This window comes from Engystomops pustulosus, chromosome 4, assembly GCF_040894005.1.
Source record: "Engystomops pustulosus chromosome 4, aEngPut4.maternal, whole genome shotgun sequence".
Taxonomy (NCBI): Eukaryota; Metazoa; Chordata; class Amphibia; order Anura; family Leptodactylidae; genus Engystomops; species Engystomops pustulosus.
Window position 1 is genome coordinate 149,847,218 of NC_092414.1, and position 1,153,433 is coordinate 151,000,650.

Below are 1,153,433 nucleotides of genomic sequence, written 5' to 3' on the forward strand. Positions count from 1 at the left end.
AGGCACTGTAATTATTTACCCCTAATGTCTCCTCCACATCAAGTCAGCGCAAAAGGAGGTGCAGTGGAGAAGGGAGTTCCTGCCCAGAACACTCCCTATTGCCTGCGTCCATTCAAACCTGAACAGTGTCTGGTTAATAGCACAGTTTTACACCAGCGCCTCCTTATGTATCCGGCAGTGCCTGAGCTTTCAGCATATGTGCAGTTTGATAAATGCCATTGTGTTTGAGAACTGCCCTTGAATACTACCATGTGCTTTCATATAAAACTTGCAGACAGCACTGATTTTGCTGGAAGGGTGAAGACACACATGGCGTTTTTGGGCCGTTTTTACTAAGTGCGTTTTCAGATCGTTAAAAACGCATGCGTTAAAAAACGCATCAGTTTTTTTAAAAACGCATGCGTTTTTGTCCGTTTTTCTGAAATTGCGCAATGAAAAACTGACAAAAACGCATGCGTTTTCAAAAAACGCATGCGTTTTTAAAAAACGGATGCATTTTTTAACGATCTGAAAACGCACTTAGTAAAAACGGCCCAAAAACGCCATGTGTGTCTTCACCCGAAGGCAGTCAGATTACAATATATATACACATGTTGAATAAGTTAGAAAACCACAATTTAAGTGTAAATTGCCTTGGCTTCCCAACACGTTTCACAGGGGGGGGGGGAAACACATTGGGGGGGGGTCACCAATATCATCAAATATTCTGTGGGTAGATATTTCAACAAAGCATGTTAATAGGCCATAAAAAAATGCCCCTAAGGTCTATTTTGCAGGAGGTCAGGGTGCAGCCCAACCCCTTAGCGCTCTGCGCCGTAGCTGTACTGCGCTGAGTCCCGCGAATAGCGCTCAGCGCAGTACAGTTACTGCGCAGAGACGATGCCGGTTCAGCGCTGTATAGCAGCCGAACCGGCATCGTTAGCCGCGGGATTTCAACGGTAATCTACCGTTGACATCCCCGGCTAACACCCGCGGTCGGAGTGGGCTCCGATCGCGGGTGTTTAACCCGTTAAATGCCGCGGTCAACGCGACCGCGGCATTTAACATGCCTTCTGGGGGTCTTTACATCACAATCGCCCCCCCCGCACCGTTTTCGGGGGGGGGGGGGCGATTGCTGTTTTGGCACCTCTGGGGTCCGATCGGGACCCCAGAGAAGCCTGGAGGGTTTACCTTTAAGATGGCGTCTGTGACGTCATCTTAAAGGCAAAGTGTCAGCCTATGCATCTGCATAGGCTGGCACTGATAATACCCTGCAATACATTAGTTACATCTGATTGCTTGTTCATATCCCATGGTGGATCATGTAAAAAATGTAAAAAAAAATGTTTTTCAATAAAAAATTACTTTATAAATCACTAAAAATGCCCATAAGCCCCAAAACATATAAAGAGACATATAACACTCAAAAAAGTCTAAATCATAACACAAACCCCACATATATATTATCATCGCGTCCGTAACAATCCATAGAATAAAACTAAATAACTATTGAACCCATATGATGAACGCCGTAAAAAAAAAACGTTAAAAACCCGCCAAAAATTATGATTTTTACCTATTATATCCCACTAAAAATGCAATAAAAAGTGATCAACAAAACATATGTACTCCAGAATGATATTGTTGCAAAGAACAACATGTCCCGCAAAAAACAAGCCATCAACCAGCTCTGTAGCCAAAAACGTAACAATGTTATGCCACTTGGAAGACGGCGATGCAAAAATGATAGATTTTTCCCCACATTAGGGTTTTATTTGGCAAATTTAGTAAAACATAGGAAAAAATATTCATGTCTGGTATCCCCGTAATCGTATCGACCCATAGAATAAAGATAACAGGATTATTAGGCTAAACGGTGAACACGAAAAAAAAAAAAAAGTAAAAAATCCAGTACATGCTTTTCTACTCATGACCTCAAAAAAAAGTTCCAAAATTTTCAACAATAGGTGATACCAACCCCAAAATGGTAACACTGGAAAAAGCATCTCGTCCCGCAAAAAAAATGCTGTCACATGGCCCAAATAACGGAAAAGCGAAAATGTTATAGCCTTCAAAAGGGGGCAACCAGAAAACTAAAATCCTGGCAGCTGCAGGGTGCTCCTTCCCTTCAGCGCCTTGCTGTGCCCCATAACACAAGTAATGTCCACATGTGGGGGGTCGCTGCACTCAGGAGAAATTGTAGAACAAATTTTATGGTGAGTTTTCTCTTTTTATCTTTTGGAAATGTGTAAATTTTAGGGCTAGATGAACGTATAACCGACAAAATTTGACCATTCTAAATTTCACCGCCATTTTGATTCAATTACTATGAAGATCTCAAGGGGTTAACAATCTTTGTAAATGCTGTTTCTGATAGTTTGAGGGGTGCAGATTTGAAAATGGGTTGGTTATATAGGGGGTTTTGTTGCTAAATATGTAAAATTTGATTTCAAACAGTATTTATCCCCAAAATAGTCAATTCCGAAAATACGGAAAATCGCTATTCGATTTGTAGGCCGCGTGACGTCAAAATAAATTATCCAAACATTTCAAAAATTATGAAAATGTAAAGTAGACAAATGGGAAATGTTATTCTGCAAGTTATTTAGGTGGTAAATCGATCTGCCTGAAAACGCGGTGGTTTTGAATTTCGAAAATGGCAAATTTTTCTAAAAATTCATCATTTTTTTCTTTTTTTTGTAAATAAACGCAAAACGTATCAGCCAAAATTTACCACTAAAATGAAGTACAACATGTGGGGAAAAAACAATATCAGAATCGCTTTGATAAGTAACAGTGTTCAAAAGTTATAACCATATAAAGAGACGCAGGTCAAATTTCAAAAAAAAGTTGCGAGCCTTAACCTGCAAACAGGCTGCGTCCTTAAGGGGTTAATCTTCCCCAAACTAGAGCTCATTAACATAACAGCACAACTACAGTATCTAACTATGCACTTACACAAACATATTAGTGGAAAAATGAAAGTCTTCAAGACCTGTAAAAGGCTGCAGGCTCTCTCTACCTTTCTGTTGGGTATAATTTAGGTTTCTCATGCAGTGTTTGAAGCAAAAACCAGGTGTGGATTCTAATGGAAGATAATGTACAGTGTATAGAACACAACGACAGTCAGGGCACAAGACTATTTGTGTTCTCAGGCTGCATTCAGAGGATTTAAGTATGTGCCAAGAACTGACCGAGAACGCACTGTGACACCATCCTAAGGCCGGTGGCACACGTGGCAATTTGAACCTGGTTTTGGGCTGCATTTAAGCAGTCAGTTAAAAATACATGCGTTAAAAAATGGATCCGTTTTTTGAAACGCATCCATTGGTTTTACCAATTATCTTAATTAAAATGGGTCAAAAATACTTGCGTTTTTTAACGGACTGCTTAAAAACAGCCCAAAACCGGGTTCAAAACACCACGTGTGCCACCGGCTTTAGGGTGGTGTAACACTTGGCATTTTGAACCCGTTTTTAAGCAGTCTCAAAAAAACGCATGCATTTAAAAAAAAAACAAATAAAAAAACATCAGTTTGTCAATTTTTCCCAATTATCTTAAGATAATTGGGAAAACGGTAAAAACCGTTGAGTTTTCAAAAAAGCATGTGATTTTTAACGGACTGCTTAAAAACAACTAAAAACGGGTTCAAAATGCCATATTTGACAGCACTCTTAGGCCTATTACCAACAAGCTAGTTTAAGGTGTGCAACTCATGTGCTTGCTGGAATCTCTGGGCCAAATGTTCATACGTGTGTCAGTTGAGTTCTAGTGTGAGCATTCGGGTCAGGCATCAAACTCGCTCGTGGGCAATAGGATAAGTTAATACATCTCATGGTGCTGGATACTGATCGCATGTTGTTTCAGTGGAAACTCCGGTGTGATCAGGCCTGCTGCGTTTCAATTGCATTTCAAAATACTTTTCATATGCAGTGTGTAAACGCAGCCCAGATGCATGTTGAAGTTAAGAGTTTTGCTGGAATTCTAGAAAACCCTATGGAGCCTTGGACAAGTGTGGAAATAAAATTGTTTAGTCCACTCCTGATCCAGTGTCAGTGCCCATTTACCTGACTGCCAGCCGTGTGCCCTAGTGATGTAGAACAAGTGTCATCACAGGGGTTGCCGGATGGCTCTGCCCTCATTGGATCTCAAACCACTGACAGCTCTGACCAAGCCTGCCAAGTTTCTCTACAAAAGGCAGAAGAGACACTAGAAGCAGGAGATTCCCACACCAGAGCAAACTCAAATTCAGAATCTTTACTGTGTTCTACAAAGGTTCTGTGCTACAACAACATATTGGTTGTAATGTGATAACAAATTTTCTGGAAAATATTCTGTCCCGAATATCCACTGACACCGCCTTTTCAGGGGGATCCTTAGTCATAAATGCCAAGATTCTTGGCAATGGATCTGCCCCATGGTGAATAAACTCAGCATTCTTAAAAGTAGATTAATATTCACATGAATCTGAAAGAAATCTATGAGCATGACATGTAATATCTTTTTGTATGTGGTGATTGCCTAGAATGCAGCATGAGGTCAGAGTGGGATACAGTATAATGTTTTCTATGTGCAGTCCTGTTTATTCTTGGTAGACACTTAGCATTATGGTCTCTACCTGATACAGAAGCCATAGTATGATTTACACTGAAGTGTCTGTACACACACGGAGTATATAGTAATATACTCCCAAAAGCTCAAAACTAAGCCTGGAATTGTGGTGGTGAAGGTATACATCTCCATATCCGGCACTTTCTCCCTCTATCTCCAGTTCCACTTTAATTCAATTTTCTGATATTTATCTTATACTTTCACCTCTGGAGGGTATCCCTTGGTGACTTGTCTGCTACCCAACACATTTATTGAGTGACGCAAAGGATTAGCGCAACAAGGGTTAGCTTGTAGAGGAAGTGCAGGGGTGCGGACATTCACTATGGTTAGATCCCACCACTTTGGCCGGAAATTGAGGTTGTGTGGCTACATGACTGTTCACCACTTGTCGAAGTTTGGAACTATATACCCGCTTCATGTATGACATTCATTTCTTGGTTTAATGAGATTTACGAGAAGTGTCCGAGGTAAAACTGTTCTAGTTGCTCATGGCAACTAATCAGAGCTCCGATTTAATTTAATAAACAGCTGTGGGAAAATGAAAGATGAGCTCTGATTGGTTGCCATGGGCAAGTAGAACAGTTTTACATCAGACACTTCTGATAAATCTCCCCCAATATTATTTTCTTTGGTAGCCAAAAATTATAAGACAAACACTTGAATGCTTACGGAAGTTCATTTAATTCACAGCACGGAAAATATACATTCTTTATACACATCTGTCTTTGGAAGTGTACATTGAGAATCGCAGAAAGACTGACAAAATCCTATTGGATAACCTAATTGCCAATGGGTTTTGGAGATTATGCAACCTGTTGCGTTCCTGGCCTTAATATATTCAGGTAAGCGTTGATGAATAGCAATTGCTTCAGATACCCAGTAAGATTGACATGGAAATTAAAAGGATTTAACAAAAACTAAAGAAAGAGAAAAAAGAAAAGGAAAAAAGTCAAATAAAAATATAATGCAGCATAACTGCTGCCACTGTACAAAGTATGTGTACCCATGAAAAATCAGATAAAAAATAATAAATACAGACTTCTTATCAGTCTTTGTAGAAATCCATTTCTTTCCAGGTAGAAGCTTTTCCAGCCCTGGAATACTGGAGGTTCCTCATGCACCATCTTGCATACAAGGGACTTCAGTACTAGTAGCTGGTGTTGACAAGTAGAATTGCAAGTCCCATAAGGTTATATGGAATTCATAGATTCTGCACAAGCTTATTCCTTTCTGTTCCATTATGAAAACCCTTTGTACCGTCAGGACCTCTTGGTAGCCTCAGGACACCAGGCGGCAGCCCATCTGCATTCTGGATCTTCCTCCCAAGCATTGGACTACAGGCTGGACTCTTTTCCTGTGTGACTGTTTGGGCCTGCCTTCTTCTCTGGACCCATGGGCTACTTGATGGTGTGATGCTGCTGTCTGAGGAGTACTCTGTAGACCTCCGCGAAACTTCAGGGCTCATGCCATCAGCAAGAGGGGAATGCTTGACACCTTTACGCTGGCCACAAGGACTACTCCAAGGGCTATTTCTAGGGGAGGCATTTGGACTCAGGTGATTATTTGGGTAGGCAGATGGGCTCAGCTTATTGGTTGATGGAATCTTTCGGCCTACCATTGGCGAGTTGGGATTGCTATCTGGCTCTGAAGTGCTATAACCTGTAGACTCATCACCTATATACTGTAGCTCTTCCACCCTTTTATTCAGAGACTTGTTTTTGCGAACATTTTTTGAGTCTTCTTCTTTGCTTCGGTCTTTCTGAATCTTTTTCTTTGGTGGCTTCATGCCTATTAGAACAACCTTAATCCCGTCATCCGTGTCACTTTCAGCACTGAGGGTTTCGTGTGCCTTTATTGCTGCCTCCACTTCCTCAAACTCAACTATTGCACAATCCTTGGTCCCAACCTGAGTGTAACGACTGCTAAATCTCTTCACATCTGATGGAAGATCTCTGCCAGGTTTTAGAATGCGTATGGAGGAGATACTTCCAAAAGCTCCAAAACTCTTTAGAAGTTGCTCCATTATCTTTTCCTGCATTCCGCCATTTTCTTGCTCTTTATTTAAACATTGGAGCTCCGGAATGAAGTGAAGGTCATAGACCAAGAGCATTTTGCTAGGGAGGTTCTCACTAGGAAAGACTGGAACTGGAGTTTTCCGTCTTACTTTCCTGTTGTCTTCATTTAATTCAAGTATATCAGAATACCTTAAAGCATAGGCAGTGGTCCTCCAGTCACGGGTGAGATGCTTTACCTGAAAAGAACACAACATTATCAATTCTTCAATTAATGTAGAAATTTTAGCAAAGCATAAAACAAAAGGCCAAGAATATTCCTATCCAGGATTTTGCCTAGATGGCTGCAATGATGATCTGTCCATACACCTCACATGACTGCTGCTGAAGCTGAGTGAGATTTACGGACACATTGCTGCAACCCAATGAGCATAACCAATGCCGCAGTGCTGGATGGGATGGGTGAATATGCCACCTATTTCATTACAATTGCTGGATAAAGAATGGTAAAACAGAAAATCAGACTTATCCAACCTTGGAACAGCTGTTACAGGGGTGGCAGATGGGGAGTCCTTGCATCATATTCTTGTATGATGCAAGGACACACCTACTTTACTTGATACATGGGATCTGTCCAATTTCACGGACTAAACACTCAGCCGGCCTAACATTCACATGCCTGGGTTTAATCAATGAGATACTGCACATATTTTGCAGACTGTTCTAATGACTGACATAAAATTCACAGCAGAAATCCATGCAAATTTCAAAGCACAATCTGGACAAAAGCATGTAAAAACTGCGTGTGCTACGAGCATATTGACCACAGATTTACTGCAAGTCGGGTGAGCATCTGCACCTATGTACACTTAACATTCCAGCTACATCCAAGTCCTATTCTGTATAATTTGTCAATATGAACACACAGGACAAAAAAAAAAAAAAAAAAGTAAACTTACCTTTTTGAAAGAGGTAAGTAGTTTTACACTGACAAATCCCATCTTGTTTCTCCTGACATGTTTCAATAGAAAGGCATCTTTCTCCAAGTTCTCATCCGAGAGGTAGTACTCGATCTGTACAACAAGTTTCTGGATAAGTTCTGGGTCTGGGGGCTTCCAGTCCTGGTCAAGTTCATCTCCGTCATTCTCACCCCCACTTGTGGCTGCTCCACTGCAAGACATCAGGAAAGAAATTGATTATAGTGTAGTGTTGGTCATATTAGATTTCCTGTTGAGATGCAGCCAATAATCCAATGTGTCAGATTTTATAGTGGATCTAAGCCTTTCCACAAGTGGTTCAAAATTGTAATATACAGTATCTGTCTAATATAAAAGATAGGGCATTTATATAGACAAAGATACACTATGGGCTCATCAGCCAAGAAGGAATTTCACGTGCAGCTATTACATGAATAATCTTGAAGCTACCATTGTATAATATATTACATGGCCCTCCGCTTCCCTGCCTCATGTATAATACTATCCCTTTTATAGGATACAAGAGCCACCTCTGCCATGCTCTTGACTCAAACTACTCTGTAAACCTGCCTATGTGTTCCCATTCATCATCTCTTCTAGCAGTATACAGACATACGTTTATGGCAGCCTGCATCGCCAACTGTATTCAATACATTAACAGGTTTTATCCATTAGCACAATTGGGATACGTCCATATGTTCAATTTTTTAGATGCAGTTTTCAATGTCAAAACCAGGAGTATACTGAAAAAAATGGGACGGGCAGCACATGTCAATTATTTGGTCTCACTTGTTATTATCCACAGCTGCTTTTGGCTTGGAAAACTGCATCTCAAAAACTGAATGTGTAATTGCACCCTTTATAAGTGTGCGGTCACACAGTGCGTTATTGGTCCGTTCTTGGACCGCTTTTAAACGGACGGAAAGCGCATGCGTTTTTGGATGTTTACTATGTGCTTGGATGGTTTGAATTCTGTATCCTTTGGATATGCATGCAATCCGTAACCAGCACCCGGTGTCCTGTATTGTTTAAATGCATAAACAGAGTCAAAGCGGTACATGTGACTGCGGCCTTAGTAGTTTTAGTAGGCTCCTAAAAAATCCCATTGTTATATCCGGCAACATAAGCAAAAAACAAGGGGATCAGAAGTCCCCATACGTCTGGATTCAGAAGAGATCCAGTACATTATAGAACCACTAGAGATCCAGCTGGGAGACATTTACTAAAGCAAACAGGGGAAGGGAAGTAGAGGAGGAAACGTACACCTTAAAGCTAGGAAGAAAACTATTTTATTTCCCAACATTTTAAGATTCAGTCCTTCCCCCACAAAACTATTGCTAAAATACAATACACCAGAACTGCCCTGTCTGACAAGGGGAGAAGGACAAGCTTAGGGGCAGCAGATAGGAGATTCTGTCTATACCAGTCCTTACTGTGCACATTCCATGTTACAACTTGTCTGGCGCAAGGATTATGTACTTCACATTCCTGTAACAGTTCTTCAATTTCTGTGAAATCTTCTGAACATATTGTAACTTGGAGAGAATACAATGCTGAGTCTTGTAAACAATATTTCATCCCAAAAAAGTATTAGAAATCTCTGAAATCTCACAGAACGTTACTTTATATTGAACTGCAAAATAAAGCGGAAACTATAGATGAATGTATTACACATGTGCTGCAAGTCTACTGGAGCAGGAGCCCCCCTTACATAGGACCCAATCTATGAAAGGTCTAAGGACCGGCCATCATTAGGGGCGTAACTACAGTGGTAGAATGCATAGTAGGCGCTATGGGACCTGCAGTGTCTGGGGGCCCCATCTGACCTGACACTGAATGATACACATGTACAGCAGAATATATATAACATATGTGACATATATAAGGAAAGACCCCATCAGGCACACTGACCACATACTGGAAAACCCCTTTTCACAGGAAACCACATAAACTATCTACTAGAATAAAGACAACATCCTGACCTAAATGCACAAAACAAGTAAAAAAAAGTAACCATTTTGCTGCCAGGCTTCCTGCTTTTTGTACAAATAAAATTATTGCATATACTCGGAATGAGATGATAAAGCGCTTATAGACCCCCCTATATATGACAACCAACAAACATGGTCACCAACTGATAGAGCTTTAGGGCGCGGTCACATGGTGCGTTTTGAAGCACATTACAACAGCTGATGAGAGGTGATTTACCCAATGACAGTACTGTTAACATTTGAGTTTACAAAACACATGGTTAACGCATGTGTTAATGAGGTGTTTGTTTTAACACATGTGTTAACATTGCGTGTACACTGCATTTTGTAAACACAAATGTTAACAGTAGTGTGAGTAGGTAAATCACCTCTCCTCAGCTGTTGTAATGCGTTTCAAAACGCAAGGAAAACGCAACCAAAAAGGACCAATAACAAAAGCAGAATGGGACCAGGCTACTTCCTACTACGACAAGCAGGACCCGCATAGAACTGCAGCACAGCCGGCCGCAGCCACCTGATAGATCTGTACTGCAGGAGGGGCGAGGTGAGGAAATTTTATCAAAAGAGTTTCATGGCAACAAATGAGAGAAGCTTTCACAGTCCCACAGTAGTTTGTAAAATGAAGCGGAGGTCAGAGCAAAACGGTTCCAGTTGCTCCGGGCAACCAGACAGTTCTGATAAGAGAAGACCAAAACTCTTGCAATTCAGAACAAGCCTATGTTTAGGCCTAAACACATCTGCAATTGGGACAAACTATAGAGTTTACAGAGTTTTCTTTGGTAGGCACAACAGAACCCAAAATGTTTGCAATTAAAGCCACAGTTGGGAGTTGGAGCTGTATATGTCTTTACAATGGGTGAACATGTACTTTTCCCACTTGAATAGTTCAGACCCCATCATGTACACATGTTGCATCTCAAGTGTAAAGACATATGCGATCATATTAAATCTAACTGCTATGTGCGATTGATCTCAAGGCACTGGATTCTCCTGCCAGACACTCCTATTGAATGTAATGCACTGCACTGTATGACTTACATGCTGGTTATTCAGTGAACCTCACACACCACTATCTGCTGGATCGCACAAGCTGTTGGTTCCCAGGTAATTTGTCTTACATGTGATCCAAAAGCCAGCGCCAGGAATGAATGTAATAAACATTGAGACACTTTTTATAAGACTACAGTCCCCACCTCACCATTTCTCCTCAAAATTTCCACAACCGCTGCTTACAGTTTGCATAGGGGGGCAGATAAATGGGAACAAAGGCCTCCTGTGATCAGGTCAACCTCCTGCCCACCGCTTCAGACACTGATACGTTGTGTTTACATTATGTTTTCTTGTGTTTATGTAAATACAATGGGGGAGATTTATCAATTTGTCCACACCAGAATTCTGGAATAATTTGCACACTAGCCCTCGGGGGCAAGCCTCTTCCCGAATTGCGATATGCGTTTTCGATGAAACGCATGCGATCATTAAACAGCACCCGGTGTCTTGCATTTAACCCCTTCAAGCCACAACATAAGGTTACCCAAAGTTATGGTGCGGCAGCGGGTGCATGAAGAGGGCTCACAGGCCTCTTCATACTCGCTGGGTGTTTGCTGCATAGTGTGTCAAAAGCCCACCACTAACACCCACAATCTGCAATTGATCATGGATGTTTACCATTGAAATCCCATCGGGAGCACTTAAATGCCTTTGGAGCGTGGGCGCTGGCATTCTGGGCCAGATCAGGTGGTGTGGCGTTCCGTTGATATGACAGCTGGGAGTCTATGTGAGACTATCGGGGCGCGTTCACACTAGGGTTTTGACCTGCGTTTTCATTGCGTTTGAAAAGCATATACAACAGCTGAGGAGAGGTGATTTGCCTAATTACATCACTGTTAACATTTCCGTTTACAAAATGCATCGTAAACACAATGTTGACGCACGCATTAACAAAGCGTTAACGCATGCGTTAACATTGCATTAACAAATGTAAACGCTAATGTAATTAGGCAAATTACCTCTCATCAGCTGTTGTATATGCGTTTCAAACGCAATGAAAACGCAACCAAAATGCAACGTGTGAACGCGCCCTCAGGGTGATGGCACACGTAACGTTTTGAACCCGTTTTTGGCCAGTTTTTGACAGGTTTGAATTAAGATAATTGGTCAAACTTGTCAAAAATTGATGCGTTTTCAAAAAACGCACGCGGTTTTTTAACGCATACATTTATTGACAGACCGCTTAAAAACGTGCCAAAAATGCGTTCAAAACACCACCTGTGCCATCACCCTTAGGCATTTCAATGAGCACAATCTCTAACAACTGTGCCATATTGTCATAGATCAGCAGGAAAATCCCCATATACTACAATACAGTAATATTGCAGTATATGGCAGGATCCATCAAGTTCCCTAAGGGGTCTAAAATTGCAGTAAAAAAAAAAAACCCCAAAAGCACAAGTCACTCCCCTGAACAATGTCCGATTTAAATATAAAAATGGTTATTCCCGTTGGTGAACCCCTTAATGGCAAATAGCGCCAAAAATATCCAAATCACCACTAACATTTTGCAACACAATTTTAATAAAAATAAATTTAAATTTTTCAAGTGGAGTACAAAAATGGAAATGCAAAAACAAAAAAGGTCTGTGTCCTTAAAGGGTTAAACAATACAATACTGATCCCATGTATTTCACTAGAAATGCATATGCCATCCCCCAGGGTGGTAGCATTGTGTTTGTGTACATGTCCCATCTATAACCACTCAGCTTTCTAAGCAGAGGGGAGTGGTAAGGGCATTCTCCCCTCTTCTGCACCCGGCCGGGTGCTCGCTCAGGGCGCATTCTAACCTTCCGCTAGGGTCGCATTCATAACGGGAAACGCATTCAATTGATAACCCCGAGCCCTGCCGCCTGTGCGCTATTGTTGTGCTACAAACTAGCAGATCCATGCCAGTAGCCTAAGGCCATCAGCACACGTGGTATTTTGAACTTGTTTTTGGCCCGTTTTTAAGCAGTCCGTTAAAAAACGCATTCAATTAGGGTAATTGGAAGAACCGGTCAAAAATGGATATTTTTTTTAACGCATGTGTTTTTTAACGGACTGCTTAAAAGCTCCCCAAAAAGTGGTTCAAAACGCCAAGTGTGCTGCCGGCCTAAATGGAGGGTTTGAGAGCAATTCTGTCATAAACTAGACCAACTAATTGCTAAACTACTCCAGATACATCACCCAACATGATTTATCTAGTGCTAAATAAGACTGGAGTCTGACTCTGCACTGGTCTATTCACCAACACTATTCTACAAATTTTAGCACAGTGTTAGATAAAGGGGGATATAACAAAGCTTTATGACTCTTTGGATGGAGATGTGCTAAATATTGTGACAGTTTATATTACATCCCTTACTAAACTTTGGAATAGTAGGATAATCAGCACAAAATCTGTCACCTCAGATTAAATGTGACCTTTGATAGTTGTATGTGCTATAAGGTGACCCTCATATTACATCTCCCCCATCATGTTCTAAAAAGACGTGTAGAATACCTGGCCTTCTCATGTCTGCCGTAGTCCTCGTCACTGCAACTTCCTCCTTCTGTGACTCCATTCTCCTGGTCACCAGTATCTGGACCTGTATTTATTATAATTCGACCTAAGTGATTCCCAATTCCATAGCATTCCATTCCTGAGAACGTGCCAAACCCTAAACCAACATTGAGAGCTCCTTTCCCAGACTGAGCTTGTGACCACCTCGCAGATCCAGAAACCATTTCCTCAGTGGGTTCTAATGGAAGCCACACATCCGAGTCAATGGACTTACTAAAATTCAGAGGAGAGTCCACTGAATCTTCTAGGTATCCAAATATACTATTCAGTTCCTCATCAGTCTGACACTGCCCAACAGCTAAGGGGGAACAACCTTCTGGTTCAAAAACACTCAGCAAGTCTTCTTCAAAGCTTTGGTCTATATCTATTCCAGAACACACAGCAGAGTCCAATAGAATTCCAGGGCTGAACTCAAATTCATCTATCAAAAATTGGTCTGCTTCATGCTCAGGCACTTTTGTTCCCAAACTACTCTCAAAATGATCACCCTCTAATTTTGGAAGAGGCTCAAATCCCTCTTTAACTTCTGAAAACTCAATGGTAGAGTCTACTGTAGTCGAGAATCCAAACCCCATTTCAGCATTAGAGCAATGATTGTCCATCGCACTTTCATCTGCCTGCATTATGACATCAGAACAATTAAACGGTTTTGGGAAACCTAGGCTCTTCTGTAAGGTCTGCGACAAAAACGGAGAACAAAAGTGCCAGTCCACAGATTGCCAGATTGCCCAGAACCAAGTACTTATTCCGCAGAGAAAGGCAACTGGGCCAACATGTGAAACACAAGCCGCATCTGGTCCACTGGCAGCCGGATCCGCCTGATCAGAACAGTACAGCGACCCCTTTTTCCTTCCACACAGACAACCAAACCACTTTCTGTCACTCCTCTGGCCCGGGCAGATCACATCCTGAACAGGGAAAGGCAAGTGAGTTAAAAAGCAGCGGGCAAATGTATTCATCAACTGATACATGTTGAGTGCGGCCCTATCTAATATAACCCCTGGTCTGGTTATATGAAAGGGCTCTGCCCTCTATCAGCTCTGCTTTATATAACCTAGGATCTTTAACCCTTACTCAGCCAGACAAGTGAGGTGGCTTGTTTAATCACAGGTGAGGTCCTCCTGCATTCATCACCCTGTCCTGCAGAGCCAGGGGAATACTGCTCCTTCCGCAGGTAAGTGAGTCTTTGTTGATTGCAGTTGTAGTGCACGTTGAGGGCGCGTTCACACGTTGCGTTGTGTTTTTGCGCATTCCACTGGCTTCAGGCTTGATTACATGCTAAGATTACATTGCGTTTCCACTGCATCTGCTAAAACGCAATGTAACCTTATCATGTAATTAAGGCTCAAGCCAGTGGAATGCGTCAAAAACTCAACGCGACGCATCGTGGGAATGCGCCCTGAGGGTGCAGTCACATGTGGCGTTTGCATTGCGTTTACAAATGCCCAGGGCTCGGCCTGAATGAATGAGGCCGGAAACCAGAACCCAGAGCTTTGCATTGTTTCAATACAACTTGGCTAAATGCGATGGAAACGCACTGATACATCAACGTGTGACCACAGTTGGAGCCTTGGATTGCATTTAAAATGCATGTGAACGCGGCCTTGTTCTCATGTGGTGTTTACATTGTGTTTTGAAACGCAATACAACAACTGAGGACAGAATATTTGCCTAATTATATGTTTACAAAACACAATGTTAACACATGCAGTCATATTGGGTTTTGTAAACACAATGTTAACAGCAATGTAGGTAGGCAAATCTCCTCTCCTCAGCTGCCGCATTGCTTTTCAATGTAAACGCCCTGTGTGAACGCAGTCACACGTTCCGCTAGGCGTCCGTTCATAACACTACGCTAGTGCACGGGGGACGGTCCTCGGCCCGAACGCACATGCGTTTCCAGGGAAACGTATGCGATCGGCTTATCAATCGAAAACACATGTGCGTTCGGGCCCAGAACCCCCCCCCCCTGTGTGCTAGGGTCGCGGTATGAACGGACGTCTAGCGGAACGCGTGACTGCGGACTTGCTCAAAAACCATATCCACTTATAGTAAAACTGTGGCTGTATTCACACATGCCGTTTTTGGATGCTTTTTTTAATTGTAGTTTTGGATGCATTTGAAATGCTGCCATTTTTATTACCATGTAAACGGCATGTAAATTTTCACAAACGTATCAAAAAACGCCAAATGTGAATGTAGCTTTACTGAGGGTGAGGTCGTAGGGTGCATTTCGGTTGCGTTTTCATTGTGTTTTGAAAAGCACTACAACAGCTGAGATGAGGCGATTTGCCTAATTACATTACTGTTAACATTTGCGTTTACAAAATGCTGTGAAATGCATGTGTTAACAATTATTTTACATTGTGTTAACACTTTGTAAATGCAAATGTTAACTGTAATGTAATTAGGCAAATCTCTTCATCTCAGCTGTTGTTTTAGCAGATGCAGTGGAAACACATTGTAACCTTAGCATGTAATCAAGACTGAAGCACAATGCGACGCAACGAATCGTGTGAATGCGCCTGAAGCCAGGAAAAAAAAAATCTGTATGTATCCAAAATGGCTTCAGTGAAAAAACAATGTTGTGAATAAAAAAAACGCCAATGTGAATCCATCTTAATATTGCACTTTTGTACCAGATGGATAGAGATTATCTAAAACATGAGGAAAACTAGCCATGGTTCAGGGCGCGTTCACACGTTTTGACCTGCGTTTTCATTGCGTTTGAAACGCATATACAACAGCTGAGGAGAGGTGATTTGCCTAATTACATCACTGTAAGGGCGCTGTCCCACATTGCGTTTGCAGGCGCAGACCAAACCACGCCCACTGGGGCGGTCCGCGGTCCAATCGCATCGGCGTTTCTCTATGTTTCTATGGAAATCGCCGATGCGATCGGACCGCCCCAGTGGGCGTGGTTTGGTCTGCGTCTGCAAACGCAACGTGGGACAGCGCCCTAAGGGTGAAGACACACATGGCGTTTTTGGGCCGTTTTTACTAAGTGCGTTTTCAGATCGTTAAAAACGCATGCGTTAAAAAACGCATCCGTTTTTTAAAAACGCATGCGTTTTTTGAAAACGCATCCGTTTTTGTCAGTTTTTCCAAAATTGCGCAATGAAAAACGGACAAAAACGCATGCGTTTTTAACGATCTGAAAACGCACTTAGTAAAAACGGCCCAAAAACGCCATGTGTGTCTTCACCCTAAACGTTTCCGTTTACAAAACGCATCGTAAACACGATGTTAACGCATGCGTTAACATTGCGTTTACAAACGTAAACGGTAATGTAATTAGGCAAATTACCTCACATCAGCTGTTGTATATGCGTTTCAGACGCAATGAAAACACAACCAAAACGCAACGTGTGAACGCGCCCACACGTACTGTGGTCACACGTACTGCTAGGCGTCTGTCCATAACGTGGCGCTAGCGCAGAGGGTGTGGTCCTTGACCCGAACGCACATGCGTTTCCAGAGAAACGCATGCGAACGGCTTATCAATCGCATGGGTTTCCCTGGAAACGCATACGCGTTCAGGCTGAGGACCCCCCCCCTGTGCTCTAGCGTCGTGTTATGTCAGGCGGTAGTGTGACCGTGGCCTTAGCTTGCGGTTATATGGCAAATCCACAATTGATCTGATTCTGAGAAACTCACAGGTCATGATTATCATATTTACTACTATGTGACAAATGTCCTTTGACTCATTTTAATAACCAAATCTATAGCACCTATAGCCTTTAAATACCCATGCCATGGTTGTGTCACACAAAACATGGAGTGTTTTTGCCGTGTTTTTAAACGCATACAAAACGCAAGTGGGAGGGAGTTTGGCTAAAATGCAATTCTTTGCGTTCTGATGCAAACGCATATGCGTTTGATCAAGCCCCCTCACCCTTTGTTTTGGATGCGTTTAAAAATGCGATGAAAACTGCACGTGGGAAACTGGCCTCAGGCTGCGTTCACACATGGCTTTTACATTGTGTTTTGAAACACAAGACAACAGCTAAGGAGAGGAGATTTGTCTAATTATATTGCTGTTAACATTTGTGTTTACAAAATGAAATTGTTAACCCCTTAAAGACCACCTTCAAAAATCTATAACTTTTTAATTTTTCCGTGTAAGGGGCTATGTGTGGGCTGTTATCGGTGTAACAAATTGCACTTCATAGTGGTGGTATTTAATATTCCATGCCCCTTAGGAGAAAAAATGCATTTGTACATTTTATTGTCGATTTGGTTTTTATGACTCCTTTATTCTTTGGGTTGGTACAATCACGTGAATACTATTTTTTTTATAGGTTTACTATGTTTTAATAGATTTAGAAAAAATTAAAAACTTCTGTACAAAAAATGTCTTTGTTCCGCCATCTTCTGAGGCTAATAATTTTTTTATACTTGTGTGAGGTTTTTTTTTTTTTTTTTTTGCGGGATGAGTGTTTTCTTTGCTACCATTTTGGGGACTTACGATCATTTGATCACTTTGTATACATTTTTTACAAAAAGTGTCATTTCAGACATTTGGATGTTAGGTTCCATTGCAGGGTTCAACACCAGGAATAACCGTTATTATATTTTTAAGATATCTTAGGTTGCGGGGGAGGTTATTAGATATCATCAGTAAAATTGCTATATACTGCAATACAGTACTATTGCAGTATATAGCATAAGCAATCATAGTTTGAGGAGTCAGACTCTGCTGTGTTAACGTATTTTAGAGTCTGAAATAATAATAAAAAATTTTTAAAAATTTTTTTTTAAATCACCCCCCTTTCCCTAGAACACATGTAAAAATCATAAACACGTTGGGTAGCGCCGCACCCCAAAATAGCCATTATATCAAAATATAGAGAGACCGGCTGTGACCACAATAACAGAAAATAGTGCCAAAATTTGCCATTTTCCCAATCGGGAATATTTGAATTAAAAAAATTATCAGATAGGTCCCACATTGATATAAATTAAAACACAAGCATGTACCGCTGAAAATGACACCTTGCACCTTTATACCAAAGGGTGAAAAAAGTTATTGGCCTTGGAATTTGACAAAACGGAAATTTAAAAAAAAATAAACTAAAACCTATATAAATTTGGTATCCCTGTGATCGTATCGACCCAAAGAATAAAGAGAAAGCATCATTTGGAGCTTATCAAGAAAGCAATAAAAACGCTGCAAATGTTTTTTGTTTGTTTTTGTTTTTTTTTTTGTCAATTTCACACTTGGAATTTTTTCCAAGCTTTCCAGTGCATTGCATGGCTTATTAAATGGCACCACTAAACAGTACAATTTGTCCAGCAGATAAAAAAAACCCTCACACATCTCTGTAAACATAATAATATAAAAGATGAGGGGAGTACAAAACGGAAACGCAAAAATCCTGTAAGGGTTAACATCACAGTAACATTGTGTTTTGTAAACGCAAACTCTAACAGCAATGTAATGCGACAAATCTCCTCTCCTCAGTTGTTGTATTGCATTTCAAAATACAATGTACGCCATGTTTGAACGCAGCCTTAGGCCCCTTCTACACTAGCGAGTGTGATGCGATGAACTCGCATCACACTCGCAACGCAAGCTGCCGGGAACGCACGGCCCGAACGCTGCACCGTGGGAGTGAACTCAGCATGTCAGTTCACTCCCGCGGTGCAGCGTTCGGCCCGTGAGTTCCCGGCAGCTTGCGTTGCGAGTGTGATGCGAGTTCATCGCATCACACTCGCTAGTGTAGAAGGGGCCTAAGTGTGGCCAGGTTTGAAATGGAATGAAGGGGAGCTTGGATGGGTGGTAGATGTGTTTCCACTAAAGCTTGTTAGCTAGAACGAAGACCATGTGTATTGTATGTAAACCTTGCAAAACATCTGTAGCTCATTACAGAACTTATGTATTTCAAAACGCAATGTAAATGCCACGTGTGTACATAGCTTTAGATATAGAAAATATTTTTTATTTTATTGGACAATATTCATGTATATTTCTATATCCCTTTTTTAAATGTATGTGTATGTTTGTTTTTTTACTTTATGTGTCCAATGTGGTCATTAAAGACCCCTGGGACATTTTTAGTTGTGTTTTTGTTTTTTTATTATTTTTTCCTTACATGTTTTCCACTGTATAACTGGCTGTCAGGATCCAGTTAAGATACCTGTGTGAAGGGTTATCTCTAATACAAAGAAAAAGGGATAACAATCTGATTGACAAGGGTCTGACTACAGAAATCTTCACTGATCGCAATCTAAGGGCAGGTGCACACAAACACCTTGGTCCGTGGGAACTGTGCCATGAGAAGCTGACTCCTACAATATTGGATGGAGTGGCAGGGCACATGCTTGCACAGCAGCTCCAACCATTAGTGACCCCATTCTTCACATCTCTTCCCAATGTTCTAGTAATTGTTGGTTGACGCGGCAGTTGGACACTCACCGATCAGCTTTCCTTTAAAAGGGTTGGAGGTAGGAAAACACTGCTGCTTCCTCCAAAAACAGCTCCTCTCCTGACCATGGGTAGTGAGAGTGCAGGGGTATGATTGATACCCCACTGAAATTCATGGTCTTCTCTGACTCCTGTTTTCTCTGACTGTCTTTGTCCATAGGGGGATTTATCAGAGGTGTTTGAGAGCAGAACTGCTCCAGTTGCTCATCGCAACCAATCAAAGCTCAAGTTTCATATATAGCTCAACTTTATATATTAGATGTGTCCATAAAATAATCCCATAGTATGTTACTTTTGTCTGCCAAATGCTTTGTGTGTACTAATGGTTATAACCCATATGTATGAGGAAACTGACCTATATAAAAGTCACGAGTCCAGCAGATGTACACAACTGAAAAGTAAAGTAACCCATTCCTGATTATAAAGAGAGTATCCTGGGTTGTGAAAGCAAAATCATTCAGACTTGCTTAGACTCGAGCTCTCCTTCTGCTGTCAAGCGAAGTGTATAGAAGTTACATACCATTCTGTAAGTGGTTTGGCCTGTTTTACATCTGCTCTTTTTTTAGTCAATTTCTTAAAGCTTTACTAGTGCAGGTCAAAATAGTAAACTTTTATAATACACTTAATTAAAGAAACAGTAGCTTTGCTTTCCCTGCAATGAGCAGTGTATCTGAAAACAGTTCTAAAGTCTAAATTTAGCAGACATTTAAGGAGAGAAGGCTAAAGCATAACTCCTTACGCTCTTGGAGAATATATTTGACTTGACATTTCAACTCTATAAGGAGATAAGTCTAAGAAGTCACTGTCGGCAAGAAAATGTATCATTTGAAACTTTAAAGGGGTTGGCCACTAAAATTTTTTCACTGGGGTAAATACACAAGACCTTAATAGGGTCTCCCATATAGTACTTACCCCTGTAAAGTTTCTATGTTCCTGAGAGGAGAAGTAAATGTATGTCCTGTAAGCTTGTAAAGTGCACTACCCCATGCGTGGGTGATTTGGGAACTGGCAGATGCCTTTTCATAGCTTTCCTTAGCTATCTGCTGTATATGTGAGTATGGAGATGCGCTGCATGCCATTCAGGAGGCTGCTATAATATGGCACAAATAGGATGCCAGGCATCAATCAATAGCTTTCACACAGAATAAAACCTGGTTGGCAAAACTGTTCCCTAAACAATTTTTTTTTTTGAGTTTCTAAATGTTTGATACATAAATCCAACCAAAATGAACTTCTATTTATGGGAACTTCTGAAATTCCTTACAAAAATTTCCTGTTTAATATTCACTATCAAACTACATGCATTTATAACATAATCTACTGCAAGAAGACCTCTACCCAATGTTAGATGTACTGTGGATGCAGCCACATATTACGATCCTAAGCATGCTATCTAATGATCTTCTCTGAACCTACTGCCCCTTAAAGAGGACTGTCGCCCTCAAAAAAGGCACTAGGAACTGCACAGTGTTACAATGCTAGCGTTATTGGATTGTACACTGCACTGTATTCGTGAGGGGGCAGGATTAGGGGCGGCAGTCAACTCTGGCCTATAGAGTTTGATAACGCTAGCATTGTACTACTTTAGTAAGCAGATCCTAGTGCCATTTTTGAGGGTGACAGGTCCTCTTTAAAGGGCTATTCCCACGAAGACAAGATTCTTAAATATACTCAGGATAACAAAATAACACATTCTCCAATTCACTGTTATTAACAAAAATACAGCAATTCTCAGATATAATTCCAACTTGTCTCTATCAGTCCTGGTATATACAATTTCGGTTGCCCGTGGACCCACCCCTCAATCTTCTGACTTTAGGGTCAGGGAGGACATATTTTCCTGTCTGATGCTGCCAGGGCTGCTCTCTGCAGTGGGCCCACCCTTGCATTCCAGACTTCCTGCCGGCAAACAACACATCACATCGTGAGGAGAGTAAATCTATAAGCTACAGGCAGATACGGTCTTTATCCAGGGGAGGGAGCCATATAGCAGAGCGATGTGTTTGTTATGGCTGTAATAGAAGAGCTAAGAATGTCATGTGTAACATGCATCCCTTGGATCTCATCATCTCTGAACTTTCAATTCTCTTTTTCTGTGTAACAGATACTAGTATACTGGTAAGTAGCTAAATGAACGTGTAGATAAACCTGTACCCTGATACTCTAAGCACATTGTTAGCACACAGCATCTCATAGCACAGATGAATCATTAAGTGTCTCCTTTGTTATAGGAGCTAAAACACCAATAAAACTGAGTAAAATTGTAAAGAAAGTGGGTTAAAATAATCTTTATTGTGTAAAATTCACTAGGGGATTAAAATTTGAGATTTCTCTTTCATGGGCAAACCCCTTTATAGTCCTTAGGACAAAGGGGTCTATGGCAATAATGGATTCCTTTTGTACCCTATTTGTATAATAATGATATTTATCATGGATGAATACTCAGTTATGTGACTAATGGATGTCAGACGTTGAGATGTTGGTCCTTCTGGTATTTTACGTTATAGGCCAACTAATCTGCATCTGACGTCTTCGCTGCCACATATTCCAATAGTATAAATCTATAGTGAAGTAAAGTGAGTTACACTAGAACAACGTCTGCTTTGGCACATTACCTGAAGACACTGTGTGATGAGAGGCTTCTGAACATCTGGTCCCCCGACATTACACTGATCAGAAAGCAGTAAATCCTCTGTACATTGTCTGCGGAGCACTGGCTGCCTTCATTTAATTAGACCGCTTTACTCAACCCATTATGTCAATATGACTTTGCATTTCTGCGCCAGACTATTCTGCCAGAGATTATGATCAGCGTGCAGGAGAGACACTAATCTGATTATCAGTTCCCTAGCAACAGATTCCACTTCATCTGCAGTGTTGTTTCTAGTCCCCAGCATCATCCCTCCAGATATTTAATTTCCTAAATCATAGGTGTCTATTTATCACAGACCACCAGCTGTACAACTGGGCAAAACACAAGCACTGGTAGATGTGCCGTCATATGGGCAAATCACATTCTTCTCTATAAAATGCAGCTTATTCAGTAACGTTACTCATCATTCTAAAAAAAAACTTTTTTTTAGAACTTGTAAAAAAAAAATCCATAACCTTTGCACATTTAAGAAAAAAAAAAAAACTCTATACCTACCTTCTGACACTGACAGCCATGAGCTAACAACTACTGATATAGTTCCATGGCAAAGAAATTCGCTAAGAGGAGGAATTCACTTGCAGATTTTGATCCTTCAGTCATTAACAGGTAAGCAAGAAGCCCCTTCCTCCATGCAAAACGGTTGTACCACTATGATGCAAGGAATCTGGTCCTCTGCACTGTGGTCAGTCCGAGAAATCCGGCCAGCACATGGTCTGTGATTCATGGACGGTCCGCAGCCATGTGTTAGGCTTCACCCTACCAGTTTCCTTACCCAACCCTTGTGCTTTCATGGGCCACAAACAAGGTATCAGCTGTTGGTCTGTTGGTTGTGGCGTGTGTATCATTGGCATGTGTTGTCCAGTAGCATGCTAATCACAGTATAAAAGACTGTCTGTGCCACAAACACAGCCAGAAATCGGACCTGCTCTAAGGTTTGTGGCTTGGATGGTCAACACCATCCAAAAGACCATGCAAGTTCAAGGAGCCTTAAGCTGCCCACCTAAGTGCACCCTTAGAAACAAACTGGACTGAAAGGCACACTGGGCGAGTTACAAATTTGAGGGCCACAGTGGAGAGAGTCGTCTAGTGTCCATTTATACATCCCCCGGTGAATTGGGCAGTGGGTCACAAGGAAAGATGATGAAGCAACCACCTCCCCATGCACTAGAAATCTAGAGATTTCCACCTCTGGATGCAAGCAAATGAGCATGTAGCACTTTACATAAACTTGTCATGTATCTCGCCAAAATTGTATAAATTTAATTTTTATGTATATTTTTTTTTGAAAACTAAATAAAATGTTGTCATAAAAAAAGAAACAAACTGGAAGCATTGCAATGGGTTGTGTGTATTTGGATGAGTGTCTTGCACAGGAACTAAAATATAGCAGACACTTTGCCTTTTTTTGATGAGAAAACTGTATGAGGCGCTCTGGTATGATATTGAGATGAAAAACGCTCCTTTATCTCTAGAGCATGTGGGATCCACTATGTGTTGTGGAAGCCTTAACCTAAGGGCATGATTCAGATATTTTGCACTTGATTTTTAACCAAAATTAGAAACATTCCTCTTTTAATAGTAATTTTTTTTAAGTGAAGCTTTTGCCAGAGGAGTACGTGACTCATTTAATGTTTCTGTGGAGCTGGCTACGTGAAGCTTGATCTCCGTTTTATAACTGGAAAACGGAAATATAAAAAAAAAACGAAAAAAGAATCAACATACACTGCATCAAATCAACATACACTGCTCAAAAAGTGTACACTTAAGCAGCACGATGTAACACCAAGTCTGGTAAATCAATCTGTCAATTTAAAGGTAGCATGAGACACTGTCTACACAATATCCACAACATGGAGCAGATACTAAAATATGTGGGGGGGGGGGGGGCATAGGAGGGCAACAACCTACCTGCAGAACCGCTAACTCTTCCTTTGTGCATGGAAGAAACAGGAGGAACAGTGCCAGAGCCCTGTAAACAGACCTCCATCAGGCCTCTAATATCCATGTGTCTGCTCAAACTGTCAGACGCTGGCACCCTGTACTCTTCACGGATGACAGCAGGTTCACACAGAGCAGGTTCAGCACTGTATAAATGTAGGACACTCTTTATGGCCTATGAATATATTTAGGGAACCAAAATCTAAATGTCTGAAAAAGATATGAGCAAATATCCAGGTCCCTGATAAAGCCATAGACACTACACTACCACTGTAATCCTTTTAGCTACAATATCATTTTAAATGTAATATGATTTGTTTAACCCCTTAATCACCAATGATGCCTTTTTAAGTTGGTTACTAATTGGTCTTATTTTAAGAGTGCTTTATATTTAGTGCAATTTTAAAAATCTGCATGCAAGATTGTCCATCTGTGGGTTAGATGTCCTACTGTTGGTGTTAGCTGGGTACTCACAAAGAGTAAACATAGAAAGTGCAAAATAACGTTAACAATTGGATTGGGAAATAATGCCCTGAATACATCCAGGGATGTAGAGGACGCCATTGCTATGGCTTGTGTTATGAATGTATCTTTGTCTTTAGTCCGTTTTCTTTCAGATGGCAGCGACTTAATCTGTTCTCCCACAACTTGTCCTCGCTGGGGATATTAATGATAAATAAAAGCATTTTCAGCAGGAAAACTCAATCCCCCTAAACACGAATAAAACAAGTTTTTACAAAGAAATTATAAGCATTTGTAAAACCACAATTTAAGAATGTCACTTGTTAATCCCTGGTAACCCAATATCTGGGGACATGAGTCATTCTAGGAGACTAATTACTGCCTCCCTGCAGGTTTACTGTACACTTCAGGGAATATTACAGCCGGAACAGATGATCCCCGCGGGAATGATCTGCGATATATGGCTACCTGTATGCACACACATCTAATAGTAGGAATATGTATTGTTTGGAGACTATATTTAATTGGCATTCGGTCATATGTTTTAGAATTCATGTACATGCTGTGACTTGGTGTTAAATTAAAATCAAGGTTTGTGTAGAAATGAAATACTTTTCCAGGAAAAGTGAGAACAGATTTCAAGGCTAAATGATAACAGGGAGAAGGAAAATGTAACACAAGTAAGTGGAAAGCCAAGATGTAACATTTTTGTATCTTTTTGTGAATAATCATAGTAAAAATAATTATATACAGTGTGTATATATGTGAGAAACTCTACATATGTGGAAAGCTCCGATCACTGCGGCTTTATTCATAAATGTTCTATTTTTTCAACACTAAAATGTACAAATAAAATAAGACATTACAAAGTCATAACAGTCATATGGAACAATAGGAGTGAGGGCCATGAGCTTACATTCTAAGATTATGAGGGGGTGACACGAGGTATAAAAGCTTGTATAATGGTCCGGCCATTCTTTATAAGGGAACGGAATAAAAATTATTTAATAAAATATTCTACTGCTTGAACCAGTCATCAGCCGTCATCTTATATACAAAATTACTGTTAGATCAAAGGGCACAAGTTGGGAGATAACTGTGCCCTGGCATAAGGAGACGGACAACCAGTGCAGTGACTGACATAGACTGGAGGAACCTGTGTAGCGCCTGGTCTGAAAGACCAGCCTGGCTGCTGCACTAAGAATAGTTTGTAGAGGAGAGAGTTTAGTGAGTGGAAGCCCGATTAGTAGGATCCTGGAGTTCAGCTATAGCAATGAGCAGAAATCAGCAGCAAAATCCATATATAATGCTGCAGATTTTGATGCAGATGACCATTTATCCGCTTCATATGTGAGGAGAAAGAAACACCAGTGGCCCAGCTGTCCGTAAAGGCAATCTAAATGGATTATATGAATGGACTCCCCTGGGACCCTCAAATGGAAATCTTGTTACTAGGAAATGGCTTTTCTATGTACGTAGCCACGTGCAGACAAATTATAATGTTGTCAGAGGTTGCACTAACCTTTTTCCAGAAGGGTAATGATTTTTGAGGAGTATTTTTAGCTGAGGAGGAGTATGACATTTTCAGTAATACAAATATATAACTCCAAGAAAATTGTTACAGCCCCTATTTTCTGTACTTAAATAGCCAATTGAAACTATTATAAGAGTACATCTTGTATTAAAGTGGTACATAACTTTTTGGTCCATGAAATCCGTCCACTACATTTGTTCATGGACCGACCATAGCCACGTGCCACTTGTCCAAGAGTAAGTACCATATATACTCGAGTATAAGCCTAGTTTTTCAGCACAAAAAAATATGCTGAAAACCCAAGCTTGGCTTATACTTGAGGAAAAAAAATAGGTTTTACCAGGTTTTTGTGGTAAAATTAGGGGCCTCAGCTTATACTTGAGTATATATGGTAATTGGAAATAGTTATAAATCGATGTGGGTCCAAAATCCATAGCCTGCACTGATCTGCTAATATTATCAGAGTGTACAGAGACAGAAGCAGACAACTTGTAGTAGTGCTGCCAGGTCAATACATATGATACACCAGTTGTAAGATCCCTTCACTCAATGTGAATGAAAAATTTGACCCAAAATCTGCAATACAGATTTTGGAGCAGATTGGATGGCAGGTACCAAGGTAATTCAGATTTCCTTGAGTTAGCTGACACCCTGTGTATGCCGATGCCAGCCCAACTCCAATTTTGAACTGAAGAGCCAACAGCTCAGCCTCGGATATATCTGCTGATGAGCGGCAAGGGGTTTAAAACACAGCTCCCAAACAATTAATAGACCCCCAGCCTTCACCCTCTGAGAGCAGCTTTCACATATGGCAAAGAAAGATTTCTGAGCTAGAGAACTATGACTTGCATAACTGGCAAACCATGGTTTATAGTGCCTGGGAACAGTTGGTCCAAATTAAATGGCTGCATAGAATATATCTGACCCCATCCAATGCGCAGACTTCCCTCAGATTTGTGTACTAAATGCGGGGACTGGAACCTTTTTCCACATGCCAATGTCCATCCATTCAGGTTTTTCTTCTGGGTCTAGTCACAATGTTTTTCAGGCCAAATTTGAGAGAGTTCTCTTTTGTTTACTAATGTTCTATGATGGGAAGGTGATCTTGTTAAACTGGAAACCTGCCTAACTACCCATTTGCTAAATGGATCTCGCTGATCAACGTGGATCTTCCGGTTCACAAATTCGCTTATGCTGCTATAGGCATCCCAGATCGATTCTCTCTGATATGGCATGTTTGTATTACTAGTCAAACTGCTTCATATGTGGAGGAGAATTGGCTTCTATCTTTGTGTATGTGGCTTTTTTTGCAACATTTTGTCAAATGTCTCAAGCTACTGCAAAATGTTGCATTTTTCCAAAAGGGTAATGATTTTCCCCTCATCATTTTTGATAAATATTTTTAACCGAGGAGGAGTATGTAATTTTCAGTAATAAAGAAGTCTCCAGTATGCAAGGGCAAAAAAAATTAAAACAAGAGTTAGATGTGAGAAACATCAACCATTCTGCACACCTACATAAAATGACAATGCTACAAACAGTCCATGCTCCATAGACAAACCTCAAGGACGGATTCCCATTGCATCCAGAATGCAAGTGGGAGGGGGTTTGGCCAAAAAAAGCATGTGCATTTCATGGGAAAAGCATATGCCAGCAGTACCGCCAATGTTCCTGAATATGCAGAGCATTTAGTAACCTATTCGCTACATTTTTAATAACCTTTTAGCAACAACCAGTCATAGCCGGGTGAAAGTAAAATCACTAAATATTTCCAATGGAGCATGGACATAATAAAAGTGAATGATCTTGTCTTGTTCATCATTGGGAATGTGGTATTAGCTATTATCACTGCTGTGTAGTATTTATCATTCCCTGTGCTATATCCTATATCTTCCCTGATCCATCAGCCAGAGCTGAGCTGCTTCTTCTCCACCAGACACATCTCCTGGAGCTTGTGCACGACGTGATCAGATGACAATACCAGAGATACAGCAGGTATGGCTCTCTGTAAATGAGAAAGGGCTGGCAATTAAGATAATCTGGTCTATCTGCAGCCATCCACGGCCATTGATTAGTGTAAAAGCCAGATCTCACATAAAGGACGGATCAATAATTCCCTGTTGCTGGCGGCTTGACAAAAGGCAGTTTGTGATAAGTCCTGGGGATCCCTGTAGTGTTTATCCTGAGAAGATACTAGTTATACATGCAAATTACATAGATGGCATCACATGAATGAAGCCGCTGTTCCGTCTGATCCTCTTTATACTATGTATTGCTGTATACATCAAACCTACCCTGAAATCTTCCAGGTTACAGCTAGAGAATGGAGAACTGCTGTGTCAGATTACATTAAAGGGGCTTTCCTCATAAAATATTGCTGTAAAAGTGTCAGGGATTTCAATTTACAATTTCAATTTTATTATTTCAGGTAAGGGTTAATGTCTGCAAATTGCCTAGTTAAATAAACCTGTTCGCCTGGACATGATCAGGGCAGGAATTGCAGAAGTAAAATATGTTCTTATTACTGTAAGTCTATACTCAAATTTGAAGATTTTTCTGGGCCAAATTCCAACTCAAAAATTCCCCAAAATGTCCTGTTAATTTCAGTGGGATTTAGTAAGCAACCTTTTACCCAGCTGGCTTAAAAATTGCCCTGATCTGCCATGCCATGTTTAAAGGGGTTGTCTGGTGGTTGACAAAATATATTCTCTTCCTAAAACAGCTCCTCTCCTTATCGTGGGTAGTTTGTGGTATTGCAAACAAGCTCGATTCAATACTATACAGCTGAGCTGCAATACCAGTAATCACCACAGTTCGGCATGGCACGTTTTTAGAAGAAAACTCCCATGTATTCTGATCTTCGGACTACCCCTAGGTGTTGGATAACAGGCTAAAATCGTAATGGGTGGTCATTTACCTGCTGCGGATAGTCACAGCAGGTAACTGAGCAGAAATCAGAGATTTGGATTTTTGCAATAGGATCTAGAGCAAAAATACACAAATTTTCAAATATGTATTTTTTGCCATGTAAACGGTTTCTTGTAAAAAAAAAATATAAATATAAGTGGGAATATTTAGTAAATATCTAAAAGAAAACCGTTATTGCCCATGGCAACCAGTCACAGTGTTGTGATTGGCCGTGTTTCCTTTTAGACAGTAGAACTATTCTCTCACAATTTGACATCCCAAACTGTAAATTCTCTCCCCCCCCCTCCCTGCATCCCCACAAATTCATAATGTTTGTTGCTGGTAGTCCAGCATTGATGCCCAGATTAATACAGTCACATCTGACACTAGAAAACTTACTACTAGTTACCGTACTTACTTACTTACTACCCACAACCTGTCCCTTTCCAGGGATGTGAAGAAGCAGTTTAAAGGAAACCTACCATCACGGACCTACCTAGTAGGGTAGATCTGGTGGCAGGTTTACCTATTGTAACGCAGCCCAATCTGTATTTTAACTAATCATGCATATTTATATGATAAAATATATTATTATTTTATGGGGCTACTTGGGTGTAGTGAAGTCACGCCGTGGAGCGGGAGCTATGAGTACACCATGCCCCAGTAGCCTCTCCGAATCCCTCCTCCCCTCCTGTCTTTAGCAGCATGCGCAGAACTCTGGCTTCTCTGACGAGAAGGAGGGATTCAGAGGCCACTGGGCCATGTAGGAGTGGTAGCTCCCACTCCACGGCGCGGCTACTCCACATCCCAGGAGCCTAAAAAACAGATAGTCCTGCCACCAGATCTACCTTATTAGGTAGGTTTCCTTGAAAGGGGTTGTCCGAGACTTCTTAAAAAAACAAAAGGTGGCTGGGAGGGGGCTTCTTAAAAAAATAAAGATTTACTTACCTTCCAGCGCCCTCCAGGTGTCCCACGCTGCTGTCGCTTTGGTCCGCGCGCCATGTCAACAAACATGGCCGAAGCAGCAGTGGTGGACTCAGCTTCTGGCCCACCATGGCCAACCATGCCCACCCGTGCCTATTCATAGCATTGTATATATGGGACGGATAGTTGTCCGGTCCAGCACTGCTCCCGAGCCATGTTTGTTTACATGGCGCGTGGACCGGAGGAACAGTAGCATGGGACACCTGGAGGGCGCCGGAAGGTAAGTGCATCTTTATTTTTTAAGCAACCCCCTCGAGCCACCTTTTTGTTTTTTTTAAAAAGTCTTGGGACAACCCCTTTAAAGGGTTTTTTTTTTAGAGATTGAAACTCATGGGTGGGTTTCTTTCAAAAACAGCTTCCCTGCTGACCATGGATCATGTGCGGTATCGCAACCAAGCTCTATTCATCTCTATACAGCTGAGCTGCAATACTGGCACAGACCATAGTCAGGTGTGGCACTGTGTATAGGGAGAAAGAAGCCATGTTTTTTTACCCTCTCCGGACAACCTTAAAATTTACAGTGTGGGATTCTGGTTTATGTATGATAATAAGGAATATTATGTAAGCTAATAACCCAGTCCTTGAGAGTAACACTCAGCCATCTATCAGTCACTCTTTCTATGCCATCTACCAGTTCAAGTAAAATTGTGCCAACTTTTGAAACTTTTTGAGAATTCCCCCCTGTAGAGTTCTGGGACCGTCTTAGGTGCTTTCTGAGAATCCCTGCTAATGAGAGTGCTTTCTAAACGCTGTGTTCAGCAGTTTACCAAACTTCCTTAGATATTGAATGGAGCATCGCCATCACTAAGAGAGAATGGGACACCTCCCCCTTTCTTCTTTTTGTGACCATTGGGGGTGCGGAGAAATAAAGATGAGCCATAAGTTGGCTAATCAAGTTTTACCACTTTTTTTGGTCCTGCAAGATATTTGCTGTGAGCGTGTAAGAGGCCTTTGTAGCTCCAACTGCGTAAGTGGATAGGTTATATATAGCTCTTACAGCAAACTCTTTACATTCCTAATGTACTGCTTGAGTTATGTCTCATTTATAGGATTGTAGCAGGAGGAGGGGCATTAGTATATTTTTAATGTCACATTCATATACATTGGACACCTACATAGATGACATGGCTGTCTCTCTAGATGTGTGTCCATGTAGGAACCACATTATACAGAGGGACATTACAATGAAACCATTGGCACTAGTCAAGGGGTGGAATATATTAAGCAGAAAGGGATCAATCAGTGCATCGATCATGAAAAATGGACAAGCTGATAAGGGAAGGTGACTATAGGACAATATACAGAACACCACTAGTCCTCCTCCTGTCACCAACATGAATGACCTCTGCCACAATCTCCCATGGGCTTTCCAATTTAACAGGAAAACGCCTTTAAGATGACTGTGACAAAGGCTACAAGTGATGGCTGGGTGACAAGGACATTGGATGGGTAGAGAAAGGTTCAGATCTACCTAAAGTGGTCCAATACAAGGACTGTACAGGTGAACTATCGGCAAGGTCATGGGGTGTTACATGTCACCACAGGACACCTCATATTGTACCGTAGCCACAGGCTGGCCAAAGTGCCAATCTTTCAGTGCCCTTTGTATGCCACACTGTGAAGATAGGATGGGCTCAAGGAACGTGATGGAGAATGTCAATGTGAAGAAGAATTTGTGGGATGCCCATGGAGACTCCTCTCACTGCAAGGACCTTTATGAGGTCTCCACGCCAGGTCTGGATGGGTCAGCACTAGGGGTACAAGAGCCGGTCTAACTCAGCCTATAGATCTATAACATAACAGCCTTTGCCCTCTGTGTACTTGGCATGATGATGACAGCTCCTGTAAGAGGCTGGCATGGCTGACCCCTGTGCACGCAGCATTGTTATTCTGTGGGCATTGTCAGCTGCTCCCTGCGTCACTGCTGGAGGATGGGCACACACTGACATTATGGGAGGGGGTGGGGCTGCTCCAGACCATCACTGGAGGTCATCACGATAGGAATCGCATGCGATCTGTGTCTGATGCAACAATGTTGCTGATGCGAGGGTTGTACGTGCCTGGCGCAACACGTGTAAGATTGGCTGGGATTTAACCCCTTCCCTGGCATTAACCCTTGGCGGTCCGTGGAGAATACCTGTATCTGTCGCCGCGGCTGTAGTCGTCCTCGCTGCAGCTCCCTCCTTCATGGCCACCTCTATAATCCACAGTGTCCGGCTCGTCATCCTCCGCCGCTTCTATGGCCACCCTGATCTGCACCTGCGTGCCCAGGTCCCATCCGCTGCCCACTGCCCCCGATGCCATGTCCAAGCAGGGCACGGGCAGGGACAGGAGCTCGGTGGCTGGCACAGCCTGAGACATTGGTTCCCCCGTAGTGTCAGATGATGGGCAGGGAAGGCGTCAATGCAGAGCCTGCCAGACCCTTCCGAGGAGCGGGCGCTGGCACTGCCGCACACTGCAGAGCCCCCTCCAGCTGCTGAGAAGACAGCTCCGGTCACCCCCTCCTCCCAGCCGCCCTCCTCCTCCTCTCACACTGACAACCATCCGCAGACACTTCTTCTCAGGGACGGGCAGCAGCAGCCAGGAAAATAGGCGGCGCGAGGAGGCGGACACCACAATATCCAGCCCCGGCATCCTCCACATACACGGCGGCTGCACACAGCCACATATGTGCGGGGGACGGGCGCCGCCTTCAGGACAATCAGCAGACTGCACCGCATACACACAAGTAGGGGAGAGCGAGGGCGCTACATGTATATACAGACTGCTAGACAAATAATGGGAACACTAAGACCTATCCTCTTCCTATCCTCTATCCCCCTCTTGTTCTCCAGCCTACTCCACCTGTCACCCAGCCTCCTCCTATCCTCCAGCCCCCCTGTCCTCTATCCCCTTCCTGGGTCTGATGCTCTGCAGCTCTAATGTACGGGACCAGGAGGAGGCAGGACAAACCGGGGAAGACAGTGGGAACCCGGGACATTCGCCAGGCCGCCCTTGACCTCAAGAGAGAGCCCAAAAACCGGGACTCTCCCACAGAATCCAGGACATTTGGGAGGTATGCAGACCCATTGCCAAACCAGTCATGAGGACATCAGAATGTTCTCCATGGCTTCTCCAGACTCATGTGTGTCACAAGTGCTCAATGTGAACTTGCTTTAATCCGTGAAGAGCACTGTGTGCCAATGTCAAATCTACCAATTGCCCTGCACGGTGTTGGGCTGTTAGGACAATACCGACTTGTAGAAGTAGGAGCCTCATTCCACCCTAATGAAGGCTGTTTGTGCCCACCAACAGTTCCTTCTCATTTTGTGGCCCAACGGCACCCCTACTTTGTTTGTTACTACTTAACAAAAAAATGATAAACACCAGATACTGACCACACTGTGCTCCCCAGCAACAGTCCTATGCTGCTGCCGTTCTGAAGCTACCATGCGGGGTGACGTCATCACATAAAGCAGAGAGCTGTCAGCCTAACAGGCGCAATCACTGTATTCAAGTCAATCGGTGTCTGGAGGACTTATCTCCCACCACCTGGGACATAGCCAAAAATCTGGAACTGTGCTGCCAAATCCAGATTTGTTGGAAGCAGGGTCAGACTGGCCCACTGGTGGACCAGCGGATCCACCGGTGGGCCCCAACACCTGGAGCTATTGCAGGATCTCCGTCTCCATAAACGCGGCTTCTCGAGTGCTATTCATAAGAGTAGAGCATCCAAATACCAGATGCAGATGTCATTGATACGCTGGGCATTGCGGCCGGAGCCTTCCTAAAATGTGTCACACTCTGACCCTATATGTGCGGCCACACATCCTGTTTCCCACCGTCACGATTTCTGCCGCAGGGAGAAGGGAAGTGGAAGCAGGGCCGCCATCATGGGGGGGTCTGTTGGGACTATGTTCAAGGGCCCCTTGTTTTCCTATCAAAAGGGGGGCCCGAGGGGCTCACAGTACCCACTAAGAGCCCAATATGAGAAAAAAAAAAGTCACGAGGTCACGTGACTTCATATTGTATGCGCCACACAGGCCCTTACACTAGGACATCCCAGGGTCACAACACTGCTGCGTCATAGTGATGCGCCCAGGCCGAAAGAGCAGAAAACGAAGCCGTGAGGAGAAGACAGAGCCGTGGGGCCGGGGAGAAGAAGATGAAAGATGAGTATAGATTTTATTTCATTTTTTCAACACGAGGGGGGCGGCATATGGCAGGACATTTCATTAAAGGGGACATCTAGAAGGACATTTCATCAAAAATCTTCCAGTCTGGGGCCCCAAAATTCCTAGTGGTGGCCCTGGGTGGAAGACACGAGACATCACTTACCTGTGCAGGACTTTTTTTCCCCTATAGCCCAAGATGGGTGTGGGGCAGCATATTTAACAAGAATGAAGGCCTGCAATATATACAAAATCAGGTGGGATATATTTGTAATGACAGAAGGAGTGGCTGTATTTATAAAATGAAGGTCGTTTATATGAAATGAAAGAAGGGGGCTGTATGTATAAATGAAAGGAGTGGGGTTATATATAAAATGGAAGAAAGGGCCTGTATATATAAAATTAAATGAGAATGGGGGTTATATAAAAAATGAAGGAAGGGGGCTGTATAAATAAAATGATAGGAGAAAGGGGGATGAATATATACAAAATTAAAGGAGGGGGTATATATAAACTGAAATAGGTGGCATATGTATATGCATAATAAAAGGAAATGTATAAAAGGCAATATACAGTATTTAAAATGAAAGGAGGAGGGGGTGTATGTAAAATGCAAGCGGGAGGCAGTGTATGCGCATTTTAATAATTTGAGGCAGATCTTATACATTTAGGATGCAGCTACACTGGTGGGGCTCGGCCCGATCACATATGCATTTACATTGCAGCACATGCATTCGTTAACAAGCACCTGGTGTTTAGAATTGTTTACATGCAAAACCCAAGGTGCTTGTTACTGATCACATGCATTTTAATGGAAACACATTGGGGCACATTTACTAAGGGTCCACAGCCACGAATCCGTCGGGTTTTTCCCGAATATTTCCGCTTTGCGCTGTATTTCACGGGATTGTGGCGCACGCGATCGATTTTTGGCGCAATTGCGCCGACTTTCACACGACAGAAATCGGGGGCGTGGCCACCGGACAACCCGAAGGATTCGGAAAAACCACGGAATTTAAAAAGCCATTTGTGTCGCAAGATCAAGCACTCACATACACCAGAAAAAAGCAGGTGAACTCCGGCGGACCTCGGCGCAGCAGCGACACCTGGTGAATATCGGCGCACGGACCTTAGTGAATCCCGGCAGAACCCGAATCGGCGTCGGAGAACCCCCCGCTGGATCGCGACTGGACCGGGTAAATAAATCTGCCCCATTGTGCCTAGCCCCACCCCTGGGTGTTTGCATTGTGTTTCTAAACGCAATATAAACTCCATGGGTAACTGCACCCTTAGCAATTAAAGGGTACTGTATGCAAAATAATAACTCGGACTGGATTGTATGTATTATAATTATTAGGGCACATTTAGGACATTTTGTAAAAAAAATATTAATTTGGCAGCACTGTGTATAATGCAATAAGGGCACAGAATTGTTAATTTAGAAAAAGGTTGACCTTTTTCGGTCCGAGGGCCGCAATGTCATACCGATACCCTTCAGGGGGTCACTTGGCACATAGACATACATGACAATTCAGGGATACTACACCTTGGATAGGGTCAAGTGTGGGACTGTCCTTATCAGGGCATTAGCGAGGGTGGGTCTGTATCGACAAGGCTTTTGACCCATTATCCCGTTCCCTAGTGCTCCCCTCAAAATGGCTCCTGGTAAGAGCTATCCAATTTTTAAACCTTTGTAAAATTATGTATGTGCTGACATATACCTTTGATGGTGTTTGATGTACATGTTGATTCTATTAAACTATGTATGATAGGTTACTTTACTTTAATTACATTTACTTTAGTTTCTGCCATAAAACCGGTGGAGACCAAGTGCAGACATCTTCTACAGGTCCAAACTGGGTGAGTTTGTGCCAGCATTTACCAAGAGGCTGGAACTTTTTAGTAGATAGGAGTGTTGGATATGAGCAAACAAGTACAAGTCTTTGCATTATACCTCTGTATGGTTGGTGGAAAGATCTGCCCCTGTTCTGTGTGTTCACCCATTCCTGGTTTTGACTGATGCACATAACCCAAGACCATAACCAAAGAACTGGACCTATCTAGAAGCCTTCTACAAATCTTAGTCATAGCAGGAGCGAAGGGCCTTGCTGTGAGACCTCACGTAGGATTGCAACACAGTGTACCAAGTCCAGCTTCAATCCTGGAATATAGATGCATTTTTCACAGTTCTGCTGCTGCGATATTACCAACATACAAAGGTATGGCTACACATATCTCCACTGCCTCCAGCTTTACATGGTCAAAACTACTTGTAGATTTCCTGTAATGTGGTTTTCCAAGTTCCTGGGAGGTCAGACAAAATTGCACGTTCCCACAGCATGGTATGGCTTAACACTTCTAGTTGTGCATCCAGCCCCATGGATGTCCTTGCAAAAAATCAGTCATGAAAAGTAAAACTTGCTGTGAGCTGAGACTTGCCTTTCAATTTTGTGCCGGACTTGTAGGCAATGGAAGTACATGGATGACATTTCTTTGTCTAAAAGGTTATTTGCCTAAGAAGCACCAGCAGCAGCCGAGTGCTTATTCTGTTTAGTGTGTTAGAAGTAAAATGTGTACACAGCATTAGTCACCTCTGAGCACATAGCATTTTAGTGCTTGGAGCATCTGTTTTATCTTACTGTGCATCAGTGTGCTTGGTCCAGCTATCTACTCGCCATCAATTACCATGGTGAACTGGAAGAAGTCGGAAATGTGTAGCTTATATTTGTGTGATAAAGTGCTTAATGCGTGGAATGACGGCATATTCACAATCAGACGTAAAAAGAGCTACGGTGTCAAGTATATATAATGTTCACTGAGCTAACAATTTAGGTACATAGTGCTGTAGCCATATATCAGGAGTATTTGGCATTTGAGACATCTTTTCCTGTTTGATCATACAGATTACACTAAGGAAAAATTTTGGGGCACATTTACTAAGGTCCTTGCGCCAGTTTTCTATCAGACTTTGCACTTTCATTCATGTTCAAACTGCTTGCACATATATCAAATAAGTGTCTGCATCACCCTTTTGTGTCACGGCTCTACTATTCTTCATGCAAAACAAATTCTGCCATTACACAGTCGGACTGTGCGCCACATTTAACATGCAGAGTCTGACAGAAGTGTTGGTGCACTCTGCCAGAGCAGTGCAGGGTGCGCCAGAATTATGAAGAATGTGCACCACCATTCATGAATCTGTTGCCCTCTGCACACTACACAGTAAAACTGCACATAGTTCAGTCTGCACTGTTTTTAGTAAATGGGCCCCACTGTCTAAGGCTACATTCACACTAACATATGGAGGACGTATATACGGCCGACGTATATATACGGCCGATATACATCCTCCATACACGTCAATGGGCGCCCGGCGCCCTACGGGAGCGGTACGGTGCCTGGAAAAAGATAGGATCTGTCCTATCTTTTGCCGTAATACGGCGCCGTGCCCCATTACTTCCTATGGAGAGGGGCGGGGGTGAGCTGCGCTCACCTCCTCCTCCTCTCCCCGTGCACTGCCGTTGCCCGCTACGGTACGGTACGGGCAGGCAACGGCAGTGTGAATATAGCCTAAGATCTATTAAATTTATCAAATTTGCCCTATGAAGAGGAAGCATATTATAGCTGCAGGTCTGTCCTGTGAATGACTGCTTACAGGAAACTTAGCGCCTATAAAATGCAGCGTAACCTGCATGCAGCACATTATAGAGCAGGAAAAGCTAAAAACTATATCTCTGTTATTTCAGACGACCATGGTCGTCAAGGACTCTCAGTTTAAAAGGTATGTATGATACAAGGAATCCTTTCTTTCCTGCAAAACAGCAGAATCAGACTGTAATCATGATATCAGCAGGGAAGAAGAGACGAGTTCTGTCCGCTGCACTCTGATCCATCTGTGAAAGAGGACACTGCATGATCCGAGATTTACTGACCGAACATGGTAAACTTAAACCACCCTTACTTGTTATTTAGGCCAGCTGCACACAAATGATTTTCTTGTACAAGTGCCTCGCACATGTCAGATGTTTTTTACAGTCCGACGATTTGATCCCATCAGAGAAAAGTGCAGCATATATTCCTCTGATCCGAGCCATGTGTGTGAAGCCAATGGTGGTTACTTATCCTTGCAATAGTTCTATGGCTTCATTTAGATCTCTGCTGCCAATCGTATTTATTAAAGTACAAGTGAAGGGTTTTTTTTTAATCCCCACAAATCAATAGCTCTTGGGATGTAGAACTTTGCTTACTATCTTTGTTACCTACAGTACAGACCAAAAATTTGGACACACCTTCTTATCCAACGAGTTTTCTGTATTTTTATGACTATAAAAAGTGTAGAGTCACATCAAAACTATGAAATAACACATGTGGGATTATTTTATTAACAAACAAAGATTGAAATAAATGAAAATCTGTCTTATTTTCTAGGTTCTTCAAAATAGCCACCTTTTGCGTTGATTACTGCTTTGCACACTCTTGGCATTCTCTTAATAAGCTTCAAGATGTAGTCACCAGAAAAGGTTTTCACATCACAGGTGCCCTGTTAGGTTTAATAAGTGGGATTTCTTGCCTTATAAATGGGGTTGGGACCATCAGTTGTGTTGTGCAGAAGTGCAGAATATGGATAAACAGCTGATAGTCCTACTGAATAGACTGTTAGAATTTGGATTATGGCTAGAAAAACAGCAGCTAAGTAAAGAAAAACGAGTGGTCATCATTACTTTAACAAATGAAGGTCAGTCTGGAAAATTGGGAAAACTTGGAAAGTGTCCCAAAGAGCAGTTGTAAAAACCATCAAGCGCTACAAAGAAACTAGCTCACATGAGGACCACCCCAGAAAAGGAAGACCAAGGGTCACCTCTGCTGCGGAGGATAAGTCCAACCGAGTCACCAGCCTCAGAAATCGCAGGGTAACAGCAGCTCAGATTAGAGACCAGGTCAATGCCGCACAGAGATCTAGCAGCAGACACATCTCTACAACAACTGTTATGAAGAGACTGTGTGCAGCACAGGACAGGCAACAAGCAAAAGAGACTTGTTTGGGCTAAAGAACACAAGGAATGGACATCAGACCAGTGCAAATCTGTGCTTTGGTCTGATGAGTCCAAATTTGAGATCTTTGGTATCAACCACCGTGTCTTTGTGCAACGCTGAAAAGGTCAACGAATAGACTCTTCTTGCCTGGTTCCCACCGTGAAGCATGGAGGAGGAGGTGTGATGCCATGGGGGTGTTTTGCTGGTGACACTGTTGGGGACTTATTCATAATTGAAGGCATACTGAACCAGCATGGTTACCACAGCATCTTGCAGTGGCAAGCTATTCCACCCGGTTTGCGTTTAGTTGCACCATCATTTATTTTTCAACAGGACAATGACCCCAAACACACCTCCAGGCTGTGTAAGGGCTAATTGACCAAGAAGAAGAGTGATGGGGTGCTGCGCAAAATGCCCTGTCGTCCGCAGTCACCAGACCTAAACCAAATCGAGGTGGTTTGGGTTGTGATGGACCGCAAAGTGAAGGCAAAAGGAGCCAACAAGTGCTAAGCATCTCTTGGAACTCCTTTAAGACTGTTAGAAGATCATTTCAGGTGACTACCTCTTGAAGCACATGAAGAGAATGCCAAGAGTGTGCAAAGCAGTAATCAAAGCAAAAGGTGGCTACTCTAACCCCTTCACGCTCCGTGGCAGCGAATATATATCGATTGACCCGAGGCTGCATGGTTTCTGCATATTCATTACAGTTGTATTGCAGTATATGGTAGGATCGATTGGATCATCTTGGGTTAATGTACCCTAGATGGTCTTAGAAATAGTGAAAAAAAGAAAAAAAAAGTTAAAAAAATTTATAAAATATTAAAAGTTCAAATCACCCCCCTTTCCCTAGAACTGATATAAAACATAATAAACAGTAAAAATCACAGACACATTAGGTATCGCCGCGTCCCAAAATGCCCGATCTATCAAAATATAAAAAATGTAAAAAAAAATTATCAAAATGTCGCTCAGTCCTCAAAATGGTAGCAATGCAAACGTCGGCTCATTTCGCAAAAAATGACAGCGTCAGAAGATGGCAATTTGTTTTTCTTTTTTGTACACATTCGTTTAATTTTTGAAAATGTATTAAAACGCCATAAAACCTGTATAAGTTAGGTATCACCACGATCATACCGAACCAAAGAATGGGTAGTAATAAGTAATATTACTAATAATAAGTAATAAGTAGGCGTGTTATTTGGAGCAAAGAGTGAAAGTCGTAAAAACTGAGCCCACAAGAACGTGACGCACACATGTAATAAATAACATCACGGGAAAGTAAAATTTGTTACGCACAAAATAAGCCCTCACACAGCTCTGTAAACGGAAAAATGAAAAAGTTATGGATTTTTGAAGATGGAGAGCGAGAAATGAGCGAAAATACCCTGCATCCTTAAAGGGTATTTTCACAAATACAGGTAGTGACAGGTTCCTATAGAGCTCTAGTAACTATCTGATACCTTGCTTGTAGCTAAAATTATTCCCCTGGGATTCCCATATATTCAACTTTATAGTTTTACCTGGTAACTAAGCATGGCTACAGCGAGTCCAGGTGGGCGTGGCCTCCTCGGGCTGAGTCCAGCAGCTCCTCTCCATATGCTACTATAATGTCATGTGACCAGGGTGACATCATCGCAGGTCCTATAGCTTTTGTAGCATTATGAACTGTATACTAAGCATATATGTCATGAAATCCCAGCATATTTTATCACATGAAATCACAGCAGGCTGCATGGAGAGGAGTAGAAGTCCATGGAGGCTGGTGTGACTGTTTTATGTGGTCAGATATGTACATGGGGTATAGTTTTCATATTGAGTAGCTTATGGACCTTTGATGATGTCACCCTGGTCACATGACATTAGGCCACGCCCTCTTGACTCGCTCCAAAGCTGCATAGATACCAGGCAAGATTATAACTCTGATTTTATGGGGATCTGAGGGAAACTACTTTTAGCTACAAGAAGGGTGTCAGATAGTTACTAGGGCTCTATAGGAACCTGCCACTACCTGTATTTGTGAAAATAGTGGTGACGCGTTCCCTTTAAGGGATTAAAGAAACTAGAATATAGGACTCCGCCGCCCGATACAATTGGTTTAAAAGTGGAGTGGTGTGACTGACTGGCCAGGAAGCCAGAAGAGCCTCACTAAGACGAGCCGTAATTTCCATCATTACAAGACACTGGGTTCCGGTTACTGATCACATGATTTCCATAGAAATGCCCACCCCCGTTCTCATACCCTTAAAGGGGCTATGTAAAGTTTGATTGGGGCTTATCATTAACACACTAGTAGGAATGGTGGAGATGACTGAGCGCTGTGCTAAGCAATTTCCAACACTCTCATAGTATTTGAGTGTTGGAAACGCAGTGATAGCGCTACAAGTGAATGCGCCCCATAACAGAATGTAGAAGTGATTTGTAACTACCCTGTTGATCGAATGTGGGGGAATAACCCCCATAACCATCTGCAGTGGTTGGTCGCCTGGTTCCATGACAAGTGCATCATTGTTTTGTGCTTCTATAACCCATGGCGATGTATCACACACAAGTCAGAAGCTTCCAGATCTCAGGTGGTTTTCAAACTATTGCTGTGATAATTCCAGAGAAGTTGTACAATGTAAACAATCCCTGTATATAAGGAAAGAACAGCCCCCACTCCCCACTCCCCACTCTACTAATATACAGCGTGCACCTACATAACCTCACTGCACAGCACACGCTTCCAACGCGCAGGCGCGGATAAAGTGAGGCGCATGCGCACATCGCCTGTAGCAACACACGATCACCATGGAGACCGACAAGCGGCGGAGTCATTGGCGTTGAGCGTGTAGGGGGACTGGAGGCGGGCGGCACCTGACAGCGATGTGGAAGAGACCATCTTCGTATTGTTTGTGAGGGGTCATACCACTGTCATCCATCAGTCAGGGGGAGTCATTGTTTCCCAGCAGCTATGTACTAGCGGGAGTAATCATGCTGCCCGGCAAATACCGAGGGCGGCTGGTGTCCAGTGTGAGTACACGGCTGTGTGTCTGCTCCATGTGTATGTGGGGATCAGTGGCTGCTGCCTGTGTCTTATCTATGGCCTATTCTCTCATCACCGGCTCTTTCTATAGCGCCATCATATTCCGCAGCGCTGTACCTGGGACATATATAGACATAGAGAAGCCATTGCAGAGTATGCTTAGAGATATTCTAACATATCCTTCATTGTGGAGGAAATGTTAGAGAGTATGGTTAGATGTAACAAGGCCCTGCTCACAAGAGCTTACAATCTATCCTAGTAGATAAGGTTGGAAATAGATGTAGATCCATTATGTGATCTATATTCTAGTAGTATATAGCATGTTATATACACTGCCGCCTGGTGTGCTCCATACACAGGAGGAATCGGACATTACTGAGGTCTGTGACACAAGATCATCCATGCAGGGAGCCGCTTTCTTGTATCTTCCATTGCATTCTACTTTATACTGCATGTCACAATGTGATGTGGAAATGTGGCACAGTCACTATGGGTGGTTTAGTCTGTCATGTAAGAACATGTATGGTGGAACAGATCTGATGCCAGATCACTGCCCCATTGTATGATGGAGTATAATATCCATCAGATGTGATTGAACAGTTCTGTATTCTATATCGGAACGTATGATATGTGTCTGTGATAGCAGAATGCACTCAGGCCTCATGCACATGTCCGTATGATGGAAGCCGGGAGCTATCCACAAAAGCGGCAGCTAGCTCACAGCTGCCATAGATGTGCATTGCATATGGGCACATTTGTCTGACCACACCGTATCTGAGCCGGGCGGCCGCACTGCACGAAATAGAGCAGGTTGTTTTTCCTGTCCGGATTATGGAGTGGCCCATCAGTTTCCCTATGGAGAGGGGAAGGGTGAGAAGCAATCACCCCCTCCTTCTCCAGCTGGCTTGCGGCTCACAGCACACATCTGCTGGAACATAAAGCGTAGTACATGTGCAGCCTCTTCTCCTCTGCAGCAGGACATATAGTCAGGTCCGTACAGATTTAACATTTGTCTCCCTCGACATTTATTATCTGAGATGCTGATACATATTATGCTGTGCAATGGACACTGCGGGCCCCATAGCAGCTGTGATGGCTACTACCGCTGTAGTTACGCCCCTGACAATGTATATACAGTATATCCGAGGACACATTTAGCATATACACCGGAAGCTTTCAAAAATAAGAGTTGAACATAGCCTTATTCCAAGATTTTTTTTTACAGCAGTAACTCACAATGATGGAAATTGAGCAGTACATCCATCTTGTGTTGCCCCAGCCTAAAAGAGCCTGTAGTGTTAATGATAAGCCCCAGCTGCTGCCCTGCCCAATTTCTTTATAATGAATGTATATAAGAATTATGCAGAGTACTGCTATCTTGTAATCGTAGATAATAGAAATATATTTCCCTTCTGCAGGTCAATAACTGTGGCCTCCATTTGGTCTTACAAGCTGCGCCTGTAACTGATAAAAATAAACAGGTAAATCATGCAACAAAGTAATGCTCTAATCTTTATTCCTCCTTGTTCTTTCTATATACAGCAGCAGTATTCATTTACTTTAACCAATCAGAAACAATGTTATCTATATTTTGTGTAAACATCACCAGGGGATTAAAATTTGAGAACCTTTAATGATCGGAAGTTCATAAAACACATTATAATCTACGGATATTCAGATTCCTGACTTTCCACTGCAAAAGGAGTGACAACTATTGTCCAGTTGTCAGATGAGTTTCATTCGTTCATTCAGCCAGCCTGCAAGTGGACAATCCACAGGATAGGGCCTAACTTGCTGATCAATGGGGGTCTTGGTGATGGGACCCCCACAGATCACTAGAACGAGGGCTCCAGTGTGATCCAATGTACCCCAGTTGGACCCCTCGTCGCTCCCCGAGATGAGCAGAGCAGAAGGACAATCATTTCAGGGCTGCCCTGTTCATTAGAAGATTACCAACAATCTCTGTCAGCTCCATAGAGATGAGTGGAGCAGAACGGATATGCATGGCCGTCTTCTCCGCTCATCTAGGGGAGCAACGAGGGGTCCTGTGGATAGGGCCTAACTTGTATTGTGGTAAACCCGTTTTAAGTACTAGGAGACTTTTTGCTAAACTAATTAAATTTACATTTTCTTCGAACTGAATCTACCCCCAGGGTTGCAAATTTATCTCTGAAAAGCTAATGTACATATCCATAGCAATAAGTAGCCGTGGTTGCCATTGTCCTTCATATATGGTTCCAGCACCAATCACCTCATCCGTTTCCCATTCAGTGTACATGTATTATGTGTAAGTGTCATAGATGCAACTTCTTGTAACTTCTTGTCATATCCTATACGTGTGACCAGCTTATTTCGGAGCACTAGAGAAGCAGTAATCCAATATGTTCATATTTAGTGTTCCCCCTGCTAGTGGCTACATGTGGTTCTAATCTCAACCCTTCTGTGTGTTGCAGTTTGACTTCAGGTTAAGTAAGGACACTGCTCCTCTCAACAACAGACTGTCACAATATGACCTTGAGAAGAACATAACTGGAAGGCAAGGTACGCAGATCCTAATGAATACAGTATATGTGTGTATAAACATGTTCCAGAAACTCAAATTGCGTGTGACCCGAGGCCAGGCCAAAATGTTTGTAACGCTGCAAATGATTGAACTACAGCTGCAGTTTTTATCAAGGCAATATTAGGAATATATTTGGCTTTCTGCACAAAAAAGAGGTGTAAAACTGGTTGTTGCTTTTCGAAGAGTCATAAAAAGTCACTGGATGCAAAGAAACACCATGACAAAAAAAATCAATACTTCTACTCATTAGCAGAAGGAATCACAAAATATCTATAGGCATACTGTAGTTTGGTTAAAGAAAATCTACCTTCAAAATATGATAAACCAGTGTCACTTAATCATAGAACCAGGCACCATGACTGTGACGATCTTCTTATATATTTTATCAAATACCTCCTTCCTTCTAAAATCAACTTTTAAAATTACACTTATGAGCCTGAGGGGCTCTGGTAGGTGTTTCCAGAGATCCTCAGTGATGTATTTTAACTGATGTTACAATGAGCAGAGCAGGTCTCCCTTCCACTTCCTGCTGCTGCTAGATTACACAGGCAGAGGGAGAAGGGAGAGGGGGAGACATGTTCTGCTGATTGTAACTGCAGCACTGAGGGGCTCTTGAAACTCCCACCAAAGTCCCTGAGGCTTATTAGCATAAATGTAAAAGTTTATTTTTGAAGGATGGATAACAAATATAGCCATCCTCAGTAATGATATGGCCTATGCAGCTCTCCCCCAGTAATGATATGGCCTATGCAGCTCTCCCCCAGTAATGATGTGGGACACATGCAGCTCTCCCCCAATAATGATGTGGGACACATGCAGCTCTCCCCCAGTAATGATGTGGGACACATGCAGCTCTCCCCTAGTAATGATGTGCGGGCACATGCGGCTCTCCCCCAGTAATGATGTGCGGGCACATGCGGCTCTCCCCCAGTAATGATGTGCGGGCACATGCGGCTCTCCCCCAGTAATGATGTGCGGGCACATGCGGCTCTCCCCCAGTAATGATGTGCGGGCACATGCGGCTCTCCCCCAGTAATGATGTGCGGGCACATGCGGCTCTCCCCCAGTAATGATGTGCGGGCACATGCGGCTCTCCCCCAGTAATGATGTGCGGGCACATGCGGCTCTCCCCCAGTAATGATGTGCGGGCACATGCGGCTCTCCCCCAGTAATGATGTGCGGGCACATGCGGCTCTCCCCCAGTAATGATGTGCGGGCACATGCGGCTCTCCCCCAGTAATGATGTGCGGGCACATGCGGCTCTCCCCCAGTAATGATGTGCGGGCACATGCGGCTCTCCCCCAGTAATGATGTGCGGGCACATGCGGCTCTCCCCCAGTAATGATGTGCGGGCACATGCGGCTCTCCCCCAGTAATGATGTGCGGGCACATGCGGCTCTCCCCCAGTAATGATGTGCGGGCACATGCGGCTCTCCCCCAGTAATGATGTGCGGGCACATGCGGCTCTCCCCCAGTAATGATGTGCGGGCACATGCGGCTCTCCCCCAGTAATGATGTGCGGGCACATGCGGCTCTCCCCCAGTAATGATGTGCGGGCACATGCGGCTCTCCCCCAGTAATGATGTGCGGGCACATGCGGCTCTCCCCCAGTAATGATGTGCGGGCACATGCGGCTCTCCCCCAGTAATGATGTGCGGGCACATGCGGCTCTCCCCCAGTAATGATGTGCGGGCACATGCGGCGACACCGCCACTTCATAATGTGTGGGCGGAGAGCATAGATGCGCCTCTTCCTGTACTACCTGAAAGACACCTGAGCCGTGAGGAAATCTCCTTAAACATTACTCTTTATGTTTTATATATAACGTTATCTGAATGACCTGTCATTGTTGTTCATTTCTGACGACTTGTATACTGCTCTTTTCATACTAGATGGAAGGCATTCTAGTCCCCTCAGTCGGAATAAGCAGCCTTATATTCCTTTGACTTCTAATACCACGGAGGTGTTTAGCTCTGCCACAAGATATGGCAGGGACACTGCGTCACTGGGAGCATTTGGAGAGCTACCAGGCAATATATCCAAAAAAAGCAGATCCAGATCTGTTCCCCATTGTCCCAGCCCAAATAACAACAATGAGGATGTGCATCAATCTAAAGGTAAGTGAAGCATATAAGTCACATAGACCTGGTTCTTCCAGAGAAACGGTAGACATTCTACAATAGAAACTGTTCTTATGGGGAATTGTGATCCCATTCTCCTCATGTAGAGTTTTATAAAGTGGAAGGGAAACCCATCATAGTTGTCACTAATTCATCCTCAAGTGTATAGGGCACTTTTTACACTTTCCAGATATATTTGACTGTTTTTCAGCAGTTTCTTGTTTTAGAGATAATTAGAACTTCATCTTTATGCAAATTATCTTCATGCATAAGCTGAAGATCCATGTACCGCCTGGCACCATCCCATGCTTCCTTTTACATGATGACGGACATTCCTTGCATAAAAAAAAATAACAAAAGGACATACAAATCCCCGTAATAATAATAACTTTATTTATATAGCGCACACAGATTACGCAGCGCTGCACAGAACCTGCCAAATCAGTCTCTGTCCCCAATGGGGCTCTCAATCTAATCAATATACCACTATGTTTTGGAGTGTGGGGGGAAACAGGAGGAAACCCATGCAAACACAGAGAGAGCATACAAGCTCTTTGCAGATGTTGACCTGGGACTTGAACCCCGTACTCCAGCGCTGCAAGGCTGTTGTGCTAACCACTAAGCCATCGTGCTGCCCTCACTCCAGCTGTCATGACCCCTCCCCTGGTGCACTGAGAAGTGCTTCTACATAAAGATAAAAATAAAATTTTCTCTAAAAGGACAGATAAAGTGTCCTTCATAATAGTGTATTTTCATGAAGCAAATTTAGAAGGCGGTAGAATCCCTTTAGGAACATATTTTCTTCTGTTAACCTGTCCCTCAAGTTTGAACTGCTGCAAAAAATAAAAGACTACAGTAATTGAATATAGTGTTGAGTTTCAGATTTGTCATCTCTTTCTTTTTTGACTAATATTGGTTTCTACCATTTGAACCATTTATTCCATAGAATTAGGTTTAGGAAATGCATAAGGCCATGTTTTATACTTCTTCTTCTATGTTATTACTACAATATTGCAGTGTGAAAATAAAAAGTAAAAATGTATACAGATCCATTTATTCAATTAGAAATGTCTTTTTCTGTTTAAGGGCTGATTCAGCAAATATTATTTATTATATGTATAATGAAACGTTATACTTCCAATATACCGTATATACTCGAGTATAAGCCGATCCGAGTATAAGCCGAGACCCCTAATTTCAACACAAAAAACTGGGAAAACCTATTGACTCGAGTATAAGTCGAGGGTGGGAAATGCATTGGTTACAGCCTCCCAGTATATAGTCTGCCAGCCCCTGTAGCATACAGCCTGCCCAACCCCTGTAGTAGAAAAATAACACTGTAATCATCTTTCCGACGTCCCCCATAGGTCCTCTTCTGTCTCAGACTGTCTCAGACAGAAGAGGACCTACGGGTCACGTCAGAAAGGTGAGTTTTGTCTTTATTTTTTTAGTTGACTCGAGTATAAGCCGAGTTAGGGTTTTTGAGCACAAATTTTGTGCTGAAAAACTAGGCTTATACTCGAGTATATAAGGTACTTTATGTATCAATTCCTGAGGGTGCGTTCACACGTTGCAGTTAAAACTGCATCGCAATTAGTTTTGAGGTGGTTTTAGGTGCAGTTTTGTCAATTTCACAGGTGAAAGACATGAACTGAATGGGTGAATTTGATTTTGAAGGAGAAAACTGTTCCACAAATTTCATTCACCTGTTGATTTGATGTCTTTCACTTGTTAAAATCACCTAAAACCAACCCAAAACTAATTGCGATGCAGTTTTAACTGCAACGTGTGACTGCACCCTCACTCTCTGCTTGCTGATATTTTATTGGAGGCTATATTGTTTAAAAACCGGTCCCTGGTCATGTAATGTCACACAGGTGCACAGCTCCTTAGTATCAGAGAGAGTAATCAGAGCTGCGTGATATAACGAGCTGTGCGCCTGTGTGACATCACATGACCAAGGACTGCTTTTTATGCACAGTGAAGCTTCCTATAGAATAACAACAAGCAGAGATCTAGAAAACTGAAAGGAATTAATACAGACAGTATATTGGAAAACTGTATAACTTTTCATTATACAAACAATATTATTTATCCTCTGAAACGAAAACATCCATTTAACCCCTTAACGCTCTGCGCCGTAGCTCTACGGCGCAGAGGTATAAGGGAAGTATGAAGAGGGCTCACGGGCTGAGTCCTCTTCATACAGAGGTGGGGGTTTTTGCATTTTGCACAAAACCCCCACCGCTAATAACCGCGGTCGGTGCTTGCACCGATCGCGGCTATTAACCCTCTAAACGCCGCCCGCAAAGTCGCGGGCGGCGTTTAAAAGACGGCGGCGCGCGGGCGCCGCCATCTTTTTTTCGATCGCCACGCCCCCGAACGTCATCGGGGGGCGGCGATCGGTTACCATGGTAGCCTCGGGTCTTCTCTTGACACGAGGCTACATGGTTTATGCAGGTTCGTTACAATGAGCCAGTGGCTCATTGTAATGTAAGACCTGCAAAAACGCCATATATTGCAATACTGTAGTATTGCAGTATATGGTAGGAGCGATCTGATCATCTAGGGTTATTGTACCCTAGATGGTCTAAAAAATAGTGAAAAAAAAAAGAAAAAAAAAAGTTAAAAAAATAAAAAAAATTAATAAAATATTAAAAGTTCAAATCACCCCCCTTTCCCTAGAACGGATATAAAACATAACAAACAGTAAAAATCACAGACATATTAGGTATCGCCGCGTCCCAAAATGCCCGATCTATCAAAATATAAAAACGGTTACGGCCGGCGGTGACCTCCGAGGCGGGAAATGGCGCCCAAATGTCCGAAATGCGACTTTTACACCTTTTTACATAACATAAAAAATGAAATAAAAAATGATCAAAATGTCGCACAGACCTCAAAATGGTAGCAATGAAAACGTCGCCTCATTTCGCAAAAAATGACCCCTCACACATTTCTGTGCGCCAAAGTATGAAAAAGTTATTAGCGTCAGAAGATGGCAAAAATTTTTTTTCTTTTTTGTACACATTCGTTTAATTTTTGAAAATGTATTAAAACACAATAAAACCTATATAAATTTGGTATCACCGCGATCGCACCGAACCAAAGAATAAAGTAGGCGTGTTATTTGGAGCGAAGAGTGAAAGTCGTAAAAACTGAGCCCACAAGAACGTGACGCACGTGCGGTTTTTTTTCAATTTTTCCACATTTGGAATTTTTTTTCAGCTTCGCAGTACACGGCATGTTAAAATAAATAACATTACGGGAAAGTAAAATTTGTTACGCACAAAATAAGCCCTCACACAGGTCTGTACACGTAAAAATGAAAAAGTTATGGATTTTTGAAGTTGGAGAGCGAGAAATTAGCCGGAAAACCCTAATTAAATATGTTCTGAGCAAGCATTGCAATGTTAGAGGTCAGATAGCAGTGAAACGACTATATATTATATTCTTGCCATAGACATGCTGAATTTCATACTTTGCCTGCAGCATTTTTACATGCCTGTTAGACTGCCTTCCCTCACTGAGATGCACAGAAGCTTCTGGAGAATGTCCTAGCTACGGAGCTGTACACATCCAGCTGTAGGAGCCGATGAATATTAATAACTGAAATAAATCAATTCACACATATGCGTCATCTGTGATATCAGTACCAACGTCACATATACGGCTTGGTCCTAGAAAAGGAACATTTATATTTTACAAATTCTTTGAAATCTTTTAAAACATGATGTAAGGTTATCTATAAAAAAGAAAAAACACACAGAAAAGCATATTTCTGTTTTTGTTCATGAAAGGAGCCTGGATAGTTCTTTAGTCTTTCATTCGTATAGAAAGTGTGCATATACAGTGCTGGGTACAATATTTGCCTCCTTCTGAGGCGTATTACTCATTTGTCACACTGAATGGTTTCTTTAAACAAATATTAGTCAGAGGGAACCTGAGTAAACCTGCAGCAAAGGTTATGAACTATTACTGCATGTTTTTAAAGGACATCTACCACCAGGATAAAGGATTGTAAACCAAGCCCACTGATGTACTGGTGTGGCCCCCTCTGGCAGGAAATGCGCTTCTTTTAGCTTCCTATGCCCTCATTTTTACAAAATGAGGCTTTACCAATTATGCAAATGAACCTCAGGGGCTCCAGAGGCAATTAACAGCTATGGAGGCTGGAGCCCCTCGGGCTCATTTGCATTCTTTTCAAAGCCTTTTTTTTTTTTTTTAAACCAGGGTATAAGAACCTAAAAGAAGAGCAGATAATGCCAGAGGGGGCACACACCAGTATGTCAGTGTGCTTGGTTTACAAAAAATGTTTCATTGCCAATATTAGCCAATTATAAAGGAACATCGGGATGGGTGTACAGTAAATGATCATTTGAAGCTAGGCAAATTTGTCTTTAATGCTATTTTATATGTTTTCTATGCTAAAGGAAATTATTTTCTTAAAGGGGTTGTGCTGTGAGCAAGTTATCCCCTATCCACAGGATGTTGTATAGCAAGTTAATAAGTGATGGTCCAAATACTGAGACCCCCGCGCATTATGGGAACAGGTCCTCAGCAATCCAGAGAACAGGGGTCCTGTTCTTATTAATGGGACCCCGTTCCCACTCGTGTTAACAGGAATTTAATTAGGCAATTCTCTTTCTACAGCTGTTGCATTGCGTTTTAAACACCACATGTGACCGCACCCTGAAATGTAGCATCCCTTTAACCTCTTCCTGAATCATTGGTGTTCAGGTCAATTTTTGCAGTTCTGTTATGCAAAAGATCTTTGGAACTGCTTTACATATCATGACAATTTTTACTTTGTATTTTTTTCATGACACAGGAGAATTTAACTTGATAAACACAATCTGATATATCCACTGTAAAATTTACAATTGAGATCTTTTACTTTAGCAGAGGATGTCACCGGTTTTGTTTCACTTAGAAAAACAATCCTGATATTATATTAAAGGGGAGATTCTCCTCTTTAATAGGACTCAGACATGTCTTTGTAGGTCCCATGGTTCCTGCAATATAACATTTTAAAATGTGGCACTGCAATGATTTGTATATATACACATGATATCTGCATAGGGCATGTGCAAATAAGACATGTACCGCTATATGGCAGTCGTGAAGGGTATGTGTCAGTGTTTTATAATGTTTGATTATTGTTTGTATTGACGCTGTGCTGTTCCTTTTTCTTCAGTAAATCATTTTCGTGGTTTGAAAACTCTATCAAGATCAGAACTTGGATGCCCCATTGTACATCGCACTGAAGAGGAGAAATCAGTCAGTCCAGACAAACTTAATTTAGAAAGGCAAGTGCCAAACAATGACCGCATCTACTAATCCTGCACGGAGAATGGTGACCAGATGTGGGAGAAATAGCGTCTGATAAAGGATAGCTTTTTGTAGGAAGGTTACACTACAGACATTTTTTACAATGCTGGGGCTTTGGCTACTTTAAAGAGGACCTGTCACTCATAAATTTGCACTAGGAGTTGCTTACTAAAGTGAGCAGCTCCTAGTGCTTAAACAAAGGCAACATTGTTAGAGTGATAGCATTATTGGAGGTTTCCGGTAACGCTATCTAACACTGCGGCGGAGTACAATGTAAATGCCGGATAAATAAGCAGCTCCTAGTGCCAAATTTATGGGTGACAGGTCCTCTTTAACCCCATAGCGCAATAAGACGTACCCTTACGTCTTGCTGCGCATGGGGAAGTATGAAGAGGGCTCACGGGCTGAGCCCTCTTTATACTCACCGGGCATTTGCTTCATGATGAAGCAAATGCCCGTTGCTAACACCCGCGATCGGTGCTTGCACCGATCGCGGGTGTTAACCCTTTGATTGCCGCTGGCAAAGCTGCCGGCGGCATTAAAGAGCCGGCGGCGCGTGGGCGCCGCCATCTTGGCTCCGATCGTCACTCCCCGTGAGGTCACCGGGGAGCGGCGATCCGTTGCCATGACAGCCTGGGATCACATAAAGATCCGAGGCTGTCATGATCGAGGCTATCTATTACAATGTGCGATCTGCACATTGTAATAGATAGTATGCAAAATCCCCATATACTGCCATACTGTAGTATGGCAGTATATGATAGGATCAATCAGACAACCTAGGGTTAAAGTACCCTAGGGAGTCTGAAAAATAGTAAAAAAAATAAATAAAAAAAAGTAAAAAAAAAAAAATTATATTAAAAAAACATAAAAATTCAAATCACCCCCCTTTCCCTAGAACTGATATAAATAAACAGTAAAAATCCTAAACACATTAGGTATCGCCGCATCCGAAAATGCCCGATCTATCAAAATATAATAACCGTTTTTCACTGCGTTTTACGCCGTAGCGGAAAATAGCGCCCGAAGTCGCAAATTGCATTTTTTTGCCATTTTGAAAAATAGAAAAAATTCTATAAAAAGTGATCTAAAGGTCGCACAGTCCTAAAAATAAAAGCGTTGAAAACGTCATCAGAAGTCGCAAAAAATGACACCACCCACAGCTCTGTACACTAAAGTATGAAAAAGTTATTAGCGCAAGAACACTGTAAAATGAAGAATTTTTTTCTGTACAGGAGGTTTTCATTTTTGTAAATGTATGAAAACATTATAAAACCTATACAAATTTGGTATCCCCGCGATCGTATTGACCCAATGAATGAAATAGACCTGTCATTTGGGGTGCACAGTGAAAGCTGTACAAACCAAGCCCACAAGAAATGGCGCAAATGTGTTTTTTCATCATTTTCACTGCATTTAGAATTTTTTTCCCGCTTCCCAGTACACAGCATGGAATATTTAATACCATTACTACGAAGTGCTATTTGTTACGCAGAAAATAAGACATGACACAGCTCTGTACATGGAAAAATAAAAAAGTTATAGATTTTTGAAGGTGGGGAGTGAAAAATAAAAACGCAAAAACGAAAAAGGGCCTGGTCCTTAAGGGGTTAATGCTGGGTCTGAAGCCACGTCCTCTTGTGGTGACCATTGCTTGTGCACTGTTCCCTGCATCAAAGTGCGGCTAATTGAAACACATTGGGGCAGATTTATCAAGCTGTCTGAAAGTCAGAATATTTCTAGTTGCCCATGGCAACCAATCACAACTCAGCTTTCATTTTACCAGCGCTCATGAATATTTTAAAGGGGAGCTGTGATTGGTTGCCATTGTGGGGGGTCTGCCCCATTGTGTGCATGGCCGTGTCTTCTTTCACAGCAGCAACTGGGGGTTGCAAAAATACCTTTTTTACACACTGATCTTTTTTAAATCAAATACTTTAAAATTTTAACAACAAATACACAGACAAAATCTACCCCCCCCCCCCCCCCCCCGCACCCCAGATGAACACCAATGTCCATTTCTTGTGTTAGCAGCACGACAATCAACCATTGGATAGTATTTTGGGTCCAGATTCTCAAATAAAGCAGTTCCACCCAATAAGGTTATAGAGAGCAAAATAACCCCAGTAGTTAACAATCATAGGCATAGCAATGCACTATAACAAGTAACAGTCCAGGCCAATTCACTATTAGAGAGCTACAGATTAACACACTCTGCGATAAAAATGTACCCCTACCAATATCCACAGAGCCAGCACTGGGTGGTCTAACCAGGGGCTCCAAAAAGCCTCAAATTTCGAGGTAGCATTGAGTTTAGTTCATTGGTATACAAACTAATATTTAAAGGGGTATTCCAGGAATAAGCATAATTCATATACAAATGGGTACTCAAAATATAAGATAATGTGTAATTAGTTGTTAGATAAAATTTTGCTCCCCTTAGCAGAAAATGCTGGTGACATACAATGTAATGGAGAATTAAAATGCTACCGGCCCTTTAATCAGTCCGTTAATTTCCTCCGTGTGGTCCGTTAATCATTTTATTGATTTTTGTCCCTGTGGAGGAGACACAGGACAGAAGATGTCACATGTCCACATCACATGTCCTGCAGCTGCCTGGGCAGGTCATGTGATCACCACTATGTTTGGCTGTAGTTGGTTGGTTGCAGTGCATCCAGAATGGACAGTGTTGTGGTGATGGCAGTTAAACATCATTACTATGGTAACAGAGCAAGAAAGAGGTAGGAGGAGTTACTGAGAACTAAAGGATGATGGAACTTGTAGTCTCCAGTGGTGGCCATCTTAGTGATAACTCCACCTACTTTAGAGAGGGCATACATTTTGTAAATCATAAAATCAAACTATTTAAGCTCAGTTTTATGACGAATGACATTGAGTATTGTTGTATTCATTTATTTATATCATCATGGGTTTTTGTGTCAGACGTTCATATTCCCGGAATACCCCTTTAAATATAATTTCCTTTTCTTTTTGTAATTTTGGTACAGAAAATACACAATACACCTTTTATGAACAAGGCTTAAAGCTTGGACTATGGAGTTATATTATGGAATTGTATAAAGGACTTGTAATATTGAGGTCCTTCCTTATATGAGTAGAGGTTTACTGTATAGGATTAGTATAGGATATAGTATGTGAAACAAATGAAAATCGCAATTCTGTGAACTCTGTACAGGCAGTCCCAACTTACAGACGAGCCCTAGTTCTGTGGCCACTATGACCTCTGGTGAAGCTCTCTGGATGCTTTACTTTAGTTCCAGGCTCCAATAGCCTGTCTGTAATGAAGTTTTATTTATAATCCTTGTTCACATGACAACAACATTTTTTTTATATTAATTATCACAGGGACAAAAAGTTACAATTATAAAGTATACCAGTTCCGACTTGCATACGAATTGAACTTAAGTACTGTCTGTATTTGTCTTTTTACTTCTGCTATGAAATCTTGCAGAACAAAAAAAATAAATCTATATTTTCCCTTTTTTTTGAAGGCAAAACTTGAGAGCCTTTCCTGTGATAGAAGGTGAAGAGACGCTCCGACTGCTGTATTTACAACATAACTTTATAACTAGAATACAGAATCTTTCAAGCCTTCAGCGTCTGATATTTATTGACCTGTATGATAACCAGATAGAAGAAATAAGCGGCCTTTCTTCTCTGAGATCTTTGCGTGTTCTTATGCTTGGCAAAAACAGGTAGGTGTGTAAAATTATTTACACTTTGGGTACTAAGAATTGTGTGAAAACTATTGTGTTTTCCCATTCACAACTATGCAATCACAACTGAGCTGATTATTAAGAACTATAGAATCTGTATGTATTGAACTCATCTTAGTGACAGCTTAAAGGAACCTCTCGCCAGGTTTTACCACATCAAACTAACAGTCCCCTCAGGGTATGAAATTATATTTCTAGAATTCCCTCTGTTATGTGAAATCTCACCCATCTACCTATAAAAAAAATCTCTTCCACAGTCCTATGAAAATAAGCAGAGAAGAGCCATATTTGCCTATGATAAATATCATCTTTCAGATTGCACCAGGCTTGTATTTCTGGGAACAACAGAATCCGAGATACAAGCAATTAAAGGCATAGCTGTAAATGTGAAATGGAGATAAAGATTCAGTTCCTGCCTTTTTACTTGCCTGGTTCTGTAGATCACATAACTACAAGTCTGCTGCAATCGAAAATATGAGATTCTTATCTTCAGTATGACAAAGCATGTTTCTAGGTGATATAGAACTGAAGATGGGGTTGACTGAAGTCACACCGACCCTGCAGCCTCTAAACTTGACTAACCTCTTGCAATACATGACTCGTCTCTGCTCATTTTCACATGACTTCAAATGAAGGAGGGGCATAACATACAACGTTTCGAAAAATATATTGTCTAGAATGCCCTAAAAGTTAAATATTATACAATTTTTCATAAAAGTCAGGCATGCACAGCTTGATACATCCTCCCCCCCCCCCCCCCCAGTATATTCTTGCTTCTAGCTATCATTATGCAAACCCGAACTTATGATTTATTAGCTGTTCATATTTTTTCAGACTGTAATGCATACTGGTTGTTTATTAATAAGAGGAAATTCTGTTTGTATTGCTACTAGCTATGCAGCCTGAAATGTAAAAAATGTGTATAAGATCACACTAGTTCATACATGAAAAATGTTTAGTGTGCGTGTCTGTATCTTTCAGGATTCAGAAAATATCAAACCTGGAAAACCTTAAAAATCTTGATGTTTTAGATCTTCACGGCAATCAGGTAATTGTCTCTATGTTCTGTACATGCATATCTACATTACATTGTTACATGGACATAGTGGGGTTTCACTTTCATAGCAATACACAATAAAGTATCACCAGTAGTGTTTGCAGTTTAATAATAGCCAAAGTTATTTCCTAATTGTTAAAGTGAGTTATTTTTGTAATTAATGAAATATAAAGATTGCATTAGGTACTGTTCACAGACCCCACCAAAAAACCTGAATTCAAATACATTTTACTCTGTTTGAAATGCACGAGAGACTGGGTTGGCTCTCATTTCATAAGTATGAGATCGCTTTTTATTTGATGTGATGATAAGACTAGCGTGTTACAAGGACGGGATTTGCCATTGTACATATTACAGAATGTAAAGCCTTAGGGTCAGGGCAGGTGCCAGTGCTGGGCATACCTGGGCAAGTGCCGGGGCCCACAGCTGCTGGGGGGGCCACATAAGACTGTATTTAAGGAATCCATAGGGAATGAGTGGGGCTTTCTATAAAATAACCATGAGGGGGCTGTACATAAAATAACCATGAGGGGACTGTACAGCGTATATGTCTATAAATGTGAAGTCCAATGCCTTAGAATAGCTGGACAAAATCTCTACCATTTTTTTGCATTTTTAGATTTGACTGTTTGTCCACAGTATCGCCTTACATGCAGAATTGTCGCGTTGTGTACTTGTCTTATTAAACTTTTGTTTGTATATCTGTATTGTATTAAAGGGGTTTTTCAGGAATAAGCATATTTCATATTCAAATTGGTAATTTAAAATATAAGCTTATATGTAATTAGTTGTTGTAGACATACGCTATAATGAAGAATAAAAATGTTAATAGCCCTTTAATCATTTTATTGATTTTTGTCCCTGTGGAGGAGACACAGGACAGAAGATGTCACATGTCCACATCACATGTCCTGCACCTGTCTGGGCAGGTCATGTGATCAGCATTATGGTAGGCTGTAGTCGGTTGGTTGCTGTGCATCCAGTCTGGCCAGTCTTGTGGTGAGACATCATCTAAGTGAGGTAATGTGCAGTGATGGCAGCTACACATCATTACTATGGTAATAGAGCAGGACCGTCTGTTACATCATCACTGGGAGCAGAGCATAAGAGGAAGGAGGAGTTACCGAGAACTGAGGGATCATGGAATTTTTAGTATCCTATGGTGGCCATCTTGGATGTAACTTTGCTAACTTTAGAAAGCCCATAAAATTTTGTGAATCATAAAAGAAAACTATTTAAGCTCCATTCTGTGAATAATGACATCATGTTTTGTTGTATTCAGTTATTTATAACTTTATGGGTTTTTGTATCAGACATTCGTATTCCCGGAATATCCCTTTAAGTGTTTCTGAGACATTACTCATTCGGTTTCTATTTCTAAAAGGGGATTTTAATTTTTTTACTGGTGTTTATTGGGGGGGCATCTATCACCATTTCTAAGCCATAATTCTGTTTTACAAGCCATGAAAATAAATCCCAATTCCTGGTGCACGGCCAGGGCTTACAATTCCTCCCTACACCACGGAGGGGTGCACATTAAAAATAGCCTGTGGCAGGTTCCTGTTCTACATCAGGCAGGCATAATATTAAAAGTGGACGCTATTTTGTATGTCACTGATATGAAACCATATGGCCCACATTTACTAAAACAGTGCAGTCTGTACTATGTACACAATGTGTGTCGTCTGTTCTTCATGAAAGTGACCTCTGCACTGCTCCGACAGTGTGTACCTTAACATGGGGCATGCAACAGACTTCTGTTGGACTCTGCATGATAAATGTGGTGCACGGTCCGACTATGCACCGGAACGCACATATCATGTGAAGAATAGTGCAGGCGCCCAACATATGTAGCGTGGACACTTCTTAAATACATGTGCACCAAAAAGAACGTGCAAAATCTGACAGATAACTTTAGTTAATGTGGGCCATCTGTTCAAATAAAGCTTTTATCTTCAGAGTTGACAAGGCTTCTTGAAGATCTGTAATTCTGTGGAATCCCCTGCCTAGTAATCTGAAATCTCTTCTGAAGTTGCTGTGAGTCTATAAAAAAATAAACTTGCATGCTCCATGCGGCTCTTCTGTCTTCTCTCTGCTGCATTAGCCGTCAGAGACACGCACACTATGGCGTAATCAACAGCGACACCGGTGCATCATAGTGTGCCTCTAATACAGCAGAGAGAAGAAAGAAGAGGAGCCACTGTCGCCGCTGATTACACCATAGTGTGCGCGTCTCTGCTGGCTAATGCAGCAGAGAGAAGACAAAAGAGGAGACGCGGGGACAGGAGCATCAGGGAGCCGTGTCCAGCATCGAGGACCACCGGAAGGTGAGCAGGTAGGTTTATTTATTTATTTTTTTTGTGCTGGGCAAAATGGGCTGGCTGTATACTACTCTGGGCTGGCCAGCTGTATTTTACAGCTGACACCCGCCAGTTAGTGCCACGGTCGGTGCTGGCAGTTAACCTGTTAAGGTCGAATGTGACCTTGGAACCTAACATAGCTACCGACGGGCACCGACATCTTGGACGTCATCGCAGGGTGGCCATCGGTTGCCAAGGCAGCCTACCGTCGCATGTATAAAGATCTCCAATAGCCGGTAAATGACGGCCTATTTGAGATCATCTGTAAAATTGCTATATACTGCAATACAGTACTATGCAGTATATAGTATGAACAGTCAGACCCTGCAGTGTTAAAATACCCTAGAGGGTCTGAAATTATAGAAAAAAAAAGGAAACATTTAAATCGCCCCCTTTCCCTATAACACATATAAAAATAAACTGTAAAAATCATAAACATGCTGGGTATCGCTGCATGCCAAAATGCCTGTTTTATCAAAATATATAGATTATTTCTTTTATATACTGTGAACACCGTAAAGGAAAATAGCGTTCAAATGTCCGAAATGTCGACACTTTTTTTGCCATTTTTCCCATCCATGAACATTGAATGAAAAACGGTCATATATATCCCAAATTGATGTAAATTGAAACATTAGCACGGTCTGCAAAAAAAAAAAATGACACCTTGCATAGGTCTGTACACTGAAGTGTGAAAAACTTTAACTCTACTAAAACCTAAACCCCTATATAAATAGTGGGGGTCATCATTATGTGGTCTCCATTGACAGCAGGGAACTCTCTGTTTTTATGTATGAATTATCTAGGTTTTCCTTAAAGATATGCTGCATGTGCACTGTTTTGCTTAGCAATGACAGGTAAGGGGCTTGCCTCTCTTAATCCTATTAATATGGGTGAGGATTTCTGGTACCATAAGTATTATACGTAAGTACTAGGTTTTCAGTAATAAATATATTTATTATGTTTATATACATCTGATCACAGCTGATGACTTCATTGGTTCCTTGTGTGTTAATAATCTACTTTTATCTGTTGTTCCGTTTCCTTACAGATATCCCAAATAGCGAATATTGGTCACCTGCGAGACTTACGAGTATTAAACCTTGCTAGAAATCAAATTTGCCAAGTGGAAAATCTAAATGGCTTGGACTCGCTGACAGAGCTCAACCTGAGGCATAACAATATCAGTGTTGTGGTGAGAAATGACTTATTATATATAAGTGAATTTGTGCATTATATTATCTGCATAATCCAGGTAAAGTGCTCACAAATGACCAGTGTAAGATTCATTAGTGTTTCATTAAATCAAGGTAGACAAATGCCTTTATACAATTAGACAAGTCTAACAAGTTGCTCAATAAGTAGACAATAAGGAATAATCATAATCAAAATAATATAAGATGGTAATATAAAATATATTCAAATGGATACGAAGAGTTTTTGTAGACCTGCTGTAATAATTGTGCCACCCCAATTGAGCTCATATCATGGTCATCCTTTCATTTAAATTGCTGCAGATGTATTACATGGCTCCAAAGTCAGCTCTTCTCTATTCATTTCACACCACCAATTGGGAACATTTTTATGCAAATGGAGTTATCGTACCATAATGCATTATTGTAATATAGCGGTACAACTATTCTTTATCTTATGAAGAGATGTTGAATGGATGCAGCACTTGTATATACTCGAGTATTACCGACCCAAGTATAAGCCGAGGCCCCTAATTTTACCACAAACCCGGGGAAAACTATTGACTCGAGTATAAGCCGAGGGTGGGGAAATGCATTGGTCACAGCCTCCCCAGTATATAGCCTGCCGGACCCTGCCCCCCAGTATATAGCTTGCCAGCCCATATCCCCCAGTATATAGCCAGCCCCCTGCCCCAGTATATAGCCAGCATCGGGCAAGGCCGGAAAGGTGAGTTTTGATATATATATTTTTTTAGTCGAGTATAAGCCGAGTTTGAGGTTTCAGCACTTTTTTTTGTGCTGAAAAACTAGGCTTATACTCGAGTATATATGGTAATTTAAAACTTCATATTCTTTATTTTAATCCATAGCAATACAAAAAAGAAAAAACCAAGTGCATCACATATGCTGAGCAATGATGCTCACTGATAAAAATAACGCGGCAGACCTAAGCGTTTTGGACATAAACTGGCATGTTGTCCTCAATCATGGTCTCTCCTTTATCTTGATTCCTTTATAAGATTAAAAAGAATACTTATTAACTGTGAATTACTGACTGATTTCACGTTCACCGGCTTCATACACCATGCCCTGAAATGACAACTTATGTCTGAAATAATCAATGTAAAATTCTGTGTGTGACACACAGACCACAAACTATCCAGTATTGAGGTCAGTAGGAGGGTTTCTACATACATTCCCATGTTAGAAAGCAATGGCAGAAGGACATCTCAATGCATAAGAATCCTTGAAGGCATAGCCTGTCAGTTGTGTGGCTACAACACCGCATCTGGGAAATACCATTTCTAAATGTTTCCCCTGCTCTCTGGCTGTGGCTATTAGGTATTTGTGTCCAGGAATACGTCAATGAGTTTAAATGTTTTCTTGTCCAAGTTTAATAGCGATGTGACTGTCATAATCTTCTTATATAATATTTGGTATCTATGGCCTCCTTCCTTCTACAATCAACTTTTAAAGGGAACCTGTCACCAGGAGAGCAATTTTTAGCACTCCCCCAGTCCCCACAGAGCAGAGTACATACACTGCCAAAGCGATTTTGTATAAAAAATTGGTTTTACAGAAAAAAAGATATGTTATATTGTACCTTTCATTAGCATCTGCTTTGTGACTAGGCAGTTGCCTTTTGGGAGGAGCTGGAAAAGAGCAGTTCCCCCCCACCCTTGGGAAACATGTGACCATTTCAAATATATGAATAACTCCCCACACTCAGGATTGGCTGCAGAGGAGCAGGGGGCGTCGCTAAGCCCAGTGATGGGTGTTTTCATATATTTGAAAAGGTCACATGGAGAAGCTGTTCCCCAAGGGTGAGGGGGAACTGCTCCTTTCCAGCTCCTCCCAAAAGGCAACTGCCTAGTCACACAGCACTTGCTAATGAAAGGTACAATATAACATATCTTTTTTTCTGTAAAACCAATTTTTAACACAAAAACACTTTGGCAGTGCATGTACTATGCTCTGTGGAGACTGGGGGAGTGCCAAAAATGGGTCTCCTGGTGACAGGTTCCCTTTAAAGTTATGCTAATGAGCCGGAAGGTCTCGTGAAGGCGTTACCAGAGCCCCTCTGTGTTACTAGAGCCCACCTCCCACTGTTTGTTGACACTTCCACTGCTGCAGTGAGATTACAGCAGGCAGAAGAGGGAAGTATAGGATTCCACCCTTTGCTGGGTGTGTAAATAGTCTGACTGACGCACAACACACCGTCATGGGGAAGCTGGTGACAAAAAAGAAGATGCCTCCTGCCTGCCTCTGCCCTAATGTGTAATTTAAAAACCTGGAACCTAACCTAACTTGTTACAAACTTTATTTTGGTAATATTTAAATTAACTGCATATTCTACTTGGGCGTGTACTAGCCTCGCCTGGCGCTGGGAGGTAAGGATAGTACACAATCTACTTCTGATGGTAGGTTTCCTTTAATATATTGTGATGAGGGACCGAACACCACTACATGTTTGTGTTAATGATTTTAGACAGCTAATTTAAATTCATTGATGGCATAGTTGTTGACTAGTTTTTGGTAGTGAATAATAAAATCTTTTTTGAATTTCTGGTATTTGGATGTGTTTGTGTAGAGTGTATATATTTTTTTGTCTTGTATACTTTTGTTGACAGATAAACACTGAAATAATAATTATAATAATTCTTTACGCAGCGCTGCATAAAGCATGTCAAATTGGTCTGAAATGATGTTTGTCAGCAACTAGTAGTTGGTGAATGGACTTCTATAACTAGGTTCTGGTGACCTGAGATTCTAGAATATTTTGTTTTAAAAAGCAGTGCAATTGTTCAGAATTCCCATAAAGGCATTTTTAAAATCAGCATGGCATTAGACTATTGCCTATTGGAACCCGTCATGTAAAAAGGACCTCCCTGATAACATGTTCCCTTTTATCCCATTGAACATGTGTGGGGAATCCTCAAACAGAAAGTGGTGGATCGCAAGGTCTCTAACCTCCATCAACGTTATGCTAATGAGCCCGAAGGGCTATGAGCGGCATTAACAGAGCCCCTCTCACCCCTCCGCCTGCTCCCTCCCTCAGCACTTCCCCCTTGACCCACCCGCTAAGTAAACACAGTAGTAGGGGAAGTATTCCTGCACAGTGTAAAAGCCTGTGAAGCTACAGCACAAAGGGGCTCTAGTACTGCCCTCCATCATAATGGCTCATTATCATGATTTTAAAAGTTGATTTTAGAAGAAAGAGGACGCCATGGGTAACTAATATAAGAATACCACACTCGGGGTGCCTGGATATATGAGAAAATGCCTCTGGTGTATCCATTCTTAATCTTTATGAAAGATTTCACTTTTGGCACAATTTGGACATTTTTATTAAGACCTGTACTGACTTTTTTTTACCAGCAGTGTAGACATGAATGGCTTTGTTTTGAGTTATTTTTAGGGAACACCAAATTGACACTGCGATACAAGCTGTACACTGACTACTTTACATTGAGTCAGTGTCATATCTTCAGTGTTGGCCCCTGAAAAAAATGTGTTACAATATTTCCATAATGTACTTGCTTTTGTGACACTGTAATACAGTAACATTGTAACACCTGAATTTCTTTCCGGCAATGGTAGAATCTGTATGAAAGTGATACAAATATCTGGACATACTCCTCCTTTGTAATGAAATCACACACAACAGGCGGCCACAACCCTTCACATCCATCCTGTGTCAATGCACCATTTTTAGAATGAAATGAAAGCCTAATGTGTAGATGTTAGTCACATTCTGATTTATAGGTTGTGCATCCATTGTACTGATATTATAAAGTGTGTCGCTGTCCATATACGGCTGACTATATGTTTCTTTGCAGATGTCCAGCTGTGACACACGGGTTATGAAATATAATTGATGTATTTAACCACGTCATATTTATTCATGCATTATTGACCATGTGTGGAAACAATAGACTGCTCAGCTTGTGTTATTCTGTGTTTGCCTCTCCCAGCCTGTGTGATGTGTGACTGCTTTCTGCAGATTCCTAGCCTGTCATGTTGGGCCCTCTGTATATATTTGCTGCTCTGCAGTAAAATTGCTGAGGCTGCATCTTGGCTCCAGAAAGCAAGGTCCTGTTTTCCCCACCCATCACCCCTCTGCTGTTCACCTTGGCAGTGCATAGCGGCTCTGTCTCCAGATAGCCGATGCTGCATCAGGACCACAAGCATTACTGGATCAGCTGAGCAGATGTAGCTACGTCACATTATCCCTCTGATGTAGTCCATCTGTGTTTCCTTGCAGAGAGATGTGGAGACTTTGCCCAGCCTTCAGCTCCTTTATCTCAGCTTTAACAACATATCAAGGTAAGATGTGGCCACACTTGATGTCTTGATGCAATGCCGTGTAGTGCTGTGATTCTCCTCTACTGCACTGTGTGTATGCAGCCTACAGAAGAGAATAGTCTGCTGCCTTTTATCTAGCAGCTGCCACACCTTCCTGGCTAAGAGAAGACACTTGCTCTGTAATCTCCTTCATTGTCTGTATGGGAAAGGGTTAATGAGGCAGCCTATGCACAGCATGCTTTGGGTGAAGGCGGAAGGCCTTGGGATTTATGGAAAGTTTGGCTGCGGTGAACGTTGTTGGTGTTGATAATAAAGCACATACTGACAAAGGGTATACATAACATCATATGGAAACTATGCTATTTCATCAGCAATTGCAGGAAGGCTACATGAGGCAGTCTCCCACCGCCTTATTATGGCTTATACCTAAGGGCCACATGCAACTTCTTGGTACCCATCTACAATAGGACTACTAATCATTATTATTATTTATATAGCGCACACAGATTATGCGGCGCTACACAGAGCTTGCAAAATTGGTCCCTGACCCCAATGGGGCTCACAATCTAATCAACCTACCAGTATGTTTTTTGATTGTGGGAGGAAACCCATACAAACACGGAGAGAACATACAAACTCTTTGCAGATGTTGACCCTGCGACTTGAACCCAGGACCCCAGCGCTGCAAGGCTGTAATGCTTACCACTAAGCCACTGTGCTGCCCTGGGGTTTGCTGTCCCTGTTTGTCATCCCATCTGCCCTTCTTGGCTCCACTCCTGTTCTTTGCCTGCATAAACGGACACTAAAAAGATGTCTACAACTATTGCAGAAAATTTTTGTCAGGCACAGAACTTTTCTTCAGTTTCCTGGAACACTTTGAATTTCTGCACATTATATATTGTGGCTCCGTTTTTCTCGTATGACGGGGTATTTCAATATGCTTTTTTTTTTGTTTATTATTTGCATATTCCAGTGTTTGTTCCACATGGATACTGATATAATAGAGATGCTACAGTCTGTGCATACGCAAGGCTGAAAGAACAAGATTGTCTTGGGGCCAGTTTTGGTGTTGGAGGGATGACATATAGTGTGCTGCAGCGTGCACTTCTCTGCTTCAAGGCGCTGCATAGCAACTACAACTAGTCATTTCTGTGACTCCTTAAAGGTTATTATAATTTTACTGACCCGATCACCTTATATGTAGTCAGATGATGGAGACTTCTCTGTATTGATGCACTGCTGGAAGTTATTGCTGTGCTTGAGCAGGGCAGGACTCGCAGTTCTCCGTCTGATACAGCGAATGACAATGACATAATCCTGCAGTATCTCACCACTATCCGCTCACATGCACATGTAGTAGTTATGGCTCTGTTTTATCTTATAAATACATTATAATATTTCTTGGATATATGGATGGATTTTTTCACAATAAATAAAACATGTTATTTGGGACTAGTAATTCACCTTTGTGTTTGATAACCTATGGGTGACATACATGGTGCAGGAAGCATAGTTACTTTTTTTTGCCATACACTGCACTTTTTTTTTTAATAGAATTGATAAAGTAACCATGATTTGACAATATTATTTACAATATTTTTGTAAATGAACAGTTGAGATATATGATGATTTTCAGTGAGCGGCAACACAGTTCAGCACCAAAGCATTTTCACACTGTTAAAGGGACAATCCAGTAATTTTTTATTTTTTATTTTTTTTAATTTCATTTTTTTTTCCTCTTTCACTATATCCCCACTTCTGCAGTATATACACGTCAGTGTGACCTCCTTTTCACTTGGGTCATGTGATCTCAGTGGGACTTAATAAAAATTACATGGTTCAATGTATTAGACAAGAGGCGTCCTCACTCTTACTTCCTGCTGATGGACTATGCCGTACAGGATCTCCACAGAGGAAGCACAAATGATGATGAGTAGAGGCATCTGTCATGCAGTAATGATGATGGAGATGACAGAGTGTCTCCTGCATCTCTGTCATCTCCAATTTTGCAGGAAAATACAGTAAGAAGGGTTATTATACCATCCCCCAGAAGGCAGAGATGGTACAGTCTCTAGCTGACCATGTGTTACTCTCCTGATGCATTATCAGTAACATAGATCACAGTATAGAAAATAAATCTACCAGTCATAATACCGTAGTCTGTGATGAGAGCGATGGAAGCTGGACTTCAGGGATATGTGTGTTTTCTGGAGTGTCGCTTTAGAGGGGTTTTCCAGTACTGTTTATTGGTGGCCAACCTTCTGTATGCAAGTAACATCAATATCTGATTGGTGTGCGGCCAGCACCCACTCCCACATAGTTGTTCTGGCCACGCAAAGTACAAAATACATTGTCAGAAGGGGTTTGGCCCAAATGGCCATGTGATCGCTGTGTCTGTATTGGAAGCACATTATTATACTTATTTGATACTGTACAGCTTTGCCCAACACTTTTTCCGCTGTTACAGTGGAGAAATTGTACCCAAAAAATTTCTCAAGTGTTCTTGTTAAAAAAATGTCCACTTTATACACAAAACATTGCTATAGTAGCCACATTTGATAAATACATAATTTAATTCAAAATGATTGTTACACCAAGAGGGAATTCATATTCAAATTTAATTTGATTATAATTGGCAAATTAGAAAAACGTTTGTACTAAAAAGTGTTTTATTTTTATGTAATTCTAACCAAGAATAAAGCTAAAATTCAATGATAATTACTGAATTTTCCTTCAAAAATGTAAATTATTAGAAAACCCCAATGTGTCACAAAAAATTGCAGCGCATCAAATAAAGTTAGGGCCTTCAAACCACCACAGTTGCAAAAACACTGTTTGGTCATAAAGGCCTTTTCATAATAATATAATAATAATAATAATTCTTTATTTATATAGCGCACACAGATTATGCAGCGCTGCACAAAGCATGTCAAATTGTTCCCTGTCCCCATGGGGCTCACAATCTAACAGTGTGTTTTGGAGTTTGGGAGGAAACCGGAGTGCCCGGAGGAAACCCACGCAAACACGTAGAGAACATACAAACTCTTTGCAGATGTTGACCTGGGTGGGATTCGAACCCAGGACCACAGCGCTGCAAGGCAGAAGTGCTACTCACTTAACCTTTCGTGCCGCGGCTCTTTATCTTTAGATAACATTATTTTTTTACAACTTATACAACAATTACCTTTTTTTGTCATTTTGTATCATAAAACTTTTTATAAAAATTGATCAAAAGGTCATTCGCTCCCTAATACAGCTCTATACACAGAAAAAGTTATAGATTTTTGAAGGTGGGGAGTGAAAAACAGAGATGTAGAATGGAAATGGTCCATCTGTGGCAATTGGTTAAAGATATAGTTGAGAAAAGGAGCTGTCTGAAGCTCGCATTCTCAACTATGTCATCAACTGGCTGCAATTTCAACAAAATTTTACATTTAAAAGAAAATGTTGATGACCGGTTCCTTGTCCAGTCACAGAACAAAGTGCTAATCATGGGGGTTCCATTGGTTTATCACAAAAACCATTGTCTGTTCGTAACAGCTGAGGCCGTTCCATACATAGCGGGTGTCAGCTGCATTATGCGGCTGACACCCTCAACCGGTTCTGGCACAGAATGTTGCCACTTAAAGGGAACCCGTCACCACTATTTTCATAAATACAGATAGTGGCAGGTTCCTATAGAGCTCTAGTAACTATCTGACACCCTGCTTTTAGCTAAAAATTGTTCCCCTCAGATCCCCATAAAATCAGAGTTATAATCTTGCCTGGTATCTATGCAGCTTTGGAGCTAGTCCACGGGGGCGTGGCCTAATGTCATGTGACCAGGGTGACATCATCAAAGGTCCTTGAGCTACTTAATATGAAAACTATACCCCATGTACATATCTGACCACATAAAACCATCACAGCAGCCTCCATGGACTACCACTCCTCTCCTTGCAGGCTGCTGTGATTTCATTTGATAAAATATGCTGTGATTTCATAGTGTACAGTTCCTAATGCTACAAAAGCTATAGGACCTGCGATGATGTCACCCTGGTCACATGACATTATAGCAGCATACAGAGATAGGGATGGGGAGGAGCTGCTGGATTCAGCCCGAGGAGGCCACGCCCACCTGGACTCCATGTAGCCATGCTTAGTTACCAGATAAAACTATAAAGTTGAATATATGGGAATCTCAGGGGCATAATTTTTAGCTACAAGCAGGGTGTCAAATAGTTATTAGAGCTCTATAGGAACCTGTCACTAGCTGTATTTGTGAAAATAGTGGTGACGGGTTCCCTTTAAAGGGGTTTGCCCATGAAAGAAAATTCTCAAATTTTCTCCCCCCACTGTGTACATGCCAGCAGGATATCAGTGTCTGTGTCGGTGTATGAGCGCTCCTCCTGGAATGCAGGGGGGGAGGGGCCCCAGCAGGGAGCAGAGAGAAGCCCATGAAGCCTCAGGCAAGATGGCTGTCGACCAGGGGCAACTGAAATTGTATACACCGGGACTGATGGCAACAGGTTGTACTTATATCTGTGAAATGCTGTATTTTTTTGTTAATAACAGTATAACAAAATAACACATTCCCTAATTCACCGAGTACATTTAAGAAACTTGTTCTTCGTGGAAATACCCCTTTAAGTGACCATGCCACCATCTTGGATCTGGCTGGTGCTGTGACAGCAAGGATCCTTACTGAGGGTTCCATGGCTGTCATAGCAGGATCTATAAATCTAAAGCTATCAGCCGTCTCTTTTACAGATAGAGTGAATTTACAATATACTGATGATGTACTGATATTGTATCGTACTGATACAGCAGTTACTCAGGGGAGGAGCTCTGCTGTGTTTAATAGAGAGATCACACACCAGAGTGCCCTAAGTTCAGCCTCAATCCAGTAATATAAATGCATTTTTCACAGTTCTGCTGCTACTAACACACACAAAGGTATAGTTACAAAGATCTCTAAGATTGCTTCCTAACACGGTCTTCAAATTATTATGGTCAAAACTGATACCCTCTGCATTTTATTTAATCTAATACCTCGGTTTTATTCCCTTATACTGCTGAATTTCTTTATGAGTAAAAGGAAGGGTCGAGCCAGAGTATACGGAATCGCTTTTCTCTGATTAGCTTATGATTTTTACAAAGCTTGTTGAAATGTTGATGATAGCTGAAACAATGTTTCATTTTCCTTCCCAGACTCAATGACATCCTGTGCCTTGCTGATTCAGCATCACTCTCAGATGTCACACTTGATGGCAACCCTATAGCTCAAGAGTCATGGTACAGGCAAACCATTCTGGGACATATGCTGCAGCTGCGACAGCTGGATATGAAGAGAATCACGGTAAGAAAGCAGAAGACTTCTATTCAGGACAGGAAGTAATACTCATGACAGGATAAAAGGGGTTGTCCGAGACTTTCCAAAAAAATCAAAGGTGGCCAGGAGGGGGCTGCTGAAAAAAAAGAAACCTGTACTTGCCTCACGGCGCAAGTACACCGTTGTAGAGCGCAATATATAACAACCAGGGGTAAGACCAGAAGTCCCCTTTTAAAGTTGATTATTCCCTCCCCGTTCCACACAATACATATTCCCACTATATCAATGAGCACTATTAGCTTGGGGATTGGACGGGAGTCTGGGTACCAGAGCATCAGAGGCAGCAGACACTCCGGAACTGGGAGCCCTCAACTCTCTAGGAGAGATTGAGGTCTCTAATAGATATAATTGGTCCGTAACACCACTAAAATACAATACAATACAACTTTATTGATACCCTGGGAGAAAGTTGTTTTGTACATAGTGTCATGGCAATTGTTACACAGTTGGAGACCGTTTTAACTATACAAATAGATAAATACATCAGGAGGTGCGTTCTTACATGTTGCTAGTTCCTTAGCTGCATACAAACATAGTTACAGGACATTGCAATATAGCAATACAGGTTACATGACAAATTACATATGGGGAAGCAATTACGGTACAAAAATATACCAGTTGTGACAATAAATAGACACAGACAGACACGTATAGGGGGTCACTACAGAGCTAACGGTGCTGTGGTGTACTGCTGCTGCTGTGAAGCGGAGGTGCTGTGCATCAGTACAAGCCTGACGCTGTACACCCCGCACAATAGTGACAGCATGCGCCCATCTGATCCAGCAGCAGAGGGAGAATGCCGCGCACAGGTGATGCACTCGCATGCACAAATATATGGATATGCCTACACGTATATGGTGGGCTGGCAGTGTTCCGACACCTGTTTTGCCAGGTCTGGAACAGTTTCTATGTAACCTCAAGTACTCTCCTTTTGGGATGCCATTGATGGTACACAAGAGATGTGCACTTCTAGCGTGTAGATGACGGACATTTATCACAAAGAACCTACGACTAACCGTGTATTTCTACCCTACAATTTAATTTCATCTCAAGTATTACACACGTACTCGTAATATTATTTAATAAAAGGTATGTTTTATGACGAGTGCTTACACTTTTTCATTTCTCAAATCCTTTCTTCCCCTTTGTATGTGCAACATCCCCCACCGGGGCCTAGCCCTTTCTTGGGGCCTGGAGACAGCCTGGGCCCGCAGTACCTGAGTGGCTGGCGGTTGCGGCCTAAGCACGCTTGTGTCACGGTGCTTGGTATGGGGAACCGGAGGGCTGTCCTACAGCCTGGCAGATCTCCAGTAGGGTGGTGTTGGCAAGAAATGATGAGGGAGAGGCTGCTATAGCGGATCTCCCTGGGGCAACCCTTTGGTGTCTAGAGTATGAGTCTCTGTGTGGTGGACAGGGTGCCCGTGATGGTGACAGCCGGAGTATCAGGGACCAGACGGAGGCAGAGGTTGAACAGAAACACTTACAGTTCTTTATTGGAACCGACAGGAACTTCAGCAACGTGCCTTTAACAGAGTGATGGAGTGCTGAGATGCTTTTGGAGGGAGCCTCAGGAGGTAGATCGCCAGCCTGGATGCAGAGGGCAGGCTGGGAGGTAGCTGTGTCCTAATAGGAAGCTCCAGCTTGTCCTGGAGTGCTTCAGGTATCACCCTTGAAGGTAGGATGATACCCCTTTCCTCACTAACTCTTATCTATTAGCTCCACTCTTCAGAGGCAGGGGCTAGGCTCTTCCTGCTCTTATCTGGTATGCTGGCTGAATAGAGTCTGGACTGGGGTAACCCAGTCTGCTTCTCTTCTCATCGGAGCTAGGCTAAACTAGTCTCTAGCTGTTCTGATCTTGTGCCCTGCAGACCCAGAGGGTCTGACTGGAACTGGTCTCTTCTCCCTCCTGGGAGAGACTGCCCTAGTTCTGGAAGTTTCCTGACAGGGTCTTGTAACTCCCCTGGTCAGGTGGTGGCTGCTCCTCCAATTACATCTCAGCTTACAGAGGACAGGATGTAACACAGATCATTGGATAATAGAATCTTACATCATACACAGATTAACTTCTGCCTTGTCAGGCAGGATTAACCACTGCAATGTCCCCTATGTCCTATAAGGACCATGTAGTGTAATGTGGTTACATGCAGGTGGGGCGTATTCGCAAACACTCCCTCGCCTTGCATCGGCGAGGGTGTTGCATATGTTTACAGTATCCCAAGTCCCCCTGTATGAGTTTTTTAGCAATGGGCACATGAAAAAACCCACACATTTTATACTTCCCTTGTTCTGGAGATCCCAGCGCCTGCGAGTTGCGGAGTAGTACACCCCAGCTGCACCGCACAGGCACTGAGGGACACTGTATGTGCAATAAAGCGGGGTCCCAAATCAACCTGGTCAGTTGTGTTTATATTAAACCTGAATTTTTTTAATTTTTTTTTTTAATTATTCATTGAGACACTTCTGGTGCGTCTGGTAAATCCGGTGCAGTTTTAAGACTTTCTGTCCAACTTGTAAACGCATTGGGGAGAATTTATCATGTCTTTTATAATTTTCTGGTGTACAATGCTTCAAAAAAGCCTCAGTTCCTGGCACACAGTAAGGAAACAGCAATTTTATTTCCCCCTTTTACAAACCTTACGCCACTTTTATGAAAAGTAAACCGTGCAGCCTGTACCAGGATGCAGGCGCAGGTTATAGCATATGAGCACACGTATCTCTCTAAAAAGTGACGTGAGTTTGGGAAAGGGGATAAGTCTTAGTCTTCTTAATCCTTGGCCCAAAGCACAACCAGAATTACTATTACAGGATGTAAATGTAATGCGTGTGTAAATAGCGCAGTATACTTCGGACATATGCAAACTGAGGCTGAAAGATCCCTGCAGTGTTGCATAGCAGAAAAGTTTATTGTATAGGCGGTAATTGGGAATAAACTTGCCTAGGTATGTCTGTTTCCAATCATTCTCTGCTTGGTTGGCTTCTGTCACATTTCTGACAACTAATGCTCCCATAAAGAGTACATAAGGTTTTGTACTGTATATACAAAGGGAATGCAGAATGTGATGGATTATGTCATATTTTACTTTTCTATGGTACGCCACACATCGTCCCTTACCTTGGCTATTGATCATGATGCTGGAGGATTCTGTCTGCTATCTTATTATACTTATAATTTACTTATTATATTAGTTTTTTACATAAGTGCTATTATTGTATTTTTGTGGTCAGCCACCAGGTGGCAGCATTGAGATGTAATGCAACCAATGGCAACTGTAGTTCATACTTCATTCATAGGGCAAAACTGGAAGATGTGTCAGTGACTGTATTGCTATATTGAGGAAAACAATTTCATTCTGTACAATTCTATTCACAACTCTACAAATGGTTCGGTAACAACAAATCCATTAATGGGTGATACAAATGCTAATAAAAATATCAGCTTGGCTGATCTAGCAGTGACAGATGATAGTAGACTCCTCTGCAATCTTGTATTTGAAGCTAAATTAACAGCTGATGTTTTGAGGACACACAAATACAAGCAGAGTATATATACAGTAAACCATTTGGTCATAAGTCTTTGCATGAAACCTAAATAAAGTGTTCCCATTCCACGATACATAAGCGAGGCGCTGAGTTTCTGATGCCAAGTGTCTGCACATCTTCTCTAAGCACCTTTTTCATGACTCCTAGTCCTTCAGCTATGTATAGGAACATTCACATAAAATTATTATGTATCTAGAGGATTTTCATACCATGTTTGATTTAGATGCCTACTTTAAAAAAGGGTTGTCCAAGAGCTATAAAAACCTGAGCCGGGGCCGGGGGGGGCTGCTTAAAAAAGTAAACATGTACTTACCTCCTCATTCCCGGTGTTCCCAGCAGCACAACTGTGCTCAAACCAACTTTGAGATGGCCATGCCTACCCCTCCCCTGTCGTAGCACAGTATCAGGCCCTGGGATATGGTGACAAGTGGGCGTGGCCGGCCAGAAGCTTTTCTGAATGCAGCTTCCCTGCCCCACCCCCTAAACAAACAGGGGCACATGTTTTTTTTTTTTTTTTAGCAGCCCCCACGGCCGCATCGGTCCGTTTAGCAAGGGACACTTACTCATAGATCCAGGCACCATGACTGTGGTAATCCTCTTATATTTGTTATCCATGACCACCTCCTTTCTAAAATAAATGTTAAAATAATGAGCAAGAAGTGCCCTCGGTGGGTGTTACCAGAGACCCTCCATGCAGTAGCATCACAGGCTGTCTAGCCTAGTTGTTCAGTTATCCTGCAGCAAATTAAAGGTTTGTCTAGTTTCTAAATAATTCTTACATTTTCTAAATTTTGGCCAATGTACTTCATGCACCAATTCCTCACAGTTTTCTAGATCTCTGCTTGCTCTTATTATATAGGAAGCTTTATTGTTTACTTCCTGTGGATGAGCACCAGTTCATTGTCATGTAGCCATGTTGTTCCTTAGAAACAAGATAGTTGTCCTTGGATACGGCCACCAGCGCACTCTTGCATCGATGGCCATATACACGTTATTGAGCACTGCCCGACCACCTGGATTCAGAGTTCATTACCACAGGACGACTGTGGAACATGCAGCAACTCCTGACCATTTCTTATGCAAAAATGAATTTTTTTTTTTTGTGCAATCACTCCAGCAGCGGTGGTCATCTCCAAGTACAGCTATCTTGTTTCCGAAGGACCATATGGCTACATTTATGGGAAATTATCTTCACACAGGTACATTTATTATTATTTTTTTTTAATAACATAACATCTAATTAAAGAAATGGATGCATTAAATTAAATGTCAGATGAGAATACCCATTTTACTTTCTTTTAGAAGCCTGTTTAAAAATATCTATGCTAAATGGTCATTATTTAACATGAAAGGAAATATATACAATTTGATTCATATCTTATGAAGCAGCATCTTATTTGCACCTCGATTTTGATGGGGATGCCCATCAAAGCACTTGCAGCTCATTAGCATAATTATTATTTTTTTAATAAAAAATAAAAAACTTAGGCCACATCCTGCATCAGGGTGCAAATAGGATTCCGCAGTGATGCTGCTTTATAAGGAATGAATCGGAAGATTCCCTTTAACTACAAAAGAACTTAAAAGATCCATCGGTAACCGAAATTATTTAGTGATGATCCATTTATCAACTTTATTTGTTGTGAAGAAAATATGTTTTGACAGTTACCACAATCGATTATATAGTGAAGATTAGTTAGAGGAAAAAGACCATAAATAATATGTTCCATAATGGCAACGTCAAACACAATTATCCATTTTATCCTGTGACTAAAATGTGAGGCGGACTACAGGCACCTCATAAATGGTTTTCTCACAGCTCTCACTGGACGCCTGCATTGTTTAAATTGTCCCCAGTGATGTAATGGATGGATTCGGAGTGATCTCACAGCATCTTCTTGTTAAAGTGTTTGCAATATATATAGGCAAGAATATAGGTAATTAATGTTTGTATGTTACCCATACTACATTACTACTACCTTCTATTGCATTGATGGATTATTTAGAATATTTTTTTTTGGAGGGGGGGGGGGAGGGGGGGAGATTTTCACATCATATAAAGTGATGGCAGGTTATAATAATAATTCTTCATAATAACAGATAATGCAACGCTACACAGAGTTTATTATGTAGTGTGACCAGAGCTCTATATAATCTTCTAGTCCCTCAGTTTTATTCCAACTTCATACGTATTGCATATATATCTTTCAGTAAAATCACTTGACCTATTCGACCGATTAACGCCAGACACAGAACTGCTTAAATTTTTTTCTAGTCCTTAAAATTCTCCTGGTGACACATCCCACTATACAGAGAAAGAGATACGGACATAGTGTAGACAGTTCCAAAAATTCTGTAATTTATTATCAAATCTACTCGCATAAAATCGGATAAAAATGTGCATAACAAATCCACGAGGACACCAAGTTTGATGCGCACTCCTGGCCAGACACGCCCTCCACTCGGCTTGCCACGCCCCCCTTCAAGCTCCACTGGCGTGAAGATGGTAGATTGGGGCAAATAATCGCAAGTGCTGCCGTGGCACAGAGGTCCTGATAAATATGTCCCAATGTTTCTGATAATGATGCGTTGTGCAATAAAAAAAAATCTACACTTCTTAAAGGCCAAATAAATTGGGCGGAATTTATTAAGACTGACACAAATGCTGCGCCAGTCGTAATAATCGTTAACTGGCACACGACTCGCCAGATTTACTAAGAGGTTCTGACCTTTTAGTAATTCTGGAACAGCACTCATGGTGTGCCAGGATGAACTACTCCAGGCGGACCCGATTTCGGCTATAATCTGCACCAGTGTAATAACACAGACTATTTTTAAAGCCCACTTTTCAAAAAAAGTGTAGTGAGGGGAGAAAAAGGGGGGAAGAGTCTCAAATTCCTGTCCATTCATAGTATTGCCACTTTTCAATTCCTGGGGAATTTGTTAAAGTATAAACTAAACTTTTGAGCCAAAATTGCATAAATCAATATGGCTGAACCTATATAGATATATAAGGAGTTAATCTTTAGCCTCTTATTTATCAGCTGCAAATGGACTTGAGAAGACTTTGAGAAACACTGCTCTCTGGGAGAAGAAAAGAGCAAAACATGGGATAGAGAACCTTTTTTTTTCCTTAAAGGGGTAATCCCAAAAAATACAAGATTCTTAAATATACTCAGGATAACAAAATAACACATTCTCTAATTCACTTATATTAACAAAAATACAGCATTTCACAGATATAATTCCAACCTGTCTTTATCAGTCCTGGTGTACACAATTTCAGTTGCCCTGGGTTCCGACCATTAGTCTTCTGACTTTAAAGTAGGACATATTGGGGCTTATTTACTAAGGGTCCGCGGTCGCACTACCGTTGGAAATTGGGAGACGTGCCATCGGACAATCCGACTGAAATTTACATTTCAAATTGTGTCGCTACATCAAGCACTTACATGCACCATGAAGAAGAAGGTGAACTCCAGTGGACCTGAGCGGGGAAGCGACACATGCAGGTTATCAGGCTCACAATCGTAGTAAATTGTCAGGACAGGTAAGTAAATGCGCCCCATTGTTCTCCTGTCTGATCCTGCACTGAGCTCCTCTCTACCTCCAGCCCCCACCCTTACATTTCAGGACGAGCTCACACAGAGACTTCCTGCCTGCAAGCAACACTTTGTGAGGAGACTAAAACTGCAAGCTACAAACAGATAAGGTCTTTATTCAGGGGGGAGGCACAGCAGATCTGTATGTTGTAGCAGAGCTGAGAATGTAATAGTATGACAATAGAATGGTGTCATATATTCATCTCTCATCTCTGATCTGGTTCATCTCTCTTTTGCTCAGTGTCAGATACTAGTAAATGTTCAAAAGCTAAATGAAAGTTTATATAAACTCACTTGGGGCAACTCCAATATGATGTAATAAGGTCTACTCGTACCTACCGCAGTAAGCAGATAGCAATACTGACTGAATGACTTGAGACAATGCTTGTAACTATGTACCCCTCAAACTTGCAGATATGGGGATCTGGTATTCCGGTAGAGGTATAACTTGTTAAATGTTTTCCTTTTTTTTCTTCCCTTTTTTTTTCTGTTAAATGGCTGAAATGACCAAGAGAACTATGATTCTACGGTTATTCATATTGAACCTTTATCATGATAAGTCGAAAACCGTACAATGTTGTCATGGATGATGATTCATTTTTCAAATAAGAGATTAAAAAGAAAGTGTCTGGCCTCGGAGAGACAAGGGAGTGGTGATTAACAATGAGGCAGGGGAGAGGGGGGGGGGCTGTGCATAAATTAGGTCTTGGTGGAGCCAGGAGGTGATCGTTGGACAGGACCCGAGTGCCTCCAGCTCATTTGAATATTTTTAAAAGCCTATTTTCTCGCTGTAACGGAGGCCCCAGAGTCTCCCTCATACCCTACAGGTAACTAAGGTGCGTTATGGGACAGTCTACCACCAAGAAAATGGTGGTAGATGTCCTTTAAAGTTACCTCTTTCAGTGGTTCCCTCTACTACCCTGTTGCGCTGGGCTCCTGGGTGCAAAGGGATAAATCAAAATTGAGTTTTCTATAAGTTTTTGTTTAAAAAATGAAAAATTGTTGTTGCATTCTGTTTTTTTTTCTTTAGGAAGAAGAAAGACGTACTGCATCTGTACTGGCAAGAAAAGAGGAAGAGAGGAAGCGTGAAAGCCATAAGCAAGCCTTAATAAAGGTAAGATCTGTCAGGGAAGGATTTCAAGGCATATTGAACATTTCACTCATCAGGTTTCAGTAGTTCCAGCTCATCCATAAGCTGTTAGCAGGATGAACTTGTCTATAGTTGCACTACGACCTATGTAATACTGGCATCTTGTCTATCTTTGTAGGGTAGTGACACATATACAAAGCCTTATTTAAAAAAAAAAACAAAAAAAACAAACACTTGGAGTTGTTGTTACTAACCAATTACATTCAAGTTTAAATACTCAGATCGGATTGGCTAATGTGTGCAGTGGGTTGGGTTATTTTGTGTTTGACAAGAACCTTGTAGGTGATGGCTTTCATTCTGTGCCCCATGTGATCTGATGTAATTCATGAAAATCCTTGAAGGTTTTTGGAGTCAGTCTTGGTACTGTCATTAAAGGGCTTCTATTTTCACTAGTCAAGTGTAAGTCCAATTGGATGCTATGTTATTTTTTTGCATTTTATTTTCCTATTAGTATTAACCCTTTAAGGACCTCTCCCTTTTTTGTTTTTTCATTTCCATTTTTCACTCCCCAGTATCAAAAATCTATAACTTTTTTATTTTTACAAGTACAGAGCTGTGTGATGGCTTGTTTTCTGCGTAAATTGCACTTCATAGTGATGGTATTTATTATTCCATGCCGTGTACTGGGAAGCGGGAAAAAAATAAAAAATGCAGTGAAAATGGTGAAAAAATGCATTTGGGCCGTTTTCTTGTGGGCTTGGATTTTACGGATTTCACTGTGCACCCCAAATGACATGTCTACTTTATTCTTTGGGTCGGTGCGATCACAGGGATACCAAATTTGTATAGGTTTTATCATGTTTTCATACATTTACAAAAATTAAAAACTCGTGTAGAAATTTTTTTTTATTTTGCCATCTTCTGGCGCTAATAACTTTTTTGTACTTTGGTGTACAGAGCTGTGGGTGGTGTCATTTTTTGCGACTTATGATGAAGTTTTTTAGGACTGTAAGAACTTTTGATCACTTTTTATTGATTTTAAACATGTATATATTTTTCAAATGGCAAAAAAGTGCCATTTTTGACATTGGGCACTATTTTCTGTTACGGGGATAAATACAGTGAAAAAACGTTATTATATTTTGATAGATCGGGCATCGCGGCGATACCTTATCTGTTTGATTTTCACTGTTTATATTTATATCAGTTCTAGGGAAAGGGGGGTGATTTGAATGTTTAGGGTTTTTTCTTAACTTTTTTTTTAATGTTTACTTTTACTATTTTTCAGACTCCCTAGGTTGTCCCCCCTACTGTATGGCAGTATATGGGGATTTTCCTCCTCATTCATTACAATGTGCTGATAGCACATTTTAATGAAAGGGTTAAAACGAGACAGCCTCAGGTCTTTGGAAGACCCGAGGCTGTCATGGTGACGGATCGCTGCTCCCCGATGACTCCACGGAGAGCGACAATCCTCTGCAAGATGGTGCCTGTTTTTTTTACAGCAGCTTTGCCAGCAGCAATCTGCGGGTGTTACCGATAAGTCTTTGCTGCGATATGCAGCTACCAGCTATGGAGAGGGCTCAGCCTGTGAGCCCTCTCCATGCGACCGACCCGTGTGGTGAAACGGTTAAAGATATTTGATTATTTAGGCCAGTGATGGCGAACCTTTTAGCGGCCGAGTGCCCAAAATGCAAGCCAAAACCCCCCTTGTTTATCGCGAGGTGCCAACCAAAAATGAAAGCAATAACTTATTGCTTCCTGTTCCTCAACAACGTTCGATCATATTGGCCTCCTGAGGACAAGCTGCAAAATTTGCATCATTTTAGCTTTTTTCCAGTGTCCCTCTGTACACAGAGAACCGTTGGTCCGGCAGTAGGTCCTCCAAAGATAATTCGTCCCTTCTCCCACTTCCTACTGTCCCAAGTAGTGAAGTATCACTTAAATATATGCCTGAAAGCAGCATCTTTTAAGTTGCTTGGAACTGCAGGAAGATTCTTTGAGTTCTGTCTGGTGTGCTGGGGCGATGGCCCAGGTGCCCACAGAAAGGGCTCTGAGTGCCGCCTCTGGCACCCGTGCCATAGGTTCGCCACCACTGATTTAGGCTATTAAACTCAAGTAGCATTATTCTCAGAAATGGTGTGACTGTAGTTCCCATTTATTTATACTGGATGGACTTGTCATATAACGTGTCATTTTATATGTAGTAGGACCCCAATTCATAGCTCGTTAGCTCTAAGGTACAAAATGTTGAGTGCATTGTGGATTATTATACACACCGCACATCTCAGTACATTTGGATCTCCATCCAGTAGGAAACTTAACCTAACAATACTCCTCCTATGTGTAGAACTATATTACACTTGTTGGAGTGATTGGGTGTTTGGCCGCTCTCTACCAAATCGTGTCCTGGGCAGAATGATTATTATAAGGAAGATCTTTAAGAGGATAGAATTTCAGTGTTATGACACAAGGCTCTCGTTGAAAGATGCTCCCGTTTTGCTTGAAAGCATTTTAGATTTAAACAGGAAAATGTGGGTGTTCAGAAGAGGGCAAGTTTTATTGGTAACGGAATGTGCTTTGCCCATGAAATGAGGAGCTAATACTGAGTCATATACTGGGGACGTATCATCAGGCTCGGCTGGCCTATTCCTCTTGCTTTTTTCCTTTCCTTGTCTGTGCCTACATTTACAAAGCGTTCAAATGAATTTTCCAGAGGCATAAAGCTGTTAAACCGTTGCCATGATCTACCGCTCACACAGATAAAATCGAGCCATTTTGCTTGCATGAAAAGTAATTCTGTCACTAGCTCCTTTTCTTTATGGCTATATTACTCATTTTGTTCAATTTACATGCTGCACAATATGGATTGATATGGCCTGGAGGACTATTTAACCACTGACCTTAGGGGAGAAAAACATATTAAAATTGATGCATCTGGTGAATTGAAACCATAAACCATTCATAGATAACACATCCACACTTACAATACAAAATGTCATGAAATAAAACACTGCTGCGTCTGATACAGAAAAAAGTATTAAAGTGGAATTTAAAAAATATAAAATTCTTTACATTTGTTTTTTGATTAGCAGCATAATCCTATTGACTGTACATAGTCATGATAAAAAGTGGCCCTCTTTTAAATTGTTGTGTAACCAATTTGTGGGCCAACTGAGCCATTCTCCTGTAGCAATTATGTACCATAGAAAAAGGAGATAACCTAACAAATGGATGCTTGTTTTTTTATTGGATAATCATTTCTAACCTTAGAGTGTTTTTTTTCTGTATAAGAGTCGCACCATGGCCAAGAACTACTGTTTCACAAGCTAAAGTGACTCCTCTCAGGCAAAAGATGACTCTTCTTTAGATTTGTACATTACTTTTAATATGATTATTTTATAGGTAAATGGGTAGCATTTCACATAAAGGGGCAGATCTACTTACCCTGTCCCATCGCGATCGTGTGGTGCGTTGTCCGACGAGGATTTGGGTCCGGCGCGTTTCATTAAGATGCGCCTGAGTTCCTGCATGTGTCGCTTCTGCGCCGAGGTCCGCCGGAGTTCCCATGCTTCTTCCCGGTGCATGTGAGTGCTTGATCTTGCGACACAATTCCTTTTTTAAAATCTGCAGTTTGTCTGAATCCGTCGGGTTGTCCGATGGCCATATCCCCCCGATTTCTGTCGCATTCAAGCTGGTGCCGATGTGCCACAATCCAATCACGTGCGCCAAAAACCCAGGGCAATTCAGGGCAAAAGAGAAATATTCGGGGAAACCTGACAAAATTGCGGCGTTCAGGCCCTTAGTAAATAAGCCCCAAAGAGTGAATTCTAGAAAGTACATTTCATACCCTACCTAGTTTAAAGTACAACAATAAAGTATAAAAACTTTTTCCTAACTCAGCCATAAGCAAAAACAAGCAATTCTCTAATTTACTATAATTGGCTACCTTCAGCTGTTTAGCTGCTAGAAGCGGTTTTACCTTGTCCCGGCAGGCTTTCTGGTTGCCATGAGAAACCATATAGTACAGCTAGATGTGACAGGAGGCTTGTTGAGAGAGGCTGTAAGACCTGTAATAATGTCACAAGCACTCATCACATGCTTTAGACTGGCCAATTACAAACAAGCTGTCCTGCATCATTTGAAAGTACTTAGTGTGATGGCAAAGGACCTTCCGTGATATCACATACATGTGCCTCATTACTGCAGATCTGCCAATTATAAACCTGCTGTCCTCTTCTTAGAGTGTCCACACATATCAGGAATAACTAAATCTGAATCGGGGGCGTAACTTTAGGGGGTCAGAGGTTTAGGGGGCCCTTATGGTGTCACTTTCCCATATGAGAAGACTAGTACTATAAACCATACATTATAGTCGGGGGCCTGGCACAGACTTTGCACTGGGGCCCATCAGCTTCTAGTTATGCCACCGATCTTAATCTAATGTTATAAATACCAAATATATCTGAGGCTAGGAAGAAGCCAGCAGCATGGTACAGGTATTGGTGGAATTGATATTAAAGCCTCTCTACAGCAGCGCTAACAGTATTTTTTGTTAGTAACTTTACAGTTACAATTTTAGGAGGTAAAATCTGGTTGTTGCGTCCCTTTCAGTACGGAAATGTTTTTCCCTCTCTTTTTTCCTTAATATATGTATTTTACTAAGAGATATCATCCTGCATTATGTCTTCAATAATATGTTACTGTATATGGTAGGTATTATAATGTACTATCATGTTTCTGGAAATGAGGTTTTCATTTCCCATCAAGATAATGAAAAGAGCCCCCTCCTCTTTGGATAAGTGATGCTTCAGTTCATTGTCCTTAAAGCTGAAGTAATTCTTGTGATTTCCATCTACTTTATCACATAATCCTTCAGTGGCTCTCAGTGGCGGTGAGGTCTCGGGGAGCTGTGAATAGCACATTGTGTGGACTTCATATTCTTGTATTGGAGTCTTCTACTCTTTCAAATTAAACATTTCATTTACTACTGACTACTTTTAATTTATTTAATTGCTATTTTCAATCCACTGAGGTCTCCTCAAGCATAGCCTCTTGGCAGGGCTTGGCCTCCCCTACTGTACAATGTTTCTAATACCAAATCTGCTACGTTCCAAACTCCTGTCACTTGCCCGCTAGACACCAACAAAGACCCAGCTTTTTAATACCCTGTTAATATGGATATAAATATCTCTAACACCTAGAGGTATAGCATGCGTTTTATTTGACTTTCCATTCACTCCTTATTATTGTGCGGAGGAGGACTTGGTTTTAATATAATAGGAAAATAAGTGAAAGTGGTAAAAAGAATATGGCACTTATTTAGGGTTTGTTTAACGGTTATCCATTATTTCTGTCTGAGTAAATATTAGAACTAGAGGATACCATGCTGCTTCTGTGTGACACATTTACTGCTCACTTGAGCATTACAAAGCCCCTCTGTGCTGTAGCTTCACAGTCTGTTACGCTGGTTCCCCTCCCCCCTCCCTTGCTCCCACAGCACTTCTTTCTACCTCTGCTTGATGGGGGAGGGGGGAACTGCTCCTTGCACACTGTACAGCCTGTGAAGTGGCAGCACAGAAGGCCTTTAGTGACATATCCAGAGCCCTTCTGGCTCATTAGCATATTTTTAAAATTATTTTTAGAAGGGAGGAAGTCATTGATAAATATTACCACAGTCACGGTGCCTGGTGAAGTGTCCCTGGTTTATCATTATTAACTTGATTTTGATGGTAAATTTCCTTTAAATGATGTTCCTTTAATATATATAATGCAGTATTATTTTATCCAGTTGTTTATCTGTAAAATTCTTGGGCCCTGGCACCAGGTGTTTGGATGAATTTCATGGACTGGACCACACAGGTTCTTCACAGTAGAATGGCAAACTCCTATAACAGCTACTGATAATTAGACAGACTCTTGTGGCTGCATACATATTATCCCTTAGTATCTCTTGTATCTCTGTAGGGGTGTAGGAAAAAAACAATTATTGCAGTGTTCATGTAAGTTCGTGAATATTTTTATAAATAAATTTTTTTGTTTCAGGAGAAAAAAAGAATTGCAATTCACAATGCTGCTCGACAGTGGAATATTCAGCAAAACAGAGCATTATCTGGCACAAACCCAGACCAGGATGGTGGAGGTTCAGTAAGCCCTTCTCATAAACCATGCCAGCTAAATGGATCTACTCCTTATGAATTTAATGACGACAAGAGGTAATATACAGTGTGATCTGCACAACTTAATGTGGAAACTGTTGTGTATTCAGCACTATTTATACTGTATATATTTATACCGTATATACTCGAGTATAAGCCGACCCGAGTATAAGCCGAGACCCCTAATTTTACCACCAAAAACTGGGAAAACCTATTGACTCGAGTATAAGCCGTGGGTGGGAAATGGATTGGTCACAGACCCCCCCAGTAGTATACAGCCTGCCAGCCCCCAGCAGTATACAGCCTGCCAGCCCCCAGCAGTATATAGCCAGCCTGCCCCCAGTAGTATACAGCCACCCCAGCCTGCCCCAGTAGGATACAGCACTGCCCAGCTTGCCCCCAGTAGGATACAGCACTGCCCAGCTTGCCCCCAGTAGTATACAGCACTGCCCACTTGCCCCCAGTAGTATACAGCACTGCCCTGCTTGCCCCCAGTAGTATACAGCACTGCCCAGCTTGCCCCCAGTAGTATACAGCACTGCCCAGCTTGCCCCCAGTAGTATACAGCACTGCCCAGCTTGCCCCCAGTAGTATACAGCACTGCCCAGCCTGCCCCCAGTAGTATACAGCACTGCCCAGCCTGCCCCCAGTAGTATACAGCACTGCCCAGCCTGCCCCCAGTAGTATACAGCACTGCCCAGCCTGCCCCCAGTAGTATACAGCACAGCCCAGCCTGCCCCCAGTAGTATACAGCACTGCCCTGCTTGCCCCCAGTAGTATACAGCACTGCCCTGCTTGCCCCCAGTAGTATACAGCACTGCCCTGCTTGCCCCCAGTAGTATACAGCACTGCCCAGCTTGCCCCCAGTAGTATACAGCACTGCCCAGCTTGCCCCCAGTAGTATACAGCACTGCCCAGCTTGCCCCCAGTAGTATACAGCACTGCCCAGCTTGCCCCCAGTAGTATACAGCACTGCCCAGCATGCCCCCAGTAGTATACAGCACTGCCCAGCTTGCCCCCAGTAGTATACAGCACTGCCCAGCCTGCCCCCAGTAGTATACAGCACTGCCCAGCCTGCCCCCAGTAGTATACAGCACTGCCCAGCCTGCCCCCAGTAGTATACAGCACTGCCCAGCCTGCCCCCAGTAGTATACAGCACTGCCCTGCTTGCCCCCAGTAGTATACAGCACTGCCCTGCTTGCCCCGAGTAGTATACAGCACTGCCCAGCTTGCCCCCAGTAGTATACAGCACTGCCCTGCTTGCCCCCAGTAGTATACAGCACTGCCCAGCCTGCCCCCAGTAGTATACAGCACTGCCCAGCCTGCCCCCAGTAGTATACAGCACTGCCCAGCCTGCCCCCAGTAGTATACAGCACTGCCCAGCCTGCCCCCAGTAGTATACAGCACTGCCCAGCCTGCCCCCAGTAGTATACAGCACTGCCCAGCCTGCCCCCAGTAGTATACAGCACTGCCCAGCCTGCCCCCAGTAGTATACAGCACTGCCCAGCCTGCCCCCAGTAGTATACAGCACTGCCCAGCCTGCCCCCAGTAGTATACAGCACTGCCCAGCCTGCCCCCAGTAGTATACAGCACTGCCCAGCCTGCCCCCAGTAGTATACAGCACTGCCCAGCCTGCCCCCAGTAGTATACAGCCCAGCCCAGCATTAAAAAAAATAATGAACCTATATACTCACCCTCCGGTGGCCCCGATGTCCGCGCGGGTCCTCTTCTGGCTTCCGCGGGCGTCTTCTGTACATCGCGCTGGGCGCCGCCATTGCTGTCTCCCGGACGGCCCCTAGTATGACGTCATCAGCGGCGCTCGGGAGACAGCAATGGCGGCGCCCAGCGCGATGTACAGAAGGCAGGAGAGGCGCCGGGAAGCCAGAAGAGGACATCGGGGGAGCAGCGCTGCAGAAGAGGACATCAGGGGAGCAGCACTGCAGATCGGGGCCACCGAAGGGTGAGTACATAAGTTTATTATTTTTTAAGTATTTTTTAACTCGTTGTGACTCATGTATAAGCCGATGGGACGTTTTTCAGTACATTTTTTGTGCTGAAAAACTTGGCTTATACACGAGTATATTTGGTACGAACATTTTATTTTTATTCAAAATAATTATACAATTATACATACGAATTGGGTTTTTTTTCAGGCCTTATTTGTGATGGCAGTCCTTCAGGCTAGGATGATAATTTCTATGGTCCGGCATGTAAAAATGAATTGAACTTTGGTACCCAGCTCATGCTCCTGCATTATTCCTTGGTCTAGCCAGAGCTCTCATTAATGGCTATACATACATCATGGAATCTTTTGAAGGAAGCTTTATGCTTTGAAAACAAAATGTTGGGGGAGATTTATCACTTCTTGTACTCCAGTTTTCAGTCATCGGCCGATATCACAAGCCGAAACAGGAGCACATGTGTATGATAAATCTCCCTCGTCATGCATACCTTATATACTCGAGTATAAGCCTAGTTTTTCAGCACAAAATTTGTGCTCAAAAACCCTAACTCGGCTTATACTCGAGTCAACTAAAAAAATAAAGACAAAACTCACCTTTCTGACGTCACCTGTAGGTCCTCTTCTGTCTGAGACAGTCTGAGACAGAAGAGGACCTGTGGGAGACGTCGGAAAGATGAGTACAGTGTTATTTTTTTCCCTACTACAGGGGTTGGGCAGGCTGTATGCTACAGGGGCTGGCAGACTATATACTGGGAGGCTGTAACCAATGCATTTCCCACCCTCGGCTTATACTCGAGTCAATAGGTTTTCCCAGTTTTTTGTGTTGAAATTAGGGGTCTCGGCTTGTACTCGGGTCGGCTTATACTCGAGTACATACGGTATTTACAATTTGAGCAGCTCTCAGTGATTGCTACCTTCGCCAGCTATTTGATTTTGCAGCTATGTGACAGTATAACATAAAGTAGCTGCATGGTCGACTGATAAAACAATAACTGTGAGTAGCTGCATACATGTAAAACAATAGCGCTGCTTTATCCTTCCATGACCTTTGCAAAATCTGCAAGGCATATACACTCATAGATATATGCAGCATCAGTGGAGAGAACCAGGGGGACTTTTTGTCTTTACTTAAGAAATCTGAAAGACAGAGTGTAAAAAACTCAATCCAGCCATGCTAAAAGCTAGAAGCAAGTCACCGCATGCTCAGGTCAGAGGATTCTTATTCTACACATGAGATCCATAGTTTTCACATCTATGGTATATCTTGTACATATGTCAAAAATTCTCCAAAGTGAGTATATGCCTTTAAGATTTTTTAAAAAAGAAAAAAGGTAGATACCCTAGGGCATATCAATCCTCCATATGGATTCAATATTTAGTGCCAAAGCACTTTACCTAAGATTGTGGGGTTGTAACCTAATCTCCACTACAACTGTCTCGCTAGAAGTTGGATATTTAAGTGTAAGACATTTAAAGTACATGACATCTGGGTTTCAATATCCTGATCTATTTTGTCATTATAGTCTGAAATATTGAGTACCAAAATCCCAAAGGTTTAAGAAGCCAAAATACCATATCTCTCTCAGCTCATTGGGGCCTTAAAATAGCTTTTCAGTTCTGTACCTCATAAATTATTTACATCTAAATGCTTCCCATAAAATGTTTGTTCACCTAAAAGCATAGTTCTTAGACGTTAGTAAATCATTTTTTTCTTACTACATGCCTTACCTGTAGTAGGAGTTATATTGCAGTGAAAGTGCACAAGCTTTCATTGCATTTTTATTCAGAACTATGGGTAAGTTTCTGACTTGTGAAGATGAAGTTGGATTTTTCTTAGTTTGAACTCAGTAATAGACTATGCAGTTCTCTTCTAAACTATATTTAGTTTTCTGATAGCAAGAAATGTATAATTTAATTCTATCTGCATAAAATGTGATCAGAAGAGGACTTCCGGTTCTGGCGCTGATGGAGATAGACGCATAGTGCACAGACCCTGCCGGCTTCCACTGAGATCAGCTCCCGAGCGTTTGAGCAAGCTCTCCTTGACTTATTGTATCTGTCCATGGGGCGAGCAAACAGACTCGGGTCATTTATGGAGAGGTATGTGCTGAGGAGTGGGCAAATGACTGACCCCCACATGTCAGTACCCACTGCGGTGGTTAAGTGCTTTTCACCTGACCTTCTTACCACCATGACTGTGGCCATTCAGACCACACTGAACGACCTCAGGCAACAGGTACAGCAGCAAGAGGCTCAGCTGTGGGGTGTAGAAGAACGTGTTACGGGCCTAGTTGCCCATAATCAAGGACCTGGATAACAAGTCAAAAATGAAGTAACACAAGGTAAGTGGGTCTTCCGGAGGAGATACACAGGGGGTACCCTTAGGAAAATATTTGAGGATGATCTACAAAAAACTTTCGGCATTGGGGCATTAAGTGTTGAAGAACATGCACACTTCATTGGACCGCTGCAATATGGGGGAGACTAAGGCCTTACCAAGACAGGCAATCGCTAAATACCTTACTATATGGACAAAGAGGATATTGCTCCTAGGAGGACACAAGTTCCAGGACTTTTCTGCAGGAGTGTCCTGCCTGAGGAAGCTGTTTGCACCGATATTTTCGATGATAGTAGCCAAGCACATTTGTTTCCAGTTGGCGTATCCCGCACTGCTACGGTTGCAGCTTAGCGACTGCTCACAGCACTCTATTAGTGACCCTCAAGAAGCGGTGTTATTTGTGGAAGCTACCACCGAGGAGGCCTTTACTAAGAGAGAAAATCGTACAGTGGACTCAGTCAGCTAGAAGGCTGGTTGATCGGGTCTTAGGTTGGCTGTGGAGATCAATAGAGACGAGAGATTTCAGCTGGGGACACTATAGCTACGATTATTGATCTGTATATGTGAAATACAAGTATTCTGTTTAGGTACCAGGGTTCCCTCTCATTAACTGCCTAATACACGAAGGAAAAGGGTGAAAATATTCATAGGTGCTGTTTATTAGAGGATTAACAGTAAGAAAAAAAAAAGGGGAGGTTAGCTCTTAAGCTGGTTTCGCTTGAAATCTAGGGGGAAAAGGGGAAGGGGTGGGGCAGCTAGGATTTGCGGGAACTCACAGTTAGGGAAGCACTTATGCCCATTGCATGTGATCAAAGATAGGTGGGGGCAGAGCACTGCACTCGCCATCATAAAAAAAGGGAAGTCTAGTTAACAAAATACGGGGGAGTTAATGTTTAGGGGTCAGTTCTTTCGATATTGCAACCGGGTCTGATAACCTCAATTATTTTTTAAAGTGTATTCCAGGGGGGGAGTATACTGCTCGTCACTCCTATGAGAAACTTTGTTGGGTGCAGGGCTGGGAGAAGGGGGAGCTCAAAAGCAGGGGAGGATTCTTTCTCTCTATCCTGCAAATAGAAGGAAGGGATAGTGTCAGATTCTTAGGACCTGTGTTCCAAGTGCACAACCTAGACTCTCATAATGAGGCTTATAACATGGAACGTCAAAGGCGTGCACCCTCCCACAAGTGCATTATGGTGTTGCGATATTTGCAGAGATTACACACAGACATTGTGCTACTCCAGGAGACGCACCTCGGTGAAGCAAATTCAGTTGTGGGTGGGTGGGCGGATTATGGGTCTCCAGTAGTGGATAGGAAACCTGGGGTTCTTATACTTTTAAGCAAGAAATTGGCACACCACGTATAGGGCATGAAAAGGGATGATGAGGGACCTGCAGCTAGAGGTAGCAGAGAGACTAATAAGCATCTACTGCATACATGGCCCAAACATGGAGCAATAGATCTTTAATGACTACTTCACCACACAAGTTTTAGGTGGAGACAAGTCAGAGAGGTTGTCAGCCAACTTGGCTAAAGGGAGGCAAACCATGCATATTCTAAAGATCAGGAGGCTTGATATACAGGAGACAGCGGATCCTAAGATAATAGTCTCAGTCTTGGGGGATTTCTAGAGATTCGCCAGTGCATTAGGGGAGAGGTTTTTTTTTTTAGATGGGGTTGAGCTTCCCACACATTGCTCACGAACAGCTTATTTCCCTGAATGCACCAATCGCAACAGGAGTACAAAAATCTGATGTACTACAAAAGTGCTTAAGGAATGATACCTTTATTGGCTTAGCAGAAAAATTTATTGCAAGCTTTCAGGGCTTTCATCAGGCATGTATACAAATGAAGCACCGAGAGAAAAACCGCAACATTTGAGAGATGTTATGATAATTAGTACATAAGGTGCGACTCAATCATTACTTATTGGGAGACTAAATTTGAGCAGTGCCCCCCCGGTTTCTTTTTACACTGAATTCAGTTCACGCCTGTGTTTGGACCTCTGTTATTATCACTAAAACTACAATAATGGAAGTTACATCTGTTTTCCACTGATTTCTAAGGATTTTTAGTGACCCCTTTATTGTCCATTTGTTGCTCTTCCATTAGGCCTCCGTTATTTAGGACACTAATGAAAGCAATTGAAAGACCATTAAACTCAATAGACAATGAGACTTTAATGTATCAATTAGACTTCCGGTATTATCATTTTAATGATGGCTGATAATAAGGTGGTCTGAACACAGGTGTGAACTGGGCCTAAGGTAAATGGTCTCAGTCTGCCAGCTGTCAAAAAGAGGAAATCTCTTTCGAGGTATAGCTTGAGTACGTCCTCTTCATAAAGAATTAATGGCATTATGAGCGGCCAAGTACCATCAGCATTGCATGCTAGACTCCATATATATCATGAATGCAGGCACGCTATTCACAATATAACTTGTGACAAATATGTTGTGAATCAGTGCATCTACAACAGACCCATGATGAACTTAGGAGAGACACATAGGGTCTATAAAAATGATCATCAATCTATTACAGCCTCCATGATACAGGATAGGGAGTTTTTGCAGGGATCAATGTTGGTCAATAGAGGTGTAGCTCCAGGTTCAAGTTCTCATCAGAATCCAGTGCCCGGGCTTAATAATAGATACAACCTATCAGCCATAGACAGGACCTTAGTGAATTATTTTATTTGAGATTAAAAATAAAAGTTATATTTTAGCTCGCAGCTGCTACACGCTTAGTAGGGAGATATCTTCTACATCTTTGAGAATTTCAGTGAATGTTTAGACTCCACATAACTTGTCTTACAAGGTCTAGTCACATAGATTTCCTAATATGAAATCATTTATCACATCAGTTATACACCACAAGATGCTATCACAACAAGTAAGTGTGTTACATCAGGATGGAGCATCTGGAGAGACTTGTTGTAATAGAGCAGTGATTTTCAACCTTTTTTGAGCCGCGGCACACTTTTTATACTTAGAAAATCCTGGGGCACACCACCAACCAAAATAGCACAAAATGACACTAAAACAGTCATATTATACATATAGTTAGTAATATAGATTCTAAATTTATTTTACTCACTCAGTGTGAAACCTGGGCCTGTTTCGATAAACACAAAAGGGATATCCTGGCAGTTTCTCAGTTTCCTCAGTTTCTCCCTGTTTTTAGTATATGGTGCTGATTATTATGTGGCTCATATACTGCAAAATAAAGGGGTACAATGAGAAGTACTATGGCCATGAGGCCAGAGTACAAGTGCCAGCTCATATACTCAGCATATGAGCTGGTACTTGTAGTACTCCAGCCTCATGACTATAGTATTTCTCATTTTACACACTGGTTGAAAATCACTGTAATAGAGGACTCGTCAGTGATTTTGGCTTCACTGTGTTACATAACTTGTGCAGTGTGTTGGGTTGTACTGCCCCACCTTCATTAAAGCACTGCACAGGCACGGGGAGCATCTCTAGGTAATTATAAGGTTTTTTTTTTATAGTGCTCACAGAGAGACTTACTATGTGGCAATTTGGGACACTAAATAATTGGTGCATAAGGACCTGCGGCTGGTTTAATGTTCAAAACTGCCCTGATAGGTCCTCTTTATATGTCATATAATTCATATTGTTTGTGTAATGAAGTGTTATACAATTTTCAATATATTTCCGTATCAATTCCTCACTGTTTTCTAAATCTCTGCTTCCTGTCATTCATCAACTTCATAGTATCATAGTTTATTTGGTTAAAAAAAGACACTTGTCCATCAAGTTCAACCAAGGAAGAGTAGGGATTGGATGAGGAAGAGATTTATGGGAAACAATTCTATATAACATAGCCATCAATGTTATTTAGGTGTAAAAAGGCATCTAGACCCTTCTTGAAGCTCTCTGCTGTCCCTGCTGTGACCAGCGCCTGAGGCAGGCTATTCCACAGATTGACAGTTCTCATAGTAAAACAGCCCTGTCGCTTCTGATTTTTCTAGATGGAGACAGTTCCACCTCTTTATTTTGATTTGATTTAATCTGAAACAACTTACCACCATATTTTTTTTGTATGGACCATTCATATTTATATAAATGAGTCCCCTCGTAGTCGTCTCTTTTCCAGACTAAATAAATCTAGTTGTTTTAATATTTCCTCATAACTGAGACCCTCCATAGCCCTTATCATTTTTGTGGCTCTTCTTTGTACCCTCTCCAGCTCTAGGGCATCCTTTTTATGGACCGGTGCCCAGAACTGGACAGCATATTACAGGTGAGGCCAAACCAATGCCTTGTACAGTGGTAATATTACATCCCTATCATGAGAGTCCATACCACTTTTGATACATGACAAGATCCTACTAGCTTTAGAGGCAGCTGATTGACATTGAATGCTGTTATTTAATTTATGATCTACTAGTACCCCCAGGTCCTTCTCAACAAGGGACTCTGCTAGATTTACTCCCCCAGGGACATATTTTGCCTGTGGATTATTAGCCCCCAGGTGCCTAACCTTACATTTATCCACATTGAACCTCATTTGCCAAGTGGACGAGTAAACACTCAGTTTGACCAAGTCACCCTGCAGCCTATGAACATCCTCCATAGACCGTATTACACTACACAGCTTGGTGTCATCTGCAAAAATAGACACCGTGCTATTTATTCCAATTCTGTGCCAAGCACAGAACCCTGAAGTACATCACTAATAACTGGTGACCATTCCGAGTAGGATTCATTGACCACAACTCTCTGGATATGATCCTTCAGCCAGTTCTCAATCCAATTGCAAATGATTTCTGCCAAACCAATAGCCCTAATTTTACCCATCAGCCATCTATGAGGGACAGTGTCAAATGTCAGTGTCAACTTGAAGAATAGTTTAACTTTGCATTACACAAACAGTATCAATCATTTGCTAAAATGTAAAAAGTTTTTAAGTTGTGTTAGTTGCGTTCAGGGCAGATTTACGACTGTACATATTACATAGGTTTAGGGACCAGTTATGTGAAAATCCTGACTCTTTCATCAGAAAAATCTCCAAAGCTTTATTAATGTCAATCCATAAAAGCACGCCAGAACGCAAAGTGGCATCTTTTTTATGAGCTTCATATGGATGTGGTTTAGAAAGGTTTTACACAACCAGAGTACATTTTACACAGCAGATTGTGCAAGTGAAAATGCTCACAAATATATAAACATTGAGAAATTGTTAAATAGGATCCTGTTGGTGATGTCATTTGGAAGGTTTTAGAAGCAAAGTTTTCCAGAAAAGTTTCTGTGTTCACTTACTATATCTTACTCTTCCCCTCCCAAAATGTACCTCTAAGTGTAATCTTCAGTCTGTGTCTGGGGGAGGGGGGTTACTATATGACGGTAGAAAATAGTGGTCCATTAATGCTTTTTATGTAATCAAGTGGGCAGTCTGCATTGTGTTGTGTTTTTATAAAATGTGATACTGTGTCAATCTTTAACCCCTACAAGACACAGCCAATTTTTTTTTTTTTTTTTGTAATCTGGCATGTGTCCTTTTATATGGTTATAGCTTTTGAACATTTTAACTTACCAAAATGATTATGAGATTTGTTTATTCGTGACACATTGTACTTCATGTTAGTAGTAAAGTTTGGGGATCATTTTTGATTTAAATGAGTTTGAAATATAAAATTATTAGAATCCCCCCTATGAATCCCCCCATTTTCAAAAGTACACCTTTCAAAGTATTAAGAACAGCTTTTGGGAAGATTGTTAACCCTTTGAGCGCTGCATAGTGATTAAAACAAAAAGGAGATGACATTTAGAACGGTCCAATTTTGTTAGTAATACATTCATTTAGCCCTAAAATTTACACATTTACAAAAGATAAAAAGAAAACCCATCTTAAAATTTGTTATGGAAGACAAGGTTGATTTGAATTCGTAAATTAAACTAACACAAAATTAGTAAAACCATATAGTTTTTGCATCGGTATCTTCCAAGTTGCATAGCACTTTTTTTTTTTTTTTTGTACTCATCCATTTTTACTTTTTGTGCCCCTCTCCCTATCATTTTTTTTTAATCAATCATCTATTGATTTATGTATTTACTAAAATGTGCCTTGCTATATCGACTGTTAGGCAGTGTACCTATGGTTTATTCCAATTTTTTTATGTTTTTAATCCTGTTTTAAGTATATGAATTTAATAAAAATCAGCTTTTGTACACATCCGCTTTTTTCCTTGGTTTAGATTTTGCCGTTTTGGATGCGTGTACCTGTACACGTTTTGTCCCCCTTTTTTGTATATATATTATACAAATGGGACATACAGTATCTAAGTAATGTCTTAGAACCAGAAAGTAATGTATTGAACCAGAAAAGTATGGAAGTCTTGGCCAGAGTACGATTAAAATTCATAAAAATAAATCCTTTGTCTTACCTTAATTATTATTCCACTTGAGTAATTTGCATACATGAGGAAATTATAGGGGAAACCTGAGAGGAGTCTATATCCCCCAGTAATACCTGCCTGGAGTCTTGTGGTCTGCCACGTACATAGAGTGGAGAACATACACATGAACTGTACAGGATTACCTCATATGTCAGCTTTCCATACGAACCTCCAAGGCTCAGTGTACAAATCCCGTCCTAATATAGCATGCATTCCTCCAGAACACCGTGTGATTTATACAGTCTATTGCTATACTTAATTATAGTGTCAGAAAGATTGCATAGGCCCCAAGAGCAATCTCTGTCACAAAAGAAACCCTGTTCAAGGTGTTAAAGTCAGATAATGTGAGGCTCCCTTATTTAATAATGGCAATTTAGTCCATACAGTCACCTATCAGCCGCTGGTTTATAGCTGTCAGGATAAGACAGGAATGAGCCATACAAAAGCACAGCATATTTGACAGTCTGCTGCTATATTTACCTTGAATGCTTTGGGTTTTATTTTGTTTTATACAGGCAGTCCCCGGGTTACGTACAAGATAGGGTCCGGAGGTTTGTTCTTAAGTTGAATTTGTATGTAAGTCGAAACTGTATATTTTATAATTGTAGATCCAGACAAGAAAAATTTGGGCCCCAGTGACAATTGGAGTTTAAACATTTTTTGCTGTAATGGGACCAAGGATTATCAATAAAGCTTCATTACAGACCCCTTACAGCTGATTATTGCAATCTGGGACTATAGTAAAGCATTCAGAAAGCTTCACCAGAGGTCAGAGGGGTCTGTCTGTAACTATGGGTTGTCTGTAAGTCGGGTGTCCTTAAGTAGGGGACCGCCTGTATACTATATATTTTCCTTAATTTTAACTTAATGACTATAACATTTCTTTTCTATCACTGCAAAAAAAACTATAAAAAGTGATTGCTTTATGGGAGTGCATTCAGAAAGAAAGTACTTTATATACTTGAGTATAAGCCGATTCCCCTAATTTTGCCACAAATAACTGGGAAAAATTATTGATTTGAGTATAAGCCTAGGGTGGGAAAATCCATTGGTCACAGCATCACAGCACCCCCCTCCTACTAATGAAATGCCTCCCCCAGTAATATGATGCCCAGTATTATACTTTTTGATGACACATACTCCTCCAATTTAAGTTAAGCTTACAGGCCTGTAATTGCCTGGCGAAGTTCTATAGCCATTTTAAAATATTGCCACCACATTCGTGTTGGCACTGTTTAGGTAATCTCTAAAAATTTTAGTCAGCAGCACAGCAGTAACAGAACTGGGTTCTTTAAGAACTCTGGGGTGTAACCCATCTGGTCCAGGAGCCTTGTACACATTGATTTTATTGAGCTTAAATTGGATCATGTTTACATGCAGCCAGTCTAGTATATTACAGGATGAATGACCCACACTGGCGCCTTCTATTGTATAAATGGAGCTAAAAAAGCCATTTAGTATCTCCGCCTTCTCTTGATCTCCAGTCACCAAAGCCCTATTTTTAGTTTATAGGGGTCCAACCTGCTCTGGCCTTTTTTTTTTTTTTTTTTTTATTCTTTTTTTTCTTGGGATTTGTTTTGCTATCTTTGGCCACATGTCTTTCATTTTGTAATATGGCTGATTTTATTTCCTTCTTGGATTTTTATTTTTTGAATGCCCTCTTTTTCTCATTAATTCCCCGTTTAACTGTAGCTGTAAGCCACGCAGGGTGTAATCTAGCCCGTCTATACTTGACCCAGGATCGATTTAAATGTCTCCCATTTAACATTACTATTATCATGTGACAGTATCTGATCCCAGTCTATATCCTGTAGTGCAGCCCTGAATTTTGGGAAATTGGCCTTCTTAAAATTCAATGTTTTTTAAATTCCCACATGTTTTTCCTTTTTACAGTTTAAGAGGGAAAAAAATTGTTATGATCGCTGTCCCCAAGGGTTTCCTGGACAGTGACATTTAGGACAATTTCCACATTGTTAGAAATCACAAGGGTCAAAATTGCATCACCTCTTGTGGGATCTTCTACAAACTGTACCATAAAATTATCCTGCATAAAGTTGATAAAGTGTCTCCCCTGCAGCCCCTTGGGGTATAATAAAAATTAACTTACATACTCACCTTCTGATGCTTTCCGATGATCTGCTACGGCTACTCTCCCCTCTCCTCTTCACTTGAGAGTGGGCACAGAGGTGTCCATGCACTCTGCCTGTAGTGCACACTATGATGTGGCGGCGTACTTGTGTACAAGCCTAGTAGGGCTTATACATGAGTTGGTTAGTGATCATGTACTTATTGGGCTAAGTTCTCATCTGCGTTCATTTTGTTGACAGATATCATAGTTGACTTGATATCATTGACTTGAATTTTTTTTATTGTACTTTATACTTTTTAGTTATAAATTACACAATAAAATCTTTATATCCTTATACCGTCACAATAAAAAAAGAAATGAGCAAGAAATGTTCCTTCAAAACTTGAAATCTGAGTACATAAAATATACTGCATAAACATTTCTTAGTGCACTGACCTTTTAACAAGAGCTTCAGTTGTCAGGGTGACCTTGATTGTTGAGGTCCCAGAATGCCAACATCATGGAACATAGGGTGGATATGTAATTGAAATGCTACATGGCATTCAATGAATATTAAGAATGAGAAAATTTAATAGTGTACTATCACACTGACACCTTAAGTAAAAGTATGAGTGCTGTTTATATAATGCTGACTTCTCAAGGTCTGGAAGGTTTATCTATATAATAATAATAGGTAATTAGGTAATTTTTGGGACATTTTAATGGCCTCCTTCATTACAATATTTGATATCATAACAGAGGCTATAATTAAGAAGTCACAAATGTTGAACCGTTAAAGGGGTATTCCTAATAAGACAAGTTTCTTATATGTACTCAGGATAACAAAATAAAAAATTCTCTAATTCACTGTTTTAACAAAAATACTGCATTTCACAGATATAATTCCAACCTGTCTCTGTACCGGTATACACAATTTCCGTTGCCCCAGACACGACCTTGTAACTTCTGACTTAGGGTCAGGCCACCTTCTTGGATTTCTGTGTGAGATTGTGGAGATGAGATTTCTGTCTCTGCTGTGTGTTCTGTAGCCACGTCCCCTGCATGGAGCTCAGAGACACTGATCACTTCCTGCTAGGACATCGTGAGCACAGAGAGAGGCTACAAACTACAAGGAGATAAGTAGGGGAAGGGGGAGGCAGGCATATATCTGTAAAATGTAGCAGAGCTCATAGTGTAACAGTGTAAAAGTCTGTCAGCCTCTGTGTAATCTCATGCATTAATGATCTGTCTCATCTTTCTATGTCAGTGTGTTAGTACAATGTCAGAAGCCAGATGAAAGTGTATATACACCTGTAACCTGATAATCTAACCACATTGTCATCCAACAGAACTAGCTGAACAATACAGTAATGTGTCTGCTTAGTGAGGCCCCGCCCACACCCTGGAATTTTGCATTGAGTAGACTAGGGCGTGATAGGAGCTAAAACAGCAATAAAACTGAATTACATTGTAAAGTAAGGGGTTTAAATGATCTTTATTGTGTTAACATCAGTATTGGATTGAGATGTGAGAATTTTCTTCCATGGGGAAAGCCCTATAAAGGAAATCTACCATCAAAATCTATCATGATAACCAAGGTCCCATACACATAGATCCAGGCCTCTGACTATGGTAATCTCCTTATATATGTTATCCATGGCCTTCCTTACGAGGATGTTCTATGGTTGATAAATTCTCTGGAGAAAGAATTTTTGTCCCAGGGGCCTACACCACACTTAATCCGGCCCTACAAATAAATTTCTCAGGCCATGTAAACTACTTTATATATATAAAAAGTGATACAGAGAAATAAAGATAAACTACATAACAGTTAGGACCGTCCAACCTAAGACTTTAACTAATAATAATGTTTATTCCCCTATTTCAAGTTGTTGTTTTAGTCTTGTAAGAAAATGCAATTGATATTCTCTAGTCATCTAATTATATGCAAATGTATAATCTCACCTACAGTAGGAAAACTGCCAATAAGTATTAAAGTGCAAGCTTTGATGTATGTGTATTGTATTAACCTCTAGTAAACTCCTTGAAGACAACGCTATGTAAGTGCTTACCAAGGGTATTTGGCACTTTAGTTTCAGAGGAAAAGGAAATGACTTGCCTGTGATTGTACAAACCTGGAAATAGAACTGGGATTTGTGCCCCTCATTAAACCAAACAAAAAAAGCATTGCTCAGAGAAGCCTATATGTTCTTGCCAAGTCGTCATTTCTTGGATAGAGCTAAATGTATGTGCCAACATGAGCTAAATGAATATGATCCGCATTGCGGGTCGGCTTAGTTGGTGAATATAAAGCTGGAAGTTTGGCCGGGGATCATTGTGATGGCAGAACAAACCATTTCATATTTTCTGTGTTGTGTGTTTGAGACTTTCCATAGAAATATTTTTTTAAAAACCTTCAGTTTTATAGTCAGAGCATATACCGTCTGCAGCTATACTTTATTGATTTTTATATTTCTTATTTATACCTTTTTCTGTTTTTCTTAAGTTGAAGTACCGGTGCTTTTCCCTCTAACAATATTTATCCCTTATTAGGGATTGTGCTACTAACAATATCTCAACTAATATGGGGGCACATTTTGTGAAAAGGTGGTTAAATAACATTTTCTTCTAGCCAAGCACAGCTCCCCAAAAGAGTAGAGATGAGGATCAGCACCAGATTAGGATGTCATTGTGCATGGGGAGTTGAGTTGGGTGTTTTAGGGGATGAGTGAAAGCAGGGGAACTTTTCTTTCTGTCAGACAACACCCCCCCCCCCCCAATCAATGAAAAACATATACACTAAGCTATGTGGTACTGTGTGGAGTTGATACCCATATATGTCTATATTTGTTGTGCACATTATCCCCATCTCTACTGTTGTTACTAGTGTGGCTACTCAGGGGCAAGAACCGGGTGGCAACCGTTTCTGAGTAATGAATGTCATCATTTGCTGATCTCTACTGTCAGGTGGGTGGTGCTTGGGTTAATCAACAGTGTTTAAGAAAGGTCAAACCATTTAAAACATGTTGGCCATGTGGACTGGTCTGAGTGGCTTTTACATTTTTGGATTATACCACAAAGAATATTTGTTTCGAGTTCAGCTGGATTGTGCAATATTTTTTGTACTAGGTGTTGCTTGGAGGCCTGCACTATCACAAGGCCATGCATCTGACCGGTTCAAGGTAGTTTCAGTTCACAATTTTCTTAAAAAGTAATTTCCTATCAGATGGGTGGTCCTGGACTGAATTAGACAGGCCTATGTGACGACAAAGATCCAAAAATAATTGCATTTATTATATGGGAGTGGTGAGGTTGGGGTGGAAATCCCAGCTACCCTAGAATCTGCAAAGTGGTACTTTTTAAAGGATGCAGAGAGTTAAAGTTGAGAGGTCTTCTTTAAGGTTTTAGCTGACACCTGGTGCCTGCCAGGATTGTGCTTGCAGTTACAGGTTCCCCTCCTCCCTGTTATAGGGGTCACTGTGAAGTTGGGGATATGTGATGACCTCCAGTTTACTGCCTCATTTATACAGTAATTAATCACAGTCCTAGTCATAATCATAACTGCCCGTGGAAAGCAACTTATAGGCAAAGAAAGTTTCTTTTGATCTAACCATCGTAATGGGGCTATATGTGCCCTCGGCCAGAGAACTGACCATCTGCTATCAATTGAAATGGTTCTATTTTTACCACTCCTTTTACTGGAGGTTAAATCCAATCCCCCAACCTCATTCATCTATGTGAATAGCTCTTCAAAGGCACAGAGTCAATAAATGTAAAATATAAAGAAAGGGTAAATAATATATATAGATAACAAAGTTACTACTTTTTGCATGTTCAGAACTGTGGAAGATAAATAATAGGTCTGGGAGCCCTCCTTTAAAGGTTGTGCATGACATTTAGAATTGGTGAATTCATCTGCACATTATACAGTAAATCTAGAAATATTTATTCTAGGTAGATATACAAATTCTACTGTGTATCTTACAACTGACAGAGCTATGATATCATCTCTTGGATGTCTCATTGAAGTTGCTCAACGTTCTTTTGTGGCTTTTCTTTGATCTTATGCGTAATTTACATTCATTATACTGGTAATCTTCTACAGTAATAGATCACCCAAGTATCAGCCATAAGGTCACTTATTCATAAGGCTATAAACATCACTGTTTTGTGGTTCACTTGGTGATCTGATATATGGCACTCCCACCATCTTCTACATTACACTTGATCTACTTATATTATTCCTTTAATGATTATTGTATGTCACCATAATGATTTTTTTTTCCCAATTGTATTTTTATTGAAAGTTTTTCATTTTCAAAACTACAGAAACACAATAATAGTCTCATAAAATAGTAGAGATGAACTTTTAGAAAAAATTCCAACATGAGTCATATTGCTATTACAATATTATAGCTGTCAGTAGAGAGCATAATACATTAGGTATGCTAGCGTTTAGTTATTACCGTAGGCCTATATGACTATCAAGTTCAAGTAAGTAGACCTGGGACTAAGCAACATAGCAACTGAAACAATATCACATAAGACACAGACAACAAAAGGGGAAGAAGGTAGAGGGAAGGTTGGGGAATATAAGTTCAATCGTCTCGTATTCGTTCCTGAGCCCAGTATGTGTACCACATCTCCCAGACCTTATCAAAGGCCAGGACTGTGTTGTTCAGAGATGCCTTTAAGCGTTCCATGTTTCGAGTCTCCTGAATCCTAGTCTGCAGCTCCAGCAAAGTCGGTGGGGTTGTTCTCTTCCAGTGGCTTGCTATCAAGCATCTCGCCGCTGTGAGTATGTGCAGGCTGAGTCTCTGTGTAAGGAGGTTAATCAATCATTATGTCCATACAATGTGTTCTACAGAAAATCCTTATAGCTTGGTGCTCAAATTGCAGAACTGTCAAGATGTTAGATCCTGGTGGTAATGTTAATGCTCACACCTTCTGTCTTCACAGATCACTTGATACTGTGCTCAGCAGTGCCGTGCAAGGACTCTCTGTGGTGGACTCCCATCTCGTGGAGCTTGAAGGAGATACTTTGTCTCTTTATGGTTTGGGAGCTCTTGAATCTCTTGACAGGACGTGGAGTGTTCAGACAGCTGGGACAGTCAACACCATCTCTTTCACTTTTGTAAATTTTGAAGATATAGTTCAGGTCCTGCCAAAAGTGAGAATCAAGTTTCCCAATGCAACGGTGAGTATGGCAACACTAGGTTTATGATGCTTAGTTTAACTATGTACCTGGGTTTTTCATATATTTTTTTCTTTATATTTAGTATGTATAGATACTTTTCTGTGAATAACAGGTTATTGGGCATGTTTGAGCAATTGAACAATATACAGTGTTTTACTAGATGTTGTACCTTTTCACATATGTTTTACTATTATTCTTATCTCTTTTTGTATTAGCACCTTAAATTCAAGGAAAACAATCTGATCACCTTGAATCAGTTCAATGCTTTAGCTCAGATGCGTCGCCTTGATCAGTTGACTGTGGATCCTCCGGGAAACCCCGTTGTTAACTTTACGCTATGGAAGTATTATGTTCTGTTCAGGCTGAACAGCTTCAACATTCAGAAAGTCAATGAAAATGAGGTATGACAAGACCTTTTAAGTAACCTAAATTAGTAGTTAAAATATAATTTTCGGCAGTACAGAAAGATGAGGCAGATCGTTCTGACATTAGTATGATGTGTAGTGATGCACTCCTGCAGTGTGTGAGTACATCAAGCTAGATGAAAATTTAAAGGGAACCTGACGCCACTTTTTCACAAATACAGCTAGTTCCCATAGAGCCCTATTAACTAAATAGTGGGTATTTAGAGAAGGTGGTCTAATCGAATGGCGCACTCTGGGGTATTCCGGACCTCCGGAAGTCCTCTATTACCTGTGGCATCAGTCTTTTCCACTTGACAAAGGGGTCCCTGCGCCCCGAAACGCGTTGTGATTTAAAGACCTCTAAAATCGATTATCAATAAAAATCTTTTACCAATACCCCAGAGTGCGCCATTCGATTAGACCACCTTCTCTAAATACCCACTATATTTCCTGTATCGTTTTTGGCAAACGACAGACAGGGGATTTCTATCTGAAGGCAGCACCTGCAAAGTCTGAACGTAGTGTTGTGCCTACCCTCAGCACAACCACACACGGTGAGCACATTTTATCTCATACACTGTGACTATTCTCAGAAAAGGTGTCACACTATTAGCGCTCTCTCCCTGTCCTTCCTTGCCACTCTCTACCCCCTATTAACTAAATGACACACTTCTGCTGGCTAAGAATAGTTTCCCTCACATCCCCATAAAATCAACTTTATGGTATCTTACCTGGTATCCCATCTACTCCTTCCCATGTCTTATGCCTCTTCACCATTAAGCACTTCAGGTCATATGACCAGGATGATTTCATCTAGGGTCCTTTAACCAGTAATATTTGCAAAATCTACTCCATGTATGTATCTGATCACTATAAATTACCCTCTCTTCCAACTTTCCAACAAGGCAATGTATAGGACAATTGACACAGCATTTTCTACTCCTAATAATAAGTAAACAGAGCTCTATATGTCTGTAGTTGTAGTTGCAGTCAATCCGGAACAAGGATGCAGGGCAATGTTAGTAAAATGTAATATACAGGACTCCATTAATATTATTGGACTCACCTCAGGTGTGTTGCATATACATTTACAAACTGATTTTTTAACATTGCAGCCATGGAGAGGTACCATTTAGGGATACAGGCAATGCTTTTTAATCAGTTTCTTTTGGGTGGGGTAATTTAAATAGCAGGTTCTGTTTAATTGCAAGAACCATAAGGGATCTCACCTGGGGTGAACCTAAACTTTCTGGTGCCCGAGGCAAACTTTCAGTTTTTATATATAATTTTTTAGTAGATAGTTTCTCCATGCAGTGTCTTACACCCCTGGCATGATGCGTGAAGAGACATTACTTTTAAGTGTCAGTTTCTGCTTTATAGCAAGTGACTAAACCCTCCTGCTTCCCCCAATCTTGATGCAGGTTCTGCTCCCTGAGGCGAGAGGCTCAACTTGCCTCATGGCTGGTGCACCCCTTGGTTTTTACAATTCATACAGTAACATATAATTCTAATTGCCTGTTTTTTATGAATTCAAAGGTTACTCCAAATGACTTGGTCATGGCTGAAAGACTCTTTGGACTTCTCGCCTTTGTCGCAAATTCAGAGTTACCACAGTATAGACTTACAGCATTGCTCGGCGATTCCAGGTACATTGAGATTTTTTAATACAGTTCATACAGCTCTTCTTAACCCCTTCCCACCGCAGCCATTTTTCATTTTTCACTCCCCACATTCAAAAATCTGTAACTTCTTTATTTTTCCATGTACAGAGCTCTGTGATGGCTTATTTCCGAGTAACAAATTACACTTCAAAATGGTGGTATTTAATATTTCATGCCGTGTACTGGGAAGCGGGAAAAAAATTCCAAATGCAGTGAAATTGGTAAAAAACGCATTTGTGCTGTATTCTTGTGGGCTTGGATTTTATGGTTTTCACTGTGCGCCCCAAATGACATGTCTACTTTATTCTTTGGGTCGGAATGATTACGGGGATACCAAATTTGTATAGGTTTTATAATGTTTTCATACATTTAAAAAAATTAAAACCTCCTGTACAAAAATTTTTTGGGGGAATTTGCCATCTTCTGGCGCTAATAACTTTTTAATACTTTGGTGTACGGAGCTGTGGGTGGTGCCATTGTTTGCGGAATTTGATCACGTTTACAATGTTATAATTTTTAGGACTGTTTGACCTTTTGTTCACTTTTTATAGAATTTTTTTATTTTTTTTTTAAATGGCAAAAAATTTTCGACTTTGCGCGCGATTTTCCGTTACGGGGTTAAACGCAGTAAAAACCGTTATCATGTTTTGATAGATCGTGCATCTTCGGATGCGGCGATACCTAATGTGTTTATGATTTTTACTGTTTATTTATATTTATATCAGTTCTAGGGAAAGGGGGTGATTTGAATTTTTAGGGTTTTTTATTATAATTTTTTTTTTTTAACTTTTTTCTTAGTTTTACTATTTTTCAGACTCCCTAGGGTACTTTAACCCTAGGGTGTCTGTACGATCCTATCATATACTGCCATACCACAGTATGGCAGTATATGTGTATTTTACTACTCATACATTACAATGTGCTGATGTGCACATTGTAATGAATGGGTTAACCCGAAGTAGCTTCGGGTCTTTGTGAGACCCGAAGCTACCATGGCGACGGATCGCCGCTCCCCGATATGCAGCAAAGACTTACCGGCTATGGAGAGGACTCGACCCGCGAGCCCTCTCCATGCACCGAGACCCGACATGTGACATACTATTACGTCGGTAATGGGTTAAAGGACACCTGTCATCAGGTCTGTGTCACTTGTCCTGTCACTACTACCTGTTGGAGCAGCTCACAAGGATCCCATCACAGCCTTTATCTAGTTATTTCATACATTATTCATTGTAAAATCATCTATTTTTTATCATATAAATGAGGCTGGTCACATGGTCAGAGGTACTGATGTCACCCCTGTTACCCCTCCCCTCTCCTCCCCCTGCTCATGTCTGTGTGTAATGTATAGTAAAGCATGGCTAGTGTGTGCTGCATCTGCTGACATGCTTCATCCTCCTAATATACAGGTGAGAGACACAGACATCAGCTACACATGAATCTGACATGTTCTGCTGTAACATGGCTGCCTGGAGCTGCTGTATCTCTCCTATACACACACAAATGCACACACAGGCTGCAGGGGGCGTGGCCACCAGCACCAGGAAGCACATCATTATACAGCCTCACATCATTATACAGGCTGTCAGTCATGCACTGGGGGTGTGGCTGTGCCTCCCACTCATGAATAGAGTGGACAGCTTGAATATGCTAATGCTTCATTGGACATTTCACAGGACATTTGCATACAGCTTTAGGACCTTATTCCTAGGTTTACAGGCATGTAGAGGGACAATGAAGGGATAGAGGCAATGCTCTCTAATGGCAGTTTATGAAAATATATTTAGTTTAGGGGGGTTATTTTGCATGACGGGTTCTCTTTAAAGAGACTTTGCTAGTTAAGGCCGCCTTGCAGGTTTGTGGAGATTTACAGCCATTGATAGCAAGTGACTAAACCCTCTGTAGGTTTGTTTTTAAGTTGAATTTGTATGTAAATCGGAACTGTATGTTTTATAATTGTAACTCCAGCCAAATACTAACAATAATGCTTAATAACTATTATAGCTGTTATTGTAGCCCCAGGCTAAAGTACAGTAAATTACCAACATCCAGAGGTCCGTTTATAATTAGGGGTCGTCTGTAAGTTGGATGTATTTTTTTTTCACATCACTACTGCATTCTTCAGGATTTTTCTGTATTAAGACACACATAGGCCTGGTCATTGAGGTGTTAAGCTACGTTAAAAGGTTTCTTTTTGTGTTTTATACTTTGTGATTCCTGTACTTATTGGTAACATAATTTATGTGATTTTTTTTAAAAGAAAGAAATCATTACATCACCTGCTAGAGACAAAGTCCAAGAAGATTCCAGTAGGTGCTGAAGAAGCTAATGACAATAAGAGAACTGGTGGAGAAACCCAAACCCGAGCAGCACTACAATACATTCCACAGGATCTGCTCACTGAGAAGCTGGAGGTAAATTGGTCCAATCAATTACCTGTAATACTCACTAAGTGTATGGTGAACTATTGTGGCTACTAACATGTCCTAAGCCCAGCCCACCTGAAGATTCAATGGCCACACAATGTTGTGGATGACCTCTTAGTTGTACCTGCAACATTGTATGAAAATTGCCCTTGACATTGGGGCCGAGTTTTGACCACAGGACCCCACTCATACAGTCAGTGACCTTCTCAGACCAGGGGCCGTCACTTCCGTTTTTCAGAGCCTTTCATTCCCTGTTTTTCCCTTGGTCCAAGGCCACTCATTGGAAGAAGTGGTAACATTTGATCAGGCGCAGGTACAAAAACTGGAGATACCGAACTGATTAGGAGCCAGAGCAGTAAGTATACATTACTAACCTGGCCCTCTAGAGGTTTTCTAGGGATATAGAAAACCCCTGGGGGCCGGGGCAGAGGTAAGAAAAAAAAATCACACATACTTGCCCTGCTTCAGTTTCAACAGCATACTTGTACTTTTGGTTTTTCGTGTGTGTGCTTAAAATTAATAAAATAATGGGGCAGATTTATCAATCTGTCTGAAAGTCAGAATGTTCCTAGTTGCCCATGGCAACCAATCACAGCTCAGCTTTCATTTTACCAATGCTCATGAATATTTTAAAGGGGAGCTCTGTTTTCACATATACCCATTGGGAAAAAAACATTTGTGTAATCTTATCTAATATTTTTCCTACCTCATATACTATGATACTATGAACCCATGCAATTACAATCTGTCACCACTTTTAATCCCTCACTGGGATATCATCACTAAAATAGGACACACATGACATAATGTTACACCATAGACTGCTTGTATTTTGCTTTTTAGTCGGACAACCCGTATAAAGGCAACCTGTCACCAGGAGCCCTTTTCTGGCTCCACCATTTCCCCGATAGAGTGCACACTGATGAGGGTTTTTTTTAATAGTAAAACTGGGTATTTCAGAAAAAAGATCAAATTTTAGCTGGCTGCAGATCCTAGTCCCTGGGAGTGGCCAGTTTGGAGCGTTTTCCCCCTCACCATGTGTCATGTGTCTATTTCAAATTTTAAAAAATCCACCCATGTTCACATATAATCCCCCGCCTGTCGCTTCCCTCACTGCATACATCGTATCTACAGTCACGCCCTTCCTGCTGTTCGCATACGTCATATATACAGTCACGCCATTCCTCCTGTTCACATATATATAGTCACGCCCTTCCTCCTGTTCACACATGTCATCTACAGTCATGCCCTTCCCCCTGTTCACATATGTCTTCTACAGTCACGCCCCCTGTCCTGCTGTTCGCATACGTCATATATACAGTCACACCCTTCCTCCTGTTCACATATATATAGTCACGCCCTTCCTCCTGTTCACACATGTCATCTACAGTCACGCCCCGTCCTCCTGTTCGCATATGTCATCTACAGTCACGCCCTGTCCTCCTGTTTGCATATGTCATCTACAGTCACGCCTCCTGTTCGCATATGTCATTTCTGCAGTCACGCCCCCTGTCCTCCTGCTCACATATAACATCTACAGTCACGCCCCCTGTCCTCCTGTTCGCATACGTCATATCTGCAGTCACTCCCTGTCCTCCTGTTCACGCTGACCGCGGCAGGCAATACTCGAGCCTGCGTGGTCAGCGAGAACAGGAGGATGGGATTGACTGCAGATATGACATAAAGGGCTCCTGGTGATGGGTTCCCTTTAAGTTGCTGTGTGACTTGCTAAGTTTCCATGTAACATGACATGTGTTCTTACTTGCATTAAAACATCACAGTCACTTCTTCTGGATTTGGAAAAGAAACAGAAATCACAAAATAGTACAACCGATAAATCTAGGTCATGTGCTTAAAAGGAAAGGTAAATTGTTGACTGTTGTCTTTACTGTATTTGGAGGATAAAGGACCTTAACAATATTAACCGGGTAAAATGAGGACAGTGTAGCAGAGAGTAAGAGAGTCTAAGAGCAAACATGCAACACAAAAGGTTAAATACTATACATAATAATAACTTTATACTACACTGCATTGTGTCTATGTGAAAAAAACACTGCTTTGAATTGATAGAAGGAATCATAACATCTGTCTCATCTTGTTGAGTGAGGTCAGAACTTGCTGATTTTTTTGCCAGAGCTTACCCATATACTGTAATATACACAGTACAATGTGGAATTAGCAGTAAACATGCAGATCATAATTTTTGTATCAATGCAAAATCGCACAGCCTGTCTTGGTGCACCATGCAGCTACCACGATGCAGATGACCCTTCACAGCAGTCTGGGGTGGTCCACTGAAAGACCCCAGGTCTTCCTCCGATCTGGCCTAATAGATGCAGTATAATGGACTGCAATACACGTGCAACACAGTGCATTATAGAAGACCTCAAACAATTTCATGTTAGTGTCGTTCTTCTGGGAAAGAAGTGAAAAAACGGCACACATAAATAGCCCACCCCTTTAAAAAAAAATATTAATATCCACATGTTTTGTAGTTGCAAACATGTACAGGCAGTTCCCTACTTAAGGACACCCGACTTGCAGACGACCCATAGTTAAAGACGGACTCCTCTGCCCACTGTGACCTCTGGTGAAGCTCTCTGGATGCTTTACTATAGTCCTAGATTGCAATAATCAGCTGTATGGTAGCTGTAATGAAGCTTTATTAATAATCCTTGGTCCAGTTACAGTAAAAAATGTTGAAACTCCAATTGTCACTGGGGCAAAATTTTTTTTGTCTGGATCTACCATTATAAAATATACAGTTTCGACTTACATACAAATTCAACTTAAGAACAAACCTACAGACCCTATCTTGTATGTAACCCGGGGACTGCCTGTACTAATTCAGGCTAGGAAATTATAATGGTATTTTTCCTGTACAATAAAAAAGCTTTTTAAAAAATATAGGAAAACGATGCCCAAATTGACATTTCTTTTAATCATCCATGACACAAAAAATGTTAAACGCAATCAAAAAGCTTTATGAACCCCATGTGTGTACAACTACTGGACTTTATGCAAGAAAAAAAGGCCTCAAACAAAAATTTCAAATAATGCAAAAAAGGTGTTTTTTTTCCAATATTACTATGTAAACGTAGGTAATTAAAAAAAAAAAAGAAGAGAGAACTCTATAAATTTGTTAGCGCTGTATGCAATTTGACCTAAAGAAGTAAGGGAAAAATGTCCGTCGGAGGACAGGGAGGCACCAAAAATCAGGGGCAGGGCCCAAATCAGCTCCACTAAGGGTAGGAGGTGGGGTTACCTAACTAGGCAGCTTTGAAGGTGGCTGCCTGCTTGACTGCTATTCACCGAACCACACCTCCCTGACTGACATCACAGTCAGCACAGACATAGTACGGTAACAGTATGTGTAACGGTCACACAGACGACAGTAGGTACTTGGGAGTACCCAGGAGGAAAGTCTCAATGGGAAGAGTCTGGAGGGAGGAGTCTGTGGCGGGGATGTCACCAGGTCATTCCACGGGTGCGACTAGGCGCCAATCAGGAGGACGCTGGCCCTTTAAGCTGGGAGTGACGGCGAGCGCGCCCTAGCAGCCGGGGCACGCGGCCTCGGCAGCAGGAGAATGGCCTGATCATTGACATGGAAAACAGGTGTTAAAAGGGGTTAAAAGAGAGTGAAGAAGTAAAATAAAAATTCTGACCTCCCATTTTGGATTTTTCTAAACATTTTAACACAGCAAATTTCAAAGTTGAGAAACCAAATTGATCCAAGAAAGTCTTGAGGTGGTGTTACCGTCATATACCGTGTATACTTGTATACTCGAGTGTAAATTGCGGTACCTAATTTTAACACACATAAATGGGAAAACCTATTGGCAGCCCACGCCCTCCAGTATATAGCTAGCTTATCCAGCCAGCCACCCAGTTTATAGCCAGCCAGCCCATACCGTCTGGTATGTAGCCAGTCCCTGTCCCCAGTGTATAGACAGCCTGCCTATGCCCCAGTATATAGACAGCTAGCCCCCTGTCCTCCAGTTTTTAGCCAGCCACCTGCCCTCCAGTATATAGCCAGCCTGCCCATGCCCCCATTATATAGCCAGCCAGCTCCCAGTACATAGCCAGCAGCCCATGCCCCCTAGTATAGCCAGCCCCCTGTCCCAAGTAAGCCCTCCTATAAAAAGAAAATAAATAAACAACCTCTGTATCAGCCGCTTGCTGACATCATAGAGTGTTTGTCCATGGGGTGTACAAACAATGATGTCAGCAAGCAGCTGCCGTCATGGTGTGTGCAACGGCAGCATGCAGGGACCCAGATCATCAAAAGAAAGAAGAGGAACTGCGGGGTACGTCGGAAAGGTGATTACAGAGGTTTTTTTTTCTTTTATACTCGGTTATACTACAGTATATACAGTAGTACATATTTCTCATATGTCTTCCCTTATACTGCTCTATGTATTTTACATTTTGAAGTCCTAGGAAAACCTTTTTAATCCTGTTCTCTGTCAGCAATAAAACGGCAAACTAAGTATGATTTGCCACAACAGCCCTGTTAATGAGGATCCCCAGTTGGGTTTATTTGCACAGAGAAAATGCACTCTCCACCATAATAATTTGCTGGAAAGGACTTTGTGTATTTTTAAACTCAATTCTCACGCTCACCATCGATGATCCAAGTCATGATCTAATGCTTTCAGGCAGGAACAAAACAAATCTCCCGTCATTGACTTTGGTTTTACGTCTAATGCCTTCTGATAAAATATAAATAACTCCATTATCAGACTGTAAAAATGTAGGCAAAAAGTGATTTTCTACATGAGAAACGTTATTTTATTTTGAAAATATGTACCCAATAAATTTTATGCAACCATTTTTTAACTTTTGTTTTAACATTGTAATATGACTGAACTTTTTAATGATTAATATGGGAATTTGGTAATATTGCATGGATGTCTAGTATTTCTTGCAAACTATAATATGTATACATTTCTCAGAAATTCCTCCCCCCCAGAAATTACAACTCATTAATTAAGTCATTAAAGGGGTTATCTGGGTATAAAAAGTTACTTAGGGCTGGGCTGGGGCGGGCTATTTAAAAATAATAAACCTGTACTTACCTCCTCCGGCTTGGCTGATGTCCCGTGCTGGGGTCCGTCTTATCCGTGCCCCTGTTTGTTTACAGGGGCACAGAAGCGGCGCACAGGGAGCTTCTGGCCGGCAATGTGGCCGACTCCTCCCATTGTAAGCGCTGGGAGATGGTGTCGGATGGGAGCTTCCGGCGGGCAACCTTGTAAACGAACTGGCTCACAGATCAGACGGATCACGGTGCGGGACATCCGCAGCGCCGGAGGAGGTAAGTACACGTTTATTATTTTTAGATAGCCGCACCAGCACGGCCCCAAGTATCTTTTTATACCTGGATAACCCCTTTAAGATTAGCCAGGGCAATAAAACTGGAAAAAAGGTATAATTCCTTAAGCACATTTGTATTTTTTTACACAAAAGTATTTTACATCATAGAAGACGTTTTTTTTTTCTTGGCGAACACGGTACTTCTACACTTTTCTCAACATACATCCATAACCATGGGAATCCGTACAGGATGGTTGGAGGGTGGGTGGTGCTTGTTGGGAGGGGAAGTATAAGAGGAGTGCAATCTGCAGTCTGCTATGTGCAAAAGAACAGCAGTTCCCACTAAGAAAACAAGACCTTGAGTGATGTCACAAGCATGTGACTCATCACATGCTCCTGGTTGACCAATTACAAACATGCTGTCCTGATTCATTTTAATACCCTTAGGGCTCAGGCCTCAGTGCGTTTAGCTGACGTCACAACTAGGAAGTGCCAACCCACTTCAGGAATAGCTGAATATGATTTTATAAGAAGGGATCATAGATATACTAGGCTGTATCTAAGGCTAGGAAGAAGCCAAAAGCATGATACAGGTATCATTTGAATAGTTATCAAAGGCTCTCTCCAGTTGTGCTAACACTATTTTTTTTTATCAGAAACATTACAGATACTCTTTAACATTTGTAGATTAGATGCTTGAGTAGGAGCCTCAGTCATCACTGTAATGGAAACCATATAGCTGTACCATATGTCTTATCTCAGAATACTGACTACAGGCAGTCCCAGGGTTACATACAAGATAGGGTCTGTAGGTTTGTTCTTAAGTTGAATTTGTATGTAAGTCGGAACTGTATATTTTATCATTGTAATCCCAGACAGAACTTTTTTGGTCTCTGTGACAATTGGATTTTAAAAATGTTGGATTGTCATAAGAATCAGGATTAACACAAAAGCTTCATTGCAGACACCTGTGATAACTGTTACAGCTGTTTATTGTAGTCTAGGACTAAAGTACAATAAATTACCAATATCCAGGGGTACGTTTGTAACTAGGGGTCGTATGTAAGTCGAGTGTTCTTAAGTAGAGGACCACCTGTACTATAAACCTGAATAGTGCATATCAGTATTTACTATTTACATTGCCTCTATGTAAATGTGCAAAAAAAGCTTACTCAGAGTACTCTTAAAGAGGACCGGGCACCAGATTTTGACCCCCCTGAATAACAATGTCTGCTGATAAAGGGTTACAAGTTCTCCCCATATCACCTGAAATTAGCTGCCAGTGGGGCACTGAACCCTAATTAAAGATGTTTTTCTGATTACAAATTAGCTTTTCTGACTCATCTCTGGCAGATGAGTGACTGACAGCTCTGTTTCTCTTCAAATCCCTGCTCTGCCTCCTTGTACTTAGGGACGGTCTGCTAATATTCAACTACAGACATATAAAACTCTATGTACAGATGGGAAATATAGTGTCAATTTTTTTATACAGTGCCTTGTGTTACATTCATGACATGTGACCAGTGACATCATCATAGGTCTCTCGGCCTTCTAAGAATATCAAACTGTACACCATGTATGTGATCACATGAAATCACCGCAACCTCCATCTAGAATGGAGAGGAGTAGAAGTCCATGGAGGAAGATGTAACTTCATATGGTCAGATACATGAAAGGGGATACAGTTTGCTATTATTAAGAGTCTAAAGGACCTGAGATGATGTCACTCCGGTCACATGACATGAACTGTGACCAGTATGGAGGTATAAGGCATGTGGAGGATTAGATGGGAGGAGCCAGCCGAGCAGGAGACACACCCTTCTGATGCCAGGTATTATAAGATAAAAGGTTATTTCTGTAGATGTAAGTGAAACACTTAGTCAGTTATTAGAGCTCTATTGGAACCTGTCACTGGCTGTAAATGTGCAAATGTGGTAACAGGTTCCCTTTAAGCATCTGAATGAGACTGTTGCTAAAGGTAGAGGGATCTGGTGTTTGTTTCCCCCTCTAATCCCTTTCTATGATCTGAGGTGACCCCTGACAGGATTTTCAGCACAGAGGATTGGACCAGCCCAGAGAACTAATTTTGGTGGATCATAGCAGCTGCATAGCCCTCCTCCTTAGTATCTTAGTTCAAGTCCTACAAGTGAATATTGAATCTTTAGTTGCTCCTGGGTAACTCTGAGCTCTTTACACAGGAACTGACAGAGAAGAAAGCTTTTTGCCAAGTCTACGTGAAGGACCTTGTGAATGAAGCCAATGATATCAGCATGAAGAATGAGTCTTTACAGAAATTGTGGCCTCAGATGTTCATTGAAATGGTCAGAGATGCTGTGATTGAAGTCCGTGATAAAAACTCCTACATGAAGCAGTGCTTACAGAGGATCTCTGAACTAAAATAGCCCTCCCTGCACCAACCCCTTAGAAATTGGCACAGTTTATTTTCAGATGAGGCATGAAGACTCAGGATTGTGGTTTGTGATTTGTTACCAGTATTTTCGTTTTTTCCTCTTGACCTTGCCTGCGGTTTTCTATTTTTTTTTTTAGCATTTTCAGTATTCCAAAAATTAATTTGTTTTACACCAGATTTCTTGGACTTGTTAATTACAAGGACAATTAAAAATAAAAAGCCATGGACCATGATCGTCTTCCTTTATTTACAAGAACACTTGGAAGAAGTTGCCCACCTATTACTTTTCTATAATTAGCTGTTTTTTTTATTATTATTTAATTCCAAAAATAAAATTAAAAAAATTCTTTTGTAACATTTTGGTTAGTGCTGTGATTTATGTACTTCAATTTGCACTTCTGAAAGCAGAGGAAAACTGGAAATTAAAAGTGCCCCCGTTAAAGAGTAGGTGGGTCCAATTTTTTAATTGGGCTATCACAAGTAGGTGGAGTAAATGTACCATAGACACTAGCCTAATTTTATCTAGTATGAAGCTCTACAGCAGTTGAACACATATCATGATTTACAGGAACAATAGGGCAGATTTATCAAGCTGTCTGAAAGTAACAATATTCTCAGTTGCGCATGGCAACCAATCACAGCTCCCCTTTAAAATATTCATGAGCACTGGTAAAATTAAAGCTGAGCTCTGATTGGTTGCCATGGGCTACTGAGAATATTCTGACTTTCAGACAGCTTGATAAATCTGCCCCATTGTGTATTCTGAGGTTGCTTGCTGTGCACAGAACTGTTTAAAGGAAATTTACCATCAAGCATTATAGACCAGGGACACTTACACATAGATCCAACTATGACTGTGGTTATCTTCTTATGTTAGTCCATAACTTTTGTATGGACTTTAATCTAAACGCCAGGATTTTCGGCTGCAAGCATCGACCATTTAAAATTTTTTCCTTGGAAAGTGTAGGCTGCTGTGGTTTCTCTTTATTTACTCTTATATATGTGTTATCCTTGTCCTCCTTCCTTCTAAAATCAACTTTTAAATTATGCTAACAAACCCTAAGGACTTCACAGGCTGTTACACTGTGCAGGAGCACTTCCTCCCCCCAGTGTGTGCTGAAACTTTCTGTGCTGCAGTGAGATTACATCAGGCAGAGGGAGGGGGAGTGCTGAGAGAGCAGGTGGTGAAGGGGAGACGGTATAACAGCCTGTGAAACATCAGCAGGGAGGGAAGGAAGGAGGCCATAGATAACAAATTTAAGAAGATTACCATAGTCATGGTGCCTGGATCTATGAGTAAGTGTTCCTGGTTTATCATGCTAAAAAGTGCCTTCATCTTATAGTCTAAAGGCCAGGAGATTCCAGCATTGCCAGACCCTCCTGACAGGTATCCTGGAGCGTGGGTGAAGCGCTGGCATAACATTTCATCCGATCTCTGCTCATTCCCTGCCCGTGCCGACAAGGGTAATACTTGAAGGACCTTAGGGTGACGTCAGAAGCATTTGACCGATCACATGCTTCCTTACTGTAAGTTTCTTCAACCTTTTCATGCTGACGATTGGGAGCCAGGTTACGTGAGACTTGGAAAAGGTTTGAAGCTTTGACGATTTGTGCTGGTGAGTGAATGAATGTATGTAATACATTGTGTGTGGGAATGTATGGATATATCAGAGCTGTGTGTGTATGTATGAATAAATGCATATGGGAGAGTTGTGGGTGTGAATAGATATAGCAGAGCTGTGTGGATATTTAAATAATCGGCCTGTGCTACCTCATCCTCTTCTCAGGCTGTACGCCATGCTGCCAGTCCCGGGGTTCATGCTTTGGGATGGGGCCTCTCTTGTTAGTCTGATGAAACTTCTTAGCTTCAGTGGATAACTGTGGAGGTGCCAGGAACTGAGGTTCTCCTTGGTCCATGCATGCGCCAAGGACCAGCTCATAATGACTGATGGAGTGAACTAATCCTACTAATCCGCTGATACCGGTAGTAACATGTCCAAAACTATTGCTCCATATGACCCTGTGGGTAGGTTACTGTCCCTAAAGCCTACATGGTCCCTTAAAATGATAGCTCTGATTTGATGCTCCACTTTACTTTTACTACAGCCTAGGACCACGAGAGCTTTTCTTCTAGTAACTATGATCGTGGTGAGAATTGACTTTACTTTATGAAAATCTACATGAATCTGCAGTTTTCTTGGTCTTTCTGTTTTTCTCAAACTTCTTACAAACCTTGTAGATCTATGAATTTTAATATTTACTTATCCTGATAGATTTAGATCAAAATATATGCAGTGAGAAACCAATGTTACCTAATTGCATACTTTGTGCAAACCAGGACCAATAATAACTCATTGTGACATCACTAGCGTGTGGAAATGTAACCCCCTGGGGAAGCGTAAACTTTGTTAATGCTTTCATGGCAGGTGACTTTTAAAAGATTATAACTTAAATTTATTCTGAGCTATAAAAAGCTGTGTGTTTACTTGGGACTGCAAATTTTTCTCAGCTACACCAGAGACCTGCATCGTATGGTGAGCGTTTTCTTGTGTGGTGCTGGATTTAGAACTTGACCACTTGTTTCAGCCTTGATATAGAAAATAGATGTCAAATGAACGTGGGAAAATGGCCCCTGAAATGCCAATGTTTCAGTTTCAAGTGTCTGACACGTTGGTATGTATGTGAAGGTTTCTTTTGTCTGTCAAGAAACAACCTCTGTATCATATGATAAGGAGAACTGCAACAAGTCTTCATTGAATTCAGGTCTTTCAGCTCATCAAAATGTGGCAAAAAGATTGGACTTTTCAGAATGTGTATTAAATCTAAATGTTTTTATTCCAAATGCCTTGCAGAAAGTTTGTAAATATTGCCTTTATTTTTTATCTATGTACTTAACTCCTACAGTTTCGGCCTCCAATATGTAGTTACTTTTGTTTTATTTATTTTTTTCTCTGTTGATAACGTCATGCTCACAATTGTGTGCAATTTCTGGGCACATGGCCCATTTTTTGCCACCCGTAGGATATCGGCAGGTGAGTGCCGCTTACCCAGCCAATGTTTATTGAAAATGCCCAACCAGTGCTACTAACATTACTTTTTTTATTAACGGTTTCTGAAGAGGAAGAAAAATGAAAAATACTAATACAGCGATTATATTTTTTTAACTTCAAATTTTGTGCCCTTTATCATATGGAAGAAATGACATGTTACCTTTTATTCTGTGGGTAAGTACCATAATACCTTATTTGTTTTTTTGCTTATGTTGTACAATGAAAATACTTTTTTTTTTTTTTTTTGCATCCCCTGATTCTTAAAGTCATAATTTTTCTTTATATTTATGCTGACAGTGCTAGATGGGGGCTTTATTTTGCATGATAAGCTGTGGTAACATTTGGAGGAATGTGCACCTTGTTGATAACTTTTTATGAAGCCATTTTTTTGGAGATGAAGTAGCAAAAGGTCATCATTTTTATACATTTTTTGGGCAGACTATAGTGGAGAATCAGTATATTCATATTATATTGTATATATAAGTGGTTAGACCCCTGGGATACAAGAACCCTAGGGGAGCCTAAAATAACAAAAACTCTATATAACCTCCTTTCCCCAGAACACCTATAAATTAAAAAAAAAAGATAAAATCTTAAATTATATGCCCACTGTCCCAAAATGTCAGATCTATCAAAAATATTAAAACTATTATCCCATGCAATGAACGCCATAATGGAAAAAAAAAACATCTTTTTTTGCAACTTTCTTTGCAATTTTCTCTCCATAAAAATTTTAATAGAAAGTGATCAAAAGGTTATACAGTTATACAATATCACTAATCTTCATCAGATCCCACAAAAAATGCAATCTTGCCCAAAGTACAAGTGCACCAAAGAATGAAAAAGTTACCAGTGTCAGAATGTTTCAACACCGTTTTAGAATTCATTTAAGGTATAAGCCCATAGACATAACCACACCATATAAATAGTGTTAAAAACAAAACTCAGAAAACAGCAAACCTGCAAATAATCAATTCCTGGCATAGGACCTCATCTGACCATGGGAGTTTATTGGACTTAATGAAGATTGAGTCATGTAGTATTTCTGGATGGCTCTGCATACACAAGGCACATGCCCCCATGTCTATAATTACTCCTAAAGCAACATTTCATTGTCTCATATATATATATATATATATATATATCTATATATATATATATAGATATATATATATAGATATATATATATAGATATATTTATATATAGATATATTTTTGTGTTAATTTTTAACTTCTTTGTAAAAGATAAATCGAAAATATTTCTGTATTCATAGTAGAGGTGTGAGGAGTCTAAAAATAACCTTAGTTTATTCAAACATTGAGGAGCTTGCTAAGGAAGGACATCATTACTCTGTCTCTCCATTGCTCACTTTTTATTAAGCTCCGTTTCATTACTGCTCAGCACTTACTGCGTAATGTTATATTATTAAGCAAGGAGCCTGTTGGCAGGTGAAGTCTCCGGACTCTATACTAAGATGTTTTTATTTAATTAGCAATTATATATAGTTAAAAAACACCCATACATTTTAGATGTGGGTGATGAGCGCCGGAGTACCGAAAAGGAATCACAAATCGGTCCAATAAAAACTGCAAGTACATAGATGAAAACTCTCGCTTCCACTTTATGATTCCGCACAGCGGCCAAGGCAGCTGTCTAAGCCATTTTCTATAGCTCCACATATATCTGGAGAGCATGCGTGCAATGATGTCACTCTCCGCATTTGGCCTCATGGAAATAGTGGCACAATGCCACCTTGGCCACAGTCTGGCAAAGTAAATATCAGTATAGATGAAATATTTTAACCATGCAGCTTGATGGACAATTATTGTTACTGTATTGTCTACTCATTTTAAGTAAAGATTTAAAAGAATCAATTTTGGCCATAGGTTTGCAGCTCTAAAGGAAGTGACCAAAAAATCTGGGGTCTTGGAATGGATTAACATGATTTTTTTTGCATTAAATGTCATGCAAAATAAATAAATCATAGCAAAACTGTTCATATCTGGTTTCTGCACAATGGTACTGACATTAGTACATTAGAATTTAAAGCGTAAATTCAAAGTAGTAATGATTTTACCAAATTGCCATATGTGATGCCCATATTGTGTTACTCACCCTTTTCTTTCCAAAGTTATGGCATTTTCTGAGCTCCATAAATGCAGCGAGATGGGAGAAAGTTCCATAAAGTCAATTATCGGTACAGCCTCCACCAGTCAGGGCTTTATGGCAGAATCTGCCAATGGAAGCTTCTTTTCAGCAAAAGACATATGAAAGCCGCATACAGTGTGCAAAACACATGAAGGACTTTCAGACTATAAGAAATAAGATTCCCTGGTCTGATAAGTCGAGATTTAAATTTTTGGTGTTAATTCTAAGCCGTATGTGTGAAATTTACCAGGCACCCATCAAATACAATCCCAACAGTGACACATGGTGGTGGAAGCATAGTGCTATGGGGGCAGGGACAGGACAACTGGTTACTATTGAATCAAAGATGAATGCGGCCAAGTACAGCAATATCCTGGAGGAAAACCTCTTCCAGAGAGCTCTGGACCGCAGACTGTGCTGAATGTTCACCTTTCAACAAGACAATGAGCCTAAGCACACAGCTAAAATAACAAAGTAGTGTCTTCAGAACAACTCTGTGACCATTTGTGACTCTCCCAGACAGAGCCCTGACTTAGTCCCAATTGAGCATCTTCAGAGAGACTTAAAAATGGCTTCCACCAATGTTCACCATCCAACCTGAGGGAAATGGAGAGGATCTGCAAGGAAGAATGGCAGAGGATCCCCAAATCCAGGTGTCAAAAACTTGTTGCATCATTCCCAAGAAGACTCATGGCTGTACTAGCTGAAAAGGTGCTTAGAATTAATCTATTTTGAAGTTTCAGTTTACCCCACATAAAAACAAGCATTTGACTTAAAAAGCCTTTCCTAGGTGGGGGCGTGGCTAGCCATGGACCGGACGCGTGTGAGAGAAGCTCCGCTCCGGGCCTAGCATTTTAGGACGAAAGCACCTACCTTAATGGGGAGATCGGGACACCGAAGGACTTCTAAGCGTATGCAGGAGGGCACCGCTCCGATCACGCCGATCTCCAACTTCTTTTACCCCCTGCAGCAGCGCTCACCCTCATCGGGAAGCACTTCCCGCGAACTGAGATCGCGGGCGACGCCATCTTGCCGTGCGCCACGAGGAGCGGCCGCACCAGCATCGCGGCCATCGGCAGCTGGCCGCGGGGGATCCGGCAGCCAGCGATCTGGGAGAGCTCTGCAGTCGGAGCGAAAGCGGAGTGAGCTGCTCCCTATACCGCCAACCACCGCACCGCGGCAAGAGATCTCACCCACCCGAGGCGCATCTGCAGTCTCTCCAAGCCTGCCAGAGACGGAGCCGGAGGGAACAGGGAGAAGCAGCCACTGCAGCAAGGGCACGGTCCAGCCAGCCTCGCAGCTACCTTCACCGGTAAGGACGATTCCAGCCCACTCAGCCCAAGCATCACAACGGGTAAACTCCCAGAAAGGATCTATCGGGTCCCACCATAAGCCAGCTGCATTAGCTACAATGGCTCCCCCACAGAAGACGAGGGTTGTGCAGCTGAGCTCCTCACAAACAAGCCTCACATCTGCACCCCCTAAAGCAGGGGATAAAAATAAACCCACGCACAGTCCACCTTCTAAAAAGTTATTGTACCCACCTGCAATGCCTGTATCCCCAGCCTCATCGGGTGAATCAACCCTTACCAACCAGTCTCCAAGGGCACAGGGTGCTACTATTCTACAAATAGAACCCATTTCTGTGAATGAGAACGCTACTTACCATTCTGACTTACCTCCTCCCGAGGTTGCAGCTCATACTCTGAAGGGTCACCCAGAACTGCAGGCCCTGTTAGCCCTCTTGCCTTCTAAAAGGGATATGGACGTGCTTGCTGCTGACCTAAAGGGTGCTTGGCGCCAAGACCTCCAACACGTGCAGGAAGAAGTATCTGAGCTGCAGGAGAGAGTGGATGATTTGGAAATGTTTAAATCAGAAATGTCTGCCACAATAACAGATATTCGTGAGCAAGTATCAACAACTATCTCTCAGCAGCGCCAGCTTATGCTCCAGATGGATGACCTGGAAAATCGGAACAGGCGCAATAATATTCGCATTAGGGGCCTACCTGAGGCCACTCAGTCATCAGACATAATTCCGACGCTAACGGGTATATTCAACAGTCTGCTGAACCGTGCTGTGGACATCCCCATTGAAATGGACAGAGCGCATAGAGCGTTGCGAGCTAAAAGCTCGGATCCAACACGCCCAAGAGACATCATATGCAGAATTCATCACTTTAATATTAAAGAGCAGATTATGCAGAAAGCAAGAATGAAAGGCGCATTTGACTTTGATGGTGCCTCGATCACACTATTTCCTGATCTATCTAGGAGGACGCTGAGACAGAGAGCGGCACTGCGTCCTTTGCTATCCCTGTTGCAAAGCAGAAATATAGCATATAGGTGGGGATTCCCATTTGCATTACATGCTCGCGTAGGCACCAAAACAGTGACTCTTACACAGCATGAGGAACTCCAGTCCTTCTTACAGCAATTGGATCTGCCGGACGTGCGGCTTCCGGATTGGAATGCTCCTCTGCTAGATAACCAAGTACCACAAAAAAGGCAATCGCAATGGAACGTGGATGCAACCCCATTTGTTGCTTCACCAAGACCACAGAGACAAAGAGCCAGAAGAAACCCATCAGAAGAGCGCCTACAGGAGGACTGATGTTGAAAAGCTGCCCCTGTGAAGCTTGGGTGATGCTATTATTAAAATGTCTGTTGTTAACTTTTAGTTTAACATTGCTACCCCCCTTGAAGTACACCCAACTCTCTTGCTTGCTCTGATGGCTCACTGAAGCAATGAGACATTCTATATAAGCCTGACTACCACTTGTATACATAGGATATTAATCAGCAAGTTATACTTGTGGTAGTAGGGACCAATCGATCTCCCCTTATAGCTGAACACAAAAGTCCTATTGTGTTGTACACTTTTTTTTTTTCCATATGGCCCGGATCTTTATTACGAATCCAGGCTATTAGTAGTTGTTGTATCTCTTATCTGGTAAAACCACCTTCCCCCCAATAGGTGGAACTACGATAAGACATCATAGTTCCTTTTTGCTTAGCTGCATTCAAGTTTTCTAGTTAAGCTCCGACCTCTTGACTTTCCCTCAGGTCGGATAGTTCGTTCCCCTTCACCCCTACACTCCCCTCCCATCTATCTATACAGAGCAGTCACCCCCTTTTCCCGATATGTCTACCTTGAACATTGCATCCTTTAATGCGAAGGGCCTCAACCTCCCAGAAAAGAGGTCGCAAGTTCTATATACATTTCACAAACGAAAGGTCCATGTGTTGTGTGTACAAGAGACACACTTTAAGAGAGGACATGAACCAAAAATCAATAGCAGGTATTACCCCATCCACTACACAGCACCAACCCAGACAGTAAATCCAAGGGAGTATCCATTTTTATACACAAAAATATACAATGTAGGATTCTTGATAGTGTTGTGGATCCAGATGCCAGATACATATTCCTGAAATGTGATATACAGGGTTCCATATATACCATAGCCAATGTCTATGCACCAAACTCAGGTCAGACTAATTTCCTGCTCAGAGCACTGGACCACTTATGTTCATTTGCCAGGGGGTCTTTGATTTTATGCGGGGATTTTAATATGGCTCTTAACCCCCTACTTGACTCTTCTTCAAACCGGACCTCCATCCCATACAGCAAAATTAACAGGCTTAGAAAAAGTCTGCACTCCTTGCAATTATGCGATGCATGGAGAACTCAACACCCAGACGATCGTGACTATACATTTTATTCTCCGGTACATAACATGTATAGTAGGATAGACTATATCCTCCTCCAACATGGTCTCCTGTCAACCACTACTCACACTGAGATTGGTCTAATCTATCTATCAGACCATGCCCCAGTTTTTTGTTCTTTGGTACTGTCCCCGCCTAAACGGAGTACATTTAATTGGAGGCTTAACGAGTCACTTCTAAGCGACTCCCTCTGTAATGAGGAACTTAAAAAATATGTTCAGGAGTTTAGAACAGATCACCACACAGACTCTACTCCGGAATCCACAAAATGGGAAATGTTAAAGACAAACTTAAGGGGGATTCTTATCATACATGGTTCTAGAATTAAGAGAGAATCAGGATTCAAAATTACCTCCATGTTTTCTTCACTACACTCATTAGAGGCACAGCATAAACAATCTGGGCAGGAGTCTACTCTTAGGCAGCTTACTTCAGTAAGACATGAGCTCAATTCTTTATTAGAAGCCAAACAACAAAAGCTGCGGTTATTATGCTCCCGCTCTTTCTACGAGTGGGGTAACAAGCCGGGCAGATTGTTGGCTAGGGCCCTAAGAGACAGGCAAGCATCCACTTACAAACCCTCCATTAAAAATCATTTGGGGTCAACGGTACACAAAACTGAAGAGATTGCAGAAGCCTTTACGGCATATTATCACTCTCTATATAATCTTCCTGCCCCCTCCACATCCTTTCCTCCCCCTAGACCCATGCAAACTCTGGAACAGTATATTTTTGGCACAGCGCTCCCTACCATACCCGATTTAGGAGTGGAGCAACTTGAGGCTCCTTTCTCTACAGAAGAATTGCAACAGGTGGTAAAATCCCTTCCAGCAGGTAAAAGTCCGGGCCCTGATGGTTTCACAGCAACCTTCTATAAAGCCTTACTGACAGAACTCTCCCCTCCCCTACTGAATGTTTTCAATTCGATATCCTCTTCCACACCTCTCCCCTCATCATTTCTACATGCACACATCACAGTACTTCCAAAGGAGGGAAAAGATCCACAATTATGCCCCAGCTACAGACCGATATCCTTAATAAATTCTGATGCCAAGATCTATGCCAAACTAATAGCGTCACGCATCTCTCGACTGGCAGGTTCCCTAGTCCACCCGGATCAGGTTGGGTTTATACCCTCTAGAGAGGCAAGGGACAACACCCTTAAAACGTTTTCGCTGATACATAATGCAAAAAAATCATTTGCGCCTTTCCTGGCACTTTCACTTGACGCTGAAAAGGCGTTTTATCGGGTGGACTGGGGATTCCTAGATGCGACACTAAGGCAGATAGGACTGGGTCCACTAATGATGGCACGCATTAAATCTCTCTACAGTACCCCGAAGGCTCAAGTCAGAGTAAACGGCTCACTTTCTACCCCCTTCATGATAGCTAACGGAACTAGGCAGGGATGCCCATTATCCCCATTGATATATGCTCTTGTGATAGAACACTTACTCATAGCCATACGCAAAAACCCGAATATCAAAGGGCTTAGAGTCGGGGAAAATACACACAAATGCTCTGCCTTTGCGGATGATGTCCTTCTTTACTTATCTGACCCCAAATCCTCCCTTCCTGCAGTAATGGAGACACTAAACACGTTTGGTTTCTTTAGCAACCATAAAATTAACCTGTCAAAGTGTGTGGCAATGGGGGTTGGACTTGACCCTGTGACCACCCAGACTCTGAGCAGCCAGTACCCATTTACTTGGAGGAAGGAGGCAATACCCTATCTTGGGATTAAGATCCCGTCAGACCTCTCCCAAACGTATCAACTAAACTATGGCCCATTCTTAGAAACACTCAAAACAGATCTAGCAAAGTGGACTACCAAGAAAATCTCATGGGTGGGTAGGGTGAGCTGTGTCAAAATGACAATACTCCCCCGACTTCTATACTTGTTCCAGACTATCCCTTTATCAGTCCCAAAACTCTTTTTCAGTAAGCTCAATAGCACTCTCAACCGCTTTCTCTGGGCGGCCTCTCACCCTCGAATCTCTAGAAATACTCTAATTTGTAGAAAACAGCAAGGGGGTTTGGGATTGCCGGATTTTAAAGGATATTTTCTTGCCTCTTCATTAACGAGAGTACTGGACTGGTTTCACAATAGGAAACATAAGCTCTGGGTCCAAATAGAAGAACAGCTGTCAGAACCCCCCCTCACGACCCTACCGTGGTCTAGTAAGTACACTACACCTTCAGGCCCTCTGACAAACCTGCCATACATAGCCACACAGGTTATGAGAACACTAAAACGCTCCTTTGGTTCCACAGTACTATTCACACCAGATGGCCCTCTGACCCCGATAACCGGGAACCCAGAGTTCCCGCCAGGGATGTCGACAAGCTATCTAGCCCCATTACGGAATCAGGGTCCACTGCGATTCCAATCAGTTACTGAAAACAATGCAATTAAGCCTTATGAAGAAATATTTCCTAGTGACCAGCGATCTGCACGCCTGTTATGGGAATACAATCAATTGGTACATTTTTATAGAGTGATCAAACCTACAATAGGCCTACACAGGGACCTGACTCCGTTCGAGTCCTTGTGTACAGCAAAGGACCCGATCCCACATTCAATTTCACAGATATACGGGCTGCTATTGGGTAATTGGAGCAAGCGAGATATCCCTTTTGTTAAAGCGTGGGAGGGGGAACTTGGTAAGTCCTACCCGCTTGAAGACTGGTCTAAAGCATTCGAACTATGCCATAAACTATCCATTTCCTGTAAATCCCAAGAGACTAACTACAAAATCTTGTCACGTTGGTATTGGGTGCCTTCCAGACTTCGGTCTATATATCCTAATTGTTCAGATCGTTGCTGGAGATGTCTTCAGGCACCAGGCACAATGACGCATATATGGTGGGGGTGTCACCTGCTCCGTCCATTTTGGTCTCAGGTGCGTAAACTAATCAATAAATTGACGGGAATCCAGTTGGAGGACGACCCCTCAGCTCTACTTTTGTCGATTTTTCCCACATCAAACTCCAAAGCCAAAAAATCACTGATGGGATTTATGTTGATAGCAGCCAGAGCTCTCATCCCGAGACTGTGGAAAACCACCCGAATCCCCCGAATGTCGGACTGGTTCGGAGAGATTACTCTGCTACATAGCCTAGAAGAACTGACTGCATCAAATCACAACACTCAAGAAACTAACACAACTCTTTGGGGCCCCTGGTTCACTTTTAGACAATCCTCGGAATTTAACACCTTTACTTAACTTGTGACTGTGTATTACCTTCAACTAGACTGCTCTGGTAGATCCCCCCATGCTTCCCGTATACTCCCCCCCCCCCTCCTCCCCCCAACTTACCCAATTAGCTTCCCCCATGGATATGTTATTTGGTTCACTAAGTTAACTGCCCTCTAAAAATAGGCTATTCCAATGGACTCCGATTCACATATATCACACGGTATGGTCAGCGAATATAGGAGCTCCTATTAAGGCTCTTACCACATAGATGTTTTATGAATCTGATTGAGCTTTGCTGGAGTGTTGTAAAATGTGGGCTTATTGTTTTTTCTTGCACTATTGTAACATTCTGTTGTTCATGTTACATTGTCAGGACCTGCGAGTCCTATATCCTAAATCTATGCTTAGTGCTATTTTGTTGCATTCAAATGCTAAAATAAAATAAAGAATGATATAAAAAAAGCCTTTCCTAGTGGGTTATAAAAAGCTTGAATTGTCCTACACTGTGCAGGAAATGAATCTATTGCAGTAGCACTTCATGTTTAATGCTCTTTTTTACTTTTTGGTGTAAGTGATTCTGTTAGCCTTCAGTAGAAAATTCTTCACCTGCCTGCCCACACTAACATGGAACAAACATAACATTTGCTATTTGTACAGTACATGTATGCTTCGATGGGACCAGACGTGGAGCTATGTTTCCGTGACTTGCCTCAGGGATGTTTGCTCTTTTTTTTTAACTGCCTATGCAGTTAACCCTTTTCTGTCAGTATACTGCTTGCTATTAGTGTATTTCATTATGAAAGCCTGTATGATTGATAGCATTCATACTTGCCTCCACTTGCATCTTACTGACTGAAATCATAGCCCAATGCAGCATTAACAGGTCAGTGCCTAGGAAACCCCCTTATGTGATCAATGGAAGAACTATTTCTCATCCCACTAGAAGGATGCTTAATACAGTACCTTGCAGAAATTGCTTGTCACGTCACAGCTCCAGCTGCCGCTCCTTTTCTGAAAGTTACAGAACAGTTAAAGTCAACTGTGTAACCACAATGAAGGAGATTTATTAATGTGTTAGAGAATAAAAAGTGGACTACATCCCTCCTAAAGATGTAGCTGGGACATTGCTTAGACTTCTAGTGATACCTAAAATATGGACTTTTCAATATTTCAAAACAGGGTTGGAGAGGCATTTCACAGCACATGTATAAATGGTTTAGACGAGCCAAGACACCATATAACTGTATTGGTACAATTAGGACATTATATATTGGCACAGTAAGATTTACTACACAATAACCTGGAAGTGACTGCTTTCCATTTGGAATATATATATACAGTACATTTCTGTCTATAAACAGGAGAGTGTACAAAGGGGGGGGGGGGCAATTCTTGGATAACATCTGTTAAATTGGGTTATACCTCGGGGGCTATGGCAACAAGTTGAGAATCTATTAACAGATATCATAAAATCCCCCATCGCATTAACACCTGCCTTAACCCTTCTGGGATTGGCCTTGTCAGATTATTTACCAGAAGAGCAAAACATTATATTACAAATATTACAGTATTTCAGTATATGGCGTTTTTACACATGATCTATTACAGTATGCCACAGGAACATTGTAAAAGATTTGCAGAAATTACAAGTCTTCAGGTTTAATAAAGATTGGCTGTCGTGGTGAGAGTAGGTGAGACACAGAGACTGGCAGGGAGAGTGAGTGAGAGACTGGCAGGGAGAGTGAGTGAGAGAGTGGCAGGGAGAGTGTGTGAGAGACGGAGATAGATAGATGCATAGATAGATATAAAAATAGATATAAAATTTTGGTTTAGCACAGACAGGAACTCACAGTCTCCTCTTTCCATGTGGTTTTCTGATGCTCGTGTCCCCTCCTCCTCTCTCTGACAGACAGCTCCGGTAGAAGTTTCATATAAAAGGAAAGGACTTAGGAGGTAAATGCCTGATAATAGTAAAGTCAGACAGACTCCAGCCAAAATCTCCACACTCACAGCTGCACAGCCACAAGCAGCTATATCTCTGTGTGGATCGTGGCTGGGATTAAAAGTGTATGGAGAGAGGAGCAGAGAATTATTTTTCAGCTGCACTTCTCCTCAGCGCCTCTTATCAGCCCAGTGCCTGTACTAAAAATAGCTCTGCCCCTCACCTCCTCACCTGGTGTATAAAATGACCACCCAACTCTTGAAAAGTTTTGTCTTATACACCACAAAATATGATATATGCTGTTCAAGAGTATAGTCGCTAGTCAATTGTGCCGTTCACAAAGAACAGTTGGTCTGGTATCCAAACTATTATAGCTTCACTTCTTTTGTAGAAACTAAGGATTTCCATTGTATAGTGAGCACAGGTAAAAAAAAGAAAGGCAAAAAGTAAAAAAAAAACTACAACAATTTATTAAACATTGTTGAAAACATTCAAGAACAAAAAAGGATATGCGTTGGTCCTTACTCATACTACTATACTATTATAACTCTGAATATAGCGACGTAAGTAGTAACATGGAGATCGAGAGAGAAGAACATTAGAAATAGGACCATTAGAACATGCCTGAATTGTGAAAATTACTCATATTAAGCCACTAAATGTAACTTGTAACTCCGTAGCGCTAACTTCTACTGCTCAGCACCTTCTCTCATCCTCCCCCCTTCAGCTATATCACTCCTTGATGGATTGGAGAGATGTTAGAGAGTTAGCTGGGAGACCACAGAAGGTGCGGTGGTCTAGGTGGGAGATGCTGGGAGTATGGACTAGCATTTTTAATGGCTTAGGGTTGAGTGAATAAGAGTGGAGGCAGCAGGAGTAGCAAGAGCTTAGATATGTAGCTTGAACAAACACAGTGCTTAGGTTGAAGATAAGATGCTATGGGATTGAGGCAAGTACATAAGTGCTGAGGTGTGAGCTGGAGAGTATGAATAGAGAAATTATGGGTTTCCAAGTATGAATAAGGCTAAATGCACACTGCCGTTGCCCACCGTACTGAAGCAAGGCGGGCACACGGCAGCGCGCGGAGAAAGGAGGAGGGGGAGAGCGCAGCTCACCCCCGCCCCTCTCCATAGGAACATATGGGCCACAGTGCAGTAATACGGGGATAGGACATGTCCTATCTTTTCCCGGGCTACGGAGCGGTATGGTGCCGCACGTGTGTTGCACCGTACTCTCATGTACAATGCCGTAAGCCCATAGAAGTGTATGGGGGACGTAAATCGGCCGTATATATATGTCGGCGGTATATACGTCCCCCATACATGTGTGTGAATGCAGCCTTACATGAACATTTTGGCAGAGGAATTCATTGACACCCTTTCTCACAGAAGAATATTAGTTGAAATGTCACATATTTGTTTTCTTACTTGAATGAGTGTGACCTATTGAATCTTTTTAGTTTATGTTATATTTTAGGTTGGTATCATTACCAGGTCAAACAGGGTTATCCACTTATTGCCTGCATACAGTTATCTTAGGGCAATGTTCCTGCATCACAGAATCATTGTGTTTTTTTTTTTACTACTCATGTCGTGTGGTCTTCATTGTAAACAGTTGCTTTCTCAAGGCAGTAAAAGTAATTCCATTGCTTCCAGTCTATTTTTTTTAACTTTCCCTATAAAACATGACAAAATATTTATTAAGTTGTCAGGAAAATACAACAAAGCTATATCATTGTTGAGAAATCCACTGATTTCTATATTACTTCTAGGAGTTCTTCGTAATATGGTTACTTAACCCTTTGCCTCCAATGCCAGTTTTTACCTTTCTCACCAGGCCCTATTTTTAGAATCTGATATGTGTCACGATAATTGGCTAAAACAAGATGACTGCCATCTACAACTACCACGATCTCTCAGTTCTCAGTAGCTCCTCCTCCCTCTTATGCTCTGATCCCAGTGATGAAGTAACAGACTGCCCTGCTCTGTTACCATAGTAATGATGTGTTACTCCCATCACAGCACATCACCTCACTGAGATGACACTGACAACACTGGCCAAAATGGATTGCACTCCAACCAACTGCAGCCAAATGTAGTGATGATCACATGACCTGTGGCCACCACGCATCTTCTGTCCTGCATCTTGGGTAAAAAATCAATGGACCGATTAAAGGGCCAGTAGCATTTTAATGTCCACTACATTCTTCTGCAAAATTTTAAATAACAACTAATTAGCTTGTATTTTAATTACCCACTTGAATATGAATTTTGATTATTCATGAAATAAAAATAAACAATATAAAAATAAACAAAAAAATGATATCAAAATCTAAATAGTTATTCCTGTAACAGAAAATCATGCCCAAATGACCACTTTTTTGCCATTTTGTTTGCAAATCATAAAAATTATCAAAAGCTTGCACAGTTCCCAAAATGGTAGGAATGAAAATGTGATCTCGTCCTACAAAAACTGACAGATCCATAGGCAAAATAAACCTATTAAAACATAAATAAATTTACCATCGCTGTGATTTTACTGACGCAAAAAAAATAAATAAAGGAGAGTTGTCATTTGGAGCGCACATTAAAAGCCATGAAAACAGTAACCACAAATGCATTTTTTTATTAATTTCATCACATTTGAAAATTTGTTCCCGCTTTCCAATGCAAGACATGAAATCTTACATACTGTAACTTGGAACTAGTGTTTGTTATGCAGAAAACAAGCCCTTTAATTGCTCCATACGCATACAAATAAAAAGTTATGGTTTTTTAAAGGAGGGGAGCAAAAAATGGGAACACAAAAAAGGGCATTGGTGGAAAGGGGTTAAAATGGGGAGAAACAATATAAGAATAATGTTAGATATATCAGCTTGTTTTAGGTGGATAACTCTTAAAGTGAATACAGGCAGTCCCCGGGTTACGTACAAGATAGGATCTTTAGGTTTGTTCCCAAGTTGAATTTGTATGTAAGTCGCAACGGTATATTTTATATTATTTGTAGCACCAGACAAAAGTTTTTTTTGTCCCTGTGTCAATAAGATTTTCAGAATTTTTTTTGCTTGTAATGGGAACAAGGTTTATCAATAACAGACACCTTATAATAAAGTACAGCATCTGGAGAGCTTCACCAGAGGTCACAGTGGGTAGAGAGGTCCGTCTGTAAGTTGGGTGTCCTACAGTAGGGGGGCCGCTTATATAGTTAATCTTGGCCAACAATGAATCTGAATCCCATCCAAATCCACCTACTGGAAGTTGGTCAGGTAAAGCAAAGTATATTCTTCCTGTAAAGATAAAGGCAAGTTTGGTATTTGCTTCTATTAATCAACCCTTGTTTTTCTGGCCCACACGTCAGCAATTTTAGAACTGGACCCTTGTAGCTTTGTTCTAAGATGTTTTTTTTTCTTCCAAACCACAACTGTTTAAAGATGTCCTGGCTCTTCATGTGTGACTGATCATGTGTAAATGTTGATCACTCCTTGTTTGATATAACCTCATCCGAATCCCAGCTTGTCATTCTTTGTTTATTAAAATGTTTGTAGACAATTGGCTTCTCAAAGAAAGTGGAACTCGGAAGCGGAACAAGAGTCAGATAGTAATTTTAGATTCCATAAAATATGTGGGTGGACATTAAGAAACTTCCACTGTCAGTCTGCCAACCCTAGGTTTATAAATGTTCTGCCAGACCACCCAGAATTATAAAAAAACATAGTCTCCTGGTTAATACTGGGAATAGAACTTCTTAGAATATTGAGCTCAATTCACATGTACTATAGAAACTATATTACATATATATACAACACAGGCATATATGCCAACTGGAAATAAAAGTAAAATAATTATAGGCCTCAAATAGTAGATTTACAAGTTCAGGATTTGATGTTAGAGTGCTATTTGTTCCAATTAGTTGCTGGGTTGCAAAGCCTCAGGGCTTCAAATACCTTTATTAATGCAGTAAAGAATACACCTTCTCTCTTCTAGGCTCCGTCTGTCATTAGGTTCTTAGTTTCTCGATTTTCCATGACACACAGCAAAAAGTCAGGTTGCCAGGACATCCTCTAAGACAGCATTTTCCATTCCCTGACAGTTGGGTAATTGACTGGCAAAACCCATGTGAAGTCACTGTATACTCAGTACATGGTATAATAAAGCGGCCTTGCTATAGTTTCACAAGTGAATATATATAAATTATCCAGTCTGTATTTGCCATCTCATTGGTGTTAATATCCATCATAAAAATTTGTCTTGAGTTGTTCTACAAGACTGGTTATTTTATACACTATCAGGGCTGGATTATAGGGGGGGGTGAGGGGGGGGGGCGCCTGGGGCAACCTCATTGTGAGTACAATTTTATTCTTTTGCCTAGGACTGTAAATAGTTATTATGGGGCGCTGTATATAGTGATTGCTGGGGGAGTGGTATATAGTGATTTGGGGCTGTATACAGTGAGTGCTGGGGGGAGCTGTATATGGTGATTGCTGGGGCAGCTGTATACAGTGATTACTGGTGGCTGTATACAGTGCTTGCTGGGGGAACTGTATATAGTGCTTGCTGGGGAGCTGTATACAGTGATTGCTGGGGGATATGTATATAGTAATTGCTGTTCCATGTCTGGACTACATTCAATGGGGGCCCCCACCAACCTTAATCCAGCCCTGTACACTATGTAGAATCTACTTTAGTTTACTTTACTTTACTTTTCATAGGGATTTTTTATGCAGGGCCCCAACAGCCCTCTTGACTTTTGTAAGGTAATTAACCCTTTCATGATTGAACATAAAAACTAAGACACACGTCAGTCTCTCAAATACCGTATATACTCGAGTATAAGCCGAGACCCCTAATTTTACCAACAAAAACTGGGAAAAACTACTGACTTGAGTATAAGCCGAGGGTGGGAAATGCATTGGTCAACCCCCCCAGTAGTATACAGCCAGCCAGCCCCCAGCAGTATACAGCCTGCCAGCCCCCAGCAGTATACAGCCTGCCAGCCCCCAGCAGTATACAGCCTGCCAGCCCCCAGCAGTATACAGCCTGCCAGCCCCCAGTAGTATACAGCCTGCCAGCCCCCAGTAGTATACAGCCTGCCAGCCCCCAGAAGAATACAGCCTGCCAGCCACCATGTAGTATTTAGCAGCCCCTGCGGACAGTAGTCAAGATGGCGTTCGAAACCAGTGCAATCTCCTTAACAATTCCCCCCTTTGAGCTTTGCTGGCCTGTAACTCCATCCTGAGCGACCTCCTCAAGCTCCAGGTACCCACAGGTAGGCTAAGCCCGTACCTGCTGGACTTGTTAACTCTTCACCAGATCCCCTAGAGGTCAGTCACTCAGGGGTTACAGGCCTGCACACTCAAATCACATCACTGAGTCCCCATAGTTCATAGGTTTGTAAACAGGCTGGTTCTCCAACAGGCAGCATCATCCTCCACTCCGGGTACTTCTCCTGTCGTAGTTCTTACCGCCTGGACGGCCATCTGGGACATGGTGGACTTGATGAGGGGGACCACACAGCAGGCAATAAGTGACAAGAGCAAAATCACAATCCCTAATATCACCCCCACTTAAAGGAAACCCTTCCAATCCCCCAACCACAAAGTGAAGGACAAAGTGTCCACCCCAGAGTTTCTCTTGAGTTCCCTGGACAGTCCTTCAATCTCTTCAAGTGCATGGGTAATGGATCCATAGGGGGCGATGTCATCCGGGATGTACATGTAACAAGCCGCTCCCACCATCTTACAGACTCCTCCCTTCTCAGCAAGGGTCATGTCCAAAGTCATGTGGTTCTGGGAAGCATCTCGGATATAATTCACAAATCTCTGTTGATTACAATAAAAACAGTTACCCAACCAACATCTTTGCTCATAGCTATCTGGGGAATAATGGACTCTAGACCTGCCCATTGATTGTGGGCCTTGTACTCATCTGGGACCCCCCTTGGTGCTCCCACTGTATCTGTATAAACATTGTCATCTAGGCGCTTCTCTCGGACCTTCAGAATCCTTTGGGACTCTCTACCTTTTCTTTATGTGTCTGATCAAACTTATCCCTGGAGATCACGAGGAAGGAATGCACAAATTTTATCACAGTACACTCAACTTTCCAGGCTCTAGGCCTAACCTGACTCTCCTATCCCCACAAATCCTGTACACATCAGACACTGCTAATACAGGGTTTACCTGTGCTGTCAATGTTAAAGAAGGTCATTGTCGTGTTGCACCAACTGTAGGTAAAGTCTCCTAACCTGGGGGCATCCTGGTCAGCCTTATAGTTACAGTGATACAGTCAGTCAGAAGAGACCAGCTAGCAAGAAGAATAAGAAAGTTTGCAATAGAAAGCGTGGAAGCATGCTGACTTCCCTCTATCTTCACAGACGTGGCACTGGTCAGTAGGACTTGGAAAGGCCCATCGTTGCGAGGCTCCAGACTGGCTCAACTGTGTGGCATGTTCCACCTGGTTTACTGCCATTAGCTATAGGGTCTGTGGGAAGTAGAGGCCTAGCCTGGGTGCACAGCCAAAAAGTACTTCAAAGGGGGACAATCCCATCTGTTGGGGGTGGTCCTAACTGAATGGTGGGCAGCAGGAAGGCACTCGCGCCATGTTTCCCTGTTTCTTCCATGGGCACGTAAGAGTGCCATTTAAAGTATCTCAAACCCACCACCAACTTGGAAAGGGCAAGGGGTGTGCAGGGCCTGTTCTACACCCAGGAGGGACAAGGTTTCAGTCTTTACCTGTCCAGTGAAGTGGGTTCTGCGACCGGACTCTATGGTTTCTGAAAGTCCAAACCTGCAGAAAAATCTCACTCATCAACTTCTTGGCTGCAGCTCGGGCAGTAGCCTTGGTCATGGGAGAAGCTTCTGGCCACCCTGGAAAGAGATCAATGCACACAAGCACGTATTCCTACGTACCACTTTTTGGTAGCTGGATAAAATCCATCTGCAGTCTCTGAAAGGGATACAGCAGCTTGGGTGTCACCTTCTGTGGGGACTTTACCACCTTACCCGGGTTGTGGCGGGCACAGACTATAAAGGCTTTCACTAGTCAAGTGACAGGGGTAGTAAAGCCCCGGGCAAACCACTGGTGGTTTATGAGCGCTAGCATGGCCATTTTGGATGTGTGTGTGTGTCCGTGGGCTACTTGACTTACTGTCGGGTGCAGGGCTCTGGGCAGGCACACCCTCTCTCCCAGCATCCAGCTTTCCTCCACACTTCCTTCACTTCTGATGACACTCAGGCCACCAGGGACTGGAACACCTGTGGATCAAACTTTTAGCTCAGAACTCACCGCTGAGACTTCAGGACAGTCTCTGGGTTCCATCTGTGCAGCTGCCTTCACCATCCCGTCGGCCACATACTTGCACTTGGCTTGTGGAGTTACCAAATTGTGTGTGCTTTTACTTTTACTATCCCCCACCTCTTGTGGAAGTAAGAGTGCATCCATGAGCTGTTTAATCAGCGTGCCATGCTTAAAGGCGGGCCCTGCAGAGGTGAGGAAATCTCTAGCCTTCCATAAGGGTTCATAGTCGCGTTTAGACCTCAGAACTATACCTTGAGTATAGATGTTTTCCCTTTTACCTTTCACCAGCTGTAGCGCTTCCCTGAGTGCCATCACTTCACCTCCTGCGCTGACCTGTGTGGAGGGAATGGTTCTGCTTGTACTACCTCATGTGCGCCACTGACCACTGTATATCCAGCATAGAACCGTCTGTCTTCTCCTGCAGACCTGGAGCCATCTATGAGAAAAAACTCAACATCTGGGTTAATCACCCTTCTCTCCCCCTCTCTCTGAATCCTAGAAGACTGGCGATAGAATGAAGGATTCAGAGCTGTGCACCTTATCAGTGTGTCCTGGGGCATCAGGAATGCACACTGGAGTCTGAGCTGTCTGGCCTTTGCTCAGATGCTTGGTCTGTACTTGGGTGAGGATACTGTGCAAGGTATGTGGGGTTTGCACTGTAATCTAGGATCTAAGATCAACTCACTGGCCTTGCTGAGCAGATTGCTGGCTGCAGCTACTGACACATGAGGGGCTCCTCTCATGACTGAGTCTAACCGGGCCTAATAATGGGCCACTGGGGAGGCCACCACGTCCCTGGGCTAAGACACCTGTGGCCTAGATACTCGGTGCAAAATAAAATAAAAGATCTTATCCAAAAGGATGTGCCTAGGGCCGGGGCAGACAGGATTTGCCAGCTTAAGGCTATGGAATGCATCAATTGCCTCCTGACTAAGGGCAAATGAAGAGGCAATTGGGCTGGAGGCAGCAGACCTTATCCCAGGCCTGCAGGAGCTGGCCAGTCCTAGAATCATGTGAAGAGGCTTAAGGACTTAGGGCAGGGGCATATTATGGACTGCCAGCTTTCTTTCCTCTGCCAGGTATCTGCCTGTGTCTGAGAAGCAGTGGCCTAGGATGACCACCTTCTCCTGGCAATACTGGAGTTTGTCTCTGGAAACCTTGCAACCCTTCTGGAACAGAAAACACATAAGGTCAATAAATGCATCCTGGCAAACAAAAACAGTAGGTCATCCGCATACTGAAAAGGAGAACATCAGTAAGGGGCTAGTCTGTCAGTCTACTTGCTGTAGGGCTGTAGAGTATGGAGTACTGGCTGGGTGAGTTTTACCCCCCCTTGTGGGAATCTGCACCAGGTATACTGGAATACTGAACTGGTAAAGGCAAATAGGTACTGGCAATCTTCATGTAGGTCCATAGAGGAGAGAGAGAAAGGAGAACATTTGCCAAATCAATAATATGTCACTCTCAAAGACTGCTTCCAGTTTGGGCTAGAGACCACTGAGCTTCAGTACAGTCATTGGCAGCTTAAAGGTCATGGACCATCCTACATGTATCCGGCTGTTCTTTCTGGGTCTTTTTCTTGACCGGGAAATGAGTTAAAATCATCATCGGGCTAGCAGGGGAGGAGTCTCATCAGTTCTTGTGTGTTCTCATTCGTTACCACCCCCCCTTATTAGAATATGACCACTCACTTTAGTCACCTCAGTCACATCTCCTCCCAGCAGTCGAAACACGCCCACTTGGGTCGGGCTGTCAGCGGACCGCAACTTTCTCTCAGTCTCACTTTGCCCTGGTCTGTGAAACTGGTCTCTGTTTCCCTCTGAACATCAATGTGTCAGAGTCCTCCACCACATCTCCAGCCGAGTGTTCTGTGCTGTCTATAAAGTTCTGGCCAGACTCCAACTTCTCAACAAAAGTCAGTTACACTTGTGTTGGTTTTCAATCAAAAAGGAACAAAAGTCAGTCATAGGCTCTGTAATACAGTTGGGGGGCTCATTCTTGCTTAGTCTGTTCGTGGGTTACACAGGAGGACATCACATCATACTGTATTCATGTTCCACAATCAAATTCCTTCGAGCCTCTTTTTTTTAGATTGTCAATGGGCACTCTGAAGGATCCCTGTCACTCGGTCCTGGTCCTTCCGTCAAAGTCAGAGGCTCTAAGTGTCTGTTTGCAAATCTGATCAAGTTTTCTCACTTGTACAATCATCAGATCATCTGACACATCCCAAAACCTTCAAACCTTCAATACTACTTTTCACTTAAAACACAAAACTACCAGCCCTTATGTCCGATCATGTCAACTTGCACTTTTCCATCATTCCTCTTAACTCAACAACCTTCTGTCTCTGTGCATCTTTCCCCTTCATGTGGGACACAATCTGAGTAGCTTTTCTAGGTCCACACCCTTGGCTTACTTTACTTTGCTTACTTCCCATCACAAATGTCTACAACTGCAACACTGCCAAACCTGTCCCCCACAGACACAACGAATCCGATACCTTGTGTGACCGACCCCAAAGAAACTAGATACCAGACTTCCACAGAGGACTCTTTACCAAGTCTCCCTCATTGACTCTTAACCAAGTCAACTCTCTTTACTGAACTACTCTCTCCTTGACTCTTTACCAAGTCAACTCTCTTACTGACTCTTTACCAAGTCACTACTAGTTCTTACAGTCATCCACAAAGTCGTTCAGACTCCCCAAAAGGAGCTAAATGCGCACCTGATCAGGGCGGGTATCCGCTGCACGTGCACAAATTGAGCTCTCTACCTCTATGGGCAACCCTATTGACACTAGTCAAACAGTACTATAGACAATATGATAATGACAATCACAACAAAGTATCTCCTACTTTAGCAGTGCGAACCTCTAAGGGTTACTCCCTCCCGTCCCACAGTTTCAGCTAACATCACAGACTGTCTATGCCAATCACCTTACAAAGAGGTTCTTTGCCAAAACTATGAGCTTAGGTTACAGTGAACAATAGTGACAAATATATGACACAGAGACAGTCTTACCCGGTTCGTCCAATTAGTGACACAGAAGTGACATATCAAGGTAGACAATAAAAATTAATATCTTACCCTGAGAGATCTCTGGTTAGTTCTGTTCACCAAGCCGGCGGGGACCCTTCACGGAGGCTGTCTCGGTGTTGTTTTTGTCACTCCTAAGCCCACCCAGAAAAGACGCCAATACTGATAGGGATTTTTTTATGCAGGGCCCCAACAGCCCTCTTGACTTTTGTAAGGTGAGTCCTAATTAACCCTTTCATGATTGAACATAAAGACACACGTCAGGCTCTTAGTGTATGTCAAGATTTTCTCTCCCGTTTTAATCTCTCAAATGCATAATATCACAGACAGAAGAGTCATCAAAGGGACGTGAATAGTATACTGCAAAATTATTGGTCATCAGCACATTCTGGAAAAAAACAATTAATTAATTGTGCTCAGGTCTCAGGAACCTTGAACACAGATATTGTTTATATTAATTTCCTGAGAAGGAGATAAGCGGACTCCAGAATCATAAGGAGAAAGCCTTACAGCCAGACTTTAAATAAAAAAACTGAAGGTTGAATTATGAATTTAACTGGAGAGTGGTCAGCGAACATGTCTGCTGTATCTAAGATGGCGGACAGTAGTCAAGATGGCGTCTGAAACCAGTGCGATCTCCTAAACACTTTAGTTTGGATCCGCTCATCTGTACACATCAGGAATCCTCCCGCCATCTCCGTAAAACATATGGAAAAAATTAGATGTGAATGCAGCTGTCATGGGTTAACCAGCGACCCATGTCCCTCTCTGTGCCCCATCATCTCAGCAGCAGTCCAATTTACCTGTCTCCGTTCCACTGGTTGTCTCCTCGCTCTGGCAAACATGACCCTGACACCTAGAACACAGCTTTCTGAGATTTTAAGGGCCAGTGCGCCAATAATTGGCAGTGACCGGCCGCCTTCGCTGTTAAAATCCCCTGACGGATCTTTGTGCTTCTATGCCTGTTACCCTCCATATATCTCCTGCGTTAATTTCCCATTGTGACCCTGGTTCTGTTCCTGATATCGCTTCTCTGCTGCCTGCCCTGACCTTTTGCTATGCCTCTGGCGTTGAACCTGTGCTTCCTGTCTCGACCTCCTGTCTGTCCCCGACCACGATTCTGCCTCACTTCTGTGTACCACGGACAAAGTCACACTTGTGGAGCGACCTGGTGGTACCACGCCGCTGCAAAATACAACTAGCTTTGCAGCAGGCTCTGCTGCAAAACCGGGTGCCACTTAGACTCCGCTCCCAGGTGTCGGCTTAAGCCATTGTCTGTGGTGGTCCAGTGGGTCCACCACCTCTGACCCTGACAGCAGCCTAATAGGTACAGCTAGAGACAGCATGTTCACAAGTCATTTTAATTGTTTTACCTTTAATGTATTACTTATGTAATAAATAAGTAATAAGTTATGTGTGAATATCACATATTTCTGTTTTTAGCTAGTCAAAGAATCTATAAATAGAGTAACAATTATTTTATACTCTTTTTTTAAAAGAGGTTTTTTAGCGTTTACTAAGTTATACAAATGTTATAGTATATCCCACCCTGTAAGTGTGGGATTATCTGTTTTATACTAATACTGTTATAGGAAAGATCAATGAGAAGCGGTCATTTCATAGATTATGTTTACTATTAAGAGCTTTGAGTATATAGTTACTACAAGTCTGACTGATCCCTAAGCTACTACATTACACATTTTTACAGCTGCAGATGTCATATTGTATGTTTTTTCGATAAAAAGAGTATAACTTAGTATATAACATTTATGTCTTATAAAAAAAAAACTTGTACTACAAGGCCAAAACCAGGGTTTATTGTATTCTTTTCTCTTGACTCAATATTTTCTGCACTTGATGTGATCTTTGGATCTGTAATCCTATGTTATATAAATAATAGAAGGACAAAACTTGCTTTCCTGAATTTGGCCACTCACACACTAGGCTGATGCCTAGGACATAAAACCTTTGAATATTATTATCTGTCTGTCTGAATCTATTAAACCAGAAAGTCTATAAAGATGGAAATAAAGAATGTGATTTGAAGTAAAAGAGTTCAATGTGAAGTAACGGAGTTATTTTTGTTTCTTAGACAAATTCTAGAATTTAGTTTATTAGGTGAAAAAAACATTATAATACTGACCTCAGAAAAAGATGATGACATATTTGTTAGGCCAATCTCCCCTGCTGACCTCTACCCCCTCACAATGACTGAAGGTGTCAATGTGCACAGAATATATATTCAGTGTACAAAGCTGTAGGCAGATGTTGTATGTGCCACCCTTTAGTATTACATCCATTGTACAGGGATGTAAAAACAGCAGTTGAGACAATTTCTTTGGGGCCATGTACTAAAAATATGTATTCCAACGGTGGCCTCCTGCACCACATGGTAGCTAATGGAAATCTAACATTAAAATCAAGTATGGATAAACCAGGGACACTCACTCAAAGATCAAGGCAGCGTGACTGTGGTAATCTTTGTTATTCATGGCCTCCTTCCTTCTAAAATCAACTTATTTATGCTAATAAGCCAGAAGGGCTCTGACAGAGGGCATTACTAGGCTCCTCCATGCTTCAGCTTCACAAGCTATTACATTGTGCAGAAGCACCTTCCCCTCCCACTCTGTCCTGAAATATTTGCCGCCACAGGGCGGAGGGGCTCTGGTCACACCCCCAGAGCCCTTTGGGCTCATTAACAAAATTTCAAAGTTGATTTTAGAAGGAAAGAGGCCATGGATAACAAATATAAGAAGATTACCACAGTTACGGTGCCTGGATCCATGAACATGTGTCCCGGATTTATCATTATGTATTTTGATGATAGATTTCCTTCAAGTCTGATACCTTCTACTGAGAATCTAAGGTATGCTGCAGATATTGTAAAAATATTGTTGTGGTAATTCATCTCGCATATACTGTATATCTTCCAGGTTTCCATTAAAAAAATGTTCAGGAAAGTCTGCGCTTTCCACTACATATAACACGTTCCCTAGAGCCTAGAAATCTAGGGAAAACTTATTTACCCTTAAAGATGTTCCCTGTAACTGTCTTACTGGAAACATGCTACTACAGCACATGCTACTAGGATCTTTGTAACCCATTCTTGACACATTTTAAGACTGGAACTTTTGATGCAATGTGGTTTCAGGGAGGAGGTCATTACAAATCAAAAGGATTGGGCAATGTTCAATTTCAATTGGTTGAAATGTTCAATTGGTCAAATAATTATTTTCCCTAGTGTTAGGGAAAACTGAGCCTATGATTCTTCTCCCATACACATTGTTAGACTTGGGTTCCTTGATAACATTCTGAGTGTCTACTCTACATTATCTCCCAGGAAACTGACACACAAAAGAGTATCCTACTCTGTATCCTAAATTGATGTGGAAATAAATAATCAGTTCCTCGAAATAACATATATAGCATATTTTATACTATATGTCTTGTAGACTTCCTTCATGCACCATAGTTAAGAATTTTACAGAAAGTCTGAATAAAATTCACTTTCTTACGATATGGAATCTACCACAAATCTACCACAAACATTAAATTCACCAAGGAATGGGGAGGACACAATGGTCGGTTGAAAGACCAAAATAATCATACGTTAAACGTACAGATGGAGCTAAGGAATTACCAGGTAATCTTTGGGATCCCTGTGATTAGCTCTCAAGGAACTAGATATATAGTAAAAACATTTTATAGCATTGTAGTTCAGGATTTGGTGCTCTGTGAGAACTGGCCCACTGCTCAAGCTAGCAGGTAGTAAGCTAATCATTATGGGTCTACAAGCTAAATCCTTCAGCAATTGGCTATAATCAGCAGATACTTCTGAAGGAATTTTTACATTTCTAATTCATTGTTTGCTCTTAGAGCAATGTGATTGTACTTTTTACCCTTTTAGGAAAAGAAGTTACCATCTATAACATGATTACATTTAATTTGCTAGCTAGAAATAACAAGCCCCAGCTCCAGCATTTCTAAATATTTCCAAATTTCCAAAATTTCTAATGTCAATTTACACACTGACACTTAATTGGTTAAATTCATTTGGTGAAATATTCTCTAAGTATGAAAAGATCTAATCTTTAGCCTCCTGTCCCAACCTGTCCATTGTGTACATACATAAGAAGGCTTTCAGATCCGGTGCTCATTACAGGAGAAGAAAGAACCAAAAAAAAGGGAGAGAGAACCTTTTTTGCTGAAAGAGGACCCATCAGTCCCAAAAAGGCCCCCATCCAAAGATGCCCACCATAATCCTCCCCCAGCCCCTTTCTATCTATGCTAAATATATTCTAATGTATTTAGGGAATGTTTGGGTAAATCTTCTTGGAAGAAGTGACTGCTAACCAAATAAGAGGTCGGATCCAAGTAGCTTTGTGCTTGCTGTCGGGTATATTTATGAGGGTTCCGGCACTCTTCTGTATCCTCTGGCCGCCACTTTAATAAATGTATGCTTCATTTAAAATAAAAGCTTAATAACCCTCTATTCTGCTTCATCGACGTATTTAATCAGTTATGCGTCAAATTAAACAATGATACAACAGTAGGTATTTTCTGAAGTCATCTGAAATGGCAATTCAAAGACACCTACACATTTGTCACACTGATGCTCCAATGAATAAATCTGACTTTTAAAATGAGGTACCTTATAAAACACTCCCGGAATAGCACCATATGCACAGGCATGGTTGGGCTCCTTACTTTTTAAAAACAGTAATAGTAATTTCATTTACATTTTCCAACTTAGTGTGCTCTTCTAGACTAAAATTTAAAATGTTTTATTTGGACTATGAATATAATTTCATATATACACTTCTAGATATGTATAGCCTCTTTAACACCCCAATACAAACATTCACTGTGTAACGGGTCACACAGACACTAAAAGTCTCTATGGGAAGAGTCCGGAGGAAGGAGTCTGTAGACCAGTGGAGCCACTGGACCACTGCGGGAGATGGTATGAGGCCCACGGTGGCAGCCAAGGTACAGGGTATGCAGGAAACAGTCCAAGCCTGGGGTAGCAGCAGGAACATGGAGGAACCTGGTAACACTGGCACGGACTGAAGACACTGCTGGACTGTAGCCCTGGAAGGCACAGCAGGAAGCGTATGGGAACACTGGAGACAGGAGACACGGAGGCGTCTGGAAACGCTGGAGGACAGGACACACCAGGAGCGTATGGGAAAGGTGGAGACAGGAGACATGGAGGCATCTGGAAACACTGGAGGACAGGACACACCAGGAGCGTATGGGAACGCTGGAGATAGGAGACACAGAGGCGTCTGGAAACGCTGGAGGAACACGGAGGCGTCTGGAAATGCTGGAAGACAGGAGCGTCTGGGAACAGTGGTGGGCAATCACTTCAACAGGAACCGCTATGGGAAGCGAGGTGTGGAAACCTTGGAAGTTCCATTAGAATGCTGAAGGAAGGAAGTAAGGTGCCGGATTATAAAGGCTGAGCCGGATTATCCAGCGCCAATCAGGAGGGCGCTGGCCCTTTAAATCCTGAAAAGTCTGCGTGGGAGCGCGTGGCCTCCAGGGAAAGAGGCATGTGGCCTACACGCCGGGACTCGGAGCAAAGCCAGGAGCCAGGAGAGGTAAGTGCCGGCAGGGGGACGGGGACAGGCACGCAGCGGAGCATGGGTTCACCTGCGATACGCAACATGGATCGTGGGAGCACCCGTGACACACTGTTAATTGTACACATCCATAACTTTTAAATAAATACAGCACTTGAGCCAAGCTCCATAACCACAACCAAGCTCCACAGATCAATGCATCACCAGAGCCAAGCTCATACTATGAATAGAGTACCTGTACCAAACATATTACATAAATATGGTACCAACACAAGCTCCTGCTATAAGTACACCAACTCATTCCAAGATCTGTCTATAAATAAGACCAGTACATAAATAAAGACCAGTACATAAATATAGTAACAAACCAAGTTTATACCATAAATACAGCAACTGAACTAAGCTAATTCCATAAATTCAGCACATACACAGGATTTATGAACCTATTTGATCATACCCAGAAATGTTTTTCACAACTAAAAATAAGTAAATACACCAGTTTAATGAATTCAAAATTCTATTAGTGAAATAAAATAATGGCAGTATATAAAAACATAAAGAGATATTATAGTATATACTGTAAGTATATAAATAGAGAGAGAAAAATATGCCTGATCTTTTAAAAAATAACACACAAAAGGTCACCACTCTGAATTTTACTTGCTGGAATCTAGAGCAACTAGTGCATAAAGTTGTCCGGGTTGAGGAATTCTTGGAGTTACAGCTGCTTCACATTGAGGGGGCTGCATTTGAAGAGAAAAACATTTGTTCCCCGTTGACTTGTGATTAGGAGTGTTCTTGTCAGATGACAAAGCAGCAAGTACAATTTCTTCCTTCCCCTGTCCCCTAGAATGGTCGATAACACTCTCATTAAAAATTTAGTACCTTGTGCTTTCAAAGAAACCTTGCACTAAGAAACTGGCTGGCACTATTAATCCCTGCAGGATCCATTTCACAATAAACAGCAACAGAAAGCAAAGGAAACATCACAAAAATACCACAAAGTATACTTTTTATGACAACTGGATTAAATGAGTGACATATGGGACCGCATGCTGTAGCCTTACCAATGTATTGTAAACAGCTAACAGTAATTCTGGTTTTATGATATACCATCAATACATAGATGAAATCCAACAAGGTAGTTGTGGAATGAAGTAATCTTACATTAACCCCTTAATGACCGCCCTATCGGGAATCTACGTCGGTCATTAAGGGTACTTCTTCTGACGTGACGCCTTTCCACTGCGCCGCGTCAGAAGAAGATATCGGGACATCGGGTCAGTATAGTGCCGATGTCGGGCTGTGATATCACAGCCCAGACCCGGCACTAACACCCGGGATCGGAAAAACTCTGATCCCGGGTGTTTAACCCCTTACACGCCGCGGTCAAGTATGACCGCGGCGTGCAAGTGTGTCCCATGTGGATCGAACCCCCCGGTGTGCTTACCGGGGGATCCGATCCCTCCTGCCGCTGCCCCCGGGTCCGGCGAATGACCCGAGGCTTCAGGCTCCTCTTCTCGCAGGGTTCTGCCTTCCTGGCAAGTAACTGGCGCATGCTCAGTTACATACACTGTACACTGCAATACAAGTGTATTGCAGTGTAGAGCCTTGAATAAGTGATTGGATGATCGCTTGTTCAAGCCAAAATTTGAAAAATGTATGAAAGTAAAAAAAAAAAAAAAAAGATGAAATCATTTTATAATAATAATTAAATAAATAAAATAAAGTCCCATAATCTCCCATTACACATATAATGCAAATACAGTATATAAAACACAAAAACACACGAAAAATGTACATATTTGGTATCACCGCGTCCGTATTAATCTGTACAATAAATCTAAATCAATATTGAACCCGCTTGGTGAACGCCAAAAAAAAAAGCTACGAAAAACTTCCCGTAATATACAATTTTTCATCAAACACCATCACAAAAAATGTTCTAAAAAGTGATCAAAAAAAGCTACATTCCCTAATATGATACGACTGAATAGAACAACTCTTTTCGCAAAAAATAAGCCCTCAACCAGATCTGAAAACAGAAAAATACAGTTATGGCCCTGAAAATTGTCAATAGTAAAAACAATTTTTTTCTCCAATATTGGTTTTGCTTAGTAAAATTGAGCAAAGATAAGAAAAACTATATAAATGAGGTATCACCGTAATCGTAGTGAACCAGAGACTAAAGATAAAATATTGTTTTTACGTTACGGTGAGCGGGGGGAAAAAAAGTGCTAAAAATCAAAAATAAAAATTGATGATTTTGTTTGTGTCCCCCTTGAAATAGTTAATAAAATTTCATGAATAAGCTATAGACCCCCAAAATGAATTATCTATACATTGTATCTCACCACGCAAATAATAAGCCCTCATATGTTCGCATTACCAAAAAAAAATTAATATTTATAGCTTGTACAATGTGACAATACAAATCTGCTATAGTGGGGTAATTTATGGGGTTTTATTATCACATAGGCCTTACAAAGTCACTTGGAAGCTGAGTTGTCCCTCAAAATGTGAGTTTTAGCAATTTTCATGAAAATGAGAAAAATCGCACCTAAAGTTCTGCGCCTCATAACATCGTAGAAAAATGACAGGACGCATAAAATATCATCCCAACATAAAGAAGACACTTCTAAAATGTTAATTATCAAGCTTTTTGGGTAGTTTTACTTCCTGTCTGGAAAGCAGAACATTTCAAACTTGGAAAATGAAGAATTTTTAGAAACTTTTGCCAAATTTTCACTTTTTTTCCGAACGAAAAGCAAAACTTATCACTTAAATTTAGAACTAACATGAAGTACAATGTGTCACGAGAAAACATTCTCAAAATCACCTCGATATGTTAAAGCGTTCCGAAGTTATAACCAATTATCATGATACATGTCAGATTTGAAAAATCGAGTCTGGTCATTGAGCTGAAAACTAGTGTCGGTGATAAGGGGTTAAAGGAGAAGTATACAACTTTCCTATTGGCAACTACCAAAATAAATAAATAAATAACATGTGACCATGGTTTACAAAGAGTTTTCTGAAAGCACTAAGTTGCAGTATCAGGCACTGTTGGCTATGTGGAGGAGTCGTTTTATATAAACTCCTGTTGATAGCTAATAGTTTGTTTATCCCATACAACCCCTTTGACCCCTACAGGAAGACTTACCATAACGTCATGCTTCAGGCACTGGCTCACAAGCAGAGTTGGTACCAGAAGCAGCGGTTGTCGGCTGTATATCATAGTTTACACTCCACTCTAACACCCATGATCAGAGATGTCTCCAATCACGTGTGTCCATCCCTTACATGCCATGGTCAAACATGGCCACGGCATGTAAGAGGCATTCCCCTTGGGATCAGACACCCCCACACTGGTTACCGTGGGAAATGATTTTCTTCAGGACAGCCCTGAGTTCTGCTGAGTGCCTTGGCACTGCCCAAGAATTCCTACAGTCAGCCCCCTGTCAGGATCAGTGGATCCTCTGGACCACCGCGGGAGATGGAACTAGCCGACACCTGGGACCGGAGCCCAAGCGGCACCTGGTTTTCACCAGAGCCCGCCGCAAAGCGGGTTGGACTTCCTGCGGCAGGATACCACCAGGTCGTTCCACATGTGCGACCAGCCCACGGTGGCAGCCGAGGTCGAGGTACCTTAGCGGATGACAATCTCCTAGTCAGGTCCAGGCACAGGATCAGGGCAGGCAGCAGACATGCAACGTCAAGTCCAAGTCCGGGCTCAGCAACGGGAGGTCCAGGCAGGTGGGAACGAGAACACAGGCACACGGAACACAGCAACACGGAGGAACTCGGGTAACACGGCAACACAGGACTCAGGAGCGGGAACACACAGGAATACACAGAAACACAGGAACACACAGGAACGAAGGAATACATAGGAATGTAGGAATAATCGCTTGGAAGCTTTCTCTTAGGCTATGAGGCACAAAGATCCGGCAAGGCTTACAGGAAGAGGCAGGCTTATGTAGAATTGGGCAATATGGCCAGCGCCAATTAATGGCGCGCTGGCCCTTTAAATTTGGAGAAGGTGCCGCGCGCGCCCTAGCAGTCGGGGACGCGCATGCACAGCGGAGGACGGGTGAGATGCGCTGGCGGGGGCAGGGCAGCACGGGTGAGCCCGCGACCCGCGATGTGGGTCGTGGGGCCACACGTGACACCCCCGCCCAGGTGTGACTGTAAACTGTCTACGTATGCATCTGTATGTTAAGACAGTTTACACTACATTACAATACATTATTACAGTGCAGTGCCTTGGACTTGAACCAGTGATCAGAGCATTGATGGTTCAAGTCCAAGTGTATATAAAACTTAAAAAAAGTTTAACACATTTAAAAAAATGTATATTAATTAATAAAGTATAAAAAACACAAGTAAAATGTCACATACCCATAGAAACACTTGATAAAGTAAAAAACCACAAATAACCCAAATATTTGGTATTGCCACGTCCGTAACAATCTGCATAATAAAACAGAATCATTATTGGACCCACACGGTGAACACGGAAAAAAAAAAAAAAATATTCAGAAAAGACGATTTTTCATTAAAATCTTTAAAAATGCTCTAAAAAGTGCTAAAAGAATGTGGGCTGCAAAATAAGACAGCTAAAAAGAACAACTGTTCTCACAAAAAATAAGCTCTTATCCTGACTTGTCAGGTGAAATATGGAATGGAATGGTCAATGGGCAAAAAAGAAAAAGCAAAAAAATGTTAACCAAAATTAATGATTTAGGCCCCTTCCACACTAGCGTTTTTCACGCGCGAGTTCTGCGCGTGCTTTTGACGCGCAGAACTTGCATTGCACTCTGTCCCATTGTTTCCAATGGGTCTTTCCTCATTTGCGTTGTTTTTCACGCGCGTGCTTGCGTTTGCTTTGACGCGCATCAAAATCGCAGCATGCTCTACTTTTGCGTTTCACGTGCGTTTTTCCTGCCCCATTCAAGTCTATGGAGACGCATCAAAAATGCATTGCACTCGCAAGCATTGCAAGTGCAATGCGAGTGCAATGCGTTTTAAATGGATGGGTTGCTAGGTGACATGAATAATTCCCCTGCTCGAGATCGAGCATTTAATTAAAAAAACTCAGTGAAGAACAGTGAAGAATAGAATAAAAACAGTGAACACAGTGAACACAGGATCATTTAAGTGAAAAACACAGTAAAGAACACAGTGAAGAATAGATTACAGATGTTCGGCACATCTGCTTACTTGTCGGAAGATACGCGCGGAACGGTGCGAACAAAATAGCATGTGAAGAACACTATATATATATGTGTGTGTGTGAAGAACACATTGCAGATGTTTCCATACATCTGCAATGTCTTCTTCACACATATATATTGTTCTTCACATGCTATTTTGCTCGCACCGCTCCGCGCGTATCTTCCGACAAGTAAGCAGATGTGCCGAACATCTGTAATCTATTCTTCACTGTGTTCTTCACTGTTTCACACTTTTCACTTAAATGATCCTGTGTTCACTGGGTTCACTGTGTTCACTGTTTTTATTCTATTCTTCACTGTTCTTCACATCTGTTAACTTGTCGGGAGATAATATACACGCGGAACAGTGAAGAAAAGATTGTAGATGTTTGCATACATCTGCTAACTTATCAGAAGACATTCTTTTTCAATTAAATAAAACATTTTATTCCCGAACCATGGTCCCTTTGAAAAAGTCCCATTGACTTAAAAAGCGCGTGAAAAACGCACCGAAAACGCAAAAAACCGCGAATGACTCCAAGGAAAAATGGAACAAAAACGCAGCCAAAAACGTCAGTTTTTCACGCATTGCACCCTGACGTGAAATGCAACGCTAGTGTGGAAGGGGCCCTACATTTCCTCCACCCAGAAAGATTTAATAAAATCTCATCAATTTGCTATTGATGCCCCAAAATGATATACCTGAAAAGTGCATCTCATCTGGAAAAAATAAGCCCCCTATATATCCACATAAAAAATAAATTATGGCCTGTACATTGTGACAATGCAAATCTGCTGTGAATGGTGCTCCTTCCATTCTATCCCCAGTTGGGTCCACAAACAGCAACTTTCCACCACATATGGGGCATCAGCAGACTTGGGAGAAATTTGTAAAAGCATTTAATCCTTTGTGAATGTTTGTCCAAAATGAATTCATTGGGGTTTTACTATTTACAATTTAAGCCTCTTACAGTCACTTGAAAGTTGAGAAGGTGCCTCTAAATACACGTTTCGGCAATGTTCCAAAAAAATCACACACAAATTCTAAGCCTGATTACATTCTAGCAAGATGATTGGGTGATTAAAAAAATGATTACATAAGGCAGACATTTGGAAATTCTAAGTAATGAATTCATTTGGGTGTTATGCTTGCGTGAAAAGTAGAGAATTTAGAACTTGAAACTGGAGACTATTTCTACATTTTTCCAAATTTCTGTTGTTTTTTTCAAAACTAAACACAAGACATAATTTTTTACCCCTTAACCCCTTAAGGACGCAGCCTGTTTGCAGGTTAAGGCTCGCAACTTTTTTTTGAAATTTGACCAGTGTCTCTTCCTGTGGTAATAACTTTTCAACGCTTTAAGATATCTCTGTGATTTTGAGATTGTTTTCTCGTGAGACATTGTAGTTTATGTTAGTAGTGTCATTTCGGTGATCTGTTCCTTTTTTGGGGGGTAAAAATTCAAAAATTTAGGAAAAATTTGAAAAAAATGACTATTTTCAAAGTTTCAAATGTTATAATTTTTAGACAAAAAGTGATACCACAAATTTTTTTTGATAGAAACCTTTTGCCATTGGTCTTCTTTTTATATCCATAATTCGTTTTACGTTTCCATTTTTTTTATGGATGTGAGAATGTTTGAAGTTTTAGTAGCAACTTCTCAGATTTTCTTGCAATTTGAAAAATGCGAACTTTTTGGTGATCAATTCAGTTTGGAAGTGCCCTATAAAGACTTATGTACTATATACCCCCACAAGCAACACCATTTTATGAACCTAACATCTCAACCTATTCAAATCAGCATTTAAGAAGTCTGTTAACCCTTTAATTATTTTTCCGGAAGCATATGAAAATGGAGTGGAAATTTTGAAATTTCAATTTTTGATTTCAATCTTTCCAATTTAGCCCTAAAATGGATACATTCAGAAGGAATTTGAGGTTAATATATATTCCTAATTTCTTGCCCTGCTTCTTCCGAGTACGGCAATACCAGACATGTGGATGTCAGCTGCTGTTTCCCCGCACAGCGATGTCCAGAACAGAGTTAGCGATACTGGGAATTTGGAAGGCCAATTTGGCTGCAAATATTTTGTGGTGCCACAGTGTAATTGAAGAGCCCCTGAAGTAAAAGTACAATAGAAACCCCCCAAAATGTCACCATTTCGGAAACTAGACCCCTCAAAGAATTTATCGGTGGTTGTGGTGAGCATTTTAACCCCCGACACGCTGGTCAAAATTTAATGCAAAGTAAATGGTGCAGAGTAAAAATTGCGTTTTTATCTCAAAAAAGTCATTTTAGTGCCTCATATACTGTGCCCAACCCGTGCCACTTTAGACAAACACCCCAAAAATCATTCTGCGGGTTGTCCTGAGTACAGCAATACCACACATGTGCCAAAAATTTACAGACTGGGCACACAGAAGGGATGAGAACGGAAGGAGGGAAATTTTGATTTTCCAGCTCCGTTTTCACACGTTTGGATTTGGAGTGCCATGTCATGTTGGCAGGGCCCGTGAGGTGCCAGTGCAATAGAAACCCCCAATAAATGATACCATTACGGAAACTAGACCCCTCAAAGAATTTATCGGTGGTTGTGGTGAGCATTTTAACCCCCGACACGCTGGTCAAAATTGAATGCAAAGTAAATGGTGCAGAGTAAAAATTGCGTTTTTATCTCAAAAATGTCATTTTAGTGCCTTATATACTGTGCCCAACCCGTGCCACTTTAGAGAAACACCCCAAAAATCTTTCTGCGGGTTGTCCCGAGTACGGCAATACCACACATGTACCAATAATTTACAGACTGGGCACACAGAAGGGATGAGAACGGAAGGAGGGAAATTTTGATTTTCCAGCTCCGTTTTCACACGTTTGGATTTGGAGTGCCATGTCATGTTGGCAGGGCCCGTGAGGTGCCAGTGCAATAGAAACCCCCAATAAATTATACCATTACGGAAACTAGACCCCTCAAAGAATTTATCGGTGGTTGTGGTGAGCATTTTAACCCCCGACACGCTGGTCAAAATTAAATGCAAAGTAAATGGTGCAGAGTAAAAATTGCGTTTTTATCTCAAAAATGTCATTTTAGTGCCTCATATACTGTGCCCAACCCGTGCCACTTTAGACAGACACCCCAAAAATCATTCTGCAGGTTGTCCCGAGTACAGCAATACCACACATGTACCAATAATTTACAGACTGGGCACACAGAAGGGATGAGAACGGAAGGAGTGAAATTTTGATTTTCCAGCTCCGTTTTCACACGTTTGGATTTGGAGTGCCATGTCATGTTGGCAGGGCCCGTGAGGTGCCAGTGCAATAGAAACCCCCAATAAATGATACCATTACGGAAACTAGACCCCTCAAAGAATTTATCGGTGGTTGTGGTGAGGATTTTAACCCCCGACACGCTGGTCAAAATTAAATGCAAAGTAAATGGTGCAGAGTAAAAATTGCGTTTTTATCTCAAAAATGTCATTTTAGTGCCTCATATACTGTGGCCAACCCGTGCCACTTTAGACAGACACCCCAAAAATCATTCTGCAGGTTGTCCCGAGTACAGCAATACCACACATGTACCAATAATTTACAGACTGGGCACACAGAAGGGATGAGAACGGAAGGAGGGAAATTTTGATTTTCCAGCTCCGTTTTCACACGTTTGGATTTGGAGTGCCATGTCATGTTGGCAGGGCCCGTGAGGTGCCAGTGCAATAGAAACCCCCAATAAATGATACCATTACGGAAACTAGACCCCTCAAAGAATTTATCGGTGGTTGTGGTGAGCATTTTAACCCCCGACACGCTGGTCAAAATTGAATGCAAAGTAAATGGTGCAGAATAAAAATTGCGTTTTTATCTCAAAAATGTCATTTTAGTGCCTCATATACTGTGCCCAACCCGTGCCACTTTAGACAAACACCCCAAAAATCATTCTGCGGGTTGTCCCGAGTACAGCAATACCACACATGTGCCAATAATTTACAGGCTGGGCACACGGCAGGGGTCAGGAAGAAAGAAGCACAATTTAGGTTTTCAAGCTTCGTTTTCACTAGATTGGTAATGGGGGGTACCCCCGAGGTACCAGTACAATAGAAACCCCCAAGTAGTGAACCCATTTTGGAAAGGGCACCCCTCAAAGAATGTATGTAAGCTTGTATGAGCATTTTAACCCCCAACACGCTGGCCAAAATTGAATGCAAAGTAAATGGTGCAGAGTAAAAATTGTGTTTTTATCTCAAAAATGTCATTTTAGTGCCTCATGTACTGTGCCCAACCCATGCCACTTTAGACAAACACCCCAAAAATCATTCTGCGGTTTGTCCCGAGTACGGCAATACCACACATGTGCCAATAATTTACAGGCTGGGCACACGGCAGGGGTCAGGAAGAAAGAAGCACAATTTAGGTTTTCAAGCTTCGTTTTCACTAGATTGGTAATGGGGGGTACCCCCGAGGTACCAGTACAATAGAAACCCCCAAGTAGTGAACCCATTTTGGAAAGGGCACCCCTCAAAGAATGTATGTAGGCTTGTATGAGCATTTTAACCCCTAAGGTGCTGGCTCAAATGTAATACAAAGTGAGTAGTGCAGAGAAACAATTGTATTGCAATTTATCAAATATGCCATTGAAGTGACAAAAGTATTTTGCCCAACTCATGCCACTTTAGACAAACACCCCAAAAATCATTCTGCGGGTTACCCCGGTTAGGGCAATACCCCATAGGAGGCAATAATCTGTAGAATGGAGACACGGCAGGGCTCAAAAGGGAATAACTTGTTGGAGCACAGACATTGTACATTTTTTTTTTCTTTTTGGCATCATGAAAGATTTGTAGATGCCAATAGGGGCCAGTACAGTAGAAACCCCTAAGAACTGACCCTATTTTGGAAACTACACCCCTCCATGAATTAATCTAGGGGTATAGTTAGCCTTTTAACCCTGAAAAAGTGCATAATGGATAGTGCATAGTAAAAAATATCCATTATGTCATTTTGTGCCCAGCTGCTGCCATGGGAGACAAACACCCTAAAAATCATGATGCATGTTTTCCCGGGTAAAGCATACGGGGCAGTAATCTACAGGCTGGGCACATGGCAGGGCTTAGAAGGGAAGGTGCGGCATGCGGCATGATGTATAAGCTGTGCGTCAGGGTAACAACAGGGTACTCTAAAAATCCAGGGATGTATGATAAATTCGGAAGCAATCTTTCATACATAACCCTGGTTTTTCTGGGCATGTCTCACAGTGATGAATGGTGTCCCTCCGAATGCCATTTTTGGAGCACACCCTGCACCTCTTTTGTGACCTTCCCTTGCTGGCTGTTTGGGGAACTACTCCTGGAAAGTGCTGCCCTGGTACAATACGTGATGTGGCCTCACTTCCAGATGTGCTAGCACTCCCCCCTTCCTGGTCTCCAAAAAGAAAGTACATTATTACCACCTCTTGAAATTCCAGGAAAGTTCCCCTCTGGCCGGCATAACGATGCAGCACATAAGCATTATACAATGCCATCTGCATGATGTGCACGGCCAGCTTCTTGTACCACACCCTCGACTTCCGCATGGCATTGTACGGCTGAAGCACCTGGTCAGACAAGTCCACCCCTCCCATGTATTTGTTATAATCTAAAATACAGTCTGGCTTGGGGGCTTCTGTACTGGCACCTCGTACTGGGACAGGGGTGGTGGTGTGCTCATGTATTGTGGTTAATACAAGGACCTCTCTCTTGTCCTTGTACTTAACACACAATACAGAGTCGCTGCATAGTGCCCTGCTTTCGTGCCTTTTAAGTTTTTGCCCAAGCAGCGACTTAGGGAGACCTCTCTGATTTCTGCGTACAGTGCTGCATGCCGCAGTATTTCTGGAAGTGAGGCACTTGAACAGGGTGGTGCTGGTGTAGAAATTGTCCAGGTAGATGTGGTAGCCCTGGTCCAGCAGTGGGTGCACTAAATCCCACACTATCTTCCCTGTAACACCCAGGAAGGGGGGGCATTCTGGGGGCACTATAGTGGAGTCCTTCCCTTCATATATCCTAAACTTGTATGTGTACCCTGATGAACTTTCGCACAGCTTATACATCTTCACACCATACCTTGCCCTCTTATTGGGCAGGTACTGGCAGAATTGAAGTCTCCCTTTGAATTGTACCAGGGACTCGTCTATGCTCACATGTTTGGCGGGGGTATATGCCTGGGCAAACTTGGCGCTAAAATGATCTAATATGGGCCTGACCTTAAATAACCGATCATAACTGGGGTCACCTCTGGGTGGGCACTGTGTGTTGTCAGTGTAGTGCAAAAACTTATGGATGGCTTCAAAGCGCATCCTGCTCATTGCCATGCGGAACATGGGGGTGTGGTACAGTATGTCTGTGCTCCAGTAGTCCCTGATTGAAGGCTTCTTTACTATCCCCATAAGGAGTGTTATGCCCCAATACTTGTGCATCTCTGCTGCAGTGACAGGGGTCCACCTGTAGGGTTGTGCATAAAAGGACGTGGGGTTTTGGGCAATATGTTGTGCAGCGTAGAGATTTGTCTGAAATATAATAATATTCAGCAGCGCCTCATCAAAAAAAAACTTCAAAAAGTCCACAGCTCTGAGCCCTGTCGTGTCAAAGTTAATTCCAGGATGGCCCGTAAAGTCAGGGACCTGAGGGGTATAATTATCTGGGGCTACCCATGTGGGGTCAGTGGAAGCCCCAGACGCTTCTCCTGCAGAAGTCCCAGAAACTTCTCCTGCAGAAGTCCCAGGCACTTCTCCTGCAGAAGTCCCAGGCACTTCTCCTGCAGAAGTCCCAGGCACTTCTCCTGCAGAAGTCCCTGGAACCCTACGGCGCCTTCTTGGGGGTCCTTCCAGGTCACTGGAAGATGAGCAGGAGGATGATGATAAGTAAAAGGGACCATCATCCCCACTAGCTGACTCGGTGTCAGAGGCAAGCATGTTATATGCCTCCAACACGGTGTATGTCTTCTGAGACATTGCACACAAAAAAAATAGAGAACTAGAAAAATTAGATAATGTGCACCAAACTACACGGATAAACCGTCTAGCAGGCACACAAAAAAAAAAAATATAATGCACACCAAACTACACGGACAAGCCGCACAGATGGCACACACAAAAAATAATGTGCACTAAACTACACGGACAAGCCGCACAGATAGCACACAAAAAAAAAAGATAATGCGCACCAAACTACACGGACAAGCCGCACAGATGGCACACACCAAAAATAATGCGCACTAAACTACACGGACAAGCCGCACAGATAGCACACAAAAAAAATAATGCGCACTAAACTACACAGACAAGCCGCACAGATAGCACACAAAAAAAAAAGAGAATGCACACCAAACCACACGGACCAGCCGCACAGATGGCACACAAAAAATAATGCGCACTAAACTACACGGACAAGCCGCACAGATAGCACACAAAAAAAATAATGCGCACTAAACTATACGGACAAGCCGCACAGATAGCACACAAAAAAAAAAGAGAATGCACACCAAACCACACGGACAAGCCGCACAGATGGCACACAAAAAATAATGCGCACTAAACTACACGGACAAGCCGCACAGATAGCACACAAAAAAAATAATGCGCACTAAACTACACGGACAAGCCGCACAGATAGCACACAAAAAAAAAGATAATGCACACCAAACCACACGGACCAGCCGCACAGATGGCACACACAAAAAGTAGCTACGTACGGGTACACCTACGGCGCTCTGGAAAAAAATATTACCAGGCACCGAAAAAAAACCTATGTGCACCGCGCAAAAAGGCGCTACAAATGCACCTAGCTTGCCCTAAGACAAACTAACTACCGCTAAGACTGCTAAAGATTCTGTGCAGCGCTATTCACACGGCGCACTGAAAAGTGCGTCCAGTGCAGAACAACGCTAACACAGCGCACTGAAAAGTGCGTTTGGGTTCAGAAGGGACAGACAGGGAAAAACGGAAGACACGTGGGATCACACAAGGCGATCACACAGGGAACACACAGGACACAGGAAAAAACAGATAGGGATGGGAATTTGTAGGGAACAATAGGGATCAGATAAGGATCAGAACACTATTTATAGTGTAAAAGTGTATTTTGGTGCACACAGTAATGCTCTCTCCTCTCTCCAGCGATACCAAACCAAAATGGTGCCGCTGGAGGAAGAGGAAAGGGCTAAAAGCACGTTTTTTAGCCCAAAATCGCTGTAATTGGCCAGTCAGGTTTGACTGGCCAATCACGGCGATCGGCGGGCGGGACCAATTTGATTGGTCGGGTGACGGAGACAGGAACTCCTCCTGCCTCTGTCACCCAATTCTCGTCCCGATGTCACCACGTCGCGAGACGTGGTGACAATTCTAAAATCCTATGCGCTCGCGCCGTAGCTGTACTGCGCTGATCGCTAATCGTCGGAAGCTGCGCAGTACAGCTACGGCGCGGAGCGCTAAGGTGTTAAGGACCAGGCCCTTTTTCGTTTTTGCGTTTTTATTTTTCACTCCCCACTGTCACGGGTGGTCCCGCGATCCCCGTCGCGGATCGCGGGCTCACCCGTGCTGTCGGTCCCCTGCCAGCGCGCCGCAAGCGCTACTTACGGGTCCCGGCTCCTGCCCCGCTGGCATCGGCTCCGTCTGAGGCTGCTCTGTCCCCTTCGGCTGTGCGCGCGCGTCCCCGACAGCTAGGGCGCGCGCGCGGCAAGTTCTGCAAATTTAAAGGGCCAGCGCGCCACTAATTGGCGCTGGTCCTTTCCCTTTAAACTATTTAACCCTGCCTCTTCCTGTTACCCTTGCCGGATCTTTGTGCCTTGCGCCCTAGAGAAAGCTGTATTTGATGCCTTGTGCTGTTCTTGAGATTTCCTGTTGTGACCCCGGTTCCGTTTCTGACTACGCTCCTTTGCCGCCTGCCCTGACCTGTTGCTACGACTCTGACTACGAACCTGTGCTGCCCGTCCTGACCCCGACTACGAGATTGCCTGCCGATTCTGTACCTCGACCTTGGCTGCCACTGCGGACAAGTCACGCCTGTGGAACGACCTGGTGGTACCACGCTGCAGCAAGTCCAACCCGCTTTGCGGCAGGCTCTGGTGAAAACCGGGTGCCACTTAGACTCCGGTCCCAGGTAGTGGCTTGTGCCATCGTCCGCAGTGGTTCAGAGGATCCACAACCTCTAAGCCTGACAGTAAGATCCGGCCATGGATCCCACTGAGGTGCCGCTTCCTACTCAGCCGACTCTGGCTGCGATCGTGGGTCAGCAATCCCGAGAGATTGTCGCTCAACGCCAACAGCTGGAACAGGTTTCCGTCATGCTGCAGCAGCTGCTGGCCACCCAGCAGCAACAACAGCTTCCTGAGGACGACCCAGTGGCTCCCGCTACCCCGGCTTCTCTTCCCGCCGGTGAACTGAGGCTACGGCTGTCTATGCCCGGGAAGTATGATGGTGATCCCAAGTCTTGCAGGGGCTTCATAACCCAGTGCTCCCTGCATTTCGAGTTGATGCCGTCTCAATTCTTCACGGAACGATCCAAGGTGGCCTTCATCGTCAGCCTTCTCTCCGGTAAGGCCCTGGCCTGGGCTACTCCTCTCTGGGACAGAGGCGACCCGGTCACAGACAATCTCACTGCATTTCTGGCGGAGTTCCAGTCCGTTTTTGAGGAACCTGCACGGGCCTCTTCTGCTGAGACTGCGCTGTTGAATCTCCGCCAGGGGGGCTCATCCGTGGGAGAATATGCGGTCCAGTTCCGTACCTTGGCCAAGGAACTCTCCTGGAACGATGCGGCCCTGTCCGCAACCTTCAAGAAGGGACTTGCCCCTCATATTAAAGACGCTCTGGCCGCTCGGGATCTGCCGTCTACCCTGGGTGGTCTTATCACCTTAGCCACCCGGATTGACGTGCGATTTAGAGAGCGTGCCGAGGAATTACGCCTAGAGCAACCGCAAGTTCGCCCACGACGATTTCCTCGTCTGGCTCCTGCTTTTCAAAGACCGCTCCAGCCCCCTGATGTACCACCCGTGGAGGAGCCAATGGAGGTGGACAGGCTCAGACTCTCTTCCCAGGAGCGTATCAGAAGGCGTCAGGGAAACCTCTGCTTCTACTGTGCCAGTCCTGGACACTTCCTGGGGTCTTGCCCTATCCGTCCCCAACCTTCGGGAAACGCCAGCACCTAGGGTTCTTGGGAGAAGCGTCCCTAGGTGTGAGCAAAGCTTCTCCACGTTTGATGATACCGGTGCTTCTCAGCGTGGGCACTGGCACCCAGATTCAGGTCTCTGCCTTCTTGGACTCAGGCTCCGCAGGGAACTTCGTGGATGCCGCCTTGGTCTCCCGGTATCACCTGCCTGTGGTCCGTCTTGAAAGGCCGTTGGTCATCTCCTCCGTCAGTGGACAAATCCTTTCTGACCCGGTCCACTACCGCACCAAGCCACTGTCCGTGCAAGTCGGTGTGCTGCACAAGGAGAACCTGTCCTTTTATGTGCTTCCACGTTCCACGTCCTCCATCCTGTTGGGTCTACCTTGGTTGCAGTTCCACGCACTCGTTCTTGACTGGAAGACGGGGGAGATCCTTCGGTGGGGACCCGACTGCCAATCTCGCTGTGTGGATTTGCCTCGTCCTGTGCCTGTTCTGGCTTCTTCTGTGTCCCTTAAGGCCCTGGAGGGTCTTCCGGCATGTTATAAGGACTTTCGTGATGTCTTCTCAAAGAAACAAGCTGAGACGTTGCCACCTCACCGTCCCTACGATTGTCCTGTGGATCTGTTGCCGGGCACTTCTCCCCCACGGGGTCGTGTGTATCCGCTTTCTGTACCAGAAACCACAGCCATGTCGGACTATATCCAAGAAAATCTGCAGAGGGGATTTATTCGCAAGTCTTCCTCTCCGGCTGGTGCAGGTTTTTTCTTTGTGACCAAAAAGGACGGGTCACTCCGACCATGCATAGACTACCGCGGTCTTAACAAAATCACGGTTAAGAACCGTTATCCGTTGCCATTGGTCACTGAGTTGTTTGACCGCCTTCGTGGAGCCAAGATCTTCTCCAAATTGGATCTTCGTGGGGCTTACAACCTCATTCGTATCCGCCAAGGGGATGAATGGAAGACTGCTTTTAATACCCGTGATGGACACTTTGAATATCTGGTGATGCCGTTCGGACTCTGTAATGCACCAGCCGTCTTTCAGGAGTTCGTGAATGACATCTTTAGAGACTTTCTTTATGTCTGTGTGGTGGTCTATCTGGACGATATCCTCGTGTTTTCTCCGGACTTTGAGACCCACCAAGTCCAAGTACGGCAAGTACTCAGTCGATTAAGGACCAATCGTCTCTATGCCAAGCTCGAGAAGTGTCTGTTCCATCAGCAGAGTATTCCATTTCTCGGCTATGTCATCTCGGACAAAGGCCTTCGTATGGATCCTGCCAAGCTGTCGGCGGTTCTTCAGTGGCCTCGCCCAGTGGGACTGCACGCTATACAGCGATTTCTGGGCTTTGCGAATTATTACCGCCAGTTCATCCCACGTTTTTCCTCGCTGGTGTCTCCAATTGTGGCGCTTACCAAGAAGGGTGCCAATCCCCGACTCTGGCCTTCGGCAGCTGAGGAGGCCTTTAAAAACTTAAAATCTTTGTTTGCCTCGGCTCCAGTCCTGGTGCGTCCCGACACTGAAAAGCCTTTTCATCTGGAAGTGGATGCCTCCTCAGTAGGGGCCGGAGCAGTACTTACGCAGAAGGGTCCCAAAGGCCGCACAGTCACCTGTGGATTCTTCTCCAAGTCTTTTTCCTCCGCAGAGAGGAATTACGGGATAGGAGATCGAGAATTATTGGCGATCAAGCTTGCCCTAGAAGAGTGGCATTATCTCCTGGAGGGAGCTCGGTTTCCGGTCAGCATCTATATAGACCACAAAAACCTCCTCTATCTCCAGACTGCTCAGCGACTCAACCCACGCCAAGCTCGTTGGTCACTCTTCTTCGCCCGGTTCGATTTTCTCATTCATTTTCGTCCGGCCGAGAAGAACATCAAGGCAGACGCCCTTTCTCGTGCTTCGGATGTCATTGGGGAAGAACCGGTTCCTCGCCATGTTATCTCTCCTGACCGACTTGCACTGGCCGCGCCAGTGGATCTTCGTCTCTTACCTCCTGGCAAGACATACGTACGACCTGCGCTACGGAGGAGAATTCTGTCTTGGGGACATTGCTCTCGTGTGGCTGGGCATCCTGGGGTGCAGCGTTCTATCGCCCTCATTACCCGATTCTACTGGTGGCCAGACCTGGCCAGGGATGTACGGGATTTTGTGGGTGCCTGTACTTCCTGTGCCCGGAATAAGCCTTCACGTCTTAAGCCTGCTGGTCTTCTTCTGCCGTTGCCGATACCCAGCTGTCCATGGACTCATATTGCTATGGATTTCATCACGGATCTACCTTCTTCTTCAGGCAATACCGTCATCTGGGTGGTGATTGACCGGTTCTCTAAGATGGCCCATTTTATTCCTCTGCCAGGTTTGCCAGCTGCTCCATGTCTTGCCGACCAGTTCTTTCACCACATCTTCCGACTCCATGGACTTCCACGACACATAGTCTCTGACCGTGGAGTACAGTTTGTCTCAAAATTTTGGCGTTCTCTCTGTAACCAACTACAGGTAAAGTTGGACTTCTCTTCCGCTTATCATCCCCAGTCGAACGGGCAGGTGGAGAGAGTTAACCAGACTTTGGGATGCTATCTACGCCACTTTGTTTCTGCCCGTCAGGACGATTGGTCCCAACTGTTGCCTTGGGCGGAGTTCTCCTATAACTCCTTGGACTCTGCATCAGCGGGCTCCGCTCCATTTTTTATCAACTATGGACTCCATCCTCGCCCGCCTCTACCTCTACCCGTGGCTTCTGATGTTCCTGCTGTTGAGGAGTTGGTACAGGACTTAAAAACCATCTGGGAGCAGACCCGCCTTTCCTTGTTACAGGCTTCAACTCAAACAAAAATTCAAGCCGATAAGAGACGCAGGCCTCCCCCCTTCTTCTCTCCTGGTGACAAGGTTTGGCTGTCCTCCAAATACGTCCGGCTTAAAATTCCTGGCTACAAGCTCGGTCCTCGTTTCCTGGGTCCCTTCGAGGTGATGCATCGCATCAATCCAGTCTCTTATAAGCTGCGCCTTCCTCCCACCATGCGCATCCCGAACTCCTTCCATGTCTCTCTGCTCAAGCCTGTCATCTTGAACCGCTTTTCCCAACAGCTGTCTCCTCCTGCTCCGGTGGCCAACTCTTCTGACATTTATGAGGTAAAGGAGATCCTTGATGCCAAGACTATAAGGGGTAAGCGGTTCTTCTTGGTTGACTGGAAGGGGTTCGGGCCGGAGGAGAGATCCTGGGAGCCCGAGGACAATATCCTGGACCAGGACCTCCTGCAGAGATTCCTCCAGCCCAGAAAAAAGGGGAGGCCGAAGGGGGGGGGTACTGTCACGGGTGGTCCCGCGATCCCCGTCGCGGATCGCGGGCTCACCCGTGCTGTCGGTCCCCCGCCAGTGCGCCGCAAGCGCTACTTACGGGTCCCGGCTCCTGCCCTGCTGGCATCGGCTCCGTCTGAGGCTGCTCCGTCCCCTTCGGCTGTGCGCGCGAGTCCCCGACAGCTAGGGCGCGCGCGCGGCAAGTTCTGCAAATTTAAAGGGCCAGTGCGCCACTAATTGGCGCTGGTCCTTTCCCTTTAAACTATTTAACCCTGCCTCTTCCTGTTACCCTTGCCGGATCTTTGTGCCTTGCGCCCTAGAGAAAGCTGTATTTGATGCCTTGTGCTGTTCTTGAGATTTCCTGTTGTGACCCCGGTTCCGTTTCTGACTACGCTCCTTTGCCGCCTGCCCTGACCTGTTGCTACGACTCTGACTACGAACCTGTGCTGCCCGTCCTGACCTCCTGCCTGACCCCGACTACGAGATTGCCTGCCGATTCTGTACCTCGACCTTGGCTGCCACTGCGGACAAGTCGCGCCTGTGGAACGACCTGGTGGTACCACGCTGCAGCAAGTCCAACCCGCTTTGCGGCGGGCTCTGGTGAAAACCGGGTGCCACTTAGACTCCGGTCCCAGGTAGTGGCTTGTGCCATCGTCCGCAGTGGTTCAGAGGATCCACAACCTCTAAGCCTGACACCCACCTTCAAAAATCTATAACTATCTATAACTATTTTTCCATGTACAGAGCTTTGTGATGTCTTATTTTCTGCGTAACAAATTGCACTTCATAGTGATGGTATTAAATATTCCATGCCGTGTACTGGGAAGCGGGAAAAAAATTCTAAATGCAGTGAAAATTATGAAAAAACACATTTGCGCCATTTCTTGTGGGCTTGGTTTTTACAGCTTTCACTGTGCGCCCCAAATGACAGATCTACTTCATTCATTGGGTCAATACGATCACAGGGATACCAAATTTGTATAGGTTTTATAATGAATTCATACATTTACAAAAATTAAAACCTCTTGTACAGAAAAAAAATTCTTCATTTTACAGTGTTCTTGCGCTAATAACTTTTTCATACTTTAGTGTACAGAGCTGTGGGTGGTGTCATTTTTTGCGACTTCTGATGACGTTTTCATCACCTTTTGATCACTTTTTATAGATTTTTTTCTATTTTTCAAAATGGCTAAAAAATGCAATTTGCGACTTTGGGCGCTATTTTCCGCTACGGGGTAAAACGCAGTGAAAAACGGTTATTATATTTTGATAGATCGGGCATTTTCGGACGCGACGATACCTAATGTGTTTATGATTTTATATCAGTTCTAGGGAAAGGGGGGTGATTTGAATTTTTATGTTTTTTTAATATAATTTTTTTTTTATTACTTTTTTTAATTTATTTTTTTTACTATTTTTCAGACTCCCTAGGGCAGTGATGGCTAACCTATGGCACTGGTGCCAGAGGTGGCACTCGGAGCCCTTTCTATGGGCACTCAGGTCATCACCAGAGATCACTCCAGGTAACTTCCTGCAGTCCCAGACAGCCCAGGACTTCCTGTGCACAGAGCTATTTTAAAGTGACAGCTCTACCTGGGACTATTTTCTGCTTTATTGGTGTCCTCAGGTGCTGGTATCAATGAAAACTGTGACAGAGAAGGGAGTATAAATCACAAATCAAATTTCTGTGTTGGCACTTTGCGATAAATAAGCGGGTCTTTGTTGTAGTTTGGGCACTCGGTCTCCAAAAGGTTTGCCATCACTGCCCTAGGGTACTTTAACCCTAGGTTGTCTGATTAATCCTACCATACACTGCCATACTACAGTATGGCAGTATATGGGGATTTTGCATACCATCTATTACAATGTGCAGATCGCGCATTGTAATAGATAGCCTCGATCATGACAGCCTCGGATCTTTGTGTGATCCGAGGCTGTCATGACAACGGATCGCCGCTCCCCAGTGACGTCACGGAGAGTGACGTTCGCAGCCAAGATGGCCGCGGCGATCAAAGGGTTAACACCTGCGATCGGTGCAAGCATCGATCACGGGTGTTAGCGACGGGCGTTTGCTTCATTATGAAGCAAACGCCCGGTGGGTATGAAGAAGGCTCAGCCCGTGAGCCCCCTTCATACTCCCCCATGCGCAGCAAGACGTAAGGGTACGTCTTATTGCGCAATGGGGTTAATATAATTTTAAGCACAATGGGGCACATTTACTTACCCGGTCCCGCGCGTTCTCTGATCGTGCACCTGATATCCTGCATGTGTCGCTTCCCACTCAGGTCCGCTGGAGCTCACCATCTTCTTCCCGGTGCATGTAAGTGCATGGCTTGCGACACAATTGTGACACAATCAGTCAGATCGTAGGATGGCCCGCCCCCCGATTTTTCTGTTGCATGAAAGCTGGCGCCGATTGTGCCAAAATCCAATCGTGTGCGACACAATCCCCTTCTAAATCCCTGTCCCAGCGGCGCAATCCCCGAAGACGTTGGAAAATCTGATGGAAATACGGCCGCGGGACCCTTAGTAAATAAGCCCCACAATATTAAAATCCCCTGGATATGTTATAACTACGTATAGTGACACAGGGCATTTTTGAAAAATGAGGCTGTGTCGTTGAGGCCACACTAGGCTGAGTCCTGAAGGGGTTAAGCTTCCTCATGTATTGTCATTATTGCATGTTGTCTGTTTTGTCTTATGCTTATATTTTCTAATAGCAGGGAACATGCTACTAGTACAACCCCATGAATATATTCACTTACCTGTTTTCAGGAACTAGTGGCATGAAATATAAAATACAGAACATTTTAATGCTTCCACAAACCTCCAAAGGTGGATGCAATAAACTTCCCTCTGCATTTAGAAAGGAAATGTCAGCAGATTTCATCTTACTTCTCTTTATCAGCTAATTTAGGCTTATTATACAAATATGTATCAGTGATGTGATGACCCTGATTGCTGGAGATTATATCAGGGCCGTAGGGTCATGTGCTGGGAAAAGAGTCAAAAAATATAAAATGTCGAGGTTTTTCATTCTTTTCTGCCAGATTGTTTTTCAGTGTTCCAGCAGAGTATGGGAAAGCTTCATTTGTTATCCTAAGGGTAAAGTGTAGTAACATGATACTGCTGCTCTGGTGCCGGAGCTGGCTGCTTAATGTTTAGCTATGAAATATACCAACAAGTAACCACAAAATAAGACTTCTAGTGCTGGTTGCAAATTGTTACACAAATAAAAACCTTGTCACCATCTGAATAGTATTAGTCATTTTGGATAAAAGGATCGTAAAACTCAGGGGTCAGGGTTGAATCAGGAACCAAAACCTTATTATGTATAATGCTGTATTCCATTGATATCTATAACATGAAACTGTTTATTTACATCTATGTCCGTAACTTTATGAACTTTGTTTTCTTATTCACTTTTTACTCAGTACATGGGGTTGGGATCCTGTCAGTACTCCAGAACTGATTGCTAAATGTGCAGCAGATAACAGGACGCACAATCTTAGTGAATCGCGGCACAGTGCAATATCATCGGACAATGCACTTCCTGTGAACTCCAGCGCACAGGTAAGTAAATATGCCCCAATGAGTTCAATGTGACAGGGTGCAGCTATATGAAGGAACTCACAAAAAAGCATATATTAAAGTATTGTCTTTTTTTTTTCCCTTTTTCTTCTTTTTCTGGGGGTCATTAAAGGGAACCTACCACCACGAATCTACCTATAAAGGTAGATCGGGTGGTAGGTGGATGTATGGGACGTGAGGATAGCCCTTTTTAGAGCTAATCCTCACGTCCACGCTAGCGTAGCATAAACTTTATTGCCCTAATATGTAAATTTTATTAAGCGGCTACTGGGGCGTGGAGTAGCCGGACACGAGGCTACACGGCGCGGCTACTCCACGCCCCAGTAGCCATTTTCCCCCGCCTACCCTGTGATCTTCGGCGCGCAGCTCCTGGCAGCTGCGCGCCCTCGTCCGAGAAGCCGGAGTTCTGCGCATGCGCAGTAACTCCGGCCTAGTTCCCGAGATCGCGCATCCTCGGGCCTGCGCTCTGGTATAGGTATGCAGAGCGCAGGCCCGAGGATGCGCGATCCCGGGAACGAGGCCGGAGTTACTGCGCATGCGCAGAACTCCGGCTTCTCGGACGAGGGCGCGCAGCTGCCAGGAGCTGTGCGACGAAGATCACAGGGTAGGCGGGGGAAAGCGGCTACTGGGGCGTGGAGTAGCCGCGCCGTGTAGCCTCGTGTCCGGCTACTCCACGCCCCAGTAGCCGCTTAATAAAATTTACATATTAGGGCAATAAAGTTTATGCTACGCTAGCGGGGACGTGAGGATTAGCTCTAAAAAGGGCTATCCTCACGTCCCATACATCCACCTACCACCCGATCTACCTTTATAGGTAGATTTGTGGTGGTAGGTGCCCTTTAAGGAAGACCAGAAGGCATTGTAAATTATTAATACTGGTAATAATAGTGGGACAGTAGCTCTATTGAAGGCACATGAATCTGTGGCAGAGCAGCAGTCTTACTATTATGTAGATTACAGCAGGCAAAGAGAAGAGGGAAAAGCCGAGAAAGAAGGAAGGATGGTGGGATGTGTTTCCTGCACAGTGTAACATCCTGTGAAGAGTACACCAAAGAGCCTTGGCTAATTAGCATCATTTTTAAAATTGATTGTAGAAGGAAGGAGGCCATAGATAACAAATATAACATTACCACAGTCACAGTGCCTGGATCTATGAGTAAGTGTCCCTGGTTTATCCTAATGGATTATGTTGGTTGACTGCCTTTAATGGTTAATTTACTGAATTTAACCATGTATAACATAAAATTATTATAATGTGTTTGGGGGATAAATGACCACCACTTTTTTCAGACCTTATGATTAGTAGGCAAGACTTCCTAACTTAAGGATGAGCAATTCACAGAGTGGCTATATCCATTCATTGCTGAAGCCCTAATGTGGAGTAGGTCAACTCATACCTAGCAAGTCCCACTTATAATGTCCCATTGCTTCCTTAGTTTCTTATTATTGGCATTCCAAAGTAAAACTCCTTGTGGTCTAGTGTTTCTGGCTTATAACCAACTTCAAACTTCTTTTCTAAGAAGGTATTTTTGACACTTTTAGAGCTATTACTTACAGTGGAAAGAAACTGAACTGTAGGGAATATCGAAAAATGAATCGACTTTTTTCATGTGGGGATCCATTCTGTTATCTCCATCATGGCTAATGGTCTAAATTTCAGGTGACCATGAAGTATTACTATTGTATCTACACGTAAATTACATTTCTAATGCATTTCCATAGAGAATTAATTAATTAATTAAATAGAGACATTTTTAACCTAATAAACTACAGATTTCCTAACACCTCAGCTCGTTATATTCCTTGGTTTGGTTTGGATCCTGACAGTATAACAATTAAGAATTCTAGGATGAAATGTTTGGATTCTAATGCTGGACCATCAGACTATTTCCTGACAATCTGGAATTGGGACTAGTTTCTTAAATGATAGATCAGTAGGATATTTGGTCCAGATGAAAAGAGTTTATTGTAGAATCTATTGATGGAAAACAAAGTACACAAGAGGTTTGGGAACATAGGAAATAGAAAGAGACTAAAAAGACGTTCAGTGGAGACAGAATACAAAAAGGAAAGGATGATATTGATCCTTTTTGGCTCAATGAGTGTAAAGTCTCCTACGCTTCTACTCTGCCAGTCTCCATTCTGGCTTACTACATTTAACATAATTCTCCCTTTTACAGATGTAGATTTCCTGTAAAGAAAAATCTTTCTTTAATATATAAAAGAAAACAGGAAAGTTTTGATGTGGCTGATGACAAAGCCTGGGGACAAAAGGGATGTAACTGTGTAGAATACAGAAAAACAGTTGAAATCTTCTATTAGGAGATGTAAAGTACAGCAGCCAGGACTATGTGGAAACAATGTGTGGGACAATATAATCACAAAAACAGGTAATAAATTTATAAAAAAAGTAAATGTATGAGATGTTGTCATGTGCTTCAGTTTCTATTACATCCTTCCATCCCCAATACAGTATATACAACTATGGGAGAAGGGGAGTGTGTGTCGTGTTAAACAGTGTATCTGTCTGTATATAGTTTAACTTGTAATTTATTCATTGACATAGTAGCCATTTCTATATATATTCTGCAAAGAGTTTGTATGTTCTCTCTGTGTTTTTGCGTGGGTTTCCTCCAGGTCATCCGGTTTCCTCCCACACTACGAAACATACTGGTAGGTTGTTTAGATTGTGAGCCCCATGAGGACAGGGACCAATTTGGCAAGCTCTGTGCAGCACTGCGGAATCTGTGTTCTCTATATAAAAAAATAATAATAATTATTATTATACTAAGAAGTCCAGTGGCAAGTTCTACTAAGTTATTACAGCCCTAACTTATAAGAGCATGGATATCACTTTTTAGGATTGCTCATTGGACTTCTGTAGGGCAAGATAAACAGAGGTTTAAATAACTAAAATTGCAGATATACAATCTGTCAGGGGTGCTTACCCTTGCCCCTCTCTGTACTCCAGTGCCACGCAGCTCCAACTCACATGTCCACGCTTCTTTTCTGGGGCGCGTGCGTCCCGGGCCTCCTAGGATGCATGCAAGCCTAAGATTTAATGGGCCAGCGCACCTTTGATTGGCTCTGGCTATTCCCGGGATTCCTCATAAGCCAGCCCCTTTCTGCACAACCCGCCGGATCTTTGTGCCTTAGAGAAAGCTTAGTTCCTATGCCCTTTGTTGATATTGCGATTTCTTATTGTGACCCCGGTTCCATTATTGACTATGTTCCCGTGCTGCCTGTCTTGACTTTCCGTTATGTCCCTGACTCCAATCCCGTGCTGCCTGTCCTGACCTTCTGCTAAGTCCCTGACTCTGATCCTGTGCTGCCTGTCCTGACCTCCTGCCTGTCCCCGACTAAGATTCTGCTCAACATCTCTGTACCTCGACTTGGCTGCCACCCTGAACAAAGTTGCACCTGTGGAACGACCTGGTGGTACCACGTCGCAGCAAGTCCATCCTGCTTTATGGCAGGCTCTGGTTAAAGCCTGGTACCACTTAGACTTCGGTCCCAGATGTCGGCTTACGTCATCGTCTGCGGTGTGCCAGTGGGTCCACCTTGTACTACAGTTTTCCACTCACATTATCATGCTGGACAACCATGATGATTCCTTAATTGAGAGGCAGAGATATAGCCTTTTTTATATTGTGAGTGGGCCAAGAGGAGAGGGCGGCTTTTTCAACTACTTTATGGTTGCCTCTGATGTTTATAAGTTGTGTATGATGTGCAATGGAGGGTTTCTTATGTGTTTGTGGCTTGTGTTTGATGTGTGTAGAATGTGTATCAGATGTGTTTATGGCATGTTTATTATGTGGGAATCTGGTGTATGTGGGAACACACAATTGATGGGTATGACATGTACAACTGTTGTGTGTGTAGCAAGTGTATGATGTGTGGCACATATAACTGATAAGTATGATGATTACATCTGATATCCGTGTGCTTAAAGGAAATCTAGCATCAAAATGAAGCATGATAAACCAGGGACACTTACTCATAGGGCCAGGCACTGCGACTGTGTAATCTTATATTTCTTTTTTATGGCCTCCATCCTTTAAAAAAAACATTTAAAATTCTGATAATGAACCTGAGGGACTAGCATAGCCCCTTTGTTCTCTGACTTTACCAGCTGTTACACCGTCTCACCCCCCCCTCCCCCGCTGCCTCAGCAGTGATCTGGGGTAACTCTTCAGGCATGGGTACCAAATAAATGAAGATTACCACAGTCATGGTGCCTGGATCTATGAATAAGTGTCCCTGATTTATCATGCTTGAATTTGATGGTAAATTTCCTTTAATAGTTGAGTGTTTTGTTATGTGTGTGTGCCATCCATATGAGACATTGGGGCACATTTATTTACCTGGTCCGCGGAGTTCACCAAAAGTGCATTGTCCAACGATAATGCATTGTGCCGCGATTTATTAAGATCGTGCACCTGATATCCTGCATGTGTCGCTTCCCCGCTCAGGCCCGACGGAGTTCACCTTCTTCTTTGTGGTGCATGTAAGTGCTTGGGCTTGCGACGCAATTTGAATGTTAAGTAAGCCGCTCAGTCCGAATCAGTTGGATAGTCCGACCGCACGCCCTCCAATTTGTGTTGCATGGAAGCCAGCGCAGCTGTGACAGAAACCGATCGCATTCGACACAATCCCAGCACAGACTCTTGTTAAATAACTGTCCAAGCCGTGCAATCCCTGAAAAAGGTGCAAAGTACGACAAAAGTGAGTAGCCTGTATGCTGTTTTTAGTATATAAGCCCCATTATATGTGGTATGCATGTGGTATGTGTCTGATGTAAATGTTCATGTATGATGAACTTGTCTGATGTGATATGTATGCTGTATGCACCTTAATGTTCTTTATTTACAGACAGGTCACACAGTGCTGGACATTGCATAGTATAGCATATACAAAACTACAACTTGATAGAAAAAAATAGGAGGGTTTAAAGCATTATTACCCTTTCCTGAGGTTCCAGTGCAGTCGCTCTGGTACCTCTTGTAAACACCAAATGACCAGTGGGACCAGTATTTGTAAAAGTTTCCCTGTTATATCAATATATAGCTCTTCATTGTTATCTTTTCTAGGTTCTGTTGCCACAAGAATCATGAAAGTCATCCTATAAATTTGTATCGATCCTACGCACAATCTAACCTATCATTCTCTCTATGGTATCATAATAAGATGCTTGTAACCAAACAAAACAGTGATGTATTTTCTTTACAGTAAAGATATCATTCCAAAATTGAACAAAAATAAGACACTCAAGAACTCAAGCAAGGAAGGGCTGACATTAAATTCTTCTTATTAAGAAAATAGTTACATTATATGGATACAATATGAAAACAAAGCCTGTAGTAAGGCAGATATATGCATTTTATTTTCAAACCAGCAGGATTTCTATGAGATACGCACAGTCCTGTGTTATTGTACATGAAATTTATACAGTACAGAATTATTTTTGGTTTCCTTTTAGCATGTACTACATGTACTACACACTGTACATAATTTAGTTTCTGTATTCCTTAATAAGAAATTTTAATGAGATTTACACTACTGGAAATATAAGATGTTACCTCTTACTGTCATCTACAATGTCTCAACAAAAGGGCAACTCTTTTGGACTTTGCACATCTAAATAAGACTTAGTCCATCATTTTCAGTGAGTCATAGGTAATACAGGCGGTCCCCTACTTAAGAACACTCGACTTACATACAACCCCTAGTTACAAACGGACCACTGGATATTAGTAATTTATTGTACTTTAGTCCTAGGCTACAATAATCAGCTATAACAGTTATCAGAGGTGTCTGTAATGAAGCTTTATTGTTAATCCTGGTTAATCCTTATGAGAACCCAACATTTTTTAAATCCAATTGTCACAGAGACCAAAAAAGTTCTGGCTGGGATTACAATGATAAAATATACAGTTCCGACTTACATACAAACTCAACTTAAGAACAAATGTACAGAACCTATCTTGTATGTAACCTGGGGACTGCCTGTATATACAATAATTTATCCTATAGCGGCAATATTAGTGAACTTCCTGTCCAGTTGCTATATAGATAAGCTGTGAGTCAAAATTATGATTATAATTAATTATATTATTTTAATATATTCTAGTACAGTATATTCCAGCTGATGACAGTGAGGGGGGTGGGGTGGGGGCTATCAAGATGTTTCCGGTCTTTAAGTATTAAACTCACCGGCCACTTTATTAGGTACACCTGTCCAACTGCTCGTTAACACTTAATTTCTAATCAGCCAATCACATGGCGGCAACTCAGTGCATTTAGGCATGTAGACATGGTCAAGACAATCTCCTGCAGTTCAAACCGAGCATCAGTATGGGGAAGAAAAGTGATTTGAGTGCCTTTGAACGTGGCATGGTTGTTGGTGCCAGAAGGGCTTGTCTGAGTATTTCAGAAACTGCTGATCTACTGGGATTTTCACACACAACCATCTCTATAGTTTACAGAGAATGGTCCGAAAAAAAAAAAACATCCAGTGAGCGGCAGTTCTGTGGGCGGAAATTCTTGTTTATGCCAGAGGTCAGAGGAGAATGGGCAGACTGGTTCGAGCTGATAGAAAGGCAACAGTGACTCAAATCGCTACCCGTTACAACCAAGGTAGGCAGAAGAGCATCTCTGAATGCACAGTCCGTCGAACTTTGAGGCAGATGGGCTACAGCAGCAGAAGACCACACCGGGTGCCACTCCTTTCAGCTAAGAACAGGAAACTGAGGCTACAATTTGCACAAGCTCATCGAAATTGGACAGTAGAAGATTGGAAAAACGTTGCCTGGTCTGATGAGTCTCGATTTCTGCTGCGACATTCGGATGGTAGGGTCAGAATTTGGCGTCAACAACATGAAAGCATGGATCCATCCTGCCTTGTATCAACGGTTCAGGCTGGTGGTGGTGGTATCATGGTGTGGGGAATATTTTTTTGCCACCCTTTGGGCCCCTTGGTACCAATTGAGCATCGCTGCAACGCCACCGCCTACCTGAGTATTGTTGCTGACCATGTCCATCCCTTTATGACCACAATGTACCCAACATCTGATGGCTACTTTCAGCAGGATAATGCGCCATGTCATAAAGCTGGAATCATCTCAGACTGGTTTCTTGAACATGACAATGAGTTCACTGTACTCAAATGGCCTCCACAGTCACCAGATCTCAATCCAATAGAGCATCTTTGGGATGTGGTGGAATGGGAGATTCGCATCATGGATGTGCAGCCGACAAATCTGCGGCAACTGTGTGATGCCATCATGTCAATATGGACCAAAATCTCTGAGGAATGCTTCCAGCACCTTGTTGAATCTATGCCACGAAGAATTGAGGCAGTTCTGAAGGCAAAAGGGGGACCAACCCGCTACTAGCATGATGTACCTAATAAAGTGGCCGGTGAGTGTATGTCCACGAATTGATTCCAAGCCATGATAAATTTCACCAAGGAGTTACAAGGCATTTTACAAGCAATTATCAGGGATTATAAACCAAGCAAACTTACATGCAGGTATGTGCCCTCTCTGGCAGGATCTGCTCTTCTTTTAGCGTATTTTGTCCGTGTTTTTTTGAAAAATGCTTTTAAAAATATGCAAATAACCCTGAGGTTAATGGCAGTTAACAGCAATGGAGTTCCAAGCCCCTGAGGCTTATTGCATTATTTTTTATAGCCTGTTTTGTAAATACAAGAGCATAATAAACTAAAAGAAGAGCGGATCCTGCAAGAGGGGGTACGCACCAGCATGTAAGTGTGCTCGGTTTACAGTCCTTGATCCTGTTGGTAGATGTTCTTTAACAGAACTGAATATACATTAGGTGTTTCCTGCTACCACCCCTAACTAATATGCTGCTTTGGAGGAAAATGGAGCACACCAAACATAAAGTCCTGGAGACATGCTGTTATTAAGGTAAGATAGGGGTTTGCTCCTAAAAATATCACAGAAGTTGAGCAATCTCCCTTCTTGCCTACTTGCCCAGTTTTCATGTGTACATTGTTCTTAGTTAACACTAGGGGACATGTATCACTTTTATTGCCTCCTTTTTCTATTTTTGTGCAACATTATGTGCAACTTTTTAGGTGCAGATTCAAGCAGCCTACCAAAGTTAGCTTTCTCAAGGATTTAATGCGGTGTTACCGGATTTATCTTTGTAGTCCAGATGTTTGTTCAACTTTTGGGCTTGGAATTGTCCCATTGTACTGCAAAATAAGTCGCAAAGCAGAGCATGCTAGACCCAGACTTACTTTTGGTAAACTACTATTTGGGACTAGAAAATTGCACACCACAAAAAGTCTCAAAAGTGACACTAAGCAGCCAACTCATCACATGTATCACAAAGGGGAAAACTTAAGATACATTGCAATGATTCAGTAGGCAAAATTCAGGAAACTTGAAAAAGTGGCAGCCGAAAAACTATGATACATGTGCCCCACAGTTGTGGATTTTAATGAGCAAAAAAAATTAAAATAAAAAATATTCTGGAATAATGTGGAACAAGTATTTTCATTTCCAATAAATACATTTGGAGAAAATGAGCATGTGCTGCAAATGTCAAATTACTGCAGCTCAGAATTACTATGGACTTGCTGTATATTTCTACTGGATTTATTTCTAATTCCAAAGGACAGAAGTCTAAAAAAGTTCACCGTTAACTAAAGGAGTTTTGATGGCTATATTGGAGCTCAGACCTTTCAAATTCCACATCTGTTGATAAAACCTGCTTGTCTGATAATCCTGTGCCGTGGGCTGCATAAAAGAGCAATATGACATCTCATATTAATAACATACTCCCTCTCTATAATGAATATTGTGTTACACTTCAGAGAACACTTGGCTGATCCATTTCGTTTCATCCCCATTATCAGCATATCTCTGGCTAGTTTTTCTTAACACCTTGTGCCACATTTAAGTACCTGGCTTCAACTTGCACTGGAAAAAATCCAAATATTCCAGAAATTACAGATATTTGTACTGAAGTGTTAAATCTGATAAGAAAACTGGAGGTCTCTACGTAACTGAAAGGATTTTTGTCTTAATAAAAGTATTAGATTGTGTATTTTTCTATATATGCTAAGGGCATTATGACACATTTTAAGAATCTTATACGTTAGGACAGTAAAGTAGTTGTTACTTACTATGTCATAAGCACTTCATAAAGCCTCATAGGGCAGATTGTTCCTCATCTCATGTCCTGTCAGTAAGTAGTCCCAGATGTGCAGAATATGATTTGTTGAGGTGGACAGCTACATATTAGCTATTATTGACTCTTAGCTGTCACTGGCTTACACAGATATTAGCAAAGGGAACACCTGACAACTTGTAATAGATAGTATTAAATATTCATAGATAATGCTTGGTGATCAAATTTGCATACTTTAAGAGTTGCCTTTTCTTTGAGTAGAAAATTATTTGCAACACCAAACAATTTAACATAATGTTGCTGCTTTGTTATCTGAAGAGTTAGTTGATTTTTTTATGCCTTTTGTCTCTTCAACACAATACCTGCAAATATATTAATAGAATTAGTGAAGAAAAAATTAGAGTGACTAGGGAAAGCACTACATTATCCCAGTATTTGCCCAACATGGGTCGGGACTGCCAGGCATTTCTACACCAGGTCAAGCCTGGCTATCGGCAGTGCACAGGCACAGGGCAGGACCGCCCCACCACGGCCATACCCTCCAACCAGAACAGCCCCCTTCTTGCGCCACCACACCCCCTTGGCATGGAGTTGGCGTAAAGTTGTAAATAATTGCGACTATTACAGACTTTGTATGACGGCAAACACTCCATGGAGTTAGTTATATGTGATGCTTAGCTATAATGCTGGAGAACAGTGGATTTTTTTTTCTTCTCTATATTTATATCGAAAATCAGAATAATGTATGAAACTGTAATTTTCTTTATAGCTTTAGGTAATGAGAAAGAGTGGACATGTGTGGGGTGTTTTACAAATTATCACCATTCGAGATGCATCTGGATACCAACTGTATACTTTTCAAGACTTCTGATTTCCAGAACCTTAAACACACCAGGAATGCTCTATCCTATGACTTTACTATGGTCTTGGTGTCCTGGTCTGTTGAGTATAAACAGGTAAAGACAGTAGAAATTAAAAGGTACTTAATGAACCTAGAAAGTTAAGGGATGTTGTTACTGTGCTCATATCAAGCCCAAACTGTATCCCATATTCCATATTTCAGTATTGCATTTATGTCTTCATTTATCTGAAAATTTGAAATTGTTGTATCATGAGACATTTGCTTAAAAATGTTAATACGGTTGATACTGTAAAAAATAATTTCTTACAAAATTTGCCAAATTTTGGTGGCAAATCATTCTGTATAGATCTCTGCCATTAAAAAGACTAAAGTGACTAAAAGCAAGGCATATAATGGTAAGAGATATGTGAGAATAAAACGGGATCTTCTCATATTGGTTACTTATCCTATGGTTACACCATTGACATACTTTACCTAGAACGCCCCTTTAATTGTCAAATACTGACAACTTCATTGAATACATTTTGATTTAAAATAATATAATTATGTGGACATTCAGAAGTTCTACGTCTTGATCACAAAAGGTTAATCTAACAAGCATTACAGAACATTTGTTATATAATCAATGAAGACTATGGAGCGCCATAGTGAGCCATGTGACCAAGAGATGCTGGTAGAATCCCAAGTGATTCAATGCAAATGACTGTAGCTTATATTAATCCTATAATCTTCACCTATACTTCACATGGTTCTACCACAGACTTACTGACCCAGCTGCCGCAAGGGCATTAATATGAGGATTGGTGAGGGGAGACTATATCCCACCCACATGCATGCTCTACGAGATATAATAATATAAAAGTGCTGGTGCAGTACAGTAGTAAAACTGATGTAAATCAGATAGTAAGGAGTCTGTAGAGATGATTGACAGCTCTTGGTTCTGTAACCCAACATTCAACCATTCTCCATGTAATTACACCACAAATAACATTCTATAACAATGGATGAGATCATGCAATGAAATTGAAGGCAGATGTAGTTCTTAATGTGAACCCAAATAAAACATACTTATCATATTCTCCTGATTTACCTCTTAAATCATATAATGAATCCGCTTAAATAACAACAGGAAAACAGCACAGAATAATAAATGATCTGTTTCAGGTTCTTTATGTAATGTTACATAATGGGCTAAAGTCTCTCCAGATAACCTATCAAGTCACAATGATTAATAAAGTCATTTTGCTCCTGCTCAGCTTCACTGTAAGGAACTCGGAGTCAAAGAATACAACAAACAAGGCATACACCACAATGAATATTGTAATATGCTACTTGTCTAATTGGCTTAACAACGTGTGTCTGTAATTGTTGTTGTTGTGATCCTTCTTACATTTTAAATATATTTATATATAGCATTTCTTTCTCACATCAATCAGACAAAGGGACACATGTAACTTAATTTCGGTTTTGGGCACCTGCTTTATTTTCTTTTTCTGCTGCTCAGATGTGTCTTCGTAGCGTTAACTTTTTATTACATCTGTGTTAAATCTAAGCTATTTGCTATGCCTGGCAAGGCATTTTGTGCAATTTGTACATTTAAGCAATTTTCAACTTTTTAACGACTATGGCTATGGCAAACTTTAAAAAGGGAATGGCTTAGCTGCAAAATAAAGTCCCTAAGGTGCAAGAAAGTCTACATGCACTTCAAATGTTGCAAAAAAAAAAAAAAGAAGTAGAAAAAATTTAGCAAAATAAGATAAAAAAAAGATTACATTTGCCCACAGTGTGTCACTCTCTGGAGGACTCAGCATGTTGGCTGTTGGGTGTTATGTAATGCTTTGTTCCCCTAGTGGTGACGCTGGAAATAACCGTTCTGATAAATGTCCTCCATTGAGTCCTTGCAAGAAATTTTCGTAAAGTACAAGGCTGCTCATTCCGTTCAATGAGTGTAGTCAGTGGCATAGGTCTAACATATGGGATAGTTTCAACAGACTATTGCTACCTATGGCCATTAGGCTGCTGTACAACATATTAGTAAATGATGTTAATTGAACAATGTAGAAGCCCCCATAATCATGGACTAAAACAAGAAATAAAAAATAAAACCACAAAATATGAACAAATTAAAATAAAGTTACACATTTTGCTATGTCATAATAATAATGACTTTTAATATAGTGGCATGGTGGGATCAACATCTAGAGGAGTGTGGGTATTTGTAGGTGATTTTTATTTATTTCAACAATTTATTTAAATTTTTAAACATTATACATGGGTTTTACATGACAGTAGGGGTATTGCCGATTCCGAGAAACCCCTCTGCAAAGGAATATAGGCACATTAAATTTACAGTTGTAGAATTAACATAATAGATAACTGATACAAGACAAATCCTACATACAATGATCCATAATAATAGTTGCTTTACAGTACATTCACTTGTCAGGTGGGGCTGAGTGAGATGGACTCTCTGTTCTTGATGTTTTAAGATACTTAATAATACCTTGCTAGCTAGTGCTCCTGTTCCATATTCTCCTAGAAATACTGGGCTTCACTTTTAATAACTGCCATCTTAGGAATGTCGGTAGACTTCCATAGCCTGGCTATATTGTTTCTAGCAGTCTTTATTATTTGGAAGGTGATAGCACTACATCCCCTTCTTAAACTCTATCGGCCTCTCTAGAGCCACTTGTGGGCCCCACAGGGGGGTAGGAGTGAGGTACCTGGGATACCACCTGCAACACCTCCAGCCACAAAGGAACTATATTCTTGCACTGCCACTAAACGTGTAAATGCATTCCCACCTGTTCAATACATGACCAGCATATATAAGAGGCAGTTGGGTACATTCTGGACAATCTGTAAGGGGTAATACCATTTATACAATAACTTTCTCTCAATAACTGTCTCTAAGTGATAAATACAGCTGGAGAACCTACAGTTGGACACCAGTGCAGCTTTCCATTGGGCCACCAATGTAACTCTTCCTCCCATTTTGATTGGTAAGTATTATGCATAGGGTTTCTAAGTGCCAAAAAGGCTGTATACACTTCTGCTATTCCCTTACTTCTCTTAGTTGCCAATAGGAAATATTTCTCATGGGGGAGACGGCTCAGAGTAAAGTTCAAGCCTGATATCAGGTGAGGAGCCACATTGTAACTTGGCATTGTTCAGTACTTGCTTCCACACATAAGGCTTGTATTAGGGGAGTCAACAACTTAGGTCTAATGGTTGAGAAGCGCGATACCACATTAACGATGTCATCGAGGTCATGCCGGACAGATGTGTCTCTATTTCCACCAATAATTTATCTAAGTCCTGGTTCTACCACCAGGCCGCATTATAATAGGTGTTTTTTTAATTTATTTAAATGGTTGATTTCCTTTAAAGAGGGAATCACAGATGAGAATTTTGTACAATCATTATAACGTTACAGTTACACTTTAATGGGGCAGTTTTATCAATCTGTTCATGACTGAATTCTGTCATAATTTTCACAACAAAACTGTCTACACCACATTTGTCAAGTGTTTAAGACGGTTTTTGTACACTATTACAACATGACAAAAGGAATGTTACATCACAGGGATGCCCCGGCACCACAATTATCCTAATGCCGTCTTTACCAGTCTGCACCATAATCGAAGCCTACTAACAGGAGGTGCAAAGTACGATTGGACATTCATTTATCATGCAGCATCAGCAGGGGAGGGGTAAGGGCCCTGGGCTGTATGAATAGTGTAGCCTCTACAAGTCCGGAATTCACTACCTACATACGGTACTATAATCAGGCTTTTTGGAGAATGAAGGATGAGTCTGTGGTTTCAGGGCCTTTGGAGGACATTCAAAAGTCCTAAAATGGCACTTGTGTGCATGTGTATTGAGAGCAGGAAAAGACGTATGATTTAAAGGTGAAAGTCCTTCTGAGTATAAAATTTTGGGGGGGGGGGGGGTGTTGGTTTGGATGGCCATGGTACCCCTAGAAGGCTTGGGCTCTGGGCTCCCGCCCAAACCGCCTATATTATAATCCACTACTGAGCATCAGACACTATGATAAATCTGGCACATCATAAGACTGTCTAGTCTTACTTTGCTGTTTTGAGACACTTTGGTAATTCTGCCCCAATGTTTTTATTTAAAAATGTATAACAGAGGTACTAGAATAACAGATGATTTTAGCAGATTTCCAGAAAGTCTTTTTTACTTCCTGACACTAATCTGTATTATGTGTATCTATCTGTATATTGTACTTGGTTTACCCAGTAAAACCCAGTGCAATGAAATATACATTCTCCTTCTTCATAACTATAGCGTCCTAATACTCCTTTCATTTAACTCCTCCACCTAGCTAGTTTCTCATTCCTCTTCTTTGGTTCCCTTTTGCTACATAATCCTTAATTTCCCTGTTTTATTTTTTTCTCCAAAACATAAGACTTTGCCTCATATATAAACAGTACATGCCTTGACTTGTCGCTCTGTTACTACCCCTGTATGAACCAGTGTTTTTGTGCTTTTACTATACATCATACTGACATTTATAACGTGTTATTTAATAATTACACCAGATATACCCAAATGTTAAATAAAACTTTGTTTAGTATTGTTATGTAAAATATTTGCAGGTAGTGACAGAACACATTAATGTAATATTATAAACATTTATGCTAGAGAACAACCTAATATAATGCAAAAAAGCATTCTCTATTGCAAATTGAAGGGGCTGTCCAATAAATTAAATGTAACTCCAATGTTTAAATTAAATGTGGACATAAGTCACACCAATGTGGATCACCTAAAAAGAGTAAAATGATATTTTAATTACCAATTCTAAATTATATTTCATCAGGTAAGATATGTGATTCAGTAATGTTTCTATTTTTTATTAGATTTTAAAGAAGTATGTGCACCAATTATACAGACAGGAAACAAGATGAACAGCCCTGTATAGTATAAGCCCCATATGTACCAAGAAGAAAGCAGATAAATCAAATGCCTCAGATCTGGTTAAATTTTAGTGCTTTAACTATATCCGTCAGTAAATCTCTGGAGCTTTACACTATTCATGCTCTCACATGTTGGTGCTCAGCCTCAGGGAAGAGTCTAGTGTGACATCTCTGGAAGTTAATGTTCTGACAATTAGCCGTAATACCAAAAGCTTTCTTACAAATATACATAAAGATCTGCAAAATGAGAACATCCTTGTCTTTCTTTCCACACAAAGATTATGAAATATATGTAAAATGTGAGGAAAATTCCTATCATTGAGTATCAGACACTAAGGAACAAGAAAATCAGGAAAGATTTAAAACACACTCTTTAAGACTAGGGACACCCTGGATGGAATTGGACGGACATTCTGCAGCGATTCCAGACATGGAACAAACCAGCTGAAAACTAGGATGTGACTGTAAATAGCTTTGGGTTGTATCTCACATTTTTTCATATAGAAATTATCTTAGATATAGCATTTTTGGACAAAGATACAATGAAGGAATATTAGAAGGCTGGTTCAAAATTCAAACCAAATCCCTTCATTGACCGGTTCATCACCAGATATAAAAGTAGGAAGCCTTTATTGAAAATATCACTAAACAGCAGTGTATCTTAAGTTTTTTCCCTTTGTGATACACATGATGAGTTGCCCGTGTAGTCTAACTTTTGCAACTTTTTGTTTCGGTGTGTGACTTTTTAGTCTGGGTCTAGCATGCTCTGTTTTGTGACTTATAAGTCGCACATGTTGAACAAACATCTATGCTACAAAGATAAATATGGCACAATGCATTAAATCCTTGAGGCAACTAGCTTTAGTACGCTGCTTGATTTTGCACATAAAAAGTCGCAAACTGCGAACCGTCTCATAAAATGTCGCACAAAAAAAAGGAAAAAAACGCAATAAGAGTAATTCCCCCCCATGACTTTAACAGTTCTGGGACGTCCAGCAACATTTCTTCCAAAAATTACGTTACAAATTTGACACATTTTTAGTAACATGCCACTAAAGATAAAAGCAAGTATAGACTTAGGGCTTCACTGAATAATAAATTGGTGGCAACTGCTGTTTCTCTGAACTGTTTTTTAGATATCTATCTTAGCCGTTTTTTGGCCATGTGGTAGCCAGCTCAGGTATGTCTTTTTCTATTGTCATAGAGCTCTCTTGTCAATGCCAGTCACACTGCAATTAATGGTCTACATGGCTAAAGATTGCAGCCTGAAGAACTGCAGATGTCATGTACAGGAAGGCTTAGACTATACTTCATGAGGTTTCATGAAAATCGGATGCCACAAGGTTGTAACTTGGCTCTAAAAAACTGAAGAAAACTAAAACAGTTTTTTACCATTGAGCATCAACTTGGTCGTGGCCATCTATCCAAAATCTTCATGGCCCAGCTGATAACGCAATGTAAAAGTTGTAAAAGTTTGGAAAATAACTGACATAAAATCATTTCCACTTTTTAATTTAAAGAACTATGGACCAAAGTCCTTCTTGTTTGTTAGTAGGATGTATTATACCATTTAGATTGGAAGGAGTGAGAATGTTTCTAATCTCCCAAATGTTCATATAAGAAAGGCTTTATAATCTATTGAATTATAGAAACGTATTTTCCTGTGAATTGTGAACATGTTAAACCTTGTGGATGAATGAACAATGCATAGATAAGCCGTAACGATATGTGTCAAATCTGATGCTTGTTCCCACAAACTGTAACAGGTGCAATAAATGTAACAATGATTTTAAGGGGATTTGCTGCCTTTGATAACATTTTTCTCCATGCCGGCTGTTGACAGTGAACTAAGGATTATTTAGGACAAGGAAGAGTCTGGATTACTATGAATGTGACTCAAGAACAATGCTTCATGGTTTCAGTATTTTTCTTTCATTGCTTTATTGGGGTGTGAATTGTACCAGTATGTCTATATCCTACTAGGGCACTAGTATGTCACATTGTGCATTACATTGACTGTCTGTATCAGTGATCGTGAATCTTTTAGAGACAGAGGGGCACATTTACTTACAAGGTCACTCGAGTCCACTAAAAGTGCATTGTACCGTCTGCGTGCAGCGATTCACTAAGATTGCGCCCCAAAAATAATGAATCTGTTGCTTCCCTGCACAGGTCCGACAGAGTTCTCCATCTTTTTTGTGGTGCAATTTTAACATGGGGTGTGGGACACAATTTGAAAGTTAAATAAGGCGCTCGGTCCGAATCAGTGAAACTGTCTGAAGGCACGACCCCTAATTTGTATTGCATGGAAGCAGTGCAGTGCGTGCATGTGCGACATGATCCCAGCACAGACACTTCTTAAATACCTGTGCAAGCCATTTGAGGCATGACAAACGTGCAGCACAGTAAATGTGCCCCAGAGGGCCCAAACAGCGACCCTAAACACTCAATTATCGCAAATTCCCAACTGGGCCATTTGAAGCTACTTATTGCTAAGAGCTCTGCCACAACTTTTAACAGTATCAGGATATAAGGACACAATACTGTTAAAAGAAGGAGGGGAAATCCAGACACTGATTAAAACTCATCTCTAGGGCACCACTCATCTCTTGTCCCTACTGGGGCTCCCTGAGTGGGCTCTGAGTGCCATGTTTGACAAAGGTTCACTATCACAGCAGCTATATACACTCACCGGCCACTTTATTAGGTACACCATGCTAGTAACGGGTTGGACCCCCTTTTGCCTTCAGAACTGCCTCAATTCTTCGTGGCATAGATTCAACAAGGTGCTGGAAGCATTTTGGTCCATATTGACATGATGGCATCACACAGTTGCCGCAGATTTGTCAGCTGCACATCCATGACGCGAATCTCCCGTTCCACCACATCCCAAAGATGCTCTATTGGATTGAAATCTGGTGACTGTGGAGGCCATTTGAGTACAGTGACCTCATTGTCATGTTCAAGAAACCAGTCTGAGATGATTCCAGCTTTACGACATGGCGCATTATCCTGCTGAAAGTAGCCATCAGATGTTGGGTACATTGTGTTCATAAAGGGATGGACATGGTCAGCAACAATACTCAGGTAGGCTGTGGCATTGCAACGATGCTCAATTGGTACCAAGGGGCCCAAAGAGTGCCAAGAAAATATTCCCCACACCATGACACCACCACCACCAGCCTGAACTGTTGATACAAGGCATGATGGATCCATGCTTTCATGTTGTTGACTCATCAGACCAGGCAACGTTTTCCAATCTTCTATTGTCCAATTTCGATGAGCTTGTGCAAATTGTAGCCTCAGTTTCGTGTTTTTAGCTGAAAGGAGTGGCACCCGGTGTGGTCTTCTGCTGCTGTAGCCCATCTGCCTCAAAGTTCGACGTACTGTGCGTTCAGAGATGCTCTTCTGCCTACCTTGGTTGTAACGGGTGGCGATTTGAGTCACTGTTGCCTTTCTATCAGCTCGAACCAGTCTGCCCATTCTCCTCTGACCTCTGGCATCAACAAGGCATTTCCGCCTACAGAACTGCCGCTCACTGGATGTTTTTTCTTTTTTGGACCATTCTCTGTAAACCCTAGAGATGGTTATGCGTGAAAATCCCAGTAGATCAGCAGTTTCTGAAATACTCAGACCAGCCCTTATGGCACCAACAACCAGGCCACGTTCAAAGGCACTCAAATCACCTTTCTTCCCCATACTGATGCTCGGTTTGAACTGCAGGAGATTGTCTTGACCATGCCTACATGCCTAAATGCACTGAGTTGCCACCATGTGATTGGCTGATTAGAAATTAAGTGTTAACGAGCAGTTGGACAGGTGTACCTAATAAAGTGGCCGGTGAGTGTACATGTCATATGTTAGGGTGCTGTCACACGTCGCGTTTTCCGCATGCGTTTAAAAACGCATTGCAATAGCTGGAGAGTGATTTGCCTAATTAAACAGCTGCTAACACCTGTGTTTACAGAACGCAACCGTTAACGCATTGTTAACGCATGCGTTAACATCGCGGTTAACGCATGCGGTTGTTAACGCATTGTTAACGCATGTGTTAACATCGCGGTTAACGCATGCGTTTTGTAAACACAAGTGTTAAGAGGTGTTTAATTAGGCAAATCACTCTCCAGCTATTCCAATGCGTTTTTTAACGCATGCGGTAAACGCGACGTGTGACCGCACCCTTAGGGTGTGACATGTACTTAAATAAATCCTACAATAAGTCAACAGTGTAATGCAATGTTGACTGCGATGCATATCACATGGTCAAAGCGTTTCTTTCCTAATGAAAGCGGAAGTGTTCTTGTGATGAACACTATGGTCCCAGGAAAACCCAAATCCAAAATGTCCTCACAGCCAGAAGCATAACTTGTGCGGATACAGTAATACGCAGTACCAGAAGCCTCAGGGGGCCCACAGGTGCCTCTTTCCCATACGAGCAAATGATAAATTAAAGGAAATCTACTATCAAAATTCATCATGACAAATAAGGGACACCTACTCATAGATCCACCAGATCCATGGCCTCCTTTCTTCTAAAATTAACTTTTACAATTATGCTAATGAGCCTGAATGGTTCCTGGGAGTGTTAAAAGGATTCTTATTTTAATAGCAGGTACATAGGAACTAGCTACAGGGCGATTTGGGACACTCAGTACACAACAAATAAAAGGATGACTCTGCCTCCCATTGCAATGGCTGGGGCAGATAGAAATATGGTGTGAAATACCAGATGGGAGTCCTTCAGTTCTTTTTTATTCTAGCAATGGTTTGTGTATCATAAGACTGAAAATGTTACATGTAACCAAAGCTCCACCATGCTGAATGTACTTGTTCTGCTAAATAAACTATATTATAAATGATAACGCTACATAAATGTCACATGATAAAGTATTAATAACAGTGCCCAGGCTATTATCTGTGTCAGGTATAACAGAATGTATACTCTTCCTCTGGGTTGGAGGATGTAGAGCAGATGTGGTAGCGCTGCGCGCAGTGTCCAGCAGGTGGCGGTGGTTCAGCTCCCTGACATGACAGAGCGCAGTGTGTAGCGCATGTGGGACGGAGCTGCAGGGGAGACGCTTCCTTCTTTCCCACAGCGTGGAGTTGCCAGGGAACTGGAGTGAACCTGCATGCGCTCTGCTCCTCACACTCATCCTCCGCTGGAGGAACTTCCTTGCTGGTGCTTCATGTTTGCGCTGATCTGCGGTCCCTGGCAGCGGAGGTGACCGGTGTCCTCATCTCTCTGTTTATTCATCTGGAGACCTGGAGGATCCACAGGAGACATCAGCCCAGGTGAGATCCTGCAGCTTCACATGTCTGATACCTGTCACTGGCTGCTACCTGCCCTCTTATCACCTGTGCTGGGGGTGCACTTACTGATGCAGCCAAGGGAATCACAGGTGTATATAATACCTGTGCAGTGTATGCTGGGGGTGCACTTACTGATGGAGCCAGGGGAATCACTGGTGTATATAATACCTGTGCAGTGTGTGCTTGGGGTGCACTTACTGATGGAGCCAAGGGAATCACTGGTGTATATAATACCTGTGCAGTGTGTGCTGGGAGTCCACTTACTGATGGGATCAGGATAATCACTGGTGTATATAATACCTGTGCAGTGTGTGCTGGGGGTGCACTTACTAATGGAGCCAAAGGAATCAATGGTGTATATACTACCTGTGCAGTGTGTGCTGGGGGTGCACTTACTGATGGAGCCAAGGGAATCACTGGTGTATATACTACCTGTGCAGTGTGTGCTGGGGGTGCACTTACTGATGGAGCCAGGGGAATCACTGGTGTATATAATACCTGTGCAGTGTGTGCTGGGGATGCACTTACTGATGGAGCCAGGAGACTCACTGGTGTATATAATACCTATGCAGTGTGTGCTGTGGGTGCACTTACTGATGGAGCCAAGGAAATCACTGGTGTATATAATAACTGTGTAGTGTGTGCTGGGGGTGCACTGATGGAGCCAGGGGAATCAGTGGTATATATACTACCTGTGCAGTCTGTGCTGGGGGTGCACTTACTGATGAAGCCAGAGGAGTCACTGGTGTATATAATACCTGTGCAGTGTGTGCTGGGGGTGCACTTACTAATGGGATCAGGATAATCGCTGGTGTATATAATACCTGTGCAGTGTGTGCTGGGGGTGCACTTACTGATGCAGCCAAGGGAATCACTGGTGTATATAATACCTGTGCAGCGTGTGCTTGGGGTGCACTTACTGATGGAGCCAAGGGAATCACTGGTGTATGTAATACCTGTGCAGTGTGTGCTGGGGGTGCACTTACTAATGGAGCCAAAGGAATCAATGGTGTATATACTACCTGTGCAGTGTGTGCTGGGGGTGCATTTACTGATGGAGCCAAGGGAATCACTGGTGTATATACTACCTGTGCAGTGTGTGCAGGGGGTGCACTTACTGATGGGATCAGGATATTCACTGGTGTATATAATACCTATGCAGTGTGTGCTGGGGGTGCACTTACTGATGGAGCCAGGGGAATCACTGGTGTATATAATACCTGTGCAGTGTGTGCTGGGGATGCACTTACTGATGGAGCCAGGGGACTCACTGGTGTATATAATACCTATGCAGTGTGTGCTGCGGGTGCACTTACTGATGGAGCCAAGGAAATCACTGGTGTATATAATAACTGTGTAGTGTGTGCTGGGGGTGCACTGATGGAGCCAGGGGAATCACTGGTATATATACTACCTGTGCAGTCTGTGCTGGGGGTGCATTTACTGATGAAGCCAGGGGAGTCACTGGTGTATATAATACCTGTGCAGTGTGTGCTGGGAGTCCACTTACTGATGGGATCAGGATAATCGCTGGTGTATATAATACCTGTGCAGTGTGTGCTGGGGGTGCACTTACTGATGGAGCCAAGGGAATCAATGGTGTATATAATACCTGTGCAGTGTGTGCTGGGAGTGCACTTACTGATGGGATCAGGATAATCACTGGTGTATATAATACCTGTGCAGTGTGTGCTGGGGGTGCACTTACTGATGAAACCAGGGGAATCACTAGTGTATATAATACCTGTGCAGTGTGTGCTGGGGGTGCACTTACTAATGGAGCCAAGGAAATCTCTGTTGTATGTAATTCCTGTGCAGTCTGTTTTGGGGGTGCACTTACTGATGGAATCAGGAGAATCACTGGTGTATGTTATACCTGTGCAGTGTGAGCTGGGGGTGCACTTACTGATGGAGCCAGGGGAATCACTGGTGTATATAATACCTGTGCAGTGTGTGCTGGGGGTGCACTTACTGATGGAGCCAAGGGAATCACTGGTGTATATAATACCTATGCAGTGTGTGCTGGGGGTGCACTTACTGATGGAGCCAAGGGAATCACTGGTGTATTAAATACCTGTGCAGTGTGTGCTTGCTGGGGGTGCACTTACTGATGGAGCCAATGGAATCACTGGTGTATATCCTACCTGTGCAGTGTGTGCTGGGGGTGCACTTGCTGATGGGATCAGGATAATCACTGGTGTATATAATACCTGTGCAGTGTGTGCTGGGGGTGCACTTACTGATGAAACCAGGGGAATCACTGGTGTATATAATACCTGTGCAGTGTGTGCTGGGGGTGCACTTACTAATGGAGCCAAGGAAATCTCTGTTGTATGTAATTCCTGTGCAGTCTGTTTTGGGGGTGCACTTATTGATGTAATCAGGAGAATCTCTGGTGTATGTTATACCTGTGCAGTGTGTGCTGGGGGTGCACTTACTGATGGAATCAGGAGAATCACTGGTGTATATAGTACCTGTGCAGTGTGAGCTGGGGGTGCACTTACTGATGGAGCCAAGGGAATCACTGGTGTATATAATACCGGTGCAGTGTGAGCTGGGGGTGCAGATACTGATGGAGCCAGTGGAAACACTGGTGTATATAATACCTGTGCAGTGTGTGCTGGGGGTGCACTTACTGATGGAGCCAAGGGAATCACTGGTGTATATAATTCCTGTGCAGTGTGTGCTGGCTGGGGGTGCACTTACTGATGGAGCAAAGGGAATCACTGGTGTATATCCTACCTGTGCAGTGTGTGCTGGGGGTGCACTTACTGATGGGATCAGGATAATCACTGGTGTATTTAATACCTGTACAGTGTGTGCTTGGGGTCCACTTACTGATGAAACCAGGGGAATCACTGGTGTATTTAATACCTGTGCAGTGTGTGCTGGGGGTGCACTTACTAATGGAGCCAAGGGAATCACTGGTGTATATAATACCTGTGCAGTGTGTGCTGGGGGTGCACTTACTAATGGAGCCAAGGAAATCTCTGTTGTATGTACCGGTAATTCCTGTGCAGTCTGTTTTGGGGGTGCACTTACTGATGGAATCAGGAGAATCACTGGTGTATGTTATACCTGTGCAGTGTGAGCTGGGGGTACACTTACTGATGGAGCCAAAGGAATCACTGGTGTATATAATACCTATGCAGTGTGTGCTGGGGGTGCACTTACTGATGGAGCCAAGGGAATCACTGGTGTATATAATACCTATGCAGTGTGTGCTGGGGGTGCACTTACTGATGGAGCCAAGGGAATCACTGGTGTATATAATACCTGTACAGTGTATGCTGGGGGTGCACTTACTGATGGAGCCAAAGGAATCACTGGTGTATATAATACCTGTGCAGTGTATGCTGGGGTGCACTTACTGATGGAGCCAAGGGAATCACTGGTGTATATAATACCTGTGCAGTGTGTGCTTGGGGTGCACTTACTGATGGAGCCAAGGGAATCACTGGTGTATATAATACCTGTGCAGTGTGTTCTTGGGGTGCACTTAATGATGGAGCCAAAGGAATCACTGGTGTATATAGTACCTGTGCAGTGTGTGCTGGGGGTGCACTTACTGATGGAGCCAGGAGAACCACTATCTGTCTGTGCTGGTGGTGCACGGATGGAGCCAGGTAAGTCCCTGCTATATGTAAGACACTTGCCGTCAATATGTGGAACTATGTCATTAAATGGTTCTGTGGGGAGCACCTGCTTTTTATGCTAAAAAGCAATCACTGTGATTCCAGATAAAAGTGAAAAAGTTTAAAGGGAACCTGTCTGCAGGAATTCTTCTAATAAATTTCCATCAGTTTTTTGTAAATCAGCTGAACACCTTCCAGATGATGTTTCTTTCATGACCCAGTGTGGTGCAATCATCCAGAAAATCTACTTTGAAGTGAAATGAAAGGTGGTTGTATAAAGTCAAGGAAGCGGAGAATTTAACACTGAAATCAAGCTCTCTCTTCCCCGTAAAGCCCCCATGTATCTACATCCAAATACACTAACCAGATCTCCTGAAGTCAGATGCATGATGTCAATCACAGTGTAGGAGGCGTTCAGAGCCCCCCACCTTGACTTCAGTGTTAAACTCTCCTCCTCCTTGACTTTATACAACCAATTTACATCTCACTTCAAAGTTGATTTTCCAGATGATGCCACCACACTGGGCCATGAAAGAAACAAAAACTAGAAGGTATTATGCTGCTTGCCAATATTCTGGAAGTGCTTTATTAGGCCAAATGCTGATGAGAGGTTCCCTTTCAGGAATTGTTTCTGTAATCCTAGAATCTGGAATTCTGGAAAAGTTTTAATGATACATGTGTATGTGGTACGTAGTAATAAAAATGTGTGGTGCTTTGATGTTGGGGACTGTAAAATCTCAAAAAAAGTAAAGGAACTGGTTTGCCCACCACATGATCAATTCCTGCTGTGTACAGGAGATTCTGATTCAAAATTGAATGTAACTCCAGTATATACACTAAGCCTACTTAGGACTTTGTCTGAGAGGGGCCTGACCTTACTGTAAGTGTGAATTCACACTTTATTGTTTAAATTTTCGGTTTTGTCACATTTTCATCGGTTGTACATTAGTACATAAAAACAAGCACATACAAATGTATGGCAATACTGCAGAAATAAACTGTTGCATGTGAACACAGTCTAAGGTCACTTTTAGAAATGGAGCATTTGTGTGTTTTGTACCCACTTTGTTTTGCGTTTACAAATGCAATGCTAGCGCACAGGGGCTTGGCTGGCCCGATCGCATATCCATCTCCAGTGAAACGCATGCGATTGCTGGAAACGCATATGTGACCGAGTCAAGGCCCACCTCCATGCACTAGCTGTGTTTGTAAACCCTTATAGTGACCAAAATGTGAAAGCAGCCAGAGATTCCTTGTGGACATCAATCCAGGAGATTGAATAAGCAGATAGATCAGAGCTGCTTAGTTACTTTGGGTCCCAGGGATTCAGGGACCTTGCGTGTTCAATGAATTTTATGATATTTGGGGTGCTTTTTCAAGCCCTTATAACAATAAAGTGTCACAACTGCAGGTCTAATGATGTCACTGCAACAAAAATCCTGAAAGGTGTTGTCCCATATTTAAGTGTTAAACATGTAAAATTGTTGTGGACAGTAGATGAACAGTCTGGTCAGGCACTGTAATGAAAATATCTGTAAATGCTCCTTTTTCAGAAGGAAAACCATGGTGTTTTTTTCTGTAAGTTAAGTGCGGAGAATCCATGACAATTTTATCTGTTCTTTGTTGGCTGATAATGAGAAGTACTTGCTTCTGTGGTATTCTGTATTGCTACCAGGGGTGCACCAGCCAGGTGAGTTAAACCTCTTCCTCAGGAAGCACCACCTGCAATAAGAATGGGGGCAGTATCAAAGGTGCAATTATCTGCTACAAAGTAGGACCTGCCACTTAATACCCAGCAATGTCTATTCACACCAGATGTTACCATGTTTTCCTGAAAATAAGACAATGGGGCACATTTACTAAGGGTCCGAACGCCGCATTTTCGCAAGGTTTCGCATTTTTTTTTTCAGATTTGCCCTGGATTGCCCCAGGTTTTTGGCGCAAGCGATCGGATTTGGCGCCGGCTTGGCAACAGCTGTCACCAGGTCTTATATTTCTAAGCATTAAAAAAAAATGGTACTAGGTCTTATTTTTGGGTATGTCCTATTTTCAGGGAAACAGGGTAGCATGGATGTGACAATGAACGGAGAACTCACTTACTAAAAAAAAATGATACATTACTATTGGATGGGGTGGAGAGGGCGCCGGTCTATAGCAGGCCGCAGGCACCATAGTGTTTAAGTTCAGAGCCGATTGCTACAGCAACGGGATTTTCTGTCAGAAAGGTGGTATAAGACACCCCTGACCACAGCCCCCTAATACTAATCCTGTGCCCTGTACTCCAGAATCTGTAGGGCACAGCAGAAGTGGATTTTTCAGCACGGGAAGTCTTTTTTTCTTCAGTAATAAAATAAAAAGCACCATCAAAAAATTTACTATAAAAACATCACGCCTAAAAAGGGAGTTTCTAAAAAGATCAGTCATGCCAGTGTATCTGCTAAAATAATAAAAGAATTGGACTTGTGCTGTTTGTTAATCTCATGCTGTCAGTCATTGTCACTGCTAGGATCAGCAGAGTAGTAACATCCATTGGTGATGTTACTCACCACTCCATTGACCTTAGCAGTAACTTGGAGTATACTGTTGTATCAGTGCTGCAGAGGTGTCTTTACCGTACCCATGACATTGATGACTATCATACGGGAACTTTGATGTATGGCGTGGTCAGTGAGCACCAGAACTAAGGACCAGTTCTGCAGTGCAGGAATGGAGATGATGAGTACCACTCCTTGTATTATCTGACGTGGAGAATACAACATGCTCTAGAATACTACAGTGCCAAAAATCACCAAGAATAAGACACGTGTCATGGAGCAATTGCTCGGTGAAAGGGGATGTTATGGATGGGAAGCAGCTCCCACAATCTGAGATTCTTTTTTTCCCTTTGATTTGCCTGAACCGTTGTTACTTGGCGCTGTGGAGCTCTTGACACATGCAGGTAAAGGCGCGTTGCATTGCTCAAGGGCTCATGAGCAGTGAGTGATAAATCCTGAGATTAAAAAGCTGTCTGCTTACTGCTGGAAGTCTGTATATGTCTAATTTTAATTTACCTTGAAGAATGTGTTTTTCAAAATCTGCCAACAAGTATTGTTGTAAATCAGGCATGGAAGATAAGGTGGAGTGACTGACAGAGAATTTACTGTTCCAAGAAAGTGAAAGAATTACTTTTTTTTTTTTTTTTAAAGAGGAATTTTGTAACTGCTGGGATTTGAGCTACTTTTTAATGGTTCATACACGTGTGCATATTGCAACTCATTTTGCGGAGCAATAATGTGGCAAAAGGGATTAAAAGGATTCTTTCATACACAACTACAGAGCAGCCCTGAAGATTTGTACAACCACACCTTTGTGTGTGGTGTTAGTAGCTGCAGGATTCTGAAAATAACATTTATATTCCAGGCTCCTTCTTGGGTTGTTTGGCTCCTCAGTGGGTCCTCTAGCGATACTGGTGGCTCACAGCGGCAAGCGGCTGACGTCATTGTGTATGCCAGCAATGCAGGGGGGACCCGAAGTGGAGCCGAACGACCTGCAGAGGCACAGGAGCATCCAAAGCAAGAAGAGGACCTGCGGGGGGCGTCGGAAAGGTGAATACAGTGTTAATTTTTTTTTTAAAGCCTTGGAATACTCGGGGGGGGGGGGGGCATGGGCTGGCTATGTACTGGAGGGGGGCTGGCAGGCTATATACTGCAGGGGCTGGCTGGCTTTATACTGCCAGGCTATATACTTGGGGGGCAGGGGCTGGCAGGCTATATAATGAGCGGCAGGGGCTGGCAGGCTATATACTGGGGGATATGGGCTGGTCAACTTTACACTGGCTGTGACCAATGCAATTCCCACCCTAGGCTTGCACTTGAGTCAATAGGTTTTCACAATTTTTTGTGTTAAAATTAGGTACCTATGCTTATACTTGAGTATATACGGTATATGATTGAAACAGAAGAGTGCTACAGCAGGAGGAGGTGCTGCACAGTGAAGAGATCTTACAAACCAGTGTACCATAATATTACTACTAACACGGACAAAGATCTGGTTACACAGATCTCCAAGGCTGCTACCGAACACTGTCTGTTTAAAACTGCTGACAGAATCCCTTTAAAGGGTTTGAGCTTTTTTATGTCCATCTAATTGATTCCATATGAATGCAAATAAGAATATGCTGTGCATAATTGGAGAAAAAAGTTTGGCTTTTTGTAGGGCCAAATATACAGAGGCGGATTTTTTATACTGCAGATAAGGAATTGCATCCATTATGAAATCCTTCCACTTGCTGTAGAAAATTTCAAATTTCCACCCTCAACCATCCGAAATATTTACCTGTGCTTTTAATTTATGTAAATGATCATAATCCTCTACCTGTAGCCTTCAGGGAATCTGCAAGGAATATTAAATTCAGAATGTTGAAATTCTCCAAGAAAAGCTCTAATCCAGTGTATTCTACATCTCTTCCCTCAAAGCTTCAGTTCATCAATACTCCTAAGTATCCCTCAAATCCTACATATTTCACAAAATATATACTTGATTGTGGGAATCTCTCATTCGCCAGACTCGGGATTCACTTTCTACAGCTCACGTCACCAATAGTTTGTATCTTGGTTTTATTTTCTCTTTAGGCTTGTACTTCCTACTTGCCCTCTCTTTAGACTTCTTTAATACTATTGTGGGCTTGTAGTCCAATATGAGAGCAATAGGCAGTAGTTTATAAATAATTCTATTTTTAGGAATCATGTACTTTCTTGTACCTTAATGCAGTGTTTGTTGCAAAGTTTGGGTTTCCCTTATGTAATGAGAAGTGGGCATTGGTAAAATTTAGTTAATTTTCTGTTATTCAATGGGAAATTGCACGATAAAACATTTCAGCCATAATATTGGATGACATTCAGTATTATATACCGTATATACTCGAGTATAAGCCGACCCGAGTATAAGCCGAGACCCCTAATTTTACCACAAAAAAAAAAATGGGAAAACCTATTGACTCGAGTATAAGCCGAGGGTGTAGTATACAGCCAGCTAGCCCCCTGTAGTATACAGCCTGTCCCAAGTAGTATACAATCAGCCTGCCCCCATGAAGTATACAGCCTGCCCCCATGAAGTATACAGCCTGCCCCCATGAAGTATACAGCCTGCCCCCATGAAGTATACAGCCTGCCCCCATGAAGTATACAGCCTGCCCCCATGAAGTATACAGCCTGCCCCCATGAAGTATACAGCCTGCCCCCATGAAGTATACAGCTTGCCCCCATGAAGTATACAGCCTGCCCCCATGAAGTATACAGCCTGCCCCCATGAAGTATACAGCCTGCCCCCATGAAGTATACAGCCTGCCCCCATGAAGTATACAGCCTGCCCCCATGAAGTATACAGCCTGCCCCCATGAAGTATACAGCCTGCCCCCATGAAGTATACAGCCTGCCCCCATGAAGTATACAGCCTGCCCCCATGAAGTATACAGCCTGCCCCCATGAAGTATACAGCCTGCCCCCATGAAGTATACGCATAGACGCGACTGCCGGCACGTGAAGATCGAAGAGAGAAGCCGCCGCAGAGTATCGGGAGCTGCCGCCGAGGACCAGGAGCCGCCGCCGAGGACCGGGAGCCGGAGGGTGAGTATTAATTTTTTTTTTTATTAACTCATGTTTTTTTTTTAATTAACTCGTGTATAAGCCGAGATTAGGTTTTTCAGCACATTTGTGCTGAAAAACTCGGCTTATACACGAGTATATACGGTAGTTGCATTTCTCTTACTGAACTATATACCTGGCGGCCGGGCCAGTGGTTGGAATTGCGTACACCGGACCCTCCCTCCACACTATTATTGACACCGGCATACGGATGCTGAAGTTTTGGAACTTTTATTTTGCATTTCTTCATTTACTTAGTAGTGTAAATAGTTTCTGTAATGTCTGCTGTTTCATGACAAAATGGGATGGAATACAGGTTTAATAGAAATGAAATGATTATACATTATCAAGAAAGAATTTATGGTATATAGAAGTAATTCCAGTAATGGTAATATTACTCTAGCGTCAGTAGCATAGGTCACATCAAGCACACACAGTATTAAGGTCAGCACAAGGAATATGTAACTCAATCTGGATAAAATGAGTGAGACATAGAGTTCTGTACATAATTATACCAAAATATAACGTATATCATTGAAACTGTTTGCATCTGTGCATGTGTTGTCTCATGTAACTTTATTTGACAAGTGCTATAATTTACATGGCAGATTCCTCATCGCACATTATCTATATGAGTCTATGATTACTTGAACTTTGCTTATTGCTGTAGTTTTCACATAAGCGTTTAAAGACACATCAATGAGATTCACAACAGTGACCCTTCTTGAAAACCCCAAGCTTATCAGGCAGCACAGGCGTATCGGTTACACTGATGACAGCCTGGGAATGATCTGCAAGCAATAGACAATGGACATTGTTAGATTAACTAGAACAGCAGAAAGAACAACGTTCAACATTCCCTGTGAATCTATAGGTTATAATGAGGTACATTGATAAATGCCACTGAAAATATTTATATGTTTCTGCGAATGTACTTAAAATTGTTATTTTTCTTCTCATACCATGTTGACATATTAGATTCCCATTGATTTTGGACTAGTATTGAACTAATGATGATATCATTATACTAGGCTTCCCCCTGCCAGAGCAGCATAATCTTATATTACAGGGTTTTCTTTGATTAGCCAAAATGGCACAAAGAAATTTTAGGGGCAATTTATTAAATTAAGGTAAACATTTCTGAATTCTCCATTTTGGTCTTTCTGAATGTTCCAGAAAGACCATGCTACATTCTGTGCACTACATTCAGTAAATCACCTTGCGCAATAAGGTGACCATATTCATTGGTAATGGGGATATGGCTATGCTTGAACATTGCTTCCACATTAAGGCAGATTGACAAAAAGTGGCTCAAAGCTCTGTTGCACAAAGTTAGACAGACAATTAGACAGTCAATAAAGTAGACAGACAGTTTTAGGGTATCTGTATCCACTGGGGAATGTCATACAGAAAATATGCATGGAAATCTGTGCATCAAATCCGTGCATTTTGATGCAGATTTATGTTACCTGTATTGCATTTTCGAAGTGGATTTACAGGCTTATTTTCCACGTGCTTTTTTCCACCTGATTTGATGGCAATTCAAGAAAAAAATCTGCATCAAATCCACATCAATGCAGATTTTCATTCTCCAATAGACTACTCTGTAGGTAATGTCACAAAATGAAATGCACAAGAAAAGTGACATACTCATTATTTTACTTGCTGCATTGAGCAGCAATTTCAGGACAGAAGAAAATGCATTGTCTTCATAAATTTTTCCAAATCACATTCACTTTAATGCTACTGTATTATGTTGCAGAGTTTCTGCTAAATAAAATCCACACGGAAAATGCACACGTAGTCTGTAACATGTGCAGATACCCTAAAAAGGTATCTAAAACAATCTAATGCTTTTATGCGGCGTGCTTTAAGGCTTTCTGGCATAACTTTCCACCTTCTATTGGTTGCCTTGTTACCTTGCCTTGAACTATTGATAATGTGGTGTAGAAAGTTTTTTTTCCTAACCAGAATGAAAAATTTGTGCCGGAATTGCATCCAATTTCTGTCAGACAACTAATAGGTTGTTCTTGTGTAATCATTATACAGGTTCAGTTTATCTGTCCCATTGAATCCTGTGTATTCATGAAGGAGACTCTCACTACATCTTCTTGGCAGTGATTGGCAGGTTGCAGCCAGCTATTGATCGCTGGTAAGAGAAGTGCTCCCTTCATGAAGAATTACTAATAATGTCTAAAATGTAGGATAATAAGTGAAACCCAAGCACTCCTTTTGATGCAAAGAAAATCTTTTATTTGAAGTAGACCGGGAATTTCTAATATTGTGTAGTGTAACATTTCGGCTAGATGGCCTTTGTCACACACAGAGAATAGTGGACAGCACTGAATACGGATAAGCAAGGAGAATATTCCGATTCGCTGCTGTCCACTGCTCTCTACATTTGACAGGCTCAGGCAGTGCAACTTATCCAGGATGGCACATCAATGGGAGCTGTGGCCAAAAGGCTTTCTTTGTCTGTCCAGAGGCTGGAGATGCTAACAGGAGACAGGTCAGTACACCAGGAGACATGGAGGGTCCATAGGAGAGCAACAACCCAGCAGTAGGACTGCTACCTCTGCCTTTGTGCAAGTTGGAACAAGAGGAACACTGCCAGAGATCTGAAAATGACCTCCGGAAGGCCACAAATGTGCATGTGTCTGCACAAATGGTTAGAAACCGACTCCATGAGGATGAGGGCCTGACATCCACAGATGGCGGTTGTGCTCATAGCTCAACACCGTGCTAGGCATTTGCATGAAAACACCCGGACTGGCTAATTTACCTCTGGTGCCCTGTGCTCTTTACTGATGAAAGAAAGTTCACACTGACATGTGACAGATGTGACATCTGGAGACACCACGGAGAGCGATGTACTGCCTGTAACATCCTTCAGCATGACCGATTTGGGTGGGTTAGTAATTATGTGGGGTTGCGTTTCTTTGAAGGGTCGCACAGCCCTCCATGTGCTCGCCACAGGTAGCCTGACTGCCAATAGGTACCGAGATGAGATCCTCAGACCCCTTGTGAGACCTTATGCTGGTGCGGTTGGCCCTTGGTTCCTCCTAATACAGAACAATGCTAGACCTCATGTGGCTGGAGCCATTGAAACTATGAACTGGTCCGCTCATTCCTCAGACCTGAATCTAATTGGGCACATGTGAGACATCATGTCTTTCTCCATCCACCAACATCACGTGCACCACTGACTGTCCAGGAGTTGGCAGATACTTTAGTGAAGTTCTGGGAAGAGATCCCTCAGGAGACCATCTATAACCTCATTAGGAGCATGCAGTGGCAGCGGTGTTGTGGGGTGGTTATACAGGCACATGGAGGCTGCACACTACTGAGACTAATTTCGACTTGTTTTAAGGGCATTAGAACAAAGTTGGATCAGCCTGTAGTGTTTTTTTTTCCACATTTTGTGGGTGACTCCGTATCCAGACCTCCATTGGTTAATAAATTGCATTTCCATTGATGATTTTTTGTAATCTTGCAATCAGCACATTCAACTTTGTACAAAACAAAGTATTCAAAGAGATATTTAATTCATTGGGATGTAGAATGTGTTGTTTGAGTGTTCCGTACAGCAAAAAATTAAAAAAAAAATGATGTTGAAAATGATATTTTTTAAATCACCCATCACCTAAAAAATTATATTTAACGCTATCAAAAAGCTTTATGAACCCAAAATCTATCTATCCAGTCAGAATCAATGTTGCTTTAATTGTCCTGTAAATTGGTATACAAATTCCTCTAGTCCACTTAAACACAGATTTATTTTTTATTAAAAAAAAAAAAAGTCCAAATTGCTTTTTTTTTGTTTCATTATAACAATACTACAGTTACGAAATCAATGGATATTTTAATGGATCTGTTAGTGTTCTATTATCTTGTCCATCCAGAGATAAGCAATGGGAAAAGTGTCTTTTGATGGACATGTTTTTTTTTTCAACCGTATAAACTATGAACCCAGTAACTGGCTGCAATAAGATAAACAAGTTTTGGACCTTAAACCTACCTGCATAATGGCATTTTGGAAGTTTTGTGGTCTCAAAAGACCTGAAAGGTCCTCTTTTATTTATTGTTGAAAAATGTTTTCAAAATGTTATGTTGCGTTTATGTAATGCTTGATGTGTTTGCTGTAGGGACCTGGTTTATTCCCGTATATATAACATTTAACAGCATGTAATCTCTTAATTGCACGCTGCTCATAAAAGGATTGTAGATAATTTTGCATTAAAATATTAATAGACAATATGAGGACCTTAAAGTTTTTGTGTTGAATCATCATGTATCAGCTCATGTGCGGGATTCTTACTTAATTGTTATTGACAGATGGTTAGTGATATTTCCTCCGTGACTGTTTGGATAGAGGTTCAGAGCATTCCCACCTGACTGCCCTTGAGGATGGGTGTTGGAGAGTGTCATATAAGTCAATATGTTTTATAATGCTGTCAAGGAAAAGTAATAATTTCCTCAATGTGGAGAATTATATACTGCATATTGTGCTATATATTAATGCTACCTTTAAAGCTGAGCCTCTAGGTATAGAAGATTACCAAACAGTTGTATTAACCACTGCTGGTGGCAGGAACTCTGTATGTAGGTGGACATCTCCAAAAACTGTATAATGTCCAGTGGGCAGTCTTCTTAGCCAACAGCTATCTTTGTGTGAACCCTCATAGGAATGTCTGTGAGTAGGATTTCCCAATGGACTTTTCAGCCTAGAATCAGCAAAGAAATAAAAAAAAAAATGAGTTATGCTAAATCTTTCCCACAAAATCAGACTGCTTGGATCTTTCTGCTCTATAACATTCTGTCTGGAGATCAGAACTAAAGGAAATCTACCATCGGGGGTCTACCTGATGGTTGGTTGCTTCTATCGGACTTCTCTTCATGCTGTCCCCTAAGGGTTTTGTAGAAGCAGAGTAAAAGTTACCTTTTACTTATACAAATTATCAGCCAAGCTCCTGTCTTCACTTTGCGTCCTTGTGCTGAAGATGGAGTTCTGAGCTACACATCACAGATAGTAGCAACCTACCATGGAGGGTAGATCTTATAAGGTACCTTATAGGGTAGATCTTTGAGCAGTAGTGCATTATAATAAAGGCGGTTTGGCCCTTGACCATCTAGACCACCCACCCATGAAATACTCACACATCTGTTCCTGCTCTCAATACACATGTATTCAAGAGCCATTTTGATACCTTTTAAAGGTCTCCCAAAGGTCCTGAAACCACAGATTGAAGGCAGGCAAAAAGCTTGATTCCCCACAAAGCTCGATTCTAGTACCATATGTAGGAGGTGAATTCCGGACTTGTACATATACAGAAGATAAGATAATCATTCATTAGTCCCACTGTGGGAAAAAACATAGCGATACAGCATCAGAAAAAGAACAGTAAAAACAATGACAGAACTATAATATTAGAGATAAATGAACAAAAAGAAAAAAAATATAAAAAAAGAAAAAGGAAGACAATAAATTATTGGCAGTTTGATATTCAGTCTGTGGATAGGACCTGCAGGGACTGGTTAGGTGAGGGGCACAGGTTACTTATGTTTGGGCCTTGTTTGTTGAACAGACTGATCGCAGCGGGGAGGAATGACCTCTGATAACGCTCCCTCTCACACTTGGGGTGAAGCAGTCGGTCACTGAAGGTGCTCCCCAATGCCACCACAGTCTCGTGCATGGGATGGGAGCTATTCTCCAGAATAGATTTCAGCTTACACAGTATCCTGCTCCTCAGCTACCACCTGCACTGTGTCAAAAGGACCCCCTGGACAGAACTGGCTTTCCTAATCAGTTTGTTCAGTCTACACCAAAGAAGATGACTAATGCCACTACAGAATTGAATAAGGTCTTAAGAAGTGCCCCTTGCACTCCAAATGCCCTCAGCCTCCACAGCAGGTGCCACTCCTGTGAACTGCGTTTATGTTCTCTGCCCACTACAGTTTATTGTTGAGGAGGACACCCAAGTACTTATAGGACTTCACTGCCTCAATGTCTGTCCCATGAATAACCACTGGTTAAGAAGGAGGACTGTGTTTACGGAAGTCCACCACCATCTCCTCAGTCTTCCCAGCATTAATCCTAAGGTGGTTTTGCTGCCACCAAACCACAAATTCCCGGATCAATTCTCTGTACTCCCTGTTGTTCTCACCTGTAATGAGGTCTACTATAGCAGAGTCATCGGAGAACTTCTGGAGGTAGTAGCTAGTTGAATTGTACCTGAAGTCTGCTGTGAAGAGGAAGGGAACTGTACTTTGAGGTGCACTGGTACTACTAATCACAGTGTACGACACACAGTCCCTGGCTCTCACATACTGAGGTCGGTTTGTGAGGTATTCTAGGATTCATTCAGAGAGGTGGTGGTCCACTCCAGCCAGATCCAGTTTGCTCTCAGTAGCCATGGCTGTGTAGTATTGAAAGCACTGGAGAAATCAAAGCACATTATTCTCACAGTGTCTCCTGGTTTCTCCAGGTGAGAAAGTTTGATGTAGAAGGTGGATGATGGCATCATCTACACCAGTGATAGCGAACCTTTTAGCGTCCGATTGCCCAAACTGCAACCCAAACCCCCCCTTATTTATCGTGAGGTGCCACCAAAAATTAAAGCAGTAACTTATTGCTCCCTGTTTTTCAACAACTTTCAATCATATTGGCCCCCTGAGGACAGCAACACAAAAGAAAGATGGAAAATTTGCATTATTCTAGCTTCTTTCCAGTGTCCCTCTGCACACAGAGAATCGTTGGGCCACCAGGAGGTCCTCCAAAGATAATTTGGCCCGGTCTACTAATTCTCTCTCTTCTTACAGTCCCAAGTAGCGAAGTAAGTATCACTTTAAGATTCTTTAAATCCTGTCTGGTGTGCTGGGCGATGGCCCGGGTGCCCACAGAAAGAGCTCAGAGTGCCGCCTCTGGCCTCCGTGCCATAGGTTCGCCACCACTGATCTACACCAATGCCTGGCCGATAAGCAAACTGTAGGGCGTCCATAGAGGGTGGAGATGTGCGAGAACCAACCTCTCGAATGTCTTCATCAAATGGATGTTAATGCCACCGGTCTCTATCTGTGGAGGTCTGATGGGTGAACTGTTTTTGGAACTGGTACCACACAAGATGTTTTCCACAGTTGTGGTACCCTTCCCAACTTAAGGCTCATGTTGAACATATGTGCAGTGATACCACAAAGCTGACCACAACAGGTCTTGAGTAGAGATGAGCGAGCACTAAAATGCTTGGGTACTCGTTATTCGAGACGAACTTTTCCCGATGCTCGAGTGCTCGTCTCGAATAACGAGCCCCATTGAAGTCAATGGGAGACTCGAGCATTTTTCAAGGGGACCAAGACTCTGCACAGGGAAGCTTGGCCAAACACCTGGGAACCTCAGAAAAGGATGGAAACACCACGGAAATGGACAGGAAACAGCAGGGGCAGCATGCATGGATGCCTCTGAGGCTGCATAATCGCACCATTATGCCAAAATTATGGGCAACAGCATGGCCATGACAGAGTGACAGAATGAAGCTAGATAGCATCTAAAACATCCAATAATTGACCCTGACGCTATAGGGGACGGCATGCAGAGGCAGCGGCAGCAGGCTAGAGAGTGGCATGGCGACATACCCTAAATGGACTCAGGCTTCAAACCAATGGGTGGCAGAGAGGAACCAAAGGAGGTGAGCAAGAAGCGCTCAAATAATATCGGTACATGATAAAAGTTTGCCAGTATATTTTGTGGATTACACAGCAGGGTGGCGACAAAGTTAACATGGAAGCCATGAAAACAACTCAAAATTCTGCCTGACACAGCTCGTTTGATAAGGGGACCATGTATGGAGGCAGTGAACTAGTAGTAGATTAAAGGTGCTGCAGTTAAAACTATGTTAGTTGGATCTTGGCATGGAGCTGGCGCTCCGCTGCCAGGCGAGCTTTCGCCAATCCAAGCCCCTGTCTCTAGGCTACTCCCCAAACAGCACTTCTAAGAACCTTTTGTATAAGATCAAGTGTAGTAGCGTTCTTATAAGTTTAGGATATGGCGGGTGAGGGGAATGTAAACAGATGCGCAAGAAGCGCTGAAATAATATCGGTAAATGATAAAAGTTTGCCAGTATTTTTTGTGGATTACACAGCAGGGTGGCGACAAAGTTAACAAGTTTGTTGTGGAAGCCATGAAAACAACCCAAAATTCTGCCTGACACAGCTCGTTTGATAAGGGGACCATGTATGCTTACAGTTCATGCCAGTCGCTGCACTGGCTGCCAGTCTCCTTTCGAATACAGTTTAAAATAATAACCCTCATCCATAAAGCTCTGTATAATGCTGCACCCCCCTACCTCTCCTCTCTTATCTCAGTCTATCGCCCAACCCGTGCTCTTAGATCCGCCAGTGATCTTAGATTAAACTCTACCCTAGTGCGGACCTCCCACTCGCGTCTCCAAGACTTCTCTAGAGCTGCACCAATTCTATGGAATGCTCTGCCCCGGACTATCAGACTAATACCTAACCTCCAAAGTTTCAAACGTGCTCTTAAAACCCATTTCTTTAGGCAAGCCTATAACACTCATTAACTGCATGAAGTTTTAACTCTTCTACTAACCCGTCCTGTGTCGTCCTCCCATCTGTTATCCAGCAACCAACAGGCACCAGACTTCTCTGCAGTCCCATTCACCCTGGACCTGGTATATAAGATGACGGCTGAGTGGTTCAAGCGACAGCAATTCCATTTATTATATTTTGTTCTATTCCCTAAGAAGAATGGCTTGACCATTAAATATTCTTTTACCTCGTGTTACCCCATCATCTTCATAAACCGTAAGCTCTGGCGAGCAGGTACCTCACTCCTGTTGTTCCATACAAATGTTGTGCTCTGTTACATTACATTTGTATTTGTTTCCTATGATTTGTAACGCGCTACGGAATATGATGGCGCTATATAAATAAAGATTATTATTATTATTATTATGGAGGCAGTGAACTAGTAGTAGATTAAAGGTGCTGCAGTTAAAACTATGTTAGTTGGATCTTGGGATGGAGCTGGCGCTCCGCTGCCAGGCGAGCTTTCGCCAATCCAAGCCCCTGTCTCTAGGCTACTCCCCAAACAGCACTTCTAAGAACCTTTTGTATAAGATCAAGTGTAGTAGCGTTCTTATAAGTTTGGGATATGGCGGGTGAGGGGAATGTAAACAGATGCGCAAGAAGCGCTGAAATAATATCGGTTAATCATAAAAGTTTGCCAGTATATTTTGTGGATAACACAGCAGGGTGGCGACAAAGTTAACAACTTTAATGTGGAATCCATGAAAACAACCCAAATTTCTGCCTGACACACCTCGTTTGATAAGGGGACGATGTATGGAGGCAGCTATATGGACGACTTTTGGAGGTAGCAATGGAGACAACGTGTGGAGGCTGCTATGGAGACAATTTAATTTGGATAGTGCCTGTATGTGGCAGTCCCAAACATTTTTCAAACCAGAGGAGCAGGTAGGTGGCCCTCCAGTAAAATGGAATAGATTGAGTGCCTGTATGTGGCAGTCCCAAAAAGTTTTCAAACCAGAGGAGCAGGTAGGTGGCCCTCCAGAAAAATGGAATAGATTGAGTGCCTGTATGTGGCAGTCCAAAAAAGTTTTCAAACCAGAGGAGCAGGTAGGTGGCCCTCCAGAAAAATGGAATAGATTGAGTGCCTGTATGTGGCACTCCCAAAAATTGTTTAAAACAGAGGACCGGGTAGGTGGCCCTCCAGAAAAATTAAATGCATAAAGTACTATAGCTAGAGCCAGTGGGCCCTGTCAAAAAATAGCCAGTTTCCTCTGCTTTAGTGTACAAAGAGGAGGAGAAAGAGGAAAATGAGGAGGAGGAGGAGTGGATCAATTATTCAGGTTGAGCTTCCTTCACCTGGTGGAGATTGGAAATTATGAGAAATCCAGGCTTTATTCATCTTAATAAGCGTCAGCCTGTCAGCGCTGTCAGTCGACAGGCGTGTACGCTTATCGGTGATGATGCCACCATCTGCACTGAAAACCCGCTCGGACAAGACGCTAGCGGCAGGGCAGGCAAGAACCTCCAAGGCGTACAGCGCCAGTTCGTGCCACATGTCCAGCTTTGAAACCCAGTAGTTGTAGGGAGCTGTGTGATCATTTAGGACGATGGTATGGTCAGCTACGTACTCCCTCACCATCTTTCTGTAAAGATCAGCCCTACTCTGCCGAGACTGGGGACAGGTGACAGTGTCTTGCTGGGGTGACATAAAGCTGGCAAAAGCATTGTAAAGCGTACCCTTGCCAGTGCTGGACAAGCTGCCTGCTCGCCTACTCTCCCTCGCTACTTGTCCCGCAGAACTACGCACTCTGCCGCTAGAGCTGTCAGAAGGGAAATACTGTTTCAGCTTGTGCACCAGGGCCTGCTGGTATTCATGCATTCTCACACTCCTTTCCTCTCCAGGGATGAGAGTGGAAAGATTTTGTACCGTGGGTCCAGGAGAGTGAATACCCAGTAATCGGAGCTGGAATAAATTCTTTGAACGCGAGGGTCACGGGATAGGCAGCCTAGCATGAAATCTGCCATATGCGCCAGAGTCCCAACGCGCAAGAATTCACTCCCCTCACTGGCCTGACTGCCCATTTCCTCCTCCTCCAACTCCTCTTCTTCTGCCCATACACGCTGAACAGTGAAGGTCTGAGCAATGCTCCCCTCTTGTGTCTCGCCAACATTCTCCTCCTCTTCCTCTTCATCCTCCTCCACCTCCTCCGATATGCGCTGAGAAACAGACCTGAGGGTGCTTTGGCTATCAACAAGGGAATCTTCTTCCCCCGTCTCTTGTGACGAGCGAAAAGCTTCCGACTTCATGCTGATCAGAGAGTTTTTCAACAGGCCAAGCAGCAGGATGGTGAGGCTGATGATGGCGGCATCGCCACTGACCATCTGTGTTGACTCCTCAAAGTTACTCAGCACCTGACAGATATCAGACATCCACGTCCACTCCTCATTGTAGACTTGAGGAAGCTGACTGACCTGACTACCAGTTCTGGTGGAAGTTGACATCTGGCAGTCTACAATCGCTCTGCGCTGCTGGTAAACTCTGGATAACATGGTTAATGTTGAATTCCACCTCGTGGGCACGTCGCACAACAGTCGGTGAGCGGGCAGTTGGAGGCGGCGCTGCGCTGCCCTGAGAGTGGCAGCATCTGTGCTGGACTTCCTGAAATGCGCACAGATGCGGCGCACCTTCGTGAGCAAATCAGACAGATTGGGGTATGTCTTGAGGAAACGCTGAACTATCAGATTTAACACATGGGCCAGGCATGGCACATGTGTCAGTCTGCCGAGTTGCAGAGCCGCCACCAGGTTACGGCCGTTGTCACACACAACCATGCCTGGCTTCAGGTTCAGCGGTGCCAGCCACAGATCAGTCTGCGCCGTGATGCCCTGTAATAGTTCTTGGGCGGTGTGCCTTTTATCGCCTAGGCTCAGCAGTTTGAGCACCGCCTGCTGTCGTTTAGCGACGGCACTGCTGCTGTGCCTAGAGCTAGCGACTGATGGCGCCATGCCCACGGATGGTAGTTCGGAGGAGGTGGAGGAGGGGTGGGAGGAGGAGGAGGCATAGTAGGCCTTTGAGACCTGGACCGAGGTAGGCCCCGCAATCCTCGGCGTCGGCAGTATATGACCAGCCCCAGGGTCAGACTCGGTCCCAGCCTCCACCAAGTTAACCCAATGTGCCGTCAGCGATATATAGTGGCCCTGCCCGGCAGCACTCGTCCACGTGTCCGTGGTCAGGTGGACCTTGTCAGAAACGGTGTTGGTCAGGGCACGGATGATGTTGTCTGACACGTGCTGGTGCAGGGCTGGGACGGCACATCGGGAAAAGTAGTGGCGGCTGAGGACCGAATACCGAGGGGCGGCCGCCGCCATGAGGTTGCGAAAGGCCTCGGTCTCTACTAGCCTATAGGGCAGCATCTCCAGGCTAAGCAATCTGGAGATGTGGACATTAAGGGCTTGGGCGTGCGGGTGGGTTGCACTATATTTTCTTTTCCGCTCCAGCGTCTGGGGTATGGAGAGCTGAACGCTGGTGGATGCTGTGGAGGATCGTGGAGGCGACGATGGGGTTTTTGTGCCAGGGTCCTGGGCAGGGGGCTGACTATCAGCTGACACAGGGGAAGGAGCAGTGGTGTGCACGGCCGGAGGTGAACGGGCTTGGTGCCACTGATTCGGGTGTTTAGCATTCATATGCCTGCGCATACTGGTGGTAGTTAAGCTAGTAGTGGTGGAACCCCTGCTGATCCTGGTTTGGCAAAGGTTGCACACCACAGTCCGTCGGTCATCCGGTGTTTCCTTAAAGAACCTCCAGACTTCTGAAAATCTAGCCCTCGCCGCGGGAGCTTCACTACGTGACACATTTGGCGCTGATGCACCTGCTCTGGCCCTGCCTCTCCGTCTGGCCCCACCACTGCCTCTTCCAACCTGTTCTGCTATAGGACTCTCCTCCGTCTCAGAAGCACTGTGTTCACCCGGCCTCTCAACCCAGCTTGGGTCTGTCACCTCATCATCCTCCGATCCCTCAGTCTGCTCCCCCCTCGGACTTCCTGCCCTGACAACAACTTCACCACTGTCTGACAACCGTGTCTCCTCATCGTCCGACACCTCTTTACACACTTCTTCCACTACGTCAAGAAGGTCATCATCACCCACAGACTGCGACTGGTGGAAAACCTGGGCATCGGAAAATTGCTCAGCAGCAACCGGACAAGTGGTTTGTGACTGTGGGAAGGGTCCAGAAAACAGTTCCTCAGAGTATGGCGGTTCAAATGCCAAATTTTCCTGGGAGGGGGCAGACTGGGGGGGAGGAGGCTGAGGTGCAGGAGCTGGAGGAGTGCCGATTTCGGTGACATGGGTGGACTGCGTGGAAGACTGACTGGTGGTGGACAAATTGCTCGAAGCATTGTCGGCAATCCACGACATCACCTGTTCGCACTGTTCTGGCCTCAACAGTGCTCTACCACGAGTCCCAGTAACTTCAGACATGATGAACCTAGGGAGTGTAGCTCTGCGGCGTTCCCCTGCTCCCTCATCAGCAGGTGGTGTCTCACCCCACCCAGGACCACGGCCTCTGACCCCTGCAGTAGATGGACGCCCACGTCCCCGCCCTCGTCCTCGTCCTCTACCCCTAGCCCTCGGGTTAAACATTTTGAAAATGAAAGTTATATAACTTTAATTTTTTTTTTTAACTTTTTTTTGTGTTTTTTTGTGTTTTTTATTTTTTTTTTGTGTTTTTTAGTTTTTAAAACCAAACAATGCTATCCTATTGCTATGGCTATTTTCTAGCCAAGTATGAAAGCACACTGAAGAGATGACGCTGAGTTATGAAAAAATAAAAGGAAAATGAAAAGGAAATGGTAGACTGTGCCTAATTGAAATCCAACCCCTAATAAATTTTCCCACTTCGGTCTTTGTGATGGATATGTGCGTCACTAAGCGCTAAACACAGCGGTCGCAAGTCTCACTCCAAATTCCTCACAATTGGCTAGTATATGCACTGCAGCAAGGACAGCCACCAGCAGATCAACCAGAAATAAAATATATATAACGCTATTGTAGGCGTAAGTAAGCCGTTTGGATTCTCCTTTGGCTATTTTCTAGCCAAGTATGAAAGCACACTGATGAGATGACGCTGAGTTATGAAAAAATAAAAGGAAAATAAAAAGGAAATGGCAGACTGTGCCTAATTGAAATCCAACCCCTAATAAATTTTCCCACTTCGGTCTTTGTGATGGATATGTGCGTCACTAAGCGCTAAACACAGCGGTCGCAAGTCTCACTCCAAATTCCTCACAATTGGCTAGTATATGCACTGCAGCAAGGACAGCCACCAGCAGATCAACCAGAAATAAAATATATATAACGCTATTGTAGGCGTAAGTAAGCCGTTTGGATTCTCCTTTGGCTATTTTCTAGCCAAGTATGAAAGCACACTGATGAGATGACGCTGAGTTATGAAAAAATAAAAGGAAAATAAAAAGGAAATGGCAGACTGTGCCTAATTGAAATCCAACCCCTAATAAATTTTCCCACTTCGGTCTTTGTGATGGATATGTGCGTCACTAAGCGCTAAACACAGCGGTCGCAAGTCTCACTCCAAATTCCTCACAATTGGCTAGTATATGCACTGCAGCAAGGACAGCCACCAGCAGATCAACCAGAAATAAAATATATATAACGCTATTGTAGGCGTAAGTAAGCCGTTTGGATTCTCCTTTGGGGTGGATATGTGTGTCACTAAGAGCTAAACACAATGGTAGCAAGTCCCCCTGAAAATTCCTCACAATATGGTACTAGCTGCACTACTAGTGCCAGCAAGCCCAGCCACAAGCAAACAAAAAAAAAAAAAGTATAACGTTATTGTAGCCCTAAGAAGGGCTGTTGGGTTCTTGTTGAATCACTCCTGCCTAACAGTAATCTACTAGCACCCTAACGCTGTCCCTGACCAGCAGCAGCTCTCTCCCTAGCGGCATCCAGACACAGAATGATCCGAGCAGCGCGGGCAGCGGCTAGTCTATCCCAGGGTCACCTGATCTGGCCAGCCAACCACTGCTATCGACGTGTAAGTGTACCACGTCATGCTGGGTGGAGTGCAGAGTCTCCTGGCTTGTGATTGGCTCTGTTTCTGGCTGCCAAAAAGCAAAACGGCGGGAGCTGCCATTTTCTCGAGCGGGCGAAGTATTCGTCCGAGCAACGAGCAGTTTCGAGTACGCTAATGCTCGAACGAGCATCAAGCTCGGACGAGTATGTTCGCTCATCTCTAGTCTTGAGTAGTCTTGCACTGATACCATCTAGACCTGCAGCATTGCTCACTTTGAGCCATTTAAGTTCTCTTCTCACATATACCACACATATTAATATATTCATATATTAATATAAATATAGCCCAGGGTCCATGGTAGTATTAATCCACCTGTCAGGTTCCTTTCATTTCGAACTGCGTAGCCATTGGCCCTGGGATAGATAAAGGGGAGTAGAAGTATGTTCGCTGCTAATCGGGAGCATTAAACAGGGTCTTGCACATGTCTGTGCTTGGGCACATCACCCACTTTCTATGATGCGTGTGGCATGCAGGAGCGTTCCCAGGTGATATAGAAGAACAAGCAGCTGCACAAGTGGACGCATGTGGGACAGACATTGGTAAACCTTCAGGTAATTTCCAGAGAAATTGGAGAATAAACTAAGCAAGGCATGGGGATATAAATGTATTTGATATCTAGAAAATGGCCCAGAAGTATTAATAACTTTAAATTAGGGAGGTTTATTGTCTGGGGAAAGGGGCAATGACCAGACAGCTCTTAAAGCGCACAATTTGGTGCCTTCAGTGCATCAAGTCCCCGTACAATTCTGGAATCTAAATGCATTTTTTTCACAGTCCTGCTGCTACTAGCACACACAAAGTTATGGCTACACAGGTCTCTAACCTGTCTAATACTGTTTACAGCTTTGTGTGGTAAAAACTAATGATAGATTACCCTTCATGTATTGTGATTGGATAATAAATTAGATAACAAAAATACATCTTAAACATAAAGCTCCTAGTAAGTGCCAGGACCCAGCAGTCTAAGACTCCTTGGCTCTGTGCCCTGGGTCGCACAAGAACAGCACCACAGAAACACAGATACCATGCAGATCTGCACCATGTTAACAAGGGTTATATTCTCACCATCCTATATGGTTACCATAAGTGACTAAGAGCAAGTAGGCGGTCGCTATATGCAGGCTCCTGCAAATTAAAAATACTTGGGCCAAATGGGTTAGACTGCTGGTGCCAGGGAGATAAGTCTACTAGCAGTAATGGCCCTGACCTCAATGTATAGGGAAACTAATTAGCATAAAATAAATACTGCTTTTACTCTAAAACAACAAACCATTGGAGTAAAGCTATGTCTAGAAAGGTTATAAAGTGCCCTACACAACGCTGTTTTTACTTTTGTGGTGATTTTGACGCAGTAGCTGCTTTGTTAAAAATTCATATACAGCTGGTCCCTGAATTAAGAACACCCGACTTACAGACAACCCCAACAGACCTCTGGATGTTGGTAATGTACTGTAGTTTAGTCCCAGGCTGCAGTGATCAGCTATAACAGTTATCAAAGTTTTCTGCAATTTTGCTTCACCGTTAATCCTGGTTCTTGTGACAACCAAACATTTTTAAAATCCAATGGTCCCAGAGAAATAATTTGGTTGGGATAATAATTATAAAATATACAGTTCCGACTTACAAATTCAATTTAAGAATAAACCTACAGAACCTATCCTGTATGTAACCCAGGGGCTGCCTGTATAGAAAAAAATAACTATCAATTTATGGAATTAAACTTTTTATAATGGACTTGTATGAGGACATATTTATTTGAGGTCATTCATTACATTTGTTCTTGTGGTTATGAGCTGTGAAGAACAACCTATTAAGATGTCCTGCCATATATTCTTCTCCATTCCTTGGGACATTTGCTGATGGGAATTAAGTCGAACATGTTTAAACATTATTTCTCTTCTCTCCTGCTTAAGGACAAATGTTTTTTTTTACCCAGTTTTATGGACTTGGAAATGTGAGTTGACATTTAATGCCATAGCTTGGAGTGTTTTTGACAGCTTTAAAGCGGAATGCCTTGTTCATTTTACAGATGTCTGTCTGTGTATGGTGATGCACAGTGCTAAATTGAGCGCTTTCTTCACACAGACCCTTATATAATAGTGCATCGGTTAAATGAAACAGATTTAGTCAAGATCCTGTATGCTATAAGTCTAGCATAAAATTTTTATTTTTTTTTTGAAGCATACATGACGCATAAAGGTGCATTTACACTCAAAACCAGTGTCCTCTGCCGCTACGTCATGCTTCCCCAAGCTAGGGCAATATGACTTTTTATAACAGATCACTTTTTTAGGACCTAATATAGCAAACAGGATTAGATGTAAAATTAATAAGGGGATAAAAGTATTATGTATTAATATTATAATATCACAATGTGATTTTTATGAAAATTTATATATTGACATGAATTTTTCACATTTATGACGCCCCGTCATAAATTGGGTCACTTGACCCAATTGCAGGTAGACCTGAACACTTGCAATTGAGAACTAGTATCACATGACCTGGACCAGCTCCTCCCCACTGTCCTTGAATTGTGCTTCTGATTGCAATTCAAATGTAATGTGTGAACATAGCCTGACTGACGAAAAACTGCTATACAGACAGATATTGGGCTATTTGTACAGTGGGCATAATGGTGGACGTCTTATGGATTTCATTTGTGTGTTATGCATGTTAAAAGTTGACGAATGCCAATAAAACCCAACCAAATTCTATTATAGATGGAAGCTGTTCTTACATTTCATGGTACCAACACAGACACTGGTACAATTTTCAGTTGTGTTCTTATGGTCATGTGTTACTTTCTTTGAGAGTGCTTTTTCTTGTTTGTTTGAATATTTCTAATAACATCGTTAATGACCATAGTCATGTATGGTCAAAATAGTGTATGTACTATTATTTGTGGAACGGGCTAACAGACCATTTTTCACAGATCAATTCACCCATTTAAGGCAATGAGTTAGAGGAAACAACAGAGCAAACCTTGTTTAACTCTCAGCATGGACAATAATCGGTCATGTGTGTGTGCATTTAGCCTAATAAAATCTACTTATTGAGAACAGTGATTTTTCCTACCAGTTCCATCAACCTCTGTTGTCAGCCACGTGTAGCTGGTTGACCACTACTCATCTGATATTGCTAACATATTCTTAAGATATCAGATGCTAAGCAAACACAAATTATGGATAATTATTAACACATAACACATCATACAGTCATTCCAATCAGGTTTTCATTAATCAAGTATGTAAGAAAAGTTGACCACTTTGTAAAATATCTATTTACAGTGCTGGTTTCTCCACTTCTCTACCTCTCCCATTACCTCTTGAATTGATCACTTATTGCACTTGTGAAATAAATGGATATTTTTAAGCTGCTGGGTCAGAGTGTTCCACTAAAAGGGGTTACAGCTACCACTGACACAAATGTATTAAGATTCAAGAAAGCAGTTGTGGGGGGACATAAAGAGGAGCAAACATACACAGACCCAGCTTCACCACAAATCCGGATGCATTACCATGCTGCAGTGCTGCTGTATAATGTTCTTTATGTTGCTGCTTTTGTATATATGAGTGATAGGGGCAATCCACAGAATCACAACAATCGGATCTTGCCCATCTTTTTCATTTAGTAAATTGAAACTTCTCTGTAAGGGCAAACTGAAAAATTGGGATCAACAGCAGACATGGTAAAGCATATTTTGCAGAGTTGCAAGATTTTACACTTGTGAGCCGACACTGCCCAAATGTTCATTTTCTGAACAGCTGCACAGAATGGTCTTTATGTTCAGAGTATATTTTGCTACAGTGCAGATTTACTTCAAATTTGTAAGATAAACTTTTATATTTCATCTTCTAGCAACAGATGAGAAATGAAAGATATGTCGAAAAGAATGTTTTCTCTCACTGTAGCCAAAGCAAATCTGTTCCAACCAGTTCAAAGGTGGACACACTAAACCAGAAGACAGAACACAGCCAGCCATGGTTTTCACGTCAGATTATTATACTTCAGTCTCCAATGTCATGGATTCAGTCCTCGTCTCAGCCTGCCATACTTCATGTGACCTTGGCACTATCTCTTTTGTATACTCCTACAAAAAAATTGAAGAATCATTAAAATGTAATTGGTGCCAAGGTCCAAAAATGTAGTTAATCACAATAGGATTAAAGAATTTAACTCAATTTGTGTAGCGCTTGTTCTGTAAAATAAATCTTCACCTCTCCTGCAGAGGAAAATGCCACTGAGAAATAGTCTAGAAAAGTTGCATATTCTTGCAAAATTCTTAGTAGGATTAGATGGACCAGAAAGGCACCACAGGCCTTAGATTCCATTGAGATTGCTTTGGGGGAGGGGCTAATCACAGAAAAATGTGCCTGTGGGCTTTGTCTTCATACAAAGTTTCCTCTTGTTCTGTACAGTGCAGAAATAATCTTGTATATGGTCTATTTAGGAGATTACATGTGAAATGGACACCTTTAAGAGGAACATATAACACACACCAGCCTGTCAGCATAATTATGTAATAGGTTATTTTCAGTATATGAGCTACTGGACGAATTTCGACTGTGCAGAGTTGTCCCTGTTGGTTTAAAGGGAATAAACATTTCATTGGCATTATACAACCACTATCCAATTATCCTATTACGTTGCATTTGCCATATTCTGCTCTTTCCATAAAAATAACATGAAAGAAACTGCGCCTCAATAAAGGCCGATATAGGACCTGCTCTACAATTTGGACCACAGCCTCCTGGCGTGGTCATGGTACAATAAGACGCCGCGACCTCACCACACCGTGACCATGCATAATAGAAGTCAATGGCAGTCATGAGCTCTCCGCAGTTCCTGCAGCTCGTATAGGGTCATATTCATTACACCTTACTGTGACGGCCATTATATAGCGGTGGCCATTTGGCCAATAGTGCTGAGTGTGAACTCACCTTATCAGAAAGGCGAATTTATGGCGCAATGAGACATGTATCTTCATGACAGAACCGCAACATAATTCATTCTGTCCAAAGCCGAAGAAAATCTACAGGATGAATAAACATTCTCTGAATTGGACATCTCCACCCCAGTTCAGTTTTCTGTGTGGATTTCATCTCTGCGATGTGGATAAAATTTGGTTACATTTCACCTTATTTGCTGCTTTTAAGTTTTTCATCGGTATATTTGACAGTGATGTCTGTCCTATGTGGACTGGTTACTGGATAGGTTACTGTACTTTTTTGCCTTTTTAGTATTAGACCTGCTATCTGGTTCTCACAACCATATTTATCACAACACAAATATTAGTGTTTTATATTTTACATTTGTAATGTAATCTTCTACTCTCTAAAAAGATATTTCTGTCCTTTATATGTCCTCTATTGTGTGTGATTTTCCCAGAAAATCTTATTTGTCTTTCTCGTAGAAAAATTTTGTACAGAATCCTGCAAGATAGAAGTGCTGAAAACATTCACCTTTGCTTTAGGGGGAAGAAAAACAGATGTTCTGAGAATGCCGATATACTGTTTCTATTGTTGAGACAACCAGAAGTCACATTTGTCTTGTCTGCATTTCCCATGTTTGATGAATAGTAGTTCACTGACTGGCCGTCCTAAAATCATTAGCTTTGTTGGAATTTGGTGATGATTTGTAGTTAAATATTTGTTATTGTCTTAATCTATTAAATCTTCAGGTTTTTGGGTAACACTTATTATTTTTCATTTACAGATGTATTTGCAATTACTGTATATTACACAAAAAGTACAAAGATTGGTAGAGGCCAAACTACCATCAGCATTATCAAATACCTCCAAATACTTGGACAATACAGATAAAAGCCCACTCGGGAATTAATGAAATAACGTCTTTTATTTAAACATGATAAACTCGAATATGACAACAATAATGTATGGACTACAAAGAGGGATTAAAAATGCGTGTGACCTAGATTGAAACCACTAAGGGCTGAAGGGTAGGTTATGCAATCAGTATACAACAATAAATTGGTTGAGAGTAACCAGACTGGACAATAGCAACAGTCAAATGGTAAATTAATCAAATGAGACCAATATTTAACACAGAATATTAGATTGTAAATACCATACCAAAGAGCAGGACTGCACGCAAAAGACCTTGACACGTGTTTCGCTGTCGCGCTTAGTGTTTGAGTGGTTAGTGTTTGAGGTGTATGCTGTTTAATCTGCTTCTAGCCAATGATGGAGCTCGAGTAAATACTTGCACCTGAGTCGCTGGACATTCCACTGGCCAGTGTATAATCGTGCTGCTCCAGGTAATGGTCGTGTGTGCCCAAACACATGCTGGTGCGACCAGGCCATCTATCGGCAATTAAGTGCGCTTGCGGGAGAGCGGTGCGTTTTTTCAGATTTTCAGGAAATTCATCAAAACCTATTTTTGTAGGAACCAGTTTAGTTAAAAGTGACTTTATAAGGCTTATATGATAACCCTCCCCCGCATACAAATGACAGAATTTTAGAAACTGCACCTCTCAAAATATTCAAAACAACCTTTGGAAAGTTTGTTAACCCTTTGAGCGTTTCGTGAGGGTGAAAAATAATGTGAAATTACAGAAATGAAATTTTTATTTAACAATATATTTATTGAACACTAAAATTTGCACCCTCACTAGGGGTTAAAAAGGAAAATGCATTTTACAATGTTTAGTGCAATTCCTCCTGAGTATGACAATTCCCATTGTGTCACTGTACACTGTTGTACGGGCACAGGGTGGGACTAGGAAGAGAAATAGCGTTGTTTAGTTTTTAGAGAACAAATATGGCAGAAAAATCATGTTTCATGTGACAGGATACATTTGGAGAGCCCTAGTGGTACCAAAACAGAGAAGAAACCCAACAAGAAACACCTTTTTGGAAAGTATACCCATTGGAGAATTTATATTAATAACATGTAATTAATAAAATCTATCCTATCAAGTTAAAGTCTCACATATCATGAAAAAACATAAAATGTAAATTGTTTTGATATGTTAAGCGTTTCCAAAGATGTTTAAAGAATTGCAAAAATTTACCTGAACATTAAGGCATCAATGACTCAACGGGGTTAATTAAGTATATTATAAAGTTAACAGTCATCACCTGATCTATTAATTTCTGAAATGCAAAGAAAATTAGCTTCTAAGTATTAGTTATGCTTTAATATTTTGCATTTGTAAATGCTGTGCAGTTTATTTATTTTTCAGCTAATAAAATAAAAATAAAATCTTAAAGTGGTATTCTCACGACAATATTCATACAATATTTTAAATATACTCAGGATAACAAAACAACACATCCTATAATTTACTGTTATTAATGAAAATACAGCATTTCACAAATATAATTCCAACCTGTCTCAATCATTCCTTGTGTATACAATTTTGGTTGCCCCTGGATACGACCGTAAATCTAATGATGGTTTTTTAGATCTAGATTAGATCTATAGATTTTTATCATGAATAGCTTCTCTATTCTGCACTCTACAGTGCTCTCTGCCAGACAGTAGACACTTCCTGCCGACAAGCAGGAGACTTACTCTACATTATTATCTAACTTTAACATTATTCCATAACTTAAGCGGGTTTTCCCACCAAAGAAAATTCTCACATCTCAATCCCATAGTGATGTTTAACAATAAAGATCATTTTAACCCCTTACTTTACAATGTTACTCAGTTTTATTTCTGTTTTAGCTCCTATCTCTCCCTAGGCTCCTCAGCATAAGATTCCAGGATGTGGACGGGGACTCTCTAAGCAGACACAATATAATCCATCTAGTTCTGTGGGGTGACAATGTGGTTAGGTTATCAGGGCACAGGTGTATAAACGCTTTCATGTGGCTTCTGACATTGTACTAACACACTCACACATAGAAAGAGAGAGATGAGAGATGCATGATATTACACAGAGGCATGACAGACAAAGGCTGACAGACTTTTACACTGTTACTCTTTTAGCTCTGCTACATCTCACAGAAATGTTCCTGCCTCCCCTTTCCCCGGATCACTTATCTCCTTGTAGTTTGCAGCCTTTCTCTTCTCACAATGTGCAGGCAGTAGTGATCAGTCATTCGCGAACGAGCCGGCACAAAGAGCCGTCTCTTGTTCGTGAAGGAAGGGAGTCAGCTCCCCTCAGTGAGCCGATGGCTCACTTAACCCCACCCCTATCCGTCTCACCATCCGTCTGTTATCCTGAGCACAGACTGGTGAAAAAGCAACACTGGCATCAAAATCCATGTAGTGTAATGAAAATTGCTTGTGGCTAATCAATGACAATTTACAGTCATAACATACACTCACCGGTCACTTTATTAGGTACACCTGTCCAACTGCTCGTTAACACTTAATTTCTAATCAGCCAATCACATGGCGGCAACTCAGTGCATTTAGGCATGTAGACATGGTCAAGACAATCTCCTGCAGTTCAAACCGAGCATCAGTATGGGGAAGAAAGGTGATTTGAGGCCTTTGAACGTGGCATGGTTGTTGGTGCCAGAAGGGCTGGTCTGAGTATTTCAGAAACTGCTGATCTACTGGGATTTTCACGCACAACCATCTCTAGGATTCACAGAGAATGGTCCAAAAAAGAAAAAACATCCAGTGAGCGGCAGTTCTGTGGGCGGAAATGCCTTGTTGATGCCAGAGGTCAGAGGAGAATGGACAGACTGGTTCGAGCTGATAGAAAGGCAACAGTGACTCAAATCGAACTTTGAGGCAGATGGGCTACAGCAGCAGAAGACCACACCGGGTGCCACTCCTTTCAGCCAAGAACAGGAAACTGAGGCTACAATTTGCACAAGCTCATCGAAATTGGACAGTAGAAGATTGGAAAAACGTTGCCTGGTCTGATAAGTCTCGATTTCTGCTGCAACATTCGGATGGTAGGGTCAGAATTTGGCGTCAACAACATGAAAGCATGGATCCATCCTGCCTTGTATCAACGGTTCAGGCTGGTGGTGGTGGTGTCATGGTGTGGGGAATATTTTCTTGGCACTCTTTGGGACCCTTGGTACCAATTGAGCATCATTGCAACGCCACAGCCTACCTGAGTATTGTTGCTGACCATGTCCATCACTTTGTGACCACAATGTACCCAACATCTGATGGCTACTTTCAGCAGGATAATGCGCCATGTCATAAAGCTGGAATCATCTCAGACTGGTTTCTTGAACATGACAATGAGTTCACTGTACTCAAATGGCCTCCACAGTCACCAGATCTCAATCCAATAGAGCATCTTTGGGATGTGGTGGAACGGGAGATTCGCATCATGGATGTGCAGCCGACAAATCTGCGGCAACTGTGTGATACCATCATGTCAATATGGACCAAAATCTCTGAGGAATGCTTCCAGCACCTTGTTGAATCTATGCCACGAAGAATTGAGGCAGTTCTGAAGGAAAAAGGGGGTCCAACCCGTTACTAGCATGGTGTACCTAATAAAGTGGCCGGTGAGTGTAAACCCTAATTGTCACTTTGATTCACTTGATTTTTGTAACTTCCTCTATAATCTATTCAGCAGCCAGGTTGTATATCAATCCAGACGCAACACAAATGTCTTAAGTTTGTGCCAGTCACTTAATTGGTTGCCCGTCTTCTTCCAAAATCAATTAAAACTAATGACAATCTGACTCTGCAACAGAACACCCCTTTACATGCAGAATTTTGTGACACTTTATAAATACATGTGCAAGCAGTTTGCATGTTCTATTCAGTCAGAAAACTGGTGCAAACACTTCAATAAGTGTGGGCGTATGTGTTTATATTCATACTTTATTGAATGTTCTATGTTGCTCCTTTAAGTATTGGACATAATATAAATGTGCATTACGTTGTTTAGTGCCAAGCGAAAATACTTTCCTATCCACTTCTGATCACATCTGCAAGTTTAATGCTGACTCCCACTCATGACCAGAAACTTGAATCTGCTTCTTACCAAAAATCGCATTTTAGTTGTGGAATAATTGCCTCCTCTCTAAATGTTTCACTTTTTCATCTTTCTTATTATATTATATTAACCAATTATATTAACATACTTTGCTCCGTACACCTTTGATACACATATATAGTAATAGAATAAAGTTAGGGTGGACTTTTCTGTTACAGCTATCTACCCTGTAGAGCCCAGATAAGCCAAAACTTTGCTAAATATTTCACCTATGTACAACTAGCAGGTAGAACTCCAGGTACAAGTAAACATCAAAATTAACATGTTCATAAATGAGAACAAGTGAGAATAAATGAGACAAACATATATTCTCTCTATTACACATTTTACATATTTTCTCAACATCCCAAGTACAAGCATTATATATAGTATATTAAACATTTTTTTATTAATCAGTGAATATCATCTTAGTTATTTCACTTTCATAAATCTACATCTGACACAAATCCTGCACAATGTTTACATACTGTATTATTTTGTAAGATAAAGCATTTTTACTGCCTCTCTAGCAGTGGTAGCTGATGGCTAAGGCAGCTGTTGCCAAACAATAGTCCTAATATGTTCAGCTTCTGTTTAGTGAATGTAGGAAAAAAAACCCCTGAGGATCCTAATAACTATAATAATAAGCGGAGGAGTAAGTGAGAACTCCTTTATATTTAAATTAATTACAATTGATTGTAAATGGGATACTGCAATAAGCATGTTCTTGTTTTTAAAGTGAAATAGTTTTAAAATTTGAATTCCCCTTGTGATGTTTACACAATAAATTTTAACCCCTTACTTTAATGTTACCATATACACTCGAAAATAAGCCGACCCGAGTATAAATATTAACAAAAAAGCTGGAAAAATCTATTGACTTGAGTATAAGACAACGGTGGGAAATGTATTGGTCTAACCCCCCAGTATATAGCCTGCCGGCCCCCTGTAGTATACAGCTTACCAGCCGCTGTAGTGTAAAGCCAGCCAGCCCCTTGTAGTGTATAGCCTAACAGCCCCCTCTATTATATAGCCTGCCAGCCCCCTCTAGTGTATAGCCAGTCAGCCCCCTGTATTATATAGCCTGCCAGCCCCTGTAGTATATGGCCTGCTAGCCCCGTGTATTATATAGCCAGCCCCTGTATTATATAGCCAGCCCCCTGTATTATATAGCCTGCCAGCCCCTTTTGGTATATAGCCTGCCAGCCCCCTCTAGTATATAGCTTGCCAGCCCCCTGTATTATATAGCCAGCCAGCCCTTGCCACCAATATAATACCAGTAAGAAAAAACAAAACGTGCACTCACCTTCCGATGTCCCCTCGGCAGGTCCTCTTCTATACATCATCGGCACACGGAGCCAATACCGGGGCCGTGATGTACCGAAGACGACCTGCCGGGGTACGTATTGGTATAAGCCGAATTATGTTTTTTTCAGCACATTTTTTGTGGTGAAAAACTTGGCTTATACTCGAGTATATATGGTATGATTTATTGCTGTTTTAGCTCCTATCACTCAGTGATGGTCCATGTAAAATTCCAGAGTGTGGGCAAGTACTCTCTAAGCCAGTGATGGGCAACCTTTTGAGCTTAGTGTGTCAAAATTTGTCAAAAAAACGAGCATAACTTGGGTGGTGTGTCACCTTGAGAAAAAAAAACTAATTTTGTGATATTTAGAGTTTAAATAACAAATACGCATAGTTATTTAACTTACCTGCTTAGTGACTTCTTTATTAATCTGTCAGTTGGTTTCTTTGTTGGTCTTGCTGTTATTTAACTTGTGTGGGGTGCCATGAACTAAGATAAGTGAGGGGGGGGGGGGAATTCTTCCAGTGATGGCGAACCTGTGGCAGTCCAGCAACAGCTAGTTTTAAGGACATTTGTGTCCTGAGAAGTGCCCCCCAAAGAGTGTACATCACAGCCCAGCCCGGCAGAGCTCAACTCAATAAATTAACTTACCTAACTGGCACAGGCTCCAACGACACCACGAGCCTCCGTTACTCCTCTTCAGGCCGCTTCAGCTCCTGTGTAGATGTTCCCGCACAGGCACAGCATAGGTTGCATCTTTGCGAGCTGGGCCTGCTCTGTCTCCACGCTCCATTCTGGCGTCATTGGGCGGCCTCCGCAGAGCAGGAAAGGAGGACAGGAGCAGCAGCTGCGATCTCTCTGACTGAGATGCAGCCGCTCGTTGCAGACCACATCGCCAACCGACCGCCCGACCGGCCCCAGACAACTGCACTACAGCAATTTTTCTCCAGCAGCCGTGTGTCACTGAAAATGGCTACGTGTGTCAATGCTGACACGCGTGTCATAGGTTGGCCATCACTGCTCTAAGCAGACACTTCATGATTCCTCTGTGCTATGAATTGCTGTGTGCTGACAATGTGCTTTTATTATCAGGGTACAGGTTTATCTACACTTTTTTTAGCCTCTACTAGAACATTCTACTAGTATCTGCTACCTAGAAAAAGAAAGATGGGACAGCTAAGAGATTAGAGATGGTGAGATCTATGAGATGGATATAAAACATAATGACACTCTCGGCTGTTCTTACTCACCTATAACACACACAGAGTCAGCTATGCTATATGCCTATAGGGATAAAGACCATATCTGTCTGTAGCTTATCTGTCTGACCTGCTCTTGTAATGCGATGGGGCAGTAGGCAGAGAGGACTTCAGTGTACAGACAAGAGAAGCTATTCATGAATAACTGTATCAGAGAATGCATTCTTTTGTTATACTGAGTATATTTAAGAATCTTGTCTTGCCTTCAATGATTGAACAATATTTTATATTCTATTTTCCAATAAAGATAAGAGCAGCAGCATAACTTGAATCTGTTGGGCCCCATTGCAAAATGTGTGCCAGCCCCTCCCCCAATTATAATGTATTGTTTATGGTACTAGTCTTCTCGTATAGAAAAGGGCCTAGTTGTGGGCTTTCTGTCCTGTGGATTGGGTCAGACAGGCATAAAATAAATTACATTAAAAAATAAATTATTAAAGAAAATTTAACATCAAAATCAGGCATGCTAAACCAGCAACACTCATAGATCAACGCACTGTGAATGTGGTAATCACATATTTGTTATCCATGGCTTTCTTTCTTATTAGATCAACTTTTACAATTATGCTAATGAGTCTGAAGGGCTCATGGGGATGTTACCAGAGCCACCCTGTACTTCCCAGGTTATTACAAAGTCTCACGCTCCCTCTGCTCACTCAGCACTGCCCCCCCCCCCCCATGCCTGCAAGACAGCAGTGAATTTAAGCACACAGTAGGAGGGGGAATTCGCTTGCACAATGTAACAACCGGTGAAGCTGCAGAACAGGGGATCTGGTGACTTCCCCCTAAGCCCTTCTGGCTCATAAGCATACATTTATAGCTGATTTTCGAAGGAACTAGGCCATGGATAACAAATATAAAAAATATTTCCTCAATCACAGTGTCTGCATCTCTGGGTAAGTGCTCCTAGTCTATTATGCCTGACTTTGATGTCAGATTCCCTTTAAGCTGCAGAATCCAAATTTTCCACTAAAGGGAGTAACAGCTACTTCCGACACAAATGTAGTGGTCATGCCCCAGTTATGCTAAGAGGCCAGAGCTTGATAAATTCCCTCCAGTGTTTTCCATCATTGGTGAACACATAAAGATTACCTTTTATTGCTGTCATCTACTATATAAACGAAAACAAGTACAACCTGAAAACTAGTGGTAACCCGCATATTTTTACCATTCAACAGTAGCATTGTTTTCGGATATTTTTAAATCAGTGATGGCCAACCTATGACACGCGTGTCAGCACTGACACACGTAGCCATTTTCAGTGACACACGGCTGCTGGAGAAAAATTGCTGTAGTGCAGTTGTCTGTTGTCTGGGGCCGGTCGGGCGGTCGGTTGGCGATGTGGTCTGCAGCGAGCGGCTGCATCAACAGGAGCGGCTGCTCCTGTCCTCCTTTCCTGCTCTGCGGAGGCCGCCCAATGACGCCAGAATGGAGCGTGGAGACAGAGCAGGCCCAGCTCGCAAAGATGCAACCTATGCTGTGCCTGTGCGGGAACATCTACACAGGAGCTGAAGCGGCCTGAAGAGAAGTAACGGAGGCTCGTGGTGTCGTTGGAGCCTGTGCCAGTTAGGTAAGTTAATTTATTGAGTTGAGCTCTGCCGGGCTGGGCTGTGATGTACACTCTTTGGGGGGCACTTCTCAGGACACAAATGTCCTTAAAACTAGCTGTTGCTGGACTGCCACAGGTTCGCCATCACTGGAATAATTCCCCCTCACTTATCTTAGTTCATGGCACCCCACACAAGTTAAATAACAGCAAGACCAACAAAGAAACCAACTGACAGATTAATAAAGAAGTCACTAAGCAGGTAAGTTAAATAACTATACGTATTTGTTATTTAAACTCTAAATATCACAAAATTAGGTTTTTTTTCTCAAGGTGACACACCACCCGAGTTATGCTCGGTTTTTTGACAAATTTTGACACACCAAGCTCAAAAGGTTGCCCATCACTGTTTTAAATGATACCTAAACTGTCTTCTTGACCCCCCCTAAAATATGTGTATGAAGAAGATTGCATAGCAAGTACTAATATTATATACATTATTGCTGCAAATCCTTCACTCATCACTATTTTGGTGCCAACTAGTTTGGACTGCTAAGCCTCATTGACACCTTGTGGCAGGCAGCAGCTGCTATGGGTGCAACACTGCTAGCTATGTCCAAGAGATCAGAATACAGGGCTATTGTCACTCTATGCAGCCATCAATTATGTACTTTTTATGTACTGCTCATTAGAATACTGTTGGCTCATCTAAGAGATTATCTGTGGGGTTCTAGATGGCAACTGATGTGCTATTGTTCACCTTTTCTATGGATAGGTCCTCATTATTTTAGGCCCAGGTTTACTGTAGCCTACTCTCCTACCCATTTTACAGAAGAGCAGTGAATAAATTTATAATGTTGCATATACCTATTTTTAGTGATAAAAATTACTAATTAGTAATAATTAGTTATTGCCCTATACATTCCCACAGTGTTTTATATTGTGCTCAACTTTTATGTTAACAACTGGGGTGACCATAATTGGTGTTTCAAAAGTCACCAGAAAACATGTACAATCTATAATCATTCTGTTATGTATTTTATTAATCCTATAAATAGATTTGAACTCCCAGCCAGGGCTGTATTTGTCATCAGGCACTCAAGGGCCTGTGCCCAGGGGTGCACCTAGCCTTTCTGCTGCCTGAGGCGAGCTATAAAAAGACGCCCCCCCCCCCCCCATTCCATATATGTAATATATAAAGGAGTGTCAGGACCAGACCCAATCATATTGGTTTAATGTGAAAATAAAGCAATGCAAAATACATAGAGCTTCCCATTGTACTATATTATAAACAGAGTGAGCTACCATAAAGAACAAAATACATACAACAATCCGCCATATAATATAAAATCAATACAGCGTGCCGCCATATACCATATAATACATACAGCGTGCCCCCATATACCATATAATACATACAGCGTGCTGCCATATACCATATAATACATACAGCGTGCCCCCATATACCATATAATACATACAGTGTGCCGCCATATACCATATAATACATACAGCGTGCCCCCATATACCATATAATACATACAGCGTGCTGCCATATACCATATAATGCATACAGCATGCCGCCATACACCATATAATACATACAGCGTGCCGCCATACACCATATAATACATACAGCGTGCCGCCATACACCATATAATACATACAGCGTGCCGCCATATACCATACAATACATACAGCGTGCCGCCATATACCATATAATACATACAGCGTGCCGCCATATACCATATAATACATACAGCGTGCCGCCATATACCAATATAATACATACAGCGTGCCGCCATATACCATATAATACATACAGCGTGCCGCCATATACCATATAATACATACAGCGTGCCGCCATATACCATATAATACATACAGCGTGCTGCCATATACCATATAATACATAGTGTGCTGCCATATACCATATAATACATACAGCGTGCTGCCATATACCATATAATACATAGTGTGCCGCCATATACCATATAATACATACAGCGTGCCGCCATACACCATATAATACATACAGCGTGCCGCCATATACCATACAATACATACAGCGTGCCGCCATATACCATATAATACATACAGTGTGCTGCCATATACCATATAATACATACAGTGTGCCGCCATATACCATATAATACATACAGCGTGCCGCCATATACCATATAATACATACAGCGTGCTGCCATACACCATATAATACATACAGCGTGCCCCCATATAGTATATAATATATACAGCGTGCCGCCATATACCATATAATACATACAGTGTGTGCCCCCATATACCATATAATACATACAGCGTGCCCCCATATACCATATAATACATACAGCGTGCTGCCATATACCATATAATGCATACAGCGTGCTGCCATATACCATATAATGCATACAGCATGCCGCCATACACCATATAATACATACAGCGTGCCGCCATACACCATATAATACATACAGCGTGCCGCCATACACCATATAATACATACAGCGTGCCGCCATATACCATATAATACATACAGCGTGCCGCCATATACCATATAATACATACAGCGTGCCGCCATATACCAATATAATACATACAGCGTGCCGCCATATACCATATAATACATACAGTGTGCCACCATATAGTATATAATACATACAGTGTGCTCCCATATACAATATAATACATACAGAGTGCCGCCATATACCATATAATACATACAGTGTGCCGCCATACACCATATAATACATACAGCGTGCCGCCATATACCATATAATACATACAGCGTGCCGCCATACACCATATAATACATACAGCGTGCCGCCATATACCATATAATACATACAGCGTGCCGCCATATACCATATAATACATACAGCGTGCCGCCATATACCAATATAATACATACAGCGTGCCGCCATATACCATATAATACATACAGTGTGCCACCATATAGTATATAATACATACAGTGTGCTCCCATATACAATATAATACATACAGAGTGCCGCCATATACCATATAATACATACAGTGTGCCGCCATACACCATATAATACATACAGCGTGCCTCCATATACCATATAATACATACAGGGTGCCCCCATATACCATATAATACATACAGTGTGCCGCCATATACCATACAATACATACAGCGTGCCGCCATATACCATATAATACATACAGCGTGCTGCCATATACCATATAATACATACAGTGTGCCGCCATATACCATATAATACATACAGCGTGCTGCCATATACCATATAATACATACAGTGTGCCGCCATATACCATATAATACATACAGCGTGCCCCCATATACCATATAATACATACAGCGTGCAGCCATATTCCATATAATACATACAGCGTGCCGCCATATACCATATAATACATACAGCGTGCTGCCATATACCATATAATACATACAGCGTGCTGCCATATACCATATAATACATACAGCGTGCCGCCATACACCATATAATACATACAGCGTGCCCCCATATACCATATAATATATACAGTGTGTGCCCCCATATACCATATAATACATACAGTGTGTGCCGCCATATACCATATAATACATACAGTGTGCCGCCATATACCATATAATACATACAGTGCGCTGCCATATACCATATAATACATACAGTGTGCCCCCATATACCATATAATACATACAGTGTGCGGCCATATACCATATAATACATACAGCGTGCCACCATATACCATATAATACATACAGTGTGCGGCCATATACCATATAATACATACAGCGTGCCACCATATACCATATAATACATACAGCGTGCCCCCATATACCATATAATACATAGTGTGCCGCCATATACCATATAATACATAGTGTGCCGCCATATACCATATAATACATACAGCGTGCCGCCATATACCATATAATACATACAGCGTGCCGCCATATACCATATAATACATACAGTGTGCTGCCATATACCATATAATACATACAGTGTGCCGCCATATAGTATATAATATATACAGCGTGACACCATAAACCATATAATGCATATAGGGTGCCACCATATACCATATAATACATACAGTGTGCCGCCATATAGTATATAATATATACAGCGTGACACCATAAACCATATAATACATACAGCGTGCCACCATATACCATATAATACATACAGCGTGCCACCATATACTATATAATATATACAGCGTGCCGCCATATACCATATAATACATACAGCGTGCCACCATATACCATATAATACATACAGCGTGCCGCCATATACCATATAATACATACAGCGTGCCCCCATATAGTATATAATATATACAGCGTGCCGCCATATAATACATACAGATGCTGCCATATACCATACAATACATACAGCGTGCCCCCATATAGTATATAATATATACAGAGTGCCGCCATATACCATAAAATACATACAGCGTGCCGCCATATGTTATATTTTACATGGTGGCATGCTGAATGTACACACATGCATACTGACTATACATACAGCAAATACATTTATAAACAGTAGATACACCAAATATACACACACACATACATATACCACATACAGAATATACAAATATATATATATACATCCATACTTAAATATACATACATACAAAGAAGTTACCTTACATTTTTTCTTCTTCCATCGTTGGCCTTGTCCTCCATTGGGGGGGTGGGCTTTGCCAGGGTGGTGGGAATCAGTCCCGGGGGAAAGGGGGGAAACGGAGCGGTGGGGGGAAAGGATTGGAGCCGGGGGGGGGGGAGCGAGCCAGGGGAGGGGATCCGAGCGGGGGGTGGGGAACCATTGTGGACTTCGGACCGGGCAGGTACCTTTGCCGGGTGGGTGGATGTGCCGGCCAGCGGGCCGCGAAGGGAAGTGCCGGGCGGCCGGTGGATGTGATGAGCGGACCGCGTGGGAAAGTGCCGGCTGGTGGGATGGTGGATGTGAAGGGCGGGCCGCGAGGGGAAGTGCCGCTGGGTTGATGTGATGAGCGGTCCGCCGGGGAGTGTGCCGGCCAGCGGGCATGTTGATGTGATGGGCGGGCTGCGAGGGGAAATGCCGGTGAGCGGGTGGATGTGATGGGCGGGATGCGGGGCGAAATGTGCAGCCGGGTGGCTGTGATGGGCGGGCCGCGGGGGAGTGTGCCGGCCAGCGGGCGTGTTCATGTGACGGGCGGGCCGCGTAGGGAAGTGCCAGCGAGCGGGTTGATGTGAAGGGCAGGTCCATGTGCCGGCTGACGGGGGGGGGGGGGGGGGGGGGGTCCCCGACGCCGCCCCCTCGTCTAGCAGAAGGCGCGCCGCCTGAGACGAGAATCTCAACTCGCCTCATGGCAGGTGCGCCCCTGCCTGTGCCTAGGCGTCCAGATGCAGGGAGGGTGTCTTCTAGAGCATGTTTTTTTCCACATATACTATTATTTTCATCCCTTACTTTAGGAGAGGTGGTCCAGAAATCCAGATATTCCACTTATACAGAAGTGAAGAAAGTGGGTTAATAATTTATAGGTGTGTAGAGGGGTGTAATGATGTATAGGGTTGAAGGCTTTGGTGGGGTGAGAGTATAAAATAGTTTGACACAAGGGGTAATAGTGGGGGTATAGTGGGTAACAGTAGATTAAAGTGGGCCATACACAGGTTAAAGTCTACAGAAATGGGGTTTACATGTGGTAATAGCCTTTAGGGTTGGGTTGTTACAGTCGAATATCACTAAGCTTGTTTTAGATTTAATATACTCTTTGTATATTTATCATAATATCATAATATTTAGTAAAATAAATTAGAAAATGATAATTGTAACATACAAAATTGGTGTTAAATGGGGCCCTGTTCATGGCCATGTTCTAGGACAATGTGAGCTGTAAATACAGCCCTGCCCCCAGCCTGTTGGAAAATCTTTGCAAGGGACCAAGGGGGTGAAAAAACTTGATTTGAGTGATCAATATTAATCATGGAACCTGAGGGGCTAATCTACTGAAGATGGGGTTTTCTCGGAGACAGATGCCTTTGGTTCTTGCATACAACTTATGTGATGTAACACTTCTGAGCAACAGCCCCGGCAGACATTTACAGCATTTCTTTTTTCGTTGTGACTGTTAGATGTGCTCCTATAGTTAACTATATTATTTTCTTGTTCTATTTAGCCAGTATAATCTATGTGCAACTCCTTAAGTAAACCTATCTTCTTCCATAATATATATATATATATGTATTTATTTTTACTCAAGTAATTATACTGTATTCAGAATATCTCCGAGCTCCTGTGTAAAGTCCTTCAGGTTGTCTGATATTGTCTTTGACTTTTTTACCAACCATGGACTTTATCTTCCACTCCATTTTATTTTTCATCCTCTGGTCTACAACTGTTGGCATTTGGGTATCAAAGTTACTCAAAGTATCTAAGTTACCATTTGTCCCCAAGTTAATGTTCTCAAAGACCCTTGGATAACCTTTGGGATTGGTATTTTCTTTGTGCCTTATTAATTTAAAGGGAATCTGTCTGTGTGATTTTGGACACTAAACCACCCACAAGTCCTTATGGACCATTAGTTTATTGTCCAAAATCGCTTTTTGAGGCATTTGGGGGAAAAAAATTTATACTCCCCTTGTTCCCTCTGCATCTGCACGTTCCGGCAAGTGAAGTCGACATACTACACCCCGGCTTCATTGTGCAAGCACCATAGGTAGAGTGCAAGCAGAGTGAAGCTAGTATCAAATCTTTTGTGGTATGTTGTGTTATTTGGTAACAAGTAAAGGGTCAAGTGTGTTCCAGTCACAAAGGCTGGAACTTTTTTTTTCTAACTTTGTTTTCTAACAGCTTTCCATAGGGGGGTTTTGTAAGGAATGTGTTCTCTCCCATTATTTTTTTGTATCTTTTGTTGTGAATAATAATACATCTGTCTATATACAATACATACAGTATATACTTAAATATTGAATATTATGTGTCTAAGCATATGGTAGCTTAAAAAGGCATCATTTTGGTCAAAACTGAACATTTTCCATAATGAAATCATACTTTTACCATCACTTCTCTTAGTTGACTAGTGTCTTTCATGAATATGAAGTAATTTACACATTATGAAAATGATTTAGCAAACCGCTGCTCCTTAATAAATATTTTCCGTGTTACAGCAAGGACACTGGCGGCAGAAAGGAAATTATACATATTTGTACTGTCATTAAAAATGACTGCTCTACTTTTGGTCATAGTTACAGTATAATTACCATTATCATTACATTCTGGTGGATCTCCACTTGTCCACTTTCAGCAAATAAATGTTATTGTTTGTACAATAAAAAGTTATATAGTTTTTCCATATACTTTCTGCATCAATTCCTCACAGTTTTCTAGATTTCTGCCTGCTTCTATAGGAAGGTTCATTGTATACTTCCAGTGGATACAGATGCAGCTCTGATATATAATGAACTGCTCACCTGTGTGACATCACATGAACAGTGCTTGCCGGGACTGGATCCCATGCATAGAACACGGCGGGCAGGAGGGAGAGTGAGTGCTCCTCACCCCTTCCTGTATGGTGAGACACCGGGGCACATTTACTTACCTGGTCCCTCGGAGTTCCCGAAAGTGCATTGTCCGTCTGGAATGCACTCTGCCGTGATTCACTTAGATTGTGCGGTTGATTTCCTGCATCTGTTGCTTCCCTGCTCAGGTCTGCCGGAGTTCACCATTTTCCTCTCGGTGCATGTAAGTGCTTGGCTTGTGACAATTTTGAAGTTAAATCCCGCGGTTTGTCAGAATCCGCCGGATCATCCGACGGCCCGTCCCCCGATTTGTGTTGCATGCAAGCTGGTGCATCTGCGCCAAAATCCGATCGTGTGCAACAAAAAGCCCTTTTAAATCCTTGTCCCAGGGGCGCAAAATGGAAATCGGCGGGATGTCCGATGAAAGTACAGTCCGCGTGGCCCTTAGCAAATGAGCCGCACCGCGTTCTCACTGCACAGTGATCAGGTTGCAAATGCAACAGTGAGCTACAAAAAACTTCCCCTATCTACATACTTTAACAGCTTTTTTTCAACTGGTATCTTGTATTACCATGTCATTGAGTTTCATTCTGCTTTTCGTTTGTAAGTATCTCAAGGAGATTACTTCACATTATGTTAATAGGAACAATATGCCTTTCAATTACTGACTCTCATGGTCATTAAAGGTTTCCCTTTACACTGAATTGTTATAATGGGTTCAGTCTTTGACAGTAGTTTTAGGGATTAGGGATACTGATGTCAGTTTGTAGTGCATTTTCTAAATCTCTTTATGACTATTATCAGTAAAAATTATTAAAAATTATATTTTACTAAATAATTTTTTCTTAAAAGGAACTTTTTTTTTTTTATTACTGTTTATTTGTTATTCTTCTATTCCTATTGGTAAGCTAAAAAAAGTATATTTTGACCCTGTCCTTGTGCTTGCTGTTATGCTATATAAATTACTTCCGCTGGATAGAAATTGGTCTCTGGTCATGTGATGTCACACAGGTTCATACCTCCTTATATCACAGAGAGTAATCAGAGTTGTGTGATATAGAGAGCTGTACATATGTGACCATGAACAGAATTATATCCACTGAAAGTAAACATTGAAGCTTTCTGTCCTAAAGATGTATTCCCACATAGACAAGTGTCAGGCACCAGGGGTAGTGGACCCATTGGACCACCGCAGATGATGACGTAAGCCGACACCTGGGAGTGGAGTCTAAGTGGCACCCAGTTTTCTCCAGAGCCTGCTGCAAAGCGGGTTGGAATTCCTACGGCGTGGTACCACCAGGTCGCTCCACATGCGCGACTTTGGTCGAGTCGGGGACGTAGCGGTAGGTCAGGATAGGCAGCACAGGATCAGAGTCAATAACGGAACCGGGGTCACAACGGGAAGTCACAACATGAGCACAGGGCTTCCGGATCAAACTTTCTTTAAGGCTATGAGGCAAAAAGATCCGGCATGGGACTGAGGAAGGGGCTGGATATTTAACAGAATTGGCAGCCAGAAATCTCCAGATGCCGGACCGCCACAGCCAGCGCTGGAACGTGGGAAGGTGAGACCAGCAGCGGGGTTCCGGGGGAGTGGTGCGTCTGCGACTTAAGACTTTGGTCGCAGGAGCACCCGTGACAACAAGTTTCTATAATATACTCAGGATAACAAAATAACACATTCTCTAATGCACGGTTATTATCAGCATTTCACAGATATAATTCCAACCTGTCTCTATCAGTCCTGGTGTATACAATTTCAGTTGGGAGGAGAGAGAAGCTGCAAGCTACAGGCATATAAGTTATTTATCCCGGGGAACGGGAGAGGGGCACATCAGATCTGATCTACATATGTAGCAGTGCTGACTGTCTATCAATGGGGCAGATTTACTTACCCGGTCCATTCGCGATCCAGCGGCGCGTTCTCTGCGGTGGATTTGGGTCCGGCAGGGATTCACTAAGGCAGTTCCTCTGACGTCCACAAGGTGTTGCTGCTGCACTGAAGACCATCGGAATGCACTGAAGTTCACCGTCCTATCTTTTTTTAAATGCGATGGTTTTTCCGAATCCGTCGGGTTTTCATTCGGCCACGGCCCCCGATTTCCGTCGTATGCATGCTGGCGCCGATGCGCCACAATCCGATCGCGTGCGCCAAAATCCCGGGGCAATTCAGGTAAAATCGGCGCAAATCGGAAATATTCGGGTAACACGTCGGGAAAACGCGAATCGGGCCCTTAGTAAATGACCCTCATTGTGTCTAATATGCATGTTATGTGCAACACCTCTAATAACGCATAGGCAAGGTGGTAGTTGGGAATAGCAGGATCTGTTAGGGAGACTGATCACCTCTCTAGGCTGTACTGGAGAACTTTGTAATTGCAGTTGCAGCCACTGCCTGGTAAAGCAAGAGTGAACAATGCCAAATGTTATTGTCCAATGATGTTTCTTGTGATATTTTAAAGGAAGCTGATTGGAGAGTACTACCACCTGACCAAGGGAGTATATAAACGCTTGGTGGGGGCGGGAGCAGACCTCAGGAGGAGAGTGATAAACTCCCTCTTGGAGCACATATCATCTTGGCTCTCCATGACTCTTTCAGTTTGCTGAAAGTGCTGCTACCATTTGGCCATTGCCTGCTGTTGAAAGTTGGATAAAGAGCTGTAGGTTGAATTGCACAACGTGTCTCAATCTAATCCCTGGATAAGGCTGCTTACCATCACGGGCTCCCCATCCATCACCCAGGTATTCATCCTACAGACACCTCAGGGGTTGCCCAGGGAGAAACCTATTGCATCATCCTCTCCCTCAATATTTGTTGCACACACCACCTGCTGGAGACCTGCCAGGCTGTAGGCCTGTCCTCTGGTCCCCATACCAAGCACCGTGATCACAGCGTGCCCAAGGCCGCACTAGCCAGCCACTCTGTGCCTCGGCCGCGTCCAGGTCACAAGAAAAGGATAGGCCCCGGTGGGGGATGTTGCACATGGATCTCATCACCACTCATCTCTGATCTGCCTCATCTCTCTTTTTAAGTGCCAGATACTAGTGAATGTTATTATTTGGTTTGATATGATCACGGTTATACCTATCATATAGGTTTTATTGTGTTTTAATACATTTTCAAAAGTTAAACGAATGTGTACAAAAATAACTTGTTTCACCATCTTCTGACGCTAATAATTTTTTGATAGCTGTGTGAGGTGTCATTTTTTGAAAATGAGCTGATATTTTAATTCCTACCATTTTGAGGACTGTGCAACCCTTTGATCAATTTTTATAAATTTTTTTATGTGATGTAAAATGGCGTAAAAGAAGCATTTCAGACATTTGGGCACTATTTTCCGTTACAAGGTTCACTGCTAGGAATAATCGTTTTTACATTTTGAGACACGGCAATACCTAACATGTTTGTGATTTTTACTGTTTATTACATTTTATATCAGTTCTAGGGAAAGAGGGTTGATTTGATTTTTTTAGGGGTTTTCAAACAAATGTTGTTATTTTTTAAACTTTTTCTTTTTTTTTTGCTATTTTTTTTTAGATCCTCTAAGGTACTTTAACCCTTGATGGCCTGATCATTCCTACCATATACTTCAATATTACTGTATTGCAGTAGATGGCATTTTTACATAGTATTCATCACAATGAACCAATGAGCCACTTCAGAAACCATGCAGCATTGGGTCTGATAGAGACCCGAGGCTGTCATGGCAACCAATTGCTGCTCCTCGATGATATCCAAAGGGAGAGATGATCGGAACAAAGATTGCGGGGGCGTGCGCCGCTTTCTTTCTAAAGCAGCCGTCGGCATGGGTTCAGTTAATACTCGCAATTGGTGCTAGCATGGATCATGGATATTTGCGGTGGGCGTTTGCTGCAATTTACAGCAAACCCCACTTCTGTATGCAAAAGGGCTGACCCTGTGAGCCCTCATCATTCAGCCTAGGCACCATGCAGAGCGCGAAAAGGCTATAGAATAATAGCAAGTGGAGAATTAGAAAACCATGAGCATTTGATACAGAAAGTATGTTGGTAAATTGTAAAAAATTTCCTTTTACAAACAGGCATTTATCCACTGAAACGGGACATACCCTTTAATGAAACAAAATTTAGGGTAATACGATGTAGTAAATATTTATACAACGGTAATCAAAACATATTAATAAATTACTCAGTTGATTATAGCAAGTTGTTATGCATGGTGAAAGTTCCAACAGATAACCACACCACCATTTTCTGCATTCTTCCCCCACAACAAAAAAAGAAGAAACATTACAGCACTTGGCCTTATCACACCTTTCTTCAGATACAGCTTTATGTTTTGCAGCTTCACAATATTATCTGTTAAATATCTCCAGCCATGTTAAATGGTATAATTTGCAGCTAAAATTCTAATACAAAAAAGAGTTGCATTCTTCCTAATATTCTCTTTTGCTACTAAATTAACTATATTCTCAATATAAAATTTTATAAAACATACTTTCTCTTCATATTATTGGGCATTTTTTTCCCTAAGTTATAATATGTTAATATTATTTTTTCTCAAGATCTTTTTAATAACAGATTATTCCTCTGGATGAAGTTACCAATTTATACACAGAGTGAGTGAGGGATAACTGTCTCTAATGACTGATCATGGAGACTTTCCAGTCACTTATATTTGCACAGATACATCATAAACTAGAGTTTAGCCAAATACACATTAGAGGATAATATATATAATTATTCACATGAGATGGATGAGGTTGAAGTGTTTGGTTTCAAAGTTAAATATAGTTATTCCTTTGAAAGTGAGAAATTGTATTTCCGGATTGCATGTTCTTCTTTTATTGGAGTCTAAGTGTATTCTGGTAATAAGTGCACATCCGGACTATTTTCTTTCTTACTGCATTTAGTTTATGAGCCTGTGTAATGTGACACATATATATATATGTTACTAACATAGTAATCTATACAAAAGTCTATAACTGGATAATAATTAACTAATTATTAGAATAGAAATAATGATCTCAATCTGAGTAGTATCGGTACAAATGTGACCCCCCACACAATGGATATATAATGTAAGCACTTGAAGCTTGAAATTTAGCAAAATGTACTCGACATAGATCTTAAATGGCGTTCACCAGCTCCCAAAACAGCAAACAATTAAAACCAGGATTGTGATTGGCACAATAATAACATAATTTGGCAAGTGTTAGAATAATGGAATAATATATGTATAAAGTGCCTTACTACACAATTCTGAATTTATGCGCAAGTGATTTGGTAGCCGATGGTCTCCCATTAATGATTTCCTTTTGTAAATATAATTAGAAAGTTGGTACATTTTCAAATAGTTTCTCTTCTAGTACCATTCACTAGCCCACAGTAATGTCCTGTCCATAGTCATTTTAAATGTATGGTACCGAAGCAGGCGCCAGCACTGAGCATACCTGGGCAAGTGTTGGGCCCAAAGTTGCAGATGGGGCCACATAAGGCTGTACATAAGGAATCCATGGGGGTGAAGGGTCTGTATCTAATTCATCCATAGGGTTAAAGGGGGGCTCTATATAAAATACCCATAAGGGGATTGTTTGGGAGGATAAACTAGGGAATATTTTAGGGAACGGAGACTGTTTGTTTGTTTTTGAATACTGCCACGTTAGTTCACTGAAATGGGGCCTACTGAAACATGGAGCCGACCCTGTATGGTACATAGCATAAGACTACTCACCTAATGTGATGTTTAGAATTCCTCCCATTACCTCACTTAAGGCTTTTTGGGAAAATGACAAATTGAAATGTTAGCAAGGTCCCAGCAGGCTCAGGTCTATACATCACAGTTGTAAAACAATTAGGCCGAGGACACGTAGTGTAATTGTTGGGGGTAAGCTACATAAGACTTGAAGACAAGTTGCATTCCCTTGTTAGCACAACCACTGCTCTCTGGCTGTCCCAGATGTCCTTGCCTTTGTTCATCTGTCTGACTCCTTTGCCCACCCTATCCTGGTATGCCGACCAAATGGTTTGTATTGCTGTATGGAAGGTTCCTGGGCGATTGCATATGTGCATCAAGTAAAGAGATTGAATGGACAAGTGAATTCAGTACTAATGCCTCCCCTGTTCATAAAAGCCTTCTTCATCCCCAATGGGAAGTGGCTGAGTACTAAGGTACCTTGTGTTCTAGCAAAGTTATAGGATTTTGTTGTTATCTGTGTTCTGACATGTATGAGATGTTTGACTTCAGCTCCATTTTATTGAAAATAAAAAAAACCTCATACATATCTGCCGATGCTGACTCCTGCCTATAGCTTGGATTTTGTCTTCTTCCCGTTCTAACCTTCAGCTTGTATTCTGTCTGTCCAGTTCCTGCACTGGCATCCAGTGACACCGGAGAGATTTCCGCCTTGTTCTCTTGGCCCAGCAGACATCACTGTATAGGGGTTTTAGTGAAGATACCAATGAAGACACTTGGATAACTTGAGATCAATCCTTGCAGTTAAAATTGAACCAGTTACACAGCAGGTCCATTTGTTATACATCCAGGGATTTCCTGTGACAACTTAGTGGGTGGGATACATCCCATCCACATTCTGCATTACAAACATGTAGTGTAAAATTACTTACTCTATGTACATGAAGTGTAAAATCTACAACAATCCTCACTTGAACTCTACTTCTTGCCCCTGGGAAATGGCGGCTTAAAAGCCATTTGCAGCTGGTTTCTATTGCAGTTGGATTCTAACATGTGTGTCCCTGGCTCACATGACTTTACAGCATTTTCTCAACAATACAACAATGTCACATACAACATCCATTAAATATATTCTTTTGAATAGTCACAGAATGAACCCAATTCCACAGCAATCCTCATACTACTGCAGGAAACACCGTCCTTCACCTAATGAAGTCAATGTAGGATTTCCCTTTTCATGCTCTTCCGTTGTGACATCAATAGCTCAAACAAGTTACTATTTTCCTATATTTTGTGCATGTATGGAGTAAACAGGAATTTCACAGGAGGTATTTATTGCCAAGAGTTCACATAAACCTAGTTACAGTCCTACATTGCTCCACAGATATGTATTTTTCATGGTATAGTAAAGATGGGCCAGTTTTGCTTAGCTTTTATTTGTTGGAACAAAGTTCAATTTTGCTGCTGATAAATATTAGAAAAATTTGCTCTGGTTAACCCATACATCCAGTGGACCAGAGACATAGTGATGAGCTGTAATTCACAATCATAGGTATTTTGTATGGTTATTGTAATGGAACAGTTAGAAGAAAATGCACTAAATGTGAAATCAGAAGATTATTGCCAAATATTAAAGCCTGAAGAATATGCCAAAATGGTTTAATCTCTTTTCCTAATATGGGTTCCAATGTTACCACTGACGTAATGTACATACTTCTCTCTAGCTCTCTAGCTCTATTTGAAAGTATAAAGCTGTTTCCACTGAGAGATTTTCTAATATTATTTTCTACTATTGATTAAATCATGAAAACAGAACCTAGATGTGGAAAATGTGGGAATACTGAATACATACCACTAGGAGAATTTTGTCTACATTGTATATAATGTACATCAGCAAATATTGGTGCACAGTAAATTGTTTAGGAATTTTAATTTATTTATAAAATAACATTTAGGTACATTATGAGAGACAAATTCACAGGTACGTCAGATGAACTGTTTAAATTAGAATAGCACAATAGGTATTTGAAAATTGAGAGTCCTCCGTTGTTGATACCTTTAATTGGCTAACTAATGATGTTAGTTGCAAGTTTTTGAGACTACTTAGGTCTCTTGATTAGGCATTAGGCAACTGTGGACTTACAACTTTCATTTATTTAACCACTGGCTAACAGGGTACAAAGAATTTTTAAAGGACATCTACCATCAGTTAACCTGATGGTAGATGTTTTTACTGACCTCCCCATCCCATCCCGAATGGCAATACGTTTCTTTTGTCGTATTTTAGAATGCCTGGGTTTTGTAGAAATAGAGCTCTATTAAAGAGCTCAGTAGAGCGCCTCATGGTTCCGCCGATAATTAATTTTTGCAACAACTATTGACATGCCACAACTATTCTTGGAGAGTCGTGGGAGAGAAGAGGGAGAGCCGGTGACATGGTCTGCTCTTTTAGCATAGTGTCGGTGTGTCAATCGGCCAGGGGGAGTGCATAAATTAGTTATCAGTGGAGCCATGAGGCGCACTGCCTAGGTGCTATGCAAGGGGTACTTTTTATGGTCTGTCATGTTGCTATATACATTTTAATATATATTTATACTATATTTTCTGGCTTGTACTGCACTGGTACATAAATGTACGCCAGGCCCTGCCGCTACTATCCAGCAACCGCTCTGCATGAACAGTCTCTGACAGTAGTGAGTGCATATGGGTGGGGAAGGATTGGCACCAGTCATACCCCCTTGCCGTGGAGCTAAGTAAAGGGGATAATGATCGCAATGTCTGGTGGTTTGCAAGACACTGCAATTATTTCAAGGCCAATCCAGGCAGATACTTTACACTCTACTTCTTGTAAGGGAAGGACCTTGATTATATTGCTGCTGTCACTAAAGGACCTGCACCATCTTTTCACTAGATTCCTGTCTATAGCTTTTTGCTCATGATCTGGGAGCAGCGATAATAGTTGTGGGATGAAACTTGTATCAGTTATCAGAGATGTTCTTACTGTTTTATGATCAGATGCAGTTTTAGTGTTCATAAAAGTACTTTATAAGATTGTTTATTCTGTGTAAAACATATCTATACATTTAAAAAATGATGTAGCTTGGTGGATGTGATATCTCCTTAAACAATGAGAGTCTGAACTGAGGATTGCCAGTTGCTCATGACAGCAATAGAGTAGCATATTGACTTTTTAATGAACGTGTAACATCCGTGCCAAAAGGTATCTCTATGCGTAGTTGGCAGAATTGGTGGTGTTTATTTGTGTGAACTGTGGCTTGGTTGTCTGAGGAAGGAGGACACACCTCCGAAACGTCACAGGACATTCCGGGTGTTAGCGTCTCAGTGAACAGCCATTACTTCCTAGCGTGCATTTTTCCCATGGACAATTGGCATATCTCGACAAAATTTGGTGATGTATATATGTTTCATGTCATTTTAATGTTTTTGATATATAAAAATGCTTGATCATACTGATGGTCTGGATATTTGTTTAAAGACATAACTGTGGCTTGGTGTTTGTGTTTGAGTTTAACTGAGCCACAGTTTCATTTCAGCTTTTCCAGCAAGGGTTACTAGCTTGATGGACAGTTCCCACAGTGTGCTGCTGGAGGCGTGTCTGGGAACTGCCTTATATACCTGCCTACTCCCATCAGACCTGACTGGTTATTCAGTGTGCTGTGTTCTCTAGTGCTCTTGCTATTTCGTTTCTTGCTATTCTGTGTTTGACTTCTCCTTTGCCTACTGACCATTCTATTTGCTATACGATTCTGTACCTTTGCCACCATTTTGGTTTTGACCCGGTTTGTTTGACTCCGCTTGTCTGTCTGTATCTGTTGTTTATCCCTCAGTATTGTTTATTTCCTAGTGTGACCTCATTTTCCTTTCTAAGTCTTGTCGGTTTCTGTGTACCACTGGCCTATATCTGTATTCCAATTACCTGTCCGCTCCACCATCCAGCAGCTGCCAGACGAAGTAAGTTTTCCTGTCATCTTGTAGGGTAACTCAGGGACCGTTAGATAGGTAGCGGGTTCGCCCTTGTCAGGGTGGTTTATCTGCTGGAGTCAGGGCCTTATCCCGCAGGGATGTCGCAGAGTGAGTTCGCCACCACTTACCTAGTCTGACAGCTAACGCCAAGACTGGTTGCGGTTGCACAGTTGCTGGACAGGTACTGACAGAATGCTTCAAACAAAAGTGCTGTGACACTGCCTCAGTGTTTCATTATTCCATTATACCATTATACCCAGCTTGTATTGATACCAATTGTGCTCTAAATTTTTTCATGACTATAAAAATTGTAGATTCACACTAAAGGCATCAAAACTATTAACACATGTGAAATTATATAATTAACAAAAAAGTGTGAAACAACTGAAAATAGGTCTTATTTTTTTGGTCCTTCAAAGCAGCCACCTTTTGCGTTGATTATTTCTTTGCACACTCTTGCCATTAAATTGATGAGCTTCAAGAGGTAGCAACCTGAAATGGTCTTCCAACTGTCTTAAAGGATTTCCCAAAAATGCTTGGCACCTGTTGGCTCTTTTGCCTTCACTCTGCAGTCCAGCTCACCCCAAACCATGGTCATCACCAGATCATCTGGCATAGGGCACCATCACTCTCTTTCTTGGTCAAATATCCCTACACAGCATGGAGGTGTGTTAGGGGGTCATTGTCCTATTGAAAAATAAATGATGGTCCAACTAAACTCAAACTGGATGGAATAGCATGCTGCTTCAAGATGCTGTGGTAACCATGCTGGTTCAGTATACCTTCAATTTTGAATAAATCCCCAACAGTATCACCGGCAAAGCACTCCCACACCATCACAAATCCTCCTCCACCATTCTTTCACCTTTTCTGCGTCACACAAAGACGCACAAAGGTTGGAACCAAAGATCTCAAATTTGGACTCTAAAGACCAAAGCACAGATTTCCACTGATCTAATGTCCATTCCTTGTGTTCTTTAGCTGCTTGTTGCCTGTCCTTAGCAGTGCTTTCCTAGCAGCTATTTTACCATGAAGGCTGCTGGACAGTCTTCTCTTAACAGTTGTTGTAGAGATGTATTTGCTGCTAGAACTCTGTGTGGCATTGATCTGGTCTCTAATCTGAGTTGTTACCCTTATCCTCCGCTGCAGAGGTGACTCTTGGTCTTCCTTTCCTGGGGTGGTCCTCATGTGAGCCAGTTTCTTTGTAGTGCTTGATGGTTTTTGCAACTGCTCTTGGGGAAACTTTCAAAGTTTTCCCAATTTTCCAGACTGACCATCATTTCTTAAAGTAATGATGGCCACTTGTTTTTCTTAGCTTTTTTTTTCTGGTCATAATACAAATTCTAATAGTCTATTCAGTAGGACTATCAGCTGTGTATCCACCTGACTTCTGCAAAACACAACTGATGGCCCCAACCTCATTTATAAGACAAGAAATCCCACTTATTAAACCTGACAGGGCACACCTGTGATGTGAAAACCTTTTCTGGTGACTACCTCTTGAAGCTCATCAAGATAATGTCAAGAATGTGCAAAGCAGTAATCAATGCAAAAGGTGGCTAGTTTGAAGAACCTAGAATATAAGACATATTTTCAGTTGTTTCACACATTTTTGTTAAGTATATAATTCCACTTGTTAATTCATAGTTTTGATGCTTTCAGTATGAATTTACAATTTTCATAATTTTGAAAATACAGAAAACTCTTTGAATGAGAAGCTGTTAAAAGATAATAATGTCCAGAACATTTTGGAAAATTTACAGTACATATAAGCTGATAAAATATCCAGGATTTCCAGTTATTCACCAGTAGTAACTGGAAGAAAGCTCTGCTGCTCTCATTTTGTAGTCAATAAAGAGCTTTTTATTACACAAGCTTATTGCTGAGGGCCCCAGGGTGGAGATAAAGACTCATCACAGTGACTAAACAGGACGATTAATTCTATAACATATCATCTACAGCCAAGTGCAACATAGCTTTTACAGTGTTTTCATATGTAAAATCTATTCTTCAAATGAAAGGAGCATGGCCTGCTTATAAACACTCATCTCTGTGCAGGACAAACCCAGTGGCTTCTTTATTTTACCTGACAGCAATTAATCAGAATTGTCTTATGGGTTATTTCTCATCCATGAATGAGCTTGAAAAAGCCTTTTATAGGTAAAAAAACAATAGAATTATTGCAAAAATTCATGTAAAACTTTGTGTGGATCAAAATATATTCATCTATATACATCTACTGAAACTACTATTTGTATTATACACTTTCATCTTCCTTATAGCATAACTAAGCATTTAAAGGAAATCTACCACTAGGATCAAGGATTGTAAAACAAGCATACTGACATGCTGGTGTGTGCACCCTCTGACAGGATCCACTTTTGTTTAATCGTCTTATGCCCTTGTTTTGAAGAATTAAAAAGCTTTTAAAATTATGCAAATGAGCCTGGTCCAGTTTCCATTAAAACCTATGGAGCCCGAAGCCCCTCAAGCTTATTTGCATAATTTGAAAATAAATCCTTTTCTTTGGAAAAATCAGGGTAAAAGAAGCTTAAAGAAGAGCAGATCCTGCCAGAGGAAGCATACACTAGCATGTGTGTTAATCCTGGTGGTAGATGTCTTTTAACTGCAGAAATCAATAGTGCAGGTGACAATGGTAAACTTTGAAAAATTCTTAATTAAACTGAACCTTTCAGCAGACATTTACGCATTAAACCACTACCTGTAGATTCTCAAGCTTAATCCTGTTTTTTCCATGGCCCAGCATGGTATCATCCAGAAAATCTACTGTGAAATTAACTGTAAATTAGTTGAATAGTCATAGAGGCAGAGACAAGCTTAGAATTCCACCTTTTCTGTGTTTGACACCATGCACATTATGCACTTGGTCTGTACCATACCAGAGTCGCCTATTTATGTCCCTGGACACAAAGCCATCAATCACAGTTTAGGGGGCCTTCTTAGGCAAGGAGAGCTTGACCACAGTGCTGAAGTCGCCTCAATTTATATCTTACTTATACTTTTCTGGAGAATACCACCATACTGGGCAGTGAAAGAAACGTGATCTGAAAGGTGTTAATATGCTTGACAAAATACTCGTAATGTCTTATTAAGTCTTTTTTCTGCTGAAAGGTTCCTGTTAAGTAAAAAAAACTTCTCTGTACCTTTTTTCTGCTCTTTTTTCTCCTATCGTGAGCAGTGCATCTGAAATCCTGTAAACAGCATTGAGATAAAGTTAGATGCTGAAGATGAATTTTTCCGTATTTATTTAAAAGGGTATTCCGGAAATATGAAATCTGACACAAAAACCCATGATGATATAAATAAATGAGTACAACAATACTCAATGTCATTCGTCACAAAACTGAGCTTAAATAGTTTGATTTTATGATTTACAAAATTTATGGCCTCTCTAAAGTAGGTGGAGTTATCACTAAGATGGCCGCCACTTGAAACTACAAGTTCCATGATCCTTTAGTTCTCAGTAACTCCTCCTACCTCTTATGCTCTGCTCCCAGTGATGATCTAACAGGTTTCCTTGCTCTGTTACCATAGTAATGATGTGTAACTGCCATCACCACAACACTGGCCATTCTGGATGCACTGCAACCAACCAACTACAGCCAAACATAGTGGTGATCACATGACCTGCCCAGGCAGGTGCAGGACATGTGATGTGGACATGTGACCACCGGCCATCTTCTGTTCTGTGTCTGATTCACAACGGACCACGCGGAGGAAATTAACGGACTGATTAAAGGGCCAGTAGAATTTTAATTCTTCTGCTAATTCTAATTTTCTGCTAAGGGGTGCACAATTTTTAATAACAACTAATTACACACTGGCTTATATTTTGAGTGCCCATTTGTATATGAATTATGCTTATTCCTGGAATACCCCTTTAATATTTCCCCTGACGATTCAGCTCTGTAAAACTGTGGCCTATGCAGTGACATTTAATAGATGTATGTTGATAAATTATCTAATATTCTACCCCTCACACATAAACACACGCTACAAAAAAACATGATGTTAAGTGATCCCCCCCTCCAATGTTTTCTATATCTCTACTTTGCTTTATCATTCTGTAGCATTCGTAAAGGTCCAGTAAAGTCAGCTTGTGTGGGCCACAGTGAATAGTTTAATGTAGTAAATTAGCGTGCAGTGTAAAACTAAAGGAACTTTTCCAGGGTCTATTTGAGCTGAATGTTCCAGGCATCAACTAACAGAGCTCAAGTTTTTATTCTGGAGGGTTCCACAATAATACGATTAAAGGGATTATTACAATCATTTGCTTGATTTTTGTTGTATATTGCTAATATTGAGCAAAGGCATATTTTTTAAAGGGAATTTACTACATATGTGTTTGTTTTTGTTTCAGGTTGGAATTTGTTGCTATTATCAGTAGATCAAGGCCATCCTCTTATCCTTCAGGAAGCTGTTTCACGCTTAAGCGATTCTTCATTTCCTAGGATCATGGTTGACAGTTTGATTATATCTTTACGGTAAGTTTTTCATCATTATTGCTGTGGACCTGTGATCTCTGAAGTTCAGTTTGTAAAGTCACAATGCATGTATTTATAGAAACTTTTATGAGACCTCAGCTTCTTTTCAGAAGTTTTAATTAATCAAAGAATGTGAGAATATAATTTAAAGGGGTTCTCCATCCTTAAAGAAAATGATTTATCTGGTTGTGGGTGGGGGTTGTAAAAACATAATAAAAAACCGCATGCTTACCATCTCTGTGGTTCCTGCTGTCCCGCGCATCCACTGTTTGTTTACAGAGGCAGGCACGTTCAGCCGTCCACTGCCCCACACCTGCTTCAGCAATGAATCTAACGGTGTAACACGCGACCAGAAGTAGTTGGACTGCAGAGCCTGCCTTTGTAAACAAACAGTGGCACAGCACTGACAATGGGAGTGACGGAGAAGGTAAGTACAGATTTTTTTTTTTAGGGGGATTTTATAGCTTTTTTGTTTGTTTAAAGGCTGGACATCCCCTTTCAGTCTGCTTTAGATGTATGTTCCTTTTATTTTTCTAGTAGTTTATTTCTAATAGTTTTTTTCAGTGCATAATAATCATCATACTTTAAAATCTAATTTCAATTGCTACGGTGTGTCACCAATGTGGCAGGGGTTGACTACCTAAGTGGTTATTACCTATGTGCTGACATAGCCAGCCATGTAAGGTTTGCCATGTCTACCACTCATAATGCCACCTACTAATTAAATGTCAGGAGATTCGGGTGAATTGCACTCCAAAGCATGAGGCTTTGTGCATCATGGTGAAATAACGGTGCTGAAGGCTAATCATGATGACAGTTCGGCGCTGCTGTTTTGTAGGGAGTAAGAGACTCGCTATGATGATTGGAATCCCATCCTCTAAACTATTGTTGCTCCATGAAATCCAGCCAGTGCACAGACGGAGCACTTCCCTTACAACAGTAATGCATGATAGGACCCTACTCTTAAATAAGTTCTGGTAACTGGATAGTAAAAATCAGCAGAAATTGTGAATGTGGCTCTAGAATATACAGCATAAGCTGCAATGTTTTAAAATTATTCATATACATATTTGTATATACAGTACTTAAAGGTGTTGTCCGCTTTGATCCCTGCAATTGATTGATATTGTTTATATATTGAAAAAGTTATAAAATTTTCCAGTATACTTTCTGTATTAATTCTTCACAGTTTTCTGGATCTCTGCTTGCTGTCTTCTTGCTGTCATGCAACAAGAAGCTTCATTCTGGTCCATGGTCATGTGATGTCACACAGGTGCACAGCTTGTTATAACACACAGTGTAATCAAAGCTGTGTGTTACTAATGAGCCGTGCAACTGTGTGACATCACATGACCATGGACAGATGTTTATCTACAGGAAATAAACAATGAAGCTTCATGTTGAATGACAGCAAGCAGAGATCTTAAAAACCGTGAAGAATTTATACAGAAAGTATATTGGCAAATATAATAACTTTTCGTTAAACAAACAATCTTAATTATTTTCCATGATGAGCTTTAAGTGGACAACCCCTTTAAATGATACAATGTTTTGGTATAATAAATCTGCTTTCCAATTTAGTTTATTAATTCAGCAATAATTCGATTTTTATAGATGGTTGATGGTAAAATGCTCTTTTAGAGAATTAGTCAAAGTATGGTATTTCAAACTTGCTAGAGGGAAGGTATGACTAATATCAATTGTATTTATATACTGAAAGACCTTATTATGAGCATTTGTAGATGACTATCCACATACCTCGCAAATGTTGCATTAGTCAGTAGACACACACAATAAGCTTTGGAAGGGTTGTACATCGCTGTTTCCTTGTTTTGAAGCGAGGTAATCTGATACAAGAGATATCTAGCAGTGGCTTCTTTGTATGAGAAAACCTAATTTCTAACTCCTCTAGCAGTAGTTTTTGTATACACATTTGTTCTAAGATCTCATTATTATTTCTATTATCTGCATTGTGCATTATGGTCCATTCAGTGTATAATTCTACTGTACAGTACACAGTATTTCACTGCCATACTTGGAGGGGAAACCTCATTCAGTTTACTAACAGGTACACTGAGCTCTGCGTGACCCCATTGTGGAAAGAAATCTGTTTTTCTGAATTAATGAAGCCAATGTTTCCCCTTTTACTTATGTGTGTACACTGGAAGGAGACGTCATTATGAAAGAATGCGGCATCTGTAATCACCAGTCCATGTGCTGGTATGCCGCTGGAATGCTGGAGCGCATATTAAGTTATCTTTACATTACCAGCTCTGTTTTTCTTTGCAGATTGGTCAGCTCCATAGTATTGTTAGGATTTCAGCTGGTTTTCTCACAGCTGTCAATTGACCACAGAAAGGTAAGAAATCTCTACTATTCACGGGCCAATGTTATTTTATGTCTCCCCAGTAGTAAAATTTTAAACAAAGCTCGCTTTTAACTCATATGTTTCCATTCGTAGAAAAATCATGTATCCTTCATTGATGAAACCTGTACATTTAAGCTATGAGCAGCTGAGGCTACACAGGAGTCAGTAAATCAAGTGACTACATTTATTTTTTTCCGTTACTAATGGCTCCTAATTTAACCAATTTTTTTCTGTGGTTAAAAATAAGCTTTGCGTGCATTTCCCTTGAGTCTTGCCCTTAAGCCTCTCTCTTATTAAAGTGAAATTCTGTTTCTAAAAGTTGCCCAACATGTGAAAGTTTTGAGCTAAGTTCTAAATATATCTATAAAAAAAGTAAGTATAATTAACATTGATAAATAGATTTATATCAACGAACCATATTTGCTCCCACCATCTTCCCCCCACCTCTGGGATTCTTTCTGCAAAAAGCAGCTCATTTTGCCCATTTTTTGTGGCAGGTGAGTCTATGGTGGAAAGGGCTACAAAATTTTCTCTCCAAGTGCCACTTTTCTTTCTTTATGTAAACAACCTTTTTTTACCTTTTAAATTAAGATGCATAAAGTCATGTACCAAAACCTTATTCATGTCTGTGAGGTTACACTTGCCACAGGAGTACATAAGGTCCGCTTGATACCATTTTTCACCTACTGGTTACATGGGCTCATCAGAGAGGCCCACTTGACCTCTGATGATGCACAAAACGCGATCACAGCCCTGACAAGCTGGGACCTTTCACCTTCTAGGAAAATAGAGCCCTTTTGGAATTTTTTGTTAGAGTTAAGCCTGGTCTGCCCCTGGGTGGGTCCTAGTTTCCCTCCCTCGGTTCGGGAAGCTGAAACTACCTAAACCTAATACTGATTAGAACTTCATAATCTACTACCTTGCTTCTCTGTATCTCCCCACTCCAGGGCCTTAGGATAGATTGAGAGCCATGAAGGCATTCATCCTGTTCACCACATCTCAGAAAGCTAGCCAGGACAGTATATGGCTAGGACATAACATAACTCCATAACTATTTATGAAATTACGACTCCTGTTTGTCTAGGGGAGTTCCATGGTGTGAATTTACCATTAGAGCTTTTGAAAGTGGACTACATGCTTAGCCGAATGTCTAGCATTTTAAATAAGGCTGTAATCTCCGGACCGGGCATGATATAACACTACCCATATTTTCTATGATTTGCTTTAACAAAAAAAATCTACATTGATTTGTGAGCATTTAAGGTTATTCACATCTACTGTGTGTTCTTTCTGTTGTCTATTTGTTAAAATTTAAACACAGATATCATTTATTGCAAAGTGAATATCATAGTTTTTAAGGATTTACAAATGTAATGTATATCATATTAGTATTCATTATACATACAATATTATTGTGGTAATCTTCTTATATCCATGGGCTCCTTCCTTCTAAAATCAACTTTTAAAGGTATGCTAATAAGCCTGAAGGTCTCTGGGGGGTGTTACCAAAGCCATTCCGTACCATAGCATCACAGGCTGTAACACTGTCTCTGCCATCCCACTCTGCTCCTTCAGCACTTATGCCTCCCAGTGCCTGATGTAATCTCATTGTAGCATATGAAGCTCCAGAACAGAGTGGAAGGAGGAAACTCCTTGCACACTGTAACAGCCTATGAATCTACAGCATGGAGGGGCTCTTATAATACCCCCCAGAACCCTTCAGGCTCATTGGCATAATTGTAAAAGTTGATTTTAGAAGAAAAAGGTCAAATATAAGGTCATTTACCACAGTCGCAGTGCCTGGATCTAAGATTATGAGTGTCCGTGGTTTATCATGATGGATTTGATGCTAGATTTCCTTTAATAAAACTCTAAGCCATACATATAAAAGTATAGCTGTTACTTTTCATTGCATTATGTTTTGTATCGTTAAGTGGTGGTACAAATATGATTGGACGTTTGCCATATTGACATTATTTGTGTCCATATCCTCATATTGAAAACCGCAGTACACATTGAAAAGATCACACAATAGATTTATTGCCTATACCAGTGGTGGCGAACCCATGGCACGGGTGCCAGAGGTGGCACTCAGGGCCATTTCTGTGGGCACTCCGGTTGCCCCCCCCCCTGCACCCTCCCTGAACAGAGCTCACCAGACAGGAACAAATCCAAATCCCAGGCAGCTTAAGAGATGCTGCTCTTAGCGCTATTTTAAAGCCTCCCTTCATTGGCTCTTTGGAAATGCAGGAGAAGTGAGAAGGTGCTGACAGAACTGCATTATCTTTGGAGGTCCTTCTGCTGCACCCAACATTTTTCCTCTTCACAGAGACCCTGCAGAGAAGCTACAATGATGTCTGAATTTGCCCTCCTTCTTTCAACTGTAATGGTGGCCTCAGGGGGCCGATATGAATGAAAGATGTGGAAGAACAGGTAGCAATAAGTTGCTGCTTGAAATACCATGTTGGCACTTCACAGTAAATAAGTGGGTTTTGGTTGTCGCTTGGGCACTCGGTCTCTAAAAGGTTCACCATCACTGGCCTATACTAACATAATGCATTCTTATGTACCAACTCTACATTAGAATTTTGGCTGTACCCGATTTTATAAATGACCTGTGAATCTTTATCTGACATTTTATCAGGTGAACATACCTTCTCTCTTTTCGTTTAAGGGCAATCATTTTTTTCCTGCAGATATTAAAGACTTTTGACTAAAGTCCTGCCAAGTAGGATATCTTTTGAAGTGTTGTTTATAAAAGCGGTGTCCGTCCTACATGGAACAGGTGTTGTATAGGGATGGTAACAGGACAGATAGGACTAAAAGGGTTGTGTGCCTGATCTATTTTTCCAGTGTTAAAAGAATATTTACATTTTGCTGGCTTGCAATATAGAGAGCTTAATGGATTTTGTATGAATTTGTTTGCATTATGACATTTTATCATTATGCTAAGTGATGTACTGAATCACAAAACCATAACATTTATTAAAAAGGCTAGATAATGATGTTAATTTACCATAAATGTCTGTCAATATCATAGTGCCAAGTAAGTAAGTTGACAACTTTAATATATATGAAATGCTTGTATAAAATATAGAACAGTCCTTGTTTATGTGGAAACCAGAGAATGTGCCCAATAACAGCAATATAGTATATGTTACTGAAAGTTTTAAAATGAGATAAACACTTCATACATTAAATAGATACTTTTAGAGTATATGAACATATTTTAGGATATAATCATAACTTTAATTAATTATGTCAGCTAAAATGTAATTTCCCTCTCTGCCCGGATGCATTAACAATATCTTTTCCATTACGCAGTTGTGCAGAGATAGGCTGCATGTTTTAAGTCTCCTACATTAACTGTAGTCACACGGGATATCAAAATTTGTGTTTCAGATTTTTGTGCTGACAAGAACATCTGCATGCCTTTCAGCATAGCCAATAGCCGATGTTCTGGTGCAGCTAATAGTCTGCAGGTTCATAGAAAATTATGCATTGACCTCGAAAAAGCACTGACCCTTTCGTCCCCTCACCTCCCATGCTGCATGATTACCTCACCTAGGGATTTGCACAAAGGTCTGTTATGGGTTAACTCACTTGTTTCTAGGGTCAAATTTTACCTAATTATATGTGGGGAAATAAATATAATAAACAGTAATTTCACCACTATGGCTGGAGAGAGTTTGTTATAATTAACTGATATCTTAATCCTTTTAATCTCCGTAGGGACTAACTTTAATTGAGCCTCAAAATAATATGCTGAGTCTGCTCCTCTTCATAGGCTCATCTATTTACTGAAGGCTATACTGATATAATTTAGCTTTAAAATAATATTTTGTTAATTCAGGCATGTAGCTATAAAATGTATCATATCTGTATCTGCCAATGTATTTATTCCGGTTATTAACGTTATAACCTTTTGATTCAGCTTCACTATCTATTTTGGATCTCATTTACAATATATAATCATATTTCAACATGATGTGAACAGAATGGGGGGAATTTATTGAGACTGGCCAATTTTTCAAACAATTTTTTTTAATAAATAAAACTTATCAGCCAAAATGTACCACTAAAATGAAGTACAACATGTGACAATCTCAAAATTGCTTTGATAAGTAAAAGTGTTTAAAAGTTTTAGCCATACAAAGTAACGCAGGTCAGAATACAAAAAATGGGCCGAGCCTTAAGCTATAAACTGGCTATCTCCTGAAGGGGGTAAAGGCATTTCCCCTTTCCGTGTATACATTCTTCAGATTAAAATATTATTATCTTGCCCTTCTTCCATCTCCACTTTTCCAGTGGAGTCCGAAGAAGACCAAGACCTGAAACGGCCGTCAATCCCCATGTTGGGATATCTCTGTCGTCCTCCCTCCCTTAATATCAACACGTTTGTGAGTATGTTGATGATAAAATTCAGATCTGAATATTCAAGAAAAGGGTGAGTGCCATTCTTCACTTTTACTTGGATCAACCTTACCAAATCAACTCTCACCTTCTATGTGAAATACAGTATATTGTTAGTTATAGGTTATAATAATAAGGAATTATTATTTTAAGTATTATTAAATCTATATTTATATCATAGATAATTATATCTCCATATTTAAATTTATATAATTAAATTATATAAATTACTTCACATGCATAATTTAAAATGGTGGCTGACTTTCATTCCATAGGTGAGGAAGGAGGGATAGACGGGGGAAAAATGAAAAAAAAAGAGTTAAAAAAAAATATTAAGAAATATGATGGAGGACTAGGGGTTTTGTTTACCAAAGTACTGGGCTATTGGAGGAAGATTGGTTAGGGTCAATTTGAATCAGACCCAAACTGGAAAGTTTGCTGAGGCTTCAGTGAAGCAAATCTTACAAGAAAATAAAAAGTTGTGGGTTCTTCACAGTTCTTCACAGTTGCCCTACAATAGGAAGTTATTTTTGTATATCTGTATCTACAGGTATGTTCAGAAATATGATAAAACCATGATTCCTTCATAAACTGTATTTCGCCCCTTATGCCATTTTTTTTTAAAATTGAGATATTTATAGTCTGACTATGCTATTGTCTCACTCTCTTAGGTGTTTCCTGTTTCCTTTTAAAGGCTTGTGATATCAAATAGAATACAATGTTATCAAGGCAGTCATGTGCTTTTGAAAGCAAGTAGTGGATTTTCTTTAAGTCATTTTTGGTATAATCGAGTAGCTATGAGAAATTATATGAGAAACCACAAAGGCGTCCTGGAAGTACATAGATCTTTATCTAATAATATTTAGCCAACTTTGTCCTTTTTTTTTTATAGAGAATGATCATTTAGTGATTGATATAATGGTTTTTTGACTTTTTAAGGAAGACCTGAAGTATGTGGGGTGTGTATTTAGCTATTTTGCTGTCATGAGAAGATGATCTGTCTCCTTGAGGCCAGCGTAACAGGTGTGTGTAGTCTTATAGACCATACATGCTTCACAGGGCTTGCGCTGTGGAGAATCTCTTCTTTCAAATGAATCTGGACTTTTGTTTCTAGGTGCTATGGATCCAAAAATATTCAGGTTTAAAGTGAGAATATCAGGTTCCATTTTTATATATAAAAATCACTCCTGACGGCAGTTTAACAGTTAATATCTCCATTTTAATGACACTTAGAAACACATTTAAATACAGCCCCCTGAAGTGCCCCCCTCCAGATTCTTAGCCATCAGGCTACAGTACAGGGAGAATTTGCTGCACACAGGAGCTGCTGCACCTCACAGATAATGGAAATAGTCACTTTATATGTTACTTCATTTTGAGAAGGGATAATGCAACACCCTCGCCAATGCAAGGCAGAGCTGTGTTTGCGAATACGTCCCACCATGTAGCTTGCAGCCTGTGTAGGGTCTGATCAGCCCCACAGCATGTCACTACATAACACTAGATAACACAGATGAGTACTGCAGTGGTAGATCCTGCCTGGCAAGGCAGGAGTTAATTCTTTGATGCAATGTAAGATGTGTCATCCAATCACGTGTTATCCTAATGTATTGTAAGCTGGGATGTAATTGGAGGAGTAACCACCACATGACCAAGAGCTGAGAAAAAGTGACGGTTGGAGATTTCCAACAGTTAGTTCAGTCAGAGAAGTGAGTCTGACAGGATTCAGTCAGAAAGACTAGCCAGTCAGACCAAGCAGTGAGACAGTAGAGTGTAGTGAGTTAGACAGAGAGAGGAAAGGGGTATCATCCTACCTTCCAGGGTGATACCTGAAGCAACCCAGGACAAGCTGAAGCAGCCTTTTAGGATACAGCTATCTCCCAGCCTGCCATTGCATCCAGGCTGATGACCCCTCCTGTGGCTCCCTCCAACTGCATCTCAGCACTCCACCATTTTGTTAAGGCGATTCCTGTCGGTTCCAATAAAGAACTGTAAGTTGTTTTTGTTCAACCTCTGCCTCCGTCTGGTCCCTGCTACTACGGCTGACATCATCACAGGCACCTTATCCACCACACAGAGACTCATACTCTAGACACCAAAGGGTTGCCCCAGGGAGAACCGCTATAGCAGCCTCTCCCTCATCATTTCTTGCAACATCCCCCATCGGGGCCTAGCCTTTTCTCGGGGCCTGGAGTCAGCCGGGGCCCGCAGTACCTGAGTGGCTGGCGGTTGCGGCCTAGGCATGCTAGTGTCACGGTGCTTGGTATGGGCGAACCGGAGGGCTGTCCTACAGCCTGGCAGGTCTCCAGCAGGGTGGTGTTGGCAAGAAATGATGAGGGAGAGGCTGCTATAGCGGTTCTCCCTGGGGCAACCCTTTGGTGTCTAGAGTATAAGTCTCTGTGTAGTGGACAGGGTGCCTGTGATGATGGCAGCCGTAGTAGCAGGGACCAGACGGAGGCAGAGGTTGAACAAAAACAACTTACAGTTCTTTATTGGAACCGACAGGAACCGCAGCAACGTGCCTTAACAAAATGGTTGAGTGCTGAGATGCAGTTGGAGGGAGCCACAGGAGGGGTCATCAGCCTGGATGCAATGGCAGGCTGGGAGATAGCTGTATCCTAAAAGGCTGCTTCAGCTTGTCCTGGGTTGCTTCAGGTATCACCCTGGAAGGTAGGATGATACCCCTTTCCTCTCTCTGTCGAACTCACTACACTCTACTGTCTCACTGCATGGTCTGACTGGCTAGTCTTTCTGACTGAATCCTGTCAGACTCACTTCTCTGACTGAACTAACTGTTGGAAATCTCCAACCGTCACTTTTTCTCAGCTCTTGGTCATGTGGTGGTTACTCCTCCAATTACAGTGTCGGACTAAGAAAAGGACATGTGTGACAGTACTTGACACCACACCTTTCCTACTGTACAGTTTGGTTTAATGGCGTTAGCGAACAACTGTCACACATGTCCTTGTCTTAGTCCGACACCAACCCAGGTGCCTGTCTCCAGGACCATGGGCGATTTGTCCCTACAGATCATGAAGCCTGCACTCCACAGAAGTGCCCCTATCTACCTCTGCGCCCCAATCAGTCTGTAGTCGAGTCGAGGGCGGCTCTTTCAATTGCCCCGGGGGTATGCAACACCCTCGCCGATGCAAGACACAGCTATCTCCCAGCCTGCCATTGCATCCAGACTGATGACCCCTCCTGTGGCTCCCTCCAACTGCATCTCAGCACTCCACCATTTTGTTAAGGCACGTTGCTGCGGTTCCTGTCGGTTCCAATAAAAAACTGTAAGTTGTTTTTGTTCAACCTCTGCCTCCGTCTGGTCCCTGCTACTACGGCTGCCATCATCACAGGCACCCTGTCCACTACACAGAGACTTATACTCTAGACACCAAAGGGTTGCCCCAGGGAGAACCTCTATAGCAGCCCCTCCCTCATAATTTCTTGCCAACACCACCCTGCTGGAGACCTGCCAGGCTGTAGGACAGCCCTCCGGTTCCCCCATACCAAGCACCGTGACACTAGCGTGCCTAGGCCGCAACCGCCAGCCACTCAGGTACTGCGGGCCCCGGCTGACTCCAGGCCCCGAGAAAAGGCTAGGCCCCGATGGGGGATGTTGCAATAATATCAACTAATATTCATGTTTTTAACCCTTCTCTAGACAGAACTATCTAAGAAAAACACTTTCTCTTTTATTGCCTTTTATTTAGTGATAGTGTTTTTTTGCAAAAATTGACTGATATGATGAACATCCTCTTTGCTTAATGTTGCTATTATATATTAACACCGCGACCCAGAACATATCCATAAAGCTTAAACACACGCATGTTCCGGAATAAAGTTTTATTTCACACCATCCTCCATTATTTACACCTATGTTATGACGTTCTCAATCGAATTCTTATGAAGCGCGGAAGGTTCTGTTATTGCGCGGCTAATACAATGGCGCACATCTAAAAGTGATTTATTATCTCATTAGCTTGGTTTATGGATATATAGTTATTTATTTGGGTTACCATTGTGTAAGGAAGTGCACAATGATAGATCTGTGCAATTTCCTGCAAAATTTGTTTGGTGTCCCTGTGGATTTAATGTTCCCTTTGCTGCATATTTTGGTGAATATATTTTCTTTATTATATATAAGTATTCTGGATTTGTACATATAGGACATTTGAATGTTAATTGCCAAATGCATCGCCTGGTTGTCTGCTTTCAAAATTATATAGGTTTTATGGTGCCTTTAATTTTCTGTTTTATTGCTATATTTTGCAGGTTGTGACTGTCTTAAAATTTGTAGCCGAAAAGCAGATATCTAGTTTTTAGCAATATTATGTGGATTTATTTATGTGAACATATTTTCTGTTTGGAGCAATTTTTTTTGCCATCAAAGTCAAATTTTAAGTATTTTTTTTATAAAATGTTTCAGTTTGAATCAAAACTGCATGAAGGTGCCTATGGCTATAAATTTTTTGATGCAATTTTGAAAATGGGGCAAGTGTCTGCTTTCAGAAAATATGTGGTTTGTTGGGCTTTATTTAATTCTTTTTGCTGTAATTTCAATTTTATTTTTAAACGTTAAAATTGCTCTGGTCAATAACGCAAAAAAAATATCCAGAAATGCCGAGCGGTGAAAGGGTTGAATTCCCGGGTGAAGATGCTTATTATCTCCTGTTTATATATCTATCATCTATCTGTCTAGTTATCTCCTATAATCTGATCATTTATCTTCTATCTCCTTTAAAATTCTCCCATATTACAGTTTGTTTTACCATACTAGAGAGCCTCTTTCTGACTTTGACTTTTTCTAGTTTTGCCCAGGGCCCCTGATGCTTAATCACAAAATCTAGAAAAATATAGTGCAAACATTTTTTTGTTATTTATTAGGTTGCACTACATGTGGGTAGTAAAACTATCTAATACAAGGTGCAACTGCTTATTTGCCTAGTACCCAGAGGTAAAAGAGAGAAAAAACATATTTACAAAATAGTTTTTTTTTCTGGATGGAAAAAGGAAAATGGTGCCTCCAGTGGAATAAAATATTATAAGTTCAAATCGCCCCCCTTTACCTAGAACTGATGTAAAATATAATAAACAGTAAAATCACAAAGACATTAGGTATCGCCCGTCAAAAAATGCCCGATCTATCAAAATATAAAAAGATTTTAACCGGCGGTGACCTCCAAGACGGGAAATGTTGCCAAAATGTCCGAAATGCGACTTTTACACCTTTTTACATGACATAAAAAATGTAATTAAAAGTGATCAAAATGTCGAACAGTCCTCAAAATGACAGCAAAGAAATCGCCGGCTCATTTCGCAAAAAATGACACCTCACACAGCTCCGTGCACCAAAGTATGAAAAAGTTATTAGTGTCCGAAGACGGCAACATTTTTTTTCCTTTTTCGTATACATTCGGTTAATTCTTGAAAATGTATTAAAATGCAATAAAACCTGTATTTGGTATCGCCGCGATCGTATCGAACCAAAGAATAAAGTAGGGGTGTTATTTGGAGCGCAGTGTGCAAGTCGTAAAAACTGAGTCCACAAGAACATGGCACACATGCATTTTTTTCAATTTTTCCACATTTGGAATTTTTTTCCTGCTTCCCAGTACACGGCAGGGAATAATTAATAACATTACGGGAAGTAAAATTTGCTACACACAAAATAAGCACTCACACAGCTCTGTACACAGAAAAATGAAAAGGTTATGGATTTTTGAAGGTGGAGAGCGAGAAATGAGCGAAAAAACCCTGCGTCCTTGAGGGGTTAAAAACAGTCAACAAGTGGAGCATGGGAGCTGGGGTAGGTTGATGACTGTTTCATACTAAGCACACCTATCCTCTGGAAGAATTGTATTCCGCACACTACGTCAGATAGTGGCATGTTAATGATTTGACTACTCTTTTTATCTTGTTTGTCATCGGGTTATGACAGGGAATTCTGAATCTGTAATGTATATGGCAAATAATGTAGTTTAGAATCTTATTGGCGTCTGTTGGGTTTCTTACAGCCTGTGTATTGTATTCATGGGGAACATATATCAGATTTTTTTTCGGCTGCCCTTTTTCAAGTTTCCTGAAGTTGGCCTACTTAATCATTGCAATGTATCTTAATTTTTTTCCCCTTTTGATACATGTGATGAGTTGCCTGTTTAGTCTCACTTTTGCAACTTTTTGTGGTGTGCGAATTTTTAGTCCCAAATAGTAGTTTACCAAAAGTAATTCTGGGTTTAGCGTTCTCTGTTTTGCGACTTTTGCAATTAGGCGCAAGAATGGGACAATTCCAAGCGCGTTCAAGATGAACAAACATCTGGGCTTCAAAGATAAATCCAGCACACTGCATTAAATCCTTGAGGCAACTAACTTTGGTATGCTGTTTGATTCTGCGCCTAAAAAGTTGCAAACTGCGAAAAGTCTCACAAAAAGTTCCTAAAAAAAGAGAAAGGAAGCAATAGGAGTGATACCTGTCCCCCATGGACAAAATAACAAAGCCTTTTACATCATTTATATCCAGCAGGACTGACATAGGCACTTAATGCAGTTGTGAACCAAGTCGAAAGAACATTATAGCTTTCTTGGATTGAGATGTGACTATATGGTTATAAACTGTTTAAAATTATTGGACTCACATTTCTTACACTTCAATTCAGCCAATAAATCAGATCTTTACCAGCTTCAGTATATGTCTAGACTACTATTCTTAAGCAAAAATACTTAAGTGCATTCCAGTCTTACTAAAATCAGGCATCTTGAGGACAGTTCATACGTATTCACATGTTTTACACAAGAATGAAAATTGCCATGTCTGGCTGTATTTGGCAAGTGATATTAAACAGGGGATAAAGAAGATCAAGTAATTGTTGTAACAGATAAAAATAACATATGCTGTAACTCGGGGCAACTGCTAAATGGCATTACAATCCTGAGGCACAGCCTGCTTCAACATTTTCTTTAATGGAGATAAAAGTCTGGCATTGGTGATTGTATTTTAGGCCTTATTGTATTGCTGGAATTTGAAGGCTGGAGAGAGAAGGAGAGATCACCAAGGAAACTTTTTTCCATTATACTGTAGGGTGCCTGAATGTACGTGCAGCACAATGAAACCCTATAGGACAATTCATTTGGAGCTAGGTCAGTGCTCTATAGTAGCAGGGCCTCTGTCTTTCATGTCTGGAGTGGGCTGTACACAACCTATTTGTAGCAGTGATAAATAAGCTTTGCCGATTGTAAAACAGAATACTATGAACCAGGCTAAAACAGTCGGCATGTGACATAGATTTATCTCATGTGTCATACAGTCGATTACACAAGGACGGTAATAGAAAATTCCTTGAAAGGGTTAGAGATTTTGGTATTTACTACTGAAAGGAAAATTGACATGTTGCTGTTGGGAGGCTAGACTATATGGCTTATGGCATAGTATAGTAAGGTATATACTATATTTAGTCACTTTATATATATATAGTTACCATGTTGGTGTATATATATAATATATATATATATATATAATTTTTTTGTTAGAAAACATGTAGGAATTCACCACAAGCAGTATCCAGCAACTGGATGGCTTCAGGAAGTATAGTAATAATCAAAGCATATATCCCCTTTTGAGCAACATGAACTACAAAAAAGCATTCCACCCTTAATATGATCCAATTGAACTAAAACTTCTTGTGCATTAGCAAAAATTTAAACAAAAAACTTTTTAAATGTATCCCAGTCATTAAGTCATTACATCTAATGCTAATGTCATTTGTTTGTGATTGTTTGCTATCTAAGGTTAATTTCATACTACCATTAACGTATCCATTAAAAATGGACCTTTTGATTGATACCAAACTCTGTAAATTCCCCCTGCGAGGGGTATGTGTTTTGACGTGACCTATTGTAAGGCACCATTCTGTTTTCCTTTAATAAAATTTTGTTGAAATTAAAAATTCCATTGACCTCAATGTAAATTTTATGTAATCAGTTTTACAGTCATGGTGTATACTAGGAGGGGGCCCCCATTTCCAGTTTTTACATTTGGGCATAGGAGCTTTCAATTGGGGCTCTGAATACATTGTCCCATGTTGATCATGGGTACCTTGAATGCCTCTACCTCTGATTAATGTCATGTGCCAGTCGGTTCTTGACACTGAGGCATGGTTCTCCGCACTTGATGTTCTCTGGCAGTGAGGCAAGAATAAAGTTTTCATATCCAGTTAACATTATGCTGCCTAATAAAACAGATGGAAATGAATACATACCTTGCTGACAGCGCTGCAGATCTAGAGGCGCTGGTAAAATATTGAAATCCATTTATACCTGTGTGGTCCAATATGGAACATTGTAAAGTCTCCATGTGCCTCTGATAGCATTGCTTTCATAACCCTGGGAAGTTATTGTTTGAAGAATCAAGTGTTAAGATAACTCATGAAAACGACTGATGACAGCTCTACATTAAAAGGTCATTTGGAGAGTTTTGCTCTGCCATACTGTTAGATGGCGATGTGAAATCTTGTACAGTCTTTTCTAGCTGTTAAACTATTTTTGAGATGATGAGAAGAAAATATTGTCAGTTCTGGTTTTTAATGTCTGCGAATGGAATAATCACATTTTAACTTTGAAACAATAGATGAATTGCTGGGGCTGAGTCGGATTAAGGTTTTACAGTCTTTTGATGTGCATACATTGCACAGCTGGTTTTCCTTGTTAAGGTGGGATACATTGTAGGCTCTCAAGGAGCAATGGTGTATTGAAAGACTTTGCTCAACCTTTTTTTTTTTTCATCAGAGACATTTATCAAAATAATTTATACATTTTATTGGCTTTTTAACTTTAAGTTATAATCTGGTATTTTAACAGTATAGCACTTCTATCTCTAAAGGAGCTTACATTGTAGTCCCTTACCTCAGACCCACACCCGTAAGGTTTCATTGGGATACCATAACACCAGTATAGTGTGGGAGGAAACCAGGAATGGACTCCAGCATGCAGAGGTCGTCCTTACTAGAGTCAGTTTAGAACTCAAAGTTCTAAATACTGTATTACAAAAAGAATTGGGAACATCTGTAATGAAATTTCAGATATTCATTCAGAGTCAATCCTTTACTGTCAAACAAAATATTTTACTTGTTACATATTAATAATACATATTAGACTTATTATTACATATAAAAATTTGGTCCTCAAGCAATGACCTCAGGGATTACAGCTGCAGGCTCAACTTTTCTGTATAAGTGCATCCTCAGCATATATCGTTAAAGGGGTATTCCCATCTGGGCATTTACATTTCATTTAATTCATTTACCATGTGTAAACATTTCTTCAATTGGATTTTATTGAATGTTTCTGTGTGAAGATAAGAAGATTTATCATAAATGTAGTCTTATGGTCTCTTAGAAACAAGACTGTATCCTTGGATACAACCACCTCTGCTGGAGGAATTGCACAAAGAAACAAAAGGTTTTTGTATATGAAATGTCTGGGAGTTACTGCATGTCCCGCAGCCGTCCTCTGGTAATGATCGCTGAATGCAGATGGTCAGACAGGACTCAATAGTACATGTTTGGCCATTGCTGCCAAAATGTGAGGTGGTCGTATCCGAGGAAGCTATTTCGTTTCTAAGGGGCAGAATGACTACATTTATGAGAAATTATCTTCACACAGGAACAATTTTTTAAATAACATCCAATTGAAGAAATGTTTATATATGGCAAATGAATTCAATTGAATGTAAATGCCCAGATGGGACTACCCCTTTAAAGGACACCTGTCATGAGGTCTGTGTCACTTGTCCTGTCACTACTACCTGTTGGAGCAGCTCACAAGGATCCCATCCCAGCCTTTGTCTAGTTATTTCATACATTAATCATTGTAAAATCATAATTTCGTTATTATGTAAATGAGGCTGGTCACATGGTCAGAGGCAGTGATGTCACCCCTGTTACCCCTCCCCTCTCCTCCCCCTGTTCATGTCTGTGTGTAATGTATAGTAAAGGTTAGTGTATCTGCTGACATGCTGCATCCGCCTAATACACAGACATCAGCTACACAAGTGCCTGACATGTTCTGCTATAACATAGCTGCATCCTGGAGCTGTTGTATCTTTCACATACACACACAGGCAGCAGGGGGTGTGGCCGCCAGCACCAGGAAGCACATCATTATACAGCCTCCACCATTATACGGGCTGTCAGTCAAGCACTGGGGGTGTGGCTGTACCTCCCACTCATGAATAAGCTGGACAGCTTGAATATGCTAATGCTTCATTGGACATTTCACAGGTCATTTGCATACAGCTTAAGGACCTCATTGCTTAGGTTTACAGGCATGTAGAGGGACAATGAAGGGATAGGGGCAATGCTCTCTAATGGCAGTTTATGAAAATATACTTAGTTTAGGGGGTTATTTTGCATGACGGGTTCTCATTAATAGTTCTCAGTTTACAATATTGCAATTCAATACTATACGTAACTCTCCAGGAATATATAGCGCACACAGATTACACAGTGCTGCACAAAGCATTTCAAATGTTCCCTGTCCCCATGGGGCTCACAATCTAAACAACCTAACAGTATGTTTTGGAGTGTGGGAGGAAACCAGAGTACCCGGAGGAAACCCACGCAAACATGGAGAAAACTGAATAACTATAACTGAAATACCCACCAGGTCTGAACTGGTAGAGATTAATTCCATTGCACTGTCTGCACAGGCAAGGGGGAATATTAAAACTGTTGTTCAAATCACCAGTCTTTATATATCCTTTCCATTGTATCATGTTTCTATAATATTCTATACTCAGAATTACACATAATGGTGCCAGGGTGGGAGTCATGCGAAAACCACATTCAACTCAAAATTTTATAGTCGGTGACAAATTGTGCCACATGCAAATGGCTATAAGATCCAACCGATGGGCCATCACATTTCTACTTATGCCAGTATGAGCTTCTCCTTTAAATGCAAACACTGTATTTTTTACTATAAGCTGTAAATTATGTTTATGACCCTGAACAATCTGTAAGTAAAGAATTGAATTGAATTGAAATATGGCAGGTCGGGGCTTTAACGTCCTCTACACTACCACACTACCTGCCACAAGTGGCATGTGTGGCGGAAAAGCTTAAAAACAAGTGGAGATGGGGCTTTATATATGCCTTCTCTGCCAGAAAACTGTTAGAGAAGGCATGGGATATGTGCCCCAATATAAATTTTGCTCTACATATATGTTGTAGATAAATCCAGTGTCAGAATATATACCTACTATATTTAGGTATTTCCCTTTTACTAGCCAGTGATTTCCTACTTAGTAATGTGTAAATCTCTTTATTTGCTATTACTACTTCTGTCTACTGAAGCTTTCTCTTCGCTGAGTAGATGGAGTTTAATTATAGTAGGAAGTGCTGAAATTTGTGTTAAGAAACAGCATGTTACCTTCTTCTACGCAAGCATGTGTCATACATCATTAGGAAGGAGAATAGGAGACCAAGCTGTATCCATTGTTGGAATTCCACCTCTGGTCCTACCCACACGGCACTGGCCACAGGGTGAAGATGTGTGCTATTTTCAAATGATGTTACGCCAAAATGCTTAAAAATCAAATATCTGCATGCTTCATTATAGAGAAAAGGCACTGTTGAAGTACATAAGGCAGGTGAATTATGGTCATTCTGTTTATGAAAGTGGTTACTGACTTGCTTCATGATTGTACTTTGCGTTTACTTTATGGCATAATAACATACTAGAACCGTTACCCTGGTTGCTTTATATCAAAAGTCGTAAAGCCATGTCATTAATCTGAAGTACTACAGCAATAGAAGTATGCATACAGTGGGGGAGATTTATCAGAAGAATTTGCGAGCAGAATTGTTTTAGGTGTCCATGACAACCAATCAGAGCTCAACTTTCACAGTTTATAAAATTAAAGCTGTCCTTTGGTTTTCATGGCCAACTAGAACAGTTTTACCTAAAATACTTCTGATATATCTCCCCCAATACAGGCAGTTCCCGGGTTACATACAAGATAGGGTCTGTAGGTTTGTTCTTAAGTTGAATTTGTATGCAAGTCGAAACTGTATATTTTATAATAGTAACCCCAGCCAAAAAGTTTTGGTCTCTGTGACAATTCTATTTTAAAAATGTTGGGTGTTCTTAAGAACCAGGATTAACAATAAAGCTTCATTACAGACACCTGTGATAACTGTTACAGCTGATCATTGTAGCCTAGGACTAAAGTACAATAAATTACCAATGTCCAGAGGTCCGTTTGTAACTAGGGGTCATCTGTAAGTCGGGTGTTCTTAAGTAGGGGACCGCCTGTATGTTTTAAATATAATGGGTGTGTAGATCCCACAGCTTATTCCACGCAGTGCTATGTGGCAGTAATGCAGTCCCTGTCCTGTTCAAAGTCATTCCCACAGCACTTTGCATGCCACACTCTGCTGTTAGACATCGCTTGACTGCCATCCATGCCATGTGGTCTATCTGTATGCTGCTTTACTCCTTTTAATGTGTTTATGGTGGTCCCGCTTGCCTGGTTATGCCACCCACTATTGAAAGTGAAAGCCATTGATATCCACTATGGCTGTACTACTAATATAAGCCAATAATACAAGCTTGACTGACTGACTTGTGTTTTACAGTACGTCTGCTGCTGTCAGCTATACTGGACTACTTATTTTCCATAGGAAAGCATGTCTGACCTTGGGTTTTTTCCTTGGCAGAGAGTGTAAGTTGCTGAATGAAACCATTCTTTGCTAGAATTGACTGTAAGTACCAGGATAGGATACTCCTACACAATTTCAAAATGGGAAATTAAGCAAATAGAAAATCCTGCCTGCATCTTTTACTATAATAAATTCATTTTCATTTGAAACCTGACATTGTTATTCCTTTTTGTTCGGTATGTATTACTACAGGAGGTGGAATTGTTAAAGGTGGATAAAAAAAAAACATTATACAGAACTATAATAAAACTTCTAAGGAAATATGATCCAGAATTGTTACTTTTTGCAGAATATAAGAGTTTACTAAAAACAGAGAAGTCGGTAGAGTTAGAAGTCAACACTTTAGATTTTTTTCTGCCTTCTAGAACGCAAGGAACATTGTTCACTCAACAAACCTTAGTGGAAAAGGAAAATCCTTCTAGATTGCTCCTCTCTATTATACTGTATTTTCTCAATATTTGTCTCTACTCACTTAGTGACCCAATGGTGGGTACTTTTTTCATCTTATTCTGAGGTCCTAATTACATATCTTACCAATGGCAAAATATGTATTTTGTCATGATTTATTCACCCCATATAAGCAGCTGAAGATTTATACTGGATTAATTAAGAATTAATTTGGAAACTGCCTCTTTTTTTTTTTTTTGTGCAAATCCTTGATATGGGACCCTTGATTAAGGTAATTTGGAACCTTGCATCTATTAAAAAAATTCCAACCAGGGGTGTAACTTGTGGGGGTGCAGAGGTTGCGGTCGCACCTGGGCCCAAGAGGCTTAGGGGGCCCTTATGGTGTCACTTTCTCATATGAGAAGACTATTACTATAAACCTCACAATATAGTTGGGGGGCCTGGCACAGACTTTGCACTGGGGCCGATCAGCTTCTAGTTATGCCACTGATTCCAGCATCTTACAATTTTGGCTACAGCATGAAACTTGTATTATATTCCCATGTTTTTGTGGCTTTTCAACACAATCCAAAAACATTTTGATTGGACATCCCATGGCTTGCTGTCTATATGAAATCCAAGGAGCTCTGAGTTCCAGCCTGAACTCTTTTTCCAGGCATCTGGCAAGTACTCACCGCTCCTAGGGTATGTCTGCGTCAATGTCAGGACTAGGAGCAGAGCAAGTGCTTGGAGCATTATAGGACCCATGACCAGTGAGGACATGTCAGGTGTTCTGTACTCGCCTCTCCTGCTCTGTGCGCCATTCTGATCTAAATCCTGATTAAGGTGCAAGTAACCAGCCTCAGGATGCAGAGCATAGGGGTACAAGGAAGGAACTTCAGTATAGCACCGTAAGCAGAAAGAGGAGCTTGGAGAGATGATTATTTATTTTAACATTTTTGGTCTGCTCTGGGGTCTTCATTCCATTGTCTGCTCTGGTGTCCTCATTCCATTGTCTGCTCTGGGGACTTCATTCCTTCATTCCATTGTCTGCTCTGGTGGTCTCTCCTTTATTATAGTTGTCACTTGAGGGTCCTCATTATTATTATTATTTGGTGTTGTACTGTAATTGTTGGTGCATCTAGGGTGCTGGTTACTACCCCTTAAAGATGAGTGGTATGACAATGCGGCCCTCAGACAATTAAAGGTTGTGCACCTCTGTCTGAAAGGGTTGCTGTATACAAAGTGATGTGAAAATAAGTACATTTTGTTCTTGAATTTTCCCAACTAATGTAAACTAATATAGTCACCAGAATGTAGCTACAATAAGTTTATGCTGTTCCCCTATTATACAAGGCTATGAGATAAGTAAATTCTTAGTGTTCATGTGGATTTACTTAAGAATAGGGCAATAAAATGTTTAGAAAATTATTTCAAGTATATCAAGGTGTAATAGATGATTTCAATAATCCAGTATCTAGGAGGAAATGTGTATCCAATGGCTTCATGTATCTATCAGTATACTTTCAGCTTACTCTACTTCTCCATCATTGCAGATATTGCAGCCATAGTGCATATTAGACAGCCATTGGGATGGATGAAAGAAAAATAATTATAGTGATGTTATTGTACCATCCGTCTATCAGAGGTAAAAGGCTAATTGCTAATTAAGTGACTGAAATTCCCCCAGTGCTGTACAAACAGGATGTGAACCCGTGTTAACAAACGCATTGAATGTCCTTGAATAGAGGCCTCCTGGACTACACACACCCTGAATCCTATTTCACTGCTTTGAGTAACTATCCCCAGACACAGCTGTTGCTTTGTGTTCATGAAAACCATCATTTGCTGGTGTCACTCTCACTTTCTTTCACTGGGTTCTGTGCAATGTTGAAAACTGTCGCTGTGAAGTTTCAGAAGTATTCCCCTTGTAACCCAACACTCTGTATTGTCATGAAATAAGCAATGCTTTCCACATGGAGACTTTTACTGTGACCTCACATCATTCTTTTCTTGGTAACCCTTGTAGAATAATTATTATTTATTAGACAAGTGACCCCTCCTGTGTTTCGTGTAACCAAAAGAGGGAAACACATTAAGAACAATGTATACGCAGACAGGTACTTGTATGTAGAGAACATACAATTAAATCTTTAATCATACCAAGGGCATAGATAAGCAATAAGTCGGGGACTACCAGTACCTATTTTAAGAACACCTGACATACAGACGACTCCTAATTACAGACTGACCTCTCTGACCACTGTGACCTCTGGTGAAGCTCTCTGGATGTTTCACTTTAGTCCCAGGCTGTAATGATCAGCTGTAAGGTGTCTGTAATGCAGTTTTATTGATATGACCACAAAAAATGTTGAAAATCCAATTGGATTGGATTTTTTGGAGCTACAATTATAAAATATACCTGTTATTACTTGCATACAAATTCAATTTCAGAACAAACCTAAAGAACATATCTTTTATGTAACCCAGTGACTGCCTGTAATACAGAGCATGGTCCATAATAAGACCCATAGTCAGCAGTCAACCATATTATTGTATACACAGAATATACAGAAATGAAATAAGAAATATATAAAAATAGGAAATCCAATGTCTAATAATAATAATACATATATAGTTCACAATGCATAAGCCTAGAGAGCAAAATCAATAAGAATCTGTATCTTTTATGCCATAAATGTCACATGCAACACCAATCAGGGGGTATTCCAGTGCTCAGTTAGACTGTGTGCCAGATTTATCATGCAAACACCCTATATTAAACGTGCACCACAAAAAAGTTGGTGAACTCTGTTGGGCTAGTGCAGGGAAGCACCATATTCATGATTTTTGTCTCACGTTCTTGATGAATGTGTCACACCGAGCATTATACATGGGCAGAGCACTTTTGGTGCAGTTTCCTACATTCTTACTAAATGTGTCCCATTGAGTAAAAAAAAAAAATACTCACCTGAATCCTAGCCAACACTAAGCTGGTGCAGGGAAAGCTGAGTCAGGGTCAGTGGTCATTAGTGTCTTTCCCTAATTCTTTCTTTTTGGTTACATGTATGCCTGTGGAAACACAGATTGAATCCCTATTGTGTCCCCACATTTGTTTTGTGTACTGTCCAGTGTTTCATTGATCTCTGTCCCTGTTCATCAGTTTAATGGAGTTTGGAAAATTGTCTTGCAAAACTGTGGTGAGCAATATGCATGGACGTTCAGCCCTTTTATGAACTGTAATAGAAGTGAATGTCCATGTGCAGCCACCACTTCAATTATTACAGTGGAGATCAGATGACAACATTTGTGATAGACGGTACCTGCATCCACTGCACATTTAAAGAAGACGTGTCATATAATACAAAATGCTAAATTTGTCACAAAATAGATAAAGGCCAATGAAAGTACCACACGTCAGAAAATCATACCATTTGAACCAAGAGAAGGGACGTGTTATAGGTACTGATGCAAAAACACAATGGTGATAACAATGAAAAAAATCTTTATTTCCATAAATACAGATGTACACCCAATGTGTAAGCCAAAACAGTAAAAACAATTAAAAAGCACAGTGAAGTGCTGAGTCTCAATATAGCAGCAAAAAAGGTATAATGTGCAAAGACAATAAGCACTTGTTGCTATAAGCAACCCTGTAAATCTAATGCTGAAGGAATGAGCTAGAGAGGTTGCTAACCCAACTACCCTGTATGGCCCGGCGAAACCAGTGCATGACTTGTAAAAATAAGAACTACATGTAATACATAGATATGAATCAAGCACAGGACAGATGCACCAAAATACAAGCAAAGTAATGAAATGAAAAAATATCACCGGGTTTTGGGTAGATGGGGCTGGCTCCCCACGCGTTCCGCCACCGAGCCTGGTGGCTTCCTCAGGGGTATCACCATTGTGTTTTTGCATCAGTACCTATAACACGTCCCTTCTCTTGGTTCAAATGACAAAATGCTAAATGTCATAAGTCCAGTTGTCACCCTAAAATATCATAGTAACCATAGGTAAAATGTGCATGCTATTTATTTTGCTGAAGTACTAGCTGCCTAATATAAGAATAGAATTGCTGTGATGTGTAACAATATCATAGCTTCTGTGCCTACACGGAGTCAGAGGGAGTCTAATACACATTACCTAGCTAAAAACACCCTCCCGCTACCTTGTAGCTCCGCCATCTTGAATTGGTTACCATGTATAACCTCAAGTCTACCACATGCTCATCTTTAGGTGGTTAGGTGGATTGGTATTACAGCAAGGGCAAAACGTTAATCGACTATAATCATTAATGTATGAGTAAGGGAGATATTATCAGGTTTATACCACATATATACTGAGGAAAATTGTTCCTCCTCAGTTCTCTATGTAAAAGTAAAGGAGAATGGTTCCATGTGAGACAATGAGACACTGCAATTTACTCTGTTGAAGTTATGTGGATAGTTCTAAAATGAGTTCTAGAGTTTTGTTGCCCTACGCCTTTACTCCTTGTTTACTTTACTATCTGTATAGTATTTTATAAATGTTTGTAATTTTATTTGGCATTATATACTATACAGCACATGGTATACAACACATACTCCATATGCTGAAAAAAAGATTCATTGTGGATTGCATAGTTATTTGGTCATGGGAATTACTTTTAAGACCCATTTAAGGCTGGCAAATCTGATTATCTGTGATGTATGTGATAAGTATTGTCATGGGAATGGGGCTGAGTATATTTTTTTCTTACTAAATGTTTAAAGCTGTTTATACTTTGTGTATTCAGGTATTCCTTCTGTAAAATATGATGGATAGATCATGACTGAGTGAATGACCATAATCTGACGTAGTGTAATTGGGGTAAACTATGTACATATGAGGAGTTGATAACTGTAGAGTAGATAAGAAGTATATAGTTTTCATTATCTAAGGAGCTCTGATTTTTACCAACAGTATTTACAATGTAAATGATAAAATATGGACTTTCCTTATTACTATGCAGATAACAGAACTACATTTAATTGTACTTACCTCCGAAATCTCAAATAAAACTAACATAAATCCGTTACATTTGCTAATTAAAATAAAAGGAAATCTACCATCTAAATCAAGCATGATAAACACTTACTCATAGATCCAGGCACTGTGACTGTCGTAATCTTCTTATAATTGTTATTGATTGCCAATTTTTTAAAATTATGCTAATAAGGTGCTCTGGTGAGTGTTACCAGAGCTCATCCATGCTGCAGCTTTACAGTGTGCACCTTCCCCCTCCCCCAGTGTGCTGACACTTACTCTGCTGCTGTGAAATAACATCAGACAGAGGGAGGGGGTAAGTGCTGAGGGAGCAGTGGGAAGTGGAGACAGTGTAACAGCCTGTGAAACACCCATCAAGGTCTTTCTGACTAATAAGCATCATTTTAAAAGTTGATTTTTTTTTGGTGGGGGGTGGGACTAAGAAATATAAGAAGATTACCACTGTCACAGTGCCTGGATCTATTAGTAAGTGTCCCTGGTTTATCATGCGGGATTGTGATGGTAGATTTCCTATGAATCTAGAATGATTGTTAGATTTTACTTATTGGAAACAGCTTGAAAATGAGGATGACTGTGATTTACTCTTCTCAATAACTTCTGAACAGGGGTGGGGGGCTTGGGTTGATGCTTCTGACAAGTTAGGTCTTGCTGAAGTAGACTTCTAGCAGATAATATATGACTTCTAATCAAATGATGTTGTTCTTATATTTTGTACTGAAGTAAATACCATACTATATCCCTGTACTGGGGGACAAACATAGGTTTTTGTTGATGGCTCTACAGCGGTATATGACTTGGTGGAAGCAATGTTTTTACAGTATCAACAGTAGACAATTACATTATGAATGCTACACACTTGTTATGTTATCAGCACCACAAACTGAGCTGTTACAGTATCAATGCTACAGAATAACCATGGCGAAACTACACACTTACCTGCAATATTGTCAACGCTACACACCTACCTGAGACTGTCACAATATTACAGAGTCACCTGTGACGGTATCAGTGCTACACACTTACCTACTACAGTGTCAACTTTATAGACTTACCTGTTACAGTATCAATGCTTCAGACTTACAGTATCAACACTACACACTTAACTGTTACAGTATTAATGCTACACACTTACCTGTGATGTGTCAATGCTACAAGCTTACCTGAGACTGTATAAATGCTACAGTCATCTGTGACAGTATCAGTACTACACACTTACCTGCTACAGTGTCAACAGTGTAACTTACCTGTTACATTATCAATGCTTCAGACTTACCTTATCAGCACTGCACATTTACCTGTTACAATACCAATGATACACACTTACCTGTTACAGTATCAACACTACACACTTACCTGTGACATTGTGAATGCTACACTCTTACCTGATACAGTATCAATGCTACACACTTACCTGTTTCAATATCATTGCTACACACGTACCTGCTACAACGTCAACACTACACACATACCTATTGCTTCAGACTTACAGTATCGACACTACACACTTACTTGTTACAGTATCAATGCTACACACTTACCTTTTACAGTATTTTTGCTACATATATTTCAATATCATTGCTACACAAAAAACTGCTACAATATCAACACTACACACATACCTATTACAGATATTATCCTGCACAATAAGTTGGTACATTATAAACACCACACACTTAGCCGTTACAGTATTATCGCTACACACTTACCTATTACAGTATCATTGCTACAGTCTTACCTGTGACCATATCAATGCTACAGAGTCGCCCATGACAGCATCAGTGCTACACACGTACCTGCTACAGTATCAACTGTATAGACTTACCAGTTAAAACCAATACCATGTGAGAAAAAAAGGAGCCACTAAGTTCTCACATATAAAATTAAATAGAATTTTTATTCAGTTAACATATTAAAACAAAATTGATTACAATGGATGTTAATGGAAGAAATCCAATATTAATGGTCCAAGTTAGCTGCCCACCTCACTAACACAAAAGGGGTATATCCATCAAAAGGGTAACACCTAGCACAATTGATATCTTTAAGTAATCTCCATATAGTGCATATATCCCAATTGGAATGCACCTAATAACTAAAGTTAATGCATTTGGTGGAAATAAGAGTAGAAAATCAGTGTCTTACCCATAATGTGGTGTGGCAGGAAAAGCTCTCGGACACTCCAACGCGCGTTTCGCCCACGCTTCCTCAGGGGGTAGGAAACCAGTTAAAACCAGTTACTCACTTACCTCTTACAGTATCAATGTACACAATAACCTGTTACAGTATTAGGCTACACACTTACCTGTTACAGTATTAGGCTACACACTTACCTGTTACAGTATCAATGCTACACACTTACCTGTTACAGACTGAATGCTGCACACTTACCTGTTACAGTATTAATAATACACATATGTTTCAATATCATTGCTACACACTTACCTGGTACAGTATCAACACTATACACTTGCCTGTGTCAGTATCAACACTAAAGACTTACCTGTTTCAATATCTTTGATGCACACTTACCTGTTACAGGATCAACATGTAACATCATCAACTGTTGCAGAATAAACACTACATACTTACCTGATTCAGTATCAACAGTGGACGCAGTATGAACACATCACACATGTATCTTTTTCAGTATTAAAGCTACACACGTACTGTTAAATTATTACCTGTTACAGTATCAATGCTATACCTACCTGTTATCAACACTATGAACGTACCCGTTACGGTATCGCTTGTAACACTATACACTTCCCTGTCACTCTATAAATTCACCACACATGTCTACTACATTATTAACAATACAAACTTACCTGTTACAGTATCACAATTACAAACTTACCTGTTAGTTATCAGCACTACATAGTTACCACTTACAGTATCAGCACCACACACTTAACTGTTACCGTATCAACACTACAAAACAGATTTATGAAAAGCGTCTGATAGCATAACTGTTGTAGGTTCTCAGGCAAGCAATCGGAGCTCAGCTTTCATTTTCCCACAACTGTATCTAAAATAAAAGCTGAGCTCTGATTGGTTTCCAAGAGACACCAGAACAATTTCAACAGCATTAATGAATGAACATTATCAACTCTACACATTTACCTGTTACAGTAGCATCATTAAATACTTTTAGAAAAAAAAATCGGATAGTTTTTTTCATTAACCGCTTAATTAATTTTCCATTTTTGTTACACAGATCCAGTAAAAAAAAATTACACAAACATCAGTGACACATTAGGAAAATTCTAAAATTAACACAAACAAACAAACACATAAATCCCCACCACTCTCCCTAACCCTAACCCAAACTGAGAGGAACAGTAATCTAATGTGTTTTGAGACTGTGCTTCTAAGCTCTAACCGTGTTCTTTATTAAGCAGCATTAAATACTTGCCTATTACAGTATCAACCGTAAACACCTACATGTTACAGTATCAACACTACACACTTACCTGCTAATGTATCAACCGTAAATACTGCATCAATTCTTGACTTATTTTGATTTATATTATCAACACTACCAAACAGATTTAACAAAAGTTACTGAAAGCATCACTGTTCTAGTGTCTCACAGCACCCAATCAGAGTTCAGCTTTCATTTTCCCCAAAGTAGCAAATAAAACTAAGCTATGATTGGTTGCCATTAGAAACTAGAACAATTTTACTTTCAGACATTATCAACACTATACATTTAGCTGTTACAGTATCAGCACCAAATACTTACCTGTGAGATTATCAGCACTATATGACTACCCGTTACAGTATTGACACTATACTATTTCCTGTTACAGCATAGGGTATGTGTATCTTTCCTGTATGTCTGAATTTAATATGATTCAATTATAACAAAAAACTAAATTTACAGACATTATGGATGGAGTGAATACACCACTTTGATATATTTTGGTTATTTATGCTATAAAAGATAAGGTCTAATTTTTATTTATTTTATTTTTTGCTTTATTTTGAACTTGGCCTAGTGAGAAATCCATTGCAGCCTTCGTGACCTTTGCTAATTTGTTTCCATCCAAGTCCAAATTACTAAGTCATGGTCAACAATATATACTCTAATTAGGGATTGTAGAGGAAAATGGAAGGAATTAATGTGTCTGGAAGGAAAGTTAGACCCATTATTGGCTTGATTTTCATCTCAATGACTGAATGGGCAACTGGGAACTACTGTTTGACATAGCATTCAGCCCTAACAGTAGAGCTTTGTTTCCAGGGCCGCCAATTCAAAATACAAATTTACCAAGATTGCAAAGAGCTAAAGTAAAGTTCACTGAGATTGCTGGTGCATGTGGCTATGGTGATATAAAATTACATTAGAAATCGGATGATGTCAGACACAAAATAAAACTTGCTTTGTGTATTTTCTTGTTTAAAACAACAAATGACGTTCACAGCCCCAGGGTGCCTATTTTGTAGGACAATTTTCAACAACTGTTTGGTAAATCTTTACAGTAGGATTTTATTTCTTCACGCTTCATGTACAGTTGCTTAGTTTCTGCTTTCACTGGTTTTTAGTATCTTGCATAATGAACAAAAAGGGACAATTTGCAAAGGGCTTTATGCTGGTGAAAAACATCACGCGATGATGGGATATTACATGCATGAAATAAAGTCGCAGTACAATAGAAGAAAGCAGTCATTCAACAACTATATTAAAACTAAAAGCCAGCGACTGTGGACAAATATGGGCCTCTGTGCAAATGAATCTTTTAAATACAGTCCCCGTGTATGGAATATTATGACCCCAATATCTATAATAGTATAGTTAACCTTCCAGAAAACTTTGCCGAAATTTGGAGTCCAATGTTTACACACGAGGAGTAAGGTTAACTTCACACCTGCATTGGGTCTTTGCGTTACACTTCCCATTTTAGAAGAGCATAACGGAAACTAAAAGCAGAAGATAAGTGGAAGGTCTAAGGTCACCTTCCGTTCCTCTTGGTTTCCAAAGTATATACATTATGATACATTATACATTGATACATTATGTATGATTCTATACACTGCACTATACTATACATCAGTGATGGAGAACCTTTTAGAGATCGAGTGCCCAAAATGAGAACCAAAACGCACTAGCTTTTTCCAAAGTGCCATCACGGCAATTTAGGCAGTAACAAACTTATTGCTACCATGTCTGGCAAACTCTGTACCTAGGAGATAGTCTGTGTGCCCATAGAGAGGTCTCTGAGTGCAATCTCTATCACCAGTGCCATAGGTTCGCCATCACTGCTATACATTAAGATTCTGTTATTAATAGTGGGGAAAAAAAGATGCTCATTTTCTTGTGTTGTTTAATGGTGGAAAGGGGAGAGAAACATGCTGAATTCAGCTGTGATACTAACCTTACTCTGTTTTAGGTCGTTGTGTAATTTTTTATTTTCTTTATTTTCTTGCACCTCCCACCTCTGAAATCTGTCTGTAGTCCTCTCTGATCTGCTGGGTGGAGACCTAGCTGTCTCACTCACTATTCCACCCTGCTTAGAGCGTCTATGTATTCTGTGTAACTGGTTAGCAAGATGGAAGTCAGAGATTTTAGAGTTAAAAGCATAGTAGGAAAGAAAAAGGAAGGATGTTCAGAGCCAAAGTAAGTGGAGATATAGGTATCTTTCTCAGATATATTGCAAAGTTTCTTGTATTCACTTGCACAGTAATTTGATACAGTGATAATAGTTGGTGCCCGTATAAATATAAAAGATTACCTTATAGTATTGAATGTTTTTATCTGATTCTCTGTATTGTATTATAGCAAAATTTATAATGTGTTAAAATAGTTTTGTGAGAATTTGAATTTCTTCACCAAAACCAAGCAGCTGCAAGTGGAGGTTGGACATGTCTAAATGACTTTTGCTGGTCTGCTTTATAACTGGCATCACACTCACTGGACTAGGGAGTGATTGGGATCATCACTATATATCCAAACATTTCCAGCGGTGTTTGGTTATTGAAATATAATATGTTGCAATGGACTTTTTTGCCTTGTTCCAGAGTACTTTAGTAAATACAGGAAGCTTTTACAATAAAAACTGCCTGCAGAGCAAAATGACTAACATGACTTTATGACTTTTCTTGAATAAATCTCGGAATTTTAAGGCACGCCATAAAAAAACACCTATGTCATTATGACAAACACCAATTATTTCTATCAAAGATATTATCACAATACTAAAGGATTCTATTTATGTGGCACTAAAATGAAATTCTGGAAATGGTGAACTGGATTTTGGCACATGTTGAATAAACCGATGATGCAAATAGCAATATTCAACAACTTCATTATAGGCTTAAAAAGGTGAAGCAGGCATGTCTTGCACTTGCTGAATACAGAGCACACAATTACGAGTTGTGGAATGTCTATTTAGTGTTTTCTACACTATTTCAACAGAAGGATTGGATTTTGCAGTATGAAACTAACACATCAGTCTGTCAAGGGAAAGCTTGTAAATGTTTTTGACAGTTTCCAAATTTGGTCTTAATGAATCCAGTATATAATTTTCTCCTAAATTGTAAAGAGTTGTATACCTTCTTAGGAAGTAACTAAATACACAATATTCTTAGCATAATAGAATAGAATAAAACTTTATTAATCATGTTGGGAAATAGTTTGGTGCATCAGGCAAGGTATGAATATGTTTACATAATAGTTTACATAATAAACAACACAAATAACATTAGAATTACTACTTACAATTTTGGGGGGTGTGGGAGGGTCTGAGGGTGTGACTTAGTACTTAGCTTTTTTCACTGCATGGTTAAATAGATCTATTGCCTTTGGGATGAAGGAGTTGTGGAACCTCATGTTACGTCAACACGCCTGACGGTAGTGTTGACTTTTGTCGCTCCTTTGCTGCAATGGTGTGGCGTGTAGCAGTGGGTGCCTTTTATCACAATGGGACCTAAGGTATCTGGTTTGCCAGACTTCCTCCAGAGGATGCAGCGTCTCCCCAATAGTGCTCTGGGCTCTTCGGATAACCTTGTTGAGCCTTCTTTTCTCTACTGTTTAAGCCTCCTCCCAACAGTCAACTGCGTAGAACAAAATGCTCGTCATCATTGTTTCATAAAATATTTTTAATATTAGTGTGGAGAATTGGAATGACCTCAACTTACACAACAAGTGCAATCTGGTCATCGCCTTGCCACATACCCAGTCGATATTGGTCTTCCATTAAAGCCTGTCATGAATGTACACCACCAGTTACTTGTAGGTGTTGATCGATGTAGATTAGGGTAGATTTATAGATTGACAATGCTCTATTTTGGCGTTTGTATAATTAAAAATAAGATTTTTTGGGGACAACAAAATGCAGAGCTTAATAGCTGAAACAGGCAGTTTATGGGAAAATAAGTGCCCGGTCTGGGAGTTTATTTTTCCCGATGCAACATTCATCACCAGTCCATGTGGTCTGTAGCCCTTAGTGCCAGATTTATGTACAACTCACACAGGGTAATGGTATTTAAGATTATGTAGCGTCCCCCCAAATCTTATATCAGGGACTGAGCTCCAATCGGAGCTATTCATGTTACAAGCTGAGTGGATGTATGCAGCCATGTATTGACATGTATACAGCATGTATACGGTACCTGCATTGGCTGCAGTGGTTACATGTTTGCCGCTGTCTGGGTTGAAATACATTACTAGATTCTTCCAAAAAACAGTGCCTGACCGTGGTCTGTGCCAATATTGCAACTCGGCTGTATATAAATGAGCTAAGTTTCAATACTACACGTTACCCATGGTCAGGTGTGCATCTGTTTTTGGAAGAAAGTAGCCATGTTTTTTAATCTCAGAACAACCCCTTTAATAGAGACAGGGAGCTATCTGAGAGGTGCAACACTGGATTACAGAGGGGAAAAAGAGGAAAATACCATTTGGAAGGCAATTAAAAAATAATATAACTCGGTCATCTCTGTTTAATACTTTGATCATTTTGACACACTTATCAAAATGATGCACGTGGCTGTTGCACATTTACAATATACATATACAGTCAGAAAGTTTTTTTCTTTAGAAAATGTAAGTTGAATCTTTATTAACTAATATTTAAATTACAATACAGTTCATAAATATTTGTATATCACAATGAGCCTGGATGGTCCTAACTAAAACAAGTTAGGACCTAGGCAAATCCTGCAGCAGGGATGTTCATTAATTGTTCATACCAATGTAATGTATAAAATCACTCTGAAACAATTCTATTTCCTCAAGTGCAGATACAAAGCATTACTAGGGAAATCATACATCTGTGTTTAAGTGTGGTGGGTTATACCAGCAGTAGCAAGCCTTGGGTTCTGCTCGCCATGTAAAAAGTAAAAGCATGCAAAAATGAACGCATTGTCCCCCAAAACCAATCATATTTCCTTTTAAAACTAAAACCTACACTGGAAAAATGTAAGCAGTGATCTGATTGGCTGCCAAGGGCCACTCTTTCTATGGTTATGCCTGTTTTCATAATATTTTTAAAGCATTGATTAACTGTATTGTTTAGCCATGTCTAAGTCAGAAGCAATACCATTACTGGAAGTAGTAATTTTTAGAAAAAGCACAAACTTATGAATTGGTTGTGAATCTGTCGGCCGTTTTTTAATCTTGTGTCTACTGGCTTCTTAACAATTTCATCACAGGGTCCTCTTGGAAGATTTCATATTGCTCAGCCAACACATATTGGCTGACTTCAGAAGTGTGGGAATTGGGATATATTCAACACTAAGAAGATGAATAAAAAAAAAGAATTAAAAGTGAAGTGGCATGACGCCCAAACAGATCCACCCCAGTGAAATATGTTTCATTTTCATCGCAATCCAACAATTCCATCACATGGCTTCAAACTCACGTTCCACTTTGGAACGTCTCATGGTTTATTGTGAGCTCAGAACAGAGTAACTGCTGGGCATTCAGATCAGCTCCATTAGTTACTGGATATTTACACAAGTATTATTCGGTCATGTCTGTTTCAGACCTAAAAAAAGCTACAATCTGAGAAAACTGGCAGGATTTCACATTCATCTGTAGATTTTTGGTGTCCTTGAAGCCAGCAGTCTAACATACTGTTTCTATTACCGCTCTTGTTTTGGATTTCGGTCTCACACATTCTTCATGGAAAGCTAAAGGAAGGAATCTGATTTATTTGTATAATATTCTATAAATCAGTTTTTAATTGAAACAGAAGGGAAATTACACATTAGAGCTTTGCTATAATGTACTATAAAGTGGTCAGAACCTCTTATCATTAATTCTTCCAAATAAAATCATGTTTGATAAATTGAAGTTTTTTTAGTTTACTTATTTTTTAGAATGTTGAATAAAACTTCTTTCTAGCATGCATGTATTTTAAATCTGGCTCCTGGTTTGATCCGCTTTATTTCTCCTGTATTTCAAAAGAACTGACTGTATGATTTCTATTTTTTTTCCAGAAGTCAGGCTATAAAAGAAATGGGGATGGTGTCTTATTCAATCCTTTCTTTTGTTTAAAGGAAATCTGCCATCAAAATCATGCATGATAAACCTAAAACACTCACTCAAAGATCCAGACACTGTAACTGTGGTTATCATCTTATATTTGATATTCATGACCTCTTTCCTTCTAACATGAACTTTTACAATTATGCTAATGAGGCATAAGGGCTCTGGGGGTGTTACCAGAGGCTCTCCTTGCTGTGGCTTCACAGGCTTCGACAATTTCTCACTCCCCCCTCTGCTCCCTTGGCACTTCCCTCTCACAGCAGCAGACTAAGCTTCAGGAAGGAGGGAAGACCATGGTGTAACAGCCTGTGAATCTGCAGCATGTAGGGGCTCTGGTAATGCCCCTAGAACCCTTCTGGCTCATTAACTTTACCAGAGGCCCTCTGCAGCTTCACAGGCTGTTACATTATGCTGGAACATGTCTCATCTTCTCCTCTGCTCCCTTAGCACTTCCCCTCCCTTTTCAGGATCTAATCTCAGTGCAGCAGAGGAAGTTTCAGCATACAGTAGAAGGGATGAGGGCCCCCAGATTCCTTCAGGCTCATTAGCATAATTTAAAAAGTTGATTTTAGAAAGGAGGCCATGGTTAATAAATTTAAAAAGCCACATTCACCGTGCATGGATCTATGAGTAATGTGAGCGGCACGGTGGCTGAGTGGGTAGCACTTCTGCCTTGCAGCACTGGGGTCCTGGGTTCGAATCCCACCCAGGTGAACATCTGCAAAGAGTTTGTATGTTCTCTCCATGTTTGCGTGGGTTTCCTCCGGGTACTTTGGTTTCCTCCCAAACTCAAAAACATTCTAGTAGGTTGATTAGATTGTGAGCCCCATGGGGACAGGGACCAATTTGACATGCTTGTGCAGCGCTGCATAATCTGTGTGCGCTATATAAATAAAGGAATTAAGTTCCCCTGTTTTATGATGCATGATTTTGATGATATATTTCCCTTAAATATAAGGGTTATGTAGAAAGCTATAATACATTCAGTTTGAGCCCTTACTCTGATAACCATGGATAAGCTGGAATGTTTAACACTGTTATCTCATATATGCAAAACTTAATGCACATCTCATCTAGAACCTGTATAACCAATATGCAATATAGGCAGTAAAGTATCCTTAGCTGAGCCGATCACAGTGAACAGGTTCCCCTTTTTAATGCAATGGTGGCCAGACAAGTGCACTGCCAATCTCTTTAATTTCCATGAGATGCCAAACAACACTATTACACATAGGTGATTATTACTGCATTCAAACATAGGAGATTTAATCCATGATCGTGATCATTAGGAGCCGATAGAAGAAAATATTTTATGATGTACTTATACATAATGCTGTAGAACCCAGTATTTTATATCCTGCCTATTTTCTAGTCATCTAATCCTTATTTTTTTGTCTTCCCGTTATATATTTCAGGTTCCACAGAGGATAGAAGAACAAAGTGAACCAACAGAAAAAATAAGTGCTGGGTCTACTGGTCATTGGGGTAATTGGGGACCTTGGTCAGCTTGCTCTAGAAGTTGCGGTGGTGGTGTTATGGAACAAACCCGACCATGCCTTCCTGGGAATTACCAAGAAAGAAGCCAATCTGTGCCAAGTTTCCAATATTCTGCTGGAGAAAGAAGTACCAGTTACCAAAATAACCTAGGTTATGATACCTCATTGAATCCGTATACTGGACATGTTGTGTCAGCCATCCGGACATCAGTACCCTTACACAGAAGTGGTGACAACCCTAGAATAAATTTTCCAGCGTCCAGTGATTTGAGTCAAACTCACCTTGGAAGAGGAATAATTAGAAGTCGTCAGCCGCTTCCTCAAGGTCATATCTCAAGATTTGATAGAAGGTATTACATTTGTTATTTCTTATTTGTGAACAATTTGATGGTTGCCATCACTCATGAGTGGCTACATAAGAATAAAATTGGGCAGTGTGGTTGAGTAATTTAGAATTTTAAAGTGGAATTTTTTTTTTGTTTTAATAATAATAATAATAATTCTTTATTTATATAGCGCACACAGATTACGCAGCGCTGCACAAAGCATGACAAATTGGTCAAATTTACAAATTGGTCAAATTTACAAATGAAGGTTCCCTGCATATGAACATTGGCTCAAATTATCAAAAGTGATGCAAACTGCCTTAGTGCAGATTGCCTCATGAATGCGCACTTTGCGCCAGATAATCCAATAGTGTTGCATGCTCTTAGTAAATCTGATCTGTTCAAGATGTGCGCACAGCAGCACCTTTTTATTTTTTTGCACTTTGCTTCATGCAGTTGCAACAAAATTGTGGCGCAGTTCAGTAATAAATGTGTCGCAAACTCCTACACTACCACACCCCTTCAGGTTCACAGTTTTCTAAAGTGTCGGACAATGTGCAACCTGGACAAAAAAGTGATGCAAACACTTTATTAATACACGTGCAAGCTCCAAAGACGTTCTTTCTAGTGCAAAGATAGACAAAAAATTGGCGCGGACACAATGATATATCTGGATCATTGTTTTTTTTATTTGATTGAACTTATAGCAGTGGATATGAGCAGACTGCCCGAGCTGTAGAATAAACAATGGTCCAGGAATCTGTAAGTGGCCTGATAAAGTCTGCGTTCGTATGCAGGTAGAGTAAGAGAATTAAGGGGGTACCATTTAGAACATTGTAAATCTCTTTATGTATAATCGGAAAATATGGTTTAATTAAAGTTTTAGCACTGTAGGTCCTCTGAGAAAATCTGCATTAGATCATTCCTCTCACATAGTCCACTTACATAGTCCACTTGTTTTCTGGGGGCTTATTTTCTTATAACTCTGTTAGACTTTATATATATTTAGACAGCTGGGTGTACCCTGTTTCAGTTGTATGCTTAGCCCATGATGACAATAGCCGTATGTACAGGAAAACACTCTATAACAAGGTGAATTGTAACAACTAGTTGTCAATTTATTCACAAAACCGTAAGAGGAATAACAAAAGTTACCCATTAGAATGTAAGTTACATTGATGTTCATCTCAGTTAGAATGCTTTAAATAATTGTCCAACAAGTGCTCTTCTTACTGATAAAAATTCACAAACCATTTACATCATCACATTTTTTTTACATTGAAATAACATTTATTAGTATGATGTCATCAAGGAGTTAGAAGACATTAAGTATTTTAACCAAGAAAAAAAATAATGATAATTGTGGAACAGTCCTTTTGAAGTATGAAATCCTTCCTCGTCTTTGATAAAGAGAAAGTATTTCCTACTTTGAACACAAATTAAATTATTAAAAGAATCATTTAGAATTATACAGTTCTGGTTCAACTACAATTAGACGGTTATCCCATTATGTCTAAAGAAAAGCTTTTTAAGCCACCACAGAAAATACTTTCTGTCTTGCCACACCCGATATGTTTTCAGCCCTGGACTGAAGTCAAAGGGATAATCCAATAACTTTTTGTTAATGAGCAAGTGAGAAGTAATATCTCTAAAGCTAGCAACTGGAAATTGTATCGACCATAAAGCCAGACTTGGCTGATTCTTAGACTTCATGCACACAGGGCAGTGACCCGGACATAGCACACGTTCATTTGGAGAGATTGAGTGGCGAGCGCTGCTCTTCCCTCCCCTCTCCATAGGGAGTCATGCAGCCGGGCATGCTCTATATTTTATAAGTCAACGGTATGGGGGGGGGGGGGCAAGGGAGGCAACACAGACAATTAAGTGTGCAAGGGGCCTTAGATTTGGTTTGATGCAAAGAAGTTGATCAACCATTTAGTTTTTTTGTGTTGCTTATAATCTTTGCCATACATGAAAATTATGACAAAGGAGGCCCCACCAGCAATGTCTGACTTTACACTTACACTATTCTATTTCATAAAACAGAAACGCACTACAAGATTGAGGCATTCATTGTTCTCAGAGCAGCCGTATGAACAGAGTCACAAGAATATTCTTTCCTGTACTCATAAGGGCTCATTTACTAAAGGTTGCACTGCGCTTTTTAGTCGGACAGTACACGCTCTTCATGGCTAAAATGGCTTGCTCTGGTATTTAACAAGTGTGTTTGCTGGGATTTTGGTGCACACAACCCTTTTTATGGTGCAGCTGTGCTGGCTCCCATGCCACACAAATTAGGGGGTGTGCCGTCGGACAGTCCGACTGATTCGGGCCGTGTGCAGTATTTAACTTTTAAATTGTGTCACAAGCCCTTTGTTTAACCGGTTAAGGACCGAGCCCTTTCCCGTTTCTTCATTTCCATTTTTCACTCCTCACCTTCAAAAATCTATAACTTTTTTATTTTCACACGTAAAAAGCTCTGTGATGGCTTGTTTTTTGCGTAACAAATTGCACTTCATAGTGATGGTATTGAATATTCCCTGCCATGTACTGGGAAGCGGGAAAAAAATTTCAAATGCAGTGAAAATGGTGAAAAAACGCATTTGTGTTGTATTCTTCTGGGCTTGGATATTACGGCTTTCACTTCATGCCACAAATGATGCATCTAATTTATTCTTTGGGTCAATACGATTACAGGGGTACCAAATTTGTATAGTTTTATAATGTTTTCATACATTTACAAAAAATAAAACCTCATGTACAAAATTTTTTTTTTTATTTTGCCGTCTTGTTACGCTAATAACTTTTTCATACTTCGTTGTATGGAGTTGTGGGTGGTGTCATCTTTTGCGACTTTTGATGATGTTTTCAATGATATTATTTTAAGGACTGTATGGCCTTTTGATCACTTTTTATAGAATTTTTAATTTTTTTTTAAATGGCAAAAAAGTGCCAGTTTTGACTTTGGATGGGGTTAAACGCAGTGAAAAAACGTTATTATATTTTGATAGATCAGGCATTTTCGGACGTGGCGATACCTAATGTGTTTCTGATTTTTACTGTTTATTTATATTTATATCAGTTCTAGGGAAAGGGGGCTGATTTGAATTTTTAGGTTTTTTAATTATAATTTTTTTTTTAACTTTTTTTTTATTTTTATTTTTAATATTTTTCAGACTCCCTAGGGTACTTTAACTACAGTATGGCAGTATAAGGGGATTTTCCTCCTCATACATTACAATGTGCTGACAGCACATTGTAATGAATGGGTTAACCCGAAGTAGCTTCGGGTCTTTGTGATGACATCACGGGGAGCGGTGATCCTCGGAAAGATGGCGGCGCCCATGCGCCAGCTTTGCCGGCGGCGATCAGCAAGACAACACCCGCGATTGGTGCCGGCACCGATCGCGGGTGTTACCGGTAAGCCTTTGCTGCAATATGCAGCAAAGAATTACCAGCTATGGAGAGGGCTCGGCCCGCGAGCCCTCTCCATGCATCGGAACGCGACCGCCGCCGTGAATACACGGCAGGCGGTCGCAAACCGGTTAAAATGCACCGCAAAAAGATGAAGATGAACTCTGTTGGACCTGAGCGGGGAAGCAACACATTTATGATTTCAGGCGCACAATCTTAGTGAATCGGCGCACAATCTTAGTGAATCTGCGCACGCAGCATTATAGATGGACAATGCACTTTCAGTGAACTCCGGTGACCCTGTAAGTAAAGGTGCCCGATTGCGTTACTTGTGCATGGCACACATGTGAATGGCGAGTTAATGCAACCAACATTACTTACTACAGCTAGAGGAGATTTTAAGCCATTGCCTATTTCCAAGCATCTGATGGGGGGAGGGGTGGACTTACCCCAATATTAATTAAATCAAAGCCGTCATAAACATAGATTTGGTAGAAAATGATTCTGTGCTGTGTGTAGTGGCAGAAACGAAGAGCTGACACAGTGGACACAAAGCCAACCGTTTCTGGTTCTTTGCATAGTGATGGCCTGATTGATGCGGGTAGACCATCAATAGTTATCACTAGACAACTGCTTTATTATTTACATTTCCCTTAAGTAAGTTGGTAGATGAATTTCTTTTTTCTTTCTTTGCTTTTTGTCTTTAACAGCCCAGTCTGCTTTTGTTGATCAGCCACTAAGAACATACTTTATGAGCTGGGCCAGGTGTTGTAGACCCCTATATTATTGCAATTGACCATGTTTCCATCCCATGCCCAAAACCAACATTCATGCGCGGTGGACGATAGGGTAGGTCACCTATATATTTAGCCCAGAAAAAATCTTTCAATAACCCTTTTCAATAACCTGAAATCTGTGTCACAAAAATTACAAACATGTCTCCTTTTAAAACCATACAAATTTTGAATAGAGGCATAATGCATAAAAAGATTTTTGGTGTGCTCCAATGCTACAGTATTACAGTTTTCATTCAACAACAAGGCAGCAGAGGGCTCACAGAATGCTATCACTGCAGAACACTTGCCATATACTCCCAATCACAAGTCATTGCAATGTAGATGTTGAGGCTTTAATCTCTGTTACTTCTAAAAGTTACAAGATCTTTTCTTATTATATATTCCGGTTACTTCCGCAGACTTAAATATTCAGGATAAAAATGCTTTTACACTAATACAAGTTTGTCCTAATTATGTGCCGAGAAATATTCTTCAGAATGATTTGGCTGCACTTTTCGGATAGGTTACATCAACAGCTGTAACATAGACAACACACAGTAATTATTTCACACTGGGAGCAGCTGTGTAGAATCTACAAGGTTCCTCATCACAGGTGCTTTAAATAGAAGTCCGTTTTGACCTAAATAAGAGATTATTCACGTTACTGTTTGCCTGACCACACAGAAAAAATTATACATATGAATAAATCCATCAGCTGTCATCCAGTTGTTAGAATAATAAGTCTAAGGTATGAAGTCACAATTTGTTCTCCACAATATTGTAAGGTTTAAATAAGGGTTTTCCTAGAGTTAGTGGAAAGATTATCAGTGTCAAAACATTTAGGGTTCGACCATTGGGCCCCTACAGATGAAAAATATAGAGCCTTCAAGTCCCCTGTGTAAATGGAGTGGCATTGAAGTATGCATGCTACCCTTCTTTTCATATTTGTGGGACCAGGAACTGTGGCACCCTTTCAGGTGACCATTATTTGATTAGTATTTAACTTATGTTGTCCAATTACAAACATGCTGTGCTACATCATTTGAATGTCATTAGTGTTCTGGCAAAGGACCTTCAGTGATGTCACAAGCATGTGACTCATCAAATGCTTCAGCCAATTACAAAAATGCTGACCTGTTCTGGCTTCATTGCTCTGAGCTGATGTCACAACCTGGAAGTGCCCACCAACTTTAGGAATAGAGGAATCTGAATATTTTGTTAAATATATACGAGATAAATCACAGGCTAGGAAGACACCAGCAGCATGATAAAGGTGTTGTTGTTAAAGGCTCTCTCCAGCTGTGCTAAAACTTTTTTTTGCCAGTTTCATTTATGCTTTAAGGGTTTATTTACAATTGCCTCATAATGAATGAATTTATATACAGCGCTCCTCAAGAATTTATATTCACACCTCCCTCTTCTATACAGAACCCACTCATTAATTGTTAAACACCATAACAACCCCCCTTCCTCCTATTATATGGAAGCCCCTTATATATGGCCAATAAACTATAATGCCAGTGGTTTAACATTGCACTGACAGCTGTCTACTTGGATGGTCACATCTTGCCATGGCTCCTGTGAAGGCAACTGAAGCCAACTGAATCATTGTGAGGGCACATGCCTTTTTTTGGTACAGACCTGCCAATAGCTTTTGCCAGGTCTACACTGTTGGGTGGGTTAATACCTATGTGGCACATGGGCCCCATAAAAGTTATATGGTCTATCTCCATAGATATATCCTGAACCGATGGAACAAAAACGCTTGTCATGGATACAGCCCTTCTTGAAATATTCCCAAAAACAAATGTGGCACCTCTGACTTCTGTATGAGACCTTGATGAATAAATATAATAACGGGTTTTCACTGTGATTAACCCCGTAATGGAAAAAGTCGAAAATGGCACTTTTTTGCCATTTTGAAAAATATAAATTCAATAAAAAGTGATCAAAAGGTTGTACAGTATTTAAAATGATAGCAATGAAAACCTCATCAAAAGTTGCAAAAAAATGACACTATCCACAGCTCCGTACACCAAAGTTGAAAAAAATTATTAGCGCCAGAAGATGGCAATTTTTTTAAAATTTTTGTACAGGAGGTTTTAATTTTTGTAAATGTATGAAAACATTATAAAACCTGTACAAATTCGGTATCCCTACCGCCATACAGTGAGGAACACTACCGCCATACAGTGAGGAACACTACCGCCATACAATGAGGAACACTACTGCCATACAATGAGGAACACTACCTCCATACAGTGAGGAACACAACCGCCACACAATGAGGAATAGAGCCATACAGTGAGGGACACTAGCCCCATACAGTGAGGGACACTAGCCGCATACAGTGAGGAACACTACTGCCATACAATGAGGAGCACTACCCCCATACAGTGAGGGATACTACCCCCATACACTGAGGGACACTACCCCCATGCAGTGAGGAACACGACCTCCATACAGTGAGGAACACTGCTCCCATAAAGTGAGGGACACTACCCCCATACAATGAGGAGCACTACCCCCATAAAGTGAGGGACACTACCGCCATACAGTGAGGAACACTACCCCCATACAGTGAGGAATACAGCCATACAGTGAGGAACACTACCCCCATACAGTGAGGGACACTACCCCCTTACAGTGAGGAACACTACCGCCATAAAGTGAGGAACACTTCCCCCATACAGTGAGGAACACTTCCCCCATACAGTGAGGAACACTATCCCTATACAATGAGGAGCACTATCCCCATACAGTGAGAGACACTACCCCCATACAGTGAGGGACACTACCCCCATGCAGTGAGAAACACTACCTCCACACAGTGAGGAACACTGCTCCCATACAGTGAGGGACACTACCCCCATACAGTGAGGGACACTACGGCCATACAGTGAGGAATACAGACATACAGTGAGGGACACTACCCCCATGCAGTGAGGAACACTACCTCCATACAGTGAGGAACACTGCTCCCATACAGTGAGGGACAATACCCCCATTCATTCAAGAACACTACCCCCATACAATGAGGAGCACTACCCCCATAAAGTGAGGGACACTACCGCCATACAGTGAGGAACACTACCGCCATACAGTGAGGAACACTACCTCCATACAGTGAGGAACACTACCCCCATACAGTGAGGAATACAGCCATACAGTGAGGTACACTACCCCCATACAGTGAGGAATACAGCCATACAGTGAGGGGCACTACCCCCATACAGTGAGGAACACTTCCCCCATACAGTGAGGGACACTTCCCCCATACAGTGAGAAACACTACCTCCATACAGTGAGAAACACTACCTCCATACAGTGAGGAACACTGCTCGCATACAGTGAGGGACACTACCCCCATACAGTCAAGAACACTACCCCCATACAATGAGGAGCACTACCCCCATACAGTGAGGGACACTACGGCCATACAGTGAGGAATACAGACATACAGTGAGGAACACTACCTCCATACAGTGAGGAACACTGCCGCCATACAGTGAGGAACACTACCGCCATACAGTGAGGAACACTACCCTCATACAGTGAGGGACACTACCGCCATACAGTGAGGAATACAGCCATACAGTGAGGGACACTACCTCCAAACATTGAGGGACACTACCTCCATACAGTGAGGGACACTACCTCCATACAGTGAGGAATACTAGCGCCATACAGTGAGGAACATTACCCCCATACAGTGAGGAACACTACCGCCATACAGTGAGGAATACAGCCATACAATGAGGAATACTACCCCCATACAGTGAGGAACACTACCCCCATACAGTGAGGAACACTTCCCCCAGTACAGTGAGGAACACTACCGCCATACAGTGAGGAACACTACCGCCATACAGTGAGGAACACTACCCCCAAACAGTGAGGGACACTACCGCCATACAGTGAGGAATACAGCCATACAGTGATGAACACTACCTCCATACAGTGAGGGACACTACGGCCATACAGTGAGGAATACAGACATACAGTGAGGAACACTACCTCCATACAGTGAGGAACACTACTACCATACAGTGAGGAACACTACCACCATACAGTGAGGAACACTACCCCCATACAGTGAGGGACACTACCCCCATACAGTGAGGGACACTACCGCCATACAGTGAGGAATACAGCCATACAGTGAGGGACACTACCTCCAAACATTGAGGGACACTACCTCCATACAGTAAGGAATACTACCCCCATACAGTGAGGAACACTACCCCCATACAGTGAGGAACACTACCGCCATAAAGTGAGGAACACTTCCCCCATATAGTGAGGAACACTTCCCCCATATAGTGAGGAACACTATCCCCATACAATGAGGAGCACTACCTTCATACAGTGAGGGACACTACCCCCATGCAGTGAGAAACACTACCTCCATACAGTGAGGAACACTGCTCCCATACAGTGAGGGACACTACCCCCATACAGTCAAGAACATTACCCCCATACAATGAGGAGCACTACCCCCATACAGTGAGGGACACTACGGCCATACAGTGAGGAATACAGACATACAGTGAGGAACACTACCTCCATACAGTGAGGAACACTACCTCCATACAGTGAGGAACACTACCGCCATACAGTGAGGAACACTACCGCCATACAGTGAGGAACACTACCCCCATACAGTGAGGGACACTACCGCCATACAGTGAGGAATACAGCCATACAGTGAGGGACACTACCTCCATACAGTGAGGGACACTACCTCCATACAGTGAGGGACACTACCTCCATACAGTGAGGAATACTAGCGCCATACAGTGAGGAACACTACCCCCATACAGTGAGGAACACTACCGCCATACAGTGAGGAATACAGCCATACAGTGAGGAATACTACCCCCATACAGTGAGGAACACTACCCCCAGTACAGTGAGGAACACTACCGCCATACAGTGAGGAACACTACCGCCATACAGTGAGGAACACTACCCCCAAACAGTGAGGGACACTACCGCCATACAGTGAGGAATACAGCCATACAGTGATGAACACTACCTCCATACAGTGAGGAACATTACCACCATACAGTAAGGAATACAGCCATACAGTAAGGAATACAGCCATACAGTGAGGAAAACTACCGCCATACAGTGAGGAACACTACCTCCATACAGTGAGGGACGCTGCCACCATACAGTGAGGGACACTACCTCCATACAGGGAGGAACACTACCCCCATACAGTGCGGAACAATACCCCCATACAGTGAGGAACACTACCTCCTTACAGTGAGGAACACTACCCCCATGCAGTGAGGAATACAGCCATACAGTGAGGAACACTACTGCCATACAGTGAGGAACACTACTGCCATACAGTGAGGAACACTACCACCATACAGTGAGGAACACTACCCCCATACAGTGAGGGACACTACCCCCATACAGTGAGGAACAATACCTCTATACAGTGCAGTGAGGAACACTACCCCTATACAGTGAGGAACACTACCGCTATACAGTGAGGAATACTACCGCCATACAGTTGGAAACACGCAGAAAATAAGCTATAACACAGCTCTGTACATTTAAAAAATAAAAAAGCTTTTAGATTTTTGAAGGTGGGGAGTGAAAAATGAAAACGCAAAAACGAAAAAGGGCGGCGTCGGGAAGGGAATAATAACATTATTTCAATACCATAATAAAGTTACAGTATTTTGCATCTAACTCTATTTTTTATTTTTTAATAGTTCTAACTTGGTAACTGCTGAAAATTTATGTAGGATAGAGCTACCATTAGGTAGCGCAGCTCATAGCCCGCAAGGGAGTTATAAGGCTTGGTGTATTTTACATATTAGTCATTGGAGTGAAATGCATGGAAAAGGGTGTATGAACTGCTGACAGGTGCCAATAATATTCTCTCCACTCTCCATAGCTGCACAAATCACATAAAATATATTTGAAACTATATAAATGCACTGTGTTTTACAGTTAAGAGCATGTATTCATCCTCAGAGGGGTGTGGGCCGTGTATAATTTTCTGCTGCTAGATATAAGACTCTTTTTACGACTAGGCTGCACCCTTACAAAGTGTAACTTTAAGCAACGTTACGGAAGTTTCACACCACTTAAGATCTGATATTTCCATTACCTGTTTGCTTTCAGGAAACCGTATATTCATTGCCAAAAAATGCTTTGCCTTTCAAACTCACTATTGTACTGCAGGGTGCGGTGGGTATGTGAAAGACTGGTTGCTGTACCACACTGTAGACAAGTCCTGGCTCTTTGGGACTGTTATTCAACTACATTTTATAGAATTAAACAGAATTAAACAAGGTTATGTTACTATCGGTTTATTGCATCTTTTCAGACCCTTAATTTAAGGCTATTGATCCATTATAACATAGTCTAAAAACTACTGGTATTTACATTATTTTGCTCTATGTGTATGATTTGTAGCTCAGTGTAACAGGTTACTTCCTAGAAAGGTATATGGTGTGACACTTATCGCACCATGTTAAACTCCTCCATTCTGAGGATAGGGAAGGTATCAAGTTCCAGAACCCTACTAGTCCATCTAACCTTTATGCATTTATATATAAGTCATGGAAACTCACTTAATGATAGAGTAAGAATTCTTAGTTCCATTTTTTTTTCCTAAAACTATCTTTAGGCAGAGATCTGCTAATGCCATGAAGAGATAAGTGGAAAATATCTGTCCATGTTTGATCTAACGCTGTAGATTATACAAGATATTCATATACTCTGCTAAGCATCAAGATTCGTTACTCTGATGATAGTGGTCCTTCTTTTTGATATTCTATATTTCTACATACACTACAGTAACCCATCTGGAACATATTTTGAACAATTGATCATGTTTTTATAAACCCTTGAAAGACTGTTTTCATTCTTTTATTGTGGCTACGTGACGTTCTTGATCACAATGTCTTTGTTGCATATTCATTTTCGATGTGAATACAATAACACAGTAACTGCTGTATTCCTTATTGTTCATCGGAATGAAAAATGCTAGAAATAGAGAGTTCCAGTATATTAGTCATTATCTTGTTTGGCCAGAAAATGTCAGGAACGATATAATTTGCTGCCAGAATTTAAAAAGTAGTGAAATGATGAAAGTAGTGAAGTGTTTCTAATTCTGTCCTGAAGAACACTGATTCTCAGACTTTAAGGAAATCTACCACCACTATGGAGTGCTTTTAACTTAATCACACTTACTTGCTGGAGTGTGGAAGCTAAAAAAGGATGTATTCTTCATTTATCAGATACTGGCTCTGTTTTAGTGAAAACTTAGAATATTAAATATATTTAAATTAGCCTCAGGGACTCCAGTGTAGGCCACAAGAGCCCCTTCTGGCTCCACCTACTGATAAATATGCATGCCTCTGCTTAGCACCAATTCCCTCCTCCCGTTCCCCTGGCCGAGAGACAGCGTGATGTTGTGATGAGGAGCAGCCGGCTGCGAAGTGCGGGACCTGAGCTGTGAATGTGCGGGACTTGCCAAGAGCGGAAGGGTTTGGAGAAGAAAAGAATACACCAAGCAGAGGTGTGCATAAATATCAGCAGACTGGGCCAGAAGGGGCTCCTGCGACATAAACAGAGCCCCTGAGGCTAATTTACATTTTTCACTGAAATGAAACCAGTATTTGATAAATGAAGAATGGATCCCTTTTCAGTGTCCACACTCCATCACCACACTCATTCCTATAAGTGTGCACTCCAAACTGCTGGTAGATTTCCTCTACTATTACTATTTTCTTCTAATCTGTCACCATGAAACTGCAGTGTTATATGCATTTGGCATTTTATAGAGTACACAGTAGGAGCTGAGGATATTGATGTGTAATACTATTTTCTTCATATACATTTCTTTCTATACCATAAAGTTAGGGGATGGTCATATCAGTGACTGGCAACTACCTCTATCACCAGTAGAAGCACCACGATTATATAAAAAATGCCAAATCAGAACAACTCTCTTTACTTGACTTGAAAATATTTAGCCTAATTATTTACTATATCGCTTAATATCAGATGTTTATAGGGTTAAGTAGTTTGATAACATCTGTATCCTTTATGTCTGCGTTAAGACGCTTTATATAGTCATGGCATAACCTTTCTTTACCCCTATCTTCTGTAAATTCCAGTGTGTGGTATGGTTATATCAGTAACATTTCCATCACACCGCAGCTAGTAAAATTCCATGCAGTTACAAACAGTTTTAAGTTTTTACGGCTCACCTCCTTTTAAGAGATCAACACTAGCTCCTTTGTATTGTTAATACTGAAATTGTTCAGCTGAAGATGATAAAGATAAATACCTTTTAATGATCTTTAATAGAATTACAACTCCAGTTTAGCCGAGAAAGCTATTTAATGAGTTAGCTGTACTATGTGGAGTCTGGCAAGAATGAATATTGTTAAAGAGCTTAAAGACTGCATGACCAAATGTATGTAGCGTACCATATATTTTATATTATTGATTGAAATAAGTAAACAATCTTGGTATAACGTTGCTTAGGGTGTTATGTGAGAAGACTGTATACATATGAATAGTAACTTTGCAAAAGGTTTTCATTAAGATATCCATTTTGTCTATAGCTCCTAAGCCTACATTTCTGTGCTAGTTATGTAAACAGCGTAGCATTTCGAGGTTAGATGTTTCCTTAAAGGGGTTCTCCAGTGACAAACAAGTTATCCCCTATCCACAGGATAGGACCTAACCTGCTGATCGGTGGGGATCTCAGTGATGGGATCCCCATTGATCATGAAAATGGGATCCATTGTGCCCTGTCATATCCCGAGAAAAAGGGAGCAGCCAGTGACGTATGCACTGACTTATCCATTCACCTCTATGAGTAAACCGGACACCCGTTCTTTTGATCTTTGTGGGGGCCCAGGTCTGAGACCCTTACCGAGCAGTAAGTTATCCCCTATCCTGTGGATAAGGGTAACTTGTTTGTCACTTCTTTGTCCCTTTATCACCCATCCTCAAAGTTTGTGCTCTCTCATTAGTGTTTGTTGATAACAGATGGCAGGATGCTGTACTGGTTCCTTTATACCATGGGTTTAAATGACCACAGCAAAATGTAAAAAATCTGCACAAATCCTTGCATTAATCTGACGAACAAGAAAAGTGGCATGATCATTATTTTATCATCTACGTTGAGCAACAATTTCCACACAGAAAACAAATGCATTATCTACATTCTGTTTTCCAGATCACATTCACTTTAAAGGAAATCTACCATCGAAATGATTGAGGTTACATTCACACGAACGTGCACATGTCGGCACCTAGGAGAGGAGGAGTGGGTGAGCCCCGCGTGCCCCCGCCCCTCTCCACAGCCATGTATGGCGCACGGCACCGTGAGCCCATTGCCATCTATTAAGGACGTATATATGGCGGCTGTATAAACGTCCCCCATCCAGTCGTGTGAATGTAGCCTAAGGGTGATAAAAGGACACTTACTCATATATCCAGACATGTGACTGTGGTAATAGTCCTATATTTGTTTTCCTTGGCCTCATTTTTTTTAAATCAACCTTTAAAATTACGCTGATGAACCAGAAGTGCTATGGGGGCATTACCAGAGACCCTCCATGCTCTGGCTTTAACCCCTTAATGCTCTGCGCCGTAGCTCTACAGTGCAGAGGTATAGGGAATGTATGAAGAGGTCTCACGGGCTGAGTCCTCTTCATACAAAGGTGGGGGTTGTTGCACCGATCGCGGCTATTAACCCTTTGATTGCCGCCGGCAAAGTCACCGGCAGCATTTAAAAGACGGCGGCGATCGGTTGCCATGGTAGCCTCGGGTCTTCGTTTGACCCAAGGCTTAATGGCTTCTGCAGATTCGTTACAATGAGCCAGTGGCTCATTGTAATGAATGAGCTGCAAAAATGCCATATATTGCAATGCCATATATTGCAAAAAAAATAGTTTAAAAAAAGTTTAAAAAATAAAAAAAGTTAATAAAATATTAAAAATTCAAATCACCCCCCTTTTGCTAGAACTGATATAAAACATAATAAACAGTAAAAATCACAGGCACATCAGGTATCGCCGCGTCCCAAAATGCCCGATCTGTCAAAATGGCGCCCAAATGTCCGAAATGCGACTTTTACACCTTTTTACATCACATAAAAAATGGAATAAAAAATGATCAAAATTTCGCACAGACCTCAAAATGGTAGCAATGCAAACGTCAGCTCATTTCGCAAAAAATGACACCTCACACAGCTCCGTGCGCCAAAGTATGAAAAAGTTATTAGCTTCAGAAAATGGCAAATTTTTTTTTTCTTTTTTGTACACATTTGTTTAATTTTTGAAAATGTATTAAAACGCAATAAAACCTATATAAATTTGGTATCACCGCGATCGCACCGAACCAAAGAATAAAGCTGAGGTGTTATTTTGAGTGCACAGTCAAAGTTGTAAAAACTGAGCCAACAAGAACGTTTCCACATTTGGAATTTTTTTTCAGCTTTGCAGTACACGGCATGTTAAAATAAATAACATTACGGGAAAGTAAAATTTGTTACGCACAAAATAAGCCCTCACACAGGTAAAAATGAAAAAGTTATGGATTTTTGAAGGTGGAGAGCGAGAAATGAGCAAAAAAACCCTGCGTCCTTAAGGGGTTAAAGGCTGCTACACTTTGCAAGAGCATTCATAACCCCCCTACTCTCTCAGCACTTTCTCCCTTCCTATGTCTGCTGTAATTTGCTGTAATAGTTGGAGCAGTGTTACAGCTTGTTAAGCTAAAGCACTGATGTTCTTGGGTAACACCCCCACAGCCCTTCAAGATAGCATCATTTTAAAAGTTGATATTAGAAGCAATGAGGCCAAGGATAACAATTATAAGAAGATTACCACAGTCATGGTGCCTGGATTTATGGGTAAGTGTCCCTGATTTATCATGCTTGATTTTGATGGTAGATTTCTATTAATGCTTCTGTATTATGTTGAAATTTCTCTGTACACAGTTGCAATGTGTGTAGATATGATGCCATAGGGTTCTTTTGAAGTTTCTGTAATTTTTTTTAAAGGGAAGTTAACACTTAATAATTATTATTATTATTCTTGCTGTCAAAAGTGATAGACCAGCTCCAAATCCCAATGCCAACAAGAAGAAAGCAAAAATAAAAAAAACGACCGTATATTACAAATAAAAATAAAAATCCGTTCAAAGTGGTTGCACAAGCATTCAAAAAAAAAAAAAACTTTTTCCCGGAGGCAATGTCACACGTCTATAGGCAGTATCTGGTATTACTGCGTGCTTGGGTTTTTCTGGTAATACATACAAAGCATTCATACAAATGCATATTAAGCAGCCATATTTTTAAAAGTATGTACATCCCCCTTAAAAAAGTAGAAGTTAAAAACCCCTCACTTTCTGTTCGCACTTCCCCGTATTTCCTTTTGTACCCATAGCTATTACCATTTACCTGTACTCCAGGCAGTCTAGTGGGGGAACATGTGTCCTCTAGTGGAGGCAGATGCTATTTGACTACTTAGACTGATTGTAGATTAAATACATAAAGCTCCAAGAACAAGGTACGAGTTTCTGCTCTGTATTGTATTTTTGTCTATAAAGAAAATACCTCCATCTAGCATCAATCTACATTAATCCGTTTCCTGACTTTTATGGGTTTGAACTGGAACCTTTGCATATTTTGCTTGGTAGAAGACCCAGCCCTACCTTCCTTTTACTCCACGCTGCAATTTCATACTTCTTACAAAATAACAATAAAAAGAGACCATGTAACAAAAGAAAACTTCTTGGCATATCGGCCGCGCTGTAACAACCTCAGAACCAGAAAATTCCTCCAGAATTACTGTCCCGTTTACAATTTATTAGTGAAATTGAAGTATGTAACATAAGGTGTTTGAGTTTGTGGATCTTTGTGTATTCAGAGCAGAAGGAACACAGACTTTTTTATTTAGTAGATGGGTACATTTGGCAGCGTGGAAGCGATTCATGTTTTGGATTTTTGGCTGTGTGTGTCTGTATGATTCTTTATTGGTATTTTGTACCCTGGAGCTTGAATTTCACGCTTCAGTACATCTTTGTTTAACAGTTGTCTGTCATAATTAATTACATACTCTGACAAAGCCCATCATGAATCACCTTTACTTCACATGTCTGCATTTCTTTGCCAATGACTGTTCAAGAAGCCAATCATACGGTGGCTCTCATTGGCTCCTATGGACAGACCCAGCTGCCACATTGAACTACAGTAGCAATTTACATTAGCAACATAGTGGATGGGATTTATACACATTTGAAGTTTAATCCAAAGCAATTACTGCAGTATTCAAGCTTTACAAATCACACTTTGTACTCTGTCTCCCTCTGATGAGGGCAAATGGTGATGAAAGTGTTTACAGAAACCAACCAGAGGGAATTGCGATGGAGTGTCTTCTGTGGCAATTTCACAAAATGTTTCTCTAGTCTTAAAGGGGCCAGGGTGGGGAGAAAAGAGAGAACTCATACTTTCCCTGCTCTGGCTTCCAATTCCCACATTGCTTTGCATCCAGCCAGAAATGCAGAGGGTGATCATGGGATCCGCTTCAGCTAATGACTGGCATCCTTGGACCATGGGAAAAAAAGGAATAGAAGTCCCCTAGAAAACATATGTGATGTGCTGTAGTCTGAGGAGGCCACTCATTGGTTTCACCTGCACTTCGAGACTTGACTAGAAGGGAGTGACACTGGAAGTGAAGCAAAGTAAATAATGGGTCAGATTTACTTACCCGGCCCATTCGCGATCCAGCGGCGCGTGCTCTGCACAGGATTCGGGTCCGGATGGGATTTATGAAGGTAGTTACTCCGCCGTCCACCAGGTGGCGCTGCTGCGCTGAAAATCATCTGAACGCCCCGGAATACACCAGTTCGGACCTAGTGAAGGTAAACGCTTCCCAAGCGACACTTTTTCGGTTTTTAAATGCGGCGGTTTTTCCGAATACGTCGGGTTTTCGTTCGTCCACGCCCCCCGATTTCCGTTGCACGCATGCCGGTGCCGATGCGCCACAATCCGATCTCGTGTGCCACAATCCCGGGGCAATTCAGGTACAATCGGCGCAAATCGGAAATATTCGGGAGAACGCGAATCGGGCCCTTAGTAGATGACCCCCAATGTGTTCTTTATTCATGCCACCCTGGTCTGACCCCTTGGAGTTTTCCAGAAAAACCCTTTTAGGAATATTCTGGGATCAGGATATTGACAACAGGAGTTCATTATGAGAAATGTGTGGGGCAGCTCTTGGCATGCCAATCAACTTTATAGAAGGATGAAGCTGAAATTCTCTGCACTGCTACTTTTATGTAGACGTTATGTAGTTGTATGTGGCAGTTACAAATGAAAAGCACATGGCACTGGGAGGATCGCCATAGTCTCTTCATACAGTCTATTAATGCCAAAATCAGACCCACCCTCTCTGATGTAGAGTACAGACCAAAAGTTTGGAAACCCCTTCTCATTCAAATAGTTTTCTGTATTTTCATGACTATAAAAATTGTAGATTCACACTGAAGGCATCAAAACTACTAATTCCACACTGTGGAATTATATACTTAACAATTTTCTAGGTTCTTCAAAGTAGCCACCTTTTGCTTTGATTACTGCTTTGCACACTCTTGGCATTCGCTTGATGAGCTTCAAGGTAGTCACGAGAAAAGGTTTTCACCTCACAGGTGCCCTGTCAGGTTTAATAAGTGGGATTTCTTGCCTTATAAATAGATCATCAGTTTTGTTGTGCAGAAGTCAGGTGGATACACAGCTACACAGCTACTCAATAGACCGCTAGCAATTGTATTATGGCTATAAAAAAGCAGCTAAGTAAAGAAAAACGTGTGGCCACCATTACTTTAATAAGGTCAGTCAGTTTGGAAAATTGGGAAAACTTTGTAAGAGTCCCCAAGTGCAGTTGCAAAAACCATCTTGTGTTACAAAGAAACTGGCCCACACGAGGACCACTCAAAGCAAGGAAGAGTCTGCTGTGGAGGATAAGATCATCCAAGTCACCACCCTCAAAAATCACAGGTTAACAGCATTAGAGACCAGGTCAATGCCACACGGAGTTCTGGCAGCAGACACATCTCTACAACAACTGTTAAGAGGAGATTGTGTGCAGCAGCCTTCGTGGTAAAAAAGCTGCTAGGAAACCACTGCTAAGGACAAGCAACAAGCAAAAAAGACTTGTTTGGTATAAAGAACACAAGGAATTGACATTAGACCAGTGGAAATCTGTGCTTTGGTCTGATGAGTCCAAATTTAAGATCTTTGGTTCCAACCACTGTGTCTTTGTGTGATGCAGAAAAGGTGAACGAATGGACTCTACATGCCTGCTTCCCTACGTGAAGCATGGAGGAGGAGGTGTAATGCCATGGGGGTGTTTTGCTGGTGACAATGTTGGGGATTTCTTCAAAATTGAAGGCATACTGAACCAGCATGGTTACCACAGCATCTTGCAGGGCATGCCATTCGATCCAGTTTGCGTTTAGTTGGACCATCATTTATTTTTCAAAAGGACAATGACCCCAAACACACCTCCAGGCTGTGTAAGGGTTACTTGACCAAGAAGGAGAGTGATGGGGTGCTATGCCAGATGACCTCCCCTATACAGTCCTGAAACCAATTGTGATGGTTTGGGGTGAACTGGACTGCAGAGGGAAGGAAAAAGGGGGCCATTAAGTGCTAAGCAACTCTGGCAACTCCTTCAAGACTGTTGGAATACCATTTCAGGTGACTACCTCTGGAAGTTCATCAAGAGAATGCCAAAAGTGTGCAAGTAGTAATCAAAGCAAAAGGTGGTTACTTTGAAGAACCTAGAATATAAGACATACACTCACCAGACACTTTATTAGGTACACCATGCTAGTAACGGGTTGGACCCCCTTTTGCCTTCAGAACTGCCTCAATTCTTCGTGGCATAGATTCAACAAGGTGCTGGAAGCATTCCTCAGAGATTTTTGGTCCATATTGACATGATGGCATCACACAGTTGCCGCGGATTTGTCGGCTGCACATCCATGATGCGAATCTCCCGTTCCACCACATCCCTCTATTGGATTGAGATCTGTTGACTGTGGAGGCCATTTGAGTACAGTGAACTCATTGTCATGTTCAAGAAACCAGTCTGAGATGATTCCAGCTTTATGACATGGCGCATTATCCTGCTGAAAGTAGCCATCAGATGTTGGGTACATTGTGGTCATAAAGGGATGGACATGGTCAGCAACAATACTCAGGTAGGCTGTGGCGTTGCAACGATGCTCAATTGGTACCAAGGGGCCCAAAGAGTGCCAAGAAAATATTCTCCACACCATGACACCACCACCACCACCAGCCTGAACGGTTGATACAAGGCAGGATGGATCCATGCTTTCATGTTGTTGACGCCAAATTCTGACCCTACCATCTGAATGTCGCAGCAGAAATCGAGACTCATCAGACCAGGCAACATTTTTCCAATCTTCTACTGTCCAATTTCGATGAGCTTGTGCAAATTGTAGCCTCAGTTTCCTGTTCTTAGCTGAAAGGAGTGGCACCCGGTGTGGTCTTCTGCTGCTGTAGCCCATCTGCCTCAAAGTTCGACGTACTGTGCATTCAGAGATGCTCTTCTGCCTACCTTGGTTGTAACGGGTGGCGATTTGAGTCACTGTTGCCTTTCTATCAGCTCGAACCAGTCTGCCCATTCTCCTCTGACCTCTGGCATCAACAAGGCATTTCCGCCCACAGAACTGCCGCTCACTGGATGTTTTTTCTTTTTCGGACCATTCTCTGTAAACCCTAGAGATGGTTGTGCGTGAAAATCCCAGTAGATCAGCAGTTTCTGAAATACTCAGACCAGCCCTTCTGGAACCAACAACCATGCCACGTTCAAAGGCACTCAAATCACCTTTCTTCCCCATACTGATGCTCGGTTTGAACTGCAGGAGATTGTCTTGACCGTGTCTACATGCCTAAATGCACTGAGTTGCCGCCATGTGATTGGCTGATTAGAAATTAAGTGTTAACGAGCAGTTGGACAGGTGTAACGAATAAAGTGGCCGGTGAGTGTATTTTCACTTGTTTCACACTTTTTTGTTAAGTATATAATTCCACATCTGTTAAGTCATAGTTTTGATGCCTTCAGTGTGAATCTACAATTTTTATAGTCAGGAAAATACAGAAAACCCTTTAAATGAGAAGGTGTGTCCAAACTTTTGGTCTGTACTGTAAATGGTCTAATACATAAGTATAGACAATATGTATCCTGATCCTTGAAAACCATTTTAAACCTTTGATGCCAGAAGTTTCGATAAAAGTTTTCTTATTTTTCTTAACTTTCTTAACTTATATCACGACTCCCCTTGAAAAAGCTAAGTGCGAAACACGTGTCGGGGTGTACAGCGTGTGCCTTCCTACTGGTATAGGTAACATTACTGCTCTTATGTGAGGGACGTTTTTCCTCTGTTTGCAATTCCTACTTAGGTTGTGACTGTTAATAGGCTACACTTACCAGTCTCTACTTGTTCCATTGGTTTTATCAACTTTATATTATGTGGCACTCTCTGTTGTTTTTATATTGTACTGTTGCTGGTGCATTGTGATGCACTACTTTTTCTCAATAAAGATTGTTTTGTATTATACAAAATATACTTTAGATGCTGTGTTTTTCAACTTTTTGGTGAGATAAATTTATACAACGGGGGGATCCTGTACAATCTATGCCCATACCACCCGTTTTATTACTTTGGTTTTGTTTATATCACTGACAGGTAAAGTTTTCCAAAAATATCTTCAAAAAAGATAAACAAAATGTGTGCCTAGTAGACATTTTTATTGTGGAATAGTGACATGGCAGCCGTATTTGTTGCATGTCATGACATATCACATGCATTCCTGCATTGTGAACATTAAATGGGATGTACACTGCAAAGAAGAATCAATATATGTAATAGGGACTTCCGTAGATTACATTACTCATAACAGTACTTACAAAATGACAGCTGCCATATACCAAAATATTACTTTGCATAAAGTTTCAATCTTAATTGTATGCCTCTGGTTAGCAATGTGAAGCTGTCATACTGCCATTTCACTTTCATACATATTTTGACATGTTTCAAGCTTAAGCCTGGGTGTAGGTGTTTCCTTTTCAGCACCTTCACTGTTTTTGCTCTGCTTTACCTGAACTTCTTTTCACTCACTGCTTCCTCCCTATGGAATGCATTAAATGGAGAAAAAATGTATCTGATAAATCCCCTCGCGGGTGCTAAATCATTTCTGAAGGTTCACTCATCACAGTCAAATGCAAACTTGTCTGTGATTTGAATTCTCCTCACTAAGGCTATGTTTTTATTTCATTGCTCAGATTATTTTCCATATTTTTTTTTGCTTGTACATTCCAGCTGAGAACATATATTTTGTACTGCAACCAATAAGCATTCACAATGAAGGTAATACAAAAGCCATATATGTGAAAGAAAAGACGAATACAATAGTGGAATAAATAATTTAGTCTTTATTAAATGTAGAAATGATATACAGTATAAAAGCCCAAGTGTATTTAAAAAAAAAAAAAAATATATATATATATATATATATATATATATATATATATACAATCATAAACACCATAAGAACAACTGTAAAAGCAGTTTTTTTTTTTTACAAAAATTGTAATGTTTGAAGAAAACTCTAAAATGTTGGACCTTTAAAATAGCTGTTTGTCTTTATTCAGCTGCCACCCTGAGCATTGTAAGCTCAGTCCTATAAACCCACTAATTAATTACTCATTTATTTAATTTTTACGTGTAATAAAGAAATGTGACTCATCTTACCGGGTTACGGCCCCTTTCACATGAACGTTTTAATATAGCTGCTTGCTACCCGTAGTGCACAATTTCAGTACGTGTTGCACATGGCCATATTCACTTTAATGGGCATACTACCCACCGCACCGTTTACGGAAAAAAATAGAGCATGCTCTATCTTCTGCCGTAAATACCACCCAGCTGCATGGCTCCCTCTGGAGAGGGGAGGGGTGAGGAGCACTTCCCCTTCTCCAGCCGGCAGTATGTTCCCCCCTGACATAGCATACGTTCGTGTCAATGGAACCAAAGGGTCCCAAACAGAATTCTCAGGGACCCCAAATCTGTTGACAAGCTCGCTCTTAAAGAGAACCTACCAGCTTTCCTACCACATATATATTTCTCATAATTTGTCTTTCACAGGATACAAGCATTGTGCTCTTCTTACAATGTTCCATCACACACTAACACTGTCCAGTCAGTACTGAGTAAGAGAACTCACTTCAAGTAGAATGGTTACACCCAGTTGTCGATTTATTCATCAGTTCCTAAAAGAAAGAACAAAGGAGTGGTTCACATAGCAATAATATTTATTTCATAGATTTTAGTTTCTAGTCGTCTTTACATAATGCTTTTCTCCTTAGCAGACCCTGCTACGAGAAGGCTTTCTCCTCAAAGTGTACGGCTCTGTGTATATATTCTTACTTTTTTAGGCTTCAATATTAGGTTATTTCCTTCATATTAACATGAAAATAGATCTTTTGTTTCCCTTCCTCTCTGTATAAACATACTACTTATTGAAATAGGTGAATAGTAATTGTGTACAGTATGGCGGCACATTTTATCACTTAATTCAACTCCAAAACACACCTTTGGGACACACTGTACAAAGTTGTGGTGAGAGAAAAAGTGCTTTCCAGAGAACGAAAAGACGAAAAGAAAACTTCAAAAGGTTCAGCATACTTTCTGCCATTTCAACTCTATTTGTGTTTCAACTTGGCTAGCAGTTTTGCCTTGGATTTTGCCAAGACAAATTCCAGCAGGTGTTTTTTGAGATTGTTATAAAGCCACACTCATTTTTTTTCAGTGTCACCATCAATTAGTTTATTTTGCAAAATGCTTTGTTTTCATGTATTGAACCCGCGCCTGTGTTAGAAACATTGAAAAAATGGTTCATCTACAGGAAAATGGATTTAATAATGAACTTGTCTACATTATGTGCAGGATTCTGGCACAATAAATCCGGCTGCTGCTTGTATTTTCATGGAGGGATATTTGAGTTGTAATAATGTTGGAGGTCTAGTGAAGTGTATTTTTTGGCAGCTGTGGGATTCCCCAGTTGGGACTGACTTCTTACTTTTAGGTCTTTGACTTCATGCATTACTTAGTCAAATTATGACTTTACGATGTGGTGCCGTAGTATTAATCGCTTTATTTAAATGTATTGTAATGTGGGCATATATCCGCCACAATGTGCTGCAGAAGCAATAGCACAAACACCGCTATTTATCTTGTTTAGCTAATCAGGAGAATGAAGTAGAGAGTTTATGTTGGATCACTGCTAATTTACTGCTCTTTCATGTTATCAATAGAACTACATAGTTTTGCCTAAACACCCACTCTCATGACATAATGAAGAAAGCTATATTGAGAGTAATCGACAAATCATACTTGTGATGGAGATAAAACTACTTCATGTAATGTGTCTGTGACTTGACACAAAGCTCATGTTAAGGGGACTTGGCTTGGGGACAGTGTTATCCATTAGCTTTTAGTTTGCTTGTTGCTGTATTCACGATGTTACTACCTTATACCTACTATAGATGTAACAAAAGATGTCTTTTAATTTATCTTCTATCATGAAGCAAGCGGTTCAGCATAGAGGGGCAAAACCTGCCCGAGTGGACTTCAGACCCAGATGCACCAGTATCTTAGCATACAGTGACCATATAGGGCTCCTCAGCCCTCCTTATTAATAAATCACAGGATGTTTATTCTATATCTAAAAATCACAGGAAAATGATATATAATATATCTTTATGTGTCTTTTTAGACACTTTAAGCACTCTTGTACAGAAATGAGCATAAACTAGATTGTTAAAATGTTACCATAAAATATTCCAAATCTAAAGGAGGTAAGATTAGAAGTGCTAAAATTGTGGCATACTTAAAGGGGTTGGATACTTTACTTAATGTTTTTTGTAATGTGTGTAGGTATGGGGCAGGACATTATGTAATTTATTTAATCAATCAAGAAAACCATGCACAACTACAGGCGGTCCCCTACTTAAGAACACTCGACTTACATACGATCCCTAGTTACAAACGGACCTCTGGTAATTGGTAATTTATTGTCCTTTAGTCCTAGGCTACAATAATCAGCTATAACAGTTATCAGATGTGTCTGTAATGAAGCTTTAGTGTTAATCCTGGTTCTTATGAGAATACAACATTTTTTAAAATCCAATTGTCACAGAGACCAACAAAGTTCTGTCTGGAATTACAATGATAAACTATACAGTTCCGACTTACATATAAATTCAACTTAAGAACAAACCTACAGACCCTATCTTGTATGTAACCCGGGGACTGCCTGTATACATAATGCAAAGCTCCCTGATTCAGAAATGACTTTTATTTGCTAAGTTGCCATTCCTGTCAATAAAATGGCAGGAGATTGAGGGTCATGTGATCTCCTACTGTTCATGACCAATTGCTCTTCCAGGACCTTAAGCTTGCATTCATGAATACTTACACAGACGTTACAGAAATGTGAGGTAATGTGGCCAACACCTTTAAGAAGCATAAGTTAGCATGGAATTTTAAGCATGTCTTGTTAAGATGCGCACTTCAGTCTAATTTTTCACTTTATTAGAAAATCTATAGAGGAGATTTATCATACACCGTCGATGATTGCGGCCACGCCCCCTTGTCGCATAGAATACATTTAGATGCCTTTTGAGGTATCTGGCTGGTGGCGTGTCCGCCGGGTAAAACTATGCCAAGTCCGACCTGGCATTGTTTTGCTTAAAAAACAGCAAACGAAAATTGGTTTTTCAAAAGAACGCAGGTACAGGAAGGGAACACCTCCTCTGCCAGCTGCCATGCACCTCTACACCCCTTCCACGCCCACATTGCGTGGAGGTGGGGTATCAGCTATTTGAATCTCAAATTCTTGCACTGCACATGGATTTGCAATTATTTAAAACTGGTGTAAAAGCAGTGCTAAATCTCCCCCTGTAAATCTGTCCTCATAATTTATGTATTCAGCATCATCTACCTCCAGTTGCATAATAATAATGCAGCAGGTATATATGACTGCAAATACCTTCTGTTATGTAGAGAACTTAAGATATTGTGCATACAGTACATAAAGTGGTATGCAGTGTGATTAGATGGTATCTTAGATCTAAATTTGGGGGTAATCAGTGGAGTAATCAGGGGAGTAATCAGTGTGCATACTTTGTACTTTTATCCAGTTCTATATGTAGACATTTAAAACATTTCATTATCAATTTATTTTATACTTGTTGGCATAGGAGTTGGGACTTTTCATACACTTTTTCACAAAAACTATAACATTTGACTAATCCAGGAACAACCTTTTGTGTTTTACACAGCAGCAGAGAAAGATACAATCTCTATAATAAGTAATACTATCCATCAGCAACAGCTGAACTTGTGTGAATTCACCAGGAGAGATGACATAAGATATGGTCTGACAAAGAAAATCGCATCTAAGCCTTGCTACGATTCATTATGAGGCCCCAATGACTATGAAACCTAAAAGAAACTAAACTTATCATCAGCTTGGCATCTCTTTATAAGAGTATAGAGATGTTGTATTCTCAACTATGTCAGCTGACTTTCCTATGAAGGGGTTTCCTGGTCATTTTAGTAAATATTGGCCATTTGCTTTGCGTCAGAGGTACAATAAAGTTTTATCCATGGCAATTCTCCAAGGCCACTAAATTGGTTAGGGAGAGAACTGCCCTTTATGAGATCTCATTATACTTGAGAAAATCTCCTTGTGAATATGTTTGTTCCTTTGTGCTATGTACAAAGATCTATCTTGTGTACTATGAAAAGCTCAGGATATCTGTAAGAACACGAACCAGTCTAACAGATACATGCCCAAAAGGAAATATAGATTTGATATACCGTACACAATCTTATCTTAGAAAGGAATGGGAAAGGTTGTTCTCAGTTTATTTTTCATATACCATAAAACTTAGTGTAAATGTCTGGTTTTGCTATTTTACCATTTTATGAAAGTCTTATTGAGACTAATTAACATAAAGATCCTCTAAGGCAGTGGTGGCGGACCTATGGCACATGTGCCAGAAGGGGAACTCAGAGTCATCTCTGTGGCCACTTGGGCTGTTGCCCCAGCACAGAGTTCACAAGACAGGTCAGAAAAAGGTCTTAAGGGATCCTCCTGCAGTCACATGTAGCCCAAGACGTTAATCATTATTTTAAAGTAAACCCCTCTGGTCTACCTGAGACCACAGTATGAGAGAAAAGGAGCAGACAGGGTGAGATAATCATTGGTGCCATTAGAGGCTCTTCTATGTGCCTCCACGATTCTCCCTGTTTGGGGGGCTCTAAATCGCTCCCCAAACTGTTTTTTTTTTGCCTTTGTCTATGATGGCCCCGCCCGTCCCGCTTGGTAATGAGATTTGCAGTTTCCTATGCTCTGCTCATTACTAAATTCACCATACAGTGATAATGACAGCATTCTGGTCAGGAAGTGGGAATGAAGATGACTTCCTGTCTGCCCAGGCTAGATTTGAAGAGACTCGGTCACAGTTGTAACTCAAAAGAAGGAGGCATTCTTCTCTGGCAGTCTGGAGAAAGCAAGACTCTTCTCTTCAATATTTGACTCTTAGTCTGCTTATTTGCATAGCAGAATATATAATTAAAGTACAGTTCCTCACTGGCAGATAAGTTTAGGTGATATGGGGAAGACTTTTATCCCTTTGCCAGCAGGTATTGCTGTAATTCTTGTGACAGGTCTTCTTTAAACCACTGAAAACAAAAGCAGTTAATATACAGTGTATGTGTGAAGTGCATGTTATAGATTATACAGCTCATGCATCTCTTGTAAAATGTGTCAGTGACACAAGCATAGTAAACCCAAAAACATAACAACACATAAGAAAGGGAGAATGCACCTCTGTGTCACCATCACCATGTATGAAGCAATGTTTTTGGCAAGCACAAGAGCTGTAATGTGTTTATTCAGCATGACCATAATAGCAATGAAATTTCAGCAACTGGAAATCTATTCCATCCATCTGAATGGAACTCTTTCTACAGTGTGTGTACGGTGTCTTTGCAAACCCAATTTAGAATATTGAAAAGATCCTCTGTACCAGACCTTTCTGCAATAATAATTTGCCACATTTTAACTTATTATTAATGCCCCCATTTATTTAGATGTGAATTTGACTTACTACGCAGTATGAAAAATAATCAGAAATGAAAGTTCTCCAGTGAAATACAAGTTAGCTCCAATCCACAGGATAGGGCGCTGACAGAGATAGCCAAGAGCTGTATTCAACAATCTCCATCAGTGCCATAAAGATGAATAGAGCCAGCACTTGTGCAACTGGCTGCTCTCTTCATTTCGGGGTACGACCATGGTTCAATGAAGCCTTGTTCTTATGATCCTATCACTAAGACCCCCACTGATCAGCAAATTAGCCCCTATTCATTGGAAAACCCTTTAATTCCAGCACCATGTTTCTTAAATGTGGCTGGCTGACAAACGGCACAATGATATCTAGTTTTCATGGCTTCCAAACAGCACTTTGTTTGCTATAATTTACAATACATACATCATTACCAATATCAGTGTGACTGAAATGACATTTTCTATGAAATGTGTCTGCTTAGAGTCCCCACCCACACTCTGGAATTTTACAATGAGCATCAATAAGTTATAGGATCTAAAGCAGCAATAAACTGTGTAAAATGCTTAAGTAAGGGATTTGCCCATGAAACCCCTTACTTAAGCATTTTAAAATTCTTAAATATGAGGTCTTAAAGGTGCAGGTTTCCCATGAAAGCGTTTAACCCCTTAACGACTTGCGACATATTGGTATGTTTCAAGTGCGTAAAGAGAGTATGGAGAGGGCTCGCGGTTCAGAATGAAAATTTTCAAATGTAAATAGATCCTTAATAGGGGTACAGTCAGATTTAGTGCCTTGGGCATGGTGAGCTATAAATATGGCCCTGCCATGTTGTATAATGGACTTAAAGGAGCGCCTAAAATGTTTGTATCATTGACTCAACTGTATTAGGATTGTACCATATTTTAGCTTTCCAATATAAGAAATCATCATCAATCATAAAAAATAAATAAAAAAGCAAAGATTGTTATGAATCGGGTTTATTTTGTGCATTCTTATACATAAAAGTGACTTTGAAGAGTTATTATCCATTTATCTTGTATATCTTTCTTTGTTTCTAGAAACCGGACACGGACTCCAGTCAGTCCAGGATCTTATGGGTATGGAAAGGTGCCTTACATTTTACCTCTGCAAAGTGACACAGGTCAAGACAGACCAAGAAAAAGGAGACAACTCCAGTCTGGGAGACAGCCTACACATGGACACATTATTGCTCAGAATCGTTACTCCAGCATTGGTAACATTCACCAGGAAGGTCTTTACCCTTCAGTAAGGTCAGCTGATCCTTCAGCGAATAAATGGATGCCTTCCCCATCTCAGACTCAACCAATATCACAAAATGTGTTCCCTGAGTCACCTGTTCAGGGAGCATCTCTCAATCTCCTCAGAAGTAATCCACAAGGGCAACGTGGAACAACAGCTATCAGCTGTACTGGAGCCTACAAACAGTATAAGCTGTGCAATAAGAATGTAAGTGCAAACATTTGTAAGAGACTAACCAATTACATTATGATATCATCATGACGAATACTAACATGTCATTGTTCATGAATTTAGAACAACTGTAACTAATACCTCATTTAGTCTTGACAATTTTTGAGCATGGATGAAGTTCTACACTACAGAAATCTGTAATAACACAGTTGAACTACTTGTACCATAAAAGATGATATATTAGGGCTATATCAGGATGTACCCTAAGAAGAGTAAAGCCTCTCTTAGCCCTCAGGTTTTTCTTCAGCCTTCAGTTTTTTTTTGCTGGATCACAAACACAGGGAAAACACAGGAAACACACATGCCTTGTTGGGCCATACGGCTCAAACATGGGTGAAATACTGTTGACTGTAGCTTACGCCCTTATAAAACAATACTAGTGTACTAGTTTATGATTATTTATAGGATGCCTTATGTGCATAGTACCCGTCAACTATTTGTATTAGTTTAGTTAGATGATGTTTCTTTAGGATTGTGACTAATAATAGATACAGATCACAACTTATTAATCAATGCAGAAATCCAGGTAATTCCGAAGGGATATGCAGATCATTATTTTGTGTTCTAGTCTTTTTTTTACAGTAAGCTGAATATTATAATGTTATTTTTTTCTTAATATAAAACAGAAAAATAATAATGGCACTTAATATAATTTTAAAAAACAAGGGCAAAAGGTAAAGAATTTCTTCATAAATCCAATATTCTAAATAACTGCTCTATGTTCTGTGTAGCTATATATGTGTGTTCTGTAAAATATTTCCACTCCTTAGAATAATATCCTTGAACAATATTTAATGACAGGGAACATATTTTATACATTTTATATATTTAAGAAGACAAGAGTATATATACTATGTGTTATTTTATACTTGTAAAACCGCATGGGTGGAAAATATTGCCGTCTGACCAAATAAATCACAGACAAACGGAAATAAGTGATTTTCTGAATGTGTCCTGGCAGAGAGAAAAACAGAAGTACACTGTGGTTTTTTTTTTGGTGGTCTTAACGTTTCCAGTTTGCACAGATGAAGCACTCTTAAGAAAATCATTTTCATGAAGTTATAATGAAGTTTTTTAGCTAAGCCCATCATCATACATTCAGCCATTTAAATGTAATGTCAAGAATGTAGGACCTCATTAAAATCTACTGGGTAATCAGGAGTCAAAAATGGTGTATTATGTCTGCTATTAAGTTACATGTAGCATGGACGTGTGTCTTCACTTACCTCCATTATGTCAAGGCTAAATTACCTTAATCACTCTTAGTTACTATAATGCTGGATTTGCATTTTATTTTTGGTATATGTTCAGCGCCCAACGTTTATGCTGAGCATACCCATTGACATATACTGGCAGCGGGAGGCATAGATGTCACCTCAATCTGAACATTACACAATGCATCCACTGAAAAAGACAGGATGGAAAGACCGTAGTAAGCTAGAACCTAGAATATAAGACATACACTCACCGGCCACTTTATTAGGTACACCCTGCTAGTAACGGGTTGGACCCCCTTTTGCCTTCAGAACTGCCTCAATTCTTCGTGGCATAGATTCAACAAGGTGCTGGAAGCATTCCTCAGAGATTTTGGTCCATATTGACATGATGGCATCACACAGTTGCCGCAGATTTGTTGGCTGCACATCCATGATGCCAATCTCCCGTTCCACCACATCCCAAAGATGCTCTATTGGATTGAGATCTGGTGACTGTGGAGGCCATTTGAGTACAGTGAACTCATTGTCATGTTCAAGAAACCAGTCTGAGATGATTCCAGCTTTATGACATGGTGCATTATCCTGCTGAAAGTAGCCATCAGATGTTGGGTACATTGTGGTCATAAAGGGATGGACATGGTCAGCAACAATACTCAGGCTGTGGCGTTGCAACGATGCTCAATTGGTACCAAGGGGCCCAAAGAGTCCCAAGAAAATATTCCCCACACCATGACACCACCACCACCGGCCTGAACCGTTGATACAAGGCAGGATGGATCCATGCTTTCATGTTGTTGACGCCAAATTCTGACCCTACCATCCGAATGTCGCAGCAGAAATCGAGACTCATCAGACCAGGCAACATTTTCCAATCTTCTACTGTCCAATTTCGATGAGCTTGTGCAAATTGTAGCCTCAGTTTCCTGTTCTTACCTGAAAGGAGTGGCACCCGGTGTGGTCTTCTGCTGCTGTAGCCCATCTGCCTCAAAGTTCGACGTTCTGTGCATTCAGAGATGCTCTTCTGCCTACCTTGGTTGCAACGGGTGGCGATTTGAGTCACTGGTGCCTTTCTATCAGCTCGAACCAGTCCGCCCATTTTCCTCTGGCATCAACAAGGCAATTCTGCCCACAGAACTGCCGCTCACTGGATGTTTTTTCTTTTTCAGACCATTCTCTGTAAACCGTAGAGATGGTTGTGCGTGAAAATTCCCAGTAGATCAGCAGTTTCTGAAATACTCAGACCAGCCCTTCTGGCACCAACAACCATGCCAAGTTCAAAGGCACTCAAATCACCTTGTACCTAATAAAGTGGCCGGTGAGTGTATATGCTTCATGGAGGCAATAGAAACCTATGGGGAGTGGGTGCAACGTATTGCATCCCTCCTCCAACCTTGCTGAGCGGATAAGTTGTTTAGCAGGAGGGGGGACGCTGGTAATGTCACTATCCATAAATAACGACAGTGACTAATCGGCCCTACCAATAATCTATTAAGGCCTACGTGCTATGATAATGCATTTGTCAGTGAGGCTGTTCAACAGATTCTATCACTCTGCCCTTATGCCAGGACAGTGGGGAAGGGGGTGCAAAGAACGGAGGAGACAGAGCACACACAGAATTAAATTGTCTTCTTCCTTTGTTTCTGACTGCTATGCTGATCCTACTTCCTTCTCTTCACTGACCCGACTATAGCCTTGTAGAGAGATGGAGGTGGTTTGACAAGCAAATACTCTATTACTCTGTGCACACAAGATTATTAAACTAAGAGTAGACTATAGACAGTGCAGACATTACTAAGCTGAGAAGGAGGAGCACACTGCACAGCCCATCCCTTTCGTGATCCTTAGGTCTATAGTGTCCGTAGCAACCAAAATGCTTGGCAGAAGGTAGAGAGACTGAGGAATGCAGAAAACAGAAAATTAGCATAGAAAAGGCTGCAACAGGGTAAAGAATCTTTATTGGAAAATGTTCATTTTCAGCTATTGCAATTATAGGAAAAACTTTATAAGCTTTACAATTACGCTTTAAAGAATCTATGACTTAAGTTTTCTTATATTGGATGTATACCATCTAACATTCTTTAGTGGAAGTAGAAAATCCCGGGAACACATATGTAGAGATACGACCTACGCGTTTCGGCTGTAAGATTTATTCAAAACCATGAATAAGGCTAACAGCTGAAACGCGTAGGTTGTTTCTACCGTGTGGACATACCATGTATTTTAATGCATACCAATAAAGAAAACAGTTACTTTTACTTGGTCATCATCCATCTCTACACATGTGTGCCGGGATCTTCTACTTCAACTGCAGTCTTCTTTTCTAACCTCAGAGTGATCGGCATGCACCTGTGATGGTGTGGATTGAGTGTGGCATGCCGCGTAAGCTGGAAATTTCTGTTTTATTCAAGGTTCTTTCCCTTATCACAAGGAAATTCCATTAATATATGACAAGTTTGGTTCAAAGCTTTGTTTTCCCTGAACAGTGACACTCAACTCATTTGATATGCTGGGAAGTGTATCATAGCCTAATTTCAAGAAACTGGGATCAGTAGCTGTCCCCTGCACATCTAGATGTCCATGACCAATGCTGTGCAGCATTTGAGGCATTTCAACTCTTCAGTAGCCCTTTGGTCCCTCCATTCTCAGGATCTATGGAGGTCCCAGAAGTTGAATTCCTACAAATCATAAAGTGATAAAATGTACCATAATAGTTTGTAATCACATTATGTGTTGCTTGGCTCAATAATAATAGTGCTTGCTCTCTGAAATCAAATTGTTCAATGGCCCCTGGTATTTTAGTAATTTGGACCCCAGAATATGTAGTATTTATAACTATTGTGTAGATTTTATAATTTTTTTTTTAAATTATGGAACTCTAATGTATTGCTTGCATGGTATACAACTTGAGCTGTCTAGATATAACTCAGATATAATATGTCCTTCTGTGTATTAGCCGTCAATGTGTAATATTTTCTATGTGTACAGTATTGATGTGATGTCTTGCCTTGGTGCGAGAGGTTCAGAAATGGCTGAGCAAGGTGCGCTGCATTGTTTTTGCAATTCCCATGGAACTTATTAGACAATAAAGAAATAGTGAGGGAGGGGATCTGAGGAAGCCAGAAAGTAGAGCATTGCCAAGCAAGCGAGTGCAATAATGTAATATATATGGGAACAATTTCAGTTTTCAGCTTTTACAACTGTAAAAAAAGCTTAAAAACTGACAGCTAACAGACAGTAATTTAACTAATAATTGTAAAGTGCTTGCTAGGTGGCCGTCAGGACTTATCATAATACCCATCATAAACCCAGCAATAAAACCCATTGTATGAAGCAAAGAAGCTCATCTTGAAGATGACTACCTAATTGTAGCTCCCAGTCCCTGGTGTAACATTTGTTTCTTGTACCCTGACCAAACCATTCAATTAAAATGATGAATAAATATAACATTAGGTAATGTAAGGAAACATTTGGAAAACATATGGATCTTATTTCATTATACAGCTGGAACAGTTGTCTGAAGAAGTCAAAGATGATGATTGTCAGTACATCCTAATGTGTCTGCTGTTATGTACTGTATGCCAACAAAATATAAGATATGGGACAATGACATTTTACATATAAACTATCCTTCCAAATAAGACTTGCATAATTATTGTGTATTCATTTACTGCACATACAGGGAAATGGACACACACATTTTCCCCACTTAGAAATGTATGCACAGCTCATGGACTTGAAAATCAGAGTTGTGGTTAAAAAGATGTTCCCAAGTGGGTACTAATACGCATCATAAAACCCACATGTTTAACACACTACACCACAGTACTGGTGGCCCACTCCACAAAACTGCCCTAAATTTCAACCTTGCAAAGAATGACTTATTCTTTAACCTTTAAGAAAAAGTAAGATATGCAGCAATTAGAGAAATAATCTAAGATGCCTCGCTGACTTTAAGTAGAGTATGTTTAAAGGAGAGGAAATCATGGAGTTGAAGGAATGCAGAAACCTGGATGTCATCAAGAATGAGAACTGTCTTTGTCCTTGATTTATGTGCAATATTTTCTGCGTATCTATAGCTACAGGCAATAACTTACATATTACAGTTCTCGAAATACATATTGCTTTAATAAATTTTTTGTATAAGCGTAACATTCAAAAGGCAACAACCTTGTTGTATCTTCATTATTTTGTACAGTCAGAAAGAAGGTTAATTTAATAGAAATGCTGTTTAATTAGTATATACAAATCGTAAATAATCTTTATGGCAAAGTATTAACATCCCATCTAGTTTTTGAACATTATGAATATTTGATCCTCATTTGAATACTTTATTTTTCAGACTACAAGATGCACCCCAGATCTAAAAAAATTGCATAGCTCTGCTACATCCATTCACTCACAAACAGCTCTCCTATATCAATTCAATTGTATACAGTTTTGCTACAATCAATCAGTCAAACACGGCTCCGATATGACCCCTCACACACCTCTTGCCACATGCATACATTCACTCACATGAATACACTCAACACTGCTAAAACCATTCAAGCACATGCAGAGCTCTTCCTCATATCCAGTCACAGCCATAACTTCTTCTCTGGCCCAATCCCCTGGCAGCATGAAAGTGTTTAAGGACCTTGCAGTGATGCAGAAAGTGTGTGATCAGTCACATACTTATGACATCACTCTAGGTCAGTGATGGCGAACCTATGTCATGGGTGCCAGAGGTGACCCTTTCTGTGGGCACCCAGGTCTTCACCCCAACACAGAGTTTGCCAGATAGGACTCAAGGCTTTCTCCTGTGATCCAATATAGCCCAGGAGGTGCGAAGCTCAGCACTATTTAAAGCGACATCCTTGGCTGCCAGGACTTCATGAGGAGCAAGAAGGTGTGGATAGAAATGGATTGTCATTGGAGCTCCTGTTCTGGGTCCCCTGATCCTTTCTTTTCAGGGGACCCTGGAAGGAAGCTACAATCCAAATTTCTCCATAATCTTTCTCTTATATTGTTGAACTCGGGATCCCAATGCAATAAAAACTTGTGATACAGCAGGAATCAATAAGTTATGTCTTAAATTGTCATGTTGTCACTTTGCGACATATAAGTGGGTTTTGGCTGTAACTTGGGCACTCTGTCTCCAAAAGATCCGCCATCACTTCTCTAGGTCCTGCGTTAATATTCATGTTGGGAAGAGCAGTACAGTGGCTCTGCTCTCTCAAAGATCTGGTGATGTGCTTTGTTAGCGCTTCACCCATTTTCCAGGATAGCAGTCAGAAGGTTCTGATAGTGCTGGATCCTCCTGACCATCAGACTATAAGCTGTAGTCAATATTGATGATTTCTTGCCCAAAAAGTAAGTCTGGTAGTCTAAAAAATACAGTATTATACTGATATTATCAAACAAAAAAAGGCAAACAAATATTTTTTAAGCTACAGCTGATACTTGATAATTAATATTGTTTACTATTGATCCAAAACCCCTTAGTTTAGCCCTAAGCCCTAAACAAAATATTGGGTGGCTATGCCTGTGGGTAATTGTTGACTGATTCATTGAGCAGGTTTTTCCAGCCATTTTAGGACAGGTATAGAAAGGGATGGGATTTGAGAAGGTAGAACATGGTACTAGACTTGATGAACTACATACATTGACCCAAAAAAAACAGTACCAGCCTTTTGTCAAGCAGCTAAACATCTTCAAGATCAAATTTCTTCCATGACCCCTGAAAACCTCCAAAATAGGGTTGAATGTTATTATAACATATGTAAATAAAATGGGAGGTCTCCCTTTAATAATTTGCAATCCGTGATGCACCCAAGTGTTGAAGTTTGTGTGTGCACTATGCTTGTGTAAGTGTCTTGTGACAGCATAGTGGCATATTCATTTTGGACAGTACAGCTATATTGCTTTGTTCAGAAACGTGAATGACTTGAATGAACTTAAATAACTCAAAATGAATGGACGGTTTGTAAGGGTAAACACTAAATTTTGCTCAGCACTGCACTTTAAAGATTTTTCTTCTGTAAGAAGCATATTTCTGGCTTACATACAGTTTGGGTGGAATACAGTTGTCTGCTGGTTTGCAGGCTCCAGAGGTCAGTAGAAAAGTCAGTCTGAGATTCTTAGACTTAGCATCCAAGAGCAGCTGATTTATGTTGCATAAAGTGAATGTTTCATCTGAAATACAAAATACAATTTAGACTTCAATATGTTTTACTGTAATTTGTATTCCTTTTTTTCATTTTACTACAGTCTCTGTAACTGTTAAATTGAAAGGGGTTTTCTGGGATTATGAACGTCTGAAAAAAAACCGATAATGCTATAAGTCAATGAATACAACAAAACATAATGTTAGTAATCACAAAACAGAGCTTAAGTAGTTTGCTTTTAAGATTCACAAAATTAAATGGGTTTTCTAAAGTAGACAGGCTTATCTCCAAGATGGCCACCACAGAATACTACAAGTCCCATGATCCCTCAGTTCTCAGTAACAGCTCCTCCTTATCATGTTGTTTTCCCTGTGGTGTTCTAACAGACTGTCTTTCTCTATTACTATAGTAATGATGTGTGCAACTGGCATCACTGCACATTGCCCTACTGATATGGCATTTCAACAAAACACTGGCAATACAGGATACACTGCTACCAACCAACTACAGCCAAGCATAGTTATGTGATCACATGACATGCCCAGGCAGGTGCAAGCCATGTGATGTGACCATCAGCCATCTTCTGTCCTGTGTTTCCTCTTATTATGGACAAACTGGTTAAAGGAATTCTACCATGGGTAATCTGCTTTCTTAGTGATTCCCCATTGTAGAGACAGGGACGAAGGCTACTCCACGCTCCCAGTAGCCACGTCATACCTCCCTCCCCCTGCCTTTCTGCTCTTTGTTCCAAACTTATTGCATGTTTTTGGCACTAACAGAGCTATGCACAAGCACAGTAGCTCCTTTTCCTCCTTACGCACCTCTGTACCCTGAGCTCTGCAAGTCACCGAAGGAAGTGTATAGCTTGGCGGCCGAAGACCCTAAGCTGCTGTGCAAACGCAGTGCTCAGGGAAGAAAGCCACATCTCCGACACAGGAAAAGTAGCCAGAGACATGCAATTGGTTTGGAACAGAGAGCGGAGAGGTGTGGGGAGGCAGGTGTGACGTGGCCACTGTGGAGTAGCCTTTGCCCCTGGATCGGTTTCAGGCTACTCCACTCCCCCACTAGCCTTAGAACTTAATTAGCATATTGTTGAATTAAACTTTATTTTATTTGGACTATTATATAATCTGTATACAGTATTAGGGCCAGTTTTACTTCTCCAGTTTACTTCTGTGTTATTTAATCAGTTTTGATACATTAGTTATGCAAAAAAAATTGTATGAAGCCTAAACAGCGAGTAAGGCAAGTTATAATGCAGCGATTTATATCTATAATGTTTGTTCCACCATTATTTGGGCTGATGAAATAACAGAGATGTGAACTGGCTCATATGGGATTTCCTGACATCCTATTTATCATACTATCTGAGGTCGAAGGCTCTACTACAGTTAGATTAGCTTAATTTATGTATTATTCTTATTTTACTTTCTCATGCCGATACAACCTTTTTCATAATTTTATTGTATCAGATAGATCATGGGAAGTTGTATGTGAAGAACATTTGAGGTCATTTTAGGTCAGTAAGTCCTTTGCTCCCACCTGGCCAAAGGTTGGATAACATGATTATTCTTGAGATAATCCATATGACGTTATAGGATAGTGTCAATGGAAACCTAGCGGATCCCTGTCATTGCTTATTGTTAAAATTAAGTGTGGCTGACAGAAAACCAGCAATTCCCACTGTCATCTACACCTGCTAAAAGTAAATACAACAGCCACTCGTTGACTAGTTTCTCGGGTGTCTTGACTGAGAACACATTGAGATTGTCTGGCACTTTACTGCTACTCTGAGTTAACGTTAAACTTACCAGCTGTGTTTATACATTCTTGGTGTTGAACTCTGCCACCTGCTTGTAGTCCCATTCTTATTTCTGTGTTGGAGTAACCATGCACCCTCCCTTCCTCTTCAGATGCAAAAGAAATTCTTGTACATTTTAAAGGCCATTAAACACATTCCATTCTTGAATTAGGTTATTCAAGACATGTATTAAATTTATTCTTCATATTGTATGTCTGGGGTATCTGACTGCCATAGAATTATTGTACACCATGAACCAGGATCTACAGTAACTACTTTCATATGCTCCTGATATAGTACATATTTCATTCTCACTATAATTTTTCTTTAAAAATCTTTGAGATCCACATATCACATGTGCAGGTTTTCTTGACCAAGAAATGATTTGTTGCTCCCTTCAACGGAACAAAACTTTAAACCAGATAAACCAGCCAAAATCTAACTTATGCTATTTTTTATAGCATATTTTCTTGTCAAGCTACAAAGCTTCAGACAAGACATCCGATTTTTGACCGTCTGTAAATTTCAGAATGAAAAACATATTTGTTGTCTATAGGTTATTGGTTCTTTGCTTAAGAAATAAAATTACCATATATACTCGAGTATAAGCTGAGTTTTTCGGCACAAAAAATGTGCTGAAAAACCCTAACTTGGCTTATACTCAAGTCTACTTAAAAAAAAGTGTACTCACCTTCCGACGCCCCCGGGAGGTCTTCTTCTGTCCATCCATGTTCTGGCTCCCTCTCTCTGTGCGGTGCCGTTGCTCGAGCTGTAACGTCAGCTAAAGAACATCACAGTGTGTGCTGATGGCAGTGCACATACTAGAACGTCAGCGAGACGCTGACGTCACAGTTCGTCAGTTCCTTGTAAGGGGCTGTATACTGGGAACTGCAGGATGTATACTAGGGACAGGGGGCTACTGGCTGTTTACTAGGGACCAGGGCCTGCTGGCTGTATACTGGGGGTCTGGGGCTGCAGGCTGTATACTGGAAGTCGGGGGCTGCATACTGGGGGGTAGGTGCTTCAGGCTGTATACTGGGGGAAGGGGCTGCAGGCTATATACTGGGGGGGCAGGGGCTGCAGGCTTTATACTGGGGGGCAGGTCCTGCAGATTATATATTCGTGGGGTAGGAGCTGCAGGCGATATACTGGGGGCATGCACTGGCTGGCTGTATACTGGGGGCAGGCTGGGACCAAAGTTAATGACCTAGTTAGCAAAGGTAACTAGAGGAGTTAAGTGTAAAAATTTTAAATTATTGTACTACAATTTTCGAGAAAATGATGGATTTTATTATTGGTACCATTCAACAATAAAATAAATGATTTTTGATGAATTAAGAGTTCCATGTGCAGAAAAAGTTAGAATTTAAGTATTTGATCCATCAGAAACACACCCGCCTGTCACCACCATGATGTTGCTCATCCTGAAGAATCCTGAAAATGGGTCTCTGCTTTATGATGTCTGCATGCCCTAACATAGCATATGAACAGGGGTTGAATTATGTTGAATAATCATTTTTTTTATCACAGAAAGATTGTTCTTATTGACCGGCTTCCAGGTTCCAGATACATATGCAGACATATAAGTGTCGGGAACAGGCACAGGATTGGGTAAAAGCTCAGGAACAGGATACAGGCTCTGAAACAGGGTTCTGTGTACAGGTTCTGGGTTATGGACGAATTGGGATTCCATATTAGGTTGGGGTTCAGGGTTTCCAGATCCGGCAGGATACAAAGTTTAGGTTTCTGGATTCAAGGTTTGGGTTTTCTTACCACGCATAATACAAGGTTTGGGGTTTCGGATCAGGTTGTGTTTCAGGCAGGATACAAGGTTCCGAATCAGACAGGAAACAGAATAAGATACAGGTTTGAGTTCAGTCTGAGGTTCAGGGTACAGACTGAGATCCAGGTTCCAGTTCATACTAGGGTTCAGGGCAGTGGCTAAGGTACAAGTTCAGGCTGCATAAAGGCTCAGATGCCGGTTCTTATTCAGACTAGGGTTTAAGACCTCGACTCGGGTACAAGTTCAGGATTTTAGGTCCAGCAAAACATAAACAGGCAGTAGTACTGTAGATCACAGGAGAAAGTATGAACAGCCGTGAGAGAACTAAGCCCTGCGGATTCATCCAACCACTGGATGCCGCCTCCAGCAGATGACTGGCTTGGCTCTGCTTTACTCAACCCACAGCTGAGACTAACACTGAGCTGCAGATTCAACCATTCAACTTTCCAAGAATGAGATACTGCAAATTAGCTGTCAATAAGCCCCTAGAAAGGCAGTCGTGGCTGAACTCAGCAGCCAGATTCCTTTCAGAGATTCTTACACCTGCATTACTGTTACATATTATTCCACCAATTCTTTTGCTTAGAGTACAACACACTGACATAAATCCAATCACTTCTAAATACAGGTGTTCCCTGACTTAAAAACATGTGACGTACAAACGACTCCTGTTTACAGATGGACCTCTCTGGCCACTGTGACCTGTGATGAAGTTCTGCATGCAGGAAAATTACTAAACTGTAGCACCAGGATGCAATGATCAATTGGAAGTTAGTAAAGTTTTGAAAAATGTTCAAAATCCCATACTAATCCAAATGTTTTTTGGATTGCCTGTAGTAACTTTACTTATCCTTTGAGGTCTTACTGCAGGTGATCTGCTATATTTAGGGCTGTCCATTGATTGGCAGGATCTCCCCACTGTTCAGTTACTTAAGTTGTCCCTGTGGTGACCTTCAATAACATATCTGTAGAAGGAGAATGATTATATATTAGTTGAATACATCAGTCTTGACTCATTAAACCTGGCGCATCTTCCAAAACTGCATCCTTTCATCTGAGCTTCCTGGAAGCTGTTGCTATGAATTTATAAAATCTAGATTAATAGGGTTGATGACAGAAACACCTGAATCTTCACATTGAGAGGAGTAAGGCTTATATTTGGAAATCTTAGGTCACTTTAGATCTCAGAAACACTGTCTTTTATATTCTTTTAAACTATGATAAACTACTGAACTTATTAAAATGTATTGTAATACTGCAAAGAAAATTTCTTCTGGAACCAGTAAAACTATATATCCAGAAACATCAAAAACTTTTAGGCAGAGGAAATGAAAGACATATTTTATACCCCTGAAGAACCTAACAAAAAAACAAAAACATCTGGAATTCTTCACTATTAGAAATATAGCAATCTCCTGTTGACTTTGTAAAATAGTTTTTGAATGTGTATTTTATATACTGGCACATAGTATGGCTGACAGTGCTGGGAGACCTTAATTTTATATTCAATATTGTTTTAACGTAGAGTTATTCTGAATAAAACTGTTGGGAGAGCTAGACCGAATAATAGATAACTTAGACTAGGGGTACCTATCCCGCAATTTTATTGCATTTTTGCCACAAAAAAATGCAAGGAAATTAAATAAAACATGTGTGCAATAATCTTCGGGATCTTCCCGTTGCACAAGTTAGTAAAAACTGGGAGGACCTGTGTTGATGTCACCATCACAGGACCCTCTGGCTTCTCCTCTATGTATCAGCTAGAGAACTGAGCTGCTGATAGTACGGAGGGGGAAATAGAGCTGGAGGCGTGGGGGGGGAGTAGACCTGGAGGTGGGTGGGGGTTAGGCCTGGGGGTGGGGGGGGACTAGACCTGGGGGGAGAGGGAGGGGTGGAACTAGACCTGGGGGGGGGGTTGCTTTGTGTGACCTGGGGAGTTTACTGTGTGAGAAGAGAGACAAGACCTGGTGAGTTATATTCTTGTACACAGGGGGCAGCATTATAGTAGTCATATTTTTGTACATAGGGGGCAGTTTTATAGTAGTTATATTCTTGTACATAGGGGCCAGTATTATAGCAGTTATATTCTTGTACATTGGGGGCAATATTTGTACTAAGGAGCTGTGCAATGTGCTGGTGGAACTCTTCAATGTTAGCTTAAGGCAAAACCTTGTGCATCAGACCGTTGAACAAAATTAAGAAACCGACTAGCCCAAACAACTACAGGCCGATTGCTCCGACATCACATATAATGAAGTCGTTCGAAAGAGTCCTGATTAAGCACCTAAAAAAGGAAGTCAAGGGGCGTCTGGACCCGCTACTGTGAGAAGACATACTCTCACCTAGAGCGCAGGGAAACCTCAGACAGAATTATTTAATTTGAATTTTGCAGTGCCTTCAATACAATAGAACCAGATGGCCTGAGAGAAAAAACGAGGTCCCTGCAAATGGACACCACCCTGATCAACTGGACCTATGGCTACTTGAGGAACCAACTACAGTATGTCCAAATAGGATACATCCTTTCAATACAATCATCTTCAACAGGGGAGCACCACAAGGCACCGTACTGTCCCCCTTCCTCTTCACCCTCTACACTTTGGACTACCACTAGTAACTTTGTTAAGTGGATTGAAAGCAAAGTGATCAATGTCAAAAAAACAAAGGAGATGGTCATCGACCTAAAGAGGAACAAAACGGCCACAGTACCAATTAGGATCAATGGGAGAGAAATGGAAATGGTCAACACCTACAAGTACCTGGGGGTGTACATTTATGACAGGCTTGAATCGAGGACCAATATTGACTGGGTATGTGGCAAGGCAATGACTAGGTTGCACTTAAGGTCATTTCAAATCTCCACCCTAATATAAAAAATATTTTTTGAAATGAAGATGGTGAGCATATTGTTCTAAGCAGTTGTCTGTTGGGGAGGAGGCTTATTCAGTAGAGAAAGAAAAGGGGAGTTTGGCAAACCAGATGCCTTAGGAAATTTGACGCACACTGCAGACAATGCCAAAAAAAGGTTGTGCACCCCTGACTTAGACAAGTAATGGAATGGAGTAAACATGGATTACTGCTTTTAGGACATCTCCTGTTACAGAATAGATGTTTGGTTGTAATCATAAAGCATGAGACTTTCATTGTGATATCAATAAAATCTGAATTTTAGTATGAATTGTATTAAAAAGAAAGAAAAAACAGTTTTTTGGGATTTGATGTACACTATGATGCTCTTCATGGATGTAGGAGAAAGAAGATGTTTACATGAAATATCAGAGGGTCCCATAACTGTCATTTGGGAATATATTCCCAGTATACTGAAATACAATGGTATTACAATAAATCATATGAGTGAGTAGACTTTCTAAGGTTCAAACATACTAAGGGGCTTGAAAAGGTAATACATAAAATTAAACAACGGTAACATTTCTAATTTTCCAAGAGCATATATAAATATACAACATCATAAACATATCAGGTATATTCACCTCGCAAAACGCCTAATTTATCAAAATATAAAAATAATTATCCCATTTGGTGAAGGTCAAAATAGAAAAAAAACATCCAAATGTCTAAATCTAAATTTTTATAAACAGTGATAAAGGTCTTGTAGTTCCCAAATATCATATCAATTATCAATAAAAACTTCAGCTCATACCTAAAAAAAAATACAACAACATAACACAAAGTATAAAAAAAAGTGTTGGAATATGATGCAATGTTATTTAATTTTTATAGATATTAAGAAAAAACAAATCTGTATAAATTGGGTATCTCAATGATCATAGAATAAGGTAGATTTGACATATGAGCAACACAAGGTGACGCATATCAAACACTTGGCTTGCCTTTTTCTTTAATTTTGAGACTTTTCATGGAGTTTTTGCTCAATTGTGACTTTTTTGTGTCTAAGACAGTCTCCCTTCAAAGTTTGCCATTGTGTAATTTTGCATATTTTGGTGGAAATCTAAAACTGGGCCAGAGCAGGCTTTGAAATTAACTTAGAACTGATTGCACCTTTTGTTTTAAAAAGTTACAAATACACTAAAGACCAAATGCCACATGTATCAATAAGGAAAAAGATATATCTGACCAGCAGAAACGCCAAAATCTCAAAAATAAAGGCGTACAAAGCCATAAGTATGATACATGAGCTGCAAAAAAAGAGTTTAAGGACAATAGGGGGGGGGGGATTTATCTCCTTCCTTTGCATTTTTTTTGCATCTTTTATAGTCACATGTTTAGTCTAATTTTTAACTACCAGAAGAAAGAAAAACGATAGACCTAAATTGCAAATTTAACACCCTGTCAGATAAATCAAGATCTACTACCCCCAACAAAAAAGAAGACAGGCACAAATTTCCAGTCTAAAGATTAATTGCCCCCAATCTTTAGTATGCAAACTTATTTCCTCTTTTAATTTTAGATATTATCTAAAATTTTGCCATGAATAGTTCATGTTGACTAAAAGTGTACAGTGATATAGACTTTAGAATTTTCTTTTTGGAATCCTTCAATGCAAAAATCTGTGCCAGTTAACCGCAAAATGAAAGAAATAATATTAATATTATATATACTTTATTGTCACATTTATGTTCTTGAGGTTTCACTTTTTGAACAGGTTTTACATAACATAAATTAGCTTTTGTTATACTATAAAATATCTACCACTATGTCTTATTACAAACATCTGCACTAACATGTTATTTTGTGGTTAAAATATCTTCCTCTGGGTGGGCCATTTTGTTTTATTTGTACAGTGTAACATTGTAACTCAACATAATCCATATTCTAAATATTTTTTCTCAGAGGGATCAAATACCAGTTAATATGTCTTGTGACAAGATTGATGGTAAATAGTTTAACTTGCCGTATTCTAGTGGTAGTATAGCCAGCATAAAGAAGTTGCAGTACCTGTAGAATAAGTGAGAGAGGGGAACCAATTTTATTGCATAGAATTTCAATGTGTAAACATGTAGTATTATATGGCCAACAGACTGTTAATATTGAGATTGATGAATTATATGAGTAAGCGCTCAGATGGAATTTCTTAACTTTGTACTTCTAACAAATGCTAAAAAGATGGGGACTTACTAATAATCTCTCAAAACTGTCTTTAACAACTGAAGATATGAGGCAGCACCCTTTAACCCTTTCCCTGCCAGGCGTTTCTGGAAATTTTGTTGCATTATTGGATTATGTACAAATAAAACCTAAATTACAGCATAAAGAATTATACTAAACCCTAACAAACCATATATATATGTATATATATATTAAGAAAACAGACACTTCCCCATTTTCAAAATTGCATCAAGGAATGTATAGAAATAGGGACCTTCATGCAATTTTGATTCGAAGTGTGACATTTTATTAAATATGCATAAAAATTGACTTGGCAAAAAACCAGATTCCAACAGAAAGTCAATGGTGGTGTGTCCTCCCATCCTCACTCACTTCTACTCCTCCTCATGCCTCCTTCTCACCATTCAGCACTTTATGTCATGTGATGAAGGTGATGAAATCAAAAGTCCTTTACCCACTAACATTTGCTAAATTCACCCCATGTATGTATCTGATCACATGTTATCACAGCATGCCTTCATGGAAGCATGGTAAGAAGTAGAAGTCAATGGAGGCATGCTGTGATTTCATGGCAGGTAAAATAACAACATTGATTTTATGGTGATGTGAGGGAAACAATTTTTAGCTAAAAGAAGGTTCTATTGACCCTTCAAAACTTCTGGGTAATAGAAGGGACTTGTCTCTTCTCTACCTCGGGTCCGATTTACATTGGTGACATTTACATTGATTTACTCTCTGAGTGACAGAGAGACAGACAAGGAGTGTGAGTGAAAAACAGGCTGGGAGAGTGAGTGACAGAGAAACAGGCAGGAGAGTGAAAAATTTGTATATTTTGCCCTGTGTCGCCTTTTTTGTTCACGGTCCGCTGCAAGGATCTTCTGGATACTAAAAAATGTTCTAAAACGATGGTTTTTATTATGACCGTTTAAAATGACATGACAGTACCGGGCATCGGGTACTCTTCATTAGTAACTTAGCATAGTTAATGTCTTTGAGTGAGTGACAGACAGACAGCTAGTGAGTGAGAGACAAACAAACAGGTAGAGTAACTAAAAGACAGACAGAAAGAGTAAGTGAGAGACAGGGATATTCTTTCGTGATCCTTAATAAGGAGGTCAGAATAACTCCCTGGATCAACAGAAACTACTTACAATAAGTTTTATTTCCATACAATGTTATATTATTGCTCTCCAGAAAGGCATCCAGACTCCTTTTGAACATTTTCAAATTATCAACCATTACAAACTCCTGCGGCAGAGAGTTCCATAGTCTCACTGCTTTTACAGTAAAAAATCCCCATCTATGGTGATGGTAGAACCTCCTCTCCTCTAGGCGTAGAGGATGCCCTCTTGTCGTGGCCATAAGCCTGTGTATTTGTACATGGATTATAGTGGACAAAGTCTGTATGTCCGTATGAGTGGTCAGATCTTCCTATCCTACATTCTTAGTAGTTGCCTACAGGTGACTTTTGTTTCTGGACATCTGCTACTTATAGGTACCACTGAGTTCTAAGCTTGTTTGAATGCAGGATGTGATCCATATGGCACAGCTTGGAATTTAACCTGGCCTTGAACAAGTTCTTACACATCAAAGTTTAGCACATTTTTTTACAAAAAAGCAGTATTTACCATGAAAGTTGCACTGCATATAAATCTATATCTGCTTGTCCCCTATTCTTCACTCATATCTAAGAGATTTGAGGCTTTCTCAGCGTGGTCTTTAGAATGAATGCCATGTGTTTCAATGTAACCGTATAAGACTGTTACAGTATCATTCACAAGTAATACCCAGCTTATACATACATGTACTGTAGTAGCATATAATAGACTTGTACAAACCTCATGTAACAATGTTTCATCAGGTTTACATAGCTTTTCACCAATCCCATATAACCCTTATAAGGATTATGGCAATTTAGTTGTAAACACATATAACCTTTCATATTACTGTATTTTTATGACCTTTTTGCTATTTTCCACTTTGCAATTGTACATATTATGAAAATATGGACAACTTGGGAATTGAATATGAGAAAGTGTAAGTCTGAAATGTATTAGCCATCCAAACTTGTTCTATAAACTTTCTACCTGCTTGCACCGGAAGAATAATTTTATGCACAGCTAGTATGCTTGCTCTTTTATATACCTGTAGAGGTTACACTACAGCATCATAATACAGCAACTGTAATTTTTATATAATATTGGTTAATGATCTTATTTTGGGTTTATATGTTGCTATTGTCTGATGACTTTGTAAAATACCAGACACAATCATAGACCAGGATACAGACAGTATAATTGCACATTTTATGTTTCTATGTGCAGCAAATCAGAAGGATGAACTGTTCCATTTTACTTCACCTAAACGGGTTCGTCCAGACAATGAACTACTTGTTTGGATGGGAATTACACAACTTGGTGCCACTGCCAGCTTTAGATTCATCTTCGCCTCATCTCTCCATTTTAGCAGATTTATTACACCTGAAAAAATTATTTTAGCTCGTTTTGTTTCTCTTCCAAATATTTGAACTTACTGCGGAAGGAATAAACTATACTCCAGGACAATCGAAATGTCAATGGACCTGACTCAGAAGACTCAGTCTTTGAATTTCTGCAGAGATTAAGTAAATCTATACAAGATAATGACATTTGCAGAATACGGTTTATAAAAAGTGATTTGTAACAATTTGTGACATTGTTCTTTTGTAATGGTGTATATGATGCTTTCATAGAAAACACATGTATGGAGGTCTTGACTCTAATATGATCCACCAGACATGTGTGCTATATATCAGTAATACTTTCTGCACATCAGAGTCAAAGTCAGCGGGATGTCCAGTCTGGATAGGATCCCAGTTATCTCCCTGCAGCTCATTAATGGATGAAGCCAACATGTTATGAGTAATAAGCAATCCTTTATTATCCGAATACTGTTCAGGGTTTATTGATCCATTAATTTACTAGACATTTCTAGTAAAATACCATATTGTCTTTATATAATTTAGGCCTCTAAAGGCTTGACATAGATCATGCCAGAATGACAAGGATGTCTCATACTTTCCTGGGGCTAGTAACCTCTATTCTAATGCACTGGGAGGAATGTTTCTTAAATAATATACCCAATATGAGGTTGGCTATAATATTTTAAAATGTCAAGTTTCTTATTTTATAGGACAACATACAACATTTAATAAAGAGGAATTGATCTAAAGTGTAATTTCAGATGTTAAGATCTGTAAGGTTTTGGAGCTCATTATAAAGTCAGACCAATTTTGAAAATTTTGAAATTAATGAAATTCTACAAAATGAATACATTATGAAAGCAATAGATGTGTAAGATGGATTCCCTGATATTGAAAACGTTGAATTGAACGGTGTAGGCATAAATGGCATGTTTAAATATTTGTATATTTTGGAAAAAAAAGGGGATTAGATATATCACACAAATATTTCATGAACGGGAAATTAAAAAATTTGATAAATTGAAAGAACAATTTTACTTGGGGGATAAGGAGTATTTTTATTATCTATAGATAAGACATGCAGCAATAAACAAATAAAAAAATGAATTATTTAAAAACACTATGAATTATAAAATATTAAAGATTAATAAAATCAAGTATGGGAAAAAAAACTTGTCAAAATCATATGGTTGCATTATGGAAGAGATGAATAGTAATATAAGGCACCTAAATCAGGTGAAATGGGAAAAATGTATTAATGGGCTAAAGCCTGAATGTTGGGAGAAGATATATAAAGGGGTAAGGATAGTAATATAAGTAATAATTTTAAGTTTATTCAATTAAACATTATATATACTATTCATGATATTTACTTTATAGGATAGGGGTGAGAGGGAATTCTGATTATGATTGCTGTAAACAAGAATTACCCTTATGTCTTAGCTGTGCCCCATGGTAAACAAATTTTGGGAAAGAAATATAGGAAGATATTTTTTAGTGACTAGTTATTAATCTCTCCTTTGATCCCTTTGATTTATTGTTTCTTGGTCATTTAATAATAGCTAAAGATTGGAAAGGGGTTAAAAAACTAGAGATTGAACATTGGCAAAATTATGTGAAGATGGTTTAAAAATATGATGGTAATAATGGTAATAAATGGTAATAAAATAGATGGTAATAAAAATAGATGGTAATAAAAATATAATGAAACAACGGAAATTATGGGGAAACTAGTTAAACTGAAGATTGTTTGGGTGATATTTGTTTTTGTTTTTTTTTTACTTGCCATCCCGACCTGGGAGGGTATGGGGAGGGACTGGATAACTTAAAAGATGAAATATGTGTAATAATTGGTAAAATGTATTTAGAGATTTAACATGTATGTATTTATGTATTTTGTATCTTAATGACTACAATAAAAATGTTAAAGATAAGATTAAGATTTAAGAAAAGTCCTACAGAGATTGTCATCACCCACATCTGTTGATGTCTCCAAGGAGGCTCTAAATGTAAATTGCACATAAATCCAATAGTTTGTTTATTAAGATGTGGAATGAAAGCAGATTACCCTGAGACATAAATATGGGGAGAAACACACACAAAGCAGATTTTGCTTTTGGTCATATTTGAAATTTGTCCCCAACCAAAGACAACAATGATAATAATTTGTCCCATGCAATGCTCATAATATGACACACAAGTTCAGTGTTGCTCTTATTTTAGCTACTAGATATCTCAAATACCAATTTTAAAAGGCAGACACTCAGATTTCTGCAGCTTAGAATGATGATTTATAAATTCTAATAACAAATAATAAATCTTTTAGGATCTATATAGCTCAGTAGCCTCTTTCCAGAAATTATAAATTAAAATTCTGTTATTTTAGTTGCAATTACAGTTAGAAAAGTAATGGCAAGAATGGCTTTTCTTACATTTAAATTTGGATAATGTTTAGAGTATAGAATATCCATCTCCCAATACTGGAACCAAACAGCTGATTCGAGGAACATGTGCAGTCTGACATTATGGAGGACCTTGTATGCAAGAGTTTAGAAGGAAGAAGGGGTGACACAGAAGGAATAGCTTGTACAAGGGAAAAAATGTTTCTGCATGTACCAGTCTTCAGCAGCCATCTTATATAAAGATTCCAAGGTGAATACGACTGCAGAGAAGCCTGTAGATTGGTATCGAGTACTTGTAGGATATCATAGACAGGAGGAGTACACAGGGTTGGTTAATGAGAAGAGAGCTGATGTTCATGTAGTTAGGGAATTTGATGGAGTTCCTTGAAAATGGGTGTTAAAAACATGTTTAAAGCTTTGATAGTTTGGTATTAGTCTGATATTCCAGGGTAGGGCATGCCAGATAATTGGTGCAGCTTGGAAGAGGTCCTGGAGACATGAGTGAAAGGTCCAAATTAAAGAAGTAAATATTCTTAGCAGGCAGATCGATGAGCACGGTTTGAATGTAAGACTGAGATGAGGAAAGAGAGGTAGGGCGGTACAGCATTGTACACAGCTTTGTAGATGTGTGTGATAAGTTTTAACTGTATTTGGAAAGAGTTGGCAAACAGTGCAGTGACTGGTGCAGAGTGGAAGCAACCATGTTACATCTGGACTGAAAGCCTGGCTTCTGCATTAAGAATAGATTCCAGGGGAAATCTAAATTTTTCTAAAGCTTTGTGTCCTTTAAAAATCCTTTTTTTGGGTATTGGTGATTTTGATTTGGGGTATGTAACAATATTAATAAATATTTTTTTGATAGTGCCATCATATTCTGCCGTGCTTTACACATGATGGGGTACATATACACACAAAATAAGACATTACAAACTATTACAATAAATTAATAGATTATGTCCAAATTCAACCTGAAACCTTGAATCCTTGTTATTCTCCTTCCAAGCAACAAATTGCTATTGCATTGTAAAATGTGCAATCTGACTATTCTCTTCCCAGTTGTGTACTTTAGGCTCTTTATAAAATATCTATGCAAAAAATATATCTTGGAGATGTTTTATAAGCTCATAGTTAGGTGTGTACATAGGTTACCATAGTACTAAATTATATACACATCACATGTGTGGGGATCCAGGTGGTTCCCTGGTTCATTTACAAGCTGTGTGATGCAATACATGAAAAGTTTGCCAAATTCTTAGCTATTATGGGAATTATTGTTTCTCTTCTTCTCCAAATCCCCCTTTTATTGTACAGCAGTTATCACCACTATAATGGAAGCTGGGAAGACAATACCAGTAATTATTTGTTGTTTTTAAAAAAACCCTTCCTTAAATTAATACAATGTGCTTCAGTGAATTATTACAGAGGGAAATATGCTGCGATTATCATTTCTTACCCATAAAAGCAATGAAAAGATGGACACCCTGAAAAGGTGTTTTAGGGTACTTTTTTTTTTATTTTTGAGCCCAAACTAAATTAAATATAATTCCTTACAAACATAATTTTATTCTATTTATAGTTTAGAAACCACTTTCATAAAAGCATTTCACCAATGTTATGGCACAGTTTTTTAAGGCATGTGGATCAATTATAATATCTTAAAGATTTCTATGGGACAAATCTGGACTCCATCTAACACCAATAGATTGGTTCCTGCTGGTGCCTAAAAAATGTGATCCAAGATAACTTCACAGCAATGCTTCAATGTTCCCCTAGCAGAAAACTACACTTCATAGTATCATAATATATAAGGCTGGAAAAAGACACAAGTCCATCAAGTCCAAGCTTTAAGAATTAAATAAATGTTTTATCCCCATAACCTGTGATATTTTTGCTCTCCAGAAAGGCATCCAGGCCTCTCTTGAACATGTACATAGAGTCCGCAATTACAACCTCCTGCGGCAGAGAGTTCCATAGTCTCACTGCTCTTACAGTAAAGAACTTTTGTCTATGTTGATGGTAGAATCGCCTCTCCTCTAGGTGTAGAGGATGTGCCCTTGTCCTGATCACTTAGGACACATTAGAAGGGGTCATTAAAAGTCATCAGCATTTGAAGGCCAAAATCATAGAAAAAGAGCTGTCATGGAAAGATCTGTATCTCCTCCATGTTCCCAACACACTTCTAGTTTTGGCTACACAAGTATAACACACGGCCTGCTATGGAGCCCTGTCTCTCCAAGTTAAGCCCTTGTATCCACAGGAAATAAACATAGAGACTTCTTATAGAATGACACCAAGCAGAGATCTAGAAAACCATGAAGAATTAGTACATAATGTATATTAGAAAATTGGATATCTTTTCACTACACAAACAATATCAATTCTTCGCTGAAGTGGACAACCCCATTAACAATTTTCACTGTTTTTGTTAGTTATAGAATATGTCTATCATTATGCCATATCTGCATTATTCTTTTTAGCGAACCTTTGTATAATGGCTGTATTTTTATGGGACAAATATGAAATCTGGACTCAATCTAACACCAATTTAACCAGTGATTGGTTCCTGCCGGTGCCTACAAGAAAAATTGATCCCAGATAACTTCACAGCAATGCCCCACTGGCAGAAAATGACATTTAAGATACCTTAAAATGGCCATTATAAGTCACCAGTATTTGAAGGCCAAAACCAGAAGTAGAACCTGCATCTCTTCCATGTACTGGAAACACTCCTGGTTTTGGCTGCACAAACACACAGCTCTGGTTGCTCTCTGTGATAGGCTAACGTCTAGAATTATGACATACCTGCATTTTTTTTAACCTTTTGTATAATGGATCTAATACAAATGTTCTATAAGTGAACATCCTTTTCCTTTCTACACAAAAATGGTAGAATTTCAATGCCTTTCATCAATTTCTTGTGGAACACACAAATATGGCAAAAAAAATTGATGTATAAATAAGGTTTGCATAGTAACAAACTGTGGATGTGAATATTATGTCACTGTTTAATTATTTAGGGGTATACAAAGTCCTTACAGAAACAGTCACTGACTCTGCATTATAAACTCATGTCTGGTTGTTTGTTTTCACAGCTGTGCCCTGGTAACAACAGAGGCACAAGAGAAGTGCAGTGTGCATCCTACAACAACAAGCCGTTTATGGGCCGATTGTATGAATGGGAACCGTTTTCAGAAGGTGACATCATTCAAATTATTTTTGTTGTTATTACTGTAATTGTTTACATCAAATCCATCAATCAGGTTTCTTTGTTTTCTTTTCTCAGATTTATTTATGTGTCAGAATCCAGAATTAAAATTAAGGAACCCCTTTCGTTCCAATTTAAAGTGTAATTGGGCCTTGCTTTATTAATTCTCTTTATTTTACAAATAAAATACACATAAAAAATTGTAAATACACTGGGAAACTGTAGCTTGATGGTGTTCCCTGCAAAACTATTCAGTTCACTAAAACTAAAAAGATTGTGTAATGTGTTCAAAAGATTTTGCTCCTTACCGATCCTGGATTTTTTAAAGATCTAAAAAATTAATAGTTATTATAAAACACCTTAATGATATGTTCATAAATGGTTTCTTGGAAGGGATTTTGGAGTATTTTTAGCTTAAAATTCTCCATAGAAAAACTATACTACACCAATAGAGTTTTGGAGGTTAATGTGTGAGGCCAATCACTATCACCGCCTACAAAACATAACACTGAATTTACACAGAATTAATATACATGAAAACACAATAGTTGAAACAAATAATTTTATTGTGTAAATAGAATTCCCATTATAGATTTAAAATGACAGATAACACAGGAGCAACAAATAGACAAAAGATGCACATTGTCCGGGTGTAAACATAATAAGTGCTGAGTGCAATTGGGACCTGATTCAGTCCAAAATAGATACTGACTTCAGCTAAAAACCTCTAGTTAGAGCAAGGTACCCAGTTAACAGACCTCCTATAGTTCATAGGGATGACAGTTAATATTGCAATAGTACCACAACATCTATAAGGGGCCTGTTATCTGGGTACCTTGCTCTAACTAGAGTTTTTTTGCTGAAGTCAGTATCTATTTGGGACTGAATCCCAAAGTTTATTGTGACATAATTCAATTATAATATTCTCCAAGAAAAAAAAAATCTATTTAAAATCTAAGTCAGCTTCCCCTGTCTACTAATCATATTTGTATCTACAATGTATTAGAAGGAAATCGGACATTTAAAGTATATCCAAGTTTAAAGATGACATTGTTTTATATCTTATATAATCATATTTTAATGATGCTCTTCTTGGCCAACAATTGTCTTATTGTCTAAGGAAATCTCATTTCTTGTACCCTTAGGGACTTGAGAGGTCATTTATATCCATCTGATTCATTCTCTCTTTAATCCAGTCCAAAGTTTAATATCATGCTTCAGACAAACATAAGATTTTCTAATGAAACATAGTGTACTTGCAATATTGTATGAAGCTCAGCTAAGCCAGTTTAGCACTATTAAAGCTATAATCTGTGTAGAATTAATTTTACCTATATCTGGCAGGTGTACAATATAAATTGTCTTTTAGGTTATCAAGTGGCTTTTAGATGCAGACATATTCATGTATATTATCCCTGAAAGTTATATGGTTAAGGTTTAATTCACAGCTTCGACAGAATTAACATTTTATGCTTTTTGAATTAAAGGGGTACTGGCCCTTTAATCAATCTGCTGTTATCCTCCGCGCAAAGTAAACACAGGACAGACGGTCCTGCACCTGCCTGGGAAGGTCATGTAATCATCACTATGTCTGGCTGTAGTCGGTTGGTTGAAGTGCCTTCAGTATGGCCGGTGTATGATGAGATGTCATCTCAGGGAGGTAATGTGCAGTGATGGCAGTTCCACATCAACTCTGCTATGGTAACAGAGCAAAGCAGTTTGTTATATCATCACTGGGAGCAGAGCAGAAGAGGGAGGAGGAGTTACTGAGAATTAACCCCTCCCAACGGGTCCCGGTGCCGACGGGTCCTGGTGCATGGAGAGGGTTCGCGGGCCGAGCCCTCTCCATAGCCGGTAAGTCTTTGCTGCATATTGCAGCAAAGGCTTACCGGTAACACCCGCGATCAGAGCTAGCATCGATCGCGGGTGTTGTCATGTCGATCGCCGCTATGTTGCCGCGTATTGCCGCGTGACGGGAGCGGCGATCCATTGCCATGACAGCTTTGGGTCTCACGAAGGCCCGAAACTGTCTCGTTTTGACCCATTCATTACCATGTGCTAATTGCACATTAATATGATGGGATCGATCAGAAAAACTAGGGTTAAAGTACCCCAGGGAGTCTGAAAAATAGTAAAATTAAAAAAGTTAAAAAAAAAATATTATAAAAAAACCTAAAAATTCTAATCACCCCCCTTTCCCTAGAACTAATATAAATATTAATAAACAGTAAAAATCATAAACACATTAGGTATCGCCGCATCCAAAAATGCCTGATCTATCAAAATATAATAACGTTTTTTTCACTGCGTTTAACCCCGTAGCGGAAAATAGCGCCCAAATTCAAAAATGGAACTTTTTTCCCATTTTGAAAAATATAAAAAAATTAATAAAAAGTGATCAAAAGGTCGTACAGTCCTAAAAATGATAGCAATGAAAACGCCATCTAAACTCTAAATTACACCACACACAGCTCTGTACACCAAAGTATAAAAAAGTTATTGGCGCCAGAAGATAACAAAATCCCCCCCAAAAAATTTGTACAGGAGGTTTTAATTTTTGTAAATGTATGAAAACATTATAAAACCTATAAAAATTTGGTATCCCCGTAATCGTACCAACCCAGAGAATAAAGTAGACATGTAATTTGCAGCGCACAGTTAAAGCTGTAATATCCAAGGCCACAAGAAAACGTTGCAAATGTGTTTTCTCACCATTTTCACTGCATTTGGAAATTTTTATCGCTTCCCAGTACACAGCAGGGAATATTCAATGCTGTCATATGAAGTGCAAAAAATAAGCCAACAAATAAGCCATCACAGAGCTCTTTATGTGGAAAGATAAAAAAGTTATAGATTTTTGAAGGTGGTGAGTGAAAAATAAAAAAAAAGTGAAAAAACTAAAAAAGGCCAAGTCGTTAAGGGATTAAAGGATCATGGGACTTGTAGTTTTCTGTGGCAGCCATATGGCACCAACTTTAGAAAGCACATAACATTTTGTAAAACCCTAAATCAAACAATTTAAGCTCCATTTTGTGACTAATGACATTGAGTTTTGATATATTCATTTATTTATAGCATTATGGGTTTTTGTATCCAACGTTCATGCTCCCGGAATACCCCTTTAATTATGTTGCAAGAAGAACCTAGATTAGTAATACTGCACCATGTCCATGTATAGTCAAGTAAAAGGGGGCAAACAACTTGTTCAGTGATGTGTTACAAATATACTTTACCTGCCTTTACCTATTTTTCGTGTACCTGTAATTTGAAATAATTTCAGAAAACATAGGTTTTTTAAAACAATTGCGAAAATTTAGTCAATTGAAAATTTATCTATGCTTTAAGGAAACATGACCAAAACAAAGATCAAATTTAAAGGGAACATGTCACCTACTTATCCCTCTTAACTCCAAAGGGCTCCAAAGTCACCTTTTGCCAAAGAGGATTTCTATATATCATGGGTTCTATAGGAGCAAGAATCACGTTGTGGTTCTGGTATCAGATTATTTTTCAAACAGCAGCAGGCTTGTGGTTCTGTGATCTGATGGCACTGGAGGAAGGAGAACCATAAATATATGGCAGCTCTGTAAACTGTCACATTAAAAGCTGAAGTATATTTACGTGATGTGGTTGTAAAGGGGTTAATAGAAGTCTAGGAGAATACCTAGAAGGCAAATCTGATCTGCAACAATTACATTTGTTCTATACCTTATTTTCTTGTTTGTACACAGCATTATCTTGTATTGTATACACCAACTAGAGTTGGACCTTGTTTCTCATGAGCTGTACTGGGTCTAATTTTAGTGTTATAAATAAGTGAATCTGATGTAAAGGTTATTTTTGACGATTTATTTTGCATGACAGGTCCAGAAAACTTCTTGGATGCTGCTTGCTCATTTAAGTGTTAAGTTATTCCCTCATCACTTGATCCATATGTACAAAGGCCATTGCATTTTTTTTTAACTTCCACCATAAATGTGATAAACAACCCCTGGACGTGAATCTCTGATGCACACTTTGAGACAGGAAGTGATACTCTTTTTTTTATTCAATGCAAGGATGTACATAAACCCAGAGGGACGTTCACAAAGAAGTTTTGCCTGTGAGCCATAAAATTTGATACTACTTTAGGGCTTAGCTCTACAAATAAGAAAAAAATATGTTGTTCGTGAAATCAATTTAAATATTTTCTTTCTTTGCATGACTGCTTATGACTTTTTGGCTTACACCTGCATTTTGGCATATAACATATCTTTTCACACCTGCATTGTGCTGCTTTATATTGAGACATCTAATTTACTATTTATGTAAATATGACTTTATACTCTTTATAAATTAACAATATAAATATAAACATTTCTCAATAAATTAACAATATAAATATAAACATTTTCAATATGTCTAATAGAATGTATATTGGCACAAGTGAATCTATTCTACTTTCTATTACAATCTTAAAACCATGTTAAAAACATAAAAACGTAAAAATATGCAAAACATGAGCAAGTAGTGAGAAATTCTTCGACTGAGTTCACACTCTGTTCAATGTGCGTATTATAAGTGGATCTCGAACATTAGACAATTAAAATGAAAGTCATTCAAGCTACTGATGACGAGATGGAGCCCCAAAACGCGTATAGCCAAGCTGATAGCTGATGTCCCAGCGTTAAAACTTTGGATTTGACGGTCGCAAAATTAAAACTTTCAAAAGTTGCAAAGTAGCTCCCAGATGGAGAAGCAACCGTCGTCTGCTATGGATTAATGGTTACGGCAGCTGCCCTTTGATACGACCTCAGTTGTGCAAGACATGCTAGATGTCCTAAGCAAGTCAGTGGAACACATGATACTTTTTATCCTGTCCTCCATAGACTACTGCAGAGACTTTCATTGAGGCTTACAGGACGATCCAATGCGAAAAGTCAGCATCAACAGGGTAGCTAATGGGGACTTGCATTACCCCATTTGTGACTTAGTTTCTTTCAATTGCAAAGAAGAGTCCTTTATGACATAATCATCTATATAAATAAAAATCATTGTCTGAGAATTTTTTTTTAAGCTTAAGAGGGAGTTACAGAGTAAAGCAATAGTTTGCAGATGATACAGCTTTTTAGAGTACCTAAAATGTTCTTTATTGTAAAATATTACAGGCTTAGGTAAGCTGGAAACATGGTCAAGTAGTTGGTGGATGAATTGTAAAATAATGTACTCAGGCGGCAACAATTGTAATTCTACATGTACAGTAAATTGTGTAGAACGAGTGACTACATAACAAGAGAATGACTTGGATATTCTGGTTTACAAGTACGTAAGCTACACTACACTACTCAATTTCAGGCTGCAATTTAGATGTTAGGGTGTATAAGAACAGATGCAAATCCTGCAATCTTAGATAATGTTGACCCTTTATAAATCCCTTGTAAGACATTGAATACGGGATCAAGTTTTAGGTCCACATAGCAAAAATGACAGAGAGGGTTCAAACACATGCAACCCAATTTCTGCGTCGTACAGAGGGTCTCTCTAGTAAGGAAAAGCTAGAAAGATTGGATTGTTGTGCTTGGAAAATATGTCTTTTGGTGATCTGATCTACCTATACAAATAGGTGGTCACTACAAGAAGGCAATTCAGACATCTATGTATAAAATGATTTTTCTATAGAGTAAAAATATGGAATGCACTACCCCATGGAGCATCAATGGCAAAACTGTGGAAACATTTTAAAAAAATGGCTATACAGTATGTCCTAAGGTCTTCAAACTCATCCAAGAATGAATATTAGTCAGTTCCGTTGGAGCTGTTTGCTCCAGGTCATGGGAGTTGGCTTCTGGAGGGGATTATTTTGACACATTATTATTTTCGATAATTTGTGTCATTCTTATAGAGTGTTTGCCTTTCTCTTAATCAACAGATTTTTCAAACTTCCTATGTAATTATGTGACAATTGCATACAAATTACAAATAATATTTTTGGAGAAATGCTTCAACACTAATTCCTGTGTTTTTTTTTTTTATTGGGTGCATATCAACCAGCCCTTAGATATACAATGATACACAACAAGTTACACTTTTTTATTTAATAAAAGAAGGCGAAAATGCAGAAATAGCAAGTAAAATATTCAGGACACCCTTACTGCTTCGATAGGAATTAGCTACTAGGGCGCTACTATTCAAATGTCGTTAACTAATAAATCATCAGCAAGTGTGACCACCAAAATAAAAACTGAAGGTTTGGCATTTTCCTGATCTTGTGCATCTGGGGTTGTGTTTACGCAAGAAAGACATCAACAATGTTATCAGAGAAACAATTGTTGCTGGCCATCAATCTGAAGTCCATTATTCTGCAGTGAGAAAAATGTATAGGAGTAGACACCACATCAAATTCAACCCAATGTCAGACAATGCAATGCGGTACAATAGTAAATAGATGGCTTGTTTGGAAGGGTTGCCAGGAAAAAGTGTCTTCTTCCTAAAACTAACATAGCACAAATATAAGGACTTCAAGCTAATCTACAACACAATATTGGAAAAAGGAAAAAAATTAAGATGTTGCAATGGCCTGGTCAAAGTCCAGACTGCAACCCAATTGGAATTGGAACTGACTTTACAAAAACTGTGTATAAATAAATGCCTACAAGCCTCAATATGCTGAAGTAACATTGTAAAGAAGAGTGGGTTGAAATTCTTGATGTTAAAGACTAATAAATGATAACTAAAAATTACAACAGAAGATGATGACGTCAATTTATGGTTTGTAAAGCTATTTCTACAAGCTATTGATTCTGGGGGAGCTCTTATTTTTTCACACGTGTTTTTTTCCTGTTTATGTTAAATAATAAATTACATAATTTTTAAAACCTTTTCTGCAAAATTGCAGTGTTCCAGATTATAATAAAAGAAGTTCCTAGAAGTCCTAAGGAGCATATGAGTAGGATTAGGCTACCATCAGTCAATATAAAAAAATATTTTGAACTTTTGCTGCTAGATAATACTTTTAAATGCAATTTTAAGGTTTATACATTGATGTAAACTTAAAATTGTCTTATGTCGCAGCTGCATTATGTAACTAATCTTGCAGTGATTTTCCCTACATCCTGTATTTAAATCCTATGTAATCCATTTATTTTCAGTTTCTAAGCTGAACTGAGGTTTGTTTTTAGGACCTCCAGCTTGTTAATTTTTTGGTGGCTTGCCCCCTGATAAATGTTTCATTTACATCATTCATATGGTACAACAAATTTAAATGCAGCCCTTGTCTTTAAATTGGGTTAAGTAAAAATGTATCATATAATTTTGGAAATCTATTAATACTGGTGTTTTCAAAGTCTTAATATGCCCCCACCCCACGGTGCTCTGGATCCTGGCTCTGCCTCTTAGTAGTTTCGAAAGCAATCTCCACCAGGTAAGATCAGGTCTGGTCAAATACAGGGGGTCAAATGTGCCTGTCTGTACACTGCCCACCCCATTAAGTCAAAAGTCTTAATTCCAATCTGAAATTCCAACAAATCAGAAAGGGGGCATGTGTATAGAAGGCATAGTAGATTCCCCAATGTATTTATTAATTCATGCGTATTATAGGTGGATTTACTAAGACTGTTGTATTGAATGCCATACTTAATTTGCCCTCGCCAGCGCAGTGAACTGTCTTCCAGGTTGAATTTTGGTGAAGATTCTTGGTCAATCATATTAAGTAATAATAGTGGCAACATAAGCAGTGGCTTAGCTTATTATTTAAATCGATGTAAGGGCTAGCTCTCACATCCGATTTTGCCACAGACTTTATGTTGGGATCATCCATCTCCTGTTAATTTTAATGGGAAGCTGTTGCTAAAAAGTAGTTAAAGGAAATCTTGCTCAAAATGAAGCATTGATAAACCAGGGGCACTTACTCATAGATCCAGGCACTGTGACCGTGGTAATCTTCTTATCTTTATTATCCATGGCCTCCTTCCTTCTAAAATTAACTTTTAACATTTTGCTACTTAGCCAGAAGTGCTCTGGTGGGTGTTTCCAGGGCCCCATAGTGCTGCAACATCACAGGCTGCTACAATGAGCCTAACATGTCTCACCTGCTCTCTTCCTTATCCCTCTACCTGTGTAATAAACCAGCAGTAAATTAATGGGGAGACCTGCTCTGCTCAGTGTAACAACCAGTGAATAGACATCACTAAGGGGCTCTGGAAGCCCTTCATGCTTATTAGCATAATTGTAAAAGGGCATGCATAATAAATATAAGAAATATACCACAATCATGGTACCAGGCTCCCCAGATTTATAATGATTGATTATGATGGAAGATTTTCTTTAAATCACATGGGGGGGGGGGTATTAAATCACATGGGGGGGGGGGTATTTATTTTATTATCAAAGTATTCTCAAAAGCCTGTCCTTTCACTTTGCAAGATATATCAGATGTAACAGTCGGGCAGCTGTGCCGGTGGACAATTCTACACCCGGGTCACCCCACGGCTTATACATCTGTGATATCCTGTCTTCCACTTCATTTACTTATTTACGTATATAAACATGCACTTTTCATTCAACCTTTATTGCAATTTTTGGAAATTATGTTTGTGCTCTGTATTTGTACATGTATTCTTTATTAACGGTAGGCATCTATATGTCCTTGATGGTTTTTACTCTTCACCCTCCCTTTCTTTTTTCTTTTATCTATATATTTATCTTATCGGTAATAATTTAGCAATCTCCATTCAGCATAGACGGTGTGTATATATATATATATATATATATATATATATATATATATATATATATATATATATAGTTTTTACACTTTCAATGTATTTTGGTATTTATTATATTATAGGGGTTGGTAATGTCTTCATAGATTATATAGATTACAGCATTGTTTGACATGTACCAACCATGGCCCCCAAACGAAGCGATTCATGCGAAAAGTGTGTCGGATCGGCGCACACTGCCTGAGGTCGATAACTGTTCTCCTATGGTTTGGTACCCTTTACTCCTATGAGAGTGCCTTGTTTGTTGGTATATTTTCCCTATGTGGGACTCAACTGGGGATTCTAGTAACTGTTCTATAGCCTATCATAGCTTCTACTCCATTGATTAATTGTTCTCTATACGTAGGACAATCATAGGATTATTACTACATGTATACCAGGGCAGTGTGTGCTGTTTAATCTGTGTGTAGCTCCAAATATGTTTGTCATTTTTATATTTGATATTATGTTTACACAAAAAAGATGATTTGTATATACTTTGTTTTGTGATATCTGCTTACCTTGTATAAAGGTTTTTTTGGTGTTCTACATGGGGGTGTTTGTATCTAGCCCAGCTTGTTCATCCCAACATCCCAATGTTATTATTGTATGTTATTATGTCATTCTCATGTATAGAATGAAATATTTCAAGAGGCCAGGTTAACTATTTATAACTTTTTTAAGGCTTTGAAGCTTACTTGTGCTGCTCACATATATTTATGTGCATGTGCTGCATGACATATCTTATGGGCAGTGGGACTGAAACATATAAGTGCGCTCATTCCGGAGCCATACCCTTGGCTGTTTCAGCACACCTGCGTAGGGCACATAAATGCTCCTTACTTCCCTTACGTGTTTGCCCTGTGAAAGCCATAAGTGTATGGTAAAATGTATGGTGGCCTGGAACTGCTGATTTTTATATTTGTTTCAGTGTTTCCTTGTATTTAATAAAGTATCCATTTTCTCGATTTATGATTGAAGTGTTTGTTTCTATGGCTGTATTGTTTATCTGTTTTTTCTGACATATGCCTTGTTTTGTAGCCAAAACAGCACCCTATTTGTATCGATGAACTGGTGCTCACCCATCTGTTTTTTTCCTGGTGCAGAACTGCACTATAATCTGTACTTGTTAAGGCCCAGAGGCAGGTCAGGAACATCGTTCCGGCTGCTTTGCTGCCTAGCATACTCCCATTCACATCCTTCAACCACACTTGGCATGGAGGTGGTGTAAGGGGGGAAAGAATTCCTTGTGGTGTGCTATGAATTGTGAATATTTCAAGCCCTGATAACCGCCCCCCCCCCCCCCCGGATATTTTGCCCCAAATCTAGTTGTTTTAGAATATGAAAAATCAATTATTAAAAATCAAAGAGCCACTTAGTAATGCCAGAGCATTTCTTTTGAGCTTGAAACTTGAATGTACACATGTAAATAAGTGAATAATGTATCCTTACTTTGCTCCTTTTTTAAGTAGCCTTGTACCAAAATGGTAGGCAGTTAATAAAAGCCATGAGTGGACTTCAAGGCAGCTGTAATAAAAGTGATTTAATGATGTAGGCATTGTTCAGCATCTTAAAGAGTGCTTTCTTGTAAAATATTTTAGTTTCCTAAAATGAATGCTTTCTATCTTTATGATTTCCGGATGGATTTGTCTGTGCCATGGAAAGATAATTTAAGAATAACAGGTTATCCATTGACCATAATATATCACATTAACTGCATTATATAGTATTCAAGAAACATTACACAGCCTTTGTGATCAATGTGAAACAAATTTTACAAAGTGAAAATGGAACTCTAAGCTGTAGCTATCTTTTTTCCAAGTTTTTACGTATGATTCAGGCAAAAACGTTATAGTTTGTTCTGCACAAGCCTCATCATTCAATTATTTTAAGAGGCTCAGTCATCTTAATGTATTCCCTTATATATATATTTGTACCTATAACCTTAATGTGCGGCCCTTTATATAGTAAATGTAAACAAATAAATGGGAAATAGGCTGTTTGCTTAAAAGGTTAAAGGTACAATTTCCCATTAATTTGTTTACATTTACTACTTCCTACCTATTTTATGAAAGAAAATGTTAAATATTTTTTTTGTAATAACTCACACCTGTACATTTGTTTATCCTCAGTGTACAGAGCTGTTATTTTGGGAACTGTATGAGTCGTTAATTACATTTTACTGTGGAATTAATGGTGCTTTATAAATAAAAATGGCAAAAAAATTTGGCCATTTGTTTATATTCTGGCTTTCATAAAATGGGTTAACATATATATATATTTAATTAAGCATCAAAACAAAAAACTATCCAGTAACATTGTAGCGAAACTTGAGCCTTTGGACCCAAGCTAGCAAAATAGCATGAGAGAAAACATTCATTAACGGTTTTCTTGAAAAATCTTATCTTTAAACTTTCTTTGGGAATCAAATTAATCTATTAAAACATTCACCAAATGTAGGTCATAATTATATCTGCTAACAGACGCAATTCAAATGCTACACCCGTTCTTCACCCCTTACCAATGTGTGACATATTAGTACGCCACACGTCGGCTGCGGGTGTATGGAGAGGGCATACAGGCTGAGCCCTCTCCATAACTGGTAAGTCTTTGCTGCATATTTCCGGTTGCTAGTGGCACATTGTAATAAATGATCAGTAATGATCAGTAAAATACTGTAGTATGGCAGTATTTGGTCGCATCTATCATGCGACCTAATTTAAATCACCTCATTTCCCTAGAACTGATATAAAAATAAATAAACAGTAAAAATCATGAACATGTTAGAGATCGCCATGACCCAAAATGTCCGACCTATCCAAATATAATAAGAGTTATTCTTGGCATTTAGTACCGTAATAGAGAATAGCGCCTACAAGTCCTAAATCTCAACAATGTACCCAAAGGCCCCCTAACTAACCACATATGGAAAACTGGAAGATTAGATAGACCGGGGGTCCAAACAAGAAGGACAACAGTTAATAAAAAATTAATGTTAAAAGTGAAAATCCAAATTATGAGCCAGAGTCAATATTAATTTTAAAATGACAATAGATATAAGGACCTGGAATTGGAAGGTGAGGATTAAAGGCTGGAATTTGAAGAAAAAAAACCTACATACATTTGTTATTCACATAATCACATAGATCCATAAAATATCATATTCGTTCACCCACCCAATGGTCACTGTGATGAACATACAGGTATAAGGGAGATTGACTGACCAGATATTGTCCTGTTCATCTAGCCACCCAAATCCCTCACCTCCTCCCAGCCTCAGCTTAATGGCCTAATTGACCTAGGTTGTTTACGATCACTCCAGGAGGTGTAGCTTCAAAGACGTCTGCAGTCAGATCGTCTCCATGCACCCCCCCCCCCCCAAGTCTCGAACAAAGAATCATAAAAACTCTCAAACCACCAGGTTAAATAGGGACAGTTATGGAGTTATGGTCCATCTCACCAGAAGAACAAATACATTTTTGGATTGGTGATTTCCGGTGATCACGGTGCTATGAATTCTGGGACTGTAGAACACTTGGTTCTAGAGATATCAATATCTCTGGATAGGACATTAACAAATGGGTCAGGTTTGGTATCAATGCAATCCAGGTATTCACCCGCATCCAATGATACCAGAACCATGACCCTACGACTTCCCCTTGGGAAACTATGGCTTATCCAGGGCTCTGGTTGCATTACCAGGTAGGAGGGACCCATGACCCCTCCTGCAGGTGGGCAGAGGTGTGACTCCACCTGATATAAGCAGGCACCTCAAAGGCGGCATTGTCTTTTGTCTGGGAACCATTTTAACATCAAGAGCTGAGAAGGATTTTAGGGTGTGGACTAACAGGTTGTGAATAATAGTTGTCAATAATAGTTGTTCAATAAAACAAAAAACAGTCACACACAAAGGTAACTAAGTTTCTGAACTGCTGTTACTTGTAGTGCTACCTTGTATTTTGTACTCTATGTAACTGTATATATCCCAACTGTATGTATTGTTTGTCTAGCGTGCCCTTAAGGCAATTAAATATAAAATCTAATCTATGTTGCTCTTTTATCTCGATCCACAAATTCCCATGTCCGAGTCTCGCTTATATACATGCTACCGGGTTGGTTCATCACCCTTTATAATCCCGTTATGGATCAGGTTCATATTAAAGGAGAACTGCTGGCAGATCCTTGAGTTCAGGGCTGGGATTTATTGTTATGGAAAAATAGTAAAAAACACACAGTCTGCTCACCGAATGTTATATGTGGATGTGTCCTCCGTGCTGAAGATCCTCTCCTGGACCGGAGAATCTGGCTGTATGCTACTTTTTGGACTTGGATCCAGCTACAGGAATTCAGATATCAATGCTTGAAAGTTGAAAACTCCATGTCTTTATTAACGGACCTTGGTCACAAATACAAAAAACTTTTCCTGGCGTAACAGTTTAAAATATATATACATCAGCTATTTATACATACATTTATTGTTATGCCATATCCGGAAGTTGTGTGGACAACTTTAAATCACTTCCATTCGTTCTGGGAGTGTCTATAAAAGGATAACTAAGTGTGTACTCTTCAGGGGTCTGGAACGTCGCGGTTTCCTTCACATTGGTGGCAAGCGGTGTGGGATCAAGATAATAGTGTATGTAAGTGTGTGAGCCATACTCTCAGACACTAAAGATTGCCAACAGCAGCGTTTATGTTGGGATCTTAAGATCAACTTAGCACTAGACACAGACAGAGTGCAATTACAGTAAGGTGTGAAGTACATCAAGTTGCAGTTCTTTGTTAGTTACCAACAGTGAGAATGGCCAGTAGGAACAAAGGCAGGAAGAATACTGCCACAGCTGTGGACATTACTGAGTACGATGCAGTACTGCAGATGGACCAGGAGGAGGTGGGAGGCGCTATTGTTCAAGGCGAGGGGGAGCTCTGCCCACACTCTCCAAGTCCCACATTGGACCGCCCACTGCCTGCCCACCCACATGGTCTGATGGGCTTGGCGGCCATCTTGCAAGCTGCCTCGACCAAGGGGGAGCAAGCCCAACTGGATCATGAACACCAGTTGCAGATGATCCAGCTACGACAGTCTGCTCCTGATAGTCCAGTGCTGCTGGAGAAACAAAGTTGCGGACTGAGGACCTTCCCCTGCTAGATAAAGGTACTGACTTGGACACTTTTTTACTGGCTTTTGAAAAAACTTGTCAACAGTACCATGTGCCTGCGGACCAATGGGTTCGGTACCTTACCCCTTGTCTTAGAGAGAAGGCTAGGAAATATTTGACTATTTGTCTGGTGAGACCACCCTGGCCTATGAGAAGTTCAAGCTGGCTCTGGTCTGTCTGTACAACCTGACCCCTGAGACCTACCAGAAGAAGCTCCAGAGTTTGCAGAGGGAGTCTGCTGACAGCTGGACTGACCACTTGAGGGCTGTTCTCTGACCAGTGGACCAGTGGACCTCCGGACTGAGACTTACCACCTTCCAGCAGCTGAATGAGCAAATCGCCATCAAGCAGTTTGTGTGGAATTGCCTGAAGGAATTACAGCAACACATTCGTGACCGGAAAACCAAAGAGGCTTTGAAAACAGCTGGCCTGGCAGATGAATACAGCAACAATCAGACTCTGGACGTCAGGAGACCTGCTGGCTGGAGAGGGGGTAAGACAAACACCATCTCTACCAAGGAGACCATCCCTGCTACCCCTGCTGGCCCAAGGCGGCATCTTTCCATCCTTTCCTCTTCATGCTGGTTGGTGAACCCCACGTATGCCATCTGTGTAAGCAGCCGGGACACTTCAAAGCCATTTGTCCCCAGGGAGTGGCCTGTCAGCCTCCGGACATCTGTTGTTCTTTGACACTCCTAGTGTAGGGAGAGGGGCTAACAGCTTTTGGGGGAAAAGCTTGCAGGGGAGGACGGGAAAATACCAGGACTAGTGAAACTTCCACGTAAGTTTCACTCTGTGCAGCTCTGTGTAGAGCTTACGGTGAACTGGACTGTCTCAGGACAGAGCCTGTCCGTCTGCCTTGGCGACTGGGTCAGAGGTGGAGAGGAAGTGGACGCTACCTGCAGTCACAGCAACCATCGCTGCTGGGATGCATGGTCGGAGCATTGTAGCCCCTCGGGTGCTCGCCGACTCACTCCCTTCTAATCAAGTGGCTGCCATCTCACCAGAAGAACAAATACATTTTTGGATTGGTGATATTCTGGTGACCACGGTGCTATGAATTCTGGGACCCTAGAACACCCGGTTCCAGAGATATCAATTTCTCTGGATAGGTTTGGTATCAATGCGATCCAGTGATTCACCTGGATCCAATGATACCATGACCCTATGACTTCCCATTGGGTACCTATGGCTTCTCCAGGGCTCTGGTTGTACTACCAGGTAGGAGGATCCCATGACCTCTCCTGGAGGTGGGCAGAGGTGTGACTCTGCCTGATATAAGCAGGCACTTCTAAGGTGGCATTGTCTTTTGTCTGGGAACCATTTTAACATCAAGAGCAGAGAAGGATCTTAGGGTGTGGAGTTGTGGACTATCAGGTTCCATTAGAGACACACAAAGGTAACTAACTTGCTGAACTGCTGTTACTTGTAGTGCTACCTTGTATTTTGTACTCTGTGTAACTGTATATATCCCAACGGTATATATTGTTTTGCCTAGTGTGCCCTTAAGGCAATTAAATATAAAATTAAATTTGTGTTGCTCTTTTATCTCGTTCCATGAATCCCCATGTCCGAGTCGCATTTATATACTGTACATGCTACCGGGTTGGTTCATCACCCTTTATAAACCCATTACAGACCGGGCTTATATAAAAGGAGAACAGATCCTTGCTGGCAGATCCTTGAGTTCAGGGCTGGGATTTATTGTTGTGCCATGTCTGGAAGTTGTGTGGACAACTTTAAATCACTTCCTGCGTCTCTCAGAACCCATGCATTCTGGGAATGTCCATTAAAGGGTAACTAATTGACCTTGCGTACTCTTCAGGGGTCGGGAACGCCGCTGTTTAATTCACAGTCACTAAGGGGTTACTGTCTATAGAGCATTGTCAGGTTGCAGGGGTAGTGGACCACACGGACGATGATGTTAGATGTTAGATAATTTTAGTGGTACCCCTTTTCTCTTTCTTTCTTTTTTTTTTCTTTCTCTTCGTCCAGCGGATCAGTGGGGGGGGGGAGGGGTAGGGGATATGAAATAGTCTGTGTATATTGTTGTAAACATTGCTATAGGTATCAAATATGGAATGAAAATCTTTGTATTCTTGTGCACGATTAAGTGTGCAACTTTTTTATATTTTATATTTGTACAATAAACGCTTTATAAAGGAAAAAAAATACTAATAAATATGGTATTTAGTAAAAAAAAAAAAAAAAAAAAAGAAAAGGGGGTTACTGTCTATAGAGCATTGTCAGGTTCCAGGGGTAGTGAACCCACTGGACCACCACGGACGATGATGTAAGCTGACACCTGGGAATGAAATTTTAGTGGTACCCGGTTTTCACCAGAGCCCACCGCAAAGTGGGTTGGTCTTGCTGTGGCGTGGTACCACCAGGTCGTTCCACAGGTGCGACTTTGTTCGCTGTGGATGCCAAGGTGAGGTACAGAGACGTTGAGCAGAATTGTATACGGGGACAGGCAGGAGGTCAGGATGGGCAGCACGGGATTGAAGTCGGGATGTAGCAATAGGTCAAGGCAGGCAGCAGAGGAGCATAGTCAGGAACGGAACCGAGGTCACAATGGGAAATCACAATAACAGTGCAGGGCGTGAGACAAAGCTTTCTCTAAGGCACTAGGCATAAAGATCCGGCAGGGGACACAGGAAGGGGCTTGGAATTTATCAGGGCCCTTTAAACCACCACTGGAGCTGGGAGAGATGAGCAAGCAGGAACCAGAGTCACCAGGAGGAACACGGGTGCGCCTGCGACCCATAATATGGGCCGCATTGGCGCCCGTGACAGCATTGTATGCTGTATGGAATGGGAGAGAAAAACCTTGGCCTTAATTTGACAGTTTTAAGATTAATAATTTATCACATTTCTGTTGCAGTATGTGATGTATTTTTGGACATTTACTTTAGATACTATTTAAAGAATTAAAGGTCTTTGTATATAATTTTCTTTAAATGGCTTTGTAAGTCTGCTATGGATTATAGTTATTTATGCTTCAGGAGTGGAAACCGTTTTTTCTTTAGCTTTATAAACACATATTGGCAATGAGTGGTTTATCTCAAATTACATTTAGTTTCTATCATATTCACTTCCATCATATTTTATTAGTAGGAACTTTTTTTTACTCTGTAAAGCAAACAAATTTTGTGTGGTTTCCAATTCCAATGGATTTTTTGTCTATAATTCTTCAACATTTTTTGTTGGCTGTGTAATCTAGAAAAAATTATGCTGCTTCTTAATACCAAAACTGTAAATTACATGATTATTTTGAAACATAAAGCAGATTGATGGGAGAGTCCTTTTAAAATGCTAAATTGAGATCGCTAAGAAAAAATGGAATCATTCAGAATTATCTTAAATTATAATTACTTGAGCTAAACAGTTGAAAATGGAGGAATCAGATTACAAATGTCAATTTGCGAGAAATCCCACTTTTCTTCAAACCTACTTATTTTCCTAGTTCTGTCGAGATGTACAGCATGTTGGAATGATTATCTATACAGCTTAAAATGGGCAGTACAAGCATTAATTTTTAAAGGGGATGTGCTTTATATGCAGGTGGACTATGTAAAAACCATTAACTAATTATACCCCCCTCCTCCGGTGCTCCTGTTCAGCCATGTTGTGGCCCATCAGTGCCGGGACTCTGTTTGTGTATGGAGGCCGCTCTGCCTTCCCGACCACAGCCGCATACCCACTACAGCCTGAAACACCCGCACGGAATGTAAATTAAATGCATGCAAGTTAATGTAAACAAAATGCCTTCCGATTGCTATTAGTTTTTGGTTTCTATTATGCTCTAATATTGGAAGAGTAGAATACAAAAAAGAGTCGGAGATGTGAACTGAAGTTGTATATTGAGCTTTACAGGCTGTTTTTTAAATTCTGTCAGTTCTCTTTTTTTTTCTTAGAGCAAAATAATCGAACTGAAGCATTAAGTACATTTTTATCAAATATACTATTCAACTTATCCGTGAAGTAAGTAAACACAATATCATGGGACACATTCCTGCGATGCTAATGTTTAGTGTTTAGATATGATAAGATCTACAGTATTAGTCAGCAAGAGTTTATTCTTGTATATACTTTTCTGGCTATAGTATAAGATACCACATCATCGACAGCCTAATATGACTTTATGTATAGTTAGTTGTGGAAGAGAACATCAAAGTTCAGGAAAGTATACAGTATTGGATCAGGATAAATGAAATATCTGTGTACAGAAACACATTAAACAAGCCAAAATCAAGATTGGAGACTAATTACTGATGATGTGCTTGAAGGGTATTGTAGAACATCCAACAGTGAGAGTGAGTGTAGGTGTCTACTAAATATTTGGAATGTTCTCTTAATAAGGACCTGATTATGAAACTTACCAGGGGCAACATCTGCGTGGAGTTCTAGTTGACAAATGTTTCCATAAGTTTTTTCCTCTACTTCTAATGCAATTTCATTCCATTTTTTACTGTTCTGCTTGTGAGAATTTGAAAACGTCTTCTACTTTGTCATGAGTCAGTATATTGTATATCTCCACATTTTCTTGTATAATTAATGATTACACAAATGTACAATTGTGGATTTATGAAGAGCTGTTCCATCGTGATGTTACCTCTGCCCAACATGTCACAACAGATATATTTCAAGCTTCTGGCTGGAGCAGAATTGCACTGTATCCATCTGACACCTTTATTCTTTGGATCGGTATGATTGCTGGGATACATCATTTACAGGTTTTAGTAGATTTAAAAATATTTTTCAAAGTGTTGTTTAGGACATTTGGACACTATTTTCTGTTAGAGTTCTTGGCTGGAAATATTGGGGCAAATTTATCAAGCTGTCTGAAAGTCAGAATATCCCTAGTTACCCATGGCAACCAATCACAGCTTCCCTTTAATATATTCATGAGCACTGGTAAAATGAAAGCTGAGCTGTAATTGGTTGCCAAGGGCAACTAGAAATATTCGGACTTTCAGACAGCTTGATAAATCTGCCTGATTCTATTTTATATCTTGCCAGAACGGGCATTTTAAGATGTGGTGATACCTAACATCTTTATGCTTTTTAATGTTTATCTTTATATGCGTTCTAGGAAAAGGGGAATGATTTAAACTTTAACTTTTTTTCAATACAATATATATAACATACAGTTCAGTTTGTAAAGTTGAAAAAGACACATGTCCATAAAGCTCAACCAAGGAAGGGAAGAGGAGGGGATTTAAGGGAAAAAAAAATCATTATTATAACATAACCGTCAATGTTATTTAGATGTAAAAAGGCATCTAGACCCTTCTTGAAGTTCTCTGCTGTCCCTGCTGTGACCAGCGCCTGAGGCAGTCTATTCCACAGATTTACAGTTCTCATATTAAAAAAGCCCTGTCGCTTCTGGTGATTAAACCTTGTTTTCTCTAGACAGAGACAGTGCCCCCTTGTCTTTTGATTTAATCTGGACCAATTTTCCACCATATATTTTGTATGAACCATTCATATATTTATATAAATTAATCATGTCCCCTCTTAGTCGTCTCTTTTCTAGGTTAAATAAATCTAGTTGTTTTAATCTATCCTCCTTCCTTAAAGGGGTTTTCCCACAATAGAAAATTCTCACATTTTAATCCCCTAGTGATGTTAACACAATAAAGATCATTTTAACCCCTTACTTTACAATTCTACTCAGTTTTATTGCTGTTTTAGCTCCTATGACTCTCTAAACTGCTCAGTGCAAAATCCCAGGGTGTGGGTGGGGCCACTCTAAGCAGACACATTATAATCCATCTAGTTCTGTCGGGTGACAATGTGGTTAGATTATCAGGGTACAGGTGTATATGCACTTTCATCTGGTTTCTGACATTGTACTAGTATCTGACACATAGAAAGAGATGAGACAGATCAGAGATGCATAAGATTACACAGTGGCTGATAGATTTTTAAACTGTTACACTGTGAGATCTGCTACATCTCACAGATATGTGCATGCCTCCCCCTTCCCCCGGATCACTTATTTCCTTGTAGTTTGCAGCCTCTCTCCTCTCACGATCTCCTGGCAGGCAGGGATCAGTGTGTGTCTCTGAGGTCCGTGCAGGGGGCGTGGCTACAGGCACACAGCAGAAAGACTCATCTCATCTGCATGCTCTCACACAGAAATACAAGATGGTGGCCACCCGACCCTAAGTCAGAAGTTACAGGGACGTGTAGAGACAGGTTGGACGTATATCTGTGAAATGCTGCATTGTTATTAATAACAGTGAATTAGAGAATGTGTTATTTTGTTATCCTGAGTACATATTAGAAACTTGTCTTTGTGGGAATACCCCTTTAACCGAGACCCTCAATACCCCTTATCGTTTTTTTGTGGCTCTTCGTTCTAACCTCTCCAGCTCCAGCTCCAGCTCCATTTTTTTTTTTTTTCCATTTTTTCTTTACTATTATTTCGGCATTCTAGGGTACTTTAATTCTGGAGGGCCTGATCACTCATACAACATACTGCAATACTCTTGTATACAGTATTGCAGTACATAGTAATGTTACTGCTGATCTCTAATAGCCTGCCATAACTAATTAAACTGAGGCAGATAGGTGTCTCACAAGCTTTGTTTTAGATGTCAAATATAGCACCAAATTGTAACAAAAGGTTTTATTTTCAAAAATGTTTAACCCCTTAGTGCTCTGCGCTGTACCTGTACTGCGTTGAGTCCCGCAAATAGCGCTCCTCGCAGTACAGCTGCGCAGAGACGATGCCGGTTCAGCTTTGCACAGAAGCCGAACCGGCATCGGGGGGCGCGGGATGTCAGCGATAAACTACCGCTGACATCCCCGGCTAACACCGGTGGTCGGAGTGTGCTCCGATCGCGGGTGTTTAACCCGTTAAATGCCGCGGTCAACGCGACCGCGGCATTTAACCTGCCTTCCGGGGGTCCCTCCCCCACGATTGGCGCCCCTGTGCCGTTTTCGGGGGCGCCGATCACTGCTATGGCATCTCTGGGGTCCGATCGGGACCCCAGAGATGCCTGAAGGCAGTGCCTTTAAGATGGCGTCTGTGTTGTCATCTTAAAGGCACAGTGTCAGCCTATGCATGTGCATAGGCTGACACTGCTAATTCCTGCAATACATAAGTATTGCAGAGTATTATCATGAACAAGCAATCAGATGATGGTGGATAAAGTAAAAAATTAAAAAAAAAATGTTTTTCAATAAAAAATAACATTATAAAATCACTAAAAATGCCCATAAGCCCCAAAACATATAAAGAGCCAACACTAAATAACTATTGAACCCGTACGATGAACGCCGTAAAAAAAACTTTTAAAACCCGCCAAAAATTATGATTTTTACCTATTGAATCCCACTAAAAATGATCAACAAAACATATGTACTCCAGAATGATACTGTTGCAAAGTACAACATGTCCCGCAAAAAACTATCAACCAGCTCTGTAGCCAAAAATGTAACAATGTTATGCCACTTGGAAGACGGCGATGCAAAAAAGATAGATTTCCCCCCACATTAGGGTTTTATTTGGCAAATTTAGTACAACATAAGAAAAAATATTCATGTCTGGTATCCCCGTAATCGTATAGACCCATAGAATAAAGATAACAGGATTATTAGGCTATAGGGTGAACACAAAAAAAAAAGTAAAAAATCCAGTACAGAATTGATGCTTTTCTACTTGTGACCTCAAAAAAAGTTCCTAAATTTTCAACAATAGGTGATACCGACCTCAAAATGGTAACACTGGAAAAAGCATCTCATCCCGCAAAAAAAATGCCATCACACGGCCCCAATAACGAAAAAGCGAAAATTTTATAGCCTTCAAAAGGGGCCAATGAGGAAACTAAAATCCTGGCAGCTGCAGGGTGCTCCTTCCCTTCTGCACCTCGCTGAGCCCCCATAAAACAAGTAACGGCCACATGTGCAGGGTCTCTGCACTCGGGATAAATTTCATAACAAATTGTATGGTGGGTTTTCTCTTTTAATCTTTTGGAAATGTGTAAATTTTAGGGCTAAATGAACGTATAACCGTCAATATTTGACCATTCTAGATTTCACCTCCATTTTGATTCAATTACTATGAAGATCTCAAGAGGTTAACAATCCTCGTAAAAGCTGTTTCTGATACCTTGAGGGGTGCAGATTTGAAAATGGGTTGATTATATAAGGGGGGTTTTAATGCTAAATATGTAAAATTTAATTTCAAACAGTATTTATCCCCAAAATAGTCAATTCTGAAAATATGGAAAATCGATATTCGATGTGTAAGCCGCGTGACGTCAAAATAAAGTATCCAGACATTTCAAAAATTATGAAAATGTAAAGAAGACAAATGGGAAATGTTATTCAGCAACTTATTTAGGTGGTAAATCTATCTGCCTGAAAACGTGGTGATTTCTAATTTCAAAATGGCAAATTTTTCTAAAAAATCATATTTTTTTCTTTTTTTTGTAAATAAACACAAAACTTATCAGTCAAAATTTACCACTAAAATGAAGTACAATATGTGGGGAAAAAACAATCTTAGAATCGTTTAGATAAGTAACAGTGTTCAAAAGTTAGAACCATATAAAGAGACGCAGGTCAGAATCCAAAAAATGGGACTGAGCCTTAAGCTACAAAATGGCTGCGTCCTTAAGGGGTTAAACAGAACAGCATTATGTTAGTCAAAAGTGTCTACAGCTTCTTGTCTCTGGATAATAATTTAGCCATATCTAGTCTAGTTCTATGCTGCCTAAAATTAATACACAATTAATCTCCCCTTAAAGACATTAAACACATTTATGTTAAGGCAGAAGGCTATCTCATTCCCTTAAACAACTGATGGCTGCTTATTGCTTATGCATGCTAATTATATGTATTTGAAAGAGGTTATAAACTATTGTGTGGACCAAGCCACCAGCATTATTCACTGCTATGTATGTGACATTGTTATGCAGTCATACATTATTATCTCTTTGGCAAGAGAAACCCTTGGACGAAAAATAGTTGTGTAGCAAAGCAAACTTTAATCTTACTGGGTTTTTTTGTACAGACTGTCTGGTGTCCATAAGATGCATAAATAACATTTATAAAAGATAATACAATTGCCACAATTTGGCTGAATTTACATAAGGTAGTGGAATAGTCATAATAAGAGAGGATGGGTATAAATGCTTTAGTAAATTCCTTAAATCTTTCCAGGATTTGTTAGAATAACAAACATTCAAAGTTCTGTCTTTTTAATGTGAACTTTAGACCTTCTCCAGAAACAGAGGAGTTTAAAGCCCAGCTCTGAACTGTTTGCATGTGTTCCGGCTTTACCCCGTAGTTCAAGACTGAAAACTTGTGGGGATATGGTATTTAGTAACAAGTCATGGATACTTTCCAGATTGTAGCAAGTACTGCATTTTTTTTATAAGAGTTTGCAAAATTGCTATACTATTTTTCAATTTATCAGTGTAAGTAAACAGAGAGAACAGTTTACCAGAGCATCTGCTTAGGTCCCATTGGAAGAAAATTAAGATGTTGACGAAGAAAACTCTAAATTACTTGCACAGAGTAACAACATGGAAGGGATCTTTTTTACTTTTATTTATATCAATCATTTTTAGAAGAACTATAATAGTACAGTATATTAGAATTTTCCTACCCAGTTTTTCACAAGAGCTCGCCGCAAAGCGGGTTGGACTTGTTGGGACATGGTCCCATCAGGTCGTTCCACAGGTGCTACTTTGTCCACGGCGGTAGCCAAGGCGAGGTACACAGATGGTAAGCAGAATCGTAGTCGGGGACAAGCAGGATGTCAGGTCGGGCAGCACGGAATCAGAGTCGGGGACAAAGCAACAGTTCAGGGCAGGTTCAAAGTCAAATACGGAACCGAGGTCACAACTGGAAAACTCACTAAGAACACAGGGCATCGGGGAACAAGCTTTTTTAATGACACTAGGCACGAAGATCCAGCAGGGTGTGCAGGGAGAGGCTGGATTATAAAGGATTCTGGGAAGTGGCTAGTGCCAATTAACGGTGTGCTGGTCCTTTAAATCTTTTGAAGCCAGCATGCGCACCCTGGGAGTTGGGGACGCATGGCCACCGGTACGGAGGCAGGCATGAGGACGGGTGAGTATGAATTGATGGGCGCTGGGTCACACAGAGGGGCATGGGTGAACATTATTTGACATTAATATTTTACATTATATAAAAATAGTAACAAAGTGCAGCAGTATTCAACTGAATGTTGTAGGGTTGTATATCAGTCTGTTATTTCATAAATAACTTAGCCTAATTCATACAGAATGAAGAAATCCATTCAGTGAATTAGAACCATCCCCACACTAGGCTTAGCGGATCAATGTTTGGGTGTTTATTAACAGCACTGTGTGAAACAGATTATATTAAATTAAGCCATTAGATGTGTCTTTCTTAAAGGGTGGGGGTGTTATGTTTTCACATTTCTTCACAACATCCTTAACATGTAAAGAATTCTGGTTTGGGGTCTACATAGATATTGAAGCCTGTACTGGTGTTGAGCAATTTTAGGATTTAATGCCGACATCTGGAGTCACTTTTCTCTGTGATGCAATGTTCTGACTGGATGTTAGTGGTTTTATCACTGTCGTGTTCATTTAATTAAATACATTTTTGCTGGCAGGGAGCTCCATGTGTTGAAGTGAGCTACCGTATATCTCCAAATTATTTAGATTTCTTTTGCAAGTGATCATGTCATTGAGTAAAATGTGTAATAATTGGCTTTGCATTCTTTACAGCCTGTTGTCCACAAGTGAGTTTGGTTCAACAAACTTGTTCAATGTACGTTGTCACTAAATTGGTTGACGGCTATTTCTCCCATTTACTCCTTAATAATGCAAACACAATTCTGTTTTTGGTATATTCATAGTAGGGAGAGGGGTGATGCCAAATCCAGACATAGTTTGCACAGCTCATCTCATTTGAGAACATAATTATGGAGCATGTTGAAGTCCAACATCACAATTAGAGATGAGCGAGCACTAAAATGCTCGAGTGCTCGTTATTCGAGACGAACTTTTCCAGATGCTCGAGTGCTCGTCTCGAATAACGAGCCCCATTGAAGTCAATGGGAGACTCGAGCATTTTTCAAAGGGACCATGGTTCGGGAATAAAATGTGTTAATTAATTGAAAAAGAATGTCTTCTGATAAGTTAGCAGATGTATGCAAACATCTGCAATCTATTCTTCACTGTTCCGCGCGTATATTATCTCCCGACAAGTTAACAGATGTGAAGAACAGTGAAGAATAGAATAAAAACAGTGACCACAGGATCATTTAAGTGAAAAACACAGTGAAGAATAGATTGCAGATGTTCTGCACATCTGCTTACTTGTCGGAGATACGCTGTCCCGGGATCCGCTGCTCTTCTTCCACTGAAGTCTCCCCGATGTCTCCGTGCCCCTCGATGTCTCCGTGCCCCTCGATGTCTCCGTGCCCCTCGATGTCTCCGTGCCCCTCGATGTCTCCCCGTGCCCCTCGATGTCTCCCCGTGCCCCTCGATGTCTCCGTGCCCCTCGATGTCTCCGTGCCCCTCGATGTCTCCGTGCCCCTCGATGTCTCCGTGCCCCTCGATGTCTCCGTGCCCCTCGATGTCTCCGTGCCCCTCGATGTCTCCCCGTGCCCCTCGATGTCTCCCCGTGCCCCTCGATGTCTCCGTGCCCCTCGATGTCTCCGTGCCCCTCGATGTCTCCGTGCCCCTCGATGTCTCCGTGCCCCTCGATGTCTCCGTGCCCCTCGATGTCTCCGTGCCCCTCGATGTCTCCGTGCCCCTCGATGTCTCCCCGTGCCCCTCGATGTCTCCCCGTGCCCCTCGATGTCTCCGTGCCCCTCGATGTCTCCGTGCCCCTCGATGTCTCCGTGCCCCTCGATGTCTCCGTGCCCCTCGATGTCTCCCCGTGCCCCTCGATGTCTCCCCGTGCCCCTCGATGTCTCCGTGCCCCTCGATGTCTCCGTGCCCCTCGATGTCTCCGTGCCCCTCGATGTCTCCGTGCCCCTCGATGTCTCCGTGTCCCTCGATGTCTCCGTGCCCCTCGATGTCTCCGTGCCCCTCGATGTCTCCGTGCCCCTCGATGTCTCCGTGCCCCTCGATGTCTCCGTGCCCCTCGATGTCTCCCCGTGCCCCTCGATGTCTCCGTGCCCCTCGATGTCTCCGTGCCCCTCGATGTCTCCGTGCCCCTCGATGTCTCCGTGCCCCTCGATGTCTCCGTGCCCCTCGATGTCTCCGTGCCCCTCGATGTCTCCGTGCCCCTCGATGTCTCCCCGTGCCCCTCGATGTCTCCGTGCTGCCGCTGCCCCATGTCTCTGTGCTGCTCACCGTGTTCTTCACACATATATATTGTTCTTCACATACTATTTTGTTCGCACCGTTCCGCGCGTATCTTCCGACAAGTAAACAGATGTGCCGAACATCTGTAATCTATTCTTCACTGTGTTCTTCACTGTGTTTTTCACTTAAATGATCCTGTGTTCACTGTGTTCACTGTTTTTATTCTATTCTTCATTGTTCTTCACTGTGTTTTTTTAATTAAATGCTCGATCTCGAGCAGGGGAAATACTCGTCCGAGCAACGAGCCGTCTCGAGTACCTTAATACTCGAACGAGCATCAAGCTCGGACGAGTATACTCGCTCATCTCTAATCACAATGCTTCTTTTCCCTGGACTGCTGCAAATGGAGCAGTCCAGACCTCCATCATATACTTAGCCACATCAGCAGGTTGGTTTGCGTTAATCTATTGTGTATAATCACCTTAAGGACATGTATAAAGGATGTAATACAGTAAAAATCACAATCATACAGAAATACGGTATAGGAGGTCCCCTACTTAAGGACACATAACTTACAGATGACCCCTAGTTATAGACTTATAGACAGACCTCTCCGCCCACTGTGACCTCTGGTGAAGCTCTCTGGATACTTTACATTAGTCCCAGGCTGCAATAATCAGCTGTAAGGGGTCTGCAATGAAACTTTATTGATAATCCTTGTTCCCATGACAGCAAAAAATTTTGAAACTCCTATTGTCACTGGGGCAAAAAAAATTTGCCTGGAGAAACAATTCTAATAGAAGTTCCAGCTTACACACAAATTCAGCTTTGGTACAAACCTAAAGAATCAATCATGTACATAACCCGTCAACTGCCTGTAAATGTGGTGAATATATAATGAGCAGTTTATTCAATTTGTTACATTCAGGGTCACCGTTTTCCCATGATTCTCCAGATACTGCTAAGCTATGTTTTTTACTTATGATAACTGTATTTTTCTGGATTAATCTACCTTACCCTCAGCCAAGATGCTCCAAAACATCTCCCAAGATAATTAATGATATTTTTAAACCATTTGAAGTTCTCAGAAATTCCTTTTATTTATTTTCATCCTGGTACCGTTTAGGTATTTGAAGCTATTTTATCTACACAGAACCTTTCTGAGTAGCCTCTTTCACAAAGAATAGACTCAATTATTGTGTAAAATAATTCATTCATAACGGTTTACCAAAAACATTTGAATCAAGAATGCATTGTGAAAAGGGAAAAACTTTGTTATCAGTTGGAATTCTTCAACCTACTCCGACCATAAAATGGCACAGCCTAAACAAGTTTTAGAGTATGTTGTATGCCTTTTTTGTTTGTTAAATTAAATATTTTTCTTCCCTAACTTGAGGGAAAAGTAGATCAACGGAGGCAGGACCTAACTAAATGGTATTTGTCATCTACATATTAAAACACAAAATACAGGATTAATGTGTTAACCAGGAGGAGACCAGCAGTTTGACTGCTGGGACCCCAATGACCACGATAATAGGGTTCCCGTTCCTCATAATTGATGGAGCATCAAGGTGAGCATGCAGTTTGCCACTCCATTAATTATCCATTGAATGTAATGGAATTAGCTGAGCTTGAGGCTAGGTAATCTCCAGCACTTTTAGAGAGGATGCATTAGAGTGCCAGAGATAGCTGAGCACCGATTTTCACTATTTCAGACACTTTAAGACCTTAAAAGAAGCTGCAGGTCACATACTCAACCTTTCCATCAATTAGGAAGAATAGAAATCCAGTCCCTTATGTCAATAGGGGATAACAATTAAACTCAAGCCAATGGCTTTAATATTCTTAAATTATAGCAGTTCAATTTGGAAATCTGAAACCTTTGATTAACTATTAAGAATAATGCACTGAGGGTGATATGCCTCTTCCTAACTCTTTCTATATATACACATATATGTGTACTTTCATTTTTGCTTGCATAACCCAATAGCTTCCATGGGAGGATAGTCTTGCAAATTGATCTCCCGGAGAGATTTGCTGAATAGGACAAGCAATTTTGTCAATAACCTCTGGTGTTTATCATGGTTGCTGCCATCTATATATAGTACGCTATGTGTACGGCTGAGTTCACCACAGACAGCAGAAGTGGGGTTATTATAAGTTTTATCTATTAACTTCTTTGACATTTCATAAAGTAAACTAACCATGAGTCAAATGAGAACCTCCGTTACCTGAATCTCCTCAGTTTAGGTCTCTGCTATCTTATGCCTCGGAAGTCAGTTAACCTAAAAGATCCGATTTATTTAGGAAAATCAACAGGAGCGAAATGAGGAAAAGCAAATGAAAGTGATCACTTCTAAAAGCCAACTCTGCTTATGCCCATCGAGAAAGAATAAAGTAAAGGTCACTGTTTCCAGCATCTGGTTTTTATTGTGTGTGTCTGCAGTACTTTATTACAAGTATTAAAGGCCGAGTTAAAAATGTTCATTCACCAGCTTTGGTATTTGGCACTCATGCAAAGTTCTAGTGTAAAAAAAAGAAATCTGCCAGCTCATAGTTGTCTATATGGAAAACTAAAATATATTTTAAGGGACAGAATGCAGAGGTTTGACACCTGGCATTATCATATTGACTAATGCACATGGCAGAGCCTTGTGGACAGAACCTGTATTGCTCTTTTCTATGAATACTATGTTATTGTATGTAGAAATTTTGCTGTAGAGTTGTCCTAAGCAGGAGTACATCATACATCTCATGTCATTCGTATGCTATCACTTTTTGTTTCTGTTGAATCTGTAGTGAAATAACTAGAAAAACACATTGGAGGACATTTATTATCATGCCTGGTATGCCAGTTGTCTGCCGCTTTCCACCTCTTGTCTCCATCACACCATGGGGCAGATTTATCAAGCTGTCTGAAAGTCAGAATATTTTTAGTTGCCCATGGCAACTAATCACAGCTCAGCTTTCATTTTACCAGTGCTCATGAATACTTTAAAGGGGAGCTGTGATTGGTTGCCATGGGCAACTAGAAATATCCTGACTTTCAAACAGCTTGATAAATCTGCCCCCATGTTTTTTATAGTGGGCAGGTTAGGGGTGCCCCGTACTGCAAAAAGTTCTATAGTCTATGCAAGGATTTCATTTATGTGCTGAAATTGCTAAGAAGCCTCTTAGTAATTCTGGTATGTCTTGCACTAGCACAGGAGTATGAAGACTTGGCATATGCTGCTTCCATACTTAATTTCTGCTTTAGGTTTTCTTTTGTTTTCATATGTCATGAAAACAAAAAATGGTAGAATCTTCTAATGTGCCTTATTGAACTCACATTTGGGTAAATATAAGGACCTGTAGTTGGTTTAGGCTACAAAATTGACCTGATTTTAAGCATCTGTTATATACAGTTTCCATTGTCTTTTAATTGGCCTGCAAAAAAACTTTACTATTTTTCCCAACACAACAGATTTATTTTGTCCCCCTTTTGCAAATAATCATCACACCAGTGGGAACAGTCTTACTTTATCATATATTTACCCAATCTATTGTTGGTTCTCCTAATTTTAAATATTTGATGTAGTGTTGAGCCCATACTGAACGCTAGAAAGGAATCCTTTAATAAAGATATGATTTTATAACTATAGTACAAGTGGGGATGTTTTATGAAGGTAGACCATTTTTATATGATTGGATATTGGATATGAAAAATAATTGTAATACAATCCTGTTTGAAAGTCCATAGCAAGCAGTAGGGTGAAGGCACATTAACTATAGTAACAGTAGAAGAGGCAGTCATCATATAGTATACAAAGGAGTCTATAGCAGTTGTGACAAACCTATGGCACCTATGACACCCAGGCTGTCACACCAGCACAGAGTCCACCAGACACAGCCTCCTCCTTAAGTCCTACATAGCTCAGGACATGCTACACTCAGTACAGTTTTAAAGCGCCACATCCTGGGCTGTCTGGGACCGCAGGAGGAGTGAGGAGATGTGGACAGAGCCAAATTAACATTGGGGCCCATTATTCTGCCTGTTCAGGGGACTCCGGAGATAGGCTACAATGATAATGCAAATTTATCCTCCTTCTTTTTACTGTATTTTTGTCTTGTGGATGCCAATGCGATTGAAATCTGTGACAATACAGGGAGCTATAAGTTACTGCTTAAATAAGTGGGTTGACACTTTGCGAAAAATAAGTGGGTTTTGGTTGTAGTTTGGGCACTCACTTACTAAAAGGTTCACCATCACTGCTCTATACAGTCTAGAATAGCTCTGTCTACACATTTATGCACCTTAATGAAGCACTGAATACTTATTTATATAGTAGATCACAGTTCTGTATAAAAATCTCTATTTTTGAACCACTTTCCTACATTTTTGCTAGACTTTTGGGAAACAGATGTTAAGCATTTTTTTTACATTGATCATTCAATTTCACACATACATTTTTCTTTAAGTTAGTTATGACAGGAAACTAGCCATTTTTACACATCCACAATCATTTCTAGCTCAGCTGGGAAATAAATACATTAACTGCATGAGACAGTCTTGTCAACACAGTAAATATCTCCTAGTTAACTGTCCAAATAACCAACATCTTGATGGCAGCTTCCTGTATGTTTATGTTACTTCTCTGTTACCGATAATGAAGTACAGAAGAGAATACCAAGAAAATAGGAGAAATCTTTCCAGTTGAAAACTTCTTAACATCTTGTTCATATTTTTCATAATTTTCATTTTAACCCTTTATATGGTAGTTATTGCCCAATCTTGGTAACTCTTGCTTTTTAGTGGCATTATTTTGAATGAAAGATAAAAGGACAGTGCAAATCTATTACCTGAATTATGTAAATAATTAAAGAAAAATGCCTTCCTCTCCTTTCCTCCCCCTCCTCAAATAATATTGCCTTGATTCATAGATTAGGGAATCAAATCATATAGGTAGGAGAAATAGTGGATTATAATATAGGCGGTCTGGGAGGTAGTCAGGGCCCAAGCCTTCTGGGGGGCCCTAGGTGACCTAAACCACCCACCAAATTTTATATTTAGAAGAACCATGAAATAAGCATACATCTGTTCCAGATTGAAAGCAGGCAGAAGGGACACATTTTTCAAGAAGCTTAATTCATGTACCGAATGTAAGAAGTGAATTCCAGCCTTGTTAGAGCTATAATATTCATAAAGGGCCTATGACAGTATTAATTCCTCCCCGGGTAGGAATCTGACAGTGGGACACATACTGCTCATTCATTTCTGGCACACAGAGTGGAGAGGGAAAACCTGTTCTGTTCTCTGTGCAGTGGTAGATGCCAGGAACCTACAGCTGAGCTTTGGTTGTAGTTAGAGATGAGCGAACACACTCGTCCGAGCTTGATGCTCGTTCGAGCATTAGCGTACTCGAAACTGCTTGTTGCTAGGACAAATATTTCGCCAGCTCGAGAAAATGGCATCTCCCGTCGTTTTGATTTTTGGCGGCCAGAAACAGAGCCAATCACAAGCCAGGAGACTCTGCACTCCACCCAGCATGACGTGGTACCCTTACACGTCGATAGCAGTGGTTGGCTGGCCTGATCAGGTGACCCTGGAATAGACTAGTCCCTGCCCGCGCTGCTCACATCATTCTCTGTCTGGATGCCGTTAGGGAGAGAGCTGCTGGTGTTATATTAGCTTACTGTTGGGCTGGGCTTGCTGGCACTAGTAGTCCAGCTAGTACCTTATTGTGACGAATTTTCAGGGAGACTTTTGAACATTCTATTTAGCTCTTGGTGACACACATATCCATCTCAAACACCTAAGCGGGACAATTTATTAGGGGTTTGATTGAATCAGGCACAGTCTGCCGATTTTTATTTTTTTTCAAAACTTAAAGTGACAGGCACACCACAAAATCCAGTTGTGTGCTGTCAGTGTAGGTTAGAAACTAGCCATAGCAATCATCATCATCTTTTGTGGTTGCTGTGTGATTTCTTCTGATTTGTTACAAAAAAAAACAAACAAAAAAAACACAAAAAAACTAAAAAACACAAAATAAACACAAAAAAACACAAAAATTTTTTACAGTTTACACTTTAATTTTGAAAATGTTGAACCTGAGGGCTAGGGGTAGGAGTAGAGGACGAGGGCGTCCAACTACTGCAGGGGTCAGAGGCCGTGGTCCAGGGCGGGGTGAGACACCACCTGCTGATGAGGGAGCAGGGGAACGCCGGAGAGCTACACTCCCTAGGTTCATGCCTCAAGTTACTGGGACTCGTGGTAGAGCACTGTTGAGGCCAGAACAGTGCGAACAGGTGATGTCGTGGATCGCGGACAATGCTTCTAGCCATTTGTCCACCAGTCAGTCTTCCACGCAGTCCACCCATGTCACCGAAATCAGCACTCCTCCAGCTCCTCCACCTCAGCCTCCTTCCCCCCAGTCTGCTTCCTCCCTGGAAAATTTGGCATTTGAACCTGCATACTCTGAGGAACTGTTTTCTGGACCCTTTCCAGAGTCACAAACCACTTGTCCGGTTGCTGCTGAGCTCTTTCCCGATGCCCAGGTTTTCCACCGGTCGCAGTCTGTGGGTGATGATGACATTGTTGACGTAGCGGAAGAAGTGTGTAAAGAGGTGTCGGACGATGAGGAGACACGGTTGGCAGACAGTGGTGAAGTTGTTGTCAGGGCAGGAAGTCCGAGAGGGGAGCAGACTGAGGGATCAGAGGATGATGAGGTAACAGACCCAAGCTGGGTTGATAGGCTGGGTGAACACAGTGCTTCTAAGACGGAGGCGAGTCCTTGACAAGAACAGGTTGGAAGAGGCAGTGGTGGGGCCAAACGGAGAGGCAGGGCCAGAGCTGGTGCACCCGTGCCAAATGTTTCACGTAGTGAAGCTTCCGTGGCGAGGGCCAGATTTTCGGAAGTCTGGAGGTTCTTTAAAGAAACACCGGATGACCGACGGACTGTGGTGTGCAACCTGTGCCACACCAGGATCAGCAGGGGTTCCACCACTACCAGCTTAACCACCACCAGTATGCGCAGGCATATGAATGCTAAACACCCAACTCAATGGAACCAAGGCCGTTCTCCTCCGGCCATGCACACCACTGCTCCTTCCCTTGCGTCATCTGCTGCCTCTGCTAGTCAGCCCTCTTCCCAGGACCCCGGCCCAAACACCTCGCGTGCAAAAACTTCATCTTCGCCTCCACAGCATCCACCAATGTCTCCATGCGCAGCGTCCAGCTCTCTATACCACAGACTCTGGAGCGCAAGAGGAAATACAGTGCAACTCACCCACACGCCCAAGCCCTCAATGTCCACATCTCCAAATTACTCAGCCTGGAGATGCTGCCCTATAGGCTGGTAGAGACCGAGGCCTTTTGCAACCTCATGGCGGCGGCCGCCCCTTAGTATTGTCCCCAGCCGCCACTACTTTTCCAGATGTGCCGTCCCAGCCCTGCACCAGCACGGGTCAGACAACATCATCTGTACCCTGACCAACGCCATTTCTGACAAGGTCCACCTGACCACGAACACGTGGACGAGTGCTGCCTGGCAGGGCCACTATATATCGCTGACGGCACATTGGGTTAACTTGGTGGAGGCTGGGACCGAGTGTGACCCTGGGGCTGGTCATATACTGCCGACGCCGAGGATTGCGGGGCCTACCTTGGTTGAGGTCTCTCAGGCCTACTATGCCTCCTCCTCCTCCTCCGAATTACCATCCGTGGGCCTGGCGCCATCAGTCGGTAGCACTAGGCACAGCAGCAGTGCCGTCGCTAAGCAGTGCCGTCGCGACTGCTGAGCGTAGGCAATAAAAGGCACACCGCCCAAGAGCTATTACAGGGCATCACGGCGCAGACTGATCTGTGGCTGGCACCGCTGAACCTGAAGCCAGGCATGGTTGTGTGTGACAATGGCCGTAACCTGGTGGCAGCTCTGTAACTCGGCAGACTGACACATGTGCCATGCCTGGCCCATGTGTTAAATCTCATAGTTCAGTGGTTCCTCAAGACATACCCCAATCTGTCTGATTTGCTCATGAAGGTGCGCCGCATCTGTGCGCATTTCAGGAAGTCCAGCACAGATGCTGCCACTCTCAGGGCAGGGCAGCGCAGCGCCGCCTCCAACTGCCCGCCCACCGACTGTTGTGCGATGTGCCCACGAGGTGGAATTCAACATTAACCATGTTATCCAGAGTTTACCAGCAGCGCAGAGCGATTGTAGACTGCCAGATGTCAACTTCCACCAGAACTGGTAGTCAGGTCAGTCAGCTTCCTCAAGTCTACAATGAGGAGTGGACGTGGATGTCTGATATCTGTCTGGTTCTGAGTAACTTTGAGGAGTCAACACGCATGGTCAGTGGAGATGCCGCCATCATCAGCCTCACCATCCCGCTGCTTGGCCTGTTGAAAAACTCTCTGGTCAGCATGAAGTCAGAAGCTTTGCGCTCGTCACAAGAGACGGGGGAAGAATATTCCCTTGTTGATAGCCAAAGCACCCTCAGGTCTGTTTCTCAGCGCATATTGGAGGAGGTGGAGGAGGATGAGGAGGAATAGGGGAGCATTGCTCAGTCCTTCACTGTTCAGCGTGTATGGGCAGAAGAAGAGGAGTTGGAGGAGGAGGAAATGGAGAGTCAGGCCAGTGAGGTGAGTGAAATCTTGCGAGTTGGGACTCTGGTGCATATGGCAGATTTCATGCTAGGCTGCCTATCCCGTGACCCTCGCATTTAAAGAATTTATTCCAGCACTGATTACTGGGTATTCACTCTCCTGGACCCACGGTACAAGCAAAATCTTTCTACTCTCATCCCTGGAGAGGAAAGGAGTGTGAGAATGCATGAATACCAGCAGGCCCTGGTGCACAAGCTGAAACAGTATTTCCCTTCTGACAGCGCTAGCGGCAGAGGGCGTACTTCTGCGGGACAAGTAGCGATGGAGTAGAGGCCTTGGCCAGTTTTATGTCACCCCAGCAAGACACTGTCACCTGTCCCCAGTTTCGGCAGAGTAGGGCTGATCTCTACAGAAAGATGGTGAGAGAGTACGTAGCTGACCATACCATCGTCCTAAATGATCACACAGCTCCCTACAACTACTGGGTTTCAAAGCTGGACATGTGGCACGAACTGGCGCTGTAAGCCTTGGAGGTTCTTGCCTGCCCTGCCGCTAGCGTGTTGTCTGAGCGGGTGTTCAGTGCAGCTGGTGGCATCATCACCGATAAGCGTACAGGCCTGTCGACTGACAGCGCTGACAGGCTGACGCTTATCAAAATGAACAAAGCCTGGATTTCTCAGGATTTCCATTCTCCACCAGGTGAAAGAAGCTCAACCTGAATAATGTATGCACTCCTCCTCCTCATTTTCCTCCTTCTCCTCCTCTTTGTACACTAAAGCAGAGGAATGGCTAGGAAAGGCTTTTTTTTGCCAGGGCCAACTGGCTCTAGCTATAGTATTTAATTTTTCTGGAGGGCCACCTACCCGGTCCTCTGTTTTAAACAATTTTTGGGAGTGCCACATACAGGCACTCAATCTATTTAATTTTTCTGGAGGACCACCTACATGCTCCTCTGGTTTGAAAACTTTTTTGGACTGCCACATACAGACACTATCCAAATTTAATTGTCTCCATAGCAGCCTCCACACGTCGTCTTTATAGCTGCCTCCACACGTTGTCTCCATTGCTACCTCCACACATCATCTCCATAGCTGCCTCCCAAAGTTGTCCATATAGCTGCCTCCATACATCGTCCCCTTAGCAAACGAGCTGTGTCAGGCAGAATTTTGGGTTGTTTTCATGGCTTCCACATCAAACCTCTTAACTTTGTCGCCACCCTGCTGTGTTATCCACAAAATATACTGGCAAACTTTTATCATTTACCGATATTATTTCAGAGCTTCTTGCGCATCTGTTTAGATTCCCCTCACCCGCCATAACCAAGCCAATTACTTATAAGAACAGTACTACACTTGATCTTATACAAAAGGTTCTTAGAAGTGCTGTTTGTAGCCCCCCGCCTGCTTTGAAAATTATAATTTTTTCAAAGTAAACGCTTCTGGCCCCCAGGCCCATTTTGGGTGGGGAGGAGCTGAGAGACAGGGGCTTGGACAGGCGAAAGCTCGCCTGGCAGCGGACCGCCAGAGGCATCCATGCATACTGCCCCTGCTGTTTCCTGTCAATTTCGCCTCCACGATCCTCCACAGCGTCCACCAATGTCTCCATGCGCAACTTTCAACTGTCTATACCCCAGTCGCTGGAGCTAGAGAGGAAATATAGCACATCATACCCTTATCAAACAAGCTGTGTCAGGCAGAATTTTCAGGTGTTTCACCAGATACATAATGGAACTCGGCCCATCTGTCTCCTCCATGCTGGAGACCTGAAGTTGCAATCATAGCAGCGCAATATGAATGCCCCATACTGCCGCTCTTAATCATGAAAGTCGTCTCCATGGCTGCCTCCACATGTCGTCCCCTTATCAAACGAGCTGTCAGGCTCATTTTTCGGGTGTTTCACCAGATACGTTATGAAACTTGGTCACTATGTCGCCACCATGCTGTGTTATCCACTAAATATACCGTCAACCTTTTGTTCACATAGGAAATCATTTCAGCGCTTCTTGCTCACCTCCTTTGGTTCCTCTCTGCTGCCTTAACCAGGCAAAATTCTGATACATACAGTGCTACACGTTATCCTCACCAAAAGGAATTTTTTAAAATTGGTTTGAAGCCTGAGTCCATTTGTGGTATGTCGTCATGCCACTCTCTAGCCTGCCTCTGCTGCCGCTACCTCTGCATGCCATCTTCTATCGTGTCAGGGTCAATTATTGGATGTTTTAGATGCTATCTAGCCTCATTCGGTCACTCTGTCATCGCCATGCTGTTGGCCATAATTTTGGCATAATGGTGCGATTAAGCAGCCTCAGAGGCATCCATACATGCTGCCACTGCTGTTTCCTGTCCATTTCCGTGGTGTTTCCATCATTTTCTGAGGTTTCCAGGTGTTTGGCCAAGCTTCCCTGTGCAGACCCTTGGTCCCCTAGAAAAATGCTTGAGTCTCCCATTGACTTCAATGGGGTCCGTTATTCGAGACGAGCACTCGAGCATCGGGAAAAGCTTGTCTCGAATAACGAGCACCCGAGCATTTTAGTGATCGCTCATCTCTAGTTGTAGTGAATAGGAAAAGTTAAAGGGGGTTTCCACTAGCAAATAAATTCCAATGTTTATATAATTCCAAAGTATAAACTTTTCTAATATACTTTCTGTATCAATTACCCTGGTTTTCAAGATATCTGCTTGCTATCATTCTATATAAAGATTTATCATTTACTTCCAGTGGATAAAGACCAGTCTCAGGTCATGTGATGTCACACCAGTACACGGCTTGTTATAACGCATGGCTCTGATTACTCTTTATGATACTAGCCAGCTGAGCTAGCGCCTCTAGCCGTTCAAAAAATGTGTTTTTTACAGAACTGTATACAGTATACAAATTACTCTCCCTTATAGGTTTAATGGCTCTGTGATAAAGTAACAAATGTAGAAATAAAATTATTATAAGGTTACTTCTTCTTTTTGCAGCATATTTAAAATAAACACTAAACACTAATTTTGCAGAGAGTAAGTCATTTTTTAATGTTTTTTTTTTTAAGGGATGCTGTTCCGTTATTTTCTACTGGATACGGATCATTTCCATTTGTGGTCTTTTTATGGCTTCTAGCTTAATAGACGCAGGAGACACTAAGATGCAAACGAGAAAAACAAAAGTTATTCTTAAAATAATAATTCTATCAGACCAAAAAGAAGAGAAAATGTTTGAGTTAAACAGATCCATGTACTGTCATTCTTATTTCATTGACAGCACCAGGATATAAAATGGTTTGTGTCGTTATTATTCATTATGTCCCTATAAAAAATATATTTTAATTAAAAAACTTGATTGAACCAATTGTTCATCTAGTGACTGTAGAGACACTCTGAGTCCATGTGTCACCAGCTGTTTAGCTAGTAATATACTGTACACAGCTCTCCTTTTCTTCTGCAACCTGAGGTCACTCAATATATTTCAGGTCAGCTTGGCCTTCAGCCATTTTTAGAAAACTATCCCTTCCTTTTGCTCCCATGCTTCAGTCACTAAACTCAACTTCCAAAATTAACTTCTCCGAGTGTTATGTATGTTGGCTAAATTTACAAATAAAGCTACAATAAAAAAGATTTATAGGTTTGGAACCCTTGTTTCCATTATGTTCTTTTTCACAGAGCAGCCAGGAGACTAATAGGAATCATTGTACCTGGTGGATGAGCGTATAGCATGGACGGATGTAAGCGTCCCATTACTGGCTCATGTCCATTGTTATCATGACCTAATTTCCAGTTCTCCAGCTGCAGTGCATTAAATCTTGTGATGTATCAGGGGTTGTTATCCTCTTTAAATATGATATACATCATACATATTGAAGATAAAGATACAATGTATAGCATGCAGAATAAATATATAGATACGATATTCATCATACAAATATGTATGCAATGCGTCAATATAGGGTATTGTTTTTGAGGATTATTCATAAATTGCAGAATAGAAATGCAACAGATTTGCATCATCATGTTTTTTTCAGATTATCATTATCAAGTGAACACTTCAACCCGTGAAAAATAGAAATGTGTCACACTCTAATGATATGTGGATTAGCAATGCTTTTTGTAAGAAAGTTTGGCAACATTCTGCATGTTAACAGTTTGTTGTGTCATTGCTGAGTGCCAGTGAAAAGCGCAATCTTATTCTCAAAATGGTAATGAAGTATTGTCTGTCATCATCCTCATTATATACATATTACATTCAGCGAAATGATGGGAACACAATATTGTGTTATATATGTCAACTTTGGAAAATTAGAGTTAATTGAACATACATGCAGTTAAACTTTACAACTCTGCCTATAAAACATTCATTTTAGGACAATAAAATGGTGAAGTTTCTTATAACGATAGTCTATTACACATACTCAATGTTGGATCTATTGAGTCCGTAAAGCAGCATATAACATAGTAAATTATTAGAGAGATGAAAGGAGTTTGCTCATTTGTAATCTTGCAGGATACGTCTGGGGTTTTAATGATTCACGTGAGAATCTAATATTCCCTTTGGGTAACTTAAAACACTTTCTTCCAACTCTGTAATTTAATTTTCAATTTCTTCTTGAGGAGTTGAGCCTTAGAGAAACAAAATTTACGCTGGGTATTTGTCCAAGCTATAACTTCATATTTCATTATTCTAATGGCTATTGTATTTTATGGTGTTCCTTAAGTGTTGGTAAGGAAAACCATAAATTAGTTAACATAGGAATTAACTATAAAATTTCTTCATGATTTACAACTTTTACAGAAGGCATAATGGACCTATTATTGTACATTACTAATGATTCTTTTAATGAATGTGTAATATATGTGCTTTAATCTAATAAGATTTCTAGAAGCTTGTTCTACCTTCTATCCAGTTGCATTTTAGACAATTTTACAAACCCTATATAAAATGACATATGCATGTCTTTCTCACTATCTGACATGAAATCACAATAAACCTTTCCCGCTTTAGGTGAATTAGGATTACCAAATTTATTTATGTTATGCCAAATGCCAGAATATTTTAAGGCATTTTTATTGCTTTCTGCAAAGTCAAAAGTTTACATACACTAAGAGTAATATAACTTGGGAAACCCCAGATGATGATGCCATGTCTTAGGAAGCTTCTGACTGCCAACATCTGAGTTAATTAGAGATGTGTATGTATTCAAGCCACACCTGAAACACACTGCTTCTTTGTGTAACATCATGGGAAATTCTAAAGAAATTAGCCAATATATCAGGAAGAGAACTGTGGACTTTCACAAGTCTGTTTTAACATTGGATGTAATTTCCAGATGCCTGAAGGTACTTACAGTTATGCACAAGTACCAACAAGACGGGTATGTCCAGCCATCATACCGCTAAGGAAGGAGATGGGTTCTGAAATGAATCGACCTATGAACAAAACCAAAAGACATTTTGAAGATATTGGTTAAAGCTAGATGTCATTATCCAAAGTAAATTGAGTACTGTATCATCATGGGATGAAATGCCACTCTGCCAGGAAGAAGCCATTACGTTAAAAGAAACAAAAAAAATGCCAGATGAATCTTTGCATATGCACAAAGGAACAATGACCTTAATTTGGGAATTGTTTAGCAATAATGACCATTTGTAGTTTGTTTGGGGGAAAATAGGAGAAGCTCTCAAGCCTGAGAACATCATCCCAACTTTCAAACATGGATGTAGCAGCTGCATGTTGTGGGATTGTTTTGCTGCAGGAGGAACTGGTGCACTTCACAAAATAGATGACATTATGAGGAAAGAACATTACGAGGCAATACTGAAGCAAAGACATGAGCCAGGAAGTTAAAGCTTTGGCACAAATGGGTCTTCCAAATGGACAATGACCTGAAGCTACTGCCAAACTGGTTAAAACGTGGCTTAAGGATAACAAAGTCAATGTTTTGTAATGGAGATCACAAAGCCCTGATCTCAATCCTATTGAAAATTTATGGACAAATCTGAAAAGCTTTGCAATAAAGGCAGCCTACAAACATGGTTAAGTGACACCATTCCTGGTGTCCCAAATTCCTAAAAAAAAGCATATTTATGTTTTTCCAGCTCAGCCTCACCTCCAGCTTATCAGCCTATTAGGCTTTCTGATCTTGCTTTTAACAAGTATTTCCACATTGTTACAATGAGCAATGCAATGTAAATAACTATTTTAAATCATTTTGACCATAGTAAAAGCATATCCATTTCTAGATACATTTGATAGTTGAATACTGAAAAATAGATATTTGGACTATTTTTTAGGAAAAGATATGGCGCCAAACTTCACCAAACATGATGTGAAGTCTTCGGATTAGGTTCCATACTGCTGTACATTAGTCAAGACAACTAAGGGTGGATTTACACCTTGTTTTTAGTATACACTCAGGGTATACATTGGGAAAGCTCCCAACACATACACTGAGGCATACCCATTGACATATACTGCCAGATGGATAGTTGCATAGTTGCTGCCTCCGTCTGCTCAGAATAAATTCATATCCTATGAAAAAAACCAGAATCTTGCTCCCTCCCGCTGGTGACATACTAGGCTCACCAGAGGCAACAGAACAGCCTACTGGGATGCAATGTCCCGCAGCCTCTGCTGAACAGATACGTCACTCAGCAGGAGGAAGGACGCGGGTGATGTCACTGTCCATATTACTAGGGAAACATCCCATACATCATATGCAGGGGGAGGAGGAGTGACTGGGTGATGTATCCCCCTGTGACATATGTTATAATAATAATCTTTATTTATATAGCACCATTTTATTCCATACAGCATTACAAATCATAGGTGAAATATATAAATAGAATTCTACATTACAGAGATCATACAGTCATAAAGACCAATAGAAGTGAGCGTCCTGCTCGCAAGAGCTTACAGTCTATGAGGATGAAGAGGCTGACACAAGAGGTATGGTCCAGCCATTTTTTTTGTAACGGAACAAAGTAAAATAATTTAATAAATAAAAATGCTGCTGCTTGAACCAGCCGTCAGCCGCCATCTTATATACAATGTCCAGATGGGAGGCAGACACAAGATGGGTTAGTAAAGAGAGTTGGAAATTCATGCAGTTAGCAAGTGTGATAGGTTTACCTAAAGAGATGGCTTTTAAGAGCATTCTTGAAACTTTGGAGGTTGGGTATTAGTCTGATAGTCCAAAGAAGGGTATATCAGATAATATATAGTGGGGAAAATAATTATTCGATATAATGCCGATTTAGCAAGTTTTCAAAACAAGTTTTGTAATTTTCATGCCACCTCAGGCCCATAAACATGAAAATCTAAACCTAGACAACCCTGTAAGGCAGCGTTCACATGCTGCATTTGAATTGTTTTTAAACCCAATGTAAGCACAGAGAGGAGGAACATTTCTTACTCAGGAACAAGCAACACGTGTTTAACTGTTAAATAATCACAATAAATGGTGTTTGTTCCTGATTGCAAACATATCAGTGGAAACACATCTAGGATTGAGCCAAGCCCCTTTCGAAACACAATTCACATGCTAAAACCAACAAAAATTGTGTGGTGCTTCACCTTCCCTCTTATGAGCTGTCCTTAAGGGTCCTAGATGGATCCAGCAAACATCCACTATTCAATAATCCAGTAGAAAAAACTCTTTTGTGACCGGAGCGCAAAAACGAAAAAGACGATCAAATAAGGATGAAACGTGCATGGATCGTCTTTTTCATTTTTGAGCTCTGGTCACAAAAGAGTTTTTTCTACTGGACAATTCACATGCTATTTGTGAAGGCAACCATCAAGAACAGAACCTTAGGTGTGTAATGAGGTGTCCTGCAACAGCTGATGTGTGTATTATGATGTTCTGCAACAGCTGAGGTGTGTATTATGATGTTTTGCAGCAGCTGATGTGTGTATTATGAGGTTTGGTAGCAGCCGCGGTGTGTATTATGAGGTTCAGTAGAATATGAGGTGTGTATTATGAGGTTTTGCAGCAGCCTAGGTGTGTATTATGAGGTTTGGTAGCAGCTGAAGTGTGTATTATGAAGTTCGGAAGTAGCTGAGATGTGTATTATGATGCTCTACAGTAGCTTTGGTGTGTATTATGATGCTCTGCAGCAGTTGAGGTGTGTATTATGAAGTTCTGCAGCAGCAGAGGTGTATATTTTGAGGTTCAGGAGAATATGAGATGTGTGTTTTATGAGGTTTTGCAGCAGCTGAGGTAAGTGTTATGAGGTTTTGCAGCAGTTGAAGTGTGTCTTTATGAGGTTTTGCAGAAATTGAGGTGAGTATTATGAGTATCTGCAGCAGCAAAGGTGTGTATTATGAGGTTCTGCATGCAATTGTTATACTTTTATGAAATCTGTTTATCTGCGGCACTACTAACATAGAATGTAATCTCTTGTGAGCAGGGCCCTCACTCCTATTGTTCCATATGACTGTTTGTACAGAATATGATGACCCTATATAGATAAAAGTTATTATTATTATTATTATTATTATTATCTGGGATCTCTGTAGAAACACTATTATTTCTTGGGGGGCAATATTTACTTTACTATTTACTAAGAGAAAAAAACATTCTTAATTTGGCCCTGGGTAGATTACTTGTGAAAATCCACTCTAACTGTGTAGAATATCTTCATCGTTATTGCTTCAAGTGCTAATAAAATGACCTTGATATAACCAGAGCAAAGATGATGTGAAACCCCTTGATAGCAGTGATGAATTGCGCTCAGCCATTTCCTGGCCCTGTGAAAGAGCTTCACAGCATAATGAATAGGGGCCCTAGTGTTATCCTAACAAAGTATTGCCCATTACTGACCCAGTGTTTAGCACTCAAAGGGTTCAATCATTGGAGAGAATAGTGAAATTCCATTGAGCATACCAAATATTTGTATTCTCTTCTAATGTACAGGACCTTAGCGCTGATTGCTAGCATATGCTGCGCTGTGACTCATGCTGCAGTGTGCTATATCATAAACTTAACCTTTATTCCCAAACCTCCAGGAAATACATGCTTTCACATGCTTATGCACTGACTCCTTTCAGAACAGCCCTGGGTTTTAGTGCCATTGTTGCAAACAGACAGATTGATATACATTTGTTTTCTTTTTCTCCGTGAAAGAATGTTATATTTTCAGCGCAAGGCATGATGGCCAATAGGATTTCTGTGCGTGTGATTATTAAATCTGTAGTATGGACAGGTGCCATCCATCACTGACCAACTGGCAGAGGAAGTTGTATGTCATTTAGAGGAATATTTTTCAGATCTCTCATTTTTTTTACACTTTTCAAAGATTTCAATTTAGTAACTTACTTGCCCACATTTATTAAAAATAGTGCAGTTTGGTGCAGTTTGCCTGTGTGTAGTGCAGGGTGCACAAGATTGATAAATTGTGATGCACATTCTTCATGAATCTGGTGCCCCCTGCACTGCTCTGACATAGTGCACCAACTTCTTTTGGTTCACCTTTAGCATATGGTGTGCAACACAATTATGTTGTACACTCCATGGTAAACCTGATGCACGGTCCGTCTGAGCACTGCAACGCCCCTTTCAGTGCAGAAATTTGTGTTGTGTTGAGAATAGTGCATATGTGTCACGGACACTTCTTAAATACATTTGCACGATTGTGCAAAGTCCGACTGAGAACTGGTGCGGGGGCTTTAATAAATCTGCAATAATTACCACTGAGGATATCCACTACACTTGTACATAATCCCTACACTATCCGAAATGTCAATACCAATAACAGTATACAGGACCACAATGTAATATTCAAACCATCATATCCAGTGCAATAAAATCATTCAATCTTTATTGTATTATGAATTGACCACCAGCTCTTTTGTTTGTGTGTTTTTGTGGATTTTATGTGATGGTTTTAATGTTTTCTTGATTGGCATGTCGTGTAAAAATAAAGATTGAATGATTTTATTGCATTGGATATGATGATTTATATATTACATTGTGGTCCTGTATACTGTTATTGGTATTGACTTTAATAAATCGAGACCACTGTGCATAGAAAAATGTAGCTTTTTTACTTTGGAGATGAACATTGGTGGCTGCTAAATTAAATGATTACATATTTTTGTTGGGGTAATATACAAGAGTGATCTAATAGCCCCAGTCACATTAGTTGAACAAAGAATCCAGCCATTAGTATAAGTATTTCAAGTTCAAAGCAGCAAAATTACAATAAAACCTCATTGACTCATGGCTGACCTGACAACACAACTACACAGCACAGGACATTCTCAGAACATCACCTTGAACAGAGATTCTTCTGCTGGAAAGTTTAATTCCTTCGTGACTTGGAGGAGCCCCACCACACCTCATTATAGTTCTCATTATGATTCCTTTTATGCAGCACGGCATATAGTCTGTACAGAGCTCTAACTCTTACAATTTATTTATTTGTATTTAAAGTCAAGAATTTTGTTCATTGGGTAATAATATGGAGTCTTAAATTGTTTGCTCTTAAAAGATATATATGTACGTAATGGGAATCAGTACTTTATGAGAATTTACGCAAAAATCTGAAATAATGCGTTCCAGAAAACTTCTATTTACTAGGGGATTTATTCGTAACCAGAAAGTACAGAGCGTATGTTTAAAAAATATGTATTGACTAAGACAAGTAATCATCTATTTCACTACACAAGGATGAAGGTGTCATCTTGGTTCCTTAGTGAAAAATTATGGAATGTTAACCCCTGGCTTTCATAAATTATTTCCATAATTGTCCTTAGTCTTATTTATCCTGTTCCCAGATAGCGTATCTAATAACCTGCACCTTATGTGAATCTTGGTGGTCTGTAATGGTACCTCGCTGAGAAGAGTGGAAATATAACCAGATATTACAAGGTTACATTTTCAAATTTTAAGGGACGCTTTCACTGGAGTATTGATCAAAAATTGTACTGGCATACAAGCTATACGCCTTACAAGCAATACTCCTTAGTGTACTCGCAATTCCTGGTGTACGGCAAGAAATTTTGACTATTTTCCCCCCTCAAACCACCTCCACGCCAAGGGCCTGGCAGAGAATTATCTGGTGTGGTAGTTAGGCACCGGATACAGACTGGAGCCTCTTTGTATATCTGGAGGGAACAAAGCGGCGGAGGGAAATTCAAGCACTGGAGAGCTGGAGAGGAGGAGGGGTGACTCCTCTCCATAGAGATTCACGTGTACGGCTCTGCACACAGGGAAAGATAGGACATGTCCTATCTTTTCCCCGTGTACAGAGCGGTGCGTATCACTCCGTGTGGCCATTGCCGTCTATGGGGGACTGTACATATGTCCCCCATACGTTTTTGTAAATGACAAAAATGAGACATAGGAAAAGATCTAGAACTTTTATTACAATGTGAATGCAATAAATGTCATGAAAAGTGGCAAGTGCTCTTTATTAGCCCTAAATTACACCGGTTGTCACTTGTCCACTTATTTGACTAGTTTGCAGTTAAAACTGTTTACATCTGAACTGATTGTTACAAACTCAATTTTATAGAAGTCTTCCCTGAGCAAACATGGCCTTTGGCTGTATAAGTGCCAAACGCCAGCAGTTTCAGATGAAAATCTGGCCTTTAGCGTAAGAGAGTAAAGCTTTAATTGCCTCCTCCCACCATCCTATTACTTTGCCGTGTTCATATGTGATGGAACTGCACAGGTCAATACCTTCTGTTCCAAAAAGTCCTTGTGTTCAAGTGTTGGAGCTCACTTGGGCATTATTAAAAAAAATAAAATGTCAAAAAATTTCTTTCCTCTCATACATATATATCGCAATGTATACGTTAGTTATTGTCGTACTTCATGTGGGCACAACACCACTTGTTTAGTAAAATCTTGAGACTTGAGACCAATTCTAAATTTTCTTCTTTTGAGGATCAGTTAAAATATATAAAAACTTGTAAAATAATTGAGAATATTGTAGACAGATTTATTTTTATAGAACCGTAGCTTAAAAGTTCAGAACTATTTAACAAACTTTTGATGACAAGTAAGGGAATTATTTACATTCAATCCATGTAGTGAGTCACGAGGACTTACTGTTTAGTTCTTACTTTATGGAGGCATTCAGTTATTCATGTCTGCTTCCAGAATGTAAATAAGTTAAAATAAGCTATACTACATTCATTTCTGTACGTCTTAACAAAACCCCTTAGTAGACCTTGATGCTTTTACAAAGTAGAGTACAGGGAAGACGTTGGTGCTTTTTTTGAGATTATGAATACAGTGGAATATTCTGTACAAAGTCACGTTGTCTATCAGCAGGGAGGGAAGGGGAGATCAATAACATTGTAGTTTATTTTTCTCAAAACTGTCTAAAGAAGTTAACATTCTCTCCAAGTATGAATTTAAGCAGAGCAAGCTATAATGTTCTGTGCCAGATTAAGAGCCAAAAGTGTAAGCTGTTCAGGTACTTTACTTCTGGCATATACAGGGAAGAGGTTATTTCATGTAGAGTAGACAGTCAGAATACTTTACTATTACAAAATGGTATATTATCTGTTAGGGATGTTACTGCCCACTTGAGATCAACACTATTCTTCGGAGGTTATGTTGAACTTAAACTTATCTTTTAAATGCAATGAAGGGATTTAAACATGTAACCTTCAGCGGGATACGTAATAAGTGTCTGATCAGTGGAGGACTATCGGGATCTGCACCAGTCACTAATGGGAGTTCTATGTTGCGTTCTTTTTATGGGGCAGCGGTGGAACATTTAGTCTATGTATCACTGTATCACCACCACCAAACCTTATAGTCTGCACACAAAAATGCAAAGTGACGTCATACATATTATTTATTATATTTGTTCTTTATGCCGTTATTTCCATTTAAATCCATATGCTTATGAAGTTGTTGTGCACTTGGGGCATGTCTTCAGCCATTCAAGCTTAAAGAGGACCTGTCACCTCTATTTAAGTAAGCAATTAAAGTAAGCAGCTCCTAGTGCTCCTAGCGCTACCTCTTCCCCGGACCGCCCCGCTTGCTCCATAGGCCGGCAGTGACACCACCCCTAGCCACGCCCCAACCCGCCCCCTCATGAATACGTCGGACAGCTTTGCGAGCTGTCCGACAATTACACTGTACCCCGCCACAGTGTTAGATAGCGTTACCGGAGGTTTCCGGTAATGCTATCAATCCAACACTGGGGCGTTTGATCGAGCACTAGGAGCTGCTTACTTTAGTAAGCAGCTCCTAGTGCCGATAAATTGGGTGACAGGTCCTCTTTAAGCCACTTTGTGTCATCCATCAAGTCTCCCAAGACTGGGTCCAAATCATATCTGACATAGATGATAGTGTTCCAAGCAGGAATACGAGTGCTCCAATTGCTGAGCACCCAGCCTTAGCGCACCAATTACCTCATTAGCATACAGATTTGAATATCTTGAAAACTGCAAAATTGACAAATATAATAAAAGCATTTTATTAATACATTTAATTTCCCTACAACATTCTGCCGGCATATTGTGCACTCTGGTGAGGTGGGTAGACTTTTTTTTAATGAAACTCTACCATCAAAATCCACCAGCTTTTAGGGGCCGCCACTCCAGCTTCCGCATTCTGAAATTGTCAATGATCACAGAACGACTGCAGCCAATCGGTGGCCTAAGCAGTCACACAAGCAAACCCACTAGGACCATTCTTCAGGCCCCGGTGGAAACCCCTTTGCTTTTAATGTTTTACCATTGCAGATATTTAAAGCCTCAAGGGATCTGCAGAAAAAACAATAAGATAAAACATTCAATTTTGGGTGTCTTTGCAGACGTTCTGCTGCAGAAATTGCTAAAATAAATGTTAGAATGGATTCTAACTTATTCGGTAGCGTTCACCTTAATCTTTTATAGCGTCTTTCTTCTACTCTAATGTGTTTCAGATGTATCATTAGTTATGGTTAAATGCAGGAGAAAGTTAGCTTTCCACAAGCTGCTCCAGTCCATCATGACCGTGCAACGAGATGTTGTTTCGCATTAACAGTATGGTTCAGTAGTACACAGCACGTTGTATCCTTTCTTATTTAACATACAAAAACCTATATACTTTACTGTACTTCAAGTAAAATCTTATCCTAATGAGTTCGTTTTGGCAATGCTATAAACTCCTGTATGTCTGCCTATTCAAGCCAGTGCTTTACGTGCTTGCCCTCAAAGTTTCCAACTTGGGGAGTATCCATAGGGGTTCTTGCGATTCATCCAGGCTAAATTGCCTATAGGGGTATGCAAGCCCTTCAATGACAGTTTAATAAATGGCATATGTAAAGTCTTATGTATGTTGGATTTAGGCCCAGAAGCTTCAAGTTATACCTTTGTCTCCAACTCTATTGCAGCAAATATAATAAAAATCCATTTAGGAAATTATTTTCTTAGATTTCTATCAAATTAAAAAAATGTTGCACAGGTTTAAATATGTAAATCTGACACAAATACTGTGTATTACAGTACAAGCACCTCTGATAACATATTTTTGGTACAACTATATCTATAACTATTATCACTATTGGATAGGGAAAAAGGGGTGGTTGGGCCTCTATGGGTTGCCTCAGGCAGGAAAGAGACTAAATTCATCCCTATGTGTACCTCAAATATGGTGTCATTCCAAAATGCAACTGGTCCTAAAAAAACTTCTTATATACAAAGAGAAAAATGAAATTGTTGCTTGAATCTGACAAACATTAATAAAAATCTTGGTTCTGAAGGTGAAGAAAAAAATCAGACTAGTATCGAAAGGTGTTATTTTTATGTGTGTGCAACTATTTTAGGTTCTCCCGAACCACCAGTATTTTTGACTCTTGCTCCCTATTATGTTCAGTATTTTTGAGGCATCACATTTATTAAAAGGAAAAACATTTTTTTATAGCAGTGATTTTCAACCTGTGTGCCGTGGCACACTAGTGTGCCGCGACACATGGTCGGGTGTGCCGCGGGGAAATTTCCCCAAACTATGGTGCCCCCTGTGTTTTGTTTCCCGGCAATGCGCAGCGATGTGCAGTCACGGCTTCTTACAATGTAGGAGACGTGTACTATAACACATGCGCAAGCTTTGAACCTTGTGCAACAAAATGACGTCACCGAGGCCGGCGCATAATCCTGAGAGCGGAGAGACTCTCGAATTTGCCCACCGCCAAGGTAATGCCCACCAATAATGCTGACTATATGAGCTTTTGCCTGAGCATATGAACTGTTGGCAGAATACTCAGCGTATGAGCTGGTACTTTTAGTACTCCAGCAGTATACTGCATATAACAATGAGAAATGTAAAATGAGAAATACTATAGTCATGAGGCTGGAGTACTACAAGTACCAGCTCATATGCTGAGTATATGAGCCTCATGGCCATAGTACTTCTCATTGTACCCCTTTATTTTGCAGTATATGAGCCACATAATAATCAGCACCATATACTAAAAACAGGGAGAAACTGAGAACTGTTGAGGAAGAGCTTTGTGTGTGTCTTTCCACCATTCCTGCCAGGATATCCCTTTTGTATTTATCGATACAGGCCCAGGTTTCACACTGAGTGAGTAAAATAAATTTAGAATCTATATTATTAACTATATGTATAGTATGTTTTAGTGCTATTTTGGTTGGTGGTGTGCCCCAGGATTTTCTAAGTATAAAAAGTGTGCCACGGCTCAAAAAAGGTTGAAAATCACTGCTTTATAGAGTACAGTGATTTGACCTAGCCCCATTTTTTCTGGCTGCATTGTACCAGTTATTAATGTGCTTCTATACTTTGATGTAACTGTGTGCAGTTACATTCCAGATTCACAAATGTCCACCTTTACTGAGCTACACATTATTTAGCCATTGTTATTACAATAGACAGCTTAATGATTCTGGCTAAAGTTTAGACAATTTTTCCAAGCAAAATTAATTTTAAAAAGATTAGTCTTCTGGCGCCTGTAGAAAAAATGTCACATGAAAAGAATCTTGTCACATAAAACTATTCCCTTTAGGAATAGTTTCACCTCCTGGTAGCCAGTAACCCCTAGTAGGATTAAAATACCCCTATGCTTATATTTTTATTGGGGGATTTCTAATATGTATAAGGATAGTAACCAGAGAGTATATTTGACATAGATTTGGCCATAAATGTTAGTATATCAGTTGCATAAAGTGGTGTACTATATAATACTTTACACATTGTTCCATTTGAGATGTCTGTCAAGTTGAATAACTAGTGTTGTTTCTCACAGCAACCAACCAGAGTATTGCTTGCATTGTTCCATAGCAGTTAAAGAAATGAATCCTAGAACTTGAGTGGTTGCAGTTAGCAGCAAGGCCATTTTTTGTTTAGACAGATCACTAATTGCCTTTTTAAATATTTTTTATTAAACATTTTGTTGTAATAATAAATAAGGGAGTTAGTAATATAAAATCAATATGATTTTGAGAAAAAGGTGCCTATTTATTGAGATTTTGAGATGTCAAATTGTTTTCTATAAAGTCTCTTGTTTATCAGTAAAACAGTTTATCATTTTTTTCTCCTGATGCTGTTTATTAAAGGGGTTTTCCCACTTAACAAGTTAGGCCCTAATCACAGGATAGGGCCTAACTTGCTTATCACGAGAACAGGGTTCTGATGGGGTCCGATGAACCACCATCAGACCCCTTATCACTCCACAAGATAAACGGAGCAGCTGGTCATGTATGTTTGGGCTGCCCTGTTCACCTCTATGGAGCTAGCTCTTGAGAGATGAACGGAGCAGGCTGGCCATTTCGCAACCGGCTGCTTCGCTGATCTTGGGTGCAATGGGGATACATCAGACCCCCTGTTCTCATGATCTGTGGGGGTCTTATCAGTGAGACCCCCACTGATCATCAAGTTAGGCCCTATTCTGTAGCTAGGGCCTAACTTGTTACATGGGAAAACCCCTTTAAAGGAAATCTACCATTTGTGTTTATGCATTGTGAATCTAACATACCTTGAGAATGCTGTAGCTACACTGATGCAGAAACATATCTTGTTTAATCCCTGATCCGAGTGGTTTTGCTCAAAAAACAATTATAAAATCCAGGACCTTTGGAAGGCTGGGTGCAGACTGGCTGCAGTACATAAACACATTACACAGAGCTTCCTGAACTGTCCAGAAAGGACTAATCAACCTGAGCTGGATGACTCATGCACAGCAGCTGGGGGATAGTGCACCAATTGATTAGTTCTGCCTTTCAGGGACCATACAGTGAGTACAGTGTTCTCTGAAGCAGTGCATACTTAATGTGAGAGGAGAAGCACCGGAGCAGCTACAGATGTGACGGTCCCTCATTATCATAATTTTATAATTGTTTTTCAGCAAAACCACTCAGTTCAGGGATTAAACAAGATATGTCCCTGCATCAGTGTAGCTACACCATTCTCAAGGTATGTTTGGTTCATAATGCATAAAAGCAAATGGTAGGTTTCCTTTAAGTCCATGATCTGTTGATAGTTCATAGTAATTAGGTATAGGCTTCATAAAAAAGTAAGTTATGGAAGCGGGAGAAACTATAATGTAGTTTATCCTGAAGGTAGATCAATATCCACAGTGTGACCAGGGTTAAGTTGCTTTGTAACACTAAAGAATACTAAAATAATGGAACAAACAGGGGGAAAGACAAAATAAACAGACGTGACCTCTGTTAAAGTGGTGTTCTGAGATGTGTGTATTGTCAGTATGATTCTTGTAGTAGATGCTGCCCAGCCATACATTTCAGGTTGCTCTATATTTTGAGTACATAGAGTTCTGGAGGGCCAGAATGTTTTTTTCTTACTATGGGGAATTTGTGGGGTTTTCCAGTATCTGGTTATAGCTACTGATATATTTTTCCGGTGGATGTCCTGGCAGACAATTGTACGCCAAGTCCTGTCTGGTGTATAATTGCACTATAACCTCCTCCCTCCACACCCTCTTGACATGAAGGTGGAATAAGTAAGGAAATAGAAAACGGGTGTACAAGCCTTGTTAAATCCCCCCCTGTATTACTATAATTGGGCCTACACTTTATTAATGTTCCTAAATGGCTGCTCAAATAAAAAAATTAAAAAATTCTGTCACAGGAAACAATGTACCCACAACAAGGATCCAGTTGATTTAGACTAATCAGCAACATCTTCTTGCACTGCAAGTGTATATAATGATTTAAAAAATATAACACACAGGTTATATATATTATTGCAAAATTACAAAAAAATCATCAATGGAAATCAAATTTATTAACCAATGGAGGCCTGGATTTGGAGATATGGTGCCTCGGCATGCTCCTGATGCAGATGGTCTCCTGAGGGATCTCCTCCCAGACCTGGACTAAAGCATCCGCCTACTCCTGGACATCTGTGGTGCAATGTGACATTGGTGGATCGATTGAGACATGATGCCCCAGATGTGCTCAATCGTATTCAGGACTGGGGAACGAGCAGGCCAATTGATAGCTTCAATGCCTTCATATTGCAAGAACTTCTGACACACTCCAGCCACATGAGGCCTAGCATTGTCCTGCATTAAGAGAAACCCAAGGATAACCACACCTGCATATGATCTCACAAGGGGTCTGAGTATCTCATCTCTGTACCTAATGGCAGTCAGGCTACCTCTGGTGAACACATGGAGGGCTGTGGGGCCCTCCAAAGAAATGCCACCCCACACCATTACTGCCCACTGCCGAAACACTCCTTTATTGAGTGTGTCTTGCTAATGGCCAATAATTTCCATCTGTTGTCTATTCGATGTGCACAAGGTCATGTGAAATTGATTATGAATCAGTGTTGCTATCTAAGTGGATAGCTTGATTACACAGAAATTTGATTTACTTGGAGTAACATTGTGTTCACTATATATATATATATATATATATATATATATATATATATATATATATATATAATGTGTGTGTGTGTGTGTACATCATGTCCTGTTTTTGCACTTGAATTTCTATTTATGCGTTTACTGTCATCTCTTTATTCTTTTATTGTTTAAGAATGTTACCCAGTTTATGGCTTTTATAAACTTTAAAGGTATTTTTTATTTTATTTCTTTTGCCTTTCCTTACAAAGTCTGCAGTGAAATATGATGTCATCCCCATTCTTATTTAACTATTGGAAAAGAAAGAGAAGGGTTCCAGTGAATGTCCTTTGGGGAACTATTACGTGGAGTAAAAATATTAATTTGTTTAGATTACAAATGGAAAAAAAAGTTAAATGTAAAACGGTCCCTTTTCAAGGCAATAAAAAATAATGGAAGACTGTATATGGAAACGGTGCATAGTTCTCTTGATCAGCAGGCGTGAAATGACTGGCATTGCTGTAGAACCGTGGCTAATACACACCAGAACAATCACTTCACTTTTACATTGTTACTAAAGGCTACAGAGCACCGCAGTATAATACTTTACAGATCCTTGAAGCTGGAGCAAGCCACATTATCTCTAACTTAAAGTATCAAATGAAACTCTGGCACAGTCATGCCAAGAGAGTATCATGTGTCCCATATAGAGAAACAGCTAATAACTGATAAGTAAATAAAATCTGTTTCCGGGATCTGTTATTATTTGCTTTATTGGAATGTGGTGCCAGCAGTGGTTGTAAACTTTCATTTGTGGTATAGCTCAAAGGAGTCTCATAGTCTACTAAGGGACGTTAATGTGGAAACTGATGGTGTATCCTCAAAATACACTTTGTGCGGCTCTCAACAAAAGATGAGAATGAGGTCCAAATTTTAGAAAAGTAAATCACATCTGGATTCATACAATAATATTATAAACATTATACAGATGTGTCAACTCTAATTTGGTTACAAACTACAATTTCACACAGCACCAATGTTTTACAAATACATAACATGCTAGCACAATCATTAACTTGCTATATGAATAATAAAAACAACCACAACTATTCAGATATACTAAAACAGCGGCCCAGCATTAACAAGGTAGAAAAGCCCATGGTTTTTTTTTTGGCTATAATAGCCTGAAACTTCAGCAGCCAGTACTGATTGCGACAGGTGGGTACTGTAGGTAAGCAGGGGGGTTAGTGTTAGTTTAAAGTAATAGAAGACATCTATTAGACACCTCCATTTCCAAGTTTATAATGTACAATTGGCAAAAAGCCACCAACAAGGAATAAAATAATTACATCTTATTAAAAAAAAAAAATCTCTGACCCATTCTAGCTGACCATTTTCTTAAAAAGAAAATTACAGTTATGGTCCATCGAATGCAATGTAGTCCACTGCATACACAGTTCTATATAAAAGAATACAATAACACACAATAAAAAAGTTGATTAAACATATTAAATAAAATAAATAATATATAATAAACTATATATATATAAAACAATTATTATACTGCTGGTTCCTGCATGGCTCTTCTCTAGGAACTACGTCAGGAGTGCATTGGTCTCCAAAAGCAAGCCTTCTGTAGAATACTTAAGTCTTCCTGGCCAATTGTGGTGCATAAGAGTCCCAAGATTGTCCACAATTAATAAATGTGGTTCCTCTTGGGCATGGTGGTAACTACAGACTTACAGGCCCCAGGGATAAAGTTTAGCCTGAGTTCCCCATGCACCTTTTTCTCATGCCATCAGTACATTGATATGCAGTTTAGCTCTATGTAAGGTTGATGCCAATATAATGGCAGCTTTAATACAGGAGCTAAGCTCTGTGTGTGGTTAATACATCTATTATATTGTATGTATAGCAGCTGTTCCCAATGAGAAGTTATTATGATCCCGTTATATCCAGTGATGCCTGCTCTGTATGTAGTGAGAATAGAGTAAATGGAGAATACTGTACTCCTTGCAGTTGCATATTACTCTGTAGCCTCTCTTTCATGACTATATACTGTACTACTGCACAAGTGAAGTTAGCCCCCCACCTTGTTCAAATCTAACAAAATTGGTGTCAAATGTTTGTGCTATGTTTTTGCAGCAGAAATTTTTATATCCCAGGGGTCATCAGAGGTCAACCCCCCCCCCACATTACCCACATGAAACAAAACTGGTGCCAATCAATTGTTCCACATTTGTGCTGATTTGTGCTTCTTTTGTTTTAAACTTATTTTAAAGATGAAAAGGTCAGCCATCCCCTACATTAACCAAATCAAACAAAACATGTGTCAAACATTTGTGCAGCAAATATTTTCATATGTGCTTCTATCATTTTTAAGGTATGTTTTGGTGTTTAGACAAGTCACAGTGTTTAAGATGAACTGAAAAAAATACAAAAGTAGTGACACTTCTCTAGTTTGATCACCAGGGGGTGCTAGCAAACACACTGTACTTTGGAAGGAAAAAAACTCTGCTGACCTCTGGAGAAAATGATCAATACATTAAAAATGGTAGCAAAAATTTTGCTGCACAAACATAGCACAAATGTTTGACACCAGTTTTGTTTGATTCGGTTAATCTGGGGGAGAGGTGGCTGGCTGACCGTTACAATTTTGTTAATATATATTGATTTTCACATGACTGACCCATCTCTTTACTTTTTGATCATTTTAAATGAATGTAACATATTAGGAATATCTTCATTTATTCAATTTATGTTTTTGGAGATTCAAGTCTTTTTTAACGTTTTTTTTTTTTTAAATTGCTGTAACCATTAATAAAATTTTGTTGAATAAACTTTAAACTAATTAGTCTACATCTTATAGACAGATCATGGGTCAATCTATATATAACTGAAACTTTAAAGCATTCCAAACAAACTAGTTGAAGCAATATAGCCTGCCAAGATATGTTCCCGAAAACCGATTGCTCATCAGGCAAAAATGTGTGAAAAATATTTATGCAAATATCTCACTTCATGAAGGTTCGTTTTACAGCATCTGCCTGTTTTCTATGATATTCTATACTACTCTCTGGACTTAGAAATAATTCAGAGAAATAACATAAAGCTCCTGTCTCCCAATACAAAATAACAAGGTCCTTGACTTATAATGTGCCATCATACTGGGGTCTTTCCATATAGTAGTAGGACTTTGTAGGACCATGTAGTAGAACTTTGGGTCCCTTAGGCATGAAGCTCCAATGACGATTTTACTTCAGTAAGAACCAGGAGATCCTACAGGAACCCAAAAAAGAGACACAATAAATCTTAGAAATCTCAGTGTTTTTTTATGTTTGCTAGATCTCTGCTTGTTGTCAGTAACTGTGAATATTTGTAAATGGTTAGTAACAAGAACACTTAAAGGACTGCAAGCAGAGGGTGTAACACTAGAAGTAATACTGAAAATGGGGCACATCACGGGTCGGCTGTGGGTACATGTAGGGGGCTGATAGGGGACCGGAAAGTCTTTGCTGCATATCGCGGACACTTTTCCTTTTGTGTAATACATTTTCAGTGATTTTTTTTAAATAAAATATTGTAATGTTTGGTTATTAAAGTGCTTTAGTTTGCTTTTTGAAATGTAGGCGAGGAGGTCAGTTGCTTTTCACAATTTTTCAACAACTACTATAAACTGAGAGTCATAGGCCGATTCTTAAACTGGAGACAATTAAAAATAGATATTTGCAATATTTTCTTTTTTAGTATTAAACAATTTCCTACATATTTGCCTTTTTTACGAATAAACCACAACCTCTTTATATTTTGATTCCACTCTTCTCTATTATTGCTGTGTGAATTTAGTAACATTCAATGAATCTATTATTTAAAGGGGTTGTGCATGATTGCTAAATGTCATGTAAGATAAATAATATATGTATGAATAATATTTAGAATATCTCTATAAAGATCTCTTTTTTCATTCAATACGTTTCTTATCATTGCTAAACAGTCTAGTAAGCTAAAGACACTTGCACTGGTAAGACATGTCGGCAATGTTGCTTGGCAGCTGTTGAAAGTGTAGTAGTGACATCTAGTGGTATTTTGCTGAACTGTACTACTATTTTTGGATTCTTTAAATTTTGGTCCGTACAGTATCATTTACATATACATTTTTGTATTGTATGTATGAATATACAGAATTTACCTTTCCTAATAATAATATTTTCCTCTTATCATCCTTCTTGGTGTATGAAGGCTAGATCTCACTAGATCTCAAATGGGATGTTAGAAATGATCAGTTCTAGATCTTCATGCTGGATTTTATTGTCCTATTACTGTGTTAATAGCCTCTTTCTGTAATCATGTATGTGATATTTAAGCTATCTCATCTTTTATTAAAATTGATAATGGTAAACCAGTGGCTCTTACTCATAGATCCAGGCTGTGTGACTTATTTATATTATCCATGACATCCTTCCTTCTAAAATTAACCTTTAACATTATGCTAATGAGTCATATGTACTCTAAGGGGGGGGGGGGGTTACCAAACCCCTCTGTCTTCAAATGATGTTAGAGACACTTCCACTCATTGATTGTGTCCTGAAACTTGCTCTACTGCAGTAAGATTACATAAGATAAAACAGCAGGGGAGAGGGGAAGGCATGCTCCGGCACAAGCAACACTATGGAGGAGCTTTGGTATGGTTCGCCAGAGCCCTTCTGGCTCATTAGAATAATTTTAAAAGTTGATTTTAGAAGGAAGGAGGTCATGGATAACAACTATAAGAAGATTATCAAATGATTTGCAAGTAGTTACATTAATCACAAAAATAAACTGGTATGCATATTGTCATTATACAATTAGTTTAGTGAAATGCAAAAAAAAAATAAAAAATTAAAGTTCCATAGCAATCTGGACAAATGGGAGCAATGATTGAAAACCAAACGTGCGGTGCTCTATTCCCAGTATAGTAAGACTTGAAAACTTGTATAGCATTGGTATAATAAATGAAGATAAGAATGTCACTCACCAAGTAGATTTTTCTTAGTAATTCATGTATTGGCAAATACTCACAGTAAAACTCTTTAGGCAAAAAAAAAATTGATGGAAGTTGAGGGGAAACACAAAGTGCAGCTCATCACATCAAGACAAAACAATATCAAAACAATAATGTTTTATCTTGATGTGATCTCCTGCACTTGGTGAGTGCCATTCTTATCTTCATTTCTTATACCAATGCTTTACAAGTTTAGTAAAATGTTACCATTTATGACCAGGAAGTGATGCCTATGAAATGTAAAACTCATCCAGCAAAACGTAAGACCCCAAACAGTAACTTTGCCTTCAAAAGTAAAATTATGTATAAATAATGTATAACTTCTTAGTACTGTACTTTTCTCCTTTTATCTCTGGCTTTCAAACTTTGAAAATCTAAGCACTGTGTTATGCCGTGTGCAGGGCCTGGAGGGATGACACAGGGAACACCACAGCCCTGCGCTAGACATTAGAACATATGTAATAAGATGCTTTGACAGTGATGTGCTTGAATAGTTGGAGATACTTGAGAACTTCTTAATCATATGCGCCTGAGAATACTTCTCCCGCTTGTTTAATAAGTAGAGCAATCATAATCAGTTCCTCATGTTTCTCAGGACCTGCTATGATTGACATGCTAATAAATCAGCCATCAAGTCTTTTCATAGCTCAGCAAGCCTATTTAGCATGACGGCGGACAACATGATTATATCAGTGTACTGTGTAGACATCAATTAGCTCATCTGAAGTTCATTATTTGTGCATTTAAGTAAGTGACCCTTAGTGAAGTTTTACATTTAAAGGGGAAGTTACACATATGGCAATTTTGGGTTCAGATATAGAGTTTATTTTTGTATTCTCATTGTACTCAATTTGTTATCATGGGACTTGTTCAAAAAGGTTTTGCTGAAGACTACACAAAATCTATCAAATAGTTTAAAAACTTTCTATACCACCTCTTTACTGCAGCGAAATTGCTATATTGTTTGCAACTTTTTTTAAAGTCCACTTTAACATCCACTTATAAAAATTGGTGTGGTGTTAAAATACCAATTTAAACAAAATGTTCCTTATTTTGTGACTGTATATGCTCAGTCTCTCTGCAGGTGGCTGGTTAATTTAAGTGCTCTGACAATTGTTGTCCATATCCCTTACTATTGCTTTTGCTATTCTGTGTATCCGACCTCTCCTAAGTTTACTCGACTATCTCTTGCCTCTCAACTTTGTAGCTTGCTGACATTTAGGATTTGTCTTGTTTCTGTTTATTTGTCTTCTCTGTTGTTTTACCCTCCGTGTTTTGCCATCTTTCCTGTGCTCCCATTCAGTAGGGATTGTCGACCAGAAGTCCCTGACCATAAGGGTTGCAAGGCTTGTTAGGTATGTGACAGGGGTTGTGACTCAGTTTAGGGCATGCACCACCTCATTCTGTATCGTGACAGGGATTGATACATTTTCCTCAATTTCATGACTGGTTGTAGCAGGGAAGGAAATATTTAAATTTCTGTATAAGAATGCATTTATTTGTTTAAGTTCTGACAAAACGACAACTCAATATATTCTCTGCTATGGTTTGGCTTTGAGAGATAATTTGCTTTATTATTATTATTCTGTTAAACAAAAAGGTAGTGAACTGCACAATTCAGAAGTGGCAGTATAAAAAAAATCATCTTTATTAAGGTCCAATTGAAATGGAACAACATCAGAAATGGGCATTCGAAAGGACCTTTGCATTTCAGCATGTCAAGCCCTTAGGTTGTGTTCACATGTTGCAGTCATGTCATATACAGGCAGTCCCCGGGTTACATACAAGATACGGTCTGTAGGTTTGTTCTTAAGTTGAATTTGTATGTAAATTGGAATTGTATATTTTATCATTGTAATCCCAGCCAGAACTTTTTTGGTCTCTGTGACAATTGGATTCTAAAAATGTTGGGTTGTCATAAGAATCAGGATTTACACTAAAGCTTCATTACAGACACCTGTGATAACTGTTACAGCTGTTTAGTGTCGCCTAAGGCTAAAGTACAATAAATTACCAACATCCAGAGGTCCGTTTGTAACTAGGGGTTGTATGTCGAGTGTTCTTAGGTAGGGGACCGCCTGTATTTGGTCAGTTTTCTAAACACTGTGATGAAAACATTGTAGTATTGCAGAGAGCTGGAAAATATACAATATGGCCTCAAATCTTGTACTCCAATTCTTTGCAGTTGTCAAGATATGTATTTGCTCTTGTTTGATGAAAACATTTCTATTGACAAAGGGGCCTTGAGCCTAAAACTGAATACAACTGGATGCACTCAAGTTCCTCCCTTCAGTTTCTAAATATGGTCAGCAGCTACAAATCGTTCTCCTGTAGTTAGATACAATGGGGGACCGTTAACATACTGTAAACTGGTGGTTGTGCACCCCTACCACCCATCAGCCAGCTGGGCTGCGCAGAGTACAAATCCCTGGCATAGATTTGTGCTATTAACTAGTGAGAGTGCAGCTTAGCAAGTGCAAATACAAGGTCAGGAGCGTCCCAAGCCGACCCCTTCACTTTTCTCCACACCTTCTTGGCATAAAGGGGACGATAATCACGTTGCTTGGTGGTTCATAAGGTATTGTGATTATTTCAGGACTTGTATGTAACAAAACTGGCCCCTCTCCGGACAAATAAAAGAACTCTGGTTATCTGTTTATAACATATACAGTTACTATAAGCAACTGGTCCACTATCACTTTGCAACAGAAGTAAAAAAAAATGTCTGTTTATTATTACATTAAATGTATTTAGTTTGTAATGTACATTAGTGTAAACCACATAGAATGTACTGCTGGAACTTATTACAGATAAGTGTCTCTGAGGGGACTTACCTCTAGAATAGGCTATAAATATCCAATTGGCATTGACTAAATTGAAACCGTATATAAGTGGCGTTTTTCATCCATATATACACGGATATATATCACTGTATCTGTATAAAATACTATGGGTTGGAAAATGTTGTTACTAGCTTGCCCAACCCCAAGATCCCTGGATACTGCTCATATATTTCGTAGCATACACTGCACAGCCATATGGAAATGGATGGTCCTATTGCCCACGTAAATACGGCCTTAGGGTACATTCACACACATGTATGCCTGCCGGCTACAGCTTACGGCGACTCGCTGGAGAGGAGGAGGGGTGATCCATCTCCATAGAAACCAGCGCCGCATGGCCACACACGCGGGAAAAGATAGAGCACCGTACCACCACCGGGCCACCATTGCTGTCTATGGGGATGGATATGCAGCTGCAAATTTGCGGCCACATATGCGTTCCCCAGACAATTGTGTGAATGAAGCCTTAAATACAGCCATTTTCATATGTTTGTGTGAATGTAGCCTATGTTTGCTGAGAGGACAGTTCTCTCTTTCCTGTCACAGGTGGTGGGCACTTTTCCCATCATTGGGGTCCCACTTTTAGAGTGATCTACATACGAAAATAATATACTACACTAAGTGTGCGCTGGGCGTCTATCTGTTTTTATATCAATACAACTGTTTTCATGGCATATTACTTGCCTTTTAATTCATGTCTGAACTCCGTAGTTAAATAATCTGATATCTATTTCTAGGAAACACTCTGAAGTGTGAGCTGACATGCCGAGCTATGGGCTACAAGTTCTATGTAAGGCAAGCTGAAAAAGTAATAGATGGAACACCATGTGACCACAATGGGACGGCAGTTTGTGTATCTGGCCAGTGCAAGGTAAGTGCAAATGACTTTATTGGACTATTACTTTTACGATTGTGAACGCTACCTGAGACACACATCACACAGCTCAAAACCAGTGAACTAAATGTAGACACAACTTACTGGTGGAGTCTTTTCATTCTTATTTATGTTCATTGGATCCAATGAAACAAGGTTAACTGTTTGCTGCATAATTATGTGTATCAAATACAAATTCTCTCTGAATCCCCAATAGACCTGCATTGTGCATGGGCATGGTATGGTGAGGCACCAGCTGTCACCGCACCGTAACTATTCTGACAATGTAACCATGTGGGGCGCAAAATATAAAACAGGTGTTATTCCTGCCTGGATCACTTCCTGTGGACATAGGCCGAAACGGCTACTAACAATTTAGCACACTTGGCCGTGTGCATGTAGCCTTATTATGTACATTCACTGAGAAATATACCGGCCATTATTTCTCTTCTTGTAATGATATTATTACATCTACATCAGCAGAGTCCATGTACCTTTCATGAACATTTTTCATACCTAGAAAGTACCCTAAAACCCTCTTGGAAAAGGTTACTATGAATTGGCATAGGAAATGTATCACACTGTAAATAATTGGTTCATTAGATTTTTTTTTTTTTTTAAGTCTTGTACATTTTGTCACCACATTTTAGAAGGATTATCCAAGGAATATAAAACCTCAGCTGAGTGGTTTTATTTACCCATTAGTTTTCTTCTTTCTTGCTCTGGTTTTGAAAGAATTCATCTGCCGTTGCTTTTTTGCTTCCATTGCATCCGGTGACTGGGAACTGTATTCATGCTGCTGTGCTGAAGACATCCAGCCTCCTCAGTCACTGCAGGGTCTATTGAGATGCCAAATGAAGCATGATCTAAGTTGGCTTTCTATAGAAAATCATGTTGATAATGACCATTAAAAATGTCTACCAAAGTAAGTAACAATGAGGACAATTTCAGCAGCATTAGCTAACTATCCATAAACATAGGAGAGAAGGTAGCAGTAAACATCGTTATACAGGAACATATTTGGTACAATTTTGACTATGCAACATATTTCTGAATAGTACAATTAAAATGTTAACATATGATTTAATATATGCCAAATTCACCTTAGAAGCAACTACATTTGTATGAACACATTCTAATTGTTCATTGTGCTTACTACATGTGAGGAAATGTTTAACTCCTTGATATTATCTTAGGTTCTCAAAGCTTATTAACGCACACGCCCTTTCATTGGTCAGATCAATCATCAATACTGGAACATTTTTCTATAAGGTCATTGTATTTTTAATATAAATTTTAAGTAAGGAATGCAAACAAAATCACCGGTATATTTATCAATTTCTGAATTTCCACTTTGTGGCCTTTGTAGAGCAAATGCTCCTCACTGCACCTCTACGGCATGCTGTAATGAGTTTATCATAATGGGAGCTGTCCGTCATCACAGCCATTATTTTTCCTATATTTACAGCTTAGTCAGGTATTGTTGGAACTACCTGAGCAAACAGTTTATATATTGGAAAGCTAGATAAATCTAGGTTGAACTAGGTTCTAGCTTCCTTGGATGAACTTGATGGACATGTGTCTTTTTTAAACTGTATAAACTATGAAATATATAGTGACATCATGTACCTCAGCTTCTTTTTTTATTAAAGGAAACGTACCATCAAAATCAAGCGTGACAAACCAAGAACACTTACTCATAGATCCAGGCACTGGGACTGTGGTAATCTTCTTATATTTGTTATCCATGGCCTCCTTCCTTCTAAAATCGACTTTCCCAGACCTCCACTTACTTACTCTGCTGCACTGAAATTACATCAGGGAGAGGGAGCAGGGGGAGGGTGAGACAATGTAACAGCCTGTGAATCTGCAACAGGGAGAGGCTCTGGTAACATGCTCAGGAACCCTTAAAGGACATCTACCACCACATTTAGAGGTGGTAAACTGTCACCAAATGCATGCTTGTTACCTCAGGGGTTAATTGGGAGTCCTCCTGGCACTTTACGGCATGTCTGCTACCCCAAAATATCCACTTTATAACTTTATGAAAATGAGCGGGAGCCGCTCACAGCTCCTTTAGTCAAGTGCCTCCTGGCTCCATCGGAAGATAATATATTCACACCCCCTCATTGATATTCCCCTCAAGAAGGCCTGCCACAAGTGCTGCAGACAGATGGTGACATCACCCGCTGTCTGTTTACCTTGCTCATTAGCACAATTTTAAAAGTTGATTTTAGAAGGAAGGAGCCCGTGGATCTATAAGTATGTGTCTCTGGTTTATCATGCTTGATTCTGATGGTAGATTTCCTTTAAGCATTAATCATGATTTTATCCATAAGCTCCAGCAGCAACTCATTATTTACAGTATCTTTCATAGATACAGACAGTGTTTAGTAATAGTAAATTTTAGACAGCATATAACTTTATATTCTGCTTACTGATTTTACAGGTTTGGGACATTAGGCCAATTTACACTTATTGGCCAAGAGTAAGACTTTGCAAACCTAGATCAAGCAGTCCAAAAATGTATGGCATTCATCCCTGTGTGATAAATACAACATGATAAATATGATGAAGACCCAAAGCTGTCATTGCAACCGATGGCCGCTCCATGATGGCGAGACAATTTTTTTCCTACACATTGGGGCACATTTACAAAGGTCCTTGCACCAGTTTTCTGTCAGACTTTGCCCATTCTTCTAAATGCAAACTGCTTGCACATGTATTTAAGAAGTGTCCATGCCACATATTTGACGCATGTGACTCATTTGTGTTACGGCTGCATTATGCTCAATGTGGCATAAAACTCTGCACTAAAAGAGTCGTTCCGGTGTACAGTTGAACCATGCGCCATATTTGTCATGCAGAATCCAACAGAATTCTGTTGAACACACCATGATCAAGGTGCACCAAAAAAATTTGCTGTGCCAGATTCATGAAGAATGGCGCCAGATTCATGAAGTATGTGCTTCAGAAATCCTGAATATATAGTGCATAGTTTGGAATTATTTTCTGCTTCCCAGCACACGGCATGGAATAATAAATTGAGAAGTAAAATTTGTTTTGTAGACAATAAGCCCTGCCCTGCAACACAGCTCTGTACATAGAAAAACAAAAAAGTTATAGGCGAAGAGGTTAAGATAGAAATCACTGTAAGCTGAAATTTGAAATGCAGGATGCTTCACATCTTACTAGTCCTAGACATTATACAGACACATGTAAAGGTGGGTCTTTAGCGACCTCTGCTGACCATCTGTCATAGTTAATAATAAAGGTGCCTGTACATGGGACTGTCATCGTAAATTAATCAAGTCTGCTCTCCAGTAGGTAAGAGTGGAAGTTAACATCCTCTGCAGGCCATGGTAATATTCCTTACCTCCAAACCCACCCATGCTGGTGTCATCTGAACAAGGGTGTAACTTTAAAAAATATACATATTCGTGAACTCACGGGTTTATTCTATTACACACGTTTATACACTAATACACACATTTATACACTTATATAGACACATGCATACATATTATATATATATATATATATATATATATATATATATATATGTGAACTCTTACATATACATTTGTACACATGTACATATGTACATTATACAAACAGTATATACACATCTTATACATCATGTTATTACACATATAGTATATACACACCATATATACACACATGCATATAGTATTAACACACTGTATTATCCTATACAATGTGTAGTATTACATGGTGTACATCATCCATCCTTTAGTGTAGGATTGGGCCAGCTGACACTGCAGGCCTCATGGCAGCTGCTCTTATTGCTACCATTGTTGTTACACCCCTGCATCAGAACAATTTCAACAAAGCCCCCTCTGCCTTCATACTTTCTGTAGCTTACAATGGCTCGTGGATAGAACTCAGAGATGAGCGCATCTGTTTTGCTTCATCAATTGGTGGTGGCACAGCCGGACTGACAATATATAATATCCTGGTAGGTAGCACAAAACGTAGGCTGCATATTCTAGTATTCAAACCATGACCTGTATCATAAATCAGTTAAGTTAATATTTTCCACACAGGTATATATGTGCATGCTGGAGTTGTGTACATTCTGTATTAGATTTTCTCTGTGTAATATATGTAGATTCCCAGGGATTTTTATGTGTATTCTGCTTTCGGTTTACACTTCTCATGTTGAGAGAAGCGAAATCAGCTGCAGATCGAAAACAGAAAATTATCTTTCCACAGTCCATGTAAACTTCTATGCAATATCATTTCCTAATGTGTACATAGTAGTTTTCACATCACAGCTATTTAAAAGTTACAATTTAAAAGTTGAAATTCACTGCAGATTTTCATTCACAAATCTGCTGAATTTCTGGGTAAAGCCATTGGGGGAGATTCATTATGACTTCTCCATAGGTTTTCTGGCAAAAAAATGCACATAAATCTCCTCATTCCTGCCAGTTTCCCTGCTTTCCTGACCCACGCGCCACTTTGGGCTTGCCTGTATGTGGGGCGGGTAAGAGGCCAGATCAGACCTGGTATTAGGTCCAACCTGGCGGAGATTGTGCCCCAGGTCTCTGTCACTAGTCCTGTCACCACTACCTGTTGGAGCAGCTAATCCAGCTATCCTTTCTAATCAATTCATACACTAGTCATTGTAAAATCATCTTTTCTTTATTATGTAAATGAGGCTGGAAACATGGAGAGAGAAAGTGATGTCACCCCTGTTATCCATCCCCTCTCCTCCCTCTGCTCATGTCTGTGTGTATAGTAATGCGTTGCCAGTGTCTGTGCTTTATCTGCTGACATGCTGTGTTCTCCCATACACATGTGTGACACACAGACATCAGCTACAAAATTACCTGACATGTTCTGCTATACACATGTGAGAGATACAGACATCAGCTGCAAAAGTACCTGACATGTTCTGCTATACACATGTGAGAGACACAGACATCAGCTGCAAAGGTACCTGACATGTTCTGCTATACACATGTGAGAGACACAGACATCAGCTGCAAAAGTACCTGACATGTTCTGCTATACACATGTGAGAGACACAGACATCAGCTACAAAAGTACCTAACATGTTCTGCTATACACATGTGTGAGACACAGACATCAGATACACAAGTGCCTGACATGTTATGCTATACACATGTGCGAGACACAGACATCAGCTACACAAGTACCTCAGATGTCTTGCTATACACATCTGAGAGACACAGACATCAACTACACAAGTACCTGACATGTTCTGCTATTCACATCTGAGAGTTACAGATATCGGCTACACAAGTGCCTGACATGTTCTGCTATACACATGTGAGAGACACAGACATCAGCTATACAAGGGCCTGATATGTTCTGCTATACACATGTGTGAGAAACACAGACATCAGCTACACAAGTGAGTGACATGTCCTGCTATACAGATGTGTGAGACACAGACATCAGCTACACAAGTACCTGACATGTTCTGCTATACACATGTGTGAGACATAGACATCAGCTACACAAGTACCTGGCATGTTCTGCTATAACATGTGTGAGACACAGGCATCTGCTACACGAGTACCTGACATGTTCTGCTATTCACATCTGAGAGTCACAGATATCGGCTACACAAGTACCTGACATGTTCTGCTATACACATGTGCGAGACACAGGCATCAGCTACACAAGTACCTGATATGTTCTGCTATACACATTTGAGAGACACAGACATCAGCTACACAAGTGCCTGACATGTTCTGCTATACACATGTGTGAGACACAGACATCAGCTACACAAGTACCTGACATGTTCTGCTATACACATGTGTGAGACATAGACATCAGCTTCACATTTACCTGACATGTTCTGCTATAACATGTGTGAGACACAGGCATCTGCTACACAAGTGCCTTACATGTTCTGCTATGCACATGTGCGAGACACAGACATCAGCTACACAAGTGCCTGACATGTTCTGCTATACACATGTGTGAGACACAGACACCAGTTACACATGTACATCACATACTCTATTCTCCTATACACATGTGAGATACAGAAACACAGAGTTTACTATTGGAGTAAAAAATCAGATGTTCTTTTTTTCTCGCCATGTCAACAAAAAAGTAGCCCTCTGCTCTATCTTGCTATGTTTTAGTGACAGAATCACTATAAAAACAGCTAATTAACATGCATTCCCGAAGAGGAATCTCAACTTTTTTTTTTATCATGGATTACACAAGCATAACAGTTATTGGAGGATGTTCTATCAAAAATGGTTCCTTCTGCTGCCTAAAAATTAAAAACAAACATTGCAGTCCCCAACCACTTTTTGATACAGCATTGATACTCCAATACAGAGGCTAGTGACTGCTGCACCCAGTTATAGGATGAATGTAGAGTGACTTTCATTTTATCGGATCACCCCATTAAAGATTTACTTAATAAAAGAGAAAAATGAAAGAATATCCATCTTTACCCACTAACATATTAAAACAAAACAGAAGTTTTTGAGTTTCCAGTTTGTTCTCTAAATCACCTTCACTTTGCTAATATTTATCTTATAGATGGCATTGAATGGATGGGAGCAGCACTCCTCTGATTTTATGGTGAAGGGTCTTGATTAAAAGGATAGAAGGAATTAGGGTTTGGGTCAAATATTTGTCTTGATTCCCTCCGAGCTCCACAGATTAATGCTTGTGGTTTTAGAGGTTTTTCTGGCATTTTAATAGTTTACTGTCAAACCGCCCCCATTACTAGGTACAGGCATCATCCACTTATGAGAATGGTTTTGCCAAGATAAATTATTAGTACGGTTTGCTTTTCTTTTTCATCAGAAGATATACAAACCTTTTTCTCAACCCTGTTACTTTAAATGGAGGCTTGTGAAAATAGCTGAAATGTCTTTGTTACCCAGTTTCTTTAACCAAAATGTTTTTAGTCTTGTGGTTCTAATATTCAGCTTCTTGAACCCAATTTGTTGAGGTCGTCATTTATATCTTTCATGGTACATTATAATTACCATGCATCTTCTGTTGGTGTAACATCTACTACTGCAGCATTCTTGTTGTAATATACCATCTGCAGACCGCTTTGTACCTCATGCTAGAGGCCACTTTACTCCTTGCTAGGAAGAAATGATCTAAAGTTTATATTTAGCTGTTTAGAATACCCAGAATTTGCTGATGTTCTTTAACAATGTATATTACTATTAGTTTCACAAAAAAAAATCCTATATAATTAAAGGGAACCTGTCATCATGGTCATATATTTTCACCTAATGACAGGTTCCCATAAAGCCTCATCCCCCTCAGTTTCCTGTTTTTTCCATCCCGCATGGCACTTTAGGTGATGAGGAGCAAGGTGGGTAGGAGGCGGATGGGGGTGTGAAATCCCTGGACCACCATATTTACTATAATCTCAGCCAATAAACTGGTCTAAACAGGTCCGACATGGCAGAGATCCCATCCGGATCTACTCTTAGGCCGAGCCTCTTAATAGATCGGGGAAACAATGGACTGACACCATTCACTAATAAACATAATCACAGGTTACTAACTCTTGGCAACACTGTTTTTAGCTAAAATGCATATTTCTTCTCCCCAGAAAATTAACTTTGTAATCCTACCTTCACCCTACCAGAAGAAGCAGTGAGTCACAAGGGTCGTGTGTTAATCAAGCGACTCACATTGTCTCTCAGTTCATGTCTGATGATGATGAGTTATACAGTGAGAAAAATAACACACACCCCTTGTGACTCATTGCTGCTTGAGGCAGGGTGCAGGGTTAATTTTCTAGGGATAGGAACTATGTATTTCATAGCTTAAAACAATGGGGACTATAGTTAGCATAGTGCTATGGAACCTTTCATTAGCTTTGAGTGGTACAGGTGCACCTCAAGATACAGTTCTGGTTACCTTCCTTCTTACATTGTAAACAACAGACTTCATGTACAATTCATGTAGCTGCTACCTCCAGAAGTTCTCTGATGACTCTGCAATAGTGGCCTCATTACAGGTGAGAACGGCTGGGAGTACAAAGAACTGATCAGGAAATTTGTGGACTGGTGCCAGCAAAACCCCCTCAGGATTAATGCTTGGAAGACCAAGGAAATGGTGGTGGACTTCCGTAAACACAGTCCTCCTCCTCAACCAGTGGTTTTCCAGGGGGCGGACATTGAGGCAGTGAAGTCCTATAAGTACTTGGGTGTCCTCATCAACAATAAACTGGAGTGGGCAGAGAACATAAAAGCACTTCACAGAAGGGGTCAGAGAAGGCAATACCTGCTGAGGGCATTCCGGGTGCGGGGGGCTCTTCTAAAGACCTTCTTCAACTCTGTAGTGGCAGCAGCCATCTTCTTTGCTGTAGTCTGTTGGGGAAAAGTAGCATCTCAGCTAGGGAGAGGAGCAGACTGGACAAACTGATTAGGAAAGCCAGCTCTGTCCTGGGGGGTCCTCTTGACACAGTGCAGGTGGTAGCTGAGAGGAGGACACAGTGTAAGTTGAAGTCTATTTTGAAAAATAGCTCCCACCCCATGCATGAGACCGTGGTGGCATTGGGGGGCACCTTCATTGACCGACTGCTTCACCCCAAGTGTAAGAAGAAGAGTGAAGAAATCAGGTGATACCTTTTTGAGGCTAGCTGAGTATATTTGATGGTAAGCTTTCGAGAATGCTAGTTCCCTTCATCAGACATAATGTTATGCATGAAACAGAAAATTCACAGCAATTTATACACACTAAACAGGGATCATCGAAGGATATTAAAAAAAACCTCTAAAACAACAGATTGATAAATACAAGGACATCTTATTTACGAGAGCTTTTTTTTAATAGAGTTTTTTTAATATCCTTTGATGATCACTATTTAGTGTCCCCGACTTTGTGCTCCTGTAGAGCTCTTCCCTCTCCTACTGATTTCAGGTTACAAGGCTGTGAACTATGTGAAGGAGCAGGAGGGAGGAGCTGTACAAAGAACAAAGGTGGGTGCTGAGAGCTGAGGAGTCTGAAGCACAGAAAAGTCACATGTTGTGTTTTGAAATACATCCAGACCAAATCCCAAACCCTGTGACTAAACAGAGGATTTTGTCAGGATGCAAGATAAGTTAAAACACACAATTATATTGTAATGCAAATGTTTAGAGAAGGCACAAAGACATATTTGCAATGCAGCTGTAATAGGCTTCTGCAACCTGTTTTTAGTGAAAATGTGGTCTCTGGTGACAGGTTCCCTTTAAAGACTGATGTTTAAATTGTAGTTTTAATACATTTTCTTCTATGTGTTTATCCTGCTCAAATTTCACCTTGAGCCCCATGCACATGACCAGCCTCATGCACAAACAGCAGCTAACTCAAGGTTTCCGTTGGTTTCTATTGGGCACCCTCACACATTCCTGCCCTTCTTTGCAGCACTGGCAGTAATTGGAATTGAAGGAGTGAGCACCCATCACTTGCCAATTTCAGATGGACCACAATCAAATGAACATGGTCTGTTGCTTGTTATTTTGTAAAGGCAGGAACTTTTACAACAGGATCAAATCCATCCCACTATTTTACCAAGTATACGGGATAACCTGAATCCTCCTTTAAGATTTTTGTAGCTCCTCGGTGTACAAACATTCAAAAATGTACACATGATGGAACTTTAGTTTAGTTAAACACAGAAAATAGCACGATATCTAAATATATCTTGAGAAACAAAATAAACAGCCAATTACTGTGTCCTTTGCGGTGCTTCCTAAGTATGGGGCATAACAAATAGCTTTGGGAATGCAGCTTCCAGGTAGCGTTCATATATCTGCCTGAGCTACAAGCACAGCCAGGTAAGTTTAGCATCGCTAGATATATTTCTGCATGATCTCTATGTCTGCAAAAATAATCTGCTAGTCTTTAGCCGTTATTTCTTCTTCCTGTGGTATTACATCATCTCACATGCCTCATCCTCTAAATCTCGCTGTCTAACACGAGTAATGGCCACAGCCTGTAATCCACTTGCAATCAATTTACCTGGCATTTACAATATAGAGTGTTTATTTATTCTTGGCATTTATTATATCTGATAAATCATTTTGATTGTAAAAATGAAAAATGAATTCATAATTCAGGGAGACATGAAAAACAGGAACAAAAACTGAACATCATTTTTTTGTGTTTCAGCATGCTCTGCCATTCACTAACACTGCCTGTATAAACATGGGAAACGTAAAACCTGACATGCTTGTAATGTATCCTCCTTCTGTTACTAACGTTTTTATTGATATTTTCAAGTCTTTATTGATATTTTCAAGATTTGTTTTAATACTAATATGAAAAAATGATAATATATTGAAAATGTTTATAAAAATACAAGAACCTGCAGTTGCAGTCTGAGTAAAGTATAAGCTGTCTAGAGCAAGAATGACCTGAATGAGTTCTCAAGTTCATTAACAATGTGCTCCCAGGTAAAAGGGGTGTACTAACTATTTAAAGGAAAGCTACCACCGGTATATAAAGTTTTTTAGCTAAAGGCTTGTACTGGTGGGCTCTGTGCTGCTGATCCTGGAACATATGATGGTTAGGCACAAAAACCGGGTAGTAAGTAATGTGCATGTGCAAGAAGTGCCGAGAGCCGGGTGACGTCATTCCAGTGGCAGGGGAGGAGGCCAGCAAGAGCGGAGGTGTACAGAACTATAATTTGGCGGACACCCAAATGTAAGCTATGACGTGGAGGTAGTGCCTGAGCTTCATTTGAATATCATCTTAAATAGATTTTTTGACAAAAGCAACAGTTTTTGTGCCTAACTATGAAATATTCCAGGGTCAGCAGCACAGAGCCCACCAGTAAGAGCCTTAAGCTAAAAATCCTCATATACCAGTGGTAGATTTACTTTAAGTTATTCCCTATACATGGGATTGGGGAGAACAAGCTGATCTGTGAGGGTTCTACTGCAGGGACTGCTAGGGTTATGAGAATGAAACTCCCAGCAATCCGGGAAGCATCTCAGGACCAAGTCCAACTTGTGTCCCGTTACTCCATTCATTTGTAAGGGAGTGTTGTATATTACAGAGCACACTGCTTGGGACCAACTCTCCCATCAACAGTAAATGGAAGTGCTGGAAGTACCTAGGCGCAATGATTGTCAATTTTGACACTACCATACACCACCCATTTATGAGAACAGGACCCCAATCTCTGGATTGCTCCGAGTCCTCTTCTCATGAGCAGTGGGCTCCCAGTAGCTGGACCCTTACATTTCAACTTGTTATCCTGCATCCTGTGTATAGGGGATAACTTGAATAGTTGGTACAGACCTTGTACAACCTTGTCTTCAACCTTTATGTGTGCTTCTTATTCAGTATACAATGTAGGGGCGGATGAAGACTGCTGTGGGCCTTGGGCTGTATGAATATTATAGCCTCTATATGGTACTAGAATCAAGTGGCTCCTGAAATGGCTCTTGTGTACATGTGTATTGGGAGCAGGAACCAATCTATCAGAATTTCAATGGCAAAGCTCCTTCTAATGTATAAAATTTGGTGAGTGGTTTGGATGGCCATGGGCCCCCTAGAATTCTTGTGCCCTGAGCTACCGCCCAAACCGCCTCAGCTGACCCCATGGCACCACGAGGTTGCAGGTTTTTGCAATAAGAAAGTTGCTCTGCTAATTATGGTTTAGGCCTCATACACAGGCCATAGTCCCCACAATGTCCATTTTATGAAGGTATATTTACTTTGTTTTAACCATATTGCACCATCCTTCCATGGAACACAACCTTCAGCATAATAAAATTACACACTAATGCACAAATGCACTTGTTTTACTACATTGTGACAGTATACACATACAAACACAGGTTTAAAGGTTACCTGCCCACAGACATGATCACTCTGTGCTGGTCAAATCGCATGGTGCACTGGGTGGGCAACCCTATTTGTCGGCTGAACAGCACCAATACTGTAACAGTAAAACCAATCAAATAAAACCACTCTTTATTGGCCTAAGACATGAAACATATTTGGACAGCAGGAGAGGGAAAGCATAGTAATGTTTTTGACATTAGGACAATGTGTGAATCTCGGGAACACTGTACACATACTCTCAGGAATCTTTAAGTAAAAGCTCACGGACACCCACAGTCAATGCTTTTTGAGGTTACTAAATGGTTCCCTTTAAGATATTGTATGATGTCTGATTGTTGGACTCTTAGCTTTAGGATGGGGGGGGGGGGTTACACTACGTTATGCTTTGTGAATTATGTGCCTGGTATATTTTTTGTAAATCATTTTTGCTACATTTTTACTTAATGTGTAGAACTATACTATTCTGTGCTTAGATTTTTTTAGTTGAAATTCCATAACTTACCACATGATGGCAGTATTTACTTCTTTAAACTTTCCTGCACCCTCCATGAAGTAACGAGAAATTTCCAGATAATATTGAAGTAAAAGTAAGACTTCAGTGTACACATTTCTTTTTTTATTACTAACATATACTATCGTATAACGTGGCATTTATGTTATTTCCACTGATAGCTGATATTTAGAATCTATAGGTTAAGTATTTTTATTTATCAGAAACAAAATGTGAAAACATACACAAAAGATTCCCATTTTAGGAATGTTAGACACCTTGGAGTGAAATCCCTCTGTCAACCATTTTCACCCTGGAGTTGTGATTGCAGGGTGCAGGTCTCTCATGACAGTATGGGTTCTACTGAAGTACCCCAGGGTTACCCGTATTAACTCTCTATTACTCCAGTACAATGCATTGTACTACAGTAGTGCAGTGCATCAAACAATCTCATGTCACTGTCCCCTTCTGAGAAACAGTAATTTAAAAGTTTTATGTAAAAAATGAAATAAAAAATAACAAAAGTTACAAGAAAACATCAAAACACAAAAATCATCTGCCTCTTAAAAAAATATCACACATATTATGTAGTTCCCCACCTGTACCAACCCATGCTAAAAAATTATAATAGTTTTCTTTCCATATGACAAAAACAATGGACAATAGTGACATTTTTCAATCATCGGTCACACAAAAAATGTTTATTAAACACAAACAGCTTTGTGAACACACAAAAATTATCCTACATGGCTCCTAAAAGGTGACAAAGGAAAAAGCGCCCCCCCCCCAAGCAGATATCATTATGCAAAGGTCATTTAAAGAAAATCAATACATTTGGTATTGTATGCATATTGACCAAGAGAAAAAAGCTTTTTGGTGCAGTCACACATCGCATTTAACTCATGCGTTTTTAAAACGCATTGCAACAGCTGAAGCGAGATTTGCCTAATTAAACAGCTGTTAACACTTGTGTTTACAAAACACAAATGTGAACGCATTGTTAACACATGTGGTAACATCACATTAACACATGTGTTTGTTAGTGCGCTGTTAGCTGTCTTCAGCTGTTGTAATGCGTTTTTAAACACATGCGTCAAACGCGGCGTGTGACTGCACCCTTTATGTTATTTAGGGTCCACAATAAATATAAACATTTTCCATTAGAAAAACAACCCATCAGGTTAATAAATCAGTAGGAAATATGAAACCCCAAAGTGTGCTATTACAAACTACATTTTGTCCGGAAAAATATCAAGACCCCATAAAACTATGGTGCCCGGAAAGTAAAAATGTTATAGCTTGTAGAAGGCAGTGAAAGATAAACAGATCAATGGCATGGGCATCAATGTGGAAAAGAGATAAGGGGTTAAATGAAACATCTTGTAAGAGTCTTGCTAAGTCTCCCCAATCACAGATGTATTATTGATGAAGTGACATGGGATGGCAGCTCCCTTATCATTACCTGGATGTAAATGTTTTGTGTCTACTATATCTCTAGACATATCTCTTTGTGACAAAATCCAGAACCAGTCCAGACGTACTGATGGCCTCATGTGTAGTCATCATAATTGAATCTCAATGCTGCAATTCCCTGCCTGTTATTTGTCATTATGAGTATATCCCAGCAAGGTTCTATCAGGCTGCGGGACAAATTATCTTCTGCTGCTACCTGGAATTGTTGAAACTGTTTCTTATGCCATGAAGCAGAAAATAATTCTATATCATCAGGACTCTGAGAAATATTGTGAGCTGAAAGGATGGCTAATTATTTGTAATTTGGTACAGACATCCCGCTCCTATTTCAGGAAGGATTTGATTGCATTAAATTAACAGGCACTTTTCACTGTGATAAGCACATTGAAGTCCAAGTATGTGTCATGTGTTGTATTGTTTATTGTTCCTTTATACTCTGTAATCCTTCCTTCCTTGCAGCCTGACAATATGATTCATCATTTTCATACAGTCATTTCTAGCTCATTGCTTTCCTGCCCTAGTGGCACTTCTGCCAGCATTTACCTTGGCACTAGAACATGTATATATACTTAGATACATTTTGCATTGATGAACCTAATTTTAAATATGCAGGGAGGAGTGATGTATAGATGGACAAATCCTTGATGTAAGGAAACACATTTAACCCCTTAACACCGTTTTTGCATTTTATTTTTTACTCCTCACCTTCAAAAATCCATAACTTTTTTAGTTTTCCATGTAGAGGAGTGTACTGGCTTGTTTTCTGTGTAACAAATTGCACTTCATAGTGACAGTATTTAATATTCCATGCCGTGTACTAATATGCAAGAAAAAAATTCCAAATGCTGTGAAATTGGTGAAAAAACACATTTGCGCCGTTTTCTTGTGGGCTTGGATTTTACGGGTTTCAGTCTGCGCCCTAAATGACTTTTCTACTTTATTCTTTGGGTGGTTGTGATCACGGATATACCAAAATTGTATAGGTTTTATAATATTTTCATACGGTAACAAAAATTAAAACCTCCTGCACAAAATAAAAATAATAATTTTGCCATCTTCTGGCGCTAATAACTTTTTCATACTTTGGTGTACGGAGCTGTGGGTGGTGTTATTTTTTGTGACTTTTGATGGCGTTTTCAATGCTTTTATTTTAAGGACTGTACAGCCTTTTGACCAATTTTTGCAGAATTTTTTTTATTTTTTTCAAAATGGCAAAAAAGTGCCACGATGATGTCACAGGGAGCAGCAATCTTCACGAAGGCGCCACCATCTTTTTGGAGCTGCCGGCGGGTTAACACCCGCGATCAGTGCTAGCACTGCTGGTGTTACCAGTAAGTGTTTGCTGCAATATGCTGCAAACACTTACCGGCTATGGAGAGGGCTCAGCCCGTGAGCCCTCTCCATTCAACCGCAGCCAAGCGTCGGTAAGGGGTTAGAACATAAAACTAACAGTTGATTCAAAACAAAAATGAAACATATCTTTCTCTACGCTCATGCTAAAAGCACAGAAATCAATTTTTAGGAGCCATTTGCATCAGTTTGCCATCTGTTTTTCACATTATCTTAAACTATTGTCTGTGGACTCATGAAGTGCCCGGTACAGGCTACGAAATGCATCTCCTTTTAAATATTGTAATTTTTAACCATCAATTTTAGTATATTTTATTATCAATTTTTTTGTAAAGAAGTAAAATGTAAACCCCTCACCTAAGCGCCAAACGGTTCTTTTTTTGTTCTGATGAGCTATACACTCACAGTTTTTTTAGTAAACTATAGGCTATGAAAGTGATCTGTGAAAGGTGGGTATTACCAGGACATTCTCTACTATACGAAGAGGTTGCATAGTCTTTTACCATAACATGAGACGAAAAAGTATGGATCCAGCTCATGGAGATCTTGTGAATTGGTATTTCTTTATTTGCGCTCAGGTGACATCCAGGTGTACAGAGATAAAAGTCTACACGTTTCAAGTGGTTCACCCACTCTTATTCATGACATTCTGTCATGAGCGCAAAGAAAGAAATGCCAATTCACAAGAACTCCATGAGCTGGATCCATACTTTTTTCGTCTCATGTTTCCATGCCCCTTGCAGTGGGGTGGACCGTGCTCGAGGAGACTGTGGTTATAGAGGCTGGTGATCTGGAACATTTTCTTTCTCCTACCATAACGTCCGCTGGCTCTGGTCTATAAAAATATTTCATGTCCATTTTTCCAATCTAAGGCGATCATTTATTCGCCATGAAATGTAATAACAATTAGTAATGTATACTGCATAGAATTAATATCAATGGGGGTCATTTACTAAGGGCCCGATTTGCGTTTTCCTGACGTGTTACCCGGATATTTCCGATTTGCGGCGATTTTCCCTGAATTGTCCCGGGTTTTTTGGCGCACGCGATCGGATTGTGGCGCATCGGCGCCGGCATGCATGGACGGATTCGGAGAAATTGCCACATTTAAAAAAAAAAAAGTGCACTTACCTTCACCAAGTATAGGATTGTGAACTCCGGCGGGCCTCGGCGGACTTCAGCGCAGCAGCGACACCTGGTGGACATCGGAGGAACTGCCTTAGTGAATTGCCGGAAGACCCGAATCCACCGCAGAGAACGCGCCGCTGGATTGCGAATGGGCCGGGTAAGTAAATCTGCCCCATTATATCTATAGTTCTCATGATTTCTTCTTATCTACATTCTGTTGTTATTTAAAACAGAATCCTAACTATCCACTGTCGATCAAAAGTTGTAGGACACCTTAATTTTTCCTGTTTTTATCTTTATTTACACAATTTAATGCCTCATAAGTATTCATGAGGGGGCAGTCCGAGGCTCTGCCTCTTCCCCAGACCGTTCCACCCTGCCCACTCCGAAGGCCGGTGGTGACTGCCAGGCTTCATATGGCAGTCACCGCCTCCTAGTCCCGCCCCCTCATGAATATGCTGGACCGCTGTGAGCTTAGTCCCATGTTCCTATTGTAGTTCCCAGCAGTGTTTGCTAGATAGTTTATAGATCAATAGTCTCCCTATTGATGCTGGATCTATGAAAAAGGGTATCAGTACCCAATGAAGGCTATGGAGATAGTTGCAAATAGAACCTGTGCTTCTATCTAAAACCTTGTTTAGAGCTTTCTTAGGGCACATTCTTCTTAATGCTCTTCTTTTCCAAATTCAGTTGACTTCTTTTTATAGATATCAAAACTTATACAGTAGAAAAAAACAATGCAGAAACCAAACAGTTAAAGTGTTTAGGTCTATTATGCAGGTGTGAATTGTCACCTGCTTTAATTGCAACTTACAAGGGATTTTATTGCTTCCTTTCACTACAAGGAAATCATGACGCAATGGGACATCTGCAGTTTTCCTAAATGTATTTTTAGATGGGAGTTCTTTGAGTTAAGTGTATTAGCTGTTATATAGACACACTACCCACATTTAGAACATAACAATCTCCAAAAGAGCAATTGAAACAGAGATGGAATAATGTCCCAAACTCCTCTGAGTGAAAATCAAAGTAAACCTGTAACTGGTACTAAATATACAAAACCTACTTAAAGGAAACCTACCATTTCAAATGGTCGGTGTAAGCTGTAAACACAGCTTATTGCTGGTGCCGGTGCTTAGTTTCGTTAGTGTTAAAACCGCGGTATCGCAGTTTTAACACTTTTTAAACTTTATAGCAGAAGCTGCTTCGGCGCTGCGCGCGACCGTGCGCGTGCAACGCCTGCGGCATTTCCTATGTAGGCGCGCGCACGATCGTGCGCACGCAACGCCGAAGCAGCTTCTGCTATAAAGTTTAAAAAGTGTTAAAACCATGATACCGCGGTTTTAACACTAACGAAACTAAGCACCGGCACCAGCTCACCCTGAGCTGGTGCTCGGTGTTTACAGCTTACACCTTCCATTTGAAATGGTAGGTTTCCTTTAAAGAAAAAAAAACAGATTTGCACAGCAACTTATTACCATAAAGCAGTGGTGGCGAACCTATGGCACGCGTGCCAGAGAGGGCACGCCGAGCCCTCTCTGTGGGCACACGGACCATCTCCCCTGCTCTCTATATATAAATCATTAGAACTCCCGGCAGGCAGGAAAAGCTGCCGATCGCCGAGAGCTCCAGTGATCTCTTTCACTGAAGGCTGCGTCTGACCTGCTCTGTGCTCATTAGTGCTGCCTAGAGACACAGCAGCAGGTCAGTGCCCGCCCCTCCACTCCCCCCCCCCCCCCTCCCCCTTCAGCCCGGGAACAGGAGGAGAGAGAGAGAGAACTGCCGGAGCACGCAGCATCAGCGCACAGTGAGTACAGAGGAGTGCAGCAGGAGGGCAGGAGCTGCTCTGTGTGCATTACACAGGCAGCAGGCAGGCAGCTTTGGGACACTAAACAACTATAGGTGCTTATTGTTTAGTGTCCCAAACTGCCCTGTATGATAGATGTCTGTGGCCACATGTATACTGCCCCTGGTCCAGATCTCTTGTCACTGTGCCATGCTGCCAGTGACCCTGGGGTGCACTACACTGCCCTCACTGACAGCATGGCACAGGTGCCCAGAGCTCCAGACCAAGGGCAGTATATATATGTATGTGTGTGTGGCCACAGACATGTGTCATATGTGGTGATTCACCTGCCTGATTCCATGTAGATTTGCTGTTCAGTGCACCCACCCTCCACCCTACAACATACACATTACCCTACACACCCCCTGCCAAATTCAACAATCCTTCATATTGCCCCTGGATGGGGGTAGTGTTCCTCACTGGATGGGGGTAGTGTTCCTCACTGGATGGGGGTAGTGTTCCTCACTGGATGGGGGTAGTGCTCCTCACTGGATGGGGGTAGTGCTCCTCACTGGATGGGTGTAGTGCTCCTCACTGGATGGGGGTAGTGTTCCTCACTGGATGGGGGTAGTGATCCTCACTGGATGGGAGTAGTGTTCCTCACTGGATGGGGGTAGTGTTCCTCACTGGATGGGGGTAGTGCTCCTCACTGGATGGGGGTAGTGCTCCTCACTGGATGGGGGTAGTGCTCCTCACTGGATGGGGGTAGTGATCCTCACTGGATGGGGGTAGTGTTCCTCACTGGATGGGGATAGTGCTCCTCACTGGATGGGGGTAGTGCTCCTCACTGGATGGGGGTAGTGATCCTCACTGGATGGGGGTAGTGTTCCTCACTGGATGGGGGTAGTGTTCCTCACTGGATGGGGGTAGTGTTCCTCACTGGATGGGAGTAGTGTTCCTCACTGGATGGGAGTAGTGTTCCTCACTGGATGGGGGTAGTGTTCCTCACTGGATGGGGGTAGTGTTCCTCACTGGATGGGGGTAGTGTTCCTCACTGGATGGGAGTAGTGTTCCTCACTGGATGGGAGTAGTGTTCCTCACTGGATGGGGGTAGTGCTCCTCAGTGGGTGCGGGTAGTGTTCCTCACTGGATGGGGATAGTGCTCCTCACTGGATGGGGGTAGTGTTCCTCACTGGATGGGAGTAGTGTTCCTCACTGGATGGGGGTAGTGCTCCTCAGTGGGTGCGGGTAGTGTTCCTCACTGGATGGGGATAGTGCTCCTCACTGGATGGGGGTAGTGTTCCTCACTGGATGGGGGTAGTGTTCCTCACTGGATGGGAGTAGTGTTCCTCACTGGATGGGAGTAGTGTTCCTCACTGGATGGGGGTAGTGCTCCTCAGTGGGTGCGGGTAGTGTTCCTCACTGGATGGGGATAGTGCTCCTCACTGGATGGGGGTAGTGTTCCTCACTGGATGGGAGTAGTGTTCCTCACTGGATGGGGGTAGTGCTCCTCAGTGGGTGCGGGTAGTGTTCCTCACTGGATGGGGATAGTGCTCCTCACTGGATGGGGGTAGTGTTCCTCACTGGATGGGGGTAGTGTTCCTCACTGGATGGGGGTAGTGTTCCTCACTGGATGGGGGTAGTGTTCCTCACTGGATGGGAGTAGTGTTCCTCACTGGATGGGAGTAGTGTTCCTCACTGGATGGGGGTAGTGTTCCTCACTGGATGGGGGTAGTGTTCCTCACTGGATGGGGGTAGTGTTCCTCACTGGATGGGGGTAGTGTTCCTCACTGGATGGGGGTAGTGTTCCTCACTGGATGGGAGTAGTGTTCCTCACTGGATGGGGGTAGTGTTCCTCACTGGATGGGGGTAGTGTTCCTCACTGGATGGGGGTAGTGTTCCTCACTGGATGGGGGTAGTGTTCCTCACTGGATGGGAGTAGTGTTCCTCACTGGATGGGAGTAGTGTTCCTCACTGGATGGGGGTAGTGCTCCTCAGTGGGTGCGGGTAGTGTTCCTCACTGGATGGGGATAGTGCTCCTCACTGGATGGGGGTAGTGTTCCTCACTGGATGGGGGTAGTGTTCCTCACTGGATGGGGGTAGTGTTCCTCACTGGATGGGGGTAGTGTTCCTCACTGGATGGGGGTAGTATTCCCCGCTGTATTTGCTCCTGCTTTGTGATATAATTGGTGATGTTGGATATCTTTAGTGGTCTGTATATTATCAGTATGGTGGTATTTATCTTGTTGTACTGGTAATGGTCATCATGTAGCAGTATTATATGTCCCTTATAGAGTGGTATGGTGTGATTTTAGGCTAAATAGACGTGTTGGCACTTTGCGATGATTACATGGACTTTGGTTTGGAGTTTTGGCACTCTGTCTCTAAAAGGTTCGCCATCACTGCCATAAAGCTTTATTAAATATGTACTAAAAATTCATGCAGAAATTAAAATGTACAAAACAGACAGTAACACACTGGGAGGTGACCAGCTAACACTGGGAAGGAGGTAAAAACATCAAGGAGGCATAGATGATAACAAGATTTTAAGATAAGTAGAATCAATCTAAAGTGCCAACATAAACATTGTGAAGTAAAGGTAGTGGTAATCGATGAGATCATGTGTAACAGTTACCTGGGCACTGAGGATATACAGCCTCCAAGGTGGATGAATATCTTGTTATCATCTATGCCTCCTTGATGTTTTTACCTCCTTCCCAGTGTTAGCTGGTCACCTCCCAGTGTGTTACTGTCTGTTTTGTACATTTTAATTTCTGCATGAATTTTTATTACATATTTAATAAAGCTTTATGGTAGTAAGTTGCTGTGCACATTTAGAACATAGTGCAGTTTGCCTATGGAGTGTGCAGGATTGATTAATGAATTCACGTCCTTCATGAATCTGGCGCCCCCTGCACTGCTCTGGATGTGTGCGTCAAGTTTTTTTTGGTGCTCTTTGTTCATGCTGCACAATTGTGGTGCATGTTGGAAACAATTGTGGAACACGGTCCGACTAAGCACTAACACACCCCTTTTGGCGCTTATTTTTTCTGTCTTGTTGGACACAAAAATGGCACAGACACTTTATAAACACATATGAAAGCAGTTTGCACATTCTTTCTAGTGCAAAGTCAGACAGAAAACTGGTGAAAGCACTTTAATAAATGTGGGACACTAAATATTAAAATAAAGAATCCATATCCTTACATAAATATCTAAATTATGCATACAGATATGCATGCTACATGCCTTTTAATTGACATAGCTTTATTCTAAAGTAAATGTGTGTTTGGATTGCTCTGTTATTCCTCTAGGAAATGTATGACTTAATTGACAACTGGGCAGTAGCATTCTTGTCTACAGGCACAAATGTTCTGCTATTCTGAGTGCAGTCACATGTTGCAGATAAAACTGCATCCCAATCAGCTTTGAGGTGGTTTTAGGTGCTGTTTTGCCAATTGAACAGGTGGCAGACATGAACTGAACGGGTTAATGATATTTGTGGAGCAGGTTTCCCCTTCAAAATCAAATTCACCCGTTCAGTTCATGTCTTTCACCTGTTCAATTGGAAAAACTGCACCTAAAACCACCTCAAAGCTGATTGTGATGCAGTTGTAACTGCAACGTGTGACCGCACCCTGAATGTTGGGGGCTTGTTACCTGAATATTCATTAGAAATGCTTGCCGTGTTAATAGATTTGCACACTTATTTAATGCATTTCTTATTAGTATTGTAGCATATTTTGGCATTTGCGAGAAAAATTAGAGATCCTTTCACATCTGTTCTCTACTTTATTAAATCAAACCTCCTTCCCCCTGCATGCCTCATAGAAATAGATTTCTCAGTTTTTCCTAGTATGGAAGTAAATGGGGCATGACAGAAAATTCAGTGACCTCAGAAGAAATCTGTAGGATTGGAGCAATTCTTTTTAAGCCCCTTTGCACTCTTAAGCCCTAGACAATGTTTTATTACAGCTCATGGTGTAACCTTTAAACTCACCCCAAGGTAGTGTGTGCGTTGTATACAATGTGAGGAGATTCCATGAGTGCTGCTAAATGTGCTCCTCTGGAATGTTTTCCATGGGAATTGTGGGTGACGTGAGGTCAGTCTGCCCTGCTCCGGCCCTTGAATGAATGTGCATTGACACTGCACTTGAGTTGGGGACTGCTTTTGAAGTTTTCAAGCCTCTTCTAAATCATTTCTCAGCTTTTTCTGCTTAAATGCTTATGACTAAAGAGAGTGAATATGTGACATGGACAATAAACCTAAAGTAGAAAAAGAACGGGGAATGGTTTGGGTTGGAGACTATTGTGTCCTTGGCTCCCTGTGGCACAATTGCCGCATCATATAACCACATTGACAATGTCTCTTTCAATGGTTTACACCTATATTACAGCAATATAAAATCAACTGTTTTTAATTAATAATACAAACATGGGGATTTAAGACCAAACTTCACACCCATAAATTACAATTACATTAAAAACATAAAACTTTACATCTGGCATCTGACTGAGGGCCAGATTTATGTGACCCTCTCCATCATTTCTCGCTGTGCTGGGTTATATAAATACAGAAACCACTTGTAAGGTAAAGACCATTGTTAATATTTCACAGATTTAACTGTTTGATTTCCTTCACTGTAGACAATGTAGTCAGTAGCTCAGATAGATTTATTCTATATTTAATATTGTTATTAACTTAATTTTTGGGCAATAAGTTATTTTAAGCTTAATATATACTAAATGGCTGCTTAAAGGGAACTTGTCATCAGGTTTTAACATTTAAAGCTGAATCACAGATTCCTGTAGAAATGTTCAAGTCCATGCTAAGGTTGATTCTATAAAGATCCATTGCTGCAATCACCCAAAATTAAAGTTTATAAGAAGTACCTGGTTCCTTTCCACCACATACCCCCCCCCCTTCTGAAGTTATGTGGTTGTTTCCCTACTGCATTAGAGTTATTGGGCCACATATATCAAAACTAGTGCAAACAAGGTGCATTTTTCCTGTGACGTTGCAGAGTTTGCCATATTCAGGATTTCTCGTGCCTGTTCTTCATGAATTTGGGGCCCTGGCTCTGCTCTGACAGAGCACCACTATTTTTTCTGTTGCACTTTTAACATTGGGCGTGCAACACAATTCTATCGGACTCTGCATGATAAATGTGTCGCACAGTCCGATTGTGCACCAGAACGCCCCTCTCATTGCAGAATGTTGTGCCGCGTTGGGTATAGTGCAGCCACCACACAAATGTGTCACGGACACTTTATAAATACATGTGCATGCAGTTTGCACTAAAAAGACTGTGCAAAGTCAGACAAAAAATTGATGCTTTAATAAATGTGGGCCATTGAGTCCAAGAATCAATGCCCAACACAGCTCCCTCTTTTTTGCTTCCCTCTCGAACTACACAGCAAGTCCTCTGGACAATGTCACGGTCTATACCTTTTCCACTCCGTATCCAGCTCTGAGCATAACCTATCGGTAGGAGCTATGACCTCCAACAAGTTCAAAGACACTTTTAGGATTACAGAATATGTAGGATATTCCTCATCTTCTGCTTCAACTTCTACTATGTGCTTACATTCAAACCGTTCATGCTAATTATTTCTATAGTTCTTTTCTAATTCCCTTAATATTCCCTTATTATTTATTTTTATACCAAGGCAAAGAGTTAGTGTTATTTCCCATCATATTTTATACTACATACTGCATTGGGTTTTCGTAGCCTATATAATATTTTCTCTAAACATTTTATTATTAACCTTCACCAATAAGTAGAGAGTGAACCTTGGCTGGTTTTGTAATGAGGTCTGCAGCACGCGGCTGTTTCCTGTGGAACAAGGCCTGCCGTTTTTATACTTTTATTTTAAAGTGTTGGCTTCCTCAAGCTTCCACAACATTAAATCTTTATAGATCCTAATTTTACCTAAGCTTTGTGCAGCAGAAGTACATTGACCCTTCTCAGTGCTTTGACAGCTAAACAGGTGATTTTCTGTAACTGGGTTTTGGCACAGCTTATGTGCTCCTGTACTCAGACTAAGTGTCTGGCCGACAAATAATCATCTTTACCAGAGTAAAACAGCAATGCAAGTCTTTTACACTGTTCTATGTATAGAGATTCTATAAAAACCTATAAGACCTGTAGTATTATATATTGTAAAGAATTACATCCTGCAGATTAGTTGCAATTTTTTTTTTATCCAACAGAATCTTTATTCTATAGTTGTCCACTTAAAAAAATAAATGTAAAGAGATTACCTACTCCCCTACCACTTTCATACTGGTGCTCCCGGTTCCTGTTGCAAGGGACTTCTTTGATGTCTCGTGACACCACAGGTAACACTAACAGGGGCTTCTCAGCCAATCAGTGGTTGGATTTTGACCCAATGCAGCCAGCAATTGACTGAGTAGCCTGTTGTTTTAGGAAAGTCAAGTATCAAAGAGAGTAGTAAATAATAATTTCTTATATTAACCCCTCAAGAACACCCTTTTTGTTAATTTTTCACTCGCCACCTTCAAAAATCTATAACTTTCTGTATAAAGAGCTATATGTGGGGTCATTTACTGCGTGATAAATTGTAATTTTTACTGATGGTATTTATTATTACATGCTTTGTACTTGAAAGCAGATAAAAATTCAAATGCAGTGAAATTGGTAAAAAAAAGTATTTGTGCCATTTTTTGTGGGCCTTATTTTTATTGCTTACACTGTGTGCTCCAAATAACACCTCTTAGTTATTCTTTGGTTTGTTACAATCTAGGGGATACTAAATAAAAACAAGTTTTAGAATGTGTTAATACATTTTAACAAATTAAAACCTTGTGTACAAAAAAAGCCATGTTCTGACTCTAATAACTTTTTCATACTTTGGTGTATGGAGCTGTGTGTGGTGTAATTATTGTGGGATGAGCTGATGTTTTCATTGCTACCATTTTTAAGGACTGTACGACCTTTTGATCACTTTGTGTAAAATTATTTACATGTTGCAAAATGGTGAAAAAGTTACTATTTTGTGTTACGGGGTTCAACAATGAACTTACTGTTATTATATTTTGATAGACCAGACACTTTGAAATGATGGGATACCTAACTTGTTTATGATTTTTAGTGATTATTTTTCAGTTTTAAGGAAAGGAGGCTGATTTGAACTTTTAGGTTTTATTAATTTTTTTATATTTTCTTTTTTATTTTAACTATTTTTCAAACCCCCTAGGTTATTATAACCCTAAGTTGTGTGATCGATTCTACCATATATTGCCATACTATAGTCATGAATTACAAAGTGACAATGAAACATTGTAAGAAATCTACAGAAACGAGATGGCCACTTATAAAAACAAAGATTGTGGCACCCATCTGGTTTCTGACTGCCGCGGGCTTCTGACACTGATTGCAGCTGTTAGCGGTGGGTGTTTTCTGCAACATGCAGCAAACCCCATGTCTGTTTTATTAGGGCTCAGTCCGTAAGCCCTCTGTATATTTTCATATTGTGTATATATGTGTCATGGAACATTAAGAGGTTAAAAAGGACCTAGATCTAGAACTACAACAGAAGCAGCAATGTTACACTGCTAGCGTTTAACCTCCGATAAAGCTAGCAGACACTGCCGCGAATTATTCCTTAAGGGGTAGAATTAGGGGCAGTGACTGCGCATTGACGATCGGCAGTTACTGAAGGCCTATGGAGTTGGGGGGTCAGTCCGGGGGAGAAGCAGCGCCTCAGACCGCCCCCCTCATGAATACGCCGTACTGCTTCCAGTGCAGTCCAGTGTTTCTAGTGTACATCACGGCAGTGTCTGCTAGCGTTATCTGAGGTTTCCAATACGCTAGCTGTTTAACACTTCTCCATCTGTTGTAGCACTAGGAGCTGCTTACTTTAGTAAAGTTCATTTTAGTTTAGTATTTTAGGATTAGGTAAGAATAGATTAGGGTTTAGCATATTACTAGCCACCAATAATCAGGTAGATTACTAATTGTATATTTCCTTTAAGGGCTAAATGAGAAAAGACTTGTCCTAAATCTAAAGGTTATTTGGTAAAACAAGCTTGTTATTTTTGTACAGTGAAAAAACAAACAAGATTTAAAAGCAAACGGTGATGACAGCTACATATTAAAAACTTTTATCAACACTTGATTACCAATGACATTCCCCCAGCAAACTAACATGCTAAATTATCATGCAATTTTATTCTTTATATCTTTCGCATTAATTAGAAATTCATAAAAGAAGGAGAAACAAGCAGCAAATTGCTCTACAATGTCACAAGTTTACAAAGGAGGAACCATCGTAGAATTCATAAGTAGCACAGAGCAAGTCAGATGGAAGTTCATAGGAGAAAGTGCCTTATGTTAAAGGCTATTACAGTCACTAACTTTTATATTACATACACATCTACGGCTACAGGAATTATTTTATTATATCATGGCATTTATAAAATGAGTAAGCATGTGATGAAGATTTCCACAAGAAAATTTTGTCATATTATCTCAATTTCAGTTGGATAATGCCACAACTGTGTGACCCATCACCAAAACTTACAACATAAGGCTCCCTCCACATGACTATTGTTTTTGTATGTGGCCTCATGCACACATCCGTGCACACATCCGTGGTGTCCATGGATCTGTGTGTTAGTTCTCTGTCTAAGGTTGCAAAACTCAGAGGAGGTCCTATTTTTGCCTCGGCTTTTGTGCTGTCATCTGCATGTGAATGGACTTCACACCTTTGTCATATGAAACACAGACAAGTACCACAGATTTATTATTTTCAGCCCAGGAATGCCACTAAAGTACATCTATAATGCTTTTTCTTTGAGTCTTTAATGTAGGACAATTGGGCCAATATTATGTTCAGGCAAAATTATACTATCTGTTAAGATGAATACATTTAACAGAGTTTCCAGTAAAAAAGAATACATGTACAGAGATTATGTATGGAGCCACTAACCCCTTCATGCACCAGGACATACTATTACATTGCGGGGGGTATATGGAAAGAGCTCATGGGCTCCTTACATAGCAGGTGTTGGCTGTATAACACAGTTGTCACTCGTCCGCAGCACCAAACAGAGCTGCCGGTGGGCACCGCCACCGATGCCTCCACCGTAACATAATCAAGGGCACCAACCGGTTGTCATGGCAGCTTACAGTTGTATCAAATTGATTTAAATTAAAATGTCAGTGCGTACTGTAAAACATTACACCTTACACAGGTCCATACACAAAAGTGTGAAAATGTTATTGACAAAATGCACTAAACTTTTTTTTTCCAGCTTTCCAGTACATTGCATGGAATATTAAATGGTGCCATTAAAAGTAGAATTTTTTCGGGATAACAAGCCCATAAATACTCGTATCTCTGTTAACAGAAAAATGATAAAATTGTCACTTTTGGAATGAGGGGAGTAAAAAACTGAAAAATGAAAAAGGGCCTGTAAGGGTTAAATATTGTTATAGTTTATCCTCCATCTGCATCTACATCCTCCATCTGCAGCCATTTATAGTCAGGAATATCTGACTGATGAGGTAAAAGACAGGAGGCTTCACATATCAAGAAAGTGTTGCAGTATACCCAATATCCTTACACACATATTACAAAAAACATGAAGTAAAGTTGCCAATCATTTTAATTTACCCTAAGCAAGTAGTCTGTACACCAAATATACTAAGCATAACAAGACACCAGTGGCCCACTATGTGAAGTTATAAACTTTTGATTGGGGCCCAATATGCCTAAACCTGTACTGGCACTCCTGTCCTACTCAATACTTAGACATATATCAACAAAATGTCCAGCAACAGCCTCCCCTCAATAAAATGTCCAGCAACAGCCTCCCCTCACCAATAAATCCTCCATTAGTTGTCTCTCCTCACTAATAAATAAAAAACCCTGATACATATCTAACGCGCACCAGCCTCTTTTTTCCCTGTGGCTGTAGCAGCACTGGCGGAGTCAGGTCCACGGTGTATGATGCAGCGGTGGCACTGCCTGATGACATCAAAGAGTGTGCTTGGGCAGAGAGCACAGACATATCTCTGCCAGCGCTCATTACCTGGAAGACATAGCATGTTAAACTCCCCCGTTGATATATTTTTATAAACTGGATAAACCAGTCAACCCTTTTAATGTAGCTCATATCTGTGAGTCATAAGCATTTTATCACTTTGCTCCCTCCTCTGGATCCAAATATATAGGTTCCTATGCCTATACCACTTATGAGTTCAGAGTTCCAAAGGGTAATAATATTTGAAGTTACCTGTGGACCACAGTGAATTTGTGGAGAGTTAAACTCAAATTTTTAGTTTACAAAAATTTACATTTTTAGATTGGTAAAAAAAATTACACACATTTTTAGTTTGTAGAGGATGCATGACTTTGAGTATGAGTTCTGTGATTTCTTTGTATAGCTGACTAAATTTAAACTTGTATCACTTGGTTCTACCTAATACAGAGAAACTTTTCTGTGCAGACGGTATAATTGCATTTTTATCTTTTAAACTTTTTTTTTATTCCCATCAGAATGCAATAACGTAACTTTTTCCATGATGTTCTTTGTATCAAACATACTGTAAAACCCAGTAAAGTACACGGCTCGACTGAGGATCATCTAGTAATTTCAACATCAAGCCTGACATTTACTGTCTATACGTATTCTCTGTTTATCACCTTAGATGATAGCTGCTCACTAATAAGAAAAAAGAAAATGTCACGTAAAAAGATTTATGAAATGGATTTATTCAGTTCGTATATTCTTTACAGATGATGCTTTTTACATTATCATCTTGTTTAACTGTTTATAGTGCTGTAGAGTTTGAATTATACTTGAAACCGGCAGGTCTAGCTTTCATAGACTCACAGAACATTGTACTTGCTCTGGTTACCACTTTGTGCTGATAGTCCAGTCTCTGGCACTGATGTCTTGCGTGGACGAAAAAGGGGTCACAGTCTAATAAGTGGCCTCCTCAGACCACCTAATGTGACGTACTCTGTTTGGCTGAAGCAGGTCTCTTGACCCAGCAGCATTTTCCAACAATAATAATAATCTTTATTTATATAGCGCCAACACATTCCACAGCGCTTATCATAGGGGACATATACAAATATATTATTACACTACAGAGTACAAACAGTCATATGGAACAATTGGAGTTCGGGCCCTGCTCACTCTGCTACTCACTGCGCACGACAAGTTTAGTTAAAAGGCTGCTATTGGAACCTGTCACTTGTTGCAATAGTGAAATATTGAAAAAGTTGGCGACAGGTTCCCTTTAAAGTTTAAACTATCAGAACTCTCTGATTATTCTACTCATAATCAACATCCTTGACTTGGTCTTCTCCTGATCATCCTCAATATCTACTTTTATTGCTAATTTTTGTATCTAATCCTCCTCTTTGTCTAATCCCTTATCACTTTATACCATTAAACAGGTTTCTCTGCAGACTTATGCACCCTGGTTTCAGTAAATATCGATTATCATCGCTCATTCAGCATTATTTATCTACTTATTTTAGCCCCTAAAGAATGGTGGGACATTGTAAAAGTCACCTTCTGTGTCACCCCTTCATCCTCATAAACTGTAAGCTCTTGCTATCTGGGCTCAAACTCCTATTGTTTCATCTGATTATGTTATTAATCTGTAATGTCTACTTTTATTTATACATGTACCCTATGATCTGTACAGTTTTGCAGAATAATATGGTGCTATATAAATAAAGATTATTATTATTAAAATAAAAGCACGATGGCCTTTCTTTGCCATGGTGCTGAAGTCATAACACTAACATAAAGCACATCCTTGTGGATGTACAACAGTGTTGATAAATGACCCCATTGTGTACATTTTAGATATTGTTTTAAAATCATTTGTCCTCATTTAGCCTTGAGATATTTTTCTGTCTTGAAGAAATGAATCCTGGTTCTCATTTACATTTAAAGTAAACTTGTCAGTTGTATAAATTGAAAGCTATTGCTGTGATGCATAGGAGCCATGCTACCAGATGTATTTATGTGAACACAGTCTGAGAATTTATTGAACTGCCAATATCTTAAAATACCGTTCTGTCCCCCTTCCTGTTCAGACAGTGATAATCACCATCAGAGATGGGAAGAGCATAATCATAGCTGATTTTACCATGAAATGTTGGATAGTTTTGTTAAAAGTTTAAAGGGAACCTGTCATTGTATTTTTCACAAATACTGCTAGTGACAGGTTCACATAGATGCCTAGTTTAACTGACGCCCTTCTTTTAGCTAAAAATTGTTAACCTCAGATTCCCATATATTCAACTTTTTAATTTTACCTGATATCCAAGGATGTCTATGGCGAGTTGAGGTGGACAAGGCTAAATCCAGCAGCTCCTCCCCATCCTTTAACTTCTAAAATTAGCAAACTGTACATCAAGCTTATTCTTGTGAAATCACAGTATATCATATCACATGAAATCACAGGAGCCTGCATGGAGAGGAGTAGAAGTCCATGCAGCTATGCTTTGATTTTTTTTATGTGGTCAGATATGTGCATGGGGTACAGTTTGCTAATGTTAAGAGGCTAAAGGATTCTGTGATGATGTCACCCTGGTCACATGTCATTAGGCCACACCACTCAACTTGCTGTATAGATCCCTAGATCCCAGGAAAGTTTATAATTCTGATTTTATGGTGAATTGAGTGAAAATAATTTTAGCTTAAAGAAGGGTGTCAGTTAGTTACTACTTTATAGGAACCTGCCACTAGCTGTCTTTGTGAAAAATGTGGTGAGAGGTTCCTTCTAAAAGAAAGAAACTGTAGAATCTGGTTGACTTATTTGAGTTATGTATTTAGGGGTCTTTCTATTTCAGAAATTTAGGACATATTGTGATTTCAGTTTCTTACAAAACTCCATCCCATTGGTCCTGATATACCACTGTAGATTTTTTTTTGTAGCTTTATTCTGTGTGTCAGTGCTTCTGGCATTATGGTGAGTAGGGAACTGGAACAGAGCTCTATTTGAGTACATTGGGCTGCACAGTTCCCTTTGCTGCATTTGAGGGAAATAAATTGCTTAACCAGCTCTTGCTGGTGGTTGTGGTGAGGTTCTTAATGGGTCAGCAGTGATAGCCTATACAAGGTCATACCCTGCCACTTTATATAATTGGAAAACTATTTTTTATAATTACATTACCTATATTGGTCTACGTAGCATACATTGAAGACAGAGGCCTATACAGTAAAACTCCAACTGGGTCACCAATTATGGTGCCAGATCTTTCACTCCATGGCAGAATATTCTGGTATTTTTCTCCCCACTACACTCTTTTTGTGACCATCTGACTAGTCTCCATATCTGATCTCTTTTCAAAAGCTGAGCAAAGTACTATTTGCATAATCGCACTGTATGATAAATATGTCCCCAACATTACAGTCACATTTTGGGACCAAAGCACTTCAGGGGATAAAAAACAAAAAAAGGCAAAAAATAATGATTTTCTGTTTCCTTTGAAACCACTTTTTTTCACAGTAGTGCCCTCTTGCCTTGGAACCATCTAAGATGTTCAATAGCTTAATAAAAGCAAGAATTATTAAATATAATCTTATTGAAAATGTTTACTCACTGATCGGTTTTTACAGTTCAAGGAAAAGCTTATTGTTCCAATGGAGTATAAATTCGTTGTTTGAGGAAAAAGACTGTTTTGTGTGGTTTTCTGCACATTGGCTTAAGATAGATGTTCTGGCAACTATCTGAAATAGTCCACTTGGGGACAGGAACAAGGCAAAATTATGAGATCTGTTTAGAGTCAAAAGCACATTGTCCTGCCTGTCTGAGTTATGCCATTTGTGATTCATAATAGAATCATCTCCTCTGCTTTCAAAATGAGTTTATTTACTGGTACTCCCGATGTCAGATATAAATAGAAATGTATTTGTTCAAGATTCTTTTACTTGGATTGTATTAATGCATTTAGTTGTTTGGTCTATCTTGTGTAGGTCTCTGGGAAATCTTGAAATTCCTATACGGAGCACATCTATGTGTACTTTCATTTGGAAATGTATTCCTCATTATAGGTGGATTTAATCCTGAGCATTTTACAGTATATTGTGCACATTTCTTTGGTTAGCATCATTTTACATAACTTTGCTTGAAGCTGAACACTCCTTAGTGATTGTAAAGTGCATGTAAGGCCTGAATAATACAGGCAAAAACATCTGGGTTCTGATATGGTTTTAGGTAGCAACTGTGCTGCAGCAGGGGTACACAGTTCAACTTTTGCATTATTAATTCCGCACTCTGAAGCAGCAATATTTAACATGGCACTGATTCTAAATCTGTAGCATATTTCACTTTCCATTGCAGATTTTATCTATACGCTCTGTCTGCCGGCTTACACTATGATGCGGCGATGTCGGCACTGATGAAGTCATAGTGGGATCTAGCAGGCAGAGCGCATCAACCCACCTCTGCCTGCTGTAACACGCAAAGAGAAGGAAGAAGAGTAGCCACATGGGGCACCGGGGAGCTCCGGAAGATGAATATGTAATTTTATTTTTTTATAAGCTGAGGGGCTGCAGGGCTTTTCATCTGGGGGAAGAGGACTGGCTGCATTGGGTATTTCATCAGTAAAGGGGGCTGGCTGCATGGGGCATTTCATCAGTAGGGGTGGCAGGCTGCATGGGGCATTTCATCAGTAGGGGTGGCAGGCTGCATGGGACATTTCATCAGTAGGGGGGACTGGCTGAATAAGGCATTTCATCATCAGTAGGGGAGGCTGGCTGCATGGGGCATTTCATCAGTAGGGGGGCTGGATACATGGGGCATTTCATTAGTGGGGGGCTGACTGCATGGGGAATTTCATCATAGTAGAAGGGGCTGGCTGAAGGGGACATTTCATCATCAGTACGGGGGCAGGCTGCAGTGGGCATTTCATCAGTAGGGAAGGCTAGCTGCATGGGTATTTCATCAGTGGAGGGCTGGATGTGGGGCATTTCATCATCAGTAAGGGTGGCTGGCTACATGGGGCATTTCATAACTGAGGGCTGGTTGGTTGCATGGGGAATTTGATTACTAGGGGACACTGTGACCAATGCATTTCCAACCCTTAGCTTAAACCCGAGTCAATACGTTGACTAATTATAAGTTGACCCAATTATTTGTGGAAAAATTGGGGACCTCGGCTTATACTCAGGCCAACTTATACTTTAGTATATATAGTAAATTCATTTCACTAAGCTGCTCATGTAAAATTCTATAGGTTAGAGGCAAATCTGCTGTGGCTTACCCACAGCCACCCATTGCCCTATGTGCTCCTAGCCCAAAATAATGTGAATTGCATACAGGGTGTGAAAAAAAATGTCAGCTTTCGGCACTTATAAAGGTTTCCATAATCCCCTTTTTATTTGGCTTGAGATACCCCAAGATGCAGGTCTGTATTCACATTTCATACTGCCCTAAGCACACGCCAAAAAAGAACCCCATTGAAGGGGGATTATTAAAAGCAACAATAATCATGATTTGCAAATTTCTAAGTAATTATAATGATATTAAATCAGTGTTAAAGGGAATCTGTCACCAGGAGACCAATTATTAGCATGGTACCAAGTTGCTACGTAGTTTGTGTAGTTCCCGGCGCCTCAATACCTGATGGGGTCAGCCAAAGTTGATGACGGCGGGCAGAACATTGCATGATGATATCCGCAGGGGGTATACTGCCACGGGGGAGGGGTACTAAGCCGGTTGATGGGCTTTTTTTTATGTATTTGAAAACGACACACACGGAGAAGCAGTTTCCTGAGGGTGGTGGTGGGGGAACCGCTCCTCCATAGCCTCTCATAGGGGAAGAATGGCCTAGTCACAGCTCACATGGCATTAAAAATAACTATGTTTCTTTCTCTGAAACCTATTTTTTAGACAAAAACTCTATGTAATATGCTCACTGGTGAGTATGGGGGGGGGGTGTGTGCTAAAAATGGGTCCCCTCATGACAGGTTCCCTGTAACTATTAGCTATCAACTATTCTAGGGATATGCATCATCTATACCTATTGACAACATGCCACTCTTAAAGGCTATTACTCAATGTAAACTTGACCTGTAAACTTTGACCTCGCTGTGCCCCACTGCAATATACTGTTACTCACTACTTGCATGGAGATAAGAAAAAATGGTTCCAGCACCTGGAAAATAAAAATGACAACAACAATGATTCCTTAATAGCATCCTTTAATAGGAGTGGGCACCATGAGCTGAGACATGGCAGCATTATTCACATATAACCAGTGCATGTGTAACCATTCATAATATCTACAAGATTTTTATTACAAATATATTATAAGGTTTTGGAAAATACTAAAACATTATGATGTAATCCCAGAGAACTCTTTAATCATTTACAAAACATTTCAAGAGTTTATTTGTTTGTATGTAAAAGGTTAATAAAGGGACAGGTTTGACACTTTTTATGGTATCACGTCTGTGCCATTGTCCTTAGTGCCCTTAAATAACTAACCTTTCCCGGACATCCTTTGGCTGCTCGTAGCGCTTATTAACCATTGACATATGGAAAAAATTCTTCACAACAACAGCTTCATTCTGATATTGACAGCTGATTTACTAGTGCACTGTGCTTTTCACACACTAAATACTGTCCAAATGCTTGAAAGGTACCATGTGGACATTGCATTACAGCTGTTTACTGACCCAACATTAATTCAAGTCTGGGGAAGAAGATCTTCAAGTGTACATGTTGATAGCTGATGTGTATAAGAGATGTCTGCACAAAGCCTAATGTGTTTATGTCTGATGTGTAGTTTATACTGACTGAGAACCGATTGTTTTTCTAACAATGGAAACCCAATGTAAAAGTAATTAATAGCGTGGTTAGTATATACTGAAGATCAGTATAGTGTTAACAGAGCAAAGAACAATCTTATGGTGTTATCAGAACAAGGAACAAAATCTCACCTCATATAGGCAAGATCCCAAATTCTTTACCTGTCTTGACTGCTGTCATATGTACCAAATGTTTTATTATGTAGATTTGTTAGACAGTCTGTCTATAATCAGTGTATTTTTCGAGCCAACTATCTTAAGCTCATGCTGTTGCTTTAATAAGGTGAATCGTCTTGTTATTTCTATTAAACTTTGGAGCAGAATTGCGTACACTATGAAAAATGCACCCAAAACTAGTGTGGCTTGCACTAGAAAACTGTGCTGCAAATTTGGAATATTTTGGCACAGAATGACACCATGCCATGTCTACTTTTACTGACCTCACACCCTCATCCAATGAGGTCATGACCCTTTCAATACTAGTGGTATAAATGTCTAAAAAGTGTCAAAAACAGTTGGTATATTCAGCAAAAAATATAAAACTTAATTACGGTGCAGTTCTCCATGAGTCTCACCAGCGATGTTTAGTATCTAAAAAGTTGCACTAAATGTTTTGCACACCATGGTAAATTTGGCAAACCTTCTGCCTGTCCACATGATAAATTGATAGTGTTTCAAGTAACCAGCTCTGTAAATTAAACATTAATAAATCTCAGCTATAGCCCAATCAACCTGCTACTAACCTACACATGTTTAAAATAGGTGCCATTGGATCACATTGATGGCCTTATAATATTGTAAATTCGACCAATCATATGGTCCAGAACTCAAAAAATAAAAAAATCACGTCTTGCCTCATTCCACTTCTGACCTACAAGATGAAAAAATAATAATATTGTCTGTCAGTTTTATGGCACCTAAAAGAGAGTATATTCTGCCAAAATTCATTCACCATTTCCATTTAGGAGTATTCATAATAATTATTATAACTCTTGATTTATATAGTGACATCATGGGGTACATATACAAATTAATATACAAAGTAAACATAGACATATGGTACAATAGGAGTGAGGGGCTTGATCACAAGAGCTTATACTCTATGGAGATGAAGGGGGTGACATAAGAGGTATAAGAGCTTCTATAATGGTACAGTCATTCTTTATAAGGGAATGGAATAAACATAATTTAATAAATAAATAAGTCATCAGCCGCCATCTTATACAGGCAGTCCCCAGATTACATATAAGATAGGTTCTGTAGGTTTGTTCTTAAGTTGAATTTGTATGTAAGTCGGAGCTGTATATTTTATAATTGTAACTTTCTCTGTGACAATTGGGTTATAAAAAAATGTTGGATTATCATAAGAACCAGGATTAACAATAAAGCTTCATTGCAGACACCTTTATAACTGTTATAACTGTTTATTGTATTCTGGGACTAAAGTACAGTAATTACCAACATCCAGATTACCGCTTGTAACTAGGGGTCGTCTGTAAATTGGATGTTCTTAAGTAGGGGACCGCCTGTATACAGTCCAATGTGCTTAGGACTGTAGAGTAGCCTGGAGTTTGGTATCTGGTGTTTGCAGGATATCATACAGGAGGAATAGACAGAGTGGGTTGAAATTTCATGCAGTTTGGGGCAAAATTGAAAGAAAGAATGAATACATACATAGTGCAAAATATTTTATTTATATTTCTCCTCATGTTGAGCAATAGTTTCTCCAAATAAAATTTAATAGATATGTAGTTGCTTTCTTATTTTGAGTTTCTCTTATTTTATTGCCAATAAGCTTGAGTTACTAACCTGAAGCCATCGTCTGCCTCGCTAAAGTACAGGCTTCCTAGAATGTTATAATTTGCATTACATTAAAGAATGTCTGCATTACAGAAATTGTTACTAATGAAGTGCTTGGAAATTTGGCAAAGCGTTTCATTGGTGTGGGCTTATGTGTAAAGTTAGCATATTTTCCACTTTACTTATAGTCTGGCCCCATGCTCCTACACTAAATTGCCCCAATATAGCTAAATAGACATAGGTAGAAGGACACAAATTACAGGACAATTATAGCAAGTGCTAGGAAATCTGTGGCTTGTAAAGGTTTCCATAGTCTGAATTTGGAGGAACGCACTGTATACTGTCAGTGCTCTTTAGCAAAAGCAATAGAGGCCTCTATTTTATGACAACCCATGATTCGACAGGTTTCATCTTAATTCTTAATTCTCTTCTCAATAAATAGCTAGTAATGAGTTTGACTTTAAATCTTGGATAAAATGGAAAGGGATGATTCTGTGCTAATGTTTATAGAAATTATATATTACATCCAGCAGAGAGTGCTGTGGGATAATAAGCTTTACACCTGTGTGACATCACATGACCAGGGATATAACGACCCGTGCACCTGTGTGACATCACATGACCAGGGATTTAACGAGCTGTGCACCTGTGTGACATCACATGACCAGGGATATAATGAGCTGTGCACCTGTGTAACATCACATGACCAGGGATATAACGAGCCGTGCACTTGTGTGATATCACATGACCAGGGATATAACGAGCCGTGGACCTGTTTGACATCACATGACCAGGGATATAATGAGCCATGCACCTGTGTAACATCACATGACTAGGGATATAACGAGCCGTCCATCTGTGTGACATCACAAGACCTGGGCTATAACGAGCCGTGCACATGTGTGATAATACATGACCATGGATATAACGAGCTGTGCACCTGTGTGAGATCACATGACTAGGGACAGATTTCTATCCACTGGAAGTAAACTTAGAAGATTTCTATAGAATGACAGCAAGCAGAGATCTAGAAAATCGTGATGAATTGGTACAAAAATATTTAGGAGAATTGTATAATGTTTCATTATGCCAACAGTACCATTTATATGCTGAAACTAGAGAAACCCTTTAAAAAATAGAATGACAATTGCACAATTGCAAAAAAATATGGCATTAAATACAAACTTCCTGGGACAAGGTTTTCTTGCCTTTAGTGCTTATACTGCGGGGCAGCTCATTGTATATTAACTAAGTTGATGCAGATTCACCAAAATACACACCCTAAAGGAAATATGTAATGGTAAGCATACAATTCTAGCTACAGATAGGGTGCATTTAAAGGGGTGGCGTTAAGTAAACTGATTTATTCATGTTCTCATTCATTTCCACAAGTCCCATATAACTGAAGTCCCTACAACACTTGCATTTCCGCAAGTCCCTACAACACATGCTTGCCTTGCCGCTTCACCCATCAGTGAGAACTCTGGATCACTGGCGGGTCCTGTTCTTGTGATCGGTGAAGGCCCCAGTGGTCAGACCCTCATTGTTCATCTTATTATCCCTTTGTTCCTTGTTAATATTTTTTATCCCCTCGTCGCATTATTCCTTTGTTCATCTTATGATCTCGTTGATAAGGACTAATTTAAATACTTAGGACACCCTACTTAAGCCCAAAATTATATATTATTTTATAAAATACAATTTAGACTTAAACAGATTAGGCTTTGTGCATACACATCAATTGTCAACATCCATATTCAGAGTCTGGGACCTGCAAGATCTTCTTGTGCAGACATGAATTATTGTTGTGTTAGTAAACAGCTGTATTGCAATTTCCATGTGGTATCTTTCAGGCATTTCCGGCTGTATTTACTGTGTGTAAGGATAGTGCACTAGACATCAGCTGTCAATATCAGTATTAAAAATAAATAAATGTATACACTGGACATCTAAACACAATTTCTTAAATGTTTATATCATTGTATAGTCTTATGTGATAATAACCTAACATGAGTAAAATAGTAGAATGCTTATTTCATAAATTGTATACAGCACAGAATAAAAATAAAAATCACTGATCAAAATTAGAGAACACTTTCAGATACCTGAAAATTATTGTTGTCAACCTGGTACCTGGTGATACTTTCCTTATCACAAACAATCCCTATTTAACTGGCTTCCTAATTTTACAGTTTTCACTAACTTTGCAAAAATGGTGTGTTGTCCCAAAGTGACTGCAGCCCTCCGACAGCAGGTTGTCCAGGTGAAGGCCAAAGGGGTAACCCTATCAGCCATAGAAAGAGAAGTTGGTCATTCTAAGTCTATGATTTCTTGAATATGGCATCTTTACAACTTCAAAAACTCATTCAAGTCCCCCAACAAAAAAAAGCACTGGCCTGCCCTCATAAGGCAAAGGCAATAGAGGACTGGATAATTTCCATGGGTAATCATTCCAACACTGCAGCTGGAATTGCTCACCACTTCAGCACAGGGTAAGGATCTGTCTTGTCATAGAGTGTTTTGACATTTAAGAGAATTTGGACTGAAAACCCACTCTGTGTGGACAAAACTCTCATTAGCAGAAAGAATCAAAAGGCTAAACTTACCTTTGCTTAAAAACATGTTTTGTGGACAGAGGAGAAGTGGTCCACAGTTCATTTTAGCGATGAAAGTTTAATTTATTTGGATCTGATGTGGAACATTATGTTTACCAACAAACTGGGGAAAGAAAACTGAAAGTGTGTAAAGAAGTCAGTGAAAAGTGGTGGTGGAAGTGTTATGGTTTGTGAAATGTTTTCTGCAACAGAAGTTGGACCTCTCATACAGATACATGGCTGAGCAAATTCAAGTGCTCAGTCAAAAATTTTCATGCAGGACAATGCCTCCTGTCACAAAGTAAAATTGATATAGCTGTTCCTTGACATAGAAAATATTGAAACAAGGAAATAGCCATAAACCCAGAGTCCTGATCTAAACCAATAGAGAACCTCTGGAAAATCTGTGGTGACAAAATTAAGGTGGCTAAGAAACCCACAACAGTTACAGAACTGTGGAAGAGACATTGAGAAGAGTGGACCAATGTCACACCAGAGCAGTGTGAGAGGCTAGTAATATCCTGTGGTTGCAGATGTGCTGAAGTCACTCATAGTATAGGCCTGTACACTTCCTACTAATTGGTGAATGGTGTAATCTTCAGACAATGTAATTATAATCTTTTTCTGACCTATGGTCATTGCTGTTCTCTAATTTTGATCATCATATATTTGGCAACATAAAGGTTTTATCTTGATAGACTTCGGTAACACTGTTCTAGTGACATGTTGTACCCCTTACATAAAATCCTTTAAATATTGTTAATGGAGATTACATTACATTTGTCCTATAATTTTGATCTCTAGTGTGTGATCTGCAGCGTTTTTGATTTATTAAAAATAAGGTATTTTTTTTTAACTGTGTCTCTCAGTGAAAATGAATTAGTCATTCAGTAGATATGCATCACAACAGTAAACCTGCCTCCACGCCATCACTTTAAAGCAGCAGCTTTCATAATGCTGGATTTACACACTGATTTATAGAGCTATTAGTCCATTCATTTTTGGCTTGTATCTTGTGTTAATCAAGAGCAGAACTGAAAGATGAATCATTTCCAACTTGTTAGTCTACATTTCTACAAACTTTTATACAGGGGGCTATAATGCGATAATTGGGAAAGTGAGTGTTCTGCACTTTTGGGTAACAGTAATAGTGAGTAACAGCGCTGTCATTGCTAAAGCTGGTGACACATATCCCTTTCCAATGGTTTTGGTTAAAATCTAGGATCAACAGTACAGTATGTGTCAGAGGCCGAGTATCTGCCCAAATGTGTAACTAGTAGGCTTCAGGGATCCATGACCTGGCAGACATCACATACTGCATAATGTACTTTGTATATATGTCATCCAACACTGGCAGGGAGTTTCCGCAGAGGTGTCATGAATGAGAGTGTCAGTTATTACTATATTATTATAACTCTTGGCTTAAACTGCTAAACATGAGCTGCATATTTTTTGCTATAGTCAGAAATTCAGGTTTCAAGTTAATAAGAAAATATTACAGAAAACATTTTCCCTTTTAACAAAAATATCACTCCATACACATTGATATATCTTATGTGGTTTTTCTTTAGTTCACATTTTTAAGACATATTACACATGTTTTTAGTGGAATTCATGTTTTGTCTATCCCCATTATAGAAGACCTGTTAGGAAGTACAAAATGTTTTTGTATTTTTTTTCTTTAAACCTCTACAGTATTGACCAGGGGCACAGCAGTAAGTTATAACTTATTATTGATTATTTAGTACTTGGTGATAGGTTCCTTTAACCCCCTAATGATGAGGCCTGAATAGACTTTTAGTGATTTCTTTGGACACAGTGGTACATAGTGCTCATTCTTTGAGTGCTAGCTTCAAAAGTTTGCTGAGTTTTTAGTAGCACAGTGAAGAACACATTACAGATGTTTCCTAACTTCTGCTAACTTATGTGAAGACACAAACGCCGAACGGTGTTCTACACAATAGTATGTATGGAAACATCTGCAATGTGTTCTTCACACATATTGTTCTTCTCATACTATTGAAAAGAACACCGTTCGGCACTGGTGTCTTCGGATAAGTTAGCAGATGTACGGAACATCTGCAATGTGTTCTTCACTGTGTTCTTTCAATGTGTTCTTTCAGTGAAAACATCTGCAAACATTCGCAATGTGTTCTTCTTTAGTGTTCTTTCAATGTGTTCTTTCAGTGAAAAATGCTTGAGTCTCCCATTGATTTCAATGGGGCTCGTTATTCGATACGAGCACTCGAGCATCGGGAAAAGTTCGACCCGAGTAATGAGCAATCGAGCATTTTACCGCTTGCTCATCTCTAGTTGACATATATTATAGTTTCTTGGGCAACTACAGAAATGTTTTTTATAGTGGAATAGTGGAAAATATGTTTTTCTATGCTTTTATTTATATGTTATGTGTTTTCTATGTACTTAATATGTCCCCCATGTGGCCATAACAGATAACAGATATTTATTAATATTTTATAAGTTTTCCACTACAACTGGAGCATCTATAATAGCCCAAGTACAGGGAGAACCCCCCCCCCCGACACAGCAGATGTATTGATCGGAGTTCTGATACTGATCAGACCCAGAAGCTCTGGTTAACCCTTTCAGACCCAGCAATCACAGGACTCCTGAGTCTATAGAGGCTGCAGCAATGCAATCTCTTCAGCGCTGAAGTGAGATAATAAACCCCTTCTACCTTCTCCTCAGGGTCTATGGCTGACCTGCTCTTGTGATTTGCACAGGATCAGGAGATCCTGATACATACTACAGTAATGCCAAACAACATGGCGGAAGACTCAGGGCCCTCCCCACCTGACATGTAACGTCAGTGGGATGGTAAGGGACAAGAGAAAGCCAAAGCGTTTGTACCAAACTTTAAAATGCATATCCATGGGATAGTTGATAAGGGTATGCTTTATGAATATTTAACTGCCGTTCAGGTGGAACAAAACAAACCTACTTATCCAATATATACTATTGAGAAATATTGTTAAGAATAACTGCTGTAAAGGAAATGTTAGCCTTTACCTTTTAAAATCAATAGAAATTTCAGATATAAAAGCAAAAAAGTAGTATTGTATAGTGGGACCTATCACTATGATTATGGATTGATTTATCTGAAATGCATCATTGGCACATTTTTATACTTTTTTTCTTGCTTGCTTTAAACATGCATTAATAAAAAGTTCATTTTTATTTAGCTTTTGCCCAAGATGCAGAGGTATAATACTGATGTCCTCATGGAGGGATGCTATAACTTACTTCTACTCTGGCTGCTTAGATGAGTCCAAATGTCCTTCAGTGAAATACCAATAAGATTTAGTTTACATTAGGGTTAGGGGGTCCTACCTGGTGCTTTCATTATTTGAAAAAAACGAAAGGAAGACCAAAGAGGGTACTAAAAGTACACATCACAGAATAAAAGAAGCATTTCGTACTATAAACTTTTATTACAATTTGTTTTAAACATCTCCGATTACATAAGTCATCTTTATAAATTCTCATTCAGTTTTTATAACCCAAAGTTGCTTCCTAAGACTCAGCAAAATATTCTTATCACATTGTATTTATTTATTTGTAAATAACGAAACAGAACAAAGCTTGGAATTCGCTGTTGAGTTATTTATTTTGTCTTTCTTTGGGTTTACTAGCAATATAATCTCATTCTCTCAGGATGCCTTTGAACTTCCACACTCCTTTAAACCCCAAAATAAAATACTTTTTAATTGTCTGCACTTTAATGTAGCATCTGTTTTTATGTAGCCAAGACATAAAAAGCAACAATATAAAAAAAAAGTTTGAGAAATGCACATGCTAACCAGCTGTTGTACAAAATAACAACTGTAATACGAGATTTCCAGAAGCTTAGAGGTGTAGTTAACATTATAGAGTGATCAAGCAGCTGCTTAAATTGATGGGAGCTAGAAGAGAAAACAGATAATCTATGACTAAGGATGCACTTTCCCAGATGAACATAAACACCTTATGAATATGTATTTTATAAGCCTGGTATACATTTTGTTCTGAGGAAAGAGAGCTAATTGGAGTATTTTGAAATTACACTGGATATTTTGTATGTTGTATTAAGAGTCCTTCAGATTAGGGTACACTTAGATGGCGTCTGTGGGGATGTATATGCAACCACAAATTTGGCAATGGCGGCCCGGCGGTGGTACGACGGTGGTGTACGGCACATGTGTTGCACTGATCTGTGCCATACACGGGGAAAAGATAGAGCATGTGTGCAGGCAATTGACCACTTTTTTCTATGGAGGGGGGTGGGGTCACCTCCTCCTCTCCAGCGCACAGCGGTATGCCCACCTGGTTGCGGCCAGGCAGGCTTATGGCTGTGTGTATGTACCCTTTAAGTCATTTTTAAAGGGGTTTTCTGGACCCAAAATATTGTTGGCCTATCCTATCATCAGATTGGTGGGGGTCCAACACAAAGCAACCTCACATGTTAGCTGTTTCCAGTAGGTGGTAAACAGATGATAAAACATGAAGTGAACAGCTCCATTCCCAGCGTAGTGTCTGAACTGAGAAACTCCAGATTAGCTCCAATTCAAATGAATGGGAGTTGAACCTTGTGTGACCAATTCACTAAGAAAGACGCAGTCTACTTCCTGTTCTATACTCTTTGTATCAGCTGCTGAAAACATCCAATCTGCTGGATCTGATATTAAAGACCTATTCTATAGATTAATTATTAATATTTTATACCAGAGATCCCATTAAGTGAACGGTCCATCTTGGGACAAAAGAAACTACTCATTTTAATAGAGGAGATGGACAGAACACAACTGGGCAGATTTACTTACCCGGTCCTGTTGCGATCGAGCGGCGCGTTCTCTGTGGAGGATTAAGGTCTTCCGGCGATTCACTAAGGTAGTTCCCCCGATGTCCACCAGGTGTCGCTGCTGCTCTGAATTCCATCGGAGTGCACTGAACTTCACCAAGCCAGGCTGGGTGCAGGTAAGTGCGTGTCAAGCGACACTTTTTTAAAAAAAAATACGGCGGTTTCTCCGATTCTGACGGGTTTTCCAACGGCCACGCCCCCCGATTTCTGATCGCGTGCGCCAAAATCCCGGGGCAATTCAGGGAAAAACGGTGCAAATCATTAAAATTCGGGTAACACGACGTAAAAACGCGATTTGGGCCCTTAGTAAATGACCCCCAACATGTCCATTCATTTGAATGTACTCCTTATAATACCTTCTGCCTTTACAGGGCAAATGACAAAGCTCGGACCAGTCACCACTTAGTGGAGCATTCAATATTGTATACCACTTTTTCAGAAGGCTGCTTTTCCATAAACCATAAAACAAAACTTTGCGTCTTATTTCAGCCTGTGGTTTCTAGAAGAAAAGACACAGCTCATACTGGTACTCTGCCTTATATTTTTCCTGTAATAAGAGATCTGTTCATAAAGAAAAACAGAACAGGGCCATTGTGTGGTGTTCCATAAGTACGTCTCTGTTGGTGAGTCATTTGGTCCCTTGCCCATATTTACTTCCGAAGTTCTTTGTAAATCTGCTTTAAAAAATGACCTCATCTTCCACTGCTACAGATTTTGGTGTTCTTCTATTGCCAGCATAATTGACTATATTGGGCTTTTATTATAATAAAGTTGAAATGAATTTCTTCAATAGACTAAAACATTGGTATCAGTAACCGTAAAAAAATGTATCAATAAAATGGTGATCTGTTATTGAAATTGATATAGCAAAAATGCTTTTCATTGCCAGATCATTGCCTTCTGCCCTTCAAGGAGAAGAAATAAAATCTCCAAAATCTAGTTTCCCACCATACACTACTATGGGGGGAATGAATCTCAGTCGGGTTTAATCCAGTTTAGTCCAGGCCAAACCTTGTCCAGATTTCATATGTAGTCTTTAGTGGTTTTAAATATGGCAGGCTGGGCTTTCACATAGAAATCTGACAGAAATGTCAGAAATTGAGCTTTTTACTTGGCCTGTCTGGCAAACAATGCAGGAGAAGTTGACGGTTTTCTGACCCAAGTCTGAGTAAGTTACGACTATGAACAATGTTCCATCTGAATCTCAACAAGTTTTCTTGGGTTGTTTGTATACACAATTTGCTTAACTAATGGAATAAAGGTTTTGAATTGGTCATGCTGGTGGATTATCTGTTTGCCTACCTATACCCGGGCCTGATTCTTCAGATTGTTACTGTGCCGTGAAGTTATGAAATTCTTTCACATTTCTAACTTTGATATATTGATGGAAGGATAATTGTTGTTACGTTTGAGTATAAAATCAATTGTAGCCTCCTTCCCTTTTTAAGGCATCTTTGAGATAAAAGCTCTTGTCTCTCTAACTTTACAACACTTGCAGCATCTGGTTTACACACACACGTTTCACTCTCATGGTAAAGTAGACATTTAACAAATCTTCCAAGTCAAAGGTGAATAGGTGAACTGAGTCTATTATGTTTCGATAAGGAAACTTGTCTGATCTAGCACTTTCAAGCAGGTATGACGGCGACAATTTACTTAAAGGGATATTCCGGGAATATGAATGTCTGATACGAAAACCCATGATTGCTATAAATAAATGAATATAACAAAACTCAATGTCATTAGTCACAAAATTGAGTCTTTCTGTGAGGCTTCATGCACACATCTATATATGTTGGCCATAAACTAGCCACAATAAAGGCAGCTAGCTCACGGGCACGGGGTGGGGAACACACCATTTCTCATTGCACCATGTCTAAGTCTTGCACCCATGCCACTAAAGATAGGGCAAGGTGCCTTATTTGCAAAGCGGCTGCTCAGCTCCCTATGGAGAGGGTAGGGGTGAAGAGCACTGAGCCTCCGTCCTCTTTTTCCACCTGGGTGAGCACATGGACGTGGGCATGACTTACTCCTAATTAATTTTAGGGAGTTGCAGAAACCATAGAAAAGTTGTGTTTGACTGTTTCCATAACTCCAAAAAGCACAAGTATAGATACAGTTATACTCGCCTAAGATGCACACTACTGCGAAGGGATCTACTCAGGGAAGACGTGTTACAATATACAATTTATGTAGTGTATATTTTCAGAAACAAAATATTTATTTCCATTCTAGTTTTTTGAGGAGGGGGAAAATCTAAGTCCTAAAAGTGGCCATAAAGTTAAGGCCAATATCAGACAGTCCTCATGACTTGGGACTTACCATTGTTCTAATGTGAGTTACATGTTTGTACAGCTGTGTGCCCTATTCTTTCTATTGCAAGTCTAGACTAGGCTGGAGGTGTTACTCACCTGCCTGTAAACTGATTTCTAGTTCAGTTCCAATTGCAATGCTGTATTATAGTAAGTCTGTCAATAATTTTTGAGTTTGAAAGGAAACTGAAGTGCTGACATGAAATGAAATTGACAAATAAGAACAAAAGCAGTGCCTCAAGACAACGTGTCCCTGTGTGCCGGAGGATATCCCTTGCATGGAGACTTATACTCTCATATTGACTTACTGTAATGTAGCAGTTACCTGGGTGTCATTATAATCTCCAAACTTGTTCAGTCAAACACTCCATTGCTCTTGAAGTAACAAGATCATCAGTGTATTCTGTAATGGATGATAACTATATCACAAAATCAATCTGGGCATGTTTTACCCTGTTCCTCAGGCAATACTTAACTTTCAGGGTTTGGTAGAATACATTTAGTTAGTGATTCTAGATGGTAAATTCGATACTTGTCAACATCACAGTTATTTGTGAATGTCTCCCTGCAGCTTATCTTTGGCAGTGTAGGATTAAATCTTTGTACAATGCCAAAAAGACTAAACAAGTTTAGGTCACATTGCACAAGGCTTGCTTCATACTGCACATAGAGCTCCAGTGTTACTTGTAGCATTTCTAGAATTGTTTTTCTTCCTTCAGTGACTCTGCTTTACTTCATTAGTTGCTAATTTAGAGGATCTTATTACACTACGTTTTAAGGAGAGATTTAAAAAAAACACAAGCCACAAAATAAGAATTACTGACATGTGTAGGAAAGTCCAACAATAATACTGTATATTACAAATTCCATATATACAGTACATTACTTGTATTGTAAAGGCATTTTTAGCTTTACGTTAAAAAGATACTGCTGAATCTTAAAGGACATCTACCACGAGGATGAAGGATTGTAAACCAAGCACACTGACATACTGGTGTTTGTCTCCTCTGGCAGGATCTGCTCTTCCTTTAGCTTGGAACAAAACAGAAAAAAGACACAGGCGCTTCCTAGTGCAAATAAATGTGTTTTTTAAAATAATTGCATATTATTTTCATCTTCTCACCTTCCGTAGTTGTGCGGGCAGGCACAACACTGTTGGATCGCCTATGGGATGCTGCATTGTCCTTGCCTGTGAAATATTAAAAATACCAAGGAATGCACCTAAAGATAGTGGAATACAATTTCCTGGATGGGTGCCAAAAGGACTTACCGTGGTGCAAACCGAAGAGTTGAAGCTGTAGAGCTAAAAAAATGATTACTTTTAATGATACGACAGAAGTTATGAAGCATATAAGAAGTAGATAATAAAATGATATGATGATAAAATATACTGTTTTATCATTTTGTTATCTACTTTTTATATGCTTTACTTCAGTCGCATCATTAAAAGTAATAATTTTTGAGCTATACAGTTTCAACTCTTCGTTTGCGCCGCAGTAAGTCCTTTTGTTCCCTTGGGCATCCATTGAGGAAATTGTATTCTACTATCTTTGGGTCCATTCTCTGGTATCTTCCTTTAGCTTCTTATTCCCTTCTTATTCCCTGGTTTTTACAAAAAAGGATTTTATAATGCAAATGAGCTTGTGGGGCTCTGAGCTCAATAGTTTTTAACAGAGCCTGGAGCCCCTCAGGCTCATTTGAATATTTTTTAAAGCCTTTTATTTTTAAAAAACAATGGCTTAAGAAGCTTAAAGAAGAGTGGATCCTGACACACCAGTATGTCAGTGGGCTTGGTTTACAATCCTTGATCCTGGTGGTAGATTTCCTTAGTATGTCCTAAATCTGCTTTCAGGAGCTGCTCTTGAATGTTGTGAGTACATTTTAAGAACTTATCCACATTTTGTATTTTTCTCCATGGAATTCTGGGTTCAGGTTGTATGAACACCAGAACATTTTGTATGACACAACATTACACCTCTACAATGTGACCTTTGAAGCACGGTTTAAGTTTTCCTCTGTTATACTTCCTGGAAAACAAATCGAGCATAAATAATACAGCATTAGAATTCCTCTATTTTATTCAATCTGATGCTGTCTAGATCTAAGGGTATTCCTTTTGGCTTTCTTGTGCCTAAGTCTCCGTCTTCTTAATAAATGAGTACTTAATAGAGTTAGCCACATATAACAAAGTTTATTTGGGTAAGTAGTGATAACTGGGTCACCGATATTGTACCTCCTCTGGTAAACTTTCCCATATGACCAGCTGGAAGCGGCAGTGGTACAACTCACAGTGGTATAAACTGAGAAGACATGCATTCAGTTATGAATACAAGGCCCCCTGGTAAACTTTCATATATGTGTGCTTTGGTCATTAGAAATGTGTGCTATATTATATATCATGAGACTTGTCTTGTAAGAGTTTGCCTCTGAGACTCCAGCTGCAGGGGAGACTTTGCTTATTTACCTATTGTGTGGACTTAGGCAGCTATTTTGCCAAATATAAATAAGTAAGCACATCCTCTATCTTCAGCCAACTGTCTATGAGGTCCACATCCAAGGAAGAAGGTCACAAGCTATAATGTCAATTTATGTCTCAATGTGCTCTATTTATTAAGTGCAGATCCAATTTAATAACATTCCAAGTTCTTTTGGTTGAGAATCACATTTTTGTGTTCTGTTGTTTATGCCTTTATAGTAACTTTATAGTAACTTTGTGTATTTTTAGATAATTTCTTTAGCGGACTGTTGAGATGTATACGTTCTTCCCTAGCTTAGACAAAACATTTTGCATGGTAGTGTTTTACACTGTGAATTCAGATGTTCTATGTTGACATAGAAGCAAAAATCAAAGAAATTAAACAATTTAATATTTTTCAAAGAATGAACATTTTACTGTACCTTATTAATACCATTCTAAAATATGTGTTCCTTAATTCTGACCTCCACAGTAAAGAACGTGGAGGAGCCCACATAAAGGTTTCCTTGTAGCAATTAATAGTGTGTTGTCATTATTGTGGTTTTTCTTTTAAACATATTACATTCCATTGAGAATTAATAAATCCTTGTCCAAGAAAATTCTATTTGTAATTGTATTTGTTGGAACATATGTTTAGCTATTGCATGAGTATGTGCAAATCCCCTGACATGTTGCTGGTGGTCTATGCTGCAAGTACATGTTGAATTATCTGCAGTAAGTGACCTAATGCAGTCTTAGTGTCAGTGGCAATCTCAAGTTGATCCCTCTCACTCTCCTTTGATGCTTTATATGTTTAAACATTGCATCATTACATTACTTTCTTAATTCAGTTGTGGCTTTTACACAGGATGAACATATTGGGCCAGATCTTTCAGTAATCGGGCGCACCTTGCACATTCGTGAGGGAAACAGCTCTTATTGCAGTTGGCACCATCTTTGATAAATCTGGGCAATTGTTGTTCATTGTACAGTGGTTGATATTACAGCTAAATTCCCATTGAACCATAAAATAAAAGTTACTGTGATCTGTAGGAAAGACCATCAATAAACAGTGTTGGAAATGCTATGACAAATACTATACAGGTGGTCCCCTACTTAAGGAAACCCGATGACCCCAGTTAAAGACGGAACCCTCTGCTTACTGGGACCTCTGGTGATGCTTTCTGGATGCTTTACTATAGTCCCAGGCTGCAGTGATCAGCTGTAAGGTGTCTGTAATGAAGCTTTATTGATAATCATTGGTCCAATTACAACAAAATATTTTTTTGTCTGGATCTACAATTATAAAATATACAGTTTCGACTTATATCCAAATTCATCTTAAGAACAAACCTGTGGAACCTATCTTGTATGTAACCTGGAGACTGACTGTATATGACTTGCATTGGAATGAACTCAATATGAACAAATATGGACCTTTAAGTTATAATAATGCTGCTAAATCTTAATGCAGCATTACTTTAATTAACATAAAGTTATTGTGCATTATGAATACATGTCAGAAAATCTTTATGGTTTGTATTTGTCCATAGATTTCTATATTATGGCTATATGAACACTGCTTGATGTTATCTTAAAGTCGACTTGTGAGCTCTTGAATGACGCAAAATAACAACCCTGCAATGTGATTTTTAGAAGCGTGGATTAAGTACCCATTTGTTACTACTCCTGGGAAGCAATGCGGAGATGAACAAGGATTGGTGATCCTGAGGGTGGGCTATTTTCATAATAATCACAGAAACCTGCTTTAATGCTAAGTACAAAAATACTGAAGTAACGACTTCTGCAAGAAATCAATGGTACAAACAAAAGTGCATATTGTGTATGTTAAGGAAATATGTTATTTCTGGAGACTCCATAAATATGCACTAGTATGTCCTAAACAGGTGTTACACTAGACTTGTTACTTGTATAGACAAGGCTGAGTAAGCTCATCGTAAAATCTGAGATGGTCCAAACAGACATGTAGTGTCTATTTTGTTTTACTCTTAGATTCCATTCAAGAAAGCTAGTTAGCAGAAGATGTGCACGACTTACCCAGAATTTAAGTGAAAGAAAAAAGCTGATGAGCCATTTGCATCGTCATTTATCTGTAGCTCATAGGAAAATAATAAAAGGTTATAATAGGTTGGTTATTTAAAAAATTGAAAGAGCATAGCTTAATACATAGGGTATGGAGAATATGGTTTCATGTTGATGAATCAGATTCTGAGAAATAGTGTAGAAAGTAGTGGATAGTAAACAGAGGAGGGATAGATGTGGAATGTGTTAGACTTATGGATGTTGCAAATGAGGTTGACTGGGATATCACATTCCAGATGACTGGTGCAGCTTGAGTCTTGGAGATGAGAGTGATTTCATATCATGGAGCACATGGATAATGAATTAGATGTTGTAAGATATAACACTGTAAAGAGTTTAATGGGTGAGGATATTTAATTGGATAGGCATCCAATGCACTGGAACACAGTGTAGAGGCTCAACAAGAAAAGGACCTGACTGCCTCAGGAAGGATTATAGAAGGGAAAGTTTATTGAGGATTCATAGTTGGCTAGTCTATAGATAGTGATGGACAGCTCAGAGTCCAACATATCCCCTGGATGGTATCTGTACAGTCTAGGAGTTATGGTAATTGCATTATTGAAATTGAAGTATCAGGTTTAAATGGGTTGTAGATGGTTCAATTACTAATACACATCCAGCAGGTAGTAGATATAAGAAAGGTGTGATAGTCTGCACTAACCCTCAGCCTCAAAACATGTATTGCAGTAACTTATTGCATTTTTTAGAGAATATTTTTAGCCTAAATATTGAAAACAGTATCAAGTGTAAATTGTTAATGGCAATATTCTTAGAAAATAAAACAAAACAGCATGTTTTATGTTGATTTTGCTATGTTTTGCTTGTGCTTGAGATGCAAGTTTGAGAAGTCTGTAGAAAAGAGTTTTATCCCACAAAGATTTGTATCGCTGCCAGTACAGATAGGTGTAACCATGTTTTTATAGCTGCAAGAGACACGGAGAACGTTAAGAATTCTGTTTCTCTAAAACCTTGGGCGAATCTTGGAGTGATTTTAAATAGGAGAACATAATATTTGAAAAACAGATATATTATTTTACAAAATGTAAGATATACAAACGTGCACTGCTGGGAGGCTTGGGAAATAGGGTTTGTGTCTTTGTTTGGTAGCTGGTTGGCAGTAAACAGTGCAGTGAATCAGGGAATACATTGGAAATGTAATATATACCTCTATCTACTCTTTCCAGAATCTAATGTAATAGTTTTTGCAGCTGTATGTGGACCATTGCTGTTCAAGTTGTCCACCACCTGGTACGGCTGTAAGTGGCACTAAAGTGGCAGGTAGCAATATCCTTAAAAAAGGCAGGGGATATAATTTTTGTCCACAGAAGATGCTACTGCAGTCAGGAAGGAGCACTGTTTCCTCTTTCTTCTAGTTACAGCTAGATGCCTCCTTGGGTGAGGCATTTTCTTCTTTGCATTGACTTCCTAGACCATTTTGCTATAATTGCTGTCTTGCTGCAGCCTTGAACTAGTCATCCTTTTTATAGCTTGGCAGCAAGCTCATAGTCTTGCACTGGGTTCTGAAATAAAGTGAAATCACCTCAGTGCTTTTTGTGAGGTTGGGTCCCCAATTTCTATGAAAGCTAAGGACCACATGGTTATGCACCTAAATTGCAATTCACTGCGCTGCAATTTACATTTATATTGGACTTAAGCAGCAGAAGAACATAGATCCCAATGAGGACAGGTTTGAATAGAGAACAATGCAAGTGACTAGTGAACTTCACAGAGCAGTATGGAGGAAAGTGGAAGGGTATGGCTGGGTCTCAAAAACTTACTGCTTTAAAAGTACTGCTTTACAGTCTTTGTGTGAACAGCTCACCTCTCCGACTACAGCTGATAGGTATATGGCAACAAATTCAAAAGTACTTTCTTCAGATAATGGATGATTTGAAATGGGAAGAGATTTACAGTTGGGCAACTTGCAATATATCTACTTACCTGGTTGTCTATTTGGATATAAGTCTTTCAGGACATGATGGTCGGACATGTGTCCACTTAAAGAGAGAGCAGGAAACTTGGTCCTTTTAGCATAGCATATGGGAAATTGATGTGTACACAATATAACTCCAATGATAAAATCAGATATAGAAAAGAATGTGTCTATAATAGAGGTACAAACAAACAAAAAGAAATAAACAGGGCATATCAAAGTGTCAAACATTCATCGTTACCACAGAAGAAAATTGTCAATACAGCAAGAGATAAAAAATTAGAAAAGCAATTAAGATTAACAATATAATTAGACTTTATCTTTCTACACTAAGGCAGGATGCGTCTTTAAAAGATGCAGGTATAAGATTTCTGCCTAAAAATTTGCAAAATGTGTAATTCCCAGAGTCTATCAAAGGGGTTTTCCCATAAAACAAGTTAGGCCCCATCCTCAGTAATGAGACCCCACAGATCACGAGAATGGGAGGTTTGATGCGCCCCAGTTGGATCCCTTTTCCCTCCCTGAGATGAGTGAAATAGATGGCCACACTGCCGAGCACCATACTCGCCAATCTCCGTCAGGTCCATAGAGATGAATGGGGCAGCCTGAACATTTGTGCCAAATATCTGTGAACATGCATGTGAAATATCTGTCCTTTTCCTGAACACACATTGTCATACTGCTAATGGGCTGCACCAGTAACCAGCACACTAAATGCCACAACAATTATATTCCATATTATTGACCCCCCCAGAGTGGAGACACCAGAGCAGACAAAAAAATAAATGAAAAATCTATTTTCCTGGCTCCTCTTCTCCTCCCTGCACCACACTGCAGCTTCTTCTTTCCTACATGTGCTGCTATGTGTCCTGTGCTGATAGTATGCATCAGCATCAGGACCCATAGAACAGCTTTGTTAGGAGCAGAAGAGGTCCTTGAAGCAGTACAATACAGCTGACAAGTATTTACCACTCCTGAGTCCTCTCCTACTTGTGGGGCCACTCTGTTCTGAGTCCTGACTGGAGCCAAAGCGGCAGAAGGGGAACCAGGAGAGGACTTCTCAGATGCACTCACCACCACCCAGCCTCCTGCACCAATGAACACTTCTATTGGTTATGGAAGCGCTGATCGGACTATGACTTTCATCAGGGTGCATGCTGCAACTTGATGCTTGACAGGCTGCATGTCATCTTTTGGCTATGGGTCATGCAGCCCAGATCTAGGCTTTTAAATTAGCACCTCTTCTACAGATCGGAGGAAAAAGGCAATGGGAAGGAATGCCTGCACTCATCTTAGAACTTCAAGAGTGATCATAAAAATAGAGCTATGGAGTCAGAGTTAGGGAAATTAAGGAGTTGGAATTGGAGTCAGAAGTTTGGTTTACAGACCTGTAAACCACTGCTTCTCATTAATTTTTTCTTTATCTTATTGGAACTTCCATGAGGAAGTCATCCTTCTGTTTACAGGTGTAATCCACAAAATCAGAAAATTGTGATATTAAGAAAATCTTCCCAGTGGCTCCATCATTCCATCAACATTCTCATCAGTCCTTTTTCCCTGGGAAGTTTGCAATCTAATTTCAGGATCTCTAAACACACACTAGAACCTTCTTCAGTAGAAGCCAATTAAACTAAAGGTAACCTATACAAATCTGTCATAGAAATTCCATGCAGGTTTTGCCTATGGTTTAATAATGTGTTGGCACATACACTTGTTTATTTTGTTTGTGTTTAATGTGTTTATTTTACTTCACTTATAAGTATATATTTTGTAGAATGTATATGCTTTATAACCAAGCCTAATATCCATTAGAAATGGTGAAAATATGGGTATGGCTGTACAAGGAGTTAAAGTGAGAATGTATAATAATTTGTAATTACAGTACAGTTAAATGTTTTTCTAAAGTCCATGCGCCTTGGTCTCTGTTCTTTTTCCTTATGGTGTTTTAAGTCTTCACAATAAATCACATGAAAAAACATTCTTCACGGTTTTGAAAACCAAGTGCTTAAGGATTGCTGGAAAAATACTTAAAATGAGCTTGTGTCTCATGAAATGTAGTGTAATATATAAATATGAACCTTTAAATTGACTAGCGTTTAAGATGTAACTTTGGGCATTTTTATAACTTAAATAATATTTTCTGAACTTCAGACATTTTTCCCCTCTTCTGATTTAAAATTGTTTCCTGCGGAAAATACAGAGCCAGCATATAAAATCTGCTTCCAAAGTGTTGTCTTTTAATCCTGTAGTGAACCTGTCCCTTTATAAAAGTCACATCTGTCCTACAAATCTGTTATAGCAATCATTTTGACACTATGTAGTAAAGTAGATATAAAAGACTGTTCTTTTGTAGTAGCAAAAGTGCCAACAATTTCTTGTATTTAATATTCTTTGTCTGCTGTCAGATTAGTAACTTATAGTTACTACAGACATTTTATAACATTATCTCAATACAACAAAATTTTCTGCTTATCTTATGGCCTCTATTAAAGCAGGACTGTAGGATTTTTGTGGATACTTACTTAACAGCAATAATTTCCTAATTTAGTAGGTGAGTCCAAACAATGATTGACCACAGCGTTGTAAAGCTATTTTACTTATGCAAATTGCATACAGTGTTTGTGTGTGCACAATGCAGAATCTCCTTTGTATTTCTATGCCATTACACACAGCTCCCCCTGCCTCTTGCTTGTAAGAGCTGACATAGGGGAACCAACGAGAAGCAGGAGGCAGGAGAGACAGGCTGAAGCTGCGTCAGATATTGTAGCACTCACCCAAAGGGAAACAAAGAATAATCAACACGAAATACAGAAAAGTGGATCTGGGCAGGGGCATAATTAAAGCAGTAGCATCCATAGCAGTACAATCAGTTTAATTAAACACAGCTGGAATACAATGAAGGAGTAGAACCATCTCAAGAAGGATCAGAAGGAATGGGAAAGCATGTGAGTTAAAGAGGACCTGTCACCCCTCAAAAAGACCCCACCAAATTTCCCCCAAGAATCCAAGAATACCAAATAAGAGGTCAGATCCTCGTATCTTGTCTGTTGCAGTCAGCCGTATTCATGAGGGGACCAGCTGACAGCTTCTGGCTCTCTCCGATGCGGCCATACTTTTAGCAGCCATGCTGTGCTTTTTGACAACATTCGACCGACGCTGTGAATAAACACGGCGCGGCTGCATCTGAGAGAGCCGGCCGCAATATCTGCGCTGTTGCCAACTAGTCTTACAGGTCCCCGCTGAAAGGGGCGTGGAGGGGGAGTGTCGGCCGGCCCCATCATGAATATGGCTGACTGCAGCAGACAAGATACGAGGATCCGACCTCTTATTTGGTATGAGGTCGGATCTATTAAAAGCAACTTCCCCAACATAAATAGAAAGGGGCTGGGGGGGGGGGGGGTTATGGGGGCATATTTGATGGGGGTCATTTTGGGGAGTGACAGGTCCTCTTTAAAAAAATAACCAATTGGCTGCAATGAAATAAAGAGTAAAAAATTTAAAGAGGTCTGAGTACTTTACGTTCCTACTGTATGTGTGTGTACATTAGTATATAATGTATATATAAATGTGAGTGTATAAATTTGTATACACTTATATACAGGTAAGAAGGGGGGGCATCTTCTGATAATTACCGTATATACTCGAGTATAAGCTGACCCAAGTATAAGCCGAGGCCCCTAATTTTACCACAAAAACCTGGTAAAACCTATATATTTTTTACTCGAGTATAAGCCGAGTTTGTGCTTTCAGCTCATTTTTTTGTGCTGAAAAACTAGGCTTATACTCGAGTATATAAGGTACACCTCCGTTTCTGGGGCTCAAAAACAGGAACAGTTTGTAAGCTAGAGCTGGTTAGAAATTACAATTAAACTGCCTACACCCCATTGATGCTTATGAATGAGATTTGTAGTATTTAGTACACAGTAATTTGAAACTTTATATCATAAAATCAGGCAATTTTGCAGACAGGCATGTTTTGTTTTTACTACAGTAGGTTTGTCATTCCCCAATGTGAGCCCAGGTACCCAAGAGTTAAAATGCATTTACTCATTTAAAAAAAGGGAAATCCTGTATAATAGTGTTCAGTGTAGTGTAGTCTCACAACAAAGCTGATATAGCTTTATGGATCATTCCCGTTTTTTTCACGTAGTTTTTTAATTTTTTGACTACATGACAAACCTTTTATGGATACTTTTATGTAGAGTAAAAACTGTAATTTAGGACTAATAACTACTATGATGCACATAATTATATACTGTACCTGTGCCATAAAGATGTTCATTAGTCAAATGTACTGAGATATGAATATTCATGATGCCTTTGTGAAGTCAACATCTGGGTTCCAAAAGAGTTGTAATGTGTTTCATTTTTTTTAATTTCAAAAAGTTTCATAGTCAGACTTCTGGGACTTATTTTCCACTTGTTTATTCAGGCTAAGTGATACTCTTAAGAAGTGATGCTGCATGGAAAATGTGAACGAAGATGAAGAGTGCTAGGATTGGAGGGTGCCGGCACAATTATAGCATGACAGATATATTAAATCTCTAGAACAGAATAGAACGCTAGTAGTAAAACCACTCACTAATCATTAAGGTATTTATTTTTATAGCTTAAAAATGTATGTTGCCACTTGCCAGTAATTGCAGTCAATTTATTGCAGTGCAAACTACTTAATCCTAGTTAGAAAGTGCAGAAAGTGTTATCCATCAAAATTAACTACAATATCATATTATCTGTAAGGGTATCATATTTAGAGGTCTAAGGCATTGGTCTCCGTGGTGTGGCTTCCTATTCCTAATGAATTATTACATGCTATCATGGTGGGAATAGTCTGTGGTAGGTCTCTGCCTCTGTTATGAAATGCATATACTAAATAATATTTGGTTTCATCTCATAGTCAGCTAACATATTTGTAATCTAATAAAAGGTAAAACAGCTTGATATACAAATAATTTACTGGTGACAGTGTGTCACATAGAGACAAAACGGAGACATATCAGCGATTTTCTTCCAATGTTTGCAAGACAAAATATGTAACAGTAGCTGCATTTCTGTGTTTTGATCTATTGAATAACCAAGTTATGTAACAATGACATTCCAGAAGTATTATATTTACTAATAGATTACCAGCAGGGGACCTATCTTCAGAAGACACTTCAAATATGCCATAGCAATTTATTTATTGTAGATGGTACTATAGGGTCAGCAGTGCACATTAAAAACTTTGCATTCATGCTCACAAGAAATATAGGGAATAGTTGAGTTGAATCATGTTTGTTTAGTGATTGCTTCATTTACAATTTTTGTACCTTAAAAGGAACATGTCAGCAGAAATATACCTAATAATCACTACCAGCATGTTGTCAAGCCGATGAACACCTTAGGATAATGTTTCTTTCATGGCCCGGGGTGGTGGCATCAAAGATGATTTTCTGGGTGATGGAACCATTCTGGGGCATGAAATAAACATGATCCGTAAGTTGGGAAGCTGTTAGAAAACATATTAGTAGTAGTTTACTGGTATATAGTTTAGTAGGCCAGTTTTTGATGACATTTCCATTTAAAAAGATCCTGTCAACTTTACATATAGTTAATACTGTAGTTCAAATTCCCTTGTCAATTTTGTGTCTCCCTACTTCCTCTGACATTGTTCAATAGTTACTATGGCTAATGAAATAGATGTATTATAGTCTTGGAAAAATTGGGAATTTTATATATTTGGAGACAAATAACAAAACCTTGGGTGTCAGGTTACATAGAAACTATATGGAGAAAGATGGAGAGCAGTGATTTAATGCAGCTAGGTATCCACTTATCAGCTCACAGTGAACTTCAAATCTACAGGCGGTGACTGAAAACTGAAGGACATCTAAAAAATGTGTATTTCTCATGTTCACACAATGGCCTACTGATTTCAGCAAAAATTGTCAAACTGAGGGCTTATTCACATGGCCGTCTGCGGGGACATAGACGGCAATAGCGGCACGGTGCAGATACCGATCCGGGCCACACACAGCAAAATGATAGAGCTTGCTTTATCTTTCAGCGTGTGTGCAGCCGTGTCCCGCTATTCTCTATGGAGGGAGGAGGGGTCACCTCCTCCTCCTCCTCTCTAGCACACGGCGGTATGCCCGCACGGTGGGCATACCGCGTGTGAATGTATCTTTAGGTGTGCTTTAAATATAAGAAAATGTATGGCAATACATGTTTTGGTTCTCATTTAAACATTTATAGCCAAAAATGTAGTTTATTGAACTTGATATACGGGCCTCAATATATCACTCAACAGCTGTCTCTAATAAGATATTATCAATGTACGCTGCATATGCTTTATAAATGTTCTAAATCCAAAGCAATTATGGTGCCAACAGCTAAGCTGAACAGTTACCAAGTCTTCCAAACCTGGTTCTAATTTTTGTCAAATCTGTACTTTGATAGAAATGAAGTTGCCAGATCTAACAGAACACAAGTCCTTACAAGTTTTGTGTGACCTTTAAAGTCTGATCCACCTATACAGACAATCTCCGACTTTGATTGCAGCCAGTGTGAAATGTAGCTTAGGACAGCTGAGGGGATTCTGAGTCAGAATGATTAGTTGTTATCTCTGGAACACTTTTATCCCCTCTCAACATATTTTAGATTTATTTATTAGGCTACAAAAGATCATATGCTTCCCTGTAGCTAATTAACTGGTAGATATGAAAGGTCATGGAGTTTGGATGATGGATTTTAAATCACACTAGCAAAATGATCATTGCTTTCTCCATTCTTAATGGTTCAACATCGTGATTTTCTTGGAAATAAAATCACATTACTTTATGGACATGGAAATATACTCAATACACTGTCATTTTTTGTTCAGATTCTATTTCACAATCTATATTTTAAAAAGAATTTTAGAATCCTACAGTTACAAAACTGTTCAGATCACTTTTCAGTAGTCATCTCATTATCATCACATGAAGTATTACAACTACAGGCAGTCCCTGTAAGAACACCTGACTTACAGATGACGCCTAGTTATAAACGGACCTCTGGATGTTGGTAATTTACAGTATTTTAGCCCTGGGCTACAATGATCAGCTGTAACAGTTATCAACAGTATCAGAAATAAAGCTTCATTGTTATTCCTCCGTCCTGTACACCCCACTTCCCCCATTCCGTACGCCCCTCCCCCTCTTCCCCGGTTCCATACACCGATTAGTTTGTGAGCCCAGTTGGGGACAGGGACCAATTTGGCAAGATCTGTGCAGCACTGATTAATCTGTGGGCACTATGTAAGTAAAGGAATTATTATTATTCCTGGTTCTTATGAGAATCCAACATTTTTAAAATCCAATTGTCACAGAGACCAAAAGAAATGGCTGGGGTTACAATTATAAAGTATACAGTTCCAACTTATATGCAAATTCAATTTAAGAACAAACTTAAGAACCTATCTTATACGTAACCCGGGGACTGCCTGTACTTTTTTCCATAGCTTCACCATGAAGTCTTCACCAGCCGGAAAGCTCTAGAAAACTCTCCCACACACATCAGTGAATATCTCATGTCTAAGATAAGGTTAAAATAGCCAAGTGAATTTATGAGATATCTATCTGTGATCAAAAGCTGACATTGTAATTTACACCTCCTTATTAGTTTTAGCTATCAGCAACACCATCTTAGTAAGACATTAGTACAGAAACAGAGGTTATTGAGGTGACACTAACAGTTAGAATCTCTCTAGGAATGGTGGATGATAGGCACATAAGAGATAGCAGTAATTAGCTATCTGAAATAGTGTAAGAACCTACCCCTGAAGTCTAATAATAGAGCAGTTGATCAGACAGCAAAGAATCCACTGCACTACAATGCTGCAGATACAGTTTAGTATATATGTGTTTGTCTTGTAATATTGTCTTGACTTAGCCCTAATTTTAATTGTCAACAAATAAAAGTTAAGGATAAACTAAACAAGAGCTGCACTATCTATCATAGCTAGCTATTTTTTATAAAAATACCACCAGTATTTAACAATCCCTTTGACCCTTCCCCACCTCACTGTCATGTATTTGTATCAAAGTGGAAAGGCGGAAAGGGTAGGCCACTCTGCTTCAATTTTTTTTTTGTAATGTGTAGATGGCAAGATATTAAGTAATTTACTAATATGCATATTTAAAAGTTCTCTTCTGATATGTAAAGTAAAGCCCTCTGGTACAGAAATGAACTTTACCTTATCAGCTAGAAGTCCTGTACATATAATGGCTGGAGAATGAGGGATATGTGATCCAAAACTGCCCATGATCAATCATCCTTTCAGGACCGTATGATAGTGTTGAAGGTCCTGGATGGTGAAGAAATCCCACACACTAAAATAAATATGAAGTAAGGAGGCCAACCCCTGTACCATGAAGGGCTCTACTGTTCATATATAATATTTGCAACTATCTGGAGTAGGAGCCTGGCCACCAAATTTGGATGCTGATGGGATACAATGAACTATTGAAAAAGATAATTTAAAAGTATCTAATATGGCAAAATTTCTTGACAGAATTGTAGTTAAGCATTTCTAATGTTTTACTTTGTGAGCTGAAATGTTATTTGCCATCTTCTTTGGGTAAAGTCATTTTGCTAGAAGTAGAGATGAGTCGACCCAAACTTTCCATTCGGTTACGGTTTGGCGGTAGAAAAGCCATTCCAATAAATTGACAGCCCTAGCCAACTAGCTATGACTGTGATTGGCCAGGGGGACACCTCTTGCCAATCATAGCCATTGCTAGTTGGCCCTGGTGTCAATTTTCCTTATCTTGTCAGGGGCACTTGAACCTGAATGGAAAGTTTGGATCTGCTCATCTCTAGTTAAAAGTCTTTCCTGACAAAAAAATATGTCTTAATTAGAGATGAGCGAACATACTCGTCCGAGCTTGATGCTCGGTCGAGCATTAGCGTACTCGAAACTGCTCGTTGCTCGGACGAATACTTCGCCCGCTCGAGAAAATGGCAGCTCCCGCCGTTTTGCTTTTTGGCGGCCAGAAACAGAGCCAATCACAAGCCAGGAGACTCTGCACTCCACCCAGCATGACGTGGTACCCTTACACGTCGATAGCAGTGGTTGGCTGGCCAGATCAGGTGACCCTGGGATAGACTAGCCGCTGCCCGCGCTGCTCGGATCATTCTGTGTCTGGATGCCGCTAGGGAGAGAGCTGCTGCTGGTCAGGGAAAGCGTTAGGGTGTTCTATTAGAATAGTGTTAGGCAGGAGTGATTCAACAAGAACCCAACAGCCCTTCTTAGGGCTACAATAACGTTATACTTTTTTTTTTTTGTTTGCTTGTGGCTGGGCTTGCTGGCACTAGTAGTGCAGCTAGTACCATATTGTGAGGAATTTGCAGGGGGACTTGCTACCGTTGTGTTTAGCTCTTAGTGACACACATATCCACCTCAAACACCAAAGTGGGAAAATTTATTAGGGGTTTGATTTCAATTAGGCACAGTCTGCCATTTACTTTTTATTTTACGTTTATTTTTTCATAACTCAGCGTCATCTCATCAGTGTGCTTTCATACTTGGCTAGAAAATAGCCATAGGAGAATCCAAACGGCTTACTTAGGCCTACAGTAGCGTTATATATATTTGATTTCTGGTTGATCTGCTGGTGGCTGTCCTTGCTGCAGTGCATCTACTAGAAAATTGTGAGCAATTTGTAGTGAGAGTTGCGACCGCTGTGTTTTGCGCTTAGTGACGCACATATCCATCGCAAAGACCGAAGTGGGAAAATTTATTAGGGGTTGGATTTCAATTAGGCACAGTCTGCCATTTCCTTTTTTATTTTACGTTTATTTTTTTAATAACTCAGCGTCATCTCATCTGGCATAGCAGTGTGCTTTCATACTTGGCTAGAAAGTAGCCATAGGAGAATCCAAACGGCTTACTTACGCCTACAGTAGCGTTATATATATTTGATTTCTGGTTGATCTGCTGGTGGCTGTACTTGCTGCAGTGCATCTACTAGCAAATTGTGAGCAATTTGTAGTGAGACTTGCGACCGCTGTGTTTTGCGCTTAGTGACGCACATATCCATCGCAAAGACCGAAGTGGGAAAATTTATTAGGGGTTGGATTTCAATTAGGCACAGTCTGCCATTTACTTTTTTATTTTACGTTTATTTTTTTAATAACTCAGCGTCATCTCATCTGGCATAGCAGTGTGCTTTCATACTTGGCTAGAAAATAGCCATAGGAGAATCCAAACGGCTTACTTACGCCTACAGTAGCGTTATATATATTTGATTTCTGGTTGATCTGCTGGTGGCTGTACTTGCTGCAGTGCATCTACTAGCAAATTGTGAGCAATTTGTAGTGAGACTTGCGACCGCTGTGTTTTGCGCTTAGTGACGCACATATCCATCGCAAAGACCGAAGTGGGAAAATTTATTAGGGGTTGGATTTCAATTAGGCACAGTCTGCCATTTACTTTTTTATTTTACGTTTATTTTTTTAATAACTCAGCGTCATCTCATCTGGCATAGCAGTGTGCTTTCATACTTGGCTAGAAAATAGCCATAGGAGAATCCAAACGGCTTACTTACGCCTACAGTAGCGTTATATATATTTGATTTCTGGTTGATCTGCTGGTGGCTGTACTTGCTGCAGTGCATCTACTAGCAAATTGTGAGCAATTTGTAGTGAGACTTGCGACCGCTGTGTTTTGCGCTTAGTGACGCACATAGCCATCGCAAAGACCAAAGTGGGAAAATTTATTAGGGGTTGGATTTCAATTAGGCACAGTCTGCCATTTACTTTTTTATTTTACATTTATTTTTTTAATAACTCAGCGTCATCTCATCTGGCATAGCAGTGTGCTTTCATACTTGGCTAGAAAATAGCCATAGGAGAATCCAAACGGCTTACTTACGCCTACAGTAGCGTTATATATATTTGATTTCTGGTTGATCTGCTGGTGGCTGTCCTTGCTGCAGTGCATCTACTAGCAAATTGTGAGCAATTTGTAGTGAGACTTGCGACCGCTGTGTTTTGCGCTTAGTGACGCACATATCCATCGCAAAGACCGAAGTGGGAAAATTTATTAGGGGTTGGATTTCAAATAGGCACAGTCTGCCATTTACTTTTTTATTTTACGTTTATTTTTTTAATAACTCAGCGTCATCTCATCTGGCATAGCAGTGTGCTTTCATACTTGGCTAGAAAATAGCCATAGGAGAATCCAAACGGCTTACTTACGCCTACAGTAGCGTTATATATATTTGATTTCTGGTTGATCTGCTGGTGGCTGTACTTGCTGCAGTGCATCTACTAGCAAATTGTGAGCAATTTGTAGTGAGACTTGCGACCGCTGTGTTTTGCGCTTAGTGACGCACATATCCATCGCAAAGACCGAAGTGGGAAAATTTATTAGGGGTTGGATTTCAATTAGGCACAGTCTGCCATTTCCTTTTTTATTTTACGTTTATTTTTTTAATAACTCAGCGTCATCTCATCTGGCATAGCAGTGTGCTTTCATACTTGGCTAGAAAATAGCCATAGCAATAGGATAGCATCGTTTGGTTTTAAAAACTAAAAAACACAAAAAAAACCAAAAAACACAAAAAAAAGTTAAAACAAATTTAAAGTTATAACTCTCATTTTCAAAATGTTTAACCCGAGGGCTAGGGGTAGAGGACGAGGGCGGGGACGTGGGCGTCCAACTACTGCAGGGGTCAGAGGCCGTGGTCCTGGGCGGGGTGAGACACCACCTGCTTATGAGGGAGCAGGGGAACGCCGCAGAGCTACACTCCCTAGGTTCATGTCTGAAGTTACTGGGACTCGTGGTAGAGCACTGTTGAGGCCAGAACAGTGCGAACAGGTGATGTCGTGGATTGCCGACAATGCTTCGAGCAATTTGTCCACCAGTCAGTCTTCCACGCAGTCCACCCATGTCACCGAAATCGGCACTCCTCCAGCTCCTGCACCTCAGCCTCCTCCCCCCAGTCTGCCCCCTCCCAGGAAAATTTGGCATTTGAACCGGCATACTCTGAGGAACTGTTTTCTGGACCCTTCCCACAGTCACAAACCACTTGTCCGGTTGCTGCTGAGCAATTTTCCGATGCCCAAGTTTTCCACCAGTCGCAGTCTGTGGGTGATGATGACCTTCTTGACGTAGTGGAAGAAGTGTGTAAAGAGGTGTCCGACGATGAGGAGACACGGTTGTCAGACAGTGGGGAAGTTGTTGTCAGGGCAGGAAGTCCGAGGGGGGAGCAGACTGAGGGATCGGAGGATGATGAGGTGACAGACCCAAGCTGGGTTGATAGGCCGGGTGAACACAGTGCTTCTGAGACGGAGGAGAGTCCTCGACCAGAACAGGTTGGAATAGGCAGTGGTGGGGCCAGACGGAGAGGCAGGGCCAGACGGAGAGGCAGGGCCAGACCTGGTGCATCAGCGCCAAATGTGTCAACTAGTGAAGCTCCCGTGGCGAGGGCTCCTGCGGTGAGGGCTAGATTTTCAGAAGTCTGGAGGTTCTTTAAGGAAACACCGGATGACCGACGGACTGTGGTGTGCAACATTTGCCAAACCAGGATCAGCAGGGGTTCCACCACTAATAGCTTAACTACCACCAGTAAGCGCAGGCATATGAATGCTAAACACCCCACTCAGTGGCAACAAGCCCGTTCACCTCCGGCCGTGCACACCACTGCTCCTTCCCCTGTGTCAGCTGATAGTCAGCCCCCTGCCCAGGACCCTGCCACAAAAACCCCATCGTCGCCTCCACGATCCTCCACAGCATCCACCAGCGTTCAGCTCTCCATACCCCAGACGCTGGAGCGGAAACGCAAATATACTGCAACCCACCCGCACGTCCAAGCCCTTAATGTCCACATCTCCAGATTGCTCAGCCTGGAGATGCTGCCCTATAGGCTAGTAGAGACTGAGGCCTTTCGCAACCTAATGGCGGCGGCCGCCCCTCGGTATTCGGTCCCCAGCCGCCACTACTTTTCCCGATGTGCCGTCCCAGCCCTGCACCAGCACGTGTCAGACAACATCATCCGTGCCCTGACCAACGCCGTTTCTGACAAGGTCCACCTGACCACGGACACGTGGACGAGTGCTGCCGGGCAGGGCCACTATATATCGCTGACGGCACATTGGGTTAACTTGGTGGAGGCTGGGACCGAGTCTGACCCTGCGGCTGGTCATATACTGCCGACGCCAAGGATTGCGGGGCCTACCTCGGTCCAGGTGTTTCAGGCCTACTATGCCTCCTCCTCCTCCCACCCCTCCTCCACCTCCTCCTCCGAACTACCATCCGTGGGCATGGCGCCATCAGTTGGTAGCTCTAGGCACAGCAGCAGTGCCGCCCAAGAACTATTACAGGGCATTACGGCGCAGAATGATCTGTGGCTGGCACCGCTGAACCTGAAGCCAGGCATGGTTGTGTGTGACAACGGCCGTAACCTGGTGGCGGCTCTGCAACTCGGCAGACTGACACATGTGCCATGCCTGGCCCATGTGTTATATCTGATAGTTCAGCGTTTCCTCAAGACATACCCCAATCTGTCTGATTTGCTCACGAAGTTGCGCCGCATCTGTGCGCATTTCAGGAAGTCCAGCACAGATGCTGCCACTCTCAGGGCAGCGCAGCGCCGCCTCCAACTGCCCTCTCACCGACTGTTGTGCGACGTGCCCACGAGGTGGAATTCAACACTGACCATGTTATCCAGAGTTTACCAGCAGCGCCGAGCAATTGTAGACTGCCAGATGTCAACTTCCACCAGAACTGGTAGTCAGGTCAGTCAGCTTCCTCAAGTCTACAATGAGGAGTGGACGTGGATGTCTGATATCTGTCAGGTGCTGAGTAACTTTGAGGAGTCAACACAGATGGTCAGTGGCGATGCCGCCATCATCAGCCTCACCATCCCGCTGCTTGGCCTGTTGAAAAAATCTCTGATCAGCATGAAGTCGGAAGCTTTGCGCTCGTCACAAGAGACGGGGGAAGAAGATTCCCTTGTTGATAGCCAAAGCACCCTTAGGTCTGTTTCTCAGCGCAGGATGAGGAGGTGGAGGTGGAGGAGGATGAGGAGGAAGAGGAGGAGAATGTTGGCGAGACACAAGAGGGGACCATTGTTGAGTCCTTCACTGTTGAGCGTGTATGGGCAGAAGAAGAGGAGTTGGAGGAGGAGGAAATGGACAGTCAGGCCAGTGAGGGGAGTGAATTCTTACGCGTTGGTACTCTGGCGCATATGGCAGATTTCATGCTAGGCTGCCTATCCCGTGACCCTCGCTTTCAAAGAATTTATTCCAGCACCGATTACTGGGTGTTCACTCTCCTGGACCCACAGTACAAGCAAAATCTTTCCACTCTCATCCCTGGAGAGGAAAGGAGTGTGAGAATGCATGAATACCAGCAGGCCCTGGTGCACAAGCTGAAACAGTATTTCCCTTCTGACAGCGCTAGCGGCAGAGTGCGTAGTTCTGCGGGACAAGTAGCGAGGGAGAGTAGGCGAGCAGGCAGCTTGTCCAGCACTGGCAAGGGTACACTTTACAAGGCTTTTGCCAGCTTTATGTCACCCCAGCAAGACACTGTCACCTGTCCCCAGTCTCGGCAGAGTAGGGCTGATCTTTACAGAAAGATGGTGAGGGAGTACGTAGCTGACCATACCATCGTCCTAAATGATCACACAGCTCCCTACAACTACTGGGTTTCAAAGCTGGACATGTGGCACGAACTGGCGCTGTACGCCTTGGAGGTTCTTGCCTGCCCTGCCGCTAGCGTCTTGTCCGAGCGGGTTTTCAGTGCAGCTGGTGGCATCATCACCGATAAGCGTACACGCCTGTCGACTGACAGCGCTGACAGGCTGACGCTTATTAAGATGAATAAAGCCTGGATTTCTCATAATTTCCAATCTCCACCAGGTGAAGGAAGCTCAACCTGAATAATTTATCCACTCCTCCTCCTCCTCATTTTCCTCCTTCTCCTCCTCTTTGTACAGTAAAGCAGAGGAAACTGGCTATTTTTTGACAGGGCCCACTGGCTCTAGCTATAGTACTTTATGCATTTAATTTTTCTGGAGGGCCACCGACCCGGTCCTCTGTTTTAAACAATTTTTGGGAGTGCCACATACAGGCACTCAATCTATTCAATTTTTCTGGAGGGCCACCTACCTGCTCCTCTGGTTTGAAAACTTTTTTGGACTGCCACATACAGGCACTCAATCTATTCCATTTTTCTGGAGGGCCACCTACCTGCTCCTCTGGTTTGAAAACTTTTTTGGACTGCCACATACAGGCACTATCCAAATTAAATTGTCTCCATAGCAGCCTCCACACGTTGTCTCCATTGCTACCTCCAAAAGTCGTCCATATAGCTGCCTCCATACATCGTCCCTTTATCAAACGAGGTATGTCAGGCAGAAATTTGGGTTGTTTTCATGGATTCCACATCAAAGTTGCTAACTTTGTCGCCACCCAGCTGTGTTATCCACAAAATATACTGGCAAACTTTTATCATTTACCAATATTATTTCAGCGCTTCTTGCGCTTCTGTTTACATTCCCCTCACCCGCCATATCCTAAACTTATAAGAACGCTACTACACTTGATCTTATACAAAAGGTTCTTAGAAGTGCTGTTTGGGGAGTAGCCTAGAGACACGGGCTTGGATTGGCGAAAGCTCGCCTGGCAGCGGAGCGCCAGCTCCATGCCAAGAACCAACTAACATAGTTTTAACTGCAGCACCTTTAATCTACTACTAGTTCACTGCCTCCATACATGGTCCCCTTATCAAACGAGCTTTGTCAGGCAGAATTTTGGGTTGTTTTCATGGCTTCCACAACAAACTTGTTAACTTTGTCGCCACCCTGCTGTGTAATCCACAAAATATACTGGCAAACTTTTATCATTTACCAATATTATTTCAGCGCTTCTTGCGCATCTGTTTACATTCCCCTCACCCGCCATATCCCAAACTTATAAGAACGCTACTACACTTAACTTGGTGCACGCTGGGACCGAGTCTGACCCTGGGGCTGGTGATATACTGCCGACGCAGAGGATTGCGGGGCCTACCTCGGTCAAGGTCTCAAAAGCCTACTGTACCTCCTCCTCCTCCTATCCCTCCTCCACCTTCTCCTCCTCCGAATTACCATCCGTGGCCATGGCGCCATCAGTCGGTAGCTCTAGGCACAGCAGCAGTGCCGTTGCTAAGCGACAGCAGGCGGTGCTCAAACTGCTGAGCCTAGCCGATAAAAGGCACACCGCCCAAGAGCTATTACAGGACATTCCACATCAAACTTGTTAACTTTCTCGCCACCCTGCTGTGTAATCCACAAAAGATACTGGCAAACTTTTATCATTTACCGATATTATTTCAGCGCTTCTTGCGCATCTGTTTACATTCCCCTCTCTCGCCATATCCCAAACTTATAAGAACGCTACTACACTTGATCTTATACAAAAGGTTCTTAGAAGTGCTGTTTGGGGAGTAGCCTAGAGACAGGGGCTTGGATTGGCGAAAGCTCGCCTGGAAGCGGAGCGCCAGCTCCATCCCAAGATACAACTAACATAGTTTTAAGTGCAGCACCTTTAATCTACTACTAGTTCACTGCCTCCATAATAATAATAATAATAATAATCTTTATTTATATAGCGCCATCATATTCCGTAGCGCTTTACAAATCATAGGAAACAAATACAAATGTAATGTAACAGAGCACAACATTTGTATGGAACAACAGGAGTGAGGTCCCTGCTCGCCAGAGCTTACGGTTTATGAAGATGATGGGGTAACACGAGGTAAAAGAATTTTTAAAGGTCAAGCCATTCTTCTTAGGGAATAGAACAAAATATAATAAATGGAATTGCTGTCGCTTGAACCACTCAGCCGTAACCAGGTCCAGGGTGAATGGGACTGCATAGAAGTCTGGTGCCTGTTGGTTGCTGGATAACAGATGGGAGGACGACACAGGACGGGTTAGTAGAAGAGTTAAAACTTCATGCAGTTAATGAGTGTTATAGGCCTGCCTAAAGAAATGGGTTTTAAGAGCACGTTTGAAACTTTGGAGGTTAGGTATTAGTCTGATAGTCCGGGGCAGAGCATTCCATAGAATTGGTGCAGCTCTAGAGAAGTCTCGGAGACGCGAGTGGGAGGTCCGCACTAGGGTAGAGGTTGATCTAAGATCACTGGCGGATCTAAGAGCACGGGTTGGGCGATAGACTGAGATAAGAGAGGAGAGGTAGGGGGGTGCAGCATTATACAGAGCTTTATGGATGAGGGTTATTATTTTAAACTGTATTCGAAAGGAGACTGGCAGCCAGAGCAGCGACTGGCATGAACTGTAGGCATACATGGTCCCCTTATCAAACGAGCTGTGTCAGGCAGAATTTTGGGTTGTTTTCATGGCTTCCACAACAAACTTGTTAACTTTGTCGCCACCCTGCTGTGTAATCCACAAAATATACTGGCAAACTTTTATCATTTACCAATATTATTTCAGCGCTTCTTGCGCATCTGTTTCCATTCCCCTCACCCGCCATATCCTAAACTTATAAGAACGCTATTACACTTGATCTTATACAAAAGGTTCTTAGAAGTGCTGTTTGGTGAGTAGCCTAGAGACAGGGGCTTGGATTGGCGAAAGCTCGCCTGGCAGCGGAGCGCCAGCTCCATGCCAAGATCCAACTAACATAGTTTTAACTGCAGCACCTTTAATCTACTACTAGTTCACTGCCTCCATACATGGTCCCCTTATCAAACGAGCTGTGTCAGGCAGAATTTTGGGTTGTTTTCATGGCTTCCATGTTAACTTTGTCGCCACCCTGCTGTGTAATCCACAAAATATACTGGCAAACTTTTATCATGTACCGATATTATTTGAGCGCTTCTTGCTCACCTCCTTTGGTTCCTCTCTGCCACCCATTGGTTTGAAGCCTGAGTCCATTTAGGGTATGTCGCCATGCCACTCTCTAGCCTGCCGCTGCTGCCGCTGCCTCTGCATGAAGTCCCCTATAGTGTCAGGGTCAATTATTGGATGTTTTAGATGCTATCTAGCTTCATTCTGTCACTCTGTCATGGCCATGCTGTTGCCCATAATTTTGGCATAATGGTGCGTTAAGCAGCCTCAGAGGCATCCATGCATGCTGCCCCTGCTGTTTCCTGTCCATTTCCGTGGTGTTTCCATCCTTTTCTGAGGTTCCCAGGTGTTTGGCCAAGCTTCCCTGTGCAGAGCCTTGGTCCCCTTGAAAAATGCTCGAGTCTCCCATTGACTTCAATGGGGCTCGTTATTCGAGACGAGCACTCGAGCATCGGGAAAAGTTTGTCTCGAATAACGAGTACCCGAGCATTTTAGTGCTCGCTCATCTCTAGTCTTAATCTTGTGATTGTAAGTGGGATAGACCAGTCTCTTTATTTCTGGGACTGTTCCTTGGGGATGATCAATTGCATTGGGTATTTGCTGTGGGGGCTGGTTATCAGGCAGTAACACAAGCCACTATTATGTATTTAGATGTGGACATTAAATACATAAGAACATAAGGACATAAGAACATTAAACTAAATCTTTGCTCCTGGTGAAGAAAAGATGAGCTACAGCTTTGCTGTCTAACTATCATTAACTGTTTAGCTGATATTTAATGAAAAAACAGCCTTCATACGGTAGTCATCCTCTAAAATGTAATGGTAAGTAAATGACTTCCATATTTATTGTCAGGAATCTGTAAAGAGGCTCATACCAGAGTGATGTATACATAGCATCATATGGTGGAGTTTAGTAATCGATGTCATTTTCCTGTCATCAGGACAACATCTTGCTACCAGATAGCACTGAAGACTTTATATGGCGGTGACAGAAGTGGACAAATATGCACAAAATAACAACACTTTTTTTTGTTGTATTGAAGCAGCGTGTCTCAAATTACCAGAAAATGTGCATTTTATTAAAAATTAAATGTATCTACAAAGTATTTCTGAGGACCAGATGTGTGGAGAAATGCAATGCTTCTCCTGTTTTTTCAATGTTTAGGACAATGGACCAAGGTAATCTTATAAGAAGTATAATATACAGATTTTTAAGCCATTTATATTAATGTAGAGGTCTATCAAAATGTACACTAGGTTACTTTCAAATTAATCTATAGTGAGGTTCAATAGTCTTTACAGAGCTGTTTAATATAAGCACTTTTGTCGTTTTTATGAGGGAGATGATGGTTTGTAGCAGATCCATTGCAAGATAAGTTACATGTGTATTAAGGGAAGGATCACCTTATCCATTGCAAGATAAGATAGTTTGAAGTATGAAGAAGCATGGGGCAATTTAAGGGAGTTGTCCAGAAGTAAACAAAAAAAATACTATACATGGCTTGGGAAAAAGGGGTGGGCTATTAAAATAATTAACATTTTATAAATGCCTCCTTTGGCACTCCTGTTAACCTGTTCTGCTATATATCACTGCCGGGCCTCTGTGCTATTCTGACCACAGCCGTATTCCTGCTACAGCATTAGTTTCTGTGTATAGCAGACACACAGCAGTGGTCAAGACAACACTGCCAACCTCTGTAAACAAACAGTAGCCCGGCAGTAAAGTATGATACCATGGCTGAACGTGAGCTCTGGAAGAGGTAAGTATAAGATGTTTAGTGTTTTAATAGCCCTTTGAGTGATATGTAGCTTTAAAAAAATGTATAATGGACAAACCCTTTAAGTTGAGCCTTTGTTCAAAACTATAAATCTGTTTTGACAGATCCTTACTGCTCCCATTAACCTCTACTGCTTCCATTGGGTTGTCATTTGAGGTTTTCTTTTTTTACTAAGCAGTGCTTACAGTGACCAATCTTCCAGTAGAGGCTGCAGGTTGAACATAGCCTACCTACTGTTATGCATTGTAGGTCTAGTGAGCATTTTTGCCTGAAGATGAAAGAACAAATATGGAGAAAGCTAAAATTACTTTTATGTTTTTTTTATCTTTATAATTACCTCACCACAATAGGGTCCTTATGAGTATCACATGACCTGTATTGATCCGCAATTGGTCTGAAAGACTATTCCACATTTCTTGTGGACTGATTGATCATGTAGAGCTTTTGAAAACATCGCCAAAACGTGTTCCAAATCCATTAATTATGATCTGCTAGGTATTTATTTAAGTTAAATATAAAATTTCTATTGCCAGATCACCATATGTACAATGTCCAATGGATTTATGCCATGCTATAAATTTGTAATATGACAGATGTGTCTATCTTTGTGACCATATGAAAGGACTATGTGTTTGGCTACAAAATGAAAATCTTTAAGCCTTAATCATTTTCCTTCTTATTAGATACAGAACTGGAGACAAAAGTCAATATCTTCTCTTTTTGAGTGGACTGAATGTTACTGTAAATTGAGTGTGATTTGATGACTCTTTCTGAATTTGAAAGCAGATGTTTCTCCCAAATTTAATAAAAAAAACATTAAATCCTTTGGTCCAAATAATGTTTTCACATAAAAGCAAAGAAATAAAATATGTATTTAGAGTAATCCTTTTTTAGCTTTGGCAAAACCTTCTATTTTTATCCCCAATAGCTGAAACCTAGTTTTGGTTAGGGAGACTATGTGTGTTCAAAGGCATCTGTCATCATATTCATACACTATATGCTATGGATACCAGAGGAATTTATGTAAAAAGTGAAACAATAGACCAGTTATGGACAACAGTGTTGTCTCCATGCTGACGTCTTCCATCTAATAATTCTACTGATGGAAGTCCTAGAGAACCCTTAATGTGCCAGTATTCATATAAACAACACATAATAATTGGATGAGCTGGTGCAGATTGTGCATTAGATTTCACAACTCTATGTAGTACCTCCCATATGTTCTTTGTGATAGGTGGCAAAACAAATGTAGAACTCATATAATTACTACAACTTTGTCTGTAAAGTGAAATATATAGTCTAATTAATGATAAATGCAATAATACACTTTTAAAAATCCAACTACTCAATATATATCGATAAACGCTGTCAGAAATGTTTAGTTGGGGGTATCTTTCTGAAAGTAGGAGGATATCCTCAAATTATTGAGTCTGCTTGGAACAAATTTGGGGGTGCTTGTGCATACCATGTTTTAGTTTCAACCGTTATATCTTGGCTCCCATAAGATGTAATGAAGATAAAAATAAGGGGGTGTAGAAACTGATGCTAGCTCATTGAAATTAGATTTTGACCCTTGGATAAAGAGCCTTACACGTTCCAAAATAATGTATAAGGTTAATGATCACTGTAATCAACTCACTTTGTGCCAAGTTATTTGCATAATATATCTTATGTACTGTAGTTACATTAAGCTACAGTAAACTTAATTTATTGCTTTTATACGATTTTTACAGGCCCTTAGCAGAATATTTTGTATTCAAGGTTTTGCATTGAGTAGAGCTCCTTACAGATGTTTCTTGCATTGCAGAATAGACCCATCAGGGACAGTAAATCTCAAACTTAGCCATTTGGAACACATCATGTGTGGGCAAAGGAAAGAACATACATGATTTTAAAATAATTTGTTCTGCGATTAAATATGTTTTTTGTGAATTTTGAACATATTTTGTTAGTTAAGATAAGAGACTAAATTGTAACATGTCAAATATTGATAAAGATAGTTTGACAAATACTATTTTAATTTCATGCAGAACTAAACATCAGTATTGGGAACAATTGCATTAAGCAGTGACTTGCTGCATCTTCCCTGTAAATCTCAATCATATTCTGAGCAATATTTGCAGGGCACTGTAATCCACTGAAGATGGGAGATCCTAAATACCAAAATAATGAAATATAAAATAAAATGGATATCAATAACATGATAACCTTTTTATCAAAAATTCAATACGCAAAGCCCCATGGCAAAAATTCCATAAAAATCCAACTTAATTATATGCGTAAGCATATTTTCTTTAGAAAGTGTTTTAAAATATTGGCAGGTGTAATGAGTAACATTACATATTATTTTCTTCCTTTTCCATTTGACTTGCCAGGCGTAAAACGCAACTCTGGTTTTCTGACTGTTCATGTCTTTGGATGTCTTCCCATAACCAATTGTCTAGGTGACTAATTGCTGATTCCAGAATGAACTAAAGACCACCTACTTTCATAAAACACATCAACCAGAGAAAACCTGATGCTACTTGTACCTGTCAAGAGTGATTTTCTTCTTCTTTAATGTAGTAGACTTTAGACTTCAGTGCCAGACCCTCTGACTTTACCTTACAATAGTGTAGATTCGCTGTAGGCACTGATATGTTATAGAATAATGACTATGTAGGAATTATATATATTATTAACACTCTTTTAATTAGGGGGTTAATGTCTCTTCTGAAGACACAGGGACCCAAATAACCCCCAGAAGCTACTCTTCTAGATGTTCGTGGCCTAAGCATACTGTACATGTTTGCATACAGCACTTGACACGGTCAGAAATGAAATCGTAATTTGTACATAAATTATCTCTAATTATTAGGTTATACTTCCAAAACTATATGGAACATATAGTGACAAGACTTGAAGTTTTGGTATGTGTCCATCTGGAGCGTTCAGGAAGTCAATATTCTTGAACCTATGCAAGCTTCCAATTGCATGGCTCCGTGAGCAGCCGCATCCTTCATAAATTTCTAACTAAGATCATAGGATGTTGAGCTGCCTTTACAAACACAAAACACATATGAATTCAGACCACCAGTCAACAATAAAACCGGTTAACTCTAGATGACCCCCTTTCCTGACCAGTTCCCAACCTTTTTCCAACAGACTAATTGGACCATAAAGCATATAGCATCTAAACTAGCCTCAAGATCCAAATAATAAATCAGGAAGATTATTTAACCAACTTTCCACTTTATTATAGATGCACTGAGATTACACTGAGATGCACTGAGTCCTGAGATTACATTTAGCTGCCCCACTTCTTAATATAGCCCCATTGCCAAACATTCTGCAGCTCTTAATGCTGTCTTATAATGTGTCCCTTGTTCTTAGATCAGAACAAGATTCTAGTCCATGACTAAAGTCTCAGTAAGAGCCTCTATAACACAAACAGTCAGAGGCTAGGGCTAGCTAGTAGACTTCTACTGTAAAATGAAGGTCAGATACACTAAAATTTAGACATTTCTAGACTAGAAAGTCTTATACTGTTCCAGATTTATCACAGCTTGTGATGATCTATTACACCATTTCACTGTCAAGTCTATTCTATTTAATCAATATTTTGTGCATACCATGGCAACTTAGGATACAACCACTTTACCCAATGTCATGGCATCTTACCAGTAAGCCACATCATTTTTGTTGTTGTACAAGTTACAAAACTGTGTAAAACATTGTTGCATTCATTTCAAAAAGGTTTTTGATACTTTTAGTTTAGTAAATCGCTCCCTTTGTGTGAGGTTTTACTACTCTTGTTGTTACTGCTCAGTCTGACACCATCAGTCATGATTTTACTGTGCATTGTTAGAGTCTTAGAAGTTGTTAATTTAGTAATTTTGTGGCACAGCTTCATGCAACACAAATTAGGGGACGTTCCGGTGCTCAGTCGGACCGTGCGCCAGAGTTATCATGCAAAGTCTGACAGAAATGTGTTGCAAACCTATGTTAAAGTTGCACCTAAAAAAAGTTGGTGCACTCTGTCGGGGCAGTGCAGCGAGCCCCAGATTCCTGAAGAAAATGCGATCTGAATCTGGTGCACCCTGCACTATACACACGCAAACTGCATTTAGTGCATTTCGCACTACTCTTAGTAAATGTGCCCCATTTTAAGAAAAATGCTCTAGAATTTTTAAATTCTTGGAAGTATAGTGAATAGTTTAAACAGACATGTCAAGAGAACAGATCCTTTTTTGCCATTTTCTGCACACATGCATTTTAAGAAACACTCATGCTCCCAGATAACGTATCGGCTATCTTTCTTCTAATTATTAAACTTGCTCTTGTGGTGGATACACTTAGAAATATGAACTGGATTTCCAAGACAGCTTTTAATATCTAATATGTTTATTAGTTTAACTTTGTTCATAACCTTGACCCAATTGGATCTATGCCACTTACAGGTTTATTTTATGTACTTTCATTTTACAATTTCTCAACTTTGTCTTGTTTGGCCACCTTCACTTCCCTCCACAGTACCACAGCTCTGCTGACTCTCGGTCCATCTCATTGTGCTCATGTTTACTCTTCATTAATGAATACGGGTGACCTCTATAACCAACAACTGACCTTCCTGTTTACAATGCTACACCTCATTTCACCATTATACTCATCCCTATATGTTTCTGTTGACATTATGTATTATAGTTTCCCATAGATCCCAAACCTTCGACAGTCCCTATTGTTTCTGGTTTCAATCCCTTCTGAAAATATCCAAGGATAGAATCACTGGACCGCCATGGAGCACCTAAGGCCCCTTCTCCACTGGCGTTTTTCACGCGCGAGTTCTGCGCGTGCATTTGACGCTCAGAACTCGCATTGCACTCTGTCCCATTGTATTCAATGGGTTTTTCTCCATTTGCGTGGTTTTCAACGCGCGTGCTTGCGTTCGTTTGCACGCGCGTCAAAATCGCAGCATGCTCTATTTTTGCGATTCACGCGCATTTTTCACGCACCATTCAAGTCTATGGGGACGTATCAAAAACGCATTGCACTCGCAAACATTGCAAGTGCAATGCGAGTGCAATGCGTTTTAAACGTAAGGGTTGCTAGGTGACCAGTATAACAGTATTTCCCCTGCTCGCGAACGATCATTTAATTAAAAAAACACAATGAAGAACAGTGAAGAATAGAATAAAAACAGTGAACACAGTAAACACAGTGACCACAGGATCATTTAAGATAAAAACACAGTGCAGAACACAGTGCAGAATAGATTACAGATGTTCGGCACATCTGCTTACTTGTCGGGAGATACGCGCGGAGCGCTGCGAACAAAATAGCATGTGAAGAACAATATATATGTGTGAAGAAGACATTGCAGATGTATGGAAACATCTGCAATGTGTTCTTTACACACATATATATTGTTCTTCACATGCTATTTTGTTCGCGCCGTTCCGCGCGTATCTCCCGACAAGTAAGCAGATGTGCCGAACATCTGTAATCTATTCTGCACTGTGTTCTGCACTGTGTTTTTATCTTAAATGATCCTGTGGTCACTGTTTTCACTGTGTTCACTGTTTTTATTCTATTCTTCACTGTTCTTCACATCTGCTAACTTGTCGGGAGATAATATACGCGCGCGGAACAGTGAAGAATAGATCGCAGATGTTTGCAACTTATCAGAAGACATTATTTTTCAATTAAATAAAACATTTTATTCCCGAACCTTGGTCCCTTTGAAAAAGTCCCATTGACTTAAAAAAACGCGCGTGAAAAACGCACCGAAAACGCAAAAAAACGCGAACAAAAATGCAACAAAAACGCAGCAAAAACGTCAGTTTTTCACGCATTGCACCCGCACGTGAAACGCAACGCTAGTGTGCAAGAGGCCTTAGTCTATGAGCCAAACATGTTGTTTGCCACTAACTTAAGTTGTAAAAAAGGGGGAAGAGAAGTTTGTCTACTGCTAACCTTCACAAACAGTACAAAAGGGATATAGTATCATTATTCTGTTTGTACGGGACACATAAAGTACTGTTCATAAAATACAATAATCACATTGGAGCCACATTGGGATAAAATTACCTGGTAAAACCAGTTATTTGTATAAGTGCATTATAATCTTGAATATATGATCTGTTACAAATGTCAAATGTCACCAGAAACATTTGTATGAAATCTTACATATGTTTTTATGTTGTTATGGTAACCTAACATTCATATAATTTCTAATGAGCAGTTGACACATATTTTGCCTTTTCCAAGGCCACAAATATAATGCAATTTACTGATTTAATAACTGTCTGAGCAAAAAAATGGAACAAAGAGATCTCTCATATATCCTAATTAATGTCCTGATGACATAACCCACTCGGCTCTTGTTCTTGTGGTTTTACACTTTCATCATAACATTGATAGCAGAGCAGTTTTATTTAGTATACCTTTCTGTGTGTTTTTACAGCGTCCTTTTACCACTGCAAAAATAAACTGCATGCTCTATTAAGAGGTGTTAAATATCAGGTTTCTGTCTCCATGTGAATTGGGGACCAGATGCATATGTAAAGAATTTTGCAGGTGCTATAGGATTTGAAATGTTAACCTTTCTTTTTAGCCATATTTGCATATTAAGAAATTGATAGTTTGAAAATTAAATAACGTGTGTAGAAGTCTCTTGCTTATCCAGAATATTCATATTATTCTTTTCTACACTTAAATTATGCTGTTGTACATTCTAGCCTCTTAAATATTTTGTTTTACCAAGCTGTGATAGAACATACATTATACATTACCTCTCATAATTCCAATTGGCTGGTTTTCATTGTTCATGCAACTTAGCTCAGGGGAAGTATGGTCTTGAGTGCAAAAATGGGGTGACCACTTGCAGTTGATAACCCATAACTCACTCCTAAATACTTTTTACATTTTCTTTCTTTTTGTCATATGCCTAAAAAACAATAAATATATTATTTTCTCCAAAGTAAAAATAAACATAGTCTAATGTATTCTTAACAGTGTAGATGTGTTCATGGTATTCTTCTTTCAAAGACGTCTACCACCAGGATTACGGATTGTAAACCAAGCACACTGTGGATCCAGTTTTCTTTAGGTTTCTTTTGACCTTTCAAGAATAAAAGACATTAGGAATTATGCAAATTAAATTAAATTAGCCTGACCTATAGAGCCTGGAGCCCCTCAAATTAATTTGCATAATTTTTAAATCCTTTTTTTTTTAGAAACCAGGGTAAAGGAAGTTTAAAGAACAGCAGATCCTGCCAACAGGGGGCACACACCAGTATATCAGTGTGCTTGGTTTACAATCCTTCATCCTTGTGGTATATGTCTATGCAAGAGAACAAGTGTCCATAGAGTAGAAAAACCAAATTCATAATTTATTTGATGATGAAGAATTTAAAATGTAATTATTCCAATTTCTCTGCTATGCAATTTAAAGAGGTTGTTATTAGTCAAACGTGTGCACTGTATAGCACTGTCATGTGATCTTGTCCTAGGAACTCTATAATCTTTATAGTGTTGTTGGTTGTTGTTGATGGTGCATAACAAGCATATAGAACACTCTAAAAGAGTATGTTTTCTTAAGAAAAACAATGAGGATAAACCTGTCTTTGTAAATTCATTTCTGATTTTGTTGTGGTGGGAGATATAGTAGCTGTATTATGTAATGTATCTTTAAAAGAACAAATACTGGACAGGGAGTTTTCCACCTTGCCAAGCATTGTAGACTACTGGCAGTATATTGTATTGTAGAAAAATGTAATATGACTTAAAACATACATTCTTTTATTTAGAATTATTATCTATTATGGTGTTTCTTAGAAATTCACAAAAGTTTCATTTTGGCAATTTTTATGGGGCTAATTATAATGGATGTAATAATAAATATTTTATAAAAAAATATGGCTATTTTAAGGCTTGGCCAAGATAGAAAGAAGTTGATAGGACATTTTGTTATTTTACTGTGTGCACAACTTTCACCAGAGACCAACATGTTGACTTTAATTACCTTTTAAGGATAAAAAAGAGACTAGTATCATGTTGTGATATTCCCTTACTAGCGACCTGCATAATATATTTAAGTGGTTACATTGATTGTGTATGTTCCAATGGTTTAATTCAAATTATTCCACAAATGAAAAATAGTGTGTATTTATAATTTGAGTAGTAATCTGGAGAATCACCAGAACAAAATTATTTTGCCCATTGAGAGAAGAGGAAATAAGACAAAAAAAAAACCAAGTCCATCATTCTTTTTGAGTTAAGATTATTTTTCCTGCTAATTCTTGTAATATGTAATATAATATAATATACTTGTGATCCATGTTTGGCTCTTCCGTTGGTAAAGAATTATGTGTGGGGGGATAAAGCAGAAACATGTTCTTTTGTGCAGTATAATGGAATGTATTACAAACACTCATCACCAGAAAAGTTCTGCCATAATTTTAATTACAGTTTCCTTTACCACCCACTATAAATACAATACTCCAGTATCTGGAATAAGTGGAAGGGAACTCTTTTTTATCAAAGCTTATTTTGATATATATGTATGTATATATGTATATATATATATATATATATATATATATATATATATATATATATTTATATATTTTGAATATATGATTATTAAACAGCTATTTAAGCCCTACAGTTATAATCATATCTCATTGGAATTGCTGAATCGTGTTGTTCTTTGTAGAGTGAAGAATAGAATATTTCAATTTTGTTAATTAAAACTTCTGAAAAAACAAAGGTCAATTGTAAAATTTTAATTTATTTTAAATTATATATAATACTAATTGTAGATCCCAGCTTTGCCCGGGCAACAGTGCAGATTAATTTATCGGACATACATACATACAAACACACATACACTTATATATTACATATCTATGTCTAACTGTATGCATTTCTATCTATCTTTCTGTATGTTTTCTATCTATATATATGTTTATCTATATTAAGGGACACAAAGCACCACTCCAGGTAGACTCCAGGTATGTAAAGAAATAGTCTTTTTTTATTCCATAACCAAAAGTTGTGATGTTTTGGGTCTAGCAATCTATTTGTATGTCTGTCTGTCTATATATATGTATGGGTATCTATCTAAAGAAGAAAAACACTTTTTTCACTTTTAATTGGAGTGCTGCTCTTTTTCCTGGATTTATCCATCTGTCTGTCTGTCTGTCTATCATATTACTGACCTGTAGTAAAATAAAAGCTGAGCTGTGATTGTTTGCTAACTGCCACAGCAGGCAGCAGTCATTGGCTCCTGTATATGGTGGTTATTAAGTGTATTTTGGAAAGCGCAGGGTGAAAATTTGACTCAAAACCTATGACGTTCCTTGAGTTACAGCGAACTGCTGTGCAAAATTTAATGATTATGAACGTGACAGTGCATATTCCTTTAGGGGACATACATACGTACATTCTTATTTAGAGCTTTATTTTGAACTTTATGGAGTGATTATTTTTAATAATTTTTTTGTGATACGGTATGTTTTTATGGTCAATATATGTACATTATGCGGTACTCTGCAGGAGTCATAAATTGTTAAATGCTGAAGATTTTATCATGCTCATTCTTTAGCTATTTTGCTGAAACTTTCTTTTACTTCCAATTACATAAATTGGTATTTGCTTTTCTTAGAAGCTACTGTATTTTTTTCTGTGCAACACTCAAGTGTGCTCACATGGAAACTCTTGTCCTCTGGGATAGACAGAGTAGTTTCATACAATCACCATTGTCTCTTGAGTAAATAGATGTACTAGTTGAGCAGTTAATTGCTAGATCTCCATATTGAACATACTGTACTTATCTTTATGCTTTTCTTATTATTTTTTAACATTTGAATACTTTGCTAATATAAAAATAATGTATATGCAATGAATATTGAACCTGTACCTTTTTACTTAAAATTATGAAAGTACTTTATACTAAATGTTAGAATGCTTCTTGGTTTCAAGGATTTTATGCCCTTTCGCCAATTCTGTTGCTTAAAGTTGGCTCAGTATGTTCAGTAAACACTAAACCAAATTTTAATTTGAGGTTAAACATCATCTGGGGCTAATTTTATGGATTTTATGGTCTTTAGAAAATTCAGGGAAAACCTTAATATTATTTCATGAATAATTCATTAATGAGTACCTTTTATTTGTATTGCTTGCCTTAGAGGTAGAAGTGAATCACATAGTAGAGCAGGGTAGCAGAGGAGAACTGAAATCCCCTTTACTCTTGACTTCAAAAAGGGGGTTAATGCACTTTTGCACTCTTTAATAACCAAGTTACTCTCTACACTATTAAAACTTAAAATAATTAGAAATGAACAGACATGAATTTCCCATTCAGTTCTGGGGGTGCCCCATGCAACCCGCACATATTTCCAGATTGGCTACCGAACAGCCAATCTGGCAAATTAACGCCCCTAGCTACTAAACATGGCTATGATTGGCCAACTGGACACCAATATGTCCAAGTCACGTGGGGTGCCCCCAGACCTGAAGGGAAGTTTGGGTCAGTTCATCTCTAAAATAAACCCCTATTCTGCTGGAGAGAGTGCAGGTTCAATCCCTTATTATACTTATAGACTGTAAATCCTCCCTCTTATTGTTCCATGTGACTATATTTTACTCTGTATATTCCCCACATGATTTGTAAAGCAATCCGGAATATTATGGTGTTATATAAATATAATTATAATTATTACAGCAATTCTAATCAGTTTTTCACAGCTTATTTATAGCAGTCTGGATTCTGTTTTTCACAGATCCTTATCAATGATAGTTTATAAATAATCTGTGAAAAACGGTTCTAAATAAGACATGATCTTATTTTTATCAAATTGAATCAAATGGAGATTCAAAGAAATGTAGTGAGGAAGAGGAATCTACATGCAGATTTTGACTTGGGTTTGTAAGCTACAATGCTACACGCTGAGCCACTAGTAAACTCTAACTCTAGAAAAGTGGAGTATGGATAATATAATAATAAATCTTTATATAGCCCCATCATATTCCACAGCACTTTACAAATCATGGGGTCCATGTACAAACAAAATAAGACATTACAGGGAAATAGCATAGTCATATGAAACAATAAGAGTGAGGGACAAGAGGTTTTAAAGGCTTGTATAATGACTAATGTTTTTATATAGAATGCATGAAAAATTTCTTTTACTGTGTTTTTTGTTGTAAGACTGATTTTTCTCTATACTTTTGTTTCATTTGGGTGGGGTTGGATGATATAGGTGGGGTGTTATGTATCTGGGGGGTATTATGTTAGCATTACTACCAGGTGTATTGTCCACTGCTTCATCACTGCCTTTTCCACAAGTCTATGCTTATATCGCTACAAGATAGGGTCTGTAGGTTTGTTCTTAAGTTGAGTTTGTATGTAAGTCAGAACTGTATATTTTATCATTGTAATCCCAGACAGAACTTTTTTGGTCTCTGTGACAATTGGATTTTAAAAATGTTGGGTTGTCATAAGAATCAATATTAACACTAAAGCTTCATTACAGACACATTTGATAACTGTTTCAGCTGATTTTTGTAGGCTGGGACTAAAGTACAATAAATTACCAATATCCAGAGGTCCGTTTTTAACTATGGGTTGTATGTAAGTCGAGTGTTCTTAAGTAGGGGACCGCCTGTAGTGTTAAAGCTCTGTAAAATAAAAGAATGGTGGGGAGGTCCAGAACTGAAGTCTTGGAATTGAAGTCTTGGATGATGAAAGTAAAGCTTATTTTACCATTTCACATAGTGCTATACCCCCTTGTGTTAGCTTTGAACAACCCTCAGAACAATACCTGAATAAGTCAGGTGGGCTACACAGGTCTATCAGAAGACAATCCTATTTCATAATTGAAACCATAAATAACCTATTTGATTTAATAATATTTATGTTAAAGCAACAAAGTTTACAGTCTTGCATTTGAGAAGAGTAGGAGAAGAGGGTTGCATTGACAAGCCAACTCAATAGGCAGCACTTTGAACACATTTTATAAGTGGTCATAAACTTGTAAATAAGTCATGAAAGAATAAAGTTACATTGAAACAAAGCACATCATTGTTTTTCTTGTGAAATTCTCAATAAGTTTGATGTATTACATGATCCTCTTCCGATTGGAAAAAATAGTTGGATCTAAAATGGCTGATTTTAAAATGACCACCATGGTCAACACCCATCTTGAAACGTTTCTTCTCTCCCATATACAAGTGTGCCACAAACAGGAAGTTGATATCACCAATCACCATTCCCATTTTATTTAGGTGTATCCATATAAATGGCCCACCCTGTATTATGACCTCTTTTAGTTGGTTACTATTATATAAACCTTAAACCCCCACCATTTTCCCCTGCCTATTATAAAAAATGCAAAAAATGTATTTGCTTGGCACAGTATCTTGAAAAACACAATTCTGTTGTACACACTTCTGTGCCAAAAAGTGTCTGAAATTTTGTATTAGAACAGCAGAATGTTTAGTTATTAAATTATTTATTTAATTATTTTATTCTGTTCCCTTATAAAGAATGGCTGGACCATTATACAAGCTCTTATACCTCTTGTGTCACCTCTTCTTGCTCATAGTATGTAAGCTCTTGTGATCAGGGCCCTCACTCCTATTGTTCCATATGACTGTTTGTACTCTAATGTAATATTATATTTGTATATGCCCCCTATGATTTGTAAAACGCTATGGAATATGATGGGGCTATATAAATAAAGATTATTATTATTATTGATACAGGTTTTATATACTTTACTGACAAGTATAATAAAAATGATGTGACCTCAGCTGGTTTGACTTTGGGGGAAAAAGTCCATGTGCCAATGTGCCAACATTTTGTTGCAGTTTTCAGGCATCAACAAATATATACAGTCATAGTATGCCAGATTTATCATCCAGCATCAGGCACAGTGATAAAGCTGGAACAGCATAACGCTGCCTTACATTGTGCTACTTTTAATAATGCGCCATCATTGAAACTACATTCATTCTTAGTGCATGTGTTGAGGACAACTTATGCTTGGTGTCAATACTGGAGACATGTTTTGACCTTGTAGCCAAAATTACATATCTACACACTTAAGTAAATGAACCCAGTGAAAAAGGCAGTTTGAAGTCTCTCAGTTAATTCTGGGATACAGAATCTGCTGTTACCTCCACCAAGATGGCTCCACAGTTACTGAGCCTGCTGCCCTCAAAAAGGCCTAGTGTATTGAGTTATTGAAATGTATATAACAGCACATGCTGAGATCTTTAATGTAGTTGGAGGAAAACAAGAAGAAAAAGTCATCCCAGCCAATTCCTTCAATAGTGGATTTAAACGGCTGTGCTTATTACCCATAGATCAAATCATCAAGTTGGCAAACAACGCAAAGCTGAGGTCGTTCTCGGCATTATACTCCATGCATGAACATTAAATAACTGTTTTGTAAAGAACTGTTCTCTTAGGGTTCTGGTCTCAGGCTCATGACCATTTTGCTAAGAGCTTATAGTTTGAGAAACTGTATACTTAGCTTATTGTGCAATGAAGTGACACTGAAATCGGCTGACAATTTACGTAGAGGCTTGAAACTAATCACTGAGTACAAACTATATGCTGGTATTATCACAATCTCTAAAGATGTATAATAGGACTTTGGTTTCCATTGCTATGTTATCTTTTAGATTTTAGTTTTTTAATTAATTATTTACATTTTTTTTTAAATATAAAAGTACCACTAGATAGAGTTGGGATAGCGTGGGGGGGGGGGGGCAATCTAACAACCTGTGAAACTGCAGCATTGAGGGGCTCTTGGAAGGAGGCTATATAAAACAAATATGATAAGATGACCACAGTCACTGTGCCTGGAGTAAGTTCCTCTTGTTTATCTTGATTTTGATTGTATATTTCCTTTAAAAGGCATCTACCACCAGGATGAAGGACTGTATGCAAATGAACCTGAGGGGCTCCAGGCTCCTTAGGTGTTAATGGAGCCTGGTGCCCCTTAGGCTCATTTGCATACAGTCTTTCATCCTGGTAGTAGATGACCTCTAAACACCTTAGTCACATATATTACACTAGCATGGATGGAGTTAAGAACAATGCATAACTTGCTTATGAAGTACTCTGATACATAAGCTTCATCACATCTGCTCAATGACATAATATGAGTTCATCACCTATGATCAGGAGACATCTACCGTCTCCAAGGATATTTATTGGTCTTAGATACGCATGTGGGAAACCCATTCTAAGCAGCACTATAAATGATTGGTAATGCTGTGTTATCACAGCAGTACATATGTTTTGTAGTAAAGCTATTAATTTTTTTTATTGCAAATTTCATTACAGTCGGAACTTACTTTCAAGTTAGTCATGAATTTATTAAAACTTCACACTAAGCTTGGGGGTACGTGTTCCATTTTATAAGCAGCCAGGTGTTCTCTGGATTTTCCCTGATGTAATGACTGATAAGTAATAAATGTGCTTTGCTAATAGAAATGCTGTACATGTATTCATGTCATGTATGTTTAAATGGAACTATAGACTGAGGTTTCCAGGAACATTTTCACATGACATTTCAGAAGGACATTTAGTCCCTGCTAACGCGAAACATGACTTGACAAAGTTACGAAACATGAGGGGGATTCCATCTGTTTTGTGAGTCTTTCACAATCCCATAAACATTCCCCTTATTACAGGTACTTCAGAGAAGATGTTCAGTCATGGTTAATACCAGAAGAAAATAACATTGTTGCTTTGTCATCACCAACTAGTGAAACAGTTTTCGATCATAAGTTTTTTGTAAAGTTTCAGTAATGCAGAAGAGGACTAGATTTGGAGATTGACCAATACAAATGATAAAACAGTTTCTGGACTTCAAAGTACATCTGTAATCATTTGGTCACAGTCATTCTGAAAGGAAGTATATGTAGATATCATAATGTAGTAGTCACTTTATTTTAGCTTTCCACTCACCATGTTTCCTGCTGTATCTATCAATCTGGTAAGCCTAACTTTCCTACATTCTGGTCCAGCCAAGACTTAAGCTGATGATATACTTTCAATATATGTTTACAGAGAGAGATTTCTCCCTATGCCAGAAAGGAGGGGGTATTTCACATCTAGACTTCACAAAATAAAGCATATTACCCTAAGCTCAAAAAATCTGGCATAGAATCTGACCAAGTATTTTTTTTATAAAGCACAGGCATATATCTATATAGATATTTGGGGCCTAGTAATCACATATCAAGGTGATATGAGTTACATCCTAAGAAATTTTAGAGAAAAAATGTATTTGTTAATAAACTAATGTTTAGTAAGTTTTTTAATGCATTTGCCACATTAGTCCCTTATTTCCAGTTCACAGTGTGTGTTGGTTCATGGTTATTTTGTGGCAATGCAGTTGGATGTTAAATCATTCATTGGACTTGACCTTGCATCTCTGCCGCCTGCCCTGACCCTGTGTCTGAACCTGAGCACGAGACTGCCTCCTGCTAAGATACCTCGACCTTTAGCTGCCACCCTGGGTTAGTCGCACCTGTGGAACGACCTGGTGGAACCCCCGCCAAAGTAAGACCAATCCCTCTTTGCAGTGGGCTCTGGTAAAGACCAGGTGCCACTTAGATTCCGGTCCCAGGTTTCGGCTAGTACCACCTCCCATGGTAGTCCAGAGGATCCACAGATCTTGCATCCTGACACTAATCTTAAGAAAACATTTATCAAAGCTTCAGACAAGCTAATCTTGAATGGTTTGCTCCTCTCTCTTAAGCCATGACTGATAAAACTGCCTTGAAGTCTTTAGCAAGGCTATTGTCAATGTGGCCAATACCTAAATATTTGTGTGTATGAAAAAGTATATTAGTTTTTGACCGAGTATTGGGAGGCATGTTAATGCAATGTGTTTTTTACGTATATGTAACAAATGCATTTGACTAAAGCTACATTCACACGATGTACGTCCGCCGTACCATACATTGGCAGCCATGCATTCACACGAATGTATGGGGGACGTATATACGGCCGACGTATATAAGGTGCATATACGTTCCCCATACACTTATATGGCCTCAGAGTGCCTTACAGGAGCGGTATGGTGCAGCACACGCATGCCACCATACCGTTCCATAGCCCGTAGAAAGATAGGACATGTCCCATCTTTCTGAAGAATTCGGCGCTGTGTATTCCTATGGAGAGGGGCGGGGGTGAGCAGCGCTCATCCCCTGCTCCTCTCCCCACTGACGATGTATGCCGCTGGCGAGGCATACATCATGTGAATGCAGCCTAACTATAGTAGTGTTCACTCGGTGGTAATCAATGAAAAGACTTACGGATTTATTCCCTAAACACACACACACTAGCCATGAGTAAGGGCACAGGATAGCGTTTGAAACGCATAGGTTTTTTATATACATCGTTTTTGAGCACAGATGTTTACTCCTGAACCGATACTCACTTATATTTTCTAATATTCCTTCAATAAAGAAGGCTGCATGCCATGTTTTAATCGAACTTTCAAGGCTGGTGCTGGATAATTTGCCTTTGTTACGTTGACAAGCTCCAGCATCCTGGAGATATCCATAGCACATGCTGAAGATGCAGGTGGGTGAGCTGATACAGACTTTCTTTCTTATTTTAACTTATTGACCCTTATGTCAGCTCAATAGTTTGGATTTCCCCTTCAGGATGCAACATGGAGCATCTTACATCAATGAATAGTATTTTATCTTCATGCATTTTACTTGTATTCCTCCCGTGATGCACATAGGCTAAAAAAGTCACCTTCCTGGTCCACTGAGAAAGTTATCCTTTAACTGGACCAGATGCGTAACTTGGCATGGACCACTTGTGTCCCTCCCTCTCTTTGCTTTATATGAACTACAGCCCCTAGCACATTGCTGTCTCCTTCCCCCTCCCCTAGCACGGAGAAGTTATTCCATGAGGAGATCAGCTTACCAGTTGTCTCCAGAGCTGTGGCTGAAGCAAAGCTTCTTGTATTGAAACAGCTCGAGATAGAGAGGGAGAGAGATCAGTGCCTCGCAGAACTGCAGTGTTGAGATACTGAGACACAAGTGCATCTGCTAGCTGTTAATATTTGGCAGAAGGACTTTTTTCCTCTAGGATAGTTTTGACATTGAGTTGATAATAATGTTTGTCAGCTACTTGATTTTAAGTTTCCTCTCCTTTCAAAAATCCACACTAGCAAGACCTGGGGGAGAGGTAAGTCACATTTGGTCCAGAGTGATGTACTTTTCAGAATTGATTGACGTGTTCATATATGACGGTAATGTGTTTTGCTATGTTTTACCAAATTAAGAAAAGTTTGCTCATTTTAAAGACAGCCTGATACTTGGAGGAAGTTTTTCAAAGTTTGTCAAAGTTCTATTCATCATAAACTATGCTATTGATGGGTTAATATAGCCTTCCCTCTTTCATACAGATTGAATTTTTATTTTGTATTCCCCTTTTGTATTTAAAAACTATCAAATAAAATATATATTAGGGAAACTGTGACTTGCATGGCTTTAGGGAGTAGACTTGCTAATGATATCTATATTTTTGCTAATATTGTTGTTCTTTTCCATGATTAAGTTGCTTTTATTTATATTCCGTATAATGCCATCATATCTTATATGTAACAGAGTTGGACAACTTGGTACAATGGCAAATAGAATTATGACACAAGTGCAAACAAGAGTTACTAAGGTAGTGACATGATACAGTAGGGAGGATAACCTTGCCCATGTGAACTTACAACCCAACTTCTATATGTAACTTGTAACGACTTTACATGTTTAGAATATTTTTGTAGCGATAGTCGGCTTGTGGTTTGCTGAATCCAAATTATTACCTTCCATGGTCAGAATATCATGACCCCTGTCTTATTGAATTATAATGGTCACCGTGGTCATTGAAGAAACCTTTAGTTTTAGGGTTTGCACAACATATTGGGGCACATTTACTATGAACAGTGCAATCTGCACTAAATGCAGTTTTCCTGTGTATGGTGCATGGTGCGCCAGATTCTGGATTTCTGGCGCACGTTCTTCATGGATCTGGCGCCCACTACACTGCCCCAACAGAGTGCAGCAACCTTTTTTTGTGCACCTTTAGCATAGGGTGTGCAACAGACTGAGCCCTTATTAAATGTGCCCCATAGTGTCTAACTTTGGTATCATTCAAGGATAAAATCAGACATGAAAATGTGACATGACGTATTAACGAATTATTTTTTGAATGATTCTACGTATTGCATAACTGACCCCTTTTTCTTCTTATAGTGTGAAATACACATACACAAAAATGTCTCAAGTGTGTATATATATATATATATATATATATATATATATATATATATAGATAGGTAGATATATGTGTGTGTGGATACCCAAGATGCGGATGTGGTTTTATAACATCAGTGAAATGCAGCCACAACTGACCACAACTCTCATTATGCTGCTCCATCATCTAGTAAATGGTGAAATTGCATGAGTCAATATTGATGTACTTGGAAAGTTTAATAAGAAGTAACTTATTTTGTTGGCTTTGTGTCCCAAAATTAGCTTGGATACTTTTTGCCAGAGGTTATATAAGGACATTGTGAAAAGTTACCAAAAATGAAGCCTTTGTTGACAAAAAAAGAGTTTGGATGTAAAAAAGTACTTTAGATGTATTAGGGCTTCGGTGGTAAGGTCACTGAGGAGTGTCATATGTCAAAATGCACAGTAAATGGTTGTACTGTTGACTTTAATTGTGTAAATCCAGTCTTAAGCTCCAGCCTAGTAGGCCACATTTATTTATGAAGACAGTTACTGTATATAGCTCCAGCTATTGCAATTTCAGATGACTCTCATTAAATGAAATATACTATCAAAATTATGCATGATAAATCACGAGACACTGACGCCCCTTAAACACTAGTGGATGTGATACATCCAACTTGCATCACACTGGCAGCGTGTGCTGGCTGGAGCGTCCAGACCGACCACTGATGCATGAATGCTGCATGTCAGCTTTCAGGCTGGACTTTCCGGACGAATGTGATGCAAGTTGAACGCATCTCACTCACTAGTAGTGGTAATCTTCTTATATTTGTTATCAATGGTCTCATTCCTTCAAAATCAACTTTTACAATTATGCAAATGAGTCAGAAGGTTTCTGAGCCCCTCTATGCTGTAGCTACACAGGCTATTAGGCTATCCTCCCCCTCTGCTCCTCAGCACTTCCCACTCCCTTACCTGATGTAATCTCACTACAGCTAGGGAATTTTCAAACATGGTTGGAGGGGGTGGGCTACTGCACAATTTAACAGCCTGTGAAGCTGCAGCATGGGCTCTAGTAACACCACCAGGAGCCATTCAGGCTCATTAGTATAATTTTAAAAGTAGATTTTAGTAGGGAGGAGGACAGGGATAAAAAATATAAGATGATTGTCTTACTTACTAATGATGCATTACAAGTTATGGTAACTTTTGGCCGGAATGTGAAGCACAAATTCAGTTTATAACCTAGATAATTTTGGATCCCTATGCCACGTCGATGCACGGGAGAGGAGGAGGGTGTTAGCGCTACTCACCCCCTCCCCTCTCCATAGCGATACATGGCACACGGTGCCGTAATACGGGGAAAGATAGGACATGTCCTATGTTTCCCCGGGAACAGAACAGTGCGGCACTGTACGGCTCTGTGCGCCCATTGACAGCCAATGGGGGATGTATATATGACTGATATACGGCGCCCGCATATACGGCCCCCAGTGACCGCGTGAATGTAGCCTAAGTTGACAAAAGAAGTTGGTTCTTATTAAATGTTTCTAGTACTTCAGTATTGACATCTTTATTCAGTTATATCATCAACAGAGAGCATTTAGCCAAAAGTGGTTGGCTCTTTGGTCTCTGTAGTGGCCAGAAGATAAATGACTTTATCTGGCTTAATGCAACATGTTTCTGACTGATTGGTTTGGGATCAAGGTGCCTCACAATTAGACATTGATGGCTAACCTCTGTTAAGCCATGAGACACAGGACACCCCCAATATAACTACATAAAGAAATAACCCCCATAGTACTACATAAAGAAATAATGTTGTTTTATAAATTGAGAAAGGGAAGGCACAGTCAAAGCCAGAGGCTGCTGGAGGTAGATAGCAAGTTTCTGTCTGACCCTTAGTGCTTCATTCACATTGTTGCTTCTGGTCCAGATGTAAATGAGCAGATTATATTCTACACCTTGTGGGTAGTGTATGGGAGACATCATATCAGTTGTTCTCAGCCTATTGTCTTTGAGAATTAAAAGATAGATCCAACAAAGGGGAAACTCATAAAAAACAAAGTCGTGTATATGACATATTATGCTCAGAAATAGCGTTAAACCTCATGTCAGATGGACTATTGAGTTAGTACAACAACGTTTGTTGAAAGGTTAGCTATGCTGTGAATGCTAACTAGAATCCATGAAATGCTGTATAGAATGTTAGAAGGCTTAATACATATGTACAGTATATTTAAGGCGGAGAAATGCTATTTATAAGAGTAAAGCTGAAAGCCTTAGAATTTGTAGTTTCATAATATGTGGAAGCAGCATGTTGCCTTTATCCATTCCTAATATATAGTTATGGCGGCTGCTAACAGGAGCCTTTGCACCACTTATTGATCGCAAAGATAAAACTTAAATACTAAGTGTTAGCAGCTTTCACAGTTTCTAATTTTACTTGAGTGAGAATTTAGCGCACAATTCTTATTCTCACCCCCTACCTGCAGATACAATTCATAGATGTTATTAAGAGGAAATTTAAGGCAGCTCAGCAGTAGTATGTTACCACATGTTACAGTAACTCCAGGAAGAAAAGGCCATAAAAAGAGTTACAAGCTAATCTGGAAAGGAATTGTCACAGTAGATGTCTTGTAGGCATATATGTTTTTTACTCTAGAGCCTGTAATGCTTAACATATGGCACACACACTACCTTTCTCTTTTATAGTGCTGTGGAAAACTAAAACTGGCATAACCTCTCTCCAAAAAACAGTTACTGTTTAATGGCCCCATGGGTATTCAGGAGAAACTCCATTTTTATTGAACACAAAAATGCATTGCGTTATTACAAAAACATTTCTGTACAACCGTTTGCTGTGAAGTCAGTCTGTATGTTGTAATCTATATTTTTATGGATACTGTATCTACACAATGCATATTACAGCAGTATAGGAAAGGGATTAAGTGCATCTAATCTCTATATTCTACAGCAAAAAGTATTAGATAATATCTATTTCTTCAACAGAATGATACTGTAGTCTACCACCTTCCACAAACATCATAATCTGCTGGTAGCATGTTGTAGACTATGGTCTTTATTATTCCTGCCCATTATGCCATTTCAGAGAAAATACCATTTTAAGCCATATGTTAATGTGGCAGGTGGAGCCGAGTTTCTCTCTCCCTGCACTCTCTCCCCGCCCCCTGCCGTCCAAGATGGAGCTCACACTGACACATACACTGAAATCCTGCTGGCAGCAGTATGAAAAGAACTACAAGCTACAGACTTGTACAGATGCTTTAAGCTTGTACAGATGAATTCTTTATCTGAAGAGGCACAGCAGACCTAGTATGATGTGGAATAGCAGAGATGTAGGAGAGCTGACTGTCATTGTGTATAATATGCATCTCATGGATCTGATCATCTCTGATCTGTCTCATCTCTCTTTCTATTTGTCAGATACTAGTAAAATGTTAAGAAGATAAATGAAAGTGTATATAAACCTTGTACCCTGATAATCTAAGAACATTGTCAGCTCACAGAACTAGATGGATCATAATGTGTCTGCTTAGAGAGTCCCCGCCCACACCCTGGAATTTTTACACTGACCTCCCTGAGTGATAGGAGCTATAGCAACAATAAAACTAAGTAAAATTGTGAAGTAAAGGGTTCAAAATGATCTTCATTGAAATATGAGAATTTTATTTCATGGGAAAACCCCGTTAAAAAAAAGTTGGTTGGAAATCACAGTGCCTCTACAACATGATCCCAGCAGATTTTAATGCTTGGTGGAAGGGTGGAATAGTTTTCATGTAAACCCAAAGTGCTCTGAAATATAAACTTCTTTATTGACTAGAGCAGAAAAGTGACCTTAGTACAACTCATAGTAAAGTTAGTTCCATCACATGCAGCATTTAAAAGGGTTAAGAAAGGCCAACAATCTGACACTCCGGTCTTGTGCCAGCTAGATGTTTTTGGCATAGCAGGCAATCCTCAGTGACTATGCTGTGCATCTTAGCCATTGCACAGTGTATGGAGCCATGTGCTGAAAACAGATGAATGGTGTGGGGTAACCCCTTTAATGTCTTGTTGTAAATGTTAAGCTGAGGTCATGAACATGATGTAAAGAAGCCTCACACAGCCCCACTCAAACTTTTCAATATATCATTGATGGCATATATATGGCCACAATAACCAGTTAAGATATTTCTTTGTACTATGGCACTTTAGTTAAATAGGTTACATGGTGACCAGAAGAGTTTGGTGTGAAAATTGTCACCATCTCCTTTGTTTTAGTGGGTCACTTTGTCTTCGCAAAATTTGAGGGCTTAAGCCCTCCCTATAAGGGAAGCTATAGGGACCCTTGTCCAGTACCTAGCACGATTATACAGTACCTGAGGCAAATGAAAAATCCAAAACTAGCTTTATTCAGTAAATCTTAATCTTGATGGGAACTTTGTCAGTACATGACTGCATTAAAATAATGCATTACTGTATATATGTAATCATGAAATTATATATCAAGCAATTCAGTACGCATATTTTCTTTCCTTACAAATGGATCCATTGAGGGATCCAGACAAGAAAGGGTTCAAACTGCCTTTAATGAGGACTTCCATTGACAGCCTGTTTACTTTTTCTTAAACAGTACAGTATTTACATTGTCATTTCCCAATCTGTCTTAGTAAAGGAAGCTCTGTTCACAGGTTACCTAAATATGATGTAGATACGGAGACAATTCCCTGTGGTTTAACTGAATGGAAGTCATGTTCACCTATACCAGAAGCAGAAAACATTACTACCCTTCTACCCGCCTACACTTTGCTGTGTCAGCAAATATTTAACCTTTAAGGATAGAGATTCCATCTGGTCCAGTCCTTTCCACTCAACACCTTGTTACTCTGTTGTTCTGTAACACCTGATCTCTCTCTGGGGACCCGGTGGGTTTGCAGAATCACAGACTGCTCAACTCTTTTGCTTAAAAGTAAATGGTATAGATTATAATGTAAAATTATATTCCGCTCACTGAGGAGCAAGTGATGATTTGGTGAAAGACATTTATACTGCATACAATATCCCTCCTGTATAAAAATAAGCGTGGTACTGTGTTACACTGTACTAGACTTCAGTTTTGACTTAACTTCCAAATTAGACAATAGACTTAAAGTGCTACTATATCTGCTCTCTGCTACTAGTATACTAGTCTACTATCTAATTGTAGGAAAATGAACTTAAACCTCTACGTTCTCAACTGTAACTTTACAGATATTTATAAAAATCTTATAACTCTGCATTGTGCCATATCTGTGTTAATCCTACTTATCAAATACATTGGCCAAGATTTATCTAAAGTAGGGTGCAGGCTGCACCAGATAACTGAATACTGGCGCATGCTCTACAATAATCTGGCACTGCTCGGGAAGTGTGCACCATCTTTTTTTGGTGCACCTTCAGCATAGATCGTGCTAAACATTTTTGGCGAGTCACTGTATTAAATGTGCTGCAAACTCAGACTAAGCACTAACAATCCTCTTTAGGTGAACATTTTTCAGTTGTGTCGGCACAGTGCAGCCGCAATACAAAGTTGGCGCAAACACTTCTTAAGTAATTGTGCAAGCTCCAAAGACGTCCTTCTCAGACAGAAGTCAAATTGTCAAATTATTCATAGATGTCCAAAAGGATTTGCCTACTGATTGTCCCACAGAGGCTATAAACTTGATTGTTATCACAAATAATGTTGCACAATGTCTACAATAACTGTGACTTTATAAAATCACCATTGGAACCACATGACTCACAGTGTGAGGCCCCCTGCACATGAGCATCCTCAGTCTGTGTGCTGGTCAGATCCCATGGACCAAGCACTGTGCAGTGGACAGGAGTAAATATTGATGCAAGCGCTAAGACTATGTCATATAGTAATTAATTTTCTAAATATAACATTGATTCAATCTTAACTTAAAATATGTAACCCAATACATAATATGGGGCAGTGCTGTGTTTTTTTCTTAGAAGATAGAAAATAATATATAGGATGCTCAATACAATTACCATTACTGTAAAACCAGATTTTTTATATTATTGCTCATTTACATTTATTGATAGATAAAAAAAATAAAAAATTTTGGAGCAGGAAGCAGGAGTTAAATAATCAAGAGTAAGGAAGGGCCTTTTTTTTTACCGCTGCTTGTCCATAGCTATTGAAAACTTTGTGTGCATTTTAATGTATTCGATTGTAAGATCTCAAGATAAACTTTTAGTTATTTCTAAAGAGGTTATCAACAACCTAATGTGTGTACATATACAATTTCTGCAAAGTTTTCTGTAAAGTTTTTAAAACTTTATTACTTATATCATTTTTACATATATCTTTTTTGTAGGTCTTACATCCCAGCTTAGTCTTATGTGAAAGATAATAAGGTTTGTTTGAATATTGTGCTTCTGTATTTGGGTAGTATGAGCTAACTCACAATACAGTCGTCTTATGTTTTTGTGCAGCAAGAGGCTTTTGTTTCACAAGATGCTGTTTAAGTCATCCTCTCGGAGAGTGAGCGTGGTTTGATTCCTGCAGGTGGTTCCCTAGCTGCTGCTTTCATCATAAACTCTCACCACTTCAAAAACACTCCAGCATCACAAGTGACCCCGTGACACTTGGATGTGTGCCTAACATTTTATGGTACATTTCTAAAAGTAGTTCTATAGACGGTTTATCAAAATCTATCTGCACCAGTTTGTGCTGATTTATATGGGTGATTAGTTTTGAAAGTAAAAAAAAATCTATGAATTCTCATCGGGTTTCATCTTTGCAAGGCCTGGCTACCTTCTTCACCTCATTATATAGATTCAGGGTGTAAAAAAAGGGCAGTACGGTGGAATATCTCACTGAATACACATCAGATCAAAAAATTTTTATTATTTTTCAAACATCTATCCAATGATACCAAACCCACCCTTCTACCCCCACCTGGGGAGGGGGGCAGCTTGTTTGTAATTTGGGCATTTGGACTCTAAAACGTTCATGATCACTGCTCTAGGGTTATAACCTCAATGTATTGATTTTCTGTGTTTAACAAAGAGCATGTAGATACAGATTGATACAAAGTGAAAAAATGTTTGCCTTTAATAAAGATTTACTATGATTTTAACAAGCAAATGCTTGGCTACTACAAATGCTTTGTAACACAAATGCAAATGCAGTAATATTTACAGTTACACAGAAAACATTTTTGGAAAGAGGACTTTTAAATATATGCAAATAAGCCTCAGGGGCTCCTGTGTAAAAAAAAAATATTTACAGAAAACACTCATATCTGACATTTCCGTATTAGACAGCATTGGATTAAGATATGTATGCGACTGCCAAACAAAATTAAATATGCAATAAATAATACCTCGTTGAGGATATGTATATTTGGGGGATTATCTGACTTCCACTTTATGGCAATTAATAGTTTCACTACTCCCCATCCCAACTACTGCTAAAGCGGGATCCAGATTTATGTGCTTGGAAGCGACCTTAGAGCACAGGTCCGAGACAGCTTTCGAAAAACCTCCCTGGAACACTCTCTCCAGCATTTACCTTGGGAACCTGGTTAAATTTTAGCTAATTTGCTTGGGCTCAGGTACCATCTTGTTTTTACTTTGGTGGACTTCCATCAAATTTGCCGAATGTGGAGCCCTTAAAGCCCAAAACATAGCTGAGTCCCAATTCGACTGGGATATCTGTTTTCCTAAATCTGCCATTTTTGGTATTGAGGTAGCATAATTCTGCCCCCCTCCTACGTCATTTCAACAGCCAGTGTAGGTTAATAATTTTCAAAACTTCTATTGGAATCAAGCTTGTGTTCGTAGGGTAAGACGAGTAGGACTGCGACAGGTGAAGAAGCTTCCAAGCCTCAACTGAGGTTCTGACTGTAGGACAAATGTTTGGTTGGAGGGGCGTCTTGTTCCTGGCAGCATGGGCGATTAATATATAAAAGCAGTTTTTGAGTCAAAACCAGTTTGTAAAAAAACAATTAAAGGAAATCAACCACATGGTTTTAGTGGTTTTAACCAAAGCAAACGTACATGCTGGTGCTGGTGTGTGCCCCCTGAAACAGGATCCATCCTTCATTAGCTGTTAATGGCTTATTTTGGGAAAAGTGTTCTTATATATATGCAAATGAGCCACAGGGGCTCCTGAGTATATCACAGAAGTTCCTTCTGGTTCTGTCAGCTGTCACTGCCTCCCTGACAGGGGAAAGGAGGGGGGAGGTGATAAGCGCCAAAGGAAGGCATTTATAATTAGCAGCAGACAGAGCCAGAAGGGGCTTCTGTGATGTACACAGGAGCCCCTGAGGCTCATTTGCATATATTTAAAAGTCCTCTTTCCAAAAAAGCCATAAACAACTAATTGAAAGATGGACTTTGTTTCAGGACACACACACCAGCATGTAAGTATGCTTGGGTTAAAAACACTGAAACCATGTGGTTAATTTACTTTTAGAATTATCTGCTCTATAAGTTCTCTCCCTGTAAGTTCTACCATTGATTTTGGCTTGAAAAGTTTATCAAAATATTTTGTAAAACATCTGATGGAGACCTGCAAAATTTCAGGATGTAGACAATCCACCCACCATGACATGAATATTTCAATGTGAATAGTCATTCAATATGTTGTGGCAATCAAATCTTTGGATTTACATGTGAGTTTTATTTCACTAAGAAACCTCGTTGCACAGAATTGATATTCTTAAAGATAGAAGAAGATCATTTAAATAATTTGTTCGTTATATTTTCAAAAGATTATTTGAATGACCAGTAAATAGATTCAAGAACTAGTATCATAATGATTTATCCTTGACCATATGCTCATTTTGTTGGATTTTACATTTCTTCTAGTCCTTCCTGTGAGATTACAAGTGTCAGGTTTATTATCAGATCCATCTGTACTACATACACATTGCTTAACTTATTTTTATGTGGTGTACATTACCAGAGATTTACTTATGTAGGGTAGATACTCTGTCATAGAAACAAAGTTTACTTATAGCAATGCATCTGTATTATCACTGACAGATGTTTAATACACATTTTACACAAGAAAATAAATGTTCATAAAGTTCACAAGTTCTATTTCCTTTCCAAATAATGTACATTTGGTGTATAACATTGCATTTACAGAGTATCTTGTGACCATTATGACATCCAGGACCCATTAATCTTTCAAATCTGAAGGAGGCCTCATTGTGGGACTGCTTTAGTAATCCTGAGCAAAAAAAGGTTTATTATAGAATTACTGGTGTGTGTCCATTTTGGACTATATATACTGTATTTGTCTTGCAGCTGCTATGGGGCAAATGTGTGGATAGCTGTGGGTTCACCCAGAAAAAACAGAGGACATAATCTGCTATTAAAGGTGTCTAGTGGCTCATTCCCCATCTGAGACTCAAGTATTCTTGTATGAGCCGAGTGTAAGAGCAGAGTGTGCACATGTGCAGGGCGGATAGTGTGAATAATTGGAGGCCAAAATGTTGTTTGGTCAACAGCTAAAGTATATTTCGGAATAAAAGTATTTGTGATACCTTTGACAATGCACCGATTCACGTAGTTTATTTATATATTCTGTGTATTAGATGTGATATGTTTTGTGGCCATGTAAGTTTTGACACTGATCATTTTTATATAACTCTGTGTGTAATTTGTGACCTTTTGGAAGTTTTCTAGTACTGGAACACATTTCCAGAAATCTCAGTATTTCTACAGCTGTCCAGTATTCTCAACCAGGGTAGTAAATTTCCACCTCCTGCCAGTTGATGGACCAAATAACAGAAAAGGAGGAGGAGGCTGTATCTGGGTGTGGGTCTCTTTGTGTAATGGGGAGACTGCAATGAAGCCTTTGTTGTGAGAGCAAGCTGTGGTACTCTTCCCTAGGACACTAACCTAGGACTGATATATTGGTGAAGGCTCAGCATCACCAGAGATCAGCCCTTCTCAGCAGGACAGGAAGCAGATAGCTCTCGTCTATGCTGGTTACTGTAGACCAGCTTCCATCCATTATAATTGATGATAAGTGTCTAAAACGAGAAATAAGCTACATTTTTCCTGTTCTTTCTCTGTCCCCGATCTGCTCAGAACAGCTGATCTGTGACATTGCTGGCTGTTGGACTCTCACTACTCTGGTAAATCCCTTTAACTATAGAAAGAGCATCTACCAAATGCTTCATTAAAGCAGTAGCAGTCCTGATGATCATTTATACTAAGTGGTCCCTGGTGTGTGTAAAGATGTACAACCTCATCAATAATGACTTTAATGAGCAAGACAAGGTCACCTCTGTATCTTGTGTGATCACAGCTTTGTGTCGGATTATTATTAGGTACAGCATACAAAATTGCTCTTTCAGAATTGATGTGTATGGCTTACAAACTGACAGACATGCAAATAGCTTTCCTGAACTTTACCAATTATCTCTGATCCATACTTCTCTCCTCAAGCATGTGCTCATCTCTTGAGTTATGTGTGTATGTGCTCAGCTATGCAGCTTTAGAAGTCATTAACAGTAAAGCATATGGACAGTCTTTGTGGTTTGCTTTGTAACATCACCTAAGTCATGGCTATAATTCACTATCCACGAGCGGCCTTCCCTAACATCTATCCTCTTAATTCCTAATGAAAATCAAACCTGTCTCATACCACCTCCGCAATTACTGAACCAAGCTTGCAACTGGTTTTACCATTGACTCAGTATAGTCCTTTAGTGATTGCCAAATGTAAACCAAAAGGGATCTGTAAACTGACTTAAATCCCATGATTCTGACGGATGGAAGAAAATCCTTACTTGGTATTCATGTTGGCATCAATAACTTCACAATAATCTGCAAACAGTTTTGGTCTGGTTTTGGCCCAGGCAAATAAAGTGACTGCTTCCAAGTTACATACTTTTAAGCCGTATATCCCAAATATGTCCTATTGGTCCGCCAAGCCATTTTGGAGGATACCAATTGCTTTCAGACTAACAATGCAAACACAGAGCAGCCAGTTTTCTGGATTAATATATGATTAATATATGAGAACAATCTCCAATAGAAGCTGGAACAAGTTCTAATAAATTGTAAAACTCTTGTTAACCTCAATCTACTGAACAAGTTATTAGTCCACTTTGTTGTAATGGTTTTTAATACAAATCGGTTTTCCACCAACATTTTAGTGCTTTAGGGAAACTAATATATGACAGTATTATTTCCTGAGGTCCTGAGAACAAAACAATTCAATTCAGGGTTTTTGCACCCCTGCTGTTTCTTATTTGATGTAGAGAACAAATGAAATGTGGACATTTGCATAAAGATATTTGATCATATACTTCTATATCCACTAATTAAAGATCACATTAAAATCACTTATATTGTTCTCCTTGTATAGCTATGTGCAATGTGCATTATACATCTTTGTAAAATTAACATTCAATTTGTATATATTTTCAATGTATGGTAAATTGGTTCCCTGTCCATTTCTCAGGACCAAATGGTCCCATGGTAAAAGATAAAATTGAGCCCCATGTGGAACTACTCATCCCTATCCTCACTGCTAAAATGTAATGACCCACAGGTTGGTCCTTACTAATTCTTTAAAGCCCCTTTAGGACCCAATATCCCCATTATTGGAGTGCTTAGCTATGCTGCTGGTCCATTTGCTTCCCTATGCTTCCACCTACTGCTCTGAGTGGGAATGACATGTGTAATATCTTCCTATGCATAAAGGGTTCAAGTTTTATTGATGTTTGAAATGTATTTTTTCCTAAGGTTAGGCAGGTTGTGATTGGATGGCGTCTCAGAACATTCCATGCCATGCAGAAGTGTATACATACAAGCTCAGTCTGGGTTTCTGGATCTTTGTCTTGAGATTTCAGTTAGATTTTCCTAAAAATGTTTAAAGTGCAACAGAATTAGATGGTGCTATATAAATAAAGTCTATTCTTATTAGCTATTATCAGAAGTTCATGCTTCTATTCTGTGCTACAGATGTATCAGAGCTGCCTTGGCTCATTGGAGATCGTTGCCAGCCAAACAGACCAAGGGTTCAGGCTGAGGTTCCTGCTAACACAGGGACTTTTCTACTGCCACAGCCAGACAACTCAACTCTGTCAGCCCTCAGAGGAAGGAGTTTGTCATCAGCCTGTTACTTGCTGCTTTTAGAGTTCTTCCTATAAAGGAACTGTGAGTTTTATAACAATCTCCATTTGCTGTTTGTGTTTCCCTAGCCTGCCGCTATCATCATGGTCCTCACAGAGCCCCAAGGGAAACCTTACAATGTAATCTTGGATAAGTGTAGTTGAGGTCTACCTACCTACAAAGGCTTCTGTGATATCCACATCCTTGTGACATCCACAATGTGCTGATAGCACATTGTAATGAATGAGGAGGAAAATCCCCATATACTGCCATACTGTATATGATAGGATCGATCAGACAACCTAGGGTTAAAGTACCCTAGAGAGTCTGAAAAATAGTAAAAATAAAAATAAAAAAAAGTTAGAAAAAAAAAATTATAATAAAAAAACCTAAAATTTCAAATCACCCCCCTTTCCCTAGAACTGACATAAATATAAATAAACAGTAAAAATCATAAACACATTAGGTATCGACGCGTCCGAAAATGCCCGATCTATCAAAATATGGTAACGGTTTTTCAATGCGTTTAAAAAATCTATAAAAAGTGATCAGAAGGTCGTACAGTCCTAAAAATGATATCATTAAAAATATTAATTAATTTTTGTAAATGTATGAAAACATTATAAAACCTATATAAATTTGGATTCCCCTAATCGGACCGACCCAAAGAATAAAGTAGACATGTCATTTGGGGGCGCTCAATGAAAGACGTAATATCGAAGCCCACAAGAAAATGGCGCAAATGCGTTTTTTCACCATTTTCACTGCATTTTGAATTTTTTTCCCGCTTCCGAGTACATGGCATGGAATATTTAATACCATCACAGTGCAATTTGTTACGCAGAAAACAAGCCGTCACTCAGCTCTTTACGTGTATAAATTAAAAAGTTATAGATTTTTGAAGGTGGGGAGTGAAAAATGCACATGAAAAAACAGGAAAGGGCTTGGTCCTTAACCGGTTAAATAAGGCAAATAGTGTTTGTAACTCTACTTATTTATTCCAAGGGTCCTGTTGACCACCGTGTCCTAAGGTTACTCTGAGGACCCAATCTGTGATGTCACAGTAACTTACCTAATCATTCTTATGATGTCTCTTTAGCATACCCAGAGACTGACACAAAAAATTACTCTAGGCCAAGAACTTTATGTGGCACTAAATATTATGTCTAAAGGCGTTTAAGGCAGACTTCGGACAGTTTGCTGTTGTCGGTCCTTGAACCAAGGACGGTTCACAGTCCTGTGTAATTGATCTACAACACTGATGGGAACAAGACTCCTTACATCATAGCGATGGCTAAACAGAAGCACAGTGTAATCATGTTTGTAATATTGGGGCTGCTGTTTAGTGAAGAAACAGATCGCTATGATATAAGATGTCTTGTCGCCAACAGTGTTTTCGGTCCATGAGACAGGACTCTGAGTGGTCTATGGTTCATAAACTGACAACGGTAGTAAATATGTGCATGTAAACTAATTGTGTGGATAGCAAACTCTTGGTATGGGCGGTTTCTTCACTTTTTCTTAGTACTCGTAACTTGCACTTTGCAGTTGTAAATCTGTATCAACCTGTAAAGGGACTACAGATAACCACAAATTAACTGACCTTCTGTAGGTTTATGAGGATTTTTAATGTTGTGTTATAATTTTTTAAAATTTTTTTAATGTTCTGGAAGGGCTTGAAACATTATTTTTACGATCCTATCCTATCACGATTCCTAAATTTTATTTAAAGGAAATCTAGTAATCTTGTGTGGTAGTAAAACTAAACATACCTATCACCGCCTTCTCTAGGATACCTGGCCAGGCACGCTATGAAAAAAAGAGTTACAAAAAACAGAGCCCCAGGCATGATGTCCGGTGCTCCGGGCTCTTAATTATTCACACCTCTTGCATAAATCAACTTTACAAAACAAACTTTGTAATATTCTTCATTAAGAAAAGCAGCTTTTCTTTCCCTTTTTTTCTGCTACTTCCTTCTCTTGTAATGAACAGTGTCTCTAAAGTCCTATATACAGCACAGATATAAGGAAAGCAGGATAAATTGTAATTCTTTATATACCTAGAGCATATTTCCCTTGATGATCCTGCTCCCTAAGATTATGTTATCCTGGGAAACTTTTTACGGCTCCCTTATTTCTCAGCTATCAGTGGAGAACAGGACTGAAAGCTGATTTACATCATTCTTAAGGAAGAAAGGCAGAGGAAAAAGAAGGGCACATAAACATTTTTTATAAGATATATTAAAAATTTTACAATCATCATTTGCATTATTTATTGACAAAATTTTATTAAACATTTAGTTACACTTCAAGGTGTTACATAAATACAGCTAACAGTGCAACATATTGACACATTGGGCCTGGTATGTTACACAGCAGGTAAACCATTTGTGAGTTCAGCATACAGGTGCTGTGAATGTGCCTATTCCAGTTCTTGCTATTTATTGTGCCTGGGAATTTCATTTGTCTTTTATCAGCTTGTTACCACCAATGCACTTCTCCTCCTCTACATGAGCAACACGAACGCCCTTTACACATGAGGCGCATAGAAGCCTTTATGAGATTGCAGCTGCCAGAGTTTTACCTTTTTATGAGTCTAGAAGAAGTCGTGCTGATATTTGGTTAAGTTACAAGAAATAAAAATAAGATCACACTGTACTCAGGTCCAGGACAATCGCACAATGCTATATGTGCTCCAGCAAGTTTAATATTTAGATTTTCTAATGCACACTCAGCATGTTCATTCTTTCTTAAAAGTTGCAACATTATGCTAAAACACATAGGGGTACATTTAATAATGTATTGTATATTTGGCTGATGCTGGATTACACATTCTAAGACTGTTTAGTTTAAATTTATCATTTTTCATCTTTTTTGGTGGAGTCGAACATCCCATTCCTTTTAAGCCATTCCTTTAGCAGTTTTTTTGGTACAAATTATACAAGAATTCTGGAACATTGTGAGTAAATTTTCCTGATACACTTGAAAAACATTTTGAAAACTTTTCACTGGTATCTTTCATAAATATGGAATTATTCAGTCTAGCTTGAGCGTTTGTTTACAACAACCTCATGAAATTTATGTTTTTGTTCACAATTGTATTGAGGTTATTTCTCTTGTAGTTTCTTCTATTTGACTTGAAGTGATGTTTTCATCATGACATAAAAACATAAAGGTCAACTAAACTCAGAAACTGACATTTTAAAGTGTTTTCCAATAAAAGGCATTGTGTGCCGGTATCTTGACATAACATAAAACTAAAGTTTCACCTTCACATTTAAAATAACTCAAATCTATATTTTAGGTTGTTTCATAATACCGTATGCTGTGATCCATTGCTTGAAATAATAACATATATTTCTGTAACCTGCTAACTCTTTTTTAAAAAAAATATGATTTAAGGTTCAGAAAGGAGTCCAATTAATGTATTTTAGGACCATGATATTGTGCATCTTTAAGATCATTCATTATTTCAGCTATGTTTGTTTTTGTTAGTTTACTGAATATAGCGTTTATATTTTGATGTGGTAGTTATGTGATTTTAGACTTCTATCTTAAGAATTGTACATAAAATAGTTTTTGCATTTCAGCTCATAATATAGTGTTTGTGTTATAATTTATGACAATTATTGTGTGCTCTTAAATATACATTTTGATAGTGTCCATCAATATCTACCATAACATTAAATTTCTTTTTAGGGGTTATTTTATGTGAATTTTTTATTGAATTGGTTGGTAAACAATTTTCTTTTGTATTCTTCTGTTGTATTTTAATACTGTGGTAAGCAAGTATTGTTCAACTCTTTAAAATGAATCAGAAAACACGAGAGCCACAAAATATGGCACCCAGAATAGTAGATCTGTCTCTGGCAGTTCTAATGTGAGGTCTTCTATTCTTAATTTTTTATTTTTATTGTTTAACTCAATGCCAAGATCCAAGGAATAGTAGACCCTGGGAGGAAAGTAGAAGCAGTGTATTACTGCTGGTAATGAAAGTTAGGTCAGTCTTTGCTATGTATATATAAGCATAGAAGTGGATACTCACTTTCCCACAGATTCATCAAAACTGTTGCACAAAATTACAAAATGATGCCACATCTTTTCTGGTGCAGAAGAGTGTCATAAATTAGTATTGTGAAATGCTCCATTCTTTCTGGAGCACATTATGGCCAGAAAGTATTCTAGGGGCAATGACAAATCTTCCCCAATTACATTTAGCTTTTTCACCTATTTTTTCTTATCTTATTGATAAAGGACAATGAAGGAGAGAAGTAAGCAGGAACAGAACTCTGTGTCTGTGATGGGATGAAGTACTTTATTCCAACCATTGAGGAATCTAAATATCCTTGAATCCAGATTATAAAATTCAGGGATTTTTTTTTAGACTTTTAATTGTTGAAAGTGTGCCTTAGAGCTCTTTCAGACCAGGTGTCCTCAAGACATGTCTCTTTGCATTCCATGTTGTGTCCATGTTATATCAGTGATGGGAAGTAAGTGAGCTGCAGATGAGGAAAAAAACTGTTTATGCAGCTTTTTTTTCATAACAGTCCATATGTCCCTAAAAGAAACTGGAATTTGATAATAGCCACATAGAAAACAATGGGTCAGTATGCAAAGAAATCACAGATATTATACAGATCCCATTGGAAAGAGGCCTTTTTTAATTCAACAATTAACTTTATTTAAGGGCACTTTAGAGATGCAATTTACACAGCAAACAAAGAATAGATTGTGGTCTCGCAGGCCCCCTGAAAAAGGAATGATACAAAGGGCAATGTACAGTTGTGTGTTATGTATAAATGGTCCGCTTTATAACTATAAAACCCCCAGCAATTGATTTACCCCTTTATAAAGGGATATCCCTCCAAAACCCCAAAAATTAATACCCCCCCAGCCCCTCTGAAATGGTTTTCACCTCCCCCAGAAATGGATGTGCCCCATAGACCCTCAAATGTTTTCCCTCCCTCCAAGCAATTGATATCTCCCACAAATCCCCACAGAAATTAATGTTCCCATTAGCTCCCCATCAATGTATGTCATATACAGTCCCCCCAGAAATTAATATTCCACCCCAGCCTCCACAGAGCAATGGATGTGGTCCATACTCCCCCCCCCCAGAAATTAATATTCCACCCCAACCCACACCCCCGAGGAACAGATGCCCCACCCCCAGCAATGGATGTTGCTTCACAAGCACACCCCCAGAAATTAATGTTCCCATTATCTCCCCAGCAATGGATAATATCCCCCAAATAAATTAATATACCCCCCCAGAACAATGGTCCATGCACCCACATAAATTAAATTAATGCCCCCATAGCTCTCCAGAAATGATGCCCCCAGACATTTTATGTCAACCAGCCCCAGTCCCCTGAGCAAATTGATGTCCCCCCCCAGCAACTTCCTACTGTGAATTAAAAAAAAAATAACTTCATACTCACCTGTCTTCTTGCTTCTCTCCTCCTCTTGCTGTGTGGGATTGAGTAGCAGTGATGTCATCACACACCGCATCTCTGGCTCCCAGCACTGTAGACAGCTGGTAGAAGTAGGAGACGCGGTTTAATGATGTCACGTGTCTCCTGTTATTTATAGTGAAGGACGGAACTTACGGCTCCATTCTCCACTGCAGCCCTTGCCTCTATCTGTGTCGGGAAGGGAAGAGTGGGGAGAGGACCCGGACAGTGGGACAAGAGTCCTGCTGATCTGGGGCACCGGCCAAAAGATCAGGGGCACGAGCCCTGGATTCTTTTAGCCTAGCGATGCCCCTGATCTCAGTAATTGACTTCTAGGTTAAAATCAATGAGGCTTAAATAGTCATAGATCCCAAAGTTAAAGAAAACAGTGAGAGAAGGGAGAGAGAATCACAGACTTTACTAAGGACCCTTTATTCTGCCAGTCAGTAGATGACAGATCAGTATCAGTAATCTATTCTGACGCATAATATGTAGCATAATGAACCAATATTTAACACAAATTTATAAGTTATACTTTTTTACGCAATAATTTTTACTTGGTTTTATCTACAATAGTTAATATTATATACATGAGAATTTAGTTTGTCATTTTAGTATTTATAGCTATCATCACATAAAATATTGAAATATTGTATTTTTATTTCTGGTGGATATTATCTACAGTACCAATATAGTTGACAATTATCAGCCTAAGGCATTGGTAAGGTTATCCCAAAATACATCTTAAATTTAAGATTCATTTCCTGATCCAAACTTGGAATTCTGAAAAATCTAAGACTACATTCACACTGACGTATGGAGGGCGTATATACGGCCAACGTATATACGGCCGATATACGTCCTCCATAGACGTCAATGGGCGCACGGCGCCCTACGAGAGTGGTACAGTGCAGCACACGTGCGGCACCGTACCGCTCTGTACCCGGAAAAAGATAGGACCTGTCCTATCTTTCTCCGTAGTACGGCGCCGTGCGCCATTAATTCCTATGGAGAGGGGCGGGGGTGAGCTGCGCTCACCTCCTCCTCCTCTTCCCGTACACTGCCGTTGCCCGCTACGGTTCGGTACGGGCGGGCAATGGCAGTGTGAATATAGCCTAAGTGTCTTGGTTCAGCAATTGTCAAATACCTGTTCAGCAAACAGCAAAACCACAATTTGGTGCAAGCTGTCAGACTGGGTAAGTAGTGCAAACTCACCCTGTAATGTCCCTGCAGATTATGGCCCTACGTAAAGCAGATAAACTGCACTGATAAGAGCAAACTCACTATTAGGAGCCTGCTAACAGACCCTGAGAGACCCTTCAAGTTTATAGGGAAAACTTATTTCACCTGGAACCTGCTGGATGGTGGAGCAGTTGGGTAAGATAAAGCCAGAGACTGACCAAGGTACATACAAGGACGTAGAGGGACAAACAACAGATACAGACAAACAGTCGGACAGAACCGGGCAAAACCAAAATGGCGGTGAGGCATTATAGTCAAATAATAAGAGAGAGGTCAAGTAAAAATAGCAGAGGTTTGTCTTTCAACACATTAATTTATATATATATATATATATATATATATATATATATATATATATATTATACTTATACATTTTATTTCAATGCTAAGGTCCAGTATGTTTTCTATCTTTGCACAAATTTGGATTAACATGTACTTTTATTTTGCAGTAATATGAGCTAAAAGACAAAAATGGTTCATGGAATGAATTGATTCATTAAAGGTCAAACATTAAAGGCCCCTTTAGGGACCTTCCAAGTTTTCTTATTGTGTCCCCATTTTACCTGAAACAGTGGTACTTCAGGTTGTGTTATTTTTTTCTGGCAATGGGAATTGGTTATTGTGAAGCAAAACATGACGTTTTGGACCCCAGAGGAGTATGCAAGGTCAATTAATTATCCTTTTATAGACACTCCCAGAACACATAGGTTCTGAAAGGCGCAGGAAGTAATTTAGAGTTGTCCACACAACCTCCAGATAAACAATAAATCACAACCCTTAGTGGCTGAAAGACCCCTTTCACTAGCCTCAGTTAAACAGAAACTTATCAACCCAAATAAGCCTCCACCGGCTCTCCTTTAATATAAGCCTGGTCCGTAATGAGATTATATAGGGTGAGGACCCACAGCAAAGATAGGCCACATGTAAAGATCCTACCTACACTTCTGATGGTGAATCGATTTCCCAGGCAAAGACACTGGGCCTCAAGGTTGCTCATCCCTACACAACCTCAAGGGGGGTTTAAGGACTCTCCTACCTGGTATTAAATCCAGAACCTTGGAGAACTTCATCTTCTCAAGATATAGAGATATTTGTATATTGGTGTACAAGAATTCTGGAATCTAGTGAGTCAGCTATGTGATTCCGTGGCTATACAGAATCCAAAAATGTATTTGCCCTTGGGATGAGATGGACCATAACTCCATGACTGCATAGAACCAACATATTGGTCTGGTCTATTGACAAACAAAATGGAGGGAAGCCTCTGAAACAATTGATGCCAGGCCGGCTGCAAAACTTCTTTGAGGCTAAACCTCCTCCTGTGGAGCTTATGACAATTCTTTATGACAGTTTTAACTCGATTAGGTTATTTGGCATGAGGCTGGAGGGAAGAGGGAATTTGTACCAGCACTCATGACCTGGCCATATTTATTACAGTGATGGTCATGTAGATTGATATCTTTCAATTCAACTTGTCCATATAGTAAACTATTAATAAAAAGTAACTAAAATGACCAAAAATATAAATACTGTATGCTAAACTTATTGCTAGACTTTTCATTGCTTTGCTTAAATGATTATCTGTATGGGGTTTCCACCTAATAAACGTCCTATATTTAAAATAATGTATATATTATTACTTTTATTTTATGGGTCCTGTCCAACCAAGTCAAACGTGATCAGTCCAAAACCGATAAGATGAAACCACAAAACTCTTGCAAAATATTATTATGCAGCAATATGACGAAAATTTAACAGAATAGTAGTTGCTGGAAAGCTATTTTCTGGGAATGACTACACTATCTGTTACAAAAAGCAGTAAATAAGAGTAAATTTGGATGGAAACAGTGCTTTCTTTTTACTTAAGCACAGATAATATTTCAATAATTATACATTTGGAACCTGAATGGAATTTTAAAATGAGACTGAAATGTAGTAGTAGGAAATATTCTCATGGGTGGGATCGGTGTAATGCTAGCTCATTGTATGTGCCAAGGAAAGGCATGTTGGGAAGAGTAGCAAAAAAGAATGTGTAGAGGAAACACCTTTCAGTTGAAAAAATAAAAGTACTTTTTAGAAGACTAAATAGTAAAAGACTGTTAAAAATGGCAAGAAAATTGTGAAAGGGAAGAAACCAACAGGAAGGATTAATGCTGACTTCCCTGTATTTGTAGATTGCCAGCAGTGATAATACAGCTAACAAAAATTTGTTACTGAAAACTTGGTAGAAAAAGTTTAGAGAAGACGGAATTTACTGAAGCCAGAAACGTGTGTTTGCCTGACTTTAAAATATGTTCTGGGAGCGTTTGCTTGAAAGACAAGTTAGCCTTAGATGACTTCTGTCAAATAAATTATGCCCACTGCTTGTTAGAACCATGCTCCTGTATGGCCCTGTGTAAAATAAACCATGTGGGAGTGTGATTTGCCGCTATCTTCTCCTCTTGGAAAATGCGATTTCTATTTCCTCCAAATGTTCTAGTGTTGACCTGGAAAATACATGATTTCAAATATACAACTTCTACAAAAAGGCAATTAAATGACACCGTGTCATCGTTGTTTCAGCCTTTGAGATTTACAACGTTGTTTTGTTTAGTGGTATGTGGATGGCATAATGCAAGAATTCCCATGAGATATTATGGATTCATTGTGTGATTCATATAAGAGATGGTTTTTCAAGTTTCTAAGGGAAAGCTACCTTTAGTATGTAGAAAACCACAACAAAGTTAGATATCAGAGTATCATCTTTCTGGAATAATAGAAAAATTTCACATTATCATTAAAACAGCCATATTATAGAAAATAACAATAGTGCACTAAAGTCCATGGCACTTCAATACCATATACACCTAGTGCTATTTTATATTTGCCAAATCATTAAAAGGGGTTGTCCACTTTCAGCAAATATTTGATATTGTTTGTCTAAGGAAAAGTTATAGAATTTTCCAATATACATGTGGTCCCCTACTTAAGGACAACCGACTTACAGGCACCCCTAGTTAAAGACAGACCCCTGTGACTTCTGGTGAAGCTCTCTGGATGCTTTGCTATAGTCCCTGACTGCTATAATCAGCTGTAAGGTGTCTGTAATGAAGCTTTATTGATAATCCTTGGTCCCATTACAGTAAAACATTTTGAAACCATAATTGCCACTGTGGCAAAAAAAAAATTAGTTTAGAACTACAATTATAAAATATACAGTTTCAACTTGTATGCAAATTCTTAAGAATTTACTTTACAAATACTTAAGAACAAACCTATGGACTGTATCTTGTACGTAACCTGGGGACTGACTGTACTTTCTGTATCAATTCCTCACCGTTTTCTAGATCTCTGCTTGCTGTCCTGCTATAGGAAGCTTCTATGTTTACTCCAGTCAGTAGAAATCTGTCCATCGTGGTGTGATGGAGGTGCAGTTGCCCAAGCCGTTAGTATCACACAATTCCGAATCCTCTCCGTGATAATAACCTTTCATGCCACTGCATGTCCATCACATGACCATGGAAAGATTTCTATTTACTGGAAGTAAACATAGAAGCTTCCTATAGCAGGACAGCAATCAGAGTTCTAGAAACCTTGAGGAATTGATACAGAAAGTATTTTGAAAGTTGTATAACTTTTCCTTAAACAAACAACATCAATTATTTTCTGAAAGTGGACAATCCCTTTAACTAGTGAGTTTATAGTATTTATGGCCACTATTCATCCAACAATCCCCAATTATACATACCAGAGCTGTTATTAGCAAAGTATAAGATTTGTGTCTTACTCATATCATCTTACCAACTTGTCATATTGCATGAAAAATGGTCCCATAGACGGTGCAATGTATTTTTCAGGGTACCTCTTCCTCAGGGGCTGAGGCCTAAGGTCATGATTTTTATCTCCAATTAAATTTTGTTTAACTTGTAAATCAGCAAAAGAAAAAAAGTAGCACTGTTACAACAAAGGTCCAGAGGTAGGGTGCATGCCTCAAACCAACCTGTCTGTAAGGTGTGTGTAAAACACAAATTAGGAATCCATGTAAGCAGCACTCCAATGAACTCACTCCTATGGTGAGAGGAGTAGGGGGGAGGGGTTAGGAGGCCTATGTTTGTGACTGCTTACTGTATGCCCAAAGATGTGAACTACTTAGAAACCCAGTTTCGTATTTACAGCAACATTTAGAAAGTTGGTGCCATCTAAATGACGCTGAAATGTAATTGGGGGAAGATTCGTTAAAATCTTAACACTGAGGCTCAGTACCACAAAGGGTTTGTATATTTGGTAATCTTGACAAACCATCTCAAAGTCATTTGTTAACTCCTTGGCTAGTTACACTTGTTGCTCAGCTACTGTGCTTAAGAATGGCTCAGTGTTTCATCATGTAGCAATGAATGTGTTTCAACATTTCTAAATTAGAAATAACATACATCAGACTTGTATTGTAGATAGGGATGTCAAGGTGAAAATATTCTTTTACCAAGACTCATTGATATTTCTGGATATACAATCAGGGCACAATAATTATATATCTGGAAACATTAATTTATTTTTGACTAATTTTTGGGTTTACTGTTATATTACTCAATTTTCCTCCTTTTCAAAATTCAATTCCTTGTGATAAAATAAACTACTTTTCTGACCTCAAATCTGTTTTCATTCAACCATTCGGTTAAATAGACTATAAAATGTTTTTTTAATGCTTTAGCGCGTAAGTAGAATTTCACATAGCTTTTCACTCCACATATAAAGTGTGATTATCAGGTGCAAAAAGCATCTGTGTGAATGTGTAGGTCATAGGGAAATAGTCACTTAAAGAATAAGCCAAAATACAAGCCTCAGCAGCAAAAAGGTGAATGGAAAGATGACTTCATTTAGAAATCCTGTAAATTCTAAATTTTCAAAATTGGGTTAATTATCAGCATATCTCAGATTTACTTTTCTTAAGAAGCAATGACTGTTTTCTGCCTTAATATTAGCCTTTTGTGTTTTAGGTTAAAAGCATTCTTACTGTGAGACCCCTGGTAACTAAATGTGCCAACGTTCTTGGCTGCAGGATGATGCAAATAAATGTTGAGGGAGAAGACCTTTTCATTGCAATGCCATGGCTTGTAATAATGCATTATGATGTCTGTGAAATTACTTAGTTCGATGTCAAATAAAACCACTATATTATTTTAACATGTTCTTGATGCCCTTGCCAAGCTATGAACTTACTGTGCTCTTGTATAGGGAATTCATTGCAGATGTTACCTTCATCGCTAGATAGTGACAATCATAAAGTCTCATTTAGACATCAAGATTTCACACCTCTGTAAACAGCACATGTTGACTTCTGCAGAAGATAAGTAGGGTTATATGTTACTATTTCGATAAGGAATTGACCATTTAAATCTTGAACTTGTTCGGTTATAAATTTATGGCCATTTATGACATCACACTTAAATTCACACAATCATTTGCTACTGTGCAAACTGATTTTTTAAAATCTACTCTTTGCAAATACCCCTATAATTATTGGCTAACTGCATTATGGGCAAACTTTTTGGGTGGTTTGACACTTGCCGAGCTTGGTCTGGGAACCAAGGACCATGCATGGTCCTGCTTCATGGACCGAACCCACTACTGCGGTCTGGACTTCCAGCACCATATTGATATACAATATACAAGTTCAGCAGTGCTCAAGAAATTTTAGATTTCAGATTTAGTACATTTCTCAAGATTCTACAGCAGGGGAAATACTAAAGCAACCACTATACAAACTCTCAGATATAACCTATACATAGAAACCCACCCAACACTTGCAACAATAAAAATCAACCCTTACAGAGGACATATACTCAAATGCTAACCATATCAAGTTAACAGTATGCCACAACGACATCTAACTATGCTATGCATAAGGGTTCATGTGCATCACCAAATTAAGGCTTCAGTTGTCCTCTTTATGCCAAGTTCATTAAGAGACATAAATGAGTATTTGCTGTCAGATCACTAGTGGCATGTTCCAACATAGATACATATTTCATCAAGGTGAAAAAAGATATCTGTATCCATGAACATCAACAGTTTCTGTGCAGACATCCAAAGAAAAAACTGTTCTTAGACTCTTTAACAATTCAAAAACCATCTCAGAATCAAGAGGCCAAGACCACCCACTGCTGACCTGGCGGTTTTATATTTTGTACTACAATAACAAAATGGTCAGGAATTTGTCATACTGAAAGTGGCACATTCATATGAGAATAGAGTATCAGAAAGCTCCGGCAAATTACTAAAGCAGCTGCCATGCTCTTTACCCACTGGGCATTAAATGTGGTAAAAGTCTGTGAAGTGCTTCATAAATCAAGTGGAGCAGTACAGCACCTGCATGGAATTGTGTTTAACTGAGTAAGACCTCATGCTGTATCCTTATATCCTATGTCATTACTTTGGCGTGGAGACAGTGTTGTGAGCGCTGCTAGCCAGAGCAAATGGGATATGAAGCGATGCCAGGAATGCCTTGAGCCAGGTACAATAGAGCGTTTAACTGGGAGCTCTATATTTGGAGCATGTGACTCCATACAAATTCAACAGTTTCTGTTCTCTCTGAACTATTTGTTCATTTGGGAAGTACTAATAATATTTTGCTGAATGATAGTCACTGAGGACACATTTTTCAACAGACCTTCGTAGTTTTTGTTAACCGTTTTGTGTGCAGTGCTGAAAGTGATAACCATGTCAGACATTCAGGAAAGCAGTTCTTCAGAACCATATTAAGTAGAAAAATAGGTCTATATTTAGAAAATGAAAATGGGAATATATATGATGAGAGACGATATACAAAATTATTAAGAACCAATTTTAACAATCACTGGATAAAATGAATTTTAAATGATGGGCTACTTACACTGAAGATTTGTATGCCAGTTGTAAATGTGAAACCATAATTTAAGGCTCTGAATTTATATATCTGGTACATCTTGGCCAGTCTGATAGCCAGAAAATTAATTAGATGTCTTCTAACTGTGCTTACAGCTAAGTAATTGTTTTAGGTGGCTGTTTTATTGGGTCCGTAAAGTGCCTGGCAGAACACAGATGGACCTATTTATCATGATTTATCAATTGCACTCCAGTTTTAATGGCAATGTTTTTCGATTTTTACTTCCTCACTTTTCAAAAATGTGGAATATGTGGAGATCAAGGTGGACTGAGGTGGGAATGGTGAACAATGTACTATATACTGAGCCAGAAAACGAACAAGTTATAGCTGAAATCTATTCCAACTCCCTGAAGTAGATTTCAGCTGTAGTGAATGTTCCCTCATTTATTAAGAGGTCCAATCTTTGAATCAATTGTAATTTTAATGCATTAATCCAAAAATGCATTTCTGTGAACATATTTTCTCAATAATTTAATTCTATAGGTGGCTAACTAGAAACATTGACAAGGCCTCTGCATGCTCTAGTTTTTGTATAATTCATCACATCATGCATCTACAATCACCCTTCTTTTAAGGGCCTCTGGTACGGGCTACAGATCAGTTGATCGGTTACGTATACTTCCTAGCTGCCACCTCCTGTAATTATGGCTCAAGAGATGCCTACACTAGGACCACACACATGCACCCAGATACAGACTCCTCACGGTACCGTACAGTTTACCTGTACACACACTGCTTATAGCTACTGCTAGCACACAGCCACAAAGAATTACTTTATGAAGGACAGTTTAATATGCAATAAATTATGAAATAAACAGATGCAGAAAAAAGGAAGACAGTAAATATAAAAAGGGATACAATACAGAAAAAAGTCATCTTACTTATTAGAATGGTAAAGAGATCCCCAGAGGAGAACCAATGAAATACAGGATAGCTCTACAAAACTTAGTTGCATCTCCTGAAACTGACCCCTAGTGAATGCTGGTGTGCTTTTTTGAATAACTTCCTAATCTATCCCTTTTTACACCCTTGGAATCTGCTGATCACAGATTCATTAATGGGACATTGAGATATATGAATTATGACAAGGCTGGATTTGAAGTAGAGTTTGGCATAATCTAAGCTGCCATTTTCAGAAATACACACAAATGGGACTTGGTGTTGCAGCGTCGACATCAATTAAACTTTTCTATTCTTGGGACAGAGCACACATAGACAGGAAGGTAAAGGACTAGGGTCTTATTATGTTATCTTATAAAGCAGAGGGTATTTTCTCTCAATATTAAGCTAGGCTGGGAGAGGGTGCATCATAACCTGTAACTCATCACACTCCCTCCACATGTACTAATGATCTTCATGTTGTTCACTATAAGCAATTGTTACTGAGCAAAAATCTGTGCGATCCTTAGGCCACGTTCACACAAATGTTTATTTCAGCCATGAGCTAGAGGTTTTTTTTGCGGCTAAGTCACAACCTTTAGCTCAGTCCTCGCATGGGGAATTCACTGAGCCACCTACATGCAGCAGGTCAACAGTCCGTGCCACAAATTATAAAGCGGGTCCTATTATGGTCATCTTTGCAGCCACGGAAATCAATTTCTATTGATATCAATGGGGTGACTGGTGCCACTGGTGCCACTGGTGCCACCCACTGATATCAGACGGGATCGCATTTCTCTGCTTACAACCTGCAAGGCACACATGTTCCTGTGAGTCTTTAAAGTGCATTTAAGTATTATGTATAAATAATTTATGTATTATGTTTAAAGATTTTATGTATTATGTATACTTCATTTTCAATTCAATTTTCATACTTGGTTTTGACATTAAAAACTATGTGCAAAAACTTAAATGTGTAAATGCACTTACAGAGGATAATGTACTTTGGACATATAGGTCCATCTTTTTTAAAGGCCACATCATATAATACCTCTTTGAAGATAAAACATAATATACAGGTTTTCATTTATATTTCAACCACAATAACTCACAAATCTGAAAAAATTCAATCTAAAACTAAGCATAGATGTTAGGGAACAAGAGAGGAACTTTTTAAATGTTATCAGTAAAGTACTAATACAAAAGCAGTTGAGTATAGGTAGGTACCAGAATATTAAACATAGGTGTGGCTTTTCCAATCATGCTGAAATTCACAATACTTTAGTTTAATGAGGAATTTCTACTTGTATAAGAAGGGAGACATACTGGAATAATTTGTAACCACAATGAAACCTGTTATTTTAACAGTTCTGAGTGTTTGCTGTTAATTTTGTTAATTATTTTGTGTAAACATTAAGGGACAAATTTATAACCTATATTAAAATACAGCTTTACGCAAAACAAAAAATAGTTATAATTATAGAGTAACACATTGTAATATTTATCAAGGCGTCATAGGGCTAACTGTATTATACCTCTAATGAATATGTATGATACAAGAAAATGCATTCATGGCATTAGCTAAGTAATTACCTCATTAGCTGACATTGTTGAATGCAAACATTAAGATTTTTTTTTAGGTCTGGGGTTGCAAGTTCAAAGTACTTAACCGCTATGAATGATTATTCATTTCAGTTAGCGTGAAGGTAAGGGTTTATGAAGCATATTTATACATCAATAGCTAAATATATTAACTTCTTCAACAGTAAGTATTGTTATCATTTTATGCTTCATAAGGCTAATGGCTACATACAGGAAAGTATGTAAGCTGAGCGCTAATGTATATGAAACTGCATTTTATACATGTTACTGTTTGAATTTGAATAGTAATGTGTTCGAACATAACATTTATTAAGACTGGTGTATTGAAAACTAGTCTTGATTTTCCTCCCTGCCAGGGCTATGCACACTGGATATACAACCAGCATACAACCAAATAATAGTCACCACCAGGTTAGAGCAGGCCAGCCCTGGCAGAGATTTCAGCTTTAGTGTCTAGCGGTTTTAGGGCCATACGTCCACCCCACTCCCCAATGTCGAGCTGAAAACCGACATAACTGTAACTTAACTGGTGGACAAGGCATGTCAAATTCCCTCCATTATGTCTAAAAGGACACTCAGCAACATTTACATGAATGGACCCTCTGCACTAGGATCTACCTTCTTGGATTAGGGTCACCATTGCTTGTTATAACAATGGACTACCTAAAAAGTTCTGTGTCATTAACTTACCATATTAGTAACTACAGTGTAACATTCACCAAAAGAGACTACTATTTTTGACTAGTGTACTGTAAGACTTTAATCTGGATTTTTATTTTCCAGCTTTTTCCCACTGTAGGCTCTATTCATAAATCTTTACTTGAGCACCAAAAAAAAGTTGCACTACTTTTGCTAAATGTGGGTCAATGACTTCTATTGTGCACAATCACAATGTGGTGCATGCACTGTGAAAGTGCCGCGTGGCCATGGCATGAATTATAGAGCTGGTCCTGTTTCTGCCCAGATTTGCTTGTGGCCCATTACTTGCAGACCAAAAATTTTATGCAGTCCTGTCCATGTAGCCTTGGTTGTTTTCTCTGTTTGGGAAATTCTGCACATATTAAGACACCAGATCATTGATGCAATGTTTGATAATGTGGCAAGAGCTGTTCTTTATACAACTGGTAAACAACTACATGATGGTATCTCATAGGAATTCACTTAAACTTGACAGCAGTTGTTTTATGGAGATCTTTCTGAAGGAATACTACTGTAGACCTGGCTTGCCAATATAGTTATCCAAATACTATATCACCCTCGGGAGGCAATTAGATCTGTGCTTTCTGTGCTTTTCCTCTCTCAGCCTCTCAGTCCATGCTGCATTGTGCTTAAAATCTTGTTGATGATTTAGCAATGATTTCATAGTAAGTAAAAAAATGTAATAAATATTCTTCTACTTTTTGTCTTTTAATTTCATGAATTTTTGGTAATCCTTTATTAGCTAAATTAGATATAATATTGGGCAAAGGAACTTTCCAAAATAAATCTCAACAAGATGAATGGTATAAAGATAATTTTGGCCAGAGAGAAGTTAAAAGAGTGTTAAGAAAAAATGGTTGAGCAATTTATAAAATAATATATTTTTAGTGCTAACAGCTTTCCATACGTTAGGATTATGTATTCTATACTAAAAAGTATCAGTAGAGTATAGCTGCACTACTTAGTTGTTGTTGTTGTTGTGGTAGTTGTTCCATTCGGTGATCCTATTCTTGTTTGTACCACTATTTTGTGTGGCTGTGGAAGCAGGTCAGGTTAGGTCAAGGTTAAGGAAGTTGTATGGTTGGGATTGTAGGAAGCTTCATAAAATAACATTGCCTAGCAGTCTCTCAAAACTTTGAAGGTGTTGCCTTGAAATAATTCTTTGGGTAGATACTGGGTCTGAGTGTGTCCTCTCGGGTATGGCGGGGTGGACCACGAAACAGAGAAGAAAACAAAGCGCAAAAGAGACTCAAGTGGTTCTTTGATATATCGGATATAGAGATAAATGGTGACTCTCACCTGGTGGTAGAAGAATCTGAGCGTGTCAGCGAGCAGTTATGCTCTTGAGTATTTATGGGCATCAGGAGATGCTGGCAGCCACGAGATACTGTTTTGGTCCGTTCTTCCAGGAAGATGGACCAACAAGCCGATACAATGCATGTGGAATGGGAGATCTCGTCAGTAATGGCGCTGCGACATCCAAAAGCCACTAGCAAACTTTCAGCGATGATGATGATGCTGCTGTTGCTGCTATGTTAAACAATTTAGAGCTTTTTTGACTCCAGAGCACAGGAAAAAGGGAAGCAATGACGTTGGGATGAATAGACGTTTCGGGTGAACACAGCTGAGCTGTGAGCTGTGTTCACCCGAAATGTCTATTCATCCCAACGTCATTGCTTCCCTTTTTCCTGCGCTCTGGAGTCAAGCTCTAAATTGTTTAACGTAGCAGCAACAGCAGCATAATCATCATCGCTGAAAGTTTGCTAGTGGCTTTTGGATGTCGCAGCGCTGTGACTAACGAGATCTCCCATTCCACGTGCATTGCAATAATTCTTGTTTTTTTCCCCAAAATTAAAAATAAATATAATTTTTAACTTTAATTCAGAATACAGGATCATTGTTATAGGGTTATGCCCTCTCCCCTTGTTCAAGAACCTTCACTTCTCAAAGAACTATTGTGTATATTAGGTTTTGTGCACTTTGGCTGCATTACGCCTCAGTGGTGTAGCCATGTATTCAGCACCAGGGACAGAAACATAGGGGCACATTTACTAAGGGTCCACGGACCGCGATTCTGTCAGGTTTCCCGAAGTTTTCCTTTTTGCATGCGGATTTCATGCAACGCAAATCGGGGGGCGTAGCTGTCGGACAACCCGACTGATTCAGACAAACCGCGGAATTTAAAATACAAATTGTGTCGCAAAATCAGCACTCACATACACCGGGAAGAAAAAGGTGAACTCCAGCGGACCTCAGCGGGGGAAGCGACACATGCAGGAAATTGGACGCACGATCTTAGTGAATCGTGCCAGACCCGAATCCTCGTCGGACAATGCACAGCGGTGATCGCGACGGAACGTGTAAGTAAATGTGCCCCATTATCTCCCCTTTTGGACAAAAACGCCTTTGTCAGTTTTATATCTGAGCCACCATTGTCTCTACATATAATGATTATTCACAGTCGATTTTGAATATTAGCACTTAACTACACATCACTACAGTCCCCCATCACCCCTGAGGCCAGTTATAAGTTGGTTATCTACATAAATAATATGTTTTGATTTAGATGTTCGTTGAATTTAATTGTAATCTGGAAATGTACTGGATAAAACATTTCAGAAATAAACAATCTTCACACATACTGATCCCTCTTCTAACCTGTGTATGTGGCTACTTGTGAGTAAATTTGAAAGGAAATCCTCAGAAAACCTGCATGAACATTTTGATTTACTTACACTGAATAACCCCTTCACCTGCTACTTGTACTGCATACAAAATACCAATATTGTTCTTCCATCCATGCCATCAATGTATTTCACATGGAGGGTAAAAGTTCATGGTAAGAATAAAAACTACTCAGTCTCTTGCTATGTTTGTACCCATGTAAACTAGAAAGGAGTAAATATGTCCGGTTAAGAGCAGTGTTATTTTTCTCGTATCGTCTCCCTTGAGAAGTTAGTAATTATATTCAGCAATGTCTCTGTACAGTATCTTTTATCCGGTATAACCTTGTTGACTCTTGTATAATAAAATTATAAATACTGTACACTCTTCCTCAACTACCTAACTTTCTGCAGAAATACGCAGTCATAGACACCCACACATGTATGGCAGCAGGAAAATGAATACACATCAGAGATAAATACTTCCAATGTAACTGATTCATGATCTCCCACTTATGGGATGTGAATGGCTAGCAATAAACTTGTATAAATAGTAGGGATTCAATTGTTCAGAGGTCCTCTAACGTTTAAATAGATTTAAAGTCAGGGACATGGTTTTATGATGTTTCTTGACCTTTATACTTTAGAAGCCAAATTACTTCAGTTTTATTTATGGGCTGCTGTCCATGACGGCTGTATTTCTCCATTTGGGGAATGCTGGGTTGCTGCCGTGTGAGCTGTTTACTCTGTCTTCAATAAATCTCTATGATTTATCATTTCCTCAATATATGTAAGAAACTGAAAGATTTTATTTATAAGAGATGCATCATACAAGACTAGAAATCATGTGCTTAATAGCCATACAGTAGAAAATTGCAACACAAAGGGTGACTCAATACTATTGTAAATGTTTATATATTATCAATAATAATAATCTTTATTTTGTATTATTGAGCTTTTTACTCATCATGGGGGACATATACAAATAAAATAATACAGGCAGTCCCCGGGTTACATACAAGATAGGGTCTGTAGGTTTGTTCTTAAGTTGAATTTGTATATAAGTCGGAACTGTATATTTTATCATTGTAACCCCAGACAGAACTTTTTTGGTCTCTGTGACTATTGGATTTTTAAAAATGCTGGGTTATCATAAGAATCAATATTAACACTAAAGCTTCATTACAGACACCTGTGATAACTGTTACAGCTGATTATTGTAGCCTAGGACTAAAGTACAATAAATTACCAATATCCAGAGGTCTGTTTGTAACTAGGGGTCGTATGTAAGTTGAGTGTTCTTAAGTAGGGGACCGCCTATACATTACAGAGCAAAAACATAGTCATATGGAACAATAGAAGGGAGGACCTGCTCACAAGAGTTTACAGTCTATGAGAAGGAAGGGGTGACACAAGGGCTGTATTGTGGTCCAGCCATTATTTATAAGGGAACAGAATACTTTAATAATAATGTAGTAAATAAATAATTCTACTGATTGAACCAGTCATCATAACACCACCTTGTTATACAGAGTCCAAGGTCTTTGGAACTGCAGAGAAGTCTGTAGATTGGCATCTGGTGTTTGCCGGATAACAGAAGGGAGGAGTGCACAGGATAGGTTAGTAAAGAGAGTTGAAGTTTCATGCAGTTAGGGAATGTGATAAGCTGTGATAGGTTTTAAGATAGGTTCCTCCTATCTATTATTAGTAATAATAATGCTTAGTATAAAGGATTTCGGCATGAACTGTAGAACAGAGTATGAAGTAGTATTTGATACCTTCATAGTATGTATATAATAAGCTTTATATACCATGATTGTATTATTTCCTGTTTAAAAAGTCAGAACACTGGTAAGTGAAAGGACCCAAATTCATCCAAAAGAATGTAAAACTAAATGAACATTTTATAATTTGTGTAGTGTAATGTATCCAGAAAACTAGATGTCTTAACATCATTGATCTGCTTATGAATTTGGCCTCTGGGGAAATGCATTTTTCCAGAAGCTTGCTGTTGCTCTGCCAATAGAAGTACAGAGAAAGATGGTCTCCATTCTATAACATTGCGGAAATTGTCTACCTACTGTATAAAATATGCACTATAGCATTATCCTGGTATTCTAAAAATAGATCCTTACTAACCTTTAGTCTTATTTGAAATAACCTTATTTCATAGTGTTTTTTTCACAAATGTCTGATGTGGAGGATGGTATCTTCAATATATTTTAATGTATAGTCTACTAGAGCTCTGCTTTTTGTATCCCCTGTGATGGCACTGCATACGAAATGATCTTTGGTTGCCATTGTTTCACCACAGGTTATAAGGTTATAGCTGAATTCAATTATATATATATATATAACTTTTACAGGGCCCTTGGGTTGTCTGCTTTGTAATATATATGTATATATATAATTTATGTATGGGGGTAATCGGGAGGGAGAGTTCAAAAAACAAATACAGGCAATTCTTAAGGTTTGTTCTTAAGTTGAATTTGTTTACAAGTCGAAACTGTATATTTTATCATTGTAGATCCAGAAAAATATTTTTTGGTCTCTTTGACAATTGGATATTAAAAATGTTGGACTGACTGTTGTAGCTGTTTATTGTATCCTAAGGCTGAAATACAGTAAATTACCAACATCCACTTGTCCGTTTGTAACTAGGGGTCTATGTAAGTTGGGTGTTTTTAAGTAGGGGACTGCCCCTGTCAGAGTCTCTTAAGTTATGAATTACAACACAAGTAGTTCACAAGTGGTCACAATCCCTAATAGCCTATGAACTTTGGATGGGATGGGTGATATGTTTAGGTGTCTCCATTTACAGGGGTTACTACCAAAGCAACTGAACCAAGTGACCAGGTTTCCTGCATGAGACCTTTTTTGCTTAGACGTGTCTTAAAAAATGTACTCATGGTATACCCCATACCACAGTTTCAGTACTTTTTAACCCCAGGAAAATACTAGGCATTAAAACAAAAAAAATCTGCTGCAAAAATGCGATACTAAAATGCAAAAGGAAATGTAACACTGGATACAGAGTAGACACGAGCAACGTTCAATACTAAGCAGTACTTGCAACAATTCTTTTAAGGGCAAAGAGGAAATCACAAGAGTAGAATTTAATGACTGAATAACTATATAGCCATAACATTAAGGTGTTTATAGCGGATGTAAATTGCAATGTAATTTCAGTGGAGACATCCTCATCCTTTAGCCAGCCAATAATAGGTTTCATCGGCACTTTAAAATGAAGCGCTGGCTCTAGCAAAGTAATATTGACCATTTTTATGTGTGTATTAAACTCACTTGTAAATATTTTATTGGACAGGAAGACATTAATTGAATAAATGCTGTGTATTTAAATGACAGGCTAGTAGTAAAAACATACCCATGTATTTCCTTCTTTCTTTGCAAATGTTGCATCAGAAAATACAGAATTGGATATTTTTGGATCACTGCTTATGATTTATTGAAGTCATGAATAAAGGTAGATTTTTAGATGGAAATGATCTCTAAGCATATATTTTTTTACCCTAATTTGCATACAATAAATATATTTGAAAGGTACATATTTTCACTATTCTGACCAATGAAAAGCAATGCAAACTGAAAGGGACCCCCCCCTGAAAATTCTATTCACATTTGTATTCCTTTCTCTATATTTTAGCTACTAGATGGACTAAATAATGGAGACTTAGGGTGCATGGTCATGGTTCACCATGGTTTATACAGAAAGAGGTGAAAAAAGATATAGAGCATTGTGTATTGTAGAATGTTTATGGAATGGTTATCTAGTCTTAATTTATTTATTTAATAATATTTTTCACTTTACCCAGCTAAGTATTTTTTAAATAATGTAAACCAAATACTGTTACGACATTCTCTAAATCTAGTCTGCTTTTTGTAAAATTATTGTGGGGCCTCTTGCCTGCTAATAATCACGTTTAATCAATATAGTAAAAATTGTGTTGCCAAGTTGCTGGAGGGAATTTTTGTGTCTTCGAGCGTTGGAAATAAGGAATATGGAAGCACGTCATGAGCAATGCCATGACACAGTTAGGCATTCCAGAAGTATGGCTTATGGTGCATGGGTCACGTGATCTGCAGCCCAGAAACAGTTGCCATTTGGCATGGGCCAAAGTAAAGTTTCACAGGGTATGTGTACAAGGCAATCATATAAATTGGAGAGAATCATGATGTATTAACTTATAGGCAGAGATAAGGAAAATATTCATTAACAAAATAAATAATTCATAGAAATGATATATCTTCCAATTTCAAAAAATTCTAAAAGTTTTAAGTGTTTTTAGTTATAATTCCTACTCTCAATTACTCCTTATTTAACTTTTACTTGCATATAAGCTTTTTGACATAACATTGTGATCAGACTTTAATTTCTTCTAATGAAAGCTACATATTGCAAGAAAACGGTCATTGTGCAAATTTTCATATATGCAAGAAAAACACATGTGCGGCACTGCTTACAGGCCTTGAATAACAATGACCAAAAAACACTTAAGTTCAAACTTGGAGATTGGTGGCTTCAGGGGTTGTGCTCTATTCATGAATAAACATCCAATTAGACTTAAAGCAGTAGAAAAAGTGAATGGCATCTCCTTTTTTTGTTACTTCTTCCTTCAAATTTATTTAAACATACTCACATACAAGCATTACATGGTGTAGGGAGGAGAAAAACAACATCTCAAATGTGTGGGTGCAACAGCCATTTCGCAACTCTGTGCTTCTTCCGGCTCAAAACTACCCACTACTTCACATTTGAGGTGTTGTTTTTTTCCACCCTACCCCATGCAATGCTTGTATGTGAGTATGTTTAAATAAATTTGAAGGAAGAAGCAACACAAAAGGTTGAGTGCCATTCACTTTTTCTACTGCTGCAAATCATTATGCAGATTTTATATGCTGTATACAGTGTTTTTTTACTGACAAATCTGAAATAATACATTGTTGTCTAACACTCTAAAGGCAGTGAAATAAGGATGGATATGATATATTGGCACATCATGCAGAATCTTAGCCAAGCAATAACTTTTTATTACAGTGAAATGCTTTCTAAAGTCACTTACATTGATATAAATGTATAGTTATGTCGGTTCCATTCATTCCTTTTCTTATCTTTCTGGGGAAAGTTGTAATAATGCAGGCAGAGATTTAAGAAAAAAAATAGCAATATAAAATATAATGATTTTCTTACATCTTTCTCTTATATGAATTGCGGGCTGATTGTAAATCATAGATCAGAGAATTGACTTGAGTTGTAGCAATGAGATACAAAAATCTATTTCACCTAATAACCAAATGTGTCATTCACCTTGGAAAATGACAGTTTGATGACCCCCGCTAATAGAAATACATACATGATATATACATTTACCAAAGTCAATGTCAAATTCAGCATTTTCATTTCTAATATCTTTCACAAGCACAAAAGACATATTTTATGTTTATATGGTTTACTAGTCAGAAGGCCATTAGATATATTGTGTATATAAACCTAAGGACAGCTTTTACATTGAAGGAAATGATACAAGTCATATTTCACACAATAAAATAGAACTTTAAAAAATTCCTGTTGGTTTTGCTGTTAAAGTGCCTTCTAACTATGTGAGTTTTCTGTATTGGACATTTTCCTATTTGTGAGCTAGTATTTACAATTGCTATGATGTATGAATGAGAAGGAAATAATGTAATGTACTTGTATTGCTTTATATCATGGTAAAGTATTTGTAAACTGTTCTGATATTTGGAGAACTACAGTTTTTGATGCCTGTAACCATCAACATTGCTTTGAACGAAGGAGGCTAAATCTAAAGGAGGCTGAAGGAGGCTATTGAATGGTAGTTGAACAATCAAATTCAATGTCTTTTTGTGCATGGCCATTCCAGATTAGAAAGCTTTGTACCCAATGTCAAAGGAGTCTGGTCATTTAGCAAGTTTAGGGAATTGGTTATTCCCGTTCTATAGAAATGTTATAATCCTTTATTTTACAAAGATGTTTTTGTAGGTTTGTCATCTACTAATATTAAGTGTCTGTGCTAATCCATCTTTAAGTCATGTGAGGCTGACTGCTTGTTAATCACAATATTTAGTGGGTTTTTTAGGCTTCAATTCCAGTCTGACATTCTTATTTCATCATAGACATGCATGCATGGCTCAGTTGAGTATGCATGTTTTTCAATTAAAAGACTGCACCAGCTCTATTTTACAGCAGCTTATTTCCTCAAGGGATAAAGGACTGAACATGTTGAAATCCAAGATGCTAATCAGTAGATTTCTAACAATTGTTAGCAGACCCTCACTAATTAGATAATTGACTGACTTTGAGAACTTTGGAGCTTTTTGCTGGGCTGTGAAGCAACCTTTATGTTACAAAATGTTTATAGCCAGCTGAAAGGATTTAAAGAATAATTGTAGTAAACCTTTTACTTTTTGTGTGGATGAGTATTGATAGAGGGGTAAGGGAGCTTGGATCTTCCACTTTTGTTGGGGTGAAAAGTAATATGCATTCAACTGATTGGCTTCTTATTGTCAGTTCATATTATACTCACATGCAAGGTTGCCTTTAAGCTTTCAAGTAATAATTCAAAAATGTGTTCAAGAAAGAAATGCTACATGTGAAAAGTAGGCAAATGTTGCTCAACATTCCTCTTTTATAGAGCCAAACAAATACTAACCAGATTTAGCAAGTGTGTCTGAGGACTTTTTCCAAGAAGACAACATCATTCCAATGTTGAAATGTCTATTGCTCCAAAGCAGCACTTTGAACCACCAAGTTTTCCCAAATTCATCAAGGATAGTTGGGCATAGCTAAATGAACACAGTGCTCAGCTAAGTACTCTGTGACATGTCAAATAGTTTATGATAGTGAAGTTTCTCTTTATTTTCAAAATGAAGACAGAATTTGGTGTAGACCATGACACACAGGGAAACATACCAAACTATGGCCACAAGAGGAGTGAAAAGTAATATGCAGCCTTGGTGCCACAGCTGTTCTATTACACAAGAAGATGCCACAATTGCAGTATCAGTGGTCCATGATTGGCGGGATGCTAAGGCTTTGAACTAAGCCCCTTCCCCGTCTGTCCGGCCCACCTAGTAACTATATTGACTGGTATTATTCTTTCTCTATGGATATCTTTGTGCTATGATGTTGTATATTTCTTGGCTACTCTGCAATTTTTCATACTCATGTAGCTGGACACACATAGGGTTTGGGGCTGGGTAGGGAGGAGTTGTTTTGGTTGGCCTTATCACATGCCCTACCCTCCCTTGGGTTTTGTACAGAGGATCTTTTTCCTTTTTAAATGTTTTTATTGGTTTTTGGTTTGGTGTATATTATTGATTTGTTGTCTAAATTAATAAAGATTGTATACTTAGGCATAGCACATGGTTGTTTTGTATATTTGCTTGAACTAAGGTTCAACATTTTGTTTTATGTCTTTGCTTATCTTTGTGACATTCACTTTTTACACATATATGTAGTATCTGAATGTAAGGTGCATCCACAGAACATGTGTATGAATAGTAAAGTAAGGGAAATATTTAGACATACATAAAATTGTCTTGTCCTTAATTTTACGATACATACTAAAATGTAAAAATGTAAACAGTGGTTTACCAAAGATTCTTATTGTCACATTTGAGGGAAAGTTGTTGCTTCAAAGTATGCTGGCATTTACCACCAAATACACAAGTGCACTGTCTGGACCAGTAGTTCATAAAGGTCTCTTAGCAGCGGCATTGTCTGTCTTGGATGAGGGAAGTATTTTGGCCAGTAGAGACTTAGCTACCATTGTGTGTTGGTAATGAATTCTAACTCAGTTGAACAAAATTCTAAGCCACCTGCTTCCAGGGGAATGCAGTGGAAGATGCCCAGTGTAAAAGGTTCATTGAAGGAATAATTCGGGGCCAGTCATACTTAAGACCTTTCAAACCGGGTCACTAATGACAGACGGCTTTGTGCAGGAAAAGTTGTAAACACTAAGGATGGAGCAAAAGCTTGTGAAAGGGGGACGAATGAATGTTCCCAGAAGGATGCAAGTTATACAAGGGACAGGCATCATGGGCTATCAACTATCTGCTCTTTGTTGTACTATGGAATTAAAGGCTTCCACTTTACTGAAACCCTATTTGCAGATGAATGAGCATTTACTTGGTATCATAATGCTGGGATCAATATAAGAATGCTACTATTATAAACCACATTCAGGGCTTTTCTATTAATCTGACCAACACTAACAGACCTTGAAAATTTTTTGATGCCTCTTGAAAAGTCAATCTTGGTTATCGTGGTGACACAATAAGTATTTCATCTAGTGGTGTAATCTCATCTGGACAATGCCTAATAAAGTACTGGTACTTATTTGGCTGTCAAGTTATTTCCAATATGAATGGTTAAAGAATAAAAGATGATTTGATGTGTCATCCATGGTATTAAGTCTATGTCTGTTTGTCCTTTTTGTTAGGAAAATATATTTTTCTTAATAAAAAGTACCATACAAATATATATATATATATATTGTGAGACACTGAAGGGGTTAACTGTGGATGGGCGGTATGTTTCCCCTAGGTTTTGCTATTATGCAAGGCCTTAGTGCTGAGGTTGTGTTGTCCAGCACCTTGGACACAGGTGGTGGGAGCAGCCTAATCAGTTTTGCATAAAGCCGCTGAGCAGAGCTGAAAGTGTTGTCTCTCTGGAAGGAGACTGTGCCTGGAGCAGCCAAGTGTTTTTGTTAGTGGTGAGTCAGAGAACCATTGTTTAGTTAGCACCCTGACGGGTAGGATATTATTTTGTTTTTGATGCCTGAATGTAAAGGCTGTTTTATTTTTCCTGCTGAAATAAACGCAGGCTAGACCTGTTTTGGACTATACTTTGGTGTCACTGTCGTGAACTGCATCACAGCACCCCGCTACCACGGTCTCTACTGGGCCAAAACCCCCACAATATATATATAATGGCTCATTGTATTTTAGCTATGAGTATATTGTAATTTGGTTATATTACAATTTACACATGATTTGTTATTTTTTATAGAACGTGTTTTATTAGCAAATTATAAGGTGATGCCCTTTTCCTATGTTTACTATGCCAGGGCATTCTGTATAAGGCTAATGTGGTGATGGGTTTTTAAATTACTTGGTTTTGTTCCAATTTTTTCATGTTTTACTCTGGACATTGTTCCTCATTATATACTGGCATATATACCGGCATGTATACGTATGACTTTTCAGCAGTTACCATATTATAACAGCAGGATAACTGTACAATGAAAGGTAACACTTAGGTAAAGATAACACATGCATTGACAATAGCTGATGGTCGTAGCTTAGACATCACCAAGGATCTAGTAGTCCAAGTGTAACTGCTGTAGTATATATATCTTTGATGAGACCAGATACTAGCACATAGACATTCACAGGTAGTGAGTCATCTTCTGGGCGCACTCCGTAATTTTAGGAACAGCATACTTTTGTAGTCATAGAATTGTCATAGGTGTAGTACCTACCCAGTATGTTGCCTCAATATATATATATATATATATATATATATATATATATATATATATGCTGCACATGCAAATAATATTGTCCTATATAATGTTTTTTAGCCATTTAGTTATATTATAGAATATTGTCACTTCTAAACCCATTTTTATTATGATCAAAAGTGGAACAAAGTCAACTGGGAGAAGGATACACAAATCTTTAATCTTACTTTTGCCACAAAAAGACACCTTTATGACTGGCAATATACATATAAAGCTACAGAAAAATAAATCAGATTTACACAAAAAATTATGAAAATATAAAATACTAATCTAACTAAATGTCACAAGTAGAGAAACAGAAATTACAGAAGTGATTGAACTATATTGAAGGGAACCACAAACATAAGGGCAACTCTGGCAAAATGGACTTCGGAGAATATACTGTAGTAGAACCACAAATAAAGTTCTGTAGGGGTAGGTTCACAATAAATACTCTTAATCAAAGTAAAGGAAAGGAAACAATCAGAACCCAACGTGGCATAAATACAATAAGGAATTATCCAAAAAAAATGCAATGAGGCAGCACTCTGGTAAGTATAAAGGTGGCAAAATAAGGTGCAATGTTTCAGCTCATCCATAGAGCCATTATCAAGCTCTATGAATGAGCTGAAACGTTGCACCTTATTTTGCCATGGGTTAATAAAGATCACCTTTATACTTACCGGAGTACTGCCTCATTTCATTTTTTTGCATATCTAACCTTACAAACTGGTGGATTGGGTTTGTTGGAGTTGTGCACCCACCATTGGACTTGATCCATTATACTAGCTATGCTGCTCCACAATCGGACTGTTTGCTACAATAAGGAATTAGATGCTATCTAAAACATAATGCAAGATATAAAGTGCATAGTGCTTATTCAAGTCAGAAAACGCTAGGGTTTGGACAGATGACTGATATCCTGAGGCGCAATAAAATTTCTAATTCTACACAGTGGTGGTAAGTGTTTTAAATAGTTAAGAAGGGGGTGCAGGAAGCTAAGTTTAGTCTTACGAAAAAAAAATTCTTGGTAAACTTCAATTTAACACAATACATTATCTGCAAACTACCCAATGATAATAAAATGGACTGATGCAAAAACACTTAAAATGCAATAATGCTACACGAATAGAGATGAGTGGACCCAGACTCCAAGTTTGGCTGCGTCCTGAACGACCCGGACAGTGCTGGCCAACTAGCCATGGCAGTAATTGGTCAGAAGTGTCCCCCTGGTCAATTGCAGCCATAGCCATTTGGCAAGGGGCATCAATTTGATGTATTGGCTATTCGGCCGCCAATCCTTCAATATGTCCAGGTCGCGTGGGTCCGCTACTCTCTATACATAAATCACCAGAGATAACTGTGTGTAATCAAATAATGATTTGAAAGTTTGCATTATCTGTGACTTAAAATGGGTTGTCCAGTTGTATAAAAATGTTACATATGGATGGGGGGGCCAGGCATACTTACAGTACATCCCTCCCTACTCCAATTTAGCTGATGCATCGACCATCACTGCCAGGGCACTCTTAGTTTACAGAGGCCGGCAGCACCATCTCTTGAATTAGTTTCAAGCTGTAGCGTGCTCTGGTTGGGATGGCACTGCTGGCCTCTGTAAACAAACAGAGCCGGCAGTGACAGCTAGCGCCACAGCAAAATGGGAGCAGGAAGAGAGGAAAGTATGTGCTGTTTGTTACTTTAAATCCTCCCAGCCATAGAGGAAAAAAATATATATACCGGAAACCCTGTTTAAGAAAGCCTTCACACATTTCAGAAGTTTTGGTTGCCAACATAAGATTGGATTTGTTTATAATTTAATGTCACCTCAAAATTGAAAGCCAAATTTACCTGTGTCAGGTTCTTAATTTGCTCTATTCTGTATTGTGTCGAAGGGCATCTTGATTAATTTCCCAAATGAGTAGAATACTTACCCATGGTGATTAGCTTGTTGACACCACAACTTGAGGTTTATTTCTCTGTGCCAGGAGAGAAAGTTGCTCTGTAGTATTTTAGTAGTTGAGATTATTTCTTGAGACAGATTTATTTGGCAGTGGTCTCAGCACTGCAGTAAACTATCCCTCTAAGAGTCTGGATGACAGTATTAATCCACAATATTTATATTCCTTTAACATTTTATGATGGAAAGTTTTATACCAAGGAAAGCATTGTGTTTGTGAGACTGCTCCCTGCTGTGCCGTAAAGGTCTACATTCAATGTTAACTGAGTGCTAGTTATTTTGTTTGCTTTAATTGTTCCTGTTTTCCTAAGCCACAATTATAGATTTTGATTCCTTCTTACAAGATAACCTAGCTATTAGTCTATTATTCTATGCATGTTATAAAAAGACAAATGACAGGAAATCAACAGTCTAATACAGGTGTATTATATTACTTATAGATCTTCTTATTTATTACTGAATAATAGAGAGTTTCTAATACTACATTAGTTTAATTTTTATTAGTTATATAAACCAAAACACAATGGCGCAGAAGGTTAGACAGATAGACAGTCTTATTCTGCAACAGATTTTTAAAAGTGTCTAATGCTGGATGATAAATCTGTTCTAGTATAAGACTGTCTAGTCGAACTCTGCCCCTCCTATTAGTTCATCCAAAATATTTTTTCCACAAATAGATCTCTTAGGTCACTCAAAAGATCACTGTCCTAAGACTACACTAAAAGCACTCCTATTAGTTGGCTTACTTAACGGCAAAAAGTTAGCACACGGTTCCGTCGGCTTAGCAGACCTTTTTGGCATGAGACCACGCCCCCTTTTCTTAGGCCATGCCCCTTTGTCGAGCTAGTCGTAGGCAGTTTTAAAATCTCCCCCAATAAGTGAGTTTCATTCTTGAAAAGATGAGGTTCACACCACCGCTAGTGGTGTCCTTTAGTTTATTCTGTTATGGAATAGAATAACGGACATCTAATAAAGCCCTTCAGGTAAATGCAAGTTGCCCTACACGTTATGCATTGGATTACACAAAACTAGCGCTACAGGCAAGGTTATTTGCTGTTATAAATAACAGAAAAGTGGCGACGGGCCTAATCTTTATCACTTACATACTGAGAACCAACTTTTCTTACTTTATTTTGTTCATTATTATGTTTACTTACACTATAAAGTACTTATGTTTAGATCATCTTATTAAAGATCACCAGGCACTTTTACAGCTTTTGTCACCCCTTGTTTTAATATCCATTATATTAATAATTGTGAATAAGTTTCTAACTTATTCGCAATGCACTTGTAGAAGCTTAGCTAATGGGAATGTACCGGCAAGTTATCCACTGGGATGTATGTAATCAGCAAACTGAATGGCGCACACTGTACCATGTTGAGCCACAGCATAGGTTTTCGAGCTGTAGTACAATAATTTATGATGCAGGTCACATCACCGCTTTCACCCTTTGCAATAGAAAATAAATAAGCACTGGCAGATCTGCAGCAAATACCAAAGGAATTCTAAACAAGTTCAAACAAACCACAAAGGAGCAGTTCTCTATGCACCAAGCCGTATATGCCACTTGCAGGATTGTGGTATCAGGAGTATTCTGAAACAAAGGTTATCCCTACTGAATTTCTACTTGATATATTCTCCTAATATCTTGCTGCAGAAGATAAACCTGATCTGTTAATTGTCTTTTTTCCTTTCTCTTCGATAAACTGCATGACACAGTTATATTATTGTTCAAGCTTCGTAAAGAGACAAAATATGAGTATAAATTCTGTAAATTTTAATACATATAAAAAATCTGTTATCCTCCGTTCTGGAATGGTGTTATTGAAGAAACACAAATCTCAGGTGCAGGCAAAGCAAGGTGTTTACGTAACCCAAGTTATTATTACCTCTAGACCTGTGGGACCTGGAGGATAATTGTAAAGAAAAGATATGGAAGGCTTCTGAAAACAGGAGCTTAAAGGGGTATTCCCATTTCAGCAAAGAAGTTTTAATGTTTTAATTAAGGAAAGTTATACAATTTTCCAATATACTTCCTGTATCAATTCCTTGCGGTTTTCTACATCTCTGTTTGTTGTCCTTCTATAGGACACTTCTACGTTTACTACAGTGGATACAAATCCGAACATGGTCATAGAGGTGTGCAGCTCATTATAACCCACAGCTCTGATAACTCTCTATGATACTAATGATCTGTGCACCTGTGTGACCATGGTCTGATTACTCTCTATGATACCAATGATCTGTGCACCTGTGTGACCACGGTCTGATTACTCTTTATGGTACTAATGATCTGTGCACCTGTGTGACCATGGTCTGATTACTCTCTATGATACTAATGATCTGTGCACCTGTGTGACCACGGTCTGATTACTCTCTATGATACCAATGATCTGTGCACCTGTGTGACCATGGTCTGATTACTCTTTATGGTACTAATGATCTGTGCACCTGTGTGACCATGGTCTGATTACTCTCTATGATACTAATGATCTGTGCACCTGTGTGACCACGGTCTGATTACTCTCTATGATACCAATGATCTGTGCACCTGTGTGACCATGGTCTGATTACTCTTTATGGTACTAATGATCTGTGCACCTGTGTGACCATGGTCTGATTAATCTCTATGATACTAATGATCTGTGCACCTGTCTGACCATGGTCTGTTTCTGTCCACTGGAAGTAAAACTGAGGAATTGATACAGAAATACAAACAATAACATTAATTTGCCTAAATAGGAATACCCCTCTAAATGAGAACTATCAAGGAAAGTACTTGCTTGTTTGTGCATTAAAAAATTGATGGTTATAGTTGTAACATAATATTTGACCAGACATGTTTCAATGATAAATAGAAATAGAAAGAGAAAACATGATTCAGTTTAATTAAAATAAAAAGAAGCAATTTGACTATAATTTCATTAGTGTTTCAAAAATGTTTTACTGTTTAAGTTTGTCTTTTATTGTAGTGATTATTTTCAATATTACATTTCCTCCTGGTTAGCCTTAAAGAGGACTGTTCACCTCCTTACACAAGTGGTGATGAATGTAAGGGATGTTTCACAGATTTATTGCCACTTTAAGACCCAGTATCTGACCATCGTAATGCTCTGTCAGAGGTGCTAGTGCAGAGCAGGAGGGGGCTGTTTTATAATAACCTTCTCAGTGTCTCAGTGTAAAAGAAGATTTGGATAACACATACCCCTTCTCTGCTCTATCACCTCTTCTCTGACATTGGAGAATATTATAATGGTAAGATACTGGCAACCGGGGAGACTAAAAAGAAATTTTAAAGTGTCCATAAGTTTCTGAAGCCACCTCTAGATTATGGTATGTTTATCACAACATGTATAAGGTGGTGAAAGGTCTTTTTAACCCCTTAATGACCGCCACATTAGGTTTTTAAAGTCCTAGGTTCCAATCCCACCCAGGTCAACATCTGCAAAGAGTTTGTATGTTTTCTCCGTGTTTGTGTGGGTTTCCTCCGGGTACTCTGGTTTCCTCCCACGCTCCAAAACGTACTTGAAGGTTGATTAGATTGTGAGCCCCATCGGGACAGGGACCAATTTGACCAATTTGCCTTGTGCAGCGCTGCGTAATCTGTAGGCGCTATATAAATAAATTATTATTATTTGCCAAAAATAAGCCCTTACCCAGATCTGTCAACAAAAAATATGGAAGTTATTCCTCTGATACGTTTGATACTAAAGGGGTGTTAATAAACAATGACTTGTGCAGTGCCACCAGAACAGTAGTGCAGGATTGAACTTCGAATTAGGGAATGAACGGATCCGTTCTGTTCATCTTTCAGGTCCTGAACTAGAACACTCACCCATAACACCTGCGATCAGTTCTAGCAACGATTGTGGTTGTTACCCTCTGAATGCCGAAGGCGGCATGCGCTGCAATTTTTCTGAGGGCTGTTTCTCTCTGTGATGTCATTGACAAACAACCATTCTAGGAAAATTGACAGATCTGTGGCTTTCCTGGTGTATCTTAAAGAGTTAACACTTTCAATAGGTGGGAATCCCAGGTGTTAACTGTGTGGTTGCGTTGTTGGCTGAAGCCCGGGTTTAGGTCAGCTCATCACTACTGGGGAGCATATGTTTTTCCTGAGCAATGAAAACTTTTCAAAGTATATCCCTCTTTCTCTTAAGAACAGAGCGTATACTTTGAGCCTGTACTTTGCAGAACAATTTCATTTTGATTCATATTTGTTGTGGCTGAATAATAGTAAAGTCTCTTGCCAGCTGAGCAGGCAGACAATATAAAGCAGGAGCCCTGCTTTGTAATACAATAGACGGCACTGATTCCAGTAATAAATAGAAATAATTATCTGGGCTGTGTAGTATTAATATAAAACAAGCCTGTAACAAGCACCAGTGGAACCCAGGACAACGTGTAATCTTGTTCTACAACATGCGTAACACAAAGGTCACTTTAATAAGAACACTGTTCACCTGTAAGAAATCATAACGTAACTGAGATGCCTTGGTGCAGGCAACCTTGACAGAGCCTGAATTATATGAAAACTTCATTTTATTCTTATTAAGTGTTGCATGATCCAAGAGCATTGGATTCCCATGTGACTGCCGCTGAACAAAGAAAACATCATAAATCAGAATGGGAGAAAGCCAGGCTACTTTGAAAAACATCCCAATCATCACCATGACTCATGCCTGACAAGTACACTTGATGAAAACTGTCTGAGAGAACTTATTTTCTATGGATAGATTGATGGGGAGAGCAGCCCGGTGCTTACAGAGAAGCATCTTTATAGGCAAATTGTCTTCTGCTTTGTTCAAGTTCACAGGAGATCATCTGTTTGGATCTACAGTAAAGTTCCTTTAAAGGTGGGGATGATAACTGGTTAAATATAGAAGAGTTAATGTCACAGAATTATTATAAAGAAGATGACTGTTCTCTCTACTTACTTATGGGTTCTTGGATTACTTGGTAAAATACAGAGAGAAATAACAGAGTAGTCTGGGGTCATCAGATGATGCATGATGCTAGAAGCATCATGGGATTGAGGTCAAATTAGAGAAAAATAAAAAAGAATATCTAAAAATTCTGATGTATTTTTTAAGTCGAAGAGACACTGAACTGGAATAAAGAAGTGCACAAGAAGTGCTTTCTATACAGTCAAGTGGATGGTACAGGGCTGGAAAGTTATGTTACTGCTCATCTTCTGTTATGTAGCAATTACAAAGAACCTTCTAGGTGCCAATATATTTTTGGATATTAAAGAATAATGTCTTATTGGAAAGCTTAGAAAACTCAAAATACAGCACGCATTAAGATATTAAAGGGGTTGTCCAAAAAACAATTTGTCAGGGGTTGTCAGAAAATATTTGATATCATTTGTGTAATGAAAAGTTACAATACAATTTTCCAATATACCTTCTGTATCAATTCTCTAAACTCTTCAAGATCTCTACTTGCTGTTCTGCTATAGAAAGATTCTATGTTTACTTCCAGTGGATAGAAATCTTTTTTTTACTCACACCTGCCCATTCCCCAGGGGAATTCTGAGATGACTGGAAAACAGCTTTGAACTATTTTTTTTTGTCATTGTAGTTTTTCTGTATTTTTGCAATTAAATACCTAAGCAAAATTTGGGTTAATAAGTCTTTATATAGCGCCATCATATTCCACTGTGTTTTCCAGATCATTACACAGACAAAATAAGACATTTACACATAAAACAATTATAGAGTAAAAACATTTTAACAAAAGTAGTAAGGGAAATATTTGATACCCAACTCCTAATTAGTATTCAATTCCAATTCAATTTTAACCAATGTCAGGATGAATAATAGTCTTGTTGTGGTCAGGAATAAAGGAATATCTGAGATCCTCCCACCCTCAAAACACTGAAAACGGGGCACAAACAAAGATATCGCTGCACCTCCATGTCCGGAGTAGACACTTATGCCTAGAAGAGTTCCAATGGACTCATAGCGCAGACCACTAGGACATATGGTTAAAATGGTTTATTTTTATATTCACAAGCAGAGTTATTAAAATTTCTTTGATAAAATTTCTTTCTACCGGCGTAAGGATCCTAAAGGTGAAGCATTTGTGAGAGTGTTCTTTTGTAAGTTGCTCCTCATATCTTCCACCCTAAAGACATTTACTGAATCGTGAATATCAGTGAGGGACCTACTCACAAGAGAATACAATCTGAGAGTTGAACCAATATTATTATATAATAGCCAGAGCCTCAGATGGATGTACAAAAAGTGTTGATTTGTAGTTTTTCCATTCTTTGAATAGGAGGTGGTGGAATCTCAGTCTGATCTCTGTAGAATGCACAATACAATCTCAACATTTAGAGCTGGGTAATTAGACTCATTCCTTATATAATAGTCCATTATTTTTTCTTATTTAATATGATCCACTAATATGCTAATGCATCTACGAAATGGCTGTCCAGCTGGATACGTCTTTTATAAAGCAGCTGTGCTGGCATGGTGAAAGCTGTGGGTAGCTCTGCACTTCAGAAGAAATGAGTGGGTGACTATGTGATGCTTCTACTGTGCATGGTTATGCGGAGAACTTCAATGTAAAAGCTGCTCTACATAGTGACCTCTCTGTTCTTGCAAATATCAAGTCTCATGAATTAGCTAGAAGGAACAGTTGAGGATGTGGGTTGCACAATGCAGAGATCTGGCCTGAATGAGTGCAATACACTAAGGTTCAGCGGTCTGGGAACTTAGTCACCTGTTGTTGCTATTTTTGTCAGTAATGTGTTTTACATCCTTCAGTCTCCTTGTCATATGGTTCACTGTGTCATGTGTGTTATGTGCAGCGCTGGCTCCGTTTTTTATTGTTTTGCACTGACGTCCAAAAGGGATCTCCAAGAAACATCATAGTGTCATTCATGTTCTTAAACAAAGCTATTTCTCCTCTGGCCTTGTGTTACAAGTGGAGAAGGGAACTTACTGCCAGATGACCTGGCACATTATTTCTTTGGGAGAAGATGTAAATTGTTATAAATAAGTGATTTTTTATTTTGCTCATTCACTGAGTACTGAAGTTAGTTCAGAGTTAGTTCGTTCAAAGTTCGCCAACACTTTTTCTCAGCAGCAGAATAACAATGACAGAATGACAATTGTAAAGTTTCTTTGCCATTTTGTTTTGAGTTCTGGAAGAGAAAACTAAGTTTTGATTAAGGTTCACAACAGAAATATGTCTTTATTTTTGTCAAAGAACTGTCTAGAATACTTCCTGTCATTTTATCAAGGGGTTTTAGACTATTTAGACACTATCTTATTAGAATGATAAATGTGGCATGATCTTACAAAATGGTGTGCCTAGGTTACACTAAAATCAGGCATATTCTTTCTGGCATAAACTAGGTTGTGCAAAGTTAGACTGGACAGTGTTATGTTTACAAGCTTAAGAAAGAAAATGTATATTTTGGTTGACGTTCAACAGACAAAAAATCTTTTACTTTTGCATCATGGGTGCCGCCATCTATGTTTTGATCGTCTCTCCCGAGCATGTCATCATGGAGTAGTGATCTGTTGCCTTGACAGCCTCAGGTCATACAAAGACCCGAGGCTCCCTCAAAGATGATGTGGAAAATACCCATATACTGCCATACTACAGTAGGATAGATCAGACCCTAGGGGGCCTGCAAATAGATTAAAAAAAAAAAAAAAAGTAGAAAAAAAACCCAAATTCAAATTACTCTCTTATCCATTGAACTGATAAAAATAAACAAATTAAACCATAAACATGTAAGGTATCACCATGTGCCAAAATGTCCAGTACAGGCGGTCCTCTACTTAAGGACACCCGACTAACAGACGACCCATAGTTAAAGACGGACCCCTTTGCCCCCTATGACTTCTGGTGAAGCTCTCTGAATGCTTTACTGTAGTCTTAAATTGCAATAATCAGCTGTAAAGTGTCTGTAATGAAGGCTTATTGATAATCATTCATCTCTTTGCAGCTAAAAAATTTTAAACTGCAATTGTCAGTGGGGCAAAAAGAAAACTGTCTAGAACTACAATTATAAAATATACAGTTTTGACTTACATACTTCAACTTAAGAACAAACCTATGGATCCTATCTTGTATGTAACCCGGGGACATAACAGTTATCCCTGACGTTAAACCCCGTAATGGAAAATAGTGCCCAAATGTTTGAAACGCCACTTTTTTTGCTATTTTACAACATATAAAAAATGCATCAAAAAGTGCTGAAAAAATTGTACAGTCCTCAGAATGGTAGTAATAAAAGCTTCAGCTTGTCTTGCCAAATTTGTTACGCAAAAATAAACATACACATAAAAATTAAAAAGTTATATATATGTATATTTTTTGAAGGTCGGGAGCGGAAAAAAAAAATGGCTGCGTCCTTGAAGGGTTATAATATTTTTCATCCTTTTTTTTTGTAAGAAGACTGTGATAGTCTCAATGCATATAGAATACATAGACTCATTTTTAGGCCCGCTAATACTAACATAAGTTTAACAATTTCATGTCGGGCCTTTATTGGACATGGAGCCATGGTAAAAGAAAGAATCCATTTCTAACATAAGGTTTATCAGAGGGCTTCTATGCCAGAGTAGGGCAGGGCTAACACTACACACTTGCTATAATTAGCGATTGTTCAAGCATACTTCTATGCCAGTTAGGACCTTGAGCAGCCAGCTGGTCTTGATGTATCCGGCATCACCAGAGGAGTAGGGACTTTACGCCAGCGAATGATAAATGTCCTCCACAATTTTTATTTTTCTCAACATTGATGGAATTTACTCATTGTGACACGTCACATTAACTGTAGTTCTAAATGTAATGTAATTTAAGGAAGTGGGATTTTCCATTCTGCAATGCGACATAGAAGATTATATAAATGCACCAAATTGTATGGCTACCATAAAATAACATCCAAATAACATACAACACATATTTTTGGGGATTTACTCATAATGCAACCTATGCAATTGCATCTGTACTGCACACATTAGTAGGATGCAACCTTTCCTCCTAGACCAGTTCTTAAAATAAAATTTGGGGGAAGTGAGATTCTGTTCCATATGCTTTCTGCATGCTTTAAAATGTTACCTATAAGGTAAGCAATGGACACCCTGCTTTGCCATTTCGCGTTAAGTCCCTCAGAAGCACAATTGCAGAATTGTCTATTCCGCCCATGAAAAATATGTAGTGGAAATATATACTTTTCTACTGTATGCAAATTGGCAATCAAGAAAGATAATCAGTAGTTTGGCTTCAATAATATAATTACGTATAATGAGGACTCCCAAACTGCAGTAATTCTTTGATTGCCAAATACTTCCAGAATAATCTCTTAAGTAATCATGTTCAATGTGATTGGGTATCATGCCCTTACATCATGAGAGTCATCGAATGCCTGAGTGTTCTTTGATTTGTAAGCTAACATTTAGCTAATCTTTTCATACGCTGCTCTTGAATGAAGATTGAAGTTGGATTGATTGTGGTATTTTAAGCTACTTTCACGCTTCTCAAATTTATCTCAGTCATTGATTCATTCTGATTATAGTTAATCTCTGAAAATAGCATTTTATTACTTATTAGGCATAGATCAACCATACTACAATACACAGCAGATCATCTCTTTTATTTTATATAAAACCTGTTTGATGTTATTTTATAGCTTCAATGTGGAGGTATTTTCTTCCTTTCTTCTGTCATATCACTTATAATGTCCTGCTAAGTCCCTAGAATGGTGTCCGTCACTGATAGCAAGGCTGAAGTAATTCAGAAGATCATTTACATTTAAGCAATGACAGCGGTTGCCTATTAGACTACAGCAGTCTATGCCTAGAAGACATCTAAGAAAATAACCGTGTGTAAAATCTGTAACAAATTATAGAACTTACGGTTTATTAGTAATAAGTTACTCTCTGTGGATGCTCACAATAAAGTGGAATTACTAAAGGATATATTTTATCTTCAATACAGTAGTGCCTCATTTTAATGCATTAAAAATGTACTTTTCGAATATAATTATAAGTGGAAGTGATAAAATAATTGAAGATTTGTGGAAGGCTCTAAATCTCGGGCTTCATGATTGACATCTTCTGCTTCAGTCAATAGACTAACGGCAATAAGTTACAGGCAGATCAATACAAGTGTGTTTAAAGGACGCATTGAAAGTTGAATCTGTCTGCTAGAATTTATTGATTTCTGCATAGTGGTGGATGCAGTGCCCCCATATAGAATACTATCTATTCATGAAAGTAAACAAGTTTAGCTTTCTGCAAAAGCAAACAGTCACACACTTTCACACGGACCAAACTCACACCAAGGGAATGTTCTAGGACAGTGGTGGCGAACCTATAGCACTGGTGCCAGAGGCGGCACTCGGAGCCCTCTCTGTGGGCAGCCAGGCCATCATCCCAGCATGAAGTTCACCAGACAGGACTCAAAGAATCTTCCTACAGAATCTTCCTACAATGATAGGAGACTTTGCCCTCCTAATTTCAACTGTGTTGGTGTCTTCAGGAGACTGAACGAGTGAAAGTCGTCAAAAAATAAGGAGAAATAAATTACTGAATAAATTGCTGTGCTGGCACTTTGCAATAAATAAGTGGCTTTTGGTTGAAGTTTGGGCACTCAGGCTCTAAAAGGTTCGCCATCACTGTTCTAGGAGCATTCATTCAAGAGAAGAAAACTTCATAGGCGATGACAGTGGCCCACATTTATTAAAACATTTGCACCAGTTTTCTGTCTGACTTTGCACTGAAAACAAAGTGCAAACTCCTTGCACATATGTTTATAAAGTGTCTGTGCCAGTTTTGTGTTGTGGCTGCAGTCCGTGTCCGACAAGACTCAAAAGATCTAAAGGGGCGTGTTAGTGCTTAGTCCGAGTTTGCGCCATGCTTATTACTGATGTGTACCACAATTCTGCAGCATGAACAAAGTGCACCAAAAAAATAGGCTGCACACTTCCAGAGCAGTGCAGAGGGTGCCAGATTAATGAAGATCGGGCACCAGTTTTGAGTAATATGCTGCACACTGCACACTCCTCAGGCAAACTGCCCCTACTACACACTGCACTAGTTTTGATAAATGATCATGATCAAGAAGCTGTTCAGCCACTTGACAACATACTGGTAGGGGTTTATTTGGCCAATTTCTTTTGACAGGTTCCCTTTAAAACATACTAGTCACCATGGGATTGTAATAAAGGCTTGTTATAGTGAAGGAAAAAATGAACATATTGACATCTAGTGATTGATAGTTATCTTTGTCTTGGTGGACTGTCAATTACTGGTAGAGCTATTTGGCAAAGATATAAATAAAATTCAATTTTACAGAATTTGTTTTCTAGAAAAATTTATATCAATCTGCTGCAGAGTATCCTGTATTTCATGCTGACATGTTCACTTTGCCCAAGCCACCCAAAGTGGCTATGGAAATATTTAGCAACGTTACGTCTGGCAAGTCAGAGTGGCAAAAAACACCTGATATAAAACTGAGGTTCTTATTGATCTTGGACAACATGAACATTGCATATCCCGTGCAGCTTCAGCTCTCAACAGCCAGAACCCAATCCGAACAGTTGCTCATTGAGAGGCTCTCAACATATGGAAAGAATTTCCAAAACATCCAACAGATGGCCTTAAAAGGAATAGTTTCATGACGACTCCTCATCATATACTTAGAATTTATGTCCATCAAAGAGCTAGGAAGCCCTAACAAACTTTTCCTCTTGGATTCTGAGTCAATTCTTTATAATTTCCAAATGTATTAATTTCAATGAATAATGAAAAATGTGGTTAACCTTCTAAATATTACTGTTAAAAAAGACAATGGCATTAAGAAGCACAGTAGAATTTAAAGATTAAAAACTAAAAGTTCAGCCAAGCTGTTAGAGTCTTTATTTAACTACATCTTGTTAACATTGGAAGATGTGAGAATGAACAAATTGTTTTAGCTTGAAGTAGTTTAGTTACAGCTTAGTGTCTGTCCTCCCAACACCTCTGATGCTATTGCTGAGAGGACATTGTGTGAGCCTTCAGTCTGTGGCAACTCAATGTTCTAATGAGCTGGGCTGCACCTTCATGGTGTCTAAGGGTGATGAATTACTCCCAGCGTGTTGCCACATGGATACCCTCAAACAGTCATGAAGAATGTTGGCCACTGGTATAGAACAACGTGACCAACATAGACCTCTTACACACATAGCCTATTGTCATTTCCAATGTGTAAAGAGTCAAGCAGTTTAAATGATCTCAAGTGATTTAGTGTCATTCACGTCTTAACCAGTAACTATATGAACTAGTGAATTTTATGAACAGATTTCTCCTACTCAACTTCAATTGTGGATTCACCACAAGTATGTGCTAGAATTTTTAATGTGTTAGTCTTTTTTATCTTATGATGAGGAGTGCAACAAAAACAATAAAAACTTGCTTCAATAAAATGGTGAGGAACTTTGTTCATATTATAAAGGGTTATTTTATGTTTCCTGACCCCTTCTGCTACCCAGAAAAATACATACCACTCTTGAAGTCTATTGAGTATTTAAATGCTGAATCTCTTACTTTGCTACAGGTCTCTGTTGTTTTACTGGTATTATGTGACTAACTAACATGTATACAACATGCCACCACTCAACCTCTGATTGGCTGCATGCCATCATGTGCTGTCCACACAGAACCAGAACATTCTTTGTGATGAACCTTTTTTTTTTTTTCAAGAAACTAAAATTTGGGTACCCATTTAATATACAGTGTATTAAGTGATCAATCTAAATACAGTAACTATTATGATCAACAACCTTTGTGCATGAACCAGGGCATCTTCAATAATGAGTTCATAATGAATTTTCCATCCAGCAATGTCCAGAGTTGTTTCACGGACTATACGTTGACATAACTTTAATTTTTTTGTTGAGAATTTACATTTGCATTAGCATGTGTAATATTTAATCCTAGGCCTTTGGCTATGACAAGGGAGAAACCTCTACACCTAGTGGTGAGGAGCTTCTATCATCGCTATAGACAGGGATTCTTTAGTTTTAGAGCAGTGAAAGGCCTTGATGCCTTTATTGAGAATAAAATTATCACGTTATGGGAAAAAAAATAAACATTTGTTTCATCCTATAGGTTGGACTTGATGGACCTGCTTCTTTATGAAACCTTATCTACTATAATACTACATTTACTTCCTCCATTAGAGCAATGATTTATGATCCCATTATCAATAAATAGAAGTTCTTAAATGACATTTAAGATGCAGTCATTCATTTGTCATATGTATTGGGAGAGCGGGTATTTTGTGAATTAAGATTGAGGTTTTTTTTCTTTCACAAAATATCCAATATCAACTTCCCCCATCATTTTCTCAGAGAAAATGTGTATGGGGCCCACTGACTTCTCCTAAACAGCATATGGCAGGAAAGATAAGGATAGGAGGAATCAAGAGTGGGTGAGCCAGGCAAGACGATAATCTTGAGTTTATATGTTATATGTAGACATGAATGATACTGATGATTTAAGAGAAACTTAAGACACTCCTGTAGATTTTGAAGGAACAAAGCCAAAAATCTAATGTCACCAAAGTTGAATTTCAAAAATCGATCATTTTGTCCTCAGAAGTGACAACCCTCCTCTGAGAACAGAAGGTGTGTTTCTTTTTGGCCCAATTCACCCTTGTGTCCGGATTCTGTTAATTTCTTCTGTTAGTATGATAGGAGTCTATCCATTGAAATGTCACAGATTTTGATAAACGTTTTATGGCTTCCATTAGTGTCTGCTTGCAGTACTTCCATTATGCCATTATTTAAATGTAAAATTGGACGCAAACTACAGAGCTATTTTTTTTCCTCTCACATTGCTGCTTAATCCATGAATTTCACAGGAATTGTTTTTAGGCAACAATAACATTCTCAACATCTGCAATGATTTTCTTATTTTCACGTTTACCTCCTTCGCATTCATAAACACATGATCCATTACTGTAAAAAGTTGTAGAAGTAATTAAAGCAAATCTACCATCAAACTCCATCATGATAAACCAAGGACACTTATTGATAGATCCAGGCACAGGTGACTGTGGTAATCTTCTTATATTTGTTATCCATGGCCTCCTTCCTTTTAATGAGCCTGATGGGCTACACACTTTCACAGGCCTGGAGTTTGATGGTAGTTGATGGAGTTTGATGGTAGATTTCCTTTAAAACATTTGCACCTATACAGGTTCAAAAGTCCCCGGATGCCCTAGTATTTCAGAAATGAAAGGTAATTTTTTTTCTTAATACCCCAGCTAGTAATGGGTGAGGATACCTATCTTTAAGGTACATGGCTGTTACGTTGAAAGCTGTTATAATGTATCAAGACAAAGTTTTCCTATGGGAATTTAGTCATGTAGCGCATGAAATAAGACCATTTTTTTGCTAAGAAATTGATTGCCACAATTAGATTTGCAATATATCTTTTTATATATCTCTATAACAAACTGTGAACCTTCTGTGTTGTCCATGGTGCTGAATATGATGGATGCAATTGTAGAGTATATAGAGAATAATCTTTGTTGATTATTCCCATTGGAAAAAACTGACCTTGGTGCAATAAAAGCCTCTTCAACCACTATTTCTGGATTCCCTGAAGGTCTGGAGGATAACAGGACACAACTTTAATTCTTTTTCCAATGTATCACATTGCTTATATGAAATAATTATTTAGTTTGGCATTTTTATAATTTGTGGCACAAGTAACACGACTAAGCAGTAACACGTCCCTTTAGGTGCACATTTGTCTTGTCGGAGAAAGTGCAGCCGCAACACAAAACTGGCACTGACACTTAATAAATACATGTGCAGTTTGCACGTTCTTATCAGTGTAAAGTCAGACTAATTATTGGCGCAAATGCTATAATAAATGTGGACCATTATATTTTCCTTTTAAGTGTTTATATGACACTTTATATCCATTGTGATATCTTTAAGAATGGGAAGAATGTTTGGTGGTTGGAGTCTGACTGCCAAGGCTTATTTGGAAAACAATGGACCTTATGCTCCTCCTTAGTCGTTGCATTTTGCAGAATTTGTGCATTGGCTTGTGCCGTAAACCAGGATAGTTTTAGCCCCCTGTTCTTCATGTAGTTGAACCCCAGGCATATGCCTCTTTCCTGGGGGTATGGAATACAAGTAAATTATGAAAAAAACCTTAAAGAAAATTGCTTTTACTGACCTTATAACCTAGGAAAAACCCCTTCCTTCCATATATATTTCATGTATACTGAAGGTTAGAATCTGTTTTATAGATGTGTGAAGCTTGAACAAAGGTTTTGTTAAAAAGTTCCTGCCAGGTTTAATCAATAAAATCTGTTTCTAGAAAAAAACGATGAGACAACAAAGTCAAACTTGATTTGATCTCAAGAATTAGGAATCCCAGGTGCATAAGTAACATGAGCTGGAGTCTGACAATAGATGAGACACAGATGTGATTCTATTATTATGAAAAGTTTGTAACACTTTTGTTGTAAAAGCTCCAATGGCTTAATAATTCCTAGAAGTGCAGTTTAAATGAAATATGAAGGGATGCTGAAATATTCCCAAAGAAACATTAAACCACAACTTGTTAGCCAGATTAAGAACAGACCTTTATCCTTTTCAATTATTCTGATCATAAAGCAAGTATGCCATGTTTCTAGAATTTCTTATGTTCTTTATGATTTGCATAGCATTATGGCTTAAACCAAATTGTGTGCAAGATATTAAGATATCATTCTGAAAACTAAGATATCATTGTGATATTTTCTTGATACTTAGTTGTCCAAGATTATTGTTTTTCTAAATCTAAATTCACTCCTGGATTGGGGGCTCCAATCCAACTGCCCACATTGTAGACAATAATAATAAGAATTCCTTTATTTATATAGCGCACACAGATTACACAGCGCTGCACAGAACTTGCCAAATCAGTCCGTGTCCTCAACGGGGCCCACAATCTAATCAACCTACCAGTATGTTTTGGAGTGTGGGGGGAAACCAGAGGACCTGAAGGAACCCAAACACAGAGAGAACATACAAACTCTTTGCAGATGTTGACCTGGATGAGACTTGAACTCAGGAACCCAGCCCTCTAAGGGTACAGATCAGTGAGTTTATGTTTTCAGTGTTTTTTTTTTAAATTTTTAATTTCCTATAATGGAGGAGTAGAATGGATGTAAAGCCGTGGATGTAAACGTGAACTTAATTTGAGAATGCAGATCAAGTAATCAATGTCTACTTGCTGGTGACACTACATATCACCAGAAGTAATTATGACCATCAAAATATGTTCACATGTATTTACAGTGAGCATCCCTGAAAGATTGATGCTTTCTTTGTGGTGTTGGACTTTATAAGTGAGCTTTAAGCTGTCAAATGTTACCAATTGATGAGGTTTTTGACAATGGAGACCTGTACAAAACTGAAGAACGTAGTAATGCTACCAGTATGTGAATGAAGCATTAGCTTGTGTATTCAACCTTATTTTGACTCTTGGAGTTAGCTGAGGCCTGTGCTTGACTATTTGGGAATCATATGGGAAAAATTTGGCTTATTTTTTTAGAAATTGTGGGGTCCCAGACAACAATTTCTGAGCCAGCTAATTCACAAGCATAACACTGGTTTTTGGATAAGGAGACCATTCATTTGGGTGAATACAATGGGTAATGGTGAGTTGTTAATTCTTTCAATATAGAGAGAAGTGCTTCCTTTCCCATTCTCCAGTTTATATCAGCTTTGACTTTCTGTATATGTTTTTTATTTACTCAAAAAATTGCCTATTTCAAACATTTGAAGAAACTTTAAAAAACTATGACAAATAAAAATAAAAACAACCATTGACCATAGAAAATTGGGTGTGATAAAAAGACTGTAATATTATATATAATTATATACATTGTACATACAGAATTAATAATTTATAGAACAAAATGGTGCTTGTCTGGCATTCCTACCTTAGTTAATATTACTATTAGCACTTGAGAGTTTTGAAGTTACATTTTATATTGTATGTTGAAAAGTGTGGTGTGTTCTAATAAAACAATTTGCTCTCACCCTGTACATTTATGAATTGCCTGAGACACATGTACCTTTGGGTAGGCATTTTTTATTTGTGGTCAAACCCTCTAAATCTGCCATGACAGCTCTCTGGCAGAGAAATAAGGAATGAAAGGTTCCTTCCAGCTGTTCTGTATCATAGTTTAGGTCAGTGCAGGTCTTGTTGGTTTGTCAGAACATATATAAGAGTATTTCAGATTTCCAGACAGTACAAATAACTTCCTCACTTTCAGGGGTTTGTGAAAAATATATCTTTTCTATTGCTACAAGGTTTACAATCCACAATACCTGTCAGACTGGGTTTGTGAACAGTTCAGTGTCTCTTTCTTTGAGAATAAAGTATGATATACACAGACATGTCCTTCTGCTTCTCTTATAATGATGTAAGTTTTCAGACTGAAGTTTTGACTGGGAGAAGTTTTTGTTTTGAAGTCAGGGTTAGGGTCTAAATAAGAAAAATGGAGAGTAAGCTACATATAGACACCTATCTTTAGGGCTGTGCAGCCAATTTTGAGAATAGCCAGAGTATGTACAAATATACTTCTGGAAATATAACTCTGGATTTAAAAAAAAAACTTTTAAATATTCTATTTTATATTATTGCAATAATTCGAATACTAAATATTATATATTTATCATAGTATCAAGCTACCCCTGTGTATTAGTGCAGTTACTATTTAGCCAAATATTTGGTCAATTCTTAGAGTAAACCTAAAATGGATTGGTGCTCTTGTAGTTTTCTCACTCTTTATATAGTGACAGAACATAACTATATCACAATATACAATATTCAATACCCTGCTTGCATCTCACTGTTTCCAGCAAATCTCACTCAGAAGGAGAAATTTTTTTTTCTGTCTCTCACTTGATGGACACAATCCACATTACAGTACATCAAAAACGTACATATCTTTGGCTCACAAGTTAAGTAATGTCCAGAGTTAACATACCGTACCATAATATTTCAACCTTTCAAAAATTTCAGCACAATGAAAATTAAAAAAATGTAAAAAGGCAGTATAAAACTATTGCTACATTTAAGCTATTTATTGATAACTTGTACCAGGCCTAGGGGGTGGGATGAGAAGGATAAATAATCCTTCCGTCCTGCTCCATCTGTGAAAGCCTGTACCAGGTATAAAACAGTCTAGACATTTTACCAGAGAATACCACTCCATCACTTCTTATGTTAAGATTTATAGATGTCTGCTATAGGAAGTGATATCCATAAAATGTTGTTAAGCTATAAAATAGAAGTGTTGAATGACAGCTGCTGTTTCTGCTATGATTCAGTAAACCTGAATGTGTTCTGAGGTCTACCCTTCGTTCTGTAATAAAATAGGGTGAGGGTCGATAAAATATATATATATATAGCATTTCTAAAATATGGAACCTATATTCTAATTTTATTTTTATTCCTAATAAATACTTGTTCTTTTTTTTTTTTTTTATTTAATTTAAGGTTTTTGATTTACAATTAAATAGAGAAAAAAATACATAAAAAAAAAATTAATTCATGCGAATTAGTCGATACATTTCGACTATAATACATTTCGACTGCAATACATTTCAGCTGTAATTACAAGAACAATAAATACTTGTTCTAAACTACAAGCTAAAGATAATACACTTTTGTATAATTTGACAAATCTCATTGCATTTTAAATATCATTGCCACATGAGTTCCAATAAGAGGATATTTTATTTTATGAGGACATATACTGTTTATCTACACAGATATTTAAGGGGAATTCTGTACCCTTGCTTTGATTTTGCTGCACTGGCACTTAGGTCAGCTTTTCTATGATGTAGAGGAGCCTCTGGCTCCATTGGCTTCGGATAAATGGGCAGAATGGTCTCCCTCATTATTAATTCCATATTAATACAGCACTGTTTGAGCGATGTGGAATACATTTACAAGCATAATATGCTGTGCTTTTGGGTTTTCATCTACATTCCCATTTTTTCCTTTTGGTCCTTTAAAAAGTTGGATTGTTATATTTAATGCTAATATTTATTTATAATATTTATTTATATTGATTAATATTTAATATTTATTTATAATATTTATTTTTATTCAAGGTTGAAGGTATAAAACTGTAAAATAACCCAGCAGGGAGCACTATGTTTTCTACTAATGCCTTTGTCTCAGTGGAATTAGAACAGATTACATAAAGCCAGAGCAAGGTCCCACCTGTATTCAATCCATCATATATTTTGTTAGTTTTTTTATTTAATCCTTCACACTGTTCTTCCCATTTGAGGATTACTTTTTTGAGTGTTCTTGACATTGTTGGATAAGCATTTCAAGCTCCATTGCATGACCCATATTTATTGAATATTAATTGATTTTATATAGAAAAGTGTATTCCTATCACTGACAAATGGGAGCAGATGTTCCACGCTTGGCAGCCATTATACTCTATGGTGTGTAAAGTAAAAGGGAAATCTGTGTGATTCCTTTCCCTACACATTCCTTTACATTATTGCTTTTAGACATTTTGCATGATAACATTTAATTATTAAAGTCTGTTGACTTAAAACATATGTGATGTATTTCTTTTGTGTGACACTGATGAAATTTACAGATAACAGGTTTTACTTTCTCACCCATTCTTGTTTACGTTAAGATTTCCTTGTCTTTTGTCTCACTGTTGTAACTTATTGTATCCTTGAGTGACCTTTTCCAGCTGTTTTGGACTTCTACGTTTTGCTATTTTATTAGCCATTTGTGATTGTTTCAGATGTAAAGGATACAGTAATCCTACAAAAGAAAAGTTGGTTCAGAAAAGTCAGATCAGTATTGTATAGGTTATGTTAATGTTCTATAGAAGCAATAACATGTCTGCTCTTAACTTTCATTTTCATTAAAATTGCCCATGGGATGCTGGGGTATATAGTATGTACTGTAAACTTTATGTGCAAAATGAAACTCAGGCCTTATTCACACAGTACAGTTTACAAATGGAGACTTATTAACTGCACATGAAGTCTCCACTGCCCTGAATTGCATACCCTGTGCTCCAAAATACTTTTCCCAATGGGTCGTGAAAAAAAAAATGAAACTATGTGGTGATAAATCCCCCCTATTTAGTCCCGGGAGAAAGATTAAGTGAACCTTTAATTTGGACCCTAGCATGCCACAGCAGTCTCAATGGGAATATTTGGTTTATTCCCTTACTTATCACAATATTATCAGTAGATGAGGTATTATTTCAGCACTAAACATGTGATGGCTGATACTTGCAACATGTTCAAGAGGGACCTTGTTGCCTTTCCTTAGAGCAAAAATATCATGGGAACCAAATCTTTTGTTAATTTGATGTTGATCCACTGAGTTTTTCTGCCAGTTGGAGTCAGGAATATTTTCTTAATTTAGGCAATTGGCATCAGCCTTATAGGGTTTTTTTTTCCTCCCTTCCTCTGGAACAACACGGTATACATAATACAGTGTTGATCCAGAGAATGTTGAACTTGATGGTATATCTCTATATATCCATATATCCATCTGTTTGCCGTTATGTCTCTCTCTCTCTCTGTCTTTATCTCTCAATATCTCTATCCGTATTACCGCATAAACTGTTTCATACTCTATTATTGCCTATAATAACCAAAGCTCAGAGCTCATATTAATGACCTGTGGCAAAATAGAAGCTGATCTGTGATTGGTTGCTAACTGCCACAGCAGCAGTCAATGCTGCTGGTAGATGGTGGTTAATAAGTATATTTTGGAAAGCGCAGGGTAAATATTTCCTTTCCATCCCTAGTCTATAATATTCCCTGAGTCACAGAGAGTGAATGTGCAAAATTTGGTGATTGTAAATGTCACTGTGCAAATTTTCTTTATAATTTTTTTTTAATAAAATGTATAAAAAATTTTTACTATTTGTATCTCCATAAAATTTATGTTGGCTGATACAGTGTGGAGATAATGGTTAGGAACTAAATTAGATGATTGGGTTTGGGTTGAAATGATTTTATAAGGCATTATTAACTTTTCCCATGCCAAGGCACCTAATATAGATTTGTCCACCTTTGTTTTTCTGCAAATATCCATGAACATTAAGTTTTCCTTGAAGTATGAGAAAAGGCATATGTTTTTTATGGAATGTTTATCAAAGAAAAGCATCCATTGAATGTATAATAATTCATTATATACCTGGCAAGGCAATTGGAATCAGTATTTTAGGTATCATTATTTGATTTTATTTATCTCAAGAGGTGACTGGAGACAGTTGCAGCGATTGATAAAGATATATGTGTCAGTAGCCTGAGAGCCTACGACTTCTAGTGGAGCCCAACATTTGAGCACTTTCTGTGGTTATATATCTCTAAACGCCATAGTAGTTTGATATTAGACTCTATTTTTAATTCTTTATAAAGAATAAAAATGTGTTAACTCAATAACAATGGAAAATTGTCAGTATATATATGACATGGGGCGTTAAAAAAATATAAAAAGGTCTCACCGAGTGAGCTTTCTTCATAGAGACATGGGGTTTGATGCATATTACATGTTGCAGCAAACAGCCACCGATTGATTGCCGCAGGACCCAATTAACAGATTGTCAACGTGGGAGCCCACAATCTTTATTCAGATCGTCCCTCCCCGTAGTCTTATCGGGGAGCAATAATCTGTTACCGTGACAGCCTTTGGATCTTTGTAAGACCCAAAGCTGTCTCGTGTTAGCTGATCTATTACAATGTGAGATTAACTGTAGCATGGTGGTATATGGTAGGAGCAATCATACAACCTAGGGTTAAAGTATCCTAGGAGATCTGAAAAATAGTAAAATAAAATAAAAATTAAAAAAGTTAAAAAATATAAAAATTGTTGTAATAAAACCTAGTTCAAATCATGCTCCTTTCCCTAGAACTCATCTAAAAATAAATAAGTAAATTCCTGAGCATGTTAAGTATTACCGCGTCCCAAAATGTCCAGCCTATCAAAATACAATAACAGTTATTCCTAGCGCTGAACCCTGTAATGGAAAATAGTGCCGAAATGTCCGACATGCCACTCCAAATGTAAAATTTCATTTTTGGTGAAATGGTGAAAATTTAATATTTTTTTTTTGCAATGATTTAGATTTTTTAATATATATTACAAACGCAATTAAACCTTTATGAATTTAGTATCCCCTTGATTGTACTCAACCAAAGAATAAAGTAGAGGTATTATTTGGAGCGTGCAGTGAACGTGAAAACAATCCCACAAGAAGCCCATCAATTTTAAAAGATGTAGACTTTTGAAGGTGAGGAACAAAAAATCAATAAGAAATAGCTGCATCCTTAAGGAGTTAAAGGGAACCTGTCAGCACATTTTCACAAATAAATCTTGTAACAAGTTCCCATAAAGCCATTTGAAAATAATGATACCCTTCTTTTAGCTAAAAATTGTTTCCCTTATATTCCCATAAATCAACTTTATTTTATATTACCTGGCATAAGAGTGGGCGTGTCCTTCTCGTCCGACCCCTTCCATCTACTCCTCATGTCCCATGCCTCTTTTCTGCACGTCATGTGACAAGGGTGATGTCATTCAAGGTCCTGTTAAATTTGCAACGTCTACCCAATGTATGTATCTGAGCACATGAAATCCCAGCAGCGGGGGGTTGCTGGGCATGAGGTAGTTTCTGGCATAGAATGTGAGGTTGCCTAGGCTGTCATTGCTAATTCTTCATGCTTTGGTTTAGGGGTTCCAGACGATGGTGTCTTATTGAGTAGGTAAATAATAATGCTAAAGCATATATAAGCATTATTGGTTGCTGTGGCTTTGAATAAATAATTGTCATGTCTTGTCAAATGATCACAGTTATACATTAATATGTTATTGTGTGTATAGATCTATCTAGTCATGTTAAGAAAGTTGTTTTCAGTGATTATTGTTATGCCTATGTATGTTTGTATTTTTCTATAGTAAGAAGCTCATGTGTTCCTATTTACCTAGATGATCTTATGTGTGGAATAAGTTAAAGGGAATTGAAAAATGATATTTACTTTAAATGTCCCAGTTGATTGTACTGATACATACACCCCATTAAACGCAAAGTATATCCTTTTCACAAGCTATTAGAAGCATTTACTCTAGCAAATACCTGGGTGATTCTATAGAGAAGAATCGTTGGTGTTATTTGGAACAATAGCCACATTCATGCACAGGATGCCAGCTGGTGAAGATGCCATTCTCAAGCTTCTAATCGTTTTCTCTTCTTCCAGTTGTCATTGTGAATGGAGAGGAATTACTTGTATGTGGTTCAGTATATACCATTAATGCTAAATTAATTAAAGAAGGTATCACATTATTTCCTGCAGTCTCTTTGAGGTCTGTCTGTGAATATAGATCGTGATCTATGTTTACACATTGAGAAAACATGGCTGAGCCCTGTTTTTGCTGTCTCATTTATATATAGAAAAATAGTTTAAAAAAGCAGCAAAGTATTTATCATAAGACATCACCCAAACTTTTGTAGAAGAAACAATGTGAGCCTTAATTAAATTAGTAAAATTGTGCAACTAATGTCATTTAAAAGCTGCATCATCACCTTTCAATTGTACTTTATTCTGCATATTCCATCTGACATCTTAGGGGGAAATGTATTATTCCTTCTCCGTTTTCTGTCAGAGAAGGCACATGAATCTCCCCTTCCCTGACAGTTTTCTGGTTTCTCTGACCTGCACCCCGCTTTGGGTGTGTCATGGTGTAAAGTGGGCAGAGACTACAGCATAAAACTCTGCCAGATCCGACTTGGCCTACAGGCCCGAACTGGTTGAGTTTGCGCCAGTATTCTTAGTGAATACAGAGCACCAACAAGGGGAACTTTAAGTCTGGTATTCCAAATGCCAGTCTTAATGAATTCCCCCCATAGACTTACTTAAGAGAATTAATATTTAAGTAAAATATCTTCATAAAATAAATTGCTGTGTGTAGAATGCAATGGCGTCTATGCCAGAATACAAACCAGATTTCCAAGAACCATGCGTAAAGACTGATGCACAGCAATTCCTAGTACTCATGAACAACTATACTTGGAAAAGGGAAGTTAAATGCTTATGTGCTTCTCTGTGATTACTTCTTTTTTATTTTAGAGAACATCCTTGCTAAAATTAAACCTAAGCTGTCTCCTTTTATCACTGCATGCTGATAGACAGTTATATTCTCAGTTTTTTTCCACTTTGAAGTTTTCCTCCTCCTGTTGCTAGGCCCATAATTTGGATACATCACGGTGTAATTTATACCTACAGTGAGTCTGTATTATTTTGAAGGGCAATAAAATAGGGAAAAAAATACTTTTTTTGTGTTAACACACTGCCAGGATATACGGAATGCACCTGACCTAACAATGTTCTTTCTTGAAGTACCAGATATCCTGTTAGCTACACAAGTTCCCACACCAAATTTTGGTTTGGACCTGAGGAAGCAAACACTTTGGTGGGAGATTTATTAATATGTTTATGGCAGAATTATTTTGTAATTTTCACTAAAAAAACATATTTATAAAGGGTTGCAGGCACTTCTACAACTAGCATGTGGGTATGGCTTTGCGCCAAAAAAGTCTGTGCTTAAAAAAATAATGCTAACCCAGCAAAACTGTGCCCTATTTTTCTGGCGTAAAGTAAGCCAACTAATAGGAGATGCAAAGTATGAGTAGATAATATTAAACTTCGACACGTAGTAAAAAAAAATATTTGAAAGATATTGTTCACATCCTGAAGCACATTGAGATGCAGCAGCTCTTCATCAAAAACCACAAAATGAGCAAAACCAATTTGGTTACTCACTACTCCCAATAAAGATTACTACTCTACTGTTACTACTCTATTTTGAAGAGTGTCTGTTATTTATAGTAATCTGAGCCTCTTATACTCTTTTGTAATATTTGGGATCCAAAGTTTTGGATTATTTTTTTTTTGCCCATAGTATTGTGCCTTTGTATTGTATATCTGTACAGTATCAACTACCTTCAAGTACCTTCATGTGATCTTAAAGGAAACCTGTCACAAAAGGGGACAGGCTGCTATAGACAAAATACTGTATATGCCAAATGCTTTAGCGTGAGTCCCAGAGAGAAAAATTTCAAATGACAACTTCCGTCTGCTCTGTAATATATTCACTGCTCATCTGGATTTTGCCCATCCCTCTCCCTCCCACATCCTCTCCCTCCCATATCCTCTCCCTCCCATATCCTCTCCCTCCCATATCCTCTCCTTCTAGTAAGATGCCAGAGGGAGAGATTGTCTGCAATGAGGGAGGAGCAGGAGCCAGAAGTGACAAGCAGCGCAGTGAATATATTATAGAACAGACTGAAGGTGTCATTTGAAATTTTTCTCTATTGAACTTGGCTTAACAATGAGGCAGAAAGCCAGGTTAAGTTTCATACAGGTTTCAACACCATGTTACGCAGAAATGTTTTAAAAACATATTTGGTATTTACAGTGCTTTGTCTATAGCCACCTGTCCCCTGAAAAAAAAGCACTCTGGTTACATAGTTATAACTGAAGATCCACTTAAAGTGAAAAGAATCTACGTTTTAAAGCACTAAATCATGGAATCAGAACTATAACGAAAACATTATCTGAAATACAACTATGTTATTTTATGTTACAGTCTTCCTGATGGATAGATTTAGCCATTGTAAAATTAGTTAGTTTATGTCTGACACATTGTGTATTTTATCTTTTACAGATTATTGGCTGTGATGACTATTTAGGATCCGACAAAGTGGTTGACAAGTGTGGAGTCTGTGGAGGAGATAACACAGTTTGTAAGGTTGTATCAGGTGTCTTCAAGCATGTTCTTACTAAAATTGGCTACCATAAAATTGTGGAGATACCAGAGGGGGCAACCAAAATCAATGTTACAGAGATGACAAAAAGCAACAATTACTTGGGTAAGTTATGTTTCATTATACTTTGACTTAAAGTGTAAATCCAAAGTTATAATGATTTTACCAAATTGTCATATGTGATTCCCCCTTTTAAACTAACAGAACAAAGTTCATATTGTGCTGTTCTTTTTTCTTTCCAAAGTTATAGCAATTTGTGTTCAGAAAGTGTGACAAACATCTTCTCCCCAGTGGTGAAGTGGGTGGTACTAACCTCTTTCTGTATTTGCCCTGAAGCTGTGTCCAATTCACTCTGCTCACATGATACCTAATCCCATTAGTGATTTAGCAGCAAATTTAGTGAGATTCCTACAAGTAAATCCACTATACACTGCATAGTGTACATACATGAAGTCTATGGTGAATAACCTGGAAGTTTTCATAACATGAAGGATCATGGAACATGTAATAAGTAGTAGAAATCAGAAGTAAAATAATAACATGAAGTGTAATGCTGTGTGAGCACTAACCGTTAATAGCTTCTCTGTATTGTGAGTACAAGGTGGAGGATGGGAGTGAAGCATGAGGTGAAAAGAGAGACAGAGAAAGTTCTCTACAATCATAGACTTAGGTGGTGGGACTGATAGGGAGATGGGAGATCTTGTACCTTACTATAATGTGTAGGAGACATATACACACTATTCTGTGTATGAGATGTATCCACTGCACTGAACACACTCATCTCTGCTAAACACACAGATAACCTGTCATATGACCTCCCACTCCTACCACCCCGGTGAGCAGGGAGCAGCAACCCCTCCCGTTTTTCACTCTTTGTCTACAATGTTTGTTTGGGGAGTCTGAGAGGTTGAAGCAGATAGCAGACTGTTGTAAATCATTCTCCAGCCTTCTGATGGAGGAAGAAAGAAAAACCTAACATTTGCTAGATTTTTATATTCTTTATGATGGAACTTATGTAAGATAATTTTTTTATTTTAACTTCAGTTATATAAAAATCAAATTTTCATTTTATCTTTAAATATATCTCCAGATAAACCCTATTGATTCTATAGATTTTAGAGGGTAATTTTTTTTTTTTTTTACTTTTTATTGTTCAAAGATTAACATTGCAGTTGTACTGTACTGCACTGTATTAAAATGTGTTATTAGACTTGGGCTTGTCATGGTTGAGATAGAACATAGGAAATACAATGGAGATATGCAGTAATTTTAGAACATTAACTCTATATTGCTTCAGCTTTTTTTGCTTCAGATAGGAAAGGTATTGTGATACTTGTATGTACAGATCAGAAAACTTAGAGATAATAGCAGTATGGTGATGAATACAGCTTCCAAAATAAGAGATTGAATACGATTGAACACTATAAGAAGTATGATGAAAAAGGAAAGGTGAAGAAACTATTTTTTCTTTAAAGGGTAAGATGGATAGATTGGATTGACACCAGCCACAATGAAAGAGTCTAAGATAGCATTGCTTGCGTATAACAGATATAGTTGCAGATGTCGAGGGAGAGAAGAGAAATAGCAACAATTGATTTGAGCTTCCCATAAACAAGTTGTTCAGTTAATTGCTATTCCCCTGATCCCCATAAAGACGCAATCTCAGTACATCAGAGCATTCATGTGCTCAATAAGAATGGAGATATATATAGTATAGGTATAGTATTAACTGTCTTCAGAAAGTTGGGAAACACACTTACAAATTGGCAAATCTTCATAATAATAATAATAATAATAATAATAATCTTTATTTATATAGTGCCATCAAATTCCATAGCGCTGTACAAACCATAATGCTTAATTAATGTGTATTGCCAAGAACAAGCGCATACCAAACACATACATATCAAATGACAAATCTACATCCTTTCAATAAGGAGAGTTGTGGATTATAATATAGGTATTTATGTGGCTGTTCAGGGCTCACAAAAATTACTCACTAAGCTGCATGCAGGCGGAATAGTGATAATAAAGAGCTTGACCCTGATTAGGGTGTTATCCCATATCACATTCCCCTAGTATGATATCGCAGTGCCTCATTGTGACATAATTCCCCATTGGGACAGTGCTTCATAGTGACAAAACTCCATTATAGCATCAGAATGTCCCTTAGTGATAATGTTCTACTGTGACATCTACTTTGACATCAAAATGTCATTGTGCCATTACATTTTTAACTATGTCAAATGTGACTATACTTGATTGAGACAGTGACCCAAAGTGACATCACAATGCATTGCAATGGACATCACATCCCATTGTGAAATCATAATGCTCCTTTGTGACATTATCATATTTTGACATCACAATAGAACACCCCATTGTTACGTCACACTGTGAGATTATACTGTCTCATTATAACACTGCCCTTTTGTGACATTGCAATGAACTGCAGGCAGTCCCTGCGTTACGTACAAGATAGGTTCTTTAGGTTTGTTCTTAAGATGAATTTGTATGTAAGTCGGAACTGTATATTTTATAATTGTAGCTCCAGACAAAATTTTTCTTTTTGTCCCTGTGACCATTGGATTTTCAAAATTTTTTGCTGTTTTTGGACCAAGGATTATCAACAAAACTTCAATACAGACACCTTATAACTGATCATTGCAGTCTGGGACATCCCAATTTTTTGTATTTTTGGGCAGTGAGCAGAACTACTATTATTAAAGTGGTTGTCTATTTTCAGCAAATATTTCATATGATTTGATTGTGTAAAAAAAAGTTATACAATTTTCCAATATACTTTCTGTATCAATATCTCAGTTTTCTAGATCTCTGCTTGCTGCCCTGCTATAAAAGGTGCATGCACAGTTATTATCATTGAGCTCCTTTTACTCTCTGTGATAATAACAGCTCACGTACATGCGTGTCCATCACATAGACAGATTTCTGTCCACTGGAAGTAAACTAAAAGCATCCTATAGCAGGACAGCAAGCAGAGATCTAGAAAACAGTGAGAAATTGATACAGAAAGTGTATAGGAAACTTGTATAACGTTTCCTTATGTCAAATATTGTCTGAAAGTGGACAACCCCTTTAATGCACATGTGACACAGTACAGTATTACAGTTTTTATCCAGTAATTATGGGCACTGCACAACCACTAATATCAATTTGAAAATGTGACACAGCAAAGCATGTATAGTGTAAAATGGCAATAAGTATTTAGTACGGTTTTTTTAAATGAGGCTGCAAATTTTTATACAGCCCAGGTGTTGTGCCAGAGCATAGAGAGGTGCACGTTTTGGCAAGAATGATTAGCACTAGAAGGACCAATTACTGCCTCTAATTGTTCTAGTGTGAAAGGTTCAGATGTCAATGCGCAACTGGACCTCACATAGAGTTATAGTGCTGATGATTTACTGAAGTAGGATTTAGATATAAACTCAAACGCATATGTAGAGTTAACCGCTTCATTTGCTTTGGAGATTTGAAGGCAATGTGGAGATCACTAGTGTCTAGTCATGATTATTTTGGTGGAGATTATTTGTCAAGACCTACAAATAGAAGAGCCAGTTGTATACTGGATTAGCATAGGGTGTGGATGAATCTTTCTTCTTCTTTCTAGAGGGCAAGAATACAATTACGTTTCCAGACAATGTATAACAGAGAACAGGGCCGATTCTAGCATATTTGCTGCCTGAGGCGAATATTAAAATGCTGCCCCCCCCCCCGCTCCCTGTTAAGTAAATCCTTAAACTTTACTAACAACCCTACAGACAGCTCCCTGACACTGTGTGACTGACTACAGGATCTGAGAGGCATTAGTGGAATCTAGTACCTTATAGATGACAATCTCTTCCATCAGGAGGACTTTATTCCAGGTTCTCCAATCCATGACGTATCAAAGGTGAATTCACGGCCGGATATCTTCAGCTCCGTGCAGCATCTCCACCCGGCGTCCCTAAAAATACCACAGTCACTTACAGTATGAAGTCTCCTGGATAACAACACTGCGCTCCTAAATAATATATACCCCTCACAACACAACTGACCGCACTCTCCCCACATATAACACATCCCTTCAATATCCCTGCTCTCATATATTTAAAGGCCTCGTTATTCACCACCCAATTAAATTATATACAGCTCCCATATACAGATCCCCTACAGCTTAAATAAAATCTTTCCCCACATATACATCCCCCAGCTTAGTAATATACTGTATCCCATATACATCCCCCCAGCTTAGTAATATACTGTATCCCATATACATCCCCCAGCTTAGTAATATACTGTATCCCATATACATCCCCCAGCTTAGTAATATACTGTACCCCATATACAGCCCCCCAGCTTAGTAATATACTGTATCCCATATACATCCCCCAGCTTAGTAATATACTGTATCCCATATACATCCCCCAGCTTAGTAATATACTGTATCCCATATACATCCCCCAGCTTAGTAATATACTGTACCCCATATACAGCCCCCCAGCTTAGTAATATACTGTATCCCATATACATCCCCCAGCTTAGCAATATACTGTATCCCATATACATCCCCCCAGCTTAGTAATATACTGTACCCCATATACATCCCCCCAGCTTAGTAATATACTGTACCCCATATACAGTCCCCTCCCAGCTTAGTAATATACTGTATCCCATATACATCCCCCCAGCTTAGTAATATACTATACCCCAGTCCCCCCCCCAGCTTAGTAATATACTGTATCCCATATACATCCCCCCCAGCTTAGTAATATACTGTACCCCATATACTGTCCCCTCCCAGCTTAGTAATATACTGTACCCCATATACAGCCCCCCAGCTTAGTGATATACTGTATCCCATATACAGCCCCAGCTTAGTAATATACTGTATCCCATATACAGCCCCCCAGCTTAGTAATATACTGTATCCCATATACAGCCCCCAGCTTAGTGATATACTGTACTCCATATACAGCCCCAGCTTAGTAATATACTGTATCCCATATACAGCCCCCAGCTTAGTGATATACTGTACTCCATATACAGCCCCAGCTTAGTAATATACTGTATCCCATATACAGCCCCCAGCTTAGTGATATATAAGTAATAAATAATACATATAGCACCCCCCCCCCTTAGTATAAAATAATTATGGCCCCAAATAATATATATAGCATCCCCCCCTAGTATAAAATAATTATGGCCCCAAATAATATATATAGTATCCCCCCCCTAGTATAAAATAATTATGGCCCCAAATAATATATATAGCATCCCCCCCCCTATTATAAAATAATTATGGCCCCAAATAATACATATAGCACCCCCCCCCCCTAGTATAAAATAATTATGGCCCCAAATAATATATATAGCTTCCCCCCCCCTAGTATAAAATAATTATGGCCCCAAATAATATATATAGCATCCCCCCCCCCCTAGTATAAAATAATTATGGCCCCAAATAATATATATAGCATCCCCCCAGTATAAAATAATTATAGCCCCAAATCCCCAAATAAAATATAGCATCCCCTCCCCCTAGTATAAAATAATTATGGCCCCAAATAATACATATAGCACCCCCCCTAGTATAAAATAATTATGGCCCCAAATAATATATATAGCATCCCCCCCCCAGTATAAAATAATTATGGCCCCAAATAATATATATAGCATCCCCCCCCTAGTATAAAATAATTATGGCCCCAAATAATATATATAGCATCCCCCCAGTATAAAATAATTATAGCCCCAAATCCCCAAATAAAATATAGCATCCCCTCCCCCTAGTATAAAATAATTATGGCCCCAAATAATACATATAGCACCCCCCCCCCCTTAGTATAAAATAATTATGGCCCCAAATAATATATATAGCATCCCCCCCCTAGTATAAAATAATTATGGCCCCAAATAATATATATAGTATCCCCCCCCTAGTATAAAATAATTATGGCCCCAAATAATATATATAGCATCCCCCCCCCTAGTATAAAATAATTATGGCCCCAAATAATACATATAGCATCCCCCCCCCCTAGTATAAGATAATTATGGCCCCAAATAATACATATAGCATCCCCCCCCCTAGTATAAGATAAGTATGGCCCCAAATAATACATATAGCACCCCCCCCCTTAGTATAAAATAATTATGGCCCCATATGATATCTATAGCGTCCCCCCATCCCCCAGTATTAAACGTTTTCTAGCCCTATATAGTACCCCCCCTCCCAGTATAACATGAAACCTCCCCACATTTAATTAAAGTACATGAAAAATAATAAAATCATACTCACCGGCTGCAGGCAGCTGCTCCCTCGGTGCGGCTCCGGTCTTCACGTGGCCTTCACTCCGGTCTTCCTGTGTGCCGCGGCTCCGCACAGTGACACAGGCGCATGACGTCATGACGCCTGTGTCACTGCTTAGGACGGAGCGCGCAGCTGCCGGAAAGGCGCTGCGTCACTCCGCATATAAATCGCGCCTGTGTCTTAAAGAGACAGGCGCGATTTATTTAGCTGGTGGGTGATTCGAGCTTTAATGGACGCCCGAATCGCCGACTTTAGAGCGGCAAATTTCGCCACCCTTTAAAGGGACCCGCATTCTGCCGCCTGAGGCGAGATTTTCATCTCGCCTCATGGCAGATGCGGCCCTGTCAGAGAACCTCTGGATCTGTACCCTCTTCAGCACAGCGGAGAGGACAACCAAAATATTAGGTATAGGCGCGAGAGGGTATAGCTTCATCTTGTATATATTTTTCAGAGCCATTTCTTGGCAGGTTGTACATCAAAAGATGGAGTAAATGCGTCAAAGTGCTGTACACCACGTATATATTGATATGCTTACCCAAGTCAATGTTTGATTTAAGCATACAGGTTGTTAGTTGCAGTAAAGTTATGTTGTTGATTAGGTTGTAGAAAAGGGAAATACCTCTATGTTTGCGTGTAGGGTTGTATGCCTTTGAAAAAGCCATGGCTTACTGAAGTAACTCTATATCTCATTTTAATAAGCAATGGTCAAGCTGGGCTATCAGCCCCTACCTCAAACCCTGATCTCTGAGCCCTCTGGACCCCTTCATACCTCTTGGTCTCATATTGTTCCCTTTTGTTCTTTGGTTAAGTACTTATAAATCACTTCATTAGAACCAGTCTAACCAGTAACCTTGTGATAAAATGTATCCTACTGTTTTTCTCTGCTTAGGTTTAGCTTATTTTTTAATAACAATGTTAGAAGTCTGTAGTAACTTAATGTCAGACTGAAATTGGAACTGTACATATCTTATGATTCTGGGTTACTGTATGCTTATATAGTTAAAAAATTTAATATAACAATTTGAAATAAAAAATATATAAATTAAATAAGGGACCAGAATTGCAGGAAGGTTCATTGGAATTACATGAATCCTGAGTAATTTAATGTAGTAGATGTGTCACTTCATTAATTTACACCAAAAATTAGGAATATATGAATTTCACATTAACTAATACTGTTAGACACTTTTAGAACCACTACTGACAAGGGGCATGAGTTTAGGAAAGGGGTGCAGCTTACTCAACAAGGGAAAGTGGAATATACATCTTCTTGTACTTAAAGAGCCCTTAAGATTTGTTGCCGAAAAGAAAACAAAAAATATGTGGTCTAAATTAAGCAGAGAAGTCTAAAGATGCAGCATATTTATTATCACCTACTAAAGATGAGCGAGCACTAAAATGCTCGAGAGCTCATTATTCCAGACGAACTTTTCCAGATGCTCGAGTGCTCGTCTCGAATAACGAGTCCCATTGAAGTCAATGGGAGACTCGAGCATTTTTCAAAGGGACCATGGTTCGGGAATAAAATGTGTTATTTAATTGAAAAAGAATGTCTTCTCATAAGTTAGCAGATGTGTACAAACATCTGCAATCTATTCTTCACTGTTCCGTATATTATCTCCCGACAAGTTAGCAGATGTGAAAAACTGTGAAGAATAGAATAAAAATAGTGAACACAGGCTCATTTAAGTGAAAAACGCAGTGAAAAACACAGTGAAGAATAGATTGCAGATGTTCGGCACATCTGCTTACTTGTTGGGAGATACGCTGTCCTGCGATCCGCTCCTCTTCTTCCACTGAAGTCTCCCCGATCTCTCTGCCGCTGCCCCGATGTCTCCGTGCTGCCCCGATGTCTCCCTGCTGCCCCGATGTCTCCGTGCTGCCGCTGCCCCGATGTCTCCATGCTGCCCCGATGTCTCTGTGCTGCCACTGCCCCAATGTTTCCGTGCTTCCGCTGCCCTGATGTCTCCGTGCTGCCGCTGCCCCGATGTCTCCGTGCTGCCCCAATGTCTCTGTGCTGCTGCTGCCCCAATGTCTCCGTGCTGCCCCATGTCTCCGTGCTGCCCCGATGTCTCCGTGCTGCCGCTGCCCCGATGTCTCTGTGCTGCCACTGCCCCGATGTCTCCGTGCTACCGCTGCCCCGATGTCTCCATGCTGCCGCTGCCCCGATGTCTCCGTGCTGCCCCTGCCCCGATGTCTCTGTGCTGCCCCGATGTCTCGGTGCTGCCGCTGCCCCGATGTCTCGGTGCTGCCGCTGCCCCGATGTCTCGGTGCTGCCGCTGCCCCGATGTCTCGGTGCTGCCGCTGCCCCGATGTCTCGGTGCTGCCGCTGCCCCGATGTCTCGGTGCTGCCGCTGCCCCGATGTCTCCGTGCTGCCGCTGCCCCGATGTCTCCGTGCTGCCGCTGCCCCGATGTCTCTGTGCTGCTCCCCGGTGTCTCTGTCCTGCTCACCGTGTTCTTCAATGGCACATTTTTCTCTGTTGTAAACTTATACTTTCTAAATCCTAGACAAGATTGGTATAACTTTCCCATTTTTGCCTAGTCAATGTAAGGAACTAAGATGTTAGATTTAAACCAGCACCTGATGCTTTAGCAAATAACATATCAGACTGTAAGAAAAGCAACTCTGTGCTAAGACTTAGTATTATCGCTAAAACAGAGCCAAGTAAAAATGTTAGACGGTAAATGGATTTCAGGATAACTTGTTTGGAGCAAAGGTTAAGTATTTAAACATAAATTAACTCACCTGTGTCTATGTGAGTAATGCAGGCTTTTACATGATACATATCTGTGTGTATGGACGCTTTACTATGGATACTCTTTACTACCAACTTTCTGTGATTTTAAAGTTTCAAGTTTAACTTTAAGACTTCAACACACAGTAGTATATAATTAATTATTAGTTAGTAATGATAAAGGACACATACTTTTTAGGGGCTATTCACCTTTCGATTTTGGGCCAGATTTTCTGTCAGTATGTACATGTCTACATGTACACATCTGCAGCTGTGAGCTACAAGCTGGGAACAGAGGGGAAGGTGAGGGAAATGGTGTCTATCTCTCTCTATAGCGAGCTGAGTACAGCACCGGAAATCAGGGTAGGACTAGGCCCTGCCCTATCTTTTGTGGAGCGGCCACACAGCTCACACACAATGCAATCCCTGAGCGGTGTCCGTGCACAACTCATATTTACGTCGCACATGAGCTAGCTGCCGCCATTGTGGCTAACTCACGACCTTTATTTCCAAACATTTGAATTCACCCTTAATCTTTGTTGAAGTCAAACTAACATTTCAAATCCAAGTCACATACTTATCTTTAAGCTATTTTCCCTTAGTGTTTTTGCTCCAGGAAAATTGAATTAAAGGGGATACCTGGAACTAAGTAATCAAACACCCATCATTCAGATTAGTCATCAATATCATATAAGGTTAGTATATGATATCTATATAAGGAAAATTATTCACCACAAGTTTATAGGAGAATATCTAAGGAAAGTAAGCCATTCATGACATTTAAACCACATTTTCTAGGCGTCTTATGAACAACTATTTAATAGTCTTTCAACTTATCTAATTCATTCATAAAGCTCCTTAATCACCAACACTTGTAGGACAGAGATATCACCATGATGCACTTGAACTAGGTTCTGAGACTAGTAAGTAGTGGTGAGCAGTTGATAGATGCTTTTATATTGTAAGATGTCCATGAAAAAAATTAAGGCAAATTACATAAAGGTTCCCTTTAACTTTGTCCTCCTGTCTGCAGAAATTGACATAATAAATCACTATCAGCATGTTATAAAACAGAGAAACACTTTCCAGATGTTTCTTTCATGGTGCACTCTGGTGGCACTATCCAGAAAATCAACATTGAAGTAATATATAAATTTTTTGTATAAAGTCATGGAGCACTGAAGTCAAGCTCTTCCTGCATCAGAATGGCCCCTCCTCTTTAAATGATATTATTGATGTCATGCACCAGACTTCAGGAGAATAATGATTCCGGACAAAAAGGCATTGAGTGAGGCATTCTGAGGTGCTAAACTCTCTTCCTCTAACTATATACAACCAATTTACATCTTTCTTATGTTCTGGATGATGTCAGCAAACTGGGCCATGAAAGAAACTAATTTGGAAAGTGTTAAGCTGCTTGACAATGTACTGGTAGATGTGTATTTGGTCAATTTCTTCTGATGGGTTATCTTCAATTTAAAAAAAAAATGGATGAGCTATATCGGAAATCTGCTCTCCTGCATGACAGGCTCTATTCTGCCTTTTTCTTTTTTTGTGACTATGGTCCTCACCAGTGGATGACTTGTAAAGCAAAACAAGCATCATGGGGCAACAGTTGTTCCAATACATAGGGTTCCTAAAGGTTTTTCTATATATTTATCAGCTAAAATAATTCACCCTTTTGATATTGTAATACATGTTCCTGCACTTTTCTTATGTTTGGAGACTCTTTATAAATTCTTTGATACATAAAAACTGGAAAAGCCAAGCTGATCTCACTTTTTCTTTATAGAATCTGTTTATGCTTGCAAAGTTTAATTTGCTTGCAAAAACACTGATTTGAGAGGCAATTATGTTATTTGTGAGGTACATGGAAATTGCACCTTTCATTTAGAGTACCGCATTTACTTTCATTTTGTCAGCGGTGTCTCTGTGCATTTTATTTTTTGGTATCTATCACACTGTGAAACATTTTACAGTTCTAACTGCTTGAGCTGAGAAAATTAATATTTAATTTCATTGTGTGCTTTTAGTACTGTGCTTATTGTAATGCACATATTCTTTGTTGCTTACACTTGGAAACCTGTACAGAGAAGTAAAAAGCTACTACCGTACTCTGGTGTATGATCAATGATAGAGATAGATAGACTGTGTTTTAATCTGCATAAGCCGATATAAGTTTGTATTGTATTCTCCTGATTATAAATGTGGTCCACTCCAAAAACAGACACAAAAATGTGTAAAGGTTTTGAATTGAAGTCAAAAGATGATGAGGGATTTCAGTACATCTATGAGGCCTTCTTATGGACATGATATATGATGTACAAAAGTTACAGATAAATGAGTCCGCTACACAGAAAATAAACCTGCATGAAAATCTGTGTTTAACCCATGATAAAAAAAAAAGTGCACATGTATCAGAAGGCAGAATTCTTATAGGTTGTTTGCTTAGATTTTCAATGTCTGTACTGAAAATCCAAGAGAAATTCACAGCAAAAAATGGACTTACTGCAGATGAAAAAAGCAGCAGTGCATGTTATTTTCTTCACAGAAAGAAATTGTGGTGCAAAATCTCATTAATGGTTCCCCGACAATAATGCACTGTGCCGCGATCCACGTAGATCCTGCCCCCGATATCCTGCAAGTGTCGCTCCCCACTCAGGTCCGCTGAAGTTCACCTTCTTCTTCCCATGCAAATGCTTGGCTTGCATGTTAAATCCCGCGCTTAGTCTGAATCCGTCTGATCATCTGACGGCCCGCCCCCATTTGTGTCGTGTGAAAGCCTGCGTGATTGCGATACAATCCGATTGCGTGCGACACAATCCCCGGCGCGATCCCAAAAAGTCGGGAAACCTGATGAAAATGTGCCCGCGGGACCCTTAGTATATAGTACGAATTCATAAAAGTTACCTGCTACTTTAATATACACAATAAGTGACAGTGAAGAGTCAAACACACACTCACCAGGATTTACAGGAAGCAGGCTTTGTTTGACATAACTGAGGCCACTGGTTGGATGCAGATAGTAAGATTTCAGGAGCTGGAGCAGTGTAGGTATACATTTTTTTTGTTGCATCTGCCCACTAGCCCCAAGAGTGTTTTCTGAAAATTTTTGAAAGGCTAAGTCTACACTTCTGTTCCAACCTCCTTTAAAAAACAGAGGTTAAATGTATCAGTTAAAAATTTACATGAATGTAAAATGTATGTAATCCATTATGTTCAGTGTAGAAAGTATCTGTTATACAAGTGTTGATGGAAAAAAATGATGGTGGTTGCAATACTTTTTCTCCAGCCAACTGAACATAACAGATGACATACAATTTAAAGCAAACCTGTCACCAAGTATGTTGACAGGTTGCAATACCCTATGCTATGCTTTTTTTTTTTAAAAAAAACCCTTTTGTCAGCATTCTGAAGCATTTCAGTAGTTTAGAATAGTTTGATTTACATAACCAGGCCATTGCAGCCTGTTTGTGCCTGTATTTCCTTCTCTACTCCACACCATCCCCCTCCCTCCTGCCTTCTTAACGCCCATGATAGGAAGGGGGCATGGAGTGAGTGTGGTGGAGAGGAAACTGACACAGTCACACACAGGCTCCCCTCCCTTGGGACTCACCACACGCTGCTAGTAGGGAGCCATGTAATGTGAATTAAACAAGGCATTTTTAAAATAAACATAGCATATTCTATTCGAACCTGCAACCTGCTAAAATTACATTCTTGGTGACAGGTTCCCTTTAAGTTGATGTTAATAGGATTTTTAGCTGATTTATTATACTTCTGTTCTTTCTTTTTTTTAGTGGAGGTTTGAAGAGTAGTGTGAACCAAATAATGTTTTATGAGTAGCATAAGATACAGTTGAAGATATAGTTTTCACAATAGTGGTGAAAGACCACTGTATTGAATAGACATTTCTATTCAAGTTTCTGGATAAAATGAAACCCCCTCATTGTTTCATGACTGAGTTTAGTGAATATCAATTCATTGGAATACTGCAGCTATGACCAAGAACAGAAATGAAAGGGTTAGGATATCTTAGCAAAATTTAGTGCTTTAGCAACAGAGTAAACAGCAAATTTTATCTAACGAGCATTTAGTCTGGTTAATTGATGGACAACTATCCACCAGTTATTTTTTGTTTGGATGGGAAGCAAGAAGAGTCAGTTTTCCCCAAATGGCAGTTCTCCTAACCGACAATAGATCTAGGTATATAGGGTTACAACATCAAAAATAAAAGTGTCAAACAACATTTTTCCTGATGAAATGTACACATTATTTCCTATAATCCTTGCAAAGTATGTTGATATGTGTCTGGTCTTAGCCAGTGTATGAACCACAACATATAAACTGCATCAGATTATAAGTGGACAGTAGTCTATGGTCTTGTGGATCTCTTACTACCTCTAATAATACTAATACTGAGTAAATAATATAATGATCTTTTCAGTTGTGGTCTGTTATGTTATTGCCCTTGAAGATGCCTTTAACTGCCTTGACCCAGGAGCCCAATTACAGATTACTGAATAAATGTTACTAGTGCAGTTTCCAGTGGTCCATGCCAAGTGCTGGAGAGAATGTGAATGTAATGAATATTATTTTAAGCTTAAGACAAAGATTTATATCTATGATGTAAGTCTCTATTGGAATGAAAAATGTTAAAAGAATGAAACACATCTGCCATGAAAAACACAGAACAAAGTTACATTTATCTTGTAAAGCCACATTTCTCAAGCTGCAGTTCAGAAGCCACAAGCAGTTTCTCCTTAACTTCAACCATCTCTTTTTTCCTGGATAGTTTAATTGCCTCCTATCAGCCTGGCTGCTCCTGCAGGAAATCTTGGCACATGCTATCATAGAGTACATAAAGGAGAGGTGCGGTGGCTCTTATTGTCCTCAGAAATAAGTAGAGTTCATATTTTCAGTTTAGTTCTGGAAGAAATTGCTAAATTTGGTATTCACTTTTATAAACGCTGATAGGTTTAACAATTAAGGTTTATTTACTATACATTATTTACTACTCTTATTGGTGAAAATCATATTATACATCATAATTGTACTAGAGAACAGTAACTAAAGAGTTATATGAATTTTGAATTTCCATAATTTAATGTATAGCTAAACTATAAAAAAAATTACTTTCAGAAATTTAAAATTTAAAATATTTGTTACCTAGGTAAAATAATTTATAAGTTTTATTATTTTTCCTCCTTCCCTATATATATCACTGCTTATATATAAACTTATCTGTATTGCACACCAGATCCACTGATAACTGCTGAGGAAGAGAGGATGAAATAACAGGATAGGAAACCAAAGTTTTTCATGTGTTATATTGCTTTATGAAATAAAAATGGCCTTATATGTCTAAGTACACTTTCAAACTGAGGATAAATCTCTCATACCTACTAACAGGTTCTCTTTGAGTGAATGTTGAGGTTATATTTAGTGAGTAGGTCAATTTAGCCATTTCCCTATGAATGATAAAACTTATAAATATCTTTAAAGGGAACTTGTCACCACATTTGCACATATACAGCCAGTGACAGGTTCCAATAGAGCTCTGTTAACTGACTGACACCCTTCTTTTAGCTTAAAATTATTTGGTCACATCCACATAAATCACCTTTTACCTTATATTCCTTGGCTTTAGAGGGGGCGGATCCTGTTTAGCCGTACCCTCCCATCTACTCCTCCCTATGGCTTATGCCTCCTTACTGGTCATAGTTCTGGTCATAGTTCATGAGTGACTTTAGACTTTTAATAATAACAAACAGTATCCCATGTATGTATCTGACCACATGAAGTCACAGTTGCCTCCAGGGACTTCTACTCCTTTCCATCCTCCATGGAGGCTGCGGTGATTTCATGTAATTGCATACATGGTGTACAATTTGCTATTCTTAGAAGACTGAGAGACCTGCGATGATGTCTCTGGTCACATGTCATGAATGTATAACAAGGTACTATGTAAAAAATTTACACAATATCTCCCATCTGTAAATACAGCTTTATATGTCTGTAGTTAATATTAGCAGACGGTCCCTACGTACAAGGAGGCAGGACAGTGATTTGAAGAGACACAGAGCTGTCAGTCAGACTAAGGAGAGTGGTTTGGTGCCAGCCTGGAAGAGAGAAAAGTCACAAACACCAGACATGAGTCATAAAAGCTAATTTGCATATCAGAAAAACATTTTAGCTGATATGGGGAGGACTTGTAACCCTTTATCAGCATCCTTGTTACTCAGGGTTGTCAAAATCTGGTGACAGGTCCTCTTTAAGTTGTCCTTAAGAGAGAAATATAACTTTTTTACTGAGATTGCTACATTGGTGGTGATTTATCATGACTTGTGTACATGTCACAGATTTTGTGACTTTTTAGGCTTTTATACCCTGCATGTACTGGCTAGCCAAATTTAATATAGCTTGTTCTAGACTACTGGCACAGGTGATAGCTGAAAATCTATGACAGGTCATGTGCTTGGTGTTATAAATCTCCCCCTTACAGTTCTGATAAGACTCATTTAGATTGTAAGCCTATCAAGGGCAGGGTCCTTCTCCCACTTGTCTCCTGATCTCTGTACTCTTGTATTTTTTTTAACTTGCATTTGTTTTTATGTTAACGTAATGTATGTAAACCCCTTACTGATTGTGCAGCACCACGGAACTATTGGTGCTCCATAAATAAATAATAATAATTGTGGGCAGTGCCAGTGAGTTAAGACCATCCCTGAACTGGTAAGCATTGGCACAGCTGTAGAAGATTGGTTAGGTGCTGCTTCTTTTTATTTATTCCGCTGCTCGTTATAGATTATGGAATGTGTCATCAAAACAGTTATCCCAATTGATTATGATACATTAAAAACAATTCTATTTCTATAATCTAACAATTATATTTGTTTAAAACCTGACATGACAATTTTCCAAGGCCTTCAGTGCTAATTTATTGTACCTTCATGTGGAAACTTTTATTGCAGGCTAAATTCATTTTATGTTAACTATAATTGAATTCACTTATTAGTTTTATTTCTGCAATTGCTAAGAAGTTTTACTGAATAAAGCACTTGATTCCAAGACCTCCGTGGTGCATAGTCCAAATTCTTACAACATTAATATTAATTTTTCCGCTAAGATTAAACACCTAATTTTGAAATGGTAGTGTAATTTCCTTTAGAATTTAGATGCAATTTTGAATTTACAATGTTAACATTCATGAGGATTGTGGCCTGGACTTTTAATGTAATAGTCATTAATGAAGGAATTTAACTACTGAATTAAATTATTAATTTCTCATTCATATCTAACCGCTTAAATTTTAATTTTCTCTTCCACATTGAACCTATTATACGGCAGTTTAATATACGTTTTATGTAACCTTTACCTAGTAATGTGTACACTCACTGTGATGAGGGTATGGTTTTTGCAGCTGCAAAATATCAGAGGTTGTAGTTATGTTTGTAACGTACAAAAAATATTTTTGGTGATAAATGTAGACTTCAAGCTTGATCATAATAAATGGGAGATCACATATCATGCTATTGGCTTAAATCTTAGAAACCTATTTACATTTTTCTAGCCCTCACATCTGTAATATAGTTTTTTTTAATGCCTTTAGACTATATGGTGGAAAAATGTTGAAACAGTGGGGCTGTTACATATGTGCCTGTCACCTTCTGTCCGTAAAGTATAGCTGAGGAGGCGCTGATAGTCAGTTTGCTTAATTCTGCTTTTTTCTACTCTGGAAAGCAGAGTACTCTGGTTTAGAAATCTTAAATGAATTGCACCAAACCCATCTTTCTTGTGCAAACTCTGCTCTGGTTCACTAACAGTTAACCCACTGTGATTAACAGAACCTCTCCCCACTGTTTTGTTTTACCCAATCTGACCCAATCGCCTTCTATAGTCTTTGTACTTAGTGCACTAGCTGTGATATCATTTGGTTTCTTGACCCTTTACCTGTATTCTTGCCCATTTTGTATGGCTTTGTCCTATTGGTTTTGGCGACGATCCCTCTCTGTCTTGTCATTGTCTCCATGTTTGAACCTTTTTACGGATAGGGAACGTTAATTAGTTGTCTATCCACTGCCTACGCTGGTCTGGCCAAATTGGCAGGGCATTTTTTTTTCCAAGTATCAGCAATTGTGATACTGACAGCCCTTCTCCAGTCACGTGTCACAATTCACTTAACAGGAATGGACAACTTTTTTTATACACTGCTTATAGTTTAGAAGTGATGACCCAGTAAGAGATAATTGATACATAGATGTGTTCTTTCTTACTTTTTTTAGCCTCTATTATTTGGATGAAAGAATAGATTTTTTATATTTTTCCTTCACACTTTCCTTAACTCTCGAATGTGCAACATAAATGCACCTTTTCTGCTTTATGTAGTTTACATTAATATTTATTTTGTAAAGCTCTTTTCGCTTAAATCGCTATTTACATAATCACATTGTGAGAAGTGTTTTCAGTAACTACATAAGAGATTAAGACAGTCTCTTATGTACTTGTTGCCTGTGTTCCAGTCTTCATTTGCCTAATTAAGCATCAGTTACAGTAACATTTGAAGGGAGTGAAGGTATAATAATATGCAGTGTAGTACAACCACTGCTACCAGATGCTGCAGGTGCTCTGCGCCTGGCATTCTGCCTTTTTTTAACACCTGAGGTAACTGCCATTTTGCTTCGAAATACATTCAACAGCATATAATTTCTCTCTAATTGTATAATACCGAGCGTTGGTAAACCAGCAAAAGTTAATATAATTACCACATACCTGTATCCACTCAAAACTAAATAAAACCTTTGAAATGTAACATTATGTTGGATTGTTCTTGATGAACATAATAGGTTAGAGGAAAAAGTAAAGACCTTACTTAAATGTGGTGCGAAATTCACAAACAATTATAGAATAACTTCTGTTTTTCTCATATAAAATATGTTGGAAGCTGCTCATACTTATTAGATTAAGTAAACTTAATACATATAAATTCCCTAAAAGATCATAGTATCATAGTATATAAGGCTGGAAGGAGACGCAAGTCCATCAAGTCCAACCTTCAAGAATTAAATAAATGTTTTATCCCCATAACCCGTGATATTTTTTCTCTCCAGAAAGTCATCCAGGCCTCTCTTGAACATGTACATAGAGTCGGCCATAACAACCTCCTGCGGCAGAGAGTTCCATAGTCTCACTGCTCTTACAGTAAAGAACCTTTGTCTATGGTGATGGTAGAATCGCCTCTCCTCTAGGCGTAGAGGATGCCCCCTTGTCCTGGTCACAGGCCTAGGTATAAAAAGATCTTTGGAGAGATCCTTGTACTGTCCGTTCAGGTATTTGTACATTGTAATGAGGTCTCCCCTCAGTCGTCTTTTTTCTAAACTGAATAATCCCAAATTTTGTAATCTGTCATTGTATTCTAGTCCCCCCATTCCCCTAATAATCCTGGTTGCTCTCCTCTGCACCCGTTCCAGCTCTACTATATCCTTTTTATATACTGGTGCCCAAAACTGTACACAATATTCCATGTGTGGTCTGACCAGGGATTTGTATAAGGGCAGAACTATGTCTTTATCATGAGAATCTATTCCTCTCTTGATACATCCCATTATTTTATTTGCTTTAGCAGCAGCCGCCTGGCTCTGGTCACTAAAATTAAGTTTACCATCCACCAATACGCCCAAGTCCTTTTCAGCTTCAGTTTTACTAAGTAATTGACCGTTTAGAACATAATTATACTTTTTGTTTCCATGGCCCAAGTGCATAACTTTACATTTATCTACATTAAACCTCATCAACCATTTCTCTGCCCATCCCTCAAGCTTCCACAAATCCCTCTGTAATGCTAAACTATCGACCTCAGTATTTATTACTTTACACAGCTTAGTATCATCTGCAAATATTGAAACTTGACTGTGTAAACCCACTACAAGGTCATTAATAAAAATATTAAAAAGAAGTGGCCCCAATACTGACCCCTGTGGCACTCCACTGGTAACATCAACCCAATCTGAGAATGTGCCATTAATGACCACCCTCTGTTTTCTATCATTAAGCCAATTACTTACCCAGATACACAGATTTTCTCCTATTCCCAGCAGTCTCATTTTATATACCAACCTTTTATGTGGCACGGTGTCAAATGCCTTTGAAAAGTCCAGATATACAACATCCACAGCGTCCCCCAGATCCAGTCTTGAACTTACCTCCTCGTAGAAACCAATCAGATTAGTCTGACAGGACCGATCTCTCATAAACCCATGCTGACGCTGGGTTATAAGGTTGTGCACAGTGAGATACTCCAGGATAGCATCTCTAATAAACCCCTCAAATATTTTCCCCACCACAGCAGTTAGACTTACGGGTCTGTAGTTTCCAGGATCGCTATTTGATCCTTTTTTGTATATTGGTACCACATTTGCTATGCGCCATTCCTGTGGAACATAACCAGTCCTCAGTGAATCTTCAAATATAAAAAATAACGGTCTGTCTATCACCGTACATAATTCATGCAGAACCCGGGGGTGTATGCCATCTGGCCCAGGTGATTTATCTATCTTAGTGGTTGCGAGGCGGCGCCGTACCTCTTCCTGGGTTAAACTGTTGACATTATAAAAAGAATTTACATTATTCCTCATTGTGTCTTCCACCAGGGGATTTTCCTGGGTAAAGACAGTTGAGAAGGCGACATTCAGTAGATTGGCCCTTTCCTCATCTCCTTCCACCATGACCCCCATGTTATTTCTAAGGGGACCCACACTCTCTGTTTTTAGTTTCTTATCATTTATATACTTGAAAAATAATTTGGGATTATTTTTGCTCTCCCTGGCAATATTTCTCTCAGTCTCTATTTTTGCGGCCTTTATCTGCTTTTTACAGGATTTATTTTTCTCTCTATAATCCTGTAATGCCTCATCGCTACCTTCACGTTTTAGCACCTTAAACGCTTTATCTTTCTCGCTTATTGCTTTCCTTACAAGACTAGTTAGCCACATAGGCTTTTTCTTGTTCCTTTTATGCTTTTTCCCATAAGGTATGTGTTTCTCACAGGACTTTTTCAGAATATATGAGAAAAAGTCCCATTTTTTGGGGGGGGCTTTTGTCTTTGAGAGCATTATCCCAGTCTATGCCTTTAAGGTCTTCCCTTAGTTGATGAAAATTTGCCCTCCTGAAGTTTAGAGTGTTGGTTGCCCCTTCACTAACATGCTTAGTAAAGCGCAATACAAAATCAATGATATTATGATCACTATTCCCCAGGTTCCCCCCAACCTGTAGTTTTGATACCCTATCAGGTCTGTTGGTAAGGATAAGGTCCAGCAGTGCCCCCCCTCTTGTTGGCTCCAGGACTAGTTGCGACAGGTAATTGTCTTTTGTTGTTGACAAGAACCTGCTACCTTTGAAGGACCTGCAGGTTTCTGCCCCCCAGTCAATATCTGGGTAATTGAAGTCCCCCATGATAAGTACTTCACCATGCTTTGAAGCCGCATCCATTTCACTTATCAGCATTTCCTCTGCTGCCTCCACTATATTTGGAGCCTTATAACAAACCCCTAGTAATATTTTATTTTTATTTTTCCCTCCTCTTATCTCCACCCATAGGGACTCCACATTTGCGTTACTGATGTCATCTCGCAAGACGGGCTTGAGGCAAGAATTCACATATAAACAAACCCCTCCCCCTTTTTTATTTATACGATCCTTTCTAAAAAGACTATAACCATCTATAGTAACAGCCCAGTCATAGCTACTGTCCAGCCATGTCTCGCTGATACCCACTATATCATATTTCCGTTCCAACATCAAGAGTTCCAGTTCCTCCATTTTGTTTGTGAGGCTTCTGGCATTTGTGTACATACACTTTATATGGTTTTCCCTGTCCATATTCCTTTTGTCCTTATTTCCCAATCTCATTCCAGCCCCCCTTCCTCCCCCATGGACTATGGCTCTTCCCAGCTCTCTATGTACACCGTCTAGTTGCCCTGCACAAGTGTAGTTGCCCTCCCCCCAGGTCTCTAGTTTAAACACTCCTCCAACCTTCTAGCCATTTTTTCCCCTAAAACAGCAGCCCCCTCCCCATTGAGGTGCAGCCCATCCCTACTGTAGAGCCTGTAGCCCACAGAAAAGTCAGCCCAGTTCTCCATGAACCCAAACCCCTCCTTCCTACACCAACTTTTGAGCCACTTATTTACCTCCTTGATCTCCCGCTGCCTTTCTGGTGTGGCACGTGGTACAGGCAGTATTTCGGAGAAAATTACCTATACACTGTTCGGTATGCACGGTCTTTGTGACAGATTGCCCTGTGTGTTCCCCTAATAATGGAATCTCCCACTACCAGCACCTGTCTGACCTTGCCTGTGCTCCCATTACCCTTCTTACTGGAGCACACATTCCCCTGGTTGCTAGCGGCCACATCTTTCTGCAGCATTGCTACCCCAGAGCTGATATCCCCCTCATCCGCCAGCCTGGCAAACTTATTGGGGTGCACCAGATCAGGACTAGACTCTCTACAACTCTTCCCTCTACCCCGCCTTCTACATGTTACCCAACTTGCTGCCCCCTCATTCTGCGCCTCCATACTTCTCTCCCCACAACCATCTTCCCCAGAGAGTTTGTGCTCCAGGAGCAGCAAACTTCGTTCCATATTATCAATTGCCGCTAGCCTTGAAACTTGCTCATTTAGATCCAGAATCTGGGCTTCCAGATGAGCAATTTTCACACACCCCACACAGCAGTATTCCCCCTCGAACGGCTGTTCAAGGAAAGCATACATGGCACAGGATGTACACCGTGTAGCAATGCCACTTATGGAGTCCATTATTCTAATGGGGATTACAATAGAATTATGCACAGAAAGAAGAATTTACAGTCAGAGTAACACAAAACACAGAAGTTACCTGCTAAAGCCCCTCAAACTTAAGTCCCTTAAACGTAAGTCACACTGAAGACACTGCACACACTTCAGATCAATGCACACTCGCCGCCAAGCTCATACACTCGCTTTGCTAATGCTTTTTTAAAAGTTATCTGCCACAAAAATCTGCAGAGCTCACTGCACAAGATCTGGCTGCAAACCACCAAACAAACTGACCACAGAAGTATATAAAGGCTGCTAATTAGATAGCCACACCCCACTATTAATTAGGCAGCACCTGTGACTATACTGTCTAGATAAGCAAGGTGAAAGCCTCCCTATACCCCCCACACAATATACAGATTATGCAAGTAAAATACCTTCAGATCTACTTGGTTGCAATAAAAATCACACAATGTATATCAGGAAATAAAAAATGTAGATGCACTTATCTATTTGTTGCTGGATCCAAAAAGTACTCCTTCCCTTAAACGTAAGTCACACTTAAGACACTGCAAACACTTCAGATCAATGCACACTCGCCGCCAAGCTCATACACTCGCTTTGCTAATGCTTTTTTAAAAGTTATCTGCCACAAAAATCTGCAGAGCTCACTGCACAAGATCTGGCTGCAAACCACCAAACAAACTGACCACAGAAGTATATAAAGGCTGCTAATTAGATAGCCACACCCCACTATTAATTAGGCAGCACCTGTGACTATACTGTGTAGATAAGCAAGGTGAATGCCTCCCTATACCCCCCACACAATATACAGATTATGCAAGTAAAATACCTTCAGATCTACTTGGTTGCAATAAAAATCACACAATGAATATCAGGAAATAAAAAATGTAGATGCACTTATCTATTTGTTGCTGGATCCAAAAAGTACTCCTTCCCTTAAACGTAAGTCACACTTAAGACACTGCATACACTTCAGATCAATGCACACTCGCCGCCAAGCTCATACACTCGCTTTGCTAATGCTTTTTTAAAAGTTATCTGCCACAAAAATCTGCAGAGCTCACTGCACAAGATCTGGCTGCAAACCACCAAACAAACTGACCACAGAAGTATATAAAGGCTGCTAATTAGATAGCCACACCCCACTATTAATTAGGCAGCACCTGTGACTATACTGTCTAGATAAGCAAGGTGAATGCCTCCCTATACCCCCCACACAATATACAGATTATGCAAGTAAAATACCTTCAGATCTACTTGCTTGCAATAAAAATCACACAATGAATATCAGGAAATAAAAAATGTAGATGCACTTATCTATTTGTTGCTGGATCCAAAAAGTACTCCTTCCCTTAAACGTAAGTCACACTTAAGACACTGCACACACTTTAGATCAATGCACACTTGCCGCCAAGCTCATACACTCGCTTTGCTAATGCTTTTTTAAAAGTTATCTGCCACAAAAATCTGCAGAGCTCACTGCACAAGATCTGGCTGCAAACCACCAAACAAACTGACCACAGAAGTATATAAAGGCTGCTAATTAGATAGCCACACCCCACTATTAATTAGGCAGCACCTGTGACTATACTGTCTAGATGAGCAAGGTGAATGCCTCCCTATACCCCCCACACAATATACAGATTATGCAAGTAAAATACCTTCAGATCTACTTGGTTGCAATAAAAATCACACAATGAATATCAGGAAATAAAAAATGTAGATGCACTTATCTATTTGTTGCTGGATCCAAAAAGTACTCCTTCCCTTAAACGTAAGTCACACTTAAGACACTGCACACACTTCAGATCAATGCACACTCGCCGCCAAGCTCATACACTCGCTTTGCTAATGCTTTTTTAAAAGTTATCTGCCACAAAAATCTGCAGAGCTCACTGCACAAGATCTGGCTGCAAACCACCAAACAAACTGACCACAGAAGTATATAAAGGCTGCTAATTAGATAGCCACACCCCACTATTAATTAGGCAGCACCTGTGACTATACTGTCTAGATAAGCAAGGTGAATGCCTCCCTATACCCCCCACACAATATACAGATTATGCAAGTAAAATACCTTCAGATCTACTTGGTTGCAATAAAAATAACACAATGAATATCAGGAAATAAAAAATGTAGATGCACTTATCTATTTGTTGCTGGATCCAAAAAGTACTCCTTCCCTTAAACGTAAGTCACACTTAAGACACTGCACACACTTCAGATCAATGCACACTCACCGCCAAGCTCATACACTCGCTTTGCTAATGCTTTTTTAAAAGTTATCTGCCACAAAAATCTGCAGAGCTCACTGCACAAGATCTGGCTGCAAACCACCAAACAAACTGACCACAGAAGTATATAAAGGCTGCTAATTAGATAGCCACACCCCACTATTAATTAGGCAGCACCTGTGACTATACTGTCTAGATGAGCAAGGTGAATGCCTCCCTATACCCCCCACACAATATACAGATTATGCAAGTAAAATACCTTCAGATCTACTTGGTTGCAATAAAAATCACACAATGAATATCAGGAAATAAAAAATGTAGATGCACTTATCTATTTGTTGCTGGATCCAAAAAGTACTCCTTCCCTTAAACGTAAGTCACACTTAAGACACTGCACACACTTCAGATCAATGCACACTCGCCGCCAAGCTCATACACTCGCTTTGCTAATGCTTTTTTAAAAGTTATCTGCCACAAAAATCTGCAGAGCTCACTGCACAAGATCTGGCTGCAAACCACCAAACAAACTGACCACAGAAGTATATAAAGGCTGCTAATTAGATAGCCACACCCCACTATTAATTAGGCAGCACCTGTGACTATACTGTCTAGATGAGCAAGGTGAATGCCTCCCTATACCCCCCACACAATATACAGATTATGCAAGTAAAATACCTTCAGATCTACTTGGTTGCAATAAAAATCACACAATGAATATCAGGAAATAAAAAATGTAGATGCACTTATCTATTTGTTGCTGGATCCAAAAAGTACTCCTTCCCTTAAACGTAAGTCACACTTAAGACACTGCACACACTTCAGATCAATGCACACTCGCCGCCAAGCTCATACACTCGCTTTGCTAATGCTTTTTTAAAAGTTATCTGCCACAAAAATCTGCAGAGCTCACTGCACAAGATCTGGCTGCAAACCACCAAACAAACTGACCACAGAAGTATATAAAGGCTGCTAATTAGATAGCCACACCCCACTATTAATTAGGCAGCACCTGTGACTATACTGTCTAGATAAGCAAGGTGAATGCCTCCCTATACCCCCCACACAATATACAGATTATGCAAGTAAAATACCTTCAGATCTACTTGGTTGCAATAAAAATCACACAATGAATATCAGGAAATAAAAAATGTAGATGCACTTATCTATTTGTTGCTGGATCCAAAAAGTACTCCTTCCCTTAAACGTAAGTCACACTTAAGACACTGCACACACTTCAGATCAATGCACACTCGCCGCCAAGCTCATACACTCGCTTTGCTAATGCTTTTTTAAAAGTTATCTGCCACAAAAATCTGCAGAGCTCACTGCACAAGATCTGGCTGCAAACCACCAAACAAACTGACCACAGAAGTATATAAAGGCTGCTAATTAGATAGCCACACCCCACTATTAATTAGGCAGCACCTGTGACTATACTGTCTAGATAAGCAAGGTGAATGCCTCCCTATACCCCCCACACAATATACAGATTATGCAAGTAAAATACCTTCAGATCTACTTGGTTGCAATAAAAATAACACAATGAATATCAGGAAATAAAAAATGTAGATGCACTTATCTATTTGTTGCTGGATCCAAAAAGTACTCCTTCCCTTAAACGTAAGTCACACTTAAGACACTGCACACACTTCAGATCAATGCACACTCGCCGCCAAGCTCATACACTCGCTTTGCTAATGCTTTTTTAAAAGTTATCTGCCACAAAAATCTGCAGAGCTCACTGCACAAGATCTGGCTGCAAACCACCAAACAAACTGACCACAGAAGTATATAAAGGCTGCTAATTAGATAGCCACACCCCACTATTAATTAGGCAGCACCTGTGACTATACTGTCTAGATAAGCAAGGTGAATGCCTCCCTATACCCCCCACACAATATACAGATTATGCAAGTAAAATACCTTCAGATCTACTTGGTTGCAATAAAAATCACACAATGAATATCAGGAAATAAAAAATGTAGATGCACTTATCTATTTGTTGCTGGATCCAAAAAGTACTCCTTCCCTTAAACGTAAGTCACACTTAAGACACTGCACACACTTCAGATCAATGCACACTCGCCGCCAAGCTCATACACTCGCTTTGCTAATGCTTTTTTAAAAGTTATCTGCCACAAAAATCTGCAGAGCTCACTGCACAAGATCTGGCTGCAAACCACCAAACAAACTGACCACAGAAGTATATAAAGGCTGCTAATTAGATAGCCACACCCCACTATTAATTAGGCAGCACCTGTGACTATACTGTCTAGATAAGCAAGGTGAATGCCTCCCTATACCCCCCACACAATATACAGATTATGCAAGTAAAATACCTTCAGATCTACTTGGTTGCAATAAAAATAACACAATGAATATCAGGAAATAAAAAATGTAGATGCACTTATCTATTTGTTGCTGGATCCAAAAAGTACTCCTTCCCTTAAACGTAAGTCACACTTAAGACACTGCACACACTTCAGATCAATGCACACTCGCCGCCAAGCTCATACACTCGCTTTGCTAATGCTTTTTTAAAAGTTATCTGCCACAAAAATCTGCAGAGCTCACTGCACAAGATCTGGCTGCAAACCACCAAACAAACTGACCACAGAAGTATATAAAGGCTGCTAATTAGATAGCCACACCCCACTATTAATTAGGCAGCACCTGTGACTATACTGTCTAGATAAGCAAGGTGAATGCCTCCCTATACCCCCCACACAATATACAGATTATGCAAGTAAAATACCTTCAGATCTACTTGCTTGCAATAAAAATCACACAATGAATATCAGGAAATAAAAAATGTAGATGCACTTATCTATTTGTTGCTGGATCCAAAAAGTACTCCTTCCCTTAAACGTAAGTCACACTTAAGACACTGCACACACTTCAGATCAATGCACACTCGCCGCCAAGCTCATACACTCGCTTTGCTAATGCTTTTTTAAAAGTTATCTGCCACAAAAATCTGCAGAGCTCACTGCACAAGATCTGGCTGCAAACCACCAAACAAACTGACCACAGAAGTATATAAAGGCTGCTAATTAGATAGCCACACCCCACTATTAATTAGGCAGCACCTGTGACTATACTGTCTAGATAAGCAAGGTGAATGCCTCCCTATACCCCCCACACAATATACAGATTATGCAAGTAAAATACCTTCAGATCTACTTGCTTGCAATAAAAATCACACAATGAATATCAGGAAATAAAAAATGTAGATGCACTTATCTATTTGTTGCTGGATCCAAAAAGTACTCCTTCCCTTAAACGTAAGTCACACTTAAGACACTGCACACACTTCAGATCAATGCACACTCGCCGCCAAGCTCATACACTCGCTTTGCTAATGCTTTTTTAAAAGTTATCTGCCACAAAAATCTGCAGAGCTCACTGCACAAGATCTGGCTGCAAAGAAGAATAGTTGGTTCCCTGATCTGTTTCTAGGACTTCTCAACTAGGCAAACTAATTCCCTACACTGATGAGATGCAGCATTGTCCATAGTTGGGAGTCTGTTCCCCCATCCTTTTAAGAAGGATGGGGGCTGCCTAACAAGATAGCACTGAGGCAATGTTTTTTCTCATTCTATCCTGAAAAATGTACTTGCATATTTCCTTTCCATGATCTCTATTGGAACTTACATGGTTTTTAAGACTCATTTTGCCTGCAAGATGATTTTCTGTCTCATATCTATTTCTCAACCATTTAGAATCCCCTCAATTGAGAAATATTTACTAATATTGTAGTGAAAGTAGCAACTGAAGAAAGATACATACTGGTAGATATAACTTATTATTTGCAAAAGCTTCTGTTTGTTACTCTGAATGTGCTATTCTCTTAATAAAGTTCTCACTGCTCCTGATGCATATGTGAGAAAATGCATACATACCCATTTACCTTATTAAGGCTGAAACAGTTTTCCTTTGATCTTCCTTGGTATAAGGTTGGTATGTACTTTTTACATCTTCCTGTTGTATTTCACATAAAATAATAAAATAAAAAAATGTTATACCATCAATATAGAGTACATTTCCAATTGACACAGCCTAGTGCATCATGTACACCACTATGTCAAATGGCCATTGGCTATCCAGACAAACTGTGGCTAACTCACGGCTCTTTTGCCTTCTATTGCACATGTTCACGGTGCAAGAGCATCATCTGGCCATGAACATGCCTGCACCACAAAAGATAGGGCAGGTCCTATTCCAGCAATGGTAGGCACTTCCTAGGACATCAGCGTGGTATGCATCATGTAGTCCCCAAGATCCACATGGCCTTATATGTGGATGACCTAGTATGCCAGATTAACTCCTTATTTTGTGAAATATAGAAAATGAGTAGAAGCTAGAAAACTGGTGTAGAAGACACCAGTGACAAATCTCCCCCAATGGGTTTAGTTAATTAAGAGCCTTAGAGCCTATGTTGCTTATATACTCTAATAGGGCACTTGTACAGAGATTATTTTTATAAGACATGTTCTATAACAGTCCCCACCAAAAGAGTTTTTTTCAAAATCTGCTCTGTTTTAAGAAAGGATGCACTAAATTGACATTTTGAAACAAATGCCTGAAAAGTGAAATGAAATCCCATACTTTTCAGCTATCCATCCCGACAGAATGGTGTAGTTAGTAGTAAAATAGGCACAGTGCTGTTTCCCACATACTCTGGTTTCCTCCTATTTGCCACTATCATGATAAGATCACAAATTATCCAGACATCATTCTAAAGTTCCCTCATGAAGTATCCACAGATACTCTAGTTGTTTCCTACCCTCACTGTGTAAAAATGTTCAGTTGTTCAGCTGATACAATAAATGCTTCTATCACTGGTCAAAAAGAATGTGAGAATGTTCCATAAAATCACATTACTGAGGCTGAGAATGCAATCCTGTAGACACACAGTCCCACGACACGATACATAAGAATGACGGCTAACAAATACATATCAACTATCAGCTTTAAACAGGATATGGAGTGTTTATTAGACGTGTGAATAATATTATGTCTATGGCCGATTTTAGGGAATATGATTAGAGGAAATATAGACATAGATTGTGTCTAGTAATACGCACACAGATTAGCAGCTCATATATTACAGTTCAGTTCCACTAATGTCCTATGCAGACTAATGTAAATAGTGTAGGACTTACTTTATTCATGAGTGGAATATTCTATATTAATTGGTGACTTGCCTGGAAATTTTTCTGCTTCACTCGGCCTTGTATTCCGTTCTAGCATTTATCAATTATTCAATTTTACCATTCTTTTTACATTTATTTAAGTAACTTATGCTTTACAGTAAGATTTTAGTACTTTTTAAAATAAAGGAAAGTGGAGTCATTTATTACTGATAAGCAAGTATTGGTATTAAAGATAGAAGGGGGCCTGGATGTGATCATCCTTTTTTTTACTTAAATGGATATAAAGTATTAAAATGAAAGTTAAGAAGCAACATTTGGTTAACAATTAAAGAAATTAAATTTTTTTAATTAAATTAAAGTTTTTTGCCTTGAAATCCTAGGAACTCTACTGGCTTTTTAGTTCCTTTCAAAAACTTGGAAGTTACTGGTGTCCTATGTCATGTCTGTCCCATTTTGTCTTGAGTCTTATATCAATGTGATTTGATTGAATAGCAGACGGAGAAGGGCGGCACAGTGAGGTAGCGGATTGAAATCCAAAGTGGGTGTAAGCTCGATAGGGTCTGACTCCAAGACCTTGCAAGCATTGCTTGAGAATGGCTGCATAGAGTCAGCCGAAACGTCGATGTATCCACATGTGAAATAAAAAAAAACACTCTCAAACGCTCACCTGCATTTTTCTCAATGTGATTTGATTGTATAATGTTAAAACTTGTTAAAAATTCCTTCTTTATTTCACCCCCTGTTGTTTCAGTTACTTCTCTGGGCCTTGGCAATTGGTTGAATGAAGTGGATAGTTGCATTTTGCTTATTAAATGACAACTCAGTGCTCCCAATTCCACCAAGTAATGTCTACAGGGAGGTATTTGTGAATGAGGCAGGCATTACCAGGTCCTTCATAGAAGTCAATGAATCTACAAATGTTGTTAGGCAATAAACTGGGCTGTGCAAAAAAACATTAGAAAAATATCCTGGTTTTTTTTTTGCGGTTGTTAAAAAAAAAAGAAAGTATGACAAACAGATGAGAGAAAAACGGATGTGGATACAATACAGTCTGCATTTTTTGTGAACGTGCAGCGAACACGTCTGTCTGAATAAGCCTTAATACAAAGAAGGACAAAGAGAACATGTAGGGGCAATAAATACTGGTAACACAGGATTTTGTGCAGACCAGGGTGGTACTAGAACCTACTAGTTTTCTTTGATAAAGGTTTCCTAGTTCAACTGATACCTGTACCATTGGATAGGTGTTGTACTGAAATAACAGAATGACAGCAATCTGTATTATGTGAATGGGATGTGTGCTAACTGCTGTCAAACCATTTCCAGGCCACTTTTCTTCTTACTTCAGACTGCAAAGTGCCCAGCAGTTGTAGCTGAGGAACAGCTGGGAAAGTTTTAACAGGAGCGATTTTTTGGCTACAAAGATTTCCATTTATTTTCATCAGTCTCTGGCAACGTAACTTTTTGTGCTTATATTCATGTTTTTTTGGGCTCTCACCCATTATAAGATAAATCAAGGTATATTTTAAATGTTTAAATATGAGCTACAACCCAGCGAAAAAAGTCTGTAATCTAAGGAGACTGATATTTTCAATGATGAGGAGATTTTCCTTTTTTGGGGGGGTGAAAAGTGTTTTTTTTAATAATTAAACTAAAATGAACTCTAAAGTTTTTTTTTGTTTTTTATATTTCTCTAGCTCGAAGACATACATTGAGATCTTTTGCTAGTTCACCATAAACTCTCAAAGGGAAAAGTATAAAGGGGAAATCTAGTGCGGAATTAAGTAGTAAAAAATAACAGGACAACCATAAAACACAAGTCAGAAGCAGGCACCTCCATCTACTGTACTACAATAATGCTGCATAGTTTCTAGAGGTCATTACAAGCTGAGCCGCAGTTATCTTGCCTGTAGCCATAGAATGGATGGAGGCTTCTTCTTCCACTATTCTACTACTTTTCAAAGTATTAAAGTTTAACCGTAATTTGACTTTAAAACATGTAATTTTTTAGTGGATTTTGTGAGCTTTTATTAAAAATGTACCTTGAAAGCTTTGCCTACCTTGCTATGTAAAGGCCGTCTTCTTCTTCCTGAAGATGGTTCACTGGTACAGTCTATGCATGATGCCTGCACTCTCCCTGCTCCTGCCTACTTGTATATTTACGGATAAATCTTTCCCTGCACTTAGCATTTAGACTGTCAGCTCTCATAGCCAACATTGTGCCCACAGACTAGCAATCTGCCAGGAGAGAGAAGAGCCAGACAGTGAGTCAACAGAGGTCACTGTGTGTCACAGTCACAGAGGGAAGCTTAAGATTTATTAATAGTAAATCTGAAAATTCCCTCTGACTTTCCCTCAGGCTTTCCTCTCTCAGGCAGATTGCTAGTGTGTGACTGTTTACAACCTGAGGAAGAGGTAGTGTCATGCCTTGAAACACGTTGCAAAAGATAACTTTTGCTCCAGCACCGAGGTTGCAATTTTTTCATGGGAACTATGTATCTAATGAAAAGGCATGGATAACATTTTTTCTTTTTATTGCTAGCTCTTCGTAGCCGGTCTGGAAGATCAATCATCAATGGTAATTGGGCAATTGACAGACCTGGAAAATATGAAGGCGGAGGAACAATGTTCACATATAAGCGACCAAATGAAATATCAAGCACAGCAGGCGAATCATTTCTAGCAGAAGGACCAACCAATGAAATACTGGATGTTTATGTGAGTACATCTTATATATTATAGCTGTCTCTAGCAAAGGTAATGCATATGGCCACAACAAGGGTGACTGAAGGGATTACAAGGATTTTCAGAATATATGAAAGGCAAGGAAGTTGTCTTTTATAGATATTACCTGTCATTATGTGTAAAGCCAGTGTAAGCTCAGCTGATCCTAGTATTGGATGGAGTGTCTTCAGCGTAGACATCTGTGAACTTTTCCAATCTAGTTGAGACCATTACTTTAGTTTAATATAATAATCATTTTTATCATAAATCAATATTAACAATGGCATTTGCTCCCATGCATCTCACTGAATGACAATTAGAACAGAACAACTGATTCTATTAGATATATTTGGATCCCAGTGACATATGATAAGTTTGCCTATCAATCTCTGTAATCATAACTGATGAAAATAAATAGAAACCTAAAGAAGAAGAGCTGACATGTACAGAACCTTACAGTACATAATGACCTTATATCCACTGCTTCACAAGAGATAAGATTATAAAGGGCATTGGTTACGATTGGCATGCTGGCTGCCATTATAATAATTACATTTATCTTTTTCAAATTATATAGTAAAAATACATGTTCTACATTTCATAATTTACTCTTACATTTAATAATTTAAATGTGAGCACAGCACCCTCTTCTTAGTTAAAGGGTTTGGCTACTTCACTCATGCTTTTTGTAATGTGTGTGTAAGTGTGGGGGACAGGATATTAAGTAATGTACTAAAATACATAAAATGGCCGCAGATGGAGGGTCATGTGATCTCTATCAGTACATGAACAATCACTGTGGCAGTACCTTGATCTTATATTGAGGAAGGGCGATTTCTCATGGATACATAAGGTCCCATAAGATCCCATTACCCTCCATCTGCAGCTATTTTATGGACAGGAATGTCTGGCTGATGAGGTAAAAAACAGGAGGCTTCACTTTACATATCAACAAAGTGTTGCAGAATTTTTAATAGATGTTTATTGGTAAATTACCTAATATCCTGCTACCCAAACTTGTGGCCAACCCCTACAATCACACATTTATACACTAATGCAAACACATACAGAGCATATAAAGACAAATACAGAGCCATATACAAACATACAGTTTATATACTCACATACAGTATATACAGACACCATACACAGTATACACATACAGCATATACACATCACAGATACAGCTTATATGCATCACATATATGTTATATATATTCGGCTGTACAATGTGCTGCATAATATGTATATAAAGGTGCACAACCTCCACTATTTAGTGTTTTACGGTTGGATGCCGGGGCCCTCTGACACTGCGGGCCACATAGCGGCTGCTATTGCTGCTACCACTGTTGTTAGGCACTGATCTGTAGTTAAACCTGGGGAACAGCAACGGATTGACACTGTACATACGGTATGTTTCTACATATTTTGGTAAAGGTTTATTACATTTTGCTAAAGTATATTTTTCACCTTTTGGTCATTTTTCTGCATATTCCATAAAGAAAAAAAAACCCATGTAATTAATAAAAGAAAAATAGGTAAAAATTGTTATGATATGTAAAGCTATTCCAATTATATTTTCATTTAAAGCAGAGCATAACCAAATTGCAAAACATTGATGTGGACAATCTGGTTACCCATTTTTATTTTACTATATTTTTGCAGTATTCCAGGATTTTCTTATGTTTGCACAGTTCTTTTAAAACATGCATCAGGACATGATTTTCATTAATCATATATAAGGAAAATTAATATTATTTAATAAAAACAGGGATTGTGCACCTGATTTCCTGCATGTGTTGCTTCCCCCGCTCAAGTTCACCAGAGCTCACTATTTTTTTAGTGGCACATGTAAGTGCATGGGCTTGCAACACAATTTGAAAGTTAAATCCCACATTCAGTCCGAATCAGTCAGATCACCCCCTAAATTGTGTCGCATGGAAGCCAGTGAAGCTGCGCCAAAAACAATTGCGTGCGCCAAAATCCTGGCGCAGACACTTGTTAAATACCTGTGCAAGCCGTGTAATCCCTGAAAAAGGTGCACGATGAAAATGAGCAGCGCAACCCTTATGAAATGAGCCCCATTAAGTGACAGTAGGAGTAGGTAGTAGTAGGAGTAGGTAGAGTAGTAGTAGCTGCAGGCAACAAAGATAAAAACAGCAACACTGCATTAAATCCTTGAGGAAACTAACTTTGGTATGCTGCATGATTCTGCGTCTAAAAAGTCTGAAATTGCGAAAAGTCTCTCAAAAAGTTGCTCAAAAAAAGAAAGCAATAGGAGTGATACATGTCCCCCAGTGTATAATCTGGAAGCAGGAGACAAAAGGACAGATATTTTCTGTGGAGAGAAGATGGGCCTGACAAAAAACAGACTGCATGAAGGGTTCCCTTAAACTGCACATATGTTGAACAAGAAATTTTATTAAACTTTGTAACAATGTTACACAGTAGACCTCAACTCAAGATCTTGACAAACACTGTAGTTCCCACCAGGCAAGGCTGTGCCATATTGACTGTTTGGTAACAGTATTCACTACTTGGTACTTTTTGCAGCAGCTTGTCTTACTGATATTGTGTGGCTTAAAAAAAGGGACTATATGAAATTAGACTTGTATCTCCATGAGTATGGGTGACCACTGTATTACTGTTTTTCATAGATCCAAAACTTTAGTCCACTTACTCACCAGGGATAGAACCAAAAGATGCTCAGGATAACTTCAGGCGTAATGACTGGGGATCTCTGCAGGTTTTACAAGAAAAGGGAATATGGGCAGTAAAGTATAAATAAATAGTTAAATGATGGATTGTATTGTAATAGCATGAAACTGTGTTTTTAAATAAGTAAAGAGTTTCATTAAAAGTTGTTTGATGTAAAAAAAAAACCAGAAGAAGATAAAATACATATAAGAATAACTCATTGTTTTTCTCACACTTCTTGACAAATTATAATATATGCCTCCCATGTAAGTGAAAGAATTAATCAACAAATTCTTCAGCTCTGTCCACCCCTATTGCTTTCCCAGTCAGATCTTATTTCTGGAACAAAAAACGATGCTACCTTGTAGTTTTCCAAACAGATCCATCAACCCTACTTGACACTATTGTGTAAAGTAAATTACAAGCTGAATGGTGTTGCAGATCTTCCAGGAATGCTCTGGATATGACAAAGTGGCACATTATTAATATTTTGAACTTGGCATTGTTGATCCGCTCTGTAAAACAACCATTGCATCAGAAACATCTGTTTTGACTTTTACAAGACATTGGGGCTTATTTACTAAGGGTCCCGCGGAACGCACTTTTGTTGGATTTTAGAAGTTTTCAAGTTTTGCCCGCCTTTGACAGGTATTTAGAAGGGGATTGTGTCGCACACGATCAGCGCAATTGCGTCGGATTTCATGCAACAGAAATTGGGGTGTGGGCCGTCGGACGATCTGACTGATTCGGACTGAGCATGGGATTTAATATTCAAATTGTGTCGAACAAATGCACTTATATACACCAGGAAGAAGAAGGTGAACTCCGGCGGACCTGAGCAGGGAGCGACACATGCAGGATATCAGGCACACACTCGTAGCGAATCGCGGCACAATCCATGATCGTCGGGCATTCCAGATCGGGGATCGTAATGTGGACAGGTAAGTAAATGTGCCCCATTTTCCTTAATCATTTTTTAGGAATTATGGTCCTATACATCTTGTTGTGTTAACATGATAAATCTTTTACACAATAAAATATTTGTCAAGTGGGTTTAATCATTAAACCAAAAACACACAGTCATGTTTTATCTCAGTGGGATTACACTTATAACGAACTGATCCATCTTATAGCAATAGCGTATATAACAGCACCACATTATATATATATATATATATATATATATATATATATTAGTGGAAGGGTAGGATGAATATGAAAATGCCCAATGGAAAGATGGATGGATGTGGAAAAGCTGGGTGTTTTGCCACTAATGATGAGTCATTTTCATCCAGCTAGAATTCCTGCATAAGTACCTGGTGAAGACTTACCCCAATGGCTCCACCTGGTAGGGAACCTCTGTGTATAGTGAGTTCTGAAGTGGCTTAGGCTTTATTTTGATGTTTTCTTTATTTTGTATTACTACTGAATAAAACTGGCTGCGGTCATTTGTACCCAAATCGCAGTGTGGACAGTGAATTTACTGGATTGTGCCCGACAATCCTGGACCTAATCCCTTACTATATATATATATATATATATATATATATATATATATATATATACAGTAACCGGGTTGGACCCACTTTTGCCTTCAGAACTGCCTCAATTCTTCGTGGCATAGATTGAACAAGGTGCTGGAAGCATTCCTCAGAGATTTTGGTCCATATTGACATGATGGCATCACACAGTTGCCGCAGATTTGTCGGTTGCACATCCATGATGCGAATCTCCTGTTCCACCACATCCCAAAGATGCTCTATTGGATTGAGATCTGGTGACTGTGGAGGCCATTTGAGTACAGTGAACTCATTGTCATGTTCAAGAAACCAGTCTGAGATGATTCCAGCTTTATGACATGGCGCATTATCCTGCTGAAAGTAGCCATCAGATGTTGGGCACATTGTGGTCATAAAGGGATGGACATGGTCAGCAACAATACTCAGGTTGGCTGTGGCGTTGCAACAATGCTCAATTGGTACCAAGGGGCCCAAAGAGTGGCAAGAAAATATTCCCCACACCATGACACCACCACCACCAGCCTGAACCGTTGATACAAGGCAGAATGGATCCATGCTTTCATGTTGTTGACGCCAAATTCTGACCCTACCATCCGAATGTCGCAGCAGTAATCAAGACTCATCAGACCAGGCAAAGTTTTTCCAATCTTCTACTGTCCAATTTCGATGAGCTTGTGCAAATTGTAGCCTCAGTTTCCTGTTCTTAGCTGAAAGGAGTGGCACCCGGTGTGGTCTTCTGCTGCTGTAGCCCATCTGCCTCAAAGTTCGACGTACTGTGCGTTCAGAGATGCTCTTCTGCCTACCTTGGTTGTAACGGGTGGCGATTTGAGTCAGTGTTGCCTTTCTATCAGCTTGAACCAGTCTGCCTATTCTCCTCTGACCTCTGGCATCAACAAGGCATTTCCGCCCACAGAACTGCCGCTCACTGGATGTTTTTTCTTTTTCGGACCATTCTCTGTAAACCCTAGAGATGGTTGTGCGTGAAAATCCCAGTAGATCAGCAGTTTCTGAAATACTCAGACCAGCCCTTCTGGCACCAACAACCATGCCACGTTCAAAGGCACTCAAATCACCTTTCTTCCCCATACTGATGCTCGGTTTGAACTGCAGGAGATTGTCTTGACCATGTCTACATGCCTAAATGCACTGAGTTGCCGCCATGTGATTGGCTGATTAGAAATTAAGTGTTAACGAGCAGTTGGACAGGTGTACCTAATAAAGTGGCCAGTGAGTGTGTATATATATATATATATATATATATATATATATATATATATATACTGTAGGGGATCAACTCAAATGGCAACTTCAGTAACAGTCCAGGTAGCTGTTTTATTTCTTTCCAAAACAGTTTAACGAAACAGAATAGCTTGCTTCAGCATATAGCAGAAAATACAGTCCATATAAACAGGCTTGACTCACAGTCCTTTGTAGGTTGTGTCTCCATCCAGCAGCATAACCAAACAATATCACTATTGCTGATCCTTGGCTGTGCAACACCTCCAGCTCTGCATGCAGTATAGCAGAGACTTCCAGACTGCAAACACACATCCCCCAGCTCACCTGAGCTTCCTGGCTTTATCTCTTAGCCAAAACCTGGCCTGGATATGTGGGAGTAGTCACCCACCCTGCTCTTGACTACTCCAATGAAAGCCGGATCAACTGCATTAAGCAGCTTTGCTACATTAACAATTGTCAGAAACCTAAGGTTCCTGACCAAACATTAACCGGCTCACTTCACTGAGGCCAGGCACCTCGGTGACACATATCTGCCATCAATAATGGCCCCTTGTACCTTCTTACAATACACATATATATATATATATCAATAGATTATATTCCATAATATTAAAAAAATACATCCATATCCATATCCAAAAATATGTATGCTCCAAAGTGTGCATAGAGGCAGTTTTTAAACTGTGCCACAGTATATTTTAGGGATGTGAGCACTACATGGCAAAATAATATCAAGCAAACCTAATATAAGTTTATATTCTATCCCTGAGCTTTTGAATCTCAGCAAGGCTAAATACACACTAACTACAGCAAAATCATGAGATAAAACTTAACTTTTAATACCAATGTTAATTAATATCATTAGCAAATATTGTGTCATATAAAAAGCTGCTATTATACGAAAATGCGTCAGGGCATGCACATTAATTTAGGGAATACTAGGGAATGGTTTATTCCCAAGACAAGATTCTTAAATATACTCATGATAACAAAATAACATATTCTCTAATTCAGTGTTAACAAAAATACAGTATTTCACAGATATGATTACAAGCTGTCTCTATTAGTCCTGGTGAACACAATTTCGGTTGCTCCTGAACCCGACCCTGAATCTGAAGTCTAGGGTCAGGGAGGACATATAGGGGCAGATTTATCAAGCTGTCTGAAAGCCAGAATATTTCTAGTTGTCCATGGCAACCAATCAAAGCTCAGCTTGCATTTTACCAGTGCTCATGGATATTTTAAAGGGGAGCTGTGATTGGTTGCCATGTTCAACTGAAGTATTCTGACTTTCAGTCAGTTTGATAAATCTTCCCCATTGTTTTCCTTGCACTTACACTGCACTTGAGCTCCTCTCTACCTCCAGCCCCACCCTTGAATTACAGGACAAGCTCACACAGAAAGATTTCCTGCTGGCAAGCAACACATCGTGAGGAGAGTAAATCTACAAGCTACAGACATATTAGGTCTTTATCTAGGGGAGGGAGGCATATAGCAGAGCTATATTGTTATGTCGGTTGTAGCATAGCTGAGAATGTCATGTGAAACATGCATCTCCTGGATCTCATCATCTCTCATCTGTGACTTATCTCATCTCTCTTTATATGTGACAGATACTAGTAAATGTTCAGAAGCAAAATGAGAGTGTAGATGAACCTGTACCCTGATAATCTGAACACATTGTCAGCACACAGCACTAGAGGGATCATGAAGTGTCAGCTTAGAAAATCTCCACCCACACTTTGGAATTTTACAATGACCATGACTGAGTGATAGGGGCTAAAACAGCAATACAACTGAGTACTATTGTAAAGTAAAGGGTTAAAACAGATCTTTATTTTGTAAACAGGGAGATTGAAATTTGAGAATTCTCTTTCATGGGTAAACCCCTTTAACTGTATTCCAAAAAAAGTTCTCAAAGGCATTCCTGCATTACTTCCTCTGATTCCCTTCGTTATGACGTGTGTGACACATCAGCTTCTTCAGGAAGTATTATATAATTATGTAGTTTAACCTTGTTTAGTTTCTTTTTATACTTTTAAAGAAACCTGAGTCATTTACTATATTTTCATGAAATATGCCCATGACTCTTTTGAAATTTCACTCATTGCCTTTCCTTGGACCACTTTTGGTACTTGCTAACACCCTAAAAGGTTTGCTCCTTTGCATATGCTCTAACTAGAGATGAGCGAACATACTCGTCCGAGCTTGATGCTCGTTCGAGCATTAGCGTACTCGAAACTGCTCGTTGCGCGGACGAATACTTCGCCCGCTCGAGAAAATGGCAGCTCCCGCCGTTTTGCTTTTTGGCGGCCAGAAACAGAGCCAATCACAAGCCAGGAGACTCTGCACTCCACCCAGCATGACGTGGTACCCTTACACGTCGATAGCAGTGGTTGGCTGGCCAGATCAGGTGACCCTGGGATAGACTAGCCGCTGCCCGCGCTGCTCGGATCATTCTGTGTCTGGATGCCGCAAGGGAGAGAGCTGCTGCTGGTCAGGGAAAGCGTTAGGGTGTTCTATTAGAATAGTGTTAGGCAGGAGTGATTCAACAAGAACCCAACAGCCCTTCTTAGGGCTACAATAACGTTATACTTTTTTTTTTTGTTTGCTTGTGGCTGGGCTTGCTGGCACTAGTAGTGCAGCTAGTACCATATTGTGAGGAATTTGCAGGGGGACTTGCTACCGTTGTGTTTAGCTCTTAGTGACACACATATCCACCTCAAACACCAAAGTGGGAAAATTTATTAGGGGTTTGATTTCAATTAGGCACAGTCTGCCATTTACTTTTTATTTTACGTTTATTTTTTCATAACTCAGCGTCATCTCATCTGGCATAGCAGTGTGCTTTCATACTTGGCTAGAAAATAGCCATAGGAGAATCCAAACGGCTTACTTACGCCTACAATAGCGTTATATATATTTTATTTCTGGTTGATCTGCTGGTGGCTGTCCTTGCTGCAGTGCATCTACTAGCAAATTGTGAGGAATTTGTAGTGAGACTTGCGACCGCTGTGTTTAGCGCTTAGTGACGCACATATCCATCGCAAAGACCGAAGTGGGAAAATTTATTAGGGGTTGGATTTCAATTAGGCACAGTCTGGCAGTTTCTTTTTATTTTACGTTTATTTTTTCATAACTCAGCGTCATCTCATCTGGCATAGCAGTGTGCTTTCATACTTGGCTAGAAAATAGCCATAGCAATAGGATAGCATCGTTTGGTTTTAAAAACTAAAAAACGCAAAAAAAAAAAAAACACACAAAAAAACACAAAAAAAGTTAAAAAAAAATTAAAGTTATAACTTTAATTTTCAAAATGTTTAACCCGAGGGCTAGGGGCAGAGGACGAGGGCGGGGACGTGGGCGTCCAACTACTGCAGGGGTCAGAGGCCATGGTCCTGGGCGGGGTGAGACACCACCTGCTGATGAGGGAGCAGGGGAACGCCGCAGAGCTACACTCCCTAGTTACTGGGACTCGTGGTAGAGCACTGTTGAGGCCAGAACAGTGCGAACAGGTGATGTCGTGGATTGCCGACAATGCTTCGAGCAATTTGTCCACCAGTCAGTCTTCCACGCAGTCCACCCATGTCACCGAAATCGGCACTCCTCCAGCTCCTGCACCTCAGCCTCCTCCCCCCCAGTCTGCCCCCTTCCAGGAAAATTTGGCATTTGAACCGGCATACTCTGAGGAACTGTTTTCTGGACCCTTCCCACAGTCACAAACCACTTGTCCGGTTGCTGCTGAGAAATTTTCCGATGCCCAGGTTTTCCACCAGTCGCAGACTGTGGGTGATGATGACCTTCTTGACGTAGTGGAAGAAGTGTGTAAAGAGGTGTCCGACGATGAGGAGACACGGTTGTCAGACAGTGGTGAAGTTGTTGTCAGGGCAGGAAGTCCGAGGGGGGAGCAGACTGAGGGATCGGAGGATGATGAGGTGACAGACCCAAGCTGGGTTGAGAGGTCGGGTGAACACAGTGCTTCTGAGACGGAGGAGAGTCCTCGACCAGAACAGGTTGGAAGAGGCAGTGGTGGGGCCAGACAGAGAGGCAGGGCCAGAGCAGGTGCATCAGCGCCAAATGTGTCACGTAGTGAAGCTCCCGTGGCGAGGGCTCCCGCGGCGAGGGCTAGATTTTCAGAAGTCTGGAGGTTCTTTAAGGAAACACCGGGTGACCGACGGACTGTGGTGTGCAACCTTTGCCAAACCAGGATCAGCAGGGGTTCCACCACTACTAGCTTAACTACCACCAGTATGCGCAGGCATATGAATGCTAAACACCCCACTCAGTGGCACCAAGCCCGTTCACCTCCGGCCGTGCACACCACTGCTCCTTCCCCTGTTTCAGCTGATAGTCAGCCCCCTGCCCAGGACCCTGGCACAAAAACCCCATCGTCGCCTCCACGATCCTCCACAGCATCCACCAGCGTTCAGCTCTCCATACCCCAGACGCTGGAGCGGAAACGGAAATATAGTGCAACCCACCCGCACGCCCAAGCCCTTAATGTCCACATCTCCAGATTGCTTAGCCTGGAGATGCTGCCCTATAGGCTAGTAGAGACCGAGGCCTTTCGCAACCTCATGGCGGCGGCCGCCCCTCGGTATTCGGTCCCCAGCCGCCACTACTTTTCCCGATGTGCCGTCCCAGCCCTGCACCAGCACGTGTCAGACAACATCATCCGTGCCCTGACCAACGCCGTTTCTGACAAGGTCCACCTGACCGCGGACACGTGGACGAGTGCTGCCGGGCAGGGCCACTATATATCGCTGACGGCACATTGGGTTAACTTGGTGGAGGCTGGGACCGAGTCTGACCCTGCGGCTGGTCATATACTGCCGACGCCGAGGATTGCGGGGCCTACCTCGGTCCAGGTCTTTCAGGCCTACTATGCCTCCTCCTCCTCCCACCCCTCCTCCACCTCCTCCTCCGAACTACCATCCGTGGGCATGGCGCCATCAGTCGCTAGCTCTAGGCACAGCAGCAGTGCCGTCGCTAAGCGACAGCAGGCGGTGCTCAAACTGCTGAGCCTAGGCGATAAAAGGCACACCGCCCAAGAGCTATTACAGGGCATCACGGCGCAGACTGATCTGTGGCTGGCACCGCTGAACCTGAAGCCAGGCATGGTTGTGTGTGACAACGGCCGTAACCTGGTGGCGGCTCTGCAACTCGGCAGACTGACACATGTGCTATGCCTGGCCCATGTGTTAAATCTGATAGTTCAGCGTTTCCTCAAGACATACCCCAATCTGTCTGATTTGCTCACGAAGGTGCGCCGCATCTGTGCGCATTTCAGGAAGTCCAGCACAGATGCTGCCACTCTCAGAGAAGCGCAGCGCCGCCTCCAACTGCCCGCTCAGCGACTGTTGTGCGACGTGCCCACGAGGTGGAATTCAACATTAGCCATGTTATCCAGAGTTTACCAGCAGCGCAGAGCGATTGTAGACTGCCAGATGTCAACTTCCACCAGAACTGGTAGTCAGGTCAGTCAGCTTCCTCAAGTCTACAATGAGGAGTGGACGTGGATGTCTGATATCTGTCAGATGCTGAGTAACTTTGAGGAGTCAACACAGATGGTCAGTGGCGATGCCGCCATCATCAGCCTCACCTCGCCTCAGCCTCAACTCTCTGATCAGCATGAAGTCGGAAGCTTTGCGCTCGTCACAAGAGACGGGGGAAGAAGATTCCCTTGTTGATAGCCAAAGCACCCTTAGGTCTGTTTCTCAGCGCATATCGGAGGAGGTGGAGGTGGAGGAGGATGAGGAGGAAGAGGAGGAGAATGTTGGCGAGACACAAGAGGGGACCATTGTTGAGTCCTTCACTGTTCAGCGTGTATGGGCAGAAGAAGAGGAGTTGGAGAAGTTGGAGGAGGAGGAAATGGACAGTCAGGCCAGTGAGGGGAGTGAATTCTTACGCGTACTCTGGTACTCTGGCGCATATGGCAGATTTCATGCTAGGCTGCCTATCCCGTGACCCTCGCGTTCAAAGAATTTATTCCAGCACCGATTACTGGGTATTCACTCTCCTGGACCCACGGTACAAGCAAAATCTTTCCACTCTCATCCCTGGAGAGGAAAGGAGTGTTAGAATGCATGAATACCAGCAGGCCCTGGTGCACAAGCTGAAACACTATTTCCCTTCTGACAGCGCTAGCGGCAGAGTGCGTAGTTCTGCGGGACAAGTAGCGAGGGAGAGTAGGCGAGCAGGCAGCTTGTCCAGCACTGGCAAGGGTACGCTTTACAAGGCTTTTGCCAGCTTTATGTCACCCCAGCAAGACACTGTCACCTGTCCCCAGTCTCGGCAGAGTAGGGCTGATCTTTACAGAAAGATGGTGAGGGAGTACGTAGCTGACCATACCATCGTCCTAAATGATCACACAGCTCCCTACAACTACTGGGTTTCAAAGCTGGACATGTGGCACGAACTGGCGCTGTACGCCTTGGAGGTTCTTGCCTGCCCTGCCGCTAGCGTGTTGTCCGAGCGGGTTTTCAGTGCAGCTGGTGGCATCATCACCGATAAGCGTACACGCCTGTCGACTGACAGCGCTGACAGGCTGACGCTTATTAAGATGAATAAAGCCTGGATTTCTCATAATTTCCAATCTCCACCAGGTGAAGGAAGCTCAACCTGAATAATTTATGCACTCCTCCTCCTCCTCATTTTCCTCCTTCTCCTCCTCTTTGTACACTAAAGCAGAGGAAACTGGCTATTTTTTGACAGGGCCCACTGGCTCTAGCTATAGTACTTTATGCATTTAATTTTTCTGGAGGGCCACCTACCCGGTCCTCTGTTTTAAACAATTTTTGGGAGTGCCACATACAGGCACTCAATCTATTCAATTTTTCTGGAGGGCCACCTACCTGCTCCTCTGGTTTGAAAACTTTTTTGGACTGCCACATACAGGCACTCAATCTATTTCATTTTTCTGGAGGGCCACCTACCTGCTCCTCTGGTTTGAAAACTTTTTTGGACTGCCACATACAGGCACTCAATCTATTTAATTTTTCTGGAGGGCCACCTACCTGCTCCTCTGGTTTGAAAACTTTTTTGGACTGCCACATACAGGCACTCAATCTATTTCATTTTTCTGGAGGGCCACCTACCTGCTCCTCTGGTTTGAAAACTTTTTTGGACTGCCACATACAGGCACTCAATCTATTTCATTTTTCTGGAGGGCCACCTACCTGCTCCTCTGGTTTGAAAACTTTTTTGGACTGCCACATACAGGCACTCAATCTATTTAATTTTTCTGGAGGGCCACCTACCTGCTCCTCTGGTTTGAAAACTTTTTTGGACTGCCACATACAGGCACTCAATCTATTTCATTTTTCTGGAGGGCCACCTACCTGCTCCTCTGGTTTGAAAACTTTTTTGGACTGCCACATACAGGCACTATCCAAATTAAATTGTCTCCATAGCAGCCTCCACACGTTGTCTCCATTGCTACCTCCAAAAGTCGTCCATATAGCTGCCTCCATACATCGTCCCCTTATCAAACGAGGTGTGTCAGGCAGAAATTTGGGTTGTTTTCATGGATTCCACATCAAAGTTGTTAACTTTGTCGCCACCCTGCTGTGTTATCCACAAAATATACTGGCAAACTTTTATCATTGACCAATATTATTTCAGCGCTTCTTGCGCATCTGTTTACATTCCCCTCACCCGCCATATCCTAAACGTATAAGAACGCTACTACACTTGATCTTATACAAAAGATTCTTAGAAGTGCTGTTTGGGGAGTAGCCTAGAGACAGGGGCTTGGATTGGCGAAAGCTCGCCTGGCAGCGGAGCGCCAGCTCCATGCGCATCATGCGCTTCTTGCGCATCTGTTTACATTCCCCTCACCCGCCATATCCCAAACTTATAAGAACGCTACTACACTTAACTTGGTGCAGGCTGGGACCGAGTCTGACCCTGGGGCTGGTCATATACTGCCGACGCAGAGGATTGCGGGGCCTACCTCGGTCCAGGTCTCAAAGGCCTACTATACCTCCTCCTCCTCCCACCCCTCCTCCACCTCCTCCTCCTCCGAATTACCATCCGTGGCCATGGCGCCATCAGTCGGTAGCTCTAGGCACAGCAGCAGTGCCGTCGCTAAGCGACAGCAGGCGGTGCTCAAACTGCTGAGCCTAGGCGATAAAAGGCACACCGCCCAAGAGCTATTACAGGGCATTCCACATCAAACTTGTTAACTTTGTCGCCACCCTGCTGTGTAATCCACAAAATATACTGGCAAACTTTTATCATTTACCGATATTATTTCAGCGCTTCTTGCGCATCTGTTTACATTCCCCTCACCCGCCATATCCCAAACTTATAAGAACGCTACTACACTTGATCTTATACAAAAGGTTCTTAGAAGTGCTGTTTGGGGAGTAGCCTAGAGACAGGGGCTTGGATTGGCGAAAGCTCGCCTGGAAGCGGAGCGCCAGCTCCATCCCAAGATCCAACTAACATAGTTTTAACTGCAGCACCTTTAATCTACTACTAGTTCACTGCCTCCATAATAATAATAATAATAATCTTTATTTATATAGCGCCATCATATTCCGTAGCGCTTTACAAATCATAGGAAACAAATACAAATGTAATGTAACGGAGCACAACATTTGTATGGAACAACAGGAGTGAGGTCCCTGCTCGCCAGAGCTTACGGTTTATGAAGATGATGGGGTAACACGAGGTAAAAGAATATTTAATGGTCAAGCCATTCTTCTTAGGGAATAGAACAAAATATAATAAATGAAATTGCTGTCGCTTGAACCACTCAGCCGTCATCTTATATACCAGGTCCAGGGTGAATGGGACTGCAGAGAAGTCTGGTGCCTGTTGGTTGCTGGATAACAGATGGGAGGACGACACAGGACGGGTTAGTAGAAGAGTTAAAACTTCATGCAGTTAATGAGTGTTATAGGCTTGCCTAAAGAAATGGGTTTTAAGAGCACGTTTGAAACTTTGGAGGTTAGGTATTAGTCTGATAGTCCTGGGCAGAGCATTCTATAGAATTGGTGCAGCTCTAGAGAAGTCTTGGAGACGCGAGTGGGAGGTCCGCACTAGGGTAGAGGTTAATCTAAGATCACTGGCGGATCTAAGAGCACGGGTTGGGCGATAGACTGAGATAAGAGAGGAGAGGTAGGGGGGTGCAGCATTATACAGAGCTTTATGGATGAGGGTTATTATTTTAAACTGTATTCGAAAGGAGACTGGCAGCCAGTGCAGCGACTGGCATGAACTGTAGGCATACATGGTCCCCTTATCAAACGAGCTGTGTCAGGCAGAATTTTGGGTTGTTTTCATGGCTTCCACAACAAACTTGTTAACTTTGTCGCCACCCTGCTGTGTAATCCACAAAATATACTGGCAAACTTTTATCATTTACCAATATTATTTCAGCGCTTCTTGCGCATCTGTTTACATTCCCCTCACCCGCCATATCCTAAACTTATAAGAACGCTACTACACTTGATCTTATACAAAAGGTTCTTAGAAGTGCTGTTTGGGGAGTAGCCTAGAGACAGGGGCTTGGATTGGCGAAAGCTCGCCTGGAAGCGGAGCGCCAGCTCCATCCCAAGATCCAACTAGCATAGTTTTAACTGCAGCACCTTTAATCTACTACTAGTTCACTGCCTCCATACATGGTCCCCTTATCAAACGAGCTGTGTCAGGCAGAATTTTGGGTTGTTTTCATGGCTTCCATGTTAACTTTGTCGCCACCCTGCTGTGTAATCCACAAAATATACTGGCAAACTTTTATCATGTACCGATATTATTTGAGCGCTTCTTGCTCACCTCCTTTGGTTCCTCTCTGCCACCCATTGGTTTGAAGCCTGAGTCCATTTAGGGTATGTCGCCATGCCACTCTCTAGCCTGCCGCTGCCTCTGCATGCCGTCCCCTATAGTGTCAGGGTCAATTATTGGATGTTTTAGATGCTATCTAGCTTCATTCTGTCACTCTGTCATGGCCATGCTGTTACCCATAATTTTGGCATAATGGTGCGATTAAGCAGCCTCAGAGGCATCCATGCATGCTGCCCCTGCTGTTTCCTGTCCATTTCCGTGGTGTTTCCATCCTTTTCTGAGGTTCCCAGGTGTTTGGCCAAGCTTCCCTGTGCAGAGCCTTGGTCCCCTTGAAAAATGCTCGAGTCTCCCATTGACTTCAATGGGGCTCGTTATTCGAGACGAGCACTCGAGCATTGGGAAAAGTTCGTCTCGAATAACGAGTACCCGAGCATTTTAGTGCTCGCTCATCTCTAGCTCTAACCCAGGGGTCCCCAAACTTTTTACATAGGGGGCCGTTCATTGTCCCTCTCAGACCGTTGGAGGGCCGGATAAATAGCGGTACACGTGACCGCATCTGTAATACACTGCCCCCCCCTCAATTAATTATTTAATATACTGCACCCCCTTGTGAACTATTTTATATACTGGCCCAATGAATTAATTAATTGGGTCAATTAATTATTAATATACTGGGACCCCTCTCCATTAATTATTGAATAAGTTGCCCCTCCACCATTAGTTATTTTATGTCCCCCCCCACCATTAGTTATTTTATGTCCCCCCCCCACCATTAGTTATTTTATATGCCCCCCACCATTAGTTATTTTATATGCCCCCCACCATTAGTTATTTTATATGCCCCCCACCATTAGTTATTTTATATGCCCCCCACCATTAGTTATTTTATATGCCCCGCACCATTAGTTATTTTATATGCCCCCCCCCGCACCATTAGTTATTTTATATGCCCCCCACCATTTAGTTATTTTATATGCCCCCCCCGTACCATTAGTTATTTTATATGCCCCCCCCGTACCATTAGTTATTTTATATGCCCCCCACGTACCATTAGTTATTTTATATGCCCCCCACCATTAGTTATTTTATGTCCCCCCCCCACCATTAGTTATTTTATGTCCCCCCCCACCATTAGTTATTTTATATGCCCCCCACCATTAGTTATTTTATGTTTCCCCCCCCCCCACCATTAGTTATTTTATATGCCCCCCACCATTAGTTGTTTTATATGTGTCCCCCCCCCCCCGCACCATTAGTTATTTTATATACCCCCCATCATTAGTTGCTTTATATGTCCAGGCACCATTAGTTTCATAGTTTCATAGTTTCATAGTTTCTACGGTTGAAAAAAGACACTTGTCCATCAAGTTCAACCAAGGAAGGGAAGGGATTTGATGAGGAAGGGATTTAGGGGAAACAATTCTATATAACATAACCATCTATGTTATTTAGGTGTAAAAAGGCATCTAGACCCTTCTTGAAGCTATCCGCTGTCCCTGCTGTGACCAGCGCCTGAGGCAGGCTATTCCACAGATTGACCGTTCTCATAGTAAAAAAGCCCTGTCGCCTCCGGTGATTAAACCTTGATTTCTCCAAACGGAGACAGTGCCCCCTCGTCTTTTGATTTGATCTAATCTGAAACAACTTCCCACCATATTTTTTGTATGGACCATTCATATATTTAAATAAATTAATCATGTCCCCTCGTAGTCGTCTCTTTTCCAGACTAAATAAATCTAGTTGTTTTAATCTTTCCTCATAACTGAGACCCTCCATACCCCTTATCATTTTTGTGGCTCTACGTTGAACCCTCTCCAGCTCCAGGGCATCCTTTTTATGGACCGGTGCCCAGAACTGGACAGCATATTCCAGGTGTGGCCGAACCAGTGCCTTGTATAGTGGTAATATTACATCCCTATCACGAGAGTCCATACCACTCTTGATACATGACAAGATCCTACTGGCTTTAGAGGCAGCTGATTGACATTGCATGCTGTTATTCAATTTATGATCTACTAGTACCCCCAGGTCCTTCTCAACAAGGGACTCACCCAGATTTACTCCCCCAAGGACATATTTTGCCTTTGGATTATTGGCCCCCAGGTGCATAACCTTACATTTATCCACATTAAACCTCATTTGCCAAGTGGATGACCAAACATTCAGTTTGTCCAAGTCACCCTGCAGCCTATGAACATCCTCCATAGACTGTATTACACTACACAGTTTGGTGTCATCTGCAAAAATAGACACAGTGCTATTAATTCCTACCTCTATATCATTAATAAATATATTAAATAGTAGTGGGCCAAGCACAGAACCCTGGGGTACACCACTCATAACTGGTGACCATTCCGAGTAGGAATCATTGACCACAACTCTCTGGATACGATCCTTCAGCCAGTTTTCAATCCAATTGCAAATGATTTCTGCCAAACCAATAGCCCTAATTTTACCCATCAGGCGTCTATGAGGGACAGTGTCAAATGCCTTTGCAAAGTCCAAGAACACAATATCCACAGCTGCTCCTCCATCCAGGCATCTGCTAACCTCTTCATAAAAGCAGATAAGGTTAGTTTGACAACTTCTATTCTTAGTAAACCCATGCTGGCTGTCACTTATTATACTATTTGATGTCACATACTCCAGTATATAGTCTTTTACTAACCCTTCCAATACTTTCCCCACAATGGAAGTTAAGCTTACAGGCCTGTAATTGCCAGGCAAAGTTCTAGAGCCCTTTTTATATATTGGCACCACATTTGCCTTGCGCCAGTCACTTGGCACCACACCAGACATTACAGAATCCCTGAAGATTTTAGCCAGCGGTACAGCAATAACAGAACTGAGTTCTTTAAGAACTCTGGGGTGTAACCCATCTGGTCCAGGAGCTTTGTACACATTGATTTTATTGAGCTTAGATTGGATAATGTCTACATTCAGCCAGTCTACTATATTACAGGGTGAATGACCCGCACTGGCACCACCCAAGTCAGAAGTTCTCTCTTCTATTGTATAAACAGAGCTAAAAAACCTATTAAGTATCTCTGCCTTCTCCTGGTCTCCAGTCACCGATGCCCCATTTTCAGAATAAAGGGGTCCAACCTGTTGTGACCCATTTTTTTTTGCATTGATATACCTAAAAAATTTCTTGGGATTTGTTTTGCTATCTTTAGCTACCTGTCTTTCATTTTGTATTTTGGCTGATTTGATTTCTTTTTTACAGATTTTCGTAAGTTTTTTGTAAGTATTGAAAGCCTCAGGTGACCCGTCAGATTTATATTTTTTAAATGCCCTCTTTTTCTCATTAATTGCCCTTTTAACTGTAGCTGTAAGCCACGAGGGGTGTAATCTAGCCCGTCTATACTTGTTACCTATTGGAATAAATTTAGAAGTATAAAAACCCAGGATAGATTTGAATTTCTCCCATTTAACATTAGTATCACCATGTGACAGTATCTGATCCCAGTCTATATCCTGTATTGCAGCCCTGAATTTTTGGAAATTAGCCCTCTTAAAATTCAAAGTTTTCGATTTTCCCACCTGTTTCTGCTTTTTAAAGTTTAAGAGGAAAATAATTATATTATGATCGCTGTTCCCAAGGGGTTCCCGGATCCTGACATTTTGGACAATCTCCTCATTGTTAGAAATCACAAGGTCCAACAATGCGTCACCTCTTGTGGGATCTTCTACAAGCTGCGCCATAAAATTATCCTGCAGAAAGTTGATAAAATGTCTCCCCTTCATAGATGAAGACGAGCCCTGACCCCAATTTATATTTGGAAAGTTAAAGTCTCCCATTATCACTACGGTCCCCTCCTGTGCAGCCCGCTCCATCTGTTTATATAGGTGACCCTCTATTTCCTCAGAGATGTTAGGGGGTCTATAAATTACACCAAAAATAATTTTCTCAAAGCTCTCTTGGCTTTGAATTTCAACCCACAAAGTTTCTGCCTCCTCACACTCTGAGACCACTGACTCATTCACAATCGCTTTTAAGTCTCTTCTGACATACAGACATACACCACCTCCCCTCCTATTTGCCCTGTCTTTCCGAAAGAGTGTAAAACCTTGAATATTAACAACCCAATCATGCGATGCATCGAGCCATGTCTCTACTACTAGTTATTATTTTTTTTATTTTCCCCCACCATTAGTTATTTTATATGTCCCCCCACCATTAGTTATTATTTTTATTATTTGCCCCCACCATTAGTTATTTTATATGATGCTCCCATAATGAATTATTTCATATATTAGGGCCCTCCGCTGGCACAATGTTTTTACTGCTGCTTAAAAAAAATTAAAAAACCCTGTACTTACCTCTGGCTTCCGCGTCTTCTTTCTTCTTGCGGCTGCCGGACAGTAAAAGGTGCGCGGCCGCGTGATGACGTCATCACGCGGCCGCACATGCAGGTTCAAAGAGCGATGTGCGCCGGGGTGGTTTCCCGGTCACATCGCTCCACCTGCAATAATAGTGCTCGAGCGGCCGTTTCCGGCCGCATCGAGCACTATACTGTGACGGGCAGGAGCTTCCTGTCCGGACGGACGGAAGCCCCTGCCCGACTGCCGGGGGCCGCATAGAAACGGTCCGCGGGCCGCATGTGGCCCGCGGGCCGTAGTTTGGGGACCCCTGCTCTAACCCAATCATCTATCAATCAAAATCACTGTCAGTTTGACTAAGATCCTTTCTTTTATTAATTTCCTCCTTCCAACACTTTAGCTTTAAGTAGTTTTGTTTTCAAAATGTATAAACCACTTTTCTAAAAATCTTTGTATTATCTAAACCCATTAGATACATGATGTGAATTACCAAACCAAATAGTCAGCACAAAGCCAAATAATATTTGCCTAAGGCAAATCTTTTTCATTTGAACCCACTCCATCAACAACTCACTATTAGACCAAAGAACATATGAGTGAAAACCAGTTCATACATAATTCATCACAATATGATTAAAAATGAAATCCACTTTATTTGTACATATAATCTAAAAAATCAACATTAAAATACAAAATAATCCGTTCCCGAAAGTCCATCTAGCTCATCCATGTGTCACAAAAACATTTGATAATCACCTGCTTGTATGAGGCATTTAGTGTGTGCAAATCTATCATAGTTTCTCAACAAATATTTGGTGCCATATGGTTTCAGTATACATGAGTTTGATCATTTTTCTATTATTAATCTCTTTATGATTATTCTAGATGTCACAATGCATACATTGTCTGACAATAAACTGCCCCGCATTGCAGACCTGATTATGCAGTGTGACTATAAAATGGGTTGCAATGCTCTTCAATATCCATAGAAATCTTTTTTCTAGCCAGACAGATTTCTTACAATATTACCTTTATAATGAGAAATCATTATATATATGATGTTATGAAAAAGAAATAATGTATTTGCAATACTGTTAATGTCAAGTACTTGCTTATAATATTTTCAGATGATTCACCAGCAACCTAACCCTGGAATTCATTATGAATATGTAATACCATTAGCAAATACCATCAGTCCTCAACTGCCAGCTCAGCGGAGACCAGGTATCCTTTATTTCATCTGAATTACTGCAGGACTACAAATGGACTCCTCTACTTAACATATTTTGATTATTTAGAGCAACAAGTGCTCTTTGTAATACCGTAGTTCCCAAGTATTGGTTACAAGTTCATACCTGTGTTCAGAAGCGTAATGGAAGGCAATGGGTAGTGGAAAGTATAGGAAACTCCTTCTGTACACCTTCCGTTTTTAGTTTCTGTAATGATATCCTAAAATGAAGCGTTTAAGAGAAAGCCTCCACTCAGGTGTGAACTGTGCCAAGCTTTATTTTTGTCTTCACAATGATTTGTGAGGGGTGCAAACTTGAGTCCACAAGTTTTCCCAGTTATTTGTGGTAAAAATAGGGGCCTCGGTTTATACTTAGGTCAGCTTATACTCAGTATATACTGTACCTTGAAAAACATTCCCAAACATTACATTTTGGACATTTTAAAACGTGTCCTTTGTTTTCCGTGTAGACATGGAGAATGAATGTGCAGTTAATAATAGTAAATATATGCCATATATATTTTTAAACTATAGGTGCTTAATATTAATCAGTTGGAAAGGAAAAAAGGGGTGTGAACCATTTTATAGGATTCTGATACCATTATATTGTGAATCTACATGGCATTAGTTATTTAAAAGACATCTATCACAGGATGAAGGATTGTAAACCAAGCACACTGACATACTGGTGTGTGCCCCCTCTGGCAGGATCTGCTCTTCTTTTAGCTTTTCATGCTCAATTTTTTAAGAAAATAAGGCTTTAAAAGTTGTGCAAATGAACTTTAGTGGCTCCTGACTCCATTAACACCTATGGAACCATGGAACCTAGAGCCCCCAGGCTCATTTGCATAATTTTAAAAGCCTTTTTTTGTAAAAATCAGGGCATAAGAAGCTAAAAGAAGATAAGATGCTGCCAGATGGGGTGCAGCATCCTTCATCCTGTGATTGATGTTTTTTTAACAAATAATGAAATATAATTCAATACCCATATAAACATAAATTGTGTTTTATCATACATTGTAGGTATTTGAATGATATTGCTTCTCTTATTAGAGAGAATGATGGATCATGTTTTTTTTTTTTTCTAGGGGATCCTTTGAATGGCCAGTTAGATAAAAAAGATACCTCAAACCCTACTGAAAATCGAGACTCTTTGATCAATACTGATATACCCACTGGACAGCCAGCTGGGTCCTTACCTTCTGGACACCCTGTAAGAATTCCTTCTTATCAGCCTGATAATCAAGTTCCTCCTCTACAACCACCTAGACGGAATCGGGACTATAACTGGAAGCAAGTGGGCTCCACCGACTGCTCCGTCTCCTGTGGGAAAGGTGAGGTGGGTGCAGGGAAGTGGACATAAAAAGATGTGACTGCATAAATGTTAAAGTAAGAAGAATATTCACTAAAGAAGCTACAAAGGGTTTTTATATGCTACACATACAGTCTCATAGAAAAATTCTGACAGTTTTTAGGATTTCCAGATACTACTTGGATCTTTTGAGTGAAGTTCCAATACTTAACCATATGACATTGCTCTTGTATAAAAGACAGTATTATTATTAGTATTATTTAATACTGTTTGCAATAAAGATTATTCTCATACTGCATCACATCGTTTTTATGGTTTTAAACTAACAGAATTTATACTAATCCTGCATATGACTGGATTGTCGATAATTGAATGTAGGTAGAATGCTCCTTTGTGATCTCCTATATAGCACTGTAATGGGAGAAGAAAGCACTTTTTTTACATATTTACATTGGAACACAATTTATATCTGTCAGACAATACTGCTTCTACATGTAGCTATCTTCCATAGTATGAACAGCACTGTATAAGGGTGGACTTACTCCTTAGATAAACACTAACTGTACCGGTCAGTTTAGTAGTACAGGGCTCCTGACTGTACCTGGACAGAAGGGCTACAGTTGGGTTTCAACATGTGTCCTTTTGGTCTCAATGGAAATAAGCCACTGCCAGATGTGAGAGCGGTTTATCTCCCTTTCCTTACTGAGGAAGGGATACAGGTATTCATATACATTTATTCATATACTGAGATTGCAGTGTGATCCATACACGTAGGTCATGAGTGACCAAAATAAAATGCAATGTATATCTATTCTAGATAGAAAAATAAGGTTATCTATTCTATCGGTTATCTTTCAGGATCACGGTATCCCATCTTTCGCTGTGTCAATAGGATTACACATGAAGAGGTGTCAGAAGCTTTTTGTGACATGACCACCAAACCCAATTCTGAAGAAGAGCCATGTAATCACTTTCCTTGTCCTGCATTGTGAGTTTCTATGTTACTTGCACCTAAAATCATATTTCCATACCGAAATATAAAATAATGCATGATGATTTCCAGAAAACACAACAAAAGTTGTAGTTCTATAATTTCTCTAATAAAATGATATACAAGCGGTCCCCTACTTAAGAACACCTGACTTACAGACGACCCCTAGTTACAAACGGACCTCTGGATTTTGGTAATTTACTGTACTTTAGTCCTAGGCTACAATAAACAGCTATAACAGTTATCACAGGTGTCTGCAATGAAGCTTTATTGTTAATCCTGGATCTTATGACATTCCAACATTTTTAAAATCCAATTGTCACAAAATTTAACTGGGGTTACAATAATAAAATATACAGTTCCGACTTACATACAAACTCAACTTAAGAACAAACCTACAGAACCTATCTTGTACGTAACCCGGGGACTGCCTGTATACAATGTATACTTTTCTATTTATCGGTTCCTTTCCCATGGAAATTCTGATTTTAGGGACCTCTCTACCATGTATGAACAATGTATGTTCTGTGTTTCCATTTCAAAGAAGTAGGAAGCAGCCCCCTTATTATCAAGCATGACTTTCAGGAAGCCTAATGACATGATATTGGATTAAAGCCAAACCAGTATATCTAATCCAGAAGGAATAGACTTTCATCTGTGGACAGCATTGTTTTGACGTGGTTGCATCTCTTCAGTACAGTGTAAGGAACTGGTTTAGCTGAGAAGGGACTTTTGACTAGGTAGTAAGAGCTATCCTTATAGAGACTGTACAGGTGTGTTGAGACTTATGGCCATTGATGCTTCACTATGAGATTCTGGGAAATATGCAAATAGGTTTTTCAGTCTGGGATAAGGGAAACAATTCCTCTTTAGCTACCTTGTAATGTTACCCCTCCTAACATCAAACATGATTTTCAGGAAACCTAAGGACATGATGCAAAATTAAAGGGAGTGCCTTACAAGGTAGCTAAAAAGGTATTGTTTTTCTTATCAATCCTGTAAAAATTATTTGCATATTTCCCAGTTTCAAAGAATTAACTATTGTTGTTAGCAGTTGTAATTTCATGTTACTAATCTTGTCACATCAATGGCTGAATATCTGAAAGGAAACACTGTTTGTCCTTTGACTCCATGTATTTTCCTTGTACTCTACACTGACCAACCACTATTAACTTGAATTTATAAGTATAACAAACAAAAATGTAGAATTAAAAATTAAATACTTTCCGTTTTGCTTCAAGAATCTTGCTTTTGGGTCAGTCAAAGTGTGATGCCTAATAGGATCTTGTTGACAGTGTTACCAGTTATATTTTAACAGTGCTAATATTTTCCTTTATCTATAACTAGCTGTAGCTCCCGGTGTTGCCCATGATAGTAGATAGCTGCTCTTGTATCTATGCTCTATTTATCTATAGACTGTTTCAGACTGTCTCTGATTGTCTCTGTCACTGACTGTCTCTGTCACTGACACTGTCTTTCTCAAGCACTCTCATTCCAGTGACTGTCTGTCTCGGGCACTCTCATTCCAGCGACTGTCTGTCTCGGGCACTCTCATTCCAGCGACTGTCTGTCTCGGTCACTCACATTCCGGCGACTGTCTGTCTCAGGCACACTCATTCCAGTGACTGTCTGTCTCGGTCACTCACATTCCGGCGACTGTCTGTCTCGGACACACTCATTCCAGTAACTGTCTGTCTTGGGCACTCTCATTCCAGTGACTGTCTTGGGCACTCTCATTCCAGCGACTGTCTGTCTCGGGCACTCTCATTCCAGCGACTGTCTGTCTTGGACACTCTCATTCCAGCGACTGTCTGTCTCACGCACTCTCATTCCAGCGACTGTCTGTCTCACGCACTCTCATTCCAGCGACTGTCTGTCTCGGGCACTCTCATTCCAGCGACTGTCTGTCTCGGGCACACTCATTCCAGTGACTGTCTGTCTCGGGCACTCTCATTCCAGTGACTGTCTGTCTCGGTCACTCTCATTCCAGTGACTGTCTGTCTCGGGCACACTCATTCCAGTGACTGTCTGTCTCGGGCACTCTCATTCCAGTGACTGTCGGTCTCGGGCACTCTCATTCCAGTGACTGCCTGTCTCGGGCACTCTCATTCCAGTGACTGTCTGTCTCGGGCACTCTCATTCCAGTGACTGTCTTGGGCACTCTCATTCCAGTGACTGTCTCTCTCGGGCACTCTCATTCCAGTGACTCTGTCTCGGGCACTCTCATTCTAGTGACTCTCTCTCTCTGACACTCTCATTCCAGTGACTGTCTGTCTCGGGCACTCTCATTCCAGCGACTGTCTGTCTCGGGCACACTCATTCCAGTGACTGTCTGTCTCAGGCACTCTCATTCCAGTGACTGTCTGTCTCGGGCACTCTCATTCCAGTGACTGTCTTGGGCACTCTCATTCCAGTGACTGTCTTGGGCACTCTCATTCCAGTGACTGTCTTGGGCACTCTCATTCCAGTGACTGTCTCTCTCGGGCATTCTCATTCCAGTGACTGTCTCTCTCGGGCATTCTCATTCCAGTGACTGTCTCTCTCGGGCACTCTCATTCTAGTGACTCTCTCTCGGGCACTCTCATTCCAGTGACTGTCTGTGTCTCTGACCGTCACTTTGTCTATGGAGAGATTTATCAGAACTGCTCTAGTTGCCCATGGCCAATCAGAGCTCAGGTTTCATTTTTGCACAACTGTTTATAAAATGACAGCTGATCTCTGATTGGTTTCCATGGCCAACTGGAACAGTTTTACCTTAGACACTTTTGATAAATCTCCCCCTATCCAGCTTACCTCACACATAAGCACACATTGCCTATAGTAACCAATCAAAGCTCAGAGCTCATAATAATGACCTGTGGCAGAACAGCAACCAATCACAGCTCAGTTTCCAACTGCCACATTTCGAATCAAAACGTGGTCTAAGACCCTGAGTCACAGGCAACAACTGTGCAAAATTTGGTGATTGTAAATGTGATGGTACAGATTACTTTAGTGGACATACATACCTACATACATACATACATACACACGCATACACACAGCTTTACATATTAGATGGCTGAAGACGCTTTGTAAAGGAGGGCCCTACATAAAGACTCCACTTTGTAATAGCCATATGCCCTGAAAGAGGTTTTCAATACAGAGATGTCTCATGCTATATGCGCCTTGCCCAAATTAAGTTCTTACATTGAATTTATGTTCTCAAATCAAAAGGTTAATTGTTTTTGCTAATGTAACACAATAAGCATATCCTGGCCAAGCAGTGCTTAATACCTAAATATGCTAATGTCACCTGCCTTCTTTAATGTGACCAATTTATTATTTTAACACTGAAATATTCTGTATACTCTGCCTGTTTTCAGTCTGCAAATGTTAATGAATGTAGCACATTGTCTAGCAGAGTAGATTTGATAAATAATGTATAAGACTTTTTGTCATTTTTGATATCCTCTTATGCTTTTTAATTTGCTGAGATCATATTTGGTAACTTCTGCCAAGCTGCTGACAAAAGTCTTCATGTAAATATGAATATTTATCACAGATTAGCCGGTAACCAGCCATGTGCTAAATAAATTGATGTAGCATTTTAGAAACACATATGCATAAACCCTGCAAGAATTTAATATGGCATATACACGTTTTTATTTCAATTTAACCAGTGTTATATTTACTGTACATAATGGTTTGGATTTTTCTTAATCCACAGACTACAGATGTATGTGTCTCCATGGTAACAGACTACAGACAAACCCGGTGTAGTCTTGCGGTCTGCAGTCACATTGACACTTTGGTTAATATATACTGTTTAAATTGTTGCAACTGTAAGGCAAGTTTTTCTTATGACTCCACATGGCTGTAACTAATTTACCTCAGAAATACAGTTTAAAACTGAGCATATTGTTTTTATTAAGTTGGAACATATAATAACTATGTTTGGCCATACTCATTTTCTCTAGAAACTGGAGAAGAAGGTATAAAAAGTATCTACAACATATAATAATGTTGGTGCATTTATAGTAACTCAATTTCTTCCTCAAAATTAGACTATTTATCAAAGGGGTTTACTGGAAAACACTTGGATAGCTGGGGTAAGATAAAAAAAAAATTAAAAAACTATCTCTACTCGTAAACTCCCAATAAGGTGGGAAGTGTTGATGGTCACTAGAACTCCGTTCAACCCCTGAATGATCATTTGAATTTACGTCAAGTTGATATTAAGATCACTCAAGATATCACTCTTCTTGTGCCGGTGGCCACTGATTGGCCAATGGCACTTCTAACCAAGACAAGAGTGTATAAAGGGAGACTGGGGGTCTTACTACTGGAACTGCAAGCTACTTTCTGGGAAAGACAGTGAAATATATACAATCCTTCATAAATAATCATTTTGTGTCTTCAATTGTTTCTTTTCTCATTCTTTTTTAGCTGGGACATAGGGGAGTGGTCAGAGTGCAGTAAGACCTGTGGTTTGGGAATGCAGCACCGCCAGATCTTGTGCAGGCACATATATGCTAACCGGACCCATACAGTCCAACCACATCGCTGTCAGAACCTGGAGAAGCCGGAGACAACAAGTACTTGTCAGCTGAAGATCTGCAGTGAATGGCAAATAAGAGCAGACTGGACACCTGTAAGTCGCAGATGTAAGGGGAAGTATTAAGAGCACAATGTCATGTTTTAATGTCTTTACCCCATGGGTGGGGAAAAAGGGTCACTTAGCCACAACAAGTCACTCTTGGTCACATAGAGACCCAGACGTACAAAGCCTTTGGGAAAGGTTTCTCTCCTGTTACATATTATGGTGATATAATGTTTATGGCACTTAACATGTGGTCTTTATATGAAGCTATATTAGGCTAGCATTGTCTTTTAAGTCATTCTATACAGCTAAACATATCCGTTTTCTTTCAAAACAGGCAAAAAAACTTCTCATTTTGCTATCAATTGGCAGCAGTTGGCAGCAGTTTACACCTGAATACCCATATAAAAATGAGAAGTTTTTTTTGCCAGTTTTCAAAGAAAAAGGATATGTTTAGTGAATGCATTACACATGTTACTGTGTCCTTTTTAGATTCTAGGTTATATCAAAAGAAACCAATCCAGTGAGTGAAGCTTAGAATGGCAGTGCAGGTTGGGTCCTGTTCTCCACGACTTACCTACTTGGAATAATGCTCGTCAGCAATAAAAATCATTCATTTCCAAAGGAACTTTGTATTGAACTTAATGGAACAAAGTCACAAGGGTGTTAATGCTCAATGGGGCTTATTTATCAGGGTTTGGACGCCAGGCCTTGTTTCTGTTCAGTTCCTGCAGACTACCTTTAGTATGCGCCAATTGCACTCTATGGTGCACTTCTACTTTAGGCAGGTAGCATAGTATTGTCCAGCAGTGTTGTTGGCCGCTTTGTTTGACCAGGATGTTTAAGCTGTCTGATAGATCCAGCGCAGCGGGAGGGGTTGGGTTTAATCAGACGCTGGTGCACAATACGTCAGTGTATGATAACCCCCCCCCCCAATGATTTGGATTTAGATGTGTACTGATTTGTGTTATTGTGTAGGATTGGTTCTACTTTATGTAAGAACAATTTCATAATAAGATACTAAATTTGTTCCTCTTCTGCATCAATTTTCTTTTGTTAACATGAATACTCCTAGAATAATTCACTGCTTACTTTAACATCAATTGCAAAGATTTTCATCATCAGGATACTGTATTCTTCTTTCATTTACAATATGCTGGAGACACGGAAGACACGTCAGTTTTCATAATGTTTATTACAATTCTTACCCTGCTTTCTGCCTTTCCATGCAGATAAATCAGTGCTCTCAATAACCAGAATATTTTTTGTCTGGGCAATGTCAGCTTTGCTTTATACTGTGGACATCTCCTCGCTTTTAGAGAGTCACACTCTTCTCTTCATATCATGATATGGGTATGGCTAGGGGTAGTCTTTCGCTGCTTGTCATTTACAATACAAATTTTCTCGTAGTGAATACAAAGAAGTAAAATAGCCAGAAATGAATTGCTTGGCAAGTGCTGTTCTGCTCCCTCACAATATTATCCATTTTTTGTTTTTCTCGCATTTCCTTCAAACAGATTGTTTTATATCGGAAATGGCATGTGTTCTTAGCAATTTGTCAAGTAACAACCTGTAATTTTACTCTTGTTTATTGTACACAAGCCAACTGTGTGCCAATTGTCGGTCTTGAATTTTGTCTATGGAATTTGCATTGTGGTGACAGCTCTGATAAAGAAGAGATGAGATGCCACATTACATCTAGGCGTGTAGTTGCATTCAGAAGAAAAGTAATTCATTTAAAGAAGCTACATTTCTCAGTTTGCTCGGTTAGGAAGGCAGAAGGTGAATAGAAGGACAAAGACTTGCATAACACATGATTGAATTTAATGAATGTATTATATATTATACTTTGTAGGTTATGACATACAGTAATTACAGATATCACGTCTCTCTATAGTGCAGTTACATGCTATAGGAAGACAGCAGAACCATTTCAATATGTTTTTGGAGGGAAAGAGGAAACCAGATTAAATGTAGATAACCGACATGAAAGTGGCATATGGCTCTCTTAGTCTTACCTAGAACAACACAAATATAAGGCCTAAATTAGCACAAAAAGTTATCTTGCTTGTACCCTGGACCAAAAATAGTATACTTTACAATTTTTATTTCAATGGGGTTCAATGGAGAGTGTAATGTGCATGGGTTCCAACCATCCATCAACACTATGGTAGTGATGAAAATAGCCAAGATCATAACCACGCACATAAAGAGCTCTAAAACCAACCTATAGTGTACTGCAAAATGGTGTCTTGTCTTGAGGGTTAAAAATAATCTTGACCTGAAATGGTTAAACTAATTTTTTTTATTGATGGCTGTAGTGGAAATTTCTGTAGCTGCTAATAAGATGATAGAAACAATATACAGTGTCGCAGCATTCCAGCATTCCAGAAGTAGAAAGTTACTTTTAAAATTGAACTTGTCAATCGTTAATTGACACATGCTAGCATTGTAGATAAAGATGATTTTTTTTGTGATTTTTATAATTTGCAAACATTTGAAAGAAAATCAGATTGATACTTCATTGATACTTGATACTTTGCATTTCTCTTTCACATAAAATATCAACAAAATTAATTTTCGTTTGTGGCTGTAATGTTTACAGATGAGAAAGAGTTTAGTACATTTGCAACCTAAGTAGAGTCTCTCAATTCATGATGCTGCCCCAGATCAGGCCTACCTTGTAATACAATTAACAGGTGAAACAAACTGAATTTCTACACTGCTGCTTCAGAATTTAACATTTTTTTGTTGCGGGAGGCACTTATAAGATGATTTTCAGATACTAAACCCCAACTCCTTGCCACAAAGAATCCACCCACAAGGTGTAGTAATAGAGGGTACATGTTTTTAATGACAGTTTTCTTGAAATCTCCATATTAATAAAATGTAGCCCTGCATATATACATCATGGTCTGATATCAGACATTGACACTAATTATTTTCTGCAGAAAAGCTGTCTGTACACAGTTCTCCTGTGCCTTGTCTGTTTAATCAAGGTCTTATTAGACTATTGGAATTATATATTTCTTGGCTCTGACGTTAAGCCAAACATGTTCTGTTGCTATAAACCTCTTGGCCTCTTTCGGAAGCCTAGAGCAGGATTCACAGATTTAGACATTTGCTTTATACCCAGGGAAAACATTAGGTTTATAAGCACAAATTAGAATGACTGTCTTTTAACCATATTCAGGTTATTTAATATTATGTTGGCTTTTAACTCTTTTGCCATGAACTTAGCATCAAATAAACTGAATACAAGTTATTATCACAAATAGCTTTGAGTAAATTAGAAGGGTCTTGTGCATTTCTGTGAATTGTATATTTCTCAAATAACAGTTAAAATAAATCCATTTTATTTGTTTCTGTTTGTGGTTTAATCACTATTGAACGAATACAACTGTATGCCCTACTAACTTCCATAATAATCAGTTATTGTACTGAAGTCAAAAATCTGTGTCCTACAGTATTCTATCATTTCATCAGGGCACAACCTAACTAAATCTAAAAGATGCTCACATTGCTTCAATTTTTAATAATTGCTTCCATTTAACTTTATTCACAGTGTTCCGTGCCATGTGGTGTTGGGCAGAAGACTCGCGATGTAAAATGTGTCAGTAACATCGGCGATGTGGTTGATGATGAAGAATGCAACATGAAACTGCGGCCAAATGACATTGAGAATTGCGATATGGGTCCGTGTGCAAAGAGTTGGTTCCTTACAGAATGGAGTGATAGGGTGAGATATTATTATTTACCAGTCTCATATGGATAAGGTTGTAATTTTCTCAAAAACGGATCTTTTCATAACAGCACAGTTTGTTTACAAATGACCGAAAATGCCAAGAAATCCTTTCCTGTGCACTGAAAAATTCTGAAACAATGACACTCTGAAGGCAGCATTACAACAAGGTTGGGTCCATATGGGTCATAATCGCAATGGGTTAGGCTCTGTGAGTTTGCCAGAAGGTAACCAACGGAGATACTGATGTACGGCATCAAATCCCATTCAAATGCTGGATAGACAAACCTTCAGAGCAAAATGACTGTTTTAAATCTGCAGAATGTTGATTATTCAGAAGTTTTGACACCTTTTGATTTTAATATTTTGGATGTTTTTGTAGTTTATTTTCTGCAGCAGAATGTCTGTCAGATAGTTTTTGAGTGGATGCGATTTTAGCCAAAATCTGACTTGGTCATCCATCCTATAGACATGTGCTCACTGTCTGGACAAATAAGGGCAAAAACGTAATAAACTGAGTTAATTGTCCAAATTTAGACTAAAAGGGAATCTGTCAGCAGAAATTGACACAATGAACCAGTACCAGTTTGTTGAGGGGAAAATTAACACCTCCCAGATCATGTTTCTTTCATTGCCCAGTGTGAGGTCATCTGCCAGGAAACCAACTTTGAAGTAAGATGTAAATTGGTTGTATAAATCAAGGCAAAACAGAGTTAAGTGCTGAAGTTACTCTCTCCCCATCTTAGTATGCTCCCTTAATTGTAGTTGACTACCCTGAATCAAAGGACATAGGTAACCAGCTCTCTCCTGAAGTCTGGTGCATAATGTCAATCACAGCAGAGGAGGCATTTTTAGACGAGGAGATCTTGACTTCAGTGCTGACCTCTCCGCCTCCATAACTTTATACAACCAGTTTACATCTCACTTCAAATTTCATTCAAATTCATTTTCTGTATGAAAAATTATATGGGAGATCTAAGTGGCAACATGCTAGCAGTGGTTTATTGGGACAAATTCTGCTGACAGGCTCCCTTTAACCTTTGAAAAACATGACATATTTTATAAAGAAAAATGAACAAAACTTCCAGCCTCTAAATGTGCATAACTGGTAGAAACATACCACAACAGATCTGCAGTTGTCATTGTAGATAAAGGTGATTTTTTTTTTAGATTTTTTTTAATTTTCAAACATTTGAAAAAAAATCAGTTACTTCATTGATACTTGATACTTTGAGTTTCTCTATCACATAAAATATCAACAAAATTCATTTTCGTTTGTGGCTTTAATGTTTACAGATGAGTAGAGTCTCTCAATTCATGATGCTGCCCCAGATCAGGACTACCTTGTCATAAAATTAGACAGGTGAAACATGAATTCAAGTTGCTAGATTTTCTGCGGATCAGTAATGTAACCTCTCATTAGAATTAAGAATTTAAACAGTGTGATTGAGGCCTGATCCTTAAAGGGAACCTGTTACAACATAAAACCTGGAGCCCGCAAACAATACCTTCATCTGTAATATATACCTCCCACAGGGGTCTTTTTACCATATTTTTATGTTGCAGCATGAATGAAAAACAATCTTTTATTCTTTTGTAGGATGCAATCAGGTAACTCCCACTTCTTGCAGTCAGGCAAACCAATCTCCTGCAGTCAGGTAACCCCACCTCCTGCAGTCAGGCAACCGTACCTCCTGGAGTCAGGCAACCCTGCCTCCTGCAGTCAGTTTGCTCTGCCCACTCCATACATCTGTTGTCCCAGCCCTATCTCCTAATTGTAATGTCAGTTTAAAGTCCCTCTCAAATTGGACAAAAGACAAGCCAGGCCCCATATAGCGTTTTCAATCGACCTTGTCTGTATGACGTCCCTACAACACCTCGGTATGCTCCTAGTGAGGTTGCAGACAGTCTCCTGAGGGTTCACCTCCCAGACCTGGAGGTCCGTGGTGGATGGAGCAAGACATGCTCAAACAGATTCCAGTCTGGGGAACGAGTGGGTTAATCCACAGCTTTAATGCCTTCATCTTGCAGGAACTGCTGACAGACGCAAGCCACATGAGGTCTAGCATTGTCCTGCATTAGGAGGAACCCAGGGCCAACTGCACAAGCATATGGTCTCACAAGGGTTGAGGATCTCATCTCGGTACCTAATGGCAGGCTACCTCTGACAAGCACATGGAGAGTTGTGCAGCCCTCCAAATAAATGCCACCCCACACCATTACTGACCCACTGCCAAACTGGTCATGCTGAACGATGTTGCAGGCAGCAGATTGCTCTCTATGGAGCCACTCCTTTATTTCTGGTTTCTCGCTAATTGCCTATTAAATTGATTGTGAATCAGTGTTGAATCATAAGCGGACACTTTGTTTTGCTTGGAGTTATTGGGGGTCATTTACTAAGGGCCCGATTTCCGTTTTGCGCCGATTTTCCCTGTATTGCCTTGGGATTTTGGCGCACGCGATCGGATTGTGGCGCATCGGCACTGGCATGCACGCGACGGAAATCGGGAGGGGGGTGGGGTGGCGTGGCCGAACAGTAACCCGACGGATTCGGAAAAACCGGCGCATTAAAAAAAAAATTGGTCGCACGGGCCATACTCACATGCACCACGATGAAAACGATGAACTCCGGGGCACCTCGGCGGACTTCGGCGCAGCAGCGCCACCTGGTGGACATCGGGCACAGGACCTTCATGAATCGCCGGAAGACCCGAACGCTCGTCAGAGAAGCTGCCGCTGGAACGCGAATGGACCGGGTAAGTAAATGTGCCCCATTATGTATTGTTTGAGTGTTCCCTTTATTTTTTTGAGCAGTATATATAGGTCTCTAGTAGTTAAGCTACCTTAATAATGGCCATTTTTCCTGCAGCATTTTTTTGTGAGTTCTTAACTACAACTACAGATAGGTTTTATAGACCTAGCTGAAAATATTATATTGTACACTCGTATAACACCCACAATTGTAAAGAAATTCAATTGAGAGCTAGCAATTACATTGTGTTACTTGTCCTTTGTGAACATTACACAGCATTGCTATTAGTGCCTTTATAAATGAAAAATCAACAATGTTATTCTGCTGAAAGAATTTGTTATTCTCTAGAGAACACTGATAATGTTCTATTCACAGTCTGTTCAGAAATGAAGTGCAAATAATCCATTCATCAGTTACATTTAAGGCACACAGTTACACCATACAGAATTCTCAATGGCTTCTTTAGTCTAACTCATCTGTATGAAAGTCAGATTTTAGCCAGGTAAACAGCATATGCTCCACTTCTCTCTGTAAGCAAATACTGATGCCCGGAATAATGCGATTATCTTCTGTTCCAGTGCTCAGCAGAGTGTGGGGAAGGAGTGCGGACACGGTCAGTCGTTTGCATGTCCAATCACATAAGCAGTTTACCATTAGAAGGATGTGGAAATAATAAACCCCCAGAAACTACAACCTGTGATAACGGTCCATGCGAAGGCAAGGTCGAGTGGTTTACGGGAGCCTGGAGTCAGGTAAATTTCTACTACACACAGCTGACTTTCTGTATGACTGGAGATAGAGAAAGGGCTTATACTGCTGGCTAAATATTTACCCTTCCAAGTGAAAAGCACAAGCCAAATCTCTGTACACGTATTAAAAACTACATTTCACACTAGGTATAATAAATGCTTTCTTGCAGAATAATAGCCTGATATTTACTGTATGGTGGGAATGAAGCAATAAAATCAGTATAAACAAATATGTTTAGCATGTGACAGACCTTAATAAAATAATGGATGGCATGGTAGCACAGTACTACTACGGTGTACAGGGGGCAATCACATGCACTTTTTTATTTAATTCAGTTATACATTTTTTCCCTACAAGTCAATTGCACTTGTCATGCTAGACAATGGTGCCTAATACTTTGAATGAGTCCCTTATCCATAGTACAGGGGATAAGAATCTGATTGAGGAGGTGAGGAAGGGACCCAGAGCTCTCCAGAGAATGGCAGTGCTATTCTCAATATTCGAGTGTTGGGTCAAGCATCTATCCTGATTCTCCATTTATATAGTGCCAGAAATTGCTGTGCTCAACTATCTCTACTCCCATTCACTGCGAGTGAGAGTTCCAGATAGGAACCTCCCTACTATTGAATGATTGTGCAGGGCACATGCTCGTCCTGTCACTCCAGCCTTTAGTGAAAAGGAGACCCCTGTTCTCCAGATTTCTGGGGGCTCTAGCAGTCATACCCTCACTGATCAGCTATTTATCCCCTATTCTATGGATAGGGGATAACTTGCTATCTTGGGACAACTTCATTTTTTAACAATAACAGACCATTACTTTGCAGTTTCTCCTCACTATAGCTCTTGAGAGACGAAGTTTGTAGTCTGTTATCTAGGGGAATAGGTATTTAGTGCCGGAGAATCTGGAGATGGCTACTAAGTGACTGGCTGGAATCTAGCAGTAAAATTGGCACACAAAGTTACTTTGGTTGCTAAGGGCAACAAAGGCATGGGGTGTTTTTGACAGTCGTGATAAATGAATAAATGTGTCCCAAAAGCATTAGAAATTTTCCTTGTATAATCTAGTGAATGAGGAAAGGAATATAAGGAGTGATAATGGGATTTAGGATTTATAAACACTATCCTAAAATTTCACTAGACTAATCTAGACCAGATAGACAGATTGTACATTAGACACTCAGATAGACACAGTGGGGCACATTTACTTACCCGTCCCTTTGACGCCACCAATTCGGAATGTCCGACGAGAATTCGGAGCTGCCGTGATTCACTAAGATCGTGCGTCCAATTTCCTGCATGTGTCACTTCCCCGCTCAGGTCCGCCGGAGTTCACCATCTTCTTCCCGGTGCATGTAAGTGCGTGTCTTGCGACACAATTTTGAAAGTTAAATTCCGCGGTTTGTCCAACTGCCACGGCTCCGATTTGTGTCACATGAAAGCCGGCGCTGATGCGTCACAATCTGCTCGTGTGTGACAAAAACCCCAGGGCATTATTCGTGAAACCCCACGTGTCCAACGGACTCTTAGTAAATGTGCCCCAGTGTACATCAATATATGTATACAGTATACAGCAAATTTTTCAGGACGTTGGACTTTTCATTAAACTAAGTTACCGGCTTATTCACTAGTATTTTGCCCAATATTCATCTGTAGACATGTATTACATGTACAGTTATGCAGTGTCTCTTTTTTGGGGAATATTGTTCTGCCCAATGCTAGTATTTTATATGCAACCACATTGGGTCATTCATTATAGCAATTATCCATTCTCTTAGTTGTGTTCCTTTTCATCTTTAAGCAATGCATATAGCCTAAATACTGTAGTTGTCCAAAAGACTAACTACTATACAAAACCAATGTAAAGATTTACAAGGGTTTTCTCCTTTTTAAGTGTTGAATAGGCTGAGCAGTTTTATACAATATTCGGGAAAGCTGTCAGGGAGTTTTATAAGCGCTTGTTTAGAGCACGGGAGGAAATAGCGTTACATTGTTAAGAAGCAGAAATGCTGAGGAAAATATATTACCTTACAAAATTTCAAGCCAAGCTCTGCTGTGACTTTGTTTTAATAAGCAGCAAAACAAAAGAAAAAGCTCCGACATTAGCTGACTTTTCTTAGGGTACTAGGAGTATTTAGGTGACACATGAAGAATACACAGTTTGGCTACGTCTCAGCCTCCCTAAGGCGACCCTGTTAAGAAAAAAACGAAATCCTTACTTCAACTTCAAGGTTTCTTTTTATTCTTGTATAAAATATGCTTCGTTCAGTCGTAGATGTGCATTAAGGAAAGAATCAGAGCCATGAAAGGTACACTATGTCTTCTTGGTAGGACTGTGGCTTGACCTCAGTAAATGCAGTTCTTAAAGCCAACATTCCACTGAGTTGGCTCCAAAGTGCCTGCTAATGAAGACTTTCATTACTAGATCCATCTGGCACGAAAAATGAGAGAGTTTGCAAAATGTTATACTGATCTATTCTATTGTGTCTTTGGGCCAGAGCTCTCTATAGGTCATGCAGGCTTTCGTTCTTGTACAGCTTAATGTTTCACTCAGCTGAACAAAATAACAGCGGTAGCTGTGGGTTCTTGTATGCCGGTAGCATTTCAATATTGTGTGCATGTGCCTGACCTCTCTTTCCACTTATTATATCGGACTATGCTAATAGTTTTGTTTTATATGAATAGAAGACAGAGCTGATTTTCTTTTCTGGCAATTTATTTAGTGAAAGTTAGAAATTATTTTTATGGACAATTGGAAAATGGTTTATTAGTGCTATTTGTATATATGTGAATATACTGCTATTACTGCATTATCAATATGTATTATAAGCTATTATAAGTCTAAAACAAATCATAGACAAGAATGAAAAAAATTCCATTTATGCACATTGGCCCAGATATATAATATATATATATATATATAATTCTGTATAGAATTATCCACTGCAACCTGCACAGGAGTGAGGCAAACTGCCCGAAGGCAGAATACACCATTGGGCCATTGTCGAGGAAAATTGCACTTCAGAACTTAAGTAGTGCATGAATTCAGGCAAGGTTGACAGCAAAGTTTTGGCTGTGCTGTATTCTGATCTAAAAGTCCCATAGAAGTCACTAGAGTACAGGATAGAGCTCAGTCAGATAACAAGACTGCTGAGACCCGGAAGTCCAGAGCAGATCTGGGGAACTTGCAACCATCCTTTTGCCAAATGCAGAGGTCCTACAACTGGACTGGACCCTCACCCCTCTCCCCATGGTCATATATTTGCTCTGTATATGGTCCCATCTATTAATTACATTTTGATAGTCCATGTATTATGGAGACAAATTTTAAGGGAAATAACTGATAATTTCAAAGTAGATAACAAAGAAGAGGGATTTCAGAGTCCAGATGCCAGGCTGGCTCTATAGAGATTTACACATAGATATATGATGACTGTTCCTAATAAAAACAGATACAATTCTAAAGTGTATTTAGCTACAGTGGAAGCTGCTTAAAAAGAAAACAACCATCTGATATGGCAAAATATTAAAATAGTATTAGTAATTTTGATGACAGATGTAGTTTCTATGAGACCCCACTCTGCTTTTAGTGATCTGTTACAACTGCAGCTCATCGTCATGAAAGAGATTTCTAGTTTGAGATTCTAATTTGTTCCGTTTAGTCTCCCAGGCCGCCTCTGTGCTGTGTATCTCTTTTAGGAAAGAAGACCTCATAAATAATGTATTGAATGTGATAACGCATTTGCTGTTATATATAGTATTCTAATAATCTGAATCAAGCTGTTATCCTTATATTGGTTCCCATAACTGCAGTTTCTGCCTCACAGTTCACATTATTGCTTATTGTGCCTGTGTGAACTCTGAGTTTAATTACAAAAATTCGTACAAATCTTTGTAAATTTACTATTCTAAATAGCCATTTAATATACTGTATAATATACTGAATATTACTGTATGATACACATCTTTTTTGTTTTGTAATAAAAAATTAAGGCGCTCACAGCGCTTAGCACTCTCTCAGGCACTCACAATAAATGAGAATATCGGATAAACCCCAGTGCTGTGGTCTGCAATTTCCAACACTCCCATACTAATAAATAGAGCAAAAGAATGCATGCTTTACCTGCCACTCTCACCGTCAATGAGAATGGGGCACCCGGACTCCAGATTGGTGGGGTCTCGGTCTCCTGATCCATGGGGGTCCATGACTGCCATTGTCAGTAAATTGGACTGCAAGAGTTAGCCTAGCGATGCGCTTTGCATTTTCAGACACTCCCATACTATTGAATGGAGCAGCAGGACACATGCTAGAATTGGTGCTCTCATCATTACTCTCGATTGGACCTATTATTGGCTGTAGTAGTGACCCACTGCAGTGATGTTTTAAGAACAAATACTGTAATAATTTGGCATTTATTCTGATAGTATTATTCAACACTTTTGGAGTCACAATACTGTTGTGTAATTCCCCTCATATTTCTCCTAAAACATCTTTGAGGAATTAACAACTGGGTGTTACCATTCTCCTTGTCGCATGAATGTATCCCCTTTCACTGATACTGTAATAATTGACTGGACTAAAAGATGTTTTTCAGATTATTATTGCATATTTGTATTTTACAAAAAATGCAGTGAAAGATTTTAAACACTTTCCCTCCAGTTTATATTTTTTTATGGAAGTCAATACATGAAATTATTATTATTGTTATATGATTTCATTAGAGAGAGAGTAAACTACGTGTAATGGGCAAATTTACCAGTTAGAAGCTGCCAATTGCTATATATTGAGGTAAAAAAGCACTAAATTAATTTAATTAAAAACAATTATTATTTTACTAAATTATATAACACTTTACTGTTACTATCTATTTACTGTGATTATCTTACGAACTGATGGGCTTACTAGGATTTAAGTCATTGTTATGTTTGGCTCTACTGGTACTCACAATGCTAGTACTATTCATTTTCTAAACATTGGGGCATATTTACTTACCCGGCCCATTCGTGATCCAGCGGCGGGTTCTCTGCAGTGGATTCGGGTCCGGCCGGGATTCACTAAGGTAGTTCCTGCGACGTCCACCAGGTGGCGCTGCTGCGCTGAAATTCCCCCAGGCCCGCCGAAATGCACTCAAGTTCACCGGCCTCTTCCAGGTGGAGGTAAGCGCGAGTCTCGCAACACTTTTTTTAAAAAAATACGGCGGTTTTTCTGAATCCGTCGGGTCTTCGTTCGGCCACGACCCCCGATTTCCATCGCGTGCATGCCAGCGCCGATGCGGCACAATCCGATCGCGTGCGCCAAAATCCCGGGGCAATTCAGGGGAAATTGGTGCAAATCAGAAATATTCGGGTAACACGTGGGGAAAACGCGAATCAGGCCCTTAGTAAATGACCCCCATTGTCTATTTTGGATGCCTTATTGCTTATTTGAGGGGGATCACATGGTACACATATACATGTGTGGCTATTCATGGACACTACGATACTGGTTAGTATCCATATGAATTTCATGTGTCTTATCACATTTTTAGATTGTTTTAACTTACCTTTTCATATTATATACATATATATATATATATACATATATATATATGTATGTCTGTATTGAGCTAATAAAGATTTGTCTATATTTTTCCTTATGCACGCCTTATCTTAGTACTTTATAAATTGTTTACTGGTGTGTTGATAATTGATAATTACATATTAGTGGTGCAGACCCATTTATATTTGGGATTTGATATTTTACTAAAGCAAAAATGTTGTTATAAAACTAATTATTATTAACATCCTTATGCTAGCTTAGTATGAAGTGGGTATACACAGTAGAATTTGCCTAAAAATAATTCAGTCCAAATAATTTGAAGGACCAGCTGCTTGTACTGATGATTAAATATGTTTATCTTTGTTTGTAGTGTGAAATATTAATAAAACATTATTGTGCTGTTGGGTCTTTCATTCCAAAATCCATTATATTATATGTCCTATTAAATTACATGATGGGAGAAGGTGTGCTTATAAATATAAGAATATTTGCTCGTAAAACCCAACACATTTAGAATGATCATGACATTCTTTACTAAATGAAAGGGCTAACTTTTAAAATTCTTTTGCATTTTTAAGTCCAAATATTTTACCAGCCAGATGTTCTTTACGTTTTGTGTAAAATATCCCATATTCCAGTTAAATTTTAAAGGGGCCTCTGAAAAATAAGAGCCTGTTTGGGTGCTTTGGTTTCTGTGGACTAGTTTTAATAAATGTTTACCACTTGGAATGTTTCAAGAAGCCATTAGTGGGGGGATGCTACAAATTCACTAAGCTTTAGGAAGGCCAATTTTTTTTTGAGCAGAAAAGGAGAAAACTTCTGTACCATAGCCTGTGACAACATAAAGATAAAAAACACAAAATAAATAGAACATTTTTGTATTTGTAATTTTATTTGGTTTTTAGAAAATTAGAAAACTACAGAGCATATACAGACCACAATGGGGCACATTTACTTATACACGGGCAGAGCACTTTTAGTGCAGTTTCTCACATTCTAATGATGGGTGCAACAGATTCAGTAAGAACGTGCACCAGAAATCATGAAGCTGGCGCTTCCCTGCACTGGCCCGACAGAGTTCACCTTTAACGTGTGACAGACTTTGCATGTTAAATCTGGTTGCATGGTCCGACTTAGCAACGATACACCCCCAATTTACTACTAGTGCTGCTGCGCCACAAACGGTCGCGGCCATGACATTTGTGGTGCAGACACTTCTTAAATACCCGTGCAAGCAGTTTACACTAAAAAGAACCGTCAGAAAACTGGAGCAAAGCCGTTAGTAAATGTGCAAGTGGTTTCATTGTATATGCCATCAATCCACACACAATTTACAGAAATTATACCCTACTATAAATAACACATTTTGAACACATTCTAAATAGGTTCTGTAAGAGAGATATATACTGCTTGGAAACAAATCAGAAACAGTAAAAAAATCATGTGGTTAGCTAAAATGATTAAATGCAATAAACTGTAAGGATTAAGTGGGGAATTTATCAAGAGATGTCTCATTGTGCATCAGTCTTAACGTTCCCACCAATGGAGCATGTCGCCGGATAAACTGAGAGTCTCCACCGCTTAATATATGTTCTATAACATACACCCACTCCACAGCCACTTGGAGCCATGACAAATTCCCCCTAGTGTTTAATGATTTGCATAATGATTTGTTTAATGATTAGTCAGTTACACATGGAATCTTGTGTACAATTCTGTGTAGGACAAGACTTAATATTGTACGTCATAATAATGTTGTCCTTAAAGGAAAGCTTCCAACAGGATTCTGTAATCCACACCAAAGTTTCCCCTTACTTTCAGGTGGAGTTATTTTGCTAAATAAATTTCTTTTAAAATTATGCTAATGAGCCTGAGGGCGTCTGGGGGGTGTTGCCAGAGAACCTCCACGCTCTGTCGTCTCTAAATTATTCATGTGCCTTTGCAGGTGAAGTTACAAACTCTGTGACTTGGTTGAAGGTTTGCGCATGATTAAGTGACATCGGTTTCACATTTCATTAGTATAATGTTAAAAATAACTATTTCAGAAAGAAATAGAAGATGTAAGTTTCTTTGATTTAGGTTACAGGATCCTGCTGGTAACTTTCCTCCAAACTATTAGTGAAGATGCCCATCTATATATTTGTATATTATAGACAACATTTTCATCTGTATTTAGAGTTAGGTGTAAAATAACCTATACATTTCTACCTTCCATAGTGTTCTGTTGAATGTGGAAGTGGAACCCAGCAGAGAGATGTAATCTGCATTCGCAAATCGTCCAACAGTTTTACAGTTGTGAAGCCACAAGATTGTTCCTATCTGGAGCGCCCTCCCAATCAGCAGTCCTGTTTACTCAAATCATGCGGGGCAAAATGGTTCTTTACTGACTGGAGTACAGTAAGTTATTTCTATTTATCTGAAGTTCACAGACTTTTTCTTGGTTTCATTTCTAGAAACGACCAATGATTCTTTTTTTTCCTTTGGGTGACGTCAACTTGGGGAGAAGTAAATGTAGAAAAAAATATGCTTATTTTTAATGCTTCTACACACGCTTCTACATATTATAGTTTGCTTACTGCAAATGTTTTAACATTTTAGACCGAGTTCATACCTTCATTAATTTTTACAGACACTGACCTTTATTTTCTACAATTTTTTTTTGCATGTCAGTTTTTTATCAATGGTCTACTGAAAAAAATGTAACACCTGTCCTATTTTTTTTCATGCACGTCCAAATTTTTTTGCGGGTCACGGATAATTATAGAGGTCTATGGGTCCACGTCATTTGAGATAATTTTTAATATTGTGAATGGGAAGATGTTGTGAACATTTTGATGCATATACCGCTGATTACTATTCACTAATTATTGCTATTGGAATAAATATTGTGATGCTCTGTTATCTTTAGTGCTCAAAATCTTGCGAAGGAGGTTTTCGGGTTCGAGAGGTTCGTTGCTTGGCAGATGACATGTCACACAGTGATAAGTGTGAAGCAGACCTTAAACCAGCGGACTCTGAACCATGCAACACTCAAGAGTGCATTCCACAAATAGGTAATCCTGTTGGTAAATTGTTCTCATTTCTAATTTTATTGAAGCATAATAAAATATTGCATTGGCAATAAAATATTCTAAAATATTAGTGTTAGTGAATGACCAACAGGTTTATGTGCAAAATTTTAAACATTTAAAGCATGTGAAATAACTCCAATTTATATGTTAAAACAGAGTCCATGAAAAAAAATATATTACTTTGCGTTTGCCCTGGACCAGATGCAGATTTGCACCTTAAAAGTTGCAAAAATAAGAGAGTAATTTATAAGTGAAAAGTTGCACGGAATATCTGGACAATAAAGATACATAAGGCACACTGCACAAGGTGCAGAACAAGGTGTACAAAAGTCGCTGTGAAAAAGTCACAAAAATTGCAAAAATTAGACAAATAAACTAGCAGAAATAAAGATTCACGACCCCCCCATTGAAACCTCTGCACATTGTGAGCTTAGCTTTCCAAGTCTTGCTTTGCCCAGAGGGATATCAGTCAATTACTGCTCCACTCCTCCTGCTCTATAACATGCTTTCGGCAGATTATAATGCAGTTTCATTCTGACAGGTTCACTTTAAGCAACTATAAAATAAGGTTCCAAATAAAACTTTTTTATATATATAGGCATTGCCTCTAAGATGTTTCTTTTTTTCTTTTCCAACAGATGAACAATGCAAAGATAAATACTACAACTGCAATGTGGTGGTACAGGCCAGGCTGTGTGTATATGCCTATTACAAGACTGCTTGTTGTGCTTCCTGTGTGAAAGCAGCGAGCAGGCAATCAGGATTCCCAGGAGGAAGATAACAACTACTGAACCCAAGACAGGAGGCAGCAGCTAAACAGTGACAGTTATTGATCTGACTTCCTTGCCTCTAGTTGTACAGAATAAACTTTGCATCTAAAGCCACGTGGGACTTCATTACCAGCGACATTGCTCTTTAAATTGTTGAAACTTTTATAGGAATTTTTTTAAAATAATCTGAGCTGAGATTTTTTTCACACTATTTTAAACTTGACTTTGTGCACACTGTTGGAACAATACGATACCCATTCTTTGCCAGTTAGAGGAGCCAAATAAAGAGGCACAGATTTGGCATCTATTTTTTTACTCGGAGTAATTGTGGGTATTTTGTGTTCTGTAAATAATCAAAAAATTCTTGTAGTTTCATTAGATGGGGATTTTGGTTTAATAATCTTGTAAATAATGATTTTATATAAAAAAAAATGGAAATGCTGCAGTCTTTCTGCTCCTGTCAGATTCATGGAATATGTTGGAACATAAATGTGTCGGGTTTTTGGTAAAGGATTTTATAATTTGTGGGTCACCGTTTGTAATCTTAGAAGCTGCATTGTAACTATTGTATAAACCTACAAAACGAACATTCATTTAGGAAAATATCCCATCTTACCAGTCATTGCTCCTTGACATGTGCACTGTATATACAGTTTCTTTACAACAGACAATAGTTTATTCTTTTCATTTTGATTCTTTGGATACATTTTTATGCTTTTCTTATTTTAAGATGGAAGATCAGAATTATGAACTGCAGGCCAGGTCACATCCAGATACATTGGGGCAGATTTATCAAGCAGTCTGAAAGTCAGAATATTTCCAATTGCCCATGGCAACCAATCACAGCTCCCCTTTAAAATATTCATGAGCACTGGTGAAATGAAAGCTGAGCTGTGATTGGTTGCCATGGGCAACTGGAAATATTCTGACTTTCAGACTGCTTGATAAATCTGCCCCATTGTGTACTACTATTTTATCTCAATTTGCCTTCATGAGAACTACAGCTGTAATTTTTGCTATCTACTTAATGACATGAACTTGTTTACTTTACACCTTCTCGCATGAAAACTATATGTGCATAAAATGTTTGTATTTTTTTTTTTTACTTTTTCAATTGTATTTGGAGATTACAAAATCCTGTATTTTCTGACAACAATTAAAGAGGTTGTATGAAATTTTGCTACTTATTTTGTTGGGCTGAGTCTGGTACTTAGGTGGAGCCTAAGGCCAGTTGCCCATAGCATGTTTGATCCAAAAAATACGGTCTGTGTACTAAACGGATTTTCTGGACTGAACCTTGTACCACTGGACTGAACTCTGCAAGTAAGTACAGTCCAGTGATACAAGATTCCGTTTGGGAAATTCCTTCAACACACTGAGCGTTTTTCTTGGACTGAACTTGCTTGTCGTCAACTGTCCTAAGTAAGGCTGGTTGCATACTAATGTGTGTAGCCCTTGTATCATCCAGAAATATGATGTAAGGACTCCCCTTCTGCTGGTCGAACTGCAGTGCCAGCATGCACTCCAACATTTATTATACCTGTTTTTCAGTCACCGGATCTGTTTTTTAAAAATATTTATACAAATGAGCTTTCCATTGTAAATATATAAATTCTAGAAAAAGACATCAATCCATCAAGTCCAACCTATTAAATTATACTGTGCTTATAAGGCAAAAACCCTGCAACATTGATGCCAATTGGCTCAAAGAAGGGAACATTTTCTTACTGTGCCCTAATATCTTGGTCAGAATAACTCCCTGGATCATCAATAACCCCCTAAGAGGTCATTAATAAATATATTAAAAAGAAGTGGTCCCAATACTAACCTCTGTGGCACTCCATTTGTAACTTCAGCCCAAACTGAGAATGTGCCATTAATGACAACCCTCTGTTTTCTATCACTAAGCCATTTGCTTACCTAAATACACTAGTCCCAGCAGTATGTACCAAACTTTTATGCGGCACTGTATCAAATACCTTTGAAAAGTCCAGATACACAGCATCCACAACCTCCCCAAGGGTTAGTCTAGAACTTACTTCCTCTTAGAAGCTGATCAGATGATAAACTGATGCACTTATGTAGAGTGAGACACTCCAGAATAGCATCTCTAATAAACCCCTTAAATATTTTTCCAACAACTGCTGTTAGACTCACAGGTTCATAGTTTCCAGGATTGCTTTTTCAGTGTAAAAATGTCAACCCTTCTGGTGAACAATTTTTATGCTACCCAGAAGCAAGTAACACCCCTTTTGTGCACAGTGTTTGACATTGCTTGCAGAAAGACCTGCAGACAAGCCCCTAAGTTAGTGCACCAGAAAGGTAATTTACATCTAGATAACAGTGGAATTTTCTTCAAAATGACAGATTGCTGGAAAACAGCACAGGTATGTTTGTATACCTTATAAAGTGCCCTAAACAGTGGTGGTTTTATTATGGCTGGATGAGGTAGATTCAGTTTAAATTGGCCTGATGTGAACATCGCACTACCAGACACAGTCCATACATAAACGCTCACTCGTTTTTTAATGTCATACATCTCCTTTAATTTATTTCATGTTCCTTGACCTGTATTCTTTTAATGCAGCACTCAGTTCTAAATGAACAATTGAATTTAAAGACTATAGATTTCATTAAAGACCATCTGAATTAACTAGCTGAAATGAGACATGATCTTTGTGTATGATGATTTTGACATGTACTGTATGAACATGTATGAAGACTGAAGATATTTCGCCTAGAGCCGCATATTTATAGACTTGGACTGTATCTTAGTGTATTTGGCTGTTATGGAGTTGCATTGTATGAAGTGCCTATAGTACTAAGCAGTAGTGCTATTACTTAGCAGCTATCAACATTTACAGTTTGGCATGAAAAAGAGTGGCTCTAGTTGAAAGGAAAAGTCCCTCGCTTGGGAACTCCCTCTGTGACTTACGTGAAATCTAGTACAGCATAAAGACTTAAAGGGGTTTTCCCACAAACTAAAGTTAGGCCCTATCCATTGTCTCAGTGCTGAGACCCCCACAGATCACAAAAATTAGGGGTCCATCACACTCCTTGCCGCTAATGATCGTTCTGCTCCATTAATCTCTATGGAGCTGATGGAGAATGGTGAGCGCGGCGCTCGGCAATTTCCATCAGCTCCATAGAGATTAATAGATGAAGAATGGTCATGCGCTGCTGTCTGCTCCTTTAGTCTGACGTAGCGGCGAGGGGTTTGACAGAGGTACGTGGGACACCATTGAACCCCTCGTTTTCGCAATCTGTGGGGGTCTCGGCACTAAGACCCCCACCAATTAGCAAGTTAGGCCCTATCCTAACTTTAGTTCGTGGGAAAGCCACTATAAGTTAACCTGATGAGCGACTCACTGTAACTTTCAGCATAAAGGTTATAAAGCAAATCTGCCATCAAAATCCATCCTGATAAACCAGGGGCAATTACTCATAAACCCAGGCATTATGACTGTGGTAATCTTATTTTTGTTATCCATGGCCATTTTCCTTCTAAGGCTACATTCACACTACAGTGTGGGGGATGTATATACGGCCAACGTATATGCGGGCTATATACGTCCCCCATACACTTCTATGGGCTCACGGTGCCCTACGGGAGCGCTACGTTGCAGCACACATGCGGCACTGTACCGCTTCGTAGCCAGGGAAAAAATAGGACATGTCCTATCTTTTCCCGTATTACGGTGCCGCGGCCATATATCGCTATGGAGAGGGGCGGGGGTGAGCTGAGCTCACCTCCTCCTCCTCTTCCCGCGCTGCCGTGTGCCCGCTGTGCTACGGTGCGGCGGGCTCACGGCAGTGTGCATGTAGCCTGACATCAACTTTGACATGAGCCTCTACTTATGCTGTCACACAAGTGCTGAGGGAACAGGGGGGAAAATGAGACAGTGTAACAGTCTATGAAGCCACAACACAGAGAAAGTTAATAAAAAGTTGATTTTAGAAGTAAGGAGGTGATGGTTAACAAATATAAGAGAATTACCATAGGCACAGTGCCTGGACTATGAGTAAGCGTCCCTAGTTCAACATCCTTGAATTTTGATGGTAGATTGTCTTTAAGCAATGCCCCTACATTCCAATATATCCCCTTGTTTTATAGGGTTTTGAGTATAAGACTAATTCTATTATATAGCAGAAAGCATTGAGTGTCAGCAGTAGCTGGATGTATACAAGTGACTGCCGAGAGAAGCTGCAGGGAGAAAATAAACATGGTGATATAATTAATACTAAATATAATATGTTTTTGCAACTGCTATAGTGACATTAGGCTTAATGTTGGATGCATAGCCGAAGTTAACTTCTTAAACAGAACACTAGAGGTTTGGGCATCTGTCAGTCTGAAATTTAAACAGCGAGGTGGTTTTTGGAATACATTATTACCTAAGCTGAAATTCATGACTTTTATCCTTTGTATAATATTCATTTTCTTTTTAGGCTTATTTCACACATCATCAGGTGTAGAGCTCATTTTCACTGAGGGTCCCCTGATTGTAATTGTAAGACCATGTAAATAATAAACTACTCAACAGTTAAAGGAGCTGATAAGTAGTTACATGAATATCGTCTTACCAATACAACCAGCACCTGCAACCATAAGGTAGAATATATTGTTTAATAACCTGAGACTGTTCTGTTCCTCCTCCCTAGAACATATTTGGCCTTCCACCTTTCTCCTGTGTTCCCCATCTGTATCCCCCCAGGACATCATCCTTAGAACCCCATCCGGTGAAGACGATGCTCCCTCCAGCTTTCCCTACAAAGCCCCCTCCCCCTGTTCCAGATAACCTTGGCACCTACACAAAGGTTAAGCAATATAAAAGTAAAGCAATAAACTACAGGTATATGCAATATATATTTATCTTGTCATTAAAAAAAAACTGTCACTTCTTGAAATGGACAGGTTGGACGCAGAAAAAATGTGCCACTGCAATAAATAAGGAAGAAAGCCTAAGCCAGGTCAAAATGTCTGAAAAAAGACAAATCTCATTGAATATTCCTGTTTTTCAGCAAGATAATGCATTCAGCAGCACTGAAAATATTGTTCAGGAAAAGTTTGAATTATGTAATAAAGACTAGTTCTAGGTTTTGACTGAATGAGAATCTTTGGGTTATGCTGAAAAAAATGATTCCTTATACATCAAAGCTGAACTCACAGGACTTGAAGGCTCTAATGCTAATGTAATGGTGTCATTACTGCTCCTTCAAAGGTCATGTGCAGCCAATGTTTTGATGGGGCAAAGTCGCTTGGGTGCAATAAAGGGTATTAGATAATGTTGTGACTGGTAAGTGCATTTATGAATTGCTACACATAGATATCAGCACCTGGCAGGAGACTACATTTTTTTTTATCTTACTAGAGCCCAATACAAATGCCAGCTGCATAATGATTAACACTTAATATATTGATGGCTTAATGACTTATAACATTATCTAAAATCTGAGCTTAGATTATGGCTTTTTTAAGAACTCTAAGGTCCCTTGCCCATTAAAGATTTTCTTGTATGGCTATTGTCCTAGTCTACATCGGTCAGCTCTTATATACACTCACCGGCCACTTTATTAGGTACACCATGCTAGTAACGGGTTGGACCCCCTTTTGCCTTCAGAACTGCCTCAATTCTTCGTGGCATAGATTCAACAAGGTGCTGGAAGCATTCCTCAGAGATTTTGGTCCATATTGACATGATGGCATCACACAGTTGCCGCAGATTTGTCGGCTGCACATCCATGATGCGAATCTCCCGTTCCACCACATCCCAAAGATGCTCTATTGGATTGAGATCTGGTGACTGTGGAGGCCATTTGAGTACAGTGAACTCATTGTCATGTCCAAGAAACCAGTCTGAGATGATTCCAGCTTTATGACATGGCGCATTATCCTGCTGAAAGTAGCCATCAGATGTTGGGTACATTGTGGTCATAAAGGGATGGACATGGTCAGCAACAATACTCAGGTAGGCTGTGGCGTTGCAATGATGCTCAATTGGTACCAAGGGGCCCAAAGAGTGCCAAGAAAATAGTCCCCACACCATGACACCACCACCACCAGCCTGAACCGTTGATACAAGGCAGGATGGATCCATGCTTTCATGTTGTTGACGCCAAATTCTGACCCTACCATCCGAATGTCGTTTTTCCAATCTTCTACTGTCCAATTCCGATGAGCTTGTGCAAATTGTAGCCTCAGTTTCCTGTTCTTAGCTGAAAGGAGTGGCACCCGTTGTGGTCTTCTGCTGCTGTAGCCCATCTACCTCAAAGTTCGATGTACTGTGCGTTCAGAGATGCTCTTCTGCCTACCTTGGTTGTAACGGGTGGCAATTTGAGTCACTGTTGCCTTTCTATCAGCTCTAACCAGTCTGCCCATTCTCCTCTGACCTCTGGCATCAACAAGGCATTTCCGCCCACAGAACTGCCGCTCACTGGATGTTTTTTATTTTTCGGACCATTCTCTGTAAACCCTAGAGATGGTTGTGCGTGAAAATCCCAGTAGATCAGCAGTTTCTGAAATACTCAGACCAGCCCTTCTGGCACCAACAACCATGCCACGTTCAAAGGCCTCAAATCACCTTTCTTCCCCATACTGATGCTCGGTTTGAACTGCAGGAGATTGTCTTGACCATGTCTACATGCCTAAATGCACTGAGTTGCCGCCATGTGATTGGCTGATTAGAAATTAAGTGTTAACGAGCAGTTGGACAGGTGTACCTAATAAAGTGGCCGGTGAGTGTAGAATTCTAACTCGATAGTCTATTGATATGAACAAGTCCGATAATATCATAGAAAAATGTATCATATGGTATTCTGACCCATGTTGTGCATAAAACTCACCCATTAAAGTCAATGTGAGCCTTAAAAAGGCTCCATGTATGTTTTTCAAGAAAGTCACACAGAGCTGTGAAAATATGAAACTACTTAGATGACACTAGGACTTTAAAAACTGATGGTCATATAGAAATAATAAAATCTGACCAACTCTGATCAAATTGTAACTATTTGATTTGGCACTTGGGTCGTGGGCAACTGGTCTAAATCTAAGACCTGATTGGGTGGATGGTATCTCTTATACTGTAAAAGCAATAACCTCTGACCAAAAAGACCATTTGGTTGTAATAAATATGAAGAATAAGATTATAGGGGCTGACTCTTTACACAAGGTGGGAGTACAGTGTTCTAATATCCCGCATGTGTGCTAGCTGCAAATTGGCTTACAGAAAACACAGTAAATAAAAGCACTCATATATATATTATATATATATATATATGAATGGGCAGACTGGTTCGAGCTGATAGAAAGGCAACAGTGACTCAAATCGCCACCCGTTACAACCAAGGTAGGCAGAAGAGCATCTCTGAACGCACAGTACGTCAAACTTTGAGGCAGATGGGCTACAGCAGCAGAAGACCACACCGGGTGCCACTCCTTTCAGCTAAGAACAGGAAACTGAGGCTACAATTTGCACAAGCTCATCGAAATTGGACAGTAGAAGTTTGGAAAAACGTTGCCTGGTCTGATGAGTCTCGATTTCTGCTGCAACATTCGGATGGTAGGGTCAGAAACAACATGAAAGCATGCATCCATCCTGCCTTGTATCAACGGTTCAGGCTGGTGGTGGTGGTGTCATGGTGTGGGGAATATTTTCTTGGCACTCTTTGGGCCCCTTGGTACCAATTGAGCATCGTTACAAACGCCACAGCCTACCTGAGTATTGTTGCTGACCATGTTCATCCCTTTATGACCACAATGTACCCAACATCTGATGGCTACTTTCAGCAGGATAATGCCCCATGTCATAAAGCTGGAATCATCTCAGACTGGTTTCTTGAACATGACAATGAGTTCACTGTACTCAAATGGCCTCCACAGTCACCAGATCTCAATTCAATAGAGCATCTTTGGGATGTGGTGGAACGGGAGATTCGCATCATGGATGTGTAGCCGACAAATCTGCGGTAACTGTGCGATGCCATCATGTCAATATGGACCAAAATCTCTGAGGAATGCTTCCAGCACCTTGTTGAATCTATGCCACGAAGAATTGAGGCAGTTCTGAAGGCAAAAGGGGGTCCTCCTAGAACGGAAGGGGTTAAGCCTTGCAGAGCAAGCCTACCCCCTTCCCAAGATTCAGCTTCTTGAGGATCCTGCTTTCCTTAATAAGATTAACAAGTTGATGGCTGGTGTCATACAGCTCCCATGACCCAAAACACATGTACCCCAGTACACCAGTTTGGACTATTCATGTCAGAAAAAATTACTAATTCAAATGCAACTTACAAAATGAATAGTAAATTTTTAAAAGGCTATAAAATAATAAAAAGGTGTTGTCTTTATGATACGTTTTGGGTGCCGTACACCCTTCCTCAGATAATAGACCGTGTATAATGTGCTACATTCTCCTAAAGAAGCACCAGGTGCGAAACGTGTGTGGGGGTGTTCATATTGGACTCCCAGGATTGTCCACTATCCTCTTCTAAAATTCTTTCGGGTGAGTGTTTATTATGATGCCAAGAGGCATTGAAGCTGGAAGGTTCTTCCGGTTTTGTGAATTTGATAGATAACCACCCTTATGAAAGCACACTGTAAAGTATAATCCATGTATGGAATCTTATGCTAAGCTTGTTATAGGGGTTACAATTGATTTTGGATATCTGAGGGGACTTATGTATCCTGAGCCTGCCCCCTTCCATCTGGGGCAATGATTGTCCTAATTATTATGATGAATGAAACAAACTACTTTTTATGAATTAATTACATTTTGTACACAATAAAATTGGATTTTTTTTTAGATAAACTCCAAAAATTCTCTTTTTTTCGACGTTACCTCCCCTATAGTACCCTATTTTCTTTGCTGCTACAATTTTCTTTGATAATGTGCTAGTGTTTTGTGGGAAGGTTCTCCAACCAGCATGTCAATTCCAAGGAAAATGATAGCAATCATGGAAAATTGCAGTGTGGTGGTTTTCTTGGAATTAACAGTAAACCTTGTATCATTTAAGGATTCTGTAAATGCTGATGGCAATACCCCTTTAATGTTCCACTGAATAACCAGTAAATAACAAACAAATGGTCTGAAAGAGTATATTTTTAGTTGATATATTTTGCTGTATTCATGGATTGAACTGATGTATGGCCTGTCTCTTAGCTGAGGTATAATGATTACAGAACTGCTATATAATGAATAATGTAGCAGAGTAATGAACAAAATATGCAATAAAACCACATTAATCTTATGTAACTTAATTTGTAAACTTTCTCTTGGATCATTTGGAGAAGATGAATCGCCTGCAACACTTATGAAACTCAGAGTATTTATAAAATTGGCATGCTTACCATTGCAGTGATATATGTTGTACACGAAAGGAGGTGTTAAAAACTGTTCTAGACCAGGTATCATAAATGATAAATGTGCTCCTTGGCATGTAGTGCTTGACTTGCATGTTGAAGCATTTAATCTTATTGATGGGCAATGCGTTTCAAATCCATAAATTTTCACTGCATAAACATCCTTAACAAATTGGCATAAAATAGCCCTTTTCACATTGCTTTGGTCTTGCTATGTCTTATGGGCATATTAAATGTAGTGGCCAATGTCGAATTATTAATAGGAACACATTGGCAACCTCTTCACTCATTGCAGGAGATAATTAAATAATTACCTTACTCTAAATACATTATTACCTAATTACATCTAGCACGTCCCTGATGTCATTTTATGTCCAGCTATAAATTCTAGGCTTTAATGAACTAATGGTACAATGGTCAGTAGCTTGTTCTCACTGCTGCTCATCTTCCAGTGAATTTCCACTTTTATTATCAGGTGTTTTTAAAGTCCATATGCCGTTAACTTTATTGTTGGCAAAGCTCCCATGTTCTGATATAGAGTTCCATATCTCCCTACATTATAGATCTATAAGAAAAAAATAGCTGCATGTGTTTACTGCAAAGGGTTTTGTACTTATATGCTGCCATCAGGAATTTCAGGTTAAATTTATATTAATTAAATTTCCATCGGCTCCATTGAGATGTATGGAGCAGAACGGTCATGTGCGGCTGTCTGCTCCATTATTCTCATGGAACGACGAGGGGTCTGACTGAGGTATGTGGGATCCCATCCGACCCCTCGTTTTTGTGATCTGTGGGGGTCTCATCACTTACACCCCCACCGATCAACAAGTTAAGCCCTATGCTGTGAATAGGGCCGAACTTGAATTTGTGGGAAAGCCCCTTTAATACTCCTTTAATACTGTGCTCTTGCTCTACCTGAGATCATTCAATAATAGTCCCCCCACAGTAGCCAATATAGTAATAGTGCTCCCACAATAGCCAAAATAGTAACAGTGCATCCACAAAGCTAGTACAGTATCAGTAATAATGTCCCTACAGTAGCCAACATAGTAATAATGCCTGATAACAGCCAATTATAGTCATAATGCCCCCACACTAGCCATTATATTAACAGTGCCTTCAAACTAATCAATATAGTAACAGGTTTCAAACACAACCCAATATAGTAACAATGGTTAAATAGTAGCCAATTTAATAACAGTGGGCTCACAGTAGCCAGGTTAGGGTGGTGGCCCCACCCTAGCTTATAGACACAGTGCCTCAAGTAGCCACAGTCAATGACATCACAGTCAGTGATTTTAGTGAGGACAGAGGGAAAACAAGAGGGCCAGGCTCTGTTTTGAGTGTATTAATAGGGGAATGACATGTGAATCATGTGATAGGGGTAAGAGGGGCAGCACAGAGGGTAATTTACCAGGTAAATAGGAAGGTAACATGTGATGTGGCCAAATTTAATGTGGCAATATAAATAGGGAGAGGACAGGTGGAGACAGTACATGTGCTGTGGGAAGAACAATCAGTGGGTGGCATAGAGACATGAAGGTACAGGAGGTGGTCTTGGTGAGAGATACTTGTTGGCAACCCCTACCCCTATTCATAAGAAGAATCTGACCATAGGTCAGAAAAAGGAGAATTATTCTCACCGTTAATTCGGTTTCCAATAGTCCACCATGACGGCCCCAACTGGAGGATGACCCTTGACCTCTGTAGGGACTGGAAGCAGAGAGGTTAATACCCCACCCCTGCATCCGTACTCCAGTGGCTACCAAATAACTACACCGGCCTTGGATGCAACCCATTTATTGTATGATACTATTACACACAGAACAAATAGGCAATTTTTCTAAGGCACTTTTAACGGTGAGAATAATTTTCCTTTTCCATAGCGTCCCCCTTGACGGCCCCAACTGGAGATGTACCAGATAACCAATTAGGGGGGGGACAACAGCTTGCAAGACCTTCCTTCCGAAGGATTGGTCTCTAGCACTCTGAACATCTAGCCTATAGTGTTCGGCAAAAGTTAGCTGACTAGACCAGGTAACTGCTCTACATATATCCTCTAGTGAGGCACCCGTTTCTCAGCCCAAGAGGCTGCCACTCCTCTGGTTGAGTGGGCCCTAACAGTCCCCGGAATGTCCAAGTTGTTGGCATCATAAGCTTCTTTGATGACAGTTCGGATCCATCTCGCAATGGACGCTTTTGAAGCTTTTTTGCCCTTTTTTTTTCCTTTGAATTGTAGGAGAATGTTGTCATCTTTTCTCCAAGACTTGGTAAATTCAAGATAATGTAGAAGGTATCTTCTGACGTCCAATGTATGCCACTCTGATTCTCTGGCATGTCTTGGGTTCTGACAAAAGGAAGGTAGAATAATTTCTTGGTTACGGTGAAAGGATGAGGCCACCTTTGGTGTGAAGGTTTTATCTAACATTAGCACAACCCTGTCCTCATACATCTTAAGATAGGGCTCTTTGATTGACAAGGTCTGGATTTCTCCCAAACGCCTAGCTGTTGTTATGGCTATAAGGAAGGTAAGTTTTAACGTCAGCTCTCTAATCTTAACCGTCTCTAGGGGTTCAAATGGTACTTTCGTGAGGTGGTTTAGTACTAATTTGAGATCCCAATTTGGGATATTTTGTTTAATATGCGGCCTTAGTCTAGCGGTAGCTTTGACAAACCTTTGGATCCACCTGTTTTCTGCTAGTGAGGTGTCGAAGAATGCGCTGAGGGCTGAGATTTGGACTTTTAAAGAACTTGTCTTAAGGCCCTTGTCGAATCCTGCTTGCAGGAAGTCCAACACCTGTGAAATGTTAGGGGATAGCTGGTTAGGAGGAGTCCTACCACAAAAGGATACAAATATTCCCCATATATTCCCCATGGAATAGATTTTGTGAGTAACTGGCTTGCAGCTTGCCTTGAGCGTGGAAATTACCTTAAATCGATAATCCCTTGGATATCAACAACATCCTTTCAGGATCCATGCAGAGAGCTGGAGAGCCTGTGGATTTGGGTGGTACACTGGACCCTGGAATAGAAGGTCGTTTAGAGGTTCCAGCATGATAGGTTCTTCCAATGCCATCTTCCTTAACCACGGGAACCAGTTTCTCTTTGGCCACCAGGGTACAATGAGAATAACCCTTGCTTGGTCCTCTCTAATGTTCTGAACGACCCGTGCTATGAGAGGTATGGGAGGAAATGCGTACATCAGAGGCCCGCTCCAAGACTGACTGAAGGCATCTCTTTGACCAAGCGGAGTCTTTGGTTCTAGAGAGAAGAAATTAGGAACCTTCACATTTTTGCTGGAGGCAAAGAGATCTATTGCTGGTTGTCCCCATCTTTGTGTGAGACGTACAAAGATGTTCTCGTTCAGATACCATTCGTTTTGGTCTATGACCTGACGACTGAGATAGTCCGCTATCAGGTTCTCTTCCCCCTTTAGGTTGGGGACTGAGAGGGAGCAGATGTTGATTTCCGCCCACGCAAATATCTTCCCTGAAAGACTGAAGAGATCGGAGTTCCTGGTACCCCCTTGATGACGAAGATAAGCCACCATGGTGGTATTGTCTGAGTATATCCTTACATGTTTCCCCTTTAATTTTAGAGTGCTGGCTCTTAAAGTCTCTAAAGCTGCTCTCAATTCTCGGTAATTTGAGGACCAGGATTTGATTGACCGTGGCCATAATCCCTGTGTGGGGAGACCTGCTACGTCTGCTCCCCAGCCTGACTGACTCGCATCCGTCTGAATATTTATTACTGGCAAGGGATGCCATGGTATTCCTCTTTCTAGATTTGGAGTGTTCTTCTACCAATCCAAGGATCGCTTGACTACTTCCGGTATCTGTATTTTTTTATTCAGGTGTTGGGGATTTTTGTCCCAGGAGGTCAATACCCAACGCTGAAGGGATCTTGTGTGACTCTGGCTCCATTGTACACACTGTATGCACGATGTCATAATCCCAAGGACTCTCATGGCTTCTCTTACTGTGCACTGACTTCTTTTCTGAAATGTTATAATCTGCTGTATCAGATTTGTTATCTTCTCTGGTGGTAAGAAGGACATTTGCTGAATTGAATCCAACAATGTTCCTAAAAAGACTACCTTCGTACTTGGAGTTAGTTTGGATTTCTCCAAATTGACTATCCACCCTAATTGTTGTAGGGTTACTATTGTGACATCCCTGTGATGTATTAGTTCTTGTTTTGAACTGGCCACCACTAACCTGAGGAATGCTATCACTTCGACCATAAGTTTTGTGAAAATCCTTGGGGCCGAAGATATCCCAAAAGGCAGCACCTTGTACTGAAAATGGACTTCCTCTCCTCTGGGCGATAGTACTGCGAACCTGAGGAATTTTTGTGAGGCTGAATGTATTGGCACATGGTAGTATGCATCTCTTAGATCCATCATACACATGAAGGCTCCCGGTTGGATCAAGACAGCTGCTGAGTTTACTGTTTCCATCTTGAATTTCCTGTAGCGTACATATCTGTTCAGGTTCTTCAGGTTGCAAATCATCCTGAATGTGCCATTTGGTTTATCAAGAAGATAGGAGAGTAGTGTCCTTCCCTTTGATGTTCCTGAGCCACAGGGATGATCACGTCTAATTGGATCAATTTTTGTATCTCCGACCATAGTAGGACTGAGAGATTTTTTGAGGGTTGTTATGTCAAGAAAAACTTTTTGGGAGGAAGAGAGGTTAGCTCTATATGGTAACCTTCCTGAAGAATACTTAATATCCAGGGATTCGATGTAACTTGATCCCATTGTGAATGGAATTTTAACAATCTTCCTCCCACTCTGGCGTCATTGTTTTCTGTATGCTGGTGTAGAATTACTGGTACTAAGGAGGAAACCTCTTCCTCTTCCTCCTTTAGGGTAGCTCCAGCTGCCCTGCTCGTCTTTCCCTCTGTAGGACTGCTTCTTATCCTTGGAGTCCTGAAAGGGCTGTTTCCTTAGATTACTTCTTGATTCTGGAAAGCCTTTCTTCCTATCCGCGGCTTTTTCTAGAAGCGTGTCTAATTCAGATCCGAATACCACATAGTTTTGACTTTGAACTGAAATCTCCAGTCCATTGGCGAAGCCAAAGTGACTTCCTGACTGAATTAAACAGTGCCCCTTCTTTGGCGCTAATTCTTACCCCTTCTGCTGAGGCGTCTGCGATGAAAGCTGTAGCCGCTCTCAATGTGGGGAAGGTACTTAACAGCATTTCCCTAGGAGTGCCATCTCTGACATGATTTTCTAATTCGGTTATCCAGTGGAAGAGGGTACGAGCCATGGATGTTGTGGCGATATTGGATTTTAAATTTAACATGGCACACTCCCATGTCTTTTTTAGAAGACTGTCCGCTTTCCTATCTAAGGGATCCTTTAATTGGATTGCGTCTTCGAATGGTAGGTCTGTTTTTTTGGTCATTTTTGTCACCTGGATGTCTACTTTAGGCGTAGAATTCCAAATTTTGGTTTCTGATTCGTCGAATGAAAGGCGGTTTCTAAATTCTTTAGAAATGGAGATCCTGTTTTCTGGCTCTCTCAATTCTTCCAGTATTAACTCCTTAAGGGTGTTGTTGATCGGGAACACGCGTCTCTTTTTGACTTTAAGGAGTCCGAATAGCACATCCTGAATAGTCTTGGTCTCCTCTACTTCTATTTTGAGGGTATCCTGCATGGCTCTCAAAAGTGGTTCCAGATCTTCGGTTGCCAGTAGATATCTAGATTCCATCTTACTTGCCGAATTTGAGGGGCCTGGATCCCTATCCACGGATTCCTTAGTTGCAGTTCCTTCAGAGTCTGATGCTGAATCCGACATGGATTCTATAATCCGTTGTCTTTTATGTGGAGGTTCTTGATGGATTAACGCCGCTATGAACGTTGTAACTGAAGTTTTAACTTAGTCTCTGATAAAGTTATGCATTTCATCTACGAACGAGGCTCTTTCCTCTCTAAGTAAATTATCCACACAATTCTTGCAAACTGGTTTTTTGTAATCAGTAGGTAGTTTTTCTAGACACATGTTGCACTTTTTTGATGTGGCTTTCTTTCTGCTTGACTGATCTTTGTCCTTAGCTCTCCCTTTATCCTTCTCCTTTTCCCTGGGATCCTACCAAGGAGAAGGAGGAGTAATTAGTCCTTAATCGGACACCTCATGTGATGATATGGGAATAAGCGGGTGACCCACCACCCTATCCCTAAATGACCCCACTTACAGGGTTCAAGTATATGAGGTCCAGGCCCAAAGCCTCCATGCCATGTGCCTCCATATTCCCAATCGTGGGATCACTGGTATCAGCAAGCCTAAATATTAACAAAAATGCATGATAGCCTCTGACATCCATACAATGTGGTGTATAAGTAAAAGAGTACCTTGATGTAGCTCGAGTAAGGGATACACTGCACAAGTTTCTAAGGAAACATACACATGGATATAGACATATATCATATATGGCACAATTGATCAAAATATATAGCATATGACCAACCTCAACGGCTGGGAAATGCCTAGAATAGAGTCTGATCTCGGAAGCACCTGGGTCAGGGCTGACATACGATCATTAGACCTCAGATCAACGTGAATACCTCGCTTTTTGAATCTTACCGCTCCACGCTCCTGCTTCCGGGTCGCGCCATCGAGATGTCACATCCTGCTACATCATTTCCGGTGGACGTCATCACCAGAGTCGGACGCCAGCCAGCCCATGTGACCTCCGCGATGGACGCGCTCCGGGTGTCCTTAGCTTCACGGAGCTGCGGGCAGAGCCAGAGGGATGCAGTCTCCTTGCAGAAGAGGAAAGGACCGGAGTCCGATCGAGGCCGAAACTGCTTGGGGTAAGGGGACAAGTCTCTGCGCCTCCTATTATCCCCCCTCACCGTCCCAACTACTGGGGATGAGGAAAGAACTTCTCTCTACTCCCTGCCCTGTGTACGGACAGGAAGCCACTGGAGTACGGATGCCGGGGTGGGGCATTTAACCTCTCTGCTTCCTGTCCCTACAGAGGTCAAGGGTCATCCTCCAGTTGGGGCCGTCGTGGGGGACGCTATGGAAAAATAGGGTCGGATCTAGGGACAACCAAAATTTAAAACACCAGGACTGATAGATACAGACTAGATTTATATCTGTGAAGTTATATATATATTTTTAATAACAGTGAATTAGAGAATGTTTTATATTGTTATCCTGAGTAAATTTAAGAATCTTGTCTTCATGTGAAACTAATACCCTTAAAGGGGTATTCCCATAAAGTACATTTTTTTCACATGTATTACAGAACTACTGGTGGCCACACATAGGATTGAATTTTAGCATCGCCTCTTTCATAGTTTTCAGAAAAGAAAATTATAATTTTTATTTTATTGGTCCTTAAAGAGAACCTTTGAGTGGGATTCAGAACATCTAACAACCCACAGGTCTTTATGGACCTGTGGTTTGGTGTGCAGAAGCCAGTATGGGGGCAGTTAAAACAAAAATTAAAGAGCACTTGGCACCTACTCCGGCTTCTTTCTTGTACCACACAGGCGCTAACTATTTTTGGTTTGGGAGAAACTAACAAGAGTAAAGTTCTCCACCATACAGGTGTTAAATGGAACCTGACAGCAGATATTGACCCACTCCAAGTATGTTGTCAGGAAGATTAACATCTTCCAGATTTTGCACAACCAAAATTAGGGTGTAAACCATCTGAGCCAGTCCACAATTTATAATGACCATCAGACAAAAAAAAAAAAAAAAAAAAAGAGTGATGCACCAAGAAGGCTCTTTCAAAAGGCGAATCAAAATCTTTTTAGGTGTGTCATTTGATTGTCTGTTCTCTGACTAAAACTTTTGATTAACATTTGCTACACCTTTTGAAAGAGCCTTTTTGGTGCATCTTCTTTTTTGTTTGATGATCTTCCAAATATTGTTTCTTTCATGGTCCAGCGTGGTAGCATGTCAATTGCTTGAATAAAGTCAAGGAAGCGGAGAGCTCAGCGCTAAAATTAAACTATCCCCACCTCAGAGCCCAGTCTGATGCAATTGACATTAACCAGTAGTTTTCAGGAAAGACAATTAGTAATGTTCAAATACAGTAAAATAAAGCAGTAATGTATAAGCACGCTGGAAGATTATTGGATACTAGAAAATGAAGGCGCTAAATCCCCTTCAGGAGCCTGAAGCGGATGCAGCACCTTCATTTTCTAGTCTCCAATCATCTTCCAGCGTGCTTATACACTATATCTCCCTGTGCAATGGCAGCAGGATCTGCCTATCTGCTCTGAGGACGGAGCCGACAGTCAGCAGTATACCATTTATACTCAAAAGCTATACCATCTTAGAACAAGGTGAGCAGAATACATATATTAGCTTTTTACATAACTATATGTTAGTTACTCCTTGAGTCCGGAGAGCTTGTCCTCTGCTTTTTTCCCATATTGCCTGGATTTGTCTCGAGATCATATTGAACACGTTCCCCCAGTTCCCAGCAAAATAAAGCAGGCATTCTTAAGCAGAGAGCTTGACTTCAGTGCCAAGCTCTCTGCCTCATAAAACGTGATCTGGAAGAGGTTAAGCTACTTGACAACATACTGGTAAGAGTTTATTAGGTCAATTTCTGCTGATAAGAGAAGAAAAAAAACAAAACCCATACACACAACCCATTTCCTGTGTAATTAATAATTTTGAAGATGAACACCAAAGACACTAAATTACCATAGATTTCCTTGAGCCGTAAAATTTACCTTGCCACTTTAAATAAAATGACTTTCTAGTGTACATTAATGAAGGAACCAAGATCAATGAACTTTGAATCTACTTACAATCTTTGCTCCTTTTGATGGTGCACACAAGTGCAAGAGTGCAAAAGTCAAACATTCCCCTATCTTGTAGTAAAAGCCTTTCAATCCGAGAGACTTGATTTGGAAAGCGACAAAAACACACTGCCCACACAGTAATGGTTTAAGAGATGAGATCTTTTAATAGAATGCAATGCAGAGACACCTCTAAATTTTAAAAACAATAATTGTTTTATTTGTAAGACTAATCTTAGCAAATTCCTTCCTTTATTATAGTGCTCATGGATGATGGAAGGTGTTGCTATGAATAAAGGGAGTCCGTTTTTTTGTAAGGTTTTCATACAACAGCCCCACCATATTCAATTAGCTGCACATTAAAACACATTGGGAAGGTTTCTTTGAGGAGTTTAATGACAGCCACAGGATCGAACTACCATGTTTCTATACTTCTTTAATATAACATTGGAGCTATCATCAAAATACAAGACTGATATTCCTTGGAGATCAATAGGGGCGCAGCATGGTTTGGGAACAGTCTCTGGATTAATAAAGTGAACCAAAGTTTGGACGATTGCATGATTGGTAGCATTCATGTAAGAATTTAGTGGAAAAGAACACTCTCCATCACAGTAATAAGCTGCATAGCCTTCTGGAGCTATGATCCAATCCTGCCAGCCAAGATCACGGAAACTTACATATAGTTCATGCTTCTTGCATGCTTGTTTTAAGAACCGCCGTCCACTTTGAGAGCTGCTGCTCATGAAGCTCTCTGTGATGTTTACTGAAAGGTCTTCATGCTCTCTAAATCCCATGCCTTTGTCTTGATTCCAGTGTTTTCCACTAGTAGACCGTACACTACGGAGGTGGATAGTTTCAGACTTAAAAAACGCCACTATAAATGGTTGCTTCTCCTGTGGACCACTTAAGCCAACTAAGCCTGCAAATCTTGGTTGGATACTTTTGTGGTCCATAGTCTCAATTATCAACTGTAGGCCAAGATTGTACTGTGGATTTTCAACCCAATCATTACTAGTTGCAGTAACATCAAAGGTCAACCATCCAATGTCTGATCCATAGATAAGTTGTGTATCAAGCTTCAGTAACTTACTTGGGTATTCTTGAATCACCTGGTAAACACTTATCTGGTATGTTTCATTATAAGGGATTTGATCTTTATATATTCTTAGCTCGGCAGCTGTCAGCTGTTCCCCAACAGGTATGTCTGATAACTGAAATCTTAGTTCCTTACTGTAGCATTGGTGGCAAACTTCAGTATCATTCTCCAACAAATTGACAAAACTCATGACTAGATCAGCATCAGCAAGATAGTGGTTTTCCACTGGGCTAAGCAGTGGGGAATCCATGAAAAAGTGATTCAAGAAAGAAAACTCCACATTTTCTTCTCTGACATTCATGGAATTGTACAAATCCATCATAAACATTGGAGCAGATGTATGTTTCTCATGGAATGGAGGTCTTGGTCTATGTGGCAATCCCAAGACAGTCAAAATTTCTTTTTGGATCTCTCTCCGTTCATGGCCTCTCAACCTTCTCTGTACAAAGCTGGAATGAATGCCACGTTCCAGAGTTTGATCGGATGTCACTAGTCTTAGCATAATGAAATATACAAATATGTTTATAAAGGTCCTTCTGTTGGATTCTTTTAATCTCATTTTCACCGGATTTTACTGCGACACAAGAGTAACTGCAACACAAGAATAAACAAGTGATTAATAAACTGCAGACCACCTAAGCCAAAAAGCACTGCTACTTCCAGATTACTTTATCATCCAGCAGAGTTTATTAGGAGCTCTGCTCCTGTATTTTACTGGGAAAATTAACTTTATTTTTATGTAGCACTGTTGCTCAGGGGAGTCACTAAGGGCTCTGGCCATTACATGTCACTCAAAGCACTTGTGACCCCCTTATGTGCAGCTGCTATGGGGCCTGCAGTGTCAAGGGGCCCCCCATCATCCATCCTGACACACTAAAGAAGATGTGAACCACTATATACATTTTATGCTGCACATTGCAAAGCATAATATCTATATAACATACTGTATATGTGATATATATGTTGTACATGTCACTGTATGTGTGTATATGCTCTACATGTGATGTAACTCGCATGTGAATGTATGTATATGTGTATATGTGAGGAGGCTGCTATGGGACCCCGTCTCTCCTTGTTACACCTCTGTATGATACTCAGAGAGTACTGTGCACAGAAACTATTAAAATACAATCAGCAGGATAACTACTAGTGATATGTTTGCATCTGTGACTGTATTATGGTGCAAACACCCAACTTTTCTGTAGATATTCAGGCATAAGGAGGAAAAGGAAATTGAATATTTCAATATATATAACACAAAAATGTAATATTTTTGGAAAGCTATGTTTGCCATTTTTCTATACTTTTTTTTATTTTACCAAAAGGTTAACATCACAGAGATCTGGCGAGGAATAGATTTAGGTTGACAAGATTCCCCTTTAGCTTTTACAGAAGTCAACAAATGTGTAGTGAGAACGATTACCCTCCTAGCACTACATACATTTGCATAAAATATACGAAGACTTCTTTGGCTGTCAGTTCCCAGCTCAGCGAGATGTTCTCACCATTAGCGCTGTCTGCTCCTCTAGCTTCTGCATTGCTAAAAAAAATGCTGGGTCACAAAAAAAATAGCAAGATGACAGACTTTTATTCAAACTATGCACTTTTTCCGCAGAAAAGAACCTAGAGAGGGAGCCCCAATAACATTATCCGGGCTTCAGCACTTTTTGTGCCTGTGCATTTTCACACAAGCATCTGTTACCTTGAACTGCAAATGTGATGCCGCAGCCACAATAGCGGCTTTATGACATGGCTGAACACATCTACATCTGTTCACACATTATTAAGAGGAGGTCTTCTCACACTGCTAATCTCCAGCCTTGGTTTTGTCCTCTATTAACCAGCAAAGTCTTTAAACTTTGGATCTCATTAAAATAAACTTTGTTTAGCTGCAATGTGGTTGGAGCTCAGGTTGATGGAAACAGACCAACAAAGGCCTTCAAAAATTGTGAATTAGACTCACCGGTAATTCGGTTTCCATCTAGTCCTCCATGACGGCCCACTAGGAGGATGACCCTTGACCTCTGTAGGGACAGGAAGCAGAGAGGTTAAAAGCCTCCCCCCACATCCTCCCGCCAGTGTCTACCAAATAACTACACCAGTGGAAGATACAACATATTTTTATTCTGTCTTGTTAGAATCACATACAGAATTTTCAAAGAAGTGAAAGAAACATGGGAGGGAAAAATATATAGGCCGTCATGGAGGACTAGATGGAAACCGAATTACCGGTGAGTCTAATTCACAATTTCCATAACGTCCCCCATGACGGCCCACTAGGAGATCTACAAAATTAGTAGAGTTAGGGTGGGACCACAGCCTGGAGAACCTTCTGACCGAAGGCGAGATCCTGTGAGTTGGGTAAGTCCAGCCGATAGTGTTTTGCAAAGGTGGATGAAGAAACCCAGGTGGCGGCTCTGCAGATTTGTTCAAGAGAAGCGCCCCTCTTCTCTGCCCAGGAGGCGGATATGGCTCTGGTGGAATGGGCTTTAAGGTTAGGAGGAACTTCCTTCCCTTGTTCTGTGTAACAGGAGGCTATGGCAGTCTTTAACCATCTGGCGATCGTGGTTTTGGATGCCTTTACCCCTTTGTTCTTCCCCTGAAACTGAACAAAGAGATTGTGATCTTTGCGCCAAGGTTTCGTAGCTTTTAAGTACTCTAAGACCGAGCGCCTTACATCCAGGGAATGCCACTCCAATTCCTTGCTTGAAGAAGGATTCCCGTAGAATGATGGAAGAATTATTTCTTGGTTCTTGTGAAACCTGGACGCCACTTTAGGAACAAAGCTTGGATCCAGAGTCAAAGTTATCCTGTCAGGGAGAATACACATATAGGGTTCTCTAATAGAAATGGCTTGGAGTTCCCCCAGCCTTCTAGCTGAGGTCACAGCTACTAATAAGGAAGTTTTTAAGGTTAGGTTTTTTATACTAGCGTCTTTTAAAGGCTCAAAGGGAGGCCTGGAGAGAGCATCTAGAACCAGGGAGAGATCCCAGGAGGGAACCCGTTTCAGAACCTGAGGCCTAATTCTATTTGCAGCAGCAATAAATCTTTTGACCCACCTGTGGTCCGCCAGGGGTTGGTCGAAGAATGCGCTCAGAGCCGAAATTTGGACTTTCAAAGTGCTAGTAGAAAGACCAATTTCTAGTCCTTTTTGCAGGAAGTCTAGTACCTGTAAAATATTTGGGTTAGACTGAGAGGGGGGATTAGCCCCACAAAAGGTCACAAACTTTTTCCATATCTTATGGTATATGGCGAAAGTAACCTTTTTCCTACTTGCCTTCAACGTAGTTATTACGGCCCGAGAGAGACCTTGGGACCTTAGGAACTCGAACTCAGGATCCAAGCCGCCAGACGGAGTCTTCCTGGATCGGGATGGAAAATCGGACCTTGGTATAGCAGGTCCTTCTGAATCGGTAGAATAAAGGGTTGCTGGACAGATAGGGACCTCAGCAGTGGGTACCAGCTTCTTTTTGGCCAGTTTGGGCAGATCAGGATCACCCTTGACCGGTCGAGCAAGATTTTCCTGAGTACTCTCGCAATTAGGGGAATTGGGGGAAAGGCATACATAAGACTTCCGCTCCAACGATGGCTGAACGCGTCCAAGTGATCTCTGGACTCGCCGGCCTCCAGAGAGAAGTATTGTTGGCATTTTGAATTCTCCCTCGTGGCGAATAGGTCTATTTGGGGCATGCCCCAGACGCTGGTTAGATGTAGGAAGATTTCCTGGTTGAGACACCATTCGTTCGGTAGGATCTCTCTCCTGCTGAGATAATCCGCTTCTCTGTTGAGGGATCCCTTCAAATGGGTGGCAGAGATGGAAAGGATGTTTTCTTCCGCCCACTGGAAGATGGTACGAGCCAGACTCGATAATACTGGAGATCTTGTACCCCCTTGTCTCCTTAAATAGGACACTGTCGAGACGTTGTCCGAGAGAATGTGGATATGATGATCCCTCAGATAGGCTGTGTTCGATCTTAGCGCTTCCCAGACCGCTCTTAACTCCCTGTAGTTTGAGCTGCTTTTTGCTTGGGCTAGAGTCCAGGACCCCTGCTCGTAGTGGGAAGGAAGGATTGCTCCCCAGCCTGAGCTGCTTGCGTCCGTCACTATGGTGATGGTTGGGAGGTGGTGCCAACATACTCCTTTCTCTAGGTTCCTTGATTCCATCCACCACAGCAGGTCCCTCTTTACAAAGGAAGGAATCCGGATCTTCTTGTCTAGACCTGAAGACTTCCTGTTCCAGAAGGTTAGGATCCAACTCTGAAGGATCCGAGTATGGCTCTGACTCCAGGCGACCGCAGGTAGGCATGCTGTGAGGAGCCCCAGGATCTTCATCGCCTGTCTGACTGGTACAGAGTCCTTCCGTCTGAATGAACGAATCTGATGCCTTATGTTGGATATTTTCTCCTGAGGAAGAAAAGACATTTGGTGAGTTGAGTCTAGAATGATCCCTAGAAAGGTCTTTCGAGTGGAGGGTACTAAACTTGATTTTTTCAGGTTGATTAACCACCCCAACTCTGTTAAAATTCTTAGGGAAGACTCTCTTGCCAAGATTAGTTTTTGTTTGTCTTTCCCTATAATTAGCAAATCGTCTAGGTAAGGGATGATTGATATGTCTTGTAGTCTTAAAAAGGCTACCACCTCCACCATGATCTTGGTAAAGACCCTTGGAGCCGATGAAATACCGAATGGAAGTGCACGGAATTGAAAGTGTAAGACAGAGCCCTCGGGAGAGAGAACCGAGAATCTTAGGAATCTCTGAGATGAGGGGTGAATAGGTACATGGTAATATGCGTCTTTTAGATCTAAAGTGCACATATAGGAGCCTGTGTGAACAAGTTGGGTAGCTGTTCTTACCGACTCCATGCGAAATCTTCTGTAAACGATGAAGCGGTTTAGCTCTTTCAAGTTGATAATTAGGCGATTTGATCCGTCTGGTTTTTTGACAAGGAACAACGGGGAGTAGAATCCCAATTTTTCTTGTTCTTGAGGGACCGGCACCACCACTCCCATGTGGATTAGATGAAACACTTCCTGCCAAATGAAGGAATGTGTAGAATGAGAGAGAGAGGGTAAGGGAGCGACAAACCTTGGAGAAGGGGGGGGTGATGAGAATTCTATCCTGTAGCCTGATTCCAAGATAGATAGTACCCAGGGATTCGAGGTGACCTTTGTCCACTGGGATAGGAATCCCAGGAGACGCCCCCCCACTCTGGCGTCATTGTTTCTTGTTTCCTGGACCCTCTGGGAGGTTAGAGAAAAGGAACCCCCTTCCCCTTCCTCCTTTGGGATAACTCCACCGTCCTTGCTTACCTTTGCCACGGTAAGTCTCTCCGGTGTTCCTAAAAGGACGAAAGGAAGATTTCTTGGGTACTGTTTTGGACTCTGGAAATCCCCTTTTTCTGTCGGACGCCTTTTCGAGTATAGCGTCCAATTCGGGTCCGAACACAAAGTCTCCGGAGAAAGGAATGCTGCACAATTTGGATTTAGAGCGGATGTCCCCGCTCCACTGTTTCAGCCATAAGGCCCTCCTGGTGGCATTGGTAAGAGCTCCTTCTTTTGCAGCAAACCTTATTCCTTCGGCAGATGCGTCAGCAAGGAAGGCAGTAGCAGATCTTAACAATGGTATGCTTTCCAGTAAGTCTTCTCTGGGAGTACCCTCCCGGATATGGGACTCTAATTTCCCCAGCCAGAAATATAGTGTTCTTGCTACCGAAGTGGCTCCTAAGTTCGATTTTAGGCTTAGCATGGAAGTTTCCCACGCTTTCTTTAAAAGGGCTTCTGATTTCCTGTCCATTGGGTCTCTTAACTGAGCCGAATCTTCAAAGGGCAGGTCCATCTTCCTAGAGACCTTGGAAACCTGTACATCAACTTTGGGGAACGAGTCCCAATCCTTTGACTCTTCAGGGTCGAAGACTAAGCGTTTCCTGAAATTCTTAGAGACCGCGATTTTCCTCTCAGGGTCTCTCCATTCCTGACTAATTAGACCCCTAAGGGTATCATTCAGGGGAAAGACACGCTGTTTCCTGGCTTTGAGTCCCCCAAATAGTTCATCTTCGCGAGAAAGAGGGGGTTCCTCGTCCTCGAGGTTCAATGTATCTCTCATAGCTTTCAGAAGATCGTCCAGATCCTCATTTTGGAATAAGTAGCGGGAACATGTTGCTTGCTCACGATCCTGATGATCCTGGTCTCCCGCCAGAGAGCAGGAGGGAGAGTCTGAAATACACCCCTCTTCTTCCTCTGAGGAGGAAGCCGATACTATCCGAGCTTTCTTACGTGGGGGTGGGGCTCCCTGCGTAGCCGCCGCCACTGAAGAAACCACCTTCTCGTCTATAAAGGACTTAAGCTCGTCCATAAAAGACGTTTTCTCCTCCCGCATGAATTCTTCTATGCAGAGTCTGCAGATCGGTTTCTTATAGCCCTCTAGTAGTGTACGGAAGCACATACTGCATTTTTTAACAGGAATCCTGCTTTTTTCAGGTTTTTCTCTACTCTTTTCCTTTCCTGATTTCTCTTCCTTGCCTTTCCCCTTAGAAACTTGCTCCTAGGGAAGGAAGGCAAGGAGACAATGACTTGGAGCTCACACAAAAAACAGTTGTATATGTTGCCATACAGCACCACTCACGTGCACCGGGGGGTGGAGTAGGCCCAAGTCTGCCTCATCAGCCATTATGATGTCTGGGACGGCCGGCCAAGAAGAAAACGAGTCATAGACCTCAGACCAACTGACTACCCGCTATTTGAGGATTTAAATACCTGCATGGGGAGCCCATCCCCCTGTCGGTGGCTCCTACTGCGTCCCGCGCCCGGTCCGCGGTCACTTCCGGTCGCGACCGGAAGTCGTCATCGAACAGGGGGAATTCTGGGAAACGTAGTTTCCTGCGTCCGCGCGAGAGTCTGGTGACCAGCCCGCCGGAGAGGACGCCAGCCGGAACGAAGATAACTTCCAGGGAGAGCCCGCAGCCGCCGGGCTAACCGAGGATCTGTCCGGAGGGGAACTTGGACCGCAGTCGGCGTAACCCCAGGTAAGGCTTGGTGAGTATGGAGATCCTTCTCCGTTTTTTTTTTTTTTTTTCAAAACGTCCCCCCCCCCCCTTAGGAGGAGAGAGACCCTCTCTTGACCTGACCCCTGTAGGGACAGGAAGACACTGGCGGGAGGATGTGGGGGGAGGCTTTTAACCTCTCTGCTTCCTGTCCCTACAGAGGTCAAGGGTCATCCTCCTAGTGGGCCGTCATGGGGGACGTTATGGAAACCAATGATCTAGAGTCATGGCATATTTTAGACTAATTACTAAAAATGTACAAACACCATTCACCCTCTTAAAAGGTTGAGCCACTTTACCTCATGTTTTTTTGTAAAGTGGGGGAGGGGAAGAATATTAATTTATGAAAAAAACATCTATAAATAGTTCTGCTCCCCTATCTTGATAGGTACAGTGAATCCTCCATTCTTACTTCATCAGCCAGACATTCCTGTCCATAAAATGGCCACAGATGGAGGGTCATGTGATCTCCGTCTAAGAACAATTGCCCTGCCAGGACCTTATGATAGATTAATACATATAAAAACCAAAGTCTTGGCAGGGGAAATTGATCATGGGCAGAGATCACATGACCCTCCATGATTAAGTATGAAAAAGTTATCAGTGCCAGAACATGGCAAAATGTTAGGAGGAGGTTTTCATTTTTCTAAATGTATTTTTTTTCCCCGCTTCCCAGTACAAGGCATTGAACATTAAATACCATTACTATGAAGTGCAATTTGTTACGCACAAAACAAGCCCATACACAGCTACTTCGGGTTAACACATGCATTACAATGTGCTATCAGCACATTGTAATGTATGAGGAGTAAAATCCCCATATACTGCCATACTGTACTATGGCAGTATATGATAGGATCGTACAGACAACCTAGGGTTAAAGTACCCTAGGCAGTCTGAAAAATAGTAAAAATAAAAAAGTTAAAAATTATAATAAAAAACCCTAAAACTCAAATCACCCCCCTTTCCCTAGAACTGATATAAATACAAATAAAAAAGTAAAAATCATAAACAAATTAGGTATCACCGCGTCTTAAAATGCCCAATCAAAAAATGATAACGGTTTTTCACTGTGTTTAATCCCGTAACAGAAAATCACGCCCAAAGTCGAGAATGACACTTTTTTGTCATTTTAAAAAAAATTTAAAATTCTATAAACAGTGATCACAAGGTTGTACAGTCCTAAAATCATTGTAAACGTCATCAAAATCCGCAAAAAAACGACACCACCCACAGCTCTGTACACCAAAGTATAAAAAAGTTATTAGCGCCAGAAGATGGCAAAATACCCCAAAAAATTTTTGTACAGGAGGTTTTAATTTTTTTAAATGTATGTTAACATTATAAAACCTATATAAATTTGGTATCCCCGTAATCATACTGACTCAAAGAATAAAGTAGACATGTCATTTGGGGCGCACATTGAAATCCGTAAAATCCAAGCCCACAAGAAAATGGAACAAATGCGTCCTGAAAGGGTTAAGTCGCCGGCAGCAATCAGTGGGTGTTACCGGTAAGCCTCTCCATGCACCCCCACCCGGCATGTGATGTACTATTACATCACATGTCGGTAAGGAGTTAGCCCAAGAGTTTTTTTCTTTGAGGACATGACAAAAAGAAAAAAGGGAAGATGTGTTACGGACACGCCTTTGCGTAGAAGCCCTTATTGTGAAACATCAGCTTTGGAGACTACACAGAAATTAGGTATAGTGGAAAGATTCACACAATCTCTGAGTATTTTTCCACTCAGCTCATAATGACCAATGCAATGTAAGCATAGAAAATAACAGGACTTGCCCTGCGCCTAAAATTACATATACATTTTAGTACATTATTTTATTTATGTTGGCTAAGTCTTTTGTATGCAACTAGACAAAGCACAGTAGCTTCCTGTGCAAAGTTTCCGAAAACACTTTAATAATGATTATAAGTGGAGCTGGAGCTTCAGGAATAGAACGATTAAGCCATATTCAGAAGCCTTAGGAGATGCAGTAAAATTCTATTTTACACAATATTGTAAACATTGGTGAGAGTCACTGAGCTGAGTTAATTAATGCATTTACCCCAGAGTTGTGGTGGAAGTTCGCAAAAAACATCATCATAAATTTTGGGCTTTTCATGTTGTTGTGTTCCGGATAAGACTTTATAAAAAAACATTTTTCTACATCTTCTTAGCCATAGAAATCACAATGTATATGTGGGAAACACTTACCTGGATGTTCAGGCTTCTGCTCTGCTGAGGTACCAGGAAATCCACACCTTCAGAGGACAAGTCTTGTGATCACTGATGGTCTGAAGGATCAAGCTACATGTTTGTCTCCTCTGAATTAGAATACAATTGAATGAATCCAGAGTCCTCACACCTGAGCGGTGCCCTGCTTTATTAGCATGAGGGAGTGATGGGATATCCCAGGAGGATGGGATTATGCAATGCTCCAGTATAGAACATGGAAAAGTCAGATGGCAGTTTGTTTTACAGCTGAGGAAAGATTAGGGGCAAACAAGATTAATATAGCATGTCTGGAATAGTTTTATGGTCTCTGATCTAGTAGATGGAGCAGAAGGGTGTGGGAGAACTGGAAACCTAAACACTTTGAGCCTTTTCCTCCAGTCAATGAGTGTGATGCATCATTTACAAATGAAAGAAACCACAGAGCTGGACAACATGACAAATAGAAAGAAGCTGCAGAAATCAAGCACATACAACTGCTACTGGGGAAATCCCAATGTGTAAGGCTGGGCCTCAGCATTCACATGCAAAGGGACCTGTGCTATGCGTGACGACTTTCCCATGAACGAGCGCAGACCAGGAAAAACGCTGTGTACGCTGGAGGGCGCCTTTCCACGTGGTATTTTTCTTGCATTTTTAAACGCATCCAAAATGAAAGTGGGAGGGGGTTTGGCCAAAACACATATATGTTTGCAATGAAACGCATGCATTTCTGGCACACACCCTCCCACTTTCGTCTTGGATGTGTTTGAAAACGCCACGTGGAGAGGCGCCCTCCAGCGTACACAGCGTTTTTCCTGGTCTGCGCTTGCTCATTTCACTGGCATCAACATGTCAGTGTAGTCCAGTGTTACGAGCTTTAGCCCAGGAAATCCCTCCAGTGCACCAAGGGAATTATTTATCATCATAACTGAGTTTTATAATCCTAATCAGATGAAAGCAACTGTCTTCTTCACCCTTGAAAAACGCATAAAAGTTGGGATTTTGATTAAAAATGTTAAGGGCGCGGTCACACAATGCGATTTGGTTGCTTTTTGAAACGCATTACAGCAACTGAGATGAGGTGATTTGCCTAATTACATTACTGTTAGGGCGCATTTACATGTTGCATCGCATTTTTGACGCATTCCACTGGCTTCAGCCTTGACTACATGCTAAGGTTACATTGCATCGTGTGAATGCGCCCTCAGCATTTTCGTTTACAAAATGTAGTGTAAACACAATGTTAACACACCGTGGGCATAAGTTCATTAACAAGTGCAAGGACATATATCAAACATAAAAAAGTATGACAACCATCCTGATGACTTCCTACAAATCATGTTGTGTACAGATAGCCTCAGGGCGCGTTCATACGTTCTGCTAGCGTCGTGTTTTGAACGCATGAGATCGGGTTATCAATCCCATGCGTTTCCTGGGAAATGCATATGCGATTGACCCGAGCCCCGCCCCCTGTGCACTAGCGTCGCGTTCATTACATGTGAATGCGCCCTCAGTGAAACCTCTAGTACACACAATTACACAGTCAGCTCTGCTAGATCTATTCTATTTCACATGACACTAGATCTGCTGTGCCTTCCTGCTGTGCCTCCCCAGATAAAAAACTTATCTGCGTGTAGTTTGTAGTTGTCCCCATGCTGCTGCTGCCTCAGGAACTTAGATTCTGTGTCCCAGTGTGCATCAGTGTGAGCTCGTTGCTGACAAAGGGGCAGGGCTACATTGCAGAGACTAAGAAACTCCACAGCATAGCCATCACACAGGAATCCAAGATGGCGGCCACCCGACCCTATGGCCGCGGTCACACGCACCGCTAGACGTCCATTCATAACGTGACGCTAGCGCACAGGGGGAGGTCCTCGGCCCGAACGCACATGCGTTTCCAGGGAAACGCATGTGATTGTTAAGCCGATCGCATGCGTTTCTCTGGAAACGCATGTGCGTTCGGGCCGAGGACATCCCCCTGTGCGCTAGCGTCGCGTTATGAAAAGACGTCTAGCGGTACGTGTGACCGCGGCCTAAGTTAGTTAGGGGTTACAGGGTCATGTCTATGGGCAACTAAAATTGTGTATACCAGGACTGATAGAGACAAGTTGAACTTATATCTGTGAAATGCTCTATTTTTGTTAATAACAGTGAATTAGAGAATAAGTTATTTTGTTATCTTGAGTATATATAAGAAACTTGTCTTCGTGGTAAAACCTCTTTATTCCGCCCCTGTTGTTATGGCAACCCGGGGTCTGAGCTAAGACCCCAGGGCAGTCTATAAAAATGCCTGTAAGGTCCTGTTACATATGGGACCTTACAGGCACAGTGCCAGCCATGTGTTAGTGCAAATGCATGTGTCAGTGCAATGTTAACACGTGCATTAACTGTTAAATGTGCATTAACTGTTGCATTTTGTAAAACACCAATTGGTAACAGCTGTTTAACCCCTTAAGGACGCAGGGTTTTTTCGCTCATTTCTTGCTCTCCATCTTCAAAAATCCATAACTTTTTCAGAGCTGTGTGAGGGCTTTGTGCGTAACAAATTTTACTTTCCTATGATGTTATTTATTATTTCCTGCCATGTAGTGGGAAGCTGGAAAAAAATTCCAAATGTGGAAAAATTGTGGGCTCAGTTTTTACGACTTTTTACTCTGCCCTCAAAATAACACCTCTATTTTATTCTTTGGTTCGGTACAATCGCGGTGAAACCAAATTTATACAGGTTTTATTGCGTTTTAATATATTTTCAAAAATTAAACGAATATGTACAAAAAGGTATTAAAAATTTTTGGCCATTTTCTGACACTAATAACTTTTTCATACTTTGGGGTACGGAGCTGTGTGATATGTCATTTTTTGAGAAATGAGCCGTCGTTTTCATTGCTACCATTTTGAAGACTGTGCGACATTTTGATAATTTTTTAATTACATTTTTATGTCATATAAAAATGTGTAAAAGTCGCGTTTTGGACATTTGGGCGTCATTTCCTGTCTCGGAGGTCACCGCTGGTTACAACCATTTTTATATTTTGATAGATCAGGTATTTTGGGATGCGGCGATACCTAATGTGTCTTTGATTTTTACTGTTTATTATGTTTTATATTACTTCTAGGGAAAGGGGGGTGATTTAAACCTTTAATATTTTATTTTTTTTTCATTTTTTGAACTTTTTTTTCTTTTTTTTTCACTATTTCTTAGACCATCTAGGGTACATTAACCCTAGATAGTCCGATCTTTGTAAATAAGTTTCTACAACTGTATCGCAGTATATGACATTTCTGCACACTATACATTAAAATGAGCCACTGGCTCATTGTAATGGATAGGCAGAAGCCATTCAGCCTTGGGTCAGACAAAGACCCGAGGCTACCATGGCAACCAATCGCCGCCCACCATGACGTTCGGGGGAGCGACGATCGGGGGAAACATGGTGGCGCCCATGCGCAGCCATGCTTTGAGTGCCCCCGGTGAAAAGGTTAACCCCCGCAGTGGATGCAAGCAAAGCACATCTCTGTATGAAGAGGGTTCAGCCTGTGAACCCTCTTCATACACCCTTCACAGCTCCGTGGCGGATAGGGGTTAGGCAAATCTCTCTCCAGTTGGTGGAATGCATTTTGAAAAGCACACATTAGATGCAACGTGTGACCGCACCCTTGAAGTATAGCAAAGAAAATGTCAGTTCATGCCACAACAAATTGCACCTCAAATAGCTTTGGACACCAAAGTTATTAGCATCAGAAAATGGTGAAATTAAGACTTTTTTTTGTACAGAAGGATTAAATTTTTTAATGTATTAAAACACAATAAAACCTATTTAAATGTAGTTTCCCCGTAATCCTACCAACCCAAAGAATAAAGGAGATGTATCATATGTGGCACATGGGAAAAACATAAAATCTAAGCCCACAAGAATATGGCACAAATGCGGTTTTTCACTGCATTTTGTAAATGCAGTTTCTGTTGAAAGGCATGTGCAATTGGAAAAAAAACCCCTCTGTTTTGAATTTCAGAGAGAACTGAATGGAGCCTCTGGCCTCTTGCTTACGAGAGTGTTTGCTTTAGGGCGCTGGCCCACGTTGTGTTTTGGCTGCGTTCGCAAACGCAGACCAAACCGCACCCACCGGAGCGGGCCGTGGGCCGATTGCATCATTGACTTTAATGCAAAACACCAGTGGCTCTTTCCCGATCGCAGGGGTTTCCATAGAAACGCCAATGCGATTGGGCCGTGGCCCGCCCCGGTGGGTGCGGTTTGGTCTGCGTTTACAAACGCAGCCAAAACGCAACTTGGGACAGCGCCCTCAAGAAACTTGCTCCGTGTGCGTCAAACTGACATGTGATACGAGGTTCGTTCTAGGAAATCCTGTTGTCAGCAATCTAATGCGTTCTACTGGAAATGCAGATACAATCATCCTGAGCCCTATCCTCATTGTCCGCATTGTGTTTGTAAACATTTATAGGGCCTGGAGCAGGAAGTTTGTCCTTAACTCCTTGTTCCTCTTTCAGTTCCAGTCACTTCAGCCCTGAACATGAAATATCCTCACCACTGCAGGGGGATGTGTTGAGTCCTGTCTGGTGAACTCTGTCAAGGCAGGTTGGTTTGGATGCCAATAGAGAGGCCTCTGAGTGCCACCACTGTCCTAAACTTTTTAAAACAATATACCTATATACTCGAGTATAAGCCAAGTTTAGGTAGCCACAGCACATCCCCCCCCAGTAAATAGGTAGTCACAGCACATGTCCAAGGTAGATTGGTAGTCATAGCACATGCTCCCAGTAGATAAAGTGCTGATTAATTATTACTTATTATGTAATGTATTGGCCAACAAAAGCTCATTTTTCTGAGTGTTGCTGAATAAATCATTATCTGCCTGAAGATTAAAACGATCATCTTGAGTGTTCCATAGTATGCCTTTTACTGGGTCATTTATGTTTGTCAAGTTTCCGTTTCCTGGAAATGGGTCTGAAACGCAGGAAGGCCCCGCTGCTGAAACAGGTCTATTACATAAGCTAAATTTAACACTCCATCTTTTGATTTTATGACATAAAAACGTACTTCACTACAATGGAGCTTTCTGTGGATCTCTCTCTGCCCTATAACTTCTTTTTTTATCCACTGATGGTAGAGTTCCCAGGTTTGTTTCAATTATGCAATCTTATGATGATGCTTTCCCTTTAAACATAGAGGACTACAAATACAAGCCTCATAGCTGTGCCAAACAGTAAAGGTTAGTTAAGGTGCATTTCAAGAAGGGGAAAGCAGCAGCTGAGAATTTTTGTGTAATTTTCTTGAAGGATGTAAAGTAGAGAAGTTATTGGCAATAAATCAGCCTTTTTTCCAGCAGCCAAAACAGATGCAAGCCAGAGCAAAGACTCAATTATTCAGGTTCGAACAGCATGACATAAACCTGATCCTCCTGGCCTCTGTGCTATTATAAAGGTCCTTGCAGGTCTGCAAAATGAACGTTGTTCTTGGGTTATTACTTTACAAGGGACTATAGATGTAACATTTAGATGGGATGCATTCGCGTCTGTTTATAAATGTGCCAACTTGGGCATTACTTCATCGAGTCATGAACTTTCTTATGACTTTAAATGAATGCTCATATTCAACCACTGACCTACAGGCCATTCAATTGACCAGTGGCATGCAGTTTATTAGAGGACTAAAAAACAACTTTATTCAGGAGACTATACTATCAGCCTTAGCAAACATGTGCCATAGATGATCTAACAGAAGAATATAGAATATACAACTGAACAACTAAATCTAGAAGTCAGTCTAACAAGTGATTTCTAGTATTCCTATCCTTATATCAACTCACTAGTTCACTTGTATAATACTAATCAACCCTACAAAAACAGAGGTGAAATATACTGGAGATATAAAAAAATGTGTACTGTATCCACAATATAAAATGATTGATAAGAATAATAAAATGATGTACATACAAGTGGACAAAAGGAGTGCAACCTCCAGAGATCACAACAAAATGATAAAGGGGAAAGATACAGGGAAACATTTACTAAGGGCTCTGCTCCAGTTTTCTGTCGGACTTTGCACTTTCTTTCTAGTGGAAACTGCTTGCACAGGTATTTAAGAAATGTCTGCACCGCAAATGTGTTGCATGCAAAATGGTGAACTCTGTTGGGCCACTGCAGGGAAGCGCCAGATTCATGATTTCTGGCGCACAGTCTTGATGTGCCACACAGAGCATTATACACGGGCAGAGCACTTTTGGTGCAGTTTCCTACATTCTTAGTAAGTGTGCCCCACAGTCTTTTATATGGTGTTTTATGGAGACATACAAAAAGATGTATGCAGATGGATTCAATAGATGTCACTCATAAAAAACGATAAGAGGTTACAGTAGGAAGTAGCTAAAAACCATTCATATTCAGACGGTCCCCTACTTAAGAACACTCGACTTACATACGACCCCTAGTTACAAACGGACATCTGGATATTGGTAATTCATTGTACTTTAGTCCAAGGCTACAATAATCAGCTGTAAGAGTTATCACAGGTGTCTGTAATGAAGCTTTAGTGTTAATTCTGATTCTTATGACAACCCAACATTTTTAAAATCCAATTCTCACAGAGACCAAAAAAGTTCTGGCTGGGATTACAATGATAAAATATACAGTTCCAACTTACATTCAACTTAAGAACAAACCTACAGACCCTATCTTGTATCTAACCCGGGGACTGCCTGTACATGGAAAGATTATGTCGTAAACTAATCTAATAATGGGAAAGTTCAATATGATCAGCCACAAATGCTTAAAAGTTCATATCCATGTTTTGTGAATGCTACTGACGCTGAAAAAGGCCATGTGCCCATCCATTTGTTTGATAGATGTGACACAGCTGTACTAAATGCAATACTTTATATGGGATCAGTGCCCACGGCATACAGGTTGTAGTGCAATTCTACACCAGGCAGGGTTATAATTTGGCACATTCATGTGGAGGGAACCTGGTTTGTGAACGTATGGATACTCATTTCTGCAAATCTTAACATTTCTCTTTACAGTAACAAGTAAGGGTGAAATGTTTTTGCCCATCGATAAATTTGGGGTTTCAATAAATTTTGGGTTTCAGCTTCTTGCTCTGTTCTTAAGATCATTTCTGAGCGCTGCTTTAAGTATAACTGGAGGACAAAACCTATTTAGAAATAATTACTTAAACTTCCATATGAATTTCCACTGTGCAGTTTTCTACTTATTGATGTAAACAATCACACCCATAGGCTTGTAGGATATAGGATCAGTAGGATGTGTCTCTTGTATTGTTGTGTACCAGGGTTGATGTAAATGCAGTTATGCAAATTATGTTGAGCCAAGTAATTAGATTACAAGGTGCACTACTGGTCATGTGTAATGAGATTAGCAAATGTATACTTACAGTATATTATCTGTCATTTGCACAACTTCCAACTTTAACCTCTTAGTGACACGGCATGAAACGTGACTGGGAATTTTTAGCAAATTTTCCTAAGCTCCGATTTAAGGCCCATAGCTTTTTTATTTTTGCATGCTACCTTAAAAAAATTTTTGGGTGTTTTTGTTGGGACACATAGAGATAATTAAAACATAAAGTGTCATTTTTTTTTTCATTTTTATTTGGGATTAAAAGTGCAAATTTATAGTACATTATTAAATGAACATTATTAATGAATTCCCTATTTTGTTTTGGCTGTTTTGATGTATAATATGTATAGTCTCGGGCAAACAGGCTGCAGTGTTTTTTGTAGTGTAGCGGGGGATTTTTTTAATTATATGAGGAAATGTGAATATATTTTATTTGTTAATATCGGTTTTTTGCAGCCAGATCTTGTGCAGTGAGTTCTGCAGATTTTTGTGGCAGATAACTTTAAAAAAAGCATTAGCAAAGCGAGTGTGTGAGCTTGGCGGCGAGTGTGCATTGATCCGAAGTGTGTGCAGTATCTTAAGTGTGACTTAGGTTTAAGGGACTTAAGTTTGAGGAGCTTTAGCAGGTAACTTCTGTGTTTTGTGTTACTTTGACTGTAAATTCTTCTTTCTGTGCATATTTCTATTGTAATCCCCATTAGAATAATGGACTCCATAAGTGGCATTGCTACACGGTGTACATCCTGTGCCATGTATGCTTTCCTTGAACAGCCGTTCGAGGGGCAATACTGCTGTGTGGGGTGTGTGAAAATTGCTCATCTGGAAGCCCAGATTCTGGATCTAAATGAGCAAGTTTCAAGGCTGCGGGCAATTGATAATATGGAACGAAGTTTGCTGCTCCTGGAGCACAAACTCTCTGGGGAAGATGGTTGTGGGGAGGGAAGTATGGAGGTGCAGAATGAGGGGGCAGCTAGTTGGGTAACATGTAGAAGGCGGGGTAGAGGGAAGAGTTGTAGGGAGTCTAGTCCTGATCTGGTGCACCCCAATAAGTTTGCCAGGCTGGCGGATGAGGGGGATATCAGCTCTGGGGTAGCAATGTTGCAGAAAGACGTGGCCGCTAGTAACCAGGGGACTGTCTGCTCCAGTAAGAAGGGTAATGGGAGCACAGGCAAGGTCAGACAGGTGCTGGTAGTGGGAGATTCCATTATTAGGGGAACACACAGGGCAATCTGTCACAAAGACCGTGCATACCGAACAGTGTGTTGTTTGCCGGGTGCTCGGGTTCGGCATGTTGCGGATCGGGTTGACGGATTACTGGGAGGGGCTGGTGAGGAACCAGCGGTCATGGTCCACATTGGCACTAATGACAAAATAAAAGGTAGGTGGAAGGTCCTTAAAAATGATTTCAGAGATTTAGACCATAAGCTCAGGGCAAGGACCTCAAAGGTAATTTTCTCCGAAATACTGCCTGTACCATGTGCCACACCAGAAAGGCAGCGGGAGATCAAGGAGGTAAATAAGTGGCTCAAAAGTTGGTGTAGGAAGGAGGGGTTTGGGTTCATGGAGAACTGGGCTGACTTTTCTGTGGGCTACAGGCTCTACAGTAGGGATGGGCTGCACCTCAATGGGGAGGGGGCCGCTGTTTTAGGGGAAAAATGGCTAGAAGGTTGGAGGAGTGTTTAAACTAGAGACCTGGGGGTAGGGCAATTACACTTGTGCAGGGCAAATAGACGGTGTACATAGAGAGCTGGGAAGAGTCATAGTCCATGGGGGAGGAAGGGGGGCTGGAATGAGATTGGGGAATAAGGACAAAAGGAATACGGACAGGGAAAACCATATAAAGTGTATGTACACAAATGCCAGAAGCCTCACAAACAAAATGGAGGAACTGGAACTCTTGATGTTGGAACGGAAATATGATATAGTGGGTATCAGCGAGACATGGCTGGACAGTAGCTATGACTGGGCTGTTACTATAGATGGTTATAGTCTTTTTAGAAAGGATCGTATAAATAAAAAAGGGGGAGGGGTTTGTTTATATGTGAATTCTTGCCTCAAGCCCGTCCTGCGAGATGACATCAGTAACGCAAATGTGGAATCCCTATGGGTGGAGATAAGAGGAGGAAAAAAGAATAATAAAATATTACTAGGGGTGTGTTATAAGGCTCCAAATATAATGGAGGCAGCAGAGGAAATGCTGATAAGTGAAATGGATGCGGCTTCAAAGCATGGTGAAGTACTTATCATGGGGGACTTCAATTACCCAGATATTGACTGGGGGGCAGAAACCTGCAGGTCCTTCAAAGGCAGCAGGTTCTTGTCAACAACAAAAGACAATTACCTGTCGCAACTAGTCCTGGAGCCAACAAGAGGGGGGGGCACTGCTGGACCTTATCCTTACCAACAGACCTGATAGGGTATCAAAACTACAAGTTGGGGGGAACCTGGGGAATAGTGATCATAATATCATTGATTTTGTATTACGCTTTACTAAGCATGTTAGTGAAGGGGCAACCAACACTCTAAACTTCAGGAGGGCAAATTTTCATCAACTAAGGGAAGACCTTAAAGGCATAGACTGGGATAATGCTCTCAAGGACAAAAGCCCCAAAAAATGGGACTTTTTCTCATATATTCTGAAAAAGTCCTGTGAGAAACACATACCTTATGGGAAAAAGCATAAAAGGAACAAGAAAAACCCTATGTGGCTAACTAGTCTTGTAAGGAAAGCAATAAGCGAGAAAGATAAAGCATTTAAGGTGCTAAAACGTGAAGGTAGCGATGAGGCATTACAGGATTATAGAGAGAAAAATAAATCCTGTAAAAAGCAGATAAAGGCCGCAAAAATAGAGACTGAGAGAAATATTGCCAGGGAGAGCAAAAATAATCCCAAATTATTTTTCAAGTATATAAATGATAAGAAACTAAAAACAGAGAGCGTGGGTCCCCTTAGAAATAACATGGGGGTCATGGTGGAAGGTGATGAGGAAAGGGCCAATCTACTGAATGTTGCCTTCTCAACTGTCTTTACCCAGGAAAATCCCCTGGTGGAAGACACAATGAGGAATATTGTAAATTCTTTTTATAATGTCAACAGTTTAACCCAGGAAGAGGTACGGCGCCGCCTCGCAACCACTAAGATAGATAAATCACCTGGGCCAGATGGCATACACCCCCGGGTTCTGCATGAATTATGTACGGTGATAGACAGACCGTTATTTTTAATATTTGAAGATTCACTGAGGACTGGTTATGTTCCACAGGAATGGCGCATAGCAAATGTGGTACCAATATACAAAAAAGGATCAAATAGCGATCCTGGAAATTACAGACCTGTAAGTCTAACTGCTGTGGTGGGGAAAATATTTGAGGGGTTTATTAGAGATGCTATCCTGGAGTATCTCACTGAGCACAACCTTATAACCCAGCGTCAGCATGGGTTTATGAGAGATCGGTCCTGTCAGACTAATCTGATTGGTTTCTACGAGGAGGTAAGTTCAAGACTGGATCTGGGGGACGCTGTCGATGTTGTATATCTGGACTTCTCAAAGGCATTTGACACCGTGCCACATAAAAGGTTGGTATATAAAATGAGACTGCTGGGAATAGGAGAAAATCTGTGTATCTGGGTAAGTAATTGGCTTAGTGATAGAAAACAGAGGGTGGTCATTAATTGCACATTCTCAGATTGGGTTGATGTTACCAGTGGAGTGCCACAGGGGTCAGTATTGGGGCCACTTCTTTTTAATATTTTTATTAATGACCTTGTAGTGGGTTTACACAGTCAAGTTTCAATATTTGCAGATGATACTAAGCTGTGTAAAGTAATAAATACTGAGGTCGATAGTTTAGCATTACAGAGGGATTTGTGGAAGCTTGAGGGATGGGCAGAGAAACGGTTGATGAGGTTTAATGTAGATAAATGTAAAGTTATGCACTTGGGCCATGGAAACAAAAAGTATAATTATGTTCTAAACGGTCAATTACTTAGTCAAACTGAAGCTGAACAGGACTTGGGCGTATTGGTGGATGGTAAACTTAATTTTAGTGACCAGAGCCAGGCGGCTGCTGCTAAAGCAAATAAAATAATGGGATGTATCAAGAGAGGAATAGATTATACAAATCCCTGGTCAGACCACACATGGAATATTGTGTACAGTTTTGGGCACCAGTATATAAAAAGGATATAATAGAGCTGGAACGGGTGCAGAGGAGAGCAACCAGGATTATTAGGGGAATGGGGGGACTAGAATACAATGACAGATTACAAAATTTGGGATTATTCAGTTTAGAAAAAAGACGACTTAGGGGAGACCTCATTACAATGTACAAATACCTGAACGGACAGTACAAGGATCTCTCCAAAGATCTTTTTATACCTAGGCCTGTGACCAGGACAAGGGGGCATCCTCTACGCCTAGAGGAGAGGCGATTCTACCATCACCATAGACAAAGGTTCTTTACTGTAAGAGCAGTGAGACTATGGAACTCTCTGCCGCAGGAGGTTGTTATGGCCGACTCTATGTACATGTTCAAGAGAGGCCTGGATGACTTTCTGGAGAGAAAAAATATCACGGGTTATGGGGATAAAACATTTATTTAATTCTTGAAGGTTGGACTTGATGGACTTGCGTCTCCTTCCAGCCTTATATACTATGATACTATGAATATTTTGTGTTTGTGTATATTTTACTTTTTATATGCCCACCATGAGGTCATAAAAGACCCCTGGGGGACATTTTCACTTTTTTTTTTTAATTTTACTTTTGCAAGTTTTCCCCTGTAACTGCAGCATCTATAAGAGACCCAGTTACAGAGGAGAACGAATACCTGTTACTGGGGATTCTGATCAAAGCTGGACTGGGTCTAATTAGACCAAGCTGCTCTGGTTAACCCCTTTAAAGCCAGCTCTGCTCCTCTGTACATTTTGCTACATCAGCGCAATGCTGTGAGGAGAAGCGGTAATAAACAGCACAGGGTTGGACTGGCCCACCAGTGGACCAGTGGGCCCCACCCTGACAGTTGGTGCTATGGAAGGGACCTTCGCCTGCTCCAGTAAGAGGCCCGTGCCAGTGATTATAGTAGTACCAGAAGTGGCCAGAAACCCGCCACACGAGTACTTTCACTGCAGCCCACTGCAAGTCAAACATGTCTGGGAGACTTTCCCTGGTGCATGACGCACTCTGACCCTGGATGTGAAACACTTTCTCACACTGTTATCACACTGATATAACAAGTTATCACACAGCCACGCATCCCTTTCCAGTCAGCCTGGCTGCAGTAGCAGCAAAAAGACCGAAGAGAGGACGTGGAGCCTGGCGAGTAAATTCTTGGTTTTATTTTCAATTAACCAGAAGAGGGCCCAGTATGAAGGATACATACAGAGGGACTGGGTGGGCAGTATGAAAAATGCTGAGGGACTGTGGCAGGGGAGGGCCAGCATAGAAAATACAAAGGGACTGTGGAGGCAGTATCAAAAATACCGAAGGACTGGAGGGGCCAGTGTGGAGAATACAGAGGGAGTGGGGCAATATCGAAAATACACAGGGACTAGGAGGGGCAGTATAGAAAATACATAGGGACTGTGGGAGACAATATTGATAATACAGAGGGATTGTGGGGGGCTAGTATGGAAAATACAGAGGAACTGGTGGGGCCAGTATAGAAAATACAGAGGGACTGTGGGGGACAGTATGGAAAATGCTGAGGCACTGTGGGAGAGCCAGTATGAAAAATACAGAGGGACTGTGTGTGGGGGGGCAGTATGGTAAATACAGAGGCAATGTGGGGGGCATTATCAAAAATGCAGAAGGACTGGAGGGGCCTGTATGAAAATTGCAGAGGGACTGGGGAGGGGGAGTATCAAAAATACAGAGGGACTGTGGGGTGGGCAGTATGGTAAATACAGAGGGACTGGGGGGCCAGTATAGAACATACGGAGTAACTGGGGGCAGCATGGAAATACAGAGGGACTGTGGGGGGCAGTATGTAAAATACAGAGGGACCAGTGGTGACCCAGTATGTAAAATAAAGGTGGATCGGGGGGAGTCCAATATGGAATTTACAGGGCAGAAGAGGGGGCCCGGTCTGGAAAATGGAATGGAAGGCAGTATAGATAATGCAAGGGGGGAGCAGTATGAATCAGGCACGGAGGGGAGCAGTATGAATAATGCAAGGGGGAGCAGTATGAATCATGCAAAGAGGAAAGAGGGGCACTGTATAGTAATGGCAAAGGGGGGTAAATAAATAAAATTTAAGGGGGAAGTGTATTTAAATAACAATTGGGGGAATTAAAGGGAACATGTCAGCAGGGAGTAGTGTAGTAAACCAGAACCATTACCTTGTACAGAGTGTAATCCCCATCCCTTACATGTGCGCTGTTGCAGCATGGGAAAATGTAAGAATAATCCATGTTGAAAGGAGCATGATAAAGTCTAGGAGGTGGGGAATAAAAAGTCGTGCCCAGCATGTGACCATTGTGATTCAAACTGCTTGGATTTGCTAGGTTAACTGTTTGACAAAATAACATTTATAATTTAACATAATAATAACAAACAAATATATTATATCCCCTTCAGTGCCTACAGATTTCTGGACTCCAGCGTCTGGGGGTCATAGGTATCCAGCTCTATATGTCTGGGGGTCATAGGTCTCCAGCGTTATAGGTCTGGGGATTAGCCCCCAGAATCAATGACACCTGTGGGCCCTGGGTACCCCAGTCTGACCTTGAAACCGCATCTCCCTTCTCTCTAGGGTCTCGGGATGTCTCTGACACCCGGAGACCGGGTCCTGCTCCAAAGGCTAAAGCGAGAGCATTAGAAAACAGCAGCAACATCTAAAGACGTCACTGCAGACTCAGAACCTGTGCCCGGTAACAAGGTCCCAGACAAGTTCATCAAAGTTGCATTGTAAGCTAGCCTGAATGTCTGGACCGAACACTTAGAGATCGAAACTGAACTCAGCATGTCAGATCAGTTCCGGTCTTTGAGCGTTCGGACCAGACATTTAGGTTAGCTTACGATGCAAGTTTGACGCTCATGGACAATAGGCCTAAAATAGATAATGTCAACCAAGGGGAGGGTGTGCATGTACTTGGTTGGCAAACATGACAAACAAGAAAGATGGTTGAAATTCATTGATTCTAATCCACAATGAATGGGCACCATACTTTGCTCTTTTATCAGGTATGTTGTGCAGCTGAGTTTTTCTGACTGCCACAAACCCATTCAGCTGCTAACGTCAGCATTTAATCCCACAGTCCGGCCAGTCTGATAACAATGTTGTAGTAGTATGCCATCTAGAATCTGACAACCTATAGAAGTGCAAACCCAGGCCATGTACAAATTCACAACAATACATTCATAACAAACTAATTAATTATTTAAATACACCATTGAAATTGATTTTACAATGTGTACACAAACCAAAATGACATCTACAGTGATGGGCAAAAATATGTGCACCTGCTCTGTCATGTGACATGACTGTGTAGTGTTTTCTGATTTTTCAAAAGAAAACTTGCTCCTTGCTCCCAATGTGACTCGCTAGACAGGCAATGTGTAATATACTTTTATAAAGTACTGAAAGATTCAGATGCATTTTAAAGTCATCATTGCAGAGGTTATTGGAACATTAAAGAAATACAATAATTAAGCAAGCAAGTAAAAATGGGGCATAAAATACTCCTAAGCTCAATGTCCAATAACCTTGGATAAGTTAATAATGTATTGACTTATAGAATATGTATAGGCGATCTCTAAACACGAAGAATAATACAATATAGCTATGTAGCTGAAGGAATGGGAAAGTTTCATAGAATTTCACGTAAGAAATGATAAGTTGCTTTTGATAAAATATGTCAAAGAGTAACACAATCAATAATTAAACAGGAGCAACTAGGGGCATTTTACAGATAATAAAACATGAGCTATAGTCACTTTAATTATTAATATCCATCCTTTTATTTAGTTATTTTTCATCTCATTCAAGCTCTGGATGTAAATTATGTGACACAAGACTGAAAATGATATACATGTTTATCGGGAAGGAATTTATGCAACACACTTAATGTATTTTAATAAAGTCATAATAATAATGGAAATGTCACAGCTTCACAGAATATTTTATAGATGTCAAGACCCAGTGAATCCATTTGACCTCCATCTTGTTTAATTACTTTCCCTGTCAGCACCAGATAAGACCCTTAAGTTAACAGAGCTGTGCAGAAGGAAGGATATTAGAGACAAATGTATATCTTACTATACAGAGGATAAATTATTCTAATCACAGTTAATAAATGCAGAGGTTTCATTGGTGAAGTCAGGAGATTTTTGCATTGGAATGTAGAATGAAAACTTGAAGATGCTGGTGTGCAGAAATAATAGCACAGCTGAGGAATAATAGAAATGTAGTTTGTTTAGAACGTTGTTTTTAATTATACAATGTTAAAGGGTTTTTCCATCTTCGAGATATTTCCAGAAGCCGGATGTCCAGGTCTATTCTCAGTGTAGGGTCACATAGTCGTCTGTATGTGACCCTACACCGAGAATAGACCTGGACATCTGTGCACTTTGCGGGCTGCAAAAAATGGGCCATGTGCAGTTGTATGTGGTCTGTAAAACATTGGGGGGTGAGCATCGCTCAACCCCCCAATGTCCATAGAAAGTGATTGTCAGAGCCACAAATCGGGCAGGAATAGGACCTGCTCTATAATTTGGTGCATTATAACTTTGGCGCACTCATCCAAAATATAGACAAGAGACGCAGCAGTCACCAAAGATACTTGCAAAAACATTGCATGCAGAGCATGGTGATGGGCAGTTTCGCACTAACAATCACTTTCTCAAGCCATTGACAATAAAGATTTTTGCACGTTTCACTGGTGAGTGCTCTGTCTCTTCTCTCTATTTTGGATGGTTGTGGACTGTTCATGCTGAGCACCACCAGATGTGTCATTTAAATTGACACTGACCATACCACTGCTACCCTGCTGCGACATGCGGATAGTGCCGATGTATAATATCTTTTCTGATACTTACATTGCGGTGAAGAGCAGTGGATGCAGCATGCTTTACTGCATCCTAAACATGTCCAATATAAGTGAATAGGGCTGTGAAGTAGCCTCAATTTGTGCCGCCAGCTCATTGGAATAAAAGTATGTTCATGTGCAGCAGTGCTTCCATTCAAGGAGGATAGGAGTTCAGCTGCAATCCCTGGTGTGGGCCCAGGAGCATAACTACAGGGGTAGCATCCATGGCAACAGCTAGGGACCCACTGTGTCAGGGGGCCCCATCATCCAACCTGCCACTAAAGAATTGGGGATGTGCACCATTATTTATATATTATGCTGCACATTGTACGTTGTATATAACATATATGTGATGTATATATGTTGTATATGTGTGTGATATAACATGCTGTGCACCTGTGTGACCATGGTCAGATTTCTATCCACTGGAAGTAAACTTAGAAGCTTTGTATAGAATGACAGCAAGCAGAGATACAGAAAACCATGAATAATTGATACAGAAAGTATATTGGAAAATTAAATAACTTTTCATTATACTATGAATAACTGATGAAATGGAAGTACCCCTTTAAGTTTAATTTCAATGTAAGTCGGAATTGTATAATAATAATAATAATAATAATTCTTTATTTATATAGCGCCCACAGATTATGCAGTGCTGCACAAAGCTTACCAAATTGGTCCCTGTCCCCATGGGGCTCACAATCTAAATAGCCTACCAGTATGTTTTGGAGTGTGGGAGGAAACCAGAGGACCCGGAGGACACCAACTTAAACACAGAGAGAACATACAAACTGTTTGCAGATGTTGATCTGGGTGGGACTTGAATTTAGGAAATTACCAGCATCCAGCGATCCTCACCAGAGGTTAGAGTGGACAGAGAGGTCTGTTTGTAGCTAGGGGTTGTCTGTAAATCAAGTGTGCTTAAGTCTCCGGACTGCCTGTATTTACATGGCTTCAAGATGGATTCTGTATTATGGATGAGCACTGTTGTAGACTTAAGATGCTGATACTATAGATTAACATTTTAGTTTTCTATTTGTCCTTATTATTTATGTGATTTCTATGGTCTGGTATTATATCAAAGGTTTATATATTTGTCTATATATTTTACCTTATTTTATAGACATATGGATTCACATTGGACAGATGGATTAAAATTATATATATACACACATATGCTCCTTGTCTCTTCTATAAAGCAAAAATGTGTTGCACATAGACTGATGCCAGAAAGAACCCATTTTTATAATATTCAGGATTCCAGGGCAGTTCTTGAGCACAGCTGGTAACCTGTGATACAAACAGAGCAGGGTGTAGAGGTGTGTCCTCTGTCCACCATTACTTAGATATTGGCAAGTTGTGATATAAGGGTTTAAGAGCATAAACACACAGTGAATCTTAAAGGGGCTGTACTAACTGTGATTGTTTCCCCCTATAATAATAATTCTTTATTTTTATAGCGCCAACATATTCTGCAGCGCTGCACAAAGCTTGCCAGATCAGTCCCATAGGAAGGGGAGTAATGACTACTTGCAAACATAGTAGTCAAATCCCAACATAACAAAAGGAAAAAAATTCATGGCACACTTTGCTTAGCCTTGTAGTAGTAGCATATCTTTATTCAGATCTTTATAGATGGTTATTTATTTATCATTCTCATCCCTCCACAGAATACTCCTACCAACATGTTCTCATTGAAACCAGGGGTGTATCTTTAGGGGTGTTGTAGCACCAGGAATATAAGGGACACATAAGGTGTCTCACATATGAGGCGACTTGTTCTATATATGGCACCTTATAAATAAGAGTTCTAGCATAAATGTTCTGTTCGTCCCCAGCAGCTTCAAGTTATTATATTGCCCCTAATCTCCTGATCACTACTGGAAACTAACCAGTCAACAAAAGTTCCCCTTACATCTGTATTGTTATCCTGTGCAGTTGTTAGAACTACTGTGAATGAAGAATAGGTTTGTGAAGTATAATATCAAACAACATACCTACATTGTCACTCTTAAAGCAACCAAAATAAAGTGACAATGCCATGAAATTTAAATTGCAGTTCACCAAAATCATTTCCCAAAAATGATTCAGCGAAACAATTCAGCACTTTTCAGTTGTTTTCTATATGACCAGCAGGTGGCAGCATTGCTATTTAATTTTAATGTAGTTAGTATAAAGAGCCCCTGGCGTTTATGACTTGCATGACACATAAGGACAAGTCTCTTTTTGTATTTCAATGCTACTTGTTCGAAATCGATGTTTGATAGATTTAGTTAAAAGCTTTCCTAATTGGAAGCAGGGAATAATATGAAGTTTACTTCCAGCCAGTCTGCCACACTACAAAATAAAAATGTCCTAAAAAATTGAATATAAACTGTTGTCAGCTCAAAGCAGGCTTGGAATTGATGTTTATAGACGTTTTTGTCAAGCCTTTGATAGCTGGCTTCTATGAGCAGTATATAAAGATTTGTCAGTTACTTTAACTAGAAACAAGAATAAACCTGTTATTAAACTTGTTTTTGAAAAACAATAGAAAAACATTTAAAATGTCATAGATGGACCAGTGTCTGCCAAAAAGAACAATCAATTGTGGCAATCAATACACCAGAAAGAAGAAGAGCTGTTGGTATATTAGTGCATGTGAATGTCATAGAGGAGTATTCCCTGCTTGAGACTCCCCTCTATGAGCCAGGATGAAGAAACGCTTCATAAGATCAATTTCCAACCTGAAAGACTAATGCCATGTACATCATATAAACACAGGTCACAGCTCTCTGAGGTTACTGGTGCAAAAAGTAATGCTTTATGAACCTAAGCACAAGAGCATTTGCAGGCATTCAATTGTATGTGGATAGATAAAAAATAATGGCAAAAGATGGATTTCCCCATTTCATCGGAAAATAAATTTACAGATCTAAATCCTTTAAGCTTTCTTCTTACTAACTTTGGGAATAAAATGTTTAATAAAAGATTTTTATCGGCAAATTCTGAAACTGAATATAAATATGGTATAAGTACAACCCTGGTAATTGATGTAGGCATTAAACACCTAAACAAACTACATATACACATAATCATTGCAAACATTATTCACACTGCACACATATAATATACCTGGTACATGCAGAAAAACACTAGAAATATTACACATGAGCACTTTTATCTTTCCAAAAACTTAATTACTGTCAGCTCTCATATAAAATTACCCAATGGCTTTGAAAGGGAAGATCTTTCTTCAAATATTCTATGGCATGAATGTAGACAATTCCTATTTTTTATGTATATGTAAATAAGAATTCAGTGCACCATGGGCATGGCCACAAGCACCAGTGCAATATTTAACATTCACAGTTATGCGAAAAAGCTCTAAAAGCGTTTTTGGATTCAGGTTTATTAATGCAGTTTTTGAAATCAAAATCAGAGTTTATTTAGGAAAGAAAATATACATATGACTGCAGCATTTTTACTCCTCCTCCCTTCTGGGATGTAAAATGCTCTCCTAAGTTTAACTTTTAAAACACACCGGCCTATATAACTTAATTCCCAATTTCTGTTTGTTACTTCAACAGTTTACTAACATTATAACATCATTGCTCTCGGGGATATACTTTATTAAAAGAAATTGAGAAGGCAAGAAGGAAAGGATCAAGGATATACAGGTGGTCCCCGACTTAAGAACACCCAACTTACAGACTACCCCTAGTTACAAACGGCCCATTAATTGTTGGTAATTTACTGTAGTCCCAGACTACAATGATTAGGTGTTATCAAAGGAGTCTGCAACTAAGATTTATTATTAATCCTGGTTCTTATAGCAATCCATAAATTCCAAATCTTTCCAATTTAAAAATTGGGTGAGGGTACGATTATAAAATATACAGTTCTGACTTCCATATAAATTCAACTTAAGAACAAACCTACAGAACCTATCTTGAATGTAACCTGGGGACTACCTGTACAGGACTTGTGTAAAACATTCTACTACATTACAGCTGGAAGTGTATGTATATTGTCTTCATTTGGCACAGTTACATGGTATGTGAAAAAGGAGCAAAAACACACAAGGTGTCAATTCAGCTCACCCCTTCCAGTTGCTCCGTCTCTGATACTGTGCAGGTGCTCGTGGATCAGTGTGAAGGCTGGAACACGAAGACGTAGTGGAAAGATAATCCCGGCACTGCTCCACAGACATGCAAGACATTCGTAGTAAAGATTCTCTTTTATTGAATACACAATATAAAACTGAGAACACGTATCCAAAGAGTCCAATACACAGACCTACGCGTTTCGGCGGTCACGCCTTATTCATGGTCTGGTAACTAGTACTAAGCAGACCTGAACTCCAAATTTCGGGTTCGTATTGAACTTTGCCGGTTCAAGATCCCATGACCTCGACCCCAAGCTTCATTAGAAGTTCAGGTCTGGGTTCAGTTCCACTCTCTAAATCAATGTAGCAATGACCCTCCCCAAACTGGTGGTATATTAGTGAAGGTACAAGCAGCCTGGCAGAGATTGCAGGGGTTACCCGTTTGAACTCAGTTTTCAAATTCCAAATCTTTACAGGTCCGCTCATCACTGATGGAAATGAATTGGATTATGTTGAATCTTGATGACACCTTACAGATAATTTGTGATATCCCTTATATTTACCAGGGCAATAACCATGACCTGTATTTGGCCCCTGTAACTGATGCCGTGATTCCATGCTTAGGGCCAGTTCTTAGATTGTCTACATGTGTGCTTGGCTTGACTGATCTGGCAATTTGTCATTCCGACTGAGCAGCTGGATGAAATATGGGCTTATTCATGTCACTGGCAAATGAATGCACAAACCGGTTATAGATTTTTATCTGCTCTCCAGATTTTTGGCTATGTTTGAGAATTGAAATATCAGTGAAAAGAATTTTTGTGAGATTGTTTTGCCAATGTTTAACATAAATCTAAATCCAACGTTATTCTCGCCAAACTCATTTTGTGCATATTTGAGAAAGTGTATTCTGGACGTGAGCCATTTATTGTATCGGCTTTCATGACCATGGTTTCAATTGCCATTGCTGCTCACAATAACAGAAAATAAAACATAACTCATCCTAGTCACATTCTGCTCTATAATCGAAATGTCTAAAAGTACACAAAGCCATGTAACAATAAATAGGTTGCAGAGAATAGTCTGGATCTTCCTGTAACTCTCAGCTATAAAAGTAACAGCAACAGAAGAACATTTATCAAACACTTAGCAGTTTACTCATTTTCTATAGCAGCTGTCCTTAGTCCATTTCAAGATAGCAAAAATACAGTACATGTCTAACACTTTGTGCTATGAAACCTCTCGCGGAATGAATGGGACAAAATGTAAACTAGAAGTTCCTATACAAATACTACACAAATCAATAGAAAGAAATGTAATTATAAGTCACATTGTAAAAGCTCATGCACACAGATTTATTATGACTCACACTTTCTGCTACTCCCATAGAGAGTTGTGGAAGCGCATATGGGCCATTTATTCTTTATCTGGACATTACAGCTATAAGCCATCTCACCAGACTATAGAGGAGATAGAAAGTTCCGTTCTGCAAAGAGGGAGTTGGAGTATCTTGTGTTTTGACACATTTTGCTAAATGAAACCTTTTGTAGACAGGGTACACACAGGGCACAGTTGCCATAGGTTATCTGTAGTAAAATCGTTGGATGGCATCCTACATTGATTTATAAATCCAAAGCTTGAGTAAAAAAAAAAACATGTTTGAATCTAAATATCAAAGACAAAGACAGGTATTTATCGATTAGGGCGCAGGGCGGTGCAGGAAATGTGCTAAAATTTTCAGTGGGATGTAAGTTTGTGGTGCAAGGGATTAATGATTTGGCGCACAAACAAAAAGGATTAGAACTGTGTCCACATTCATGGAGGCGAAATAAATCTCTGGAGACCAGCTTTTAGCTGGTGTAAGTCTGTGCCACATAATGAGTTAGAAAATTAGAAGCCCCGGAGAAATGTTGGATTTACAAACGGAGTCACAATTTTGCACCAAAAAGAGAACAGGTCGTGAGTCTTGGAAAAGCACCTATATTGTGGCATTGACACTTTATAAATAAGGCGCAGCAATGGAAAAAAAAAATTAGCTTTCAGTTTGACAGTGGATAATAAAAGTCCCCCAGGTGTCAAATACAGGTCCGTGCCAAGAGGGCAATACAGTACTGAATAGAGACAAATGGATAGTCAGAAATTAGGGTCATAAATCCAAAATACAGAAGTCAAGTTAAATGCCAGAAAGCTCCAAATAAGCACACAATGATCAAATAGCCAGCAGTCCCAGTCCAGAAGATGATTGGATCACATCTCTGACATGCAGACAGGGCAGTAATGTGAGTAGAGGAAGATTCCATCTATCTAAGTTAATTTCCAGAAAAGGTGTAAATCAGTTTTCAGACTACTAAGGGAACAGGGGCCCAGTATATGGCCAAAAACAGGCTCCTGCTCCTGTTCCTACAGCTGTAGTTAAGCCTCTGTAATTACTCCGACTAAGCCCTAACCTGCCCCTTTATTTGCCCCCATTTTCTGCCTTGTTGGACACAGTGCAGCCATAACACAATAATGATGCAAGCACTTTATAAATGATGCAAGCAGCTTGGATGTTCTTTATAGTGCGAAGTCGGGCAGAAAACTGTCACAGCAAGAATAATAGATTTGGGCCCATGAGGAAAAGAATCTGCATTTACTATTTTAGCAAATTTAGTTATGGATGTGGAAATACCTATTTTATGTTTTGTTATTTAGGGTTTTTATAGTACAATATTTTTCACCTATAGTATACAGCCCTATTTTTCACAATGGTGTCGCCATATACCGTTATAACTTTGGAAAGCTTTAACTTACCAAGGTGATTTTCAGATTGCTTATTGTTAACATATTGTTCATGTTAGTGGTATAGTTACACTTATGTATACAAAAATTGAATATTTGGCAAAAATTTTCAAAATGGTATACTCATAATTAGTCTAACCTTTTATATTGGTCACCAACTAATATTTACCATATGTCTGTTTGGCATACAAGTCATGATAAATGACCATAGTTTATGTGTCGTATTTATTAAGACTTGCTTAATAAATGCCAGGCTTAAAGGGAACCTGTCACCAGGAGACCCATTGTTAGCACTACCCCAGTCCCCACAGGGCATAGTACATACACTGCCAAAGTGTTTTTGTATTAAAAATTGGTTTATATTGTACCTTTCATTAGCATCTGCTGTGTGACTAGGCAGTTGCCAAATGGGGGGGTCTGGTAAGGGGCAGTCCCCCCCCCCACCCTTGGGGAACAGCTACTCCATGTGACCTTTTCAAATATATGAAAACACCCATCACCTGGCTTAGCGACGCCCCCTGCTCCTCTACAGCCAATCCCGAGTGAGGGGAGTTATTCATATATTTGAAAAGGTCACATGTTTCCCAAGGGTGGGGGGGAACTGCTCCTTTTCAGCCCCTCCTATTGGGCAACTGCCTAGCCACAAAGCAGATGCTAATGAAAGGTACAATATAATACATCTTTTTTTCTGTAAAACCTATTTTTTTTACAAAAACACTTTGGCAGTGTATGTACTATGCTCTGTGGGGACTGGGGGAATGCTAAAAATGGGTCTCCTGGTGACAGGTTCCCTTTGAATTCCTCCCGGGCTGGTGTACTGCCAGATTTACTGGCTCTGACCTCATAGTAAATCCAGTAGTGTGCTCCAACATCAGATAAAAAAATCTCCACCAGTTCAGACCTGGCAGAGATTTGAGATGTAATCTCTGCAGTTTTTTCGGTGTATAGCTAGAAAGTGGCATGCGGGTCAGGAAACTGGAAGAAAAAAGTCACAAATTCTGGCTGTGTTGACAAGGCATAGTAAATGTACCCCTCTGAGTCATCTGTGAAAAATGTACAAAGCAGGGATTTATTATTGTTTTTAATAGATCAGAAATACATGAGGTTAAAAAAGTAAAATAGAATGACATTCTACCCTACATGAAAGAAACATACGACTTAGCTTTTAAAACAGGATCCTTCCCTAAGGATATGTTATCTGCTTTAATTGTAACAATCCCTAAACCAGGTAAAGCCCCCAATTCCCCGTCCAATTTTAGACCTATCTCGCTTCTTAACTGCGATGTTAAAATATATGCAAAAGTATTGGCACAAAGACTACAAAAAATAATCCCCATATTAATCAAAAATGACCAAGTAGGATTCACCCCAGGAAGGCAAGCCCCAGATAATACCCGGCGTATAATAACCCTGATGCAGATATGCGAAAAAAGGAACCTACCATCAACTTTCCTAACGGTTGACGCTGAGAAGGCGTTTGACCGGGTAAACTGGAAGTACGCCTTCTCGGCCCTCACCAAATTTGGTATTATAGGTAACATTCAGACGGCTATTAAATCGCTGTACTCTAACCCAACAGCTAGGGTATATACGAATGGAATGTTGTCCAGTGAGTTCTCTCTAACAAACGGGACAAGACAGGGCTGCCCTCTATCCCCCCTATTTTTTATTTTATCCATTGAACCTTTAGCTGAACTGATAAGATCTGACCCCAACATTACTGGCATAAAAGTTGGCTCAAAACTCCATAAAATAGCATTATTCGCCGATGATATTATCCTTATGTCCACTAATCCCCAGACTTCCTTATCCGCCATTTTTACCAAAATCCAAGAATATGGTGAAGTTTCATACTATAAAATGAATAACAGTAAATCGCAAGTTCTCTCTATAGCAATTCCATCTAAACAACTAATACATCTTAAGAAACTATACCCATTAGACTGGCAAGACACTGCAATCACGTACCTGGGAGTACAATTGACTACACCCACAACAAAACTTTTCACCTGCAATTTTACCCCACTATTATCTAAAATAGAGAAAGAATTAGAAACTTATACAAAAGTGATTCTCTCGTGGTATGGAAGGATAGCAACATACAAAATGAACATCCTACCTAGGTTCCTGTACTTGTTTAGAACTCTACCGATTAAAATTCCTAAGACCTTTTTCACATCCGCCAATACTCAATTACGTAGATTTATTTGGCAGAAAAAACACTCCAGAGTTGCCTTAAGTACCCTTACCAGAAATAGGGAAAGAGGTGGTTTGGGAGTACCAGACTTATATAACTATTACATTTCGGCACTTGTAGATCAGTTGTTGCATTGGTGGAGAGACTCAACAGATAAAGCCTGGGTAGAACTGGAAAAGTCACTAAACAAGAATAAGTCCCTAAAAAATAGAATGCTAGCAGCGACTTGGCAAATGTCCCCTCCTCCCTCATCATTCTCAGCTATAGCAATATCAGATTGGGCATGGAGACAGGTACTAACCCAAACAAATCATAACAAATCTAATCTTAAGTTTGAGAATGTACCTATTGACTTTTTTGAATGTCAGTTTGGAGACTTGAACTTAGTAAATTGGCATAATAACAACATCAAGGTCATGCAAGACATACTACTAAATAGACAAATAATGACCTTCTCCTCCCTTAAAGAGAAATATAATATACCTTCACAGGAAATTTACTCATATTTAAGAATTAGGGATTTCTTTATTAAATCCCGTTACAAAGAACCTGATATGAACACGTCTCTCCTCCACTGGCTAGAACACACAGTAGGATACAAAAAGGGCATCTCTAGCCTTTACAAGCTGCTAGGCACACAAGAACTTAGCAAGAAAACCAACAATATGATACAATGGGAAAAGGATCTAGGGAAAACATTTGATATAAAATCTTGGTACAAGGCTCTCTCCAATACTTATTCTCTATTTAGGTGCACCGCATACCAGGAAGCCATAATAAAAACGGTAATGAGATGGTATTTCACTCCAGCAAGGTTGGCACAGATATATCCGTCCACATCGACTATGTGCTGGAGGGGATGTGGTACAAAAGGTACCACCCTGCATATTTTATGGGGATGCCCCAAAATCAGACCGCTATGGGACGCCACTTCCAGGGCGATAGATACGCTAGCATGCAAACATAAAGACATTAGACCATATACGGCTCTCTTACTGATTGATTTAGATTCAATACCTATATCTTTAAGAACGGTAGTAGCGCATCTACTGATGTCAACCAAACTAGTAATTACTAGACATTGGAAAGAGGCCGACACCCCTTCATTTAATGAAGTGGTCAATACTATGAACACTACATGCATATATGAAAGAATTATCTCGCTCCAAACGAATAAACATAATCTATATCTAGATTCCTGGAGGTGTTGGCTCGATAGTCCTTTCAACACAACATAAAAAGAAGGACAAACCTTAATCAATCAATACTTTAAAAGATAGAAACAATAATGACTGAGTTAATACCAAAAGAACTGGCATACCACTTTCACAGGTGTTAAATTCTTTTGTTTCTTGTTACTTATGGTTCATAAGTTGTAAGGTTACCTTTGATTTATCTCTATATCTTGTTAACTATAACAACCTCATTAAAAGAGAACTGGCAAACATGAAAGAAGCACTTCTCAACAAAATGAGGATTTACATTGGATTACAGATCACAAGCACCTCCAGATATGGACATTCAGGAAAAGACTCTCACGTAAACTGCGACGCTTATGATATATATATTGCAAAAATGACTATGTGAGCATGAGCTCATTCGTAAATGTAACTCCAATGTTTGCCTTATCAATGTAATTTGAAAAATTTTAATAAAAAATTAATTTTAAAAAAAAAAAAAAAAAAAAAAAGTAAAATAGGTCCATGGACTTGTGCTTATTTCAATCTAGCTGCACACACATATATATGTGAATATAAAACGAGGCTTACATGAGAGAGTTTTGAAAGGCATTCAACAAAAATAGAACTTTCCACTGCATATCTGTAGAAAAATCTGTGTGTATGACATGCAAATACTTAAAGGACATCTACCACCACAATGAAGGTTTGTAAACCAAGCACTTGCATGCTGATATGTGCCCCCTCTGGCAGGGTCTGCTCTTTTTTTAGCTTCTTATGCCATTGTTTTAGGGAGAAAAAAAAAAATTCTAAGGGACTCCAGACTCAATGGAGCCTAGACCCCCTCTAGCTCATTTGCATAATTTTAAAAACGTTTATTTTTCTTAAAAACAAGGGCATAAGAAGCTAAAAGAAGAGCTGATCCTGGCACAGGCCAGTATGTCAGTGTCCTTGGTTTACAAACTAAGCTTGTTTACAAGGCATAGCGGAACTACTTTATTAAAGTGAACCAAAAAGTAGATCTTAAAATACTTACACTAACTGTCAATTAAAAATCTCTTCTGTTTTTGGTTGGAATTAATAGAATGAAATGTTGATAATGCATGAATTAGTACAATACTACAAAGTTTTGTTTTGTTTTACTCTTGGAATCTAAAGCGGCAGTATTCAATTACATTTTGTGTACAGATTTCCTGGAGCCAATTCTCAGACTCTTTGCTGAAGCGCTTATCCAGAAACCAATTTAGAGCAATATTTGTCTTAAAGCAGCGTCATAAGGACTATTACTGTTACTGTGTGCTGCCAATAAGCAAAGTGAAATTAAATGTTCCTTAAAAAGTATAAAAGCATAAATAATATTCCTTATTCCATGAAAACTCTTCAATCCACTAAGAGGCTCTGTCTGTCCTCTTTTTAAATTCTCAAACGTTTGGTGCCAAATAGAACCTGTTTAGACCAAGTCTGACTTGGCAAAGATTGTAGCTATAGTCTATGCAGAGAGGACTAAAAAGTGGCAGAGACAGGGCTTGATTTATGATCGTAAAACTGGGCCATCATTTAGGAATCTCAATAATAGACCTGAAACTTTTACTTTTATATGCAGTATGAGCTGACCCACTCTACAATCTACCCTGCATTACTATAATGGATTTTGATGATAGAATTTAGGTCTGGCTGAGTTAAGATACAGGTGACTTCTGCGACATTCAAAAAGTTAAAGCCTGCATTTGGTGTCAGCATTGATCATGGGCATTACCAGCTGGGTGGGTGAGCCAGACCCAAACCCGACCAGGGCACCCAAACAAATCTATACTTTGCCATTTGGGTCAGCTCAGCCCTATACATGGCCCATCAAGGGGGTGTCGCTTCCTTGAGGAAGCGACGGCGAAACGTACGTCGGGGTGCTGTAGTGGTGGTCTGGTAACATGAACCCTATTGGTAGGCACTTGCGGACTATATTGTGACCTGCTTTGGGCACTGGTATTACTTTTACAACCTACTATTTGACTGTCCTTCATGTGCCTGATTGTGCTATCCCACTGTGGAATGTATTGTTATTACTACTCTGACCACCACCCTTCTGTTTTGTTGTTTCTGTGGTTTTAATCGTGTTTTTATTATATTTTTGGAGTGTCAATTTATTGTATAATAAAGTTTGAATTAATCTTATAACAACATGGTACTTGTGTATTGATAGTGGTATGCTACTTTGATCCTATGCCTTTTGGTATTTGTATGCAGAATAACAGTCTGCTCTGGGTGTCTGCAGTATAATAGTCTTCTTTGTTAGGTCTCTTCTATATTAGACATCTCTGGGGGTCTTCAGGATAATAGTCTATATTGGGGCTCTCCAGTATATAGTCTAATAAGAGAAGGTCTCCACTGTAATATTCTGCTTTGAAGGGGCACCAGTATTTAAGTTTCCCTGGGAATGTACATTAATTTTGAATTCACTAAATTCAAAATTTAAACTGTTAAAATTCCGTATTTGCTGGATTGAAAACTTAAAGCGGACCTGTCACTAGGAATGTCTTCCAATAGGTTCCAATACTCTATGCTATGGCTGATTTTAAAAATGCCTTTGTCAGCATTCTGAATACTGCCACCACGTAATAAATGTTTTATTTCACATTATATGGCTCTATTACACCTCCCTATCATCCATTTTTCCTTGCGTTATTGCCAGCACCATCCGTTTTTCCTTGTGTTATACCCCATTTTCCCTCCTCCCCCGACTGCACTTGTAAGTACGTTGTGATAGTAGAAGTAGGAGTAGTTCATACTGTGTGTGGAGGAGTTAGTAGTGCACGCGGTGTGAGGAGGATGTAGTAGTTCACACCGTGTGTGGAGGAGGTAGTAATGCACTCTGTGTGTGGAGAATTTAGTAGTGCATGCCGTGTGTGGAGGAGGTAGTAGTGCACGTGTGTTTAGGGGAGGTAGTAGTGTACGCAATTTGAGAACTTGCTACTAAAGCTATAAACCTTCTAAAATTCGTAAAATTATGGAAGAAAGACAAATGAAAGAAGACATATGGTAAAAGTTTTCTAAAAAAAAAATTGTGGTACGACTTTTTGTCAAAAAAATAGAACATTTGAAAGTTAGAAAATTGTAATTCTTTCACATTTTCCTAAAAAGTTGACTGTTTATACCCCCAAAGAACCAATAAGCAAAAGTATACTTCTAATATAAATTGCAATGTGTCACAAGAAAACATTCTCAAAATCAGTTAGATAAGTAAGTGTTAAAAAGTTATTATGAGACAAAGAGACACTGGTCAGATTTTTGCATCCTTAAGGGTTTAAACACAGTAAGAGGAAGAGCTTGAGGCTTTCCTATTGCTTATTTTACTGCTATGAAAATAATGGTCTGAATACAGAGAGCACCTTTAACCTTAATCTAAAAAATAAAAAAAGGCAACAACCAATAAACCAGTATCGCCAAGTTATGGACTCTCACCAGGGATAGACTTGGTTGGTGTATATATTAGTATCTTTGAAGTCCTGGGGGCCGGTGAGTCCTCAGCATTCTAAAGGTTCTCTCTTAGTAGGGAGATGATCCTTTGCTTGTATAGTGGATATATAGTATATAACAGAAAAAAAGCAGAAAAACCACAAAACCACTGAAACTTCAATCTTTGTTAAAATAATTATTTTTAAAATTCCATATCCACACGTTTCAGATCTAAAGATCCATCCTATATAGTCTGCATGGCATCGAAAATACATCTATGACATCATAATCAGGGGTGTAATATATGTACTTTATCTATGTGTGTGTATTTATTATATATATATATCATTGTTTATACTTCCTTCAGTATAACCTATAGCTTAATATAAACAATTAGATAAAAAGTATCGGGACTTACATTCAATTATGTTTAGCCTGATTACAAGTTGTATCAGGTATCCGCGGGAACAGTACCGGAAGTGAGAATCTGTTTGGCGTCTTCAGTAACAGGTCCCCATTTCCTGTAGTACAGAAGCTCCAGCCACTTGAGATGTAGGATATATCGGTGATGTATACAGGTCACTTGTGAAATCACATGGAAACTAATCACATGATCAAAGCTGTCAGCCTGTGAATCCAAGCACAAAGTAGGAAAGTACAGGCGGTCCCCTACTTAAGAACACCCGACTTACAGACGACCCCTAGTCACAAACGGACCTCTGGATGTTGGTAATTCAATGTACTTTAGTCCTGGGCTATAATAATCAGCTGTATGTTGGGTTCTTATGACAACTCAACATTTGTAAAACCCAATTGTTACAGAGACCAAAAAAAAATTCTGTCTGGGGTTACAATGATAAAATATACAGTTCCGACTTACATACAAATTCAACTTAAAAACAAACCTATAGAAGCTATCTTGTACATAACCTGGGGGCTGCCTGTATTTATTTTTGTTATTTAATTACTATGTAGTAGGATACATTTGAAGTAAGAATGGCAGCTACGAATTTTGGGCAAATAGTAAAATAGAGGTTTTGATTTTACTAAAACACAAAAAACACAAAAAAACACAAAAAAAAACACAAAAAAAATTTACAGTTCACACTTTAATTTGGAAAATGTTGAACCCGAGGGCTAGGGGTAGAGGACGAAGGCGTGGGCGTCCAACTAGTGCAGGGGTCAGAGGCCGTGGTCCTGGGCGGGGTGAGACACCACCTGCTGATCCAGTCCACCCATGTCACCGAAATCAGCACTCCTCCAGCTCCTCCAGCTCAGCCTCCTTCCCCACAGTCTGCCCCCTCCCAGGAAAATTTGGCATTTGAACCGGCATACTCTGAGGAACTGTTTTCTGGAACCTTCCCACAGTCACCACTTGTCCGGTTGCTGCTGATGCCCAGGTTTTCCACCGGTCGCAGTCTGTGGGTGATGATGACATTGTTGACGTAGTGGAAGAAGTGTAACACGGTTGTCAGACAGTGGTGAAGTTGTTGTCAGGCCAGGAAGTCCGAGGGGGGAGCAGACTGAGGGATCAGAGGATGATGAGGTGACAGACCCAAGCTGGGTTGATAGGCCGGGTGAACACAGTGCTTCTGAGACGGAGGCGAGTCCTCGACGAGAACAGGTTGGAAGAGGCAGTGGTGGGGCCAGACGGAGAGGCAGGGCCAGAGCTAGTGCATCAGCGCCAAATGTTTCACGTAGTGAAGCTCCAGTGGTGAGGGCTAGATTTTCGGAAGTCTGGAGGTTCTTTAAAGAAACACCGGAAGACCGACGGACTGTGGTGTGCAACCTGTGCCACACCAGGATCAGCAGGGGCTCCACCACCACTAGCTTAACCACCACCAGTATGCACAGGCATATGAATGCTAAACACCCCACTCAATGGAACAAAGGCCGTTCACCTCCGGCCGGGCACACCACTGCTCCTTCCCCTGTGTCATCTGCTGCATCTGCTAGTCAGCCCTTGTGAAAACCACACCTTCACCTCCACGATCCTCCACAGCATCCATCAATGTTTCCATGCGCAGAGTTCAGCTCTCCATACCGCAGACGCTGGAGTGCAAGAGGAAGTACAGTGCAACCCATCCACATGCCCAAGCCCTCAACGTCCACATCTCCAAATTACTTAGCCTGGAGATGCTGCCCTATAGGTTGGTAGAGACCGAGGCCTTTCGCAACCTCATGGCGGCGGCCACTACTATTCCTAATGTGCCGTCCCAGCCCTGCACCAGCGCGTGTCAGACCACATCATCCGTGCCCTGACCAACGCCGTTTCTGACAAGGTCCACATGACCACGGACACGTGGATGAGTGCTGCCAGGCAGGGCCACTATATATCGCTGACGGCACATTGGGTTAACTTGGTGGAGGCTGGGACCGAGTCTGACCCTGGGGCTACTCATATACTGCCGACGCTGAGGATTGCGGGGCCTACCTCAGTCCAGGTCTCTCAGGCTTACTATGCCTCCTCCTCCTCCCACCCCTCTTCCACCTCCTCCGAATTACCATCCATGGGAATGGCGCCATCAGTCGGTAGCTCTAGGCACAGCAGGCAGCGCTCAAACTGCTGAGCCTAGGCGATAAAAGCCACACCGTCCAAGAGCTATTACAGGGCATCACGGCGCAGACTGATCTGTGGCTGGCACCGCTGAACCTGAAGCCAGGCATGGTTGTGTGTGACAACAGCCATAACCTGGTGGCGGCTCTGCAACTCGGCAGACTGACACATGTGCCATGCCTGGCCCATGTGTTAAATCTGATAGTTCAGCGTTTCCTCAAGACATACCCCAATCTGTCTGATTTGCTCGCAAAGGTGCGCCGCATCTGTGCGCATTTCAGGAAGTCCAGCACAGATGCTGCCACTCTCAGGGCAGCGCAGCGCCGCCTCCAACTGCCCGCTCACCGACTGTTGTGTGACATGCCCACGAGGTGGAATTCAACATAAACCATGTTATCCAGAGTTTACCAGCAGCGCAGAGCGATTGTAGACTGCCAGATGTCAACTTCCACCAGAACTGGTAGTCAGGTCAGTCAGCTTCCTCAAGTCTACAATGAGGAGTGGACGTGGATGTCTGATATCTGTCAGGTGCTGAGTAACTTTGAGGAGTCAACACAGATGGTCAGTGGCGATGCCGCCATCATCAGCCTCACCATCCCGCTGCTTGGCCTGTTGAAAAACTCTCTGGTCAGCATAAAGTCAGAAGCTTTGCGCTTGTCACAAGAGATGGGGGAAGAAGATTTCCTTGTTGATAGCCAAAGCATTCTCAGGTCTGTTTCTCAGCGCATATCGGAGGAGGTGGAGGAGGATGAGGAGGAAGAGGAGGAGAATGTTGGCGAGACACAAGAGGGAAGCATTGCTCAGTCCTTCACTGTTCAGCGTGTATGGGCAGAAGAAGAGGAGTTGGAAGAGGAGGAAATGGACAGTCAGGCCAGTGAGGAGAGTGAATTCTTGCGAGTTGGGACTCTGGCGCATATGGCAGATTTCATGCTAGGCTGCCTATCCCGTGACCCTTGCGTTCAAAGAATTTATTCCAGCACCGATTACTGGGTATTCACTCTCCTGGACCCACGGTACAAGCAAAATCTTTCCACTCTCATCCCTGGAGAGGAAAGGAGTTTGAGAATGCATGAATACCAGCAGGCCCTGGTGCACAAGCTGAAACAGTATTTCCATTCTGACAGCGTTAGCGGCAGAGGGCGTACTTCTGCGGGACAAGTAGCGAGGGAGAGTAGGCGAGCAGGCAGCTTGTCCAGCACTGGCTGGGGTACCCCAGCAAGACACTGTCACCTGTTCCCCGTCTCTGCAGAGTAGGGCTGATCTTTACAGAAAGATGGTGAGGGAGTACGTAGCTGACCATACCATCGTCCTAAATGATCACACAGCTCCCTACAACTACTGGGTTTCAAACCTGGATATGTGGCACGAACTGGCGCTGTACGCCTTGGAGGTTCTTGCCTGCCCTGCTGCTAGCGTGTTGTCTAAGCGGGTTTTCAGTGCAGCTGTTGGCATCATCACCGATAAGCGTACAGGCTGACGCTTATCAAGATGAATAAAGCCTGGAATTCTCAGGATTTCCATTCTCCACCAGGTGAAAGAAGCTCAACCTGAATAATGTCTGCACTCCTCCTTCTCATTTTCCTCCTTCTCCTCTTCTTTGTACACTAAAGCAGAGGAAACTGGCTATTTTTTGCCAGGGCCAACTGGCTCTAGCTATAGTACTCTATGTATTTAATTTTTCTGGAGGGCCACCTACCCGGTCCTCTGTTTTAAACAATTTTTGGGAGTGCCACATACAGGCACTCAATCTATTTAATTTTTCTGGAGGACCACCTACCTGCTCCTCTGGTTTGAAAACTTTTTTGGACTGCCACATACAGGCATTATCCAAATTTATTCGCCATGCTGTTGCCCATAATTTTGGCATAATGGTGCGATGAAGCAGCCTCAGAGGCATCTATGCATGCTGCCCCTGCTGTTTCCTGTCCATTTCCGTGGTGTTTCCATCATTTTCTGAGGTTTCCAGGTGTTTGGCCAAGCTTCCCTGTGCAGACCCTTGGTCCCCTTGAAAAATGCTCGAGTCTCCCATTGACTTCAATGGGGTTCATTATTCGAGACGAGCACTCGAGCATCGGGAAAAGTTTGTCTCGAATAACGAGAACCCGAGCATTTTAGTGCTCGTTCATCTCTAGTACTAATACTATATAGAGGTATAGCATAAACATAAATACAGTATACACAAACCACATATACATACAGCATATTCACAAATACATAAAGTACCTTATATAGACATACAGCATATACACACATACCATAATATATACATACCACACACATAAAGCATACATTCAATACACACCCGATACCCCAGATGCCGGGCCCCCCTCAAGCTGTGGGACCCATAGTGGCTGATATGGCTGCTACCACTGTAGTGTCCATTATATAACCGTGAACTTCATATATATAATCTTGTCAATTGAGAATCACGATCCCTGTCTTATCTGCTGATTTTAGGATTATATTTTCATTATTGGCTATTTCCTTCAGAGCTTTTTTCTCAGAAACAGAGAAATCATTATTATCATCTGATCTTCGGTTGTTTGTGGAGTTTGTGATGAAGATATATTAGATTTCTGCCATCACAATGGATAAAATGATATTAAGTAAAATGTGCTTTAAAACTCCCTTTACAATGCATAGGATTAACCCCTTAAAGTCTAGGACCTTTCTAGTTTTTGTGTTTCCATTTTCACTCGCCACCTTCAAAACTTTTTATTTTTCCATGTATAGAGCATTACAAATTGTACTTCAAAGTGACAGTATTTAATATTTCATGCAATTTACTGGGAAGTGGGAAAAGAAAATCCAAATGCTGTGAAACCCCCAATTTGCTCCATTTTCTTGTAGGTTTGATTTTTACAGGGTTCTCTGTAAGCTGCAAATAAACACATCTCCTTTATTCTTTGTGTCAGTACGATCACAAGGATACTAAACTTATTTGGGTTTTATTTTGTTTTAATACATTTTAAAAAGTTAAAACCTTCTGTATGAAAAAAATGTCTTTATTTTGCCATCTTCAGGTGCTAAAAACTTTTACATACTTCAGTGTATGGAGCTTCAGTGTACATTTTTTGCAGGATGAACTGACATTTTCTTTGCTACAATTTTGGGGACTGTATGACCTTTTTAGCACTTTTTATTACATTTTTTATGTCTTGCAAAATGGTGATTTCATAACGCTTGGAATAACCTTTATTATATTTTGATAGATTGGGCATTTTGAGATGTTTTATTACCTTTCCAAATTTTTACTTTTTAACATTTTTTCAGACATTCCTAGGGCACTTTAACCCTAAATTGTCTAATTGCTTCTACCAAATGCTGCCATACTACAGTATAGCAGTATCTGTGGATTTTCCATATCATCTGTTACATTGTAACAGATCTACTGAAAATACACAACCTACTATGTCTGTTCTGGTGACATATCATTGCTCCCTGATGAAATCATGGGGAGCAATGATTCAAACTAAGATGGTGGTGCACACTCACCAACGGCTATTGACTGCCGTCACCTACAATCAAAAGGTTAACCCCCTCGATCGGTGCTAGTAGACACCCGGAGGAGAGGGCTTAGCCCAGTAACCGACTAACATGTCTTATGTTGGTAAGGGGTCAAAGATTAATTTAGGTTTCAAAGGCAGAATGGGTGAATTGAAGTGAGTGCTATTGGTGAATTCAGTATCTGCTACTGTATGAGCATCTGTATTAGATAGCTTGTCTGCCTGCATTCATAGAAGATCATAGACGATTATTTTGCTTTATACTAAACGTCTTTTTAATGTTAATTTCCTAAGAAATCTATTCATTTCTAAAACAATTCAAAGTCATCTCCATCATTAGTGGGATAATAAGAAAGACCCTTTTCCAACACACTGGGGCAGATTTATCAAGCTGTCTGAAAGTCAGAATATTTCTAGTTGCCCATGGCAACCAATCCCAGCTCAGTTTTCATTTCACCAGTGCTCATGAATATTTTAAACGGGAGCTGTGATTGGTTGCCATGGGCAACTAAAAATATTCTGACTTTCAGACAGCTTGATAAATCTGCCCCACTGTGATGGGCTACAGTTAGTTTGTATTTGGAAAGATTTAACATTTTAATGGCCTTATTTTTTTTTTTTTAGGAAAGTTCAATTTGCTTGAGCTTGTGTTTATGCATTTGTTTTTGTGTATTTGTGGAATTACTCAGATAAAAGGGATTTTGAGACCCAAAGAAAGATTGTTGAGAATTTCTTTAGAGAAAAAGGATATTCTTCCTCTCTATTTCGGATCACCAAGAATAAAGCGGGTGCTCGAAGCCAATCAGACTACTTAGAAGACAGGACATCAAAAAATATTTTTTCAGTTAATTCTGTTTTTAATTATTCTTAAAGTAGCAAGAAAATATGTAAAGCTTTTACGAAACATTGGTATGTTCTTTGGAAAAACCCTACATTAAAGGATATAATACCATCAATTCAGAAGAGCTAAGACTATTCATAATACTATGGCTCCTAGACAGCTAAAACCAAATAAGAAGAAACATTCTATTACTTTGTCACTATCCCCAATGATTGTTGGCTCATTCAGTCATGCACTTTGTAAATGTTGTGACTGTATACATCATAGGACTAGAACCTTTTGCTCTACCAACACCCAGGAACAACTTCAGATTAAAACATTTTTAATTGTAACTTTTCCTTTATCATTTTTAGACTATAGAAATGATCTCCTATGGACTTAATGAATAGAAGATCCATCATAACAATTATTACTTAAGGTAAGATTGCTGTGTATATAGAAGCAAAATTATTTGTATGTCATATGTTTTCTTTATACATTTATATCGATTGTGCCTGTACATTTTCGTTATATATACCTTCTCTCAGCTATAACCTCTATATAAGTAGAGATTTCATTTCTATTCCAGAGACATCAAAATAACAAAGTAACTACTTCCCTGTTATATCTTATCTCTCAACTGGCCACGCCTTCCATACAAATGCTAATAATCCACCACGTGTTGAAAAAAGTTTTAAAAAAAATTCAAATTACCCCCCTTTCCCTAGAACTGATATAAATATAAATAAACAGTAAAAATAATAAACACATTAGGTATTGACGCGTCCAAAAATGCGCAATCTTTCAAAATATACTAATGTTTTTTCACTGCGTTTAACCCCATGACGGAAAATAGCACCCAAAGTCAAAAATGGCACTTTTTGCCATTTTGAAAAATATAAAAAAAATCTATAAAAAGTGATCAAAAGTTCGTACAGTCCTAAAAATGATATTATTGAAAATATTATTAAATGTCAACAAAGTAGAAAAAAATTATTAGCGCCATTAGATGGCAGAATCAAAAAAAAAATTTGTACAGGAGGTTTTAATTTTTGTAAATGTATGAAAACATAATAAGACCTGTACAAATTTGGTATCGCCGTGATCTTACCGACCCAAATAATAAAGTAAACATGTCATTTAGGGCGCTCAGCGAAAGCCATAATATCCAAACCCACAAGAATATGGCACAAATGTGTTTTTTCACCATTTTCACTGCAGTTGGAATTTTTTCCTGCTTCCCAGTACATGGCATGGAATATTCAGAAAACAAGCCATCACACAGGTCTTTAGGTGTAAAAATAAAAAAGTTATAGATTTTTGAAGGTGGGGAGTGAAAAATGGAAATAAAAAAACAGGAAAGGGCCCTGTCCTTAACCGGTTAAGGAAGTATATGCAATGTTTTACATTTTTTTTGTAAACCGGCACAGATAGTAGACTTCCCATAATTATAGCATCATATTTTTGTTTCCCTACTGGGTATATAGAGATGAATGTTTCGATCCTTTAACATTGTTATGAAAAAGAATTAGAATCCTGAAATACGCTAACAGAACAGATGGTTAATGGATATGGAATTTAAAATAATAAATATTTTGATTAAGAGCTCTTTAAGAGCTTTTATAGTATATCATTATTTTAAGTACTTTCCCTATGTCCCCCTGTTCTATATGATGTATTGAGCAATTTCATCAGTCATTATGGTTAATGGTACAGTATAGTAGATACTGTACATATTATAATTTTGACCCTTTGCGATCTAGGGACATCACTTCATAGTTTGAGCTTCCTTCTATAATCGTATTTAAGTTTTTTACATTATAACAAGAAACACAAATAATTTTGCACGTTTTAAAAGGTGTGAGAGGAACAATAAGACAAAATTGCACATTGCAGTGAAAGAAGCATTTCACATTTTATTTTCCTGCGGGTGTTTATCCACTACAACGAAAAATGTGAAGATTGGCTTTACTGAACCCTGGAGCAAAAAGGAGCATTTGCTGACTGCATAGAGAATTCTCTAGAAATTAGTGAATGATCATATTTTATTGCAAACTATTTTGTAATGAGCAATGTTATTTTTAGGTTGCAATATGTGTAAATATATACAGTATATATACAAATATACATATATCATTTATACAATTTAAAGGTACACCTTGCACTTCCAAATCAGATTGCATCGTTTAAGACTAGGGATTCTACCCCTTATGTAAATAATAAATAGAAAACTGAGCATAGATCTGTGCAAAATAGATTCTTTATTTTGGAAATTACAGTGAAAGTGAAGTTTTGGCAGTTATGTTTTCATCAGACACACTGTAGATTAGAATGCGGGTTTCAGGCGCTGGGTAGTGAGCGGCTGAACTATTCCTTGGTTTATGCAATCCAGGAATAATGCAGCCGCTCACTACTTCTGGACCTCTCCGGAATTCACCTTTTCACCCCTATACAGGGATCTAGGCTTTGCTACAGAGAGATTGCAAGGCCACTACCTATTGTGGTGGTCCCAGTATAGACAGCAGTGGCCACAGAGCCACAGGTACGTGGTACCAAGGGGCCAGGCAAGGCGGGTTGTCAGTGTCAGTCCGTAGTCAAGGCAGACAGTGTTCAATCAGAATCAAGGGACAGGTAAAGGGTCGTGACAGACAGCACAGGTTCAAGAAACAGCCCAGAGTCGAATAAAAGGGAACGCAGATAAAGTCAGAATCAGGAAGAATCCGGGGGTCACACACGGGTAGCAGATGGAAACAAACAACATACAGCAGAACTAGCAAGTTAGGAACCTTTGTCAGGCACGGAGAACAGGGCATGCAGGGATATGTGGCTGGAGGTGCACACTGATAGGCCCGGACAGCCTAGATGGAAAACGCCCTAGTCCTTTGAGAAGGAGAGTGAGGCGGCCCTCGTGCCCTAAGGGAGCTAAAGCATGGCCAGGCACAGCGATTGAAGGCAAGCCTGCGACGGGGAATGTGACAAAGGGCAGAACCTGTTGCCAGCTTTACAACTAGCAGTACCATGATTACATACAAGATAGGTTCTTTAGATTTGTACTTAAAGGGGTTGTCCACTTTACCTCATGTTTTTTGTAGGGTGTGTGTAAGTGTGGGGAGCAGGATATTGGGTAATTAACCAATATACATCTATTTAAAGTTCTGCTCTGCATCTTCATACATTTACTTTTACTATTTTTCAGACTCCCTAGGGTACTTTAACCCTAGGTTGTCCGATTGATCCTACCATATATTGCTATACTACTTTATGGCAGTTTATGGGGATTTTTCTCCTCATTCATTTCAATGTGCAAATCGCACATTGTAATCAATGGATTGAAACGAGACAGCCTCGGGTTTTCGGAAGACCTGAGGCTGTCATGGCAACGGATTGTTGGTCCCCGATGACGTCATGGGAAGCGGCGATCTCCAGCAAGATGGCGGGGGCATGTGCGGGTGTTACCGGCTATGTGACGTGCTATTGCGTCACAGGTCTTGAAAGGGTTAAAGCTTCACCAGGGGTCATAAGGGGCAGAAAGGTCCGACTGTATCTAGGGGTCGTCTTTAAGTCGAGTTTGCTTAAGTCGGGAGCCGCCTGTAAGAGGTAACGTGATTGCTTGAATTTCTTGCAATTGATGTTTTGCTGAATGCTTAATTTTGATGTTGTTTTTCTCTTCTTATACCAGTCAGCAGGGAATTGTTAAACTTTACATAAACTAACAACAAACGCTACTGGCTCTGCTCCAAGTAATTATTCAAGTGGTTTAGATGTCTGAATGGCAACCAGGGGCTGCTTTGTAATGAAAACAATGCTAAAAATAATCATCATTGAGATATTTGATGGAAAATAATCAGTGACATTAAAGGGATATTCTGGGAACATAAACCTCAGATACAAAGAACCATAATTCTATAAATGAATCCATCAATGCATCATGCCCTGATAAGTGTCCCCTAGTGAGTAGAATATGCCTTCATGTGTGCATGTATGTGTAAAGTGTATAGGATTTTAGACATACATGTACAGAATATATACATATGTGTGCTTGAGTGCATGTATACAGATTTTCTATCTGTATGATATGGCATTTTCTGTTGGCACTGATAACATTTGTGGAGTGTGTGTTAACCGAGGAGAAAAGGCAGCTGATCATATGCAGACAATGGGCCACATTTATTAGACTGTCTGCGGCAGTTTTATGCCTGACTTTGCAATCAAAAGAATGTACAACTGCTTGCATGTATAACATGTATACTTGATACTTGATAATACTTGCGTCAGTATTGTGTCGCATCTGCACTGTGTCCACTGTGCCACAAAATTCTCTGCCTAAAGGAAGATTCGGGCATAGCAGGCCAAAATAACTCTGTCCTAGATTATACCCGAGTATATTCTAGGGGAGGCCAGAGTATACCCCTCCAGCCTAGAATATACCCCTCTTTTTTGCTGTTATGGGAAAAAGGATCAATAAAGCTTCATTACAGACACCTTACAGCTGATTATTGCAGCCTGGAACTAAAGTGAAGTATCCAGAGAGCTTCACCAGAGGTCACAGTGACCAGAGGTCTGTCTGTTACTAGGGCTCATCTGTAAGTCGGGAACCTGTATTTTTTTGCGAAAGGGAGCAAAAATTTAAATAACAATGAATTATATATTAAAATATATCTGAATTACTTTTAGAATATCAATTATATGGAATTTAATTCATCTACATGTTTCTAGAACCATATGCATTTGTTTACGATGCTGCAAAAGGAGGACTGTTTGAAGCAGTTACAACACTACAATGAGTGCTGCTTCTGCTATACAGTCCTGTGATTACATGTCCATCAGTCACATGACCTTACATGTAGCTATGACTTTCATTTATGGAAAGAAGAAATCCAATTGTATACTGGTGCTCTGACTTCTAACTTCTGAGGCAGTAGCAGTTCTTAATTGCCAAAAGCCCATGTGCAGCATTAGGCCTGGAGCAACTTCATCCATAATCATCAAAGACAAGTTGAATTAGTTGAGTAAAGCTGCTAACAGTAAGAAATGTTATCTGTTTAATTTTAAAGATCAGAATATCCATTTTTAGCAGTTACTCATTTCCAAGATGAATATAAACTTGAATTATCTGTGTAATTTCATGCAGGAATATTCTTGTAAGATTCTGTCTGTAAAATCAAGGTAGGCCTATTAAATCATGCAAATATTCCCAGAAATAAACTCTACCTACGCAAGTTATGTTACGTGAATGAAGAGAAAGAGAAGAGAAAGTGGCAAATGCCTTGCTGTGCATAAATAGGATTCACTCTGTTATGTATCCTTAGGCCTCCAATCTCTAATTTCATTAATTTCTTCATTTACATTTCCAGAAGATAAAAGAGGAAAACGCATATTTGACCAAAAAGGTAAATGATAAATATGGTGCAAATAAAATATTTTATGTTATAATAACCACATTAAAATACAAATGTATAAACCATACAGTATATTAAAAAAGGTTTGCTTTACATAGGGGATATCTGAGGGTACACTCCTATGCATTACCTAACCCCTTTCATCTGCCATACCTTAAGCTTCAACATGCTATAAACATGATAAGTGGGGTTCTCTTTTTACCCTTCTTTGTATAAGTAACGAAAAGTGGCCAATCCCTTCAGGGTATTTTGGATCAGATCCATAAGGTCCTTTTTGACATGATAGGCTTAGCTGTCCCAGATGATCCCAAGGTGTGCCTACTCCTAGTAGATCCGGCACTTTTTCCATCTGCTGTTCCTTCCTTATTAAGAGCTTATACCATACTAAGAAAACTACATTGAGTTTCTGGATGTCCAATCACTCACCAGCCCTCCGTGACTGCATTGGGATAGCCAATTTTACCCTTCACCTCAAAAATTGGATCTTTATTCATAGAAAGAAAGAGTGGAGATTTGATGCCATATGGTACAGGTGGCTTGAGTCACCATTTACTGTTGTAACTACTTCCATTACCTTCTTTAGGACCTCTGGTCTGGCAAAAGTACATTGTTTTAGTTTCTGTTTTTATCTAGTTTTCAATGCTGATTATAGCATTGTACAATCTATCTTAGAACCCTTCTGCCTCAGAAGTTATTTGTGCTGCCTATGTATCTGGTTCTATGGGGTTGACACCATTCCTATTCGTACTATGCTTATTTACCTGTGTCTGACACATATATACTCATTTGCTCTTCTAAGCCCTGTGGGACCTACCTGTGCATACTTTAATTGTAGCATGTTTTGTGTCGATAATCCCTTTAATAAAGTTTATTGTTGTCAAGATCACAGACTTAGGTTCAGAAAGGGAGACTATTGGGTCATGCTGGACTGCTCTCTGACAGCTCTCTACCCACCAGAACCTGAGTGATTTTTGTTGACACCAATCATCTATAAGGCTGATGAGACACCTTGTATAAATTATTCCCAAAAAACATAAATTGAAGTTTTAATATCAAAGAGGACAGTGCTTAAAAACAAAAAATCTTAAATACACACAATGCAAAAATAACAGTTTGATAAAATAAAATGAAAAACCTATCTACCACGAGGATGAAGAATTGTAACCAAGCACACTGACATATTGGTGTGTGCCCCCTTTGGCAGGATCTGCTCTTCTTTAAGCTTCCTATGCCCTTGTTTTGAAGAAAACACATATGTAGCCTGGAGTACCTCAGGCTCAATTTTAAAAGCCTTTTTTATTAAAAACAAAGGGAATAAGAAGCTTAAAGAAAAGCAGATCCAGCCAGAGCCACACCACTATGTCAGTGTGCTTGGTTTACAATCCTTCATCTTGGTGGTAGATGTCCTTTAACCCCTTATCCCCGACACTAGTTTTCAGCTCAATGACCAGACTCGATTTTTCAAATCTGACATGTCTCACGATAATTGGTTATAACTTCGGAACGCTTTAACATATCCGGGTGATTTTGAGAATGTTTTCTCGTGACACATTGTACTTCATGCTAGTTATAAAATTTAAGTGATAAGTTTTGCATTTCGTTCTGAAAAAAAGTGAAAATTTGGCAAAAGTTTGTAAAAATTCTTCATTTTCCAAGTTTGAAATGTTCTGGTTTCCAGACAAGATGTAAAACTACCCAAAAAGTTTGATAATTAACATTTACAGAATATCTGCTTTATGTTGGGATGATATTTTATGCTTCCGGTCATTTTTCTAGGATGTTATGAGGTGCAGAACTTTAGGTGTGATTTTTCTTATTTTCCTGAAAATTGCCAAAACTCACATTTTGAGGGACAACTCAGCTTTCAAGTGACTTTGAGAGGCCTAAATAATAGTAAAACCCCATAAATTACCCCACTATAGAAAGTTCACCCCTCAACATATGTAAAACAACTTCTATTAAGTCTATTAACCCTTTAAGTGTTTCACATGGGTTAAAAAATATGGACCTGCGATTTAGAAACTATTGAATTTAGGCCATTCATTTAGGCCAAAACTGAAATTTTCAGAATAAATTAAATGATGAAACGCACTGCAACGCTTGATGCCCAATTCCTCCCGAGTGTACTGATACCCCATATGTGGTGGTAAACTGCTGTACGGGCGCACGGCCGAGTATAGAATGAATGGAGGCGCCATTCACAGCAGATTTGTATTGTCACATTGTACGACCTATAAATTTTTATTTTTTTTGGTAATACAAACATATGAGGGCTTATTTTTTTATGGGATGAGATACAATATATAGATAATTTATTTTGGGAGTCTAAAGCTTATTCTTCAGATTTTATTAACTATTTCAAGGGGGACACAAACAAAATCATCAATTTTTATTTTGGATTGTTAGCATTTTTTTTTCCCCCGCTCACCGTAATGTAAAAATAATATTTTATCTTTATTCTCTGGTTCACTACGATTGCGGTGATACCTCATTTATATAGTTTTTCTTATTTTTGCTTCATTTTCCTGAGCAAAACCAATATTGGAGAAAATCGCATTGTTTTTACTATTGACAACTTTTCAGGGCCATAACTTCTGTATTTTTCTGTTGTCAGATCTGGTTGAGGGCTTATTTTTTGCGAAAACAGTTGTTCTTTTCAGTCGTATCATATTAGGGAATGTAACTTTTTTTGATCACTTTTTAGAACATTTTTTGTGATGGTGTTTGATGAAAAATTGTATATTATGGGAAGTTTTCCGAGTTTTTTTTTTACGTAGTTCACCGAGCGGGTTCAATATTGATTTAGATTTATTGTACAGATTAATACGGACGCGGTGATACCAAATATGTATGTTTTTGTGTTTTATTTACTGTATATGCATTTTATGTGTTACTGGGGAGATTATGGGACTTTTATTTTATTTATTTATTTAATTATATTATAAAAAGTTTTAATTTTTTTTTTAAACTTTTTTACATTTTCTACTTCTTGGCTTGAATAAGCGATCATCCGATCGCTTATTCAAGCCTTTACACTGCAATACACTTGTATTGCAGTGTATAGTGTAAGTAACTGAGCATGCTGCGCATGCTCAGTTACTTACAGCCGGGTCCTGCCAGGAAGGCAGGACCCGGCGAGAAGAGGAGCCGACAGCCTCGGGTCACTCGTCGGGACCCGGGGCAGCGGCACGAGGGATCGGATCCCCCGGTAAGCACACCAGGGGGGTCCGATCCACGGGGGACACACTTGCACGCCGCTGTCATGCTTGACCGCGGCGTGTAAGGGGTTAAACACCCGGGATCGGAGTTTTTCCGATCCCGGGTGTTAGTGCCGGGTCTGGGCTGTGATATCACAGCCCGACACCGGCACTAAACTGACCCGATGTCCCGAAATCTTCTTCTGACGCGGCGCCGTAGAAAGGCGTCGCGTCAGAAGAAGTACCCTTAATGACCGCCGTAGAATCCCGATAGGGCGGTCATTAAGGGGTTAATACATTATGTGACATTATAAGTAAGAGATCAGTCTATCCTCTAGGGAACCCCAAAGAATGACCAATTCCTATCTGCAAAGTGCTACCTAAGTATAATTCTAACATCCCCCTAGCCCCCTGCCTATGATGACACAACGAAGGTTTGGTAATTTCCTTTTATGACTAGTATGCCTGTCTGCCAGAGAATATTTTTATGCTGGTATCTTGCCATGTGGGCATCCTATAATCTTTGTACTACCACCATCTTTTCTTTCATGATCATGTACGAATATTTTGGATGTACAGGCGGTCCCCTACTTAAGAACACTCGACTTACATACGACCCCTAGTTACAAACGGACCACTGGATATTGGTAATTTATTGTACTTTAGTCCTAGGCTATAATAAACAGCTATAACAGTTATCAGAGGTATCTGTAATGAAGCTTTATTGTTAATTCTGATTCTTATGACAACTTAACATTTTTAAAATCCAATTGTCACAGATACCAAAAAAGTTCTGGCTGGGACTATCTTGTATGTAACCTGGGGACTGTCTGTATTTAATTGCTTTCTTTTGTTATAAAGCACTTTGTTTGCCTTCAACACAGTGATAACTGAGATGTGGCTGGAGTTATTAGGAAAATCTATGTATCCAAAATATGAATTATGCCATATATTTCTTTGATGTGCATAGCAAGATGGATGTTTCTAGCCGTGACCTGAGATATAGAGGCCATTACCTCTTGCTGATCTCATTAATGGATGTAGAGAGAATCTCATCCACTAATTTTATGATAGAATCTGGGTCTCAGTGGTGCAGACTTTATTGCACCAGCATGAAATTAGCTATGTTGAAGCACCCTGTGACTTTGACGGGACTTGTTAAATTAGTTCAGATGGACTTTTGTCTCTTTGATGAGACTGTGGCTGTCCAATATGTATCTATACTTTTATATTTTCGCATACCCCTGTTAATTGAAGGTTACTTTGGATTATTGCATTGTCTTTCTAATATAGCATAACCTGCTACTTGCTTCTGTGTTTTGCCTTTTCAAATTTTATTACGTAACATATATAAATAAATAGGCCATATAGACTGAAAGTTATCCAATGTTTAGGAAATGTTCACAAATGTATCAAAATGGAAAATGGTGCCATGTACTGGATGGGTTAGAAGACACTTTTTAATTATGCCAAATCATTGTTGTAGCACATGTTGTATACAGCAGTACCGGAAAAAAATTCAAGAATCATCCACCCTTGTACACAACCAAAAGAGATCCAATAATCACGAAGATTACGTGTTATACGGTGCCCAGTCTGCACTACATTCTTCCATGCTTTGAAGTAGGACCACACCTTTCTCTGAGAGGAAACTCATTGGGGCACAGTTACTAAGGACCTTGCACCAGTTTTCTGTCCGACTTTGCAGATTGCTTCCACATATATTTAAGAAGTACCTGTTCCACATAGATGTTGCACATGACCCTTTTGTGTCGCGGCTGCACTATTCTTCACGCAACACAAATTTCAGACCGTGAGCTACATTTAACATGCATGTCTGAGAGAAATGTGTTGCATATCCATGTTAAAGAAACACCAAAAATAGTTGGTGCACTCTGTCGGAGAGCGCCAGATTCATGAGGGAAACTGCATATAGTGCAATTCACACTTTTTCAAGTAAATGTACCCCACTGTTCTGTAAAGATAACTTTTACAGTGAAAGGTAACAGCTGCTACCCAAGATAAATTCACCTTCTTCCCTTAACATTGCAGATGCTTCCTCATGGCAGTGGTGGATTAGGGGGAAATATCATTCCTATCAAAGAACTCTTTCTAGTTTCAAGATCAGTAATCATTAAATATTAATAGAAGACTTTTAACAGAACATAGTACGATTCATTCACATTCCCAAATCAAGGACACAATGAAATACACCATGCAACATTTTGTAGTGGAGTCCTCACTTCATCTCAGTTTTGTACATAAATCAGGATAAAGCTGTTCATTCCAGAACTTCTGGTCAATGAAGTTGTGTTGTATATACGATTCTTTCTACTTTTTATGTCTATTATTGAACTTCCAACTTCATGAGTTTTGTTCATGGAATAAACAAATATTATTTACGGTTTTATACTTTTCAAGGAAAATTGAATTTCACAGTTGCAAGCAACAATGAAATAACTGCATTGTGATACCTTGAGAACTTGCTTATTGGCAGCACACTGTAACAGTAATAGTGCTTATGACATTGCTTTAAGACAAATATTGCTCTAAATTGGTTTCTGGCTAAACGCATGTTTTCAGCAAAGTGTCTGGGAATCGGCTCTAGGAAATCTGTACACAAAATGTAATTGAATACTGCCGCTTTAGATTCTGAGAGTAAAACAAAACTTTCAAAACTTTGTACTTATTATTGTAAATGCAATTTTTATTCATGCAGTATTAATATTTCATTCTATAAATACCGCCACTAAAACAGATGAGATTTGCAATTTACCATTAGTATAAGAGGGATCAGTGTAATTTTACATCAACTTGTTTTGTGAATAAAGGGATATACACAAATGGGGTCACAGGTCTTTTCATGTACATCACTGAATTGCATAAAACAGAACTATCCCTCACCTCCCCCATCCTTATCTTGAAGACAAGCCTGATAGAGTAAATGGGGGGGGGGGGGGTGCAAAAAGTCTCATAAAAGAAAATAGACCATAAGAACATTTATTAAATGGTCAAAGCAGCTTTATTGAATCTAATGGGCACCAGAGCTCCAAAATTAGACATAGAACTGTCTCAAAAAGCTGGTCTAATGATAAATAACCCCATTATTTCCATGGGGTGTAAGCCGCTTCACACCTTGTGTAGATCTCAAAGGATTAACAATCTTATAGAGTTCCCTCCAGAACTTCAAAAGGGTCAGTTACCAGATACAAGGTACGTTTCTGAGATTCGGCAGCAGGGTGTATGTCCAGTGTATTCTGGAGACCTCGGATGTGGAGATATACAGTGTCTATACACTGTCAATGGGAGCATAGTAAATGGGTTATGTTTGCTCTCAAAAGATACTGGAGATCTGGACTGGCCTGATGCTTCTGGAACTGTAGTCTTATGACCTTCCATTAAGAAGTAAGAATTCCTCCAAGGTTTTGGAGCCCTAAAAGCCTTAAAACAAAATGGGTTCCATTGCCCATTGTTCCTTTTCCTGGGGGATACATTTGGCAACAACAAACTATTTTCTAAATGTCAATCTCATTGTGTATTCCTATAAGAATACATATGTAAATATATCCTAACATGAGTAAAAAAGCAATATTCAAGCTTATTGTAAAAATTGCATATATTTTAAAGCACAGAATAAAAACGTAAATGAGATAATTGTAAGCAAAAAGAAAAAATAATAGTCATGGCTTAAATGCTTCCTAGGCCTGTGGGTAGCCATTGCATGGAGGACTGGGCTGACTTCCAAATTTTTGCCACCAAGACACAAAAGACTGAAAATTTTCGAACCTATTGCCGTTTTTTAAAGGAAAACGAATTACAGACACTTCTCTTCATTCTGATTCCGGCGCTGGTCTTCTTTAACGTTAACACACTAGGATTGCTTACAAAAAAGACTTATAATTAGCAGCCAGGAGCGCAGGTACAAGATGTTTGTGCTGCTAAGTATACAAGCCCTCAGCATCTCCCTTTACCGTGTTGGGAGCATGGGAAAGATAGGTGACCTCTCGTATGATGACACCTCCCTCTCCCAGCATGGGAGACGAAGATGGCGAGGGTGTATATAATTAGTAGCCCAGAGACATCTTGTCCCCACGCTCCTGGCTGCTAGTATTAAATAAGATCAGTGCCATAATCAAATTAAAAAGGAGCGGGGGGGGGGAGTATCTGTACTTTGTTTTTTGATAAACAAATGGTTGTTCTCCTTTAAAGGGGTATTCCCATCTGGGCATTCACATTTCATTTACAGGCAGTCCACGGGTTACATACAAGATAGGGTCTGGAGGTTTGTTCTTAAGTTGAATTTGTATGTAAGTCGAACCTGTATATTTTATAATGGTAGCTCCAGACAAAAAAAAATTTGGCCCCAGTGACAATTGGAGTTTAAACATTTTTTGCTGTAATGGGACCAAGGATTATCTATAAAGCTTCATTACAGACACCTTACAGCTGATCATTGTAGTCTGGGACTATAGTAAAGCATTCTGAAAGCTTCACCAGAGGTCAGAGGGGTCTGTCTGTAACTATGGGTTGTCTGTAAGTCGGGTGTCCTTAAGTAGGGGACCGCCTGTAATTCATTTGCCGCATGTAAACATTTCTTCAGTTGGATGTTATTAAAAGAAAATGTTCCTGTGTTAAGATAATTTCTCATCAATGTAGCCATGTTATCCCTTAGAAACCAGATAGCTTCCTCAGATATGACCAAACCACACTCTAGCAGTGGGGGCCAGACATGCGCTATTGAGTCCTGCCCGGACACCTGTGCTCATCCCCTGCTCCTCTCCGCTGCACCGATGTATGCCCGCTGTACTACGGTACGGCGGGCATACATCGTCTGAATGTAGCCTTAAGAATCCTGCATTTCTGTCTAAGAATCGACAGCCATGTTTTAAAATGTCATAAAGAATAGGATCCTAATGTAATATAGGTAAATGTTTTTTATTATCTGGATAATACTCTAGGTATAACTAATTGTAACAGTAACCTTTTAATTACAACTGTTAGGCTACATTCACACGACCGTATGGAGGACGTATATACGGCCGACGTATATACGGCCGATATACGTCCTTAATAGACGGCAATGGGCGCACGGCGCCCTACGGGAGTGGTACGGTGCAGCACACGTGCGGCACCGTACCGCTCCATACCCGGAAAAAGATAGGACCTGTCCTATCTTTCGGCGTAATATGGCGCCGTGCGCCATTAATTCCTATGGAGAGGGACAGGGGTGAGCTGCGCTCACCTCCTCCTCCTCTCCCCGTACACTGCCGTTGCACGCTACGGTACGGTACGGGCGGGCAACGGCAGTGTGAATATAGCCTTATTCTGAGTAAACTTGTTTCTTTTTGTATGAGAATACAGCAACTGATTTCTTGGATATGTTTGCACCAAAGCTTTAGTGCGTTTGATGTTCTGTGAGCTGTATCCTCTAGCTCGTAAAGGATAAGTAATATGTTGGGAGGCAATTTGAAATGGTGTGTCACTAGTACATATATGTCTAGCTCTTATTAATTCTCCTTTAGTTAGATTATGAGTGACATGAGACAGAGGTTGCATGTAATAACATATTCTCAGCAGTGGGTTATAATATATGTCAAAATTCCCTTCAGCTGTATCTGTGCATCCCATTAGTTGCAGATCTAGGAAACGTATATCAGTACTAGATGTAGAATATGTAAAACAGATGTTGTATTCATTTGAATTCAAATACTGCACAAACAACTCTGTTTGTTCAGTTGTGTCCATCTGGTCAATGACAGTCATCTATGAACAGTCCACACCATTCAATTTGAGACAAAAAAGGATTATGTTCATTAAACACAAATTCTTTTTCGTACCAAGCCATAAATAAATTGTCCAGAGATGGAGAGAATTTGGAGCCCACCAACATCCCTGACATTGTAAAAAGAATTCCTGATTAGTTTTTGAGTAAGAAATGCAAAACATCACTAATAAACAAAATTTGTGTTTTTGTGAAAACACTATAGAAGTCTAGATGGTGTTGGACCTCTTTAATAGCCATGTGGTAAGGAATACATGTATATAGAGAAGCTACATGACATGTAATCCATTTGAAATATTGTTTCAATGGTATAGTGTCCATGATTTTCAAAACTGTCTTTAATAAATGCAGAAGTAAGAGCAAGAAATGGTTGTAGGATATTGTCAAGCCAGGAAGATAGATGTTCTAGGAACGTGTAGATTAAACTATAGGGCGCATAGAAAACATCAATATTTTGGAATTCTGGTACAAAAATGTAAACAATTTGAGTATTAATTATACCGAACAATACACCTTCTCATAACAGTTTAGTTAGATTAGCTCCATGGTGGGATCTTTCTTCAAAGAGAGGTAGATGGTATTATCTTCCAATATTGTTTTGCATTCAAGGTAGTACAGATGTTTGTTAAAGTTAATAATAGAGCCCCCTTTGAGGATCCAATTCTATGATTGCTTTGATTTCAAGGTAAGAAGAATAGATAGGCTAGACACTTGGATAAAGTATGTGTATAAGATTTGAAAAATCTATAGATTTATTTACTTCAGAAATATTTTCTAAATGCTAAAAATGCATGATAGCTGCTTTCTCTTGAAAGTCTTGTACATCCCTGGAAGGTAACAAATCACGATAATTAAAAAATGTAATGCTATATTCACTTGTCCTTTGTCCTTACTGGGCAGGAGATTGGGTTAAAGCGTTCCGAAACAGGGAGGCTTTCTGGATTCTCAAGAAGAATACCTTTTGGATTGAATCACAGAAATTATTTAATGTATTTATACTAGGTTTAACTATATATATATATATATATATATATATATATATATATATATATATACTGATAAACTCAGTTCAGCACTAAACAAAAAAGGACATCTTCCACCAGATTTACTGATGGGGAGACTGTCCTTACTGTCATGTCTAAGATGTGAGGGTGCATTTCTTTTTCTTGTATTCTGCAGCATCTGTAGCAGCCGTTTTAAAATATGCATGCCTCCCTGCTACTCAATATTCGCCCCACTGGAACTCCCTGCCAGTAACATCACAAGGCTGTCTGCAAGTCTTGCGCATGCACGAGAACTCCTTCATTTGCAGCTGGCAGAAGTGCCTCTTGCTCAATTACATATTATTTTACATACACAAAGAATAGAATCAACACCCTCTAAGGCACCTACTGTGGACAAAAGACAATGCTGGCACGGATGTTACAATAGTGAGGAGTTATAAGTGTGATCTTCATAGTGAATAGCATGCAGTAATATGTGGATAGTAAACGTGCTCTTCTTAGTGCATAGCATGCAATAATAAGTAGATCAGAAAAGTGTTGTTTCCAGTTAATAAAACACAGAAATAAGAGGAGGCTGCTATTTTAGGGACAGTTGGAAATCTGAAATAACTGCCCTTATTAGGGTACTCTGAAGAGCTGCATAAGGCTACTCATAGGCTGCTATAGTGCAGAGATATTCTTACTGTTTAAAGAGGATTATGCAGCAATACAAGGAAAGACCAGACAGGAATAGTAGTATTTTCTGCATTATCCATGCAGTATGTATGGATCAAAGAAGTGCTTTTCTCAGTGAATAGCACGCAGTAATACCTGCTCATAAAGATGCTTTCACAGTATAATTTTGTACTGCAGGTCTTTTAAACTAAGAAAAGCAGGAATTAAAGTACAGGGATGTAGCACTGGTGAAAGTAGGCGCCAAGCTGTGCAACATGTACTGGAAGGCCCCAATAGCCCACACAAAGTTGAGGCAATGGTCAATTACATGGAAGATGGTGCCTCATATTCTATGGGATTATCATCACCATGCTCATCCTTAGTTGGAAGTCCAGAGTGCTTCCCCTCAACTCTGTTTAAAATAGCAAAATGATAGCTGTATGGTAGCTGGGATTCAGTGGCCCATCCACCTGCTTCTTTCCTAGTAGTAGAGAGTTCAAATATTCCCAAGAACTTTATTGGAAGATGAGGGTGTGATTGGTGGACTATCACAAGAGACCTATAATGATTATGGCACATAACTGCCAATGGCTCTCTGCGATGTGCAGACAGGGAAGGAGGGCAGCGGTGATGGCTTTTTTTTCGGTAGAAGAAGAGATTATGATGAATTCCTAGATCCAATTTGGGTAAAAGGCAGTGATACTTTGTAGAAAGAGGTGGTGGTCAGAAAGCCACAAGCAAAAGGGGGCCAAGGCACAGGGGTCAGCCCGTGGCTACATCATTGACTGCTACTGTCTGAACATGGGATTTTTCCTCACAGAATTCAGTATACAGAACATGTGTCCTTTGCATGCTGTGTCACCAGTCCACAAAACATTGCCAAAGTCTTAACAATCTGAGCACCTCATGACCTATGACCAGGCATCTGCAGAATAAACATGAGCTGCAGTGGCAGAGAAACCAAAATAGTCTGGAAACACCTAAGGCTCCCCCTAATGTTTCAGTTGGCCCAACCTGTTTCACCGCTACAAGGCACAAGGCAACTTGTCTCCATGCAAACAAAGGATGTGAAGCCACCCCCACCGTCACCAGGCCTGTCCATGCCATCCATTGAGCTAACCATCCCCCAAATCATGGAGAGAAAGCAAAAGTTTGGCCCATCGCATGTATGAGGTTGGTTCCTGAATCCCTATTCAGGGTGGTAGAGACAGACAGCTTTAAAGACCTGATGGAGGTGTCTGTTCCACAGTATGAAGTTCCAAGCCACCACTCCTTTTCCCAGCTGGCTCTGTGATCTCAATGCTTGGTATCCCCATCTGGTTTACTGAAAAAATACTACTCATACATCTAGAATTACAATCATGATTTTGGGGCAGGGTTTTATCGATATTTGTTGTGAAGTCTACTGGATGTATAGATTACACACATTGGATCCATATGGGCTTATTGAGTCAGACAAAACCATATTGTAATAGCAAGAATGTCTTCTCCATTGAAAGCCTTATTCCTACTCACCAGATCTTTAGCATCAGTGTAGATCTGATATTGGTTCAGATTGCGAGCGGCTTTGCCCAAGTTACTAAAAACACCCCCTGAAGAAGCGTGGACGAAACGCGTGTTGGGGAGTCTGAGAGGCAGCCATAGACGGCGTAAAATGGGTAGGACACTTGTCTGTTACTTGTGAATATCAAAATTTGGGGCACACTTTATACTCACCTTTGATATGCATGACTGTGGTGACGATAGCAATTATTGATGTGTGAACCAGAGAATCGAGTAATATACCCTGTAATGCAGTCATATGTTCTTTGCCTCATCGGACCTTTTGTTTGGATTTCCTCTGTAAATACATCAATTATTTTATGATAATACAACTATGTGTTGTCTTGTGTAACAAATAAAGGTTCATATTTATTGCTTTTACAAAAGAACGTTGTAACTCCGTTTTTTTGTGGTAGCATACTAATTATGGTGGAGTAGTTCTAGATTCTGAGTATGGTAGGCTATTTGCTGAGTCCATTTGCTGAGAATATGAAGATAAGGTATTTAAAAACAAAACAGAATGTGATGCATCATTTTGCACTTACAGACTAGTTATATGATGCAGAGCAATGCTATTGGCCACAGTTGCATCACAGCACATCTCCACAGGGAGGACGATCACACACCAGTAGTGGTGTGTAGACTATCTGGTTTTGGATAAGTAACATAGTGGCCCACATTTATCAAAACTAATGCAAACTGCACTAGGAACAGTTTGCCTGTGGAGTGTGTAGGGCACACCTTTCACATAGGACGTGCAATACAATTCTACTGAGTCACTGTAATAAACATGACACACGGTCCAACTGTGCACCATAACACCTCTTTATTTGCAGAAATTTGTGTCACAGACACTTTATAAATACGTGTTGTGATAAATATGGCCAGGGAGAGGGGACCTTACACTACTAAAACCCCCACTTCCTCCCACCCTCAGTTTAATTAGCCTAATTGAACTAGCTAGGGAATCACTATCACTCCAGGAGTGGTAGCTTCAAAAATAGATCTCTGTAACCACATCATCTCCATGGATCCCCCCCCACGTTTTCAAACAGGAGACAATGAGTCATAAAACATTCAGACCAATATGTTGGTTATGGAGTTATGATCCATCTCAGCCCAAGAGGAACTATATTTTTGGATTTGTTAATGTTAGGGGATCACAGTTACCCAATTCCCAAGGCTCTAGCACCTTTGTGTCTAGAGATATACATATCTTGAGATCAGACCATTAGCAAATGGGCAAGGTTTGGTATCAATGCGATCCAGGGATTCACCCGGATCCAATGATACCAGAACCCTGACCCTACAACTTCCCCTTGAGATAATATGACTTCTCCAAGGGTCTGGACATAATACCAGCTAGGGGGGACCCAGGACCCCTCCTAGAAGTGTGCAGAGGTGTGTCTGCACATAATATAAGCAGAAATATAATCTATTGTGTGTTGCCCTTAAGGCAATTAAATATAAAATGTAACCTGTGTTGCTCTTTTATCTCGATCTACGTACCCCACGTCTGGGTATTGCTTATATACATGCTACCAGGTTGGTTCCTCACCCTATATAATCCCATTACGGACCAGGCTTATATTAAAGGAGAACTGGTGGCAGCTTAATTGGGTTGATAAGCTTCTGTTTCACTGAGGTTAGTGAAAGGAGTCTTATAGCCATTCTGGGTTGTGATTTATTGTTGTGCCATATCCGGAAGTTGTGTGGACAACTTTAAATCACTTCCTGCATCTTTCAGAACTTGTGTGTTCTGGGAGTGTCTATAAAGGATAACTAAGTGACCTTGCCTACTCTTCAGGCGTCTGAAATGTCTCAGTTTCCTTCTCATATTTGAAAGCAGTTTGCACTAAAAAGAACATGCAAAGTCAGACAGAAAACTGGTGCACAGGCTTTAATAAATGTGTCTTCTAATGTTTATTAGATATATTACATATCTAATATTTATGTAGTTGGATATTTTTTTCAAAATAATGTTTTAACATTTGACATCAATAATCTATGCCCCACCTTACCTGCGTCACACATGAGTGACTAGTTGAATAACACGTGGGCTTGAATGATGTACATATTAGAACTTGAGGAAGTGTTCAGGCCCTACACAAAACACATTGTTTTATTATCCTGTTTTCATTCTACACTTTTAAATTAAACACTTTTATTTTATAATAAATCTTATTGGAGTCATCATCATCTTTTACCTTGTTATTTGCAACTCTCCCTTTGGAATTCTCTATTAAGTTAATGACATGTTGTGCCCCATTCTGTAAGCATAGAGCTAGCAAGACTTTGTCTTTGGGCAATGAGATAAGAGTAGAGTCATCACAATGAATATTTAACGTATAAAAGGATCATAATGTTTACACATTTTCACATCATCTTGTTGACATATTAAGAAGCAAAGGAAGAAAGAATGTCAACATTCAGAATATCAAGGTGTGGAGGCTATATGAAGCATAAAAAAAATGTAAAAAAAGTGATCAAAAGGTCGCACAGTCCTCAAAATGGTAGCAATAAAAACCTCAACTCATTTAGCAAAAAATGGCATCTCACAGCTCCGTACAAAGTATGAAAAAGTTATTAGTGGCAGAATATGGAGAAAACTTTTTCTTTTCATACACATTCATTTAATTTTTGAATATGTATAAAAATAAAATAAAACATACGTAAATTAAGTATTACCATGATATTTTTTCCTAATTTCACCACAATTTTTTTCAGCTTCCCCACACACGGCATGGAATAATAAATAACATCATTGAGAAGTATAATTTGTAACGAGAAAATAAGCCCGTATACAGCTCTGTACACTGAAAAGTGAAAAAGTTACAGATTTTTGAAGATAGAATGTGCAAAATAAGCAAAATAAACCCTGCGTCCTTAAGGGGTTAACAAGTATAACACAGATGAAAAGATTTATTTATTCAGTACATGTAAACTCTCACAACACACAAAAAGTTTTCCGGCAGGTTAGTCTTTGATGTGACAAAGCCTGCTGCTAGTGTCGTATCACATCTCTGCATAGAGTTAACTAGAAATATGTGCGATACAAATGAGGATAATAATGTATCTTGGACAACTGCTGCTAAGTATTATTATACAGAATTTGTAAAACTGAAATGATTAGCAGAAAGCCTCATCTCCGAAGTGAATATATTATAATCAAGCTTTATTTTGTATGACAAAGTCCTATTACTACTGATTGCGTGAACAGTTATTAGTGCACCATTCCTACAGCATGAAACAATGACAATATAAAATTGCTGTCCTCTTCTTTTGTATGATAAATTGTGCACTGGCTTTATTGTACAAAAAGAAAATGTCAACAAGGGATGCCAATCCCTCATTCACCCATTACAGATTGCTCTCAAAGGGATTTGGGAAGGGTCTGCCATCCGATTAATCTCCTCATCTAAAAGCCATGCTTGATTTTACGGGGGCTACCCTTCAAGGTAACTAAACAGAGTCATTAGGGCACATTTACTAAGGGCTTCATGCCGCACTTTTGTCGGAGTGTGCACGTTCTCGTAGGCTAAAATGGCTTGCACAGGTATTTAAGAAGTTTCTGCGTTGCTATTGTGTAGCAGGTGACCCTTTTGTGGCACAGGCCTCCGTGCAACACAAATTAATTAGAGGCCATGCTGTCGGTTGGTCCGACTGATTCAGACCAAACGCCCTATTTTACATGCAAATTGTGTCACACGCCCTATGTTAAAGGTGCACCACAAAAAAGATGGTGAACTCTGTGGGTCCAGTGCAGAGAAGTGACACATTCATGATTTCTGGTGTACAATCTTAACGAATTTGCCGCACCCAGCATTACAAAAGCAGTCATGACATTCCAGTGATTGTCCTTTGCATTGCAGGAGACCATGTGCACCACTACCTGAATTTAGTATTTTTGTCATTTTAACTTTATAGTGTGTTTTAAATTGTTTTAAAGTAATTTTTTAAGTGTGTGCGGGGGGAGGGGCGGTCCGGGATATTAGGTCATTCACGAATATACATCTATTAAAAGTTCTGCACTGCTCTCATGATATGGAAAAGAAAGCCCCCTGGATGGAAATGTCTTTTACCTGTCCATAAAATTGCTGAATATGTAGGGTCATGTGATTCATGAATACAATATGAAGGTCCTGGATGGATGATTTCAATATGCAGTCATCTTTTCCAACTGTCGATAGGAAAGCAATTGTTGGAAATTTACTGAAAGTAAAAATCCATATATCCAAATGCATTGAGAGACTGAGTAGCCAAATGCATCTCAGGAACAGAGCTCAACTTAACTCCCACTCATAGCATTCTCCATTCAAATCTATGGGAGGGCTGACAAGTGCTGAGACTCTACACTCAGTGCTCCCATAGACCTTAATGGATAGTGGCCGTGCAGAGACCCCTGTTCACAAGACAGACGTGAGTCCTGCATCTATCATCTATTCATGACTTGAATAGCTAAGATGGGAATATATCAAGAAGAGTTTAGAAGAGAAATAAAAAAAATCTGTAAATTGGCTAGTGTTGGTGAGGGTTTTCCACTTTCAACCATTTCAGTGCAGTGACAAGACTTAAAACGGTAGAACAATAAAATTAAATTGTGGCATAATGAACAATTGCATATTGGTTTCTACTTTTGATTGCAACAAAGGATTGGAGGTGAAGTGTATTAGGCTTGACAGCAAGGACAGGTGAAGAAGCTACAACATGCAGTGGTAAGGCCTCTTCTACACTCGCGAGTGTGATGCGATGAACTCACATCACACTCATAACACGTACTGCTCGGATCGCATGGTCCGAATGCAGCAAACCGGAACTGAACTGACATGCTGAGTTCATTTTCGGGTTGCAGCATTCGGGCCGTGCGATTCGAGCAGCATGCGCTGCGAGTGTGATGCAAGATCATTGCGTCATACTCGCGAGTGTAGAAGAGGCCTAACCCTTCCATCTACAACATTTAGCAGTCAAAGGCTCCATTGTTTTGTTAATTACTCACTTTTTTTTCTATGAAGATTGTGCTGCTATTGGCCACTACTTATGTGACCATATGAAACATGAGCTCCATCTGTCCTTATATAATAAATAGCATTATTATATTTAACATCAATGCTCCAAAGGATAAACACAAAAAAAGTTAAAGAGCAATAATAATGCAATGCAACATTTCACAGCTAAACCTCTGGGATCCTTCAGTCATATCCTCATAGTCATTTGTAAATGGCAGGTTCTGGAAATTAGAAATCAATGAGCAGCTCATGGGGAGGTGTTGGCATTTGGTTTTAAGTTCTACAAACAGCAGAGCACTTGAAAACACACTGCAGAGAACAATGACAGGCTCTAGGATGGTGCACTGTGGGGTATTCTCTGATGAAGCTGTAATAGATATTTTAAGTGAAGTCAAGACCTTTTATCATATTTATAAAGACTCCAAAGAAAGTACATACATTTCGGAAAATGGAAGAGATTCCCTGCTGACACATTCTCTTTTTTCTTCTCTAATACTCGCTGCTTGATTTCAACTGTCGATGTGTGATGAACCACTAGGGATTGCTGGCACCATCAATAAGGAAATGGAAGGCATTATTAAAATTAAAATGCATGGTGTCAAGAATATCAAGCTAGAATTAAAAAAAAAAAACTTGTGTAAAAAGCTTGAAATGAATGGCTGACAAAATATGTCAACAAACAGATGCTTAGCTAAAGTTTTATACAAAATATTTATTTGGATTACATAATCAAAGTACAAACATTAAGATTCAATGATTCTTTACATTTACTATGCAAATTCAAGAGTTTATACTATGGAAGGCAAATTACTTTTATATAACGTCATTTCAAATCCTTTTGTTATTGTTCTTTTTTTTGTTAAAGAAAAAACACTCTAAGGGTTGAGTTTTATTTGATACTTTTTTGTGACAAAAAGGGATAAGTATATTTTAATTTTAGAAATAATTAGATGCATTGGTCAAGATTAATCTGCACAAAGGGAAGGCAAAATAGTAGTTTTAAATACAATAGGATATCTTACAAGGGAAAGAAAAGAACAGGACACTGAGGAATCTGTAAGTACCAGTTTAAGTGCTGGTCCATAAAGAGAAGATCCTCTATGGGACACAAAAAAGGCAAATCCTCAATTGTTTCATTAGCTGACATAAATGAAAAAACAGGAAATCCCTAATGGGAGGTTCTGGTTTGGGTTCATCAAAAAGACAGAATGAAATCTGACTGAGAATTTTGGCAGACACAGCTTGTGTCTTTCCATACTAGTGGAGGCACGATGACTGGATAAGTCAGGGCAGTTCAATATTGACCCACACCTGCCTGCCAACCACCTGCCCACACTGTAACACCACCACCACCAATGAATGACCATATTGCTGTTGCATAGTACTCTCCTTGACGTCTCCAACAACATTGGTGGCCATAATTTCTGCTCAGCCTGACTTGATTTTCATCAGTAAAAGTCAGTTGTCCAGTGTAGATGCTACCTGGTCCATACAAGGTAATGCCTGTGTCTGGTGTTGTGATCACATACCCATGCAGGTCATCTAGCATGCAGACTTATATAAAAAGTTTCAATAGTCTGATGAGATTCTCACCTCCCTTAAATTAGCCTAGAGTTGTATGGCATTCATCTTCTGGTTTTATAAGGCATTGTTTACAATTAATGATGAGCGGACCAGCAAAAATCTGGGTTCAGGGTTTGGCTGAACACAAATTTTAAAAATCTGTTTGGTTCTGGTTACCCAACCTGGACCCGATACCCCTACCTGTAACACCTGAGATCAGTGTGGGCACTGATTGCAGATATTAACTGTTTAAATGCAGCTGACAAGGTTTCTGCACACTGCCATTTTGGGGAGGATCATTATTCCTGATGACGCCATTGGGAAGCAATGATCCTCTCCAAAATGGCAGTGCCCTGCCCTGCTGGCATGCTAGTCCCACGATCATGGTCCATAACAGTGGGGGAGGTTGAGCCAAACCCAAACTTCTAATAAAGTTCATAGTTGGCTTAAGGGGACCTGAACCCACAAATTTCACTACAAGCCTGAATTTTGTGGCTTGTGTTTGCTCAACACTATTTACAATGAAGTGGTGATACAATGTGGGATGTGGTCAAGGGACATCTATGTCTTCTGTGACTCTTCCAGTCTCTCTTTATTTTCATTGCAATTTGCTGATGGGAACTCTAAAACTATAAGCGTCCACTTTCTGCTTGAAGCCTTACAAAGTCAAAGTACTGTTTGGGTCATCTTGTTAGGGTCATTTTGGTCTCATGATGTCAAATTATGAACAGCATATTGAGTAGGACTGTTTAAATATATTCTAAAGAAATGTATTGGCAAATTCATGGAATAAACATTTGTAATGAAACATTGAATAAAGAAGGTCACATGAAGGTTAGCTGTACCGTTATTGTGCATTTTAGATTCACCCTGCAATTCCCTAAGGAGTAGTGTATAGTGGATCCACAAGGGTATAGATGTGCGCTGTGTTGTTTTAGGATTCATGATAAACAGTGAAAATGTCTTCTGTTCTTTGAATTTTTAACTTAGAAGTTTTTGGGAAAAAACAGTACCGTGTTATGATATGATCTTACAATCTAAGGGCATTTGAATAGAGACACATATATTAAGGGGAGGTCATGTTATTTTCATGAAATGGAATCTACCAACAAAAAAGTTAAATAAGGGGACATTTCCTCTGTGCCTATGATAATCTTGCATGTGTTACCCCTTTCTCTAAACTCAATCTTCACGCCTGGGCTACCCTCCACCTGCCCCGCTCTCCGCCTGGTCTCCACCCTGCCAGACCCATAGTTTCTTGCGGGTCGGAGAAACTCCGAAACTGGCAGGGAGAGGGAGATTCAGGGAGATTCCCCTCCAGAAAACTGGCAGACAAGCCATAATTAATCTAACGAAGCAAATGTTTGTATGGTAAGTGAAGGCTACATACAGGCTGGGTCTATTGAGTAAAGAAGTGATATCCTGTGGCTTACAAACTTTCAAAACTATAACTTTGATCATGTTCAAAAAGGCTTGTGAGCAATGTGTTTAGATGACTTATCTCCCACCTGAAGGAGCAGTTCAGTTAAAGGACAGTGAGCTGCAATTCCTCATTGTACTCTGATATAATTGCATAAAAGTACACTATATGCTAGCCTTGGACCAGTGTAATGAGCCTTTACAAGTGCTTTACAGTTCATGCTGTACACTGTCAGAGCTTGGAACATTTAATGATTACGTACATTACATTTGCATTGTAGAATTTGAAGATATAAATGTTTAATGAATCTAGTGAATATCAGGACTTCATATTCACCTTATGCAATGTTTCTGTATTTTCTTTTTGTTTGTTTTCAAACTCTTTTTTATTAAACTTTTTATATACAATTTTTAAGTAAAGTATTTGGCTTTGGAAAAAATAGACATCACATTCATACCAATGTATATTCTTACTACTGGGATGTACATGATGAGCTCTGCATTGAGCAGTAACTGCTTTGTGAATATCTTTACGAAGGACTGAAGATGCATTTAGCTACATTTAGCGGATCTATGAAGCATCTGCCCTCAATTATTGTTAACACAGCAGATTGCACGCTGCAATCTGTTTAGTCTAATGACACGCTGACCCCACTGCAGGGTTCACGTAAGCAGATTCACATATATTCCAATGAAAGTGACACCACTTACTGTAATAATCATTTTCATTTGCATTACAAATGCTAAATGTGGGTAATAAATACTCATAATAGGTGACTAGTGCTGATTTCTCTCATCAATAAATTTGCATAAGCAATCATACAAGTTCCTGGCAGGAAATTAATTAGGCCAAACTAGAATCTCATTTGTTAAACAAGCATTGATCTACATTGGATGTGCGTACAAAAATTGCACGCCACCGATCTTTAAACATGCTGATATACTGAGACCGGCTTCAAACACCCTGATGAGCCAAGTGACTTAGGAAGCTCACTAGAGAAATAGATAATCAATTGGGTTATGGCCTAAATGGGAAAGAATTGATTTGATAAAATGGTTAGATTAGCTACAAATAGTAATAGTATATAGGCATGCCATTTGCAGCTCTAACAGAATTCAAATCATTGGCCCAAATTTGGCCGTGTGCCAGTTTTCTGTAAGACTTCGCACATGCAAACTGCTGGCACAGGTATTTAAGAAGTGTCTAAGACACATTTCTGGCGCCGCAACACAATTGTGGGGCACGTAACATTCTGTGGCGCACGCTGCACAACTCTTCATGCGACACAAATTTCTGCACTGAAGTGCGCAGTCGGACCTTGCATCACATTCAACATGCAAAGTCTTACAGAAATGTGCACCAGAAAAATAATGGTGCACTATGCCGGAGAGGTGCAGGGGGCAACAGATTCATGACGAATATGAGACAGAATTCATGAATCTGGTGCACCCTGCACACTACACAGGCAGACTGCACATAGGGCAGTTTGCACTGTTCTTAGAAAATGTGCCCCATTGGGGCTATTTTACTAAGGGCCTGAATCGCTCACTTTCATCGGGTTTCAGTGCAATTTCCGATTTGCGCCGAGCTTCCCCAGGATTTTGGCGCACGCGATCGGATTTTGGCTCATCGGCACCGGCTGTCATGTGACAGAAATCGGAGGGGCGCAGTATTCGAAAAAACTGTGGCATTTTTTAAAAAAATTGTGTCGCTTGACACGCACTTATATGCACCAAGGCGAAGATGGTGAACTCCGGCGGACCTCGGCGCAGCAGCAACACCTGGTAGATATCGGCCGCACGACTTTAATGAATCCCAGCAGGACACAAATCCACGTCAGACAACGCGCCGCGGGATCGCGAATGGACCGGGTAAGTAAATGAGCATCTGTCAGCTACTTATAAACCAAACATACAGTATATCCCTTGAATAAAACCCTATACCACAAGGTCATATGTTTAGCTCATAGAGTTCCTTTTAAAGGTTAATATGGGATTAGACATTTTTATATGGGCCCCAGTGGGATATAAAAACAGTAAACAACCTAAACTTCCCTCTCTCCGGTTCTCTCGTCAAGCGCAATACGTTGACCAGCCTACCACCAAATATGGGCTGCATCTGCAGGCTGTAGTAGGTATAACAAAACAAACACAAATTAACCTCCGCCTCTACGTTCCCCTGCAGTACTGCAGTATCTTTTTCTCAAAAGAGAAAGTCCCGGTACTCACAAATCTGAAGAATGTCCTATTAGGGCAGTGTCCCGAGACCCTCAAATGATTAGAGAGGTATGCAAAACGTCCTCTTCTTGTGTTACTGGTTCAACGCCGATTCAGATGTCTTCCCAGCGCCTCTAAGGTAAGCGATGGTTCCTGTGCTACTGCAAATTCCCACCGGGGAACACCGTCTCTTTCACAATCATTCCACTTGTTTTGTCCTCTCTCTCGTTTGCCACTCAAATGAGAAAAGGGACACACAATGGTGCAGTAGATTCACAGCTGGCGAAAAGGTTTTTATTAAAAATACTCACAAACAACGAAACAACGAGTTTCGCCTGGGATGGCTTCTTCCGGGGCTTGCCAGCGTGTTAACATGCGTGCCTTTTATACAAAAATATACATAAACAATTTTACAAAAATTACATAATCAAAGGCTTCTCATCCTTTTGCCATTCAAAAGACATATTATATTGATGCTGTAATAACTTTAGATCTCCGTGATTCAGAAAGATATTTTAGCAAGATATTTTAACAAACAGGTGCATACACCCATATATGGCCCTATAGTGTTTAAAACATTAATGTCCTCATTTAAAAAAGGTAAAGTAATTTAGATTAAAATGGGGACGTCAGTATTAACAGAAATAAAAAATAAAATGAAGGTAGAACATAATCCAATTGTGAAGTGCTGTTGTTATACATACTAATTATAAAGTACTATTGTGCATGTATTATATCAGTGAAAAAAGTTTTTATATCAAAAAATGTTTATAAAAATTTTTTAATAAAAACTTTTTTATTCATATTTGTGAGTATCGGGACTTTCTCTATTGAGAAAAAGATACTGCGGTGTGGTATGCTTATTTTATTCTGTTTCATTTAGCGATAACAGGGGAATGTAGAGGCGGAGGTTAATTTGTGTTCTTGTTAGAAACGTGGTGGTCAGTTTGGATCTTGTGACCATTTTTCCTCCTTGCGCCGTTCCTTCTTTTTAGACTATTGTCTGCAGGTAGAGGGTATCATATTGTTTGTAAGGTATAACAAGAGTTCAGCACTTACCCTTTTATCACCTGGTACTTCGTGCACAGTGTGTTCACTGATGTAAAAAGATCAAATTTCTGGCAATTTTTATAAGCATAACCCATCACACCGGTTTTAATGGTGTTTTAACAGTCATTCTTTAAATACTTGCAGGCTGTCATAGCTAAGAGTGAGCTGGGGAGAGGTAAGTATAGATTGCTTGTAATATTTACACCCTCTTGGGCCCATATAAAATATTTGATCCCAGAAGACTGCGTAAACCTTACCACATGCAATGTGCTACTGAATCTGTGATCTTCTGTATGAAGTGCTGCCCTCCATAGCTCCATTTATTTCTCTATTGACAGCGTATATGAGTATTTCATCAATGAAACCGCATCACTCTATGAGTCTTGGAGAAGCAGATTCATAGAAGTGCAGACCTCAACAAGATTAAACACCTGTAACTTATTTCAATCCTGCCACACCTACTAAAAGTATTGTTGATGCCAGCCCTAAGTGGCATGTGCCATTCCTGTTCAGTATGCCAGCAAATCCCTTACTGAAGCTGGGAGATGTTATTCTATGAGAGAGAAGCTTTAACTCTAGATTCAGGATGTCAAATGTTTGACAACTTTCTTTATGGACTTGATTCTGAAAGACTGGCTGTTTAGTTATGTACATCCTAGTTATAAAAAAAATGGTCTGGACTGGTTGTGGACCCCTTTAAATACACAGGCTTGCTGCTCTGGCCCTTGTCTTCTATACTTGCTTGTTACCACGGCAGTCAAATTCCCTCCCCAAAGGATATTTCATACATCTGTCTTCAACAGGATTTTAAAGCATGTGTAAGGAATAATAATATCAGGCATTGACTGACCCGAGGCATCTCGTTTGTAGAATATCCATACCTTTCATAGCCTATAAGGAGGGCTGGTTCCTTACAGAATACCAAGTGCTATTGATTTATTGTATTTGTTATGGAAATGTTCCTATACTTCTCAATGTTTGAAAAGTAAGTTTTATTCATTTAACAGATGAGCCAAGTAATAGAATAGTTTAAGAAAAACTTTGGATTCTAATCACTTTGCAGACTAAATAGCAATTAGTTTTAATGGGAATGTAAAGTGCATAATGCACAAAACTGCAGCAGGTCCCAAAGGAGAAATGATGCCCTTTGGTCATGTTCACAATATGAGAAACCCCAATGACTGGCAAATATCCCTATTTTTGAAATAGTAAAGGTTCTTACATGTTAACCCTCAACCTAGATCTCAGTATTCATTACTTTTAAACTTGCATGGTTTACTATATATTGTAATCTTTGTATCATTTATTCAATATATATAGTTTAAAATGGCTTGATAAATGCAATTTTGCATTATGTATTTAGTTTAAGACTAGTTTCACATATTTCAGTCAGGATCTAGTAGGTGCACAGTTGTTTAACACCTTGCCGACAGAGGACGAACTATATCGTCCTCGCGCGGCAAGGGGTGTATGGAGAGAGCTCACGAGCTGAGCTCTCTCCATACACAGCGGGTAACGGCTGTATAAAATAGCCAACACCCGCCTGTCACTGCCGCGGTCGGTGCTGGCACCGATCGCGGCAGTTAACCTGTTAAGCGCTGCGGTCGAACCCGACCACGGCACATAACATACCGTTATATGGGCGCCGCCATCTTGGATGGACAATCCCCGCCCCCTGGAATGTCATCGGAGGGCGGCGATGGGTTGCTATGGCAGCCTAGAGTCTCATTGAGACTCGTAGGCTTGCCATGTACAATGATTTATAATAGCCAGCAGAGGGCAGGCTATTAAAAATCATTGTAAAATTGCTATATACTGCAATACAGTAGTATTGCAGTATATAGTATTAGCAATCGGACCCTGTAGGATCTTAAATAATGGTAAAAAAAAAATAGAAAAAAAATTGTAAAAAAAGTAAAAGTTTAAATCACCCCCCTTTCCCTAGAACTGATACAAATAAACAGTAAAAATCATAAACACCTTAGGTATCATCGCGTCCCAAAATGTCCGATCTATCAAAATATATTAGCAAATTTTTCCGGCGTTTAACCCCGTAACGGAAATTGGCGCCCAAAGTCGAAAATGTCACTTTTTTGCCATTTTGAAAAATATAAAAAATTCTATAAAAAGTGATAAAAAAGCCCATACAGTCCTCAAAATGATAGCATTAAAAACGACATCAAAAGTCGCAAAAAAATGACACCTCCCACAGCTCCATGCACTGAAGTATGAAAAAGTTATTAGTGCAAGAACATGGCAAAATGAAGAATTTTGTTTTTGTACAGAAGGTTTTAATTTTTTTTAAATGTATGAAAACATTATAAAACCTGTACAAATTTGGTATCCTCGTGATCGAACCGAACCAAAGAATAAAATAGACATGTGATTTGGGGCGCTCAGTGAAAACTGTAAAATCCAAGCCCACAAGAAAACGGTGCAAATGCGTTTTTTCATCATTTTCACTGCATTCTGAATTTTTTTCCCGTTTCCCAGTACATGGCATGGAATAATAAATACCATCACTATTAAGTGCAATTTGTTACGCAGAAAACAAGCCCCAACAGAGCTCTTTACATGGAGAAATAAAAAAGTTACAGATTTTTGAAGGTGGGGAGTGAAAAATTAAAATGCAAAAACGAAAAAGGGCCACGTCCCTAAGAGGTTAAAAAGCTTGTACAATAGCAGACATTTAACATGTATCAGAATTCGGTTGAAATTCTTACCAAAAAAATTTGAAGCGATTCTCAATATATCTGTTCCATGGTTCATTATTAAGTCATATTCTTCAATACAGTGTTACCCTTGTTTCCTCGACGATACTAATAAAAGCTAAGCTGCTATATACATGCACTGCTACTGTAGGATAAAAATAGCCTTCCACTGGATACATACATTATGTTAAAATTTATTGTTTGGTACTAGACCTTAGGGTTAATGTCCCATCAATATCTAGTTATCATCCTATTAGAATGGACCATCCAGTTTTAGAAAATAAATGTAATTTTTTATATTTCCAATATTCTTTCTCTATCAGTTACTTGGATTGTCATTGTCTGCTTCTAGCTTATAAAAATCTGTCCATGGTGATGTTACAGAGGTCCATGGCTCATTAAAGCTATTGCACAGTAATGATGATAATACCCAAACATGTTTGGAGAGAGACCTACCAGCTGATTGCGATTGGCATCTCTGATCACAGGTGTTTACTCTTAAAGCCACTTAATGCCAGTGGTGCATGGGCTCCGCCATAGTTTCTGTGATCATTGGATATGTAGCTGGATATTTGTGTTCCCACTCAGCCCAGTTTTTCACTGGAAACTGGAAATCTGTGTCAAGATTACCCACATTTGCTTCAGGGATTGACTCCTTTACGAGTTCAAAGTTTGTACATAGTGCAGGTCACCAAGATACATTTTAAATAGTGTTGAGCAGACCAAACCACAAAGTTCAGGTTCATTGGAAGTTCAGGCCCATGTCCAGCTCAAACTCTCCTCCCCCACCATCAATGCCCGCGAGTGGTCCTGGCACCGTTAACAGGTCCTATCTCTTTAAATGCCACAGGCAAACTCTAGAAATCTGCTAGATTTGCTTCAGGAAACGACTTCTTTATGAGTTTAAAGGGTGCACATAGTGCAGGCCACCAAAATACATTTTAAATAGTGTTGAGTGGACCCAAACCACAAAGTTCGGCTTCATTAGAAATTGGGGTCAAGGTTTGGCTCAACCTACCTTTTCCCTCTTGCTGTTAATGCCTGCGAGCGGTCCTAACACCATTTGTAGGCACAATCTCTTTAAATACCACTGGTGAAGTCTGGCAGTGGGTTAGGGCCACCTTTTAGAGAAGAATGTTGCTCCCTGATTACGTCATCCCATATGAGGCCGTAGCAATTTTTTAACATATTTTTATAATTTTAATAGGTCCGTCTATCACTAGTTTTAAATTAGTAGCATTTATTAATATCTACTCAAAAACCATTGGATCAAATTTTGTACCATTGTTGTACAGAAGGAGTTTGTTGACATGCTCTTGTGAACTGCAGCTAAACTGATAAGAACATATGTTTTTAGTTTAATTTATTGTTTTATGTGTTAATCTAGACTTTGCCTCTGACAGACGACACTAACAAGAATGTCCCCAGGTTAAGGAAAGTTTGTACATCACATTGTCCCAAGTTGCAGTTATTTTAATAGTTCCCATCTTAGATTTACAGGTTTAAAAAAATAAAGTTTTAGTATGGTTTCGTTGAGTGATCTATCACAAAATAAGGATGAGTAGCAGGTGTGCTCTAAAGTTTGATTTTTTCATTACTGTTCTGACCACAGGGAAGAAGGGAGTGATGCCGTGAGAAACAGTTCTCACAGTGAATGAAGAAAGAATAAAGGTCTGCTGGAATGTCTTACTGGACATAACTTGAGTTGACATTTTCCTTCAGACAGATACAAACTTACAGTGTGATTACATTTGGGTCTCAAGGACTAGCAAAAGGCATATAGGGCATAGGCATGGGTTCAACACAACCGCCAAGGGCAATACTCTACAATTCGTTCTGCTCTATTTTGTGTAGAAATAGATTTTTAAAATGATTTTAGATTTGTTGGATATTGCCAAGACATACATTTCTATTACTGTTATACAGCATAAAGTGAAGCTTGAGGCATAAGTATGATACGTTTGGATGCATTTGGCTTTTAGATAACTCTAGCTTGTAGCTTTATAACAAATTTGTCAATAGCAGTCTGAGCACTCTACTTGTCAAAGCTGAAAATCTTTGCATGCATTCAATCTAAATTTTATTTACTATCCTGTAATATAAAAAGAAAGTGATCGGTAAGCTTGATCATAAACACTGTACACTGGAGATCAAACTTAGATAACACGCAATTTCCTAAATGCCACAGTCATTGGGCAGTTCTATATTAATATATCCTAACATGAGTAAAATAGCAGTATATTAAGCTTCTTTAATAAATTGTATATGATAGAAAGCACAAAAAAAATGTAAACGAGAAAATTGTAAACACTGATCAAAATTATAGAATTTTCAGATACCTTCAAGTTTGTGTTAATCTAGCACCTGGTGCTAATGTCCTTAATTATCTGACAAAACCTATTTTACTGGCAGCCTAACTCTCTTATCCATGGCTATTTGTTTGGGGTTTCAATTTGCCAGATTAGCTGTTTGGCCAAAGTAGCAATATGTCCGGTTTGTGCTGCTGAAACCTGAAACCGAACACGGTCAGCTCATCTCTAGTTGCAGAGGTAGTGTCACTTCTGAAGGCCTTATCTTTGGTTCTACAGCACCTAGAAATATTCCTTTTGTGTTATATGGATATGGATCACCTATATAGTGCATAAGTATATGCATTCTACCCAATGGTGGATCTGCACATAGGTGGTATTGGTGGGCACCCAGGGCCTTCGGCTTCCCAGGGACCCAACCATACCTGGGCCCTACATGAAAATTGTGGTGGCCAAATAGCTCCAGGTTAAGAAAAAATACTCACCTCCAGCTTCTTTTCCCTGCAGCTCTGTCTATTCCTCTTCCGGCCCAATGCACACACAATACAGTCATGGCCAAAAGTTTTGAGAATGATACAAATGTTAATTTTTACAAAGTCTACTGCATCAGGTTTTATAATGCAATTTGCATATACTCCACAATGTTATAAAAAGTGATCATTTTAGCAGCAATTAATTGCAAAGTCAATATTTGCCTAGAAAATGAACTTTTTCCCACAAAACACATTTCAACTTCATTGCAGGCCTGCCTTAAAAGGAGCAGCTAACATCGTTTCAGTGATTGCTCCATTAACACAGGTGTGTGTTAATGGAGCAATCAGGGCTCCAGGGCGCCCAAAGAAGGACCAGCGCCAGGACCGGCTCTTAAAAGTGTTTCAGCTCTGGGATCGGCTCCCAGCAGTGCAGAGCTTGCTCAGCAATGGCAGCAGGCAGGTGTGAGTGCATCTGCATGCACTGTGAAGCGGACACTCATGGAGCAAGGGCTGGTGTCAAAGAGGGCAGCAAAGAAGCCACTTCTCTAGAGAAAAAAACATCAGGGACAGACTGATATTCTGCAAAAGGTACAGGGAGTGGACTGCTGAGGACTGGGGTAAAGTCATTTTCTCTGATGAATCCCCTTTCTGATTGTTTGGAACATCTGGAAAACAGCTTGTTCGGGAAGACAAGGTGAGTGATACCACCAGTCTTGTCTCATGCCAACTGTAAAGCATCCTGCAACCATTCATGTATGGGGTTGCTTCTCATCCAAGGGAATCGGCTCTCTCACAGTCTTGCCTGAAAACACATCCATGAATAAAGAATGGTACCAGAATGTCCTCCAAGAGTAACTTCTCCCAAACGTCCAAGAGCAGTTTGGTGATCAACAATGCCTTTTCCAGTATGATGGAGCACCTTGCCATAAAACAAATGTTAAAACTAAATGACTCAGGGAACAAAAAATAGAGATTTTGGGTCCATGTCCTGGAAACTCCCCAGATCTTAATCCCATTGAGAACTTGTGGTCAATCATCAAGAGACGGGTGGACAAACAAAAAACAACAAATTATGGCAAAATGCAAGCATTGATTGTGCAAGAATGGACTGCTATCAGTCAGGATTTGGTCCAGAAGTTGATTGAGAGCATGCCAGGGAGAATTGCAGAGGTCCTGAAGAAGAATGAGTTAATGCAGCAAGTCAATATTTACAGTGTAGTCTAACTGTCAATAAAAGCTTTTGTTACTCATAATATGATTGCACTTGTATTTCTGTATGTGATAAAAACATCTGACAAACACACATAAAAACCAGAGGGCAACAGATCCTGTGAAAATATAATATTTGTGTCATTCTCAAAACTTATGGCCATGACTGTATAATGTGGCAATATCTCAGCCAAGTAATGTTATGGAGCTGTGTGTGAGCCGGAAGAGGAGAAAACGGAGCTGCAGGGTGAGTACACAGGTATTTTCTTTCAAGGGGCTCTTATCTGGACATTTCTGTGAAGGTAGTCCCCTGCTGTGAACATTTAATCAAATGAGGGCTCTACTGTAGTCATTTCTATAAAAATGGGTCTCTAGTGTAGTCATTTTCATGCTGTCATTTTCATGCCGTGGACATTTCATTAAAAGAGGGCTCTACTTTGGACATTTCTGTAAAGGGGGCTCTGTTGAGGACATTTCTGTAAAGAGGGTCCCTGCTGTGAACATTTTATTAAAGAGGGGCACCGCTGTGGACATTTCTTTAAAGGGGGGCTGGTATTGGCTGCTGTGGTGTTTGGGCAGAGGAGATTATGCCTTGGAGCATGAGGTTTGCACTTAATCTGACACTGATTATACCAATGGATTATAAATTGTTAGTAAAAACTGACAGGCAGCCTATTGCCCTGTCCTAATAGGTTTTCTGTTTGGACTCTGTTATAGGTTTCTTGTTCAATGTGAATACTAATCCTGGCCTTCAGAGCAGGAGTCTGCACAATCACCTGGATGTGGATGGATTTATAAATGCAACTATCTGCTGATTTAGGCAAACAGTTATATCTATTTGTAACAACAGGTTAATTAATAGCTTTAAATAAGATTTCTGAAATGAATGGTCCAGTTTGCACATTTAAAAAATATATATATTATATTGTTTTTTTATTTATTTGCTCTTTTTTACTGTTTCTTTTGAAGCTGGTAACATAATATACATTTCTGCAGAACAAGGCTGCCACTGAGGGAGTCAGATTGTTTTAAAGGATCATTGAACTCAAAGCTAGCTGTATAATTTGGTATTCAGGTTGTTTTCCCTAGTGGGGCTCTTGCCCAGCAGAAATATATCTTTGTATCACAGAAACAGAGCTAAGAAGGCTATTGCAATAAAAAATGTAATATCATGTAGTGAAATATGTAATGATTATAATGTATTTTCTCCTTAAAGGGGTTGTCCAAGTCCTTAAAAAAAAAAACTCGGGGAGGCTGGGAGGGTGCTGCTTAAAAAAATAAAGTCCTACTTACCTTCCGGTGCCCTCCGGTATCCGTGGCCGGGCACGCCTATCCGTCCCTATTCACAGCATTGTGAAGGTTGTCGGGTCCGGCCAGAAGCTGAGTCCAGTGCTGCATCGGCGGCCATTTTTGTTTACATGGCGCCCGGACCGGAGTGACAGCAGCGCTGGATACTGGAGGGCACCGGAAGGTAAGTAGGACTTTATTTTTTTAAGCAGCGCCCTCCCGGCCTTCTTGAGTTTTTTTTTTTTAAGAACTCGGACAACCCCTTTAATGTCCAGTCCTAACAGGAACTTAATGCATAAGCAAATTTATATTTGTTTTTGTGTCAAGACAGGGAAACATTACAAACCATGTTCCCAAAACCTCTATCCCTGCCTACTTGCAAGCCCTGCATTGAATCGCAAGTAACAACCAGGTAGTGCTCCCTACTCTTGGTTTGTGAACAGATCATAAAGAAAACAAACATAGAAAAGACAAATATAAAATTTAGGCAAATCGAGTCAAAACTAAGATGGCAAAGAGTAGTCAACAAAACAAGCAATTGGGATACCCTGCAGAAGCACAGTATACAGAATATCAGATCAAGAGACTTGTCTAACAACAACCTGCATATGAGTGAATAAAGAATATATGCAGTGACTGCACCCTACCTGAGAAGTTGATTGATGAAACACCCAACACAATGATTGTTGTTTGTTGTTTGCACCCCTGTTCCAAGCTAAGGGAGGCTGCTATAAAAGTCAATTAAGCGGCACTCTGCAGAGCATACACTGGATGTGGAATTACAAGCAGGAGAACTCTTACTGATGACCTAGATCCTGTTAGTTCTGACATTCTCCCTTTTTGAACCAAAGATTATTTTTGTTAAACATACGGTAATACTAATCTTTATGTATATAGTGCCATCATATTCTGTCATGTTTTACAAATCATAGGGGATATATACAAATAAAATAATGCATTTGTTCAATTAATGTGGTTGTATGGGTCTTATTTTACTAATGGGATATTATATTAGGAATTATCAAGGGTCTATGAGACATGTTTCATGACATTGGCAAGATATATTTAAAGAATTCTGTAATTCTCTCAGGAGTTAAAGTGACTGATGCTACAAAGTGGCATAAAGTCCTAAAAAATCAAATAGCTCCTCTGCTTCAACATGCTTCTGAAGATTTAATTGAAAAACTGGTTATAACAGTACCTTAGAGTCCAAGTTCAGATTTTGGAGTACAGATAATCTCCTTACAATGCAATCTTTTCCTCTGAGAAAAAACGCCAAAGGTCTGTGGTAGTTCATCTTAACGGATAGTCCTGGTCCCCATAGTAGAGTATTAAGATGTAAAACACATACTGCTGTTGCCAGGGTTCCGATTCACCTTACTGTCCACGGATCACTTTGTTCCTCCATAGAGGGAATAAAACTACAGTAGTGAAACAGAGTTTTTTACACCAGAATTTAAAACTTTTTATTATACTCACAAAATTAAAAGGGAAATTGGGAAAAAAGGGATTGAATAAAAACACAGATGCACATTTGGCTTCTGCCCGATGGTCCTGAAGACGTCTTCTGGGGCTTTGTGAATATTGTATGCTTGTTTTTTTTTTATACCAGGCAGTAATTTTGTGGAATATTCTCAGTCTTTACCTGTATTCTTAAAATGTCCATAATAATTTTTTTGAACACCAATTAACAAACATGTAAAACAGCTCATCCCACCAAGTCATCGAAGAAAAGAAATGAGTGAATAATAGATAACTTTGCTTATCTTTTACTGATCCTGGGTTATAGACAATTTTACAATCCAGAGTTACAATCATAATTCTTATCAATTAAAAGTCATCAATGGCTCATTGTCTGCTCTGGAAATAACCTTATTACCTTAAAAACTGTACAGTATTATGCATTGGACAAACTGATCTAATCCATTGAAGCACAGAGGAAATGTTAAAGCATAACTCAGATATAATAATTTTAAAAAAATATTTTATGTGATTCCCCCTTTAAAAACAAACAGAACATAGCCCATATTGTGCCACTTGCCATTTTCTTTCCAGAGTGATATTTTCTGTTCTGAACCTGTTTGATAGAAATCTCTCACCATTGGTGAAGTGGATGCAGACTAACCTCTTTCTGTATCTGCCCTGTAGATGAGTCTGATTCACTCTGCCCACAGTTGCCATCATACCCATTAAGTAATTTAGCAGCGAATCCAGTGATATTCCTACAGGTAAACCCACTAAACACTACATAATGAACATACAGGATGTATATGGTGTATATGGCAACTTCCATATGGTGTGTATGGAACATGTATTAAGTATAGAAGTCAGAAGTAAAACAGTTACTTGAAATGCAGAGTCTTTACTGCATAAGCACTAGGGATTAATAGTGCAAAGTATAAGGTACGGGGGGATGTGCAGTATGAGGTGAAGAGAGAGACATACATTTCTGTAGAATCACAGACTGGGATGGAGGGACTAATGGGGAACAAGGGTGTTATTGTACCTCATTATGTACCACCATATCAGGAGACAAGCTAGTGCAAGAGCTGGGCTCAACTGAGGAGGATAGCAAAGAAACTGCTGCGCATAGGCAAAGTTCTACATCCCAAGAACTATTGATTTGTGAAAAAATATGAAAAAAATAAAAATGTTTGGGTAGCACCTCAAGAATTTGCCTGATTACAAAACTTTTAAAAAATGACAAAGCAACATTTCTAAAAGTGTGTGTGTGTGTATATATATATAGCATAAAGCGAATGATAAAGGACATACACTTTATGGCCTTTGTCTTTCTTATTTCTTATAATGTTATGCAAATGGATCTTTTCAGTTTCTATAGAATAATAGATATGTAAAAGAGCAAAACCATAATCCAACATTACTTTTTGTCCCAAGCGCTATTACCATAAATGCCTCAATACCACGTTGTGCATATGAAAGACATCTGTCATTGGGTATTGCTCTCTAAGGTATAACATTCAATCTTTGTCTAGAAGTAACGCTGGAAAACAATAAACCTTCTGACTTCTTGTACCTAGTGATGCATTCAGAATTGATGGCTCTGTCAGTGCCAAGAATGATTTACATTGTACTATGCAGAGCGCATCTTGCAAAATGTTATTCTCAGATGCTACCTGTCACTATTTAACCAGATAAAATCTATGCCCTGTTGTGTCCTTCGCACTCAAGCATGATGCCTCCACATACTGTGAGACATTGCTAGCTCTGCACTTGTTATCTTACAGGATGACATGAGTAGAAATAATAGCTACAAATAAGAAATATATTAGTTTAGAAAAAACAATATTAACAGAAACTTTTGCAGACCAGAACACTTTGAAGAACGTAGATGCTATATACCATCTTATGAATTCTAAGTCTGTACAATGAACAGTCTCTTTTAGGTTATAAAACAGATTGCTGTTGTTCATCTAAGCATCTGAATTGAATATGCTGACCAGAAGCTTTTTTCAAGACTTGCCAGGCATAAACTTGAATTATTTATGTCATGCAGATCACGCTGGATTGTGAATTAAAGAGACTCTCCAAGCAGAAATGCCCCACCATATAATGTGCAGATTAGGTCAGCTTCTAAAGCATTACACATCAGACAAACAGCAGTTAAGGATGTAGTGTAACACTTTAAGGACATGGCCTGTTTAGACTTTTTGAGGACCAAGCATTTTTTTTTCATTTGAAACGGTTATTAAGACATTGCTTTAAAATTAAAACTTTACTGTAAAGAACAAAAAGATTGTTAAAATAATTATGTATTTATGTATTTTAGTGAATTTAACCTCTTAATGTAGCTCACATTAATAACATGGCACGGGATTGTTACGGATATATGGAGAGGGATCACTAGCTGAGCCCCCCTACATATGGCAGGTGTCTACCCACCCCTAACACCAACCGCTAGTACCAATCATGGGTGTTAATGGCATGGCGTGTATACCACCATGATGGGATAATTTCTCCTCTGTGACAAACTCTTATGTAAGCTGAGAACATCTCTGAGGCTCAAACAGCTGTCATAGCATGATTTGTAACAGACCCAAGAGGTAGGGTCTAATAAAGTTCTAGCAATGTCCAATACAGATCCAGTATATTACCAATAAACTGCAATAAAGTAGTATGGCAGTATATTGTATGAGCGATCAGACCTCTTAGGGTTCAAGCACCCTCGGGTGCCTAAATAAAATAAAAAAAATTATAAAAGAAAGTATTAAAAAAATAAAATTAAAAAACGTTACAATTTAAAATCCCCCTTTCCATAAAACTGAAATAAAAATTGATTAAAAACATAAACACATTAGTTATCACCGTGTCCCAAAATACCCAGCCTATCAAAATCTAAAAATTATTTTCCCTTGAGGTGTCCAAATGGCCAAATTGCCTATTTTATATAATTTCACAACACATACAAATTTTATTAACAAAAAGGTATCAAAAGGATTTACAGTCCCTAAAATACTTCAAATAAAAATATCAGCTTGTCCTGCAAGGATTTATTCCTGACACTCCTTATTGTATAGTCACAGCATGGTTTAAAGAGTAGTAGTATTCCTGGCTAAGAGGCAGCCAAAGAGGTCGGGCACCTCAGTGAAATCTTTTTTTAAAGAATTACATTTATTTAAAGGTGTTAGAAACAGGACAAAAAGGATAGTAATTTGGTATTCCTTTGGTCATATCAAACCAAAGAATAAAGGAGAGATTTCATTTAGATTGCACAGTTAACCCCTTAATGACCGCCGTATCGGCTTTTTACGGCGGTCATTAAGGGTTCTTCTTCTGACGTGTACGCCTTTCTACGGCGGTGCGTCAGAAGAAGATTTCGGGACATCGGGTTCTGCAAGTGCCGGTGTCAGGCTCTGATATCACAACCCAGACCCGGCACTAACACCCGGGATCGGAAAAACTCAGATCCCGGGTGTTTAACCCCTTACACGCCGCGGTCAAGCATGACCGCGGCGTGTAAGCATGTCCCGCGTGGATCGGACGCCCCCGGTGTACTTACCGGGGAATCCGATCCCTCCTGCCGAAACCCCGGATTCCGACGAGTGACCCGGGGCCTCCAGCTCCTCTACCCACCGGGTTCTGCCTTCCTGGCAGGACACGGCTGTAAGTAACTGAGCATGCGCAGCATGCTCAGTTACTTTCACTATACACTGCAATGCAAGTGTATTGCAGTGTAAAGGCTTGAATAAGCGATTGCAGTGCGTTCCATATTGTTTTAACCCATGTGAAACACTTAAAGGGTTAATGGACTTAATAGAAGTTGTTTTACATACGTTGAGGGGTGAAATTTCTATAGTGGGGTAATTTATGTGGTTTTACTATTATTTAGGCCTTTCAAAGTCACTTGGAAGCTGAGTTGTCCCTCAAAATGTGAGTTTTGGCAATTTTCATGAAAATGAGAAAAATCGCATCTAAAGTTCTGCACCTCATAACATCCTAGAAAAATCAGAGGATGCATAAAATATCATCTCAACATAAAGAAGACATTCCGTAAATGTTAATTATCAAGCTTTTTGGGTAGTTTTACTTCCTGTCTGGAAACCAGAACACTTCAAACTTGGAAAATGAAGAATTTTTACAAACTTTTGCCAAATTTTCACTTTTTTTCAGAACGAATCGCAAAACTTATCACTTAAATTTTATAACTAACATGAAGTACAATGTATCACGAGAAAACATTCTCAAAATCACCTGGATGTTAAAGCGTTCCGAAATTATAACCAATTATCTTGACACATGTCAGATTTGAAAAATCTAGTTTGGTCATTGAGCTGGAAACTAGTGTCGGTGATAAGGGGTTAAAATTCCTACATAGGAAGCCCATGAGAAAATGGTACATGTGCATTTTTTTGTCATACATTCGTAACTTTTAATAGCTTTCCAGTCTATGACGAGGAACATTAAATACTGACACTAGCAAAAACAAGATAATAAGCCCCTTTTGAAAGATGGGGAGTGAAAAGTGGAAATGCAAAAAATAAAAAGATCTATCATACAGGTTATCACATGTTTCACTACTTTAAAAAAACACTTTTTTGTGTTGCTGTATTCTGAGAGCTACATCTTTTTTATTCCTCAATCAAAATAGCATTATTAGGGCTTGTTTTGTGGGGTTACAGTAAAGTTTTAATTGCTACTATGTTGGGATACATCCATTAGGTACACAATATTTAATTATTCACGGGAAAAGGCCTTATTGCTGTTTTTTAAATTTATCATTTATAATATTTTATTGTTTTATTAAATAATTTTTTATTTATACTTCTGCACTGCAGCATTTCAGAACTGTTTTCAGTTTTATACTGACTACAGGGCTAGACAAGTAGAGTCCCTGGCTGCTTTTCCATACAAAGTAAGCTCTTCTTTTTACACTAATTTCCCATTAATCAGGTTGAGCATACTTACCAAGTGTCCCGAAATGGTTAAAGTATGTTGGAGATACAGAGCAGCCTTTAATTATACATTGGCCCACATTTATTAAAGTTTTTGCGCCAGTTTTCTGTCTGACTTTGTACTGAAAAAAATCTGCTTGCACAAGTATTTATGTAATGTCTGTGCCAGTTTTTTGTCGTGGCTGCACTGGGACCGACAAGAAAGAAAAAATGTGCACCTAAAGGGGCGTGTTAATTCTTAATTGGAGTTTGCACCAGATTTATTACTGACAGGAGAATCAATTCTGTCTTTGCCACAATTCTGCAGCATGGCAAAGTGCTCCACAAAAAAATAGTGCCCACTTCCCAAGCAGTGCTGGTTGTGCCTTATTAATGAAGAACATGCACCAGTTTTTTTTTAAACTGTTTATTGAAAAATATATACAGTTGTACAGATTATTGCAATGAGACCATATAGATATCAATATATCGTGTACATATATACAGTCAAACATAGTATGCAATTTACATTAAAGTACTTTATACAGTCACATCCTTGCGCTGGTCTGCCGTGACTAATAGACAAGAAAACATGAGTCTGTACCGAGCATTAGTTCTCAATAGTCTCAATAAAACATAACCAATAAATTAACCAAGTTAACTTAACATGCCTTCTGTGATTATTTCCTTTTTGTATGTATTGGTCTGGTAGATGCGAATTTTTCCTTTGTATGTTACCCAATGTGCATTTAGTATATCCCTCCAGGTCACATCAATATCCAATCTTGGACCATCCATTCTATCTCAGGTTTTGTCTCATTTCAGATACAGAGTAGGCTGTCAGAGAGGAGTCACACCAAGCACCCCAAACTTTATTAAATTTCTCCGGCCGTCCCCTGTTTTTATATACTATTTTATTGTATGGAATAACTTGATTGACCAATTTCTTCCACTGCGAGCAAGAGGGGGGCATATCCCCCATCCAGCGTAATGCAATAGCTTTTCTAGCCATGAAGCAGGTTTCCCTAATTACAATTTGCTCGTAGTGTGTCCATATTTCCTCATCCAGAATACCGAAGAGGCATATTAATGGGGTGATTGGTAATGGTTTACACAGTACTTTAGAAAGAGTTTCAACAACTTCTGTCCAGAATGAGGAAGTATAGCTACAAGTCCATATCATGTGCCAAAAGTTTGCTGGCGAATCGGAGCATCTCAGACAAGCCGGAGAGTTTAGTCTCCCCATTTTATGTAAGCGAAGGGGCGTCAAATAGCTTTGGTGGACTATATATAATTGTGTTAGTTTGTTATTTACCGATGGAGATACATACAGGTGTGACTCCAGTATTTCTGACTCTATTTCCTCATTTATTTCCGGAATAAGTGCAGACCAGGAGGCTATAGCCTTCAGGGGTGTTCTCTGTACCTTAGCATTAATGAGAAAGGAGTAAATTGTGGATATTATTCCTCCGGGACCCTGAGATTTCACAACCCCTATCAGAGGGTAAGATGATACAGGTGGTCTAGGCTCTGGGAACTGGGATTGAATAGCGTGTCTCAGTTGAAGGTATTTATAGAAGTGCGGTCGCTGCAGTTGGAATTGGGACTCTAGCTGGGTGTATGAAACAAACACATTTTCTCTAAAAACATCGCCTATCGTGCGAAGACCTAAGGTGTGCCACATATCAGCATCAGGTAATTGTTGGAGCTGAGGCATGCCATTATTGTACCACAGAGGTGTTTCAGCTGGGATCTCATTAAAAGGACATAAGACTTTTGCTTCCTTCCATGTCATTTTGGCTACTTTATGTATTGGTAGTAATTCTTTCAAACGTCCCACTCCCTCATGCAATACCAGCCAGAGACATTTAATGTCCAGAAATTCTGCTAATATACGCTCCGGAAGTGAAGGGGGTCCAGGGGATAGCCAACCAGAAAGATATTTAAGCTGACCTGCTAGATAATATAGGTACAAGTCCGGTAGTGCCATACCCCCAAGTGTTTTAGGACGTTGCAGTTTGGCATATTGGAGCTTGGAGCGCGATGAGCCCCATATAAACGGGATAATCATAGAGTCTATGTTCTTAAAAAATACCCTGGGGATCGGATAAAATATATGTTGCAGCACATATAATGCTTTAGGAAGTATCACCATTTTTACCAGGTTAATTCTGCCGGCTACGGAAAGGGGCAGTGACGACCAGACCTTAAATTTATCTCGAAACAGACCCAGTAGCGGATAGACATTGGTCTCCAAAGTGAGCGAGGGTTGTCTAGTAATTATAATGCCTAAATATTTGAATTTGTCTACTACTGCTAGGTCGTAAATCTGGGGGGCAGATTTCTCAGCTCTCTCATTATTCAGGAACATAAGGTATGATTTACCCCAATTTATGTGTAGCCCAGAAAACCCCCCGAATATGTCTATCAGTTCTATAGCTCTGGGCAAGGAGGTGTCAGGGTGTGAAAGAAACAGGAGAAGATCATCCGCATATAGGCTAAGACGATCTTGGCCCTCTCCATGTGGTATGCCTGTGTATGTCGTGTCTGTGCGTATTTTTATTGCCAATGGCTCCATGGCTAGGGCAAAAAGAAGGGGCGATAAAGGACAGCCCTGACGAGTGCCTCGGCCTAAAGGGAATAGGTCTGACACATTATTATTGATGGCTATTCGGGCTCTAGGGGAGCGATACAGGAGGGAGACCCATTTTCTGAAGTTTTTTCCAAACCCAAACTTGGTCAGGACTGCCTGCAGATAGTTCCACTCAACAGAGTCGAAGGCCTTGGTCGCATCTAGTGAGGCCAAGGCCCAGTCCTCCTGCCTGGTATAGGCCACCTGGGACATTATTTGGGCTCTCCTCAGATTATCCGAGGTGCTCCTACCAGGGATAAACCCAGATTGGTCCCTGTGTATTAGAGAGGTTACTACTTTATTTAGGCGGGTTGCCAAGATTTTAGTAAGGATTTTATAGTCCATATTCAATAGAGAAATGGGTCTATATGAACCGCAATCTGTAGGATCTTTATCTGGTTTAAGTATAACCACGATAGTGGCATCATAAAAGGAGTCTGGGAGGGTATCTTTGTCAAATGCAGTTTGTAATAGAAATAACATAGTAGGGAGTAAGTCGTCTTGGTATTTTACCCACATTTCAAGTGGTAGGCCGTCTGGACCTGACGCCTTGCCTTTGGCCATTTCTGCCAGGGCATCTTGTAGCTCCTCTAGGGTAAGTTTAGCATCCATTAAATCCCGTTGCTCTTGGGATAAGGTGGGGAAATCTACCTCTGTCAGATATCTATCAATCTCCGCGTCTGAGCATGTACTTTTTGAGGTGTAAGTCTGAGTAGAAGTTCACAAAGGCCTCTAATATCTCAGCGTTAGAGGAGAGTAATACACCCGAGGGGGCCTTAATTTGAAGAACACATGGGGAGGTTGAATTCTGATGGATTATATGAGCCAAGAGACTACTAGATTGATTCCCCAGCTCATAATGCTTTTGTTTGTTAAAGAAGGAGTGTCTTTTATCTTTCTCATATAGGCACTGTAGGTATGATCTGCCTGTATTTAACCATAATTGTTTGTTCGCCTCAGTGGGTTGTGCAACATAAGAGGCTTCCAAGTCTATGTTCTTCCAGTCTAGATTCCCTTTTAACGTTAGTGATTGCTGATTGTAAGCACCCTCTGATATAAATTTTGAGGGATTCCCAGAAAAAGGTATGTCCTTCACTCAAATTATTACTGGCTAAGAAGGCGCTAATTAGGGAAGGTGTGCGATCCGTGATAGGCAATATTGCGAGCCAGAAGGGAAGGTTCCATTCTGGGAGTTCTGTTCTCTAAATTCTGCAAGAATTGGGGAATGGTCTGAAACAGCTCGTGGTAAATGAGATATTGAATACAATAGGGTTGCCGCCTTTGTATTACCACAAAGGTAGTCTATGCGAGATAATGACTTTCGTCCTACGCTATGACAAGTATACTCGGAGGATGTAGGATGACGCTGCCTCCATAAATCTACCCATCCCATCTCGGATAGAAATTGCGCAAGTTGCGTAGGGGAGGAGGGGGGAGTGTATACATCTGCATCAGGGGTGTGCCTATCCAGACATACATCATGTAGCAAATTAAAGTCACCTAAGCACAGTATTGTGGCGTGTGGGAATTGTGAGGCAAACACCGCAGCTTCATGTAGTACCTGTAGATTATCAGTAGGAGGTTTATAGATACCCAAAATAACAAACTGTGAGCAATTTATATAGGCATGTACAAATATATATTGCCCAGCCGGATCCCTTTTAACTAAGCACGGTTCCCACCTAACGGATCTATGTACTAGTAGAGACACACCACGAGAATGTGAAGTATGAGTGGAGTGGGCCGACCACTGTATCCAAGCCTTGCTAAGGTACCTTGTTGTGTCAGGGGTCAGATGTGTCTCCTGGAGACATATTATAGAGCTATTGTGATTCCTAATTAGGTCAAAGACCAAATTTCTTTTCCGTGCTTCTCCCAGACCTCTCACATTCCATGTGAGAACACTAAACGCCATCACATCACTTATAACCAGGCATGTCAGTAAGCAAACAATTAAAAAATAACCGTAAAAATTTGTAAATTCTTAGCAATTGAGCTGTGATTGGTTGCTAACACCAACCGCAGCTCTCTAACTCTGCTGTTAATCACACTAGCACTGATACGGGGTAGTTCGCGGTAGTAGGTGTTCGTCTCGCGATACTTTCTCCGCCTATCTGGTCAGCTCTTCCCTTCCAACTGGGTTTAAACATAAACATAGTATATATACCACAACCATACTGTACACACGTAATATATAGCAGTTGCTTTTCCCCCCTCTTCTTGTGTCTGACATCTTCTAAGGAGGATTCTGATATTACTTCATATCAGGATCCTTAGGCTAGTTAAACAGTAGATTATGAGAGGATAAATTCCAATGTATAAGGTCCAGTACCTCCATAAAGTGACTAACACAATAATAACATATTAAAAGGGATTTTAACATTCAACGGCTGAATAAGTATACTCATCTTCCTCTCTCATTTGCCAAGGATAGAGAGAGTCCTGAGCAGCACCTCAACTTTGTCGGTTTAACGAGGCGGCCTGCGGATTCCATTAAGCCACTCATCTGCCTCCGATGGTGAAGAAAAGAATGTCACCTTATCTGCGTGTACAATTCTAAGCCGTGCATGGAGTAGGAAATTTGCAATTCTCTCAAGCGCTTCTTTACTCCCAAGAACGAGGCTCTAGATTTTTGGAGTGCAGCAGAGAAGTCTGGAAATATGGTAATAGTGGAGTTTTGAAAGGAGATGTTGCCAGCTTGCCTTGCAGCTTTCAGGATAGGATCCCGATCCTTACTGCACAGCACTCTTACTAACATAGGACGTGGAGGGGCCCCTGGAATCGGTGGTTTCGCCGGTACTCTGTGGGCTCGCTCTATGGCGAATATGGTGGACAGATCAGCTTTCGGCAGCATATCACGTACCCATGCTTCTATGAAGCCTATAGGGTCAGCACCCTCCGCTCGCTCCGGTAGGCCCAATATGCGCACGTTATTTCGCCGGAGACGATTTTCCAGGTCATCAGCCTTTTGTGACCATAGTTGCGCTGCTTTCTCCAGGCTGGCTATTTGTGCAGGGACGGGTGCTGCGTCGTCTTCTACCTGGGATATGCGCTGTTCGGTATCCTTCACCCGGTCCCGCAGCTTCTGCATATCATGCCGTATAAGACTCACATCTACTCGGATCTCCTCGATCTTGGTGGTGAGTGAGGTGGTAGATAGCTGTATTGCTGAGAGCAGTTGCTCCGACATTTCTTTCAGCGTTAGCTCCGGCTCCGGGTCTGCAGTAGCTGCTGCGTCATCTCCTGCCCCGCGATCAGAGCACGAGGTGCCTGCGCCATCTTGGCCCGGGCCGCGTCTGGCGTATTCCTTAAGTTTTTCCACCGCACTGGAGCCCCGAGACTTGCTCATTTTATGGACACCCGTCCGGGAGGGCTTTCTAGGCTTCGGATAAGGTATGGTTGCGGCAGGATTTCAGCAGGATAATAGGGAAAGAGTAGCTAACCAGCGGAGCTCTTCCTAAGTGCGGCCGCTCATGCAGGAAGCCAGGCCACGCCCCCCCATGCACCAGTTTTGATTAATCTGGCACACCCTTCACACTCCACAGGCTAACTGTACATAGTGAAGTCCGTACTACCCTGTTTCCCCGAAAATAAGACAGTGCCTTATATTAATTTTTGCTCCTTAAGAGACACTAGGTCTTATTTTAAGGGGATGTCTTATTTTTCCATGAACAAGAATTTACATTTATCTTAAAAATCAACTTCTCTAACATCCTAACATTTACAAACTCTGAATTTCATGCTGTATTTCTTGTGACTCCATTTCTATTAGAATCATTGGCCCCAAATCTCTTATATTTAGTAAAAGCACTTACCATAGATGACCCCTTCTTATCCTGGTAGCTGCTGGTATCACATTTGCAGCACAACAGTCAGTGATTTAATTCCATGAATTCTTCCCCATGTCACAATCTTCTGCGGCATCTTAAAAATTTCCTAATGCTAATGTATGGCGTAGGGGGGAGCTGCTGCAATGACGGCCGCTAGGTCTTATTTTCAGGGGAGGCCTTATATTTCTAAGCCTGAACTAAATTGTACTAGGTCTTATTTTCGGGGGATGTCTTATTTTAGGGGAAACAGGGTAGTTTTTTTTTTAAATAATGAATTTTTATTTATTTTATCAAGAAAAAACAAGAGTACAAACACGGTCACTGACATGAAAAACATGAGGTATCTGAAGCATCAGACTTTATACCATACCTAAGAAATTGTGATGCCATATACGGTATATTGGACATACATCTTGCGGTAGACCTCCGAGCGCCTTATTTGTTAGAGAGTAGTCCCATGATAAGGACCAGACACCACTCAAAAGCCTGGGTTTGACCAGGTAAAGTTAAAGCAAGAACTTTAACAAGGGGCCACTATTCCTGCCCTCCTCCTTCCCGAGGGAGGGGGTTCAATTTATTAACATTACAGAGCAGGTTACTCTTCTATCTCAACCAATTAAAGAATGAAGTGGTGGGGTAACGGTTATTTCTCATCAATCAGATAGTCTAGGTATATCTGGGTTTAATGCTGGGTAGGATTCAATCTGCACTTAATCTGATAAATGTGGGCCAAAGTATTGAGGCTGCAGTAACTGATCATATTTGTGTCATAAATGATTCAGGACTAGAGATGAGCGAGCACTAAAATGCTCGGGTACTCGTTATTCGAGACGAACTTTTCCCGATGCTCGAGTGCTCGTTTCGAGTAACGAGCCCCATTGAAGTCAATGGGAGACTCGAGCATTTTTCAAGGGGACCAAGGCTCTGCACAGGGAAGCTTGGCCAAACACCTGGGAACCTCAGAAAAGGATGGAAACACCACGGAAATGGACAGGAAACAGCAGGGGCAGCATGCATGGATGCCTCTGAGGCTGCTTAATCGCACCATTATGCCAAAATTATGGGCAACAGCATGGCCATGACAGAGTGACCGAATGAGGCTAGATAGCATCTAAAACATCCAATAATTGACCCTGACACTATAGGGGACGGCATGCAGAGGCAGCGGCAGCAGCGGCAGGCTAGAGAGTGGCATGGCAACATACCCTAAATGGACTCAGGCTTCAAACCAATGGGTGGCAGAGAGGAACCAACGGAGGTGAGCAAGAAGCGCTCAAATAATATCGGTACATGATAAAAGTTTGCCAGTATATTTTGTGGATTACACAGCAGGGTGGCGACAAAGTTAACATGGAAGCCATGAAAACAATCCAAAATTCTGCCTGACACAGCTCGTTTGATAAGGGGACCATGTATGGAGGCAGTGAACTAGTAGTAGATTAAAGGTGCTGCAGTTAAAACTATGTTAGTTGGATCTTGGCATGGAGCTGGCGCTCCGCTGCCAGGCGAGCTTTTGCCAATCCAAGCCCCTGTCTCTAGGCTACTCCCCAAACAGCACTTCTAAGAACCTTTTGTATAAGATCAAGTGTAGTAGCGTTCTTATAAGTTTGGGATATGGCGGGTGAGGGGAATGTAAACATCTGCGCAAGAAGCGCTGAAATAATATCCGTAAATGAAAAAAGTTTTCCAGTATATTTTGTGGCTTACACAGCACGGTGGCGACAAAGTTAACAAGTTTGATGCGGAATGCCCTGTAATAGCTCTTGGGCGGTGTGCCTTTTATCACCTAGGCTCAGCAGTTTGAGCACCGCCTGCTGTCGCTTAGCGACGGCACTGCTGCTGTGCCTAGAGCTACCGACTGATGGCGCCATGCCCACGGATGGTAATTCGGAGGAGGAGGTGGAGGAGGGGTGGGAGGAGGAGGAGGCATAGAAGGCCTGAAACACCTGGACCGAGGTAGGCCCCGCAATCCTCTGCGTCGGCAGTATATGACCAGCCCCAGGGTCAGACTCGGTCCCAGCCTGCACCAAGTTAAGTGTAGTAGCGTTCTTATAAGTTTGGAATATGGCGGGTGAGGGGAATGTAAACAGATGCGCAAGAAGCGCTGAAATAATATCCGTAAATGGTAAAAGTTTGCCAGTATATTTTGTGGCTTACACAGCACGGTGGCGACAAAGTTAACAAGTTTGATGCGGAATGCCCTGTAATAGCTCTTGGGCGGTGTGCCTTTTATCACCTAGGCTCAGCAGTTTGAGCACCGCCTGCTGTCGCTTAGCGACGGCACTGCTGCTGTGCCTAGAGCTACCGACTGATGGCGCCATGCCCACGGATGGTAATTCGGAGGAGGAGGTGGAGGAGGGGTGGGAGGAGGAGGAGGCATAGTAGGCCTGAAACACCTGGACCGAGGTAGGCCCCGCAATCCTCTGCGTCGGCAGTATATGACCAGCCCCAGGGTCAGACTCGGTCCCAGCCTGCACCAAGTTAAGTGTAGTAGCGTTCTTATAAGTTTGGAATATCGCGGGTGAGGGGAATGTAAACAGATGCGCAAGAAGCGCTGAAATAATATCCGTAAATGGTAAAAGTTTGCCAGTATATTTTGAGGATTACACAGCAGGGTGGCGACAAAGTTAACAAGTTTGTTGTGGAAGCCATGAAAACAACCCAAAATTCTGCCTGACACAGCACGTTTGATAAGGCGGCCATGTATGGAGGCAGTGAACTAGTAGTAGTTTAAAGGTGCTGCAGTTAAAACTATGTTAGTTGGTTCTTGGCATGGAGCTGGCGCTCCGCTGCCAGGCGAGCTTTCGCCAATCCAAGCCCCTGTCTCTAGGCTACTCCCCAAACAGCACTTCTAAGAACCTTTTGTATAAGATCAAGTGTAGTAGCGTTCTTATAAGTTTAGGATATGGCGGGTGAGGGGAATGTAAACAGATGCGCAAGAAGCGCTGAAATAATATCCGTAAATGGTAAAAGTTTGCCAGTGTATTTTGTGGATAACACAGCAGGGTGGCGACAAAGTTAACAACTTTGATGTGGAATCCATGAAAACAACCCAAAATTCTGCCTGACACAGCACGTTTGATAAGGCGGCCATGTATGGAGGCAGTGAACTAGTAGTAGATTAAAGGTGCTGCAGTTAAAACTATGTTAGTTGGTTCTTGGCATGGAGCTGGCGCTCCGCTGCCAGGCGAGCTTTCGCCAATCCAAGCCCCTGTCTCTAGGCTACTCCCCAAACAGCACTTCTAAGAACCTTTTGTATAAGATCAAGTGTAGTAGCGTTCTTATAAGTTTAGGATATGGCGGGTGAGGGGAATGTAAACAGATGCGCAAGAAGCGCTGAAATAATATCCGTAAATGGTAAAAGTTTGCCAGTGTATTTTGTGGATAACACAGCAGGGTGGCGACAAAGTTAACAACTTTGATGTGAAATCCATGAAAACAACCCAAAATTCTGCCTGACACAGCACGTTTGATAAGGCGGCCATGTATGGAGGCAGTGAACTAGTAGTAGATTAAAGGTGCTGCAGTTAAAACTATGTTAGTTGGTTCTTGGCATGGAGCTGGCGCTCCGCTGCCAGGCGAGCTTTCGCCAATCCAAGCCCCTGTCTCTAGGCTACTCCCCAAACAGCACTTCTAAGAACCTTTTGTATAAGATCAAATGTAGTAGCGTTCTTATAAGTTTAGGATATGGCGGGTGAGGGGAATGTAAACAGATGCGCAAGAAGCGCTGAAATAATATCCGTAAATGGTAAAAGTTTGCCAGTGTATTTTGTGGATAACACAGCAGGGTGGCGACAAAGTTAACAACTTTGATGTGGAATCCATGAAAACAACCCAAATTTCGGCCTGACACACCTCGTTTGATAAAGGGACGATGCATGGAGGCAGCTATATGGACGACTTTTGGAGGTAGCAATGGAGACAACGTGTGGAGGCTGCTATGGAGACAATTCAATTTGGATAGTGCCTGTTTGTGGCAGTCCAAAAAAGTTTTCAAACCAGAGGAGCAGGTAGGTGGCCCTCCAGAAAAATTGAATAGATTGAGTGCCTGTATGTGACAGTCCAAAAAAGTTTTCAAACCAGAGGAGCAGGTAGGTGGCCCTCCAGAAAAATTGAATAGATTGAGTGCCTGTATGTGGCAGTCCAAAAAAGTTTTCAAACCAGAGGAGCAGGTAGGTGGCCCTCCAGAAAAATGGAATAGATTGAGTGCCTGTATGTGGCAGTCCAAAAAAGTTTTCAAACCAGAGGAGCAGGTAGGTGGCCCTCCATAAAAATGGAATAGATTGAGTGCCTGTATGTGGCAGTCCAAAAAAGTTTTCAAACCAGAGGAGCAGGTAGGTGGCCCTCCAGAAAAATTGAATAGATTGAGTGCCTGTATGTGGCACTCCCAAAAATTGTTTAAAACAGAGGACCGGGTCGGTGGCCCTCCATAAAAATTAAATGCATAAAGTACTATAGCTAGAGCCAGTGGGCCCTGTCAAAAAATAGCCAGTTTCCTCTGCTTTACTGTACAAAGAGGAGGAGAAGGAGGAAAATGAGGAGGAGGAGGAGTGGATAAATTATTCAGGTTGAGCTTCCTTCACCTGGTGGAGATTGGAAATTAGGAGAAATCCAGCCTTTATTCATCTTAATAAGCGTCAGCCTGTCAGCGCTGTCAGTCGACAGGCGTGTACGCTTATCGGTGATGATGCCACCAGCTGCACTGAAAACCCGCTCGGACAAGACGCTAGCGGCAGGGCAGGCAAGAACCTCCAAGGCGTACAGCGCAAGTTCGTGCCACATGTCCAGCTTTGAAACCCAGTAGTTGTAGGGAGCTGTGTGATCATTTAGGACGATGGTATGGTCAGCTACGTACTCCCTCACCATCTTTCTGTAAAGATCAGCCCTACTCTGCCGAGACTGGGGACAGGTGACAGTGTCTTGCTGGGGTGACATAAAGCTGGCAAAAGCCTTGTAAAGCGTACCCTTGCCAGTGCTGGACAAGCTGCCTGCTTGCCTACTCTCCCTCGCTACTTGTCCCGCAGAACTACGCACTCTGCCGCTAGCGCTGTCAGAAGGGAAATACTGTTTCAGCTTGTGCACCAGGGCCTGCTGGTATTCATGCATTCTCACACTCCTTTCCTCTCCAGGGATGAGAGTGGAAAGATTTTGCTTGTACCGTGGGTCCAGGAGAGTGAACACCCAGTAATCGGTGCTGGAATAAATTCTTTGAACGCGAGGGTCACGGGATAGGCAGCCTAGCATGAAATCTGCCATATGCGCCAGAGTACCAACGCGTAAGAATTCACTCCCCTCACTGGCCTGACTGTCCATTTCCTCCTCCTCCAACTCCTCCAAATCCTCTTCTTCTGCCCATACACGCTGAACAGTGGAGGACTCAACAATGGTCCCCTCTTGTGTCTCGCCAACATTCTCCTCCTCATCCTCCTCCACCTCCACCTCCTCCGATATGCGCTGAGAAACAGACCTAAGGGTGCTTTGGCTATCAACAAGGGAATCTTCTTCCCCCGTCTCTTGTGAGGAGCGCAAAGCTTCCGACTTCATGCTGACCAGAGAGTTTTTCAACAGGCCAAGCAGCGGGATGGTGAGGCTGATGATGGCGGCATCGCCACTGACCATCTGTGTTGACTCCTCAAAGTTACTCAGCACCTGACAGATATCAGACATCCACGTCCACTCCTCATTGTAGACTTGAGGAAGCTGACTGACCTGACTACCAGTTCTGGTGGAAGTTGACATCTGGCAGTCTACAATCGCTCGGCGCTGCTGGTAAACTCTGGATAACATGGTCAGTGTTGAATTCCACCTCGTGGGCACGTCGCACAACAGTCGGTGAGCAGGCAGTTGGAGGCGGCGCTGCGCTGCCCTGAGAGTGGCAGCATCTGTGCTGGACTTCCTGAAATGCGCACAGATGCGGCGCACCTTCGTGAGCAAATCAGACAGATTGGGGTATGTCTTGAGGAAACGCTGAACTATCAGATTTAACACATGGGCCAGGCATGGCACATGTGTCAGTCTGCCGAGTTGCAGAGCCGCCACCAGGTTACGGCCGTTGTCACACACAACCATGCCTGGCTTCAGGTTCAGCGGTGCCAGCCACAGATCAGTCTGCGCCGTGATGCCCTGTAATAGTTCTTGGGCGGTGTGCCTTTTATCGCCTAGGCTCAGCAGTTTGAGCACCGCCTGCTGTCGCTTAGCGACGGCACTGCTGCTGTGCCTAGAGCTAGCGACTGATGGCGCCATGCCCACGGATGGTAGTTCGGAGGAGGAGGTGGAGGAGGGGTGGGAGGAGGAGGAGGCATAGTAGGCCTGAAACACCTGGACCGAGGTAGGCCCCGCAATCCTCGGTGTCGGCAGTATATGACCAGCCGCAGGGTCAGACTCGGTCCCAGCCTCCACCAAGTTAACCCAATGTGCCGTCAGCGATATATAGTGGCCCTGCCCGGCAGCACTCGTCCACGTGTCCGTGGTCAGGTGGACCTTGTCAGAAACGGCGTTGGTCAGGGCACGGATTATGTTGTCTGACACGTGCTGGTGCAGGGCTGGGACGGCACATCGGGAAAAGTAGTGGCGGCTGGGGACCGAATACCGAGGGGCGGCAGCCGCCATGAGGCTGCGAAAGGCCTCGGTCTCTACTAGCCTATAGGGCAGCATCTCCAGGCTTAGCAATCTGGAGATGTGCACATTAAGGGCTTGGGCGTGCGGGTGGGTTGCACTATATTTGCGTTTCCGCTCCAGCGTCTGGGGTATGGAGAGCTGAACGCTGGTGGATGCTGTAGAGGATCGTGGAGGCGACGATGGGGTTTTTGTGGCAGGGTCCTGGGCAGGGGGCTGACTATCAGCTGACACAGGGGAAGGAGCAGTGGTGTGCACGGCCGGAGGTGAACGGGCTTGGTGCCACTGATTCGGGTGTTTAGCATTCATATGCCTGCGCATACTGGTGGTAGTTAAGCTATTAGTGGTGGAACCCCTGCTGATCCTGGTTTGGCAAATGTGGCACACCACAGTCCGTCGGTCATCCGGTGTTTCCTTAAAGAACCTCCAGACTTTTGAAAATCTAGCCCTCGCCGCAGGAGCCCTCGCCACGGGAGCTTCACTAGTTGACACATTTGGCGCTGATGCACCAGCTCTGGCCCTGCCTCTCCGTCTGGCCCCACCACTGCCTCTTCCAACCTGTTCTGGTCGAGGACTCTCCTCCGTCTCAGAAGCACTGTGTTCACCCGGCCTCTCAACCCAGCTTGAGTCTGTCACCTCATCATCCTCCGATCCCTCAGTCTGCTCCCCCCTCGGACTTCCTGCCCTGACAACAACTTCCCCACTGTCTGACAACCGTGTCTCCTCATCGTCGGACACCTCTTTACACACTTCTTCCAGTACGTCAACAAGGTCATCATCACCCACAGACTGCGACTGGTGGAAAACCTGGGATCGGAAAATTGCTCATCAGCAACCGGACAAGTGGTTTGTGACTGTGGGAAGGGTCCAGAAAACAGTTCCTCAGAGTATGCCGGTTCAAATGGCAAATTTTGCTGGGAGGGGGCAGACTGGGGGGGAGGAGGCTGAGGTGCAGGAGCTGGAGGAGTGCCGATTTCGGTGACATGGGTGGACTGCGTGGAAGACTGACTGGTGGACAAATTGCTCGAAGCATTGTCGGCAATCCACGACATCACCTGTTCGCACTGTTCTGGCCTCAACAGTGCTCTACCACGATTCCCAGTAACTTCAGACATGAACCTAGGGAGTGTAGCTCTGCGGCGTTCCCCTGCTCCCTCATAAGCAGGTGGTGTCTCACTCCGCCCAGGACCACGGCCTCTGACCCCTGCAGTAGTTGGACGCCCACGTCCCCGCCCTCGTCCTCTACCCCTAGCCCTCGGGTTAAACATTTTGAAAATGAGAGGTATAACTTTAATTTTTTTTTTAATTTTTTTTTTAACTTTTTTTTGTGTTTTTTTTTTTTTTTGTGTGTTTTTTAGTTTTTAAAACCAAACGATGCTATCCTATTGCTATGGCTATTTTCTAGCCAAGTATAAAAGCACACTGCTATGCCAGATGAGATGACACTGAGTTATTAAAAAAATAAACGTAAAATAAAAAAGGAAATGGCAGACTGTGCCTAATTGAAATCCAACCCCGGGCCCTAATAAATTTTCCCACTTCGGTCTTTGCGATGGATATGTGCGTCACTAAGCGCAAAACACAGTGGTCGCAAGTCTCACTCCTAATTGCTCACAATTTGCTAGTAGATGCACTGCAGCAATGACAGCCCCCAGCAGATCAACCAGAAATCAAATATATATAACGCTACTGAAGGCGTAAGTAAGCCGTTTGGATTCTCCTATGGCTATTTTCTAGCCAAGTATGAAAGCACACTACTATGCCAGATGAGATGACGCTGAGTTATGAAAAAAATAAACGTAAAATAAAAAAGGAAATGGCAGACTGTGCCTAATTGAAATCCAACCCCGGGCCCTAATAAATTTTCCCACTTCGGTCTTTGCGATGGATATGTGCGTCACTAAGCGCAAAACACAGTGGTCGCAAGTCTCACTCCTAATTGCTCACAATTTGCTAGTAGATGCACTGCAGCAATGACAGCCCCCAGCAGATCAACCAGAAATCAAATATATATAACGCTACTGAAGGCGTAAGTAAGCCGTTTGGATTCTCCTATGGCTATTTTCTAGCCAAGTATTAAAGCACACTACTATGCCAGATGAGATGACGCTGAGTTATGAAAAAAATAAACGTAAAATAAAAAAGGAAATGGCAGACTGTGCCTAATTGAAATCCAACCCCGGGCCCTAATAAATTTTCCCACTTCGGTCTTTGCGATGGATATGTGCGTCACTAAGCGCAAAACACAGTGGTCGCAAGTCTCACTCCTAATTGCTCACAATTTGCTAGTAGATGCACTGCAGCAATGACAGCCCCCAGCAGATCAACCAGAAATCAAATATATATAACGCTACTGAAGGCGTAAGTAAGCCGTTTGGATTCTCCTATGGCTATTTTCTAGCCAAGTATTAAAGCACACTACTATGCCAGATGAGATGACGCTGAGTTATGAAAAAAATAAACGTAAAATAAAAAAGGAAATGGCAGACTGTGCCTAATTGAAATCCAACCCCGGGCCCTAATAAATTTTCCCACTTCGGTCTTTGCGATGGATATGTGCGTCACTAAGCGCAAAACACAGTGGTCGCAAGTCTCACTCCTAATTGCTCACAATTTGCTAGTAGATGCACTGCAGCAATGACAGCCCCCAGCAGATCAACCAGAAATCAAATATATATAACGCTACTGAAGGCGTAAGTAAGCCGTTTGGATTCTCCTATGGCTATTTTCTAGCCAAGTATTAAAGCACACTACTATGCCAGATGAGATGACGCTGAGTTATGAAAAAAATAAACGTAAAATAAAAAAGGAAATGGCAGACTGTGCCTAATTGAAATCCAACCCCGGGCCCTAATAAATTTTCCCACTTCGGTCTTTGCGATGGATATGTGCGTCACTAAGCGCAAAACACAGTGGTCGCAAGTCTCACTCCTAATTGCACACAATTTGCTAGTAGATGCACTGCAGCAATGACAGCCCCCAGCAGATCAACCAGAAATCAAATATATATAACGCTACTGAAGGCGTAAGTAAGCCGTTTGGATTCTCCTATGGCTATTTTCTAGCCAAGTATTAAAGCACACTACTATGCCAGATGAGATGACGCTGAGTTATGAAAAAAATAAACGTAAAATAAAAAAGGAAATGGCAGACTGTGCCTAATTGAAATCCAACCCCGGGCCCTAATAAATTTTCCCACTTCGGTCTTTGCGATGGATATGTGCGTCACTAAGCGCAAAACACAGTGGTCGCAAGTCTCACTCCTAATTGCTCACAATTTGCTAGTAGATGCACTGCAGCAATGACAGCCCCCAGCAGATCAACCAGAAATCAAATATATATAACGCTACTGAAGGCGTAAGTAAGCCGTTTGGATTCTCCTATGGCTATTTTCTAGCCAAGTATTAAAGCACACTACTATGCCAGATGAGATGACGCTGAGTTATGAAAAAAATAAACGTAAAATAAAAAAGGAAATGGCAGACTGTGCCTAATTGAAATCCAACCCCGGGCCCTAATAAATTTTCCCACTTCGGTCTTTGCGATGGATATGTGCGTCACTAAGCGCAAAACACAGTGGTCGCAAGTCTCACTCCTAATTGCTCACAATTTGCTAGTAGATGCACTGCAGCAATGACAGCCCCCAGCAGATCAACCAGAAATCAAATATATATAACGCTACTGAAGGCGTAAGTAAGCCGTTTGGATTCTCCTATGGCTATTTTCTAGCCAAGTATTAAAGCACACTACTATGCCAGATGAGATGACACTGAGTTATTAAAAAAATAAACGTAAAATAAAAAGAAACTGCCAGACTTTGCCTAATTGAAAACAAACCCCTAATAAATTTTCCCACTTTGGTGTTTGAGGTGGATATGTGTGTCACTAAGAGCTAAACACAACGGTAGCAAGTCCCCCTGCTAATTCCTCACAATATGGTACTAGCTGCACTACTAGTGCCAGCAAGCCCAGCCACAAGCAAATAAAAAAATAAAGTATAACATTATTGTAGCCCTAAGAAGGGCTGTTGGGTTCTTGTAGAATCACTCCTGCCTAACAGTAAGCTAATAGAACACCCTAACGCTTTCCCTGACCAGCAGCAGCTCTCTCCCTAGCGGCATCCAGACAGAGAATGATCCGAGCAGCGCGGGCAGCGGCTAGTCTATCCCAGGGTCACCTGATCTGGCCAGCCAACCACTGCTATCGACGTGTAAGGGTACCACGTCATGCTGGGTGGAGTGCAGAGTCTCCTGGCTTGTGATTGGCTCTGTTTCTGGCCGCCAAAAAGCAAAACGGCGGGAGCTGCCATTTTCTCGAGCGGGCGAAATACTCGTCCGAACAACGAGCAGTTACGAGTACGCTAATGCTCGATCGAGCATCAAGCTCGGACGAGTATGTTCGCTCATCTCTATTCAGGACTGTACATCAGTTTAATGTTTTGCAGGATTATGCAAGACAACAGAAAATAGATATTATAAAATAAATTTTCCTATTGTATATTTCCCTTCTATCTCCCCTGCCAAGTAGTAAATTTACGGAATTGTACTTTCATATTTAGGTGTAGGCTATATTTTGTGTGGGAGGTAAAATATGCTACAAAATACTGTAAATCCTGTTAAAATAGCCTTACAATACCCATGTGGCCAATTATTACAGTTGGTAGAAAGCATGAGCTTACATGTGTTGTGTCCCAGATCTAGGAATAACACGTTTTTACACAGGGTGAACTTATCTTTAACCTATAATTTGTCCCAGGGGAGTAGAATTACAGTAAACAAGAGAACAGGAATTAAGCAAAATGGGAATTCTGCTCTTTTTTGATGTCTTGTAGAAAAAATAGGATGAGAACAGAATGGAAACGTAATGAGCAGAATTGCTGAATTTTATAGTGTAGACAATGGGCCCTATGTATCACTCATTTATTTCGTAGTTTTTGTGCCTTTTCCTATTGTTGCACTGTTGTTACGCCAGTTTTGCGCCTAAACACCAAACTAGCCGCACAGAAAAAATAACCATGTTTTCCTTATTTATCCTATTAATCTGGATGTTGTGCTGCGCCTCCTAATGATTTATCATTAGCAAATTTTTCATTTAGGCGCAATTTAAGAGCAAAAACATTCCAGCCTGAATGTGGCATAGACTGGGAAGCAACACTGAGCTCTTCTGTAGAGCAGTGTATCCCCTGTATAGTACAGCAGCAGAGCTCAACCAGACACTACAGACACTACATGCAGCCTCTGTTTACAGTTCATAAGTAGAGATGAGCGAACATACTCGTCCGAGCTTGATGCTCGATCGAGCATTAGCGTACTCGTAACTGCTCGTTGCTCGGACGAGTATTTCGCCCGCTCGAGAAAATGGCAGCTCCCGCCGTTTTGCTTTTTGGCGGCCAGAAACAGAGCCAATCACAAGCCAGGAGACTCTGCACTCCACCCAGCATGACGTGGTACCCTTACACGTCGATAGCAGTGGTTGGCTGGCCAGAACAGGTGACCCTGGGATAGACTAGCCGCTGCCCGCGCTGCTCGGATCATTCTGTGTCTGGATGCCGCTAGGGAGAGAGCTGCTGCTGGTCAGGGAAAGCGTTAGGGTGTTCTATTAGCTTACTGTTAGGCAGGAGTGATTCTCCAAGAACCCAACAGCCCTTCTTAGGGCTACAATAACGTTCTACTTTTTTTTTTTTTTATTTGCATCTAGTACCATTTTGTGAGGAATTAGCAGGGGGACTTGCTACCGTTGTGTTTAGCTCTTAGTGGCACACATATCCACCTCAAACACCAAAGTGGGAAAATTTAGTAGGGGTTGGATTTCAATTAGGCACAGTCTGCCATTTTTCCTTTTTTATTTTACGTTTATTTTGTTTAATAACTCAGTGTCATCTCATCTGGCATAGTAGTGTGCTTTCATACTTGGCTAGAAAATAGCCATAGGAGAATCCAAACGGCTTACACCTACAGTAGCGTTATATATTTGATTTCTGGTTGATCTGCTGGTGGCTGTACTTGCTGCAGTGCATCTACTAGCCAATTGTGAGCAATTTGTAGTGAGACTTGCGACCGCTGTGTTTTGCGCTTAGTGACGCACATATCCATTGCAAAGACCGAAGTGGGAAAATTTAGTAGGGGTTGGATTTCAATTAGGCACAGTCTGCCATTTGTCCTTTTTTATTTTACGTTTATTTTGTTTAATAACTCAGCGTCATCTCATCTGGCATAGTAGTGTGCTTTCATACTTGGCTAGAAAATAGCCATAGGAGAATCCAAACGGCTTACGCCTACAGTAGCGTTATATATTTGATTTCTGGTTGATCTGCTGGTGGCTGTACTTGCTGCAGTGCATCTACTAGCCAATTGTGAGCAATTTGTAGTGAGACTTGCGACCGCTGTGTTTTGCGCTTAGTGACGCACATATCCATTGCAAAGACCGAAGTGGGAAAATTTAGTAGGGGTTGGATTTCAATTAGGCACAGTCTGCCATTTGTCCTTTTTTATTTTACGTTTATTTTGTTTAATAACTCAGCGTCATCTCATCTGGCATAGTAGTGTGCTTTGATACTTGGCTAGAAAATAGCCATAGGAGAATCCAAACGGCTTACGCCTACAGTAGCGTTATATATTTTATTTCTGGTTGATCTGCTGGTGGCTGTACTTGCTGCAGTGCATCTACTAGCCAATTGTGAGCAATTTGTAGTGAGACTTGCGACCGCTGTGTTTTGCGCTTAGTGACGCACATATCCATTGCAAAGACCGAAGTGGGAAAATTTAGTAGGGGTTGGATTTCAATTAGGCACAGTCTGCCATTTGTCCTTTTTTATTTTACGTTTATTTTGTTTAATAACTCAGCGTCATCTCATCTGGCATAGTAGTGTGCTTTCATACTTGGCTAGAAAATAGCCATAGGAGAATCCAAACGGCTTACGCCTACAGTAGCGTTATATATTTGATTTCTGGTTGATCTGCTGGTGGCTGTACTTGCTGCAGTGCATCTACTAGCCAATTGTGAGCAATTTGTAGTGAGACTTGCGACCGCTTTGTTTTGCGCTTAGTGACGCACATATCCATTGCAAAGACCGAAGTGGGAAAATTTAGTAGGGGTTGGATTTCAATTAGGCACAGTCTGCCATTTGTCCTTTTTTATTTTACGTTTATTTTGTTTAATAACTCAGTGTCATCTCATCTGGCATAGTAGTGTGCTTTCATACTTGGCTAGAAAATAGCCATAGGAGAATCCAAACGGCTTACGCCTACAGTAGCGTTATATATTTGATTTCTGGTTGATCTGCTGGTGGCTGTACTTGCTGCAGTGCATCTACTACCCAATTGTGAGCAATTTGTAGTGAGACTTGCGACCGCTGTGTTTTGCGCTTAGTGACGCACATATCCATTGCAAAGACCGAAGTGGGAAAATTTAGTAGGGGTTGGATTTCAATTAGGCACAGTCTGCCATTTGTCCTTTTTTATTTTACGTTTATTTTGTTTAATAACTCAGTGTCATCTCATCTGGCATAGTAGTGTGCTTTCATACTTGGCTAGAAAATAGCCATAGCAATAGGATAGCATCGTTTGGTTTTAAAAACTCAAAAACACAAAAAAAAAAAAAAAAACACAAAAAAAAGTAAAAAAAAAATTAAAGCTATAACTCTCATTTTAAAAATGTTTAAAACGAGGGCTAGGGGTAGAGGACGAGGGCGGGGACGTGGGCGTCCAACTACTGCAGGGGTCAGAGGCCGTGGTCCTGGCCGGGGTGAGACACCACCTGCTTATGAGGGAGCAGGGGAACGCCGCAGAGCTACACTCCCTAGGTTCATGTCTGAAGTTACTGGGACTCGTGGTAGAGCACTGTTGAGGCCAGAACAGTGCGAACAGGTGATGTCGTGGATTGCTGACAATGCTTCGAGCAATTTGTCCACCAGTCAGTCTTCCACGCAGTCCACCCATGTCACCGAAATCGCCACTCCTCCAGCTCCTGCAACTCAGCCTCCTCCCCCCCCCCAGTCTGCCCCCTCCCAGGAAAATTTGGCATTTGAACCGGCATACTCTGAGGAACTGTTTTCTGGACCCTTCCCACAGTCACAAACCACTTGTCCGGTTGCTGCTGAGCAATTTTCCGATGCCCAGGTTTTCCACCAGTCACAGTCTGTGGGTGATGATGACCTTCTTGACGTAGTGGAAGTGTGTAAAGAGGTGTCCGACGATGAGGAGACACGGTTGTCAGACAGTGGGGAAGTTGTTGTCAGGGCAGGAAGTCCGAGGGGGGAGCAGACTGAGGGATCGGAGGATGATGAGGTGACAGATCCAAGCTGGGTTGAGAGGCTGGGTGAACACAGTGCTTCTGAGACGGAGGAGAGTCCTCGACCAGAACAGGTTGGAAGAGGCAGTGGTGGGGCCAGACGGAGAGGCAGGGCCAGAGCTGGTGCATCAGCGCCAAATGTGTCAACTAGTGAAGCTCCCGTGGCGAGGGCTCTTGCGGCGAGGGCTAGATCTTCAGAAGTCTGGAGGTTCTTTAAGGAAACACCGGATGACCGACGGACTGTGGTGTGCAACATTTGCCAAACCAGGCTCAGCAGGGGTTCCACCACTACTAGCTTAACTACCACCAGTATGCGCAGGCATATGAATGCTAAACACCCCACTCAGTTGCAACAAGCCCGTTCACCTCCGGCCGTGCACACCACTGCTCCTTCCCCTGTGTCAGCTGATAGTCAGCCCCCTGCCCAGGACCCTGCCACAAAAACCCCATCGTCGCCTCCACGATCCTCCACAGCATCCACCAGCGTTCAGCTCTCCATACCCCAGACGCTGGAGCGGAAACGCAAATATAGTGCAACCCACCCGCACTCCCAAGCCCTTAATGTGCACATCTCCAGATTGCTTAGCCTGGAGATGCTGCCCTATAGGCTAGTAGAGACCGAGGCCTTTCGCAACCTCATGGCGGCGGCCGCCCCTCGGTATTCGGTCCCCAGCCGCCACTACTTTTCCCGATGTGCCGTCCCAGCCCTGCACCAGCACGTGTCAGACAACATCACCCGTGCCCTGACCAACGCCGTTTCTGACAAGGTCCACCTGACCACGGACACGTGGACGAGTGCTGCCGGGCAGGGCCACTATATATCACTGACGGCACATTGGGTTAACTTGGTGGAGGCTGGGACCGAGTCTGACCCTGGGGCTGGTCATATACTGCCGACGCCGAGGATTGCGGGGCCTACCTCGGTCCAGGTGTTTCAGGCCTACTATGCCTCCTCCTCCCACCCCTCCTCCACCTCCTCCTCCGAACTACCATCCGTGGGCACGGCGCCATCAGTCGGTAGCTCTAGGCACAGCAGCAGTGCCGTTGCTAAGCGACAGCAGGCGGTGCTCAAACTGCTGAGCCTAGGCGATAAAAGGCACACCGCCCAAGAGCTATTACAGGGCATCACGGCGCAGACTGATCTGTGGCTGGCACCGCTGAACCTGAAGCCAGGCATGGTTGTGTGTGACAACGGCCGTAACCTGGTGGCGGCTCTGCAACTCGGCAGACTGACACATGTGCCATGCCTGGCCCATGTGTTAAATCTGATAGTTCAGCGTTTCCTCAAGACATACCCCAATCTGTCAGATTTGCTCACGAAGGTGCGCCGCATCTGTGCGCATTTCAGGAAGTCCAGCACAGATGCTGCCACTCTCACGGCAGCGCAGCGCCGCCTCCAACTGCCCGCTCACCGACTGTTGTGCGACGTGCCCACGAGGTGGAATTCAACACTGACCATGTTATCCAGAGTTTACCAGCAGCGCCGAGCCATTGTAGACTGCCAGATGTCAACTTCCACCAGAACTGGTAGTCAGGTCAGTCAGCTTCCTCAAGTCTACAATGAGGAGTGGACGTGGATGTCTGATATCTGTCAGGTGCTGAGTAACTTTGAGGAGTCAACACAGATGGTCAGTGGCGATGCCGCCATCATCAGCCTCACCATCCCGCTGCTTGGCCTGTTGAAAAACTCTCTGATCAGCATGAAGTCGGAAGCTTTGCGCTCGTCACAAGAGACGGGGGAAGAAGATTCCCTTGTTGATAGCCAAAGCACCCTTAGGTCTGTTTCTCAGCGCATATCGGAGGAGGTGGAGGTGGAGGAGGAAGAGGAGGAGAATGTTGGCGAGACACAAGAGGGGACCATTGTTGAGTCCTTCACTGTTCAGCGTGTATGGGCAGAAGAAGAGCAGTTGGAGGAGTTGGAGGAGGAGGAAATGGACAGTCAGGCCAGTGAGGGGAGTGAATTCTTACGCGTTGGTACTCTGGCGCATATGGCAGATTTCATGCTAGGCTGCCTATCCCGTGACCCTCGCGTTCAAAGAATTTATTCCAGCACCGATTACTGGGTGTTCACTCTCCTGGACCCACGGTACAAGCAAAATCTTTCCACTCTCATCCCTGCAGAGGAAAGGAGTGTGAGAATGCATGAATACCAGCAGGCCCTGGTTCACAAGCTGAAACAGTATTTCCCTTCTGACAGCGCTAGTGGCAGAGTGCGTAGTTCTGCAGGACAAGTAGCGAGGGAGAGTAGGCGAGCAGGCAGCTTGTCCAGCACTGGCAAGGGTACGCTTTACAAGGCTTTTGCCAGCTTTATGTCACCCCAGCAAGACACTGTCACCTGTCCCCAGTCTCGGCAGAGTAGGGCTGATCTTTACAGAAAGATGGTGAGGGAGTACGTAGCTGACCATACCATCGTCCTAAATGATCACACAGCTCCCTACAACTACTGGGTTTCAAAGCTGGACATGTGGCACGAACTGGCGCTGTACGCCTTGGAGGTTCTTGCCTGCCCTGCCGCTAGCGTCTTGTCCGAGCGGGTTTTCAGTGCAGCTGGTGGCATCATCACCGATAAGCGTACACGCCTGTCGACTGACAACGCTGACAGGCTGACGCTTATTAAGATGAATAAAGCCTGGATTTCTCATAATTTCCAATCTCCACCAGGTGAAGGAAGCTCAACCTGAATAATTTATCCACTCCTCCTCATTTTCCTCCTTCTCCTCCTCTTTGTACAGTAAAGCAGAGGAAACTGGCTATTTTTTGACAGGGCCCACTGGCTCTAGCTATAGTACTTTATGCATTTAATTTTTCTGGAGGGCCACCTACCCGGTCCTCTGTTTTAAACAATTTTTGGGAGTGCCACATACAGGCACTCAATCTATTCAATTTTTCTGGAGGGCCACCTACCCGGTCCTCTGTTTTAAACAATTTTTGGGAGTGCCACATACAAGCACTCAATCTATTAAATTTTTCTAGAGGGCCACCTACCTGCTCCTCTGGTTTGAAAACTTTTTTGGACTGCCACATACAGGCACTCAATCTATTCCATTTTACTGGAGGGCCACCTACCTGCTCCTCTGGTTTGAAAAGTTTTTTGGACTGCCACATACAGGCACTCAATCTATTAAATTTTTCTGGAGGGCCACCTACCCGCTCCTCTGGTTTGAAAACTTTTTTGGACTGCCACATACAGGCACTCAATCTATTCCATTTTACTGGAGGGCCACCTACCTGCTCCTCTGGTTTGAAAAGTTTTTTGGACTGCCACATACAGGCACTCAATCTATTTCATTTTTCTGGAGGGCCACCTACCCGCTCCTCTGGTTTGAAAACTTTTTTGGACTGCCACATACAGGCACTCAATCTATTTCATTTTTCTGGAGGGCCACCTACCTGCTCCTCTGGTTTGAAAACTTTTTTGGACTGCCACATACAGGCACTATCCAAAATAAATTGTCTCCATAGCAGCCTCCACACGTTGTCTCCATTGCTACCTCCAAAAGTCGTCCATATAGCTGCCTCCATACATCGTCCCCTTATCAAACGAGGTGTGTCAGGCAGAAATTTGGGTTGTTTTCATGGATTCCACACTTTGTCGCCACCCTGCTGTGTTATCCACAAAATATACTGGCAAACTTTTATCATTTACCAATATTATTTCAGCGCTTCTTGCGCATCTGTTTACATTCCCCTCACCCGGCATATCCTAAACTTATAAGAACGCTACTACACTTGATCTTATACAAAAGGTTCTTAGAAGTGCTGTTTGGGGAGTAGCCTAGAGACAGGGGCTTGGATTGGCGAAAGCTCGCCTGGCAGCGGAGCGCCAGCTCCATGCGCATCATGCGCTTCTTGCGCATCTGTTTACATTCCCCACACCCGCCATATCCCAAACTTATAAGAACGCTACTACACTTAACTTGGTGCAGGCTGGGACCGAGTCTGACCCTGGGGCTGGTCATATACTGCCGACGCAGAGAATTGCGGGGCCTACCTCGGTCCAGGTCTCAAAGGTCTAGTATACCTCCTCCTCCTCCCACCCCTCCTCCACCTCCTCCTCCTCCGAATTACCATCCGTGGCCATGGCGCCATCAGTCGGTAGCTCTAGGCACAGCAGCAGTGCCGTCGCTAAGCGACAGCAGGCGGTGCTCAAACTGCTGAGCCTAGGCGATAAAAGGCACACCGCCCAAGAGCTATTACAGGGCATTCCACATCAAACTTGTTAACTTTATCGCCACCCTGCTGTGTAATCCACAAAATATACTTGCAAACTTTTATCATTTACGGATATTATTTCAGCGCTTCTTGCGCATCTGTTTACATTCCCCTCACCCGCCATATCCTAAACTTATAAGAACGCTACTACACTTGATCTTATACAAAAGGTTCTTAGAAGTGCTGTTTGGGGAGTAGCCTAGAGACAGGGGCTTGGATTGGCGAAAGCTCACCTGGCAGCGGAGCGCCAGCTCCATGCGCATCATGCGCTTCTTGCGCATCTGTTTACATTCCCCTCACCCGCCATATCCCAAACTTATAAGAACGCTACTACACTTGATCTTATACAAAAGGTTCTTAGAAGTGCTGTTTGGGGAGTAGCCTAGAGACAGGGGCTTGGATTGGCGAAAGCTCGCCTGGCAGCGGAGCGCCAGCTCCATGCCAAGATCCAACTAACATAGTTTTAACTGCAGCACCTTTAATCTACTACTAGTTCACTGCCTCCATACATGGTCCCCTTATCAAACGAGCTGTGTCAGGCAGAATTTTGGGTTGTTTTCATGGCTTCCATGTTAACTTTGTCGCCACCCTGCTGTGTAATCCACAAAATATACTGGCAAACTTTTATCATGTACCGATATTATTTGAGCACTTCTTGCTCACCTCCTTTGGTTCCTCTCTGCCACCCATTGGTTTGAAGCCTGAGTCCATTTAGAGTATGTCGCCATGCCACTCTCTAGCCTGCCGCTGCTGCCGCTGCCTCTGCATGCCGTCCCCTATAGTGTCAGGGTCAATTATTGGATGTTTTACATGCTGTCTAGCTTCATTCTGTCACTCTGTCATGGCCATGCTGTTGCCCATAGTTTTGGCATAATGGTGCGATTAAGCAGCCTCAGAGGCATCCATGCATGCTGCCCCTGCTGTTTCCTGTCCATTTCCGTGGTGTTTCCATCCTTTTCTGAGGTTCCCAGGTGTTTGGCCAAGCTTCCCTGTGCAGAGCCTTGGTCCCCTTGAAAAATGCTCGAGTCTCCCATTGACTTCAATGGGGCTCGTTATTCGAGATGAGCACTCGAGCATCGGGAAAAGTTCGTCTCGAATAACGAGTACCCGAGCATTTTAGTGCTCGCTCATCTCTATTCATAAGCTTATATTAACAAAAAAATAAGCAGCAGCTCAGAGCAGGAGAGAAATGAAGTGTGTGGGAGCTAGAGACAGTACAGAGAAGTGTCCCCACGTAGCAGTATCACCACACTAGTGTCTGAGGAGGAATACTTTTCAGAATTACAGGAGGGCGGCAGCCTGTGCCTTATTTGTCATAGTGTTTGGGTGTGTTGCAGATGTTTGAACTGCATCTATCTTTATTTTGCGCCTAGAAAGTCAGAAAAAAAGAAACACTAACCTGCACTTGAAAAAACAATCAGCATTTTCATTACTAGATAAAAAGGACTAAACTTCCGAAATGAAAAATTATCTCTATCTTACATGAAAAAATACTTCATCATTTTTCCATAAAATGGCCTCAAGTAACTGCTTCATTGTTTTCTATCTTGGTTTTATCTTTTTGAATGGAATTATTGTCAATCTTAATGTGCATATCCAAAAACATAACGAGGCTCCAATAGCTATACATTATAATAAAAAACACAGACTCATTTGAGCAAGAAAATATAAAAATAAAATATATTTCTTTTTAATTTGTTTCACATATCTTTAACTTTAAGTCTATGAACAAAATATAGTCTGGGCATTGTACATGCATTTTCTTTTTTGTGCAAAAATTAAGATCGCACATTTTCTTAATATAGCTCCATTATTGGTCAGAAATGAGATCTATGTTGTGAGGGGAAAATTTGTGACAAATTAGGCAGTGCAACCATTCAAAACACATTCAATAAGGCGAAACAACAACTAACATAAATTACAAGACAGGAAAAGGCACAAACGAGGCCCAAAAAAGGTCATTCCAAATCTTTAAACCACAAAAGGAGTCTCACTATAATATATAAAAATATAAGTTCTTTATTTCAATAATAATCACAATCAGCAAAAATTGTGGTGCATGCAGCACTTATACCTGACACGACACACAAAATTCTGCACATAAAGGGGTGTTCCTGTGCACACTCAGGCCATGCAACACATTTATCATGCATTGTCCTACAGAATTGTGCACGACCTATGTTAAAGGTGTACCATAAAATGTTGGCGCACGCTTTTGGAACAATGCACTGTTTGCACTATTTTTAGTAAATGTGCCCCAGAAAGCTACATTTCCCCTTTAATGCTCAGTGTCTCAACTGGGACTAATACGTCTCAACTGGGACTAATATGTCTCAACTTGAACAGTCTCAAAAAGTAGTAAAAGAAACCAGACAATGTGATGTTAAATCACCCCACCCCCATGAATTCTTTTATTAATCACCTTTCCTTAGGTTAGACTTCCCACATTCATAGGGTCAGTGACCTCGTACCCCAACTGATCATCTGTTTGAAGAGAACATATCAATTGAACAAGTGTTGTGGCTTCTTAGTATTCCAAGGGCATTGTATAGTGGCTGTGCTTAGTATTAAAGTTAAAGTCCATAGTCTTTAAGGAAACTAGGCTGTTAACAGGGCATGTGACTGATGGACACATTGGGGCACATTTACTTACCCATCTGGACTCTCCGACAGTGATGCACTATGCCACAATCCACGTAGATCCTGCGCCCGATATCCTGCATGTTTCGCTCCCCGCTCATGTCCGCAGGCTAGGAGGCAATAAAACTTTCCACCATCCTCTGGCAACAAATATCAGCCTCTTGCAGCATCATAAACAAATGCAAATGGCTTCTAGAAACATTGGTTTCTATTCATTGAAGCAGGATTAATTTCTGTCAAATATCTCAAAGATGATTATATTTATTATTGTTTTCATTACAAAGCAGACTCCTCATTCACTAAAATAATAACCCAGATCAGAACCAGTAGTGACCATTGTTAGTTGATGAAAAGTGTAACAATTCCCTGCTGACTAGTAGAAGAAGAGAAAAACAACATAAAAACTAAGCAGTCAGCCTTCAAAACACCAGTTGAAGAGATTCAAGCAATCATGTTAACTTATTCTTTTTACTTTTACATTCAGACAAATTTAAACATTTACTAATTTCTAGAAAATTCCGGATGCAGTCAACAATTCCAAGGTTTTGCTCCAGGGTTCAGTAAAGCCATAGTAGTAGATGAACACTGCTCAGGAAAATAATGTGAAATGCTTGTTTCACTGCATTGTGATATATTGTCTTATTGTTCCTCTCACATCTTTAATACCTGCAAAATTGTTGTTGTTTCTTGTTAAATAATATAAAAAACATAAGTACAATTATAGAAGAAAGTTCAAGCTGTGAAGTAATGGCCCTGGATCGCAAAGGGTCAAAATTATAATAAGGATTTATAATACGGATTATAATAATCCATCATATTATACCATTAACCATAATGACTGATGAAATAGCTAAAGTTATCATATAGAAAAGGGGGACATTGCTACTCCTTTCTATACCATTATATAATGGCCTGAACAGTAGGTTGCCATAGTTTACCAAATATTTTTATATTTCCTCAGCAGGATGAAAAGTTGCATCCTGGTTCTCATTGAAGCTTTACCTCCCTATTTAGCTATTATAGACAGACGGAATGGTTCAAATACAACATATCAATCCTTCTCAGCCACTTGCAATAAACCTGTGGAATGATTTCTTCTTCACAAGATCTCCATATCACCTAGTTTACTGGTGGGATCCCAACTAAAACCCCTTTCACAAGACAAGTGAGGGACTGATATCTGGTCACAAATTCAGTCCCCATTGAAGCCTATGGCACCCGACTTCCGTACCATACCGTCCACGAGAAAAATATAGAGGATGTTCTATCTTTTCCCATATGTACAGCTGGGCACCATGCCTCGATATGGAAATGGGAGGGGTGAGCAGCAGAATCCTAATAATGATAATGGGGACCCCTCCTCCCCCTGTGTGAAATGAACTGCTGTTTAATATTTGTGCTATCACCCTACTTATCTGTATGGCTCAGCTGGAGATACCTAGTTGAATGCTGTACTAGTGTATAGTGAAGTAAATGACAAGCAGTCCAAATATTCACCTGTGTAAATGGTGCTTTAATGGTGTGAATGTTAAACACTAAGAATCACAGAGGTTAAACCTGGAGCAACAATTGACATGTAACTGAATTGGTTACTTCCCAGAAATATCATATCATAAGATATAACCAGTTTTTTTTATGTAGAAATATAGGAAAAGAAAGGACAAACTTGAGATGAAGATTGTCTAGGAGAAATTGGAGCAGTCCTTCCATGGAAGTAACAGGCTTCAGGCCTATCCTGGATACTGTGTTACTAATCACAGATTACTGAGAAAGAGACATACAGGCGGTCCCCTACTTAAGAACACTCGACTTACATACGACCCCTAGTTACAAACGGACCACTGGATATTGGTAATTTATTGTACTTTAGTCCTAGAGTACAATAATCAGCTGTAACAGTTATCACAGGTGTCTGTAATGAAGATTTAGTGTTAATCCTGGTTCTTATGACAACCCAACATTTTTAAAATCCAATTGTCACAGAGACCAAAAGAATTCTGTCTGGGATTACAATGATAAAATATACAGTTCCGACTTACATACAAATTCAACTTAAGAACAAACCTACAGACCCTATCTTGTATGTAACCCGGGGACTGCCTGTACACTCCTTTGTGGAGGTTGTAGGCATGTATTAATATTCTGCAAGAGTGGGTGATTCATTGCAGCCAGTTTGGGAAATTTCATCACTAGCTGTTCACTGCTGCCCTCTTGGTCAACAGCTAGCCTTAAGATCTGTGGCCCACGTATGATAATGATTTCACCTGTTATCAGTAAAGTAAATTGTGGCTTTAACAAGTGCGTTAATTTCTCATTGTGCCTTTGGCCTTCATCGCACTGCACCACCAAACATCCTCCTTACAAGAGCCTATCAAATAGCACACCTATGGAACTACAACCACCACTATCCCACCCAATCATTATTCCCTGAATACTAGCACCAGCACATGGGAGTTTTGGGAGAGTTTAGCAGCCACTGTGACTAAACAGCAACAAACTGAAGTGGGACCAGAAGCACCAGCCTACCTGCGCACCCTCCTAACAACAGTATGTTTTGGAGTGTGGAAGGAAACCGGAGGACCCGCAGAAAACCCACACAAACACAGAGAGAACATACAAACTCTTTGCAGAATCGAATCCAGGACCACAGCGCTGCAAGGCAGAAGCGCTACTCACTCAGCCACCGTGCCGCCCTATTACAATTTTGGCTGCAAAATACCCATTCTACTCCCTGCCACTACACAACCACTCCCCACCAACTTTGGTCCACACACAGTGATAAATCCGCCCTCCACCGTATACTTGCTTTGGTTTTAAATATTCCTTTGAAGGATATTACTTGTGCTGGGATAGGATAATTATTGGCTTTTTTCATGCCCGAAAATTTTTTTTTTTTTTTTTTTTTATGGAATCTGCAATGGACCCTTCTAAAGGCTATGGAATACAATGTCATTGCGACCATTTAATAATTTTGTTGTGTCATTTGCAACAGAATTGACATTTATGTTAACTATTCTAAACTTATTACAAACAGACCACTGAAGCTTAATCATTAAAGGCATAAATACAGGCGGTCCCCTACTTAAGGACACCCGACTTACAGACAACCCATAGTTACAGACGGACCCCTCTGCCCCATGTGACCTCTGGTGAAGCTCTCTGGATGCTTTACTATAGTCCCAGACTGCAATGATCAGCTGTAAGGTGTCTGTAATGAAGCTTTATTGATAATTCTTGGTCCAATTACACCAAAAATTTTGAAACTCCAATTGTCACTGGGGCAAAAGAAAAAAAATTGTCTTAAACTTCCATTATAAAATATACAGTTTCGACTTACATACAAATTCAACTTAAGAACAAACCTCCAGACCCTATCTTGTATGTAACCCGGGGACTGCCTGTATATGTTGTTGATCTTAAATAAAAAGCAAATACTGTTAATAATGATAAAACAGAAGCCTGTGGTTTGACAGAATTAATAAAACAAGTTTTACTTTCTTGTCCCGACAGCATTTTCTGAATTGATGAATCATGGTAGAGCCTTCAGCTGTTTAGATTAGATGAATATTGAATAAAAGTCATCTGTTATCCTGACAAGGGAAAAGAATTGGCTAAAACAAGAAAATTTGCATCCAACTAATTGTATGTTCTGGCAAGTTGCTGAAAAGTGACTTTTACTGCATTTTAAAAGCATTTTCAAAAGTCCATTTTAGGTCATTTCTTTATAAAAAAAAAAAACTTTAATACAAGAGGTATTCTATATTTGTGGTGTAAGAATTTGCTTATTATTTATATTTATTTTATATTTGCTTATTGATAAGCTTTTATAACACTAAACAAACAAGCATATAATATCCTTCTTGGAATTACCTCTTTTATGGTAAAACTCGCCAGTTCACCTGTAAATTAAATCAACTCCAACAGTGTATATGCAAAGGAATGTGAAAGAGTCATATTTGCCAAAGATTAGTCACTTTTAGAGGCTAGAAGAGGGGCATCACTTCTGATGCCTTATCTTGGGTTCTATTGTATGATCTTATCTTTCAAATCGTATAAGGCTTGTGGTTCTGCTACAATAGCATAGATACTAACAGCCAAATACATTGTTGATAATGTGAGCTGATAAAAAAATAGGTCGGCATTTGATATTTAACTGTCTTTATCTCTGTCTCTGTAGCTCATAGAAACTAAAGAATAGTTCTACAGGTACTACAGAGCCGAGGATAGCTGTGAGTTATGAGTTATGCTCACCTCCTAGCCTCTACAACTGACACATATCAGACAAAAAAAGACTTTTTCAGAGCATTAAATGTTACTTTGGAGGCAATTTTCTAAGCAACTTTAGGGCTGATTTTACAAAGTCTAAACAGATGTGTGGAGCAGATGGGGGGTGCCTGGAGCACTAGATTTAAGCTTCAGCAGTCTACAGCAAAATGCTGGAGACTAGCAAAAAACTTAAAATGAATTTTGTTCAGAAAATTATTTAAAAGACTGATTGGTAAAGCAAATGTATTCGTGAATTCTCAATAATTTATAGTGAAAATTGGTGTGAATTTCAATTAAAACCTTTAGCAGTCCATATCCAGCATAGACTTGACTTTTGACATGTCAGGGCAGAGATTTACCTAATTCATTCCACTGCATAGTAGATAGACATTCATAAGTAATTCCAGACTTTTTCATCTTTAACTATTTAAGGCTTTGTGCACAAGGATGTAGTCCTTGTCTGGCTAACAGACATCACCATGTATTTCAACGGGCTTATACACACAGCCACATGTATAAGTCTACTAATGGAGCCACAAAGTTCAGAGCAGGTCCTATTCCTGCCCAAGTTTGCTGCTCCGATAATATTTTCTCCAGTCATTGGTATGCTTGAATGGACTTCAAACCGATACCATGTGAAACACAAACAATGGACAAGTTGATTGCTTGGTTAGCTTATGACCACCACATCCTTCTACTGTGTAGGGTCAGTCGAGTGGCCATGTTGCAAATCATAGAGAAGGTCCTATTCTGCACATTTTAATAGACATTGGGGTGAGCAGCACTTATGGATATCCTATGGACCACAAAGACAAGAACTTGTCTTTTAAAGTAAGTACACTTGATTGGTACTTTTTAAAAAAAATCTACATTGATGAATTTGCTTTATTTTTATACTTTGCACTTCCATCACATAACAAATATTAATTTTAAGGAGAAATAGGTATTTTGGTAAAATCTAGCTTGAGTACCAATACCATAGTACCAATGACATTTCTTAGTAATAAACAAACTATTCTGGTAATCATCCATTATATTACATGGTATTATACTGCAATATTAATCTTTACTCACAATAATAAAGTCATGTATGGATTGGATGAGTAATATTCACAAGTATCTGTAAGTCCTAAATCCCAGCATGTGTGCTTCATGACATTCATTATAAAACACTTATTTTTCAGCCTAATCAAATGCACAAAATATAGAAACTTAACTTAAAATGATAGGATGATGTAGGCGGCTACACATTATAACACATATTAGGCTATTATGTTCTCAGAACATTCATATACATCTTTTTCCATTTGAACTTGTGAAATAATTCTATAATTTCAATGCAACTTCAACTATTCCCATTAGTATGCATTCATATACATTTTTATATTCTACAAAGCTTAATACTTTCATTCAGCAATTGTACTGTATTGCCCCCAATGTGACTTCATTTTAGTAAAATTATCCTAGAACTTATAATTCAGTATACCGTATGTTGCATTCATTGTCTAGGAATTAATGTAAGCAAATCAAACTCATACCTCCATGAAATAAACATTTGACCAAGTGCTGAAATGTTCCAACATAGACATTACTAAATAAATAATATAGAAAATATCTATTTTTAAATGTGTACAAACCTTTTTTAAATTTGCCAATTCCAAATCGGAATAACATGACACTTAGGCCCCTTTCACAAGTGCGTTTTTCACATGTGTGTGAATTTGCATTGCACTCTGACCCATTGTAATCAATGGGCTTTTTCACACTTGCATTCTTTTTCACGCACACACGCACGTGTTTTTTAACTCACATTTAAATCTCGACATGCTCTACTTTTGCAAGTCACGCGTGTGAAAAACGCACCATACAAGTCTATGGAGACGCATCAAAAACGCATCGCACTCTGAGACACATGCAGGTGCAATGCGTTTTTCACGCATCAATTGCCATAGAAAAGATAGACCTCAGCCCTGAGTCCATTTCACGCGCATTATCTGCTTGTGAAAAACGCACTGAAATTGCATTGAAAACATGCGTGAAAAACTGAGACACTGAACAAACTCTGACTGAAAACTGATTGCACTCTGATTGCACACTGACCAAACCCTGATCGCACCCTGATCAAACTCTGACGTGATCTGCAACGCAAGTGTGGAAGGGGCCTTAGGGTCCATTCAGATACATTCAGAAAAGAAAGGGTGATATGTTGTAGGCTTCATTTTCAGACTGAACTCACAAAATGATTGATGATTTATTGCATGATGATGTGTGTATAAGACTGTAGATCTACAATAGTTCTGGAACTTACAGCATCAAGCAAGTACTGAACAAGAGAGATGAACTTGTTTCATAACTCACAGCATTAATTATTACAATCATGCTGTAATATCAGTTCAGAGGAAGGATAACTATGGCTGCTGCGTTGTCAAAAACATGATCTTTTACGTATTTACTGAAATGTATATATCTCATGTTTAGAAAGGACGGGGCAAAAATTACAAGTAATAACAGTGTGTCACACATCTAGAAAAATATATGAAAATTCACAAAAAGAGACAAATAAGCTTTATTTAGAATAATATAAAAACACTTAAAAACCCAAATACTGGGTACATATCACAAAGGCTCCCCAAGCACATACATGTTAAATGGCAAAGAAAAATATAACACAAAATTATAGCACAGGTAAGTAGTGTTCTAAAGATGTAATCAATATGTAAACATGCCCAGGACCAAAAATTAATAATGGATAACATGCAGAAGTGCATGCAGTGTAAATGAGAGGTCCGGTACAGGTAAAGTGCAATAATGATAAAGTGCAGAGACTACGTTACCATGAATGAAGAATAAAGTCTTGGGGAGGAGAAGGTGCCCCACGCGTATCGCCCGGCTCGCGGCCTTCGTCAGGGGATACTGGCACATACTGAGCGATATGCTTATATGCACCAGCCGTGTCGCTGCGGCCCAGCCCAGCCCACCCGCCTCTGCTCCATGCTGATACAATATCCAGTCATGCGCAGTGCAGACTGGAAGTATGGTCATGCGTTTCACTCGGCCGGAAAAGCCTGTGGAGACAGTGAACTTGCGTTCCACTGTACCTGAAGTCGGTAAGGCTCACACCAGGTTATGAGTGTATCTATAAACAAATGTGACTATACATTGGTGAAGGAAAAAAAGAAGAAAGGTGACCTGAGAACAAAGTATAAGACTTATATAAAGAATTGTCCAAGAAATTAGTCTAACAATTGTAATTGCGTGTTTTAACACATCGTTGTCAATGATGGAGATCGACCAATAATATACGGTATGTATTTAGATTATGATTTGGAGCAGTAGTAGAACAAATACTGGCGTAAATACAAAAGTGCATTTTTTAATAAAGGTGCTCCAGAAGCGGCGAAGAACATTATTGAAACACAAACACCAATGTGCATATATATATAAATAGCGGTGGAAACACATGAGTGCAATGTATAAGGGCATATTTAATTAGAAATGCTTCAGACAAATATGAAGTATGATGCTGTAAAGCAGCACACAATGTAGAATTAAATTGAAAAGAGAAATATATAGAATGTCTACATTTATCATCCACAAAATTGATTTAGATTATGGTTTGGAGCGATAGTAGATAGTAGGAGGGGAAGGGGGGTTGGAGTTGTTCACCCTAAAAATCTCAAGGTTTTCTGGAGGTGGACTCAAACAGCAAAACATATTTGAATCCAGATGGATTATGATGAAGTGTCCTTTTGGGCCAAGTTCCATATATAGCCAGTGAGTCCTTGATGAATAGAGGATTCTTTCACCAATATTATAGCGAAATCTGTGACTTAAAGAGAAAAAATGGTGATTACAAAGAACATACAACCTAGTGCTACTTGTAGGGGACCCAATAACAGAAAGAAAAACTCAGTAAGGGGACCGAGGGTGCTGGAAAAAATGTGTTTTAATTGAGAGATGTGTGTATTATATTAATGTGCAGTGACACATGGAAGACTAAGGTGGGAAGTGTGAAGGTGGAAAAAAAACTTAAATACGTATTATAAAAAATAATAGTGTAGACAACATAGTAAATTGTGTCAATGAAAATAACCAATTAAACCCATAGCAGACATATACTGGCATCTATAGATAAAGAAAATTAGGTTTTATAGTGGCCTGTAAAAAGCAACTCCTCATTAAGTCCTTTGGGAGCAACGGTGTCCAATGTATATATCCATCTAGATTCATTGCGTAGCAATAAGGGAGTAATGTCCCCTCCCCTGTTGTTCAATACAACCTTCTCTAAGCCAAATATCTGGAGGCCACATGTGCAACCCCCGTGGTGCTGCAGAAAATGAAGAGCAACTGTGGTTAGTTTTTTACCTTTCTGCTGGTCGGAATGGGCCGTACGGATCGTAGAAAAGTGTTGTTGGCACCTTTTTTCCGAAGTTCCTGTGACGTCTGTCCGACGTATAGTTTGCGGCAAGGGCAGACAAGGATATAAATAACTCCTCTTGTTTTGCAGTTAATATAGCTCCTGATTGGGTACTTTTTATTGTATACTGGATCCTCGAAGACCGTGTTGCGTAGAATAAAGGGGCAGATGGAACAGTCCCCACATGGAAAAGAACCATGTAGGCGTGTTCCACGTCCAAGAGAGACCGGTGAGCGCTGGAAATGGCTGTTAGTCAAGGCATCTTTAAGATTCCTTGAACGTCTGGCTGTAACTTGTGGCTTCTCAGTGAGAAAAGGAGTAAGTCTATTATCACTTTTAAGAATACCCCAGTTCTTTTCAAGGATTCTGTATATATCCGTCCACTGGTTGTTGTAAGTCGTAATTAGCCTTGGTCTGGGATCCGATGGTCGTGTCTTGGTCTCTAATAGTTGTTTACGTTCACTGTCCTTAGCCCGGAGGAAACCCTTCGAAATTACCTTACGAGGGTAACCCCTGTTTTGAAATTGGGAGGTTAGTTCAAATGCATGTTGCTTAAAATCGTTTTCGTTGCTGCAATTTCGTTTGACGCGAAAAAATTGTCCTGTGGGTATTCCATTTTTGAGATGGGCCGGGTGGAAGCTGGAAAAATGTAATAAACTGTTAGAATCCGTTGCCTTACGGTACAAGGAAGTGGTGAGTTTGGGATGTTCATACCTGATTTTGATGTCCAGAAAATCAACTGCTACGTCCAAGATATGTGCAGATAATTTGATATTCCAGGGATTGGTGTTAAGCTGGCAGATAAAGTTATTGCATTCTTCATAGTTGCCTGTCCACAAGAGGAGAATGTCATCAATATAACGATACCACCCCGCTACCCAGGTCTTGAAGGCGTCAAGGTGGTAGACCACATTCTCCTCCCACCACCCCATAAACAGATTTGCATATGATGGGGCGCATTTGGCCCCCATCGCCGTACCCGAAACTTGTCTATGAAACACCCGATCGAAAAGAAAATAATTCTGGTGTAGGACAAGATGCAACAGGTCCAACAAGAAGGAGTCGTGCCTCCTGTCCGTTGACCACTGTTTGTCGAGAAAATAAGCGACAGCATCGATGCCTACCTGGTGTCCAATGATTGTGTACAAGGCTTCTACGTCGAGGGTAACCAGCAAGATGGGGGTTGAGGTTTCGAAGTCTTCGATTCTCTGGATGAGGTGTGTGGTATCCCGGACATAAGATGGTAAATCGACAACCAGGGGCTGTAAAAAGAAATCTAAATAAGTACATCACTTCTCATTCAAACTTCCAATCCCCGAGACAATTGGACGTCCTGGGGGCTTCGTAAGCGATTTATGTACCTTCGGCAACATATAGAAAGTTGGTATGATGGGTTTGTCTGTCGTAAGAAAAAGTGCTTCATTTTTGTTCAAGATACCAACACGGAGGGCTGCTGCCAATAAACGGTCAATCTTTTCTTTGAAAATATAGGTAGGGTCTGAAGGTAAGATAACATAAAAACGGGGGTCATTAAGTTGTCTCTTAGCCTCCTCTAGATAAAGTTCCAAAGGCCAAATAACGATATTACCCCCTTTGTCTGCTTCCTTAATAAGGAATGATTTTTGTTGCCTAAGATTGTTAAGGGCACTGCGTTCCAGTTTCGACAAATTCTCCATCCTATTATTATCTGGTTTCAACGCCCTAATATCACGTAGGGTGGTCTCATAAAAAATCTGCAAGGCAGGAAATAACCTAAAACTAGGTGTATTGTGAGATGGTACACGAAGGGTAAATTGCCTCCTACCTTGTTCTCTGGTGGTCTCATCTAGTAGGTCCAAAAGGTCCCTGAGGACCTGTCTATCCTCGATCGGAAAAGAGTCCAAAAGTGATGGTTGGTGGTATAACAGTTTAAAGGCTAATTGCCTGCAAAACAAATACAAATCCTTTGTCAGGGTGAACTTATCCAAGCGATTCATAGGGGAGAAAGAGAGTCCCTTCTTGAGTACAGATAACTCTATATCACTCAACTTATATGTAGATAAGTTGATGACCTGGAGATCACAGACATTACCTTCATTTGTGGTCTTTTTGTTTCTAGTTGAAATGTATATACTGCAATAAAATGATTTGGTATGGTATGAATGGCTATAAAAAATATGTTTTAAATATTAAAATTTAAAGAAAAAACTTTTTAATTCAAAATATTGCAGCAAAAGAGAAAGTAATAATAATTTATGCAAGAGTCCAAAGGACTAGACAAACCTCTATTAATGAATATTTTAACCTATACAGGCCATCCCAGACTTAATAAGGACACCAAATTACAGACAACCCCTAGTTACAGAAGGACCTCTCTGCCTACCATGACTCACGCTTAAGCTCCCTGGATGCTTTACTTTAGTCCCAAACTTCAATGATCAGCTATAAGGTGTCTGGAATAAAATTTTATTGATAATCCTTATTCCAGCAAAATCCAATTGTCAAAAAAAACATTTTTGTCTGCAGCTACAATTATAAACTATACAAGTTCCAACTTATATAAAAAAACCTATGTAACCTGGGGACTGCCTGTAAAACCAAAGCAACTTTATCCAGGAAAATAATTGGTATCAAAAGCTTATAAAAGATAAAACTTCTGGAACACGCCATGAAAAATGTGATTTTCTGACCTTTACCAAATGTATGATGGCCAAGGAGGGCCGGGGCAGGGGTTCCTCATCTAGCCAAATTTCTGCTGGTGCAGCTTATAGCTGAAATCTATGCCAGCCATGGACTTCAGTTTAGCCAAGTTGCAATCCAGTTGCACCAATCTTATTACATCAGCCTCATAAACTATAAGATAATGGCCCACATTTATGAAAGTGTTAGCACCAGTTTTCTGTCTGACTTTGCACTGAAAAGGTTGCACATGCATTTATAAAAAGTCTGCGCCAGTTTTGTGTTGTGGCTGCATTGTGTCCGATAAGACAGAAAAAATGTTGCAGCATGAGCAAAGTGCACCAAAAAAATGGTGCATACTTCCTAAGCAGTGCAGGGGGCGCCAGATTCATGAAGACCGTGCGCCGGTTTTGATGAATTTGGCACAATCTGAATACTCCACAGGCAGCACATAGTGCAGTTTGCACTAGTTTTGATAAATGGGCCATTGTGTTGTATCCCCTTCTTTAATGCTCTGGTATGCATCCACTTCTTTGTAAACAGTAGTTTCTGACCATCTTTTTTATAACAAGATTTTCTTGATAATAAAAATATTACATTATGGGGGGAAAAAAAAATTGTTAACATTGTGGGTTGAACTTGATGTACCTGCGTCTTTTTCCAACCTGGTCTTCTATGACCTGGTTTTCAATTTTAATAGGTGTTATTTAAGCAAAATAATAAAATGTGGAACCAAAAGTGTGAAATTATAACAAATTTGCAATATCTAAGCATTGTCTAGTTACTAATAATATATTCTAATTCTTAATATATATGCATAGAGGGATTACTACTGAATATTAATATGTTATATTTTGGGTCAAAAATCTTTATTAGCATTTTTGATATACACTTTAGCCAGAGCTGTGTGAATATGCTCAACTGTCAAAGTCAATCAGCAAAATTTGCTCCTTGGCTCCCGGGATTACCTTGCAGTGAAATGTGCAGATGGTGTCCAAAGAAAGTAGTATGGCTGGATGACTAGGACAATGTTAAAACGTTGAATAGTTTCAGTTACTTTGCCAAACTAAGCAGTTTGCTTTTTCCAGTTAATATTTAATTAAGATTAAAAAAATGGATTGCGGATTTGTTCTCCTTGATTCCCGCCAAGTGCAGTTTACATCATGCAAAGGTCATTTTCAAGGTGAATAAGCAAAGTAGATTGCTGACATTGCTTCTGTTCTTCATAAGTTTTTCCAAGGTCTCATCCTTTTTTCTTAATTTAAACAGTTCCTTCTGAAATCACCTCTATTCTTTGGAGTAAAACAAGGAAACAATTGCTAATACAGGCGGTCCCCTACTTAAGGACACCCGACTTACAGACGACCCCTAGTTACAAACGGACCTCTGGTAATTGGTAATTTACTGTACTTTAGCCTTAGGCTACAATAAACAGCTATAACAGTTATCAGAGGTGTCTGCAATTAAGATTTATTGTCAATCCTGGTTCTTATCACAACCCAACATTTTTAAAATCCAATAGTCATAGAGACCAAAAAATTTTTTGCCTGGGGTTACCATTATAAAGTATACAGTTCCGACTTACATACAAATTCAACTTAAGAACAAAATTACAGAACCTATCCTGTACGTAACCCAGGGACTGCCTGTATACAGACAATAGCAGATAGCACATGAATAAGGCAGAAAAGAAAAACAAAATATTCACTTATTCAACAGCTTTACAAAAAGTTTTAAAAGTAACTATAATAAACATATAACATGAGATATAAAAATGTTTGTTTCTCACAAGCGGAGCCGGTACCAGAAGCAGTGGCTGTCAGCTGTCAATCACAGCTGACACCATGCTTTAACACCCGCGATCGGAGCTGACTCCGATCGCGGGTGTTAACTCCTTACACGCCGCGGTCAAGCATGACTGCGCGTGTAAGGGTGTTCCTTTTATGGATTGGATCCCCCGTGCCGCTTACCGGGGTATCCGATCCACTTCTGGGCAGCTACGAGGACTGCCATGTGCCCTAGAGCTGCCTGATCTTCTGAGCAGTCAGACCCCAGTCAGAACAGTTTACACTGCTCTACAATGAAAAAGTATGGTAGAGCAGTGTATTGGAGCATCGCTGGTTCAAGTTCAAGTATGTAGAAGTAAAAAAATGTAAAAACACTAAACACTACACATTATAATAAATAAAAAATAAATACAGAAAAATATAAGTCCCTAAAATGTTGCTTTCCCATAAAAACACTTAATAAAGTATAAAAAACACAAAAACACAAAAAACCCCACATATTTGGGATTGCCGCTTCTGTAACAATCTGTGTAATAAAACAGAATCATTATTGGACCCGCACGGTAAACGCCGAAGAAAAAAAACAAAAAAGTTCCAAAAAAAGATCATTTTTAATTAACATCTTTTTAAAAATGCTCTAGAAAGTGCTAAAAAAATGTTCCGCACTCTAAAATAAGCCCACTAAAAAGAACAACTGTTCTCACAAAAAATAAGCCCCTAACCAGATTTGTCAGCCGAAAAATAAAAAAGTTATGCATATGAAAAGATGGTAATGCTAAAATGAACAATATTTTCTCCAAATTATTTTTTATTCAGTACAATTGAATAAAATACACAAACCCCCACAATATTTAGTATCGCTGCACCCATATCAATCTGCATAATAAAACAGAATCATTATTAGATCCTCAAAGTGAATACCGTAAAAAAAACCCCAAAAAACGCTCCAAAAAAATCATTTTTAATTAATACCCTATAAAAAATGCTCTAAAAAGTGATTTAAAAAATGTTATGCACTCTAAAATAAGACCACTAAAAAGAACAATCCTTATGAAAGACGGTGATGCTAAAATTAACAACATTTTTGCCAAATTACTTCTTATTCAGTAAAAATGGGGAAAAAATACAAAATCTATATAAATGAGGTATTTTCATAATCGTGCCGACCCATAGAATAAAAATGGTACACTATTTTTATGGTATGGTTAACAGCCCCAAAAAAAAATAAAACACATAAAAATTTTCCCAAAAATTGCTGATTTTCATTTCCTCCACCAACAAAGAGTTAATAAAATCTCATCAATTAGCTATAGATTCCCCAAAATTACGTACCAGAAAAGTGCATCTCATGTGGCAAAAGAAATACCCTATAGGTGCACATTAAAAAAAAGAAAAAAATTATAGCCTGTACAATGTGACATAGCAAATCTGATCTGCATGGCGCCTCCTTTCCTTCTATTCCCGTCCGTGCGCCCATACAGCAGGTTACCACCACATATGGGGTATCGGTGTACTCGAGAGAAATTGGGTATCAAACTTTGTGGAGCCTATTTTTATTTAATCCATTGTAAATGTTTCATTTTCCACCCAAAATGAGTGTATCGTGAAAAAATATTACAATTTGCAGACTGCACCTCCATTTTGTTTTAACCCCTATAAAACACCTAAAAGGTTAACAAACTTCCTAAAAGTGTTTTTTCATACGTTGAGGGGTAGTATAGTTTCCATAATGGCATCATTTACGACTCTAGCTATTATTTAGGCCTCTCAGTGTCAATTAGAAGTTGAGCAGGTCCATCTAAATACGGGTTTTGGTGATTTTACAAAAAATGTGAAAAATTATACCTAAATTCTGAGCCTCATAACATTCTAGTAAAATATGTGGAATCTTAAAAAACCATGCCAACATAAAGCAGACATTTGGGAAATGTAAGTTATGAATTTATTTGGGTGCTATGACTATCTGCATCAAAAGTAGAGAATTTAGAACGTTGAAAATAAAGAATTTTTCCACATTTTTGCCAAATTTAGTTTTTTTTCATAATTAAACACAAAAGATATCATCCAAATTTTTAAACTAATTTGAAGTACAATGTGTCACGAGAAAACAATCTCAAAATCCCCTGGATATCTCATAGCGTTCCAAAGCTATAACCACTTATAGTGACACAGTCCTTAAGGCCAAAAGAGGCTGAGTCCCGTAGGGGTTAACTGCCACTACCGCAACCAGAAACACTCTAATAGTATGTGTATCATATGTATCATCCAGCGGTCTTTCTTCTACACCGCTTATTTCCTGGTGTTTCTTGCTGATGGTTACACACTAATAACTTCCTGGACGCTCTTTTTCTCCACATCATAACCATAAAATATAATGTGGTCTATCTTGATTAGTCATATCATTAGATAATAGTACATTTCTGATGGAACATGTTTGTATGTATCGCTATATCTTCCATTACAACACCTGCCATATCCAAGATCATATCTGGGATATACAAACACAACCATAGATATGTGGCTATAATATATGTATATTCCTACACCCAATCCTCCGAACTATCAGATACCAATATATGTACTAACAAATCTACACTAAAGCCCTTTTACCATGAGTACATGGATTTTAGTACATTCTAAAAAATAAAACTCAATCGGGGCCACAAGCAAGCTGCCATTTTTTCCGGTCAGTTTAAGGGACCCTCATTTACAGTCATGTGCATTTTTAAAAAAATCAATAGCTCTTGAGATGTAGAACAACTTTGCCTATTGTGTTTGTTACCCACCAGTTTATTTGCTATACCCCTCAGATTATCTCAGTGCTTAAGAAGCCCCTCCTCTGCCTGTGCTGACAAGCTGTAGAGTCAGTCCCCCAGAAGAAGGCAATGCAGAAACGTGTGTTGGGGCCAGGTCTGTACACAGGTTTCTCTTTTGTGATTACTGCGATGTAACTTGCACTTTGTTATTATATGTTTTCTGTCTCCTGAGTATCCTCATGACTTTTGTACTAATGAACTGCTCAATATTGTATAGAATTCTTTGTACTAATTGAGGACCCCAGGCATACTTACAGTTTAGAGATAGTCATTTGTGGGAGTTTATTTGGATTTTCCTGTGTCATTCTGATTTTCACTGTGTATCTTTTTCCTTTCATTTTTTATGTGTTTTTATATTTATTTGATTAATAAAGTATATTTGGCATGAATTTGTATTAGTTTGTTTTTTTCTATAAATAACTGTACAGACTCACTGGTAGGCTGCTGCTCCCTCCTTAGGCTACATGCACTGAATGCCTGTCGAGTGGTAGCCCGGCAGGCATTTGTTCGCCATGATGGAGAGGGCAAGGGTTGACCCCTCCACTCTCCCAAGCACTGCATGGTGCACGGCGCCATTACATTGGGAAAGATAGAATATGTCCTATCTTTTCCCCGTCTGTGGAGCAGTACAGTGCCACATGTATGCAGCCCCGTATTGCTCCGTGCTGCCGTACATACATACCCTCGACGGTCGTTTCAGTGCAGCCTTACCGAGAAGGAAGGAGGTTGAGGTCATGTGACAGTTTAGGACTGTGGATACAAATGTCTCCTATACTTAATAGTGAGGTTCAAGATCTCCCCTGTTCCCTATCAGTCTCTCCATCTCAGTCTTTGATTTCACAGAACTTTCTCTGTCTCTCTCCTCTCCTCATGCTGCACCTCTCCCTCACCTTGTGCTTCGCATTATAAGCTCTATGCAGGGAAGCTATTAAACCTTAGTGCTCACACAGCACAGGCTACAAACTTTATATACTAATGATATCTACCATTAATTACATGTTGCATGCTCCTCCATATAATGAAAGCTGCCAGCTCAGTCACCATATACATCCTGTATGTATACTATGCAGTGTTCAGTGGATTTACTAGTAGGGATCCCACTGGACACAGCAGCTCGCTGGAAAGGAGGAGCGATGAGCACTGCTCTCTCCTTTTCTAGTGCTGCATGGCCGTTTTTACTGAGAAAGATAGAGCTTGCTCTATCTTTTTTCCAGCAACACCTTGTGCTCACCACAGTGTCCCCACAGTGGCCATCTGAATGGGGCCTGAGAGAGAACCCAAGACAGCATGGGATCTGTGGGCAGAGTAAATTGAAGAGTGTATTAAACTTCAGGGCAGATACAGGGAGAGATTAGTCTCTGCCCACTTCACCATCAGTGAGAATGATTTTTGTCAAACACTTTCAGAACATAAAATGTCATAACTTTGGAAAGAAAAGGGTGACTAACATAATATGGGCATCGATCTGTTTGATTTTAAGGGGCATTACACTTTAAGGAATAGTTTTTTTTACATGGGTACAGTGTAAAACATTCTTTATTATTCATTAAAAATGAATAATTAGGGAATTAGGGAAAGGTAAGTAAGGGGAAACAGTGGAAAGGGAAATGACATGCTACATATATTGTTATATGCATCGTAATGGGAGTACGTACATGTAGTTATTTGTTTCCCCACATTTGTAATTAAACTAAAAAGCAGTAGCAACTGCTGTGTGATCCATCTACAGTTCTTGGTTTCATAATTCGAACTAGTTACTGTGCACCAGTAAAAGTGACCAAGAGATGGATACTTTTAATGTATACACTGAAGTATATATACTAATGCTAAGTTTTGTAAACAAGCTGATGCACTGGCAGTAATTGTGATTATGTCCCCCTTTACTCCACCTCCACGACAAGTGGGTGTGGAGGGGCATAAAGGGTAGCACGACATTTGTGCCTACCCACTTCCACACAAGCTACAGCCAGCAAACTTTCATACGTGAAAGTTCTCAGGCTACAGACTAATCCAGGCAGGGCCTGTCACAGAATTGTAATGAGCACCAGTGTATTTTAAAAGCCTCCTCACATATTAATTGACGTAGTTGAAAAAAGAATGTGCTGACATTTTGGTGCATCATTAGCCCTTTTTTTCTTCTCTCCTCTTCATTATGATCTGCCATGTGCCACTCATGGGGTTGGTATTCATCACTACGTTGTCTGTTTGTACCTATTGTGGCATTTATGTGCAATACCGTCATGTAATAGAAAATTCGACTAAGAGTGCAGAAATGGCAAAAAGTTGCTACTTCATTGGTAAAACAAAAAGTCTCAAGTTAACAGATGTTGTTAGGAGAACAACATTTTGAGATTTTACTATGAATGTTTATTTAAATACTTTATGTTTATTTAAATAAAATACATCATGACAACACTGATAATTTAGCAACAGCAATTTCTAAATGTGGAATATTCTACAAAATATGTTCAACTGTGAATTTTATCACAAAGGGCAGTAAGCATTACCTCAAAAGTTTGGAAAGCATCTTCTTTCTACTTAGAAGCTTATAATGGCTCTGAAACCTATAGATTTTCTAAAAAATCACTTAGTTTCCATGTTTTCTGCACAGATTTTATGTAATGTTCCTTTCAAACTGTTCCTTACCAAGTAAATGAATGAACTACAAAGCACTCAGGGTAGTTGCCTGCTAAGAAACATTCACAGAGGTAGCTACATGTGGCTCTAAACTTTTATTTATCACAAATCTTAAAACAAATTTCTTTCAATTTTATACAAAATGTTCGGTTTACTTTGTATTTCATGTATAAATAATGACCCCTTTGAATTACTGACTTTTAAGAAAGTTCACTTTCTTTCACTGGCTATTATTGAACAAATGGCATTACCTAACATCTGAATGAAGTTTCACCTGTTTTCAACGACTTCTTTTTCTCTTTCATCTTTTCGTGTTATCAGTTTAGAAATTTTAGGGCTCTTTGAGCTGTACAGAAAATGCTGTCAGTAAAAAAATGGAAGAACTCATAGTTACAAAATCAATCGCCTGCCACTGCAATTCCAAGTGTCAAATTCCCTTGGTGTTCTCCCAACATAGCAGGAAATGCCCAGGATTTCATAGATATAATTCCAAGCTGTCTCTATCAGTCCTCCTGTATACAACTTTGGTTGCCCCTGTATACGACCGTGAATGTTCTGCCTATGGTCGGATTGTTCTCATAGTATCATAGTATATAAGGCTGGAAAAAGACGCAAGTCCATCAAGTCCAACCTTTAAGAATTAAATAAATGTTTTATCCCCATAACCCCTGATATTTTTCTCCTCTAGGCGTAGAGGATGCCCCCTTGTCCTGGTCACAACTTCTCTTGTCTGCATGATGCAGTGTTCTCTACCTCCTGCCCCTCCATCCTGCATTACAAAACCAGCTCAAACACAGAATTATCTTTTTAATCCATAATGAGAAATTGACACAAAATGGATAGAATCTATCTTCTTTTTTTCTTTTGGATTAGTCTCTGAACACACACCCAGAAAACAACCCAAAATTCAATCTTCTGTTTTCAAGTCCAGTCCAAAAATGTCTTCTACAGCTGATGTCTATTATCAATTGTGTCATAGAAATATTAATAGCCTGGACACAAACTCATTAACAGTTAAATTATTTTTTCTTAGTCTTCGTGGTTCAAAGAGTTTACATTACATCGCAATAGTACCCCACTCCATCTCCATGGCGCTTTATAATGCTGCATTTTCCGACATTTTAATCAAGGAGAAAATCTATGTAGCAGTTTATCTGTATAGGCAATTTTATTTTTATCCAGAATCAATGTTTGCTATTTAAAAGCTGTATAATGTTAACTTTATGATTTCGCTGAATAAAAAATATTTATGTGCTAAATATAATTAGAATAGAAAGAAAACAATGTTTAAGAGTTGTAAATCTGTCCCTGCAATCCAACACATGTATTTACACAAAATACCTCCATCACTTGAGTATTACTGTTGATATGTTGTTATGTTATACTCTTCACTGGTAGTTTAAATCAGCTTTAGAATGTTCAGCATACAACACTTCTAAACTTCTTTTACTTAAATTGCTCATATTACTAGCTGGTAAATAATGTTTGAACGTTCCTCAGGTCATTTTGCACTTTTTTAATGTGTGCACATACTTCGTCCTTCTTTATTTAGCTACCGGAGGTCTGCAGACTGTGGCTTCTAGGAAGTAGAAGAAAGGGCTGCACTGGGCGGTCTGTGAAATGTGCAAGTAAGTTTTCCTAGATGGGAAAAATCCCTCAGTAGAGCATTAATGGCTATAAGTTTCCACATACCTGCTATTGGCAAACTCTCCAACTCTTACTAAACCAATTCCCAACACTGTACTTAAGAGTGTCAAACATTGCTGTCTACATTTGGGAATCTGTTCCTTCTGGAATAAATATACAGGCGGTCCCTGACTTAAGGACACCCGACATACAGACCACCCTTAATTACAGACAGAACTCTCTCTCCACTGTGACCTCTTGTGAAGCTCTCTGGATGCTTTACATTAGTCCCAGGCTGCAATAATCATCTGTAAGGTTCCTGTAATTGAGTTTTATTTATAATCCTTGTTCATGTTACAGCAAAAAATCTTGAAAATTCAATTGTCAATGGAAAATTGTGTATGGAGTTACAATTATAAATATACAGTTCCAACTTACATATAAATTCAACTTAAGGACAAACCAAAAGAACCTATCTTGTATGGAACCTGGGGACTGCCTGTTCTGGTTTGAATTTAATCCCATATCATGTCATTAGGCTACCTGTAAGTCCTGCTTGAAGTTAAGGGTTCAAGGTTCAAGTTAGTAAACAGAGGTGTTTTCCTTTTCCCATCCTGAAATAAGTATTTGCATATTCACTAGATTTCCCTAGTGGAGCATCAATGGCTATAAATCTCCATGGACTTGCAAGGCAGCCTGAATTGACGAACTCCAACAACCTGACCGTGGATAGTCTGTGGGAGAAGTGAAGAGAGAGTGACATCACATCGATGTTCAGCAGTACCTCTACAGAGAGTAACTGTGTGTAAGCAGAAGGCAGTATCCTAAGTACAGGAAAGGGCAATAGATTTTAAAGTGTCAAAGACACCAGTATATAAACATGCAGAGACAAATCTAATAGAAGCGATTTATTTAAAATTCTCGAAGCTGTAGTAGCTGCAAACCAAAGCACAAAAGTATAACAGCATAAAAAAAAAAGAACAGGAACAAGGTTTACTTTATATATACAGTATAAGTAATATCTCTTGATGATGGCAATAGGTTTCATGGTGTCATGTCACAAATCTAAAGATAAAAAGGGCAATTGCAGGTTAAAGGGTTCATTCTAAACTTACTGCACTCTAGGGTCCTGCAACCTTTCTGTACAAGGTTTATGAAATTTAATTACTCCTGTTTTCCAGAAGATAAGATCTACATCATAATTTTCCATGATCACCTAATAATAAACAACTATATTTAACTTTGAGAGCTTTCTAACCTTTTCAACCATAATTAATGTTGGTAAACATCCAAATGTACTCATGACTCATTAGAAATACCGTGTTTGCTGGGTAAAAGGACTAATCAGATAGAAAATGCCAAAACCAATTATTGATAATATTATTACCCTGAACTTCAAGATTAATTGCTGCCTGTTTATCTGTAATAAGTGTTCTAAATCAGAAACAGAGATTTAGTAAATGTTGTCTTAGGCTCATTTCACTCTACTGTTCTTTCTATCCGGATTTTTAACTTATCACTTAAAAATCCCATTGACATCAATGTAAGTTTTTTAATGGAGTGACGGAACGGTAGTGTGACTTTAGCCAAATAATGATCTCCAAGTATTATTCTAGTTTTCCTGTAATTCTATGTTAAATGTCAATGTTAACACAAGTTCATGGGGTTCATCTTTTTTGTTTTTCTATAGACTAATTCATTGATATCATAGAATTCTTTGTCAATGTAATCAGAGGGAAGACAATTTTGGGTTATCAAAGTATATAAACATAGAAATTTAGAGAGATTAAAAAAAAAGAGACTTCCGAACAGTATACTATTAATAGGTGGGCTGGGTACACGGTAAGAAGGGCAATGCACTTAAATTACCAAAGAAAACACCATCTCAACATGCATGGGCACTGTAGCAAAAAAAAGATTTGATTCTACTTTTTGTCTTTCTCCAGCAACTAATGAGTCAGATCAGATATATGAAGAGATAACATGATCATTCAATAATTTTAACCAAATCTTATTTATATATTGATCAAACGCAAAAACAGTGTATAAAGGCATGTACCAGAGTATTTGTCCATCCATGACAAGTAAAGATAAATCTGACTTGAACTATGTGTAAAATGGAATTTACCAATACTGGGATTACCCCCACTGCCCCCAGTGGAGCATCAATGGCTAACAAATCGACATGCCTTTAAGGCAGCCTTCATTGGCAAACTGCCATAAGGAGAACTCATACTTCCTGATCCCACAGCTCTAACAATATGCATGGATAAACTAAGAAATCTGAACCACTGCAATGGCCATGGGCAACTTTCCCACTGCTTATTTTCAAATAATTCAGGCTAGAAATGAAAACAAATTTTATAAAACTAATGTTAAAGGGATTAACATCATATATATATATATATATATATATATATATATATATATATATATATATATGTGTATTTAACACCCTCTAATTAACAAGAAGACATAGAACATTACATGTGTATGACAATGTGGAATATTGACTTCTAGTGCTGATAAAGCAGACATATGTAGGATTTCAAGTAATCTACTATTTGATTTCATGCATTATGAACCAAACATACCTTGAGAATGCTGTAGTTACACTGATGCAGAAACATATCTTGTTTAATCCCTGCGCTGAGCGGTTTTGCTGAAAAGCTATTATAAAATTCAGGATAATGAGAATCTGTCATTTTGTGCCTAGCTCGGTGCTTCTCCTCTTGCAATGCTTCAGAGAAGTAGGAACCCACTGAAGAAATCATGGATAACAGGTGTGATACAATTACTCCTATTATTTCATAATGTAATGGCAGCACTCTGTACCAACTCATGTAATACTTCCTGTAGGCCCTGTCCTGTTGCTCTTCTCGATGTTCCCCAGCAATCAAATTAATTCACAACATCCTGGTGCTGGCTGTTGCTCTCTGGGTGTGGGCTCTCCTACGGTGTGGGCTACTGAGATTGAAAGGACAAGTGTTTTTGTGTCACATGTCACATAATAATATTGCTTAAATTAAAGAAAACTTTACTCCTATACACAAGGCGCAGAATTTGATGAATACAAGGAGCAGGCATTTAACTTCAAAATTCAATACTGAATGAAAAATGCCAAATATTTCTATAAATCAAAAATGAGTACACCCTGGTGGTGCCATTCTTGTTCTATTGTGATGCTTTGAAAAAGTAAAACCTTAAACTTACATTTGGATTGGGCATCACAGTGTACATAGGCTGACCATTCGTTTTTTTAGTTTGTTGAAATGTTTAAAATTTTTGGTTGAGAAAGGTTCAGTGGTGAGAGGCAAAACATTGCAAATTGAATTAAGTCAGTTGTTGCGTATCCAAGCTATGGTTGTGCCTCCTTTACTGTGGATATATACTATATACCATTGTCATGCTGATTATACTTTACTATAAACCTCTTCATGTAACATTATCCCTTCATTACTGCAGAACACCAGTGATTGTCTGTCAGCTGTCTCTGGCATCATCTCCTTTTCCTACATAAAACTTCTCATATTTTTTTAAAATCTCCATTTCCATCTCCAGGCCAGGTGCCCATCAAATACAATTTTAGCTAATTACCCTTATCCACATGCACAGTTCTGTGCCTTTCTACCTACCTATGGCATTTTATCTGCCAGCGATAGAAGATGAATCTCTTTTTTATTAATAATAATCTCTTTATTTTGCACCATCATATTCTACAGCGCTTTAAAGATTATGGGGAACATAAACACAATACAAATAAGACATTACAGAGTAATAACATGGTCATATGAATCAATAGGAGGGAAGGTCCAGCTCGCAATATTTTGCTTTTAAGTTGCTCTCCTAGTGCCGAAATGGTGCAAATAATAAAACAAAAAAAGAAAGGTCAGGATTAGAGATGAGCGAACATGCTCGTCCGAGCTTGATGCTCGGTCGAGCATTAGGGTACTCGAAACTGCTCGTTGCTCGGACGAATACTTTGCCCGCTCGAGAAAATGGCAGCTCCCGCCGTTTTGCTTTTTGGCGGCCAGAAACAGAGCCAATCACAAGCCAGGAGACTCTGCACTTCACCCAGCATGACGTGGTACCCTTACACGTCGATAGCAGTGGTTGGCTGGCCAGATCAGGTGACCCTGGGATAGACTAGCCGCTGCCCGCGCTGCTCGGATCATTCTCTGTCTGGATGCCGCTAGGGAGAGAGCTGCTGCTGGTCAGGGAAAGCGTTAGGGTGTTCTATTAGCTTACTGTTAGGCAGGAGTGATTCTCAAAGAACCCAACAGCCCTTCTTAGGGCTACAATAACGTTCTACTTTTTTTATTTTAATTTGCATCTAGTACCATTTTGTGAGGAATTAGCAGGGGGACTTGCTACCGTTGTGTTTAGCTCTTAGTGGCACACATATCCATAGCAAAGACCGAAGTGGGAAAATTTAGTAGGGGTTGGATTTCAATTAGGCACTAACTCAGTGTCATCTCATCTGGCATAGTAGTGTGCTTTGATACTTGGCTAGAAAATAGCCATAGGAGAATACAAAGAGCTTACTTACGCATACAGTAGCGTTCTATATATTTGATTTCTGGTTGATCTGCTGGTGGCTGTACTTTCTGCAGTGCATGTACTAGCCAATTCTGAGCAATTTGTAGTGAGACTTGCGACCGCTGTGTTCTGCGCTTAGTGACGCACATATCCATAGCAAAGACCGAAGTGGGAAAATTTAGTAGGGGTTGGATTTCAATTAGGCACTAACTCAGTGTCATCTCATCTGGCATAGTAGTGTGCTTTGATACTTGGCTAGAAAATAGCCATAGGAGAATACAAAGAGCTTACTTACGCATACAGTAGCATTCTATATATTTGATTTCTGGTTGATCTGCTGGTGGCTGTACTTTCTGCAGTGCATGTACTAGCCAATTCTGAGCAATTTGTAGTGAGACTTGCGACCGCTGTGTTCTGCGCTTAGTGACGCACATATCCATAGCAAAGACCGAAGTGGGAAAATTTAGTAGGGGTTGGATTTCAATTAGGCACTAACTCAGTGTCATCTCATCTGGCATAGTAGTGTGCTTTGATACTTGGCTAGAAAATAGCCATAGGAGAATACAAAGAGCTTACTTACGCATACAGTAGCGTTCTATATATTTGATTTCTGGTTGATCTGCTGGTGGCTGTACTTTCTGCAGTGCATGTACTAGCCAATTCTGAGCAATTTGTAGTGAGACTTGCGACCGCTGTGTTCTGCGCTTAGTGACGCACATATCCATAGCAAAGACCGAAGTGGGAAAATTTAGTAGGGGTTGGATTTCAATTAGGCACTAACTCAGTGTCATCTCATCTGGCATAGTAGTGTGCTTTGATACTTGGCTAGAAAATAGCCATAGCAATAGGATAGCATTGTTTGGTTTTAAAAACTCAAAAAAAAACAAAAAACACAAAAAAAAACAAAAAAAAGTTAAAAAAAAAATAAAGTTATAACTCTCATTTTAAAAATGTTTAACCCGAGGGCTAGGGGTAGAGGACGAGGGCGGGGACGTGGGCGTCCAACTACTGCAGGGGTCAGAGGCCGTGGTCCTGGGCGGGGTGAGACACCACCTGCTGATGAGGGAGCAGGGGAACGCCGCAGAGCTACACTCCCTAGGTTCATGTCTGAAGTTACTGGGACTCGTGGTAGAGCACTGTTGAGGCCAGAACAGTGCGAACAGGTGATGTCGTGGATTGCTGACAATGCTTCGAGCAATTTGTCCACCACCAGTCAGTCTTCCACGCAGTCCACCCATGTCACCGAAATCGCCACTCCTCCTGCTCCTGCACCTCAGCCTCCTCCCCCCCAGTCTGCCCCCTCCCAGGAAAATTTGGCATTTGAACCGGCATACTCTGAGGAACTGTTTTCTGGACCCTTCCCACAGTCACAAACCACTTGTCCGGTTGCTGCTGAGCAATTTTCCGATGCCCAGGTTTTCCACCAGTCACAGTCTGTGGGTGATGATGACCTTCTTGACGTAGTGGAAGTGTGTAAAGAGGTGTCCGACGATGAGGAGACACGGTTGTCAGACAGTGGGGAAGTTGTTGTCAGGGCAGGAAGTCCGAGGGGGGAGCAGACTGAGGGATCGGAGGATGATGAGGTGACAGACCCAAGCTGGGTTGAGAGGCCGGGTGAACACAGTGCTTCTGAGACGGAGGAGAGTCCTCGACCAGAACAGGTTGGAAGAGGCAGTGGTGGGGCCAGACGGAGAGGCAGGGCCAGAGCTGGTGCATCAGCGCCAAATGTGTCAACTAGTGAAGCTCCCGTGGCGAGGGCTCTTGCGGCGAGGGCTAGATCTTCAGAAGTCTGGAGGTTCTTTAAGGAAACACCGGATGACCGACGGACTGTGGTGTGCAACATTTGCCAAACCAGGCTCAGCAGGGGTTCCACCACTACTAGCTTAACTACCACCAGTATGCGCAGGCATATGAATGCTAAACACCCCACTCAGTGGCAACAAGCCCGTTCACCTCCGGCCGTGCACACCACTGCTCCTTCCCCTGTGTCAGCTGCTAGTCAGCCCCCTGCCCAGGACCCTGCCACAAAAACCCCATCGTCGCCTCCACGATCCTCCACAGCATCCACCAGCGTTCAGCTCTCCATACCCCAGACGCTGGAGCGGAAACGCAAATATAGTGCAACCCACCCGCACGCCCAAGCCCTTAATGTGCACATTTCCAGATTGCTAAGCCTGGAGATGCTGCCCTATAGGCTAGTAGAGACCGAGGCCTTTCGCAGCCTCATGGCGGCGGCCGCCCCTCGGTATTCGGTCCCCAGCCGCCACTACTTTTCCCGATGTGCCGTCCCAGCCCTGCACCAGCACGTGTCAGACAACATAATCCGTGCCCTGACCAACGCCGTTTCTGACAAGGTCCACCTGACCACGGACACGTGGACGAGTGCTGCCGGGCAGGGCCACTATATATCTCTGACGGCACATTGGGTTAACTTGGTGGAGGCTGGGACCGAGTCTGACCCTGGGGCTGCTCATATACTGCCGACGCCGAGGATTGCGGGGCCTACCTCGGTCCAGGTGTTTCAGGCCTACTATGCCTCCTCCTCCTCCCACCCCTCCTCCACCTCCTCCTCCGAACTACCATCCGTGGGCACGGCGCCATCAGTCGGTAGCTCTAGGCACAGCAGCAGTGCCGTCGCTAAGCGACAGCAGGCGGTGCTCAAACTGCTGAGCCTAGGCGACAAAAGGCACACCGCCCAAGAGCTATTACAGGGCATCACGGCGCAGACTGATCTGTGGCTGGCACCGCTGAACCTCAAGCCGGGAATGGTTGTGTGTGACAACGGCCGTAACCTGGTGGCGGCTCTGCAACTCGGCAGACTGACACATGTGCCATGCCTGGCCCATGTGTTAAATCTGATAGTTCAGCGTTTCCTCAAGACATACCCCAATCTGTCTGATTTGCTCACGAAGGTGCGCCGCATCTGTGCGCATTTCAGGAAGTCCAGCCCAGATGCTGCCACTCTCAGGGCAGCGCAGCGCCGCCTCCAACTGCCCGCTCACCGACTGTTGTGCGACGTGCCCACGAGGTGGAATTCAACACTGACCATGTTATCCAGAGTTTACCAGCAGCGCAGAGCGATTGTAGACTGCCAGATGTCAACTTCCACCAGAACTGGTAGTCAGGTCAGTCAGCTTCCTCAAGTCTACAATGAGGAGTGGACGTGGATGTCTGATATCTGTCAGGTGCTGAGTAACTTTGAGGAGTCAACACAGATGGTCAGTGGCGATGCCGCCATCATCAGCCTCACCATCCCGCTGCTTGGCCTGTTGAAAAACTCTCTGGTCAGCATGAAGTCGGAAGCTTTGCGCTCGTCACAAGAGACAGGGGAAGAATATTCCCTTGTTGATAGCCAAAGCACCCTCAGGTCTGTTTCTCAGCGCATATCGGAGGAGGTGGAGGTGGAGGAGGATGAGGAGGAAGAGGAGGAGAATGTTGGCGAGACACAAGAGGGGACCATTGTTGAGTCCTTTACTGTTCAGCGTGTATGGGCAGAAGAAGAGGAGTTGGAGGAGTTGGAGGAGGAGGAAATGGACAGTCAGGCCAGTGAGGGGAGTGAATTCTTACGCGTTGGTACTCTGGCGCATATGGCAGATTTCATGCTAGGCTGCCTATCCCGTGACCCTCGCGTTCAAAGAATTTATTCCAGCACCGATTACTGGGTGTTCACTCTCCTGGACCCACGGTACAAGCAAAATCTTTCCACTCTCATCCCTGCAGAGGAAAGGAGTGTGAGAATGCATGAATACCAGCAGGCCCTGGTGCACAAGCTGAAACAGTATTTCCCTTCTGACAGCGCTAGCGGCAGAGTGCGTAGTTCTGCGGGACAAGTAGCGAGGGAGAGTAGGCGAGCAGGCAGCTTGTCCAGCACTGGCAAGGGTACGCTTTACAAGGCTTTTGCCAGCTTTATGTCACCCCAGCAAGACACTGTCACCTGTCCCCAGTCTCGGCAGAGTAGGGCTGATCTTTACAGAAAGATGGTGAGGGAGTACGTAGCTGACCATACCATCGTCCTAAATGATCACACAGCTCCCTACAACTACTGGGTTTCAAAGCTGGACATGTGGCACGAACTGGCGCTGTACGCTTTGGAGGTTCTTGCCTGCCCTGCCGCTAGCGTCTTGTCCGAGCGGGTTTTCAGTGCAGCTGGTGGCATCATCACCGATAAGCGTACACGCCTGTCGACTGACAGCGCTGACAGGCTGACGCTTATTAAAATGAATAAAGGCTGGATTTCTCAGAATTTCCAATCTCCACCAGGTGAAGGAAGCTCAACCTGAATAATTGATCCACTCCTCCTCCTCCTCATTTTCCTCCTTCTCCTCCTCTTTGTACAGTAAAGCAGAGGAAAATGGCTATTTTTTGACAGGGCCCACTGGCTCTTGCTATAGTACTTCATGCATTTAATTTTTCTGGAGGGCCACCTACCCGGTCCTCTGTTTGAAACAATTTTTGTGAGTGCCACATACAGGCACTCAATCTATTCCATTTTACTGCAGGGCCACCTACCTGCTCCTCTGGTTTGAAACATTTTTGGGACTGCCACATACAGGCACTCAATCTATTCCATTTTACTGCAGGGCCACCTACCTGCTCCTCTGGTTTGAAACATTTTTGGGACTGCCACATACAGGCACTCAATCTATTCCACTTTACTGGAGGGCCACCTACCTGCTCCTCTGGTTTGAAAAATTTTTGGGACTGCCACATACAGGCACTCAATCTATTCCATTTTACTGCAGGGCCACCTACCTGCTCCTCTGGTTTGAAACATTTTTGGGACTGCCACATACAGGCACTCAATCTATTCCATTTTACTGCAGGGCCACCTACCTGCTCCTCTGGTTTGAAACATTTTTGGGACTGCCACATACAGGCACTCAATCTATTCCATTTTACTGGAGGGCCACCTACCTGCTCCTCTGGTTTGAAAAATTTTTGGGACTGCCACATACAGGCACTCAATCTATTCCATTTTACTGCAGGGCCACCTACCTGCTCCTCTGGTTTGAAAAATGTTTGGGACTGCCACATACAGGCACTATCCAAATTAAATTGTCTCCATAGCAGCCTCCACACGTTGTCTCCATTGCTACCTCCAAAAGTCGTCCATATAGCTGCCTCCATACATCGTCCCTTTATCAAACGAGGTGTGTCAGGCAGAAATTTGGGTTGTTTTCATGGATTCCACATCAAAGTTGTTAACTTTGTCGCCACCCTGCTGTGTTATCCACAAAATATACTGGCAAACTTTTACCATTTAGGGATATTATTTCAGCGCTTCTTGCGCATCTGTTTACATTCCCCTCACCCGGCATATCCTAAACTTATAAGAACGCTACTACACTTGATCTTATACAAAAGGTTCTTAGAAGTGCTGTTTGGGGAGTAGCCTAGAGACAGGGGCTTGAATTGGCGAAAGCTCGCCTGGCAGCGGAGCGCCAGCTCCATGCGCATCATGCGCTTCTTGCGCATCTGTTTACATTCCCCTCACCCGCCATATCCCAAACTTATAAGAACGCTACTACACTTAACTTGGTGCAGGCTGGGACCGAGTCTGACCCTGGGGCTGGTCATATACTGCCGACGCAGAGAATTGCGGGGCCTACCTCGGTCCAGGTCTCAAAGGCCTACTATACCTCCTCCCACCCCTCCTCCACCTCCTCCTCCTCCGAATTACCATCCGTGGGCATGGCGCCATCAGTCGGTAGCTCTAGGCACAGCAGCAGTGCCGTCGCTAAGCGACAGCAGGCGGTGCTGAAACTGCTGAGCCTAGGCGATAAAAGGCACACCGCCCAAGAGCTATTACAGGGCATTCCACATCAAAGTTGTTAACTTTGTCGCCACCCTGCTGTGTAATCCACAAAATATACTTGCAAACTTTTACCATTTAGGGATATTATTTCAGCGCTTCTTGCGCATCTGTTTACATTCCCCTCACCCGCCATATCCTAAACTTATAAGAACGCTACTACACTTGATCTTATACAAAAGGTTCTTAGAAGTGCTGTTTGGGGAGTAGCCTAGAGACAGGGGCTTGGATTGGCAAAAGCTCGCCTGGCTGCAGAGCGCCAGCTCCATCCCAAGATCCAACTAACATAGTTGCAGCACCTTTAATCTACTACTAGTTCACTGCCTCCATAATAATAATAATAATAATCTTTATTTATATAGCGTCATCATATTCTGTAGCGCTTTACAAATCATAGGAAACAAATACAAATGTAATGTAACAGAGCACAACATTTGTATGGAACAACAGGAGTGAGGTCCCTGCTCGCCAGAGCTTACGGTTTATGAAGATGATGGGGTAACACGAGGTAAAAGAATATTTAATGGTCAAGCCATTCTTCTTAGGGAATAGAAAAAAATATAATAAATGGAATTGCTGTCGCTTGAACCACTCAGCCGTCATCTTATATACCAGGTCCAGGGTGAATGGGACTGCAGAGAAGTCTGGTGCCTGTTGGTTGCTGGATAACAGATGGGAGGACGACACAGGACGGGTTAGTAGAAGAGTTAAAACTTCATGCAGTTAATGAGTGTTATAGGCTTGCCTAAAGAAATGGGTTTTAAGAGCACGTTTGAAACTTTGGAGGTTAGGTATTAGTCTGATAGTCCGGGGCAGAGCATTCCATAGAATTGGTGCAGCTCTAGAGAAGTCTTGGAGACGCGAGTGGGAGGTCCGCACTAGGGTAGAGGTTAATCTAAGATCACTGGCGGATCTAAGAGCACGGGTTGGGCGATAGACTGAGATAAGAGAGGAGAGGTAGGGGGGTGCAGCATTATACAGAGCTTTATGGATGAGGGTTATTATTATTTTAAACTGTATTCGAAAGGAGACTGGCAGCCAGTGCAGCGACTGGCATGAACTGTAAGCATACATGGTCCCCTTATCAAACGAGCTGTGTCAGGCAGAATTTTGGGTTGTTTTCATGGCTTCCATGTTAACTTTGTCGCCACCCTGCTGTGTAATCCACAAAATATACTGGCAAACTTTTATCATGTACCGATATTATTTGAGCGCTTCTTGCTCACCTCCTTTGGTTCCTCTCTGACACCCATTGGTTTGAAGCCTGAGTCCAATTAGGGTATGTCGCCATGCCACTCTCTAGCCTGCTGCCGCTGCCTCTGCCTCTGCATGCCGTCCCCTATAGTGTCAGGGTCAATTATTGGATGTTTTACATGCTATCTAGCTTCATTCTGTCACTCTGTCATGGCCATGCTGTTGCCCATAATTTTGGCATAATGGTGCGATTAAGCAGCCTCAGAGGCATCCATGCATGCTGCCCCTGCTGTTTCCTGTCCATTTCCGTGGTGTTTCCATCCTTTTCTGAGGTTCCCAGGTGTTTGGCCAAGCTTCCCTGTGCAGAGCCTTGGTCCCCTTGAAAAATGCTCGAGTCTCCCATTGACTTCAATGGGGTTCGTTATTCGAGACGAGCACTCGAGCATCGGGAAAAGTTCGTCTCGAATAACGAGTACCCGAGCATTTTAGTGTTCGCTCATCTCTAGTCAGGATCAAAAATAGAATGAATATATATCTTTTTATAGTCACTGTATTTTCCTTTTCAATTTTCATCTTGCAGCCATTGTTCAGCTGTGCTCCCCGACCATTGTATTGAACGTCAGAATTAAATAGAAAATGTCAAGATGCTCATTTGAAGATTGCAGTGATGAGCGACGCTATCTTGCTGAATGCCTCCTTCAATAATAGGCAGAGCTGCTTAGCGGGACACAGGTATTTGTCTTGTATACCAGTTGATAGCTGAGACATAGTCTGTAATAAGACAGTCTAGCTATATTTTTACTTAGAGAAAATGGTAAATCATAATGGATGAGTGATAAAGGTGGCCTTTTTTGTCAGCCGCTTATTGAGCTGTTGGTTGGATGTCTCATTTAAAAGAGATCTTACACTGCAGGGTGAATGTTATTAGTCAATATTAATACCCTGCTCATATTGCAAGATCTGTTGTTACCATTGTTATGACACAACTGAATAGCATGTAATATATCACTTAATAGTTTCCAAACAGTTCAATGGCTGTAAATTTATACTACCTACTTACCACATAACCTGCTTCTGCAAAGTCTTTGTGTATTTTGTAGAGTTACAGTGTATAGAAATTTAGCAAAAAGAGACTATTTTAAAATTTTGGGATTCCAGGTTTGTGACATTGATGACCTCCATTGTTCAACTGATTTGGGTACTGCCAGCACCAGGACAAAAATAAACAAGAGAACCAGAAGCTCAGCTCTGTTGGCTCTATTTCAACTGTGGTCCTGATTGTCAGTCCCCCACTGATTTAGTATTGTTTTGTAAAAATTTTTTGTAGGGTGTCTTTGAACTTTTAACACCTTTAACACAACTGTGTAGGAAATAATATTGTAGGAAAGTCTACAATCAAAATCCAGCAAGATAAACTAGGGACAGTTGCTCATCGAGGCACTGTGCAATCTTCTTATATTTGGAAAAAAAATTGGAATGTCACATTGATTAATCACAAGAGTAAATACATTTTTTTTGTTTTGGATAAATAGTCTACTATTGTGTACAGTAAAATGTTAACTTTATTGTGTTACAATCGTTATCAAAATGTTCATTTCATTTGTCCTGTTGTGTAGGGAAACCCTTGTAGACATCTGGCAAATACACTTCTCGCCAAATGTTAGGGATATCTGGCTTGTGGTTGCAATTTCAGGATAAACCTGAAATGCACTCTAACCTTTACATGTCCAAATGTTCATTATTTCATTATTTTTGTACGTTTGTTCTCTTACAAAAAGCTCAGTGGCAAAATCCACAACAGGTGGTTTATCCATGAATCACCCATTACATTTCCTGGCTCAACTAGAATTGGTATATAAACAGTCCGCCTCATCATGCTGCTCACATTTTGGCATCTTGAGGTAAAGACAATTCACAATACCTAACCATTAATTAACAGTACTTCCGATTGCAAAGCTTCAAGCAGGATGTTCTCACATGGATGGGGCCACTGAGTACTATATGATCAGATTTAACAGGATTTGTACACCTACAATCTGGCATGCAAGCCGTGACATAGGCACAATTCTTGGCCTGAGTCTCCCCTTCCTTACGCCATCTTTACTTGTGCCAAATGGGCGCATCCTGTACTGATCATCTTTTCATTGTAACTGATGCCAACATCTGATGTCTGTGGATCGCGCAAGTTCTTACTGGACCCAGAAGTGACATAGCTGAAGGGGGAAGGATGAGAGAAGGTGCTGGGCAAAATGGCAGTGTAGCACTTCAGCATCATTTGCATGTTTCAAAAAGTTAACTTTTGTCATGGAAGGAGCAAGAACACAATAACAACAAGGGTATGGTTGGCATATATGGGTATAACCATAGTAGCTGGGTATGGATATGTGGTTCATATTTATGGTTTGACTATAAATTGTTAAATTTGAACAAATGCAGTATACACATCAACCACATATGTGCATGTGTTATTGAACAATGTCCAGTCACTTTTAACCCATCTCTTGCCTATTTTTGACCACAAAGTGTTAATATTAGGCAATGACATAAGATTATATAAACTTCCTGATTACATATGCTTACTTTTTTTATGGGATAAACAAGAACATATGTGCAAGTTCGTCTGTATCCCTTTGGGATTCATGAACCTGATGGCTTGGAAAAGTATTTAAAAACTTTGAGCTTTTGCAGTATGTTGTTTTACAATATCTCTATATTTTATGCAGAATAGTCTTTAAAAAAAAGTCCACTTTTGCCTTTGGGGGATGATTAACATGGGCCATCAAACTGGCATATGTAAAATTTTCTAAAATCCCAGGGGCTAAAATCTACTAAGTCAATGCTGTGAAAAATAAAACTGCTTTTGGAAACAGGGTGACTTTTTCAAAATGGCAAAGTCCTACATTTGTTTGACATTTGTTCTAGTTTTAAACCAGATGTGTAAGGTATTAATGGATTTAAACTTGATGTAATTGAGGAATGTTAGTGATGCTCAGCAGGGTACCCAGGTAATGTTACACCTGTGATGATATCATAACTCTTCATTTTAAGCCTCTGAAAGCTTTTAACCCCTTAACGACCTGGCCTTTTTTTGTTTTTTCATTTCTATTTTTCACTCCCCACCTTTAAAAAATCTATAACTTTTTACTTTTACACATAAAGAGCTGTGTGACAGCTTATTTTCTGCATAACAGATTGCATAGTGAGTGTATTTTTTCCCGACGTGTTACCCGAATATTTCCGATTTGCGCCGATTGTACCTGAATTGCCCCGGGATTTTGGCGCACGCGATCGGATTGTGGCGCATCGGCGCCGGCATGCGCGCGACGGAAATCGGGGGGCGTGGCCGAACGAAAACCCGACGGATTCGGAAAAACCGCCGCATTTAAGAACCGAAAATGTGTCGCTCGGGACCCGCTTACCTTCACTCAGACGGCCTCGGTGAATTCCGGCGCGTTAAAATGCTTTTCAGCGCAGCAGCGCCACCTGGTGGACGGCGGAGGAACTACCTTATTAAATCCCGGCCGGACCCGAATCCAGTGCAGAGAACGCGCCGCTGGATCGCGAATGGACCGGGTAAGTAAATCTGCCCCTATGTGTTATGTACTGGGAAGTGGGGAAAAAATTCCAAATGCAAGGAAAATGGTGAAAAAACGCATTTGCACCGTTTTCTTGTGGGTGTGGATTTTACAGCTTTCACTCTGCACCCTAAATGACATTTCTATTTATTTTTTAAGTTGGTACAATTACGGGGATATCAAATTTGTATACAATTTTTGGCACCAATAACTTTTTCATATTTCGGTTTACGGAGCTGTGGGTGGTGTCATTTCTTGCGACTTTTGATGAAATTTTTATTGCTATAAATTTTAGGACTACGAGACCTTTTGATCACTTTTTATAGATTTTTTATATTTTTCAAAATGGCAAAAAAGTGTCATTTTCGACTTCGTGTGTTTTCTGAGGTTAAACATAGGGAAAAAAAAGTTATTATAGTTTGATAGTTTTTACTGTTTATTAATATTTATATCAGTTCTAGGGAAAGGGGGGTGATTTGAATTTTTTTTTTTAATTATAATTTTTTTAAAACTTTTTTTATGTTTACTTTTACTATTTTTCAGACTCCCTAGGATACTTTAACCCCTTCACGCTCTGTGTCGGATATATCCGCCATGGAGCTGTGAAGGTTGTATGAAGAAGGCTCACGGGCTGAGCCTTCTTCATACAAAGATGGGCTTTGCTGCATATCGCAGCAAAGACCCATCGCTATCACCCGCGGTCGGTGCTTGCACCGATCGCGGGTGTTAACCTTTTCTTTGCCGCTGGCAAAGTCGCTGGCGGCACTTTAAATTTGGCGGCGCATCGGTTGCCATGGTAGCCTCGGGTCTTCGTTTGACCCGAGGATACATGGCTTCTGCATATCTATTACAATGAGCCTGTGGCTCATTGTAATGTATAGTGAGCAGAAATGCCATATACTGCGATACAGTAGTATTGCAGTATATGGCAGGAGCGATCAGACCATCTAGGGTTAATGTACCCTAGAGGGTCTAAGAAATAGTGGGAAAAAAAAGAAAAAAAAAATTTAAAAAAATGTAAAAAAATAATAAAATATTAAAAGTTCAAATCACCCCCCTTTCCCTAGAACTGATATAAAATATAATAAATAGTAAAAATCACAGATACATTAGGTATCGCCACATCCCAAAATGCCCGATCTATCAAAATATAAAAACGGTTATTGACGGCGGTGACCTCTGGAACGGCAAATGGCGCCCAAATGTCCAAAACGCGACTTTTACACCTTTTTAGATGACATAAAAAATGTAATAAAAAATGATCAAAATGTCGCACAGTCCTCAAAACGGTAGCAATGAGAACGTCGACTCATTTAGCAAAAAATGACACCTCACACAGCTCCATGCGCCAAAATATTAAAAAGTTATTTGCATCAGAAGACGGCAAAATTTTTTTTTCTTTTTTGTACACATTCGTTTAATTTTTGAAAATGTATTAAAACGCAATAAAACCTGTATAAATTTGGTATTACCACGATTGTACCGAACCAAAGAATAAAGTAGAGGTGTTATTTGGAGCGCAGAGTGAAAGTCGTAAAAACTGAGCCCACAAGAACATGATGCACATGCAGTTTTTTTCAATTTTTCCACATTTGGAATTTTTTTGCGGCTTCCCACTACATGGCATGGAATAATAAATAACATGATGGGAAAGTAAAATTTGTTACGCACAAAATAAGCTCTCACACAGGTCTGTAGACTGAAAAATGAAAAAGTTATGGATTTTTGAAGATGAAGAGCGAGAAATTTGCGAAAATACCCTGCGTCCTTAAGGGGTTAACCCTAGGTTGTCTGATTGATCCTATTTTATACTGTTATACTACAGTTTGGCAGTATATGACAGTATATGGGGATTTTCCTACTCATTCATTACAATGTGCTGTCATGGCGATGGATCGCCACTCCCCGATGACATCACGGGGAGCAACAATCCTTGGCAAGATGGCTGCGACGATCACCGGGAAAACGTGCAACATGCAATATGGAGAGGGCTCAGCCCGCAAACCCCCTAAAATTCACCGGGACCCAACGCACGCCGTAGTAGTACGTCGTGCGTCGGTATGGGGTTAATGGCCGCTTTACCTCATGCTTGTTGTAATGTGTATGTAAGTGGGGGGGGGGAGGATATCAGGTCATTTACCAATATACATCTAATAATTGTTCTGCTATTCTGATTTCATGATATGTATACTGAAACCTCCTGTCTTTTACCTCATCAGCCAGACATTCCTGTCCATAAAACAGTTGCAGATGGAGGGTCATGTGATCTCTAAGTGGCAATTGTTTATGGACAGTTAGAGTATCCATTTTATTGTCAGGATTGTCAAGCATACTTGCATGTTGACAAGTGCCCCCTGACACAGGATCAGTTGTTAATATAGCTGCTAATAACTAATTGTTTAAAAAAAAATGAGCATTCTCCCTCCTTTTCACTGCCAGAAAGCTGGTGACAGACAAAAAAAGTTCTTTTTCACAAAAAATAAGCCAGATAACATCTAAATGAAGAATGGATCCTTTTACAGGGGGTACAACTCAGCATGTTAGTATGCTTGGGTTAAAACCACTAGTTCTATGTTGTTGATTTCCTTTAACCCCTTCCCGCCGCAGCTCTTTTTCGTTTTTGCATTTTCATTTTTCACTCCCCACATTCAAAAATCTATAACTTTTTTTATTTTTCCATGTACAGAGATGTATGATGGCTTATTTTCTGCGTAACAAATTACACTTCAAAATTGTGGTACTTAATATTCCAAATGCAGTGAAATTGGTAAAAAAGCGCATTTGCGCCGTATTCTTGTGGGCTTGGATTTTACGGATTTCAATGTATGCCACAAATGACATGTCTACTTTATTCTTTGGGTCAATACGATTATGGGGATAACAAATTTATATAGGTTTTATAATGTTTTTATACATTCAAAAAAATTAAAACCTCCTGTACAAAATTTTTTGGGGGGATTTTGCCATGTACGGAGCTGTGGGTGGTGCCGTTTTTTGCAAATTTTGATGACGTTTACAATGTTATCATTTTTAGGACTGTATGACCTTTTGATCACGTTTTATAGAATTTTTTTTTAATGGCAAAAAGTGCCATTTTTGACTTTGGGCGCGTTTTTCCGTTACAGGGTTAAACGCAGTGAAAAACCGTTATCATATTTTTATAGATCGGGTATTTTCGGACACTGCAATACCTAATGTGTTTATGATTTTTACTGTTTATTTATATTAATATCAGTTCTAGGGAAAGAGGGGGTGATTTTAATTTTTAGGTTTTTTTATTATAATTTTTTTTTTTAACCCTAGGGTGTCTGTACGATCCTATCAGATACTGCCATACTACAGTATGGTAGTATATGGGGATTTTACTCCTCATACTTTACAATGTGCTGATACCACATTGTAATGAATGGGTTAACCCGAAGTAGCTTCGGGTCTTCGTGAGACCCGACGCTACCATGGCAACAGATCGCCGCTCCCCGATGACGTCACGGCGATCCGTGGTCCTTGATCCTTAGGCACCGCCATCTTTTTGAAGCCGCTGGCAGCTTTGCCAGCGGTGATCAGCAGGAAAGCACCCGCGATCGGTGCTGGCACCGATCGCGGGTGTTACCGGTAAGCCTTTGCTGCAATATGCAGCAAAGACTTACCAGCTATGGAGAGGGCTCGGCCCGCGAGCCCTCTCCATGCACCGGGACCCGGCATGTGAAGTACTAATACGTCACATGTCGGTAAGGGGTTAAGGCAGTGTTTGTTGAACAATAGGGAAAAAATGCCATTGGTTTCACCAAAAATTACATCTTGTATATTATGCATGTGATGGAGGAGCCAATCATTGGTCTTGGATATAATTGGGCACATTTACTTACCCGTCCTCTGGAGTTTAACGAAAGTGCATTGTCCGACGATAATGCACTGTTCCGCGATTTACTTAGATTGCACGCCCAATATCATGAATGTGTCGCTTCCCCACTCTTTGTATAAAAGCAGCCCTTGGTGACATTTATCATACGCTGGTGCACGTGCATATGATTGCCCCACCGCTGCATATTCGCAGCGGGATACATCAAGAGGCTTCCGCTTCTTGATGTATTGGGGCGGGAGGCTGTGCAACGTAGAAATAAATGCAGCAGGCGTCTGGGCCTGGCGTAGAAATAAATGTGTAACAGATTAAAGTTGATTTGCGTGCAGCTCACCTGGTTCCATGTTGGCGGTTGCTTGATACACTGGAAATACAATTTTCACGTGCATTAGACACGCTGGGAGTGCATCCGCGTTGCCTGCTAGGACCGCAGGTATAGTATAAGGACAATCAGGAGAAGGACCGCGGCACTTCCGGATAAAACTTCAGTCTTTATTAAATTCTTGGATAAAACATGGTAGGTTACATACACAAATCGCCTACGCATTTCGAGCTATCAAAGCTCTTAGTCATGGCAGAAAAATGTTAGAATCACTTAAAAATTTTAAGGAAAGATCTACCAATAGAATTTGGGGGTGTGTGAGGATCACCTGATGCAGCACGTACGTCTGGTACAAACGGTATATCGACGACATATTGATTGTATGGTCGGGAGGTGTGCAGTCTGTGCCAGACTTTGTCTCCTACCTTAATAGTAACAATGTCAATCTTATTTTCACATGTAGCACTAACCCAGTAGAAATTCCCTTCTTAGATGTCTTTTTGAAAGGGTGTCCTCTTGAGAACAGGGTTGTAGCTACACTCTATAGGAAATCAACAGTGGGTAATACAATTCTTGATGTTTCCAGTAAATACCCATTACATACGATTAAGTCAATCCCTACAGGAGAATTTACAAGACTTAAAAGAGCCTGCACCGAACAAAATGAATTCCTACACCAAGCTAAATCACTGAGTCAGAGATTAGCTGCCCGTAATTATCCTGGATGGATGATTAAAAGAGGCTTTCAGATAGGCAATAGCATGGATTGTACAGGTCTCCTTCACAATAAGAAAGTCTCTAGGAAGAACTTTAATAGTTCAAAAATTACATTCTCCACTCAGTTCAGCACTGACTATAACCAAATCGTCAATATCCTTAAGAGAAATCATTTTATACCAGGATGAAAAATTGAACACCATTTTAAAAGGGGGATGTAATTATGTTTTGAAGAGAGGACCCACGTTGGGATCTATACTCTCACCCAGCCGATTCTCAAATGATCAATCTAGCAATGGCACCTGGCTAGACATCAAAGGTTTTCATCTCTGTGGCACCACACGTTGCAATGTATGTGTGCATACCAAACGCATGGATCATTTTTCTCCAATTAATTCATCTGAGAGATTTCATATTAAATCATTTATCAATTGTGATTCTGCCTTTGTGGTATACATCATAGAGTGCATCACATGCAATTCAATGTATGTAGGCTCAACCACACGTAAACTCAAAACGAGGATTGCAGAACACTTGAGTGACTGTACCAATCAGACACAAAAAAATATGTCAGGGGCGTCAAGGCACTTTGCTAATGAACATGCAGGTGTCACCTCATCTTTTCGTTTTTTTGGCATAGACAAAATCTATCCCCCTAAAAGAGGAGGTGACAAAAGAAAAATATTATTACCAAGGGAAGCCCTCTGGATCTTTAAATTAGGTACTAGGTTCTCCTCAGGTCTAAACTTCAAAATAGACCTTACATATTTCTATTGAAAGTTTCATTACTTTAATAATTTTCACTTATGATACAACAGTATTTTTCCATTATATTTGGAATTTAACCCTTTCTCCTTAATATTTGATGAATTTTGTTCCGATCTACTTTGTATCTCACTCACAGTTGTTGTATTTAATGTTTCTTTGCTTGTGTCTTTCTAATTATATTTAACAAAAAAAATTTTCCGGGGTGAACGAGCGGTATTGTTAGTTTCGATCCCTGTCTCATCATCTGTGCTGCATACGTCGTTTATTTATACCGATGTGATGTTTTCATCACACATTCTATACTTACCCTCATAGACGTCCTGCATCACATGATTGAGACACACCTCGTGTGACGGGGTAGATCACGTGGCTTGCACACACCTCTTCTTCTGATGTGTTGCATCACGTGATCCTCACACACCCCCAAATTCTATTGGTAGATCTTTCCTTTAAATTTTTAAGTGATTCTAACATTTTTCAGCCATGACTAAGAGCTTTAATAGCTCGAAACGCATAGGCGATTTGTGTATATAACCTACCATGTTTTATCCAAGAATTTAATAAAGACTGAAGTTTTATCCGGAAGTGCCGTGGTCCTTCTCCTGATTATCCGTAGAAATAAATGCAGTAGGCGACTTTTCCCATGTCGAAAGTCGCCGGAGGCAGCAAGTGGGCTGGCACAGGTACAATAAAGCCCTGTGCCAGCCCACTACCGGCTGGCTGTGCTCTCCGCATGGCCGGCCGTGCCCCCCCTTAACTCCCCTTCACGCCCACTGGAGTGAAGGTGACGGATTGGGGCAAATAATCACAAGTGCTAGCAATAAGCTAGCATAAAAATATACCCCCTTGAGTCAAAACCCCTAATAGGCTGGAAAAATACCTGATGTTTTTAAAATACTTTCTTTTGCAGATTTTATTGTGTTTTTGAGCCAAAACAAAGGCAGGACATAGCAGGAAGGGGAAGTGGAAGTATTCTTATTTACAGTATATCTCATATTCCATTTCAACTCACTCAGAATTGTGGCTCAAATATTGCAGCACAATCTGCCTGAACTTGCTTTTTATATCTGTACTGAAAAATATTAACTTTAATACAATCACATTCAGTGATGCAGTTTTCACCAATAGAAGTCTATGGTGCCATAATTTAAAGGGTATTTCAGGAATAATCATAATCTATATACAAATGGGTCCTTAAAATATAAGATAATATGTAATTAGTTAAAAATGTTTCACCCTTTAGCAGAAAAATTCTGTTGACATACCCTATAATGAAGAATTAAAATGCTACTGGCCCTTTAATGAGTCCGAAAAAAGAAGATGACCACTGATCACATGTCCACATCACATGTCCAGCACCTGCCAGGGTAGGTTATGTGGTCACCACTTTTTGGCCGTAGTCGGTTGGTTGCAATGCATCCAGTATAACCAGTGTTGTGGTAAGACATCATCTCAGTGGGGTAATGTACAATTATGGCAGTTACACATCCTTACTATGGAAAGAGCAAGAAAGTCTGTTAGATCATCACTGGGAGAAGAGCATAAGAGGGAGGAGGAGTTACTGAGAACTTAAGGATCATGGGACTTGTAGTATCCAGTGGCGGGTATCTTGTAGATAAATCCACCTACTTTAGAAAGCCCATAACATTTTGTGAATCATAATATTAAACTATGCAAGCTTCATTTTCTGACTAATGACATTGAGTTTTGTTATTTTTATTTATTTATAGTATTATGGGTGTTTATATCAGACGTTCATATTCCCGAAATACCCCTTTAACACTTGAATAATCTTGATATGATCCTATTGTTCAGTTGTGCCAGCAAAAGATAGCTGTAATGGAATTGGAGAAGATACAGATTAACCCTTATAATATAATATAATATAATATAATATAATATAATATAATATAATGGTATTATTACTAGTAATAAAGCATCACAGGAGTGATAAGAATTCATTAAAATCCACTCAGAATGGATCTATACAAGAAACATAAATGTATGAGAAAGCCAAAGAGATGCTCTGTTTTTTGTTTCTTCAGTTGTTCTCAATTCTCAGGCATCCTGACTTTTTCCTTTGCAGAACAGCCTAATGTGCCTAAGGTAAAACTCTTCCTTGAAAGCATAGTAGAAAACATCTGATGATCTACTGTTAAAATGATCACAGCAGTAAATACTAAGAGTTCCTCCATTACATGAAGCGTTGGAAATTGCATAACCCATAGCCACATTTAAAACTGGAGTCAAACTGCGAGCTTGCCAGTACTTCATCTGCAGTTGAGCTTTTTACATCTCTAAAGCTGCAGCTGGGGAGTGATGGCACAAAATAAGATCATTTAATGCTGAACTAGCAAAAAAAAACGCTGCAACTGACAACAATGAATACCTTGGCAGAAAGTCTTACGATTTACTAAGGGAGTTTGATCATATAAATCATTGTAACAACTAAAATCATGACAATAACTTTATCATGATCTATATCATTATATTTCCTATGTTTTATTATGTCTTTTTACTTGAACACTTAACATTGGAAATCTAAAATCAGTAGAAGTTTAATCAAGATTAGATTTGGTTGGCTAACATGCCTTTTTTGTCTCAGGTTGTATTGTATTATGAAATGCCAACTAAGTACTTGACAGACTTTAATTTGCAGCACAACCATAGGTTACACAAGATAAGTATGTTTGCATGACTGAGGTTTAAGAACCATCATTAAAGGGTTATTCTCATCTGGGCATTCACATTTAATTTAACTCATGTACCACACATTTACATTTCTTCAATTAGATGTCATAAAAAATGTGAACCTGTGTCAAGATAATTTCCCATAAATGTAGTTACATTGCTCCTTAGAAATGTTATTGTTGACTTTGGATATGACCACCGCTGCTTATGAGATAGGACAAAAAAATAATAGTTTTTACATATGAAATGTCCGTGAGTTACTGCATGTCCCTAGACACTCCTGTGGTAATGAGATGGTCGGGCAGACCTTCATATCACTGTCTGGCCACCATTATCAGGGAGTGGGTGCGGGAGTCGTCGTATCCAAGGACAGATATCTCATTTCTAAGGCACAACAAGGTCAAATGTATGGGAAATATCTTCACACAGGTATATATTGTTTAATAACATCATATTGTAGAAATGTACAGTATATAAATATCCATGTACAGGTGTTGCCATCTTAAAGGGTGATCTAAGATTAAGAGATTAAGATATTTTTTTATTTTGTGAGGGGAGAATGTTACTAATATACTTTATTATGAAATTCTTCTTTTCAATAAAAAGGCTGCAGAGTTCTCCCTTGGAAGAGATGAGTATTCCAGCCTGAATAATAGTATGTGTCTATGGAGGCTTCTGATCATGTTAGTTTACAGCCCAGTGAGCAGTATATAGTCTATTAACACACAATATTAAAAATAATCTAAAATAACAGATAATCTTTGAATTCCCAAAGTCTCCCCTGGTAGAAGAACCTCCCACCACACATTGGGGAAGACTTGTGGGAGCACAAATAATAAAAATTGTTATTAAACCCTTAGACACTGAGGGGTTATATTTGATAGCAATTTTAGAAGCATATTTGTGAGATATTTGCCACAATTCTGGGTAAGCCCTTTATGGCTTTTTGCAAAACAGATGTTTATTAAAGACTATGACAAATGGAAAGCAATCATTCTGGCAGTTTATCCTAAGTATTTTCTTTCCAGTGAAGGTTTGATGCCGGGAGGAAAAAACGAAACAGACTAGATTAAGGCTTTCTAGCATGAAAAAATTCAGACTTTATCAAATGTCTATTTTTTGCAGTTGCAAAGGTGAGAAAGATGTTTAAGACAGATGAGACAAATGGCTTCATTGAAATTCTAAAACTCCTAAAAGAACTCATTATTTGTTTCACGGAACAAGCAGTACCATAAGTTGAAATGTATTTTATTTCAGTGTCTGAATAATTTTCTCTATATATGCAGGAGGTACTTTTTCTCAAGGATAAAAGTAGTATACCACACAGGAACAGATGTTTTCATAGCTTTTTGTGTAAAGAGTGGGCAGAGTATAACATAACAGCTGGCAAACTGACTTCTGTTATCTTCCAAAGTGTTGTGATGTTCTGTACAGGTGTATTTATTTCCACATTTAGAAATTACTCTGTTTCTTAAGAAAACTAAAAACTGCTTTATAACCAATGCATTTGAACTTTTATAAATAAATTACCATATATGCTTGAGTATAAGCCAACCTGAGTGTAAGCCGAGGTACCTAATTTTAACACAAAAAACTGGGAAAACCTATTGACTAGAGTATAAGCCGAGGGTGGGAAATGCATTGGTTACAGCCTCCAGCCAGTGTGTAGCTAGCCCCTGCCCCTCAGTATATAGCCTGCTGCCCCTGACCACCAGTGTATAGCCTGCCATCCCATGCCCCCCAGTATATAGCCAGCAGCCCCTGCCCCCCAGTATATAGCCCCCAGTCCCTGCAGTATATATCTTGCGAGCCCCTGCCCCCCCAGTATATAGTCTACCAGCCCCTGTAGTATATAGCCTGCCAGTCTCCATAGTATATAGCATGCCAGTCCCCATAGTATATAGCCGGTCAGCCTCCCCATAGTATATAGCATGCCAGTCCCCGTAGTATATGGCATGCCAGTCCCTATAGTATATAGCATGACAATCCCCATAATATATAGCATGCCAGTCACACTAGTATATAGCCTGCAAGCCCCCCCAAGCATATAGCCAGCCGATTCCACCAGTATATAGTCATCCAGACCCTGCCCCGAGTATGACTTTAATTTTAAAAAATTAACACTGTACTCACTGTACTTCTTGCTTTGGATGCCTCTTCGGATCCTCTTCCGGTCCTTAGGCTCCTCTTTGGGTTGTTCGGCTCTCTTTGGGTTGTTCGGCTTTCTTTGGGTCTTCCCGCTCGGCCGGCACACAGAATGACGCTTGTTAATGCCATTGTTTGTGAGCTGCCAGAATCTCAAAGGGACTGAAGAGGAGCTGAACAGCCATAAGAGGACCCGAAGAGGAGCAGAAGGACCCAAAGAGGCACCGGAGCACCAGAGGAAAAAAGAGGACCTGAGGGGGAGTCGGAGAGGTGAGTACAGTGTTAATTTGTTTAATTGACTTGAGTACTTATAGTCAAGTATATTCTCAACATTTACACCATACCAATATTAGGTGTACTGGACTGCCAGTCACCAAAAACTTTTAAAGGAAATCTACCATCAAAATCCAGCATGATAAACCATGGTACTTACTCATAGATCCAGGCACTGTGACTGTGGTAATCTCCTTTAATGCATAATCTAACCTTTATACATCAAATAATATCAAATAATTGTTTATGAACTGTCAGTGGGAGAGTAGGAGCTAGTGTGTTGTCAGTTTGGGAGGGAATTTCGTCAGTTTGGAGTTGAGACTTGATTGAGGGAGAGCTTATGTGTTATCAGTGGGTAGGGAAGGGGCTGGTGTTCTGTCAGTGGGGGAGGGAAAGCTGGTGTGCTTTTAGGGGGGAACGGGAGTGTATATTGTCAGAAGGACAGTGAGACCACAAAGGGAGGCTGAATTCAGAAGGTGTGCATGCCTTAACCCTTACTGGTACAGAGCAGAGGTTGCAGCTTTCCAGCAGTTCAACATAAAATGCAGTTCAGACTTCCGACTGTAAAGCAATGAATAGAAATTTGTGTCTTCTCAGCCAAACAGCAGAAAACCGCAACACAGATGTAACAGGAGGCATGTGTGATGTCAGTAGATAGCTGACTGGTAGCCAAAAAGGAGGCAGGAGACAGTTTGGGGGGCTCTGTATTAGAGCTCACGGTCCTTGTTCATGCCCCGCCATTACACTCCCCTCCCCACTGACAGCACACAAACTCCCCCAATAACAACACACATTCCATTCTGACGACGCATCAGAACCCCCTCCCACTGAGAACAAAGAAGATCCCCCTCCCCCACTGACAACAAAACACTGTTATTAGTGGGGGAGTGGGCCTGGTGTTTTTAGTGTAGAAGGGGGGAGAGTGTATTTTTAGTGGTGGAGGGGGAGCTCATGTTGACAGTGGGAGAGGGTGGGGGAGAGGAACTTGTTTGTTAGTGGACGAAGGAAGGCTGTGCATTGTCTGTTAGGGGGGAGCTGGTGTTTAGTCATTAGAGGGGAAGGGGAGCTGGGGAATATAGCACTCTTACTGAATACTTTGCACCTAAATGCCAAGATTTGTTGTGACCTTAATGATGATATTTGTTGTGACCTTATTATTATCATATATCAGTATTTTCAAAAAGTATGCAGAATATAAAAAAGTAAATAAATTCCATTGTTTGGGGAAGAGTCTGGTGTAATAGTCATTGTCTGGTTTGGGTCTGCGGTATCAGTCTGTCACGGGTGTCCCTGCGAACCATGTATCATATCATAGGCACACCTGTGCCCCTCTCCGTAGCAGCGTCCGGTCCCTAGCTCACTTACCTCTGCTGGCTTCTCCCAGAAACCCCCGCCAGATCTTTGAGCTAATGCCATTGAGAAAGCTACTCCAGAGCGATTGCTTTATTCTGATCCCCTGTTGTGACCCCGGACCTGACTTTGACCTTGCTCCTTCGCTGCCAGCCCTGACCTCCTGCTCCGTTCCTGATTCTGCACCTGTGATGCTTGCCCTGAATATCTGCCTGTTCCTGACCATGAGACTGCCCAGTGAATCTGTACCTCGACCTTGGCTGCCACCGCGGGCAAGTCGCACCTGTGAAACCATCCTGCTTTGCGGTGGGATCTGGTGAAGACCAGGTGCCACTTAGATTCCGGTCCCAGGTGCCATCTTGTGTCATCGTCTGCGGTGGTCCAGGGGGTTCACTAACCCTAAACTTTCACACAGCCCTTGTGTGGTATGTGGTATCAGCCACTTTATGGTTTAGGGTATGCAGAATCAGGCATAGCCTGGTCTGGTGTCTGCAATATCAACTGTAGTCTGGTATTAGGCTTGCAGTTTCAGCCACTGATTTTTTTCTGGCGTTTGTTATATTAACTATAGTATTGTCTGGGCTTTGTGGCATCATACACATTCTGTTTTGGTGTTTACAGTATTATCTATAGTCTGGTCTGGGGTCTGCGCTATCAGCCATAGTCTAGTCTGAGGTCAGTGGTATCAGCCATAGCCTGGTTAAGGGTTTCAATTCTCCACCATTGTCATGTCTGGGACTTATTTTTTGAAGTCAATGTATACACTAAACGTATACAGTAGGTATGACCTTAGCATATACAAAAATCATGATGTGAACACATAAATTGCAACAAGAGACACACATTAGGTGCACCCCTGTTTGACGAGCAGTGCAGAGAGCTTCCTTTCCCTCGCCGAGACACCAGAAACTGCTTGGGTGCTTGCCTGCTTATTCCTGTTATTTGCTCAGTTTATTCCTGTATTACAAATTGGATCACTGTGCCCTACTAAGAAAAAACCTATGGCCGTTTCGCTGAGATAACAGCGCTTCATCTCGTGGTGAGCTCGCCCATGCACTGTTGCTATTTATTCTGTCATCCTGAATATAATCAGATGGTTTAGTTTAATTGCAAGTGTATAGCACCAATGTGTTGTATTATTATTTACTATAATGGGAATGCTACAATATATGCGCTATTAAAAATTAATTTATTATTGATGTCTTTTCTTACAGCCTATTTTTACAGGGAAAATCACAGGACACTATTTAAGTGTCAGCACAGACCAGGTAAGAGTAATCATGAAGAGAAATTGGTTCTAATAACTTGTTGTACCTATCCTTGGGTTCATGACTGTACTTTTCTTTTTTTATTACTTAAAGGGGTATTCCCACGAAAACAAGATTTTTAAATATACACAAGATAACACTGTGTGTGTGATATAGCGGAGCTTGCGGAGCTGACAGTGTTTTGTTATAGCTCAGATGTAGCAGGGCTGAGAGTGTCATTGTGTGTTATATTTATCTCATTGATCTCAACATCTCTCATCTCTGATCTGTCTCATCTCTCTTTTTATATTTGTCAGATACTAGTAAATGTTCAGAAGCTAAATAAAAGTGTAGCTGAACCTGTACCCTGATAATCTAAGCACATAGGCAGCACACAGCATCTCATAGCACAGAGGGATCATGAAGTGTCTACATAGAGAGTCCACAACCAAACTCTTGAATCTTACACTGACAATCAGTGATAGGAGCTAAAACAGCAACAAAACTTTAAAATTGTAAAGTAAGGTGGTAAAATTATTTTTATTTTGTAAACATCACTAGGGGGTTATAAATTGAGAAGTTTCTTATGGGCATACCCCGTTAAATATTTTGTCATAAGAATGTTCCAGTATATATGTTGTTTCAAAAATAGATGTTTATTATATGTTCTTTTTAAATAGATTGGGTTTTGAAAAGAAGATCACAGGTCCCTTGTCAATGACAACATAGAACAAGAAAGCATAATTGTATTTGGAAAATTGTTCTAAAATCATGGTGTACTTATGCTAAAGTTTATGATCATACTTTCCATTGTCTTAATATCTTTCTTAGCTGTGAATTGTGTTGCCAATACTGCATTGTGTGGTGCCATGTTTTAAGGGGTTATTATAAGATGAAAATTGGTATGTTAGATGGAGATAGGTATAGGTCTATTATATGCAGACTTGATTAATCTATTACTATAATGTCTTTCGAGTAGCCATTTTTTCAATTCAATTGCTCCTCTCATGAAGCTTTCCAGGGTAGAACAGTTTTGTCCAACACAAAGAAATTATCCCTTTGGGATCCCCTTGATGGTACTGTATAGATGTATGGTCTCTATTCTTTTGTCCTTAATACTCACAATCTGTATGTCTAGAAAGAGAATTCTGATCTCAATGTGTTCCTTTGTAAGTTTAATATTAAGGTTATTCTTATTCAAGTTGTTGAAATATTCCTTTAAAACTCCTTTAACATCATATGCTTCCAAATACAGATGATGTCATCTATGTACCTTCTCCATAGGGTTCCTAACATATTTATTCACACCATAGTAACAACAAATCATTTCTGGCATACACAATATACAAAACAGGCAAATACACTCATCTTTAACTAATTCTTATTATTATGTCCCCCGTGAGTAATATAGTTATATTCATTTCACTATACTCAGCTTCATCCTATCCCCAATAACATAGACTTATATATATATATATATATATATATATATATATATATATATATATATACCTGCATGTGAATAACTTCTTTTTAGCAATGTTTTATTTATTTATTTTTTAATGTAATTATTGGAACTCAGGGAGCAGACTTATAGACCGTGCTGCAGCCTGACAGGCAGCAGTAATGTCCTATCAAGTCGGTATACTGCTCTCACGCACTTCCCCTAGCCAGGAACGAGTCTCCCTAATCCTCTATATAACAGCATAAATGTTCTATACTATGTCACTCTATGTTTTTATTGTTTTGAACCTGACGAAGGCGCCAGTACAGCGCCGAAACGCGTAGTTCTTTTTACCAATTATAACAATAAAGAGCCTTCCAAGTGATGACGCGCCGTTGATGTGGATTCTTCAGCCTTGCCACTCACCCACTTCTCCATAGGGTGACATGCTCTTTCCAAGTTGTAAACTTCTCTGCCCACCAACTTAGGAATAAATTCAAAATGGTTGGTGAGCAAACTTCGTCAATAACTGTTCCTTGTATTTGAAGATAGAAACGGCCATTAAACATGAAATAATTTTGTGTTGATATGAATATTAGTGCTTTGAGGAAAAATTCCTACTTTTGGACTCCATCCATTTCTTGTATCCCTTATAAATGACAGAAGTTCATATACATATTTCCTTAACTCATTGTTGAGCCACTGGCTACAATTTGGGTAACATATAAAAAGTAGCTGCTCTTGGATGTTTCACAGTTTTTTGGATTGGATTTCTTAAAAATGACATCATCCATGGCACATACTTCTCTAATTCTATAATTGTCTAAATTGGCTTTTTCAGCAAAGAAACCGTGTCTGTAAGGATTTTCTCACAAAAATATGAATTTATTAATCATCTTTTAAAAAGTAATTATTTGTATCACTGTATTTTTTTTTACCCTGCTGAAGAATATCTGTGGCACCTTAGCCTATAGGTGATAGATTATGTACTCTTGTGTCAATTTGTTACATAAAATTTGCAGGGGCAACAAAAGTTTGGACTATTGCATCATTTTGTCAGTTTTCTTAGTTCCATACCAGAGAATAGTGTGTGGGTATAAACTACTAAAATGTTTGGTTGTATTTTATACCTGGGGTCTGGGTATGGAAGCATCGTTCATGGAGCAATTATTTATAATTTGTCTGGACAAGTGCACCAAATTTCCACATCCCTGCCCTGATATTGTCATCTTGAACATGGTAACGGATGTTCACTCTGGAAAAAGAGTATAGTGGAGGTAGCACTGCATACAATACTACTGTGTGCCATGGCATTTGCTGCAGTGTTAGTCATGTCCATGAGCAACCTCTTTAATAAATTTTTTTGTATAGTATGCTCTTGCCATAACACATGATTATCTATAATACTGCTTAGAAATGAAGCGTTCCATATTTTTTGATACTATTACCTAAATATGATATAGACGCATGAAAGGTACTCAGAGAAATCCCACTGAGCAATGTGTAATGAAATTCTGTTGATGTATTAGTCAATTTACACCCAAAAAATGGAGAACGGCATATCAAAACATATGTAAATACTGTAATACATGTACTGTTATATATGTTTCATGTTTTTTATTATAAAATCCAATAAAAAGAAAGTTACAATAAAAGAAATGGACATATACAACTCAGTCTAGAATAAACCCAAGGATTTCAACACTAAATCATGTACCCAACCAAAGAAATCCAAGCTAGCACACAAATACAATGTCAATAAAAGCATATGTTTATTAGATAACAAATCTAAAACCCCATAAAAAGCGGAACAAGACACAGAAAATAACGGACCCGAAAAAATCCTGTCGGGTAAACAAACTCAAACAGGGCTGAGCAAGAGGGCAGGTAACTCTTGACAAAGTGTGCTATGTGAAACATGTGTCAGGGATCAACTTATTTGGTCTGTTTACATATACTTTTGTATTGCCCTCTTTCTCAACCCGGTTTGAATTTGTTTACCCAGCAGGATTTCTGATTACATACACTATGGGATTTGGCTGTTAGATTCAGTGTAGTAAGAGTGAGTCTCTACATATATTTTGTTAGTATACATTATGACCTCATGTGGGCCCTTTATTTCCTGTTTGTTGTTCCTCTTTTTTATGTGGTTATAGGTTTGTTATATAATAAATATATGCTTTTATTGGGTACATAGCATATCAATAGATGTTTATAGGTGGGTAAGTCTATTGCATATTTCACAATACTCAGATTTGTATGATACAATAAAATACAAGAATCACAGCTACTAATAATTCAGGCTGAAAATAATATAAAAATTGGATTGTTAAAGCTTTGGAGATAGGAATGCAGAGAATGCCAGCATCTAGGGAATTACCTTTATGATTTCCAATCAGCACATAGTCCAAAACAGTAATGATGCAACAGGCACTTTGCAATTTCAATTTTCTTTCTCATACAGCAATAAAAAGCATATGAAGAACGCAATGTTTCAATTGTACGATACTTATCAGGGGTATCGCAAGCAAAATAGTCCATCTAACTTGTGTAGCAAAGATGCCTTCCATAGCTAGTGTACATACACGCCAAAGAGTAGCATAGAGTTGCAACTTTTGAGCAGAAAAATTTGAAATTGAAGTTCCAGAAATGCAGAATAGAAAAAGTTCAAGTTCCAGGAATGTAGAATTGAAAAATCTGACATTTTAATTTCTGAGAATGTGGAATTGAAAATCTGAAATTGGAATTTCTGGGAATGTGGAATTTAAAAATTTTAAATTGGTGTTGCGGGAATGTGGAATTCAAAAATTTCAAATTAAAGTTCTGGGAATGTAAAACTACTGTAAAGCTACTGCAAAACCAAGTTGCATGGGATCCATGCTTTGTTCATCTTTAAAAATGTTAGGACATCAACGTAGAGATCGGATCCACGTTGGATCTTCTTGTTTGTGGTGACACCACCAGTGGCTTTTAACACATGCTCTGACAGCACACTAGCCACAGGGCAAGACAGAACCTGCAAGACTTCAACGGTGAGCTCTGGCCACATGTCCAATTTTTCAACCCAGAAATTTAATTGGGAGGACCCATCCTTCAGTGCCAGGGGATGTGTGGACAGATAATCCTCAACCATGTGAGTCACATTCTGGCTCCTAGTACTACATGCCCCATCCAATGGTGGTAGAGGTTGAGCAGAAGTCAACATGTTGTTCCACACTGTGGCCATGATGGAATTCTTGTGAAAATCCAATAAAAATCATGTCAAGTATTCCTTTACTCAGATAAAACACATAATCCAACACCAGGGGACAGCATGCTCAAAATGCGTTAACCCTGCTGCCTCCTCATGTTGGATTATGTGTTTTATCTGAATAAAGGAATACTTGACAAGATTCTCAGTTAGATTTTCTCATGAGTGCCGATCCTCTTCATGTTCTGCAAAGTTACCCGACGGCCATGGTTAGTTCCTTTCTGTGCACCAGAGGCTATTCAGGAGATCTACTATCTGCTGGAGGTTCCTCGGTGGGGTGAGATGGCCTTTTTTCTTACCTTGTGTAGTTATCTTTCTGAATGAACCAAATATGCAAATGCTCCACAAAATATAGGAGAAAAAAAGAGAAAAGCTTAAGATAAATTACTCACTGGGGGTCATTTACTAAGGACCCGATTCGCGTTTTCCCAACGTGTTACCCGAATATTTCCGATTTGCGGCAATTGTACCTGAATTGCCCCGGGATTTTGGCGCACGCGATCGGATTGCGATCGCATTGGCACCGGCATGCACGCGACGGAAATCAGGGGGCGTGGCCGAATGAAAACCCGCCGGATTCGGAAAAACCGCCGCATTTAAAAAAGGAAATTGTGTCGCGGAGCTTGCACTCACCTTCATCCCGGATAGGAACGTGAACTTCAGTGCATTTCAGGGAACTTCAGCGCAGCAGCGCCACCTGGTGGACGTCGGAGGAACTGCCTTGATGAATCCCGGCCGGACCCGAATCCATCGCAGAGAACGAGCTGCTGGATCGCGAACGGACCAGGTAAGTAAATCTGCCCCACTGTGTCTGGGTAAGGGGCAGGTGGATGAGCCTCAGATTTCAATCTAGGGGAGTCATTGTACAGCACAAGTTACTGCTCCGTGACTTGTTGCTGAAATGGCTTTGTTACTTTGAAGGAGGGTGAGGTGGAGGGTTATGCTTTTCCAACTGAGGATGAGAGTGATGAAGATAATCCCATGGAAGTTGATGCACTGTCTGCCATGGAATTGGCCGTTTCTCAATTTCATGTGGCCTATTGTGGCTTACCATTACACACCATACTCCCTTGCACCAGAGGAACTTAGAGCAGGCAGAGACCGAATACAGGTACTTGGTCCATGGGCAAACTTGATATGGACCCTACTACTTGCTACTCTATTCTACGGATCAGAAGGCATCTCCTCTACACAGGCTGGATGAACTGTCTTTCTTGCAATACCCCTGTTAGGTATAGACATTTTAAATATTGCCTTATTTGCATGTTTTTAGAGCTACAGAAACTGTATGCAGCTGTATGAGAAAGTAAAAGTAGTTGAAATTAAAAATTGCCCGACGAGCATCATTAATATTTTGGGCACAGTAATTTCCAATGATCATATAATTATTTATTCAAGATCTATTTTCAACAACTCCAAAACATGCCAAATTGAGGATCGATTTCCCCCCTACCACAACAACAGTTATACATCCACAATTCCAAAAGCAAGTGACTTAACTTTTAATCCAATTATTTAAAAAGAAATGCAAACAAGAGTTTTAATATAAAAGAAGAAATGATTGCAGAATATATTTCTCATTTAATGTGACTCAGGAGACAACTTGGTAAAGACGTTTGTTTGCTATACAATATAAGCATTTTACAGTTTATCTTTATTAAATTAGGACATCCCCAATGAGTGACTGCCTGTAGCCGGTGCTGTGATCCAAGAATTAGAATTATAATAAACCACCTACTGCAAATGCTAGGCATGTGGTTAATGCACCCCCTGTTATCAGCTATAGGCTATAATACAGTTTGCACATATTCTTTCCTAGGTATATTGCCTGAGGCTGTTTAAAATATAAGGCAAAATGGTGTATTAAATATTTTGATGGGAAAGAACATATGATGGTCTATTATAGGTTTTCAGCAGCAGTTTTATAGTATACAAAGCTACAGAAAGAATTAGCTAGTAGCTCTGTGTAACCATTCCTTTACATGTACTTTTTATGAGACCTGTGAAAATGGATTTAGATACCAGGATTGTAACTGGACGTGGAGCAGTGGGATGCACTCCAGTGAGTTGTCTTTACTAAACTGCTGCACAGTCCCTCCTATATGTTCAGAGCAAGAGCTAGAGGCTTCTGGTTGGGGTTTTACATGAGAGGGTGCTGTATGTTGAGATCAAAGAATACAGCACTAGTAGCGCAAAACAGCCTGTTACCTTTTGGACCTCGGCGTCTTCACATGTCTGCGTGCCTGTACGCTAAATAAAGATTGTGGATCGTATCAGCGAGTGCCGTCCTATCCTTGGATCTGATACTTTTTAAAGTTGATTTTAGAAGGAAGGAGACCATTGATAACAAATATCAAAAGATTATAGACGAAAAAAGCAATAGGCCACAAGGGTAGTACCACACTTCAAACAGTATGCTAAACAAAGCCAAGAAAAAAGTGTGATGTGTTTTAGGTACTTGAATGATACTACCAATAAGTCAATGAAAATTTCAAACATTTAGAAACAAAAGCACATACATGTACATAGCTTTCTGAAAAGCTACCAGAGGAATAAATGCATGAATTAGCACTGGTAGCAATAGCAGCCAAAGTATATTCTGCAAAATAAGCAAGGGTTGCTATTTTCCCCTCTCCTGCTCAACCCATCAATATGAACTGGCTCCTAAACCTTTGTAGAGCTATGGTACAATACCAACAGTCCAGACAACATGTAGCATGTTCAGCAATAACAACAAAAATATATGGAAAAGATATCACCGGGTATGAGGAGGGGACAGGCTTCCCACGCGTTCCGCCACTAAGCCTTGTGGCTTCCTGAACGAGGTCTAAATGTAATATTCAACTTCCATAATCATCTGCCATCCACTTAACAACCAAAATGTGAAAACTGATAAGAGCAAGACTGCTAAAGTGCAGATTTATTATACAAATATATGCAGCTTTTAAATGCAGTGTGATAGAGATTAGGCAGTTATGTCCTTCATCTTTGCTCTTTTCATGCTGTATTTGCACAACTATCACTTCATCAAGCTTATTATGTTATACACAAAGCAGTCCAGAATGACTAACATTGTTCTACTGGACACGTGTATCATTCATCAAAATGAATGTTAGACGCTGTCGATCTTTATAATTCAACTCTCTCCTCTGAGATTAGGAATTTATCATGTATCTGGTCATGGCAGACTCTGGAGGTAAGCTGGACATTTTATTGGACAGCATGCACGAGTTTGACATTTTATTGTGACACATCGAGCAGGATGACATTTTATTATGAATAACTAAAGCATGAAATTGATTACATTAACCAAATACAGCACAGAGAAATATCGAACTACTATATGATAGGTACAGGAACAATCATTTAAAATTGTTTATTTAAAAAATATATTTCTTTTATATTATGTAATGATAACATTTATAACACATACAGAAATTTCTATGCAGTATCATTTTCACAAATGAAAGTTTTCTCTTTTCTGTCGGTTTTTAAAGAAAACCTACCATTTGATTTAATGCATTTTGAACCAAACAAACTTTAAGAATGCTGTAGCTACACTGATACAGAATCATATCTTGTTTAATTCCTGAACTAAGTGATTTTGCTGAAAAAACATTGCTACAATTATGATAATAAGGCTCTGGCTCTCCTGAGGCTGGCCCAGCACTTATTCTCTTACCCTAATTATGAACTGTTCCTGGGAATGATGTAATCACTGTGTTGTGCCTACAGGCAGAAGTAATCAATCGCTGCACCATCCCCCAGCTGCTGTATATGAGTCATCCAGCTCAGGTTGATTAGTCCTGTCTGAACAGTTCAGCTCCATGTAATGTATTTATGTAGGCAGTCTGCAATCAACCCAGCTTTCCTAGGGTCATGAATTCTATAGTTGTTTTTTGAGCAAAACCAATTGGTTCAGGGATTAAATAAGATATGTTTCTGCATCCGTGTAGCTACAGTATTCTCATGGCATGTGTGCTTAATAATAAATAAAAACAACTGGTAAGTTGTAACAACTTATGTTTTAACAACTTTTTAGCACTCCCCAGTCCCCACAGAGCATAGTTCATACGCTGCCAAATTTTTTTAGTATTAAAAATTGGTTTTACAGAAAAAAAGATATGTTATATTGTACCTTTCATTAGCATCTGCTGTGTGACTAGGCAGTTGCCAAATGGGAGGGTCTGGAAAGGAGCAGTTCCCCCCCCCCACCCTTGGGGACAGATCCTCCATGTGACCTTTTCAAATATATGAAAACACCCATCACTTGGCTTAGCGATGCCCCCTGCTCCTCTACAGCCAATCCCGAGTGTGGGGAGTTATTCATATATTTGAAAAGGTCACATGTTACCCAAGGGTTGTGGAGGAACTGCTCCTTTCCAGCCCCTCCCAATCGGCAACTGCCTAGTCACACAGCAGATGCTAATGAAAGGTACAATATAACATATCTTTTTTTCTGCAAAACCTATTTTTTATACAAAAATACTTTGGCAGTGTAGGCACTATGCTCTGTGGGGACTGGGGGAGTGCTAAAAATGGGTCTCTTGGTGACAGGTTCCCTTTAAGTTGTTCGGCCATTTTTTTTAAAGAGCCTCAGTATACTAAATATACTAAAAAAGCTAATATTAATAATCTCACCAATCCTTGCTGCTTGCATTCTAATGCTTTCCGTGTCCTCCAGTAGTCTCTGTATTTTATTGTCCCTTTAACATAGACATATCCTGGATGTAGCTGGTTGGTTCTAATTCACTAATAGGATGAGCAGGAAAGACTAGTGGGGGACCCAGGAGGTGTCAGAATAGAGTAGAGGGGCAGAAGTGAGTATTCATTTTTTTTAAGAATTCTAATATTCTGTACCTTCATATATATACCACCCTTTACTTGTACATGTGGGGGAACTGAACTTTTGAGCTGTTTTTCTTAGCTTTTTCTGGAAAAAAATATTTAACATCTATATATGTAGTATAGGCGGTCCCCGACTTAAGGACACCTGACTTACAAATGCCTCCTAGTAACAGATAGACCTCTCTGCTTTCTGTCACCTCTGGTGCTTCTCTTTGGATGCTTTACTTTAGTCCCAGACTGCAATGGTGAGCTGTAAGGTGTATGTAATGAAGCTTTATTGCTAATCCTTGTTCCCATGACAGCATACAATTTTGAAACTTCAATTGTCACAGGGCCCAAAATTTTTTCTGGAGTTACAATTATAAAATATACATAAGTAAAAACCTAAAGAACCGATCTTGTATGTAACCCGAGGACTACCTATATATATAAACGGGACCTTTATGTGGAAATATCTAGTATGGTCCTACAGACTATTTGCTTTCCAGTATTAACTAGTTGTCCTTTTTCCCCAGGTATAATTCTAGTTGGGATCCAACCACTATTACCTTCTATGACGATTAAAACGAAGGAACTTGGTTTCTATCTTTGAATGATGTGGCTGCAACTACTTAGAGAAATGGTAGGGAATACTTTAATATTCTCAAAATCTTTCAGATTTTAACACTTAACTGCTTACAGTATCTTTTTGTTGATTGGTTTTCCTTCAGATCTAGTACCAACTTCATTATCATATACTTTATCTCTCTGACTCTCATGACTAATTGTTTATTTAATAGTCATACTTTTCCAGTCTCTTAATTTATGTTTACTTTGTCCTTGTCTTACTTTTGTTATTGTGGCCGAGAGTAAATTGATGTAAATGAACTATTAGCATTGTCACAGGTAATATAAGACCTTCTGTCTAATGGCTTTTGTCTCGTTACAAACGTTAAATAATTTGAGCCTGTAAGAATGATTAATTTGTTCTATTATGTTGAAAGTCAACTGGACTTTGGAAAAACAACAGAAGAAGAGCTAAGCTTTAAAAATCTTAGATTTGTGATTATAGTAAAGAATGTACTTTGTATTAAATTTAACCACTTAAAACATTTTTCTTACTTATACGCTTATTATCTAAATTATCTCTTTTGTACCACATAACTAAGGATGTGATTGCAAAAATTGCTTTTTGTAATGGGTTTCAATACAACTAACAATTTAAAAAACATACTGAATGTTCTGCACAAATCTTTGAATAAATCATAATTTGGAAAGAAAATGGTTAGTAAAAAATAAAAAGGATTTTCTTGCACACATTCCGATCCATTTTTAGGCTTTTGTAAGAAGAATTGGTCAGGAGAGCAAAAATAAAAAACTATAAATTATCTAAAACATTTGCAATACTTAATACCTTTATTTTGGTACCAATGGAAGCTGTTAAATAAACCTTGAATGAACTCCCACTAGTCATACTAGCAGACAGATAGTATTTTGTTTGCTGATTATTGCTGGCGCAATTTTGAACACAATTTTTATTTCTATTCCTTCTAATGTTCCGTCCCAAGGCATCTGAAAAAGTTACCTAAAATCAACAGCTTATTACCTGAGGTTAGAATGTACAAAAAACCCCAGTGAAAGACGTTGCCCGGCACTTTGATTGGCAGATCGTTGACATAGATCGAAAAAGATGTTGGGGAGGTGATGGGCAGCTTCTTCCTCTGGGCTTTTTTCACATTCTGACTTCAGGTAATAAGTCCTTTTAATGACTTTCTGTATTGAGTGTTATAGCCACTGTGCCTTTCTAATAAATATGAACACTAACATTTCTAAATATGCACTTTATTAAATGAACTTGTGAATTATACATGTATTATTGTAAATACTGCCCACCACTTTATTCTGTTGGTAATCATTAACAATTTATATTTTGTTAATGGACTTGAAAAAAACACACAATAAAAGTAATTAAGGTATCTGTTTCTTTTCCTTCTTAAATTTCAAATTGTTTATTTTGAATGACAAGTACCTGCCCACATGCAGCTGACAACGTTTTAAAAAAAAATACACAAAAATGCAGCTATTAAGTTAAATGGCTTTTAAACTTTGAGAAATCTGCTGACAGTATTCTTATGCTATGAGGGAGTTGGCCACAGTCCCATAAAAGTCACAAAATACTATAAGTCGCATCACATAGACCAAGTTGAGGATTGGTGTCAATTTGCACCAAAACGTATACCTTACAATTTATGAATTCAGTCCTCTAGTGAAAACTATCCCGCTGGCTGACAACAGACATGGTCAGAATACTTATCTTGGCCGCCCTCATCTTTCCGGATTTTATCCCGCCGGCTGACAACAGACATGGTGAAAACTAGTCTATATAGGAACCAAATATATGGTATTGTAAGAGAGTTGTCCTGCATTCACTTGAGTAGAAGGGCACTGCCAGTCAAGGCTGATCGAAGTACATTTATCACTGCTTTGAGACAGGAACACACACTTAAAAAGTTTCCAAAAACAGGACTGGCTTGAGCTGTATTAAATGAAACTCAAACAAAAAACACAGCCTTTCTTGGGAACAATCAAAAACAAAACCTACTCGTCTGAGCTCTATCTAAACAACAGGTCAATCCTGACTATATATTTCAGGCCCCCGGATGGCAAAACTTACAGCTGTGTTTGCAGTCGCAAACTTTGAAATTTCAGCTGTCATGCAGCACTCTGTAGTAAGGTCATAGAGACAGAGAGTGACAAAAACAGTCTGCACTTTTTTATGCACAGCATGTGGTCCAAAAGTCTTAGATGGACCAGGAGTTGGAAATTAACCTTCTCTTTTCTAAATTCAGCTCTATGGCCCTTTTAGTCAGGTATTTGCTAAAAGCCGGCATTGGAAAGTCTCTTCTATTTCCATTACATAGAACAAATTCACTGGAACCTAACACACATAAGACAGAAACCTAGGGGAATATATATATTCCCGGCATTTCCCGGGATAGTAAATAACTGCACCTAGCTATAACAAAATAGAAATAAAAATATTTTATCTGTCACTGACTGTCAGTCCCTGCCACAGCCTGTCTGTCAGTCCCTGTCACAGCCTGTCTGTAAGTCCCTGTCACAGTCTGTCTGTCAGTCAGTCAGTCCCTGTCACAGCCTGCCAGTCCCTTTCAGAGCCTGTCTGTCTCTCAATCCATCTTTCCTCACACATAAGCGTCTTATACTCATTGCATATAGTAACCAATCAAAGCTCAGAGCTCATATTAATGATCTGTTGCAGAACAGCAACCAATCACAGCTCAGCCTCCAACTGCCATAGCAACAGGAGCAGACAATGGCTCCTGTATATAGTGATTAAAAAGAGGATTTTAGAAAGAACGGGGTAAAGATTTCAGCTCAAAACCTGGTCTTTGACATTCCCTGAGTCATATATTAGATATATACACTCACCGGCCACTTTATTAGGTACACCTGTCCAACTGTTCGTTAACACTTAATTTCTAATCAGCCTATTACATAGCGGCAACTCAGTGCATATAGGCATGTAGACATGGTCAAGACAATCTCCTGCAGTTCAAACCGAGCATCAGTATGGGGAAGAAAGGTGATTTGAGTGCCTTTGAACGTGGCATGGTTATTGGTGCCAGAAGGGCTTGTCTGAGTATTTCAGAAACTGCTGATCTACTGGGATTTTCACGCACAACCATCTCTAGGGTTTACAGAGAATGGTCCAAAAAAGAAAAAACATCCAGTGAGCGGCAGTTCTGTGGGCGGAAATGCCTTGTTGATGCCAGAGGTCAGAGGAGAATGGGCAGACTGGATCGAGCTGATAGAAAGGCAACAGTGACTCAAATCGCCACCCGTTACAACCAAGGTAGGCAGAAGAGCATCTCTGAACGCACAGTACGTCGAACTTTGAGGCAGATGGGCTACAGCAGCAGAAGACCACTCCGTTCAGCTAAGAACAGGAAACTGAGGCTACAATTTGCACAAGCTCATCAAAATTGGACAGTAGAAGATTGGAAAAACATTGCCTGGTCTGATGAGTCTTGATTTCTGCTGCAACATTCGGATGGTAGGGTCAGAATTTGGCGTCAACAACATGAAAGCATGGATCCATCCTGCCTTGTATCAAACGTTCAGGCTGGTGGTGGTGGTGTCATGGTGTGGGGAATATTTTCTTGGCACTCTTTGGGCTCCTTGGTACCAATTGAGCATCGTTGCAACGCCACAGCCTACCTGAGTACTGTTGCTGCCCATGTCCATCCCTTTATGACCACAATGTACCCAACATCTGATAGCTACTTTCAGCAGGATAATGCGCCATGTCATAAAGCTGGAATCATCTCAGACTGGTTTCTTGAACATGACAATGAGTTCACTGTACTCAAATGGCCTCCACAGTCACCAGATCTCAATCCAATAAAGCATCTTTGGGATGTGGTGGAATGGGAGATTCACATCATGGATGTGCAGCCGACAAATCTGCGGCAACTGTGTGATGCCATCATGTCAATATGGACCAAAATCTCTGAGGAATGCTTCCAGCACCTTGTTGAATTTATGCCACAAAGAATTGAGGCACTTCTTGTCAGGTTTGCTAGGGAGATTGCTGGGACTTCTGGTTCTTCTGGTGGCACCAGCAGCGTTCTCCGAACCCCGGCGCGTATCCGCGCAAACTCCACCTCTCATCCTGGGCAGCGGCTGCTAAGATCTCGCGCTGTCTAGGAGTGGCTGGGACTTTGAACCTCTGCTTGGTGCCTGGTTGTTCTGCACCATGAGGGGTTAATTCCCAGATGCTGTCCAGCTCCTATCAGGTTCTGGAGGTGGAGTTCTGGCTGCATAAATTGCAGCTTTACTAGTCACCTGTGCCAGTGTTTGAAAATCCCTTTCTCCACTCGCTGCTACTAGGTTGTATTGCTCAGTATCTGTATCTGTATTGTTGTTACCTCGGCTAGTTTTTGACTTTGACTCTTTGCTTAATGATTTTGCTATTGACGTACCCTCTCGTTGTGACTCCGGCTTGTTTACAATTCTTTCGTATTTTATGTTTGTCAGTCTGTTTGTGTTTCCCTTCCCTCACGTTTATCCAGCGTATCTCGAGTCTTCAAGTAGTCGCCCCACGGTTTAGCATGGGGGGGCTATAGGAAGGGACAGAGGTTGGGGCAAGCTCAGGGCACACTATCCCGTCTTTTGTGTACCAATCTTAACACTTCTGAAGGCAAAAGGGGGTCCAACCCGTTACTAGCATGGTGTACCTAATAAAGTGGCCGGTGAGTGTATATATATATAGTAGCAGGATCAGCTTTTAGTATAGAAAATTCCAGAGACACAGAGACTTCCAGTGCTCCAATTAATAGTACAAGCTGCAATGATCAGCTGTAATGTTTCTGTAATGAAGTTTTATTGATAATTCTTGTTGAAAATTCAGTTGTCACTGGGACAATTCTAAAGCATACCAGTTCCGACTTACATGCAAATTCAACTTAGGTACAGACCTAAAGAACTTATCTTGTATGTAACCCAGGGGACTGCCTGTATATACCACAAGGAAACTTGGACATAGATATTGGTCACCAACTTTAAAAATGATACTTATAGCCAATATCATACATACAATACCAATCATATATTATAATTAGGCAACTCACCAACTCACTTACAGGAATTCTGTACAATCAAATGTACAAACCACTTGCAACCTTTAAAGATTGTAGGAGCTCTGTAGCTGTTTTTTCCCAGCTTCCCAATGTCCTGTACACTCGCTCTATTGCTGAAATTGCCTAGCAACACTTACTGGCTATGGAGAGGGCTCAGTCCTCACCATTCACCAACAGCCAACACATGACGCGGTAGTACGTCACGCATTGGCGAGGTTTCAATTTACCTTTATCAGCATACATTCTATAGACACCTTGAAACATCCCATTATACTCATTTGCCCATTTTGAGTATATGCCAGTAAGCATTGTCTCACAAATTCCTCCCTGTGAGCATAATCCAATAAAGGTGAATATCACCAGCTGCCTTGCAAATTAGACAGCCGCACCATGCATGGTTGGAACACCATGCCACAGCATGTAATACAGTGAAGAGACAAACCAGCTGCTATAACAGCATTGAATTATGGTTTATGTTTTATTTTATTCTGGGTTAAATTTTAAATTAAACAAGCTACAGGAAGCTTTTCGAGCAATTAATGAAATGTGTAATGCCCAATACATTTGCACCAGATTATTATTAAAATACAAGCTTATTGATTCAAAATCAGAAAACCATATATTATTGTAGTATTCTAGTTCTACTAAGTCTTATAAGTATTAATGGCAGAACCCTCATTCCTTGACTTGCAGACACTCCCGTCCCTCACAGATGATCACCTGACACTTCTTGAGGCAGACATTACTGAGTCAGAGGTCTTGAAAGCCATAACCAGCTCCCAAAATAATATGCCTAACCCTGACAGACTCTCTAGACAATACAACTCACTCCTATCACCTGTACTTCACTAGATAATATAATTTAGTCTAAAAAGAGGAAGCTGCCTTTGACTGATCCAGCTCATTCTTTATCCTAAAGCCCAATAGATTTGTACAGGCTTATTTTAAAGTGAATGTAAAAGTTAAAGTGAACCCGAGGCTCATCTCCACACACACCTAGGCAACACAGACCTAGCATTCAGATTACAAAACATTCCCAACTCTATGGTAAGAACTTTGTGCCATACATTCAAAGGCTAGATGATTCTCTTAGTGTTTTGCAAAAGCTGTCCCTGTTGTTTGTAGGTAGTGTAAGCCTCCTGCAGATGGTAGTGTTACCACATCCCCTCTACCTTTTTCAGATGCTCCTCATTTATATTGCCCCAAAAAAAGGAAAAGATAACTCAACTTCTTGCACAACAGATTCATTTGGGATGGTAAAGCCTCTAGAATATACAGTTTAAATCAGCTTTCGTGTCAATCTCCCTGCCACCTTTTACATTGTTCCAAATGACCTTCCTACCGACACTAGATCGAAACCACTTATGCCTACCAACTGGAAAACTTAGCATTATCTATGCAAATAAATGGGGTTACACCCATGATTCTCCCATCTTACCTTTTATCAAAGTCCTTCCTTCCAGGGGGCCAAACCTTGGGGATATTTGACAGCTGGCATAGGTGGGGATACCATTTTTTGGCTACCTACAGATCTGGAACTATGTCTCGAATATTTTCCTAAGATCTCTGTGGGGGCTCCACCCTATAGGGACTCCACCCTATATAAATCTACTCGATTATAGGCAATTAACTACAGGCCTGCTTAACTGGAGTAAATCTATCCCAAGTATGGACACCTCTGAGGTATTTTGGGTTCTAGTATAAACAAATAAAAGAATCCTGAGATCAGTAAGGCACATGCATCTATCATTCTTCTGCCTACCGGTGTACTCCTATTTCCTAAAAAACAATCCAAGGTGCAACAGCACTTCCATTTGGCCACTAAGTACCTGTAAAGGGAGCTAATGGAAGACCCATAATTTAAGCATTCTCTGTGTGGCTTTGTGTGACCAAAGCTTGAGACCCATGGCTAACATTAGTCTGTGACATTGTTGACTGTCGCTGACTTCAACTGAACTATGATCTAATCGGTTTGCTGTTTTGATTTATGTGTGATAGTGCCCTAAAAAATCCAAGGTTTGACCTCTGATACATGTCCTCTCTGCTATGTATACTATCACTTTGAGATACCCCACCACTGTTTTGTAAGAGAACTGTAAAGCAGTGGAAGAAACCATAAGGCGAAACCAAGACCTAGTAATGGGAAGCTCTGGCTTGTTTTTAATGAAAATCATTTTAAAATCTGAGTTTAATAAATACTTTTTTAAAGGATCTTTATCTCATTGATTTTTCTATGGATTTATCCTACTTTATCTAGACCAGCAAGGGAACTAGGATGCTAAGTGATTTGACTTTCATGTGAGCACACTTAATTTGCTCTTTTCATGGAATTTCTTCAGTTTACAAATGTATAATGAAAAATCTATTGACATGAACATCTAATTCCAAAAATGTGGAGGTTGTAGCTTGGCACCTTATGTTATTTTAAGTAAAGACAAGTAATGACATGATGGTGCAAGAAGCCAATAGGGCAAATTAGAAAAATGGTAAGGATGACATAAAATCAATACAGAGACTAATCTCTAGAGCCCACTCAGATTAAATATTTGTACTTGAACTTGTGAAAGCCATTACTAAAGAAAAGAGAAAGTCATATAGTATAGAACAAAATTTACTTAAAGGTATCAAAGCTAGCCTGTGATCAAATCAGAGATAGGTGTTTTGTGTAGTAAAATAAAAAAATGTGACCATTCTGATTAGAGTCCTGAAATTTTGTGTAATGATTAGAGATGAGCGAACATACTCGTCCGAGCTTGATGCTCGTTCGAGCATTAGCGTACTCGAAACTGCTCGTTGCTCGGACGAATACTTCGCCCGCTCGAGAAAATGGCAGCTCCCGCCGTTTTGCTTTTTGGCGGCCAGAAACAGAGCCAATCACAAGCCAGGAGACTCTGCACTCCACCCAGCATGACGTGGTACCCTTACACGTCGATAGCAGTGGTTGGCTGGCCAGATCAGGTGACCCTGGGATAGACTAGCCGCTGCCCGCGCTGCTCGGATCATTCTGTGTCTGGATGCCGCTAGGGAGAGAGCTGCTGCTGGTCAGGGAAAGCGTTAGGGTGTTCTATTACAATAGTGTTAGGCAGGAGTGATTCAACAAGAACCCAACAGCCCTTCTTAGGGCTACAATAACGTTATACTTTTTTTTTTTTGTTTGCTTGTGGCTGGGCTTGCTGGCACTAGTAGTGCAGCTAGTACCATATTGTGAGGAATTTGCAGGGGGACTTGCTACCGTTGTGTTTAGCTCTTAGTGACACACATATCCACCTCAAACACCAAAGTGGGAAAATTTATTAGGGGTTTGATTTCAATTAGGCACAGTCTGCCATTTACTTTTTATTTTACGTTTATTTTTTCATAACTCAGCGTCTTCTCATCAGTGTGCTTTCATACTTGGCTAGAAAATAGCCATAGGAGAATCCAAACAGCTTACTTACGCCTACAGTAGCGTTATATTTATTTGATTTCTGGTTGATCTGCTGGTGGCTGTCCTTGCTGCAGTGCATCTACTAGCAAATTGTGAGCAATTTGTAGTGAGACTTGCGACCGCTGTGTTTTGCGCTTAGTGACGCACATATCCATCGCAAAGACCGAAGTGGGAAAATTTATTAGGGGTTGGATTTCAATTAGGCACAGTCTGGCAGTTTCTTTTTATTTTACGTTTATTTTTTTAATAACTCAGCGTCATCTCATCTGGCATAGCAGTGTGCTTTCATACTTGGCTAGAAAATAGCCATAGGAGAATCCAAACGGCTTACTTACGCCTACAGTAGCGTTATATATATTTGATTTCTGGTTGATCTGCTGGTGGCTGTCCTTGCTGCAGTGCATCTACTAGCAAATTGTGAGCAATTTGTAGTGAGACTTGCGACCGCTGTGTTTTGCGCTTAGTGACGCACATATCCATCGCAAAGACCGAAGTGGGAAAATTTATTAGGGGTTGGATTTCAATTAGGCACAGTCTGGCAGTTTCTTTTTATTTTACGTTTATTTTTTTAATAACTCAGCGTCATCTCATCTGGCATAGCAGTGTGCTTTCATACTTGGCTAGAAAATAGCCATAGGAGAATCCAAACGGCTTACTTACGCCTACAGTAGCGTTATATATATTTGATTTCTGGTTGATCTGCTGGTGGCTGTCCTTGCTGCAGTGCATCTACTAGCAAATTGTGAGCAATTTGTAGTGAGACTTGCGACCGCTGTGTTTTGCGCTTAGTGACGCACATATCCATCGCAAAGACCGAAGTGGGAAAATTTATTAGGGGTTGGATTTCAATTAGGCACAGTCTGGCAGTTTCTTTTTATTTTACGTTTATTTTTTTAATAACTCAGCGTCATCTCATCTGGCATAGCAGTGTGCTTTCATACTTGGCTAGAAAATAGCCATAGGAGAATCCAAACGGCTTACTTACGCCTACAGTAGCGTTATATATATATTTGATTTCTGGTTGATCTGCTGGTGGCTGTCCTTGCTGCAGTGCATCTACTAGCAAATTGTGAGCAATTTGTAGTGAGACTTGCGACCGCTGTGTTTTGCGCTTAGTGACGCACATATCCATCGCAAAGACCGAAGTGGGAAAATTTATTAGGGGTTGGATTTCAATTAGGCACAGTCTGCCATTTCCTTTTTATTTTACGTTTATTTTTTCATAACTCAGCGTCATCTCATCTGGCATAGCAGTGTGCTTTCATACTTGGCTAGAAAATAGCCAAAGCAATAGGATAGCATTGTTTGGTTTAAAAAACTAAAAAACACAAAAATAAACTAAAAAACACAAAAAAACACAAAAAAAAGTAAAAAAAAAATTAAAGTTATAACTTTCATTTTCAAAATGTTTAACCCGAGGGCTAGGGGTAGAGGACGAGGGCGGGGACGTGGGCGTCCAACTACTGCAGGAATCAGAGGCCGTGGTCCTGGGCGGGGTGAGACACCACCTGCTGATGAGGGAGCAGGGGAACGCCGCAGAGCTACATTCCCTAGGTTCATGTCTGAAGTTACTGGGACTCGTGGTAGAGCACTGTTGAGGCCAGAACAGTGCGAACAGGTGATGTCGTGGATTGCCGACAATGCTTCGAGCAATTTGTCCACCAGTCAGTCTTCCACGCAGTCCACCCATGTCACCGAAATCGGCACTCCTCCAGCTCCTGCACCTCAGCCTCCTCCCCCCCAGTCTGCCCCCTCCCAGGAAAATTTGGCATTTGAACCGGCATACTCTGAGGAACTGTTTTCTAGACCCTTCCCACAGTCACAAACCACTTGTCCGGTTGCTGCTGAGCAATTTTCCGATGCCCAGGTTTTCCACCAGTCGCAGTCTGTGGGTGATGATGACCTTCTTGACGTAGTGGAAGAAGTGTGTAAAGAGGTGTCCGACGATGAGGAGACACGGTTGTCAGACAGTGGGGAAGTTGTTGTCAGGGCAGGAAGTCCGAGGGGGGAGCAGACTGAGGGATCGAAGGATGATGAGGTGACAGACCCAAGCTGGGTTGATAGGCCGGGTGAACACAGTGCTTCTGAGACGGAGGAGAGTCCTCGACCAGAACAGGTTGGAAGAGGCAGTGGTGGGGCCAGACGGAGAGGCAGGGCCAGACCTGGTGCATCAGCGCCAAATGTGTCAACTAGTGAAGCTCCCGTGGCGAGGGCTCCTGCGGCGAGGGCTAGATTTTCAGAAGTCTGGAGGTTCTTTAAGGAAACACCGGATGACCGACGGACTGTGGTGTGCAACATTTGCCAAACCAGGATCAGCAGGGGTTCCACCACTAATAGCTTAACTACCACCAGTATGCGCAGGCATATGAATGCTAAACACCCCACTCAGTGGCAACAAGCCCGTTCACCTCCGGCCGTGCACACCACTGCTCCTTCCCCTGTGTCAGCTGATAGTCAGCCCCCTGCCCAGGACCCTGCCACAAAAACCCCATCGTCGCCTCCACGATCCTCCACAGCATCCACCAGCGTTCAGCTCTCCATACCCCAGACGCTGGAGCGGAAACGCAAATATAGTGCAACCCACCCGCACGCCCAAGCCCTTAATGTCCACATCTCCAGATTGCTCAGCCTGGAGATGCTGCCCTATAGGCTAGTAGAGACCGAGGCCTTTCGCAACCTCATGGCGGCGGCCGCCCCTCGGTATTCGGTCCCCAGCCGCCACTACTTTTCCCGATGTGCCGTCCCAGCCCTGCACCAGCACGTGTCAGACAACATCATCTGTGCCCTGACCAACGCCGTTTCTGACAAGGTCCACCTGACCACGGACACGTGGACGAGTGCTGCCGGGCAGGGCCACTATATATCGCTGACGGCACATTGGGTTAACTTGGTGGAGGCTGGGACCGAGTCTGACCCTGCGGCTGGTCATATACTGCCGACGCCAAGGATTGCGGGGCCTACCTCGGTCCAGGTGTTTCAGGCCTACTATGCCTCCTCCTCCTCCCACCCCTCCTCCACCTCCTCCTCCGAACTACCATCCGTGGGTATGGCGCCATCAGTCGGTAGCTCTAGGCACAGCAGCAGTGCCGTCGCTAAGCGACAGCAGGCGGTGCTCAAACTGCTGAGCCTAGGCGATAAAAGGCACACCGCCCAAGAACTATTACAGGGCATCACGGCGCAGACTGATCTGTGGCTGGCACCGCTGAACCTGAAGCCAGGCATGGTTGTGTGTGACAACGGCCGTAACCTGGTGGCGGCTCTGCAACTCGGCAGACTGACACATGTGCCATGCCTGGCCCATGTGTTAAATCTGATGGTTCAGCGTTTCCTCAAGACATACCCCAATCTGTCTGATTTGCTCACGAAGGTGCGCCGCATCTGTGCGCATTTCAGGAAGTCCAGCACAGATGCTGCCACTCTCAGGGCAGCGCAGCGCCGCCTCCAACTGCCCGCTCACCGACTGTTGTGCGACGTGCCCACGAGGTGGAATTCAACACTGACCATGTTATCCAGAGTTTACCAGCAGCGCAGAGCGATTGTAGACTGCCAGATGTCAACTTCCACCAGAACTGGTAGTCAGGTCAGTCAGCTTCCTCAAGTCTACAATGAGGAGTGGACGTGGATGTCTGATATCTGTCAGGTGCTGAGTAACTTTGAGGAGTCAACACAGATGGTCAGTGGCGATGCCGCCATCATCAGCCTCACCATCCCGCTGCTTGGCCTGTTGAAAAAATCTCTGATCAGCATGAAGTCGGAAGCTTTGCGCTCGTCACAAGAGACGGTGGAAGAAGATTCCCTTGTTGATAGCCAAAGCACCCTTAGGTCTGTTTCTCAGCGCATATCGGAGGAGGTGGAGGTGGAGGAGGATGAGGAGGAAGAGGAGGAGAATGTTGGCGAGACACAAGAGGGGACCATTGTTGAGTCCTTCACTGTTCAGCGTGTATGGGCAGAAGAAGAGGAGTTGGAGGAGTTGGAGGAGGAGGAAATGGACAGTCAGGCCAGTGAGGGGAGTGAATTCTTACGCGTTGGTACTCTGGCGCATATGGCAGATTTCATGCTAGGCTGCCTATCCCGTGACCCTCGCGTTCAAAGAATTTATTCCAGCACCGATTACTGGGTGTTCACTCTCCTGGACCCACGGTACAAGCAAAATCTTTCCACTCTCATCCCTGGAGAGGAAAGGAGTGTGAGAATGCATGAATACCAGCAGGCCCTGGTGCACAAGCTGAAACAGTATTTCCCTTCTGACAGCGCTAGCGGCAGAGTGCGTAGTTCTGCGGGACAAGTAGCGAGGGAGAGTAGGCGAGCAGGCAGCTTGTCCAGCACTGGCAAGGGTACGCTTTACAAGGCTTTTGCCAGCTTTATGTCACCCCAGCAAGACACTGTCACCTGTCCCCAGTCTCGGCAGAGTAGGGCTGATCTTTACAGAAAGATGGTGAGGGAGTACGTAGCTGACCATACCATCGTCCTAAATGATCACACAGCTCCCTACAACTACTGGGTTTCAAAGCTGGACATGTGGCACGAACTGGCGCTGTACGCCTTGGAGGTTCTTGCCTGCCCTGCCGCTAGCGTCTTGTCCGAGCGGGTTTTCAGTGCAGCTGGTGGCATCATCACCGATAAGCGTACACGCCTGTCGACTGACAGCGCTGACAGGCTGACGCTTATTAAGATGAATAAAGCCTGGATTTCTCATAATTTCCAATCTCCACCAGGTGAAGGAAGCTCAACCTGAATAATTTATCCACTCCTCCTCCTCCTCATTTTCCTCCTTCTCCTCCTCTTTGTACAGTAAAGCAGAGGAAACTGGCTATTTTTTGACAGGGCCCACTGGCTCTAGCTATAGTACTTTATGCATTTAATTTTTCTGGAGGGCCACCGACCCAGTCCTCTGTTTTAAACAATTTTTGTGAGTGCCACATACAGGCACTCAATCTATTCAATTTTTCTGGAGGGCCACCTACCTGCTCCTCTGGTTTGAAAACTTTTTTGGACTGCCACATACAGGCACTCAATCTATTCCATTTTTCTGGAGGGCCACCTACCTGCTCCTCTGGTTTGAAAACTTTTTTGGACTGCCACATACAGGCACTCAATCTATTCCATTTTTCTGGAGGGCCACCTACCTGCTCCTCTGGTTTGAAAACTTTTTGGGACTGCCACATACAGGCACTCAATCTATTCCATTTTTCTGGAGGGCCACCTACCTGCTCCTCTGGTTTGAAAACTTTTTTGGACTGCCACATACAGGCACTCAATCTATTCCATTTTTCTGGAGGGCCACCTACCTGCTCCTCTGGTTTGAAAACTTTTTTGGACTGCCACATACAGGCACTCAATCTATTCCATTTTTCTGGAGGCCCACCTACCTGCTCCTCTGGTTTGAAAACTTTTTTGGACTGCCACATACAGGCACTATCCAAATTAAATTGTCTCCATAGCAGCCTCCACACGTTGTCTCCATTGCTACCTCCAAAAGTCGTCCATATAGCTGCCTCCATACATCGTCCCTTTATCAAACGAGGTGTGTCAGGCAGAAATTTGGGTTGTTTTCATGGATTCCACATCAAAGTTGTTAACTTTGTTGCCACCCAGCTGTGTTATCCACAAAATATACTGGCAAACTTTTATCATTTACCAATATTATTTCAGCGCTTCTTGCGCTTCTGTTTACATTCCCCTCACCCGCCATATCCTAAACTTATAAGAACGCTACTACACTTGATCTTATACAAAAGGTTCTTAGAAGTGCTGTTTGGGGAGTAGCCTAGAGACAGGGGCTTGGATTGGCGAAAGCTCGCCTTGCAGCGGAGCGCCAGCTCCATGCCAAGATCCAACTAACATAGTTTTAACTGCAGCACCTTTAATCTACTACTAGTTCACTGCCTCCATACATGGTCCCCTTATCAAACGAGCTTTGTCAGGCAGAATTTTGGGTTGTTTTCATGGCTTCCACAACAAACTTGTTAACTTTGTCGCCACCCTGCTGTGTAATCCACAAAATATACTGGCAAACTTTTATCATTTACCAATATTATTTCAGCGCTTCTTGCGCATCTGTTTCCATTCACCTCACCCGCCATATCCTAAACTTATAAGAACGCTATTACACTTGATCTTATACAAAAGGTTCTTAGAAGTGCTGTTTGGGGAGTAGCCTAGAGACAGGGGCTTGGATTGGCGAAAGCTCGCCTGGCAGCGGAGCGCCAGCTCCATGCCAAGATCCAACTAACATAGTTTTAACTGCAGCACCTTTAATCTACTACTAGTTCACTGCCTCCATACATGGTCCCCTTATCAAACGAGCTGTGTGAGGCAGAATTTTGGGTTGTTTTCATGGCTTCCATGTTAACTTTGTCGCCACCCTGCTGTGTAATCCACAAAATATACTGGCAAACTTTTATCATGTACCGATATTATTTGAGCGCTTCTTGCTCACCTCCTTTGGTTCCTCTCTGCCACCCATTGGTTTGAAGCCTGAGTCCATTTAGGGTATGTCGCCATGCCACTCTATAGCCTGCCGCTGCTGCCGCTGCCTCTGCATGCCGTCCCCTATAGTGTCAGGGTCAATTATTGGATGTTTTAGATGCTATCTAGCTTCATTCTGTCACTCTGTCATGGCCATGCTGTTGCCCATAATTTTGGCATAATGGTGCGATTAAGCAGCCTCAGAGGCATCCATGCATGCTGCCCCTGCTGTTTCCTGTCCATTTCCGTGGTGTTTCCATCCTTTTCTGAGGTTCCCAGGTGTTTGGCCAAGCTTCCCTGTGCAGAGCCTTGGTCCCCTTGAAAAATGCTCGAGTCTCCCATTGACTTCAATGGGGCTCGTTATTCGAGACGAGCACTCGAGCATCGGGAAAAGTTCGTCTCGAATAACGAGTACCCGAGCATTTTAGTGCTCGCTCATCTCTATTAATGATGCATCAAGCCAAAATTGAAGCAGATAAATGCATAAAAATTGTAATTCTCTTCTGACGACACAATGTTTTCATTTAAAATTAATTGAAAAGTTTTTTTAGGGCAAGGCCAGTTCCTATCATTGGATAGGTCAACAACATCAGGTGCAACACTATCATTTATACTGTAATGCAACAACTGTTGTCAGAAATGTCAGAATTTCTGCAGGAGCAAGTTCTGCACATTAGTTCTCCTGGATGGTGACCATAGCCGGGTCTTTGAGTTATAATTCAGCATCTTCTCTGAGCCTGAGATGGAGGTGATGGAGGGCTGCACAAATTGGCTTTTGGGATGCGATTATTCCCTTTCAAATACCTGTGACTGTTAATGTATACTGGCTGTTACTGGCTCTTGGTGATTTTCTAATATATTCTGCTGTAACCACTTGACTAGTATTTTGTTTCATGATTTTGTACCGCGCCTCCATCTTGGTTTTGACTTAGACTTAGTCTGTTTGTTTGTCTTATCAACACTGTGACTACTGCCTAATTGTCATTTGTAGTATAGTGCAAATCTGACAAATGTGGCAGGGACACCATTTGAGGGAAGCTCAGGCTCACATTTCTTTTCTTTTGTGACACTAGGAAGGAAATACTGCAGAACATCTGGAGATTTCCCTCATTCCATTGGAAATGAAGGGAAGATGGGCAAAGTTTATTAATGAAGTGCATGAGAGTGGTACAAACATTTAATAAATCTGCTATTCATTACGGGTGGAGCTGATGGCTGTTACAGCTTTTTCTTCTCGTGTATGGCTGAGAAGGCACTTAATTCCTCAGTGCTTTTCAGTCACCAGTCTGCACTCTACTGCTGGACAGCTAGAAAGCTGCAACCTCTCCTCTGGACCAGTAAGAGTTAAGGTTTGCATACTTTCAGGGTTCTACCTCTTCTTCACCTCGTGAACTCTGATTTAAAATCAGTGTGCAGCTATTTTCCCTTGCTGGTCAAACTATTAGTCTGCTCTGCTCTGTATACTCTGCTATCTATATTCTGTTTCTCTTGAACATTTGCTCATCCTCGACCATCCTACCATCCTTTGTGACTAGTTGTGACTCGGATTGTTGACTTCCCTTTTATGTTATTTGTTTGTCTGTCTTGTTACGTGTTCACACTTAGCGTAGGAAGGGAAAGGCACCAAGTTATTGGCCACTGTTTACAGTGGATCCAACAAGCAGGCAGGGACAGTTTTTGGGGCTTTGTAGTAGGGTTAACTGTACTTGTTTGTGTCTGGCTATTACAGATTGACCAGCCCAAGCTAAAATATACCTTGTTAGTTGTCATCATAGAGGTGATTGGTGATTATTTTCAGATTGTTCACATTGTACAGAGCGGGTTCAAGTTCAGTTCAGTTCAGTTTGTGTCAGAGCCTAAGGTGAAATTGCCAGATTTGTTAGAGCCTGTTAATATAAATCTATTATTATTGGTATTATTTCTGCTTAGTGAAAGTTACATATTCTTTAGCCCCAGATATTCCAAAGTTCTCCACTGTGGATTAATTTTTTTCAGCATTAGGACTATAATGTGAGAAACCTGATAAAACTGGGTATGCTGAAAGTCAGTTAACAGATTTGCTTCAAGGGAAATACCCGGTGTACGACTATTACTTGGAGTTCAGGAAATGGTCCATTCCAAGTGATTTGGATGATCATTCTCTTAGACACCAGTTCACATTAGGGTTGTCAGATGCGCTTAAAGATCTCTTAGTGGGGCATCCTAATCCTAAGACCTTGGAACAGGCCATGTCTCTGACAGTTTAAACAAACAGGCATTTTAGGAAAACCCATCTCAAATGAATGTCGGCTTTAACTTTTCGTATCATTCAGTCCGCTCCTCTGTATTCCTTTCCTGTCTTGCCTAAAAATACCCTGGGGAATGTGGAAGATCCAAGGCAGATTGGTAATATGTCAGCTTGTGAGCCTAAGAACATCATATTAAGAACTCACTATGCTTCTACTGTAAAAAATCTGGTTAGCTGGGTCACTTGGGCGCACAGGTATTTTCTAAACCAGTCACAAAAGTTTAATTGCCTGTATTGTTTTCAGTCACTGATAGGTCCATTTTGGGCAATACATGTCGATTCGCTGGCTGCTGCCAATTTTGTCAGCATGAATTTAGTTTTGGCTGTAAGAATAGAGTTAGTGAAACTGTATGTACTATTCTTGGTAACAGGAGCTGACTCTTCACCTTTGGTTTGTTTCAAGACTCATTTTATTAACGCCGCAGCCCTTTTTCATTTTTGCGTTTTCATTTTTCACTCCCCACCTTCAAAAATCTGTAACTTTTTTATTTTTCCATGTACAGAGCTGTGTGTTGGCTTATTTTCTGCGTAACAAATTACACTTCAAAATGGTGGTATTTAATATTCCATGCCGTGTACTGGGAAGCGGGAAAAAAAATTCCAAATGCAGTGAAATTGGTAAAAAAACGCATTTGTGCCGCATTCTTGTGAGCTTGGATTTTACGGATTTCACTGTATGCCCCAAATGACATGTCTATTTTATTCTTTGGGTCCGTACAATTACAGCGATACCAAATTTGTATAGGTTTTATAATGTTTTCATACATTTAAAAAAATTAAAACCTCCTGTACAATTTTTTGGGGGGGATTTTGCCGTCTTCTGGGGCTAATAACTTTTTTATACTTTGATATACAGATCTTTGGGAGGTGTAGTTTTTGCGGATTTTGATGAAGTTTACAATTTTATAATTTTTAGGACTGTTCAACGGTTTTTTTAAAAGTGGCATCTTTGACTTTGTGCGCGGTTTTCCGTTACAGGGTTAAACGCAGTGAAAAACCGTTATCATATTTTTATACACAGAATACCTAATGTGTTTATGATTTTTATTGTTTGTTTATATTTATATCAGTTCTAGGGAAAGGGGGGTGATTTGAGTTTTTAGGTTTTTTATTATAATTTATTTTAAACTTTTTTTTATTTTTATTTTTCCCATTTTTCAGACTCCCTAGGGTACTTTAACCCTAGGTTGTCTGTACGATCATATCATAAACTGCCATATGGCGCCATCTTTTTGAAGCCGCCGGCAAAACACCCGTTAATACTACGTCACATGTCGGTAAGGGGTTAACATGCAGGTGGAATTGGTGCTAGTGGAATTTTATGTTTTCAATAATTTGCTTATATCATCCTAGGACTTACCTGGCTAGCCCTGCAGAAACCTATCTTTGATTGGACCTCTGATGAACTGATAAAGTGGGGTCAAAAATGTTCTTCTCTTTGCACCTCATTACTTGTTTCTGAAGTTCAGGCTAAGAATGTGAATGTGCCTGAATTAATTTCTGATTTTGATGATGTGTTTGACAAAGATTCTGCTGAGTGACTTCCTCTTAAACTTAACCATATGGTAACTAACCAGGGCCGGATTATAGGCGGGGCTCCCAGGGCTCTAGCCCAGGGGCCCCCACCATCTTGCTCTCTGGGTGGGCCCCCACCAGATGACAATGTCAGTCAGACATTGTTTAAGCGCTGTTTTTGGCCATTGCGCACCGCGCTCCTGTGTACTTTGCTAACTCTGCCTGGAACAGGGAGCGATGCGGAGCGCATCACTCCCAGCCAGACAGTGACAGCTAGATGCGCAGTGGCGGTGCCGTGCTGCCGCGGCCGCTCCCATTCCTCCCGACTCCATTGCCCTGTGGGTGATTCCCAGTTATCTGTGAGCAGTCTCTGGCTGGAGCGATGCACTGCAGTGATGCTGCTGCAGCACATCGCTCCCAGCCAGAGACATTCAGTCCACTGTGACACTACAACAGATTCAGCGCGAGGAGATTATGTGGAGCCGACGTCAAGCCGACGTGTCATGCTGGCAGTGCAGGAGAGAAGAACGCTCTGCTGCCGACATGGATCGTCAGTTCCCTGAAGCACACAGAGTATCCTTTGATTTATAAGAGAAGCCTGTCTGGGATGGGGGTCGATCTTTCTGAGCTGGGGGTTCTCTGTCTGTGAGGGGGGGGGGTTGATCTGTCTGGGCTGGGGGGGTCTCTGTCTGTGATGGGGGGTCTGGGCTGGGGAGTCTCTGTCTGTAAGGGGGGGGGTTGATCTGCATGGGCTTGGGGGTCTCTGTCTGTAAGGGGGGGGTTGATCTGCATGGGCTTGGGGGTCTCTGTCTATAAGGGGGGGTTGATCTGCATGGGCTGGGGGTCTCTGTCTGTGAGGGGAAGTCTGATCTGTCTGGGCTGGGGGGGTCTCTGTGAGGGGGGCGGTTGATCTGTCTGGGAGGGGGTCTCTGTCTTTGCCTGTGGAAGGGGCATCTGTCTGTCTGGGGGTCTCTGCCTGTATGTATTTCTGAAAGGGTGCTGGCTGCTGTATGTAGATATATTGCTGGGGGGGGGGGTTAGCGGATGTATGTAGCTGTGTTACTGGGGGGTTAGCAGCTGTATGCAGCTTTATTACTTGGGCGTTGGCGGATGTATATAGCTGTGTTACTGGGGGGTTGGCGGCTGTATGTAGATGTATTACTTGGGGGTTGGCGGCTGTATGTAGCTGTGTTACTGGGGTTGAGGAGGCTGTATGTAGATGTATTACTTGGGGGTTGGTGGCTGTATATAGATGTATTACTTGGGGGTTGGAGGCTGTATGTAGCTGTATTACTTGGGGGTTGGCGGCTGTATATAGATGTATTACTTGGGGGTTGGTGGATGTATTACTTGGGGGTTGGTGGATGTATTACTTGGGGGTTGGTGGCTGTATATAGCTGTATTACTGGGAGGTTGGCGGCTGTATATAGATGTATTAATTGGGGGTTGGTGGATGTATTACTTGGGGGTTGGCGGTTGTATGCGGATGTATTACTTGGGGGTTGGCGGCTGTATGCGGATGTATTACTGGGGGGTTGGCTGCTGTATGCAGCTGTATTACTTGGGGGTTGGCGGCTGTATGCAGCTGTATTACTTGGGGGTTGGCGGCTGTATGCAGCTGTATTACTTGGGGGTTGGTGGCTGTATGCAGCTGTATTACTTGGGGGTTGGTGGCTTTATGCAGCTGTATAACTTGGGGGTTGGCGGCTGTATATAGATGTATTACTTGGGGGTTGGTGGATGTATTACTTGGGGGTTGGCGGCTGTATGTAGCTGTGTTACTGGAGGGTTGGCGGCTGTATGTAGCTGTGTTACTTGGGGGTTGGTGGCTGTATGCAGCTGTATGTAGCTGTATTACTTGGGGGTTGGTGGCTGTATGCAGCTGTATTACTTGGGGGTTGGTGGCTGTATGCAGCTGTATTACTTGGGGGTTGGCGGCTGTATGTAGCTGTGTTACTGGGGGTTGGTGGCTGTATGTAGCTGTATTACTTGGGGGTTGGTGGCTGTATGCAGCTGTATTACTTGGGGGTTGGTGGCTGTATGCAGCTGTATTACTTGGGGGTTGGTGGCTGTATGCAGCTGTATTACTTGGGGGTTGGTGGCTGTATGTAGCTGTATTACTTGGGGGTTGGAGGCTGTATGTAGCTGTATTACTTGGGGGTTGGCGGCTGTATATAGATGTATTACTTGGGGGTTGGTGGATGTATTACTTGGGGGTTGGTGGCTGTATGTAGCTGTATTACTTGGGGGTTGGCGGCTGTATATAGCTGTATTACTGGGAGGTTGGCGGCTGTATATAGATGTATTAATTGGAGTTGGTGGATGTATTACTTGGGGGTTGGCGGTTGTATGCGGATGTATTACTTGGGGGTTGGCGGCTGTATGCGGATGTATTACTGGGGGGTTGGCTGCTGTATGCAGCTGTATTACTTGGGGGTTGGCGGCTGTATGCAGCTGTATTACTTGGGGGTTGGCGGCTGTATGCAGATGTATTACTGGGGGGGGTTGGTGGCTGTATGTAGCTGTATTACTTGGGGGTTGGCGGCTGTATGCAGATGTATTACTTGGGGGTTGGTGGCTGTATGCAGCTGTATTACTTGGGGGTTGGTGTCTGTATGCAGCTGTATTACTTAGGGGTTGGTGGCTGTATGCAGCTGTATTACTTGGGGGTTGGCGGCTGTATGTAGCTGTGTTACTGGGGGTTGGTGGCTGTATGTAGCTGTATTACTTGGGGGTTGGTGGCTGTATGCAGCTGTATTACTTGGGGGTTGGTGGCTGTATGCAGCTGTATTACTTGGGGGTTGGTGGCTGTATGCAGCTGTATTACTTGGGGGTTGGTGTCTGTATGCAGCTGTATTACTTGGGGGTTGGCGGCTGTATGTAGCTGTGTTACTGGGGGTTGGTGGCTGTATGTAGCTGTATTACTTGGGGGTTGGCGGCTGTATGTAGCTGTGTTACTGGGGGTTGGTGGCTGTATGTAGCTGTATTACTTGGGGGTTGGCGGCTGTATGTAGCTGTGTTACTGGGGGTGAGGAGGCTGTATGTAGCTGTATTACTTGGGGGTTGGCGGCTGTATGTAGCTGTATTACTTGGGGGTTGGCGGCTGTATGTAGCTGTATTACTTGGGGGTTGGTGGCTGTATGCAGCTGTGTTACTGGGGGTGAGGAGGCTGTATGTAGCTGTATTACTTGGGGGTTGGCGGCTGTATATAGATGTCTTACTTGGGGGTTGGTGGATGTATTACTTGGGGTTTGGTGGCTGTATGTAGCTGTATTACTTGGGGGTTGGTGGCTGTATGTAGCTGTATTACTTGGGGGTTGGAGGCTGTATGTAGCTGTATTACTTGGGGGTTGGCGGCTGTATATAGATGTATTACTTGGGGGTTGGTGGATGTATTACTTGGGGGTTGGTGGATGTATTACTTGGGGGTTGGTGGATGTATTACTTGGGGGTTGGCGGCTGTGTATAGCTTTATTACTGGGAGGTTGGCGGCTGTATATAGATGTATTAATTGGGGGTTGGTGGATGTATTACTTGGGGGTTGGCGGTTGTATGCGGATGTATTACTTGGGGGTTGGTAGCTGTATGTAGCTGTGTTACTGGGGGGTTGGCTGCTGTATGCAGCTGTATTACTTGGGGGTTGGCGGCTGTATGCAGCTGTATTACTTGGGGGTTGGCGGCTGTATGCAGATGTATTACTGGGGGGGGTTGGTGGCTGTATGTAGCTGTATTACTTGGGGGTTGGCGGCTGTATGCAGATGTAATACAGGGGAGATAGTGGATAGTGAGCAGGAGAATGTGCATGTATGCTACATTCAGGGGGGGCCTCCACCATATTTTGCGCCCAGGGGCCCCCACCAACCTTAATCCGGCCTTGTAACTAACACATACCATTTACATTCCATATGATAATCATAGTAATAATTATAGCAGCATCTTGCCGTAATATAAATTTTATTGAGCTTTCATTATTCAAGTAACAAAAGTATCTCTAAAATATTTACAACTTTAAATCTATTGTAAAGACTTTGCACTACAATGATTTGGTTAGAACATTTGAGGACAAAACGTGTTGACAATCTGAGAAATTAATTCAGACAGGATGAAAATTGGCCAAAAGCAAAGATAATGTGTTGAAGATAGAATCATTTAAAATCCGAATGAAAGAAAATGAATAAATGTAAACATGGCAGAATCTCATTATCAAATAAAGCATTTACATATTTTAACTTTAAAAATAAAATAAATTAGTGTAGCTAAGTATATAACAATGAACAGTTTTGCAATATTTAATTCAAGTGTAATTTCTAGTGTAGAAATATAAAAGGATTGGCAAGCAAAAGCAGCCCAGGCCTAGAAAGATAAGCAATGTCATCAATTTCCATTTCTTTTACAATAACATTATGAGTCTGATTAAGTTCCGTTTGGTCAGTCTGTTTCTTACAGGGCCATGTATGTTTAATGTACAAAAGAATGTCTTAATTGGTTAGAGAATTTATAAATCAAAATTTGATCATGTGGATCCTGAACATCAGGAGGGGAATACATAAAGACAGGGAGCTGCAAAAAAGAAAAAGAACAATCTTTAGATTGTTAAGAGTCTTATTTTCATCTCCTTTGTTGAAACCAATAGACAACTAAGGATGGAGAACCACAGTAAAGAGTTTAACCATAATTCGCTCACATCCATCAGCTGCTACCATCTACATGGACATATTGATACTAATGGAACTTGTAAACAGTTAAAATGTATACCTGTGAGCAAGGCACAGTTACTGAATTAAAATTTACTTTAACAGATTAGCAACAAAAGAATAGAATGCTTATCCTAATTAGTATCATGGTATATAGAAGGCTGGAAAAATAATCTTTTTCCAGCATTATCAAGTCCAACCTTTAAAAATCAAACAAATGTTTTTTCTCTATAACCTGTGATATTTTTGCCCTCCAGAAAGGCATCCAGGCCTCTCTTGAACATGCACATAGAGTCCGCCATAGCAACCTCCTGCAGCAGAGTGTTCCATTGTCTCACTGCTCTTACAGTAAGGAATCACTGTCTATGGCGATGGTATAATCATCTCTCCTCTAGGCGTAGAGGATGCCCCCTTGTCCTGGTCACAGGCCTAGGTATAAAAAGATCTTTAGAGAGATCCTTGTGCTGGCCGTCCAAGTATTTACCCTCAAAATGAACCTTTTGCAAAAAACGAGCCTTCATATGCATGTGTCAGATAAAAATATAATGTTTGTTGGAAGTTGAGCAAAAAAAAGTTCTCTGTCCTGAAGGCCATTTTAGGGAGTGTCCTAAAGGGGTTGGCCACTTTTCAATGAATCTATTCCATTTACAATCTCTTTGCATGTATATGTATCTGTGTCTTTGCCTCCTTTGAAAGCATCAGGCTTCACCTGTTCTCAGCATGCTGCCCTCTGCATACACACACAACTGTAGTCTCTCTCACTGCTCTAGGCCTTCCATATGGTGTCTTCCACTGAATCTTTCTCTCAAAGTACACCCTCACAGGAAGAGGGGAGGAGCAGGATAAGGAATAATCTCCTGCTGCAGCTCTTCCTTTTCAGTAAGGCTCAGACATGTTAAATCACAGAGAGTCTACAGACAGCGCTAAAGTAAGTGGAATGAATGCTGAATCACTTGATGAACTTTAAGGGGTTATCCACAAGCCATTAAAGGCACATAGACAACTTGTGTAAAAGAGTGGCCGATTACGTTGTAATGAGTGAAAAATACTGACACACATATTAAATTGTTATAAATAAAATACACATCCCATAGAAAGATGGATCCAAATAAGTTGCTAAATATAATGCTCATTGCCCTCCACCTAAATCTATGTGTTGTTTGTCCCAATATAAAATGAAACTTAGTTATAATTCCAAGCTTCTAATCAGCTTCTATACTGTAAGAGTTTCATGTGGTGCACAGACGTAATATAGTTTGTGCACTGCAGTAACGCAGTTATATTTTTGGTGTACACAGATAATAAATGAGTCTGAAGTTCTGGATTGTTGTAGAATATATCTGAATTGTGTCAGTGATCCAAAATACATAACCCCCATTTGCTTATTATCCTAGGATTGTGCAACCAATGACTTTATTATCCCTGAATTATGACTTCACTGTGTTATATCACCGTGGGTATTATCCTTGTGCGTTGATATCATGTTATGTATTATCCCTAAACTGTAACATCACTCTTTGTTATTTGTATACTATTAGATGGCAGTGTTGCAACATGTTTTTAAATGCAGATACATAAGGAATAAAGAATCGCTTTCAAAATAATGGAAGTTAAACTTACTGGTCAAAATTTATTCAAGCTAAATTTCCTGTAAACCCACGTGATATGTGATATGTGATTTGGGTTAAGTATTATGCATTGGGATTTAAATGTGTGGTTCTGGTGATAACAAGCAGATATGCTAACAATATTTATTGTATTTTGCGCCTATAAACTTTTTAATTCAAGAAGAAAATGTTTAAATAGGATGCATTTCTACAACCAGGCAATTAAAACACATTAGATAAAAATAACTATTTCAGCATCTCATTATAAAAAATAAATACAATAAAATGTTAATGCATCTCTAATCTCTGTGTTGATTCTGTTGATGAAGACTGATAGGTAGGGGTCCTGAGTTTCTGACCCCAACTTATCTGATATTGATGAGTTTTCCATTGGTTAGGTCATCAATATACAGTAGCTAATGGGAGTTATTGGTAACTCTTGCTTACGATGTCTACTACTGACTCTCTCTTCTGCTCAACTGTCAGCACTTTTGGACTCTTGATCATTAAAATCCTATATATAAAGAACAATATCTGTTTATATGGAAGGCAGAATTGTTGCTCCTAAAAGAGTATTGTGGGTATAGGGCTCTTATATTAATATATGTTGTCAGATATAGCCTTGATGGTAGTCAGACAAAATTCAATGTGACTTTTCTAACCACAATATTTGGCCACAAGGAATCTCTGAAGAGAATGTAAGTTTCAATATGTTAAATGGAGCTACAAAGGTGCAGAGAGAAAGGGTAATCAGTGGAGCGCTTCTGTGTTAGGATATCACTTTCTGTAAATATGTAGTGAAGTGGCCCGGACTCACCATATAATATCAAAGGCTCTCGGTGCCGACGAGAGTGCTGTGTGTAGGATCTCTCTGGAGCTAAATAGCAGCAATGAAAGTGGGCTTGGCCCGATGTGGGTGTTTCAGCAAAATTGGCTAATGTATCTTTTGAATTGTTCTGATCATTTTATGATCTGAGGTATATGTGGTTATAAAGTTGTATCCTTATCAGAATTTTTTGCTGGGATGGGACAATCTTTCTGGGTAAACTTAGGGGGTCCGGTAAAATTCAAGCATATTCAAGCTGTCCAGCTTATTCATGAGTGGGAGGTACAGCCACACCCCCAGTGCTTGACTGACTGACTGCCTGTATAATGCTGTGATGGCTGCTCCATATGCATGCTGGTGGCCACGCCCCCTGCAGCATGTGTGTGTGTGTATGTGAAAGATACAACAGCTCCAGGCAGCCATGTTATAGCAGAACATGTCTCTGTGTATTAGGAGGATGCAGCATGTCAGCAGATGCAGCACACACACTAGGAATGCTTTACTATACATTACACACAGACATGAGCATGGGGAGGAGAGGGGAGGGGTAACAGGGGTGACATTACTGCCTCTGGCCATGTGACCAGCCTCATTTGCATAATAAAGAAATGATGATTTTGCAATGATTAATGTATGAATTGACAAGATAAAGCTTGTGATGGGATCCTTGTGAGCTGCTCCATCGGGTAGTGGTGACAGGACACGTGACAGAGACCTGATGACAGGTGTCCTTTAAGCTAGCACTTGTAGAATTAACTGAAAAAGGAAGGTCCAGATATTTGATCCGGTGTGTTGAAACGTCATTGATGATGCATAGGAAGTCTTTAATTTCATCTTCATTACCTTCCCAAATGATGACTAAATCATCAATGTATATTTTAAAAACTACCACATTACTACCACAACTAGTGTCCACATTCTGGATGGCCAGTGATGAAGGTGGTCTCAGATTCTCCTATTAAGAGGTTTGCATAGCTGCGTGTGAATCTTGAGCCTGTACCTCTTCTCTGTTGGTTGATTGGAATGAAAAGACATTGGGGCAGATTTATCAAGCTTTCTAAAAGTCAGAATATCTCTAGTTGTGCATTTAATTTAATGTCTACTATTTCTAGTGCTCATGAATATTTAAAAGGGGAGCTGTGATAGGTTGCCATGGGCAACTAGAAATATTCTGACTTTCAGACAGCTTGATAAATCTGTGCTCTCCAATAATGAGATTGGGTTTGGGGTTGAGGGATAGTGGGATCTCTTTCCAATACTTTAGTGATCGCCTGTATACACAAGGAGTGAGAATGTTGGTGTACAGAGCACATCCATGTTGAGGAACTGAAATGAAGGGTTTCAATTGACATTGTTCAAGGATTAGCTATGCGGTGGATCTATGGATCTTTATGGATTTTTGGAAGATAATAAAATAAAGCCATCCAGGGACTTGAAGAAAGGATATATTGGTATTCATGTTGTCCAAAAACTCCTATCTAGTAGGCTTCAAAAGTAAGGGTTTTTAATTCATCCATATGCTCAATAGTAGGGTCTGAAATCAGTTTTACACAATTTTCAGTGTCAGACAAGATATTGTAACATTCTTCAATATAGTCTGTTTTATTTTGAATTACTGTACCAACAAACTTATCTGCTGGTTTAATTATTATGTTGTTTTTCTTTGTTCTCTGTATGGTTCTAAATTCTGAAGAGACCTTAGAGAAAAAATTCTTGATGTAAGGGCCTCGACCTTGTGTTGGATTGAATGAGAAGGTTGGTTTCAAGGTGGGGTGGACAAAAGGGTCAGTGGACTCCTCTTTGATATTCCAGCTCATGGCCTCATTAATCGTGAAATGGCAATTAAGTATATGTTTTCTAATAAAACTGTTCAAGTCTAGGAATAAATCAAATTCCTCAGAGTTGGTGGAGGGGCAAAAATGCAAGACTTTGCTCAATAGGCAGATTTCCTCACAATATATCATATGTGTGGAAAGATAGTATTTTAATTGTCTGTAGGGATTCTGTACAATGTGGTTCATCCTTTTTATCATGTTTTCTACCTCCTCTCCTCTGGTATTTCTTTTCTTTTTAGGCTTTTATGGAAAAAAAATGGCAAAGACCGCCTTCAAACTCTCCAACCAAGGCATTATTGGATCCATCTGAGGTTGTGAGATGGATTCTCTGTGTGGTTGTGGATGAGTTTCCCTGTGTTTTTGTGGAGATAGTTCTTTGTCTTGTTGTAGCGGGAGATAATTCTAAAAAAAATACTATTCGTAATAGTAGGATTAGTAAATTCTAATTTATTGTCCCTACTTGGAATGTAGGTTTGGTTGTGAAATTGTGGTGAAACCTATGTTATCCTCAGGCACTGTGAGGATTGATGAATGTTTTAATGAGCTGTGCTCATGATTGGGGCTTGAAATGGGGGCTTGAAGTGTGAGTGGTATTTCAAATATGACTTGGAGTAGGAATTTGTTTTGTAGTGTCTGATGAAGTTATTATGGTTGGTATTGACTGTGGCATTTTTTTGGTGTCAGAGTATTGTTTCCATTTGTCTTTTTCTTGGTGTTATGATTAAAGTAGGTACAGACTTTAGGGAGGGATGAATCTAATGTACAAGAGAGATGGTAAGTTGGTGAAGGGAGTTCTTTGTATGTGTGGTCCCGTGGTTTTTCTGAAGCTGGGGCTAGGACTCCATATGCTATGGGCCATGTTTTGATAGTCTAACCTATTTTTATGTAGTTTATTGGATTTTTTAACAATCAGATTGTATTCCATTGATCTCAACCTGTGTGAGGCAGAGAGATTAAGCCTATGTGGTGGAATCTATTAGATTAATGGTATCATCAATGAAGAATGTTCTTTTGTGGATGAGTCTCAGTAGCATCCCCTTATAACATTCACATTTGGAAACTAGGGTGTCACTTTACCTCTTTATTCTTTGCACATCTGAGCCGTCCCCACACCAGCCCCTAGGAGATGCAGCTGCTACTACTTTATTCTTGAATCTATTGCTATTAATATTGATGTTATATGTGCTGTATATTTCACTTCATTTTTACAAGCTAATATGTGAAACTTCGTAATCCATGTTATCAGAGGAACATGCATATATCACTTTCGGATTCCGAAAAACAGGCGCATTAAAAAAAAAATTTTGGCGCGTAAATTGCACTTACCTTCACTCAGCCCGGCTCGGTGTATTCCAGTGCGTTCCGATGCTCTTCAGCGCAGCAGCGCCACCTGGTGGACGTTGGCGGAACTACCTTAATAAATCCCGGCCGGACCCGAATCCAGCGCAGAGAACGCGCCGCTGGATCGTGAATGGGCCGGGTAAGTAAATCTGCCCCAGTGTGTTTCCTACTCCGCTCCACCTCCATCTATTGGCATGAAGACAGTGCACTTTAGCTGACAGAAGATGGCTGATAACAGATAGAAACATTTTCCAATGATGATATACATTACAAAATTTTGTATGTTTACATTAACTGTTCATTTACCAAAAAAAACAAAACTATTTTTGAAGCAATAGTTATTCTTTAACCCCTTAACGCTCTGCGCCGTAGCTCTACGGCGCAGAGGTATAAGGGATGTATGAAGAGGGCTCACGGGCTGAGTCCTCTTCATACAGAGGTGGGGGTTTTTGCATTTTGCACAAAACCCCCACCGCTAATAACCGTGGTCGGTGCTTGCACCGATCGCGGCTATTAACCCTCTAAACGCCGCCCGCAAAGTCGCGGGCGGCGTTTAAAAGACGGCGGCGCGTGGGCGCCGCCATCTTTTTTTCGATCGCCACGCCCCCGAACGTCATCGGGGGGCGGCGATCGGTTACCATGGTAGCCTCGGGTCTTCTCTTGACACGAGGCTACATGGTTTATGCAGGTTCGTTACAATGAGCCAGTGGCTCATTGTAATGTAAGACCTGCAAAAACGCCATATATTGCAATACTGTAGTATTGCAGTATATGGTAGGAGCGATCTGATCATCTAGGGTTAATGTACCCTAGATGGTCTAAAAAATAGTGAAAAAAAAAAGAAAAAAAAAAGTTTAAAAAATAAAAAAAATTAATAAAATATTAAAAGTTCAAATCACCCCCCTTTCCCTAGAACGGATATAAAACATAACAAACAGTAAAAATCACAGACATATTAGGTATCGCCGCGTCCCAAAATGCCCGATCTATCAAAATATAAAAACGGTTACGGCCGGCGGTGACCTCCGAGGCGGGAAATGGCGCCCAAATGTCCGAAATGCGACTTTTACACCTTTTTACATAACATAAAAAATGAAATAAAAAATGATCAAAATGTCGCACAGACCTCAAAATGGTAGTAATGAAAACGTCGCCTCATTTCGCAAAAAATGACCCCTCACACATTTCCGTGCGCCAAAGTATGAAAAAGTTATTAGCGTCAGAAGATGGCAAAAAATTTTTTTTCTTTTTTGTACACATTCGTTTAATTTTTGAAAATGTATTAAAACACAATAAAACCTATATAAATTTGGTATCACCGCGATCGCACCGAACCAAAGAATAAAGTAGGCGTGTTATTTGGAGCGAAGAGTGAAAGTCGTAAAAACTGAGCCCACAAGAACGTGACGCACGTGCCGTTTTTTTTCAATTTTTCCACATTTGGAATTTTTTTTCAGCTTCGCAGTACACGGCATGTTAAAATAAATAACATTACGGGAAAGTAAAATTTGTTACGCACAAAATAAGCCCTCACACAGGTCTGTACACGTCAAAATGAAAAAGTTATGGATTTTTGAGAGCGAGAAATTAGCCGAAAAACCCTCCGTCCTTAAGGGGTTAATAGAAAAAAGATATGGTTCAGCTCACCTCCCTGGTTAGTGCAGTCTTGGTGGCAGCCGATGCATGGGGAATGCCGTGTGGGAACAGCAACAAGCAGGAAGAAATCCGAAAAGAAATCCAGCATCCAGGCAAAAAGTGAAAATATAAAATCCGGCACTTTATTGAAAAAGGGTTTAAAAACGTAATATACACCCACTGGTTAAACAAACCCTGGATACAGTGCCCACTCAACGCACACATCACACTCTAGGGGGGTGTCAGTTCTAGTCCATCGGTCAATCCGGTGGGAACTAGGGATAATTAAAACAGACATAGAGGGCAGATACCTCTTTATTCACGCCTGGATAAATTTTGTTCCAGTGGTAATTCTGTGTATTTATAATCCGCCTACTGCTTCCCTGGAAATCCTATATGAAGCAGCACATTTTGCGGTATCGTACCCTAATGCTACGATCTTGTGTGGGGGGGACTTTAATGTTATCCTGGAGCCCTCCATTGACAAAATGTGGCCCCCGGGAGCGCAACCCCAGTCGTTAAGTACCTCTCTACTACAGAGATTCCTGTCCGAAATGGGTTGGCACGATCTGTGGCGTACCCGCCACCCTCAAATTAAAGAATATACCTGTCATACACCTGGTAAAAACTCTCTTTCCCGTATAGATTATATATGTGGGAATAACCTGGCTTATTCATGGGTAACCTCGATATCACATCTGCCCAGAGGGATCTCGGACCATTCACCAATACTGGTAGTGTTGCAGTGCTCACCCCGAGGCCCGGTGAATGGCATAAGGAAGGTTCATCCCTTCTGGTTGTCCTTTATCTTAGAAGGGAATCAAACCCCGGAGAGACTCGAAGTATTTATAGAAGCTAATGAGGTCTCACCTAATCCTGCTCCATACTGGGCAGCCCTTAAAGGGTGCCTGAGAGATTGCTTGCAGCATTCCATTAGAAGGGTTAAGCAGTCCACAGCACAGGAGGAAAGGGACTTGGAAAGTAGATGTGTCACTCTTGAGGCATCATTCATTGCTGACCCCACTGACGTTAATAGAGACGAGTGGCCGAAGGCAGGGAGACAGTACATGCACTGTCAAAATATTTTGAGCAGGGAAATCAGTCCAGTAGCATGCTGGCCCATCTCATTCATCAGAATAATGCCTCACCAGCGGTTCTCAGATTAAAAGGTCCAGACGGTATTATTTATACTGATAATGCAACTATATTGACAACTTTTAAGGACTTCTATAGAGACCTGTATAATTCCTGCAACGATAAAACTCAGGCGGAACTGCAGGAATACTTAGGAGAGCTGACATTCCCCAGATTGACAGCGGAACAGCGACAGGTATTAGACGCTCCAATCACCCTGACAGAATTACAGGAGGCTCTATCGGGTATGGCCAAAGGTAAAGCTGCTGGTCCTAATGGCTTGCCGCTGGAAGTGTTCGTGCAATATCAAGACCATTTACTGCCTGCCCTCCTGGAGGTACTCAAACTTTCCTTTGAAAGGGGAGGGCTACCACTGTCCTTCTATGAGGCAAATATAGTCCTTATTCTAAAACCTGATAAAGACCCGGTAGAGTGTGGGTCTTACAGACCCATATCTCTCTTAAACTCGAACTATAAGCTCTTTACCAGGGTGTTGGCCAGCAGGCAAAATAAAGTAATTATCAGCCTGGTACACTCTGATCAGGCAGGCTTCATATCAGGGCAGAGCACATCTGATAATCTCAGACGGGCGCAGGTTTTGTCACAAATTGGAGTGGCTAGAGAGGAAGACTGGGCCTTGGCGTCGCTGGACGCCGCCAAGGCATTTGATTCGGTAGAATGGCCATACTTGTTATCTACCCTTGAGAGATTTGGCTTTGGGCAAGTATTTATCAAGTGGGTGTCACTGTTATATGCGTGTCCCAGTGCATCTGTTGTACTTAAAGGGCAGACATCCTATAGTTTTACTTTGAGCAGGGGCACACGCCAAGGGTGCCCTCTGTCACCCTTGCTTTTCGCCCTGGCCTTCGCGGCGATATGATATACAGGGGTATGGTGGTTGCAGACTGGGAGGATTGCTTGGCATTATATGCTGACGACCTTCTTTTGTTCCTTTCAAACCCGGATGTCTCACTGCAAAGGGCCATTCAGTTGATAGATGACTTTGGCTCCTACTATGGGCTCCTTATCAACTGGACCAAGTCATACCTAATGTACCTGTCACCTAAGAGGGATGATGGCCACCAATGCATCTCAAATCTGCAAGTCTCCACTAAATTTAAGTATTTGGGCATAGTTTTGACCAAAGAACCGTCTAGAGCTCTGGCCACGAATATCATTGTTTAGGGATAAATTTAAGGTCTGGTCCGGACTTCCTCTATCTGTCCCCGGTAGAATTAACCTGGTCAAGATGGTGGTTCTTCCTAAATGCCTCTATGTGCTACAGCATGTATATGTCCCCATCCCTCAATCCTTCTTTAAATCCCTGGACTCCCTACACGCCAGGATGGCACTGCCAAACATCTTTGTATACTATTTAGCAGGTCAGCTAAAGTTTTTGGGTCGCTGGCTTGACACTGAGACTAATGACCCTACTGAGCAACATCTAGCTTCCTACTTAAACCTCCAGTCCTTATGGGAGGTACTTGAGGGCTCTAACTCATACGAGGGAAAGCTTCTACCTGTACATCACGCTGCGCACAAAGATTACCCCGCCCTAAGGAGTTATAGCTCAGACCCCATTATGGGGAAATAATATACTAGCACACCTCGTAGAATTGAATGAGAGTCACTTCTGGTCGGGTATAGGGGTTAAGACCCTAGAGAATTTATATAATAATGATGTTCTGGTCACTTTCGATTACTTGCTGGAGAGGCACGACATCCCCCACAGACAATTCTACAGGTATCTCCAGATCCGCCATGCCCTGGCTGCACAGTTCCGCGGCCCTGATCTACATGTCACCAAATACCCTCTAATTGGGGTGATATGATCTCAGGGCCCTGCAGGCCTTATTTCCTTAATTTATTCACACCTGACCAATGCTAAAGCATCCTCCACTCCCCTACAAGCTTTAGAGAAGTGGAAATCCTTAATGCCCACTCTAGATGAAGAACAGATGGAAGAGCTGTGTCAGTCGCACCTCTTTGTATCACCTGCTATAAACAACAGAATGATACAATTGCATATTATCCACCAGAGTTACCTGACTCCTCTAAGGTTATTTAAAATGAAGCAAATACCCACCCCTGAATATCATAGGTGTAGGCAGTCACCTGCGGACTTTCATCATATGATATGGGATTGCCCGACTCTACAAAGATACTGGACAGAGGTCCTAACTTTGCTTTCGACGGTGCTGGAAAAGCCCATACCCCACACTCTAGATTCATGTCTATTTGGCATACTGGATGAGGAAGTCTGGATGCACCATGAAAGGGTGTTCTTGAGCAAAACCTTATTTGTAGCTAGAAAACCCACTGTACTGCGGAGGATGGATCCCAGACCCCCCACAAGTAATATGTGGAAAGGCCTGGTGAACACAATAGTGCCCTATGAAAAGGTGGCATATAAGCACAGGAAATGTCTTGCAAAATTTCATAAAGTGTGGGATAGATGGTGCAACTCCTCCATCACTACCCAGGGGCCTGGGGACATGGCAACCGATGCTGGGAACAGCGTCTGACAGGGGAGGGTTGTTTAATTGTATAGTTTATGTTAAGGGATGAAGGATTATTCAGCACAAACCCCCCAAGATGTGTCCACTCAGATATTTCACTGAGAAACTGGGTCTTCTCAATTGTCTTTCATTTTTAACTGACTGGAATGTGCATATAAATGTTGCTAGCAGCAAGTCGTTAGGAAGTTTCACTGTATTGTTATTTTTGTAACAGATATAAATCACAATCAATAGCGTTGTTACATGTAATTGTATGTCGTAAGGCAATTATATTTGTATACACCTACTTGCTGTAACAAATCATCATCATTCGGACCCAAAGTTATTGAAGGTAAGGGGCATTGACAAAATCGAATCTGGGATACGAGGGGGTCCAATTAAGAAACGTCTAGCGCAGTGTGAAACACGGTGGATCTGGACCCTAAACACCTTGAAGCCAAATGGTCTTAATGAAACCCTAAGCTTCGCCCCTTACCTGTAATAAACTTGTCCTTTTGCCTTTTCCTAACAATATAAAATAAACCCCCCCCTCCCCCTTCCTCCACCTCTGTATCCCTCCTTTTTTGATCGGATATATCTCTGTGTCGCGCTCTACACTACACTTACCGGCGTCAATACCTACCGGTTTTTAATTGTTTTTAATCTGTATAGTATGTAATTTTTTTGCTCACATTTCGGAATTCTATTTTCAGATTCATTTCCTTACTATTGATCCGGCCAATTGTTCTCAAAAGGATTTAACGATGATACATGTACCGCACGATGCCAACAAGGAATTCGCTTTCCATCCACACAGCTGTACTTTGCCAGGGACAGCCTAGTCAATGTCTGTCCATCAACAATTTTTAATCATATAAGGATATCTACTGTATCAACTGGTTTAGTATATTTGTTTAGCTTGTATTGAATTATGTAACATATTACCATTTATTTCCAATTTTTCATCAATATATAAGGGTCTTATTTCCTTCACTATCCTTCACTTCACTCACGACCTTCACTCCCTTCCCTCTCCCCTCCCTTTCCCCCCCCCCCTCCCCTGATTGTGTCTCACCTGCACAGTGCACTTTTTGTTCACTTATTACGCATAATAAATACTTTCAAGTTTTGTGGTATATTTATACACACAAATTTTAAAAGCCTGGGTCACAATTATATATTCATGTTTTATTCTCTTTTATGAATATCGATATTAGGTTGAAGCTTGCTGCATTGTCACTATTATGTAAATTATGAATTATCATAATCATTTGTTTTATTTTATATTTTTCATTTTTGTTTCACAGCGATGCACTAGCACTTTCTTAAAGCATATATTATTGTTATATTAATTCGTTGTATTGTCACCATTATGCAAAATATGGATTGTTATAAACATAGTTCATATTACTTATTTCTTTTCACAGCGATGCACTAGCACTTTTTTTTAAGTATTATCATACTAACATGCGATAGATTGATCTTTGAGTTGTTATGCATAATGTATTTCCATCAAGTGTGACCTGTTATAGTTTGCATATTAGCCAAGACACCTTAACCCTGCAACCATCAATGACTAGCACAAGTCACTTTTTATACTGATGTCCAGCATTACTCATCTCTCGACTTGTGCACCGCATGAAGGTGGTTGTCCCGTCGCTATGGGAACACCTCTTCCCCTTTGATTACGTCGTGATCACGTGACCGCGTAGTCACGTGACCACGCACGTGGGATCACGTGATCACGTGACCACACACTCGCGAGATTTGGACGCTGTGCCGACCACGTGATTACACACGTGAGCCCTTACATAGAATTTCATTGGCCGATGTATGATTTATCTGAGAATTCCCCACTCAATGACGCCACCCCCAGACGAAGGCTTAGCGGCCGAAACGCGCGTCGGGGCGTTGCAGTCGTCGCAGCCACGGGCAACACCATACCTAACCCACTGGTAAGGACTGGCATTTACATTATCTTGGATGCTTTATTAGTGTTTCTATATGCCAATTTGGCAACTATCTGCACTCCATTATTTCACATCCTTGTGGTTATATATTACATCCAGCCCTGGTACACACCTATATGTAGTAGAATTTTCTACTGTATTCCCCATGCTGTATTTTCGACTGCAAATTGTCTGTGTTTCATCATCCTGAATAGCTGTTTACATTTCATATATCATACGTACTACACTCTTTTTTTTTTGTATGTTTTTAATATATCTTTTCATTAAAGAATTATCAATTTTTAGGATTAATTGTTAGTGTCTTTCCTCTCTTTCCCCGTGCCGGGGAATACTTTTGGTTTTCTAGCAATGTTTTGAGGTTTTTGACCGTCGTATGCGTATACCTAAGGGGTGCCACTAGGCATTTAGGTGGGGCTTAAACACCCACACCCGTATTACAATCTATCCACTTTCCCCTCTAGACTGTTCCTTTCCATTTGTTCCCATTGATTTATCTTTGCTGTGTCTTTTCACAGATTTTGTAGGATCAGTACGCATCATGAATTTACAGTCCAGGGAACAAACCTGGCGCACGAAACTTAATACTGTCTTCAACGATGCAGCGCCAGGAGGTGACACAGTTGGTAGTGAAAGTGTGGGTGCGACACAGAGATCTTCAAAGAATTTATTACAGAGGAGGATGAGAGTTTGGTGGAATGGGGCGTTCCTAGAGAAGTATGTCGAACGTAAATTAATTCCCAGGGGTCTCAGAGTTCAAGTATTTCCATCCTTTCCGATGGATAATGAAGTTTTTATGTCTAAATGGGAAGCAGCTTGCTCCCTATGCTCAGAAACATTTATGAATCTCTTAATAGAGGATAATAAAACAACCTTAGACTCCTTGAACAGAGAAGTTGAAAATGCACGGGCTACATTAATATCACTACAGATGCCCGACGAAATCAAGATATTCGATCTCTCGTTGGAAACGGATTTTGAGAAGTGGGAAAAAGAAACTCTAGATAAAAAAACAAAAAAACTCCAACGAGATCAAAATGATTATTTACAAAAGAAAGTCTACCATTGGGGACGTCGTGGTAGAAATAAAAGATATGGGAGAGTGGAGCGGACATCCAGTCGCTCCTCGTCCATATCATCAACAACTTCTCTAAATGACCAAGGTGATACTTCTCGTAGCCAAACCACTCAAGGGACAAAGCGAAAGCAGACACAATCGCAAAACATCAACAAAAGACGTCCGGAAACACGAAGTGTTATAAATGACAGCCAACTTAAGGTAATAAACCTTTCTAAGCGTATTTTGACACCACAGGAGGTAGAAGTGCTTGAAAAAGGCCTCACTTTTTCCCCCAGTGCTAAATTCAATATCTTTTCTGCAGTGAAAGATCTTCACATGTTTGGAAGATCCCTGATTTTTAAAAAATGGTTCGACACGAGTGATCCAGCAGAAATCTTTGAGACAGAGAGGGAAATTGAAGCAGCCAGGATACTGGAGGAACTACAGGAGGAACATAATATGGATACACAGATTCCATCGTGCATAAGAAAAAAATCAAAAAAATTCCCCAACTTGTCCACCTGTCCAGCCGTAGATCAGTTTGTCAAAGCTGTAACACATGAATTCTCCAGGATGAACCATCAGGTAAGTCATGACAATCTATCCAACATACAACGTCGATGCATTAACATTTTAAAAAACGACAAAACGATTGTCATCAAACAATCGGATAAAGGGGGGAACGTGGTAGTGTGGCCACGAGAATTGTATGAAGCTGAAGCATTTCGTCAGCTGGGAGATAGTCAATGTTATAGACGCCTTACCTATAATCCCCTAACCAAATTTGAAAGCGAACTAAATACCATACTTTTTCAGGCGGTGAGAAATAAAGTAATCGGTGAAAATCTTCTTGACTGTTTAAAGATGTCAGATCCAGTCATTCCGACTCTATATCTCCTGCCAAAGATCCACAAACATCCCCAAGTTCCTCCGGGACGTCCAATTATATCTGGAAATGGAAGCTTAACAGAAAGCGTAAGTAAATTTGTGGATCACTATCTGCAACCAATGGTGCAAACATTACCATCGTACACACGTGACACGATGGATTTATTACGTAAGATCGATTGGCTCCACATCGAGGAAGACACATATTTGGTCACCTGCGATGTGGAGTCACTGTACACGTGCATCAGGCATTCAGATGGCCTGAGAGCAGTCCAGTATTTTTTGTCTATGGAGAATCTGACAAAAGAATTTTCTGCATTTATTCTGTCATTACTGGAATTTATTTTGTACCACAATTTTTTCGTTTTCGCGGGGTCCTTCTACCTACAGCTCCAGGGCACGGCCATGGGGGCGTCTTGTGCGCCCTCGTATGCCAATTTGTTCCTGGGGCTGTGGGAGAGGGACCTCTTGGACGGTCGGGATGTCGCTATGGACCGGGTCCTGTTCTGGGCCCGGTACATAGATGACATCCTGATCGTCTGGAAAGGGGATTTGGTTGAACTCAAACAATTTTTTGATGTGCTAAACAGGAATCCGTACAATATAAAGCTAACCTATGCTGCGGACAAATTTTCTGTTTCCTTTTTGGATGTAGTCATCAAGAAAGATACTCATGGATACTTACAGACGGATGTCTACAGAAAAGAAACATCGGTTAATGCTTTGCTGCACGCTACGTCATCTCACCCACCTCAAACAATCAAAGCAATACCTATCGGTCAATTTCTTCGCATCAGACGCATTTGTTCCACCGATGAAGACTTCGAGATCCAGGCTGCTGACCTACGGGCTAGATTTTTACAGCGAGGCTATAGCAACAAGACACTCAAATCAGCTTATCAGCGTGCAAAAGGTACTTCACGCCAATCACTCTTGACGCCTAAGTCCAGAAGAACAGCACCGGACCAGGTAAGATACATAACCAGCTACCATTCTCAATGGCACGAGATGCGCCAAGTACTCGAAAGATACTGGCCAATCCTAAAAAATGACCCTATAATCAACAAATACATTATGTCACATCCCTCTGTGACAGCTCGTAGAGCTCAGAATTTAAGAGACCTATTGGTGAGAAGCCACTATACATCAGGTAGACCTACAACTGTGTTTGGATCCAATAAGCCACCCTGGGGGTGTAAACCCTGTGGCAGATGCATTGCTTGCCCAAATGTAGAGCGGAGTAATACCTTTACCGACTCTACAGGCACTAAAATTTATAACATCACTCAGAACATCTCGTGCAATTCGAAAGCAGTAATTTATTATGCCACCTGTCCATGCAGCCTAATCTACATTGGCCTCACGTCTCGTCCATTGAAAGTTCGGATAAGAGAACACATGCGTGACATCAAGGCTTCGGAGAGCCCAGATACGATTTTGGAAGGCAAACCGATAGCATTACATTTCCGTGACAAACATCATTCGGACCCAAAGTTATTGAAGGTAAGGGGCATTGACAAAATCGAATCTGGGATACGAGGGGGTCCAATTAAGAAACGTCTAGCGCAGTGTGAAACACGGTGGATCTGGACCCTAAACACCTTGAAGCCAAATGGTCTTAATGAAACCCTAAGCTTCGCCCCTTACCTGTAATAAACTTGTCCTTTTGCCTTTTCCTAACAATATAAAATAACCCCCCCCTCCCCCTTCCTCCACCTCTGTATCCCTCCTTTTTTGATCAGATATATCTCTGTGTCGCGCTCTACACTACACTTACCGGCGTCAATACCTACCGGTTTTTAATTGTTTTTAATCTGTATAGTATGTAATTTTTTTGCTCACATTTCGGAATTCTATTTTCAGATTCATTTCCTTACTATTGATCCGGCCAATTGTTCTCAAAAGGATTTAACGATGATACATGTACCGCACGATGCCAACAAGGAATTCACTTTCCATCCACACAGCTGTACTTTGCCAGGGACAGCCTAGTCAATGTCTGTCCATCAACAATTTTTAATCATATAAGGATATCTACTGTATCAACTGGTTTAGTATATTTGTTTAGCTTGTATTGAATTATGTAACATATTACCATTTATTTCCAATTTTTCATCAATATATAAGGGTCTTATTTCCTTCACTATCCTTCACTTCACTCACGACCTTCACTCCCTTCCCTCTCCCCTCCCTTCCCCCCCCCCCTCCCCTGATTGTGTCTCACCTGCACAGTGCACTTTTTGTTCACTTATTACGCATAATAAATACTTTCAAGTTTTGTGGTATATTTATACACACAAATTTTAAAAGCCTTGGTCACAATTATATATTCATGTTTTATTCTCTTTTATGAATATCGATATTAGGTTGAAGCTTGCTGCATTGTCACTATTATGTAAATTATGAATTATCATAATCATTTGTTTTATTTTATATTTTTCATTTTTGTTTCACAACGATGCACTAGCACTTTCTTAAAGCATATATTATTGTTATATTAATTTGTTGTATTGTCACCATTATGCAAAATATGGATTGTTATAAACATAGTTCATATTACTTATTTCTTTTCACAGCGATGCACTAGCACTTTTTTTAAGTATTATCATACTAACATGCGATAGATTGATCTTTGAGTTGTTATGCATAATGTATTTCCATCAAGTGTGACCTGTTATAAAAAAGAAAAAAGCAAAATTGTGTGTGCTCACCCCTCCAAGGTAGGTCTTGATTGTAGGCTGTGCTGGATGGAGAATGACACTTGGTCCGAGTCCAAGGTGAAATACAAGAAAAAAGTAGGGAGGTAAAGGAAATCCGCACAAGCCGCTGTTAAAAAGTAGAAAAATCTTCAAGTTTATTTGTAACACATTAAAAATGTGACATCACATAGGGGACAAATTACAGGTGACGCGTTTCGGACAAAGCGTAGTCCTTAATCATACCTGCTGGAGGAAACATCAAGTTAGGTTTATATAGTAGAGGAGAACGCCACCGGAAATGATGTGGTGGGTGTGTTGAAGGTGTGTGAGGGGCGTGTATTGAGGTTGAGATCACATGATAATAGAATGTGAGGAACGTTATGGGCGGGCCGGAATGAAAAAGGAAAAAGAGTTTTAATAGACGAACATAAGATCGTTTCTGTAATTCATTCCATTGGGAAAGCGGGTGTCAAGTATCATGATCCAATATGCTTCTCGCATATGGAGTTTTTTGGTGCGATCGCCACCTCGCTTCATGGGTAAAGTTTGTTCGATAGCAATGACAGACATGGTTGTCATAGAACCATTATGATGGTCACGAAAGTGTTTAGATACTCCGGATATATTCCGGGTACTGGATATATTGGACGGATTGGACCCGGTAATGTGTTCCGCAATGCGGGCTTTCAGTTTTCTGGTAGTGCAACCTATGTACTGGATGTTACATTGTGTGCATGAAACCATATAGACAACGTATGTGGATTCACAGTTGAGATGTCTGTGAATATGAAAAGTAACATCAGTGATGTAAGAGGAAAAGGTGGATGTTTTATGCAAGAATTTGCACAAATTACATCTGCTTTTACCGCAGCACACGCTACCCTTAAAATTAAGCCAAGTGTTAGCTTGTTGGTCATTAGAAAAGTGATTAGGGGAAAATATGTTTCCCAGTACAGGAGCTTTAGTTGACACACATCGGATGCCATTAAGTAAAAGTTTGTCCATTGTAGCATCACAATATAAAATGGGTAGATATTTTTTTACAATGGTCGTTATGGTAGTGAACTGTGTGCTGAATTGTGTGGAAAACACAGGCAACTCGATGGTTTTAGTTTTGGCTTTGGGAGTAGCTTCAGATAGATAGTAAGAACGATCTTTGCTGTCAGTGATATTGCGTGCTCGTTGGCAGAGCTTGTGTTTGTAACCTCTTTCTGATAATCGTTTGGTAATAATAGTGCATTCTTGATTATATGCGTCAGGAGTAGAAGACGCTCTTTTGGCTCTGATGAACTCACCAACAGGTAAGTTTTTAATGGAGTGTGAGGGATGACAACTGTTTGCTTTAAGTAAGGTATTACCGGATGTGGGCTTGCGGTAAAGTCTGGTAGAGATGGTCAGGTTTGAGTTGTTCCCGGTGAGTAGAATGTCAAGAAAGGGAATACTATTTGGTTGATGCTCATATGTGAACCTCAGATTGTATGTGTTGGTGTTGAGGTATCGCATGTACTCGACGACTGTCTCCCCACTGTCAGACCAGATGAGGAGACAGTCGTCGATATACCTCCCATACCAAAAAATGCAGTGACGAAAAGGGTTAATTTCAGAAAAGAGATATTCCTCTTCCCACATGGCCATGTAAAGATTGGCCAGTGTGGGTGAGAAGCAAGCCCCCATGGGACAGCCCACTCTCTGCAAATAAAACTGATTGTTAAAAATGAAAAAATTATTATTCAACAGAAAGCGTAAAACATCAATAATAAAGTCCTGAAGAATCTCAGAGAAATTGCCATATTTGCGCAGGTGTGACGCAACGGCCCCACACGCACCCAAATGAGGGATGCAGGTGTATAGGGCCGCTACGTCACAAGTGAGCCAACTATATTGAGAGGACCAAGGTAGGTCCTTCATAGCACACAATACTGTCTTAGAGTCCCTGATATAACCGGGTAGTCTAGTGACAAAGGGCTGTAGGAGATTATCCAGCCACGACCCCAGTCTTTCTAGTAGAGAGCCCATGCCTGATACAATAGGTCGAAATTTAGGTGGGAAAGACTCTTTGTGGGTCTTGGGTAAAAGATAAAAATTCGGACAGATGGGGTTGGCAGGAATAAGAAAATCTGCAGTCGGTTGATCAAAAATGCCGAGGGCAATTCCTTCGTCCAGGAGTTTTCTGAGATCCTTAGTGATGTCATCAGTTGGGTTGGTCCGTAGTTTTTGATATGTGGCTGAGTCACTTAACATTTTTTGAGCCTCAGTTAGGTAAAGTTCTTTGTCCAAAATAACTATCGAACCTCCCTTGTCAGAGGGTCGTATTTCAATGTATGGATTCTGTTTGAGAGAGTTGATGGCTTTTCTTTCTGAAAAGGTGAGATTGAAAGATTGATGTGTGTTCTTGGTGTTGATTTCATGTAGAATTTTGAGGTCTCTTTCTATTAATTGTTGATAGGTGTCCATTTCTGGGATTCTTGCCTCTGTTGGATAAAAGGTAGGGTTTTTTCTCTTAATGAGCTTGGTAGTGTTATGGATTTCGGGAACAGTGTGGGAAGCGGTACAGTTATCTTGTAAGCTGATCAATTGACATATATTGTACTGAAGGCTAAAGTCCATCTTGAGGTCGAAATTATTTCTTGCAGTTTCATTAATGAATTGATTACAATTGATGTCAATGTCAGGTTGATTAGATAAGTTAATATCTGTTTGTAAAAAATGTCTCTTTACCGTTAATAGGCGGACAAATTTGTTGACATCGCATAGTGTTTTAAAAAGGTCGAAATTTTTAGTTGGTGCAAAGCCCAATCCATTGGACAGAACTTTGAGCTGATGATTGGAGAAAAAACAAGCAGATAAATTAATGACATCATTGGTAGTGGTTCCTGAGTCTGGTGTTACTTTTTCTGTGTCTGTCTGGTTGTATACGTTATGCCTTCGTTTGTTATGTTTTTTCCCCGCCCTCCTGGTTTTCTTGTGGCATTTTTTAGGATGGTCGGGGGAAGGTCGTTTTTTGGAAAAGATGTGTTAAATTGTGAAGTGCTCTGTGATGGCATGTCACTCGAGTCTATGTTGTTATCCGATTCGTATTCAGATGAAGAGAAAGTAACATGACCTGGAGTATTTTGTCCTCGTCTGCGATTTCTAGAGGAAGATCTATATTTTCTTTTCAGGTCCTTAATGGAAGTGTATACCGCATCTGTAGAATAATCATGATAATCACGATTAAATTTCGTTTTCTTGGTGTTGATAATTTCCATTTCCAGTTTGTTAAGGTTTTCATGTATTTTAGTTGTGATCTCTTGAAATTTATTTGGGGACACAGTTTCCATAAGTGAAGATTTGATTTTCTCTATGTTGATTTGTGCTTCGCAAAGGAGGGCTTTTTCTTGGTTGATGATGAGGGTCATGAGTTTCAAAGAGCATTCAGATAGTGCGTTATTCCAATCCTTCATGAAATCTTGTCCATAGTCTGATGTAGGGAATTTTTTGATGCGAAGACCCCGAGGTATCATTGATTTGTCTAGGTAGTTTTGTAGGGTGGTGAAATCCCACCATAGTCTGAGTCGGTTAGTGAGAGTTTTTTCAAAGTTTTTTGTAAGATCGCGTACGTTGCCACCTAGATCTTGTGGATTGTCTTCCAGAGAAAAAATTTGTGAGACTCTATTTAGGCGTACGGGGTCATTCAAAAAATCATCATCTTGGTTTCCAGAGCATGCTGTCGTCGGTGGGTTCTCCATAGGAAAAGTGAAAAAATGTATGGAAGAAAACTGAAGAAAAAGGAAAATAGTATATGCTAATTTCCAGTATGAGAAAAGTAGACAAGACAAACCAAAAACAAAAATATGGGGTTGTCAGGGCACTCCTGATATGAGTGAATAAATTTTGTAATTTGGAGTGCAGTTTTTGTTTCATCGATGAACGTTTACAGTGGAAGGGGAGCAAAAAATACACACATAGGTTCGGAGCATAGCAATGAAAAAGAAAAAAGCAAAATTGTGTGTGCTCACCCCTCCAAGGTAGGTCTTGATTGTAGGCTGTGCTGGATGGAGAATGACACTTGGTCCGAGTCCAAGGTGAAATACAAGAAAAAAGTAGGGAGGTAAAGGAAATCCGCACAAGCCGCTGTTAAAAAGTAGAAAAATCTTCTACTATATAAACCTAACTTGATGTTTCCTCCAGCAGGTATGATTAAGGACTACGCTTTGTCCGAAACGCGTCACCTGTAATTTGTCCCCTATGTGATGTCACATTTTTAATGTGTGACCTGTTATAGTTTGCATATTAGCCAAGACACCTTAACCCTGCAACCATCAATGACTAGCACAAGTCACTTTTTATACTGATGTCCAGCATTACTCATCTCTCGACTTGTGCACCGCATGAAGGTGGTTGTCCCGTCGCTATGGGAACACCTCTTCCCCTTTGATTACGTCGTGATCACGTGACCGCGTAGTCACGTGACCACGCACGTGGGATCACGTGATCACGTGACCACACACTCGCGAGATTTGGACGCTGTGCCGACCACGTGATTACACACGTGAGCCCTTACATAGAATTTCATTGGCCGATGTATGATTTATCTGAGAATTCCCCACTCAATGACGCCACCCCCAGACGAAGGCTTAGCGGCCGAAACGCGCGTCGGGGCGTTGCAGTCGTCGCAGCCACGGGCAACACCATACCTAACCCACTGGTAAGGACTGGCATTTACATTATCTTGGATGCTTTATTAGTGTTTCTATGTGCCAATTTGGCAACTATCTGCACTCCATTATTTCACATCCTTGTGGTTATATATTACATCCAGCCCTGGTACACACCTATATGTAGTAGAATTTTCTACTGTATTCCCCATGCTGTATTTTTGACTGCAAATTGTCTGTGTTTCATCATCCTGAATAGCTGTTTACATTTCATATATCATACGTACTACACTCTTTTTTTTGTATGTTTTTAATATATCTTTTCATTAAAGAATTATCAATTTTTATGATTAATTGTTAGTGTCTTTCCTCTCTTTCCCCGTGCCGGGGAATACTTTTGGTTTTCTTGCTGTAACAAATGTATAACACTTTTCTTGTAACCAATGATTGTGAATTTTAATAAAATTGAGTTTAAAAAAAAAAAACGCAATATACAAAAGTCACATAAATTCATAAGTCATTAAATTCTGTTGTTTGTTTTTCTTGTGACACTTTTTTTCTATTTCCTGCAGTTATTTCTGCTAATTCAACATCATCCCACTGGGGCCTGACTTTTTGGTGTGTTGGTAGCTGGATTCCCCTTCTACCTGAATGTCATAAGCTGCCTAACGTTGGTCATGTCGCAGCTAGTTGGTCCAGGTCAACAGGCCTCTTCCATGCTAGGCAGAGCCAGCAAGGGATGCAAGAAAAGGGGAGGCCATGATGTAATAAAGATTCCCCCTGGGGCACTCCTGGTGTATGTGTAGAGAAGGGATCCCTGGGCAGATGGCAAAGGGGCGACCCATGATGTTAGGATGAAGCACACAGCCCTGGTACTGTAGCTTGGGTCAAGAGAATAGATTAATCTTCTTGGGCAGCAGTTTTAGGCAGACTCTGTGGAGGGATGTAGACAGAGCTGCAGGTCTGATAGAAGGGATAGCCCTCTGAGGGGAGACAGCAGTTGCAGGTTGCTAGTATCTCTGCAGATCAAGAGATGTTGACTGGCTGACAACTTACCCATAACTCTCAAGAACTCCAGCCAGAGGGACTATTTATGAACGTACACTCTGAGGGAGTTCAAGGCTTCCAACCATAGGCTGACCTCACTGCAGAGAAGGCATACAGTACAGACCAAAAGTTTGGACACACCTTCTCATTCAAATCGTTTTCTGTATTTTCATGACTATAAAAATTGTAGATTCACGCTGATGGCAACAAAACTGTAAATTAACACATGTGTAATAATATACTTAACGAAAAAGTGTGAAACAACTGAAAATATGTCATATATTCTAGGTTCTTTAAAGTAGCCACCTTTTGCTTTGATTACAGCTTTGCACACTTGGTATGAGCTTTAGGTAGTCACCTGAAATGGTCTTCCAACAGTCTTGAAGTTACCAGAGATGCTTAGCACTTATTGGCCCTTTTGTTTTCACTTTGAGGTCCAGCTCACCCCAAACCATCGCAATTGGATTCAGGTCTGTTTGGGATCATTGTCCTGCTGAAAAATAAATGATGGAGTGATGGAAACTGGATGGAATAGCATGCCGCTGCAAGATTCTGTGGTAACCATGCTGGCTCAGTATACCTTCAATTTTGAATAAATCTCCAACAGTGTCACCAGCAAAACACCCCCACACCCCCGCCTCCATGCTTCCCAATGGGAACCAGGCACGTATGTAGAGTACATTTGTTCAAATTTTCTGCATCCCACAAAGACGTGGTGGTTGGAACAGGCAGATAGTAAGTCAGCTGCAATACTGTAAATCTGGTGACACAAACTAAAGAATGAATGTGCTGACAATAAGCAACATTACCAGCTTGGCTTAATTGAGGTGGCCTTCTCCTTCAGCTTGCCAGGAGCCAGTGGAAGTGTTTTGGTTTGTAATGCCCAACTGGCATAGACCATTACACTAGGGAATTACTTCTATTACATGTCCATTGCAGATGAGGGTCTAACACCAAACATAAACCAAATTACACAAATAACGCCAACAAAAACATGTCATCGTTCAAACAACCACCTTATATACATCCTATGGTTTCCCATAAAAGCAATAGTTCTATGATACTGGAAGGCATACATTTCGAGATTTATTTCTGCTTCTGTACACACTTCACCTTCTGGAAATTATCCTAATTTAATAAAATATATGTTGAATCCCACTATGTTTTTTAGCATTTAATTTGCATAATCATGAAATTCAGCTTCAGTTGAAAATTTTATTAACATTTTTCTGTTATGAAATTCATGCTGCCTAAAGTAGAATGTTCTTCAAAACATTTCAAATAATGTGCCTGCACTTTTTAAATGGATTTGCTGTAATATGAATATAAATCTCTATGGCTGCAATAACTGTGACATCATAGATGTCCATACACAGTCATTTCAAAACCTTTTAGTACAAATTCATTTTAAATTGTCTGGTATTCAATTGCTACTTTAGCCAGCCTGCATGACAAAGCCTACCCATGTAATCTTTTAGAGAAGTTATAGTCTTCAGTGGCAGACACAACACAAAGTACCTGTTTTGATCTGTTCAAACATATATAAAATTCTGTTACTATTATTCAAGATACAAGAGTTCTTTAATCCTTGTAGGACCTCTAAATAAAAGAAAATGCCAGCTAGCTTATAGAAAAAGATACTTTTCAATACAAATGCGTTTTGCTGTAATTCAATATAATTTTTTAAATTACTTTTTAGAGTGTGGTTTTTCTCAACCAGAAAGATGACTACCTAAATTTGGTAGAACAATATTAACAGTATAAAATAATAAAGCAAAGATCTTCTGCAGTGCCGCATATTATTCCCAATCAATGCTGTGCCTATGCCAGGGCCAATTCTAGCATATTTGCTGCCTGAGGCGAATATTAAAATGCTGCCCCCCCCCCCCCCCCGCTCCCTGTTTAGTAAATGCTGAAAACTTTACTAACAATTAACATCCCCACAGACAGCTCCCTGACACTGTGTGACTGACTACAGGTTCTGAGAGTCATTAGTGGCATCTAGTACCTTATAGATGACAATTTCTTCCATCAGGAGGACTTTATTACCTATCACTGCTGAGTTCACTACCAGATATCTTCAGCTCCGTGCAGCATCTCCACCCGGCGTCCCTAAAAATACCACAGTCACTTACAGTATAAAGTCTCCTGGATAACAACACTGCGCTCCTAAATAATATATACCCCTCACAACACAACTGACCGCACGCTCCACACATATAAAACATCGCTTCATTATATATATACACATATATATACATTCTACTGGAATTATAGCAGGTACAGCACATCAATATACAACACCCCTAATTTATTAATACAGACCCTCTAACATTTGTTTTACATGATGCAAAGTAATCTATTGTATCCTATCACTAATAAATATATCCCACCCTGTTATTATGTTACAAGATTTTAAATACAGTGCTCCCCTGACCAATGTAAACATATAGCACCCAATAATGCATATATACTGTATAAATATAATAATGTCTTTATTTTTATAAAGCCCTGCTCTCATATTTAAAGTCCTTGTTATTCACCCACATATACAGCCTCCCTGCTAAGTAATATACTGTATCCCATGTACAGCCCTCCCAGCTTAGTAACATACTGTATCCCATATACAGCCCCTGCTTATTAATATACTGTATCAAATGTACAGCCCTCCCAGCTTAGTAATATACTGTATCCCATATACAGCCTCCCTGCTTAGTAATATACTGTATCCCATGTACAGCCCACCCAGCTTAGTAATATACTGTACCCCATATACAGCCCCCCAGCTTAGTAATATACTGTATCCCATATACAGCCTCCCTGCTTAGTAATATACTGTATCCCATGTACAGCCCTCCCAGCTTAGTAATATACTGTATCCCATATACAGCCTCCCTGCTTAGTAATATACCAGGCCGACATAGGCCTGCTTAGCAGTTTCCTACCGGGAGCTGGTCGAGGCAGGTGCGTGGCGATCCTCAGCGGTCCTCTCTGCTCTGGCGCTCGAACTTCTGGCACCATAGGAAGTCAGGGCGGGCCGCGGGACCGCGGAGGCACACGTGGGGGGCGGAGACTAAGCGCAGCGGTTTACTGCTGCGCAAACGCCGGCAACACCGCCCGGGACATAGCGGTGGTATTGCCAGCAGCAAGGCAACGCGAGGTGAGCGGCGATCGTTCCGAACGCCGATCTCTGAACGGAGCTGCAAAATGCCGCCTGAGGCGGGATTTTCATCCCGCCTCATGGCAGAAGCGGCCCTGGCCTATGCCCACCAGAGAAAATAATTGCTGGAAACATGGTACTCAAATATCATTGTGAGAATAAAAAATGTATACAATCACTGAATACTACTGTTCTACATAACAGGCCAAAACAGCAAACATATATCGTCATTGAAAGATCTTGAAATTAAAGAAGTTAAACCTCAGATGAACTGTGAATTTGGTTACTGGCATTGTTCACTATGTTTTATTGAATGTTAATATAATTATTAACAATTCTATTTGATGAAAAACCACAAAATTCAAGACAGTTTAGTTTATTTGTCTCATGACAGTTGATCATAGAAATGATGTGGCCTAATAGGACCACAACAATAATTGATTGTTTCTATAATCAGGTTCCAATTCGGGATCAGTGAAAAAGGTCAATCCTTTTATTAAGGATAGCACATGGCTGCACAAATGCAATACTAGAGAGCACCTTTCAGGGTGATTTCGTACACCAAACCACCCACAAGTTCTTATTGACCAGTGGTATAGTGTCACAAATTGCCGTTTTAAGTTCTCTTTGTGGGCACTTTTAAATAAATAAACCTTTATAATTACTTAGAGATGGGGAACATTGGACCCATCTCTGGGCTCCCTGTGCTGGCGCAGTATTTCAGTTGAAGGGTACCTGTCACCAGGTACCTCATTTTCACTAAAGACAGGTTGCAGAAGCCCATAACACCTGCGTTACAAATATGTCTTTCTGCTTTCTCTGAGCACTTGTATTGTGTGTTATAACTTACCTTGCATCTTGAACAATCCTCTGTGTAGTCACAGGATTTGGGCTTTGGTTTGGATGCTTTTTAAAAAACAACATGTGACTTGTCCGTGCTGCAGACTTCTAAGCTCTCAGCCGCTACCTTTGTGCTCCTGTGTAGATCCTTCCTCCTTCTCCACAGCCTCGTGAGCTGAAATCCGTGCTGAGGGAGTAGCTGTACAGGAGCACAAAGGTGGGGGGTGGGGGCTGAGCAGTCTTCAACACAGACAAGTCACATGTTGTATTTTGAAATGCATCCAAACCAAATCCCAACCCCTGGGACTACATAGAGGATTCTGTCAGGGTGCAAGGTAAGTTATAACATACAATTATATTGTCATGCAACTCCAGCTTCATTGTGCAATCGCAGTACCCACAGCACATGTCAAACTGTGGTGTAGTATACAGGTTACAGCACAGGTATGAGAAGATCCAAGCCAAGGTAAGTATATAACTTTATTTTTTTAGCAGACACAAAATAAAACCACAAAACTAAACCACAGGTCTGTAAGGACCACTGGGTGATTTTGTGTCCCATATTGCCCTGACAGGTCCTCTTTAATGCAGGTCCTCTTCAAATGCACCATGTATCCTTTCCATCTGATTACGCGATGGTTGCTAGGATATACTCTTGAGAAGCAGGAAGTTGACTGAAAAAATAATCCTTTTTGTAACAGAAATAAATAAATGCCACGCAGATTCCGAAATGGACACACAGATGGCAAATGTCAAACAGATGCAAATCGATGGATGGAAAATAGATGCAAATCAGCCATGAAAAACATACAATAATGTTTTCGTGGGCAAGAATAGGTTTAGTCATAAGCACATAGCCAAGGATTGTCTTTGCTGAACCTTCGAGGTCATAAGTGTTAAAAAAATTATTAAGCTTCCTGCAATGAATTTTGGTATTAAAAACCATCATAATTATCTTATAACTGAAGAAAATTAAAAGCTTTATTTATGTACAAATATTAAGTTTGTCAAAAAATTTTCCAATTTGGTTCAAGCCCCCCAAAGAATACTACCATATGACTGCCAACTAATTTAACTATTAAAACTTATGTTTTATTTTGGTTGATATGCGAAATGATTAATAGTAGGTCTTAAGTCCCTCTAAATGGTTAAATTCAAAAAATGTTTTTTCATGCCCAAGAAAACCCAAAGGACATATAAATCTATAACTGTTTACTTTGAGCATGTTTACCAACATATCTGAAGATACCAGGTTTTTGGCTTTAAAAAAATCTATGTGGAATTCTGCGTTAATTGGAAACTTTGTGATTTTACTGATATACGAACTATTTGATATGAAAATGCAATTTTTCTAGTCACATATTGAAGGAACCTCATGATGATTATGAAAATTAACAAGAAGAATGCAATAGTTAAAGTGAAAAAATTATTTTTGGTAATACAGACCAACACTTCAAACCTTTGATTATCATATGACATTTTAGAGCTTGAAACTTCTAAATATGTACAGCAATATAATAAATAAGAAAGTATGTGTAATCTTGCAATGAAAATGTTTACTAATTAAAGTAATTTTACATAGTTCAAATCTTTTAAAAAATCTTGGTTGCAATCTAGAATCATCTGGTGCTTAATTTATTATCTGGCGTAGGATGCATTTAGACACAGTAATATGGCTCTTTGTGAGAGCAACATACTGAATATATTCTGCCAAGATTGGGATTGATTCTAAATATTTGTAATCAATATATAATTTAAACCTCCACAATTTCCATTTATTTTATGTTAGTTATATAATTTATTTTTTTGTTTATTTATTTGTTATATAGGCACTGAAAAAACTATTTGAATGTATTAAAAGAAAATCCCCATGTAGAAGCTATCATGCATCCAAAAGATGTTAGCTGACTGACCATTGTGATTGTATGATTTTAAAGAAGCTACATGGTCATCAATAAAATAATTAGATAACATTTGTGAATCTATCATAGATACTGAAGTCTAGGGTTGAAAATGCATTGGTCACAGCCTCCACCAGTATATGGCTAGCCGATGCCCCCTAGTATATAGCCAGCCATTCTGTGTTCCCTAGCACTGTACATAGCCAGTCCATTTCCCACATTTATAGAGCCAGCTTGTTTATACTTCAAGTATATAGCCTGCCAATGGCCCTAGTATATAGTCTGTCAGCCCATGCCATCCAGTTCATGTTCCTTGTGTATAGTCAGCCCATGCCCCCTAGTATAAATCCTCCCCATGCCCCATACTAGCCAGCTAGCCAGCTCATTCTCCCAGTATATAATCAGCCTCCTGCCCCCAGTATATAGCCAGCCTCCTGCCACCAGTATATAGCCTGCCTCTTTCCCCCAATATATTGCATACCACCTGCTTCTAGTATATAGCCATCTTCCTGACCCATTATAAAGCCTGCGTTCTGACCCAAGTAAACAATATTGGGACACATAAAATTGGGACCCGTAACATTGAACATTTCTTACATTTTAGCCAATTAGTTCAGTCTTTTAACCAAAGTAATAAACCAAGATCTTTCAGTTCATGAGATTCTGTCCTTGTCAGTTCGAGACACGGGAACAAGAGATTGCTAAAGTAAATTGTTTAGCTGCATTTTTCTCCTTCCACATGACAAAAAATTTCTGGTTGTCCCATTATAGAAAACTTTAATAGGGTAAATGTATTATCTGTGTTATAATACTCTGATGCTGATTGTATCTTTGTGCCTTTCTAGAACAACTGTAGTGTGAAAATGGGGTTGTTTGCTATGTACCCATATATTATAACCCATGTTATTGACAGTTTCTCAAACTGCTCACTTAGTACCTGTTTTGTCCAGATCTCTGAGTTTTGGTACAATCACAATTGAGGCTGGGGATTTTGGATCACCAACCCTGCCAACCCTTCTTAGGTGGCTGGATTTAGAGACTCCTTCTCAGTTGGATCCATAACTTACTTGTGACTTTGATAATTGCTTTACTGGCTTCTGTTTAGAATATTCCACTGTCTTGTGAATATATACTGCATTTTCTTTCTTTGTTGGAACCTCCCTGGCAACTATTCTTATCTGTTGGTACTGTTTAGTTTTTCTTCCCCATATTTTGCACTTTGGCGCAGGGAGGTACCATTGCCTAGTTACTGGTCAATGCCTAGGGTTGGTTGAGTAAGTAGGTAGGGCAAGTCTGATGTGAACCCTGATTGTGAACCTATGTGCATTTTCCTAGTCCCCATATTTCAGTAAGTATAAGACTGTATGCACGCCTCCCTCCGCCATAACCATTCCCATATCAGTGCTTGGAGGGAAGTGTTAAAGAGGTCCATAAACTCCCTCCAATCACTGATATGGCAGTGATTATGATGGAGAGGAAATGCATAATATAATGTTTGCACAGCCCCCTCCATTCGTCTAAAGCCAGCAGGACGTGGGATGTCACTCAAAGTCCCATGTCCTGCTGCAAAGGAGTCATGTGACCCACCACCCCCACAGACTACAAGCTACTTTATCAGGGTTAGCATAAGATATGACCCTATCAGGGTATTGTACTTAGTCTGTTAAAGTTTTATATAAACATTTTTACTTCATCAATTTACAAAACAATATGGCTTGTCCTTCCTTCTGAGAATTGCACTTGAATATACTTTGGAAAAAGTGTAGAAGGGGTTTTATAACTTTTTACAACTTTTAGTAATTGCCATGCAAGTCAGAACATGAAGTCTTCAGAATATTTGTATATGACAAAATTCCTTTGGCAACATTTTCTGATTATGGTTTTTATTAGTTTGATGGTACCGGAGAGCAAGCCACTTAATTCCTCATAATGTTATTTTCCTGGGGTGCTGCATATGTATCTTATCCTATAGATAATTTCTTGTGCTAGGCAGGGGCCACATCTCAGACATTTTACATTTTGTAACAAAAAGTATGAATACAAATAATATGTTCCCCTTTTCTTCCATGTTTAGGTGAGATAATTTATTTATTTATAGCATAACATTGTATCTCAGACTTTTCTAACTTGTTTTCAATACAGTCAATAGTATTAAAACATCTGTTAATACCCAGATAATAGTTTCATTAATAGTTATAGCCAGACACCTATTTTCTGTTGCACATTGCCTCTTCTTTCATTACATCCTGAAAAGTAATTATCACTTTTAATATAAAATGAATATGTTGATACTTTTTCCATTGAAAATAATCACCTTTAAGCAATAATAATGGATAAGAGGATAAGAACATTCTTGCAACAGTACTGTAAATAGAAGAAGAAAAAGAAACCTACCCCCATTTCAAAACTTACAATTGTATAGTGATAGGAAAGTCAAACAGACTAAGAATAACTGCAAAAAATACATAATATAGATATAATTAGAAATATCTAATAATGACTACAGATAAGTGCTTAATAAGCACAGTAACCTGTCAACTGGGATAATAGAGGTTCTTCTTTTAAGGTTGTTCCCGGAAGATGGGGACAATGAATGCAGAAATCAAGTTGGCATAAATTGATCTTTGCTTCAAAACATTATTGACTGATGCGAGTCAGGAACTCCAATTAACTATTCATGCCAAACTCATTTTGAAATGTGTTTCTCATTAAATATTCTATCACTAAAAAAAGCAGAGGGAGTTTACCATGTGTGATAAATAATTTTAGATGTAACAAACATAATAACTAAAGCAATGATAAAGGTAAAGGATGCTTTTCTAACTCTGCCTGATCTCGCTAAATTATTAAAGGAGTATTCTCATTTCACCAAATTAATGTTACTGTCTGCATGATGAAAAAAGGAGAATTATTCTCACCGTTAATTCGGTTTCCATTAGTCCACCATGACGGCCCCAACTGGAGGATGACCCTTGACCTCTGTAGGAACAGGAAGCAGAGAGGTTAAATACCCCACCCCGGCATCCGTACTCCAGTGGCTACCAAATAACTACACCGGCCTTGGATGCAACCCATTTATTGTATGATACTATTACACACAGAACAAATAGGCACTTTTTCTAAGCTTTAGACTACTCCAATTTTAGGGTGGAAATATATATATTGGCCGTCATGGTGGACTAATGGAAACCAAATTAACGGTGAGAATAATTCTCCTTTTCCATAGCGTCCCCCATGATGGCCCCAACTGGAGATGCACCACATAACCAATTAGGGGGGGACAACAGCTTGCAAGACCTTCCTTCCGAAGGATTGGTCTCCAGCACTCTGAACATCTAGCCTATAGTGTTTGGCAAAAGTTAGCTGACTAGACCAGGTAGCTGCTCTACATATATCCTACATATATCACGTTTCTCAGCCCAAGAGGCTGCCACTCCTCTGGTTGAGTGGGCCCTAACAGTCCCCGGAATGTCCAAGTTGTTGGCATCATAAGCTTCTTTGATGACAGTTCGGATCCATCTCGCAATGGACGCTTTTGAAGCTTTTTTGCCCTTGTTTTTTCCTTTGAATTGTAGGAGAATGTTGTCATCTTTTCTCCAAGACTTGGTAAATTCAAGATAATGTAAAAGGTAGCTTCTGACGTCCAATGTATGCCACTCTGATTCTCTGGCATGTCTTCGGTTCTGATAAAAGGAAGGTAGAATAATTTCTTGGTTACGGTGAAAGGATGAGGCCACCTTTGGTGTGAAGGTTTTATCTAACATTATCACAACCCTGTCCTCATACATCTTAAGATATGGCTCTTTGATTGACGAGGTCTGGATTTCTCCCAAACGCCTAGCTGTTGTTATGGTTATAAGGAAGGTAAGTTTTAACGTCAGCTCTCAAATCTTAACTGTCTCTAGGGGTTCAAATGGTACTTTCATGAGGTGGTTTAGTACTAATTTGAGATCCCAATTTAAATATTTTGTTTTATATGTGGACTTAGTCTAGCGGTAGCTTTGACAAACCTTTGGATCCACCTGCTTTCTGCTAGTGAGGTGTCGAAGAATGCGCTGAGAGATGAGATTTGGACTCTTAAAGAACTTGTCTTAAGGCCCTTGTCGAATCCTGCTTGCAGGAAGTCAAGCACCTGTGAAATGTTAGGGGATAGCTGGTTAGGAGGAGTCCTGCCACAAAATGATACAAATCTTCCCCATAAACCAGTTTCTCTTTGGCCACCAGGGTACAATGAGAATAACCCTTGCTTGGTCCTCTCTGATCTTCTGAACGACCCGTGCTATGAGAGGAATGGGAGGAAATGCATACATCAGAGGCCCGCTCCAAGACTGACTGAAGGCATCTCTTTGACCAAACGGAGTCTTTGGTTCTAGAGAGAAGAAATGAGGAAACTTCGCATTTTTACTGGAGGCAAAGAGATCTATTGCTGGTTGTGCCCATCTTTGTGTGAGACGTGCAAAGATGTTCTCGTTCAGACACCATTCGTTTTGGTCTATGACCTGACGACTGAGATAGTCCGCTATCAGGTTCCCTTCCCTCTTTAGGTGGGTGGCTGAGAGGGAGCAGATGTTGATTTCCGCCCACGCAAATATCTTCCCTGAAAGACTGAGGAGATCGGAGTTCCTGGTACCCCCTTGATGACGAAGATAAGCCACCGTGGTGGTATTGTCCGAGTATATCCTTACATGTTTCCCCTTTAATTTTAGAGTGCTGGCTCTTAAAGTCTCTAAAACTGCTCTCAATTCTCGGTAATTTGAGGACCTGGATTCTTTTGACCATTGCCATAGTCCCTGTGTGGGGATGCCATGGTATTTCTCTTTCTAGATTTGGAGTGTTCTTCCACCAATCCAAAGATCGCTTGACTACTTCCGGTATCTGTATTTTTTGATTCAGGGGTTGGGGATTTTTGTCCCAGGAGGTCAATACCCAACGCTGAAGGGATCTTGTGTGACTCTGGCTCCATTGTACACACTGTATGCATGATATCATAACCCCAAGGACTCTCATGGCTTCTCTTACTGTGCACTGACTTCTTTTCTGAAATGTTATAATCTGCTGTATCAGATTTGTTATCTTCTCTGGTGGTAAGAAGGACATTTGCTGAATTGAATCCAACAATGTTCCTAAAAAGACTACCTTCGTACTTGGAGTTAGTTTGGATTTCTCCAAATTGACTATCCATCCTAATTGTTGTAGGGTTACTATCATGACATCCCTGTGATGTATTAGTTATTTTTTTGAACTGGCCACCACTAACAAATCGTCCAGATAGGGAATGAGAAGTATCCCTTTCTTCCTGAGGAATGCTATCATTTAGACCATAAGTTTTGTGAAAGTCCTTGGGGCCGAAGATATCCCAAAAGGCAGCGCCTTGTACTGAAAATAGACTTCCTCTCCTCTGGGCGATAGTACTGCGAACCTGAGGAATTTTTGTGAGGCTGAATGTATTGGCACATGGTAGTATCTCTTAGATCTATCATACACATGAAGGCTCCCGGTTGGATCAAGACAGCTGCTGAGTTTAATGTCTCCATCTTGAGTTTGAATTTGTAGCGTACATATCCGTTCAGATTCTTCAGGTTTCAAATCATCCTGAATGTGCCATTTGTTTTTTTTATCAAGAAGAGAGGAGAGTAGTGTCCTTCCCTTTGATGTTCCTGAGCCACAGGGATGATCACGTCTAATTGTATCAATTAGGGTTGTTCAGTCAAGACAAACTTTTTGGGAGGAAGAGAGGTTAGCTCTTTACGGTAACCTTCCTGAAGAATACTTAATATCCAGGGATTCGATGTAATTTGATCCCATTGTGAATGGAATTTTAACAATCTTCCTCCCACTCTGGCGTCATTGTTTTCTGTATGCTGGGGTAGAATTACTGGTACTAAGGAGGAAACCTCTTCCTCTTCCTCCTTTAGGGTAGCTCCACCTGCCATGCTTGCCTTTCCCTCTGTAGGACTGCTTCTTATCCTTGGAGTCCCGAAAGGGCTGTTTCCTTGGATTACTTCTTGATTCTGGAAAGCCTTTCTTCCTATCCGCAGCTTTTTCTAGAAGCACGTCTAATTCAGATCCGAATAGATATTCTCTTTCAAAGGGAATACCACATAGTTTTGACTTTGAACTGAAAACTCCAGTCCAGTGGCGAAGCCAAAGTGACCTCCTGACTGAATTAGACAGTGCCCCTTCTTTGGCGCTAATTCTTACCCCTTCTGCTGAGGCGTCTGCGATGAAAGCTGTAGCCGCTCTCAATGTGGGGAAGGTACTTAACAGCATTTCCCTAGGAGTGCCATCTCTGACATGATTTTCTAATTCGGTTATCCAGTGGAAGAGGGTACGAGCCATGGATGTTGTGGCGATATTGGATTTTAAATTTAACATGGCACACTCCCATGTCTTTTTTAGAAGACTGTCCGCTTTCCTATCTAAGGGATCCTTTAGTTGGATTGCGTCTTCGAATGGTAGGTCTGTTTTTTTGGTCATTTTTGTCATCTGAATGTCCACTTTAGGCGTAGAATTCCAAATTTTGGTTTCTGATTCGTCGAATGAAAGACAGTTTCTAAATTCCTTAGAAATGGAGATCCTGTTTTCTGTCTCTCTCCATTCTTCCAGTATTAACTCCTTAAGGGTGTTGTTGATCGGGAACACGCGTCTCTTTTTGACTTTAAGGAGTCCGAATAGCACATCCTGAATAGTCTTGGTCTCCTCTACTTCTTCTATCTTGAGGGTATCCCACATGGCTCTCAAAAGTGGTTCCAGATCTTCGGTTGCCAGTAGATATCTAGATTCCATCTTACTTGCGGAATTTGAGGGGCCTGGATCCGTATCCACGGATTCCTTAGTTCCAGTTCAGAGTCTGATGCTGAATCTGACATGGATTCTATAATCCTTTGTCTTTTATGTGGAGGTTCTTGAGGGATTAACACCACTATGGACGTTGTAACTGAAGTTTTAACTTCGTCTCTGATAAAGTTACGCATTTTATCTACGAACGAGGCTCTTTCCTCTCTAAGTAAATTGTCCACACAATTCTTGCAAACAGTTTTTTTGTAATCAGTAGGGAGTTTTTTTCTGGACACATATTGCTTTTTTTATGTGGCTTTCTTTGTGCTTGACTGATCTTTGTCCTTAGCTCTCCCTTTATCCTTCTCCTTTTCCCTGGGATCCTACCAAGGAGAAGGAGGAGTAATTAGTCCTTAATCGGACACCTCATGTGATGATATGGGGATATGTGGGTTACCCACCACCCTATCCCTAAATGACCCCACTTACAGGGTTCAAGGATATGAGGTCCAGGCCCAAAGCCTCCATGCCATGTGCCTCCATATTCCCAATTGTGGGATTACTGGTATCAGCAAGCCTAAATATTAACAAAAATGCATGATAGCCTCTGACATCCATACAATGTGGTGTTTAAGTAAAAGAGTACCTTGATGTAGCTTGAGTAAGGGATACACTGCACAAGTTTCTAAGGAAACATACACATGGATATAGACATATATCATATATGGCACAATTGATCAAAACATATAGCATATGACCGACCTCAACGGCTGGGAAATGCCTAGAATAGAGTTTGATCTCGGAAGCACCTGGGTCAGGGTTGACATACAATCGTTAGACCTCAGATCAACGTGAATACCTTGCTTTTTGAATCTTACCGCTCCACGCTCCTGCATCCGAGTCGCGCCATCGTGACGTCACATCCGGCTCCGTCATTTCCGGTGGACGTCATCACCAGCCGGCCGACGTCATCACCAGCCGGCCCACGTGACCTCCGCGATGGATGCGCTCCGGGTGTCCTTAGCTTCACGGAGCTGTGGGCAGAGCCGGAGGGATGCAGTCTCCTCGCGGCAGAGGAAAGGACCAGAGTCCGATCGAGGCCGAGACTGCTTGGGGTAAGGGGACAAGTCCCTGCGACTCCTATGATCCCCCCTCACCGTCTCAACTACTGGGGATGAGGAGAGAACTTCTCTCTACTCCCTGCCCTGTGTAGGGACAGGAATCCACTGGAGTACGGATGCCGGGGTGGGGTATTTAACCTCTCTGCTTTCTGTCCCTACAGAGGTCAAGGGTCATCCTCCAGTTGGGGCCGTCATGGGGGACGCTATGGAAATTATACATTTTTTCAATATACTTTCTGTATCAATTCCACCTGGTTTTCAAGATCTAATCTAGATCATTCTATAGAAAGCTTCTATGTTTACTTCCAGTGGAGAGAAACCTCATCATGGTCACACAGGTGCACGGCTCATTATGTTATAGAGAGTAATCAGAGCTGTGTTATATAACGAGCAGTGCACCTGTGTGACCATGGTCAGATTTCTGTCTACTGGAAGTAAACATAGAAGCTTCCTATAGCAGGACAGCAAGCAGACATCTAGAAAACTATGAGGAATTGATACAAAAAGTATATTTGAAAATAGTATAACTTTTCATATACAAAGAATAACATTTATTTGCTGAAATGGGAACACCTCTTTAACTGCCAAAATGACTCAGGCTTAATCCAGCATATTTTTAAATGTAACTTTTTTCAAATTATTCTTTTGGGTTTTTAATAAAATAACTGTTAAAAGGTAAAAGGAAGAACACTGCTTGAAAGTGCTTTTTACCCTATTTCTACAAGTTCCAGCTGTTTCATTCTGAGACTCAGAAACAAAGGTTTATCTGTTTATTAGTGCTCCTGTCACAGGTGAAATGTTTGACAGCCTCTTCTTCATCTGAAGCCTGTACCAGGAAACAGGGAAAAGAAAGGTGTTTATTTACAAGATACCACACGGTCACACTAGTTTTATGTTTCATACTGGCGTGTTATAAATGCTCTTTCCTTAACCCTGAATATATATAACACTTTTTTTGTCATTTGAATTTGTGATCATTCTAAATAAAAATAAACATGAAATATGTTAAAAATACAAAGATAAAATAGTGGCATCTTATTCCACAAAACTTTACAAATCATGGGGGACATATGCAAAACAAAAGACAATACAGACCGATAACATCATATGAAACAATAGGAGTCAGGGCTCTGGAAGAAGGGAATGACACAGGAGGAATACAATCTTGTACAATGGTCCACACATTTTTTATAAGGGATCAGAATAATTGGATACAATAATTGAATATAAAATAATTCTTCTGCGTGAAACCAGTCATGAGTTTAAATGTATTTTATGCAGGGTCCAAGGTGAATAGGACTGCAGCGCTCATCCTTCCCCTCTCCTCCTGGCTTGTTGCTCCCTGTATGCTCCCTCTTATAGTTAGGGCTGGCACCAGGACTGGTCATACCTGGCCAATACTGGGGCCCAGAGCTGCTGAGGGGGGCCAGATAAGGCTATAGATAAGAAACCCATGGGGGTGAGGGGGCTGTATCTAATGAATCCATAGGGTGATGGGGGCTTTATATAAAATAATCAGGAGGGGTCTGTTTAGTATGATAAACTAGGGAATATTTTAGGACAGGCAACTGTTTTAGTTTCTGAATATTGAATGCTGCCACGTGAGTTCTCTGCAAAAGGACCCACTGTGGCTCTTTCGCCCCGGTTGTCTACTGAAACCTGCAGCCGACCCTGGCTGTAGTGGATGTGTGAAAGTACCCTAATATAGAGAGTAACAGGGTTGGTTTGTGAAAAGAGAGTTGAAGTTATATGCAGATATGGAATGTGATATAAACCTTGAAGTTACATATGAAAAAGGATTTTCTATGTTTCAGATTAGATTCAAATCCGATAAATAGGTGATATATAAAGAAATCATTCATTCATATAATGCACTATAATTCTTGCCATGAATGAGGCGGTGAAATAGTCTTCACATTTTGACAAAGTTGAAATTAAAATGGACAATAAATGGTACAGACAGTCCGCAGTATGTATTTAGAGGTCACCTTAAAAGAAAGCAATTTTATGGCCAATGCTTCTTTGTAAAGTCTTAATTGCAGATCCATTCATTTTTCTGGTCCTTTCTGTAGCTATAAGCTTACTTAAAAGAAGAAATATCATGGGCCACTGCTTTCATTTACATAACTTCAACTTTAATTAGCTTTGCACTTTCTAGCTCCCCCAACTGCAAAGTTCAATTTTATTCACTATTATTAGTTCTCTTGGTGCATGCTAGGAATAGATATTCCATTTTGATAATGGGATGAGAACAATTTTAGCTTTAAATAATTTAGCTACACATTTAGTTTTACTGGACAATCTTCAAAATACAATGACATTACCAGACACCATTCTTCATTTTGGACAATATACAATTCTTAACCTTGACACTTTTTAACATAATTACTTATGAATACACATTAGGGAATTTCTTTTACAAGCAGAATGAGATGAAAAACTGGAACAATGTGGTAAACATGCAGCATTTGCGCCAAAGGATGCAAAATGTAATCTTTCAGAAGGATCTACCTTGATTCAACATTACAGATCTTGTTTAACCATTTAGGCCACAGTGACGTTGGGGAACGTGATAGTAAGCTTCTGTTTGCATCACCATGACATTCCCTAACGTCACGGGGATCGCACAGGCTCAGTAGCAAAGGGGCAATCCTAGCAGGAGGGTGGCTTTACGTGACAGCCGAGCCTCTGCACGAGCAGTCGGTATTGCAATAGTCGATCTTCAAAATACAATGCCTCCTTCCGCTTGTTGAGGGGTGAATGGTGAACTGTTTGTCTGTGTGTTTGTATCTTTTGTTCTTTTTCTCCTCCTGCTGGCCAGCAAACCTTTGTCTGTGTCCACTATTGTTTCAACAGACAAACCAGTTTAGCAGTCACCACTCAGCATTACCTGTGTGTGCAAAACCTGAGCAGAGGGTGAGCTGCTGTTATATAGCTGCACCTGATTACTGCCAGGTGATGCAGAGCTGAAGCCATGAGATGTGTTTGTATTTCTTACTTTGGTTACTTTGTGTATATTGCAAACTCCCCTTTATTTTTATATTGTGCATTATACTGTATTGTGGCCAGAATACCCCACAGCTCAACACCGCTCTATGCTTTGCTGTGGGTCCCTAAAGTAGTGTACTGCAATGCAAAATCTGCAATGTGTTTTCTCATTTTATCCAGCATGAATATGTAAATTTTAAGATTAAATTATTATTATTATTATTAATTATTATTATTAAAATGTTAAAGTTTCAAATAGAACCTTTATTTTATTTAAAATTCTTGTGAGATGCTTGAAGGGTTAACACACTTAACAAAGGCTGTTCTGAATAGATTGAGGGGTGCAGTTTTTAGAACTTTGGAAACCCTTACAAAGATGATTTACTTAAAGGGAACCTGTCACCAGGGAGCTCATTTTCACTAAAGGCAGGTTCCAAAAGCTTATTACACCTGCAGTGCAAATATACCTTTCTGTCTTATCTAAGCATTTGCAATACAATATAATTGTATGTTATAGCTTACCTTGCACCACAACAAAATCCTGGGGTAGTCACAGGGGCTGGGCTTTGGTTTGGATGCATTTCAAAAAACAACATGTGCCTTGTCTGTGTTACTCACTTCTCATATCACATTTGTGCTCCTGTACAGCTCCACCTCCTGCTCCTTCTCAGAGGTCACAGCCTGGTGAGCTGACATCAGTGGGGGTGGGACAAGCTGTACAGGAGCACACAGGATGTGTCCTAAGGGTGAAAATGAGCATAGCCCTTAAGGAGTTAAAAAAAAGGATCAACCATGTGCTTAACTCTATAAAATGAGTTAAGGTGCTTTCACTTACACATGAAGGAGGGGAGATCATGTAATGCTGCTCTCGCTGAATCTAGTAAGAGAGCCTTGTCTCTTTGCAATGGGTTCAAAGGTCTTCAAAATTAGAAGAAGGGTTACAGGTGGTCCTTCCTATTCCCTATTGGTTCCTCCATCACAGTGTGTGATCCTGTACATCTGTATTTGTATCCTCACCTCAGACCGCATTACACTCCTTTACTCCTCAACAGCTCTCCTCTGCTCTCCAGACAGTTCATCTACACCGCAGGGAAGCTGTTTAACCTAAGTGCTTACTTAGCAAAGCCTATTCACTACATGAAACTATTTCACTTGTTTTCAACTACCTGTTCCATACTATGAAGCTAAGCCACTTGATGAAAGCTGTCAGTCTATTAATCCTGTATGTGCATATTATGGGGAACTCCATTTACTTGTAGACTTCTTATTGCATTTGCTGCATGGGAAGTGAGAGCTGTATGCAGTAGACTCAATTGAAGAGCACAAAAACATTAAAGAATTCACGACCGCCCACTGTATATTTACGGCAGGTGGTGCAGGTCATTAAACCCCATGCCATAGCATCTTTACAGAGCTGGCTTTAGGCGAATGTCAGGTCCCCCACTACAGGCAGCTGCAGATGACTAGTGGGCAGAAAAGAAAAGCAGTACATCATACACAGCATTCAAAAAGAGAACAGCACAGAGAGCTGAGGCAGCTACTGGTCTTCATCCTGGCAGTCATTTGATAAAACATGAGATGCCTTGGAACCTGGTGCTGAATGGCTGCTGATACACCCACTACAGCCAAAACAGTGACAATTGTCACTGTAACTGTGCCCCTTTATACCCTAACTGGGGATGCACAGCAACTCCAGTTACAGTGGAAAAGTTAAATAAAATAAAAATAAAGTCTATTCTGACATTTGATTGACATGAAGTAAAAATAAAAGTTGAAAAAGAATAAATAAATGAACAAAATACATTAAAGGGAACCTGTCACCAGAAGACCCATTTTTAGCACTCACCCTGCCATAGTACATACACTGCCAAAGAGTTTTTGTATAAAAAAAGGTTTTATAGAAAAAAAGATATGTTATATAGTACCTTTCAATGCCAAGTGCTCTGTGTCTAGGCACTTGTCACCTGGGAGTGGCTATAGAGCAGCAGCCCCGCCCCCACACCCTTGGGAAACCGCTCCTCTATGTGTCCTTTTCAAATATGTGTAAATGCCCATCACTTGGCTTAGCGACACCCCCTCCTTCTCTATAGCCACTTCCGAGTAATGGGAGTTATTCATATATTTGAAAAGGACACATGGAGGAGTGGTTTCCCAAAGGGGTGGGGTAATGTTCCTCTATAGCCACTCCCATGTGACAAGTGCCTAATTACAGAGCACATGGCATTGAAAGGTACTATATAACATATTTTTTTTTTGGAAAACCTATGTTTTATACAAATACTCTTAAGTAGTGTATGTACTATGCTCAGTATTGATTGACAGAGTGCTAAAAATGGGTCTCCTGGTGACAGGTTCCCTTTGAAAAATATACCACAAAAATGTGTTCTACCATACAGTCACTAATGTCCCCCTAAAAAAGACATGTGCTATATATAAAAATGTGCAAAATAAAATGCCTTACATTATTATATTATCGGTATAGGGTAACACTGTATTAAAGTAAACAAAAAACTTCCTAAAATGTAAAAAATTCTATATTTCTTACTATAAAAATCCCCAGAAAATAGAAAAGTTCAGACCATTAAAATAAAATGCGCAAAAACAAACAAATTTGGGGAGATGTATTGATTTGTCAGTAATTAGACCAGTGCAGAGTAGAACTAGACAGTTATCTTCTGCCCAAGATGAATCATTGGGGCACATTTACTTACCCGGTCCTGTCGCGTTGTCAAACGATATTGTATTCTGCCGCGATTTACAAAGATTGTGCACCCGATTTCCTACATGTGTTGCTTCCCTGCTCAGGCCTGCCGGAGTTCACCTTCTTCTTCCTGTAAGAGCCTGTCTTGCAAGACAATTTTAAAGTTAAATCCCGCACTCCGATTTCTGTCGCATGAAAGTCGAAGCGATTGCGCCAAAATTTAATAGTGTGTGACAGCGGCGCAAATCCGCAAAATTTCTAAAAACCGATGAAAGTGCGATCCACGGGACCCTTAGTAAATAAGCCCCATTGTGTCTGATGCTGGATGATTAATCTAGTGCAGTATAAAACTGGCGAGTTGTACTCTGCACCTCCTATTAGTAGGTCTATTTTGCTTCACCACAATATTTAATTTTCTGTAGCAGACTGAATTTTCTGGTACATGGGCTATTTTCTGTCTGGTCAAGCCCACTAATTATAGAGCACTCACCCATTTTTCCTAGAAGTCGGAAAACAGCCTAAGAATGGTCTAAAATCTTCTGTAAATGTGGTGTAAGGCATTTCATCTGCAAATTGCTTCAGTTTTCTTGTGTAGACAGATTGATACATCTCCCCCATTGCATCTCTTTCGTAAGGTGCTTATTACCCTGGTGCTTAAACGGTTAATCCTAACTCACTCCTCTGCTACTGAGGAAGATATTTAGAACAGAAAAGAAAAACTCTGACTATGGTAAGATGAAGATGAATGACACAATATAGGCATCATTGTGATTCTCTACTGCAGGAAAACTGTAAGTGTGGATTAAAATATTTTAATTCAACCTAAGATGCAGCCACGGAACATGTCCACGGAAAAGTGAAATGTTTCTGGTGTTTAGTTGTGTTAATATAATTGATAAACAGCATTAAATGTTTGCATTGTCCAATTATCAAACAAAATACACATATATACAGCACTTATTAGTTGTATAATTCTTTTATTTCTTTTAAAACTTGGAAATGTTGATTGGGAACACCTTTATGTAAAACTCAAAAGATAGAATATTATATTAGTATCTTGAATGTCTAAAGTAGTCATATTTATCAGAATTCTTGATTGCTTTTTTTTAGAACATTTAAAGTTGGCTACATTCTGTACACAGTCACTTGTATTCAGTAGAAGGACAGGTTTAGAATAGGGAATAAAAAACTAATCCAAAACGTATTTAAATTTAATCGGAATAAAACAATAGTCCAGGGATAAGTTTTGTGGAATAAAATCAATAGCTTATGTGTTTCAAGTGTTGTACATGCTCTAAGTAATAACAAGGCACTTAGTCATGTACGTTTCAGTAGCTTGTATTCTCTTTTAAAAAAATATTTTTTAAAAACTGTGTAGAAAAGTATTAATGAAACCAGCTAGCTGACACAAGGAACTGGCAGGATATCACAATAAAAATGTCAGATAAGGGTGGCTCAGTTGTAATAATGGATAAGACTCTATATAAAGAACAAATTCTGATATTGTTAAGTGATACATGTACCTATCGCGAGCTGAGAGAGAATCCCACTAATCCATTTAGCGCTGAACTCAACAAACTTTTAGGTGATGGTTTGTCTATGGGAGCCTTGACACAAAATCAAGCCAAGCAAATTTTTATATAGGATCCGGTAGTGCCTATCATTCACGCCTTGCCCAAAACACACAAGGGTCTGTCGCCCCCCCTATGCGCCCCATAATCTCGGGCATAGGATCCCTGAATGAGAATTTATGTAGCTGGGTGCTCTAACCTCTGGTTCGCAGGGTTCCAGGATTTCTACAGGACTTGAGAGATGTCCTGATGTCATTAGACCAGAAAATGTGGAAATGCAACTACCACTGGCTTAGCTGCGATGTTGTATCATTATATACATCGATTCCACATGATGTAGCCTTACGGGCGCTTCATTTTCATCTGGACAAATACACTGATTATACCCCCGAGTTCAAGGAGTTTGTTGTTATGGTTTGCCATTATCTAATTACCTACAGTTTTTTTTATGTTTGATAACATGTATTATTTACAGATTAAGGCTACATTCACACTACAGTATGGGGGCCGTATATACGGCCGACGTATATACGGCCGATATACGTCCCCCATACACTTCTATGGGCTCACGGCCCGCTCCGTAGCCCGGGGAAAGATAGGACCTGTCCTATCTTACCCCGTATTACGGCGCCGTGCGCCATTAATTCCTATGGAGAGGGGCGGGGGTGAGCTGCGCTCACCTCCTACTCCTCTCCCCGCGCTGCCGTGTGCCCGCCGTACTACGGTGCGGCGGGCTCACGGCAGTGTGAATTTAGCCTAGGGGAGTTAGTATGGGGGCAAAATTTTCCCCATATCTGGCGAACTTGACCATGTCATGGTGGGAGGAATACACCATCTACTCCCACAACAATCCCTTTTCCGGGTCCATTGAGTGGTATGGCAGGTACATCGACGACATTGACATGGAGCGGGGATGTGCCTGCCATACCACTCTTTGTAGACTATCTTAATGATGATGCATCAAATCTTCAGTTTACCTTTGCCACACACCACAAGGAAATCTCATTTTTAGATTTACATCTTACGGGTGTTACCGGGGAGAACATAATTTTTGACACCTATCGAAAAACAACAGCCGGCAATACTATATTGCATGCTAGGTCTCAACACCCATCACATAATATCCGGGGAATTCCAGTGGGTGAACTGACTAGAGCCAAGAGAAATTGTAGCACGGATGCACTCTTTCAAACAGAAGCAACACAAGTATGTGCTAGGTTAAAAAAGAGGGGGTATCCACATTGGACATTAAACAGAGGTTATAAAAAAGTTATAAACAAAAATAGACATTCACTCATCCATTCGAAACAATCATTTGAAAAGACAAATCCAACATCTAGCAATATACCGACACTTGTCCTCCAGTTTAGTCCCCAATTCAACGCTATATCATAGTATCATAGTATCATAGGCATAGACTGGGATAATATTCTCAAAGACAAAAGCCACCCCCAAAAATGGGAATTTTTCTCATATATTCTGAAAAAGTCCTGTGAGAAACACATACCTTATGGGAAAAAGCATAAGAGGAACAAGAAACAGCCAATGTGGCTAACTAGTCTTGTAAGGAAAGCAATAAGCGAGAAAGATAAGGCGTTTAAGGTGCTAAAACGTGAAGGTAGCTATGAGGCATTACAGGATTATAGAGAGAAAAATAAATCCTGTAAAAAGCAGATAAAGGCTGCAAAAATAGAGACTGAAAGAAAAATTGCCAGAGAGAGCAAAAATAATCCCAAATTATTTTTCAAGTATATAAATGATAAGAAACTAAAAACAGAGAGTGTGGGTCCCCTTAGAAATAACATGGGGGTCATGGTGGAAGGAGATGAGGAAAGGGCCAGTCTACTGAATGTCGCCTTCTCAACTGTCTTTACCCAGGAAAATCCCCTGGTGGAAGACACAATGAGGAATAATGTAAATTCTTTTTGGAATGTCAACAATTTAACCCAGGAAGAGGTACGGCGCCGCCTCGCAAGCACTAAGATAGATAAATCACCGGGGCCAGATGGCATACACCCCCCGATTTCTGCATGAACTATGTACCGTGATAGACAGACCGTTGTTTTTAATATTTGAAGATTCACTGAGGACTGGTTATGTTCCACAGGACTGGCGCATAGCAAATGTGGTACCAATATACAAAAAAGGATCAAATAGCGATCTTGGAAACTACAGACCCGTGAGTCTAACTTCTGTGGTGGGGAAAATATTTGAGGGGTTTGTTAGAGATGCTATCCTGGAGTATCTCACTGTGCACAACCTTATAACCCAGCGTCAGCATGGGTTTATGAGAGATCGGTCCTGTCAGACTAATCTGATTGGTTTCTACGAGGAGGTAAGTTCAAGACTGGATCTGGGGGACGCTGTGGATGTTGTATATCTGGACTTTTCAAAGGCATTTGACACCGTGCCACATAAAAGGTTGGTATATAAAATGAGACTGCTGGGAATAGGAGAAAATCTGTGTATTTGGGTAAGTAATTGGCTTAGTGATAGAAAACAGAGGGTCATCATTAATGGCACATTCTTAGATTGGGTTGAGGTTACTAGTGGAGTGCCACAGGGGTCAGTATTGGGGCCACTTCTTTTTAATATTTTTATTAATGACCTTGTAGTGGGTTTACACAGTCAAGTTTCAATATTTGCAGATGATACTAAGCTGTGTAAAGTAATAAATACTGAGCTCGATAGTTTAGCATTACAGAGGGATTTGTGGAAGCTTGAGGAGTGGGCAGAGAAATGGTTGATGAGGTTTAATGTAGATAAATGTAAAGTTATGCACTTGGGCCATGGAAACAAAAAGTATAATTATGTTCTAAATGGTCAATTACTTGGTAAAACTGGAGCTAAAAAGGACTTGGGGTATTGGTGGATGGTAAACTTAATTTTAGTGACCAGAGCCAGGCAGCTGCTGCCAAAGCAAATAAAATTATGGGATGTATCAAGAGAGGAATAGATTCTCATGATAAAGACATAGTTTTGCCCTTATACAAATCGCTGGTCAGACCACACATGGAATATTGTGTACAGTTTTGGGCACCAGTCTATAAAAAGGATATAGTAGAGCTGGAACCAGTGCAGAGGAGAGCAACCAGGATTATTAGGGGAATGGGGGGATTAGAATACAATGACAGATTACAAAATTTGGGATTATTCAGTTTAGAAAAAAGACAACTGAGGGGAGACCTCATTACAATGTACAAATACCTGAACGGACAGTATAAGGATCTCTCCAAAGATCTTTTTATACCTAGGCCTGTGACCAGGACAAGGGGGCATCCTCTGCGCCTAGAGGAGAGGCGATTTTACCATCAACATAGACAAAGGTTCTTTACTGTAAGAGCAGTGAGACTATGGAACTCTCTGCCGCAGGAGGTTGTTATGGCGGACTCTATGTACATGTTCAAGAGAGGCCTGGATTCCTTTCTGGAGAGCAAAAATATCACAGGTTATGGGGATAAAACATTTATTTAATTCTTAAAGGTTGGACTTGATGGACTTGCGTCTTTTTCCAGCCTTATATACTATGATACTATGACACTTGTCCTCCAGTTTAGTCCCCAATTTAACGCTATATCCAATATCATCCAGCGACATGTCCCTTTACTTAAAATGGATCCTATTCTAGAACAAATATTGAATAAGGGGTGCCGAATCGTCTCCAGAAGGGGAGAGAGTTTAGGCAATCTGTTGTCTCCATCGGTGTATACCACAGAATCGAAGTCAACTTGGCTTAGTTCTCAGGGTTTCTACAAATGTGGCGCATCAAGATGCACAACTTGTACCTTTGCCTGGAACAAGAAGAAACATTTTACTGACAGCAAGGGTTATCAAACGTTTGCTATCAGGGATTTACTGAATTGTAACACCGCAAATGTAGTTTAAATTATCCAATGTACAGCTTGTAATTTAATGTTCGTTGGACAGACCTCCCGCAAGTTTAAAACAAGATTTACAGAACACATTCATGACATTACAAACCCACATGGCCGAAATCTGTCTGGTGCATCCCAATACTTTATCAGGGTTCATAAAGGGGACACCAAAACACTCAGTACTTATGCCATTGAAAAAGTCAAATATAATGTAAGAGGGGGTAATGTAAAAACACGTCTAGCCCATAGGGAGGCGTATTGGATTTTTTCTTTGGAAACCTGTTTTCCCCAAGGTCTTAATCTTAAAAGAGAATTAATGTACCATTATATGAATAGGAAGTTAAGGCATTTGGATTTTACAAAGATGTATAGCCACCCATTACGTGCTTACAAGTTCCCATTTGCTCAATATATAGTCATATATCATATTTCGCGTTATCTCGTTGTTCTTTGTCCTATATACCCCAGTTCTCTGGAGTATATTTTAAATTTAACATTGTACTTTGATGCAATTTTAATTCCTATTTTGTGTCACCCTCAGATCTTTACGTACCCTCCATTCTATCGGGTTGCCTCGACCGTACCGCACGGGATCCCAAGTTACTCCATTATAGAATTCAACTACCACTTCGTAAGTCCACGGATCCCTGTAGCGCCGTCGATGTGACCTGTTTGGAATTCTATTTACCTGTAATATCGCCGTAGTCACGATATCCGCTTGTGATTCTCCGGAAGGATCGTCTATCCTTTGCCTAGTTTCAACGGCTTCAACTTCCGCATCGAGTTCACATCACATGACCTGTCACATGATCTTGAACATGATACCATGACTACAGACGGCCGCCCACAAGAGTGTTCGATGCCATTTGATAAAGAACATTGGACTTTCTATAACGATCTCCATGTCATACACTCTGGACGCGTATATCTGTATCTTTTATACGTTTTTTTGTATTTTTATATGGTGCTTATATTTATAGGGATCGACATTAATTCTAAGCTAGAGGTGTTACCATTGATTTACCATGGTCACAGGAAGGGGTTAACGGAACTGGGTGTATGCATGAGGGTGACATCGTGGGAGGGGTTTTTATTCCTTTATAACTAAAACTTTTGCCATTGTTTGTTATCCATGATTAAGGACAGGTAAACTGTGTGAAACGCGTATGCGACTACTGTCTTTCTGAGTGGATTTTCTGTATTGCTATATATGCTGAAATAAAGAAAAAACTTTTTGACCGTGGACCTTGGCTGGACCGTCAGTTGTTTGTTTCACATTCTTTATACATTCCTTCCAATCATTATCTTCAAAATGTAGCTATATTTCTTAATTCATATAGAAAATTCTAGTTGATTCCGACATTTATGTGGCTCCTTCACCAATGTATAGAATAGAAAATCTCTGAATCCTTCCCCTGCTTCAATGCACATGCCATACACATGTGCAGACAGCACTATCCTACAGAGTGTTGCACACACTCTCAGTCATTTCTACAGTTGGTCAGATTTATCAAGCTGTCTAAAAGTAAGAATGTTCTCAGTTGCTCATGGCAACCAATTACAGCTCAGCTTTCATTTTACCAGTTCTAATGAATATTTTAAAGGTGAGCTGTAATTGGTTGCCATGGGCAACTAAGAACATTCTTACTTTTAGACAGCTTGATAAATCTGTTCCAGTGTGTTTGACAAAGGCCCTACGTAGCTGAAATGTCCCAGTAAACACTGTCCATTTTCCATAACAATCAATCGCACCTTCAACAGTGGTGCAAAACCTTTACTTTATTATATTATCAATTTGTTACACAATAATGGCAATAAACACAGATCTTCCTTCTGTTTAAAAACTGTATTCAATAAGTTTCTTTACAAATTGACATAATCTATATTAGATTGATACAGTAATCTAAATATAAGTCCATCAAGTAGTGCATTAGACCTACACAAAGTCAACTGGAAGGATGTCCATTCCTTATACGACTCTCCTGATACGACTCTCCTGATACGTCCATTCCTGATACGACTCCATTCCTGATACGGAGGGATGTCTGATATTACTGCTCTGGCTACGTTTTGGGCTCCGCCCCTTTCCCAAGCATTTTTCTAACTATGTCATTGGACTGTCATTTTTATTTAGAGAGCATACGACAATGACTGTTGGCAGTATATGCAACGGACTGTATGGTTTATTGTTGGTTTTAGATTAGGCCTAGGAGCAAACAGCCTTACAAGTTTGGAAAATCGCCTCCAAAAACCCTAATAAAAAAAACTGTAACCAATTGGACTACGTTCAAGGAACAGAAAGATAACAGCCAGCCCTAAACTGAAGCCCACCAAAAGACCCTGCCTTCTTTCTCGATCCACCCTAAAGGGTGCAGTCCTTCCCTACAACAAATTGCAAACAAGTACAAAGACAATCAACTGAAACAAAAGAATTGTCAACTAGCCAGGTCACAACAGACAGCTGCAAAATACCAATACACAAAAACAGAAGAATAAGTGAGACGGGTAGCCAAGTTCGTATTGCCATATATTAAGTATAGTATCTCTCACAATGGAGCTGCTCAAGATATAATGTAACCAGTACCAAACTGTATATAAGCAGGAAATTTATATGAAGCCCAAGAGCCTCTGTCCCACATGACTGTAACATATCTCATCTGCATCGCAAGTGCATCACAGCTATAAAGTTAATAAAGATAAATGTGGTGCAATTAGCTCACTTCAAACTGCAAGGCAGGTAAACAAATGTTCACACACAGCGGTAAAATTACACCAGTATGGGGGGTTAGACCAATATGCAAAAATAATGCAGGAATATCACAATTTTTGATATATGTCAAAATATAGGATTGTTTTGAGAGTAATATTTCTTTGATTTCTTTTGAATTGATTTAGCAAGTGACTGAGGTAGCATAAGAACTGTATAAGGAACATGTTTTCGGATATAGAACAGAATTTATTGCTTACCTTGAAATTTGTTGTCTTCGCATGTTTTCTTGACTACTGATAATTACAGGGAAGACCATTAGGAGAATTTCAATTTCAAGGCAATATATTGGTTTTCCTAGAGAGGCCTGAAAACAAAAGAACCATGGTGACTGTGAGTAATGGTTAAGACCTTGAGAAGGTTGGAAAGATTCATGGGGACTGAGTAGTACTAATCGTAGCACTTTCAACTTTAAATAGGATTTTTTTTTTTGCTTATCTAGATAGTAAGGCATGCTAATGAATGTACTAAATATTATAATAAGGAACATAGATTTGTCATGTTTAAAAGCAACTTGAAGTTAAGATGGGTGACTATTGTTTGCAGCAAATAATTTTAACAAAAAATATTTATTAAGGCGAAGAATTCTACTATAGATATTTTGATTTCTATTACATTTTATGTCTTAATATATTGTACTTGTAAACAATAGCAGTGCTAAAAAACTTGTGAATGCTCATAGAAAATGTAGCAGGTTAAGGAATAACAATTTGTAAGTATAACATCCGAACAAGCACCTACTGCAATATACAACGGTATATATTATCTCTATGGTCAACTAGGTATAGAAGCAGAAGTTTATAGCAATATCTGTTGTTGTGGGCACAGTACCCACAATACTTGTATACCATGGGGGAAATTGATCACACTTTTACCACCAGTTTATGGTCTGCAAGATATGCAACCAAATATGTTTTGGCAGACACTAGTTGCACAATAAAATTGCAATTAATTACTTAATGTCATAATATAAGTCTGGTAGCAATGCCCAGCAGTATGGAAAGCAATTAATGAGGTTTCTTAAGTATGTCTTATATAGTTTTTACAGATTCTTGCTTCCAGGCCATCTGTTATTTTATTGACAAGCTTCTTGGTGCACCGGGTACAGGGCTAGGCCTGCTAATGCACCTGTTTTCTGTAAAGGGCATTAATCCATGTGTAAATGGGTGCTGCTGGTTGGTTCTTAACAGCATAGAAAGAACAAAACGGATGATGCAACCTGGTCCTTGCATGTAAAAGCTAATTTATAGTAATAAGCAAAATGGGACAAAATAGGAAAGGTCTCTTAAAGGAAACCTACCATTTAGAATGGTCTGTGTAAGCTGTAAGTACCGGGCACCAGCTCAGGGTGAGCTGGTGCCGGTACTTACTTTCGTTAGTGTTATAAACCGCGGTATTGCGGTTTTAACACTTTTTAAACTTTAGAGCAGAGGAGGCTTCGGCGCTGCGTGCGCACGATCGTGCGCGCGCCTACATAGGAAATAGCGGAGATGTTGCACGCGCACGGTTGCGCGCAGCGCCAAAGCCTCTCCTGCTCTAAAGTTTAAAAAGTGTTAAAACCGCGATACCGCGGTTTATAACACTAACACCCTGAGCTGGTGCCCGGTACTTACAGCTTACACCGACCATTCTAAATGGTAGGTTTCCTTTAAAAGTTATAAATGATTGGTGCTACTTTTGGGGCAGTTGGGAGTTATTAGACTCCTTTTAATCATTTTACAGTAATTAATTACAATTATTTTAGAGTAAAGATCATAGGACTAATATCCTAATAACTATGAAAAAAAATCTGTGTAATGTGGAAAAAGATCAGACATTTGTGTATTCTACTAAGGACATACCATATGTAAATATCCTGTAAAATCTGGGTAGGTCATGGCAGTTCTACTACACAAGAATAATGGAGTATCATATATTGTTTATAAAAAAATCTTTTATTTACACACTTGGAATGCATTTTCTACCTGATCCTGGCACTTTGTGGTGCACATCATACAAAGTGTAATGTAAACTCACATTGGAAGAGAGGTTGCAAAGTTCATATTATGGACAACCCCTGGCAATCTATGGCAATTTATGTCTCTTTTTAACTTGTCAACCTATAGCTTATTCCCCTTTGGGCATCTGTTTCTAAATATCCTGCCTCTTTTTCTGCAATAATATGCATCCTCTTCTATGCTTCCACCCTAGTGAGTAAATATAATATCTATACTCCCACATAGTCACCAAATATATTCCATTCTATTCTAAATTGCTATAATTGCTAAAATTGAATAATGATTGCTATAGAATAATTCATATTTTTTATTTTACTTTATCTGAAATAGCTTCTCTTGTACTGCAGACAGCACTACAGACCAAGGCACTTTATATCCAGCAACCTGTAGAGGAAACATCACCTGATGTACAAACTGTACAGGCAAGATATGCATAAATTCTTTTATATGTCCCACATGAGGTCATAAAAGACCCCTGGGGGACATTTTTCTTTTCTTTTTCTTTTCAAGTTTTTCACTGGGGCATCTATAAGAGCTCCAGTTAAAAAGGGGAATGGCCCCCAGCTCTGGTTAATTCTTTCAGATCCAATGATCTATAGAGCCAAAGGGCAGTGCTGGGCCTACTTCATAGACCTACTACAGCACTTTGCAGTAAGGAAAGGAAAAGGCAGAAGTAGTAATAAACTATTTCTGCCTTCTCCGTAGGGTCCATGGCTGGCTGTGTCTCTAAGCTGGTGACCTGGTCCTGCTCCTGTGATCTGGACAGGAGCAAAATAAACTGCAGTAAAGCCAAAAGACATCTTATTGGATCGGTGGGTGTGTATACTTTTTTAAAAATTATAAATACCATTTATTTTAACAGCTTTAACATGTTTGGGCATGGGGATGCTGCTGAAATCTACAGTATTTGTATTATATAAATATATATACATACACATAAATATATAAAAAGAGAGAGAGAGATAGCATGTACACAAAAATCACACACGCACATGTTCATATCATATATACTGCAGGTATATATATATACTGAGGCTACTTATGTGTGCTGTCATAGAGGTGGTTAACTCCTGCTGGACATGCCTTCAATATTATTGAAGGCATTTAGTCCAGTTATCAGACTTTGAGAGGAAGCATTATTGGACTCAGAGATGTTGAAAGCTCATTACAACAGTATCTAGGACATTTAGACGTAGTTGTTTTATTTTTCAGCGCCGAGACATGTGGCATTTTTAATTTCACAACCCTGTCTCTGGTCAGACCTTTAAACTTAGCAGAAGGAAATTTGATATGACATGTTTTGCCCTTGATAGCCGGCCATTGTTTCTTTTATTTGCAGTTATATTGTGATTGAGAAACCTAGATAACTTCAGACCAGATTTATTGTCTTTAATGACAAATTCTAGGTTCTGTGTTAGGATGCAAAAACACTTCAATTTTGTATTTGGCCTGCCTGCCTCACTGTATTATCCCCAATCTCGGATTAATGGGGCCAGCTGGCATTACAGCTTCAGCAACCTACAAGTGTGTTTGATCTACAGGCCAGCTGAGACATTTTTGGGAAGTAGAAAACGATTTGGAACCTGTTTGTCTCCATGTCTTAATGGATCTCACCTGGTATCAAGGTTAAAGGTGCCCAACCAGACCTCCTTACAATGGTACAGTTTACCCCAATAAACCTTTTAATTGTAATACTCTACATATGTAACCATTAAATGCCAGATATAAAGTCCATTAGGTCCTTCTTAGTTTTGTCCATAAGTATTTACATATTAATATATATTTTCACCCGGTATAATAAAATGGGGTCTTTTGAATGTTTAACTCCTTAAAAACCAGGGCCTTTTTTGTTTTTGTATTTCCATTTTTCACTCTCCACATTCAAAAATCCATAACTTTTTCTTATTTTTCCATGTAAAGAGCTTTTTGATGGCTTGTTTTCTGCGCAACAAATTGCTCTTCATAGTGACAGTATTTAATATTCCACGCTGTGTACTGGGAAGCGGGCAAAAAAATCTAAATGCAGTAAAATTGGTGAAAAATTGCATTTGCGCCATTTTCTTGTGGGCAATAACAGGGATACCAAATATGCATAGGTTCTATAATGTTTTCCTACATTTACAAAAATTAAAACCTGTACAAAAAAAAATATTTTGCCATATTCCGGCACTGATAACTTTTTCATACTTAGGTGTAGGAGCTGTGGGTGGTGTAATTTTTTGCATGGTTTGGTGATTTTTGCACGACATCACCATTTTTCAAAATGACAAAAAAGTGGCATTTCCGTCATAGGGCTCTATTTTCCGTTATGTGGTTAAACGCAGTGAAAAAAACGCTATTTTATTTTGAAAGATCAGCATTTTGGGACACCTAACATATTTATGATTTTTACTGTTTATTTATATTTGTATGACTTCTAGGGAAAGGGGAGTGATTTGAGCCCTCTCCGAGTCATACTACTACGTTACGCATCTTTAAAGGGTTAATAATGAACAAAATATTCTTAAAGAATCTACTATTTACACTTTTATTCCAGCTCCCTATGAAACTGAAATTAGAGTTATATCCAGTAATCACATGCAATGTATGGAATGATTTGGAATATTTCCCCAAAAAAAACATAGTAGATATAAAAAAAATTATATGGAATAAATAGAGTTGGAGTAAGCTTTTGTATTGGGAATACATTTTTAGTATTATACTTAGTTATACTGTTTAACCTCTTCAGGACTGCTCTACATAAATATACGGCAGGTTTTACTGTGACAGTTGCAGAAAGGACGTTTATTTACGCCATGACAGTGGCCAGCTTCAAATAGCTATATCTCCCGAACTCTGGCAATTCTTGTGTCAAATTAAAAAGGAGAATCTTTTGATTTTTGATTTTTATGTATAGCTTTCTATTGCCGATTGTAAAATTAACCACTTAATGACTAAGCTCATTTTAACCCTTAGGATACAGCCTGATTTTTCAAGCCTGCCGGTATCAAGTTATGCAGTTATACCTTTGGATGCTTTATCTTACCGAGTTTATTTTCAAACTGTTTTTTCATGACATGTTATACTTCACATTAATGCTATATTTTAATTGAAAAATATTGCACTTATTTTTTTTTTTAATGGAAATTTAGTGAATTTTTTTTTTAAAATGTCCTATTTTTTGATTTCTAAATGTTATATTCATCATACAGTTAGTCTTACTTCCCAAATTGGTTGCAAACTAACATTAACCATTAGTCTGCTTTATGCTGACATAATTTTTATATGTTCATTTGTTTTATTAGGACTTTATAGTTCGAACAGTGATTTTCCACATTTCATATTCAATATTTTTAGAGGACAATTCATCTTCGTAAGGGTTTTTAAAGTTCAATTTATTAGAAACTCCCCACAAATCGCACCATTTTTAAAACTGCACCCCTCAAACTATTCAGAACATCCTTTGTTAACCCTTTAAGCATCTCACACGAATTGGACTTCCTATTTGGAATTGTTTTAAATTTTGGCAATTCAATGATTTTAGTCCTAAAATGTACACATCCATGAGGGAAAAATGAAAAAACACAGCTCAGATTTTGTGCAGCTTCTTATGAATGCGGCAATTCCCCACATGTAAATCTTGACTATTTTAGGGGCTCACAGCAGAGCGCAGAACGGAAGGAGGCATTGAGCTTTTAGAGGACAGATTTCAAAGACATTGTTTTCAGGTACCATTATATATTCGAAAAGTTCCTGAGTTACAAGAACAGTGAACCCCTCTATAAATGATATTATTTTGGAAACTACATGTTAGCGTTGGGTGACACAGAAGACAGGGGATAGTGTGCCCTGAGGTTGCCCCAACCTCTGTCCCTTCCTATAGCCCCCTACGCTAAACCGTGGGGCGACTACTTGAAGACTCGAAATACACTGGATAAGTGTGGGAAGGGAAACACAAACAGACTGACAAACATAAAACACAAAAGGATGGTAAACTAGCCAAAGTCACAACGAGAGGGTACGTCAAGAACAAAGTCAGAAGGCAAAAAGTCAATGTCAAAAACTAGCCAAGGTCACTACGATACAGATGCGAGTGCTGAAGGGATTTCAAACACTGGCACAGGTGACTAGTGAAGCTGCAATTTATGCAGCCAGAACTCCACCTCCAGAACCTGATAGGAGCTGGACAGCTTTGGGGAATTAACCCCTCATGGTGCAGAACAGCCAGGCACCATGCAGAGGTACCACAAGTCCCAGCAGTTCCGAATACAACTCCTAGACAGCGCGAGATCTTAGCAGCCGCTGCCCGGGACGAGAGGTGGAGTTTGCTTGGATACGCGCCAGGGGTCGGAGAACGCTGCTGGCACCACCAGAAGAACCAGAAGTCCCAGCATTCTCCCTAGCGAACCTGACACTACACCACCTAGAGAATTTATCTACCTTTATATTGAGCTTTATACCACCATAGATGTTTTATAGAGAGTATTTAAATTGGCTTGTGCAAGTGAAAATCTTTTTGAAAAAAACTTTGGCCCCTAACTTTTTATTTTTAGAAGGGGTTAAAGAACTTAACACACCCCATATTTTGTTACCCAGGTTCTTCTGAATGCAGTAGTATCCCATATGTGATCACAAATGTCTGAGGGGCTAGGAAGAGAAGGAGTGTCTATTGGCAGATTTTGCTGGAACAGATTTCAGGTGTCCCATTGGCTGAGCCCCTTATGTAGTAAGGCGGTAAAAAACCTCATAAGGGTTTTAGACCCCTCAAGGATTGCAGTGACACTATATTTGGGGACACAATACCCCATGTTTAACCTTTATTTTTTTTGGAGGAGGAGGGTTGCAAAAATAAATCTATTCAGTAATTGATTTTTACGGTGTTTTTTGTGTTTTATACACCAAATAGCATAGATAACATGCTACTTACGTTCTATGGGTCAGTACAATTATGGTGACATCCCATTTATAGAGTTTTCTATGTTTGATTTACACAATAAAAACTCATTCAGAGAGAAAATCCCTCAACTTTGTAAAATTTTTATTATTTTGGTGATTGAGCCGTTTTAGCGCTTATCACTTCTGGTACGAGTTGTACTTTTTATCGGTATCATGCACGGGTAAATGTGTCATTTGATCACTTTTTATTTTGGTTAGATCCAAAAAGATCCAAATTTTTGCTGTGTTCAAGGCGTTCACCATACAGGTTCAATAATGATGTTATATTATTGCTATGGAAGTGGCGATACCCAAAATGTGCTGTTTGTATATTGAATTTCACATTTTCTTGTGTTTGGGAGCTTTATGCTATTTAGGGCATTTAGGAGACTTTAATTTAGTATTTTTTTTATGGCAGTGTTTTAGAACAGTCAGCCTATGCAAATACATAGACTGACATCTGCACTGCTGGGTCCGACCCAGCAGGCAGTCATGTACGGCAGCCCTGGGGTCCTGCAATGGACTCCAGGGTTGCCGTGGAGATGATCGCCATGGAGATGATTGCCGTGGAGATGATCGGGGTGGTTGATCACCGACTGAAGTGGTGGGTGAGCACTTTAGGTGCTCCGGTCATGTTTGAAGGGTAATCAGCCAGGATTGCGGCTATCGCGATCCCAGCTGATCATGCTTGGCTGTCACATACAGGCAGCCTCCTGCATGGATCCACATGACAATGGGAAATGTCACGGTGGCCCAAACAGAACCTCACCATAATGTTCCCCAACATCACAGTGGCTTAAGGGGTTAATAGCATCCATACACAATCTATATATCATATTAAAGGGGAACATCTCTTGTTTAATATGACGTTTCTAGGTGTAAGGGTTTAGAAGATATAGGTGTATGAAGTGTGTCCCCCATCAGCCAGTCAGCTGAAGGCAGAAGTACATGCACCCTCTGCTTCTGTAGCTGAACTTGGGAAAGATGATGGAATAATAATAGTTTGGTAAAAGTTACTACTTATAATAAAACACTTTAATTGTAAAAATGACAAAAAAGCTTATGTTTTCACTTTTGTAGTAAATTATTTGCAAACTTTATATATATGTAACTATTAAAACTGGTCCGCTCATTCGACTGACAATACTCTTTACTGACCACCTTCTACATGCCTACTGGTTGTGTTTGAAATTGACTGGAGAAGTGAGAACTATTATTTTTGATCACTACAAAGAATGGCCTATAAAGCACATGTGATTTATGGGCTGCAGGTTGTACATCCATAGCTTATAACGAGGTCTTGTCTATGCAGATTAAGGTAAGAGGCTTTTGTGGTCTGTGGAATATGATGTTACTAGAGTTAGAATAGACCTGTTAAGTGAGAAATGCGTAAAGTAGCAGATGAAAGGTTGATGAAGTAATGCCACATGTTAGAAATAGACCCTAATCATCCATCCTCATCACAATTTAATTCTGATGATGCTTATAGAAAAACTAAACCTTACTCATCTTTTCAATTCATTATGGAATAGAACAATAACAGTAAAAAATAAAACAATGGTTGTTTTTCTTTAACAAACATTTAATGTACAACAACCTATTTCAAGAAAGACTAGTGCACAGCTAGAAACTTTGGAGAATTCCATATGGAACATGCTAAAATTATCAGTACAATTTTACTGATGAAACACCTCCAACTGCGAGAAGGAACTGCTTAGAGCATTTATAGGAATGTGAATGAATAATACATACAAGGCTGTTCATGTGAAATTAACATCACGATTACCCTATATTCTTTGATCTTGACTGCAAATAATATAATCTGCACACCAAGCAATTTTAACATCATCTCCAACATTTTACTCTCTGAATTGGTTTAGGAAAAAGTAAATATTCAATTTTATTTCTGCTCACAGGTTTTCTTCATAACACTTCTACTCCGTTCAGATGTATTCCATATGTTTCCAGTCATAGCTAAACTAATACATTGGGGGGCATGTATCTTTATTTCTGCTAGTCAAATTGTCACATTTTTGTGACTTCTGCCATTTTTCCAAATTTTCTCTGCGACTTTTGCTGTTGTTTTTCAAGTATATCTTGGTCACCTTGTGCAGTGCGCCTTATATGTCTTCAATTTACAGATGTTCCGTGCAACTTTTCACTTATGTATCACTTATTTTGTTTATTTTTGTGACTTTTGTGACTTAAAATACATAAATCTTTGCGCTTACATTTTATTTAAATTTATATACTTCTAAGGGTGAGGTCTCACGTGCCATTTTGGTTGCATTTTGAAACGCATTACAACAGCTGAGGAGAGGTGATTTGCCTAATTACATTACTGTTAATAGTTGCATTTACAAAACGCAAGGTAAACATGTAAAAGTGTTAATACATGTTAACATCAAGTTTAATATGCGTTTTGTAAGCGCAAATGTTAAAAGTAATGTAATTAAGCAAAACACCTCTCCTCAGCTGTATGTGTGACTGCAACCTCATATTTCATCTCTCTGGGGTGTGACTGGAGTTCTTAAAAATGCAGGAAACAGCCTCAAATCCAGAATTTAAATAGTGTTCACTCCTAACCCCCTCACATGTCTTGTGTCCATGTGGATTTGAGACATTTGCAACAAAAAGTCTCAAAAAGAAGCCAAAATTTGCGCCTGCCAAGGCAAAACTGAACATGTTTCACAAGTAAAAAGACATGATCATACATAAGGTGCAAGAAAGAGCTGCCAAATGTGTCAAAAATTCATCACAGAAAGAAAAAACTATGATACATGTCCCCCATTGAGTGTTATACCTACTTCTTTATTTCTGCATTTATCATTTACTATGGGTGTCTTGTATTATGCAGTAGAATGGTTAAGTTTACATAGTTTATATGATTAAAAAAAGACACTTGTCCATCAACTTCAACCAAGGAAGATGAAGGCATTCGATAAGGAAGCAACTCAAGGGAAACAACTATATGTACGGCAATGTTATTTAGATCTGAAAAGGTGCTTAGAACCTTACAGTAAATAAGCCCTGTCATTCCTGGTGATTAAACCTTGTTTTCCCTAGACGGAGACAGTGCCCCCTTTTCTTTTCATTTGATTTACCTTTAACACCATTTGTATGGGCCATTCATATATTTATATAAATTAATCATGTCCCCTCTTAGTTGTCTCTTTTAATCTTTCCTCCTGAGACCCTCCATACCCCTTATCATTTTTGTGGCTCTTCCTGGATGGCATATTCCGGGCTAGGCCAAACCAATGTCTTGTACAGTGGTAATATTACATCCCTATCCTGAGAGTCCATACTAGTTTTGACCACTGTGGTCATATAGGGGCTTATTTACTAAGAATCGCAGATTGCACTTTAGTCGATCTGTTCGCCGTTTTTTTGAATTTGCACAGTTTTGACTGATATTTAACAGGGGTTTGCACTGGAATTGTGTCGCACGCAATCAGATTTTGGCTCGGCCGGCTGACATTCATGCAACAGAAATTGGGGGGCTTGCCGTCGGACAATCCGACTGATTCGGACTGAGTGTGAGGTTTCATTTCAAATTGTCTTGCAAGACAATGAAGTTACATACACCAGGAAGAAGAAGGTGAACTCCAGCGGACCTGAGCGGGGAAGCTGCAAATGCATGATATCGGTTCCACGATCTTAGTGAATCGTAGCAGAGTGCATTATCTTTGGGTAAGTAAATGTGCCCCACAGAGTTACCCACTGACAGGAAAATGTAATAATAAGTTTACTTGCACATGAGCTTTTCACGGACTGTTGTTTATAGCCCATGTGTCATTGGTAAGTGAGGTCCACTGACATGCAGATGACAGTAGAAAAAACTGCAAACACAAGCAGGAATAAGACCTGCTCCAAAAAGTTGTGGCACAGGCAGTCATCTCACACAAGGGCCTTGTTTATGAACCCTGAGAAATACATGGCAACATGTGGTAGCTGTCAAAATAATGTATAGCACAAATGCAAAAGCATTGGTTTATAAATAAATTAGTACTATTACTATTTATGGACTTCTGTGACTACTGTATCTATCTTTACAAGTACTACCATAAACTTTAATCAATCTGACATTTATCCAATGAACTAATTGTATTTTTCCTGTATTCTACTATTCTACCTCTATGTCTATTTTTTCATAGTTAGAGTTTACAGCCCATATAGCAGCCCTCCCCTAACACAAGCTTTCAGTAGAGTTAAGCCCATCATTTCACAACCCTCTATGCCAGTGATGGCGAACCTTTTGGAGACAGAGTGCCCAAACTACAACCAAAATCCAATTATTTACCGGGAAGTGCCAACATGGCATTTTAGGCAGTAACTTATTGCTACCTGTTCTTCCACATCTGTCAATCCTATCGACCCCCTGAGGCCACCAATACAGTTGAAAGAAGGAGGGCAAATTCAGACTCTAGTTGCAGCTTCTCTCCAGGGTCTCTGTACAGGAAGAATGGTGGGTCCAGCAGGATGACCTCCAAAGATATTGCACTTCTGTCAACACCTTCTTACTTTCCCCGCTGTTCCAAACAGCCAATGAAGTGTTGCTTTAAAATAGCGCTGAGAGCAGCATCTCTTAAGTTGCCTGGTACTTGGTGGATTTGGTGAACTCTGTCCTGGGGTGATGGTCTGAGTGCCCACAGAAATGGCTCCGTGTGCCACCTCTGGCACCCGTGCCATAGGTTCGCCACCACTGCTCTATGGTGTGAACTGACCTTTGATATCCTATTCTTCATGTTCTGTTATTGTATGTGGCACCAAGGATACCATTTCCCATATAGGGGCCTATCCCACTGAAAATGACAACATTTGGCACCTTTATATTATTTGTAACATAACATAACTCAAGATGTCATCTCTGTTTCCATATTTAAGACATATCTGTCTATGTTCCCAAGCTATTCTACAAACAATTTTTTTAAAATAAATCTTTAGTTCAGTGCATATGCAACTGCATATTTTGCCTTTGGGTGTAAATGTCCAAAAATGTTTGTAATACTACTTGCCAAGTAAGTTCAAGTACAGGGTATAAGATTGGCAATCTGTAGTGTTCAGTCATAGGGGCTCATTTATCTTATCTATGTTTTTTTGGATAGTTTTTGTCTGTTGTTTTTTCCATCTGCTTCTTTGGTAATTTATCAATCTCACTTTTTCCTTGTCTTAATTTTTTTTTTCAAATCTCTTTTTGAGACATTTGTTACAAACTTCCATTTTGTAAGTTTTCCTTAAGTATGGTTTCGGGTTTCTTGCGCCAAAAGATTTCTCACATTTTAGACAATTTTAAATGATAGATGGCATTTGCAACATTAAGCACATCTGGAATAGAAGATAAATGTGTCTTACTAATGAAAAACATGTCTGGCGGACAATTCAAAATGTCCCCAAAAAGGTGCAAAAATTGCAATGCGCCAAATAATGTCTGAAAAAAGACAGAAAAAACAGAAAGAAAAATAAGGATAAAAGACCCCCCCTCCCATAGTGTAGATCCAGTCGAATGGAAATTGTTCAAAAGCAGCATTAACCATCATAGCACCAGCAACTAGAATACACATGGTGGAAAAATGGAAATCACCTGACCTGTCTTTTACAGAGGTCAAAAATAAAATTAACCTAGAGCAGATTGAGGCAACCAGGACTGACACCTTCCGGCTGTTTGAAGGGATGTGAAACCCTTGGATTGCTGCGCAGGGTACTCCTAACCTTAGGGGTCATTGATACTATCACCCTAAAGATTTATCAGTAACTTCATGGCTCATTTAAGTCCTCCATCACGGCAAACATTCTTGTGTTGAAGCCTTTTTCTCTTTCTGCCCACAACCCCTCCCCCCTGTGTGCCCCTTCCCCACAACTTCCGCCATAGCTAGCTATGTATCTGATGAGACTGTGTTATACTTCTCCCTGCGAGGAGCATTTGTTTTGTGGGTTCTATTATATGGCGTCTTTATACTTCTTGATCAATAAAGTTATGTTGAAACTAAAATCAGCATGAACCAAATCAACTGTAACCTGCTGCATTATTACATTTTGCGTGAAATCTTTTAATATGCTGTAGAATGTATCCAAATCAAGCTTTCAAAATATCTTAATTTAACTCCTTTTATATTATATATTTTCTTATTTAAAAAATTTCTTTTCATTAGCTCCAACAATTGTTTCTCAACACTCTGAGAAAAAGTTTGAAAGCATTTCTAGGAGATTCTCTCCCCGCAGAAGGGTGCAGGGATATTTTCGGATGCTCTGTTATGTGACAGACAGATTGTTCGGCAGAGTGAGGTCTTTTTGACATTTCCAAGAATAATATGTAGAAAGGTTTTAGACAAGTAAAAGGAGCAGCATTTCTGCTAGAGCCATAATACAAATAGTGTTGGATTTGAGAAATAATAAAAGGGCACATTTCGTCGAGCCTGATGCATTATTGGGGGTGGTGGAAGAAGCTCAGTCAGAGCCTCTGCTCATCTCGATAAATAAAGGAAGGTTGCTTATTCCAGCAAAACCTCTCTGTCATGTAAGGTAAATCAGGAGAACGCTGACAGCACAAACAACCTGGAAAGACTATGTATTCAGCTGAAATTAAATGAAATCATAAATCACTAGGAGCATACTTTATTTGAGAAACATCGCAGCATTCATCAGAATTACCTTCACTGCAAATGTTATCCAACTGCCAGACAGCTGATTTCTTACAGTCATTTGAGCTCAGTGTATGTGTGAGGAAATCTATCAAAGTAGTCACCAGGTATTACCAGAAACAGTTCTAATATATATGTAAACAGGGTTAATAAAATGAGGTCAATTATAATATTAGAGTTGATGCAAAGACTGAGCCTATTAGATTAGGATTTTAAATGGATTTTAACTTCCAGGAAAACTCCTTTTAAAAAGGGATTCTGATGGGTCCTGCTTCTGGAATGGTTGATGAGATCACAAAGTCACTAATGATACCCCCTGCAGTGTATTAAAGGGAACCTGTCACCACACTAAGCCCCCCCCCCCCCCCAAGCCCACAGTACCCTCACTGTTCTGGCATATTTCTAGGCTGCATCTTGAATGAAAAATATCTTATATCTTTTATGTTTTGTTGAATGCAGAAAGTCAGATAACCCCACCCCCTGCAGTCAGGTAAACCCACCTCCTGCAGTAAGTCTGCTCTATGCATCTCAGTATGCACAGTTATGCATCTGGCATACCAGCCCTAATGATGTCCTAATTGTGACATCATTCTCCAATTATCTGAAGATCCAGGAGTCAGGTCTGGGATGCTAGACATATAGAGTGGGCAAGCAAACTGACTGCAGGAGGTAGGGTTTCTTGACTGCATCATACAATAGTATAAAATATGATTTTTAATTCATGCTGCAACCTTGAAATATGCTAAAAAGTCATCCAGGGCACATAGATATTTCATATTGTTTGTGGGCTTTGGGGAGGTTAATGTGGTAACAGGTTCCCTTCAACTTACAAAAAACACAAAGGCCTATGTATCAAGCCTTGAATGACAGTTTTCTGGGCTGCAAGATATGAAAAACTATGGATGGGAAACTAGGAGGAAAGGATAGGCATGTCTATAATCTGTGTCAAAACCTGGCACAGATTGTAGCGGAAACTTATACCAGCTCATGACGGGTATATACTGAATTTTCATTTGTGGTGTAAATTTCAATCCCGGAACCTACTTGTAATTGTCAGTGTTAATCTCATATTATTTTCTTTCTCATCACAATATATTAATCCTGGAATAGGAAACCAATCATTTTCAAGTGTATGTAGGAAAGTAATAATTTATAAACTACAGAAATGCTTCCAAAATATAATAAACTGAATTAAGTGATAGTGAGCTTACATTTCTTTTTTTTTAAAACATATTTTATTTGAGTCATCATATACATCATATACATACAATGTTATATACATGTTTCCAAATTTTGTACAGCTACATTGTATATTATGTAAAAGACTCATTTTTACAATTTTAAACAGTAATAATAACCCATTTTCGGTAGTGCACTATATTCCATTTCTGCGCCGCTTTTTTCTTACCGAGTTTTCAACAATATTAACCTTGTAACTTAAACAAACCTAAACTAAGGGCCATTTTATATATTTCGTAATGTTTTCCCACTTCTCTCTCTCTATCTTTTACCATTCTCGTATCTGTACCATCAATTCGTTTTTGTATGTAAGTTTGCATACTGCGAAGCTTTAAAATAAGTGGTTTCCAGCCATTTTTCCCATCTTTCTTGAATTTTTGGGGCAGATGTGTTACTTCCTTCTAAATGTGCCATTGTTCTTTCTAATATATAATTATTGCTTATCCTATTTGTTAATTCTGCAAAAGATGGAATTTTTGTTGATTTCCATAAACTAGCAATCAGGGAGATTGCTGTAGTTGTCACATGAAACATAATTGTTCTATCCTCCGGTACTATTTCATGTAATCCTAGACCTAACAGCGTTAATGCCGGGGTTATGCTATGGTTTGTACCCAATGTGTCTCCCAGAAGGCTTCGCACTTGGTCCCAAAACCCTTTAATATTTTCGCACGTCCAAAAAATGTGTAATATAGTTCCTTTATCTTTCCCACATCTCCAGCATATATTGGAGGTGGATGGATAAATTTTTGATAGTTTATCTGGTGTATAGTACCACCTATATAGTATCTTTCTTCTTGTTTCTAGGTGTGAAGCACATCTAGATAGATTCGATGTGTATAAAAAGCTATTTTCCCATGTCTCTTTATTTACTACTATATTCAAATCTGTCTCCCATCTTTGTAAGCTCGGTATCTCATGTTGCACCATCTCCGAAATTATTTGTCTATATACTAAGGCTATGCCTTTTGTTAACCTTTGGGAGTAAAAAAATGAGGCTTCAAATGCTGTTTTTATTTTTGTTGCTCCATCTGGGATTTTGGTAATAAGATGTCGTATTTGTAAATATTTGTAAAAGTCTTGTTTAGGTATATTGAATTTAGAACATATATCTGCGAATGCCATCAAATGTCCTTTACTTGATATGTCTCCAATTTGATATATTCCAAGTTTTATCCAATTGGATATGTCAATGTCTGGTATTATTTTTGCAAGAACTTGTAAAGGCACATCCCAAATTTTCAATGAGAATAATGGCTTGTTGCCTGTGAATTTTTGCCATGATTTTATCCCTGCTGCAACTGTTTCTACGGAGGGGACCTTTATCGTGCGGCCAAGTGCCATTTCCCACAAAAATTGGGAAGGCGACACATCTGGGAGCATTTCCTTTTCTATCTTTATCCACTGTTTTTCAGATTTTTGTGTTACCCACTGTCTAGTTTGATCTAGTATTGCGGCATGATAGTAATGCTCTAAACATGGTAATCCTAATCCACCCTTATGTGCTGGAAGATATAAAATATTGGCTGCAACTCTATGTATTTTGTATGCCCAAACATAATGGTTAATTACCTTTTGCAATTTGCGAAGGTATTTGTTTGATAGTATGATCGGGACATTTCTAAAGAAATATGTTATCTTGGGCAAAACCATCATCTTTACTGCCGCTACTCTGCCTACCCACGATATATGCTGTTTGGAATATGTTTTCATTTCACTCTCTATTTGCGCCAATAAGGGAGTATAATTAAGCTGAAACAACTTAGAGGATGGAAACGCTAATTGTACCCCTAAATATGTAAGCGATGAATTAGCCCACACAAATGGGTATGCTTGCTGTAAGTATTTTTTGATATCATCCTGGATATACATCTTTAATATCATAGATTTTGAAGCATTTAGCTCATAGTATGATATTTTACTAAATTGTTTGAGAAGTATAGATACTGCTGCTATTGATTTGACTGGTTTTGTTATGGAAATAATCACATCATCAGCAAAAAGTCCTATCTTGTTCTCCAATTTCCCTGCTTTTATTCCAGATATAGCTTTTGAGTCCCTTATTGCTTCGGCTAAGGGTTCCATTATTAGCGTAAATATCAAGGGTGAAAGTGGGCACCCCTGCCTAGTACCATTGGAAATATCAAATATATTGAGTTTGAGACTTTTTATAGCTTGTCTAACCTCATTTAATGTTATTGGTTCTACCAAGCTTTGGATCTGGCTTGGTGTCATAGTTGGTAACTTTACCGACTTCAGAAAGTTGTCTATTTCTTCCATTGATGGTTGATGTGTGTGTTTATCTTCTTTGAGGTTATACAATTTATAATAATATTCTGCCATGACATCAGCAATGCCCTGAGGGTCGAATACTCTATCTAGGTTCTCTTTTATAAGGTATGGTACCCTAGATTGTGCAGCTCTTTGTTTTAACTGCCTTGCTAATATTTTGCTAGCCTTATTTCCTAGTCTGTACTGTCTTGCTTTCATTTTTCGTAAAGCTTGTTCATACTTATATGAATCTAATTGATTTAGTTGCTGCTGTAGAATAGTTATCATGCTATGTCTGTGTGGACAGAATGTTATTTTATTCATTGCATCCAAATGCGTTAAGCATTCTACCACATGTAACCTTTGCTTTTCTCTTTGTTTCCTATCTCTACTTGCCATACCTATGTAGTGATCCCATATATGCATTTTGTGTGTACACCAAACACTAGTTAGGGATGCTTCTGACCCCTTATTATGTTCCATATATTCTATTAACACCTTTTTTGTTTTGTCCTGATATTGGGGAACCTGGAGAAAAAAATTATTTAGTCTCCACATATGTGGACGTGGTTTTTCATATTGTTCCGCCAGCACCATATGGACAGGGGCATGATCAGACCAACTGATAACGTCTATCCTTGTGGACTTTACTTTTCTATATAATTCGTGATCTACTAGGAACATATCTATTCTGGAATATGTCCTGTGTGGATTTGAATAAAATGAATAGTCCCTTTCCATAGGGTGCTGCAGACGCCACGCGTCTAATAACGCCTCTTTCTGAGATAAAGTAAATAATATTGAGGGGGTTTGAGTATTAGTTATAGCTGTGGTGTCTATTGAGGGCCACATAGACATATTCAAATCCCCTGCTATTAGAACCATTCCCTGCTTACAAGAAGCCACAATAGCAAATAAAGATTTAAAGAACCTATTTTGGTGTGTATTTGGTGCATATGTATTAACTAGTGTATAAACTTCATTATTTATTTAGCATATTAGTATTACATATCGACCTTGGGGGTCCCTTTTTTCCTCAATAAGATCGAATGCTACTGCGTTTCCTATTGCTATAAACACCCCTCTTTTCTTCTTAACTGCTGGTGCAGCAAAAATATAGGGAAACCTTTTATCATGTATGCGAAAAAGGTCTTCTTTGTTCAGATGGGATTCTTGTACAAAGTAAATGTCAGCCTTGGCATTTTTTGCTTCCTTCCACATCCTAGCTCTTTTGTATGGACTATTTAATCCTTTAGCATTTACAGATGTAACATTCAAAACCATTTTAGTATTACATTATAAAGCTTATAAAGCGACATATTATTGGTACATCCTATCAGGATTAGTGGTATACATTGACTTATTACTTTCTGTGGCCCTTTCAACAGTTGTAACTTTAACTTAACCTGAAAAAACATAATACTCTTAACAATACTTCGAGAGCATATTTTTATCCCACAAGGGGATGTTTGGGGGTATATATATATGTTCATACCATACATAACGTCCTCCAGTTACAGCCAGACTGATGCCATCATTGGATAAATACAACAGAACAATCCTCCAGGGTCCACCAACACCTTCGCTCCCTCTGATAGATGGTCTTCATTTTCTTGAGACAGTCTCCCATTCTTCTTCCAGCCTTGCATTTCCTCTGGTTTTCTGATTTCTTAAGGGGTCTTCTTCTTCTATTAGGTTCCACTCCATCAGCAATTGCTGCAACTTTTCTGGTGATGATACCACCACTTGCCTTCCATCTTTGTTTATAAGCATTTTAACATGGAAACCCCACTTGTAAGGTATTTTGTGTGCCCGCAGGGTTTTTGCCGCCTCCTGAAATTCTCTACGTCTCGCAAGTGTAGCTGCAGATAGGTCTGTGAATAATTGGATTTCTTTGAATCTCTCTGGCAGTTCCATTGGAGCTCTGGAAACTTGTATGAGCTTGTCTTTAAAATGATAAAAATGGATCCTAGCTATAACATCTCTAGGAGTGGAAGGTGGCAGGGATTTTGCTTTGGGGAGTCTATGTACCCTGTCAATCAGTAAATCTCTTGGTGAAGCATCTGGAACCATTGCCACAAACATATCTGTTAGGAATTCTTCTAGCTGATCTTGTTTAACCGTTTCCGGGATGCCCTGAAATCTGATATTATTTCTTCGTGAGCGGTCCTCCATATCCGCTATCTTTAGTTTGAGCTCTCTCACCTCTTCTTCCAGAGAGTTACTTGAATCGACAAGCTCATTGTGCGCCACCGTTATCTCGGCCATTTTGTTTTCCACATGCGCTGTTCTTTCACCCAACGCTACGACATCACCCTTAAAGGCCCTTATAGCCGTGTGTATATCATGCTATAAGGATGTGCGCAGTTCTTGTAATAAAGAGATAATTCTGCCCTCTGACACAGGTTTGGGGCTTACTGAGTTAGTGGTATGAGCTGGTGATTGTAGGTGACGCTGTTCCTCCTGCACATGTGCCGGTGTATAGCCTCCATGTTCCCCAGAATCGCTACCCTCCATGAGGGAGTCCACATTTAGCAGCGAGTGTCTCCTACCTTGTAGGCCAGCAAGCGGGGAAAATCTTCCCGAAGATCTTGAGGATTGCGCTGGAGACGCTGCCTGTTCCTGCTCAGAGGCTGTGTCTCGGTTCCTGTCGGCGCCATTTTGGGAGCGCATGGACGGAAAGAAAGCAGTCAGTTTCGTTGGCGCTGCTTTTTTCTTCAGCCTTCCCATCTTCCCAAACGATTTGGGTAAGTTTTCGGGTGGTGTCCGGTTTACTCTCCCGGCGATCAACTCTGCTGTTTGCCGCTATTTCGCTGCTTTCGGCTATCAGAGGCACGGAGCTCTCAGAGACACGTCTCACTCCATGCGCTGCTGGCCACGCCCCCGTGAGCTTACATTTCAAGCTTTGCAAAACTAGAATGAATATTATTATTCTTCTAGCCTTGTGCTATCAGCTCAGTACAATACTCAGTCCAGACTGTGTGATGGCCGGATTCTATGGGCCTATCACTTTTATCTTGGACTCTGTTCTCTCATACTAGTAATTATCTGTTGTAGTATAATATATACAGAGAGGTAATTAAGACTGGTGTGGTTTCTGCCAGTCTTGATTATTGGCAAACCTGGTCAATGCAACATGTTGGAATTTTGCACTTGTCTGAACTAACGTAGATTTCAGGTGTAGTCCACACTATTTTTTGGTGCAGTTTACAGTACATTGGGAGATACACAACAGTGATGGACAAACAACAGATACAGAGAGATAAGCAGAGTCTGACAGAACCGGATTAAACCCAAGATGGTGGCAAGGTACAGTGATAGAATGGTTGGTAACACATAGCTGTCAAATACAAGGAATAGCAAACAAAGCACCCGCTGAAAGAACTGGACAGAATATAAAGGGTGCAATGGACACTTCCCCCAGCATTGACTGGTTCAGTCGTCCATAACTGAAGCCACCACTGCACCCAAAACAAGCTCAGACTCACACCCAGCTTTTCCTGAAGAAAGATACTGAAAGTGAGCTGTCAATCAAGGCAGCCTAGAGTGTGGTTTTCTTTCACAGAAGTCTAAAATCTGATCTCACTCAGAGCAATTTGCAAGTTCTGACACGTCATCTATTATATGTAGAGGTTGTAATTATGGGCCAGCGGAGTTGCCGGCGGGATCTTCTGATGTGAGTCCAATGTGCCTCATTGGACTCACATCCATGTATCAAAGTTAATTTTTTCATTTCTTAACATATAATGAATTGAAAAATGTCTATTTCAGACCAAATCAACAGGTCTTCTTTAAGTAAAAAACTTTTAGTTTTCTGACAATTACAACCCCATCACCAGAAGAAATCAGAAAAAGTGAACAAAATGCTGCCTATGCAATAAATTGCAACACACTGTACAAGTTTTCATAAATTTCTAGATGAAACTTTGACATAATTCAGTAAATGGTTTTGTTCAATATTTGCTGACATACTGTAGTTTCTGATGCATAACATAAAGAATTATTAAACCTTTCTTCCAAAAATATAAACTTGTAAAAATCAATAAGATTTTACTACATGCTATTTTCATGATAGCCCCGCCGCTGCATTTTCGCAGTGTGATAAATCAAGAGGCATGTCATTAGAGGAGCACAGAGGAAGCCTTAAAATCCAAGCCCACAAGAAAATGTAAATGCATTTTCCCCCCAATTTCACTGCATTTGGAATTTTCTTCCAAGTACACAGCATGGCATATTAAATACTGTCACTATGAAGTGCAATTTGTAACAAAGAAACCAAGCCCCCTCATAGCGCTTTACATAAGAAGAATAAAAAAAAGTGAATTAGCCTTACCGGTAATTCCATTTCCTTTAGTCCACCATGACGGCCCCACCTGGAGGATGACCCCTTGACCTCTGTGGGGACAGGAAGCAGAGAAGTTAAAAGGCCCCACCCCGGCATCCATACTACAGTGTCTACCAAATAACTACACCGGCTTGGATGCAACCCAATTTATTGCCTGTTATTATACACAAACAATTAAATCAAGCAAGATTTTAAATAAATCAAATCACATAACCTAGGAGGGGAAAATATATGGGCCGTCATGGTGGACTAAAGGAAATGGAATTACCGGTAAGACTAATTCACTTTTTCCCTTACGTCCCCATGATGGCCCCACCTGGAGATATAACAGATGAATTATTTTTAGGGAGGGACTACGGCCTGTAGTATATTTCTCCCAAAGGAAAGGTCCATGTTATTCGGAATGTCCAGTCTGTAATGTCTAGCGAAGGTAAGTGAAGAAGACCAGGTAGCCGCTTTACATATTTGTTCAATTGTGGCTCCTCTTTTATCAGCCCAGGAGGTAGCCATTGCTCTTGTGGAATGGGCTTTTACGGTTTCCGGCGCAGCCTTATTTAGAGACTCATAAGCCTCTCTGATGACGGTTTTAATCCATCTGGATAAGGGCGCTTTTGATGCCTTTTTCCCTTTGTTCTTTCCTTGGTATTGGAGAAGAATGTTAGAGTCTTTTCGCCAGACCTTAGAGACTTCTATGTACCTGAGTACTGTTCTCCTTACATCCAGGGAATGCCAGGCGATTTCCTTAGCGGATCTTGGGTTCTGGCAGAATGAAGGTAGGACCACTTCCTGATTGCAGTGGAAGGCTGTGCAAACCTTAGGAACAAAGTTTGGGTCAAGCGTTAGAATGATCCTATCTTCCGAAATTAAACAATAAAGTTCATTTATAGACAGTACCTGAATCTCCCCAATCCTTCTCATAGTAGTAATTGCAATTAAGAAGGTTGTTTTCAAAGTTAGATTTCTAAGACTTACAGATTCAATCGGTTCAAACTGAGGCCCAGTAAGAAAATTTTGCACTAAGGAAGGATAAGTCCCAGGGAGCCATTGAAGGTTTCACTGAGGGCCTGATTCGGACAGTCGCTCTTACAAACCTTTTTATCCATCTATGGTCAGCCAGGGATGAATCAAAGAACACACTTAGCGCTGCAATCTGGACTTTAAGGGTACTTGTTTTAAGGCCCATGTCGAACCCAGCTTGCAGGAAATTTAAGATCTGTAAGATATTAGGAGAAGACTGATTGAGGACTGCTGGACCACAGAAAGAAATAAACTTCTTCCAAATTTTCAGGTATATAGCTGAGGTAACTGGTTTTCTACTAGATTGTAGAGTAGAGATTACCTTTTCAGAAAGGCCTTTTGCCCTCAAGAAGCTCCTTTCAGGATCCAGGCTGAGAGCTTGAGATCCTGCGGATTTGGATGAAATAGTGGCCCTTGGTAGAGAAGATCTTTCTGAATGGGTAGCATAAAAGGTTCTGCTAGAGCCATCTTCTTCAGGAGCGGAAACCAGCTCTTTTTGGGCCAGAAAGGAACGATCATGATGACCTTGGACCTGTCTCTTTGAATTTTCCAAAGAACTCTTGCTATTACAGGCAGAGGAGGAAAAGCATATGCCAGAGAAGCATCCCACTTGTGGCTGAATGCGTCCAACTTCGAGGCGGTCTCTGAATAACTGAGAGAGTAGAAAAGAACCGCTTTTGTATTTTCCCTGGTGGCAAACAGATCCACTACAGGCATGCCCCACATCTGGGTTAGATGATGGAATACTTGCTGGCTCAGACACCATTCGTTGTGGTGTAGTCTTTTCCTGCTCAGAAAGTCTGCCACCTTGTTGTCCCTTCCTCTCAGATGAACTGCTGATAGGGAATTGATGTTCATTTCTGCCCAAGAGAATATTTCACTCAAGAGGTCTATAAGGTCTGGAGATGTGATCTTGGTCCATTGTGCAAGGAACCCCAGTAAACTTCCTCCCACTCTGGCGTCATTGTTTCCCAAACGAGGTCGAATTACTGGAGCTAAGGAGGAAGCCTCTACCTCCACCTCCATCGTGGAATTGTCCGGTAGAACTTTCACGTGCTGACCTACCAACAGATGACTGGCTGTCTTCAAGGTTTCTAGGACTGCTCTCAGTTCTCAATAGTTGGAAGACATTCTTTGGATAGGAGGAGGCCAGTTTCCCTGGGAGCCCTTTTGACTCGCATCTGTTTGGACTATAGATAGGGGCCAAGGATGCCATGGAACCCCCTTCTGTAGATGTGCGGGAATGGTCCACCACTCTAAGGATTGTTTGACCGCAGGAGTAATGCTGATGTGATTGTCCAGATGTAGGGGATCTTTGTCCCATGATTGCAGTATCCAGCCTTGCTGGACTCTCGTATGGTTCTGTGCCCACTGGACACACTGGATGCAAGATGTTAACTGTCCCAGAAGCTTCATAGCATCTGTTATGGAGCATCTCTGGCAATGAAGAAAAATGTTGACTTGACATACTAGGTGCTCTGACTTCTCTCTGGGAAGATAGGATTTCTGGTTCACAGAGTCCAGGAGGGTAATCAGGAAAAGGATCTGAGTATTTGGATGCATAGCAGACTTCTCCCAGTTTATGATCCATCCTAGATCTTGTAGCGCTTGGATTGTAAAGTTCCTGTGTAGAATAAGCTCTTCTCGATTTTCCGCTATTATGAGTAAGTCGTCCAAGTATGGGATGACCAGGACTTGATGCGTTCTCAAGAAGGCTACGACCTCTATGATTATTTTGGAAAACACTCTCGAAGTTGATGCAATCCCGAAAGGTAGAGACCTGTATTGGAAGCATAGATTTTCTCCTTGTGGTGAGACTATTGCGAACCTCAGAAACTTCTGAGATGGAAGGTAAATAGGGACGTGGTAATACGCATCCTTCAAGTCTATCGTACACATGTAGGCTCCCGGATGGATCAATGTTACTGCAGATTTTATTGACTCCATCTTGAACTTCCTGTACAAGAGATGCTGGTTCAAGCCTCTGAGGTTGCAAATCATCCTGTGGGATCCATTTGGCTTTTGAATGAAATATAAGGGGGAGAAGTGTCCGCACTTCCACCTTCCTTTTGGTACTGGTGTAATTACGTCCATCTGAATAAGTTTCTGGACTTCCTGAAAAATTAAAGCAGTCGACTTTTGAGATGCCAACTTGGTAAGGATAAACTTGTGGTGAGGAAGAGATGTTCTAGCTTGTAACCCTGCTTTATTATGTCTAGAACCCAAGGGTTGGATGTGATCTTGGTCCATTGTGCAAGGAACCCCAGTAAACTTCCTCCCACTCTGGCGTCATTGTTTCCCAAACGAGGTCGAATTACTGGAGCTGGATGGCTCCAGCGCCCTTGCTTGCCTTTGCCTCTGTATGAATTTTTTTGAACTCTATAGTCCTGAAAGGGCTGTTTTCTGGGTGGCTTCTTAACCTCAGGAAACCCTTTCTTTTTGTCCGCTGCTTTCTCCAAAATAGAATCAAGCTCAGGACCAAACACAAATTCCCCTTCAAACGGAATGCTGCAAAGTTTGGACTTCGACCTGAAATCTCCACTCCATTGTCTTAGCCATAGAGCTCTTCTGGTTGCAATAGACGAAGCACCTTCTTTTGCCAAAAAAACCTGACGGATTCACCAGACGCATCGGCAATAAAGGCAGTAGCAGACTTTAATGTTGGAAGAGTTTTTAACAGGAGCTCTCTAGGGGTACCTTCCCTAATATGATTTTCCAGCTCTGATAACCAGAAATATATTGTACGGGCAACCGAGGTAGTGGCTACGTTAGCTTTTAGATTAAGCATAGTAGACTCCCAAGCTTTTTTAAGCAAACAGTCAGCTTTCCTATCCATGGGGTCTTTTAGCTGGATAGAGTCCTCAAAGGGCAGGTCAGTGCGCTTTGTCAGTTTTGTCAACTGGATATCAACCTTGCGAGGTGAATTCCAGAACTTAGTATCACTTTCGTCAAATAATAAACGATTCCTAAACTCCTTAAATACAGAAATCCTCTTTTCAGGATCTCTCCACTCTTCCTGAATAAGTTGTTTGAGAGTATCGTTGATGGGGAACACTCTCTTTTTCTGGGATCTAAGGATGCCAAAAAGTTCATCCTGAATGGATCTAGCTTCCTCCACTTCCTCAATCTTTAGAATATGACGAATAGCCTTAAGCAATTGGTCTAAATCCTCAGAGGAAAACAGATATCTGGATTCCGTCTTTAAAGCGGATAGAGAAGTGGATGGCTCCATATCTAAAGAGTCCTTAAAGGAAGAATTATCCTCTGAGTCATGGTCTGATTCTGAGGCGCATATTAGGGCCCTTTTAGGTGGGGAGCCAGGAAGGCTAAGCGAGGCTATGGAGGTGGCTACAGAAGACTGGACTTCTCCTTTAATGAAGGAACGTATCTCCTCCATGAATCCTGTTCTTTCCTCTCTTAGAAGGCTATCCAAACAGTCCTTGCATACTGTTTTTTATAGTTAGAATTAAGCCTTGTATTGCACATGTTGCATTTACGATAGGCTGATCTCTTCCCATCTTTAGAGGGATCCTTACTCCTCATTTTCTCTTTTGGCTCCTGCCAATAGAGAAGTGATAGCTTAGTTTTATAGGGGATATAACATATATTTGAAATAGAGCCCCTACCCCTTTAAATCTATAAGACACTCACAGGGCCCGTAGACAGGGGTTCTGATACAGAAGACTCCATGGCAAGGACCTTGCTAGGAAAGATAGATACTTCCATGGGCACCTATAATTTATAGGTAAGGGGGGCTTATTCACATACAGCAGAACAATATATTGCAGTATTAAGTACATTAACACATGAGCATAGTGTACAGTACCTTATCGGCGTAACGGTAGGCGATCTAGACCTCAGAGTCACTACCTGCGACCAACCTTTAAATTATGGCGCCGCCGAGCCCCAATACGTCATTTCCGGTGCGACCGGAAGACATCTAATCCGCGCGCCAGAGCACGTGACCAAGTTTACCACGTGCGCTCCAGCCTTTCAGTGACCCAAAACGTCACTTCCGATGCGAAGTTCTCAAGAGAGGCGTCGGAGCATGTGACCGGAGCCACCACGTGTGCTCCGACTTCCGGGTACCCTGGATCTACGTGGAGTCGAGGCTAGAGCCGGCACAACAGTCCCCATCGGAGACAGGGAGGACACGTGATGCGTCGAGGCGAGGTCCGGGACTGGAAGGGTAAGGGTCAGACCCGTGCCTGGATATCCGTACTCCCCACACTGCCCCACCTGGAGGAAGCATGTGAGGAGAGTTCCATCTCTGCTCCCTGCCCTGTGTAGGGACAGGAAGACACTGGAGTATGGATGCCGGGGTGGGGCCTTTTAACTTCTCTGCTTCCTGTCCCCACAGAGATCAAGGGGTCATCCTCCAGGTGGGGCCGTCATGGGGACGTAAGGGAAATTACAGATTTTTGAAGGTGGAGAGTGAAAAATGGAAGCGCAAAAACGGGTAAAGGGTCTGGTCATTAAGGGATTAAAAGAGCAGTAACACATATATAACCGTAAAATAACAACATGAAAAATAACAGATTCCCCTTTATGGAAGTAGATATTGCCATTAATATTCATGGAGCTGACATGGAAATTATTTAAATAAAAAGAACACATAAATGAGCAATATTATGTCCAATTAAGGCCATAGGTTACATAAAGTCTTGATCTCAATAATTAGCACACATCTGCTACAGACAAAGATCTGGATTTTACAGCCGATTCAAGAAACTGAATGCCTTTAGTATAGCCTGCTGAAAATTATCTTCCCTAGCGTGAACAGAAACCTTCTGTCACTTTTACACCTTACATTAAAAGTTGAGCTAAATTAACATTTTTCATGTGTATTGCAGCTATTTAAAAATATAGATCTGATCAAAGGGAACTTTGATGAAAGAAAATCTTAATTCTTAGAACTAATTCTAATTTTAGGTATTTAAGAGATTTACACCAATTACACCATTGCTAGGATTTTCTATGAATAAAATATTTAAAACACGTGCATGTGCAATATGTATTTGTTAAAAAAAAATATGGGATCACCCACAAAATAAAGTTAGCTGCACGAAGCATGGGAACAAGATTTCCTACCTCTCCTATGCTCCCAGCAGGAGGGAGGTGCGGGGCGTGTAAAATTAAAAGCCCGGAGCACCGGGCATCTTGTCCCCACGCTCTGTGCTGCTCCCCACACTTTGTTGCCTCCATCCTGTACCAAAAACAGTGCCATCCTGATTTTACCGCTTTTAATGTGCTAAGTAATAGCTGTTAAACGATACTGCCAATAATTATGCAATTTTCACTCAAATAGTGCTCACTAGTGTCAAACATTGTGCCATCAGAGACAATGGTGCCCACACTTTATAATATTCCCTATCAGTGACAATAAACAGCACAATATCCCTCCTATCAGTGGACCTGCACAGAATAATGTCCTCCGCACTGTAATAATTCATACACCAGCTTGTGGTCCCCACATTGTACAAGCACATTGCTTGTATCATAGTTCTAAGTAAGCATAGATAAAGACTTCAGTCAATCAAGTTAACCTATTCAATTAGTTAATGTGTTCATTATAATGTAATATTTAAATGATATTTCTAAACTTTTCATTGTTGTAAATTAAAAAAAAATTATATCTATAAAAAATATTTACTAAGCAAAGGTAACTGGACCCTTTTTAACTTAGAATAAAAGATTAATTGTGCTTGGTGTCAGAACTAAAAAATTAGGAGATCTTTTTTATGTTCATTCAAATAGTGAATTGGTTTGAGGACAATTCAATCCGTCAATACATCAAATGCTTTGCATGTCTAGAAACAAAATGAATTTCCATGATAAGTGTCTGATCTTTATAAATGAATGATAGAGATACGAATGATTTACAGCGCACAGCTGAAAGTCACACCAGAAATGATTGCGGCTATGTTGGTGGTGCTGTTGTCTCTAACATAATGTGATTGATAGCTTGGTATGAGATTCTTTATCACAAGAAAGCAGTTATACAAAATATGAACATAATAAATAATACAAGTCATATCAGTGAAAAACAATGACATATCCCTACAAGAACCAAGATGCTTTTCACAAAAATAGAACATATTAGCAGCGTCAAAGGAAGACTCCTAAAATTCAATATTAATATTTTGTTCTTCCATATAAATAAATTAGCTGGTACATCGACCCATTTCTAAATATAAAAATTCTTCAGAATACAGCACTGTTCGCCATTATTGACACACCTGCATTTTTTCATAGATTTTACAATATCTTTACAAATAAATGGAAATGTACCAACGTTATATCCTTTTTTAATTTTTATTAAAGCGTTTGACTCAGTTTTCTGCCAGACTTTGCACTAGAAAGAACGTGCAATCTGCTTGCACATGTATTTATAAGGTGTCTGCACCAGTTTTTTGTTGTGGCTGCACAAGGCGTGTTCGAGAAGACAGAAGAAAATGTCCACCAAGAGGGGCGAGTTGGTGCTCAGTTGAACCATGTGCCACAATTCTGTCCGACATGCGCCACAATTCTGTAGCCCAAACAAAGCGCACCAAAAAAAAATGATGCATGCTGCTGGAGCAGTGCAGGGGGCGCTAATTTCATGAAGAAAGTGCATAACAATTTGTAAATCTGGCACACTCGCACACTTCACAGGCAAACTGTACATAGTGCAGTTTGCATTGTTTTTGATGAATGTGGGACAATGTTTTTCAACTTGCAACTTACAATAAGAAACAGAATAAACAGCAATAATGGTCCCTAATTAATACTTGGTAGCACACTATTTGGCATTAACCCCTTCCCGCACCCTGACGTGATACTACGTCATAGGATGCGGGTAGTTCCCGCACCTTGACGTAGAATCACGTCATGGCGATCGCCCGGGCTCAGAAGCTGAGCCCTTGCGATCGCCGCGGGATCCCAGCGGTACGCGGTAGCTGGGATCCCGCAGTAACAGCCGGGATCGCGACTATCGCGATCCCGACTGTTTAACCCTATAGACGCCGCGGTCATAGTGACCGCAGCGTCTATGGTGCATCGGCGCGACGATCGGCACCCTCCGTGCAGGGCACGGAGGTTCCGATCGTTGCCATGGCAACCCAGAGGCACGATCAGGTCCCCTGGGCTGCCTATGGCAGCTGCCTGCTAGGATCGTGCACTGTGCACGATCTAACAGTGCAGCTGTCAGCCTATGCAGAATGCATAGGCTGACTATGTCATATGGTGCAATACATTAGTATTGCAGCATATTACAATGAACAAGTGATCAAATGATCACTTGTTCATGTCCCACCCTGGGACAAAATAAAACAGTAAAAAAAAAGTTAAAAAAAAAGGTGTAACTAAAAAAAAATTATTTAAAAAGAATAAAAGTCCCCTTAAGTCCCGTCCCATGCAGTAATCATATAAAACATAAAAAAAGTGAAAATCACCAAAAAAACCACAACATATTGGGTATCACAATGTCCGTAACAACCCGTCAAATAAAATAAAATGGTCACTGAACCCGTACGGTGAACGCCGTAAAAAAAAACACAAAAAAACCTCACAAAAATTATTAAATTTTCACATCTGACCGCATAAAAAGTGCATAAAAAGTGATCAAAAAGTAAAATGTACCCCAACATGATACCAAGAAAACGTACAGCTTGTCCCGCAAAAAATAAGCTCTAAACCAGCGCTGTAAACAAAAAAATATAAATGTTCTGCCCATTGTTACATGGCGATACAAAAACAAGTAAATGTCTCACAAAATGAGTTCTATATTCTGCAAAACAAGTTAACCATAAAAAAGCCATATAAATGGGGTATCGCCGTAATCGTGATGACCCGTAGAATAAAGATAACACATTATTTTTATGGTACGGTGAACGTCCGAGGAAAAAAATGCTAAAAACCATAAACAAGAATTAATGATTTTTTTAACCATCACCAAGAAAGAGTTAATAAAATCTGATTATTGGCTATTGAGCCCCCCCCATAAATGATGTACCTGAAAAGTGGATCTCATCCACAAAAAAAATAATCCCCCATATGTCCAAATTACAAAAAAATAAACATTTTATAGCCTGTAAGATGTGACATTGCAGATCTGCTCTGAATGGCGCCTCCTTCCGTTCTATGCTCGGCCGTGCGCCCGTACAGCAGTCACCACCACATATGGGGCATCCTCATACTCGGGAAAATTGGGTATCAAACTTTGTGGAGTTTTTTGTCATTTAATACTTTGTGACGGTTTAATTTTTGGCCAAAATTAATATATTGTCTAAAAAAAATGACAGCTTGTAAATTAGACCTCCATTTTGTTGTAACCACTGTGAAGCATCTAAAGGGTTAACATACTTCTTAAAGTTGTTTTTTACACATTGAGGGGTGTAGTTTCTAAAATGGCATGCTTTATGGGGGTTTACTGCTGTTTAGGCCTCTCATAGTCACTTGTACCTGAGCAGGTGCCTCTAAATAAGGGTTTTGGCGTTTTTCATAAAAATGAGAAAAATTGCTCCCAAATTTCTGAACCTCCTAACAACCTAGAAAAGAGAGAAGATGCATAAAACCCTATGCCGATATAAAGCAGACATTCGGGAAATGTTAGTTATAAAGTTACTTGGGTGTTATGACTATCCGCCTGAAAAGCAGAACATTTTGAACTATGAAAATGAAGAATTTTTAGAAATTTTTGCCAAATTTAAGTTTTTTTCATAACTTAACACAAAAGATATCATCAAAATTTTAATATTACTTTGAAGTACAATGTGTGACGGTAAAACAATCTCAAAATCCCCTGGATATGTTAAAGTGTCAAAAAGTTATAACCTCCTATAATGACACAGGGCAAATTTTAAAAATCAGGCCTGGTCCTAAAGGTCTAAAATGGCATAGACACGAAGGGGTTAAAGCCTTTCAAACAACTCTTGTAGCCCTTGTAGGCTCTTCTCAGCTGGGATTTTCTCCCACTCTTCCTCTGTAAATGTTTTCATGGTTCATTTGCCCAATGGCACATTTCAGCACATCCCAAAGATTTTCAATGGGATAAAATTGAATTGACTTTTTAACCCCTTAACGACTTGGCCTTTTTTAGTTTTTTCACTTCCATTTTTCACTCCCCACCTTCAAAAATCTATAACTTTTTTATTTTTCCACACAAAGAGCACTGTTATGGCTTATTTTCTGTGTAACAAATTGCACTTCATAGTGACGGTATTTAATATTCCATAGTGCGTACTGGGAAGTGGGAAAAAAATTCCAAATGCAGTGAAAATGGTGAAAAAAAACATTTGCGATGTTTTCTTGTGGGCTTGGATTTTACAGCTTTCACTGTGTGCCCTAAATGACATGTCTATGTTATTCTTTGGGTTGCTACGATTATGTGGATACCAAATTTGTATAGGTTTTATAATGTTTTCATACATTTAAAAAATTAAAACCTCCTGTACAAAAATTTTTTTTTTAATTTGTCATCTTCTGGCGGCAATAACTTTTTCATACTTTGGTGTACGGAGCTGTGGGTGGTGTCATTTTTTGCGACTTTTGATGGAGTTTTCATTTCTATCATTTTTAGGACTGTGCGATCTTTTGATCACTTTTATAAATTTTTTTATATTTTCCAAAATGGCAAAAAAATTTCATTTTTGACTTTGGACGCTATTTTCCGTTACGGGGTTAAACGCAGCAAAAAAACCTTATTATATTTTGATAGATCGGACATTTTCGGACGCGGTGATACCTAATGTGTTTATGATTATTACTGTTTATTAATATTAATATCAGTTCTAGGGAAAGGGGGGTGATTTGAATTGTTAGGTTTTTTTATTATAATTTTTTTTTTTTACTTTTACTTTTACTATTTTTTAGACTCCCTAGGGTATTTTAACCCTAGGTTGTCTGATCGATCCTACCATATACTGCCATACTGCAATATGCCAGTATATGGGGATTTTACTCCTCATCCATTACAATGTGCTGATAGCACATTATAATGAGTGGGTTAAAACGAGACAGCTTCGGGCCTCCGTGAGACCCGACGCTGTCATGGCAATGGATCACCGCTCCCCGTGACGTCATCGGGGAGCGATGATCCGCGGCAAGATGGCGCCGCGCAGTGAAAGCACCCGCGATTAGTGCTAGCACCGATCGCGGGTGTTACCGGTAAGCCTTTGCTGCAATATGCAGCAAAGACTTACCGGCTATGGATAGGGCTCGGCCCGCGAGCCCTCTCCATGCACCCGGACCCGGCACACGCCGTACTAGTACGGCGCGCGTCGGGAAGGGGTTAAAAAACTGAAGTCATCAATCATACTTACTCATGTCACATTTAACAACAGGTGTTTCTCATTTGTAAATTTCCAAAGGCGACTCAAAACACTTTCCTACACTAATTTAATGTAAAGGGTGCAAGTACCAGTATCACAGCAAGTTTTAGTTAACACTATTATGCTGACAGGGGCTAACTTTTCTGTCACTGGAGAGCGCCTTCAAACTTCATGGGTACTAATAACATTGAGCAGTACTGTATGTTTAGAAATTATAATAAAAAATAAAATGATTTGAAAATACTATTTACCTGTTATTGTCCTTGTGGAAAGTTGTTAAAGACCTACACAATTATTAGCAATAATCCTACATTCAAATTACCTTGTCACCTAAAATTTTACCAATTTTGAGCAAATTCACTTCAGTTCCATCCTTGCTTAAAAAATACGTAGTTTCATAACCAGTTGCACATAAATATGTAAATTTTTTGCAACTTTTCACCAAAAAGTCTAAATTCCACAGCAGACGCCCCATATGCCACATTTATCAAGGTGTCTAAGCCTATATGATAAATCTGACATTAAATTAATCTCTAGACACAACCAATCGGGCCCCATTTTTGGTTTGTCACTGAGGACAGAGTAGCTTGGTATTGTTTTCTATTTATATGCCTATTCACTTTTGTTGCACTCCTGTTTTCTTACATTGAAGCTCTCTTGGAAAGGGGAGGACAACTTAAATATTGTGAGTATGACACCAAACTGAGGTTGGTGTCACTATAAAGAAAGGGGTGCAGGCCCTACACTCAGCAACAACTCCTGTCAACCCAAGCCTCGCAAACCCGATTGGTTAGGGACTTCTGGTCGACAACCCAAACACTGACTGAGTGCACAGGAAAGATGACCAGACACAGAGAGACAAACAACAGATAACAGATAGACAAATACAGAACTGGATCAAATCCAAGACGGAATCAAATACCAAGCGAATGGTCAAATAACATAGCAAAGGTCACATACGCAGTAAAGCAATAGCAAGCTAAAATATGACAAAAGTGTCAGGAGACTAGTAAAGCCAGGAAGGTGTGATGGAACTAGGCAGATATATAAAGGAATTCATGGACGGCTCTCCCAGAAGCTGACTGGATCACCCGTCCACAGGTGATAAACAATTGAGATGTAAAATGACAGCACCCAAAGAATTCTGCAAGGCTGTTATCAATTAAGGCTTCTAGAAAACAGCCTGTGTGTGGCTAAAACTGAGAGCACTGCAACAAGCATAAGCAGGTTCTGACAGTGAGCCATATGGCCTTTGTAAGATATCCCCTTGTCTGTAACATGATTAATCCTATCCCACTCATCTTGCTTGATAAATGTGCACTACATGTAAAAACAATGTGGAATTTTGCTTCCCAGGCCTCGAGAAATAGGTCAACCTTGGTCAGAGTTTCCCATGGGTCCAATGGCAGCCATTATATATACAGTGTACAATCTGTGTATTTTTCTTTGATTGTGAAAGATGTGAAATGAAATAATGTGGCTACACTCCATGAAACGTATCCTCTGTAAATGTATTTCTATGTCTTTATAGCTGTAAAGAATAATTAGAATAATTATGGTCAGCAACTCAATCAACTCCTTACAGGAAACTGGTAAATAGCCGACCATTAAATTGACAACTAGAGAGAATGAGATGTGTCAGTAGGTAATTGTACTTTTTTTCTTCTACTATTATCCATGATATGTGCTCAGGTATAAATTATGTTTAATTTAATAGCTCTATAGAAAATTTTGTTCTGGCTAAGACACTGACTAATGCACTGGGTTCAACAATTAAATTAAGTCTCCTACATGCTTTATTAATTCATTATAAAATGTCCAGACAATGATTCATTTCTACTATAAGACATTTATGATCAATGTTGCATCACAATGGATATTAATATTTAGTAATTCATAACAGTACATACTATATAATGGCATTGGAGTCGACTCACAGTTGTTAAAGGGAATAGTATAAATAGAACTATAGATGGAGAAAACAGTATAAGCTGTGTAACCATACCTTTGTGTATCTTGTTAGTTGGAGCATGACTGTAAAAAATGCATTTATATTCCAGAATTGTAGCTGGACCTCTCTCTTCTGCTCTTAGAGCACTAGCAGACTGAGTAGCAGTTTGAATGCAGACATAAAAGAAATGTTGTTTATACCTCAATATTCCTCTAAACACCTATTTTTTCCTGCCACTTTAAGTGAACCTTTTGGAATCCGCTGCATTTCCATATTTTCTGTTAAGCATGAACTGATTATCATCTAAGTCACTGTTATAGGCCAGCACATTGTAAGTGAAGACCGACTTATAGCTCACACTTGTATTGTTCATGTATTATATTAAATAAACATCCAAATTTTAGAACAAACAAGTAGGTTAACCTTTGTGTGGTAATAAAAGTGGTTCTTTGGGATCTTGGTATTGTAGAGACTACAGTCCTCATCTTTTTTGTCCTACCAAGCACAAAACAATAAATTATACGATACAGGAATTGCAGTTCAGCTGAATTTACTTGAATGGGACCGAACTACATCTATGCCACTAAACAAATGAATATCACATCAGCAAACTGTGAAGCACTCACAGAATGCCATGACTTGTTCAGGCATCTGTTGGGCAAGGGTGCCAGTAGTAAAGTGTCCGCCAAATTGAAAAAAAATTGTATGGGTAATCAATTTTAAAAAAATTAAATGCCCTTTTAAGTTAATGGCATTGGAAATTGTGCTGTGTTATGGGAACTTTAGCTTTTAGTAAAAGCCACACAAAGGTTGGTTACAACTATTTGTGGAGGTTACATAGTTCTGAGCTGATAACACTGCCAGATGTGCAGAACATAAAGATATAAACCTACTCAGAAGAGTTAACTATCCCTGTGGAAGGAGACAGTGAGCCTCTGAAACTAGTTGGAAATTATCAGGATCGGTGGTAGTGGATCCTCTGTACCACTGTGGACAATGACATAAGCCGACACCTGGGACCAAATCCTAAGTGGTCCCCGGTTTTCCACAGGCAAGACTTTGTCCGCAATGGTGGCCAAGACTAAGTACAGAATCATATGGCAAGGTCGAGACAGGCAGGAGGTCGAGACAGGCAGTATTTTTAGGCAAGCAAGGAACTGGTGCTGTGAAAAGTTAAAACACATAAACTTTTATTATGATTTCTGCTAAGCACAGTCTAAATTCAGCTTTAGTTTTGTTTATAATATAAGATGGAGAAAACTCTATAATAGATTATAGCTTAATAGATTTACACTCTGTATGCATAGATCTAACATTTTGACTTGTGGGGGTGTGATTTTGATGCAAATCATGTGACTAGATCACAGGTCCCCTAATGGCAGTGTGAATGCCCACTTATGCTGTAAATTATTAAAAGTTCTTTAATATTTACATTTTTTGGATATGTGACCAGGTGGTACAATAACTGTGATTGCAGCAACTTTCACCTCCTGGAGTTCTTGTGCATCAAGCACCTCCTAATCTCTCTGTGATTGGTGGACACTTGTTTTTAAGGGGGTTGGCCATTAAACAACTTACCAATGTATATTCAGATAACATTCTGATAAAGTACTCTCATATTATGGATGGGAGCAACAGGCTGCTAAGCATGAAGGCAATTCTTATTTCATGTAAATGGTGCAGAACTTTATCTGAATTATTATTATTGATGTTGTTTAATATCATGTTTCAAATATATGATAAAAAATTTGCATAAAACGGCCAACTCCTTTAACCCCATAGCGCAATAAGACGTACCCTTACGTCTTACTGCGCATGGGGGAGTATGAAGAGGGCTCACGGGCTGAGCCCTCTTCATACTCACCGGGCATTTGCTTCATAATGAAGCAAATGCCCGTCGCTAACACCCGCGATCGGCGCTTGCACCGATCGCGGGTGTTAACCCTTTGATCGCTGCCGGCAAAGCTGCCGGCGGCGCGTGGGCGCCGCCATCTTGGCTCCGATCGTCACTCCCCGTGACGTCACCGGGGAGCGGCGATCCGTTGCCATGACAGCCTTGGATCACACAAAGATCCGAGGCTGTCATGATCGAGGCTATCTATTACAATGTGCGATCTGCACATTGTAATAGATGGTATGTAAAATCCCCATATACTGCCATACTGTAGTATGGCAGTATATGGTAGGATCAATCAGACAACCTAGGGTTAAAGTACCCTAGGGAGTCTTAAAAATAGTAAAAAAAATAAATAAAAAAAAGTAAAAAAAAAAAATTATATTAAAAAAACATAAAAATTCAAATCACCCCCCTTTCCCTAGAACTGATATAAATATAAATAAACCGTAAAAATCATAAACACATTAGGTATCGCCGCGTCCGAAAATGCCCGATCTATCAAAATATAATAACCGTTTTTCACTGCGTTTAACCCCGTAGCGGAAAATAGCCCCCGAAGTCGCAAATGGCATTTTTTTGCCATTTTGAAAAATAGAAAAAATTCTATAAAAAGTGATCAAAAAGTTCGCACAGTCCTAAAAATAGAAGCACTGAAAACGTCATCAGAAGTCGCAAAAAATGACACCACTCATAGCTCCATACACCAAAGTATGAAAAAGTTATTAGCGCAAGAACACGGCACAATGAAGAATTTTTTTTCTGTACAGGAGGTTTTAATTTTTGTAAATGTATGAAAACATTATAAAACCTATACAAATTTGGTATCCCCGTGATCGTATTGACGCAATGAATGAAATAGACCTGTCATTTGGGGCGCACAGTGTAAGCTGTAAAAACCAAGCCCACAAGAAATGGCGCAAATGTGTTTTTTCATCATTTTCACTGCATTTAGAATTTTTTTCCCGCTTCCCAGTACACGGCATGGAATATTTAATACCATCACTACGAAGTGCAATTTGTTACGCAGAAAATAAGCCATCCCATAGCTCTGTGCACGGAAAAATAAAAAAGTTATAGATTTTTGAAGGTGGGGAGTGAAAAATAAAAACGCAAAAACGAAAAAGGGCCTGGTCCTTAAGGGGTTAAAGATTTGCCATAGATGTGTCACTTATACTATGGCTAAGAGCATTGTCATTTCAATTGTGTAGGCCACATATCTACCACTCCTTGGTATAATTTTAAAGGATATACATTAAGGATATTTTGGATTTAACTCATGGCACTGGAATACAATTTTCCTTCATATGATTTGCTTGCAGTCCAGCAGGTCATCTGGTTGCACCTTGTTACTCAGCATGTGATATTGGGCTGATTACCAGATCTAAACCTAAGAACTTAACCCCTAGGCGCACCAGGACGTTATAGTACGTCCCCGGCGCTAGATGCTTAGCGCACGGGGACGTTCTATAACGTCCTGCTTCTGGCACCGGCTCACGAACGGAGCCGGTACCAGAAGCAGCGGCTGTCAGCTGTCTAGTACAGCTGACAGCCTGCGCTAACACCCGCGATCGGAGCCGGCTCCGATCGCGGGTGTTAACCCCTTACTCGCCGCGGTCAAACATGACCGCGGCGTGTAAGGGTGTTTGCGCTGTGGATCGGATCCCCCGTGCCGCTTACCGGGGGATCCGATCCACTTCTGGGCAGCTCCGAGGACTGGCATGTGCCCCGGAGCTGCCCAGTCTCCATGGCAGCCAGACCCCTTCCGGGTCTGGCTGTAAACTGTCTGAGCATGCGCAAGCTTGCTCAGACAGTTTACACTGCTCTACAATAAAATAGTATTGTAGAGCAGTGTATTGAACTTAAACCAGTGATCAGAGCATCACTGGTTTAAGTTCAAGTATGTAGAAGTAAAAATATGCAAAAACACTTAACACTACACATTATAATAAATAAAAAATAAATACATAAAAATATAAGCCCCTAAAATGTCACTTTCCCATAAAAACACTTAATAAAGTATAAAAAACACAAAAACACAAAAAACCCCGCATATTTGGTATTGCCGCGTCCGTAACAATCTGTATAATAAAACAGAATCGTTACTGGACCCGCACGGTACACGCCGTAGAAAAAAAACGCAAAAACGTTCCGAAAAAAGATAATTTTTAATTAATACCTTATCAAAAAATGCTCTAAAAAGTAATTTAAAAAATGTTATGCACTCCAAAATAAGCCCACTAAAAAGAACAACTCTTCTCGCAAAAAATAAGCCCCTAACCAGATTTGTCAGCCGAAAAATAAAAAAGTTATGCATATGAAAAGATGGTGATGCTAAAATGAACAAGATTTTCTCCAAATTGGTTTTTATTCAGTACAATTGAATAAAATACACAAAACCCCCACATATTTGGTATCCCTGCATCCGTAACAATCTGCATAATAAAACAGAATCGTTATTAGTTCCGCAAAGTGAACCCCGTAAAAAACAAAACAAAAAAAAGCTCCATAAAAAAGATCATTTTCAATTAATACCCTATAAAAATGCTCTAAAAAGGGATTTAAAAAATGTTATGCACTCTAAAATAAGACCACTAAAAAGAACAATCCTTCTCGCAAAAAATAAGCCCTTAAACAGATTTGTGAGGCAAAAAATAAAAAAGTTATGCATATGAAAGACGGTGATGCTAAAATTAACAACATTTTTGCCAAATTACTTTTTATGCAGTAAAAATGGGAAAAAAATAAAAAATCTATATAAATGAGGTCTTTTTGTAATCGTGGCGACTCATAGAATAAAAATAATATACTATTTTTATGGTATGGTAAACGGGCAAAAAAAAAAACCCATAAAAATCTTCCTGAAAAGTGATGATTTTCATTTCCTCCACCAACAAAGAGTTAATAAAATCTCACCAATTAGCCTATAGATTCCCCTAAATTACGTACCAGAAAAGTGCATCTCATGTGGCAAAAGAAATAAGCCCCTATAGGTCCACATTAAAAAAAAAGAAAAAAATTATAGCCTGTACAATGTGACATAGAAAATCTGATCTGGATGGCGCCTCCTTCCATTCTATGCCCGGCCGTGCGCCCATACAACAGGTTACCACCACATATGGGGTATCGGTGCATTCGGGAGGAATTGGGTATCAAACTTTGTGGAGCCTTTTTTTATTTAATCCATTGTAAATGTTTAATTTTCCACCCAAAATGGGTGTATTGTGAAAAAATATTACAATTTGCAGACTGCACCTCCATTTTGTTTTAACCCCTATAAAACACGTAAAGCGTTAACAAACTTCTTAAAAGTGGTTTTTCATACGTTGAGGTGTGTAGTTTCCACAATGGGGTATTTTACGAGTCTCACTATTATTTAGGCCTCTCAGTGTCAATTAGAAGTTGAGCAGGTCCATCTAAATGCGGGTTTTGGTGATTTTACAAAAAATGTGAAAAATGATACCTAAATTCTGAGCCTCATAACATTCTAGTAAAATATGTGGAATCTTAAAAAACCATGCCAACATAAAGCAGACATTTGGGAAATGTAAGTTATGAATTTATTTGGGTGCTATGACTATCTGCATCAAAAGTAGAGAATTTAGAACGTTGAAAATAAAGAATTTTTCCAAATTTTTTCCAAATTTTGTTTTTTTTCATAACTAAACACAAAAGATATCATCCAAATTTTTAAACTAATTTGAAGTACAATGTGTCACGAGAAAACAATCTAAAAATCCCATGGATATCTCATAGCGTTCCAAAACTATAACCACTTATAGTGACACAGGTCAGATTTGAAGAATGGGGCCGCGTCCTTAAGGCCAAAATAGGCTGTGTCCCCTAGGGGTTAAAAATGATAATGTCTGATTATAAACAAGGTGAGTAGAGACCTTCACTTACTGTATTTTGGATTTTAATAAAACAGTTGTAATTTAATTTGTATGAAACGGATGGTAATCAGATTGATTTTCTACACTTCCTAAAATGTAATTAAGAAAAACTTATTGCTTTGGGTATAATTTTCCTTTGAGTGCATTCCATTCATTATTAGAAACTTGCCAACCAGAGGATGGCAGAGAAATCTCTAGGCATTTGACGAATAATTAGTGGCATTATCTATTCTGTAGTGTGCATGTTTTATGATGTGTGTTTCTCATGTAGGTCACTGTGTTTCTAGTTGAATGCAGGAGTGAGGAAAAAACTATCTATATTTGAACTCCCATTTCATAGTTTCTTTCAAAACTTTAATGTACAATTCAGTCTTTGTGATTTCTTTAACAATGGATAGATTTTTTGAAGATAACATTAATACACAAAGCACTGATAAAAGAGGAGCACACACCAGAGAACATGTTTGTATTCTACCTACTGCTAGAAATTGTTATAGGTACAGTTATAATTAGGCACATCTTCTGGCACAGAATGTTCTGTTGTTCACCTGATCTTTCCTCCCATAAAGAGAAACATTCACATCTCTTTGTTGCTACTTTGTTACTTTTAAATCTTTTCAGACTATTTCTATGAGTATTCATGAATTGCATTTCAGATAAATTGTAATAATGGATAATATCATTCCAAAAGTCTTTTATTTCTAAAAATAATTTATTGTTCAAAGTACAGGAGACTCCCCTGGGTTGCTTCAATAGAAGGATGTAAGGTTTCAACTGCCCCAATGAAAAAAAACAACAAAAGTTTAATCATTACTTTCAATTGCATAAATTAAATCTGCTCCATTGACTTTTGTTGGTTTTGATGCTACGACTATATGCTGGCGCTCACCATACGGACGCCAGCGACTTTTTTCCTCCCTAAACAACTATATATGTGTTTAACTAACAATATAGGTTATGACATCTCCCGCATCAACTTCTGATGAGCCCATAGATGATGGGCGAAATGCGTAGAGACGACAAGAGGATGAGGGAATAATAGTGTTACCTGATCACACACAAGTAGCAATCTAGGGCAGTGATAAGATCACCCGTACACCATATCCTACAGAGTGCTTGTTTCATATACCAGCTCCCATCCTGACTTAATGGGCTGGTTATATCGCACTTAGTTGAAATACCCTCTGAGAGATACATAAGGGTCTTGATAATAGAAATATTAAAACACTGGTGACAGAACAACACAGGAGACCGTTTGTGTGACCTAGCCCAGGTGAACATTTAGAACCTTGTTCACACAGAACAAGATTATCAGACATTGTGTTTTTTTTTAGTATATTCTAATAAAAGCTATGTTTTAATACCTGGAATACTACTTCAGTGAACCTTTTGATACAAATTTAGCAGCAGATTTTTAGCCACAAAATGGATTCTGCAAGAAAGTTGAAGTAAAGATATTCATTTGTGGCTGTGTCACATCTACAAATAAAAATGTACAAAATAAAAAAAATAAAAACAAGGGGAAAGGTTTATCACCACAGTGTCGCAAATGAGACAAAAAAAGTCTCAAATGGTTGTAGACTACATAATGATAAATGCCCTCACCATGTTTCATGGCTTTTAATGACATTTTAGATGACCTTTTGATGATGTTGTTTATATTATTACATATTATTTAAAAATTATTTATGGTTCAACAGTTTGTTTAAGAATTATTTATAACAATTTTAAAGTTCAGAGGCATATAGAGGTAAATTGAGGAAAAAAGGCCCCGGTAATGCCCATTGTGTTTGACAAACACATCGCTGAACTTGAAAATTTCACTAATAAGCAAAAATCCAATAAAGGCAAAAGCTTTACCACAATCACAAATCATGTCACTTGAAAGCCACTATAGATTTGTAGGGACTTTCCTTCCAGTAGGGGACCAAGCAGATGACTACCACCTGTTCGGATCTGGTCTACAGGAGTTTGTGCCCCTATTTACGAAGAGGCTGGAGAGCCAGTAAGGAACTTTAAAACTAGCTTTCAACATACCAGTCTTATTGAATTTTCCCCAATATGTCAGGTACTCCATTCACTTAGGGCCTCTCGTACCTTCTGAATGCTCCAACAGCCCCAAAAAGGAAAGGGTCTCTACTGACGGGTCCTCCTCTTTGAACTGTACTGACCACGCATGACGTAGCTGAAGGTATTGATAGAAGGAGTTATATATGTAAGGTTCTAGGCAGAATCCGTTCCTTTAATGTCAAGAAGATTTTTAACCTCTTTGCGCACCAGGATGTACTATTACATACTGGTGCAGCGGGGGTGTATGAAGAGAGCTCATGTGCCAGCACCAACCACAGCAGTTAACCTATCAAATGATAATAAAAACTGCCTTTGTGCACTGCCATTTTGGGTCACCAATCGGTGCCCCCATGACGTCATCAGAGGGCACCGATCGGTTGTCGTGGCAGCCTACTATCTCATAGAGATGCATAGGTCTGCCATGAATAGTAATCTCTAATAGTCTGCCTATGGCAGGCTATTAGAGATCAGCAGTGAAGTTAATATATATTGCAATACATTAGCAAAAAATGTATTTAAAAAAGTGAGTTTGTTTACCTTGCACACATATGAAAATAAACAGTAAAAGTCATAAACATGCTAGATATCACCACATCCCAAAATGCCCATTCTATCAAAATATAAAAAAGATTATTCCCATCCGTGAACACTGTAACAGAAAATAGTGCCCAAATGTCCAAATCTACACTTTTTTGCCATTTTTCCATCTATGAATATTTGAATTAAAATGATCAAAGAGTCACAGAGGTCCCAAATTGCTATAAATTAAAATGTCAGTGCATACCTCAACATTTCAGTGTCAGTTCATACCAAAGTTGGAAATTGTTATTGGCTTCAAAATTTGGCAAAACATTTTTTTGTACAAAATATATAATTTTTTAAAAATCTAATAAAGCCTAATAAAACCTATATAAATTTGGTATCCCTGTGACCGTACCAACCCAAAAAATACAGGGGATGAGTTATTTGGAGCTAAGAATGCAAGCCATAAAAACAGAACCCACGAGGAAACGCTGCAAATGTGTTTTTTGTCCGCACTTGGAATTATTTCCAGCTATCCAATAGATTGCATGGAGTATTAAATATCAGTACTAAAAAGTAAAATTTGTCCTGCAGATAATAAGCTCATATACTTCACTGTTAATGGAAAATAAAAAATGTATCGCTTTTGGAATGAGGGGAGCAAAAATCTGAAATACAAAAAAGGGTCCTTTACAGAGTCCTTTAAAGGTTAAATCCTTCACTGGGAAAGCAAACTAAAAACTTTTCCTTTAGATCCACCCTCAAGAATATAGGCAATGCCACAATTAACTTATCAGGAGCCACCTTTTAAAAGATATTCTGCTCTTCCACATCCTTTACTGAGATATCTGAAAATCCTTTTCCATAATAAGTTTTTCTGAACTCTCATGGTCTTATCAGAAAAAATTTATCAAATCCTCACCACGAAATAATTAACTAATGCACAAACCTTTATACTTAAAAAAATATGCTAAAATATGACTCCAAACACATTTACAGACTCAATTTATTTCAAATTGCCTTCTCTAAAATGATAACCTAATTCCCACCTCTAAGTTTGAATATTGAAATTCTATCAAATGTTGATTGCAAGTTTGTGTTTTGCATCTATAAATGGTTTGGTGAGGGAAAAAGGGGAAAACTGTTGAGTAAAAAGTTTTAAACCTTTTAAAGCCAACTCATTTAGCTAGCTCTTCTGACTTGACATGCTTCATTGGTTTGGTTAAGCATGCATGCAGGCATGTGTGCATGTAATCAATGGTGTATTAATGGTAGTGTCTACTACCATTTCCCAATCAGGAAAGTTGGGAATTGGGAGGCCCTCTAGACATTAGGTCATCAATTGGTCTACAATGAGTGCAAAAGTGATTCATCTTAAACATTATATGTAAGACAGGCCATACAAAATAAAAAAAATAAAAAGCTGCTGACTGAATTGGGGGAGAAACTATGGGGGGAATTTATTAAGACTGGCATATTGAGTGTATTGAATTGATATACTATAAAAAATTGTTGTTAATGTGGCTTTTTACATTTTCTCGCACACAAGGCATGTGAAATGCCACCTATGTCTCTAGACTGCCCCTTACACACGCATGCATGTTTGGCTGAGCATGGATTTGTTCAGAATGGTGAGATAGAAGTTAGCTGCTGTTAGACATCTCTTGCAGTGCCATATTTTTCTTTTTTAAGCTCATTGAAATCAAACTGCCCAAAACTTTGCTGCTGTTGAAGAAAACTTAGGTCATTATCATATACAAACAGTTCTGTTGAAATCGGTTGTTAGTACTACAGCCTTGCAGCAAGGAGTCCTGGGTTCAGGTCCCATCCAGGTCAACATCTGCAAATATTTTGTATGTTCTTTCCATGTTTGCATGGGTTTCCTCTGGGTCCTCCGGTTTCCTCCTACACTCCAAAACATACTGGTAGATTGATTAGATTGTGAGCTCCATGGGGACAGGCGCTGATTTGGAAAGCTTGGTGCACCACTGTAGAATATGTTGGCATTGTATAAATAAAGGAATTCAAATATTATTAACCAGCGGGATTAGTTGACATTTATCTGTGTATGGCCTACTTATAGCTCTAGTATTATAGCTCTAATATTTATGATATGACTACTTATGAATCTTTTTAATCTGTTTCTAAATCTATCTATAGTACTTTTGTAAACATTTTAACTGTGTGTCTGTCAATAGAGGATATTAAGGTTAGAAAATAAATCCATATGGAAAAAAAGAGAATGAAAAGTAAAATCTTTTGATATATTTGAAATATTTAAAATGCCTTTCAAAAGAATACATTTTTGACAAAGTAAAGCTTGTACATTTTTTTTATATTTACTATTTATATACCACATATTGTGTCGGAATGTTGACATTTGAAAATTGTTTATTAATTATTGAGCTTTGTCATAGGAAGTGATATCAAGGTTAAAAAAATAAATCAAGGTTCCGAATCAAAAGCAATTCCACTTTAATGTTATAGCAATGCTGAAAACCAGAAAGCTCTGATTAAATTAAATTAGAGTCAGCAGGCTAAGGGAACATTTTATTCTTCCATACAATTCATGTAAGCCATGGAGGGAACCATTAAATGGAAGATTAGTCGGCAATAATACACACACATATTTCCAGCGTTCTGATGTTATAACAATCAACAGTGGTCCTGTAACTTTAGATAATGCTAGACCTGTGCAATTTTAATTACATTAATAAAAATAGGCAAAATGTAGTGGAATGAAATATTAAGGCCATACTCTTAAATCAATTTACAAAGGTGCATTGTAGGATAAAGAGTTAGACTCATATGAACATTAAATAAAGAAACATTATGAATATCCAGGTATTGTCTGAAAAGTCTGTAATGTAAAAGATAATTCTATAAGATTGATCAGACACAAAAATGTTGATGCTCTTGCATTTTCATGTTGAGATCATGTGATTGAAGCAGTATAAAGTTTTATATTTATATTATAACCCTTAGAAATGAGAATTAAACTCAAAATGATCACAAAGCACAATTGCCCAAATGTAAATTTATCCAAGACATCACTTTATTAAATTCATTCTTCAATAGACCTACATCATAAAAATACAATTGAAATAAATGCAGTCCCTAAGTTACGTACAAGATAGATTCTTATATATATTTTATAATTGTATCTCCATATTTCTTTTTTTTTTGTCCCTGTGAGAATTGGATTTTCAACATTTTGTGCTGTCATGGGAACAAGAATTACTGTATATAGTCGTGTATAAGCCGAGTTTTTCAGCACAAAAAATGTGCTGAAAAACCTCATCTCGGTTTATACACGAGTCAATAATAATAAAAAAAATAATAATACTCACCCTCCCGGTCCTCTGCGGCGGCTTCTCTCTTCTATCTTCACGTGCCGGCAGTCGCGTCTATGCGACTTGCTGGCGGGTGCACAATATGATGTAGCGGTGTTGCCGCTGATGACGTCATCAGCGGCGACACCGCCGCATCGCACTGTGCGCCCGCCGGCAAGTCGCATGGACGCGACTGCCGGCACGTGAAGATAGAAGAGAGAAGCCGCCGCAGAGGATCGGGAGCTATCGCCAAGGATCAAGAGCCGCCGGCGAGGACCGGGAGCCGCCGCCGAGGACCGGGAGCCGCCCCTAAGCATCAAAGGTGAGTATTGTCGGAGGGTGAGTATTAAGTTTATTTTTTTATTATTCGCTAGGCATACTGAGGGCAGGCTGTATACTTTTTGGGGCAGGCTTTATACTTTTTGGGGCAGGCTGTATACTTTTTGGGGCAGGCTGTATACTTTTTGGGGGCAGGCTGTATACTTCATGGGGGCAGGCTGTATACTTCATGGGGGCAGGCTGATTGTATACTACTTGGGACAGGCTGTATACTACAGGGGCTGGCTGGTTGTATACTACAGGGGGCTAGCTGGCTGTATACTACACCCTCGGCTTATATTCGATTCAATAGGTTTTCCCATTTTTTTGTGGTAAAATTAGGGGTCTCGGCTTATACTCGGGTCGGCTTATACTCGAGTATATAAGGTAACAATAAAGCTTCATTACAGACACCTTACAGCTGATCATTGCAGCCTGGGAATAAAGTAAAGCATAAAGAGAGCTTCACCAGAGGTCACAGAGGGCAGATAGGTTCATCTGTAACTAATGGTTGCCTGTAAGTCAGGTGCCCTTAAAGGGGTTGGCCACTTTACCGCATGTTTTTGTAATGTGTGTGTGTAAGTGTGTGGGGCAGGATATTAGGTAATTTACCAATATACATCTATTAATAGTTCTGCTCTGCTTTCTTGCTATGTAAAATGAAGCCTCCTGTCTTTTACCTCACCAGCCAATCATTCCTGACCATAAAATGGCTGCAGGTGGAGGGTTGTGTGATCTCTAACTGGCAATTGTTCATGGACAGAGATCACATGACCCTCTATCTGCTGCCATTTTATGGCCAGGAATGTCTGGCTGATGAGGTGAAAGATAGGAGGCTTCACTTCACATATCAAGAAAGTGGAGCAGAACTATAAAAGATGTATATTGGTAAATTACCTAATATCTTGCCAACGGCCAAGCCCTTTAGGTTGCGGATCGCCTGTACATTAAAAACTCATCATCAATTCAGGGAATCCCTTCAGGCTATGTCGAATCATATACCTACATTGAGCTAACCACCAAATAGACAATAAATGCGATAATAGTAAAATAAACTGTAGTACACATCAAACCCATTTATCTGACATGGTGATACAAAGTCTACACAAAGTAAGTATTAAGCCAAATGCGGTGGTCAGCATCTCATAAAACATTAAAACTCATAAGAAGAATCCACAATACACTGTCCAGCACGGCAAAGAATGTTTTTCACACAGAAAAGGTAATTTTAGATAATTTTGAGTTTGGGTCTCATTTTTTGTTTTTGTGTTTTTTTTTTTTGCTTCCCATCTTCAAAAATCAATACATGTTTTACTTTTCCATGTACACAGTGATGGTATTTAATATTCCATGCTATGTACTGGAAAGCAGAAAAAAATCCAAATGTGGTGAAATTGGCCAAAAAAAAAAGCATTTACATAATTGTCTTGTATTTATGCCTTTCACTTTTCACTCCATATGACACCTTCTCTTTATTTCTTGGGTTGGTACGATAATGGGGAAACTAAATTTATGTAGGTTTTCATTTTGCCATGTTCTGACACCAATCACATTTTCATACTACACCATACAGACCTGTGTATGGTCTCATTTTTGCAGGATCAGATCACATTTTCATTGCTGTCATTTTGTGTACTTTATCACTTTTTAATCACTTTTTATTTAAAATTTTATGCAAAATGGGAAAAAAGTAGTGGATCTGCAACACCCTCGCCGATGCAATGGCGAGGTAGTGTTTGCGAATACGTCCCACCTGCATGTAACCACATTACACTACATGGTCCTGATAGGACATAGGGGTATTGCAGTGGTGAATCCTGCCTGGCAAGGCAGAGGTTAAGTATTTTGTATGATGCAAGATGCTATTGTCCAATGATATGTGTTACATCCTGTGCTCTGTAAGCTGAGATGTGATTGGAGGAGCAGCCACCACCTGACCAAAGGGAGGTAATAAAACTCCCTGGCCAGGAATGTTCTGGGTCTCAGAACACTCAGAGAGATTCAAGTGTAGGAGAATCCTAGGGATCAGTGAGTGAGTGAGTAATCTCAGTCTGGCCCATACCAGAGCAGGAAGAGCCTAGCCCCTGCCTCTGAAGAGTGGAGTCTAAGACTAGAGTTAGTGTAGTGAGGAAAAGGGGTATCATCTTACCTTTAAAGGTGAACCTGAAGCCCTACAGGACAAGCTGAAGCTTCCTATCAGGACACAGCTGCCTCCCAGCCTGCCCTATCCATCCAGGCTGGTGAACTATCTCCTGAGGCTCCCTCCAACTCACATCTCAGCACTCCATCTACCTGTTAAAGGCACGTTTGCTGCGGTTCCTGCGGTTCAAATAAAGAACTGTAAGTTGTTTTCTTCAACTTCTGTCTCCGTCTGGTCCCTGCTAATGCGGCTGCCTTCATCACCGGCACCCTGTCCATCACCCAGAGACTCACCCTCGGGACATTAAGGGGTTGCCCCAGGGAGATCCGCTATAGCAGCCTCTCCCTCATCATTTCTTGCCAACACCACCCTGCTGGAGACCTGCCAGGCTGTAGGACAGCCCTCCGGTTACCCCGTACCAAGCACCGTGACAATAGCGTGCTTAGGCCGCAACCACCAGCCACTCCGGTACCGCGGGCCCCGGCTGTCTCCAGGCCTCACCTCAAAGGGCTAGGCCCCGGTGGGGGATGTTGCAGATCCAACATTTGGGCACTATTTTCCTTTATGGGGCACACTGCTGTGAATAACCATTTTTATATTTCGATAGATTGGGACTTTTGAAACACGGCAATACCTTACATGTTTATGATTTTACTATATTTTTATATGTGTTCTAGGGAAAGGGTTTTTTAGATTTTTATTAAAAAAATGTATTCAGTTTTTCCAATTTTATGACCCTTTTTTAGACCCTGAAAGTTACTTTATTTGTTTAAACTAGTGTAACTCTCTAAATATAGATCTTATATTTTAACTAAGATGGAAACTGAGTGCATTTTAAAATGCCTACATTATACAAAATTCTTTTGCATGTATTCTATCATATTTTGGATGAGCTGTAGTAGTAAAGCTAAATCTAGCAGACACAAGACTTTATGTTTCATTTATTAAAGGCTCAATCACTTTGGCAAAATGTTATTCTGCTTTTTTTGCTAGATTGACTTTACGGCTCTCCATCTGTGCCTTGCTAGTGACTGCCATGTTGTTCAGAGCTGAGGGACAGTGGGTTCTTGCTTTACTATAATTCATTGAATTTTCAACATTTTCAATTCTAATTGGGAAAATGTAACAGTTAAAGAAGTGGGCACATATTACTTCTAACACCGCAACAGATATCTTCTCATTCTTTTAGGTTTATTGGGAAATGAAATGAATATACATTTCTTGTAATACTTCTTGATATATACAGTAAAATATTTCCATGTTACAACCTATATTATGTGGAAGATAAACCAGCCCTTTTCTGGAGCTTCATAAAGTTACAAGCAAGCGCGATTACTTCTATTCTAAACACAAGCCTACTTATTTTAAGATTTTTAATTAACATTAAATGTAAAGTGGTATGATCTGTTTGTGAGGTCAAAATCCAAGGGAAAGGATTCATAACAAAAATACTGAATCATTTATTGTCCATAGTTATTCTTTATTTTTACAGATTTTAATTGCAAAGTTTGTCAATTATATTTTACACTCACAGCTGTCACGTTTTATGACTGTGCTGTAAAAATTCATGCAGCGTGTATGTTTATTAAAAATCTGTCATGGTCACAGAACCCATTGAGTGAAAGCTTCAAGTGAAACATGCAAATGGTTTGGGTTACCACAGACAAAGTTATACTTTGGATATGTTTTGATAAATTAATAGAATTTTTCATCAAGAAGGAATGTTACGTTCAACCCCTGTGGCGGCACACATTAAAGTGTTGCATTCTCGTTTTAACATTGCAATTGATAGGCTTACCCATGTAATCACCAGCGGCGCGTTCTATGTGCTGGATTCGGGTCCGGCCGCGAATTATTAAGGTAGAATACACCGAGCCGGGCCGAGTGAAGGTAAGTGCCATTTTGCGCAACACATTTTTTTAAAAATGTGGCGGTTTTTCCGAATCCGTCAGGTTTTGGTTCGGCCATGCCCCCCCGATTTCCATCGCGTGCATGCTGGCGCTAATGCGCCACAATCCGATGGCGTGCGCCAAATTCCCGGGGCAATTCAGGGAAAATAGGCGCAAATCGGAAATATTCGGGTAACACGTCAGGAAAACGCGAATCAGGCCCTTAGTAAATGACCCCCACTGTGTCCACACCTGACACCCTCCATACCAGCCAGCCATGCCTCTGCTTGCATATACGATTGTGTTGGACAAAGGCCTGTGATAGGCTGAAACGTCACTGACCTTGATCGTTTTTATGTGAATAAAAAGCATCACTTGGCATCATACTTAAAGGAGTGCTTGGATTACTTTATTTTGGATATTCTAGGGGTGGGAAGCTTAATCCTTAAAAGCACCCGTGTGTCAATGAACGACTTCACACTAAAGTGGCAGTGGTAAAATCTGTCTTGAAAGATTAAGGTGGATTTTTATCTTAAAAGTTACAGCTATTTTCCATAAAATTCGATAAAAAGCTGTATGGTGGATGAGAAGGACACACCTGCAGAAATAGGCAAAAACACATGGAGACACTACTTTTGTTTAAACTGTAAGGTTACATGCACATGATCATATTTTCTGACCAAGTGCTAGCAGTAACTTAGCATTTTTTTTACTGCTAGCACTCGGCCCCATTGTTTTCACTGGAAAATACGGTCGTCCATTTAATTGAGCCTATTTCCAACTGAACCGTAATTTGGCAGCTCATCTTTCAATGAAGAGAGGAGGGATGAGGGCACCCACTGCCTATCCTTCTCCACCCAGCTGTGCCTGGGTTCCAACCCCAGTGAACACACAGTCATGTACCCAAGCACAGGTGTTAGATTCACAGCTACACTATTTACTACTGCTGTATAATGCTTCACGCTGCAGAATTTGCATCTATCCACAGTGTGCTTTGAATGGGAGACAACAACAGGTAGCCTTTGTCCACTCTATAAATTATTTCAGGGAAACCAACAAACTAAAGATTGAGCCTGTAGGGGCTGAATAAAGTACCATAGTTAGTAATACTGCTAGTTCTCACTTGCATACACACATTTTTTTATAACTGTGTTACTGAAAACTCCCATTACAGATTAAGGTTGGCATTGTGGCTGCTGAAGACTGAGCACATGGTTCCTATAACTGATTAAGTATGAGGCCACAGTTACTTATTCACATGGGAAGAGAGAATGCTGCATTTATAATAGTAAAATTGATTGAAAACTCTTTGACATTTTCTTTAAAGATCAGGAGCCATTCCTTGTGACAAAGGTAAAATAATAAGGGACATCTGGAAGGGAGCAAATACTTTGTCAGAGAACTGCATATACCATCTCTTTCTGCAAATGTTTTAATGTTTTCCCAGCTGTTCACATTTACCTTATGGAGTTGCTTAGTCTCATTGCTCTGCTTGGCAATGTCAGCTCAGTATTGTCAATCTTTTACTTTCAGCCCTTATCATGAGCTCCAGATCCCCTCTGGAATCTATTTCTCCACAGTGCATTGTCCACCAAATAATTCTGTAACATGAAAGGCATCTGGAAATGTGCCGTTTTTTTCAAGCAGATGAAATAGTCCTGGATGAGTGGTGCAAAACGACACAAGATAAAAAGCAACTTTTATCACAAAACATGCAGACTTACAGTTACCATATAGGGATAAATGACATGTTCAATGGGAAAAGATAAAGACTTCAGTGCCCATTAAATCTATCAGTGCAGCCTGAAGCTTTTACCTTATAAACAGGGAGCGATAACTCATTTGTGTATTCTTCAGGAGTAAACACAAGGGATAGTAGTTAAGAAAGCTTTGTTTTATGATGTATTCATTTGCATGTCTTTTGCATTGTCTAGTTAGTATTGTTTTCAGTTCTGATTATATCATCTACTTTATGCTCTAATAAATCTCTGAAGGCTGTCAATTACGGTTCTCCTAAAACTGTCCTTGTAAAACAATAGCATCTCATTGTGGACCATAGCAACTTCCACAAAAAATTACTACTGTATGGGGGTAATTTTCATCAGATTAGCATATACAATAACGTAATATTACCGTTGCTTGTTTTCAATAGCTTATGTGGAGATTGCAGCTTTATAGCACTATGTCAATAATATAGCCTTATGTAATTTAAGACATTATTTTTTTTTACTTTCCTATTGTATTTGATGTATTGACATAATTACTTAATTTTGCTTTATTTTATGCCAACGGGATTACTAGTCAGTTTTATATGAGAAGTGTAAAAGTAGAAGATATAGATGTGACCTTTAAATGACAAACCCTAGTATTTAGGTTTGATGCATCTGACTTTAGTGTTCCTCACATGGTTTGCAGGGATTTGTTTGTATATCTGGTTATTAAACTCAATATGTAATAATGAATTTGACCAATGTTTAAATAAATTAGACCTTACTTTTACAAAAAAGGGAAATACTTATGTTGCATATGGCTCATGTATAAATATGTGACAATAAAACACAAAAACATACATTGTTAATAACAATATACATTAAAAACCATTGTGAAATTATAAGCACAATGATATGCCTCCTTGTAGCCCCTGTAGCATGCAATTTCAACCTATCAAAACTTTTAATAGCTTTTGGAAAAAAAAAGTTTCTTTATTTCTTTTGCAGTGGGTATATCCACCACTAAAAGACTCAGTTGAGCAGATTCCACAACATATAGGGGCAGATTTACTTACCCGGCCCATTCGCGATCCAGCGGCGCGTTCTCTGCGGTGGATTCGGGTCCGGCCGGGATTCACTAAGGTAGTTCCTCCGCCGTCCACCAGATGTCGCTGCTGTGCTGAATTTCCCTGAGGCCCGCTGGAATGCCCTGAAATTCACCGGCCTATACCTGGTGAAGGTAAGCGCAAGTTTCGCTACACATTTTTTTTTAAAATGCGGCGGTTTTTCCAAATCCGTCGGGTTTTCGTTCGCCCATGTCCCCCAATTTCCGTTGCGTGCAAAACCCGGGACAATTCAGGGGAAATCGGCGCAAATCGGAAATATTCGGGTAACACGTCGGGAAAATGCGAATAGGGCCCTTAGTAAATGACCCCCATAGTGTATGATTGCTTAAAAAAAAATTTGGAACTGTTATAATTCTTCTACTCCCAGGTCCCAGGGCCAACAATAGAGTTGGCTCTCTGTGAATAGGGATATAAACAATGGGGATTTTTTTTTGTGGGCTTTGTTGGCATAAAAAAGTCCCAAAGTAGTCACATTAAGGGTTTTTGAGACTTTTCTCGGCTAAGAAGTCTCACAGGACAACATACACCTCTGCATTAATCTTGCCTAAACATAGAACTACTGCAAAGCCAGATTCATGACTTGAGACTTTCATAGTTACTCTAGTCCTCTACTGGTCTATGTGCTTTCATGCATTTTGAGACTTTTTTGAGACTTTTTTTGGACCTTTTGAAAAAAAAATCCCAGACAGAAAATAGATCATAAGAACATTTTTTAAAGGACCAAAGTCACTTAAATGAATGTGATGGGCAACAGTGCTCCAAAATAGAACATAGAACAGACATAGAACTGTCCCAAGTAGCTGCTCTAACAATAAATAACCCCCATTATATCAATCAACACTGATCCAATCTTTAAATTTTCCCTAAATGTTATTCGTTTGAGGAGCCATGGGATTTATAAAGTCCACCAGAAATGTGGACTTTAAAATGTTTTGTTTCTGTTTGGTTTATGCTGTGTAGGTTTCTAATGTAATTATCTTATTACAGAAAAAAAATTAATATAAATGGATTTGTCAATGTAAACTGAAAGCTGCATTATATCATGAATCCCTGTCAAGCCCAAACACTAATATGTTCTGGGAAGAACTCTTTTCCCTAATCAACTGCACAACATAAATTATAATAGAGTTAATCCAAGAAATATTATTTAATAAACAATCTGAGCTATTTCATGTCTTCCAACATATAATTTCCTCCCAGCATCTAAGTGCAACAATGGCTTGCTTCATCACAATCTCCTGCACTGCAATGTATTACAGGAATTCCCACAATTGTCAAATTTTCATTTAATAATAAATTAACTTTCTGAATGCAGACATTTGTCATGAAATACTTTTTCAGATTTGAAAAACTTTTCTCCTTTATTATTGGTATATTTAAATTGACAGCAAATTCCCAGTGAGAGAGATATAAATTTAACTACTGCAATAAGTATCTTTAATACCAGGGAACAGCTTAATTTAAAACTAATTTGTATTTCAGACTGTGAAGAAAATATTAAAAATGTTGACCATCAACTCAAATCTATAACTTTATTCTACCCGTGTTCCAACAAGGTTTTGGTGGTCTGGATTTTGCTTATTACTAGACATCAAATCTGGTTTGTCATTCAGTTTCATGAGTAGCAAGTAGTACTATATTTATTCAACAGTGGCTAGTACTTGAGAGGTGGACATCCACCTACAACATGTTGCAAGACCTGCAGTGTTCAATATTGTCAAAATTTTTTAAAAAATACAATTCTTAAATTTGTAAGTAGATCTTTGCAAATAATACATGTGATAATGTCTTAAAATCTTGAAGGTCATAGTAAAGAGATATACAGGTGCTCCCCTACTTAATTACACCACACTTACAGACAACACCTAGTTACAAAAAGACCTTTGGATGTTGATAATTTACTAATCTTTACCCCCAGGCTACAATGATCAGCTATAACAGATAGCAATGGTGTCTGTGATGAAGCTTTATTGTTAACACTGGTTCTTATGACAACCTGACATTTTTAAAATCCAATTGTCACAGAGAGTAAAAAATTTTGATTGCGGTTACAATTATAAAATATACAGTTCAACATGAGAGGAAACCTACGGAACCTATCTTGTACTTAACCCTGAGACTTCCTGTATAAACAAAATTCCAAAAAAAATGGACAACCAGAGGAAGCGTTGGATAGTGAAACACTGTTAAGGGTTGGCATGATGCCCATGCTCTGTTTCTATTGTCTTGTATTTGGTTAGTTGCTCCACGATTTTTCCATTTTTTGGTAAGATATATATTTTTTCCTTATGACAATAGGGTTTACAAATAGGAGGACAAAAGGGTAAACAAAGGTACAAATTGAAACTTTTTTATAAGAGCACTGGATTGATCAAATTGGGCTAACTTAAAATATAGCCAAACACAAGATTGAACACATTTAACAGAACAAAAAAAACCCTTAACATAAAGAAACAGCAAAAAAACACAGGGAAAGAAAATGAAGAAACAACAAAGAATGATAAATGAGCCCCTATGACTAGTAGTATCATAGTACATCTATATAAAGTGCTTGTGATGGACAAGGGCCTCCTATGCTTCCGTATCGCATAAAAATAATAAGAAAGGAAACTGCTGATCTGGTTCTTTGTTTTGTCTTAAAGATTTTAAATGTATAAAGTTCCTACAGACTCTTCAAGATCTTTTAGTGCCAGGGCTATGGCAGAAGATGTATGGCTGACTAATTTTGTGCTTAGTTAGCATTATGTCCGAATACTGGCTTATTTCGCTCCAAGCTGCCTCAGTTGATTTCCACCATACCCATCGGTCTTCTGCTGACTTTGTTCTGGGCTGCAGATAGTTAAGCCAGTTGAGGCTTCTTCATTTACAATATTTCCCTTCTAGTTAAGTTTGTCTGGATGTCATGGGGCTGGTCAAATCGTTCTCTGGACTGGAACTCAGTCACATTCAGTAAGTCTTTTCCATTACAAATATCTCTGCATGTATATGTACCTGTGTCTTTGCCTCCTTTGAGAGTTTCAGCCTTTCCCTGTTCTCCCCATGCTGCACTCTACAAGCATACACAACTTCCTGTTTCTCACTTCCTGTGTGTTTTATTTTCTCTCGGTCCATCCTACTGACAGACGCAGGGACAAAGTTCTATGTGAGCCCCCCATGCGGGGAAGAGCAGTGACAAGGCAGCTGGAACCCTGCACTAGCAGTCTGTATTGGAATGAGTTTGATCCAAGCTGTTTAAACCATTAGATCCTGCGGTCAATGCTGTGACCCAGGATCTACATACCTGCGGAGAGAGGTCTCCCTCACTTCCTGGCACTCCACGAAGTTCCCTGGTCTGTCCAAGGCAGAGCCTGCTTGGTGCCCTATGCATAGGCTAGTTCACACGTAGCATTTTGGTTGCATTCGAAAATGCAATCTGAAGGCGCCACATGTGATCAGACATTTTGGTATTTCCAACACGTTAACTAAACTCGAAGGAAATGCAATGTTATCTTAACTTAAAATTGCAGGTGGAACATTTGGATTGTGTTTCAAAAGGCAACCAAATTGCCACTTTTGAACGCAGCCTCAGGGGCTCTGCAACTGCTCAATGGCGCCCCTTCCCTTCCACCCCCCACCATTTACCCAGACAGCAGGTTAAATCCACATGTGGAGTGTCCTCTACTTAGACGAAACTGCACAATATATTCGTAGATACATTTTCTATTTTTATACAGTTTCTGTGGGTACATTTTAGGGCTAAATGAACGCGTTCACTAATTTACAGGCTTTCTACATGATGTTATGAATAGTTTGAGGGGTGAAGTTAGGTGGGTTTCTATTTACAGAATTCCAAAAACCGCTACAGAAATGAAATGGTCCCTAAAATATTTTATTCTAAAATTTTCTTGAAAATTTGAGAGAATGCGGTTTGATTTGTGATCTTTCTAGTGTCGTAATAAAACAAAACACTTATAACATGACGCCAACAAAAAGCTGAGATATGGTATATGTTAGTTAGTAACTAACTTGGACAGTAAGAGTATCAGTTTGAAAAACAACATTTTAAATTCTGAAAATAGCAAATTTTTTCAAAATGTTTACCGAATTCATCCTTTTTTATAAAATAAATGCTAAATATATGAACCAAAATTTCCCACTAACTTGAAGTACAAAATGTCATGGAAAAACAAACTAAAAAATGCTTTTTTAAGTTAAAGCATTCTAACGTTATTACCTGATAAATTGAATAATGTTTTTTTTTTTTAAAAATAGGCCTTGGTCATCAAGCCACAAATGAGCTTGGTCACTAAGGGGTTAATTAGTGCAGAGACGAGACATGTAAACAAACATCCCACAGATTGCACAGAGAGTCTGCACACAGCACTAAAGAAAGAATCAGGGATGATGAATCAATTGGTGAACATTCAGGGAAAATTATTAAGGCAATAAAGGCACATGGGCCATATATGTTAAAGAGTGAACAATCCCCTTAATCCCTTTTTGCAATTTTAATCTTTCTATGGATTATTGTATTTTTGATCTTATACCTTTGTTTATATTCTGATCATATGTTTGTCTTTTGATTCTATAGTGCATTGTCATCTTGGTTTTCACCCATAATTGTAAGGGAATGTTGATCACCATACATATAGGATAGGAAAATACAGTAAATAGCTGGGCAGTAGCCTTAGGGCTCATTTTCCGTTTATCACACAATATTATTTTGCTACAGTAGGACTACTACATTAAGAATTAAGAATGCTATTCCTATCTATAGTTTTCAGAAGTTATAGGTTGTTTTGCTGATTTTGTCTTGAAGAGTAGAATTCTACCATCAATTTACTTTATTTAACTGGAGAATAGTGACCAGAACTGATTAAAAATGTACTAGTTGGGGAAAGTTTTTACTATTATTGCTATAAATGTGTGCAGCCTTTTCACTTTGCACAATCTTTGGTTTTATGCAATAAACATTTTAATTTGCAAACAAACTAGTGTGAGTGTCTAAACAAAGCTGCAACACAAATGGGTAATTACTATCCTTTGGGGCTATGTTTAATTAAAGTGATAATTAGATGTGTAAAAATAAACCATGGTAAATAAGATGAGAGTTAAGGAAAATAGATAAAAACTAACACATTACAAAGTCCAATTAGAAATATGTAAAAAAAAATTAATGAGGTTAATTACTAGGAGAGAGGTTTAAAAGTATTTCTTAAATCTAATGATGGTCCTCAAGGTTCATTGATTCTTTTCATTAATTTTGCAAGTAGTACATATAACAATATCAATTTTGACATTTTATCATGCCAGTTTTCAATCTTTTCGACATGAGTCCTTGTAGAAATAATCAAAGCTGTTGATATAACATTTAAACCCAACGTAAAAGTGTTGTCTGTAGAATAATGACTTTCAATTAAAATTAAGGAACGGCAGAGAAAGTGGAACACAGGGAAGTCAGTAAGAAATTAAAACATAGCTTAAAGGAGTTTATGCCAGGATGAGGGATAGGGCCTAACTTGCTGATCAGTGGGGGTCTCAGTGCTGAGACACTCACAGATCTCGAAAATGAGGGGTTAATCAGCCGATCAGTTGCTCCATTAGTCTGACCCACGGCTAACTCCCGCTATCAGAAATTACGCCAATTGTGGCATGTAAGGGCCACGAGTGGTGATTTCGACCCTCAGTTGCGCATACCAGGGGGTCGGCTGCACCAATGGCAGCCCCGGTGTAACAGTGCTCCAGGATTCTCTCCGAGAGCCGGGCCCTCCTTCCTTGCAGGACCCGGCTGTAACACACTGAGCTGCGCATGCACTGTATAGTTCCCCAATAGAGTTTAGCACTGTGGTAGGAACAGAATGATATTTACACCATACTCTGTTGTTGAGATATGGTGCAATATGTGGTTGTATGTAGTTAGTGCATCAAACACCACAAGATCAGCAATACATTCTCATATCTTATGCCAGCAACATATTTCTTTTAGTTGCAACAATGAAAAATTAAGATGAAATGTGGTAACGTTACTCATGGCCCCTGCTAAGCACTTTGTGTAAACGTGTATCTCCTTCGGTGTTGTATCTGCTTGACTGCGCATATGTGGAAGCCGATTGAATGGTTACGGAGCTCCGTTTCTTATAACATGTGGTTTCTGCTGAGAGTAATTCCAACTCAACAGCTCTCATGGTTTGTTTTGGAGATCATGCTATGTTTCCTCTTTTCAAAGAGATTTCCTTTTCTGTGAAACACAAGTGCTGTGCATGGGGAATAAAATGAATAAAAGTGGATTCAATGGAGACGTGCACTTGCTTTCAAACGCGTTTCAGAGGTTCTCCCTCCTTCTTCCTTCCTATGGAAAACAGAACTAGATTTGGTAGGATCAAAGAATGAAAAACAGGAACTGGATTCGGTAGGATCAAAAAATGTACTGGATTTCTCCATTTAAAATGCTTTCCATTGACACATTGTGTGTTGGATATTGTACACCAAGAACTAAATTATATATATATATATATATATATATATATATATATATATATGTATACATATTTGCCCCAGTGACAATTGGAATTTCAAAATTTTTGCTTTAATTGGACCAGCTTCATTACAGACACCTTACAGCTGATCATTGCAGTCTGGGAGTATATTAAAGCATCAGGAGAGCTTCAACAGAGGTCACAGTGGGCAGAGGGGTCCGTCTGTAACTATGGGTTGTCTGTAAGTCGGGTGTCCTTAAGTAGGGGACCGTATATATATATATATATATATATATATATATATATATATATATAACATAACAGTCACATATTGAATATTAAATACACATTATGCACGTGAGTGTAATAAAAAATGGACATGTATTTGTGTCTAATACATTGAAATATAGGAATATACCAAGACAAAATAGATTGAATAAATTGGATGAATAAAATGAATGAATCAATGAATGGGAATAAGTGGGGGCATGTGTGCTGAGCAACAGCCTGACGCATATCAACAAGTTTACAAAAAGTTATAAAAAAAACAGATATCTCCATTTTCTGCATTCAGACCCCTCAGAATAATGGTTTGAAACTCAAAAATCTTTTTTGACTCTGCTCTAGACATTTTGGCAATATAGTTCCCTCCCACCAATCCCTTGCAACTGTGTGTAATGCACAAAATTTCAAAGATCTTGGACCTTTATTGTGAAATTTTGAATAGTGTAAGGACAAAGAGTGGTTGACAAAGCCTGCTCTAGGTCTATGGGTTCATCCTATATATTTTAACCGGCACGGACACTCCAAAATGTAGATAGTGCCTTTTGTGTTATAAGTTGAAAATTCTTTAATTTCTACTTCAAAATTGTTACTAGTGGATTCTACACTCATTGCTTTTTTCGTAAATGAGGTAACTTTGCACCCCAAACAAGTGCAGCATCGATAAAAACCTTTGAATGTCAACCACATTTTATCATTATCAACCCTACTAAATTTGTTCTTAACTGTAGAGGCCATTTTGTTGTTCAGATTTTGTGCTTTGGTGTACACTATGGGAGGCTTGTCTGGTAATGACATTCCCAGAGTGTTATCCTTCTTTAATAAATACCAATGTGTTTTTAAGACCTTTTCTGTACTTCGGTCATCTGCATTGAATGGTAATACAATACTGGTTTCTGTTCTTGTTCTTATATTGACTTCTACCTCCTTTTCTTCAAAAAAGGTTTTCCTTTCCAAAGATTTAACCTTTACCAAAGCTGAATCCAAAAGGTGTTCTGGATAATTTTTCACCATAAAGTCCTGTTTCAGCCTCAAGCTTCATCCTCAAAAGTTGCATTGTGTGTACAGTTCCACCTGTACACCTAGTTTAAAAGCCACCTAGGTAGATGGCAGCTATCCTGCAGGATGTAACTATTCTTAGCAGTAGGTTTTTTATATGTGGAACAGGATAGTTTGTCCCCCCTCAATAGAAATTCAATTTGATTGGTATCTATGTGTGGGACAAATTTTAGGTTAAGGTCATTGGTATTTAAAATATCAATGAATTGGTCAAAATGTATTTCTACCCGAAGTTCTAAAAATATATTTAAAAAACTATATAAATGAGGTATCACCATAATCGCAGTGATCTATAGAATAATAATAATGGGGCATATTTACATACCCGGTCACTGGAGTTCACAGATATTGCGTTGTCTGACTATAATACACTGTGCGATGATTCATCGACATTTCGCGTGCCCGAAATCATGAATGTGTCACTCGCCCGCTCAGGTCTGACAGAGTTCACCATCTTTTTAGTGGTGCATATTAGGGCTTGGGCTTGCAACACAATTTAAAAGTTAAATACCGCGCACAGTTTGAATAAGTCGGACATTCCGACATATTTTGAAGTGTTCCAAAGTTATAATCACTTAACCACACATATTAGTGTAATCATTTTTTATCCACATTTTACTATTATAATTTATTTTAAAGTGCCCTGATGGACTAATCAAAATGCACACAATGCATAATAAAGTTTTTAAGTTCTTTAAAAATACCCAAATATTGCATATTAAAAAAATAAACATATTTGTTGTTGTTTCAATTGTAAATGATACATTTTTAAATTATCACATTTTTTGGAATCAGCATAATGCTACAAGGAAAGAGAAGTAAAAAAAAGTGAATAAAAATACAAAATTACATACTTGTGCATATTTAATATCACTTCTGTATTCTCAGATTCTCATACACAGTGTTCGATTGCTGTGCAGAGAATAGAGGCAATGGCAGGTCCACTGCCTCCATTTTTTCTGGTGATCACGCGATAAAACACGTGTTTGCCGGGAAGCCAGTGCTAAAAGGCTGCTGGGTCTGTCTAGACATAGAACAGTCCAAATAGTGACAAATGTCACTGTTACCTGTAACTTGGGCAACATATACCCCCTAAACAATAAAAAAAACTGATTATTTAAAAGCAACATTAAAAATATATCCCAAAAATGTGTTCACCCCTCTAATAACTAACCTCACCCTCACTTACACCCAGTTACCCTAAAAAATACATGTTATATATCAGAATTTCTGACATAAAGTTGCATACACTATTAAATAGTTTTTTATGTTAATATCTTGTTACAGTCTGAAAAAATAGCTAAAATCTAATAAAACATTATTTTTTTACTACTAGTATTTTAGAAGCTCTTTAGGCCTAACATTAAAAGCTTTAAAGTAAAAATTTAGACCAAAAAAATTATAAAATAAGAATCCTGTATTTCCCCCGAAAAAAAAAAAACATTAAAAAGTCATTAAAGGACACAAACAAATTAAATTAAAAATTGTGCCTGGTCCTCAAGTGGTAAATTGCCTTGGTTAAAAGGACCCATTCGTGGACAGCGGCTATACTTTGTAAAACATTGTAAAACAGCTGTTAGAAGGGATGCAGGGTACCACTGTTAGAGATTTTTATCTAGGGCTTAACTGCCCTTACTTCAGTTGTACTGGTGACTTTCAAATCAACTCTTTCATGACTGCCCCGGGGCTTGAATACAAACCAAGACACACGTCAGTCTCTTAGTGTATGTAAAGATCTTCTCCCCGTTTATTTCACACACAAGCGCATACATAAAAAGCATAAAAGGACAAAAAAAAATCAGCATTGGTGGGCGTGACAAGGAGATAGAATACTGAGATGCTATTGGCCATAATGTATTTTACCGGGACACTCTGTAAGACATTCTTCCAAACGGTTAATGAATTGTGCACTGTCTTCCCAGACCTTGTTCACATACATGTTTATACTAATTTCCCTGAGAAGAAAGAGATAAGCTGGCTAGAGTAAGAATATAGAACTAAAGATGAAGGTCAGACAGGATTCTCAGTCAAATGTCAAGGGAATTAGCTGGCAGGCGAGCAAACAGGTTACATAAAATGAAGTTTGAATCATGACATTAACTGGACAGTGCTTGACCCCCAGAGTGACCCCTAGCTTATACTTAAAATGGCAGACAGTAGTCAAGATGGCGTCTGAAACCAGTGCAATCTCCTTAACACCACTAATCACTTTTTCATGGCCTATCCTATAGTTTGTTCCAGAAACCCCTTTAAATGTAAAGTTATTTTATTTAACTTACAAACTTACAAAGTTTAAATTGGATGTAACAGTAGCACCAGAGATACAACAAACAGGAATGGAATTATATATACTGCACACTGAAAAAATGTTTCCACAGAACATTGGTGAAAAGACAGCACATCAATTAGACGATTTGATGTCATACTGAAGATAAAATGATAAAGAATTGTACAAGTTATTGTCTACATATTTCCATCTCAATTCAGTTATCTTTTATTAGATGTGCAAATTACTCTTATTTATACAAAGAAGAAAAAGAAACATTGTAACAATGGTTCTGTAAGATCTACAGCAGTCTCTTGGTATCAAATATGCATCTGTTCGGTAATTTACAGTATTTCATGCTGAGTTTTGAAGAGTCTTTATTCTCATATAATCTTCATATCTGAATATGACAAGAGCAGAATCTTAAGTATCTCTCAAAGAAACTGAGAAAGTCAGGAAGTAGTTTGTGTCACTTACTGCAGTCTCTTCGGTGCTCAACCACCTGTGAGACCAATCACTTTATAAAAGATGAGCACTGTTGCTCTGTACTCCAGTCAAGGAAGGTCATTGGAAACATACATTACTGGGTCACATGAAATGCTCAGTGCTCAGGAACACATATTCCCCAGACAATATTTTGATCCTTGTTGTAAAATGTCTTTTGACATATTATAAAATAATAAATCTGAGCTTCTATACTGAAAAAGTTTATTTTTCTAGTTGTTATGTGAATCCTTGTTTTTCTATGCTTCAAGTGACAGCTGTTTCCCAATGACTATTCCCCAAGCAAATTATGGCAAAATGTTGCTGGTATTTCAAGGAAAATGCAATCAATAAGATGCAGTCGACACATAATAATTCAAATACCATAAGGAAGAAACTGAGGAAATTATATAGTACTTAGTACAAAAAAGTTCCAATCATGTTTATTTTATTATTATTTTGCTGTAAGGGAACAGACAAAGATGTAAAGGTAGGACAGACATAGACAGTGGGACCTAAATCTAGATATCTCACAAGCTGTCCTTGCCTAAGTGCTCATAGTTTCGACGTTTCCTTCTTGTGCCAAATTGAAGACACAGAGACAAAAACAGGACAGACAGACAAAATAGTCATAATTGGTGTCAAAACTAAGAGGCCAATGCAGTACAGAATCAAGAAATTAATGGGTGGTCAAAAGACCACAAAGTAGATCTAAGAATCCAAAATACATAAGTTGAGAAAAAGCTAGCAAGCTCCAAGAAAGACTTATAGCAAATACAAGGGCGTGGGCAGACAATCCCCTTATGATATATTGAGTCCTGGTACAGAAAGGTATTGGAGATGGAATTTGACCATCACAGTTACTTTAGTTTGCAAGCCAGCATAAAGCCAACAGGAGACACATGGGTGTGTTGGAGATCAATTAAAGGGAACCATTTTAGCTCTCACTTCAAAGTTGATTTTCTGTATGATGCCATCATACTTGGCTATAAAAAAACATAATCTGGATGTTGTTAATCTGCTTCACAACAGACTGGTCTGAGTTTATTAGGTCAATTCAACGGGAAGGTTCCCTTTTGACCATCCATTAATTTCTTGATTCTGTACTGCAATGGCCTCTTGGTTTTGACCCCAATTGTGACTATTGTGTCTGTAAGACAGCCAGGAGTGAAGTATGGCAGACTAGTGCAGGACAGAATGCAAACTAAGTACAAAATTACAGTGAGCACCACATCTTCTGATGTACTTTATGGCTAAAGGATGATGCTCGAGCCCGAACAGGCACAGATGTTACAATTATAAAGTATAGAGACAGAACGGTTCAAGAGGAGTTTGTGATCTCACAATAACATTCCTAAAGATTTTTGAATGTTATTAAAGCATGTCATAAGATGTTAGCAAGTATGTGTGTAATTGTGTAGGTGTGTAGAAAAGATTGTGTTATACTGTATTAATATAAAAGGCTACATTTTTTTACATTTGCCTAATCAATGTCATTTTATCATTGAGCCCTATTTCCTATTAGATTACAGAAACAATTGTCTACTTTTCACCCCTATTGATTTATTTGTAGAACCGGTATATAGACTTGCTAAATGCTAAAATGCTTAATTATATTAAATAAGGTTTATTCATTATAGGGTCCACCGGGTTTCTTTTTATTTGATTTCTGTAGATATTTATTTTACCATGAAAAACCTGAAGGTACAGAAAACAGAGACTTCATGTAGCTTACAAATCGGTTTTTCACTTAATTTTGAATGCTTTCAGAACTGAACAAAACAAATATCACCCAAAGTTGTATATTTATAAGTGCAAGTCCACCATAGTAAGGAGACTATAAAATATGGACATTTATATTTTTGGTGTTTAACTTTTCCATGTACAATACTATTTATAACTGCAATATGTGCCCCATCTACCATTCACTACATTCATTACAGATTGTCCTAACAATTTTAAGTTTGGCTTATAACTAGAGATGAGCGAACATGCTCGTCCGAGCTTGATGCTCGGTCGAGCATTAGGGTACTCGAAACTGCTCGTTACTCGGACGAATACTTCGCCCGCTCGAGAAAATGGCAGCTCCCGCCGTTTTGCTTTTTGGCGGCCAGAAACAGAGCCAATCACAAGCCAGGAGACTCTGCACTCCACCCAGCATGACGTGGTACCCTTACACGTCGATAGCAGTGGTTGGCTGGCCAGATCAGGTGACCCTGGGATAGACTAGCCGCTGGCCGCGCTGCTCGGATCATTCTGTCTCTTGATGCCGCTAGGGAGAGAGCTGCTGCTGCTCAGGGAAAGCGTTAGGGTGTTCTATTAGCTTACTGTTAGGCAGGAGTGATTCTCAAAGAACCCAACAGCCCTTCTTAGGGCTACAATAACGTTCTACTTTTTTTATTTTAATTTGCATCTTTTACCATTTTGTGAGGAATTAGCAGGGGGACTTGCTACCGTTGTGTTTAGCTCTTAGTGGCACACATATCCATAGCAAAGACCGAAGTGGGAAAATTCAGTAGGGGTTGGATTTCTATTAGGCAATAACTCAGTGTCATCTCATCTGGCATAGTACTGTGCTTCCTTTGATACTTGGCTAGAAAATAGCCATAGGAGAATACAAACAGCTTCTTGAAGCCTACAGTAGCGTTCTATATATTTGATTTCTGGTTGATCTGCTGGTGACTGTAGTTTCTGCAGTGCATGTACTTGCCAATTCTGAGCAATTTGTAGTGGGACTTGCGACCGCTGTGTTCTGCGCTTAGTGGCGCACATATCCATAGCAAAGGCTGAAGTGGCAAAATTCAGTAGGGGTTGGATTTCTATTAGGCAATAACTCAGTGTCATCTCATCTGGCATAGTACTGTGCTTCCTTTGATACTTGGCTAGAAAATAGCCATAGGAGAATACAAACAGCTTCTTGAAGCCTACAGTAGCGTTCTATATATTTGATTTCTGGTTGATCTGCTGGTGACTGTAGTTTCTGCAGTGCATGTACTTGCCAATTCTGAGCAATTTGTAGTGGGACTTGCGACCGCTGTGTTCTGCGCTTAGTGGCGCACATATCCATAGCAAAGGCTGAAGTGGCAAAATTCAGTAGGGGTTGGATTTCTATTAGGCAATAACTCAGTGTCATCTCATCTGGCATAGTACTGTGCTTCCTTTGATACTTGGCTAGAAAATAGCCATAGGAGAATACAAACAGCTTCTTGAAGCCTACAGTAGCGTTCTATATATTTGATTTCTGGTTGATCTGCTGGTGACTGTAGTTTCTGCAGTGCATGTACTTGCCAATTCTGAGCAATTTGTAGTGAGACTTGCGACCGCTGTGTTCTGCGCTTAGTGGCGCACATATCCATAGCAAAGGCTGAAGTGGCAAAATTCAGTAGGGGTTGGATTTCTATTAGGCAATAACTCAGTGTCATCTCATCTGGCATAGTACTGTGCTTCCTTTGATACTTGGCTAGAAAATAGCCATAGGAGAATACAAACAGCTTCTTGAAGCCTACAGTAGCGTTCTATATATTTGATTTCTGGTTGATCTGCTGGTGACTGTAGTTTCTGCAGTGCATGTACTTGCCAATTCTGAGCAATTTGTAGTGGGACTTGCGACCGCTGTGTTCTGCGCTTAGTGGCGCACATATCCATAGCAAAGGCTGAAGTGGCAAAATTCAGTAGGGGTTGGATTTCTATTAGGCAATAACTCAGTGTCATCTCATCTGGCATAGTACTGTGCTTCCTTTGATACTTGGCTAGAAAATAGCCATAGGAGAATACAAACAGCTTCTTGAAGCCTACAGTAGCGTTCTATATATTTGATTTCTGGTTGATCTGCTGGTGACTGTAGTTTCTGCAGTGCATGTACTTGCCAATTCTGAGCAATTTGTAGTGGGACTTGCGACCGCTGTGTTCTGCGCTTAGTGGCGCACATATCCATAGCAAAGGCTGAAGTGGCAAAATTCAGTAGGGGTTGGATTTCTATTAGGCAATAACTCAGTGTCATCTCATCTGGCATAGTACTGTGCTTCCTTTGATACTTGGCTAGAAAATAGCCATAGGAGAATACAAACAGCTTCTTGAAGCCTACAGTAGCGTTCTATATATTTGATTTCTGGTTGATCTGCTGGTGACTGTAGTTTCTGCAGTGCATGTACTTGCCAATTCTGAGCAATTTGTAGTGGGACTTGCGACCGCTGTGTTCTGCGCTTAGTGGCGCACATATCCATAGCAAAGGCCGAAGTGGCAAAATTCAGTAGGGGTTGGATTTCTATTAGGCAATAACTCAGTGTCATCTCATCTGGCATAGTACTGTGCTTCCTTTGATACTTGGCTAGAAAATAGCCATAGGAGAATACAAACAGCTTCTTGAAGCCTACAGTAGCGTTCTATATATTTGATTTCTGGTTGATCTGCTGGTGACTGTAGTTTCTGCAGTGCATGTACTTGCCAATTCTGAGCAATTTGTAGTGGGACTTGCGACCGCTGTGTTCTGCGCTTAGTGGCGCACATATCCATAGCAAAGGCCGAAGTGGCAAAATTCAGTAGGGGTTGGATTTCTATTAGGCAATAACTCAGTGTCATCTCATCTGGCATAGTACTGTGCTTCCTTTGATACTTGGCTAGAAAATAGCCATAGGAGAATACAAACAGCTTCTTGAAGCCTACAGTAGCGTTCTATATATTTGATTTCTGGTTGATCTGCTGGTGACTGTAGTTTCTGCAGTGCATGTACTTGCCAATTCTGAGCAATTTGTAGTGGGACTTGCGACCGCTGTGTTCTGCGCTTAGTGGCGCACATATCCATAGCAAAGGCTGAAGTGGCAAAATTCAGTAGGGGTTGGATTTCTATTAGGCAATAACTCAGTGTCATCTCATCTGGCATAGTACTGTGCTTCCTTTGATACTTGGCTAGAAAATAGCCATAGCAATAGGATAGCATTGTTTGGTTTTAAAAACTCAAAAAAAAACAAAAAACACAAAAAAAAAAAAAAAAACACAAAAAAAAACAAAAAAAAGTAAAAAAAAAAATAAAGTTATAACTCTCATTTTAAAAATGTTTAACCCGAGGGCTAGGGGTAGAGGACGAGGGCGGGGACGTGGGCGTCCAACTACTGCAGGGGTCAGAGGCCGTGGTCCTGGGCGGGGTGAGACACCACCTGCTGATGAGGGAGCAGGGGAACGCCGCAGAGCTACACTCCCTAGGTTCATGTCTGAAGTTACTGGGACTCGTGGTAGAGCACTGTTGAGGCCAGAACAGTGCGAACAGGTGATGTCGTGGATTGCTGACAATGCTTCGAGCAATTTGTCCACCACCAGTCAGTCTTCCACGCAGTCCACCCATGTCACCGAAATCGCCACTCCTCCAGCTCCTGCACCTCAGCCTCCTCCCCCCCAGTCTGCCCCCTCCCAGGAAAATTTGGCATTTGAACCGGCATACTCTGAGGAACTGTTTTCTGGACCCTTCCCACAGTCACAAACCACTTGTCCGGTTGCTGCTGAGCAATTTTCCGATGCCCAGGTTTTCCACCAGTCACAGTCTGTGGGTGATGATGACCTTCTTGACGTAGTGGAAGTGTGTAAAGAGGTGTCCGACGATGAGGAGACACGGTTGTCAGACAGTGGGGAAGTTGTTGTCAGGGCAGGAAGTCCGAGGGGGGAGCAGACTGAGGGATCGGAGGATGATGAGGTGACAGACCCAAGCTGGGTTGAGAGGCCGGGTGAACACAGTGCTTCTGAGACGGAGGAGAGTCCTCGACCTGAACAGGTTGGAAGAGGCAGTGGTGGGGCCAGACGGAGAGGCAGGGCCAGAGCTGGTGCATCAGCGCCACTGTCAACTAGTGAAGCTCCCGTGGTGAGGGCTCTTGCGGCGAGGGCTAGATCTTCAGAAGTGTGGAGGTTCTTTAAGGAAACACCGGATGACCGACGGACTGTGGTGTGCAACATTTGCCAAACCAGGCTCAGCAGGGGTTCCACCACTACTAGCTTAACTACCACCAGTATGCGCAGGCATATGAATGCTAAGCACCCCACTCAGTGGCAACAAGCCCGTTCACCTCCGGCCGTGCACACCACTGCTCCTTCCCCTGTGTCAGCTGCTAGTCAGCCCCCTGCCCAGGACCCTGCCACAAAAACCCCATCGTCGCCTCCACGATCCTCCACAGCATCCACCAGCGTTCAGCTCTCCATACCCCAGACGCTGGAGCGGAAACGCAAATATAGTGCAACCCACCCGCACGCCCAAGCCCTTAATGTGCACATCTCCAGATTGCTTAGCCTGGAGATGCTGCCCTATAGGCTAGTAGAGACCGAGGCCTTTCGCAACCTCATGGCGGCGGCCGCCCCTCGGTATTCGGTCCCCAGCCGCCACTACTTTTCCCGATGTGCCGTCCCAGCCCTGCACCAGCACGTGTCAGACAACATCATCCGTGCCCTGACCAACGCCGTTTCTGACAAGGTCCACCTGACCACGGACACGTGGACGAGTGCTGCCGGGCAGGGCCACTATATATCGCTGACGGCACATTGGGTTAACTTGGTGGAGGCTGGGACCGAGTCTGACCCTGGGGCTGCTCATATACTGCCGACGCCGAGGATTGCGGGGCCTACCTCGGTCCAGGTGTTTCAGGCCTACTATGCCTCCTCCTCCTCCCACCCCTCCTCCACCTCCTCCTCCGAACTACCATCCGTGGGCACGGCGCCATCAGTCGGTAGCTCTAGGCACAGCAGCAGTGCCGTCGCTAAGCGACAGCAGGCGGTGCTCAAACTGCTGAGCCTAGGCGACAAAAGGCACACCGCCCAAGAGCTATTACAGGGCATCACGGCGCAGACTGATCTGTGGCTGGCACCGCTGAACCTCAAGCCGGGAATGGTTGTGTGTGACAACGGCCGTAACCTGGTGGCGGCTCTGCAACTCGGCAGACTGACACATGTGCCATGCCTGGCCCATGTGTTAAATCTGATAGTGCAGCGTTTCCTCAAGACATACCCCAATCTGTCTGATTTGCTCACGAAGGTGCGCCGCATCTGTGCGCATTTCAGGAAGTCCAGCCCAGATGCTGCCACTCTCAGGGCAGCGCAGCGCCGCCTCCAACTGCCCGCTCACCGACTGTTGTGCGACGTGCCCACGAGGTGGAATTCAACACTGACCATGTTATCCAGAGTTTACCAGCAGCGCAGAGCGATTGTAGACTGCCAGATGTCAACTTCCACCAGAACTGGTAGTCAGGTCAGTCAGCTTCCTCAAGTCTACAATGAGGAGTGGACGTGGATGTCTGATATCTGTCAGGTGCTGAGTAACTTTGAGGAGTCAACACAGATGGTCAGTGGCGATGCCGCCATCATCAGCCTCACCATCCCGCTGCTTGGCCTGTTGAAAAACTCTCTGGTCAGCATGAAGTCGGAAGCTTTGCGCTCGTCACAAGAGACGGGGGAAGAATATTCCCTTGTTGATAGCCAAAGCACCCTGAGGTCTGTTTCTCAGCGCATATCGGAGGAGGTGGAGGTGGAGGAGGATGAGGAGGAAGAGGAGGAGAATGTTGGCGAGACACAAGAGGGGACCATTGTTGAGTCCTTCACTGTTCAGCGTGTATGGGCAGAAGAAGAGGAGTTGGAGGAGTTGGAGGAGGAGGAAATGGACAGTCAGGCCAGTGAGGGGAGTGAATTCTTACGCGTTGGTACTCTGGCGCATATGGCAGATTTCATGCTAGGCTGCCTATCCCGTGACCCTCGCGTTCAAAGAATTTATTCCAGCACCGATTACTGGGTGTTCACTCTCCTGGACCCACGGTACAAGCAAAATCTTCCCACTCTCATCCCTGGAGAGGAAAGGAGTGTGAGAATGCATGAATACCAGCAGGCCCTGGTGCACAAGCTGAAACAGTATTTCCCTTCTGACAGCGCTAGCGGCAGAGTGCGTAGTTCTGCGGGACAAGTAGCGAGGGAGAGTAGGCGAGCAGGCAGCTTGTCCAGCACTGGCAAGGGTACGCTTTACAAGGCTTTTGCCAGCTTTATGTCACCCCAGCAAGACACTGTCACCTGTCCCCAGTCTCGGCAGAGTAGGGCTGATCTTTACAGAAAGATGGTGAGGGAGTACGTAGCTGACCATACCATCGTCCTAAATGATCACACAGCTCCCTACAACTACTGGGTTTCAAAGCTGGACATGTGGCACGAACTGGCGCTGTACGCCTTGGAGGTTCTTGCCTGCCCTGCCGCTAGCGTCTTGTCCGAGCGGGTTTTCAGTGCAGCTGGTGGCATCATCACCGATAAGCGTACACGCCTGTCGACTGACAGCGCTGACAGGCTGACGCTTATTAAAATGAATAAAGGCTGGATTTCTCAGAATTTCCAATCTCCACCAGGTGAAGGAAGCTCAACCTGAATAATTGATCCACTCCTCCTCCTCCTCCTCATTTTCCTCCTTCTCCTCCTCTTTGTACAGTAAAGCAGAGGAAAATGGCTATTTTTTGACAGGGCCCACTGGCTCTTGCTATAGTACTTCATGCATTTAATTTTTCTGGAGGGCCACCTACCCGGTCCTCTGTTTGAAACAATTTTTGTGAGTGCCACATACAGGCACTCAATCTATTCCATTTTTCTGGAGGGCCACCTACCCGGTCCTCTGTTTTAAAAAATTTTTGGGACTGCCACATACAGGCACTCAATCTATTCCATTTTACTGGAGGGCCACCTACCTGCTCCTCTGGTTTGAAACATTTTTGGGACTGCCACATACAGGCACTCAATCTATTCCATTTTACTGCAGGGCCACCTACCTGCTCCTCTGGTTTGAAACATTTTTGGGACTGCCACATACAGGCACTCAATCTATTCCATTTTACTGGAGGGCCACCTACCTGCTCCTCTGGTTTGAAACATTTTTGGGACTGCCACATACAGGCACTCAATCTATTCCATTTTACTGCAGGGCCACCTACCTGCTCCTCTGGTTTGAACAATTTTTGGGACTGCCACATACAGGCACTCAATCTATTCCATTTTACTGCAGGGCCACCTACCTGCTCCTCTGGTTTGAACAATTTTTGGGACTGCCACATACAGGCACTCAATCTATTCCATTTTACTGCAGGGCCACCTACCTGCTCCTCTGGTTTGAAAAATGTTTGGGACTGCCACATACAGGCACTATCCAAATTAAATTGTCTCCATAGCAGCCTCCACACGTTGTCTCCATTGCTACCTCCAAAAGTCGTCCATATAGCTGCCTCCATACATCGTCCCTTTATCAAACGAGGTGTGTCAGGCAGAAATTTGGGTTGTTTTCATGGATTCCACATCAAAGTTGTTAACTTTGTCGCCACCCTGCTGTGTAATCCCCAAAATATACTGGCAAACTTTTACCATTTAGGGATATTATTTCAGCGCTTCTTGCGCATCTGTTTACATTCCCCTCACCCGGCATATCCTAAACTTATAAGAACGCTACTACACTTGATCTTATACAAAAGGTTCTTAGAAGTGCTGTTTGGGGAGTAGCCTAGAGACAGGGGCTTGGATTGGCGAAAGCTCGCCTGGCAGCGGAACGCCAGCTCCATGCGCATCATGCGCTTCTTGCGCATCTGTTTACATTCCCCTCACCCGCCATATCCCAAACTTATGAGAACGCTACTACACTTAACTTGGTGCAGGCTGGGACCGAGTCTGACCCTGGGGCTGGTCATATACTGCCGACGCAGAGAATTGCGGGGCCTACCTCGGTCCAGGTCTCAAAGGCCTACTATACCTCCTCCCACCCCTCCTCCACCTCCTCCTCCTCCGAATTACCATCCGTGGGCATGGCGCCATCAGTCGGTAGCTCTAGGCACAGCAGCAGTGCCGTTGCTAAGCGACAGCAGGCGGTGCTGAAACTGCTGAGCCTAGGCGATAAAAGGCACACCGCCCAAGAGCTATTACAGGGCATTCCACATCAAAGTTGTTAACTTTGTCGCCACCCTGCTGTGTAATCCCCAAAATATACTTGCAAACTTTTACCATTTAGGGATATTATTTCAGCGCTTCTTGCGCATCTGTTTACATTCCCCTCACCCGGCATATCCTAAACTTATAAGAACGCTACTACACTTGATCTTATACAAAAGGTTCTTAGAAGTGCTGTTTGGGGAGTAGCCTAGAGACAGGGGCTTGAATTGGCGAAAGCTCGCCTGGCAGCGGAGCGCCAGCTCCATGCGCATCATGCGCTTCTTGCGCATCTGTTTACATTCCCCTCACCCGGCATATCCTAAACTTATAAGAACGCTACTACACTTGATCTTATACAAAAGGTTCTTAGAAGTGCTGTTTGGGGAGTAGCCTAGAGACAGGGGCTTGAATTGGCGAAAGCTCGCCTGGCAGCGGAGCGCCAGCTCCATGCGCATCATGCGCTTCTTGCGCATCTGTTTACATTCCCCTCACCCGGCATATCCTAAACTTATAAGAACGCTACTACACTTGATCTTATACAAAAGGTTCTTAGAAGTGCTGTTTGGGGAGTAGCCTAGAGACAGGGGCTTGAATTGGCGAAAGCTCGCCTGGCAGCGGAGCGCCAGCTCCATGCGCATCATGCGCTTCTTGCGCATCTGTTTACATTCCCCTCACCCGGCATATCCTAAACTTATAAGAACGCTACTACACTTGATCTTATACAAAAGGTTCTTAGAAGTGCTGTTTGGGGAGTAGCCTAGAGACAGGGGCTTGCATTGGCGAAAGCTCGCCTGGCAGCGGAGCGCCAGCTCCATGCGCATCATGCGCTTCTTGCGCATCTGTTTACATTCCCCTCACCCGCCATATCCCAAACTTATAAGAACGCTACTACACTTAACTTGGTGCAGGCTGGGACCGAGTCTGACCCTGGGGCTGGTCATATACTGCCGACGCAGAGAATTGCGGGGCCTACCTCGGTCCAGGTCTCAAAGGCCTACTATACCTCCTCCCACCCCTCCTCCACCTCCTCCTCCTCCGAATTACCATCCGTGGGCATGGCGCCATCAGTCGGTAGCTCTAGGCACAGCAGCAGTGCCGTCGCTAAGCGACAGCAGGCGGTGCTGAAACTGCTGAGCCTAGGCGATAAAAGGCACACCGCCCAAGAGCTATTACAGGGCATTCCACATCAAAGTTGTTAACTTTGTCGCCACCCTGCTGTGTAATCCCCAAAATATACTTGCAAACTTTTACCATTTAGGGATATTATTTCAGCGCTTCTTGCGCATCTGTTTACATTCCCCTCACCCGGCATATCCTAAACTTATAAGAACGCTACTACACTTGATCTTATACAAAAGGTTCTTAGAAGTGCTGTTTGGGGAGTAGCCTAGAGACAGGGGCTTGGATTGGCGAAAGCTCGCCTGGCAGCGGAGCGCCAGCTCCATGCCAAGATCCAACTAACATAGTTTTAACTGCAGCACCTTTAATCTACTACTAGTTCACTGCCTCCATACATGGTCCCCTTATCAAACGAGCTGTGTCAGGCAGAATTTTGGGTTGTTTTCATGGCTTCCATGTTAACTTTGTCGCCACCCTGCTGTGTAATCCACAAAATATACTGGCAAACTTTTATCATGTACCGATATTATTTGAGCGCTTCTTGCTCACCTCCTTTGGTTCCTCTCTGCTACCCATTGGTTTGAAGCCTGAGTCCATTTAGGGTATGTTGCCATGCCTGCCGCTGCTGCCGCTGCCTCTGCATGCCGTCCCCTATAGTGTCAGGGTCAATTATTGGATGTTTTAGATGCTATCTAGCTTCATTCTGTCACTCTGTCATGGCCATGCTGTTGCCCATAATTTTGGCATAATGGTGCGATTATGCAGCCTCAGAGGCATCCATGCATGCTGCCCCTGCTGTTTCCTGTCCATTTCCGTGGTGTTTCCATCCTTTTCTGAGGTTCCCAGGTGTTTGGCCAAGCTTCCCTGTGCAGAGCCTTGGTCCCCTTGAAAAATGCTCGAGTCTCCCATTGACTTCAATGGGGTTCGTTATTCGAGACGAGCACTCGAGCATCGGGAAAAGTTCGTCTCGAATAACGAGTACCCGAGCATTTTAGTGTTCGCTCATCTCTACTTATAACTTTTGAGCGTTCATAGAATTTCTATTTCTTTTATCCAAACTGCATTATAAGCTTATCCAGGTATGAATCAGTTTTTTCACAAAGCATTATCTTTTTATTATTTTCCACTACAGTTCTAGTTGCATGAATCCTTGTGGCTTTCTATTGCCTGTGCTTACTCTTTTGAAATCCAGTAGAAAACTATTTCTCCCAGGAACTAGAATTTTTGCAGAGACTAATATTTTAGTGACAATTGAACACCCTGGGTGTAAATGCCTTTTCTAAAAAAAATACAATCACTGAATATTTTAAAAAAGTAATATAAATAAGAAAGAACTCTACAGCATCTGGGGAACAGAATGTTTTTTTCTTGTGGTGTTTAGAAAATCATCTAAATCAGTAAAGCAGAAGTTATTGCAAAGTATGATGACATTGTTTTCTTCAATGTTACAAGCCATATTATTTGCTACTTTAAAAGTTACTTCTTGGAAACTGATAGTAAAAGCTGAAGCATAATAACCTCAGTTCTCAGTGTTTGTATCTAATGTGGTTTATAAATGTAAATAAACTTGAACTTTAAATCGCTTTCTTGTTTTGTTTTTTTTAGGAAAAGTCCACGTCACAACATGTACAGACTCCTGCCCGATGGCTGGTTAAGTGGTCATCCTCTATGAAAGAAATGGAGTAGCTGAAAAGACCCAGGTACCTACTGTCGTGATCCAGTCTTGGCATGGATCCAGAAACTGTAGTAAATCTTCTATAAACATATAAAAGCAATACACTCTATGATTATTTAATAATTTTCAGCAGATAATTGTAAAGTTTCAGTTTTTTTCCCAAAACATTACAAATTATAATATTCTAACACTGTATATTTTGCTGCTTATCTGCCCATCTGTCTTCTTGTATAGAAAGAGGTAGAGGTATTTTTCAAATGGGTCTGATGTGCGTACTTTTGCACCAGAAAAGTTGCATGTCTGCAATTACATCATTTTCCTAACAATAAATGGCATCAAAATGGCAAAATTACAAACATGCTACTTTTTTGGTGCGAGCACACTTGAACCCACACATGGAAGAATACTGAACTAACAACAAGAAAAAGGCATGCTCAGACATATTTACAATTATCTTTATTAAACATTCAAAATTATATAATGCAGTTTTCTTACAAGTAAACAAAAACTAGTAAAAAAAAACTATGATACAGGGTCAATCCCTTTGACCCTTTATGCTAGTTTTATCACTGGTTGTGATGTCACGGGGTACACCTAAGCTAGAGAGTCTCAACTTTAGCACATAAAGCCCCGCCCACCTACACAAGATGGTACGCTTTAGTATGCTTTACTCTCCTAGCCCTAGCGCTCATTCAGTTTTCTCACTGCAACCATCTACCTTTCTTTTAATAATTAATATAAATAAGGCAAGTAGAAACCTGACTACAAAGTCCATGAACAATTTAGAAACCCAAATTACAGAATTACAAATTATTCAATTAGCTATACAATTACTAAAAATTGATCCTGGTAGCACTATCTCTTCAGAAACATAGGTTCTCTAAGGTTACAAGAAGAGACTTATTAAGTTTGGGCTGCTTTCCAGGTGTTATTTTAGAATCTCAAGATGACTGTCAAAGATTAGATGTTGGCATTCTCTTTTGAAATCTCTACCTAATCCTGCCCCCTTTCTGATATGAAAGGGGCATGGTCACATCTGTACCAAGGTGTGACCTTGGGGACATATTGCTAATTATGTAATATATTCCTCCCAGGGCCTCCTAAGCATGTTAACCTGGATGAATTTATAATTGTAGCAATACCAAGCACCCTTATGAAGTACCGAATATACTTGAGTATAAGCCGACCCGAGTATAAGCCGAGACCCCTAATTTTACCACCAAAACTGGGAAAAACAACTGATTCGAGTATAAGCCGAGGGTGGGAAATGCATTGGTCAAACCCCCCCAGTAGTATACAGCCTGCCAGCCCCCAGTAGTATACAGCCTGCCAGCCCCCAGTAGTATACAGCCTGCCAGCCCCCAGTAGTATACAGCCTGCCAGCTCCCAGAAGAATACAGCCTGTCAGCCCCCATGTAGTATTTAGCAGCCCCTAGTAGTATAAAGCAGCCCCTAGTAGTATACAGCAGCCCCTAGTAGTATACAACAGCCCCCTAGTAGTATACAGCAAGCCCCCTAGTAGTATACAGCAAGCCCTCTAGTAGTATACAGCAAGCCCCTAGTAGTATACAGCAAGCCCCCTAGTAGTATACAGCAAGCCCCTAGTAGTATACAGCAAGCCCCTAGTAGTATACAGCAAGCCCCTAGTAGTATACAGAAGCCCCCAGTAGTATACAGCAGCCCCTAGTAGTATACAGCCAGCCTGCCCCCACGGCCCTTTAAAAAATAAACTTATATACTCACCCTCCGATGTCAGCGCGGCTCCCCGATGTCAGTGCGTCCCGTCTTCTTTCTTGTCCGCGGCTCCTCTTCTCTCTTCCGGCATGGACGCGGCCATGTTTTCTTCTAGCATGCGCATACTATGACGCGGCCGCTGCTGACGTCATAGTATGCGCGTCCACTAAGAAGACATGGCCGCGTCCATGCCGGAAGATAGAAGAGAGAAGAGGAGCCACGGAGAAGAAAGAAGATGGGACGCGCTGACATCTGGGACATCGGTAAGCCGCGCCGACATCGGGGAGTCGCGCTCACATCGGAGGGTGAGTATTTAAGTTTATTTTTTTTTAAGTGGGTAATTTTTTTGTTATAGACTCGTGTATAAGCCGAGGGGACGTTTTTCAGCACATTTTTTGTGCTGAAAAACTCGCCTTATACACGAGTATATACGGTAATTAGCCAATTGCCTAATATCTATTTTGTTGGTGCTTGACACTCCAAAGGTATCTAAGGACACAATCATTGTTTCATTGACAAGGAGTGGAAATCTATGAATTAAGACAAAGTTGGTCTTTAAAATATAGTTTTGCCATAATCTTGCGCATCCATGACGTGAGACGTGACACACCCCACATGGCATTTGTGGACAGAAAGTCTGCAACAATAAACATATGCTGTTCATGAGCAGATGAAACCCGGGGGAGTAGAATAAGCGTTTGACCTAGTGGATAGGTGTTAATTTAACCTTTCTGTTCTTTTGATCCACTTCCCAGCAGGGAAGACCCACACTGACATGCCATCTCTGTCCAAGTCCAAGTGGGGGGGGGGGCTTTGCTTAATAAATTATGGCCATATGTCATATTTTTGCCACATTGATCATAATAAATTGTGTTCTTATGTATCCCTTTGTTTTCGTATACTATTATTTGATATTTTACATTCCGGGTTGATACATAATACTATAGCGATATTTGAAGGTTTGTTGGCTAGGCCACCTTGCACACACCAATATCTTCTGTTTTTGTGTACTTTTAATCATTTTTAAACATGTCTTGTATCTATGTATATATTTGGTAAGTAGTCATGATTACTATATATATTTATGAACTGTTGCATACACATGTATTTTTCTGGTTTTTAGATATAGTGGAAATATATATATTCCTATTGCATATCTAAATGCGAGTGTATAACTTTTTCTCCAGAAAAAGTGCAGAAATATAATTGGATACTTTACTCCCTTTCTATAATATGTCCAAAATAGTGGCAATTAAATATCTAGGACATGAATAGTGTTTCAGCAATTTTTTTCAGCACATCTGCTTTAAAATTTGCAGAGCAAAATTAGTAGAAAAGAACTTGTGGGGAATGTAATTGTTCTACATCATTGGTTTGCCATAAATGTATTCATCAGATTTTATGTTAACCAGCTTATTAAATGGAACTATCAAGTGTATTGAAACCCACACTATCAAATTTCTATTGTGTCTTAGTTTAAAAATAGTAAAGTGTAATCTAAATTGTTCTCTTGCAACCTCCATAAAGGGGTTAAACGCCGGGTGTCACAAACCCCACGCACTGGAGTCCAAACACGGGGTGCACTCATGCCATGCCCTTAACCCCTTCCCGACGCGGGCTGAGCCCTCTCCTTAGCCGGTGAGTCTTTGCTGCATATTGCCCGCGATCGGTGCTAGCATTGCCGGCGGCTTCAAAGAGATGGCGCCTCATGGGTGCCGCCATCTTGTCGCGGATCGCCGCTTACCGATGACGTCACGGGGAGCGGTGATCCGTTGCCATGACAGCTTTGGGTCTCACGAAGGCCCGAAGCTGTCTCGTTTTAACCCATTCATTACAATGTGCTATCAGCACAGTTAGAGTAACCTAGGGAGTCTGAAAAATAGTAAAAGTAAAAAAAAGTTAAAAAAAAAATTATAATGAAAAAAACCTAAAAATTCAAATCACCCTCCTTTCCCTAGAACTGATATTAATATTAATAAACAGTAAAAATCATAAACACATAAGGTATCACCGCGTCTGAAAATATCCGATCTATCAAAATATAATAACGGTTTTTCACTGTGTTTAACCCCCGTAACGGAAAATAGCGTTGAAAGTCAAAAATGAAATTTTTTTGCCATTTTGGAAAATATAAAAAAATTAATAAAAAGTTATCAAAAGGTCACACAGTTCTAAAAATGATAGCAAGGAAAACGCCATCAAAAGTCGCAAAAATTGACACCACCCACAGCTCCGTAAACCAAAGTATGAAAAAGTTATTGCCGCTAGAATATGGCAAAATAAAAAAATAAAAATTTTGTACAGGAGGTTTTAATTTTTTTAAATGTATGAAAACATTATTAAACCTATACAAATTTGGTATCCACGTAATCGTAGCAACCCAAAGAATAAAGTAGACATGTCAATTGGGGCACACAGTGAAAGCTGTAAAATCCAAGCCCACAAGAAAATGTTGCAAATGTGTTTTTTCACCATTTTCACTGCATTTGGAATTTTTTTCCCGCTTCCCCGTACACGCAATGGAATATTAAATACTGTCACTACGAAGTGCAATTTGTTATGCAGAAAATAAGCCATAACAGAGCTCTCTATGTGGAAAAAATAAAAAAATGTTATAGGTTTTTGAAGGTGGGGAGTGAAAAATGGAAGTGAAAAAACTAAAAAAGACCAAGTTGTTAAGGGGTTAAGGCAATTCTCATGTCAGGGAAACTAAACGCATCCGAATCCCTGACACTACACACGCACAGCCCAGGGGCACACAACCACACTATGTACCACCCTACCACTTACATGTCTATGGAACACTACTGCACAAAGTCACTCTGCACCCCAATACAGCCTCACACCCACACTTTGTCACAGCTGCCACCACTTGTAATTATGGCTCGCGAGATGCTCAGACCAGGACCACACACATATACCCAGATACACACTCTTCTAGGTGCTGCACAGATCCCCTGGACCCACACTGTCTATAGCTCCTCCTAGCACACAGACACCCACTGCCTATAGCTACTGCTAGCCTACTAACACACGTAAGGTAACAATGCTTAGCGGAAATTTACCTCTCCAGAGTTATGGGAACTATTAGGGTACAAGGAAAAACTTATTACAGGACTATTAAGTATGCAAAATAGGCACAATGCTTAATAGTTATGAAAATGGTGAAATAACAGACATACCGTATATACTCGTGTATAAGCCGAGTTTTTCAGCACACCGGAAGCCGCCACTAAGCATCAAAGGTGAGTATCGTCGGAGGGTGAGTATTAAGTTTATTTTTTTATTATTTGCTAGGCATACTGAGGCAGGCTGTATACTTTTTAGGGCAGGCTGTATACTTTTTGGGGCAGGCTGTATACTTTTGGGGGGCAGGCTGTATACTTTTTGGGGGCACGCTGTATACTTTTTGGGGGACTTCATGGGGGCAGGCTGATTGTATACTACTTGGGACAGGCTGTATACTACAGGGGCTGGCTGGTTGTATACTACAGGGGGCTAGCTGGCTGTATACTACACCCTCGGCTTATACTCGAGTCAATAGGTTTTCCCATTTTTTGTGGTAAAATTAGGGGTCTCGGCTTATACTCGGGTCGGCTTATACTCGAGTATATACGGTACATAACAGCAAACAGTAAAATAAAATGTTGAAAAGACAGACCTCTTACTTATTGGATTGGCATAGAGATCTGCAGTGGAGAAAACTGATTAAAATCCTGGAAAGTCCTACAGCTTAATGCATTCTCAGTAGACTGACAAAGAATTCAATGCTAGTATTTTACTTTTAACTAAACACCTGATCTGCCCACTTGGTCATGTGAGAAGGGGCGTGGCAACACCTGAATCAAGGTGGAAAGTCAGGGACATACTTCCAAACCCACCACATTTCCCAGCATGAATTAACAGATATAACAATACCAAACACCAATATAAAATGTTGGCCCAATGGTCTAATAGCCATTTTATTGGCTTCCTTCATCTAAAATCCTTTTGTCTCGACACCCTAGGACTATAAGGGGATTCTGAACCAGATTTGTTGACCAGAAATTGAAATATTTGCTTTATGACTAAGTTTTCTTTGAAGTATAATTTTTTTTCATGTTTTTTTTTTCATGGCTTAAGTAGCCATTTTAAGATACATGAAAAAACCATGAGGGTTTTGGAGACACCAAGTCTGTATCAATTCACAAAACCCAGGAAACAAAATTCTTTTGATAAGGGGGAATAAGAGAATAAAGGAAATCACAGAGGGGTGGGATCCAGGTGATAATTATAGGGAAAAGGTAATTTCCCCTTAGCACCTATCATAAGGAACCTCATAACCCATACTCTATCACACCTGGAAAAAGTTATTATATTTTGATAGATCGGGCATTTTGGGACATTGCGATACCTAACTGTTTTATTTATATGTATATCAGTTCTAGGGAAAGACGGGGATTTGAATTTTGTGGGTTTTTGCCTTCTTTTTAAACTATTTTTCAGATCCCCTAAAGTAATTTAACCCTAAGTTGTCTGATTGATCCTACCATATATTGCCACAATACATTATCTGCAAATCAGATACAATTTGCAAATCACATTTGAACTCATCAAGTAAAATGGGCGCAGACATCTTGGATTCGATCACCGCCCCCATTGAAGTCATGGGATGCCAGTGATAGAATCCAAGACGACGGAGCCCTCCGCTGGGATTTAAATGCCTCCGGCAGCCGATCTGATGGCTGTGCAGAAAGATAGGGAGGCATTTATTATTGCCTTTCAAAGAGAAAACTGGATTTTCTTTCCCTTACTGCCCCTCATTTATGAAGTGTCAGCACCATAATTTTGGTGGTTTTCCAACACTTGTGACTCCTTCCTGCAAGTTCTTTTTTTTGGGCACAAAATTGTGGTTACTCTTTTGAATCTATCACTTTTCTGGAGCTTCTATTTTTCTGACTGGATTTGTGACACAGTTTTTGGTGCACAACTAGAGCAGATAAAGGCTAGTCTACCGAGTTCTATTTTACCTTAGTCATTGTTGAAGTCAGTTGTTAACCTGTTGGTTTGTCCGCCAACTCATTAATTTCTTATGCAACAAACTTCTCACTGAAATATATAACACATTTCCAGTGACACCCTGCGCCCATATTGATAAATGAACCCCTTACATTTTTTAGCTGCTAACAAAGAAGAATGGAGTAAGTTTATGCTGCTAATTGTAAATATCAGATAACCTTAAAGGGAACCTGTCACCAGGGATCTCACTAAAGACAGGTTGCAGAAGCCCTTCACACCAGCAGTGCAAATCTGCCTTTCTGCCTTGTGTGTTATAACTTACCTTGCTCCCTGACAAAATTCTGGGGTAGTCCCAGGAGCGGGGCTTTGGTTTGGATGCATTTCAAAAAACAACATGTGGCTTGTCTGTGTTACTAACTCCTCAGAGCTTGGCCCCCACCTTTGTGCTCCTGTACAGCTCCTCCTCCTGCTTCTTCTCAGAGGTTACAGCCTGGTCAACCTGAAATCGGTGGGGGAGGGACAAGCTGTACATGTGCACAAACATGGAGACAGCCTGCAGCTCAGACAAGTCACATGTTGTTTTTTGAAATGCATGCAAACCAAAGTCCAGCCCCTGTGACTACCCCAGGAATTTGTCAGGCTGCAAGAGTAAGTTATAACACACAATTATTTTATAATGCAAATTCTTAGAAAAGGCAGAGAAGCAGATTTGCACTGCAGGTGTCATGGGCTTTTACAATCTGTCTTTAGTGAAAAATGAGGTCCCTGGTGACAGGTTCCCTTTAATCCTGGTGCAATCTTCCATATGCATTTCCTGACAGGGCCTGCTATCCTGAGCAATACCAGCTGTTCCACCTGTTACATCATCCACATCCCAGCTCTGACTTTTGGGCTTCTAGGGACATCAAATGACCTAGACTGATTTTGAACCCTCCTCTTTGAGGATCATATTGATGCATACTACTAACTCAGCTATTTTTTTATATAAATCTTTTTATTATTTTGTTCTAAAACACAAAAACAGCATAGAAGGCACATTATCATACACTCACATTGTGGTTAGATCCACTTGTTACAAACTATAGCATTTTTAGATAATCAACGGGCGTTGTGGAATGACGTTTGTATCTTCTATCCTGCATATTTAAAGACGGGCAGGTTAGGAGTATAAATGAATAAAAGCTGTATAGTAATTGAAGTAAAAAAAAATGCAAAAAAAAAGTCTTGCAAAACAATATACACAACCTATCAGCACAAGTTGGATATTGCGTGCGGATTTGTCACATATTAAATCTGCCGAGTATACAGTAGCATTTTAGAGACAAAGATTATTTACAGACGTTGCAAAGAAACATCTGCAGCAGAAATGCCTTTTTAGTACAACAGATAAGTGCCAAGTCATTTATTTCATAGTGGTACAGCAAAATAACTGTATTTTACATATCAGAAACTGGCTGTTTGCTGCTGATTTCTGATGCTTGCATAACATCTATGAGATTACCAGTGGAGTAAATCTGGCAGCTGCCCTGCTAATCTGTGCAGATACTTGAAAAGTTTTTTTTAATTCAATGGATGTGTGAAAAAAATAACATAACACTCACACAGTTTTTCATGCATGTTTTGCAAAGAGATTGGATGTGAATATCTAACACAAGTCTGTTGACACTCAGACAACACACTAAAAATTGGATAGCACTAGTGTCAAGATCACTGAATCAGGTTCAGGAAGAGAAACTATCGGGCCATGCTGGACCGTCCTCTGACAGCTCTCCACCCTACCTTGCATAGACTATTCGAAAATACAATGTTACACTCACTAGTTAAGCATTGAATTTTGGTAAGAGTGCTGACAAACAGAGGGATTATCATACAAAAGGTAACAGAATAAATAGATATAAACATGCATTGCAAATAAACAGTTTGGTAAAATAAAACAGATAAAAAACACAATTTACTACATTACTGTAGGGAGGGAGGCAAGAGACATATCAAGGACAGACAAGACAGTGATCCCTAAGTTGAGCTTGGCAAAGTTGTCACCTGCCTACTTGCCTCTCATATCCTAAATCAATACGGGACAACAATGGAGACAGTCCCTCCCTAAGGCACAGTGTAGACATGAAACAAGACAAACAAATAACACACAGGAATCACAAGTGGTCCAGGTCACAATAAGATTGCAGGTACAGTGCAGATTCAGGATCCAAAAGGGATAGTCGAAGATGTGAAAGCAGAGATCGATAAAACAGGAAAAACTGTTGATTAGCAACTATGATGCAAGAGCAAGAAACCACTAAGAAATAGACTTATAACTAGTAGGGTCTGATGGGGCTGGACAGGTATATAAAGGATCTCCCAGAAACACCTCCAGCAACATAGTGGATGAGCCACCCAACAAACCAGTAACCTTTTTGCTAAAAACAAAGTGTACACAGAGAAACATAAACAGATATTAAAGCCCTCTAAACCGCAAACCACAATCTGAGGATAACGTTGGCATGGATATTAAAATTATGTGACGTTATAAGTCTGATGCCTGGGGAAGCAGAAACACACACTGTTAGAGTTCCCCAAAAACTGACAATTTTCTACCTCTAAAGTTCTATTTAAGTAGCATTCCCATATCTCCTGCCCCCAGCCCTTATTGCCTGTGATGGCACAATGGAGGCTTGGAATATGGTTATTGCTGTTTTGTAACTCCTTGTGTTTATGACACCTCTATGCTTCAGAACCTTTATATGCTGATATCTTGCCATACGGGCATCCTACAAACTTGGTCTTACTTCCATCTTTTTCCACATGATGTTGGCATGCATACATATTATAGTATAGTATTAATAGTATTACTATTTTGGGTATTATTTAATTGCTCCATGTTACTGTGGTATCACTTTTTATATTACTTTTGAAACGGAAACCACAGAGACCTATGTGGAGTTCTTAGGGAAAAGAAGGTGGGCGAAATATGAATTATGTCACATATTTCTTTGATGTGTATAGCCATTTGTGGATTTATAACGGTGACCTCAGATATCTGTAGGCCATCACTTTCTGTTGACCTCATTAAGGGATGTATATAGAATCTCATCCACACATCATTAATTTTATGATAGGAAGCTGGTGGAGTAGAGGAATTCCAGAGGGAATGGGAAGCTACCTCTCCTAATTTTGAGATATTTCTGCAGTACAATTTTTTGCAGTACAAATAAATCCCTTGATGACATGGCTAATTGGAAGCAACTTTGGTATATCTTGAACATTTAACTACAGATGCTCATACCCCATTGTTAATTCATGTAAACATACTTCTTGAAGTGAAACTCTGAGCTCTGTGTTTGTCATCACTTCTAGGACTCATTGCACTGTGCATTCTATGCCAGTTATTTGGTGGACAGTTTTCCTGTTTTACAACCCCATCATGTCCAGGACAGGGTATGCAGAGCAGATCACCCCTGCCCACCAAATGTACTATAGCCTTAGCCAGAAAACTGGCAGAAACAATAGCTACAGTATTTATCAAGTCAGACCTTGACTAAACACTTCCTACCTACATCACATGGGTTCTAGATCGTACAAAGAAGATTAAACACCTTGGTACATCTCGGCTGCTTTGTGCCGGTGAGGGGGAAGATCAAAACTGGAATGTAAAGCACCAGTATTAATACATTTCTTCTGAAGATAGTTCCTAAGGATATTAGCTGTATGTTTGGAACAATACATTTTTAATATTTAATTCTATGCAGCAGTTTTTACAGAACTGGCTAAAACTTTTGCACAGTGCTTATTTTATAGATAAACAGTAAAATAGATAAGTGAGTGGGTTAAGTTACACACGTCGAGTAAGTAAAATAAAAGTACACTTCATTTAGCTAATATACCTTAGCAAAATTAACTGAGGGTTAAGTAATAAAATTTACTTTATAGACCATAACCAAGAAGCTAATGAAATCAATGAACTTTTAAACTAGAAAAAAATCAATCCAAGACACATTTAAAACAATGCAAAGAGACAACCTCCTTTGCTCCAGTTAAATGCAGAGAAGGTGATGGAGTAGAAAGCTCTTATAATGAAAAGGAATATGGAAAATGATTTAATTAATCATAATAAGATCAGGACATAACATTTGGAGAACCCCTATCTACAGGCACATTGGAACGTTATACTGAACCTGCAGCAGCCACTGCACAAGAGATCTACTGCCACAGCCTGTAGACCTACTGTTTATCAGTATTGTGGTAAGAAAAATATGAAAATAGCCATAAGCTGTTGTTTTCAGGCCTCAAATTGCAATCACCTTAAACCATAGCCAGCTATAAACTCACCCCTTTACTTTAGAGCCCAGACCTGGCAGGAAGGAATGCTCATGTGGTGCCTGACAACCCCGGGTGGTTCATGTTGATCAAAGACTGTGAGGAAGTCTGTTTGAGGGTGCTAGCATTGACACATCTTAAACAAGGGATTATAGGATGGAAAAGTTTTGTGTGCTATTTTCCCACCAAAAACACATAGAAATATCATATTTGTCCCATAACTTGGACAACACATGATTATGAGTCCTCGTTTACAGGAGAAGGTTTAGGAATTTGGTTGCCTCTATCTACTTAATATGAAAAACCTAGCTGGATGCAAATAGGGTTAAATCACGAAACACCCTTGATTTTAAACCTAGCCACGCCAAGTTTGGTATAAGGTAAGAGGTAATGAGTAGAGATGAGCGAGTATACTCGTCCGAGCTTGATGCTCGTTCGAGTATTAGCGTGCTCGAAACGGCTCGTTGCTCGGACGAGTATCTCGCCTGCTCGCATTTACTTAAGGAAACACAGTGAAGAATACAATGAAAACAGTGAACACAATGAACACTGGATCATTTAAGTGAAGAACACATTGCAGATGTTTCCATACATCTGCTAACTTATCCGAAGACATCAGTGCCGAACGGTGTTCTTCACAATAGTTTGTAAAGAACAATAAATGTGAAGAACACATTGTAGATGTATGGAAACATCTGCAATGTGTTCTTCACACATATTGCTCTTCACATACTATTGTGAAGAACACTGTTCGGCACTCGTGTCTTTGGATAAGTTAGCAGATGTATGGAAACATCTGCAATGTGTTCTTCACTGTGTTCTTCACTGTGTTCTTTCAGTGAAAAATGCTCAAGTCTCCCATTGACTTCAATGGGGTTTGTTATTCGATACGAGCACTCGAGCATCGGGAAAAGTTCGACTCGAGTAAACAAAATCATCTACAGATTGTACCTTTCTCAAGGGATGCACACCTACCCCTCTCAGGGACATCACAGTCAGGTGGCCAAAAACCCACTGGATTTAAATTAGTGAATCCAGCGGCCCCCTTTGTCAGTCTTTGGAAACATATTTTCATTGGAAGGCTGCCCGATTTATCTTTGCTGAGATCACCAGCCAAATTTATTTTGATTCTTTTTATCCCATTTTATTTCCATAACAGTTTGTATGTATTGTATTTATATTGTTTGTAATCTTTTAATCTGAAAAATTTATATTTTTATGGGTGCATTGTACATTCACTTATAATAAAGCATCACCTTAATAAGTCCTTGCTTGTGACCTTAGAGAATCTAAGGTTTTGAAGAGATTTATGCAGCCGGGTTCTTATAGCATAACATATTTAGTGATTACATGTTATGAGTGAATTGCCATTGTGAGTTCTCTGTGTGGATGAGATGCCTATGGCCTTCTTAGTTTAAATTATTTGTGGGTGGTGGCAGTGTGCTGTGTGGGTGCTGACAGCACTTGGGATTAAATTTAAAGTGCAAAGATGCCATCTTCCGTAGGTGGATGGGGTTTTATATTGTAAATTGCAAGACTCCCTGGTGTTTGTGGGTCCAAAACTAATTTACAGCAAAATGTATTCTATGTACAATATTATGTGATATCTGTAACATATCTGCTACAAGACTGTCATGAAAAAAATGACTTTTATGTTTATTACATTATGTTTATTAATATTTTAATTGTAAAACTAATAATGCATTTGAGAATATGTATTAATCTAGTGCTATACTGCTGGAAAAAGTTTCCACTTTTTAGTCTTTCACCAACTATAATGTAACATTCCTGGATGAGATCTCTTTTTGCAGTAGGTCTGACAGTAGATTGATTGCAGCAATTACAGAATGTAAGTAAGAGGACACTTGTCTGTGCTCATCTCTCCTAATATTCAACCTGTTTAAGGACTGGGCATTTAAGATGTACATGTCTTTCATTTGATACACCAAATTTCTAGATTCTACACACATTAAGCAAAGTAACAGAGTGGTAAGAAAGGTTACTTTACCTCTGCAAAATTATTTAACAAAAAGTAATCTCTATTTTTATTAGTTTTATGTCTTTGTTTCTTTCTTCTTCTCCCTTCAAAACTTGTCCTGACAAGATTACAATGCAAAGTACAAAATCTTTGAGAAAGAATTTGTGAAAGTTCTATGTACTACACTGTCCTTAATGAGTCAGTCTAGTTAAATGAGATTCTTTCCCATCTAACACTGTTGTCTACAGGGAGGAATACTAAGAGAACAGACCTTTCCTCTGACTCATTAAATTATACTGCTGTGCCTGTGAATGTGATTCCAATTGAAGCAGAACGGTCAAGTCAAATTACAGAGCAACCATGACTTACTGACTCTCTGGAACAGATTCATTATGGATGTTTGTCATGTGCACATGTTCAGTGCAGACCTATACATAAAAATATATAATTTTACAGCTTCACAGATCAATATTACAATATTTATAAGAATAAGAGTAATAAAAATATAAGCAATAACTAAGCTGACCACTGCCTTATAGTAGCAATCCACTGTAAAGCAGTATTAGTAATTATTTCCAATAATTAGAAAAAATATGAAGCTTAGATATTTAGATAATTAATAGTTTTGGCATTATTTTTTTGTCCCAGGCATCTTTATTTTGCATTTTTTCTCGTCCCATGAAAGCCTTTGTTTTTTCACCACTCTTTTTTGTCGCTCAATTTGGGCACTGCTTTTATTCCTAGAGATGAGCGAGTATACTCATCCGAGCTTGATGCTCGTTCGAGTATTAGCGTACTCGAAACGTCTCGTTGCTCGGACGAGTATTTCGGCTGCTCGATAACGAGCTTTCACTTAAGGAAACACAGTGAAAAACAGTCAAGAACACAGTGAAAACAGTGAACACTGTGAACACAGGATCATTTAAGTGAAGAACACAGTGAAGAGCACATTGCAGATGTTTCCGTACATCTGCTGACTTATCCGAAGACATTAGTGCAGAAAGGTGTTCTTCACAATAGTATGTGAAGAACAATATGTGTGAAGAACATATTACAGATGTTTAACACGGGTCATTCTCCTTCTTGAAGTTCCATGAATATTCCATTGAATAAAAAAAAAAAGAAGAAACAGGACTGACTTCCTTATTTCTCAACAAAATGACACATTTTATTGCAGAGCCTTGGTCCCCTTGAAAAATGCTCGAGTCTCCCATTGACTTCAATGGGGTTCGTTATTCGAAACGAGCACTCGAGCATCGGTAAACGTTCAACTCGAGTAACGAGCACTCAAGCATTTTAGTGCTCGCTCATCTCTATTTCCAACACTTTAGTTTTGCCACACATTTTTGGGTGCAATTTTTGGCGCACATTTAGATAAACAAAAAGAACACTGCACAAAGAATGTGGAGTGACATTTCTGATGACAATTTTTACTTCTTAGAGTACATCAAATGCATTAAGGCCAATGTACCACAATCTAATATCACATTGCAAAACACTGTTAAAATCTTGGGCTAGAAAACAGACCTTAAGCCACACATTAATAAATGTACCCCAATATGTACAGATATAAAATTTTGTAATGCTTCTTGGCACAATGGGGGGCATTCATTATTGACTTTCTGACACATTTTTGGCAGTTTTTTTTCCCTTGCTGTGCCTTGTGCAACATATCTATGAAGTATCAGTGACATACTATTGCTCCTTTTCCAACATTCACACCTTGAGAGCAGTTAAGTAATCCCGACACTATTCCTGTAATTCTAGATTTTCTAGAATTTTTTTCAAGCAATTTTGTTGCACAAATAGACAAGCTTAAAGCTGGTCTATGAAGTTCTATTTCATCATTTATTACAGTGTATCACATATGCTGCTATATATACATTAAAGACCCATATTTTGGACACACTTCTCATTCAAAGAGTTTTCTGTATTTTTATGATCATAAAAATTGTGGATTCAAACTGAAGACATGAAAACTATGAAATTAACACATGTGGAATTATATACTTAACAAAAAAGTTTAAAAAAACTGAAAATATGTCTTATATTCTAGGTTCTTCAGAGATGAACTCTGTGTGGCATTTACCTGGTCTCTAATCTGAGCTGCTGTTAACCTGTGATTTCTAAGGCCGGTGACTCGGATGAACTTATCCTCCGCAGCAGAGGTGACCCTTGGTCTTTCTTTCCTGGGGTGGTCCTCATGTGAGCCAGTTTCTTTGTAGTGCTTGATTGTTTTTGCAACTGCATTTGGGTAAACTTTCAAAATTTGCCCAATTTTTCAGGCTGACTGGACTTCATTTCTTAAAGTAATGATGACCACTCATTTTTCTTTGCTTAGCTGCTTTTTTTCTGGCCATAATACAAATTCTAACAGTCTATTCAGTAGGACTATCAGCTGTTTATCCATATTCTGCACTTCTGCACTACACTGATGGTCCCAACCCCATTTATAAGGCAAGAAATCCCACTTATTAAACCTGAGAGGGCACCTGTGATGTGAAAACCTTTTCTGGTGACTACATCTTGAAGCTCATTAAAAGAATGCCAAGAATGTGCAAAGCAGTAATCAAAGCAAAAGGTGGCTAGTTTGAGGAATCTAGAATATAAGTATATAGTTCCATATGTGTTAATTCACACTTTTGATGCCTCCAGTATGGATCTACAATTTTTACAGTCAGGAAAACTGTTTGAATGAGAAGGTGTCTCCAAACTTGTCCATTTTGAACTTTTTTCCCTAACGAAGTTATACACTGGGAATTACTTATTATATTTTGAAAGATCGTACATTATTTTTACTGTTTATTTATATTTAGATCAGTTCTAGGGAAAGGGCGGGTGATTTGAATTTTTACGTTTTTTAATTTAATTTAATTTTTTTACTATTTTTCAGACCCCTAGGGTACTTTATCTCTAGGTTGTGTGATTGACCTACCAAGCCAATATGTGGGCCCCTGCGCGCCCCCACCTTTTTAATGCCACAGGCAGCTTTGCCGGTGGTGATCAAGGGGTTTTACTTTTTTGTTACAAGTTTTACAGCTCTGTTTAACTCCTTCAGACCTGGCTATTGAGTGACTACGTCGTGTATAAAGCTGGTGGCACTGCTGACTCCTGTGTTCATTGCTTAGTGCTACCTTAATGTTATTAAGTGAGGAAAGCCGAAGACAGAAGTAGTAATAAACTTCTTCAACTTTCTCTATAGGGGCCAGCACTGCTATAAAAAGACAGTTGCCGGCCATAAACAAGATTAGATTCATTTGAACCATTAAGTTATGCAAAGTTTGTTAAAGGAATAGCCACCATATAAATGGATGGTTACATAACCGATAGCTGCCTTATACTGTATAGAAGTCCTGCATGAGAATAATAAAGACACCTGTAGTCCAAAAGTCGACAAAGTATAAAGCCATGTAAAGTTTGATATCTTAATTATTATTCTGCTCCATAATGCATAGGGCTAGAATATACGTATAAGTACTGTATCCCAATAGATCTGTAGGTGGCATTGACATTGGGCATTAAAAAGCATAAGTCATGATATTTCTTTCTAGCAGGAGCATGCCAAAAATAAAAGAATACGAGACATTTAAGAACTCCTCCAGTAAATAAACAGTTCTTTCATCCTCAGTTTGAAACATGTATAGTGCTTTAAACTGCAAAATGACAAAGAATGTATTAATACTGAAACTGGGGATTATAAAGTATGTCATGCCATGAGTAACAAAAGGGAAACGCATCTTATTTTTTATTGATATAGCTATGAAAAATGCAAATAGAGTCTGTTATTATGTTTCACAGTTAATATTCAAGACGGAACTTGAAAGAATTTTCTTTCTGAATAATAACATTTATTTGAGAAATCCTGTATGTGGTGAAAAAGTAAAAATATCAGACACATTTATTATGCTGTTTGCTCCTGTTTTTTGGCATGGGCTGCTATTTTTTTTCTGAAGCATCTCCTGCAACCTATTTAATATGTATCAGTGCCACAAATAGCATCTCCTGCAACCTATTTAATATGTATCAGTGCCACAAATACACTCTTTGTCCAATGTTCACAACTTTAAATGTATTAGTATCTCAATTTGACTGCAGTCTTTCCTCCCCAACACTTTGCCTGCACTTCTCGTTCTGGTGCAGTTTGTGTTGCACACACAGAACCTCAAAAAAGTACATCTACAAAGTTCCTACCCCATTACATGTATAAAGAATCCATGCATACAAAGTTTAAGTTGAAGTTAATGAACAAAGTTTTATTGAGGTAATCATATAACGTTTCGGCTAAAATAAGCCTTTGTCAAATACGTCTACTGCTGTAAAAAGAAAGTAAGAAAGAAGTCTGGCATTTATGTGTCTGTAGTGCTGAGTGGTATTGCACGTCTGTGCTTGTGAACAGAGCATTAGTCGACATGAGCATGGATATATAGGGGGACATTTATTTTGTCTTTTGAAATAGAAAACTGGCAGTGTTTTTTTCCCTTTTTGCTCCTCTTGCACCTTAAAAAGCGCCGGCACCACAATATTGGTGTTTTCCGACACTCTTGACTTGTTATTCACAAGCAGCGCCAAAAATACAGTTTTCATTTGCTTCTATTTTTCTGAGAAGTTTTTTTTACACATTTTGTGGCGCAAAAAGAGCAGCCAAAAGCAAGTCCAAGGAGTTCTAAACCTTTTAGTCCATGCGCCAATTCATTAATCCCTTATGCCACAAACTAACATCCCACTGAAAAAAATGTAGCACAGTTCCAGCACCAGCCTGTGCCCAAATTAATAAATACCCCTCATCATATTGTTACATAACCAGAAGCTCTCTGGCAACTATGAAACTAAGAATGCTAGAGCAACACAATACAGGCTTTTAGAGTCATGTCAATAATAAACTAGATATTAGCATTTGCTGTTCAAGGTCAGTGGAGAAATAGTAGTACCCCACATTTTTTTCTATAATGAACTTTTATTTGAAAGAGTGGCTTTGGTTAAAAATAAAAAAGTAAAAATCACTCACTAATCAGCACTAGAGTATTTTATATGTAGAGATATAGAGAAGTCCGATAATTTATATAACTTGCATATTTTGGTTTCTTTGTAACTTCTGTCTAATCCCCGTACATGTTCATTCCCGCCCCTCTTTATGTTTATTGAACAGTTAAACTCTTCTTGGTGTAATACCAGAGCTGTGCTGGACAAATCAAAACTCTACAGCATCAAATTGCTTAAAATGTATGGAATGCTGTAGCTAAACAAAAACTTGATGTAAGTGTTGGGAATGCATATCCCAATGTCTATCATGGGGTGCGACATACCTCAACATCTCCAACAAGTGTTCTAGATCTCTCCTTTGAATGTAAAACATTAAATGTATATGAATATGGGCATTAAGCTTTTCACAAGTAGTTTTTGCCTTCTTCTGGATCAGCATGGTATAATTTATAGGTTGGTCTTGATGGACTGATATCTTTTTCTAACCTTATTTACTATGATACTATGATAGTTACTGTACTGTACCTTTATAATGTTGTTTGCTGAGCACTAATAAAATTTATCATTGAGGAAGAAACTACATTTTACAAAGTGTAATGGTGAGCAGAGACTATAAACGGAAAACACACCCCATTACTCTCAGCACAGGCCTCCTTTCAGAGTTTGTGCTAAATATACATTTCGATTCCCTCAAAAAGCTGGCCAACTTTCTGATCCACTTTCTCTTACATTTTTTAGAGTTTCTCTAACTCTTTTTAGAGTTTCTATAAGTTCTTAAAACTAGGGAACATAGAAGCACGTGTTTCCCACTGCTCTATAAAATAGTATGTGGATATGACCAAAAACCTATGCACCTTGAATCTCAATGAAAGGAATCTGATGTCAATATTTCTTTTTGTATTCGGCTGTTGCTGTTCCAAACTTTTATATCTATCCAATTAATAAATACCCTCTATCCTCATAAATATTTCTCATGTGTTATAAAGTTATTCTGGTTTTCTGCAAAATATCCTGACCTTATCATTTCTGTTATAGAGTAGCTGCCTATTTCAGGGAATTGTACAACTGGGAGACCATCAGACGAAAGATTTCAGGATTGGGAGCGTAAATAAAATGGAACAAAAGGGAAAGGCAATTTAAAACAAAACTTATGGTAATGTTTTATTACTGTCATAGGAAAACATACATCTTACACAGCTGTAAGTGATCAATGTGATTCAGTAGCTATCACACAGAGCATTTACTAAATCACTTAGCTGCACATTGAGCGGAAGGAAACTTGTAACTTAATGAATAACTGATTGAAACTACTATTTCATATATGTTCTTTATTTGTTCTGAGGCATCTTGCCAATGTGTATGACATATGCTCTACCAGTAAGCTTTTTCTTATTACTGACTTTCTGATTAATGTAGGCAAAGATTAGCTTTTTTATTGCCACTATAACTCCTTGAGAAACTATGTACAACCTCTGAAATGGAGCACAAGGGCAGATACCTGAAGGGTCCTTATGAGGTCCTACGAGGCTGTGTGCCTAACTGCAAGCTGCATAATGCAAGGGGGTATCAAGAAAAGTAAGAATGCTTTTTTAAAAAATGTTATTAGTTCATTTTTAGCTCCTCACACAAATGTTAAGTAATTGGGCAAAACAGAAATCTATATTTCAGTCAATATTTGGTGTAAATTTTTACAGGAAGGTTGATCCAAACATCTTAGAGAACTAATCACATATATTCTGTAAGCTTGATCAACTGTGCTTCTTCATGTAATCCAAAATTGCAACTTGGCTCTGAGGGGACCTAATCATCACTACTACGACTCCTTGGGAGGAATATAACATGATTTGCATCAGGCGTTTTGGCACTAAAAAAAGTGGCTTTGGAGTTTGCACATGTATTTATTAAGTGTTTGCTCCACTTTGGTGTTGCCGTTGCACTTTGTCTAACACTTTATAAAAATTTGCACCTAAAAGGGATTTGGTAGTGCTTAGTTGGAGTTTGCGCCACATTTATTATTGCACTTTACCACAATTGTGTCGCAACAGCATGAAGCAAAGTGCACTAAGAAAAAAAAGCTGCAATTGTGCCCGCATTCTGAAAACCGTCCAGATTTACTAAGAGCGTTATCTGCTGCAAAGTGCACGTTAGTGAGGCAATCTGCAGCAGTTTTCATATATTTGGGACAATATAATACACCTGGTCCTTTTATAGAATTACGCACTATCCTGTGGAAGGGACCAGCCCACTTAACAGGGTTGCATAGGGGGGAAAACAACTACTGGCCGTGCAACCGAAAACAGGCCAACAAGCAATGATAAATTCTCCCCTTGTCCATTTTTGCACTGAAGATTCTGAGGGACGTTTTCTGTAATTTAAGGTTTGTTGTCTGGCTGCAGAATACATTTATAATGCTCCTATTTTTGAAAGTTGTTTCATGTGGCAGAATTGTTTTCACACCTGTCCATAACTTTTACAAAGTATTGTATGTCCTTCAAGAATTCACCAGTTTTAGCAGAAAATATTGCGGAATTGTCACAAAAGTAAACAGCGTCTTATATTTATGAAATTCCAAGATTTGGCAGTGACATATGTAAAAATACTCTCATCTTAGCTGAGTAATCACATCATATCATACAGCTGAGTGATCACACCATATTGAACTATCCGTCAATGCAAAAGGCAAACACTATATCATTATAATATTTGTATTTATTATGTGTTTATCCAGACTGGGTAAATTGGAAAAAGAAAAGGACTGCAGAAAAAAAACAAACTGATAGCCTTTAAGGTTTCTTTGTCACACTATATTGAGAAACAAATTGTATGAATTCAAGCAATTTAAATCTGTAGAAAGCTTGGAAAGACGCCTACCAGAACTAAGGTATTACGAATTACATCTTAAAGATGTGATGTTAGAGAAGCCATGGCCTCCTGAAAGTTATTGAAACTGAACTTGGGATGAACAGGGCAGAGGACTCCACAAGTTACTAAGTAATGAATGCAGGTGATAAATACACTTGTCTGCCTGCAAGCTCCTCTCTCCATTACACAGAATCAGTTCAGTCCGACTTGTCTTAGAAGTGCGTTGGTGGCTTGCCTTCTGTCTGGGTATGTCTGTAGTTTAATATTACAGACAGATAAGCTCTCAGCTTGTGATGTTAGCTGACTGTTCAAGTAGCGGGGGAGATTCACAGAAGTAGGTCACAAGTAAAATGTCCAAGCTCATTGAACTCAATGTTATGAGAGGACACAAGCTGACACCTTACTCTGGGCAAAATATACACTTGACCCCTCTGCTGTTGACCCCTGTGTTATGTACACCGATCTTGCTCTTTTGTAAAATACATTTATTTTGTCTTCTGACATATATTCAGCTCCTGATATTAGATAAAAAAAGTTTTCACTACAGAAAATCTGTGCAGTTGTGTGATTCCATTATCATACTCGGCAAGAAAAGTTCTGTGGATGAATAATGACTCTAATATGTATGTGTAAATGTTTTGTTATTTTTTTATTGATTTCTAACAACGCTTGCTATACAGTATAATTTCAAATTGGGCACCCCCCAAATTTTGCTGTTTGTATTTAGAATAGGGGGAGACTTATCACTGCTTCTATGCGAATACGCCCCCTTAGAGATGTGCGGCAGATGGTGGAGGGGGCAGGCAAGGGGCGTTCTCGCCCCGTGCCTGCATTCTTTTGCAAAACTAGCAAACTGTTGTTCACTGTTTTGCTCTCTGGCAGCGTCGCCCACCAGATGCATCAAGAGGCCGTTTTGACGAGCGGCGGGTGTCCACTATCATATGCTGGTGCAGGAACACCAATTTATGCTAAATCTCCTCCATAACCTGTTCAATTAAACATAGACTATTTCTTTTATTCCATCTTCCTACTTCTGTTTTCCATGGATTTTTCATGGTTTTCGTAGATTACAGAACCACTCCATTATTTACTCCAGACAACCAATCAAAGACATTTAATGATTGTTTAAGTTGGCCTGTAATTGGCTAATAATGCATCATCTCTGTGCCTGAGCTGTCTAGATAATAGAACAAAGGTAAAAAAAAACCTGCCGCATTCTAAACAAGTAGTTAATCAGCTCACAAATAACTTATTATTGTACTATCCTAGGCCACCAAGTTATTTGGTGTAGGTTCTATTTACATTATAACTTATTTGCAGCAATGTTTTATGATTAACCATGATTTACTGCGGGTATTTCTATTCACAATGTACATAAAATATAGAGGGTCGATGATAGAATAGAGATGTTTTTGGTATCCTTAACCCCTTATCTCTGCACCTGTTTTCCAAATTAATGCTCAGGCCTTTTTTTAATTTCTTTCCATTGATTTCTTCTACAAGCAATAAGCTAATTTCGGTCACTATAGCAGTATGTGATCTTGATTTTTAGGAGTAGTTTTTTTATTATCAAAGTTTTATATATGCCCTACTGGTGAACTTTTATTAACTCTTTCTCTGCAGTACGTTTAAAAAAATCTTATATTGCTTTTTCTAATAAGAAATTTCTGCCTATATTGTGGAACCTAAATTACATAATTTTTGTCTCAAAAATTATACCAAATTTATAGGTTTTTCATTTTTTTAAAAATGACCTTCCTTTGTATAATGAAATACTTTTGGGGGTGAAAAAAACTTTTGCATTGCCACCTTCCAAGCACCATAACTTGCTTATTTCAGCTTATTTTTGGTGAAAAGACCTTTAGATTTTATTTGTTCACATTTGGGGTTCTTAAAGTTTTTTTTATAGCAATAAATATAATTTTTTGTGTAATGGATGATCGTTAAAAAAATGTTTTTGTCATACGTGATAAATGCTAGTATAGTTTTAAAGCCTGAATTAGTATGTGTTTAGGTAAAAAATGTGTGTCCTTATTTTTTTTTCTTAAAAGAAACTTTTAAAACTTTTTAAAACTTTTTTTTTAAAAATACTCGAGTATAAGCCTAGTTTTTCAGCACAAAAAATGTGCTGAAAACCCAAACTCGGCTTATACTCAAGTAAAAACAATATAGGTTTTACCAGGTTTTTTTGGTAAAATTAGGGGCCTCAGCTTATACTTGGATCGGCTTATACTCAAGTATATACGGCATTTTTTTAAATTAAAACTTTTTTTTAATTTTTTTTTTTTACAATTTTTTATATTACATTGTCCCATAAGGGGACACTTACATGTGATTGTTTGATCTCTTATATAATGCACTGCACTACTTATATAGTATGGTGTATTATAGTTCTCCCAGTTGAGGCCAGGCTGGAGGCAGCTTTATCACAAAACCTCGGGCTGCTGTGCGACACCATTGGCACCCTGCAATTATAGCTGCATAGTGCTGATGGGTAGCAGCAGAAGTAAGGTGCCTAAGGGGTTAAACACCTGGGAAAGGAGCTTTTACAATCCCCGTGTTAGTGCAAGAACTGGACTGTGATAACACAGCCCAGAGCCATGTCCTGCAATCTTCTTCTGACATGGCTTCATAGAAAAGTGTTGCATCAGTAGAAGTACCCTTAGTGACCTATAAGTTGATACAGTGGCCATTAAGGGGTTAAACTTATTTTATATTACAGGCAGTCCCCGGGTTACGTACAAGATAGGGTCCGGAGGTTTGTTCTTAAGTTGAATTTGTATGTAAGTCGAAACTGTATATTTTATCATTGTAGATCCAGACAAAAAAAATTTTTGGCCCCAGTGACAATTGAAGTTTAAAAATCTTTTGCTGTAATGGGACCAAGGATTATCAATAAAGCTTCATTACAGACACCTTACAGCTGATTATTGCAATGTGGGACTATAGTACAGCATTCAGAAAGCTTCACCAGAGGTCAGAGGGGTCTGTCTGTAACTATGGGTTGTCTGTAAGTTGGGTGTCCTTAAGTAGGGGAGCGCCTGTAAAAAATTAAAAAGGTTTATTCCGATTGAAATTCCCGTTTAACATCATCCATTATTCCCATGTCTTTTATTACTTAGAAAATCTTATAGACAATCCCTGGCTGACTGATTGGCTAAATAAGTTGTTATTTTATATAGAAATTAGCAAACAGTATTGGTATTGTTTGGATTGAGTTATTTCATACCCCAATAAAAATGTATTAAATTAATAAACATGATAACACTTGATTCCATTAAAAAGCCGACAGACATTCAAAAAATGAATAAATGTGTTAATTCCCATGAGAAGTAACACATGAGTATGCTTTAAAGGAGCATTCCTGGAATATGAAAGTCTGATACAGAAACCCACGATGTTATAAATAAACGAATATAACAAAACTCAATGTCATTAATCACAAAATGGAGCAAAAATCGAAACGCTGAATAAAGGGCCAGTAGCATTTTAATTCTTCATTACAGTGTATCTCAACAGCATTTTTCTCCTAAGCAAAATTTTAAAAAATAACTAAAAATATAATAGCTTATATTTTAAGGACCCATTTGTGTATGAATTATGCTTATTCCTGGAATAACCCTTTAAATGCTTAAGGGCCAGACTGTTTTTGTTCTTTGCGTTCCGATTTTTCACTCATCTTTAATAATCTATAACTTTTTTGTTTGTACATTTACAGAAAGAGGAGAGCTGTAGGGGGCTTGTTTTCTGTCTAACAAATTGTACTTACTAGTGACAGCATTTCATATTCCATGCCAGTTACTGCTGGAAATAAGTTGGAAAAAAAATTCCAAATGCAATGACATTGTAGAAAAATTCATTTGTAGCTTTTTACGGCTTTCACTGTGAGCTGCAAGTGACACCTCTGCTTTATTTCTTGGGTAGGTAGGATCACAGAGATACCAAATTTATATAGGTGTTATTATGTTTAAATAGATTAAAATTTTGTACATAAAGATTCTTCTATTTTGTCCTATTTTGGCTCTAATAACTTTTTATACTTCGGCATATGGACCTATAAAAGGTGTAATTTAAGCAGGACTTGAGGGTGCATTAATTGCTACCATTTTGGGCACTGTATGACCTTTTGTTTACTTTTTATCCTATTTTTATGTGTTGCAAATATGGAGAAAAAGTGATATTTTGGACATTTGGGATGCCATTTTCCATTATCGGGTTCACTACTGGGAATAACCAGACAACACCCACCATATATGAAGATGACTCAGCCCTTGAGCCCTCTTCATACATCCTTAATGGCATTATGACGACACGGTCTGTGTCTACCTTTCTTTGATTGGATTTTACGGGTTGAGTCTCCAATCACACGTCCGTATATGGCGGGAATTAGCTAACCGGAAAAATGGCAGCTAGCTCACTGTCACCATAGAGGTACATTATGCTTAAGTACTTTGCGTATCCATTTCATATGACCTTGCCAAAAAATAAAAAAATAAAGCAGGTCCTATTCCTGCCTACGGCATTCCTGATGAGCTCCCTATAGAAAGGGTGTGTGCTACAGCCTGGGTGAGCACATGGATGTGTGCACAGAGCCTTAGGATAGGTTAAAATGTTGGTGTTTCTTTACAGCTAACATTAGGAGAGAAAGAAGAACTGGACTGCACATCCACATATCATAATATTGTCGCTAGGCTACAGTGTCCAAAACAAACATGAGGTTCTTAGTTACATTTTAATCAAATTGCATAAGTCCACTAACCACTTCATGGTGACCTCGCACTAGTGGGTCCCTGTGCTATTAGGTGCGGCATCACATGGCATCCACCGCTACAGCACCAGGTGGGACCAAGAACCCCCCTAGCACCCATACTTGCAGGCATGGCCCCCATGGCTCCGAGCCCCAGGTCCGCACCACGGAAACAGCAGTCGCCAAGCAATCTACACCATGTGTACAGGACTTAAATGGTTACCATGTGTGAATAGGTCTGAAAAAATTCACTCTTCAATGTGGTCTCACACACTGAGATGACGTTGGCAGCCACTATATGCAGTCTCCTGCTGCTTCTGTGGTTCAGTGCTGGTGGGGACCCGAGCTCAAAGCCATTGGGACAATGCCTCTCAGTGTGGGTGCTGGGGGGCAACTGGGTGTTGGTCCCTGCTGGTTCTGCGTTGCAGTGGTGGTGGATGCCATGTAATACTACACCTAATAGTTTAAGGATCCACTGGAATGAGGTCACTGTGAAGTGGTTAGTGGGCTTTTGCAATTTGATTAAAATGTTACTAAAAACCTTGAGTTCATTTAGTAAATGTAGCAAAGCGGGAATAAATCGTATTGTATGATATTTGTAATTCTAATTTTATTGTAATATATTTTGGGATTTATAAAAGGTTCTAGTGCAGTAGCCAAAGACATGCCCCGGAAGAAGCCTGAATTGGCAAAACCTTGGTCAAGTAACATGCTCTCTAGCATTTTGTCTATTGTTCAAAAGCATCTTATGGTAAAATAAATGCTGAGTACAGTCTCCAAGGGTTTTGAACTACTGAATCTGATTATTCAGCTTCTGTGCCCTGTGCACATGGGGGTAACTGAGTGGGAAGTTCTGCAATGTAGTAACAAGGACGTATATGACAAAGGCAGCTTTACTCCCCTAGCAACTAGGTATCTTGGTGATTGGCTAGGTAGATACCTGGTGAACACACCTGGCCAATCAGGGACATGCTTACTTGTTGAGGTTGGTAAAGGAGGTTTAAGATATTCTTCAGCAAAAATACTGACCTGTTAGTGTGCATGTAGTCATTTCAATTAAAAAAAATGTTTTTAGTCTAGACCACTGGCAACATTGCTTATTTTTTGATGCAACGGTGAAACACATAACTGTGTGAGGACTTGTAAAATGGTCAAGGGGTGCTATAAGGATTTGTTAATAAGCAGACAGGCATGGAGTGTGAACTAAACGGATGAGTAATAGTCATAATTATATTGATTCCTTGTATATCCATGCAGTGACATATGTATATAGTATAGCACAGGAAATCATAGACCTAAGGAATGTCCTATTTTATAAGGAGAGTCTCTCTCTCTATATGATTTTGACATAAAAAAAAACAGGCCAGGCTAGACAATTGGAGATATGGAAAAGGAAATCTAGTAAAAAACGCTTAATTGTCTCTTGTTTAGGTAAAAAAAAAAAAGGAACAAGTCTGACTAATGACCATTACATACCTGCTACTTATCATCAGTGACAAAATGTCCAAAAGGCATAGTCCTATCCCAGCTGTTTCATTGAATGCCGCCACGATGTGCCTATACTATAACAGTGTAATTGTACGCATACTGCAATCAGCTTCTGTGTGAAGAACAGACACCATGCATTCAAATGAACACATGACCCCATACAGCTCTGCTAGCAGTGTAAAATCTAGCATTTAGAAATCCCAAACCATGTAACTTACCTTCACAAAATATAGATTTATTAAATTGTTCACAACATAATTGTAATGGCCCTAAGAATCTGTTTGCAGCACATTTACAAGGAGTTTTTTAGGCACTTCAATGACTAATATTTTTTTTATACAATGATTGTTTTAAGAATATTTAATGTAACAGAACTGGTTTAGTAAAATCCTGTCCTTTTTCCCAATATTAGTACTTATCAGCTGTTTGTGACTAAAATTGTACCTTAAATTGTAGCGATGTGGTTTAAAGTGAAAGAAAAAACATTCCAGTATATCACAGATGTGATATTCATGTCCACTTTTATCACATCCCGTTGTGCATTAATTTTTTATGTATAGCACGTTTTTCCTAATCTCTCTGGGTCCATATTACACACAATTGGGGGCATTTACTATGTGTCATACGTGTCTATTCTGCCACCAGAATCCTTTCTGTTTTGCAATTGTGTAATTTCTTCTGCAATCTAGTTTCCTTTTTGGCGTAATTTTTGATGCATAATAAAACCAACAAAGAGTCTAACAACTTCTAAACTCCTTATGAATGTGGTTTGTTATTTTCTTCTTACAGTGCACCAAATACATATTAAGGCCGTGTGCCACAATATATAATCACAATGCAAAAGGGCACTAAAGTCAGGCACCAAAAAACAGGAAGCATGCTATAATTTTCAGTGGGATGTAAGTTTGTGGTGCAAGGGATTAATGATTTGGCACATGAACAAAAAGCGTTAGAAGTGTCTACCCAATTGTGAAGGTAGAGTAGAACTCTATAGACCAGCTTCTAGCTGGTGTAAATGTGCACAAAAAATTGCGCCAGGAAAGGAGTAAAAAATATTTGTTGCACCAGAAAAGTGTCAGATTCAAAAGCGGTGCACAAAAAAAAGTTGTGTCAGAAAAGCACCAATATTGTGGTGCCCTTCAAGAATAAGATGCAACAGGTTCAGCAAGGGAAAAAGAAAATTTGTCCCACCTTGCGCCAACAAAAAATAAAAAAATAATAATTCTTTATTTATATAGCGCACACAGATAACGCAGCGCTGGACAAAGTATATCAAATTGGTCCCTGTCCCCATGGGGCTCACAGTAAACAACCTAACAGTATGTTTTGGAGTGTGGGAGGAAACCGGAGTACCGGGAGGAAACCCATGCAAACACAGAGAGAACATGCAAACTCTTTGCAGATGGGTGGGAATCGAAGCCAGGACCCCAGCGCTGCAAGGCAGAAGCGCTACTCACTTTGAAAGGTTTGGCTCCATATATAGAAATTTGCAACACCTACTCATTCTTATCTGGAGCAGGACTGAGTAGAATTGTATTCAATATGTCCGTTTGTACTTTTTCTTGAGTTTATGACACTATTCTGAAGTTGTTTTACATATTAGCCAAAAATTGTATCTTTAGAGGTTTCTAGGCTCAAACAGGGTCTCTGTGAATTTCCTTATGTACATAAACATATGTAAGTGTCTTTTTTTTGCCTACATGGATTTTGTAGGGATAACAGCATACAGTAAGATGCCTTCATAAATGAGCACACAGAGTTCTGGCTGGTCATGAACTTCTTCAATAATATAACAGAAAAATAATAACTTTGTAAAACTTTGACACATTTAATTTAAGTCTGAAAGTTGAAATAAAGTGTATCTAGTAAGCAATGGACTAAATAAAATGTCAATTTTAAATAGAAAACTTGACATTATGTTTGACATTCTTCTTCTAGGTAAAATTGTTTCTCAGATCGCATGCATTGTACATTGTCCGAGTTAATAGAGAAGACCTGGTGAGGAATTCTTCCTTCATCTTAGCAGCATAAGATATTCTAACAAAGTAAGATAGCATGTACTGCTTTTCTTAAATGAATCACTTCAGCTGTAAAATAGAAATCTGCTAACAAAGTCCAGAGAAAATGACTCATGTCCACTGTCTAGAAAAGTTCTGTTCTTTTTCTTTGATGTGTCAAAATAGAGCTTCTAAAGTAAATTTAAATCCATTTATTAGCAGATCATAGTACATCTGTGGACAAGCTAAGAAGCCACAATAAGGAAATCAAGTATAGAAAAAAAGAGAAATAGTACTCAGCTCACCAGCCTCTAATCTGCGCACAGTCCAGAGAAAATGTCACTTCCACAGACCACCTGCAGCCCACGGGTATAGCACTTAAAAATTTGGAAAGAAAATGCCCAGCACGATCCACTGGTCAGTCGGGAAAAGAGCTAAAAATGTGTTTCTTAATTGAAATATAAGTCCATCCATGATAGCAACAGCAAGTGTCAATGCAGTTAGTAATAACAGAATGGTTAACGCATTTAAACGCAATGCATCTTAATCATGACCTGTTCATCTGGTGAATACACAAAACATTTAAAAGGATTTTTCTCTTACATTTTACGTCTTACGTCTACAACACATGACCAGGTCATATGAAGAGCTGATCAGGACAAGAAAACGGGCGATCCATTCCACATCTCATGGTAAGAGAAAAATGTAGGTAAATATTACATTAAAAAATACATACCTATAATGGGAATAAAAAACTATCCTTAAATGATGTCACTTGTACAGAGGGAAATGAAAAAAACAATTGGGCACATTTACTTACCCGGTCCTGTCGCGATCCGGCGGCGCGTTCTCCGATGAGGACTCAGGTCTTCCGGTGATTCACTAAGGTCGTGTGCTCGATGTCCACCAGGTGTCGCTGCTGTGCCAAGGTCCGCCTGAGTTCACCAACCTATTCCTGGTGCATGTAAGCGCGTGTCAAGCGATACACTTTTTTAAAAATACTGCAGTTTTTCAGAATCTGTCGGGTTTTCAGACGGCCACGCCCCCCGATTTCTGTTGCATGCAACCAGGCGATGATGCGCCACAATCCGTTCGTGTGCGCCAAAAACCCAGGGCAATTTGGTGCAAACCGGTAACTTTCAGGAAACCGGACGAAAAAGAGCGATTCGGGCCCTTAGTAAATGTACCCCAATATGTAGGAACACTGTTCTATGCACCATTATATTACATTCTATATATTGTTTAGAAATAATATAAAATGCATATTACGAAGAAAACAACATGAAGTGATGTAATATTATTAAAGCGAGATGATGGTATTCTCTATATATCAAAACATAGACATCAGTATGTAGGAGAGAAAGAGTGGTGGTGCGGTACCGTGGTGCGGTAGGGTGCAGGTCTTTGCCAGGGGTCCGACAAACCCCGTTAATCGTAGCAGAGGACAATGGATGAAGCAGCACTCTGTAAAGGTGAAGTGAAAAACTTTTATTCCACCGTGGACACTTCACGGTACTGCTCCATCCATTGTCCTCTGCGACATCAGTATGTAAGTATTAAATCAAGCCCGGCTTCCCAGGGTGAACGTCCAGAATTTTTTCCCTATTGCGCAAATTTATTTTCAAATCGCCCCCCCCCCCTTACGAGTCAAAAAACTCTTTCTATACCTCTACATGCAAAACCAGTGGCAGTATTTTATTATCTCTAAAGTGATGGGATGGAGATGATATGTTTACTGAATTATTAGTGATATCTGACAAATTCCTTCTTATCCTCACCTTCAAGGGACCCGCCATATGTCCCACATATTGTTTTATGTATATTTGACACCAAATAATGTATATAACAATTTCGGGTGTTGCAATTAATGTATGATTCAATTGAAAAAGTAGGTAATTCTTTTCAGGCAATTCAGACAGTTTGTAAGGTATCGGCGAAATTGTATAGGTGATACAGACTTTGTAAAAGATAAAGATAATTTGAAAAAAAGTTGAGGAGATACAAACATTATAACACTGCCAAAGCTGAAAATAGAATTGCTAAAATCAAATCTGTGTTGCTCGATGATAGTGCATGAAAAGTACATAGTAACAGTAAACAACAGATTGTCTTTTTCACTACTTACAGCAGACAGTAGCAGATAATTATTGACATAATCAAAAAATATATTCCTATGTTACTACGAGATTCTGCCTTAAACCCCATAATTTCTACTGGTATCAAATATGTGGGGAAATGTGCCCCCACGAATGGGTCCCCAAGTTTATTTACCAGTGTTCCCACACATAAACAACAGTTGGATCTGTTGCACTGGGTTTTACACGTGTGGCCATCGCCAGTTCAAGGCTTGTAATTATGCAAAAACAGGAAACAACTTTTGTTCTTTTACAAAAGAAAAAACTTTTTGAATTAAATAATACATGAATTGCAACATCGAAAATGCTATATACATTATTTGGTGTCAAATATGCATGAAACAATATGTAGGGCATGCGGCAGGTACCTTGAAGGTGAGGATAAGAAGGAATTTGTTGGACATCACTTATAATTTAGTAAACATATCAGCTGCATCCCGTCACTTTAAAATTATACATTTAAAAAAACCTGTACTGTTTTTGCATGGAGAGGTATAGAAAGTTTTTCAACTCTTTCAGCGATTTCAAAAGAAAGTTACTCAAAAGGGAAACGTTCTGGATGTTCACCCTGGGAAGCTGGGCCCCCCAAGGGTTAAATAAACATCTTGCTTTAATAATTACATACTGATGTTCATGTTTTGATATATAGATTATACCATCATCTCTCTTTAATAATTTTACATCACTTTATGTTGTTTTCTTCGAAATGCGTTTTATAGTTTATGTCTAAATAATATATAGAATGTAATATAATGGTGCATATACCGTATTTTCTGGGCCATTAGGCGCACCGGAATATAAGGCGCATCAGTCCGATGCGCCTTATATATGTAAAAATTCCATATATAAGGCGCATCGGACTATAAGGCGCAGGGTCCGGGGGCGTGGCGGAGGTCCGGGGGCGGAGCGGAGACCCGACGGGACGAGACGCGACGCCGAGACGAGATGCGGAACTCGGGGAAGGTGAGCGGGGAGGTGGAGAATGGCATACTTACATAGGTCCCCGCTACCGGAGACAGCAGATCTCCAGCGGGAACAGGAGACCGACGCGGCAGAAGTTGTTCGTGCCGCGTGGTCTGCAGTTCCCGCTGGAGATCTGCTGTCTCCGGTAGCGGGGACCTATGTAAGTAGGGTCCGCTGCCCTCCTATAGGGCGCACCGGACTATAAGGTGCACTTTGGATTTCCAAGGAAATCCAAGGCCTTTATGTGCGCCTTATAGTCCGGAAAATACGGTAACAGTGTTCCTACACATCTACATGTTTTTTGGGGTGCCGATCGCTGTAATGGCAGCCCTGAGGTCTGATCAGGACCTCAGGGCTGTCCACAGGCAGTGCCTGTATGATCCAGTCTGTGACGGGATCTAAAAGGAACAGTGTCAGCCTATGCATGTGCCCAGCTTATACCCTGCAATACATCAATAATCAGATAAAAAAGCAAACAAAACATATTTTGTTAAGTATATGATTCCACATGTGTTTATTCATAGTTTTGATGCCCTCAGTGTGAATCTACAATTTTTATAGTCATGAAAATACAGCCTATTATTAATTATATGGCATTACTTTTAAGTTCTCTTTTACAAGTACACTTGGAGACCAGAATTTCAGAATAGCATTAGCACATGTCAAATAAATATTTTTCTTCTAAATAAAATGTAGTTTCTAAACTCTAATAGCATATAAACCTAGATTACGGTAGTTATAATTAAAATATGATTCTTTTATGTGCAGGATGAAATAGTCTAATGAAAAAGTATTATTTTATAAAACAAAACTCTTTCAAGACCTCAACCCAATAGGAATTCTCGTGCCAGTAAAGATGTCTTTATGCCTTTCAAAGAACACCGATTATTTGCAATGTGTTTATGTTTTGCATGGTTCCTTTTATTTGTAGAATTTCTTTTCTGTTTTTGTACAGCATTGGGATTAAACCACTGTGTCTGTAAAACTAGTTTGATTTAAGTCAGATAACAACGTTATTTCATCTAGGATTCAGTCAGCTTGTTTTTGTGCCACCAACTGACCTTCGAGAGTTTGGCATGCTGTGAAAAAAGTTCACTTTCATACAATGGCAGCATTTATTAAATATATATTTTATTGTAAATATCAGAATTCTTAGCATGATGGATGAGAGAAGGGAAAAGGCTAACTTATCCGTTTTATAGCAATATCTAGTGCAGTGTCATTTTCTTCTTTTCCATTTATTTATTTTTTATATCTTGCTCTGCTGAAATTTAACAGTGTTTTTCTATTGAAGTAAATTTCTAAAGGATTACAAACAAAAGAAACAGTAGACACTGTGTGAACCTTATATGGATGCTGGTAAGACTTCAGAAACAAATTACTTCTTAAGACATGCAGTAGTCACCTTTTGAAGACTTTTATTTTGTTTACGTTTTCCATTGGTCTTTTCTAGCCCCTACTACATCATGCATTTAAAACAACCTTTCAGGATAAGCGGCAATGTGTGTGTATGATGAGTCACATCTTCGATGGCCATTATATGACTTTTGTATTAACCGCTTAAATATGCAGCACTTTTCAGTTTTTGCATTTCAGGTTCTCACTACCCTCCTTTTAAAAAGCGATATCTTTTTAGTTTTGCATTTACAAAGCCATATCAGGGCCTGTTACTTCACTCTTGCTGCTGTGTTTGGGATATAAAGACATTTTAAATGGGTTTTTGAGACTTTAACGTTTGTGGGTTATCCATAGGATCATTTTACATCAGTTTGGTTGTGATTCAATTCTTGTGATTCAAGGAAATAGGAGAGACTTTCAATACTATGTTCAGTTGATGCATGTGTTATAGTTCAGTTTTCATTCTTTTTGGTTTCTATTGAAAACATGTTTATGTACTTAATAGGGCACAATTACTAAGGGTCCATGGACCGCATTTCCCTCGGGTCTCCCGACTATTTCCATTTTGCGCTGCATTTAACAGAGGTTTTTGGCACACATGAACGGATTTTGGCACAATTGCGCCGACTTTCATTTGACACAAATCTGGGGCGTGGCCATCGGACAACCCGACTGATTCGGACTAAGCGCGGGGTTTAAAATTCAAATTGTGTCACAAGACATGCACTCACATACACCGGGAAGAAGAAGGTAAACTCCGGCAGGCCTCAGTGGGGAAGTGACACATGCAGGATCCCGGGTGCACGATCTTGTTGATTCACAGCACCTCGGGGATCGTGCAGGGACCGGATAAGTAAATGTGCCCCAATGTTTGTGGGGCAGTAAAATACTGTGTATGATACCTTGTAATAAAATGTTTGTTGCATCTCACCCCTTTCCATAGAAAACTTAGAGTAAGAGTAATGACAGTAAACTAAATATGCCTTGGATAAAGATACAGCCTTGCTTCGGCTTTAACCTGGAATCCCCTCCAGTATTCTAAATTGTGAGAAAGTGAGATGGAAAGAGAGAGGAAAGGAGACAGAAATCTCTGGATTTGCTCACATAATTCAACTGTTGGGGATTGGTGGGATTTCTACAGACATACTTCGAACTGCATTGGCATCTTCAAGATGGCAATACAGTTTAAAACGAATGTATGGCAGTACAGGTATCCATATACTCCAAGCTGTTCATAGTTTGAATAGTGGGATATCTGTATTTGAGCAGAACATACAGTACATTTTACTTGTACTGTAAATTATTTCATAATTCAAAGAGAAATGACTCAGAAATGAAATATAGAACACCTATATTGAGAAATAAATTTTTTTCGCCTTCTGTTCTTTTCAAGTGACCAATTGCAGCAAGAAATGAACTTCCAGCAGTGAGTTTAGCAGAGATCAGCTATAATTGATATATCCCCTGCCATGTCAGATGCTAATTATCTCTACTGCATCTCAAAGTGGTGACCAAGAGACAACGGCATGTGCTAGATGATATTATGTTACCTAGAAGATAAAGAATTCTTTTTAAAACTTTAGATTTCCAAAGGTTCACTGTAAAATACATTTTTAATTAAAAAGGATATTTCTTGTTAGACTCATTTATTCTAGTCAGAAAAAGACATAATTGGAAACATATTCCTCTGCAATATAATCTTATGGTACCATTGACAATGTGTGAGACAATCCAAAATAGAGTTTTAAAGTTAATTTTTCAGATGAGTTCTAACCTGCTTATCTAGCTTAGAACAAGATATGATAGAAGTTCAGAAGCTGAGCAATGTGATATGTAGAGTATATATTATTTGAGAAAGGATCTATTTGTAAAAGTAATGAAAGTACTGTGAGGACTCAGGAAAGACATTAAGGCTGATGGCACATGACTGTGGATGGTCCTTATAAATTGGACCCTAAGCTGGCTAAATTTCACAGATTGACCACACTGCTGGGATAGTGGGATAATGAAATATTATGCAAGGAGTCTCTTCATTTATGCTATATTCAAAGAGTTCAGCATTGCTGTTTTGCGGGCAAGAAGATCAGGGCCCTTTCTATTACCTAGCGGGACATGCAGCCACCAGGGTCACCAGCCACTTTGAGCAGGTGAGGGCACCTCTGTCCTCTATCTCCTCCAAATTATATAAGAATCAATAGCATCTGCATCTTCAAGATGTGGTTTATGGTGCTGAGCTACGTTATAGTGCTATATTTAAATGTTGAGCTTGGTGCATTATTTATGTATCAAGCTTGGTTCTGGTATTGTATTTATGTACTGCACTATTACAAGTCATGGTAGGAAATACATTTGAGAGAAACTGCACATATTTTAATTAACAATATCACTGTATATGCTAAAATTATTAATATATTAAAAAGAAGTATATGATTACTGTATATACTTGGGCATAAGTAAAAAAAATGTGCTGAAAAACATCACTCCGGCTTATACACAAGTGTATAAAAAAATAAACTTCCATACTCACCTTCCAGCATTGCCCGATGCTTTCCGCCACTCCTCTTCCTCCAGCTCTTCATCTGTAACAAAGCGGGCAGAGACGCGTCCATGCAGCTGACATCATAGTGCATCACTGCAGGGTGTGGGACTCGCTGCTAGGCATTTCATTGGTGGTGTGCTGTCTGCAGGGCATTTAAGATAAGATAATGCTTTATTAGTCCCACAGTGAGGGAATTCACAAAATTATAGCAGCAGAGAGAATACAGAGAGTGCAGTACAAACAATGACAGAAAAATAATATTAGGGATAAATGAACAAAACGAAAAAAGCTCAATGCCATCCCCAAAATAATCCTGCAGTGCTTCCCATGCAGTTGTGTTGAAGCAATCCCTTAAAGGACACCTGTCATCAGGTCTGTGTCACTTGTCCTGTCACCTCTACCTGTTGGAGCAGCTCACAAGGATCCCATCACAGCCTTTATCTAGTTATTTCATACATTATTCATTGTAAAATCATCTTTTCTTTATCATGTAAATGAGGCTGGTCACATGGTCAGAGGCAATGATGTCACCCCTGTTACCCCTCCCCTCTCCTCCCCCTGCTCATGTCTGTGTGTAATGTATAGTAAAGCATTGCTAGTGTCTGTGCTGCATCCTCCTAATATACAGGTGAGAGACACAGACATCAGCTACACATGAATCTGACATGTTCTGCTGTAACATGGCTGCCTGGAGCTGCTGTATCTCTCCTAAACACACACACACAGACTGCAGGGGTGCCAGCACCAGGAAGCACATCATTATACAGCCTCACATCATTATACAGGCTGTCAGTCATGCACTGGGGGTGTGGCTGTGCCTCCCACTCATGAATAGAGTGGACAGCTTGAATATGCTAATGCTTCATTGGACATTTCACAGGTCATTTGCATACAGCTTTAGGACCTCATTGCTTAGGTTTACAGGCATGTAGAGGGACAATGAAGGGATAGAGGCAATGCTCTCTAATGGCAGTTTATGAAAATATATTTAGTTTAGGGGGGTTATTTTGCATGACGGGTTCTCTTTAAAGCCTCTTCAGCCTCCGCAGACCATATCCTCGCTGTGTGGATGACAGCTGGTTCTCTCTTTACAAGGGGTACATACACAGGGCATAGGTTTTGATCTGCTCTTCCCAGGGGAGGTAGGGCTGAAGACTTTTATGCCTCCCGTATGTTGGCAAAAAAGAGGTCCAGTGTTTTATTTTCCCTTGTGTGACAGGATACATACTGTGTGAAATTTGACAATGCAGATGTTGGACAAATGTGATTAAAATCTCCAGACACCAGAAAGAGGTCCTGGGGGTGCAGTGTCTGCAGCCGGCTCAACGTATTTTGCAGAATCTCACAGGCAGTATCAGCATCCGCAGAGGGGGGCACATAAGCAGCCATGACAATGACATGCCATATTTCCCTTGGCAGATAAAAAGGTCTCATAGTAATAGCTAACAGTTCAAAGTCTTTACATCAAGTTTTCTCCTTAATTGTAATGTGTCACACCATCTCTCACTCACAAATATTGCCAGCCCTCCTCCTTTCCTCTTACCGCTATCTTTTGTTTTTTTCTGTGTGAAAGAGTTTAAAACCATCCAAGGATGTGTCCTCAGTAAGTCCAGTAGGTCACGTCTCTGTAAATAGCATCATGCTGCACTCCAGCAACAACTGTTAAAACTGGGTCAGTGCCGTCAGTTCTTCCATCTTATTTCAGAGAGATCTCACATTTCCCATAATGAACAGGTCTATGACGTCTCCTCCTGGCTCTCCGAAGAGCTCCAGCCCTAAATCCTCGTCTCCTTCTTTTCCTCCATTCTTGTGGGATGTTAGGTCTGATAGTATATTGCCCTGACATGTCCCTGAGCTCCAGTAGTTATTCCCTAGTGTAGACAATAGGTCCCCAGCTCCATGCAGGCACTCCAGACACCAGTATACACTCACCAGCCACTTTATTAGGTACACCATGCTAGTAACGGGTTGGACCCCCTTTTGCCTTCAGAACTGCCTCAATTCTTCGTGGCATAGATTCAACAAGGTGCTGGAAGCATTCCTCAGAGATTTTGGTCCATATTGACATGATGGCATCACACAGTTGCCGCATATTTGTCGGCTGCACATCCATGATGCGAATCTCCCGTTCCACCACATCCCAAAGATGCTCTATTGGATTGAGATCTGGTGACTGTGGAGGCCATTTGAGTACAGTGAACTCATTGTCATGTTCAAGAAACCAGTCTGAGATGATTCCAGCTTTATGACATGGCGCATTATCCTGCTGAAAATAGCCATCAGATGTTGGGTACATTGTGGTCATAAAGGGATGGACATGGTCAGCAACAATACTCAGGTAGGCTGTGGCATGGCAACGATGCTCAATTGGTACCAAGGGGCCCAAAGAGTGCCAAGAAAATATTCCCCACACCATGACACCACCACCACCAGCCTGAACCGTTGATACAAGGCAGGATGGATCCATGCTTTCATGTTGTTGACGCCAAATTCTGACCCACCATCTGAATGTCGCAGCAGAAATCGAGACTCATCAGACCAGGCAACTTTTTTCCAATCTTCTACTGTCCAATTTCGATGAGCTTGTGCAAATTGTAGCCTCAGTTTCCTGTTCTTAGCTGAAAGGAGTGGCACCCGGTGTGGTCTTCTGCTGCTGTAGCCCATCTGCCTCAAAGTTCGACGTACTGTGCGTTCAGAGATGCTCTTCTGCCTACCTTGGTTGTAAGGGGTGGCGATTTGAGTCACTGTTGCCTTTCTATCAGCTCGAACCAGTCTGCCCATTCTCCTCTGACCTCTGACATCAACAAGGCATTTCCGCCCACAGAACTGCCGCTCACTGGATGTTTTTTCTTTTTTGGACCATTCTCTGTAAACCCTAGAGATGGTTGTGCGTGAAAATCCCAGTAGATTAGCAGTTTCTGAAATACTCAGACCAGCCCTCTTGGCACCAACAACCATGCCACATTCAAAGGCACTCAAATCACCGTTCTTCCCCATACTGATGCTCGGTTTGAACTGCAGGAGATTGTCTTGACCATGTCTACATGCCTAAATGCACTGAGTTGCCACCATGTGATTGGCTGATTAGAAATTAAGTGTTAACGAGCAGTTGGACAGGTGTACCTAACAAAGTGGCCGGTGAGTGTAGTTCTAAGTGAAAAAAATATAAAAAATATTGCTAGGGTCCAAATGCAAGGCCTTAGCCTGTTGTCCATAATTCAATCTCTCTTAAGTAAAGTAATAGAAGTAAAAAAGAAATAACAAGAAAGAATAAACTCATAGGTGAGCAGGAGCTGCGGTAACAGGCTGCCTCTCCATGCGGGGCCTATTCTTATACATTAGTATTTCATTAGTGAATTTTATTACTGGTGGCTCTGCTGCAGAAATTAGGAAACTGGATTACAATGTATAATGGTCACAAAATGTTTTTAATTTAGTGTAGGATTTTGCAAGACAGTGGGGATTCAAGCTTGCCTACTTTGGCCACTATCATAACTAATACATCATATTTATTGAATGTTATGCAGGATTTAGCCAATCACAAGTGGTATCATCCTAGTATCATTGTATAAAAGACCCAAGTCCAGCAAATACAACCAAGAAGAATTATACAAATGTTGTTTTCTTAACCTGTGGTATTTTATCTCACCAGAAAGTCATCCAGCCCTCTCTTGAACATATACATAGAGTCCACCATCACAAACTCCTGCGGCAGAGAGTTCCATAGTCTCACTGCTCTCACAGTAAAGAATCCTCATCTGTTGTGTTGCAATGATGCCCCCTTGTGCTGGTCACAGGACTAGGTATTAAAAAGATCTTTGAAAAGATCCCTGTATTGCCCATTGTAATGAGTCCCCCCGCCATTCCCCTAATAATGTTGGTTGCTCTCCTCTGCACCAGTTCTATTGCAACCTTTTTATACACTGGTGCCTAAAACTGTACAAAATATTCCATGTGTGGTCTGCCCAGTGATCTGTATAAGGGAAAAAAATGTCCTTATTTTGAGAATCTATGGCTCTCTTAATACATCCCATAATTTCATTTGCTTGATTTAGATGTCTGTCACTAAAATTAAGTTTACTATCAACTAATACTCCCAAGTCTTTTTCAGCTGCTTTTTTACCAGGTATTTAACTGCTTAGAACATAATTGTACTTTGTGTTTCCATGGACCAAGTACATAACCTTACATTTATTTACATTAAATCTCATCTGCCATTTCTCCGCGCATTCCTCCTGCTTCAGCTCAGATATGTGCATGGTGTACAGTTTTCTAATGTTAGTAGGCTAGAGGACCTGTGATAAAGTAACCCTGGTGATATTAAATTATGATGCGTGCTGAGAAATCATGGGGATGAGCTGCTGTTTCAGCCTGAAGAGGCCACTCCCACCACGACTTGCAATAGATGCCAGGATAACATCAAGTTTATAACTCTGATTTTATGGAAATCTAAGAAAATCAATTTTTAGCTAAAAAACTGTGTCAGTTAGTTAATATGGCTCTATAGGATCCTGCCACTTGCTGTATTTGTGAAAAATGTGTGACAGGTTTCCTTTAATAATTATCCTTTGTTTTCTGTCATTAAGCCAATTGCTAACCCAAATACACAGATATTCCCTTAGTCCCAGCAGTCTCATTTTATGTAAGTCTAGATACACAACATCCATGGCCTCCCCAGGTTCAGTCTAGAACTTATACAGCAAGAACATCAAGTAAACTAAAATATTTATTCACAAACAAGAATTCTTTATTAATCATAAAAATTTATGGCTATGTAGATAAAATACATGAAATGAATGCTGGTCACGATACACAACATACTGTAGATGACCTCATAATACAATAGTAAACAGACTTCATATAAACAAATGGTTAAATGACCCACACAAAAATCCTGCATAAATGAAGATAAGCATTTGTAGTGCCTTGTTGCGCGGTGCACATAGGCACATAGCGCTTATAGGTGTACCCGTAGTTTGGTGCTACCTAATTTTTCTGTGTGTCGGCTGTGCGACTTGTCTGTGTAGTTGGGTGCACATTATCTAATTTTTCTGGTTTACGTTATCTAATTTTTCTGGTGCACATTATCTTATTTTTCTGTGTACAATGTCAGAGTCAGCTAGTGGGGATGATGTCACCTTCTACCTTTCCTCTTTCTCATCTTCCAGATACCTGCAAGAACCCCCGAGTAGGCGCCGTAGGGTTTATGCTGGAGGAGTGCCTGGGACTTCTGCGGGAGAACTGCCTAGGACTTCTAGTGGAAAAGTGTCTGCGGCTTCCACTGACCCCACATGGGTAGCCCCAAAGAGTTATACACCTCAGGTTCCAGACTTTTTGGGCCAACATGGAATTAAATTTGACATGACAGTGCTCGGAGGTGTGGACTTTAAGCATATTTTTGATGAGGAGCTATTGAATTTAATTGTAGTCCAGACAACTCTATGCTGCACAGCATATTGCCCAAAACCTTACTTCATTTTATGTGCAGCCCTACAAGTGGACCCCTGTCACTGCAGCAGAGATGGAGAAGTATTGGGGCATAATACTTCTTAAGGTGATTGTAAAGAAGCCATCAATCAGGGACAAATGGAGCACAGACATTCTGTACCATACCCCAATGATCCACATGGCGATGAGCAGGATGCGCTTTGCGCTTTTGCATTACACGGACAATACACAGTGCCCACCCAGAGATGACCCCAGTTATGATTGTTTGTTTAAGGTCAGGCCTATATTAGACCATTTTAGTGCCAAGTTTGCCCAGGCATATACCAATTCTGCCTGTACCTGCCCAATAAGAGGTCAAGGTATGGAACATGTATAAGCTGAGCGAAAGTACATCAGGGTATACCTACAAGTTCAGTTCAGTGTATACAAATGGAAGGACTCCACTATAATGCCCCCAGAATCCCCCCTTCTTCCTCAGTATTACTGCAAAGATAGTGTTAGCTTTGGTGCACCCACTGCTGGACCAGGGCTACCACCTACTTGGACAATTTCTACACCAGCACTACACTATTCAAGTGCCTCACTTCCAGAAATACTGCGGCGTGTGGCACTTTAGGCAGAAATCAGAAAGGTCTCCCTGAGTCGCTGCTTGGCCATAAAATTTGAAGACACAAGAGTAGGGCACTATGCAACGGCTCTGTATTGTGTGTTTCATAGGTTCATAGTTTATATGGTTGAAAAAAGACACATGTCCATCACGTTAAACCAAACTTGAGAAGGCCTTGTATGAAGAACAATACATGGGCACATAGGTACCCCTGTCCCAGTATGAGTTGCCAGTACAGAAACCCCCAAAACCTGACTGCATACTGGATTATAACAAGTACATGGGAGGGGTTAACTTGTCAGAAATCAAGGGTGTGGAAATCGAGGGTGTGGTACAAGAAGCTGGCCATGCACATCATGCAGATAGGACTGTATAATGCTTACCTGCTCCATCGAAGTGCAGGCCAGGAATTTCATGAGGTTTGTATTAAGTACTTTCTTTTTGGAGACCAGCTCTACTGGAAGTGAGGAAGTGCCCGAAACTATGAAGATGGGACGGACACAAAAAAGGTGCAGGTTGTTCTAAAAAAAGGCATTGGGAAGGACACCATTTACCAATGTGAAACATGCCCAGAAAAAGCAGGACTATGTATGAAAGATTGCTTCTGTATTTATCACATATCCCTGGACCTTTAGATGTAGATTTTACCCTGATGTAATATGGCTTATACATCTTGCTACATGCAGCTCCTTACCTTTTATACCCTTCTTTGTGTCCAGCCTGTAGATTATCGCCCCATATGGGGTATTGCCGTACATGGGAGAACAAGCATCATGATTTTTGGGGTGTTTGTCTCCCACGGCAGGAGCTCAGCACAATATGATATAATTAATATTTTTTACTATGCAGAAAATTTAACTATTTCCAATTTCTCCTAAATTATTGAATCCCCCCACCTAAAATAAAGATCTGATCAGTGAAATTATAGTACTAACATAAACTAAAATGGCTCACTAAAAGAAAAAATTCTCAAAATCACAGGTATATGTTAAAGTGTTGAAAAGTTATTATCACAAGAAGAGACACTGGTCACATTTTTAAAAAAAGGACTGAGCCTTAACGTACAAACAGGCTACATCCTGAAGGGGTTAAGCCCTTTTGACAATTTCCTAAATGACAAGCTCATTGTAGAATCCTATATTCTAAAATGTAAAATTGTTTATATTCAAAAGTACAGAATAAAAATGTAAATGAGATCATTGTAAAAGAGCATTGATCAAAGCACTGATTAGGGAACACTTTCAGATACTTGCAAGTTATTGGTTTTACTCTGGTACCTGGTACTAATTTCCATAATTATCTTACAAACTATATTTAGCTGGCAGCCTAACTTTCCAGTTTGCACTGACTTTGCAAAAATGGTGTGCTGTACCAAAGTGGATGATACCAGCGGCAAGTTGTCCAGATGAAGGCCAAAGGGTTGAACCTTTTAGCCATATCAAGAGAAGTTGGTCTTTCCAAATCTGTGATTTTTAGAATATTGCACCTTTAGAACCCCACAAACTGTGGACATAGCTCTGCATACAGATAGGTAAACTCTTTGGCAATATGCACACCAGGGCCGGCTCCAGGTTTTAGTGGGCCCCTGGGCGACAGAGCCCTAGTGGGCCCCTTTATGGGCCGCCCTCCAGTAGTCACACTGCCCCCCCCATCCCCGTGTACACATTCCTCCCCTCCCCCTGTATACACACTGCCCCCTCCTGTATACACACTGCCCCCTCCTGTATACACACTGCCCCTCTTCCTGTATACACACTGCCCACCTCCTCCTGTATACACACTGCCTCTTGTATACACACTGCCCCCCTCCTGTATACACACTGCCCCCTGTATACACACTGCCCCCCTCCTCCTGTATACACACTGCCCCCCTCCTGTATACACACTGCCTCTTGTATACACACTGCCCCCTGTATACACACTGCCCCCCTCCTCCTGTATACACACTGCCTCCCCTCCTGTATACACACTGCCCCCCTCCTGTATACACACTGCCTCTTGTATACACACTGCCCCCCCTCCTGTATACACACTGCCCCCCTCCTCCTGTATACACACTGCCCCCTCCTCCTGTATACACACTGCCCCCTCCTCCTCCTGTATACACACTGCCTCCCCTCCTGTATACACACTGCCCCCCCCTCCTGTATACACACTGCCCCCCCTCCTGTATACACACTGACCCCTGTATACACACTGACCCCCTCCTGTATACACACTGACCCCCTCCTGTATACACACTGACCCCCTCTTGTATACACACTGCCCCCCTCCTCCTGTATACACACTGACCCCCTCCTGTATACACACTGACCCCCTCCTGTATACACACTGCCCCCCTCCTGTATACACACTGACCCCCTCTTGTATACACACTGCCCCCCCTCCTGTATACACACTGACCCCCTCCTGTATACACACTGCCCCCCTCCTGTATACACACTGACCCCCTCCTGTATACACACTGCCCCCCTCCTCCTGTATACACACTGACCCCCTCCTGTATACACACTGACCCCCTCCTGTATACACACTGCCTCCCCTCCTGTATACACACTGCCCCCCTCCTGTATACACACTGCCTCTTGTATACACACTGCCCCCCCCTCCTGTATACACACTGCCCCCCTCCTCCTGTATACACACTGCCCCCTCCTCCTGTATACACACTGCCCCCTCCTCCTCCTGTATACACACTGCCTCCCCTCCTGTATACACACTGCCCCCCCCTCCTGTATACACACTGCCCCCCCTCCTGTATACACACTGACCCCTGTATACACACTGACCCCCTCCTGTATACACACTGACCCCCTCCTGTATACACACTGACCCCCTCTTGTATACACACTGCCCCCCTCCTCCTGTATACACACTGACCCCCTCCTGTATACACACTGACCCCCTCCTGTATACACACTGCCCCCCTCCTGTATACACACTGACCCCCTCCTGTATACACACTGACCCCCTCTTGTATACACACTGCCCCCCCCCTCCTGTATACACACTGACCCCCTCCTGTATACACACTGCCCCCCTCCTGTATACACACTGACCCCCTCCTGTATACACACTGCCCCCCTCCTGTATACACACTGACCCCCTCTTGTATACACACTGCCCCCCTCCTCCTGTATACACACTGACCCCCTCCTGTATACACACTGACCCCCTCCTGTATACACACTGACCCCCTCCTCCTGTATACACACTGACCCCCTCCTGTATACACACTGACCCCCTCCTGTATACACACTGACCCCCTCTTGTATACACACTGCCCCCCTCCTCCTGTATACACACTGACCCCCTCCTGTATACACACTGACCCCCTCCTGTATACACACTGACCCCCTCCTGTATACACACTGACCCCCTCCCTGGCCCCTGTCATGTCTCCCCCTCACCTGATGCAGCTCTCTCCGTGTTGTTACTGCTTTCCCCAGCATGTCATGTGACCATGACATCATCAAAGGTCCTTCAGCCTTCAGCAGTGAGTGCAAATGCTCTCATCGCGATCTGTGTCCGGAGGACACAGATCGCAATGAGAGAGGAAAGGAATCTCCCGGGCAGCGGGGCAGATGTCCTGCTGACCCGGGGAGATCCGTGGGCCCCTCCAGCACCCCGGGGCCCCGGCACTTGCCCGGGTTAGCCGGTTGCTGGCGCCGGGCCTGATGCACACTATACAATATGGGGACATGGGGGAGACAGAAAAAGGGCTCCTGATGAAAGGTTCCCTTTAAGGCCATTTAGACTAAAATCCCACCCTGCAGTGACCACTGTACCAACTATACTTAAAGTACTAACTGTTCTAAAGTATTATATTAATTATAGTACTAGTTAACCACACTGTTTTTTTCTTGTTTCTTTTATGCTTTTTCTGATATGGTACATGTTTCTCACAGGCCTTTTTTAGAATATTCGTGAAAATGTCAATTTTTTTTGGTGCTTTTGTTTTTTAGGACATTGTCCCAGTTTATACCTGTAAGGTCCTCCCTTAGCTGCTGAGAATTTGGCCTTCTAAAGTTCAGAGTGTTTGTTGCCTTATAGTCATGGCCAAAAGTTTTGAGAATGGTACAAATGTTACCGTATATTCCGGCGTATAAGACGACCTGGTGTATAAGACGACCCCCCTACTTTCCTGTTTAAAATATAGAGTTTAAGATATATTCGCCGTATAAGACTACCCCTTTTCCAACGCATACAGTAGTATACAGCACAGCCCCCAGTAGTATACAGCACTGCCCCCAGTAGTATACAGCACAGCCCCCAGTAGTATACAGCACTGCCCCCAGTAGTATACAGCACAGCCCCCAGTAGTATACAGCACAGCCCCCAGTAGTATACAGCACAGCCCCCAGTAGTATACAGCACTGCCCCCAGTAGTATACAGCACTGCCCCCAGTAGTATACAGCCCAGCCCAGCATTAAAAAAAATAAATAAACTTATATACTCACCCCGATGCTCCCCCGATGTCCGCGCCGTCTTCTTTCTTCTGCCGGGCGCCGCCATTGATCTTCCCCGGCAGGCGCCTAGTATGACGTGCCGCTGCTGACGTCATACTAGGCGCCGACCCGGGGAAAGACATGGCGGCGCCCAGCAGAAGAAAGAAGACGGCGCGGAAGACTGAAGACAGCACAGCGCGGACATCGGGGCCAACGGAGGGTGAGTATGCGCCCCGATGCCTTTTTGAGCCATCGCTGTGCAAACACCCGCGATCGGTGCTAGCACCGATCGCGGGTGTTACCGGTAAGCCTTTGCTGCAATATGCAGCAAAGACTTACCGGCTATGGAGAGGGCTCAGCCCGTGAGCCCTCTCCATGCACCGGGACCCGCCGTATAAGACGATTACCGGCGTATAAGACGACCCCAGAGAAGACAGAAGATTTTTCTGTCTTCAAAAGTCGTCTTATACGCCGGTATATACGGTAATTGTTACAAAGTCTACTGCATCAGGTTTTATACTCCAGAATGTTATAAAGAGTGACCGGCTTAACAGCAAATTAATTGCAAAGTCAATATTTGCCTAGAAAATGAACTTTTTTCCGAAAACACATTTCAACTTCATTGCAGGCCTGCCTTAAAAGGAGCAGCTAACATTGTTTCAGTGATTGCTCCATTAACACAGGTGTGGGTGTGGATGAGGACAGGGCTGAAGATCAACCTGTCATCATTAAGTAAGAATCACACCACTGGACACTTTAAAAGGAGGCTGGTGCTTGGCATCATTGTTTCTCTTCTGTTAACCATGGTTATCTCTAAAAAAACACATGCAATCATCATTGCTTTGCACAAAACTGGCCTAACATTAAAGAGCATCGCAGCTAGAAAGATTGCACCTCAGTCAACAATCTATTCATCCCAGTCTCTCACAGTCTTGCCTAAAAACACATCCATGAATAAAGAATGGTACCAGAATGTCCTCCAAGAGCAACTTCTCCCAACTGTCCAAGAGCAGTTTGGTGATCAACAATGCTTTTTCCAGCATGATGGAGCACCTTGCCATAAAGCAAAGGTGATAACTAAATGGCTCAGGGAACAAAACATAGATATTTTGGGTCCATGGCCTGGAAACTCCCCAAATCTTAATCCCATTGAGAACTTTTGGTCAATCATCAAGAGACGGGTGGACCAACAAAAACATTTGGCCATGACTGTAGTAAAACATAATATAAAATCAATCATATTGTGGTCACTATTATCCAGCTTCCCCCTGAACCTTTAATTTTGATACCCTGTCATATCTGTTGGTTAGGATAAGGTCTAGGAGTGATTCCCCCCCCCCCTCTTGTTGGCTCCAGGACTAGCTGCAACAGGTAATTGTCATTTGTTGTTGACAAAAACCTGCTACGTTTGAAGGACCTTCAGGTTTATGTCCCCCAGTCAATAGCGGGATAATTGAAGTCATCATATTTTCTGCAAAATAAAGGTTTTATGTTGATATAGTTTGGTAATGTTGTGAAACACTGTTCTAGAGCCATGGAGGTTACATTATTTCTTAAAAATCAACTGATTATAAACTGTTCTCTAATTTTGATCTTCAATGTATATAAAACAAAAATTGTGAAATTTTACGTTACCTACGTTACCTACAAATTCTTGAAAACAAAAATATATTATTTTTTGTGCCAGAATTTAAATCTACACCAAGTCTGGTCTGGCATGTATTTCAGCTACCATCTGTGGCAGTTTTTAGTGCAGGATGTATTAAATTTGACCGCATTTTTTTAAAGTGAGGCACACAGAGCAGAAATTCAGTCAGGGTAAGTGAAAATCTTAAATTTATCTTTTCTAAATATTTGGAAAGTATTTTCCTAAAACATTAATACTTGATATAAAGGCAAATCAGCAAAGTAAGTCGAATATACAAATATTAGTGTAAGTATAAGAATGGGAGAACTCATTACAAAACAAAATGCACCAGGAATCTGGCCTATTTTGTGGCAATTAAAACTAATATGCTTTGTGACACATACCATATATACACTAGAGTATAAGCCAACCTAAATATATAACTAATTTTACCACAAATAACTGGGAAAATTTATTGACTCGAGTATAATCCTAGGGTGAGAAATGCTTTGGTCACAGCTTCCCGTAGTAATGTAATGCCCAGTAGCCACCCCCAGTAATGAAATGCCCCATGCAATTCCCATAATTAAATGCCCTGCAGCAACCCCCCTAGTCATGAAATGCCCTGCATCAGCCCCTTAAATAATGAAATGCTCGATGTATCCCCCAAAACAATGAAATTCCCTGCAGCCCCCCAAATAATGAAATGCCCAGCAGCCTCCCTATTAATGAAATGACCAGCAGCCCCCCAAATAATGAAATGCTCAGCAGCCTCCCTATTAATGAAATGCCATAAAACCCCCTGTTAATGAAATTCTCTGCAGCCCCCCAAAGAATGTAATGCAGTGCAGTCCCCCAAATAATGTAATTCCCCACAACCCCCATTAATAAAATTCTCTGCAGTCCCCCTGATGAAATGCCCTACAGCATATAAAAAAATAAACTTACATAGTCACCTTCTGATGATCCCTGCAGTTTCTCTTACTACTCCTCTTTCCTCGTAGCAGAGCGGACACAGACGCCTCCATGCCGCTGACACATTATAGTGAGGAAGAGGAGCAGTGAGGAGCGCCGGACATGAGTCCGGCGTTTATATATTTATACACTTGTGTATAAAGCGATGTGGGTGGGGGGAGAGATTCAGCAATTTTTTTGTGCTGCAAAAAAATCAGCTTATACACGAGTTTATATAATGTTTTTGAGCATTTTTAACACTGGTATGAAAAAGGCCAAGGTTTCTCTAAAACCTTGAGTGTGATTGCTGATAAACTGACTCTTAGTATATCCTACGTATGATTGTACTATTCTGTTGCAGGCTATAGAAAATTCACCATCCCCTGCCCACCCTATGCAATGCTCACTTGGCATAAAGGTGGGATGGGGGAGTGGCAATTCCTGGCTTATTATTGGTCTTTGTAAGCCAGGAAACAAATGTAGGTGCAAAGTAGACAGATATATTATCGCCATCAGTCATATATTTGGCGCAGTATAAGACTGCCTACTCTAACTTTGCACTATGTACCTTTTAGACAGTTATAGTATATCTAATGTATTTAAGAAAATAATATTTTATCATTAGAAGGCAGAGTGCATGTACAAATGCTATCTGGCTTCAGATTCATTGCTTGCTGTTACATATTATACATTATTTTTGGGTAAAACAGAAAATATGGCAAGCAGCCCAGTATCGAGAAATTAATTCTAAGTTTCATACAAATGCTTTCTGGGAAAAGGATTCCAATCTGTCTATTAATTAAAGCATGAGTAATGAATCACTTTAGTAGCACACACTTAAAGATACCCTATATTAAAATAAATGGTCTAATCCATAACATTTTTTACCTCCTTAAACCCGAAAACAGAAGGTGGTACAATGAATCCTTTATTTGACTTCATTTTTTAAGGATTTCATTAAGGTTAAATATGGCTTAACCCCTTAAAGACACAGCCAGTTTAAAGCTTAAGGGTCAGCACTATTTTTTGTCACTTTATATGTCACGTTATAACTTTTGAACACTGTTACTTAACAAGCTGATTTTGAGATTGTTTTTCCTCACATGTTGTACTTCATTTTAGTGGCAAATTTTGGCTGATAAATTTTGATTTTATTTACAAAATAAAAGTAGATGAATGATGAATTTTTGGAAAAAAAATGCCATTTTCGAATTTTGAAATCATCGTGCTTTCAGGCAAATAGATTTACCACCTAAATAAGTTGCTGAATAACATTTTCCATATGTCTACTTTACATTTTCATAATTTTTTTAATGTCTGAATAATTTATTTTGATGTCAAGCGGCTTAAAAATTGAATACAGTTTTTCTGTATTTTCGGAATTGACTATTTTGGGGATAGTTATTGTTTTTAATGAAATATTCTATTTAGATTTTTTTAAAATATTTAACATTTAAAAAACCCCATATATATGAACCCATTTTCAAATCTGCACCCATCAAACTATCAGAAACAACTATCAGAAACCCCTTGAGATCTTCATTGTAATTAAATCAAAATGGAGGTCAAATTTAGAATGGCCAAATGTTGTCGGTTATATGTTTATTCAGCCCTAAAATTTACATCTTATAATTTGTTATGCAATTTCTCCTGAGTACAGAGATCCCCCCCACATGTGGCCATTACTTGCTTTATGGAGGCACAGTGAAGCGCAGAAGGGTAGGAGCACCCTGCAGCTGCCAGGATTTTAGTTTCCTCATTGGCCCCTTTTGTAGGCTATAAAATTTTAGCTTCTTCATTATTGGGGCCATGTGAAATCACTTATTTTTCCAGGATCAGATGCTTGGTCCAGTGTTATCATTTTGAGGTTGGTATTTCCTATTGTTGAAAATTTATGAATTTTTTTGAAGTCAGGAGTAGAAAAGCATCAATTTCAACGCTGCTGCCAGACAGTACAGACCTCATACCAACATAACTGAGACCTCAGCAACAAACAGCCTGCTAAATACTGGTCTTTTTCCCCAGCACTCAGCTTTGAAGTGTCAATATTGTTTACATATGGAATATCCCATGTGCTCCCCCCAAATATAAAAAGAAGCCTATGGACCAGAAGAAGGGGTAAATCCGCCCCGAAATGCGTTGTCCTACCTGTTTAATCCAGTCTTTTATGTAAACCAGTTGTGACAATAAATGCTCATTATTTATTATACAAATTTACTTGTTAATTTACACTGTTAAGCAATCAGACCTACCTCTGCCATTAGCAGCGCGACCGACTACTGGTTACTACTTCCAGAAAATTATCTGTTACTTTCAGGGTTTCTTCCCTGTTAACCAGAGGACACAGCAGCTCTTGTCAAACTACACCTCTGAGATTCCCATCCACACAATCCAGAAAGGCCCTCATTCAAAAACATCACCTTCCCACACCCATGGAGCGTGGTGTTACCCGCTAAAAACCTGTATACTACTGGGGGCAGGCTGGGCTGACTGTATACTACTGGGGGCAGGCTGGGCTGGCTGTATACTACTGGGGGCAAGCTGGGCTGGCTGTATACTGCTGGGGGCAAGCTGGGCTGGCTGTATACTGCTGGGGGCAAGCTGGGCTGGCTGTATACTACAGGGGGAGCTGTATACTATAGGGGGCTGGTTGGCTATATACTGGGGGGGTCTGTGACCAATGAATTTCCCACCCTCGGCTTATACTCAAGTCAATAGGTTTTCCCAGTTTTTGGTGGTAAAATTAGGGGTCTCGGCTTATACTCGGGTCGGCTTATACTCAAGTATGTACAGTAATTTAGTTTTTATTTAATAACATTTTTAAATTTTTATTTCTTCCACCATGGTACATGAACAAGCAATCGTCTGATTGCCCTTCAATTAGTGCCTGCTGCATGAGGTATGTCATGGGCTAGCCTATTGCTCTGCCCGATTTCTGTATACAGAAACAAATATAAAAAATAAGCATGTTCCGTAAATGTATAATAAGGAAATCTTAATCTTCTATTCAAAATTGTACATAGTTTCTTGTCTGACACAATATACACACATTGCATTTATAAAATTTGTCATTGATTTAATATATTTGTTATACACAGTTAATCATTTTGTTATTAACTGCTTCAGGAAGTAGGACGATTGTCCTAATTAGGGAGTAATTCTTGCATTAGGACGATCTATTTTATCCTGCTGATTGCACTGGCGCTGGCAGTGTGCCAGTGTGATCCAGAGAAGGAGACCAGCTGTTACATGCTGCCCGGTCCCTGCCCCATCTACCCAGCAGGGAAATCTCTCCTTGCCGGTAGTTAAAATTTTTAACCTTGAACTATGGAGAGAGACAGGATTTCCTCTGCCACACCCAGACCCCCCCGCAAATCTATTGCAGGGTGCCAGAAAGTTGCCATGGTAGCCAGATGCCAGATGAAGGCCTCCAATGTACTGCAATGTATTGTATGAGGGATTAAGGTATCCCCAGTGCACGGCCCCTAGTGGGACAGTAAAAAAAAAGTTAATTTAAAGCATTTTTTTAATAAAAATTAAAAAAACACCATACAAGTCCCCCATTTTCCTATGTATAATTTTATTTTGTGCTAACAAAAAAATAATGAAAACAAATGGTATTGTCATGTCCATAGCAACCTTGGTCAAGCAGCTATTACATTATTATACCAATATTGTGAAGGCTATTTAAAAAAAAATCTGTTCTTTATAGAGTTTCTCATATTTCCTTTCCATAGCATCAAAATATATTTTTTTAATTTGTCTTGCAATACAGGGGAGGATTGTTTTACAGGCCCAAAAATTCCGGAAGTTGATGTGAACACGGATAAATAACATTGCAATTTCTTAATATCTATACTTTGACTCTTGCATTTATTGAAATTAACTAATCAAATTGGAAACACAAATTATGGGAAACCTGAACACTGTTGTTCAAAATATGTAGTGAACTATAGTAAAATTTCCCATCAGCATAAAAAACTTGTTGGTGGTTGTGAGGGGGCTAGTTAAAACAATAAACATTTACTTACCTTTGCGCTTCCTTTTGGCGTCCCATGCTACCACCTCTCTGGTCCGGCCACGGAAGCCACGCTACGTTCAGCTTCTGACCCGCATAATAAAACGCTGGGATTGCAGAATGGTGGGTGTGGCCGGCCACCTTGGCGGCCCGGATGCTGAATGTATCACAGTTTCAGTGTCCCTGTTTCTTTACATGGCATGGACCAGAGTGATGGCAGCGCAGGACAACGGGAGGGACTGCAGAGGTAAGTAAAATGTTTTTTTTTTAACCAGCCTCCCAAAAGTTGCTCTACTCCATACAAAAGAATATGTAGGTCACAAGCTGACAGAGAGCAAAGTTATAAAGTTTAAATTTCCGAGAAGCAGCTTGTGAGGCACTTGGCTTAAAGGCCCCCTAATAACTGTGACTTATGTGACCTACTCTATAGTTACACCATTGGATGCAAGGTACATGGGGACAGAAAAATCACTATCGCTATGATCCCTCCCTTATTCGAATGTTTTGAGTACCAGAGGCACATTTCTGTACATACTGAACAATACACCAAAAAAAGAGAATTAGACTCACTGGCAATTTAGTTTCCGTAAGTCCCCCATGACAGCCCCACCTGTTCCTATTGCTCCTAGGGACAGGAAGTGAGAGAGTTTAAATTTCCCTCCTAGCAACCCCTCACAGTGCCTAACAAGTCACACCAGGAAAGGTTAAGAATATATATCCCATCGCCATATAAATACCAGGATTTAGAGGCGGGGGGCTGTCATGGTGGGGTGGACATACAAAAACAGAATTACGGTGAGTCTAATTCTCATTTTCTGTTGCCTCCTCCATGACAGCCCCTGACCTGGAGATTTACAAGATTATTACTTAGGGAGGGATCACCGCTTGGCGAAGGGGATAATTCCCCATGCTGAGGAGTGGTTCCTTTTCTCTCTGACCATGATACTGCTACTGCCCTTATCAAGTGGGCCTTGACTGATTGAGGATATGGAGTATTTGTAATAGCATAACATTCTGAGATGGTATTTGATAACCACCTTGCAATTGACACTTTTGAAGCTTTAATGCCTTTATTTTTTCCCCTAAACTGTATCAGAAGGTGAGAGTCTTTATGCCATTGTTTAGTAACTTCCAGATATTTTATGACTGCTTTTTTACATCTAGAGTATTCCACTCCCTTCCCCTACTGTTTTGGGGATCAGTACAAAAAAAGGGTAGAACAATGTCCTTATTTTTATGAAAGTCCGATACCACCCTTGGAAAAAATAATGGTTTAAGTTTTAATATCATAATGTCTTCTAGTATAGTAAGAAAATGTTTATAAAATGATAAGGCCTGAATTTCTCCTTTTCTGCAAGCAGATATTATTGCTATCAGGAATGCAACTTTGTTTGATATCAATGGACTGGAGTAGCTCAAATGGAGATTTGGGCCTGAAACTGAAAGTGAACTATCTGGCCTAATGGGTTTTTGACTGCAAACCCGAGAAAACTCTGACTGTCTGTGTGAATGGGGATGGTATAGTATGCATACTTTAGGTCGATGGTACACATGAAGTATCCTCTTTCTATGAGAGGAGTTGCTGATTTCACTAATTCCATGCTGAACACACGGTATAAAATCCAATTGTTTTAGATTTATAATCAACCAAAATGACCAGTGTGTTTTTTTTTCATTAGGAATAAGGAGGAATAATATCCCATCCCTCTTTATTTTAATGGAACGGGAACAATCACATCCAGCCTCAGTAAATCCCGGATGTTGGTCCATATGTGATCCGCTAATTTTGGTATGGGTTGGGAGGATATAAGAAATCTGAGAGGGGGAATTTTTACAAACTCTATTTTGTAACCGGTTTAGTAATTGTAACACCCAAGGATTTTGAGTGATCCCCTCCCATCTGGATACAAACTGACTGAGTCTGCCCCCCACATTGGTGTTACTCTCCCCTACCTCCACTGGGAAAGGATTTGGGAAGGTCTTTATTATCTTTAAAGGGGTTTCTTTTTTGACGACTTTCTCTTTTTCTATCTGAAGCTCTCTCTAAGATGGAATCTGGACCAAAGAGTAAGTTCCCCTGGAAAGGAAGGCCACTAAGTTTATTCTTAGATTTAATGTCAACACCCAGTGTTTCAACCATAGAGCTCTATGTACAGAATTTGAGAGTGCAGTCTCCTTGGCTGAAAATCTTATTGTTTCGGCAGAAGAGTCTGCCAAAAATGCTGAAGAATGGAAGAGACTGAAGAATGGGAAGTTTCTAATTCCTCTATCCAGAAGTGTAGTGTATGGGCTACTGAGGTGGCTGTCACATTTGATTTAAGATTTCTCTATGAAGACTCAAGATTTTTTAAGGAGTGCATCGCACTTACGATCCATATGGTCGTTTAAATGTGCAGCATCTTCAAAGGGTAAGTCTGTAGGTTTAACCACTTTTGGTACTGAGCCATCAACCCCTGGAGGATGTTCAAACCATTCATTATCATCAATAAGAAGTCTATTTCAGAACTCGTTTGGAACTAAAGGAGTTTCTCTGGGTCCTTCCACTCATCTAGGAGTATCCCTTTAAGTGTTTTGCTAAATGGAAAAACTCTTTTTTTTACCAGGTCGGAGCTACTCTCAGGCATATCATATGATGATTCATCATCTCATGATTTTGTAAGGTAACCATACACAACTTCTCTGATTCAAATACAGAGGAGTCTACCAACTGTTTCGCCTTCTTTATTGGCGGTTTAGGATAAATTGCTGAAATTGACTGTTGAACAGATTTCTGTGCAGCCGAGTCAATCATGGATTTTAAATCTTCCATTAATGTGGATTTTTCCCCCTGAACTACATCTGCCATACAAGTAAGACATAGCAATTGTGTATACTGATCCGTTAATTTGGCATTGCAAATATAACAGTGTTTTGACTTTTAAACTGTTTAAGAAGGCCGTTTATCCTTCTTTTTCTCCTTTTACCTCTTCTTTCTTTTTTGAAAATATTTCTTAAGCTACACTGTACCAATACTGTCAGTATATACATATATATTTACATGTGCTACAGATGTAAGTACATGCTGCCAGAACCTGTGGATTTTGCTCAGCCTCGTCTGCCATTGTAGTGGCTTAATAGACCTCATATCAACATGACAATCAGTCTTAAATAGTCTTTCCTACTTACCACAGGTGCTTTCTGGCGCCGAATCTTCAAATTTGGCGCCTTTTGATGACCACTTCTGGTCAGGCGCCATACGGTTTCCGATCTGGCATGAATTTGGTGCACGTGGAATCCTAGCAGGACCATACCGCGGCACTGCGAGTCTGGAAGCTCAGCTTATTGCGTTGATCCCCACACCAGCCCCTGTGTATCCCTTCATTAGCCCTTTGGGACTGCCAGACGGGAGAGGCTGGATCCACTGCCAGGATCTGAAGACCAATTAGCAGTTAGTGAAAACGTTCCCCCTTAATCTGTAGGAGAGAACTCTCTCAACCAATCCCCTGTAGGGACAGGAAGCACTGGTGAGGGGTTGGTAGGGAGGTAAATTTAAACTCATTCACTTCCTGTCCCTACAGAGAATAGGAGCAACTTCCAGTTGGGGCTGTCATGGGAGACACAACAGAATTAATAATAAAACATCTATTATACCAAATAAAGGTTGCACTAATCTAATAAACAAGCACCATATGCTTATTGTCCTGTTTTCTCATATATTGGTCCAGTAACTTTGTAATGTAATAGTTATGCAGAGATCTTTAGGTGACTTTCTGGATGTTATATAGTAATAGAAATTGGGGCACATTTACTTACCCGGTCCTGTCTCGATCCCCGATCCGGACGGTCCGACGAAGATGAAGTCCGCCGCGATTCACCAACATCATGCACCCGAGATCCTGCAGAGATCCGCCAGAGTTCACCTTCTTCTTCCCCATGTATGTAAGTGCATGTCTTGCGATGTTAAATCCCGCGCGTTGTTCGAATCCGCCGGACAGTCCCCCAATTTGTGTCACGTGCGCCCAAAAACCCCTGCGTGCGCGACATGGAAATCGTCGGGAAACCCAACGAAAATGCAGTCCGAGGACCCTTAGTAAATGAGCCCCATTGTTCCTGCACCTGAAAAAAAGTAAAAAAACAAAATGGTTATAGTGAAAATTTTCAACCGCAATTTCTGTACAATATTTTAAAAATATTATTTTAAACTAAATAACAGCAAAACATTTTTCCAATTATACATAATTACTATATATCCATAGCATATTACAGACATGATTTATTTTACTACATGCCACCTTCTGCTAGATATGTGAACCATATCTTTGATGGAAACACTGCTTCAGCAAGCACTTTACTTTTTCCAGCTGTTAGGGGATATCATTGGCACACCAATGAGTAACTTAAATCAATGAACTATAATGGCAAACGGTAACTATTCGAAAATATAACATTTACTCATAAATGAATGTCAATTCTTTTTAACAATGTTCAATTATGCATGCGTTAACATCACCTTAACATTTGTATTTTGCAAATACAATGCTAACTGAATGGTAACATGGCATAAACACACTGCATTTACAAGCATTTTGTAAATGCCAATGTTAACACAATCTAATTAGGCAAATCTCTCTTCAGATGTTGTATTGTACTTCAAAATGCAATGAAAATGCCAGGTGTGAACACTGCCTCATACATTCTCTGACAGATGTATTCCTTGCGCCACAAAATTCTCAACCCTCAGGCTGGGTTCACACGTTGCGTTTGCCACACACAGTTGCCTCACACATTTTTAAACGCACTAAGCATTTGCCATGTGTTTTCAATGGCAGTAAAAATTGGAGACATTGGAGACATTGGATACAGATGGCAATCAGTATTTCAAGCCAAATGCAGGGAAAAAAGCTTTGTGCATTTGGTACTCCAGCTTCTCAGTAATGAACCTGGTAAATTCCCCCACCCCCCTCCACAATTACTGACCAAAAGAATTACGTTGGAGGTGTCCAAATTCAGGAGGTGATAGCTAAACATTGTTAGGACTGTCTAAAGGGTTTTCCTCCGCATCCACGTCCTTCAGAGAAAAATATATATAGATGCATAAAATTGTCAATAGGAACAGTACCTTTCCATTTTCATATATCCTATGTCAAACGCTGGATAAGGTAAAAATAGACTCTCTGTGCGCTCCCTCAGTGTGGCGTTCTCGTGGGTCCAGTTGTTAGGCTTACGGTTTGCAGCGTGTAGCTGTGCAGATCTCCAGTCTTCCGACTTGGGAACACCACTGCTCAACTTTCATTCTGCTTTGTTCCCCAGAGCACCGATATAGAGAGAAACGCAAGCAATAGTGCAGCACAGTTTTTTTAGAGTTAAAAAACTTTCTTTAATAGTTATACTCACAAACTTTTTCTATTAAAACAGGCCTTATAAAAAACTCATGCACGTTCGGTGTTGTTTGTTAGGACTGTCTGCAAGCTCTACAGGAAAAGCACTGCTTGTGAATTAATTGGGCTAGAAGAATCAGTCTGCAACGCATTATCTGAGGAGTGTGACCCATCCATCAGACGTCCAATTTAAGATGCAAACGCAATAAATAGGAGGCTACACAATTCCAAAACGCAAGGGCAAAGTGCACCATTAAAACCACCATGGAGAATAGCCATTAGTTCAGCAGTGATGTACACTTGCAGTATCTTCACCGTAAGACTGAAAACGCATGCAGCAGACGCGCCGTGTGAACGCAGCCTCAGGGTCACATCAAAAGAATCCAGCAAACCTGTGTAAAATGAAGCTGACAACAGTACAATATATATGTCAAAGATTATCCAGCTCACCACAAAATAGTGTATAAAGCGATTTTCTTTATTTCTCAACACGTTTTGAAGGTAGCAGCTTTCATTGTCATGAAAAGCAGTAACACACAGGTGGATTAAAAAGACAGTCCAATCAAACTGAATTACATCATTATAACTTTGTGACATATGTTCTAGGACCTTTACACAATGGAGCAGATTTATCAAAAGAGTCGTAATGTCATAAAGTCATGGGCCCACATTTATTAAAGCCAGTTTTATGTCCCACATTGCACTAAAAGGGATGTGCCATCTACTTGCACATGTATTTTTGAACTGTCTGCTGTAGTATTTTGTCGCAGCTGCACTGTGTCCAACAAGAGAGAAAAAATGTTCACTGAAAGATTAATGAAGACCGGGCGCCAGTTTTGAGTAATCTGTCGCACTCTGCACACTGCACAGGCAAACCACACATACTGTAATTTCCCCTAGTTTTGATAAATATGGGCAATTGCAGAGTTAAACCAGACAGTTTTATTCTGCACCATATTTATCTGCAACTTTTTGCTATTTTTTTTAAATGTTTGTTATGTTCTTTTTATGGTTTTAAAATCTAGGTAAAAAAAAACCTGTCTGTGTTAGACTATCTGCACATGTTGTGGATTGTCATGCGCAAAATCTGCATCCAAGATTTTCCACATGCATTTTTTTCTCTTTTTTTCCCCATCCCTTTTGGTTGAGGGAATTCTCCATGAAAACTGTACAGCTCCCAGCCCTACATCTGCATCCATCTGCACAATAAAATCTCTTGAAGTTTGGCATAATGAGGACGGGAGATCCACACAACGCAGATTTCAATGCTTGAAAAGAGACTCTTGTTTGTTCATTCCACCGCACCATAACAGATCTTTTATCCATCAGCAGGTCAGTCAGGGGAGCGGATACAGTGGCAAAGTTGGATATAAACTGTCTGTAGATCTTTTATTTTATATAAAAGTAAAAAACATAACACAAACCAAACATAATATACAATATATACAAAATGTATACAATATCTTACCTGCTGGTGCAGCCACATTCACACCTAGTAAAAACAATAACTTACAATACACCAAAATGAATAAACACCAAATACCACACCCCCACCCAACCGATTATTACATCCTAAACCAAACCAATAAACAAACACAAGCCACACCCACAAATAAACATAAATGACCATAAATATACATAAACCCACCCCACACCCTCTAATAACAAACCACCCCACACCCATTTTATTTTTTTAAATATATATTATAACAAACACAGAATACACATAACTACACTAAACTAAATACCTCGCCCGCACCCTCCCCTTCCCCCCAGACACTGTAGTAACCAACAATGCCCAGGAATGGCCTAACTTGTTTGGTGCTCACCGGTTAAGGCCAACCCTGGATAGGGGTGAACTTGTTGACCAGAGGTTTAATTATGCCTCGACCGATCACATACCCAAAATAGTGAGTCTCCTTCATTACCAGCACACATTTATTGGGGTTTACGGTCAGGCCGCCTAACCTTAGTGAGTTCATTGCACCTTGGCCAAGTGACTCCAGTCATGCCTGAAGATGATGATATCATCCAGATAGGCTAAGGTGAATCTCCTATGCTGCTTTAAACTATGTCCATTAAATGTTGGAATGTTGTGTGAGCCCTGTGAAGCCCAAACGGTAACACAACATAAGGCCCTCAGGGGTGATCAAGGCTGTCTTTTCTTTAGCGCTATCTGTCAGGCCAAAACCCTATGGTCAGTTCAAGTATAGTGATGTAGCAAGCTCCCCCTAGTCTCACAATAAGCTTGTCAAACGGTGGCATGGCATAGGTATCAAACTTTGAGAACAACTCTGAGAACACTTCTGTATTTCTTGCTACAAACTCTCAAGCCTCTTGCTGTTGTCCTTTGGTAAGGGTATCTGCTATTCGCACCCCTGCATCCGCCACAGGCTTAACTGTAGCCAGTGATGGTATAGCAAGAGGAGGTAAGCTAGCCAGGGCCATCTCTGTAAGCTGACTCTCTGTTTTTCCAGACTTTTAACAGATTTACATGATATGTCTGCTCGTATTTTCTCTAGCTGGGCTGGTGTACACTCACCGGCCACTTTATTAGGTACACCATGCTATTAACGGGTTGGACCCCCTTTTGCCTTCAGAACTGCCTTAATAACATGTAGTATCAGCATTTTCCGAAGCTCCTCTGAAATGGCTTGTCTACGAGCCTCAGGGCCCCGATACGGCCTTGGCTCCTGACAGTATCATGTTTAATTACAGACGTGTGTCTAGGCAACTCTGAGAACACTTCTGTATTTCTTGCTACAAACTCTCGAGCCTCTTGCTGTTGTCCTTTGGTAAGGGTATCTGCTATTAGCACCCCTGCATCCACCACAGGCTTAACTGTAGCCAGTGATGGTATAGCAAGAGGAGGTAAGCTAGCCAGGGCCATCTCTGTAAGCTGACTCTCTGTCTTTCCAGACTTTTAACAGATTTACATGATATGTCTGCTCGTGTTTTCTCTAGCTGGGCTGGCGTACACTCGCCACTTTATTAGGTACATCATGCTAGTAACGGGTTGGACCCCCTTTTGCCTTCAGAACTGCCTCAATTCTTCATGGCATAGATTCAACAAGGTGCTGGAAGCATTCCTCAGAGATTTTGGTCCATATTGACATGATGGCATCACACAGTTGCCGCAGATTTGTCGCTGCACATCCATGATGCGAATCTCCCGTTCCACCACATCCCAAAGATGCTCTATTGGATTGAGATCTGGTGACTGTGCAGGCCATTTGAGTACAGTGAACTCATTGTCATGTTCAAGAAACCAGTCTGAGATGATTCCAGCTTTATGACATGGCACATTATCCTGCTGAAAGTAGCCATCAGATGTTGGGTACATTGTGGTCATAAAGGGATGGACATGGTCAGCAACAATACTCAGGTAGGCTGTGGCATTGCAACGATGCTCAATTGGTACCAAGGGGCCCAAAGAGTGCCAAGAAAATATTCCCCACACCATGACACCACCACCACCAGCCTAAACCATTGATACAAGGCAGGATGGATCCATGCTTTCATGTTGTTGACGCCAAATTCTGACCCTACCATCCGAATGTCGCAGCAGAAATCGAGACTCATCAGACCAGGCAACGTTTTTCCAATCTTCTACTTTCCAATTTCGATGAGCTTGTGCAAATTGTATCCTCAGTTTCCTGTTCTTAGCTGAAAGGAGTGGCACCCGGTGTGGTCTTCTGCTGCTGTAGCCCATCTGCCTCAAAGTTCGACGTACTGTGCATTCAGAGATGCTCTTCTGCCTACCTTGGTTGTAACGGGTGGCGATTTGAGTCACTGTTGCCTTTCTATCAGCTCGAACCAGTCTGCCCATTCTCCTCTGACCTCTGGCATCAACAAGGCATTTACGCCCACAGAACTGACGCTCACAGGATGTTTTTTCTTTTTCGGACCATTCTCTGTAAACCTTAGAGATGGTTGTGCGTGAAAATCCCAGTAGATCAGCAGTTTCTGAAATACTCAGACCAGCCCTTCTGGCACCAACAACCATGCCACGTTCAAAGGCACTCAAATCACCTTTCTTCCCCATACTGATGCTCGGTTTGAACTGCAGGAGATTGTCTTGACCATGTCTACATGCCTAAATGCACTGAGTTGCCGCCATGTGATTGGTTGATTAGAAATTAAGTGTTAACGAGCAGTTGGACAGGTGTACCTAATAAAGTGGCCAGTGAGTGTATACTGTAGTTCACCTCTCCTATTTTCTCTGCAACTTTATAAGGTCCTTGCCATTTGGTGAGAAATTTACTCTCTACAGTGGGGACTAGAGAGTACCTGTTCACTGGGATTAAAGGTCCTTACTTTTGCTCACCTGTTATAAACCCGGCTCTGAGTTCATTGTGCCTCCTCCATATGTTCCTTGACTGTAGGCATGACAGTCGCCACCCTGTCCAGCATATCTGTCATATGGTCTATTTCACATGTTCACATGTCTCCGTGCTTAACTGTTTGATATCAAAGAGCCGACAATGCTCCTTGGTTACTTTTGACATGAATGGGGTACCTTGATCCATGAGAATCTCCTTGGGTAGTCCCACTCAGCAAAACATGGTAAACAATTCTCTAGCAATTAATTTTAAAGATGTGGGCGGTATATAGTGGCCTCAGGATATCGAGTAGTTCACGACTACCAGAATATTTTGATGCCCTCAAGTAGATTTAACCAAAGGACCCACCGAATACATAGCCACTCTTTCAAAGGGTACCTCAACAGTGGGAAGAGGTACCAACAGAAAGTGTACCATGGGAGCATGCAATTGACAATCAGAGCAGGTTTCACAATATTGTTTTACCTATTTACACTCCTGGCCAATGTTGCAATATGTGTTCCAGCTTTTTGTGGTGCCTTGGTTTCCCCCCATAACATGCTTATATGCCAGGTTCAATACGGTTTGTTGATAAGGCTGGGGTACCACTAATTGCTCCTGGATTTCACTGTGCACCTTATCAACTCGGTACAATAATTCCTGATTAACCACCACACAAGAAAACAAATTATCAGCACCTGGGTGCTGAGGTACTCCATTAATTTATACAACATTTTCCCTGGCCAGACCAGAGTATGGTCCTGGAATTGGGCGGTACTGAAGTTGTGACTGTATACCTCCAAATCTGACAATTGCGGCTCTGTCACTATCTCCTCAGCTTCACCTGCCATAACATCTAGGGCAAATGTAAAACTACCATCTTCTTCAATGGTAGAAGATACCATATATAATTATTGGTTTCCCCATCCTAGAGTCGAGTCCAGAATATGGGGAAGTCCCATCCCAAGATAAGATCATGGGGCAAGTTCATGACAACCCCTGCCTCTCGGGCAAAACTGCAGTCCATGGCATGGTTGATAAATAGGGCAATGGGCCGCAATATGAACTGGTTCCTAGCAGGTGCAGCAGGTGAGAGCTTCCCCCTCCTCCTCCCCTTGTGTACCTCCCTGACATGGGAAGTTGTGGTGGCCGAGGACTCAAGGGTGTCATGGCCTTCCATGCCTTAGTGTGTCTGCCCTGGTATAAGGGGCTCCCTTTTTCAGTGACTGGGTAGCACAAAATCTCTCCACCAACCCCACTAGTGCATTGGCATCAGAAGGGTTCCCGTGTCACACCCATTGCTGGATCTCGCCCGGCAAGGCCCTCAGAAAATTGTCCAAAATAGACACAGGAGACCATTAAAATGAAACACTATGGTGAGACAATGGTGGCTAAATTTTCATGAATTGAAACATGAGGTGGATGATTTAAGATGGTGTATTCTACAAGAAGTTGAGGGAAACAATGATAAATGCATTAAACGTGGTTTGCTACAACAAGAAATATTTTGGATACATTCCTTAAATGCTCCGAGCCCAAATGGGTTGCAATTTTTCGGTGTTTTTGTGATTGAATAGTGATAACAATTTTTATGTTTTGTTTTGTGTTTTGTAATTGGGGCTATGTTTTATAATATTAGAACTTAATAAGCCTTCTTGTGTTCTACCAATTCCACAAACTCAGAAGGGACATAACTCTAAATTGATTGCCTAATTATTGAGTGTTTTATTGGAATCAGGCATTGTCTAATGCAATGTGTCTCATCATCCTTATATATCCATATATGCTGAGTGGTGGCAACTGAATTAGCTTAGGTTTTGTAGGGCAGAGAGCTGTCAGAGGACGGTCCAGTGTGACCAGGCTCTGTCCATTATCCTGGCAGTCCTCCACTGACTTAAATGAGAAGTCTAGTGCATGAAGATTTGTAAACATAAGACAAGTAGAGATTTTCTCTGCACACTAACATAGTTAGTGAAAATTTAAACTGATGATTTAATGTGACAGTGTTCAGTCAGTTAAAACGCTGCCATTGAAAATGGTCATAATTATACAATTGGGTTTTGCCAATTAGCTGTGTCTAGAGATGAGCGAACATACTCGTCCGAGCTTGATGCTCGTTCGAGCATTAGCGTACTCGAAACTGCTCGTTGCTCGGACGAATACTTCGCCCGCTCGAGAAAATGGCAGCTCCCGCCGTTTTGCTTTTTGGCGGCCAGAAACAGAGCCAATCAAAAGCCAGGAGACTCTGCACTCCACCCAGCATGACGTGGTACCCTTACACGTCGATAGCAGTGGTTGGCTGGCCAGATCAGGTGACCCTGGGATAGACTAGCCGCTGCCCGCGCTGCTCGGATCATTCTGTGTCTGGATGCCGCTAGGGAGAGAGCTGCTGCTGGTCAGGGAAAGCGTTAGGGTGTTCTATTAGAATAGTGTTAGGCAGGAGTGATTCAACAAGAACCCAACAGCCCTTCTTAGGGCTACAATAACGTTATACTTTTTTTTTTTTTGTTTGCTTGTGGCTGGGCTTGCTGGCACTAGTAGTGCAGCTAGTACCATATTGTGAGGAATTTGCAGGGGGACTTGCTACCGTTGTGTTTAGCTCTTAGTGACACACATATCCACCTCAAACACCAAAGTGGGAAAATTTATTAGGGGTTTGATTTCAATTAGGCACAGTCTGCCATTTACTTTTTATTTTACGTTTATTTTTTCATAACTCAGCGTCATCTCATCAGTGTGCTTTCATACTTGGCTAGAAAATAGCCAAAGGAGAATCCAAACGGCTTACTTACGCCTACAATAGCGTTATATATATTTTATTTCTGGTTGATCTGCTGGTGGCTGTCCTTGCTGCAGTGCATCTACTAGCCAATTGTCAGGAATTTGGAGTGAGACTTGCGACCGCTGTGTTTAGCGCTTAGTGACGCACATATCTATCGCAAAGACCAAAGTGGGAAAATTTATTAGGGGTTGGATTTCAATTAGGCACAGTCTGGCAGTTTCTTTTTATTTTACGTTTATTTTTTCATAACTCAGTGTCATCTCATCAGTGTGCTTTCATACTTGGCTAGAAAATAGCCAAAGGAGAATCCAAACGGCTTACTTACGCCTACAATAGCGTTATATATATTTTATTTCTGGTTGATCTGCTGGTGGCTGTCCTTGCTGCAGTGCATCTACTAGCCAATTGTCAGGAATTTGGAGTGAGACTTGCGACCGCTGTGTTTAGCGCTTAGTGACGCACATATCCATCGCAAAGACTGAAGTGGGAAAATTTATTAGGGGTTGGATTTCAATTAGGCACAGTCAGGCAGTTTCTTTTTATTTTACGTTTATTTTTTCATAACTCAGCGTCATCTCATCAGTGTGCTTTCATACTTGGCTAGAAAATAGCCAAAGGAGAATCCAAACGGCTTACTTACGCCTACAATAGCGTTATATATATTTTATTTCTGGTTGATCTGCTGGTGGCTGTCCTTGCTGCAGTGCATCTACTAGCCAATTGTCAGGAATTTGGAGTGAGACTTGCGACCGCTGTGTTTAGCGTGTAGTGACGCACATATCCATCGCAAAGACTGAAGTGGGAAAATTTATTAGGGGTTGGATTTCAATTAGGCACAGTCTGGCAGTTTCTTTTTATTTTACGTTTATTTTTTCATAACTCAGCGTCATCTCATCAGTGTGCTTTCATACTTGGCTAGAAAATAGCCAAAGGAGAATCCAAACGGCTTACTTACGCCTACAATAGCGTTATATATATTTTATTTCTGGTTGATCTGCTGGTGGCTGTCCTTGCTGCAGTGCATCTACTAGCCAATTGTCAGGAATTTGGAGTGAGACTTGCGACCGCTGTGTTTAGCGCTTAGTGACGCACATATCCATCGCAAAGACTGAAGTGGGAAAATTTATTAGGGGTTGGATTTCAATTAGGCACAGTCAGGCAGTTTCTTTTTATTTTACGTTTATTTTTTCATAACTCAGCGTCATCTCATCAGTGTGCTTTCATACTTGGCTAGAAAATAGCCAAAGGAGAATCCAAACGGCTTACTTACGCCTACAATAGCGTTATATATATTTTATTTCTGGTTGATCTGCTGGTGGCTGTCCTTGCTGCAGTGCATCTACTAGCCAATTGTCAGGAATTTGGAGTGAGACTTGCGACCGCTGTGTTTAGCGCTTAGTGACGCACATATCCATCGCAAAGACCGAAGTGGGAAAATTTATTAGGGGTTGGATTTCAATTAGGCACAGTCTGCCATTTCCTTTTTATTTTACGTTTATTTTTTCATAACTCAGCGTCATCTCATCTGGCATAGCAGTGTGCTTTCATACTTGGCTAGAAAATAGCCATAGCAATAGGATAGCATTGTTTGGTTTTAAAAACTAAAAAACACAAAAAAAAACTAAAAAACACAAAAAAACACAAAAAAAAGTTTAAAAAAAATAAAGTTATAACTCTCATTTTAAAAATGTTTAACCCGAGGGCTAGGGGTAGAGGACGAGGGCGGGGACGTGGGCGTCCAACTACTGCAGGGGTCAGAGGCCGTGGTCCTGGGCGGGGTGAGACACCACCTGCTGATGAGGGAGCAGGGGAACGCCGCAGAGCTACACTCCCTAGGTTCATGTCTGAAGTTACTGGGACTCGTGGTAGAGCACTGTTGAGGCCAGAACAGTGCGAACAGGTGATGTCGTGGATTGCCGACAATGCTTCGAGCAATTTGTCCACCAGTCAGTCTTCCACGCAGTCCACCCATGTCACCGAAATCGGCACTCCTCCAGCTCCTGCACCTCAGCCTCCTCCCCCCCAGTCTGCCCCCTCCCAGGAAAATTTGCCATTTGAACTGGCATACTCTGAGGAACTGTTTTCTGGACCCTTCCCACAGTCACAAACCACTTGTCCGGTTGCTGCTGAGCAATTTTCCGATGCCCAGGTTTTCCACCAGTCGCAGTCTGTGGGTGATGATGACCTTCTTGACGTAGTGGAAGAAGTGTGTAAAGAGGTGTCCGACGATGAGGAGACACGGTTGTCAGACAGTGGTGAAGTTGTTGTCAGGGCAGGAAGTCCGAGGGGGGAGCAGACTGAGGGATCGGAGGATGATGAGGTGACAGACCCAAGCTGGGTTGAGAGGCCGGGTGAACACAGTGCTTCTGAGACGGAGGAGAGTCCTCGACCAGAACAGGTTGGAAGAGGCAGTGGTGGGGCCAGACGGAGAGGCAGGGCCAGAGCAGGTGCATCAGCGCCAAATGTGTCACGTAGTGAAGCTCCCGTGGCGAGGGCTCCCGCGGCGAGGGCTAGATTTTCAGAAGTCTGGAGGTTCTTTAAGGAAACACCGGATGACCGACTGACTGTGGTATGCAACCTTTGCCAAACCAGGATCAGCAGGGGTTCCACCACTACTAGCTTAACTACCACCAGTATGCGCAGGCATATGAATGCTAAACACCCCACTCAGTGGCACCAAGCCCGTTCACCTCCGGCCGTGCACACCACTGCTCCTTCCCCTGTGTCAGCTGATAGTCAGCCCCCTGCCCAGGACCCTGGCACAAAAACCCCATCGTCGCCTCCACGATCCTCCACAGCATCCACCAGCGTTCAGCTCTCTATACCCCAGACGCTGTAGCGGAAACGTAAATATAGTGCAACCCACCCGCACGCCCAAGCCCTTAATTTCCACATCTCCAGATTGCTTAGCCTGGAGATGCTGCCCTATAGGCTAGTAGAGACAGAGGCCTTTCGCAACCTCATGGCGGCGGCCGCCCCTCGGTATTCGGTCTCCAGCCGCCACTACTTTTCCCGATGTGCCGTCCCAGCCCTGCACCAGCACGTGTCAGACAACATCATCCGTGCCCTGACCAACGCCGTTTCTGACAAGGTCCACCTGACCACGGACACGTGGACGAGTGCTGCCGGGCAGGGCCACTATATATCGCTGACGGCACATTGGGTTAACTTGGTGGAGGCTGGGACCGAGTCTGACCCTGCGGCTGGTCATATACTGCCGACGCCGAGGATTGCGGGGCCTACCTCGGTCCAGGTCTTTCAGGCCTACTATGCCTCCTCCTCCTCCCACCCCTCCTCCACCTCCTCCTCCGAACTACCATCCGTGGGCATGCCGCCATCAGTCGGTAGCTCTAGGCACAGCAGCAGTGCCGTCACTAAGCGACAGCAGGCTGTGCTCATACTGCTGAGCCTAGGCGATAAAAGGCACACCGCCCAAGAGCTATTACAGGGCATCACGGCGCAGACTGATCTGTGGCTGGCACCGCTGAACCTGAAGCCAGGCATGGTTGTGTGTGACAACGGCCGTAACCTGGTGGCGGCTCTGCAACTCGGCAGACTGACACATGTGCCATGCCTGGCCCATGTGTTAAATCTGATAGTTCAGCGTTTCCTCAAGACATACCCCAATCTGTCTGATTTGCTCACGAAGGTGCGCCGCATCTGTGCGCATTTCAGGAAGTCCAGCACAGATGCTGCCACTCTCAGGGCAGCGCAGCGCTGCCTCCAACTGCCCGCTCACCGACTGTTGTGCGACGTGCCCACGAGGTGGAATTCAACATTAACCATGTTATCCAGAGTTTACCAGCAGCGCCGAGCGATTGTAGACTGCCAGATGTCAACTTCCACCAGAACTGGTAGTCAGGTCAGTCAGCTTCCTCAAGTCTACAATGAGGAGTGGACGTGGATGTCTGATATCTGTCAGGTGCTGAGTAACTTTGAGGAGTCAACACAGATGGTCAGTGGCGATGCCGCCATCATCAGCCTCACCATCCCGCTGCTTGGCCTGTTGAAAAACTCTCTGATCAGCATGAAGTCGGAAGCTTTGCGCTCGTCACAAGAGACAGGGGAAGAAGATTCCCTTGTTGATAGCCAAAGCACCCTTAGGTCTGTTTCTCAGCGCATATCGAAGGAGGTGGAGGTGGAGGAGGATGAGGAGGAAGAGGAGGAGAATGTTGGTGAGACACAAGAGGGGACCATTGTTGAGTCCTTCACTGTTGAGCGTGTATGGGCAGAAGAAGAGGAGTTGGAGGAGTTGGAGGAGGAGGAAATGGACAGTCAGGCCAGTGAGGGGAGTGAATTCTTACGTGTTGGTACTCTGGCGCATATGGCAGATTTCATGCTAGGCTGCCTATCCCGTGACCCTCGCATTCAAAGAATTTATTCCAGCACCGATTACTGGGTATTCACTCTCCTGGACCCACGGTACAAGCAAAATCTTTCCACTCTCATCCCTGGAGAGGAAAGGAGTGTGAGAATGCATGAATACCAGCAGGCCCTGGTGCACAAGCTGAAACACTATTTCCCTTCTGACAGCGCTAGCGGCAGAGTGCGTAGTTCTGCGGGACAAGTAGCGAGGGAGAGTAGGCGAGCAGGCAGCTTGTCCAGCACTGGCAGGGGTACGCTTTACAAGGCTTTTGCCAGCTTTATGTCACCCCAGCAAGACACTGTCACCTGTCCCCAGTCTCGGCAGAGTAGGGCTGATCTTTACAGAAAGATGGTGAGGGAGTACGTAGCTGACCATACCATCGTCCTAAATGATCACACAGCTCCCTACAACTACTGGGTTTCAAAGCTGGACATGTGGCACGAACTGGCGCTGTACGCCTTGGAGGTTCTTGCCTGCCCTGCCGCTAGCGTGTTGTCCGAGCGGGTTTTCAGTGCAGCTGGTGGCATCATCACCGATAAGCGTACACGCCTGTCGACTGACAGCGCTGACAGGCTGACGCTTATTAAGATGAATAAAGCCTGGATTTCTCATAATTTCCAATCTCCACCAGGTGAAGGAAGCTCAACCTGAATAATTTATGCACTCCTCCTCCTCCTCATTTTCCTCCTTCTCCTCCTCTTTGTACACTAAAGCAGAGGAAACTGGCTATTTTTTGACAGGGCCCACTGGCTCTAGCTATAGTACTTTATGCATTTAATTTTTCTGGAGGGCCACCTACCCGGTCCTCTGTTTTAAACAATTTTTGGGAGTGCCACATACAGGCACTCAATCTATTAAATTTTTCTGGAGGGCCACCTACCTGCTCCTCTGGTTTGAAAACTTTTTTGGACTGCCACATACAGGCACTCAATCTATTCCATTTTTCTGGAGGGCCACCTACCTGCTCCTCTGGTTTGAAAACTTTTTTGGACTGCCACATACAGGCACTCAATCTATTCCATTTTACTGGAGGGCCACCTACCTGCTCCTCTGGTTTGAAAAGTTTTTTGGACTGCCACATACAGGCACTCAATCTATTCAATTTTTCTGGAGGGCCACCTACCTGCTCCTCTGGTTTGAAAACTTTTTTGGACTGCCACATACAGGCACTCAATCTATTTCATTTTTCTGGAGGGCCACCTACCTGCTCCTCTGGTTTGAAAACTTTTTTGGACTGCCACATACAGGCACTCAATCTATTTCATTTTTCTGGAGGGCCACCTACCTGCTCCTCTGGTTTGAAAACTTTTTTGGACTGCCACATACAGGCACTATCCAAATTAAATTGTCTCCATAGCAGCCTCCACACGTTGTCTCCATTGCTACCTCCAAAAGTCGTCCATATAGCTGCCTCCATACATCGTCCCCTTATCAAACGAGGTGTGTCAGGCAGAAATTTGGGTTGTTTTCATGGATTCCACATCAAAGTTGTTAACTTTGTCGCCACCCTGCTGTGTTATCCACAAAATATACTGGCAAACTTTTATCATTTACCAATATTATTTCAGCGCTTCTTGCGCATCTGTTTACATTCCCCTCACCCGCCATATCCTAAACTTATAAGAACGCTACTATACTTGATCTTATACAAAAGGTTCTTAGAAGTGCTGTTTGGGGAGTAGCCTAGAGACAGGGGCTTGGATTGGGGAAAGCTCGCCTGGCAGCGGAGCGCCAGCTCCATGCGCATCATGCGCTTCTTGCGCATCTGTTTACATTCCCCTCACCCGCCATATCCCAAACTTATAAGAACGCTACTACACTTAACTTGGTACAGGCTGGGACCGAGTCTGACCCTGGGGCTGGTCATATACTGCCGACGCAGAGAATTGCGGGGCCTACCTTGGTCCAGGTCTCAAAGGCCTAGTATACCTCCTCCTCCTCCCACCCCTCCTCCACCTCCTCCTCCTCCGAATTACCATCCGTGGCCATGGCGCCATCAGTCGGTAGCTCTAGGCACAGCAGCAGTGCCGTCGCTAAGCGACAGCAGGCGGTGCTCAAACTGCTGAGCCTAGGCGATAAAAGGCACACCGCCCAAGAGCTATTACAGGGCATTCCACATCAAACTTGTTAACTTTGTCGCCACCCTGCTGTGTAATCCACAAAATATACTGGCAAACTTTTATCATTTACCGATATTATTTCAGCGCTTCTTGCGCATCTGTTTACATTCCCCTCACCCGCCATATCCCAAACTTATAAGAACGCTACAACACTTGATCTTATACAAAAGGTTCTTAGAAGTGCTGTTTGGGGAGTAGCCTAGAGACAGGGGCTTGGATTGGCGAAAGCTCACCTGGCAGCGGAGCGCCAGCTCCATGCGCATCATGCGCTTCTTGCGCATCTGTTTACATTCCCCTCACCCGCCATATCCCAAACTTATAAGAACTCTACTACACTTGATCTTATACAAAAGGTTCTTAGAAGTGCTGTTTGGGGAGTAGCCTAGAGACAGGGGCTTGGATTGGCGAAAGCTCGCCTGGCAGCGGAGCGCCAGCTCCATGCCAAGATCCAACTAACATAGTTTTAACTGCAGCACCTTTAATCTACTACTAGTTCACTGCCTCCATACATGGTCCCCTTATCAAACGAGCTGTGTCAGGCAGAATTTTGGGTTGTTTTCATGGCTTCCATGTTAACTTTGTCGCCACCCTGCTGTGTAATCCACAAAATATACTGGCAAACTGTTATCATGTACCGATATTATTTGAGCGCTTCTTGCTCACCTCCTTTGGTTCCTCTCTGCCACCCATTGGTTTGAAGCCTGAGTCCATTTAGGGTATGTCGCCATGCCACTCTCTAGCCTGCCGCTGCTGCCGCTGCCTCTGCATGCCGTCCCCTATAGTGTCAGGGTCAATTATTGGATGTTTTACATGCTATCTAGCTTCATTCTGTCACTCTGTCATGGCTATGCTGTTGCCCATAATTTTGGCATAATGGTGCGATTAAGCAGCCTCAGAGGCATCCATGCATGCTGCCCCTGCTGTTTCCTGTCCATTTCCGTGGTGTTTCCATCCTTTTCTGAGGTTCCCAGGTGTTTGGCCAAGCTTCCCTGTGCAGAGCCTTGGTCCCCTTGAAAAATGCTCGAGTCTCCCATTGACTTCAATGGGGCTCGTTATTCGAGACAAGCACTCGAGCATCGGGAAAAGTTCGTCTCGAATAACGAGTACCCGAGCATTGTAGTGCTTGCTCATCTCTAGCTGTGTCCCTACATATATATACACTTTCTAATGAGGCCTGGGGGAGTAACATTGTTCAAGGACACACACCCCCAACTGGCAACATCTACTTGGCTAACTACTTATACATTTCTAGAAGCAACATCAAATGAATGGCCCACTGAAAGGCAATGAATGTGCAGAAAAGTTTTATTATGGAAGATCTAAGTATTTAATAAAAGAGCTTGTGTAGTCAAAGTTGTACATAAGGGATTAACTGTGTTTTTATCACCTCCTTTGACAATTTTGGTTCTCCAGAGCTGGACCATATTATTTTTTAGTTATATTGCAGTCAGTTAGCAGATATTATCTTCTGTAAAAAAAGTAATATGTTACCCTTGTGTATTATAAATGTTCTTACATTCCATTAGATGCTACAATTTATATATTATCCCTAAACTCCTAGGTCATGAAATGTGTCTCTTTTGAAGATATAAGAGGCAACACAATTTATAAGTAGCACATCCTTTTTTCATATATTTCCCCATGAGATCTTATTGCTTCTATTCAGCCTATTTGTATTGTGCATTTGTGATTATGAGATTATGCCCCCTCCCTCTTATATATATTTTATAACATAGACCTTTAGATTTAATCAATGGTTTGTCAGTATAGTATACCTATGCAACTGGAATGGCTGTAAACCTTGATGATTTGGTGGGCTGTGGTGGTCTCTGTTATACTCTGGATCTTTACATGACCTACCATAAAAACAACCCCGATCATTACCTCCATGAGTTTCACTTATTAGTTATGTATTCATTCCTATCACGAAAAGAAGTACACTGAGAATCAGGGAGCGTTGCCCCCTTAATTGAATAGCCACCTCAATATACAGATATGAAATCCAAATGAAAGGTCGAGTGAAGGTAAAACATAACCTCTACTTAATTTTTCATATAAAATCAATACAACATAATGTATAATGTGAGTAATATTAAAAATGATAAACTGAATCCTTGACAGTTAAAACCATATTTCAAATCTCATAGATAATAGGCATCCGTCTGTTAAACTGAAAGGGTATGACACTAAATATAATATACCCCAAATGTTGGGTGCTTATCCTATAGGATGCACAATGACATGGGAACAGATATCAGGTTTCACAGATTCATTCCGTGTATAAATGCTGATGCACGCCAAGTCAGTAGTCTTCTGGCAATATAGAAAGTTGATTTTATGGATAGAAATGTAAATGGTGTAATGGGTGTACAGAAAGGAAAAGGGGACAAATAATGTTTGTGGCAAATGGAGAGGCCCCAGGACAAGGGTACCTATTCCTATTGTTATTAATAATAATTCCTTTATTTATATAGTGCACACAAGTTATGCAGAAATGCACAGAACTTGCCAAATGGTTCCATGCCCCCAATGGGGCTCATAATCTAATCAACCTACCAGTATGTTTTGGAGTGTGGGAGGAAACTGGAGGACCCAGAGGACCAGGAGGAAACCCACGCAACCACGGAGAGAACATACAAACTCTTTGCAGATGTTGACCTGGCCCCTATACAAACCAATACTATAATGCCCTAATCGCCTCAATTCGATGCCATAGTCCTAAACGGCGACCACCCCAAGAACGTGTCCCTGAAAGCCTAGGAGGCCTTAATGGTACCTACTAGTGATCAGTGGTCCCAATCAAAGTGTTAAAGTAAGTGTTGAGAATGCTAAAAAAGTCCTCATCAAAGTGTTAAAGTAAGTGGTTGTAATGATTAAATGCATTGTCACCACTTATTTCAACATTTGGATTTCATTCTTTCATATTACAATAAGTTCTCTGTGACTTTGTGTTTCCACTGTAATTGTTATTCCAAGTATGGTCATCACTTGTGTTCAGTTACCAGCAGACATGTGATTCTCAATCACTCGAGGCATTTAGATGGGCGCACACTTTATTCTGTGTTGTATTTAATGACACCTTGCTTCATTCACTTGAAGGGGGGCAAGCTGTCTCTTTATAATCTGTTTATTCAACTAAAACGCCAGCAATATGATGCAATAAAACTGTCACAAATACTAGAAAATTGTTTATTTTGCTTCATCCACTTTAGCAGGCACCGAATCAGAAGGGAATGGTTATTGCACTAACAACATCTGTTGTGAACTGTAAAGAAACTGCAGCAGATGCTATTAATAAAGGAGCAGGCATTGACTCTAGTCTACAGTTAGTCTTAGTGCAGTGACTTTCTAATTATCATTGGAGGAGAAAATCTGAGAAGTTGGCTGTTGCAATTGTGACCAGCCATTTCATGCTATTGGATCATGCCCTTACATCTGTTCTCACAAGGGACATTCCAGTTCAGCTTTTCTTGCCTTTTTTTTAAGATTACTACTGAGATGCAACATCATTTTCTTGTCAATTGGACTGCATTTGACATTTTTTCACAACGTCTCAGTACATTACATAAGATGTTTGCCATCTATAAACTACTGACTCAGTAGGTCCAGGCATTAAATTCCCTTAATATGCCTTATCCCTATATACCGTTTACTATTTTCTAAAACAAATCCTATCTGTTTTAATAGTTTATACAGTATGTTAATTGCCTCCACACCCCACATAGCCTCTGTGAGCTCCCAGGCTAAGACAACTCCACTCCTGGGTAGACCTGCAGAGCCACCACACTTCCATGTCCAGGTGACCTGTGAACAAAGCTTCAGGGGAGCTCTGTGCAATAGCTGCTGGTCCCAAGATGGCTTCACCGATGTCACGCACACAACATATAAGCCATGATGCTGTGTTTACATACGGCATGGACGTACTGGGATGGCTTTACAGGGGTTACTTGGGGAGTGGAGTAGCATTAAACCTGGAAGCTCACAGAGTCTACCCCACGCCCGTTTAACATCTTCTTGTAATTAGTAGAAAAATAAATTAAACTATTAAAAAAGATAAGATTTATTTCAACAGAAACAGTAAAAATGCATATTTGGGGCATCTACGGTCGGGATATGCTAAGTAATTAGATTCCTGACGGTAGAATTCCTTTAGATAAGAAAGTACAATTTGTCCTGTGCATAACAAGCCTTTATGCAGCTCTGTAACTGAAAAATAAATATTTTTGGCTTTTGGAATGAAAAACAGAAGTGCAAAAAATGAAAAGGGTGAATACAGTGCAATACTATAATATAGTATATACTTCTACACAATGCAGAACTGTAAAATTATAACCCAGTGTTGATCTGGCAAAATAAATAGGTCTATAAAAGAGCAAAGCTCAACCTCAGAACATCCCTCACACTTTATATATAACCACTTCTCAATTCTAATTCACTTGCACCAGTGGCGTAACTATGAGAGGCAGGGCCCCATAGAAGACTTCAGCATGGGGCCCCCTTCCTCTTAAAAAGATATATACATATTAGTACATACACATTTAGGTATATAAATGTGTGTATGAGTGCATAAATGTGTGTGGTTGTATACACGTATAAAGTTCTATACTTAAACACACACATTTATAGCTGCTGACCACATGGAAGCAGAAAGCAAAAAGCTAGAGATGAGAGATTCCTATTGCTGCTCTCTCCTCACACCCACTGCCCCGACATTTCTTGTCTCAGTTGTATACTGTGGAGGATGTGCACTGTTATATATACATATATATTCAGTACAATTGCAGCCTAATATGTATACAGGCAGTCCCCGGGTTACATACAAGATAGGGTCTGGAGGTTTGTTCTTAAGTTGAATTTGTATGTAAGTCGAAACTGTATATTTTATAATGGAAGTTCTAGACAATTTTTTTTCTTTTGCCCCAGTGACAATTGGAGTTTCAAAATTTTTGGTGTAATTGGAACAAAGATTATCAATAAAGCTTCATTACAGACATCTTACAGCTGATCATTGCAGTCTGGGACTATAGTAAAGCATCAAGAGAGCTTCACCAGAGGTCACAGTGGGCAGAGGGGTCCGTCTGTAACTATGGGTTGTCTGTAAGTCGGGTGTCCTTAAGTAGGGGACCGCCTGTATAATGGTGCACATCCTTTATTCATTAGTGCAGCCAGTTGGATGCTGGGGCCCCCTGACACTGTGGGCCCCATAGCAGCTGCTATGGCTGCTACCGCTGTAGTTCCGCCCCTGACTTGCACTGTACATGTTCATTGCACAGTATCCTTTTCTAATTCTTTGGTTATGATTTTATTGTGTATATGAACTCTGTACACTACCACATTTCGTATTAAATGCACTGTAGATTAGATGCATTTTTATCTGTAGTCAGTGAACATTTTCTTGGTCTGTTTGCTGAAAGTAATTTTCATCATCCATTCATATTCTGCACATATGGATGATGTACAATGCCACATCTTTTGTCTTATATAGTGGGTGTCATTCTCAATATATGTGTTATATGCTTGGGTCACAGTATGGTCAATTGTTATCTGGGAGACACCATACTGTAATTGACTGGTATTTTTAGGGGTACAGTGTGGTTATATGCTGCAAAACAAAAAGACCACTACCACCTACTACCATCTGACCACTACCACAGGTCCTTGACTGTATACATTTTTGGGGGACCCCTACAGTTTTTACTGCAATAGTTTGTTTTCACTGATTTTCAATACTCCATTTAGAGATATATATAGAGAGAGGGAGAGTATATATACAGGCGGCCCCCTACTTAAGAACTCCCGACTTACTGACGACCCCTAGTTACAAACGGACCTTTGGTAATTAGTAATTTATTGTACTTTAGCCCTAGGCTACAATAAACAGCTATAACAGTTATCTAAGGTGTCTGCAATGAAGCTTTATTGTCAATCCTGGTTCTTATGACATTCCAACATTTTTAAAATTCAATTGTCACAGAGACCAAAAAAATTTGTCTGGAGTTACAATTATAAAATATACACTTACTGGTGATTTGCCTTCCTCATCCAGTACACATCTTCATAACAATCACACTTTTCTTTGAGGAGAGGGGTAACCTAAACCTAACATCTGCTATGGTGTCCTGTGATTCCTATGATTCTATTTCTATAATTTCCCCTGCACAGAAAAATTACTGTACCTGACAATACAGTTGTAGTAAAGCACATTAGTCCAAGTCCTATTGCCCTTGATTCCTCTATACTACTATAGCTGATTGTACAATTCATTACTACTCTACTCGTTCATTTTACATTCAGAAAACCCATTGATGTGTATTTGCACACCTTTATGGTGGAAAACGCTGCCCTTTTTTCCATTATTTTGTTTTCAATTGACTATAAATGGTGCCTTTATACAGAAATGCTGATTTCATAATTGGTCATGTCTTATAGTGATTTGTGATGTGTGTAATTAGCTGTTTGTGTGAGAGGTATTGGACAGATTATTGAAATATGTGTTGGTGTTTTACATATAAAAGACTGAAACAAAATGTGTTTGCTTTTCTTCATACTTATCCTTGAGTTACCTGATCAGATTTCTTATGTATGTCTTTTTAATATTTTCTAACTCAATAAACAACATAGGGGAGAAACCTCGTAAATTCCTAACTAGGGGAAAACCAACAAGGGGATAACGGGAAGGGAAAGGAGAAAGGGGATGTAGAAGGTACTGGAATGGTAAGGGGGAGATGAAATAGTCACAGAATATCTGACAAACTAGTACATATTTTATGGAAAAATCATCAGGTTCTTGACATACAGATAGTGCTTTATTTTTTACTCATTTGCTTTATTCTTATTAATATGGTCAAAAGTTATGTATGTGGAGATCTGACCATCACAACTACAGTATTTGATGGGGTTGAGGTTAAGGGCTTTTGCAGCTGCTCATGTTCCTCCACATTAATCACATCCAACCAGAGTTTTAGTGGTGGAATATACAATCACCAGCCACTTTATTAGGTACACCTGTCCAACTGCTCGTTAACACTTAATTTCTAATCAGCCAATCACATGGCAGCAACTAGACATGGTCAAGACAATCTCCTGCAGTTCAAACCGAGTATCAGTATGGGGAAGAAAGGTGATTTGAGTGCCTTTGAACGTGGCATGGTTGTTGGTGCCAGAAGGGCTGGTCTGAGTATTTCAAGAACTGCTGATCTACTGGGATTTTCACGCACAACCATCTCTAGGGTTTACAGAGAATGGTCCGAAAAAGAAAAAACATCCTGTGAGCGGCAGTTCTGTGGGCGGAAATGCCTTGTTGATGCCTGAGGTCAGAGGAGAATGGGCAGAGGCTACAATTTGCACAAGCTCATCGAAATTGGACAGTAGAAGATTGGAAAAACATTGCCTGGTCTGATGAGTCTCGATTTCTGCTGCGACATTCGGATGGTAGGGTCAGAATTTGGCGTCAACAACATGAAACCATGGATCCATCCTGCCTTGTATCAACGGTTCAGGCTGGTGGTGGTGGTGTCATGGTGTGGGGAATATTTTCTTGGCACTCTTTGGGCCCCTTGGTACCAATTGAGCATAGTTGCAATGCCACAGCCTACCTGAGTATTGTTGCTGACCAAGTCCATCCCTTTATGACCACAATGTACCCAACATCTGATGGCTACTTTCAGCAGGATAATGCGCCATGTCATAAAGCTGGAATCATCTCAGACTGGTTTCTTGAACATGACAATGAGTTCACTGTACTCAAATGGCCTCCACAGTCCCCAGATCTCAATCCAATAGAGCATCTTTGGGATGTGGTGGAACGGGAGATTAGCATCATGGATGTGCAGCCAACAAATCTGCGGCAACTGTGTAATGCCATCATGTCAATATGGACCAAAATCTCTGAGGAATGCTTCCAGCACCTTGTTGAATCTATGCCACGAAGAATTGAGGCAGTTCTGAAGGCAAAAGGGGTTCAACCCGGTACTAGCATGGTGTACCTAATAAAGTGGCCGGTGAGTGTATACTACTGTAGTTTATACTCAGCATCATTCATTGATTTACAAAAAGCACGCAAATTGTTGCAAATGTGCCTGCATCATCTTCTGTCCATGAACTGATAAATGTCATGTTATTGCGTTCTGTCCTGTCTAGTTTGAATACTTGTGTAGTCCTTTCTTAAGGAGCCTAGCCTGATTGCCACCACGCTATCTGTCTCCTGTGAGTTCTCTTCTAGTTCACTTTAATTCACTGTGATTCACTGAATGTTTTTAGCACTTTTATTACTGCCCTGTCTGATGTCAGAGAATTGATCCAATTATGTTCTGGATCGGGACACTGGTATCTTATAAAACATTTTTGTATTTGATCAATTTTTGCCTGTTATATTCATGTACTGACCTAATTATTTTATCTTTTGTATTCTGGTATCTTTGACCCTTTTCCTGATACTCTGTTTATCAGGTGATTTTGTACTGCATTGTTCTCATTGAAGGACAATTTATTTGGCAACTATCCCTTTCTGTTTGTATTGTCTTGTTTTTGGCTCAGTGTTAGCACTTCTGTGCAGGAAAAGAATGTCAACCAGTTGTCTCCTTCTTCTTTAGGCCGGTAGGGCAATTAGGCAGGAAAAGGTGGGAGGGGAGTTCACTCTCAGGGCCCTGTGTCTTTCTGTGTTTCATTAGTCAGTTCCCAGACACTGCCTAACATACTTATATCAGATTAATTCTCTAAACAAGAAGGGACAGGGAGACATAAAATAATATTTGCCTACATAAGTAAAAAAAATGTACTGATGTCATATGGCATGAAGCCATATTTTAATGACTTAAGTAGGGAACATGGTCACCTAAGATCAAATTTTCTGTTGCTTTCTCCTGTTATTTAAAATGCATATTTTAACGGGAACTTTTTAATGTCATAAGTAACATTAAATCAAGCAAAATTGAGTATAATATAAAGTTCCCTTTAATTTCAAACTCAAATTCTTTGAATCTCAGCACACACCTGAATTTGGGCAATGGAGCATCTAGTTTCTCATTGACAGAAAACAGGCATTGTAAGGTGCAGTAGGACATTTGTCTGCACCAGAGAGAGCACAGTTATGAATTTTGTTTGATTATTATGATATATTATTTATACAGCTTTCGGAAAGCTATATTGTCAACTTGCTTTTTATAAATGGTTGAAGTCTTATAATTACTCATCTTGCAATAGCTTAATTACCTTCAAATGCTAAACCCATCAATGTCAAATGAAGAGTGAAGGCTCTAAGAATTATGCTGCATCCGCCAATATAAAACAATGAAACATCTTTATTTTAGGAAATTCACCAAATACTGCTTTTACTCATACTGTGCATTACTGATAAATTCCAGTGTAATATCCCCACTCTCTCATCAGGCTGGGAAAAACTTCAATAAAATAGAATGACTACCCACAGAGGCATTTTACATTTTCTCTCTCATCCCTGCTCATGTGAAGATGGGGCAGCTGCTCCACTCTTATGTATAGTTAATGAGCCGATATATGGGACACCTTCCAAGATCCTGCCACTGTGTGCTCAGCGAGATATAGTCTTCAAGTAAAAGTATTTAATAGATGTGAAAGGGCTATTGCCTACTCAATTTTCAGCTCTGATTTGTGAAGGCAACGGTAGCATTTCTATAGACATGTGATCATGCTGCTTCATTTATATAAATGCAAATTATTCTATGAATGGCAGGTCTGATAGGGTACTAAATGGTACCAGATGCTCTCACGTAGACAGATATATAATGGAAGGCAATTATGAAATAAGCATAACAAATCTATGGTAGGCATAGCTATTATACAAGCCTGTCACATGAAAGCAATAATCTGACTTGTATTTGTAACGCTACCTTTGTACTGTTACCTGTGAAGCGTCAGTCGTAATTAAAATGCAGTTGTAGAGTAGTTGGAGCTGGGCAGATTACTATATAGTTTTAATGGAATAGATTCTGAATAATTTCTCATTTATGGATTTAAAGTCGACAGTTCCTTATGTTAGAGACAGAGACGAATGATGGCTTCTTTTATGTGAAACAATTTGGACATTATGTGCAGTGTACTGGGAAGCTTGGAAAATATGTAAAACTAGCTGTAGCACCCGGCATTGCCCAAGATAGTAAATAGCTGCTCTTAGCTACAACAAAATAGAATAGGCACAGTGACTGTATGTGTGGCACTCTCATTCCAGTGACTATCTGTCTCTGACACTCTCATTCCAGTGCCTATCTGTCTCTGACACTCTCATTCCTGCGACTGTCTGTTTCTGACACTCTCATTCCAGCGACTGTTTGTCTCTTACACTCTCATTCCAGCAACTGTCTCTGTCTCTGATACTCTCATTCCAGTGACTGTCCTGTCTCTGACACTCTCATAACAGTGACTGTCTCTGTCACTTTGTTTATGGGGAGATTTATCAGAAGTGTTTGAGAGCCGAACTGCTCTAGTTGCCCATGGTAACCAATCAGAGCTCGAGTTTCATTTTCCCATAGATGTTTATTAAATTACAGATGATCACTGATTGGTTTCCATGGGCAATTGGAACAGTTTTACCTCACACATAAGTTGCCTTATACTCATTGTCTATAGTAACCAATCAAAACTCAGAGCTCATATCAATGACATGTGGCAGAACAGTAACCAATCACAGCTCAGCTTCAAACTGCCGCAGCAGCAGAGAATGGCTCCTGCATATGGTCGGTAATAAGTGCATTTTGGAAGTTTTTGAAAATTTCTCATTTATGGATCTAAAGTTGACAGTTCCTTATGTTAGAGACAGAGATGAATGATGGCTTCTTTTATGTGAAACAATTTGGACATTTAATATTATGTGCAGTGTACTGGGAAGTTTGGAAAATATATAACATTTGCTGTAGCTCCCGGCTTTGCCCAGGATAGTAAATAACTGCTCTTAGCTACAACAAAATAGAATATGTTAAAAAAATTTTATATGTATCTATATACTGTGTCAGACTGTCAATGACCGTCCCTTTTTTATAAACTTTTTTGACAGTCTCTTCCAGTCTCACACACACTTATTCCAGTGAATATCCATATGACACTCTCATTCCAGTGACTGTTTGACTGAAACTCTCATTCCAGCGACTGTCTGTCTCTTACACTTTAAATCCAGTGACTGTCTGTCTCTGACACTCTCATTCCAGTGACTGTCTGTCTTTGATGCTCTCATTCCAGTGACTGTTTGACTGAAACTCTCATTCCAGCGACTGTCTGTCTCTTACACTTTAAATCCAGTGACTGTCTGTTTCTGACACTCTCATTCCAGCAAATGTCTCTGACACTTTCATAATAGTGACTGTCTCTGTCACTTTGTCTATGGGGAGATTCATCAGAAGTGTTTGAGAACCAAACTGCTCTAGTTGCCCATGGCAACCAATCAGAGCTTGGGTTTCATTTTCCCATAGATGTTTATTAAATTACAGCTGATCTGTGATTGACACAATAATATTGGATATATGCTGCACACTTCTCTCTAGGAGCTGCAAACAGTCAATGGGTAAATCCAGAAAACGCCCAAAGTTAAAATAAGTTTGTTCCGATTTTCCTCTCCCACTACTTCTTTATTACTTGAGTGGCATGTCAGTCTATTTTCCAGCCACCAGGTGGTGCATTCGGTGCATCAGGTTCCTCTATTTGTCACACCTACTCCGCTACGAGAGGCGCAGCTCTCTTGTCCTCCAATCAATCCTATCTCCCGGTAACACACCTTTTAACGAGGAAAATGTCTCTAGTAACATTTGCCACCCAAACAGATAGAAGTACTCGCATCTCCAACGCCATTTACCACCAAACCTATGCCACTAAAGACATTATGGAAAAAAGACAATATGAATCCTACTATATCCAGTTCTAATAATTAACATTAATACCTAATATAAACGGATCCTACTATATCCATTTCTAATAAGTCACCCTACTATCTACTTTTATTTTCAGCATTCTTTAAGAAAGCATTTAAGTTCAAAGTCAATGTTCAATCCCCCCTGTGTCAGTGTACCCAGCCTGTGTATCCAAACACCTCTCTTTTACTAAACTTAACATTAATATGTTCCACTTTCCAGTGTGTTTTAACTTTCTCCATTGCCCTAAAATGTAATCTGAATTGTGCATTTTTTAAAATCTGCAGACACACTATGGCTAGTCACCCCCTTACACTCAATCCTTGTCTTGAGCTTACGTCCAGTTCTATCTATATAACCCTTACTGCATGGACTAATCATTAAATAAACCACATTAGTGGTATCACAATTAATATTATCTTTTAATATGGTACTAAACCCATTGACCCCAGGATTATTATCCTGTGTATTTTTATATTGCCTTGTTTCCCTGCATGCTTTACACCTACCACAATGTGCAAACTTTTTTTCTATAGTCTTATTATTTACATCTTTTTTATTCTTCACATAACTGTTAGTCAGCATATCTTTTAATGATGGGGCCCTATGTAAGATAGTTTGTGGTTTTTCCGAAAGGTATATCCCTATCGTTGGGTCCCATTTAAATATATACCAGTATTTCTCCACAATATACTTGACTTTTAGTGCCTCCTTGAAATATGTCATAATGAAGGGGGGATTCATTTTTTTAGCATCCAAAAAATGTTTTCCTGTTTCTTTTTCTATGAATAAGTCATCAGGGTAACCCCTATCCCTAAACCTATTTTTAATCATTTCCATTTGGATTTTCTTATCATGCTCATTTGAACAGTTTTTTCTATTCTTTTCATCTGGCCCCTAGGATATTATTTATCCACTGTTTGTGGTGACAGGTATCGAACTGACCGGTTTAAATCATTTCTGGTTTTTATTATCTTTTTTTATTCAAAAAAATTTATATTCTCTTCACTTTTTTCATGTGTAAATTTTAAATTATATTTGTTATTGTTTAAATATTTTATAAACTCCTGGAATTTTTTATGTGTTCCCTTCCAAATCACAATGCAATCATTAATATAACGCTTACATCAAATAATATTTTAAAAATAAATTCCTCCTGCCATTTTTCCATGTGCAGTTATGGCCAAAAGTTTTGATAATGATACAAATGTTAATTTTTACAAAATTTGCCTAGAAAATGAACTTTTTCCCCCAAAACACATTTCAACTTCATTGCAGGCCTGCCTTAAAAGAAGCAGCTAACATTGTTTCAGTGATAGCTCCATTAACACATGTGTGGGTGTTGTTGAGGACAGGGCTGGAGATCAATCTGTCATGATTAAGTAAGAATCACACCACTGGACACTTTAAAAGGAGGCTGGTGCATGGCATCATTGTTTCTTTTCTGTTAACCATGGTTATCTCTAAAGAAACATGTGCAGTCATCATTGCACTTCACAAAACTGGCCTAACAGGGAAGAGTATCGTTGCTAGAAAGATTGAATCTCAGTCAACAATCTATCGCATCATCAAGAAATTCAAGGAGAGAGGTACCTTTGTTGCCAAAAAGGCTCCAGGGCGCCCAAGAAGGACCCGCATGCGCCAGGACCGTCTCTTAAAAGTGTTTCAGCTTCTGGATCAGGCTACCAGCAGTGCAGAGCTTGCTTAGGAATGGCAGCAGGCAGGTGTGAGTGCATCTGCACGCACTGTGAGGTGGAGACTCTTGAAGTAAGGCCCGGTGTCAAGGAGGGCATCAAAGAAGCCACTTCTCTCCAGAAAAAACATCAGGGACAGACTGATATTCTGCAAAAGGTACAGGGAGTGGACTGCTGAGGACTGGGGTAAAGTCATTTTCTCTGATGAATCCCCTTTCCGATTGTTTGGAACATCTGGAAAACAGCTTTTTGGGAGAAGCCAAGGTGAGCGATACCGCCAGTCTTGTCTCATTCCAACTGTAAAGCATCCTGCAACCATTCATGTGTGGGGTTACTTCTCAGCCAAGGGAATCAGCTCTCTCACAGTCTTGCCTAAAAACACATCCATGAATAAAGAATGGTACCAGAATGTCCTCCAAGAGCAACTTCTCCCAACCATCCAAGAGCAGTTTGGTGATCAACAATGCCTTTTCCAGAATGATGGAGCACCTTGCCATAAAGCAAAGGTGATACCTAAATGGCTCAGGGAAGAAAAAATAGAGATTTTGGGTCCATGGCCTGGAAACTTAATCTTAATCCCATTGAGAACTTGTGGTCAATCATCAAGAAACGGGTAGACAAACAAAAACCACCAAATTGTGACAAGCATTGATTGTTCAAGAATGGACTGCTATCAGTCAGTATTTGGTCCAGAAGCTGATTGAAGCTAGGTAGAATTGCAGAGGTCCCGAAAAAGAAGGGTCAACACTGCAAATATTGACTTGCTGCATTAACTCCTAACTGTCAATAAAAGCTTTTGTTACTCATAATATGATTGCACTTGTATTTCTGTATGTGATAAAAACATTTGATAAACTCACATAAAAACCAGTGGGCAACAGATCATGTGTAATATTTGTGTCATTCTCAAAACTTATGGCCATGACTGCACTGCCATACCGCAGTATAGCAGTATATGTTAGAATTGATCAGACAACCTAGGGTTTAAGTAACCTAGGGAGTCTGAAAAATTGTAAAAATGGTGCACTCAGTTGAAGGGGCGTGTAAATTTATGTTGGACTTACAACATAAATGTGGCTGCCAATGCGTATATGTAACGGAACACCCCTTTAGGTACACAGCATTGTGTTGCGCAGCAGTGACACAATACTGACAGAAGCACTTCATAAATACAATGATTTATGTGCAATCTATGCCACAATTCTGCTTCATAAATGGGGGTCATTGTATAGAAGACTTCAATGAAGTGTTAAGCATGTTCCTATATCATGCTATAAATGCATGGGTCCAAAAACGTAAATCACAAGTAAATTCAGTCAGCTGTGGTTTTTTAACCAATAGAATTGTACTTACTGCTCCCCACTTCATCAACATTCTTGTCTCACCAATCCCATCCTATGCTGAGCTCCACTTCCTGGGTATCTCCCACTATGAAAGTAACGTTATCAGATGGAACTCAGCCCCTGGCTTACATCTGGATTGTCAAAGAATTGGGTTACAGATTGGCAATAAGAAAATCTAAACTTCTACACCAGAGCCCATGAGTCATTAGCTTCGACCTCATGTCAAAGAAACATGTTCTTTTTATGGAAGACTCCATCTAAAATGTTAATATTTACATAACCAAAGAAATGTAATAATCTATAAACAAAAAAGACTAAAAATATACTATAAGTAAAATATTATAACAACTGTATTAGAGTCCATATTCTTTTTAGCTTGTTTGATTGATGTAATTTGCCATCCGTACTGCATGCTGTGCCGTGACATGATAATTTCTTTATCGGCTCATACTTGTTGTCATATTGCGGGGAAAAGAATCAGATATAATGAGGATGCCAATTACAATGAATTAGAAAAAAACACTTTAACATCCTTGTTACATTTCATGCATGCGTTCATACTTTATGAAGTTATGAACTTTTTCATGGTTTAATTGTGGCTGCAATGACAATATTATGCTTTCTTCTCAGGGTGATGTGTTATGATTTTTATTTATTTTTCCTATTTAACTTATATCTAATGTCATGCTGGAACATAATTGGTATTTATGGGGGTCCTCTGAAAGCATGCTCACTTATTTTTGCTAAATTCAAATCTAATGGATAAATATTCCACTTAAAGGGGTATTCCCATGAAGACAAGTTTCTCGGGATAACAAAATAACACATTCTATAATTAACTGTTATTAACAAAAATACAGCATTTCACAATATATTTCCAAACTGTCTCTATCAGTTCCGCCCGTTGCATTGCAGGAAGAAGGTTTCACTGATTCACACTCACTGACTTCCTGCCAGCACACAGCATGAGGAGAACTACAAGCTACATGCATATAAGTTCTTTATCGGGGAGGGGGAGACAGGTTCATCAGATCTGATAGTGTGTGTAGCTCCATGTAGCAAGAGCCGAGAGTGTCATTGTGTGTAATAGGCATCTCACGGATCTCATTATCTCTGATCTGTCTTATCTCTCTTTTTATGTGTCAGATACTAGTACAATGTTCAGAAGATAAATGAACGCGTATATAAACTTGTGACATCTAAGCACATTTTCAGCTCACAGAACTAGAGGGATCATAATGCGTCTGCTTAGAGAGTCCCCGCCCACACTGACAGTGATAGGAGCTAAAACAGTAAAATTGTAAAGGGTTAAAATGAAATTAATTTACTGTGTTCAATAGTGGATTGTGTTAACATCACTAGGGGATTCTTTAAAAAGAACTAGTCGGCTGTTTTCAGGTGTTATTCCACTAATTAAAATTCCCATGTGGTCCTGTTGTCATTAAGAACAAACTAAGCTAATACTTATCTCCATGATTATAATGACACAAATAATAAAAGGGATGCATCATTTGGACCAAACAGTGAAAGCTGTAAAAACAAAGCAAGAAACTGATGCAACTTCGCTTTTTTGTCAATTTCATCAAATTTAAGAAATTTTTCCAGCCTTTCAGTACACTGCAAAGTATAATAAATTGTACTGTTCAGAAGTATAATTTCTCCTGCAGATATCAAGCCACCATACAGCTTTGTAAATAGAAAAATTTTAAAAGATACAGATTTTCGAAAACATGAATACAGAAATAAAAAAATAGAAAGATATCTGAATCTAACCAGTTGTGATAGTTAAGTTGTGATACTTATAATGCAACCCCTAACGCATGAATTTATATTTTTGAACTGATTTATACATACAAAAAGTGGTCTTATTCAAAGTGGTTACAAGAGTGTGTTAATAAACATGATTTTTTTACAATGATTATCTCCAAACAAAACAACACTAGTTATGACTCTACAGGTAGAATATTTAGCTGCACAGGTTAGATATTTGTTTTCTTTTCTTAGAACTTTTGATTTAGAAATGACTTGTTCTATTATTCATGTTTTCTAAAGAAATCCGAAAATGTTTTGGACACAACAAAAGTAGCCCCGGGAATTAAGTTGAATTGATTTTTTTTTATTTCCACCCTGATGTTTTATTGAAAATAATTTCTTAAGACCTCCACAGAGCATAGAAAAAACAACCTCTGCATTATCTATTAAGAATGATTAATTGTCTTATTGCTGGCACTCTTTCACAATTTTCACATTTGTACAAGAAATATTTTTTATAAGCAGGAGGAGGGCATTTGGACACAGACAAAAAGAGAGTTTAAAGAGAACCCGTCATGCAAAATAACCCCGCTAAACTAAATATATTTTCATAAGCTGCCATTAGAGAGCATTGCCTCTATCCCTTCATTGTCCCTCTACATGCCTGTAAACCTAAGCAATGAGGTCTTAAAGCTGTATGCAAATGACCTGTGAAATGTCCAATGAAGCATTAGCATATTCAAGCTGTCCACTCTATTCATGAGTGGGAGGCACAGCCACACCCCCAGTGCTTGACTGACAGCCTGTATAATGATGTGAGGCTGTATAATGATGTACTTCCTGGTGCTGGTGGCCACGCCCCCTGCAGCCTGTGTGTGCATGTGTGTGTGTATAGGAGAGATACAGCAGCTCCAGGCAGCCATGTTACAGCAGAACATGTCAGATTCATGTGTAGCTGATGTCTGTGTCTCTCACCTGTATATTAGGAGGATGCAGCATGTCAGCAGATGCAGGACACACACTAGCCATGCTTTACTATACATTACACACAGACATGAGCAGGGGGAGGAGAGGGGAGGGGTAACAGAAGTGACATCACTGCCTCTGACCATGTGACCAGCCTCATTTACATGATAAAGAATAGATGATTTTACAATGAATAATGTATGAAATAACTAGATAAAGGCTGGGATGGGATCCTTGTGAGCTGCTCCAACAGGTAGAGGTGACAGAACTAGTGGCACAGACCTGATGACAGGTGTCCTTTAAGTTTCACAGGAAACTATGTTTTTATCAAACATTAATTACTGTAAAATGTTTCTATTTCAATTAAACATATTCCAAGGTTTTAATATGTTGGTAAAAGATTTTGGGTCACTGTCAATGTGCCCTTATATTAATAATATAAAACTGAATAAACATTCCCAGTGCATTATACATGTATTATGCCTAATGAAAGTGTTACTTTCTTTCATTGTAAAAGAGCATATTAAAAATCTTAATGAAATGTCAGGTAAAATTTAATACGATATGCAAAGTCATCATTTATATTCCAAAGTTTTCTGAATAAACAGATGTTAAAAAGAAATTCAAGTCCAAACTCCAGCAGTCCAGAAATGTGTATCAAATTTTAAATCTCATTAATCTACAGCCTGGTTCATAGTTTTCTCATTTACACACTGTACTGTGGTCTCTTCCCTCTTCCATTCTACATTCATGACTTTTTCATGTAAGATTAGCACCCCTTATATTGTCATCCCTTCTTCTTCCTGTTAGAGTTGTTCAGATTGTTTAAAATATTTTCTTTGTCATGCAGCAAAAAATTTCTATAAAGTACATGCCCAAAAACATGAAGGACAAGTTCATATTCATGAAGAGGAATAAAGTGGCCAGCCCCTTTAAAACTTTACTGTAGACAATGTGGCTGGAGCTGCAGCTCTTTCCTTCAACCAGGTTGGTGCATGAACCCCTGCTACCTGACCCCTCTTACCGCATCATCAGACCCCCCTTTCTACATCAACCTGCAAGACAGGCATTGATCCATCAAGACCTTAGACACCTGAGAAAAGGCACTGATTCTGTAGAAGGAGCTGATAAAACACTCACCAATATATTACATGCTTGCAAGAGACTATATCCCAACAATTATTTTCCCTCCAGAAGCATAACCGTCACCTCAAGGATCTGAGGTAACAGAGGACACTACCATTACATCAGGGTGCAGGGCCTCCCAGAGGCAACTGGAAATGAGGATCTTAAAGTAATCCTTTAAGCCACCTTAAATTTGATCTTGGGGGAGCAACCCTCTCATTGCATCAGGTTTAACAGGGCCCCAAAATCTAAAGGGACTGCCATTAAGAGTTGTGATGTGATGCTGCCTTCAAGACAACTAACTCAAGGAATCTATCCTTGCCAAAGCACATACTCTCAAGAACCAGAACCGTTGCATATTGTACCATTGGGGCTTTCCTCTCCCCACAATAAGGTGGATAAATTCCAGCTTGTTTGGGATTCCTTTTGGTTCTCTTTTTCTGGGGCTTCCCGAGGCTTGGTTTCCATATGTTCCCCTGCTGCACCCTCCTTCCTTGTGTCCCTTTCCAGTCTTGTTTGTTCTTGTCCCTTGATAATGGGTGTGATGATAGGAAATATAGGAAAATACATGTACCTGGGGGAGGGGAATTATAGACATCAGTTCTAGTATAAGTCACCCACTTTCTCCAGCCTCATCTTGAATAACAAAATTGCGTGAAAGCTAGAGTGTTATTAACTCTTCAGGAGGCATAGCCTCAAAGGATTTCCTGAGACATGTTGCCACTAACTGTTTCAGAGGCTTCCCTACAATTTAAGACAAAGGGTCAAATAAATTCCAGACCCATATGTCGGTTATGGATAGTAACAGAGTTATGATCTATGTCAACTCAAGGCCAGAGACATTTCTAGAATCGGGATAGCCAGGGCAACGCCCATCTTCTCCACAGGGACAAAATCAATGGACTGATTTAAGGGACAGAAGCATTTTAATTTTTCATTAAAGTGTGTGTCTACAACATCTTTCTGCTATGGGGAGCAAAGCATCTAATTACATGTTACCAGGCCCGTTTCTTCTACTGCAAATGGTGGACAACGACCCGGGCACAACCCAGTGGAAGAATTGATGGGTGCTTGAAGCCGCTCACTGCCCCCCATAAGAAGAAAAAAGTATTCACCTTCCGCCAATACACACGGCTTATCTTCTATCTGAAGTAGCATGATGGAGCTGGGCCACACTACTAGATGGAAGAGGAGGCATGTGGTTGCTGGAAGGTGGGCTACCTATATACTGAGCGAGTACTGGCTGCAGTGTGCTCGGGCTGTGATTGTTGTAGTGTGCATGGGCTACCTATATACTAGGGGAGAGACTGCAGTGTGCATGGGCCACCTATATACTGGGACAGTGTTGGCTGTAGTGTGCATGGGCTACCTATGCACTGGGAGGAGGCAGCAGTGTGCATGGGTTACCTAAATATTGTGGGGAGGCTGCAGTGTTCTGGGGCTACCTATATCCTGGGGGGAGGCATCAGTTTGTATGGGCTACCTATATACCTGAGTGAGGCAGCAGTGTGCTGGGGCTACCTATATATTGGGGAGGCTGCAGTGTTCTGGCTTCCTATATACTGGAGGCAGTGTGCTGAGTACCTTTATACTGGGGCAGTATGCTGGATACCTATATACTGTGGGCAGTGTGTTGGATCCCTATTTACTGGGAGCATTGGTAATGGTGCTGTGTTTATGTATAGAACTTGGTTTCAGTACTGTATTTATGTATTGAGCTCCATACTGGGGCAGTATTTATGTACTAAGCTTTGTTCTTGTGAAGTTTATATGTAAATCACTATTATAATAATTATTGACATGTACAATATCATAATTTGAAAGACACCATACATTTTAGTTAAAGGGGGACACTGTATACGGTAGAATGAATTTAGGGGGAGAAATATCTAAGCTTACTCAGGGGTTGTGCTGCAGACACTATAATCCATACATACATGCACATCTCTAATATTTTAAATTTGGGGGGGGGGCTTTTTTTCGAGCATTGTACATATATTAATAACCTCGGGGAGGGGAATTTTTTTGAGATTCTCTCTGTACAGCAAATAACATAATAAACTGCCCTTCATGTTAGCTTACATTTAACAACCCATTTGAATTTGAATTATGTGTATTCCTGAGATACCCCTATAATTTTCTAAATTAGAATAAAGAGAGGAAATGGTGTAAAATAAACAAGAAAACATTGGCCTAGATTTGCAAAAAGTGACTTATCGCAGTTTGCCTCACTAATGTGCAGGGTGCACCAAATAATTCAATACTGGCGCATGGTGTTCAATTTATTTGGTGCAATCTGGTGCAATCATCAATACACGTGCAAGCTCCAAAGACCTTCTTTTTAGTGCACAATTATACAGAGAACAAAAAGCAATTGTGCACCTTTATAAGAGTCCCTATTTCAGTAACGGAAGGACAATGCAGAAAATGATGACATCCTATGCATGTCCATGTGAATTCTGCAGCTAGTGTCTTTCCTCAATGTTGATGTCTGCACAAACACCAGTCAACCACATAGCAGAAATTAAATGGGATGCAGCTTTTTCAAAAGGTTAGAAACTATTTTTATTTATATTACACTATTTGCTTTATTTCAATCTTAAAATTAGAATATCTATCTTAAAGGAAACCTACCACTTCTGATGGTGGTCATAAGCTGCAAATGCTGTGCCCCAGATCAGGGGCACATTTTTTCGCTATTTTCGCTATGTTATTAAATAGATGTAAAGCGTTTAAACGCTTTATTAATCTTTATATAGGAAGTACCTGCACCGCACTGTGGTCAGCGCTCGGCGCACCATGCCTGCGACCACTTACTATTCAGGCCCACAAAGTGGTCGCGCGCATGATGCGCTGAGCGCGTACCAAGGTGCGAAGCAGCTACTTCCTATATAAAGATTAATAAAGCGTTTAAACGCTTTACATCTATTTAATAACGTAGCGAAAATAAGCGCTGGCACTAGCTCACCCTGAGCTGGTGCACGGCATTTTCAGCTTATACCCACCATCAGGAGTGGTAGGTTTCCTTTAAAATATCTATTTTAGATGCTGACATGAGCTTTACTATTTCTTTCTATTTTTCCCATTATCTGATCACATTTCTTGCTATACAACCCAATAAACAATTAGATGAATAGTAATTTATATAATGAATGTGGCCTATAAATTTGCTGGTGGCATGGAACACAACCTTTTGGTATTTCATTCAAATCAGGCCATAGTGTCAATGAGGTTTGTCATAAATTTATAGAATTTTATTCTGGTCAGGAATTCTCTCAGTTGTGCAAGTACATAATGTTGTAGAATTGATTGATGATAACATTAATCAACATAAGCAACAATTAACTGGGCCATTAAATAAATGTCTTTCAAACAAAATGTGTCGCTGCTTCAGTGTTATGGCAGTGCTGTCACAGTCCAAGCTACACTGCTCATGGTGCATTAGTAAAAAGAAATTCTCATTAGCTCCATCTTTTTGGATGATCACTTGTCTTTTATTCCAAAATTGGATTTTGATTCAGAGCTATTTATAAACAAAATATTTGCAGTTTTACAGATTAGATTGAGCAGAAATGGATTAAATTCCCCCTAGGTATTAAAATAATCCAGCCCATCTCTGACAGCAGATACTTCATGATCCCTCGAGTGCTGTGAAATACAAAGTGCTGAAAATGTTGTTATATTATCAGGGTACAATGTTTATATGCACTTTCATTTACCTTCTGCATATTTTACTAGTATCTGACACATAGAAAGAGAGATCAGCGATGATGAGATCCCTGAGATTCATATTATACACAGATGCATATTACACAAATGTAGCTCTTCTACATCTCTACTCTGCCACAACACAGTGTTAGCTCTGATATCCCTTCCTCCCCCGAATAAAGAACATATCTGCCTGTAGCTTATAGCTCTCCTCACAATCTGGCGTGTTTGCCAGCAGGAAGTCAGTGAGTGTGAGCTTGTCCAGGAATGCAAGTGTGGGGGCTAGAGACAGAGAACAGCTAACAGCTTAGTTCCACAGCATCAGACGAGATGTTTGCTTAAGTCAGAAGATCCAGGGTTGGAAACCAGCAACTGAAATTGTATACACCAGGACTGATAGAGACAGGTTGGAATTATATCTGTGAAATGCTGTTAATAACAGTGAATTAGAGAATGTGTTATTTTGTTATCCTGAGTATAGAAAGCTTGTCTTTGTAGAAATCCCCTTTTAAAACAATTATAAAGTAAATACATGAATAAAGTAAATGCATCCTTTACAGGTACCAATACAGGAGTTTTAAAACTTAGGAGCTGAAGATGCTCCAGTATATCACGGTGACACGTTGTATACTAAACATGGTGCATCTTGCTAAACATGTTAGATGCTGTTCTTAACCTTACACAGTATCATAGTTATATTTCGTTACACCAAAATGTTAAATTGAAATGTTTCACTGTATTTAAAGGAATCTGTCAGGTGATTTTATCAGTCTGAATTGGCTGAAAGATAAAATAATGATGTTTTGCTGTAGTACTTTATAAGCTTCCAGGTTGCTGAAAAGTCAAGTGATATGGATTGGCATAACAAATGATCTTAATTTAACCTGTGGGGTGGGAGCATGAACATGCATTCATTCACATTGGGTCTGACTGACAATCAATTGTGTGATATCAGTATACGAAGTCCATGCTATTTGACTAGTTAACTGAACATTTATCATAATTCTCTCATTTCTGAATATACATAATGATATTTTGTCAATGTTGACAAAGATCAACTCTGTGGGGGGTATTTATCATACAGAGACACATGAGTATGATAGGACCGCAGCCCCTCCAATACATCAAGAGGCTCTGTCATCTTTACAGCATAGAAATAAGTGCAGCCAGCAACTTTTCACAACAGGAACACTTCACACTGTCCCACTCCCCCACTGGCTGCTCTTACACCCCAGCTGTTCGCTGCTCTTACACCCCCTTTGCGCCCCTCCATACCCACCTGGACGAGTAACAATGTTGACGATTCTCCCCAAAATGGAGGCACTGAATAAAGGCAAACACAGGATGTCCCAGCGGGCTATGGCCCTGCCTACAGCTGATAAAACTGCCCTAAAACTGTCAAAACCAAGATGGAGGCAAAGGTACGGTTTTGTATAGCAATTGAATGGTCTGTAAGCATAGCAGAAGTTGGATGCATAGAATAGCAATAGCACAAGCAAAGACAAGTAGAAGAATTGTAATGACCAGCACCCTCTAAAGGAACTGGGCAGAATATAAAAGGATCAAAGGACATTGTCCACAGCACTGACTGGTTCAGCTGTCCATCACTCAAAGCCACAACTGCAAACAAAACAAGCTCAAACACACACCCAGCGTTCCCAAGAAAGATCAGAAAGGGAGCTGTCAATCACAGGCAGTTCTGGGTCTGGTTTTTAAGCCGAGAAATCTGAAACCTGATCCTATTCAGAGCAATTGGCGAGTTCTGACAGTTGCTTTAAGGGTCCTGGAAATAGGTATATAGCCCCCACAGTTTCTTTTTATAAAAATATCTTATCTCATGTCATTCATTTTTACGAATAATCTAATTTTCAGTTTTCACTAGCAAATAATAACGGAAGCTAACTTAAAATCAATGGACATTTTATTGGATCTGTTATTGGATTTTTTAGACTATTATCATACAAATATTTGGATTGATTTGATGCTTAACCCCTTTACAACACAGCCCAATTTTTCAAATCTGCCATGCATCACTTTATGAGGTTATGACAATTCCAAAAAGTATAACACTTTTGATGGAATGGGCTGCATGCGAATATTCTTAATTATATATAGTTGTGTTTTTATTAATATTTTGGGTCAATCTTTCTGCTTTCTACACTGGTTCCCGTTGATTTTTGCCAGATTCACTTGGTTATGAAGCACTTCAAAACTCTCCAAACCTTATATGAACTACAATGATGAGTAATAAATCTGTTTTTTTCTGGGAATAACAGTGGAATGGCACAACAAAGAGAGCTGATATTCAATTTCTATTAACAAAGAACACAATTATTTACTAAAACAAATATATCTGTAAACCCTCTTTAAACATCTCCTATGTCCACAAAGTAAAGAGTTTATTTCTTAAGTGAACATTTTTATGTGATATTTTTCCCCTGCCTTAATAAGCTGCTACAGTGGATAGTCTGACAAGAGAGAACAGCTTCCCAATCACTTTGCTCACTGAAAGGTGGAAAGTTTAATTATTACACAGCTAATGGTTTGTTTCCCACTGAGTCTCATCTGATGCTAAGCAAATAGATATTAATTATAAAAAATGATCTTCTGAAGATTGAAAATGACACATGGTGGTTTTTAAGTATGTAATGAAAAATATAGTTAACAATCAATAGCTTAATAATGAGTCTAAATCAGAATCCTTCAGCACCATGTTTGGTAGTTGGTTTTGGGCTATGTTTGATTTTCACCAAATGTGGTACCATGCAGTGCAGCCAAACACCTGCACTTTATTCTCTTCTGTCTAGAGCACAGGTGTCAAGTCCCATATGCCCATCCAGCCTGCAGCCTTGTGTTATCAAGCCCATCTCCCTGCCGCTATGCTCTGCTAGTCAGGAGGGCAGAATAGGGGCTAGGGCAACTCCAATACTCACCTTTCCCATCTCCCTTGAACCAACGCAATGTTTTATTTTTATGTTACTGCTATAAGCACTGGCTCAGAAGCCAGCAGACGTGATCACGTTGTGTCTTCTGGCTTCAGAATCAAAGCGTACAGTCAACACACACTGGTGTAAAGAAGACGGCTGTTGTAGCTTTAGGAACGGGAAAAGGTGATGTGGGGGCACTCTGGCTGCTGGTTGTGTGTGGGAACTCTGACTATTGTCTAACAACCATGCTTTTGCTGAAAGCCTATAATCATGAAATTCTACACTTTAAGGGGTATTCCCATCTGGGAATTCACATTTAATTTAATTCATTTGCCATATGTAAACATTTCTTCAATTGGATGTTATTAAAAAAATGTTCCTGTGTAAAGATAATTTCTCATAAATGTAGCCATGTTTTTCCTTAGAAATTAGATAGCTCCCTTGGATACGACCACCTCACATTTTGGCAGCAGTGGCCAGACATGTGCTATTGAGTCCTGTCTGAGGGCTCGGCTTCACTGTTCATTAAAATAGGGCGGCTGTGGGACTTCCAGTATCTCTTAGACAATTCATATACAAAAAAACATTTGTGCCTTTGTGCAATCACGCCAACAAAGGTGGCAGTATCCAAGGACAGCTATCTTGTTTCTAAGGGACCATATGACTACATTTATGAGAAATTATTTTCACACAGGTAAAACATTTTTATTACCATCTAATTGAAGAAATGTATGTATGGCAGATTAATGAAACTAAATGTGAGTGCCCAGACAAGAATACCCCTTTAATTGGGGGAGATTTATTATCAAGTTTCTGAGGTAAAAATATTCTAGTTTCCCGTGGAAAAAAATCAGAGCGAAGCTTTAATTTTATGAACAGCTGTGGGAAAATGAAAGCTGAGCTCTGATTGGTTGCCATAGTTCTACTCTAAGAGACTTATGATAAATCTCCCCCAATATGATAATAGAGTCTTTATATACACTGAACTATAGCTCATACATAGGTTGTCAATTACCCGGGACCGCTACTCCATAAAGATTGTCAACTTGACAACTTTTCCAATTGTGAATAATTATGAATGTCAATTTATAAGGAAAATTTCTTGGGAAATGGCCTTTAAATGGCTTTTGCATGCAGGCTTTTTTCTACATAAATAGATTACACGGAGCTTCCTGAAATGTCCAGACAGACTGAGCTGGATGACTCAAACACAGAAGCTGGGGGTGGTGTGGCGATTGATTACTTCTGCCTGTCAGGGACAACACAGTGAATACAGTGTTCTCTGAAGCAATGCATAATTAGGGTAAGAGGAGAAGTGCCGAAGCAGCCACCGAAACGACAGAGCCTCATTATCATAATTTTAAAGGTTTCTTTTAAGCAAAACATTTAGCTCAGGGATTAAACAAGATATGTTTCTGCATCAGTGTAGCTACAGCCTTCTCAAGGTCTGTTTCATTCATAATGCATAAGAACAAATTGTAAATTTCCTTTAAGCTGCTTATGTCCTCTTTTGTACTTTTAATCTATCTTTTGTAAAATGCTAATTATCTACAGACTTACTGGGACAGTCATTGTATCCTCTTCTAGCTCCAGACAATGGCATTCACACACCCCCAGTGGCCTTACAGAGACACTACCTTTGTGTGTCTGCCTTAATTGTGTGACTGCCAGCTTCATTTAATCACTAAGCAAGCACGGGGCCATGCTGGCTGCTTCATAATCATTAAAATCAATGACGCACAAGGGAGCTCTGTAGGACTACTGGGGGCATTGCTCCTTGAAATAGCAGCAGCTAGTAGGATGCCCCAAGTTGGCCCTGCAGATGATTTGCACATAACAAAAAATAGATTTAAAGGAAATCAACCTCTGCTATATACACTGCTTTGGTGCTGTAGAAGAAGGATCTGTAAAGCTGAAGCCCAGGAACATTCTGTTTGTGGACAAAAATACTTTTAAAATTCCTGGACACGGCAGCCCTGGAGCGCCTGAATGAGGTGGAGAACAGCATAACTACACATCTATGCTTGCCTCTTACAGCTTAATCAGGCTCTCCTACATGGGAATGGGAGGGACAAGGAAGGAAGAAATGCCCCCTAGCTGCTCAAGCCCAAGCTGAGAATGTGCCATTAATGATGACACTCTGCTTTCTACTACTAATCCAATTGCTTACTGAAATACACAGATTTTTCCCCAGTCCCTACAGTCTCATTTTATGTAGCAAAGTAGTACAGTATCAAATGACTTGGGAAAGTCCATATACACAACATCCACTGCCTCCCCCAGGTCCAGTCTAGAACTTACCTCCTCATTGAAGCTGATCAGAATATTCAATAGAAAGGTTGTCCCTTTCCTCACCTTCCTCCAGCATGACCCCTATGGTATTCCTCAGAAGACCTGCACTCTGCATTTTTAGTTTCTTGTCATTTATATTCTTTGAAAAAGAATTTGGGATTATTTTAACTTTCCTTGGCAATTTTTCTTTCTACTTTTCTCCCTTTTTTCTGCTTTTCGTCTGGGAAATTTACTCCTCAATTTTTTGGAACACACGCTATTAGTGAAATCATTAATCCTGTGTCTTTATGACTGCAATTGCCTAATTCTTTTTGCATTCATAATGTTTTTCACAAGTGCCTTCTGAAAAAGTACATCCCTCCCGTGCTCCCGTTGTGGTCCAGGGTAAATCAGAATTTGAGTTAGAGAAGATTTTCAATTCAAAATTCTGTCCAATTCCTGGTTCATTGGAAGGGTTATGATCCTGAAAATAGGACAAGGCAAAGAACTCCATGCTCCACATCTCCTCGAACTATACAACCACCAAAATCCTTCCATGTTGAGTGGATGTACTGAGGGTCCGGTGGTCCCTCGTATAAGGGGGTAGTGTTACATCTTTGCCAGCAATATATTCTGTCAGCAGAATGTGGCTGAGGAGGCATTCATTTTCCTCTGTGTTTTTGTGTATATGAACTTTGGCTAATATTGCTGGCTGTATTGGGATTGGTTGTATAACAACCAGATAAGATAATTCTGGTTTTTGGATCTTGGCTTCAGTATTTTAGACTATGCTTTTTTGACTACGACTTTTGATTTTATGCTAAATTTGCTCTCTTTGTTGTGACCCAGACCCCTGACTGTGCTTTTGTGTTGCATATCAAACATTTCATACTGTATCTTCATGGATCTTGTTTTGTTCATGGGAACACAATCATACTGGAACATATAATTGTGATCACAGAGTTGAAATGGGTGGGACTTGTTTTGTTATAGTTTTTTTTTTACTCCATCCAACCATTTGGGGGTAAATATAAATAAAAGATTTTAATGGTCCATTGTTATCTGTTTTTATTTTTAGCAATTTTGTACCACAACTGGCATACAATAGGAAGGATAATTCAGCACGTCCATTGGATAACTGGCATTACCACATATGTATTTTTTAATCACAGTCAAAGTGTCATCCTAGCGTTTTTGCAATGGAAAAACTATTGTGAAGTACAAGGTAAGTAAGCTAAAGAATAAATAACGCAAAATACATCAAAATGTGTACTAACAAAGAATAACCACTGATAATGTCCATAAAATTAATTATTGAATATTTATTTGTACGGTAATGAGTATTACGGTTCACTCTTTTACAGTTATGGGCTTTATCTACAAGTAAAATACTGAGTAGATTAAATTAAGCTTTTTGCTTGTAGATTATTGACTTCTGAATAGCAGATTTCTTTAGAGAGCATGGATTTTGCAGTATTAACAACACTTTACCACTGTGATTACATGAAAGTCAAATAAATCAATAATTGATTATGGGACCATTTGACTAATTAACATGTTTTGCATTTTCTTCCAATAAGTCATATTCTAAGGGAACTCAGCTCCACCAGAGAGTAATAATTTCATATATGCTTGATATCCTAAATCCATAACTACTTTCAATCAAATCTTTTCATTTTTCTGCCAAATGCTTTGGCAATATTTCATCTACCTTATTGAAATGTACTGCACTTATAATTCCCCTTATATTGGTGTCCTGAGTGCTTTAAAATGTATGCTATTTTAATAAAGGGCATAAGCTATACTAGTATATTATTAACCATAGTAGGAAACTTGTCAGATTTTGAGAAGTTCAATTTTTATTATTGGCTTGGATGTTTCACCAAAAGATTTTATATACGTATATAATTTTTTTTCTATTTCTTTTATGTGTAATGCAATGCTATAATGGGTGAACCAAGAATATCTGTAGCTATGGGACATGCAAGGAAAGCTGGTAAAGGACAATATGAACTTTTATTGCACATGTGGTCCCACTTCCTGATATAAAAATGTTGGAAAAAAGTATATTTATTTTAATTAGGCTTCATGCACACAACTGTCCAGTTTTTAGGCTGCAAGCCGCAGGTGCCGTGTGTCATTGCTTGTAGCCCATTGGACCTCGGCAGCTGAAGTCAATGGTCCATGCACATTTTAGTGTAAACTGCTTGCACATGTATTTATAAAGTGTCCAAGACACATTTGTGTCATGGCTGCACTACATCCAACTCAACAAATTCTGCACTGAATGTGGTATTCTGGTACACAGTTGGTCCATGCGCCACATTTATCATGCAGAGTCTGACAGAATTGTGTCACACTCTCTGTTAAAAGTGCACCAAAAAAGTTGGGGCACTCTGTGGGAGCAGTGAGTCATGTGCCACAATGCCTGACTGTGGCGCCCTCTGTACACTATACAAGCAAACTGCAATATGTACAATATTGTACAATCGGGCGGCTCGGTGGCTGAGTGAGTAGCCCTTCTGCCTTGCAGCACTGGAGTCCTGGGTTCAAATCCCACCCAGGTCAACATCTGCAAAGAGTTTGTATGTTCTCTCCGTGTTTGTGTGGGGTTCCTCCGGGTACTCCGGTTTCCTCCCACACTCCAAAACATACTGTTAGGTTGTTTAGACTGTGAGCCCCATTGGGGACAGGGATCGATTTGACATGCTTTGTGCAGCGCTGCGTAATCTGTGTGCGCTATATAAATAAAGAATTATTATTATAATTTGCACTGTTTTGTGAGCCAATGTGTGCCATTTGGCAGCTAGCTTGTGGCACACATTTACAGCTGTAAATGAAACAATAAATCTACTTCCTGAGCACTATTTTATAACTTTTGGATTTTTTCGTATGTGTTCCTCAATAAGTTTTAATGAATATGGATAGAGGAAAATGGGCTGGAAGAGGAACCAAAGCTATTTTTAAAAACATGCTCCAAGATTTTTATCCTATCTATAAGGTGGACAAGGCATTGATCCACATCAACTGCCAGGGCAGTTGACCACTCACAACATTCTTTAAGTATGCATTCACAAAACTTCCACAACATGATATAGCAAGGTCTGTTGCCGCATGCCGATATGCATGTACGTCCTAGCGAGAACCTGTGTAATTGCTGCGGGGGCGTTACTGTGTGTGATCCCGATCATGATGACCACGGCAGTACCGGATACTTATCTGGTTTATCGTAGATGTGAACAATTGTACTAACAAGTCCTATGACATCCTAGAAAAATAAGCGGATGCATTAAAAAAACATTCCAACATAATGCAGACATATGGGAAATGTTAGTTATGAAGTTATTTAGGTATTATGGCTATTTACCTGAAAAGCAAAGAATTTAGAACTGTCGAAAATGCTAATTTCTCAAAATTAGCAAATTTCAATTTTTTATAACTAAACGCAAAATAAATCCTTCAAATGTTTCCACTAATTTGAAGTTAAAAATTAGCTGAATAAGTTATAGGTGTTCAAAGGTTATAATCAATTACAGGGCAGATTTTAAAAATTCAGATGTGGTCCAAAAGCCCTAAAGTGGCTGGGTGCTTAAGGGGTTAATGGAAAAAGTGGAGATATTGTAGCTGAGGGTGGATGTACTAATCAGGGTGCCTGGGGCTGAGGGATGGATGTTCTGGTCAGGGTGCTGGGGAGAGAGGGAGATGTGCTGTTTGGAGAACCAAATAGGTGTAGCTGCTTTGGGTGCAAATGTTGTGCTAATCAGGGTGCTGGAGAGGGAGAGAGGCAGTTGTGCTCTTTGGCGCACCAGATGGTTTGAGTGGAGATATGCAAATCAAGGTGCTGGGAATAGGTTAAAAATACACACATATGTATATACCTCTAAACTTGCATTTGGACATAATCAAAATATTACTTTTAAAATAGATGTTTTTGCTTCAGCACAATATCATAAGAGCTTTAATAATATTATTTAATATATTTCATTAAAGCAATTCCATTTCTTACAACACATCCTGTCTGCTAAGTATTACCTAATTGCAATTATTATACTTTTGATTTAGCTGATAAAAACAGCAGGCCAGTTGGAACAGATAACTCATGATAATGGCATAACGCATCATGTTTAATCTTTCCTGTACCACATACACTTAGAATCTGCATGTCACGGCTATTAATCTTTTATTTAATGGACCTTAGGCTGCTAATTAATTAGAAAAATCCTAGCATTATGGTGGATATGATGTCTCTTTAACTAATATAATAAGCAGTTTAAAGTACAAAAAACAAATATAGAAAATATATGAAATGCGTGTTTTAAATAACTTGGTGGATATACAGTTTCAGATAAATTTCTTTATCGAAGGGAAGCTTTTTCCATTTATTGCTTGAAGACCTCCTGTCTATCACAATTACATTTAGAATCAAAAAAAGGGACAGGTGCAAGCCATAACCACCTGAGCAGGAAGACCACAACATGGAGGACCCAACCACACAATTAATCAAAAGAGTTGCATGGCAGGATAATCAGATCAGTTAACATGTCCCAAGGAGTATGTATGTGTATAGGAGTACATTTTCACCTTAGCCCTAAAGATAACTTAATTAGTAGGTGTGGATCCTGTCTTATGGATTTCCCTCCAAAAATAAGACCAATAAGTCAACAGTAACACAAGGGAAAGTCAACTTCATCAAAATATCTTGAATTTAACTCGTATTTATGGTAACAGAATAGGGTCTGGGGTATTGTCTCACATCATTTTCAAAACTTAGGATTGTATCTTTCTGTGAACCTCAAATGATGACATAATAACCCCGATTTTAGGTGTAGCAGCCCCAAGTTTTGTATGGGATTAAAGAGAATGAAATTCCCAGTATATTGAAGATAGTTGCATCAAAGCAACAATCCTCTGTAAAGAGTTGTAATACCAATTCAATTTAAAAAATGTACACTACTGAGGGGAGTTACCGTTTACTTTAGCATGGGAACATCCCCCTCTAGATAAGTCAGACGGTGGGAGAAATATCCATAAAATATAAATTATTTGGCAAGGCTAAAGCTCACTGTCAGTCATTTTGAGACTCCATTATCAGCTGGATCGGCTTTCCAAACTACTCACTAGTAAGGCTATTTTTTTTTAATACTTTTATTTTACAACTGTTTATGTATGTATTGTATGTACTGTATGTTCGTGTATTAAATCTTTAAAACTTACTAAGTCTTTCCATGTAGCCTTAAAGGGTTATTCCCATGTGGGCATTCACATTTATTTTAATTCATTTGCCATATGTAAACATTTTTTTAAATTGGATTGTTTTAATTGGATGTTATTAAAAAAATGTTCCTGTGTGAAGATAATTTCTCATAAATGTAGTCATATCCAGTTGTAAGTCTTCAGTAAGTCTTCTCTGTCACCTTGAAGGGTCATTCAGGGACTATTAGTTAGCGCTGTTGCTGGACAGGTTCAGTCAGTTCAAGTGTTGAAGATGTCATCTTGCATAGGTGGAGGTGGTTTTATTTATAAAATTGTGAAACTCTCTAGTGTAAGTGCTATGCTATGACGTGACAAGAGTGGGGGTTCATCAGAAAGACATAACATTTTTGTTTCTCATCTGACATTTTTGTGGGAAAAGTTAATGGCTTAATTTTTCAGGAAAAAATAATACCATGAAAAAAACTGCCTCGGGGCGTGTCCTGGACATGCTCTGAGGCAGGTGTGTGAGGGAGAGCCTGCTAAAAAGTGACTCACAGCGAGCCCACAACCTTGGAGATATACCCAAAAGCTGCCTGGACAATGATGACCAGAAAAAGAACAGCCAAATCCAGTCCGAGAAGACTTACTGACTTCTTCTCCTGCAGACCGCATGGCGTCAGAGCGATCCAAGATGGTGGCGGATCCTCTGCATCGTCATCCCCAGCACACTCCGGAGTGAGATCCACTGCAGCGTCCACTGCCGCATCCCCTGAACAGTACCGAGGGAGAGAGATGAAGACCCCAGGCACCTAACCATCACCCTCGGAGAAAGACGTCTCGCCTGAAAGTGGGGAAAGAGCGGGAGCATCGTCAAAGATGGCACCAAAACTTGAGACCTCCGTCTACACCGGGCCATAGCCTGGATAAACAAAAAACGAGACTAGCGGTCTCACAAAAAGGTGCAGACATACATGATTCAGAGTGGGGAACAGAGGGAGAGGACCCCATTAATTATCTGCCGTCCTCTGATCAACCAGTCTCACAGGCCTTTATTAAAGCAATGATATTGGCGCTCAAAGGGTCACCCCAGAAAGACTTCTCACATATCTCAGCTACACTCAGTGCTTCCATACATGACCTAAGCAGCAGAGTGGATAACCTAGAGAGCAAAATGGCAGAAGTGACCAGCTCACACAATGAGCTAATAGATGCCCATTACAACCTTGAAGAAGAGGTAGAGAGAATGAAGCTAAAAATGGCAGATGGAAGACAGGGGACATGGCAGATGGAATAGTAGGTCATATTCTTTTAACAGCCAAGCTGCTCATTGCTTGGGGATGCAAAGCAAGATCCCCCCTTCAGCCCTTGCTCTAACAAAGGTTCTAGCGGATCATTGTTCATTTGAGAGATTGATCGCCCTTAGGGAAGGCTCTTTGCTAGGTTTCCACGTTATGTGGGACCTTTGGATAAAATTGCACCGAAACCTTAATCCTGGTATACTTTCCTCATAACATATATAGGATAATGCCTGAACTTGGTCATGGTTATAGATGTTTTTCAGATATTATTTAAGCATATTTAAGCAACCTGTAAAGTAATTGGGCTTAAGCTCACTTGTCTTGAGGAAATAGTATACCTATGATTGCGGTTCCCCCTCCATCCCTCAGGAAGGAGGAGGAACACAACACATGCCCACTTGGTTTACTTTGTTTTGTCTTACGTTCTTTTCTTTTTCTGTTTTTGATACCTCATAAATAAATCAACAGACTATGCAGAATCCCAGATACATTACGAGGCAGCGCCGTTAGGAAGAGCACTAATAATATTGTAATTTTCTAGCAGTGGAGAAAGATGTTAGACTGAGAAATATATAAGATCTCTTGTTTTGTATGGATATAAACATTGTAATTTTATGCTAAGATAATCTTGGATTGGAAAATGTCTAAAAGGATGTTTCATTGTAAACTGCTTATAACATTGTTGTTCCATGTCATTTGAAAAATTGAATAAAAAATTTAATATTAAAAAAAAAACTGCCTAATTATCTTAATTAAAATTTTCACACAGTTCACCATGCAATATAAAAATGTGCTAAAACTATGCTGTGGGCTAGTAAGATTACAAAACTTTTTGAGAAGAACGCATTTGTTTTGTGTTGCAATATTCAGAGAGCTAGACCTTTTTTTTATCATAAATCAAAAGAGCATTATTAGGACTTGTTTGTGTGGAATAAGAAAACATTTTAATTAATACTTTTGACATTCTTGACCCCTGAAAGGTATGAAAGGTCAATTAATTATTGTTTATATACTCCCTGAATGCACAAGTTCCGGTAGTAGGCTGCCATTAACTTCTTTTAATATAAGCCGGGCAGTAAGGCCTCTTGCACACTAGCGTTGCGTTTCACGTCAGGGTGCAATGCGTGAAAAACTGACGTTTTGGCTGCGTTTTTGTTCCATTTTTCCTTGGAGTAATTTGCGTTTTTGCGTTTTTCACGCGCGTGTTGTTAGCGTTGTTTTTGCGTTTTCGGCGCATTTTTGACGCGCGTTTCAATGGGAGACTCGAGCAGTTTTCAAAGGGACCATGATTTGGGATTAAAATGTGTTATTTAATTGAAAAATAATGTCTTCTGATAATTTGCAAACATCTGCGATCTATTCTTCACTGTTCCGCGCGTATATTATCTCCCGACAATTTAGCAGATGTGAAGAACAGTGAAGAATAGAATAAAACCAGTGAACACAGTGAACACAGTGACCACAGGATCATTTAAGATAAAAACACAGTGCAGAACACAGTGCAGAATAGATTACAGATGTTCGGCACATCTGCTTACTTGTCGGGAGATACGCGCGGAGCGGTGCGAACAAAATAGCATGTGAAGAACAATATATATGTGTGTAAAGAACACATTGCAGATGTTTCCATACATCTGCAATGTCTTCTTCACACATATATATTGTTCTTCACATGCTATTTTGTTCGCACCGCTCCGCGCGTATCTCCCGACAAGTAAGCAGATGTGCCGAACATCTGTAATCTATTCTGCACTGTGTTCTGCACTGTGTTTTTATCTTAAATGATCCTGTGGTCACTGTGTTCACTGTGTTCACTGGTTTTATTCTATTCTTCACTGTTCTTCATTGTGTTTTTTTAATTAAATGATCGTTCGCGAGCAGGGGAAATACTGTTATACTGGTCACCTAGCAACCCTTACGTTTAAAACGCATTGCACTCGCATTGCACTTGCAATGTTTGCGAGTGCAATGCGTTTTTGATACGTCCCCATAGACTTGAATGGGGCGTGAAAAATGCGCGTGAATCGCAAAAATAGAGCATGCTGCGATTTTGACGCGCGTGCAAACGAACGCAAGCACGCGCGTTGAAAACCACGCAAATGGAGAAAGACCCATTGAATACAATGGGACAGAGTGCAATGCGAGTTCTGAGCGTCAAATGCACGCGCAGAACTCGCGCGTGAAAAACGCCAGTGTAGAAGGGGCCTAACAGTATTATATTAGGTGAGAAGTCAACTTGCTAGCATGTATATAACCTAGACATAGACGTGGGAATCCATGGATTGAGATAAAAAATAATGCAAAGTTAAATTTTATATTTAATTGCGTTATAGGCTCACTAGTCAAACTGTATATAGATATATATACACTTTAACAGAGTGTAGATTACAAGTGTAGTACTACAAGTGTAAGCAATTTGTGAGTCAGTTACCTTGTGATAGAATAATTGGGTAAAGGTAAGTATCACGGCCGTAGCTGCGATCCATGGTACGGATAGCCGGTACACCCATGCCACACCCATGTGGCGCGGTGTCCCCGTTCCCCCAGCCAAATCTCTCCAGGCTGTGGTCACGTCCAGGCCATACGCCTCCCGCTGCTAACGAGCGCTTGCGCTGGCTCCTCCGGCCTTAGAGGGCCAGCTTCCTTCTGATTGGCGATGGCTAATCCGGCTCGCCCTTATAATCCAGCATCTTTCTTCACTCTCTGCCGGATCTTCAAGTCATTAGTCAAGTGAAAGCCCTCCTGTGTTTCCAAGTGTTCCTTCATGTTCCAGCATTTTCAGGATTCCTCTGTGTGTCTGTACTGCAGTGTTCCTCTGTGTTCCTGGGTTTCCTGTGTCATTCCTGTATCCCTGTGGCGTTCCTGTATTCCTGTGGCATTCCCATATCCCTATGGCTTTTCTATATCCATGTGGTGGTCTTGTATCCCTGTGGTGGTCCTGTATTCCTGTGGCGATCCTGTATCCCTGTGGTGGTCCTGTATTCCTGTGGTGGTCCTGTATCCCAGTGGCGGTCCTGTATCCCAGTAGTGGTCCTGTATCCCTGTGGCGGTCCTGTATCCCAGTGGTCTTCCTGAGATCCTGCCGAGGTCCTGCCATTCTGCCGAGGGCCTGCCATCCTGCCGCGGTCCTGCCGTCCTGCCGCGGTCCTCCCATCCTGAGGTCTGTTCCTGTGTCCAGCTCCGTTGGTCCATCTGTGTGGTTCCTACTCTGGTGATCTGTTCCTGTGGTTCCTGTGCCATCCTGTGCCATCCTGTGGTTCCTGTTTCCTGCTTTCCTACCTTGGCTACCGCCGCGGGTAGTCACACCCGTGGAACGACCTGGTGGCACGCGGCCGCAGCAAGGCCATCCAGCTTTGCGGCAGGCTCTGGTGAAGACCAGGGGTCACTTAGACTCCGGTCCCGGGTTTCGACTAGTACCATCATCCCTGCGGTCTACAGAATCTTCCCATAGAGACTTTTCACTACACTTGCCCCACAAGTGTGACAGTAAGATCCCATGGACTCCGCCAAGATCATGAGTCCTGCCAAAGCCATGGACAGTGGATCCATACTAGCTACTGGGAGACCTTCCCAGCAGTATCGCCCAGCAGTCTCAAGAGATTGCTGTCCAAAAAGAACTTCTAGACAAACTCACTGCCACTCTTTGACAGATGATTGCCTCCCAGCAGCAGGCTCTCTCGATTCCTCCTGCTGTTGTTCCAGTCACCCTGCCATGTTTTCCAGCAGTAGAGTCTGGACCTGAATTTTTATGCCTTACTAATTTGATGGCATTCCCAATTTGTGCAGGAGCTTTGTTTCCCAGTGCTCGCTGCACATTGAACTAATGTCCTCCTAGCTCGCCACCGTACGCTCTAAGGTGGCGCTTGTCTTTTATTTGCTCTCCGGAGAGGTCCTGGCCTGGGCTACTCCTTTGTCCTTTACTCCCACTCTACCCTTACCACTTTCCTGGCAGAAACCTGGTCCGTGTTCGAGCAACCTCAAGTCCACGCCTGCCCTGTCAGTCTCCGGTGTGCCAAAGGCCCTCCAGTCTCCGGTGTGCCAAAAGCCCTCCAGTCTCCGATGTGCCAACAGCTGCTCCAGTCTCCGGTGTGCCAAGAGCCGTAACAGCCTGCGGCTTCCCAATAGCAGCTCCAGCCTGCGGCGCCCCAAGAGCCGCTCCAGCCTGCGGCTTCCCAAGAGCCGCTCCAGTCTGCGGCTTCCCAAGAGCCGCTCCAGTCTGCGGCTTCCCAAGAGCCGCTCCAGCCTGCGGCTTCCCAAGAGTCGCTCCAGCCTCCGCAGCTTCCCGGCGTTGCTCTGGCTTTCCAAGGGCCACTCCAGCTATTGGCTTCCCAAGGTACATTCCAGCTTCTGGCTTCCCAAGGGCCACTCCAGCTTCTGGCTTCCCAAGGGCCACTCCAGCTTCTGGCTTCCCAAGGTCCACTCCAACTTCTGGCTTCCCAAGGGCCACTCCAGCTTCTGGCTTCCCAAGGTCCACTCCAACTTCTGGCTACCCAAGGGCCACTCCATCCTCTGGCCAAAAGACATTCCAGACTTCCTCAAGATGTCCTCGGCTTGTTCCATGCCAGGTCCAAGCACCTCATCAGGGTTTGTCCTATTTCTGCTTTCCTCCTCAGGTGTCCTGTCACCAAGGTGAATTGGAGGAGACAGGAAAAAAGGAAGAAGAAGCTGAAGAAGAAGAGAAGATGGGCCCTAAAGGGGGGGGGGGGGGTACAGTCACAGCCGTACCCGCAATCCTCGGTACGGATCGTGGGTACACCCGTGCCCTCCTGTGTGGCGCGGTGTCCCCATCCCCCTAATCTTACCTCTCCAGGCTCCAGGCAGTGGTCCCGTCCATGCCGCACGCCTCATCCAACTAGGCCGCACACCTCCCGCTGCTAAGGTGCGCATGCCGACTCGTCCTGCCTTAAAAGGCCAGCGTTCTTCTGATTGGTGCTGGCTAATCCAGCTCACCCTTCTAGTCCGGCACATCCCTTCACTCTCTGCTGGATCTTCAAGTCATTATCCCTGAAGTGAAAGCCCTCCTGTGTTTCCAAGTGTTCCTTCGTTTCCAGGATTCCTCTGTGTGTCTGTACTCCAGTGTTCCTCTGTGTTCCTGCATCCCTGTGTCGTTCCTGCATCCCTGTGTCGTTCCTGTATCCCTGTGGTGTTCCTGTATCCCTGTGTTGGTCCTGTATCCTTGTGGCGGTTTAGTATCCCTGTGGCGTCCATGTATTTCTGTGGCGGTCCTGTATTCCTGTGGCAGTCCTATATCCCAGTAGTGGTCCTGTATCCCAGTGGTCTTCCTGAGGTCCTGCCATCCTGCTGAGGTCCTGTCATCCTACCAAGGGCCTGCCATCCTAAGGTCTGTTACTGTGTCCAACTCTGGTGGTCGGTCCTTGTGGTTCCTGTGCCATCCTGTGGTTTCTGTTTCCTGATTTCCTACAGTGGCTGCCACCGCAAGCCTAGTCGCACCCATGGAACAACCTGGTGGCACCCTGCCACAGCAAGACCATCCGCTTTGCGGCAGGCTCTGGCGAAGCCCCCGCGGTGGTCCAGAAGTTCCACAGACTCTCCCCATTGAGACTTTTCCCTACACTTGTCCCCACAAGTTTGACAGTAAGAAGATCCTTGAAGATCTTGAAGATCTTGAAGATCCTTCCTGCTTTTGATAAGCAGGAAAATAATTCCCCCCAGTCAGTATAATGGACAGAAGAGGTTATTTGCTTATATTAGCTGTGGACACACCTCTTGACACCCCCTGTGTGGCTATAAAGAACATCCCACCTTGGATCAGATCCATGACCTTGGATGAGTTCTAGCTTCTCAAAGGGAGGTCATAGGATCAGTGTTTTCATCTCATCGCATTTGTCTGGATCTCTGGATTCTGTTGGGACCCCAGACATGACCTACTTACTTTGCTCAGATAGAGATGTCTGTATATCTCCTTTTCCAAGACTGCCAAAACAAGCCGAGACCTGGGTATACTTTGAACTCGTTGCCCTGATCTCAGATATGCATGTGGCCTTTGGCTGGGATGGGCCATAACTCCATAACTGGCATATGGAGTTCTTGGATTTATGATTCTGTGTTTCTTTGTAAAAAGTGTAGGTAATTCTAAGAAGAGGCTTTGGTGCCAACAGGTTTGTGTAAGTGTCTGTTGTATACCCCCCCCCCCCCATCCCATGGAGTAAAAGAAACTCTCCAGCTTGTCTTCCTTTGAAGTCTATACCATCCTAAAAGTTAATTACATCATTCAGATAAGGCTGGGGGGAAGTGAGTGACATTTGTTCTGGTACAGTTGAACGAAATTCCCCCTCCTCCTTGGTGTATGAACTGTTCTTCCATCATGGAACTATTTTTAAGTAAATCAAACTTTTATATTCCATTCTAATGGGAGGCAGGAAACACTAACACTGAAATTTTGGCTTAGTTTTGCATTTTTATTTTTCAGGGTTTTTTTTACTAAAGATTTAAGTTTTGTTTCTACTAAAACATAATAAAACCTATATAAATTTGGTATAGAGTGAAAAAAACAGAGACCACAAGAAAATGTTGCAAATGCTGCTTTTTCCTGTCAATTTCATCGTATTTAAAAAATGTTTTGCAGCTCCCCAACACAATGCATGAAATATTATATTCTGACACTAGGAAGAAAAGTTTGTTATGAAGAAAGAAGCACAGGGTTAATGTAAGGGTTAATCAAAAGTTTTGGCTTAAAATCTGAAATAAACAATAAAAAATGTTTTGGGCACTTTAGCTAATTTTGTTTCACTGTATTATAGAATTACCATGAAATTTTACTAATGTTTGTTACTTTATAGGACAATTTTTGACATTGCATGTAACAAATTCCCTGTTACAGTGGGAATCTGCACTGTCTGGGCTGTGCTGGTTGAAGACAGACCCACCAGCAGTTTTCTCACATCATTACATGTTTCATCATGTGATTGCAGATTCTTGACTGCCTAATTACATAAGCAGCCTACTAAAGCCGTGCCATAAAAACACAATTTGCAGGGGTTTTAAGGATCCAGATCTCCTGCCATAAATCTACAGTGGGTAGTCTGAAAACAGTTAAAATTATTCAATTTAGTTTGTGTCGAGATACAAATTAATGCCGGCTATGTTTTAGATTGGAAGACAAAATAAGACTTTACTTCATCTGACATCAATATTCTTTTCATTAACCTCTTCTAACTGTTTTAAAAACCCTGTCAAACTAAATAAATTGATTTAAAAAGGTCAGTTTTTACAACCGTCTCAAATACTTTCATAGAAAATTGTATTGTTCTCAACAGCTTTAAAATATTTGTGTTTTGTTTGTGACTTTGACAAAGACCCTGCTTTAAATTCATTAAACTTGCATAGCCAGGTTTTCACAATAAGACTGTATGTCACGCACTGGGGTGCAGGAAGAGTCTCTGAGGCTAATGTCTGTGGACTCCCTGGCTGGACCACCACGGGAGATAACGATGCTAGCCGCAACCCGGGAGCGGAGTCTAAGTGGACTCCTGGTCTTCGCCAGAGCCCGCCGCAAAGTGGGATGGTCTTGCTGTTGTGGGGAGCCACCAGGTCGCTCCACGGGTGCGACTAAGCCCGCTGTGGAAGCCAAGGTAGGGACACGGGGAGGCAGGACCACGGGTAGGCAGGACCACAGGAAGGCAGGACCTTGGGATGGCAGGACCTTGGAATGGCAGGACCTCGGAAGGATGGCTGGCAGGACCTCGGAAGGACGGTCAACAGAACCTCGGAAGGACGGCTGGCAGGACCTCGGATGGACGGCCAGCAGGACCTCGGAAGGACGGCTGGCAGGACCTCAGGAAAACTGCTGGGATACCGGACCACCACAGGATTACGGGAACACCTCAGGAACACGGGAACACCACAGGAACACACGAACACCACAGGAACATGGAGGCGTCTGGAAATGCTCAGGAATCACGGAGGCTTTCTCTTCAGCAGAATGACCTGAAGATCCGACAGGGGATGCTAGGAGTCGCCAGGCTATAAAGCAGAGCCGGGAATGCCAGAGCCAATAGGGAGGATGCTGGCCCTTTAAATTCTTGGAGAGTAGGCGTGCGCGCCCTAGCAGTGGGAGCGAGCGGCATAGTCAGGAGACAGACCTGCTGCCTGGACGGGACCGCGATGAAGCCATTAGGAGCCGGGAGAGGTAAGTACTGACCTGGAGAACGAGGGCAGCGGCAGCAGACAGCGGAGCACGGGTGCACCCACGATACGCAACATGGAGCACCCTTGCCATAGGTCCGGACCGGGGCTGAACAGTGTCCATGACACTGTAGTTTTGTACTGTGGTTTTCAAGTTTTGGCCAAATTGAGTCCAAACCCCCCTCCCATCCCAACACAATTCAAGCATCTTTTGAGCATGGCTTTAACCCTTTAATGTCACATCCCTTTTTGTTTTTGGGTTTCCATTTCCCCCCCTTCAAAAATCCTTAACTTTTTTTATTTTTCTATGTAAAGAGCTGTATCACAGGTTATACTCCCTAATAAGATAAAGTAAAGTAGTTAGCAGCACTCTTGGTAAAATATGCAATTGTTTATTTGTTCTTCATAAAAACATTACAGTGCCTATGCGTTTTGAGCATTAGTTGCTCTTAGTCATGGCATTCAAAGTGCAAGTGATCTGAAAACATATAAAACAAAAGTCCACCAATGAAACTCGTTATATCTGAACAGTCTACTAAAACATATCCAATTAAACAATTCATTAACTGCGATACAACTCATGTCATGTACATAGCCATATCCAAAATTTGTAATGTAAATTATGTGGGTTGTACCATATGAAAAGTGAAAACACAGGTTGCGGAACATCTCAGAGATTGTGACAAAACATCGCCACAAGGTATGTCAGGTGCATCACAACATTTTGTGGCATGTCATAGGGGTGACACAACCAGCTTTTCTATTTATGGGATCAAATATGTGTCTAAACCCCCTAGAGGGGGGATCAATTAAAAACATTGCTAAAACTTTGGATATTCCGATTGGAACTCATGTTCCAGTAGGACTAAACCAAAAAATGGATACAGGCAGTCCCCTGGTTACATACAAGATAGGGTCTGCAGGTTTGTTCTTAAGTTGAGTTTGTATGTAAGTCGGAACTGTATATTTTATCATTGTAATCCCAGCCAGAACTTTTTTGGTCTCTGTGACAATTGGATTTTAAAAATGTTGGGTTGTCATAAGAATCAATATTAACACTAAAGCTTCATTACAGACACATTTGATAACTGTTTCAGCTGTTTATTGTAGCCTAGGACTAAAGTACAAGAAATTACCAATATCCAGAGGTCCGTTTGTAACTATGGGTCGTATGTAAGTCGAGTGTTCTTAAGTAGGGGACCGCCTGTATTATGCATATTTACTAATATATCTTTCTGCTTTCATATTAATTTGACTGAATTTTTTGGTCCATATATCATCTATTTATCCTTTCATATGGTTTTTATATCCCCTTCTGTTTGCATTATATTTTATTTGCCACGAATGATAATTATATTTTCATGGTTTTCATTATTTTAATGTTTTTTTTATTCAAGCGGTTTATTCAAGTATTAGATGTCTTACAATCTATTGCATTTGTAGTTGTCCTGCATAACATCCCCTTATACGACAGCTGTGTCTTTTACTAAAACATAGGGCTAAACATAGGGTCATTTGTGGACTTGTGTTTTATATTTCTCCAAATCACTTGCACTTTGTATGCCATGACTAGGAGCAACTAATGCTCGAAACGCATATGAACTGTACATTCCCACCACTGTAATTTTTTTATGAAGAACTAATAAAGGATCACATTTTTTACCAAGAGTGCTGCGAACTACTTCACTTTATCTGCATGGCTTTATGATGGTCCACAGCGGACACAAGCACCTGGGTTCTTGATTACGCGCCCTTGATTTTCACTTTCACTTTCACTTCACTTCCGATGGTTGAGGAATATTCTGCCGTTTAGTGAGTTGCAATATCTCTTTTTCTATTTTATTGTTCTTCGTAGTGTTGGTATTTAATATTCCATGTACTGAGAAGCTGGTAAAAAATTACAAATACAAAGAAATTGGTTGAAAAAAACACATTTCAACCAATTACTTCTGGGATCTGTTTTTACAATTTTAACTGTGCACTCAGAATTACACCTCCCCTTAATTCTTTGGGTCATTATAATCACTTTGATGCCAAATTGATATAGATTTTATTATAGTTCAATTCATTTAAAAAACTTAAATCTTTTGTAATTTTTTTTATTAGAGCAGACATTTTAGGAAGCTGCAATACCTAACATGTTTACTAGTTTATGTGTTCACTAATTTTTTTTTCTGATGTAGGAGAAGGGAGAAATGTAAATTTTATGATATTAATTTTTTTAAAATTAACTGTAGTTTTAGACCCCCTAGGGTACTTGCCCCCTAGGTGGTCTGATTGCTTTAACCATATACTGTAATACACTATCATACATCCTGCCAAATGACATGTCCTGGAGTCTTATAAAGACTTCAAGCTGCTATGGAAATAGATTGTCATTCCCGGATCATGTTACTGGTAGCAACATTTCCATCAAAGTTGGCAGCGCCCATGTGCCGACAGCATATTGGCTTTTACTGTGGCAGGTAAATGATTAACATCTGCAGTCAGTGCCAGCACTGATCATGGGTGTCAATGGTGGGTGTTTGCTTCATAATGCATCCAATGCTCACCATGTATGAAGAGGGCTCAGCCCATAAACCTTCTTCATACATCCTTAACATTATGTTATTGTGTTGTCACGGGTGCTCCCGCGACCCGCGTCTTGGGTCATGGGCTCACCCGTGCCCATCTCCATGCTCCAGCAGTCCCACAGCTTCACTCATCTGTCCCCGTTCCTGCTTCGGCTCTGGCGGTCGTTTGTGCGTGTCCCCATCTCCTAAGATTTAAGGAGCCAGCGTACCGTTGATTGGTGCTGGCCATTCCCAGGATCCTTTATAACCCGACCTCTCCCTGCACAACCCACCGGATCTTTGTGAATTATAGCCATTGAGAAAGCTTGTTCCTGATGCGCTGTGTATACTCTGAGATTACCTGTTGTGACCCCGGTTCCGTTATTGACTCTGAACCCATGCTGTCTCTCCTGACCTACCTCTACGTCCCTGACTCTGATCCTGTGTTGCCTGTCTCGACCTCCTGCCTATCCTTAACCACGGGCTTGCCTTATGAATCTGTACTATGCCTTGGCCGCCACCATGGACAAAGTCACGACTTTGGCGCGACCTGGTGGTGCCACACCGCAGCAAGTCCAACCCGCTGTGCGGTGGGCTCGTGTGAAAACTGGGTGCCACTTAGGCTCCACTCCCAGGTGCCAGCTTATGCCATCGTCTGCGGTGGTCTAGTGGGTCTACTACCCCTGGTGCTTGACAGATGTACATGTACTTCAGTTAAATTTATTCTTGTAAGACTTCTTGAAACTATGACAGTTTAATTACCATAGTATATATAGATGCCATGTGAGCGTTCCTGTAAATTTTCATCAACTACAATGACAATGGTATGTAACAATTATATTAACCCGTAGAACAATTTAAAAAAAAACAAAATTAGTGAGGTGTTAGGTAATAGGAAAATCAACTTGTCAGGAATGGATAAGGTAACTATCTCCTGCTTTAATGAAAACTTTAGTGAAACCTAAAGGTAAGAATTAGAATGATTAAGTACATTATACTACAGTATACATTGATTTAACTTAAACATTAAAGGGGTATTCCGGGAATATGAACGTCTGACACAAAAACCCTTCATGATATAAATAAATGAATACAACAATACTCAATGTCATTAGTCACAAAACGGAGCTAAAATAATATGATTTTATGATTTACAAAATTGATGGCCTCTCTAAAGTTGGTGGAGTTATCACTAAGATGGCCGCCACTGGAAACTACAAGTTCCATGATCCCTTAGTTCTCAGTAACTCCTCCTCCCTCTTATGCTCTGCTAACAGTGATGATGTAACAGGTTTTCTTGCTCTGTTACCATAGTAATGATGTGTAACTGCCATCACCACAACACTGACCATACTGGATGCACTGCAACCAACCGACTGCAGCCAAACTTAGTGGTGATCAGATGACCCTGCCCAGGCAGGTACAGGACATGTGATGTGGACATGTGACCAGCGGCCATCTTCTTTTCTGCGACGGACCGCGCGGAGGAAATTAACGGACTGATTAAAGGGCCGGTAACATTTTAATTCTTCATTACAGTCTATGTCATCAGCATTTTTCTGCTAAGGGGAGCAAAATTTTAAATAACAACTAATTACACATTCGCTTATATTTTGAGTGCCCACTTGTATATGAATTATGCTGATTCCTGGAATACCCCTTTAAGTTTAAACACATATTTGTAGAACTATGTAAACCAATATATTACCATTTATGTATTGCAATTTCCATTTTAAGAGAATTCCTGTTAAGCAGAATATTTAGTGTTGCTAACCTATTTACATATCACCTTAATATTTGATCATTCAAACATAGACACATCAAGCTTTAATATATTTATTAAATGGAAACAGGGCTATCACAGAGCCACCTCTTACTAACTTCACAAGCCAGGAGTAGGATTTCGGACCCCTTTAAGGCACTTGGGTTCTACTGCATATGTTTTCTACATACTCCCCTCACTTCTTTTAGCCTATTCTGTAACTTGTTTCAGATACATAAAGCGCTAGAACCTTCAACACCATGAGACTGCAAACAAAAATGCAAACAAAAACAAAAATGCAGTAGCAACCCTGAAAATAGACCATAGTAGTAATTTTATATCCATCTCATGCCGGCACCAGTAACTAACACTGGTTCCTGAATTTAGTCTACTTTAATATAAATCTAAAATGCTCTATTTGTGTCACCTTTTCCTCTGATTAGGCCACATGTCCACAACAAACTCTGCACAAAGCTGTTTACTATAGGCCATCAATATGTTTTCCTTGTAAACTATGTTGAACAATGTACTAGTTTATGTGTATATTATATTTATATATATTGTAGTGGGCAGTTAAAATAAAACATACCGTGTTTCCCCGAAAGTAAGACAGTGTCTTACATTCTTTTTACCCCCAAAAGTCCCACTATGTCTTACTTTCGGGGTATGTCTTATATTGGAAAAAAATTGTCAATTTTTGTTTTAACCATAAAATTAACATTTATTAACAGGCTGAACAGTATGGTATTCACTCCTAAACAATTTTATAAAAGCAAGTGGCTAGAATTATACAGTGTGGGTGGTTATACAGTGTGAGGGGGGCATTATACAGTGTGGGAGGTTATACAGTGTAAGGGGGGGCATTATACAGTGTGGGAGGTTATACAGTGTAAGGGGGGGCATTATACAGTGTGGGAGGTTATACAGTGTAAGGGGGGGGCATTATACAGTGTGGGAGGTTATACAGTGAAGGGGGGGCATTATACAGTGTGGGAGGTTATACATTGTGAGTAGGGGCATTATACAGTGTGGGAGGTTATACAGTGTAAAGGGGGCATTATACAGTGTGGGAGGTTATACAGTGTAAGGGGGGGCATTATACAGTGTGGGAGGTTATACAGTGTAAGGGGGGCATTATACAGTGTGGGAGGTTATACAGTGTAAGGGGGGTATTATACAGTGTGGGAGGTTATACAGTGTAAGTGTGGGCATTATACAGTGTGGGGGGTTATACAGTGTAAGGGGGGCATTATACAGTGTGGGAGGTTATACAGTGAAGGGGGGGCATTATACAGTGTGGGAGGTTATACAGTGTAAGGGGGGCATTATACAGTGTGGGAGGTTATACAGTGTAAAGGGGGCATTATACAGTGTGGGAGGTTATACAGTGTAAGGGGGGGCATTATACAGTGTGGGAGGTAATACAGTGTAAGGGGGGGCATTATACAGTGTGGGAGGTTATACAGTGTAAAGGGGGGTATTATACAGTGTGGGAGGTTATACAGTGTAAGGGGGGGCATTATACAGTGTGGGAGGTTATACAGTGTAAGGGGGGCATTATACAGTGTGGGAGGTTATACAGTGACAGGGGGGGCATTATACAGTGTGGGAGGTAATACAGTGTAAGGGGGGGTATTATACAGTGTGGGAGGTTATACAGTGTAAGGGGGGCATTATACAGTGTGGGAGGTTATACAGTGTAAGGGGGGCATTATACAGTGTGGGAGGTTATACAGTGTAAGGGGGGGCATTATACAGTGTGGGAGGTTATACAGTGTAAGGGGGGGGGGTATTATACAGTGTGGGAGGTTATACAGTGTAAGGGGGGGCATTATACAGTGTGGGAGGTTATACAGTGTAGGGGGGGCATTATACAGTGCAGGGAGGTTATACATTGTGAGTAAGGGCATTATACAGTGTGGGAGGTTATACAGTGTAAGGGGGGGGCATTATACAGTGTGGGAGGTTATACATTGTGAGTAGGGGCATTATACAGTGTGGGAGGTTATACATTGTGAGTAGGGGCATTATACAGTGCAGGGAGGTTATACATTGTGAGTAAGGGCATTATACAGTGTGGGAGGTTATACAGTGTAAGGGGGGCATTATACAGTGCAGGGAGGTTATACAGTGTAATGGGGCATTATACAGTGTGGGAGGTTATACAGTGTAAGGGGGGGGCATTATACAGTGTGGGTGGTTATACATTGTGAGTAGGGGCATTGTACAGTGCAGAGGGGGGATGGGTGTTTTAACACAAACCATAGAACTGTGCAAGCAAACACACTGACACACACTACATGCATACATTATACATGTAAATAAGCATGCACACAATGTTCACATATAGATCAGACATCACACCTACATACACACTACACATAACATACATACTTTTCAGTGTCACTGACTGCAGGGCTGAGTAGAGGCTGGTCCAGGCTGACATGTGCTCCCCTGCTCCCCCCCTCCTGTTCCGACTGATGTAGCAGAGTTTAGCAGCTACACAGGAGGGGGAGGAGCTGCTCCAGTAACACAGAGGGCAGCAGCACACAGCAGGAAGCTTCTCCCTCGGCTCCATGCTGCAGAGTGCACAGTGTGCAGCCCTGTCTCCTCTCTCCTCATGTGATCGGAGCCTGCACAGAGTAGCTGAGCTCCGGTCACATAATCTTCTATCCGCCAGGAGCTACAGCAGTGACATAAGAGGCTGCAGCTCCCGGCAGCTCTTACTATGTCTTACTTTCGGGGTACGTCTTACATTAGCCTACCCCACTAAAACACCCACTATGTCTTACTATCGGGGGTGTCTTACTATCGGGGAAATACGGTAACAGAAAAAAAAAGCTGGCTCGTCTGAGCACTACCTGTACAGCGGCGATTCGCTCACTAGAGAAGCAGCGGCTAGTGACGCACGATGCTCTAGCCTAGGATACAGCTTTGGCTTAAAAACCCTTTTCCCAGCTGCATTTGGTAATTAGTGCTGATAGGAACATACACCCCATCAATTACCTTCCCAGCCGCTGCCCTACAATATATGTATTCTGCATTGAGAATTCTCTCTCCATTTTGCAGTGCAGTAATTGCACAGGCTTATGCTGAAAAATAACAACCACTTGTCAATGTATAAACACTGAAAATGTCAATAGTATAACATGCATTTTAGTCTGTCTTTAAGAAAAATATCCTGTGGCTTTAGTTTCTTTATCGAATTTTGCCCATGTGAAATATATATTGTCAGTATAAGATGCCTTTAACAATCAGTAATGGGGGCACACTGTTCACAGCATGAAGGTCATTATCAATTGTTTCGAATAAGTAGATTGTTTTAATTAGTTCTTCCTCAGGGAAATATTGAAGTGCAATCAATTATTTATTAACCTATTTTTATTTGTCTATAAAATATTTTCTATCTACATTTTGTGGTTTTTAACACGCTTTATTAACAGCTTCCTCTATAACCTCACTGGAACAATCTGTCATAAATCCCCGAGTTGGTGTCAAATTCATCTGGCGGTAAATTATTTCTACTAACCCTGACAATCTGTCCATTGGGAATGTGATTCTGAATACATTCTGAATGCTAACTAAACATGAGAGACAATTTACTTAAAGCTCTAGGTTCTCTACAACGTGCATGCAAAAAAGGAAGCAAAAATGGAAAATAAGAGTAATGTAGTTGGTAAGAGAATAATAGTCTGATTGTAATTATTTTAAAGTTAAATCACAGAAAAGCTATCAAAGAAATAAGTAAAACAAATACATTCATAGAAACACATGCAATTTTTCTGTAGCAACCACCCTAAATAGCATTAAAGCTTTAAAAATGATTTTCTCTTTATGAAAGTGTCCAGTATGTACAATTAACAAGCAATCAGTAACAGGAAAACTGATATAAAAATGGTGGTGTACTCTTCAAAGAGATTTTTTCTTGGAGAGGTTTTATATTACTAGTATTAAAATAGGTTAGTTTGACAAAACAATTGTTTAATCCAAAAACCCTGCATATATGCCAGGTCACAAAGTCTCCTTAACCCTTTACCGATGTGTCACGCATTGGCGGCTCGGAGAGGGCTCACATAGCCGGTAAGTGTTTGCTGCATATTGCAGCAAACACTTACTGGTAACACCTGCCCTTCGCCGGCAGCATGGTGGTGCATCTTGGCTCCCCATGATGACTTCGGGCACTGGCGCTCCATTGCTATGACAGCCTCAGGTCACATAAAGACTTGCACATTGTAATATATGCGTAAAATCCCCATACTGTTGAAACTATTCAATTTTATTGAATTCACTATTTTTGGGACTATTGAATCATGCCATTAGGAAGTGTGAATTGTTCAGCAGACAACAAGCCCTTATCTCTATCTAAAGAGATAAGTAAAACAGTTTGGGAAAAATAAACAAAATGCAAAATTAATTTTTTGTGTGGCATTAAAGAAAAGAAAACGCCCCTCTGATTTCTGTTGTGTGAAAGCTGGCGCTGATGTGCCAAAATCAGATCGTGTGCGCCAAAATCCCGGGGCAATTTGGCGCAAATCGGAAATCATCAGGAAACCTGACAAAAGTGCGCAATTCGGACCCTTAGTAAATGAGCCCCAATGTGTGCATTTTAAATCTTCCCCCATGTTAAAAGTGGAGCTTCCTTCTCATACACCAGTGGCAATAGAAAAAGACGCGAACCAGAAACTCATTCAGAAATACAACCTGCTCTATCTTTTGGAGCTCAAACAGTCAACTTATGGACATGAGCCTATAGAAGTTGAAAGGGACATGTGCTAGCCACTACCAAACTGGTTAGCACTAGAAACACCGCTATGCATCTGTAAGTCACAGATGATCGGAGGCCAAAGTTGTCCAGGTGGGAAGAGGGGCTGAAACTGAGTTTTCAACCTTGGCCATGAAACTTTATCTTTGCCCCTTTTTTCTATGGAATATTTCTGCAGCAAATAACAATGATTTATTTATTTAACCGGTTAAGGACCGGGCCATTTCCTGTTTTTTCATGTCCATTTTTCACTCCCCACCTTCAAAAATCTATAACTTTTTTATTTTTACACGTAAAGAGCTGTGCGACAGCTTGTTTTTTGCGTAACAAATTGCACTTCATAGTGATGGTATTAAATATTCCATGCTATCAGCACATTGTAATGAAGGGGTTAAAACGAAATAGCCTCAGGTCTTCGGAAGACCCGAGGCTACCATGGAGACGGATGGCGGTGCCCATGCAACGCGACCTGGTTAAAACTGTTAATTTTTATATGGATTAGTTGGTAATTCACAGAAAAATCCTCAACATTGCATTAGGATTTTAACGGGGATTTTATTTTATTTTCATTTATTGTGCAGAGATATTAGTTGGTAAAATCAGCAACTGAAATTGTCATGCTGCAAATTTCACATTGTCCAGATCAATGTGAAAAATGTTGCTGTACATGGAAATCATTTGTTAACTCAATGGGCACATTTACTTACTCAGTCCTGTCGCGATCCAGCGGCGCATTCTCCGACGAGGATTCGGGTCTTCCGGCGATTCACTAAGGTCGTGTGCCCAATGTCCACCAGGTGTCGCTGCTGCACCGAGGTCCGCTGGAGTTCACCATCCTGTTCCGGTTGCATGTAAGTGTGTGTCCAGCGACACTTTTTTTTTTTCAAATAGCGCAATTTTTCCGACGGCCACGCCCCCCCCGTTTTTCGACGCATGCAAGCCAATGCGACACAATCCGATCTCGTGTGCCAAAAACCCGGGGCAATTCAGCGCAAAACGGTAAAATTTGGAAAACCAGGCGGAAAAACGTGATTCGGACCCTTGGTAAATGTGCCCCCTTCAGCCCTGTCTACTTTTGTTTTTCAACATTTTCAATTATGAAAATGCGCTATAGTTTACAACTTTTTTAGACTTTTAATATTGATTGTAAAGCTTTTCACAACACCAACATTAGGAAAGATCTGGAATGCACATACACATGATGCAATGATCTGCAGTATTACCGCTAGGCTACATTAATCAAACTCTTCATTGTATCATAGTATATTAGGCTGGAAAAAGATGCCCATCAAGTACAACCTTTAAGAATGAAACAAATGTTTTTCCCCATAACCCGTGATATTTTTGATCTCCAGAACTCTTGGTTCTTTGTCAAATTATATAAGCCCCAGGTCCCCATAAGCACTGCACCAGAGAAACAGCTGACATGATGCAGGACCACAACATGCAAAAAGGTGGTCAATTCTCACCATTACCATTTGGCCAGAGCAGCCACCATATGCATTTTCCTGCGAAGTAAAAACATTTGGTCCAAATAGGGAAGTGCCGGCACCAGGAAAAACTAAATTAATGGGGTACAGACTATAAATCATGCCTACATTAGGAGAGGAAGATATCGACCGCAGATTAACATCTGATACAATGATCTATTGCCTCTAGGCTACATTAACAAAATGAACGCAAGCTTTTAATATTTTGATCATATTAGATAATCTCACTCACCTCTCACAAGTGACCTTGTTACATGTTGCATCATTTGCTATATTATAAAGATAGGTGTCATGTAAAGCATTGCTCAGAGGAAATACAGAGCCTTGCACCATACAGCAGCACATGTGGGCCAATTGGTTCATAATGCATTGGGGTAAAATTGTTATCCCATGTAAACAAAATGGATATGGTTGCATTCATTTTTGACCTTCAGACAATAAGTCACGCTTCTATTTAAAGCATTATAGAGAAAATAAACCTATTCTGGCAAAGTTGTAGCATTTGGTATTGGAAGTAAATATATTACAGCCTGCAAAAGTAAGATAAGCATAAATAACTGCTAAAAGTAGTTTGTAAAAAGGTTTAAATGGCTTTTGAGAAAATGTTTACTTTTAATACACTGCATGCTTATGGTATTGAGTGATTATAAGATATTGCCAATGGGGAATAATAAGAGAGATGCGGTATAAATGAGTCGCTGAAAACCCAGTTCGGATGTTGGTGTGCCTTTTGTTAAAAGTGTAAAAAGGATAAACAAAGAAAATAAAGAGAGGGATATCAATGACCTTCAAAATCATAACTAGAAAAGACATTGACATTAACGTTAAAGGTGACTGTTCAGTGTCCTTGTGGCCAGAAAATTGTTTTTCGTACTCAGCTGTAATTACATTTGAAACAAAGCCCAGATGAGGATTTGGAAGAGTGGATTTCAAAGTATTGGCCTTCTCTATAAAACATCCATTTAAATTGGATTTATAATCCACAATGGATTTGTGTCCTTTTAATGCTATATAAATAAAAAGTGTTTGCTAGGAAAATGTAGGCTCTCTTCATAGCTCTTTAATCAGCCATAGTTTTAAATTATATCTGCAATATTAATGAGGACCAAGATCCTGTGAACAATGTAGGCCATTTGTACGATTATTAATAGGCAAGGTCATCTGTGCATATAGTTTTCCATACCATGTGTACTGTATGCATGGTCGAATCTAGTCTATAAGCCAACTATTAAAGGAAAACAACTTGCATAGGCATAATTTAAACTATATACCCTTACAGGTCAGTTTTTTCTTATTGATCTACAATTATTACATCATTAGGCTTGAAAAACTTCTATTACAGTAAATTACTATTCTTAAAAATATGCTAAGTAGTCACACAGGCTGCTTGGTGCTCCCTCAGCTAATAAATTATTTGCACCTCCTATGTGTGATGGTTAACACCCACACCCCTCCCATTCCCCTTTCCAAGAGCTGGTGACGTGAATGACTCTCAGGCATGTGAGGGAGTTGATGGAGAGTGAGCATGCAGGATCAGCGGCTCTTGTGCAGGGAAGTGCTTGCAGCAGCATGTGGGCACTGCCATATTGGCTGAGAACATTGCTCCACGTTACATCATCGGGGAGCAATGATCTTCATAAGGCCCAGGGTTGTATCGATTACGAAGATGTGTTACAAAGTGTAAAATCCCCACATACTGCCATGTAGAATGGCAGTATACGGTAGGACAACCTAGGGTTAAAGAAGACAACCTAGATCAATCAGACAACCTAGGGTTAAACAACTCTCCACCTCTTTGGCATAAGCCATAAGTTCTCTGAAGGGTGCAGAGTCCACAACTTGGAATGGAAGCGACTGCAGTACTAACAACTTGGACAAGAGCACTCCAGCTTCTGCACCTTAGGATGGCTGGACACATACAGTTGTCTCTTTGTAATTGCCTCGTGCAACGTCTGCTGCCAACATGCTTAGCGAGGAGCCGGAGCATGTGGACCGGGAGAGGATGTCAAAGACAAAGAGCTCCTTTCGGCAGAGGTGCTGGAGCCTTGACTGGCTGAAATGGCATGTGTACCACGTTTCTCCCAGGCCATTGGATGGTGACGCTGCATGAGTTGACGCAGGGCCGTAGTGCCAACGTTTACTCCCTGGCCATGCTTCACTTTCTGCCAGCAAATTCTACATATATATAAGCTCGGCTCCCCTGGTGTCTTAACAGAAAACTGCCACACCACTGAGGTGGTAAAGCAAACATTGTTGCATTAAGATGTCAATACATCAGACACACACAATGCGCGTACAAGATAAAGTGACAAATATACCTGATGGTGGGTTGTAGTACGGCACAGGGGATAAGAGGCTGCTTTACTACGTATTACATTTTTTGGCTATGCACTTTATAAATGTCATCTATTTTATATCTACATTTTCTGCCCAGCACCTACATGTTTCATGCCCTGTAACCACCTACTTTGTTTACATGTTCTATTTTTAAAGTGTACTCAATAATCTTTGACCGTTTTAGCATTATATGCTCTTTTATCTCTTTTTGGTAGACCCTGGGATTGGAGCAGAAATCACTACAGAAAGTATGTGGATTTTACACTGATTTCTTCCTATTCAATTAAGCAACAAAAAAGAACTGCTATTTGGGGTATACAGATCCCCCAAAAGGACACCCTGGTATACAAGCAGAAATCACTACAGAAACTATGTGGATTTTATACAGATTTCTTCCTATTCACTTCAGCAACAAAAAAGAACTTCTATTTGGGGTAACATATCCCCCAAAACAGACACCCAGGGATAAGAGCAGAAATCACTACAGAAAGTATGTGGATTTTACACAGATTTCTTCCTATTCAATTCAGCAACAAAAAAGAGCTGCTATTTTGGGTATACAGATCTCCCAAAACAGACACCCTGGGATTGGAGCAAAAATCACTGCAGAAAGTATGTGGATTTTAAACTGATTTCTTCCTATTCACTTCAGCAACAAGAAAAGAACTTCTATTTGGGGTAAACAGATCCCCCAAAACGGACACCCTGGGATACGAGCAGAAATCACTCCAGAAACAATGTGGATTTTACACAGATTTTTTCCTATTCACTTCAGCAACAAAATAAAATGCTATTTGGGGTATACAGATCCCCCAAAACGGACACCCATGGAGCAAAAATCACTACGGCACACAACAGTACAAGCAGCTGGACGCTGCAGACAGCACATTCAGTGTGAAATGCCGAGACTGAAAATGGCTGCCTGTTTTTATAGGGTTGTGAGAACACATAAGTCTGCCGGTCACTGATAGGCTTAAAGGTCAGCAGATGTCATCAGGGGTGTTTATTTCTCCTTCCCAGAGTTTTCTGCCCCATGTAACAAGTTGCGCTTGCGCCCATTTTGGTAATAAAGAAGAAAAATAAAACTTTGTTCCCATGAATAACCGTAAACTTTGGATTCCTGACTAATCCAATTCTCAGTGAAATTCGGACCGAATTCCACTTCGTTCGAATCGATTTGCCTATTTCTAATTACTATATTTGCTTGGACACTGGGTCACCAACAAATTATGGGAATAAAGGGGCTGCTGAGCACTGCACTAATGTCAGAACATTACAACTCTTTTATGCAATATATGGGAAGTGCACAAAGCAAATTCAGCAAGCGTCATTATGCATGTCCGCTTTTCCGGTTGACAGATACAAAAAGCTATTTTTTCTGTTGTAACAGTTATCATTAAGTATTAGAAATTATCGACTTCCAAGTGTCTTTTGTGGGGGGCGGCTCACCTTTTTTTTCTTTTACCAGAACTGGATCTTATGCTTTATCAAGCAGTGATAGATTCATGCTAATAAGGGTCCAGTTCCAAGCAATTTGAGTCAGTGTTAGACCATTTTCAAAACCTTAGAGTGGTGAGGGACCCAGTCTTATGATCTTATAGCATTTTTAATTGGGAAAGGTGTGTCTTTAATACTAATAAAAATGTATGTTATCTGTGTCTTTAAAGCACAGATACAATTGTGAGAGTGGGAAAGCTTAGCTTTTATGTGCTTGCACCTTTTCTATGAGATGCGGTGAAAGGGTGTCTTTGCACTCTATGTGATTTTACAGGAGACTGTTGATAATATCCCAGAAGAGAAGACAGACGAAAGATCATTAGTAGGAAGGCACATTGTAGGTGGGCTGTTTCTAATAAATTTAGTTTAATTTTTTTTTACAATTTATAGAACTGTATATCATTTAATTAATTAGGGCTTGATAAACGTAGACATAATTAAATACATTTTCAGTAATATTACTTATAAATATTCAGACTCCTCTGCACATGAAATTAGATTGTATTATTGAAGGCATACAGGATTGAACTATGTTATTACTATATTCCGTACCCAAAAACTAGCCAGGAAGTTATTGAATTATAATGACAAATACTAAATAAATTATTGCTGTATAAAATAGGTTAGAGAAATGTATTTTAAAAAAAGTTCTGAATTCTCAGTTTGTGTTGACATTTATGAATAGTTTGGCACAAAAAAAAGCATTCTTGCCAAAAAAAAACCTAGGATACTGTATGCTGTTATTACAATATATAGTATACTGCTATTACTGCTATCTAGTAAATGTTGATAAAACACATAGGGGCTTATTTACTAAGGGTCCGCGGATCGCACTTTCGTCGAATTTTCGAAATTTCCAAAATTTGCGCCTGTGACAGGTATTTAACTGGGGATTGTGGGTGAAGAAGACGCCAACTGATGTAATAAAGCAGCTTGTTGTACTCCAGTGTTTTGTAAAAACAATGTTGGAGCTAGCTCATTCTCATGTGTTAGGGGGATATCCAGGGGTTGAGAAAACCAGAGAGCGAATTGAGAAAAACTTTTTATGGCTGGGTATCTATAAAGGGGTTGAGGTATTTTTTCATCCCTGCCCTGAGTGTCAAATTAACACTCCTCGGCCGTATTTTCGCAACCCACTCATTCCCCTACCAATTATTGAAATTCTTTTTGAGTGTATTGCTATGGATCCACTTCCTAAATCCGCCAGGGGTCACCAAAACATATTAGCGATCCTAGACTATGAAACCCGCTATCCAGAAGCAATACCGCTCAGGACTACATTATCTAAAGTGATTACAAAAGAGCTGTTACAAATGTTCACCAGAACTGGTATCCCTAAAGAAATCCTGACAGACCAGGGGACACCTTTCATGTCCAAAATTACTAAAGAATTGTGCCGACTGTTAAAAATTACACATTTACGCAGCTCTGTGTATCATCCCCAAACTGATGGGCTAGTGAAAAGATTTAATAGGACACTGAAAGGCATGCTAAAAAGGTGGTGGATAAAGATGGGAAAGACTGGGATTGTCTTCTTCCCTATTTAATGTTTTCTATAAGGGAGGTTCCACAGGGGTCTACAGGGTTTTCACTCTTTGAACTCCTTTATGGAAGACATGTACGAGGGCTTTTGGACATTGCTAAAGAGACTTGGGAGCGGGAATGCACACCACATAGAAGTGTTGTTGAGCACATAGCTAATATGCAGGACCGCATAAGCAGCAGTAATAGTGAAAGAGCAATGATTTTTTTTTATGTTACATTTTCCATCTTTCCTGGATATTTTATTATTTATTTCTGTATATGATTTTAGGGATTTAAGCCATAAGCTCAGGGCAAGGACCTCAAAGATAGTTTTCTCAGAAATACTACCTGTACCACGTACCACACCAGAAAGGCAGTGGGAGATCAGGGAGGTAAATAAGTGGCTCAAAAGTTGGTGTAGGAAGGAGGGCTTTGGGTTCATGGAGAACTGGGCTAACTTTTCTGTCGGCTACAGGCTCTACAGTAGGGATGGGCTGCACCTCAATGGGGATAGTGCAGCTGTTTAGGAGGAAAAATGGCTAGTAGGTTGGAGGAGTGTTTAAACTAGAGATCTGGAGGAGGGAAACTATACATGTGCAGGGCAAATAGACAGTGTAGATAGAGAGCTGGGAAGAGTCATAGTCCATGGGGGAGGAATAGGGGCTGAATTAAGATTGGGGAATAAGAACAAAAGGAATAGGGATAGGGAAAACCATATAATAAACCGAAAATAAGGGGAAAAATGCGAGAGTGACTAGATGGTATCTTGCTCTGCAAGATTTAAAGTTTTATGTGGTACATTGTTCAGGAGCTCAACAAGGCAGCGTCGGACTGGCCCAGCGGAGTACCGGAGAAACCTCCGGTGGGCCCCGAGTCCCGACACACTTATACACAAGAGTGTCTGTGATCAGGTGCTGGCGGACGCTGTTTCCGCCAGCACCAGTTCACAGTGTACTGCCGATGCGTTAGTACGCGGCAGCGGCATCAGTGTGCGCGCCGCCGACACTGTGTGTGGCGGTGTCAGTCTGCTCTCCGCTGGTGTCAGTGTGTGCGGCGGCGGCAGCACTGTGCGCGCACGCGTGGCGTCAATGTACGCGCGCGCAGTGTCAGTGTGAACACTGCACAACTGCTGGGAAGCGCGTAGGAAGGCAGCCTGTACCATCGGAGCGGGAGACTCAGCAGCCTTTCATGAGGAGGTACACATAAGGAGCCCTGTAATGTAAGCTGAAGAGGGTGGGGGATGTTTAATGGATGCTGAGGGGGATGGGGGCCCCTGTAATGGATGCTGAGGGGGATGGGGGGCCCTGTAATGGATGCTGAGGGGGATGGGGGGCCCTGTAATGGATGCTGAGGGGGTTGGGGGCCCTGTAATGGATGCTGAGGGGCATGGGGGGCCCTGTAATGGATGCTGAGGTGGTTGGGGGCCCTGTAATGGATGCTGAGGGGCATGGGGGGCCCTGTAATGGATGCTGAGGTGGTTGGGGGGCCCTGTAATGGATGCTGAGGTGGTTGGGGGGCCCTGTAATGGATGCTGAGGTGGATGGGGGGCCCTGTAATGGATGCTGAGGTTGATGGAGGGCCCTGTAATGGATGCTGAGGGGGTTGGGGGCCCTGTAATGGATGCTGAGGGGGTTGGGGGCCCTGTAATGGATGCTGAGGGGGATGGGGGGCCCTGTAATGGATGCTGAGGGGGATGGGGGGCCCTGTAATGGATGCTGAGGGGGATGGGGGGCCCTGTAATGGATGCTGAGGGGGATGGGGGGCCCTGTAATGGATGCTGAGGGGGATGGGGGGCCCTGTAATGGATGCTGAGGGGGATGGGGGGCCCTGTAATGGATGCTGAGGGGGATGGGGGGCCCTGTAATGGATGCTGAGGGGGTTGGGGGCCCTGTAATGGATGCTGAGGGGGTTGGGGGGCCCTGTAATGGATGCTGAGGGGGTTGGGGGGCCCTGTAATGGATGCTGAGGGGGTTGGGGGGCCCTGTAATGGATGCTGAGGGGGTTGGGGGCCCTGTAATGGATGCTGAGGGGGTTGGGGGGCCCTGTAATGGAAGCTGAGGGGGTTGGGGGTCCCTGTAACGGATGCTGAGGGGGATGGGGGGCCCTGTAATGGATGCTGAGGGGGATCGGGAGGGGGCCTGTAATGGATGCTGAGGGGGATGGGGGGGCTGTAATGGATGCTGAGGGGGATGGGGGGGCTGTAATGGATGCTGAGGGGGATGGGGGGGCCCTGTAATGGATGCTGTTGGGGAGGGGGGAAGGGGAGGGGGCCCTGGAATGGATGCTCATGGGGGGCCCTGGAATGGATGCTGTGGGGGATGGGGATGTGGGGGGGCCTGTAATGGATGCTGTGGGGGGACGGGGATGGGGGGGCCCTGTAATGGATGCTGTGGGGGAGGGGGATGGGGGCCCTGTAATGGATGCTGTGGGGGGAGGGGTATGGGGGGCCCTGTAATGGATGCTGTGGCGGGAGGGGCATGGGGGGCCCTGTAATGGATGCTGTGGGGGGAGTGCGATGGGGGGGCCCTGTAATGGATGCTGTGGGGGGAGTGAGATGGGGGGGCCCTGTAATGGATGCTGTGGGGGGGACCGGGCCCTGTAATAGATGTTGTGGGGGGAGTGGGGCTTTGGAATGAATGCTGTGAGAGAGGCCCTGAAATAGATGCAGCAGTACACAGCCATACATGGAGCTACAGCCACAGTACACAGCCATACATGGAGCTACAGCCACAGTACACAGCCATACATGGAGCTACAGCCACAGTACACAGCCATACATGGAGCTACAACCGCAGTACACAGCCATACATGGAGCTACAGCCACAGTACACAGCCATACATGGAGCTACAGCCACAGTACACAGCCACACATGGAGCTACAGCCACAGTACACAGCCATACATGGAGCTACAGCCACAGTACACAGCCATACATGGAGCTACAGCCAAAGTACACAGCCATACATGGAGCTACAGCCGCAGTACACAGCCATACATGGAGCTACAGCCACAGTACACAGCTATAAATGGAGCTACAGCCACAGTACACAGCCATACATGGAGCTACAGCCACAGTACACAGCCATACATGGAGCTACAGCCACAGTATACAGCCATACATGGAGCTACAGCCGCAGTACACAGCCATACATGGAGCTACAGCCGCAGTACACAGCCATACATGGTGCTACAGCGGCAGTACACAGCCATACATGGAGCTACAGCCACAGTACACAGCCACACATGGAGCTACAGCCACAGTACACAGCCATACATGGAGCTACAGCCGCAGTACACAGCCATACATGGAGCTACAGCCACAGTACACAGCCATACATGGTGCTACAGCGGCAGTACACAGCCATACATGGAGCTACAGCCACAGTACACAGCCATACATGGAGCTACAGCCACAGTACACAGCCATACATGGAGCTACAGCCACAGTACACAGCCATACATGGAGCTACAGCCGCAGTACACAGCCATACATGGAGCTACAGCCACAGTACACAGCCATACATGGAGCTACAGTCGCAGTACACAGCCATACATGGAGCTACAGCCACAGTACACAGCCACACATGGAGCTACAGCCACAGTACACAGCCATACATGGAGCTACAGCCACTGTACACAGCCATACATGGAGCTACAGCCACAGTACACAGCCATACATGGAGCTACAGCCACAGTACACAGCCACACATGGAGCTACAGCCACAGTACACAGCCATACATGGAGCTACAGCCACAGTACACAGCCATACATGGAGCTACAGCCACTGTACACAGCCATACATGGAGCTACAGCCACTGTACACAGCCATACATGGAGCTACAGCCACAGTACACAGCCATACATGGAGCTACAGCCACAGTACACAGCCATACATGGAGCTACAGCCACAGTACACAGCCATACATGAAGCTACATACACAGTACACAGCAATACATGGAGCTACAGACACAGCACACAGCCATACATGGAGCTACAGCCACAGTACACAGCCATACATGGAGCTACCCAGTTGTCACATTATGCATACATATACAGAGATGCTCAATCCAGGATTTGAAGAAACATGTGTCTTAGAATTGTTATTTCATGGCGAATGAGAGTGTTGCAGAGCCCCTGTGTATACCTTGTATTTGACTACTATATAGTCACTGTTTAGCACTCTCTTGATTTCGCTCTTAGGTCTGTCTCTTATTTAAAGGTTGGTAGATACACTAACCAGATCTTCCCTGCCTGGGGCTTGCAGTACAGTAATGTCACCTGTGTTGTTATGACCAAGGTTGTCGTTGGCAATGTACAAATGTTGTATTTTGTATGGTTCTGTATCCGTGTACTGAGCTTTGCTGGAGTGCTGCATTTATTTACGGAGCTTTGCAATGCAGTTTTTAGACAGTTTTGCAACAAATATGTCCAAAGGGGCTGTTCCTTAGTGCCAGTATCAAAATTGCCCAAAAATCTGGATAATTTTTTGATGTAATGAAACCAACTAAGGGCTCATTCACATGGCCGTCTGCGGGGACGTACATGCGGCCGCATGTACGTACCCATAGACGGCAATAGCGGCACGGCGCAGATATTGTGCTACACATGTGTGGCACCGATCCGGACCGCACACCGCAAAAAGATAGAGCATGCTCTATCTTTCGGCGTGTGTGCGGCCGTGCGCCGCTATTCTCTATGGAGGGAGGAGGGACCACCTCCTCCTCCTCCTCTCCAGCACACGGCGGTATGTCCGCACGGCGGGCATACCGCGTGTGAATGTACCCTAATAGAAGGTGCAAAATTATACTAAAAAGACTTATACTACAACATATTTATCATCCAGTTTCATATATCGCGAGGTTGGATGATACCTAGTGCAGTATAAGTCTGTCCATCTCTGTTTACACTGTCTAATGTTGAATGCTTCTGATAAATCTGCCCCAACGTGTCTTGGGTTCTGTAGTATTCTTTCTATTTTAATGAAAGGCGGGCCCCAAAAAAGATTTTCTCTGGTGGGCCCAAGGTACTCCAGTCCGACACTGCAACAAGGTAATGTGGATGTATTATCATGTGTACATTGTTTAGTGGCAAAAGTTGCTCCTCCCCACAGGTCTGAGCAGAGGGGGAGGGTATGTAAGGCAGTGGCTGGAAAGGTCCACAATGGCATCTATATTGGAAAGGTCCTCAATGGCATTTATATTCCAGCTAGGTTTTTAACCTATGCTTGGTAAAGGGATGACCACTGATGATTAATCCAGGTTCTGGATGTTAATGCAGCTCATTAGCCGCACCTGGGCCAGAGCTTTATAAACCCTAGCTGCACCATGGGAGCCTCTCTATGACCAGAGCTGGAGGTGATGCTGTGTGTGAAGCAAGGCTGAAGGTAAACACTATAATTGCCTTTGTTTTAGCTAGAGAGGGAAAAAGCTACTGTGTTAGCTAGCGCCTTTTATTTTGTATTCTGTTTTTGGTTGTTATGAGCCTGTATATGTTGGGCATATAAATATACCTTATAATAAAGTCTGGAAGTCGAAACAGTTTGAACTACAGGTCTGCCTCCATGTCTCTGTGAACAGTCTTAGCTCTCACCAGTGAGAATATATATATATTGCCCCGATATTCCAATTTCTGCAGAGTTCTTGCCACTTTAAAATCCATTTTCGAGAACAAGGGTTCATCTAATATATAAAGCTGAGTATATCTATGTATGTGTCAGAACTCGCAAATTGTTCTGATGGGATCTGGTTTCAGGTTTCTTGCTGGAAAACCTGTGATTGACAGCTCCATTTCTGATCCTGGGAAAGCTGGGTGTCTTTGAACTCGTTTTGTATGCAGCTGCGGTTTGAGTGATGGACGGCTGAGCCAATCATTGCTGGAGGTAGTGTCCATTACTGCCTTATATTCTGCCCAGCCCTTCATTGGCTGCTGGTTATTCAGTCCAATATGTGTATCTAGTGCTCTTGCCATTGCGTTTCTTGCTATTCTGTGTATTGACTTCTGCTTTGAATACCGACCATTCTATTGCTATTTGATTCTGTACATTTTCCGCCATCTTGGTTTTGACCCGGTTTGTTTGATTCCGCTGGTCTATCTGTATCTGTTGTTTGTCCCTCAGTATCGATTATCTCCTAGTGTGACCCCACTTTCCTGTCTCAGTCTTGTGTTGGTTTCTGTGTACCAGTATGAACACTGAGCTATTTCTGTATTCTGGTTACCTGTCCGCTCCACCATCCAGCAGCTGTCAGATGAAGTAAGTCTTCCCTATGGTCACTCAGGTTCCTATTTTGCCACAGGTCATTAATATGAGCTCTGAGATTTGATTGGCTACTATAGGCAATGAGTATAAGACAATTTATGTGTGATATAATATGGATATCGATACAGAGATAGGGGGAAATTTATTAGAAATGTCTCAGGTAAAATTGTTCCAGTTGCCAATGGAAACCAATCAGAGATTATCTGTAAATTTATAAACAGCTATGAGAAAATGAAATTTGAGTTCATATTGGTTGCCATGGGCAACTAGAATAGTTCTGTTCTCACAATCTTCTGATAAATCTCCCCATTGACAAAGTGACAGTCAATTATAGACAGAGATAGTAAGAGACAAATACAGAGATGTTCAGAAACAGTCAGTCAGAGGCAGACGGTCAGAGACAGAGATAGACAGACACAGACAGACAGTCAGACACTCAGAGACAGAAATGGTCAGAGAGAAAGACATTTGGGGACAGAAACAGTTAGAGACAATCAGAGAAAGTCAGAGACAGACAGAGACAGTCAAAAAACAGAGGCAGTCAGTCAGACAGACACAGACAGTCAAAAACAGAGGCAGTCAGTCAGACAGAGACAGACAAAAAACAGAGCCTGTCAGTCAGAGACAGAGACAGACAGAGACAGCCAAAAAAAACAGAGACATTCAGTCAGAGACACAGAGACAGTCAGAGATAGATACATATAAAATATTTTTTGTTAAGCCATTCTATTTTGTATTATAGCTAAGAGCAGTTATTTATTAACCCACGCAAAGCCAGGAGCTACAGCTAGTAGAGAATAAAGTACTCCACACAACAGTGTATGGAGGCTAATTCAGACAGTAGAAACCCTCCTTTCCTGATGCAAATTGCAGCTTTGAATGATGTCACAAGGATATGGAAGAAATCTTTCAATGCCCATGTGATGTCACACAAGTGCACATCTGTTATTTCACAGAGAGTAATCAGAGCTGTGTGTTATAATGAGTTGTGTACCTGTGTGACATCACATGACCATGAACACCAAAATAGTTGACCCGATAGTTATGGGCAAAGGGAGCAGCCCTGATCGGGTTTAAAGCAAAACCAACAATTTGAACCTAAGTGATATAACACTCAAAACTAATAAATGTACATCGAGAGCAATCTTTATTAGTGATATACATAAAGTTTTCAATAAAGGCAGACAATGGACAAACTACAATGAGTTAAAAACCATGTGTGGCACAATAAATGGCTGACTCTAAGCACACAGGTAGGTAAAAGCAGTCATATAACGTTACCCAAAGCCTAAATTCATTATAATGTAGGGCTAAAAAGGCATTAAAAATGCCAGTCTTAATGAATCCCCCCCCTAATATGTCCAGTCATGATAATTTCCACCCTTGGTTTCACCCACTAATATTTTGTACACTTAGTCAAGTTATGGATTTGTTTTTATGTCTTTATTTTTTGGGAGAACACGCAATCCCCGAGTTACATAGAAGATAGGTTCCATGGTTTTGTACTTGTAGATCCAGACAAAAAAACAATTTCCCCCAGTGACAATTGGAGTTTCAAAATCTTTTTCTGTAAAACTTCATAACAGACACCTTACAGCTAATCATTGCAGCCTGTGACTAAAGTAAAGCATTCAGAGAGCACAGTGGGTAGAGAGGTCCAACTGTAACTGTAAATAAGGGTCATCTGTGAGTCGGGTGCCCTTAAGTAGGGGACCACCTGAATTTTTAGAAAAAAAAAACACTTTCCCACACATTTGTTGCTAATATTTTAATAACAAACAGTATAATTATTTTTCTTGTTTATTTATAGAGCACTAGTTCCATGGTGCTATACAATCCGTAAGGATTTCACATAGATTACAAAAAGCCAAGAACAAAATACAAAAACTACAGAGATCTGAAACAAGTGGAAAGAGGACTCTGTGCTGACCAGTATAATCAGTAATGTGCTGTCTATATTTTTGTCTATATTTGAGGAACTTTTATCTTTTAAACTAGCTTGATAAAGAGATCAAGGAAAAGATCTTGAAACGCGTAGCTATAAGATTATACTTCTTCTTTTATTGTTTTTATACTTATGTTTTATATTATCTTAATACACGAAAAATAAAATAAAGTTATTTCATTCCTTCTTCATTAGCAGTCTATATTTTTGTGATATTCTATTGTATGGCAGAATGGTAACCAATCTAACATAAACTTTATATTACATTATATTATATTATATAACTTTAACGTAAATTTTATATTACACTGTGTTTAGCTAATTAACTATCCTTCCAGCATAACCCATAAATATGCTGTGGATAGGGTCTTTGATATCCATTATGCAGAGATTGGTGACATGTGGAGAATTGTGCACAATTTAAGTAAGAATTCTTTTCTTTTTTCTTCCTCTTAACAATGAGGTTCTGTCATTTTCTAAGCAGGATGTAAAGAAAAATACTTGCTCTGACATATCAGAAGCATAAATATTATCAGCAAACTATGCAAATGATATGAAATTGCATTTATTAGGCTTTACTCTCGACAAAGTGATTGCCATGTATTATCATCTGGCTATTCATCATTCCATCATTTTTGCATTCATAAAACTGGTGTCGTTTCTGTTGACAGCAAAGGCTAGAAAGCAATGCAATTTGACACTTTGTTAGTAAAGTAATATAAAGGGGAAAGGTTCTCTAACATAAAAAAGAGATAATGCACTAAACAACCAAGCATTGCTTCTAATTAGAGATTCACATTTGTTGTCATGATAAGAAAGTGTTTGAGTTTCTTAAAGCAAAACTAACATAATGACAAAATAGTCTAATAGTAAAATGACTCATTCTAGCAGTAAAAGCACTAGAACAGCACATTTGAAATGAATTACAAACTGCTAAGAGTTGACGTCTGAGATCTGTCACGTGATTTGGGTGAGACCTTAGCGCACCCGCTTGTATTCATGGAAGCACTTCTGAAACTGAAATTCCCGTTCTGTTCAGTTCCTGGTTCCGCTAATGTTAACTGTCAGGAAACCAGAAACCTGAAAAAGGTTAGTTTTGTGATTGGTCAGTAACATTCATTTAACCCCTTAGAGACCTGGCCCTTTTTTTGTTTTTTCATTTCCATTTTTCACTCCCCACCTTCAAAAATCTATAACTTTTTTATTTTTACACTTAAAGAGCTCTGCGATTGCACTTCATAGTGATGGTATTTTATTTTCCATGACGTGCACAACGACCAGTGGGTCCGGAACACGAGGAACGCTCTGGATTCTCCATTTCTTCTTCATTAGCAGTCTATATTTTTGTGATATTCTATTGTATGGCAGAATGGTAACCAATCTAACGTAAACTAAATTCTATATTGCAGTGTGTTTAGGTAATTCCTTTTTGCTATTCAAAAACAACTATCCTTCCAGCATAAATATGCTGTGGATAGGGTCTTTGATATCCATTATGCAGAGATTGGACATATGTGGAGAATTGTGCACAGTTTAAGTAAGACCTGAGGCTGTCATAGAAATGCCACTCCCCGTTAACATCTTCAGCAAGACAACACCCGTGATTGGTGCTAGCAATATGCAGCAAAGACTTACCGGCCATGGAGGGGGCTCAGCCCGTGAGCCCTCTCCATGCACCCGTACCTGGGATCGGTAAGGGGTTAAGGATGAAAAGTCAGACACATAGTTGTACAAGGCACAGGAGGCACAAGGCTGAATGGTATACTACAAGGCCCAGTACTTGTCTTTTAGATGCACAATAAAGTATGAGACTTGGCAAGTTGTAAAGCATGGTAACTATTAATAATAATAATCCTTTATGTATATAGCGCACACAGATTATGCAGCGCTGTACAGAGCTTGCCAGAATTGCCATGTCCCCATTTGGCAACAAAACTCTCTTATTGAAGGTACACAGCATAATGTCTATAATGTTTCCTAATAGGGACAAATGAGGAGATTTATCTTTTCTCTTTCTAGTTCTCCTGTCAATCTAGTTTCGATTTCCGCTTGTTACTTAGCCTAATTTGTCATAGGTAGGGTTGAGTGAACCCAAACCACAATGCTTGGGTCCGTGCTAAACTTTGCGGAATCAGATTTTAGCCATAAGTTTTGGTTTACTGGAAAGCTAGTTGATGGGCTGCTGAAGAGACCTCAATTTTGGTCATGTTGGTTGCTGTCAAACTGTTTTTCTGCAAGGACGTAAAAGTATTAATGCAATTTACCATCATAATAATATCCCATGTTGTTAATCTCAAGGTGTATTGCTGTAAAGAAAGGAGCACCCCTGATGAAGCTGTCTTTGTAGGCTGACTTGCCCACCTTTGGGCTCACAGCATGGGATATTGAGAGGGTTGTATTTTTCATTGATGCACTTTGTTTGATAAGCAGACTTTGTATTGTACGCTTCTGGATTTTTTTCTATAGACATTTTTAAGATATCTGTGTGACATTAGTTCCTTTTAATAAGAACTAGTACAACAAATGAAGAAAAGGTGTAACAGCAATACAACAAGGCGTGCCTTTCAATTTTAACTCATGGTGCACGTGTGTTATTAGAAATGTATTGTATTGTTTTATATACACAAAATAATCCCCATACTAATTAGGCCATGGCTATTGAAGTGGTATATATACATGGCAATTAAATTACAAGCATTTCTGTTCTTATTTGAAAAAGTTTTTATGATCTGTTAAATCAAATATATTGCAATTTGGCATTTTTACAACTATATTATTTTGCACCATATAAAAAAAATGCAGAGAAAGGAAAAATTGCAGGTTCCATGTCGGTCATTGTGTAAAAATTGCATCTATATATTTTTATTAACCTGGGATTGCATTTCCCTGAGATTCATTTGTTTGTGGAAAAATCTTATTATTCTATTAATTATATTAAGTCTGTTTGATTTCCTGATCCCTTAAGCATATCATTTTCTTGCTTTACAGAGGAGCTAATACAAAGTTGCAGATTATAAATCTCATTCTGTTTGAGTGAAAATTACTGTTTATTTTATTTCATCTGCTGCTTTTAATAAATTTACATCTTTATTATATTACAAAGATTTACATTTTCATTATATTATTATTATTATAAGAAAGTAAGCTCTCATTTCCAATGGTATTTGCTCAAGATAATGTGGACTGTTATATACAATATTGCTCAACGACAACTACTTGTTGTCATTAATATGAATAGACATTACTATAATGTGTACAGGCCATCCCCGGGTTACATACAATTTTTGGAAGAGAATTAACAATAAAGCTTCATTGCAGACACTGGAGGCTGGAGGCTCCCCCGATAGGAATCACCTTAAAGGGAACCTGTCACCAGGGATATCATTTTACTAAAGACAGGTTGCATTGAAAGTATGTCTTTCTGCTTTCTCTAAGCATTTGCATTACGGAAGACATGTGTGTTTTAATTTACCTTACACCCTGACATAATTGTGTTTGGATTCCCAGCGCTTGGCTTTGGTTTGGATGCATTTAAAAAGAACATGTGATTTGTGTCCAGAGATTAGGACAGTAGTATAGTGCTGTCAATACCTTCCCAACCATTTTCTACTGTATATAAACTGGTTTGATCTGTAAAGAGATGCTAAGCCACATGCTGTATTGGCATCCACAGGATACAATAAACTTTCTACTCTGCCATTAGGACAATTACTTTGTTTGGAGCAACAGAAATAGCAAATCCACCTCACATGAGTATACTGTATATAAGTATTTGTGTATATTTGTTTGTGTGTGATAATTCAATTTAACCTATTAAATGTCAAGAAAACTACATTGTAGAAAACAGAAGCTTCTGTGTAAATGTTCTTAGCAGTGGATTTAGTAGTTGACATTGAAACAGTGTTCCCATTTCAGCAAATAAAAGTTATTGTTTGCATAAGAAAAAGAAAATTTGCCAAAAGAAAATTTGCCAATATATTTACTCTTATCTACTCTTCACAGTTTTCTATATTTCTGCTTGCTGTCATTGTATATGAAGCTTCTATGTTTACTCTGAGGGTGCATTCACACATTGCATTTTGAATGCATTTTTAAATGCCATCTAAAGACTATTTCAATCCTGTACCATGAGAATCTAAGCACATTGTCAGCACACAGTCTCTCATAGCACAGAGGGATCATACTGGGGGTCATTTACTAAGGGCCCGATTCGCGGTTTCCCGACGTGTTATCCGAATATTTCCGATTTGCGCTGATTTTCCCTGTATTGCCCCAGGATTTTGGCGCACGCGATCGTGTTGTGGCACATCGGCGCTGGCAAGCAGGTGACGGAAATTGGGGGGCCTGGCCGAACAAAAACCCGACGGATTCGGAAAACCCGCCGCATTTAAAAAAAAAATCTGTCGCAGAGCTGGCACTTACCTTCACTCAGCCCGGCTCGGTGAACTCCAGTGCATTCCGATGCTTTTCAGCACGGCAGGAGGAGGAACTACCTTAATAAATCCCGGCCGGACCCGAATCCAGCGCAGAGAACGCGGTGCTGGATCGCGAATGCACCGGGTAAGTAAATCTGCCCCACTGTGTCTGCTTAGAGAGTACCTGCCCACATGCTGGAATTTTACACTGACCATCACTGAGTGATAGGAGCTAAGATAGCAATAAAACTGAGTACAATTGTAAAGAAAGGCGGTTAAAAATTATCTTTATTGTGTAAGTAGCACTAGGGTAACTCTCTTTCATGCGCAAACCCCTTTAAGACTGGAATATAGCATGCCAACTCATGCCCCCAGTTTATAGCTAGAAGCCCCTTGTTCCCAATATATAGACAGCCAGTTATACCCCCAGTATATAGCCAGAAGCCAATTGCTCCCAGTATATAGACATCGAGCTCAAACCCCCAGTATACACCCCGCTCTTTGCCCCGTGTATATAGCCTGCAGCCCATGTACCCCAGTATATAGCCAGAAGCCCTTGCCCCCCAGTATACAGCCAGCACACATTATAATGTCAGCAAGTGGCTGATGTCATGAAGGAACCGCCGGAATGTGAGTACACTGGTTTTTTTATAGACTCAAGTATAAGCCGAGTTAGGGGTTTTCAGCACATTTTTTTGTGCTGAAAAACTCGGCTTATACTCGAGTATATATATATATATATATATATATATATATATATATATCTCTTTACACAAATTCAAGCATTTCAGACAGTCTGAGGCAGCAAAATGTAAGCATTATCCAACCACAATTGTTATTTCTACAGATGCCATTCAAGTGAAGGATATTGTGGCTTAACACTAATAGGTCAGAAATTCAGCTACACTTTAAAGTGATGGAACTTAAAAAAAAGTTCATATAACTCCATTGTCTGAGATATTGGTTCTTTGCTCATTTGTATGGAGAGACTAAAATGATCTCATTCTATTAAGCCAAATTGCAAAAGCCTAGACCCATACAAAAGCTAATGCTATTTCAAGGCAAGATTACATTAATTCTTTAGATTACATTGACCTCCTTACTATAGTTCAGACTGATTTATTTAAATGTAAATGTTATTCTTCAAATATGCATTATCAGTACATTAAGTAATTACATTTATTAAATTATGTACAATTACATTTATTAAGCTACATCAGAAAGACTGCAAATTGCTATATCATAATAGTTTCAGAGCAATGCGCTGTACACAGAACACAGAAATAAGAATTATGTCAAATATGTTTGTTTTCGAAATAAATAAAAAAGCTCGAGTACCAAGTGCATAATATGAATGATTTTAGGATTTCAATATATAATTTTTTTATGTGTGCTGGGAAAAAATTAACCATGTTTTTCCTATGGCACCATGGATGTTGTTTTTGAGAAGAAGCACATGAACCAAGCTCAATATCTGTTGACTTTTGCAACCAACTTTTAAAGGATTAACCCCCCCCCCATTTCTAATCTGTAGTAGTGAATCAGCCGGGTGTAGCAATTGTATACTATTGGATTGGCAATAAGTTAAATGTCAATGATCTCAAGGGAATTATACATAGCCGCTTTAGTTTCTGTGAGCACATGTTTTATTATAGCACACTTTGCTTCATATAGACGGTGTTATACAGATGGTGTCAGAGCCCTCTGAATAGATTCAGGCCACTGTGTTCTGAGCTTGTTAGCCACACCCAGGGCTGGAGCTGTGATTGACAGTTGCCGTGCACAGTTGATTACCCTGGCTGAGCTTGGGGTGTGCTTTGCAGAAAGTGTATTTCTTGGGGGATTTCAGGTTTTAGCTTATTGATGCTTGGTGAGGATCCACAAATGCCTCCAATCCTTCAATATACAGAGCTATGTGAAATGTAATTTTTATGGGATGAGCTAACCTTTTTTTTTGCGGACTGTATGACCTTTGATCACATTTTATTAAATGTTTTATATGTTGCAAAATGGCGGAAAAGAGGCTTTTCAGACATTTGGGTGCTATTTCCCAGGAATAACCATTATTATAAAACTCAGGGAATAACCATTATTATATTTTGATGAATTGGACATTTAGAGATGTGACAATATCTAACATGTTTGTGATTTTTTTTTGTTTCTTTTTATTATAACAGATGTACCAAAAATACAAAGCAATGGGGAGCAATGATCTAAACCACAATGGCGGCATCCAATTCACTGCCGACAGCTATCAAAAGGCGAACACCCGCTAACACTGGTGATGAGTGTTAAGGCCGCAATGTTAAGGGAGCTGCCTTACAAGGTAACTAAAGAGGCTTTGTTTCCTTATCCCATCCTGGAAAATATTTGCATATTTCCCAGAATCCCCTAGTGGAGCATCAGAAGTTATAAGTCTCCTGCAAGGTGGTCTTAATTCACAAAGTCTCCATAAGGAGAGTTCTTACTTCCCAACTATAACCAGCGCTAGCCACAGATTTGTTCAGTACAATACAGCAGAGTTATGCCCTGTTTGGAGTGGACTCAACCGTGAGCTTTCTCTATGCAAGCTTTACAGCATCACGACCTATATGTACATCCTATTGCAAGACAGGGTTAATATAACATTTATATTTTTATGTTTGTTGTGTATATTCATTGGTATTGATGTTGTTGTCATGTGCTTACTTTTTATCCATCGTACTGGAAGTTGGTGTATATAAGTGCTTAGTAAAGGAAGCTGTACCTGTGGATACATTGCACTTGCACTTAATAATGTTCTTGCTTTAATATAAAATGGCATTTTTTTTCCAACATGAAGACTCATGTAGTGCCATGACCTTTCTGCTACACTACTATTATTTCTAGACTGTCACTTGAGATGGAGTCAATAGATATATGGTGCTTATTAAATCCTGGTTTTCTGCTATCCACAATGCTATGTCTAACATTGATTGTGCCCAGGTTAACAATCTGGAAGTTTTATATGTTAAGAAAAGTGATGTCTTCTATCATTCAATGATCTTGCAGCTTCAGAATTTTTCGAATAGTCAGGGACATTGATTCGTCTAAATTATTCCACATTCCCATAACTATAGCTTTTGGAAAAAAAAGAGTAGTTAAGTGTCAATTATCACATCTATTGACTAAGTATAAAAATGTTAAGGCTTTTGTAATGCACCTCAGCTTAAAAAAAATACCAACGTCAAAGACATGTTAACTCTCCTAGGCAGCTTTTACCTAATGATGCGCAGTCTACTAAGTCTATTAAGTATATTTATCTTGTTAACTTTTCATACTAAAATAAATAAGTACCGTTTTGAAAAAAGTGGTTGTCAAGATTAAAGTAGTTTATGATTGTGCACACATCCACACGCTCTGTCTGCTTACAATCTGTGCTTTGCCAGTGGCATGATGGCACCACTACGGCACTGCAGAGTCATAGTGTGCGCAGGCAAGACATAACGTGTCTCTGCCTATTCTCCTGCAGTGGAGCCTGGGATCTCCTGTTGGACACTAAATATAAAGGGGAGGGGCACCTGATGGACAATAAATATATGTGGAGGATCTTCTGCTATACATTATATTTAATGGGGAGTCTCTGTGTCATCTGTCATCTCTGAGGGGTAAACAAGCATATAGACAATGATGGACCAGGCTAGCAGTGGAGAAAGCAGCTACAACTGATTTATACAGAAATTAATGTCTATGTCTGCCTTATGACAACTGGTGTATGGTACATTTTTAGCACTATATAGTAAAGTTTTATTTCCTGCTGGTATATATTTATGTTTGTAGTGTATTCATTGCCGTCATATTTTAGTATTCTACAGGTATATTGGTATTGTATTTAGTATGTGAGTACATTTATGTGCACCTATATTTTCATGTGTTTCATACTGTATATCTGGTGTATGTGTGTAGAATATATACATTAATATGGTGTTGTGTTTTTATGTGTGTAATGCATATTTAATTTATGTGTGCATATGTCTGTATAGTGTATATATTGTATATGTGTATTCTGAAGTGATATAAATGATAAGTGATGGGGGCTCCGTAGCATGGGTTTAGGTAGGAATATTAGACCCTAATCCTAAATTTGCATTAGGACCCTCTGGTGCCTTGTTAAGCCATTGGTGACATGAAACCTTTTATGATGAACATGTTAAATTTAAATCAGAATTGTTATTTTGTCTACTATCCCCCCTGTTAAGGGTTAAAAAGAAGTTCATTGATAAAGACTATGGGAGCAATTTATCATTAGCTCCTTAAGACAGTTTTATGTCTTTGGAGCTCAGCTACCATTAGAGTCATTAAAGTGGCAGTGTTCTTAAGCTATTGGTTTGTTTGCGACAATCACATTAAAAAAATAGCAAAATACTATCAAAAGTCAATTTGTGTCAAAATTTGCACCTAAATTTAAAGTTCCATTGTGAAAACTTGGCTATGCAAGTTTAATAAATTTGTTGCCAGCAGGGTCTATGTCAAAGTGACCTTCCAGTGTCCTATGTTCATTTGGTGCCATTCCTGAAACCGCTACTGCACCAAAACAATGCAACAAATAGAAAAAAATCCCTTGTAATACTGGGATGTCTGAAACTAAAAAGTTATTGAAAAGTGAGGGCGAAAAAAGCATAAAAGAGATTTGTCCAAAACAGGCTGATAGCAAAATTAATGAGTTCTCTGCTGTCTTAAAGTTATTGTGATACATACTATTTATACTCTTAGGCAAAAAGGGAGACTTTGTCAATATGTTGTGAGTATTAAGTGTGGGTGGAGATTTTTTTCAGTTCTTTTTGGGGTAGTGCTGTACATTCCAAAATATAATCTCTGCATAATGCATAATGGAAATGGAGAAAAGCTATACAGAAGAGTTGTGTTTATTAACCAATCTGCAGTGATAGAAATATTCTCAGTTATGCTTTTTTTTAAGGGTTTTATTTATGTTTTTCAATAAATGAAACGTATGTATAAACAAAAGGTGTGAAAGTGAATTATACAAAAGTCTAAGTAAAACTGTAGAAGTTTTATACCATAGATAGCAAGGATACACCAAGTTTAAGTATGTCAAACTATAAGTCCACAATTGAAGGGAAACCCGCTGAGTCAGCGGCCACAAGAATTAAATTGCACAATCAATTCTTCCTGTCCTGCAAAAATATAATAAGCCACAACCCCCAAGGGGTTGACTCTTTAGGCCAGTCTATAATTAAGTATTCTTCAACTATCTCATCCATATGTTTTCAACCCCATTAGGACATTTCTTGTTAATGTACAGAATTTGGTACAAAGGTACATATTTATAATGGTATTTATGCAGATGGAGCCAATGGACCACTGTTGTCTTCTTATTGGTATTCCAAACCATAAATATAACTGAACAGAATAGACCAGAAAACAATGTATTCATTTATAACACCTAGGTAACATATTTGGAGGCAAGAATCCTCCGAAAGTCAAGCTGACTATGAAGTGAGTTCCCAACTACTAGGAAACGACTAGACACACTTCTGGGCGGTATTCCCTGCCACTCATTGAAGCTCTTACCAAGTGTAATTTTGCAGGTGAATTCCAGGTTTGTAATTTTCCTTGATCACTACATATAAAATGCATGCCAAACAGCCTCAAATAAAGGCAAAAGTAGTAAATTAAAATAAAAAATGTAGTTACAATGAGCTAAACTAACTTGGCCAACATTGTTGCCTATCTCCACATTCATCCTTCCTGAACCACCCATAATATATCTTTCCTGACTCAATATAACAGTGAATAGTTGTTGAGTTATGGTACTGAGCAGCTTAAAGTGGAGTTCACTGAACCATTGTTAGATATCCTTGTGCACTATAATTGAAAGCCATAAATAAGCCTCCTCTGCTCTCCCATTACATGACATGTAATGTCCCCTACATTGGGAGGCACTCATGCAAGTAAATCAGTGATGTCACTTCTGCTGTAATGAGGAAGCAGCCAGTGTGTGAGTTATGTTTCCACTTATGCTTAGCAGGAGTTGTTAATTATAGTTCATACATTTTCCTTTTCATGGCTAAAACGTTATCCTCTTATTTTAATTCCAGAATATTCTGGTCAAAATTTATCGCCAACACGGAGTTTTACATCTCCTTTATTCCCATTTATGTGAAGTGCCATTATGGGTTATTTTATAACTTGCATCTCTTGAGCACATGATACACTTATTAAAAAGCACAAGTAACCTGGAGCAACCTGCTGAATGTATGAAATTTTGCTTATCACATCTGTCAATGCCATAAAAAGAGAAAGCAGATGCAAAATTTACAGCTGGTTGTCTTTGCTGTGCTCGTCAATGAATCATGACAACTGGCATAACACAGATGTTTAACTGTCTAGACTAATCAGAATTCAGACCAGATCCTTGTGAACACATTGTGTTCTGAATTAAATAAAAAAGCAAACACAAAACCTTTTTTTTTAATTCTTTATTTAATTTTTCAAAAGGAACATTTTTTTACATAGTTTATACGGTTGAAAAAAGACACTTGTCCATCAAGTTCAACCAAGGAAGGGAAGGGATTGGATGAGGAAGGGATTTAGGGGAAACAATTCTATATAACATAACCATCAATGTTATTTAGGTGTAAAAAGGCATCTAGACCCTTCTTAAAGCTCTCTGCTGTCCCTGCTGTGACCAGCGCCTGAGGCAGGCTATTCCACAGAGTGACAGTTCTTATAGTAAAAAAGCCCTGTCGCCTCCGGTGATTAAACCTTGTTTTCTCCAGACGGAGACAGTGCCCCCTCGTCTTTTGATTTGATCTAATCTGAAACAACTTTCCACCATATTTTTTATATGGACCATTCATATATTTAAATAAATTAATCATGTCCCCTCGTAGTCGTCTCTTTTCCAGACTAAATAAATCTAGTTGTTTTAATCTTTCCTCATAACCAAGACCCTCCATACCCCTTATCATTTTTGTGGCTCTACATTGAACCCTCTCCAGCTCCAGGGCATCCTTTTTATGGACCGGTGCCCAGAACTGGACAGCATATTCCAGGTGAGGCCGAACCAGTGCCTTGTACAGGGGTAATATTACATCCCTATCACGAGAGTCCATACCACTTTTGATACACGACAAGATCCTACTAGCTTTAGAGGCAGCTGATTGACATTGCATGCTGTTATTCAATTTATGATCTACTAGTACCCCCAGGTCCTTCTCAACAAGGGACTCTCCCAGATTTACTCCCCCAAGGACATATTTTGCCTTTGGATTATTGGCCCCCAGGTGCATAACCTTACATTTATCCACATTAAACCTCATTTGCCAAGTGGATGACCAAACATTCAGTTTGTCCAAGTCACCCTGCAGCCTATGTACATCCTCCATAGACTGTATTACACTACACAGTTTGGTGTCATCTGCAAAAATAGACACAGTGCTATTAATTCCTACCTCTATATCATTAATAAATATATTAAATAGTAGTGGGCCAAGCACAGAACCCTGAGGTACACCACTCATAACTGGTGACCATTCCGAGTAGGAATCATTGACCACAACTCTCTGGATACGATCCTTCAGCCAGTTTTCAATCCAATTGCAAATGATTTCTGCCAAACCAATAGCCCTAATTTTACCCATCAGGCGTCTATGAGGAACAGTGTCAAATGCCTTTGCAAAGTCCAAGAACACAATATCCACAGCTGCTCCTCCATCCAGGCACCTGCTCACCTCTTCATAGAAGCAGATAAGGTTAGTTTGACAACTTCTATTCTTAGTAAACCCATGCTGGCTGTCACTTATTATTCTATTTGATGTCACATACTCCAGTATGTAGTCTTTTACTAACCCTTCCAATACTTTCCCCACAATGGAAGTTAAGCTTACAGGTCTGTAATTGCCTGGCGAAGTTCTAGAGCCCTTTTTATATATTGGCACCACATTTGCCTTGCGCCAGTCACTTGGCACCACACCAGACATTACGGAATCCCTGAAGATTTTAGACAGTGGTACAGCAATAACAGAACTGAGTTCTTTAAGAACTCTGGGGTGTAACCCATCTGGTCCAGGAGCTTTGTACACATTGATTTTATTGAGCTTAGATTGGATAATGTCTACATTTAGCCAGTCTAGTATATTACAGGGTGCATGACCCGCACTGGTACCACCCAAGTCAGAAGTTCTCTCTTCTATTGTATAAACGGAGCTAAAAAACCTATTAAGTAACTCCGCCTTCTCTTGGTCTCCAGTCACCGATGCCCCATTTTCAGAATAAAGGGGTCCAACCTGTTCTGACCCATTTTTTTTTGCATTGATATACTTAAAAAATTTCTTGGGATTTGTTTTGCTATCTTTAGCCACCTGTCTTTCATTTTGTATTTTGGCTGATTTGATTTCTTTTTTACAGATTTTGGTAACTTTTTTGTAAGTATTGAAAGCCTCTGGTGACCCATCAGATTTATATTTTTTAAATGCCCTCTTTTTCTCATTAATTGCCCTTTTAACTGTAGCTGTAAGCCACGAGGGGTGTAATCTAGCCCGTCTATACTTGTTACCTATTGGAATAAATTTAGAAGTATAAAAACCCAGGATAGATTTGAATTTCTCCCATTTAACATTAGTATCACCATGTGACAGTATCTGATCCCAGTCTGTATCCACTAGTGCAGCCCTGAATTTCTGGAAATTGGCCCTCTTAAAATTCAAAGTTTTCGATTTTCCCACCTGTTTCTGCTTTTTAAAGTTTAAGAGGAAAATAATTATATTATGATCGCTGTTCCCAAGGGGTTCCCGGACACTGACATTTTGGACAATCTCCTCATTGTTAGAAATCACAAGGTCCAACAATGCGTCACCTCTTGTGGGATCTTCTACAAGCTGCACCAGAAAATTATCCTGAAGAATGTTCATAAAATGTTTCCCCTTCATAGATGAAGACGAGCCCTGACCCCAATTTATATTTGGAAAGTTAAAGTCTCCCATTATCACTACGGTCCCCTCCTGTGCAGCCCGCTCCATCTGTTTATATAGGTGACCCTCTATTTCCTCAGAGATGTTAGGGGGTCTATAAATTACACCAAAAATAATTTTTTCAAAGCTCTCTTGGCTTTGAATTTCAACCTACAAAGTTTCAGCCTCCTCACACTCTTCTGAGACCACTGACTCATTCACATTCGCTTTTAAGTCTCTTCTGACATACAGACATACACCACCTCCCCTCCTATTTGCCCTGTCTTTCCGAAAGAGTGTAAAACCTTGAATATTAACACCCCAATCATGCGATGCATCAAGCCATGTCTCTGCTACACCAACAACATCTAACTGTTCCTCTAATATCAGAGCCTCAAGCTCGCCCATTTTGCCTGTGATACTTCTGGCATTTGTGAACATACAATTTAATTTTCCACAGTTATTTATCTGATTTAAAGTAATTTTACTGGCACATATATCCTCACCACTGTTCTGAAACTTGTGGATCTCCTTATCCACCGCCTCCACATATGCTTCAATAAAAAAAAAAATACAATCCATATGTAAATAAGATATCCATCCCTCTTGCCCCCCAAATACCACATCCAAGGGCTATCAAACCAATACCCATATCACTTTTTATATGTCTAAATGTATCTATTCTTCTCTGCCAACAATCTCTAACATCGGACTACAGTAATATCCTAGGATAAAGCAGTGGAGAATGATCCCCCGCCCCCTCCCCCCCCCCACACACACACACATCTACAAATAGTGTTCTCTTATAGTCTACTGTAGACTGAAATTCCAAACAATTTTCCCAAATCATGTCTTGCACGTTTTCCTGTCAAAAATGCTGTTAACTCTTCCATCCGCCTTATCTCCTCAACTCTCTGAACCCATTCTCTACTTGTGGGTGTATTTGTTTTTTTCCAGTTTGAAACTATGCATGCTCTTACTGCATTTACCAGGGGGCCCACAATAGAGGGTCTATATCTTAGAGGTGGAGTCCCTGACATATGTAGTACTCCAACAGGAAGATCCAATTCTATATCACCCTGATCCAATTGACTCGGTATTTGTCCCACTAAATTCCAAAGAGGGCGAATTTTGGGGCACTCCCAAAAAATGTGTATTAAGATATGTCTATCTCTTTCACATCTCCAAACAAAACCTTTTTTTAAACAACTCTTAAGTTTCAAATTTGTTTTTCCCATACATCACAAAACTTTAATGTATTGGGTATGTGCACATAAAACTTAGTAGCCAATTCATAGTATTTGCAATACCACTGGGACCAAAGCATCATTTACACAAAATTATTTTTGGTCTTTTTGTTAGTCGTTTTCGGGCTAGCTCCTGGCCCATGTATTTAATATGGCTCACATATATGTCCTACTTGGGCAGTCCTTTTCTACTGTTATCAGCAGGTGAGTGGACCCACACACCAATGACACACAGGACCATTGTTTGTTGCCACATATTGCTTAGATTCCATGAAAAATTGCTTGAACATAGAGGTTTCCCTTAGAATGGTCCATAATGATAAGATTGCTTACAAGTGTCCGATGCAGTATTATTCAGTACACTGTGCATATTCCAACTATCTCATTAACAATTGTTCCACAGTCAGTTATATTTATTCCCAATGATTTCTTAGTATCTCTATGTACCTAATACTTCAAAGATAATAACACCCGGACCATGTTTGGTTCAATTTTGTTTTAATCTCTTGTTAAAAAAGACCTGTCACCAGAATTTTACCCCTCACAATAGTTACTGCTGATAAAGGAGGAAAAACCTCTCCATATCACCTAAAATGATCTGCCACTGAGACACTGTACCTTAGCCCCTTTCCGCTGATGCCCTTTTTCGATTTTGTGTTTCCGTCTCTTGCTTATCTTCTATAAAAATCCATAACCTTTTAATTATTTCATGTAAGGAGCTTCATAAAGTTTTTTTTTCTGTGTAACCAATGGTACTTCCTAGTGGCAGTATTTCATTTTCCATGGCATGTGCTGGGAAGCGGGAAAAATATTCCTGTATGACCTTTTGATCACTTTCTATTCAATTTATTATGTGTTGCAAAATGATTAAAAAAAAGTGGTGGACACCGAAAATATTTAATTTTAAGAAAATGATACATCAAGCTTTTTGGGATGTCTAAATTGTTTATGATTTTTTTTTCTTTTTTTATTTCAGTTCAAGAGAAATTGGGGTGATTTGAACTGTTAGGTTTTTTAAAAAATTATTTAAACTTTTAACATTATTTTTTACTGTATTTCCATAATATATTTCCTGGGGTACTTTAACCCTAGTGGGTCTTTTAAGTTATACAATATACTGCAATACAACAATATTGCTGGCATCAGCAGCTGGCAGCAGCCATGGAACCCTGCATTAGGGTTGTGACTGTTATAGCAACTGACACTAATGATGTCAGTTTGGGAGTCAGCCTGATCCAAGATGGCAGCTCCCATTTAAGTGCCACCATCGCCTCTGATGGTGGCACTTAAGAGGTTAAAACCCTTGTTTGGTGCCATTACTGATTACGGTTATCAGCCTTGGGAGTTAGTTGCATAATGCAGGTAACACCCACTGTGTACAGAGAAGGGTCAGTCCGTGAGACCACTCCATACATCCTTAACTGACATGTGACATCCAAATACATCACATGTCGGAAAGGAGGAGATGTTTTTCTCCTATTCAAATAAGTGAAGAAGAATCTTAATCGAAATAGAAGAGTCCCGTATTCTTTAGGCTACCAGAAAACCACACAACCCTCTTATAATTGACAGCTTTGAGTTTCTTTAAATGTCAGCTTGAGCAGACAGGAAGTCCTCTCCTTGTCCAACTCCTGTCCTTACCGGAACACTGTCCCTTCCCATCGAGAAACAGGGGCAGGGATCAGAGAGACCGCGGCACTGGACATCAGTGCTGACGGAGGAGGTGAGTACACATTTATTTTTTTTTTAAAAGCCCCCCCAGCCCATCCATAATTTATTGATACACTCACATAACCCCTTTAAGTACCTGTACCTGGAGTGGTTGACTCCACTCCTGTTGAAAGAAATAGATGTCACTGCAGGAGGTGCAGCACATTTAGCCTAGTAATTTGGACAGAACTTTGATTAGTAGGCAATACAATGATGTAATGTCTGTTTTACAGCTTTTGATGCAACTATTTTTTATTCTCTCTGTTTCATTTATCCTAAAAATTGAAGTACACTGACGTTATCTGTCACTGTACATGAGAAAGATGACATTTCCTAATAGTTTGCTGTCTGCCCCAAGAAACATAGTTTATGCTGTAAGAATAGCTTCCAGTTAAAATGTGTTTGGTTTATGAGAGATCTAATATATAACTGAGAAGTACAATTTGCTTGGATTTCCTCTTTCCACATCGCTTGCCTCCTAGCTCTGTTGATTTAATCAAATTAACATAAAAAATATGTAATCTGTATTTCTTTATACTTTTTATATTATTTTGGTTGCTAAAGTGTGAAATCAGTTTCATTTCATATAATTAATATTTTCATTTATCATTCAGAGGAGTCATGATACATGATAAATGGAACCAGCAACTGTTAACCTAGTTGTTTTAGTTTTGGAAATATGCAGAAATATGCAATAAGAATGCTGGAGAGGTTATTTGACAGTCTTAAAATACCGTAGTTGAATTTGTATTCACTATTTCTTTAAAAAGATATTTTATTTTCTGTTTGTTTTGCTGTTTAGAATTCATTGGCCTCTGTTTCTCCTACAGAAGCATTATTTCATGTTAGAGACAGCATTTAAGCCTTTTAATCCCACTTATAACCCCTATTAAGAGACCAGAGCAGCATTCAAAACCTCTTTGACACCTATTTTACATTATATAATAATCAATGTCACATCGTTTGATTCATTAAATGGAATATACAAGTAACTTATAAACATATGTAAAGGTTAGAGAGTATATTCAAGCAATTGATCAGTTGATGCTATGGATTCTGTCACTTTTACAGATAACCTCTTTAGATACAGTAGCTCTAGGTAACTCTTGCATAAATATCCCAGTAGGCCCCTGAGGTGACATTATCTTTAGCAGCATTTTGGATCCAATCTAGCAAGTGTTCTTTAATTGGTAAGCACTTCATTTTATATGCTTGTGACATTGTTCCTCGGCAGGGAACTTCAGAAATTGATCTTACAGTAAGTGCAATTCAATGGATCCTCCATTTCTCTCCTGCAGCTGTAACATTTTATATCATCATATCCCATTCTTTCTTCTTTTAACAGTCTTTTATTATTTATGAAATACATACAGTTTCTAGTGCAGAAGCAGTAAAATTACTATAGTAAAATAACTGCAAATTCATGTACACTGCCATGTGGGTTTAGAGGGGGCGTGAAGATGCATGGCCACAGGTGGAGAAGGTGGAGAAGGTGGCAATGCCTGGCATCTGTGCCACCTTACAATTATATCAAAAGGTCTAAGCCTTGTGGACACGTGACCTTTATCACACACCCTAGCACACGAACACCACTGTATGATAAAACTTCCCCAATAGTCTTGAATAAGTAAATTTAGATTTGCATTACTAGATATGACATAACTGCACAAGGGGGTATTATTAAGAACATCATGCACCACATTATGCACCAGTGCTTGCTCCCCCAGGTTGTGTTGGATATACTAAGAGACATTTGCCTCTTAGTATATCCAAAACCCAACCATATGACCCAACAATTCTGACCCTTTCTGCAGCTAGTGCACTGAGGCATCTCTGCTTAGTCCTGGCCCACTCAGTTAACCTAGGTTTCACTTTTTCTATTTCTGATCTCTCTATTTTTTTAGATCTTTTTCAAGTGGTTGATGTAACATCCCGCATGCATACACATCAACCTATGTCGAAAATCTATATCGGGAAACACATTATGTTTTAACATCAGTTCTCAACCCACTCGTGTAGTACATAATCTTCCACTGGGAGAGTTCACATGGGCTAGAAGTTTGCCTATAGATTACAAGTGAGAGGTTACAACAGGAATAATGTGTCTAGGATCTTGGCCTCACTGGAACAAAGGTCTAGACAAGATCTGTTATGTACTGATTCCATAAGAAATTCTACAGTAACACTACATTTAACACTAGATAAAACAACATTAACTGAGTTATCAAAAGACACATAACCATTCTGTATCAGAATCATATTCTCTCAGAGATGCAAAAATGGGATACAATGGCCCACATTTATTAAAGCCAATGCACCAGGTTTTTGTCTGACTTTGCACATTCTTTTCAGTGCAAACTGCTTGCACATGTATTTATTTGGCACTATATCCTATGCAAGACAAAATTCTCCACTGAAAAAGGCGGTCCAGTACACAGTCGGACCATGCGCCACATCTATCATGCAGTGTTCAACAGAATTGTGCTGCATGCCCTATGATAAAGGTGCTAAAAAAGTGCAATCTGGCGCACCATGCACATTCCACAGGCAAACGGGACTTTGTGCAATTAGCACTGTTTTTGATAAATCTGGGCCGGTACGTTTCTAAAAATGCCCAATCTTTAGACAATAGTCTTTCTCCTAATCTGTTAACTTCACAGTCAAATAATTCTGAGAGGAAGTGGTGCTTCTGCCGAACCTGGTGGTCCTGGCAGTGAGAACCTCCCTTGCAATCAGACTCCTATCCAATAGATAGTGGATCAATGTCAATAATGGGAAAATGGAAATGTTTGTAGTGGGGTTTTAGCCGACAGCAGATAGTTTTTGCATCTTTTTTAAGTCACTCATTAGTTCTGTATAGCATTTTACAGTTATTTGCATTCATATTTATAGACCAAGGTAACGGGAGGGTTAAGTCAATATAAGGTAATTTGAAGAGAGCATTTTCTAAGGATGTGTTCAAGAATAAAGCAAATAAGAATTAAATGAAGCTGCAGTTTTATATTTTAATTCACTTTTAACTTTATTTTCCTATTTCTTTAGGCAAAATCATTTTTTCACACCTAGCTTTCTCTACTTTAATTGTTATTACAGTCATGGTCAATTGATTTTCATTATTAAATTGTGCTTGATTGAGGTGTATGGTTTTAACTAAAGTGTAAAGGACAGTAATTTTATGTAAATGCCCAGAACACTTTTAAGCATGATTCCTGATACATCTTGGAGCTGGTTTGTATGCACCTTCTCATATAAGTATGTACCTCTTTATATTGTAGCTATAGTGCATGGGCCGTGTAAGTGGGAAACCCATGTGCCTCAACATACACTTTAGAACGGATTCATTCTGGCATATCTCTTGCAAGTCTGTTGACAACTGATCCGTTTTGTTTCCGTTTAGCCTCCATTTTTTTGTCTGCAATCGTTCTTTTTTTTGTACTTCCGTTATGCTTCTGTTCCATATTTTTCTCACATCCGCAAAATGAAACTGAAATTTAATTCTGGTTGGAAGACATAACACAGACATCATCAGTGAAAAAAAACTGACTGTCATCATTTGAAAACAACAAAAATCTAAAAACACAGATAAAAAAGAATGGTTCAGTAAGGCTTTTGTGAAAATCACAGAAGAAAGGATGTTGAAAACAATGTTAGTGTGAAACTCATAGGCCCAGATATATTATTGCGTCTACACTAGTTTTTTTTGTCCACATTTGCAAAAAAAGTGTCTTTGGACCTGCACATGTATTTGTTATTTCCGTGTGCCACAAGTATGTCACGGTTGCAGCTTGCTGTGCACATAAAGGGGCGTGTTGGTGTGTGTTCCTAGCTTGCGGCACAACTCTGCTGCAACAGCATGAAACCAAGTGCTCCAAGAAAAATAGGTGCAACTATTTGCAAATCCTGATCGGAAAAAATGATCAGATTAATTAAGAGCATGCAACATTATTACATTATGTGACGCAATTTGCACGAAGCAAGTGCAACAAAAACGAATACACAGTCCATCATATTCTATTTATTATTGCCATAAAATTTTAAAACGTTCTATTGGCGGAACAAAAAAATAGACAGTTGTATATCCCTTTTTGTTTCGTAGATAGGTCCCAAAACTTTGGTTTGCATTTGGTTAGATCTCAGGAAACAAGCAAAAGCAAGGCATACAGTAATATCAGTAATACATTCACACCAAGGTCTTGGTTTATATTGTATAGTTTCCATTCATGTCTCCATTAGAGCAATATATGGACTCTAAAGGACTGTTATTTTGACAAGAACAGGTTAGCAGCTGACCTTTCCTATTAGCTTTCCTGCACATGACGTGTGCAGTTCCTTGGACCGCAAACAATTATCCATTATTTGCAGCCTGACTGTCACCTGCCATGACATGTCATGTGTAGGACCTGATCACGTTTGGTGCATAAGACCTTAGTTGTGAGTTGGAGCAACCTGGAATGGTACTTATTTTTAGAATGCACCTTAGATGCTGGATTAGTTTGACAGCTGGGAATTTCGAATCTTTGACTTTTTAATTGCTCCAAAATTTTTGCTACAGACTGCTGAACCACACCGCTGGAATTAGGTAGCACCAGTACCATTAAAGAATGTAGTGAGAGATGATATTTAGGTAGACGATAGGTGTCAAATGCACATGGAACCAAGGTTTCCCAGCAGGAAAAATCACCCCTTAATGAACTGGCCCTTTTTTGTTTTTGCATTTCAATTTTTCAATCCCCTTCTAAAAACCATAACTTTTTTTCATTTTATAGAGCTGTATGATGGCTTGTTATCTCTGGACAAATTCTACTACCTAGTTTAAGTATTTAATACATCACAATTAGAGATGAGCGAGCACTAAAATGCTCGGGTGCTCGTTATTCGAGACAAACTTTTCCAGATGCTCGAGTGCTCGTCTCGAATAACGAGCCCCATTGAAGTCAATGGGAGACCCGAGCATTTTTCAAAGGGACCATGGTTCAGGAATAAAATGTGTTATTTAATTGAAAAAGAATGTCTTCTGATAAGTTAGCAGATGTATGCAAACATCTGCAATCTATTCTTCACTGTTCCGCGCGTATATTATCTCCCGACAAGTTAACAGATGTGAAGAACAGTGAAGAATAGAATAAAAACAGTGAACACAGGATCATTTAAGTGAAAAACGCAGTGAAAAACACAGTGAAGAATAGATTACAGATGTTCGGCACATCTGCTTACATGTCGGGGTGATACGCTGTCCCGGGATCGCTCCTCTTCTTCCACTGAAGTCTCCCCGTGCTGCCCGATGTCTCCCCCGTGCTGCCCGATGTCTCCCCCGTGCTGCCCGATGTCTCCCCCGTGCTGCCCGATGTCTCCCCGTGCTGCCCGATGTCTCCCCGTGCTGCCCGATGTCTCCCCCGTGCTGCCCAATGTCTCCCCCGTTCTGCCCGATGTCTCCCCCGTTCTGCCCGATGTCTCCCCCGTTCTGCCCGATGTTTCCCCCGTTCTGCCCGATGTCTCCCCCGTTCTGCCCGATGTCTCCCCCGTTCTGCCCGATGTTTCCCCCGTTCTGCCCGATGTCTCCCCCGTTCTGCCCGATGTCTCCCCCGTGCTGCCCGATGTCTCCCCCGTGCTGCCTGATGTCTCCCCGTGCTGCTTGATGTCTCCCTGCTGCCGTTCCGCGCGTATCTTCCGACAGGTAAGCAGATGTGCAGAACATCTGTAATCTATTCTTCACTGTGTTCTTCACTGTCTTTTTCACTTAAATGATACTGTATTCACTGTGTTCACTGTTTTTATTCTATTCTTCATTGTTCTTCACTGTGTTTTTTTTATTAAATGCTCGATCTCGAGCAGGGGAAATACTCGTCCGAGCAACGAGCCGTTTCGAGTACCTTAATACTCGAATGAGCATCAAGCTCGGACGAGTATACTCGCTCATCTCTAATCACAATATGTACCAGGAAGATTGGAAAAAATCCTAAATGAAGTACAATTGACCAAGAAAAATCACAGCTTTCAATTTGCAGCCCAAAAGACCAGTCTTCCTTTTTCTATGGATTAATGTAATCACATAGATTCACATAGATGTTTTAATACCTTTAAAAATTTTAATCTTTCGAGAAAAATAAAAATGCTGAATGACCATAATCTGACGCCAATAACTTTTTCATACTACTCTGTACAGAGCTGTGTAAGGTGTTATTTTCTGTGGGATGTTCTCATTGATACCATTTTGGGAACTGTATGATTTTTGATGACTTTTTATTCAAATTCTTATGTGTGGTAAAATGGCAAAAAAGTATTGATTTGTATGATTTTCAGTGCTATGGCGTTTACTGCTGGGAATAATCATTTTATTAGTTTGATATCCCAGATATTTTGTTATTCTTATGTTTGTTTATTTCTATTTCCATTCTAGGAAAAATTGAGCTGATTTAAACTTTTCTTTTTTTTCTTTTTGGGCCCCCTGGTGTACTTACAGCCATGGTAATCTGATTGCTGATACAATAACCAGTAGATTATTTTGCTGATCCTGCTATGACAGCTCTGAGATCTTTGTTAAGGGTCCCGGGTCATAGCAACTGATCGGCAGCCCTGATGACATTAAAGGGGGGTTGACAACTGAATCCAATATGAAGGTGCCCATATGCCACTGTCACTTAAATGCCACAGTGAAACAGTTAACATCTATTATTAGTGCCAGCACTGATAACAGGTGTTAGCGATGGGTGTCTGCTGCATAATTCAACAAACATCCACCATGTATGGAGAGGGCTCAACCTGTGAACCCTCTCAATACCCCTTTATGGACACTGCGCCATTATAGTTTGTCCTGCATTATTAAGAGATTAAAAAACATCTACCATCAGATTTCCTGATGGTAAATGATTTATACTCACCTCCTCATCCCTTCCCTCTTTGCAGTAATGTGATTTAGTATAAATAGGAATGGCTGCATTTAAGAAGAAATAACAAAGAAAATAAAGAAGAAGAAATAAAGGTTTTTTTAATATTTGAATGAGCCTGAGGCGCTCTGCAAAGCACCTTTGAGTTAGTCCATCTTTTAATTTATTTATTGCTTTCTTCTTGCCTCCCATCCACACTCCAGCTGATAAGAACTGCGGCTGTGCAAACAATATTTGCAAACAAGATTGGCAGAGAGCCCTTACTCAGAGTGTGGGCAGAAGGCAAGAGAAGAGCAGTGGATAAATTAAAATATGGACAAGCTCAGAGGTGTATCCATTCCTATTTATACTAAAATCACATTACTGAAAAGGGGGATGGGACGGGGAGGTGAGTATAAATCATCTACCATCAGGGAATCTGATGGTTGAGGTCCTTTATGATCCCTCTGACAATGTTTCTTTTTCATCTACACTCAATATTTTTAAAATTTTTACAAACGTTTTTCAAAATTCACTACGAAACAGAGGTCATGTGTGAAATTTAGGTTCCAAAAATTCGATCTTTCCTAAACCTGAAATCTGTCTAGTAATTTTTCTCTTTATTATTTCCAGTGAGTAAAAAATGCCAAGATACTGCATACATACATGTAGAGTGGTGTTCCTTGTTTACTATGTTTTTTACTATGTTATTTGTGACATTTGTTACCCTATGACATGTTACATGATACATGTAAAGCATACATACCAATTCAAGCATGATAAATCTGGGGCAATTACTCATAGATACAGGCACCATGGATTTTGTAACTTTACACCATAGACAAGAAGGAAATCAGGCTCGCTCACCACCAGGTGCACAATCCAGAGAGGGTCTCTACTCCCGTAGCAATAGAAAGAAAAATACGTTGAGTGGCACTCACAAGGTCCGTTAAAATTCTTTAGCAGCTTTATTCATCCATAGTAGGTACAATACAAGTGAAGGCAGATGCAAGGATAAGGTGCTGTTCACATCTACTTCTGATGCGTTTCAGACCATTAGGTACTTAGTCATAGATCAACCTCTTTTTCTTTCTATTTTGTAATTTTCTCTAGTAACACCCTACTAAAAGTAACTCCATGCTTCAGCTTCACAGGATATTCCACTCTGCAGGAGTATTTACACCCTCCTTCTGAGTGAGATTACAGCAGGCAGAGGGAGGGAGGAAGCGGCGAGAGAACAGAAGAAGGGTGAGATGTGCTCCTGTGAGGTGAGGGGTAAGCATTATTTAGGGGCAAAGAATTGATATCCAGGTGCCACTATATTGTAAATAACTGTCATTTTAGGGGGTTCAGTGTGGGGGATGTGCTCTATGGCTCTGAACACATCTGGTGATAAATACTGTAGCTATAAATCATGGGCGGTAGAAGTCAATTGGATGTTCTGTCCCCTATGGAACAAATGTCACCTGTAAGTTGCTATATGTTACTTCTGCCTGTGTCTGATCTGTACTCTAGTCACTGATAAACCTCCTAATTTGTATGAAATTTGTAATGTGCGCTGTGATAGGGGCAGGGCTGATTCTAGAGAATCTAGACCACTTACACATCTCCACTTTTGGTTCTGGTTATTCTCTTCCACTGTGGAGGAGAATAATGGAAATTAAATGCTTCTGTTTACCATCATTTAGGATAAACGTGCATGACTGCAATGTTATTTTTTTTATATCATTGCAGAAGCTTGACGAAAGTTAACTTTCCATTCATGCAAGTTTATTGTAAATGGTGGGGAGCCCTGTAATACGTATTGCCCGAAGGTAATTAAGTGTAAAATGTATTAACTGATTACCAACTCAGAATCTGTAACCATAAAATGCTGTTTAATTGGCTAGCAGCAGGGTTTAAAGTAGGTGGAGAAGATTGATATATACTTGCTGGAGTACAATTTCATATAATAGCTATAACCATATAAATGATGTACTATCATTAGAAATATAATCTTTACTGTATTTATCTATTAATGATGAATTATCCAAATTAGTTACCCTTGAAATAAAAATATTCAACTGCATTATAGACTAAAGTATACATTTTAAGTCATCATGTAAATTGTTGTCAACACATGTATGGAAAACCTGCAGAACAGAAGCTGAAGGCTTTGTGGGATTTCGGGGCAGGTGCAAAAGATTATAGAAATCCGCTCTGTAAATATACACATTGGAATCTCAAAGTACATCTGGAACATATGCCAAGTGAGACGTTTATAACAGAACATACTAAGCAACATAAATGGTTCATTTAACCAATTACATCGCCCTTCAAAATGTGACAAGTACCAGATGTGATTGGAAAAATACCTAATCGCCTAATTTATGCTTGTTCCGTGATATAAAACACCTGTCAAAATCGTGCCATTTATCACCTAAGCAAAGGTTGAAAACAAACCAAACTTTTCTCTTCTACAGAATGTTACATATACTCATACATGAACATCAAAAAGGGGAAATAAAACACATCTGTCATTGTATGTAAAGACCCACATAAGTGCAAACAGGTGAGTTTCAGCTGAGCTGATGAGGTGTGCCAGCTGAAGCTGGAGCAAATTAAACATTAGTGAAGATCCATCACTGTCATAGAAGTACAGCAATTGTCATATGTTTCTATTGTTACTTTTACATTGTTTGTATTCACTTGTATTCAATTGTCATTGAAAATATATGTAAACTATTCTAAAATCAGTGGATGTGTGACACTACCTACACTACACTGTGAAGTAGCTATGCAGACCTACATTGGGGGAGATTTATTAATCTGTCCATGACAGAATTCTTTCATAGTTTGCACAAAAAAAAAAAACTGTCTGCACCACATTTATAAAGGGTTTTAGAGAGTTTTTTAGCTATCCCACGACTAACTCGACAAAAGGGGTGTGGCTTAAGAAAGGGGGCATGGCATCGCGCCAAAAAGATCTGTGCGCCATAAATACTGCCAACCTGACAGAATTGTGTCCTAACTTTCTGGTGTAAAGTAAGTCAACTGATAGAAGATGCAGAGTACGACTAGACAGTCTTATACTAGAACACATTTATCACTTTTATAAATTTGGTGCAGAATAAAACTATCTAGTCTAACTCTGCACTGTCTAACCTTAGGACACTTTTTATAAATCTGCCCAATTTGTTTAGACACCAATGATAAGAAAGGCAATTGCACTGTAAACCCAGAAGTGTGTTTCTGAGCATGGGTCTCCTAGACTACAGGCTAAAAATCCACTTAGTAGAACAAACTAAAATGTCCAGCTTGAAGAAAATCGGATGTATATAAATTCAGAAATGAGTAGGCTTACATGGCATTTTTTTTTTATTTTTACTAGTTTGGATTTCTAATTATAAAACAATAGAAGGAAGCATTTTAAAATATATTGTGTATTATATTTAAGCTTGACACATTGGGGCACATTTATCACATGCTAAATTTTCCAGCAATAAAATTCCACTCTTGCTGGATTTATCACGAGACTATGGCGTCCCAATAAAGCGCTGCACTGCACCGCCAATATAGCTATAGCCTGAACGAGCTGCCGAGCCAGGAACACCCCAAGCTGGCCAACTCCACCCCTGTCTGCCCCCCTCATTTATGCCCCTTCACCCCACTTGGATGTGGAACAATGGGGGAAATAGGTGTAATTTAAGTTTGTGTGTGTCAGGAATTAAAGGTCTTGTACACCAGTTTTCAGATGTACAGGCCTTGATAAATGTGCCCCATTATTTGTTCTTCAGGGTTTTCTAAATCCTGTATTGAATGTGATCTTATAATGATTATTTATATTATGCATATGGTTCTTATCAATATGTTTATCCTGGAAAATCCTTTAAGAGGGAGCTTCTGCTTTCCAATACAAAATTACAAAATGTGCCATTTAGAATATAGGAATTTAGTTAGGTCACAGGGACCTCAGGTATCAGAGTCTGGATGAATTAGCTGGCTCTAATACTCTACTTCCAATATCATTCTTTATATTCCATCTTCAATACATATTTTCATAACATTTTCAGTTCACATAAATAATGACATTATTGAAGGCTTGGGTCTACTAAAATGAAATGTTGTCTGTGTTGCATGTACACATGTTTGTATCATTTTATTTACATTAAAAGTTACATATGCAAATAAGAATTACATAAAGAAACAAATGAGTGATATACACATTATTAAATAAAGCTTCTTGAAAACTGTTTTTTTCTTCATTTGCAGGGAAACACAGTCTTGTAAATCACTCTCATGGATAACAGTTCACAGTCACATTGTACATCTGACAACACTTAGTGACAAAATTAAAATATTCATGTAAAACATTTCAAGAACATCAGCTTTTTAAAAAAATATTTAAAAATATTTATTCCCCAAAGCTATTGCTTAAGTGATTTTTGGCAATACAGTTTAACACTACTCGGAAGGTCACTTACAACGCGGCAGACAGCAAAGTTATCCAAAATACCTTCTGCAACCCAATATATCTTATGTCTTCTATTGAATAATTTCCTTAAATTAATACCTGAGCCCACCACCTAACTGCTAATGCCATGTAAAACTATTTTTATAAGAAATAGCTCTGTCCAGTCTACAATGAGACCTAAAATTGTGAAACATTTATAACAACTTAAAGTTAGGCAACTGCACATGAACTTGTGCTGTTCTAGGATCAGTGGTCCCTTTTTTTATGGTCCCTATGTCATCAGTGTAATCCTTTGCCAAATTGTATGCCTGTGTCATCCATTTTACAGATCTGAAAACAAAAATGTAAGGCTGGCAAACAATGTCACTAGCCTGTTCCAACCTCTGGAACCGGGACATAATTGTGTTACCTATGAGCTAATTTGGAAATTCGAGCAACACATAGATGACAACCGTGTGTCATCCACATCCCATCTGCAGTTTTTGCTTTCTTAGAGACTTCTATGGGAAGGCCTGAGCTGCAAACATAGGTAGGAATAGAACCTGCTCTGAGTTTTCTATAGCCTATATAGATAAAAAACATGGAAAACACATTCATGTGCATGGGTCAATCAAAATAAATTCATCAATATGATGTCAGTTAAAAAAAAACATATAGCACATGGATAAAGGAAACTTTGTGTGAATTTAGCCTAAGACCAGGTTTGTCATCAATAGCAACAAATCAAGATGCAGGTTTTAATTATTCCAGAACAAACGTACAAATAATTATTATTTAAGATTAGAATATAATATATTATTATATTTATATTATTATACATTTATTATAATAATCTTTATTTATATAGCGCCATCAAATTCTGTAGCGCTTTACAAAATCAATTATTATAGATTAGCTGTGATTTGGTGATTACGGCAACTAAGACAGTTTTTAATGTAGGCTGGAAATTGTTTTTTTTTTTTTTTGTTTCAATTCTTAAGCCAAAGCTAGGAGTGGTGTAAGCAGTGACATAAATAGAAGCTGATTGGCCCCAGTGCAAAGTCAGTGCCAGGCCCCCGACTATAATGTATGGTTTATAGTAATAGTCTTTTCATATGGCAAAGTGACACAATAAACCTCTTGGGCCGGGTGCAACCGCAATCTCTGCACCCCCTCAAGTTACGCCCCTGGGATTAAGCTATAAGAAATCCTTCATACATATTTCCCATGCATTAGTAACCCACTCCTGGATTTAGTTAAAAGAAGTGCACCAGTGCGCCAGGGTCCCAGCATAAACCTGCCTCCTCCCCGATTCCATGTACATTTACCGCTTTTGACTCCACCTGACACTCCTTGGCCTCTGCTTATGGTGGGTGCATGGATTAATGAGAAGTTCTGCCGGTTTTCGCTCAGTACTCACAGCAAAACGTCTGTATTTGTGGTACAGTGCTTTTTACCAGCAGTCATTACTGGAGTGATGGGTAAAATTATTTTGACAGGTCCTCTTTAAGGCAGGTATGTATGCTTCGTAGAAATCATTTTTTTAACCCTCGTAATTCCACTATTCCAAATTGTGAAGTTATCCCGGAGAAGCGTTGAAGGGAGATGTCAGCGCCGCGTGGATCCCCAATAACTACTGAGCAGTAGTGATGGTAAAATCTTGAGTTTTTATTTAAAGGAATTCTGGTAAAATGGCAACGCGTTTCGGCCCTGAACAAGGGCCTTCGTCAGGCATCCCAATTCCAAATTGGGATCATATCAGAAATATGCCCTTTGTAATATAAACTAGAGACCTTATTTCTGCCTTGATGCTTAATGCACGAAGCCCGAGGTCACCTCTTATTTCTTGAACTGCTGTACAAAAATGTAAGCATATTGTTGATTGGTTGCTATTGGCAACACAAATCGTGTTAAATTTTGCAGCCAGCAGTGTGCAAAAGGTGCTTTAATTCAGGTTACCATAGAAACATTCAGGGACATGAATAGATGTTCACATGCCGTATAAACACATTTTCTTGTATACTAAATATACTGTGTTATTATACAAAGATACTATATGACAAAACAAAAAATGTAAATATTTCTTACTTTTTTAGAGAAAGAAGATCTAAAGATGTCATGAAATGTATTCATAGTAACCAGAATGAAAACATGAAATACTTTGTGGAAAACAGAAAATGTGTGCGTAATACAATGTGACAATTATTTTTATAAATGGGCAAATTGAGTTCTAAAGAACCTGCTTTATTCATGTGTACAAATCTACGTTAATCAAATGATTGATTTTTATGACCACTTGGATATAATATTCACATGCAAGGGTCAGTTCACATGTAGCAGATTTGTTGCAGAGGTTGCTGTAGTACACATACATTGCTGGTTACATGTCCTTTTCAGTTGTATGGAGCAGTCATCATAGAATTCATCAACAAATTGATGAGATGTGACTATAAAAAGAGAGAAAAAATCCAGCACTTTTACTATCATGTCACAGCCATAAAAAATGGCAACTAGCTCACGGCAGCCATTGACTTCTATTATGCACGGTCACGGTGGAAATTATAGGACAGATCCTATTTCTGTTCCAATTTGCGTCACGGCCGCGCAGCTCCTATGTCCACCCAAAGTGAAGCAGGATACAAAGTTCCCCCTGTTGTCGGCTCGTTTTAAGCATACAATCCTGGTCATGAGGTGTTAGTCTGACTATATCCTAAGATTCTGTGGTGAAACTCTTCCAGGTGTAGGCATCAGAGTAAATGTATGCTACACATACTTAAAAATACTCTCATTAACATAAAAATATGTGCCTTGCTCTCGTAAATGACATTTTCTCAAAACTCTTTATACGCTCTTTATACATTTGATAAACATTTTCTAAATACAAAAATAAAATCATAATCTGTATTCTTGGCCAATCTAGTTGTACTGTGTAACAATATCTAATGTGATAGCATAAATAGTCTTAAAATACCTTTTATGGTGAATTTTATGGTTCTACAAATCAGAAGTTAATAAATCAGAAACTGGTCCTTAGGAGGTTTCAAAGTTAAATAAATATAACCTTAGATGAATAAAAACACATGACTTATTCTACTGTATCATTAACATGTGTTAGTAACCAATAACACTTTCTTAATGTTCAGCAAATGTGACCATCTCTATAAAAGCAGATGTTTTGGCAGTTTGGAAGGAATAAAAATCAGTAGAGATTTCAGACAACTAATAGTTTCTGAAGTCCATTATTTACAGTTTGAATTATTATTCAGAAGAGAAAAAGGCATTCAAGGTAGTTGACAATCTTCCCATCTTGCCTGCAAAGAAGTATTTTCTAAAATGAACATGACACCGCGGCTTAAAGGAAATCTATCAAAATCAAGCATCATAAACCAGGGACATTTTCTCAGGCATTATGAGTGATAATTATTTCTTAACTATGGCCTCCTTCCCTTTAAAATCAACATTTAAAATTATGCTAATGATCCTGAAGGGCTCCCATGCAGGTGTTGCCAGAATCCCTCTCTGCTCTAGCTTCACAGGCTATTACACGGTGCAAGAGCATGTCTCCCCCTCCTCCCTGCTCCTTTGGCACTCCCCTATGCCTATTGTTGATGTAATCTGCAACAGTACTTTAACCTTAGGGGGTTTAACCCCTTAAGGACGCAGCCTGTTTGCAGGTTAAGGCTCGCAACTTTTTTTTGAAATTTGACCAGTGTCTCTTCCTGTGGTAATAACTTTTCAACGCTTTAAGATATCTCTGTGATTTTGAGATTGTTTTCTCGTGAGACATTGTAGTTTATGTTAGTAGTGTCATTTCGGTGATCCGTTCCTTTTTTGGGGGGTAAAAATTCAAAAATTTAGGAAAAATTTGAAAAAAATGACTATTTTCAAAGTTTCAAATGTTATACTTTTTAGACAAAAAGTGATACCACAAATTTTTTTTGATGGAAACCTTTTGCCATTGGTCTTCTTTTTATATCCATTATTTGTTTTAAGTTTCCATTTTTTTTATGGATGTGAGAAGGTTTGAAGTTTTAGTAGCAACTTCTCAGATTTTCTTGAAATTTGAAAAATGCGAACTTTTTTGTGATCAATTCAGTTTGGAAGTGCTCTATAAAGGCTTATGTACTATATACCCCCACAAGTAACACCATTTTATGAACCTAACATCTCAACCTATTCAAATCAGCATTTAAGAAGTCTGTTAACCCTTTAATTATTTTTCCGGAAGCATATGAAAATGGAGTGGAAATTTTTAAATTTCAATTTTGGATTTCAATCTTTCCAATTTAGCCCTAAAATGGATACATTCAGAAGGAATTTGAGGTAAATATATATTCCTAATTTCTTGCCCTGCTTCTTCCGAGTACGGCGATACCAGACATGTGGATGTCAGCTGCTGTTTCCCCGCACAGCGATGTCCAGAACAGAGTTAGCGATACTGGGAATTTGGAAAGCCAATTTGGCTGCAAATATTTTGTGGTGCCACAGTGTAATTGAAGAGCCCCTGAAGTAAAAGTACAATAGAAACCCCCCCAAAATGTCACCATTTCGGAAACTAGACCCCTCAAAGAATTTATCGGTGGTTGTGGTGAGCATTTTAACCCCCGACACGCTGGTCAAAATTTTATGCAAAGTAAATGGTGCAGAGTAAAAATTGCGTTTTTATCTCAAAAATGTCATTTTAGTGCCTCATATACTGTGCCCAACCCATGCCACTTTAGACAAACACCCCAAAAATCATTCTGCGGGTTGTCCCGAGTACAGCAATACCACACATGTGCCAATACTTTACAGACTGGGCACACAGAAGGGATGAGAACAGAAGGAGTGAAATTTAGATTTTCCATCTCCGTTTTCACAAGTTTGGATTTGGAGTGCCATGTCATGTTGGCAGGGCCCGTGAGGTGCCAGTGCAATAGAAACCCCCAATAAATGATACCATTACGGAAACTAGACCCCTCAAAGAATTTATCGGTGGTTGTGGTGAGCATTTTAACCCCCGACACGCTGGTCAAAATTGAATGCAAAGTAAATGGTGCAGAGTAAAAATTGCGTTTTTATCTCAAAAATTTCATTTTAGTGCCTCATATACTGTGCCCAACCCATGCCACTTCAGACAAACACCCCAAAAATCATTCTGCGGGTTGTCCCGAGTACGGCAATACCACACATGTGCCAATACTTTACAGACTGGGCACACAGAAGGGATGAGAACAGAAGGAGTGAAATTTTGATTTTCCATCTCCGTTTTCACAAGTTTGGATTTGGAGTGCCATGTCATGTTGGCAGGGCCCGTGAGGTGCCAGTGCAATAGAAACCCCCAATAAATGATACCATTACGGAAACTAGACCCCTCAAAGAATTTATCGGTGGTTGTGGTGAGCATTTTAACCCCCGACACGCTGGTCAAAATTGAATGCAAAGTAAATGGTGCAGAGTAAAAATTGCGTTTTTATCTCAAAAATGTCATTTTAGTGCCTCATATACTGTGCCCAACCCATGCCACTTCAGACAAACACCCCAAAAATCATTCTGCGGGTTGTCCCGAGTACGGCAATACCACACATGTGCCAATAATTTACAGACTGGGCACACAGAAGGGATGAGAACAGAAGGAGTGAAATTTTGATTTTCCATCTCCGTTTTCACAAGTTTGGATTTGGAGTGCCATGTCATGTTGGCAGGGCCCATGAGGTGCCAGTGCAATAGAAACCCCCAATAAATGATACCATTACGGAAACTAGACCCCTCAAAGAATTTATCGGTGGTTGTGGTGAGCATTTTAACCCCCGACACGCTGGTCAAAATTGAATGCAAAGTAAATGGTGCAGAGTAAAAATTGCGTTTTTATCTCAAAAATGTCATTTTAGTGCCTCATATACTGTGCCCAACCCATGCCACT

At 40.4% G+C, this 1,153,433-nt stretch overlaps 5 protein-coding genes and 2 long non-coding RNA genes across 18 annotated transcripts; 2 read left to right on the forward strand and 5 right to left on the reverse strand.

Moving 5' to 3' along the window:
* Nucleotides 1-5,252: 5,252 nt before the first annotated feature.
* Nucleotides 5,253-32,667, reverse strand: LARP6 (La ribonucleoprotein 6, translational regulator). 3 transcript variants are annotated; one of them, XM_072148078.1, is made up of 3 exons: nucleotides 32,208-32,667; nucleotides 7,562-7,772; nucleotides 5,253-6,841 (listed from the first exon to the last, which is right to left on the reverse strand). In XM_072148078.1, the coding sequence occupies exons 1-3, from the start codon at nucleotides 32,429-32,431 to the stop codon at nucleotides 5,792-5,794; spliced, it is 1,485 nt and encodes a 494-aa protein (XP_072004179.1). In that variant the 5' UTR covers nucleotides 32,432-32,667; the 3' UTR covers nucleotides 5,253-5,791. The 3 variants fall into 3 exon arrangements, with proteins under 3 accessions (XP_072004179.1, XP_072004180.1, XP_072004177.1); XM_072148079.1 differs by lacking the exon at nucleotides 32,208-32,667 and adding an exon at nucleotides 22,208-22,358; XM_072148076.1 differs by lacking the exon at nucleotides 32,208-32,667 and adding an exon at nucleotides 13,106-14,195.
* A 9,338-nt stretch (nucleotides 32,668-42,005) lies between these two features.
* On the forward strand, nucleotides 42,006-115,258 carry LRRC49 (leucine rich repeat containing 49). Its single transcript, XM_072148080.1, has 17 exons — nucleotides 42,006-42,264; nucleotides 43,696-43,758; nucleotides 44,731-44,818; nucleotides 46,733-46,957; nucleotides 52,158-52,269; nucleotides 55,804-56,007; nucleotides 57,010-57,076; nucleotides 60,497-60,640; nucleotides 64,903-64,964; nucleotides 70,134-70,281; nucleotides 78,487-78,570; nucleotides 84,592-84,761; nucleotides 102,452-102,689; nucleotides 102,905-103,090; nucleotides 104,630-104,739; nucleotides 107,015-107,168; nucleotides 114,692-115,258. The coding sequence occupies exons 1-17, from the start codon at nucleotides 42,226-42,228 to the stop codon at nucleotides 114,893-114,895; spliced, it is 2,298 nt and encodes a 765-aa protein (XP_072004181.1). The 5' UTR covers nucleotides 42,006-42,225; the 3' UTR covers nucleotides 114,896-115,258.
* A 71,829-nt stretch (nucleotides 115,259-187,087) lies between these two features.
* THSD4 (thrombospondin type 1 domain containing 4) lies at nucleotides 187,088-637,111 on the forward strand. Of its 2 annotated transcripts, XM_072148083.1 has the most exons (18): nucleotides 187,088-187,381; nucleotides 246,879-247,002; nucleotides 249,292-249,361; nucleotides 282,820-283,250; nucleotides 311,694-312,102; nucleotides 336,117-336,219; nucleotides 398,350-398,483; nucleotides 558,080-558,284; nucleotides 589,972-590,147; nucleotides 610,852-610,948; nucleotides 612,041-612,286; nucleotides 613,123-613,252; nucleotides 617,684-617,888; nucleotides 621,403-621,576; nucleotides 624,910-625,083; nucleotides 632,835-633,014; nucleotides 633,526-633,670; nucleotides 634,327-637,111. In XM_072148083.1, exons 2-18 carry the CDS (start codon nucleotides 246,974-246,976, stop codon nucleotides 634,467-634,469), a joined length of 3,051 nt encoding a protein of 1,016 aa, XP_072004184.1. In that variant the 5' UTR covers nucleotides 187,088-187,381; nucleotides 246,879-246,973; the 3' UTR covers nucleotides 634,470-637,111. The 2 variants fall into 2 exon arrangements, with proteins under 2 accessions (XP_072004184.1, XP_072004185.1); XM_072148084.1 differs by lacking the exons at nucleotides 187,088-187,381; nucleotides 246,879-247,002; nucleotides 249,292-249,361; ... (2 more) ...; nucleotides 336,117-336,219; nucleotides 398,350-398,483 and adding an exon at nucleotides 487,926-488,218.
* LOC140127414 (uncharacterized) lies at nucleotides 374,024-399,327 on the reverse strand. The gene is made up of 3 exons (XR_011854984.1): nucleotides 399,185-399,327; nucleotides 376,303-376,384; nucleotides 374,024-374,104 (listed from the first exon to the last, which is right to left on the reverse strand). It is a non-coding gene; the product is annotated as an uncharacterized lncRNA (long non-coding RNA).
* LOC140127412 (uncharacterized) lies at nucleotides 432,558-589,660 on the reverse strand. 2 transcript variants are annotated; one of them, XR_011854982.1, is made up of 5 exons: nucleotides 589,490-589,660; nucleotides 525,916-525,968; nucleotides 513,287-513,404; nucleotides 477,780-477,934; nucleotides 432,558-432,697 (listed from the first exon to the last, which is right to left on the reverse strand). It is a non-coding gene; the product is annotated as an uncharacterized lncRNA (long non-coding RNA). The 2 variants fall into 2 exon arrangements; XR_011854983.1 differs by lacking the exon at nucleotides 525,916-525,968.
* A 15,625-nt stretch (nucleotides 637,112-652,736) lies between the features above and the next one.
* On the reverse strand, nucleotides 652,737-663,222 carry LOC140127416 (bone morphogenetic protein 7-like). Of its 5 annotated transcripts, none has more exons than XM_072148092.1 (3): nucleotides 662,944-663,222; nucleotides 655,197-655,231; nucleotides 652,737-654,265 (listed from the first exon to the last, which is right to left on the reverse strand). In XM_072148092.1, the coding sequence occupies exon 3, from the start codon at nucleotides 654,248-654,250 to the stop codon at nucleotides 652,985-652,987; it is 1,266 nt and encodes a 421-aa protein (XP_072004193.1). In that variant the 5' UTR covers nucleotides 654,251-654,265; nucleotides 655,197-655,231; nucleotides 662,944-663,222; the 3' UTR covers nucleotides 652,737-652,984. The 5 variants fall into 5 exon arrangements, with proteins under 5 accessions (XP_072004193.1, XP_072004190.1, XP_072004191.1 ...); XM_072148089.1 differs by having other exon boundaries at nucleotides 655,133-655,231; nucleotides 662,944-663,221; XM_072148090.1 differs by having other exon boundaries at nucleotides 652,737-654,282; nucleotides 655,133-655,231; nucleotides 662,944-663,221.
* LOC140127415 (uncharacterized) lies at nucleotides 655,693-658,636 on the reverse strand. 4 transcript variants are annotated; one of them, XM_072148085.1, is made up of 2 exons: nucleotides 658,546-658,636; nucleotides 655,693-658,095 (listed from the first exon to the last, which is right to left on the reverse strand). In XM_072148085.1, the coding sequence occupies exon 2, from the start codon at nucleotides 657,995-657,997 to the stop codon at nucleotides 655,994-655,996; it is 2,004 nt and encodes a 667-aa protein (XP_072004186.1). In that variant the 5' UTR covers nucleotides 657,998-658,095; nucleotides 658,546-658,636; the 3' UTR covers nucleotides 655,693-655,993. The 4 variants fall into 4 exon arrangements, with proteins under 4 accessions (XP_072004186.1, XP_072004188.1, XP_072004189.1 ...); XM_072148087.1 differs by lacking the exon at nucleotides 658,546-658,636 and having other exon boundaries at nucleotides 655,693-656,860; nucleotides 656,969-658,531; XM_072148088.1 differs by lacking the exon at nucleotides 658,546-658,636 and having other exon boundaries at nucleotides 655,693-656,501; nucleotides 656,751-658,531.
* Nucleotides 663,223-1,153,433: the final 490,211 nt, after the last annotated feature.

Bases quoted from the DNA above. Each gene is read 5' to 3' on its own strand.
- LARP6 (XM_072148076.1), bottom strand. From the start codon at position 14,136: ATGTATCAGTTGATGAATACATTTGCCCGCTGCTTTTTAACTCACTTG. The intron at 7,773-13,105 runs GTATTCTACACG...GATGTCTTGCAG, and splicing joins GGCAGACATGAGAAGGCCAG to TGGAGCAGCCACAAGTGGGG. The intron at 6,842-7,561 runs GTAAGTTTACTT...TGTTCTTTTCAG, and splicing joins TACTTACCTCTTTCAAAAAG to GTAAAGCATCTCACCCGTGA.
- LRRC49 (XM_072148080.1), top strand. From the start codon at position 42,226: ATGCTGCCCGGCAAATACCGAGGGCGGCTGGTGTCCAGT. The intron at 44,819-46,732 runs GTACGCAGATCC...TTTTCATACTAG, and splicing joins GAACATAACTGGAAGGCAAG to ATGGAAGGCATTCTAGTCCC. The intron at 46,958-52,157 runs GTAAGTGAAGCA...CTTTTTCTTCAG, and splicing joins GGATGTGCATCAATCTAAAG to TAAATCATTTTCGTGGTTTG.
- THSD4 (XM_072148083.1), top strand. From the start codon at position 246,974: ATGGTTGACAGTTTGATTATATCTTTACG. The intron at 247,003-249,291 runs GTAAGTTTTTCA...TTTTCTTTGCAG, and splicing joins AGTTTGATTATATCTTTACG to ATTGGTCAGCTCCATAGTAT. The intron at 625,084-632,834 runs GTAAATTTCTAC...TACCTTCCATAG, and splicing joins TTACGGGAGCCTGGAGTCAG to TGTTCTGTTGAATGTGGAAG.
- LOC140127416 (XM_072148093.1), bottom strand. From the start codon at position 654,250: ATGAGATTAAAAGAATCCAACAGAAGGACCTTTATAAACATATTTGTA.
- LOC140127415 (XM_072148085.1), bottom strand. From the start codon at position 657,997: ATGCCTACCTGCGGTCGCCTGGAGTCAGAGCCATACTCGGATCCTTCA.